The sequence below is a fragment of the Ovis aries genome, chromosome 10 (assembly GCF_016772045.2).
Source record: "Ovis aries strain OAR_USU_Benz2616 breed Rambouillet chromosome 10, ARS-UI_Ramb_v3.0, whole genome shotgun sequence".
NCBI lineage: Eukaryota > Metazoa > Chordata > Mammalia > Artiodactyla > Bovidae > Ovis > Ovis aries.
Window position 1 is genome coordinate 82,021,776 of NC_056063.1, and position 1,153,433 is coordinate 83,175,208.

Sequence of the window (1,153,433 nt, forward strand, 5' to 3'; positions counted from 1 at the left end):
TAGTAAGGGAATTTAAATCCTGAACCAGAGGAAAAGAGCAATGAAAAGGAAAAGCAGAGAAAGAGAGAGATACTTGTTTCTTTTTTTTTTTTTTTTTTTTACCTAATTGTAAGAAAAGAAATGGGCCCTCAGCATGCCTTGACCTGAAGGTAGCCTGCAGGGCCCATTGCAAGCAGCATTTTGTTGTATAATTTAACAACCCTCACATACTTCTATCAAGGTGTCTGAGGCACTTTTTCCCCCTTTCGTACAAATCTCATGGTAACCTTTGCTCCCCAGTGGTTTAAATCACATTCTTAAGGGATTAAACTGTTATGACAAAAGAGGAATGTTTAGATACTGGGCTCTGCAGCTCAAAATTTGTCAGATTAGAAACTGTGTATTTTATAATCTTTAGATCAAAGAAGCTCTCCATCAAAGCTTTGCATCTACTACAATATTTTCCCAACCTTTATTGAACCTGAATTGTTTTGGATTATCTCACGTCGGGTTCACCGAGTCCGCCTAGACTAATGTGTAGGGCCAAGCTTTCTCCCAAATATTCTAAACATTCTGCATACTAAGCTCCAGGTACTTGCTGACTGAGCTAAGCAGCCTGCCTTGACAGTCTTTGTAACTTCAGTCCCGGAGTGGACGCTTTTTCAGATTAGTATGATGGATAAAACGCTGTAGGGCAACCGTTTACCTTGCATTAAGAACACTGCTCCCTGTCTTTAGCCGGCTGACCAGATTGCTCCATAAAGAGACCTTTTTATAGAGTTTTTACATCTCGATGGATTAGGTATCATTACCCCGTTGGAAAAGAACAGTTCAATTTTCTCAGAAGAATGGTTTGTCAGAGCAGGGCAGTTTGTCGTTATCCATCTCTAAATCCAGCAACCATGTTTCCCAAACAGGCACAAAGCCATGATCATTCAAAGTTCAAACTGCCAATTAATTTAGAATCTGCTCCCTGAATTCCTTTATGACTGTACTGCCGTGAATTCAGAAAAGCAAGCTTGAGGTCAACTTGGTGGGATCTATTATAAATATCTTTCTATGTTAAAGGAGCAAAAAAAAAAAAATCGATGCCATCTTTCTTTCAATGGAAGATATTTTCAAAATTGTATTTTCAAAAATGTTTTGAAGGGGAACCCAAATGAAGATTAAGTGCTTTGAAAATCGCTTTTATGATGTCATGAAAAGGCCAACACGATCTTGTAGCATGTGAACATTTAAGTCGACAGCATTTATCTCAGCGCGTTAGATGTCTTCCATTCATATATCATAGAGGGTATCATTGTCGAAGAGATGAGGGCTTTTATATTCCAGAAAAGCAGAAGATGATAACTATGAATGCTGTTTCCTCTTTCAGACCATCACCTTTATTGTAACACGCTGGTCTATTTCTCAAATGAGTTACGAGGATCAGTTTTGAAAGGGTGCGTCCTGAAATTTACCGTTGCTCCTAGAATTATGTTCATCATATAAAATCCACAGGAGAAATGTCTTCTGTTTTTTAGCATTAGGAAGAGTTGTGGGGTTTTTGTTGCAACTGCTTTGCTTATAACTTAGGAGCACAGTATCTCCTGCTTCTGGCCATTTCCTCCCAGCTTTCTGAGTGCTGGTGCTAAGTTGCTTCAGTGGTATCTGACTCTTCGAGACTCCATGGACCGCAGCCCTCCAGGTTCCTCTGTCCGTGGGATTCTCCAGGCAAGAATGCTGGAGTGGGCTGTCATTTCCTCCTCCAGGGCATCTCCCGGACCCAGGCATCAACCGCCCCTCCCCCCTGCCCCATCTTATGCTTCCTGCTTTGGCAGGCGTGTTCTTTACCCCTAGCGCCACCTGGGAAGCCTTCTGTGGGCTGAACATTTCCATCTAGGTTTGCAATCTGGCTTCAGCAAGGTGGAGAGGGAGCTGGGGCCTCCCTCTGCAACCTAAAAGCCCACTCTTGATCCCTTTTTACTTTCCAACCTTTCACATTACCTTTAGATTATTTTAATTGCCTATTGTTTTGCTTTTTGTCCACGCAGAGCTGTATGCAACAAGGTCTTAGTTCCCTGATCAGAAATCGAGCAAGCACCCCCTCCCTGAGAGCACAGAGGCTTTTCTTTCTTTTTTTTTTTCAGTTTATTTTCAAGTGGGCAACACCCACATGGGAAGATGCTCAACACCGCTCATTATTAGAGAAATGCAAATTAAAACTACAATAAGGTATCCCCTTACACCTGTCAGAATGGCCATCATCAAAAAATCTACAAACACTAACCGCTGGAGACGATGTGGAGAAAAGGGAACCGTCTTGCACTGTTGGTGGGAATGTAAATTGATACCGTTACTACGGAGAATGGTAGGGAGCACAGTCTTAGCCCCTGGATCACCAGAGAAATCCTTTTATTACCCATCTTAATTAACTTCGTTATATTGTATAGATTTTCATAAGTTAACATCCTCTTGGGAACAAGTAAAGGGTAAAACAACAAAAAAAAAATAGGACTTTTTTAAGGGTAAATAATCACGTGAAATAAAGGCAGAAATGGAATATGTGCGGATATATGACATCAGTAGAATGTGATCTTGCCCTAGTCTAGAGTGGATCCCAGGAGATCCTCCTGTTTTACCAGCAGCCTCACAGCAGTCATAGCCTGCTCAGAGTCCCCCACCAATGTTGGGGACCTTGCCTTGTCCCCCAAACCGGCCATCTGGACAATGACAAGCCTTCCCCTACAAAGATCTGTACAACAGAAGTTTCATGGTGTCGGGAAACACCCTGCTTGTTCTCAAGGAGGCAGTGCTTTGCTGATGGGGGCATCGAATGTACGAAAGTAAAATTCCTTCTGGTACAACTAACACTGATGTTGACCTGGACATAACTAACTAGTTCTGCAGAGATACTGTTTTTTGGTGTCTCCAGGAAAACGAGCTGCTGGGATGATTGGAGCAAGAACTAGGAGACTGAGGGAATCGCTGGAGTCTTAAGTCAGGGGTCAAGTTGAATGTGGGAGGCAGTCGTGGCTACTGGCCATGCCTGCAGCCCGGATAGCATAGGGAGGTTTAGGATATCTGGCTTCTCCCCAAGTTAGGGTCTTCAGAAGTCTCAGCTGGTTCAGTTTGGGAAAATGTTGCTGTTTTCTAAATAAAAAATAGAAGAGAGGTTTAAAATGACAGAATGCAGGAAATAACCACTGACTACTTTGAAAATTAATGCCCCCAACAGCTGTGATTTATTAGCTAGTATTTTGTCCTTGCTCTCCATTGGGTAACCCCTGTGATCTATAATCCTTATGGTCATCCTGAGATGTCATCATCAGGATTCCTGATTTATAGATGAAGCAAACACACAGACACACTTACGTGTGGTCCCTCAGCAAACTGCCACAAAACTGAGGCTGGAATCTAGCTCTCTCTGATTGCAGAGACCGTTCTCTTAACCACTCAATAACGTATTTCATGGGGTATTTTATGTTGACTCCCATGAATACGTGCCACTTTCATGCTACTTTTAGGCTTTATTGAAATTTTCCAATTCTGGATGTTTCACATAAGTTAATCACATAATATATGATCTTTTGTGACCAGCTCCTTTCATTTAGCGTACTGTTTTCAAGGCTCCTCCGTGGAGTAACAGCTCTCACGCTCTATTCCTTGTAATTGCCTAGTAACGCCTTTACCACACTGACTTATCCTTCCATCGGCTGATAGACCCTGCTTTCACTTTGTAGCTGTTATGAATCATGTTGCTCTGAACATCTGTGCACATTTGGGGCGGACACACACTTTCATTTCTCTTGGCTGAATACCTAGGAGTGGACATAATACTGTGTTTAACATTTGGATGAACCACCAGAGTGTTTGTGGAATAGCGTCACCATTTTCTCCACATCCTTGTCATTGCCCTTTTGATTCTAGTCATTCTGGCGTGTGCATGTGTGTGTGTGCGTGTGTGTGTGTGTGTGAAGTGGGGTCTCACTGTGGTTTTGATTTACATTTCCATAGTGGCTAATGATGCTAAGCATCTTTTCATCTGCTTATTGGTCATTCGGACCCCTCTGCAGCTTGCCCCTCCAGGCAGGCTCCACAGCCCTAGACTGGGGCTGGGGGGAGGAACGTCTCCATGCTGGTTTGCATACACCTGCAGGGGCGCCTCCGTCGTGGTGAGCTGAAGACGGTGGGAGGTGGGGATAGTGAAATGGATCATGGCTCAGATGCCACAGACTCCTGGTGCTCTCACTGAAACTTACTTGGCTGTGGTTCCGTCACTCACATCTGACTCTTTGGAACCCCATGGACTGCAGGAAGGCAGGCTCCCCTGTCCTTCCCTGTCTCCCAGAGTTTGCTCAAATTAGTGTCCATTGAGTCGGTGATGCCACATAATCATCTTATCCTCTGCTGCCCTCTTCTCCTTTGGCCCTCAGTATTTCCTAGCATCAGGGTCTTTTCCAATGAGACTTAGTAGATATTCTTGAATAAATGTTTCTCTCTCTCTCTTTTTTTTTTTTTTGCTATAGGTCCTTATGACACTTCCCAGAATTTCGGTTATATGTATATTTGTTTATGTTTAGTAATTTCCCCCATTTATGGTTATTCTATAGGAAAATTGTTTATTGAGCTCTTCACGATTCCATCTAGAAAGTGTCACCTCTGAATATTTATTTTAATACTAACTTCAATGATGACTCATGTAGCTTGAGGTCAATCATAACTATTACTGGATCCTTCTGCTACTTATGGGATTTCCTTGATGTTTAATTGATTTTGCATTTACATTTCAATGACACTTTTGTGTCATTTCAATGGCACGTCTGACTTTCTTTTGTCATTCAGCCTCAAATTTACTTGTATTGCTTTATATATATATAATATATATAAATATATATTACATAAATTATATATCAAATGATATGAGTAAAAAATATATTGTTGTTGTTCAGTTGCTCAGTCATGTCCGGCTCTTTGCAACCCCATGGACTGCAGCATGCCAGTCTTCCCTGTTCTTCCCCATCTCCCAGAGCTTGCTGAAACTCATGTCCATTGAGTCGGTGATGCCATCCAACCATTTCATCCCATTATCCCCTTTTCCTCCTGCCTTCAATCTTTCCCATCATCAGGGTTTTTTCCAGTGAGTTGGCTCTTTGCATCAGGTGGCCAAAGTATTGGAGCTCCAGCTTTAGCATCAGTCATTCCAGTGAATATTCAGGGTTGAATTCCTTTAGGATTGACTTGTTTGATATCCTTGCAGTCCAAGGGACTCTCAAAAGTCTTCTCTGGCACCACAGTTCGTAAGCATCAATTCTTCAGCACTCGGCCTTCTTTATGGTTCAGCTCTCACATCCATGTCATTACTGGAAAACCCACAGATTTCACTATGTGGAGCTTTGTTGGCAAAGTATATAAAACATATAGAAATGCATAAAATATAAAATCACATTTCTGATTGATATGGTAATTCCTCATTTTTTTCATTTCATTTCTGTATTTTATAAGGTATTAGGAATTCTGCCTAACGTAGCATGTAAGACATCATGAAAAGTAATCCTTGCAGCAGCCAACAGAATCTTGCAGAATCTAGCTTCTAAATATGTCTCAACGTTTGATGATCTTGGTCTCTGCTCCTCTACGTAGATCATTAATATGTAAGTCTAATAACCCAGGTCCCACAGTCATTTTTATGGTACAATCCAAGTTCACACTGCACTCCTAGCTGACTATCTTTAGAACAGGACCCTTCAGGAAAAGGCTTAACTACGTTATCTCAGTACACAGAGACCACGCCGCAGACTCTGATCAGCCAGCAAACTCGATCATGATAAGCGCTGCAGAGGTCAGACGCCAAAGCCTTATCGGTGTTGGCTGTCCATGACAATTGTTTTGCTTTTGCTGATGTGCCGGCCAGGCTGACAGAGAAAGAAAATGTACAGTCTTGCCTCATTTGCCTTTTACAAAGCCATTATGACTGTTCTGTGCTGGCATGCCATTGCTGTGCTTACAGATAAGGATTTCTGTGCATGTGTCCCTGTGCGTGTGTGCTGAGGGTGTGCTGGAGTGAGCAGCGGGGAGAGGACTTCAGGGTGGGGGAATATCCTAGCTCTGCTGACAACCCATGTCTGTGGCTACACTCTGTCTGTTGCTCTCGTCATTTCTAGATGTGTCTAGAATGTGTAGGTATTCAATATATTTGTGGATTACGTTAATGGGTTCTTACATTCAATTTTCCAAAAAGGCTGAGTCCCACTTACATTCTATCATTCCCACTTATGAGATTTATTTTTATCAATTTCATCATGTATCCACATCAAATGTTACGCACTCTCTTTATATACTGATCTTATAAGCTTCAGTTTCAGTTTTTTTCCTCTTTTATCTTCTCCAGTTTATTTCATTGCTGCCTGAGACATTCTTTTACAAATTCCTTCCGTTCACATGCACACGCACGTACACACACATAGACACACTGGTCCCTACTCTCCTGTCTGTTTCATGGTAGACGTACTGCTTACAAAGACGCACCCCCCCCAATCCCAGCAGGATAAACCACAAGAGTCTTCCCTCACCCCTCTTCAAGTGGTGCTTCTTCAGCATCGATCTTGAATGCCAGCCCAAGATACAAAGCAATATCAGTGAACTTCACCTTCACAAGGAAGTGAAGAATGAATAAAAACTCGGTAGACAGCCAAAATACCTTCTTTAAAGGCATTGGAATTTGCGTTCGTGGCAAAATTATGAATGGTGGGCTGTGTTGTATGGTTAGAGCATTGGCTGGAAAGATCCCTTAGACCTCCTTTGTAAAGAAACGTGGAATGCCATTGTTGGGGTTTTGCATTCATTTGTAAGGGGACAATAGGGAAAGCCATTTTTGTAGAAGTGGGTGATGTTATCTCAGCTCTATTTTACATTGGTTTTTGTTGTTCAGTCACTAAGTTGAGTCTGACTCTTTGCAACTCCATGGACAGCAGCACGCCAGGCTTCCCTGTCCTTCACTACCTCCCAGAGTTTGCCTAAACCCATGTCCATTGAGTCAGTAATGATATCTAACTATCTCACCCTCTGTTGCCCCCTTCTCGTCCTGCCCTTAATCTTTCCTAACATCCGGATCTTTCCCAATGAGCCAGCTCTTCCCATCAGGTGGCCAGAGTGCTGAAGTTTCAGCTTCAGCATTAGTCCTTCCAATGAACACCCAGGACTGATTTCCTTTAGGATGCGCTGGTTGGATCTCCTTGCAGTCCAAGGGGCTCTCAAGAGTCTTCTCCAACACCACAGCTCAAAAGCATTGTACATGGCTAACACTAATGCTGAGGAGAAATGGATGCTAGACCAGAGGGAGAAAAAGCTGGGGACAAGATGAGTGAGGGATCCGCTCCTTATAGTCTAGGACAGTTAACATGGGCCCCTGAACTTGAGGAGTGCCCATGGAAATGAGGATAAATTTAGGGCTAAAAGTTCTCCAGAGTCAGGGAGACTTGGCTGTTGTTCACTTGCTCTGTTGTGTCTGACTCTTTGAGACCCCATGGACTGTCGCCCGCCAGGCTCCTCTGTCCATAGAATTTCCCAGGCAAGAATACCAGAGTGGGTTGCCATTTCCTTTCCCACCGGCTCCTCCCAACCCAGGAATCGAACCTGCATCTCCTGCTTGGCAGGCAAATTCTTACCGCTGAGCCAGGGAGATGCAGTTGTACCTTGTTGGGTTTCTGGGCAGCAGAGGACCCGAGCCTGGCTCTGCACTTTCTGGTTTGTGTGACCGGGTTTGTTGCGACTTCACTGACACACGGGAGGTATGAGCCCCTGCGACGTGGCGTTTGAGTCTCTGCAACACAGCTGTGAGGAAACGTCTAATAAGAACTGTAAAATATGACCCTCAAAGACCAAGAGAGAGTAAGTGCCTGAGGAAATAAATAGAGAATCAGCATAAAGTTGGAAATGGAAGACACAAGATGGAATCAGATTTATTTAGTCACCTGACCTTCAGCTTTCTCATGTGAAAAAATGGGTTCTAGTTAAGATTCCACATACTGTCTCTAAAGACATCTAACTCATTTTTTAACATTTCTTTCCTTTTAAACTATTTTATTACTGTTATTTTATTTAGTTTTATTTTTCACCTGAGCGGAGAGGTATGTGAGATCTTAGTTCCTCAACCAGGGATCAAACCCATGGCCCCCTGCATTGAAAGCGCAGATTCCTTACCACTGGACCACCAGGAAAGTCTCAAGACATCTAACTCCTTACAGATCAGTGACGGCTGACAATTAACCAGATACCAAAATTGTCATTTTGTAAGCTTCTTAGAGCAGGAAGTGAAAACTGGGGGAAACTGGAGATCATTATTTATGGACGAATGGGGCATCAGAAATCTTTCCCATGATACCCCCCACAGGGCCCCAAATCCTGGTTCTTCCTCCAGCTCCTGCCTTGACTGACAGTCTTGCTTTTGCAATATCACCACCCCAATAAGGCTCTTTCTAGCCCTTCTCAGCGACTGTCAAATGAAGCAAATCCCAGCTCTTCTGAGTGGTTTTAGCTTCACCCACACCGAGGCCTCGCACGACTTTGCTGTGGTTTCCTCCCCCCCTGCCTGCGTGTGTCCTCTTGATGTCGTGCTCAAACCCCACCTGGCTTTACTCGACCAGTTCTCCTTCTCAAATCCTCACTTGCCGACTTCTTCACGCTCAGCTTCTCTTCCTCTCCCCCAGCAGACACTGTCCTCATCCCCTGAATTTCCTGGGCCCTGAGTGCATCTCTTCTGGCGCTCACGGCCTGCGTGCTAGGTATTTGTTGACGACCCTTGACAGGCGGTAAAGTCCAAGAGCATTTTCCCTCCTCTTTTCAGTTCTTGCCAAGCCTGGGACATTTGCCTACCCAGAGTGACTGCCTGAAAGCAGGTTTAGTGAATTAAACAGAAGCAGTGTTCTTAGGCAAGTATTTGGTTCACCAGGAGAACTTGGTCTGGGGTGCTCGGACCCACTGTCTCGTGTGCCTAGATTTCCCCTTCTTCCCATTGTCCTTCCTCCTGTATACGCATCTCTTTGTCGGTACTCTGGGCAATGAACTTTAAGAAGCAGGGAGGGACTTCCTTGGTGGTCCAGTGGCTAAGAATCCACTTGCAAGGCAGGGAGCGCAGGTTGGATCCCTGGTTCGGGGGCTAAATCCCACATGCCACAACCAAGTCCCTCTGCAGCCAAATAAATAAATATTTTTAAAAAATCTACCTACAAAAAATGCAAGAGTGGAGTCTGGTCCCTTTGAACATTTATCCTTCTCATTTCTTTGAAAGCCTGTGATGGAATGGTTTACATCTTAATTTCAGAGCCCTTCTTGCTATATTTTATAACTCGATATTCAATTTTTTGCTTGGTCTTTCATATTTAAACTATTCTCTCTTAAAAATAAAGTGGCTCAGCAGCCAAGTGTACTTACCTATGTAAACAGAATAACTTCACTGTGTGAGAATTTTTAATCAAACTGTCTTGGTAGTCTGTGAACACTGGTTACACAAACAGGGAGACAAGAAAACCCATAGAAACCCTATATCATCAAAGCAATGCTCCATGTGCTTTTCAGTCTAATTTAGCAAGAAATAGCAATTACACCATCTGAGCATTTCAACTGAGGACCATCTTAAACATGAATCAAATATTAGGATTAATGTTTCATGATTCCATTTTTTATGACTCCTTGCCTAGTTTTATGGTAGTTTTATTCCTTCAGTGGAAACATCTTCAGGTGTAATAAATTTTTGCAAAGATTGGAGCATTTATAAAATAAAATAAAGTAAGTTCCTTGCTTTGATGTTACCTACAATAGCGTGTCTTGACTTGTTGGGCCATAAAATAATATTAATGAGTTTGTGATTTGTCATGAAATCTTTGGGACCCAAAGAAATGAGTTTTAAGAAACAAATATGTCTTGAACCTTCTAGAATACCTTCTCCTCTTTTGTTTTAAAAAAGAGAGTAACGTATCCGTAATCGAGGGAGTTAATCAAGGTGAGTGGAAATAAAATTTCAAAGCAATGTGAGGCTCTTTCTGCTTGAGTAACACAAAGATAATTATTTGTCATAACAGTTGTTGCCTAAGGGAATGATGGAATTAGAGAATTGTACTTTCAAATAGATATGGTTTATTACTTTCTGCATTATTTTAAGCTTTTTGTTGCTCAGACACTAAGTAGTATCTGACTCTTTTGCAACCATATGAACGGTAGCCTGCCAGGTTCCTCTGTCCTTGGGATTTTCCAGGCAAGAATACTACAGTAGGTTGCTATTTCCTCCTCCAGGGGATCTTGCTGACTTCAGGAATTGAACCCATGTCTCTTACATTGGCAGGCAGATTCTTTACCATCTGAGAAGCTCATTTTATTTTAAGCTTGCATCAATCAGTGTGTATGCAAAGGAAAGTTTTTTTTTTTTCTTGTCTGGAGTGAAGATAAATTTATGCACTGCTACTGCTAAGTCACTTCAGTCGTGTTCAACTCTGTGTGACCCCATAGATGGCAGCCCACCAGGCTCCGCCATCCTTGGGATTCTCCAGGCAAGAACACTGGAGTGGGTTGCCATTTCCTTCTCCAATGCATGAAAGTGAAAAGTGAAAGTGAAGTTGCTCAGTCGTGGCCGAGTCTTAGAGACCCCGTGGACTGCAGCCCACCAGGCTCCTCCGTCCGTAGGATTTTCCAGGCAAGAGTACTGGAGTGGGGTGCCATTGCCTTTTCCTAATTTATGCACAGTAGCCACTATTCTATTTTTTTTTTAAACTTTTCAAATTTCAGGTTCAACTAAAACACCTCTGAATTCAAATACATTAACACCTGGTATTGTACTTTAGGTCTCTGTTCACTAACCAAAATTTCATTGTGTCCACCTTCTTAAAGACCCCGGGTCAGAGGAGACTTGCAGAATTTTGGTTAGCACTCTGTCCTGGAGAAATTTACAAATTCTGAGAGAAGTAACCATTTTTAAAATTCATGTCCTTCCTCACTTGTCAAGGATGAAAGCCATGCCCATCAATCTTCAAGAGCTTGTATTAAAAATTGGTTATTGACTCAAATTGTGGTGGGTAATGCTTTGCCATCTTATGTTTTCATAAAAGGTTTTCATTGTGTGTGAATTACTCATCCTTCAGTTATAATCTCTCTGAGTGTTTGTCATCGGTATCATGGGAGGCCCCCTCTCATCCATTTTCTTGAGAGTTTCTGGGTTGGCAGCCAGTGTGTTTACTGAGCAGTGCCTCGTGGCCATTGTATAGACTCAGGGTAAAACCTGTAGCAGCATCTAGATGCTGACAGACATGCTATCTTGTGATGTATATACTTACACATGTGTATTAGGAATGCAGTCATACACATCTGTGTTTATTTGTCTTCATATGTATTATGCCCCTTTATAAATATTTAATGAAATATTTAATCAGGCCTCATCAAATGAAGATATTGTACTATATTGGAAAGGGTGACAATTACATTGTACAAAAACAGTACTTATTTTTTTACATTTAGAACCTGAAAAACAACACTCAAAAAGAAAGAAATGACCAAGGTGAACAGCCTAAAGTTAATTTATATTTATTTCTTTATTTAAGATGCTAGTAGAAATATGCTCATTTGATCAAAACCCTTAGACTAGGCCAAAATTTAGAGTAAGAAGATATAGAAAAGCAGGGATCTCAGCTAGGTGAAAAATTTTTATCAAGTAATAACATTCTAATTTAATATCATTAGGACTCATGAAATATGCATGTTAAGCCCATGGATATAAAATTCCCTATTATTGTAATTAGGATTCCCTGATATCTCAGCTGGTAAAGAATTGGAAAAGACTCTGATGCTGGGAGGGACTGGGGCAGGAGAAGAAGGGGACGACCGAGGATGAGATGGCTGGATGGCATCACTGACTCGATGGACGCGAGTCTGAGTGAACTCTGGGAGTTGGTGATGGACAGGGAGGCCTGGAGTGCTGCGATTCATGGGGTCACAAAGAGTCGGACACGACTGAGCCACTGAACTGAACTGAACTGAACTGAAAGAATCCATCTGCAATTCCGGAGACCCCAGGTTGATTCCTGGGTCGGGAAGATCCCCTGGAGAAGGGATAGGCTACCCATGCCAGTACCCTTGGGCTTCCCTCGTGGCTCAGATGGTAAAGAATCTGCTTGCAAAAAAAAAAAAAAAAGAATCTGCTTGCAATGTAAGTAAGGTAATGTCCAATCAAACTCCCAAAATGAAGATGCCCCTAACTATAGTTCACAGGTTCTTCAGAGTTTCAGAAGGTCTTTGCTACGCTGTCTCTTTGTTCACATCCTGATCCAAACTCCTCTGTGAAAAGCCAAAGCATTATGCCCAGCATTTCCTCTAGCAACTTCAAAATGTTCCTTCCTTGATTTGCTTAGAAACCATTATGACGGACTGTTTAGATAAGGTGGCCCCGTTATCTGCAAAACTGACCTTACAAAGGAGCTGATTTGATTAAATGGCTTCAGATGGTAGTCAATAAATAATCTTGGTGCTGAGGAAACCGTCTTCGGCCAGCTCTTGGAGGAAGGGCTGTTTCAAACAACAGATCAAAACTTTTCTCTTTGTTCCTTTCCACCCTCATATCCGCATCTTCACTGTTTAATTAAGAGAGGACAGAAATGGGGATTTTTCCTGGGGCCTCAGTGGTAAAGAAGCCACCTGCCAGTGCAGGAGACAGAGTTCAACCCTTGGTCCTGGAAGACCCCACACACCGTGGGGCAACTAGGCCCATGAACCACAATTACTGAGCCTGTGTCCTAGAGCGTGGGAGCTGCAACTGCTGAGGACCGAGGGCCCAGAGCCCGTGGTCCGTGATAAAAGACGCCAGCGCAGTGAGAAACCCACATGCCCCTGCTCACCACAGCTAGAGAAAAGCCTGTCCAGGAATGAAGACCCAACACAGCCAATAAATAAATAAAATGGAATAATGGAATAAATAAAAATTCAAAAGAGGCCACAAATGCTCCATATCTGTAATAAAAAGTAAAACCAAAGCCAACAACAAGGTTCTTGAGTGTGGACGTATTCCCTGTCTCTTTTATAGACATGAATGAAAGTAGAAGAGGCCCCCCGTCACGCATTCTTAAGCTTGCGTATCAGAATCTGTGTGCAAACACTGACTGCTGGGCCCATCCCCCAGAGATTCTGATTCAGCCATCTGGGTGGGACCTGAGCGTGCAGATCTCAGCACCCGTGGGTGATGCTGCTGCTGCAACCCCTGGCCCAGGTTTGAGAATCACTGCTGACTACTTGCTGCTTCTGGCCTCCACTTGGAAACAATCAGTTTTGTCTAGTGTTTTAAAAACAGTCACAGTTTTTGTTCAGTCACTAAGTCGTGTCTGACTCTGCAACCCCCGGACTGTAGCCTGCCTGGCTCTTCTGTCCATGGGATTCTCCAGGCAAGAAGACTGAAGCAGGTTGCCATGCCCTCCTCCAGGGGATCTTCCTGATTCAGGGATTGAACCCCCATCTCCTGAATTGCAGGTGGATTTTTATTGCTGAGCCACGGAGGGAGCCTGCAGTCAAGAACTATATTCAATATTATGCAACAACCTATAAGGAAAAAGAATCTGGGAAAGGTTATACATATATATAAGTATAACTGAATCACTGTCCTGATACCTGAAACTTACATGATATTGTAAATATACTATACCTCAATAAAAAAATAAAAATAAAAAAGATAAGAACAGTAATGCTATCTTAAAGGAAGATTTTTCATTGCTTCATTCCAAAAGGGAATCAAATAAATGCTTTTCATGCATTTTATTTACTTTTGTGATGTTGATCTAGGTTGTCAGATAAAATATAGGACACCCAGTTAAATTTGACTTGAAGATAAACAGTGAATAGCTTTTCGGTGTAAGTATGTCCCATGGATAGATTTGCTAAATTTAGAAACCCTACATTGAGTCATGAAAACTCAGATCATGGCCTATTGTTTTGTCCTGAAGTATCTTTCCAATTAAGCAAATTACCATCTGAGCTGAAAAATGTATATAGTCTATAATGATATTAAAATGTCCATAATATCTGAAAGTATAAATAAAATCTGAGGTCATTTTGCATTTTAAATAATAATGCTGCAAATTTGAGATGATTGCTTTTGGTTAATCATGAGGTTTCATTTTATTCCTTAAATGCTTTTTAAAAATGATTCTCTCTAAATTAAGGCAAGTGTTACAGTGGTAAACTAGCAAATTTGCTTCACTTTACCTAGAGAGGTTTAGAACATGCTGTAGCTTTGTATTGAATAAATAGAATGAGAAAAACAATGGGTACACGGGAAAGTCAGAGATGAAATCAGCTATAATTTCAAGTCACTGTAGACTCTGAGGAAGCCAGTGGTCTCCGTTTTCTAACTCAGAAAGAGGATTGCCAGGGATCAAGGCTGCACATTTGGTAAATATTAGACTTCAGAAACTCAATGTTGAATTGGGGCTCCTTGATCACCATTGAGCTGATGGATGACAATCTAAGAACAAAGGTGTTGCCCATGTGGATTTCAAATGATGACTGAGTGGAAGACCCTGTTTCAAATTGATGCATAACTTCTAATAACACTGGTTGGCGTTTTAGGAGTTAAGCAGCATCAGATCTAGGATTTCTCAAATGTATCAGAATTCTCCGGCAAAGCTCATGTTTTCATCTTCTCTTCCATGCAAAAGAAACTTTCGAGTAGTCAGAAATTGATCGCAGTCCACTCTGGCAGGCACCCATGTGCTTCTTAATCATCAAAAGGGAATGAATTGTTAGAAAGGCAAGTGGCCACGGATTTGAGAGATTTCATTAATATTTCTTGCTGCAACAGGATTCCTTTAATTGTCTTGTCAGACAATTAAAACATGACAAAGACATGTTCTTCCATCTTTCCAGCACAGAGTCCACACTATGTTATGTTCCTTTTGGCACAAAAGCAAATAATTGAGTGCAGTATTCACTACTTTAAAATATATCTCTGACTGTTTTCCTCTATAGTGCTTAAGGTTGATATAGCTTTTCTTTTTACAGAGTGCAAATTTGAGTTGCTCCCAGGTTGAGAAATATTTTCCATGAAGGACTATGGAAAGTAAAAGAAAAAATGATGTTGACTTAGGTATTTTGGTACTTACACATGAAAGAAAGCTTTTAGGAGATTATTCCTTACAAAAAAAAAAAAACAGCTTTCCAGGATTTCTTAGTAATCATAACCTAGCCTACAATTTTCGAGAAATTTTCAGGAAAAAAAAATGCCTCCAGCTTTTTGGACTGAAAGCCAAGTTGAGTGTTGTTTGGAACATCAGTCTTGAAGGAACTTTGCCACTAGGATTGCTGAAAATGAGGTGACGCTTGCCAGGCTGCTCAAGTAACACCTCAGCTAAACAAGTGTTCCTGTGTCTTTCCAAAATCTTTATGAGAAAACAACCCATTTATTTCTTTGGTTGGAAAAAAAAAGTTCTTACTGCCAATCCACTCAATAAAGAAAGCTTCAGAGGAAAATTCCTGGTAAGAAGCCAATTTCTTTCTTCCCTTTCTCCTTGAGTTCCCTGCGATTTGGATTCTACCACCACCATCCCTCGTGGCTCAGTGGGTACTGCCTGTGATGCTGCACATGTGGGTTCAACCCCTGGGTAGGGTAGATTCCCTGGAGGAGGAAATGACAACCCACTCCAGTATTCTTGCCTGGACAATTCCATGGGCAGAGGAGCCTGGTGGGCTACAGTGCATGGGGTCACAAAGAGTTGAACGCCAATTAGCAACTAAACAACAGCATCTTCTGCTTTAAGATGTTTTATTTTATTGGTTTCTGGGTTGTCATTCTGCCTGGGTTTCTTCTCAGCTTCCCACTGCCCTTCCCCGGTTCCTCTGCATATTTCTCCAACTCCCTGACCTCTACAAGGATCAGAACGTGTACCTTCCTCCTTTGTCTTCAAGCCCTGGGTTATCTCATGGTTTTAACTTCCATTTATAGTTGTTTCCTATGTTTGTATCCCTAATCCAGGCTTCTCCCTCTAGACCCAATTGTCCGACTAACTTCTTGACATTTTCACTTGATTCTCACACTGGAAATAGGTAACAGGGCCCTGATATTTCTTGATATTTGACCACACACACTCCCTACCCAACTCTTTTCAGGTAATGGATCCTATTCCTCCAGTTGCTCAAGCCATATGCTCTGGCATCAACCAAGCGTGCTGAGTCGATAAGTTGAATCTGACTCTTTGCAACCCCATGGATTGTAGCCTACCAGCCTCCTCTGTCCATTGGATTTCCTGGGAAAGAATACTGGAGTGGGTTGCCATTTCCTTCTCCAGGGGATGTTCCTAACCCAGGGACTGAACACGGGTCTCCTGCATTGGCAGGTGGGTTCTTTACCACTGAGCCACCAGGGAAGCCCCACCGTCCATGACCCCCCTCTTTTTATTTTTTCTCATTCCCTGGGCCATCCTATTGAAAGGTTCATCTCAACTGCAATCCTGGTATTTTATATTTATTTTTATTGCTTAGCATTTAGGAGCATTTAAACTCAATGCACATGAGTTTGGGTGAACTCTGGGAGTTGGTGATGGACAAGCAGGCCTGGCGTGCTGCGATTCACGGGGTCGCAAAGAGTCGGACATGACTGAGCGACTGAACTGAACTGAACTGAACATGCTATGTAGTTACTTTTAATCTCATTGCCTGTCTCTGTCGCTGGTGGCTCAGACACTAAAGAATCTGCCTACAATGCACGAGATCTGAGTTCAGTTTGTGGGCTGGGAAGATCCCCTGGAGGAAGGCATGGCAACCCACTCCAGTATTCTTGCCTGGAGACTCCTTGGACACAGGAGCCTGGCGGGCTATAGTTCAAGGAGTCACAATCAGACACAACTGCGTGACTAACACACATACGCACACAACATGCTAATGTTCACTTTTCATCTCATTGCCTGTCTCCATCCAGTCAAGTAGTTCTATCAAGGCAGAGATCTTTGTTTTGTTCACTACTCTATTTTTAGACCAAGGACAGTGCCTGATGCAGAGTAGTTGTTGAATAAATATTTATTAACAGTTAAATAGATAAATCCCAGTGAAGTAACAAATTTATCTCTTTCAACCCCAGATACTGCAGTGGGAGAAAAAGATGGTAAAAGTTGAGAAGGATGAAGCAACCCATCATCATAAACATAGATTAAAATGCTTCCATTGAGACATTGTAGATCATACTCCACCCAGGAAGTACCTGACTTTGATTAAACCAGAGAATTCTATAAAATTTCTCACACGTATTTTATTTTGTCACCATCTTTTTACAACAGGTATTTTTTCAGCGGGCATTAATATCCAAGAAGATTAGTTTTTCTGACACTTCAAGGCTGTGTGGAACAGCAATTAGGAGGAGAAAGTGCTGAAATGACAGAAATTCAGCAGATGAAATCAATAAAATTTAAAGACAACTCTGAGATGGAACATGGATTGAGTACCATCTGCAATTAACATATCCACCCTTGTTAAGAAATCTGGCCAAGTCATAAGACCGGGAAATCTTGCAGTGAAACCAAGACGAGAAGAAAGACATTCTTAAGGCTGCATGTTTCTTTAGTGGCTGATCATTCCTTATGACTTAACCCCCATGTATTTATTCTTTAGTGTTCTGCTGAATACACTTTATCATAGCATTCCAGTAGTCTCAACTTTCTTGTTATACATGAGGCTCAGCTCAGAAGAGCATGTAAGATATTAAAGAGAGGATCTTGAGCTGGGTATGCAGTGACTAACCCGCAGAGATTCAGGAAAGAGGGGAAGTACTTTCCTACAGAATGGCAACGAAATAAGACCCATGTGTGTGCTCAGTTGTGTCCAATTCTTTGTGACCCCATGGACTGTAGTCCCCCAGGCTCCTCGGTCCGTGGGATTTTCCGGGCAAGAATACTGGAGCGGGTTGCCATTTCCTTCCCTAGGGGATCTCTCCACCCGGGGATCACACCCAGGTCTCCTGTGTCTCCTGCATTGCACGCAGACTGTTTACCACTGAGCTCCATGGCAAAATGCTCATCTTCATTGATAGCTAGATTAGTACCAGAACCAGAGGCTGGAGCCATATACTTTCAGTCTTATCCCGTGCTCTCCCTAGGACACTGTAGGAGTTGATGTGAGTGAGAATATGAAAGCAGGAATGTTGGCCATTAAGTCTGAAGACTAGCATTTAGCTTTAGTTGGCACCAAGACTGTTTTTCAAAGCAAGGTAGATTAGGTTTGGAAAGGAAGCTGGGTTTACCATGGCAACAGGCCCTGTCTGCATTTCCCTGCTTCCCTGGAGATTCTGTGGATTTTCCTTCTACCTATATTCCCATGGTCTCCTGCATGATAAGATTTCTTTCCAGAATCACTCTTTTTGGATATGAGCATGGCAAATTGTTCCGGGGTTTCAGCAGTAGAGAGAGAGAAACTACCATAATAAACCTTAAGGGAGGGGGTATTGTGCCTGTGAAGGCAAGAGAGTGATTGATGTTCTGTGATTCTTTGTCATCATCCTAAACTCCACCAATGTAGTCAAGATAAAGCAATCTGGTCCAAATGACATGCATGCATTTGAACATTGTTTCCATGAGAAAGAATATCTTAGGACCAGATACCTCAGTATTTTGAATAATTCTTTAGAAGATCCATGACTTCTATCTCATCAGTAAAACAAGACAGGAGTGTTTCTCCCAATGTTTTCATAAAGTTACCAACCATGAAGCCCAACAGGCACACTTCTTCCCATGCTTCTTCCTTCTTCTCTTCATCTCAGTCTTTTTTTTTTTTTTTTTTATTTACTTATTTTATTTATCTGGCTGTGCTGAATTTTCACTGGTGCACAGGCTTGTTGCTAGCTGCAGAGAGCAGGGGCTGCAGAGTTGCGGCGGGCGAGCTTCTCGTTGCTGTGGCTTCTGTTGCTGCGTAGCGTGGGTTCTAGGAGCGTGGGCTTACGTAGTTGCGGCACGTGGGCTCAGGAGAGGCAGCTCCCAGACTCTCGAGCACAAAATCAGCAGTGGTGGCTCATGGGCTTAGCTGTGCACTCTTCCTGGGCCACGGATTGAACCCACGTCTGCTGCAGTGGCAGGCAGATTCTTTAACACTGAACCACCAGGGAAGCCCAGGCTATTTGTTCTGACAGGCAAGGGGGATTACTCCGCCACTTCTCAAAAGCCCTTCACTTCATTTAACAGGTTCTTTGAAAGAATTTGGCTCATGGAGATGACCAGTAGTGGAAAGTCTACTCCTTAAACCAGACTTCTTTTCCTTCTCTTTCTTTTGTCTCTGCCACCGTCCCAACCCTGCCATGTTGCGTGTGCTGCTCTCTGCACACAGAAGGCACTTAGCATATACATTTTGCTGAGTATTTAGTGGCATCCGTGAGGTATGTTGCTGCCATGGTTGCTGCCAGTAGAGGAGGAAAAAGGAGAGGGTGTTTTAAACAGTAATGTGGCAGCGTCACAAAGTTCATAGATACATTTTCTTGTTGAAATATTTCTAAATTAACATGTGACACTTCACTGGGTATCATTTTGAACGTAGCAATAACTTCTGAAGAAGATAAATCACGGGACCAGACAACGCTTATTAGCCCGTGTGCTATTTCCTAAGCTCTCCTTCCACGTGTGATGAAACGGGCAGCCAGGGGAGATAAGGGGAGTGTTTAGAAGCGTCTTATCCTGGGTCCCAGATGAATCGCACAAGCTCAGTGTGTATTCCATGCAGGATGCTGTTCTTTCATTTTGCTCTGATGTTTTACAAAAGTGCTGCTTTGAAAATACTAATTATCTTTCCTCCAACTCTGCTTAATGAAAACGTTTCATGTTGGTGAGTAAAAGGAAAAGCGACATTTGTTCACTGCTTCTCCTCCTTCCTTTCAACTAGCTCCTGATGTCCGCAAACTGTAAATTTGTTTGTCTTTTTTCCCTTCTATGTTCTATGATAATTGTGCTCCTGGCCACTCTGCCTTCTCCCCCGTCACGGGCTGTGTATCCGCGGTTTATGATAGCTTTTCTGTTGCACTTGGGGAAAGATAACAGAGCCTGTCCCCTGGCAGGAGGTGGGCTCATGCATCCAGCGTGACTCTGGGGTGGGTCCTGCGGGGACTTGCAGTTTCTCTCTAAGACTTCGCGTTCTTTCCCACCGCTCCCACTTTCCTTGTGAACTTGCTGAAGAGCCTTGGGGGGTTGGTCTTTGCCTCGCCGGTCAAGCAAGCTCAAGCAGTGTATAGTATTTCTGAAGCCACAATAGGGGGCAAACAAGAGGCTTGCCTGGCGGTCTGTGCCTTTCCTGATCACCCCTCTCCTCCTCCCAGAAGCCCAGATGTCCCTTCATCACAGGCCTTGGCAGTCCCTCAGAGCCGTCCAGGAGAATCTTGCAAACATCCCATTTTCTGGTACATCATTCTCCTTTTCACTGCTTCCTCCCTACCTCATAAAACTGCTGGGATCCGCAGAGATGAAGCACAGATGCTCAGGGATAGCTGAGATGATCCCTGATTTGGGGCTGGAGAGGGAGGGGGCAGCTTGTGAGTTTCAGTAATCGTGAGGAGGGGTCCTACGGCAAGACCCATTTCTCCTCCATGACCATTCAAAGTGAGATGGTTCAACCACCCTTGAGAAGAAAAAAGGAAATCCAGGATATTAAGTATCTACAGATAAGATGCTTTCATCTTCATCAAGAATATATAAACTGCCATAGTATCTCTCTCACATTTCTACAAGATGACCGTGACCTTTGCCCTTTCTAAGAGAGTGGACCGTGACTTCCCCCGGCAAGCTTGATCCATCACCTTCTCCTTCTCGCATCTCTGGCCTCCCAGATAGCATTTGCTTTTGCAACACTTTCAGCTTTTTGTGGGTTTCATTTCAAATTCAGAGCTCTCTCTGTTTTAACTATAAGCATTGCCTGATGCATGTTTTGTCTGAAACACACTACTGAGGAAGGCAACCTTCGGATGGTTCTTCCACATCTACAGGGGGATGGATATCCTTGCTTCTAGTCTGATGGGCTTTGTAGGGGTGCTGCTGGCATCTAGGCAGCACAGCAAATGCCCCACAAATCCCCTGGACTGAGATTTTTGTTCATTGGTTATTCAGAGCACAGAGCACACTGGCTCAGGAGAAGCTGGCCTCTGCGGAAGTCATCCTTGTCGCGATTGCATCGAAGCTAAGATGGCTTAGAAGGACAACCGGTGAATAACAACACGTCTCTACTTTCTTTCACATTGCAGCTGGGAGGAATCAGCTCGTTGTACAAGCCCAGGCTGTGCTGGCCAGTTGGCGGGGAGCACCACAGAGCGAGTGCCAGATACTTAACAGCTGTATTACTGCTTATCCATCTGTAGCAGGAACCATATGCCAAACCCCAGAGTAAGTGGGGAAGGGGATCCCTTGAAGAAGAGATTTTTCAAAGCCGCACAGAAAAAGCATTTTCCCCTCTAGTGTACAGGCTTTGATCTCATCTTCTTAAGCTCCTTTATCTCTTCCCCACCCAGGCTGGACACCCCACATCCTTTAGAGTTCATGCAAAACAGGAATGGGACATTTTGCTTCGTCATCTTCAGGAAATCATCTTTTAGGTAACTTGCAAAGAAACCTAATGCCTGTTTGCATTTTTTTTTTTTAAGAATCATGTGATCGTTTAATTCATAAAAAAAAAAACTTCTCATGATGTTTAAAATACTTCATCTCCATGTTTCATCTTAATATCCCATTTGGAACTGTCTTTGAAAAACACAGAGTAAGTACCTTTAGGAAATATTCCAAGGTTTTATTCATCCTAGCAATTTCAGAAGTTCATAATCGACAGTTCAGGAACACATCGCAATAAGACCATCTAGTCCCTTTCTTCCTTTCCAAGGTCGTGGGGGGATCGTGAGAACTGAACTTGGGAGACAGTCTGATCAGACATTTCATTTTATAAACGGAGATGCCCATTTAAGTAAATGTGAATTCTAGAATGAGGACTGTTTAGAGTAAGTCAATCAGCTACAGAAATTATTTCCTGCTGGAAAAGAGAAGAAAATATTTTCCCACTCTTTTGCAAAGATCTCAAAATACAGATGGCCAGGGGCCAATGGCCTTGAGAATATGGAAGGGCTCCCTGGGTCACTGAGAGATGGCAGAGCCACCCTCCAACTCAGAACCCGGCTGCCTTCGAAGTTGGCGGTGGACCTCCCTCGCCATCCTCAGTTCTCAGGGTAGTCCTTGGGAGGTGGCCGAAAAGCTAAATCTTCATTGTATTTCTCCCTTTATCTACTGTTCACTTTGATTTCTAGGTTTCCCTCATTACTACGAAGAGCGATATTTCACCTCTAAATACTGCTTTATTGTTTAAATAGTGTTTACTCACAAAATAGTTCATTTAAAGAGATGCCCAGTGCAGAAAACCGCAATGTCCTTTGGAAACTGACCCGTGCTGGATGATCAGGTCAACCCTATTTGGAGACATTTTTATATTATCCTAAGTATAAGCCAGGGAGCCACATGGGAGAGTCTTTGCGTGAAGCCACAAAGACTTGGAAAAAGTCCGGCAACTGAGCAGCAAAGACTTGGAAAATAGTCCGGCCACTGAGCAGCAAATAAGGATTCTAATATTTACTTTGATTTTTCAAATAGCACAGTAAGGGATCCATGTTCTAATTTTCAGCAATATTTTGTAAGAACTCTCTCCATTTTCCAATTGTTCATTCATTCTCAATTCTCCAGATTCTGAATCGCCAAGAATCTAATCTTTGGCTGACATCATAGGTATTATGTATGTGTGTATACAGCATGTGCTTATACAAATACATGTTGCTCCTTGGAAGAAAAGCTATGGCAAACCTAGATAGTGTATTACAAAGCAGAACCATCACTCTGCTAACAAAGTTCCATATAGTCAAAGCTATGGCTTTTCCAACAGTCATGTACGGATATGAGAGTTGGACCGCGGAAGAAGGCTAAGCACTGAGGAATTGATGCTTTTGAATTGTGCTGCTGGAGAAGACTCCTGAATGTCCTTTGGACTGCAAGGAGATCAAATCAGTCAGTGCTAAAGGAAATCAACCCTGAATATTCATTGGAAGGACTGATGTTGAAGCTGAAACTCCAATACTTTGGCCACCTGATGTGAAGAGCTGACGCATTGGAAAAGACCATGATGCTGGGAAAGATTGAGGGCAGGAGGAGAGGATGACAGAGGTTGAGATGGTTGGATGGCATCACCGACTGATGGACATGAGTTTGAGCAAGCTCCGGGAGATAGTGAAGGACAGGGAAACCTGGTGTGCTGCCGGCAGTAGGGTCACAAAGAGCTGGACGTGACTGAGCAACTGAACAACAATGAATACAAATACATATATGATACACATGCAGATATGTTATTGCTCATAGACGTGTGTGTATACACACTTACAAAATACATATCCGCCAAATACATACGTATCATATTCGTGAACATAGACAATACATGCATATACATATACATGCAAATATGTGAACACGTGTGCTTCAATTTAAGCATGCATATGTATGTTTAAAAGACTAGAAATAATCTTAGAAACACATACTTGTTATTTATCTAAGGGTAGTGGAATTATAAGCAATTTATTTAATTTCTATTTTCATTCGTTCTCCAAAAGGTCTATAAAGCATACCCCAAATAGCATTCCCTTGTGGCTTAGCTGGTAAAGAATCTGCCTGCAATGTGGGAGACCTGGGTTCAATCCCTGGGTTGGGAAGATCCCCTGGAGCAGGGAAAGGCTACGCACTCCAGTGTTCTGGCCTAGAGAATTCCATGGACTGCAAAGAGTTGGACATGACTGAACGACTTTCACTTTCACTTTCAAATAGCGTTATTGCATTTTGTCCTCATCAGGAGCTGCCAGAGTTTAGAGTTTCAAGGAATAACTCGACATGGGCAGTCTGGTCATCCCTAGTGAAGGAGGGATCCCCACCCAGGTTGTCTGGAAGAGGTTTATTAATGTAGAGAGGGGCAACCATGAAAACTGCAACAAGGCTGCCTTGCTAATCTGCTGGGATTGCCACAAGAAAGTACCACGGATGGGGGTTTTAAACCATCACCATTGATTTTTTTCATAGCCTGAGGTCTGGAAGTACCAGCTCAAAGTGCCAGCATGGCAGACTCTGGGGAGGGCTCTACTCCTAGCTTACAAACAGCTGCCTTCTTGCTGTGTCCTCGTAGCAGTGGAGACTGAGGGAGAGAGAGAGGGAGATGGAGCAGGAAGGAGTTCTCTGATGTCCCTTCCTTGTTGTTATTTAGTTGCTCAGTCATGTCTGACTCTTTGCAACCCTATGGACTGTAGCCCGCCAGGCCCCTCTGTCCATGGGATCTTCCAGGCAAGAATACTGGAGTGGGTTGCCATTCCTTTCTCCAGGGGATCTTCCCGACCCAGGAATCGAACCTATGTCTCTGTGTCTCGTGCACTGGCAGGCAGTTTCTTTACCACTGGACCACCTAGAGACCTCTTCTTATGTGGATTCTAATCCTATCATGAGGGCCCCACCCTCCGACCTCCTCTAATCTTAATTATTTCCCTGAGACCAGGTCACAGTGAGGATTAAGGCTTCACGATAAGAACTTGGGGGAGACACTCAGTCCCCAGCAGCGGCCATCCGCTGATCTATTTAAGTAAGTATTCCAGACTGATGAAATAGCTCCGGGGAGGTTTTCAGGGACACAGGGCTTCATTTGTGTCCCCTGAGACTGAGGTGGCTGCATGGCAATGACCACACGATCCACAAAGACATAGCTCACATACCCTTTCAGAGTTCCCAGGGGTGAAAGGTAATATTACTCTAGAAATGGTGCAAAAAAAAAAACCCTTCCACTCAACATGCTATTTTCAATTCAGTACAGATGATAGGAAAAAGGCATACACAGAAATTAAAAGAAAAACAAATTCAAAACAGATGTCAGGAAATACTTTGCTCCCTAGAGGAGGGGAAAAAAAAAATAGATGAGAAGAATATTTAAACAAGGCGGTTTACTGAGCTAAGACACCGGGATCATCCTTTAAAAATAGAGCCTGGGCGCTGGGCTGGATGCTAAACTTAGAGTGAGAAACGTGACCTTCCGTAGATGAAAACTGACCCGGCGCGAGCTGCCCGGTGGACCATGCCCCTCTGCCCCAAGGCCTTTGTCTCTCCCTGGGTGTTTGAAAGGTGTGTTCGAGTTGTGTTTATGAGACAGGAAATACATGTTTTAGCAGGAAATAAATCTGTCCCTGTATGCACAGATGGCTGTGTATTTCATTACGTTGGGAGCCAACGGTGCCCCTTTCACCTGCGTTTCTACTTCTGATTCTCACATCGACAGAACCTCCCAGACCAAGGTCTCATAGCTGGTTTTGTGAACAACTCCAGGTCACGTTTACAGAGCAAAATCTCCTGAGTGATTATCGGCGGGCAAGTTCCTCACTCAGATGCGCGATTAACAACCTCTCTCGTTTCAAGGGTGAGGGTCACAGTGGTTGACAAGCTGAGAGGAGGTTTGGGGCCAAGACATTTTCAGTTCATTTCAGAAATACGAGTCTGAGGAAAGGCCGAGCAGCTTTAAGCTCCTCAGACACGTTGTTGTGGGTTTCTTGATCTCTGCATCATCGAGTCACTCAAACAAGAGCAACAAGTCAGATGCCATAAAAAAAGAATGAAATAATGCCGTTTGCAGCTCACGTGAAGTGAAGGAAGTCGGGCCGAGAAAGACGTCCGATATCACTTACATGAAAAATCTAAAATGTGACACAAATGAGCTTCTCTATGAAACCGACTCACAGCCATGGACAGCAGTCTTGTGGTTGCCAAGGGGGAGGGGATGCGAGGAAGGGAAAGGCTGAGAGACCGGGATTAGCAGGTGCCAAGTATTACATGCAGGATGGATAAGCGACAGGTCCTCCTACTGTATCCTGCAGGGAACTATACTATATTTGTATCTTGTAATAAACCATAATGGAAAAGAATGTGTGTGTGTGTGTGTGTGTGTGTGTGTGTGTGTGTAACTGAATCACTTTGCTATACAGCAGAAACTAATAAGACTTCTGTGGTGGCTCAGACAGTAAACTGTCTGCCTACAATGCAGGAGACCCGGGTTTGGGAAGATCCCCTGGAGAAGGAAATGGCAGCCCACTCCAGTACTCTTGCCTGGAAAATCCCATGGATGGAGGATCCTGGTAGGCTACAGTCCATGGGGTCGCAAAGAGTTGGACACAACTGAGCGACTTCATTTCATTTCATTTCATAGAAACTAATAAAATATTGTAAATCAACTATACTCCAATTAAAAAGAAAAAAATCAGGCTGCCTGATAAGGATGTTTAAAATAGAGGACAGTCTACAAAGGCAAGGTTTTGATAAATTTCAGTATGAAACTAAAAGAAAAGTGGTCTCTGATGCCAAGATGTTCACAGGACACTGAAAAATCAGTGGAGTTATGACAAATATCACACAAAATGCTGTCTCCTCCACTGATTCGTGCTCAGCATCTAGCAGAAAGCTCGCCATGGCTTTGTGCTCGCTAAGTCACGTGGAAGGAATACACAGCCCATGCTTTCTTTGTTCAGATTATTCCCGCCTTCCCTCTGTCATGAAGCACACCATTATTATAGCTAACACTGTTAGTATTGGTTTACACACCTCTTCTGGAAGCATCTCAGACAAATGGCTGCTACCATGACCCCCACCCTGCAAAATCTCTCCCTTCTCTGAGCTCTCATAAACCACAGTGCATGCTATTATCATAGCAATGATATTGTTCTATTGTGATGACGTATCTGTTTGTCTCTTGCCCTCAAAACAAGCTACCCCTCCTTGAGATCAGGAGAATGTGTGACTACACTGCTTATCTTTAAACCCTGGCACATGTCCTAGCATAGAGTCCATGCCCAATAAGAGTTTATTAAACTGAAGTGACCCGGGAAATTACCTTAGTTGGGGTTCACCCCCTGAAAAAGAGCTTGACATGAGGTCTTGAGTGCAAGTGGTCCATTTGGAGGACGATTCCAGGCATGAGGGGGCTTCCCTGATGGCTCAGATGGTGAAGAATCTGCCTGCAAGTAGGAGACTCAGGTTCAACCCCTGGGTTGAGAAGATCTCCTGAAGAAGGAAATGTCAACCCACTCCAGTGGAGGACTGAAATAGGGGAGGAAAAAGCCAAGGGAAAAAATAATGCACCAGTAAAGAGTGTGTCTGCTGTGAGTAACTGGGGCTCAAGCCCTCTTGGGACCCCCTGGGAAATCACATCGCATACAGCACAGACCTGTCCTCCAAAGGGAGAGGTGGTCATGCATTTGCCTACCCGTCCCCCCGTCCATGAGTAATGGCTGTCCTGGGGACAGCACCATGGCTGCCCGGCCGCCCAGATGAGTGCCTGGCACTGACAGTAGCCTCTTTCGAGGGCTATCATTTTAAAAAAATGAGGAATTTACAGGAGGGGCTTAACAACTGCAGGTGCAGGCGTCATACAGATAGGAGGGAAGCAAGAGGCCTTGCTCACTGTGTCAAAGAATACATGCTAGCGTGTTTTAACATTTTCACAGACTTCTTAAAAATAAACGTTTATATTGATTTATGTATTTGGCTGTGTTGGGTTTTTGTTGCAGCTCACAGGATCTCCAGTCTTCCTTGTGGCAAACCCTTGCTTGTGGCATATGGGGTCTAGATCCCTGACTGGGGATCCAACCCAGGCTCCTTGCATTGGGAGTGCAGAGTCTTAGCCACTGGACCACCTGGGAGGTCCCCTCATAGGCTTTCTTAAACTTGAAGTATGATTGTTGCACAATGGGCTTCCCTGGTAGCTTAGATGGTAAAGCGTCTGCATCCCCTGGAGAAGGAAATGGCACCCCACTCCAGCGCTCCTGCCTGGAAAATCCCATGGACGGAGGAGCCTGGTGGGCTGCAGTCCACGGGGTCGCAGAGTTGGACACGACTGAGCGACTTCACTGGCACTGTGGCACAATGTTACGTATGTTGCAAAACAGAGATTCACAATTTTTTGAAGCTATGCTTCATTTGTATTATTGTAAAATATCGGCTAGATTCCCTGCGTTGTGCGATATCCCCTTATTTCATTCTCTTCGTGGCTGAGCAGTGCTCCACAGTGGGCATTCGTCTGTGGAGGCACACTCGGATTGTTTCCATGTCTTGGCAGTTGTAAACGGTGCTGTTATGAACATCGGGTGCAGGTGTCTTTTCAAATTAGTGTTTTTGTTTATTTCAGATATCTATCCAGGAGCGGAATTGCTGGGTCGCATGGTAGTTCTATTTCTAATTTTTTGAGAAAGCTTTGCACTATTTCCCACAGTGGCTGCAATAATTTGCATTTCCACCTACAATGTGTGAGGATTCCCTTTTCGTCACATGCTTTTATGAGCTCTGACATTCATAACTGTAGACTGGTAGGGCTTTGTGTTAAGTTGTAGAAGTTATATAAAAAATCTGTGGCTGATATCTTTAAGAACCCTTAGATATTTACTGACTAATCCTAAGCATGTCCTCTCTGGGACAGAAAATTCATTATACAGGTAGGAACTGTCTGATACAGAAACGAAAGGACTCACAATTTGTGATGGTGAGGGAAACACATTTCCTGACTTTTAACTTCAAGACTGTCTACTAAACTGAGCAACAGTATTGAGTGGAGCAAGCACACCCTTTCCTGTAAGACAAAGGGAGGGGACTTTTGGAGATGAGCAACAACAATTATCACATGAATGGAAAGCGTCTAAAAAATTCATGGCACCCCTTTGTGGCAGAATTTAATCATATTAGTTTATTTGTAGATTCTTTTCCCCCCTCAAATGATGTTTGACTTTGGAGTGAGAGGAAACTTGGTATTTTGCTTGGTAGAGAATTAATCTGATTTAAAATTTAAAGGTTGAGATGACATAAAAGAGCATCAGTGATATTTAAACAAAAGTGAGAATTTCACAAATTTGGAAAGTTGTCTAATTGGAGATACAATGCTAGTTTTTAAAAACTAACAAACTCTGTGTTTTCTGTAAAGAATATCACAACTAGCGCATGTTGGTCATCTTCAGGGTGAAGCTGAAACAAAAGTTTACATTGTGAGTAAACTGAGAGTGTTAGTTTCTCAGGCATAGCTGGCTCTTTGGGACCGCATGGACTCTCCAGGTAGGAATACTGGAGAGGGCTGCCATTCCCTTCTCCAGGGGATCTTTCGGACCCAGGGATCGAACCCAGGTCTCTTGCATTGCAGGCACATTCTTTACCATCTGACCCAGCAGGGAAGCCTGTTTTGAGTAAGGTCGCATCATATTCTGGGGAAGAATACTGTGCAATAGTGACTCACATTAGGTCACTTTGGGGTCACAAACAGATCCAATCTAATATATGATGTATAAGTGAATAAGAAGACCCTCTTTATGAATAGGTTGTCTCAAGAAATAAAGAAGGAAAGTGCAAGGAGGTAATTCTGGAAATTCGCCTTTGAAGGTTTCTTCAGTCGTCAGCGGGGTCAGAACAGCTTTACTGGTGGGAAACTTCAATCCCGTCTAATCACATTCTCAGCGGAGACCTTCTCATGGATAAACCCAAGCTGTACAAATAATGATGTACTAGGTAACAAAGATTAAAGCTATTTAGAAAAGATAAATTCCATGGTATCGGGGCAGAATAGTCAATAATTTATTTGGTCTGGAACACATTGTGCATGTCTGCAAAAGTCAAGTAGGGTAAACTGGGTGTGTGTGGGGGGTGGTGGTTGATATTTATCCTGTTCTTAAGAGAGCAAGATGTCAGGAAGATGTTTGTAAAGCGGTATTGAGTTATTCAGATGCACGTGGAACCTGGTTCATCCTGCACTGGCAAGACCTGTTCCCCCAACCTTCTTTCATGGGCCAGAGAGAAAATACATAAATAAATAAAAGATCATTGTTAAGGAATCACAGCCTCTCAGGATTAGAAGAGGGTGTTAGTTTTCAAGTTTAATTGTTCATATGAGACGTAAAGCTTTTCTGTTCTATTCTTATCAGTGGTCTTTAGGTCTGTGCCTGAGTTTCAGCATCACTGAGGCATCTCAAACTTCTTCGGATGGTTTACTCTGTAGAGAGATGTGTGATTTCCTGATAGCTTTCCTAGATATTCTTAAAATGCAGTCTCAGAACCTTCCAAAAATGATCTTAAGTACAGAACAGGAAATCCATCATTTAATAAATTATGCAACTCTTAATGCAGCTGAAGATCAGACTGGCTTTGGTTTGGCAGTTAGTCATACTACACTGTTGATTTATAAAAAGCTTAATCCACCTAGGCCCTCACAAGGCTCATTTATACCTGCTACCTCCAGGGCATAAATTCTCAGTTGTCATCTTGTAGAAGAAGCTTTGAAAATTGAAGGTGGACTGCAAATTTTGAATCCAGTGGGTAATTATTCCATCAGAGGCTTCTCTGGTGGCCAATGCAGGTGATGAGAGTTAGATTCCTGGGTTGGAAGATCTCCTGGTGTAGGGAATGGCAGCCCACTCCAGTATTCTTATCTTCGAAATCTCATGGACAGAGGATCCTGGTGGGCTACAGTCCATGGGGTGACAGAGTCCAGCGTGACTTAGCAACTAAACAAGTCCATCAGATTCTAGGTAGATGCTATGGCAGCCCTATGCCTCTTTCTGAGCTCACTGGCCCGGGACACCAAGACCACACAGCAGGAATGTGGTGTGGGCGTATCCCTTCCCTGTCAGGGCTGCCATCCGAACCACTGCACCTGAGTGTGTGCACAGCAGTGGTCTTCAAGCAGTTGGAGGGAGGCAGTCTTGCTCCCCAGGAGACGCTGGGTAATGCCTGAAGACACTTTTAGCTGTCGTAACTGGGAGAGAGTGAATTGACCTCAGGAGGATAGAGGCCAGGATATTGCTAACACCCTACAAAGCACAAGATGGCCCCCCAACAACAAAGAAAACCAGGCAGCCCTAACATCAGTAGTACGACCTTAGAACTCCTAATGGTGACCATCATTGCTATTTACAAGACTGTGCAGTGCCCTTCTGCGTGCATCGCTGAACAAGGGAGCTGGATGGAGTTGTTCTCCTCGAGGTTTAGTCCCTGAAACAACCAGTCCTGATCCATGGAGTGCAGAACGTTTCGAGGAAAAACACAATCATACCTAGAAGCATGATTATCGCTGTATTTCCTGACACATTTAACAAGAACAGCTGTGACAATTTCTTCTGGGAGGTTAGGTGTCAGCAGTTCATTACGTTAGATTCACAGTTACCCATGTAAGTAAGAAAATGTGAACCCAAATGTGAATCTTGAGGGCCACTTTCTACAATATCGACCGGGGTATTAGGGCTTATATCTTTCAAGTTGATGCACGCTGGTAATCCTTTTAGTTAGGTTACATTTGTTGCAATTCCAGGAAGATAAAGATTTGTGTAAGACGCTACTACATTTTAAAATATATATATATATATTGCAATCTCAGTACTCAGATTGTGTGACCTACACCTTGTACTCAATTGCTACGTCATGTCTGACTCTTTGCAACACCATAGACTGTAGCCCACCAGGTTCCTCTGTCCAAGGGATTCTCCAGGCAAGAATACTGGAGTGGGTCACCATTTCCTCCTCCAGGGGATCTTCCCACCCCAGGGGATCGAACCCAAGTCTCCTGCTTTGGCAGGTGGATTCTTTGCCACTTGAGCCACCTGGGAGGCCATATATATCTTGGGTAACTTCTAAAGAAAAGTACGGTTTCTATTAAAATATTAGTTAATTATTCAGTGCAGTAATAGATTGGCCTGATTTGTAAAGTAACTTGATGCACTTTATCTTTCCCAAGTGAGGCCTATATTTGTTGCAATGTATATTTCCTCAAGTTAAAATTTTGAGATGAGCTCTCAGATACATTCATGTGGCCTGACCTCTTCTGAACGCCCTTCCTCCTGCAGTTCTCCATAACAATTCAGCTCACTGTTTTCATACTTAGCATTTCCTGCACTGTATTAAAGCAAATGGGTCTGGGACATTGTGCTCTTCACCCTCCGCCTCTCGTTGTCTGCTTGAATAAGTATCAGTTAATATTGAATAAAATATTTTATTCAAAATATTGAATAAATATCAGTTAAAATATAAAGATATTCAAACATGTTGCATGTGAACCATATTCATAAGTTCTTGGCCCTACAGGAAACACGGATCCAAGTTGAGTCCCAAGGCAGAAAGTCCATGTGGTCAGAACAATTACTTGCCCATTCAGTACATTACAATCTTTAAGGGTTATTGAGTATGTACTATGTGAGAGTCACTAAGGTTTATTGAGCATGTGTTATGTGAGAGTCCCTTGGACTGCAAGGAGATCCAACTAGTCCATCCTAAAGAAAATCAACCTGAATATTCACTGGAGGGACTGTTGCTGAAGCTAAAGCTCCAATACCTTGGCCACCTGATGCAAAGAGCTGACACACTGGAAAAGACCATGATGCTGGGAAAGATTGAGGGCAAAAGGAAAAAGGTGCAACAGAGAATGAGATGGTTAGATAATATTCCTGACTCAATGGACTTGAATTTGAGCAAACTCCAGGGGACATTGGTGGTTAGAGTAGCCGGGCAGGCTACAGTCTGTGGGGTTACAAAGAGTCACATGTGCTTTAGAGACCGACCAATAGCAACAGTTATGTGCTGTGGGCTAGTTCAAGTGCATTCCAGGTAAGAGTTCACTCAGTTCTCACGACTTCCAAGAAGGCGGGTACCATGGTGATCTCCGTTTTACAATTCAGGCACAAAATAAATAACTTGCCTGTCTACCCGGGGTTAGACACTGAACCCAGCACGAAGGACGCAGGTGAAGCAGTACAATCTTTGGTCCTGTCCTTAAGGCATTGAGAATCTGCAAATAAGCAAGCAGGGAACACTTTATACTATGGCGATAAAAATCAGTAGAGGCTGTAAAGGATGCTACGGGGAGGCATAACCAACTCAGACTTCAGAGTTTGTTGACAACCTGCTGCTAATCTGAGGCCCGAGGATTAAGGCTCCTGAGAAGGGCCTGGGCGTCATAGGGAGTGACCTGGAGAGTCTCAGGAATATAAAGAGGTCAGCATGACTTCACCACAGTGGGGTAGGGGGCAGTGGCGGGAGGGGGCTGGAGAGGTGGCAGGAGCCAACATCATTGACCCATTAGACGTGTTAAGGAGTTTGCACTTAACTCTCAGAGCAGGAGCTGTTGCAAGGTTTTGTTGTTTCCCATTTTAAAGTTTTCAGTGGAAGAATGACAGGATCATTCCTCAGTATTTTGTAATAACCTGTAAGGGGAAAGAATCTGAAAAAAACAAAAAGGCATGTATGTATGTGTAACTGAATCACTTTGCTGTACACCTAAAATTAACACATTGTAAGTCAACCACAGTCGAATTAAAAAAGAGAGACATTGATGGATACTTTTGTTTATACTTAAGGAAATTGCTAAGCATAAGCATATCTAATGTATGCATGCATGCTAAGTCTCTTTAGTCGTGTCTGACTCTTTGTGATCCTATGGACTGTAGCCCGCCAGGCTCCTCTGTCCATGGGATTCTCCAGGCAAGAACACTGGAGTGGGTTGCCAGGTCCTCCTGCAGGGGAATCATCCCAACCCAGGAACTGAACTAGTGTCTACCTACTTTGGCAGGTGAGTTCTTTATCACTAGCACCACCCGGGAAAATTTTGTTATGTAAAACATAGTATAAATTTAATTCTATCCAATGAATCGTTTCCCAATCTGTTAAAAAATATTAAATGGTAATAATAAAAAAACCTAGCATGCCTTTTTAGACACTTTTAAGAAGTGTCAGATAAACCCAAATGTCCTATAAAGGCACTCTCATGGGGTCAAGACTATGTAAGGGGGGCAATAACATTCATTCAATCTATCACAAACCGACTCAATGGACATGAGTTTGAGCAAGCTGGTAATGGACATGGAGGCCTGCTGTGCTGCAGTCCATGGGGCCACAAACAGTCCGACACGACTGAGTGACTGAACTGAACTGATCAGAAATTGAAGGATGTATTTCCTCTGCAACTTTCCTTAAGCCTAACACAGGCAATCTGCTTGAATTGTCACTAGATTAAAATGTAAACTTCTAAAACCAAAGCTGCCCAGGTTGGCAGCAATATATTGGAGGATAAAGACATGAGCTGCCTTTTTTTTTTTTTTTTTTAAGAAATCACTTGGAAGTTAATCTTTAGAGTTGCACATTCATGGATTAGAACACATGGTGAAAATCAAGATTGACTAGCAAGATTTCTTGGATAGAAGCAAATTAATACATTTTCCAAGGAGCAATGCAGAATATGAAGAATGTTCATTGTATGGACTGTTTCAGAACACTGCCATAAAGACTGGTAAACTAACAACCTATTGTTTGACATTTGCAGGAAGGATGTTGGATGGAGTAGCTTTCCTTGGCCTCCTCGCCGTGGATCTGAGGCCTTATTTGGGCATATTGCTCTGCGCTATATGAGCAGATGCGCTGAGAAAGTAAATAAAACTCTTTCCTCCTGGTGTCTGGGTCAGGATGCAGCTCTTTTAACCTTTACACGGGGCCCAGCAAGCTCTGAGCATAGTAGAATGGGCCTGCAGGTAAGACTACAGGAGCCATCTGGAGTGCAAAGGGGCAAAGGAAAGTATCTTAGTCAACTCTGCTGCCATAACAACATGCCACAGACTAGCACGGCGACCCACATCAGTATTCTTGCCTGGAGAATTCCATGGGCAGAGGAGCCTGGTGGGATATGGCCCATAGGATCACAAAGAGTTGCACACTACTGAACTGACTTATCACGAAATACCAGGGCCCCAAGTAAGAGACCTTTATTTTTCGCAAGCTGGAAGCTGGAAGCCTGAGGGTGCCAAGTAAGGTCAGGTTCCTCCAGGCCGGTACGTGGCCAGCCTCTTGCCTTGGCTTGCATGATGGGGAGAGAGTGCTGGTCTCTTGTCCTCTTTTTATAAGGGCACAGCTTCCTTCATGGGACCCCCACTCTCATGACTGCACCTAAACCTCATCGCCTCCCAAAGTGCCCATCTCCAAATACTAAGACCATCACAATGAGGGTTAAAGCTTCAACATGTGGAGTTAGCGGGGACAGACATTCAAACCACAGCAAGAAGCAAGTTCAAAAACGAGAAACAAGCTCTACTGAACTTGGGACTGTCCATCTATAGGACCTCTCCATTTCAATAAGAAACGACTCTATTGCTTATTGTTTTGATTTTCTTTTTTTCTCTCTCTAGTTTTTTTTCTTTCCTATTTTATTCCTTCTCTCCTTCTTGTTGCTGGCATCAGCAATTTGCAATTAATGGACTAAAAGTTGTTCTGTTTCCATTTTCTCTGAGGTCAAACCCATTTATGGCAATGGGCTTTAGGCAGCCCTTCATCCAACTGTAACTTAATTTGGAATTTTCTATTTCTAACTTAGAAAAAAGCCCTATATGCAGAAAACTGAATATGAATTAGAAAATTATTTCCTATTAAAAGATGAAAGTTTAAGGAATAAAAGAATCTAGGCTGTCAAATTAGAAATGAAGGTATACACCATCTTAAATAAGTGTTGTTTCAGCTGTTTAATAGAACCTACCTGGGGGTACATGAGATGTAGATGATACTAGTTATAATTTAGCTCTCCAAAATGAACATTTTAATTGCAGCTTTAAAAAATTTGACCATCAACTACTGCAAAGATTTCCTCTAGAAGACACAGATGTGCATTCCTTTATGTAAGTTTGACACTGGCCAAATAATAGGTCAGTAATTAGATGCTTGGCCATTTATAAAATAGGGGAAAAAAGACATTTAAAATCATGTAGCGTGCATTAGCCCAGGAAGCATGATATTACGTTTTGCTCCTTAAATTCCTACATATTTGGCAGGTTATTTCACTTACTCTCAGTTATTGATATTGATGGAACACTCTGTATTGTAATGTGGCAGGTTATTAAATCTCAAGGCCACTCATCATAATTTATGTTGCCATAGTTTGAAATACTGCAATCAGGATTGGTACTCAAGATATTCTCGTTTGTGGGACAGGGAGGAATGAATAGCTCTTTTCTCATTGAAAGGACTTCTTTCCCCTTCTGTCCAGGAGAGCTCTGGCTACACCAGAGCTTGGCAGGGCATTCTGTCTCTCCCTACATCTGATGAGACCCTTTGCAAACTCCTCCTGTCGCTTTGCCTGCATGCTCAGTCACTTCAATTGTGTCCAACTCTTTGCGAAACCATGGACTGTAGTCCACCAGTCTCCTCTGTCCACGGGATTCTCCAAGCAAGGATTCTGGATTGGGTTGCCACGCCCTCCTCCAGGAGATCGTCCAGACCTGGGGATCAAACGTGCATCTCCTGTGTCTCCTCCATTGCAGACGGATTCTTTACCTCTGAGCCACTGGGGAAGCTGCTTGTTGCTTTGGCTTTGTTTAATTCCCTTAGCCCCGTTTGCCAAAATAGTTTATCTTTCTATATACAGTCCCCATTGTTTCCTAACTGTTTTAATCACTTCCAAGTCATTCTAAAAAGAAAATAACTGTAATAAAATGCAATTATCAATGCTGGCAGTATTGGATTTTTAAAGACATAAAGCTCCTTAACTCATAGCTCGTGAAACAGTCTTTATTTTGTAGGTTTGTGTGACTTTATCTCAGTACAAAAAGCATCATCGTGAAGGATCATAAATAAGGAGAAATAATGAAATACTAGTTTGAGCCAACCAGGCACTAAAATAGCCAAATTCCTGACCACTTGCCCCCTGGGACTTGCTCCTCCCATGGGTCTTCGGCTTTCAACGAATGGCAGTGGTTCTTTCCAGTTACTTAGGCCTCAGATTCAGTTATGTGTGCTGTCTCTGACTCTCAGAGCAAATCCTGCTGCCTTGACCTTCAAAGAGTCCACGACCCAAGTCTTTTCACCACCTCTGCACACACGACGCTGGTCCCAGCCACCGTGACACTGGCTGGACACCTCAGAGCCGCCAGGCTCTTTCCTTGGCTCCCCCTTGGCCCTCTAGAATCCTCACTCAATAGCTACGCGAGAGGATCTTTTTGTTACGGGGGTGGATTGATGCCCTCTGCTCAGTCCTGAGACCCTTCACACCAATTCAAGGAAACGACAGAGCCTCGAAATGCAGCCTGGTGTTCTGACCTCACCTGGCCTCCTCGAGTTCTCGCTCCTTCCTCTCCAGGCACCCTGGCCCCACACTAACCTTCCCAGCTCAGGGCCTTGGTGGGTGCTGGTCTTCCCACCTGGGCACGTTCTTCCCTCATTTCCCGTAAGAGCTTCTACTTCACCATTTGCTGGTTGGTTGCTACTCAGCTATCTCGTCATGAGGCCATCCTGACCACTGGATTTAAGAGCTTCAGCCCTCCCGTGACATGCTGTGTACACACATAACGTGCATCGTGTATTTACTGGGTATCTGTTTACCGCTCCCACAGCAACCACCACAGAACGTGAGTCTGCGATGACTGAGATGTGCTTGTGATTTTTTAAATTTGTTATTATTGTTGTTATCATTTTTGATCTCTTGACCATGCCACTAAGCATGTGGGATCTTAGTTCTGTGTGTGCATGCATGCTAAGTCCCTTCAGTTGTGTCCAGCTCTTTTGTGACCCCATGGACTATAGCCCATGGGCTCCTCTGTTCATGGGATTCTCCAGGCAAGAATACTGGGGTGGGCTGCCATGCCCTCCTCCAGGGGATCTTCCTGACCCAGGATTCAAAGCTGCGTTTCCTGCATCTCCTGAATTGGCAGGTAGATTCTTTACCACTGAGCCACCTGGGAAGCCTTAAGTATTAAGTCTTAGTAGCACAGATACAATTACCCTCAGATCAAACAATCCCTTTCTGACCACCAAGTCCTCTTTTTCCACTCTACTACATATGTACATTAATTTTTCTCATCCTAAACTCTCTGCTTCTTTGAGGAAAGAAGCTACATACTTCTCCCCAATTCAAATCTTCCTGGGATGCTCAGTTCTAAGTTTTATGTAAGTAACTTGTTTCTAGACCTGGAATAGATTGATCTCAATCATTTCCTGAGTTTATCTGCTAAGAATTCACTTAATTCCTGTGAGTTTCAAGTTGACCCCACTGCAGCCTTATTACTTCATACTCTCTTGGAGTTCTTGGCTAAGTGCATACAGGGTCATAAACAAATCTTTTAATCATATACTTTTCCTGTTCCTGTTTTTATAACGCATGATGAAAAATTGTTTATAAATATGGGATTTAACTATTTTTATTTCAACTGACAAGGACTGCAGGTAAGATTTCACTTTTATAAAGTCAATATTTTTGGACTCTTTTTAATATATTCATAGTATTGAGGCTTAAAAAAGTTTTCTGGGGGGAGTATCATTACATACCAGTGCTTGGAAGAATTCCTGGGGAAAATGGATGCTTTAGATCCACAGGGGATGGTGTTTGTTAGGGAGCCACCTGGTGCGGGGGGAAGAGTTCAGCCTCTGATGTTTGTTCCCAGTCTCTCCGCTCACCTAGTCCACCAGGAAGGGCAGGACTCAGTCCTGGATGGGTGGAAGCCAGGTGCTCCCTCAGCTGTCATCCAGCTGCCTGCACGCTCAGCCTGAGCCAGTGGGATGTGTAAGCCATTTTGAACTAATCGTTCTTTTACCTTGTTGGAGGCACCTCCACAGCTGCACTCACACGTGACCTTGGACCGCATCCTTCTTAATGGCTCTCATGCTTGGACAGAGACAGGGTATGCACAACACAAAATTGTGGTGATGATGCTAATCCTCAGCTGCTCCGCATGGTGGGAGAGGATGGGCCTTGTTAAGGTCTGTGCAAAAGCAGGGATGGAAAGCAGAAACCAGCCTCACATTTGTTTTTCTTTTTCCTATTTCTCCATCTTTAGTTTAGAACTGACAATGGACTCTTAGATATCTCAACTCATGAGTTGCTAACAGTGTAGAGCCATCACTTCTTGGCAAATAGATGGGGGAAAGTGGAAACGGTGACAGATTTTATTTTCTTGGGCCCCAAAATCACTGCAGGCAGTGACTGGAGCCATGAAATTAAAAGGTGCTTGTTCTTTGGAAGAAGGGCTATGGCAAACCTAGACAGCTTATTAAAACACAGACATAGCGCTTTGCTGACAAAGGCCCATATAGTCAAAGCTGTGGTTTTTCCAGTAGTCATGTATGGATGTGAGTTGGACCATAAAGAAGGCTGAGCACTGAAAAATTGATGCTTTCAAACTATGGTGCTAGAGAAGACTCTTGAGAGTCCCTTGGACAGCAAGAAGATCAAATCAATCCTGAATATTATTTGGAAGGACTGATGCTGAAGCTGAAACTCTAATACTTTGGCCACCTGATGTGAAAAGACAACTCTTTGGAAAAGACCTTGATGCTGGGAAAGATTGAGGGCAGGAAGGGGGGTGGGGTGGGCAGAGAATGAGATGGTTGGATGGCATCACTGACTCAATGGATAAAAGTTCGAGCAAACTCCGGGAGATAGTGAAGGACAGAGAAGCCTGGCATGCTGTAGTCCATGGGATATCAAAGAGTTGGACATGACTTAGCAATTGAACAATAACAACAAAGAGCTATTTGCTAACTTTGTGTTTTAAGAAACCATGACATCTTCGCTTTGGGTAGCATCCGTTCCTGGGTACCATTCAGCACCTACCTACCCTGTGCCTGACAGGCGTATGACAATTCTGGATCTTGTGTAAGATAAAAGCCACCAAGCCCCTACTTTCTACCTCCCAGCCTCTGAGGTCTATGTTAGCTCAATTGGAGAATAGTTAATAAGTTGTCAGAAAGAATTTACCCATGGATATTTCAATTATCTTTTATCATATCCCCATGAACTGTAAAGCAATAAAATGCAATAAAGTCATTCTAATCTTACTGTAAATGATTTTAGAAACAATAGAATTCACTGGCCAACTGTGTCAGAAATCTTTTGGTGAAAAAGTGTGGGTATTCTTATCTTGATTTTTTTCCAATTCATTTTTCTTGAAGCTTAGGAGTGTTATGAGTGTATGTTGAAATGTAACTAAGGAATTCCATTGCCAGTTAAAAGATACTCCAGTGGATGCATGTATAAATAACCTCCAGTGAGGACATACTTGACATTCTATTTGGGGCGCTAAATACAGAAGAAACTCCGCTGAAACACTGACTCCTGGGGCTAAGATGAGCGTAAGTCTTTTCCACAAAGGACCAAAAAGCAAACACTAACAAGTCTAACAAACATAAACATTTAGTGAATGTGCTCATTTGTGTCCCACTTTTTGCGACCCCATGGACTGTAGCCTCCAGGCTCCTCCATCCACGGGATCTCTCCAAGCAAGAATTCTGGAGTGAGTTGCCATTTGGTTCTCCAGGGGATCTTTCCAACCCAAGGATCGAACCCGAGTCTCCTGCACTGCAGGCAGACTCTCTGCCATCTGAGCCACCAAATAAGCTACCAGTCAGTTAGTTTAAGGGTAAAATGTAAAGTCTGTTTTATGAGCCCAGTGTATTTTCTTTGGCAAAATGTTTACTTATCAGACCAAAAACCTAGGGAAATAGATTTTTCAACACAAATTATATCACCAGGTAGAATTCTATTAATATAATGAGCAACACATGAGTCAAGTGTAGAAAGAGTTAAACCAAATATAATAATTCAAAAGTATGGTTGCTTTAGATTTGGGGAAAAATAGAAATCAACCTGAATTATTCATATTTTGGAAGATATATGCTTTCAGCAAACGTAGAATACACACATACATATATTGTATTTTATTGCTTTATAGTTTGTAGGGATATGATAAAAGACCATTAAAATATCCATGGGTAAATTCTTTCGGATAACTTACGAAGTGGGCTTTCCTAGTGGCTGACATGATAAAGAATCTGCCTGCGATGTAGGAGATCCGAATTTGAACCTGGGTCAGGAAGATCCCCTGGAGAAGGAAATGGCAACTCACTCCAGTATTTTTGCCTGGAGAATCTCATGGACAGAGGAGCTTGGTGGGCTACAGTCCACGGGATTGCAAAGAGTCGAATAAAACTGACCGAGCACAGACTCGCACGCATACACTTTCAGCAAATATGAAACACACACACGTGCAATCAAAGCAAGGCATGCATATAAAGGTGTGTGCACACACAGTGCACATTCGCACGCCAACGTGAGTCGCTCTTATGTTCACTTTTGGTCAATAATAAATTACAGACCAATTTTTCTTTGTTTTGAATCGACTGTATGTTTGTTCCATAGGCCCAGGCACATATGAAGGACACTCAGTAAATATTTGCTAACTTCGACTTCACTGAATTGAATGAGTTCAGCGCTGTGTAACAGAATCCCTGCATTATGGGAACCCACTCACATCAGATAGTAGTGAACTGAACCAAGTCAACATTTTCATTGTCAAATGCTCTCCCTCTTTTCCAGGGTACCTTCAACACTTAGATGCAAACACAGGGGACAGAATATTCTAAGCTGGTAAAAGTGTGTTGATCCTTGCCTTCTAAAGTAACACGTTAAAAAAACCAGTGATTATTTTGATTCCCTTTGTCCTATTCTATTTTCGGCTTCTCTGACACAGTATCAGCTTTTCTAATAAATCTCCCACACAGAAAGGAAACAATACCCAAATTCTGGAGGTGGGACAAACTGTTAACTTAACAACTAAAGCCAAGCGCATCATTTTGCCAAACCTGGGGGAAAGTTAACATGGAAAGGGGACAAGCTAAAACAGTTCTTAGGATTTTGTTCTGTGAGTTTCCAAACCGGGCCTTCACTTCCACCTAAAGCCCTCTGTAGAGTCTAAATTTCTCTTTCAAAGTGTTCCTTTAAAAATTTTTTTTCTCATTGAGGGATAAACAGATGACAGAGAGGGCTTCTGTTTTTGCTTTTCAGGTTAAACCAGCAGAAGCAAAGGACCTCTGTTTTCCTGAAGTGTGACCCCTCCTGCGTGCAGGCAAGGAAGGACAAACTGGTCTGAAGTGACCTCTTCTGGGCAGGATGTGGAAGGCTGGTGGGTCTCGTTAAGCAAGACCTTCCAACGTATCTAATCTAAAGTAAATAATGTTCCAATATCCTCAGGTGGAGAACTCACATTCCTAAGGGCTTTCCTGAGCAAGGAAAAGGTCAGCAAAAATAACCCAAATAAAACGGCAAACCAGATAAGATTATCACACAACAGACCTAAGAACTGCGTGGTGGTGATGGTCAATCTCTGCAGAAACGTTCCGTTAACAAGGAAGCCATAAAAGGAGCCGGGGGTGCGCAGAGTTTATTGGTCTCATGGAACAAAATATTGATCAGACAAGGTAGTGCCACTTGATAATCTTCAAACGTTGCTCAAGTAACTGGTTACTGATTTGAAGAGTTCCGCAGATAATTTTTAGATCATTTCTTCGGTGTGAAAGGATAGCACCATAAAGCAGGTGAAGAACTATGAAGTGCTAATTCAGGTGATTTTATGGTAGAGTCGTAATTCCCTTCTAAGAGAGAAACGTTGATCAGGGAGATGATCGGTGTTGCGTCTTTGCCTTTTGAAACTGTAAAAACAGATGAAGAGCAAGGCAAATGTAAAGCGAGTTACATACACACAAATGCCCCCAAAGTAGGTATATTCACAGAGATTCATAGACTTTTCCTGCAATTTTGCATTTATCAGAAAAAGTGGGGGAGTCTTGAGTTTTAACCACACAGTGGATTTGACTCGACTTAGATTCTAAGCACCACTACACTTTTTCCTATAGATGTAACACTTTCTGAAAAGGAAGTCCGTTTGAAGTCTAGGAAGAAAGAAGAGACCCCAGGTGAATGGTTTTTCTCTGGGGACTGATCTTACAGTCGTTAGATAATATAGACCAGGTAAGGCATTTCCATAAAAACTGGGGTGGTGATGATTTTCAGCTTGCTTTGTAGAATGAAGAAAATCAACAATGCTATTTTCTGACATACAAAGACCATCCCTTTTCCCACCATTAAATTATCTGTCCAATTTTAGAATCATTTTGGTATTTACCAGACACCAAACTACCTTCAGAAGCTCTCTACTTTCTGGGTCTCTAAACTGCTCCCGGTTTACTCTGGGTTCTGAATTTGTGTAGAGCTGCCAGCTGCATGATGAAAAAAGGAAAAAGTGAAAAAGAGTTTGTTTTTGCTTCTTTGGTTTCAATTAACATCTGCCATCTCCCTGACCTGAGTTCTGACAACACAATTGCTATGAAATATTGGTTTGAACTTAAAACCAGAAATCTTGAGTGTAGCTTTCTGCCAAATAGGTGCTAGTTAGAACCAGCTGCCTGGAGCGGAACTACTAAGTGCTTGAAGGTTGCCTCTGATCTGAGCCAGTCTCCCCAGCAGAGCCCTTTCAAAGGAGAAACTGCCAGAGTGGATTCATCTCCAAGATGGATGAAGATTTGTCTATAGCCCAATCAATGCGTCATTTCTCTTCTTGTTTAGTTTATCATTGGGTAGGTCCCAAACTTAAGCTGAAATAATGAATGATAGCTATATTTAGAAACTTAGAGCAATTATCTTGGGATTTAGATGGTGGTGGGAAGGTGTGTGCATTTGAGGGTGTGAAAGAAAAGAAATGGAATATCAATAAATCTGCAGACTACAGTCATGGAAAACGTGTTTGGGGGAAGTGTCCTGAATTGTGGGTGTTTGATGGAAATTGCAAGCCGAAACAGGCTCAAATCACTCCTCAACATACCTGCGCCACAGGTGACCTTGGATCATCAACAGCAATCAAAAGCTTAAGTAATGGAAACAATTCTCTGCGGGTAGAATTGGCCGTGGTCATCTCATTAAGCACACAGTTCTGTTTTCAACGTAATTAGTCATCTAATTACTCATCCAAAATTAGTGCATTCATACGCCTAATTAATTATAATTTCATTCAAACTACCCTGTTGGTAATGCTTTTGTTCTCTGTTCCAACAAATCAAATGGCGGAGGAACATATTTGATCTGGAAATTGATTTGGGTTGCGTCTCATCATAAACATATTAAAACACTAATGAGTAAAACAGTGAGAGTGTTAATATCCATAGTAAGGGTAACACCCCCTCAAATAGTAACTCTTTCTAAGGAACACCAGTTTCAAACATGAGAGCTGTTTACCTCCCGGAACCTCAGATTGAAGGTCAAGGTTGAAAGAACAAGATCTGAGTTCGGATACACCCATTACTAAGAACGGAGTCCTGTGCACGTTTTCCAGGTGGCTAAGTGGTAAAGAATCCCAGTGCCACCGCAGGAGCTGCAGGAGGCCTGGGCTCCATCCCTGGGTTGGGAAGATCCCCTGGAGAAGGAAATGGCAACCCATTTCAGGATTCTTGCCTGGAGAATCCCATGGGCAGAGGAGCCTGGTGGGCTACAGTGCGTGGGGTTTCAAAGAGTTAGGCACAACTCAGCAACCAAGCAACAACAACAACCTGTGCACATAGGAATGCAAATTAGTGTATAGCACAGAAAACCCGGGATGTGGAGGGCCGTTGGGTTTCTTATGAACAAAACAGACTATACACTATTTTTTGGTCCACTGTTCATAGCTGAAGCAGGTAAGATTATTCAGGAAAGATAGCCTGTATAGCGCAGGGAACTCCACTCAGTGCTCTGGGGTAACCTAAATGGGAAGGAGATCCAAAAAGGAGAGGATGTATGTGTACATGCAGCGGATGCACTTTGCGGTACAGCAGAAACCGAAACATTGCAAAGCAACTGCTGTTGCTCAAGTCGCTGAGTTGTGTCTGACTCTTTGCAACCCACGCAGCATGGTGCCAGGCTCCCCTGCCCTTCACCATCTCCCCAAATTTGCTCAAACTCATGTCCACTGAGTCCGTGATGCCACCCAGCCATCTCATCCTCTGTGGCCCCCTTCTCCTCTTGCCCTCAGTCTTTTCTTCTTTCCTCAACTGGGATCTTTTCCCAGGAGTCAGCTCTTTGAATCAGGTGGCCAGAGTACTGGAACTTCAGCTTCAGCACCAGTCCTTCCAATGAAAGCAACTATACTCCAATAAAATTAATTTCAAAATAATAAAAGATTAAATTAAAAATAAATAAGATCTTCGAAAAGTTGTTTGATGGTCCATCTACACTTCTAGTGTTTTTCCCCAGAAAAGTAGTAAACAGCTGTTTCTGCGGGATTGATCATGCCCTAGTCACTAGTCTAGGGGCTTTGAATTTTGACTCATTTAATCCTCTGAACTGACCATTGAAGTGGCCACTGTATTGGCCTCGTTTCCCAGAAGATGAAATTGAGGCCCAGAAAGATTAGATCACGTGCCTGAAGCCACCAAAGTGGGGCAGTGAAACCTGTTCTCGTAGGAAATCAACGGTCACGCGATCTGCTATGAGTTTTGTCCCGGAAGCATGGTAGAAATAAAACACTACTGACTATGAAGATTGAATAAGAAGAATAGTAATAAATATTGGCTCTTTTTTCCTTTTCTTTTTTGACCATACTTGTGATCTGCATTGACTTTCAAGCTTGACCGTGGAAAAGGTGCCAGACAGATGCCCACTGCCTGCCTCAAACTCTGTGAGTGCTAACGGGACAGTGTGTGACATTGTCAGCTCAGCTCTCAGAAAATATAAAGGGCAATTACTGAGGTGCGCTGCTTTGAAGTAAATCTGAATTCTCATAGGGGATGAGAACATGAAATGAAGAAGAGGGTCCTAGCTGCCCTCAGCCAAGTGCTCTCAGAAGGACAGGAGTTTGGAATCGCTTCTTCAGGATCAGTTACTAGTTACTAACCGGACAAACTGTCCTAATTCCTGACACACTGGGATAGTTTGGTATGGCTTAGGGCTGGCCCTGAATTACCATCTCTCCCTTCCCCTCATGGAGTGCACCCTACATAAGAATGAGTCTTGTTCCAAAAGCCTGTTCACAAGTCCAACAAAGTTAGGCTAGGGACCCAACTAACGGGCTTCCCAGGGGACTCAGTGGGTGAGGAACCTCCTGCAGTGCAAGAGACCCTGGAGACCTGGGTTCATTTCCTGGGTCGGGAAGATCCCCTGGAGGAGGGCACAGCAACCCACTTCAGTATTCTTGCCCGGAGAATCCCATGGACAGAGGAGCCTGGCAGGTACAGCCCATGGGGTCACAAAGAGTCGGACACGACTGAGCACAGCACACAGTCCTCAGCTAACACGATCGGCTGTATAGTCCTGTGCGGTAATAGGTTTATGCTACTTTTCACACAAATAATACATTAAAAAACAAACACAAAAAATAAAACATTTTTAATCTTCCAGTAATGTACCTTGAAAAGTCCAGCAGTCCAGCACAACAGCTGGCACACGGGGGCTGGCATCGAGTGAACAGGCAGGAAGAGTCTCTGGCTGGAGGAGGGAAATAGAGCTGGAGGATCAGCAGCAGCAGGAGACGGAGGGCTAGCTGTGGGGTCGCTCACACCAGACACCAGGGGAACATACATTCCCATCTTTGAAAGTTCAGAACTTGAAGTTCTGTGTGTAGGGCACTTTATTGACATTTGCAACTTTTCTGGGATTAGTCAACACCATCCAAAGCAGTTTGAACGCAAGAGTTTGCTGCTTCGTGACCTGGTTAAAAAGAATGCATGCGTGCATGCTAAGTCACTTCTGTCATGTCTGACTCTGTGCGACCCTATGGACAGCAGCCCCCCAGGCTCCTCCATCCACAGGATTCTCTAGGCAAGAATACTGGAGTGGGTTGCCATTTCCTTCTCCAGAAAAAGAATGCAAATTGGTATAAAATACCTGTTATCTCCAAGCTGGTTGGATCATTGTGGGAATAAATAAAAGGTAGCTTGGGCTGGTGGCCAGAGCACTCTAAAAGGCCTGACTTCTAGGCCCAGATTGGCTCCTAGTTTGCAATGTGACATGGGCGAGGCACCTAATTTCCCCGCATCTCTGTTTCTCTTTTATACTATGCACGGATTGACTTTTTTCAGGTCTGAAAAGAAATGACATGAATGACCTGGCAAAAATGATTTAACTTCAATTGCTTTATGCACATATTAGTAATAAAAATAGAAATAATAACGAATAACAAGCATGAACAACAGGGATGGCTGCAGGGCAGTAAGCGAAATAATGGGTTTGATGATAGGAAAGACTCGATGAATGAGATGACTCTGATGTGTAAGCGTGTAGGTACCCTCCCCTCCCTTCCTCTCTCAAAATTAGCAGCTAAATGCATTCCCTGGAGGCTTTATACACAAGAGGAGATGCTTCACTTTTAACTATACTGTAAACTATGTTAAAAAAAATCTACTTTTTAAAAAACTGGGCCACTGACTCATCTTCATATTATGGTTATAAAAGGAAAAATTTAAACTCCTCAAGGGAAAGAGACACAGCCAGAGAACCCAATTACCTGGCTGAAATTGTACAAATATCAGTTCGCACACCCAGCCTCAGAACAATAGCTATTGTAATGAATTATCTTTTTCCTTGAAAGGCCTCTGCTTCTATCCCCTGGTTTGCTATTTTCTCCGAAGGTTGCTATCCCATCTGAGCTATAAAGACATGATGCATTGGTTTCCTTTCTTCGTCTCCACCTTTTGAATTTGGTACAAAAACTGAACCATTCATTTTCATTTTTCTCGGGAGTTTTCTTGCTTTAATGAATGTTTTTATGAGAAAGAAGGAAAGGAAAGATAAAATATGCCAAGAGACTAGAGAAAATCTTAAAGGGGACAAAAAAAAATGTGAGAGAAGAAAGGTGAGAAGGAGAGAGAAGCGAAGCAAGGAGTCAGAAAATTAGAAGGGAAGAGAAGGGTCCAGTCTGCGGGACTCTGTGCCCCTCTTTCTTTATTCATTAGTTTCCATTTTCTTCTGTCCCCTGCTTCCATCTTCTCCCCCTCTGTTTCTGCTTGTGCCCTTCAGAACTCAGCGGAACTAGAAAGGCTCCTTGTCTTTCTTCCCAGATCCTCTTTGAATGATGGAATAAGATCAAGTCCATGCATAATTGCTCTGTGCTGTTCAAAAAGCATTTTCCTGAAGGGAGCTTTCTACTTTACTCATTTCAGCTATTAATGTGTATATAATATGCCTTCTTTCCTAATTATTTTGTCACCATTTTGTTAACTGTCCAGGATCTACATTTGAACTAAGACACTTTAATTATCAAATTAACACAATTTCATGGCTGATATGTTCAATTTCTCACCACTGGACTTTTTAATTTTCTTTCTTTCTTTCTTTTTTTTTTTTTATTAACTGGCTCCTTTCTGGTCCTTTCCCCTAATCATACAAAGAGATGTCTAATACCCTTGGTTAACATTCATGAATACTTTCCATAAATATCCAGACATTAAGGGTTGCAAAAGAGTGCCTGTTCTTGCAGCACGATTTTCCTTGTAGTCTTTCTTCGTTGATTTCTAACCCAGCAATGACATTTATTTATTCACAGGTTATGATCTTCAGTTCAGCTGGAAAAAGAAAAATTCTCATGGCTTTTTCTACCACTAATTGCTTGAACTCAACAGCCTCAGGTACAAAAATAAAGGCCCTTGGCTTTAATGAAAAGAAAAGGAATGCCTACAGTTGTAGCTAACATTAAATTATGAAAAGAAGAGAGATGGGTCACTTTTTTAAGTTGTCAAACACAAATGATAGAAATGAAGACGTAATGGTGGAATAAAAAAAGTAATTACAAGATCCAGAATAATGAATTTCTTAGCTTACTCATTCTGAAGTCCTTTGCAGAGCTTCGCTCATGGGTTAAGGGCCGTGAACACACTGGCTCCAACCCAGGAGGACGGCAGCTTTTGTCCCGTGAGACTCAATGCTGATTCAGAGGCAAAGTAACCATAATCATTCTTAGATTCAGAAATTCATCTCCCCCACCCTTAAAACATTTATAGTTACAGAAATCCATCTTGATGACTCCGGACCGGCTGAGATGGACTCCGGACCATCTTAATAAGCATCTTTATTGGGGTATAATTTATATACCATAAAACTGACCCTTTGAAATATATATTGGAATGACTTTTAGGAAATTGACAGAATTATGGGAAGTTTACCACAATCCAGCTTTAAAACATTTCCACCATCCCCCAAAGATCCTCTGTATCCATTTCCAGTCAATCCCCATTTCTGCCCTCTGGCCCCAGGCATCACTAATCTTTCTTTATATATTTGCCTTTATAGACACTTCATGTAAACAGAATCATGCAATGTGTGGTCTTTTGTGTCTGATTTCCAGCACTTACCCTCAATTTTACTGTTACAGCGGGTTTTCCAACAGGCTTGGTGTAAATTATGGTCCCTCCTATTATCAGTTTTGCCGAGGTCTGCGTTATAATGTGGTACCTTCACTGGTTATAACGATGAACCACATCATGCTGAAGGGAAAAGATAACTTTTTAAACGATCAAAAGAATATCACCAAGAGTAGGAAGTGAAATCAACCGCAACTGCAAGAACGGGTTGGGTGTAAGAATAAGACATTTATTTAAAAAGAAAAATAAGGGTAGCATTCAGTGTACATTTAGTGTGTTAGCATTTTAGAGAAACAGCAAAGACGTAACAATGAAACATGACTTTTTAAAAACACATTTTAATAATGTATTATTGCTTTTAATTAAAAAAATAAAGTTATCAGCAATTTTTCCAAAGTATCATTTTATAGTTATTGAATTTAAAATGATCTCTTCTTAATAGATGATGCTTGAGTCTTTTTTTGAAACAAAGTTTCCATTATTGAGGAATTCAATTACTCAAAATCATAGCATACTGTCATCTTTTTTTTTAACAGATTCAGGATTATTTCTGGGGAGAAATCCTGACTGAAAGTTTGTGGAAACACACCTGCAGTTTTGAAATAATTATACAAAATATTGGGTCTTCCTTTCCGATTGCACAGGGAGACAGCCAGTGTTGACCACCCATAGTGAAGCCCAAGGTGCAGAGTAAAGTGTGTGCCCTGTGTTCATGCTCGTGTTATTTAGAAAATAGATCTTATTTTTTAAAGCAGTTTTAAGATAGTCCAGAGAGTTCCCATATACCTCCTCACCTACTTTCCCCTGTTATTAACATCTTACACTGGAACTGTAGATTTGTTACAATTAATAAGCCAATCTTGGTATGCTAGGACTAACTAAGGCCCACAGCTTATTCAGATGGCCCGAGTTTTATTTTTTCATTTATTTTTGGCTGCACTGGGCTTTTTTCCGAGCTTTTCTAAGCTGCTGCGTGGGCTTTGCTCTAGCTGTGGCTTACAGGCCTCTCTCCTTGCAGAGCACGGGCTCTAGAAGGTGCAGGCTGCAGCCGTCGCTGCCCGTGGGCTCTGTCATTTCAGCTCCCCGGCTCTAGAGCAGGCGTTCGACAGCTGCGGTGCTCGGCTTAGTTGCTCCACCGCATGTGGAATCTTCCCAGATGGGGGATCGAACCTGTGTCTCCTGCATTGGCAGGAGGATTCTTAACCCCTGGACCATCACGGAAGTCCTCGTTTTCACCAAATGTTTCCTTTTTAGTCCAGGATGCACATAACACTTCATCCTCGTATCTCCATGGCTGTGACAGTTTCTTAGACTTGTTTATGATGCCCTTGACAATCTCGAGAAGGACTGAGCGGATATTTTCTGGAACTCTTCTCTGTTGAAATTTGTCTAGTGTTTCCCCCTCCCCCTAAGATTTGACTGGGATAATGTGTTTTGGGGAGGAAGACCACAGAGGTAAGGGAAGTCCCATTCTTATCTCAAATCAAAGGCACACACTGGCCACATGAATTAACTCTATTGATGTCGACCTTGACCGGAGGACTGAGGTTGGAGCTCTCAGCTCTTCCCACTGGAAAGTTACTCTCCCGCTATTTCTATGCCATCCTTTTTGAGAGAAGTCACACTCCACAGCCCATATTTAAGCAGAGCGAGCTTATACGCCACCTCCCTGAGTGTGGAATACCACATAGGTTATTTGCATATTTGTCTATTCGTCCTCATTTACTTAGCCACTTATTTATATTATTATGAGCTCGTTGATGTTGGGATGTTGATTTTACGCTCTGGGATCCCCAGATGACTCAGCCTACAAGATCCTGCGTTGTGAAACCAACACAACGCAACGTTGTGAAAGCACAGCTGGTGCTCAGAAGGGAAGTTTTCAATGATGGTGCCCAGCAAACAACCTTTCTTTCTGTATCTAAAGCATGTCTACATGCCCAAAGCACATGCAGCAGGGGCTGGCAGGGATCAACCCCAGCTGACCGAGAAGCACAGTAAAATCCACGGTGAACTCAGAGCTTCGCTCATTCGTAACCTCACTGGCTCACAGATGCCTCAGTTCATTATCACACTCAAAGGGTGTTTGGAGTGCTTTGTTTTTCATGAAATATTATGCAGTTTATTTTTAAAATGTGTATATTTAGCACAGTCGATTGACAACATTGAGTTAGTTTCAGGGAAAGGCTTTCTTGATGTCACATGATGGTTTGTGTTCCGGGCCTTTAAAGCAGACATAGGTGGGAGATGAAGCAGTTCAAGAGATAACAAGAAACAGTAGAACTTCAGGAGGCTTCCCTGGTGGCTCAGTGGTAAAGAATCTGCCTGCAAGGCAGAAGATGCAGGTTCCACCCTTGGATTGGGGAGATGCCCTAGAAAAGGAAATGGCAACCCTCTCCAGTATTCTTGCCTGGGAAATCCCATGGACAGAGGAGCCTGGTGGGCTTATACTCCATTGGGTTGCAAAGAGTTGGACTTAGCGACTAAAAAACAAACAGCAGGCTTTCAGGAATATAATGGGAGTTCGGTGGGGAGAATCTTTGCTCACTTTGTGGTAGAGGCAACAGTCCTGATGATTCATCACAAGGGATGAGAGCAGCGTTGGAGAACCTTTGAGGCAAAGTGAAACGTATCTGCAACAAACACAAGTGGGGCCTTTGTGGGGCTGGAAGAGGGTGGTTGTGGCGGGGTGGGCACAGCATCTCTGAGAGATGGTGGGAGAAAAGACGCTGAAGAGCAAAGAGTCAGGCCACATCCGAAAGGGTCTGAAAACCCTCTTGAAAAGCTTTGTTTTGATATTTTCTAAATAGTGTGGCTACTAGACGTCAGTGTCACGAGGTCTGGCAGCGCTGTGGGGAAGAACTGTGGGGTGTTTTGCTTGGAAAGAGAGAAATCTCTCTGTATCTATCGTCCCCTTCATTCATAGACTTCAGACTTCAATTGTGAACTTGACTCTCAAGGCTGGGCAATACCATCCACATCCCCGAAATAACTCAGCGACGACAGACACAGCTATTGATCAAACCATAAGTCACCTTTCATGGGAAATAAGCCAGCCTGGGAGAGGATAACTCAAAAGAGAAGCTTGAGATGGACGCAGCCCGTGGACAGCATGCTCACCTGTGGGAGGGAAGGGGAGGTGCGTTTAGAAAGGGGTTTTTAAAACTGCTGTTTTAAAGAGCTTTAAAAAGCAATTTTTAAAGCACTTTAACTTTTTGAAATGCCAGCATTTTTCATTTGATCCCAAGCAGTAGGAAACAAGTGACCATCAATGTATACACCACGTATATTGAGGTGCACCAGATAAATGGCCAAGCATGTCACTTTACTCTAAAATGTCTTTCCCCCCAAAAAAACAGTCTTTTAGAAGATTTTCAATGCCAACTTTTCAGGAACAAATCTACTTGAAAGAAATGTAGGAAAGTGCCAGAGGCTGATTTATCACATGTGAAATGATAAACGTGCAACCCTAAATGTGTTAGTACTATGACATTTTTTCAGACTCGATTTTAGGGTCATTCTCTATATTTTAATGTTTATTTTAGTTTTAGGTTCTTTAAAAAATTTGGTACTTTTTTTTTTTTTTTTTTTTTTTGCCAGTTGGAAGGATTAATTGCAATTGATTTCTCTGAACACTCTTTAGTGGTTAGGTCATCACTGAGCCTTTTCTCAATATAAATCCTTCAGGCCTTTTAATCACAACATGTGTTATATTCTGCACACCCTAAGGAGAAATAATCTCCTTACCAGTGCAGCCTCCATCTGCCCAGCAGGCATTGTGAGCAAAGTGAAATGAAGGAGAAGACATTCTAGGTTTCCCTTAATTAATTCCCTAATCTACTGCTGTTTGTGTTGAGAAAATCAATCACAACCTAGCTCTGGAAAAAAAAAAAAAATTTCAGCGTGGAATTCTAGTGAATTTAAGAACTGAGCTAACTACTACAAAGACCTAAGACCATCTTTATTCTAGAGTCATAGATTTCTTTATAGAGTCTTATCTACACAGCTCAGTGATTTTGGTAGATTGTCGAAAACTATAGAAGCAAATCATTTTTACTTAGATTTTACAAGTAATTACTTCTTTATATGCAAACATGATGCTGAATCTGGCCTCTGCAGACCAACCCTAAATGAATTCTCAGAAAGAGTTCTGGGTGAAGTAGGAAAGGATAGCATCATTATTTTGCCAGGCAAAAGGGGTCACCATGGGCTATTGCCCTCAGAACTGTGTGTTCCAACCTGAAGGGGATATTGAGGGAGCTTCTAAATTTAATTAATTAACTAATTTTTGGTTTTGCTGAGTCTTCCTTGCTGCCTGGGCTTTTCTCTAGTTGTGGTGAGAGGGGTCTACTCTCTGGTTGAGAAGCAGTCCGCAGGCTTCTCAGTGGGGTGGTTCCATTGCGGAACACAGGCGCTGGGATGCGTGGGTTAGTAGTTGCAGCTCTCCAAGGCATGTGGGATCTTCCTGGATCAGGGATGAACCAGTGTTTCCTGTACTGGCTGGCAGACTTTTTACTGCTGAGCCACCAGGGAAGCTTAAGGAGTTTTACAGTGATGGTTCAAAGAGGGCATGATCAGCTCATGGACCTGCTTCTGATTGGTTGGTGGAGAGGTAAGGAGGAGTCAGCCTCTTCAGCCTTCTGGTTCTGACTAGTCTGGAGTCCTAGTGCTTGGGGGCACCGTATTCTTGACTTCTCCCAGCTGGTGGGGGTTTCAGTATCTGCAAAAAGCTTAAAGATCTTGTCATGTGTATGGCATCACTGACTCAATGGACATGAGTTTGGGTAAACTTCAGGAGTTGGTGATGGACAGGGAGACCTGGTGTGCCTCGGTCCATGGGGTCACAAAGAGTTGGACATGACTGAGCGTCTGAACTGAACTGATCCCTTGAGGAGGAACAAAGACCTTGCCTCAAGACTGCCCTATTGTTTCTTGAACGTTCCTCCCTTGTCTCTAAATTCCCTCCTTTCTCTAATTAGCAGCTGTTTCAACCTGCCTATTGGAACTCAGGAAGATAAAGGAGGCTGAATGAAACTTATTTCCTGTAATCAAGAAATGAAGGACACAGAAAAGCTTTTGAGAGCCCCATAGGGTCTGGCTTGGTATCGGTACAGCATACAAAATTTGCAAATTGTGCTTTTTAACTCACCAGGATGATGATCTGAATTTTATCTATCAGTATAAATGTAAAGGTGACATATTTACATGTCTATATACATTTATGTCATGTATAAATATATACATATATGTATATATAAAATCAATACCAGGGGAAACAATGAGAGATGAACAGTAGAAACATTGAACAGTATATTCAGAATTTTGTAGAGAAGTTAAGAAAAATAAATATGCTTTCAACTTTAAAACCTGCTAATTGATAAGGACATTCTGAGACTTTCTTCCCATGAAATAAAGCTTAGGTGACAATGAGTGAGTGTTTAGGTTAAGAATGCTCTATTAAGGCTTTAAAGAAGAGAAGCTAGTAGAGCATGTTTTCAAGATGGGCAAACTTTTTGGGAGTGCAGAAAAGAATGCTCCTCGATAGCTTTGGGGTTGAGGGAAGAGACACGAAGCCAAAGCAAATGAATAAAAGTGCCCTGTGAACCAGGACAAGATGGGAAATGGTGGAGCTGAAGGATCGTCGCCGATAGGAGACGGAGGGCAAGCTGCAATTTCATTCACGCCTGTTGTTGATGGAACGCACGTTCGCATCTTTGAAAGTTTGCAGCTTGAACGTTCGTATGTAAGGGACTTACTGTAGTTTATTGCACTGAGATATCAGTGTAACACGGATCCAGAAACCTAGAGGGCACGTTGATTTTTCAAAATAACTACTTCATAATTTTTCTCACATCTTCTTTGCTCCCAGATGATAAACGTATTTATGGCAGAAACCTGTATTTCATCTTTGAATCTCCAGATGCCTGGCCCAGAATTTGACCGACAGATGGCTGGATGGCATCGCCGACTCAATGGACATGAGTCTGAGCCAGCTCCGAGAGATGGTGAAGGATAAGGAAGCCTGGCGTGCTGCAGTCCATGGCGTTGCAAAAAGTCAGACCCGACTCAGCGACTGAACAACAACAAAAAGTGTGACAAAGGTTCATTGAATGGGTGCACAAACCAGGCAAATATCAAGGCCAAGTTCCAAGAACCTGAAGCCAGATGACCTTAAAGTCTCACTTACGGTCTACACTTCCCGAAGGTTATCTTTTATCCCAGACAAAGCTCACGTGGCCTGTGATCCTGCTTTTCTCTGCATCACTCCTCCCATCATACATGTGGAACATAACCAAAAGGAGTTGAAAAATAAAATGTATTAAAACACAGATGAAGAGTCTAAAATTTGACTGACTTGACCAGCTGGATTAACTGGAACAGGCAAAATAGTAAAAACCGATACAACAGTGAAACAGCAGTTTTCTCTCTGGACCATAATTTTACTGACTCCAAAGTGCTGTAAAATAATGCTTCTCAAACTGGCTGAGCCTAGCAATAGCTGAAGCCATCAGCGTAAAGGCTGTAGTGGGCTTCTTTTTTTTTTTTTTTAATTAATAGAATGTCAGTGAAGGAAGGTTAAAAGGTAGAAGCAGATTGGCAGTTTAAGGTTGACACATACATACTAGTATATTTAAAAGAGTGAACAAGGACCTACTGTATAGCGCAGGGAACTCCACTCAACATTCTGTAATAACCTAAATGGGAAAAGGATGTATAAACAAATAGATGTATGTTTATGTATAACTGAATCACTGTGCTGTACACCTGAAACTAACATTGTAAATCCACTATAGTCCAATATAAAATAAATCTAAAGAAAGAGGTAAAAGAAAATCCATGAAACTTAATACATTCCTATATTTGTAAGTGATCGGTCACGGTCACATAGAGGGATGTTAAAAAAGCCTTGAAAAACACGGATGTGGAGGAATGCTAAAATAAACGATGCTTGTAGGGTGAGAAAGTTACACTTTTCTGGATAAAAAGCATAGGGGATTCTTTCCTGATCATCTCCGGCAGACCACATCTGAGCTCTGAGAAGTCACTAGCAGACCGATGCCGTGAAATCACTGACTTGGCGTGACTATCGGCAAAGCCTCACCATATAAAAGTCACTGCCTTTCGGGTGGCATTAAAAAAAAAAATGCTGTAAAACATCACTCGCTGCAGGAAGGTCAGGCTGATTCAATCCTTTCACGAAGAAGCCTGTTCTGTTGAAAGATCACACGAAAAAGAAAATCAGCTTCATTCCATTCTCACCCCGTGTGGCTCTGGGCTGACAGGGAGCAGCTTAGCACATCTGCTAAGTGCTTCACAGAATAACTTGGAAGCGATTGTGAGGAGCAAATTAATAGTCTGAATGCAAATTGGGACTGGAATGGCTTAACAAGAACGTACTGACCTTCGCTGCAAAAATGTTCATTCATTGTCTTTCATTTTCTTAGAAGACCCATTTTCACATAGCTCACTATTAAATGTGTTCTGTCTGTGTTCCCTTTATGATTTCGTTATTTATGTTAATAGTATTTAGTCAGTATACATGCGCTTGCTCATTCATTCATTCATTCACCTTTATTGAATTTTGACGGTGTTCCAAATTATGTGCTTAGATGCCAGGGAATAAGGGAGGGGGGCAGTTTCTGCCCGTTAGGAATTTTGCAGTTTCGTGGGGGGAGAAACACAAGTGGATGGGGGGTTAGAGCAGAGTGTGAGAAACTTCTCAATAGGATGCTATGAGAATATTGAGGAGGGATATTAAGATTAGACCAGATGTCAGAGAAAGTTACCCTGAACAGATGATGCCCAAGATGAGAATTGAAGGATGAAGAGTTTCTAGCCATGAGAAGAAGGGGATAATTGATGGGGTTAATTGATTGATTTTTTTCTGTACTATCATGCATTTATTCATGCAGAGGAATAAGAATCGGTACAAATAATAAACATGGCTTTAAATACAAATAGCTCTGGTTTCTAAAGAAAACAACTCTAGGTAATTCAAAGTTAAGTATTTTCTTAAGTTCCTATTAAAAGTAGAAGACTGTTTTGCATAAAATCCTATTCCACCATAACTCTTAGAGGACCTTAAGGGTAAAGTAGTGAATTCTGTATTCTTAGAAGTCCCCAGAAAAATGGGAGATAGTTGATGGTGTCTGAGGTAGTAGAATGGCCGAAGGAAGACTGTAAAGATCAGACCGTTTAGAATACATCCTATCCAAGAAGTCACCCTCATCCCACCTTCTGTCAAAGGCCAGCAAGCTGGTTTCCTTGACACCAGTTTCCCTATGGTTTATCCTGTATTCTACGAGTATTTAACATCCCAAAGTCTGTTTCATTTTATCCCTTCCTGCAGGGAAGGAGGGGCTTCCCAGGTGGCTCAGTGGTATAAAAAACACCTGCCAATACAGGAGTCTAGAGTTTGATCCCTGGGTCAGGAAGACCCCCTGGAGGAGGAAATGGCACGCATTCACGCATACTGAAGTTGCTCAGTAGCATCTGACTCTTTGCAACCCCACGGACTGTAGCCCATCAAGCTCGTCTAGCCATGAGATTCTCCAGGCAAGAATACTGGAGTGGGTTCAATATTCTTGCCTGGGAAATCCCATGGACAGAGGAGCCTGGCAGGGTACAACTGAGCATACAGGCAGAGAAGGAGGATAAATATTATTCTAACGGCTAAGATTCCCCACCGATCGGCGCATGTCTCTTTCTATCCTGTCTCCTCCTAGTCTCATGTATGAATGACATGCATCACTGATGCTGGTTCCTCGACGGCCTTATTTCTATTCTTTCCTCACATTCAATTAGCCTGAAACTTGCAACAGAGAATGTAGAGATAATTAAATATGCCAACTCTTTACTCTCTTCCTAGCTACAATTTTGGCTGTGTCTGTACTCAGCCTCTAGTTCCATCCTCTGGTTTCAGGGGAAAAGACATATTTTCTCTTTCACCTTCCTGACCGTTTCTATGTGGTCCCTGTGGACTTGTCCTCCTCTTCTCTCCCTCCCTCTCTTTGTCTCTCTACTTTGCTGGGCAATTTCATCCATATGTGTGGCTTCCTACACAATGAGAGGACCCAGAAGGCAGGTCCAGCTAAGACTTGCCCCTCCAAGTTCCCAATCTGTGTTTCCAGTTTCCTGCCAGACCTACAACCTTATTCGAAGAGGCACTGAGACTGGAATTAACCCTCCTCTTCAGCTTGAAGGCAATGGTTTTAATTACTTGAAAATCAATTCATCAACTCTTATTCATGCAATAATAAAAGATCATCAATGCCAGTGGACTCCTGAGATCTAAGGATAAGGGCCAAGCACACTTTTCAATCTCATATAATCCTCACGACAACTCTGGGTGGTGGTGTGATAGCTCTCCTCGTTTCTGCATTTGACACATAAGTCACTATTATTTCAGAGGTTAAGTTATGATTTCCTCCAGGCCAAATGTCTCCTGCTTAACACATCCAGTCAGAGGTCTAACTATACTTCAAAATCCTTGCTTTTGAATGTCTCATATGCTGCTTTCAAATAGAAATGCTTTTTCTTTTTTTTTAAGCATTCTGCAGTAATCTGTGTTTGCCTCATTAAAACTCCCACGGGTAAATATGTTGTTTATTCTTCTGTTTTGCCAACTAGAAACTAGAAGACAAGGAGTATGAAGAAACTCTCAAATTGTGTATTCACAGGGTAACCGGCTGATCTAGGAATTAAATTCAAACATAGTTATGGGCTTCCCTGGTAGCTCAGTGGTAAAGAATCTGCCTACCAAGGCAGAAGACGTGGGTTTGATCCCTGGATTCGGAAGATCCCCAGGAGGAGGAAATGGCAACCCACTCCTGTTTTCTTGCCTGGGAAATCCCCTGGACAGAGGAGCCTGGTAGTCCACGGGGTCTCAAAAGAGTCAGACATGATTCAGCGACTAAACAGCAATGTCCATTACAGCACATGATGAAGCAGAGAGCATGGGCTACCACAGTCAAATCACGAAAGTCTGACTCTTGCGTCTCAATATGTATTTGAAATTTTAAGAAAGTTTGAACATTGTCTCCAATATTGATATTAAAATGTTTGCCATAGTTTTCTAAACTCCTATAGAAGCAGGACTTAGCATTTCTCAAAGTCATGAATTAAGCTTGCCTTTCTCTCTCTGTGTCTCGCTCAGCCGTGTCCAACTCTTTTTAGCATTCTCTTTTATTTTTATTTACCTCCTATTAATTTTGAGCCTTTTTAGTGTTATTTCAAAGTGAGCATCCTTAGGAATGACTCTCTTTTCATACATTATAAAGCTACCACTCATTCGTAATCTGTTATCTGTGATGACAAAATGAAATATTACTGCACAGTCCCCTTTATTCTCTAAATGAGAGCTAACTGCTGAGACAGCTCCCACGAATAGGCAGATAACACAGGTCTCAAATGACATAAAGAGCAAAAAACCAACATATCAAATGCCTCACACACTTAAGCAAAGAAAGATAATTTTGTTCCTGAATAATCAGAAGGTCATAGAAGGAGGCAGCATTAGGCTGATTGCTTAAGGTCGATGTAGAGAACGGGTTTTACCCTTGCGGACAGAAATCTCTACTCCAGTCCTGTGAACTCTCTCATCGGGTCATGGGGAAGAAGGTCTTATCCCATGTTGCTGACAAATCCAAAAAAAAAAAAAAAAAGTCTCTGAAGAAGCGATCCTAAGTTACAAAGTAAACAGGAAGAAAGTAAAATGACAAATGCTAAAGCTGAATAAACTCTTGGGTGATGGATTTTGAAGTCATTTATGGAAAAGTTCCTAGCTATTTTCAAAGACCAACACATAGTGATATGATTTCTGTTTTCCCCCAGAAGTGACTTAGGGAACATAGGCAACAGCAAATATAAGCTTCCATCAGTATACATATTATTTTGTTCTCAAAGAAAATATTATTAAGATTCCCTGATTTATACCCTCTCCAGCCCTCTGGAAGCAATCTTCCAGAACATTCCAGACAAGTCCTGGTTGACTCTCCTTTACTTCATCGTTGTTGTTACTCATTCTCTAAGTCCTGTCTGACTCTTTGCTCTCTGACCCAGGCTCCTCTGTCCTCCACCATCTCCTGGAGTTTGCTCAAATTTGTGTTCATTGAGTTGGTGATGCTTGTTTATCGGATTTCAGCAAATGTCCTGCCATTGCTTACTGCAGTCACAGCATTCTAGGTTTGGACTGAGAATCCCTGGGTGGCTTGACTCTTGATGAGTCAGCCTGCCACAGACCACTAGCTCCTGACAGCCAGTCTCTGCTGTTGAAGGAGTGATCCCTGGAGCAGAGCTGCACTTGTGGCAAGTTCTCACTAGCGCACTCCAGTGCTGCTTCGGCATTAACTCTGGCTTTGTCTGCAAAGCATAGATACGAGGTTCTGGGCTCTCAGCCCTCCTTCTCATTTTAAAGTCGTGTCTCCCTGTCTCGACTGTGGAACGCGTGGTCTCACCGTGCTGCATGCAATACCGTGTCAGCAATTTGAAATGTGATTTGGGGAGAGGTGATAAAATCTTCCTTCAAAATTGTTCTTGAGCCTTTTCTTGGAAATACTGAATTTAGATCCTGACCAATAAATCAGAAAGTCCCAATGTCCTGTCTGAAGTAGTTTGGGACCTAGAACTGAAGGAAAAGTTGTGGGAAATGTTATTGTATGCCCTTAGCTAACAATTGATTGAAATGTATCTTTCTAAAAGCCTTATTACTTCAAATTAAATAGAATTATAATCATTCAATTTCACAAAAGTTTTAAGTTTTTCCCTTTAAAAATTATCTCTGATAATTTATTGTAACTTAATATCCAAAATGTTAATCATGATGGTATGCTCTTGAAATCACTAATACTTACATTTAGAAAACAATGATCCGCTCAACAGTTACGGTCTTTAGAAAAAAATGTGAGCCCTCACAAATAAAACATTATCCCATGATGCCTATACATCATAGGTTAGGGATTATTACTTTTTTAAGAGAGTTGATTCATTTGGGAATCTGATTAATGGGATAACACTATCCTTAGAAAAGATCTCCTTTGAACTTCTACAGTATTTTTTTAAGTACTTTTTAAAGCTGTTTAAACCATTATCTCCCCACTCTTTGGTCCTTCAGTTGTGGTTCTCCTCTTACTAGCCACTGAGAGAGTAAGAGGTCTAAGTTTATTGCCTCAGAATGAAGAAAGCTGACTCGATTTTGGAGGTATCTCTCTGAAGCCTGCATGACACCATTACAACAAAAGATCATCTTAAAATACGGATATACAGTCAATTTCTAGCCTGGTGATGGTGGTTTAGTAGCTCAGTTGTGTCTGACTCTTGGGACCCCTGCCAGGCTCATCTGTTAATGGGATTTCCCAGGTAAGAATATTGGAGTGGGTTACCATTTCCTTTTCCAGGGAATTTCTAGCCTAGAAAGATGAATTCACTTGAGAATTTCAAACTAGCCTTGCTGTTAGCTACTAATAGGATTTACTCACATTTCATTCATCAAAGCAAAATCGTGGTTACTGTTTATTGAGAACTATTTATGTTATAAGTGTTTCATATTTATTGCCTGAGATCTACAAGGTATTCCGTCAGAGCAGTTGGTATTACACCTATTCCATACACAGGGAGCCAGACTGAAAGGTTTACATAACTGCTCAAAACCACAGTTAATAAATTGTTAAAATAGGAGTCAATCCCAGGATCCTGGTGTTACAAAGGTCAAACTCAAAAATGCTTCTGATCACATGACAATATTTGAGAGGTAGATAAATTGTTGTATTAGGCGGGATTTTCCATGCAATTATGGAGGTTAGTAAATTCAGAATCTATGGAGGAGGCCAGCAACCTAGAAACTCAGAGAAAAGTTAATGCTTCAGTCTTAAATCCAAAGGCAATCAGGCGAAAAATTCCGTCTTCCCTGGGGGACCTCAGCCTTTTCTCTTAAGACCTTTAATTGGAGGAAGCCCGCCCAAATTACAAAGAGTAATCCGTTTTATTCAAAGTCAATTGATTTAATGTTAATTTCATTTAAAAACTGTCTTCACAGTAAGATCTAGGGAAAATCACTCAGTCGTGTCTGACTCTTTGCGACCCATAGACTACATAGTCCATGGAATTCTCTAGGCCAAAATACTGGAGTGGGTAGATTTTCCCCTCTCCAGGGGTTCTTCCCAACCCAGCCCTGGGGTTGAGCCCGGGGAATGCAGAATCTCCTTCATTGCAGGCGGATTCTTTTGAACCACAAGGGAAGCCTTGTGAGATCTAGACTGGTGTTTAACCAAATACTGGGTACCATGATCTAGTCAGGCTAACAAGTCACCACAGTGATCATTAGACGGGAATGTAGAGAAGAGTCAAGGATCTGACTGGTGATTGTCAGCTTTGGGGCCGTTCTGAGGTTCCACAATTCTGTTCTTCTACCCATGAGGGGGAATAACACCTCAGGTGGTAGGGATGGTTATATCCAAGCCAGGTGACATATCCTCCAGGAGTTCACCATCAAACCAGAGACTCATCTTGGAAATCTTGTTAAAGAAGAGACTCATGAAAAAAAGAGAAAGAAAGAAACAAAAAAGTTCATGAAGCGGCTTCTTGATTCTTATAAATAGATGATGGACACCCGCCAAAGTTTTTTGGGTTTGACCTCTTTCCTGAGCTGCAGGATAAGGAAGCAGAGATCAGAAAGGTCAATATCATAAGTCAACAGGACTGAGACTGAACTGAGATGTGTTATCTGACTCCCAGTCCTCTTCCTGCTGTCTTGGCTTCTGCTTCTGTTTTATCAGTCCTGTGCAGTTGGGTTACTGAATAATTCTGGGCAAAAAACCAAAATCTGTCTATAAGTCCGCTCTGTACTTCTGGTGGAGTTGCAGGGCTATTTAAACCTTCTTGACCACTTATCGACCCTCTGGTTTTGGCGACCCTCTGTGTGTTTTTATTGCATGCTAACTTTCAAGAGAAGAACATGGGGAGTGAACAGCGAGGAAGGAAGCCCTCGAAAAGAGGAGGACCACTGTACTAACTCTGGTGCGATAGATGCTGCAATCAAGTAACCTTTGTGTCCATGATCTGACCTTGACCTGTGATGCTCCTGTGGGACAGGGTTTTGCTTGTTCCCTGGAAACCCTTAATGAAACCCAAACCCTGCATGCATTTCAAGTATCATGTCAGTTTTCATAAAATTTGATTAATATACTTCCCCATCCTTGCTTGATTCCAAATTATTCTTTCAATATATTGCAGCAATGGCTGGAAAACAAATAATCCCCTTTTATTCCTAACCAGATTAACTGTACCACCTGGTTTATACTCCCTTCATCTTGTTAAAGATCCCAAATCATGACCTGAAGAACAGCAACAAAATTTTACTAATAAGACTTTTAGTAAACATTTTAAATTTACTTTTAAAATGAATAAGACATTAAAAATCATGCCAGTCTTCTGGATAATAAGCCAGCCCCCAGCACCTTAAGAGTTTCCAGTGTAAAGATAAGATTTCAAAAACCAACTTTCTTAAAAATCTGAACAGAAACTTCACACCTGCAGATCATCTTAGAAATGTGCAAAATGCAGACACATTTTTAACAAATATAGAAATAACATCCACACATTAGAAATAGAAACTGAGAAACATGAAACCTTACAAACTTGCAATAAACTTTAGAGATGAAAAAATTAGATGGCCCCCAAAAGAACAGATCGGTGACTTTATCATTCTAATGCTAAGAGAAGAAGCCATTTGCTATCTTTCCTAACACATTAATTTTTACATGAAGACATTTCAAGAATTGCTTAACTGAAAATATAAATTTAAAGCATTAAAGATTTTTCTTAGGAGGGAGGCTTTTCTTTTGCAAAACTTGAATGCTGAGATTAATTGCATTAATTTTATGACATTATCCTATCTTACATTTGTTCTCTTTTCTTCTGTTTCTTAAAATCTCTCAGTCGTGTCTGACTTTTTGTGACCCCATGGACTGTAGTAGTCTGCCAGGCTCCTCTGTCCATGGAATTTTCCAGGCAAGAATACTGGAGTAGCTAGCTGTACCCTTCTCCAGGGGATCTTCCCGATCCAGGAATCGAACCTGGTTCTCCACATTGCACGCAGGTTCTTTATCATCTGAGCCACCAGGGAAGCCCTATTAACCCATGCCTAACCTCAAACCTTGCAACCATCATAGTGATTATTAGAGAATTATTGGGTAGCTAAGAGTCATTAGCAAGAAATAATTAGGAAGGAATATATGATTAGGCATTGAGTAGTATGCTAAAGGTCACTGAATGCACTAGCTGTTTAGTTGAAGAGAGGCCAGTGGAAACAACCAGGGGGAAATCAAGGTAAATTCAAAATTTCCACAGAAGAAATGAAGTATTCGTTGGATTCAACTGACATATTAGATACAGCAATAGTGACTTGCTTGGTTCAGTGGTTAAGACTCTGCAGTTACAATGCAAGGGTTGCGGATTCAATCTCTGGTCGGGAAACGAAGATTCCAATGCCATGGCCACAAGGTGAAAAGTAAGATGCAGCAACTTCAAGTTTATTAGGTTTTTGGTTAAATAAAAAAAGGGGGAAAATGCTTTTTCAGTTCTTCATAATCGTATCTGTATTCTATGGTTTGATAATGTTAACTTAAGAATTTACTGTAGTCACTCAAATAAAAATTTGAGGGAAAAGATATGTAATTTTCAATACTTCTCTCACTGGCCCTGAACTTTAAAACATCAAATAATCAGCAAGTTCAATCTCTTTTTGTCACCCAAATATCGTTTATCTTGCTCCCACTTTTCATTCCTGCTGCCCCCACCCAAGGTTGGCCCCTGCACAGCTCGGAGGGCAGAGTCCGAGTGTGTTCCCCTGGATGGTGCCCTTGATTCCCCTGAGTGGACCTTCTGGAGCAATGCTGGGGCCCAGATTCTTCTTACCATTCCTTCCTGGGGCTCTGGCTCCTTTTTTTTTTTTTGTTAAATCTAGTTACCTCCTTTCTGATGCTTTTCCATCCAAAACTACTTTCTAAACTGATGCAACAAATTGTCTTCTGAACATTCTAATCTGGCCGTTCTAATTCCTTACGTCCTTTATTCATTCATCAAAAAACTACCAAGTTCCTCAATACTCACTATCTTTTCTAAGAACCACTGCACTTCTCAAAATTTAAACTAAGTGCCATACCTTTTTTTCTTCATTTCAACAGATACATGATTTTTATATGTGAGCACCATGTCTGACCCAGGAGCACTCAGAGCCTTTCTGATGTGACCTCCCACTTCGCCAGCTGCTCAGCTTTACCTGTTGGTTACCTGCCAGCACTTTTTAAGGATTTGCAGCTATTTCCTGTAAACTGGAGGTTATTTGACCCTTGGCTTCAGCATGTGCTCTTACGGCCGCCTGAAGTTTTTGTTTATGTCTTTTCATCCTTCGTGTCTCACTAGAATGTCCACCAAGCTACGGGATGGCAGGGGTTCTATTTTTTTTTAATAAAAATTTCTATATACTTATTTTTAGTTTAATGTTAAAGTAATTTTTTAAAAGGAGCTCTTGTTCTTTGTTCCCTGGGATAATAAAAGCACCTAGGGGGCTTGCCTGGTGGCTCAGTGGTAAAGAATTAGCCAGTCAATGCAGGGGACATGAGTTCAATCCCTGGTCTGGGAGGATCCTACGTGCCACGGGGCTACTGAGCCCATGCGGCACAGCTACGGAGCCCGTGCTCTGCAGCAAGAGAGGCCACGGCAATGAGAAACTGGCTCACCACAGCTAGAGAAAAGCCCGCACGGCAAGGAAGACCCCGCACAGCCAAAAATCAGTAAATAAACAGCAGCTAGAACAGTGCCTGGCATGCAGGAGACACTCAGTAAATACTTGCTGAACGCCTGAATGAATGAATGAAGTGAAGGCCCAGCTCAGATCACTTCTTCTGAACAGCACTGGGAGTTTCTTAAAGCAAACACTCCAGCAGCTAAAAGGGGTGATGTTGGGGAGGTATTTCAAGGGACATGGGGTTTCCTGTAGCAGAGTGAGTAGACGGGAGCCAGGAGCTTTCCCAGGAGGACTGGCCAGTGGGCTGCTCCTGAAAGAAGGAAGTGGCAGATATTAGGAACTGGGGCCTTGTGCCAAGCCCCAGAGAATTGTCCTTTCTTCCGCTCACTTGGTTTTACTCATCTGTGACTCAACCTCTGCTGAATCACGCAAAGCACGTCTAGCCTCTCTGAGTGGGACGGACTCATGCGAACTTGAACAGACACAGGAGGAAAGCGTAAAATGAACCCGTAAGAACAATGTCAGGAAAGGCTCAAACCCATGATGAGCGAAGCTCATGAAAAATGCTAGAAAAACCATAGACCTTCTTTTCTGTTTGAATCGACAAGAACAAAGAAAGAATGGGTCCTCAGGAACTAGGACGTCATGTTGGCCAAAGGCAGAGAACTGTGTTTCCCAGATGGCTTTGGTGCCTTCAACTCAGAGGACGGGCTGGTCCCAAAGTGCACAGGGTCAGGCCTCTTTGGGGGAAAAAACAAAATGCAAGTCAGCTGTAAAGAATCTTTAAACAAAACTGATCAGTCTCAATACACTCAAGTCTTTATATGCATGAGAATTCTATCTGAAAGTGTTCAGTGGATATGAGTAATCTCAGAAAAACTATAAGTTAAAAAAACATATGGATTTTCTGAGGTTTCTTTTTTTTTTTGGACTGGAGAATGGCAACTAATGCAAATCTTCTGGAATTTCCAGAAACGACAGATTTTATGAATTGTGGCCAAAACAGACAATTAACTTTCTTCAGCAGGTTGTCTGTGAGTATTTAGAAAAGTATCTGGTGATTGTGTGTTCACTAAAGACACATCAAGCCAGAGCAGAGAAATGTAGTATTTTTGGTTAGGGTTACTAGGCACACTTTTCAGATGAGCCAGATGCAGTTGACAGTTACTCTCATATTGTTGTGACTGTGATAGTGGAATGTTGAAGGGACAGGAGATTTGGGGCTGAACTCAGAGGTGTAACATCAGGCTGCCATCTGCTGTTTAATTATCTGAGGCCGCCACGGAGTTCAGAAGTTCAACACGCTCCTGTCTCGAGATCCATCTTTCTCAAGATCCATCTTTCTCAAGATGTTTATTAGTAGCTAAAATGAAGGCATAAAAAGCAGGCAGATCTGCTTTAGAAAGACAAATACGTCTGAGGAATATTTGATATATACTGAGCACACTGTGAGGCTTATTATTTCTTTTGGAATATCTGGGATGTGGAAGAAAGGCATGTTTGGGGGGTTGCATGCAATTCACCACGCTAGAGGGGCTTCCCAGGTGGCTCAGTGGTAAAGAATCTGCCTGCAATGCAGGAGACCCAGGTTCTATCCCCAGGTTGGGAAGATCCCCAGAGAAGGAAATGGCAACCCACTCCTCCAGTATTCTTGCCTGGAGAATCCCATGGACAGAGGAGTCTGGTGGGCTACAGTCTGTGGGGTTGAAAAGAGTCAGACATGACTGAGTGATTAAGCACACACCAACAACCGTGCTAGGTGACGTGTGACATCTAAGATTTATGAAAGCTTGAAATACTTCCATGATGTTATAGCTCTTAGGGTGTTAATAAGATTTTTCCTTACTGCATGATGTTTCAGGGCCTAGATTTGGATCTATAAATGAGAGACCATCTTTATGACCTTTGAAACCACGACGAGCCTTGCTAGATCCTTGCACACCTCTCTCTCTGTGGACTCTGCTAGACGCTGGGCAGAACTGTTCTCCTCAGTCCTATTCTCTGGGTCTTTCTCGTGCGTTGTAGCTGGACTTCGGTAGGAATTTCGTGAAGTGGAAGCTGACAACACAGAAACAGTATTCAAATATAGGACTCAGTGGAAACCTTTTTTTAGGGTTTACTTCCTGTTAGAGAAAGACAAGCCATAGTCCTAGTGAGGAGGCACAGTGGTGTTGGAAGATTTGGGAGAGACGAACCGACAAAATAAAAGGAAAAGCCATTGACCCTGCATCAAAGAAAGATGAGAATGTGACTTTTCAAGCAAAATTTCAGCAGCAGGGAAAGCGTATACACTGAAAGTGTTAGTGACTCAGTTGTGTCCGACTCTTTGTGATCCACTGAACCATAGCCTGTCAGGCTCCTCTGTCCGTGGGATTTTCCAGACAAGAATACCGCTGTAAGTTGCCATTTTCTCCTCCAGGGGATCTTCCCGACCCAGGGATCGAACTCAAGGTCTCCTGCATTGTAGGCAGATTCTCTACCCCGGAGCTGCCAGGGAAGCCCGTATACGTTGGAATTGAGACCCAATCCTGGAATCACCTCCTGCCCACTTGCAACTCTAGGCTCCAGCTTTCTCATCTGGTTGATGGAGAAGGCTATGTAACAGCATGGTAGGAATTTGCGACGGGTGTAGCATTTATATAGGTTTAGAGAGTGTCGCCACATGCACTGCCTGCTTAAGCGATAACTGCATGGGGAGTTCTTGTCTGAAGGCCTTGCCGGGAACTGTGACCAAGCTGCTCCCATGTGTTGGCTTCAGGACTGAGGCGCAGGAGTGCCAGGCAGCCCAGGCCATGCTCCCGCCCCTGCTTGAACACCACCAACCAGGGTTTTGACAGGTGACATCCCCCCTTTGAAAAGAGAAGGCTGAGAAGGCTAACTTCCCCGATGGCTCAGTGGGTAAACAATCTGCCTGCAATGCAGGAGACATAGGAAACATGGGTTCAATCCCTGGGTCGGGAAGATCCCCTGGAGGAGGAAATGGCAACCCACTGCAGTTTTCTTTCCTGAAGAATCCCATGGGCCAACGAGCCTGGCAGGCTACACCCTCTGGGGTCGCAAAGAATCTGATATGACTGAGCATGCATGCTTGCGTGCGCGCGCGCGCACACACACACACACACACACACACACACAACATTCCTATAGCCAACTCATCCAACCATTTTTTGTATCAAAAATGACATTTCTTTAACTGTTTTAACTTATTTGTGTTGGTACAGCATATTAGTAAGTCTGAAATATCATAGCATCACAGAAGATGAAATATCAGCACTGACTCATGTGTCTTCATTCTTTTCTACCTGCACCCAGTTTAAGGGTAGTTTTCCAAGAACATTTTAAGAAGCATGACTGGCAGCTGGTTGCTGTTCCCATTCATTTCTCTATGACCTCGCTCTTCGAAGTTCTGACCCGCATTTTAATTTCCATCTCAAAAAAAGTGGTTGCTTTGGTACATAATGGATTGTACATTTTTTTTTTCCACTTTAAAAATCTACTAAAGTTTCAGGAAAAAAAAAAAAGATGCAGACTGTTCAATTTTATCTAAAGCAGCAAATCTGTTCCTAGGAAGTTCAAATAGAGGCTAGCCTCTCCAGAAACAACTTTTAAATAAACTTAGAAATGGAACGATTTAGACTTTCCATTCTTGGCAAATAGTACTTTTGTTTTAGCGAAGGGAAGATAATGAAAACTTTCCAAGGAGGTCAGAGGTGGCCTCCCCTACTCTTAACTTGATCCTCCCCAACTGGAGGGCACTCTTTGCCCCATATGCAGTTTTCAGCAAACACATTCTTAAAGACCTTTTCAACTCTCTGGTTTCAATGAATGGTGAGTGGACACATATGCTAATGAAGTATGTTTACTACCAAAGCTGATGCTGAAATAAAACGACCGGCTCGCCTGCCATGTCCGTTTCTACCTCTATTGCTGGCTCGATCGATTGGCTTCTCTTGTGTGTGTTCTCTATGTTCCATTTTCCCCACCCTGTCTTCTTTTATCCCAAGGAGCCAATTCACACTGACTTTACTATTTTTGTGCAGCCCTGCTCTGCTTCCTGGATGGCCCCACGCTCTAAATCGTGGTTAATGTGGTAGAGATGTTCCCTTCCAGAACCCATCCCTTCAGCTCCCGATTTTTCAAAGTTCACATTTTGCCAAAGTGTTCTTTGCCTCTGGTCTCAGTTCAGTTCAGTTGCTCAGTCGTGTCCAACTCTTTGTGACCCCATGGACTGCAGCCCACCAGGCTCCTCCGTCCATGGGATTTTCCAGGCAAGAGTACTGGAGTGGGGTGCCATTGCCTTCTCCGACAATTTTGTCTTAATCTTTATTTATTTATTGGCTGTGCTGGGTCTTTGATGCTGCACGGCTTTCCTGCAATTGTGACAGGCCGGGGCTGCTCTATAGCTGCAGTGCACAGGCCTCTCCTGTGGCGAAGCACAGGCTCTGGAGCATGTGGGCTTCAGCAGCTGTGGCTCCCAGGCTCAGTAATTGTGGTGCATGGGCTGAGTCACTCACGGCAGGTGGAATCTTCCTGGATTCGGCATCAAACCTGTGTCTCCTACATTGGCAGGCAGATTCTTTACTGAGCCACCAGGGAAGTCCTAGGCAAAAATTTTAAGCCTCAGTTGGTGAACACACTTTTTAGTTTTATCTGTTTTGGAGGAAGACGAGTCACTCTCATTTCTCCAGATAGTTATGTCTCCCCCCAAAACACCGAGCTCAGTTCAGTAGAAGCTTTGAGTAAATCACATGCACTTACATTTTTCAAACATATTCCATTGTTACCAGAAGAGGAAGAGCCTGTTTTTTCTAAAAAACAAAAAATTAAACTAGTTTCATTGCAAGAGTGCATACAGTGTCCTTAAAACATGGAAACATTTTTATTGCATTTCTTATACTTTATGGCCAATACATCTGACCAAAAATCCATCTCTAGCCAGTGTTTTTCCATCAGATGGAGACTGAGTGAATGTCCCAGCAGGCGACAGGAACCTTCTGCAGTGTGGTAGACACACACCTGAACTTCAGCTTCATTGTTCAGGCAGGAAATTACCCGATTTCCCTGCATTCTATATTTTCTCTCTTTCAAAGCACATATTTAAAGGGTGCCTTTATAAACGGGTATCACACGGTCTCACTTTCACAGATGACAAAGGCTTGGGGGAAGTTCATGCTTGGCTATTATTAACTTATCAAACAGCCACAGTCCCAGGCATTCTTTCAGGCAATAAACCATATTCCTTTTGTTGTTGGCTCACCCTTTATTTTTATGGCCCATTAACCAGTACTGAATTAAAATCAAATTTGTAAAATGATCTAATGCCCATGTAAATAGTTCTCCAAACGAGTTAGTCATCTGAATACCCAGCACAAGGCAATGTCAGAATAAGGTTATGAATCAAACTCAAGCATAGATTTTAAATGGTTGATGATTAAAATATTCTTTTTAAAGAAACTCTTGACTAAGAATATGAGAGAAACATTAAAAAAAAAAAAAAGTTTGGCACAAACTTTAACAAACTTTCCAGTTGCATATACAGCAGGATTTGCGGCTGAATGAAAATCATGCTCCCTGTTGGTGAAAGTGCAGATTACAACTTCCTGCTTCTTGTTCCTCCTTGTTCCTTGGTATTAGCCTTTGGAGGAGTTGAAGGTCTCCAGACTAGTTTTTCCATCTCTCAATACTAATACCATCCAAGTGTACAAAAGCTTTACCTGTGAGTCCTTTTACCATCCTGGGAAAAAAATTAAGATGAAACAAAATTTTACTTTATTTATTTTGATGTGGACAATTTTTAGAGTCTTTATTGAATTTGTTGTGCAGTACGACTTCTGTTGTTGATGGTCTGTTTTGTTTTTGTTTTTTTTTTCTGCCTAAGAGGCATGTAGGATTTGGGTTTGCTGACCATGGGTCAAATCAGAATCCCATGCACTGACACTTTGTCAAGAAATTTTGAAAGGCAAAATCTCAACCACTGGATCAGGGAAGTTCCTGACATAATTTTTGAATGTGAAAATTTCTGTGCTTCTAACGAGAGGATCGGAGATTTTTGAACCATTAATGAGAGGATCGGAGTTTTTCTTTCTCAAATAAAAAGCAGCTTTTATTTTGAGGAGAAGCATTGAACTAAATTCCTCCTAAATGAAGGAGGCGAGACATTCTGCAGAGATCCTCTCTGGCTTGGCCTATCTGTGGCCACAGGACCCCTCTGTGAGGTGGGGTATGTCGCTTGAGATGCATGTAGTCACATGACAGCGTCAGCACTTCTCAGGGTTGTTACGGTGCTGTGATGCATTCTGCTCCCAAATGTTAATCTCATGATGCATAACATGGCATTTCACTGTGGGCTTCTGCAAGAAATTTTGCCAGTCAGAGATCTATTTGAAGTGAGCTGCTACACCTTGATAATGGAGGATGTTGTGTGGTTAAAAGACAGGGCCTTTCTCTCCCATATGGGTGGACCCTCCATGACTGTGGTGGAGAGAAATGCAGACCCATTCAGATGTTTCATGGTGGTGGTGGTGATGTAAATGCTGTGGAAACATGATGGGATTTTCTAAAATGATGAATAATTCTTGGGAAAGTTCAGGGGGAAAATTTCTCTCTCAGTTGACATACAGTTGCATTCTTGGAAAAGACTATTTATGTTAAAATTGTACAAAAAGCAGTTTGCATTCATAATTAATTGGTTTGATTTTAGGAACAAACATCACTGACAAGTTTCTCTTCTTCACGTGAAAGTTTTGGGGGACATAGGAAGCGTGAGGGAGTTGGGATCATTCTTCATTTGTTCTCCCTGGTGCAGGGCCAGCCAGCCACATTTTGCAAGAGGGAGACTTCCATACTCTTATTTGTTAACTTGTCTTAGAGGCAGCGATCTCTTGGCAACCAAAAAGCCAAGTCCATTGGTCTTCAAAATCCCCTGGATCAGCTCTTCCTGTTAGAAGGGGACTTTCCTTTGTAGTGCCAAGCTCTTTGGGGATCCACAGACCAGGTGAGACTATCAAAGAGAGGCCAGCACCTCGTCCCAGACACGGGGACAGGAGCCTTGAGGAAAGATGCTGACAAGAAAGACAGACATTGACAGAGGAAGCTCTCTGAGCACTCCAGAGCTGGTCCAGGAGCACAGGCCATTCCAGAAGGAGAAAATGCACCTGAGAACAGATGACCCAGCATGCCTAGGTCCAGGACCAAGACACCAAGTGGCGCCCAGCCTCAGAAACTGAGAAATGGAATGCTTGCTGCAGTACCAAACAAAGGATGTCACTGTCATCAGCGATTGCAGCCACCATGAATGGTGAGCTGATGAGCCCTGAGGGAACTCAGGAAGGAAAGAATGCCTGCCATCTAGCAGCCGTCAGCCTGCAGCCACTCCCTACGGTGAGCCCTGAGGAAACTCAGGATATGAAAACAGGATACCGGCCCCAGATGGCTGAGGTGCATCAAAGGGAATGATTTCAGGGACCCCAGACTCTTGCCTCTTCCCATGGATAGAAAAGCACTAAATTCCTTCACTTGGGATATCTGGTTTTCTTTAACTAACAGTAATATTCTGACATTCAGACTACCTGCCCTTTGTTGCAAAACTTTTATGCAACCTCGCTCCCCCTTTTGCCTCCTCAGAGTAGTTTCTCAGAGCTACCTGCAATGCTGCAGCCCACATTTTGTCCCCAATAAGACTCAACTCTCCACATTCACACTGTGCATTTTTTAAAGTCAACAAAACCAACATTGAGTTGAATCTAACCAAAGACACAGGTGGCCCCAAAAGAGGAAGCACACACTGATCCTGTAGAAGGACTCACCTCCTGAGAAGACCATAGCCCGTGCTTCCCTCCCTATGGAAAGCAAGGACAAAGCTCCCCAGGAATCCTCTAGCCTAGCCTTCTGTCCTGGCTGAGCCCTGATCTTCACTGGTATGAAGAAATATCTTAATACCCACTGTGAGAATCATCCCCTAGCCACACAAGTTGGGCATTAAAGGGTGTAACCTTCCAAGTTCACCCAACTCCCCATGTGTTTACTTTGAAGGTCCAGAAATATAGCAAGATTGTTTTTGCCTTTCTTAACTAAAAGTCTTTGATTTTACCTCTTTTTGTATTACTCTATTAAGCCATTCTATCAATGGGTAAATTGTGAATCTGATAGGTTACATTTGTTAGTTTGATGTTTTATAGGTAGTGTAGTTATAGTATTTTATTACTGTTTAAAAAAATAAACCAAGTATGAGAAAATAGAAAGAGAAATTAAGGAAACAATTCCATTCACCATTGCAACGAAAAGAATAAAATACTTAGTAATATATCTACCTAAAGAAACTAAAGACCTATATATAGAAAACTATAAAACACTGGTAAAAGAAATCAAAGAGGACACTAATAGATGGAGAAATATACCATGTTCATGGATCAGAAGAATCAATATAGTAAAAATGTGTATACTACCCAAAGCAATCTATAGATTCAATGCAATCCCTATCAAGCTACCAATGGTATTTTTCACAGAGCTAGAACAAATAATTTCACAATTTGTATGGAAATATAAAAAACCTTGAATAGCCAAAGGAATCTTGAGAAAGAAGAATGGAACTGGAGGAATCAACCTGCCTGACTTCAGGCTCTACTACAAAGCCACAGTCTTCAAGAAAGTATGGTACTGGCACAAAGACAGAAATATAGATCAATAGAACAAAATAGAAAGCCCAGAGATAAATCCACGCACCTATGGACACCTTATCTTTGACAAAGGAGGCAAGAATATACAATGGAGAAAAGATAATCTTTAACAAGTGGTGCTGGGAAAACTGGTCAACCACTTGTAAAAGAATGAAACTAGAACACTTTCTAACACCATACACAAAAATAAACTCAAAATGGATTAAAGATCTAAATGTAAGACCAGAAACTGTAAAACTCCTAAAGGAGAACATAGGCAAAACACTCTCTGACATGAATCACAGCAGGATCCTCTATGACCCACCTCCCGGAATATTGGAAATAAAAGCAGAAATAAACAAATGGGACATAATTAAAATTAAAAGCTTCTGCACAACAAAGGAAACTATAAGCAAGGTGAAAAGACAACCTTCAGAATGGGAGAAAACAATAACAAATGAAGCAACTGACAAACAACTAATCTCAAAAATATATAAGCAACTCCTGCAGCTCAATTCCAGAAAAATAAATGACCTAGTCAAAAAATGGGCCAAAGAACTAAACAGACATTTTTCCAAAGAAGACATACAGATGGCTAACAAACACATGAAAAGATGCTCAACATCACTCATTATCAGAGAAATGCAAATCAAGACCACAATGAGGTACCATTTCATGCCAGTCAGAATGGTTGTGATCCAAAAGTCTACAAGCAATAAATGCTGGAGAGGGTGTGGAGAAAAGGGAACCCTCTTACACTGTTGGTGGGAAGGCAAACTAGTACAGCCACTATGGAGAACAGTGTGGAGATTCCTTAAAAAAACTGGAAATAGAAGCGCCTTATGGCCCAGCAATCCCACTGCTGGGCATACACACCGAGGAAACCGGAATTGAAACAGACATGTGTACTCCAATGTTCATTGCAGCACTGTTTATAATAGCCAGGACATGGGGGCAACCTAGATGTCCATCAGCAGATGAATGGATAAGAAAGCTGTGGTACATATACACAATGGAGTATTACTCAGCCATTAAAAAGAATACATTCGAATCAGTTCTAATGAGGTGGATGAAACTGGAGCCTATTATACAGAATGAAGTAAGCCAGAAAGAAAAACACCAATACAGTATACAGCTCCAGTACTTTGGCCACCTCATGTGAAGAGTTGACTCATTGGAAAAGACTTTGATGCTGGGAGGGATTGGGGACAGGAGGAGAAGGGGACAACAGAGGATGAGATGACTGAATGGCATCATTGACTCGATGGACGTGAGTCTGAGTGAACTCTGGGAGTTGGTGATGGACAGGGAGGCCTGGTGTGCTGCGATTCATGGGGTTGCAAGGAGTTAGACACGACTGAGTGACTGAACTGAACTGAACGCATATATATGGAATTTAGAAAGATGGTAACGATAACCTTGTATGCGAGATAGCAAAAGAGACACAGATGTATAGAACAGTTTTTTGGACTCTGTCGGAGAGGAAGAGGGTGGGATGATTTGGGAGAATGGCTTTGAAACATGTATAATATCATATAAGAAGCGAATCACCAGTTCAGGTTCGATGCAGGATACAGGATGCTTGGGGCTGGTGCACTGGGATGACCCAGAGGGATGATACTGGAAGAGAGGTGGGAGGGAGGTTCAGGACGTGGAACATGTGAACACCTGTGGTGGATTCATGTTGATGTATGGCAAAACCAATACAATATTGTAAAGTAACTAGCCTCCAATTAAAATAAATAAATTTAAATTAAAAAAAAAGAAACCAGACCACAGGATCTTGGTTTCTGATGTTTTACATGCCTCTATATCATCAACTGTACTGAATATTACACGATAAGTTTCATAACTGAAACATTTAAAATTCAAATCATTTCTATATGACTAGGGCTCAATATCCTCTTATTATATGATTGATATTACTTACCATTATAGTTGATAGAAAAGTCAAAATTTTTAACAAGATTATGCATTCTGTTCTCTTCAAAGGTCAGAACATTGGTTGTGTTTATTAGTAACATGCTTCTTAACTCATTTTTACTCACAAGAAGTACAGTCAGTAGAAATTTCATCTTGACTGACCTCTGCTTTCGCGCTCACACTTTATCATGTGTGGCCTATTTATTTCGCATTTCTGCATGTCTGCACACCTTCACAGAAACCCTGGAGAATGGGTATCAGGCACATGTCATCTGCTACCATTCAGAGCACATTTTCTCCTGTTTGTGGCTTCATAGTTGCAGGGAACTTAGCAGTTTTGTTCATCCTTGTATCCACAGCACCTAGAATAGTTGCTGCCATGGATTAAGCACCTATAAAATAGTGGTTACAAAAAGTTCAGTTCAGTCACTCAGTCATGTCTGACTCTTTGCGAGCCCATGGACTGCAGCACATGAGGCTTCCCTGTCCATCACTGACTCCCAGAGCACACTCAAACTCATGTCTATTGAGTTGGTGATGCCATCTAGCCATCTCATCCTCTGTCGTCCCCTTTTCCTCCCACCTTCAATCTTTCCCAGTATCAGGGTCTTTTCAAATGAGTCAGTTCTTTGCATCAGGTGGCCAAAGTATTGCAGTTCCAACCTAAGTGGCAGTCCTTCCAGTGAATATTCAGGGTTGATTTCCATTAGGATTGACTGGTTGGATCTCTTTGCCGTTCAAGGGGCTCTCAAGAGCCTTCTCCAACACCACAGTTCAAAAGCATCAGTTCTTCGACACTCAGCTTTCTTTATAGTCTAGCTCTCACATCCATACATGAGTACTAGAAAAACCATAGATTTGACTAGATGGACCTTTGTTGGCAAAGTCATGTCTCTGCTTTTTAATATACTGTCTAGGTTAGTCATAGCTTTTCTTCCAAGGAGCAAGCATCTTTTGATTTCATGGCTGCAGTCACAATTTAGAGTGATTTTGGAGCCCAAGAAAATAAAGTCTCCCACTGTTTCCACTGTTTCCCCATCTATTTGCCATGAAGTGATGGGACCAGATGCCATGATGTTAGTTTTCTGAATGTTGAGTTTTAAGCCAACTTTTTCACTCTCCTCTTTCACTTTCATCAAGAGGTTCTTTAGTTCTTCTTCACTTTCTGCCATAAGGGTGGTGTCATCTGCATATCTGAGATTATTGATATTTCTCCTGGCAATCTTGATTTCAGTTTGTGCTTCATCCAGCCCAGCATTTCTCATGATGTACTTTGCATATTAAATAAGCAGGGTGACAATATAGAGCCTTGATGTACTCCTTTTGCAATTTGGAACCAGACTGTTGTTTCACGTACAGTTTTAACTGTTTCTTCTTGATCTGCATACAGATTTCTCAAGAGGCAGGTCAGGTGGTCTGGTATTACCATCTCTTTCAGAATTGTCCATAGTTTGTTGTGATCCACACAGTTAAAGGCTTTGGCATAGTCAATAAGAAGAAATAGATGTTTTTCTGGAACTCTCTTACTTTTTCCATGATCCAACGGATGTTGGCAATTTAATCTCTGATTCCCTGCCTTTTCTAAAATCAGCTTGAACATCTGGAAGTTCATGGTTCATGTACTGTTGAAGCCTGGCTTGGAAGATTTTGAGCATTATTTTGCTAGCGTGAGAGATGAGTGCAATTGTGTGGTATTTTGAACATTCTTTGGCATTGCCTTTCTTTGGGATTGGAATGAAAGCTGACCTTTTCCAGTCCTGTGGCAACTGCTGAGTTTTCCAAATTTGCTGACATACTGAGGGCAGCACCTTCACAGCATCATCTTTCAGGATTTGAAATAGCTCAACTGGAATTCCATCACCTCGACTAGCTTTGTTTGTAGTGATGCTTCCCAAGGCCGTCTTGACTTCACATTCCAGGGTGTTTGGTTCAGGTGAATGATCACACCACGGTGGTTATCTCAGTCATGAAGATTTTTGTATAGTTTTTCTGTGTATTCTTGCCACTTCTTCTTAATATCTTTTGCTTCTGTTAAGTACATACCACTTCTGTCCTTTATTGTGCCAAGCTGTGCATGAAATGTTCCTTTGGTATCTCTAAGTTTCTTCAAGATGTCTCTAGTCTTTCCCATTCTATTGTTTTCCTCTGTTTCTTTTCATTGATCACTGAGTAAGTATGTTATCTCTCCTTGCTATTTTTTGGAACTCTGCATTCAAATGGGTATATCTTTCCTTTCCTCCTTTGCCTTTAGCTTCTCTACACACAAAGGACAGGAACAAATGGGTGATAAATTGTCCATCCTTATGTTTTATATAAATGCTGAGTATTTTTCAAAACTCTTGACCCACTGGATTCAGGTTGGCTAAGTGAAGCCAAAATGTCTCATTTAAACAATCTTCCTATAGAACATGCACATATAAACACACACTCTGTACTAGCCTATGATTTATGAATCCTCATTAAATAGTCAGTCTTGATCAACATCTCTATGATATTTATCACCTTTGTTCCAAGCAAGGAGGATGAGCACTGCAGAGAACACAGTGAAAATGGAACTGTATGCAGTAAGTTTCTCTGAAGACAAAAAAAAGTACTATGAGGTGGATCCAGCATTCTGAGTTAACCAGAAAATTTACAATATCAGAAATGACTGAAGTCTTGGCCCAGAGACTGGTGAACGCATGAGGTTTGTCTTCAGTCCTTATGGCACTACCATTTGGTCGTGCTGTCACTGAATATTTAGGTATGTTTCCACCATAAGTTCAGACCCTGAGAATATGTCTACACTAGTGGAGAATTAGACGGCTTGAGGATTAAATGTTTAATCCTTAGAGATATAAGAGGTATGAGTTCAGGGTCACTGGAGTGTTCAAGTTTGGGCCTGGCGTACACTCAGTGGAGATGGTGGAGAAGCTCATGAATCATACCGGGGCAGTGTTGGAACTACTCAGCCTTCAGTATCTTCCCAAATCTGGGAACTTATAATTTTGTGAGACAAAATCCCAAGCATTATTAAGCTCTAGAACTAACTGTGCTGGGTTTATGAAGCAAATGTCAGACAGGACGATGGACTTCAGGGCCGCTCTGAGCTGAATCAGCAGAGGATGCAGCAGAGGACTTGGGAGGATGTCTAGGACTGGGAGAATGTTCTGAGGAAGCCTGCAGAGGAGCAGAAAACCCTGGAACACTCAATGGTCAGGTTGACGAAAATGAAATTCCCTACAGAACTGTGTTAAAATTGGGCCTTGTAAGGTGTAATGAGAAAAGATAACATGTTGCCAATTGAGAAATACCACACTAGCCTTCAGTACAATATTATCCAGTTTCCACCAAGAGACGTGGATGGCCAGGTGGAACGTCAGGTAGCTTGGCAGGAGGTGATGCTCTCAGGTCCAAGGTTAGCCCGAAGTATGAGTCCCTGAAGAAGCAGAGAGCTCTGAAATGTATCTCAGTTTCCAGAAAACAGGCAACCATGGAGGCAGTTGGCATCACAGGAAAGATCTCTGGCTCCTGAAGAGACCATTAAGAGAAAGGGAATGCTCAAACCCCAAAGAAAAGATGTATCCCCAGCAAGCAACCAAGACAGAAACTTGGAGGACTTCCCTGAAGGTCCAGTGGTTAAGACTTCGCCTTCCAATGCAGGGGGTGTGGTTTTGATTCCTGCTCAGAGAGCTAAGATTCCATATGTCTCATGGCCAAAAATGTCAAAACATATGACAGAAGCAATATGGTAACAAATTTAATAACGATTTTTTAAAAAGACAGACACTCAGATATGGCGCCATATGCAAAGGCTCCTAAGGCATAAATCACAGGCCAGTGAATAGAATTAAGATGTGAGAACATAAGGGGAGCCCGTGAAGAGGCCAACTTCTTTCTGAGCCTCTGAAATACTGGCATGAGTTCCCTAAACTTATATCCTTGCTGGGAAGCTTGACCTCAGGGTTTCAGATGAACCTGAACTAGAGATGGAAGTTAAGGAGTCTTAGCCACAAGGTTTGGAAAAGAGGGGAAGAAAGAGGCCACCAAGAACAGTAGATATTTTTAAATCTGATGTCCACTCTGATCAGATTCGTCCCTGGTGGCTCAGACAGTAAAGAATCAACCTGCAATGTAACAGACCCAGGTTTGATCCCTGGGTCGGGAGGATATCCCCTGGAGAAGCAAATGGCAATCCACTGCAGTATTCTTGCCTGGGATTCCCAGAGAATCCCAATGGACAGAGGAGCCTTCTGGGCTGCAGTCCTTGGGGTCACAAAGAGTCAGACACAACTGAGAGACTAACACACTCTGATCAGTTGTGCAAGCCACTTCCTGGGACGGGGTAGTGAGAAGGTTTCAGAAGATATGTTACTAGGTCGTGTGAAAAAGAATGCCAGAGCCAAGTGATGGAGCCTCCCAGGAGCATGGGGTGGAGGTCAACACAGGCATCACGTGTTCAGCATTCTTGTCCAGGAGCATCCAAATTAATGATGAGGCTCTGGACTGAACTAGCGTCAGGCAGACCTCGATTACCAGACTGAAGAGCCGTGATGTTATCTGAGAGCCAAGGGACTTCGCTGAGAGGTCATGGCTAGCGTTGCTGTGCACGTCTCGTGTTAGATCAGAACAGGTTTGCGGAGAAGCTGTATTGATCTCCAACGTCTGTGTTTGTGGCTCTCAGCTTCCAGCCTAGTGTGAGACATGAAATTCTGTGCCCTCACGTTAAGTTTTCTGTCTGGTGAATTGTAGAAGCCATTGCCAGTAAGAATTATTTCATGTACACATAATCCCACGTGCAGCCTGCTGCAAATTTATTCATGATCTTCTCCAGCTAATAGGAGGAAACTCAGTGGCCGTGCCAAAATGACAGGATGATTTATACATAAAACTGAAATCCACTTTAAAATTCTTTGACTTGATCTACTGCTCTGGAATTTGAAGTAAAATACAAGGGATATTTGGAGAAAAAAAAAACCAAACACCTTTCCTTAGTTCTCAAATAATTTAGGAGATGATTCCATTGTTTTCTGATTCATGCCATGCTTTAGAAAAATTAAAAGTAATCCTTCCAAAGGTAAGATGTGCAGGGAAATTAGCATCATTGCCCACATAAAGTAGAATTTGTGTGTTGCTTAGGAATATATGGGACAAAGATACTGGAGGAATGACGCCAAAACTAATGTAGAAACTAAATAAAATTATAGAATTATAATCTGAACATTTAAAATGTTTATGCATATATATTTCAAATGTTCAGATTTATATATATATATATATATATACATATATATATCCTACAGCAAGCACATTTTATAGGTGAGGACAATGAGACCCAGAGATGGCAGAGACTCATCAAAGGTTCGTAATGATCAGAGGCAGGACTAGGACTCGATGAGACCTGCCAAGAGCAGAACCTTTGTCATTTCCTCCCCATCATAATGCATTCTGAATGCTCTATCCTTTACTTTTTAAAATTAATTTTTCAAAAAGTACCTATTTATTTATGTGGGTGTAGCAGGCCCTTTTTAAAAATTTTATCTTCAAGAAAATATTTATTTATTTGGCTGTGCCAGGTCTTACTTGTGGCAAGCAGGATCTTGGGTCTTCTTTGCAGTCTGCGGGATTTTTTTGTTTGTTTGTTTAGTTGTAATCTGCAGCGTCTTTAGTTGTGGCATGCGAACTCTTAGCAGTGACATGCAGGATCAAGTTCCCTAGCCAGGGTCCCCTGCATTGGGAGTTCAAAGTCTTAGCCACTGGACCACCAGGGAACTCCGAGTTTTCTTTCAGAGCTCCGTCAATTCTCTTCCCATTCGAGGATGAGAAGTCTCAGATTCACTAACCTCTGTCACTGCCCTGCCCTCCTCCCGGCCCCTCAGTACCTTCCTCCGGGGGTCAGCACTTGCCCTGTACCTCTCCTGTGGACCTCTCCCCCGCCTGCCTCTTCCTTCCTCACTGTACTCTTGAATTTCTCAAAGGGACTCTCTATCAGCGCTCTCATTCACTTGGTGGCTTAAGAATTTTTTTTTAAGTTTTATTTTATCTTCTTTGTTAGAAGAAAAACAGGCTTCTCCATAAACAGGCTTCTCTGGTTGCTCAGATGGTAACAAGTCTGCCTACAATGTGGGAGACCCGGATTGGATCCCTGGATGGGGAGGATCTCCTGGGGAAGGGAATGGACAACCCACTCCAGTATCCTTGCCTGGGAAATCCCACGGACAGAGGAGCCTGGCGAGTTGCAGTCCATGGAATCCCAAAGAGTTAGACATGACTGACTAACACTTTCATTGTTCATAAATTGCCATCAGCTTTTTGTTGTGGATCATTTTAAAAGTATTTATTGGATTTATTTATTTTGCCTTTGGCCATAAGACATGTGGAATCTTAGCTCTCTGACCAGGGATCGAACCCACACCCTCTGCACTGGAAGGTGAAGTCTCAACCACCAGACTCCCAGGGAAATCCCAGCCTTAGGGTTATTAAACGTGTTTTATAACATCGCTCCCTGGCTCAAAGGCCTTCAGTTCAGTTCAGTTCAGTCGCTCAGTCGTGTCTGACTTTTAGCTTTCCCATGAACTGCAGAACACCAGGCCTCCCTGTCCATCACCAACTCCCAGAGTTTACCCAAACTCCTGTCCATTGAGTCGGTGATGCCATCCAATCATCTCTGTCATCTCCTTCTCCTCCTGCCCTCAATATTTCCCAACATCAGGGTCTTTTCCAGTGAGTCAGCTCTTTGCATCAGGTGGCCAAAGGACTGGAGTTTCAGCTTTACATCAGTCCTTCCAATGAACACCCAGAACTGATCTCCTTTAGGATGGACTGGTTGGATCTCCTTGCAGTCCAAGAGACGCTCAAAGAGTCTTCTCCAACACCACAGTTCAAACGCATCAGTTCTTCGGCACTCAGCCTTCTTCACAGTCCAACTCTAACATCCATACATGACCACTGGAAAAACCATAGCTTTGACTAGACAGACCTTTGTTGGCAAAGTAATGTCTCTGCTTCTTAATATGCTGTCTAGGTTGGTCATAACTTTTCTTCCAAGAAGTAAGCGTCTTTTAATTTCATGGCTGCAATCACCATCTGCAGTGATTTTGGAGCCCCCAAAGTAAAGTCAGCCTCTGTTTCCACTGTTTCCCCATCTACTTGCCATGAAATGATGGGACCGGATGCCATGATCTTAGTTTTCTGAATGTTGAGTTTTAAGCCAACTTTTTCACTCTTTTCTTTCACTTTCATCAAGAGGCTTTTTAGTTCCTTTGACTTTCTGCCATAAGGGTGGTGTCATCTGCATATCTGAGGTGATTGATATTTCTCCCGGCAATCTTGATTCCAGCTTGTGCTTCATCCAGCCCAGCGTTTCTCATGATGTACTCTGCATATAAGTTAAATAAGCAGGGTGACAATATACAGCCTTGACGCACTGCTTTTGCAATTTGGAACCAGAATGTTGTTCCATGTCCAATTCTAACTGTTTTTTCTTGACCTGCATACAGATTTCTCAGGAGTCAGGTCAGGTGGTCTGGTATTCCCATCTCTTTCAGAATTTTCCACAGTTTATTGTGATCCACACAGTCAAAGGCTTTGGCATAGTCAATAAAGCAGAAGTAGATGTTTTTCTGGAACTCTCTTGCTTTTTCCATGATCCAGCAGATATTGGCAATTTGATCTCTGGTTCCTCTGCCTTTTCTCAAACCAGCTTGAACATCTGGAAATTCATGGTTCACATATTGCTGAAGCCTGGCTTGGAGAATTTTGAGCAGTACTTTACTAGTGTGTGAGATGAGTTCAATTGTGTGGTATTTGAGCATTCTTTGGCATTGCCTTTCTTTGGGATTGGAATGAAAACTGACCTTTTCCAGTCCTGTGGCCACTGCTGAGTTTTCCAAATTTGCTGACATATTGAGTGCAGCACTTTCACAGCATCATCTTTCAGGATTTGAAATAGCTCAACTGGAATTCCATCACCTCGACTAGCTTTGTTTGTAGTGATGCTTCCTGAGGCCCACTTGACTTCACACTCCAGGATGTCTGGCTCTAGGTAAGTGATCACACCATTGTGATTATCTGGGTTGTGAAGATCTTTTTGTATAGTTCTTCTGTGTATTCTCGCCACCTCTTTTTAATATCTTCTGCTTCTGTTAGGTCCATACAATTTCTGCCCTTTATCAAGCCCATCTTTGCATGAAAGGTACCCTTGGTATCTCTAATTTTCTTACAGAGACCTCTAGTCTTTCCTGTTCTGTTGTTTTCCTCTATTTCTTTGCATTGATTGCTGAGGAAGGCTCTCTTATCTCTCCTTGCTATTCTTTGGAACTCTGCATTCAGTTGGGTCTATCTTTCCGTTTCATCTTTGCTTTTCACTTCTCTTCTTTTCACAGCTATTTGTAAGGCCTCCTCAGACATCCATGTTGCTTTTTTGCATTTCTTTTTCTTGGAGATTGTCTTGATCCCTGTCTCTTGTACAATGTCACAAACCTCTGTCCATAGTTCATCAGGCACTCTGTCTATCAGATCTAGTCCCTTAAATATATTTCTCACTTCCATTATATAATCATAAGGGATTTGATTTAAGTCACACCTGAATGGTCTAGTGGTTTTCTCCACTTTCTTCAATTTAAGTCTGAATTTGGCAATAAGGAGTTCATGATCTGAGTGACAGTCAGCTCCTGGTCTTGTTTTTGCTGACTGTATAGAGCTTCTCCATCTTTGGCTGCAAAGAATATCATCAATCTGACTTCGGTGTTGACCATGACATCAGTCCATGTGTAGAGTCTTCTCCTGTGTTGTTGGAAGAGGGTGTTTGCTATGACCAGTGCGTTCTCTTGGCAAAACTCTATTAGCTTTTGCCCTGTTTCATTCTGTACTCCAAGGCCAAATTTGCTTGTTACTCCAGGTATTTCTTGACTTCCTACTTTTGTATTGCAGTCCCCTAAAATGAAAAGGACATCTTTTTTGGGTGTAAGTTCTAGCAGGTCTTGTAGGTCTTCATAGAACTGTTCAACTTCAGCTTCTTCAGTGTTACCGGTTGGGGCATAGACTTGGATTACTGTGATATTGAATGGTTTGCCTTGGAAATGAACAGAGATCATTCTGTCATTTTTGAGATTGCATTCAAGTACTGCATTTCAGACTCTTTTGTTGACTATGATGGCTATTCCATTTCTTCTAAGGGATTCCTGCCCACAGTAGTAGATATAATGGTCATCTGAGTTAAATTCACCCATTTCAGTCCATCTTAGTCTGCTGATTCCTAGAATGTCGATGTTCACTCTTGCCATTGCCTGTTTGACCACTTCCAATTTGCCTTGATTCATGGACCTAACATTCCAGGTTCCTATGCAATATTGCTCTTTACAACACTGGACCTTGCTTCTATCACCAGTCACATCCACAACTGGGTGTTGTCTTTGCTTTGGCTCCATCCTTTCATTCTTTCTGGAGTTATTTCTCCACTGATCTCCAGTAGCATATTGGGCACCTACTGACCTGGGGAGTTCCTCTTTGAGTATCCTATCATTTTGCCTTTTCATACTGTTCATGGGGTTCTCAAGGCAAGAATACTGAAGTGGTTTGCCATTCCCTTCTCCAGTGGACCACATTCTGTCAGACCTCTCCACCATGACGCACCCGTCTTGGGTGGCCCCACACGGCATGGCTTAGTTTCATCGAGTTAGACAAGCTGTGGTCCATGTGATCAGACTGGCCTATTTTCTGTGATGGTGGTTTCCATCTGTCTGCCCTCTGATGCCCTCTCACAACACCTACCATCTTAGTTGAGATTCTCTTACCTTGGACGTGGTGTCTCTCTTCATGGCTGCTCCAACAAAGCGCAGTTGCTGCTCCTTACCTTGGACGTGGGATAGCTCCTACAGATTTTTCCTATGGATTCAGGTGAAATGTCTTCAGAGCCCCATATTCAATGTCCTAAATCACAACACACTCTTTTCTCAAGAAAATCACTTTTATGCCCACATGGGTAATCTATCCTTTTAATATTCTATATAGTGGTACAAATGTGTGTCACTTTATAAACTTGTCCCTGTTTATTAAATTTCATTTACTCAGAGGCTTTGCCCTGAGACCAAGTCCAGCCTGACTCCCTGTGCTGGGCTTGCTGACTGTTTCATCACCGGTGCTCAGGCGTTCGGTGAGGGAGTGAAACTCTCCTAGCAGTTTACACATTCTGTCGGTTCCTGACATTAGCGTTTGCATTGCAGCTGAATCAGCCTAGTCTCTACCCCAAGAATACATACTGCACTGTTCTTTATCTGTTCTACCTTCCCCAGCAGTCTCTTTCTTTCCCTCCCTTTCTGGCCATTCAGACTGGATTTTTCTTTCATCTACTGCTGATTCTACTCAACTGCTTTTTTTTTTCCATATTTTTAATTTCTTGATTTTTAATTTCCTTTCTTGATTATTACAGCTGGAAAAGATTCTTCTCACTTCAGACTTTCTATCACTTAAGAATTGCAGTACAAGACACCGCATGAACCATGTCCTGAAAACCTTATATGGCAATTATTTGTGTGCATGCTTTATTTTCTTGTGGACAAAGGTGGTGTTACCAATAACTGCTTGCCAGCATAGTTAGTACCAAAGGAAAGAGCAGACATGAAATGCTGGCTCAAGATGGGGCATTGACCATGTCACTCAGTAATAACAGAAACAGAACTGACAGTGCAAAGGAAGAGGTTATTGGCAAACCAAGACTCGGGAAGGATTTCTGAAAGGTGGGGAAGCAATTCACACACAAGTGTTGACTGGTGGGCATTTCAGAGCTCAGCAGTCGGAGAAAAATTCTAAACCTTCCTTTTAAAACACAGGAGCGAGTGTTCAACACACACGAGACTTCTTATGAGCAAAATCTAACGTTTGACAACTGTGGAGTGACAATGGTCTGAGGGAAACCATGTTAGCATTCAAGCACTGGGCAAAACTAGGTGCCCTCCAACAGAAAAAGATTCAGCAAGTTTATTTGGTCATGCACCTTAAAAAAAACAAACTGTCAACAATTTTTAAAAAATGCAAATTCAGGATACAGATCCAAAAAGAAATCGGAGAGAGAAGAGGATATGAATTTTAAGGTGGAGCTAAGAGGAGGGCATGGCAACCCACTCCAGAATTTTTGTCTTGAGAATCCTCATGAACGGAGGCACCTGGTGGGTTACAGTCCATGGGGTCGCAAAGAGTCAAACACAACTAAGCAACGAATAGATAGTGTCATACAAAATGAGTGATTATGTATCCCATCAAGAAAAAAAGAAAGGCAATTACAATGTGAGGTTAAAAAAAAAAGGTGAAAATAAATCATGGTCCCCAAATGAAATTTTGACATAATTTTTAGCCAGTGATGGTGTTTAAAGAACAGTGGCTTTTGAAATAACAAAGACAAACAAACACTCTTCAGGTAATATGTAGGAAAAGAGAAGGCTGACAGATATTCTCAATTCAGGTATAATCACTGTGCACTTATGAGAGCCACAACCATAATTACAACAATTTACTTTTCTAGAGAGTGATTTATCACTTTTTATATAATGACCCACCTTCTAAAGTTTTTGAATTAGACTTCATAGGGATCTTTAAAAATTGATGTATATTGTTGAAAAGAAACATTCGTTCTAAATTTGGCAAGTTCTTCAGCTTTGTTTTTTACAATAAACTTTTTAATGAAATATAATACTTTGAAACATTAACAGTGCTTTTCTCATGATTGTGCTCTACTTTTCCAAGCACATGCATCACTCTTAAAACAACCATGTAACATATCACTTTAAGCAAATTACTATAAGCAAATTACTATGTTAAAAGTGCCAAAAATATTTTAATGCTATTATCAATGATATTGCAACCCAATTCTGAAAACCTCTGAACTAATGAGAGAGCTAAATTGATTTTTCAACTTTAATGGGCTGTTTGTTTCTTTTATTTTTTAAAATCAAACTGCCTTATTTACTTTGAATTTAGAATTTTATTTGTTCTGAGTAAGTGTAATTACTATTACTATTATTTAATTCAGAATTCTTTTTCCTCTTATTTTAATGAAAATAAATCTGAAAAAAACTTTTAATGAGATTCAGGAAGAGAAAATTTTGCTCCAAAGGTAAGGGAGAAGACAATCATTGATTAGGCTCTTTTTGTGTTATTGATCAAGTATAAAGCATTTGAAGATCAACCTACAGTGAAACATTCTTTCAGTCCTGAAAAGGAGAATCAAAGCTGTGAAAAGGTCAGAGGAGCCTGGAGTGATCGGTGGTGAGGAGAAGGGAAGATGGGGTGTAGATTGGCACCTGTTTAAATTCAGCTGGTGATGGGGTGGATCCAGGAAGCTTGTCCAATAGGAAGGAGGAGGCGGATGGAAGTGGCTAAAAGGAACAAATGTAGACTCCGGAGTCAGACAAGCCTGGCATGAAATCTAACACTACAATAGCATAAGCAAGTGGAGGGACCTCTTCACGCTGTATTTTTCTTGTCTGAAATATGGTGATAATAAGTGAAAGTGAAGTCACTCGGTTGGGTCCGACTCTTTGCGACCTCATGGACTGTAGCCTACCAGGCTCCTCCAGCCATGGGATTTTCCAGGCAAGAGTACTGGAGTGGGGTGCCATTTCTTACCTTAATTCTTATCTCACATATGCCTTGAGGATGGTCAAGTGTGGACAGGAGACATTACCAGGATTCTAGGGGATCTGTTCTCTGCAGCAGAGGAACTGGACGTCAGAAGGGGCTCAAGGATGAACTTTGGTCCTGATAAGGCTGAAGTGCTGACATGCTGTTCATGTAGAGAACAACTTGTATGAAACAGATGTACGCAGAAAGTGCTGGAGAAAGCCAGGCTTAGCTGAGCCCAGGGTTCCTGGCTCCCTCTGGGCACACGAGCTCCTAGAAGCAAGATTAAGCCAATGTGCTTCAGCCCTCAGTCTGCTCCCGGTGGATCCCATCATGCCCTTCAGGCTTCGTCAGGTTCTGCTCACGTTTCTGCCAAACTGAACTTACAAACAATGCTTCTCAACTGTACATTTGAACCATAGGTAACAATTGGGAAGTTCCATAGCTCACACGGTAAAGAACCTGCAATGCAGGAGAAGTGGGTTCAATCCCTGGGTCTAGAAGATCCGTTGGAGAAGAGAATGGCAACCTACTCCAGTATTCTTGCCTGGAGAATTCCCTGGACAGAGGAGTATGGTGGATTACAGTTCATGGGATTACAAAGGGTTGGACATGACTGAGCAACCAACACTTTAACATTTAAAATAGATATGTATAGCTGGGTCCTACTTGCTACAGTTATTGAGATGGTCCAATGAGTAGCTGAGGTTGAGAACCACTGGCCAAAGATGGTTCGTGTCCATGACTAAATGGAATTGAAGAACCTGGAACTGCATCGATTCCTCAGCTGCAAAAGGATGCTACCTCTCATCTGCTCTTGTCTGTAGTCCCAGAAATGACTGCTGTCTTGGGTTCTGCATCAAATTCTGACTTAATTTAGGTGAAATGAATGTATTCCACAGTTTGAAGGTTATGAAATAGTGCTTTAAGGTAGATAACTCCCTGTAATAAGCCTTCCTAAATAAATCTTAGAGAACATATATATAAGGACCTGTCATGCCAAGGAAACATGATATTAAAATCTTTGCTTTGTTGGTCAAGCATTCAAGTGAATTCTGTATATGTTTAGATCAAAACTTTCCCCCTCAGTCGTTTGTTTGTCTGTGTGAGGCTTCCCAAAACAGAGGGAGATGGTTTTCAAGTCTTGTTCAGTTCAGTTCAGTTCAGTTCAGTCGCTCAGTCGTGTCCGACTCTTTGCGACCCCATGAATCGTAGCTCGCCAAGCCTCCCTGTCCATCACCATTTCCCGGAGTTCACTCAGATTCGCATCCATCAAGTCCGTGATGCCATCCAGCCATCTCATCCTCGGTCATCCCCTTCTCCTCCTGCCCCCAATCCCTCCCAGCATCAGAGTCTTTTCCAATGAGTCAACTCTTCGCATGAGGTGGCCAAAGTACTGGAGTTTCAGCTTTAGCATCAGTCCTTCCAAAGAAATCCCAGGGTTGAGCTCCTTCAGAAGTGTCTTCTCCAACACCACAGTTCAAAAGCATCAATTCTTCGGCGCTCAGCCTTTGGATGTTTTTTCTTAGTTTTCAAGGTAATCAACACAGACAGACATGTTTCCTACTGATAGTACTCCTGGGACTAATGTCTGTGACATTAGAAGGGCTCTGTGTGTAGACTGTACATGGTTCCACCCTAATCTATAGAGGTGGGCTTCCCAGGTGGTTCAGTGGTAAAGCATCCGCCTAGCAATGCAGGAGATGTAGCTTCGATCCCTGGGTCAGGAAGATTCCCTGGAGGATGGCACGGCAACCCACTGCAGTATTCTTGCCTAGAGAATCCCACGGACAGAGGAGCCTGGAGGGCTATAGACCATGGGGTCACACAGAATGGGGCATGACTGAAGTGACTTCTCAGGCACACACATGCACACACCAGTATTCTCGCCTGGGAAATCCTATGAACAGAGGAGCCTGGTGGGATACAGTCCCTGAGGTCACAAAAGAGCCAGACATGACTTAGTGACTAAACAACACACCTAGATACTTTTATAAGTTAATCGATGGGCTTATTTATGCATACTCCATTCATCTTTCCAGTAAAGAGTAAGTCGAGATGACATCTAACGTGTAACTATGACCCTGATTCTCCATCTTTCCTTGCAGAGTGTAAGCCTTCGGCTCCATCCTGGGCTGGAGGGGCCAGTGAGGGGTTGGTTTGCTTGTGAGAAGCCCTGTGTCTGGGACATGGTCTGTTCGTTTGCTCATCATTCCATATGGCCCATTGACAGCCGGTGGCAACTTTGCTCATCATTCCAGTGGGGGGGTTGACAGATGACAGATGCCACTGGAGATGGCTCTCTCACACGTGGCCAGCCAATCACAAGGCACCCCTCAAAGGTGAGGACAGCATCCCAGCCAACAGATTGCGTGGCCTGTCTTGATGAGGCGGTAATTAAACATTTTGGCTAGAAATCTCTTTTTTTTTTTAGGTTTCCCTTAAGAAGTTGTCACTCAGTCCCATATGCACTGATTTTCTCCTTCTCCAAACATTTTTTCACACTGTCATTCAGGCACTTGACAGAAAGTTCCCACGAGTATGTTTTCAGAGATTCTGATCAAACAAATGATAGGAAATTGAAAGATGAAACTGCTGAGGTCTAGTACATTGAAAGGAAACAACTAAGTTACAGAGAGCCACTTTATGAAAGCCGCGGGTGGTTTTTGTAGAAGACACGATGCTTCCTTTTTTAAAAAGGATAATCTTAAAGGCTACTACTGTCCTTACAGCTTTCTTCATATTCTTGTTGATGTTTATGTTTCAAGAAGATTGTTCTTTTTTCTCAACTGGGATTCACCATCTGATTGTGTAAAAAGTCCTATGAATTTTGGCCAAGGTTTTGCTATTTCAAATCGGGTCCTACATTCCCACAGCAGAGCATGGGGGTATTTAAGCACTCATTGGAAAGAAAAAGTTCCTTCCTAAGAAAAGAAGGCAGGTTTTATCTGGTGTCCTCTTTATCCAAACACTTTATTCAGGTCTGTTTCTGGGGATTCCCCTCTTTGTGGTTTTTTTCCCCACTTCACAGAATTCTTGTGATAGATTCTATCATTTCACAAATTAAAAAAGTCCTTGAAAATTACCATATATGTATCTAATGGAGGAATATAACACATAATTTAAAAAGCTATAAAATATTTTGACATAAAACCGTGAAAAGTGCTACTTGAGGAAAGAGTCCTGTTTATTTTGCCTCTGTTTACTGAAGGGAGCTAACTTTTCCTGAGACAAATGGTAATTAAAAAAAAAAAAAAAAACAACATGTAGAGTAGAGGTTTTCCTAAGGGAAAGAAAAATATTTCTTCCCAAATCTGAAAATCTTTGTCTCAATAAGTGCTCTAGAGAAAAAAGTGTGTATCTAAAAATAAACTCATATCTATGATTTATTGAAGGAAAAACCGGCTGCATATTAAATTATGATGATCAACATGCTTGATTTCATCAAATACTGTGTCTTACAAAACTTTAATCCAATTTAAGGTGGGTTCCCCACCCCCCCCCGCCTTAAAGAAAAATACACAGAAGCATGATCCATAGAAATACACCTCTGGAATTGAATTGTATATTTTCTGCTTTTTCTTGTTATTACCACTAGTGGCTATACTTCTCATATCTGCAGGGACCACAGCTCATTGATCACTGACGTGATGAAACTTCATGGCTTCTACACATTGTTACCAAAGGTGACAAAGATGAGGAGCTCTTCATCCATGGATCTGAGATGGGACAAGGAGAGATACATCTTCAAAAATCCGTATCAGGGACTTCCCTGGTGGCTCAGTGGCAAAGAATAGGCCTGCCAACACAAGAGATGTGGGTTTGATCCCTAGTCCGAGAAGATCCCACAACAAACAAAAATAAGTCCACAAGCAGAATCACACCAAGCCAAAGAAGACTTACTGGGGCTTTTTGATTTGTGCGTTATTGGTATAATTTCTTTTCATATTTCCTTTAGAGTTGTCCTCATTCATCATTGAAGTTGACTTGAGTTCTTACCTCTAGGCTAGTATTAGAAGCCTTTGAGACTTCAAAGAACTTGTCTTAATAATGGTCTGTGTAATCTCCATACCTGTAATTTACACACCTGAAAATCAAGGCATTAGAAGATAAGTGGAAAAATAGTATACAATAATTCATGCTTATTAGTTTTCCCTTCAAATGTTTTCATTGAATACATTTCCCACTTATAATGGCTCATAGAATTAGTTCACTAAAATGAAGCTATATCTAATTCTGTAGCTGTTGGCTTTGGGATATAAAGTGTAAGTGAAATTAGTCTCTCAGTCATATACAACTCTTTACGACACTGTGGACTGTGGCCTGCCAGGCTCCTCTGTCCATGGAATTCTCCAGGCAAGAATAGTTGAGTGAGTTGTCATTTCCTTCTCCAGGGAAATCTACCCAACCCAGGGATCGAACCCGGGTCTCCTGCTTTGCAGGCAGATTCTTTATCATCTGAGCCACCACAGAAACCCCTACAGGTTGTAAGGAAGAGAGTAAAAGCAGATAAAAGCCAGACTCAGTGTCCTTTTAGTTTTGCTGCTGGAGTGACCAGCTAAGTCTGGGTTCTGGCAAGATTAGAGCCTGAACCAAAGATCTGAGCACAAGTAATTTCTTAGGATGTCCATGAAGCCTGGGAAAGCAGGACAGAGAAGGGGTGAGGCTGGGCAAGTTTTGAGATGAAGACCCAGATTCTGCAGGCTTCTGCGGGAGCTGAAAGTGGCTTACATGTGTCCGACTCTTTGTGATCCCATGGGCTAAATAGTCCATGAAATTCTCCAGGCCATAATACTGGAGTGGGTAGCCTATCCCTTCTCCATGGGATCTTCCCAACCCAAGAATTGAACTAGGGTCTCCTGCATTGCAGGTGGATTCTTTACCAACTGAGCTACCAGGGAAGTCCATGGGGAGCTCTGGAAGGGGTATCCAGGCCAAATCCTGGGTGTTGGCCCTTCCACACCAGTCACTGATCTCAAGTTGGTGGTGGCAGTCAAAGGAATTCTTGGTTCTCTGTTGGGCCTTGAACACATTAGCCAAGACCAGGCTCTGCTGGGGGCCAATGTGAATTACTAGGAGGCAGTTCACAGAAGCTGGGAGAAGGATGCACAGGGCTGGTGAGAGGCACAGACTCCGTGTACCTGGGGAAGGGGTAGGTGGTGTGAACTGCCTGCCTCAGCGCTGACCTTGGGAAAATTACACTATCAGGGGACCAGATTCTTTCCTTTTAGGAGAAAAGACAGAAAGGAGGGTTCATAAAAAGACAGAGCTATTGGGAGGATTAAGTGACATACTATTTAATGCACTAATCAATTAGCAATCTTCACTTTCTGTGCTTCTTAAGCTGCTTTTCCATATCATTTCCAGCTGAGGAATATTCAGCGTTTCTGCTTGCCTACAGGGAGCTCCCAGTTTGGGCATCTGAGGTTATTTACCAACATGAATCCAACATTTCCATCAGCCACTCCATAGATCAAAACTGTTCAACCCAAGGTCATTGAAGGTCGACCCATGAAGTACAGTGAACCCTTCAAAATTGTGTAGAAATGCAGAATGCACCTTTTTCTGGAAAAAGAGCCTACTGCTTGGAAAGGCAGGGTGGTGTTGAGCCCAAATTCCAGGTCACCGATTTCTGGCTGCGTGACCTTTGCCGTGTTCACACTTTAGTTTAGTCATCAGGTAAAGGAAGAGCTTGACCGTGAGACCTCACGGGGTTGTGAAAGTTAAATTAGTAAAAAGCACTTACGTGAAAAACATTGAGGGTACACTGAAATTACATGTGTTACCATTTACATCACTGCTAACACCGTTCTTATTGTTATCATCAGCATCATATGATGATATGCTGAAAGGGATTTGATATGCTGAAAGGGATATGTGGCCAAAACACGTCTGGGGACCACAGCCCTGATGCACTTGGCACTGTGACCTCACTGTTCTCTAAATGCGCCCCCTCCCTGACCCCTGCTTCCTGCATCTGTGCCTTTGCTCCAGTGCTGACTCCCATGAAGGGTCCTCGATGCGGTAACACACTGGTACCCATTCAAGGGCCGCCTCTTCCATCCAGCAGTTGTGTCTCTGGCCCCAGCATCTGATTCTCCCTCTGCCAAATCCCCGTCTTACTGACAGTTTGTTCAGCCAATCAGCTGTAACCCAACACTTCTGAGGCTATCTTCAAAGTTCCCCACTGTGTGCATCACATCTCAGTAAATCCTAAGCACGCAGAGTAGATGCTTCAATCTAGGTGTTCAATGTATCATCTGATTTTACTTTTTATTGAAATACAGTGGATTTACAGTGTTGTGTAAATTTCAGCACAGTATAGCAAAGTGCCTCAGTTATATATATCTATATAAATATATATTCCTTATCATATTCTCTTCCATTAGAGAGTAAGCAGCGTACATCATGAGAAACGCTGGGCTGGAAGAAACACAAGCTGGAATCAAGATTGCCGGGAGAAATATCAATAACCTCAGATATGCAGATGACACCATCCTTATGGTAGAAAGTGAAGAGGAGCTAAAAAGCCTCTTGATGAAAGTGAAAGAGGAGAGTGAAAAAGTTGGCTTAAAGCTCAACATTCAGAAAACGAAGATCATGGCATCTGGTCCCATCACTTCATGGGAAATAGATGGGAAACAGTGGAAACAGTGTCAGACTTTATTTTTGGGGGGCTCCAAAATCACTGCAGGTACGACTGCAGCCATGAAATTAAAAGATGCTTACTCCTTGGAAGAAAACCTAGAGAGCATATTCAAAAGCAGAGACATTACTTTGCTGACTAATGTCTGTCTAGTCAAGGCTATGGTTTTTCCTGTGGTCATCTATGGATGTGAGAGTTGGACTGTGAAGAAGGCTGAGTGCTGAAGAATTGATGCTTTTGAACTGTAGTGTTGGAGAAGACTCTTGAGAGTCCCTTGGACTGCAGGGAGATCCAACCAGTCCATTCTGAAGGAGGTCAGCCCTGGGATTTCTTTGGAAGGAATGATGCTGAAGCTGAAACTCCAGTACTTTGGCCACCTCATGAGAAGAGTTGACTCATTGGAAAAGACTCTGATGCTGGGAGGAATTGGAGGCAGGAGGAGAAGGGGACGACAGAAGATGAGATGGCTGGATGGCATCACTGACTTGATGGACGTGAGTCTGAGTGAACTCCAGGAGTTGGTGATGGACAGGGAGGCCTGGTGTGCTGCAGCCTATGGGGTCACAAAGAGTCGGACACAACTGAGCAACTGAACTGAACTGAAGTGATGCATCATTTTAATGGAGCTCATGCTAGTTGCCAAAGCAAAAACCAAAAAAGAGTGAGTTCACCCCCTTTAGGAAAGGATTTTAATGTTATGAGTGCCTCATCGACTGCCTGACACTTAGTAGATGCTCAGTAAATATTATGAGCAGTAGTTGGGCTTTACTTAAGTGACTGTGCTTGGAGTAGATATCAACATTGGTGAATTCTAGGGCATTGTTACTTATCAACCTTTATTAAATAAGGGAGGGAAGATAGTATTCACACCACAGTCATGGAAAAGATAAAGGATTACAGCAAAACTGGAAGTAAGAGCATAGACTTTTCCACACACTACCATCTCTGTAGTGGAAAGTGTCACAAAGGATAGCAAGCTGTTGCTTGACACTAAAATAACTGTTGCTGTGGGGTTGGTTAATGATAGCTCGTTAGTGATGGAAGATAATGAGATGATAAGGGTAAGATTCATTGACCTTTCAAAGGCTTTTGATTTACTAAATGACACTATTGGATAAGCTAATTAAATTTGGCTTTTTCTCCTGCAGTGATGCCTGAGTTCTGATCTCATTTGATTAGTAAGAAAAATCAGGGGCTGTTTGAAGGCCATCAGTCTGATTTATTAAGAATCCTATTCAATGGTGCTTTAGGGCTCAATAACTGATTGGCTTTATTTTTATTTATTTTTAAATTATCTTTCTGATGCCAGGGATAAACCAGGAATTCACTTATAGAGAGATGATAATACCACTTCAAATCCTGTTTCCTTAGTGTCCCACAACTTAATATGCTTTGCCTTCGGAGTCACTACTTTTGCCAACAAGGAGAATTCTAAAAGATAACTTACTGATCATGAAAACCTTGCTTGGTGACAAACTCCCTTGATACTGATGAAGGCAAACAAATCTGCATGAATCCAAGGAAAGCAGAAAGGAAAAGTCTGGTATAATTTAGTTTTTCGACAAGTCTACATAGTTGTCACCTTCCAGCTAATTTGCTGAATGTTCATGCAATTCTATTTTAATGGTAAAAGCCTGGCATTTTTCTTAATAAATACTAGTTTGGTTGGTTAAACCAAATCTTATACTGAACTACAGACTACTCAGTAATAGGAAAAAATAACTACACTTGTTTTTTAGACTGAAGCATATATTTAAAATGTGTGACACCTACGAAAAAGCTTATAATTCTGTTCTTTATTGAAACTGAGTTCTATTCTTCATTGACTGTAGTTTAATGTAAGGAATGTAAAGCAATCCTCTTTTCAACTAAAATAAGGTAATTTTTTTAGAACTTGAGAGCTTAGATTTATTTCCATTAGGCTTTCAAAGACACACCTGTAAATACTCATTTGAAAAGTTGAGCTGAACTCCAAGAATGAAATAAATCATAATTCATACCTAGGATTTATAGAAGAATGATAAATTGGGCTCCTGGCCTCTCTATTACCTAACAGAGAACAGCACAGAGTTAAAAGCCTACTATCGATGTACACCTACCATATGACCCACAGCCAGTCTACTGGCTGGCCTTTACCCACGAGAAATGAAACCATATTTCCATACAAAGACTTCTTCACAAATGTTTGTAGGAGATTTATCTGTCAAAACCAGAAATTGGAAACTGCTCCAACTTCCAGCAACAGGTGAATGGATTTTAAAAAATGTGGCATAAACATATGATGGTATATGACTCAGAAAGACACTGATGCTGGGAAAGATTGAGGACAGGAGGAGAAGGAGGCAACAGGGGATGAGACGGCTGGATGGCATCATCGACTCAATGGACGTGAGTTCGAGCAAGCTCCAGGAGATGGTGAAGCAGAGGGAAGCGTGGTGTGCTACAGTCCATGGGGTTGGGGCATCGAAAGATGCTATGGCAGAGATGAGCCTCAAAATAAGTGTGATGAAAGAGGACATATCGTAGTATTTCATTTGCATACATTTCTTTAGAATCCAAACTAACCTATAGGGATAAAATGCAGATCGGCACTTGCCTGGGACTAGGGTGTGGAGTTGAATGGGGCTGGTGAGGAATTGGGGATTTTATTGTAGTAGTCAGAATCCTTCAGAGAAACAAACCAAATCATGTAAACAGAAATAGAGATGGATTCGTTTTAAGGAACCAGCTCCCCAGTTGGCGGGCAGTTGATATTTCAGCTCAAGTCCAAAGGCCATCTGCTGGCAGAGTTCTTGTTTCCTTGGAGGACTTATTCTTTTCTCTCGGAGTCTTCAGCTGACTGGATGAGGCCTACCCCCACTAAAGCGGGCAATCTGCTCTCTCGATGTCTACCAATTTAAACACAGAATTATCCAGAATAATATTTGATCAAACATGTGGGTGCTGTGGCCCAGAGAAATTGACACATAAAATTAACCATCACAGGGAGGGCCAGTAGGGAGGATTATGAAAGGCCATGAGGAAACCTGGGGGTTCCATACATGACTCACGCATGGGGGTTTCATGCTCATTATCTTGATTTCAGTGATAGTTTTACCAGAGCATATGTAAGTTAAAGTTGATCAGTCTGTATGCTTTACAGGATACACAGTTTATAGTATGTCTATCGCAGTTCAATCAAGTTTTTAGACAGAGTCTGACTTAAAGGATTAACTGCTGGGTGGACTGTTTGGAGGGAGAGTCCTCACTTTTGTGTCTTCAATGACTTCTGAAAAAAAAGATGCCCATCATCAGAGAAATGAAATCTCAACATAGGAAAATGATCTGCAGACAATAATAATGGTCCGTAGGTTCTACATTTTAGAAATCACATGATGAAAAACAAACAGATATGGAGTAAACAGTACTTTTGACATTCTTCTGGGCACAATTGAAGACTTCACATTTCTGATATTAACTATTTTCTTTAAATAGTAGTTTGTAAAAAGAGTCCATTCTTTGGTATGTGGTTTTCTGGGCTGTGTGATGAATACGGCACAGATGGAGACTGGCATGTCATACCCTGGTGTACAAATTAATGTTGACAGGGGTATTTTATGCCAATGGATGGCAAGATAATTAAGTTCGAAATAGAACCCACATTGCTCTTTTCCTTTCTCTGCCCTCCCATGCCCACCTCCCCTACTAGTAATGGGTAGATAATTATTTTAGTAGCAAAACAAACCTTCAAATTATTCATTCTTTCTTTCTTGTGGAAAAAAAAATGAATTACATTCATTTCATGGTTGTAAATGCTAATAAGGCTCTGAGAGCTGTGTTATGCATAAAGTCCAAATAGAAAATTCATATTATTTAGGCCCAATAGACTTAAGGCCTTCAGAAAGAATGCTGAGTCATTTTTGATAATAAATGGAGGCCTTAACATAATTAAGACTTCCCTGGTGACTCAGGGGATTCCCTGGTTGCTCGGAGGGTCAAGAGACTGCCTGCAATGCAAGAGACCCAGGTTCAATCACTGGGTTGGGAAGATCCCCTAGAGAAGGAAATGGCAACCCACTCCAGTATTATTGCCTGGGAAATCCCATGGATGGAAGAGCTTGGTGGGCCAAAGTCCATAGGTTGGCAAGAGCTGGACAAGACTGAGCCACTTCACTTGGTGGCTCAGATGGTAATGAACTTGCCTGCAATGTGGGAGACCCAGGTTTGATCCCTGGGTGGAGAAGATCCCCTGGAGAAGGAAATGGCAACCCACTCCAGTATTTTGCCTGGAGAATCCCATGGACAGATAAGCCTGGTGGGCTACGGTCCATGGGGTTGCAAAGATTTTCACATGAATGAACGACTAACATTTACATTTTAATATAATTATCAACTTGAGTTTTTAAAAGCATTGTCATCTTTCTAATCTTACGCTTCTGCATTTCAAGTTGTCCCTATCTGTGAAATCAATAAGACGCTTCTTCTTGTGACTACTTTTCTCATTGACATTTCCCTCTTATACTGCAGTCACCAAGTTGACCCAGGTGAAAATACCCCTCAGAATTTGCCTTATCCCAGAAAAATAAAGATGAGGAGGCTTTCAGAGCTCTCACAGACTCAGACTCCTCCTCAACACAGTGTTCCAGGAAGCACTGGCAATTAATGGTTTGGTACAAGAGCACCGAAGAATTGATGCTTTTGAACTGTGGTGTTGGAGAAGACTCTTGAGAGTCCCTTGGACTGCAAGGAGATCCAACCAGTCCATTCTGAAGGAGATCAACCCTGGGCTTTCTTTGGAAGGACTGATGCTGAAGCTGAAACTCCAATACTTTGGCCACCTCATGCGAAGAGTTGATTCATTGGAAAAGACTCTGATGCTGGGAGGGATTGGGGGCAGGAGGAGAAGGGGACGACAGAGGATGAGATGGCTGGATGGCATCACCGACTTGATGGATATGTGTTTGAGCAAGCTCTGGAAGTTGGTGATGGACAGGGAGGCCTGGTGTGCTGCAGTCCATGGGGTCGCAAAGACTTGGACACGACTGAGTGACTGAACTTAACAAAGGAATGGAAACAAACTGATTATCACTAGCACAGACAACACAGTAAAGGTAGAAAGAGCGAAGATGTATAGAGCCAGAGATATAAAGTCTAATCATACAAAACGCTTCTCCATTCTTCATCTGCCAATCACACCCCTGTCTTAGCCTACACGTACAGAAAGACTCTATTCCACTCAGACATCTAGGAAGCTGAGGTTGTAGGAGGGAGGGCTCATTATGGGAGAACATTCTTTTCCTGGGTGGAAAACAAGATGATTTTGCCTAGACTTGCGATCAAGGTGTACATACCCCAGGAGACGTTGCTCTGGGCCATGATGCTTAATTCATATTCTCCACGGGCTGGTGACCACACTCCCATTAAGAATCCCAAGGGGATATTCACTAGCAAATCTTAAACACCTTGCTAGCTGAATAATTTGTGTTTATTTCATAACAGTCTTGAGAAAGAGTAAGGAGCAGTCACCATGATTCCTCCCATTTTACCTGCAAGGTAACAGTCAGAAAAAAGGCACTGGCTTGATGAGGTGCATGCTAGTCTAGGGAGAGGGAGAGCCAAGCCTTTCTTTTTATTGCTGAGAATTAGTTTATTTCTCCCAGGAAGTCTACTTCCCTTATACTCTCCCATCCACCTCCTAGCTTCTTATTACATAAGAAAAGCAATGCTTCTCCCATAAAGATTTGTCTTCCCTCCTATAACATTGTAACTGGACTTAGAGAGATGGCACACAGGCTGTCTCTCTCTCTCTCTCTCTTTTTTCCCCAAGGCAACCCATTTATCAACCGCTATTTCTCCAGCAATGCTAACAGCTGCAGTGGGGCTGGACTGTCTTCTAAACACAGACATGAGTCCGTCATGTTTTCCACCAACTGAGGAGGGGATCTGTGTGCATTATATTCATGGATGTTTGCATCGCGACAGGGCAAAGGGGTACTTTCTGAAACGCTTGTCTGACGTCCCCCAAATGACATCCTGTGTTTCTGTGCAAGGGTGCCTACTTTCGCCCTGTATGTGTCTCCTGTGATCACTTCAGATCCAGACGGGAGAAAACTACTTTAGTGATTGCCGATGTCATTGGCAAGAATCCGTCTCCGGGCTGCGCTTGCGTGCCTTGTCACATCAGGATGCTCCAGAGTCACATTATTCCCGAGATGGCATTGTGCATGCCTTTCATTTACCAATCACTGTGTTAAAAGTCCCGCACTGCTCTCCCGGTTGATTTCAACGGCCCGGCGATGAGACGGAGGAAAGGCAGGGTGCATGCCTGCACCCACTTTGCTGTCATGAGGAGGCGTCTGTGTGGGCATGTGCACTTTTGCTTGCAAAACCCCATTAGTGAAATTCACCCACTCACTAAGCCAGCAAAGGGGGTGGCATCCTTGGGGGTCTTGGTACATGGGCCCCACAGGGTCGTGCAGGGAACATGGACATAGAATTTCTCAGCAGGCTGAGGCTGAAATCGCTTATTAAAACTGGAAATAAAAATAATGAAACCACAAGATCACAGAAATCCAAGGATTTGAGAGTTGAAAGGGACCCTAAAGAATATCTAATTTAATTCCCCCTTCTAGGATAAAATGAGGCCTGAGTCCCAGTGAGGTTAAGAGATTTTAAAGAGGATAATTTTGTGTTCCTCTTTGTTTTCTTCCTCGAGGGCTTTCAATATTTTGTGTTTGTTTTTGTCTGTATGATGTCTTCTTTGAGAATCAACTCTTAATTTTACTTGATTTTGGGATGGGAAAGATAGATGAAAGGAAGGTCATTTATATCTTTACTTTTGGCTTTACATGTGAGTCCGTAATGTCCAGGAAATTCACAGTGTTAAAGAGTGAAGACGTAGTCCTAAGACCCTCCTAAGGTCAGAATGTAAACTTACTGGAAGGGATCTGGATTTCTTATATAAATATTTCCATATTTCAGTCCACTCTTTTTTCTTCCTATCCCCCTGCACCCTATCTTGTGTGTGTATTCAGTCACTCAGTCATGTCCAATTCCTTGTGACCCCGTAGACTACAGCACACCAGGATTCCCTGTCCTTCACTATCTTCCGGAGTTTGCTCAAATTCATGTCCACTGAGTTGGTGATGCTATCTCATCCTCTTAGACTCTCTTCGACTATGTCAGATTAAGCCATGAGGATTACACCATGAGGATTCAGAGTCAATAGCTTCCTTAAACTTTCTCTAAAAACTATACGTCTGCTTATTTAAAAATCAGGTATTTATATATTATCGCCAATGCAGGACACATCTGTGAACCCAGGAGAGGAAAATGTCAATAGAAATTTCCAAAATCCTGGATCTTGCCTTGTTTCTGCTCCTGCTTCAGCACCTATTTCTAGAAGATTCACTATTCTTTTGGAGTCACAGAGCTTTGTGAGAAACTGATAAAGATATGGTCCTTTGGCCAGAAAAATAATATATCCACACATAGAGAGAGAATCCTGCTTACAACTTCTAGGGAATATAAACATCTCAGGTCAAAAACCTTTATTACAGATTATCAACAAGAAACTTACTCCATTTTTTACAGTGATTTAATAGCTGAACTTGTGTTTGGAGTCAAACTGAACTAGTGGTAGGTCAATTGCTTTTAAGAATAAGATTTTTAGCCAGAACTGATGACTGAGTCTCTGGGAAAAACCAGACCAAGATATCTGTAATAACAGAGAGTTCTTGTGGGTCGGCATAAAGGAGACTCATCAATGAAGGATTATGAGACATTTTAGGTAGATGCACATACAATTATGAAAGAGATGAAAAGTTGTTAGTGAAATGCTTTGGTAAATTTTATTATTTCCATAGAACTGAAAGTATGGGATGTAGATGAGGTTGAAATACAGTTTTCTGAAATAGTACTCCCATCAAAGGTGAGCCAAAGGTCAAATTAAGACTACCTGTATAGAATGTAGGTATTTCAAAAAAGGAAGGGTTATGTGATGAAGTTGTATGCACACAGAGTCAAAGGAAATAAATGCAGAGCCCTAGACCTTGGCAGTTCTCAAGTTCACTCTTTGATGGAATTCCAGATAGAGTTTAGAGGTGGGATCTTGAAGAGGAGAACCCATCACTCAGACGGACTTCAGAAACTCTAGAAATTCCATCTAGGAATTGTCAAAAACGGAAAGAGCACATATTTCATCCATTTCGAAGTCATCTTATTGAATAATTACTTGTATTTAGTATGAGGTTAGACAAGACAGGGAGGACCGCGACCCCAGTTAAGTATGTCATGATTTGTATGATCAATAAGATTATTGAGAACAAACATACATAAACCTGCTAAATAATTACAGGAGGCAGCATCTGAGTATTGGCTCAAAGAGTGAATGATTGTTCTATTTTAAAAATACAACAAGAACATATACACAGTCCTATGTATAAAACAGATGACTACCAAGGACCTACTGTACGGCACCAGGAACTCTGTTCAGTGCTCGTGAGAGCCTAACGGGAAAAGAATCTCAACAAAAGTGGATGCGTGTATACGTATGATGGGTTCTCTGTGCTCGATGCCTGAAATGAGCAGGACTGGAAATCGACTACCCTCCAATAAAAGGTTTTAAAAGGCAGAGCAAGAAAAGTGAAGGAGGAAAGGGAAGGATGTGGACGTAACTGGAGGACACTGATCTGGAGGAGCTGGGAACTGAGTCGGCTTGGCAGCGTGGAGAGGACCTGGAGGACAGAACGGAGTTGGGTGAAGGGTGTGTCGTTTCTAGTTTTACTCCGAGCTCTGTTAAAATAGTTTCCTGCCCCTTAAGGGAGGTTGAAGGGGATATTCTGGTCCCTGGCCAGTTACTGAGCAGCCCTGGGGACAGAGAACTTCAAGGCCCACCTTCCAACGTGACAGCCCTGAGGGGGCACCAGCCTCCCCACCCCACCTCCCTCAAGAGGTGCCGCATTGCAAAGTCAGGGCGCGCCTGACATTTCTGTAACAGATGTGCCAATTAATTCAGTGAAAGTATGAGCCAAGGAGGCTGTTTGGTGTCACGTAGACAAAACAACAGATCGGAGGGGCCCAATCTGTCATTTCTATTGAGCTATTATTTTGCGGACATGTAATTACGGGTCTCGTTTCTTGAAGCACGCTTTGAGGATACCTCTTAATGAGAGGACCAGAGTCAGCTGTTCTGGGGGCGGTGGGGGTGTGCTGAGGGGAGACAACAGTTTCCTCCAGGGAAAAGGATCGCCTTCTTCAGTGGAAAGTCTCCCATGGTCATTTCCAAGGAAGGAGAAGTGAATTAGGAGAGGTTGGTTTTTATTTGGGGGGGGGGGGGCGGGGGGAAGATTTACAAAGCACGCGGTTTATAACGTTTGTCCCAGAGTACTCTCTGGACTTACCCAAACCATGTCAAACAGATACATTTCATTGGTTAGTGACATAATCTCAATCCTTTCGAGTGTGAAAGTTTTTTTATTTTTTTAATGTGATTTGGGAATTCTCCAGTGGCATAAGGTCTCTGCCACCATGGATGCCAGGGCAGTTTTAAGTTTGCTTGCTTTATCTTTACTTTTTGTAAACCTATTCTACCTTTTGGTAAACACAGAAAATCCTTCTTTAATTTCATCGGAAATTTATACGTTTGTAAATGCATCCAAAGAAACTAGTTATGCTCTTGAGTATATCTTTCCAGTTACTCAATACCTGGAGATGCAGACACGCCCTTTGGTCAACTGGACTTTGCATGGTCCCGTTTGCCAGTCCCAGAAGAAAGTTCAGTTCAGTCACTCAGTTGTGTCCAACTCTTTGTGACCCCATGAACCACAGCACGCCAGGCCTCCCTGTCCATCACCAACTCCTGGAGTCTACCCAAACCCATGTCCATTGAGTTGGTGATACCATCCAACCATCTCATCCTCTGTCATCCCCTTCTCCTCCTGCCCTCAATCTTTCCCAGCATCAGGGTCTTTTCCAATGAGTCAGTTCTTCACATCAGGTGGCCAAAGTATTGGAGTTTCAGCTTCAAAATCAGTCCTTCCAATGAATACTCAGGACCGATTTCTTTTAGGATGGACTGGTTGGAACTCCTTGCAGTCCAAGGGACTCTCAAGAGTCTTCTCCAACACCACAGTTTAAAAGCATCAATTCTTCGGCACTCAGCTTTCTTTATAGTCCAACTCTCACATCCATACATGACCACTGGAAAAACCATAGCCTTGACTAGATGGACCTTTGTTGACAAAGTAACATCTCTGCTTCTTAATATGCTATCTAGGTTGGTCATAACTTTCCTTCCAAGGAGTAAGCATCTTTTAATTTCATGGCTGCAATCACCATCCATCTGCAGTGATTTTGGAGTCCAGAAAGATAAAGTCAGCCACTGTTTCCACTGTTTCCCCATCTATTTGCCATGAAGTGATGGGACCAGATGCCATGATAGGAAGAAAGTTGGAGAGATTTTACTGGCTACAGCCTTGGAGTTGATTTTTATTCTCTATTTGTTGTGCCCTCTCTTAGCAATTCACTTTTGCATGGGTCTTCCTAAGTCCAAAAATACCAATTTGACATGCGGGCTTCCCAGGTGGAGCAGTGGTGAAGAGTCTGCCTGCAATGCAGGAGATGTGGTTTTGATCCCTGAATCAGGAAGATCCCCTGGGAAAGGAAATGGCAACCCACTCCGGTATTCTTGCTGGGAGAATCCCATGGAGCCTGGTGGGCTACAGTCCACAGCGTCGCAGAAGGGTTGGACATGACTGAGTGACTTAGCACACATGCACACACCAGGAGCGAGACGGCTCAGGATCTGAATTCTCTAGCCATCTGACTGAGGTCAGATTATTAACTTTTTTGAACCTTGGTGTTTTCATCTGTAGAGTGTGGATAGCATAACTACCTCCTCAGATTGTTTGAAAACGAAATGAAATGCATGTAAAGTGTGGACTCGGTGAGGTTGATGGAGTCAGTGTCTTATTTCCTGCCGACTGCCTGGCTGTTAAGCTGGAGCCCTTGGCTTGACCAGCATCTCTAGGCTGATGACTCCCATGCTTACCTCTTCCGGTCCAACCTCAGCCCTGAGTTCTAGGCTTGCCCACCCGCTGGGTCCCCAGCCATCTGAGAGGCAGCAGCATTAGAGCAGGGTCAGGATTGCCCACGCTCATTCCCTCTGACGACAGTCACTGCTGCAAAAGCTCCTCGGTGTCTCAGCTTCCTCCTTTATTCACGAGCACCCGTGCTCAGTCCTGTCTGACTCTGTGCGACCCCATGGACTTTAGCCCACTAGCCTCCTCTGTCCTGGATTCTCCAAGCAAGAATACTGGAGTGGGTTGCCATGTCCCCCTCCAGGGCATCTTGCCGATCCAGGGGCTGAACCCGCATCTCCTGTGGCTGCTGCATTGACAGGCAGATTCTTTACCACTGAACCATCTGGGAAGCCATGCCTCCTTTGGTAGCTGGAATCGAAATACCTGTCTCTGGCTTTAAAAGACTGAATGAATTAATATGTGTGAAATGCTTACAATGTGCTTGGTCCTTTGTCAGTACTCAGCGCCTCTGGGATCTCACTATCTCCACTGAATTTCTAATGGACATCTCAGGTTGGTTGGTTGGTTTTTTATTGAAGTATAGTTGATTTTAAAATGTCATGCTAGTTCCGGGTGTACAGCAAAGTGATTCAGTTATATACATAAATAGTTCTCCTTTTTACATTATTTTCAGTCATGGATTATTCTAAGATACCTAGTATAGTTCCCTGTGCTATACAGTAGGTCCTAGCTGCTTATATTACATATAGTAGTGTTCATGTCACCCCCGAATTCCTAATATATCCCTACCCCCATCTTTCCCCATAAGTTTGCTTTCTATCCGTGTTTTGTGTACATAGGAAATGTATGGCCAAAGAATCTGAAGACGCAACCACCTATCTATCTATTTACCACTGAATTGTTTGCCGTCCACCTGAAACTAAGACAACACTGTAAATCAAATATACTTTAGTAAAAACTTAATTAATTAGCTTTAAAAAAGAAGTCAACAAGTCTGGGGAAGGTAAGACCTGATGACGAGGGGAAACAGGTGCCAGAAGAAAGGCCAGTCAGAGCTCAGGTCCTTGTTGCCGAGAGTCTACATTTTATATCCTGGAAGCCAACAGAGTGTTGTGAGCCTGGGAGTTACTTGATTATTTTTTTGAAAGTTTATTTTGACAGTCATCGGACAAGGGGATTGAACAATGCGTGCTTGAGAGCCAGGACTACTGTCAGTAAATCTTGATGGAAACTGTTCAGAAAAACCTTCCTTTTGCTTAATTTAAAGTCAACAGATTAGGGACCTGATGACATTTACAAATATCTTCCCTTTTTCCATGTGATGTCACCTATTAATGGGACTGAGATTTTACCATCTTCACAGATCTTGGACAAGCTCAAGGGAACCAGATTGTACAGTGTGTGTACATGAGGGCAGGAATCTTGGGGCCTGCTTAGAATAGGGATGACATCCCATGTTCCTTAGGAGGGAGGCAAAACTATTGTACTCATCTGTAAAATGGGCATTATAACACCTTAACTCATGTGAGGATTAAGTGACATGAAGCATGCACTTGTCAAAACACCTGGGGACATGGTCACGCTCACGTGACTGTTTAATAGAACAGAACACCACCAAGCCTAGAGGGTCCACTCTCCCTGCTGCTGCACCAAGACTTCATATATTTCAAGGTTACCACGGCGCCTGCCTTCCACTTTCCCTCCCAGGACTGCCCGGCTGGATGGATGCCGATATGGAAGGTAAAAGATGCCCATGCGTTCCTGTGGCCCGCAGATGGCATTCTGCCCTGTATTGCTGTGGGTAGAATTCAAGGATTTAAGCTTGGGGGGGGGGGTGGAATGGGGCACCTGGAAGTCATATTCCAAATGTTTAACAGTCAATAAGGCACAAGAAATTTCTGATAAAAACAGAGGCCAGGTTGATATCAGGACCTCAAAAGACTCTTGGTGGACATTAACTCTTTATTTACTGAATTGTGATGAGCCGCCTCTTTCTAAGGGCTTATGAGCGGTTGCTGTCTACCAAAAGGTGTGGAGATGTTTGGATATTTTATCAACTGATAGTCAGCATGTACAGAGTAGCTCTAGACTGGTCCTTTTCGTGGTTTAAGAATATTTGTTGTTCAGTTGCTAAATCATGTCTGGCTCTTTGGGACCCCATGAACTGCATCACACCAGGCTCCCCTGTCCTTCAGTATCTCCTGAAGTTTGCTCAAACTCATGTCCATTGAGTCAGTGATGCCATCCAACCTCTATCACCCCCTTCTCCTCCTGCCCTCAGTATTTTCCAGCATCAGGGTCTTTTCCAATGAGTCGATCCTTCGCACCAAGTGGCCGAAGTATTGGAGCTTCAGCTTCAGCATAAGTCCTTCCAATGAATATCCAAGGTTGAAGAATATTCATCTCCCAAGAAAATTCCCAGGAGAGGGAATCTATTAAACCAAGGTCAGCAAATGCTTGAGATTAAACTATCAGCCCCAGAGGGAAAGGCCATTTTATGCAAATGAATGGATTTGATCCCGGTCTTTATGATGGAGGAGAGGAGACACTCTGAGATAAAAAGGAGATAAAACAGCCACTCTCCCCTCCCTAAGTCCGCTCTTCTCTCGGGATTGTCCCTAACATCTGTTAGTGCATCAGTTACAAGGCCACAGAGCCCTGGCTCTGCTCTCACACACCGGAAACCGTGGGAAACTGGTTTATTAATTAGAGCGCCTGCCCACTGGAACTATTTGCGTCCATTCATAACTCCTTGACATCCCTGCAAAATAAATATTGGGGTATTCACTCATCCCAAGCAATTATCTAAGTGAAGCTATATCCATCACAAGGGTTCATAAACTGGGAGAGTCGAGTATAAAAAATTCTAATTAAAGGAAGCCTACTTCTAATAGCAAATGCCCCATTCTCATTCATGTGCATTAAGCATTGACACGTGCAGTACTGGAAATGAGATGCCAGCTAGCATAGTACACTGGGGCACAGCAGCAGGCCCTCTCTCTTGCAGTGTGGGTATGACAGTGGAGTGTTCAGAAAGCTTTCTTCACATGTTTGAAGTTCTGAGTGGCCACTCCAAGGCATCATCATCCTCCCATTCACACCAGATTTCCGGGAGAGCAAGCAAGTCCTGGAGCAAGGGTCAAAGGTCTTCACAGAAATTTCTGCTTCATTCCAGCTTTCAATCCTAAAGAACTAGCATCGCCCCCCCCCCACCCCCCGCATCCATTTTTTTGGTCTTAAATGTAAAACATACATACTCATATATAAAATAGATAACCAACAAGGACCTCCTGTACAGCACAGGGACCTCTACTCAATATTTTGTAATAATCTATGATGGAAAGGAGAAGGCAATGGCACCCCACTCCAGTACTCTTGCCTGGAAAATCCCATGGACAGAGGAGCCTGGTAGGCTGCAGTCCATGGGGTCGCTAAGAGTTGGGCACGACTGAGCGACTTCACTTTCACTTTTCATTTTCATGCATTGGAGAAGGAAATGGCAACCCACTCCAGTGCTCTTGCCTGGAGAATCCCAGGGACAGGGAAGCCTGGTGGGCTGCCGTCTCTGGGGTCACACAGAGTTGGACACGACTAAAGCAACTTAGCAGATAATGGAAAAGCTATGGTTTTTCCAGTTGTATGGATGGGAGAGTTGGACCATAAAGAAGGCTGAGTGCTGAAGAACTGATGTTTTCAAACTGTGGTGTTGGAGAAGACTCTCGAGAGTCCCTTGGACTGCAAGGAGATCCAACCAGTCCATTCTAAAGGAGATCATCCCTGAATATTCATTGGAAGGACTGATGCTAAAGCTGAAGCTCCAGTACTTTGGCCACCTTATGCGAAGAGCCAACTCACTGGAAAAGACCCTGATGCTGGGAAAGATTGAAGGAAAGAGGAGAGGGGGATGACAGAGGATGAGATGGTTGGATGGCATCACTGACTCAGTGGACATGAGTTTGAGCAAACTCCGTAAGATAATGAAGGACAGAGAAGCCTGTATGCCGCAGTCCATGAGGTTACAAACAGTAGGGCACACCTTAGCAATCAAACATCAACAATAATGGAAAAGAATTTTGAGAAGTAACTATATCTGAATCACCTTGCTGTTCACCTGAAATGAGCACAACATTGTAAATTAATTATATTTCAACAACTTATTTTTAAAAGTAAATTAATAAGTAAGTGGCAATCCACTGCCCAGGTCTGTGTCAGCTCCTAAGTTAAATCATTCATGGAAGCCTTTCTTGCTGCATTTACCTTCTCACAGGGGCTTTTTCTGGTACTGTAACAAAATCGTCCTGCTGACTCTTGACTTTGACACAGAGACTTGGTGGTGATGGTTGTTTCATCCCTAGGTCCCATCTGACTCTGTGACGCCATGGACTGTAGCCCACCAGGCTCCTCTGTCCATGGGATTTCCCAGGTAAGAATACTAGAGTGAATAGCAATTTCCTTCTCCAGGGGCTCTTCCCTACTCAGGGATTGAACCTGTGTCTCCTGCATTATCAGGCAGATTCTTTACCAGGGAATTGGGCAGCCATTTGACTGAGTTCTTTCTTTGTTCCAATCTCTTCTCCAGCTTTTATCCCTATGGAAAGCAGCCTCCTTAGCATCATCTTCAAAAATATTGATACTGTTACTGGGTGATGCAGTCAGTCCTGGAAACGGTTTAAAAAACTCAGGTTCTCATCACCTCTGGTTTCACCATTCATTCCTGGGGAGGGATACAAGCACGCAGTTAAGCCTTGAGGCCCCAGGAGACACACGGTGCCGACCTCACCTTTTACCCAGAGTTAATGGTGATGGAGAAAATGATGAATGAACATCCCATTCCCTTAAGCATAGAATAAAACATCGGTGCAGAATTTTATTTTGGAGATTTCACAGGATTATACGCAGCTAAAAGCAAGTTAACTTCTGTTTCCTAGCCTGAGTTCAATGTCTTTTTGAACTTTAGGAGGAGGAATCTTTGAGAGGCATGGGACGATGACTACTTTAGAAGTTTCTGAAAATAAATGTTGATAATGATGATTTAAAGAGGCAGAACCATTCTAAGGAAATTATGTAGAGGGATCTGAAAATAGGGTCTGACATGCAGGCACCAGGTGACCATCATTACTAGTCTATTATTAGCTCCATAGCTGAAGGGCTCTTGCTTTTTGTTCCCCATCTTGAACAGTGAGATAATACTGTCTGCCTGCCACCTGGTTGTGAAGATTAACGAAAGAATGCTTGCAAGGCATTTGGAAATTTTTTGCATCAGATTCATTCCAAGTATTTACATATTTTATTTGCTTGAAAGAATGTGGAATTGAAAACATCGGTTGTTGGGAATTTTTTTTTTTTCAAAGTTACACCCTATGGTCTGTTGTCAGTCAAATTAATACTGGTTAAGAAATGATTATTGAATCTTTTCTGATGCATCGCATTGTGTAGAACAGCAGTGCTACATGTCTAAATGACAAAACAGCGATTCTCTGTTGTAAACATGAAGTATTAAGCAATTACTCTTCATTCTGAGAGCAGCTATCAAATCCTCAAGAGGCCTTTTCCATAGAAAATAGCAAATCAAACCCGTGTAAAGGTCTTTGTCAGCTTTCAGAATTTGAAACAGCATCTTCTGGAGAAATCTATGATGATTTTTTCAGGAACGTACATTTCTCAGAATATACAACTTTTAGATTTGCAAAGATGGATTACTGCTTTGTGGAGGAGCCTTTGCAAGGTGTCCGTTGTTGGCATCACATGATTCAAAGCAGTGTGAGCAAAATAAAGTAATTATCATTGTGACATCTTGAATTTCAATGATATTCATTCTGAAGAATATGTGTAGAATCACATAATCTCACTTAGTTGTGAAAGCTCTGAAATTGAGCAGGATGTTGTATTCTGAAAGACAGTGTCACTAAGAAATGCTGCGAAATTCAGAAGTTGGCAGTAAGTTGAAGGTAGACCCAGGCTTCCTACCTTCTATAAAATAATTTTCTGTTCATAAGTGTTTATAAAATATTTGGGGAAAAGTGACAAGCTCCTGCGAGTCTGCCTTGACTCTTTTTCTCCCTCCTTCCTTTCATTCTTTCTCTGCCTTTCGATTCATTTCTGCAGTTATGTAGTCATTCATTCAGCAAGCATTTATTGAGAACCTACCACATTGTTCTAGGTGCTGGAGATATAGCAGTAAATTAAAGAGAAAAAAATTCCTACCATTATTGAGCTGGAATTATAATGGGTATGCACAATGAACTCTAGTTCTCTTTTTGTGTGTATAAATATATACATATAAAGATAAACAACATATGGGCTTCCCTGGTGGTTTAGCGGTAAAGAATCTGCCTGCCAATGCAGGAGACATAGGAGATGCAAGTTCAATCCCTGTGTTGGGGAGATCTATTCCCTGGAGGAGGACATGGCAACCCACTCCAGTATTCTTGCCTGGGAAATCCCATGAACAGGGGAGCTGGTGGACTATAGTCTATGCAATTGCAAAAGAGTTGGAAATGACTTAGTGACAGGCCACTAACAATAAAATAGCCTTATTTTCCAACCCATAAGACAGTGTGAAGCGTGACATTGTTGTATAAGATGCAAATCTCTTTATCTTCGGGTTTAATAGAAGACAGCTGGATTCTCATATCTGCTTTGCATTCCATCGACTGTGACCCATTGTTTTGGTCTGAGTACAGGGGAAGAAAATCTGGCCTCACACAGGTATGAGGTTTAAGAAGAGAGGAGTACCATGATAGCCTTTTGAGAGTATTCTGGATGTTCTTCTTTGCCACTTCAACGAAACTCAACAAATGACCACTTTGGAATGGTCAGGTGAAACATGGAGCCTGAAATCATACCTTTAAATTCGCCACGTGCCGCTGCTTTGAAAGCCTTTGGATTAGCTCGCACTTTGGATTTGTGTGTGTGCTGCGTGCGAAGTCGCTTCAGTCGTGTCCAACTCTTTGTGACTCCATGGGCTGTAGCCCACCAGGCTCCCTCTGTCCATGGGATTTCTGAGGCAAGAATACTGGAGTGGGTTGCCATTGCCTTCCCCAGGGGATGTTCCAGACCCAGGAATCAAACACTCTTCTCTTACATACATTGGCAGGTGGGTTACTGGTGCATAATTTTGTATATGACATCTTATACAATTTGATGACTTATACAATTAATACATATTCATACTGATATTTAAAAAATCACTTTCATTAGTAATCACTGATCTAATCAGAAAACTCTTTGAGTATTGGAAAACTATTAAGTGCACAAGGGTGAACACCAGATGTTTAAAGTTGTAATTTTTGTCCTCAGCTCAACATTTGGCAACAAATACTGTCAATAGTTTTCCTTGCGTTGATTTCATCTTATCCATTTTGGACAAAATATCTGTCAAATACCCATGTCTGAGTAACCATAGTTTGCCTGTCAGTCCTTTTTTCAAGTAGAAATATCATTCCATGAAAAAAAAAAAACTACTAGTTCAGCTCACAGCTTGATTATTATTAGTACTTTTCCTTTAGACAGTCATCTGACTTGGACTCCCAGTAAAAGTGCTTCAAGCATTCTTCCCATTTCAACATACAGAATAATAAACAACACCTACTCAGGGTCAAGTTTTCACACATGATTATTATTTACACTATGCAATCAACATATTTAAATAAAATAGAGGATTTTTGGATTGCATGCTTGTGCCGCTGAAAAATGCATTGCCTACAAATACAGTTTGGTATCCCTGTTGTTTGTGCTAAAGAATCAGTGTCATCAATCTTTGTTTTTAATACCAAGAGGGCACATGTTGCCATAGCACAAAAGGCATAGAGCATCTTAGTATTGTGTAGTTAGCCTTCCAGCCCTAAAAATCTCAGGGTTCCCCAGGATCATGCAGTCATATTTTGAGAAGAACTACTGTAGAAAAAAGTTCTCAAACTTTAAGGCACACCAAAGTCACCTGGAAGGTTTCTTAGAAGGCAGACTGCTGGGTACCACCTCAAGACTTCCTGACTCAGTAGGTGTGTGGTGAACTCAAGAATTTGCATGCCTAACAAGTTCCCAGATGAGGCGACGCTGCTGGCCTGGGGACCGCAGTTTGGACACACTTCTGTCGAGGAAGGTAAATTCAGTTCTTTAGTATGCCAGTCATTTCTTACGGACAGATTTGTATCTGTGCAGGTACAAGCAGGCCATTCACTTACAGACCATCTGTGTGCGTCTTGCACACAGTGGGCCTTCTGTCAATAATTTGGTAATCAAAATAGCTTGAGTAGCATCACTGTTATTGAAACAGCTTTTCAGACTGGCCTCTGGAGAGAAGAGAGGATATTATAAACATAATACGGACATCATTTTGAGATGATGTATGTGGTACCTGGTGCATCATTTCGAATCAAGGTTATCATAAGTAAGATTGTGTGCATTTTTTTTCAAGAGCATAGCTTTTGCTTCTTGCTTCCTACAATGTTTCTGGAACCAGCCATGAGGAGACTTCTTGGTTATGTCTATCTGATCCATCAAAATAGTGCCTTTCAGGACAGGCCATTTTATGTCCAACTCAGATCATTCTCAATGTCTTCAGTTTCCACTGAAATTGAATAAGCCTGTGACCTTAATCTATACATCAAGGAAATCTCAAACAAATGGCTTATCCAAGTTTTAGAACTGGTCTTCAAGGTGACTGTGTCTTAATAACTTTAAGGTCACTTCAAGTTAAAGGGAAAAAAAAAAAGAGTTTGATGGATGAGGAGTGGTAAGGTAGGCAAGCTCTCATTCCAAATATCAAAATAACTCAAAATGTCCACACTTTAACTATTTTCCTCAAACCATATATTTTAGATTCATTGAGTTTAGAAAAGGATGGTTAAACGTCATGAAAAATTGAAAGACTGTATTTTTATTTCTGCTGTGATGAAGTGACATTGTATTTCTCTGTACTCTGCTGTTAGCTGGTTCTTCAAAATTTATTGGCATGATATCCCAGTCGGCACCAATGTAAATCAAATTTATTATTAAATATTTATTTTCTGCTAAGGAAAAACAGCATGAAATTGAGATATACTAATAACCAAGTGCATGACTGAGTATTGAAAGAAGTAATTTTTAAGTGTCTAGTCTCCAAAATGTCACTTTTCATTTCATTTAGAAACAATATTTCTAGATCTTTAACACATTTTCTTTTCTCATAGATAAAATTTCTATCAGAATAGTCCAATACATTTTTATTTATCATGGTTAGGTTTTAAGACATTCATTACACACTTTTGAATTACAAAAGGATTTAAGTATAAAATTTAATAGTATGCCATCAATGAAGGGATGAGATTCTGGTAAGAGAAGACGCTAAATCACACATTTTGGTTACACTGTGTAAATAATTCTTTGGAAAGAAGAACGTCAAGTTCCTAGGACCAATGAAGGTTTTATATATCTTAAATTATCACCACCAGCACTGACTTTCAGAAAGTCACAAAGCCCGAAAAGGTCATTCTAGCTACTCTTACCTGTTTTCCAACCAAACTATTACACTTTAAATTATAATAACCCATTATACCGCCAGGTCCAAGGCAAAACTCACCAGCTGGTGACAATAATCAGATCCACTCACCTTCCGCAGGTTTTTGGTTTGTGTTTCCCATCAAATAAAGCTTGTGCTAAGTCTTCAGCAGTCCCTCACTTCTCCTCGGGGGCATAACAGACTTTGCAAGAAGCTAGATCCTGGTTTTGCCTCAGATGGCTTTTTATATGGAGATGGTAATCAGAGTGTGTTGAACCTCTGAGCATCATTTTGACGCAGCGGCCACATACAGACCTAGCCTCCTACATCTGGGATGCCTACACGGCACTTGTTCATCTGAAAAGCAGTGCATTTAGGGGCACGTGTGTGTGTGTGTGTGTGTGTGTGTGTGTGTGTGTGTGTGTGCTAAGTCACTTCACTGGTGGCTGACTCTTTGTGACGCTATGGACTGTAGCCAGCCAGGCTCATCTGTCCATGGGGTTCTCCAGACAAGAATAGTGGAGTGGGTTGCTATGCCTTCCTCCAGGGACTCTTCAATCCAGGGATCAAACTTGCATCTCCTGTGGCTCCTTCATTGCATGTGAATTTTTAAAATTAATTATTTATTTTAATTGGAGGCTAATTACTTTACAATATTGTGGGTTTTGCTATACATTGACGTGATCAGCCATGGGTGTACATGTGTCCCCCATCCTGAACCCCCCTCCCACCTCCCACCCGATCCCATCCCTCAGGGTTGTCCCAGAGCACCGGCTCTTTACCATTGAGCTAACCAGGAGCTTCGAAGCCCTTAGGGGCACATGGGAGAGTTCTAATGAAGGTGAAACAGTGTATTAAAACAACCCCCAAATAATTGCTCAGTGGCAGCAGACGTGAACCAGGATGAGTGGACCTAGGTGTCCCAATCTCCCTTCCTTCTTCATTTGCTGTTTTCCTTTGTGAGTCATGAAGACTTTTAGCAGGAGGCTGAATGCAAGGGCACTGAATAATCGCTCAGTGCTTCTCTGCATTAGCTTTGTACTTTTTTTCTTTGGAAGATTGCCTTTCAAAGCATATGAGAGTGAAGCGGAAAACAGAAAAGAATGTTCTCAGGAGGAAAATGTTTGAGAACTATTGGATTGAAGGGTGCGGTGTGAAGAGATGCTCTACAGTGGTCCATGGCTGACCCTCCACCTCTCAGAAATGTATACTCCACACTTACCACTAGTCACTGTATTTTGGAATCACTCATAGACTAGGGTTTCTCAGCCTTGGCACTCTCAACCCTTGGGTCCAGGCAATTCTTTGGAGAGCTATCCTGGGCAGCACAGAATGTTTAGCTGTATCCTTGCCTTCTGCTCTCTAGAAGCAAGAAGCATCCCCATCAAAACTGTCAAAACCAAAACTGGTTCTAGACATGCCACTTGTCCCCTGGGGGGCAAAGTCATCTCAGCAGGGAGCCATTGGTACAACTACATCAGTCGCTAGAAGCCTCTGGGAACCATTAGGAGAAGAAGTACGTGACGAGGGCTTTAAAGAAGGTTCATCTATCATCTGTCACAGGATGGATTTATTTAAACTTTGTATGATATTTTGAGGGTGTTTCAAGTGGGTAGTTTGAAAGAAATTTAGTGGAAGAAGCAATGTCTTTTAGGAAGCGATTTCAGTCAGTGTTTTGTTCACTCAAAAAATATTTATTGACCACCTGGTATCCCTTGGACTGCAAGGAGATCCAACCAGTCCATCCTAAAGGAAATCATTCCTGAATATTCATTGGAAGGACTGATGCTGAAGGTGAAACTCCAATACTTTGGTCACCTGATGGGAAGAACTGACTCATTGGAAAAGACCCTGATGCTGGGAAAGGAAAAGGCGACAACAGAGGATGAGATGGTTGGATGGCATCACTGACTCAATGGACATGAGTTTGAGTAAACTCCAGGAGCTGGTGAAGGACAGGGAGGCCTGGCATGCTGCAGTCCACAGGGTTGCAAAGAGTCGAACACAACTGAGCAACTGAACTGAACTGAACTGGTACTGGCCAGACACTGGGAACATGAGTGTGACTGGAGGTGTGGTTTCTGCACATCTGGTGCTTACAGCCACTTGAATCAGCAATGGCAGTGAAACTGTGGTTCTTTGAGTTAGTAGGATTCCCTTTACCTGGAGAGTTTGTGAAATCCTCATTGCTGGGTCCTGCTCCCAGAGCTGCTGACTCAGTAGGTCTGGGGTCGGGCAAAGAAAGTGCACTCTAGAGTCCCAGGTGACCTTGATCCTCAGGGAGCCAGTTTTGAGGATGATGGTGAAGTAGCCATGGCTGGTTGCTATGCGAACATGACTGTAAACCACCCTGAAGGATGTGCTAGGTGAACTGGGGAGGGGGACCTTGGAGCCAAGGAGGGACATTTCCAGACCCAGGCCTAGAAGTAAGAACCAAAAGGCATAGAAAACATTTTTTGAACAGAAAGCTGTTAATTGTGACACTGTTTTAGTCCAAGTATGGACTTTCAGCTCAGCGAATAGAAAGCTGTGTTTTATGGGCATGAAAACACAGGCAGGAATATCAGGAAGAAACTTTTGGTTTTCGGTGAGTTTGTTTACCTGCCTTTCCAACTGGACTGAGCACAGAGATCAGGTGGGGTTTCTTATTTTACGCCGGTCCCCAGGCCATGCCTGCTGCAGGGAGCATCCTCTTTCCTGAACAACCCTAGAGGCACATGCATCACATTTTTTCTTTACATTTTTGTTTTCTAGTCTCTCTACCCAGTGCTTTCATATTTAGATTGCAACTCTGAAAATACTAACGTAGTCATATGAGCAAGTCTGACTCTTTGCTACCCCATGGACTATTGCTCCCCAGGTTCCTCTGTGCATGGGATTCTCCAGGCATGAACACTGGAGTGGGTTGCCATTTCCTCCTCCAGGGGATCTTCCCGTCCCACAGATCGAACCTGAGTCCCCTGCACTGCAGGTGAATTCTTCACCAATGAACCACCTGGGAAGCCCCATCATAGTCACTGTTTCCTGAAAATATATTAATCCCTCCTCTTCCCATCAGTTCCCCTTTGCCATTATGGGCATCTTATCCACAGGATTTGATAGATTGAAAAGGATGTCAAAATCATAGATATGATGAGCTAAGTCTTAGATATGTTGACTTTTACACATGGAAAAAGAAGTGACTCAGTGATCTCAGATCATCTCGTCCAATATCTCCCATAGGACATCTGACCAACGGTCTAAGTGAGGTTCTCTAATTTGACTCAGAGCACATGGCAAGTATGGGAAGACCTAATCCAGGTCTTCTTAAGCCCAATTAAGTTCTCATCTCTGTCAACTTGCTCATATCAGTGATAAAATTAACCGGGTATAATTTGTTAAAATATGTTTATTACTACCAGCTATTAACACTAAGGACTTATCTGGTGGCTCAGACAATAAATAATCCATCTGCAATGTGGGAAACCTGGGTTCGATCCCTGGGTCGAGAAGATCCCCTGGAGGAGGGCATGGTGACCCACTCCAGTGTTCTTGCCTGGAGCATCCTATGGACAGAGAAGCCTCATGGGCTACAGTCCATGGGGTTGCAAAGAGTCAGACACAACTGAGCGACTAAGCACAGAACATTAACTCTTTAAAACAAAACATTCTGAAGTTTCTAAACAGGGTGGGATCTGCTCTGAAAGGGCTTATCCTTCTTGCCCTTTGTGAAGGCCCCTGGTGCGTGCACTAAGATGTGTGCACGTCAGTAAGAGCAGAACCTCATTATCCTCGGAGAAAACAAGTCACAGGCTCCGTCCTCTGGGAGGCCTGCTCTCTGGCGAGTGCTTCACAGACCGTGAGATTCAACACTCTGTTCCTTTGCTGGGCACATAATCTTCATGAATCTCCTTGTTTGAATGCAGGGCTTCTGAAATCAACCCTGAATATTTACTGGAAGGATTGATGCTGAAGCTGAAACTCCAATACTTTGGCCACCTGATATGAAGAGCCCGTGATGCTAGGAAATATTGAGGGCAGGAGAAGGGGGCAACAGGATGATATGGTTGGATGGCATCACTAACTCAATGGACATGAGTGTGAGCAAGCTCTAGGAGAAAGTGAAGGACAGGGGGTCCTGGTGTGCTGCAGTCCATCGGGTGATTTAGCAGCTGAACAGCAACAGAGCTCCTGAAATCTCTTTAAGTTGCCCCCATTCCAAATACTTTAGAACTGCCTTGTAATTCTCTGAAAGGTTAATTTTGTAATATTTTGGTTATGGAAGCCCTCTTTTAAATGATTGCAGTTAAGAACATCTCAAAGTGTCAAGATAATAACACTCTGTACTTACTGAGAGGTTTTCCTCTCTGGGGATCATGGCACTTTCTGGTAGGTTTCTCAAAGACCCAGAGAACCACCTAGCTCAACTCCAACTTCAGCACACGTGTCTGAAAGGGAATCCTTTACCCATCATCCGACCACATTTTCATCTTCACTCTTTTAATGTGAAAGTGAAGCATTCCTATTAAAACTATTCTGGCTTTTTTTTTTTTAATGGGACTATTCAAATCCAGTACTTTTGGATATTAGGAACATAACTTTGTAACTTCCAATCACGCCCTCTGCTTTTGAAACGTGATAGTCGAAACGTTTCACCTTGCGTCTTCGACAATCATCTTGCTCTCCCAAGCGTTATGAGAGTTTCTTCAGATGCACTTACTTCAGATGAATCTCCTAGAATATATATTGTATAACAATGTGGTTTCAGACAGTGGAAAAGACATTGAGAGAACAAAGCACCTCGATTCATTAAACAGTCTGAAGGGCCGATCTAAAGGGCAAAGCCTTGAACGGCTAGGTTATCACAATGAAAACGTCAGCCCAGAAGAACCCACTTCATCCAAGGGACCGCTTGGTGCCTGGAGCATACACGATACACAGGAACCAAAGCTCCTGCCCATTCAAAAAGGAAGCCAGGCTATTGGTGAAAGCAGAGTTTAGCATGTGTTCAAAGCACAACGAAATCGAGGAAATAATTTACTCCTGGGTTATTTCAAGCTTAGAAAGAAAAAAAAAATCACTCCTTAAAACTGGAAGACTGGTTTTGAGAATAAACACATCCGGTAATTAATCAACAGGAATATCATGTTCCTGAAGGGAATCTGCCAACATTGATTATAGATATAAGTACAGATAAAGGTAACCATGTGGGTCTTAAAAAAAAAAGCTGCATGGGTTTTATTCTTGCCTGTGAGCACCTTTGAATAATCAGCATATATTTTATTCTTGGCTGTATGCTTGTTATTAATAAAATAAATTGCAAGGTGATCAAAGACAGAAAAATATTCATTAATAATAAATCCTGCTCAGAAAATACATTTTGATAAGTACTGTGAGCTTTTAGAATTCTACGGCTCCAAGCATGCAGTAAAAGAGATAAGAGGAAATCTTTATCGCTCACCCTCGCAGGTAGGCATTTGACTAGTTCTTTGCCAAGTTAACATAAATCGTAAAACCTTTTGATCTTCCCTCAGCATGATAGAAAGAAAATGAGTTACAAATATTAATGGAGAGTCTAGTGTCTCAGGCAGATTGATTATAAAATGTGGAAACCTACATAATAAATACCAAAATATTGGGAATGTTTTGAATAGGAAGGCTGGCATGGTCCCAACTCAGCATTGTCCAGTTTCAAACTTAGAAAAAAAAACAAAAACCAAAATCTTCAGCCAACAAAATCCATGCTGGAAAAGTGATTTGATTATATAAATAATGATTTTCTTACTCATGGGGAAGTTGTTCTATCCTTGATAGTTATCATCAATTTAATTAATAATTACATTTAAAATATTTTTATTTATATAATGATTAGAGGAAGACTGTGAGTTTCATTATTAACAGATCCTTCTAATTATTGCATGTTTGGGGAGTATGATAGTCAGCTTGTTGCTAGGTACTAAGCTTTATCCCAGTAGTACTTGCTGTCTGGATGTAGAATGCTGCCTTTGAAGAAACAATAAAGTTATTTCTGAGTCTGGCTTCTACATTTACACTTTTGAAAAAATAAAATATCTTCATTTTTTTCTGTTGGGAAAAACTGTGACAAAAATAGGTGCTATACAGATTGAAATACAAGAAAATAAGCAAGTGTTATCTGTTTGTTTGATGTTTTTTAAAAAAGTTGACACTGCAAAAGCATTCAACTTAGTGCTATAAACCTCAGGGCACCCACCTGAACACATCCAATTCTCTTTATTCTTAAAGCTCCCCTGATCCCTTTATATTATCCCCACTTGAGATGTTCTATAGCGCTGAGAGCAAATTGAACTGAAATGGAATTCTTAGTAGGCATAATTTTCTCCACCTTTATAAAGAAAAATCCTAGGCCAGACTCCAGTGAGCTGATCTTATTGCTTCTGCAACAGTTAGATAAGCTTGGAACTGATTCACCCACTGTGAGAAGAGACACAGCTTGAGAAGTCAAGCCTTGGCCTGTATCAAATGCACTGACCCCCTGTTTACATATATTTCTGCTTTCTTTACATCCAAACCCAATTTACATAAAATGGCATGTTCAATCTTATCTATGGTACTAGTCATTAGGAAGATCTGACTGTACGCTTGTTCAAAATTCTGAAAAGTGAAAGTTGCTCAGTCGTGTCTGACTCTCTGCGACCCCATGGACTATACAGTCCATGATATTCTCCAGGCCAGAGTACTGGAGTAAACAGCCTTTCCCTTCTCCAGGGGATCTTCCTGACCCAGGAATCGAACCCAGGTCTCTCGCATTGAGGGTGGATTCTTTACCAGCTGAGCTACCAGGGAAGCCCAAGAATACTAGAGTGGGTAGCCTATCCCTTCTCCAGTGGATCTTCCCAACCCAGGAATCGAACTCGGGTGTCCTGCATTGCAGGCGGACTCTTCACCAATAAGATTCTGTCAACAACCCAACTGTGTGTCATGGGTTTTTGGCTGCAGCCCTGGACCTTGACGTGATATCTCTTCATGAAGATCTGCATGATGCCAGGGGAACAGCTTCTGGAGTCACCTCACTGCGGTGGTTCAGCCATGTGGGGACCGCCTGCCCTGCACCCTGGCTCTCTGCTGTACACATATCTAACCCCCCATGAGCGTGGATGCTCAGCCGGACATGGCTTCCTCCAGGTCTTACCTGTTACTCCCTGGCCCACCTCCCTGATGTTGGTCATTCTGCATGGAACGAATCAGGAAAAAGTACAAATGACATTGAGATCCTGAGCACAGACGTAAATGAGGCTGTGATGAGGCAGTTTATCAGCATGGCGTCTGGTGCAGAGGTGGAGACAAATAAATGCCTGCTGAGAGGAACTGGTTGGCAACCTTGCCATTTCGGAGTGTGATTCGGCTTGTAACTTCATGCTCTTCATTGGGCAGGACTCTGTTGATCCATTTTTCTCTTCTTGTGTGAGTTGTTGTGAAATCAATCAAGGCATTAGCTTTGGTTGACTCTACCCAATAACATTAAAAAAAAATCAATCAATCAATCCTGGCTCACAGAAAATGATCTATGATGTATCTCGACACAGATTCCTAGGAAAACGGAATTTGAAGTGAAGAAGGGTAGCGAACATCCCTTAAATTACTTTATAGACTTTTGCTTCTTTTTATTTCCATTCGGCTCAGCGGCTGATTATCATTCATTCCACCTTGTTTTTGTTGAGGCCAAAGGCATGTGGAATCCTACTTATTTCATCGTTTCATTGTAATTATTTAATTTTTATATTTCATTAACAAAATGGCAATAGAATTGACACCAAATTTATGCAGCCAGGCTAACACTGGGTCTGAGATGTTTGATAGTTTTGTGTCAGCTGAATGAAATATGGTGTTTGACAAAATCCTCCTTGTGATAAATGATGCTTAGATTTGTTGCCATGCATTTCATCACCACTAAAACATGATTTATATTGTCTTCTTCAGCATCGAAATAAAACCCCAAGCAAATTCCCCTCACTATAGACCTAGATCTTTCGCCTTATTAATGATCTTTTATGGCTGAGAAGAGTGATTGCTAATAACCACTGTATGTGGATTATAGTACAGTAATAAATAATTATCTCCTAAGGTTATGTACATGGTGATTGCCTCCCCACTAGAAATTAGAGGAGGATAAATGTGAGTGTGCACAGAGACGGGATTTCCAGTACTGCTGTCCAGATGACTGGGTGAGTCCATCGACCGAAACACGCTGTTCAAATACCAGAAGGCTCAAAGCCTTTTACTGACGATCTTTGTCACATGAGCCATCTCTTTCCCTTTTTCATGGGACCATCTCTGTGCTATTTCCCATATCCCTTTGCTCAGCCACATCACTTGCTGTTTCCAGCATCTTTTTGCCTGTATTCCACCTGCCCTTGTGCCTAGTAGAGCTTCCTTGAGCTTAATGAGCTTCTGGTCAACTCAGGTGAGGCATTTGTTCTTCTTGGAAGCCTTCCCCAGGTCCTGTAAGCAAAACTGAGCACTCCATCTTGGGATCTCCTGTGATAAACTTATTTTATATAAATATATATGCTATTTATATGTATATTTATGACATATAAATATCCTGAGATATCTGCATTTATAGATGAAAGGCGTGTATACTCAGTTGTGTCTGACTTACTGCGACCCCAGAGACTGTAGTCTGTCAGGCTCTGCTGTCCATGGGATTTCCCAGGCGAGAACACTGGAGTGGGCTGCCATTTCCTCCTCTAGGGGATCTTCCTACCCAGGGATCAAACCTGTCTCTCTAACTTCTGCTGCATAGGCAGGCAGATTCTTTACTGCTGAGTCATCTGGGAAGCCCATTTATATATAACAAGTGAACAAATATTAGTGTGGTAAGATTATATATAAATTTATATAATATATATTATATAAGTATATATATTTATATACTTATACATAAGTATATATACTATATAAATTTATATTATATGTAAATATATTATCTTACTACACTCAGTAATGTATGCTTGCATGCCTCATTCCTCAAAGGCAGACATCTGTCAAGTTAATCTTTGCACCTGGTAGTCAAGCACAGGGCCCTTGAGAGGTAGTTTGGTGAATGAATGAATGAATGTAATGCAATGACTGGAAAACTGTTTGAAGGGGAGAAGCTCGGAGTATCCATATTCATTTCTGAGAATGTTCCTGGGCTCTAATACCCTTAAGCGTGCCGGCTGTGTGGCCACTCCTGGCCACCTAGTAGCGCTGGGTCTGTGAGTCCTGGACAGTGCTCTTTCTCGCTTGTTTTCTGTCTTCTGCACAAGAAGGGAGTTCCTCGAGGGGGAGCCTGTGAGTTGGGTTTCCTGTATCTCCAGCCTACACTGGCCATGGCGTGTGGCAGGCACCCAATAAAAACATGTTGAATGAACCAGCACCCAGTCCTGCTGCACCACTGATTCCACACGCACTTCAGAAACTCCCTCTATCCAAGCACAGGCTTCCCGGGGGGCCCAGCGGTAAAGAACCAGCACGCCAATGCAGGAGACGCAGGCTTGATCCCCGGGTCAGGAAGATTTCCCTGGAGAAGGCAATGGCAACCCACTCCAGGATTCTTGCCTGGAAAACCCCATGGACAGAGGAGCCTGGTAGGGCTACAGTCCATGGGATGGCTAAAGAGTTGACATGACTTAGCAACTGAACAACAACATCCATCTAAGTATTGCAAAGTTTTCAGTAATGATGGCAGAATAGGCACTTTCTTCACCAGAGCTTCCACATCAGACTTTCAGGTATCCTGTGGCCCTCCTGGTGGTCTTTTCTTCACAGGATACAAGGCCCAGGATATACCCAAAGGTAAAAACGTTGATTCATCCCATATTTACATAAAATAAAAATAATTTTTAACGACTGCTAACATCCTGACTGGAATGTCATGACTCAATGGACAGGAATTTGAGCAAACTCTGGGCGATAGTGGCAGACAGAAGAAGCCCGGCGCGCTGCAGTTCATGGGGCACGAAGAGTCGGACACAGCAACAGAACATCATTCTCAACAAGTAAAAGGCCCTAATTCTTGCCAGCCACCTGTGCAGGAAATGCCCTTTACGGATTCTCTCTAAAATATGACATTCTTTGCCACTGATGGTACAAAACCCATAAAATTAGAAAAAACCTGAGAAGCACTTGGAAAATGGTATTATTCTGATGCTCAACCTAAAAATGTTAATTTGTGAACCTTTTGCCACCTATCAGGAAATAGCTTGAACAATTTCACTTTAAATCTCCAGGATATTGGATCCACTCAACTACAGATTTGAGTATCATGTGGACGTGACTAAATTCTAAAATTTAGCTTCACTGAGTTCAGACAGATTTCAATCTTTCTTTTATATCTGAGGAAGTAATACCCTGGCTGTTTACTGAGTGACGTGAATACACTAACGACAACAAAATCACTGTTCTCGGTTTGACTTCTTTCAAAACATTCCTGATCATTTCAGAGGGGAAAAATGTGAAAGTCTCATAAGCAGAGCTGATGTTTTGGAAATACACACCAAAACTGACTGTTCTGGAGGCAACACTGGAAGGCAACATCTCAGTCTACCTTGGCTGAGTCCTGCCCGGAAGCAGAGGCTGCTCAGCCCGGAAGTCCGGTCCTGATGGGAGGGGCCCGGAGTTAGTCTCCGCCCCTGACCATCCGGTCTGGAGCGCGAGCCGAGCCCCGTGCTGTCCTTGTTCATCAGCTATAAACTTGCCGCTCCACCTTGCCGTGTTTGTTTAGTCTGGGGCCGAATGTCTGTCACAGTTCCCCTCTGCAGATGGACTCCTGCCCTGGCTTCCAGCTGACTTGGGTTGAGCTGGTTGAGACCTTCTCGGGGACTGGACTGTGGCCCATCTCCCCAGCCCCTCACTGCTTCAGACCACATGGCTGCGTTTGGAGCAAAAATCCCAAAGAAGAGGGATTGTGTTCACGATCGCCTTCCCTACGCCAGGCCCTTCATCTGCTGCAGAGGAGATGACAAATGCCGGGTCAATGGACGAAACCATGCAATAAGGGTCTCCCTCTCCCGAATGAAGACCCTACCTCTATTGAATGCTCCTTCATTTTACACTCACCTTTCTCTGAGGTGTCATCCTCACCAGCTCTCTCCACTTCCATGTTGCAAAAGTCCCAAGTTTACTACACGCCTTGTGCTTAAGATTCCCCCTCTGGGGCCCATCTGCTGAATCAGCCTTCTCAAGTGGCGGGAACCCAGCCTGACATCTCTTTTGTGCCATAACTTAGGAAATTGTTTTTTGGACCGCTAGTCACCCACATTGGGTCTCAGCCATGACCACTGACCTCCTTAGTTTATTCATAAGTCTCAACCACCCTAGCCTCCCACTCTTGGATCTGCCTTGAATGAGGACGGGGAAGCAAACCAGAGTTTCCACCGTGGTTTTCAGGCTTTATAGGGCTTTCTAGAGAAGTGGATATTGCTCCTATGCAAAGAGAAGCATCAGAGATGAGAATGGATAGGAAAAAGCTGAGGCCTTGTGTGATAATTAACCTTTGTAGAATCAATCTCCTCATTGCAAATATAGGTATTATAAACTTCATCTTACAAGTTTGAAATTGATATTTAATAAAGTATTTTAAAAAGCACTGTAAAGTGCTATTCAAATTAAGCTAATAATATCAAAAGTCTACCAAGGCCTTCATATGAAAGAGTCTACTAAATTCATTAATTTTAATACATGATCAAATGTATATAGGTCATGTCCAACTCAGTGACCCCTTGGCCTGCAGCCCAACAGGCTCCTCTGTCCATGGGATTTCCCAGGCAAGAATATTGGAGTGAGTTGCCATGTCCTCCAGGGGAGATTCCGCCAACCCGGGGATTGAACCTGTGTCTCCTGCATTGGCAGGTGGGTTCTTTCCCAGTAGCATCACCTGGGAAGCCCAGAAGGAAATGATCCTAGTGCAATTGAAATAGTTTTAACCTTTAGTTTTCTGAGTCTCAAAAATGTTATTTAGTTCAGTTTAGTTCAATTGCTCAGTCGTGTCTGACTCTTTGCGACCCCACGGACTGCAGCATGCCAGGCCTCCCTGTCCATCACCAACTCCCAGAGTTACCCAAATTCATGTCCATTGAGTTGGTGATGCCATCCAACCGTCTCATCCTCTGTCGTACCCTTCTCCTCCCGCCTTCAATCTTTCCCAGCATCGGGATCTCTTCCAATGAGTCAGTTCTTTGCATCAGGTGGCTAAAGTATTGGAGTGTCAGCTTCAGCATCAGCCCTTCCAATGAACACTCAGGACTGATCTCCTTTAGGATGGGCTGGTAAGCACTTAACAATTCGGAAAAAGAGTTCACCATTGTCTTATGCTTGCACTGACTTAATTATGGGGTAATTTCCATATCTGTCCACTCCGTTTCCTTCCGGTCAGTCCCTGGGCACAGAATTCCCAGCTTACTGAGAGGGCCCCGGCAGACTCTATGCTCACAGGAGGCCATGGGCAGTTGGGGCCCAGCAGGTCATCCAGCCTTTCACTTCTGGATGCAGGGTGGGGTCACAGACAGAAGAGGGGGTGCATAAGACGCAGGTGTGACAGCGGGGCACTAGGTTTGGGGTCTTAGAATCATAAAAAGATGCTAATCCCAACAAAGAAGAAGAAAGCAGAGCTGAAGATGGAGCCAGGAGTCCAGTTAGTGTGCCGGGGTGGGTAGAGTTCGATTTTGTGAGCACGTTGGTTTCTGAACCTCATGAAACAGCAAGACTCATGGGCTGCTGGGTGTGGGAGATGGGTGCACAGGTTGCCTCGGTCAGTTTGGGGTGAGTTGGTGGTGGGACTGAACCTTTCTGTTGAAGCTGGGATGTCTGTTGATGAAGGGTCTGGGGAGGACAGGAACTGATGCCTCTTTTGATCCCAATGGCTCACCACTGGGCTTAGCTCATCGTACCAACCTCTCAACACATGTGTTGCTGTGACCGAAGAGACTTGTAAGTTACCTTGTGTGTATTTAAAGCAGCGGAGACATGGAATGACACGGAGGGCATGGGAGGCAGACAGGGGGCGGGGCGGGAGAGATGGGGCGACCGAGACAGATGAGGGGTGAAATGTCGGCACTCTCAGCGGCTCACACGAGGCGGGGATGGCAAGCGGCAGAGTGCAGCTCGTGGCTATTCCGCTTTATGGGGCAGACCCTACGCATCGTGAAAACAAAATGAGGGAAGAGAGCAGAGGGCCGGGGATAAGACCCTGAAAGATCTGCAAGGCCAGGGACTGTCAGTTGTCTCCCGTCCACGGCGGACGCCTGGGAAGACAGTGGCTGATGGGGGCAAGAGAAAAGAGCATCTTCTCGAAAGGAAGAGGGAGATTCAAGAGGAAGAGGTAGTTTGGAGATTGACCACGATTTGAGGAAACGTGTGATAGAGATGCTGGATGCTTTGCCACGTCAAGTTCACCTCGAGTGAGAGACCAAGCGAAGGTTCTCTCTGCAGGGTGTGGGGACCTCTTGAGTCTTTCGGCATCTAGTTCAGCAGGCAGAGGCGTCACCAGAAGGCTGCATGTCCTGACCACAGCCACCCACCGAGCCCAAGGTGGATCCGAGAGCAAGCTGCATCTTGTTCTGGCTCCGGGTCACCTGTCACTTTGCACCCTTCCCAGTGAGAGAAGCGGATGGAAATATGGTCCAAGGAGAAAGTATTAATAGCACCTCTCAGAAAGATACAGGCCACCCCTGCTCATCTAAATAATGGATTAACATTTAAGGGGAGGGAGACAGAGTCCTGCTTGGCTTAGAATCCTAGGTTAAGGTAATTTTAGGGTCTGTTGATATTGAAATTCCTCTGACTTTCAGGGAGCAAAATGGTTCCCAAGGACAGTCCCACTAGCCCTCCCACTCTGAAACCCTACTCCAAATAAAACCCGCATGAGTGTTAACTTCACCAATATTCTTTTATAACAAAGTGGACTGATTCTCAGAGCTGCTGATGGAACGCTTTAATTTGCAAGTGGGCTTCCCAAGGCTGAGTAAAGCCTCCAGATGCAGGGAGAGTGGCCGCGTCGCTGTACTTGGCCTGTTTAATGCAGGCAATATTGTAAACAGCACTCTGGGGGGAGGTTTCCGAAGTGCGTTTAATTGCATTTTCCACTTCTGGTAACAGCAAGGGATTAAGCTGAGATGGCGTGTAATGGAGCCTGCTCCATCCTGCCACCTTAGAGGGGCAGGCATACAGAAATCCAGGACCGTGAGCTTGCAGGAAGAGACCCCATCGACTTTATTTGAGTAAGTCCATGAACAACCAAGAGTGAATACATTAGTTTGCATTTTACCAGAAAAGGTGATCAGTTTGCAGTGTCAACCATCCACTGGTAACTCTCGTGAATGAAAAATAACTTCCTTCTGTAGTTTTCAGAAATAAATTCTAAGGTGTGTTTTCTACACAGTATCATTGAAATTATTTATGTCATATTGATGCATCCAATATATAATAAGGATATTAGGAGGATGAGCTGGTTAGGTAGCATCCCTGACTCAGTGGACACGAACTTGAGCAAACTCTCAGAGACAGTGGAGGACAGGGAAGCCTGGCATGCTGCAGTCCATGGGGGTCACAATCAGACAAGACTTAGCAGCTGAACGACAAAAAGGGCCTGGAGAAGCAGATGAGTTTTAGTTTATTTTTTATTTGGTTGTTTGGGCTGTTATAACAAACACCCTGAGGCATAAGAAGGAACTCCAGCTGACTTAACTAAGGGGGCTTAGATATTAATTTGCAGCATTCCTGCTGAGGTCAGATTTTCTCAGTGCTGTGCTTCCCGTGTCATTTCTATAGGTCCTGCCTACAGAGCCCTTTCCAGTGCATGTCAAATGGCGTTATTCTGTATTCCTATATTTAGTCTTATAACGTCTGGGCTGCATCAGTAGATTAGAACTTGGGCAGATTTTCTCAAAAGGGTATTCATTCGCCCTTAACCGTTCCTATGTCAGAATCACTTGGATGATGGTTAGAAGAAAAAAAAAGAAAAATGCACGCATCCTTACTTATCAAGTTGCGTCTGACTCTGGCTCTTTGCAACCCCATGGACTGTAGCCTGCCAACTCCTCTGTCCACAAGATCTCCAGGCAAGAATACTAGAGTGGGTTACCACTGCTTCTCCAGGGGATCTTCCTGGCTCAGGGATCAAACCCTCATCTCTTGTGTCTCCTGTACTGGCAGGCAGACTCTTTACCACTGAGCCACCTGGGAAGCCCGGCCTCAAACCTTGAGAATTACAATTTGAATTTTCCCCAGGTGATTATTCTACACATGCAACTTGAGGGCTGCCATTCTAAAAAAACACTAGAGACCTTGTTTGGTCTACGCATACAGATTTTTATTGGTCCAGTAAGAAAGTGTTCCAACAAGACTTGGCAAGGAGTCCCCCGATGGCATAAAGTAGCATTTTGTACTTAAATTGGAAGAACACCAGGACTTTCCTGCTTTTCTCCCATAATTTTGTCACAAGTATCAGTCCATGCCAATGGCAGACACCCCAGAGTCATCTTGGAAACAGTCTCTCTGTCTAAAACCCAACAGCCCTCCAGCGTGTTCAAGATGAGCTGGCTGCTGTAAACATCGCCCTCTCCAGGGGCTCAGGGCAGCACTGGATCTCTCCTTCCTGGTCTTGTTCAGAAAGCCAGGCTTTTTGCATGTGGCGGCTCTGCCGTGTCCTACCCCTGGGAGTCTGGGTGGGATGCCGTGACTTTCAGCGGGCAGATGACAGAGAACAGAACATCACAGCAGCGCACATTCCCTCAGCTGGAAATCAGTCCAAGGAGCTCACTTCACTCAAGGAAGCCTGGGGAACACAGGCTGGCTGGTTGCCCACCCAGAGAAAGTCCTGGGCCTGGTGAACCCAGAGCCGACTATGTCACACCGAGGGCATGCAGCGTCCTTCCACCAAGGGAGCGTCCTTTCTGATGTGCCCCTGATTAGCCCCACCACACCACTCCTCAGGCTCACCAGTCCTCTGCCATGCTAAATGGATGATCATAGATTCCTTAGAAATTCAGTTTGACCATTAGACCAGTAGGTGTGCATGCTCAGTCGTGTCTGACTCTTTGTGAACCCCACAGACTGTAGCCGCCAGGCTCCTCTGTCCATGGACTTCTCCAGGCAAGAATGCTGGAGTGGGTTGCCATGCCCCTCCTCCAGGGAATCGTCAAAACCCAGGGGTCGAACCCATGTCCCCTGCATCTCCTGCACTGGCAGGCGGATTCTTTACTACTTGAGGACCTGGGAAGCCCGTTAGACCAGTATCTGCCCTAAGTGTCCGGGATGGCGGGTTGCATACGATAGGCAGACAGTGTAAAGGAGACCTTTGGTGTCTCTCCTAACACTGACTAAACCACAGTGTTTGAAATGAATCATGTTGTAATTTTTTGTTTTTGTTGCTGTGTCCACCTCTAGTTTTTCTACATGGCAGAAAATTTCTTTGCTTTTTTGCATTTCTAGTGCCCAAGCAAAGAGCTTAATAAAAGCACAGAGATGAGGTCTCTGGGCCAAAAGTCCACTATCTATCACCTACTGGCTGTTTAACGTACCTCTGTCTCAATCTTCAAACATTTACAATGAAGATGAAAATCCTCCTTACTTTATGGGGCTGTCTGAGAAGTAACTGGGCTTCTCAGGTGGCGTTAGTGGTAAAGGATCCGCCTGTCAATGCAGGAGATGCAAGAGACGAGGGTTCGATCCCCAGGTCAGGAAGATCCCCCGTTGGAGGAAATGGTGACGCCCTCCAGTATTCTTACCTGAAAAAAATGCTATGGACAGGGGAGTCTGGCGGGCTACAGTCTGCTGCTGCTGCTGCTGCTGCTGCTAAGTCACTTCAGTCATGTCCGACTCTGTGTGACCCCAGAGACAGCAGCCCACCAGGCTCCCCCATCCCTGGGATTCTCCAGGCAAGAACACTGGAGTGGGTTGCCATTTCCTTCTCCAAAGCATGAAAGTGAAAAGTGAAAGTGAAGTCACTCAGTCGTGTCTGACTCCTAGCGACCCCATGGACTGCAGCCCACCAGGCTCCTCTGCCCATGGGATTCTCCAGGCAAGAGTACTGGAGTGGGCTGCCATTGCCTTCTCCAGGGCTACAGTCTGTGGGGTTGCAAAGAGTCAGACAAGACTGAGAACTCATATACACTTGAGAAGTAACAAGTACGAATGCTTAGAAGAGCATCTGGCAAATAACAGACAGTGACTGCTGCTTACCCTGAGTCTTGGTGTTGGGACACATGGGTCAAAGTGTGATGAGGGGATATGTGAGACGGAAAAGCCTGGGACACTCTAGCAGGATTCAACACAGCCATTCAGTTCAGGAAAAGCCTCCAGGAAATAACTTTGTAGAAATAACTTTGTGAATTTAAGTAGTTCATGAAACAACTACCTAGAAGGTTTAGAACTGTGTAAAGGAATACAAATTAATACAAATTTAAAATGTTATTGACAAGACTATAAATGCTCCCAGGAAGATCATATATGCTCCCAATTTAATTGTTTTAAATGGAAAGGTTTCACACCCATTTTTTAATAGTGCAAAATGCAAGTCCCATTTGGGAATCAACATACCTGAGCTCTAATATGTTAAGGTGGGGTTGTGAATAGTGGCAACAAAAACATCAGATGATTTCTCTAGGAAACCAAAGTTTTAATTCAAAATTCAGAGCTGAAGTCTGAATGCTGCTTCACACTGCATTTGAAAGATCAGGAAAAAGTATGTAGCATAGCTGTTAACAAACTCGTGCCCTTTAATATCAGTAATTATTAATACTTCAAAGAATATTTGAATTTGCTTAAGCCTGGTTAATAAGAAAACCTTCTTTCCTTCTGCTCTGAGCAAATTAAGCATTAACCAGGCATTTCTGGTAACAATATCTTGTTGTGAGTCATGATATGGGTTTTTCATCCCAACACAGCAAATTTTTTTATGTCTGTGTGTGCACAACCCCAGACATATGAGAAGAGTTAAGTGAACTGTGTGATTCAATGACGTGTTTGGAATTCAGACTCAGTGACACTGACCTGCTTGTTTCTCCACCTCCTCCAGCTCTACCCCAAGTATGACCTGACATAATGAAGGAAAAAAAAAAAAAAAAGCACAGCTCATGTTAGTAGTTAAGAGAGATGGTCTTTCAAAATGTTAGGGTGACCATCTTTTCCGTAGGAGAACAGATACTCCTACAGTACTCCTGTGTCCCTGCTCTGAAAGAGATAAGATGTCCCCAAGGATAAACACCACGATGGAGGCAAGCATTCCTAAGAATATGAAAATCGATCAACTCTTAAATTGCTAGCCAGATCCAAAGACAGGGCTTCAGTCTGCTGACTCCCAAACTGCACGGGGGTGGATGGGACAGGAAAAGCTGGAGATTTCCTCTTGTCTCGGGGGAATTCAGTCAGGTAAGTGCTGTAATAAAGAGAAGATCTGATCTGAAACAGGACTAGAGGAGCAGTCATAGGCTTCAGGGGCAGGATTACTGCCTCCCCTGAGCCTGGGCAGAACCACCCCACAGGAAGCGCCCGGGTTTCCACGCTGCTATTCCCTCATGACACAAGGGGTAAAGAGTCTGCCTGCAATGCAGGAGACGCGAGCTCGACCCCTGGGTCAGGAAGATCCCCTGGAGAAGGAAATGGCAACCCACTCCAGTAGTCTTGCCTGGGAAATCCCACGGACAGAGGAGCCTGGCGGGCTACAGACCATGGGGTCGCAAGAGTCGGACAGGGCTGAGTGACTGAACAATCGTTCAGTAGGGCCTTAGCTCTTTTTCTCGAAGCTCTCAGTCTCTCTCTCTCTCCCTCTCTCATTCTGAATTTCCCAGGCCACCCTTCTCCTGCAAGTGGTCATTCCTCACACTAGCCGCTCACCAGTGAGGCTCTGGCTCGCTTTGGTCCGCTTGCTCTGTGGTCTCCTGAGTGCAGTTCCAACTAGACCTTGACCCTGAAGCGTTCGGCCCTAGCAGAGCCTCAGACCAGCAGGCGGGCTGCTTGTTCTGAAAGCCGATGAGGTGCAGAGGGCTGCCTTCTTGATAAAATCAGGAACGTGCGTGCTCAGTCACGTCCCACTCTTTGTGACCCCCCTGGACTGCGCCCGCCAGGCTCCTCTGTCCGTGGGATTTCCCAGGCAAGAATACTGGGGTGGGTTGCCATTTCCTTCTCCTGGGGATCTTCCAGACTCAGGGATTGAACTTGCGTCTCCTGCATCTCTTGTGTTGGCAGGAGGATTCTTTATCACTGAGCCACTTGGGAAGCCTAAACTAAGATGGGTGTGAGTATATTCACATTACATATTTTCAGATTAATTCCTACCAACCTCCACTTAAATCATAAAGCAATTGTGGGAGTGAGTTGTATGTATCAAGCCAGTAGCCTGTTAGGCTACAGTCCATGGGGTTGCAAAGAGTCGGACACGACTGAACGACTTTCCTTTCCTAAGCCAGTCTACACAAGATCAAGTATAATGTGGTCAAAGCTGTCTGCTCAGAAGGAAGCAGACACGCCTTGTATGGAACTCTGGTGTTGTGACCTACAGAGCTTTACGCATTGGACTTGGGAAGCTCTTTGAGACTTGAGTTTTTCATTCGGGACAGCTCATCCAGGCAGGGGGAAGGCAAATGTGTTAGAGGACATGTCGTATCCTAGACACATTTGTTTTCTGCACTATTAAAGTCTATCGTTAAGTCATGTCCAATTCTTTGCAACCCAACAACTGCAGCCCGCCAGGCTCCTCTGTCCATGGGATTCTCCAGGCAGGAGTACTGGAGTGGGTTGCCATTTCTTGCTCCAGGGGATCTTCCTGACCCAGGAATGGAAACTGCATGTCTTGTATCTCCTGCGTTAGCAGGAGAGTTCTTTACCACTGAGCCACACGAAGCTGTTTCTACACATAGAGATGATATAACAGCTGCAGTTAGTAATCGCTGGATGCTTGCTCCATCCCAAAGGGCTTTTTGAAGTGCTTTCTGAGCATTTCCCCACAGCTCCTCATGATAACTCTAGGAGCTCAGTATTATCTTTAGCTTTATTTATGACTGAATAAATGAAGGTGAGAGAGACTTGGCAGACTCACGTCAGGTCCCAGAGCCAGGTGGGTACATTGCTATTTCAACACTTGGGGGTCACAGCTCAGACATTTTATCATTATGCCAGGTAACATTCAACTGTATATGACAGCCTGCTGGATACAGTATTTCCTGAGCATGAATGATGTCCCCGGCACCATTTCAGGCCCCAGAGACTCAGGAATGACTGGGATCCACAGAAAGGCCTTAGAAGCTCCATCCTGGCGAGGCTGCAAATCATAAAAATAGCTAACACTTATTGAACACTCACTATGTGCTAATGATAAGATAATCTTACATAATTTAGAAACCGTTCTTAGGATTTTTAATTCCACTTGAAAAATAAGGCAAAGTGTTGCTTCTCAATTGCAAGCATTTTCTATAACTATATAGTAAGACAGTAATGAGCGGTAAAGTGCAAACATTCTACCTCTGCTTTTTAAAATTAATATGGGGGCTGGACTCAGCTGAAATGTTGGTTTGAATCAGTGTACGTTCTAGTAATTTTTTATGTCTCTTTCAACAGCTTTAGCACATCAAGCCAATTAAGCCTAGGCTAACTGACTGGCTACCAGGCATTTTGGCTGATAAACATATTAACGTGTGCTTTCTGTTTGTAGTTCAGCTAACTTGGTGGGGGATGTGGTCAGTTTTATTGATTAGAGTTCCTAATATTTATCCCTAGTGAATCCTCCCATGTAACTTCAGAGGGTTTTCAATGTTACATGAAACCATTCATTTAATGCTTGGCTACCCTGGAGGCTGGATACACGGTGACTACTGAGTATCCGCTGGCAGAGTGTCTGAAAGGATGTGTGAAGGTCACCTTAGGATGTCTAGACTGTACCCTCAAGCCATGGGCTCCAGGACTGACAGGGAGTTAAGAGGACCCCCGGAGGCAGTGGGAGCTCACGACAGGAGACCCAGGAGGCATCAAAGGACAGAGAGACATCCCTGAAAATAAGCCCCGGGTTGGGGACCCAGTGGGGCAGAGAGCAGAGGTGGAGAGAGACGATCCTGTAGCCCGGACAGGGGGCAGCCGCAGTGGACAGTCGAGCTTTTCCTGCTCGCGGTGAGGAGCCTGAGTGTCAGGAAGAGGCAGCTCCTGTGCACATGTGAGGGAAGCGGGCAGGGCAGGAGCCCGCAGGGTGCTGGAAGAAGGGTGCGCCGTGGACGGGGTGCAGCTTGGGAGGCTTCAGTGGCTGTTTGGCATCTTGACTCAGCTCCTGCTGGTGCAGGCTCACCTGCAGTCACCTAAGAAAGTGAAGCAAAGAAGGGCCTGTTCTATGGAGAAAGATGTACTAGACCCATACAATGGAGTACTACTCAGCCACGAAAAAGAACAACAAGTTCACCGTTTGCAGCCACCTGGTTGGACTTGGAAGGCATTCTCGCAAGTGAAAGAAGTCAGACAGAGAAAGATAAATACTGTATGATATCACTTTTATGTGGAATCTAAAAAATGCAGCAAACTATTGTTGCTCATACTGAGTCAATATGAAGCAGACTCACAGATAAAGAGAACTTTATCTCTTTAGTGGTTGACTGGTGAGTGAGATAGGTGGGGGAGGGGCAAGCGGGGGTCGAGGAGTAGGAGGTACAAACTATTAGGGAGGAAATAAGCTACAAGGATATACTGTACATCATGGGGAATATAGCCAATATTTTATAATTATGTAAATAGAGTATAATCTTCAAAAATTATGAGTCACTATATTGTACACCTATAACATTAATATTACTGTACATCAACTATACTTCAACAATTTTTTTTTAAAGAAGATTGCTCTATTTGAGACACTGGGGGCGAGGGGAGGAGGAAGGACAGGGTGGGATTTCTATGGAGAGAGTAGCATGGAAACATGTGTGTTACTATATACATAGCCAATGGTTCAGGGAAGTCAAACCAGGGCTCTGTCACAACCTAGAGGGGTGGGAAGGGGAGAGAGCTGGGAGGGAAGTTCAAGAGGGAGGGGACACATGTATACCGATGGCAGATTTGTTGATATTGGCAGATATTTGGCAGAATTATGTTGATATTTGGCAGAAACCAACACAGTATTGTAAAGCAATTATTCTCCAATTAAAATAAATAAACTTAATTATTTTTTTAAAAAAGTTTGATCTGCTTGACACTTTCTTTTGTTATAGCTTGTCCCTATGTGTGAAGTTCAGGAACAGGCAGGGTGCTCGGAATGACAGGCCACTGAAGTCTGGAAGAAAAGGGAAGAGACATAGACAGCCTCTCACACATCGGCTCCAGGACCGCGCCAGGGCAGGATGGGGCAGGATGAAGGCTCTGGGGTCCCCAGATGCAGCCGCTGGTGCCCAGGAGATGCTCCACCAGCCAACGTCAACCTGAGAGCGTCTGGATTTACAAAGTGGCCTAAAGACCACCTGCTTCTTCAGCCTTTGATCACTAAGTGTCTGCGCCCTGTTTGAAGCTCCTGGGAGACTCGTTTCTCACTGAAGCCCTTATCCTGTTTGGCGGTTCTTATGGTTCCCTGATAGCTCAGACGGTAAAGAATCTGTTTGAAACGCGGGAGACCCGGGTTCGATCCCTGGGTCCGGAATGTCCCCTGGAGAAGGAAGTGGCAACCCACTCCAGTGTTCTTGCCTGGAGAATCCCGGGGACCGAGGAGCCTGGGGGGCTACGGTCCATGGAGTCGCAAAGAGTCAGACACGACTGAGCGACTGACACACCCACACGGTGCTCTCATTAGAGGCGGCCTGCAGCCTGCCTCACGGCAGTTTTCCCCTGCATTCTTGGTTCTGCTAAATTTGACTGGAAACGGAGGTGTGGGTGCCCCATCCCCTGGCCTGCTTACTGAAGGATTCGGCCTCAGCTCTACCGACCCTCGGGCTTAGTAAGAATGTTCCTTCTACCTCGATACCTCCTTTTGCCCACAAGTTTTATGTTCCGATTTATTGGGTTCCATTTTCAGGACTGAGAAATAGCAGAATTCAAATGTAGGCAAGACCACGTTCGCCCACTCAGGCAGGTGAAAACCTATGCCACGCCCACTATTTTGGATTTCCTTGTACCCTTGCGAGGAAAGGATCTGGTTTTCAAAATAAAACCCACGCGTTGCTTTGTTTAGGTTGATCTCATCTGTGTTCTTGGTTTGAAATGCAGGAGTTAGGAAAATGCAGTAATTGAATTTGAAGTGATTTAAATTATAGGGATAATAAATCAAAATATATACCTTAAGCCACAATACATAGAAATTAATCCAAGAAGGATACTGGTAGCCAGTCTTTGTCTCTCTTATGATGTCTCATCCAATTTAAAGATGAGTAAAACCAAGAAGAAAAGCTCCAGATAAAACAACAGTGATTTCACGTGTAATTAGAACTAACCATTTTTTCTTCATTTATAGAACATACTCCGATGGCCTCTGAGGCTGGTGGCAGGATAAGACATTAACTTGTAATTATGCTTTGATTTGCAATGAAAAATTGAAATGACTGTAACTCCCTTCCAATCCAAGAAACGTGACTGTTAGTTAAATTATGAGGCGTTGCTGCCCTCTGCTGGTTTATCTGGGTATAACATATTCAGAAAAGATTTTGATGCCTGTCACTTGCTTCATCAGTTCAGTTCAGTCGCTCAGTCGTGTCCGACTCTTTGTGACCCCATGAATCGCAACACGCCAGTCCTCCCTGTCCATCACCAACTCCCGGAGTTTACCCAAAGTCATGTCCATAGAATCGGTGATGCCATCCAGCCATCTCATCCTCTGTCATCCCCTTCTCCTCCTGCCCCCAGTCCTTCCCAGCATCAGCGTCTTTTCCAATGAGTCAACTCTTCGCATGAGGCTGCCAAAGGACTGGAGTTTCAGCTTTAGCATCAGTCCTTCCACCTGCTTAGTCGTGTTCAACTCTGTGACCCTGTGGACTGTAGCCAGCCAGGCTCCTCTGTCCATGGGATTCTCCAGGCAGGCATCCTGGAGTGGGTTGCCATGCCTCCCTCCAGGGGATCTTCCCGACCCAGGAAGAGAACCCAGGTCTCCAAGTTTCTTAATAAGAAGCCAAGTTTTAAAAACCATTTTACATGTTAGCAATGAGTGTTTTCCTTTATGAATGTACACTTAACCTATTAAAAAAACATTAAGTCATGTGGCTTCTTTCAGTTAAAATGGCAGATAAATCTTTTGAAACCCAGATATAAATTAATGAGCCAGAAAATGCTGAAAACATAATGCTGCCTGTTAATATCATGCATTTATATGACATTTTCAGAGAGCACTTAATACATGTTTTCTCATTTAGTCTCCCATTATCCCCAGGAGGAAGCAAATCATTATATTTCATTTGTTCAACTTCTTAGGTCTGTCAGTGCAGCTGGTAATTGATTTTTTCCAAATGCAAGTTGTAGACATTTAATGATTTGTGATCAGTTATGTGTCTCCTCCCACAATACCAGCAAGCCACGGCGCCTAAACATCATTAAATAAGGGTTGCACTCTCCTGGAATAACCCCGACCTCATTCAGAACCACAGGGACAACTACACAGTTTAAGGGTTTCCACTGTTTCATCTCATCTTTAAAATGAAAATTTTGGATCCGAAGGTGAGATAAAGCATCATTTAGAGTGAATTATGGCTTATGATCCATATAAGCATTGGCACCTGTTCCAAATCAGAGTTTACTTCTTTATTTTTGTATCTAAAAGAGAAAACTGCCTCTGTCCTTTGCTTAAGGATCTGAGGGGTCCCAGAACGATTACTGTGCTCTGGTTTATATCCCTGACTGCACAAAGCGAAGTCCAAAGAAGGGATATTTGCTTTGCATTTTGTGCAAGAAATTTCCAGGGTTTTGTTTATGTTTGCTTATTTGTTCTGTTTTCTGAAAACTTCACACTTTTAGGGCGTGCGTGTACCTGCTCAGTCGCTTCATTTGAGTCCAACCTTTGCGACCCTATGGACTGTAGCCCACCAAGCTCCTCTCTCCATGGGATTCTCCAGGTGAGAATACCAGAGTGGGTTGCCATTTCCTTCTCCAGGGGATCTCCTCAGCCTAAGGATCGAACCTGCCTCTCCTGGGTCTCCTGCTTTGCAGGCAAAGTCTTTAACCACTGAGCCACCTGGGAAACCTTTTTAGGGCATGTGGAAGGATATTCCAGCTACATATTCAGGTTATTTCATTAAGAAGATTCACCCAGGAGGTACAGCAAACCAATAGTTAACCCTCATTGTACTGCAGGGGTGGGGTAGTTGGTGAGTGGTATTTTATAAAGCCCCAAAGTGTTCTCATGTTAAAGGGTTTTACAGCGTTTTGTTTTAGAGCTTAATAACTGAGGCAAAAATCAGAGCGAACTCCTTCTAGCCGATAGCAGCTCACATTCTGCTCCTAACAGAGTGAGCTCCTGGAAGGAGGCTTCATCCTCTGACTCACGCAGCAAAAGCCTTTGGTGACCCAGGCTCCCTGGTGGCAGAGGGCGTCCTGGGCTGAGTCGAATAGACGTGCCTGTGCCTTCCAGGGGCCCCGTCCTGGCAAGAGTTATACAGCAGACAAAGAGACACACACATTTACAGCAAGGTTAAGCACCTGGTGGTTAAAGAACCCGCTTGCCAAAGCAGGAGATGTAAGAGACGCGGGTTCGATCCCTGGGTAGGGAAGATCCCGTGGAGAAGGGAGTGGCTACCCACTGCAGTGTTCTTGCCTGGAGAATCCCATGGACAGAGGAGCCTGGTGGGCTACAGTCCATGGGGTTGCAAAGACTCAGACACGATTGAGCGAGCATGCGTGTGTGCAGGTGCACGCACAGACACACACGCACACGATAAGCCCCTGGAGAAGCAAAGGCGAGAATGACTGTTGAGAGAATTGGCAGTCAGCAGATCATCAGACCGTGGAGTCAAGGTCTCCGTGCGTGGGTGGTACCATATTTCATTGCATCTCAGCTGCACCGATGGTCAGGTGCCTTGATAGTGTACCTTCCATCAAGAAAACCAGTGTGGCTGGTTAAACCGTCACCCAGTGCTTTCCTTCAACTAGAGTCTGGATTTAAACTTACCAGAAGAGATTATTCTTGACATAGTTGGATATCAGTTCAGTTGCTCAGTTGTGTCAGACTGTTTGTGACCCCATGGACTGTAACACGCCAGGCTTGCCTGTCCATCACCATCTCAGAGTTTGCTCAGACTCATGTCCATTGAGACGGTGATGGGTGATGCCATCCAACCATCTCATCTTCTGTTGTCCCCTTCTCCTCCCACCTTCTATCTTAAAAATCATGTCACCTCTGGCTGAAAGTAAATAGGAAAATGTGAACGACATAAATGGAGGTGATTCGAAAATGTTCACATGTTCAGAGCTCAGATGGGAGTGAGTGGAACGAGAAGAGGCATAGAGACCTAGGTTAGACCTTGTGAGGAGTGTATTTCTGGACGGCAGAGCAGCAGGACCACAGGTGCAAGGGGACGCAGGGACCGGAGGTGAGCGAGAGGAGGCACAGGGGAGGCAGAGACTGAAGGTGAGCCAGAGGAGGTGCAGGGGGCACAGGGACCGGAGGTGAGCCAGAGGAGGAGCAGCAGGCATAGGGACCGGAGGTGAGCGAGAGGAGGCGCAGGGGGCGCAGGGACCGGAGGTGAGCGAGAGGAGCGGGAGGGACGCTGGTGACAAGGACCCGGCGGAGCATGGAGCCGAAGGAGGCGGAGGGGAGGGGTTAAGGAGCAGCATCCCTGGGAAGGTCCTGGGGACGTGGGCCTGGACTGGGTGTGTGTCTTTCTCTGATGAGAGAAGGGACCCACCCTTTGGAAGCATAGGATGAGGAGCTGACCTGGGGTGGGTTTCAGATCTGAGATGAGAAGACTGCAGGGTTTAGGGTTTAATGTTTCCATCTGACGTTTCTCAACCCCTCAGCTGAACAGGAGGCCAAGTCCTTGGCTGAAAAGGAGGATTTGAGAGGAGGAGGTTACTGGAGGTTTGAGAACTGAGGAAAGCTATCGAATCATCTTTGCCAAGGAGCAAACATTGTCTGAGTAGAAACGCTGTTGTTCTGTTGGACAGACCTCACGCCCCCCGGAGCCCGGGGCTTCTGTAATCCTATAGGCTGGACGGAGCCAGCAACTATTTCCCACCTGGGGACAAGCCCGAGATGCATGTTTTTCCCTGTGTTAGAGTTTGCCCAGCAAAGACCTCTGGAGAAACATCAAGAGAGGCAGACTGATGGCAGGGAAATCATCGTAATAAATACTGGGTCACACTTTCAGAGCTCTTGCTCTGTGCCAAGCTCTGTCTCAACCGCCATGGGGTTGCGAAGAGTCGGGCACGACTCAGTGCCTTTCACTTCACTTCATTTCCGATGCCTTTGGAATAAAGCACCGCTGCGGACGCCGCCTTCCTGCTTCCCGTTTCCATAATCTCACCTCCTTGTCCGTAGCGTCTGAGCGCTCCCGCGTGGCTTCATCCCGAGCGCATGACTTCCACGACCAAGGTGCCCACATCAGTGGATGCCCATCCCATCAGCCTCAGCCAGGGATCAGTTGCAGGTCAGTCACCTAAGAGCTTTCGAGGATGCTGTTTTTCTCACCTATTGCCTTTCTACCACCTTAGTAAACTGAGTGTCTCTGGGGCCCTGATAGTTGACACAGTAAAGGAGCAGGTGAAACATTTGCATATGACAATGTCCGCAGACACCATTATTTCCCCAAGCGCTTAGATTTCCTCCCCCGCCTTCTGGCAGCTCTAAAACTTCAGCCCCATTAAATTCAGGATAATGTCCCATCCAGTTATCCAAGTAGACTGTTTCATCTACTTCCAGCTGCTTGAACTATCACATTAAATTCAAATTCCCAGGGAAGTGTACCCCAAACTGTAAGTGTGGGCTGAGCCAGCGTTTTATTGGTCTTGTGGGTCTAGCAATCTGGGAATCCGTTCCCACACATATTTGCTACTTTTCTGCCAGTATAAATTGGCTGATTTAGCAATGATTGGTGTGTACAAGTTATCTCCTCCAAGATTAAACTTTGCACCACCCCACACAGAGTATGCTGGAAGATGCTTGTATGTACCAGCCTGGAGAAGGATACGGTGGTAACCCCATTAACACTCTGCCCCTGCTGAGATCTCACGGGGGCGCGAAGCTCCTTGGGCAGCCTCCTCGGATGGGGGCACAGGAGCCCGTCTGACGGCCAGAGGGGACCCTACAGAAGCTGGCATTCAAGACTCAGGTTCATCCCCATCCAGAATCTCTCAGACCTACTCTTGAGTCAGCCTTCTTACCTCATGTAATAAATTTAGCAACTGTGCATTCAACTTGCTTTGTAAGTGATAACCTAAATAAGGCTGTGTCTGGTTGGAGTTTTTAATGAGGCTCCACTGTGGCTGTAAGAAAGAAGACAAGCGAAAGTAATATTGATGCATTGTTTTTTAAAACTGTTTATTTTATTTTTGGCCGTGGGGTCCTCATCACTGAACTCTGGCCTGTCTGGTTGCGGTGAGCAGGGGCTGCTCCCCAGCTGCCGTGTGCAGGCTTCTGCCTCGTGACTCCTCTCGTTGCAGAGCAGAGGCTCTAGGACTTGGCTCAGCAGCTGTGGTCTGCGGGTTCCGGAGCACAAGCTCAGGCAGTTGTGTCTCACGGGTTTAGTTGCTCTGAGGCAAGTGGACCCTTCCCAGACCAGGGATCGAATCTGCGTCCCCTGCAGTGGCGGGTGGCTTCTTAACCACTGGACACCAGCAAAGTCTGGAAGAAGACATTTTTAAAGCCACTAATTTTCAGACTTTTATTTCTCTGACTATAAAGTGGGGAGTTTAAAGCCCTGCCCCATCTTTTCCTTTAAGGTCTCCACTGTAGTCAGTCCTAGAAATTCCAGCCCACTGTCCTTGTGGTCACCATCGGTGAATAAATACTGTGATAGTCAGAGGTACCACATGCTTTGCATCCAGGTACCTTGCCTTTAACCAGCAGGTCATCCTGAGCATCCATGGGTGCAAATGTCTCTTGGCACATTAATACATGCAGAATTGTTTTGAACAGATACATTTTGGACCTTCCGACTTTAACTGCTAAGCAGATTTTTTTTTTTTTTTTTTTTTTACTACATGAGTTCTCAAAACCTTTTATATGAGCTTCCCTTGTAGCTCAGTTGGTAAAGAATCTGCCTGCAGTGCAGGAGACCTGGGTTCGATTCCTGGGTTGGGAAGATCCCCTGGAGAAGGAAATGGCAACCCACTCCAGTATCCTTGCCTGGAAAATCTCATGGACAGAGGGCTGCAGTCCATGGGGTCACAAAGAGTCGGGCACGACTGAGCGACTAACACTTACAGTATATGTATATAATTTTTCCCTAGATAATCTCGCTGAAGGAAGGCTCCTTGGCGCAGACTCTGGGTCTTGCGTCTTGCTTAGTCCCCTTTGATGCACCTTGATTACATTCTTGGAATGGCTCCCTGTATTCGTTTTCTATTGCTGTATAAGAATTTCCCACGAACGTGACTGCTTAAAAAAGTCCACTCTCTTCTCTCATATTTTCCGTGGGTAAGGAAGCCAGCTGTGATAAATCTAGGTCCACTCTTGGGCTCTCAAAAATCATCAACGAAGTGCTGACTAGGGAGGTGGTATCGAGGTCCACCTGGAGAGGGATTGACTTGGGTTTGCACAGTTCAGTTCCTTGGGTTGTGGGAACGAGGATTTGGGTTTCTTGACGATTGCTGGTCAGAGGCCATTGTCAGTGTCCAGAGACTGCCTCCAGCTCCCTGCCTGTGGGCTCCCCGACACATGCTCCCCCGGGAGTCAGGAAGTCAGATGATCAGTTATATCACATCATCGAACCATCACATCCACACAGGCACACATCTGTCGCCTTTTCCCTATTCTAGGGTAGGAAGCAAGTTACAGGACCTTCCCCAGCCCCCACGTACACACACTCAGAGGAGGCAATTAATCAGTGAGACAGGAGACAGGGTTCGTGTGCAGGCACATGACTATTCCAGAGTATTTCCCTCTCTCTCCCCTTTGTGGAGCAGTCTTTTGTTCCAGCTGCTCACAGTTCACTAACAACCTCACTTGAGGGGACGTGGTTAGGTTTATCCATGTTATGCATGAGCCAGACCGTCAGTTTTCCATTAACCCGTGCCTTCAGAAAGACGCAACGAGACGTGGCTCCATGGTGGCCGACTCAACAGACCCACCTGCTTTCCTGTCGTTCTCTCTCTGCTGTTCCCATCACCGACTCTGTCCCCTCCAGCCAGCGCTGGCTTCAGCTCTAGATGCAGAAAGGCACCAGGGAGCCAGGGGAATCAGGACGGAGTCAAGCTGTGGGACACAGAGGTGCCAGGGGGACATTCAGACCCAGGATATTCTGCCGCGCTCAGCAGATGGAACTCTCCAGGGGAATCCAGAAGACTTACCCCTGTGACCCAGCTGGCACCCTCCTCATGTGGCAAATATTGGCAGCTGTCAGTAGTTCACTGTGCAAACAACGTTTCTAGGAACCAACCACTCAGGTCTAATAGGACAGTTTTAAAATTTAAGCTCTGCTTTTCCCAAGCTATTTGTTTGTTTGTTTTTTTTTTGCCATGATTTGTGAGTGCCCAGGAAATATCATTTTTAATATTAAGCAAAGCAACAGTAGCTGTTATGGTGAACCAGGTACCAAAAGCACACAGAGCATATACCAAAGCCAAACAAAAATGACTTGGGGTGACTCACCACCTCACTGCTTTTCTCCCCCATTAGCTTGAATAGCTTTTACCATCTTAGCCACCAGGGAAGTCCCACATGGAGAGTTAACAGCATTTTATTGAAGTTTCAAAGCAGCATTTATACAAAAACCCACCCAACTCATAAAACTCAGTAGTGTACGTGGCGTTCTTCTCTTTGAAAAACACCTTCTTAACTAATTTGCTTTTTTATCTTTCCAAGATATGCCCCTTCCCATGTAACTTGGAACACAGTGGCCCACTTGGCTCCATGCGGTATTTCTGTTGGCTCATCATCTCATAACACTGTGGTACAATTGCCTCTGCATCAAGAATAAAAAAATTACTCCACCAACATTTGCTGATAACATTCTCTCTCCTGACCACTGGGCAGCTCATTATTCTCTAGGTAGAACAGGGAACATTAAAAAAAGATGTTCATTATTTTACATAAACTTTCTTTTTTTTAACCTAAAACTATTTTTAATTTATTATTGTACTTAATTCGTGTTTAATTTTGGTTGCCCTGCGTCTTCGTTGCTGGGTGGGCTTTCCCTAGTTGCAGACAGCGGGGGTGACTCTCTAGTTGGGGTCCAGAGGCTTCCGGTTGCAGCGGCTTCTCCTGTTGCGGAGCTCAGACTCTGGGGCGCGGAGGCTGCAGCCACGGCGGGATGTGGGCCCCACGGCCGTGGCTCCCGGCTCTGGAACACGGGCCTCATGGCTGTGGTGCAGGGGCTCCGCTGCTCCGTGGCACATGGGATCTCCCTGGATCAGGGCTCAAACCCAGGTCTCCTGCTCTGGCAGGCAGATTCTTTACCCCTGAGCCACCAGGGAAGCCCATGTTTTTTAAATGGGGAAAAAAAAAATATGCGTCTCTCTTTGGTTCTAAAAGCCAAGTAAAGAAGAAAGAATTAAAGGATCACTTGGGGAAATTAAATGTTTTTTTAAAACATAGGTATTTAGGAAATTATGGGAATTCTCCTGGTCACCCCACAGGGGGTGACTTCAGGAGCATTTCCCCTGCTGCAGATGACCCACGCTGCCACCAAGCTGCGCATACTGCTGTAGTGAGACATTCCGTAAGTCATGTGTCCTTAGCAATAGTGCAAGTGTTCTCCCTTTTAATAGAGTTCCTTCTGGAGAACAGTCATTTCCTCTGTCAATTTTGAGAGAATGAACCCCCATCACCACACCCCTGGGCACAAGATAATTTGGTCCCTTGGCAATAACAGATCGAGACCATAAAGTGAAAAGCACAGGTCCCAGTCCCTTTCAGCCACGTGCCTGTAGCTTTCATGGTCATAAACCTGTCACAATGGGAGATCCCATCTATTGCTCACCGAGACCAGAGCCCTGAACACTAGGGTGCATGCTTGCATGCTAGGTTGCTTCAGTGGTGTCCGACTCTTTGTGACCCCATGGACTGTAGCCTGTCAGGCTCCTCTGTCCATGGAATTCTCCAGGGAAAAATACTGGAGTGGATCGCCTTGCCCTCCTCCAGGGGATCTTCCTGACCTCGGGATCGAACCAGCATCTCCTGTGTCTACATCATTGACAGGCGAATTCTTTACCACTAGCGCCACCTGGGAAGTCCTGAACACGGGGGAAGTCTGTCTCAATTAACGTCAACTGGTTTTCCTAGGAATTCCACAGCCTCGTGGCATGATCACATTTAAACAGTATTGAACCCAAATTCTCATTCTAAGAGACTTGACAACTATTAAGCTGTGGATAGAACACTCTGTAAATAAATTCACTAATCTTGACCATCAAAAGGTGAGAAAAATGGGAGCTCCTTTTACCAGATGTTTTACTGCATTTCTCCTGTTTTCCTCACAACTAAAAGTGCAATTTCCTTTTTTTTTTTTTCCATTTAAGGCTAAAATTGAGTTTTATGTTTCATCAATCCAGGCACCTTCCCAGGTTGAGAGCAGAATTAAACGAAATGTCCTGTAAGGAGAAGAAGAAGGACTTGGCATTAGAAAAATCACGCTTGTGAGTTAGAGGAGTGGGATGGAGGAGGGAGGGAGGGAGGGGGTGTGTTTATACAGACAGCTGATCCCTGTGGCTTCACAGCAGAAACCAGCACCAGATTGTAAAGCAACTATCCTCCAGTTAAAAGTAAACAAGTAATACTTTGCAAATTTAAAGAAAAGAAGTCAAGCCTCATGTTGTTTTTAAAAAGTGAGGAGGGACTTCCTAGGTGGCTCAGTGGTAAAGAATCTACCTGCAATGCCAGAGACCTGGGTTTGATCCTTGGGTTGGGAAGATCCCCTGGAGGAGGGCATGGTAACCCACTCCAGCATTCTCGCCTGGAGAGTCCCATGGACAGAGGAGCCTGGCGGGCTACAGCCCATGGGGTCGCAGAGTCAGATAAGACTTAGGGACTAAACAGCAACAGCAACCACAAAGAAACATAGTTGGATCCAAGCACAGGGGCTGAGTATTTGTGTGACCTCGATCCACTTGCACGCTCTCTCTGAGACTTGAACCACCTCCAAAAATGTAGGTTAAAAACAATCTCTTATACGGGCTTGTGTGAGAACCAGAAATTATGAAAAGTGTCTGACAGATATTTAAAGAAAAAACGCCGTCTCCCTTGAAGCCTTCTTTGTCCTTCTGGGACAAATGACTCATCTCCTGACAGAGGTCTTCTTTGCCAAAGTTTTAATCATCGTCATGTTTAGAGAGTAGGCTTGGCTTTCCCGCACTGTCCACTTCGCCTGGATTGATACGGCCGAGGATTTACCAGAAGGACAAGAGAAAGCCCTGGGTCTTGGAATGAACCACAGCTGAAGTGCCCACTGGGTGTGGAAGGGAGCGAAAGGTAAACGTAGAAACTGTGCGTCTGGTATTTAGAGCGAATGTCACCCTAACCTGGAGCACATGCCACGCTGCTGGGGAGTGATCCCACTGGGATGCCTGCTCAGGGGTCCAGTCGCACACAGGTTGGCTGTGGTCCTGAGTCTGTTCTTCCCGGCTCCTTTATTTGATGAATAGCCACTCCGGAAAATTGAGATTCCTTTCTGATTTTTCTTTTCCTTTTGCCTTTCACTTGTCTTTGTCAGTCATGCTGAGGAAAATGATCAAGCCCCATTCGTTCTGCATCATAGTATTTCTCCGGCTCACCCCTCTCCTTTGCTGTTGAGCTTGTTCAGATTCTCCTCATATCTCGTCAACATTACAGTCCCTTCCTGCCTTAATGCCCTCCGTCTGCACTCTACTGCCTCCAAGGGAAAAAATGTTCATGCGTAAATCTCACTGCACGTGTGCTTAGTTGCTAAGTCATGTCCAACCCTGCGTAACCTAGTCACTCGGTCGTGTCCGACTCACGGACTGTAGCCCACCAGGCTCCTCTGTCCATGGGATAGTTCAAGCTAGAATACTGGAGTGGGTTGCCGTTTCCTTCTCCAGGGGATCTCACCCATCCAGGGATCAAACTCGTGTCTCCTATATTTCCTGCATTGCAGGAGAATTCTTCACGCACTGAATCACTGGGGATGTCCATGAAGCTCATTATGCGGTGTTACTTTTAAAAACATTTTCTCATGGCTTTCTCTTACATTGGGGGTCAGATCCAGACTTCCAGGCTGGGTTATGAGGTCCACCTCTTGTCTCTCCATCCATAAGGCTTTCCTGTACTTTTCTGTGACCTGCAGGAAGCTTCCTTCAGCTCCCGTGTCTTTGGATGAGACCACAATTTCTGTCTACGCTCTGACTGCTTGACTCCGACTTGATCATTTCTTGTTTGGTATTCATTTGTTTGGCTGTGTTGGGTCTTAGTTGGGGCACACAAAGTCTTCACTGCATCATAGGAGATCTTTCATGGAGGCGCACAGACTCTCTAGTCACTGCCGGAGGACTTAGTTGCTTCAGGGCTTGCAGGATCTTAGTTCCCTGAGCAGGGATTGAACCCGCATCCCCTGCATTGAAAGGCAGATATTCTTAACCACCGGCCACCAGGGAAGTCCTCAAATTGATTACTAAGATGTGACTTTATCTGTGGAACTTTCATTTCTACCAAGCAGAGTTAAGTGTTCCACGGTCCAGTTTGCAAGCTCAGGACTCACCTCTGCTTTATAATCATACGTCCGTCCTTCTCCCACTCTGGTCTAAGAACTTCTGGAAAACCAGAAATAACTTCTTTCATTGTCTGTTTCCCCAAAGCCTAGCTTGGTCCCAGTGACAGGGAGGATTCTCAGTTTTTCTTTTCCAGTGAAGGAATGAAAGTCACAAGTGTGGGCAGTTTATGTCTGTTTCATGTAAACGAATGAATAAAGATGTAACACGTGCAGGATGTGTGTTCAGTCGCGATGTCGAGTCCAACTCTTTGTGACCCCATGGACTGTAGCCCGCCAGGCTTTCCTGTCCTTCGTCATTTCCTGGAGTGTGCTCAAACAGGCAAACTCTTCTCAAAATAATAATAATAATAAAGCATTAGGTATTGATTTGAATCTTCAGGTTCTTTTTCTCTTTCTGAAAACTTCCACACAGCATAAAAGAAGAACAGAAATGTACGTAACGCTAATTTGACTACCGTAAGATATAGTTTTATTATCCAGAAATTTTCTTGCCATTCATCCTGTGATTTAAAATCCAAACGCCACCCCGGCTCCCACACATCTTGCTCTGATTTGAGCTTGACTGCAGAGCAGGACGGGGCCTCAGTCCCCTCTGGTGGGAGAATGTCAGTGACCAAGGCGCATGTCGGGGAGGCCTGAGGGGGTACCTTCAGGACGGTGAGCCGTGAGCCTGCCAGAGACTCTGTGGCCAGGGCTCAAACAACACGGCACCCAAGCCTCACTGCTTTCCCTCCGGTGTCACAAAAAGTAAATTTTCACTTTCCACTCACCTTGGGGAAGAGCTTGAAGCAGGAACAGAAGAATGATTGATGGTCAAGTTTGCAGCCAAAAAGGAAGAGAGCAGGCGTTGACCTGTTTTCAGGAATGAAATCACGTGCTGATTGTATGCATTAAATATGTATTTTTCAGGATTAAGCTGTTATTTGTCACTGCACGCGTGAGCATGCTAAGTTGCTACAGTCGTGTTTGACTATGCAACCCCCTGGAGTGTAGCCCACCAGGCTCCTCCGTCCATGGGCTTCTCCAGGCAAGAATACTGGAGTGGGGTGCCATTTCCTCCTCCAGGGGGATCTTCCCGACCCAGGATCGAACCCCTGACTCTTACGTCTCCTGTATTGGCAAGCAGATTATTTATTGCTACAGACAGCTGGGAAGCCCCCATTACAATGTATGTAAATCTTCTAACCCCAAAAAAGTCAAAGTCATTGTTTGCGATGTATTCTGAGAGTATTATTATATTAGTAGTTTTCAGATTCTCTAACAGTTTCCCTAAGTCATTTTGAAAAGAATATTTCTTTGTGAGTCATTGCAATAAATTAGTGCATTCAAGTTTTCACTAGAAATTTAAAGGGTCTTAGTTGCTCTAATAATGCAATATTTAATATATCTTACACTTTTAATATTGTTTGTTCTGATGACAGGCAACATGATTTAACAGCAGAAACCCTGACACAGGTATAGATCATTTTAATATCTAAAAGCTGAGAGAGCAAGAGAGCGAAAGACAGAGAGACAGAAAAAGAGAGGGGGAGAGAGCAGGAGAGAGAGAGAAATAGAGACGGCAGGGGACGGAGGGTGTGGAGAAAGAGAGAGGGTGGGACAGGCTGAGGAGGAAGAACTCGGGATAAATGCAGGTAATTAAACCTGTTTGTAATAACCTGAAGATTTCGTCTGATACGTATTGAGCCTAACAGATGAGTAGGAAGATTTTAATTTCAAGAGTTTTAGTGAACAGGGTATGACTCTGCAAAAATCCATAGGAAATGTGAAGAGAACTAGGAAGCTAAAAAAAAAAAAAAAAAAAGAGTTTCTGAAAACCCATAGGAATTAAACAAAAAGGTATGTTGTCTTAAAGGGAGAGGGAAAAACCGAAAACTGCCAAATTTGAGACTCTAATTATGATTAAAAAAAAAAAAAACCAGAGAAGGTCTTATGTATGTTTTATATATTCATTCATCCTGCTGTGTATTTCGTACATCCAAACTCTCATTTCGCTGCATCACATCTCAGGAAAACCGCATTAAAGCAAAGCACTGGCTCGTCTTGAATTCTGCTTAGGTTTCACCAGGAATTTCACCAAAACTGAGTCACTTCTTAGAGACTTAGAAAAGAGCTTTGCTCCTTTCAGTTTTCCCTTGCTGATAACGCTTGCACACCCTTTAGACTAAGGAGAAGGAGAATAGATGGTATTGTTTCTAGCATTTAAAAACAGTGACATCCTTGGCCAGGGCTTAGCAACACCGTGGTTAGATCCCGAGGTCATCACAGGGTTTATCCAGGGCCATCACGAAGGTGGACGTTGAGCCAAGAGGGCACTGGGCCAATAGCCACTCAGATTGCCTTCAGTCCACAGCAGTGGGCCACTGGTCTTCTGGACAGATTGATAACAGCAGCAGAAATTTTTTCTTTAACTGTGTTGCTCCATTTTTTTTGCATACCATATACAGATATAGCCAAGAATAAAAAATAAAAATGAGACAAAGAGAAAAAGTCGTTAAGCTTAGTACTGAAATCTTTGAAGGTAACTAGATTATTTTTTGAGACTCAGTCAACAAGATGATCAAACGTAATATGCATATTTTCAAAAGGAAGTTTAGCCAGTGCTATTTTGAGTGGGGTCAACTGCGACAGCAACGTTATGGTACTGAAAGAGCTAATTCACTTAAAAAGAGTAATCCAGCCAACCAGAGAAATGGTACAAACAAACCTTAGCAACGTCTTTTACATCTTTTTAGTATTTGTAATATTTAATATTTTAAGGATTTAAGTTTGACATTTAAGAAGTAAAGCATTTCTCTAGCTGCTAGTGCACCACGTGAAGGTTCTGTGAAACGTGCGTGTTTTCACATCTCTTAGAGCTGAGTGTCATTACGACTTAGGCTCTGTTTCTGTTTACTTAAAAATTGTACTTGAGTGAATTTAGAATAAGAATTTTAAAATAACATATGTGTTTGCATAGCTGTCCATGTTTTTAATATATCACACATCATTAACAGAACTAAAAAAGTGGAAATATTGAGTTTCGGTGCAAATATTAAAAAGCTTATTATTGATATGGAAACTAAAGGAAGAAAAAATAAAAACTAGAAGAGCAGTCAAGTGTTCCCCACCCACCCCCCCAACTCCTCCACCACACGGCTTGCAGGATGGAAGGCAGGCCCAGGGAGTGAAAGTGCTAAATCCTAACCACCAGCCCACCAGACGCCGCCCCACTCTCACTATAAAAAGCTGCCATAGATTAGCACCCTTTCTCCTTATATACACACGCGCGCATAGACAGTCAGGTACCCACCTGTGGTTCTAGTGAAGAGAAGACGTGCTTTTCATCCTTTTGCACGTTGTACACCTCCCGTAGCAACACCACTGTCAATTAGGGTATTACCAGGAAAGGACTAAAACAGTGCCTGAGACTGGTCAATAATTTAATGTCGTCCAGATGCCAAATGTCATTTGCCAATTCAGCTTTGGCATATGGACCTGACACCCAACTACATCTTTTGTTAATTTTTTTTCCTGATTAAAGTGAGGGTTTTATTCGTTCATACAAAATCCATTTTTACTTTCCTTCCTGCCTGCCTGCCTGCCTGTTATTTTCCTTGCTGCCTTCTTTTGTTTTAAAGACTGTGTTCGTGTATCCTCAGTCGCTTGCCACATTCGACTCTTTGTGACCGCATGGACTGTAGCCCGCCAGGCTCCTCTGTCCATGGGATTCTCCAGGCGAGAATACTGGAGTGGGTTGCCATGCTGTCCTCCAGGGGATCTTCCTGACCCAGGGATCGCACCCTCCTGCTCTTCAGGGATTGTCTCCTGCTTTGCAGGCAGATTCTTTGCCGCAGAGCCACTGGGGAGGCCCCTTCAATGACTGCACGTTCTAATAATTAATGGTACCAATTCACTGATAAGGAACTAAATTCCTTTTTTTCTAATGATGTTGTTATTTAAAAGAACAACGGTGGCTTACTATTTGCAGGATAGGAGAACAATATTATCTTTTTAATGAAAGAAAAGTCCGCACAATATATCACCAAACGTCAATGTGATAGGAATAATACAGAACTCCACTTATGTTATCTGACATTTGGTTTTGCAGTATCAACATATTCTCCAAACTGGGATTTCTCTACTGTAGGGAAAAAAAGACAATAATAAATATGGAGAAGTCTGTTTCATACATTTGTAGGAAAATTGTTACTCTTGATTTTCAACATGTTTTCAGAAATAATTGTTTAAAAAGCTGGTTTAAGCTTCTACATTCAAAAAACTAAGGTCATGACATCTGGTCCCATCATTTTATGGCAAATAAATGGGGAGAAAGTGGAAACAGTGACAGATTTTATTTTTGGGGGTTCAAAATCACTACAGATCGTGACTGCAGCCATAAATTAAAGGGTGCTTGCTCCTTGGAAGAAAAGCTTTGACAAACCTAGATAGTATATTAAAAGGCAGAGACATCACTGTGTCGACAAAGGTCAGTATAGCCAAAGCTGTGGTTTTTCCAGCAGTCATGTACAGATGTGAGAGTTGGACCATAAAGAAGGCTGAGAACCAAAGAACTGATGCTTTCAAACTGTGGTGTTGGAGAAGACTCTTGAGAGTCCCTTGGACTGCAAGGAGATCCAACCAGTCAATAATAAAGGAAATCAACCCTGAATATTCACTGGAAGGACTGAAGCGGAAGCTCCAATACTTTGGCCACCTGATTCAAAGAGCTGACTTCAAATTGACTGGAAAAGACCTCAGTGCTGGAGAAGATTAAAGTCCGGAGGAGAAGGGGCAACAGAGGATGAGATGTTTGAATGGCACCATCTACACAATGGGCATGAGTTTGAACAAACTCCAGGAGATGGTGAAGGACAGGGAAGCCTGGCGTGCCGCAGTCCATGAGGTCGTAAATAGTTGGACACGACTTAATGACTGAAGGACAGCAACAGTATTGTAATCCATTATCTGCTCTTCAGCGGTCACCCAGCATGAGGAAAAGAGAATAAGATGATGATGAAGGGGTAGGGCCTGAGTTTTTTTCTGTGCAGAACATCAAGCATGTTATGGAGTGGGAGAGCCACTGCTGACGATCCTTGGATGTGGGGAGATCTGCATTCTAGGTGAGTTTACGGGCTCAGCCGTATCTGACTCTTTGCGAAACCGTGGACTGCAGTCCGCCAAGCTCCTCTGTCTACGGCATTCTCAATGGCTGTTCCTTAATTTTGTCAAGGAGCCAGTGTCTATTTGAATCGATTAGGTGATCAGAGGAAAAGCTGCTTTAGCTCGCTGAGTCCGTGGAAAGGCCACAGGGAAGGGGTTGTGCGTTTACCATCTCGAACATTGGGCAGAGAGAGCCCTCTCACTGTGGAGTACATGGCAAGCAAAGACTAGACCAGAATTACAGGCGATTCCAGTGCAGGCTGACAAGGCTTTCCCCTCCCCACCCCGCCCTCCCCTCCTCACCTAGATGAGAAGTGCATACTCAGGACCCTGCGCTGTTTCTCCCAGCTGTTGAACTTGCCTTTTGGAGGACTTAACTCTCACCGACAGTAGTGGTGGTTTTGCTTTCCCTCTTTGGGCTGCCACTTACCCAAACCAAAGCTAAAACAGTGGCAGGTGGAGCCTTCCAGTCCCTTTCTATTGGACAAGAACCTCAATCATGTGCACAAAGAGGTTAGTATGAACAGAAAATGAAACCCCGTTGTCAAGGGATGCTCTGTGTCAGCATTTGGCCCAGTGTCTAGAAGCATAAGTTCTTGGCATCCCAGGAAGAGTGGGTGCAGCTTGCATCTGGGTTGTTGCGTCATCTTCCTGAAGGAGTGGAAACGCCTCTGGCAAGAACAGAAGCAGGAGGAACGTTGAAGGAAGGGACAGCAGCGGGGTGGTATTTGCCGGGCAGAGGGAGGTGAAGGCCAGGACACACTTTGCTCTGGTCATTTTCTTAAAGTTGTGAAGAGGTCAGTGGAAAAGGAGTTCAGCGGCTAAGCTCCTCCTCCTGAGTCCTCATCTATCCCTCCCCTTCCAGTAGTCACGCTCTCTACCCCTTCTCATTGCACCCTCAGCTCCACTGAAACCTATAAGCACTGGTGAGGCCCTACCAAAACTCTCTTCTCAAAGTGTCACAAAATGCACTGCAGTCACTGTGTCCCCCAGCCACTGCCCCCAAAAACAGCACCATCGTTTCCATATGTTACAAATACTGTGCCTGTGTGTGCGCACGTGTGAATGTGTGTTTGCATTTGCATAAAAAACTATTTTCAAAAAAAGGAACAAAAACTGGAGAATTTTGCATTTTAGGTGGTTTTTTTTTTTTTTTTGTATTTGTGCAGACCGTTTTAGGATTTTCAGTCTCAACAAAACACTATTAAAACAAAGAATCTAGTAAAATATTTGTGCATGTACTGCTAAACAATTCTAGCAATTTTATTAAGCAATACCTTTATTATTTTGAATATTCTTAACAGACTGGAACAAAACAGGTTTTTGTTTCTTTTTATTCAAAACAAAATATGCATACTGTAACGCGTGTCGCAGAGTTAGGTATGATGCAGAGATTAAAGTTTTGTTTCAACAAAAACAAATGCCTGGGGGAATTTCATAGCTAGAAGGTTAAGAACTAAATTTTGTTCGCTAAGAGGACCTGTTCCACGGTTTACCTTCATCTCCCAGCTGTACAGCAGTCATCCCTGAATCGCAGTTCCCGAGTGTAGTTAGAGAATAGTAAGGAATGTGAAGTGGTTATTTTTTAAAATTATTTGTTTTGTTTGTTTTAAAAACAGCCCTTATTAACTCTTCCTTTCACTGATTCTACTGTAAACTCATAAAAGCCTTGTTTGTTTTTAAGAAAGCAAATTCATAGACACTCAGTGGGTGAAATGTTCCCACAAAAAGGAAAAATACAGACAGAGCGATCGGAGTTCTCCTCTCGTCTTCAGCTACCTAGAGCATGGGACAGTGACAGCGATTCTGTACTTGAATGGAGATGGCTGCCCTACTTTTTTGAAAAGAAGGTCTTTTCCTTAATGCTGAGTTGGATACACTTTATACCTGGAGGAATTAAAAACCCTGTGTGTGGGAATACCGGGCTGAAACGGTCTAGATTCTGTGTGCAGCAGGCGTCTGTGCACGTCTGCCAACTCCCCCACAACAGAAAAGGAGGGAAAAGAAGTCCAGATTTGAGTCCTCGGATTCCTTTCCCCCTGACTGTGGGCGGCACATGCTCGAGTATTCCTGCACCAGAACTGAAATTCTAATGAAAGCCCAGATGCCAGCGGGCTTCGGGGGGGGGGTGTCCCCACCTCCTCACACCCCCTACCCTGGGTGGCTGCTTCCAGCCACCTGACCAGCAAGGAAGGCCCGGGGCCCTTGGGATGAACCCAGTGGAGTTCAAGGTAATTTTCTTTGCTTTTTTATTTTCAACATAAAGATGTGTTAACTGTCTGATGCCACCTGTTAAGGAGAGCACTTGTTTGTTCAGCTAGAAGGGGGCCCCCCTTTCTGCAACAGTGGCTCAGAGGCCCAGCAGAGCAGGCGCTGTGCCCCCGAGGCGACAAGGACTGAAGCAAGCGATGGCATCTGCTGGGGAGGGAGGCCCCGGGCGGGCAGGGTGGGGGGCGTGGGTTCCTTAGGCAGGAGGGAGAGTTAGGGAGCTTTTTATTTTATTTTTTTCTTGTTTTCTTTTTTTTTTGTCTTTTTTCCTTTTTTATGATTTTTTTGTGTGTTTGTGTGTGTGTTGTAGTTTTTTTGTTGTTTTTTTTGTTTGGTTTTTTTTTTGCTATACCGCAAGGTCATAGCTGTCATTCCGCTAATAGAAACAGACAGGACATGAGACAGAACTATCTGATAAACACACACAATGACTAGAAATATATATATATATATATAGAGAGAGAGAGAGAGAGAGAGACAGTGAAAAGACTTAGTTTACCTCTGAGAAACCATCCCCCAAAATAAAGCCTGTATTAACAAGTGCAAAAACAAAACAGATAAACTCAAGTCCAAAGGAAAGCAAAGAAAACCTCCAAACATTAAAACACAGTGTATAAAATGGTGTGAGAAATCGAAGTCACTTTCCAGCCTTTTAGTCCGTAAAAAGCTGTGTGTGTATGTGTGTGTGTGTGGTGTGTGTGTGTGTGTGTGGTGTGTATGTGTGTGGTATATGTGTGTGTGTGTCTCCTGGTTTGGATTCAGGCCATTCAGGCCTTGCGCCAAGGGATGCACGCACAGATCCGGTACCCAGGCAGGGATGTGCGCGCAGGTCCAGTACCCAGGCAGGGATGCGCCCACAAGCCCGGTACCCAGGCGCGGATGTACGTGGGTAGGCGGCCGGGGCGGCGAGGACGCTCCAGGGTGCGGAGTCCCTACTCCTCGCTGGCCGAGCGCTCGTCCAGCGCGTGGACGCCCCCGACGCCCAGGGCCGTGGCGTTGTGCGCCGCTGAGGCCGTGAGGACCGTGTGGAGAAGCATCAGCACGAGGACGCACAGTCTAAGTCTGCTGGGGCCCAGCCTGGGCGCCGACGAGGCCGAGAGCGACGTCCGGGGACAGCCGCCGCCTCTGTCCACTGCCCCCTTGGAGGGGCTCTTGGGTTTTGCTTCTCTCCTGACGTCACAGCATTCTGGTTCATCATTGGTTAGAAAGGTTTCGTAGAGCCCTGGGTGGGGGATGAAGAAAGCGCAGGGTTAGCCGGAAGGAAGGTGGGCAGGGAGGTGCTCAGGGCAGAGGGCAGCGGGTGACCTGAATGTCTGATCCAGCGCATCGTCATAGCCAGTGCAGAGGAAGGTCACGGCACTACAGTCTGGGTCCACGGCCCCCCGTGCTCCCACACCAGCACTTTTAGGTTCCTCGCTGTTCTTTTTTGGACTCTTGGTGGTCACCCCCTGAAAGTTCTGGCTTGTGATGGATATTCGGGGATGAAAGATTTCATTGCATCCAAATCAGAATCCCACGTTCTGGATCCATGTGGTGCCACCAAAGACATTCAGCCACCATTATTTTTTCCTTTAATAGGACTGTGATTAATTAATGCAATGCATAAAGGGACACCACCTGGTCATACTTTAGCATATTTCATTTAGGAAATAACCACCCCACTGTAATACCAGAGCTACAGGGACCATGTCAATAATCACCTCCTTTCCGGAACCTTACCACGGTTCCCATCTCCCTTTCTTGATGAATCGGCTTAGCCATCTACACACCGAGTGGGTGACCCTTTTCCGAACACGTCTCTTATTCTTCCATTTGCTATTATCCTACTGATGCCTGCTTAAACTGAAGCCGTTATTGTCTTCTGCCTGGACCTCTGCCCCATGCTTCTCCCTTTCCAGTTCTCCAGCATTGCTTTTCAGTAATTGTGGGTGTAACTCATCTCTCACTCTTATTTTCTCTCTCTTTTTTTTTTTTCCTTCCCTAGTCAACAGAATCTCAATCACTCTTCTTCCTCTAAAAATACACACTGTTCTTACTTTTAAATTGACAAATGGATATTTTGGAAACTTTTGATGGGTGAAAAAATAAAACAACTGGCTTTCTATAACCTCTCCAATCTCATTTCTTGTTACATCATATATAACATTTTTATGAGGTTACTTAAGCCATTTTTTATCTTTTGACTTGACTGAAACACTTTCTTATGAGAGCATGATGTTTCTACATCAATTTTATTGTTGCTCTTAAGCTTGAAAAACTTAAAAATGATGATAGAGTAGCTGTAAGGATTAAATATGATTATGTATGTAAAGTGCTTGACTCAGGATATAGCGCAGAGAAATAACTTGAAAAAATCGGGCTACTCTGAATTGTAATCACTATTCTTAATAATGTCTCAGGCTTCCCTGGTGGCTCAGATAGTAAAGAATCCACCTGCCAAAGCAGGAGACCTGGGTCCCATCCCTGGGTCAGGAAGATCCCCTGGCAAAGGGAATGGCTACCCACTCCCGTGTTCTTGCCTGGAGAATCCCACAGACAGAGGAGCCTGGAGGGCTACAGTCCATGTGGTCAACAAGCATTGGATACAACTAAGTGACTAACACACACAATAATGTCTCATTGACTCTACTTAATTCATGAAATAAAGTCTCCAGGGTCCTCTTTCAGACTCACTGCTCAGGGCTCCAGACATCCTGAACTACTGGCAGTTCTCAGAACATGTGACACTTTCACCCAAATCTGTACCACATGGCCCAAGCTTCTTTCTGGAACTTTCTCCATCGATTCATATCTTTAATTTTTCCTTCAATAGAGCAATTATATTTTTTCTTTTAATCACAATTGCTCATTTTCATGTCAATTTCCTTACTTATGTGTCACTGTATGAGCAAAATCTATATAGTATCAGCCTCACATTCCCAAAATGTTGCAGAATGTCTGAATAAAATAGATACTTAATGAGATTTGTTACATGAATAAACTCAATATATAGTTACTCAGTAAAAGAGTCTATTAAATAATACACAATGCAACCTTCATTTCTTAAAAAAATGACCAAGGTATCCTTATAATGATGCTTACAATAGTCATTTCTTCTTAGGCATTCAAAGGTAAACTTCACCTTCGCCTAGGTAGAATATGGAAAAAAAAAAACTGAATTAATGAGGTCTGCAGCTCTGACATTTTTATTGTATGATATTTCTTTTTTCAAAATAAGATACCTCATTGGTAGACTAGTCATTTATTGAAGTATATAAGTTTTTTCAAAATTGTATTCTTAAAGAAGAGTTTATAGTTAAGATTATAACAATAGAAATCTAAAGCGCATTTAGATAAACATTTTGGAATGTTAACAGTCAGAATACAGAGTACGTTTAACAATGTCATCCAAATAACAAGTTCTTCCCAAGTTGCTCAGAACCAGCTTGCTGATTTATACCTGAAGTCATTTCAGAAAAAAATAAGGTAATTCATTCAGGTCAATACATGTACTCTTCTTGACTAAAAAATTAATATTCTTTCCCTTTTCCATTTGTTAAGAACTTTTATTCAGAGTTATACATTCATATTAGTCATCAAATACTTCTACAAGATACTTTATTAAAAAATTCGTCCACCCTCCCATCTCAAATTCTTCCTCCTCAGAGGCAAATATTGCCCTTCTTTTCTTTCTTTCTGTACTAGCTCCATTCCTGGAAATAACCTGCTTTTTGCTCTTCTTGATTTTTCATTTTTTTTTAAATCACTATCTATAGATCTCCCCCTCCCCAGGACACATGAAGATAAAACATTCATTCTGAGCCTTCTCCAGGCAAAAGTAACCCCCATTCCTCTATGGTGTAGCAAGTGTAATACATATGTTCCTTTGTTAGGATGCTGTAAAAACAAGTCTCAACTCAGATGTGCAGTGAACTTTCATTTTCTGTTCTTACTCCAGTTTTTCCTAGAGATAACGATTATCTTAGAGTTTTCTGCGTACTTACTAATTCAATACCCAGTACTTTGCCAACTCTTTCCTATCAGCTTTATTTTCCTAAACTATCTCCTGCAGTCTTTAACCATCTGGGCTGGTTGCTTTTATGCCTAATGCACAGATTCCAGCCTGAAAACTCCAATGAACTTCCCCCTTGGCAATGCTGGCAGCCTCTCTCCTTTCTCTTTTTCCATATTCCTCTTAGCTCATTTTGGTGGACCAGGCATCTAGTATTTTCATAAGGACAAATTCCAGAGTAAATGTCTGAGAAGCTGTATGCCTAAAATGCTTATCTCACATTTACCTGATCATTTGGCTAATCATGGAATTCTGGTCTAGAAATTCTTATCCTTCAGATTTATTTGAGCATTACTCCCATAATTTTCCCCCACATGGCTCAGTGGTAAAGAAATCGCTTGCCAATGCAGGAGACACAGGGAACCTAGGTTTGATCCCTGGGTTGGGAAGATCCCCTGGACAAGGAAATGGCAACCCACTGCAGTATACTTGCCTGGAGAATCCCATGAACAGAGGAGCCTGGCTACATTCCATGAGGCTGCAAAGAGTTGGACACGACCGAGAGACTAACACCACGTAATAATCTTACAGAGGTTGTCTCTTTTTAAAAATGCTGACGCTGTAATTTCAGAGAGCTCTTTTATATGTAAGTAAAGTAAAGTCACTCAGTCGTGTCCGACTCTTTATGACCCTGTGGACTGCAGCCCACCAGGCTCCTCAGTCCATGGGGTTCTCCAGACAAGAATACTAGAGTGGGTTGCCATTTCCTTCTCCAGGGGATCTTCCCGACCCAGGGATTGAACCCAGGTCTCCCGAATTGGAGGCAGACGCTTTAACCTCTGAGCCACCAGTACATCATTTTTCATATGTACTCCGCATTTTTGCCGAGGTGGCTGTTCTCGCTTCGCAGTTGCCGTGTCCGCTTTCTCGCTCTGAGCTCCCTGCAGTGTTTTTGTTTGTCCTGTTTCATTTCCTCCCAGTGTAGGTTCTGTTTTCTCCGAGTTGCTTTTCTCTTCTTTGCCTCTTATTTTATTTTATTTTATTTTTTAGCATGGGAAGCTCTGCTCATGTCTGTCACCCGGTCCAACAGTTTTTTCCAACCATCTCCAAAAAATAGGGTTCCCCTCCTACAAGGGAGTATGCCAGCGTTTTTCTCTGCCGAGGGAGCATGGGCTGCGGAGATGCCTCATGAACATACTTCCGCCTGGTCCCCTTATGTCGTCACCTCCTCTGAAGTGTTCCACGGTGTCCATTCCTGTGCCTTCGTGGAGTCTTGTGGAGAAATCTGGTTGACTCCTTGCTTCCTCTCTGCTGCTTTAGCGTTCGTTTCCCCAGGAGTCAGCAAATCCTTTCAAACAGGCACCGACCTTCTTCCTGGCTTCTACGAGGGCGTGGTGGTTGTCACCCCATCCAGTCTTCCACCCTTGTGGATTTCTGCCTGGTAACAGTGTCTTTCTCTCAGGTCTGCCTGGAAAGCTCTGCTGCGTTCTTCCATCCATCTGTCTGCTCTGTCCCCATGTCTGATCACCCCTCCAGCCAGGACTGCTGCCTGCAGCTGGATCAAGCCTGTCTCGGGGTCTCCTCGGAAACTCCCCGAGGCTGAGCACAGGCCCTGGGCAGCCACCTCCAACAACCAAGGCACCTGTGAAAGCCAAACCAGCCTCGGATTTTTTTGTCCCCCCCACCCCCATCTGCTGAATAACCTTCTTCTCTTACTCCCTCACAGGTGTGGTTCCGAGTTCCTCCTGCTCAACCACCTGGACCCAGACACTTCCTAGGAAAGCCAACTTAGAGCAACTGACTCTTCCTCCTCATTCAAAGGAGCCATAAGGACACATTGCCAAATGAAAGAATTTTTCAAATAATAATCTCATTGCACAAATACATAAGGGGATAAACAAAGGGCAAAAGCATATTTTCAGTTAACGAAATGTTGTTCTGATACATTTTGCTACAAACTCTTCTCTTTGCAGTCTCTAATGAACCAATATCTATCTGACATTGAATTATAACAGCTATATTCTTGATCTTTTTATACTTCTCTCTGTAGTATGTTGTACACTGAAGAGTTTCCCAATGATCTGAAAGGACAGTTCAATTCACTTACAGTCACTGTCAGACCTGTAGTGCCTATTCTTACCTTAATCATCATGTAACAACATTTGCAAACATTTAAAAGTGTTTCTTGACCATTTCCTTTGTTGCTTATCTAATCATTTGCAGTGTGGATTTAAGTGCATATCTTCTAATTTGTTAAATATGTGCCATTATTAATTCTACTAGAACTTACCATTTATTAAAAAAAAATCACACATTTGGACAAATTTGTCTGATTATCAGGATCAATGATGAGGAAGTTATTAAAATTTTACTTCCTTCAATTTCTAATTCCTCATCATTTTTGAGGCTATAATCAGGTGTCTAAAACTTATTTATTATCAAATTACTAACATTTTGTATCTTCCCCTCAATGATTATTAATAATATTTGCATATTGTTTTAAATATACCCTACTCAGGGATTATTCAGTTGCATTTAAAAGAAACTTACTAAGAGCTAATTTAGGCAACAAAACCAAACCAAACCAAGTACAGTTAATGGGAGGAATATGTCAAAAATTCAAGGCTATTCCATAGTCAAAACTATGGGTTTTCTAGTAGTCCTGTATGGATGGGATGTAAGAGTTGGACCATAAAGAAGGCTGAGCACTGAAGAATTGATGCTTTTGAACTGTGATGTTGGAGAACACCCTTAAGAGTTCCTTGGACAGCAAGGAGATCAAACCAGTCCATTTTAAAGGAAATCGACCATGATTATTCACTCAAGGACTGATGCTGAAACTTCAATACTTTGGCCACTTGATTCAAAGAGCCAACTCTGGAAAAGATCCTGATGCTGTGAAAGATTGGGGGCGGGAGGAGAAGTGGGTGACAGAGGATAAGATGGTTAGATAACATCATGGACTCAATGGACATGAGTTTGTGCAAACTCCAGGAAATGGTGAAGGACAGGGAAGCTTGCTTGTAGTTAGTCCATGGGGTCTCAAAGAGTTGGACATGACTGAGCTAATGAACAACAACAGCAGCCTTTCTTCACTTCATCTTGTTTTCTGCCCCTTTCTGTCCAAGCTGGCCGTGTTTTTGCTAATATAAAATTCTCACTGGCTTTGTGAGACTCCACGTCACAAGATGCTCCCCGACAAGCCCTTCCTAGATAGTCCCTCCTATACTTACAGCTGCTCCTCAAAGGGCTGAGGGGAATCTATGAGTCACACCTAATTGCTTCAAAAGCCTTTTGTACAACTTAATGCTCTGACCTTCCAAACTTCCTGAGGTCACAGAATGGTTGTACAGACACAACCTCAGGATTTTTGTTTTGTTTTCTCTAGGGGATGATTTCCCAAGAGCAATTTTTTTTTTTTTTAAATCTTTTGCCATCTCGGTAGACTGAGATTTTTCCAAATCACCAAATCCTGGTTTCTCATTGTTTAATAATTATTCTCTCAGCGTGTGTCTCTCCTTTTGCATTTTATATAAGTGGCAAGATAAAACCAGGTCACACCTTAGACATTTGCTTGGAAATCTCAGCTATGGAGCCAACATCATCACTTAGCATCTCTGCTTTCCAGATAACTGCAGATACAATTTTGCTAACCTTTCTTTCTTTTAAAATCCATTTATATATTTTTGGCCGTGCTGGGCCTTAGTTTCTGCACAGAGTTTCACTAGTCTTGACTCATATGTGTAGTTGCCCTGTAGCATGTGAGATCTTATTTCCCTAACCAGGGATCGAACCTGTATCGTCTGCCTTGGAAGGCTGATTTTTAATCACTGGACAACCAGAGAAGACCCCTCTGCTAAGCTTTTTGATACCACGGAAGATGTTTCCAATTTCCAAGAACATATTCCTCATTCCCTCTGAGCCATCCCTGGCAGGTTTGAATGACCATATTCCTACTAACATCCTTTTGAAGGCAATCTGGGCTTTTTCTATCATGCTTCTCAGAATTCTTCCAACTTATTCTACTGCCTGGTTCCAAATGCATCTCTGCACTTCTAGTCAATCCTAAAGGAAATCAACCCTGAATATTCAGTGGAAGGACTGATGTTGAAGCTGAGGCTCCAATACTTTGGCCACATGATGTGACGAATCAACTCATTAGAAAAGACCCTGATGCTGGGAAAGACTGAGGGCAGGAGGAGAAGGGAGCAACAGAGGATGAGATGGTTGGATGGCATCACCGACTCAATGGACATGAGTTTGAGCAAACTCCAGGAGATAGCAAAGTACAGGGAAGCCTGGCATGCTGCAGTCCAAGGGGTCACAGACAGTCAGATGCAACTTAGCAACTTAACGACAACAGTAAAGGTATTTGTCACAGCTGCACTCCACTTCTATGTGCCGGAATCCCTATTAATTTTCTATTTATCGCTGCTATAAAAAGCTGTCACAGACATCAGAGTGGCTTAAAATGGCATCCAGAAATAGCCTCACAGCTCAATAGTTTGGAGCCTGGAACCAGCCCAGGCTCCAACCAATTGAGCTGTGAGATTACACCTGGATGCCATTTTAACGCAGGATGATGTTGGTGACACTATCTTATGAGGCTGAAATCAAGGCGTCGGCCATGATTCTCCACACTGGGTCAGGAGGCTGGCGGAATTCAGTTTCAAGTGGTTGTAATGCTGAGCTCTCTGCTACCTTGCTGGTTGCTGTCTGGAGACTCCTGAGCATCCAGAGACCTCCTGGGTCCCTGGCTCACGGCCCCTTTCTCTGTCTTGAAATCTAACAACAGTGCGTTGAGTCCTTCCAGTGCTGTCCATTTCTGTGATCTCTCCTTCAGCTTCATCTTTCTGCCTGACACTTCTGCATCCTGTGATTACGCTGGGGGGGCCTGGTTAGCCCAGGATGATCTCGCTAGTTTAAGCTCAGCTGATTAGCCATGTTAATGCCATGTGAGAAGTCCTTTCTTCCATGTAATGTGCCTTATTCACGGGCTCACCAGGAGAGACCGCAGGGGCTGAAATCTTGGCTACGACACAGATGTTAATATCCTTCTCATTCCACTGTGGGTTCGGATACCTTGTGACATCTCTTTGGATATTTCATATATTTGTTGTTTTCTTTTTTTTGAATTGGAATTTGATGTATCACTTTTTTTTGGTAAATTAATTTATTTAATTGGAGGCTAAGTACTTTACAATATTGTGGTGGTTTTTGCATGACATGGACATGAATCAGCTATGGGTGTCCCTGTGTTCCCCATCTTGAACCTCCCTCTCACCTCCCTCCCCATCCCATCCCTCAGGGTCATCCCAGTGCACCGGCCCTGAGCGCCCTGTCTCATGCATCAAACCCGGACTGGTTGTTTCCTAAAATTTCAAGAAATTATATCTCCACATGGCTTCTTCGCAGCTTCTCCTGCTGGGGCTCTTGCAATCTAACCATTTTTCTTCCACACTGGAGAAGTTCCTTCTAGCATGGCTCTGATTATAAATTCCTTTCCCCATTTCCACCTTCTCACCATTTTTGTTGTCTCATTTTGTTTTATCCACATGGGGTGGACTCTGGTCCTTTCCTGCAATGCTTCTTCCTCTTGTCACCTTCAGCTGTCACGTCTCTCCTGGAGGCAGGACTGTCTTCAGGGTGAGTGAGCGGAGATGAAATGGGCAAATGTCAGCTCCCTTCCTGACACCCCCGAAAGTCCCTAGTAGGAAGGCTTCTTCACACCCACCCAGGAAGCACGTTCAGTGTCCAGAGAGTGGATCCGGGCATGTGTGGGCAGGCGCGCCGCTGCGCGGGCAGGACTGGGGAGAGTCTGTTGGCTCAGACGTCAGCTCAGGGCCTTTAACCCATCGCCGAGGTCCTGCTCCTTCTGCTCTGCTCTCTCTCTGTCCCCGGAGCAGCTCATGGTCCTCACAGGGTCCCGGTGGCAGAGTGGTCCCCACGCGGGCTGCGGTCTGCTCTCGGAGCCTGCTCTGCCGGCCCACGAGGTTCTGTGTTCCCCAGAGGCCTGCACTTGCCTTTGCCCTCCTGTACATTTTTAAAAACAGTCTCTGTTTTAGCCATGTCCCATTTCCTAGGTTTTACAGCTTCCATGAATGTATCCCGTTTTGTAGTTTTTACTTCAACTTCAGTAACGGTCAGAGGTAGGTGGGAAGTAAAAGTCTGGTTTCAGCTTGCCACCTTGAACGGGAAGTCACACCCAAACTCAAATGCAGTGGTCTGCTCATTACCAAGACTGCTTTCTGGAGGGCTTCCCAGCAGTGCTCATGATAAAGAACCCGCTGGCCAATGACGGCGATGTAAGAGATGCAGATTTAGTCTTTGAGTTGGGAAGATCCCCTGGAGAAGGGAATGGCAACCCATTCCACTGTTCTTGCCTGGAGAATCCCATGGACAGGGGAGCCTGGGGGGTTACAGTTCATGGAGTCACAAAGAGTTGGACACCACTGAAGGGACTTAGCACAAGACCATTTTTTACTATCACGTAAATCCTTAGCATTGCAAAAAACAGTTTCTGAGATTAGTGTTTCACCTTTAATATTCTTTTGTTTTATATTTGTTACAACAGTGGTTTCACATGCATATAACCTAGTATTTATTTAGAAATAACATATAAAAATATATAATTAGCACCAGTATACAACTTGTATCTACATTTTTTAAAAAAAGGTAAAAATAAAATAAGTGGCTTGTAGAGATTTTGCTAAATTTCTGCAATTATTTGATCATTGGCCTGGTAAGACAATATAAAATAAGAAGTCAATCTCAGAAATCTAGAAAAAAATTTCCAAATCATAGTGACCATCTGCAGAAAGAACAAAACTTAGGAGCATCTATGTATTTATAATCTTTACAGTATCTTTTTAAGGCAAGGGCAAATCATAAGTAATTAAAGTATGCTGTTGTTGCTGTTCAGTTGCTAAGTCATGTCCGACTCTTTAGGACCCCATGGACTGTAGCCCACCAGGCTCCTCTGTCTGTGGGATTCTCCAGGCAAGAACACTGGAGTGGGTTGCCATTTCCTTCTCCAGGGGATCTTCCTGACCCGGAGACTGAACCTGTGTCTCCCGCATTGGCAGGTGGATTCTTTACTGCTGAGCCATCAGGTAACCCCCAGTTAAAGTATATATTTGAAACTGATTAGTTTTATTTTTGAAAGGAGTAGTGGCGAGTGTGTCAGACCCATATGATAAGTTTTAAGGCTAATATCACTTTTAGCTCTAACTACTCCATCTTTACTATGAACGCCTAGCAATCCATTTATCTCCTGGAGAACACTATTTGTTTAATGAAGGAGAGAAACCAAGGATCATGCATTAACACCACTGAGCGGTAAGAGATCATTTCAGTGGATTGAATATATTAGCACATGTACATAACCAACAAAGGTCCATCTAGTCAAAGCTATGGTTTTTCCTATAGTTACATATGGATGTGAGAGTTGGACTACAAAGAAACCTCAGTGCTGAAGAATTGATGCTTTTGAACTGTGGTGTTGGAGAAGACTCTTAAGAGTGCCTTGGACTGCAAGGAGATCCAACCACTCCATCCTAAAGGAAATCAGTCCTGAATATTCATTGGAAGGGCTGAAGCTGAAACTCCAATACTTTGGCCATCTGATGGGAAGAAATGACTCATTGGAAAAGACCCTGATGCTGGGAAAGATTGAAGGTGGGAGGAGAAGGGGATGACAGAGGATGAGATGGTTGGATGTCATCACTGGCGTGATGGATGTGAGTTTGAATAGGCTCCAGGAGTTGGCGATGGACAGGGAGGCCTGGCCTGCTGCAGTCCACGGGGTCAAAAAAAGAGTCAGACACAACTGAGCGACTGAACTGAACTGAACTGATAACCCAATAGTAAAACATCAGTACACGTATCAGGAATCAGGAAGAAAGGGGATATAGAGTCTCAAGAACTGGCCACACAAGTGCCTGCTTGTGTAAAGCTCATTCAGGGAGAACAGCTAAGTGCATGCTAGACAGAAGACAGACTGCTCTCAAAACCGAAAACTGTACCAAATGAAGATCAAAGGCCCACAATAAAATGGCAGAGAAGTCCTACAAAGAATTCACTCATTTCCTAAGACCATAAGCTAAATTCAGGGATAAATTAGAAATGTCTTAAAGCTCAACACAGAACTTCCTCAACAAAGGGTCCTAAACTTTTCTAGGATTTTACTAAAAGAACAAAGACTGTCTTCTGCAGCCTCAACAGAAGTAACATACAGCTGATAAATATCATGTTACATTGTTATTGCCCTAAAATGGTTACAGTGATATTTTTAGTTATGAAAAATTTATTCTAAGTAAATAAAGAGGGAAAAAATGTATCAGATGAAAAACATATTTGCTCACCAAATACATGGTTTAATTTTCCACTGCATCCTTGATGATTCCTTTTAGGGTGGCCTTGATGTAGACTTCACCAAAGGGCTGAAGGAGAGCCGTGTGGGGAGGAGCCCACACCCTAGACTGCAGCGGTCTCCACCTGTGCAAACCATCAGAGCCAGGGGCTGCTGGTGGGACAGAAAGACCTGTGTTCTTCCTCCTGTTCCAAGTACCAGGGGTTTCCCTGGTGGCTCAGTTGGTAAAGAATCCGACTGTGATGTAGGAGACACAGGTTCAAGTACTGGCTGGGGAAGATCCCCTGGAGGGGGAAATGGCAGCCCACTCCTGTATTCTTGCCTGGAGAGTTCCATGAACAGAGGAGCCTTGTATGGGCTACAGTCCATGAAGTCAAGAGAGTTCAGACAGGACTGAGCAACTAAACCATCACCGCCACCACCATCACCACCACCAGGGGCTTGAACCAGGCGTGGCTGGTCAAAGTCACTCGAGGGAAGGAATGAGAATCTTGACTTATTCTTATTCTTATAATCTTGACTCTTCTTCCACCCCCATGATCCACCTATGGTTTCAAGGTGCCTTCATTTTTCTGCTTGGGTTGCCCTTACAGATGGGAAGGCTGTGTATGGGATTTCATGAAGTGCATTCCCAGAAGTCAGAGAAACTCGTCTATCTGTGTCACGTGAGTCTAGGGGGAGGTGAAAATAGCAGGTCTCTCCTAGATGTTTGATCCCCTGGAAAAGGAAATGGCAACCCCCTCCAGTATTCCTGCCTAGAGAATTCCAGGGACAGAGGAGCCTGGCGGGCTGGGACAGTCCATGGGGTCGCAAAGATTCGGACATGACTGAATGCCTAAGGGCAGCCTTGTTACCCAGGAAGAAAACTGCAGGGTTCTGGTTAAGGAAATTACCTATTCTACTCATTTTTGCTGTTTTTCCCGTGAAGTGACACGGTGGAGCTCACATACTGTAAACTAGTGTTATGTTTTGGTAGATTACTCAGTCTTTTTTAATTTGGAAATCCTTAGTAACGGTGACTCTGCAAAGGAAATAGCCTTAAAAACAGGAAACTACATTAGAAAAAAAAAAAAAAAGCCGACGGCTGTGGAATCTCAAACAGTGACTGGTAATTGAAGAGACAGTTTTGCTAATGCTTTGATCCATCCACGAATGTATTTAGAGTACTAACAACATTTCCTGCTTTTCTTTCCAAAAAAGAAAAACAGACTTTCTGTGTAATCACAGAACATGCTCAAACCATCCCGTGTGTGTGCTCTCCTGCCCCCCCCCACACACACACATTGATGGCTTTAAGACATCAAAACACCTCGTAAATAGACCCTGACTTCAAATATGTGCTTTCTTTTCAATGAGGTAGGGGGAAAACTATTTTCTTAATGCAATCACCAGTTTTTGAAGCATTAAATGTGAACAAAAATAGTTTTGATTTTCATCAAAATGTTTTTACTCAAAACAAATGCCAAAACTTAGTTTGTCATACTAGGACTCTAATGAAAAGCTAACATTCTAGAATTGTTAGTGGATGAAGTAAGAAAATTAGTTTCAATATGTGAGAGTCAATATTAAGTTTAATGAAAGAATTTAACTAGAATGATTATCTTTATTTGTCAGATGTGAACTGAATTGACTTCCAATAGTTTTGACATTCGAGGCAGGGCATTCACGTGAAAATAAAGTATATAAGACAGCAAATTTTTTTAAAAAGGAATTATAAAAATGTTGGGAGGAATGAGACTGATGGCAGGAAGGTGGGTGTTTGGGGAATGAGCTATAGGTCCACTTAAAGAGGATATGGCCCATTAGAAGGCAGACTTCCATAAAAAGTAAAGTCATATCTTAGAGTCACACATATTTTCCACAGACAGATTCTGACGTCATTTGACTAAGGACAGTATCAGCTGTGTTGTTGTTGAGTCTGTTAAGTCACGTCTGACTCTGCGACCCCAAGGATTGCAGCACACCAGGCTTCCCTGTCCTTCACTGTCTCCCTGAGTTTGCTCAAACTCATGTCCATTGAGTGGGTGATGCCATCCAGCCCTCTCAAACTCTGTCGACCCCTTCTTCTCCTGCCTTCCATCTTTCCCAGCATCAGGGGCTTTTCCAATGAGTTGGCTCTTTGCATCAGGTGGCCAAAGTACTGGAGCTTCAGCATCAGTCCTTCCAATAAATATCCAGGGTTGATTTTCTTTAGGACTGACTGGTTTGACCTCTTGCTGTCCAAAGATATCGGGAGTATTAGTTGTTTATTCTCTCAGTTACAGGGTCAGGTAGAGCAGCATGGTTTGGTTGATTTTATCCAGTGGCACTTGGGTTATCTCTCTGTCATGCTTCCCAGCTGTTGCTCCCTGAGGTATCTGGGAGTGGTATCTGACAGTGATCACTAATTAGTCAAGAAGTGCAAAGTGACAGAGATAAAATTGTTGAGCATTAGTCTTTTGGGGGGTGTGGGTGGGGGGATAACAAGATCCAACATCAGTTATGGATCCTCTGCGAGAGACACAGAGTATCTGTTCTTTGAGAACAATAAAGGCATGTGTTCTGGTTTCTGTTGATTACATTAAAAATACATGTAGAAAGGTGTGTGTGTGTGTGTGTGTGTGTGTGTGTGCGTGTGCGTGTGCGCGCGCGCGCGCGCTCAGTAGTACTCCAACTGCTTGTGATCCCCTAAACTGCAGCCTGCCAGGCTCCTCTGTCCTTGGGATTCCCCACGCAAGAACACTGGAATGGGTTGCCATTTCCTCTTCCAGGGGATCTTCCCAACCCAGGGACTGAACCTGTGACTCTCTGTCTCCTGCATTGGAAGGTGGGTTTTTTTACCACTAGCGCCACCTGGGAAGCCCATAGAGAAGTATATATAATATAAAAATGTAATTATATATATAAGTATACATATAAAAATACATAGAAGTGTGTATATATATATATATATATATATATATATATATATATATATCAAACCGGGAAAGTATTAAGCTGAGAAGATATGAAGAACAGTAAAAATGAATTTTTGAAGTATGTATCTCTCAGAGGCAATACAGCGTAACCTCATGCGCTGAAAAGCAGACTCCTTGGGCCTCTAATTTTCCACAAGAAAACGGAGATGCAGGAAAAGGAAAAAACGCATGTGTGATGGCAGAGAGAAAGGGAAGAAGGGAGGGGAGGAGGAAGAAAGGGCTATGCATTCAATTAAGAATCAGACAGATATTAAGAGGAGCTATAAAAGAGGAAAAAGGACCACGCATGTAAGGAGAGGGTCACGGCTGAGGGAAGGCTGGCCACTCCGGATACGAAGTGAAGTTCTGGTGAGCGGGAAGGAAACCCGTGCTGCCCAGGGAGCCCGATGCCTGCGCTTTAGGGGGAACCTGGGAGAAGAGTTGCTTCCTCTGTTCCTCAGTGGTCTTTTCTGCTCAGTTCAACCGCTGAGTGGTCATGTTGGATGCATATGGCTGAGAGAAGCCCCTGCTTGCTTCCTCACTGCTCAGACCTTTCTAGGTGACCCCTGGATCTATGAACAGTCCAGGCCTCAGTCCTCCTTACAGTCCAGACCCCAGCATCCATACAGCCAGCAGGAAACCTGCCCTCAAGAGCTCGTCGACAGCTCATGTCCTTCCAGCTCTAAACCTCCGTCGGACTCCACATATGGAGTTTCCCTGATTATACATTCACGATTGGTTCTTTTGTGCTAATTGATGGAGCTCATGATTTTTAATACATTTCACGCTTTTCATGATGCTCCACGTGTTTTAAGTATTCCATCTTTGCGGAAAGAATAACAGAAAAGAACAGGGATACAAGCCATTCTTTTTGTAAGGGTTGAGACTGGGAGTTTGAAAGCTGTCCACAAATCTCACAAAACTGTTATATAAAAAATGTGCCTGCATTTCCTCCTGACACCACAAGAGTGGGCTGGAAATGACGAGAACACACACATTTCCAAAAGGAAGGCAGTTTATCTAGAGATAGAACGTTTATCTACCTAGATGTTGCCTCTTTTTCATCAGGATTTCTTTTTTAGAGCAGTTTGAGGTCGGCAGCAATGTTGAGCAGAGAGTAGAGCAATTTGATTTTCCAAACTGAAAAGTCGCTAACTGTAGTTTCCTGCGATGAAAGGTTTACAGATTCAGGTTTAAAATCTTCTGTTTAGGAAGCCTTGATAACCTTGGACGCAGCATACACAACAGCTTCGCAAACTGCATGCGGTGGTTTTAAATTCCTTCAAAGGGAAACTCATGAAATCAATGAAAATAATTTTCTCGTATAATTAAAACCGAGCCGTATTGGTTAATACTCTTTCTTCCTCATCATTACTCTCTCTGCATAATTATTGGCCTCCAAATCCTCTTGGCTGAGTTGCCTCCTTGCCTTTATAATTCCTTTTTATTGCTTCTTCTCCTCTAATCCCCCAGAAGTTCTGAAGTGCACAGAATCTGTCTCCATGGAAGGGTGAGGCCTTATTCTGTTCTTGAACAAAGAATGCTGAATGTGTTTGTTCTAGCCCCAGACCGCCAGGCATCGTGCAGAGCCGACGGGACAAGGCGCTGGGCGGCTTACACGTTAGGACTGGACGGCCTCACGGCTTTGGAGGCGGGGGCCAAGACTGGGGGAAGACTGGGGTGCAGGCGGTGGTTTTCCCTGCATCTTCCCTCCAGGTATGCTGCAGGTCCAAAGGGCCCCGTTGGCAAGGACACTGTTGTGAGATGGGTTGAGGTGTTAGAGCACTCAATTTTAGCTCCTCTGAATGAGACCGTATTTAGAGAGGCCCTTGAAAGCGATGATTCCGCTGGAAGGAGCTCTTTGGAGTGGGCCTGAGTCCAGGGTGGTTCCTATGAAAAGAGGAAGCATGGACACAGAGGAAGCCCCTGGGCACACGCACGTGGGAAGAGCATGTGAAGGCCGGGGGAGAGAGGCGTCTGGAGAAGCGAAGCCGGCCAGCACCTTGAGCTGCATGCCTGGCCTCCAGGGCTGAGGGATGACACCTTTCTGTTGGTTAAACCCCCGTCTGTGGCATCTCGTTATGGCAGTCCAAGCAAGTTAACATGCCCGCTGGTCAGTACTGGGTGACCATTCTGATGACCTTGTTTTAACCTGATTACCTCCGTGTGTGTGTGTGTGGGTGTGTGTTAGTTGCTCAGTCGTGTCTGATGGCTCCTCTGTCCACAGGATTGTCCAGGCAAGAATACTGGAGCGGGTTGCCATGCCCTCCCCCAGGGGATCGTCCCAACTCAGGGATCAAAGACAGGCCTCCTGCAGTGCAGGCACTTTCTCCACTGCCTGAGCCACCAGCCACCCGATCGCCTCCGTAAAGACCCGATTTTCATATCAAGTCGCATGCTGAGAAACTAGGGGAAGGGGGTTGAGACTTAAATTGAGGGGCAGCAGGCAATGAAACCTTGACACTCAGTTTGGGGAGGCATTTAAAATGTCAGTTCTGCCAGTGAGCTGTCACACTGTCCATCAGGCGTAAAGTCCTCGTCTCCCAGGTGAGTGAGCAACGTGTGTGATGCGTCTGAAGGACACTGGACCTGAGTCTTCACTTTGCCTGTGACAGGAGGGTCACCGTGAGGGACAGAATGGCTTTTCGGGGAAATGCTGATGTTCTTTTCTGACTCCAACAGAGGGACGCTTTGTTAAAGCGCACCTGCTTGTCAGCCCCCCTCCTGCAGTCGCCGTAATATTGCTGGCGACAGACGCAGACGGGAGGAGCCTGGTGGCCCTGCACGGGATACCCGCATCCTCGGCCTTCCTGCGGCTTCTCCCTCCTTGAACGAACTATCTGTCCGCACAGCCGGGGCTATCACAGAAGGGCCCCCATTAATTAATTCATTCACTACTTGTTCACTGAGCACAAACAGTGTCAAACGCCTTTAGGGGTGCTGGGATACAGCCATAAACAACATGTGCTGTGCTGAGTCGCTCGATCGTGTCCAACAGTTTGCAACCCTGTGGACTGTAGCCCGCCAGGCTCCTCTGTCCATGGGATTCTCCAGGCATGAATACCGGAGAGGGTTGCCATGCCCTTCTGCAGGGGATCTTCCCCACCCAAGGATCGAAGCCAGGTCTCCTGAATTGCAGGCGGATTCTTTACCAACTGAGCCACCGGGCATGCTCAAGAATACTGGAGTGGGGAGCCTATTCGTTCTCCAGGGATCTTCCCAACCCAGGAATCCAACTTGTGTCTTGCATTATGGGCAGATTCTTCACCAGCTGAGCTACCAGGGAAGCAATAAACAACATGCATGTTCACAGAAATCTCCCAAAGCACGAAGAGAATGCTGTGGAAGATGAAAATTATTCATGCCCCAAGAAGAAAACTTTAAAAATGATTTTGAGCAGTAACTGCATCATGGGTAAAAGAACTGACCTCCTAAATTTTTACTAATTTGAGGAAAACCTCACATTAAACATGAGAGTAGATACTACGATGATCTGATACATTAACATCTGATGGCCATCTCATCTGGTAATGTCGAGCCAGGCCACCAAAGAGACAAGATTTCAAAATTGATTCCTTTTACGTTTTAAAATGCACCAAATGCATCCTTTCCTCATGGGACTCAAACAGACTGAACTCAAAGCAGACACTCGTGTAGAGTCACAATTATTTAGGTGAACATTTTAGAGGCCTTTCCTGTTCAATCGCTCAGTCTTGTCTGACTCTTTGCGACCCCATCGACTGCAGCACGCCAGGCTTCCCTGTCCTTCACCCTCTCCTGGAGTTTGCTCAAACTCATGTCCATTGAGTCGCTGACGCCTTGGGTCCTTGTCTTTCCCCTTCATAGTTATATATGTGTAGGTCTGTATGTGTGCAGTCTAAAACGTTTGCTAACTAGTCAGACTGAAAAAACCTAGCCTTCTAAGCACAGACTCCTCCAGAGGACAGTGCCAGACATCCCCCTGTCTGTAAGCAGGACGGATGGTCTAGGTAGAAAGCACGTGTGATGTTCACTTTCAAGGTACGTGATGGTGTGAAAGCAGGATGTGTGTGCTGGAGACCACAAGCTGTGTGTCCCTCGTCTCTCTCCCTACAGAGGGACCCTGTCCTGCTGGAGGCCAGAAAGCAGGCCTTTGCTTCCGGGCTCACTTCCGGACAGACCGATCACCAGTCACTTCCTGTTTCACTAGTGATGCAAACACTGGACTAATAGCCAGGAAACGTGGGACTATCCTAGCTTCTGCAGTAACAGGTTGTGGGGGGCGGGTTAAGGGGGTGGCAGCTCTGCTTAATCCCGCACAAAAGTGGCATCAGACTACATGACGTCTGTGACTCGGGCATGCCCTAAAACAGACTAAGTCACGGGAGACCATTGGAATGTCCAGAGCAGTTTGGTGCCCAGGACAGCTAGCAGGTGGAGACAAATGCTTCACAGAGGCTTGGCTGCAGAGATGTTTAACTGCAGACACAGTTAGTAAACACCTTCACTGGAAAAGGTCTCACGTGTTCCGGGAGATCCCTCTTTGCCCAAAGCTATAGGGCTTCCCTGGAGGCGCAGCTGGTAAAGAATCCACCTGCAATGCGGGAGACCCATTGGGTCGGGAAGATCTCCTGGAGGAGGAAACGGCAGCCCGCTCCAGTATTCTTGCCTGGAGAATCCCAGGGACAGAAGAGCCTGGTGGGCTGTAGTCCATGGGGTCACAATCGTGACTCTGACTGCCCAGGGTGCCCTTCTCTGGTCCTTCCAGGGCAGCATTCAATCGTTGTGGCTTCAGCGACAGGCTGCCATCTGTCCTCGGGAGCTCAGAGAGGACGTGACGCTCCTGCCCAGGCCAGAAAGTTTCAGTGTGGCTGTTGGTTAACATGGGCTTTCCTGGCGGCTCACATGGTAAAGAATCTGCCTGCAGTGCAGGAGACTTGGGTTTGACCCCTGGGTTGGGAAGATCCTCTGGAGAAGGGAATGGCAACCCACTCCAGTGTTCTTGCCTGGAGAATCCCATGGACAGAGGAGCCTGGTGGGCTACAGTCCACGGGGTCGAAACCGTGAGATAATGTCACTAGGGTCCTCGCCAGGGGGTGTTAAAGAGAGGACAGCTTTCTGCTCAGTGACCTGGGGACAGGCCAGGAAGTGGCGGCAGGCTTCGCCCCTCCGGCTCCTGGAATGGTGAGCCCCGAGCTCCCTGCCATACAGACTGGGCACACCTCAGGGCTGATTCTACCCCAGGCCACACAGAAGTGCCAGGCATGGGCTCCTCAACTCTCCCCGGTCTAATTCCTTTTGTTTCTCCTCTTAGATCAGGAGGGGTAGGGACAGAAAATGCAGAAGCACCACTCGGACTATGTCAGAACGTCTCCCGAGTTTGTGGAGGTGTGCGGGCTTGTGAGGGTACGGCCAGCACGCCTGGAGGCAGGTGAGTTTATCACCAGTCCTGCCTGGCTCTCCCACCAGCATCATCCAGGGGCACCTGGAGCCAGAGGCCGTCCTCCACCAACACCCAAAAGGATGGCCGAGTGGTCTGCAGCTGGAGCGCTTCGCCCTCACGCTGCCCGTCTGACTCAGACAGGACCAGCCGCGCTCAGGGTGATATGGCCGCAGACCGCCCATCTGACTCAGATCCAGCCCTCGGCTACCAGGAGGGGCGAGAGTGCTGGAGGCCCAGCTCGGCCAGCCCCTAGTAGTGATGAAATAGAAACCCAGCGGGTGCGACTTTCCAAAATTCCTAGCCACGGGCAGAACCCACCAACCGAATTTCCACTCCAGGGCTCTTCCCCGGCATTAGCCTCCTTGCTCAAGGCAAACTTGAGCTGCTGTGGAAACACACAGAGGTGGACGTCGGGGAAGACGATCTTAAGTCTGAGGACCTGAACTCAGATCTAAGTATATGCATTTAATCCGAAAGTGCAGTGTCTTCATGGAAGACGGTGTCCCAACACATGGAGGTAGTACATGCTACGAAAGGTTTTTAGAAATAACTTGTTTTCGTATTTCTTATTCTAGCCTGATCATGGGTTTCCCTTGTGGCCCAGCTGGTAAAGCATCCGCCTGCAATGCGGGAGACCTGGGTTGGATCCCTGGGTCAGGAAGATCCCCTGGAGCAGGGAAAGGCTACCCACTCCAGTATTCTGGCCTGGAGAATTCCGTGGATTGTGTAGTCCCAGGGCCTTAAAGAGTCGGACACGACTGAGCGATTTTCACTATCCTGATCATGTTATCTTCCTTCACACTTCCCTTTCGGCCTAAGTATGTATGTAAAGATTTTTTTTTTTTAATTGCAATACGTGGTGCTATAGCTAAGTGGTATTTCATTATTCTTTCTTCCAGGGTCTGAGGCGGGGGAAGCAAATCATGAAACATATTCACATGCTGGAGAAAGAACGGAAATTAAAAATATCATAGATGTCCAAATGAAGAGATCTCTGGGTAGCAGATTATTCTACTAAAATACTCTTTTGGTGAGAAAATCTCTTATGTCATCTTTCTAAAAAATCTTTGATCAATTCTGCAGTCACGTCAGGACACGATTTGGGGAAGGTTTGTTCACAGTTGCGAACTCTCTTCTGCGAATAACACGAAGCATTTTTTTAAAAAAATTCCTTTCTGATATGATCGACATGCATATCCAAATATTCTTCTCCATCATTGTCTCCACTGATTATTGAATTTCCCGGCCTGCGGGCCATTGTCTGCTCCCTGCAGGAGCACGTCTATGCCACCAGGGGGCGCCCGGCACCCATCACATCATAATCAGAACTGTCACCCTAACCACGCACCAACAGCCAGCCCACCGTGTTTTCCCGACCGGCAGAAACATAACCTCCTCCTTGTCACAGCTCAAAAAATGAAATGCAGAATTCACACAGAATTCTCAAATATGTTTTATCTCCACTGTCAGTAACCCCCAGCAGATCGATGTCTACTTTTTTCTCTTTTTTTCCTTTTCAATAATTCATCTATGAAAAATACGGCAGCGGGGCTCCTGTCGAGTCTCTTTTATCCGTCAATCAAGAGGCAATTTTCATAATGTTTGTTACCATAGCACCTGCAGCCTGCACATGCTGCTTCTTCTGGGTGGTTGATGCTGGTTCCCCAGCCCAGGTAAGTAATCAAGGGCTTCCTCTAGGGGATTCAGGGAGAAGGTGAGGGAGTGTGTGTGTAGGCGGGGAACCCTGACTGATTAGCAGGATGATGGGTTGACAACATAGAAGCCATGAAGCCTCCACCCCCTCACTCCGAAGACGAAGAAACAGTTTCTAAAATAGTGGAGCGGTCGCGGGAACCCAGCTTGAGAGCAGAGCCCACTCTGAAAAGTTTTAACTCAATAAAGCCTGCCTTCCAATGACAGGCTTCACCCTGACAGCACCTCGGAATTTCTCCCTGATTAATTTCTCAAACGCTGCTTCAGCAACATGTCAGTTTTCCTCTCTAACAGGAAAACCAGGAGAGATCTCCAGGCAAAGAGTCTTTCCTTCGTCTCCTAAGGCGGAAGCAGAACCTAACATCTGAGGATGCCCTTCTCTCCTCTAGCTTTGAGGTTACATTTGGTCTTGACCTTCAATAACAGCCTCAGTGAAAGACACTGTTCAGCAGTGGACAGACATTCTCAGATATTTCATTGCTTTTTTTAATAAGCTACCAGCTTGCTAAGGATGACTTCAAAATGGGAATTTTAAGACATTCCCATGTAGGACAGGGGTAACTAACATGCCTCTTAAGAAATGATTCATTAAAGATGGCATCTAGTAACTTTTCAAAATTTTAAATAACTCCCCAATTAAAGGAATTTTAAATATTTAAAATAACTTAAAGGAATCTTATCTGTTCTGAGCCCTCTAACTGGCTTCCTGATCCCAAGGGCTGAGATGCTTTCTTTTTCTTTCTTTCTTTTTTTTTTTTTTTTTGGACAGAGGACAGAAATTCTAAGCATCAGTATATATCCAGTAAAAGCCTATGGGAGAGGCCACTGCTGCTGCTGCTGCTAAGTCGCTTCAGTCGTGTCCGACTCTGTGTGACCCTGTAGACGGCAGCCCACCAGGCTCCCCCGTCCCTGGGATTCTCCAGGCAAGAACACCGGAGTGGGGTGCCATTGCCTTCTCTGAGAGGCCACTAGCGTCCTGCAATCCCACATCTCTGAAAGACTGGAGAGGCCATCATCTCACCACTGGTCTGTCGCCACGGAGAAGCAGCTTGAACACAGTTGACCCTCCCTAGGCCGCATCTGGCCAGCGAGCCTTTTGCAGTCACATGCTCAACTGGGTACTTTTTTGAGCTTGACTTTTAGAGGGAATCACGTTCCTTCTGGAAGCTTTCAAATTGGATGTATTGGATCCATATGAGTAGGAAGATCATGCGATTAATTATATTGAATCTGAAGGAAACGCCATTCCTTCAACTTTCGATGATAAACGATGCTATTTTCCAGCCTATAGAATGGAAACAAAACCATTTATTAATCTTTTTAAAGAAGAGGAATTACTGGAGGCAAGGCGAAGACCAGTCTATTTGGTGAAATCCTTTCAGCGGAACTGGGATTTGTTGTTGTCATTTACCCATTTCATTGAGGAAGAACTGGAACCCGCCTGTGAGCCTGCCTCCCGGGGTCGGGGGGGAAGGGGGTCTCAGGTTATGTGCAGCCAACTGGAGAACCAGGAAAAAGACTCCCATTTCTCGACTAGGTTGAGTCTAATTCTGCCAGAGCGCAGAAGACACTTTATTCAAAATGCGTAAAGATGTGCGAGATGACTGCATTCACTCCAACTTTACCTAAAAGGTGAATTTTTTGTATCTTCATGTCTGTAACAGACTGTGTGACAGAGTTTGGGAACACATTTATATGCAAAATACACGCAAAAGTCTATGTATTATACATGCATATAGACAGACTTTATATGCAAAAGTTTCACTAGTTTCCTTACCAATGCGAGCGGCCACTGGGCTCTGGGGTGGGGTCTCCCTGGTGGGCCCTGAGAGTTCCCTTCTACCCAGAAGGAGACATCCTGGAGGCCCTGGTATCTGGGACCCTGGTCAGTAGGGACATGGCAGCAAGTGGTTCTTATCAGCAGAAATCTGTATCTTGTTCAGAACCAGTAACAAAGAATTGGACCATAAAGAAGGCTGAGCACCGAAGAATTAATGCTTCCGAACTGTGGCGCTGGAGAAGACTCTTGAGAATCTCTTGGACAGCAAGGAGATCAAACCAGTCCTTCCCAAAAGAGATCAACACTGAATGTTCATTGGAAGGGCTGATGCTGAAGCTGAAACTCTAATACTTTGGCCACCTGATGCGAAGAGCTGACTCACTGGAAAAGACCCTGATGCTGGGAAAGATTGAAGGTGAGAAGAGGGGGACGACAGAGGATGAGATGGTTGGAAGGCATCACCGACTCAATGGACATGAGTTTGAGCAAACTCTGGAAGACAGCAAAGGACAGGAAAGCCTGGTGTGCTGCAGCCCATGAGGTTGCAAAGAGTCAGACATGACTGAGCGACTGAACAGCAAAGCAACAAAACCAGAGGGACCTCTGGGACGCCAAGTGGGGAAGGATGGCCGCCAGTGACACGGACACCTGAGGACTCCTCCAGGAGGCCTGGGCCACAGCTCAGAAAAGAAGATCAACCTGAAAATTAGTACATTTTTGTCCAAAAAATGTTACAGAACTTAGGGGCAAAATGCCTTCAAGATTTTATTCTACGTATTTTTGAGAAGTAAGAGAAAGAAGAGAAGGGAACTGACAGTGCAGAAAGAGGAGGCCGGCTCCCAGAGACTCAGGGATGAGACTCTCCCAGGAAGCTTCCAAAGGCGGCGACAGTTTCCCCAGACCTGAAAAATGACAGCTCTCTCTTTCCCTGTCTGTGTTCCTTGATGATGCAGACGAAACATCGGACTTCCAGAAACTCGAAGGGAATTAAAATACATAAGACAGACTTTCTGCACACGTTGTGCAGAAAGAGATTAAATTCCACGTTAAGCTTTCTAATGGCCTTAGAAGCATGCAAGGAAAGAGACAAACACTGAAGCCAAGGTCTCAGATTCAAACCGAGAGATGAGAACAGGAAGCAGGAGACAGAGACAGGCGTTACCCCCTTGGTCTGAGCCTGCTATCGGCTCTGAGAAGCTGCTGACCTTCTCAAGGGAAAAAGCTGTGTGTGTGCATGAACAAGAGTGCCACCTCCACATGGAATTCCAGAAGTTTCTCCAAAGTCTTAAAATCATGGACACCTCATTGGACACCAAAGTCAAGAGATGAAGGCCTTATCTTGATGACCATTTGTTGAAAATGTTACATATAAGTCAAATAACTGAATAGTCCGTGACTGGTGAATTCTGGCTCTGATTGAGCGGAAGGAGGTGTTACTACCTTTCTCTGTTTCTCTCTCCCTTTCGTTCTCTGTCCTCCCAGCAGAGAGGAGCTATATGAAAAGTGATCTCAGCATCAAATGGGTGGAGCCACATAAACAACTGGCCAATCCCCTTACATTCCTCGGGTGCCAAGTCCGCGACCCATGGATGACACGTGCGTGACGGATCTCACGCGCCCCGCCCCGTCGGTAATCCTCGAGCCAGACGCGCCTGGTGGCTGTTGGTGTCACTAGTTTGCTGCTGAGAAGACAGCGGCTCAGAGAGGATGCACCGCAGAAACGGGAGAGCCCGCATCTCTTAGCCTTCATGCAGAGGATTTCCCCACAAGTCTGGGCAGCATTGCCGTCCTCCAGTGCGTAGGCAGCTCCTCAGGGCCGAGCCTCGCTGGACCGTCTCTTGGAAGCTCATCACTGAGAGCAGGACGGCTAGTGGGTGGGCATGGAGATAAATGCTCGAGAAAGAATCCGGTAAATGCTCACTGATCAAAACTTGAAAATGCCGCAACTCGAGCCATCCAGTTAGGAAGACATCGCGGAGCGCTTTTTGAGAGGCGACGGAACGACAGCTCTGATGGGTACATCACGGCGGCGAGTGAACCGTCCTCACCCGCCTACTCAACATGTATGCTACAAAGCATTCTCCTCTTCTCCTTTACATCATATTCTATGCCTAAATGGTGCAATGCTTATAAATATCCAGAAATTGAAGGCCGCTATTGGTGTTCTGCCCAGTCTGAGTCATTTGATGAAAGAAAATATCATCAATTGGAAATATGAGATAAAATTGCTCCTGGTCCTTAGTATATGATTCTAACATGCGCGTGCGCACACGTAACTTAAATGAGCATTTCTTTATACTCTTGGTGCACACACACACACACACACACACACACACACATTTAAGTATATACTTGGGCTTCCCTGGTGGCTCAGATGGTAAAGAATCTGCCTTCAATGAAGGAGACACAGGTTCAATCCCTGAATTGGAAAGATCCCCTGGAGAAGGAAATAGCAACCCACTGCAATATTCTTGCCTGGAGAATTCCATGGACATAGGAGCCTGGTGGGCTACAGTCCATGGGGTTGCTAAAAGTTGGACACGACTGAGCAACTTTCACAAGTATATACTTAAATACCTACACTTATTTAAGCTAAGTAAATAAGTATTTATTCGCACCTTTTTTTGGTCAGAAAATTTCACAGGCCCTAGGGGCAAAATGACTTCAGAATTTATTCTGCACACTTTTGAGAAGAAATAAAAAGAACAGAAGTGCAACTGACGGTTCGGGAAAGAAGAGACGGATTCCCAAATATTCAGTGATGGCATTCTGACCTCAACTTATTGCTGGTTTGAAGAACAAATGTACTTTTACTGGCCTTATCTCCTCGTCTGTTCTCAGGCTAACACACAGATACGGCAGGTGGAACCCAACCATCTCTAAGTCAAATTTGGAACAATTCTAATGTTGGCTGACATGTTGCCATGTTACCCTTTTATGAACGTAATGATGGTGGTCACAGACAGACATGACATCGCATGGCACTTCCGAGTCAGTTTCAGGTCCTTTTGGGGGGTCTGTGAATTGAAGCATGGAACAGTCCTGGCCGAGCCTTCAGGGTAGGAGTAGAGTAGGAGGAGACCCCCAAGCAAACAAGCCCCGGGTGCCAACGCGAGTCCACCACCTGGGCTGGGAGCCCGCCCCGCCCAGCACTGTACCTGTACAGATGAAGCTGGAGAGGCCCCCGTAGATGACCTCGTCATTGTCGGGCAATATGAACGGACACCGCGTCTGAACCTCCAAACAGTATTGCTTGCAAGGGATCGTCTTTCTGCAGTTCAGCTGCGCGACTTCAAAGTACTGGGAACACAGCCAGGCTTTGTAGACGATCTGAAACAGAGAAGAATCAGAAATAGGGTGGGATGACAACAGTTCTGACCAACGGAGGACACGCTGTCCTGGGAGAAGCATGCTGGAGCTTCGAGTGGCTCCTGAGAAGACGCGCACTTGGAGAAAGCCTATGACGCAAGGCCAGCTGCGGGCGATGTCTTAGCAGCAGTGGAACACTGTTTTCGGAGCCCTTCGGAGAACGCGACAGGTGATGGGGGCGCTCAAGCGTCAGGGGTGCACATACTGAGTCACCGTAGTCGCGTCTGACTCTGCAGCCCCGTGGACTGTAGCCCCCCAGGCTCCCCTGTCCATGGGATTCTCCAGGCAAGAGTACCGGAGTAGGTTGCCCTGCCCTCCTCCCGGGAATCTTCCCCACTCAGGGATCCTACGCACACTCTTGCGTCTCCTGCATTGGCAGGTGGATTCTTTACCACTAGGGCCACGTGGGAAGCCCCAGCTCAAGTGAAAACCTGTGAAGCTGAGCAGGACCTGAAGTTTTCAGAATCCACTGATAGACAAGAAAGGAAACAATCGTGTGGATCCACTGGGGTTATTTCCTGCAGGTGCGGGGTGCTGGGCCCTGCAGCTGTTCAGTTGCTCGGTCGTGTCCGACTCTTTGAGAGTCCAAGGACTGCAGCACGCCAGGCCTCCCTGTCTCTCACCAACTCCCTGGAGTTTGCCAAAGTTCGTGTCCATTGCATCGGTGATGCCATTTCTTTTACATGGGGAGTTGTTTTTTTTTTTTTTTTTTTTTTACAAAAGGACACACACACACACACAAAAACCAGTTTTGTTTTGTTTGTAAAAAGATGATGCTTTTTTGAACTGTGGTGTTGGAGAAGACTCAAGAGTTCCTTGGACTGCAAGGAGACCCAACTGGTCCACCCTAAAGGAAATCAGTCCTGAACATTCATTGGAAGGACTGATGCTGAAGCTGGAAACTCCAATACTTTGGCCACCTGATGTGAAGAACTGACTCATTGGAAAAGACCCTGATGCTGGGAAAGATTGAAGGCAGGAGGAGAAGGGGATGACAGAGGATGAGATGGTTGGATGGCATCACCGACTCAATGGGCATGAGTCTGAGTAAACTCTTGGACATGTGATGGACAGGGAGGCCTGGTGTGCTGCAGTCCGTGGGGTCCCAAAGAGTGGGGTCGACAGAGCGACTGAACTGAATTGAACTGAACTGAACTGGTGCTTTTTTTGTTGTTCTGCAGGACCAGAGCGCTGCAGACGCCGGCTATTCCCGCCATAGACACTAGGTGGCGCTGAGTCCCCGGCAACGAGGATGCCCTGGTTTAAGCTTGAACTCCGGGGCCCTGGGCAGACGGCGGTGGGCCCTGACATTCTTGTCTCACATCAGAGGCACTGAGGATCTCTCCGTCTGAAAGCCCGGAAACACCTAGGCTAAATCAGAAAGGTTACAGTCGTGGCGTGGTGAGGACAAGGAGTTAGGACCGCTCATCAGATCTTGGGCCTTCAGCCTCTGGGATCCGCAGGAATATTTATCTCATAAGCATTTGCTTAACTTAAAGACATGTGAAAGGGCTATGATCTCATCTGACCCTCTGTCCTTGATAGGTATTCTGGAAAACAAATGTTGGGAAAAAAATAGGCTTTTCTGTATTATAAGGGAACAAACTGAACCTAGGTCTCAATAAAATGATGACAAAGTATTCCACTGTAGCCGCGGCTGTGACTCAGGTATTTCCCTGATGCTTGGTTCTATTTTCCTACTTTCAGGGTTAATACTATTCAGGTAAGATTTTGTTACCTATGTCCTACCTGGAAAAGTGGGTGGTTTGCAGTTAAATGTACACTGAGAGACCATAAATACCAGACAATAATAGCAAGAATAATAGGAAGTGTGTATCACACTCTGGTCTAAGCAACTGACATGGACTTTTCCCCCATGTAATTCTCAGCACATGCATTAGCACAGGGATAATAATCGGCAATAGAAATAAGTGGGCAAAGCAGAATCCAGACAAAATCCAGGCAACTCTTGCCAATATCTGTAAGGAGGCTTCTTGTGTCAGGAAAAGGAGAGAGAAATAACGGCTCTGAGACACTTTCCAACGCTGCCCTTTAAGAATTTTTTGAGGGGCGGGCGTTGAGAAAGTTAGGTGTTTTCTGGTGGGAAACAGAATGACCCTGAACATTCACTGGAAGGACTGATGCTGAAGCTGAAGCTCCAATACTTTGTCCACCTGATGCGAAGAGCTGACTCATTGGTAAAGACCGTTGATGCTGGGAAAGACTGAAGGCAGGAGGAAAGGGGACGACAGAGGATGAGAAGGTTGGATGGCATCACTGATTCAACGGACATGAGTTTAAGTAAACTCCCGAAGTTGGTGATGGACAGGGAGGCCTGGTGTGCTGCAGCCCTTGGGGTCACAAAAAGTCGACAGGGCTTAGTGACTGAACAACAGAAGGATTTTAAGACAGAAGCCCGTGATGAAAAACGAACACTTGTCTTCCTTCGTAAGAAGGCCGTATAAGGAAGGCCAGAAATCTCTTTTGTAACGGCTTAGCCTTCTCCTACGGTGACGTACTGGACCATCACTTTTCCAGGTGTCACTGAATAGTATAAATGGCTCTATGAGGCTAAAGAATAATTTGGGGAAGGAACAAAATAGAGTTAAGGCCTTCTGGTGATAAACGGACGGTTAAACTACTTTTAACCCCCTTCTCCTAGAGGGCTTGCACTTCCTCTCTCCCCGGAAGCAGTTTCGTTGCTAGGTAACTATGTTCCAGGAGGACAGCCCTCCCCCACCCCACTGCACGCTCCCCTCCTTGGAAATTGCAGCTGAGTGTACCACTTGGCCTGACAGTGCCCGGCCTGCAGGCACCAGGAAATATGCTCCAGTTACACTCTAGACAAGGAGCAGACGAACTAGGCTAGACTGCGACAGTGGACCCTGTAAGAAGGACATTTGCACGTAAACAGTTGCATACCAGTTTTCTCTTTTTCTCCCAGAGCATTTTCTCATTTGTTATTTTCCCCCATGAAACCCTTGAGACAGTTTTGGGAAATATTCTACAAATAAAGAACCCGATTATAGAGAGATTATTGTAGCAACTGCATGGAGTTCAGGCCAGCACTCCCTTCCTGGGCCCCCGGGCGGCTGGGACTCTTCTGAGATGAGGAAAGTGAGGATGACAAGGCAGGGGCCAGGCCTCTGGAGTCCCCGAGGGGAGGAGGGCAGTTCAGGGGGGAAAGGTCCTACGGAATGCCCAGCTGAGCCGCTCATTTTAAAGTGAGAAGAGGGGCTGGGAAAGATCACAGCTGACAGCAACCCCCAATCCCTGCCCTCCCAGGCGGTATTCTAATAACTCAGCACATTACTGGGGGAGGCAGGCACTGATCCAGTCGTAACCTATTATTTTTTTTTTTTTTTATTTGGCAAGTCTCTCCATCCTAGACCCACACTTTCTTATCTTCCCTTGAAACTCTGTGCTGTGGGCTGTAGCGAGCAGCCCTGCCCCTGCTCCCCCCTCTGGCTGGTCCCTGGGTCTTCTCTGCACCAGTATCACTTCACACATTGCCTCGGTTACTGGGGCCTATTGGATGGTGTGAGGCAACGAGGGGACCCGAGGCAACGAGGGGACCCCAGGGAACTGTGATCCACTTGACTCTTACACCAGACTCTTGATGAATGTACTTATTTTTTTAAAGATGATTCTCAGTTTTCATAAAAAGTTCTGGCTGCAACTGGCAGGAGGCAGGAACATGGTTGAGAGGAAATCCCCAGAGACGGACTAAGTCGAGAAGTGTCTGTTCCCCGACAGTGGGAAGTGAGGTTGAGCCGCGGGACTCTGGGAGGGGGCGCTTTATGTAGGTATCGGGAGGAGCCTGAAACAGCCACCATTCTGCTCACTACAACTTGCATCATGGTTTTCAGCCTCGTCCTTGCACGTGAGGTCAGCGCACACCAGGTCCTGATTCTGGGAGGTCCCAGTGACCTGGGCTTATCTCCTGGAGAGCCTGTCACAAAATGCCCAAGACTTGTATTTTTCCCCATGGGGTTTAGAGTCTCATTTAAGTATACTTTTCTCCATACTCCCAAATCTATATCCATGTTTTAGAGCAAGCTGCTAAGTTGCTTCAGTCGTGTCCGACTCTGTGCAACGCCATGGACGGAAGCCCACCAGATTCCCCCGTCCCTGGGATTCTCCAGGCAAGAACACTGGAGTGGGTTGCCATTTCCTTCCCCAGTGCATGAAAGTGAAAAGTGAAAGGGAAGTCGCTCAGTTGTGTCCGACTCTTCGAGACCCCATGGACTGCAACCCACCAGGCTCCTCCGTCCATGGGATTTTCCAGGCAAGAGTACTGGAGTGGGGTGCCATGGGAACCAATTTATATTGCAAATACATGTTAGCAGGCTGAAGAAAATAATGCCGGTCACAGTTTTTCATTATGAAGAAAAATGTCAGGTACTGAAAGGGGTCGTCGTTCTCACCTTAGAGGAAAGCTGCTTTCCCTCCCCTTTCCCATGAGTGTTACTAAGCGCTGCCTCTTTTTCCATGGGTAGCCTGTGTTGATGCATGTTACGAGCTTCTTGGCTGTCGGCTCTCATGTGTGTGTGGCCTGGGTTTTGAGCGTGTGGGGTGGGTGCGGGGGGAAATAATTGGTTATGCAAGCAATGGTCTGCCGCGGTGACGGCCTCCGGCTAATGCACTTTGATGCACCAGGCATGTTGTTACAATTCTAAGTGGAGGAGAAAGTCAGCATACATCTTCACATTCATATATCTGAACGTCGTTCGTCTAAATCTGTGTCAGCGTCTGGCTAAAGCACAGGCTGTGCCCAGAGACTGGAAAGACTGCCGTGCTTTAAGAGGAAAACAAAACAAAACAAAAAAAAACAAACCCTGCCTGCAGGTTGAGCCAAGTCCTCCTCCTCCGAGGATGCTGAGACGGGCAGCTTAAGGAGACAGACTCCTTGATCTGCCGGAGATTCAGAGTGTCAGCAGGCACACCTCGTCCTGCTGCAGCTTGGCTCCATCTCTGAAACAAAATGCAAATGCCTTCCTGTTTTCTCTCGGTGACCCACTTTGTGGATCCTGTTATGACACTTGGTCTAATCCCCTGAACTTCAGAACGACGGCCCTCACTTCCTGGCGCCGCCCTAGGTTTGCAAGCCCAGAGCCCTGGGCGCAGTCCCTTCAGGGGAGGGCATGGGTGAGGGATGAAAAGGCAGGCCTGGCCTGGCCCGTCTGCCTGTCAGGGGTGGTACCTGGAGGTCCACAGACCCTTGACGGGCAATGATGACAAGAGGCGAATCCACTCTGGGAGCTTCCTGGACTAGAGGCTGCGCCCGATCAGTGATGATCTCGGTAACGAAGGGAACCAGAGAAGGATCGGCAGTGTGCCCACAGGTCTGGGGGACACAGGGCCGGCTGGCTGCTTCTTTTCCTCCTTCCACCATCAACAGACGCCCTGCACTGTCTGAGACAATGCCGTCCCGGCCACATCTTACCTCCTCCCCTCATCTCACTATGGTTTGCTGTCAGCCCGAACCACCGTTCGGAGATTTGCTTTTTCTAAGCAACCTGGCCTCTGTGATGACAACCCCAGCTGGTAAAATGGGCTGTTTTCTTATTTGCCCTCTTGGCAGCAATGATTGACTCTGATTAATAAACTATTTCTTGCAATGCTGGCCCCCCGATTACGAGAACCCTGTCCATCCTGGGCTTCTTCCTGCTCCGCCAGTCAGTACATCATCAGTCGTTTTGCCGTGACCGTTGTTTCCCCAGGTGTCGGGGCGCCCTGGGCTTCTGTTCTGAACTTTCGCACGCACGGTCTTTCAGGTAAATCGCCCACTCTCAGGACTCAGCTGAGTCTTTAGGACTCAGGGAAGCCTGAATCTGTGTTTCCAGGGCACCCCTTCTCCTTCGCCCTCATCTGCTCTGCCTACAAGCTGCGTTCTGTGTGTCTCTGTGTCCATGCTCTTTAGCGTCTTAGCTTCTGCAAGTATGGAGTGGAGTCCAGCGTCTGCTCTTCAGAGGGAAGCGGGATGTGAGAAATCCGGGGGTCACCCAGTGCCCCTTCTGCTCTCTCCCACAGCCACTTTACCCAGGCTCTTTGGCCCAGGGCCTGTGAGCCTGCTTTCTGAGTACCAAGTCTGCCAACCTCTGGATTTCAGTTGGCACTGCTGTTCCAGCCATCCCCCTTGCTCACCTAGCAACGCCGCATCCAGGGACGTGCCTCTGGGCTTCAGTCGTACATGCCCCTACATGCTGGCTCCCACCCGGCAGTTGGGGTAGCCACTGTGAAATCCATCTGGTGGCATCAGCACTCCACTTTACATCACCTGGGGCCTCTCCACGGCACTCAGGGGGGAGTTCAAACTCCCTAACTGCACTCAGAGCTTTGTGACCTTGCCCAGCTGAGCACTCCAGTCTCAGTCTCGGACCCTCCCCCCACTCCCCGTGGCCGCAGAGGGTGATGCGCAGGGTCAGTGATGCGCCTTGTCCCCTGAGACCTTGCACCCTGCTCCCCCATCCACCCAGTGCACACAGCCCTCGGCCTGGGCGGTTCCTACCCATCCCGTGTGATTTCGCCTGTAAACCTTCCTGCCCCCGATCTTAAGCCCATCCCTCTGAAGCTCCCGAATGTTCTCTTCCTGTGGACTCATGCTGAAGATGACACCCTGCTTGTCTGCCTCCCTTTCTCGACTCCCATAATGGGACCTTGTGCACACTTTAATTTTCTTGGCGCCCTGGGTGTACCTGGGAGAAAATGACCATCCATAGAGTTCTTATTGGAACTTCACACCATGGCCTTCAGGTATGCAGAGAGTGTGTGTGCGTTAATTCGCTCAGTTATGTCCGACTCTTTGTGACCCCGTGGACTGTAGCCCACCAGACTCCTCTGCCCATAGGATTCTCCAGGCAAGAATACTGGAGTGGGTTGCCATGCCCTTCTCCAGCAGATCTTCCCGATTGAACCTGGGTCTCCTGCATTGCAGGTGGATTCTTTACTATCTGAGCCTCCAAGGAAACCTCCAGGTGTCCACTGTACTCTCTGGCTATTTGGTTCCTGTGAGCCAGTCTGCTTGACTCTGAGATCCTGCAGAGAAAGGACTCAAACTGTGAACGCTGATGTGCTTCCAAGATATTGGGTCCTATGGGTCCCTTCAGAGGTATCAGCAAACTCCCTTATGGGAGCACAAATAAAGCCTAGAAATAAAAACTGAAAACCCTGCTTCATGAGTTGAATCTCTCTTTCCAAGCAGATACTGTGGTTTGGATGCTGAGAAACAACACGGGGTGGGGTTGTAAGCAGAGGAGGATCTCCGCACAAAGAGGAGGCAGGAGGTGGACTCAGGGAGGCCTGCAGAGCCCCGAGGGAGGGATTTGCTCTGAACCTATCATTTGAGATGCATGAGTTGCTCTGGTTGGGGTTACAGCAAGAAGTGTCCGGGAGTCAGATTACACTAGCTCGTCCCTTTCCAAAACCGTTCTATGGCACTTCTGAAATGAATGTTCATAACGACAGAAGTGGGAGAAGTGAAAGCTCATGTTAGGGACCAAGCTGTCAGTAGCCTTGCCGTGGGCATCGGAGAGGAAGGTCAGGCAGCAAGAACCCAGCGATGAGCGACGGGAGCGTGATGCCAGGGAGTATTTGGAAAAACACCTGATCCTGAAGTTGCTGAACCATCACACCAGCACTTTCCTCTTTATCTGGCTGGGAAAACCAAGAGTGTATTTAGTATCTCTTCAGGGACCGCTGAGAATTGCCAAAACATCAGGCAAGGAATTGCCCTTTCTTTATGGGCAGCTCTGACATTGCAGCTGCATTCGCGTGATGGACTCCTTGAATGAAGCTTGTCATTTTACACGGCTCGAAGGAGCCCTCGAAACCCTGGGTCTTGGACTGCAGATGGAGCTTTAAAGATGATGCACATGGCATAACTTTGGAAAAACTCAGGCGTGAAGTGAACAAGAGGACACAGGGAATATGCTCAGCATTTTAATAACACTGTAGCTCCAAGACAGTAAACGAGTCTATTGAAAATTTTTTTAAAAAAGGAAAGAAGTCCTTCAATGGAAACCACTTCTGCGTGTTGGCCATGGTGGACATAACAGCAGCTTTCTCAACAGCCTTTTCGAGGGTCAGGAAAGGAAGGGGGGCAAACAACAGCTTCTTCTGTAGACTGTCAGCCAGTTAACACCTTGAAAATGCGGCAGTATTATGTCCCATGGTCCTCTAGATATATCATGTATTTAACGAGGTCTTTATTAACTCCCACCAAAGTGCCAATGATCCCATTAGAATTTATAGCTTTTAAAAGACAGCTAGGAAACACTTCGACATAAATTCAATCTGGAGTCCCGTACTTAAGTGGGTTGAGAATGTTGAAATGGATTAAAAAGCTGGGAATTCAACTTTTTGAAGAAGGAAACGGAAGTAAGTCTGTAGATAAATCTGAGACTAGCTTTAGCATGGCCAGGATAATGCATTCAGCAAGGAAACGGGAGTTAGTACAAGAGACTCTACTTATTTTATAGGACTCGCAAACAAATTCATGGAGCAGTTGATTAATAAATGAATGTCATAACCCAGAATCTAAAGCATGTCTCGAAAATACCAGTGCATTCAGTAGAACTATTATAGGTAACCAGTACACTAACTAAAAAATGCAGATGTATTCTTTTTTTTTTTTTTTCACAAAACTAAATAGAATGGGATACACTATAACTCCTTCACTTCACTTAATGGAAACACATAACAAAGGTCTAAAGAAAATCAAGGCATAATTTTATCATAGACCCCGAAGTAAACTATGGAAAACTTGCAGTAATAAAGTAAAATGAGTTATCTAACAATCTGATCATTTTACATAACCTTGTACCATAATACTAGCGTATAAAATGCCCAGGGTATGCATAAGTTTTCTGCTTCTTTGCAGTATTGTCAAGACATTTCTGATGAATAATACATGGTATCAGGGGCATGTGCTACGCTGTGCTAAGTTGCTTCAGTCATGTCCAACTCTTTGAGACTCCATGGACTATGCCCGCCAAGTTCCTCTGTCTGTGGGATTCTCCAGGCAACAATACTGGAGTGGGTTGCCATTTCCTTGTCCAGAGGGTCTTCCCAACTCAGGGACTGAACTCACGTCTCTTCCATCTCCTGCACTGGCAGGCGGGTTCTTTGCCATCAGAGCCCCCTGGGAAGCCCATTAGAGCCTCAAGGGTTGCCGATTAAAACAGTAATGATGTCTTTGACCCTCGGTTGAATGGACACTGCGTTCTTTGTTTTTCCCATGGGTGGGAAGCAGCACTTCCGGTCCTTTGTCACCAAGTCCACACTCAACAGCGCTCACTGTGGTTTTCTGCTTTATTCCGGCAGGTCCTGTTCTGAGGGCCAGGGACGGGAGAGAGGACAGCTCCTTATGGAGATGACGATGCCCACACCGGTGTTTTAGGGGCACAGCAGTGTGGCCTGCCACGCAGCCCTTGAGACAAGCCGCTTATTGACACCTTGTCCTTAGCTAACAGGATCACAGCCAGATCAGTGCCTGTGAGCCTGTCAGAATTTAGAGCTTTAAAGAGCAGCAGAGTGAGCGCTCCACAACTCTGTTATCACAACGTGGGAGGAGCCAACTGGCGGGTTTCTTTAAATTAATTTTGCTTTACCTGGTTGCGTTGGTTTCTGTTGTGCAGTAAAGGGAATCAGCCACCCATCTGGATCCTTCCCAGTCAGGCCAGAGCAGAGCCCTGAGCAGGGTTCCCTGAGCTACACAGGAGGTGTGCGTTAGTTACCTACTTCATGCACAGTATTGACAGTGTATATCCTGGGAGGCTGCAGCTGACGCAGGAGCTGACTGGTTGCTTCCAGCCTTGGCTTCAAAGGTATCGTTCGATCCATCCATTAATCTGCATCTATTTATTGAGAGTCACCTATCGGCCTGGCTGTAGGGAATTCCCACCAGGGGTGGAGGGCGGCTTGAAAGCTTCATGATGAGACATTTTCCCTGGCACCGAGCATAGTATTGTTAAACAAAACCAGGCAAGACATGGTGGACCGTGTGCTACCAGGAGGTGCTTTGGTTTGGAGAAGGCAGCGATGAGTGATGTCTAATCCTCAGCCTTTCCTGGTGGGGGGGGGGGGTCTTGCCTCCATGTTGGCTGCTGACTGATCAGGGCAGGGGGTTGTTGAAGGCTGGATCGGCTGCGGCAATGTCTTAAAAGGAGACTAGAGTGAGGTCTGCCATATCAATTGACCCTTCTCTCCACAAACGATCTCTGTGTCCCAGGCAATGCTATTTGGTGGCATTTCGCCCACAGCAGGACTTCTTTTAAAACTGGAGCCATTCCTTGCAAACCCTGCCACTGCTTTAGCAACTAAGTCGATGCAAGATTTTAAGTCTTCTGTTGTCATTTCAACAATCTGGATCAGTTTCTGGATCACGAAGCCACTTTCTTTGCTCACCCATAAGAAGCAGCTACTCACCCTTTCAAGTCTGACCAGGAGGTTGTAACAATTCAGCTGTGTCTTCAGGCTCCACTTCTAACTCCAGCTCTCTTGCTGCTTCTGCCATATCTGCAGTGATTTCCTCCGCTGGCGTCCTGAACCCCTCAAAGTCATCCATGAGGGCTGGAATCAATTTCTTCCAAACTTCTGCTAATGTTCATAGTTGCATTTTCTCCATGAATCACGAAATATTCTTAATGATACCTAGAGAGGTGAGTCCTTTCCAGAAGTTTTTCCTTTGACTTTGCCCAGATCTATCAGCAGAACCACTATCTAGGTCAGTGATAGCCTTACAAAATGAATTTCTTAAATAATGGGACTTAAAAGTTGAAGTTTCCCCTTGATTTACAGGTTGAAGAATAGATGCTGTGTCAACAGGCATGAAAGCAACATGAATCTTATTGTCCAGCCCCATCAGAGTTCTTCATTAGGTGCCTTATGAATGAGTAGTAATATTTTGAAAGGAATATTTTTTTTTTCCTGTGCATTGGGTCTCAAGAGTGGGTTTAAAATAGTAAACCATGTTGCCAGTAGATGTGCTGACATCCAGGCTTTTTCATTCCATTAATAGAGCACAGGAAGTGTTCAGTTCAGTTCAGTCGCTCAGTCGTGTCCGATTCTTTGCGACCCCATGGACTACAGCATGCCAGGCCTCCCTGTCCATCACCAACTTGCTCAAAATCGTGTCCATTGAGTCAGTGATGCCATCCAACCATCTCATCCTCTGTTGTCCCCTTCTCCTCCTGCCCTCAATCTTTCCCAGCATCAGGGTCTTTTCGAATGAGTCAGTTCTTCGCATCAGGTGGCCAAAGTATTGAGTATCAGCTTCAGCATCAATCCTTTCAATGAATATTCAGGATTAATTTCCTTTAGGATGAACTGGTTGGATATCCTTACAGTCCAAGGGACTCTCAAGAGTCTTCTCCGACACCACAGTTCAAAAGCATCAATTCTTCAGTGCTCAGCTTTCTTTATATAGTCCAAATCTTACACCCATACATGACTACTGGAAAAATCATAGTTTTGACTAGATGGACTTTGTTGGCAAAGTAATGTCTCTGCTTTTTACTATGCTGTCTAGGTTGGTCATAGCTTTTTTCCCAAGGAGCAAGTGTCTTTTAATTTCATGGCTGCAGTCACCATCTGCAGTGATTTTGGAGCCTCCCAAAAGCCTCTCCCTGTTTCCATTGTTTTTCCAGAAAGGGCAGTTCAGCATAATTCTTAAGGGTCATGGCATTTCAAAATGATAAATGAGTCCTGGCTTCAGTTGGAAGCCACCAGCTGCATTGGTCCCTGACAAGAGGGGCAGCCTGTCCTTTGAAGCTTTGAAGCAAGGCGCTGACTTCTCCTCTCCAGCTATGGAAGTCCCAGATACCAGTAGGTGTCTTCCTACAGAAGGCTGTTTTGTCTACATTGAAAATCTGTTGTTTGGTGCAACCACCGTTATTAATACTCCCAGAAGATCTTCTGAAAATTCTGCAGCTCCTACATTAGCAGTTTCTGCTTCACCTTGAACTTCTGTGTTATGGCCACCACTTCGTTCCCTAAACATCATGAAGCAACCCCTTGCAGCTTTCAGCGTTCTTCTCTGCAGCTTCCTGTCTCTCTCGGCCTTTTCCAGTTGAAAAGAGCTGGGGTCTTCTGGAAGAGGCTTTGGTTTATGGGAATGTTGTGGCCGGTCTGACCTCTCTAGACCACTAAATCTTTCTCCACATCAGCAGTAAGGCTGTTTCACATTCTTATCATTGGTATGTTCGCTGGAGGAGCATTTTTAATTTCCTTTGAGAATCTTCCATTTAACATCCACAGCCTGCCTAGCTGTTTGGCACAAGAGGCCTAGGATTCAACCTGTCTCAGCTTTCGACATGCCTTCCTCACTAAGCTTAATTATTTCTAGCTTTTGATTTACAGTGAGAGACATCTGACTCTTCCTTTCATGTGAACACTTAGAGGCCATTTTAGGGTTATTAACTGGCCTAATTTCAATGCTGCTGTGCTTCAGGTAAGACCTGAGGAGAGGGAGAGAGCCGGGGAATGGCCTCTCGGTGGCGCAATCAGAACGCACGCACACTCTGTCAGTTAATTTGGTCATCTTATACGGCAGGGACTGTGGGTCCCCGAAACAGCTATGAAAATAACATCAACGGTCACTGATCATAGGTCGCCGTAACAGATATCACAGTAATGAAAAGGTATTAGAACTACCAACACGTGAGAGGTGCTGTTGGAAAAATGTTGCCGACAAACCTGAGACCAGGGTTGCCGCAAACGTTCAGTTCGTAAAAAAACGCTAAAAGGAAGCAAATGCCGAAAAACCGAGGGATGCCTGTGCTCAGCTCCTCACCTAGGTATCAAAGCCTTGCCTACATCAGCTAAATGCAGGTGTCCCAGTTTCATGAGGTGAAAATTACGATTCAGAGGATTTCATGAATGCCCAAGTCCCACGGGCAGAGAATATAGCCAAGCCTGGCCGAGTTCAGGCCACCTTACCCTGCACTCCTGCCCTGAACAAAATGTGCTCTGGTGTACCCCACAGACCTCCTGTGTAAAGAAAACACTAACTTCTGAGAGTTTGTGTAGGTTGTTCCTGGGTCTTCTGGGGGCAGGCGTTGGAGATTTGACCATTTTTAACGCTTTGTACCTTGTTTCATCTCAAGAAGATACTTCAGCAACCGCTATCTATGCATTTTCCTGTATAGTGAAAGATTTTCATTACAGCGAACGATCATAATGTTTGTGATCTTATTAACACACGCTCGTAACTCCAAGCACCGGTGATATGAGTAATGCTGTTGTTAATGAGAAAAGAGTCAGGATTATGTCTGCAAACAACTGTACTACATGCTCAGCCATGTGCATCCACTACCTGTCACTGAAACTAACAGCCACCACCAACCGGATCAGGAAGCTGCTTTCCGTAGTCCTGGCCCTCAGTCCTGCTCTTTCTCTATTTCTCCTGTGAACATTTATTCGACTATTAAATTACGTAGAATGGACACCCAAATTATTTGTCTTTGAAAATGCACTTGATAAACATTTCACTATGTCCATTTAAAATCTGAATATAGTTCCCTTTCATAGGTATTTATTTATAAAGTGTTCTGACACACCTCCAGACACAGACATATGCACACAGGCATGCACATGGATACACAGATACACACATTTCTTTACAGTTGGCCAGATTTCATTATCTTATCAAGGAAAAAGCATCTCCTGCCTTTCCTCTTACAGTGGACTTAGAACTGAGCTATTCCTTCCAAGTTAAAAATAAAAACACCTGACTGCTTTCCACAGCCATGCACCCTCTTTATGTTTTCTCTTTATGGGTAGAATTATGACTCCAAGAGCCTTGAGAACATTTTAGCTCCCTTCATGAAGGTTGTTTTCTTGAGGGTCAGTGAGTGGGGAGGAGGGCGATTTACCGGAGTGAATGCCTTCATTTAAACACACACCAAGGCCAAAGTAGCCGACTGGCCCGGAGACATTGGGTGGGAAAGATCAGAAAGCAGCACTGTTTGTGTGATATCAAGTCCAGAAATCAGGAAATCCTGTCAAAATTATGGTTCGATTTTATTCCTTACAATTCAACATGTTCTTCATGGTTTAAAGTCAGTTTCAGCCGGAAAATGTATGCTGTTACAAGAGTGAAACAAGGTCAATTGCTTGCTTATTGGAATTTGTTAACATTTAGATGGAAGTTGCTTCTGTTCGGTGAACAACGGTCCAATAACCTGTTTCTTTCACAAGTTCCCATGTGAGAGGCCGTTTATTCACTGTGGAATAAGGTGAGTACGTGACAAAATGTAAGGTCCTGATGGCTGAAATTCAAAGCCCAACCGTCTGGAAAAATGTAACGCCAGCTTCCCGCTACAGATTTGAAGAAATATGATGACGATTACAGCAAATTGGCGATTCCAGATCTTATAAAAATAGCACCTTATGAAAAGCGAAGCTGATAAGCACTGACACTCGAGCACTTGTCTGTGCTCAGTCACTCAGGTTGTCTGACTCTTTGCAACCCACTAAGGCTTCCCTTTCTTGCCTGGAGAATCCCAGGGACGGGGGAGCCTGGTGGGCTGCTGTCTCTGGGGTCGCACAGAGTCAGACACGACTGAAGCGACTTAGCAGCAGCAGCAGCAGCAGCAGCAGCAGCAGCAGCAGCAGCAAGGCTTCCCTGGTGGCTCAGATGGGAAAGCATCTGCCTGCAATGGGGGAGACCTGAGTTCAATCTGTGGGTTGGGAAGATTCCCTGGAGAAGGAAATGGTAACCCACTCCAGTACCCTTGCCTGGAAAATCCCATGGACGGAGGAGCCTGACAGGCTATAGTCCACAAAGAGTCGGGCACAACTGAGCGACTTCACTTTCACGTTTGCAACCCACTGGACTGTAGCCTGCCAGGCTCCTCCATCCATGGGACTCTCCAGGCAAGAATACTGGAGTGCGTTGCCATTTCCTTCTCCAGGGGATCTTCCCCACACAGGGATTGAACCCGGGTCTCCTGCAGCTCCTGCACTGCAGGCAGATTCTTTGCCACTGAGCCATACACATACCAGAAGCTGTTGATAAAAGCATCGCTTGATTCTCTCAAGAAACCCCCCCCCCAAATAAATAACGGTATTTATCCTTTTTTTAAAAACAGAAGTGAAAAAATGAGGACCGGAAAGCTAACTCCCCAACTGAAGTGAGCAAGCTAAGCCAAGGGGCCAGAACTTACACGCAGGTTGGCTATTTTCAACTCCCATGCGCCCAGCCATTTAGCTATGAGACCTCTGTGATGACTGCTGGATATTCTATATTCTCAAAAGCACGTGGTCCATTCATCACTGTATATGTTGTATGTAAACATTTTTGTGTTATATCACTTCAGGATATTTCTTTTTGGCCAAATAAAAAGTGTAGATGGAGCAAGCCAAGATACCATCAGAACAGGGTAGAAAATTCTCTGAGGTTGCGTATCATTCATCGTCCATGGTTCACTTCCTGTTTGAGTCGAAGCTCCGGTCCCTCCCTATAAATCTTCCATTTGACACATCACAGATGCTGTGTACTTCCACAGACTGTCACCTGTATGTAATATTTTCCCCCAATATTTCCTGTAGAAAAAGAGTGACCATCTTTCCCTCTAGCAAGCAATGCAGTTACTCCCAAATCCTGCAGTTCTGACTGGCTGTGAACCAGGATACACCTGCTTTTGCCTTAATTTTTCCTTAGAGGCTGGTAGTGTTGAGGCAGTCTGTCACAGACTGCTGCTAAGTTGCTTCAGTCGTGTCCAACTCTGTGCGACCCCATAGACGGCAGCCCACCAGGCTCCCCTATCCCTGGGATTCTCCAGGCAAGCACACTGGAGTGGGTTGCCATTTCCTTCTCAGACTAGACTCTTGATTAGAGCTGCACTTTATCTGATATTTGTAGAGGTGCTGGAGAAGATTCTTGAGCCCCTTGGACTGCAAGGAGATCAAACCAGTCCATCCTAGAGGAAATCAACCCTGAATGTTCGTCGGAAGGACTGATACTGAAGCTGAAAGTTCAATACTTTGGCCACCTGATGCGAAGAGACAACTCATTGGAAAAGACCCTGATGCTGGGAAAGATCGAAGGCGGGAGAATTGGGTGACAGAGGATGAGATGGTTGGATGGCATCACCGACTCAATGGACATGAGTTTGAGCAAACTCCAGGAGACAGTGAAGGACAGGGCAACCTGGTGCACTGCCGTCCATGGGGTTGCAAAGAATGGGACATGACTTAGTGACTGAACAACTCTATGTCTAGCATTGTGCCTTGATCTATGAAGAGTTACTGAATGGGCTAATTGTCGTAGCTAAAAATGTTCAAGACACAAGGTGTGTAAAAAATCCTTCCAAGAAAGATGTTTGGTAAACACTATGCCTGCCGAGAACGTTTAAACATCATTATGAATGAGTTTGGGCCTTCTGATCAAATAGTCTTGATGGCCACTTTAAGTTAAAATTTGAGCACACAGTTTTTTCTGAAATGTCTTCTCCATAACATCATTCAAGTTTGCATAGTACTGGTGATTTTCACGTCTTCATAGACAAGAGTGTAGGTATGGTTGAAACAATCAACATTCCCCCCACAGCCAATACATGCAAGATTGGCATGATGAGATTGACAACGGAATGGAAAAGAATACCTAATGGAGAGATAGGAGCCCTTCAAGTGACAAGGATCTGAGAGAAGCTGTGAGCAGCGTCACTTATTACTTGGATGGGTTGAAGAAGTGCATTTATTTGCACTTAGATTACTTATTTGAGTTTCAGTTAGCAATTCCAACTTCACAGGGTTTTAGGAAGGATAAAAGAAACATATATATGTAAGGAAAAATAAAATACAATAAAACCTAATAAGATTTTGCTAATGGTATGTGTTGGCAAAGACAGCTGTTTCATAATGTAAGCTCTTTATGTACAACACACTGGCAGAAAGAATGGATTGCCTTTTTTTTTTATTGAATGTTAACTTGATCCTTCCACCAACATCTACAAAGTATTAGGTGATGGGCCTGGGCCAGATATATTGGTAAAAAGGAGTGGTATCATTGTTTATCAACCTGTATTTTTTTGGCTAATCCGGCTAAACAGTCAATGAAGATTAATCTCAAAGAAGGTTAATGGCAGCTACAATCTATTATTGAGCTTCCCAGGTGGCTCAGTGGTTAAAAAAAACCCACCTGCCAATGCAGGAGACACAAGGGAAGCGGGTTTGATCCCTGGGCTGGGAAGATCCCCTAGAACTGGAAATGGCAACCCACTCCAGTATTCTCGCCTGAGAAATCCCATGGACAGAGGAGCCTGGTGGGCTACGGGGTCTCAAAGAATTGGACAAAAAAAGAAAAAGAGTCGGACACAACTGAGCATCCACATACAACGAGGAACCATATCATGGGAAATAGTCTTCTAAAATCAATACCAATCGTGATGGTGGGGACCGTGCGCTGCTGGAGAAGGCCCTCTGTCCCTGGGAACAGGGAATTGTCATCCTGTTGGCCTGGTGATAAAGAGAGTGTGGGACCCTTTCTCTTGCTGGGCGACGCACAACACCTGCAGCATAATTGGGTACTCAGAGTCTGTTTGTATTTGGAAAGTGCTTTATGTAACTGTTATTATGCATCCAGGGAGGCCTTTAGCTCAGCTGCTAACCTTTGCATCGCACAGTTCAGGAGAGCAGTGTGAGGAGCCCACAGAGGCTTCAGAGTGTGTGAGAAATCCAGGGGAAGGCTTGTTTACCAGGGAAAGCAAAGCTTCCCCAGAAAAGGCAGCAGACTGGACCAGTGAACGTCTACAGTTTTATTCCTGGTGTTAAATCAATTCCCCTCGCTGCACCCCGACTCTGGAAGCAGAGATCATTAAGAACACATTCAAGTGCTTAATTAGGTTTTGAAGGAGGTTTCTCCATTAACATTAATTAAAGTCTCCCTGGGCTCCAGGAAGCTCATTTGCCAGGTAGGGGTTTCCCAGGGTCACTCATCTTCCTGTTGCTGCCTCAGCAAAACCATCTTTACTGCCTCAGATTCCAAACTGAGCTTCAAGTCCATGCAAGACAGAAGGAAAAGCAAAGGAGCGTGATTCCTCTTGGTGATGGGAGATTAGGCTCCTTATAGGGAAGGCTTTCCTGTTATGATTTTGCCCTTGAGAAGGAAGCTACTGTTGGTTACCCTGAAAGAATGTGCTGCTGCTAAGTGCCTGGGGCTAAACTGTCTTGGAGAAATGTTAAAGTAAAAGTGAAAGTCGCTCAGTTGTGTCCGACTCTTTGTGACTCCATGGACTATATATAGCCCATGGAATTCTCCAGGCCAGAATACTGAAGTGGGTACCCCCTTTTCCAGGAGATTTTCCCAACCCAGGGATTGAACCCAGGTCTCTCGCATTGCAGGTGGATTCTTACCAACTGAGCCAAAAGGGGAACCCAAGAAAACTGGAGTGGGTAGCCTCTCCCTTCTCCAGGGGATCTTCCTGGCCCAGGGATCGAACCAGGGTCTCCTGCATTGCAGGTGGATTCTAGAAGCAGCCTTCTATTTCTATGGATAGAAAAAAATTTTCATGAGTATGTTAATTTGATTAGGTTGAGCCCTAATTGAGCCAAATTTATTAGGTTGAGTCTGGTATTCAAATATTTTGATCTATAAAAATGGCAACTTCATATGGTTCAATCTAATAAACTAGAAAGTTTAAATTTTATACAAAGAAGAACTCCACTGTAGCACCAAATCTTTTTTTCTCTCCTTCATCTCTATATGCCCTTGAATTTCAAAAGCTTTTCTGTATCTATGCCTGTGGACTAGAAGCACAGAATAAGGTCAGCAACTTTATCTCTGGTTGCCTGTTGGGGTGAAAAAGCCTTTTAGTCCTTTTTTTGTGTGAATATATTGACATTCTTGTATCAACTTCCATAGGTCCGTGTGTCTTCTCTTTGGAGTGTTATTTATTTATTTATTTTTGCCCTTCAGTGTGGAAGGAACAGTAGGATGAAGCAGGAAAATTACAAACTTTAAGATGATAAATATTTATTGCATGCCTAGTGGGTATTGAGAGAAATACAAAGGAGACACGAGAAAGAAAAATGAAAGGGGACTAGAGAAAGAGATAAGAACGAGGTGAAAGAGAAAGGTGCCAGCCAGGCCGGGGAGCGGAGGAAAAGAACCGTTGAGGGCACCTAAATACTGAGACCCCGTGATGGCTGTGGGTAGTCCTACATTCAAGGGTCTGCAATTTACCAAGTGAAAGCTAAGTAGCATGTATTTTGAAATGGAAAATTGGCAAATGTAGTTTCTATAAAAATATTTGCCCAGTGCAGCGTAAAGAGGGGATTACAAGAATGAATATGAGATCTAAGGCTGTCCATCCAATACAAAATATCTTTCAATAACAATCTCTATATTCCTTTCGTTATTTGCATATTTTTGTCTGTGCTAGTCAACTGTCTTCTACCGTCTGAATGATCTTAAATGTTACACAGGTACAATTTGCTGGAAAATAGTGGTCTGAAGTTACTTAGCAGCAGCAGCAGCAGTGGTCCAGATTGTGGCTTTCTTAATTGTTCACATGGTCAGTGTTTTTTCCCCTGCCGAGCTATGTATAACTGTGCATATTTGAAGTTGAATTAATTTTAGACTGGACAAAATTGCCCAGTCTAAAAGGGCATGGAAGATTTCCACATTAGAAAAAAAAATCTATGCCCTATGTTTTTCACTTTGCTCCTCAGCACTGCTACAACCAACCGCACTTTGTGCTTATTTTGCTCTTTGAGGGCTTCTGAGCATAATATATAAAAACACTTTCGGAGCTGTGCAGAAACATTTCCCTCAAGAGACAGCTGTCAATTTTTGCTGTGATTTTGAGTACCAAAGCTGGTCTGTGTGCTTAAAGTGTCAAAGTGTTAGTAGCTCAGTTGTACCTGACTTTTTGCAAGCCCATGGACTGTAGCCGGCCAGGCTCCTCTGTCCACGGGAAATCTCCAGGCAGGTATACTGGAGTGGGTAGCCATTCCCTTTTCCAAGGGATCTTCCTGACCCACGGATCAAACCCAGGTTTCCTACCTCATAGGTGGATTCTTTAATGTCTGAGCCATGTACTTAATGAACAACCCCAAATCATATGCTGTGGCATCAAGGTAGAGGGGAAGGAGAATGGAAAATACTAGGTGCTCTTCAAAAGTCTTTCACATTTTCAGCCTAACTGATGTCTACAGACAGTATCCTTGACAGCAGAGGAGTTTTGATGCTTTGTCACACTCGTGAACGCTGTCAAACGTTTTTAAACAATTTTGTTTCCTTTCATTTTCTAATAATAGAGTTCAAAATGGATGGGTGTTCCTAGTGTGTCGGAAAAACCATGAAAGTTGGGGAACTGACCATAAGCAAGCTTGATCGAGCCCTTGATCTAAATTGAACATCTGCAAACAAGACCTGGGGAGAATGCAGGGGTCTATATGGCAATACTACAAAGCACGGCCTGATCTTCTTGGCAGTCAGCATTTACATAGGCACTTGGAAACAAAGCCAAGAGAGTGAGACAGGTGAGGGCAGGCCCTGCCATTCCCACTGTCGTGCCAGGCATCCACATTAGAGGACTGACAGGTGGAAAGTTCAAAAGAAGGGGAACCGTGGCGCTCGACAGGACAGGAGGGTGGCCTCACTATAAGAAGGCTGCCTTTACTGTGGTCTTCTCGACATTCAGATGGTATCTTCCATGTTGTAGAGTTGTAGAGATCTCAGATACGGGAGAGTGGGGAAACAGCAATATACAGGTTCCTTCTTACAGGTTCATTCTGCCTCTAAGCTGCTGCTGCTGCTAAGTTGCTTCAGTTGAGTCCTACTCTGCGCAACCCCATAGACAGCAGCCCACCAGGCTCCCCTGTCCCTGGGATTCTCCAGGCAAGAATACTGGAGTGAGTTGCCATTTCCTTCTCCAATGCATGAAAGTGAAAAGTGAAAGTGAAGGCACTCGGTCTGTCGGACTCTTAGCGATCTCATGGACTGTAGCCTACCAGGCTCCTCCGTCCATGGGATTTTCCAGCCAAGAGTACTGGAGTAGGGTACCATTACCTTCTCCGCTGCCTTTAAGAGTCCATACTATTTCACCCTAGCACAGCCCCGAGACCCAGAAGTTACCTGGATGTGCCATCTTAATCACACATATCTTTGAAGGTCTTCCTTAGTCTTTCAAAAAGGGCCACAAAAGGGGCTCTTCTTCAAGATACATAGCAATGTGATAAGCTCACATCGCTAGATGTGGACTTAAAAGCCAGGAAAGTCCATTTATCTGAATGATGTTTCTCACTCATCAGTGATGAAAGGACAAAGGCACTTTCCTGGGCTGGATGCAGAGTAGACAGGGCTAAAACCCCAGGCAAAAACACCATGCGTAGTTCCCGGAAAACTCATAACATACAGGATAAAAGGGACCTATGTTTTTTGAAACTTGCTCTTTCTTCAGTTATTGTTCTAGAGGCTTTATACACTGTGGCTGATAGCATCCTCTGTAAAATTCCATTTAGTAGGTACTCTTGTACCCCATCTTCAGAGATGAAGGCACTGGGACCAACAGAGGTTAAGTAACTTGCCTGAGATCACACGGGTAGCTGGTGCTGGAGCAAGACTTGGACCCCAAACAGACCAGCCTCAGAACCTGTGTGCTTCTCTGCCCTGATACACTGCTTCTCATTTGGAGAGTGTTTTAAGTCCACAGGGAAGCTTTTTAGTTAAGAACAAGCATTTAACAACTAAAATAGTTGAAAAAAGGTCTGCTTTAATTCTGCATTTTGAATAAGTATAAATAGAAAGATAGAGATTCATCTCCATGTCCTATTTGGAAACCTCAAATCAAGAAGATTGAGTTGACTGGGAAGAAACATGGAAATAGGAGCACAGGGAAAGATGAGGCTCTGTGATAAAGTCAGGACACAGCTGAAACCCAAGGCAAGAGGTCATCTATAGCTCCAGCCATCTATAGGTCTCCAGCCATCTACAGCTCGAGCTATCGTCTCTTTCTAAAGAGAAACGACAAGTTAAAACAAGATGTATCTGTAGTCCACTGCATCTGAAGCCAACAAACCATTTAGAAGAAAGTAAGAAGTGTACAGCATCCGTAACCCATAGCGTGGGCCCACAAATTCCCAATTCAGTTCAGTCTTCAACAGATCTTGAGAGAAAGGGCCTTATTGGGTATTCACATACATAACTGAGTGGAAAATATCTCCAACAGACAATTGCAGCCAAAATTTTGGGGGCACAAAAAAGGACAAAAATACCCATCAGTGGTTTGCTTCAGAGTTCCGAGGGCGTTTCTGTCTGGCTCTGTCTGCTGCGTGTTACATAAGCAGACCTCGGGCAGCAACAGCAGAACAACCATCAATACAACTAAATCGAATTCAGTGCCTAAACAACCGCGTCTCCCACCACACAAGGGCAGAGGGACGGTGTGAGGGAGAGCGGGGGAAGGCTCCGGTTAACACACATGCGGAGTAATGTTTACTTCTAACACACAGCATCAAACAGCGAAGGAACAACAATCTTATCGTCCTATATATATATGAAAAAAAGAAGCATGGAAGTAGAATTATAGAATCGTAGTCCTCGCTTTAGAAACTACTTCTGCCTCCAACCACCTACCCAATGAAAGTTATTTCCTCTGCATCATTTTTTTTCCCCTTAAAAGTCTTTGTCTAAAAATTATTTGTCATCCAAAAATTCGTATTTTTTTTTCTGATTTTTTTTTTTAATTTTAAAATCTTTAATTCTTACATGCATTCCCAAACATGAACCCCCTCCCACCTCCCTCCCCATAACAACTTTCTGGGTCATCCCCATGCACCAGCCCCAAGCATGCTGCATCCTGCGTCAGACATAGACTGGCGATTCAATTCACATGATAGTATACATGTTAGAATGTCATTCTCCCAAATCATCCCACCCTCTCCCTCTCCCTCTGAGTCCAAAAGTCCGTTATACACATCTGTGTCTCTTTCCCTGTCTTGCATACAGGGTCGTCATTGCCATCTTCCTAAATTCCATATATATATGTGTTAGTATACTGTATTGGTGTTTTTCTTTCTGGCTTACTTCACTCTGTATAATCGGCTCCAGTTTCATCCATCTCATCAGAACTGATTCAAATGAATTCTTTTTAACGGCTGAGTAATACTCCATTGTGTATATGTACCACAGCTTTCTTATCCATTCATCTGCTGATGGACATCTAGGTTGTTTCCATGTCCTGGCTATTATAAACAGTGCTGCGATGAACATTGGGGTACATGTGTCTCTTTCAATTCTGGTTTCCTCGGTGTGTATGCCCAGAAGTGGGATTGCTGGGTCATAAGGTAGTTCTATTTGCAATTTTTTAAGGAATCTCCACACCGTTCTCCATAGTGGCTGTACTAGTTTGCATTCCCACCAACAGTGTAGGAGGGTTCGCTTTTCTCCACACCCTCTCCAGCATTGATTGCTTGCAGATTTTTGGATCGCAGCCATTCTGACTGGTGTGAAGTGGTACCTCATTGTGGTTTTGATTTGCATTTCTCTAATAATGAGTGATGTTGAGCATCTTTTCATGTGTTTGTTAGCCATCCGTATGTCTTCTTTGGAGAAATGTCTATTTAGTTCTTTGGCCCATTTTTTGATTGGGTCGTTTATTTTTCTGGAATTGAGCTGCATAAGTTGCTTGTATATTTTTGAGATTAGTTGTTTGTCAGTTGCTTCATTTGCTATTATTTTCTCCCATTCAGAAGGCTGTCTTTTCACCTTGCTTATAGTTTCCTTTGTTGTGCAGAAGCTTTTAATTTTAATTAGATCCCATTTGTTTATTTTTGCTTTTATTTCCAGAATTCTGGGAGGTGGATCATAGAGGATCCTGCTGTGATTTATGTCTGAGAGTGTTTTGCCTATGAGTATACTACCCAAAGCAATTTACAAATTCAATGCAATCCCTATCAAGCTACCAGCCACATTTTTCACAGAACTAGAACAAATAATTTCAAGATTTGTATGGAAATACAAAAAACCTCGAATAGCCAAAGCAATCTTGAGAAAGAAGAATGGAACTGGAGGAATCAACTTGCCTGACTTCAGGCTCTACTACAAAGCCACAGTCATCAAGACAGTATGGTACTGGCACAAAGACAGACATATAGATCAATGGAACAAAATAGAAAGCCCAGAGATAAATCCACACACATATGGACACCTTATCTTTGACAAAGGAGGCAAGAATATACAATGGAGTAAAGACAATCTCTTTAACAAGTGGTGCTGGGAAAACTGGTCAACCACTTGTAAAAGAATGAAACTAGATCACTTTCTAACACCGCACACAAAAATAAACTCAAAATGGATTAAAGATCTAAATGTAAGATCAGAAACTATAAAACTCCTAGAGGAGAACATAGGCAAAATGTATTTATTTTTTAACAATGAAAGGAAAATTGACTGCAGAGGTATTTCAAAATGCAACGAGTCGAATAATCATAATTGGAAAGAGTTTAATTCATCAAATGTGCATCAGACAACTAGCAAATCACGTTTAAAAGTTGTTATTCATTCTCCAACTAAATGAAGAAAGACACAACGATTAAGCATATAGTCTACTGGTAAGATGTCAAAAAATAAGAGTTATGATATAACACTCTAGATGATTTAATACATTAGCTCACTGTACCACATGAGCTTTTTCTATTATTGCATTCCTTTTATTACAGTGTTATTTGAATTATGAAATTATTAGATGAATTATATCAGGAAAGGACAGCACTAGCAATAAACAAGTATGTTGCCGAAAAATCTTTCATTTTCCAGTGCTATATACATACACTGGAAATCCAGTGTATGGGATCCAGTATTCTGAGTCTCAGACAAGAAATTCTACATCAGGGGTGTTGTTATCTTTTCAGTGGAGCAAGCACAATTCAATGGAACTTCACGTGTGTTCCGGTTTTAAAGAGGCATACGTCGACATGCTCTTTCAAATACACTCTATCTTTCCTTCTTATCTTTTTGAAAGAAAGCGAGTTTGCACCTGGTCGAAATCCAATGAAAAAGACTTTCCCCGAGCTTTGGCAGAGCCCCTTCTTGCGTTAGGGGAACCTGGTGACTTTCTGCATCTTCAGACACTAGACAGCACCACCTGCACAGCAGAGTCTGTGCCAGGCGTGACCTGATTATCCTTTCGCAAGGGGTGGCGTGTCCTTGAGGTGGCAGGATTCTGTGTTCTCCGCTTTAATGAGGATGCCATTTTTATAAACATCAAAGCCCGGCTGGACAGCCAGCCCAGTGGGGCTCAGAGGTGCCGACCACCGGCCCTGTGCTCCGCAGCCATCGGTCACATGGAAAAGCGGAAGGACAGTCACCTGCTCTCCTTCGCCAGGGCTGCGTGGCCTTGGGAAGAGCCATCCCGAGCCCCCGCCACTGTGTCCAGACAGTAACTCAGCACAAAAAGAAAAATAAAACCTTTAAATTCATCTGCCTTAAATTTTTAAATGTTTTGCAACATGGTTATTCTTAAGAACTGGTCTGTGACATGTTTGTTTTGGGCAATTACCGATTGACAGTCACCAGAGAGACCGACTGACTCTCAGAAACCCTTCATCAACTTCAGAAGGAGATGATGACTCGATGACCCTCATGCCTAGAGGCCTCCTCCTCGTCTCCACTTCCTTCATCCCAAAGAGGCTCTTATCCAAGGAATCCCCACTCAGCCTTCCTCTGAATGTGGAAGACTGAAAATCTCCATGCCTGATAGTATCATAGTGCATTAGTCAATTAAAGACCGACATATACAGAAAAGTAAAGTGGAAAAAGGCAAGTGTTAAAAATGGGACACACACAAGTCTCCACTGAATTGTGTGTTCTACATTTAATATAGAAGAGTGGCCCTAATGTCTAATTTCTCATTTGACACTCAAAATACCGGATACCATACTTTAGTCCACAGCACTGGAAAATTAAAGATTTTTCAGCAACATGCTTCTGTATTTCTATCACTGTTCTATCCTCATGTAATTTGTAGAGTAAGTTTATCAGAAATCAGTAAGCAGTTTTCAGCACTGAAGTGCACTGCCCTATTATTGAAATAATTCCTGAGAGTAGTTAATATATCTTTATTAGTAATTCCACTTTGTTAAAAAAGTAACATAAAGAAACCCGTTTCTGAACATATATTTTTCAAAAAATATATTGCATTTGGTGCAAAGTAAATGGTTGTGATGATTCAAAGAAGCACCATTTTCAAAGACACTTTTAATCAAATATTTTTTCAAAGTTATGACAGAATTATATGAAATCATAAATGGTAGTGCTTCTGTGCATGCTAAGTCACTTCAGTCTTATCTGCCTCTTTGCGACCCTATGGACTGTAGCCCATCAAGCTCCTCCATCCATGGGATTTCTCCGGCAAGAATACCAGAGTGGATTACCATATCCTTCTCCAGGGGATCTTCCTGACTCAGTGATTGAATGAGCCTCTTACAACTCCTGCATTGCAGGTGGGTTTGTTAGCATTAACACCATCTGGGAAGACCCCATAAATGACAGAGGTTGACAGTACTTTCTTCAGTTCAATTAATACTTGGTATGGTATACTCCCTAAACAGCCTTTGTTAACCCCACCACCTATCATGCTTTGAAGACGCGGGAGTTTTCCTCTCTTATAGATACCACTGTAGAGAACGGTATAGAGGACTTCCATCTCCTGACAGCGCTTGCCAGCAGCTCCCTGTGCCTGCCGCCCCCTTGTCCTCTGCCCTTGGTCCAGGTGCCCTCTGCCCTAGACGGCAGGAAAGACGGCACAGACAGCCACAGCCTGCTGCTGCGGGGCGCTCTCTACCCCGGGCTGCAGTTGGCATCAGGTCCTGGCATCCTGTCTGGTGCCCGACGGGCATCTGCCGAAGGACACAGAGAAGGAAGCAGGAGGGCCAGAAAGGGCCGGTGAAAGGCCGGAACTGCTCAGGCTTCCCAGACCAGGAGCCGTGTTCTCTGCGGAGGAGGCGGTGTGGGCGCCGCGGGGGGCTTGGGCCCGGCCAGAAGTCAGCGTCTTCTGAGAAGGCATGGGCTGCGGTCAGGGGGAAGCAGACGGGAAGCACGGCTCCTCTCCCTGGCTCAGCCCAGAGGACAGCAGACCGCAGACTCCCAGCTCAGGAGTTCAGAACCCACAGTATCTTCATGGTGAAAACAGGCACACACGCACAAAGTGGTGTGTTTCTCCATGCTACACAAATTAGTGACACGTAGGCTGTAGATGCCATCTCTCCATTCAGTAGTTTAATAATATTTGACCAATATAATTGTATTCCTGGGACATATTATGTAGTATATACTTTATATTCTTGGGACATGTTATATATATATATTGGGGGGGACATATTATTATCTCTGTTAATCTTTCTTGATTATTTTCAGAGACATTATGATAAGCACTGCTTCCCTGGAGGCTCAGATGGTAAAGAATCAGCCTGCAATGCAGGAGACCCAGGTTCTATCTCTTGGTCAGGAACATCCCTTGGAGAAGGAAACAGCAACCCACTCCAGTGTTTTTGCATGGGGATTCCCATGGATAGAAGAGCCAGGCGGGCCACAGTCCACGGGGTTCCAAGAGTTGGACACAACTGAGCAAGGAACACAAGATGCCTTTAGAGCACGTGTTTAGTAAGTGCTTATCTATCACCATTTATGTTAACAAAGGAGGTGACTGACACGAAGCTACAGGCATTTTTTATTCAGACCACACCGACTACATCACCTGTGATTTAGGAAATAGGCACAGAGACAGCCGCATCTGAGGTAGGAATCTATAGTACATTTCTGTGTCACAGCACGTTTTTAAGAATTCTCTGAGAATATAAATTGGACTGTGTGTGTGTGTGTGTGTGTGTGTGTGTGTGTGTGTGTGTGTGGTTAGCATGTTAGAATGTGGTTTCAAAGTTTAAAGTGTTTATATTTAAAAGAGGAAATTCTAACTAAAGATATCCTTTGCTTCACTTATGTTTTTAGACTGAACTCCCATGGAAAAGGGGTGAGTTGGAAGTAAAGACGTCCTCACATAGGGATGTCTCAGAATGGTTAAAGGAAACTCTTTCCCAGATCTGCTGATGGAGCCACCAGAAGACCATTCCTGCCTGAATCACTCTTCCTGGCTCTGTGATCACAGCATATTGAGTTCTCACCCACCCCATCTTGCGTTAGTTCCTCATCTTCATACCTACCTATGAGTTTTATTCAACAGGGAAATTCTTTTCAGATGGCCCTTTATCAGCTATAAAACTATCAGTCCAAATTTAATTGAGTAGTGTGAACACATAATCTATGACCATTTAAGAGTGGCATTACAGGTGTTAATCCTCTCAGTGAGGGATAAAATCCACTTGTATAAATAACCTGGATGTTTATTTATGAACAACAACATGAATCCTTATAGAGGAGACAAACCACAAAACGTTTATTTTGTTATGGCAGAAAAAAGCCTCTATGCTTATCTTGAAGCCTAAAAATAAATTTAAAATGTAGTGAAATAAGGGCTTCCTAGGTGGCGCTAGTGGTAAAGAACCCGCCTGCCAATGCAGGAGACACAAGAGACAAGAGTTCAGTCACTGGGTCCAGAAGATCCCCTGGAGGAGGAAATTGCAACCCACCCCAGTATTCTTGTCTGGAGAATCCTATGGACAGAGGAGCCTGGTGTTCTGCAGTCCATGGGGTCGAAAAGAGTCGGACATGACCGATCAACTACTTGAACTGAAATAAATTTTCTGGGCATCTTTATGGGGGCCAACCTGATTTCCTTAGAATTTAATTAGACCATAATGGAACTTCAATACTCTTCCTGCTCTGTACCATTATGGTGTTTACTGAATGATCCTGATTTCATTTTTGGTTTTGTTCTATGATTAGCACACGTTAAAGCAGTTCAGAGCTGGAAGGGGCTCTAAAGCAGGGGTAGAGATCAGAATGCCTGGGTTTTCTCCTGAAATGCCCTCGTCATGGATACGTACTCTTCATCTTAGATTAAACTTATTGACTGATTCACTTAGACTTGAATTACCTGCACCAGAGAAGTTAATATTCTACTGCCCTAAACATTCTTCCAGCTCTGATATTCTGTGGTTGGTTGAAGTACACGGTCAGCAGAGCCAAAAGTATAGTGTTTATGTGTGTGTTAGTCACTCAGTCGTGTCCAGCTCTTTGTGATCCCAGGGACTGTAGCCCACCAGGCTCCTCTGTCTATGGGATTCTTCAGGGAAGAATACTAGAGTCGGTTGCCATTCCCTTCTCCAGGATATCTTCCAGGCCCAGGGATCAAACCCCAGTCTCCTGCATTGTGGGCAGATTCTTTACCATCTGAGCCACCAAGGAAGCCCTCACAGTGTTTATGCTGTGCTGTGCTTCGTCCTTCAGGCGTGTCTGACTCTTTGGGACCCCGTGGACCTGCCAGGCTCCTCTGTCCATGGGATTCTTCAGGCAAGAATACTGGAGTGGGTTGCCATGCCCTCCCTCCAGGGGATCATCCCAACCCAGGGATCGAGCCCAGGTCTCCCTCATTGCAGGCAAATCCTTTATCATCTGAGCCACCAGGGAAGCCCATGAATACTGGAGTGGGTAGCCTACCCCTTCTCCAAGGAGTCTTCCTGACCCAGGAATCAAACTGGAATCTCCTGCATTTCAGACAGATTCTTTACCAGCTGAGCTACCAGGGAAGCCCAGCAGTGTTTATATACCATGGTAATTCTCCATGCTTTTGATATCAGATGTGAAGACGGGCTGAGCTTCAAAGTGCAACTGTAGTCCTGGCTAATCACCATCCAGTTACAGCATCTCTGTCAGACTGGGATGAGAGGATGGAGGCATCCGGAATGCTGGGTATTAGTTTGCAATAATTAGCTGCAGGTTTAATCAGTAAGCACAGTGGAGACTTCTCAATAAAAAAAGGAATCCTTCTCAGCTTCTACTCAGCCACCCGCCAGCTCTGTGACATAAGCCTGATTGTTACTGAGTGTCTCCATGCCTCGGTTTCTTCCCAGGTATAAAATGGGTTACTCATGACATGCTGCTCACTGGCTGTGAGGGTTTACAGTTAATGCAAGAAAAGTCCTTAAAACCGTGTCTGGCATCAGATACCCATCTCTTGTGTTGTTCTTCCGCCTGCAAGGCAGAAGACCTGGGTTCAATCCCTAAATTGGGAAGATCCCCTGGAGAAGGGAAAGGCTGCCCACTGCAGTATTCTGGCCTGGAGAATTCCATGGACTGTATAGTCCATGGGGTTGCAAAGAGTCAGACACGACTGAGTGACTTTCACTTCACTTTTGGAAAGCTGACACAAAGCCAGGCTCTGTGACTGCACTTAGGATCCTGGAAAGGTCATTTAATGATCAGGACACTTGATTTCTTTGCCTACAAAATGGGAATTCTGTTTCACAGGTTTTATTGCCACTGGTCAGATGACGATCATGCAGCTGAAGAGCTGCCACAGAGACGAGGGCAGTGCAGCCCCCCTGCCCCTTTTTTCCAGGAAGACAGCACGCCTGGCTCGCCTGAATCCCTGGCAGGAGATGCTGAGTGGGTCCAAACAGCACGCTGCCTGGGACGCGTGGGAGGGCCTGCTGACTCTGGAAGATCTGCAGAAATCTTATTTTCCAATTAGCGCCACTCTTGCTATTGACAGACCTCCAAATTCTTAAACCCTTGGCTGCACAGAACATTGAGTCATTCACCCCTACTTTTTAAATTGCTTCAAATTGGCCTTTCGAGTCCATTTCCTAGCTTGCATTCCCAGCTCAGGAAAGTACAGAAATGTACCTTCAAAGCAGATTCTGCCAGATCAGTGACTGATTCTTGATCAATGACTTTCTGGCTCTCAGCGTGGACCTGGCTGCCCCCCGACCCCCGTCCTCCATTCATTCCCGCCAGAACCTGGCGTCCTCGCCACGGAGGCCGCAGAGCCCCCCTGCTGGGGAGGACCTTCGGCCTCTCTTCCAGGCTCTGCTCCAGGTGAGCTCTCAGCAGGAGCTGCCAGCCCCTGACAACAAGGAGGAAAGAAGGAGAAATAACAGAGGACGGCCAGACACCTTCAATAAGTTCTCCTTTACTTATTTTATGGAATGAAGTTGCTTTTGCTTTTGGGCCAGCGGTAGGTTTCCTTCATAACATTTAAACATGACTATTTTTTGAATATGTTTTGCATTTACATTTATTTAAATTAATTGATCCACATTAATTAACAAAGGATTCTTAAATAATTCAAGCTTGGAGCCATGCACACATTATTTATGTCTTTCCATTGAATCTAACGATCCCTTTTACTGTGTAGCCCCCTGGAAGAACACTGTCTATGGATTCTGTCTCTTTAGATGTGAGACTAAAACTCTCCTAAATATCCGACATATCACTGAATATGTCAGACAAAAAATGATCACCTAACTCTCTTCCAACTTTCGCTCCACTAGCATAAAGGCTCATGTTTCTATCATCAGTCATGCTTCCAAGGAGTATCTAGAATATCTCCTCACCCCCATCACCGCTCCCAGCTTTAGGCCCAGCCGTCCCCTCCTGGCAGCTCGCTCACGCCCTGGCCCACAGATTCCTCAGAGGACAGGCAGGGAGCAGGGTCCCCAGCTCACTGCTCTCGGCTTTCGAGCCTTTTCTGTGCTCACGTTGCAGTGGGACTCAGGGCCCAGGTCCCACCTCTGAGACCTTGGCATCCTCTGACCCCTGCCTCTCTGCCATCTTTTCCCCAGGTCTCTCTCCCTCGAGTCTTCCGCCTTGGGCTTCTGTTCTCCAAAGAAGCTGAGCTCTTCCTGAATCTTATTTACCTTACGTGCTAGACGCAACCTGCCCTGTCCCCCACCTTTTCCTTCTCCTCCCTCCTGCGACAGGGCTCCTGGATCACGGGGTGATTTCAGCTCAACCATAAGCCTGCCTGCCCTGGCTTCCTGTCACAGCCCCAGCTGGTTTCCTCCAGGGTCCTTGTTACTGTGTGTCAGTTACGCCTTCAGGCGCTTCATCACCCCATGAAGCTTTTGACTTGTGGTGCTGGAGAAGACTCTTGAGAGTCCCTTGGACTACAAGGAGATCCAACCAGGCAATCCTAAAGGAAATCCAACCCTGAATATTCATTGGAAGGACTGATGCTGAAGCTGAAGCTCTAATACTTTGGCCACCTGATGCGAAGAGCCAAATCATTTGAAAAAGACCCTGATGCTGGGAACAATCAAGGACTGGGGAAGGGGGTGACAGAGGATGAGATGGTTGGATGGCATCACCGACTCAATATACATGAGTTAACTCTGGGAGATAGTGACGAACAGGGAGGCCTAGCGTGCTGCAGTCCATGGGGTCCCAAAGAGTCAGACATGACTTAGCAACTGAATAACAGCAGTCCTCCCAATCCTGAGCCTATAAGACTCAGGTTATCAGCCTGGGACTGAACCTGGGTTCACTGACCATCCGGCACCCAACTTAATGCTTTGGAGGGCCGTGAGCACTCACTGAACATATTTTAAAGAAATGAATGGACAAATAATCACGCTGAGCAACTGCATGCATAGAAAGAATCAGATTTTAATTTTAAATCTAAAGCTGAAAAATATCAGGTTGAACCATATAAAATAATTATTCTTTTAGGAAAAAAAACAGTCAAATGTTGAAACTTCCACTTGGTTCAGGTTAATAGCTCTTCCATGCATACAGGTAGATAAAAATAATATCTCCCAGTGGACCAGATCTAACCTCAAGGAAACACAAAAATAAAAATGGCCAAAGGGTAGTAGCATCAAGGGCTTACCTTTCAGTCTCTAATACTTTGATTGTTCTTGTAATATGATTCGTGACATTCATTTTAATGTTAAAACATCGAAGACCTGGTGGCTATACTGATAAAGACATCTCATGAAATAAGTTAAAAAGATACAGCTTTGTCGAAAAAGAGGAAGAGCTAGAGAAGGGCCTTCTGACATTTAATGCCAGCTTCCCTTCCAGTCCCCTTATTTGTTTTAAAGCTTTAGTTTTATTTCTTTTAGCTACAGACAGTCAGGAGGGATCAGGAATCCAAAGGATACTCTGTCATGAAAGGGGGATGAAACGATATGATACGCTCTATGACTCCCAAGCTGTGGGTTCTGTGAGGTACTCAGGTTTGCCAAAGACAAACTATTGTTGAAGGGTATTTCACATTCGTCCCCGTCCCAGCCCCCTCCTTCCTAATCCAATCACTGAGGAAAACTACTGGAGAAAGCAATGCCAAGTGTTTCTGAAATCACAGAAGTCAGGATATCCTTGTGGACTACAGGAATGTTGCCTTTGGTAGTGAATCCATCATTAAAAGGCGCATCAAGGACTTAGCAACAAGCTGTGCCATCCTTTTGTGTCAGACTTTGCTTTATAATTTTCCCTCCACAGGAAGTCATTTCAAATCCTGCAGTAATGATTCCACTGTCTTGCAGTGACGCTGCAAAAACCTGAGTCAGAACGAAGTTGTGACGTTGATAAAATAAATATTAATTGCTGTGGTGATTTTGCTGGGAAAAGAGGTTACTTGTAATTTCTGATGGTCAAAGAAGAACACCATCTATACAGTATTATACATATTGTCACTTTCAAGAGTTGTGTGTTCACACTACTGTGTATTTATTATATAAATACTTTGTGAGCTTCATCACGGTGACCTAGTATCTTATGACAACAGATCCATTTTTTTTTCCTAAAAAGAGACGGATAGGAATTGTAGACTTATGAAGACAGATTTGTTTGTCTTCAAGGGTAGATGTGTTTGTTCCATTGACACAGATTCTTCATTGCCCTCTGAGCAACAACAATAACCAGAAGAAAAGAGGCTGGTGGGACATGTCAGTGTGGGATAATTCTGCTCTCATTATGACTTTGTGACACTTAAGAGTCTGTTTCTAAAATTGGAAACAAATTAACAACTGTCTGTGAAATGAACAATAGCTAATTTTTCTTCACCTGCATTACTTATGCCAAGAAAAATATGGTCTTCCTGTTGATCAGAAGCAAGCTATCAGTTCAGTTCAATTAAGGTGCTCAGCCGTGTCTGACTCTTTGCGACCCCATGAACCGCAGCACGCCAGGCCTCCCTGTCCATCACAAACTCCTGGAGTCCACCCAAACCCATGTCCATTGAGTCGGTGATGCCATCCAACCATCTCATCCTCTGTTGTCCCCTTCTCCTCCCCAGCATCAGGGTCTTTTCCAATGAGTCAGCTCTTCGCATCAGGTGGCCAAAGTATTGGAAGCTATAGATCTATTGAAATTTTAAAATTTACTTTTCATTATGTTTCTAGTAGTTAGTGAAATCCAGTCCAAAGTTTTATTTCATTCGGTTTTCAAAACGTTAGACACAAAAATGCTTGTGCCCTGGATCATAAATGCCATGTGCATCTAGGCCTCCTATAACTGACAGAGCTTGCTCAGACTTACATCTCACCAGGCAGAGCTCTATTTTCAGGTCAATGCCTATTAATAATAATTTCATCTAATAATAGAGTCTTACTGTAAAGTGAATCCTAAGACAACCATTTAAATGATTTTATGCATTCATATGCTCACTTTGCTCTTTTTCTCCTTTGTATCTTTCCCTAGGCATGTTTGCCATGAGAAGCTAAAATTGCATCAAATAGAAAGAAAATACTGTTTGTCTATCAATTCATGCAGGAAGAAGTCCTATCTTATATATATATATATTCCCCCAAAAGAATTGCCTCTCAAAAAGCTTAAGATAAGGGGAATTCTTTCTTGGATATTCAGGGAAATTAAGTCCCTCCCCCAGTTCAGAGGTTTTTGTTTCAGTGTGTCTGATTGCCAAATGCATGCGTCCATGCCCCCGGTCTGCCTTTCTCTGGAGGCCCAGCCCCGCACCCTGAATGGAGCACAGACAAGGCTTCCTGGAGGAGAAATTAGCCCCTGAAAGGGGAACTCAGCACATGGCAGACAGGATGCGCTGTCCTCCCCAGGGCGAGCATCTCCTCCCCTCAGCTTGGCTTTGCTGACTTTGCTGGGACCTGGAGTGTCCTCTCACTCCGCCCACACATCTTTATCTCATTCTGCACAAACAGCAACGCTGCACTTCACCGAAATCCAGAGCATTTTGTACACTCTTGATCTGTGCATTTTAAAAAATTCATTTGAAGACATGCTTCAAGTGGTACGAAATATTTTTTTCCTGTAGGTTTTCAGGTTGTAAGTATTCTTGCAACAAGGAAGACAAAAATCATTTTCTTTACCCTTCAAGGTCCAGCTCTTTCCTGGCTTTATCTTCAGCCCATACCACAGAACTGGTTCTTTCACATTATACATTAACTTGTGCTTTCATTATATTTAGCGATCTTTTTTTTTTTTTTAAATGAGAACAAAGCAAAGTTCAAATCCTGTTTGAATATTGGAAAGTAAATCTTGAAATCCCGTTAGAGAATGTAGGGTATTTTGTGTTCTTCTGCCTTCTTTGTTCTCTCCTTCAAAGATCAAGTTGTTTTTCTTCAGAATCCTTGTTTTGTTTTCCAGAGCTGGGAGAAACGTCACAAAAAATTCTCATGGGGTCAAAGGTATGACTTTCAAAAAAGACCGTTCAACCATATTTGTTTATTTTGATGGCTCATGAGTATTTCTGAAGGTTATATATAACATCGGATTCAAGAACATTTCCCCATTCAGGATGTTTTTGCTAAAATCTTTTGCCACAGAAAACCTACCAAGACAATTTAAACATAATAAAACTATCGTTTCTGTTTGCTCTGGAAGAAAACGCTGCCTTGGAAATTATTCTTTATGATAAATTATCAAACATAATGCTTATGTTTGGATGGAGGAAAGAAGAGAGGAGAAAGCTTCATCTTTCAGTGATATTTTCCAAAATTACAATAAACAATTAAATGGTGGTTTTCTGGATTAAAAAGTATGTTTGTTTTATAGTCACTGCACACATACATGACAGTTTCCACTGAGGTATTTTAAGAATTCTATTATTTCTTTTATGAGACTTATTGGTAAGGATTTATTTGTCATCTGTAAAAATTTACTCAGAGTTGTAACTAAACATTTCCAAGCCAGGGAATAAGTTCTTCTCATCCAATTCAATTTTTAATTAGTTTGGCCTTTTTTTATCTCCTTGGATTAACATGAAGGAGAAAAAGAAAACAGTGGGAAATGCTACAGTGAGTCTAGGTTAATGCTACCAGTAATCTATTGGTCGAGACACATGAGGGTAAAACATTATGTAAGTTGCTCAGAAACACGTGATTCCTTTTTCTTCTTCAATATCTACAGGACCAAATGTTAAGACTCAAGAATGAACAGTCCATTCATCTTCAAATGTTAACGAGTGTCAGCTATTGAAATATAATTTCTGGAAAGATGGAGACAGATAAATCTGTTAACCTGCATGATCCTAAAAGATATGGATAATCAATGTTCCTCGTGAGATACCCCAGAATGAATTTGATTTGCATAACTGATCAATGCAAGTGCGAAAAAGATAGTACAGTTTGCCTATTTTCATAAATACAGACATTAAGCAACTTTAAAAGAGCCCTTGGTGAAAAGATATTTAATGGGGAAAAAAAATTGAAAGCACTGCCTCAGAGAGTAGGAAAGAAAAGAATATTACACACTGAGATCACAAGTTAAATGTACAGTTGAATCGCATGTGCTTGAAAAGAGCTCTCTGCTTCTCAAGGGAGACATGAGGTTATGTTATTTTGACTGAAAGAGAATTGAATTTAATAAGTTCAAGGTAGGAAACAAAAAGTCATGATGATGGGATGAGATTAGAGCAGAAAGAAGAGCAGGGATCTTAAGAAATGACTGTGGGATTTAGAATTCACAGAGGCAGAGACAAGTCAAAAAACAAAACACTTCCATTGTCTGACTTCCGGAGCAGAAATGGGCTGAATATAAATCAGTGTGCCATTATGCAGTGTCTGAAGAGGTCACACCTGGGCATTTTGCTCAAAGTCCTGCACAGGACAGTAGCTTAGCAAAGAGGTGAAAAGGAACAGAAAATGTTGCTAACAATTACCAGATACCTGGGGGAATATCCACAGCTACAGGAGAGCTTTCAGTAGCTCAGATAACAAGGTGCCGAACTGTGCCTCTTACCATGATTATTATTAATATTAACCTCACTTTGCGGCAGCAACAATGAAAGGGTGGGAAAAATTATTTAGAAAGATAAAGACAAAAAGAGCAGGAAGACAGAAGAATGTGGGCTCTTCACAAGGGGATGGGAGACAGGACTGCCAAAAAACAAAAGGGCACGGATTAAAAAGAAAAAAGACTCACAGATTCAGTGGAACCTGGCAGGAAATTGTATGCAAAAGGCTTTACTGTGCAAAACACAGGTGCTCTCTGTAGTAAGAATACTATGCTTAGAATTTAGACTAAAACCTATCATTTCCCACTGAGGTCTTGCTAGTTCAGTCACCCAACTGACTACATCTTATCCTTAGGTATGGCAGACAACCACTGAAAGCAATTTATTCACCGGCTTAAATTCTTGCAAAATGTTTGCAAGTTAAAACTTCTAAAGTTTCCTGTAGCCTAAGGAAAAGCCAGCAGTGAAACTTGCTGCTGTTGTTCAGTCCTTAAGCTGTGTCCAGCTCTCTGCTGACCCCATGCACTGCAGCACGCCAGAGTCCCCTCTCCTTCACCCTCTTCCAGAGTTCGCTCAAATTCATGTCCATTGAGTCGGTGATGCTCTCTAACCGTCTCAGCCTCTGCTGCCCCCCTTTCCTTTTGCCTTCAATCTTCCCCAGCATCAGGATCTTTTCCAGTGAGTTGGCTCTTTGCATCAGGTGGCCAAAGTAATGGAACTCAGCTTCAGCATAAGTCCCTCCAATGAATATTCAGGGTTGATTTCCTTTAGGATGGACTGGTTTGATCTCCTTGATATCCAAGGGACTCTCAAGAGACTTCTCCAGGACCACAAAGTATCAATTCTTTGGTACTCAGCCTTCTTTATGGTCCACCTCTCACATCCATACATGACTACTGGATAAACTATTGCTATGACCATATGGACCTTTGCAGGAAAAATGATGTCTCTGCTTTTTAATATGCTGTCTAGGTTTGTCGTAGTTTTCTTTCCGAGGAACAAAGTGAAAGTGAAATTGAAAGTGAAGTCACTCAGTTGTGTCCGACTCTTTATGACCCGTGGACTGTAGCCCACTAAGCTCCTCCATCCATGGGATTCTCCAGGCAAGAATACTGGAGTGGGTTGCCATTTCCTTCTCCAGGGGATCTTCCCGACCCAGGGATCGAACCCAGGTCTCCCATATTGCAGGCAGATGTTTTAACCTCTGCACCACCAGGGAAGCAAGCATCTTTTAATTTCATGGCTATAGTCACTGTCTGCGTGATTTTGGAGCCCAAGAAAAGGAAATCTGTCACTGCTTCTGCTTTTTCCCTTCTGTTTGCCATGAAGTGATGGGATCGGATGCCATTATCTTAATATTTTAAATGCTGAGTTTCAATCCAGCTTTTTACTAAAACTTGTTAGTAAAATCTAACTTTTACATTTTCTTTTTCCTGGAGCTGTGCTTTCCGATATAGTAGCCACTGGCTACATATGATTTTAAAACTGGGATTAATACAACATTCATAAAAATTAAAAATCCAGTCTTCTAGGTGCACCAGCCACATTTTAAGTCATTGAAAGTCATGTGTGTGGACAGTATAGATACAGCTCACATACTGAAAGAAAGTTCTACTGGACAAGTAATGTTCTGGGTTTAATGGAACATTATGATAGTATGATCATTTTGGCTGTACAAATTAATGTACAACCTTTTACCCCCACAATATCGAGTTCTGAAATAGGCAGTTTCTAAGTGAATGACATTTATGTGGATGAATATGGATGAAGACATTGTATCAAATAGAAAAAAAATGTTCAAATCGTTTTGGAAGGCTAATTTAAGATGACAAATATAAAACATAGAAGTGTGCCCTGTCTACGTGGATATGCATCTTTAAATAAAGTAAAACATGCATTTTTAAAATAATAATGGCATGCTGCAAATTGAACTATGTCATAAGACATCTCAGAATATTTCCTGATTTGAGAATTTGCATCTTCCTCACAGTCTTTAACTCATTCAGAGGACGCTTTCTACCATATTTAATATCACATGTAAAAAGACTTAAGGAAACTACTCAGATTACTATCAAAGCAAAATTTATCTTCTAGGATTTTAATGACAAAGATATGATAAGGAGATAACTTAATTTTCAGTCATAAGTTTATAGTCAGATATTTCTGTGATGATTTATGACAAGGAAATCTCAATAAAATCGAGTTCATTGAGAATCTTATGTTTTCATTGAGGAATGGATCCAGAAAAACACAGAAAAATTACATCCCAAATGGTCTGTAAAATTCAGACAAATTAATTGCCCAGGAGGATGCTAAGGAATTGAGTCTATTCCAATTCATGCTCTTATTCCAACAAAAATACCAACGTGAGGGAGACAAAAGGTATTTGGTGAGGGACTGTAGCTTGACAGCTTTGTATAAAATGAGATGAGATACTCAAGACTCATCCTGAAGGGTGAAGGGACTCCCTCTTAAGCAATTTTTCATGTGCAAATGCTTTGCTTTCCCATTTAGATTGAGAAAGCCCAGACTGTATCAGTGTTGAATACAGATGCGGGAATGTGGCTAAAGCCTTCCTTTGTATTGCGTCACAGGTGAAGGGTACTTTTATTTTCCCTCTGGATCCTCTATCTTCTTGCTCTCCGTCCTTCTGTTCCTTCCTCCCTCCTTCCTCCTTTCAGCATCTACTTTTTAAGGACATATTGACAGTAAAGTATGTTGTCCTTTGGTTTTTGTCTAAAAGCTCTTTATTTCATAAAAGTTTTGTGTTGGGAATTACATGTGCTAACGAAATCAATCAAAACACATGATTTTCATGTGGAGTAACTAAATGCGTATCCATTAATCACTTTATAAACACACACCCAGTTTTACAGGACATTCCATCAGTTATAAATCACTGGTTCTCAACACTGGACGCTTACTGGCATCACTTGGGGAGTGATAAAATAGAACAACAATTTGTCTCCTAATCAGAACAGCTATAATAGATCCTCCAGGGGCTAGCTGGGTTATTGGCATTTTTTTCTCCCCAGCTCCCTAGTCAGTACTGTAGCCAGGGTTGAGAAGTGTGGATGAGATAAATTCTTCACTACTGCTGGAGCCCTAAATTATGATTACATATATGCAATGCTGACTGTACATCAGAAAAAAAAAGTCATCTGTTTAAGAGATATTATCACCAACAGGAAGATACCATAGGAAAAAAACATAGTTACATAATTGAATTGAGCTACAGTCCATCCTAAAGGAGATCAGTCCTGGATGTTCATTGGAAGGACTGATGCTGAATCTGAAAGTCCTAGACTTTGGCCACCTCATGCGAAGAGTTGACTCATTGGAAAAGACCTGGATGCTGGGAGGGATTAGGGGCAGGAGGAGAAGGGGACGACAGAGGATGAGATGGCTGGATGGCATCACCGACTCGATGGACATGAGTTTGGGTAAACTCGGGGAGTTGGTCGGACACGACTGAGCAACTGAGCTGAGCTGAAAGACTACTTACCCTGTTATTAATCAAGCAAAAAAGGTATTTAGTGTATTCACATCAGAAAAAGAGAATTCAAAATATGACCCCCAGCATTAGTTACAAATGTTTTAAAATACTTAAAAAAAAAAACCCAAAATATAGGAATTAGAGAATTCCAAAAGAATGGGGATGACCCTGTCTCATCTCACACGGTATTTTAATGGCAGTCTTGATAATAGAAACATAAGATATCAACATTAATGTGACAGAAATGTCCCCATGTATATTCTCACCGACACCTTGTGCTATAGTTTTCAGAGATGACGGGAAAGCGCAGTCCCACAGTTCATTAACTTAGGCACACTGCGCAGCTCAATTCTCCAGTAAACACCTCCACTTCTACCTCATTAGATGAAGTTCAGAAAGCAGCCCACCCAGAACATCCAAGAAAGCCCTATTCCGGGCTGCTTAGAAAAGAAGTCACAGAATTAAAAGAACAATGCAAGATACTGTTCTCCATTTTGAACGTAGATTTGGTAAAAGTGGAACAGAAGATTTTGCTTCTGATGACAGCGAAGGTAGATCAGGAGTTTCCTTAATCAGGACCAAGTGCCCTCATCACAGATGCATGCTTGCCGGCAGGTACAGCCAATGGCATTGGCCTCAGGACCCAACCTGGAGTGAGAGGTTGCAAACTGTGATGCGGCTTCAAAGGGCACTGAAAGCTGCAGCTAGGAGGGTGCTGGGACTTAACTGTGGAAACGCCAGGAAGGTGGGGAAAAGGACGCAACGGGAGCTAAGCTACTGAGAAAAAGCAAGATTGTTCAGAATGTGCAGGTTTTGACTTCCTGGAAATATCTTAATTCCATTACTGTATGACCTTTCAAAATCAGTACCTAGACCTTTGGGAGAAGGTCTTCTTTGGGAAGATCTGCGCCAATTCATATTGCTAAGACCTTTGGGACGACGCGTCTTTTATTCACCTCGTGCATCACTCCCTTCTCCTCTTTCTCATATACTTTGTCACTGAAGCACATCTCTGCAGCAACAAGTTAGCCACCCAGCAGGTTGTTTCTCAATCCATTTGTCCATCAGTCAACAGAGATACCAAGTGACTGATGACGAGTGCCTCTCCAGATGGCAGGCACAATTGGAGAGTTGCAGATGCTCACGTTTTCTCTTCAGGCGATCGCCCACCCCAGCAGAAAGCCACCTTGCTGCCTTTGATAGGTGCCTAAGTCCACCCTGAAATAGGGAAGTCACGCCATCCTCCCTCTTTGTTCTTACCCCTCTGTGCATCTGTGACCTGGTTTCCCGGATACAGTCATATCAGATCATTCTACAATACTTAATCCTATCGCCTTGTCGTTGTGGTTGTTCAGTCACTAAGTCGTGTCCGACTCTTGTAACCCCATGGACTGCAGCATGCCAGGCTTCCCATGTCCTTCACTATCTCCCAGAGTTGGCTCAAACTCATATCCACTGAGGCAGTGATGCTACCTAACCATCTCATCCCCCGTCACCCCCTTCTTCTCTTGACTGTGAAACACTAAGGCCTGAGCACGACTTCAGCCCATTTCTGCAGCCTGACCTCCGGTCACTATCCTGACTACTTCGCTCCGGCTGCTCGGCCCTCTTTGCATCTTTCTGGACATACCTAAGATGCTCTTGACTCAGTGCGTTGGGGCATGTGGCTGCCATCATGCCATCACTGCCTCTTTGTTTTCCGCTTAGTTTTCTGCTCAAATATCACCTCTTCAGAGGAGCCTTCTCTGTCAATGCCCCTTGCTGTTTCTCTATTCTTGCTGCTTGTATCATCTGCCATCATAGTATATATTCATGTGTTTACCAGTGTGTCTTTGCCACTGGGATGGATTTAAGGGTGATGATGGTGAGGACTTCACCTTGTTCACCACTGTATTCTCAGCACCCCCAACAGTATCGGCACATGACAGGTGTTTCGAAAATAATGTTGAAACATGTTTATGTAAACTGTGAGCAGTTTAGATATCTCCAGGGGATCTTGTCCACCCAGCGATTGAACTCAGGTCTCCTGCATTGCAGGCAGATTCTTTAACATCAGCGTCACCAGGAAAGAATACAGGTTCATGAGATTGAAGGCCATGTGTCTTCGGGCAAGGTCTGGGACACTTCCTGTGTCCTGGCCGCCTAATCCCCACAGCAGTCTTCTGGAGGAGGTGTCATTCTCGTTTTACAGAAGAGAGACAGGGAGCTAATCCAGAGATGAACAGAGGCAGAATGTGAACTCGGGCCACCGGAAGCTCACACTTTCAGCTTCGTTCTACTGAAAGGCAACACGTGAGAAGTAAGACTCATTGACTGTTGAAGAGTCAGCAGAAGGTGACTAAGCAGAAGCTGGAGGTGTGTTACAAGGTGTGTGTGTGGCGGGGAGGGGGAAGTCAGAGGACAGGAGAAGAGTAGGAAAGGCTACGTGAGAGTTTCGTTCACCATGGTCTAAAAACCATCACCAGAGTGGGGGGAACTGTGATTTCTGCAGCCACTATTCACACTGATAAAAGGCTTCTCCTAAAGAGAGGAAGCCACCTAAGAAAGTGAAATGACATAACCTGCAAAGTGAGGCTTTTCCTTTCTGACTCTAGTCATCTCTCACAAATCTTTTTCTCCATGGTCCTTACTGATTTCAGCCTTTGATGCATCAAGAATTTGGGGTAAATTATATTTCAGTCTTGTATTAGTCAATCAAGAAAGTACTATAATTCTAGTTATCATCACTAGCGTATTGGCTTATAACCATAAAATATCCAGTTTAACGATATTAACTCAAGGAAAACACACAGCTGTAGTTAACAAACATCACTAGACCCACGTAAGCCCATATTTATTTAACCTTTCCTTTTCCAAAGTTGGTATTTCTCAAAAAAATACAAGATTACTAAACTCAGGACATACTCAGTTTATATGAATTTTACTCATTCACAGATTTTGCAAATACCCTTTCAGTCTTCCCCACAGGGAAGAGGATTATAACCAATGCTTGGGAAGTAGCTGTCTATTTCATTCACAGACCTGCAGTTCCTATTTTAAAGCAGGAGAAATAGACAAATCTTTCAAAGATGGCATATTTACTCCATGAATGGGGGGCATACTGGTAGAAAACAGTTCATTCTCTTATCCCTTTAGCAAAGAAAGATTTTTCATGCTTTTCTGTTCAGCCCTTTATGTTTCATACTTTCTAATACTGAAGTAACTTTTAAGTAAGAGTATGGGTTAATATTCAACTCTGAAGCTGTGGGGGTGGGGGATACTATACAAGGTAAGGCTCAGATCCATGGGGGCCCACTCTCTGAGTAACAGTAATTTTCATGGCCTTCTGAGTCATTGGCTGACATCCTTACAAAGTTTAGGAAGGATCCTTCTAGAAGGATCAACTCTACTTTGTACATATAGAAATTTAATTTCTGCATACACATAATTGGGAGTCAGGAAGCAACAGTTAGAACTGGACATGGAAAAACAGACTGCTTTCAAATAGGAAAAGGAGTACGTCAAGGCTGTATATTGTCACCCTGCTTATTTAACTTTTATGCAGAGTACATCATGAGAAACGCTGGACTGGAAGAAACACAAGCTAGAATCAAGATTGCCGGGAGAAATATCAATCACCTCAGATATGCAGATGACATCACCCTTATGGCAGAAAGTGAAGAGAAGCTAAAAAGCCTCTTGATGAAAGTGAAAGAGGAGAGCGAAAAAGTTGGCTTAAAGCTCAACATTCAGAAATGAAGATCATGGCATCTGGTCCCATCACTTCATGGGAAATAGATGGGGAAACAGTGGAAACAGTGTCAGACTATTTTGGGGGGGGGGCTCCAAAATCACTGCAGATGGTAACTGCAGCCATGAAATTAAAAGACGCTTACTCCTTGGAAGAAAAGTTATGACCAACCTAGATAGCATATTCAAAAGCAGAGACATTACTTTGCCGACTAAGGTCCGTCTAGTCAAGGCTATGGTTTTTCCTGTGGTCATGTATGGATGTGAGAGTTGGACTGTGAAAAGACTCTGATGCTGGGAGGTATTGGGGGCAGGAGGAGAAGGGGACGACAGAGGATGAGATGGCTGGATGGCATCACTGACTCTATGGACATGAGTCTGAGTGATCTCCGGGAGTTGGTGATGGACAGGGAGACCTGGCGTGCTGTGATTCATGGGATCACAAAGAGTCGGACACGACTGAGCGACTGAACTGACTGAACCCCAAATTTTACAACAATTAACATTTTCAAGTTCTTGGCCCAGCACATTTAGTATCTGCAGTATCTAATTCAATGCTCACAGCACCCCCTAGCATAATTACTATTATCATCATTTTATAATGGAAGCAACTCAGGTCATGTCTTTGGTTCTGCACACCTAGGAAGTCATAGACCCAAGATCTAAACTTTATGTGTCTTGTCTTTGAAACTATCCTTTTAGCCACTTTTCTCTTTTGCTTTTTCTTCAAAGAAAGTAGAACCTTATTACTTGGTCCATGTACTCAGTGGCCTCCTAATATAGGAAGGTATGATCAATATGTCAAGAAATTTGAGAAATCAGATATTGGCAAAGGCAGTAATAACCAACATTATTTGACCCTGGATGCTCAGCGCCCACATACAGTTATCAGAAAGCAGGGATGCTCACACGGTGGGTGGGGTCAGTCTGCACTGGCTGGGAAAGCTCATTGTCAAATTTAACAGTGTTTTTGCAAACTAGTTGTCTAAGCAGATAGAATTAAAAATTAAACTAAACAAATTTACAGTCAAATTATAAGAGACCAAGGTAATAAATATTTAAAGTGCATTACTCCTTACTTTACCAAACTTTACTATTATCTGTGTCCTCACTGAGGTTTTCATATGGAGCACATTTGGATGGTGGAAACTTACCATTTGGATGGGATTTCCACCGTCCAGATATGGGTGGGGCACTACATTTAGTGATGTGTTTGGTGGTGTCACACGGTTGGTGCTAGTTTGGCCAAGAAAGCCATGTTTACGTGACAGAAATAGGTAATCAATGTAAGTCACAGTTTGGTTTATTGCTTTGTTGATTGTCTAGTCCTAAGAGAGTGATGGAGAAAATGCTAGTAAACCAAATTAAACGTAAAAGTGCTTCATGAACATAACTGTCACATTGTGAGTAGCATAAAAATTGTGGAAATATCTTTACAGTGTTCAACAAAAGCCACCTGATCCAGAAGAGAGCCTGCTCCCACGTCACTGCATTGACAAATGCTGCTGCTGCTGCTAAGTCCCTTCAGTCGTGTCCGACTCTGTGCGACCCCAGAGACGCAGCCCACCAGGCTCCGCCGTCCCTGGGATTCTCCAGGCAAGAACACTGGAGTGGGGTGCCATTTCCTTCGCCAGTGCATGAAAGGGAAAAGTGAAAGTGAGGTCACTCAGTCGTGTCCAACTCGTAGCGACGAATGAGAGGAGTTTTAATGCGTCTCCACTGTATCGGTGTCTTCCCCCTGGTTAGTGGAACTAAGAATATCAACCACCGTTCATGTTTGGCCACACTCGTTTGTCAGTTTGTCAGTTACACATACAAGATTTTACAAAAATCAGCAGAAGTATTCAGTGAGAAATGGTTAGCTAAATAGAATTTGCAACAAAGAGGAGTATATGCTTCTATTTTTATAAACTGTGTGCTTTGTCGATGTTCAGTTGCTGAGTCGTGTCCAGCTCTTTGCGACCTCATGGACTGTGGCACGCCAGGCTTCCCTGTCCTTCACTATCTCCCTAGGTTTGTTCAGACTCAAACTGTGTACGACCCACCCTCTATATCAGTAACATGTAGAATAAACCTAGGCACTTGAACGCCCATGCACGCCTCTTGAATCTGCTGTTGACCATCTACCTGAACACCCCAGAGCACACCATTAAATAAGGCCATCATGACCTTGCCTCTCTTGGAGCACAGACTCGTTCAGCTGAGGACAAGAAATGTAAAATACTTGCTCTAACCTATGTTTAATGTTCAGAGAAAACATCAGTGTGTGCAAAAGCTATGAACACTCATGAGACTCAAATCATTCTTCCCACTTTATTTTTTCTTGATTTAGATTTAATCTCCTAGAGGCTCTATTAGACACCCCTGGGGTAAAGAGCCTCTGAGCATCACTCCGATGGGCTTTTCTCTTTGATCTCGAGAAACCGCAGCAGGGAACTCTCCTATCTGTGAAGAGGCCAGTGACCTATTTCCCACCTCCCGCTACCCTGAGGCCAGGGGACTGGGCAGCCATCGCTGCAGCTGGGTCATGTGACTGTGCACAAGGGCGGCTTTGAGGGATCATTGGGATGGGGGGGGGCAATGCAACACCGCGCAGGGCCCCAGAGCCCACCTGGGCCTCTGAAAATCTGAAATTCAGGCTTTGCTGGAAGCATTTAGAAACTGACAGAGCTGCTTCTAAAGGGAAAATATACCTCCACAGCAATCAATAATTTCGGGCGCAGCTTACACACACCGTAAATGTGTCAATGAGTCCATTTTAGTTCGTGTTGAACTGGAACAGTTTCTGAGTGTGATGACTTGCTCCCCTTAAGAATATACTTTTGTGAAACCTAGCGTATCACTTGTGTGCTGCTGCTGCTAAGTCGCTTCAGTCGTGTCTGGCTCTGTGCAGCCCCATAGACAGCAACCTACCAGGCTCCTCCATCCATGGGATTCTCCAGGCAAGAACACTGGAGTGGGTTGCCATTGCCCTCTCTGCACTTGTGTGCTAAGTCACTTCAATTATATCTGACTTTTTACAACCCCGTGGACTGTAGCCCGCCAGGCTCCTCTGTCCATGGGATTCTCCAGGCAAGAACACTGGAGTGGGTTGTTGTCCTCCGGGGCATCTTCCTGAACTAGGGATCGAACATGAATCTCTCAGGTCTCCTGCATCGGCAGGCAGGTTCTTTACCACTAGCGCCACACGGGAAGCGTACCATTTGGTAACAGCGAAAGACTGCAAAGAAAATATGATTCTGGTCTTAGCTAAAGTCTACAGAAATTAAATGATAATCAAATAGCTTCCAATGAATTAGATGTGAGCATTATTTTCCAAAGTTTTTTTTCAATTAGGTTGCTGAAGCAGTATTTCAAGCAAGAGGATCTTTGTTTCTGTTTATTCCTTTTGGTTTTATAATACAGAATCTCATTCCCATTGTCTTGCCCAACATCTGAAATTCAAGGTAAACAATCCTGCCTTGACTCACTCCTCTAGCTAAAGAGAAGGTTTAAAGCTTCTGACCCAAAAGATTAGAATTAGCTTGAAAGACTGGTCATATCTACATAGTAAAAAACTTAATTAGAATAAATGCGAAGTCCTTTCCCAAGTCTCTCAGGTCTAAGACCACATGTTACTGGATGTGTGGTTTATCCAGAGTTAATTAGTCTAAACTTGATATTATCTACTGGGATGACGGACACCAACGTCGACGCCATTAGGCCAGTTTGATCTCGTAGTTCTTGGTAGGTGGCATTACCAGGATGGGCGAATGGAACAGATTTATTCTGCACTCGTTGATGCCACAGAGAGCATTGCACTCAGTTCTTATGTGACATGTTGACAAAGCAAAATGCCTCTGAAAGTAAGGTGACCAGAATGGCCAGTTATCCATTAAAGGAAATATGTTTATGGGCAGCTTGTGGAAATAAGGTTATGTAAACGGCACAGACACGGCACTCTAAGCTACTTCTCAGTCTTTGAAGGATATTCTCAGTGAACCAGGAGGTGTGGCTCCATAACACAAAGTTAATAAAGCGCTGCTCCTAGCGGCTCTGAGAGCTCCATCTTCAAAAGATTAAGGCAGAAACCACATTTTCTTGAGGAACTTAGAGCCTCAAGGCTAGGAATTGGACGCATTTGTCTCTTTTCAAATATCAAGTCTGTGATTCTGTAAAATCTTACTCACATGTCAGGACTTGGAGGCCACCAGCAAGAGAGCTGGGTTCTAATCCATGTTATGAGAAAAGTTGAGATCGGGAAGGAGGCATGCAAAACAAAGGAAAAAAAAAAAACCCAGCAGAAACACTATGAAAAAGGAGAAAGGAATGATGAAACTGATGTGGTCAGATACTACAGTGCTGAGAACCAGACTGGGAAGACACTAGGGAACAAGAAGAGGGAAGCTACAATTCCGGGAGAACAATGAGGTGTCCCCAGGCCACCGTGTTTGGAGGTTATAGGAAATGATACAACAGAGATTGGGCGCAGGAGTCACAGGTTGTGTGAACCCCAGAAACCAAATTACCACCAGGCTTGAGTCCCCTGAGCAAATAAACCCCTCATTATTCAACAGTGTTAATACGCACACCAGAGGAAAAAGTATCTCAACTATTGCAGTTTCAAAATGGAAATTTCAAGGCCAGTTTAACAGGCCTAAGAATTTTTTTTCCCCCTCTCCATTTCAACAACGTATTCAGGCATGACAATCTATCTCGGTCACATGTGTCTTTCAAACGCATTTCTGGGATCATTTATCGGCTGCTAGATCATTAACTTCTGAAACCTAGATTAATGCTCCCCAGAGTTCAACCTTATATCTCACTTAACTCGTTTTATGCTCACTGCTTCAGATCTGCCTTTGTGTTTTATAAATAATTTAAAAATAAAGCAAAAAGGAATATTTGTTTATTTCAGTGCACTAATAATGTAACCTAACAATAGATCACAATTGTCATTCATTTTTTAATTTCCTTATTTGGTTACATGCTTAGGATTCACATTAAGGAGTAAATACATAAAATTGAGCGAGCATCTACCTATTATTGCCACAAATAATGCAAGCTGTCACAGCAACATAAAGCTGTAGGATTTCTTTCAGACAATGGTAACACTTGTTGTTTGTTTCGCTGCTCAGTCATGTCCGACTCTTGACTCTTTCGCAACCCCATGGACTATATATAGCCCACTGGGCTTCTCTGTCCATGGGATTTCCAAGGCAAGAATACTGAGTTGCCATTTCCTTCTCCAAGGGATCTTCCCATCCAGTGACTGAAGCCCCTCTCCTGCATTGCCATGCAGGTTCATTACCACTGAGCCACCTGGGAAGTCCCAAAGTCAATCTAATTGCAATTTCATTTCTTGAGCCAATACATACACTATGTATCAAGCTAATTTCATAAGTGATACTCAAAACATTTTTAATGCTTACAGGAAAACGGTCCATTTATTTTGATAAATGTTTACCCAAAGCTATCATTCTATTATTATGGACCTTTAAATAATGAGAGAGAAGATATTACTAATCCCTATATATGCAACCACATGTCCTTTATGATTTATAAACTAGCCACAAAGAAATAAGCCGTGAGTTTGTACTGTGATCAGTGAAGCCCACTCTTACAGACCGTCTACCATTTCTATTTCTTGCTACTTTCACCCTTGAGGAACAGTTTTCAGGGACTCTTGACTTTTTTTTTTTTTTCCTGTTCCCTCATTGCTAAAGTCCTTCCTGTACCTGATTCCTGCTCCTCCAAGGAGCAAAACCAGCTCTCCTTGATCCTTTAGGCCTCAGACTATAAGACATTCCTGAGTTAAATCAGATCTGCTTAACTTTATCGCAATTACCAGTAGGTCTATATACCATTCTAGTTATTATCTCTCTCTCTTTCTATATACATGCACATAGATAGATAGATAATCTATCTCTTCATTTATTGTCTTCTACCTATGAAAAGAGAGAAAATGTCTTATTTAGCATTGTTGTATCCTTTGGACTTAGTACTGATATGCAGAAGTTGATCCTTAAATAATTTATTGAACACATCAATGAAAGAAGGAATATAGCCTTGAGTTTTCAAGCAATACTGGTATGATTTTAAGTTTACATATGGAAGTTTGGGGCTTTCCCAGGTGGCACTAGTGGTAAGAACCCACCTGCCAATGCAGGAGACATAAGAGATGCAAGTTCGATCCCTGGGTCGGGAAGATCCCCTGGAGGAGGGCATAGCAACCCACTCCACTATTCTTGCCTGGAGCATCCCATAGGCAGAAGAGTCTGGTGGGCTGTGGTCCAGGGGATCGCAGAGTCAGACAAGACTGAAGGGACTTAGCATGAGCATGAGCACAGAGTTTATATTTGAGAATCCCATGGACAGAGGAGCTTGGTAGGCTACAGTCCACAGGGTTGCAAAGAGTCAGACACGACTGAGTGACTTCACTTTAAAGGTAAAATTAAATTATTTTGATGCAACGGATTTCCATGACATTTTAGTCAAGAGAAATAAAGACAACTGAAGATTTTCTTGATAGTTAGGTTTTTATAAATATCTTCACTTGGCAAGAAATGCGAGAGGCCTCCAGAAACTGGGGCTCTTAGCGGACAGCCCACGAGGGACGAGCCACTAGAAACTGAGCTTGTTCAACAAGCTGCGTACGTTTAGAAGGGGCCTCGCACCGCGGACGGGAACACAGCCCGGCCAGCACCGAAGACCATGGCTGACTGAGCCGAGCACCCATCCTGCGGTGCCGGGTCCTGGCCTACTTGAGCTGTGTGTCAGCGAGAGGTGCAGCTTTCAATGGCTGAGTGTGCGGAATTTGTAAACGGCCGAAAATGGAGATACTGTCCTACAGATGATCTGATAGGGGACTGTATTCGATATCCTGCAATGAATGGTAATGAACACAGTGGTAAAGAACATGATAAAGGATAGATGAATATGTATGTTTAACTGAGTCACTTTGCTCTGCAACAGTTCAGTTCAGCTCAGTCGCTCAGTCGTGTCCGACTCTTTGCGACCCCATGGACTGCAGCACGCCAGGCCTCCCTGTCCATCACCAACTCCCAGAGCTTGCTCAAGCTCATGTCCACCGAGTCGGTGATGCCATCCAACCATCTCATCCTCTGTCACCCCCTTCTCCTCCTGCCTTCAAGCTTTCCCAGCATCCGGGTCTTTCCTAAGGAGTCAGCTCTTCCCATCAGGTGGCCAAAGCATTGGAGTGAAAGATACTGACACAGCGTTGCAAACCAACCAAACTTCAATAAAAACGGAAAGAAAGATGATCTGGGTGACGAAGATGCTAGCCCAGTGCCAGCCTCAGCGAGTGCTTCAGAAATGCAGTTCCTGGCCCCGTCCTGCGGCTGGACCATTACTCTGCAACCTCATAAACCTTACACGCATCACACTCTAAGGTCAGACCCACGCCTCATGGCAGGTTACGCTTTGCCGATGAACTTTAGGAAACGAGGACTACTGTGAGCACATTGCAGGCAGATGTCTGTACGTTGTAAGTAAGAATGCTCATGAGACGTCCAGACTCACATTTGGACCACTCTCTTATGTCCTAGCCTGGTGCTCGGGTTTCAGAGAGCAACTTCCCCACATTTGCCTACGCTCTGTAATGAAATAGCTATGACCGTACACTGAGCATCACAAACATCATAATTCAATATTTATACTTACATATAGCATATATGTATGTACACAAATGTATAACATACTGAGGTCCACATGCATATATGACAAGTTTTCTGACAAAAAATAAGCAGACCCACTCATTTCCATGAAAAAAATTGCCAGTATTTTTTTTTTTACAGTATGTGTTGAGTTACATTTGCTTCTATATACAATTGTGCCCTTTTTTAAAAAAACAGTTTGTAATGACATTAGTTTGCTTAATGATTCTTGTTCTGGATAACAAATGATTCTTGTTTAGGATAACGTACTTCGTCCAATGATGTTGCAGGGTCGGGAAACTATAAATCGGTATTAAAGTGTACTTTCAGTCCTCCAAGAGTTATATCCATTTCATAGACTATAAAACCAACAAAAGCCCTGGAGAAAACTTTCAGGCAAAGAAACAAATGCTATAAATCACTGGTTGCTTTGAAATGTGCACACATCTGTCAAACTGTTAGAACTGAGGAAGCCGAAGGCGGTTGGCAGCCTCAACTAAAGAAACCCTCTAACAGGGACTGCCACCCATTCAGAGAGGAACATTAACTCCATTGCATAAGCTATCTAAATAATGCATGCTTTAAAATGTGTGAGCTGCAATACAGAAACGGGAACATGGAAGGCATGCATATGGTTCTTTCAGTGAGAAAGGGAAAAAGCACTAGCAAGAAGCTTGGGGTTGTTCCCTCATACCACCATCTACGTTATAAAGCCTTTTAATTCATATTATTTATGAGTAATACATAATTTAACTATTTTAAAAAACTTAGTATTTTATTTTGGAATATAGTTGGTTAACAGTGTTTGATGGTTTCAGGTGAACAGCAAAGTGATTCAGTGAGATATACACACGCATCTAGTATTTTTAAACTTCTTTTCCATAATGATGGCCAAAGATTATCAGCAATGATGCCAAGAATCAGAAGATCCAAAGCAAGAGCTACCCCAGAAGAGAGTCTCAGGACACGTACTTACTGTTGTTCTTGATAATTCAATAAGCACTTTTAATAGGTAGTATATAAAACAGAGAGGTAGACGGGGGAGGGAAAAAAAAACATGCAAGAGCTGTCTTCAGAGCACAAGAAGAGGCACTGCATGTGCAGAGAATGGGTTGAAGAGACAAGGACAATGAGAGACAGAGGGCTGCATTTCTGCAGATTGCTCAGCTACACAGCAGTTTAAGAACAAACTGGCAGGCAGTGATCAGAAACAGAACACCATTGCTGAGAAGGACACGGAGCGCCCTGTGGCACAAACGTGCAGAAAAGGAAGCAGCGGCCGTCTCTGCCAACGGCACAGATGCCCAGCAGACAGAAAGCAGCAACGGGTTCCCACAGGAGAATGCAACGGAACACAGTGAAACCCAAGGCAGAGTTCCTCTGAGGCACCACAGTTCCTTTAGATGGCAGTGAGTCTTAGAGAGCTAAGGCGGCAAACACCCGAGGCCACTCACAATACCCGCCCACGTGGTCTTGTGCTAGCTGAGAATAACTGAGCCACAGGGAAAGTCTCGACGCAGTAAGGTTGGGGCTTCTTGGAAAAGTCCCTCATTTCTTCTTTCCATATACTGATTCTCGGGATAACAAAATGGAACTTCCCGCCTTACCTAGCTTTTAAAATTGCAGTCATCTTTTCATTCTTCTAAGCAAATAATTTTTGAACTGTGGTGTTGGAGGAGACTCCGGAGAGTCCCTTGGACTGCAAGGAGATCCAGCCAGTCAATCCTAAGGGAGATCAGTCCTGAGTGTTCATTGGAAGGACTGATGCTGAAGCTGAAACTGCAATACTTTGGCCACCTAATGCAAAGAGCTGACTCGTTTGAAAAGACCCCGATGCTGGGAAAGACTGGGGGCAGGAGGAGAAGGGGACGACAGAGGATGAGATGTTTGGATGGCATTACCGATTCAATGGACAGGAACTTGAGTAAACTCTGGGAGTTAGTGATGGACAGGGATGCCTGGCATGCTACGGTCCATGGGGTTGCAAGGAGTTGGACACGAATTAGTAACTGAACTGAACTCAAATAATATCCAAAATTTTGACCAAATTTTTAAAATATTGCACCAAGGAGCAGAAAGCATGTGCTTCTGTGGCTGCTGCTGATCCAGCTTTGTGATACATGAGAAGGTATCAGGATGTTTTCTTTATTAACTACAGTGTTAATGAAATGTTTCTCAGCATTATGACTAAAAGCTTTAGTTTAGGATTTCATAGCATCAGTATGTACATTTTCTAAGAGCTTGTTTTTCTTATGAAGGGGAAATAGACCCTGACTTTTCATTCATTTAGAACTAAATTTAATTATGATCAACTCAGCCATGGGTTCAGATATTGTTTGCCTGGTCACTGGCAGCCAGAGCTATGCTGTTTTGGGGTGAGTCCCTGTTGTCTTCTGTTCCTTTGATTTTACTAAGCCATTTATTTGCCAAGTTGTGTTTATGACCTTTTTCTTCTGTAAAATATTTCTGAATTTGTCAGACACACCCTCCTCCCAGGAGCATCTCTTTCAGTAGTTTATTGCTTCAACTGTATTCCATCCCTCAGTCATAGAATATATATATGTTTTAAAAATCTATAATGAATTGACCTTAAGATAAAGATGTTAAATAAACCCTCATTATAAACAACCATATACATATGTGTATGATGTCATCAAATTTTAACTGGGACATTGTCTTCCGGCTATGAGGTCACATTTTCTTCCTCTCCTTGCAGCCAGACGCATCAAGGGGCTAAGCGTCACCCAGTGAGGCACAGGCAGAAGAATCACAATGTCCTTACGGGAACGGGATGTGACTGCTTTGTCCCCTTCTTCCGGGTGCTTTCCAGGTGCAGGGACCAGCTGGACCTACCGGAGCCACTTGGAGCAGGCGCGCCTCAGAAACAAACCACCTATGGGGCAACCGCTGTATAGAGACGCTGGCTCTCTGGCTCCGTGAAGCTGCCCTGCCCGTCCTAACTGCCTGAATCTACTTCACTTGTGAGGGAGGAAGACATTTCAACTTTGCTCAAGGCGCTGTGGTTAAGGTCTCTGTCACTTGTTGCCAAACACAGTTCTAATTAATAGAACATCAGGACCCAATGGCTTGAAAGGAAACGAGAGAGGGAATATCTTTGTGAATAAATATAATATTCTTATTTTCAATAGGCTTGAAGTAACTTTTTAGTTACCCAGATGTTTATTAATACAGGTTCTTAAATTTACTGAAAATTTCTACCCTTGGACCAATAAATCAGTCTTACAGCATGACACAAAAATAAATTTTAGATTGAATGGCATTATCTTTTGTATATTTTCAGTCACTAAACAAGAAAAAAGAAGCCACTGACACATTTATCTACCCATCTAAAAAGGGTTTATTACCACATCATACAAAGTTTTTGCTTCCCACCAGGAAAATTAACGTAATTAGGATGTGTCTTTAAGATGATATATTAACAATATATTATGATAGACATTCAATTTGGTTACAACACAGAACTGCAAATACTGAGTTGGGACATCCAATATGCTTGCTATCTTCTGGGGTGCAAAGCGACAGATCCCAGGAGAAAGAAAAATGATGTCATAAAAGAATTATCTCAGAGAAGAATGATAATCAGATTTCCTAGGGAAATAACCTTCTTTTAGCTGAAATCATTCTCTAGTTTACAGGAAACAAACAAAAGTTTTAGGGGCTTTCCTGGTGGCTCATTGGTAAAGAATTCACCTTCCAGTGCAGGAAACTCAAGTTTGATCCCTGAGTCAGGAGAAGGAAATGGCAATCCATTTCTTGCCTGGGAAATGCCGTGGACAGAGGAGCCTGGCGCGCTATAGTCTGGTGCCACAAAGAGTTGGACAGGACTTAGCAACTAAACAGCAGCAACACAAAGCTTTTAGAGTACGGGACTGATGTGACGATTGCAATGTTATGCAAAGATGGACTCTGGCATTGCAGGGGAATACTGGTCATGCAACTGGCAAAGAGATCAATTAGAAGACCTTGGTGGTGGAGCAGGTGGAATTAATAGAGGTCTTCTTTGGGTGAAAGCAAAATATAAGAGAAGGAAGGGAAGGATTTGAGAAATGTTGCAAAGAATGGCCTGATGGTACTTAGTGACTGGTTAGATGTGGAGGGAGAGAAAAGAGAAAATTCAGATCAGAGGCTCCCTTCTTATTATCTAATTATCTGTGTAACTGATGGGTAACTGCCTCAGATAGTATTGTTATGTGTATAAAATACGCACATAGCTTTAAAAGTTATAGTTACAAAAATGTAGCTTCAAAAGTGTATAGCTACAAAATACACTTTTGTATTTTTTTATTTTTGTTTTACCAACAAACCCTCTCTCTCTGGCATCGTCCTATTAATTTTTGTTAACCGAAGTATTTTAAAGGGGTAAATTATTTTAGAAATTAAAATTTCAAAATGATTTATATAGCTTTTCCAAACATCTCTCTAATGGGCTAGACAGGTTGTCTCTCAAAAGCTGTGTTTCAATCAATAGCATTTAAATGCAAATAATATATCTTTCCTGTCTCCAGAGCAATAAACCAGGTTGCATCCTAGTGAGGCAGGCAGACGGAAAGCATCTCTATTGGTTCAGCATTTGAGAGACCAATTAAAACACCAATCAATCAACTTGTCAGGACCCTCATCCAGCCGTTAGGTAATGTATCAGTTGTCTGTTGTTGCAGAAGGAATTATCCCCGAACTTCACACCTTAAAGTGGCAAAGGCTTTAACCTCACAGCTTCTACGGGTCAGGACTGGGGCCTGACTTTGCTATGCCTGCCGTTGAAGGTAGCTCATTTCTAGTGCTGCCAGATAAAATGTAGATTAAATTTGAATGTCCGCAGGTGAATGACAAATAATTTCTTAGTTTAAATGGGTCTCAAACATTGCATGGGACATATTTCTACTAAAAAAATTTACCGTTGTATATCTGAAATTCTGGTTTATCAGAGAGTCTTGTATTTTTAGCTACTAAATCTGGACACATCAGAGCATCTTGTATTTTTAGCTACGAACCCAGGAGGTTACAGTGAAATGCTGGCTGGATCTGTGATGTCTCAAGACGTAACAGCCACCAGGTTGCCCGTGGGCCCCAGGGTCTCGTGAGCTGGGGTCCTCACTTCTTCCGGAGCTGTTAGACAGAGGGCCTTCGTTTTTGGCCAGACCACACATACCTCTCCCTAGGGCTGCTTGCAAAATATTGTCTTGCTTCCCCAGCATGAGACCCAAGAGAGGGTTCAAATGGAAGCCACTGCCCTTTTCTATCCAAATCTCGAAAGGGACAGCCCATTCTTTCTGCCATATTCTATTTGCTAGAAAGAAGTCAGTCAATCCGGTTCACATCCAGGAGAGGGGGCTACCCAAGGCCCTTTCTAAGAAGCAGGGATCAATGGAGATATCACAGAAGCTGCCCACAGTGGGTGTATTCCCCCAAAATGAAATTTTCTAAGCTCAGAACAGCCTTTAAAAACATAGCTCGTTTTTCCCCTTAGTTATTCCTCTCTCCCCTCAAAACATGTCCAAAATAAGAAATAATCGGTTACCTGACCATAAGAGATTTAGCACACAAACAGCTAACTGCATTTTGTAGAATTAATGATGAAGAGTGGCCATATATATATATATATATATATATAGACATTGAAACTCATATGCATGAATTCTGGGTCTAATAAAAGTTATTTAAAAGCTATCTTTCTATAGGCCTAGTTCAATACAGAATGATATTTGCATGCCTCCTCTTATGATGAGTAGTAAGAAAACCAACATATTCTATTGCATCTTTTTATAGATTATGACAGAATATTAAACATTTTTCCAAACTGCACCAAGATAAACACATTACTTATAAATTAAAAACTCTAAAATGATGCATTTATATTTAAAATTAAAACACTCTATTATCTGAAAACTATCTTTTAATTTAGCTGGCTGCATATATAAGAATTTTAATTCTTCATAATCGTTTACAGAAAATGTTGATTATATCTTGATGACACTAACAAGCATATTTTAGTCAGAAAACAGTAAAGGAAGAGAAACTATAAAAGAAAATTCTTCAAGAAACATTTCACAATTAAATTCTTTTCCTCCTAAATAAGTTACGTAAGATACAGAACATTGCATTCACATCGCAGTTTTTCATTGGGTTCTAGGAAATTATGTGAACTTTCTGGTAATCTAAGATAATTGTTTTCCTCCACTGTGATTTGGAAATAAGTTATGGTATCAGCCAGAAAACTTCCAATTTATGTCTTTAGAATTACAAAGGCATTTTTTCCTTCAGATCTTAGGGGCATTTTGAGTATCCTTATTAAAAGAGGCCTTAATTATTTGTGCCAGTCTCTTTCTTTCCATAAATAATTGCTGTAGTTATTAATAAAACTCTAATTTCAGTTAGCAAATACCACGCCACTTTAAAAGTTAGATAATAGGTATTATTCTTAGCGTCGCCTCAATCTCCTTCTTTCAGGAAAGGAAGAGTGACAATTTCATTCCTACTTTAAGCAATTTCCTCTAAGGACTCAGCTACCCAGAAGGGAAGCTTTCCACGCCTTCCCTTGGTCAAGATTGAGCTGTTTCAAGCTATCTGCAGGCCGAGAAGAGCCATCATCAGGATCTAAATCTGGATCTCGACAGTCAGGTTCTCATTAGCATTGCACTAGAAAATGGCTACTTGAAGTCACTCATCCAGCGAACGAAATTGGCTTTTAAAGCCAGTGCCTAAAAGATGAAACCATGCTTCCTGCTTCCGGCTGTCTCTTTCTCCCTGTCCCCAGCCTCTATTTTGGTCCCCACCCACGGCCGGTCCACCAATTCCCAGCATTTCTTCTACTACCTGTTATTTAACAAAGCGTCAGTCACAGAGTTTATGGAGATGATTCAAAATATCAGCATCAAATCAAAACGGTTTCAAAACGGTTTTAAAGGGCCAAGCAAGCTGGGGAGTTTTAACAGCTGTGACGGGCGCTGGCTGTGACACGCTCTGCCCCACGACCTCCTCGCATAGTCCTCCCATCAGTCCCTGAAGTGGAGTTGCTGGTCCCCTGCACGGGGTGCAAACTTTTTACTATATATTATGACGGTTTCTGTGCCTTTGACTTTGCCAGCTTAATAATTAAAGGGAAAAAACTGGCCAAGAGCGGCCAATGTGTTTCCCTTTTCTACCATGATTTATGGGTCAGAGCAACAGTTTTTACAAAATGTTTTAAAATGTGTCAAAAAATATTGGTTATCCAGTTAGTCACTGGTCACGTTAATGTCAACTCACCATTCAAGGACACTCACGGTTTCGAGAGAGATCAGTAGACGGACGAGTCAGTCACTCACTGGAGTGTCGTATGTATTTTTTAGCCCCATTCATAGTCAAGATAGATCTGGACCCATTGATCTGTGCCTTTCCCAAACTCAGGCTCTAATGTTCTTTGTTAATTATCTGCCAAAGCAGGATTTCTTTTAAAAGGAAAATCGTTCCTAATAAGGCCATGTTATTTGGTATTTGTGCAGCCTATGAATAAAGAAGAGAATCTATTAAAGACCACACATGGTAAACTCCCTGGACTCAGGGATTATACAGGCTTTTCCTCTTCTTTCTCCATGACACTACGTTCCCTGACCCTCATCAGCACCTCCACTGTGCCGGATAAATTAACAAATTTACAAATGCGTGGGTGGGTGGGTCTATCATGTTTCTACTCTAAGAGCCTACAACAACAAAGAAACATACCTTCTGACCAGATTGGCTAATTTTGGATGCCCAGTCTGTTTATGTAGAATGAAATCACTTACCAGTTAATGGCAGGACATGAACTGCTGTTTTTTTAAAAATATCTGATAATGATAGTGCTTTTACCTGATCCTATTAAGCCACGGATGACTGGCTATGAAGCAGAATTGCTAAGAGAAGACAGTTAGCTTGTGAACATTTTGAATAATGCTTTCCCCAGTACAGTGGAATTTGTGATCTGCTTTAAAGATTGTGCTGAACTTCTCATGTCATGCAAAGTTCCCCTTTCCACATTGCAGCAAGGTTACCTGAGCAAGTCAGGGAAAAAAAAAAAAAAGCTGACTGTATTCAAGGTAAATGAAGGTCATCCATCCTCAACCGTTTGCCAGTCTATTTGTTTTCTTGCAGGACTTGTTATCTTTTTTAAGCAAATCATCTCCCCCCTCTTGACCTCCCAGTTTCTGTATCAGCCTCTAACTTGGCTGCGATCAAGGCCATCTTTGCTTGAGCCGCATCCGTTTTCTTCCTTCGTTTCCTCAAACCGTTCATCTACTCTCCGCTTGCCCTGACAAGCGGAAGGCATGGCTGCCCCACTCCTCCACGCTTGCTAATGCAAAATCCTCCAGAGATGCTCTTGAAATCTCCTCTTCCCAGACCTTGCACCATCAATTATCCTGTTATCTGTCTTTAATCTCTCCATCTCTACATACTCAACTCTGCCTACAGATGCTCCCTTGTTCTAAAACCTCCTACCCTCGGTCTTGCATCTTTGTAACACACAGCCTTATCTTTCAAGCCTTTTCTATCATCAGTCTCCACAACCTCCACTTGCTCTTGCACCTTCATTCTCTCTTCACTGGTTCAATAATGACTTGCAATCTATGCTGACAACTTAATAGTAATAACAGTTTCCCAACAGCCAGTTACCTTCTAAGTGCCAACTAAGATGGCATTTTCTCATCTCTTATTCTGCTGTCTTCCGTGGCACCTAAACTCTGCTATAAATTTCCTATTCTTCATCAGACTGAACCATTACATGATCAATATAGCACTTGATGTCTCTGAGCCTTGGAATTCTCCCACTGACCACTTCCAACTGGTAAATCTCTCTCTTTGCCATGTAAAGCCCAGCTCAAATGCTTTCTCTATGAAAATGATCTCTTACTACTCTGCAAGTTCAGCTCTCCTCATCTTTGTCTTTAGTAACTTCAGTTGTGTTGTCAATTACCTGTGCAAATATTACCTCTCACTTATGCAGTGAACTGAATGAGGTCTGATCAACTGTATAGGTCTTTTTTACTTTGCATCAATAGTTTAGTAACTGGGGTTTCATCAGTCACCCAGGAGTGCTCTATATTGAACCATGAAGAGGTTACTGAATGATATTAATACATGCAAACATTGGTTGACTGATTAACTTCCAATATATAATCACAGAAGGTATAACCAGAATGTAACCTGCAGTTTAAATGCCTTTATAGTTTGATGGCAAACTATAATCTAAAATTTGTACAATCTGTCTCCAGTATGCCTTTCTTTAGTTACAAACCAAAGAAACATAAGACTTTATACTCTGAATTGCCGCCTTTATGTAAATTGTGGCTATGGAGCTCAAATTAAAGGTCAAATATTAATAAAAGAGAGCAAGTTGTATGTCTGTCTTTTGTACCACTTGCCTATGTAGACTATGGAAATAGGAATCTGTGCATCAAACTAGAAAATTTCACAACTGAAACTATGTCTCTAGCTTTTCTAATTGGCTAGGAGAAGACATTCATCAGAAACAGTATTGTAGCCCTTTGTGTTGACAGCGTGGCAGAGCTTTATATTTGTTTAACTGAATATTTTCTATGGGATGTTCTATGATGCATGTCTATCTTTTTATAGCCCTGTACACTTGCAAATATGAAGCTCTGTGCCTATGTAGGAGCTGAAGTCCTCTGAATACTCACTGGTGACTAATTTAATTTGTTCCAAAGATATCTATTGACTGCCTGCTGCATGCAAGGTACTGTTAGGTACTTTGGGGATAAAAAGATAAATCAGACAGAAATCCTGCTCTTAAGGGACTCCTAGTATATTAGGGGAGCTTCCCAAGTGGTGCTAGTGGTAAAGAACTCGCCTGCCAGTGCAGGAGATGTAAGAGACGCCAGTTTGATCCCTGGGTCGGGAAGATCCCCTGAGGAGGGCATGGCAACCCACTCCAGGATTCTTGCCTGGAGAATCCCATGGACAGAGGAGCCTGATGGGCTATAGTTCATAGGGTTGCAAAGAGTCAGACATGACTGAAGCGACTGGGCATGCACGCATGCCCAAACTGCAAGTTGTCATCATTAGTATCAATAGTCTATCCCAGACAGGCCTTCAGGTCAGGCTGAAACCCCATGGGAAACAATGGAGTGTCTACTCCCAGCGGTTACTGGGTATTCACTGCTGATGTCACCTGTGCGAAACGCTATAAGTGAAATATATAAAGCTGCCAGTTGCACCAGGCTTGGTTAATGGCTACAACACAGAGAACAAACTGGAGAGGATGAGTGGACCAGGAAAGGCAGAACCGGCGACCTGTGACCAGTCAGGTACTCAACGCGACAGCCAGCCTCTGAGGCCCCTACTGATTCTGGCCTCTTGGTGAGGTCAGCGTCCTTGTGTGAAAAGAAACCAGAGAGTCTTCTCCCCTTTTCTCTCCATGTGGGCAGGGAGAAGAGGGCATGTGAATCCTCAGAGAAAGAGCATTGCCTTCAAGTCAAGAGAAGACGCTGAGGAATAAAGCCTAGCTGTGTGCCCCCTGGATCTCTGACTCGCCAGCCTCCAGAGCTGTGAGAAATAAACTTTGGTTGTTTGAGTTACTCAGTCTATGATATTCATCATGGCAGCCTGCAAAAACTAAGATAGTCACCAACTAGACGTTCTGGAGCTGAAAAGTACAATAGCGGAAATATAAAGAATCAGCAAGAGCTGTTCATGACTTTTTAAAATAAAATGGTAACCGTGAACTTCACTTCTTCTTCACTACCATCCATCCACACTCACTGTTTAGCAAACTCTTCTGGTGCATAAAGGTTCTGACTTTGTCGGCGGAACGTTACAGCGAATACAGCAGCATCCAAAATCAATCTGGGCCCCATTCTTTATGGGTGGGCTTGGCAAACACTTCCTCGTTCAGACTTTTCCCATCCTGACCTGACCTATGCACACTGTACACAATGCAAGCCAGTGTGATTCTGCAGTATTATTTCAGCTAAGGCATTCAGGAACACTGAGCAGGGACCTCAATAATCAGAGGGAATGAAGAAAAGTATCTGATACAACAGAGAGGGAAAAAGGTGCGATGCCGGTGTGTTACAGTGCTGTCTTCGAAGTCTGGGCTGTTCTGACTTTGTTAGGGCCTCTCTGACCATCTGAACTGGTCAGATAAGAGGTAAGCAATTCAGTTTTCTTCCAGGATTCACAGGGCTCTTTTTGCAGACAGGTGTGCAACATTACACGGAATTCTGACGACCTAATAGGAGATTTGTACACTAACCCAAATGATCGTCTGACATTTGCTTGAACTGTATGAGGCCGTTATTAATAACCTGAAGCTCCGGTGTGTTTCTGGTTCTGTGGTTTCACTGTGATATGCAGATACTTCAAAAGACTCGATCCTTGCCTTCTAGGTCTCTTTCCCTATTAATATTGTATAATAAAGTACCAAATGTAAAATTTTAATAGCTAACTCTGTCCTTTTAACATAAAATAATTCTGCCTAAATCAAAATTCATGGCTGTCATTTCAAAGATTTGAAGTCGTACCTCAACTGACCCCTATACAACATATTTAATAGCAGGCTGGTCTCACGTCTCTGCAGGAAATATACATGATCTGAAAACATTTGTTTTTTAATGTGTGACTAAAAGAGAACAGTGGGACAGCTGATAGTCTCTCATGTTCCCGGTACAAGTTCTCTGTTAGCTACATTTTGAAGTTAAAACAATGACAAGCCCATCGGATAAAACAAGCAGCTCAAAAAAACTCAAATATATTAGAAGATTATGTGAAAGGCAGATATGCCCTCATTCTCCTTAATGGCGTGTCTGCATGCTCAGCTGCTAAGTCATGCCCGACTCCGCAACCTTAAGGACTGTAGCCAGCGAGGCTCCTCTGTCCACGGGGTTTTCCAGGCAAGAATACTGGAGTGGGTTGCCATTTCCTCCTCCAGGAGATCTTCTGAACCCAGGGATCAAACCCACATCTGCTGCGGCTCCTCCATTGCAGGCAGACTCTTTATTGCTGAGCCGCTGGGGAAGCTCGGTGTCTCATTAGCTGTTAAATGAATTCTGATTTTATCTTCACCTCAATGTCTCAAGGTATTGGACTCCGCCCCTCCCCCTCCCCCGTTATATCAAATACCCTTCTTCTTCCCCTCTGACTGCTGAGGTCTTTGCCCAGTGTTTCTGAATGCCTTAGCTGAAATGATACTTCAGTTCCCATCCCTCTCTTAACAACATACCATACTTTCCTCTCAAAATACTTATCACTGGCACTGCGTTATGTATTTATTTTTTACCTACTAAAACACACACTCCGTGAGATATCAGTTTGTCCTGTTCAGTGCTGAATACTCATCACTTAGGATTGTACCTGGCGCAAAACAGGTGCTCAATAATTGCTCACTAAAAGAAGTGATACTTTATTTCTTTTAAATACTCCATGTTACACTCCTTTTATTTTAGACTGTAATACATTGCTGAGGTCTACCATGGTATGCCTTTATAACACATAGATGTTATGTTATGTTATGTTATACCATACACTTAAGCACACACACGCACACACCTATGGGGAGGCTTGTTCAAAGCTGTTTACAGATAGTTTAGACTTTAGTGACTTACAGGATCATCGGATCCAGACCCACTGATGTTTTCAGGGAGTCTGGACATTCAGGGGCACACATGCCAACCCGTCAGTCACCATCTGCAGTCCTCCAGCTGAGAGCCGTTTGAAAATAAAACGAGCTATTTCCTGGACGAATTCGTCACCAAGCCTCTACCAGAATAGCTTGGAACGTAGATGTTTCAATGACTAAAAGAACGTTAAAAAAAAAAAAAAGCCACCACGGTCATTCCTGTGAGTCACAAAGTGTAAATGAACAGATGAATTCTAAGACTAAATGAATTCAAAAGACGAGCCCCTTCCTAGGACCAGCAGGAACAGGGATGAGCTGTTTCCAACGTGGGGCAGTGATCTGGTCCAGGAAGGGTCAGCAGGTCAGGCGGTGGGTGAAGGTATCAGGCGGCATCGTGAGTGCTGAGCACTGGTAGGATTATCCCGTGTTTGGAGGATGCTTGGAATTCAGCAGACATTTTTGGTAGAATTTCTTTATTAAGCTCTTGAATTTGCTATCTATCCACAACCTCAGAAACCTCCTCACACACCCACTCTCCCACAGAAGCGGGAAACTGGACTGCATTTTTGCAACAGAATGATGGTGAATGATCTCCTATCAGGACACTTAAACTTTAATGATTTCAGGAACCAACCAGCGTTATTCCTTCCTCTCTTAAAAACAAACAAACAAACAAACAACCAAAAAAACAAACAAAAAACAAGAATAGGAGGAAAGAAAGGTGTTTCTTGTATTAGTATTTTATTTCCAAAAGGATTTGTTTCAATTTAGAAAAGCAAGTATATATATATGTATAGTATATATATATATATATATATATACACGCTGCTACTGCTGCTAAGTCGGTTCAGTCGTGTCCGACTCTGTGCGACCCCATAGACGGCAGCCCACCAGGCTCCCCTGTCCCTGGGATTCTGCAGGCAAGAACACTGGAGTGGGTTGCCATTTCCTTCTCCAATGCATGAAAGTGAAGAATGAAGTTGCCCAGTCGTGTCCGACTCTTAGCGACCCAATGGACTGCAGCCCACCAGGCTCCTCTGTCCATGGGATTTTCCAGGCAAGAGTACTGGAGTGGGATGCCATTGCCTTCTCCAATATATGTACATATATGCATATATTTAAATATGCATATCATCTATAGGTTTACATAGGCTGGCATAGATTTCTGGGCCCAACATCAAATTTGCATCTCACAGAATTAATGAAAAACCAGTGCCCGTCTGAACAGACATTCAGAAAACAGTTATAAATTGACAGGGTGGAGGGTCTTGGAGTCCTCACTGGAGACAGTGAGGCAAATCACAGGAAGAAAGGCAGTGGCTCCCTCTCAGTTGGTTATGACTGACTCTTTTTTTAAATTAACTTATTTTTAATTGAAGGATAATTGCTTTACAATGTGCGGTTTCAGCCCTCGGAGCACACGTGTCCCCTCCCTCTGGAGCCTCCCTCCTACCCCCGGCCCCATCCCAGCCCTCTGGGTCATCCCAGAGCCCCGGGTTTGAGCTCCCTGAGTCACACAGCAAATCCCACTGGCTCCTGTCTGACACACGGCAGTGTGCGTGTTTCCTGTGACTCTCTCCATCCGTCCCGCGCTCTCCTCCCCCACTGTGTCCACAAGTGTCTTCTCTATGCCTGCGTCTCCTCTGCGGCCCTGCAAATAGGCTCACCAGTTCCAGCTTCCTGGATTCCATACATATGTGTTTATACGCGATCTGTGTTTTTCTCTTTCTGACTGACTTCATTCTGTGTAATGTCTAGGCTCACCCACCTCTTTAGAATCGACTCAAACGCATTCTTTTTTTACAGCTGAGTACTGTTGTGTTGTCTGTGTATACCAGAGCTCCTTTATGCATTGATCTGTCTGTGGACATCTAGGTTGCCTCCACGTCCTAGTTATTGTAAATAGTGCTGCAGTGAACATCAGAGAACACGTGTCTTTTTCGGGTTTGCTTTCCTCAGGGTATACACTCAGTAGCGGGATCGTTGGGTCACATGGTAGCTCTATCTCTAGATTTTTTAAGGAATCTCCATACTGTCTGCCATAGTGGCTGTCTCAATTTATACTCCCACCAACAGTGCAAGAGGGTTCCCTTTTCTCCACACTACTGTTTGCAGATTTTTTGATGATGGCGATTCTGACCAGTGTGAGGTGGTATTTCACTGTAGTTTTGATTTGCATTTCTTTTTAGCGTCTTCCTTTCGTGACATTCATTGTTTTATTTAACTCTTGTACTTTTTGAAGGCTGCTGCTGTTTCCACTCACTGTAGACAAACTGAACTTTATTCTTTGTAACTAGTCCATGGTCGCACAGTTACAAAATATCAGATCTAACACATTCAGATCTTTATCTTGTACTATCTGTGAAACTTTAGGGAAGCTGCTGCTGCTGCTGCTGCTAAGTCGCTTCAGTCGTGTCCGACTCTGTGCGACCCCAGAGACGGCAGCCCACCAGGCTCCCCCGTCCCTGGGATTCTCCAGGCAAGAGCACTGGAGTGGGTTGCCATTTCCTTCTCCAATGCATGAAAGTGAAAAGTGAAAGTGAAGTCACTGAGTCATGTCCAACTCTCAGCGATCCTATGGACTGCAGCCCACCAGGCTCCTCCGTCCATGGGATTTTCCAGGCAAGAGTACTGGAGTGGGGTGCTACTTAATGATAATAACAACAACAACAAGAAAAATTATTGCAAAGTTTATTGGAAAACCCATTTGTTCCACAAATATTTATTTAGTACCTAACCCGTGCCAAATAATCTGAACACTTTTCCATGTCTTAACTCTTAAGATCCCTGGTGATGCTGTTAGACTGGTGCTATGATCATCCCACTCTAAAGACGTGAAAACTGAGGCAAAGCGTGCTTCAGAGTGGTGTCTGCTGGATTTGGAAACAGAAGCATCAAATTCCTTTGATTTTTGAACTGAACTATTGATTTTCTAAATTAAATTTTATTATTTTTAGAATCAAACCCTATGGGCATAAAATTCACCTTGTCTGTCAAAATCTGACTATTTAAGTTTCCCTAAAGTGTTTGCAAAAACTACTGGTTATCTCAGTACCCTTGAAAGTTGGTGTTTTGAACTGTCAGTACAAATTCTGAAAAAAAACAAAAAAAACCTGACAATTCCTCAGAAATGTAAGAGCTTAAAAAAGCTTAAAGAAAAAGCTGAAAATTGTTAAGCAAGATACAGGGGAATATTCAAAAACATTAAAAAAAAACAACACTGTTAATTTGACTATATTTCCAGTTGCATGTACGTTTCTTTATCTAATTTAATAGGATATAATTTAACGGGAAAACAAAAAATGTGCATAATATCATCAAATTAATAGCAGTCCCACAAACTATATTTTCTCTGCCAAAAGAACTCTGCCAAAGAAGTACTTGTACTGCATCCAATTCAATTTCATTATACTGTTTATTTTTAAACTTGCTTTGAATGTATCAGAAAAGTAACTGGAAGATACGCTACCTAGTACTATTAAAGAAATAGCTACAAGTTAAATTTGCTCACAGCTGATTTTTGGAGGACTACCTTTTAAGAGAGTATCTAGTGAATATTAGTGAGACTAAAAACCTACGAAAGCACACTCTGCTGCCTCCAGGATGGTCAGGAGGGAAGCAGAACAAGGATGAGGTGACTCCGGACTGGTGTGGGCCCTGAAAAATCATTTCACTGAAGCTCCGACTTCAACTTGTGTCGGCTCCATGGAGGAAGTTTTCAAGAGAAAGTGTTTCACTTTAAACTGACCAACAGTGGGTATCAGCTGATGCCTAGCTTTCATTATTCTAACAAATATTTGCTGAAGAATGTCTAGTCAGGCCATTTCCAGGTCATCACCGTGTACAGACGCGGAGGTTCTCACAGGAGACAGGGACCACTGGCAGGTAGAAAGTGAATGAAAATGTAATCTTAGGGGCACTTCCCTGGAGGACCAGTGGTTACAATGCTGCACTTCCACGGCAGGGGACACGGGTTCGATCCCTGGTGGGGGAAGTAGCGTCCCACATGCTGCGTAACGTAGAAAAATGCCCCCAGAAGTAGAGAAATACCAAAAAGCAGGGGGAAAAAATGTGTCTGTCTGTGTGTGTAATCTGCAGCCTTAGGGAGTGGCTAGAGGTGATCAGAGCAAGGCGATGTGACTGAAAGTGTGTGCAGACAAGACTCTGAAGGAGGGTGAGACGGGCCCTCAGCCGGGCTCAGCGCCAGGGTCAGGGAGGACCACACCCACGGCGGCCGGGCCGGGCAGATGCCACCTGAAGTCAGCCTTCAGGCAAAGGTCCTCGGGACAAAGATCAGAAATTGAAGGCAGCATTATCAGTCACCGCGCAGACGCATGTAGGCTGCAGAGTTCCCTTCTCATGGACTAATAAAGCTGTGACAGAAAATACAGATGAAAGTCGTGTTGGATTTTCCCGACCTTCTCAGTCGGCATAGAGGGCCACTCCTGAATGAAGTCTTTTATTGTGACTCTCCTTCTGGGCTCCATTATAATCTGTTCTTTGCTCCCTTCTCACAAGATGGGAGGCTCTCTGGGGAAAAAGGACCGTGTTTTTTCATTGTTTCACCTCCGGTGTTGAGGACCAAGTAAGAATGTCTCCTGAATCTATTAATGACTGCTTCGATAATGAAAAGAAATAGCATTTTTCTCAATTTGCCAGTAAAATAATTGGGACCTTATGCAATGCATCTACCTAAGTTTCATTGGTTTCCCTCTAAAATTTAGTATATCCCTGAAATTACCGCTATGTTGAAAACTTATGGAGACAGACAGGTGACCTCAGGATGTTAAAGGGAAGGGAGAACTTGACATTTTTCTCAAGAAGAGAGCCAGTCATTTCCAAAAGGCTAGATTTCAGAAAATATAACTTACAGGGGGAAAGGAAGAAAATCAAAGGATCTCAGACTTCTTCCCAGATGTTTCTCCAAAGGGATGGATAATTGTCAGAGTAACTGATGAAAAGCTGAGAACTGGTCCAGTCTGGCAAATATGTTTCTAACTTGAACTTATCTACTGAAGCATTTCTTACCTCAATAATGAGGCTTATTTTTTATATTTTAATGAAAACTTTTAAAGTTATTGCACAGATGGCAGCACGGAGCAGATTTAATGAATTATGGCTGAATAGAATATAGCGTCATGAGTGTGAACTGTGCATACATCAGCAGCAAGATGAGAGGCAGGGCACATTTATGAACATTTCCATGGACCTGCAGGTCGAATAATGTTATCCAATGCCATGAGAAAATTCTGAACAATCCAAGGGAGCATCTATCACAGTAGGAGCCATCTGCTGTCCACCCAAATACGTCCCAAACTGTAATCAAAATCTTCTATATTTATGTGCTGAAACTTGGGCAAGTCTGATAGGTCAGGTTTGAATTAAAATGTATCAATAAACATATATATATATATACACACACACACACACACACAACAATAGAAGTATTTTTTTCCCCTTGAAAGAACCTTAGACTTATAGAAAAATTACAAAAATAGCATAAGAGCTTTCTTATATAGTATTCATCCAGTCTTAATCATAGTGCCTTATATAACCAAACCCAATTCTCAAAGCCAGATAATTAGCTTTATGTAGTACTCTTGAGTAAGTATTAGAATTTATTCCAATTTTACCCATGTTTTCCTTCTCATCCTTTTTCTGCTCTAAGATTCAACTCCGGACCCACATTAATTGCTGTCTCTCTTCCTCTCCTTCAGCCTGTGACAATTTCTGTCCTTTCTCATCTGTCATGAGCCTGACACTTTTGATGAACACTGCTCGGTTATTTTGTAGGACGTCTCTTATTTTGGGTTTGCCTGATAACTTTCTCATGCTTAGACTGATGGTTGAAAAGATGCCCCCAGAAATGATGTTACGCCCACAGGTCCAGACTCCCCTGTATTTTCTCGGCTCCAAACCATGACTTAGCCCTTTCTCCAAAGAGCCCCGATTCCTGTTCTTAGAGAAGGGTATTTAGAAAAAGGCTACAATTAAGAATTGGGAATATGAAAATTTACATTTAAAAACAATACATTTACCAAATCCCTGTCAAACAAAATTTCTCTCAAATTAGATACCACTTGTGCTTTGAGTTAACATTAAATTAATTAAATTTATTTAGTATAAGCAGTGGGTTGGCCAAAAAGTTTGTTTGGGTTTTTCCATAACACCTTATGGGAAACTTGAATGGACTTTTTGGCCAACCCAATGTGCTGTTTGTATTTGAGAACCAAGAGGTTTTTACATCTAGATAAATAAATAAGGGAAGTTTCAGACTGAGCCTGAAAGATTTAGGTGTATCGAGCAGATCAGACAAACTAATGTGAGCTTCACACTGAAATGAAGTTTCGCTGGGACTGAAAAGGTTTCAGGGGAAATGACTTACTGATACGTTACAGGAGTTTAGACAGAACAATGTGTGTGCATGCACGCAAGGGGCGGAGAAGCAGAGAGAAGACCGAAGACTATTTGCTCAGAGTCTGCAGAGAGCACAGCAAGTGCAGTGCCTCGAATTTGCATGGTGCTTTAAAAAAGACTTTGAGTTCAGAATGCTGGACACATTAGTTATCAGTGCGCGGGGACAACAACCCTCAGAATCAACAGAGGAAAAATGAAAACAGCCATTTTATAGCTGAAGAAACTGCACCTTGAGAGGTTTAATGGTGTCCACTATAAATGTTTAAAATATGGATCCAAGACGAGAATTCTTATTTTCTCATGTCTAGTCTACTGCTCCTTAAAAACCTTGAATAATTATTACACTTAGAGCAGGAGGGAAATCCAACTAGAGAAGACAGAGTGGAGTGAAAAAGGAGACCCACGACATGCTGGCAAGCCAGGGGGACCAGTGTCAAGAGATGGCAGGGATAGGAATGTCAATTGCCAGAGGGAGGCCTGAGCTCTGTCAGCTCAGTAACCCCGTGCAAATGTTCTCTGTTACTTATCACAGTGGCTATTGTGTCATGGACACATTAAAGACCATTAGTTAATTATGAGTGCAAGCTAACTCCTGGAAAATAAATGCAGAAGTCTTCCAAGGTCTCACTGGAGCCCTTTTTTGAATACAGAATAATAAGAACTCAAAAGAGGTCCTTCAGTGCACAGGAAGATAATAAGCTATTAAGAGAAATGCAATCAGGAGTTTTCAGACTAATGGTTGAACAAAGCAACACTCATGCAACTCTATGCCCCCTACTCTAAGTCCGAGCCTTACACTCAGCAGTTAGCTAGCTGTTCCTATGTTAGCAAATCACACCATCTCTTATTGTCAGGTTATAACACTGACTGGGTCTGCAATGTGTCCAGCAATTTGTTTTAGGGACCAAAAAGAAGCATAAAGAATTTTTTTCTTTACTGTATTTAGGTTGATTATACTAAGAAAAACGACATAACAGATCATGAAATCTCACATTTATCTGTTAATTATTTACAACAAAATTCAGAGTAGCAATTGTTAGGGCATAAAAATGAAATTAAAATGCCGGTTGCCTATAGATTTCTAAAATGAATGACATTAATATCTTCACATTTATTATTATATTATTTATTACTGATTCATTTATTTGTTTTGCAAATGCTACTTTTATTTCGGAGGGTTGTTTCAAAATTTCATCGTATTTTAAACTTATGCCTTTCTTATGCTTTAGACTTATTATAAGCAGACAAATCATGTCTCCTTGAAGAATGACGACTCTGACATAGTTTGGCAGGAAGGAGGTGTCTCTTTTATGACATCATTGAGCTACCAAACCAACCCACATGTTCTCCTTGAATACTACACAGCATGAAAAGGAATGAAATTCTGATCCACAGAGCAACATGCATGAATCTGATAGACTTTACGCTGAGCGAAAGAACATATACTGACTATTCTCTGACATCTAAAATGCTGCTGCTGCTGCTGCTGCGTCGCTTCCGTCGTGTCTGTGTGACCCCATAGACGGCAGCCCACCAGACTTCCCCCGTCCCTGGGATGCTCCAGGCAAGAACACTGGAGTGGGTTGCCATTTCCTTCTCCAATGCATGAAAGTGAAGAGTGAAAGTGAAGTCGCTCAGTCGTGTCCAACTCTTTTTGACTCCATGGACTGCAGCCGACCAGGCTCCTCCGTCCATGGGATTTTCCAGGCAAGAGTACTGGAGTGGGGTGGCATCGCCTTCTCTGTCTGAAATGCTAGAAAAAGCCAAAACTAATCTAGGGTGAAAAACACAGGAAAAGTGGTTGCCACTGAAGGCTGGGGGGTAACGAGAGGGAAGCCTTTGCAAGAGAAAAGGTTCTACCCTGTGAAGAGAGAGAGGTTACACAGGTATATCCATTTGTCAAAAACCGTACTGCTAAGATGTATGCATCCTGTTGTCTGTAATTTTTACTTTAAAAATGGAAGAAGCAATTAAAAAAATCAAGGAGCAGTGGGGGGAGAGGGTGGAGGTACAGACGACATGGGATAGAATGTTGTTTACTACAGGAGTTGGGTGATATGTGCCCAGGGATTCATTAGTTCGGTTTTATTCTCATTGTACATGTTTAGAGTTGTCCAGATTTATAAATTAAAAAAATGAAAACTATAACATATTACACAGTTAAAATTTAAATGAAAAATTTAGATGATAAATTATAAGTGATCTCAAAGTCATTACTTGTTATCCTAAAGTCCTTTTTAAAGTTAACTTATTTGAAAGTCGAAAAGCTACTGGACATGCCAAAAACAAACAAACAAACAAACAAAACTCAGGGTATGACCTCTCATGCTGACATAAGACGGACATGGGACCTTGACTACGAGCTGGATCACAAAGCTGCTCTCCACCTCCTGTCTGGAGCGCCAGACGGCAACGGTGTGGTCGGAGTCAAGGCCCGCCGCCCCGGCCACAGTCCTGTTCATGGCGATTCCTGCTGATGAATTTGTTGTTTAGCATCAGTGATGACTGAGTGTCCATGATGAAATCTGGTATTCCAATGATGTGCAAACCCTGAATGTTGAATGAATTATCATTTATAATTCGTGAGGGGCTAAAGGAAGAGGCTCTGATCATGCTCTGTCAACAAAGCCACCGCTACCACTGCACAATAAAAATGAATGACATTTCATTTTCAGTCAAGAATTGATTAGAAAAACCATCTCACCTGATATTTTTACCGTGAAAATTATAGATTGAGTAACTTCTATTTAAAACAATACCAAGTCTTTGGGATGCTGACACCTAAAAGCCCTGGGGACATTTTTCCATCATAAAATAAGGTGTTTTTCATAGGTATGTCTGTTTTCTTCCAAAGCATATGTGCCCACTCCCCTGATCAAAGTCTTGCTACGTCTGGGGTCTCAGTCACGTCAGTGGATGGAGTGCACACCTGTGATGAGGTGAGGTTCCCCAGACCAGTAGCTCACCACACTTACTGCCTTTAGAATCACCTGGGAGCTCAGCCAGCCAGTGCCCAGGCTGCCCCGTTAAGTCAGAACCACAGGGGTGGGAGCATCCAGGATGACCCAATCCTCAGCCAAGCTGGAGAACCAGTGGGGTGTGCTTCGTATCCTCTTCCCCCCTTACTAGCTGGAAACGGTGTTCTGTTTTCTGATCTGTCTGCGGTGACAACGAAACAATTACCTCCATTAAGAAGATGCCTGTTTCTTAGGACAGAGAGGAGAGGACAGAGACAGCAAGTGGAAAACCCCAGCTTACTCCCGTCCACCGGGCAGTGACACAGAATAAGCAGAACAGAGTCGCTTCAAGGGAGAAGCATTTTTCCCGATTAGTGTGATTGATTCAATATTTTCATGGCTTTTTTCTTTTTTTTTTTTAATACAAGAAGAAGCTATTGGAGCCATAAAGAGAGGCATTTAATTTGATGTCAGAAAATTAAACCAGTAAAGGGAATCAGTCTTGGGGCCCCCGCTGTTCTTTATCGTTCTCGGTAGCATTGCGGATGGTCTGCTCACCCTTGAACAATTGAGGGAATGAGGAATCTTTAAGCACAGATAGAATGGCTTTCTGTCTATCTCACAAAGAATGCTCAGGAGACATTGAGAAAGGAGCAGTCTTCATTCATTCAGACGACTGTTTCGAGTGGACGTAATAAACTTGCTGTGATTAATGATCATGGGCAGTTAGCTCCTTAGAAGTGATGTATTAGACTGTAACCCATGATGCAGTTTGTAACTCTCATTGATGGTGTTATGATTATCTTCTAAGGAGCAATTAATATTATGAAATACACACCCTTAGGATAATGCTACGGTGCCTGGGGGCCGGATGGTGGGTGGGGTACTAAATACACTGTTTGCACTGCTCGTACTGGCATTCTACATTATTTCCTGCCCAAGAAATCACAGGGAGCCTCATTAGATTTCTGCAGCGCTTTTCCTCTATTTCCTCTTCTTCGTATCTATGCCTTTATTCTTTGCAGTGTCCATAGCAATTATGACCAAAGTTTTCAAAAACAGAGATATATTTCTAACGATGTGAAATATTACCAATAATTTCCCATGAATTTCAAACAGAGAGACTCTGAGTTTCCAAAAGTTAGTGGGCACAGGACATGAAGGGGGCTTCCCTGGTGGCTCAGAACAGGCATCCCCGTGACAGGAGGTCAACAAGCGAGCCCACGGCAAGAAGAGGCGCAAGAAAGGGAATGCGGTGAACGTGGTCAGGTATGAGGCCACGTGGCTCAAACTCACTGTGGAGCCTGGTGCGCAGTAGAACGGGTCGGTTCATTGTTGTGTGGTCACTCCCAACTCTGAGTCTCATTTCACTTACCAGGACGCTGACTCTAGTATAACTGGGGCATCTGACATGCTCCTCTTAAAAACGCACTGCTCATTTAATGATCTGGTCAGCACGCGGCTCCCATTTCAGCTTCTCACTCACTGTGGCTCAGCGGCTCTCCTTCACAAGTCCATTTATTTTCGGAGTTTCACTGTAGAGAGGATTCATCTGAAGTAAACACTTGCAGCCGTTTTCTTCATTTTAAGAGCAGAGCACCCAGCAGATTATCTCAAACATTCCAGATGTGAATTCCATACAGCACTTTGGTTCACGAGCTACCAGCCCGGGACGCAAAGGCGGGGATACAGTTTTTGTTTTGTTCTATCGGCGGCTTTGCGTGTGCATGCTGTTTTTTGCTGTGTTTTGTTTTTTGACATTAATATCTTGGTACTTCAGTATCAATCAAGATGTGATTTCTCCTGAAACACTGAGAAAGGAAACAGACTTTCTTTCCTTTTTACGGGTGATGCTTCTTCATACCAAAATATCAGGATGAATTTAATCTCATCACATTTACAGGAGAACGGTAGCTCTCCTGACATGAAAATGATTCTGAAATAATGACCAGGGCAAAACCCAGGATCTTCTCTTGACTGAGTTATGTAACTCTATCAAGCATCTTATCCTAAAACACAATGGAATCGTCCGTCATTATTGAAGACCACATATGAGCGAGAAGACTGGTGAGAAATTTGAAAATGTGGTCTGAGGGAAACCAGGGTATCAGTCTGATAAGAAAACAACTCTGAGGGAGCCAGATATCCTGAATGCTGCTCTAACAATTTTTTTTTTTTCCCTACGAAATGAGCTCAATCTTCAGCTGTTACCATCTCTGCTCTCAGTACCGAGTGCATTATTTTTGCTGGAAGGTACTTCCTCTACAGTGTAAGTGAAAAAAAAAAAGAAGTGGTGAAAGAGGTCTCGTGCAAAAAATAATTCCTGCTACCTCCCGGCAGGCTTCTCTTAAAGATAAACATGTTTACCGTTCGAGTTTAACTGTAATTGAAGTCAATTTTAAAAGAGCCATCTGAAAAGTAAAATGCTTGGCGCTGCTTTGCTAATCTGAAAACCATCAGATCTTAAAACATATATCTCAGGACTTATAAGCATTCTAATTATTAAAACGTCTGTTTTTGTGGCATTCATCAGGGTTACTGGCTTGGAAGGAAGCACTGTAGCACGGTAGTCAAGAGAGAGTTTTCTTAAGAATAAACTGCATTTAATTGTTCCTTAAACTAATGATAATTATATGACAATCTGAGCAAATTCATCATAATACAGTTCCCAAGGAGTGCCCAATAAAAATCTAAAAATAATTAAATAGCAGACTTCGATTTGAAGATGGCGTATTTTAGACCCTTCTAAAACTGCCTTCTACACTTGGAAATCTTATAAATAACATCAAGGAGAATCAGAACACTAATATAATCTTTTATGAAACCCGAAGATACCTAAATCCTGGAACCACAATCCATACAAAAAGTAAAAGCCGATGGAGAAGTGGTTGCTGACCTAATAAGAAAGATAAACCTCAGATGCTTATGCTGAAGGATTAGCACAGAGAACTCAATACAGATTCTGAAATTCCCATCCACCAGTAAAAAATTAACCAGTCAGCTTTTTAAGTGTCTCTCTCCTAATCTCACACATGCGCACACACACACACACACACACACACACACAGAGGCAAGCATCATAAGATATTTGAGAATGTTTCTTATTGACACAAAAATGAAACCAAAATAAACCAAAGAGAAAACTTGGAAAGGCTGTCATGATACAAAGAGCAGAAGAAAATATCAATACTATGAAAATTATACACTCACATAAAAAGTGAAACTGAAAGTCGCTTAGTCATGTCCCACTTTTTGTGACACCATGGACCATACAGTTCATGGAATTCTCCAGGCCAGAATGCTACAGTGGGTAGCCTTTCCCTTCTCCAGGGGATCTTCCCCACCCAGGGATCGAACCCAGGTCTCCCATATTGCAGGCATATTCTTTACCATCTGAACCACCAGGGAAGCCCAAGAATACTGGAGTGGGTAGCCTATCCCTTCTCCAGGGGATCTTCCCAACCCAGGAATTGAACCGGGGTCTCCTGCATTGCAGGTGGATTCTTTACCAACTGAGCTATCAGGGAACCAACAATCTTGTAAATAGCTCTCAATCTACTAACTTCCACTTGAGCCCCACGGCCTTTACCCCGACAATGCCCACCCTCCTTCCTGTCCAAGAACATGGTGACTGCCTTCTAATTAGGCTTCCGCTTTCAGCTGGCCACGTAGAATCCACTCCCCACCTGATGGTCTAAATAATCTACAGAGGCAAAGCCTTTCATCTTCTCTCTGCATCAGGATAATGTACTAATTCCTTGATGAGATTCTGCATGATACGACCCTACTTAGCACTTTCTAGCTTTTTTTTTCAGCACCCCTCTCTACCCTCCCCTTCTCTCCTTCTAGCTCTACCCAATTTAGCTCAGAAGCACTGAACTTTCCTCAGTTGCACTCTGAGCAAGTGCTCCTTTGCCCCTCCCATCCCTTCACGTATGGTGTGAACTTGAACTTGACTGTCCCCTGCATTCTCTGTGTACCAGGTCTTACCCCGGTCATCTCAGCATTTCCTCCTGAAGACCTCCTCCCTGCCAAGGTTGGGTTAGGTATACAGTTTATTTGACATGGAACTTACCCCCACTGGATTTTTTGTTGCCCTTTATGTGTTAATATTTCCTAATAGACTATCCAACCTGGAAGGAGCCTGTTTATTGCTCCACTAACATGTCCAGGGCATTGCACAGGGCAAAACATTTAGCAAACACTCAAAAATGTTAGTTGAATTAAGAAACGAAAAAGTGAAAGAAAGCTCATGCAATTCAAATAATGGAATCAGAGCAGCACAGCTGCCAGCTGATGGAGTAAGGGATCAGCCAGAAAATATCTTCTCTGTACACCTTCATTTTCCCATGACAGTGTCAACCCAGACACTTGATGTGGTGGTTCATGGACTGCCGCAAACTCTCCAATGGCTAAACGGACACTTTCAATGAGAATTCCCTGCCCTCATCTTAAAACCAACTTGAAAGAAACTAAATGTATGACATTTCCCTTCAGACTTGACCTTTGTTCAGTACCCCTTTTGTGCATCAGAGGAGACAGTGTGAAAATTCACGTTGGTTTTCATTTGCCTTCTCAGATTTATGCAGCTTCATGGGTGGGGTGGGGGGTGGAGGGTATGGGGAGTGGGGGGTAGGTAGGGTAGGTAGGGGCCTTCCCTGGTGGCTTAGATATGGGAAGATACCCTGGAGAAGAGAGTGGCTACCCACTCCAGTATTCTTGCCTGGAGAATTCCATGGACAGAGGAGCCTGGTGGACTACAGTCCATTGGGTTGCAAAGAGTCAGACGCGACTCAGTGACTAACACTTTCACTCTTAACCAGTAATTATTAAACTACAACCTCCACACTATAATCTAGGATAACTAAAGCGAAACAGATAAAATTTAAAGAAAAGTATTAAAATATTAACTTTAGAATTAAAAAAATTAGAAAAAGGCCACAGAAATTCTTCCAGTTAATAAAAGAAAAGAAGCAAAGGCTAACAAAAGAGTTGAATACGGCATAAAATAATTTGAATTTCTGGAAGGAAAAATGTTTAGAAAGCATGCAAAACCCAATAGTGTATGTGAATAGAATTGCTTCTCCACATTGACTCTTTAGTTACAGAGAATGAAGCCAAGGGACCAAATCAGAATTAAATTGTTAATCATGCTGGATCTGGAATGGATTAAAAAAAATCAGTACTACAAAGCAAACCTTGAGACAATCAGGAATTATTTCTACAAGCCTTCCACTATTAATAAATACTTGTTTAATGTTGCAAGAATCATACTTCCTTCAAGTAAAGAACAATGACTTAAGGAGCAATCACTAAGTTCTGAATCCTGGGCACTTCACTGGTGATGTGGCTGGCTTACTTGGGCCCGCTTTATTGATTAAAAGTTTTCATCTTGTAATTGTAACACATGGTTAGGTGGTACGATCTCTGGATATGAGATATGGATATGAATCTTTATTGAATGGATTTTCTTAACAGGTACTATTATGTCTTTAAGAATATTATTTATCAATATTTTCCAACTATATTCACGTTGATGTATGGCAGAAACGAACACAATATTGCAATAATCCTCCAATTAAAAATAAAATAAAGTTTAAAGAAAAGAACTATAACAAATTTTCACGTGAGTTTATAGATTAAGGATGTTTAAAACTTGGAGAAATTTACAGTAATACTGCATACTGAATTTTTAAAAGCAAAAGTTACAGTGGGTGAAACAAATCTAGAGGACATTTATTGAGAAGGATGGCAAATGTTTTTATTTTTGTTGGTCATGTATTCATTTTACTTTTTCCATCAATATTAAGCATTCTAATTATGGGTCCTTAAATTTGAAAAGTGGAGTTTCCGAGATAAATTAATGAGTTGAAGGGAACAGTCTGGCTAAAAGAACAGAACACGCAATTTTATTTTCCTGAATATGGAGACAAAAATATGAGAATATTGCAAGTGACGGATACTGAGTGTTAATCATTTTCCCTGTAGTGCGTGCAATTTTCACTGCTAGGAGACTATGTCAGACTCCACTGGAAACATTAAATCTGCTTTGTGAGTTGAAGAAAAAGCTACCCTTAGCTAGTTTGTTCCAAGAGTCTAAATGCTGATTTCAGAAATAATGAGTGAGATGACTTTCTGAGGATCAGGACATTCGCCAACATTTTCCTCTCTGGAAAAGGAGTCCACGACCCTTTCAGACTCTCTAAGGGCTGAGAAGCTTGTTCTCATCTGGGCCTGAACTCTGTTTCTAACCATTTCTGTGGGTTGTTCCTGGTCCTGAGTCTAGAAATACATGGAATCCATCCATGACCTCATTAACACACCGTTTCAGCTGTTTCTATAGACTTTTACCGGTTAACACTTTTTTGATTCGACTTCTAACATTCTCACTGTTTAAAATGTGACTTCTCAAACTTCAGAAATGTAGATATTTCTGATCCGTGCCTGTGTGCATGCTCAGTTGTGCCCGACTCTTTGCGACCCCAGGGACTGCAGCCCAGCAGGCTCTGCTGTCCGCAGAATTTTCCAGGTAAGAACACTGGGGTGGGTTGCCATGCCCTTCTCCACCAGCATCTCCTGTGTCTCCTGCTCTGGCAGGCAGATTCTTTACCACTGAGTCACCTGGGAAGTCCCACATATTTCTGATGTATTCAGTCAATTCAGGCGGAGAGAGATTTTTACGTCCTTTCCTCTATGATTGGAGGCTATGCTTTATTACTATTATTTTTCAGTAGCCATATCAGCCACTGTATCGGGTGGATGTGTTTGTCGTTGTGCTTCAGCCGGACTCTTTTGACCCCATGGACAGCAGCACGCCAGGCTCCTCTGTCCTCCACTGTCTTCCGGAGTTTGCTCAGATTCATGTTCCTTGAGTCAATGATGCTATCGAACCATCTCATCCTCTGCCACTCCCTTCTCCTTTTGCCTTCAATCTTTCCCAGCATCAGGGTCTTTTCTAATGAGTCAGTTCTTTGCAAGTATACTGAATATAGAGTTTGTGTTAAAACAGGTCTCCTTGTTTGTGTATGTGAAGATTTATTTATTTTTTTAACATGGGCAGAGTCTCTATATTTACCTCCGGATAAACCTCCCTCTGTGTAAGCTTATTATGTAGAACCTCACTGCCCTCAGCTTGGTATTTCCCCTTAAACAATATTCTCCAGAATAAAACAAAACCTACCTACATGTAGGAACTGGGGTATGTATATGGTATCTGAAAGACTGTCATAAGGCATCTTGTTACATGCCTCATGGGAGACAATGAAAACTTTCTAGGGCGTAAGATAATCTATGACATCAGCCTGCATAAAATAGTTGTGGACGCTTGTGATGACTTCTGATACCTTACATAACCACAGACCAATCATTCAATATGAGCAATCAACTATGGGTCATTATCACGGTACCTGTTTTCCTTTTCTCTGCCACTGAGAATTTTTGAGAGGTATTTTACCTGTAATTTTGCAGCAGCCCCACCTAACCTCTTGTTTCTGGATAAACCCCAAGGCTGGTTTTACCACCACTGACTGTACTCGCTAACAGTAAGCACAGTTAATTTCCAACTAACATCTCAGTGAGCTGTCTCTCTGTTTCAGGGTTGCATCAACACGTCAGAGGAGCACTGGCAAGCAAAGACCTGAAGAGAGGGGTCAGCTCAGCTGTGGTTCCCTACTTTCCAGACTTGCTGTGCAGGATTAACACTGTCTTCCCACAAAGCTGCAGATGTCCCTGTACTGCGCAATGTCTGATTAGTTTTACAACAGCTCTACCCAAGAATACTGCATCTGTAAATCCCCAGCGTCTCCTGGGCAGACTTAGAAGCTCCACTCTGATGCTAGAACACTTAGAAAATCTTGCTTCATTCAGGGCTTTCATCTTCAGACCATCACTTAAAAATTTTTGCGATGGTTCCTCTGTATTGCTTCCACCTTTCCAGCCTGATAAAGGAAACTCATGCATCAGGCCCGTGAAATGGAGACCACCCCAGTGGACCAGCTCAGGAATCGGCTCGCACCTCAGCCTGCACTCACTGGAAGGTCCTCACTGTCAGAGACCAATCACAACCCTCCAGATCAGCGTTAGTAGCTCACCTGACCCTGGAAAATAGGGGTTGATGCCTTACAGGGAGTCGCACGACCTCCCCGTGCCATTTCCAAGGTGCTCTGCTAAGGCTCTGTAAGTCCCTCTTGCTTAAACTCACTCCTGCACGGGAAGACTCCACCCTATTCCCCAATACAAGGACTGCACTCCCTTGAATGAATGGCATCAAACGTGTTTTCCTGTTATTTGGGCTTCTCTGGTGGTTCAGACAGTAAAGAATCTGCCCACCGTGAGGGAGACCCAGGTCCAATCCCTGGGTCAGGAAGATGCTCTGGAGAAGCGAATGGCTACCCACTCCAATATTCTTGCCTGGAGAATCCCATGGACAGAGGAGCCTGGGAGGGCTCACTCCATGGGTCACAAAGAGTCGGACACGACTCAGCGACTAACACCCATTTCTGTTCTTTATTTTTTTTGGAGGGAAGGTGGTTGGAGAGGGGTCACTTTATACTCAGCTTGAGTTATTTTCTGACTTTTGCCCCTTCCAATTTTTTTCTCTACTTTGTCTTTGGAGGGAGCATTTTAAAATGCAAATTTAATTGTCACTTTCTCTCCTGAAAATCTATCCGTGGCTTCTAATGACACGTGTTTCTCTCACATCAGGTTTTAAGAGATGAGGTTCGGCTCTTCCTCCTGCCAGGAAGCCTGTTACAGCACTTGTACTGCAAACGGCCTGCAATAAATACTTGCTGAATAGAATAAATGCACGATCACTGAATTATGAAACATACCGCTATGGTTTCCCTTGGTTATCCTTAGTTTTTTCCTTAATTTTTTGCTTTAAATTTGAACTTATCAAAGAGACTGTTAGGATGTATCTGCCCTTTATATTCTATATGGATTTTGTCACCAGTAGGAGAGACAAAACTAATTTATAGCAGGTTCATTTTTATGATTGTCCCAACACTTTGACAAATATTTTCCAATATTGCCTATTATTTTTCTAACTCATCAGTTCAGTTCAATTCAGTCGCTCAGTTGTGTCTGACTCTTTGCGACCCCATGAATCTCAGCACGCCAGGCCTCCCTGTCCATCACCAACTCCCGGAGTTCACTCAGACTCACATCCATCGAGTTGGTGATGCCATCCAGCCATCTCATCCTCTGTCGTCCCCTTCTCCTCCTGCCCCCAATCCCTCCCAGCATCAGGGTCTTTTCCAATGAGTCAACTCTTTGCATGAAGTGGACAAAGTATTGGAGTTTCAGCCTCAGCATCAGTCCTTCCAATGAACACCCAGGACTGATCTCCTTTAGGATGGACTGATTGGATCTCCTTGCAGTCCAAGGGACTCTCAAGAGTCTTCTCCAGCACCATAGTTCAAAAGCATCAATTTTTTAGGGCTCAGTTTTCTTCACAGTCCAACTCTTACATCCATACATGATCACTGGAAAAACCAAAGCCTTGACTAGACGGACCTTTGTTGGCAAAGTAATATTCTCTGCTTTTTAATATGTTATCTAGGTTGGTCATAACTTTCCTTCCAAGGAGTAAGCATCTTTTAATTGCATGGCTGCAATCACCATCTGCAGTGATTAACTCATAGTATCCTACATTTTTAATCAAAGATTTATTACAAAATATCTTGTCATTTTAAAACATTTTGTTTTTTTTTTTCTATCCATAAATAGCTTTTTAAACCTCATTTTAACTTTTCCTTCCTCTAGGATTAATATGTTTACCTAAACTCAGCAGGAACTATTTCAAATTTGCATTTCTGAGGTCTCTTTAAAATGCTTGACCTTGTATTTCACTTTCTAGTTAACAGATTAAAGTAATACATTTTAAAAAATCCTTCTGTTTCAAACAGTCTTCAGGGCCCTGTCTGCATATTCAGAGACAAATTTCTTTAAGGAAGTCTCTAAATTCCAGGAAAGTATCCTTATACTAGATGATACTGTTGCATAAAGTTAGAATCATTGGTTGATCAAAGCATTCCATGTCGTTACCATGCATATACATTAACTCATGGTATATTGTGTGTGAAGCTGGGACATGTGTGTTTGTATGTGCAGGAGATAAACATGTAGTCTCATGAAACAGGGGCCAGATTTTCCAGAAATATTTCCCATTTTTTCAGTAGTTTATATCATTTCTAAAGAAATAATTATTTATTGCAGAAGAGGTATGGATACAGGACAGTTATGCCAAAAAAATCTACTCTCAAATAACTCAAGGTATATTATTTAATGCCAGGTTCACTGTATGTACACTATGATATTAACAAAACCTGGACAAGTCCTTTTGTTCACCTTAACCATCTTAAACGATTTTCTCTGCTGCCACAAACAGGATTTGTTGAAGCAATGAAATCAGTTGTAAAGATGACTACTAAAAATCCCTCCATCCTGCCAAAGATAATCTGGTCTACCAAATACTATCTTGAAATTGTCAGTGGCTTCTTTGGAAATATGGACATGCACTGTTAACATAGGAATTATTTGTCATGGTCTAAATTTTTCATGGCCCTTAACAAGTACTATATAATTTGAAAAGTGCAGTGTGTATCATTATAATACACAATGGCATAATATGATACCATACAGACAAAATAATCCAAATACTTTAATGCAACATAATGGCCTAATAATCTAATGCATAATAACGAGTTAAGTTTTTCAAGAGTTTATGTTTCCAGTTTTTTCACATTTGTTTCCTAATTAATCTTCCAGAAAATTCTGTGAGACATATTTTATAATCCTGATTTGACCAGGAAAAAGAAATTCATGGAAAATAACAACTTGTACAAAACCTGTCAGTTTCAGAGGTGAGAGCAAAACACAGGTGGGAAGTCAATTTCTTTCCTCTGACTTCTAACATCGCATTCCACAGTAGCTGCTAGTTTTTTTAAGAAAACAAATCCATTTCTCATCAAATCATTTCACTAGCATCAAACCAGCAGAAAAAAGGAATATTCAAATTTTCAAACAATATTTTTTAAAAATTTGTGGTAGTGGAAATAATGTTGAAGGCTGAGAAGCTAGGAAGCAGGAATCAGGAAGCTGGGGTTCGAGTCTTCTCTAAGTCATCTAACACCTGGGAAAATTAGCATCGGTCATTCCTTGGCAAGTACACCTGAAGCAAAGTTTCTGGTGGGTTAGCCCAGCTTACCCACCAAAAACACTTTCTCCGATTCTCCTTCAGATAAACCAGATGGGCCAAGCACAGTTGATCTGATCAAACATTTCAGGTCTCTGAGAATATTCCTAACAAAAGGCATTGAAACTTGAAGCTTTCTTGAACTATACTTATTTCAAGAGAAATCATTTTATGAAATAAATGCAATATGAATGAGATCACCATGGCTGAACTATTCTATAATGGGTAATATTCTAATAGGCTGTCATTCACATACTTAATACATTCTTTCCTATTATCGAGCTTTTGGTATAATTACCACTTAATCAAATGTCACTGAGTGTCCTAGATATGGTAATATATCATTCAGGTTGGCGAAACATGATGATAGCTGTACTTTTAAAACTTTACCTGACTTGGCCCACCAGACTGTAAAGGCTTCTCAGGGTGGGTGATGGATTCACTTGCTCTTCTCTTTACATATTTGGGGTTGCAATCCGTTCAGTTCAATTGCTCAGCTATGTCTGACTCTTTGCGATCCCATGAATCGCAGCGCGCCAGGCCTCTCTGTCCATAACCATCTCCCGGAGTTCACTCAGACTCACATCCATTGAGTCGGTGATGCCATCCAGCCATCTCATCCTCGGTCGTCCCCTTCTCCTCCTGCCCCCAATTCCTCCCAGCATCAGAGTCTTTTCCAATGAGTCAACTCTTCACATGAGATGGTCAAAGTACTGGAGTTTCAGCTTCAGCATCATTCCCTCCAAAGAAACCCCAGGGTTGATCTCCTTCAGAATGGACTGGTTGGATCTCCTTGCAGTCCAAGGGACTCTCAAGAGTCTTCTCCAACACCACAGTTCAAAAGCATCAATTCTTCGGCGCTCAGCCTTCTTCACAGTCCAACTCTCACATCCATACATGACCACAGGAAAAACAATAGCCTTGACTAGACAGGGTTGCAATACCGGTGTTCAAAGGGCCAGTTAATTCTTCTGAAGTACTTGATAATTGGCCTCAACAGCCATCAGAGAGTCAGGGCTCTGTGGTCACCTTTGGGCCTCTCTCGTGGATCAGTGGTAAAGTGTCCACCTGCCAGTGCAGAAGACATGGGGGAGGTTCGATCCCTGGGTCAGGAAGACGCCCCTGGAGAAGGAAATGGCGACCCACTCCAGTATTCTTGCCTGGAGTATCCCATGGACAGAGGCGCCTGGCAGGCTACAGTCCATGGGGTCACAAAAGAGTCAGACACGACTGAAGCAGATACATAACAATGGTTTATGTGACTAGTGACTGTACGGGCCAGTGGATACACACTTTTGTCCCTGTCACTTCTTTCTGAGAGTGTGGTACCATCTACCCAACTCGAGGTCATTCTTCACATCTTAGGCCAAAGTGGCTTTTCTCTCCCTCCCCTCTGACACACACACACACACACACACACACACACACACACACACACACACACAGAGATACACATTTTGTTCAGCTCTCACTGCAGTATTCTCTACTCTCTCCCAGGATTGTATAATTTTCCTCCCTAGACTTGTCACAGTTCGAGCTCAGGACCTAGCATGCTTTAGGTGTTTAAAGCAAACTTCTCCTGACATTCGTTCAGATGTTTTTTAAGAACTGCCTAATTGATCTCAACTTCAGCTCGAGTCCAGCTGGCTGTCACGAGCCCTCGCCTGGCGCATTCTCCTCTGTCGTCGGCTCTTGCAGGGCTTTTGAGAGGGATGCTTTTGACACGCTGTTTGGTTTCTCTGCTGCCTCTCCTGCTTCTACAGGTGCACGGGGGTTTGGAAGAACAAAATGTATTTCTAAAGGAACAGCTTAATGCCTCATAAATCTTTTTATCCATGTTCTGGGAAAACAATTTTCTAATCTCATTTTTAAAGGGAGAAATTGAGGGATAAACTTGCAATCCACAGCCGAAGCCTCTCCCGTTCACGTAGGAAATAAGTGAAAAGCATGGATGTTTTCGGGGCTCATCCATACTGCTTGTCTAAATCATCAGAAATTTACCTCTTTTGCAGACTCTCAAGCAAACAGAATTCCAGCGCCAACCAAGAGGTGTTTCAGGGCCAACAGGCCAACAGTCTACAGCAAAGATTGTTAACTAGATTTTTAATTAGAAATGTAAAATTAGAGATGGTTCATCTGTATGATAATATAAGAGGTAAGCTTTTATAAATGAAGAGAGGGGTCTCAACAAAGCCAAATTAAGAGGATCTTTAGCTATGAAATATTCAAGGCCATAAAAACAAACTGACTGTATTTTTGTAAAATATTGTTTGAAACATAAGACTTGTTAGGAATGGATTCTATGTCTTGAGGAATTTAGGAAAGCACAATATAAGCATGAAATCTTAGTAGATGTTATAAAGTTTGCTTTGATAAAACAGTTTACATTTTTGATGCAACAAAGTCCGAAGCATTTTTCTGGAAATCCATGTAGCAATTTGATAGCCAAATGGAGTAGAAAAAAGCATTTTTAGCAAATGCAATCTGATGTCAAGCATCCTGGAAACATCATGTCCTGATGCAGGTCAGTGTTTTCTAACAAGCCTAATTTTCAACTATCCAAATTTTCTAAAGTTTCAACTATCTCTTAAGAAAATCTGGCTTGAGTCTTTGATTTACTTTTTGAAAGAAACTGTCCCCACAGGTTTAGGTTAGGTTATGCCTAACTTCATTCTTAAAAATGGTGGCCCATTTCTTCCCCCTCACCTTTATTTTGTTATGAACTGAATGTCTCCCCCAAATTCATATGTTGAGACTCTAATCCCCTTGTGATGGCATTAGGAGGTGGGGCCTTTGGGAGGCGATCAGATTTAGATGAGGTCATGAGGGGGTGGTCCTCATAAATGGGATTAGTGCCCTTGTAACAGGACACATCAGAGAGCTTGCTTCTTTTCTTCTTTTTCTCTCTTCCACGTGAGGGTAAAGCAAGAAGGTGGCCCCCTGTAAACCACCAGAACCTACGTCAGCACAATGATCTTGGACGTGAAGCCTCTAGAACTGTGGGAAACAAACATCTATTGCTCGAACCCATTCTGTCCGTGGTATTTTGTTATAGCAGCCCAGACCAATGAAGACAAGCTCCTAGGATTTGGGGAAGGGAAGTGTGGGGAATGAAACACATGCTTTTCACTTGAGAGACACCTTTGGTTCTGGAGACTCAAGGAGAAGCTCAGTGAGGAAGCTTCCACCGGCACCGGGCTTCTGTAGAACCATGCTCCCACTGAGCTGTTCTTCAGTCTGACTGTGAAGGGAACATGCTGTATTTGCATTCTGGGAGAGGAGTGGTTTGTATTTAAAACCCCAAATGAGAAACCCTAAAATAAAAGGTGCTGCGCATCCTCGGATTTCACGCATCCAGCCTCTGCTCATGTCTCTCCACTTTCACGTCCAGAACTACGGCGTGAGGCTGGTTCACAGGTGCACGTCCAGTGCCCGCTTTCAAGTTGCGGGGCTGTGTCACCATGGTTACACGGGGATACTGGGATAAATGTGCTTCGAGCAATAATTGTTTCATATTTGTGTACAAACAGCTGAAACGCACCTTTCAATTGCAAATGCAACCCGTCTAAATTCAAGCCTTGTCATGAAGAACGTCACAGAATGCTCCAAACAAGAAGAAAAAGGAAGGTCTGTGCCAAGAAAATTCTTTCAAATGTATGAAAACCTTTCTATCAGCCGATCCCCTGTATAACATCCTTTTCTACTTCAGCATTTCTCCTCTCTACTTACATAATGAATCTTTTCAATGGCTGACTGTAACCTGAATCGCTAAATAAGAAAATGGCCCAGAACTTACAAAAAATATGTTATAATTGCAATGATATAGAATAAGATGAAAAATTAACTATAGAAGAAAACGAGATTAATAGTTTTAAATATTCACTTTTTCTAAACTGTTTGAAGCTGGTTTAGAAAAAATAGTAATATAATAGTAATCTGGAAACTTTAGTTTTATGATATTGAAGACAAATATCTGTATATTGATTTCATTTTTATTAGTGTTTAAAGGAATTTCAAACCTAACCTTTCCCAACAGTGTAATATTTTGAAGACTAGAGAACAACTGTTCCATCATTTGTGAATTCTGAGAAATGATTTGTTCATAAATAATAATAATGGTATAAGATACAAAGGCAAAGTTCTTGGGGCAAGATGAATGTTTACCGTGCACATACGATCACACCTTCCCCCCAGATGATACGTCACAAAGGAAACCCAGTCTCAACACTTTATTTTAAATTGAAGAAATTGAGGCCCAGAAAGAATCAAGCAATTGATGGAAGTTTGTATAGTGAACTAGTAGCAAAATGAGTATTAAAACTTTTCCTGATGGTTGTTGCAGGCTCTTCCTCTAAACTTGAGCATAATATTACAGTAACTTTTAGATAATTATTCATGAAGCAATTTTTACATAACAGATACGATTTTCTTTCAACTAATACTTAGAGGAAATTACTATGTATATTTAAAAGATTCAGAAGAGGTCAGACACTTAGAAAAGAATATCAAAACGTTTATAAATGCTTTCATAAGACATTTCAATTTTATATGTCCTAGAATATTAACTCTAAGGAATGAAGAACAATGCATGGTTCTAAGGACATCAAGATAGTCCCTGAAAGAATGAGAGGAAAAATCACAAAGTAGCCGACTTCTGTTGTCTGTTTCAAAAAGAGAATTACTTGCAAAATATTTCCTTCCCAAAGCAAATTGTCAGTAAGTTTAAATTTCAATAAAAGAAGAATTCTTTAAATGTGTATATGAATACTCAGTTCCTGGAAGTGGACCTTTGCAAATAGTTCCTTTATGTATATAAAACAATCTGCTTTTGAATATACAGATGCTTTTAAAGTGGAAATAAACAGCTAACTTTCAGAAACACTCATTGGTTGGTTTCATAACAAGTCTGGAATGATCCCTCCCCTCCTTGTACAAATTGCCCAGTTTGCAGAAGGGACAGTCACACCTCCATTGATCCATAATGCCACTTGGCATTCAAATAGGGAATTTAAACATGGAAGGGAATTAAAACTGTTTAAACAGTGAAAGGAATTTTTACAGAGGTGCAGCAGGAATGGAAAAACACAGCTGGAGGGTCTTTCACCTGCTGTGACAGATGGCCGTCCTCAGAGCTGCACGGAGAAGTGAAGCCCTTTCATCGCCAGAGCCCAGGGCCGGGTTCCCAGAGTGCAAATACGGCATCGTCCCTTCACTGTCAGACTGAAGGACAGATACATGGGAGCCTGGCTCTACGGAACCCTGGTGCTGAACCTGAACTCCTATCAGTATTCCAAAACGATTCTAACACAACGGAAGGTTAAGACAATTCTGTGTCCGATAAACAACTTGAACAGTGAAAAAAAAAATCAGATGCTCCTTATTCACGGTGTGCGTGCTAAGCTGCTTCAGTTGTGTCCGGCTCCTTGCAGCCCTATGGACTGTAGCCCACCTGTCTCCCCACCAGGCTCCTCTGTCCATGGGATTCTCCAGGCAAGAACACTGGAGTGAGTACCCATTCTCCAGGGGATTTTCCCGACCCAGGGATCGAACCCTGGTCTCCCACCCTGCAGGCTGATTCTTTACCATCTGAGCCACCTGGGAAGTATTCGTGGCAATTATGTTCTACTCTGATGCTGTGGACACTGAGGTGGTGAATACTGACTATAGCTCCTAGCGGGGAGCACGGGATTGCATTCCTGCGAGCTTCTGGTCACGATATCTTCATCAACCACCCAACACATGACCTGGTTTTGTGTGTGCTTCTGTTTAAAGATGCCACATTTAATACCTAATGCTGGTGCCCTGACACCGAGCTTGTGCCTGAATGAAGCCCCTCTGACGGATGACTTTCTCTGTAAGTCCTATCACAGCCTTCCTACACAAGTTTAGTGCCAGGCTTGGGGGCCGTTTTCAACAGGGAAATCACCAGCGAAAAGTATTAAAAAAAAATGCAAAAGACGTGGCATGAAGCAGACCATGGGGAGAGTACATGCTTGCATATTACAGCTGAAACGAGAAGGCAGAGTTACTACCTGAGCTGGAAACGTGCCCCTTGGGTGACAAACTTGCTCTGTGAGTCCCTTAGAGACCAGGAACGCACCCAGGTATTCGATTTGGGGGCGTTAGAAATAAATCTTAGCAAGTAGGTGAATTTGCAAATATTAGATCAGCAGACAATGAACATGGTTAAATCTGTACATTACATCCTTGTGACTTACTTTATAACTGGAAGCTTATGTGCAGCAAATTATTGTCATAACTTCCCATGGTGACAGATGGTAACCGGCTGTATCATGGTGACCGTTTCAAAATGTGTACCAATACTGAATCACTATGATGTACACCTGAAACTAATACGGTATTTTATGTCAATTATACTTCAGTTTAAAAAGAAAAAGAGATTGGCAGAACCCGAGAAAGCCCATGAAACAGTCAAATACCTGAGATATTGTGGGAGATTTTCATACAAGGCTTGCGAATATACAGTGGGCTAAAGTGCAGAGCAGGTGAAGATGAAAATGGAAGTGATCACTGCTCCTGCCTTCTTTTCCCACAGGGACAGGGGATGCTTCCAGTCTGGAGAAGGGGCTGCTTCTGCTGGTTGATTCGGGTTGCATTTTTCCCTTGCTACTCAAGAACTTACTGTGGTTTGCAAGTTTCAGAATTTCCCACGGATGAATAATTCAGAGAAAAGGATGTATCTTTATTTTTGTGTGTTTATTTCCTTTCGAGTTTCCTTCAAATAAAGGGAATATATTCTGTTCCTTCATATCACTGTTTCATTCATGAAGCTATGTTTGGAAGGTAAGAAACGCCTCAGCAAATTTTAAAACCCACATTGGAAAGGAAACTAAATATTAATGAAATATCCTTGTTGTATTTAAATGAAGGTGATGGCGGATCAAACTCAAGGGAATCCAACTTCAACAATACTCTATTTCACATAGCAGTAATATTCTGAGATTTGCATAGCAGGATAGCAATATCATCAGGGGAGGGCTTCCCAAAATAGAAACCCATGAATATGTGCTTTTGGTGAACCTGGTCATCTGATTTGATCTTTCTGTTGAGAGCACGTGGCCCATAGAACCAAGAATGAACGCTCAGCACCTCAGCTCTGTCCTCACCCCTCTGGAGCATTGTCCAGTGCCCCCTACAAGTGACCTCTGACTCCCTAAAACGTCCCTTTACAGCACCCTTGATTTACACATTCTTCTAGAAGCTCCATCACCCTCTTCGTGAAAGACCACAGGAGTTGACTAGAGGTAAGTTTGCGTTTCCTCCCTGGAGAAGGAAATGACAATCCACTCCAGTATTTTTGCTTGGAGAATCCCATGGAGAGAGGAGCCTGGTGGGCTACAGTACACGGGGTCGCAAAGAGTCGGACACGACTGAGAGACTTCACACACTCACACACACAAGGTTGTGTTTTTAACCTTAGTGAAAGCAGGGAAACACACTACAGTTAAAATTTTGCAATTCTTACTAGAAATGGAGCTTTTGTTTACCTTTAGGGCTGGGTGTGTATTTTTTTTTTTTTTTTTTTTTTTAGTTTTAGAGTGGCTCTTTACACAAATTGAAAGCAATTTAAGGGGGAAAACAATGAAGCCACCTAAACACAGGATTTGGGAACAAAGCCCTCGGTTTGTTTACTAAGCCGCTGTTGGGCCTGTCAATTCTCTGGTGTTCGGCTTTGCTGGGTGAAACGAAAGGCTCCTGAGCTCAGGCATGGTTTGCTTGCGAGGGAGGCTTAGCTCACTGCTTGTTATTCGTGGTGATGCTACGGGGTTTTGGTTTGGAGATTTTGAGAGTTGCTGTTAAAGATGAGGAGATGCGAAAATCTAAAGGGCTCACTTGCCCAGAGTCTTTATAAATCTCCTTCGCAGCAGAGTTGGGATGAGGCGTGGAAGCAGGGACTTGGAGAGAAGCCTGCTCCCCACGAGCCTGCCCCTGAGCCAGCATCCACACTCACACAGAAAGAAAAGAGAGACTGCTCTGCTCTGCTAATGAGAGAGAGAATAAGAGGGGGCCAAGACAATCCCAACCTAAATCTCCTGGAAATGAAAACCTGGGGCCTTCGCTATCAGAGGACATTCCCATTCCTCGAGATTTTTGTATTCGGTGTTACCTGACAATTTCCAGTGAGCACTGTCACTAAAACAGCGGCTCCTGAATCTCCTGTATTATACGCACCACAAATAAAACTGATCAAGTGATTCAGAGCTATAAGCCGTCTTCACAAGTCTTCAGAATGTGCTGGAGGAGGCACGTTTAAGACTCTCCTATTAAATCTCACAGAGCAATGACCTTTTCCTATCTTTCATCTACCACTGAACATCTCCTTTTAATTTTCCACTGCTTTAAAAGTCATTTTAAAATCCCAGCCGCAAGGCATGTTTGTGACTTCTTCGTGGCTATCTCAAAATCTGTAGCCGCTTGGAAATATTATTTATTACATTTCTTTTAACCTCAAGCAAGTTATACTCATCTTTTAATTTATTCTATCGAAGTTATAGTTAACTTACTATGTTGTGCTAATTTCTACTATATATGCAGCAAAGTGATATATATATATTCTTTTCCATATTTTTCCATTATGGTTTATCACAGGATATTGAATATAGTTCCCTGTGCTATACAGTAGGACCTTGTGGTTTATCCATCCTGTACATACTAGACTGCATCTGCTAATTGCAAATGCCCAATCCATCCTTCCCCCCATACCCCTACCCCTTGGCAAGCACAAGTCTTGTTGTTTACATCCTTGAGTCTATTTCACAGATAAGTTCATTTCTAGATAAGTTCATTTTAGATTCCTCAAGTTGCACTCATTTTTATTCTTCCCACCAACTATAATATACTTGTTTCTACTAAATCAATAAAGATACACTTACAAAGTTTAACAAGTCCCTGTTTTCAGTTTTATAAACTGCACATCTTCAAATTTTAGCCATCATTTTTTTTCAGTTTTAGAAAATGCATCTCCAGTGGCAGAAAGCTGTGGAAGGTAATGGAAAGGTTGGCAGGGGGGATGGATTTTCCTTACAGTCGTCCTCTTTCTTACACACTTAGTATCTTATTAGTAATTACCATCTAATAAACCCATGGATGGGGAAATTGCATTAGAGATTCTTCATAGCATAAATATTAAAATAGTTGAACTCTTATATATATGTGTGTGTGTGTGTGTGAGTGTGTGTGTGTGAGTGTGTGTGTGTGAGTGTGTGTGTGTGTGAGTGTGTGTGTGAGTGTGTGAGAGTGTGTGTGAGTGTGTGAGTGTGTGTGAGTGTGTGAGTGTGTGTGTGTGTGAGAGTGTGTGTGTGTGTATATATTTAATTTTCTGGCTGCCACTAGCACAACAGCCACTGATGTTGCAAAGTCATTTGCTAAAATCACAGAGAGAAGAGCACAATCTGCCTCCTCAGGCAGCGTCAGGAAGTCAAACGGGGGCAACTCATTACGCGCTATCAACCCACCAAGTCCCACTTGCCCCTTGCTAATGCCCTTGAACTCAAAACCATGAGCAGAGCTGAGTTATCAGGAGCACTATTTTCCTTATTATGAAACTTCCCTAAAGACAATCTACTATAAAACAGATCTGCATTTTCACCCAACAGTCTAATTCAAGCAAGACTCTTCTCAATGGAAAACCTAATTTTAGGTGTGCAACGGAGCTTGAGTTGGAGTGTCCCCAGCCCTTTTCAAGCTTCCCTGGTGGCTCAGGCAGTAAAGAATCTGCCTGCAATGTAGGAGACCCGACTTCGCTCCTTGAGTCACGAAGATTCCCCTGGAGGAGGAAAAGGCAACCCACTCCAGTATTCTTGCCTGGAGTATCCCATGGACAGAGGAGCCTGGAAGGCTACAGTCCATGGGGTCGCGAAGAGTTGGACGCGACTGAGTGACTGACACGTCTACAAGAATCAAATTAGAAAAGCAAGAACTTCTTCAGGAGCGGCTGCTACTACTAATCAGTATTAATGCACTCACGCATAATGATCAATTAGGGAAACCGATGCCATTCCTTTTTATACCAAGTAGTACAGGCCATCCTGGAAATGAAATAAAACATCGCCTTCTGTTCACTATGAAAACACATCAGAAGAAAAGGCCCGGGATGAGCATGGCCACTCTCAGGATGTAGCCTGCCCTTTGGAAAATGAGGTATCTGAATGGTGAGAAGCTTGTTCTGTTAGGTCAGAAAGCTTAGGGCTGGTCCTTTAAAATGCTGGGTATGGGTGTCCCTCTCAGACCACAGTGAGATATGGAGATTCACAATTCTATTATTTCTTTAAACGTAATGATAGGGTGATTACTTTGCTGCGGAATAAAATGTGCTGTGGTCCCTGTTTCAAGACTGGAGCCCAGGCCTGAACCTGTACTGCTTTCCACCACAAGCCCTTCCTGTATGATTTCCTGTACAGCTGAAGGCTTGAGGGGGCTGAGGGGCACTGGGACTCTTCAGTGAAGGGCTGGAGCCTGACATCCTGTGATGCGTTTGCTGAGCAAGGTCAGAGCTGGTGAAGGATCAGAAGGGGCACCTTTGCCTTTGTGTTCCGCCTGGGACTCCATCCCTCAGTGTTTGTGTCCTTTCTCTCCCTTGATCCTGTGGAAGCTTTCAGTCTTTCGTTACAGTTATTTCCTCTGTGAAAAAGTCAAGATCCCAGAGCTGAAAATGGAGCATGAAGAAGAATCAAGAAAAGCATCTGTGGATTCGAGACAGTCGATGCATCACAGCACAGCACGCAGACTTTGGGATCGGAGGCGCCGAATGGACATCCTGACCCCACCATTTCGTGGCTTGATTGTGATTGAGTTGCTTAATTTTTCTACGTCCCAACTGTTTCATGTGTGCGATGAATAATAAGAAGAAATAAAAATAATCCCTTAGCAGATGGCTGAGAAATTTAAAAACAAACCTACCTACAACCCTGTCACACACATCTTCACAACTTAAAAAAATTGTTGCTGTTTAGTCATTGCAACTAAACAATTTGCAACCCATGGACTGTAGACCAGCAGGCCTCGCTGTCCATGGGATTCTCCAGGCAAGAACACTGGAGCAGGTTGTCATGCCCTCCTCGAGGGGATCTTCTCGACCCAGGAATGGGACCCGTGCCTCCTGCAGCATTTCATGCCCTGCAGGCAGATTCTTTACTGCTGAGTCTAGGACAATCCAACATGCAACACTGATTAAAGTCTAAAATGTATCGAGTGCCGTACTTCATCTATTATAAAGATGCACAGACTTTCACATTTTAGGATCTCTGAGGTGGGAGGTTTCTTAGCCATAACAACATCTTAAAATCTATGACATACAGTGTAATCTTTGTCTACTTAATATAACAATGCATAATCGTTGCTAAAGTTGACCTCTCACTATTTGCTAAGAATTGAACTCTTTCAGTTCAGCGGATTATTGGACTGGATTATGGATTATTTCGCCTATTTCCTCCAACAACTCCTATGGGGTAGAATCCCCTTATGCAAAAGGCTAAATCTGATTGATGTGGTTGGTACTTAGGGAGGAGCTGGCATGGGAGAATGTGGACCAGTCGGAGGAGTGAGGCAGAGCTGGATTGCAGTCAGTGACTCTGTAACTGTAAGAAAGCATTGAATAGATCAGCTTTCCCAGCAGTGATATCACATAAACGTGCTTACAGTAAAGTCGCCATACCTAGTAGTGAAGACGTGGCATCTGGAGCTAGCCTGTTGGCCTTTGGTTACTGCCTTTGATATGTAAGACATACGTGACGTTGCCCATTGCCCTCTCCTCTCTGAATCTTGGTTTTCTCTTCAGGAAAATGGAGCTAAAAATCAAATAGCATGTCATGGGGATGTTGTCAGAATTAGGTAAGCTACTATTTGCAGAGTTCCTTGAAAAGCTCTTATCACCTACTAAGCCCTGCTGCTGCTGCTGCTAAGTCACTTCAGTCGTGTCCGACTCTGTGTGACCCCATAGACGGCAGCCCACCAGGATCCCCGTCTCTGGGATTCTCCAGGCAAGAATACTGGAGTGGGTTGCCCTTTCCTTCTCCGATGCATGAGAGTGAAAAGTCAAAGTGAATTCGCTCGGTCGTGTCTGATTCTTAGCGACCCCATGGACTGCAGCCCACCAGGCTCCTCCATCCACGGGATTCTCCAGGCAAGAGTACTGGAGTGGGCTGCCACTGCCTTCTCCATACTAAGCCCTAGTTACGATCAATTACTATTTTCACTATCTACTACGGTTGGGATGTTTAAAGGAGAGCTTGCATAGAAATGTCTGCTGCTGCGCATTGTTGGGCCTGCTGATCCCACGTCTTTCACGGAGATGTGCATGTGAAACAGCCCAACAGAACCATCGTGAAATAATTCACAGGTTTTTCCACACTAGTCTTTGATCTGATTATTTTTGCTGATTTTTGTTGACTTAGAGATGAATGTCCTGGGTTTACTTAAAACGTAGCAAACTCTAACCAGGTGCTCAGAGGGGAGGCAAAGATGCCCGGTGGTCCAACAATCCTATTTACCTCTGCAGACAGTGCTTCTCAAATGTAATGAGCGTACAAGCCACCTACAGGGTATGTCAAAATAAAGGGTCCTGCCCCCCCACCCCCCGCCCCCATTCTGGTTCTAAGGTCTGAACTGGGGCCCTGAGAATCTGCATTTTTAACAAATCCCAGGTGACACAGACGCTGCTGGTCCATGGACCCATTCTTTAAGAAACACTAGCCCAGGGCTCCTCAAAAGTGCTGTATAAAAATCACACCCAGAAGAAACAAAAGAGTCTGTGATTTCCATGGTAACGACATGTGCTGTGTGCTAAGTCACTTAAGTTGTGACCCCATGTGTCCAACTCTTTGTGATCCCATGGACTGTAGCCAGCCAGACTCCTCTGTCCATGGCATTCCTCAGGCAGGAATACTGGAGTCGGTTGCCATGATCTCCTCCTGGGCATCTTCCTCATGCAGGGATAAAACCTGGACTCTGTATTAGCAGTCAGGTTCTTTACAACTAGCGCCACCTAAGTGCAGGCAATGACATGTGTGTGTGTGTGTGTGTGTGTGTGTGTGTGTGTGTGTGTGTGTGTGTGTGTGTGAAAGTCGATCAGTCATGTCTGACTCTGTGCGACCCCATGAACTGTAGCCTGCCAGGCTCCTCTGTCCATAAAATTCTCCAGGCCAGAATACTGGAGGGGTTAGCTGTCCCCCTTTCCAGGGAATCTTCCCAACCTAAGGATCAAACCCAGGTCTCCCACACTGCAGGCAGATTCTTTGCCATCTGAGCCACCAGGGCAGACCAAGTCACAAATTTGGGGGAGTTAGAATGTTGATGGCATTGCACAAACTGTATCAATTCTTCCCTCAAAATGAGAAATTTCATCCTTTACTTCCCAGTCATGGCAGAACACTTCTCAGCTAAGATACAAACCAATTGTAAAGAATAAGCCATTCTCTTTCTCCTTCACCACTAACTCAATTTGTGCTCCAGTCGGTATATACTGTGCTTTTATGAAAAGACCATGATGCTGGGAAAGATTGAGGGCAGGCAGAGAAGGGGACTACATGGGATGAGATAGTTGGATGTCATCACTGACTCAATGGACATGAGTTTGGGTGGACTCCGGGAGTTGGTGATGGACAGGGAGGCCTGGCGTGCTGCGATTCATGGGGTCGCAAAGAGTCAGACACGACTGGGCCACTGAGCTGAAACTGAACTGATCCTGTACAAGCAATTCAACCAGCTGCTCTATGGATCTGGCTCACTGTTTCATGTGTGTGTCTGTGCCCACGCGTGTATCAGCCTATAACATTTTCTATGTTCCCCTACAATTTTTTGCCATAATTAAGAAAAACGCTTTCCTTTCCGATTCATGCAGCTAAGCCAACACTGAAGCACGATTCCCAACAGACCACCTGATCACTGCTGAGAAGTGCGCCCCGTCCCCTTCCTTCAGGGACGCCAGGCGTCCTTAGAGATCCTGTCCTCCCGGAATCCGGCCATCCCCAACCACATGCTCCCCCCTCCACGGGAGCATCTTGTCCCGTGCGCTCCTTAAGTGCCTCCTTCTTTCCTCTCCTTTTTGCTGAAGGTGGAAACCAGAGCATGGATGAGAGAGACTGGGCGAGCAGACAGACGCAGCGGCCTCCCTGACCGAGGCTGCAGACGGGCTCAGACCAGATCAGAGGCCGCCTCTGTGTCAACCCGGAGAATTCGGGGCAGGTCTGCAGGTGCGCGGCCCACTCTGTACCGTTCACCCCGGGGTCCCTTTCCGCATCCGCAGCGGCCACTCGAGTCCGCAGTGGTCCGTTTTCAGCGTCAGCCTCTTCATGCTTTCTTTTTATTTCGGATTCGTTTTCTCCTGAGTTTCACTCCAGCAGCGCCTGCGATGTGAAGCAGTCTCCACCTCAGGAAGGCTGCCAGGGCGGCTCCGGGGCCATCACACTGCGTGATGGCAACGCGGGGCTCACTCTGGGCCCCGCGGGGAAGGGGCTCTCTGACAGGCTGGGATCTCCATGATTTATAGAAGGAAAGCGAGCTGCAGGGACTCAGGAAAAGTCCGTTATTGCCCCATCTTTCCTTCTGATGTCCCCTCTCCCCGAGCGCCCACACATCCCTCTTCCTGCCAACGTGCAGGGTAACCACAAGGTTTCTAACAGACCCTGGGGGCTGCGGACTAGGAGGCCTGGACCCCCTCACTGTCCAACACAGGAGATGTCTTTCCACCTGACAAACACCCTTCCCGGGAGCTGCTGTTGTACAAACTCGGAAACATTAGCAGCGGGTCTCCTAGGTAGACAATGCCTGTCACTCTTGGGTGCAGCTGAGAACACACCACACGACGGAGGGGGTGATGAGCACAGTTAGCGCGTGCAAGTTGACCTAAACACAGAGTGTGTGTGTCTGTGTGGGTGTGTGCATACACATTGTGTATGTGTGTGTGTAAGTCACTCAGTTGTGTCTGACTCTTTGTGACCCCACGGACTATAGCCCGCCAGGCTCCTCTGTCCATGGGATTCGCCAGGCAAGAATCCTGGAGTGGATTGCCATTTCTTTCCCCAGGGGATCTTCCCCAGCCAGAGATTGAACCTGGGTCTCCTGCATTGCAGGCAGACTGTTAACCAACTGAGCCACCAGGGAAGCCTCTGTGTGCGTATTAGATACACACAGAGAGAGGGGATGCCAACACTTCCGTGTCTGTAATAAATGTGAGCTCTACAATCCTCACCACAGTACATGGGTACTATGTGTCCTTCATTTTCAAATATACATATATATTTGCATACACACATATGTGACATAGAGTCAAAGACACTCAGAGGGAAGACATGTAACAATGGAGGCGGAGACTGGAGGGGTGCGGCCAGCGAGTGCCAGGGGTCGCAGGCAAGCACCAGAAACTGGGACAAAGGCAGGTGTGGAATGCCTTCTCCCTCTGAGCCCCCGAGCAGGAATGGACACAGAGACCTCAGGCTTCCAGCGCTGCGAGACGAGAGATTTCTGCTGCTTTAAGACTCAGTGTAGGGGCTTCCCTGTAGCTCAGCTGGTAAAGAATCTGCCTGCAGTGCAGGAGGCCCTGGTTCAATTCCTGGGTCAGGAAGATCCGTTGAAGAAGAGATAGGCTCCCCACTCCAGTATTCTTGGGCTTCCCTGGTGGCTCAGCTGGTAAAGAATCTGCCTGCAATGTGGGAGACTTGGGTTTGATCCCTGGGTTGGGAAGATCCCCCTCGGAGGACAGCATGGCAACCCACTCCAGTGTTCTTGCCTGGAGAATCCCCATGGACAGAGGAGCCTGGCGGGCCACAGTCCACAGAGTCACAAAGAGCTGGACGTGACTGAGTGACTAAGCAGAGCACAAGCCTCAGTGTGGCCCTTCGTCTTGGCAGCTCTAGGATTCATGAGGGAGTTAGGAAACACATTTTGAGTTATGATACAAGGTGTACAAAACAGTCTGTATAATTATTACAAGCCCATGACAGGCTCTGTTTATCCAGCTACAACAGACTACTTTACAGTTCCATCATCTCTCCTTCAGGGGCCGACTCTCTCGCCAAGTCAAATCCTGAAGAGCAGTATGTGCCCAGTTCGTCCTTGTTTCTGGACCCTTGTAGTACCACAGAGTGCAAATAGAAAAAGTCTGTGTTTGAGTCCAGTGAAATGAAAAAGACTTTCTAATTACTAACCACACCTCTATCTGTGACTGCAAATATTGTCCTCACGCTAATCACAGCGTCTAAACTTCAACTTCAACAGTGTCCTCTGAGCATGTCACCACAAAGAGAGTTAATTGCTGGTTGTCCGAGAAATGTTCCAGGCTTTTTAGAATGCACAGGCTCTATGACGCAAATGCAGTGGGGGGGTGCACCCCCCAAACCAGCAGTTACTCTTCTCCAGGCAGGGTTGGTCTTGTCTGTTACTCCTCAGAGCAACCACCCCTGCTGATTCTAGGAAGTCCTAAATACCATTGACGTGCTTCCTACACACCTATTTCAGAATATTCCGGTGGTTCGATTGGCTACACTTAATTACTTAGAAACATTTCTCAATCGTTTGTACTCTGGGCTAGCTTTGAATGGTGTTTATTTTACTTCTGTGGAAAACATAAAGGAGCTTCTCGATATTTGATTGGCTGATTGCTGTGCCAGGAACACTTTCAGAAGAAAGAACAATACTACTTGTATACTTCATGGATCAAATAATTTAATTCATCCAAGTCATGAGCAATCAGGATTTTTAAAGAAGCATTTCATTAGCATTAAAAGGGTGAGTTTACTCAGAAGCAAATTTAACACTTGAGCAGATTTCAATAAATGTGTCAAATCATTTAGGGGAAATTTAAAATGCATATAATAAACATTCTTTTCTTAATCACTAATGAGAAGTGTGCATTTATTTCATTTGACAACAAGTCATATTTTCAAAGGAATCAGGCATTTAATCTTTTAATGATTTGAGGCAGGGATGTGTATGGGATGCTATTTTTAGACCATTTAAAAACGATGAAAATTGATATACTTAGCTACAATAAACCCTTCATATTTCACTCATTTCCATTTCCTTCTTACTAAGCCTCTGTTTTGTTTCAGACACTAAGTCTTCCTTTGTAAGACGTAGAGAGCAAAGATGCTCTGACCCAGACATCATCTGTTCTTTAAGAATGCTTTTGCTAAAAAGGAAAAAAAAGAAAACACACACACATTGTGGGGAAGGGGAAAAAAGGTATCCTATGATAAACCACAATGGAAAAGAATATTTTTTTAAAAGAATGTACATATACATATAACTGAATCACTTTTCTGTACAGCAGAAATTAACCCAACATTGTAAATCAACTATACTTCAATTAAAAATAAAAACCTAAAAATTTTTTTAAATAAAAATTTTTTTTAAAAAATAATGTATTTGCTGTTCCTTGCCAAAAGAGATGGCAAGTTGAGTACTGTAAGTGGCCACTGGAATACCACCTGTGGAACATGGAGGTGGACACTGGGCACATATCTGTGACTCCTGAGTCCTGGGGTGTTCCCTTTGGCCTGATTCTTACACAGATATTTTCTAGTCTGTGTATTTGTAAAAGAGAGAAATGGCTTCCTTCTTCGTCTCTGCCTTCTTCCGCTAGCTAGTTTTCTCTGCTGAGCTACTCAGAAACTTACTGAACGGGTTCTGCCTGCTTCACTTGTGGCCTCTGGCCCCGTGGCCGCTCTCTGCAGCCCATCAGTAGGGGCCCTGGAGGTCCTCTGTCAGATCAGACCGTCCTCAATGTCCTTGCATGGCCCACAGGAGAGTAACTGTTCTGTGCAAGACAAGCCAGAGAGAGGAGATAAGAAAACAGACAGGTCCCATCTAGTTGCTTCTTCTTGCCTGATACCCACAAGCCGACCCTCTGACCTCTAGAGATCCAAGGTCAGCGTGTGCTGCCCTGGTATGTTCTCCGTTTGGGGATCACACAGAGTTGTAACATCAAGACAGATCCATTTACTAAAATTCAAATACATCTTCATAAACCTAAAAGAGAAAAGATACATCATCTATGACTTCCTATGAAAAAATAGATCTTTATATATGAAAACTACTGATTTGCTTAGGAAAACCCATGATGGGCATATTGTAAGTGGTTCACAGAAAAGCAACAGTATTTTTAAAAGTTAGGAGAACAGTCCCTTACTAACCTGTGTATTAATCATCTTTTCACTCACACAGAAAAAGCAACCATAACTCATGAAGCTGCTGTTGTTGTTCAATCGCTCTGTTGTGCCCGACCCTTTGCGACCCCACGGACAGCAGCATGCCAGGCTTCCCTGTCCTTCACCATCCCTGGAGTTTGCTCAAATTCATGTCCACTGAGTCGATGATACCATCCAACCATTTCACCCTCTGTGACCCCCTTCAGTCTTTCCCAGCATCAGGGTCTCTTCTAGTGAGTAGGCTCTGCATCAGGTGGCCAAAGTACTGAAGCCTCAGTTTTAGCATCAGTCCTTCCAATGAATATTCAGGGTTGATTTCCTTTAGGATTGCCTTGCTTCATCTTCTTGATCTGGAGACAGTGGTTTACACTGAGGCGGCAGGTCTCACAGAAAACAGTGCCTCTGTAACTAGGTTTACAGCCTCAAACCCATCAGTATGTCATCTTAGGGGACAGAGAATAATCATGGGCAAAAAGAGAGTTTTTGAAGCAGAAGCAAACAAATATTTTTTAAAAAGCAAAAAACAAAGGGAGACGGATAAATTAGGCTACATGATGCTCCCAGCAAAGCTATGGGAGGGAATCAGTCTCTAACTTCAGTGTGAGAAATATTGGTCTTGGCAATCAGTAATTTTGGCAAAATGATGGTAAGTCCTAGAATATATTTATTCTGTATTTTTCTAAAGAAATTGCCTGTGCAGAAGGTGCTGCCTGGAAATTGAGAAAGGTGAAGAATAGCATCAGAGGACAAGGTACCTTAGTGCATTTTATCACTGAGACTTCCGGCCCTGAAACATTTCCGTGAAAATCTAGGATTGGTTGCTACACAGCCCTTGTCTGACTAAAGGCCCTCCTTACTGTGACCAGTACTGCCTTTCTGAATGCCTGTGATACAGCGTCCCACATGCCCCCTCCTCTAAGAAACACACAGTCTGATGTGATGCTCCTGGGGTAGGTACAGAAGCAGAATCTAAAACCTCAGAATCTAAAACCTCGCGGATCTTGCATGAAGCTCTGTAGACGTGCCCTCTGATCCACCAGTAACCACATTTTAGTACTGGCTCACATCTGCAATTCAGTCCTCCAAGATAGTCTACATTAGCCATATTAGGCAGGGATGGATTTAATGGAAATATGAACTCTACGACACCATAGGGACACTCAGTTAATTAAGTTTTCCAAACTGTCGAGGGTCTACAACAAAACCAGAATTTAAGTCTCGAGTGAGCTCAGTGCAAACTGGTTCCCCCAAACTTTAGATTCTTTTAGATTAGCATTTATCGACCAAGACGACTTAAATTGCTTGGGAAGCAAAACTACAGCGTGGGTAGCCTTTATCACTTCAAAGCGAGGGGTCTATTTGCCCTGTTCTAGTACGACTCTGTTTCGAAGCCTGCCAACCTCTCGATTCTCACCCACCCTGCCTCACTGCTGAGCACTTGTGATCAGGAAGGGGCTGTAAACACGTGGATCCTGAAACTGATGCCTCCAGGGCAAAGCTTTGGAAGTTAAAGGACTCCCAGTAACAGCTGGCCACTGTGTTTTTAAAAGTTCACTGTTAAACTCTAAACCACAGTTAATAAAGCTTTTGAAAGTGAAATTCGCTTGTTAGAGAGCAGCTAACTCTTGCTAAAATAAGCTCAACTCCCATTAAGTTCTCTTGTCACCTATGCCGCAGAGGGACACGTTCTGCGGTCAGATCTACAAGGACAAAAACAAATTTCCAGAAAACTGTTGAACTTACCGAGAAAATGGGTCGTTTGCCTTAGAACACCAATTTGAGAAAACAAACGCCAACCGTGCCAAAGTCACTGATTCTGCTGAACTCAAAGCCTTTTCTATGTTACAATCCTGCAGTTTCTAAAAATGTGTGGTGACTCCCAAGGTGCCCTGTGTCACACAGACGCAGTGAGGGACAGGAAGATGAGTCAGACACAAAGTGGCCTGAAATCTCATAAAGAAAGGAAGAGATGCACAAGAGCACGTACAGTGCAGTGTAGAAAGGAGATGGATGTAGAAAGGGTGTTATCACAAGTCTTGAGGGAGAGAGAGCAAGCGAGGTGACTTCTGGGTGAGGAACCGAGAAAAACATCACAGAGGAAGTAGCTCTGGAGTCTCTAACAGACGACTGGAGGGGAAGGACAGTCCGAGGGAAGGGCCCTTTTGTATTCTCCAGAGTACTTCACTCACTCCTATGAAAAAGAAATGTTACCACCAAAGTAGGGAGACATAATCTGGAGATGATAATGACAAATGATTTCATACTTTCTTGCAGAAAGCGATGCAGTAACAGATGGGCAAAACCTGGAGAATTTAGTTTCCTGAGGAGTTTTCGAATAAACTGCTCAGCACAGCTCACTATAGTTTAGGGGTCACTGTGAAGTTTCCCATGGCTCATTAATTGCACGAACAATATCAAGTGTAGTTCGCAGTTTCAGGGGACCATTTGGACTGAGCACTTATACTGCATTTGCAATAAGGTAATAAATGAAGAAACAAACAAAAGAGTTATATATGTAAAGAATATATATATATATATGCACACATGAACACACACATGTATATTTCTGCACAGGTACATATGTACACACACACACATATATTTTTCTATATATATGGACAGGCAAACCATTCAATATCACAGTTATCCAAGTCTATGTCCCAAACAGTAATGCTGAAGAAACTGAAGTTGAACGGTTTTATGAAGACCTATAAGACATTTTAGAACTAACACCCAAAAAAGACATTCTTTTCATTTTAGGGGACTGGAATGCAAAAGTAGGAAGTCAAGAAACACCTGGAGTAACAGGCAAATTTGGCCTTGGAATGCAGAATGAAGCAGGGCAAAGACTAATAGAGTCTTGCCAAGAAAATGCACTGGTCATAGCAAACACCCTCTTCCAACAACACAAGAGAAGACTCTACACATGGACATCACCAGATGGCCAACACGGAAATCAGATTGATTCTATTCTTTGTAGCCAAAGATGGAGAAGCTCTATACAGTCAACAAAAACAAGACCAGGAGCTGACTGTGGCTCAGATCATGAACTCCTTATTGCCAAATTCAGACTTAAATTGAAGAAAGTAGGGAAAACCGCTAGACCATTCAGGTATGACCTAAATCAAATCCCTTATGATTATACAGTGGAAGTAAGAAATAGATTTAAGGGCCTAGATCTGATAGATAGAGTGCCTGATGAAGTATGGAATGAGGTTCGTGACATTGTACAGGAGACAGGGATCAAGACCATCCCCATGGAAAAGAAATACAAAAAAGCAAAATGGCTGTCTGGGGAGGCCTTACAAATAGCTGTGAAAAGAAGAGAGGTGAAAAGCAAAGGAGAAAAGGAAAGATATAAGCATCTGAATGCAGAGTTTCAAAGAATAGCAAGAAGAGATAAGAAAGCCTTCTTCATCAATCAGTGCAAAGAAATAGAGGAAAACAATAGAATGAGAAAGACTAGAGATCTCTTCAAGAAAATTAGAGATACCAAGGGGACATTTCATGCAAAGATGGGCTCGATAAAGGACAGAAATGGTATGGACCTAACAGAAGCAGAAGATATTAAGAAGAGGTGGCAAGAATACACAGAAGAACTGTACAAAAAAGATCTTCACGACCCAGATAATTGTAATGATGTGATCACTAATCTAGAGCCAGACATCTTGGAAAGTGAAGTCTAGTGGGCCTTAGAAAGCATCACTATGAACAAAGCTAGTGGAGGTGATGGAATTCCAGTTGAGCTATTTCAAATCCTGATAGATGATGCTGTCAAAGTGCTGCACTCAATAAGTCAGCAAATTTGGAAAACTCAGCAGTGGCCACAGGACTGGAAAAGGTCAGTTTTCATTCCAATCCCAAAGAAAGGCAATGCCAAAGAATGCTCAAACTACCACACACTTGCACTCATCTCACATGCTAGTAAAGTAATGCTCAAAATTCTCCAAGCCAGGCTTCAGCAATACATGAACTGTGAACTCCCTGATGTTCAAGCTGGTTTTAGAAAAGGCAGAGGAACCAGAGATCAAATTGCCAACATCCGCTGGATCATGGAAAAAGCAAGAGAGTTCCAGAAAAACATCTATTTCTGCTTTATTGACTATGCCAAAGCCTTGACTGTGTGGATCACAATAAACTGTGGAAAATTCTTCAATAGATGGGAATACCAGACCACCTGACCTGCCTCTTGAGAAATCTGTATGCAGGTCAGGAAGCAACAGTTAGAACTGGACATGGAACAACAGACTGGTTCCAAATAGGAAAAGGAGTACGTCAAGGCTGTATATTGTCACCCTGCTTATTTAACTTCTATGCAGAGTACATCATGAGAAATGCTGGACTGGAAGAAACACAAGCTGGAATCAAGATTGCTGGGAGAAATATCAATAACCTCAGATATGCAGATGACACCACCCTTATGGCAGAAAGTGAAGAGGAGCTAAAAAGCCTCTTGATGAAAGTGAAAGAGGAGAGCGAAAAAGTTGGCTTAAAGCTCAACATTCAGAAAACGAAGATCATGGCATTCGGTCCCATCACTCCATGGCAAATAGATGGGGAAACAGTGGAAAGAGTGTCAGACTTTATTTTTTTGGACTCCAAAATCAGTGCAGATGGTGACTGCAGCCATGAAATTAAAAAGATGCTTACTCCTTGGACGAAAAGTTATGACCAACCTAGATAGCATACTCAAAAGCAGAGACATTACTTTGCCGACTAAGGTCCGTCTAGTCAAGGCTATGGTTCTTCCTGTGGTCATGTATGGATGTGAGAGTTGGACTGTGAAGAAGGCTGAGCGCCCAAGAATTGATGCTTTTGAACTGTGGTGTTGGAGAAGACTTTGGAGAGTTCCTTGGACTGCGGGGAGATCCAACCAGTCCATTCTGAAGGAGATCAGCCCTGGGAGTTCTTTGGAAGGACTGATGCTGAAGCTGAAGCTCCAGTACTTTGGCCACCTCATACGAAGAGTTGACTCATTGGAAAAGACTCTGATGCTGGGAGGCATTGGGGGCAGGAGGAGAAGGGGACGACAGAGGATGAGATGGCTGGATGGCATCACAGACTCGATGGACGTGAGTCTGAGTGAACTCCGGGAGATGGTGATGGACAGGGAGGCCTGGCGTGCTGCGATTCATGGGGTCGCAAAGAGTCGGACACGACTGAGCGACTGAACTGAACTGAACTGATATATATGTATATGTATACACAGAAGCACATGTCTTTCTACCTATATACCTATTTTATATAAAACGTGAAAATTTTAATTACTTTAAAATATGAAATAAATAGTAATCAAATCTGAAAATATTTTATATAAAAATATACCTTATATATATCATATAATTCAATCACATTTAGTAATGGTTTAATATTCTGGAGGAGAGCGTGGCAACACACTCCAATATTCTTGCCTGGAGAATCCTACAGACAAAGGAGCCTGGCGGGCTGCACAATCCAAGGGGTCACAAAGAGTCAAACACAACTGAAGCAACTTAGCGTGCATACACAATACATTTATTAATAAGTTAATAAAATTATTATTAATGTAATAATAATAATATTGGTATAATTTGATTCCTGATGTCATCATTTCTTTTGCTGCTTTACCATCAGAAAGTTACCTAACTTTCCTGATGGTACATTTTGGCAGTTTCCCCTACTGCCAAAAGAAGTGGATAGTGGAATCTGCCACACAAAGCATTTGAGCAGTCAAGTCAAGAAACACTTTGCAGCTCATGGCACTTGGTAGATGCTGGGAACCAAAGCTCTGCAGCATTTTTAACCCACACTATCGGACACGACTGAAGTGACTTAGCAGCAGCAGCAGCATTAGCTGTGAAGTTATGTCAACCACACACCACGAGATAAGGAAAGCTAATTCAGCTGTTTGAAATACCAGGCCTCCTTATATGAAGCCTGAAGAAGATAGTCCCAGAAACATGTCTCTTGAAAACACACAAAGAAACACAGTGTCGAAATTAAAAATACAATGTCCTTTGCCACTGCCGGGAGAATAAACCATACGTCTGGCTCCTGCACCATTGAACACAATGTATTACTCAAGTGAATTTAGTCAACATCCCCAAAGAGAGATCCATACTAATGTGCAAGCTTGAAACCATCACAATGTACATAATTGAAATGTTGGTTCTGATGAGCAACATGTCTTTTCTCTGTTTATGCAGGGGCTTCTTCGGTTCCGGATGTGAAGACAAACCGCCTGGAGAGAGAGCTCCCCACCGCAGCCTGTCAACCACAAGAGCACTTTGCCCTTACAGCCCTACTTGGTGTTAATTCCTGGTTTTGAAAACTGCTTGAAGTTCTGGGCATCCTTGGAGACCCTGAAAGATGTCACTGACTCTCCCTTTAATCGGACCTTCTCTGCCCTAGTTGGGCTGGTCCCGGGACTCCTCCGGACACACTCAGACACACCCTGCCCTGGGACTCTGTTCACTGCCCTCTCATTCTGAGAATTCCTTCTTCTCTCTTCCTCCACATCAGATGGATCCCACTTTTCTCTTAGTCTCTTTCTCTTGCTGGGATTTCCCCTGGACCCCAGTTCCACAGTGAACATCTCCCACCTGAACATGATTATATTGTCCTGTTGACGGGTGATGCTTTGCTAATGGATATATTGGTGATTGTCCTTCTCTTCCACTGGACTTCAAGGTCTGAGTCAGTCTGGGCTTTGCCCTTGCATTCCCTGTTTAGAATGGAATTCGTGATCCACTTAGAACAGCTGCTATGGTGTCACTTTGTCAAAGACACAAACGATATGCCTTTACAAGCAGCCAATTCTATAAATATTAAAGAAGCATTGAGTGGCATGTTGGTGCAAGTTTTTAAGTTCTACTCCTGAAAAGGTTATTTTCTCCCTTCTTTCCTTCCTTTTTCCACAGGATCAGTATCTCCCCACTTAAGGACCCATATAAGACATATTGCTGCCTCTAGAGTGTGGCATTTTAATCACTTTTTAAGTGGGGTTGAAATCCAAGTGCCCTCAAGGGCTCCAAAGATTCCATCTTTGTCGGCCTCCCATCTGAGTGGAGTGTGCGTTTCCAGACAACAGAGCAGAAGGAAGCCGGGCAACCACCTTCGATCGTCATTTGATCATTTGCACTTTAATGAATAAATTAGTATGCCACATCAGTTCAGCTCTACTGTCATGAGAAGACTCGCATTTATATAACCTGTAATTATTTTTACTATGGGCACAAGGGAGAAATTGATTTTTGAAGCTGATGATCACAAATGTGGTTATGCTATTGCATAGATGTGAGAATTTCCAAATGACTTGTAGCAACGTGTGGAAGACAAGGTAAAATGAAACGCATGGCAATGGAAGTAATTACTCTGATGATGCCTGCTAGGGCACTAATAAAAAAAAACAATGGAAGTGGGCACTTGTATGCATCCACAGGTCAACAAAAATGGCATGGGAAATAAAATGAATCAGAGCCAGAGGAGGTTTGGGTAGAGTTCTAGTTATCTTGGACTCAATAGCATATTACAGCCTAATCTTGATTCAAACTGTTCACACAACCTCCACCAGTCTCTGGTGGCCAGATCCCAGAAGAATTCAGGCCCGAGCAGTCTTTCCTTTTCACTTTCAGATCAAAACCCCATTGGGATCATCAAATCCACACAGAGTTGAACTGCTAATGAAATATCTCGCCCTTTTCACATCATGAAAATTGGAGGCTTAGTAGTTATTTGGCAAATTCAACCAACTTTTTTTTTTAATTATGAAAGTTTTCAAATACAAAGAAAAGAGAATAAAGGAACCCTCACATCCTATCAACTGATTTTAATTCATAGCAAATTGTAATTGATCTGTATTCCCACCTACTTTTTCATACTCTGGATTATTCTGACATAAATGTTAGACATTATATTGATATATCTTATTTAAAAAACATATTTTAAACATAAAAAAAATCAGCATCATCAATTATCATACCTAGAACATATAGTAAATTGCTTACTGTAATCAAATTTCTTATTCATAATTTTTTAATAGTATAGTCAAGTCATAATGTAAAGATTGTAATAGACTGATTTTTGAAAGCTTTTTTCTAACCTTACAGCTACCCTTCTCTCTCTGTCTTCTCCTCCTGTCTTTCTCTCTTCTTTTCTGTTGCAATATTTTTGGTTAATAACCCATGCCTTTTTTTCCTGAAGGGTTTCCTATAGTCTCAGTTCACTGCCTGCATATCAAGGGTGTTATTTAATAGTTCTTTCTCCCATATTTCCTGGAAGTTAGTAATTAAATCTATAGGCTTTATCAGTTTCAGGTTCCCCTTTTTTCCAGTCAAATCTTACATACATAGAAATATTTTACTTTGTAGACCAACAACCAAGAACTTCCTTTCCTTACCAACTGATGCTGCAGCCCTCCTCTATCATGAGCGTGTACTTGGATAGACAAACAAAAGGTACCAATTACTCACATATCATGCAGAGCTAAGCTTGAGAGGTTCAGGGAATGCTGACAAAAGGAGGTGACTTTCGATGAGAACTTTGAAGCCTTCTGATGAAGGCTGTTGCAGAAAGCTCACAGAAGAGCCAAGAATGTAACTGGTTCAGGAAGTGAGTACTAGATGGTTGGAATCTATTGCTCAGGGAAAGCTGGAGACCAGACACATGAAGCTAAAAATAGTCAGTGTGGCAACAGACAAGGAGAACATCCCAGGAGAAAGCACAGCGGAGAAAAAGAAGACACTGGAAAGACCCAGGATTTAAGAATATGGAAGAGGAAGATGAGTCAAGAAAACAGATGTGAGCTGAGAATGGGAACAGGTGAATTAGAAGAAGAAATAAGACTGGAGGAAAATGCTGCCATCAGAGGGTGGCACGGCAGAAGGTTAGTTTCAAAAAGATATAGGAATAAGGTGAAAAAGGAAGGAATTAATATTTGCAGATAAGGTCACTTTCATAGGTTCTGGGGTTGGGATTTCAAAATATCTTGTTTGGGGAACACAATTCAAGCCAAAATAAGAGCTTTTGGAGGGAGATGGAGCTCCTACATCCCTGCAAAGCACCATGTGTCCTGACATGAATTACCCATGAGTGCTGACATGCGTTTCCACGTGGGCATCCACATGACGCTGAGTCTTCACGCACATGTCCCCATGGGCACCCACGCAACGCTGAATGTTCACGTGTGTGTACCCGCGGGCACCCACATGATGCTGAGTGTTCACACACATGTCCACGTGGGCACCCACGCGATGCTGAGTCTTCATGCATGTGTTCACGCAGGCACACAAACAGTGCAGCTACGGGTGATGCAAGATTGGTATACTTGCAGTTGGTGAGGTGTTTTGTTCTCTAAACATGACTTTATGCTCGTTATTCAGACTGATACAATATCTTATATCCTCTTTCATAGAATCATGATGGTCCCAAAATTCAAAGTCTTTCATACATCAATTGGAATCATAAAGTGAAAAATAAATCTTATTTGGAAAACAACAGATTACATGCCTAACTGTTGAACTTATACTAGAATAAATTAAGCCATTTAATACTGCATATGCTTTAAAAGCCTCAAGTCAAGCATTTGTATTTGGTTTGTCCATTCCTATCTAAACCATCAGACAGTCAGATATTCCTCTAAAAATCTTAGTATTCCTACCAAGTACTAACTTCAGTAGTTTACTAATGGTCAAAGAGGATTCTATACAATCTTACGCAGAACACTGTTTATCCTAGATGAGGTTGATAAATATAGTTTATCTGATTCATTCAGAAAAGATATCTGGTTTTACTCAGGACTTGCTTATATTTAAGATCCACAATAAATGAGATAATTTTTGATTTGTTCTAAAACTGGCCTCAGGATTATGAATAAGTTGGGTCTAAATACTTCTTGGATCAGAAATTCCTCAATAGTGTTTATAAATAAAATTGTAAAACATTTAATTTTATTTCAAAGAGAGGGTGCAGTGAAATAAATTTTATGTTGCATTTTCCTGTCTTCTTGGGGTGATAAAAGGTAACCTGGAAATCCAATGACAAATGGCTTCTTTTCGTGAAAGTGTCCTTGAGAAAAAAATGGCATAAATGAAATAAAACAGGCATAAATGGGCAGAAATAAAATCTTTCATCATCATACTTTCTGAACATTCTAATGAGTAAATAGTAAGCTATGTTTTGAATACCATTCATAACATCATATTTGGAATATTTCTCTTTTTGCTGAGAAACAAAAGCTATTCAATTCAGTTCAGTTCAGTTGCTCAGTCATCATGTCTGACTCTTTGTGACCCTGTGGACTGCAGCAACCCAGGCCTCCCTGTCCATCAAAAACTCCCGGAGCTTGCTCAAGCTCATGTCCATTGAGTTGGTGATGCCATCCAACCATCTCATCCTCTGTCATCCCCTTCTCCTGCCTTCAATCTTTCCCAGCATCACAGTCTTTTCCAATGAGTCAGTTCTTCACATCAGTGGCCAAAGTATCACAGTTTCAGCTTCAGCATCAATCCTTCCAATGAATATTCAGGACTGATTTCCTTTAGGATTGACTGGTTGGATCTCTTTGCAATCCAAGAGACTCTCAAGAGTCTTCTCCAACACCACAGTTCAAAGGCATCAATTTTTCGGTGCTTAACTTTCTTTATGGTCCAACTCTCATATCCATACATGATTACTGGAAAAACCATAGCCTTGACTAGATGCTCAGGTATCTTGGTTTGTTAAACAATTTCTATAGCTCACAATACTTAAAAAATTGTACAGTGGGTCTCTTCAGGTACTTAAAAGTAATGTTGACACAGAGAGGTCAAATTTTTCTTTGATATAAGAATTTGTTATTCATCTTGAAAAAGAAGTGCCAACTATTTCATTTTTGCAGAATCTTCAGAAAGCACAGAGGCTGGGCAGCCATAGTGTGTGGATGTGAGATGCAGAGCACGTGGCTGTCTATCAAATCTAAGCCTGTCTGCAGGTGTAACACATACGCCAGGGGCTCACCAGGGGAATGCAGTACTAGCAGCCTGGTTAGCAGTGCAGACGCACCCAGCAGACCTCACATGGACTCTCCTGCACCCAGCCTCACTCCGGAGTCCGTGCATCCAGACTAGACGGTCTGGCTCTGCCCTTCTGCTCCCTAAGGACGGGAATGCCAGGCTGCTCAGTTCTCAGCACCAGCACAGCGCCTCTCATGCAGGTTCAGTACTCAATTCTGTTGACCAAATGAGCTAAGGTTTAAGCAAAGGAGTCAACGTTCTCCTTCCACTTCATCTTAAAGGTGGTTAAGGACCTTAACAGGGCTTCCCTGGTGGCTCAGACAGTAATGAATCCACCTGCAATGGAGAAGACCTGGGTTCGATCCCTGGGTTGGGAATATTCGCTGGAGAAGGGCATGGCAACCCACTCCAGTATTCTTGCCTGGAGAATTCCATGGATAGAGGAGCCTGGAGGGCTGCAGTCCAAGGAGTCACAAAGGATCAGACACGATTGAGCACCTGAGCACACACACAAGGACCTTAACACAAATCTGGAAACAGGGCCAGACACAAGCTTCAGTCCCAAGTTCACGAACACCTGTCCCTGAAAGCCTGACACACAGACTCAGAATGATGTGACTTTTGACACTGTGATAAAAAGATGGGGCTTTTCATGAGTCCAGTCAGTTACTGCATATGTGACAGGTCTGTAATTTTTTCTTCATATCTTTCCCTCAAAAAAAGAACAGCAGCATATTCACTTGAGGACGCTCCTCAACGTATGTTGTGATGGATATAGTTTTATTGGGAAGTGACCAGATTCGGTTTGAAAAGGTGCAGAAGAGTCATAACTGCAGGAAATAACCTCATTGCAAGCTGTGAATGCTTGACCAGCTGTGAGAGCAAACGGTGAGTGAACATTCTGCGGCTTTGCTGTTGCCCAAGGACTTTTACGAGGCTCCAAAGTTCAAAATCATTCTTGCAAATCTCTCTTCGCTCTAAGCCTTTCCTCTGGAGGTGGTACAGAGGAACTTCACACCACCAACACACATGTCTCAGCTCAGTCTTCCACTTTAGAGCGTCTTCTCTAGAGTTTCTGACCTGAGGAAAAGTGGCAAAGACGGAGATGCAGCGAGGACCAGTGGATGCACGGATGCCTTACGTACAGTCTTCTGCCATCTGCTGTGGACATGGATGCCTTGGGCTGCGGCCAGTCTGCTGAAGAAGTTACCTTCCTTCTGCAGAGGCATCCTGCCTAAGAAAGAGGGTGAAGCTGTCTCGCGGCCTCATTTGTGGACTGAATCGGAAGGTAAACTCAGTATTTAAATCCAAGCAGAGAGATCATCCTCTAAAATATCACAAACTGTATCGCTTCCCAGGGTGACAATCTCATTGGTTTAGAGAATAACTACCCAAGTTTTGTGCATATATATATATATATATATATATATATATATATCTTACTTGTTCATTATTCAGCATGACTAGTCCCTCCAGACAGTGTACCAGCTCCTTACATGTTAGGGGCTTGCTATTTTGCTCTAATGCAATAATGCGGAAGTTCAATTACCAAGCAACAATGAGATTGTGGAGTCTATTGTGGGCCTGCTCTACAGTTCCCTGCAGAAGGCAACAAAGTAAGTCACACAACAAGCAGAGAAATCATTCTAAGACACGTGGAGATACCCAGAGTGATAATTCATCACAGTTTATTCTGATGGAAACGATAGTTACCCCAAGCAGGTGCAGAGGAGCGGTCCAGAAAGGGAGGCAGGGAACAAGCCTCATTGATGAAGAACTTCTCTAGGACAAATGACTTCTCTGAAAACTAGATTCCTATCTACAGGAGAGCAAAGCAGAGAGTGCTTACTGTGCTATGATAGTAATGACAAAAAGAGAGTTAGGTTATACACAGAGATCCATTGCCGCTTATGAGAAAAGCTTTTGAATGTCTCAACTTGAAGTGGGAATTACAATCATTTTGACTGCAATATCCCCCCGCCTTCTCTGTTAGTTTCTTTCTGCTATTAAGTTCCGCAATGCAACGCCTGCTCTAAACCTGTAATCAAGGACGTTTACATATGTGGAATGAGTCAGCTCACAACACATATAGCAACAAAAGGTCTCAGGTCAATGTATTTTTGAGGCAAGAGATTCTCATGTAGCCATATCCCCTCTTTTTGTTACTCTTTCAACCACACCTTGCCATTGCGGCTAATTTGGATCACAGCTTCAACTCTGCCAGCGGACCTTGGCCTTGGAAGACACGTTGAACTGTGGCACAGAAGCTCCAAACTGACAGTGGCTGGAGCAACTTTATATCTCCAGATATAAAGATATAAAGATATATCTCCAGAAGTTTATATCTCTGTCAGTTAATTGTAAGCAATCCAGGGTTGGTCAGAGATCCCACATCCTTGGGGACCCCAGCTCCATCTCCCTGGCCCCTCTGTTACCCCCACAATACCTTTTCACCATCAAGGCATCATGTCAATACTTAAGCCTGCAACATGAACCAATACTTGGACCTCCCTTTAAGACACCTCCTGCGTATTCCATAAATTCCTCCTATTGACATCCTGCTGGCCAGAACTCTGTGACTTGGGAAATGAAGTCTTTATTCTGATTGTGGGTGCATGCTAAGTCGCTTCAGTTGTGTCCAACTCTTTGCAAACCTATAGATGTAGCCTGCCAGACTCCCCTGTCCATGGGATTCTCCAGACAAGAATCCTGGAGTGGGTTGCCATGCCCTTCTCCAAGGGACCTTTCTGATCCAGAGATCGAACCGGTGTCTCTTGAGTCCCCTACATTGGCAGGCAGGTTCTTTAGCACTAGCACTGCACTGTCTCTGGGCCCAAATAACCTCCAGGGGAAGAGGAGGATTACCGGGGATAGCTAGTCTTTAAGTCAAGGACGGATGTGAAAAGGCAAGAGGGAAAGTGAAAGTTAAGGCAGTGAAAGAAACTACAATTAAGATGCACGTGCTTAAATAAGGAAAAGAATGTTTTTTTAAATGGAGGGATAATTCCTCTTATCACACATTCAATTACCGCCAATGTAAAAAAGGGATTCGGGAAGGAATTATGATGAGAAAACACTGCGTGGAAAGACAAAGCTCTCTGATGGAACCACGGGTCACTCTCTGCCTTCACGCAGGTCTGAGCCCCACCCGCTGGTGCTCTTGCTAGGAATGCACAGGTCGCTCAGTCCTGAACGGCATCTGGAATTCAGTGTCCTAACGTCTTCTTTCCGGCTGAGAAGACAGAGGACGCAGCTCACCCTTATTTCCTGTCTGGATATATTGATCAGAAGATAGAGGACAAAGTCTCACCCTCATTTCCTGCCTGGATACATTGATCATGAGTTCCCTATCTGATTAGCTTCTCCTCTCGCTGACGGAAGAAAATCCAATGTGGAAAGAAATTAATTATGAAGGTGGCCTGTATTTTGCCCCACCAGGAGGAGAAGACACACATAGCCCACGGCTTCACTGGGAGCCTCCTGGCCTGCAGGATGAGCCACCTGATACGTTATCATTCAACAGCTAATCATCGTGGGTCTGAGGGTACCCACAGCTACACAGCCAAAAACCCACTTACACATCTCCTTGTGCCAGAGCACACAGGATTTCATCTTCACACTCATCACTATTCTGAGAGGCAGAGAGGGAAATGGCACCGTCCATTGACAGACTGCTAGTCAAACATTTGGACAGGCTATGATTTGGACACCCAAATGAGGGCTGGACTTAAGGAACTCAGGTAGACAACTTCACTGTGGAAAGAAAAAAGATGCATTCACAGAGAAAATCTTTATTGCAAAAGGGATGTCTTTCTGAAGTTGCTGACTTTGATTTCAGTACAGCCATTATACTCTGGTTCCACAGGCTTCCCTTGAGGCTCAGTGGTAAAGAAACTGCCTGCTAATGCAGAAGATGTGGGTTCGATCCTTGGGTCAGGAAGATCCCCTGGAGAAGGAATTGGCAACTCACTCCAGTGTTCTTGACTGGAAAATCCCATAGATTTCCAAGAGCCTGGCAAGGTACAGTCCATGAGGTTGCAAAGAGTGGGACACGAATGAGCATGTTCACACCATGCACCTGGCTGCCTACAAACAGAGCTAAATTGTTCAGCATGTAATTCTCTGTATCTAAAATACAAGGTTCTGTGTACTTAGGTATATTCATAAACAGACATAAATGGCCTTCTTTGATGTCTCTTAATTCTTGGAAAAATTGACAGGTCCTTGCATCTAAGAGCGTAAAGGATTATTTTCCTCTACTTATGTCTGCGACACAAACATGATGCTTTTACTCCCACCTAAAGTCCACAGGAACCTCCTCATCACATGGCATGCAGTGCCTTTTCTGTTAATGTCTTGTGGCCGCTGCCATAAAGCCTACAGCAGCAGGAAGGTAGTCTCCCCCAGCTCTGGACATGCTGGAGGGCCATGCTCCTTCCAGCGGCTCTGAGAGAGATTTCGCTCCTTGACCCCTGATGTCTGGGGGTTGAAGGCAGCGCTGGTCCTTCCTTGGCTTGTGGCCGCTTCACCCCAGTCTCTGCCCCCATCATCACATGGCCTCTTCTGTGTCCTCTTTTCTGTTCATGGGGCCCCTCTACAGGACACTTGAGATTGGACATAGGGCTCATCCAGACAATCCAGAATGATCTCTTCATCTACAGATGCTTAATGACACTGATAAAGTTTCCTTTTCCAAATAAGCAGCACCAACAGGTTCTGGGGGTTGGGTGGGGATATATCTTTGGGGGACCCACTCCCCCCTTGATGGTGCGGCTCACTGGGTTCACTTTAATGTCACCTCCCGCAACGCCCTGTATACTGACCTACCTGTCACCCTTATCGAGCACATCGGCTGTTCACACAGCGTTGCATCTTCCCACTGCAAGAAAGGTGGTTTTCTTTCTTGTGCAACTTATGACCTCCTACTCGTCTTCTGCCCCAGATTTCCAATTGTTGCCTCCATGCGCCCTCTTCCAAGGGAAGCTGGTGCTCTTCCTCTAACCTGCAGACCACTGAGTGCACAGACATACTGGAGCCCTTGTCAGGAGGCTTCCTGCTGTTTTCCACAAAAGCTTCATCTGACTGTGTTTCCTTTACCACAGATTGCAAAAATTCATTTGTGTTTGTTTCAACATCCCAGGTGCTCTATAATGTTTTTAATAACATTTTTTTCACATCACAAGTAAACTGAAATTATTTAAATAAGCCTAAAAGGAAAAAAAATATAGATTCCCTGAAACTCGAACATCAAAGGGCTTCTCTGGTGGCTCAGATGGTAAAGAATCTGCCTGCAATGCAGGAGACCTGGGTTTGATTCCTAGGTCAGGAAGATTACCTAGAGAAGGGCATGGCTACCGACTCCAGGATTCTTGCCTGGAGAATCCCATGGACAGAAGAGCCTGGTGGGCTACAGTCCACGGGGTCACAAAGAGTCAGACACGACTGAGCGGCTAACACTTCACTACCATCACAAGTTAAAAACAGGAAACGTTTAATTCATGTAGATCCTGCCTATATTTATGTTTATTTCATTATATGTGCATACTTGTGGGTATATAAAAAGCTACTAAACTCAATCTGTAAATATATTTTGTCCTTCCAAGACACAGCATGCACTTAATAAATGTTTGTTGAATAAATTAATGAATCAAAGAATTAAAAATTTGCCACTTAACGATAGCTACAATGGTCACAGAATAAAAGATTCAAAGAAGTCATTACTTTGGCCCAAACATGAGTCTCGGCTAGGGTTCCTAAAGACTTATTTTTAAGATCTTATCAAAAGGTGTTTACTTACTATCCAAGTTATGCACAGATTTTAGGAGTAGAAATAAAAGAATTCTTCCACATAGTGAAGATAGTTTATTCTTCTAAGTAATTCATTCTTGAAGTTGTCTCTTCTTCACAATGTTCTAAAATATAACAAAAGACATGTTTTCTCCACCCTCTCGACTTCACTGTCTTTCCAAAGATGGTCTTGAGCAAATGTGGAAAGAGAGCATGAATAGCTGGGGCCTCGTGAGAAACATCTAGTTCATTCATTCAATAAATCAAAGACAGAACAGAAAATAAACAAGCTTCCATGAGTTTTTACCTTTTATGAATTCAAATTAACATCAACCTCCCTGCAGGAGCAAACGTGATCAGAGAAAACTTGTAAATAGAAGTCTATCCTTCTGAAACATACAAATCTATTTCCCCAAAGTTAAATGTCTATTAGCCTGAGGCACAGAGAGTACAAGTCTGTGAACTTGACAAAGAATAAAAACCCCCAATTCTTCCTTCCACGTTGTAGTTGGGCGGGAGGTCAGCTCTCCAGCAGACCTCCTCAGGGGGCAAACACTAACCCCTGCCAGGTGTTCTCCACGCTCAGGGAGATGAGTCCACTCTGACCGAGAGGTACATAGCCCCCTCCCAGAACAGACTTCTTCTGACTCCAGAAGACACTTATGAGTTCCTAAGGAGAATTCCAACACGCTCTCACAAAGGCCTGCTTTTTATCCTGCGTTCTCAAAATGGGAAGTCTCAAAGATGTACAAAGACCAAACCCATAGATAGTGGGCCATTGGAGAGGCAAAATCTATGCCCTGGTGATAGCAGTGAACTCTGGTTAGCATAGACATCAGTCAGACTTAGGCTGTTCTGCGGGTCGATCTGCAGGAAGGGAGAAAGTGAAAGCTCTATCATTTTAAATTTCTCACCCATTAAAGGCAGACTTCCTCCTGGTCCCCTGTGTAGGGTTGGCTTTGAAAGGAGGCATGGCAGAGGACACTGGGAAGCAAACGGTCACATGTGGAATTAAGGGACCCAGAGAATGTTAGCTATTCTCTGGCCCTCAGTTTCCTCTGCTGTAAATATATTGGAAAGCTCTGAAACAAGGAAAAATCCAAGATACAAAACGGCAAAGGTCGTGCTTCACTAGTTCAGTTCAGTCGCTCAGTTGTGTCCGAGTCTTTGCAACCCCATGGACCGCAGCACGCCAGGCCTCCCTGTCCATCACCAACTCGCAGAGTTAGAATAAGCGCATTTCATAAACTTGTCCTTCAACCTTTTACTATGATCAAATCCATCAGTCAGAACAAAAATGATATCTTGAAATTAGTAGCTATGACTGAGAGCTGCAATTTTATATAACTTTATAGGTTTTATAATTGGTCTTAATATCCACTGTATTTTCTTGTGATTGTACAGACTCTGAGAAATTGCGATTTAAAAGAATAGTATTTAACCTCAATCTAGGATAATCTTTAATCATGTAGAAAGAGCCGAAAATCAAAGCTGGCAGCAAGAGTCAAAAAGGAGACATCTGATGTGTTAAAATTTTTTTGCGTTTTAGAAATATGTAAACATATCTTGTGGAATAAAAATGTAATCAAATGTTCCCAACCCTCCCCCTTTCCCAGGACGCTACACAGTTTGAAAATTACCTGTCAAGATGGCCTCTAAGAGTCCCTCCAGCCCCCAAAGTCAGTGACTGTGCATTTGCTCTCTGAGCTGAGTAAGATGCTGCTGGCCGAACTCCTGCTCCGAGGCTCTGCAGAGCGTGGGGAAGTCTCAGCTATGTACGCAGCCTAAGAAGGCGAGATGCCGGGATGATAAATCGTTACAGATGAACTAAGGTCTAGATTTCTTTCATCTTGCAGACTCATATATAATCCCCTCTAATGCGGAGGTTTTAACAACGTGAATGTGATTTAAAGGACCTTGAAATCTCCTTTCGATCAAATCCTTCTCTGACAGTGTCAGGATGCCTGCAGGTTCTATTTTAGAAAACCTTCTGGACAGCCTATGCCGGGCCTCTGCTGAAACGACTCGTTAGGGACTCAAGACATCCCAGCCATGAACATCCCAGGCAAACTTAAATATAAATGCAATTGGCATAACCACATCATCTTACTCTCATATTTCACAGTTATTTGCAGAGTGTCTGTTTGTTTGAAAGGCTCCATAGTTATCGCTGAGCTAATTTTTGCCCTCTAGAAATTTGAAATTTAGCAGAGAAGAAATATTTAATGAAACTGTGTGCTGCGCTTGATTGCTCAGTCGTGTCTGACTCTGTGCGACCTCGTGGACTGTAGCCTGCCAGGTTCCTCTGTCCGTGAAGATACTCCAAACAAAAATACTGGAGTGAGTCGCCAAGCCCTATTCCAGGGGATCTTCCTGACCCAGGAATCAAACTGGGGTCTCCTGCATGGCAGGCAGATTCTTTACCAGAGCCGCCCAGTGAAATTACATCACTAAAATAAATCATATGGCAGACATCATTACAATGGCAGCCCACTCCAGTGCTCTTGCCTGGAAACTCCCAGGGACAGAGGAGCCTGGTGGGCTGCAGTCCCTGGGGCTGCGAAGAGTCGGACACGACTGAGCGACTTCACTCTCACTTTTCACTTTCCTGCATTGGAGAAGGAAATGGCAACCCACTCCAGTGTTCTTGCCTGGAGAATCCCAGGGGGAGCCTGGTGGGCCGCCGTCTATGGGGTCGCACCGAGTCGGACACGACTGAAGTGACTTAGCAGCAGCAGCAGCAGATATCATTAAAGACAACCATGGAAAGAAACACAAATGAGGATGAAAAGCTCTTTGAGATGGACTGAATGACCGAGGAAGATCTTTGATTAGATGAGTAAGGGAAAACAATCAGTGGGCAGATCCCAGAGATCTACAGAGCAGAGGCGTCTGGAAGGAGCCACAGGCACGGCTGTGTGGATGTTTAGATCTCAAAGGCCTTGATGAACTTCGATGAACTTTGATGAAGAAAACCCGATCAGTTTTGTTCAGTGCAGGATTTCTCAAAAATACACGGCCACTAATCTATTAATCACTCGTTCACTGTCCGTGAAGGTGCTACTGTAATATCAGAAACATCTGGATTGGATCCTAACTCCTTCTCTGCTAGCCTCTGTGAACTTGTCTGTTAGCAGCTCAGACATGTCGGATTCTTCACGACCCCATGGACTGTAGCCCACGAGTCTCCTCCTTCCATGGGATTCTCAAGACAAGAGTACTGGAGTGGGTAGCCATTTCCATCTCTAGGGGATCTTCCCAACTTTCAGGGGTTGAAGCAGTGTCTCCTGTATTGCAAGCAGATTCTTTACTGTCTGAGCCACCAGGGAAGTGCCACCGAAGTCATCTAACCTCTCAGAACTTCAATTCCTTTATCTGAAAACTGAGGATAATACGTACACTCTGACTCCTTTAGGGGTGAGCTCCTGTAGCTGTCTGAGTTACATAATCAATAAACGCCTTCCCATGAGGCAGAAAGAGCACCGATCAGAGAGCAAGGTTCTAGCTGGGATTTCAGTAACTGCGGGCTCCCATTCTCTCTTCCTTCAGTCTTCATTAAAGAGGAATGAGGCTGAAGAGGAAAGTACCTTTGTACAGATCATAAATAAAATGCAGCCCTGAGATCAGCACCCGCCTCTCCTGACAGCTGGTGCAGGGTCCTCAATTTCAGTCTGAGCAACGGCTGGTGAGGACGTGCTGAGAAGCGAAGATCCGGGGATGGACTGAAGATGCCCAAGGGCATGGATGTGAGTAAATGAAGGAAAATCCCTATTTTTAATGGTTTCAACTTGAGAGCCTGTTAGTGATGCACTCAACATGACAGAGAGCGCTGAGACCCTGATCTGATCCCCTCGGCTCACACTGCGTTACCCTGCACGACTCTCGTGGTGCTAGCGGTAAAGAACCTGCCTTGCCAATGCAGGAGACTCAAGGGATGTCGGTTCGGTCCCTGAGTCAGGAAGATCCCCTGGAGGAGGGCATAGCAATCCACTCCAGTATTCTTGCTTGCAGAATCCCATGGACAGAGGAGCCTGGCGGGCTACACATAGTCCATGAGGTTGCAAAGAGTCGGACACAACTGTAGCGACTAAGCATGCAAGCACGCAGCTGTAGCTGTGGGGAGGTGGGGCCTCACCAGGATCCTAACACTGGTCCAGCTGCATTCCTAAACCAGACCAAAGAAAAAGGGGCTCTCTGGATTCCAGGGCTACCTCATCTATCTGCGGCAGATGCTCCTCAGATCTGATCTCTCTAAGCATCAATCTGGTCTTTCAAAATGCCACAAGAGGGCAACACTGTCATTTTTTTTTCTTTTTTTTTTTTTTCTTGAACCTGAGATTTAAGATGATTCTCAGGTTCAAAATCTCAAAATAAATTTCACAGTTTCAGATGATGAAAGTGAAGGAAATCTGGCTGAGCATGGTAGAAGGTTAGGATTATCTATCAAAGCAATCTACCTTATTTATAGGGAATGTCATGCATTTAAAAACATTTATGAAAAATCCTCTGTACATAATGATCAATATTTTAAACATCAGACTTAATATTGCTTAAAAATGAAGCATTTTTAGGAAAAAATGCACTTGGGATGTTTCTGTCCTTTCCGATGTGCCTTTGTTTTCCACGCTACTTACAATTATAAAGAATGTATATTATGGAGGTCGTTGATGTCCTGTTTCTTCCTGTTTCCTGTGCAGATTCTTCTCTGCTTTAGCCAATCTAGAGCAGTTATCATTCCATAAATGCAAGCTAATTCCCCTACATGCTTCTGCTTGAATCGAGACTTCATTCCGTTCATACCTTCCATATGGAACAGAGCACTATCAAGAACACGGAATTGTTTTTGGAGAAACTTTTTTCTACTCTTGATCCAGCACATGACTATGTCAGAACATCTTTGCACGCCTGCTAAGTGGCTTCAATCATGTCCGACTCTTTGCGATCCCATGGACTATAGCCTGCACACTTCCTCTGTCCGTGGGGTTCTCCACACAAGAACACTGGAGTGGGTTGCCATACCCTCCTCCAGGGGATCTTCCCGACTCAAGGAGTGAACCCGAATCCCTTACGTCTCTTGCACTGGCAGTTGGATTCTTTACCACTAGCAACACCTGGGAAGCCCAGAGAATTTTTACTGGGCTAGTTTTCAATTCAACAGAAGATTAACAAGTAGATTGCCTTGCCAATTCTGGAATACAACTTATTTCTTATTGTTTCAGGTTTAGTATTACAGGCTAAACTGTACTTAAAAATGACAACTTAAATATCATTAAGTAGCTTTCACTTGAGAAAAATATCTTGTAATCATCACAGAATTGCTCAAAGAAATGCTGAGTAAGATGCTAAGGATTCCCTCAATCATCAAGGCAAGACAGAAGCTGAGGCTGCCCCAGTCTCAGGTCAAGAGCAAATCAAGAAAGAGAATTCATGGTCTAAAGTTTTTGCTAATTTATTTTCTTAGATAATTTGATGACACATGTTTATGAGATGAGAAGCATCATCTGATTATTTTTCATTCAGGCTTGGCACAGAGGTATACTTTTGTAACTTAAAGTGGTACCATCCACCTTTATAGGGCTTCCCAGGTGGCTCAGTGGGGAGAATCCACCTGCCAGCTCAGGAGACTCCAGTGCTCTTGCCTGGAAAGCCCCATGGATGGAGGGGCCTGGTGGGCTGCAGTCCATGGGGTCGTTGGGAGTCAGACATGACTGAGGGACTTCACTTTCACTTTTTACTTTCATGCATTGGAGAAGGAAATGGCAACCCACTCCAGTGTTCTTGCCTGGAGAATCCCAGGGGAGCCTGGTGGGCTGCCGTCTCTGGGGTCGCACTGAGTCGGACACGACTGAAGCGACTTAGCAGCAGCAGCAGCAGCAGCAGCAGCAGGAAATGAGGGTTTGATCTGTGGATCAGGAAGATCTCCTGGAGAAGGAAATGGCTGCTCACTCCAGAATTCTTGCCTGGGGAATCCCACGGACAGAGGAGTCTGGCGGGCTACAGTCTGTAGGTTCAAAAAGAGTTGGACACGACAGTACACACATACTGGTTTTTAAAAATTTGCCTTCACATTCTTTCTAAAGACATACATGGCTCAATTAGATCTTCTCTAGTTTTACAGGGGAAAAGTGTTAATATGCACATATACCTAACTGCATTAATTTTGATAGGATAAATGCAGCACGTTTAGAATCTTGACAATTATGATTCAAGGCATACAGGTGAGCAAACTATATGAACGGAATGGGCTGTGATGCCATGCATCTAGGCATGGGTATGCGTATTTAGCCTTCAAGTATATAGTTTCAAAGAACATTCTTCCTACCTAATCAGGTTCTATTTAACATGGGAAAGCTGCTCTTGACATTCTCTATTCAACTAAGCCAACAAAGAAATGGAAATTCTTTGACTATTTCTTATGTTCTCACCTATTTATGAAAAGGTATATTAAAGAAGAAAAAGCATTCCAGAAAGTATCTATCACGTAGATAAACAGGAAACATCTCATCTCTGTGCTTTGTCCAATTTCAGTGGTTAAAGGCTTCATATTGCATAGTTTCATCATCAATTGAGAAAAAAAATATAGAACAGAAATACATGCAAAGTGATTTAAGTGTCAATTTTGAATTTTTAAAAGTTTAATATTTTAATGATTTTTTTTAAATAATGTAAGAACTCTACAAAGAACAGAAAGAACAAAATGACAAAGTAGCTCCAAGTTTGAAAAAATGAAGAATGTTCTAGAACATTCTTCTTAAAGAAGGTTCAGAAAAGATATACCAAAATGGAGTAGGGAGTGAACTCGGAGAAGCGGGATACAGGTGTGGCGGCCAGGCTCCAAAATGACCCCAATGATCCTCTCTCTTGATAAATATTCAACACTCATGAGACCCTTCCACAAACACAGACGGGGACTTCCACTTTCTCTTAGCATTTTCTATTTATTTAGACAATTAGCATGAATACATACAAGCATCCCCAAAGCAGCACCTTCCCCCATCTTGATTCTCCCTATGCCCTGTGCCTAGTAAAGTAGTTGGTGCACAGCAGGCTCTTAATAAATGTGTGTTGAATAAATCCAACACCTTCTATTAAAAGCATGCTCCTGGTCCAATATGAACATGACCAGGAGACCCTGCAAATGCAATCAGTCAGCCACCTTCTTTCTCAGGGAGTTGCCAAAGACTATCATGTAACAGAGACCACAAATTGCGCCTAATATTTAAAAAATACCTTACCTTCTGTCTGCAATAAAACGGGCTACAAATACATCAAATGTTTCAAAACCCTGAAAAAGTTGAGTTGTTGACCAATGACAGCACTGTAAGCCCCACCTGCCACTGTGGAAAGGAGGATGAAAATTTACCTACTTCATCTGATATGGTCTAGACAAAAGTGGAGAGAACTGCACTGCAAGGAAGATTGATTGCTCTGGGAATTCATGGTCTCTGACCTCAGCCAGGCCCTCCAAATGCCCAGGAATCGCTGTGTTTCCGTGTCAACCCCCTCCTGTTCAGCACAGGATGGTTGTAAAACCTTCTGTACTCTCCCAGCCAAATATCAGCTGGTCTCTCTGTCCCCACCCTCCCCTCCTCAAGTCAAGGAGGTCACTTTGGCTCCTGATCAGCCAAGCTCCTTTGTCCATGGAATTCTCCAGGCAAGAACACTGGAGTGGGTAGCCGTTCCCTTCTCCAGGGGATCTTCCCAACCCAGGGACTAAACCCAGGTCTCCGGCATTGCGGGCGGATTCTTTACCATCTGAGCTCCCAAGGAAGCCCGTTCAGTAAAGGGAAAGAGAAACCCCAGAAGGCAACTCGCCCTCCTGCAGAGTCCACCTCCCAGGAAGGCTTAGCTGAGCCCTGGAGCCAGTGCGGGAGGGGAGTCGTTGACTCTAAGAGCACAGGAGACGGCTCTGGGTCTGGCGTGGGAAGCCTGACCCTGCATCCCAAAGCGGATGGTGGAGAATCTGAAGGAACGCACTGCGGGGCCTCCTCCGTGGGTCACAGAAATCAAAGGGATTTCAGAGGTTCACAGAGACAGGAAAGGAGGAGACAGAAAGAGAAGGGGAGAATGCCAAGGTCATTTATTTCCCTGACTCAGGGCCCTGGGCCCTGCCCTTACTCTCAGTTCAATTCGGTCACTCAGTCTTGTCCGACTCTTTGTGACTCTTTGGTGTGCTGGGGTCACAGCACACCAGGCCTCTCTGTCCATCACCAACTCCCGGAGTTTCCTCAAACTCATGTCCATCAAGTCGGTGATGCCATCCAACCATCTCATCCTCTGTCGTCCCCTTCTCCTCCTGCCTCCAATCTTTCCCAGCTTCAGCCCTTACTCTACTTTGTCTCAAACTAACATGACAATTTAAGTGTTAACATTCCTTTCCTAAAACAACCTTTTCTTTCTCCTTGTTCTCCTTCCTGTTCCAGCTTTTATCAGCTATCATTTCTTTACTTAAAATGCATCTCCAGCACTTGTTGCTTGTAAAAGGCATAGCCAATGGAGATTCGCTCTATGACTCAGGAACTCAAACTGGGGCTCTGTAACAACCTTGGAGGAGACTCTTGAGAGTCCCTTGGACAGCAAGGAGAGCAAACCTGTCAATCCTAAAGGAAATCAACCCTGAATATTCATCAGAAGGCCTGAGGCTGAGGCTGAAGCTCCAGTACTTTGGCCGCATGATGGGAAGAGCCCACTCACTGGAAGAAACACACAGTAAATCCTGAACTGCTGCGCACAAGAGCTGCCTGAAAGGCCCACGTTAGAACAGTCTTTGTTGTACATGCTCTGTAAAACGCTACAAGGAAAATGAAAATGATTTTTCTCCTGAGTAAATCAAGCAGTGCTTACATATTTGAATAAGGCAGACAAATCGTGTCTGTACATTTGAGATCTATACAAGCAGTGTACGGCCGTTACCGTGTTACTGCTCTTCAGCAGCTAATAATTTGGAGACACATAATACATATATTTGCAATGTGGCCAGTTTTGATGGTGAGTGAGATGTTCAGGCTGGAAACACATGCAGATAGTGCTTTTGAATATTCTGAAGGAAACAGTCATTTATAAACTTACTCTGAGAATACATTTCCTCTGAGAATTGTTTTAGTTTTTCTAGCCATAAATACCATGAGAAATTACTACAAATTCTGGTTCCAAGTGATAAAACATGTAGCTGAGTATCTGAAAACTTCACCTGAATTATTGTCAGCACTCTTGTTGAAACTATAGGTGAGAAAGAAATGGAAAACATATAGCTAATCTTGCAAGAAATTTTAGGTAATACAACAGATTTTTCCCCCCAAATTTTTAATATTATTGCCGAAAAATAAAATATACAGGCATTTACTCTTTTTTTTTTTTTAAATAATGCAGCTATTTGGACAGAAAAACAAATGATATATTGATTATCTTGAAACACAGGAAAATCAGGACTTGATATTTTAAATGAAAAATACAACCAAGATCACATTAATTTAGAATGCGTTTATTCCTAGTAGCATTCTGACCAAAGTAATGATTACCACTGTAGGTTGATAAGTCATTGCTACCACAACTCCTTATTGTATCATGAAAAAAAAATAATTGCTTTCCCTAGGTAACTTACAGGACCTCTTCCAAGAGGAAATTATTTTATCTTCATAGGCCACCTTGCGAGTTAGACATGATTTTAAATAGAATTGAAATATTCCATTTCTTATGTAGCTCAAAAAAAAATCACTTTATGTTCTGCTCAGTGATAACCCAGAAATAACCAGAGTAGTGGGTTGTTAATTAGTTATAGCTTCCCTTATCACCAAGGAAACAACGAAAACAAGTCACAGTGACTTTACATGTCCTAGTCCCAAGCCAGGCTTGATTCTGTTATTGCTATAGTAACTCTCCAGTAGAGTTTCTCAGAACTGTTTCCACAAAGCTTAAATGATCATTTACTGATACGACGCTGCCTACTCCAAGTGCATTTCAGAGTTCAAGGATGCTAAGATTTCAGGTCTGCAGTCCCTCTGGGGAAAAGCAAAGGGTCTTTGATCAGAAGGGAGGGTTGTTGCCTGCCCACAAGGGACTGTCAGAACACCTGCCCTTTCTAGGAAGAGGGCCACCACCAGGGCAGCCTGGCCATCTGTGAGTCAGTTTCACTCCAGACTTGCTGTAACCCACCTGGAGAATTTCTGTCTGCCTCTTCACCACCCCGCATTGAAGAAACCTCATCTGATTAACTGCATCCCAGCCTGAATACTTCATTCAATAACACCTGCTCAGAACTAATTAAGCTTCAGACAAATGGCACGCCTTCTGACAACCTATCAGAGAATTAGCTTCTATTTAGAGAGAAATGAGCAACTGGGTGGGTCATCTGGGGTTTAGACTCAAGGCCGAGGTGCAGTCTCTCTGTTCCAGAACACTTGGAGATGTCAAAAACGCCAAGACAGATGTGAGTGAATACGTGCTCGATTACAAAGTCCCACACTCACTTGGGAATTTACTACAAACTCCTTTTACGCTTCAAGAAAATAAAGTTATACGCATGTCAAAAATGTCTTTAATGACAGATATGGCCTTTTTTCCTTCTATGATACTAGAAAGTAACAGATTCTTTCACGGTTATTATTCAGTTACAATTTGCTGTCATTATGTGTGGCATTTCGGAGTCAGTAACTGAATATGTCTACTAAAATCACAATTTTAAAAAAGCATTAGTATGTTTAATGTTCCCAGCTCTTCAATTTTAATCAGCATGGCCTGAAAAATTCCAAATATTCCAACCTTTACCAGATCTTTGAATATTTGAATGCTGTTTCCTTTATTTTTTTGAAAACACGCTCATTATTTTTGTATGTGATTAATTACAAAAACAAGAAAGTGTAAAGTTAGATAAACAAATTGTCATAAGGAAAAATCTTATACGAAGATGGAGTAATTAAGAGTTTGAACTGCTAGCTTTAACCACTGAAACACAATTTGGGTGCAGATTTCTATAGCAAAGAGACATGTGTGCGGGCCTGCTAAGTCGCTTCAGTCATGTCCGACACTTTGCAGCCCCATGGACTGCATCCCGCCAAGCTCCTCTCTCCAAGAGATCCCCCAGGCAATAATTATGAAGCTGGTAGCCTGGTGGGGTCCCAAAGAGCTGGACACCACTGAGCGACTACAATAACAATAACAACATATATTCATTTACTTATTCGTTGCCTGTTTCTCCTATAGAAACAAAAGAACAAATAGGGCAGAAACCACATCTTTTTTCCAAGTATATACTCAGCATTTAGAACAGTGCCCAGCACACAGTAGGACTGCCACAAATAGTGATGGGGGGGTGGAAAGAATAAAAATACAGTGACAGTGTGATGCCTCTGGCTGTGAGCAGAGCTTCTGACCCTCTCCTGCCAGCCCCCCTGCCCGCCGCCCAAAATAAAACATTTTCTATCTGGCCAGTCACCGTTCATGATGCAAAAATACATTGAATAACTGTCCAGAAATACAGATCAATGGAACAAAAGAGAAAGTCCAGAGATAAATCCACGTATCTATGGACAACTTATCCTTGGCAAAGGAGGCAAGAATATACAATGGAGAAAAGACAATCTGTTTAACAAGTGGTGCTGGGTAAACTGGTCAACCACTTGTAAAAGAATGAAACTAGAGCACTTTCTAACACCACACACAAAAATAAACTCAAAATCGATTAAAGATCTAAATGTAAGACCAGGAACTATAAAACTCCTAGAGGAGAACATAAGCACAGCACAATCTGACATAAATCATAGCAGGATCCTCTATGACCCACCTCCCAGAGTAATGGAAATAAACCAAAAATAAACAAATGGGACCCAATTAAACTTAAAAGCTTTTGCACAATGAAGGAAACTATAAGCAAGGTGAAAAGACAGCCTTCAGAATGGGAGAAAATAATAGCAAATGAAGCAACTGACAAAGAATTAATCTCAAAAATATACAAGCAGCTCATGCAGCTCAATTCCAGAGAAATAAATGACCCCATCAAAAACAGGCCAAAGAACTAAACAGACATTTCTCCAAAGAAGACATACAGATGGCTAACAAACACATGAAAAGATCCTCAACATCACTCATTATCAGAGAAATGCACATCAAGACCACAATGAGGTACCATCTCACGCCAGTCAGAATGGTTGTGATCCAAAAGTCTACAAACAATAAATGCTGGAGAGGGTGCAGAGAAAAGGGAACCCTCTTACACTGTTGGTGGGAATGCAAACTAGTACAGCCACTATGGAGAACAGTGTGGAGGTTCCTTAAAAAAACTGGAAATAGAACTGCCTTATGACCCAGCAATCCCACTGCTAGGCATACACACTGAGGAAACCAGAATTGAAAGAGACACGTGTACCTCAGTGTTCATCACAGGACTGTTTATAATAGCCAGGACCTGGAAGCAACCTAGATGTCCATCAGCAGATGAATGGATAAGAAAGCTGTGGTACATATATACAATGGAATATTACTCAGCCATTAAAAAGAATACATTTGAATCAGTTCTAATGAGGTGGATGAAACTGGAGCCTATTATACAGAGTGAAGTAAGCCAGAAAGAAAAACACCAATACAGTATAGTAACGCCTATGTATGGAATTTAGAAAGATGGTAACGATAACCCTGTATGCGAGACAGCAAAAGAGACACAGAGATAAAGAACAGACTTTTGAACTCTGTGGGAGAAGGCAAGGGTGGGATGATTTGAGAGAATAGCACTGAAACACGTATATTGTCATATGTGAAACAGATCGCCAGTCCAGGTTCGATGCATGAGGCAGGGCACTCAGGGCTGGTACACTGGGACGACCCTGAGGGATGGGATGGGGAGGGAGGTGGGTGGCGGTCTCAGGATGGGGGACATGTGTACACCCATGGCTGATTCATGTATGGCAAAAACCACTACAATACTGTGTAATTAGCCTCCAATTAAAATAAGTTAATTAATTTTAAAATAAAATTTATTAGAAAATGTGAAAAAATTGTATAACTATTCAAACAGCAAATCTGAATTCAAAGTCTATCTGAATAATTAGTCATTTAAAAAATGGAACTCTGTCACAAGAATTACACATAATTGGAATTATACAGTAATTAAAAATAAAACTGTAACTTAATAGTCCCATCCATAAACTAATTTAGCAAGGTTGGGTGGGAGAGGGGCGCTAAAAGATTAGTACATTTGTGAGTGTTATGAAATAATAATGCCCAGGAACTCCGAGCTGCAGGAGAGGCAAGAGGTAACATCAGGACTGTACATGGGACATCTAGGCGCTGTGCATCTCCCAAGAGTTTGAATACCACAGCTTCATAGTTGGGTATATTTGAACATTTTGTGACCTAATTAAATTATAAAGATTCTTTTCAGTATGTGCCTGTAAGATGTCTGCATCTTCAGAGAAAAAGAAGAATCTACTTCAATATGCAAATACTGTTGAGGGTATTACATAATTCCTGGTATATCACACAACTTTAGGGATCAAATGGCAAAATAATTCTGCGATCTTTCTCTTTGCAAAGTGTTTTGTTGTGGTTCAGTCCCTAAGTCGTGTCCAACTCTGCAACCCCATGCAACTCTGCAGTTTGCCAGGCTCCTTTGTCCTCCACTTTTCCCCAGAGTTTGCTCAAGTTCATTCCTATTGAGTCAGTGATGCTATCCAACCATCTCATCCTCTGAAAATGTAGTCATTGCTTCTATTAATACATAATCAAACTAGTCAAATTTAGCCGATTAATAGCACTTATTATATGATTTCACCTCATTTGCAAATGAAAACTCCATCTGGTGGTGGTCTACTAACCTGGTTAGAATTTGACACGGTTATTCAAACTACATAAACACCAGTCTCTGTGTACATATTCACCGTGTGTATTTAATGTGTAGATTAGTATAAAAGATTTTAGTGTGTAAGATTAATGTAAAAGATTTTGATCTTTTTTAAAAACTCTAAAACTATCAAACTTTGAAATTCCATATACTGAAAAGCTCTATGCATTAAAAAAAGTTTTTGTTTCTTTGTGGGTAATAATTGATGTTTATCCCACTGTTATGCTTAGAAGTATTTTGAGGGAATAAAAATCATACTTGGGGGGTAATTCCCATTGCTCTAGAAAAACAAAGCACCTGGCAAAGTGTTAGTCACTCAGCTGTGACTAACACTCACACTCTTGAGACCCCATGGACTGCAGCTCACCAGGCTCCTCTGTCCATGGGATTCCCTGGCAAGAATACTAGAGTAGGTTGCCATGCCCTCCTCCAGGGGAACTTCCCAACTTAGGGACTGAACCCAGGTCTCCTGCATTGCAGGCAGATTCTTTACCATCTGAGCCACCAGGGAATAACATTTGCTCTTTTATCCTGAAACAACAGCGACAAACGTATGATAGAGAATTGAAATCAAGCTGAAAAAGAAGAAAACAAAAGACTGAAAAGCAAGTAACTTGGAAAATTGAAATGAAATTTTGAAAACTGCAAATAAATTAGTTACCTGAATGATAAATTGGTTGATTCGTTTTTAATGCCCTGTCTTAGTTCAGGTAGGTATCATTTCCCTTATAAATTCAAGTGAGGTGCAATTAAAATTCAACACGGTCTATTAAGCCAAGTGCGTCTATAACTCCAATGCCTCTGTGTCTCTGCAGAAGACTAGCTTTGGCCTCTCATTTCACTTTACAAGAAGCCTAGGGATTCAGTACCAGAACTGCTATATAAGTACTTAATCTCGGAGCAGCAAGTTACTTTTCTGAAATTTTATTTTGAGTGGGAGAAAATGTTTTCTATAATTTATATCCCTTTACAGGGAGTAAAATGAAGCAATATTTCTCTCCAAATGCGAACGAGTCCGTCCTGAGTCTGGCATTGTGGGTGATTGCTTCACCGCTGAGCCGCCAGGGAAGCCCCCTGCACATACACTGTGACAGAAATGAAACGGTATCTCTCCCAGATGAGAAGTGAGTCAATCATCACTTAGATACGTGAAACCAAGCAAGGCATATTTTTTTAAAAAAATCAGACACAGATAATAAAAGGCACTTTGTCAACAAACTTACAGCTTGGTGCTTATAGCTTTTGGCTATATAAGCTTATAGATTGACTTTCCAATTAACTTTCCCTTCTTTGAGGGTCGGCATGTTAAAATCAAACCGCCTCAATCAGAGTGGTGAAAGGGAAGGTTAAGAAAGACCCATCTTTTCTGTATGATACGAACGATAAAATCAAATAACTTAGTAAATAATTTAATATGGTGGCGGCGGTGGTGGTTTATTTGCTAAGTTGTGTTGACTCTCTGCGACCCCATCGACTGTAGCCAGCCAGGCTCCGCTGTCCATGGGATTTCCCAGGCAAGAATACTGGAGTGAGTTGCTATTTCCTCTCCAAATTTCATATGGAAAATATGTTAATTTTGCTTTCAAAGTCTGATGGAACAGATAGCTTCTCTCCCAGTTAAGACATCTTTAAGAGGAGAAGTGGAAGCCTTCCACTTCTTCCGAGGTCTTTCTTTCGGTCCTGTGCCAGGCTGTGGGGCTTCAGCAGCAAAGGGCTCCCGGGAAGTCTGCTTCCCCATCTGCAGAAAGCAGACGATAATATCCATAGCTACCTTCCAGGGTCATAGAAATTAAATGATGTAATCAAAGTAACGTGGTGAGCAGAGTTCTGGCACATATTGAGGGGCAATTAAATGTTGGTGTACTTCCATCATTATTATTTTGAAAAACTCTAAAGTTAACAAGAATACCATTTTTTCCCCCATGTGCAGTTGATATAAAAAGTATCTCCCCTTCCCTTGCTGTCTTTTCTAAATAAGGAATTCCTTTATTTAACTCTGTGAGGAGAGGTAAAGCCAATGTTTGTAAGTTCTTGGAAATTAACTGCACTACAAGTATCTTAAAATAACAGGTTTTCACGCTACGTGGAGGACAAGATACTGTTTTCTTCAATAACTTGCAAACTATATATGCTGATTGTTAGAAAATAATGTCAAAGGAGCAAATTACACATTTTCACACTCTAGTCCCATTTATAGAAAATGGTATTTTAGTGTACTGCAAAATTTTTTTCTCATTCATTAATGATATTTAAGTTAAACAGAAAGGACTTTTCTTAGTTGAATCCAGATACAGAATTAGAAAGAAATAAAACCTCTTGGAATATGAACAGTCCACTAGCTCACAACCGCAGAATTAATTTTTAACTTTGAAACAGAGAACAGTCTTTAACTTTGAACTAGAGAACAGCTTTCACTTTAAATGATACAAAATCACATTCTTTATTAAACACTATTGAACATGAGATGGTTATGTCTTTATTCTGTCTTCTCAGTGCAAACTGGCTCAGGAAATCTGGCACTGAGGAGGATGGGTAAATAACAATTCAAAGGTGGATATCTACACTAAAGATAGGTTTTCTTCAAAATAACAACAATGTAATCTCTAGATTATTGACAAAATAAAGTATCTAAAGGCAACATTTGTAGACAAAACCTCCTTGGTTGGCTCTCTGTAAGTCAAATCGATCACTTCTGACCCGAGAGTGAAATGACTGTGTCCATGATACTTCTTAGTTTGTGAGCAATCTGCTGTCTCCTAACTGGGCTTTCACCCCGCTGTTGCACTGCTTGGGAAGTCTCTGCATGTGCCTTCGTCGTCTTGGGGCTTCCCCGGTGGCTCAGACGGTAAAGGATCGGCCTGCAACGCAGGAGACCTGAGTTCAGTCCCTGGGCTGGGAAGATCCTCTGGAGATGGCAATGGCGACCCACTCCAGTATTCCTGCCTGGAGAATTCCACAGACAGAGGAGACGGATGGGCTACAGTCTGCGGGATTGCAAAGAGTTGGTTGTGACTAACACTTTCACTGTCACTTTTCAACGTCTTAGCTTCTTGTGGCTGCTAGAACAAAGTGCCACAGTCTGGCGGATTTATACCCACAAGATGATTGCTCCTCACTGCTCTGGAGGATACAGGTCTGAGACAGGGCGCCGGGACGGACAGGCTCCAGTGAACGCTTCCTGCCTGGTGGTAGAAGGTGAACTCACAAGGTTGTGCTCACATGCTGAAGGGATGAGGGATCTCTTAGAGGTCCCTTTCACTAGGGCACTAATCCCACTCACCAGGGCTCCACCCTCATGACCTAATCACCTCCCAAAGGCCCCACCTCCTAACACACGGGTCTCCAGCATGGGGAACAGAGACATTCACTCTGGATTTCATCTTGATTGCTGGCTATAGATTGCTGGAGAAATGGACAGCAGAGGACAAGATGGTCAGATGGCGTCACCAAGCCAGTGGACATGAGTTTGAGCAAGCTCCAGGAGAGGTGGAGGACAGGGGAGCCTGGCGTGCTGCAGTCCACGGGGTCGCAAAGAGTCAGACACAACTGAACAACAAGAACAGCTGGGGAGATTTTCCTGAATCCCCAGCTCTAACTGGATTTTGAGGTAAGTGCGCCAATCCTCACCCTACTTACATCGTAGTGGCTAACTGCACGACCCTTGACAATCATGTGAATCCTATGAAAAGGGAAAAAGGGCTTGCTGACCTCAAAGTTTTATTACTCCAGTGAAATTCCAAATATGGCTACACGTTCTTCACTGGCCACGGGCACATCAGAGATGTTCAGTCCCAGGGCTGTCACTCGTACCCCAGAGAACACTGAGGCTTCTGTGCAGACAGTTTAGAGGCCAGGAGGAGGTAATATAAGATGATGGATATTCCAGGGAAGGGATAAGAGCTAAGTTATCTTTTAGGTAAAAGTGGCACATTAAAAAGAGCTTCAGACAGGCCCTTCAGGTCACAGCTGGCATACAGACCAAACAATGACATATTTTCTGAATCTGGAAAGACCGTAGTTCATGTATTAGATCCTCTCCTCCCCCAGAATATGCATGACCACAGCAAAGGCAGCTGCTTTAAAATAAAGAGGACACCGATGAAGAGAGAATAGAGAATCCCTCCATGGTAGAGAGAGGGCTTCCCTTGTGGCTCAGCTGGTAAAGAATCCGCCTGCTATGCGGGAGACCTGGGCTCGACCCCTGGGTCAGGAAGATCCCCTGGAGAAGGGAAAGGCAACCCACTCCAATATTCTGGCTTGGAGAATTTCATGGACTATATAGTCTACGGGGTTGCAAAGAGTCGGACACGACTGAGTGACTTTCACTTCACTTGGGTAGAGATGAGAAAAACCTTGATCAAGGGCATTTGGCTGTTGAGACCATCTTAGAAATTCTGACAACTCTGACAGAAATTAAGTCATTTTCTGGAACTGATCCAAATGTGAACTTTCAAAACTCAGGGACAAGATAGCTGTATTCCTTCTTGCAGGAGCTTAATCTGTCCAGTTCTGATACCATGGTGGGGATGATATGTGACAGAGAGTTTCTGCCCCAGGTCCAGCCCCTGCCAGGCGGCCCTGAGCATGCAATCCTTCTCTGACTTCAGGGAGCTGAAGTCTCTGAGTGAGACAAGACTTATCTGCACAGCTTTGACAGGCTACTGTCAATCCTGGCTGATTGGGGTCCGCGCTTGCCCGTCTACTGCTGTCTGGTTCAGTTGCAAGCACACTATTAGACCAAAAGCAAGTTTCCTTCTTTCAGGAAGGAAAGCATGTATGATCGGACGCTGGATCTGCTCGGTGTCAGGAAAGTGAAACCACCCCCCACAACCGCCACCTGAATGTGATCCAATTCCAAAGACCAGCTCCTATCAGACACGAGATTTTCCTAACTACAGGGTCGGGAAGAGGTCACGCCTTGCCCCAGACTGACAGCGGAATGGTGGACTCAGAATTTTTGCAGCAAAAAAGGTGCCAGGATTGCAACTCTGGAACGTTAACAATTGGTTAGGAGGCAACCCAAATTCTGCATAAAGTTGGTTGAAATTCATGCGCATTTGCACTTCTCCTAAAGCTATGTTAACTCTGTGCACGATCACAACGGATGTCTTGACCCCCCCTAACTCAAGGTGGGGGGGCCTCACTCATCTTCTCTCCAGAGCACGTCTCCTCTGCTCCTGCCTTTTCTCTCCTCTCCACATTTAAACGGCATCTGCGGCAGGCCTCTGGTGCATCCCTCAGCATGCCCTTCCTCTCACTGGCCCTTTCCACTAATGCCCATGCCATGTCAGCAGCACCAGCTGCTGTGCCCACTTGTCTAGTCTTAGAAGTAAACAGGGGGCTAATCTTTGGTCATTGGAGGGACTGATGCTAAAGCTGAAGCTCCAATACTTTGGCCACCTGATGTGAAGAGCTGACCCATTGAAAAAGACTCTGATGCTGGGAAAGATTGAGGGTGGGAGGAGAAGGGGATGACAGAGGATGAGATGGTTGGATGGCATCACTGACTCAATGGACATGAACCTGAGCAAATCTGGAAGAGAGTGGAGCATAGGAAAGCCTGGCATGCTGCAGTCCATGAGGTTGCAAAGAGTCAGACAAAACTTATTGACTGAACAACAACAGCAATCTTTGGTCTAGTAGTTAAAAAGTCAAAGGAATAACAGAATGTTCCTGGAATTTCTCTTATAGTGCTTAATCATACATAACACAGACCGTTTGAAATCTACTGAAAATAGGCTGTTCATTTCAGGCAACAGAAAAGCCCTCATTTATAGTTTATTACCCAGCAAACTTTGTCTAGGGTACTGTACCAAGATATGAAAGCACAGATATCTCTATTTTTCGAAAGCTCTATGCTAAAGGCTCTATTCTCAAATACTCTGAAAACTGAGACCTACAGGGGACTCAGGCCCTGGGCTCATGTATATAAAATCTATTATGCTCTTATCAGCACGTCTGTCTGAACACTACCTCTTTCCAAATACTTAAAGACATTGGAAAGAACGGCCCTCTAATCTGAGGAAGTCGAAAGAAACAAGACCTCAGCCCCACGAAAAACAAACCAGGTGTGGTCTGATACAAGACTTTACAGTCTAAAGGGAGAAACTCTTGCCCGGGATGGAAACCCTGGAAGTTTTATGGCGAACTCCCTTTAAGTGAAAGCCCTCCACCAAGTAAAACGTATTAGGAGAGAATGGTGCCTGCTAGTCTGCCCCTAGTTCCTAGTGCATACTGCGGCTGTGGAGGAAAGAAAGGAGCCCAGGCATCAGAGCCCACGAAGAGCTGCCACCAGGAAATCCCGGTGCCGAGGCGGCCAGACCCCCCCGTCCACGGGAGAAGATGCCTCGGGAACGGGGAGTAGCAGACAGTACAGGAACGTATCACGTGACACAGTCATGTGAACTCTTCCGAGCTCCTTACTACTGCAAATCTCTTTCAACGTGCGTGGCTCCCAGGACGCAGCCACGAGTCAGCGCAGTGCCCTCCAGCTGCAGGGGATGGAGCGGTTCCCTAGCGGAGCCCTGAGTTCAGTTCAGTTCAGCCACCCAGTCATGTCTGACTCTTTGCAACCCCATGGACTGCAGCACGCCAGGCCTCCCTGACCATCACCAATTCCTGGAGCTTGCTCAAACTCATGTCCATCGAGTCGGTGATGCCATCCAACCATCTCATCCTCTGTCGTCCCCTTCTCCTCCTGCCCTCAATCTTTCCCAGCATCAGGGTCTGTTCCAATGAGCTGGCTTTTCCCATCAGGTGGCCAAAGTATTGGAGCTTCAGCTTCAGCATCAGTCCTTCCAGTGAATATTCAGGACTGATTTCCTTTAGGATTCAGCTGAGCCCTGGGCACCTCAGATCCTCCTGTCCTCCTGTGCAAGCTCGTGTTTTCCCCTGTCTGCCTCCTCTACCCCCACCACTTGAGTATCTAATATTCAGACACAGGCTACATGCCCAGGGGGAGATCTGAAGATGCCTCGAAGTCCCCACATTACAAGGCTGCTTCCTCCGCAGATGTCCAAGGGGCTCACATCCTCATCCTCAGTACAGGCGCTCTTCCAAAGTGCTTCTCACCTGCTAACACCTCTTCTTACACTTTAACCATAGGCAGAGGGTGAATTGTGTTCCCAGAAAAGACAAGGTCCCAACTCCAAGGACCTCAGAACGGACCTTATTTAGAGACCATCTTTACAGAGGGGGTCAATTTAAAATGACGTCATTAGGGTGGACCCTAATCCAGTATCTGGAGAAAGAAATGGCCACCCATTGCAGTATTCTTGCCTGGAGAATCCCATGGACAGAGGACCCTGGCGGCTACAGTCCATGGCATCATGAAGAGTCAGACATGACTGCAGCAACTTAGCAGGCATAATACAGTATAGTAGGTGCCCTTACAAAAACAGGTGGGTATTTGGACACATGCAAAGAGGGAAGAACCATATGAAGAGACATGGAGAAGACAGCTATCTATAAGCCAGGGAGAGGGGCCTGGAGCAGACCCTCCGTCACGGCCTCAGAAGGAACCCACTTCTGCCGACACCTGGAGTTTAGACCTGCAGTTTCCAGGCTGTGAGATGATACATTTTCACTGTTTAACCACTCAGATGGTGGCACATCATGGTGGTGGCCCGTGAAACCAACACACACAGCGCCTACCTTGTTCAGTGACCCATCATCACCTTATGATGTACTGAATGCCCACCCCCACACACAGGCCATCCTGTAAGCTCACTGAGTCAGGTTTCATCCACTTTGTCCATTAATCTAAGCATCATAATTGCTCAGAACAGCACCTGACATTTAGCACTGTTCAATGAATACTTACTGAATAAATAAATCATTTCAAGGCACCAACTCTATCATATTCATAGGTAATTTGATGTGACAATCAGGGCTAAAAGTTAAGGAAAGGACCTTGGACTTAATAGCTCAGTAGTTACTTAATATAGCCTATAAAATGTGCCTTGTCAGATGTTTAACATGAAAGGAAAACTTGCAAGGTTTGATTTTTTTTCTAATCATATCTCTACTTATCTCATGATTTGGGGGGTGAAGCTTTGGCTGGACCATTTTGGTAGGCAAAATGTATCTCTTAGTAGAAGATTCAAAATAACTCTTTCCTTTTGACCAGAAACTTAATTCGACCCTGGAGAGCTTACAAGCTTCCTGAATCAATTAAACGTCTTGAAGCATAAATAAGAAGCAAAAAAATCCCATTAGAACAGTTGTGAACAAGCAACAATATTTAAAGCCCAGTGCTTTAGAATTTACTTGAGAAAAGGTTGATACATCATTGACTATCCAAGACCGACTTGGGCAATGATATTACTTTATAGATTAGAGAAGGCATAGAGAAATTCAATAAAGGGTCAGATTTCACAGGAAGATGGCAGCCAGACTTCCAGTGGATTGCAGGAAGCTAAAGCAGCAACAGGGCCCTTGCTACACCATTCTTTCTGTAAATCCAAAGTTCAGAAGCCAGGATATACCTTCAGCCAGGTAGAATGGGGCAGAAGAAGCAAAAACACATAATAAAAGTAGTAGCAGTAGCAACAGAGGTTCTTTTTTAAAAAGAATGAAAGACAGATTGCTCACTGCATTCAATGTTTATTTTTTAAGAAATTACTTAGCATTTAATGTGTGCCAAGCATCAGAACGGAGAAGGCAATGGCACCCCACTCCAGTGCTCTTGCCTGGAGAATCCCATGGATGGAGGAGCCTGGAAGGCTGCATGCAGTCCATGGGGTCACTAAGGGTTGGACACAACTGAGCGACTTCACTTTCACTTTTCACTTTCATGCATTGGAGAAGGAAATGGCAACCCACTCCAGTGTTCTTGCCTGGAGAATCCCAGGGACGGGGAAGCCTGGTGGGCTGCCGTCTCTGGGGTCACACAGAGTCGGACATGACTGAAGTGACTTAGCAGCAGCAGCAGCAGCAGAAACACAGCCGTTCCTGGGTGCAGGAGGAGGAGGAAGGTTGAAGCTGGGAAGCCACTACCCCCTGCGCAGGTAGGATACGTGGGGGTGTCGGCTTATTCCTTCTCTTGGGGATCCTTTTCACCCTCCTCCATGCGGGCAGTCCCCTCCCACCTCTGTGGACGAAATCAGCACAGGTTCCAGGAAGTGGCTCCTGGCTCTCAGACTGTAACAACGTGGCTGAGACACTTGGTCACTTCAAGCCATGGTCTCAGATCAGGAACTAAAGTACCAGTTCAGTGTAATAATCAAAACGATCAAACCATTAGTTGCTCAGTCATGTTCAACCCTTGGTGACCCCTTAGACGATAGTCCACCAGGGTCCTCTGTACACGGTATTCTCCAGGCTTGAATACTGGAGTGGGCTGCCCTTCCCTTCTCCAGAGGACCTTCCCGACCAGGGAATGAACCCAGGTCTCCTGCGCTGCAGGCAGATTCTCTACCGTCTGAGCCACCAGGGAAGTCGCAAACTTTGTTTGAAATCTGCAGCTCCCTCGCCTGTCATCAGTGGCAGCCTCTCCCTTTCCTGTTTCCTGTCCTCCCTTCTTGTTAACTCTTGCTTCTGTGGAATCTTCAGAGACTTCAGAATTCAGAATCTTTCCCTTCCAACTTCCTGGAGTGACTTTACCCCGGAGTGCCCCACACGCATGCCAGCGCCTCGCCCATCCAGCTGGGTGGCTGCGGGTCTTCCCTCCATCCAGGCCTCTGGCAGGATCTCCAGCTCCTCTGCACGCCCCTGCTGTCCCTTCAGCTGGTCCATCTGACGGGCTTTAAAGCAATCCCTTGCTTGCAGTCCTCTGCACAAGCCCCTACGCTAAATATTGTGCATCCGTTTTCCTGTCAAGCTCTCATAATTAACAGGATGATCGTCAGAAGGAGCCCCTCATGCAGCGATTGTTTTCTTGGCTCTGCTTCTGGCAGTGGCCCGGCAGGCTCTCACAGTCCAGATTTACCAGAGGGAGCAGACAGCAGTGTTCCTCTATGCGCCTACGGTCTAAGTGTCAGTTTGGAAGGTGACATCTACTGTCTTAGGCCTGAGCAGACTCCTGGGTGAACCACTCCATTCAGACATCCTCCTAGAGAGCTGCTGCAAGGCGAGTCCAGCCAGAGTGGGCAGACGAAAAATCCAGAGGCACGGCCCCAGGAGGAGGGCCCGCAAAGTGCAGACATGGTCCAAGTGGGACACTCCAAGGGGGATACCCAATGATGTTCTGCTTAAATTAAACGATGGATTTTCGGGTTCCCACAAGTGCCAGGTGTTAAGAAAGATACAAAAATGTAAAAGCGTAGATTCCACTCCCCTGCCCCTGGTAAATACATTGATGAGTTACTGAGAAGGTCTATGAGAAATGGAGATGTTCTCAGAGAAGACCCGCTTTTACATGACAAGAAAAAAGCTAGTCGAAATAGTCAGGTTGGTTGCCTTGTGTTCACGGAAGCTGGCAGAAGAAAAGTCATTTTTAGAGCTGAGATGATCTGCTGACTACAGGAAATGAGGGCATCCCACGGGGCTGCACTTTCCGCTTCTGTGGTGGTAGGTGAACTGACCGATGACCAGGCTCCCTGGGTCAGCCCTGGAGTTGATCACAACCTCATGAAGGCCGAGGACTGAAGGCCATGGGGAGCCTCCTGGGAATTACTCGGCGCTGCCCAGGAAGGTGGGGCGAGTTGGCGCCTCAGGGCAGAGCACTGCTTGCTGCTTGTACCTAAGCATTACTTGGTATAAACATTTGGCGCCCTATATTTGATGTTATTGTGGTTTAGTCACTAAGTCGTATCTGACTCTTTTGCCCCCTGGTGGACTGTAGCCTGCCAGGCTCCTCTGTCCATGGGATTTCCCAGCAAGGACACTGGAGTGGGTTGCCACTTCCTTCTCCAGGGGACCTTCCCGACCCAGGGATTGAACCTGCATCTCCTGCATTGGAGGCAGATTCTTTACCACCGAGGCACCTGCAAAGCCCCGCATTTGATGTTTAGAGTTCTCCAAAGACACGGCTGTGGGCTCATCCCTTTGCTCCATATATGTCAAACAGAATAATCTATGACAGTGTCCAGTTTTAGACTCTAGGAAGCTAATGCCTGGCTCCAGTCTATTTAAGTTAGTGACTGCAAAAAAGAGAGCAATCAAAAAGCTACTTTAATGTTTAATATTAATATGTCTTCCTATATATAGAAAATTTCAGCATTCTAAAAGTAACCCAGAGACTGGCATGGAAGGCTTACCACATAAATGATGGCCATTCTGAAAAGCAGTTACAGTCAGAGTGGCTAATACTCTTGTTACATAATTGATCCCTTTACAGAGGAACTTGGCTGATATTTATCCACTCTTGCAGCCACATGACAATGTTCCAGATGCACAGAAATAATGGGGAATTCATATTTCACCCTGGTGTTCTTCAGTGATGGGGCTCACAATAAAAACTTCAGAAGACACTTTCTGATTATTTGCTTAATGGGAAAAATGTATGTGGAGGGTTATATACAACATTTATAGACTTAGTTCAGTTCAGTCACTCAGTCATGTCCGACTCTTTGCAGCCCTATGGACTGCAGCATGCCAGGCCTCCCTGTGTATCACGAATTCCTGGAGCTTGCTCAGACTCACATCCATTGAGTCCGTGATGCCATCCAACCATCTAGTCCTCTGTCGTCCCCTTCTCTTCCCGCCTTCAATCTTTCCCAGCATCAGGGTCTTTTCCAATGAGTCAGTTCTTCACATCAGGTGGCCAAAATATTGGAGTTTCAGCTTCAGCATCAGTTCTTCCAGTGAATATTCAGGACTGATTTCCTTTAGGAAGGACTGGTTTGATCTCCTCACTGTCCAAGGGACTCTCAAGAGTCTTCTCCAATACCAGTTCAAAAGCATCAATTCTAGACTTAAGAGGGATATCTTTTACATAAACTTATATATGATTGTATATATTATCTATTTTACTATATAGTATAACCATATATTCTTATATCTAAGTGCTCATTTGTATGGAGATATACATACATAAAATTTATACATGAGTGTGTGTTTGCAACTGTATGTGTGAACATGAATGACTGTGTGCATGTGTGTGTTTGTGCATCTGTGTGTGCAAGGAGGGGTGTGTGTGTGTGTGTCTTCATATAACTGGGTGTTTCTTTGGCACAAAACAGAATGCCCACAATCTAGGGAGATGCCCAACATTCATAGTCACCTAACTGCACTTTCTTTCCTGAAAATAAATTAAATTAAAACAATACTGGGCACACACACAGAGTGTCTAGCAGAGAAGAGATCAGTCCAGCTGATGAAAGAGAAAAGTCCGCCTCTCCTGCCTGCTCAGCTCTGGTGCTCCTTGCAACTGTGGCCCCCGCCATGTCACCATCATAATGCACCCGCCCCGAGCCGTGGCCTGCAGAACCTGCTTAATCCAATCCCCCGGCTTCCCATTTCCTGTGAGTTCAGACCCTCTTCATGCATGGCACGCTGACAACCTCAGAGTTTAAAGGGATATGACATCCCGAGCTGCTTTACCAAGAAAAGAAGTAGCAGAATGCCCTAAATCTCAGCTCCAATTTCTATTAAAATGTTTATGTAACTGCTGTGGTTTTCCTTTGCAAACCTGTCATAAAAAGACCAAATAAAAGCAAACCTGGAAAGTGGAAAAGAACAATAAGGTATGCAATAATTGTATTATTCTGTGTACCTTATTGTTTGCAAAGGTGAATTATTATATAAAATGAACTGCTAAGTAAAGTCATTGCAGAATGATACTCCTTTTAATAGACTGTAATGTTTCATTTTAAACAGTTTTGCCAGACGGTGATGTATAGTAAGAAATGATAGTAGAATTAGAACTTTGCTAATTGTCTGCAATGACATTCACTCAATACCACAACTACTTCAAACCTCTACTTCAGAACTGCATATTCGGTTTCATGAATGTAATTGTTCAATAAATGACGCACAAGTCATCTAATTTTCTAGCTTTTCAAACATAATTAAGCATATTAACATATGCAAATTTAGCCTTTTATCAATTAGTTAGGCAAATTGAGGCATGGATTATTCAATTTATCCAACTTAGAGTAGTTAACTTTATTAATAATAAACGACTTACTCAGTCTTTTAATGTATATAATTATGCTTACCTTCAGTTCAGTTCAGTTCAGTCGCTCAGTCGTGTCCGACTCTTTGCAACCCCATGGATTGCAGCACGCCAGGCCTCCCTGTCCTTAGGTACACTTTAAATATCAACAGTGAGAAGACGGCCTCCAACCATACTTTTGGCATGTGTGCATTCTAAGTAGCTCATTCATGTCTGACTCTGTGACCCCATGGACTGTAGCCCACCAGGCTCCTCTGTCCATGGGTTTCTCCAGGCAAGAATACTGGATGGGTTGCTGTGCCTCCTCCAGGGGATCTTCCTGACCCAGGGATCCAGCCCATGTCTCTACATCTCCTGCATTGGCAGATGGGTTCTTTACCACTAGCACCACCTGGGAAGCCCGTGCTTTTAGGCAGTGACTCTCAAACATAAGAAGCATCTGGAAGGCTTGTAATAACATAATTGCAAGACTCCTGACTCAGATGGTAGGGGCAGTAGTTTGAGAAACTATTTCCTAAAAAGTTTCTGGTTGATACTGACACTGATGGTCTGGTATCCACACTTTGAGAACTGCTTTAGGACAAGTTTAAACTCAGGGTAATCGCTGTTGCTGAAATTTCAAGGTAAAGAGCATCAGCAGTTAACACTGGTAAATGCTGATAACCAGCATCATCAGATGTTTCAGATTAAAAATCACTTAATACCAGTAACAGTTCAAAGTTTCTCAGCCAATTCATGAAATCACAGAAAAGCTTCTGGAAATTAATTTTGTTAATAGTGAAATATCAGTTGCTCTTTTAGATTAACTACACATCCATTTTCAACTCCCAGGTTACGGTACTTTGTGAAAAGTTATCTAAAGACCAGTATCTTAGGAATGTTTAAACTTCTGAAGAACTACTCTGTAAAATTATTCCAAGTATAGTACTATTTTTGAACTGTTTTGAAAATAAAACCTGTAAATTTTTGCTATATTTGTTCAAAATAAAATGGATGTTTTTAATAAAAATATTTGTTAAAGCGTCAAAACACTTCAGCTTTCAATTTTTGACTGTTTTTTAAAATTATTTTAGCAATTGACAACTGTGCTTCTGTGGTGGCTCAGAGGTTAAAGCATCTTCCTGGAATGTGGGAGACCTGGGTTCGATCCCTGGGTCAGGAAGATCCCCTGGAGAAGGCAATGGCAACCCACGCCAGTACTCTTGCCTGGAGAATCCCATGGAGGGACTAGCCTGGTAGGCTACAGTCCATGGGGTTGCAAAGAGTCAGACACGACTTCACTTTCATTTCACTTTCACTTTTCTATATAAAAGCAAGGAAGGAACAGACTAAATTAACCTAAACACAATAATGTGGTAAAAGTTTAAACCATGCTCGAGATTCAATTTCATCTGGTCTAGTGGTGAGCCTTGAATCACCTTCATTCAAGGTAGTGCCTTTGGAAGAAACTTGTGTTTAATTGGATAAATTTATAAAATATGCCAGAATTGCATGACATCTGCAAGGCCGGCAGTTTTGAAGTATCTAAAAGTGACAAAATACTTCAAATAATAGTAAATGAAACAAACTGTTCAGTTTTGTCACAAAAATACTTATCAAACAGAAGTAGAATGACTTTAACCAAATGAATGTGATGTTTTCATTCAAATATTTATCCATTAAAATATAAACAAAGTTATAGTGAGAATAACCTCTAATTACTAAAATTTGCTCTGACTTTTCCAGATACTTTAGCAACAGTAAAGACAGCTTATCCTCAATTAAAAATAGTACAGCGTGGTCAGAGTTAACTGAACATGCTGTTATTCTGTGAACATAAAGCAAGAAAATATAAAGTGTATCTTTGATAAAGATTACAAGATTATTTTTTAAAATACTAAGATATTTTGAGAGGCATCCTTCAGGAAAACACTAGAGGTAAAATATTTGGGAGAAATGCAGCAAATGTGCCAATTAAAAGTATCTAAAATGTATCAAGAATAATCATTCCATGTGTGTTCATATTTAATGTTCAAATAATTCATATATTTTTGTGGGGGAGTTAACATGCATATTGCCAGGAGCCAGCGTGAGGAACTCTGCCCATGGCAAAGGTCATGAGGAAGGAGGCTTCGGCATACACAAAGGTGGGATCGAGCCTCAGGAAACCCCCTGTTCCCGAGCATCTACCCCCAAAACCAGAGTGCCTACTTTACTGTTTTATGCTCTCACCTATACCTCTGACTTTACGGGGGGCTGATCCCCCAGCACCTCTCTCGCAGAAGGAGTTAACTTGCAGCTCCAGTTAATAAAAATTCCTGGGCGTGACAAGAGTGTTTCAACTTACAAACTCCTCTGAAGATTCTCTAGCCTGCCTGAGCGGGTTCGTCCAGCCACATGTGATTGTTTACAGCCTCCCAACCGTGAGAGGCATGAGATGCTTTAAAACTTTCTAAATACAGACTCTTTTGAGAAGTTAGAAAATTATTAGTATAGTACAGTGGGTTGATTAGAAATGATATTGGTGAAGGGTTTTTCATTTGTTGAGCCAATATTTGCTGCTAAATCTCCATATTCCCTGCCCTTATAATGAATATAACTAGCATATAGGAAAAATAAGTATTAACCTTTAAGATTAATCATGTTAAACCTTAGGCTAAGTAAATTCCTTTTCTTGATTGTAACCCGCTGCACCCTCACCCTATAGGAATGCAACTTTATCTGGAGGGTGGCGCTTGGTTTAAGAAAAAATCACCCCTGGAAAAAATAAGTTTTCTGGTTGACTGGCCGTTATCAGAAAGGGCCATAAAATGTAAGCAGGCCTCATGGCCAGAAGATGATGTAAAACCCATTAGACCTTTGTATACATTTATATGAAGCACCTGATTTTGACAAGGGTCAGGTCTGCTGACCCCCGCGTGACTCTGTATTCATCCCTATGTATAACAAAAAGTATATAAGCAAACCTGAAAAATAAAGAAATCGGATTAGTTTCTGGAAAGACTGATTCCCCCGTGTTGTTCTTTCTTTCCCCTTCTGGCTGAATTCCCATCTGGAATGTGGGTACTCACCAAGCCTGCTAATTTTGCCTGGGCTTCTAAGATCGGACCGGGGAGGCCTCAGTGCCTCCTCTCCTTCAGGAGAACCGAAAGACACCTGTGGCCTACGTAGATGGTGCAAATTCCTTGTCTTGGAGTTTTGTTGGTGTTCCACATAAACCAAGTTATTCAGCCTCTTTTTCTCCACTAATTTTCCTACTACACTATTCTTTTCTAATCTCTCTTTATATCTGTAATTAAATAATTTTTTCCTAGGACGCCAATTCCGTCTCCCCTTCGAATTATCCTGGATCCACTGGGGCTGGACCCCGGCAGCATATATGTTGTTATATTTTATTTTTGAAAAGAATTTCATAAAAATGATTTATATATATATAACTTTTTATACGTTCACCAATGTAATAGAACTTTTTATTGATTAATATGTACTTTTAAACATTACACATTTCAAACATCCTCTTTCATTCTCAAAACTGTCTCCAATTGAGAACACATCACATGGTTGATCAAATTTCACTTTTTAGTTTTCTGGGTTTTACCTCCTCTTCCATGTTAAAAATAACATGTTTTATTGTCCTCCCTTAGAATTCTTAGTAAAAAAGAACACAGACAGATTCAAACCTGCTTCCATTAACATGCCTTAACAGTTCACTTTTACTCTTTTGTCTTTAAGACTCTCTTACAATCTTTTGAAATGATCTAGTTTATAAAAGCAAGCCTTGATATGTATGAAAGTGAAGTGAAAGTGAAAGTTTCCCAGTCGTATCTGACTCTGTGACCCCATGGACCATAGAGTCCATGGAATTCTCAGTGGGTAGCCTTTCCCTTCTCCAGGGGATCTTCCAACCCAGGGCCTGAACCCAGGCCTCCTGCATTGCAGGTGGATTATTTACCAGCTGAACCACTAGGGAAGCCCAAGAATACTGGAGTGGGTAGCCTATTTCCTCTCCAGCAGATCTTCCTGACCCAGGAAATCCAACTGGGGTCTCCTGCATTGCAGGCGGATTCTTTACCAACTGAGCTATATGTATGCGTGTGCTCGGAAGGACTTGAATGAACCAGTTGAGACAAGACCTCACATAGATACTCCTTCCCTAATGAAGTTCTCCAGTTACCTGGTTCACTCAATCCCATTGAGATGGGCTTTCAATGGGATTAACTGAGAGCCCATCATTAAGAATTAATGAAATCTTAACCATGTGTATATTTTGACTTGGTGAATATATAAATCCTTGTTGAACATGGGAGATCTAAAGTCCAATCTGCAACCAGTAAAGGGATTTTGTTTTCTAGTCCAGTAGTTGGTCTGCTAGTGACTATGCTGTCTCCTTTAAAATCAGATCTTTGATATATTCATCACCAAAAACACTGGAGATAAATTAAAGCAAATTATTATTTCATTGACTGTTTTTTGTACGATGGGCTTTTCTCTGGAGTTGCTCATTTCCATGTCAAAGGGAAAAAAATATTGTGCATCTCTAATATAAACAGACTATTTTTAAATTATCCTCACCCAACTGAAAGAACTGTCAGTTTAAAAAACCATGTGGGGCTTCTCTTCCCGCTGTAATAATTGCCAGTCTGCTGTAACGACATGTGGCCAGAGGTATGTGACTGCATTCACATTAGGACAAAGTCAGAACCAACTGTCTTTACACCAACGATTTGGCTTTTCAGTTGTTTCTGAATTATTTAATTTACTTATTCATTTATTTTAGCATTCAGCTGAATAGCAAGATCACAAGCTTAGCATTTCTTTTGAAAGTCCTTTAGGCCTCCATACCTGTGGAGGGCAGACTCTCAGATGGCCCTCATTACCCACCTCCGGGTATTCATGCTCACATATAATCCCCTCCTCCCAAAGGCGCAGTGACCTAGCAAAGCTGACAGCCTGTCCCTTCAACACCAAGGTTTCACAAGGCACTGATGTCACCCTTTCAGACTCTTCTTTGCTGACCTTGATGAAGCTGGAGAGGCCCATGTGATCAGAAATGGAGCAGGGCCCCCAGCCAGCAGAGAGCAGAAAGCTGCAGTCTTCAGTCTAACAACTCTCGGGACCTGTAAACAACCTGTCAACAGCCTCAGGAGCTTGGAGATGGACCCTTCCACAGTCAAGGCATCAGATGAGACCTCAGCCCTGCCCAAGACCTTGAATTCACTCCCGGAGAGAACCCTCTCCTGCCCTCTGGCTCAAGTAGTGGTGCTAAGTCACTTCAGTCATGTCTCACTCTTTGCGACCCTATGGACTGTAGCCCTATAGGCTTCGTCTGTGGATGGGATTCTCCAGGCAAGAAGACTGGAGTGGGTTGCTGTGCCCTCCTCCAGGGGATCTTCCCGACCCAGGGATTGAACCTGCATCTCTTAAGTCTCCTGCATTGGCAGGCGGGTTCTTGACCACTAGCGGAGCCAGCTAAGCTGTGCCTGGACTCCTGATCCGTACACACTGTGAGATCAAAAATGAGTGTTGCTCTAAGCTTCCAAATATGTGGTAATTCATATATAGCAATGGATAACTAATACTTGATACTGTATTTGGATTATATAAATTATTAATGGTTTTTACTTATCAATATGTCAACTAGCAGTACTACACCACAGCCACACTCTTCTTTGAGAGACACAGAAGGGCACAGGCTTTGAAGTCAGATGGAGCTGCATGTGTAATTGGCGTGTTTTTGCAAAGTACTTAAACTCTCTTGGCCTTGGTTTTCTCACCTCTAAGAGGGGTTATATTGGGCCAAAGAGTTCATTTAGCTTTTCCATACAAAATTACATGTTTCTGTAATATTATATGGAAAATCCTGAATGAACTTTTGGGCCACCCCAATATTATTCTTACTTCAGAGGGTTGTCAGGTGTATAAGAAGTGTGTTCTCTTACCAGGTCAACTGGAGTTACGACTATTAAAATTTTAAAGAAAACACTATAATCTATAACTTTGAGGATTTTTTTCCCCCTTATTTCTGGGCACTCTGCCATCCTACCCTGAGAACCCTTCCCCTTTTCAGCTCGGTCTACTGCCCCAGCTGTTGGGTCTCAGCAAAGATGCGGTAATTGTTGTACTGCCAAAGGTCAGTCTTCTCACAGACAAGACGTCCAGGTTTGGGTGCCTGCAAGATGGATGGTTTAGTCTCTGAGTTAACTGACTGCAGCTCTTCCCACCTTTGCTTCTTTATTCTGCTTTGGCTGTGCACCCTGTTCCCATAATCCTTTATGGTTTGGAAGCAGAGAAGTGTGATCGTGGAAAGGAGTAAAGTTTCTAATGCTTTTGCTTAAAATTCTCTTACCCACACTTCTGCTACCTGTGTAATGAATGCGCTTGCTGTACCCAAACACATATGCGACTGGTGGGAGATGACCAGCTAAAGAGTTGCTCTGCAGACAAATCAGAGCTGGGAGAAAGTCATATGTTGGAAGGGATTAAATGTTCAGCACACTCCATCACTCTGTTGATTTGGTCTTTAAAATGTGTAATTCAACATTTTCAACGTACGCAGAAGATGAAAAAAGAACACATTTTTCATAGCTTATATGACATACCCAGTGGAATAGTTAAGCAAATTGCTACATCAGTCCTGCAAAGCAGGGGTAGAAAGTCATCAATAGTTTTAATAAATGCTAAGCAACTTCTGCTGGCAAGGTCCTCCTGGAGGAAATCCAATACCTTCTCTTCCCACAAAGATCAGAGAGAAACAGTGATTCACCTCCTTCAGGAACATCATATTAATGATTGAACGTATTTATACACCTTTTGAGGCCTTTTTTCATTTTTTTTATCTGAACTAACAGAACCTTCTTTTCACTTCATACAACCATCACACTGTCACAATGTGCTTGCTGAGTTGTTTACTCGAGTCTGACTCCTTGTAACCCCGTGGACAGCAGGCTGCCAGGGAATATACTTTAAAAATAAACTCTGGCCTCAGATCTTACTCTTTGTTCATGCAAAGATGGGCTCAATAAAGGACAGAAATGGTATGGACCTAACAAAAGCAGAAGATATTAAGAAGAGGTGGTAAGAATACACAGAAGAACTGTACAAAAAAAGATCTTCACGACCCAGATAATCATGATGGTGTGATCACTCACACTCACCTAGAGCCAGACATCCTGGAATGTGAAGTCTAGTGGGCCTTAGAAAGCATCACTACGAACAAAGCTAGTGGAGGTGATGGAATTCCAGTTGAGCTATTTCAAATTATTAAAGATGATACTATGAAAGTGCTGCACTCGATATGTCAGCAAATTTGGAAAATTCAGCCGTGGCCACAGGACTGGAAAAGGGCAGTTTTCATTCCAATCCCAAAGAAAGGCAATGCCAAAGAATGCTCAAACTACTGCACAATTGCACTCATCTCACATGCTAGTAAAGTAATGCTCAAAATTCTCCAAGCCAAGCTTCAGCAATACGTGAAGTGTGAACTTCCAGATGTTCAAGATGGTTTTAGAAAAGGTAGAGGAACCAGAGATCAAATTGCTGACATCCGCTGGATCATGGAAAAAGCAAGAGAGTTCCAGAAAAACATCTATTTCTGCTTTATTGACTATGCCAAAGCTTTTGACTGTGTAGATCACAACAAACTGTGGAAAATTCTGAAAGAGATGGGAATACCAGATCACCTGACCTGCCTCTTGAGAAACCGATATGCAGGTCAAGAAGCAACAGTTAGAACTGGTCATGAAACAACAGACTGATTCCAAATAGAAAAAGGAGTACATCAAGGCTGTATATTGTCACCCTGCTTATTTAACTTCTATGCAGAGTACATCATGAGAAACACTGGGCTGAAGGAAGCACAAGCTGGAATCAAGATTGCTGGGAGAAATATCAGTAACCTCAGATATGCAGATGACACCACCCTTATGGCAGAAAGTGAAGAAGAACTAAAGAGCTTCTTGATGAAAGTGAAAGAGGAGAGTGAAAAAGTTGGGTTAAAGCTCAACATTCAGAAAACTAAGACTATGGCATCACTTCATGGCAAATAGATGGGGAAACAGTGGAAACAGTGGCTGACTTTATTTTTCTGGGCTCCAAAATCACTGCAGATGGTGACTGCAGCCATGAAATTAAAAGATGCTTGCTCCTTGGAAGGAAAGTTATGAGCAACCTAGACAGCATATTCAAAAGGAGAGATATTACTTTGCCAACAAAGGTCCATCTAGTCAAGGCTATGGTTTTTCCAGTAGTCATGTATGGATGTGAGAGTTGGACTATAAAGAAAACTGTGTGGAAGAATTGATGCTTTTGAGCTGTGGTATTGAAGAAGACTCTTGAGAGTCCCTTGAACTGCAAGGAGATTCAACCAGTCCATCCGAAAGGAGACCAGTCCTGGGTGTTCATTGGAGGGACTGATGTTGAAGCTGAAACTCCAATACTTTGGCCACCTGATGCGGAGAGCTGACTTATTGGAACAGACCCTGATGCTGGGAGAAAGATTGAAGGCAGGAGGAGAAGGGGACGACAGAGGATGAGATGGTTGGATGGCATCACTGACTCAATGGACATGAGTCTGGGTAGACTCTGGCAGTTGGTGATGGACAGGGAGGCCTAGCGTGCTGCAGTTCATGGGGTCACAAAGAGTCAGACATGACTGAGGGACTGAACTGAACTGTTGTTTAGTCACTAAGTCACATCTGACTCTTTTGTGACCACATGGACTATAGCCCCCTTAGGCTCCTCTGTCCATGGGATTCCCCAGGCAAGAATATTGGAATGAGTTGCCATTTCCTTTCCCAGGGGATCTTCCTGACCCAGGGATGGAACCCAGGTCTCTTGCATTGGCAGGCGAATTCTTTACCACTGAGCCACCTGGGAACCATAGTCTTATACTATTGAGAAGTAGTCATAAGATTTGTTTTGGTCCTTGGAAAGATTAAAGGTGGAGAGGTGCCTAACCTTTTGAGTTGGATAACATCACATAAGGCTGAAGATTCGCCAGTGTTTTTATTTGGATTTTCAAGCATCACTGTGAAATCATCAAAAACTTTAAAAACGTTTCTTCACAAATCTTTCTATAAGACATTGATATGAAAGAATCTCATTGTCACAATAAAGATCATCTTAAATCCACCCTAAATTCCACCTAAATCCACCTGAAAGTCCACCTTTTTGAGAGAGACATAAAAGCAGAACAGTCCTCCCACCCCTTACCTCACCTCTCGATGGAAATGGAACATTTTTCTCCTAAGATTTAATTCTTACAAATTATGTAACAGATTCTGTCAGTGTGCAGCTTGCAATTAGCAGGTAAAAACAACTCCTGAGGCTTGCACTAACTATTCCATAGGAAGGGCAATTTTAAAGTAAATGGCATCGCAGTGCTCTCAGAAGCACCATGATAACTTCTCTGAATTAATGATGCTTTGGAGAATTTGGTTTATTTTTTGAAAGAAAAATAAATATTTTATCCATTCTTATAGTTAAGAAAAGCACTGACACATTTTACGATGGACCAACAGAAAGCAAATTCTGAAAACTACACAACTCAGTCCCTAAGAGGGCAATTATTAAAAAAGCACGCAATAAACACTCATCATGAGAAGTTTAGGAATGATTTCCGCACTAAATAATAAACAAGGATGTCAGAGATGCTGTTGTAAAGTCAACAAATATTCCATGACTGTCCACCATGTACACCTCAGTAGAAATTCCAAGTTTACTACAAAAGGAGTCTCGTGGGTGCCGTGAAAAACAGCAAAAAGTATTGAACAAAGTCATCAGGAGGAATTTAAAGAGATGAGTCAGAAAACAAAACCCAAGATGAATAGGCTGTCAGCTTTAAGTGGAAAAGAATGTTTATATACAGGATGTGTGGCTACTGGCTGGACCCCACGTGGAAGATGTCAGTCAGATCTCAGCTCAATTTAATAGCCTCTAAAGGACCCATCACCCAATCAGCAGCACAGTAAAATCACGGTGATATTCATCCAACAAATACCCATGAAACATCAGGCTCTGGACTAGATGCCGTGGAGACACAGCGATACACAGAACAGGAACACACCTTCTTCAAGCTTGTGGTCTTGGGACAAAGTTAACCAAACCACCAGGTAAATAATGTAAAATTGCAACTGTGAGAAGGAAACATGGGAAGGAGTGTGTGAAGGATCTGAGGACAGTTGGGGAGATTTTCCTGAAGAACCACTGCTTGGGCTCCGCTCTGAGAGAGGAACAGAGGCAGGTCTGGGGGCTCCTCTGAGTGATGAATTTTTGCAGGTCTGGGGGAACACTGCGGGTTGAAGGGAGAATGTGAGAGGACTCTGGGACCTTCAAAGAAATAAAAGGACATCAGTGGTGGTAACCTGACCTGGAGAAGTGGGACCTACTCTGTGAACTTTGTGATTTAACAATCACAACAACCAGTGAAAATAGTTTTACTATGATTCTCATTATAGATATGTGGAAACCAAGGCTTTAGGAATCTTAAGCAGTTTATGCACAGTTACCCAGAAAGTAAATGACAGATGTTGATCTGATAACATCAGTTGGTGTGCATTCCATGAAAACACCATACAGTTAGACAGCGGGGAGGGGGCTCCCCACAACATCCTCTGCCTTGGACCGCCCCACCCCCACACCACAGCATGCAAGCCCCACCAGTGGGCCTCCTTTTCCTATCTATTGATGATTCCATATTACAGTAACATCTTAGTTTGCATTCTTAGATGCTGGCAATGAGACAGTATATCAGCAGATGAGAAGAGAGGATTTAATAGAAGTAGATGCCATAACGAAGGCATACACATTAATTTCTGTAAATTCCAAACTACTGGTACGGGAAGGTATATCATGAGCTTTCTAGAACACAGTTTCACGTCAAATGTGTGAAAATACTCTATTCCTACGTATGTTAGGTAATAACACTTGGTGTTTCCCAAAAGGAAGTAAATGCTTAAGATATAAATGGTTCAAGGCGTTTAATTTTTAGTTAAGTTAATGGACCATGAAGATCAGTTCAACTTACTGAGTCCCCTATGGCAGGCAATTCCTATGCACTAAGCATCTTTTTCAGCTGACTTCCAGGATGTCATCTTCTGCTGGTTTCCTCATTTCCTTGGTCTCCCTGCCGGTCTCCCCATCTTCCTACTCGGGGTGTGGGGGGGGTCAGTATCTCTAAACACCCTGGACCTTTTCTCTTCCCTTTGCTCACGGGCTCACACTGTGGTCTCACGCAAGGCAATGGCTTTTGGCTGGTGAGCCTTCAAAATATCAGCTCTCCTCTCAGCCTCCTCCCCGAACTCTGCGGCCGGATGTTTCGCACCGGGGGCGGGGGTGGGGGGGATGTACTTAGTGCGTCACTGTGTTCTGGTCACTTCACAAAGCAAGAGGAAAAGAAACGCCGGAGTGGACTTACTGATATAAAGTGCATCGTGCTTTGTAAATGATTAGTTCATGGAAATATTATTCCTGATATAAACCCACGGCACACATACACGTATTATTCTAGGTCACAATGTAAATCGAGTTTATGCGACTTCCCTCATGGACCAGCAGCTAAGAATTCCCCTTGCAACGCAGGGCACACAGGCTGGATCCCCGGTCAGGGAACTAAGATCCCTCATGCGGTGGGGCAGTTAAGCCTGCATGCTGCAAAGATTCCTAGTGCTGCAAACTAAACCCGGACGCAGCCAAATCAATAAATCAATCTTTTAACAATGCGTCTACTAAGGTGGTTAATGGTCAACACACTGAGAAATGCTGCCGTACAATCTAATATCCATACGAGGACAGGGGAACCCTTCTACAAGGCAAGTGTGAGTGTGTCTCCAGGGCTTCCCCCTCCATGACTCAGAGCGCCTCTCCCCAGGTCCCTGCTACACTCTCTGCACTGGCACAGCCCTCAGCTCTAGGCTCGCCAGCTGCTCTGCTGCCCTGGAGCCCACCAGGCTCCCTCCTGTCCTCGGGGCTTTGCACGTGCCTGCATCTCTCCCCTCCACGGACCCTGGGACGGCTCCTCTTCCATCAGAGGCTTCTGCCACCCACACTGGACAAAGCAGCAGCACCTTCCTGCTTCTCTCTTGTTCCTTTTTTTTTTTTTTCCCCCTCACGTCTGCATCCAGACCTTATGCTACAGTATTGATTTGCTTCGATGTCCCCAGCCATCAGAATGTCAGCCCTCTGAGACGGGAGGTTGTGTGCGTTTAAGTCACTGTTGTGCCCGGCTGTCTAGAACAGAACATGTGCTCAGTAAATATTTACGGGTTGAATGGATACATTTCAGTCCAGTCCTGACTGCAAAAGCTGACATATAGTTTATCCCAGAGTCAGGAAGATTAGACGCAAACTGAAACTAGTGAAAAAATATATGAGAAACAATTTATAATTAAATGTAAAAAGTTTAGTTAAAAGTTGAGAGAAGAAAGGGATTCAGAAAGCTGAGACAGTCAGTGTTGTTTTCACACAGAGAAAGGAAGTGGGGTAAGCCCGAAATGATAGCGGACCAGGAAAGGCAGACTACAGCACTCAGGAGTGAGGAATGATACTAATTTAATGATCGCCATGTCTAATAAGCAACCAGCACAATATTCAAAAAGTCTCATTTTTAATGACATATTTTCAGTATTAGCATTGCTAACGGAGAAGGCAATGGCACCCCACTCCAGTACTCTTGCCTGGGAAATCCCATGGACAGAGGAGCCTTGTGGGCTGCAGTCCATGGGGTCGCTGGGAGTCAGACACGGCTGAGCGACTTCACTTTCACTTTTCACTTTCATGCATTGGAGAAGGAAATGGCAACCCACTCCAGTGTTTTTTTGCCTGGAGAATCCCAGGGACAGAGGAGCCTGGTGGGCTTCCGTCTATGGGGTCGCACAGAGTCGGACACGACTGAAGTGACTTAGCAGCAGCAGCAGCATTGCTAAATATGTAGACTTTCCTGTTGTTAATTTTCTGATTGCCAGCATCATCAGTTCTTTCCTTCCCCAAAGTACAAGTGGAAAACGGAAAAGACATCTGAATAAAATCTACTAAAGGAATCACCTGACAAATTGAACAGGCAATGTCCCACTGCCATGAATGGCCATTTATGAGGACCTGTACCTGTACCTGTTTCCAAAGTAGGAAACGACCAAGGAATCAAAACTCACACACGCAAATAAGTAAAAATTAAAGCTGCTAAAACATGCGAAACGTTTTCTAGGTAGAGAGTAGGGAGCAAGACTGCGTCTGAGAGGAGACAGTAAATGAGACTCTATACGGCAATGAGCATAGACAACCTGATTTTACGTCAATCAGTTTCAGAATATATACTTCAGCTGTGTCCAGTATTTCTTACTCAAAATTATAAAGAGAGAGGAGAGTAAAATACACAGGGCAAATCACAGCCACTCTGTAAATATCCTGAAAAATACCTGTGTAGAGCCACAATTCCCACCCAATATAAGGTATTTGCTCTGGAAGAGACTTTAAAACACCTAAGCCAAAGGAACCCAAAGTGATCAGATTTTCACCTATAATAAGATTTGGAGGTGCGAAGCTGTACAGAAAACTGAGAGTCAAAAAAACCACCAATGGATATGCTTGAAACTGGGCATGTGATTTGTTTAGGCTTCACTGTTGTTCGGTCGATAAGTTGTGTCTGACTCTTTGAGACCCCAAGGACTGTAGCACACCAGGCTTCCCTGTTCTTCACAGTCTCCCAGAGTTTGCTCAAACTCATGTCCATTGAGTCAGTGATGCCATCCAACCATCTCATCCTCTGTCGCCCTTTTCATCTCCTGCCCTCAAACTTTCCTAGGATCAGGGTCTTTCCCACTGAATTGGCTCTTCACATCAAATGGCCAAAATTTTGGAGCTTCAGTTTCAGCATCAGTCCTTCCAGTCCATATTTAGGGATGATTTCCGTTAGCATTGACTGGTTTGATCTCCTTGCAGTCTAAGGGACTCAAGAGTCTTCTCCAACACTACAGTTCAAAAGCATCACTTTCAGTGCTCAGCCTTTTTTATGGTCCAATTCTCACGTCTGTATATGACTACTGGAAGACTACATTTTTAGAATGTGCAAGAAGTATATTTCCTTTAACAGTAAAATTATATCTCAGCTCTTTAGCCCTTAGGGATGGTTGGACTGAAGTCTCACAAGCAAGGGATTGCTGGAAAGGTTATGAAATTAAAAGAAATGTAAAGACATTTAAGGAAGGTTGGTGGGTTTTCCTCTGTTGCAGGGCTCATGACAAATGCTATGTTGTAATCCAGCCCACAGGCTACAGGTAAAATACAAAAATGTGAAGTTGACTTGAACTCGTGGGTTTACCCCTCACTCAGACATTCAGGCGTTCAGCTCTGACTGTAGGTCAAGTGCTGTGTGAGGCCCTGCAGATGGACCAGTGGAAAGTGGCCACTGGCCCGCCCGTCAGCGTCCTTCACCGAAGCAGGAAGGCAGTCACTGGGCAAGTGATCACGAGGATGATGAGAGTCAGCAAGATGGGCAGGACGTTAGGGGATCAAAAGAAAGGAAGACTAGCTGGGATTATGGACCACTTAAGATGAGCTCTGCGTGCCCACCCTGACTCCCCACACCAGTCCCCGCATGACTGCCTTAGTCTCTACTAGGTCCTGCCCTGAGACGGGGTGGACCTCAGAGTAGCTTTCCAGAAGCTGCTTTTAAAAGATGAGAATAGCCAGCTAGGTAAAAAGGGACCAGAAGAGACAGCCTGGGAGAAGATCTGGGCAAAAAAGAATTGAATGTGGACAAGAAGCTCCCTGGGACACCTCTGCAGTCTCGGGGTCAGGGGTACGTGTGGGCGTGTGAAGGGGGATGTGTGTGTGTGTCCAGACAGTGGTGTGGAGGAGAGCAGCTGGGGCGGAGGCCAGTGAGGCTGGCAAAGGTCCACCTCTCTTTGCTATTTTATCCTAAGAATAACGGGAAGCCACTGACATGATCTCATCTGCACTTTCAAAAAAACCTGACAATCCACAAATTATTAGAATCTGTCCAACTCCCAGCTTCACAGCCAAATGAGATGTAACCCCAAGTGACAGAGACAGACAGACATGCCACTAGGTCCAGGTCTGCACACATTTAAAGGGTAGTTTCCCAGGTGAACCTCAGTTTTTGTGGAAGCAGTGGCAAGAGTATTAATAGCTTAATGCTTAATGGAGATTTATTTATACAAAGGCTTCCCTGGTGGCTCAGAGGTTAAAGCGTCTGCCTCCAATGCAGGAGACCTGGGTTCGATCCCTGGGTTCAATCCCTGGGAAGGGAAGATCCCTTGGAGAAGGGAATGGCAACCCATTCCAGTATTCTTGCCTGGAGAATCCCATGGATGGAGGAACCTGGTAGGCTACAGTCCACGGGGTCGCAAAGAGTCAGACACGACTGAGCGACTTCACTTTCACTTTCATTTATACAAAGCCCCAAGCTAAACGCGTCACAAAACTCCTCCCATTTGATCTGGCATAATGCTATGGATGAGCTTCTATTATTACTTTCATTTAATATCAGTGATATTAAAAAGAGCTCTGCTGGACCCAAGGATCAAAGCCAGGTCTCCCATATTGCAGGCCGACTTTTTACCATCTGAGCCATCAGGGAAGACATTAAAAAGAACTTGCCCACACTGGAAACATATTGGTAACTGACCAGCCTGGCTGCGGAAGCCCTGAATCAGCTGCCCCCAGGACGGCTGTTCCGTACACATCGTCGATTTGTGGTGGCTGCCAGCACAGTGTTGTTACTGAACTCCCAGGAGGCTAACACGCCGTCTCCACAGGGCTGTACATCCTCACAGGGGATAGCAGCAGGCCACTGCAGCTCCGCGCGCCTGCTGCAAGCCTCAACTGCTGAGTTCATACGGCATCTCATGTGCTTTGCACGTCACTGTCACATAATGTTATGGCTGCGACAAAGCATTAGATGGTTGTTCAGTCAGATGTTGCCTGGAGAATATTTACAAGACTGTGATACCAAAAAAAAAAAAAAAAAAAAATGCAGATTCACCCATTAACTCCTTAACTGACCGGGCACAGTCAGGACTGAGGCTCCAGCTCTACCACAGGGGAGCCTCCGGCATAACGATGTCTTCACAAAAAGGAAGTCATGGATGTTATGCCTCTTGAACTCGCAGAATCTTCATTTTTAATAGTAAAAGAAACATGTTTCTGTCAGGGCAGTGTTTTCTCCCAGCAGAAATTCCAACTTTTCTTGTTTGGAAAGTACTTTGAGAATAATTTCTCGTCATGTGTGACCTATGAAAGACACGTGAGGTTTTTAAAAGTTTAACCTGGATTTGTTGTACATTACGAATAGTCGTCTTCTTGCCAAAAGGAGGAACATCTTTTCCAGAACCAGTCAGAAGGGAACACACATTATGAAAAGAATAATCCCCATTTTTATCTGTCACGTTGAAAGTAAACCTTTTGCTTGTATGGGAACTATCTGACATTTATTTGTTCCATCCCTGGGCCGGGAAGATCCCCTGGAGGAGGGCATGGCACCCCACTCCGGTATTCTCACCTGGAGAATCCCAGGGACGGAGCCTGGTGGGCTGCAGTCCACGGGGCTGCGAAAGAGTCAGACCAGACTGAGCGGCGTAATACGACAGAGCACACAGTGCGTCCCACGTTTATGTGTTGATATCGCATTTGAGCAAATGAGTCTGAACAAGAAAACCTGAAAAGAATAATTAATTCCCACATTATTCTCAGTGTATTTTATTTGCAATGATGAAAAGGTTAACTGCTAACAGTCTTAAGTTATATTTTGAATACAAGAAACAAATTTCTACATTTAAATCTCATCCATTATCAAGGGAGTCCTATTTGTGTGTCAGGCCAAAAGACAGAAGAAAATGGTAAAAGAAAATTCATCAATCTTAATATCATCTCCGTACAATTTCTGGATTATATACATATATATATACATTTATACTTTTAACTGTAATATATATTTTAAAATGTATATTTAACTTTAATATGTATATTTTTAACTTCTATTGGAATATAATTGCTTTACAATGTCGTATTAGTTTCTACTGTATAGCAAAGTAAATCAGCTATTCATATACATATCTCTCCTCCTTTTTTGGATGGATTATATATGTTTAAAAAATAGAAATGATGTAATTGAATTGTAGACATTAATTAAAATTACCTGATAACTAAAAAGGTTAGTATCTCATTTATTTATCGATCATTTTTCTCCTTTTGTGAATCAATTCTGTATATTTTACTAACTTTTTTACTTTGGGTTTTTTTCCTTCACATTGATCATATATTAAGAATATATATTAAAAATATAACTATTTCAAAAATTTGAAAAGTTGTTCTTCCTACCTCCATTCACCTTTGATTCATTTCAGTGGAAACTGTGATTTTGTAAAATAATTCCTGTATATTGACTGATTTTATTTTGACTGCACGTGGTCTTGGTCGCTGCATAGGCCCTTCTCTAGTTGGGGAGCACGGGCTTCTCACTGCGGTGGCTTCTCTCGCTGTGCAGCACAGGCTCCGGGGCGTGTGGGCTTCAGTAGTCACGGCTCCCGGCTCCAGAACAGTCTCAGGAGCCATGGTGCCCAGGCTTAGCTGCTCCTAGGCATGTGGGATCTTCCCAGGGCAGGGATTGAACCCATGTCCCCTGCCTTGGTTCAATCCTCAGTGGATTCTTTTACCACTGAGCCACCAGGGAAGCCTGGAATTTTGATTTTTAATATTTAAATGTTTTGATATTTTGTATAAAAATTTCATATAGGTAAAATTACATATTCAAATAATTCTATGTAATAATCACATGCTTTACAAAGTCCTTACGGAAAATTATCTTTTAAACCCAATATGCATATTTGTTATACTTTTATGATATTGCTTTTACTATTTAAATAACGGTAATAACTTGGTGCTGAAGCTGAAACTCCAATACTTTGGTCACCTGATGAGAAGAACTGACTCATCGGAAAAGACCCTGATGCTGGGGAAGACTGAAGGCAGGAGGAGAAGGGGACGACAGAGGACGAGATGGTTGGATGGCATCACAGACTCAATGGACGTGAGTTTGAGTGAGCTCCAGGAGTTGGTGATGGACAGGGAGGCCTGGCGTGCTGCAGTCCATGGGGTCGCAAAGAGTCGGACACGACTGAGCGACTGAGCTGAAGTGAACTGAGTAGCCTGGGACAAAGAATGAGGTGTAATCTGGTTTCCTTCCTTCCATTCTCCCTTCTGTTCTTGCTTCTTTTTAAGGTTTAGTTAAATGGCTATACCATAATGCTAGGCGCATTTATTAAGCAGTCAAAATTTCTTTATGTGAGATTCCACTTCACCCATACGGTTGCTTTCGGGAGCTCTCTCCATTGCATTCCGTGACCGGCCTGATGATCCTTGCACCAATACCACTGTCATTCCACAGGACTTGCTAAGGACAACACCAGCAAAAGCCAACTCGCTGAGCAGTACATTCGCCAGAGGGCTGATTCACGTGACAGCTTACTGAAACTAGTTTCCTGGCCAGAGGCCTAGGCGGGCTCCGTGGAAGCAGGACCCGGGGCCCCAGGGCTGAGGAGGGTCCCAGTTACTTTTCCTCAGACTCCTCGGCTCTCTGCGCCTCACCCTCCCTGCAGCCTGCTTTCATGCTTATGTGGTAATAAACACGGCTTCCTTCTCTACTGCATTTCGGGAGAGATTTTCTGAGTTGGGAGAAGTTTCTGTTTTTAATTATGCTTTCCCAATAACTGCCACTGAGACAAATTTCCCCTCAAACCTTTTACTCTCCTCTTTTTCAGAAATTTTTCTAATCTTTTTTCACCTTTATTCCTCATAAACAATCCAGAATTGCTATCTAAGAGTTGAAAACAGAAAGGGGTTTTAGGCTTTAGACTGAACTTAATTTTAATATACCTGCTGCTAAGTTGCTTGAGTTGTGTCTGACTCTGTGCGACCCCATAGACGGCAGCCCACCAGGCTCCCCAGTCCCTGGGATTCTCCAGGCAAGAACACTGGAGTGGGTTGCCATTTCCTTCTCCAGTGCATGAAAGTAAAAAGTGAAAGTGAAGTCACTCAGTCGTATCCGACCCTCAGTGACCCCAGGGACTGCAGCCTTCCAGGCTCCTCCATCCATGGGATTTCCCAGGCAAGAGTACTGGAGTGGGGTGCCATTGCCTTCTCCGTTAGGATACCCACTAGATTTAAAATTAATGTTTTAAACTGAGATTCACGTCAAGAAAGTAATGTTTCTGCATTTATTCTCTTTCTTTTGTTCACTCCAATAGTTGAGTAGCTTTCCTCTTATAGATTCTGGACACTCATTGTTAAGTTTATATCCAAGTGTTTTATGAGTAATTACTATTGTTTTTAAGTTAAATTTTTAGGCCATTTTTCTTCAATTATATATATTCATATGTATAATTTATTTTATACATTAATTATGCACTCAGTCCCCTCAGAGACCACTCAATTTTTTTTCAGCAAGATTTTTATTAAATTACCTTGAGATTTCCAAGAGTAAATATCATATTACTCCTAAATAATGATATTTTTCTTCTTCATAACTAAAAAGAATGGTGCAGATCTTATCAAATGCAGTGCTTGCTCCCAGTGAACATTTATTTATTTTTTAATATTCAGATTATTAATTTCAATCCTACTTCTCAATCTTGACCATACATTTCCTGTGAAATCGTGGTTGTATATATTTTTTATCACATCTTAAGAAGTGAAAGTCACAAATAGACTATTAAAATAATATTTTGAAAGAATCTTTTTCTGAATTTTCACTTTCTTAGTTACAGATGTTTTTACCCTTGCCCAATAGGCAATGGCACCCCACTCCAGTACTCTTGCCTGGAAAATCCCATGGATGGAGGAGCCTGGAAGGCTGAGGTCCACGGGGTCGCTGAGGGTCGGACACGACTGAGCAACTTCACTTTCACTCTTCATTTTCATGCATTGGAGAAGGAAATGGCAACCCACTTCAGTGTTCTTGCCTGGAGAATCCCAGGGGCAGGGGAGCCTGGTGGGCTGCTGTCTATGGGGTCGCACAGAGTCGGACACGACTGAAGTGACTTAGCAGCAGCAATATCTTAGAAGCAAGTGTTGAATATACCCAGTATATATAAAGATAAAATCAAAATTGTCACTGCCAGATAAAAACTGTGATGAATTATAGTATCTAACTGAAGATAAAACCCACATAAGAAAAATAATTGGAGAAGGCAATGGCACCCCACTCCAGTACTCTTGCCTGGAAAATCCCATGGACGGAGAAGCCTGGTGGGCTGCATGCAGTCCATGGGGTCGCTAAGAGTCGGACACGACTGAGCAACTTCACTTTCACTCTTCACTTTCATGCATTGGAGAAGGAAATGGCAACCCACTCCAGTGTTCTTGCCTGGAGAATACCAGGGACGGGGGAGCCTCATGGGCTGCTGTCTATGGGGTCGCACAGAGTCGGACATGACTGAAGCGACTTAGCAGCAGTAGCAGCAGCAAGAAAAATAATACCCTAGTAATATTATCATTACACAATAAACTTTTATAGGATGTTTTACTAAATACAAATTGACATAATTCTGTAAACTTAATTTTGTAACCTTATTTTGAAAACATACAGATTGGTAGACAAGACACACAAAGTTAACTGATTTTACTACTAATCTGTACACAGGACATGTATCTATGTGACGATGCTGTCTTCCTAGTACATGGCCTATCTGCATAAACCATAATCATTTTGTTTTTTTTTCATTATGAGGGTGAGGGACCAGTTAGTTAAAGAATAAAAAGATTAATCAAATATATTAACTCTGAGACAGTAAAATTTTATTGGACTTTATATCCACTGCCAAATGTCCAATGGCCTGGGGTGGGGGGAGTAAGGACCAAATGAGAGATTTTTTTCAGTGCAAACCAAAGCTCCTCTGGCTGGAAACAACAGCACACAATGTGCTACCTAGACTGAGGCAGATCTCGGATCAGTGGTGGGTGAGAACTGGCAAGGTTTCCTTCACACGGATCTTGCTGACAACAGAGCAGATTTCATTATCCTGAAAGAAAAAGGCCTAAACTTTCCAAAGCAATAGAAAAATAATATGTTTATAACACTTCACCATAATTAATTATTGCTACCCTGAAAAGCACTTCCCTGCGAACCTAGAGAAACTTAAATTGTGGCATAATTTTCCTTTCTTCTAACTGTAAATGTAGAGGAAATAATGTAATTCAATTTTGCATTTTCCTTTCTACTCAGAATCATCTGTAATCTTTTTTCCAAAAATGACGTTTCCAAATTACACGTTTCAATATGAGCTGGCACTTTGGGTTTTCTAGTTCCTAACTATGGTATGGAGAAACTCTGTTGTTCAGTCGCTCAGTTGTGTCTGACCCCATGGACTGCAGCACACCAGGCCTCCCCATCCCTCACCATCTCCTGGAGCTTGCTCAAACTCATGTCCATCAGTCGGTGATGCCATCCAACCATCTCATCTTCTGTGGTCCCCTTCTCCTGCCCTCAATCTTTCCCAGCATCAGGGCCTTTTCTAATAAGTCGGCATTGAGAAATCCCATGGGGCACATAAACCCTAGAGTGTAGGAGAGATTTATTATCTGACATCTGAGACCCATCTGAAGTTAAAACCTGACTTCCCAGTGTTTTCTGTAGCCACGTTGCCCTTGAACTCATCTCTTACCAGTCCAGGGACGTGTTCTTCATGCCACTGTTTGCATATTTACTTATGCTGTTTGTTATGCGTGTACTGTCCTTTCTCGATTTTATTCAGCACACCCTTGAAGGAAGAAACCGCTCCTCCCTGAGTCGAGGACCTGTTAGTGACAGGTCTGACCTGTCAACTGACCCAGCTCTCTAGGACTTGTGGGTCCCCGTCTCACTGCTGGTCTTACATGCAACTTCCTCCAACAGTCACGCTGCCAAGAGGGAAAACTTTCCTCCCATCTCTGACACCTTTTATTAGGGTTACCTTATTCACTCCATTTCTTACAATGGATATATGATACAATGCTTTGCTTCATTTAGCTCCTTTCCAAAGCTCTTATCTCTCAGCCATCCTCCCCAGCAACGTAGAAGGTATTTTCTGGGACTTGCTAGAAGACATTCTGAGTAACCTGTCCATGTTACATTCAAACTCACCCTGGTCTTGGACCCCTAACCACTGTCTGTGATTTGCAACATTGATTCTAATTTCTCAGAGTGAGTTCTTTTCCTGTCCATATCAGATTTTTGATCTTGTTGAAGCCCCAGATACCAATCAATCACATCTTCCCAAGAGGTGTTTCAGAGCGTCATCAAAGTCAATAGCTATCATCTTCATCTGCTGCTGCTGCTGCTGCTGCTGCTGCTGCTGCTGCTGCTAAGTCACCTCAGTCATGTCCAACTATGCGACCCCATAGATGGCAGCCCACCAGGCTCTGCTGTCTCTGGGATTCTCCAGGCAAGAACACTGGAGTGGGTTGCTAGTTCCTTCTCCAATGCATGAAAGTGAAAAGTGAAAGTGAAGTCTCTCAGTTGTGTCTGACTCTTCGTGACCCCATGGACTGCAGCCTACCAGGCTCCTCCGTCCATGGGATTTTCCAGGCAAGAGTACTGGAGTGGGGTGCCATTGTCTTTTTCATCTAGCAACCCCAAATTTATCTGGACAAGGTCAGGTGCAATTTATCATTTCGTTCTGTCTGGGTTCCTACAACATTTAACATCTGTGCAATAGAATTTAATACTAGATTTAACGCTTCCATTTACTTACTTGCCCCTTTGTGTCTGTGTCTTCCTGCCTTGACTGTGAGCTCTAGGTGGGAGTGTGTTGCACTAAATCCTGCCCACTGCAGCAGTCGGTGCACGGATGTTAAGGACCCCACTCCAGTCCTACTGCGTCTTGTCCTTCTTACCTCCTTCTTGGTAATGTCACCAGTACGTCCAAAAGGCAACAGCATTTTAAAGAATTCAAGTATGGCTCTCTGGATCCACTCTTTTCCTACTAGCTCCAAGAATACATGGGCTTAAACAAATGAAAACATTCAGACTTAAACTGAAGAAAGGAGGGAAAACCACTAGACTACTTGACCTAAATCCAATCCCTTACAATTATACAGTGGAAGTGGCAAATAGATTCAAGGCATTAGATCTGATACAGAGAGTGCCTGAAGAACTATGGATGGAGGTTTGTAACATTGTACAGGAGGTGGTGATCAAAACCATCCCCAAGAAAAAGAAATACAAAAAGGCAAAATGGTTGTCTGAAGAGGTCTTACAAATGGCTGAGAAAAGAAGAGAAGTGAAAGGCAAAAGAGAAAAGGAAAGATGTACTCATTTGAGTGCAGAGTTCCAAAGAATAGCAAGGCGAGATAAGAAAGACTTCCTCAGTGATCAATGCAAAGAAATAGAGGATAACAAAGAACAGAGGCTAACAATAGGAAAGACTACAGATCTCTTCAAGGAAATTAGAGATATCAAGGGGACATTTCATGCAAAGATGGGCACAATCAGTATGGACCTAACAGAAGCAGAAGATATTAAGAAGAGGTGGCAAGAATACACCGAAGAACTATGTAAAACAGATCTTCATGACCCAGATAATCACGATGGTGTGATCACTCACCTAGAGCCAGACATCCTGGAATGTGAAGTCAAGTGGGCCTTAGGAAGCATCACTACGAACAAAGCTAGTGGAGGTGATGGAATTCCAGTTGAGCTGTTTCAAATCCTGAAAGATGATGCTGTGAAAGTGCTGCACTCAATATGCCAGCAAACTTGGAAAACTCAGCAGTGGCAACAGGACTGGAAAAGGTCAGTTTTCATTCCAATCCCAAAGAAAGGCAATGCCAAAGAATACTCAAACTACCGCACAATTGCACTCATCTCACATGCTGGTGAAGTAATGCTCAAAATTCTCCAAGCCAGGCTTCAACAGTACATAAACTATGAACTTCCAGATGTTCAAGCTGGATTTAGAAAAGGCAGAGGAACCAGAGATCAAATTGCCAACATCCACTGGATCAAAGAAAAAGCAGAAGAATTCCAGAAAAACATCTACTTCTGCTTCATTGACTATGCTAAAGGGTTTGACTGTGTGGATCACAAAAAACAGTGGAAAATTCTGAAAGAGATGGGAATACCAGACCATCTGACCTGCCTCCTGAGAAATCTGTATGCAGGTCAAGAAGCAACAGTTAGAACTAGACATGGAGCAACAGACTGGTTCCAAATAGGGAAGGGAGTACATCAAGGCTGTATATTGTCACCCTGCTTATTTAACTTGCATACAGAATACATCATGTGAAATGCCAGGCTGGATGAAGCACAAGATGGAATCAAGATTGCCAGGAGAAATATCAATAACTTCAGATAAGCAGATACACCACCCTTATGGCAGAAAGTGAAGAAGAACTAAAGAGCCTCTTGATGAAAGTGAAAGAGGAGAGTGAAAAAGTTGGCTTAAAACTGAACATTCAAAAAACTAAGATCATGGCATCAGGTCCCATCACTGCATGGCAAATAGATGGGGAAACAATGGAAATAGTGGCAGACTTTATTTTCTTGGGCTCCAAAATCACTGCAGATGGTGACTGCAGCCATGAAATTAAAAGCCACTTGCTCCTTGGAAGAAAAGCTAAGACAAACCTAGACAGCATATTAAAAAGCAGAGATACTACTTTGTCAACAAAGGTCCGTGTAGTCAAAGCTATGGATTTTCCAGTTGTAATGTATGGATGTGAGAGTTGGACCATGAAGAAAGCAGAGCGCTGAAGAATTGATGCTTCTGAACTGTGGTGTCAGAAAAGACTCTTGAGAGTCGCTTGGACTGCAAGGAGATCAAACCAGTCAGTCCTAAAGGAAATCAGTTCTGAATACTCATTAGAAGGACTGATGTTGAAGCTGAAGCTCTAATACTTTGGCCACCTGATGCGAAGAGCTGACTCATTGGAAAAGACCCTGATGCTGGGAAAGATTGAACATAGGAGAAGGGGATGACAGAGGATGAGATGGTTGGATGGCATCACCAACTTGATGGACGTGAGTTTCAGTAATCTCCAGGAGTTGGTGATGGACAGGGAGGCCTGGAGTGTTGTAGCCCATGGGGTTACAAAGAGTCAAACATGACTGAGTGACTGAAATGAACCGAAAAAAAATTTATTTCATCCATAACAGTGCGATATGCTCTCTGCTTGCTTGGCCCAGTAAAGACAGTTATGGTCTCCAGTTATCCAGCCTTCCTGTGTTCTTTCGAGGAGGCCCCTGGGGCCGGCAGCCGGAAGGTGGTCCTGCCTCCTGGGTGATTCCTGCCTCTCGGCACTCAGGCCCTGTGCACCTTCCTGCCCTGGGAAGTGGGCAGGGCTAACTGATTTCTGATGAGGAGAATACAGCAAAAGTGAGGAGATGGCAATTCTGAGCTTAGGTTGTAAAAAGATGGAGGCTTGTGGCTTGGGTCTTCCTTTATCTTCATGTCTCTCTGTTTCTCTGTCTCTTGGATGACTTAATTCTCGGGAAAGCCGGAGGAGGAAGGGGACGATAATGGAAAGGCCCCTTGAGGCTGGAGACACATATTTTCCTGGTGGAGCCTTGATGTGACTGCAAATCCAGCTGCACCACAAACCCAAAATGCCACCACCAGGGAAACCCTGAACAGGACCACCTAGCTACGTTATCGCCAAAGTACAGACCCACAGAAAGTGTGAGATAGTACACACTGGTTTTTCTCAGTTGTTAAGCTTGAGGATAATTTGCATGTATGCGGATAATACACGTGGAATGGCTTCCCTGGTAGCTAGTCAGTAAAGAATCCGCCTGCAATGCAGGACACCCCAGTTTGATTCCTGGTTTGAGAAGATCCCCTGGAGAAGGGATAGGCTACCCACTCCAGTATTCTGGCCTGGAGAATTCCATGGACTGTATCGTCCATGGGGTTGCAAAGAGTCCGACATGACTGAGCGACTTTCACTTCACAATACATGTAATACCACTGAAATACAGATTGCTTGCATCTACTCTAGAAAAGGAAAGTAAGTGGTCTAGTACCAGAATTCTAAATTTTGTTTCAGTGAACTGTCTGACAGACACTAAATTGAATCTTCCATTGCTTAGGATGGAGAGGAAAATTAGATAGGAAGGGTGGGGATCGAACATAACACTGGTTAGATCCAGTAAATAACACGATGGCATCAGTAGAATTTATTGCCTTTTGGAGGTAAGATTGATTGGTCCCAAGCAAAGTGCACATGCGTTAAACAGCATATGTTCTGAGTAGGTTTCTTTTTCCCTTTACAGGTTTTTATGTTTATGGCTCTTTCTAATTTTGGTTTGTAGATTTGTATATGACCTGCTTAAAAGTTGATTATCCAATTAAACATTAATAAAAATGTTACATTATTTCTAAAACTGCTAGGATTGTGACGCTACATTTGACAATGAAAGTACTGTAACATAAGATCAGTTATTGGGCACATCACACCTGCATATAAAATCAGACAGTTTTCCACACAGAGACTGCAAGGAATATTGCTACAAAGCTAGTCTTCAAGTATATGGAGAAAGAGATTAAAGTTTTATATAAGAAAGAACGTATATGTTGATTTATATCACCCTTCTGATTCCATAAATAAGTAATATCACACGATATTTGTCTGTCTCTTCCTGACTCACTTCACTTAGTATGATAACCACCGTGCGTGCTAAGTTGCTTCAGTCGTGTCCGACTCAGTGATGCCATGTGCTATAGCCCGCCAGGCTCCTCTGCCCATGGAGATTCTCCAGGCAAGAATACTAGAGTGGGCTGCCATTTCCTCCTCCAATGATCAACAGTAGGTCCAACCATGTTGCTGCCGAGAGTCAAGGGCAGGGTCAGGGGCAAGGAGAGGGAGTTTGGGATGAGCAGAGGCAAACTGTTATATATAGAATGGAAAAAGCGTAAGGTCCTACTGTGTAACAGCACAAGGAACTGTATCCAAAATTCTATGATAAACCCCAATGGAAAAGAATATATATATATATATATGTCTAACACAGCCAGTGATGCTCAGAAGAAATTAACACAACACTGTAAATCAACCATCAATTCAGCTCAGTTCAGTTCAGTCACTCAGTCGTGTCCGACTCTTTGCAACCCCATGAATCGCAGCATGCCACGCCTCCCTGTTCATCACCACCTCCCGGAGTTCACTCAGACTCACATCCATCGAGTCAGTGATGCCATCCAGCCATCTCATCCTCGGTCGTCCCCTTCTCCTCCTGCCCCCAATCCCTCCCAGCATCAGAGTCTTTTCCAATGAGTCAACTCTTTGCATGAGGTGGCCAAAGTACTGGAGTTTCAGCTTTAGCATCATTCCTTCCAAAGAAATCCCAAGGCTGATCTCCTTCAGAATGGACTGGTTGGATCTCCTTGCAGTTCAAGGGACTCTCAAGAGTCTTCTCCAACACCACAGTTCAAAAGCATCAATTCCTCAGCACTCAGCCTTCTTCACAGTCCAACTCTCACATCCATACATGACCACTGGAAAAACCATAGCCTTGACTAGACGGACCTTAGTCGGCAAAGTACTGTCTCTGGTGTTGAATATACTATCTAGGTTGTTCATAACTTTTCTTCCAAGGAGTAAGCGTCTTTTAATTTCATGGCTGCAATCACCATCTGCAGTGATTTTGGAGCCCAAGAAAATAAAGTATGACACTGTTTCCACTGTTTCTCCATCCATTTCCCATGGAGTGATGGGACTGGATACCATGATCTTCATTTTCTGAATGTTGAGCTTTAAGCCAGCTTTTTCACTCTCCTCTTTTACCTTCATCAAGAGGCTTTTTAGTTCCTCTTCACTTTCTGCCATAAATCAACCATACTTCAATAAAATTTTAAAAAAGAGGGAAGGAGTTCAACACAAATAAAATCAGTTCTTGCAGTAAGTCTCACATCCTTGAAGAGCTACAAGTGTAGACTGGAAAACTGCAGAATGAGGGTGCCAGGAAGAGGAGGAGCCCTGAGTGGGTGGCTGAACTTTGAGATCTCTTCCAGCTGTAACGCTGCAGGTTTAATGAAGTAATTACATAGGGCAATACTTTTAATTTCTTTATTTCTCCTTCTTAATCCATTCCTTTCAAACTTAAGAAACACTATAATGACATATTTCTTAAAGAAAAAAGAGGCAAAAATATATAATATTGTGGAAGTATCAATTGCGTTGGCAAATAAAATTAGGTAATGGTTGCAGTGCTTTTGATTTTTTGTGTCAGTAAAAATTGATAGCTTTTGTTGTTATTTGTAAGTAAAACTGCCTAACTCTAAAAACACTTGAAAAAAAAAAAATCAGAAGTCCATTGGCTATGGAGCTTTGGGAAAACAACTTACTGATATTTTACATGTCTGGGGCAAAAGCTGAAAAGACAAGAAAACCAATGGAGATGTGTTTGAGTTTAAACTTTATAACTACATTGTCTATATCCGTTTTCAACTGCCCTTAGGACACTATAGTTACAGAATTCAATTTCAGTGTCTCCAGAGAGAACTAAAAGATGAATGATCCTGCTTCGAATTGCTTGCATGATTTTATTGTCAGAAAAAGTTAAAAAAAAAGAGAGTTTTTTTTTCAGTTTTGAATAAAACGAAAACAAAAATGCAATGATTGAACTGTTTTACAGCCATGCTTATTTTATTTAGAGGAGTTCCCTATTAAAAATTTTCATATGTGCCACAGCTTTCTTATCCATTCATCTGCTGATGGACATCTAGGTTGGTTCCATGTCCTGGCTATTATAAACAGTGCTGCGATGAACATTGGGGTACATGTGTCTCTTTCAATTCTGGTTTCCTCGGTGTGTATGCCCAGCAGAGGGATTGCTGGGTCATAAGGTAGTTCTATTTGCAATTTTTTAAGGAATCTCCACACTGTTCTCCATAGTGGCTGTACTAGTTTGCATTCCCACCAACAGTGTAGGAGGGTTCCCTTTTCTCCACCAATACAGTATACTAACACATATATATGGAATTTAGGAAGATGGCAATGACGACCCTGTATGCAAGACAGGAAAAAAGACACAGATGTGTATAACGGACTTTTGGACTCAGAGGGAGAGGGAGAGGGTGGGATGATTTGGGAGAATGGGAATTCTAACATGTATACTATCATGTAAGAATTGAATCGCCAGTCCATGTCTGACGTAGGGTGCAGCATGCTTGGGGCTGGTGCATGGGGATGACCCAGAGAGATGTTGTGGGGAGGGAGGTGGGAGGGGGGGTCATGTTTGGGAACGCATGTAAGAATTAAAGATTTTAAAATTAAATAAATAAATAAATAAATAAATAAATAAAAACTGAGGGGAAAAAAATAAAAAAAATAAAAATTTTCATATGCTGGTAACTTGAAATTCTAAAAAAAGACATGCCTTCTTTTCTTGAGGAAAAGTAATCAATAAAACAATAACTATGTATTAGGGGAAACGTGCATATTTTAATTTTTGCAATTAAGTCAGGTATTATTCCTCTTTCACTGACAGAATTCTTTTGAAGCTCACGTGTCTTAGAAGCAATTCTTAGAGAAGTCAGAGCTGAGAAATGAGATGGCAATCACCCAAAAGAGACGACAGCTACATATACAATTTCATTTCAGAAATTATACTGCCTCCTTAGAGTTTCTAATGGCATCCACTCAATATATTAATCTAGGGAGAGTCAACCACACACACAGGCACACCAGGCACATTTGCATTTTTATGGGACTTATTTATCATCAGCTGGGAAACATTTTACAGCTTCCCTTTTCTGTGGGTTTTTTGCGCGTTTCTCCAGGCAGGCCATCCCATATCTCTTGGTTGTTCTTTCCTTTATTTTCATCCCAGGGGCTGCCTTAACTGCTTTTACTCAGCAACACAAATCAGGGGTCATAAAGGGGAGATGTGAGAGATCTTTATCTCATCAACAGACGACATGAAAGTGGCTTTAAAGGTGGAAGGAAGCGGCACTCATCTCAAAACATCCATCCACCTTTCAGCAGCGTCTCCCCTCAAACCGCAGGAAAGAGAAAATTCAATGTCACCTCACCCCGTGATTGGAGCTGGGGTCTTGCAGAGCAGCCCTCTCAGAGCCCCGATGATTTATAAGCAAACACTCATTGTGCATCGTCTTTGGAGCTTCCTCTTCACTTATATCCGGAGGATTCTAACTGCTCCGGTGTGCATCGCTTTGCAGAGAGTCATAGGTTTCTGTTTGTTTATTGGGAGTTCTTGTGCTATTGAGGGGTGTAAGAAAACTGTCTATTTAGTAAAACAGGGCATTGCAACTCTGACTCGAAAAACAGTGAATTCTAAATGAGGGTAAAATAAATCGTACCAGGTATATCTTATTTCATTCCCTAAACAGAGAAAGCCAGAAAGATAGATAAGAGGCTAGTTATCCGGGTATGATGGTTCGTCCTTGAGCTGTCTCACCCTGCAGGAGGTCACGCAGGCGGCAGGTGAGCTCCAAGTAGCTGCCTTCCCAGTAGCCCACCAGGGGGGCCGCAGAGGCGTCAGTGCGCGCGCCTGGGGGCCGGCGTGCCCTGGTGACTCCTCGGCATTGCCCCTTCTCTGTAAACGTTGAAAGAACGGTCCTGGTGGTATTAACCACCGGTGCGTTGCTGGTTGTCAGCCCAGTCTTAGCCAAGGCCCTGACTGATACACACCATGGAGGAGTCAGACTGAGGATCTCCGAGATTTAGGAGCACGGCGACACCAGTCAGGTTTTCTGAAGGTGGCAGTCCATACGGCAGGGATTTATTTTCTTTTAGCATCCTGTTCCTTGGGAAGGGAGGGTTCTCTCCCATCACTGTTAGAGTCCTGCCCATAAAACGCACTGTGTATTTTATAGCTCACTTCTTAGGGGAAGGACCACGGCTCCATTCATCATCGTGGTTACAGTCACTCTTAGGAAACACACGTACCCAACCTCCTCCTCTGCATGACTGTCCTAGGCATCTGACCAAAAAGTTCAATGCCTATTTTGTTCCCCGCTAAGCGGGTGCATTAGTTGCTCAGTCATGTCCAACTCTTTATAACCCTGTGGACTGTAGTCCACTAGGCTCCTCCATCCATGGGATTCTCCAGGCATGAATACTGGAGTGGGAAGTCATTCCCTTCTCCAAGTGATCTTCCTGACCCAGGGATAGAACCTGGGTCTCCTGCATTGTAGACAGAATCTTTACCGTTTGAACCACCAAAGAGCTTACTATTTAATACTGGTGCTGTTGACAAGAAAAAATACATTTTGTGTTGCTTCTCAGCCCTAGGATCTCAACTGCTGCCATCCTTTTACCTTAGCACATGAAAGTGACGAAGAAGAGCTTGAATCCACAAACCCTCCGCTGACCAGACTTTACTGTAAATCAGCGGGGGAGCTGTTCCGTGACACATTAGCATCCCAAGAAATAAAGCCTAAAACTCCTGCATGCATACTAATCACACTCAGTGCATCAGTGGACCCTAGTTGGGTGGACTGTTCTCCATATCTTCAAAATCCTGCGTTTATGTCATTCTTACTGCACAGGGATGGCAAGTCAAGGGTAATCGGCAGAGTACTGGGTTCCTAATGCCCACTTCCTAATCATCAGAACCCGTGAAAACATTATTCTACATGGTGTAAGGGACTTTGCAGATGTGGATAAGGTAGGGCTTTTGAGATGCGAGACCATTCTGGACTAGCTGGAGGGACCCAGTGGAATCACAAGAGTCCTTATCAGGGAAAGAGAGAGGTCAGGGGGTGAGAGGAGCTGTGGACAGGAAAGCTGAGGTCTGCGCGCTGTGGTTGCTGCCTTGGACCAGAAGCCAGGGCACGCGACCAGCCGCCAGGAGCTGGCAAATGGATGCATGGAACGGGTCCCTCGAGTCTCAGGAGGGATGAGATCCTGTCAGCATCTTGCCTGTAGCCTAGGAAAGCTTAGTTTGGTCCTCTGCCCTTTAGATCTGTCAGGTAAAAGTGTGTGGTTTTAAGACACTAAATTAGGGGTGACTTGTTATAGTGGCGAGAGGAAACATGCTGTATTGAAACACAGCAGGTTTGTTCACATTCAGAAGAACTGATGTTTTTGAAATGCGGTGTTGGAAAAGACTCTTGAGAGTCCCTTGGACTGCAAGGAGATCCAACCAGTCCATTCTAAAGGAGATCAGTCCTGGGTGTTCATTGGAGGGACTGATGCTGAAGCTGAAACTCCAATACTTTTACCACCTGATATGAAGAACGGACTCATTTGAAAAAACCCTGATGCTGGGAAAGATTGAGGGCAAGAGGAGAAGGGGACGACAGAGGATGAGATGATGGATGGCATCACTGACTCAATGGACATGCGTTTGGGTAAACTCCAGGAGTTGGTGATGGACAGGGAGGCCTGGCGTGCTGCTGTCCATGGAGTTGCAAAGAGTTGGACACGACTGAGTGACTGAACTGAACTGAGGACCTGAGTAATTCAGCTCCTGCCTTGGGAGGTAGCAACACTGATGCACTTCTTTTCACTATAGGTTTCATAAGGAGAAAAAAAAAAAAAAAACACTTTGGAATGAATAACTCGGCGATCAAGAGTGGACTCTGAGCAGCAGAGTTCAGGGAAGGTAGGAATGACCAGAAGGGGCGGCACGCATGCCTGCTCCATGGCTGGGGAACAAACAGCCAGAGGCAGGCAGGGCGGAGCTCTGCGTGGAGGAGCTCTGCGCCATCTTCTGCAGCACGAGCTGCTGCCGTTTCCTGTAGAAAGCTCCATCTCCACTGGCTGGAAATCCACTACTCCAAAAGAGAGACCTCTTTCACAAACAATGATTATTATTATTTTCAAAAGTGGAAAAACAACTTGAAGGAAATACATTTTTCTTTATCCACCCCCCCAAGGGCAGAAGGGGAAAAACACAGCAAAACTGTGTACATAAATCCTGCATTAAGGGTTCCTGGTATACCTCACTACAGTTGCTTTTGACTGGAAATTCGGTAATATTGTCGTATTAAATCTTTTCAGCTCACATGAAGGATAAAATGAATCTTGGAGCAATAATAGCTTTTCTAGCTTTGGAGTTACTCTGGAAAAAGCAGTGTGCTATTATTATGAGTCTACTTAAGACATATAGATAATCCTGTAGATCTACCAAAAACTTTAGAATAATTTCATGGGCTGGATATAAATCTTCAAATTATTTATTTCCAAGATGCTTTTACAGCGAAGCAAGACTGTATTATGTGATCCAGATGAAGCGTTTAAGCAGTCCCTGAAACAGTTGCTTTTACTTCTGGAATATCCCTCAGTTTGGGTTTGTCTGATGTTTTATCAAGATTAAAATCAGGGATCTGCGTTTTCTTGAACAACAGTGCCACGGAAACGGCGCCTGCTCTTCACAGCGCATCAGGGCGTGCGTGCTGGCGGCACGTCTCACTGCTGGTGAGGTCTGTCTTGGTGACCCAGTTAATGTGACGTCTGTCAGGTTTTTCCACTGTAAAGTCATTATCTTATCCTTTGCAGTTAATAAATATCTTATGGAAAGATACTCTGAGGCTATGCAAATATCTCCTTTCTCATTATACTGTAGGCTAGTAGATTTAACATTCACTGATGCTAATTGCCTGAAATAATTATTACTGGAGTGTTTGCTAAATGGTTATTTCTATTTCAATCATCCCTTCTGTTGAGTTAACTGCAGTTCTACGGCAATGAAGAAGACATAGTTCTTAATACCCCTTACGAAGCCTGATGCTGTAGGGCAGGGCTAGAGATCCTGGCATTTCTACTTCCAAACCCAGTAGCTGGATACACCTCCCTCTGCTTTACAAGTCATCACAACAGTGTCATATGAACAAAAGAAAAAAATATATAAGATGATATAGGAGGAGCAGGAGAAAGAGGAGGTGAAGAAGAAGAGAAGGAAAGAACAGGGAGTGGAGAATGGACACGTCTTGATTCCTTAGTTGAGAAACCTGTTGTTCAGTCGATAAGTTGTGTCCAACTCTCTGCAACCCCATGGACTGCAGCACATCAGGCTTCCCTGTCCTTTGCCATCTCCCAGAGTTTGCTCAAACTCACGTCTGTGGAGTCAGTGATGCCATCCACCTATCCTGGCTGACGGGATGTGCTCTGGAGAGAGATGGGGATTTTTTCCTCTTGACTCAGCTCCATGAAGCACCATTGGTCCTATTCATCTAACTTCTCCCTCCTCCCTCTCAATCTCTCCATCCCCTTTCTTTCAGCCTCTTTTGATCCCTTCTTAGTACTTCAGGCACAAAATATTAGCACAGATTAGACTTTCTTCATCTCTCACTCTGGATAAACAAAAATCCTCCTTAAAGGGAAAAAGACAAATTTGAAATCACTATGCCTTTCCATACACCCCCGAGAGGCGTGCGGTGCTGGCTGAACAGTTCCCAGCCTCCCACCCACACTCAATAAGCAGTAGGCTTGGCTGTCTTTTTGTTCTGGTCTGACAGATGCTCTTCTTGCAGATAATAATAGCTAACATGCATGTGGCCACTACACACCACGGGTGTGGCGGTATGTGCGGAATTTTACTTGAATCTCCAACCACAGTGTGAGATGCACATCTCCACTCTGCAGACAGGCGTGATGACACAACACGGCTTCTAGGAACCCGTGTAAGGTCTCATAGGTTGTAAAAGTCAAAGCAAACTGACTCCAGAACCCAGAGCCCCAGCCCAGAGCTGATTCCTTAACACTGTCCATGCAGCTCCCCGACAAGAAAGCCACCCAGTGGGGCAGGCTAGCTCTGCAGCCTTCCAAGCATCACCATCAACTATTTAAGAATGTTTTTCGCTCATCAGAGTGTCGAAAATATCACAAAAGGGCTGGAAAGAGCATTCTCACATCTTTTTGATTGTTAGTATCGGTTTATTGAGTGGTTATCAAGAATAGACTTTGTCCAAACATTGAATACTTACATCCAGTGGAGACTGTATTATCTCTACTTCGCAAACAGGCTGTGGTTTAAAGCTCCAAGATAACTTCCCCAAAGTAGTATGTATATTTAAGTGGTCAAGCCAGGACTTGATTGATGCCAGACTTACTTATTCCAAACTCTGTTTATAACCATTTTACTATGGTGACTAATAAGCATTTTCTTTGGAGGTTGACCAGAATTAATAAAAACAAGGTACTAATAAGCTGGAGGAATGAACATTTGGTCTTTACTGATTCTAAAGCCAGAATCGGACCAGGAATCTCAACAACCAGGAAGCAAGCAAACGCACAAACACACCGCTGCCTCCGGAAGCTCGCTACAAATTTCTTCTGTTTATTAGTTTCCTGAGGCCATGAATCGCAGATGAATGGATGGCTATGCCATGTGACTTCAGTAATTTTTAAAAGGCAGCAAATTATTAATTGAACATAATCAGTTCTATCAGCCAACATCTGTCTAGATCTTAAGAAACTGTGTGAAGAAATGGTGTTTCTAATTTTAATATAACTCTTTCACTGCTTAAAGTTTAATTTTTTCACATTTATTTTCAGATCTCATCCATTACTAGCCACACCTCAAGCAAACTCTTGGGAAACTCTCCAAAGAGGCTGGAGACTCCTGCTCCACTTGAAAATAAGCCTCTTTCTCATATACATGTGGGCAGTTCTGACACATCGTGTACTTGTGGATTGCTTTTGCATGTAATTAACAGAACTGTATTTTAATTCAAGCGACTGCTCATGGCCCTGTAAAAGCCAGTTTATCTATCTCACTTAACATTTGTTTGTGTAATTTATGTCACTGATGGAGAGGGATATTAGATACTTCAGATCTTTCTTAGAGGTGTACCACTGATAATATGACATCTTTCTCTTCAAGTCCTGTAGATCTCAACTTTCGTGAATTCTTTAAAAGGTCACTTGATTTCCAGAACTTCTTCAGGGAGTTTTAAGAACTTCCAAGCTTCCCTGGTGGCTCAGACAGTAAAGAAGCCGCCTGCAGCATGGGAGACCTGGGTTCGATCCCTGGTTTGGGAAGATCCCCTGGAGGAGGGCATGGCAACCCACTCCAGTATTCTTGCCTGGAGAATCCCATTTGAGGAGCCTGGCCGGTTAGAGTCCACGGGGTGGCAAAGAGTCGGACTTGCAGAGAGACTAAGCACGTAAGTACAAGTTAACAGCAGGTCACCGAAATGTAATATTATCTAAAACTGATCGTTGTAAAGACTATAAAGTGAAGATAATATCTCTCATACAGCATGAGTGCCTAGCACATTATATAACATTATATCTAATATCAGCCAATTATCCTAGTTATCACTATATATTCTAATTTTACATATAGAGAAATGCAATATGCAAAATTTAAATTATGTAATGATGTCAGGACGATGTGTCAACGGTTAAGTGTGCAAGTGTTTGTCTCTCAGTCGTGTCCAACTCTTGCGACTCCATGGACTGCAGCCCGCCAGGCTCCTCTGTCCATGGGATTCTCCAGGCAAGAATGCTGGAGGGGGTTGCCATTCCCTTCTCCAGGGGATCTTCCCTTCCCAGGGATCAATCCTGGGTCTCCTGCATTGCAGGCAGATTCTTTACCACTGAGCCACAAATTTATTATAATTCAAAAAATGAGAATATTGATACTTCAAATGGATAAATACACACAACTGAGGAAGCTAAAATTTCTTTTTTCACTAAACAAATATTTTATTCCATTTCATATACATAATTATACTATTTCCATTGTTTTTTAGAACAACCAAATACTTGTGCTTTTTGGTTCACTTTTTATACTTACTGCACTTTTCCAAAATATTTTTTAGTCCTGAAGTATAAACGCAGAATATTTTATTTTTAATTTTAAAAAGCAATCAACGGAATTTGAGAAAGGATTATCATATTCATTTTGACTGGGGAATTTTACTTTATTTTTCCAGGAGACATACTACCAGAGGTATAAAAATACACATCTCTTTGAATTTCACTTCCTGAAAAATAAACTTCTTAAGAAACAGAAGGAAGATTCAGAGGACTGGAGTCAAGTCATCAGCTTTATATAAGAAGTTCCTAAATAATACTTCAAATCAGTTAACCTCAGATGAGAAGAAAGGAAGGAAAAAGAGAGAGATGAAGAAGAGAAATGTTAAGACCATTTCATGACATCTTTGTCCTTTTTAATTAAAAACAAAACAAACTCCCCCGCCTTGTGCTCTCTCCGGGGCTAACTCAGGACAAGGCCATCAGGCAGGGAGCGGATTTCCTTCTCAGATCCAATTAGGAGCTTCCTCTGTGGAGTGGCCTCACTAGGAGCTGCTCATAAGCTGGCTGAGAGCTCTGTTCCAGGAATACAAATTCTCCATCTAAATGCCATTAAGGATGGAAAGAAAAGATAAAGCTATCTTGAAAATTCAGTATCCTAAAGGAAAATGTACTTCAAGTCAACAAGCATGTATTTAATTTGAAATATTCTATAGGACTTACCATACCAACAACCTTACTGGGAGAAGAGACATCCAGTTCTCTAAATCAGAGTGAAGTGATTGGCAAAATAGAATTACCGGGGATGAAACAGTACAACTGGCTGGACAGATTTCTTAGAAGAAGCGTTGCAAGAGCTGACCTTTGAAGGAGTGTGTGGAGCTGACTAGAGACAGAGCTGACTATGGGTAGGATGCAGGGCTTGCCCTGAGCCGTGCTGTGCCAAGACCTTCAGTCGTGCCCCACTCTTTGTGATCTCGTGGACCGTAGCCCGCCAGGCTCCTCTGTCCATGGGATTCTTCAGGCAAGAATACTGGAGTGGGTTGTCATTTCCTTCTTCAGGGGATCTTCCCAAACCAGGGATCAAAACCACATCTCCTGCATTGCAGGCTCTTCACCCACTGAGCCTTTGGGGAAGCCCTTTAGATAGAGTTGTTCAGTCGCTCAGTCATGTTCAACTCTTTATGACCCCATGGACTGTAGCCCGCCGGGCTCCTCTGTCCGTGGGATTCTCCAGGCAACAATACCAGAGCGTGCTGTCCTTTCCTTCTCCAGGGGATCCTCCTGACCCAGGGATGCGAATCCCTACCACCATCTATGCTGCCTTCTGATCTGGAAATCAGGAAATAAGCACTGCTGACAGCTTCAACATCAAAAGTCATTTTCTGGATCTCATTTTTCCCCCTAAAATTTGAGAAGGATTTGAGGTGGGATTATTTTTAGACTCCCTTCCAGCTCTGAAATTCTGAGTACAGAACCTCCTAGAAACAAGGAATAGTCCAACAAAAGGTGCTGGGCAGCAAAACAATGGAGGAAATGTTAGAAAGGAGATTTTTAATATAATTGGAGATTAGATTAATTAGTAATTAATGTAATTAATTTCTAATGTAATTAGTAATTAGATTTCCATTGCTAAATTCTTGATATTCAAATATTCAAACAGAAAAATATTTACTCAAACTTCAGTGCTTTTGAGGAAGTTTTAAGTCAAAGATTTTACTATTAACTAATTATTTATGGTGCCCTATTGGTCTTATTTTAACAAACTATATACATTTTGCTGCAACTGAAAATGAGTTCTAGTAACAATCTTTTCAACATTTATACCATGAAAGATCTCTTCTAACAAGACTTTAAGTAAATCATTATACATTTAAAGGTAACTTCTTCAGCATGGTTGAGTGAGTGAGTGAAAGTTGTTCAGTCACGTCTGACTCTTTGTGACCCCCATGGACTGTAGCCTTCCGGGCTCCTCTGTTTATGGAATGTACCAGGCAAGAATACTGGAGTGGGCTGCCATTCCCTTTGCCAGGGGATCTTCCCAACCAGGGATCAAACCCGAGTCCCCTGCATCGCAGGTGGATTCTTTACCAACTGAGCCACCTGGGAAGCCCCAGCATGGCTATTGGGCATTTAATATGAACAAGATGTTATCCTGGGTCCTCATCATGTAACCATCTCCTTGAAATCCTCACCATATGGATTGTCTAGATCTTTTAGAGAAAAGAATTATAAAGTCGTCAAATTGTCTAGGTGGAGCACCAGTGGCTAAAATAATTGAGAAGGAAAACAAAGGGCAGTCCTGTCGCCCTCACGCTCTGTTTAGAAGCAATAAAATCAGCGTGGTGTGATAACACCGTTGGGTTGACTCGTTTCCAGTCGGAGAGGCCTATTCATCGGTGTCCATAAACTGAACAATGTCAGGGAGACGCTACTACAGTGTGGGCATTGCACTGTTCTCCCCCTCTCATGCCATACTGTCACCAATGATGCAAGAGTATTTTCCAGTGCTTTCAAGCTGGTAAGAAATAATGAGATGATTTAAAATAGGACCAAAATTTCAAGCAAAGAAATGCAGGGGAAACATCGACCTGAAATACACAAGGTAAGTTTATCAGGGGATAAATGTAAAAATCCTAAAATCAGTCTATCAAATACACTCTTCAGGTTTGCAGGCATTATTAAATCAGCTTGATGGATAAATACTTGGGTTTTCTACATGGCCCAACTTAATAAGAACAATCTTTGATAAAGCTGTTAAACAAATATATAAATTAATAGACTGCTTAACTTTTCTACATAAGAGAGAAGAGGCTATATTTGGATCTTGGTGTTCAGTTCTGAGCTTTAATATTAAAAGAGACATCATTTTCTGCAGAATACTTTCACAGCAGGGAACCTCAAACGAAGAGAGATTTTAGAATATATATTCATCACTCTGTCCGTATTCAAATTATACTTGCTGAAAACCCATTCCATAGAAGGAAGTTGGAATATAATATTAATCAAGACCGAAAATTCAAGTAGCCAGCCCTAGACATGGCAAGGCCACAGAGCCAACAGACACCAGAGCTCCTAATCACACAAGGTTCAGTGTGTCTCCAGGGCATAAGCTGCAGACACTCTGCTTCTTTGCTCTTTGTCAAACGATCCTCTTCCTGTTGGGCAAGTGAGCCTCTCCCAGGAGCAGTCCTCATTGTACCCTGACCTTACACCTCTAGACAGGGTTCACATGACCCCAAGACTCCCTGCCCCAGTAAATTCAACACCTTCCACAAAGTACTTCAGCTCCAGTGGAGCTTCATGGTTCTGTAGGGACCTCTGTCCATAGGCTCCGTCAACTGCTTGTGGTGTTTTCAGCGCTTCTTTGAGATTTCAATTATGGTCCATTCAGATAACTTCAGATTATGATTGGTTTTACATGTTGTTTTCAGAACTGGGGAGGGATTTATATTTATGGAGGCAAATACATGTGATGCAGATTAGACATTCATCTCCTAAAATATCCTTAAGTCGTCCCACCACAAAGGCAGTGAGTGCACTTACCCCAGGGACCGCCCAAGCTTCTACTCTCTTTCTGACTCTTCCCCCTTACTCGTCTCTTCATCTTTCCTTTCATTCCCATCTCAAGATATACTTTCATGTTTGTTCGTACAGAAAAATCTATTATCTTATTGTCTGGGCCACAAGTAGACATCCATTCCCCATGGTTCTTCTACCTTCACTTGTAAGCAAATTCCAGGAGTATTTCATCAGAAACAAGCTGACCCTAAATAGAAGTCTGGCATCAGCAGCTAATATGAGGACATCCCTGTTGGTACAGCACATAGGAGTCTGCTTGCCAATGAAGCGGACACGGGTTCGACCCCTGGTCCGGGAAGATGCCACGTGCTGCAGGGCAACTAAGCTGGCTCACACAACTGCTGAGCCCACAGGCTACAACCACTGAAGCCTGCATGCCCCAGAGGCTGGGCTCCCCAAGAAGGGCCACCACAGCAAGAAGCCTCCACACCGCAACAGGGACTATCCCTCACTCACCGCAACCAGAGGAAACCCGTGTGCAGTACTGAAGACCCAGTGCAACCCAAATAAATAATAAATGAACAAAACTATTAAAAATAGATAATTTGATAAAATGCTGATTTTGTTACACTTGCTAAATAAGAATAAATTTACTTTATTATTGTACATCGCAATAACTTTAGGCTGGAAAGGAGACCAGTTACTACGTAATGATGATGGAAACTGTTCTACAGTTGGATGAACGGTTTCTTCTAAAAATCCAAATACCTTACATTGTCTGAGTCACATCTTCTTCACTGGTCAGAGACTTGGCCTCGAGGGCAATTTGCCCATCCTATCGCAAATCGCTCTGCCACTGGAGTTGCAGATCATGGAAAGGCGATTAGGGAGATAATTAGCTCTCATTTATTCCTAGAAGAATGCTTTCTATTTCTCTGGTTAGAAATGGTTCATTTTTGAACCATTTCATGATGGAAGCACCGTAAGCCCTAACTGTACTCGATCAGAAATTCTGAGAGAAGTGTAAGGAGAAGACTTCCCTGGAGATCATCTTTCATTTAGTGTGTAAGGTTAAACAGACTCCCAGGTGCTTTGCTGAAAGAGAGACACAGCTCAAGAAACATCCAAGCCGCCAATTTGCCGGCTGATGTGAAACCAAGCACTCGGACGCTGGCGAGCTCCGCGTGAAGAAGACAAGATCTCGTGGTTAACAAGCCCTGGCCACTGAAGACTATAAGCCATGAGGAAATGTGAGCAAACCCGATGTCCACTGAATAAGGAGGATGTGCTCGAACACCAAGGAACTGTCAAGTGAGAACCTGAAGCCTGATACCGCCTCCCCCCAGCCCTACTAAAGTACTAAAATGCAAAGTAAATGAACCAACTGCACATCCAATTTTGGAATTTTAGAAATATGTCACCTTCTGAATAAGAGATCTGGCTTCAGCGTCATATAATCCCATCCTAAACTGAGTGGGAGAGTGTTTTGTTAACACGCAAAGACACCTAGAGTCAATGAACACTGCCATCCTGATTTCTATATTTATGAAATTAGAGACTGTATACCAATTTATTCTGTGCTAATTGTCATTGACCCTTAAAGTGGATGCTCACATTATCCTTTCTCATCAGTTCAGTTCAGTCACTCAGTTGTGTCCAACTCTTTGCAACCCCATGGACCTCGGCATGCTAGGCCTCCTTGTCCATCACCAACTCCTGGAGTTTACTCAAACTCATGTCCATTGAGTCAGTAATGCCATCCAACCATCTCATCCTCTGTTGTCCCCTTCTCCTCCCCCCTTCAGTCTTTCCTAGCATCAGGGTCTTTTCCAATGAGTCAGCTCTTTGCATCAGGTAGCCAAAGTATTGGAGTTTCAGCTTCAACATCAGTCCTTCCAAAGAATATTCAGGACTGATTTCCTTTAGGATGGGCTGGTTGGATCTCCTTGCAGTCCAAGGGACTCTCCAGAGTCTTCTCCAAAACCACAGTTGAGAAGCATCAATTCTTCAGTGCTCAGCTTTCTTTATAGTCCAACTCTTACATCCATACATGACTGCTGGAAAAACCATAGCCTTGACTAGATGGACCTTTGTTGGCAAAGTAATAGGTAAAGAGAAATCGAATCTTCTCTTCACCAGTTCATAAAGATCCATCATCAGTTCACATTAACCAGAGTTGTAAAAGAGGACCACACAACTCGCATGAGTCTCTTTAATTAGATTTTTCTCTCTGTGCATTTTGCCAGCCCAGCTCTTCTGTACTTTTTTACCAGTTGATTCTGGAAGCCCAGAATGATTTATAATTTCCAAAAATAAACAATAATAGAAGCTTGCAGATAGAGTATGACTTGGGTCATTAGACCTAACTCTTGGGTGTAGAGCCACTGGTGGGGCTGGGGATGGCATTCAAGGACACGGTGCTGGGAGCCAGATGAACCTTACTTTATATTCCAGCTCTGCCGCTTACTAGCAGTGACTTCAAGGCACTGAAATATCCTCTTCAAGATAGTTTCCCTGTTTTGCAAATGCAGAGAATAGTATGTCTTAAAGAATTTTTGTAGGATTTCAATACAGTGGTGCGTAGAAAGAGTTAGGCAGAGAACCTAAGATGCAGAGAGTGTTCAGTAGCTTCGGTCACTGCCACCAGTCTTCTCGGGAGGGGAGACATGGGGAGAGAGGTGTAAACACGGCCCGCTGTAGCCTTTCCTCTGCAACGTCACACTTATCTCCAAGTCGGCTTCGAAATGGCAATGGTTGCCAAATAACTGGAGGTTTCTGTAGATATCAGGTGTGTTTCAAAGAGGTTTTCCTCCCCAGGGCCCTTGATGGGTTTCATGAGATTTGCCGGGATAACTTTGGCAATTTCTTACCATTTAGAACTTGGCCTCTGTGAGAAATGTGTGGACAGAAAGCCCAAGGTGGCAGGGGAAGGCCAGTCGTGAAAGAAAAACAAAATAGGCAGCTCGTCCAGCTGTGGCCCTGAAACGGGTCGTGGGGAGGCGCCGGGGGTTTCTGAGAATCTTTCCTAGCTGTGGAGCTGAGAGGATATGAAAAGTAATAGCACCTTAGAGGTTGATTTAAAAAAATCGAAAGTCAAGGTAGCTCAAAATGTTGTTAGCCAACTCATTTTAAGTGGTTTTCTTTATTAAATGAAGAAATGCAGGCGGCATCTTTACCTGCTTTTCTGGGTGATAAATCTGTTAGCGTCTTCAACGTTTTCTGCATAATTACATGTACATTTTGTGCTCATTTGCAGACAGGTCTAGCAGTCACAGCGGAGCTGTTCACCTAGCCCTCTGCTCCCTGAAGATAACCACGGAAGGACAAGTACTTGGGCTGTTGTTACACCTGTATGGCTGGAAGGGACCGCATTCCCACAGGTGAACAGGAGTGAAGGGAAACGGGAACAGGCTGATGTCTGGAGCACAGGAGCTTTGACAGACATTCACGTCTTCACACTGTGACTGAAGAAGGAGCGGACATGAATGAGACTGAGAGTCAAGGGGCTGGAAAGAGAGAGCGAGAGAAATTGTGTAGACGGAGCATCTGATGAGAAAACGGTCACGTCTTTTCCAAGGAGCGCTGCACCCCATTTCTAAAATCAACACTGGATCAAAGCTGTATGTTCAGTTCAGTTAGTCGCTCAGTCGTGCCTGACTCTTTGCGACCCCATGAACTGCACACGCCAGGCCTCCCTGTCCATCACTAACTCCCGGAGCCCACAGAAACCCCATGTCCATTGAGTCAGTGATGCCATCCAACCATCTCATCCTCTGTCATCCCCTTCTCCTCCTGCCCTCAATCTTCCCCAGCATCAGGGTCTTTCCATCAGATGGCCAAAGTATTGGAGTTTCAGCTTCAGCATCAGTCCTTCCAATGAACACCCAGGACTGATCTCCTTTCAGATGGACTAGTTGGATCTCCTTGCAGTCCAAGGGACTCTCAAGAGTCTTCTCCAACACCACAGTTCAAAAACATCAATTTTTCTGTGCTCAGCTTTCTTTATAGTCCAACTCTAACATCCATACATGACCACTGGAAAAACCATAGCCTTGACTAGATGGACCTTTGTTGGCAAGGTAATGTCTCTGCTTTTGAATATGCTTTCTAGGTTGGTCATAACTTTCCTTCCAAGGAGTAAGCGTCTTTTAATTTCATGGCTGCAATCACCATCTGCAGTGATTTTGGAGCCCAGAAAAATAAAGTTAGCCACCGTTTCCACTGTTTCCCAATCTATTTGCCATGAAGTGATGGGACCAGATGCCATGATCTTAGTTTTCTGAATGTTGAGCTTTAAGCCAACTTTTTCACTCTCCTCTTTCACTTTCTTCAAGAGGCTCTTTAGTTCTTCTTTACTTTCTGCCATAAGGGTGGTGTCATCTGCATATCTGAGGTTATTGATATTTCTCCGAGGAAATTTTGATTCCAGCTTGTGCTTCTTCCAGCCCAGAGTTTCTCATGATGTACTCTGCATATAAGTTAAAGGAGTAGGGTGACAATATACAGTCTTGACGTACTCCTTTTCCTATTTGGAACCAGTCTGTTGTTCCATGTCCAATTCTAACTGTTGCTTCCTGACCTGCATACAGATTTCTCAAGAAGCTTTATGTTAGAGAGCAAGAAATGGCAATGATCATAAGTCTATTCTCTATGGCTTATGTGAGATGTCTGGAAAGAGAAACATGGAAACTTACATTACCATATGTAAAATAGATAGACAAGGGAACTTGCTCAGGAAACTCAAACAGGGGCTTTGTGTCAACCTAGAGGGATGAGATGGGGAGGGGCACTGGAGGGAGGTTCAAAAGGGAGGGGATATATGTATAGCTAATTTTATTTATAAAAATAAAAACTAAAAAAAGAAATGGCAATAATAGCAAATTATTCATTTTTAGCTTGGTGAACATTGTGCATTTGTTAATATATTTGTTCTGTGATTTATAGTGTCCTCCTAGGATATTTTTGAATAACTGCATAAACCTGCCCTCAGAAATAACTCTTGCAGTTACAATTACTCAGCTAATTAGAATTATCTCAGAACATTATCCAAACAGAAAATTTACTTTGTTGAAAAAAGAAATAAACAAGCAATTAAAAAACATCTCCTTGAATGTAGAGATTTAAATAAAAGACAGAAACTAGCAGTAAATAAGAAGGATAATACAGTATGACCGAGTGGGGATTATCCCAAACAATATGATTGCTTCAGTTTTTGAAAATAAATCCACATCATTCACTGTATTGGCAGAATAAAGGGAGAAATGAAGTCTGTGATCATTTTAATCAATGCAGAAAAAAACATTTGATAAAATTCAACACCCTTTTATGATTAAAAAAAGGTCAGTACAAAGACTTAAATGGAGCTTTCTCTACCTGATAAAAAACACAATGAAAAACTAACATCATAGATAGTGAAATTTTGAAGATTTTTCCGCTCAGACAGAGGACAAGGCAAGGATGTGCACGCTCATCACCTTTACTGAACACAGAGGCAGAGGTCCTAACTGGTACAGTAAACCAAGAAAATACAAGGGCAAGAAATTCAGAAAGAAGAGAAACTGTCCTCTCATCCCTGGGTCAGGAAGATCTCCTGAAGAAAGGCATGGCTACCCACTCCAGTATTCTTGCCTGGAGAAACCCATGGACAGGAGAGCCTGGTGGGCTACATACAGTCCACGGGGTCACAAGAGTTAGACATGACTGGGTGCCTAACACTTTTACTTTTCATATATGTGACAAAGAGGTGATCTTCAAAGTACCTAGAAAACATCCACAACTCAATTTAGAAAAAGACAAGCAATCCAAGAACACTTTAAAAGGCAAAATATTTAGACATTTCACAAAGGAGATACAAACATTAAGGGAATATATTCAAAAAATGTCCAGAATCATTAGTTATCCGGGAATTGCCAATTAGAAGAACAACGAAATACCCTCACATGTTCAGTAGAAAGAGTTATTTTTTAAAAAAACAAAAACTGATAATGACAAACTCTGCTCCAAGTGCAGGGGCTGGCTGATTCTCTCCTCCTTTATATGAGGTGTATAAAATAGGCCAACCACTTTGCAAAACAGCCTGTTGATTGCTTATGAAACCAAACACACCTATCCTGTGATGTGGTCTTTCCACACCAAGGTCTAGAAAATGAAAACCAGAAAACTCGTACAAAAATCCTCACAGTGTATCATTCATATTATTTATAATTGTCAACCTAGAAACCACATAAATGTGCATCAGTAGGAGAATAGCTGAATAAATTGTGGTATTTATACAGAAATAAGGGCTTCTGTGATAGCCCAGTTGGTAAAGAATCCATCTGCAGTGCAGAAGACCCCAGTTTGATTCCTAGGTCAGGAAGATCCACTGGAGAAGGATTGGCTACCCACTCCAGTATTCTGGCCTGGAAAATTCCATGGACTGTATATAGTCCATAGGGGTTGCAACAGAAATGCTGTGTGTGTGTGTGTGTGTTAATTTCTCAGTCACGTCTGACTCTTTGTGACCCCACGGACTGTAGCCTGCCTGACTCCTCTGCCCATGAAATTCTCCAGGTTAGAATACTGGAGTGGGTTGCCATGCCCTTCTCCAAGGGTCTTCCCGACCCAGGGATCGAACCTGGGTCTCCTGCATTGCAATCGGATACTTTATCATCTGAGCCACCAGGGAAGCCACTTGTCAGCAGTGAAAAAGAATGAACTTTCAACACACACAACCACACAGGGGTCTCTTAAAGATATTGTGAGTGGAAAATGCTTTCTACAGAAGAGTACATGGTCTACAATTCAACTTACATGAAGTTCTAGGACAGGCTGAGCTCATGTATGGTGGCCCCTGGGGCAGTGGGGATGGTGATCGTCTAGAAAGAGCCATGAACTCCTTCCCTGGGTAACGGTGAGATTCTCAAAGTCGTAGGTGTGTGTACCACACAGCTGTGTGCATTTGTCAACACTCATGGGATGGAGATTTAAGATCTGTGCAGTAGGCCAGTTCATGTAAATTCTACCTCAAAATAAAAAGAAAAGAAAAGAAAATACTGACCTTTAGTTAATTATAAAGTATACCAAAGTGTTTAGTAGGGAAGTGTGCTGATGTCTGCAACTTACTATGAAATCCATCAAAACTGATATATGAACAAATTGATGCATACTTTTGTGATAGAGAAAAATATTAATTGCAGAATATAGATGGCAGGTGTATGAATGGCCAGTGTATAGGTTTACAACTTTTCCATGTGTCTGAAAATGATCTGAATATATATACGTACTATAGAAATGATTTTAAATTACATATACCTTGGGAAAGAAAATTCATCTTTGAGAAGGAAATAAATTTCAAATTTCTTCCAGATATGACCTAGATATAGTTAGAAAGGAAAAAAAAGCATACTTACTATTTTCAGGACAAGAACAGTTAAAAGTTTTACATGGTGTCATTGAAGTTGAAACACTGGTTTTGTAAAGGTAGGGCCCAAAAACTTGATTGGAATGTAACTTCTACAATGCCTGCCTAAGATCTTTTAAGAAACGTAAGTAGGACGAAAAGTATCTCCTGGGTTACAATCAAACTTGGGCTTTTTGAAATCGGCAGAGTAAAATTGCAGAACAGTGTAACAGATGTTTGGCTTTGTTTTTTAAGAAAGACTAATTAATAATGCACACTAGCAACACAACCCTTCACATGGCTATAGGCATTCATTTTAAGGCATATTGTTATGTTTTCGTGTTTGTGTTTAAACCCAGAGACGTCATCTATTATTAATAAGAGCTGAGGGAAAGAGTTCACACCACCCAAGAGCTAAAATGCAAATGCCTTTTTAAAAAATTCACAAATATTTGAATTCTTAATGAAGCATATTTAAAGCTTGGCAACCAGAGTGCTGGCTGATTGGTGCCCTTATTCTAAGACAGTCTTACATGTTAAATTAGCATCAGGAGCCTGAAGACAGAGACCGTATTTTCGGCATGTTCTGTGATTCTCACCTTGAGCACTTAGCCTTCGTGCCTATGTGGTTAACATGGAATTTATAACATCCGGAGGGAAATACACATGTATCAGTTTCCTGGAAGGAAGAGTGTGAGAACGCTCAGGGCTACAGGACTGACACCAGGGAGCCTTCCTTTGTCCTCCCCTTCAGAGCTGGTTCTCACCAGGACCCAGTCCGTGACTTACTTTCCTTCTCCTGATGCTGTGTCGACAAGGAGAGCACGATGCACTGGCCTGTGTCTTCACGGTAAAGAATGACAATATTTCCCAGATCAAATCTGTGATTTTAGGAGAAGAGACAACTACATGCCTGGATCAGCTCTCCCCTCCCAGCTGCGACTCCCTTTCCACACTCCTTCCCTCATGTATCGTCCTCCTCCGTGTGACTCTTCTAAAGTGTGTATGAATCCCCTCAATTCTCAAATGTGTTGGGGAACTTTGCTTTCAACTGGATGGCCTTCAACCAGAGTTCCTTCACTTCCAGAATACACTTCACGGTTTCAGCATCTTTTTGTCCCCTGAATCTAGGATCGGTCAAAATGAGGCCAGATTTTTTGCTGCCAAAGTTAATAAGTTTCCCCAAAAATGGTATTGGCTGATCCTGGGTCCAGGAGAGGAGAAGGAGGTGGGGAGAGCGAAAGAAAAACCTCTTACCCTTGACTGTATTATCCTTCAACTGTGACTGAAATTGCAAAGCAAATTACAGATCTCTGACAATTTAAGAGGACAAATTGTATTGCTTTAATTATATGTATGCTTTAATATTTGAACTTTCAAAAAGAAATGCCTCCACTTAATATTTCAGAATATCTGACTTTATCCATTATCACTGCAGTTTAGGCAGAATCAGACAATAATGGGAAAAGGAGATTCAAGAGGTTTCCTAACTTAGCAACCTTGGTTACAGATGAGGATTCAGGAATAGGTTTCAAAGCTCGAAGAAATGCTGAATAATTTCTATTTCTTTTTTGGCATTAAAACTCTACCTGTTTTCAACCACAGTGGCTAACCTTAGCTTACCTGACTGATGGAAGGGCCCTTGAAGGATATACAGGCATGGGGGATGGGGCAAACGTAACAGCTGATACATGGAATGTCAGCTCAGTGCAGTGGTTAGTTGGAGTATATGTTCCACTTAGGAAAGCTGAGCCTGAAGAAGCCAAAGGCTCTGTCACACGTCTTCATCTGCTCAACAAGGGTTTATCTAACGCCTACCATGCACACTCTTCCAAGTGCTGGAGAAACAACAGGAAACATCTCTTCTAAAGTCAGTGAAGGGGTTTGGACAGAGTGTTAGGAGGGAGAGGATGGTGTGTCCCGGGAAGAACCCTCAGGTTTGCGGCTGAAATGCAACGTGTGAAGGACGAGCAAACACCGGAAATGGGGCATCTGTGAGTCTGTGTATTTACTTCAATTTACTTATTCGTGAGGAAGGCAGCACAGAATCTTGCTTGGGATTGGATGTCAGGGCACTAAGCAAACTCTGTAACTTAAAATCTGGGCATTTAAGCCAACCTGTCATCAGACTGGACTTGTTTCTTAACTCTCGTGTTGTTCAAGCAGCTCCTTCACACGGGACCTTACGTAAAGCCTGGATAGCCTGCAGTTTTAGTTTCCTTTGGGCTGTCTTTTTGTATAAAATAAACAAAAGATGGCCCCTTTCTTCAACCAATGCAACCAAGTCACCAGACGGTGATCTCGGGTAGATGGTAATTAAAAGGTCCCTCCACCACCCTCAGAGAGAAGTTTTTAAAAATTGTGTTGGGGAATCTGTTAAGGTCCTCTTTAAGTATCTAATTCTGTACAGTTTGCCATTTTGGCCAAATCCCAGGAAATTCAGTCTGTTAAAAAACCATGATAGTCCTTAAACCTCTTGTTCCTGACATCAGTTGTCAGAGACAGAAGCATGTGACAGTAATTAATAGCTGAGAATATTGATGTATTTCATCATCGGTGCAACCACAAAAAATGATTTGCTTGAAATAAATAAGTCCATCATTATGAAATTATTCTTCTTTACAATCAGATTAGATCTGCAGAGAAATTTAACCAGAGGTAAAAGGAGGAGATAGAAAAACTTTTCTGGTTTAACATCCTGCAATTACACAGAAGGCTTCAGAAATAGATTTTGAAACAAGAAGAAATATTGACTAATCTCTATCTTTTTATATTTTTGCATTTGAAACTCTACTATCTATAGCAGGTACCAAGGGACTCCCTAGCTATTTCAGATTTAGTTTGAAGTCAATTGAGTGAATCTATGTTCTAAGCCTCATTCTAACAATTATTTAGATTAAGCAAGACAGTTAAATCTTCCCGGGCCATGCCTTTGATCCTAGCTATAAGTTATTCACTCTTAAAGTAGGCTTATCTTTTCCTCTTAAAAGGATTCTTTGGGGTGGTTTGAAAAGATGTATCTATTTTGTTTAGAGTAATCAAAATACACCTAACATTTAAAAATGACATATGACTTGAAATTTTCAAATATAGATGTTTATTTCCCTTAGAACATAACTAAAATATCACTTTAAAAAATGTTACATAATTGACATCAATCTTCTCTCCTGATGCATGAGTTTATTTTTTTTAATGTCATAGAAAGTCCAACACTTATATGAGCAGAAACACTATTAATGTATTACAGTCTGCAGTTTAATTCTGAAAGCTAAACAAATATAACTGTGGTAGTTTCACTATTTCCCAATGCTTAGGTTCCCCAAAGTTGAGAAGTCTTCTTTCCCTAGTAGCATACTGCATTTCTCACTCAATAGAACTTTATTGTAAAATATGAACCTTGGTTTCTCCCAAAGTCTTTGGGGTCTTACTTTCACAGATAAGGCCACTTTTTTTTTTTAACATATGATCTTAAAATCTACTCTATATTTAAAACTCACAGTGATGAAAAAGTCTTGTAAGCTCCTCCTTTTCAACAAAATAGTCTAATTTAGGGTACATTTATTATTTTCCAACCTGAGCTACATAATGTCTCTGAACATATGCCTTTACCACTTACAAAGACAGGCATCTAAGCCAGTTTGAGAACCCCAGGGGTGGCAGGGCTCAGATGTCTGCGTGAAGCAGCAGAGAGGCCAGCAGTCTACGGCAGGGATGGGCCCATCTGCAGGTGTACACCCACCTGGAAGTGATCCTGTGAAAGTGAAAGTCGCTTAGTCATGTCCGACTCTTTGCGACACCATTGACTATACAGTGCATGGGATTCTCCAGACCAGAATACAGGAGTGGGGAGCCTCTCCTTCTCCAGGGGCACCTTCCCAACCCAGGGATGGAACCCAGGTCTCCCACATTGCAGGCAGATTCTTTACCAGCTGAGCCACAAGGGAAGCCCAAGAAAACTGGAGTGGGTAGCCGTTCCCTTCTCCACTGGATTTTCCCAACCCAGGGATGGAACCCAGGTCTCTTGCATTGCAGTCAGATTCTTTACCAACTGGGCCGCCAGGGAAACGCAGAGGTGATCTCAGCAGGTGAGTATTCAGGCCAGGGATCCTTACAGCTTTCACTTCCTTAAATCTGAAATTTTGCATAGTTGTTTTTTTTTTCAATTCTAAGAAACTATTTCCCACTAATTCAACTTTTTAAAGCACTATGATAAACATTACATACCCAGAGATCAACATTCAGAACACTCTTCTATCACCTCTACAATAAAGCCTCTCCTTACAGAACATACACAGCACGGGGTAGGCATACTAGATCTGGAAGCAGACTTCCTTGGTTTAAATCCCTCCTCGACCAAGCTGTGTGACTGTGGGCAACTTGCTCAACCTCTCTGTCTCTGTTTTCTCATCTATAAAGATTTTTAATGGGGCTCAATTTATAGAGGTGTTGAAAACATTAAATAAATTCAAATCGCTTGGGATATTGCCTAACACCTAACAAAAGAGTCACTAAGTGTTCATTATCAAATGAGTACTATCATTATTATTATTATTACTGTTTTACACAAGACAGACACTATGGCTGGAACTGGGCAGCAACTGGAATTTGCAGTTTGGTGTCAGGAGAGTAAGCAGCCTTAAGGGAAGGGACAAACGTTTTTAAAACTTCTATTATTTTTAAGGGGCTTCCCTGGTGGCTCAGATGGTAAAGAATCTACCTGCAATGTGGGAGACCCAGGTTGGTTCCCTGGGTCAGGAAGATCCTCTGGAGAAGGAAATAGCAACACACTCTAGTATTTTACCTGGAGAATTCCAGGGACAGAGAAGCCGAGTGGGCTACACAAGTCCATAAGGTCACAAAGAGTTGGACACGACTGGAGCAACTAACATTTTCACTTTTCACTTTCATTACTTTTAAGACACATTATACAATTTGTCCAGTTCTCACATCATTAGATGAGGTAAAAATTATTCTCATCTGACAAATGAGAATGAGGCCACAAGACATGAAGTAACTTGTCTACGCCCACATTGCATGTCTTATAATCAGCCTTGTGTGAACGCTGAGCCCTTTCTCTAAAAAGCATGGATTGACTTTCTCAAAAAAGCAGGAATCTAAGTAGATAGAAAGGACTGGGGAGCTGGCAGATGAGCCAGAGATGACATCTTGAAGATCACACACACAGGCCCATCTGAATTAGGGCAGCGAACTGAAGCCCTGAGCATTAAACCCAGCTGGGAGTCTCAGAACCCAGCTGTCGGATCTGGACAAGGTGCGAGGGGCCAGGGGCTACTGAAGCCCAAAGGCCACTGGACACAAGCTTGCAGTCTGACCAAATGGGGTTTATTAACCTGGTGCAAACTCAGAAGGCACTGGGGAAGGACCGAGGAATGCCACTCCACGTGGGCCCGGCACGAAGCACGTTTTGCACGGTTCAGGCTTCAGGTGGAAGGGAAGGTGAAGGACTCAGGAGGGTCTCAGGGAAGCGGGATCAGTCCTAAGTTGATTGCCATGTCTGAGCCAGAATCGTGGACTGGGCCCTGTAATGCAGCCAGGGCAGGTTGACCGCTGTCTATGCCAGGAGCCCATGAGAAGAGTAAAGTGGACATGGGGCTTCCTTGGCAAGAAAGAGGGTCATACAGGGCAACCTCCAGCCACGTGCAGGCCTTGGGCATTTCCTGTCACTTAGCCATAAGCGCTGTGTCTGCATTCCAACAGGGAATTCACAACAGGGCTACCTGCAAGTCGACGAACTAATCTTGAAGCAAATCAAAGGGGAATGGTTTCCAGGGATTCCACTAAGGAAGACTGATACTTTGAACCAAAATGCTGATTTCTCATTTTACCATTAGAAATAAGACTATCAATAACCAGCACGACCTCTGCAGGCAGAACTACAGGTGAAGGTTTATCATAATTAGAAGGAAGTGCTTAGAACGCAGAACAAGCAAAGTTGTTTCCAGGGTGAGAATGTTTAGGGCGTCAGGTGAGGCTGCCTGGCGTGTTCATCGTGCTCAGGTACAGCTCAGCCTCCGGATCAGATTCCCTGTCTCCAAATTCTGGCCCTGATTCTATTCCTGTGTGGCCTGGAGTAACTTGCTTAACTTCTCTGTGCCGCCGTTTTCTACTGGGTGAAGTGGAGATAGTGATCTCCTTCATAGGGTTATCAGGAAGATCCAATGAGTTAACATAAAAAGTATTAACACCCAGTACAAAATCTGGCACATGGCAATAATGTCACTGAAAGGAGTTTGTCAGTTCAGCTGCTCAAAAGCCAATAAACAGGCCAGGTTGGTGGAAAGGAAAGTTTGCCTTATTTCAGATGCCGGCAGTTGGGGCTGGGGAGGTGTTGGGCATCTGTCCAAAGGCCGACTCCTCCCGCCCCATCCCCTGCTGACAAGAGTGGGGGTGCGGGGAGGGGGCCACGTGCAGAAGCAGCACAGGCATCTCTGACAGTCATCCCCAGGGTGGTCGTCAGCCGTCTGACCAGCGTCGTCTTCGTCGTTTCAGGTACAGTTAGTCTTCAGTCCCAGGTGCACTGGTTCCATTTCTTTGTGGTCAATTCTCGGAACTGGGGCAGCTCGTGTCCTGGGTACGGTCTGGTCATCATTAGTTAACTCCTCCACCTGGGGTTTCAGTATCCATAAGACAGCTCACAGGATGCGGCTCAGAATGGGATCTGTAGCCCTCGAGAAGGAGCTGAGGGTCCTTGACGATGGCTAATGACTACTTTATTATTATTATTATGTAGTCTCCTCTGATTGGGGTTTCTTTGTTTTCTTTGGTTTCCATATTTCTCACTTTTCTGATTAAACTTAGTCTTTGACTGAAGTTTTCCACAGAAAAAGGGCAGGTAGAGGGCATGTGGTGATGGGTGGCAGAGGGGCAAGGGATGAGTGTGCTGCTCCCCTTCAATAATATCAATAATACGTCAGTTGTTCTGGTTTTCCTCTTTGCAGCGCTATGATTACAGATTCATAATCCTGGCCAGCTTCTCTCCTGACCGTGTTCCAAGTCACTCAGTTGTGTCTGACTCTTTGTGACCCCGTGGACTATTCATTCCATGAAATTCTCCAGGCCAGAATACTGGAGTGGGTAGCCTTTCTCTTCTCCAGGGGATCTTCCCAACCCAGGGATCAAACCCAGGTCTCCTGCATTTCAGGTGGATTCTTTACCAGCTGAGCCACAAAGGAAGCCCATGTTCTGAGGGACACTGCCAATGTTTAGGCTTGTTTGTGTTTTGTGACTTTCACTGTACTAAATTTTCTGGCTGGCGAATCCTTTTTTAGATTAACACTCATTTTTTAAAGTGTGGACTATTTCAGTTTGCTAAAAGTAAAGTCGATTGGTCAAGAGGCATTTTTTTAAAGGCCGCGGTGAAACTCACCTCTAATTATGCACTGATGTCATCCATAGACTAGTTGGGGCTGTGTCTCCAGGCCTCCAGAGAGGAGTGGTGAGCAAATGCTGGCCAGGGCACCTGGGGCAGTTCTGAGTCCCGGTCTAGCTCTGGGAACTCCCCTCTTCCCACCTCTCTGACTTTTATTTTCTATTTGAAATTACTGTTCTTTACAGGGTTTCAGTTCAGTTCAGTTCGGTTGCTCAGTCATGTCCGACACCTAAATTATCAGCTCTACTTTTCATCTGTTTTAATTATTGGGCTTCGGTGTCAGGAAGAAATTATTTGAAGGAAGAAACTCACCGCTAAAGACATTTGCAAACCATGAATCAAAAAGAGGTCGCCCTGGTCCGTGTGCGCATGGATGGAGATGCTGCCGTCTCCCCTGGTCTGTGTGCCCATGATGGAGATGCTGCCGTCTGTGGGGTCTCAGGACGGGTCAGCGCTCTGCCATCTGGGCTTGTTCTGTTTCCCTGGTTAGGGGAAGCTACCTATGTGCCAGGCAATCCTGGAGGACAAAGGACACAGAACAGTGGTCAGCAAACAGGCTGGTGTGGTGGCCTCGTCTCCTGTGCACCTTGCTCACCGCCAACAACATCAGGCAGGAAGAAGACTGAGTCTCGACTGAGAAAACCAGCGGGTCCGGTCGGGATTCAACCCTCAGGACCAGCACGGACCTTCCTGAATCCCTAGCCATTCTAAGGGCCCAGCACCGCCCTGTACAAGCCCCGAGGCCGCCCCAGAACATGAGGCACACTGGGGTTGAAAAGCAGGAGCGGAGAGACCAGCGCAGAAACACAGTGTTAAGTCACTTTCCCACTTCTCTCTGCACCCGAGAGTCCTGACCTGCAGTTTCCAATTCTGCTCCCGTCTCGGGTGGACTAAAAGAAATCTGCTCTGCGACCCTGTGGCTACTGCCGCCGGGGAAACCGCCCCACCACCTGGCCTCTCCCCTCTTCCTCCTGCAGCCCCGGCCACTCCTTACTGACCCAGACGGTCTCTTCACCAAAAGAGCCTTATCCTAGTAAGTTTCCCTCAGCGCTGCATTTTGAAATTAAGGCATCAAGATGTGCTAGTCTAAGTAACAACCTCTCCCAAATCCACCTTAGCTCACGGATGTTCAGCAGTGGAGCAACGTGGAATCATCTTGACCCCTTCAGGCTTGGATCTGTATCAGCACAATTCACTAGCTCTCTAACATCCTAAAACTCCGTTTCCTCACCAGTAAGTGAGGGATCACACCCAGTGCTCATGGTGTCGAAGGCCAAATGATAAACTGTGATGACCAAAGAGATGATACAATAGACGTGTCTACCATCCACACAGGGCTTCCCAGGTGGCTCAGTGGTAAAGAATCCACCTGACAAACAGGAGATGCGGGTTGGATCCCTGGGTCAGGAAGATCCCCTGGAGAGGGAAAGGCAACCCACTCTAGTATTTTTGCCTGGAAAATTCCATGGACAGAGGAGGTTGGTGGGCTACAGCCCATGGGGTCATAAAGAGTCGGACACAAGCGAGCAACCGAGCATGTGATTGAGCACATGGGAAATTTTTTGATGATTGTCAGATGAAAGATTGTTTTACAGAAGAAAAAGAGTAAACTCACATTCTGCCATTCTGACCCGGGATCACACGCAGTACCAAGAACACCACCTAACAAAAAGTTTAAGGACTGTCAGCTCAACTCACGGAGCAGTTTATGGTTGTTAAAGGTCTTGGTCTCTGGTGTAAATACAGAGGGAAAAAGGATGGTCCATGAGCCCAAAACCAATCCAAACTGCTTTCACCTGGGAAAGAACCCCAGTGAAGACAATAATCCGGAATTGGAGTGCCTATCATTTTTATTTGGTTGTATTCTATTATGTATGCACAAAGACAGAACTGATACAATTAGTTTTCTGAAATAGATCTTATATACAAATCAGCAGCATTCTTAAGCTTGTATTTCTTTCAGCTGGAAAGATACTGCATACATTTGTCTTTTCCCGGATCTTCAAAATTTTAAAAGTGCTATTCCTAACCAGTAACAAGCTTTAACAATCTTAAATTGCACCATGAGTTGAACTGACAGCCTTTAAATGTTTTCTTTACCTCTTTATAACTTTTGTATAGCTCTCATCATCACTGCTGATTACTCATTTTGGTACTTTCAGGGCTGAATAAACACAGGTAAGATAATGTAAACAACAAAGCTATCCTAGGGTGGCTCACTGTCTAATTACGGAAAAGCATTATTATAAAGGAATGTAGCAACGTTGAGATGGCTTTTTAGCTTTCCCTCAGTACTTCAAATGCTAGTGAAAAAGACTTGAGAAATGATTCTATGTAGTTGTGTACTGCGCTACCTAGGGACTAAATAAATTCGGAGGAATATTTAAAAAAAAAACTTTAAAATCTGCATTTGGAATAAAAGAAAACATATTCTCTAAATGCTCTTTTTCTCTCTAATGAATTCACATGCTCTAATGCACTTTTTTGGTGAAAAAGTGTCAGTCGCTCAGTTGTGTCCGCTCAGTTGTGACCCTGTGGACTGTAGAATTCTCCAGGTAGGAATATTGGAGTGGGTTATCATGCCCTTCCTCCAGGGAATCTTCCCAGCTCTCCCACACTGCAGGCAGATTTTTTACTGTCTGAGCCACTAAGGCAGCCCCAGGAATGATATTACCCTTCCCTAACAGTTCATGCTGGGCACTGCCTCTTTGCAGCGGCCAGGATAGGAGCCCTGGGCTCTTCCTGGGTGTCCTCTGAACTCTGCCCTGCAGAGCAGAGCTGGGGTCAGCACACCCCGGGCTGGCCTGGCAGGGAGCCGAAGGATGGGTTGGAGGGGGGGGCGTAAACCTGCCAAGAACCTCCTCACTGTGCCAACCGGGGAAGAAAGCCTGACCTCGATTATTGACAATGGAACGTACGGAACGAAACGGATGAAAACGGAAGAGGCACTGTTGCCGAGGGTGAATAGGAGGACAAAGAGACAAAGGAATTAAAGCGAGTGAGAACTTCCGAGCACGGACTAAAACAGAACGGTGATATTTTTAAGTCTGCGAAGATAACATCAAGCAGGTTTGCAGAAGTAGGTGAAGAGATATCTGATTTTCTCCTATTGTCAGGAGCGTGGGGGACATGGAGGTCAAGACGTCAGTCCTGCGGCTTAGAAGAGAGCTGGGTGCTAGAAATGTAGGCTAACGAACAAAGCTGTGCGTCATAATAATAGCCAACATCCGCACGGGGCTTTCTGATGCTATTTTCAGTGCTTTAAATACCGTAACTAATTTCAGCATCACAACAACCTAGGGGTCTCATTAATAGCCCAAATTTTAGACAGAAAGAAAGAGAAGCATTGAAAGAGTTGGACACCTTGCCTAGAATTCTTAGGCAGCTAGGAGAGTGAGCAGGGCAGACTGTTTCACCTTCTCGCTCACGAAGGTGCGGTGGCCAGTGTTTGCAGCCGCAGTTTTATCCAAAGCGTTTGTCCAGGAGGAGAAGGAGCCTGAGAGACAGTGATGGAAGGGTAAATAAGGCATAAAGAGCTTATAAGATGACAGACATAGCGACCTGCCTTCTACCACTCTCGCCTCCCACACCAGCCCCGGACCCTGGAACCCAAGCCCAGCTTCATTCTAGTCAGTGCAGCCAACAGGAGGTGGAGAGGAGCCAAAAGATAAACCCCTAAGAACTCCTGCAGCTGAGGGGCTGCGGGAAGCAAACGGGGCAGCTGAGGGAGACACTGGAAAGGCTGTGGGGAAACAGGAGCCGCCACGGGGCCTGGAGACGGACAGGGCCCAGCAGCGGAGGCAGCCCCTGGCCGGTGCCGGAGAGAGAGGGGAGAGGGCGGGGGAGGACCACGGGGAGAACCGAACACGTGCGCCTGACAGAGCACTGGAGCTCGAAAACGGAGATCAAAATAGAGCCGTTTTTCTGCAGTGAATCAGGAAACCCCGCTGCAAGGGGATGGAATGCAGGAGTAAGATGAGAAAATGGAAGCGTTAAGTTTAGACTGCTCCGCTGAGTAGTTTGGGGCGTGGGGATGTTTAGGTGAAGGAAGCATTTTTAATGCAGAGAAAGGAAAACAAAGGCCGAAAGCCAGGCCCAAGATGTCTGGGGCTGCTGTGTGTGAATTCCCTTCCCCAGGCTGTGTGGCCTGAACCGACTTACACCCGAGAAGAGAGATTGGAGCTGGGGAGAGGAAGGAGCCCTCTTTATCGCCAGCCTCGCGAGGCATCACTAATAGTTATAAACAGCTAATTTGCAGGAAGAGGAATGAATCCAAATTCATGCTGCCAATGCTAAATATTTAACTGATGGAAAATATAGGCTTTGAGTTGGCTATGGAAATCTCCAACGATGAGCTACATTTTCAAGCCTTGGTGCCCTGGAGATGCTGTTTCAGTCCCTGGCTCTGCCAGATGGGGTGTGAGTCACAGCACAGGAAATAACGCTGGATTTCACATTATGTTGCTTCCACAGAGGATGTGGACCTTCCGAGCCTGGCTGCCCTGTAGACGAAACGAAAACCCAAAGGGAGGCAATTAGGACGGCTGTGCTCCATCGAGCAGACTGGGAAGATCAGGCTGGCTCAGAGCTCCGGGTGGGGTCTGCCGGCCCCTCTTAAGGCAGAAGCAGCCGCCAGACCCTTAACACAGCCGGCAGATCCCAAGACCCATCTGAGGGACTCACACAACCATGCAGATGGGCTGGCGTGGCTGAGCTCATTACCTGCCCATACCCCCTCTGTTCTATTACATCGTGGGTGTCTATAGAGAACATCCTTCAAAGCACACATGCTAGATTGGATGAACACTAAAGCTTTGTAACAATCTATTGTGTCCTGACCACTTAGGGGTGACAGTCCTTGAACAAACAGTGGCCACTGAGCCACGAGTGTGTGAAGTCACACGAGCTCACGAAATGACAGGGCACAGTGTCATTCTGGAACCAGGGGCCACAAGGAAGGTCTGTGAATAAACCCTTGAGGTTTCTCAGCCCCTTTTCTCTTGCCCTCCGGCATTTTTATTTATTCTTCTCCACGCTGCCCTTCTCACTTCTGCTTTACACTTGAACAGATCTCCTTTACCCAAAAAGATAAGTTCTCTCTTGCTTTCCCTTTGTCTCCCCGTTTTCTGACCAATTTCTTTCCTCTGACTATCAGACTTGTTAAATAAATAAACTGCACAACTCCTTCCAATTTTCCACCCGGTTTGTCTTCTCCCTCCTTGGAGGACATCTGTGGTCCTGATGCCCAGAGATGTCACAGTGTCGAAGGCCAGAGGCGAGCTCAGTGGCTAAGCCCAGCGGCCTGTCCCCAGCCTCACGTGTTGGGACATGAATCCCAGAGACACCGTGTGGACTCCATCCACCCTGCTGGCTTCCTTGTCTTCTGCTTTATTAGCTCCCCTGACTTCGCGTGTCCTTCCCTCCTCTTTCTCCTGTCTGTCCCGGTCCATCTTTCTGTCGCACATGGATGTGTTTTCTTCATTGACCTCCTCTCCTCCTGCTCCTCCTAGGTAAATTCTTTGCTCCCAGCCCTGTGTCTTTCTCAAGCCCACGTCTCTTGCTCTAGAAGGTAAAACACTGCTGATCCAGAGGTCACCGTGGTTTGACACGTGTTTGATCTGCCGTGTTTTACTTAACACTGGGTCATGATTTTTAAAACGGGGCGTCTTAGTACTCTGGCCTCTATTGAAAACCTGAAAAATCTGGAAATATTTCTGCCTGACGACCATCCTTCTGCACGGAGCACAGTCTGCAGCTCAGCTCAGAGGTTCCTCTTGGAGATTTCCCACCATTCAGACAATTTTCCGGAGCCCCACAGAGACTTTCCCAGGACTACTATTGTTGTTTGCTAGGAGTTCAATCTTTTTTGCCGCTAGCCTGATGAAAGAGACTGATGTATTACTAGTAATATATTAGGTCTGGCTACTGAAATTTATCATTAAAGTGAAATGAGAGTTTTTCAATGACCCACTTTTTTTTTTTCACTCAGCAATAGAACATATTGCATCCTAGTTAATGTTAATGTGTATTAAGTAGTATAAGCGACATAGTGCTACTGCTGCTAAGTCGCTTCAGTCGTGCCCGACTCTGTGCACCTTTACAGACTGTAACCCGCCAGGCTCCTCTGTCCATGGGATTCTCCAGGCGAGAACACTGGAGTGGCTTGCCATTTCTTTTTCCAATAAGTAACATGGGGCTCCTCAAAATTCTATAATTGAAGAGAACTATTATTTTGTAAAAAGAGACTTATGTTTAGAGGAACTTTAGGGTCATAACAAAACCGAGTGGGAAGAACAAAGATTCCATGCTCACACACATGCAAAGCCCACCCCCGCATACCCCAGCGTGACAGCCCCCACCAAGGTGGGGCAGGAGGTGCAACCCCCAGTCCGACACTGACATGTCCTCATCACCCCAAAGCCTGTGCTCCCGGCGAGGTCCACTGGTGACGTTGCACGTTCTGCTGGGTTTAGGTAAGTGTTTAATGGCATGCGTTCACCCTCACAGTCTCACACAGAAGTGCCTCCCTACCCTAAAATCTCCTGTGGTCCGCCTCTCCATCCCTTCCTCCTTCTTAATCTTTGGCAAGCTCCGATCCTTTCATCGTCTCCATAGTCTTGCCTTTTCCAGAAGGCTGGGATCAGACGGAACAGAGCCTTTGCAGATTGACTTCTTTCTTCCAGCAAGATGCATTTAAGATCCCTCCAGGGTGTGACTTCACAGCCATCTCTTTTTAACATTGAATAATATTCCATTGTTTGGATGTTTATTTATCCACTCACGCCCTGAAGGACACCTTGGTTGCTTCCAAGTGTTGACACTTATGAATGAAGTTTCTATGAATATCCGTGTACAGGCTTTTGTGTGGAAGTAAGTTATCAACTCCTTTGGATAAATACCCAGGTGCACAACTGTAGATTGCTTCACCTTTTTATTATTATTTTAGTGCTCTTGTTGACTGCAGGAATGTCAGGGGCAACATAGTGGGGAAGGGGAGCCAGGGGGACCTTCTTCATCGACAGAAACCATGAAAAGAAACAAAGGCTTGTCAGAAGCTCTCTCCCCTGATACTCAGTCCCTATTTAATTCAGAACTGGGACACAAGCTATTTTTCCAGTAAAGTGCAAAAACAAAAGTGGAAGAAATGATGAACATTCAGAACACCCTGTCACCCAGGTTTATGCTACCCATGACATTTATCATTAAGTTTTCAGAATTCTTTTCTTACTGGAATGATCTCCTGTCTAAAGACTCAAGCAACACTTCTTGGGACCAGTAGGAATCACCTGAATAAATCGTACTGTCTACCTGGTTCATTATGTTTAATAAAATATGTAGGAACTCTAAACAATAGCTTCTGGCTCGGCATCAAAGTTTCACTACCTAGAGTGTACATGGGGAAACTCTACTGCTAGCAGATTTCACAGCAGGAGTTTTATTTTCAGTGATGATATACAGTGTCTTGTAAGCTTTGATCTCCTTCTGCAGTCTCAGATTTCATACTGGTTTTATTTCAGAAAGATGAGGCAGAACTTGTCCTTGCTCAGAACTCATTCAACTCTGGGAAAAGTCTACATGGACGGCATGTAAGAAGTCTGCTCTATCGTGTATGCTTTCAGAAAACAATCTTTAAAATCACATGGAGCTTCAGAAAAGGATATCATCTCAGTAAAGGGATGAGGTGTGGCAGATGAGAACCTTCCCCATGGATGCCATGAATGGGGTTGAGATTCGCTGCCTGCCCAGACCGACAGCTGTGCAAATTACCATCTTTATTTAGTTCACAGGTTTCAAACGACAGCATTTATATGGTATTTGTTGATGTGAGAACAGAAGGCCACTATCAGAAGGAAGGTGATACATAGAAAAACTTAATGATCAAGTCAATGGAAAGAGTGTTTCCTGGCTTAATTTTTCCATTAAAGTTGTCTAGGTCCTGCTTTAATGCTAAAGAAGTTTACGTCCCAACAGTTTCTGATCTTGACTTACAGTAAAACCCCTCCACGAGGCACTGACACATTAAAGAGATCCCTGGAAGATCAGTATTGGGAGGGAGATTCAAGAAATTTGATTTAAATCCTTTGTTTTACTAACAAGGAAGTTAAAACCTGCAATGGTCACCTCACTAACCAGTGAAGGCCCACTGGGCCTTGAGAAGCCTGCGTATGAGACCAGGAGACTGGGAAAGAACCCTGAGACTCTCAGACCCTCCGAACTCATACTGGCACTGACCTAACTCGAGATATTTTTTGAACTTGCATCTGTAAACAGTATGCTGAGACCCAAGAATCTGTGGCAGGTAGGAAACAGTAAGGGACTTCCTTCCTTGGAAGAAAACCTCAGACTCTTAGAAGATGCTTAACATTTCATCTGCTGAACTAGTAACTGCATCTTTATAGGCTAAGATAAAATACAAACATGCATATGTTTCTGAGCATCTACAGTCTATTTATAGCTTGAAACTAAATGGCCAATGGAGGAGGATAACAGATGCCAACAGGAACCTAAGAGAAGACAGTCTTTCAAACAAATGTGCTAGCACTTGTTTGGGTTAAGAAAGCCCAACAAATAAACACTTTCCAAGCATTCTTCTATGGCTTTAGTTAGGTAGTTTTGGTTAAACGTTTTTGAATACGTGTAAAAATAGAAACATTAAAAAAAATCAGAAACCACAATAATGTTGTGTATTTCTATGATCCATTGCACTAATTTTCACTGATGGAGGTCAAGAAATATCCACATTCCAAGATGACACTCTATGAACCCCGTCTGGGCCCTCCAAGAGGAATTTTTTGTTTTTTTTTTTTTCTGCTGAACACAAAATAAGTAGAAGTCTCTTGTATGTAAGAATATAATCTCTAAGCTTAATTTTTTTTTAACCATTTTTCTGACATCTTTTCTGTGCATGTGAACTGAAGCCTTGTATGCTGGAACCAAACCAAATGTTTAATTAAAAAGTGAAATGAATATTCCTTTATATATATCTCACTTCTTTCATCTCAACCCCAAAGAGGCGAGAGTGGGAGGTGACAAGATGATAAATTAAAAAGCCAGAAGCCTGGCCATCTCCGGGGAGTCAAAACCTCCACACTTATCCCCCAGGCGGCCCTGCCGCGTATCCCTCCCGTGAGCCCGTGTCCCAGAGGGGCTGGAGATGGGGCTTCAGCAGGCAGGGTGAGTGACTCTTTACGTAACAGCCAGTTATTTTCCTCATTCAACACACATCTCAAAAACTCTGAGACTTGGCACCTACCTCTAACATTAAGAACTAACAACTGACACTCAGGGTATTATTCCATTGCTAGGAGTAGGTGTGCTCTGCCCTAATATGCTTCCTTTTTTCCTAGGCCTTTTGTTCCATAAAAGATGTTCCTGGGCACCAGATTCAATGTCTGCAAAGGCTACACAGATTCTGTGGTTAAGCAAAGCACTGATCTGCATCGAGCAAATCTCACTGGAGGTCTTCATGTGCTGCTGTCTGTTGAAAGGGGGAGCATATCGTAGGTGGGAAACTTTACACATTTTACAGTGGTATTCGGTATTATATACATGAAACTATGTATATTGATAATGAAAAGTTATCATAGTTTTAAAATTAGATTTTGCTTTTCTCCAAACTCATATTTCTCAAGGTTAAATCATTCTAAAAATTCATTTTCTTCTAAAGGTGCTTTACAGACTATATCAAATTTAGCCTTTAAATGTAAGAACTCTTTGACTAATGGCAGCATAATCTAATCATGGGTATTCAGTTCAGTTCAGTTCAGTTGCTCAGTCGTGTTCAAATCTTTGCGACCCCATGAACCGCAGCACGCCAGGCCTCCCTGTCCATCACCAACTCCCGGAGTTCACTCAGACTCACGTCCACTGAGTCAGTGATGCCATCCAGCCATCTCATCCTCTGTTGTCCCCTTCTCCTCCTGCCCCCAATCTTTCCCAGCATCAGGATCTTTTCAAAAGAGTCAGCTCTTCCCATCAAAGTGGGTGGCCAAAGTATTGGAGTTTCTTTCAGCTTCAACATCAGTCCTTCTAATAAACATTCAGGACTGATTTCCTTTAGGATGGACTGATTGGATCTCCTTGCAGTTCAAGGAGCTCTCAAGAGTCTTCTCCAACACCACAGTTCAAAAGCATCAATTCTTCGGTGCTCAGGTTTCTTTATAGTCCAACTCTCACATCCATACATGACCACTGGAAAAACCATAGCCTTGACTAGACGGACCTTTGTTGGCAAAGTAATGTCTCTGCTTTTTAATATGCTATCTAGTTGGTCATAACTTTCCTTCCAATGAGCAAGCATCTTTTAATTTCATGGCTGCAATCACCATCCACAGTGATTTTGGAGCCCAGAAAAAATAAAGTCAGCCACTCTTTCCACTGTTTCCCCATCTATTTGTCATGAAGTGATGGGACCGGATGCCATGATCTTCGTTTTCTGAATGTTGAGCTTTAAACCAACTTTTTCACTCTCTTCTTTCATTTTCATCAAGAGGCTCTTTAGTTCTTCTTCACTTTCTGCCATAAGGGTGGTGTCATCTGCATATCTGAGGTTATTGATATTTCTCCCAGCAATCTTGATTCCAGCTTGTGCTTCTTCCAGCCCAGCGTTTCTCATGATGTACTCTGCATATAAGTTAAATAAGCAGGGTGACAATATGCAGCCTTGACGTACTCCTTTGCCTATTTGGAACCAGTCTATTGCTCCATGTCCAGTTCTAACTGTTGCTTCCTGACCTGTATACAGGTTTCTCAAGAGGCAGGTCACGTGGTCTGGTCATGGGTATTAGAAGGAAATAAGCTATATTGACATGGTCTTTAATATTACACGATATTTCTTAAAAACAATCAGTTGGCACATGAGGACACGTCTTTTAATATCTAATGTGGAACTTAAAAGTCAATATAGCATAAAGTCTGAACCTACTGCCTTGCTTGTAACTGACCACCTAAAAGACCAAACTTCAGAGAATTATTTTGTTAAAAGGGACCATAACACAAAACCTTGACCAAACCTATGGAGCAGGCCCCAAGCTCTCCAATTTATCATTAACATTTTTTTCTGTTTTGGGCACACCACTCAGCCTGTGGGATCTTAGATCTCCGACCAGAGAATGAACCCTTGCCGCCTGCCTGGGAAGCATGGAGTCCTAACCACTAGACGACCAGGGAAGTCCTCATTGACATTTTTTAAAGTAGAAATAATTTATGTTCCTTAAAAAATTAGATCAAATTAAATTATTTTTGAGAAAACTGTACTCTTCCTATTGGATAGAAAAAATTAAAGATAAATTTAAAATGCCCTTTTATTAAAACTATCATGAGCATGAAGTAATTAAAATTGGGTGAAATCATGCTATAATTTGCATAAACATCTGTATGTCATGTCACTTATGAACTAAATTGCTGAAGACAATATTAGACTTACTGCCAAGTTGAAGAAAACGAGATTTTGGAAACATGTAATTCTAAAATGCTTTAAGAAACATTTATTTCTGTATTGAACTTCCAAAACCGTATATTCTACATAAAGTCATTCTAACAGCCTCCTTTATGAAGCAGGAAGAATAAGAAATGTATCCTTTTCTGGCATGTGTATTTTGTCTCCAACTAGGTCAGAGACATTTTTAAGAAGTCATGTCTGCATTTTTTTCTTTTAATTTACTCATAGCAGTGCCTACGTCACTAAGTATGGTCTACAAGTTTTCAAAACATGTTCTTTGAAACCTGATTTTAAGATCCAGTGAAATTCTCAGCTGAACTCAGTGAAGAAGCACGTGACACAGATGTACACTTTCACTTCTGAAAGACGAAGGTTTGAAATATGCCTCCAGTTCTTTTAAAGAGCTCTTACTACTCTATGTCCTCTCATTTCTGTGTAGTAAGATTTAATAAAAATTTTCGCAAACCACCTATAAAGGAATAGCAGTGCATTCAGTCCTATTTCATTCTTTAGTGTTCTTGGAAAATCAAGATACAGAAATTCACAATAAAAATTCCATTATCTTCTTCTTATTTATGGCATAATTTTTTATGATCAATGAAAAAATAAAGTACCAATTAAGAAGCTTACGTTATCAATATAGCAAGAGAAACAGCTATATGGGAAGCAAATAAGATCATTGAAAAGTCAAATACTTTAAACCCATCGGTAAAATTTTTATAAGATTCGGCAATCAATATTCTGGAACTGTTAACTTCAGTAACTGTCAGGCTAAGAAAAGTCATGTGACTGTCCCTTACCTCTGTCTTGTACTGAGTAAATGCTCTTGATTAATGCAATCAAGAAACAAATTGCTGATGCTTTACAACTCAAAGAAGAAAAGTGCTAAACATTTTGGTGAGCTGCAGTGATTCTTGTTTCAATCTAATCCAAGTCTAAGTTATTAAAATTTACTTGCAATTACCTGAGGGGAGGCCGTTATGCCAAAAAGTCTGATTCCATTCAACAAATATTTACTGGTTCCAAGAACTGCCATGTCTCTGCCCTGGTAAACCTTAACATCCGGAGGAGAAAGAGCAACACTTAGCTCCAGAACGTGGCAGGGTGAAGGAAGGGCAGAGGTGTCCTGCTGTAAGTATCTGGGACCATGACCCGCCGCTGCCACGCTGGGCAGAGTGGCTAACCCACTTGAGTTCTGGGCCTGAGTTTCCGCACTTTAACACTAGCTACTGTTAAGAAAAATATGAGAATAAAACAAAATAACGTGTGGACATTTGTTTCTTTTCAGCAGCAGAGCTGATTGGATATATTTTTATAATTCCAGATATAGAACACTTAGTACTCTTAGATAAAATAAACATATTAAAAAGACCTTTTAACAAAGGATCACAAGAGATAACTATGAACAAGTACATGTCAATGAAACGGACAACAGGCTGTTTTGATTCTCAGAGGAATCATTAAAAAGTAAACAATTATTTTAAAACAAGCTAGAATGACTGAGTCTTAGCTGGAAGAATCTAATAGTCCCTAACTCAAATTGTTTTGGGCTTCCCAGGTGGCATCAGTGACTAAAAATACCTGCCTGTCAAAGCAGGAGACGTAAGAGATGTTTGTTTGATCCCTGGGAATTGGGACGATCCCCTAGAGGAGGAAACGGCAACCCACTCCAGTGTGCTTGCCTGGAGAATCCCATAGAGAGAGGAGCCCGGTGGGCTACAGTCCATAGCATGGCTAAGATACATGTGGTTATTCCCAAGCTATTTTCTTCTTAAGTTATTTCTCTCTTGATTTGACAGATACCATAGAAAAGTTTCATGCTTTCAATGCTTTAAAAATCAACTATTTTCACTGATTCAAGTACGAAAGGAAAATGACAAGTTGGCTCTGTCTTCTGTCTTGGGCAGACATAAGTCTCACGTTGTGCATTGCAGACAGCAGAGTAAAAGGCTCTCTTGGCTGGAGCTGGTCATGAATATCTGGTAATGGTCATGTGCTGCAAACCTTAGGGATGTCAGGGTATTTTCCTGCATTGCTCAGTTATGATCCCTTCCCCATAAAAACAGAGCTTGATTTGACTGAGCATTTCATTCCTCGGAAGCTATCCCGCAGAAGTATTCACATACATGGACATACATCTGCTATTGTGCCCCTCACCCAATCCATATGCTGAGGTTCTCCCTCTGATCTGATGGAATCTGGAGATGGAACCCTGGGCGGTAACTCGGTTTGGAGGAGGTAGGTCCTAACGATGGGGCCCTCAAGTGAGACCAGTATTTTCACAAGAAGAAGTGGAGTGTGCTCATTTTCCTCTTTTCTCTTTCTGTTTTCTTTCTCTCTCCTTCCACCCCCGCCTTACCCCCGTCCCCATTCTCACACACACTCCATGAAAAGACAGAGCAAGAAGACGGCTGTCTGCAAGCAAGGAAGAGCGCCCTCACCAGGAACTGAATCTGCTGACTGCTGGCACCTTGATCTCCTAGCCTCTGGACCTGGAGAAATAAATATCTGCTGGTTAAGAGGCCCAGTCTATGGTATTTTGTTACAGCAGACCGAGTGCGGAAATGTGTCTCCTGCAGCATTAATTAAAAAACTGATGAAGGCGGAAAAACCTAAATGTCCCTTAATGGTCAATGGCTAAATGGATTATTTTATACACACACAACGGAATCTGAGGCAGACAAAAGCACTACCAAGATGATTCTGTAGGGATCACAGAGGGATGCCAAAGAAATATCTTCAATGGAAACATTTAATATGATTATAAAGCTTATATAAACATAGCCATATTTACCCACACAAAAGGGTAATATCAAATTATTAATAATAGTTACTCAGGATAATTTGAGGCGCAACTTTCACTTTATATTTTTTTCCCATTTTGTATCAATCAAGGTATTACAGAGTATATAGTGCTTTCACAATACACGACCAAGAAGGAAAACTAGTTCACAGAGCTGGAAAACTGTTCTTGAGGTTCATGTTTGGGAATGCATGTAAGATTTAAAGATTTTAAAATTTAAAAATAAAAACTAAAAAAAAAAAAGAAATTATATAATGAAAGGTGGATAATGGCATCTTGACATTAAGCCACTCTTTATCCGAACCCTACTGATAAAGCTATCCATCCTACTTGGAGATGCTGAGAGACAAATCCATGGCTCGCTAGACCTAGTATTTGAAGTTGCTACCATCCAAAAAAATGGAATAAAATGTTCTTAGAAGAGAACCAGGGGGGCACTCGATTCCGAGAGAGGAGACCAAAAGAGCTGATGCGTGAGAGGCACACAGCACGATGGGCTGCAAATCCCTGAAGATTCCATTCAAATCCCCCTCGTGTTCACTCATACATGCGGAAAACAACATGTGCCTTGGTTCCTTACACAGCGTTCTGTTTGCAAACACAAGACACTAATTACCAAAGGGGATCAGATGCCCGGTGTTCTTGACAGAGAGTTTGTTGTAGATTTGTAGGGGTACGTGGTGGCTCGATGATAAAGAATCTGCCTGCAACGCAGGAGGCCCGGTTAGATCCCTGGATTGGGAAGATCCCCTGGAGAAGGGAATGACAACCCGCTCTAGTATTCCTGCCTGGAGAATCCCATGGACAGAGGAGCCTGGCGGGCTACAGTCCATGGGGTCGCAAAGAGTCGGACACGTCTGAGCAACTACGACTTCACTAACATTTGCTTCTCAAATCAGCATTTTAAAGATGCCCTTGAGAAGCCAAGTAAAAAACTTGTGAAAATAAGTATAACAATTTTATTTTAGAAACTGCTAGAGAAATTATCAGAGAAGCTATTGTCTCAGCTCAATGAAATGCACACAATTAAATCAAAAAGTACGAGAGCTTGGAGGGAGAAATTATGGCCTCACAGAGGCTCTTTACTGAGAGCTGTTCAATCAACACTACGTAGGAACTCACAGACGGAGCAACACGTACCCAAAGCCTTCGCCCTGTGCAAACATACATGTCTCTCTGGATTCTTTTTAATAAAGGAGCAGAAATGCTAGGAGAAATGAAAAGGATATCAGTACAATACTCTATAAATCTCCGGCACATGATGCCTCTGGTGATAGACAGAGAAGATTTCAGGTCTGTAGAACCTTACTCTTTTGGGAGCTCAATTACTGCACTAACTTTATGAAAGAAGCAAATATTTCAAAAATAAATGCTTTTAAGATTAATACAATTATGTTTGGGAGTGCACCCTCAAGTTACAAAGAAAGCTCTGTCCTCGTAGGCAGCAGGCACCCTCTTGGTGGATTTGACATTGTATGGACACAGAAGACTTGTCGTGAGCTCTGACTTTTGAACCATGAATCACTCACCAAAGAAAGTGTTTGCAAAATACAGTATTCTGAACTGGCAGGCAATGTGGTATAAAGAGCAACAATCTACAGGTTTAGAATCTTTAATTTCCCCCTTAACTATCTGACCATATCCTTAACCATTTGAGTGTATTTTTTCTCATGCATGAAAGAAAAGAGAAAAATGAGCTAGATTAAATTAAAATTTGGCTACAAAAGTTTATAATCCTGCTTTGAAAAAGACAGGGTTAAAAATATTGTTGTTGTTCAGTCACTAAGTCATGTCAGACTCTTTGTGACTTCATGAACTGGAGCACGCCAGGCTTCCCTGTCCTTCACTACCTCCTGGAGTTTGCTCAAACTCGTGTCCACTGAGTGATAATATTAAATCAGTCAAATTATTTTGAATATGTTATAAGCAAATTGATCATTCTAAGAGCAAGACCTCTAAAACATTTCTTTCATATTTGGATAGTATCAAACCATCCCAAACATTTAATCATTCATATAAGCAGTGAATGAAGTATAGATAACCTTTGGTCATTTTATTAATTTTGTTTATAAGTACACCTCAATTTAAGCACTCAAGAGTTGGGATTTTTTACATTCAATCTCACTGGGCTATGACCATAGATTTATGTCGGAATCCCTACATAAACTTACCTGGTGGAAATTCTCTGGCAACAGAGACAATCACAGAGACCCTTGGCTGGGTCAATTAACACAGATGTTTCCATAATGAGCCAAGAGGCATTTAGGAACTCGGGATCAATTAATTTATAAGCCAACCAGCAATTTAAGAAAGTAGCTGCAGCATTTAAAGGAACAGTTAGTCCTTTAAAAATGTAAGTTATATTAATGTAACCTTAAAAAGCATCTTCATGTGACATTTGAAGCTCTTACTAATTGCATTTGTGGTCAGGAAAACTAAGTTGAGAAACAAATCCAGTGAAATAAATGAAAATCATCTTTGCCTCCTATTTCAATTTCTAGGAAAAAAAAAAAAAAAAGAACTGTACAGTTGAATGTTCAAATAACTACTGCGAGCTGAGACCACACGGCATTCTACAGTTTAATTAGCAGGACCAGAGTTTAGACCTTCTGTATCACCATGACTTTATCATTTGTTCCAGCAAATTCTTGCTCAAAGAAGATAAGGCTGTAAACCAGTAAATAACTTCACTGTTTGCTTCAGGAACTTTCCCCAAAGCAACAGACTGCTCAAACCGCCCCCGTCTCTGATGAAACAACTGTTTATTCATAAATACATGTTTTAAAACACTGACCTTTCTGGGTCCTGTTGTTCAGTTGTTAAATCATGTCCAAGTCTTTGTGACCCCATGAACTGCAGAGCCCCAGGTTTCCCTGCCCTTCCCTATCTCTGGGAGTGTGCTCAAACTCACGTCCATGGAGTAGGTGATGCCATCCAACCATCTCATCCTCATTCCCTTCTCCCACCTTCAATCTTTCCCAGCATCAGGGTCTTTTCAAATGAGTCAGCTCTTCACATCAGGTGGTCAAAGTATTGGAGCTTCAGCATCAGTCTGTGCAAAGAATATTCAGGGTTGATTTCCATTAGGATTGACTGGTTTGATCTCATGGCTGTCCAAGGGCCTCTCAAGAGTCTTCAGTCTTGAATAGAGTCACCCTGGCTTGTTTAACATTATCAGATGATATTTTTGCTTTGGCAGGATCTCTCAGGTATTTGGTGTTCAGTATTCATTTTCTTATTTAAGAAATGTATGTTTTTTAATGTACAACTCATTCTTTGTTGAAATGAATGTTAAGGTTACTAAATGGGATTTTCATTTCTATTTGGACCTTATTTTTATTTCCTCGGAGAATTCAACAATATCTAATTGCTTACTCATCCTAATTAATGGATATTTGGAAAGACTCAAAACACAAATGCTTCAGATCATTTGCAAATGAAAGATAATATATGAAGCAAGGCGAAAGAGACCTGTGAAACTACAGGTAATCATATTTTCTGTTAGGTACTAAATATTACATAATTAACAGCAGGCATTGTTCTTTGTGTTAATTTACTTGAAATTCACAAAACATTATGAAATTATTTAAATTATTATTTCTATAACACAGCTTAAAGAGAAGAGACGGAGAACAAATTGGTTATGGAACTTGTCCAAGCAACAGAGAAAAGTCAAACAAAGAAAGTCTGGATTTTAAATTTGTGTTTAAACCACTATGCTATACTTAATCTCTTCCTTATGGTTAAATGCTTACATTTATTTTTACTTTTTTAATTACTTTTTTTTTTTCGCTTTGGAGAAACTAAAGAAACTCAGCCTTTTTTTTTCTTTTTAAGTTTTCATTAAAACCTTAGATTTGGATCAGTTCATCACGAAATACTCACTGTTACACAGATTTTACAGCTGCACTAAGCATTAAAAATACATATTTGAGAAACATATAAGATTTTTAGAAGCAAATATACTCATTTCAGATTTCAAAATGAAATAATTTCTGACTTCTCATGAAAGTTACAGTTCCAAAGTTTCTCTAGAGTTTCATCGTATGGAGCAAACCAGGAGGATAAAAAGTTCTTTAGATCAAAGTCACTTTTTTATTCAAATGAGTTCTGAGTGTCAAAGGAACCGCTGAGGCTGGCAGTTCCAGACTTCTGTGGAAGATGTCCTTCAAGTCGGTCCATGGAGCCAGGAGCGGACCAGCCACCCTGCTTCCTAGATCACGTCCTCCCTTCTTGCCAAGGCTCTCTAGTCAGCATCTCAGATATCTGATTATGTGAACTGTCAATGCAAACTCCTCAGGACACCTGACGTATAATCACGGTCTGCCTTTTGGGAGTTGCAAAATTCCTGGCACCGTAACAGTCAGCCTCTTAGGAACTTTTGCTTCATGTTAACTCTGTCGTGTAGTAGCTTTAAGCCCACATTAAAGAAATACCAACATTATAAGCATTTCCTATATTGTGAAATGTTTCTGTTATTTTAACATATCTGTCAAAGAGGACCCATTCTATCTAATTATGCTCTCTCCTCTGCCTTAGTCCTTTTTATAAATGATTTTCACTGGCATATATTTCATGTATATCCACTTTCTGGATATAACTGGGACAGTTTGCTCTTTGGTGATTAGAATTGTTAAATTTATAAACTGAATTAAAGCGCTAGATGGGGTTTTAAATGAGATTTCTTCCAGAAAGAAAAAAAAAACGTGTAGAGAAGAGAAGCAAATGTTTTTCTAATTATGTATATTACTAATCAACATCCTGAACTTCAAGAAGGATGTCATCATATATATTATATTATATAATAATTATGCTATATTCCTACTCTTTAAGCCTATTGCAAAGTAATATTTTAGATGTGAAATGTGCAGTCATGTATTTGAAACTTGCCAGTACCTTTTTTTAAAGTCAAAGTGATTATTTTTGAGAACTCAGGAAGAAGTTAATATTGTGGAAAAAAAGATTCAGTTTTGAAAGTCCTGCACAATTATTTCCATTCAGTTTTTTCTTTCTCTCTTCCCATTTCTTTCTCTAAGTTTTACCTTCATGAAAAGTGTTTGCAACACCATGTATAAGGAAGTATAACATCTTCCTGAAACTCAGGAAGATGTGCCATTTAAAGAATTTCTGGCATTATGTAGTGCAAGGGAAAAAAAAAAATATATATATATTTGAGTTGAGCCCAAACTCAATATTTGAAATATATATATATATATATATATATATATATATAATTGAAAAGAGTCACATATATATTAAAAGAGTTACGTTTCATAAAGAACTGAGCACGCTAATCAGTGGAGGGGAATTACTTTTCAAAACACGGAGACAACAGGTCAAAGCCAATCACGCTCCTGACAGCTACCATCTTTCGGCAGGGAGCATTCCCGCTGGTATTGTCCCACTTTACCCTGGAGGACAGTGGGGCTCAGTGAGGAGGAGATGGGCCTGTGGCTGGCAAGGGGCAGAGCTGGGCTGAAACCAAGCCTGCTGGCTTCAGAGACCCTCTTTAATAACAACACTAATCTTGTCTCTCTGGAGGTTAAGCTTACTCATTAGCTAAATCACACATTAGCTAACTCACTCATTTGCTAAGTCATTCATTTGCTAAATCATCCTCGCATATCTGCCTTGCAGTATTTTGACTCAAATTTGTTCTTCAGTGAAATTTCAAATTGCTACAAGTCATGAGTCTTTGGGGTCTCTACACAGAGCAGCTACATCTGCTTATATGAAGGGACCTCTCTCCATTTGTGCGTGTGCGTGTTTACTTGCTCGGTCATGGCCGACACTGCGACACTTTGGACTGTAGCCCACTGGGCTCCTCTGTCCAAGGGATTTTTCAGACAAGAACACTGGAGAGGGTTGCCATTTCCTCCTCCAGGGGATCTTCCCGACCCAGGGATGGAACCCACATCTCCTGTGTCTCCTGCATTGCAGACAGATTCTTTAACCACTGAGCCATCAGGTAGTGGTCTAAAATAAATTATTTTAGGACAGAACTAAGATTACATGAGATACGGTAAACTTAATAGCTCTGAGTATTCACTAACAATAGGATTGCCAGCAAGTCTCTAAACAAGATATACTGATGAAGGCATTCTAATATCCTTTGATTTAATATATCTACCCACTCTACTGTATTCTTTAAAAATATTTGAAAGAAAAACAAACAAGAGGGAAAAGGTTTTGATCATTTGATCCTGAAGTAGCCCTTTGATCTTACTAAAGATTACGATCTGAATCCTAGTATATCTGACCACCCAAAGAGATTCTGTGGTAGCATCTGGTTCTTTGAAAATGAAGATCTTCTCTTTTGTTAAATACAATTAAACTGACCTGACAAACATACACAAACTGGATTGCTTGCTAAAAGTTTGATTAGAGTAATTAGAAAGCAATTACATTATGTCATTGATATCATGAGAAAGTCACTGAAAATGTGTTCATTTTGTACATAGTTTGATGGATTTCTTATCACGAAACTTCTCTCTATGACTGAAATTTGCCCATACCTCAAATTCATAATAAATGAAATACTATCTTGAAATAATTTACTCAAAATAAACATTTGTCACAAAGACCTATCATCTGAAACGATTTAAAAGTCTAAAAGTCTTTTCTGCTGTGCTTTCAAACTCTAGAGGGAAAAAGGAAACCCAGTGACATTTTCTTTTCTATTAAAAATAGGCTATTACCATACAAAAGGGATCACATAACGAGTTATGTTCAGTTCAGTTCAGTTCAGTTCAGTCGCTCAGTCATGTCCGACTCTCTGCGACCCCATGCATCGCAGCACACCAGGCCTCCCTGTCCATCACCAACTCCCAGAGTTCACTCAGACTCACGTCCATCGAGACAGTGATGCCATCCAGCCATCTCATCCTCGGTCGTCCCCTTCTCCACCTGCCCCCAATCCCTCCCAGCATCAGAGTCTTTTCCACTGAGTCAGCTCTTCGCATGAGGTGGCCAAACAAAGTACTAGAGTTTCAGCTTTAGCATCATTCCTTCCAAAGAACACCCAGGGCTGATCTCCTTTAGGACGGGCTGATCTCCTTTAGGACGGACTGATTGGATCTCCTTGTAGTCCAAGGGATTCTCAAGAGTCTTCTCTAACACCACAGTTCAAAAGCATCAATTCTTCAGTGCTCAGCTTTCTTCACAGTCCAGCTCTCACATCCATACATGACCACTGGAAAAACCATAGCCTTGACTAAATGGACTTTTGTTGGCAAAGTAATGTCTCTGCTTTTCAATATGCTATCTAGGTTGGTCATAACTTTTCTTCCAAGAAGTAAGCGTCTTTTAATTTCATGGCTGCAGTCACCATCTGCAGTGATTTTGAAGCCCCCAAAAATAAAGTCTGATGAGTTATGTTACTTCACTGCAAAACACATAAACAGATACACTGAATTTGACTTTTTAGGGGATTTTGTAATCCAATTAAAATGATCTGTTAAGCGCCTTTTGGGTGAAAGTCACTGGAGGATACAGGGTGAAAACAACACGTTGCCCTTGTCGAAGCATCTCCTGCACAGAAGTTAAGAGGGAAAACCTGAGGGAAAGAAGGTGGGAGGTGCTCTGGGCACTGAGGGGAAGGAACGAGCAGGTCTAAGGAGCGGTATGAGCAACGCTTCCTGGCAAGGAAGATGCCTGACACGGGCCCTGCAGGACCAGGAGTGTGAGAGGCATTCCCTGGTCCATGACCTTGTGGTTTTTACACGGTTCTACCTGATCAAGTCCTAGAAAGACCATGAGCTCTGGTGGAAGGACAGGCTGCAGGCTTAGGCCATTTGGAAAGTGTCCCCTTATCCTTATTTCTGCCTTCTGCATGAACTTGATGATCTCAGCACGGCGGTTAATTTTACGTGTCTGCTTGGTCAGCTGCCAGTGTCCAGGTATTTGGCCAAACAGTCCAGATGTTACTGTGAAGGTGTCTGTTACATGACATGAACCTCCGACTCCATAGACTTTGGGCAAAGTAGATGATGTTCTATAACATGGTAGGGGCAGGGTCACACCAAATTAGTTGAAGATCTTAAGAGAGAAAAGACTGAGGTTCCCAAAGAAGAGAGATTTCTGCCAGGAGACTGCCTGTGGGTTCAAGATTGCAACATCAACACTTCCCTGGTCTCCTGCCTGCCAGCCTGTCCAGCAGACTTTGGACTTGCCAGCCTTCGTAAGTGTGAGCCAGTTCTTACAAGACATCTCTCTCCTGTTAACACACATACTTACACACCCCTCCTAGATCTCTTTGGGCTGTGCTTAGTCGCTCAGTCGTATCTGGCTCTTTATGACCCCATGGACTGTAGCCCTCCAGGCTGCTCTGTCCATGGAGATTCTCCAGGCAAGAATACTGGAGTGGGTTGTCATGCCCTCCTCCAGGAGATTTTCCCAACCCAGGGATCAAACCCAGGTCTCTGGCGTTGCAGGCAGATTCTTGAATGTGAGCCACCAGAGAAACCCTCTTTTTCTAGAGAATCCCAAATGATACTTTCAGGGACCCCAGTGAGAATGTAGCTTTTCAACCAAGGAAGTTTGTAATATGCTTCTATGTTTACAGTGGAGCAGACAATTAAAATATAGGAGTGAGAACATCCATGTTAAGTAAAAAAGAATGGAAAAAGAAAGAAACCATGCCATTTCAAGTCAGGTAGGCAGCCAACTTTCATAGAACAGATGTGAAATAAATAAGCCCTTTAAGCAGAATCATTAACAATAAGTATATAGGAAATGAATTTTCAGCCAGAGCTTAGGAAATGGCCTAGAATACCTGCCCTAGCAAAACAGAGATGCATTTTGGTCCAGATCAACATGGAAAATGGAGAGTGATCCTATTTGGAAGAAAAATCTGAGGGGATTTCAAGAGGCAAGGAGAAAAGGAATATGAGCAGTCCCAGGGCTGTTTCCTAGCCACGGGGGCCCAGTCCATCATGATCAGCAATTCAAGCTGTGAACCACAATCTCCGTCTCCTTCGCAATGAGCATCATTTTGCCATCTGCCTCTCAGCTCCATGCCACTCTTTCAGAGAGGGCTTCCTCTGCTCCACGCTGAGGGTAGCCCTTACCAAATGGTTCTAGAGAGCCAGGCTTTTCCTGTAGTTGTTGGCTTATCGGTTTAGGGCCTGCCTGCTGAACAGTGCACAGGCTCCCATGTACAAACAAGCACTGATTGAATCTGTTTTCATTCACCTGACATCAAGGCACGTTACAAGATCACTCAGTATCTGTCAGTGAATGAATGCGTGAGTGAACGCCATATAGTCAGCACGATGAGCAGTGTGTGCTAACGGGTAAAATGCATATACGTCTCTGATTTCTTTGACTCTAAGACGGCTTCATCCACTGCATTGAAAGTTTCTGAAGTCTAGCTGTGTAATAGAATCCATAACTTGTCATACTTTGTGACTTTTTCTTAGTCCTGTGATCGATGGGATATTTGGTGTGATGAAATGCAATGTATACTTGGTACGAAACAGATTTCCACCTGTAACATAGAAAAAGTGAAAACTGAAAAGAAAGTGAAAGTTTCTCAGTCATGTTTGACTCTTTGCGAGTCCATGGACTATACAGTCCATGAAACTCTCCAGGCCAGGATACTGGAGTGGGTAGCCTTTCCTTTCTCCAGGGGATTTTCTCAACCCAGGGATCAAACCCAGGTTTCCCACATTGCGGGTGGATTCTTGACCAGCTGAGCCACAAGGGAAGCCCAAGAAACTGGAGTGGGTAGCCTATCCCTTCTCCAGCGGATCTTCCTGACCCAGGGATCGAACCAGAGTCTCCTGCATTGCAGGCGGATTCTTTACCAACTGAGCTTTCAGGGAAGCCCTATAACTTAGAAGAATGATTTATCAAAACAACTGCAACAGCAGTCATAAAGGGTAGTTCTTACTTTTAATCTACAGATATAAATATGGGCCTTCAAAGGAAGGAACCATCAGGTAAAATAATCCTCAGGTTATTCGGGGAGTGGAATAGCTTTTTAAACTATGAGAATTTTGTTTGAAGAGCTTGGAACCAATGATTATCATTACTATAGTAGACTAGAATGAGATTTATGTAGGAAGAATTTGGACCCTCAGCTTGGAAGCTAATTTTTAAACTTTTGCACTTGTAACATTATATCATTGTAGCATTAAAAAGGACTGCAATTTTATAGACATAAATATGTTATATAAAAACTAACTAAAAATCTTTAGAGTTAAAAACGTTTTTAAAAAATATATATAATATTGTAAGTCTTAAAAAATTCTAAGAAATGGATACTACTTGCATCACAATTATTATTATTATTACTATTCCCACTTTTCACAATTTTGGAGGTTAAATGCTTTATCCAAAGTCCACAACAAGTAAAGGGAAAAGCTGACATTAAACGCAAATTTTCTGACTCTAAAATTTCAGTCTCTTTCCCTCAAATGTCTATAACGCAATGTAGAAGGCCAAAAAGGAATGAAAAATTCATCATTCATTACAGCTCTTTGACAGCAGGAAGGTAACTGAAATAAACGAATATGTGTCCAATATCTCCACATATTACAGTACTTCTAGAACAAAATGAACTGTCTATTTTTTTCCTGCACATTCTATATTCAATACCAAATTGAACTAGCTCTGTGTCCATTTGTGACTCTCTTCCCTTATAAACACTTTCTGGAAAATGACTTTAGGGAATGGTCAGATTTTTAATCACAAGCACACGTTAGATGTCTGAAACATCAATTATTCTGCAGGATTTTGAAACTCCCGTAAGACCTTGGTGAGGAGAACAGGTGTGCAGGTGAGGAGCCTCTTCCCTGCATGACAGGGACTTTCTTCTTCCTCCTTCTTTTTCCTTCTCCCTCACTGAGGTTAAATGAAGAACAAGAAAGCCTCTAACAGGGTTCCTTAGTCCCACCTTGGATTTCCCTATGCCATTTGATAAATATTGGTTGAATGAATGCCCCTGTGATAAATGTTTCCAGATCACTGGTAGCTCTTATAACATGAAATATAAGAATGAAATATTTATGTAAGAATATAAATATAAGAATGAAATATGTATGAAATACAGCACACTTAACCAGAGGCAGGAAAAGAGGCATGTGTGATCAGTCACCTCCAGCTCTGTGCGACCCCACGGACTGTAGCCTGCCAGGCTCCTCTGTCCCTGGAATAGTCTCTAGGCAAGAATACTGGAGTGGGTTGCCATGTCCTCCTCTAGGGAATCTTCCCAGCCCAGGGATCAAACCCGCATCTCCTGCATTGCAGGTGGGTTCTTTATCACTGAGCCACCAGGGAAGCTCCAAGGAAAAGATGAGGATGGAAGAAATGCCTAAGACACTTTGACGTTGTACTGAGTTCTAAACGGTAGATGAAGGATGCGACGAAGCCCTGACAATAGTCCTCTTCTCTTCTGAGCCGCAGAAGGCAATAGCTGTTTTTCAAGTCATCACTACAGGCCATGTAACAGAGAAAGTCTGCAGGAAAACTGGAGTTCACAGCCATAATAATCCATTTCTGGTTTGAAAGCCTTTCAGAGGGATCATGGTTGTAGACTATTTGTCTTTAGGGTATTTCTACTGATCAAAGTACTTGGCCAGTGGTACATGATGGAGTACCAAACCCTGCCTCTTTTTATACCCTAATGGGACTTGCTAGCCTCATAAACGCTAGTTAGCTCACACAGCGCTTGGAAAAGACTATTTTTCAAGCACATCTCCTAAATGTGCAGCTCTGGTGGAAGTGCTAAGACGGAGGGCTCCGTGGGTAATTGCTACCCTCCCACTAGAGCAGCCGCCGCCAGTTACATTGTGTGTGTCTGTGCTCCTCCTGGAGAGGGAGGCGGCGCGGCTCACTGTCGCCTCTCTCAGCGACTGCCAATTAGCAAAAATTAATGAGACACTTGACCGGCACTTCTGCTGGAGCTGCAGAAGCTCTGGGCTGGGATTCCTTCAGTTCCTTTCTCGTTTCCCAGCACTGAAAATCCCAGGTGTCTGCAGTGACGTTGGCCCCTCCGTTAGCCATGAGAGCAAAGCATTGCAGGACAAACCTGTGAACCGGCCTCATCCCATTTGAAACAAAGACTTTAGCTTTCTCCACCTTAACTGCAAAGACACTGTCCGCATCTCATTGGCTGTCAGATGCTCAACGTTGATGCTGTAAATACTTGAAGGATGAAACTGCTTGCGTGCAGGCAGTGGCTGGGCCTCAGTCGCTGCTGTGTTCCCAGCATCCAGTAGAGAGAGAGAACTGTGCAGAGGATTTTCAGTTACTAGACACTGAGTACAGGTTTCCTGGGTGGGCAGCAGTAAAGAATCTGCCTGCCAGTGTAGGAAACAGAGCCGCAACCCCTGGCTTGAGGAGAGCTCCTGGAGGAGGAGATGGCAACTCCCTCCAGTATTCTTGCCTGGGAAATCCCATGGACAGAGGAGCCTCGTGGACTACAGACCACGGGGTTGCAGAGTCAGACACAACGGACCACACACACACACACACTGATTGTACAAATGAAAATCGCTCTAATAAAAATACAAATGTATCCGTACACAACTGCTGTAAACCATCCAGTGACGTTTACCTGACGTTTAAATGAACTCAAAACCTTTTACATATATTCAGGGTCTTTCTTAGCTTTAGCTCCCAGAGTTTTGTACATTTGAGTGATCGGCCTCCTCATCACCCTCTTAGAGTTAATGCCAAGATAATTACCTCCTTGTAGAAATATGCCCACTCCCTGGACCAGGACAGGTTTCCCTGTTATATGCCCTCATGCACTTAGAATGGTAGTAATTTTCCATAAACCTGTGAAACTGCTCGTAGGTCCGGTTACAACTCCTCTTATCCACCCCTCCAAATTCTGTGACCCTCCCTGTTTTTACTTCCTGGTTTACTCCTAGACTCTAGCTCAAAGTCAGGCATACAGTTGAGTGCTCCCAGTATTCGTTACTTTTAAGAAGGCTCCATTCCCTCTTGGCTACAATTGCACACAAAAATGCAGGATGCCCTCTGCTCCCACGGACTGGAGCGGAGCCAGACCGACTGGACAAATGGGCGTTTGCTGTAGGTCTTGGTCTGACATGTGCTGGGGCTTCCCTCATGGCTGGGTCAGTAAAAAATCAGCCTGCCATGCAGGTGACCCGGGTTGGTTTCCTGGGTCGGGAAGATCCCCTGGAGAAGGAAATGGCAGTGCACTCCAGTATTCTTGCCTGGAGAACCCCACGGACAGAGGAGCCTGGCAGGCTCCATGGGGTCGCAAAAAGCCAGACATGACTGAGCGACTAAACCACTATGGACATGGACCAGTTAGTGAGACCCATCTAGTAATTAGAGGCTGATAAAGGGAGATGAATATTTAATTACTTAGTTGTTAAACTGGAAAGGCAGTCGAAGTAGAGAGGAGTTACTAGGAGAATGATTACATGGAGCACCGTCAGCAGGAGAATCGGGAGGCAAGGATCTGATCTAGGAAGCCAGAGCCCTTCTATTAAGCCAGAGCCAGGGTCCTCCAGTTCCCTGGACCCCTGTGCCTCTCAGTCGAGAGCAGGGTGAGCTCCCTGGAGAGAGAAGTCTGCTCCTTCCTGTGCTTCGGGATGCTTCCAGCCTGGTGTGGTTTCACCCCACCTGCCCTCTCACTAGGGACCTGGGACCAGCGACCCCACGGCGGGCGGGGCAAGCTCGGGCACAGCAGGTACACACAAGGGAGTTTCTTTCCGACGTTCTCGCCTTCTGTTTCCAATCTCAGTTTTCTTGATGGGGAAAGAAGGCAAGGAATGCGTTATTTTCTTCTTCCCCTTCATTTCCTGCCCACCATAAGATGCTTCTACTCAGTCTCTTTAAATACCCGAAGAAGAAGTGGAGTCGCTCAGTCGTGTCCGACTCTTTGCGACCCCATGGACTGTAGCCTACAGGCTCCTCTGTCCATGGAATTTTCCAGGCAAGAATACTGGAGTGGGTTGCCATTTCCTTCTCCAGGGGATCTTTCCGACCCAGGGATTGCACCTGGGTCTCCCGCACTGCAGGCAGATTCTTTACCATCTGAGCCCCCAGGGAAGCCCAGAGATACCTGAGGGTATCACTTCTTCTCACCCTGTGTTCACGGAAGCAGTTAACCTTGTAGGGAAACCCTGCCATTGTCTCCTCAACATGCTCTGTGTGACGATTAAACCTGACACTTCCTTGTTCAGTTGCTCAGCCGTGTCCGACTCTTCGCGGCCCCACGGACTGCAGCCAGGCTCCTCTGTCCTTCACTAGCTCCTGGAGTTTGCTTACATGCATGCCCATTGTGTCTTGACACTAAGGCCTTTAAAAGGTATCTATTCAAAAGGCTACTAAATCCTAACTTCAAAAAAGTCTGTACCAATTTACAAGGAAAGAGATTGGATTCTATGTAAAACAGAAAATCGTGCAGAGAGAGAACATGAATTCCTTCCGTGCAGTGATCTTACCTGTGTGTTTCCGAGACTGTTCTCAGCTTTATTCCCTCATGACTGAACAGCACCATCCGCACAGCCCTCATGGACACATCCCAGGAGGTTTCTGACAACTCAGGAGGTGACCATTTAAACGCATAGACTTTCCTCTCCAGATGGACAATACTAACTATGGACAATTATCTGGGGTAAGCAGGAGTGGACAAACCACTGCTAACTTTCACACACAGCCACATACAGTTAGGACTTGGGAAGCATGTTTGCAGGTATCTGTCTTGTTCTTGAGAAGTTTAATGTTGTTAGGAAGGTACTTGCTTTTGAACTGTGGTCTTGGAGAAAACTCTTGAGAGTTCCTTGGACGGCAAGGAGATCAAACCAGTAAATCCTAAAGGAAATTAGTCCTAAATATTCATTGGAAGGACTGATGCTGAAACTGAAACTCCAATACTTTGGCCACATGATACAAAGAACTGACTAATTAGAAAAGACCCTGGTGCTGGGAAAGATTGAAGGCAGGAGGTAAAGGGGACAACAGAGGATGAGATGGCTGGATGGCGTCACCAACTCAATGGACATGAGTTTGGGTAAACTCCGGGAGTTGGTGATCAACAGGGAAGCCTGGTGTGCTGCAGTCCATGGGGTCGCAAAGAGTCGGACACAACTGACTGAATGGAACTAAACTGAAGGTACTTACAAATAAACAGGAGGCTTCTGTGGGGAAACGGGGGCATTAGAACCAACATGATGAAAACTTTGTATCAAAAGGAACAACCTCACTGGTTCAGCATCCATTAATGGACCTGCCGTGGATCCATGGGGTTGAAAATGTATAAACTGATATGATAAATGCTAATGTTACACAGAGTTCTATGTAACATTTTCTTATTCCTCCACAAGCTGTCACAGTTTAAAAATGGGCTATTATCAACACAAGCATCGCCCTCTTGGGGTTTTCTGCTCAAGTTTATTATGTAGAAATACAATGCAGCATAAAAACACAGTAAATGACAATATAACATACTTGAGAGACTAATAATGTGGAATCAATTCAACTCTGCAAAGAGACCTTATGCTGAAGAGACACCCACGTTTCCAGGAACAAGGACACTGGGGTCCGTATCCCAGTTACTGATCTATCTCAGCAAAGCAAAGCCATGCGTCTTCCATGCTCAACTCTAAAAGCCACAACCTTCTACCTCAAAGTCATGTATAATGAACACCTTGAATCTAACCAGCCAGCAGATATAGAGCCGGAGACGTTTGAGAACAAAGTAACATGATGTTGTGGCAGAGAAAACATCCCGAGTGGATTCCCAGCACAGTGAACACCTTGTCAGGATGGAACTAACCTCAAGGTCGAATCAGGAGATGGGATTCAGAACATTCAGAAAGGCCTGAAGAGGATCTTTGTTTCCCCCTCGAGGGTCACGTACAAATGGTTTTATCAGTTACAAGGAGAGAAGGACAGTGGGAGAAAGCCGTCTCAGTGACTTGAGTCCCGGTCTGAGCATGAAAAGCAAAACACAAACGCCTGCAGAGAAGACGCGGCTGCAGAGGAGCAGAGGACGCTGTATTGATGGGGGGATGCGCAGCTTTTGTGGGGGGGTGGCGGGGTGTAGGGCGCCCTGCCAGGAGCAGGGGATGCTGTATTGATGGGGGAATGCACAGCTTTTGTTGGGGGGCGGCGGGGTGCAGGGTGCCCTGTCAGGAGATCAGAAGGGAGTCCGACACCCGGGCTGAGCCCACAGCAGGGTGTCTTGATCCAGCTCCCAAAAGGTGCTATGCCAGTTGGATGGTCCTGTGGTCCACCTCTGCACATATTAAGTTAATCATGTACCACGAGAAAGCAGCCGTAATAACTGGATTTGAAATTCATCAAAATAACCCCCTCAGAAACTACCGCTGATTTCTGTCCTCTGTCTCTGTGTATTAGTTGCTCAGTTGTGTCCGACTCTGCGATCCCATGGGCTGCAGCCCACTAGGCTCCTCTGTCCATGGGATTCTCCAGGCAAGAATACTGGAGTGGGTTACCATTCCCTTCTCCAGGGGATCTTCCTGACTCAGGGATGGAACCCAGGTCTCCCGCAGTGCAGGCTGATTCTTTACCGTCTGAGCCACCAAGCTGAGCTCACATCTCACAGTCCCACCCATCCCCACCTCTGGACACACAGACCCTCTATCTTCAGAACACTTCCATACGTTTTTAATAAATGTGACATGCTGAGAACCGTACTCATTCTTACAAAGATCACTTATAAAGGAAATAGAAAAGAAGCTGAAGACAACGGCCAAAATGAGCCAAACTGAAGATCAGTTATTTTAAATGACAGTAATAATTATAGTAATGTTCATTGCCATTGTTATCATGCTGATAAATGACATCTGGGCACATACACCCTGTAAGGCACTCGGGTAGGCTGCAAATGTATTTCTGCCTCATTTTTACTGGCCTGTCTGAAACTCAGCCTGATGGGGCCGATCGATGGCAGCAGAAATAGTACCGAAAAGTTCAATTATCTCCCTTCACCCCCTCAGGCTTTCTTGAGCTCTCCTCTGCACCACTGCCTCCTTAAATTTCTCCTTTTATAAAACCTCACTTCACGGGTCACCTCCTCAAAGAAGCCTCCACTGCCTTCCCCAATGGCTTATTGTAACATCTCATCTATAACTCTAGGACTGCAATCCCACAACATTTCTATAATTGGCTGTTTATTTCTCTCTCTCCTACTTTCCTATCAGTTCCTTGCTCTCTGCAAGTAGGATGTTTTCTTAGGTTTCAAAAAAAAAAGTATGTTGAAAAGATTAACTTATGAGATTCTGCTAATGGGTGTTCTTCACTGATAAGCAACAATAGACATTTCTGGAGTTATTTAGATTCAAAACTGGTTCAATCAAAACTCCAGAAAAGAAAAGAAGTACACAGCTTCATTTTCTTTGAGGGTAAAACATCTGCAACCAAAAAGAGACAGCTGTTGAAATGACTTCACAGTGATATTAATATGGAGAATAATTATGAAAAATGGAGCAATCTGTTATTGAGAACAAGTATGGCTGAATCAGAATTTATCACTGGAATTTTATGTAACAGGATCATCCACCATTTTATCATCTTTGCTAAGTCGCTTCAGTCGTGTCCGACTCTGTATGACCCCATGGACAGCAGCCCACCAGGCTCCTCCGTCCACAGGACTCTCCAGGCAAGAATACTGGAGTAGGGTGCCATTTCCTTCTTAGAACTGTTCAAAGTGCTCTCATAATCATTATTTTATTTTTATGGTTTCATCTTCTCATGATAGCCCTGATATGCAGAAAAAGACATTATCATTTTTACTTTACATTTGAGGAAAATAAAGCAAAAACAAAAAATGTTGGATGGGCTGGACAAGGCAACACCTGGGAACATTTACACCCAGAAAATAACCCTGGAAAGTAATGGTACAAAGTGAAATTTATTTTAAACTTTTTCTTATCACATAAAATCTTAGAAACAGGGTAAGTAAGGATCTCCTAGGTATCTGATTTGGAATCTCAGTGGGTGAAAGGCCACCACCTTATTTTGACTGAAGGAACCAGTACATTTATTCCACCAGCACAAATTCACAGTTAGGGACATTCAGAAACAAAGAAATAGAAGTGTTCTAAAGGGCTGGGATTCAACAAGCAGGTGGAGAGAAGGCTGATCTTGCTATTCTTCATTTTGACATCTCCAGATAAAAACGGCTTGAGATAGAGAGGAGCCTGACCTTCTTGATTAAGAGACAAAGACGCAGAATGGAAGGACACGTCCCAAACTCCAACCAGCACAGAGGCCTTACTCTGCCGAGCTGCCGGCTTCTGCACCATGCCCACTTTCTGTGATTGTTGCCAGGCCAAGAATCCTGCTCTGGAGGAGAATTCCATATCCCAGGAAATGTCTCCCGGGATGCAGAGCTGAGGAAGTTAGCCTTGGGCAATGAGCGCTGAAACCTGGCTGTTTTTGTTGTTCAGTTGCTAAGCTGTAACCCCATGGACGGTAGCCCGCCAGGCTCCTCTGTCCAGGGGATTTTCCAGGCAAGAATATTGGAGTGGGTTGCCATTCCCTTCTCCAGGGGATTTTCCCAACCCAGGGATCGAACCCACCTCTCCTGTTGGCAGGTGGATTCTTTACCACTGAGTCCCCAGAGAAGCTTAGGGAAAGGAACAAAACTCCAAAGTCAGCCTGCAGATTAGGGGCTGAAAGCGCCTTTTCAGTTTCAGGGGGGTGTGACACAGATGACTGATTGGCCTAGGCGTCCCGGTTGCTCTTTACCCCCGCCCCCTGACGTTGATGGGCCAGGGCTTCCGGTTCCGGTGTTGGATCCTCTGTGGCTTGTGCCATTCTGAGCGATGGCGATTCCCTGCGCTGTAACCATGAGTCTCACGAGCGCCTGTTTGCCTACTGCTTAACTTTTGTGCTTGCACTGCATTTCAAGATCGCACTAGCTTAATTTTTAACACGATGGCTATTGTGTCCACATTTCCTAAGAATTCACATAGCAAAAATCATCAGGATTACACCAAGCCAGTGTGACCCAGACATCACTGAAAAAGAACAGTGGTATTTGAAATGACAGATAGAAGGACATGTTCAACTGGGTTAGGAAGGTGAACAACCAAAAAAGTGTATCTGACAACGGACTCTGAGTTCGCACAACAGACTAGAGGGTATAAAAGCCAACTTGCACACGGAATCTCCTGGGTTGGCATAAGCCAAACAGGTGTTAATAAATCAATCAGAAGATTTTGTCTCCCCAAAGACACCACTCAGTTAATGCAGCAGTTACTGAACTTATCCGAGCACACCACACTGCACAGATGAACACATTATCACGCTGCACAAATACATGATATCTTGTTATTCAGACAAACATAGTTATCACATCATTCCCTTGAGGGCTCAGCGAAGCCAAGTAACACTTCCTGAATCACAGGTGGAAACCCAAGTGTTCCACAGGGGGACAAAAGGGAGAATGCTGACAACAGATGTGCTGGCCTTTAGAACGCAGAGCTGATTTTGTCAGATGATACTAACAATCATGCTTTCCATAATGTATCAAACATGATCTGTCTAATCACAGCCACACAATCAAAAGTGGTCTTCCTAACTCTTAGTTATTCTGAAAAGTGGAGCTTTAAATCATCATCTTGATTTCTACGAAGATTTTAATGAAAGCACAGAAAACATACAACGAAAAAGCTGTTGATACCTTGTATGTGTGTGCATGCAAGCTAAGCTGCTTCAGTCATGTCCGACTCTTGGTGACTCTATGGACTGCAGTGCGCCAGGCAAGAATACTGGAGTGGGTTGCCACTTCCTCCTCCAGGATATCTTCCCAACCCAGGGACTGAACATCCCTTGAGCCTCCTGCACTGGCAGGTGGGTTCTTGACCACGAGCACCACCTGGTAAGCCCCACCTGGTAAGCCCCACCTCGTGTTTGCAGTGTGCTAATTCATTTCAGTTGTGTCAGCGTGGCAACCCTACGAGCTGTAGTCCTGACTCATTGGAAAAGACCCTGATGCTGGGGAAGATTGAAGTTGGGAGGAGAAGGGGATGACAGAGAATGAGATGGTTGGATGGCATCACCGACTCAATGAACATGAGTTTGAGCAAGCTTCAGGAGTTGATGGTGGACAGGGAAGCCTGGTGTGCTGCAGTCCATGGGGTCGCAGAGTCAGACACAACTGAGTGACTGAACTGAACTGAACTGGACTGTAGCCCACCAGGTTCCTTTGTCCATGGGATTCCCCAAGCAAGAGTACTGGAGTGGGTTACCACATTCTCCTCCAGGGGATCTTCCTGACCCAGGTATTGAACCCACGTCTCTTATGTCTCCTGCATTGGTATGCAGGTTCTTTACCACTAGCACTTCCTGGGAAGCCCCTGTCCAACTGTAAACTAGACTCTGTTCATCCACCAGTGTATGTGGCAGAAAGCACAAAAATGCATTTTGGTAAATTCCATTTAGACTATAGACTCTGCCCTCTCACTCTGCTCCTTAAAAACTACCTCCCAAACGCTTCATGTGTCTTGCATACAGTACTGCAAGACGGCAGGAGATTTGCTTCCCTGAGACGCTGAGGTTTTCATAAAGTTATCTTCACTCCTCAGTTGCTTCAAAACATGCACTGAATGAGATGTGAGTTCACAGCTACGGAGAGAACACCCACCCCTAGACAAGATGGACCTGAAAGTAAGATGAGACCTTCCAAGTGCCCACTACCGTGCAGCGCCCTGGATGAGAACAAAGGGCGGGACGAAGCAAGAGAACCTCCACGCTGCTCCTCCAAAGCGCAGCGAGCTGTGCAGGGGCCAGAAGGAACTCGGAAAGGGACGGACTGACTACACCTGAGTTGTTCAATGTCACGTATACACTGTGATGAAAACTCAACAGAAGAAATTGAAAAAAAAAATGTTTTTAACAAAACTGCTTAAGAACTAAAAAAATAAATAAATAAATAAATAAATAAATAAAACCTGTTACCAGAGAAGGGCAAACAAATTACACAGTCCTTCTTCGGTTTCTTTATTAAATTGGAATGTATTTGGAAACCAACCTGGACTTCACAGATTCAGATTGCTTTTGTGCTTTAACAGCATGTTCCCTGAGAAAGGGCCGTGTAATTGGTGAGGAGAGCCAACGTGCTTTAGCATGTTTAAAAATATCAGATGTTGTAAGCACAGATAGCCTGTCTGATGAATTTGAAGGTCCTAATTGACTAACAGCTGGTCTACCAAAACAAGCCTGTGGGTACAAAGTGGATGGACATTTTGGGAAACCTAGAAATTAATTCCTACGTGTCTAAAACCTGCTGTTGCTGGCAAGTCAAACCCTAAGAATCCCACACTCCAGCCCTACTGTTGAAAGAACATTTAGCTCAGGTCCTCAAATAGGACTGACACCAGAAATCAGTGTCATGAGGGTCTTTTAAGAGCAGAGCTGCAAGTCCACGTGAAACTGATGTTTGACTGCGTCCAGTTTCATCACCACACAGAGAAACGGGGGATGTCCCAGGGCTGTCGACAGTCCTGCAAAGTGTTATGGGAGAAGAAGGAAAAACTATCCTATGCACAGTGGGATAGGAAGCAACATGTCAGTGTTATTGGAAACCAAAATATATAAATAAAAATAAACAAATGAATAATAAAATAGGCAATATCTGATTAGGATTATGTATTTTCCTTTCTTAATTTATGAATATTGAGGGTATCCAATAATATAGCCTAAGAATTTTAAATATTCAATACAAAGTTTTTAAAGAGTTAAATAAACTGCTGTATCCAAGAACAAAAAAAATGTTACACAATATTGTTATATTTTAAAATTTATTTTTATGCAAATTTTTACTCCCTATATTGTATAATAATACATCCTTGAACTTATCTCAATAGTCATATTTTTATCATACATATTTTATTAATCATTCTTACTGTTTCCTTGCTTTGAAGTCGTGCTGTTAATTGTTTTATCTAAATAATAGCACTTATATAATGGAAAAGTAAATAATACAGAATAATGTTATCATCCAAATAGACATCAGTGTTTCATAATTTTGTTACTGTGTAGTTATTTGTCTCATATGGCTGCCATGGTTCTGTTTTATCTGGTCTAGCTATATCCTGGATCATCTTCCTACAGAGGAGTCAGGCTGAAGTCAGGACCAGTCACTTCCTCCCTGATGTACATCTCCTTTCAATTACATCTTTCTAGATGATTTCAGAACCATATTCAATGCCACTTCATCAGTAAGGGCTTTTGCAAACAAAGCAATCAGAATTAATAGTTCATAATTTCCCCACAGCACTATGGATAAAACTTTTCTATAAACTGATTTATACTATAGATATTTAAGTAAGTAAGTATTAGTCACTTAGTTGTGTCCGACGCTTTGTGACCGCACAGAGCCCTCCAGGCTCCTCTGTCCATGGGATTTCCCAGGCAAGAATACTGGAGCAGGCTGCCATTTCTTTCTACAGGGGATCTTTCTGACCCAAGGATCAAACCCGGGTCTCCTGCATTGCAGGCAGATTCTCTACAGTCTGAGCCACTTCTTTACTTACTTACCTCCTATAATCTGGTACTATAGATATTTGGGTACATGCAAATCTTCTTCATCAAATATAGACAGCTCAGGGTCAGGTGCCCAACCTCCTGCATCTTCATAGGCTTACAGGAACTTTCGTAGCTAGAGGTCTTAAATCTAATTAATGATGAATGATTAAATGTGCCTTTGTTGCATCTGACACTTAAATAGAACAGCAAAATCATGAATCAACAGATCCACTGCATGCATGCAGATAAAGTAATTGTAAACGTAATCTGTTTCCTGATCATCAAAACCTGTGCCCTTGTAAGAATAGAAAACTGTTTTATGAAATGCAAACATCTTGACTGCCTTCCAAGTTCTGATCGCTATCCAAAAGAAATAAGATGAAGCCAATAAGATCTGATATTTTATTAATTTTATGTTAGAGCAGATACAATACTGATTACCTAATTAAAAAGATATCACATAAAACACATCCTATACACAGAATCTGTGGGTAAATAACAAAAAAGAATTTTAAAAAGTTGTTTCTGATGATGGACTATTCTTATATTATAAAAGGAAGCTGCGATCATATTAATCATGTGTCAAAAGGAGTCAGGAAGATAAAATATGTCAGATAGCGTTAGGCTCAAAGAAAGATTCCTATCGTTGGATCCATCACAGAACAACTACAAGAGAGGAATTTGAAGGGCTTGGGAGGGAATTGTCAGGGAAGAGGAACCGTTTATGTTGGAGAAAATAAGAAAGCCCTTGGAATGTCTGCTCTCCAATCATTTTTAAAAATGGCTCTGGGTTTCTAAAAGTCAATAGAATTTGGGCTGTGATTTTGGAGGGTAAGCAAGTTTTGTGCAGAAAGAGATATGGGAGGATGGTGACTAATGATCAAAGAGTAAGATTTATTGCTGCAATTTTAAGAAGAGAAAACGGTGGGAAGAAGACATTGGAAGAACAATGTGTCGCTGAAAAGTGATCTCAGACCAGGGAGATGCCTTGCAAATGATCCTGTCTCATTCATGTAGGGAAGGAAAATGAATACACTGGGATTATGAAAAAATTAAACAGGAGCTTGATTTTTGTTCGTGTCCCTATCATTATTTTAACAATCAGTTCAACATTCTTCAACAAGAGAAATAAAAACAGCAATTTTGACAACTGTCATTATAATAAGAGGCTGGAAGGAATCCTTCCAGGTTAATTAAAAAAAAAAAAAATCTTTATGAAAACAGAAGCAGTTTCCATTCAGAACAAATGAATGAAAATGGATACACGTGGAAAACACAGTAGTAATAAATTTTTAAATGTTATTAAGTATTCATCATATATGTGTGTACGCATGTACACAGGGACCCACACACACACACACACACACACACACACACAGTGATACAGCTCTAACCTAATGACTCTACTTTAGCAAAGACAAAAGGTCGATTCACTTGCAGGTAAAACCGAGATGATGTCTCATTTTCAATTATCTTAAGTTATTTATTCAACAAATGAATGCCAGAAGGGGAAGAAATATGGTACATGATTACTTAATAAACTTTATTAATATAAAGCACTTAAAAATTTCTTAGAACACTAAAAGCATTTTTTTTCTCAAGCATTTTGAGAATTATAGAGCTACAGAATTCAGATGATTAGAATCAAATCCTGCCTCATATTTAAAGGTTATGTACAATAAGTTAAGTCACTTAGTCTCCGAAGCAGTGGAAATTCTACTTTTCAGTTGGAAATTCTAGGCTGTGCGCCCACACATGCTCTTGACTAAGTCACTATTTCACACGGTCTTAAGAATGTGTGATGCTTACAGTACCATTCTGAAAATCCAGAACAGAGTAGTGAACAGTGCGGTTCAGAGACCAAAGGAAAAAAGAATCGAACAATTATTTCTTTATGCCTCGGTGTGTAGTCTCTGCTATTCTTAATTTGATATCTTCTTCTCTAATGATCCTAATTTTTTTTTAATGCATATATGTTCGCTTTACCTGGAGATATAAGTGACTTTGGGACTTGACCTGATGATGGGGCTTTAGCTACCTCATCTAGGGCGATGCTTATGTTTTATTTTCAAATGATACTCCGAGAGACAACTCTATTGTTTATCTCAGGCAACTTATTATCTTTAAAACTCATCCTAACATTCCATTTAAAAGGTCAGGTATAAAAGTAGCATCAAAATTATCTGTACCATCAAAACAGATCACACACAGTTTATAGGTCAACTATATCCAATATCCATTATTGCATACAAGGTTAGAAGTTTACAATCGAGCTTGTCAGCAAGAATATGGGAAGGCTTGGCAGTCTCACATATATTAATCCTAAAGTGGACAGAGATACCAAAAACAGAGAAAAAAAAACAAACACCGTTTTGCTTTTGTGGTGGTAAAGAAATATGTGTTAAAATATCATTTCATGCCTAACACCACTTTGCTTCAACTTTAATTTTTCTCCCATTGTGTTAAATATTTTTTAATATAATTTTCATTGTGTCCATTTCTTATCTCCCCATGAAGATATCTGCTGAGAACTAAGCTGCTGAAACAGCAAATATTTTGCTCGGTGACTCAATAGACTTAAGTATTTAAAGAGAAGCCCCATTTTTAGAATGTCAAACATATCAAGTAGATATGACTTTCTGCAGTTACCAAGTCAGTTTCCTCATACAGTTTTAAGCCTCAGAGTCTGAATTATTTAAGGTAGCCATGGATGGGAACAGAGTTCTGCTTTCTGTTGAATGTGGTGATTTAAAGAGGAAAATTAAATAATGATTTACTAGAAAATAAGAGAGGAGGATTTTGTGTGTGTGTATTTCTTCCATCTTGTGAAATATGATTTCAGGCATTGCTTTTCATATAAATAAGCCTTTTGAAGTATAATAGCAAAAACCAATAATTTTCCTATCCAACTAAAAAGACGGAACTTCTGAAGGGCATTTTATTGCTTTCCACATGAACAAATGCGAATGAATTATGATTTGGGGCTCCCTTTTGGAGAAAGAATAAGAATCCCCTTGAATTTAAAAGGATTGACTTCACTTTTCATCATTTGCAAACTCTGCTTCTCTCAGGACAGATTATTTCCAGGCCCAAACTATCCAAAGAGCAACTATTTTTGCCCTGAGTATCTCCTTCACAACGTCAAGGTGCAGAGGATGTGTGCACTCAAGTAACAAGTCTTCCCTCTTTTTTTTTTTTAATATCTTGGGGACTCATGAAAATATAAGTATGATAAAAGTCTCGTGGGGAACATTTCATATTGATAGTGTGGAAAATTAGAAAAATACAGTTGACATCAAGTTTTGTTTTTCAAAAAAGACCTTAAAAATATGTCTTAGCTTTCCGGGTTCCCCTTCCACTCCCCAACACCCCATCCTTCAGTAAACACAGTATAAATCTCCCTTCTATTTCTCTGAGTTAAATCTCATGGGAGATTTTTATTTAAAGAGATGCATTATTCTCAGGTGGAAAGTGAAAGTTGGTTCAGTCGTGTCCGACTCTTTGCGACCCCATGGATTGAACAGTGCATGGAATTCCAGGCCAGAATGCTGGAGTGGGTAGCCATTCCCATCTCCAGGGGATCTTCCCAACCCAGGAATGGAATCCAGGTCTCCCACACTGCAGGCGGGTTCCTTACCAGCTGAGCCACAGGGAAGCCCTGGTGGTGCTAGTGGTAAAGAACCCGCCTGCCAATGCAGGAGGCAGAGATGCAGGTTCGATCCCTGGGTCAGGAAGATCCCCTGGAGGAGGGCATGGCTACCCACTCCAGCATTCTTGCCTGGAGAGTCCCATGGACAGAGGAGCCTGCTGGGTCACAGTCCACATGGTCACCAAGAGTCAGACATGACTGAAAAGACTTAGCACAAGTTGTTATTAATTTAGAAGAGTAAGCTGCATAAAAGGTATTCATCAAACACTATAAAATGAAAAATGCAATGGCCTTAATGAGAGCCCAACTTCAGGGGAATCGGCCTGTTCCCATCTGATTCCATTACTGCAGATTCCCACTCAAGGGCCCAGAGAGCCTTAGCACATCCCTTAAGACTTTGTATGCATTTTCCTTTTAAAAAATCTCTGTGAGATGTTATGCTTCCTGTAATCACTTCAACAATAAATTCTAAAATGTCAAAATTCTTTCAATGAGATAAACGTGAAGAAGAAACATGGATAAATCTAAACCCCACCCCAGCAAGTGCTTTTTTGTAATTCGATTTCCTAAAAGCTTTCAGAAAGTGCAGCTGAATTAGTACTAATGTTATTTAATGAGCACTTTTTTTTTTTCTTTTCAAATGAATCTGTAAAAGCAGAGCTGCAGCTTGCTTCTGTCTGTGTTTGTGAAGGTAACTGTTTCGCAGCTGACAGGTGACGTCCCCCTGAAGACAGCCCCTTACCCCAAGGAGCAGGCAGCCCCGAGGTGGCCCCTGGGTCAGCTGACTGGATCCCAGGGAACAGGCGCAAGGCCCAGTGGCCTCAGGATGAACCCTGCAGGCGCGCCGGTGTGGTTTGACTCCAAGTTCAGAAAAATAAACTAGAATGCGATGTGTGTGGGTGGGCAAGCTCTCTCTCAGCCTCTTCCCCAGGAAATCCTCCAGCCAGGGCAGTTCATCCATTTAGTTCTCCTGCCTTGTCCAGCCTTAGAGGCCCTGGAAATTGTGGCCATTAACAATGGCCTTTAACAGAAGACAGATGTGAGAAGACAGAACAGGCAGTATTCATAATAAACCCTTGGTGACTATGACTGCCTATTGTACTTTTTAAAAGGACACCTAACTTATTATCAAAAAGGCTTAATTACATCACTATTCACTTTCACGGTCCTTAATGGATTTACATATTCTTTATAACCTAAAGTCCAAAGTTCTTAATACTGAAAGTAAAAGTGCATCAGTCCTGTCCGACTTTTTGTGACCCCACAGACTATGCAGTCCATGGAATTCTCCAGAGCAGAATTCTGGAGTGGGTAGCCTTTCCCTTCTTCAGGGGATCTTCCCAACCCAGGGATCGAACCCAGGTCTCCCACATTGCTGGTGGATTCTTTACCAGCTGAGCCACAAGGAAAGCCCAAGAATACTGGAGTGGGTAGCCTATCCCTTCTCCAGCGGATCTTGAAGTCCTCGCCAAAATCTAGCCCTAACTTAGCTTTTCCATTTTGTCCATACACTGACCTCATCCCCAAGCTCATATTTCTATTCACTATAGCATGGCTCTTTACTCAGGCCTTTCTGCTATTTTGCTTCAACTACCATCACAGCCTACAGCACTGATCTGACTTTCCCCTGCCTGTCATTGCTGGTGCCCGGGAAGAGGGCATCCCAGGTGAAGGTGCTCTGAGCGCCAGGTCCAGTAACTCCCTCCCGACAGCTCTGTTTATTCAACGTAGCAAACGCCTACATCTGCCGGTGAGCCGGGGCTGAACAGAACAGACAAAATCCCTGTGTGCAGAGTGGCTATGCTTTAGCAGGAGAAACAGGAAACAACAGATAAGCTGGAGAAGACTCTTGAGAGTCCCTCGGACTGCAAGGAGATCAAACCAGTCAATCCTAAAGGAAATCAGTCCTGAATATTCACTGGAAGGACTGATGCTGAAGCTGAAGTTCCAATACTTTGGCCACCAGATAGGAAGAGATCCGTATGGAAAAGATCCCGATGATGAGAAAGATAGGAACCAAAAGCAGAGGGGGTGTCAGAGGATGAGATGGTCAGATAGCATCTGTGACTCAATGGACATGAATCTGAGCAAACTCTGGGAGATGGTGAAGGACAGGAAAGCCTGGAGTACTGCAGTCCATGGGGTCACAAAGAGTCAGACACTACTGAGGGACCAAACAATGACAAACAGTAAATTTAAAAGCAAAATAGTATATTTTAAAACATTATTCTAATTTTGAGATATAATTCATTCTTTGGAATATAATCCATACCAAATACAGCTCACCAATTTAAAGTGTACAATTTGATGATTTTTAGTACAGAGTTGTGCAGCTATCATCCCCCAATCGAATTTTAGAACATTCTTGCCCAACCCACTCCTCCAAATACTTGTACCTATTAGCAGTCACCTACATCAGTGTAAGGCCGCCATTACTCTATTTTCTGTCTCTATACATTTCTTATTTTGGAAATCTCAGGTAAGCGAAATAATAAAGTATGTCATCTCTGATAAGTACAATATTCCCAAGGATCATCCGTGTTGCAACAGGTAAGAAAACGTCAATCTTATTCTGCTGATTACAATTTCCTTGTATATATACCCACCCTTCATCCATTCATCACTTGATGGACAACTGAGTTGTTTCCACCTTTTGGTTCCTATGAATAAAACTGCTATGAAGATTCAAGTACAATTTTTTTGAGTGGAAATATTTTTCATTTCTCTTAAATATACAGTTGGTAGTATAATAGTTGACTAACAGTATTTTTAAATGTATTTTAAACCTAAGCATAATTAAGAAATTATCTCTTAATTTATCAGGAAAATCATCTCATATCGGTCAAATACAAAAGAGAAGGAATACTGACTTTCTGGGACAGTGCTCATTTCTGAGTGGACAGTTCTTTCATGGAGCACGCACTCCTCATTTAACATTAAATGGATGCATATGAAAAGTCTAAGCCATTTTCCAGGGAGGAAATCATTATTTGGATTGTAATAGAGCTTCACAAATAGAATTTTATGTTAAGCTGACCTACTTCAAGCATTTTATTAGGGAGTTCCTAGGTTTTAGTGGCTGACAGCAAAATGTAGGAGGAAAACGGGTTTTCTTCAAATTGCCTTTCCTTCGTTAACTTAGAACATAGGACATTTGTTTATAAGTGGCCCCGGAGGAGATTCATGCATTTTATGTGCTAGATTTTTTTTTCTAATGGCCAAGGAAAGTTACATAAGAGGCATTTGAGGCAATCAAGGGCTAATGAACCTGCTCATGTGTGTCTAAAAGTCTAAATCACTTTTTTTAAAACAAGAAAGTCTAAAGGTGTCCCAATATGCTAGAATTTTCCATCCTCCATACAGAAAGCAAGGGCAGAAACACGCAATGCATGAAGTTCAGAGTGACTGTCAAGTACCCACTTTTTCCAGAGCAATGAAGTTGTTTGAAAGTGGGACTTTGGATTCTAGGCATCTTAAAACTCTCTTGCCCTCCAGATGTTGGGATTCCTTCAAATCATACTTACTGCATTTATGAAATAGTAGGGAATAATTAGCATTCATTGCTGAATAGAAAATGGAAGAACCAAAGTTGAAAGAATAAAAATGGCTAGGTGTGTTAGCTAGGAGACCAAGAATGGCTCAGTTATCCGGATGCTCCCAAATGGAATGGCTGGCTGCCACTTCTGCACCTCTTCCCACACCTCACAGTCTTGCTAGCCTTGTCTCCTCCCAATCACCACCTTCTGCCTAAAAACAGATGAGGCTCATTAACTAGGAAAAAGTGCAATAAATTGTACTGCTCCACCCTATATAAAAATGTATCTATTATGACTTCTGTCAATTTGAAATAGTCATAGGAATATTTGGTCTTAATATAAACATGAAAATCATGATTTATTATTGTTGCTTTATAATGCTCAAGGTGATAAGCAAGCATTCCTGGAGATTTGGCTTGATCTATGAAATTCTGAAACCATTGATTCAACTCTTTATTTTACCTTGAATAATACAAATATTTGGATTTCTGAGGTCACTCATAAATGCTTTCATCAGATAGCAACCAAGGATCATACTAATATATATTATACATATATTCTAATAATATATGTATATACTTGTATGGATATATTAATTACATTAATATAATTTAACATATTTGGGATATTGATTTTATCAGTATATTACTATCATACATTTTATATAATTAATGATACACAATTGCATATTGTATATTTTAGATTGGTATATTCATTGCAACTATGATGAATCATACTAATGAAGTTGAGGAATTCCGATAGCATGTAGCACAGCTATGCCTAGGAGAGGCTGTGTAACCAACTAGGTGTGAATCTTGAACAAGTCAATAAATGTTTTTTAACTTTGCACTTTCATTTATTACATAGAGGGACAAAAATTAACTTTCAAACCTTGATAATAAAATGCAGTTCTAGGTATTCAGACTCCATTGTCATCTTTTGAACTCACTCTGGTTTTCCTTTGAGCGGGTAGTTGAAAAGCAACATCAAAAATATACATCTGAAGGAAAAGTCCCGCTGCGCTTTATCACAGGTTTCAATCACACCCAGTCAACCCCCTTCTCACAACTGATGAAAAATCAGGGAGAAGCAGCAGATCAGCCTCAGACAGGAAGCAGACCAGTAACTTGTTAAACAGCAAAGGAGCAAGCAAGAAAATCAGGCACTTTCCAGGCTAAATCAGTTTAAAATTTGGATTTGGGAAATTCTTTGTCTCTTTTTAGAGTATATTACGATTATTTGCTACAAAAATAAATCTAACATAAAAATAAATTATTTTTCAAATTACATTTTAACAAAGTTCCAGTAGTTAGTGAATGCAATTAAAAATTTGATATATATATACATATATACAATATTTATTTTTAATCAGATTCTGTTTCAAACACAAATTGGCTGCAAATACACAAAATACACAAATTCAGTGTACTGTTTATGCAGAACTGACTTATCTGTCTGTACCACTGGCTTACATATTTATATGTAGCAGTGTTATATTAGGACTTCCCTGGTAACTCAGATGGTAAAGAATCTGCCTGCAATGCAGGAGACCATGGTTTGATCCCTGAATCTGGAAGATCCCCTGGAGGAGGGTGTGGCAATCCACTCCAGTATTCTTGCCTGGAGAATCCCCACAGACAGAGGGGCCCGGCAGGCTACAGTCCATGAGGTCGCAGAGTTGGACATGACTGAGTGACTGAGCACAGCCCAGCACAGTATTATATCTACATAGGCCATACTGCTTTATAACACTGTATACAAACTCAGATTTTCACTCATACAAACATACCGGACACTCTTAGAGATTGTATTCCATGTTTATTGATGGAATAACTACTCTACTTTCTATTATATATTAATGCATTAACTGTGGGAAATCTAAATTAAAAAGCAAATTAGTAATTAGGGGGCTGTTGACTAAGTTTATTGTAATCAGGCCCTCACAACAAAGACTTCAGGAGGAAAAGATTAATGAGAAACAGATTAAAAACTGGTATGTGGGGATTTACAATAGTGGGCTTAAAGCTCAACATTCAGAAAACTAAGATCATGGCATCCTGTCCCATCACTTCATGGCAAATAGATGTGTAAACAGTGGAAACAGTGAGAGACTTTAATTTTGGGGGCTCCAAAATCACTACAGATGGTGACTGCAGCCATGAAATTAAAAGGCTCTCGCTCCTTGGAAGAAAAGTTATGACCAACCTAGACAACATATTAAAAAGCAGAGACCTATGACTTTGCCAACAAAGGTCCTTCTAGTCAAGGCTATGGTTTTCCAGTGGTCATGTATGGATGTGAGAGTTGGACTATAAAGACAGCTGAGCACAGAAGAATTGATGCTTTTGAACTGTGGTGTTGGAGAAGACTCTTGAGAATCCCCTGGACTGCAAGGAGATCCAACCAGTCCATCCTAAAGGAGATCAGTCTTGAATGTTCATTGGAAGGACTGATGTTGAAGCTGAAACTCCAATACTTTGGCCACCTGATGGGAAGAGCTGACTCATTTGAAAAGACCCTGATGCTGTGAAAGATTGAAGGCAGGAGAAGGGGACGACAGAGGATGAGATGGTTGGATGGCATCATCGACTCAATGGACATGAGTTTGGGTGGACTCCAGGAGTTGGTGATGGACAGGGAGGCCTGGTGTGCTGCAGTTCATGGGGTCGCAAAGATTCGGACACGACTGAGCGACCGAACTGAACTGAACAACAGTAGGATGGTCCTTCATTTTTTGGAATAGTCACAAAATGCTGGGCTGTCCTGAAGCCCTGTTGCACTTCTGAATGTCACTTCTACGATGATATTTCCATTTTTTTTAATGTGTGTATCTTTATTAGATGCAGATTCACCTCCTCATTTTAACCACTACAAAAGATGGGAAGAAAGTAATACGTTGAGAAGTAGACTGTCAATAAGCAACCATTAACCACTTCAGAAACTGTCCTTATAACCATCTGGCAAAATGGCTTATGACTGGCTCTCCTTTGAAATTCTTAAAAGAACAATTGGTTTAACTAAGAGTTGCTGCTGCTGCTAAGTCGCTTCAGTCGTGTCCGACTCTGTGCGACCCCATAGATGGCAGCCCACCAGGCTCCGCCATTGCTGAGATTCTCCAGGCAAGAACACTGGAATGGGTTGCCATTTCCCTTTCAGATGCATGGAAGTGACAAGGGAAAGTGAAGTCGCTTAGTCGTGTCCTACTCTTCGCGACCCCATGTACTGCAGCCCACCAGGCTCCTCCATCCATGGGATTTTCCAGGCAAGAGTACTGGAGTGGGGTGCCATTGCCTTCTCCTTAACTAAGAATTAGGCTTGTTTAATAATATTCATATGCCTGTACAATGTTTAATCAAAGTTCGAATGTGTTTGTGATGATGACAGTGTTATTTAAGTGACACACTCAGCTTCACTGCTGTTTTCCCAACTCTTAGTAACTCTTGGGGAGAATCACCAATCAGACCTGGTCCATGATTCTCAAGGTCGCAGCCCAGTAGAAACTGTGAGCCGGAGAGGAATGCTCTTCCCTTTGAACCTACAACAGACGGTTTTATTTCAAATTAATTTAGTTCTTACTATAATTCTGCAACCTCTCTGTTATTATACCTAATTTTCAGATGACGAAGTAGTTGAGGAAGAGAAGAGCTGCCTCCAGCATGTTAGAGTTATTCAGCCAAGCCTGGCCTTCTGCTGTTGAACCCAAACAATTTCACAGATCATCAACACCAGACAAGGCGAGCCTGTGACCGTGCATCTAGAGCACCCGTAACCACAGCAAAAGCATGGACATTGTGTCAACCGCAGATGGCCAGACTGCCCCTCTCTGTGCTGGCTAACATGAAAGGCTCCTACTTTCTTACAAGCTACAGCTTAGTCTCACTCTTGTATTCCCTGTTTCTACGCAAGATTTATTAAGATTTCCAATCATACAATCCCTCACCCCTGTCAAGTGTCTTGCTTCTTGACAGCAGAGCCCTACTTCTTAAGCCCTTCTCCAGTTGCCTAACACAAAAATTCCTCACACTCCAGGTCAGAGTCAGCCCATGGCGCCCTATAGTGTTTGCTTCCTGCTCCTGCAACAGGTAATGATCCAAGTTGCGTAACTACAGGCGTGCTGCTGGTGTAGCAGATGCTTTCAATGCTGGAAGGTAGTGACATAGTAAAGCACAGAGGTTTAAGTGACTTCAGCAAGTACCATCTTAATTGCCAGATGCAGGCCTCAAAACGTTGTTTCCTATTATCTTCACTTTGCTGTGACTATATTATACTGTCATCTCCTGAGATTTATTACACACAACCTTAGAGTATTTAGCATGTGACTGGAATCATAAGAAACTCAAATATAGATTTACAGACAATCAGAGGAGAAATAAAATCACATAGAGCTGATGGAAGGAGCTGGCAAATGAAATCCATAGAGGAAATGAAGGCATCTATAAATATGCGGGTAGGAAAGGGTAGATGCATTAGAATGATGTCATAAATGCCCGAATACACACCAACTCCAACGAAACAGTGAGAGTCAACAAGGCTATTACATTGAGCATGATCTTAAGTGCCTTATATAAATTAATACATTTCTCAAAATACCACCATGAGTCAGATAACTATTTTATTCAGATTTGACAAATGAGAGAAAGTGAGGCACTGAGAAATTATAGATATCTTGGTGAGAGTCTTCAGTTCAGTTCAGTCGCTCAGTTGTGTCCGACTCTTTGCGACCCCATGAATTGCAGCACGCCAGGCCTCCCTGTAGCAGCTGCTAATTGATCATGCTGGGAGTCACACTGCAGAACAACTGGTCAACTAAGTGGATATCTACCTATAAGATTTAGGTTGTTAGCGTTGTTCCACATAGTGAAAATTTGACAAAATCATAGCCATTTTACAACTGTGGTAGTCCCTAACCATATTTCATGAAAACGATTTTTCACCCCTTTACAACCATCCAGTACCTTCATTGTTGACTAGTTTTCTGAATATCTGAAAGTAGGCACCCAAAGCACTTCACTCTCATATCACAAATGTCCGCAAGCTGGTGGTTTTCGAGTGTTATTAATGACTCTCCCAAAAGGTGAGTGCTGAACCACAAAAAATACCTGTATAAAGTTAGTAGTTGCTTTTTTGGCGGGAGACCTGGGTTCAATCCCTGGGTTGGGAAGATCCTCTGGAGAAGGAAATGGCAACCCACATCAGTACTCTTGCCTGGAGAATCCCCTGGGCAGAGGAGCGAGCGTGGTAGGCTACAGTTCATGGGGGTCTCAAAGAGTCAGACACGACTGAGCGACTTCACTTTCACTTTCCCTGGTAGCTCAGATCATAAAGAGTCTGCCTGTAGTGTGGGAGGTCTGGGTTAGATTCCTGGGTTGGGAAGATCCCCTGGAGAAGGGAACGGCAACCAGCTCCAGTAGTCTTGCCTGGAGAATCCCATAGATGAAGGAGCCTGGCAGGCTACAGTCCATGGGGTCGCAAAGAGTTGGACACGACTGAGCGACTTCACTTTCCCTTTCTCTGGTAGCTCAGCTGGTAATGGGCTTGTAAGTCTGAAGCGTGCACAGCATGGCTCTCCAAGTGCCCAATTCCTCACTGCTCCTTTATGCTGCTGTCACTACCGAGAACCAGGTCTGTTCCATGGGTGCACTGGGCCGCCGCCGCCGCCGTGCACACTTTGAACTTGAGACACTCACTGCACCATCTCTCACCACCTTCCCCGCCACCTGAACCCCGTGCTTCCGGCATCTGGGACTTATTTCTGGATTTGGACTGGAGCACAAATGACCCTATTTTACTCTCTGCTTCCAGGTCTTAGGTCTCACAGAAGAATAGGCAGCCCCAGGGATCTAGCGGGAAATGGTCCTCTCAGGCATAGACTAGGCGTGAAAGGAAGTGGAAAGCCCTCACCAGGAGGAGGGTGAATTGACTGCTTGAGGCTAAGCAGAGTGTGAGGAGAGAGGCATGCCTTTCCAGGGTGCTTTCCTCCGTGGTCATGAAAACGCTCCCTCCGCCAGTTGAAGCGACTGGGCGTGACCTGCAGAGCTCTAAGGAGAAGAAAGGCTGACGTTTGATCCACAAGCCACAAAGAGTCTCCATCCGGCTTCCTAAAGCCGACAGGAGGCACAGAGGACAATGAGCAGCCCTCGGTCTGAGGGCTCAGAAGTAGAGAAAGGAAGGGCAGATTCAGGATAAAGGCAAAGCTGGTTAATCCATCAGTGTGGCTGGAAGCAGAGGTGAAAAGAAAGAGTAAATGGCCTCAACATGTGCGCGCTGTCCCAAGCCCGTCAAAACCCCGTGGCAGACCGTAACAGCCACCACCTCTAAGTGTAGAGACACTGTCTTTAAACATGAGCATTTGCCATGATGTGAGCAAAAAGATTTTATTTAATTTGACAACTCAGTTTAATTTAGTTTTTCACAGCTTTATTAATGTATGTTGCTTTCTCAACATATTGTCAACTTTCAGATCCTGTGTAAAATAATACAGTAACTGAAGCAATCTCGCAGTGGTTGGCAATTACATTTCAGAAAAATAAAAAACACCTTTTCAATGCTGATTTCTAGTCTTTCAGTGTCTTTATTACAAACAGACAAATTGAACTTAGCATGCAGGAAAAATGAGCACACCCCATTCCCACTTTTTAAGTGCACATCACAGGAAACCTTTCTGAAGCACCATCCACTGTGATTTCTAACCAGCTAAGGAGGATTTTAGGAAACATTGGGATATTCATTAATATTTTCCAGAATAAACATTCTACTTTGTGTTTCGTCAATTTGCAAAAATGGACGTGGGTTCTTTAATAAACACCTGCTTCCAAAGTTTTTAAATTTCACTATTTTGAATAAACTTAGATTAGATAAATAAAATATGCCCATGCTGACATTCTTGAATAAAGATGCAGCACGGTGCCTAGAGGTAGACTCTCTCCACTGAATGAAATAGAAGGACACTCCTCACTATTTATACACTCTTACCTCACTATTTATTATCTCTGTTTGAAGGTTATGTGTCTATATGCATGCATACCTTGGCTCCAGCTTCCACTGGTCTTTGACAGTGTTTAGAAAAATATTCTATCTTACATATTTATTTCTTTTTTGTAAAATAGATGAAATATAATTGAAAAAATAAAGGAAAGGAAAAGAAGAAAACTGTTGGCAATATTGCCTACACTTCTTAACTTCATCCCACATATTATTGAGATTTTTTTAAGCAGAAAAAAAGGAAATTAAAACTTAATATAAGCTCAGAAAGTAGTTTGGAGTAAGGCAGACCACAATACAGACAGAACCAACCCACAAATCCTGCACAGAATGCAGAATGAGAGACAAACCAAAGCTGAAGGTGTGATGCTTTGAAAGAAGAGTCACAATGTAAGTCCTGAGAAATAATTTTATCAAAGATGAGAAAAATAGTCATTTTATTTTCTCTCCCCTGTACAAATATGTTATTTTTATTGTTTATTTTCAGATGAAAGAAGTAAACATTGCATTGAATGAGAGGAAAGAACAGAACAGATATGATCAAATATCCCCCCAAATAATTAAGGATAAAGTAGGTCATTTTTATGGCTTTGGTTTCATTTAATTATTTACATATTTTCTATGAACCAAACACAAATATTGGACCTTGGGAATATCTAGGGATTGGAAGAGTGAGAGCAGTTTGGAGAAAGTTAGTGAAATGAAACTTGAGGTATTCATATATGTCTTGGAAAGAAAGGAGCTCTTAGAACATCAGGGAAATAGCTTAGGGATTGTAGGTCTGCCTGTGTCTGTGGCTCAGTCATGTCTGACTGTGACTTACTGTCCATGGGGCTTTTCAGGCAAGAACACTGGAGTGGGTTGCCATTTTCCTCCTCCAGGAGATCTTCCCAACTCAGGGATCAAACCCACGTTGCCCGCGTCTCCTGCATTGCAGGTAGATTCCTTACGTGTTGAGCCACCGGGGAAGCCCCAAGGCCTGCAGGCCTACAGTCTGACAAGCCTCATAGTTCCACGAAGGACCAGGTGAAAGGAATGGGGAATTCAAATATACATCCTATGTTTCAGCAAGTCATATATATACTACTTTGGTGGGACACTTCTACAAACACTGAATGGCAATTCTGCTTCTTGGAGAAAATGTTAGGCTACTCACATAATTTTCTTCAGTTTTAAGATTTTTCTGTCATACACATATATGCATATTTCTCAGTCATGCCTTCTTCTACTCATTAGACAAATATTTATTAGCTGCACTGTGTGTCAGTCACTTTTCTAGGCACTTGGGATACTTCAAGTTACCTGTTCTCCTGAAGCTTACATTCTAGTGGGGAAAGACAGAAAAAAAAAATGTAAACATGACAAATCAGAAAATATATAGTACATTAGAGGCGATAACTGCTCTAGGAGAAAAACTTAGGGCAACTGGTGAGGAGTTGGTGAGTGCTGGGGCAGGCCTGGCTGCGGGCAGCCTTCTCCAAGCAGATCAGAGATACGACAGGTTCCTGCTATCACTCTGTGCTAAATGTGATCAAAGCAGATACCCGACTTAGCCTGAAATGGTACATTGACTTCTTTCGGGTGTGCTTCAACAAGTACGATGCTTTTTGGATGGAACATCCTAAACAGATTTGAGAACATTTCAACATCACAGTGATTTATTTGGGAAAGTGGATTTGAAGTGGAACCGTACAAGATAACAAGGCCAGAGTGATTCACGGCAGAAATGAAGTTAGGATTGGAATGCCAAGGGCCAAGTAAGATCACAGTGACCCTCATAGGGAAGTAACACAGCAAAGTAAACACACAGTTGGACCAGCACTCAGAAGTGGGTAGATATTTTCGTGTGCAGAATTTACAATGTGACCTCCAGAGAGTTTGGTTAATGTGTGGTAAAGGTTATTAGGTGACAGTTTGTGATCTTTGTTTATAACCAACCATAGTTACAGATAAAATATAATTATTGTTCACATTGGTCTCCAATGAGACTTTCAGATTTCAGATTCTCAAAAAGGGATGAAAACAACTCTGAGCACTCAGTTCTACTTCTTGGAGGTTAAGGATGAAACTCTGTACTGTATGCCTGCTACACATGAAGAAGATTCCCATGTGATATCAACTCAGAAAATGTGAAGAAGAAAAGAGTATTCCAAGCAATGTTCACGGAAGTATGTAACAATTGCAGCTGGGATACATGTAAGTTACGACCTACAAAAGACCCTGAGTTGTAAGAACTGTGTCTCCCCAAGATGTCGGCTCCCCAGGCACCCTTTTAGAAGGATCACAACACCCAGTTTAAGGTTTCCCAAGGGGACTGTGAAGAAAACTGAGTGCCGAGGAATTGATGCTTTTGAACTGTGGTGTTGGAGAAGACTCTTGAGAGTCCCTTGGACTGCGAGAAGATCCAACCAGTCCATTCTGAAGGAGATCAGCCCTGGGATTTCTTTGGAGGGAATGATGCTAAAGCTGAAACTCCAGTACTTTGGCCACCTCATGCAAAGAGTTGACTCATTGGAAAAGACTCTGATGCTGGGAGGGATTGGGGGCAGGAGGAGAAGGGGGCAACACAGGATGAGATGGCTGGATGGCATCATGACTCGATGGACGCGAGCCTGAGTGAACTCCGGGAGTTGTGATGGACAGGGAGGCCTGGCGTGCTGCGATTCATGGGGTGGCAAAGAGTCGGACATGGCTGAGCGACTGGACTGAACTGAACTGAACTGAACTGAAGGGATGGCCATTTGTCCAGTAATGAGAAAGCAATCTGAGTTGTTAATAATTGTTGAGTTTTGCAGGGACAGAGAAAGGATCCCATTTTCACTCCTTCCTAGCCATAGAAATTAAAGTTTTAAAATAGAAATATTTAACATCAAGATATTAGATAAAACTAAATCTTAATATACTTACCCAAGTGAACAATACTATCCAGCCAAAGTAATGTTTTTCTTCCTCTGCAGTTGTGTCATAATATCACAAGAGACATAGGTAGAGAGAGAAGGAGCTTAAGGAACAATATCCAGGTATTATTCAATTAAAATTAGTTATTGGTTCATTTTAGAAATAGCAACTACATATAACTTCAGTTAGGCAATGGATATTTCAAAATGTTGAGTACTCTGGTAAAAGCTGCAATTAATATATAAAATTTACATGTAAAAATATATATAAATCATATATAAAATAGAATTCAAGAAGTAAAATGATGTAAAGTAAAAAATCACAATAATGATTAGGCTTTGTTTTTCAAGAACTGGAAAGTTCTTCAGTATCTGATCGTAAGTAGGGTCAGCATCATGAATATCAATTGTAGGTGGTACAGGAGGAAATTACAGGAAATTGAAGTGCATTTGCACTGGCCCAAGTCATACTTTTGAAACTGCAATTTAGGAGTCAAAGTAATCTACCTGTTTTCATACACACATAAGGGGAAATATACACAAGAACAAAAACCGTTGTTAAGCTGTCAATTTCATTGGTTTTCACCTAGATGACTGTGTGCTAAGTCAGTTCAGCCGTGTCCAACTCTTTGCAACCCCATGGACTATATCCTCTGTCCATGGGATTCTCCAGGTGAGAGTCCTGGAGTGGGCTGCCATGCCCTCCTCCAGGGGATCTTCCTGACACAGGGACTGAAACTGCATTTCTTATGTCTCATGCATTGACAGACTTCCCTGGTGGCTCAGATGGTAACGCGTCTGTCTACAACGAGGGAGACCTGGGCTCCATCCCTGGGTGGGGAAGATTCCCTGGAGAAGGAAATGGCAACCTACTCCAGTACTCTTGCCGAGAAAATCCCATGGACGCAGGAGCCTGATGCAGGCTACTGTCCATGGGGTCGCAAAGAGTCGGACACGACTGAGCGACTTCACTCTTTCTTTTCTTTACCACTAGCGCCACCTGGGAAGCCCATTTCACTTAGATGAGAATTTCTTGTCCAAAAATTATGATTAAAAGAGTGTAAATGTGTTTCAGGACTCCCCAAGTGATTTATATTTCTTCATTCATTAGATTTTCACATGGAAAGTCCAGAAATAAAATGTGAAAGCAAAAAAAAAAAAAGATTATTACAATGAAAGGAGGGAAAGATCTGAAATAGACCTGGAGAAAACGAGCTCAGAGACTGTTCAGTGTCATTTGACCTGAATCTGAAAGCAGCAAAACGTCTCATAATGCAGTAATCCTAGTGACCACAGGGGCTGACATTTATTAAAGCATTGCATGGTGCCTGGCACCCAGATAAGCATTTTACACTCAACTCTCCATGAACGGACTTTATTCACTCAATCATTAGTTAATTTATCAAACCCTTACCGTGTGCAAGGCTCTGTACACAGTGATTCTCAACAGGGCTGCTCTGTGATTGCGTGTAACAGTGCTTCACTGTATGTGACTGCCCTGTGCGTTGCAAAGCAATCGGCATGGCTACACACGCATACTTGAGGGATCTCGTTGACAACCAGAGAAGCCTCTTCCCACCTTTCTAACTCGTGGGAGAGGCGGTGTCACCCCAGCTGTCAACCCCTGCCCCACGGAGATTGGAGGACAGGATCTCTGTCATCCAGGAGCTGGGCTTGGTACCTCTTGCCCAGGTATTTAAAACCGTGTCAGGAGGCGTACTACTGGGAACAGGCGATTAAGCCACCATCATCCTCCTAGCTAACATGTATCTGCTGCCTAAGGCAGGGATGCAAGTCTGTTAGGTAGAGGACCCTTCACAAGACCCTTCCTGGAGAGACCCCCCGATTATCTCCACACTCAGGTGAAGAAACCGAAGCACAAAACTTAAACAACTGCCAAGAATTCCACAACTAGAGAACAGTCAAGCTGGGTTCAAACAGGTGGTCGGTCAGGCCGCAGAGTCAATGCGTAATCCCCAGGGAGCAGATGCTTCTAAAAATCCCTCCCAGGACAGTATTTGCACACAGGCTATAATGAAAAAAAAAAAAAGAATGTAAAATTAAACGCATGGCCGTGTTGGGGGCACACACTTGAAACATGGCGCTAGATCCACATAGATACAAAAGCTCTGAAACCAAGACTTTAGTTTTTATCGGGTCACAACATGAGCACTGGGATTCAAACCTGCCAAACCAAGCAGTGTGGAAAGTGACTTCTGGAGAATCCAAACAGAGCCTGGCCTCATGAGCTGGAAAGAAACTTGCCCAGTAGAGGGTGAGGTAGGGCACCTCTGACTGCCCTGCCCTTCCGATATCGCAGCAAGTGAGCAAACCCTTTGCTACATCAGGTCTTTGCCCAAATATTATCACTTCCTCCAGGAGTTCCTCCCTGACAACCCAGTTTACATTGTGAACTGCTGCTAGACTTACACTGCTATGCTGTGCTATGCTCAGTCGCTAAGTCATGTCTGACTCTTTGAGACCCTTTGGGCTGTAGCCCTCCAGGCTCCTGTGTCCATGGGATTTTTCATGCAAGAACACTGGAGTGGGTTGCCACTTCCTTCTGCAGGGGATCTCCCCAATTCTAGGATCGACCCATATCTCCTGTGTCTCCTACGTTGCAGGCAGATTCTTTACCAATGAGCCACCAGGGAAGCCCCTGCAAACACACAGTAAATTATTAGTATTTTTAAAATAATTACTACTCCAAGCCAGGCTTCAGCAATACGTGAACTGTGAACTTCCTAATGTTCAAGCTGGTTTTAGAAAAGGCAGAGGAACTAGAGATCAAATTGCCAACATCAGCTGGATCATAGAAAAAGCAAGAGAGTTCCAGAAAAAACATCTATTTCTGCTTCATTGACTATGCCAAAGCCTTTGACTGTGTGGATCACAATAAACTGTGGAAAATTCTGAAAGAGATAGGAATACCAGACCACTTGACCTGCCTCTTGAGAAATCTGTATGCAGGTCAGGAAGCAACAGTTAGAACTGGACATGGAATAAGAGACTGGTTCCAAATAGGAGAAGGAGTACGTCAAGGCTGTATATTGTCACCCTGCTTATTTAACTTCTATGCAGAGTACATCATGAGAAACAGACTGCGCTGGAAGAAACACAAGCTGGAATCAAGATTGCCGGGAGAAATATCAATAACCTCAGATATGCAGATGACACCACCCTTATGGCAGAAAGTGAAGAGGAACTAAAAAGCCTCTTGATAAAAGTGAAAGAGGAGAGTGAAAAGGTTGGCTTAAAGCTCAACATTCAGAAAACAAAGATCATGGCATCCAGTCCCATCACTTCATGGGAAATAGATGGGGAAACAGTGGAAACAGTGTCAGACTTTATTTTGGGGGGCTCCAAAATCACTGCAGATGGTGACTGCAGCCATGAAATTAAAAGACGCTTACTCCTTGGAAGAAAAGTTATGACCAACCTAGATAGCATATTCAAAAGCAGAGACATTACTTTGCCGACTAAGGTCTGTCTAGGGTTGCACAGAGTCGGACATGACTGAAGTGACTTAGCAGCAGCAGCAGCAGCAGCAGCAGCAGCAGCAGCAGCAGCAGCAGCAGCAGTCAAGGCTATGGTTTTTCCAGTGGTCGTGTATGGATGTGAGAGGTGGACTGTGAAGAAGGCTAAGCGCTGAAGAATTGATGCTTTTGAACTGTGGTGTTAGAGAAGACTCTTGAGAGTCCCTTGGACTGCAAGGAGATCCAACCAGTCCATTCTGAAGGAGATCAGCCCTGGGATTTCTTTGGAAGGAATGATGCTAACGCTGAAACTCCAGTACTTTGGCCATCTCATGTGAAGAGTTGACTCATTGGAAAAGACTCTGATACTCTGATGCTGGGAGGGATTGGGGGCAGGAGGAGAAGGGGATGACAGAGGATGAGATGGCTGGATGGCATCACTGACTCGATGGACGTGAGTCTGAGTGAACTCCGGGAGTTGGTGATGGACAGGGAGGCCTGATGTGCTGCGATTCATGAGGTCACAAAGAGTTGGACACGACTGAGTGACTGAACTGAACTGAATTAATTCAACTTCACAAGGACAGGGGTTTGTCTGTTTTGTTCACAGATAGATTCCTGGAACCTAGAACCAGCCTAACGTTTCAGGCTTAAGCGTGGGGGCAGGCAGGAAGGAAGCCTTCTGTGAGTGTGTTATTACTCACCCCAAACTTGCTTTCATCACCTCGTTGGCAGGCTGCTATCTCAGTGGCTCCAAAGTTTAAATTTAAAGTAGCCCACTGAACAAACAGAGAATGCATACTCAGTAGTACAACAAAGTTTTACAAAATATAGGCACAGATGGCTTCTAATTCAGCCTCTTCCTGAAAGTGCTCTGTCCCAGAACTTGGTAGAAAAGCAGGTTGGTTCTCCTTTCCACCTCTCTTTTCACCACCCTCTCCCTCCAACCCATCAGTTTAGTTCAGTTCAGTCAGTCATGTCCGACTCTTTGTGACCCCATAAATCACAGCACACCAGGCCTCCCTGACCATCACCAACTCCCAGAGTTTACTCAAACTCATGTTCATCGAGTGAGTGATGCCATCCAGCCATCTCATCCTCTGTCATCTCCTTCTCCTCCTGCCCCCAATCCCTCCCAGCATCAGAGTCTTTTCCAATGAGTCAACTCTTCGCATGAGGTGGCCAAAGTATTGGAGTTTCAGCTTTAGCATCAGTCCTTCCAATGAACACCCAGGACTGATCTCCTTTAGAATGGACTGGCTGGATCTCATACACATACAGAGATAGGGTGTCCCTCACACACCCTAAATCTTACTCTGTCCCTTTCTCAAGGGATACACTCTTCCAGTCCACAAAAGAAAGAGACAATTAGAAATACTGGCACACACTGCCATATTTAAAGTGGAGAACCAACAAGGACTTGCTGTATAGCACAGGGAATTCTGCTCAACCCTATGTGCAGCCTGGATGGAAGGGGAGAATGGGGGAGAATGAATACATGTGTATGTACAGCTGAGTCCCTTTGTTTGTCCACCTGAAACAGCCATGACATTGTTAATTGGCTATACTGCAATCCAAAATGGCTAGTAAAGAATCTGCCTGCAATGTGGGAGACCTGGGTTCGATCCCTGGGTTGGGAAGATTCCCTGGAGAAGGGAAAGGCCATCCACTCAGGTATTCTGGCCTGGAGAATTCTAGGACTGGACTATACAGTCCATGAGGTCGCAAAGAGGCCTCTCTGTCCATCACCAACCCCAGAGCTTGCTCAAACTCATGTCCATTGAGTCGGTGATGCCGTCCAACCATCTCATCCTCTGTCATCCCCTTCTCCTCCCTCAAACTTTGGGTACCTCTTGACAATCTGCACTTCAAAATGTCTTTCAGTTTAAATTTCCAACAAAAATGCAAGAGAATTTGCATTCTGACTCTCTGCAGGAATGGGATTTTTCAAATACCGAGAGATTAAGATATTGTTGAAAAAGTCAAGTAGACAAGATGTAATTGATTAAAGTTAATTCAATAAAGAAGCCAGGGTAGAAAGTGTTGGCTGGGAAGGTACATCCATGGTTAAAAGAAGCCAAGACAATGAATGTCATTTTTCAAAGAAAACAGTGTATGAGGGAACGGAATTGATAGATCCAAGTTTCTATCTTAGCCAAATGTCAATATTTGAACAGTGGGAGAAAGGAGAAGGTCCATAGAAAACGTTAGAATGAAATGATCAGTGAAGTAGGAGGGAGATAAGAAGGCAGTCTAACAGGAGCCAAGATAGAGGAGGTTTTCTTTTTTCCTTTGGAATACTGCATAATAATAATTAGCACTTGAATCATTTTGTATCCCAAAGCCTCAAAGCACTTTGCAGCCTAATCATTTGAATTTTAGAATACCCTTGGCAGGCAGAGAGTAATTCAATAGGAAAACTTGGATAAGAAGAAATAAGGTGAGTGGCTTCAAAGTTTACTCAACCTTGGCAATTTCAGGAACTCAAAACCTTGGGGGTAAGAAAGGAAATGTTGACTCTCCTCTAAATTACTGTATATATAATATTTACACATTCTCAGATTCAGATGATTTCCAGAGCCATAGTTCAGCAGCTGCAGTTTAAAAGCTGTGAATTTAAACATATCAGTGTAACAGCTGAGGAAGTTGTTCTCAGAAAACAAAAATCTCAGGGGACACAGAGCGTTCAGGCCTCCCAAGCCCACCCCACCATTGCTGGCTTTGTTTTCCATGTGGGGCTTTGTTGAGATTAATCTGCAGTTGAGTCAGGGAATCTTGAACATTTCAAAGGACTATATTAACCTCCTCAATAAGAGTCTACATTTAAATTAACAGCTACACTGATTTTTTTGCATGGACAAGCTCTATGAATTTTGACATATGTGATCATGTAATGACCACCACAGTCAGAATATGGAACAGTCTCACTGCAAGTGGATTCTGAGCCACCAGGGAAGCCCAAGAATAGTGGAGTGGGTAGCCTATCCCTTATCCAGGGAATCTTCCCAACCCAGGAATTGAACCGGGGTCTCGTGCATTGCAGGCGGATTCTTTACCAACTGAGCTATCAGGGAAGTCCTGCAGAACAGTCACATCACCCCTCAAAACATCCTTCACACTCTCCCCTTCAAGTCAACCCCCACCCAACTCCTATTTACGGCAGGCACTCATCTGTTCTCCATTGCTATAGCTTTGTCTTGACTAGAATGTAATATAAAGGAATCGTACAGTATGTAGTGTTTCAAGACTGACTTGTTCCATTTCTCATAATGTCTCTGAAATTCCTCTTTGTTGTTCCATGCATCTGTATGTTGCTGCTTTTAAACGCTGATTGTTTTCCATGGTACAAAAGTACCACAGTTGGCTTATCAATTCACCACCGAAAGACATTTGTGCTGATTTCACTTTGAGACCATTATGAATAGAGTCTTTATAAATGTGTATTTACAAACTTGTGTGAACATACAGTTATATTTTTGCCTGGGTAAACACCAGAATTCTTTTAAAAGAAACGAGAAGAGAAGGTTTTCCAGGTCATATGGTAAGTGTATAGTTAATTTTATAAGAAACTGACCATTTTTTCCAGAATGTCCCTCCTATTTTGTACTTTTTCACACTATTTTGTTTCATCAATGCACAGTTGCCCTGCATAAGCACTAACACTTAATACTGTTTTTATATACATATTTAGCGTAAGTTATTCTAACGGGATGTGGCAACTTAGAGTGGTTTGCATTTCTGTAATGGCGAATTATGTTGAACTGTGTGCTCACTTACTATCCATATATCCTCTTTGGCAAACTGTCCATACATGTTTTCTTCCCATTTTTAATTGGGTTGTTTGCTTTTTTCCCTGTTGATTTTGAGTGCTCTTTGCATACTCTCCATGTAAATCCTTTGTCAGATATTTGCAAAGCAAATATCACCCTTTCACCCAGCTCATAGTTTGTCTTTTCATTCAAACTGTCATTCAAAGAACGAAAGTTCTAAATGTCTTCTTTTATTCTCCTTTTTTTTTCCCCCCTCATTTAGTTTCTTTCTAGAACTACTTATTCTTTACCTCCATTGTTTTCTTGGGCACCATGCCTTCAGACAAAGGGGAGTGTTATTAAGCTAACCTGACCTTTCAGCTATACTTAAAACAGGGTAGCCGGTCTCCTTTGTAAAGCCCCATCTAACTGAAAGCTTTTCCTGGCAGCCGCTGATGCTGTGCTTTCTGATGGCTTTATCTCTTAACTCTGTTTCAATTGTTTTATGTTATCTGTGTATTTCCCTAGCAGAGAAACAGGGAGTCCTTGTACAGGGTGGTTATTTGTGTGAATAATTTAATATTTATTATTCATCTCATGCATTTTCCAAGGTAATATAGCAAGCCTGACAATTTTTGAGGACTGAGTTGCATTCTAACCACAAATAAGATTACGGTAAGTAGGATAAACAGTGGAAAATCATTGTTTAGCGAGGAGATCCCAGAAAAGTGATATGGATTGCTGTATTGTCAATATACTTTGATATGATTCAAAGGTCAAAATGAAAGAGGATGATCTGAAATTTCAGACCGGGGGTAAAGGCTGTGGAGAGACTCAGCTCATTCCTCTGTGTTGAACGGATGTTAAACATTAGACAGACAAAGCTTAGACATTTGAAATCAATGGAAATCCATCCTGAAGATCTTTTTACAATTAAGAAACAACATCTGATGTTTAGAGGGAAAAAAAAAAAAACGAGTCAGGAAAATATTTTTGAACATGAGACAGCTTGGAAAGTGTATGTTTATTAAGTGACAAGATAAAATTAAGTTGAAAACAAGCACAGTCTAACTGGTTATGACCAACTGGTCTGTTGGAGATAGCTCCACTGAAAAACTAGAACAGACATGGTTCCGATAAGCTGCAGTATCTGCAGTGTGTCTTTTGGAGCTTTCTAATCAACCCCAGTGAAATTTCAAATCTGATATTTCTATTGCCTTAAGTGTTAAGGAAAAAAAAATGTCAAGAAGGACACTGATTTCTACCTGGGGAATTGCAGCTACTGACCCACTGTCATCAGGGGATCACTTTGATGTGTAGAAGGATGAAGGGATTTGTACTGATACACCTCCATGCTTAACTCAGCTCCTTTGTGATAAATTGTTAACATTTGCAAAAGGTTCAGAGGACAAGTGTGGGAACATGAACAGAGGAACTCCGATGGTCCAGGAGGAAAATAATGTTCTGAGAGCTGGCACAGTTACTCTCCAATTTAAAATTATAAATTTCCAATCATTCAGTATTACTTTTAATCACATATATGCACACACACACACACACACACACACACACACACACTATTCAGTTCCGTTCAGTCACTCAGTCGTGTCCGACTCTTTGCGACCCCATGAACTGCAGCACACCAGGCCTCCCTGTCCATCACCACCTCCCGGAGTCTACCCAGACCCATGTACATGGAGTTGATGATGCCATCCAACCATTTCATCCTCTGTCATCCCCTTCTCCTCCTGCCCTCAATCTTTCCCAGCATCAGGGTCTTTTCTAGTGAGTCAGTCCTTTGCATCAGGTGGCCAAAGTACTGGAGTTTCAGCTTCAACATCTGTCCCTCCAATGAACACCCAGGACTGATCTCCTTTAGGATGGACTGATTGGATCTCCTTGCAGACCAAGGGACTCTCAAGAGTCTTCTCCAACACCACAGTTCAAAAGCATCAATTCTTCGGCACTCAGCTTTCTTCACAGTCCAACTCTCACATTCATACATGACTACTGGAAAAACCATAGCCTTGACTAGATGGACCTTTGTTGGCAAAGTAATGTCTCTGCTTTTGAATATGCTGTCTAGGTTGCTCATAACTTTCCTTCCAAGGAGTAAGAGTCTTTTAATTTCATGGCTGCAATCACCATCTGCAATGGTTTTGGAGCCCAGAAAAAGAAAGTCAGCCACTGTTTCCACTGTTTCCCCATCTATTTGCCATGAAGTGATGACTCACAATATTACAACTGATAATTAAAATACTGAATTTTTGCCTCAATTTGAAAAAGCCTTGGCAGTTTAAGCTTGCCTGGATTTCTCTTCTTTAAAAAAATAAGATTAAAAAAATTCAAATGTATTTATTTTACTGAAGAGGAACATAAATATAGAACTAATACTTTAAAATGAATGAGGTCATTACTAACATAATTGAAGGAACATCCACTAATTAAAAAACCCAAGTGTACATAAGTATTCTTAAATTACCAGCAAATTACGTGATACAAGATAGCTCAAAGATATTCTCTGCAATTAATACAGACAATAATATAATAATTTACATGTTGATAATAGCAATTTTAAAAATTAACATGTTTTACTGATTAGAAAAGAACAATTTTTCACAAGGGGACTGATTTGCTCATCTACATAATGAAGTAAATAGAAACTTCATGTTTTTGTCATACCAAAAGTACGTTAAAACTATACACGCTGGTTAAGAAAATGGATACAAATATATTAAGCAGTGTCAGTTACTTACAGTCTTCAGTAGAGTCAGTTGTTAATCTAACAGATGTCCAATTCAACAAGGATCCATTAGCCAAGTCCCTGGAACTTCTGTTTCTTTGTTATTGTTTAAAATTATTAGTTACCTGAATTTCTAAAATCTGCTCTTCACAAGTGTCCGGGACGAGTACCCAATTTCAAAGGCATCGACATTGTGGAGGCACCTGAGGGCAGAGTCCAGGTGTTCAGGTATGTGAGCATGAATTGCAGATGAACGTGGTTCCAAAGGGACAGCACACTGCGCCCTGACCAGGACAACAGGTGACATGCCTTCCCAGCAAAAGCTGATGTCAGCTGTCACTGACTTACTCAGGAAAGTCATTTATACAGGGGATGTCTCATGCTCAGTCCTGTCTGACTCTTTGTGACCCCATGGACTATAGCCCTCCAGGCTCCCCCATCCATGGAATTCTCCAGGCAAGAATATGGGAGTGGGTAGCTCCAGGGAATCTTCCCCATCCAGGGCTCAAAACCGACTCTCCTGCATTGGCAGGCGGGTTCTCTACCTCTGAGCCGTATGGGGAAGCCTAAAGTCATTTGTGATACTCTCAAAATGCAGATGTGGTTTCTGAGAATGGATGGCAGAGGAGCAGGTGTCCATTACCTACAATCAAACCACTTTTGCCGAGAAGTTCAAGATTTCAGGATACAACTTAATAACTGAAGAAACGGGGAGCACAGCTAAATATGTTTAATGACTAAAAATGGCACAACGCCTTGAATCACAACCCTCTGAATACAGGTTGGATGTAGTCCTTGACCATCAAAACTTTCCCACTTGAATTATTTTTCAGTTGAAGTACAGATTCTACAATCCCTTCCTTCAGGGTTGCTCAGCCCCACTTCTGTCCTGCAGCACCTTATGCCTTCACCCCACTTTCTTTGCTCAACAAGGTTAGGTAGGTTAGCAGCCTAATGTCAGGGTCTTGTCTCAACCACATTTGTTTTCCTGGTTCTCAGCACAGGCCTGGCACACCCTCTACATTTCAAGGGAGGAGTGAATAATTACTAACTAGCAGAAGGATGGGAGAAGTCGATGGCACCCCACTCCAGTACTCTTGCCTGGAAAATCCCATGGACGGAGGAGCCTGGTGGGCTGCGGTCCATGGGGTGGCCAAGGGTCGGACACGACTGAGCGACTTCACTTTCACTTTTCACTTTCATGCACTGGAGAAGGAAATGGCAACCCACTCCAGTGTTCTTGCCTGGAGAATCCCAGGGACGGGGGAGCCTCATGGGCTGCCGTCTATGGGGTCGCGCAGAGTCGGACTCGACTGAAGCGACTTAGCAGCAGCAGAAGGATGAGAACCCAGTTCTGGTATTAAAAAAGCTGTGTGGCTTTGAGAAGTCAGTTAACTTATTTTGGCCTTTCAAAAAAAAAGAAAAAAGAAAAAAAGTAATGCAGGCAGTCAGGAAAAGAGTACATTCCAGACAGGAGAAGAGTTTTAAGTCACGGAGACCTAGGGGAGTGAGGACCACTGGTGAGCCATGGTTGAGCAGGTTTAGATGCCTGCACACTTGACGCTTGGGACGCTTCATACCACTTCAGCCCGTCACACCACATACACTGAAACCTCCTTAGTGCAGTTCCTGGGTCTAATTTCGACTTTCCGATAAAAGGTGAGAGGGTTTCCCACTCTTCCAGGCGCCGCGCGGGGCACCAATCAAGCCTTCGCCAGCTTCACCCCGCAGGGCGGGGACCGGAAGTCACGGAGTGGCGCGCAGGAAGCCCTGAGGAGAGGAGCAGGCGGCCCTGAAGGAGCGTCGCTGCTCAGCTGACTCCGACGGTGACTTCGTGCGGAAACTGTCCGCCGTGGGGGTCTCTTGGCTTGGCTCTGTTCGTCTAAGTGGCTGTGGGGCTCCAGGAAGCTCTCATAAGGACCCATCACCAGCCCTCGCGTGCTTAACCCGCTCAGGAAGGAGGTGAGAAGGGTCAACGGCCAAGGGGAACAGGCCGGGTCTGACTGGGACCCCAGCCCTCATTCCCACAGCGGCTCTCGGCAGCCCCGCCGGCCCCGCGGGTCTCCCTCCTCTCAGACTCTCAGCCGAGGCCTTTCCCCTGCCTCTTCCTCACCCTGGACGGCTCCTCGGGCACTCGCCATACAGCCCGCTCGGTCTCTCTTCAGGGCAGCCGAAATAGAAAAGAAATAGGAAGTTCTCAGGAGCCGGCCCGGTCTCTCTTCATGACTCCCTCACCTACTCCCAGACTCCAGCAGCTCTGTGCAGGGCGAAACCTTCCACCCGACAGGACTCTCCCTTCATCCACCTCATAGCATGTATCTCAGCTGGTAATAATCTCTGTACTCGTTTTCCTGTTTCCTGCCCGTATTTCCTGACTGGCGTGTAAACCGTGAACCTGGTACATACTAAGTGCTCAGTAAAGGAAAAAGAAAAAAAGTGAAAGAAATACATCCACATAGAAAGAAGAAAAGCCCAATAATGTCTCCCATTTAAATTTCTACATTAAAAGAAACGACTTAAATATACTTGGTGTTATTATTTTAATATGCCCACAGTATGTGCACGCAAACACAGAGAAATGCCAGGGTGTCGACAGCGCCTGTAGGGGCAACTGAGCATCATGGCAGGACAAACAGGAAGCAAAAACAAAACTGCAAATCACCAAAGCTACTGGGAGAACATAATATCAATTAGATTATAATTATGTGAACTGGAATCCTTCCAGAACAAGGAGGCTAATCGTCTATGAAGAGCAGCTGACACAATGTAAAGAAAACAAGCATTTCTAAGTGTTACAGGAACTCTGCTCTGGATTCTCCATTCTGGCAGTAAAATTTCAGAAATAATAATGGAAAACAGCACAAATGACAGAAGTGTATCTGATCCTATGCAAAGAATACTCTGTATTTTTAGAAGAAATTTTAGTTGTGTTAAAAACTTTAACAGAGCTAGAACTCTGTCCTCTGCACTCTACATAACTAACCCTTTCTTGAACATTCTCATACACAAGTATTCAGCTGCAACTGAGGTGTTACCTTAAGGTACACTCCCATAATAGGAAATACTGCATGGAAGAGTATGTATTTATATATCTATAGTATAAAATTGTGGCCCTCTAGAAAGAGTTCTTGATCACTGACCTTCATCATCAGTTACCTCTATTTATTCCAATTCAATATTAAAACAATGGTACTTTTGGTAAAATTCACAATGAACATTTATTTTTCATGATTGGTCAGTTCATATGTATTCAACATTTTTTCCATTCTATAAGCATGCTCATTTTGTTCTGAATTTGATAGACATAACCATTGCAAACAGTTTCACATTTTGACTTGCATTTTAATTTCATGGTGCCTTTGGACACGCCAGAGCTTTGTGTTTGTAAAGACTTACCGAATGATATTCCCCTTTGGATTTTCATTAATTTCGTGCTTATAAAGTTATAAAGTTTATAAGGTTATTGCAATCAGATAGTCATGTATTTGCTTTCTAGGTGATTAAGCCATCATTTTTCACAATTAAATCTTTTTCAGCTAATTTCCTGTGCTAATCTAACTTAATTTCTTTTTTCTCAAATGATTAGCTAGTTATCCAAGAAGTGCTTAATGAAAACAAACAAAAAAACCTCTATTCCCTAACTGATTTATAAGCCACTTTATCATACACTAAAACTTGGGGGCATTAGTGGTAAAGAATCCACCTGCCAATGTAAGAGACTCAGGAGACACATGTTCAACCCCCAGGTTGGGAAGATCCCCTGGAGAAGGAAATGGTAACCCATTCCAGTATTCTTGCCTGGAAGATTCCATGGACAGTGGAGCCTGGCAGGCTACAGTCGATGGGGTTGCAAAGAATTGGACATGACTGAGCACATGCACATGCACACACAGTTTTTCAAGTGCTCTGCTCTGAATAAAGTTTCTTGTCAACTAAAAATGAAAAAAAAAGTAGGAGAAACTGAACAGGATTATAATTTGAAAAAACTGCAAGTTTTCAAGAACAAATTTTAAAAGTAAAACTGCACCAGATCCTTTGATATTTTTAATTAATTCCCTGAATATGAGAGATAGTCCTACTTAAGGATACATCTTGAATTCATTAAGGATTTTCAATAATTTTTATTTCTTTTGGATGAGCTGCCATCATGAACTATTTTGCTACTTATTTTTTGGATTAAAAAATCAATGCTAGTACTTTGTGTTTCCATGTTTTTCTAAAAAGTGCTCATTCTGGTGGCATGTGTGTCCTCATCAATAAACATGAAGTTTATCTTATTAAATATTGAGACTTCAGGTTATGTAAGTCTCAGGCTTTTGATGTGATCTAGTCCAGATCCACACTTCATAATCAAAATGTACTATGTGAAGTTTTTATATACCCATATCTTTTGACATCAGGTAAGATATTTGATGATTTCTCATAGACATCAATCCAGCTTTGATTTTGCTGTCTCATATGTCTAGCCAATTTATATGAATAGCCTTGAATATTATTGAAGTTCTCAAGAATTTCAATTTAGAGAAAATATGAATCCCTGAAAAGATAGCAATTCAGAAATATAATAACATTTCTGTGCTAGTTTCTAAAGATAAAATTGCAATTATATTGACCAAAGACAAGATGTTGACCCCTAGATAGGTTTCGAAAGTTATATTAGTAGCAGAACTATTAGGAAAACTCAATGAAAATGATAGCTATCAACATATTTTAAATCACATGAAAACAAATTAAGTGTAAATACAAAGTTGAAACTCAAAACACATTTTTAAAAATTGAACTGCTTCAACCAGATTGCATTGTTGCCAGTCCTTTTGAATTAAAACTTTAATCATTTTATCCAAACATAAATATTGCCTGATATATACAGTTATAACCATAATTTTTAAACAGGTTTAGTACTACCAATCTCTTTTTTCTTTCTTTCTATATATTTTGATTGTTTGTAAGACTTGAAAAGGTCAGTTTTCATTCCAATCCCAAAGAAAGGCAATGCCAAAGAATGCTAAAACTACCGCACAGTTGCACTCATCTCACACGCTAGTGAAGTAATGCTCAAAATTCTCCAAGCCAGGCTTCAGCAATATGTGAACCGTGAACCTCCTGATGTTCAAGCTGGTTTTAGAAAAGGCAGAGGAACTAGAGATCAAATTGCCAACATCCACTGGATCATGGAAAAGCAAGAGAGTTCCAGAAAAACATCTATTTCTGCTTTATTGACTATGCCAAAGCCTTTGACTGTGTGGATCACAATAAACTGTGGAAAATTCTGAAAGAGATGGGAATACCAGACCACCTAACCTGCCTCTTGAGAAATCTATATGCAGGCCAGGAAGTAACAGTTAGAATTGGACATGGACCAACAGACTGGTTCCAAATAGGAAAAGGAGTACATCAAGGCTATATATTGTCACTCTGCTTATTTAACTTCTATGCAGAGTACATCATGAGAAACGCTGGACTGGAAGAAACACAAGCTGGAATCAAGATTGCCAAGAGAAATATCAATAACCTCAGATATGTAGATGACACCACCCTTATGGCAGACAGTGAAGAAGAACTAAAAAAGGCTCTTGATGAAAGTGAAAGAGGAGAGTGAAAAAGTTGGCTTAAAGCTCAACATTCAGAAAACGAAGATCATGGCATCTGGTCCCATCACTTCATGGGAAATAGATGGGGAAACAGTGGAAACAGTGTTTTGGGCTCCAAAATCACTGTAGATGGTGACTGCAGCCATGAAATTAAAAGACGCTTACTCTTTGGAAGAAAAGTTATGACCAACCTAGAGAGCATATTCAAAAGCAGAGACATTACTTTGCCGACTAAGGTCTGTCTAGTCAAGGCTATGGTTTTTCTAGTAGTCACATATGGATGTGAGAGTTGGACTGTGAAGAAGGCTGAGCGCCGAAGAATTGATGCTTTTGAACTGTGGTGTTGGAGAAGACTCTTGAGAGTCCCTTGGACTGCAAGGAGATCCAACCAGTCCCTTCTGAAGGAGATCAACCCTGGGATTTCTTTGGAAGGAATGATGCTGAAGCTGAAACTCCAGTACTTTGGCCACCTCATGCAAAGAGTTGACTCATTGGAAAAGACTTTGATGCTGGGAGGGGTTGGGGGCAGGAGAAGAAGGGGGTGACAGAGAATGAGATGACTGGATGGCAACACTGACTTGATGGACGCGAGTCTGAGTGAACTCCAGGAGTTGGTGATGGACAGGGAAGCCTGGCGTGCTGTGATTCATGGGGTCACAAACAGTCAGACATGACTGAGCGACTGAACTGAACTGAAGCAACTGTCAGAAATTTTTACAGAAGTTTACACATTTGAAATGTCTAACAGCATTTCTGATCATAGCATAATTCCTGTAATGTGTTCAGATATCTTTCAATAAGAATTTGAGGCAGAACACTTGATGACATAAATCAAAGCAAGATTCTCTATGACCTATCTCCTAGACTAATGGAAACAAAAACAAAAGTAAACCAGTGGATCCTGATTAAACTTAAAAGATTTTGCACAGCAAAGGAAACTATAAGCAAGGTGAAAAGACAATCCTCAGAATGGGAGAAAATAATAGCAAATGAAACAACCAACAAAGGATTAATTTCCAAAATATACAAGCAGCTCATACAACTCAATACCAGAAAAACAAACAACTCAATCAAGAAGTGGCAAAAAGACCAAAACAGACATTTATTCAAAGAAGACATACAGATGGCTAACAAACACAGAAAGATGCTCGTTTTTAGAGAAATGCAAATCAAAACTATAATGAGAGATCACCTCACATGGATGAGAATGGCCAACATCAAAAAGTCTACAAGCAATAAATGCTGGAGAGGGTGTGGAGAAAAGGGAATGCTCTTGCACTACTGGTGGGAATGTAAATTGATACAGCCACTATGGAAGACGGTATGGAGATTCCTTTAAAAAAACTAGGAATAAAACCGCCACATGACCCATCAATCCCATTCCTAGGCATATACCCACAGGAAACCAAAACTGGAAAAGACACATGTATTCCAGTGTTCATTGAAGCACTATTTACAATAGCTGCAATAGAAGCAACCTAGATGTCCATCAACAGATGAAGGGATAAAGAAGTTGTGGTACATATACACAATGGAACATTATTCAGTCTTAAAAATGAATGCATTTGAGTCAGTTCTAATGAGGTGGATGAACCTAGAACCTATTATACAGAGTGAAGTGAGTCAGAAAGCTAAATATCGTATTCGACATTATTTTGCAAACAAAGTTCCATCTAGTCAAGGCTATGGTTTTTCCAGTGGTCATGTATGGACGTGAGAGTTGGACTGTGAAGAAAGCTGAGCACTGAGGAATTGATGCTTTTAAACTATGGTGTTGGAGAAGACTCTTGAGAGTCTCTTGGACTGCAAGGAGATCCAACCAGTCCATTCCAAAGGAGATCAGTCCTGGGTGTTCATTGGAAGGACTGATGCTAAAGCTGAAACTCCAATACTTTGGTCACCTGATGCAAAGAGTTGACTCATTGTAAAAGGCTCTGATGCTGGGAGGGATTGGGGCAGGAGGAGAAGGGGACGACAGAGGATGAGATGGCTGGATGGCATCACTGACTCAATGGACATGAGTCTGAGTGAACTCTGGGAGTTGGTGATGGACAGGGAGGCCTGGCATGCTGCGATTCACGGGGTCGCAAAGAGTCGGACACGACTGAGCGACTGAACTAGAACTGAAACACATATACATGAAATCTAGAAAAACAGTACTAAAGAATTTATTTACAGGGCAGCAATGGAGAAACAGACATAGAGAACAGACAAATGGACATGGGGAGAGGGGAGGAGAGGATGAGATGTATGGATAGAGTAACACAGAAAGTTACATTACTGTATGTAAAATATATGGCCAACGGGAATTTGCTGTATGGCTCAGGAAACTCAAACAGGGGCTCTGTATCAACCTAGAGGGATGGGATGGGGCAGGAGATGGGAGGGAGTTTCAAAAGGGAGGGGATACATGTACACCTGTGGCTGATTCATGTTGAGGTTTGACAGAAAACAACAGTTCTGTAAAGCAATAACCCTGCAATAAATAAATTTTTAAAAAATAATAAAAAAAAGAATTTGAGAGAGTATTAGAAGGGCCTTCCTTTGGAAAATAAACTCACCATCTAAAGCAAACACTCTGAGACTCTGCTCTGCTGCATGAGTCTCTACGGTGAAGGAAGGGCACTGTCAGATCACGACACTGATTAAGGACTCATGAAAAACGCAGTGGCTTCAGAAGAGTGTCTTCCCAAATTCTTGGGTGACATAAGGGAATAGAAGCTCTCAGATGGCTAGATGACGTAAATCGATGTTACTGGACAATGGGGAGGAGAAGGAATGAAGACGTCTGTGGCTGCCTGAGAGGCACCAAGGAGCAAAACAGCCCGAGACAAAAGGTACAGGAGACAATTCCATGCACAACAGAGAAAGAGTGGAGGCAGGGTCCGGGGAGGACGCCGAATGGGGAGTATAAAGTGATGGCTTTGAAAGTGCTCTATGGACCGGCAATGTCAGCAACACTTGGACGTTTGTGGCCACACCCAGTCACCAAACCAGAAACTGCGGTAAGGACCATTACTGTCTTTTAACAAGCCCTCTCACCTCCTGATCGGGAACAATGGAGTGAAATATTCTTCCTAAAATGCATTTCTTTTCTTTACAGACATATTAACATTCGTCCATAGAAAAACTTAACCCACTGCAGTTGGCCTTACATACCCCCATCTGTGGATTCAAGCAATCCAAGGCTCCGGTCTGTAGACAGCGAGGCCCGACTGCACTTCACATTGTATAAGACGGACTGGATCCTGAAGCCAATCCCCCATGGAGAGACAGGACAATAATACTGATCATTCAGTTGGAAGGGAGGGAAGGAGGAAACAAAGAGGGGAGGAAGGGAGGATGGGGAGGAGGAGAGGAAAGAAAAGTTAACCTGGAATGCTAATTTCCCGGTGGCTCAGACTGTAAAGAATCCGCTTGCAATGTGAGAGACACAGGTTTAATCCTTGGGTCAGGAAGATCCTCTGGAGGAGGGAATGGCTACCCACTCCGGTAACTCTTGCCTAGAAAATTGCATGGGCAAAGGAGCTTGGCACACTACAGTTCATGGGGTCGCAAAGAGTCAGATATGACTGAGCAGCTGCTACTACTACTGATATGCCTAAAATTTCACCAGTGATTTGGTAATCACAGATCCCGGGTCTCGCCCTCTGGGATCTGGTCCAAGTGACTGGAGGACAGATGCAAGACTCTGTTCCAAGAAAACAGTAAAAGTGATTCAGAAGGGCCTCATGGGCCCCACCTGACAATTAGTGACCAGAGCATCACTGGGAAGGAAATTATCCCATGGATTGTGTGTTACAGGACAGAGTGTTCAGCATAAAGCAATTTTTTTTTTCTTCTGATGTGAACACATCAACACACTAAGATTCTTGTAGGCTGGCGGTATATAATTAGTTACCTCTGTCCCTTTAGGCACCCAAATGAGCCTTTTTATACGAGCACTTTGTATGTAATTAGTTAACCCAATTTGAAAACCAACTTCAACATGTAATTTCCCTTACACAGGTGGTTTGTTTTATAACGTAGATGTGGCATTTGATTATTCTTTAGCTTCATTGCTATGACTTGTTTACTTGGTGACAAGGGTGTATTTTTCATCATTCCACTAGAGGATTTTGATGGCACCAGCACTGACAATACTTGATTTCTGCCTTGCCATCTCAACAGTGTTTTCACAGACTTCCGTGGAAGATGACATGATTGGCATCCTCCAGGAGAATGATCAGCTCAAAAGCCCTGAGGGACCAACCAGGCAACATGAAGGAGTGGAGCCAGCTGGGGTTCCAGGAGAGTACGGGAGGATCGTGGTGAGCGGGGCCTCCAGCCCCAGAAGCATTGAGCGTCGCATATACAACACACACCTGGGGGCAGAGTTTTCAATCTTTTAGAGAGTAGCTCAAGATACAAACTTATTTGTGAAATGTTGTGGTATTTTAAGAACCCAACAAAAGATGTCTCCTTACCACAGCTGACTCACAATCTATGTTTCCAACCTCTAACTGACTTTATGTTCCAATTAAGACAATCGTTGTATCTCTTACTTTTTCTGTGTATAGTCTATTTCCATTCTTTGGGAAACCTCCTTTTATCCTCCATAAAGAGATCACTGAAGAAAGCAGTAATCCTTGAGCCATTTTCCTTTGAACCCTACATTTTTTACCCCTTAAGTGTATTTTAGGAAACATTTTCATATGCAAAGCATTTAATCTGCACAGCCCTGGGAGACACAGGACTTTATTTTCCTCATGGTGAAGTCACTGGAGCTCAGTTAAATTAGTTTTTGAGGAACCGAGTTAGCAAAGCACCTATCTGGGGTTCTAATTAAGTGATCACGGTCACAGCTCCAGTATTTGACAGTGTGTTTCAAGAATATGTTGTTGGAGTCAAAACTTATTGGAGACCCTGATTTCACCTGAGAAAGTGAATAGGTGAACTCTCTAGCTTGAACTCTGTAAGCTTCAGTACACTCACCACTAAGAAGGGGATGATACATGTTCCCCAACACTGTTGTAACACAGCAGATCCTATTTAAGAAAGGGCTAGCACAGCTCTTGGAATATTTTTATTGCTAAATGGTCAACATAGATCAAAAAGCACTGGATACATAGTACCTATTGTTAGTCATTCATTCATTCTACACTCAAACATGAAGTGCGTATAGGTCTATGTGCCGTGCCGTGTCACTTCAGTCACGTCCGACTCTGCAAAACTATGGCCCACAGCCCGCCAGGCTCCTCTGTCCATGGGATTTTCCAGGCAAGAATACTGGAGTGGGTTGCCATGCCCTCCTCCAGAGGATCTTCCTGATTCAGGAGTGGAACCTGTGTCTCTTATGTCCACTGCATTGGCGGGTGCGTTCTGTTTTTAATTCATCACTGGAATTTGAATATTCGATCGTGCCTCCTACTTGGCTGTGTACTTCTTCCCTGTGCCTTATCTCTGCATTCCTACAGTTCCTAAATACTCTGTGAAGAGGGTTGACACTCAATAAAATTTTACTCTATTCAACTTAATTTTCTTAAACCTATTTCTGCATCTATAAAACAGGAAGAAAGAAGCCATGTTTATTTAGTCACTACCATAAAACCATCCACTGATATTCTAGAATAGGATAAAATATACAAAATATTTTATATAGAGTTAATAGAATAACTGTTGACATTATTTGAACTATTTATTGATTTATAATGGTTCCTTGAAACACTGTCAGTCACATGACAACTATGTTGATAACTGCAGTGGTTATTAATGTTTCTACATCATAATTGGAGGAGCTGAGATTCAAACCAGGTTCTAACTCCAAAGCAGCTATTCTTAACTAGCATGATGTACTGATCTTGCTGTACATAACTGAGATGTATAAACTTACATAGTCTGATTTTTTTTAAGTTCCTAATGTTTAACTAGAACAATATAGAGATGGTTCTAGTTAAAATACCATTAAGATACAGCAAGACACAAAGAAAACATAATCAGAAAGCCGCTAGATTTTGCTAGCCCACAACAAATTTAAAGGCTTCCTAGATGATATAAGAATCATAAGCAAATTTTAAAAGCTCTATGGTTTAGCAGGTAATTCCATCAGAATAAAACTGCTGAGTCATTCTTTGTTATGGTGGAGGGGGGCTCTTTCTATCTTCTTGTTGTTGCTGTTGTTATTCACACAAGTCATGTCCGACTCTTTATGACCCTGTGGAGTGTAGCCCTCCAGGCATCTCTGGCCATACTGGAGTGGGTTGCCATGCCCTCCTTCAGGGAATCTTCCTTACCCAGGGATTGAACCTGTGTCTCCTGTGTCTCTTGCATTGGCAGGCAGGGTCTGTAGCACCTGGGGAGCTCTTTCTACCTTTAGTTAAGTTCAGTTCAGTCGCTCAGGCATGTCCGACTCTTTGCGACCCCATGAATCGCAGCACGCCAATCCTCCCTGTCCATCACCAACTCCCGGAGTTCACTCAGACTCACGTCCATCGAGTCTGTGATGCCATCCAGCCATCTCATCCTCGGTCGTCCCTTCTCCTCCTGCCTCCAATCCCTCCCAGCATCAGAGCCTTTTACAATGAGTCAAATCTTCGAATGAGGTGGCCAAAGCACTGGAGTTTCAGCTTCAGCATCATTCCCTCCAAAGAAATCCCAGGGCTGATCTCCTTCAGAATGGACTGGCTGGATCTCCTTGCAGTCCAGGGGACTCTCAAGAGTCTTCTCCAACACCACAGTTCAAAAGCATCAATTCTTTGGCGCTCAGCCTTCTTCACAGTCCAACTCTCACATCCATACTTATCTACCTTGGGTAGACAAAAATGACATTCTCCTAAGTGTTGCAGGGACTGCACTTTACGAACACTCCTGTTCCTCACAAGAAGGCTCCAGCCCCCTGAAAGAGAATATATCCCAAACTTCTCAGCCTCTGCCAAAGGGAGAAATACCTAACATCTCAAACTACTGTTAAACTGGACAAAGAAACCGCCTCTGAGTTTTGACTTAACCACTTTTCAGTAACGTCTACATAGATAACATGTGAAATTATAATTTCTCTATCATGACCAAAAGATAGCCTCAGGTATTCTAAAATTGTATACTTGATTTCCTAAAACAAATATTTTATACCTGCATGTATATGCTGAGCTGGAGACAGAAAATACAGACCGCTCTAGAGAAGTGAATGATTTGCATTTGTAAGGCATGCTTGATTGAAAGCTCTCATGTGGACTTCCACAGTGACTGTTGGTCACTGAATTTTAAGATGCTGAATTCATTAGGGGTAAAGCTCATTTAATCTGCTACACTCAGAATGTTTTATATAAATTAAAGTTATCCAATTTCCAAACTCCTGACAGCATAGCAACCACTGTCTGGGAGATGTACCTACTCAGTGACGTATACAACATAGGCCAAAAATGCTTTGAGATAAGCTCGAATAATAAAAATCTAAAAATATAAAGTTTGACTACATTGTCTAATTCACACGACAGGAGATTCTGATTAAGGGCCCATGAAAGCTTGTGACATTCTTTTAATAAAGACAATTCCAATAACACTCCATTAGGGTTTCCCCCTGTTAAATTAACTTCACAGACTTCTAATGGATTTCTTAATTAGACTTGTTATTAATAAGAATATTAAATAAATTGAAAACAGCCCTGACAGCCACTTCTAATAAACAACAAAAAGTGAAAAGCAAGATTTATGTTCCTTATTTCTCTCCACCCAATTCAAAGCTTTTAATAATCTTACAAATTCATTGCAATTAATTATTTGACTGTCAAAGAATAAAAAGCTAGGATAGCATGCGCCTGTGTGAAGGAGATCTTCTTGATGTTTCAGAGACAGGCTGATTCTCAGAGCTGCTGTTCTGGCCTTTCATGAAGAGGCTGCCTCAGCTCGGACGGCCCTTTGTCCTGTAACTGGATTATGGCTTCAGGATATTAATTTAGTGCGTCTGCATCTGCAGAAGGAGCCTTCCTCCTCCTCTATTTTCCAGAGCAAAAGAAGCATTTAGGCAGAAGAAAGAAGAGCTTGAATTCCAAACTCAAGACATCTGAATGGCCAATCTCTTGGCAAAGAGAAATGGTGGGGGTGGACAGAGAGAGATGGAAAGAGAGGGGAAAACAAGATTTATCTTCTCTGCAGACCACACCATAACCCTGTATTTTCATCATATACAGCTTGAGAACCGTGCTAGGTACTGTGCATCTTTATTTCAGGGATATGTACATGGAATTTGCAGCAATAGATGCGAATGTTACAGAGAAACACTAGGGGATCTCACTAAAGTGAATGACCTGATGGTGAAGAGTTCTTTAGAGAGTGTCTCCAAATTCTAGCCCACAGCTTTTAACAATAGTAACATGATAGCCTTCAAGTACAAATGTGGAACAGCAAATAAAGCAAGGGAAGGTGTTAAGTGTCTTCCCAGGATGAAGAAAAGCAGCAGACTCTGCTATCCAGTTCACAGGCCCTCCAGCCCTGCAAGGCTTCCCACCTCAGTGGGTTTTTACCAGTGCAGCTTAAAGAACTCACCGTGCACCCAGCTTGCCATGTTCCTTCTCCCCTCAGCACGAACTCAGAAGGAACCTTTGAAAGCTAAGAATAAGGATACCCCAGAAAAGCGACTGTAAAGTACATTTCTATATATCAAGTGCTTTTTTTAATCCTTGGCAACTATACATGCTTGAATGAAGAAGGAATAAAAAAAAAAAAATCTAATGAATGTGAAGGCAGAGTTTGGGGTCAGCCTTGAGTCGCCAAGCCAACGTCATTTACCAAACTCTTGGGACCAGGGAGCATAAATGACCTCACTTTTTCCTCCCATGAGCATGAGAAGGAAGTCTTAGCTGTCACCTTCCTGGTTACAATGTATGGAATTTTGCCACCACCTTGGAGACAAATTAGGAACCATACTACATTAGCAGCTAGCATATTATTCAAAATCCAAAGATCCTGTTTTTTTTTTAATGAAATACTTTAGACTGGTTTATTAATTCTATATAGCTAAACTGAAAATATCTACTTGAGTGCAATTACAGACATTAGCTATGCCATGCTATGCCATATACACAGCCATGCCATGACTGATACAGAGTCCAGGCAAGTCTATTTATTCATTCAACTAACACGCGTGTGAGACGTACTACAAATCCAGAGTTTACTCCCCCTTGTAGCGTCTGCTCCCAAGGAGTTAATGGTGAGAGTAGACACAGCAAGAGTTAAATTATGTTGTGTGGACTTGTGTGGATAAGAGAAGATTCCAGTTTTCCTCCACACTCCACAGGGCATGTGGTCTGGATCTGGAGGGCTGGCCTCCAGAGGCGGTGATGTCTGATCAGTATTCTGAAGGATGAACAAGGGTGAGCTGAACAAAGGCAGTGAGGGGTGGAGGGGCCTCTGCAGTCTGGGGGTGCAGCGTGACCGGCCCCTGTTCTGTGACAGGACTCAGGGGTACCCACTGGGGGCAGAGCCCTGGTGCCCACCCTCCTGAGTGTCCAGTACTCAGGTTACATTATGCCGATCGCTGTTAGTATGGCAGAAACCTCTGCTGTATGCATGGCAGCGTCTGTTACCAGGAATGCCAAGCAGCCCCTTGCTCCATTGGAAAAGGTAGGGTTGAATGGAATTCTAAATCTTGCTAGGCTTTCAAAAGAATGTCGACTCTGTTTAGAACCTGTCTTCATTATTTGCTTCCCTGATGTCTCAGAGGGTAAAGAATCCGCCTGCAATGCAGGAGACCTGGGTTCAATCCCTGGGTTGGCAAGATCCCCTGGAGAAGGAAATGGCAGCCCACTCCAGTATTCTGGCCTGGAGAATCCGACGGACAGAGAAGCCTGACAGGCTACCGTCCATGGGGTGGCAAAGAGTCGGACAGGACTGAGCGACTTTCACTCACTGACAAGAATTACTGACTGCCAAAAGGAGCAAGATGGACCAGTGTAGACGAAGAGGCTGGGCTCTGGGATCAGATATCAGGGCTTGAATCCTGATTCGCTCACTGACAGATGGGAGTTCCTGGGCAAGTCCTTTGGCTGTATTAGGGGTCAAGAGCAAAGTGCAGGCCGAGCAGCTGGAGACAGATCTGACTGTGGCGGTGACTGCATGACAGCTCCAGTCCTTTAAACACAAGCACACACTTCCCTTGGAGCACAGGACGGGACCACCCACCCTCGTCTAGCGCAGTCAGGGCAAGCTTCCCTGTGGAGGTGATGTATGGGCTGAGACCGGAGGCTGTGAACAGGAGGGTGTGTGTGGAGGCTGGGAGAGAAAGCAGACCACAGGAGGGAAGGTAACATGAAGGGCAGTTTGCTTTGGTGTTTTTTTTTTGTTTTTTTTTTTTTTTTTCGATTGGAAAAGTCTTGCTATTAGGATCTAAAGCATGGGCAAGACTGAAAATCATCAAAGTTAAAATAAGTTGAATTAGTAACAATTAATAATTGCGCAAAGAAGCTGAATAGATACTTCTCCAAGAAATGTATACAAATGAATAGTCAACAAGCTGATTTTTTTAAAAAAAAAGATGCTTGCCACCGTATTATCAGAGAACTACAGACCGAACCCAGAGTGAGACCGCATCCCACGCTCCCTGGGGAGGCTGCAGAGAAGTCCTTGCACACTGCTGCTGGGGGCGAAAAATGGCACAGCCCCCTGGGGACCCAGCCCTGCGGTCCCTTACTTGTTTAAACAGAGAGTTGCCGTATCAGCCAGAAGTTTTTTCCTGGGTACACATGTTAAGGGATGTGTAACAGTTATGCAGACAAGAAACTGTACACAAACATTCACAGAAGAACCGTTTATGAGCTAAACGATGGGAGCCACCCAAACATCTGTCCAAGGATGAATGCTGAAACAAACCGTCCTTTATCCATATCAGCTCAGCTCAGTTCAGTCCATTCGCTCAGTCGTGTCTGACTCTTCGACCCCATGAATCGCAGCACCCAAGGCCTCCCTGTCCATCACCATTTCCCGGAGTTCACTCAAACTCACGTCCATCGAATTGGTGATGCCATCCACCCATCTCATCCTCTGTCGTCCTTTCCCTCCCACCCCCAATCCCTTCCAACATCAGAGTCTTTTCCAATGAGTCAACTCTTCACATAAGGTGGCTAAAGTACTGGAGTTTCGGCTTTAGCATCAGGCCTTCCAAAGAACACCCAGGGCTGATCTCCTTTAGAATGGACTGGTTGGATCTCCTTGCGTGAAGGAATACTATTCAGCAGTGAAAAGAGGTGTACTGATACAAACACTAATATAGGTAACCTTGGAAACATTGTGCTAAGTAAAAGAATCCAGTCAGAGGCCAGAGTTTTATGACTCCATTTATACAAAATGTCTGGAGTAGATAAACCTGTAGACAGAGAAAGGAACTTAGTGGCTACTTGGGGCTGAGTGGGATAGTCTGAAATATTAGGACAGAGGGGTAATAACTACCCCTCTGTAGGGGATGTTAGGATGGGGGTTTCCCTTTGCAGTGACGAAAATGTGCTAAAATTAACTGTGATTATGACTGCCTATTTTTGAACCTATGCTAGAGCCCATTGAACTGTGTACTTTAAACACGTGTATTGTATGGTATGTGAATTATGCATCTATAAAGTTGGTTTCTTGGGTTTAGTATGATGTCCAAGGCCATGGCTTTTCATCGATATAGGATATTAACTGAAAATAAAATTAAAGCAACATATAAGTTATTCTTTACATACAGTTGTTAGATTATTCCATAAAACTTTTCACAAAAATTAAAAATAAGAGTCAAATTATTAGCTTACAGTTTTAGAAAATGTGCTAAATATTACACTTTGTAGCTCAGTTGGTAAGGAATTTCCCTGCAGTGCAGGAGACCCGGGTTCGATCCCTGTTGGGAAGATCCCCTGGAGAAGGAAATGGCAACCCACTCCAGTATCCTTGCCTGGAAAATCTCATGGACAGAGGAACCTGGTGGATTGCAGTCCATGGGGTCGCAAAGAGTCGGGCACGACCGAGCGACTAGCACACACACAACACATCATTTATCATTTTAACTCATATTTAGATAACACTAGAAGCTGTGGCATTTAGAGAGCTTCTACTCTGTGATAATTTATATAAAGTCTCTTAATCCCCTCATCTGTCATGATCCCCTTTCTCCTCACAGTTTTTAGTAATCTCTGATCTAGCCTATCATCTTGGTTAAACCTTGTTAAGTCTCTCACCTCTGTTCTCTAAAGAGCCATGTTGACTCACCCAGGTAGAGAGCATCCGCATACATGCAGATCAGAGTTCTTTAACAGACCTCATGAATATCAAAAGTCAAACTCTTGTCTGCTGTTAGAGTGAGCTGCACACTAGAAGTGGATGCAATCATCCTATGGCTGCAGCATCCACATTAAACAGGATTATCACTAAGCCTGTGTACTTTGAAACACGAAACAAACATTGTTATTTCTCAGAGTGAATTCTGTTCCTAAATTCAGAACAAACAGTTCCTGTAACAGACACCAAATTGGCTCAAGGAAACTCCAGCTGCATCGAGCACTAAAACCTAACACTAACAGCTACACTATCCGCTATGATTCCATCTCAGCTCGCTGTGTTTAACATAGCGGGAACCACAAAATCGAAACCGCGTACTGCAGATCCGAGTGCACTGACCAAGACCCACTCACGGGGAAAATGACCCAGGTATGCCCTCTACCTCTTATATGAAAAGGCAAGTATAATGCAGTCAACTGTCAGAGACCTTTGCTTACTAGATACCTCCCTAAAGAAACAAAAATCTGCCCCCCACCACATGTATGTGTGTGTGTGTGTGTGTGTGTGTGTGTATAACAAGTTTATATATACTGTTTATATGTAACAAGTTTTAGAGTTCTCAACTTCAGTTAGAAGTGAAATAGTGGAAATATACTAGCAATTTAAAGTGTTCAACATCTATAGATGACAAAATATTTTTATTGTCAATACATATGGCCAAAAGTGTTTTCTGTTTGTATTTTTTTTTCAACCTAACAGTAGGTGGTGTTTCTAGTCAGGGAATAAAGTCAAAATATAAACAAAGTATCTTGATACTCAAACATATCAGAATGCATCCTTCTGCTAGAATTAGTCAGAGGATCAGAATGTGCAAACATGATAATAGCAAGCTATATGTAGAGCAAATGAAATTATGAAAAATCATTCTAAGCAAGCCGTCTAAAAACAGGCCACTAACATAAGGGAGATGAGCTGACACCCTGGTTTTAGCGAAAAGAAAGTGAAAGAAAGTGAAGTCGCTCAGTCGTGTCCGACCCTTTGCGACCCCTGGACTGTAGCCTACCAGGCTCCTCTGTCCATGGGATTTTCCAGGCAATAGTCCTGGAGTGGATTGCCATTTACTTCTCCAGGGGATCTTCCCACCCCAGGGATCGAACCCGGGTCTCCCGCATTGTAGACACATGCTTTACTGTCTGAGGCACCAGGGAAGTCAAGAGCCCTCAGATCTGCAAATGCAGCTTCTGAGACAGTCACAGGATGTGGCTTTACCCGATCCTTCAGTTAGAAAGGATCTGGCGTCCGTGACGTTATTTTAATATGCTCTGTATTCCCAGTTCACAGACTTCTTTACTTCAAATGAGTCTAGCTGTAAATGAGAATAGATGTCTTAACTATCCAAAATGAAGAAAAACAGCAATTTTCCTTACAATTTCCCACTGTAATAAACAAAAATATCTCAAAGGCAAAATAGAAGCATGAGCAATTTCCAAAGTCAGAATTCCAGTTTCTTCTAAACCGTTTTGCCACTACACTGAGACAAATCAGGTCTAACAACAACATTTCGGTCAAACTGGCCAGAAGCCATGCGGGCTCCACCTGCAGGGACCGCTGCAGGAAACCCGCTCCTACCAGCGCCTCTGTGTAAAGGGCTGGCCCCCTCCCCTCCACAGAGGAGCCTGCTGCTGACCCCCACCCCAGGGGGAGACTGGAGCACTGCGCGCCAGAGCTGAGAGGCAGAAGAGAGATGCCCTCATAGAAATTCTGGAGCATTCACTGCGTGCCAGTCACTTCCTGTGGAGCCAGACAGAGCCAGAGGTGAACTAATGGAGGTCCGGTCCGCTCCTGGGGACGGACATGGGACACAGAGCGACCACACGTGAGCAGCGTGCCCTGGCAGACTGTGCTGGGTTGCTCTGGGCTCTGGGTCAAACTGTGACCCTCCCTGCAGACACGGAGAGGTTCTATCTCCCAGGACCCCTAGGCATGCTCTTATTTGGAAATGGAGCCTTTGCAGATGGAGTCAGGTTAAGAGGAGGTCATTCCTGTCCAATCCTACTAAACCTTAATCCAGGGAGACTGGTCTCCTCATAAGAAGGGAGAGATACAGAGGCAGATTTGCATGGAGGGAATGCTGCGAGATGCAGGCAGAACGCTCTGAGATGCCGGATAAAGAGAAGGGAGTGATGCTTCTCTCAGCCAAAGGGGCGCCAAGCGTTGCCAGCCACGCCAGAAGCCAGGGGAGGGGCAGGGCCCAGTCTCCCTGCGGAGAACATGGTCCTGCCAACACTGGTTTCACACGACCAGCTTCTGGACACAAAGGCGGATGCCTCTGCTGTTGCAGGCAGCACAGTCAGAGGTACTCTGAGGCCCCGGGAGACTCCAGGCTCCGGGAGGTCCTGATAGGGACTGGAGCTGATCTTAGGAGGAGGGAGCAGGGAGGTCAGGGAAGACTCCCTGATAATGTGATGTGGGAGTCTGAGGCCTGAAGAAAGAGTGGGAGGGGAGCAGATAACGGAGTTGGGGGTCAGAAGTGTTTCCAGACACGAACCAGTGTGAAGGCTGTGGAAGCCCAGGCGTCTGATGCGCTCCAGCTGGGAGGAGGTGGGTGAGGATGACACCCTGACAGTAGAGCCCGCCTGGGGAAGGAGGCAGGCAGGCCAGCCAGCAAGGATGTAAAGGCCTCAAGGGCTGAGGAACAAAAGCATTCAGCACGCTCCTGTCTGAGCAGGAGACAGGCTCTATGGATGACTCTCTTCCTGCGCGTTCCGTCACCCTGGAATGTATCTAGCATTGGCGCCTACAAGGAGGCACGTGTTGGTCACTCAGGCATGTCTGATTCTTTGTGACCCCATGGACTGTAGTCAGCCAGGCTCCTGGGTCCATGGGATTCTCCAGGCAAAAATACTGAGTGAGCTGCCACGCCCTCCTCCAGGGGATCTTCCCCACTCAGGGATTGAACTCAGGTCTCCAGCTTTGGAGGCAGATTCCTTACTCTCTGAGCCACCAGGGAAGCCTCTTGGCACCTAGAGATACCCTTAATAACTAGTGTGCCCAACAGCAGAGCTTCTTTCCAATAGCAGATACCATTCTGGAAAGGACCACATGGCATTTTTGCAGGCCTCTGTTCGCCAAATAAAAGCAGGCATGTCCTGGACACTGAGGTGTCAGTGTGTCTGAGAACAATTCCCAGCTTGCTCCTGGAGACCTCACAGGGGGCTGGAAGCTGGTGGGCCTCCCTTCTTCCTGGGGAGTGAGGGCGAACCACTCAGCATCACTTGTAAACTCTCACTAGCGTCTGGGGTCGTGGGGCCACCGTGCCACTGTGAGTCAAGGCCGTGGTGATTTGTCGCCTTCCCCCTCTGCAGGCTGGTATTGTGGAAGGCTGGCACTTGAACTTGGAGCTTTTAATAAACAGCTGGCTGTTCGCCTACCAGCAAGAGCAGTCAACGGCAAGCACAAATCTGCCTTGTTATGGCCTCCCAGCCTTCCCTAACACAGGTTTGCTCAGAAACATTGCTCACACACTTCTTTTTAATTGACCTCACGGGGGTTACATGTCCAGATTGTAATAGCCTGAATTATGTCATTTTAAACTAGGATCAGCCGTTCTAAAACTACACTCATTTGTGCATTCATGTTCTATTTTGACCTTTTTACCTGCACTTCCAGGAGGCAAAGAAACCTGGAACACTGAACCAGGTTCAGTTCAAGGTGGCTGCAGTTCAAGGTGGTTGCAATCTTGAACACTGCAAATATAAATCAATAATGCTTCACTACAAGTTAAGCTTAATTATTTTGTTATCGCTTCTATTTCCCATTCTCTTGGCTGTGTTCAACCTCACCATCCAGGCTTGCTATGCCTTAAAAGAAAATCCTCTAAAGACCAATATTGAACTAAAAAGAAAAAGAAAGCTAGATAAACAAAGTCCCACTGAAATAGTATATAAAGCTACCCGCAGTAGAAAGTAAGAATTTTGTCAAATATATCAGTACAAGTGTAAGAAAAAAACAGAAATGTTGTGATAGATGATAACCAGGAAATATATAAAGCATAAAATATATGTATTAAAATTGACATCTCTCTTCTCCCACTCCCCCTCTTCCAAGTAGCTTTTCCCTGGCTACCTGATATCCTATCTGACACCTTATGGTATAGGAAGGAAATAGGGCGGGGTGATTTGCAGAAAAAACGTTCGCAGGCCTGATTTTCTAAATCCAACTCAGATACCAGCCGTGTGGCCATCACTGACTCATTCCATCTTTCTCATCATCGTGAAGTGAAGTGAAGGGAAGTCACTCAGTCATGCCCAACTCTCTGTGACACCATGTACTGTAGCCCACAGGCTCCTCCATCCACGGGACTCTCCAGGCAAGAACACTGGAGTGGGCTGCCATTTCCTTCTCCAGGGGATCTTGCCAACCCAGGGATCGAACCCAGGTCTCCTGCGTTGCAGACACGCTTTATCTTTGTGACCCCATGGACTGTAGCCCACCAGGCTCCTCTGTCCATGGGGATTCTCCAGGCAAGAATACTGGGATGGGTTGCCATTCCCTGCTCCAGGGAATCTTCCTGACCCAGGGATCGAACCTGCATTTCTTGCGTCCTGCACTGACAAGCGGGTTCTTTACCACTAGCGCCACCTGGGAAACCTGAATGAGTTAAACAGGCATTTAATGACCCTTGTCATTCACTTATAGACATCTCACTGATTCACTTGGAGCGAACGTCACCAAAGTTGTCCCACATGGAGGCCTTCTCAACTCTGCTTCAATTAGAGGAAAGAAGGCTCACCCTGCGGCTCTGACAGCTTGATCCTAAGCCGATCCTGCCCCAGTTCTCACCGCCCGGGGGTCCACAGCTGCCTAAAGGGCACGTTCACGACCTGACCAAGCCAGGAAGGGAGCTGAGTTTCCAGCTTCCTGTAGATTGCTTGCGAGAACAGAACTGTGTCTGGTCTTCTGTCCTGGGGAAAAGGCCACAAGGGAAAACTAAAAATACTTCGGGGGGAGGATCTGGTGAGTCCCGAGGCTTTTCAACTTCAGACAGGGAGTGGGGAAGGTCAGGGCCGAGCGCACCAGTTCCCCCCAGCACAGACCAGTGAGTGCCCACAGCCCAGGGAGGGCTGAGGGGAGGCAGGGCGGTTGGAACCTCTGCAGCCTGGGGACCCCAGGGCCTCCCCGTTGGCTCCCATCAAACTGGATGCTTCACTGACACACGGTTTGACCCAGAGCTTGCCAGCTCTCTTCCTCTCTAACAGCCGCGGCTCCTGGCTCCCCAGCCCTGCTCACTGCCTGCAGTTCTGTATCGTGTCTTTGTGACTCCCTCTCCAGCTGCCACCCAGGCATCGTGATGAATATGCCATTCCTTCTGTGGAGGGAAGGTCTTCTCCGGGCAGAATGCACCATCAGGCTGGGCCACAGGGCTGGGTGCGGCGTGCCAGGCGCCCGTGGGGAGGATGCTAAGAAGGGAGGAACCAAACTGCAGGAGAAGCATCTGCCGGGCTCTGCAGGCAGGCCGGGCCCCAGGGAGGCGCAGAGAGAGCCCAACCACCCAGGAGGTGCTGCTCAGGGAGCTTTTCCTCCTCCTACACGTGACAGGTAAAAGAGACCACGTCGAGCTGTGGAACCCCGCTTTGACTCGAGTGATTATCGCAGCTCTCTCATGATTCTAGCTGGCAGCAACCAGCAGAATCCAATCCCTCATTTGGCGGGCTGCTTAATTATCCTGGGATCCATCCCCCGCCCCAACCATCAGAATAGGTGCTGGAACAGGATCATACAGACTTCTTCATGCACATTACCCCTCAACATTTGTTTTGTGAGAGGAGGAGGAAAACGTTTGATTATAGCATCACAGATTTGGGAAGCTCTCGGGAAACCCAAATCCACTTTGGATAACAATCATTGGCTTTTCTCTACTTGCTCGCGTTGCCTCATTGTTAACCAGCACATCATTCATTAGGTATGCCCCCAAAGAATAATGAAAATAATTGTGAATAACAGAGGGAAACCTATTTGAATTAGGAAATCAGCAGGCTTTATAGAGTAAATTTAGAAGAACTTCAGTTTTACTGCCTGCAACGGTATAAGGTTATATAAAGACCGTTGTTGTTGTTCAGTGGCTAAGTCATGCCTGACTCAGTAGCTAGCAGAACATATGGTCCATTAGAAACAGCACAGATCTCTTTCTGTGTGTTTGTTTTATTGTAGCCAAAAGCACATAACTTGAGATCTGTCCTCTTAACAAATTCTTCATTGTACACGCCAGTATTGTTAACTATAGCCACAGTCTTGTGCAGTGGACTCGAGAGTTTCTTCCTTTTACAGAACCAAAATCCACGTTCCCCACCCCCCAGGCCCGGCAAGCACCTCTCTACTTTCTGCTTCCATGAGTCCAACTACTTTAGATACAGCATGCCAGTAGTAAAATCATGCAGTGTTTGTCTTCTAATGACTGGTTTATTTCCCTTTCTATGTCCTCAAAGTCCATCCACACCGTGGCGTGTAGCAGGATGCCCTTGTTTTTAAGGCTGAACGATGTTCCGCTACAAGTATGTACCAGTTTCCTTTCTGTCAAGGGACACTTAGGTTGTTCCCACATCTCGGCTATTGTGAGCCATGCTGCAGTGAACATGGGGTGCAGACATCCCTTCGCGATCCTGATTTTAATCCTTTTGAATATGCATTATACGCTGAGAAGCAGGACTGCTGGGTTATACAGCTCAGTTCAGTTCAGTCGCTCAGTCGTGTCCGACTCTTTGCGACCCCATGAATCGCAGCACGCCAGGCCTCCCTGTCCATCACCAACTCCCGCAGTTCACTCAGACTCAGGTCCATCGAGTCGGTGATGCCATCCAGCCATCTCATCCTCTGTCATCCCCTTCTCTTCCTGCCCCCAATCCCTCCCAGCATCAGAGTCTTTTCTCCACTGATCTCCAGTAGCATATTGGGCACCTACTGACCTGGGGAGTTCCTCTTTCAGTATCTTATCATTTTGCCTTTTCATACTGTTCATGGGGTCCTCAAGGCAAGAATACTGAAGTGGTTTGCCATTCCCTTCTCCAGTGGACCCCATTCTGTCAGCCCTCTCCACCATGACCCGCCGTCTTGGGTGGCCCCGCGGGCATGGCTTGGTTTCACTGAGTTAGACAAGGCTGTGGTCCGTGCATCATACAGTAGTTCTAGCTTAAATTTTTTTTGAAGAATTTCTATATTGTTTTCCATAGTGTCTGTACAAGTTTATACTCCCACCAACAGTTAAGCAGGTCCATGTTTAATGACTAGATAAGAATGATGCATGTTTAGAACATTGTTGAAATTAATAACAAATACCCCAAGTTTACTTAAAAGAGCTCAGGAATATATTAAAATAATTTTTTTTGTACAAATTACTATTGAATCTTCTCAAATTCTAAATCAGTAAAGTTTAAGTTTAGTCCAAGAATGTATTCTTGTCTTGAAGGTTATTCTGGCTTTATATTAAAGCTAAAGTTGTTTAGGCACAAGAGGATTCAACCAAATTCTTATACATATAGGTCTGTGGGAGACATACCAATTGATTAATAAAAGAAAGACAGGGAGAGATGGAGGGGGGAGAAAAGGTTATATTGGCCACAGATGTGAGGCTGGTAATAGTTCTGTTTGCTTATCTTCAAAACTGTGCCACTTTTTTTTTTTTTTTCAGATATGCGGGAAAGCCTTGGGAAACAATAATTGGATTAGAACTTTTTTTGATCTTTCCTTTAACATTAGAACTCAAGAGACCATATAGAAAATGCTTAATTCCTGTCTGTTTCATTGTTCAACAGTTCCTTTGGATTAGGCGTGCTGTCTGTCAGCAGCGGATAGAAGAAGGAAGGGGAGGGGGAGAGACAGGAAGAGGCGGAGGGGGAGGATGGAGCAGAGAAGTGGGGAGGACTTCCCTGACACAGGAAGAGAACCCAGTGCAGTCAGCGCAAACCGCTGCTTAGCGGCAGCGCCCGGCCGCCCATGGAGCCAGGTGCTGGGTTTCCCTTTGGCGCACAGAAGTCCACTGTCCCCAAGTACTGAAAAGTGGAATTAGATTTTCAATTGCCAAGAACGTAGTATCTATTCTTTAATATTCTCATGGCCGGAGGCTTACTTCTTAACTTGAATATAGTTTTGGTAGTATGTTTTAAAGAACTTTCATTTGTCATTCAGTCATTCACCTAAGTTGAGGGCTGACTGTAGCTTGGAACACTTCTCAGCCCTACAGCCGTCCGCAGGTGAACAGGCACGGTGTGTGCACAGAGCTCTTACTAAACCCTTCTAGAGGCGTCCTGGAGGGTGCAGCCCAGCCTAGTTCAGGAAACCACGGACACTCTGCGCAGCTGGTGGAAGAGGAGAGCCTGCTCTTTACCGACTATTTCCATCCTAACTGCCCTACTCAGGGGTGTGCAATAAAAACAACTCCCCACTTTAAGCTTCATTTGGGATATTTTACTTTTCTTTGGCCCTGCCTGAGACCTTTTGCTAGTCTATAACTCAGACAAAAGACCTTGATAGGTTGTTAGTTTGCTTTACCAAAATCTTTATTTGACACGTTTCTTGGAGTACCTTTAAATACTCATCACTATTTATTAACTTTACCACTCTACTTAAAGGAAGCTATTATGTACGCTTTTCAATATCAAAGAGAACTTGCTGAAATCAGGCTAGATGGCCAGCTACTCTCCTTACCAAAAATCCACCATGCTGTCCTTCTGCCCAGTGGGTAAGTCCACAAAGATCACGCTGGTGGCCACGACTGAGCTTCTTCTGCTCCTGGTCAACACGGTTCCTTGGAGCTCAACATCAACCCCCTGGTAGCTTCACGAGCCAATTAATTAGGACTGGAAAACTGAAGGATTGGCCAAGGAGAGAGCTTACCACCAAGTCAAGGCTAATTCCAGGAGATGTTGAAGTTATTTCTACGATCAATAGTTTTTCAAATTCTGTCTTTACGAAAGTGAAGAAGACTTACAAACGTTGAGGTTATTGCCAGTAGCATCAACAGGACTTGGGACACCTCAAACAGACCACCTGACCTGCCTCTTGAGAAACCTGTATGCAGGTCAGGAAGCAACAGTTAGAACTGGACATGGAACAACAGACTAGTTCCAAATAGGAAAAGGAGTATGTCAAGGCTGCAGATTGTCACCCTGCTTATTTAACTTATATACAGAGTACATCATGAGAAACGCTGGGCTGGAGGAAGCACAAGCTGGAATCAAGACTGCTGGGAGAAATATCAATAACCTCAGATATGCAGATGACACCACCCTTATCGCAGAAAGCGAAGAAGAACTAAAGAGCCTCTTGATGAAAGTGAAAAAGGAGGGTGAAAAAGTTGGCTTAAAGCTCAACATTCAGAAAACTAAGATCATGGCATCCAGTCCCACCACTTCATGGCAAATAGATGGGGAAACAGTGGAAACAGTGACAGACTTTATTTTTCTGGACTCCAAAATCACTGCAGATGGTAACTGCAGCTATAAAATTAAAAGATGCTTACTCCTTGGAAGGAAAGTTATGACCAACCTAGATAGCATATTAAAAAGCAGAGACATTACTTTGCCAACAAAGGTCCGTCTAGTCAAGGCTATGGTTTTTCCAGTAGTCATGTATGGATGTGAGAGTTGGACTATAAAGAAAGCTGAGCACTGAAGAATTGATGCTTTTGAACCGTGGTGTTAGAGAAGACTCTAGAGAGTCCCTTAGACTTCAAGGAGATCCAGCCAGTCCATCCTAAAGGAGGTCAGTTCTGGGTGTTCATTGAAAGGACTGATGTTGAAGTTGAAACTCCAGTACTTTGGCCACCTGATGCTGACTCATTGGAAAGACCCTGATGCTGGGAAAGATTGAAGGCAGGAGGAGAAGGGGACGACAAAGGATGAAATGGTTGGATGGCATCACTGACTCAATGGACATGGGTTTGGGTGGACTCCGGGAGTTGGTGATGAACAGGGAGGCCTGGCGTGCTGCGGTTCAAGGGGTTGCAAAGAGTCGGACACGACTGAGTGACTGCACTGAACTGAAACTAATATATAGACTTGACCCCAACTGTAAGGCTCCTCACTTCACACCTCCTCCTCATCATCATCAACCACTAACCTGCAGGCTAAGTCTTTCCAATTAGCTCATTTTCACTAGATTTGAAATCCCGTATCTTCCATGAACTATAGGGAATAATGCATAAAAGGCTTACTAACTCAGTTCCTAATATATAGTAAGTTCTCCATAAAGATATTTGATTAGCAGAAGTAATATTATCTACAAACCCTGAGGTCTGCTGCAGCTTCCAGTACTGAACGTTCAGTCGTCCTTGGCCTCAGTTTCTCCTAAATCTTCTCTGTGGAGAAGATTAATTGCTGGCCACAGGAACCGACTGCAGCAGGCAGAGCTCTAACTTTCACAAGCAACACAAATGGGTCTTGGCTGATGGAAGCAGAAAATAAATGTTTGGGGATATCCTAAAATCCTGGAGAACCAGACTTGGGGAATGAGGTGCCATATGGCCCAAATGATGCTTTAGGACTGTCTGAGGACTCGCCTCCCCCCCCCCCCCCACACACACACGAGCCTTTGGAGGCTTTGTCTGAGCTGCCAACACAGGTGAGGGCCCCTCCCGGCTCCCTTCTCCCTGAGAAAGGAAGAAAGTGAAGCCGCTCAGTCCTGTTGGACTCTTTGAGACCCCGTGGACTGTAGCCTACTGGGCTCCTCTGTCCATGGGATTTTCCAGGCAAGTGTACTGGAGTGGGTTGCTGTTTCCTTCTCCAGGGAATCTTCCCGACCCAGGGATCGACCCCGGGTCTCCTGCATTGCAGGCAGACGCTTTACCATCTGAGTCACCGGGGAAGCCAGTCTCCCTGCTTCTCTGGAAAATGAAGGGCGGTTATCCCTCCTTCCATTATTTCGGTTTCCCAGAAGCATGGCCTTTTCTGTGAAAGAAAACACATTTTGCAGAACAGAACACTCAGACACAGAAAATTTAAGTCGTCTTCCTAAGACATAAAATCTGTGGTTCCCAAGTCCCACTTTGACATGCTTTCTACCATACACAGTGTGAAAGAAAATACAGACGGAAAACAAACAACTGATGTTTGATGAATAGAAAAGAGGCTCCACACTGACTCTGATTTTCTTTAAAAAAAAAAAACAACACTTCAAATGTTACCCCAAGTGCCTGCTGCCAGTGTTGTGTCTGCGCACCGCTGCCGCGGGCTGGCACTTCTGTGGGCTGCGTCATTGACTCAGAGGTCATTCCTGGAGGAGGAGCAGTGGCGTTTAGAAAGACTGAATAGACGGAGCTGAGCCCAAGCCCGAGCCGTGGCCCTGTGGACACTGTACACTCAGGTCACTGGCCCAGTGACTCCCAGAGCTTCCCCTGTGACTCTTCCATGGAAAAAAAAAAAAAAAAAAAGGATGAAGATGCGTTCAGGAGGAAGAAATGAATTGCTCCCGAAACGAACTGCTCTCATCTTCTGCAGAAGATGAGCGGTGAATCTGAGTAAAACGTGGGTCTCTCCTTGTCTGGACAGCATTCCAGTCGGGCTAACTTTACCTCTAAATGTATTAATAGTCCTGCACATTTCTTGAAAGGAAATACTAACATGATCCCCTACATAAACTACTAAGAACAATGGCGGGTGCTTCTGATCATTTTCACAGGAAGAGTGAATCATCTACTTTTGCCGTTGGGTTAAGGAATGGCATGAACTGGAGCCTGGTTTGGAGAGGCAGGGGTGGTGGGAGATACCCCATGGTGGGGAAACCGCAGGGGCAAATGCAGAGAAGCAGACAGAAGCAGACAGAGCCGAGGAGAGGGCGGGAGAGAAGGCGGTGGGGGGCGAGCCCCGGACCCCTCAGAGCACGAACGGGGCTGGACAGACAGCCGTCCAGGTAAGAAATAATCCTTAAATTGTGTACAAACTGCCTCATAAAAAGCAAATGAGCTAAGGCAGTTGACAAAGACACAAGGGGTGAGGTAAAATATGACAATAATTGGAGAAGTATTGAAGAAAATACATGCGGGAGAAATAAAGGAAATATCTAATAATAAATTATTCTGACCTGAGCTTCCTTTTCCAAAGTAAAGAAGGAAACATTATCAGACCTGGGTGTCATGGTGACGGTGGGGGGAGGGGGGAGACACACACTGCCCTTCTGTCCCAGTAAGTTGTTAAGGGGAGAATCAACTACTCAGGATGGAGAGTCTCTGCAAATCAAGGTCAAATGGAGGTCATGCAATGAAGCACAGGCTGAGCATTCGATCGATGTCAAACGGAGCAACAACATCTCGAGGACTGCTATCCTTCTTCAGTGTTCACTAATGGCAAAACTTAAAAAACTAACACTGAAGCAATTCTTTTCTACAAAGGGAAAGGATGACGCTCTGGCAAGGATCAGTATGAAGAGAGAAAAGGAGAGGAGAAGGGCAGAGAGTCCGTGACCATGGAACCCGTGGGGATGAACGTGCAGTTGGCTGAGGAATGCGAGAAGGCGTATGACGCCAAGGTTTCCCTCTGTAACCACGAATCGCGAGATCTCACTAAGGAGCGAGGGAGCCCGAGGGAAATGAACACCTCACGTGGGATTCAGAGCAGGTGGGCAATGGGGAAACAGTGGTTTGGACACGCTGAGTGTGAGAAGCCAGTAGGACTTTCCAGCAGAGTGAATCGAATCTGCGGGCTTCCAGGAACAGCGTTTGGAGTCGGCAAAGGAAAGTGACGGTACGATAAGGTCAAAAGTGAACTCCATCATTCAGACATAAAAAGCAAGAAAATCTGCCATTTGTGGCATTATGCTAGAAGGCATTATGCTAAGTGAAATAAGTCAGATAAGACAAAGGTCTTCTTTATGTAAAATCTAGAAAACAAAAATTTAAAACAGCTCATTATAGACACAGAGAGCAGACTGGTGGCTGCTGGTTTGGGGAAGGTGGACAAAACAGGTGAAGGGGGCAGTCAAGAAAGCAAGCAAGCAAGCAAGAAAGCACGCTGACAGAAGGCAAGAAAGGAGAGGAGAAAGGGTGTATGCCTACACACAGGGGAGGGGGTGCGAGGGATCAGATCTGGGACTGAGAAGAAAAAGAAATCCCAGACAAGAACTCATTCTCAAGGATTTGTCTAATGATTTTCTTTCAAGGGCACTGAAAATAAAAAAGCAAACAGGTACTGACATTATGTCCAATATTACTTAGAAGGGCCCTTTTCACTCCAAGATTAAATGTGTTTTATGTTTTCTTACAGTAATAATAAAAAATAAACCTCTTTAAATTTAATCTTTTAAAAGGTTTGAAGTAAATTTTTAATATGGCTTGAAGTAGGATTAGATTTTAAGCCATTTTAAGTGGAGGGCAGTATCTCCAAACTATGTGTTTACTGGCACATCCTGACTAAGAACGTCTTCCGAATATGGTCAGTTCACACTCACAGTCACTAACACACACTCGGGCACACTCACGCACAGAGGTGTTCACACTCTGTGAGCTCTCTGTGATCTGCTGGTGCTCCACCGAGACCAAGCTTTTTAAAATATTCATATCCTTATATCAGCCAAGGCAGAGGAAAAACCTTCTCAAAAATAGAACCTGAAAGTCTTCATCGCGACCATCATGTAAAAAGGATAAACCCCCCACATGGCTGAGAAGTTAATTACTTGTTCTCAACACACTTTTTCCAGCCTTATTTCCTGACACCACTCACCACTAATAATGCCACATTTTTTTAAATGTCCTTTTATTTTTATAATATATCACAATTATTTTGTGTCATCATATATGTCTTCTAAGCATTGAATGAGCTGGTCAGTTTTTTTTGCCCTGAACCATTTGAAAAAGGGTGTGTGTGTGTGTATATATACATATACATACATAAGAGGATTCCCAGGAGCCAGGAGCCTCAGTGGTAAAGAATCTGCCTGCAATACCGGAGACTTGAGGAAGATGCAGGTTTGATCCCTGAGTTGCAAAGATCCCCTGGAGAAGGAAATGGCAACCCACTCCAGTATTCTTATCTGGAGAATCCCATGGCCAGAGGAGCCCAGGGGGCTATAGTTCATGGTGTCTCAGAGTCAGACACAACTGAGCAACTGAGCACTCTCACTCTCACACACACACACACACACACACACGTAACTGTTTACATAATATTAGTCCTTAATACTCATCTAAGTCTTAGAAGAAGGGTGTTGTCTTGCATTATAACAGTACATAATGCAGCCATCAAAGTCAGTAAATGCAACATCAACACCATGGTTTCACGTCACATACATTCCATAAAGCCAACAACGTCCACCAATGTTCTTTATAACATCCCCCAGTTCTGAGGCAGAGTTCAGTCCACCAGGACAAGGTACTTAGTTGCCATGTCTCTTGAGTCTCCTTCAAATCTGGAACAATCCTTGACACTGACATTGTGAAGACTGAGGGTAAGTTATTTTATAGAATGTTCCTCTCTTGGTTTGTCTGATGCCTCCGACCAGAATAACACAGAACGGTGATTCTCAGGGCACCACATTTAAAAACACACACTGTCCACTCCCAGGGGTGATGTTCACTTTGAATTCTTTGTTAAGGTATTGTCTAACATTTCCACTGCAAAAATTACTATCGATACTTTCCCTTTTAACTCTTGCAATCTGTAGGGAGAAACTGTGAGAACATGCAAACATGTGAGATTTTTAGTTTATAAATCCCTACCCATTATTACTTAAGACTATTGTTAAGCTTCTAAGTGAAAGTGGCTCAGTCGTGTCCAGCTCTTTGTGACCCCATGGACTATACAGTCCGTGGAATTCTCCAAACCAGAATACTGGAGTGGGTAGCTTTCCCTTCTCCAGGGTATCTTCCCCACCCAGGGATCAAACCCAGGTATCCCTCATTGCAGGCAAATTCTTTACCAACTGAGCCATAAGGGAAGCCCAAACTCAAAAGCTTCTAAGATGACACATTATTTTTTCTTTTTGGTATGAAACGTTCATCAGTCGCAGAGCATAGAAAACGTCCCCCTCCGGCCCCCGTGCAAGCCTTTGCTACAGAATGCGTTCTAAGCGTTGATGTCATTGTCTCCTCCCTTTGTTGACTCTAAAAAGGCAGGGACCACTTGTTGCCAGCATTTAACATTCTTCACTCTTGTGAATTAGTTACATTATTACTCAGGGACTTTTATTGAAAGAAATTCTCCAAAGTTTGTCATTTAAGATTTAAAAAATGAGATGCAAAATGGAGCCAATTCATAATCCCTTGAATTTAAGCATATTCAGTAAAATCACATTCATAGAACCTAACAAGGACTGCCTAACAGTCTATGAGAAAACAAGGAAGAGATTTTGCTAGCCTGACTTTGCCTTGAGATCTCGGGAACAAAAAAAGTCTCTTGCTCCAGGGTCCACTGCCCTGTCTGGACACCTTCTGGGGACGGTGTAGAGCCCATGCAATTATCTGGGCACGGCTTTAACCCTCACCGCCATTCTGCAGCACGTGCTGTTTTGAATGAACCCTGGGCTAGCATCTGTGCAGTTTTATCTCTAGGAGAAATGACGGTCAGGGGCGTGTTTGTAATTTGCGTGTTCTCTCCTTATCTGCCACTCAGTTTCTAACCACGGGACTGTTGGAGAAGACAGGAGCCTGTAAACCTCACAGGCCTTGCATCTGCCCAGACTCACCCTTGCTGTGCTTCTTCTGCTTTGCATGCGACCCACAGCAGCTGCAGCACTGGGCATTGTGAGGATATCTGATGTAAACACAAAAGTTTCCATTTTATCTAGCTCTGAAAAAAACCGGTTGATAAGAGCTCCGGATCCAGTGGATCTTGGCAACCATGACCTCCTGTGTAGCTTCTCCAGGTGCCACCCTCGGAGGTGGACCGCAGAATCCTGATGCTATTTGTTTCCAAGACCACATGGCTTTGTCCTCGGATGCTCCTGGACCATCCACTGTGCTCTAGTCTGGAGGTAAATTGGCCCCGAGCCTGAAGGCCTTTGCAAAATCAGCTAGAAGAGGGGCGGGTGCTCTGAGTCCTCTTTCATTGAAGACAGGTCTACCTCTCAGCCAAGCAGAGCCTGCATGGCTTCCACGCCTCGTTTCCCTTCTGTTCCACCTCAGAACTGCCAATGCCGACTTCTGAAATCAGCTGGCCCTACTGAGAACTCAGATGGGTTTCTTCAAACAAACAGGCAAATGTAAGTGAATGAATTTAACGAGTTTTAGCAACTGTTTATTCAAATCTGAGTTAAAAAAAAATTACTGAGCACAAAGTCAGTGGCAGGCACATTATTTGGTACGTGAGGGGTGAACACATAGAATGGGATCAAGTCCTTGTCTCAAGGTGACCCTGGGACACTGAGGATGACGACTACTTTATGTGAACTGCAGGTGCTGAACTCAGATCCCAAGCCCCCACCTCAAAAGCCAGAACCCCCTCCAGAAGCGCCTAGATCTGCAGACTGAAGGACAGGCACGACCTCACGGATCAGTTCTGACAAACCCCATCAGGGCTGGAGACTTCTGCTCCCAGAAGAGCAAGGCAGACTCCAGCAGCATCACTGAATCCGCCCGAACCTGTATTTTAACATGTCTCGTAGGTGATCCGGCTGCACAGTGATGTTTGAGAAGCGTGGTTGAGCAGGTTGTTAAATGTTTTATTCCATTTAAAACAGTGACATAACTTTGCAGAGTTGAACCCAGATGAGGAGATCGCGCTTTATGCTGCAACACATTTATAAATAAGTAACGTATTATTTACTTATCCCTATCAAGCCCTAACGTCCCTTAACTCTGCCTCATGTTGCCGAAAGTCTTTGAAGAACATACAGCTAAACAGCCCTGTGCGGTTGCAAGGGAATCAAAAGAAAACATTACCATTCTGGTCACTGGAGGCAGCACCAGCTGTTATGTAATTCTGTTATAAAGCTATTTCCTGCTACTGGAGGGTTTGAAATAACATTTACTTGTATAATTCTAATTCCATTTAGTTTATCCATCCGGGGCCAAATAAAAAGCATAAATTAATCCACTATGAATATGTCAGGCAGATAACCATTTTAGAATAGGAGAGAATTAAACGTCATTTACAAATTCTCTATAACCTTATCAAAATACCTTTCCCTAAGATCTCTAAGCATCTATTGTATGTCTCATACTTGACCCATTATTGTTTACCAGACAGTATCTTTCGAACTTTCACAGTTCTCAGCAAGTTCTGGGAGATACGGGGTATATTGGCACAGATGGCCTGCAAAGAAACAGCTTTGGAGAGAATGGAGATCACATCCGGTCCTCATGGAGGGTAGGGGAATGAAATGTCCTCTCGTTCTGCAATCCAGAGGGTCATCTCTTAAACACGAATATGCAACTAATCAATTGGAAGGCTTTACTGGTCTAAAGTCTAATGGTTCTAAATTTATTTTTTTATTTCAAAGGTTTTAGAGATGCATATTGTAACATAAAGCAGCTGTGAATATATGAATATGTATGTCTGTGTGAGAGAGAGAGAGAATCATCAAAATAATCTTACTTCCTCAAACTGGGAATCTTCATGAAAAAGGAGCCAAAAGTCCCTTCTCTGCCTTCTGACCAGATTCTGGAGTAAACATCAAACCGTGTCCTTCCAACACAAGGCTGTTCTATGCAATGGGCCTTCCTGGGTCACCCTGGCTCCTGGTTCTCACCCCCAGGGGAGTATGCACTAAGCTTGTTCCCGAAGCCCAGATCCTGCCCCTCTTCAGAACAGCTCACATGAACACCCACATGTGAAGCCATCTGAACACTGCAGACTGCTACTCTCTCTTGGGGGGCATAGATAGAGCATGCCCCTCTCCATTGATTTGGAGAGGGCTTATTCGATAGATGGGCTCTGCCCATCTATTCAGCCTACAGCTTATTCTGCTCCATGGTTAGCGGGGTATCAAGGGCAAGAGGACTGGGCTTCTCTTTTGATTAGTCTTTCTAATCCACAGTCCAGCTAGAGGCAGCAGGCCCTCTTCATCCTCTGCATCTAAGACAGGGTCGTTAGACTTCTGAGGCCGAGGCCAGCATGCAGCTCAGGCTGTGACAAGGCTCAGAAGGCAGGGAGCTGATGCTATCCTAGTGGGCCCATGCATGACCACTCCCCACAAGAACTGCCACAAGAACTGTGTCCGAATCCAAAGGAATACAACAGTCGCGTTTTGGGAGCACGGTTATGTATGAAAGCACCAATATGGTTTTCAGTTTTACATTGACCCATATGGTTAAACAGGAATGTGAATGCCTACAAACAGGACATTTTCCTTGCTTTTCATTTTACATGGAGAGTCGTGTCTAAATCAGGAAAGAACAAGAAGATGAGACTGTTTATATTGAGAGAAAAAAAAGAAAATATAGGGAACTGTGTCTTTGGATGAAGTGCGAGAACAAATGCAAGAGGCGGAGATGGAAGAAATGCAGGAGAATCGAGGGGAAAATGCAGGCAGAGCACAGCACCTCGAAATGTGGGTGGAGGGAGGCGAGAGCGGCAGCAGGGGATGGGGCTCAATTACAGAAACAGGGAAACGCGTGGAGGAAGCAGTGTCCCCCAGACGGAAAGGAAAAGCGCAAAATCAAAGTCAAGCGGCCACAACAAGGAAAACAAGCAGTGTCACATCAGAACCAGAAACACAGAGATTACCGGAGGAAAACAGGCACGTGGCCCAGAATCAGCAATCACTGCTGTGAAGAGACATAACATGATGCGGGCTCTGCTGCTGCTGAGTCGCTTCCGTCGCGTCCGACTTTGTGTGACCCCATAGACGGCAGCCCACCAGGCTCCCCCGTCCCTGGGAGTCTCCAGGCAAGAATGCTGGAGTGGGTTGCCATTTCTTTCTCCAGTGCATGAAAGCGAAAAGTGAAAGTGAAGTCACTCAGTTGTGTCCGACTCGTAGCAACCCCATGGACTGCAGCCCACCAGGCTCCTCCATCCATGGGATTCTCCAGGCAAGAACACTGGAGTGGGGTGCCACTGCCTTCTCCCAATAGGAGCCCTAGGAACGGGTGGTAAAGAAAATATGCTAACAAGGAGGAGATGGTCAAGAAAAAACAAAACAAGAAGGGATCCCTGGATAAAATGGACTGGAGAAGAGACACAGAGAGATTCACTAAAGAAAAACATTCCTGGGGGTTGGAAAGACTTCTCTCTACGCCTAAATCTGCCAAAAACTTCCCTCTTAAACAAGCACTTGCTCTCAGCGGGCCTCAGTGGTCTCACCTGTGAAGCCTGACTGCTATCCTGGTGATAAAGAATGTATGTGTGTACATGCATCAGTATCAGGATGTGGTCCGTTTTGTTTCTCCCCCGTAACTTATCACTTCTCAAGGCTTCTATTTCTTCCAGTAGGAGAATAATTGGGTTTTTCTCCTTAATGCGATTGTTATTGAAATTGATAAGCTCAAAATACTTTGCCCAGGCAAAAACTTTGAATTTCTCTGTGAAACTTTGCAATTGATTTCACTAGTGACCTCTAGCAGCCTCTTACAGGAATAGACTTCAAACATTTACATTTTTAAAGGGCAAAGAAATGCTTCTCAAGCTCCAAAATCACCAACGAATAACTAGAGCCGAGCTCTTCAGGTAAAAGATAATTCTGTTTTTCCAGATAGAGTAAAAGATGTGCTTATATCCTAACATACATGAACTGTAATTTACTTAGATAAAGGCCAATATCGTCTTTCCCTTCAAAGGGCAGTAGTCATTAACACTAGGAGAACTTCTAAGGGGTAGGCACATTTTTCTCAGCGACATTAAGCTGAGAAGATACTCTTTTCTCATCTAAAGTCAAGAACTGCTATAAAAACGTTCACCCTACTCGTGGCGATAGGGAGGATTTTATGAGAGGGCATTCACAAAAGATACTCACAATTTTACAGGCAAGGAGGGATTTCACCGAAGGCTTGAGCAGAACACATTCTACTGGAAACGAGGAAGACGTCCAGCGTTTCCCACACTGTGCGATAGCAATAGGAACACAAATAGCCTCCATCCGAAATAGAGGGGAGCGAGTCTCTGAGTCACAGTCGAATCTCTCTGAACCTTAACGACTCTATTGGGAGCGATCGCAGAGGGGCAAGGCCTCTGGAGTTTGAGCGGAGACAGCCTTGAAGGCAGGAGGAGGGGCTCAGACGCTCTTCAGCCTGACTGATGGGAGGTGGAGGGAGAGACACTGCCACGGCACCCTGCAGGGCTCGCCAACTCGCTCAAAGCTGGGGGCACCAAGGCCAGCCAGTGGGGGGGCAGCGGCGGGGCGGTGTCCGGAAGTCTCCAAGGCTCGCTTTCTGTGTAAGTTTTGTTTTTGTTTTTTTTTTTTTTTCATTTGTACACATTTGTATAATTTAAGATAACTGTATTTGTGTTAACTCCACGAGTGCTGTTGGTCCTAACAAAATACTTCTCATATATATATAGGGTTTTCCTCATAGCTCAGTTGGTAAAGAAGCTGCCTGCAGCGCAGGAGACTCTGGTTCGATTCCTGTTTCAGGAAGATCCTCTGGAGGAGGGGATCTACCCACCCCAGTATTCTTGGGCTTCCTTTGTGGCTCAGCTGGTAAAGAATCTGCCTGCAATATGGGAGACCTGGGTTCGATCCCTGGGTTGGGAAGATCCCCTGGAGAAGGAAAAGGCTACCCACTCCAGTATTCTGGCCTGGAGAATTCCATGGACTAAGTCCATGGGGTCACAAAGAGTAGGACAGGACTGAGGAACTTTCACTTTCATATATATATATATGTTACCATTTCTGATTTAACAGGTCACCTTTAGGTGATCTCAAAGAGAGCTGGTTGGCACTTCCAAAGGCCTGGAGACATCCGAGGCAGGGCCCCCGAGCCCTGGCTTGCTGGGCCGGCTGACCTCAGCATGAGTATATGAGCACATTTTGAATCTTTAAAAAGGGGAGCAGAATCAACAGAGCCAAGCTCTTTAACCTGTTGCACTATAACCTACTTCTGATCAAGCCCTTCCAAGTCTCCTACGTAGCCCTTAATTGTTACGTAAGAATGAGCCTGTTTTCCTACACCAGTTTTCTTCCACCTCTTCTCATCTACAGATAAAGACCCGGTTACTGTCTTTATCATCTATCGTCTGTTTTTGTTTGCTGTTTGTTTCTTCCCTTCTCACCCCAACTAGAATATAAGATCCATGAGAACAGTCTCTCTTTTTGACAACAGACCAATTTCTAGCAGCAGAAATACAAGTGATCGATAAAAATTTGTTAAGTCAGTGAATACGTGAGTCAGTGATTGAATTTTTACAATTGGCCTTGTGCTACACAGTCCCGCATTAGAATCACTTACTGCACATCAAGCTCTGCTTTTTCGTGTTAAGTGAAGCTTGTAGATAAAAGTTAGGGACCTGTTAGTAGCAGATCAAAGTCTCACAGTGTAAAAGGCTTCCTGGTCCTGTTATCCTGAAGGCCTGTGGTTAATTCCACAGCTTGAAAACTCTTAAAGGACACCTAGGTTCTTCAACCTGCGTATCAACGAGCAGCCCTTCTTTAGCAAAGATGTTATCTTTGAATTTCAAATGGAAACCTGCACTCTGAGTAGAACATAGGCTGGGAATGAAAGTCACTTAGCATGGAGGGCTGGAAGGACTGAGGCTGAAGCTCCAATATTTGGCCACCTGATACAAAGAGCCAACCCACTGGAAAAGACCCTGATGCTGGGAAAGATTGAAGGCAGAAGGGGAACAGGGCGACAGAGGATGAGATGGTTGCATGGCGTCACCGACACAATGGACATGAGTTTGAGCAGGCTCTGGGAGATGGGGAAGGACAGGAAACCCTGACACGCTGCAGTTCATGGGGTTGCAAAGAACTGGACATGAATTAGCCACTGAACGGCGACCACACTTGTGGAAGGCAAGCACAGGAAAGTCCTTGAGAACTCCAGGACAGTGAAGCAGTCAACAGTTGTTACGGTGCAGTAAGGATCATGCACTTATATTGTAGGAATACCTCCTTGGCTAATAAAATTCTTAGATGCATGCAATGAAGTTTTTCCTGAGATTTAGAAAGGCGGTCTAACTTCCTCCCCCACCTTTTTTTTCTTTTTTTCTTTTTTTGGTGTGTCAAGGGTAAGGGAAAATTTGAGACCTAAAGGGCATGCTACCCACTGTGAAATTCTGTTTTCCACTAACACTAGAAAGTTACTTGGATATAGAATACAAAATTATTTAAAATAGAATGAAGTCATAGAACTTTGGTGAATTTCCCAGATTAACAAAATTAGTAGAGTCGGGGTGGGGGGGAAGGTCTTAAACGCAGAGGGACTTCAAAGCTCTCTGGTGGGGAATGCGTTCATCGTGTGCTTGAGAAGACTGAGGTGCAAAGAGGGAGCCGCCGGGTCAAGGAGAGACCAGGGCCAGCCCCCGGTCCAGGCCACCATCCCAGAGCTCCAGTCTCCAGGGGAAGCTCTGCACAGACCCCCTGAGTCTCCTACACACCCAGGAGAGCAGCGTCATCTCAGAGCACGAAGGCCCACAACAGAGACTCACGAGCACGTCGATGACGTTGAACGATGGCAAGCAGGGATTTGCTCTTCTTGATTTGATTGACTGGTTTGCTCCCGTCATCCACGTTACGCCTTTTCTCATGGGTCTGGCCGACTTCCTCCACCTCCCCTGCATGCCTCAGCCTTCCTTCTCTCTCTCTCTCCTTCGGCTAAAGATGGACACCTGACTCTCCCTTTCCGCCACCTGACTGTGGTTGGGAAGGATTTGTGAAAAAATATCAGACTGCTATAAAAATTACTGCATTTAGGTGAATATCCTTTTTCTATCTGTAAGACAAGTCAAACATACTGAATTCCAGTTTGAGATTGAGCACAGTCTGACTATAAAACAAAGTTATGTTTGGAAAGAGGAGTGTGGGGTGTGTGTGTGTGTGTGAACACACACACGCACACACATGCAGATTTGACACATTTAGTGTCTGGCTCCTGTTCCAAAGCAAGAGGATAAATAAAAAGGTGACAAGATCAGACCTGATTAACTTCTCTGTCCTATTTGAATCAGGAAAAGAGGGTGCCGTCTCCAATCCTCTTCAACTTTTGTATTTAATGATGAAAGGCAATCTCTCCAACAGGTCTTATCAGGGTAGATGATGATCCAGCTCTAGTTGGGACAGTTTTCAGCGCACTATAAAGTTCCATTTCAGAGAAGAACCACTGAATCCATAACTTGTACATATTCACTGACATTGTTCCTTCTTGGGTCTAAAATTCCTAACAGTGAAACAATAATTACCCCCAAAGAGAAGAGCACTCTTCTTTCTCTATTCCGCCAAGAATTCTTTGTTCAGACTAAATTTGAAGACCTCTATATGTCAGAAACCCTAAAGAATGAGGGCTGGAAAATGGAGATAAATAAATCATGCTCTCCACTGAACCAGGAATCCAAATTCCCTCCTCACCCAGCCTAGAGGAGAAGGCTAGCATAAGAAACTAATCACCACCCCACGTGATATGCCACAGTAAGACTCTGCACACAGACTTGCATACGGGTCACCTTTACACAGGTCAGAGAAGGGAATGATTAATTTAGGGAAGCTTCTTTGATTCGGATCTTACAGAACTGGGTGGAGTAAGCCAGACAGAAAATGAGAAAACCAGTCTACAAAGAGAGGGCAGTCTTTATAAATACAGGGAGGATGAAATGGTGTGACGTGCATTAAAAGTGACAAGTTTTGACAGGACAGTTTGGCAGGACAGAAGGGTAGACAATAAATATTTCCTAGTCTCAACTGGAGACTAACTTCCTAACTGTTCATACCTGTTGAACTCTTCCATAGATGAGCGTCCTCAAGCGAGTGAGGATACAGTAGCCAGCCCCACATGGTCAGGAGTTACCTACCTTAGAGAGCAGGCAAACCTTCCACAACAAAAGTGGCTACTATTCTATGACCTAAGCGACACAGAAGTTTGTTTCTGTCTCATGTAAGAGGCTGGGATTAGGCAAACCAGGCTGTCAAGCCACATCGCCACACACAGCTGTAAGGAGAGAGAGTGATATCCATTCTGACCGAGCAGCTATAGACCCAGGAAGAAAGGAGAATGGATTCTGGGGGAAAAAACTAGCCATCTGTAACACTCCAACCTATTAAAGTCACAATACTTCCAAACCAGGTCGTCTGTCATCTGGGAAATACATGTTCTTGACTCTTTGGCCAAGTCAAGGAACGTACCATATTGTTCCTCACTCAATGCATTAGCTCTGTGATGTAAATAATTCCCTTAAACCTTCTTGCCTCTACTGTGAAAATCTCATTAGCTGAATGGGTGGATTTGTGTTTTTGTCACAGTTTGTCACCCTCAAATTTTCTGTGGTTGCTGATGCTGCAAAAACTACCATGTTCTTAAAACTTGCCCACCCCAACCCTGTGAACGCCTTGAGTGCTGGATTAACTCGCTTCAAGTTCAGCCCCTGCCTCTCTGAGTCCTGTCTGATTCCTCCTCTCTTTCCAACCTTGAGTGTTTGGCTTTTGCCCCTGATCCATCTTGCTAGAAAACATTTGTCTTTTCTTCGCTACTATCCCTCTACTTCATCATCAAGTATCAGCTCTGAAGCTGTGTCTTCAGATGCATAACACCAACCTCCTGCAGATTTCACCAACACCGGAAACTCCAGGAGGGCAGCAATGAGCTGATGTTATCCCTCCCCAAATTCTTTCTCCTCCTTCTCCTCACTGGTTATCTATTCTGCAGTCACTGGAACTTAAAATCTGAATCTCCGACTCCCTCTACTTATTTGTTCTCATCACCCAACTTTTTTTTTTTTACAAGTTCCACCATCTTTTCTGTTCAAATAAGTCCTAAGTCAATCAACTTGAATCTCCTCTGGTTGTTCCTCCTCTTGCCCACCACCCTGTTCCCCATCATGTCCAGTTTCCAAGCTGATTTTTTTTTTTACATCAATCAGGACTTCTTTATTAAACTCACTAATTTCAGACTCATATCTTTAATTCCCACTATTCCCCTCAATCCATTCCATTTAACACTCTAATAATTTTTCATCCTTCCTTACAATTCTTTTGTCTGGGGGATGGAGCCATATGTGCAGATATTCAAATATATACACTCTATTAATAGCCTTATTTTTGTCTTAGCTGACTTTTATTTTTAATTAGTCTGCTTTGCTGGTATACTCTGAGGCCTCATGTCACAAACTGGCCCCACCACTGACTTTTCCCTTTCTCCCATCTAGGTCTAATCCATCAGCTAGTCCGGACATTTCTACTGCCCTCCTCAACTACTGCCGCTCTAATCCAAGCCACCTTTGCACATGTTTAAATGACTACCATAACCTACTAACTGCTTGCCATGCTGAGACCGCTACAGTCTACATCCTCTCACGTTTCTATTTCAATATCCATTTTCCTGTTAAACATCCTTCCAGAGTTTACTTCCGGAAGCCCGCGCTCCAGTGTATCTGTCTTCACTGCCCCATACTTCCGCCCGGTTCCCACCGAAGCCTGGCCACCCGTCTCTCCATCATCTGGAGCTCCCTTCTCCGTTCTGAGCACGCGGGCTGCTTTCCATCCCATTGGTTTCTGCTGCGATGGTGCTTCGTGCAGAGGTCTGCCCCGGACGCTTTCACAGCAGCACCGTCCCGTCCCGGGTGCTCTTCCTCTTCAGAGCCCTGTTCACTCTCTCAAACTGTTGTCTACATTGTCAGCTTTTATGGGCCTACACTTCAGAATGTGTTCCTGATGAGGGGACTCATTCTCGCGCATGGCTCTCTCTTGGGCCCGGAACTGTGTCAGGTAAATGGCAATCGATCGGTTCAGTTCAGTTGAGTCCCTCAGTCGTGTCTGACTCTTTGCGACCCCATGGACTGCAGCACGCCAGGCCTCCCTGTCCATCACCAACTCCCGGAGTTCATTCAGACTCATGTCCATCGAGTCGGTGATGCCATCCAGCCATCTCATCCTCTGTCATCCCCTTCTCCTCCCAACTTCAATCTTTCCCAGCATCAGGGTCTTTTCCAGTGACTCAGTTCTTTACATCAGGTGGCCAAAGCATTGGAGTTTCAGCTTCAGCATCAGTCCTTCCAATGAACACCCAGGACTGATTCCTTCAGAATGGACTGGTTGGATCTCCTTGCAGTCCAAGGGACTCTCAAGAGTCTTCTCCAACACCACAGTTCAAAAGCATCAATTCTTCTGCACTCAGCTTTCTTTATAGTCCAACTCTCACATCCACACATGACTACAGGAAAAACCATAGCTTTGACTAGGCAGACCTTTGTTGGCAAAGTAATGTCTACTTTTTAATATGCTGTCTAGTTTGGTCATAACTTTTCTTTCAAGGAATAAGCATCTTTTAATTTCTTGGCTGCAGTCACCATCTGCAGTGATTTTGGAGCCCCCCAAAATAAAGTCTGTCACTGTTTCCACTGTTTCCCCATCTATTTGCCATGAAGTGATGGGACTGGATGCCATGATGTTAGTTTTCTGAATGTTGAGTTTTAAGCCAACTGTTTCACTCTGCTCTTTCACTTTCATCAGGAGGCTCTTTAGTTATTCCTCACTTTCTGCCATAAGGGTGGTGTCATCTGCATGTTTGAGGTTATTGATATTTCTCCTGGCAATCTTGATTCCAGCTTGTGCTTCCTCCAGCCTAATAAATAAATGTGCCTAATAAAGAAAACTATAAGCACAACCTCTTCCTGAGTTTGCAGGAGGAAGCTGAAACCTCTGGGGGATCACATTTAATGCCCAGATTTTCTCCTCTTCCTGAATTGTAACTACGCGTTTTAACAGCACTGGGGAGGGCCACCAGATCAGACCAGAGAGGACTAGAGGTTTGTTGGCGATTCAGGAATGAAAGAAAAAGGAGCTGAGGAACGAAAGCAAAGAGAGAGTTACTCTAGCAGCAGAAGAAAACCTGCCCTTCATTGTGCCCGACTGCACAGGAGCCAAGAGAAGCATCGGATGAGCTGGAGACCACAGAAACACGGGCAAAACGCAGAAAACTGAGATAAGAGCCAAGCGAAAGGCTCTGGGAGTGAAAACCAAGACTTGGAAATGATTTTTTTCTTTCAAGAAAAAATAGAGTTACCTCTCTTTTGTTTGCAGTGTTTGTTCCTCGGAGGCATTTCCATTAGGGTAAGGCACTGATTCAGGACAGCGCTTGTCAAAGGCTGGGTAACTACTGTATTATTGTTTCTTCTTGTTATTACTTGAGGGCAAATACGTGGTATTTTTCATCTAAAAATGTGACCCCGTTAAGGGCCAAAAGTAGGGAGCAGAATCAGCAGAGAAAGCCCTTTAACTTGCTGCACTTTAACTTGTTTCTGATTAAAGGCTTTTGAGTTTTCTACTTAGCTCTTACCTTAATTGTTACATATGCCTCTTAAGTTCAATATACTATCTTTTTTATTGAAAGCAAAGCTATAATAGAGTATCAGTGAGCTTTCAAAACCAACAGTCTTGCTAATTTCACTAAACCTCACAGTACAAGAAAATGATGTAATGGGAAAGCTAAGAGAGCGATGAGCAACAACAACCACCAATTATTCTAGTTCTCCTTGAAAAAGCTTTCATAAAACAAAAATGAAAACACATGGCAGTCAATGTCTAGATAATAGACGGAATCTTTTGTTTTTCTTCATAAATGGAATCTTGCACGTAAGTGCTGTTGACTCTACTTTCACAAACAAATTGCATCTTTTTACTCCCAATACTGGTCCTGACCCTCATCAGTTCAGTTCACTCGCTCAGTTGTGTCTGACTCTTTGCAACCCCATGGACTGTAGCACGCCAGGCTTCCCTTTCCATCACCAACTCCCAGAGCTTACTCAAATTCATGTCCATCAAGTCAGTGTTGCCATCCAACCATCTCATCCTCTGTCGTCCCTTTCTCCTCCCACCTTCAATCTTTCCCAGCATCAGGGTCTTTTCCAATGAGTCAGTTCTTCACATCAGGTGGTTAAACTAATGGAGTTTCAACTTCAGTATCAGTCCTTCCAATGAATATTCAGGACTCATTTCCTTTAGGATAGACTGGCTGGATCTCCTTGCAATCCAAGGGACACTCAAGAGTCTTCTCCAACACCACAGTTCAAAAGTATCAATTCTTTGGCACTCAGCTTTCGTTACAGTCCAACTCTCACATCCATACATGACTACTGGAAAACCATAGCCTTGACTAGATGGACCTTTGTCGGCAAAATAATGTCTCTGCTTTTTTGTTGTTTTTCTTCTTCTTTTTTAATATAAATATATTTATTTTAATTGGAGGCTAATTACTTTACAATATTGTGTTGGTTTTGCCATACATCAACATGAATCTGCCACGGTTGTATGTGTGTTCCCCATTCTGAACCCCCCTCCCACCTCCCTCCCCATACCATCCCTCTGGGTCATCCCAGTGCACCAGCCCCAAGCATCCTGTATCCTGCTTTTTAGTATGTGTTGTCTAGGTTGGTCATAGCTTTTCTTCCAAGGAGCAAGAATCTTTTAATTTCATGGCTGCAGTCACCATCTGCAGTGATTTTGGAGCCCCCCAAAATATGCACATTAAATAGTTTCCTACTTCTGTGATTCTGTTCTCACCCATCAGTTCAGTTCAGTTCAGTTCAGTTGCTCAGTTGTGTCCGACTTTTTGCGACCCCATGAATTGCAGCACGCCAGGCCTCCCTGTCCATCACCAACTCCCGGAGTTCACTCAGACTCACGTCCATCGAGTCAGTGATGCCGTCCAGCCATCTCATCCTTGGTCATCCCCTTCCCCTCCTGCCCTCAATCCCTCCCAGCATCAGAGCCTTTTCCAATGAGTCAACTCTTTGCATCAGGTGGCCAAAGTATTGGAGTTTCAGCTTTAGCATCAGTCCTTCCAAAAAACACCCAGGACTGATTTCCTTTAGAATGGACTGGTTGGATCTCCTTGCAGTCCAAGGGACCCTCGAGAGTCTTCTCCAATACCACAGTTCAAAAGCACCAATTCTTTGGCGCTCAGCTTTCTTCACAGTCCAACTCTCACATCCATACATGACCACAGGAAAAACCATAACCTTGACTAGATGGACCTTTGTTGGCAAAGTAATGTCTCTGCTTTTGAATATGCTATCTAGGTTGCTCATAACCTTCCTTCCAAGGAGTAAGCGTCTTTTAATTTCATGGTTGCAATCACCATCTGCAGTGATTTTGGAGCCCCCAAAAATAAAGTCTGACACTGTTTCCACTGTTTCCCCATCAATTTCACACATAAATTCACGATAATGGTAACTGTTCTTATTCCTAAACAACTCCATCTCATGGTGATCGTTCCCTCACCAGATTCCTTTGGGCACTTACTTCTCATATGACTAACTTGCTGTAGATTTATAGGTTTTCTTCCAGCAATGTTTGTATTTCCTTCTACACTGTCACTGAAGTCTCCTGTGCTACAGGTTCCTTAGCACAAAACCCAGGACATGGTATAAAAACACACAAAATTGTAAACACATGATGGGAAAGATAATAATAATAATAATAATAATAATAATCTTATTGGCTGGATGTTGTCTAGAAACTAATATTAATATGACATGAAAGCCTAAGAAGCAGATTGTTGTTGTTGTTGTTTTCAAACAGTCCTAAGTCATAAATGAGTACCAACAAAGAAACCAGGAATCCAAGCCCAGAGGAGACATGGATTCTTCTCTGAGGACACATTAAGACTAATGTGGAACCACCCGCATTCTGTAGAGACAGAATAACTGAAGATGACATTGGAAATACAAGTATTACAGCAGTGCTGATGAACAAGTCCCCTGCCTTTTCAGAGAAGCACTGAAGGTTTCGCAGACAGGAAACAGCCGGACCTGGTCTCAAGGACTGAAACTGTTACCGGCCAAACAGAGAAGGTTTACCAAGCTATTCTGGACCAATAGAAAAATAAGTGAAGTCAAAGGCCCAGCATGAAGTTTGAGTTGAATTTGGAGCAAGAAGCATAACTGGTTATTGGGTCAGAATTTATAGACGATTCTTCCAACTTTAACCCCTACTTATAAATTGTTGCTTTTCTTAAATTTTCATTTAGGGAAAGATTTAAAGTAAATTTGAAGTTACACATGCACACACACACACACACACACATATATATATATATTTTTTTTTTTCTTTTACATGTAAGCAAATGTATCTATGCCAAACATGGAAAATGTTCAAATTTAAGATCAAAGAATTCTAAGAACAATAATTTTATGATGATTTCCTTCCCTAAAAAGGAAAAAAAAAGTGTATGTACAATCTAGACAGACTGAAATTTTTTCACCTGTAATCATGTAATCAAGCCTATACATTCAGGCAGTTTCCTCACTTTGGCTTTGCTCTTGAGAAATCCAAACCTTTCTGACTCCTGATTCTTTGCATGTCATTTCCTCCCTGTGTCTGGAAGATTTTCTAATCTTCCTCTCATCGTTAATAATTTGAAATTTCCCAATAAGGCACCTAGGGCTAAGGTTATTTTCATCATTCCCAGGAAAATTTCTTCAATTATTTCATGGTTATTTCTTCCTTCTTTCCTCTGCCTCTTTTTCTGAGCCATCCAGTCTTTTCATATAGAAGGAAATAAAGACTGAATTTGACAGACTAAACATTTATACACGTACTAATATAATATCTACAAAATGCAATAGAAACATATAATTTATAAATGTCATATTTCTAATATACATATTTACAAGAATCACTTTTGTGATATACTTAAATCTTCACAATTTATATATGTATATTTTACAAGGTGAGTATATTTTCAAATAATATTACTATCTTTTATATCATCAAATAAGTAAAATGGTTTTCCTATGACATTTTACTTCACATCAGTTACAAACTGAGTGTGTGAGGGCTAAGTCGCTGCAGTCGTGTCCAACTCTTTGAGACCCCTTGGACTGTGTAACGACTGGCCTGACAGGCCCCTCTGTCCATGGGATTCTCCAGGCAAGAATACTGGAGTGGGTTGCCATTTCCTCTTCCAGAGGAGCTTCTCAAGCCAGGGAGCAAACCTGGGTTTTCTGTGTCTCCTACAGTGCAGGTGGATTCTTTACCCACTGAGCCAAGGGGTATACCCCTCAATTGTAAATTATGAAGCATAATTTTGTTACGTATGTGTGAACTCTGTTCCCACGTAATAAATATTTTCTATCGGTTGTGTGGCCAGTGGTAAAATACCATAAAAGCCACCCATTAAAATAACCCTTGGTCATAAGGGAGTTCTATTTGCAATTTTTAAGGAATCTCCACACTGTTCTCCATAGTGGCTGTACTAGTTTGCATTCCCACCAACAGTGTAGGAGGGTTCCCTTTCTCCACACCCTCTCCAGCATTTATTGCTTGCAGATTTTTGGATCGCAGCCATTCTGACTGGTGTGAAGTGGTACCTCATTGTGGTTTTGATTTGCATTTCTCTAATAATGAGTGGTGTTGAGCATCTTTTCATGTGTTTGTTAGCCATCCGTATGTCTTCTTTGGAGAAATGTCTATTTAGTTCTTTGGCCCATTTTTTGATTGGGTCGTTTATTTTCTGGAGTTGAGCTGCATAAGTTGCTTGTATATTTTTGAGATTAGTTGTTTGTCAGTTGCTTCATTTGCTATTGTTTTCTCCCATTCAGAAGGCTGTCTTTTCACCTTGCTTATAGTTTCCTTTGTTGTGCAAAAGCTTTTAATTTTAATTAGATCCCATTTGTTTATTTTTGCTTTTATTTCCAGAATTCTGGGAGGTGGATCATAGAGGATCCTGCTGTGGTTTATTTCTGAGAGTGTTTTGCCTATATTCTCCTCTAGGAGTTTTATAGTTTCTGATCTTACATTTAGATATTTAATCCATTTTGAGTTTATTTTTGTGTACGGTGTTAGAAGGAACGCATGTAAGAATTAAAGATTTTAAAATTAAAAAAAAAAAGAACAGGAAAAAAAAATAACCCTTGGGACTTTAAGTCTAATTTTAAGACATGCACACTTGGGAGCAAATAGTTTCAGCCTTCTGTTTAAAAAGCACAAGTTAGTATGTATAACTTTTGACATTCTCTCACCTAAAGAGCCTCAGGTTTTCTAATCTGACATTAATGATGAACATTTCAGGAAGTACTCACACTTCTGGAAATCGGACGCACAATCTGTACATATATACACTTAACAGGGCTGCAAGGCCCTGGCTTTCATCAGATTTCAAAGCGCTGTGTCCCTAAGCCTACTGTCCACTGAAATGCACTGTGACCTTTCCTGGCACCTGCTTCCTAGTGAGGCCCCTTTCTTGCCTCTGGTGTGTCTTTCTTCCCCTCATTATCTCCTCCACTGACTCCCACTGAAGAAGAGAGGTTTACTCTACTCCAAGCCTAACCACCAAAAGTTCCTTTAATTTTCCATTACCTGTCATGAGAATTAGAGCAATGCGGCCTAAAGACCATACAGGACAAAGGCCCTGGTACCTGAACAGATGGAACCTATTTGGTTTTAACTTACCCCCAAAATTGTTTCAAGATATGCAATAACCTCTGGGATCTCCAATGAACAACTTTTCTTCTCCTGCTTCAAAAAGGAATACATGCATTTTCTTTTTTGTTTAAGCTCAGTTTTATTTATATATTTTACTTTACAATATTGTATTGGTTTTGCCGTACATTGACATAAACCCACCATGGGTGTACATGCATTTTCTTGAATGAATGACATAGGGATGAGGGAGTCAACTACATAAACACCAGATAAGTATGAGTCCCATATATGAGAAAATTAGACACACACCAGAATTATTTCTGGAGACCAAACCAAAAGGAAATCAGCCCTGAATATTCATTGGAAGGACTGATGCTGAAGCTGAGGCTCCAATACTTTGGCCATCTGATGCGAAGAGCCAACTCGCTGGAAAAGACCCTGATGCTGGGAAAGATTGAGGGCAGGAGGAGAAGGGGAAGACAGGATGAAATGGTTGGATGGCATCACCAACTCAATGGACATGAGTTTGAGCAAACTCCGGGAGATGGTGAAGGACAGGGAGGTATGTTGTGCTGCAGTCCATGGGGTCACAAAGACTGAGCGACTGAACAGTAAGAGTTATTTCAGAAAGTTAATAGGAGCTGTGATTTGGAATGCTGGCGAGTCAAAAGCTACCACTTATGAGTACGGTACTCAGCAAGTAGAATGACAGAGAGTATTTTAATGCATGACTATTTAAGGAAACTAGCTACTTTCTTCTGAACCTTGAATTTGAAGAACTCATTTTTTATGCATTCATTTATCAGTTCATACCTGCAGTTTAGCATCATAAATTAAACCTCAAAGAAGCAGTGATCAATGTGTCAACTAAGAACAACACTTAGAAGAGGCTTTTAAATTATTTCTTCTTGAGGGAATGTCAAGCATCAAAACGGTTCTCATTCTTTATCACTGAGGTAAATAACATTAAACCAAACAGAGGCATTAACGGAGCTGCCGCGTGTTTTCAGCCTGCACTTTTCCCCTGTGATTGATGGAGAGGACGGTTTCTGGCAGCAGGGAGGTCTCCGCAGGATTCCTGGAGCTGCTCAGATGGAAAGCCTCTGTGTCCTGCATGGCTCCATCTGAAGTCTTAGGCTGGGTACTTCTCTCGCGGCTCCTGGTTCCCTGCCTTTTTCTTCCATTATTTTGTATTATTACTGTTAGTATATTATTGTTACAGCTATCATTGTTTCTTAATACCAGCTCCTTTTTCTTAAATGCATAGTAGGGGACTTCCCTGGTGATACAGTGGATAGGAACCTGAGTGCCAAAGCAGAGCAAACAGGTTTGATCCCTGGCCCGAGAAGATTCCACATGTCACAGTGCAACTAAGCCCGTGGGCCACGACTACTGAGCCCGTGCCCCAGAGTCCACGCCCTGGAGCTGGTGCTCCTCAGCAAGAGACACTGCTGCCATGAGCAGCTCCTGCACCAGCTAGAGAGCAGAGTGACCCCCCGTCACCACAACCAGAGAAAGCCCACGTGCAGCAGCCAAGACCCAGTGCAGCCGTGAATCAGTCAATAAATTGGACACGACTTAGTGACTGAAAAGCAACACATAAACGAATAAATAATTTTCTAAATGCCTATTAGCTGTGATACAGTGCCGGCTTCCCTCCATAATTAAAAATAATTAATTCTCACAGTAGCTTTGGGAGTGAGTTTACTTTGCAGATGATTCACAGAGTCCCAGGAAGGTAAAGATACTGACTATAGACACACAGACAGAAGGTGATACAACTGCAGCTCAGATTTATTATGATTTTAGAGACTTGACTTTTCTATTATACAAGGCATGAGTCTCCTTTCAAAATAGGATCTTGATAGTCAGTTGCCTAAACAAATCAGCTAAGGAAACCCTTCCATTCCTTCACCCGGAGATCGATACAAATAAATTTGGGACAAACCACTCCCAGCTGGCGTGGCGATGGTGGACAAACAGAAAGTACTCAATAAACCCAAGTGCTTATAGAGGAGAAGAAAAAACCCAACTGATCTTGCAAGAAATATGAGGTTTCACCTTTTAGATACAGCTGATAATTATCTTTCAGGAGCAAACAAATTATTGAGCTTTCTGAAGATCTCACAAAGGCAAAGAACAAGACCTCTGTGTTTTCTTTCCTTAAAGAAAAAAAATGAAGCTTTGGACAAGATTCCACAGATGAGGTTTCAGACTAGCATCTATTCTTTCCGGCGGAGCCTGCGGTAGGGTTGCTCCACTAAGGGAAATTGCCAGCCGTTTATCATCACCTACTTCCTGCTTGCCGGGGCTCACAACCCAGCTGACAGCCTCCGCCATCTGTTCTCAGATCATAGTCAGGGACAATAAATTCCTCGGAACAACAAAGCAACGCTCTCTGTGTTTATTGTTTCTGCCATTACCACATACCAACCTCGTAAACACACTGTATGGTGTTTCATTAATTTAATCACTCATTCCACAGAATCCTTTCTGTTGGGGAAAAATGATCAGTTCTCAGAAATCTCACACAAAGTGCGTATTTAATGACTTTTGACCGCGTGTTTAGCCTGGAACGTTTGCACACGATGGAGACAGGATTCAGAGGTAGTCCTCAGACACCGCTAACGGGAACACAAGCTCTGGGAGAACGCCTGTCGCCTCTGTAGGTGACAAAATGTAGTCAAGCCATGACATCTGTTCTATACTTACTGAGTCGGGAAGGCTGTGTGTGAAGGAAGCAAGGAGGGACATAGAAGGAGCTTCCAGACACCTGAAAATGGAACTGTCCTGCCTGGAGCAAGTACTGCAAGAGAACAGCTGGTTTGAACCTGCAGCCATGTGGAATCTTAATTTCACTTTACTCGTTTGTAAAGTGGGCCCGACCACCATCCTACGAGCTTCCTAGAGTGGTTATTAAGAGAGTAGCGCTCTAAGAGATGTGTTCTTCCATCTCCTCTACCAGTGAGCATCCCAGTGCCTCGCCTGGTGACAGAGCATCACAGAGGTCTTCAATTTCCGCGGCGCCAAGCACAGAATGCAACGGCTCCAATACGCTCCCAGAATACCAGTATGTTACGGACATACTTTCAGATATTTTGTTGGTTACTCAATTAAACAGTTGAATTTGTCTAGTTATGAGAGGTAGGTTAATTTAACTTCTATTTTAAGACTATCCTTTCGGAAAGGAATCACTGAGAGATCATGCCTTTATCCAGGGTTCTCCTAAATATACTTTCTGCCAGAACTGAGTTTATCAAATGCATTAGTTTTAAACAGCATAAACCACAGGAAGATATGTGAAGTCTATATTCCTGTCTTCTGTATATCCAGGGCCTGCACAGTAAGATGTGTTGAGTAAATGACCGAATGAATGACTGAGCGGTTTATAAAGAGTTCTTGTGCTTGCTTGAATAACAGTCTTGATCCTCAGAGGCTTGTTGAATTAAGCCACCATACTCCATCCATCAGGGGCTGTTCCCACGGTGCCCACAGAAGTGGGTGTGCTATAAACACTCTCCTTTTCTCGCTCATAGTGACACTACCCAAGAGCTTCTAAAAGCTGAGTGTCAGTGGTCGGCCACTATCAACAGACACACATTTCAGCTGATAAATTTAAAGAGCCTTAACAGAAATTATTCTATACCCGGAGAAGGCAATGGCCACCCACTCCAGTACTCTTGCCTGGCAAATCCCATGGATGGAGGAGCCTGGTGGGCTGCAGTCCATAGGGTCACTAAGACTCAGACACGATTGAGCGACTTCACTTTCACTTTTCACTTTCACTTTCACTTTTCATGCACTGGAGAAGGAAATGGCAACCCACTCCAGTGTTCTTGCCTGGAGAATCCCAGGGACAGGCGAGCCTGGTGGGCTGCCATCTGGGGTTGCACAGAGTCGGACACGACTGAAGCGACTTAGCAGCAGCAGCAGCAGCAGCAGCAGTAAGTTAGTGGCCCTTATCACTGAAGGCAAGTTTGCATCTCTTACTAGATTCAGTGTGACATGGGATAACACAGATATACAGGATCTGAAAGAGTTGGGAAAGATGATCGTGACAGTCTTAGACTCTGGAACCATAAGGAAAGTCCTTCATAAATGAACCAATGGAGTATGCTCGGAAAAGGCAGACAGGCTCCAAATAACTGGGCATGGAAAACGGTCCCGGGATTGGAGGGTCTGGACACAAGTAGGAGAGAAAGGCATCATCAAAGAACAACTTTGCCCATTATACTGTTTCGATGGAGGCTGTTTTGGTATTTGGGCTTCCCAGGTGGCATCAGTGGTAAAGAACCCACCTGCCAATGCAGGAGATGCAAGAAATGTGGGTTTATTCCCTGAATCTGGAAGATCCCTTAGAGTATGAAATGGCAACCCACACCAGGATTCTTGCCTGGAAAATCTCATGGACAATGGAGCCTGGCAGGTCACAGTCCATGGGGTTGCAAAGAGTTGGACAAGATTGAGCATGTATGCACTTTCTGGTATTTATAAATCTGTTATTTGTGCGTGGGAAAGGGAAAACAACGCAAGTAAATTTTCCCCTAGCAATTTCTGGCAAGTAGTCTCAGGATTTTTAATTTCTACATCTGCATAATTTTGGCTGCTGCGTAAAAAGAAATGTCCTTTTGAGCTTTGTTTTTTCCTGAATGGGGCATACTTGGCACCATGTCCATGGTATTCTGCATGTGCATAAAACTGAATCAATCCTATGTTCCAGGAGTAATGAAAAAAGAGAAAAGAGAGCCAAATCTTTAAACGCATTGAGCACATGTGAACCCCCATAAACGGCAATAGCACAACTTGATGTCATTTTAAGAAATAGATTAAGCATTTTAAAATGTTGAAATGATCAACTTGATCAAAGGCTAAGGCACACTTCTGCCCAAAATAATTTAATTACAGTCCATTTTAATTGAAACTTTGCCTAAAATCTTCAGGACAGAAAATAGCAAACAGGTTACTGCCAAGATATTTTGGACCATGATTTTTGTTCCTGGTTTTTCTCATTTTTTGTTTTTATTTCTTGTGGTAGTATATCTGGTGAATTCTCAAGAAGTCAAGAATCAAATGCCAATTTGTGAATTATTCACATTATTGTTCATCTCTTGTTCATGTCTTTCCTTTTTTTTGCTTTTTAACATTTTCATGACTATTGGCTCACTAGGAGTGTTTAGAAAAATCAAGATGAAGATGAATTTACATGCACTATTTTTATCACCATTAAAATTATGGCTACATTTCAAGGTTATAAGAGAAGCCAAACACAAATTCCAGCTGTCTGAATTTTGGTAGCTTTTTACTAAATAGCAACTAAAATACTTTGTACTATAATCTGTTTATTTAGGGAAATAATTTCTTAAACATTTTTATAAGTACAGTTGAATCAATGACATGTTTAGTTAAGTTTTTGGAAGTTTTAAACTTTGTTTTATGAATTTGCTTTAATATTCAAATAATTATGAATGGCTCTTGAGGGCAAGTGATCTCTGCAAGATTCCCTGGTGGCTCACTGGTAAAGAATCTGCCTGCTAATGCAGGAGATGTGGGTTCGATCTCTGGGTCAGGAAGATCCCCTGGAGAAGGAAATGATAACCCACTCCAGTACTTTTGCCTAGAGAATTCCATGGACAGAGGAGCCTGGAGGGCTACAGTCCCCGGCCTTGCAAACAAGCCTGACATGACTTAGCGACTAAACAACAACAAGACAGAAAATAACTGGTATTTGCCCTCGAAACATTAAATTAATGATATCAGGGTGCATTTACTAGAGCTTCGTCCACAATATTTAATATAAACATATCCGAATTCTGTGTAATTAGACTGCAATTCTGAAATGAAACGTTAAAGTATAATATTTCCAAAACACAATTCATGTATAATTAGATACTGATTAAGGGAGTAGATATCTGGTAAACTAGTTTTTTTCTCTGATTGCCTGATTTTTGAAATTCCCGAGGCAGTGATTATACGCCGTGATTGGGCTTTCAATACTTGCTAAAACTTGTAACATCAGGCAGGATGACCAAACAGATTACATATTTAGACTAGCTGGATCTTTTGCATCTCAGCTGACAGAGGTAACTGGAGGCTCTGAGTTGCTTTTACTACTTCTCTTAGTTAACAGGCTAATATTCCTTAGTTTTTACTTGAAGCAAGTTAGATTTCCTTTTTAGTCCTGTTCTCCACTGGCAAAGATGACACTGGAGATACATCAAGACTGTAATTATAATAGTAGCAAGCATTGTTTTGAAAAATATTCTTATCATGAAAAATACTAATCATTTGAAAATGATTAATATAGTTTGAAAATGTTTAATATTTGTCATGAAAAGATAAATGAGATGATTCAAAAATCTGAGTTGAGTTGGTAACAATTCCACAAAATTAATACCAGTCAAGTTCTGGCTTTTAAGGTCAGAACTTTATTTGTATCATTTCTTCTAAGAAACAAAACTATGAGTTCATTAACCTTTCAATTTCCAAAATGTTTCAGAGTTGCTTAGGATAAAATAGTGTGATACATGACGTTCAGGATAATTCTTGTGTTGTGTGGGCATAGTATTGCCATAAGTATCATGTACTGAGTAAGTCTATTCATTGGTTTAAAGAAAATAAAGTTGCTTGAATTACAGATTATTAATTCTACAATGTGGCTCAGATGGTAAAGAATCTGTCTTCAGTGCAGGAGACCTGGGTTTGAGTCCTGGGTTGGGAAGATCCCCTGGAGGAGGGCATGGCAACCCACTCCAGTATTCTTGCCTGGAGAATCCCATGGACAGAGGAGCCTGGCAGGCTATAGTCCGTGGGGTTGCAAAGAATTGGATACAACTGAGCGACTAAGTACAGCACAATTATATAATGAATAAAACCACCTTCATTGCTTTAATCATAAAAACAAAAAAAATGTTTCTGGTTTACAACTGAATATTTTGGGACATTGGAAAAAAAAAAAGATTTTGAACAGAAAGAAAAGAACCGTTTAAAATAGGTGGAGTCTTTCTCAGAGGTTAGGAGCAAACCTCAACCATCCCTCACTCCCTTCTCTATCCATTCACACACCTATCTCTTGTGAGGTTCCCTGAGCTGTCTTTTGGTAGGAGTGAATGGGCATCACCTTGAACTGGCATATGAGTAAGAACAGACTGTCTGGGACTTGTCTGAGTACCGAGATGAGCCGAGTACCTTCTTCTCGTGCAGTTTTGGTATGTGCCCTGCTCCATCTCAGAGCCCAGCTTCCTCCGCCTTCGTCTGTAACCTGGAAAGTCCTTCCATTAGCTGTGGTTGACTGACAGACTAGGCAGTCGTAGGGTTCAGGTGACTGTTTTCTAAATACAGGATGATGAAACCGTTATTAACTCAATTGTAACATTTATAAAGACTATTTATTATAAAGCCTACTGACAGAAAGAACATGTAAATGTGAAACTGAGAAGCCACAAAGAGGACAGGTGGCGTTAGTGGTAAAGAAGCCGCCTGCCAGTGCCGGAGATGTATCCTTGGGTCCGATCCCTCCATCAGGAAGATCCCTTGGAGAAGGAAATGCCAACCCAATCCAGCATTCTCACCGGGAAATCCCAGGGACAGAGGAGCCTGGCGGGCTCCAGACCACAGAGCTGCAAAGAGCTGGATATGGCTGAGTGTCTGGGCACGAAAAGGAGAGGGACCATCACCGGGTCAAATGTCTCATGGGATGAACAAGAGTAACACTGAATTTCCAAGAGGAGGATAATCCAATATTTCAGTGGTTCCCCAGTATTTTTTATAACCAAACTGTACAACATTTACTAAGACTTCTTGGTAAACTTATGCTTAGTGCTGAACAGGAAAAGGGAACTTTCAAGTGAGTCTAAGATGGAAGCGAATGAGGTGGACGACGGGAGGAAATATTCAGAGACCTCTCCCTGCAACAGCTCGAGTAAATGTTATGACAGGAGAAAAGAACTCTCATCTGAGTGACCAAGCTTCCTCTCTGTGACATAACAGGCTGAGAGCAATCAGCATCGCTTCTGACTTCTTCAGACTGATGGACCTACCTGAAAACACCTCAGAGCTTACCTTTTAGATGAGGGACAGCATGTAAGTGTAAATGTTGACTGGAGCGTTTTTGCTAACTATATCACACCTTCAATTAAATGCCAGATGCAATGAAAGAAGTTACTCATATTCATTTAGTCTGAACATATCAGGGTGTATACCAAATGAGTAAAGTGTAACTGGATTTAGGTTTCTTGATTTTATCTCCTGCTGCTGCTAAGTCACTTCAGTCGTGTCTGACTCTGTGTGACCCCATAGATGGCTGTTAGTTTAATGGAAAGAAGAAAGCCATTTTTTCCTTTTTGACAGTGTTTTAGAATTGTAGTAGATATCACTTGCTTCATTCTGAGAGAAACCAAGTACTAAAAAAACCTTCTTGAATGTCTCTTGTTGTTTTTTTTTTTTCCTCCAAATATGTAGGTAAAATTAAATTTAAATTTTTGACAAAAGTTTCCAAAAATTAAACTTAGTCAGAACATTTTTTCCCCAATAGTAAATCTCTATGAAGAATTATTGTTATTTCTGATACTTCTAAAGATGGATGGAGATTCTGTAGTTCTTGGAACACAGAAGTACAGATAATTTACAACATTTGCCCTACAATTTCAAGTACTGACTAAATCAAATGCAAATATTTCTGTTTCTAAATTTCACTTTTATTCATTTTTTTTCAAATCTGCCATACTATGATCCCATTTCTTTCTGCCCCTCCCCCCAGAAGAGAAAATTTTGTTTGTGTGTGTGTACAGCAACTAAAATACTGCTTTCGGAAAAAGCCCAAACAGAGTGCCTTACCTGTTTCCAAGCTCTCACTCGCTCTCTCTCTCTCTCAAATATTTTCCCATTATTTTATGATTACTTTTTAGTCTCAATTTATTATAATGCATGAGATGTAGCATGTACTGAAAAAAAATGTTTACTGAATTCAGTTTAAGATAGAATCAGGTCATTATCCTGTCATTACTGCAACATCCCACAGAAATAGAACATTTTTTTAAAAAATAAATGCAATTAGTAGATGATAACCCTAAATGAGAAGCTATAAACACATAGAATTTCAGGACTAGGAGAGGCCAAGACCACTTCCCACCACTTTGTTCTGTATACCATTTGGCTAATGCCAACACTAAAGTCCAGTGATGCTATGATACATCTAGGGGACACACATCATTAGCTTGACATCACATACACCGTGAAACCCTGAATAACAGTAAAATGGCTATTCAGTGTCATCACTACAAACCAAGAAAGAAATTCCATTATGATCAAAGACCAAATTCAGATTGTCTCTGGTATGTCTCCATCAAGAAAAAACAGAATTAGGAAGTTGCATTTGTTTTGAAACGATCATGGCCAGGTTCTATATATGGTCTTTTTAAAACATATTTAATTTTTATAACAATATTTTAAGAATATATGACAGGCAATAGAACCTCAAGAATATTGAGCTTCAGGCCATCAGATAATAGGACTAATTTACATTTAAGTAAAACTTTCTCGTTTCAAAAAATGACTGCTCTGGCCTGCATCTTTGTGTATTCCCAAAATTCATAAGTTGAAATTCTAAGGCCTAAGGTGCTGGTGTAGGAGGCAGAACTTTTGGGAGGTGACTGGGTCGTGAGGATGGACCCCTTCTGAATGGGATTAGCACCATTGTGAAGAACACCATAGAGAGCTCCCTCTCGTCTTCTGCCTTGTGAGTCTGCAACCTGGAAGAGACTCTCTTCTAACACACTGGCACCTTGATCTTGGATTTCCAGCCTCCAGAACTGAGAAATGAATTTCTATTGCAGGTAAGATGTTCAGTCTGTGGAATATGGTGAACAGCAGCCTGAACAGTCTAAGTGAGGCAGGACTTCACCTCAACCTTCTAGACAGAGATCCATTCATCCGTCTCAGTCTTCATTTCCAGATTTCTCAAAACTGTCGATCTGAGTCCTCCCCTTCTCTCAGCAGTTCATTTGAAATTGGGCTGAATGGGATCTCTTGGGCCCACTCCCCTGAAACAGATACTGCAGTTTAGGTTCTATCCAATAAGTAGCCCGCCTGTTATGTTTGACATTGCCAGTCTGCCTGAAACATGCTACCTGCTTGGCTTCCTTGACAACTCACGGTCTTTTGCTTATATTTCCCTCCACAGTTGACTCTCCCACCATGCTCCCCCAAAATGTAAGCTCCCTTTTCTCATCCTTCCCAGTGGAATAAACCGGAGGCAATGCCAGTCTGTCCTCTGGCCGGTCCTGATATGTCCCGCTGGATTCACAGTGCTCACCGTTCCTCCGCACGCTCCCTAAACTGCTGGTTTCTGTAAAAAGTCTACGCTTGCACAATTCTGCTTCCTCTGCATTTCCCCTGCAGGCCCCGTGTGCTCTCTTGATTTCAGCTCTCACTTGCAAGTTGACATCCCCACACCACAATCTTCAGACCAGCCCTCTGAGGTTCTGATGTCACCTCTAAATACCAAGTACACGCCTCATGCACAATACGGCAATTGAAAACTGCTGTCCTCTGGAACTTTCTCTCCTTCACGACATTACAAAGTTAATTAATCTAGAAGTGTGAGTCAACCTTGACCCCTTTCCTACCCCCCTTCAGCATCCAATCAATTGCTTATTTCTCCTAGCTGCCCCTTCCCCGGCAGCCTGACTCCCCTGGGCCCTCCACATCTCTCATTGCATCTGAGCGGTCTCCACGCTCTGGTTCTGGGTGGTCTTCCACATGGCTGTTGGCAAGACAGAGCGCCAGTGGCAAACCTTACTATCTCACTTCTCTGAACACTCTAGCCTGTACATTATTGCATGGGAAATCAGACATTTGATAAACACTCGATGATTTAATTCATGAATAAGGGATTGTTTGCATGAATCTCAGCAGTGAGATACATAGTCAGTCCCTCTGTGGCGTCAGTGACCCCAATCCCTTCCCTCTCCTTTCCGCCTCCTTCTTTCCTTTTTTCCTTCTCTGTGTATGTGCATGTTCTCTGCTAAACTGATCAGTTTGGCATATTAGCAAAGCATTCTATGTTTGCTGCCTTTAAAATAATTCCAAAAAATTCTGATTAGAATTTAATGTATGAGAGCAGAAAATGACAAAAAAAAAAAAAAAAAACAGTGAGCCAAAATTCGACTATGGCAATTATCCCTATAAATTGAAAAGTAAAAGTCAATTAATATTATTGCTTTTCCCTTTAAAGAATGTGTTAAAATGGTGCTTTCTCAATAATAACTCTGTCAAAAGTTTGAAAATCTTGGCAGAAAAATAATATGCAGTGAATTCTCCATACACTCTCCATATTGCTACCAGCAGGAGCAATACACTCTCAGGCCAGGATTTCATTATGTTTTACAATTATTTCACATCAAATGTTGGATGTTTCAGAAACTAATTAGCCTTTCATCCTCTTAAAACACACACACACATATGAAACATTCCAGGAACATGGGACCCACCAAGACCCTGAGCCACCATGTCCCTGAAATATTGTCCCTCATAGTTAAAGGAACAGAAATTCTCCAGCCTTTTATCAAAACCGCATAGTAATAGTTTTTAAATTGTCTCATTGTTCATAACCAGGTAAAACTTTTTCCTTTTAATTGGAATACATCAAATCTAGGACATTATAAGAACACATTGTAGCTCTATGAAAAATTACTCTTGCACAGAATGTTCTAAGCCATGAGAACAAATTCAAGGCATTGCTTTCTTCTCGTCCACAAAGTTTAGTATATTAAAGTTGTTTGAAGGAGGTTTCTCATATTTTCTATTGATTGAACAAAAAACAGCCATTGTACAGACCACTGAGGGAAGTTTTTCTCTTATTGCCTGGATTTTTAAGCTTTCCATGGCCCACCATCTGCACTGACTCCGTTGTGTGACATTCCAACATAGCTGGTACTAAATAAATGCAGAGTTATGACTGGTTTTATTTTTATATAAGAAAGAACAGAAACATTCCTAATGCATGCTTTCTAATTGCCATATTTTCCAGATAATCATGATTTAAGAAATTAAACGCAAAATTCTGATTAACATGTCCAGTCTGAGCTAGCTACCACATGGCATCACTCGTGACCGTAAGTGATGTATGACAGAAAACTCAGAATAGCTCTGACGAACTGCGAAATTAAGGCTTAAAGAACTAGACCTATTTTAACACAATGAGTAGGAAGTGCAGGCAGTCACGTGACCTGTCTGCCACCACTGTCTGAAGTTCTCTCTGTATTGGCCCAGTGCACCATCTGGCTTTCCTGCTAATTTTTAAGATGTTGCTGGGACTTCAATTTAGATATTTAGCCAACAGCTACTAAGATAATAAATGAAAAGAGTAATTTTCAAGACTGTGGGGTGGAAATCGCTAATACTGAGGCTGTGGGTATAAGTGCATGTGCATACGTGTGTGTAGGGGTGTGTGAGCGTGCATGCACACGTATGTATAGGGGGTCAGGCTCTGAAGGCAGTAAGAGAATAAGTCTTCAGAGGAGGAGGAATTTAAGGGGGAAAGTGAAGTGAAAGTGTTAGTCACTCAGTCGTGTCTGATTCTTTGTGACGCCACGGACTGTAGCCTTCCAGGCTCCTCTGTCCATGGGGTTCTCCAGGCAAGAATACGGAGTGGGTAGCCATTCCCTTCTTCAGGGAATCTTCCAAACCCAGGGATGGAACCCAAGGTCTCCCACATTGCAGGCAGATTCTTTACAGGCTGAGACACCAGGGAAGTCCCTAAGAGGAAAAGCATCCAGGCAAATACAAGGTAGCAGATGTCTTGTGATACTAAGGTCTCTGCCTGTCTCATCGGGGAATAAGCATGCTACATCAAAGTCTCTAAAGAAGTTTAAGTGCCTCTCATAGGAAAAGGCAATTTTCTTTCCTGTTCATTTTTTCCCCTAAATTGGCAATATGCTCAATGTTATGGACATGGAACAACAGACTGGTTCCAAATAGGAAAAGGAGTACATCAAGGCTGCATATTGTCACCCTGCTTATTTAACTTCTATGCCGAGTACATCATGAGAAACGCTGGGCTGGAGGAAGCACAAGCTGAAATCAAGATTGCGGGAGAAATATCAATAACCTCAGATATGCAGATGACACCACCCTTATGGCAGAAAGTGAAGAGGAACTCTTGAAGAAGAGAGTGAAGAAGTTGGCTTAAAGCTCAACATTCAGAAAACAAAGATCATGGCATCCGGTCCCATCACTTCATGGCAAATAGATGAGCAAACAGTGGAAACAATGGCTGACTTTATTTTTCTGGGCTCCAAAATCACCGCAGATGGTGATTGCAGCCATGAAATTAAAAGATGCTTGCTCATTGGAAAGAAAGTTACGACCAATCTAGATAGCATATTTTAAAAGCAGAGACATTACTTTGCCAACAAAGGTCCATCTAGTCAAGGCTATGGTTTTTCCAATAGTCACCTATGGATGTGAGTGTTGGACTGTGAAGAACGCTGAGTGCCGAAGAACTGACGCTTTTGAACTGTGGTGTTGGAGAAGACTCTTGAGAGTCCCTTGGACTGCAAGGAGATCCAACCAGTCCATCCTAAAGGAGATCAGTCCTGGGTGTTCATTGGGAGGACTGATGTTGAAGCTGAAACTCCAATACTTTGGCCACCTGATGTGGAGAACTGACTCATTTGAGAAGACCCTGACACTGGGAAAGACTGAGTGCAGGAGGAGAAGGGGACGACAGAGGATGAGATGGTTGGATGGCATCACCGACACAATGGACATGGGTTTGGGTGGACTCCGGGAGTTGGTGATGGACAGGGATGCCTGGCGTGCTGCGGTTCATGGGGTCACAAAGAGTCGGACACGACTGAGCGAGTGAACTGAACTGATACTTATCTCAGTCAAAAACATTGTGCCTCTTCTTTCAAGCAGCTGAACTCTTTTTAAAAATTGAAGAATAGTTGATTTACACTGCTTTGTTAGTTTCAGGACACTGACTCTAGTTCGCTGGACTAACAGTAGATCCTTGCTTATCTAATTTATATTTAGTGGTATATCTATTATATATCTGTTAATCCCAAGCTCCTAACTTATTCCTTCCCTCCCCTCCCCTTTGGTGACCATAAATATGTTTTCCGTATGTTTCTGTTTTGTAAATAAGTTCGTGTCATTTTCTTAGATTCCACATACACGATATCATATCTTTGCCTTTATCTCTCTAGGTATGATCATCTCTAGGTCTACCCACGTTGCTGCAAATGGCACTTTGATTCTTATTATGGCTGAGTGATATTCCACATGCTCTTCATCCATTCAGCTGCTAATGGAGGTTTAGCTTGCTTCCACGTCTCAGCTGTTGTAACTAGCGAGCAGCTGTACTTTTGGACGTCAACTCAAGTTGCGGAACAATCATAGCAGGGGTTTGCTTCTCTAGGGAGGTGCCTCTGTTTGTCCCGCTTCTGTCTGGTGTTCTCCTGAGACATTCTGATCTATATTTAAATGAAAATGAGCCTTTACTGATACTTTGCATAAACTGAGGGGGCTATTTTTCATACCTGCTCTCTGCGAACATCAGAAGTCTCTGGAGGAGACTGTGAACAGATTCTTCAGGTAAGTCCTTGGAACAGTCTACTCAGTTTTCAGAGGCACTGGTGTCAATTAGAACATTAGTGCTTTAATGCCTGGAGACTGCTGTAACGAATGCATGCACATGTACATGCCCTCACACATTCAAACACACTCATGGTACTCTTCCCATGCAGAAAAGGCGAAGGCAAAGATGATTCAAACTATGCTTTCAGTGCCAGATCTGGGAAACGTGTAGAGTACGTTCTCCTGTCTAGCATCTCATCTCCCACATCATTCATTCCAATCCTTTCCTTGTATAATAAAGACAGCGAAAATGCATGAGTCTCAGGGTGTACATTAAGGTCCAGCTGAGACTATCAATATCACACTCTTGAAAATTCTTTCTTTCCAGGGCTTTTGTTCTTATAAATAATGGAGGTGACATAAAGGGTACTGAACTGTGGATATGGCTTGCTTCTAGGGGAAAAAAAAATTACAAAAGCTTACAAAAGAAAAATAGTCAAGGTTAGGTAATTCAATACATTGAGAAACGAGTACAAAGTATCTCAAGCCTGAGCCTTGACAAGCCTGAGCCTTGACAAGTCTGTCTGATTTTTTAAATGAAAGGAGCTTTTGCACTAATTATACAAATAATGCAGAACTATTTTTTAAAATCACTCATATAGTAACGAATGAAAGATAAAGTAAAAATGTGTCCAAAACTCTACATTCTATTACCTACATGGGGATAACTACTGTGAACCTTTTGTTCTTTCCACGTTGCTTTAGGAGGACACACAAACACACAATCCCAAGTTTTCATAGATGTATGATTGCCATTTCATCTACATTTATATTATAGATACCGATCACTCTCGCTTTTCTGCCTTCATCACTGCACCGATTTCACACTTTCTGTAGCTGAATACTCTTATCTTCCAATGTCTAAATGTTTAGGTGTATGCATCCTAAGTCACTTGTCCATGACTCTTAAGAGACCCCATGGACTATATAGCCCACCAAGTTCCTCTGTCCATGGGATTCTCCAGGCAAGAATATTGGAGTTGGTTTCCATGCCCTCCCCCAGGGGATCTTCCTCACTCAGGGATCGAACCCGTGTCTCCTGTGGCTCCTGCACTGCAGGCAGATTCCTTGCCACTGAGCCACTGGAAAGTGATAATGAAAGTCGCTCAGTCATGTCTGAGGCTTTGCAACCCCATGGACTATACAGTCCATGGCATTCTCCAGGCCAGAAGACTGGAGTGGGTAGCCTTTCCCTTCTCCAGGGGATCTTCCCCACCCAGGGATCAAACCCAGGTCTCCCTCATTGCAGGCAGATTCTTTACCAGCTGAGCCACAAGGGAAGCCCAAGAATACTGGAGTGGGTAGCCTGTCCCGCTCCAGCAGATCTTCCTGACTCAGCAATGGAACCGGGGTCTCCTGCATTGCAGGCGATTCTTTACCAACTGAGCTACTAGGGAAGCCACCAGGGAAGACCCTAAATATTTAGGTAACCCAAAGCTTAGTCCTTAAGTATCTATACTGACATTATGGATAATAACATTCAGTCTCATTGTTTTAAATGAATTTATAGATCAAAGTTTTCCAAATATATGCCTCTAGTTCTGAACTTTGCTCTTGAACACCATCTATACATATTTGGTTGCCAAAACAATGTTATTTATTGAGTGTCTAATGTCTAGATCACATTTAACCTGTCATCCCCTCCCAAAAATGCACAGGCACCCTCCCAAGCTCGTCCCCTTCCACTTCCTCGAGAATGAGAAGATTCAGAGGAGTTTTATGTGCTCTCCTAGGCTGGAGGTAAGGATAGCTGAGCTGGGAAGGTGCCAACCAGAGAGGATGGATTCTCATGCACAAACTCCCTCTATAACACAGAAATACAAATTTGGGAATCTGAAATAATCTTATAAATTACTTTAACCTCTTTTTTTTTTTTCATTTTCAGTTGAGGAAATGAGGTCTAGAAAGATGAAATGACTTTGTAAATTTATACATCCAGTCTGCTTTCCAACACTGTCTCTGCCCCCTTCCAGAAAGAATAATTTCTGCTAGCCTCTACAGCGATTTCCTAAGTTACCTCAAATGCACTCACATTTTCACTAGGAAACTACAATGACTATAATGCAGGTATTTATAGCATGATAGCACAGCTTACTAATGCCTTCCTATTTTCCCTAAATGTTACACAACGTATTTCCGACTGTACTCTAGTTTTACCTTTAAATATTTGGGGAATGCTTAAAAGATTTCACTTAATATTTAGTTTGATTCTATAAAAGGTGTGATTCATTAAATTACATAAGTTTTGCAGTTCAGACACTTATAGCTGCAAGTTTTCTCAGGGATCCATGCATCTCACTTATGTTCCTGATAACCGCACAGAACCAGAACATAGAAACACACGGGGACAGATGATTATGCTCATGTCTCATCAGACATGTTACAATAGACACGCTTCACAACTCATCTTCTCTAGTAATTATGTGGCAACCTCATTCTGAGTTGATGACTTGGCCAAGATATCTATTAAGAGAATGAAGGGACAGGATAGTTTTAGCACCTCTCCTAACACAGATTTTTGGTCAGAGTTCTGTCTGTGAAGAGACATTTCGGCAAGTTCAAGATTATTCCTTAGTGAGATTTCTTAAAAAGAAAAAACTAAATCTTCTTAACTGATAAAGCATTGATAACATTAATCCTAGATCTCAGTTTGCTTTTTTCTTGGACATGCTTGCAACGTAATACTTAGTTGTGAAATGTAAATACTACTGAAATGGGGCTTCCAAAGCATTGCTAATTAGAGTGTACTTTCTGTTCACACTTTCTAGGTGACTTATGGGCCCACGACTCCATTCTCTCGGCCAAAAATCAACAGAGGCACCAGTTCATTTCTGAAGAAGAAAGACTGTCATGCTCTATCTGAACCTATTCAAATGTAATCACTTACTTGCAGGTTGATCAGGAAAGCTGGCCAAAAATGAGGTGTTCTTTTTATCATTTTGAAGCAGCAAGGAGCTGTTTATTGTTTAGTCGCTAAGTCACGTCCCCCTCTTCATGAGTCCGTGGACTCCAGCCCTCCTGGCTCCTCCATCCATGGGCTTCTCCAGGCAAGAATACTGGAGTGGGTTGCCGTTTCCTTCTCCAGGGGATCTTCCCGACCCAGGGACTGAACCAGCGTCTCCTGCACTGGATGCATAGGCAGGCAGATTCCTCACCGCTGAGCCACCAGGGAGGCCCGGCAAATGAGACGCTCTTGTGGATTTAAACGACTAAAGTCATAACCGCGCCACTGTCACAGTCTGAAATCAGTGATACAACGGTTATTTTTAAATATGCCGGTGTGTATCAAAAGTTAAAAAACGGATTAAACAACATCATATAAAAATCAAGCTCCCTGTCCTTTGAATAACAGATCAGTAATGGACACATTCACAAAGAGCCAGTTTACAATCGGATGCTGATAACTAAATTGAAGAAGAAAACAAGGATTAAGATAGGAATCCTTTGACCATGGTGCGGCGGACCAGTGAACCGTGCTGTCTGCACATGTGGCTCCGTTTTCTAAGTTTCCATCTGTTACTCCAAATGCCAACAGCGTTCTAAGGACTAGCTATCTGTTTTGAAAATGTCATGCTTTTTGCCCATTTGGGCACCCCGATGACTTACATTTGTCAGCAGAGCACTGGACGGGTGCTCTATCCCTATGCCCTGGAGATGCAGCGGGGTGGGGGTGGGGGGCGGAGCTAAAGGTGCCCTGGAGGTGGGGTGGGGTGAGGGGCCTGGGGTGGAGCTAAAGGTGCTCTGGAGGTGGGGTGGGGTGGGGATGGGGGCGGAGCTAAAGGTGCCCTGGAGGTGGGGTGGGGTGGGGATGGGGGCGGAGCTAAAGGTGCCCTGGAGGTGGGGTGGGGTGAGGGGCCGGGGGTGGAGCTAAAGGTGCTCTGGAGGTGGGGTGGGGTGGGGATGGGGGCGGAGCTAAAGGTGCCCTGGAGGTGGGGCGGGGTGGGGATGGGGGCGGAGCTAAAGGTGCCCTGAAGGCGGGGTGGGGTGGGATGGGGGCGGAGCTAAAGGTGCCCTGGAGGTGGGGCGGGGTGGGGGGCCGGGGGCAGAGCTAAAGGTGTCCTGGAGATGGGGCGGGGGGCGGAGCTAAAGATGACTCAGGCCCAAACGCAGGAGGCTGTGTTTCCACCCAGAGATTTTTTTAGTTTTAAATAAGTCGTTCTCAATTTCAAATCTTTCGGAACTAATTTGTCCTCCAGCTATATATGAAGACAAGAACAATGAATCATGTAAAGTGTCTAAGCCATCAAAACAACATCCGAGCAGACAGAAGTTGAAATACTAATAACCACTCAAGATCTTAAGTGTGACCTCGAGACCAGAAGTGATGGTCCTCCAGATAATTACCGTCCTGCCAGTGCTCTTCCTCCTCCTCCTTTTCCTCTCAACTGAGCACAGGAAAATTGCTTTTTGCTCTTTAGAACTGAGAGGTGACATGTTAGATTTTTGTTTCTTAATCTATAACTGTTCGCTCATCTTTTCTGTCCACATTTACATTTCAGCAGTTTGGTTTTCCTTTTTTTTTTTTCCCTAAGGAATTAAAAAAATTTTTCTCATTTGTATGATTAGACATTTTAGAAGACTCAGAATCAAAATTGAAATACTCAAAAGCAATGCAGTTCCAACCTGAATTAGTGGAAGTTTCATTTCTTGGGAAATATATCTGAACAACACATTGCTCATTTCAGAAAAGTCTAGGGTGTGTGCTAGTTTACACGTTTGATGCTCTTTTGAAGATTTCATTAAAAACACAATAGGAAAATGATTCTCCCTAATTAAGACTGGGAGTCAAGTCTGAGTGAACTCCGGGAGTTGGTGATGGACAGGGAGGCCTGGCGTGCTGCGATTCATGGGGTCGCAAAGAGCTGGACACAACTGAGCGACTGAACTGAACTGAACTGAAAACATAAGATGAGAAAAGTGGCAGAACCTGGCAAGTTGCCTCATTAATATCCCATAATATTTTGATTAAAAAAAAATTGAGTCTCAGCCTGAAATTTACCTAAGAAAATGGTTGTGCTACCTCCCAGTTACCTGGTGAGGATAAACTCTTGTATTGTCATCTTGAAACTGCTGTGGCTCTGAAACTGGCCGATTTCTGGTGTGGAGCAGACATCGAATCATGAGACAATAATAACGCTACATGGACTAATGACAGCAGCTTGCTTTTTCTAGGTGCTTTCTTACACCCCCCCACTCCCTGTTAACAGATTCGGACCAAGCTGTACAGATTTATAAGAGATTCAGAAATAATTCATGAGTCCTATTTGCTTAACTGCATAATATGATAATAGTTTTAACACTTTTGATAATACTTTTGTGTTTAACATTTTTTTCTACCAGCTTTTGCTATGGATATTATTTATGGGTCTCATGAAAAGAAAAAAAATGAAAGATTTGTTAAAGGAAATAAGGCTCTATTCCTAAGAAGGAAAGACTCCCAAATTGGTCTTTCTTAGAAATCTCCATCTCTGTGACATTGGAATGTTCTCCGGGTTGAAAATGTGGCCTGTGTTCCCATCTGGCATGTTTCTGGAGACCCTGACAGGTGCTTCCAACCAGTCAGAGCTGGGTGGAGTCACTGCCGCTTGAGACACTGGCTCCACACAGTGAAACATGTTAACTGAAGCAAACGTGTGTTGAAACATTATTTAGCAGACAACCTGTTCCCACGCTGAGAAGCTAATGCTACTCTTACGCACCGGTTTATTCCTTCCTAAAACACAGACGAATCACTGAAGTTCCAGTCCATCACGGGGCACCAGCCTGGGAGGTCTGAATTTTACTATTGGATTGTCTGACCTCTGACAGGTTCCCTGATGTACCCTAAAGAGCACAGTTCTTCATTCACATCTACGCTGCATGCAAAAGGCACAGTTTGAGAAGGAAAAAAAAAAAGTGTTTTCTACCAGTTAAGCTCACACGTACAATAAAAAGCCCCCAGATGAGCATTTTGTAATCCTTGCTCTCGCTGCAACCGTGCCGGTGGCGCTCATGTTTGCAATGACCAAATTAAGCTACTATACAATGGATCTACTATTCCCCCAGAAAATAGTCTCTATCTTCCTACCCGTTTTCTGTTTCTTAGCATCTTTTGAGAGGAATCATTTAAAGTACATTTGGTGATAAGTTAAAAAACAAAATCCAAGTTAAAACTGTTTGCATCTTAAATTTCATTCCCTAGTTGAAGAGTCAATTGGTTGGTTGGTTCCTATTCTCTCTGTTACAGTGTTTCTCTAAGATACTAGTGATTTGCATTTCTTTTTTTTTTAAAAAAAGCTGTCTATCCTGAAAGTGAATAACCTAATAGGCTTGATTTGTCAGTATTTCATAGCAATCTAACTTTGCTGAATAACAATGGGACTATTTGAATTTTGCTCTTGTTGTTCAGCCGCTCAGTCGAGCCTGACTCTTTGTGACCCATGAACTGCAGCTTCCCAGTCCTTCACCATCTCCTGGATGGTCGCTCACACTCATGTCCATCGAGTCGGTGATGGCATCCAACCTTTGCTCTGTCCCAAGCCATTTGTAACCAGAGGCAACTCCCTCCTTGTTACTCTGGAGCCTAATTCTTATCATATGTAGCTTCTGGTAGCTGGGGAGTTTCTCCAGGGCTTATGATGTGAAGGCTTTTGAGGCATATCAGCAAAAATAATAAAAGAAAAAAACTGCTGAGAGAAAACCAGAATGTACATATGAACCATTTAGATATGAACAATAGCGAGAACAGTGCATGTTAAAACATCAGAAATTCAACCACACTGGTCTTAGAAAATTGTAAGCTTGAATGGATTCATGAAATATAAGAAAGGTTATAAAATAAATAAAGTAGGCATTTGCTTCCAAATGCTGGAAAATAATCATATGGACAGCCCAAAGGAAAAAGAAAAAATGAATACTGAAAAGAAGGTAATTAGATGTAATGAATCAGATAGCAAAAGTAGAAGAGATTTGCAATGAAACCAGAACAGTAATAAAATGGAAAAACTTCAGACCAGTTCCAGCAAAGAGAAAGAAGTCCAAACTAAAAAAAAAATCAACAGAGGTTGTTTATTTGATCCCAGGGGCTCTCTGCAGACAGTGACACAGCCCCCCTGCCCTGACCCCTTCTCAGACCTGGGCTGTCTCTACGGCAGAGGCAAAATAGTGATGCTCCTAAAACCTAGAATCTGGAGTCAGACCTTACAGGTGTGAGTCCCAGTTCTCTCACTAGCTATATAACGTTGGACAATTTACTTAACTATCCTTCCCTCAATTTTCGTATCTTTTAAATGGGGATAATCACAGAACCTAACTCAAGCAAAATTTGTAAAGCACTTAGAACCATGCCTGTAAACAGGCTGAAGACAAAAATGTGAAAGTTAATGCCTGCATCAATAAGATATAAACTTCCTAGAAAATAAAAATCTATCTGAAAAATAAAAATTTATAAGGACAGAAAATGAAAATGTGAATGTTAAGATTAAAATTCCAGAAACTCACACACACACCACACACACTGTTGAGGTTTCAAGTGGGCACCAGATCTCTCGTAATCAACTTCTGTCCCTCTGCCTGGCGATTTGCATACTCTTTGAAAGCAGGCCCCCATCACTTCACTGCTATCACATTTAGTATTAATCCAGGAGCACTGTCATTTTTAGCTCAACGAGGGCTAAGCATCTTGGTGCCGTATATGTTGTAACCAGATTTTCTATTAATACATATATCTTTCAAAGCCATCAATCTTCTCTTTTTTGATGGTGAAATGTTAAAACAAAACACAAATTTGGCTCTGAAACCGAAGTCACGGAAACCTTCTGAAAACCTCCCTGCTACCCAGATAACTGGATGCTTATTCTTCCCCCCTTTAGTCCAGAGCAAATGCCAGTAGCTGCTAATTCATCCACCCTTTGAAGAACAAATGCCAGACAGGCGGACGCGTGAGAAGACACTCAGCGCTCTGGGGTCATCAGGGATAGTGACAGAGCAGAAGGGTCAGCTTGTTCCCAGGCTGCCAGGAGCCCTCCCACTGCAGAGGGTGGAGGAGGTGCCCCCAGAGCAATTCTGAAAGCTCTCTGCCGTGCCCACCTCTTCCTGGATGGCAAAAAGCACCTGGATCTACAGACAGATGGACCCCGAGGACAGAAATACAGAAATGAAACCCCAGGTATGCAAAAGCAAAAGGCTCGTACAAAGCTTAGTTATTCTGGGAAAAAAAAAATAATAATTTAACATAAAAATGCCAGAGTATGTACAAAATGGGATTTCTCCAGCACATTTAGCAAGCTGAATTCATGATAGAGACACATTCCATTTGTCAAGGGACTTAATAACTCAAAGGAAAGAAACTGGGAGTTTTACATTTTGAATTTTGCTTCCTTAAATTTGAATGTATTCATGTCCCTCTAAATTTAACTGTGAAATGTTGAGAAGACTTGGCCTCCATTTGAGGAAATATGAGGCCCTTTTTCAACCCTTGATGAAAGGAATTATTAAATTTGAAACCAGGGGCTGCATTTACCTGTCCTGTCAGAGGACCATTAGTGACAACCATTCTGTGAAAGAATTCTTTAGGTTTCCTCTCCACATCAAGGAGGAGAACATAACGCTGCGGATAACAAGTTCTGTGAAGAGCAACGTCTCAGGCCCTGAGTGAACATTTCGGCTCTAGTTACCTGAAAGTGAACTGAGCGTGAAGTCACTCAGCCGTGTCAGACTCTCTGCGACCCCGTGGACTGCAGCCCTCCGGGCTCCTCCGTCCATGGGATTCTCCAGGCAACAGGACTGGAGTGGGGTGCCATTGCCTTCTCCAGAGGATCTTCCGTACCCAGAGATCGAACCCGGGTCTTCCACATTGTAGGCAGATGCTTTACCATCTGAGCCACTGCTGCCTGAATATGAAGTTTTGTGTTTTTTTTTAAAGTCAATTCTCACAAATGAACAATGGTCTGACCATCAGCAGAGGGCACAGTGAACAACCCTGTTCCCTGTCAGGAGGCCCAATGGCTCCAGTAAAGAGGGAGCTCGCAGAGGTCCGTCCCTGGCTTAGAGAAGGCAGAAACAGAGCAAGAAAAGGGCCACAAATTGAAAGAAAAAAATAAGTTGAGGCAGGAAGACTAGAGCGGGCCAAGAGGGACAGATGGAAAGAAGAAGGTTGCGGGAAAGGCAGACACAGGGAGGTGGCATTCCCACCTTCCTCCTCCTTCTTCTCCGGAGTTCCCTGCCACAGCCTGGGCGCCAGTGCTTCCATGCTGCCCACCCCCCTGCCCTCCATTGTCCATAGTCTGCCACTCGGAATGACCTAACTGCTCCGGTGTGTGTGTGATCACCTTTTCCTATCGAAATTTCGCTGCACCTCATTCTTCAAAGCACTTGGCGCAGGTAACGGAATGGATGCGTGCTTTTTGTTCATCTCACTATTCATTCACTCACCACGTATTCATTAGACGATTCCACGACAAGTCATACAAGCCCCGCGTCTGTTTTCAGGCAGCACAATGATAATGAAACACGCATACCTTAAAGCAACTCACAGACTGTGATAAAGCGCTACGGAGCATGCAAGCCGGGTGCTGGGACAGAGAATAGAGAAGGACCTCAAGCAAGCTCAAGCAAGGCCTCTTTGCAGAAAGGCGATTTCGGCCGAGATCGAATGAAGCCAGAAGAAAGCAGCCGTTCATGGGCACAGTATGGCCAGAGGAGGAGGAGGGGGTAGGGGTGGATTGCTGGGGGTTAGGGGTCACAGGGCCATATGGGCATGGCTTGTCACAGTGCGAAGGAGAACCCCTTGGGTTTCCAATGAAAGTGTGACATATTCTGATGCTTTTAAAAAGCTCATTCTACTGTTGTGCGGGAAGTAAATGAGCGTTGGGATGAGCAAGAAAACAAAGAGGGTTCCTGGAATACTTCTGCAGCGGTGGAGGCAAGCGCAGCGGTGGAGGCAAGCGCAGCGGTGGAGGCAAGCGCAGCGATGGTGGCTCGCCGGGGTTCCTCCTGGCAGTGGGTGCCGAGGAGGGGCTGCGAGGGGAGCCGCAGGACTGGCGAGTGGACTCCCCCTGTGTTAGGGTCATGGGGGAGAAATCTGAGGATTAGAACACACAGGGAGAGAAGGAAATGAGGTGGACAGGGCGCACATGGCCTCGCTATGGCTGATCTGCTGCTGTTGTCCAGTCATTCAGTTGTGCCCCGTTCTTTGCGATCTCATGGACTGCAGCACACCAAGGCTTCCTTGTCCTTCACCAGCTCCTGGAGTTTGCACAAACTCATGTTCATTAAGTTGGTGATGCCATCCAACCATCTCCTCCTCTGTTGCCCCCTTCTCCTGCCCTCAATCCGTCCCAGCATCAGGGTCTTTTCCAATGAGTCAGGTCTTTGCGTCAGGTGGCCAAAGTATTGGAGCTTTAGCATCAATCCTTCCAAAGAATATTGAAGGTTGATTTCCTTTAGGATTGACTGGTTGGATCTCCTTGCACTCCAAAGGACTCTCCAGAGCCTTCTCCAGCACCAGAGTTTGAAAGCATCAATTCTTTGGTGCTAAGCCTTCTTTACGGTCCGACTACTACATCCATACATGACTCTTGGAAACACTGGCTGATTTATTTCTAAATATTTCTCATACCATCTCCTCCTCTTTATTCTGACCGCTGCTGCCCTAGAAAATCCTCCTCATCTGGTATCTGAACTGACACGAGGCACACACTCCATCAGAAAGGATCTCATTGCTCCAGAGCAAACCCATCTCCCTCCAGGACCCCAGTCATCAGCAGTGTTGGAAGGAATACAGCTCTAAGGTCGGAAATTCAGATGGGGTTGCCTCAGAGTATAATACTAACCTTTTACATATTGCACTTTTCTTTATTAGATCAGAGCCAATTACCCAATCTTTTACTGAAGTCAGATTTGTAAAGCTAAGAAAATGTATGAAGCATCTAATGAATTCCAGCTTTTGAGAAAACGACAGGCTATTTGAACTGGAAGATTCCCAGACACCATGCAGTTCTGCCACCTGACATAGGACTGAGCGGGCTGCTTCCAGGGACACAGGAGCTGCCACAGACCCGGGACAGGAATCCGGGCCTCCTAACACTTAGTGTGCAGCAGTTACACTCCCAACATAACCACATCATAGGATGATTTAACCAAAACATCACGGTCAAAGTCATTTCTTTCTCCCCCAGAGGTGGCCAGTGTGGAAATTTCAGAGGCTCTACAGCCTGGACATTCTGTTTTCTTGTCAAATTTCCCAAATCATAAATGGATTAGGAGGTTGGAAAGAAACAGGTGTCCTTCTTTTCGTGTGTTCATTATTAAATAATCTGGCACGCGTCAGTGGAACATTTTTTTTTCCTCTGGCATTTTCCAATTGGCTTTCATAGGTCCTTTAAAATGGAATAATTCTTAATTGTGATGTTTGAAACCTGTTCCAAAAAAAAAAAAAAAAAAGCCTCTTCTAGGACAGGAAAAAAAACAAAAAGAAAGGCGTCCAGTCCTTAGCCAGGAAGCTTATCATTGAAGACCAAAGTACACATTGGAACTACAGTTTGATGGTGCGCCAGACAGTTAGAGGAGGGATTTCAAAACAATGGTGATGATTTGGTCAAGTGGGAAATACTCCTGATATTTAAAGCTATCAATACCTGAGCCACAAAGCCGCAGGAACCATCTACGCGGGGAACAACGTGCTATTGTTGGAACGAGATAGAATCATCTCTAATTCTATGTGGCCTTCTGGAGAGTCTAAGAGGGACGGAAGAATCTCTGTGATTCTATAAATGAGTGTTCAAGACTCTAACAGGATCTGTTACCAGGGAGCCTCTTTATCTGCATCGATTTTCTAACCTTTATCCACCAAGGGACGCCCTCCTGACCCATGGGTTCCCATGGGTACTGGGATGAGCAGTACTTGCTGATACTTTTGCACCAAGGGACGTGCTCACAGAAGTGAGAACCCTGCTTTCCTGTCCACCATCTACTCTTTGGACATCTAGAGTATAAAATGGCTATATATATGCAAAACAACAGCCAGCCAACAAGTCATACCAGATGCAGCCTCCTAAATACTGAGTGTATTTCCAAGTCAATCCTACTCTTCCTTTGAGATTCTGTTCCCATGGGACCCTGTAGCAGAGAAACCCAGCACTGTCTGTGAGGGAGGGCATCGATTAGCTACCGCCACGCTTCCCCTAGTCCCAGGCGATCACCATCCTTGTGTGCTTCTGAGTTTTCTAAAATGTCTGATTTGACCAGAAACGTCAGTCCCCAGTATCAGAAGTAATCCTTTCTGTCTCCTTCAAACTCTTCTCTCTCATTTCCTCTCTCCCTCCTTCTCATCCTCTCTCTGTTTTAAGTTCAGTAGGAAAGACGTTCCCTGATAGCTCAGTTGGTAGAGAATCCGCCTGCAATGCAGGAGACCCTGGTTCGATCCCTGGGTCAGGAAGATCCGCTGGAGAAGGGAGAGGCTCCCCACTCCAGGGTTAGGCTTCCCTTGTGGCTCAGCTGGTGAAGGATCTGCCCGCAATGTGGGAGATCTGGGTTTGATCCCTGGGTTGGAAAGATCCCCTGGAGGAGGGCATGGCTATCCACTCTGGTATTCTGGCCTGGAGAATCCCATGAACTGTTAGTCCACAGGGTCGCAAAGAGTCAGACACGACTCAGTGACTTTCACAGGGACAGGAAAAACGCATGCCATTCACCTTGTCATAGCTTCCAACGCACCAAGCTTACTGAGGGCTCACATACAGGGCACAGTTGACTAGAACCCCAGGGAACGTCACTCGTGATTAGGATCAGACCCCCGCTTGATCCTGAAAGTTTTGCTGCTGACCCATCCCATCACAGAAAGGGTGTTCCCGTTGATTTTCCAGGAGGTAATTACATCTGAAGGCCTTAGCTTCCCCTGCAATTTCACCCGATTCTCCCATCCCAAATTAACTGACATTCCCAGGTCAGTTAATAATATTTTCTTATCATATTTTTGGTTTGATAGTTTCCGGTATCATTAAGGATCCTTATGGTTAAAAGAATGGCAAAAACATGAAGGGACTTCTCTTTCATTAGTGACTGTATTAATCGTTCTAATCTCTATGAAGAAGCTGGGAACTGTGAGGAACAATCCTGTTTGGTGAACTTTTCAGCTAAATTACTCTGATGGGAAATTACAGAGAGAGCTGTTGAGTCACCGAGAGTAGTCTTAGCAAAACTTGTGCTGTGCACGCCTGACGCTCCGGCTCCTGCTAACCGGCTCTCGCCTGAAAGTGGCTGGACTCTTGGCTCCTCTCGTATAGTTGCTAGGATACTGCTTTCTGCCGCCTCTAGATATTTCTGTTTCTCCGGGACCATATACATTTCACCCAGGCCTGCCTCAAAGTAATGCCTGCCTATCTGACCGGCCACCCCTACTCTAACACTGAACCCTCAAAACCCTTGAGAAAAATTGAGCCATGCTACTCCACTGAGGCTGTAATGAAGGCCCAGAGGAGGCAGAAGTCAAGTTGAAGTCCAATCACTTGGGTTCTGGTTCAAGTACTATCACAAATGATTGAATTTCCTGAGCCCCCCTTTCCCTCTCGGCTCTGGGAATCAGTTTCGGCCCATGTAAGTGGGAAGAAGACCGTCCCTTCCATAGGAGATGTCCCTGTGATTCACGGAATGATATCTGAAATATGCTCATGAGAGAGTTTTTTTCCAAAAATGATTCTTCCACCCATCCTCTGTCTCCGATTAACTCTTCTGCTTACCTTAGAGGTAAAAAAAAAAAGAAAAAAAGAGAAAAATATTCTATACAAAACGCTGGGGTTGCTTTCAGCCTGAGGATTTACAAATCCATCTGCCCAGGAGGAATGCCAATGATTACCCAATGAACAAATCACTATTCACCAGCAAAAACTATCCCACTTCAGGTATAGCTCGGGTATTTTTATTTTTTATGTTTGTGTTTTTGTACCCTTTAGACAGTCCACCCTGCAGGGACTGCTTTTCAGAAGCTATTACAGAGACTGGTCCCAGCAATGGAATCGCGAATGACTGAGACCACCCACAGCAGTTTTCTGTCAAAGTGAAGAAAAAGAAATCCATTGATATGAGACCACGTATACCTAGGAGACAGGTTCACAGCACCAAGCAACATTGTAGGTCATGGAATGGATCTGATTTGTGAGTGAAATCTACAGTACGCCCGTATATCAAAAACAAACGCTGAATAACACTTATCTGTGGAATCTAAAGAAACTGAACACGGAGAAACAGGGACCAGAATGGTGGTAGCAAGGGCAGCTAAAAAGGAGAGATGTTGGTCAAAAGGTACAAAGCCCCAGTTACAAGAGGAGTCAGTTCTGAGGATTAAGTGTCCAGCACAGAGATTATAGTTATCAGTACCATATTACATACTTGGGAGTGGCTGGGGAATAGATCTCACATATCCTCACCACAAAAAAAAATGAAATGGCAATCACGTGACTTGGTGAAGGTGTTAAGAATGTGGTGGTAATTGCTTTGTAATATTTGTGTGCATTAAATCGACAACTTGTAAGTTACCTGTCACTTATATCTCAGTAAATCTGGGAAAAGTCAAAAATATAAATTATCATTTTCACATGAAAAAAGAAAGTGAACTTTTGTAACAGGTTCTACCATTGCCGAGGAGTGGCTCTGAAGAATGCAGTGGGTTCAGCTCCACAGTGGATCACAAGGGCTTGAGTCCCTGGGCTTATAGGTCCCACAGGAAAGCATGCATCATAACACACACACACAACAGGCAGCTCTATCATCTATACTTGGTCTTTCAAGTCCGACTAATACAATTAAGTTAGAGGGTTTATAAATCTACCATTTTAACATATCCTACTATGACGTTTCTTTTACTGAATTTGTATTCAAAGAAAAAGAAAACCATAGAGGATTTTTTCTTTATGTGCCTCTTTCTTTTCAGAAAAACACTGCTATTCAAGCAAGGTCACATTGTTTACGTTGAAGGTCTACATCACTGAGAAAGGAAATTATTCTGAAAGGAAACAGTGTAAAGAAATTAGAAAATAACTCCTCTTGAGCTGTATCTCTAAAGCTACTCTTGGGAGCGTCTGAATGCTGAAGAATTAGATGCAAAAATATCCTCAAGTCTTAAGTGAAATAAAGGTACTACCTGAACCACCGTTTCTTTCTGCTGTTTGGAATGTCCAGGTCAACTGCACAAACCTGCATGGAAACACAGAGGTTGGGCACGCAAAATGGGGAGTAAGGAGAGGGAGGTGCCCTGGGCTGCCTGTGCACCCCAACGTTCCTGAGCTTCCCCAGACATCGGAAGCGATCATAGGTATCTAGTCATCAACTGAGCAAGTAAAATGGCCACATTCAGAAAACAATATGAATCAGAAACAATTTTGAGGGGCTAGATACTATGCAGGTCAGGAAGCAACAGTTAGAACTGGACACGGAACAACAGACTGTTCCAAATAGGAAAAGGAGGACGTCAAGGCTGTATATTGTCAGCCTGCTTATTTAATTTATATGCCGAGTACATCATGAGAAATGCTGGGCTGGAGGAAGCACAAGCTGGAATCAAGATTGCCAGGAGAAATATCAATAACCTCAGATATGCAGATGACACCACCCTTATGTGAAAGAGGACAGTGAAAAAGTTGGCTTAAAGCTTGACATTCAGAAAACGAAGATCATGGCATCTGGTCCCATCACTTCATGGGAAATAGATGGGGAAACAGTGGAAACAGTGTCAGACTTTATTTTTTTGAGCTCCAAAATCACTGCAGATGGTGACTGCAGCCATGAAATTAAAAGACGCTTACTCCTTGGAAGGAAAGTTATGACCAACCTAGATAGCATATTCAAAAGCAGAGACATTACTTTGCCGACTAAGGTCCACCTAGTCAAGGCTATGGTTTTTCCTGTGGTCATGTATGGATGTGAGAGTTGGACTGTGAAGAAGGCTGAGCGCCAAAGAATTGATGTGTTTGAACTGTGGTGTTGGAGAAGACTCTTGAGAGTCCCTTGGACTGCGGGGAGATCCAACCAGTCCATTCTGAAGGGGATGAACCCTGGGATTTCTTTGGAAGGAATGATGCTAAAGCTGAAACTCCAGTACTTTGGCCACCTCATGCGAAGAATTGACTCATTGGAAAAGACTCTGATGCTGGGAGGGATTCGGGGCAGGAGGAGAAGGGGACAACCGAGGATGAGATGGCTGCATGGCATCATGGACTCCATGGACATGAGTCTGAGTGAACTCCGGGATATGGTGATGAACAGGGAGGCCTGGCGTGCTGCAATTCATGGGGTCGGTCGCAAAGAGTCGGACATGACTGAGCGACTGCACTGAGCTGGCCTGAACTGAAGAGGAACTAAAAAGCCTCTCGATGAAAGTGAAAGAGGAGAGTGGAGAGGAGAGTGAAAGAGGACCAAATCAGTTTGGTCCAAAGAATGAGGTGGTATTTTCTAGATGGAGTGGGAATGACAGGCACAAGCATTTTAAACTATGACAATGGATGAACATGTATAGAGGGAAGTGTTTATTAACATATAAACTTGACCAACTGAGGCATAACTGCTATCCAGTCATGTAACAAAACAACCATAACATCCATTTTCATTTGCAGAGGACTTTAAAAACTTGCAAAAGGTTTCTGAATTTTATGGCATTAAGTCTTGATGGCGAATAAGTCAGTGATGGAGGAATAATCATTCTTACTTTACAAACAAAGAAATGGAGGCTCAGAAATGTTAGTGAATTACCTACAGGTGCTTAGGGAGGTAGATATGCAAATTTCTTCTGATTTACTGTGTAATGCACTTCTACTAAGCCAACATATGGTTTATGCACATGAAAGTACGTATTTCGTGGGACCAGTGAGGAGGAAGGATGGGGGAAACACAAGCAACAGTTACTGGAGTGTTTAAACTCCAAAGTATTTATCAGAACTCTTGCCCTCCGCAGTGTTATTAGAGTTTCTTCTTAAAAACTGTTTAAAAATCACAGCCTTTTCAATTTGCAGTTCTGGGAAAAACCACAGGGTGTCATCCTGTGTGATACTTTTGCAAAGCTTCTCTTTTTAAAGGTAAATTTCACTATTTTGAAGAGTAATTCATCCCTATGATTTAGAAATCAAAATGATTTAATAAATTATAGGTTAAAAAGTCTGGTTCTGACTCTAATTTCTGTTGTCCTCGATTTTCACACTCACCAACCCGTCCTCACCTCATTGTGTATACCCCTGTTTTCGACACTCAGATACACACACACATACACAAACACATGGGACATACACTCACACACACACACATCTTCCTCTTTTTTACAAAGAAATGTAGCAAAGCAGACATAACTCTTCACTGTTTTAAATTTAACACATCCTGAGATATTTTATTATGTGAGGTTATTAATAACAGATATTTTGATTATATATCTGAAATATCAAATATCAATAACCTCAGATATGTAGATGACACCACCCTTATGGCAGAAAGCGAAGAACTAAAAAGCCTCTTGATGAAAGTGAAAGGAGAATGAAAAATTTGGCTTAAAGCTCAATATTCAGAAAACTAAGATCATGGCATCTGGTCCCATCATTTCATGGCAAATAGATGAGGAAACAGTGGAAACAGTGTCAGACTTTATTTTGGGGGGCTCCAAAATCACTGCAGATGGTGATTGCAGCCGTGAAATTAAAATATGCTTACTCCTTGGAAGAAAAGTTATGACCAGCCTAGACAGCATATTAAAAAGCAGAGACATTACTTTATTAACAAAGGTCCATCTAGTCAAGGCTACAGTCTTTCCAGTAGCTCATGTATGGATGTGAGAGCTGGACTGTGAAGAAGGCTGAGCGCCGAAGAATTGATGCTTTTGAACCATGGTGTCGGAGAAGACTCTTGAGAGTCCCTTGGACTGCAAGGAGATCCAACCAGCCCATCCTAAAGGAGATCAGTCCTGGGTGTTCATTGGAAGGACTGATGCTGAAGCTCCTACACTTTGGCCACCTGATGGGAAGAGCTGACTCATTTGAAAAGACCCTGATGCTGGGAAAGACTGAAGGCAGGAGGAGAAGGGGACAACGGAGGATGAGGTGGTTGGATGGCATCACCGACTCAATGGACATGAGTTTGAGTGAACTCCAGGAGTTGGCGATGGACAGGGAGGCCTGGCGTGCTTCAATCCATGGGGTCGCAAAGAGTCGACACAATTAAGCGACTAAACTGAACTGAACTGAGACATTTTACAATTAATACAATCTAATCAATTTTGTGTCCTTTTTTTTACAGCTGTAAATATATGAATGTGTGGGCATATTTATGGATATGTGCTCGAGTTCTTTCTAATTTCCGCTGTAAAACCTTCGACTAATGAATTGTAGAGCAGACAAAGGTAAATTGTTGAGTTCCTCCATATCCGTGGCCTTTGACACTCCGCTCCCAACCGTCCTCTCCCAGTTCCTATTAGAGTGTCACCTACATTCCCCTGATCTCTTCAATAAAGGAGAAGGGGAAAGGAAGGCAAGATGGGGAAAGATGTTCTGGCTCCACATTTTCTGAGTAAATGTTAGGTTATAGCTTCAGGCCAAAGTTAAAAATAACACAGTCAAATGCTAAACCACAGACATTTACAACTTTTTAACACAGATTTTTTTCCACAGAACTCCTGGTTTTTTCCAACATGCAAAGGATTCCTTTTGCTTTTCAGGGCCTCAGTCATTAATGCTGAGGAACTATCAACAACCACAGTGCAGGCACTGGACTTCCCTGTAGAATATCATTTTTGTGCCTTTAAAGATTAAATTTCCAAATCCTAACCTATCTTTCCTTGCAGCTTTATGCAGATTTAGCATTAGATCCATCTCTATCCTTGGACAATGTAACTTGAAAAAAACAAAGACATGGAGCAACGGTTTTGATTTTTTAAAAAAAAAAAGGCTAAAAGGGGAGCATCCTAGCAATTCAGGAAATATATCAACTTCCTGGCATTTAGCAGTAAACAGCACACAGACATGAACTACCTACTCCAAACCATTAGCTACCTCTTAGGTAATTGAGTAATTTTAATGCAAACATTGTTTAAGTTGTTGACTATCAGAACGTGCTTAAAAGTGCCTTTTGGATATTGTGAAATGCCATAATTCCCATCTCTCAGGTTTATGTATGTTACTGCTGCATTTTATGTATGACAATAGCCATCTATACAAAATTTATTTGGAAAATCAAAGTTTATTAATGACATGCTGAAAAAAAAAAATAACCAGGTCTTTGTCAACCCATTTAATCCCAGTGGTCTTCATCATTACCTTCATCATAAAGCTTTCCATCAGTGTTCCAGTCCAGGGGAATGGTACAGTGTTCCAGGAAGAGTAATAATACTTCTGGAATAATGTTCTTTCTAGTCTTGAGGCAGACCCTTTGCAACCCACAGACTGTAGCCCGCCAGGCTCCTCTGTCCATGGGGTCTCCAGGCAAGGATACTGGAGCGGGTAGCCATTCCCTTCCCCAGGGGATCTTCCTGACCCAGGGATTGAACCCAGGTCTTTCTCCTGCATTACAGGCAGATTCTTTACCATCTACGCCACCAGGGAAGCCGGCCCCCTCCCCTCCAGGGTAAAGTAATTGGAGATTCATTCCCTGTGAATCAAAACTCCAAGACAGGAATAGGAGAACCATTAAAGGAGGAGGCTGGGCCCTGCTGAGACCACGTATTTCTTTTTCTTGAAGTAGGGAGACCTCCCTGACCACACAGGTGCAGAGAAAGCTCCTTAGAGACCAAAGGAGAGCTATGTCAAGGATGTTCTACCCAGACGCCGTTTCGGTAAAATCCATTTTGGCTAAGAGACACGTGGGCACACACGGGAGGATCCTGAGATATACCAAATACGGATGGTGAACCAAGTAAATCAAAATGACTGGCCAAAGTAAGCCTGGAAGAAATAACCCATGAGAGTAATTCAAACCACTGCAAGGGCAGGACTCAGTGACTCTCTCCTTGAGCTGCCCACGTGTCTGTCTGTACTCTTTTCCCTCTTAATAAACACTACACCTGTTTCACTGCTTTCCGTCTCTGTGAGAATTCTTTCTGCAAAGCCGAAGGGCCCGGGCCCTTGTCACTGACCTCTGGTCTGGTGGCCAGGATCTGGTGCTTTCTCCGATGCAACCCAGCGTCAGTCCCTGGCTGGGAACCCAAGCCCCGCTCCAAGACTCTGCAGGCCGAGGCCACCTGAGATCAGTCTGAGCTACGCGACACAGATTAAACCTGCTGAAAACAGGAAATTCATTCCTACGTGACACCAAATAACTTGTTTTGAGTGATTATTTTCTCTGACAGGCTGTTTTGGCAATGTAGATACAGCTTAGTCAATTTAGTGCATGAATTGATACATGCGGGGTTTCATATTCAAAACAGAAAAATTTTACAGTTGTACACTCAACATCCAGAGTATTTCTTTAGTTCAATAACACTTATTTTAAAAGATTGACTTTGTAGAATATAAACTTTTTCTAACCTGTTAGTCTTACCCACTACATAAAATTGGAAAAAAATAACAACGGATGTTAAACAGTTTTGTTAATTACTGATGGGGTGACAGGGATGTCAAAATCTTTTTTTTAAAAAGTCATGAGCTCCCACTTTTATAAATCTCAGTCACAGACACTGCAAAAAAGTTATATGCAAAGGTGCTCCTTGGATTAGTATTTATAACTGGAAAACAATCAAGGAGATCTACAATAAGAAGGTGGTTCAATAAACAAAGGCAGGCACATCTGAATTCTCATTCTTCTCTGCCCACAGGGTGCAAGAATGATTCCCAAAGCTGAATCAACTTCAGAGTTCCATATGGTTTCTCATTCTCCCCTACCACATCCTGAAAGTGAAAGGCGCTCAGTCGTGTCCAATTCTTTGCAACCCCACGGACTATACAGTCCATGGAATTCTCCAGGCCAGAACACTGGAGTGGGTAGTCTATCCCTTCCCCATGGGATCTTCCCAGCCCAGGGATCGAACCCAGGTCTTCCACATTGTGGACAGATTCTTTACCAGCCGAGCCACCAGGGAAGCCCAAGAATACTGGAGTGGGTAGCCAACCCCTTCTCCTCCAGATCTTCCTGACCCAGGATTCAAACTGGGGTCTCCAGCATTGCAGGCAGATTCTTTACCAACTGAGCTACCAGCGGCGCCCCCTACAACATCCTACAAGGAGCAATTCCAGAAGCGGAGTCAATTTCAAGATGGAATGACAACACATTGAAAATGGAATCAAAATGTAGCAAAGGTGATTTTTGTCCCCTGTTGAAATAGTTATAATCCAACGTATTTAGTCCCAGCTCTATGTACTAGTGAACTTGGGAAAGTCTTAATTACCTAGAAAATACATTATCATTTCCCTGGGATATGGGAATTAGAGAGAGATTTTCAAAAAACTTATGAAAAGAAATGAGTACCTTAAGCCCTGCTCCGGTTTGATTCCATCATACTAATTTACCAGACCCTTGTCGCAAAGAGTCGGACACGACTGAGCAGCTGAACTGAACTTATTATTAAAATGAACAGATTTCTGGAGGCTTTATCCTCCCTATTATTATTGTTAGAAAAGTCCCTCATGCAGTTCATAATTTCACAGAAAGTCATTCTTTTCAGTGAGTGAGGGGGAGGCTGTCTTTCACAAGTGCCAGTGAAACCTTAATGAAGGGGTCCCTTCTGAACCTCTATTTTCTCCACACGAAAGACACTTGAATATCAGCAAGGGGAGCACATTCTTTCCTCTGTGGAGAGGAGAGAAATTTCCTATTAAAGTTATATTTTAAAGCCTACACATAAGGCTTACAGAAGAATGCCACTCAGAAAGCAACCTGGAACAAAGAATCAAATGAAACAGCACTATGGAGAAAGGAGGGTGACTATGGACTCTGTGTTTTCATCCCCTCTTCTGATTATTATTAATTCTCAGCTTAGTTCAAGCATCCCCTTTCCAGAGAGAAAGTACAAATTTGCATGCACTTAATGTGAATGCCTTCCATAGGTTTGCTTATTTTGCCTTAAACTCCAGGCTAGTTATTGTTTTGGAGCAGTTCTGAAATCCAGCTCATTTAAACAAAAGGGCGGCAGTGTTAAAGGCTTTTTTTCTTGCCTTGAAAGTAGGGAGGAAAAAAAAAAAAACAAGGACAGTAATTCTGTTTTCATTTTGAAGTAATGTATATATGGAATCCATAAATATTACGAAGGTAACACTATTCTCTCATACAATTGAAAATGCATGTGCTGCCGCACGAGTCGGATGGCGCATCTCTTCAGCGGCATGGACACCTTCTTACCCATATGATTGATCTTCCACGTTTGCTTGCTTTTTAATAAACCATCGTGAAGGCCTGCTACGCTTCGAACAGACATTCGTTATCTTTCCAAAGCAAGACGTTTAATTTAAAGAGACAGCCAAGATTCATATTCTGGTCACTTGATAAATAAATCGACAGACATGCTTTACTCTGCTTCCATTCAGTGCAGTTTAGCTGATCGAAGGCCAAGTCCAGAGCCCTCTCCATGCAACGGACACTTCCTGTTGCTGCTGTTGTTCAGTCGCTCAGTTGGGTCCAACTCTTTGAGACCCCAGGGACTGCAGCACGCCAGGCTTCTCTGTCCTTCACTATCTCCTGGAGGTTGCTCAACTCATGTCCATTGAGTTGGTGATGTTCTCTAACCACCTTTTCCTCTGCCATCCCCTTCTCCTCCTGCCCTCAATCTTTCCCCGCATCAGGGTCTTTTCAAATGAGTCAGCTCTTTGCATCAGGTGGCCAGAGTATCGGAGCTTCAGCTTCAGCATCAGTCCTTCCAATGCATATTCAGGACTGATTTCCTTTAGGATGGACTGGTTGGATCTCCTTGCAGTCCAAGTGACTCTCATGAGTCTTCCCCAACACTGCAGTTCAAAAGCATCAATTCTTCGGCCCTCAGCTTTTTTTCTATTACAACCCTCACATCCGTACATGACTGCTGGAAAAACCATAGCGTTGACTAGACGGACCTAAACCTTACCTCCCAAAACCCTGCTTTCCTTCCACTGGGACACCCCTTCTGGCCACTGCTTTTCCCTAGCAGAACGTCAAGTGAAAATACTAATTGACCTTCTGTTATTTTGTGAGCCGCAGTTAGACTTTGAGGCCACGGGCAGAACTGTTACGGTGAGAGCACGTCTCATTCAGGCAGCCCCCCTTTACCTCGGCTCCTTTTGTGTCATGGAAACGTCTGAGGAACGCTTTCCCGTTTCTGCATTCCATAAAATATGTTTCACATTATTAAAAGGTGTATTGATTCAATGTGCTCACAACTATACAGCAGATGGAAAAGATAATTAGGTGAAATAAGTTGCTAAAGTATTTTGCATATCAAAAGGTAACACGGTTTTTTAGTTGCTTGCGGTAATTCTCAGTGCTCTTTTAAAATGAGAGACTAAACGAGTTTTAAGTAATATCTCGAACATTCTTTCAGTCACACATTTCTTTTTTCCTTATTCAGGAAAGGAACCATTAGCTCTGATCCCGTCAATTTGCATTTGATCTGATCCAGTCAATTCGCAAATGCTACTTTAAAAAAAAAAAAAAACTAAACAAACAAACCCTGATTAGCTTTCACATGGAAGGTCAATAATAATTTTTCAAAAACCGGGCAGTTTCTGGTAAATCAGAGCACTGAAAGCATTAGATTAAGAAGTGATGCTAATGTGTTCATTCTCTGAATCCTCACCTTAAGGCTCCCCAATTAAAGTTCACACTGCTTAGCCATCCTTTTAAACTTCTGCCTGTCATTGTAATAGGGTATTTATACTCAGTCTTCTGCTTCATAAAACTTTACTTGAGAGGCAGTGTATTTTTCAATTTCTTATCCATCTTTCATCCACCAGCTTGGCAATGAATTAAATCACTTAAAACTAATGTGCCCAACTTTCTGCAAGGTGGCTACCATCAGTTGGCCAATATAAGCTAAGAGAGAAAACAAATAATACAGTATACACAGTTGGGAACACTCACTTTTAATCCTGAAATCAACTGAACAAATAACTTTGGGGCACCATGTCCCTGTTCTAAAGAGAAATTGGATGAATTATATTGTAAAAGTTCTTTCAAGTCCAAATTTTAAGTTCAGTTCAGTCGCTCAGTCATGTCTGATTTTTTGCGACCTCATGGACTGCAGCACGCCAGGTCTCCCTGTCCATTGCCAACTCCCTGAGCTTACTCAAACTCATGTCCATCAAGTAGGTGATGCCATTCAGCCATCTGATCCTCTGTCGATCCCTTCTCCTCCCGCCTTCAATCTTTCCCAGCATCAGGGTCTTTTCCAATGAGTCAGTTCTTTGCATCAGGTGGCTAAAGTATTGCAGTTTCAGCTTCAACATCAGTCCTTCCAATGAATATTCATGACTGATTTCCTTTAGGATGGACTTGTTGGATCTCCTTGGAGTCCAAGGGACTCTTGAGGGTCTTCTCCAACATAACAGTTCAAAAGCATCAGTTCTTTGGCACTCAGCTTTCTTTATGGTCCAACTCTCACATCCATACATGACTACTGGAAAATCCATAGCTTTGACTAGGACCTTTGTTGGCAAAATAATGTCTCTGCTTTTTAATATGCTGTCTAGGTTGGTCATAAATTTTCTTCCAAGGAGCAAGCATCTTTTAATGTCATGGCTGCAGTCACCATCAGCAGTGATTTTGGAGCCCCCCAAAATAAAGTCTGTCACTGTTTCCATTGTTTCCTATTGATTTGCTATGAAGTGATGGGACCGGATGCCATGATCTTAGTTTCTTGAATGTTGAGATTTAAGCCAACTTTTTCATTCTCCTCTTTCACTTTGATCAAGAGGCTCTCTAGTTCTTCTCCGCTTTCTGCCAGAAGAGTGGTGTTATTTGCATATCAGAGGTTATTGATATTTCTTTGGGCAATCTTGATTCCAGCTTGTGATTCATCCGGCCAGCATTTCGCATGATGTACTCTGCATATAAGTTAAACAAGCAGGGTGACAATATACAGCTTTGGCATATTCCTTTCCTGATTTGGAACCAGTATGTTGTTCCACATCCAATTTTAAGTGTTGCTTCTTGTCCTGCATACAGATTTCTCACGATACAGGTCAGGTGGTCTGGTATTCTCATCTCTTGAAGAATTTTCTACAGTTTGTTGTGATCCACACAGTCAAAGGCTTTTGTGTAGTTAATAAAGCTGAAGCAGATGTTCTTCTGGAACTCTCTTGCTTTTTTGATGATCCAACGAATGTTAGCAATTTGATCTCTGGTTCCTCTGCCTTTTCTAATTACAGCTTGAACATCTGGAAGTTCACGGTTCATGTACTCTTGAGGCCTGGCTAAGAGGATTTTGAGCATTACTTTGCTAGTGAGATGAGTGCAATTGTGCAGTAGTTTAAACATTCTTTGGCATTGCCTTTCTTGGGGATTGGAATAAAAACTGACCTTTTCCAGTCCTGTGGCTACTGCTGAGCTTTCCAAATTTGCTGGCATATTGAGTGCAGCACTTTCCTCGCATCATCTTTTAGGATTTGAGATAGCTCAACTGAAATTCCATCACCTCCACTAGCTTTATTCGTAGTGATGCTTCCTAAGGTCCACTTGACTTCACATTCCAGGATGTCTGGCTCTAGTTGAGTGATCACACCATCCTGGTTACCTGGATCATGAAGATCTTTTTTGTATTGTTCTTCTGTGTTTTCTTGCCACCTCTTCTTAATATCTTTTGCTTCTGTTAGGTATATACCATTTATGTCCTTTTTGTGCCCATTTTTGCATGAAATATTCCCTTGGTATCTCTAATTTTCCTGAAGAGATCGCTAGTCTTTTCCATTCTGTTATTATTCTCTATTTCTTTTCATTGATCACTGAAAAATGCTTTCTTATCTCTCCTTGCCATTCTTTGGAACTCTGCATTCAAATGGGTATATTTTTCCTTTTCTCCCTTGCCTTTTGCTTCTCTTCTTTTCTCAGCTATTTGTAAGGCCTCCTCAGACAGCCATTTTGCTTTTTTGCATTTCTTTTTCTTGGGGATGGTCTTGATTCCTGTCTCCTGTATAAGGTCACAAACCTCTGTCCATAGTTCTTCAGGCACTCTGTCTATAATATCTAATCCCTTGAATCTATTTGTCATTTTCACTCTATAATCATAAGGAATTTGATCTAGGTCATACCTGAATGGTCTAGTGGTTTTCCCTACTTTCTTCAATTTACGTCTGAATTTGGCATTAAGGAGTTCATGACTAAGCCACAGTCAGCTCCCGGTCTTGCTTTTGATGACTGTATAGAGCTTCTCCACCTTTGGCTGCAAATAATTTAATCAATCTGATTTTGGTGTTGACCATCTGGTGATGTCCATGTGTAGAGTCTTCTCTTGTGTTGTTGGAAGAGGGTGTTTGCTATGACCAGTGCATTCTCTTGGCAAAACTCTGTTAGCCTTTGACCAGCTTCATTTTGTACTCCAAGGCCAAATTTGCCTGTTACTTCAGTATCTTTTGACTTCCTACTTTTGCATTCCAGTCCCCTATAATGAAAAGGATATCTTTTGGGGTATTAGCTCTAGAAGGTATTGTAGGTCTTCATAGAACCGTTCAGCTTCTTCAGTATTACTGGTCGGGGCCTAGACTTGGATTGCTGTGATACTGAATGGTTTGCCCTGAAATGAACAGAGGTCATTCTGTCATTTTTGAGATTGCATCCAAGTACTGCATTTCAGACTCTTTTGTTGACTATGATGGCTACTCCATTTCTTCTAAGGGATTCTTGCCCACAGTAGAAAATATAGCGGTCATCTGAATTAAATTCACCCATTCCAGTGTAGACAGACACTTAACCATCTGAGCCACCAGGAAGTCCCCATTTTAGTTCACTGATTCTTAAAATGTTGATGTTCACTCTTGCCATCTCCTGTTTGACCACTTCCAATTTGCCTTGATTCATGGACCTAACATTCCAGGTTCCTATGTTTCTAATATGTAAAGAAAGTCCAAACTACTTCAATGAGCACCTTTGATGTAAACTAAGTAATCATTCAATTTATGAAGAATTTAGTGGCACAGATGACACCTACAAATAGAGGGAAATGCCACTATTAAGAACCTTTGGGAGGACTGCTGACTATCACATGTATCCAGTTCTCTGCTGCACATTTAAAATTCACTTGTCATCTGGGCACTGAGATGTCCCTCTACACAAAGTGCAAATCTATTAACATTTTATCAAATTCCACAACAAGAATACTGTAAAAATGTTTAAAAATTACTGTGCAATAAAGAAGAAACAGTTCTAGACATACAAAGACCAAGTCAACTTTATGAAATGATCATTACTATTTCAATAATTATAATTGTTTTTATTTACTTGCTGTTTTTGAAAATAGTACTAATATGTAATCAATATATATTCATTAAAATATTCTACTCTCACTATTCAACATAAATAAAATCTTTGAAATGCATTTTTACAATTATCTGTTAGGAATTTATACTAGTGTTCTCTAAGGCATGAAGTTGTATCACTGGAAACAGTGATTGAGATTATGGCAATTACATAAGTTCAACAAAATACTGTTTTGATTCATACACCCACACGAGGCTTCCAGTCTGACCTTTTTTTTCAGCTTCAGATCGACGTATTTTGATTGTTTACTGGAAATCACCTATCTTAATGGACTTGCTTTGTCAGAATCAGTCCAAAATTCAAAATCTCCCCTTTCCCCTCAGTCATTCTATCTTCCCGTCTTGGTTAATGACGGCCTCATCTCCGTCCTCACTCACGACTAACTCTGGAGTCTTTCTCAACAACTGTTTTTCCCTTACTGCATACATTTTCAATGATCAGCAGCTCCAGTGAATTCTATTTCAGAGACACACAGTGACAGAGACAGGTAACTAGCTAGAGAGATAGATAGCTGGATAGACAGATAACTTTTAAAACGCTGTCTTGACTGGCTGGAATGAGAAGATCCTGGAAGCAAAGATACTACAGGCCTGCCTTGTTTGAGGGCACTTTGTTTCATGTTTGGCAGGTATCACATTTCTTACAGAGGAAAGGTTCGTGGCAGCCCTGGGTGCAGCAAGTCTGTCGGCATCATGTTTTCAACAGCATTTCTCCCCCTGCGTGTCTCTGTGCCACATTTTGGTGATTTTCACGATACCTCAGAGGTTTTCTTTGTCGTTCTATTTGTTACGGTGCTCTTTAGTCAGTGATCTTCGTTGTTACTGTTGCAATTGTTTGGGTCACCACAGGCCACGCCCATGTGAGAAAGCAGACATCACTGAAGGGCGGTGCACGTGCTCCGACTGCCCCACTGACCGGCGGTTCCTTGTCTCTCTCCCTCTCCTCAGGCAGCCCTACTCCTTGAAACACAACAATATCGAAATTAGGCCAATTAATAACCCTAAAACGGCCTCTCCATGTTCAAGTGAAAGTCTCGCATCTCTCACTTTAAATCAAAAGCTGGAAATGAGTGAGCTTAAGGAGAAGGCAATGGCACCCCACTCTAGTACTCTTGTCTGGCAAATCCCATGGATGGAGGAGCCTGGTGGGCTGCAGTCCATGGCGTCACTAAGAGTTGGACACAACTGAGTGACTTCACTTTCACTTTTCACTTTCATGCATCGGAGAAGGAAATGGCAACCCACTCTAGAGTTCTTGCCTGGAGAATCCCAGGGACGGGGAGCCTGACGGGCTGCTGTCTATGGGGTCGCACAGAGTCCGACACGACTGAAGAGACTTAGCAGCAGCAGCAGCAAGAAGGAGACGGTTGCATACTGAGACAGGCCCGAAGCTAGGCCTCTTGGACCAAGCAGTCATATTGGGAATGCAAACAGACAGTTTTTGAAGGACATTAAATGTCTGCTCTGGTGAACACACAGATAATAAGAAAGCGAAACAGCCGTATTGCTGATACGCAGAGAGTTTCAGTGGTCTTCTGGATAGAGGATCAAATCAACCACCACATAAGGCAAAGCCTAGTCCAGAGCAAGGCCCTCACTCCCTTTGACTCTGTGGAGGCCGAGAAAGATGAGGAAGCGGCAAGAGAAAAGCTGGAAGCTCGGAGAGGTTCTCGGTTCATGAGGCTGAAGGAAAAAAGTGGTCACCAAAATATGACGTACAAGTGAAGCAGCAGGTGCTGATATAGGAACTGCAACAAGTTATCCAAAAGATCCAGCTAAAAGAATTAACGACAGTGACTGCACTAAAGGACAGATTCTCAATGTAGAGAAAACCGCCTTCTGTCGCAAGATGTCACTATGACTTTAATAGCTACAGAGGAGAAGCCAACGGCAGGCTGCAAAGCTTTAAAGCACAGGCTGACTTTCTTCTCAGGGGCTAATGCAGCCGGTGACACAAGCTGAAGACCATGTGCATCTACCATGCTAAAAACCAGAGGCCCTTAGGAATTACGCTGAATCTATTTGGTCTGTCTTGCCTAAATGAAACAACAAAGTCTGGATGACAGCACATATTTTAATGCAGATTTTAAACTTACAGTTGATACCTGCTGCTGTTGCTGCTGCTAAGTCGCTTCAGTCGTGTCCAACTCTGTGCGACCCCATAGACAGCAGCCCACTAGGCTTCCCCGTCCCTGGGATTCTCCAGGCAATAACACTGGAGTGAGTTGCCATTTCCTTCTCCAATGCATGAAAGGGAAAAGTGAAAGTGAAGTCGCTCAGTCATGTCTGACTCTAGTGACCCCATGGACTGCGGCCTACCAGGCTCCTCCATCCATGGGAATTTCCAGGCAAGAGTATTGCGGTGGGTTGCCATTGCCTTCTCCATAGTTGATACCTGCTGCTCAGTAAAAAAGATGGCTTTCAAAATATTACAGCTCCTTGACAATGTACTTGGTCACCCAAAAGCTCTGATGGAAATGTATGATGAGATTAATACTATTTTCATGCCTGCTAATACAACATCCATTCTACAGCCCATGGGTCAAGAAACAGTATCAACTTTCAAGTCTTATTATTTAAGAAATACATTTTGTAAGATTATCGCTCTTACAGATAGTGATCCTCTGAAGGATCTGGGTGAAGTCATTTGAAAACTTTCCGGAAAGGACTCACCTCTCTACTTGTCATTAAGTATATTTGTGACTAATGGAAAGAGGTCAAAATAGCAACATTAATAGGAATCTGGAAGAAGTTGAATCCAGCCCTCGTGGATGACTGTGAGGGGTTTAAGACTTCAGTGAAGGAAGGAAGTGCCCGTGTGGCAAAAACAGCAAGAGAACCAGAATTAGATGTAGAGCCGGAAGGTGTGACTGAACTGTTGCGCTCTACTGATGAGACTTCTAATGGGTGAGGCGTGGCTTGTTCAGACGCAGTCTGCTGGTGAAGATATTGCCTAGACTGTTGAAATCACAACGAAGGGTTCACAGAATTTTGTATAAAGGTAAGTAGCACAACAGCAGCTGGGTTTGAGAGGACTGGCTCAAATTTTAAAAGGAATTCTATTAATCCTGTGGGTAAAATGCTATCGAACAGCACCGCATGCTACAGAGAAAGCATTTATGAAAGAAAAAGTCAATTGATGTGGCAAACTTCATTGCTGTCTTATTTTAAGAAATTGTCACAGCCTTTGCCCTGGGTTACCTTCTGCAAACACCCTGTCTAGTCAGCAGCCATCAACATGGAGGCAAGACTCTGTACCAGCAAAAAAAAGGTTACAAGACTCACTGAAAGCTGGTCAGCACTTTTTAGCAATAAAGTACTTTTAAATTAAGGTATGTACATTGTTTTTGGACAGCATGTTACTGCACATTTAGTAGGCTACAGCCCGATATTAACATAACTGTTATGCTCACTCGGAACCAAAAAGTTCGTGTGACCCGCTCTGCTGCAATGTTTGGTTTCTTGTAGCGTTCTGGAACTGAAGCCACAATATCTCCAATGTACGCCTGCAGTCAAGAAGCTGTTAGGGTAATCCAGAAAGTAGCCATGTAATTTTCATTGAAGACAGGAAAAAATAAGATGGGAATGAACACACTCACTGAAGCAGACCGATCGATGCATGTGTCTATGCCTCTGCTGAATTCTCTTTGCCCGATCAGATTGAGTCCATGCTCTTACACAAGAGGAACTTTAAAGTCTGCCAAGCTCTCTGTCCACTCTTTCCATCCCCTCTGAGTTTCACTGCACACTCTCGATAGTCATTCTGGTTCATTCATACCCCTCTATATAACATGAGTCTCTCTAACTTAGGGCCTTTTCTGGAGCGCATGATTCTTCCGGAAATCCTTGAACATCCACATATGAATGAAAAGAACTGCAAATAGCATCCTCTGTCCCCAAAATAGCATTAAACTACAGGCTTGCTCTGAGCACCAGAAAGCCATCACTGCACAGAACTCCTGTGTTGTTCTCATCCCCTGCAGCCCAAACAGGGCTACGGTTTATGCCATCTGTCCACCTGTGGTCCCTGCCATAGAGCCGTAGAGCAAGCTCTTGATATGTGCTTGTTGAATGAATAATTGGGACAAAGTTATATTTTTGTTACAGTTATTAATAGGTGGTTTAGATTTTATTTTGCCTATATAGGTCTGATCTAAGTGTGGCATAAAAAAGGCAAATGTTTCAAGACCAAAAGGAATTCTGAGATATGGTTTATATGGTTTATGGTGTATGCTACAACATATTTTTACTATCCTCATCTTTGGGGTGATTGACACATCAATTATTGAACAGAAGAGATGAGGATTCATGCAAATCCAACAGGCAGCTGAGGCAATTACCTTGGTAATTCAACTCAAACCTCCCAGCTTTCTGAGTCTATAGACCTGAATGTTTACATATAACAGTGCTCCGCCAGTATTATCTTATGTTGGCAAAATGGCTTATGTTTTCCTATGCTGTACATTCAAACGTTCTTTAATAATTATGCAATAATAAAAGCTGCCAGTATGTGGTGCCGGCTCTGCGTTCCCCTGTGTTGGGGGATTGTGCCTGTCCACGCCTCCCTCTGCCTTGTGGGTGGTGCTCCCACAGTCTTACTAATGAAAACCAGAATCTGAAGATATAATACTAAATTATGAGAAAAGAATGTTAATATGGAAAGGCTGCCTTTTAAGAGAGAAGCTGAATATTAATCCTAATTTTAACTTTTAAGGAGTTGAAATATGAGAAAATCACTTCTGAAACTTGGCAAACCTAACAGACACGATGCCTCGAGTTTACTAGGCACGCAGGGTTCGGGCTGGGGGCCGTCTGCAGAGCTCTTCACTCCAGAGCATACGCTGCAAGCAAGCAGAATACACAGCAGGACTCGCCTGGAATTGCTGGGCTGGGGGGCCGCACACAGACTTCTCAGGACCTCAGGTGGCAAGTCATTTCTGTTTTTACCACGAGCCCTCCGCATCCTGGCTGATAACAAATCCAAGGACAACATATCTCATCTGATACAGATGACACAAAGCCAGAAATATGAGAAATATTTCACAGGAGACACTTTTCGTTTTTCAGACGCAATCTGGGAAAATATCAGTTCAGCCACACAACAGTCTCTCGCTCGCTCTCCTCTTCAATTTCCCCTTTAAATATTCAAAAAAGATGACTCTCAGAGGCCTCAGAAATGGCAATAACCTATGTTTAAGACTCCAAATTTCATATCCTGGGTATAAAATAATTTTAAATGTATATGTTAATATGCAAATAACAATTAGTGAAAGCTATTGTTTGCAGGGCATGTGAGGTTGACATGCAGCTGACTTTCATTTACAGTGGGTCTACTGGAGCACATCGGGGCATTGGAAATGCCTCTAGCAGGACGTATGTGTCTTCAGTGTTCTGGGGACAAGCGCTCCATCTCTCTGTGACTATGCATCTTTTCCAAAAGCTATGTTTCTGTATATTCATCCATCTCCTTCTATGCACACACACCCCGAGACATTTAACTGGGCTCTGTCTTCTCCTCCTTGGGTTAACTGCACTGTTGGGCGGCCCTCCTAGACTCTGGCCCCCGGGGAAGGAAGCATAAATGAGGTGGGCTGGAAAGGCCTGGCCTTGGCTCACGTCTGCAGAAGGCCCCCTTCTGCGTCACCTTCACTCTCCTCCTTCCTCTCCGTCTCACTATCCTTCCCTAGGAACCTTCCTTCCAATAACATTTCCAGCCGCTGCAGTTTTCTGCACGTGGGCACACTTCAGGACCATCGACCCTCTCTCTCCCCCTCTTCTCCTTGGCATCCCCTGCCTCTCCAGGCAATGACCTGCTCCCCCACCAGGCCTAATAACAGGGTGAAAAAAAATTCATTTAGCTACTTACATCCAGATGTCATAAAGGCTAAATTTGATAGAGGTTTATGCAAACAGATATATATAAGGTCAATGACTTTAAGACAAAATGAGCATAAACAATATATTCAAAATTTCAAAGTAAATATAAGACAGAAAATAGAAATGAAAGCTGAAACTTTTATAACAGACAGAGATTTGTTCAGTCTTATCTGACTCTGTGAGCCCACAGACCGTAGCCCTCCAGGCTCCTCGGTCCACGGGATTCTCCAGGCAAGAATACTGAAGTGGGTTGCCATTCCCTTCTCCAGGGAGTCTTCCCAACCCAGGGATCAAACCCCCGTTTCCCCAGGCAGGCAGATTCTTTACCATCTGAGCCACCAGGGAAGCCCTAAAGTCTCATCCAAAGAAAAAAGAAAAAGAAAACTGTGAACGTGCAGGTGTGTGGATTTCACTGACAGCTTTAGCACAGCTCTTTTTAAAATTAGCACCCATCTCCACTGAGGCCTGCTATGCAAAATAAGACATGCAGGTATTTTTGGAAAAGAAGAATAATTGATCTGGTAATTCCAAAATCATATCCCATTTTTAATTTAATTTTTTTTGAAACAGGCTTTGCTTATAATTAAAAGAATGGTTGAATAGTGTATTCAGACACGTACAGTTTGACATAAAGACAATTTCCAAAGTCTGTGACATTTCAAAAAATAAATGTCTGAAGTTCTCCATGTACACAGGACACAATATAAAGCACATATAAAATACAGATGAAAGGAATTCTGAAAATAATACTGTAAAATATAAATAAAATCGGGTCAGGACACTCAAGAACTTATAAGAACTGTACTGATGCTGATGCTGAAACAGTAGCCTAACAGGAATTTTCCTCCCATCCAAGCTATCTACTCCCTCTCCCGATTTTGTGATACTTTATGGCCTATAAATGTCATATTGTTGTTGTCTAGTCACTAAGTCGTGTCCGACTCTTTTGTGACCCCATGGACTGTAGCCGGCCCGGCTCCTCTGTCTATGGGATTTTCCCAAGCAAGAATACTGGGTTGCTATCTCTTTAAATACTTTCCTAAACCTCTTTTCTCATTTCTTTCCTCCTTGAAAAGACTTTGAATAATACTATAAAAACAAAACCAGACTATTTTAAGCCTGCTACTGCTACTGCTAAGTCGCTTCAGTCGTGTCCGACTCTGCAACCCCAGAGACGGCAGCCCACCAGGCTCCCCCGTCCCTGGGATTCTCCAGGCAAGAACACTGGAGTGGGTTGCCACCTCCTTCTCCTACTCTACATTTATTTTCATATACATATATGTTACTTTATATATCATATAAAAATCAAATTGGTCTCATATTATTATTCTATAGAGTATAAAGTTCAGAGGAGAAGGCAGGAGGAGAAGCGGGCAACAGAGGATGAGATGGTGGGATGGCATCATCAACTCAATGGACATGCGTTTGAGTAAACTCTGAAGGCCAGGGAGCCTGGTGTGCTTCAGTCCACAGGGTTACAGGACTGAGCGAATGAACAACAAATAAAGCTCAGAGAGTCATATGGACTTCAAGAGTTTGTTTTTTTTCTTAAAGTCAGGATATACTGAGTCGGAGAAGGCAATGGCACCCCATTCCAGCACTCTTGTCTGGAAAATCCCATGGATGGAGGAGACTGGTGGGCTGCAGTCCATGGGGTCGCTAAGAGTCAGACACGACTGAGTGACTTCATTGTGACTTTTCACTTCCATGCATTGGAGAAGGCAATGGCAACCCACTCCAGTGTTCTTGCCTGGAGAATCCCAGGGACGGGGGAGCCTGGTAGAAGGCCGTCTCTGGGGTCGCACAGAGTCGGACACGACTGAAGCACCGCCGCCGCAGCAGCAGCAGCAGCAGCAGCATAGGACCAAGCAGGAAAACGGCTCGTCAATAAGTATTTACCATCCATACAAGGTATATTTAGTGAATGACCTGAGAGAAGGGAGGTAAGGATGGTGGGGAGCAGTACCTAAAATGCTGATTTACTTTCCCTCCAATTATACATATTTATATTCCAGCTGGAAAAATGTCATTAACATATGTGAACAGATCAGAGAACAAACTTGTTTCCAAAACATGTGCTGTTGCAAGAGAAGTTTAGAAAAAAGAGAAAACTCTAGAGCTTGGAGCAACGTAAAAGACTTATTTTTGGCAGTGGGACTTCAGCTCAATTGTGAAAGACTGAGATAAGCAGAAGGGAGGAGAAAGAACAGAGGTGAGAAAATGATACGAAAGGAGATCCAGAGGCAATTATTTTTCTTCCTCTTCTTCCCTCCCTTGCTCGCCTCTTCCCTTCCTGCCTTCCTCCTCTATTTCCCAGGGAGAGAAGGATGATAGAGGGCACAGGCAGAATCAGATAGAAGAATGTTGAGAGGGTCAGAAATGTCACTGATTCCCATCAAGGCAGAAGAAAAAGAGAGGATGTTCAGTGTCTTCCTGAGTCTGTATCAAAGGCCACAGTAGCATCTTGGAGGAAAAGGCTAGCAATGGACTTGAGATGGAGCAAAAGAGTCACAGTTAACTGTTTCAGGGAAGTGCTAGGAAGAAGCCCTAGAAGGAATATTAAAGTATGGTTTTACTAAGAGTAACGGGTATGTTTGTAAAGCATCCTGTGTTGTCTACTTCATATTTATCCAAATCCCGATGATTAGAACACACAAGCAAAACATTTTTGAACAAATCTGAGTATGTGAATGTCTTAACCACAAAAGCTTCTATAAACTGCTAGTAAGTTTGTTTGGAGAATTGAATAATGGGTGGGAAACATTTAACCTCCTGAATAACCCCTGACTGTTATTTAATGTTAGTTGGAAATATCAGTAGCAGCCCTAATCAAAATAAAATCTATTAGTTACACATGTCAACAATTGGCTTCGATAGAAAACTAAAGCCTAGTCACAAATCCATGGTATACTTTGAAATCTCACTCTAGCTTACTCAGTTGTTAAACCTGCAAACCTGAATCAGACTGAGAGATGTTCAGGAAGGAAAAACACATAACTGAGATGTAAACAAAGCATTTTTTGAAGGTATGGAGGGAAGATAAGTAGGGAACTCGACCAGATCACAGGAAGAGTGCTTAATTGCAGGCTGAATCTGTTACCAACGGAAGCATAATGCCGGGAGTCAACTGAGTTTCTCCTGCATGGCTGAGAAGCACAAACCATCACTACCTCAATCAGCTGAATTACTGAATCCATTAACCAGCACAACTGGATCCAAAAATCAGAGTTGCCAAATGAGAAATAAACTGGAATAAAACATGGAGGAGTTTTCCCATGCATCCATCCACTGACAGCTTTTAAATAAACATACAACTGTTTGAAATTGCGTGGTGCCAATTCTATGGAACGTGAGAGGAAACAAACCATTTCTTCATTGCATGTTATTTAGAAGATTGATTTGTGGTTACTCAGGATGGAGACTGATCAAGAAGACTATACACTTAGCAATTTATTTCCAGGAAAGCATTATGTCTGACTCGAACAGAATGAAATGCCTTCATAACTCAGTGATTTTTTTTAACCATGTATCATTTTATTTTGCTTTTTTGGTTGATTTTAAATTAATGGTGGCTTTTTTATTATTACCATTCTTATACAGTTTTATATGATAAGGGGAAATATGTTTTACAATACGAAATTACAGTAGTCTTCAAATTAGTCTCAATTTTATAGTTAACACAATTAGCAGATTCTATCTGTCTTTTATTCATTAAAAGACATTATTTGGTTATTCATTAAATGACTAAAGTTATTTCAGATTTTTACAATATCCTCCTGAATCTCACTTTCTCACCTATTCACAAATACATTATATATGAGATAAGACTTTATTTTCTTGGGCTCCAAAATCACTGCAGATGGTGACTGCAACTGTGACATTAAAAGACGCTTGTTCCTTGGAAGAAAATATATGACCAACCTAGACAGCATATTAAAAAGCAGAGACATTGCCAACAAAGGTCCGTCTACTCAAAGCTGTGGGTTTTCCAGTAGTCATATATGAATGTGAGAGTTGGACCATAAAAAAAAGCTGAGTGCCAAAGAATTCATGCTTCTGAACTGTGGTATTGGAAAAGACTCTTGAGAGTCCCTTGGACTGCAAGGAGATCCAACCAGTCAATCCTAAAGGAAATCAACTCTGAATATTCATTGGAAGGACTGATGCTGAAGCTGAAGCTCCAATACTTTGGCCACCTGATGCAAAGAACTAACTCACTGGAAAAGACTCTGATACTTGGAAAGACTGAAGACAGGAGGAGAAGGGGACGCAGAGGATAAGATGGTTGGAAGGCATCACTGACTCGATGGACATGAGTTTGAGCAAGCTCTGGGAGTTGGTGATGGACAGGGAGGCCTGGCGTGCTGTGGTTCATGGGGTCACGAAGAGTTGGACACAGCTGAGTGACTGAACTGAACTGATGAGGTAAGTCTGATCCATTGACTCGATTTTGTTGTGTTCTAACGAGAATTCTTTCTCGTTTATTCATCAGGTATTTACTGAAGGCTTGCTATGTTGCAGACGCTGTTCAAAATGCTGGGTGGTGGGAGTGAGTGAGACGGAGAAGCCCTGCTTTAGTGAGCCTTACCCTCTGCAAGAGGGCCCAGGAAGAAGACAGTGCTAGGTAAAGACAACGTAGGATGATTCCAGAAAGTGTTACAGCTTTATACAAGAGAGTGATGGCGTCGGGGTAGAAGCTGAGGGAGCTTCTGTGGGTCTCTGAGCCTGGGAAGGCCTCTCTGAAGAGCCAGAGGCTGAGTGTGTCAGGGGCAGCCATCTGACGATTTTGGAGGAAGCTCTCAGAGCACAGAATGGGCAAGGACATGAGAGCAAGCCACACAAGGCCAAGGAGGCTGTGGAGGAGCGAGCTACAGGCAGAGGGAGGGCGATGAAGTCATGGACACAAGGGAGGCCGGGCCCAAGGGGCTGATACACGAGGGACCCTCACACGGCTGACGCCTGACTGCCATCTACACGCATGATGTAGAAACGCTTTTCATTTACAGGAGCCCGAGAAACTGCTGCTGATTGATTATTGTTGGAACAGCTGATTGGTTACACTGTATTCCCAGTAAAAGCAAATTGTTCTCCTGAGAGAAATAATGAAAAAGATAGCTGTCCCCATGGAAGAGGTAATTTACCTAATATAAGCTATTTGTTTTGCTGGAGGCCAAATGGATTACTTCTTATCCATCCTGCAGCCAGACTGCCTTGCAAGGCAACGGCTAATGCCATCTCCCCCTGCTCCTCTGACGACCCTGACCGGGAAGCCGGGTCAAAGCCTTGTGCCATCTGACGCTTGCCTACCTGTCTAACATACCTCTCAACAAGAGCACCTTCCTTTGCCTCCCGAGGTGCAGACAAATGGGTTTTACACTTCTATAGACACGCCATCCAACGGCTGTGTCTGCTCCTACTATTTCCTCTCTGCCTCCAACCCATGCTTCTAAGGTCTCAGCTTGAGTGATACTTTATCCAAAAAACTTCCCAAACGACTCAGCCTGTGCCAGAATCTTCCATTCCCCCTGTCTCTGCCCTGTCCTTGAGGCAGCCTGTGCACATTTTGACATCACTGTCTGTTTAGAATGTCGGTTCTCCTCACCAGATCGCGCATCTTCAGGATGCAGATTTTGAGCATATAAAGCTTTATATCCCGAGCCTCTAGGAACAAGTCTTGACACAGGAAGAGGTATTCAGTGAATGGTTAAAGTAAACAAGCCTTCCTGACCCGGATCAGAGGTGTCCACTCTTTGAAGCCGTGCTTTGCGCCCCAAGTGGAAACGAACCTGCTCAGCCGTGTGCCCTCTCTATGCTTTTCGCCTTGTTTCATTTTTATGTCCACACCACCCTAAAAAGATTATTATGAGTGGGAATGTATTCTGTTTATGTCAGTATTCACAGTACCTGAGGAAGATAGTTGGTACATAATAAATGTCTGTTGATTATATAAATATTTGAGAAGCATCATTCAATGTATTTTATAGTATGGTGGTTTGGAAACAATCTTTATAATCAAACAGCATCCAAGAAAATGCATGATAACATAATAGAAAATCTCATATTCAAAAGGATTATGATCATTTAATGCCCTAATTATTTATAATTTACCTTGCCTTCTTGTTACTGTGGCATGGCTTTGGTGAGTGGAAAGGAAATCATTGAAAATGATGATCAGAAGCATCTTCTACCAAAGAAAACAAGTGTACACAGCGCTGAGGGTTATAAACAAATTCTATGTCTCCACCACTGAGATCCATGACATTAGTCACAGGAACAAAATAAAAATTATAAGCTTCCCTAGAAGACAGAGCCTGCAGCTAAACTGGTGAGAACATGGCTTGTTTATGCAATAGTACAAATATTTTTTAGTACTTAAAAAGTCAAGGCAGGGAATTTTAGAATATAATTTAAAATGAAATATTCCTGGCTGTATCTGCTTACTTGATTTTATTTAATTTTAATATAATATTCTTATGATAAACTAAGAAGCCATTCAAATGATTTTAGCCATTTTCCCTGGCAACATTCACAGAATCTTCAATTAATTTCACATCAGTTTTACATTATGAGATTTGAGATGAATAAATATGAAACCAAAACAATAACCTATAGATCAAGTATTGTTCAAAGTTGCGGTTGATTTTTCATGGAAACATTTATCAGCAAGAAAACGGTATTCGTGAAATATTCCTTTAAGATTTTTCCCCTGAAGGCCTTGTTTGCATGAATGTTTTTCTAGGAATAATGCTTTAGTGAAAGAGACATGTTTGACATGGGTGTTGTGCCATTCTGCGAGGCCTGAAAGCAATAGAGATGGTGAAACCTAAGAATACAAAGGAATTAACACTATATACTGTGCTACTGCTGAATTTTGAGACCAGTATGAGGCCCTGTGATAATAGATGAAATATTTAAAGGTACAACATCTTTCTTTAACATCATTCTGCTTAGGGGAAAAAAAAAAACAGATTTGGGAATAAAAATAAGAGCAAAAGCAATGATAGTAATAATAGCTAAAATCTATGAATTATTCCCCACCATAGGCAAAGGACTACTCCAAGCCTTTGACTTGAAATCATTTAATCCTGTCGGTACACATCGGAGGTGGACACTTTTATTATTCCCATTCCACAGACAAAGAAATGAAGCTCAGTGTCACACAACGCAAAGTGGCAGAGCCGTAATTTAAATATGGAAGACCACACTGAAAGTCCTACGTTCCTGTCTGCTATATCAGCACTTAGAAAATGACGCACAAGGGAAAGAAACTGTATGAGAAGACAGGGAGACAGGGACCATGAAAATATGGGCATTTTCCCTCTGAAAATTATATATCACTGTGCTAAGAACGTAGTGAGTATATAGCTATTTAAAGGTTAGTTCATGGAACCAAATCTCATGGATCAGAGTTTAAATTTTCCAGGTACCTCCAGCTACTGGGGTTATACACAGACTTGCCTAAGGAAATCCGTTCATGCAGGTCCCCTTGGAGCGGGAGAAGGAAGGGGACCAAATGACTTAAAATACGCGTTTTGTGAGCTCCTGCCTGGCTCTTCCATGACTTTTCCCGACACTGGCATATTCTTGGGTGAGCCTCCAGCAAAGAGCTGAGACTCACCCACTACAGCTGCGAGATAAAATGGCCGGCTATCGGCAGGCAAGACGCCGTGCGTCTCTCAGCATCTCCTACGTTCATTCACTTCCCTGGTTTTCCAGCAAAGATGCTGTTTTGGCAGTGTATTCCCATAAAGAATGTGTGAGCATATGTATTCATTTTTATAGGTCTCTTTAGTAGATATATATATATATATATATATATATATATATAATTTTTAAAAACCATTTTGGCCACACTGCACAGCATGCAGGATCTTCGTTCCCTCATCAGGGACTGAATCTGAGCCCTCAGCAGTAGAAGGGCAGAGTCCCAAACACTGGATCCCCAGGGATGTCCTCTGCATTCATTTATAATTTAACAGTCAGAGGGACTTTCAAATCCTCTTGTTTAAATTGATCAGGTATTATTTTAGCGAAGAATCATTTGACAGCAGTTAGCTACGGCATGCCACTCCAGGATTCTTGCCTGGAAAATCCCATGGACGGAGGAGCCTGGTAGGCTGCAGTCCATGGGGTCGCAAAGAGTCAGACATGATTGAGTGACTTCACTTTTTCACTTTTCACTTTCATGCATTGGAGAAGGAAATGGCAACCCAATCCAGTGTTCTTGCCTGGAGAATCCCAGGGACGGGGAGCCTGGTGGGCTGCCATCTATGGGGTCGCACAGAGTTGGACACGACTGAAGCGATTTAGCAGCAGCAGCAGCAGCAAACTCCCAAAGAGGAGTTTCTTTCAAAGATGCAGAAACAGTTCATAGAGGCTAAAGGCAGTTAAGTGTAGCTGAATCTCAAAAGAAAGGACCAAAAACACCGGAGTCCTGAGATCTTCTCAATTCTTATTAGCTTGGTTTCATCCTTTAGTCTCTACACAGAAAGATGCTTCTATTTCTCAAGTGTCAGAAAAGAGGCAGCCACCCGGATATGCCTCACTCTCCATTCTGCATTAGGCAATAACCACAGTCCTGACTTTAAAAGTTAGAGGGGTGGCAGGACTTGGTCAGCAATCACCTCCCGGACTTTTTGGGTGGCCCAACTCAGCAGGACCACAGGGCATGGCCACCCTAGGGAGTGGTTATCTCCTCATCCCACACCAGTCGAATCCTAGTATCTCAGGAGTGGGATTCAGAATCACCTTTCTAGCTTCTCAGGCGATTCCAATGTACAGACCAGTGTGATAAACACAGGCTGAAGCCAAGTGACGGCCTCAGACCCTTGGAGCCAACAGGGCCTGGGAGCTTCTTAGAAATGCAGAATTCTCCAGGAATACTGGATCAGAATCTTAACAAAATCTCCAGATACTTTCATGCACAGGGAAAGCTGAGAAGCACTCACTTAAACACATATCAAAGCTGGTAGGAAGTGACTGTCATAACTCATGGAGTTGTATTTTCACTAAGACTAAAGCTTTTGCTGTTGTTTAGTGGCTAAGTCGTGTCTGACTCTTTTGCAACCCCACGGACAGTAGCCCGCCAGGCTCCTTTCTCTGTCCATGGAATTTCCCAGGCAAGAATACTGGAGTGGGTTGCCATTTCCTTCTCCATAAACTAAAGATTGGGTTTCACTTATTTATTTCTCTAGGGTTCAGTTAATTGAGCTAAAACATTGGCTATGTCTGCACAATTAAAAAAAAAAGACACTGAAGTCAGCACTTATCCAATACAGCTTTATTAAGTCAATGCTGTGCTTTTGACCCTGTACCAGACATTGAAGCTTTCAGTTTCCAATAAATAAAAAACAGACTTTACATTCCCAGGATATAGGTGGTGATTGCTACACACATTGCAAGTCCTTGAACTGAAATTCATCCATTTCGCTCCTTTACAACCATCAATGTCTAACACTTATCTATGAATATCAAAAGACAGCTCTGGAAAATATGAATGTGATTCATGCCGGGTGAATTTGCTTTTACTTATATATTTCTGAAATGTGCAGAGCTTCTGTGAAAGGACAAACCAGCACATCAAGCAGGGAGGGGTGGGTAAACAGCTCACAACGGCCGAAGCCAGGAGGTGTCTCTGCAGAGGGGAAATGAGGGTACGTGAGTCATCGCAACATCTAGCGGCGTTAGTCATGGTGCTCATTGCAGGGCGCCCCGGTTCATCCTCCTCATTAGGCTTTCCTTCAACTCAGAAGTTCCTTCACCTTGACTTAAGGATAGCAACTGCGTCCTGCTCTTGAATTATAGGTAATTTAGGACAAGGGACTGGTGTGGAGACCTCGTCTTGAAGTTTCTGTCTCATCCTAATGTCGCACGTTTGAGAGGCACAGCACGTGACATCAGAGTGTGTCACAGAGCGAGACAGCAGGTATCACGGCACGCTGCTGGCTACAGAGCAGGTTACAGGGGGGCAGCTGACCGCAGGGTGCCAGAGATGACGACCTGACAGTGTGTGAACATGGCGTCAACAGAAAGAGGGTCAGCAAACCAGCAACTATTTCCATCAAGGAGGCTGTAGGATACAGTTAGACTGCGGATGGTTTGAAAGACTGTTCGTTATAGGAGGCGACCCAGGTGGTGGGAAAGAATCCCTGCCAATGCAGGGGACGCTAGAGACTTGGGTTTGATCCCTGGGTTGGGAAGATCCCCTGGAGCAGGAAATGACAGCCCACTCCGGTTTTCTCGCCTGGGGAATCCCATGAACAGAGGAGCTATAGTTCCTGTGGGCTATAGTTCTGTGGGCTATAGTTCATGGGGTTGCAAACAGTTGGACAAGACTGAGTGCTCGCATGTGCGTGTGTACACACACACACACACACACACACACACACAGGAAGTAATTCCAATAGAATGAGATAGGAAAACGTCAGAATAGAAATCCTCATGTATAGTTTCTGTGGGGCTGGAGAAACTGGAAGATCTATTCTCAACACTTTTCACCTATAGTAACTATAGTCACCATAGTTTAAATTGTCTTCACTTCCAGATCTTACACACAGACCCAAAAAAAAGGTAACACTGTGAGGTGACTGATGCATGAATGGGCTTGATTCTGGTCATCATTTCACAGTGGATATACATGGTTGTACACCTTAAATGTATATACAATCTTTATGGGTCAGTTTTACTTCAGTAGAGCTCTGTGTTACCTACACATTTAGAATTGTTACATCATTCTGTGAAATAACTATCCTATTAGTAAAAATATAATGTTATACTAATATTCTTCCTTTGTGAGGAATTCCCTTGAGACTTCCCTTGTGATTCAGCTGGTAAAGAATCCACCTGCAATGCAGGAGACCTGGGTTTGATCCCTGGGTTGGGAAGGTCCCCTGGAGAAGGGAAAGGCTCCCCACTCCAGTATCCTGGCCTGGAGAATTCCATGGACTATATAGACACAGGGTCACAGAGTCGGACACAACTGAGCGACTTTCACTTATTAGCAAAAAATGTTTTTCTTTATACAGTCTACCTTGATTTATGTTAGTCAAATTTTTTTATGTTAGTCAAATTAAACCAGTTCTGTTAAGAGCTTTATCATATAAATTTTCCATATATTTACTTTCAATGTTTCTGTATTTTACTCTTCATTTTGCTTTGACTGCTATATAGATGCACATTTTATCCAATTGGGTGTTAGTTCTGAAGTGGGATATTTGACAATTTATATACATTTTACTGGATTCAATGGGTTTTACTGATATGTTTGGGCTTCGGTCTACTGTGAAACTGCTTACAGCCTGTCTGTCCTACCCATGCAACACTTATTCTTCCCCGTTTCCTTGCTTTCTTGCGACAGCAGAGTTTGTTGTCGCAGGCCGTCCTTGACAACGGCTCCTTCGCAAAGCTTTGAGCTCTCATCTCCCTGACCTTAGCATCATGAAAATGCTAGAGGGGGGAGATGTTTTCCTTTCCAGCTGTTTTATTCTTGGCTTCTTGGACATTTGCCCTGAGCAGCTTCATTAGCAAATAACTCAACAAACTGAGAAATTGGTACTGAGTACTGGGCTCGTTTCTTTGCACATCTCTTCTGGGTTTTTGTTTCCTGGGTCTCGTGGCAAAATTCAGCTCCAGGTTGGGTCTCCCAGACAGCAGCAGGTATAGAGAGAGGCCTAGAGCTTTCTCCGCCTCAGCGGCTGCTCTGACCCCACTCTCCGTCTCTTGGCCTGTATCAGCTCCCATAGCGTGAAATGCAGCACGTCTGGCTCCCTTTGACGTCTTCCCTTCCCTCTTGGCAGTGGTCCTTCTGGCTTCGGCTGCCTCAGCAGCTGGCTGATCCTCTCACACATATTTTACAAATTTTATCTGATTTTTCTAGTTGTTCTCAGTAGGAGCATTGGTCAGCTACCAGCTATTCCTTCCCAACTGCAAGAGCAGTTTTATTTCATAAATGAAAGTATTGACGTTCCCTACCTTGTCCTCCTTCACACAAACTCCCTGGGTAACTGCCCGCTACACAGGAAAAAAAAAAAAAAAGGAATGAAAAAAAAGTGTGGGTGCGTAAGAACCTTTTCAATTTCTAAAATAATAGCAGGAATATTTGCCTAATGATGCAGTAAAAATATTAATAAAACAGCATGAGATAGAATTATGGCTTTCTCACCATCGAAAAGCTATTCCCTTAAAATAAATTCTTTGAAGAGATCTTTACCCCTTCTTCCCTTGCAGCTTCCCTGGTGGCTCAGCTGGTAAAGAAGCCGCCTGCAGTGGGAGAGACCTGGGTTCGATCCCTGGGTTGGGAAGATCCCCTGGAGAAGGGAATGGCAACCTACTCCGGTATTCTGGCCTGGAGAATTCTATGGACTGTATAGTCCGTGGGGTCGCCAGACACGACTGAGTGACTTTCACTTTCACCCTCTAACCTCTTCGATTGCTTTTCGTCTTGTACTATATTTGCCACAGTTAAAGTGCCCAGTGATTTGTTCATCAGATGACCTAGATTATTTCCCTATACTTAATTACTGAGTAAAATATTTTTTATGTGAATTATTTATCTATTAACAAATAATTAATGTGCAGTAATGTGCATTTGATTTCCAATATAATTTAAGATATTCTCTCTCTCTCTCTCTCTCTCTCTCTCTATATATATATATATATATATATATATATATAGTTATAACTTTTGAGTTTCGTACATTTAGATTTATTTAACTATCATATAGGAGAAGGCAATGGCAACCCACTCCAGTACTCCTGCCTGGAAAATCCCATGGATGGAGGAGCCTGGAAGGCTGCAGTCTATGGGGTCGCTAAGTTGGACATGACTGAGCGACTTCACTTTCACTATTCACTTTCATGCCTTGGAGAAGGAAATGGCAACCCACTCCAGTGCTCTTGCCTGGAGGATCCCAGGGACGGGGGAGCCTGGTGGGCTACCGTCTATGGGGTCACACAGAGTCGGACACGACTGAAGTGACTTAGCAATAGCAACTATCACATAAGTATAATACAAATCTTTTCACACTAATATTAAAGTTATCTTTAACTCCTTGTCAGTAAAATTTATGACGTCCATTCAGTTTGAATTTGAATGGCCTTAGTGGTTAAAAAATAGATAGTGAATTTTTTTCTTCTAAGGCCAATAATATACACAATTTCTTTAATGATTTGGTAACATTTATCAAAAATATAAATGCACTCAAATCTTGACCAAACAATTCCACTTATACAAATGCACTCTGTAGATATATTTGCTTATGTGGACAGAAACATACATACTAGATAATAATCACTGCAACTTCTTAGTAAACCAAAAGTTTGGAAATATTGTAAAGACCTATTACTAGGGTCTGGTTAAATTACATTAGATTGCATTAAATGTATTCGGTGAATCACTGTGAGTCTTGAGGTAATTTGCTATGTGATAATAAGAATCACTAAAAAATACTGGCAAATGAAAATAAACAAAAGGAAAGCAATGGAAGGACTGGGATGCTCCTAGTAAAGGACACAAGAAACTGAAAAAACCCCTACCTGCCACACAACCTGAGAAATTTACCTTTTAAATTATGTGTTCTTATCATTATTTTATATGGGTTATGTATTCTATGTGTTTAAATCATGTGTTCAAATCATGTGTTCTTATTAATATTTTTATTTTTAAACTATATGTTACCTTTCAACCAAAAACATTCTTCTTAATTAAAATAGAATACATGTGTCTCTAATTGATTCTTTTGCTCCTACAAAAGCAGAACTGCAAACTTAACACACCTCCATAAAAGTCTTAATAACTTAATAACATAAGTGAGATGCTATTTAAAACAAAATACTTCTCTTATAGCAAGAACATGGACTTCAGAGTCAGGAGGCCCCACCAATGATGGCTTATCTGTCCTGAGCAGCTTACTGCTAGCTTTGAGTTAAATTTGCCAAGCGAGAAAAAACACAGAAAAGGATTACTTTAAATACAAACAAGGGATACTTAAGTGGGCTGTGTAGCAAGCGTTACATAATGCAAACAATGGCATTAAATATTCTCTAAATTTTAAGTCATGAAGCTTTATCACATGTTGAAAATGTTATTTAAAAGCTCATCTATCTAGGAATTAATTTTTTAAACAGCTTAGCAAATTAAAAGGCCAACTGTAAATTTCCATCCTAAACACACCCTCAGTTCAGTTTAGTTCAGTCGCTCAGTTGTGACTGACTCTTTGCAACCCCATTAACCGCAGCACGCCAGGCCTCCCTGTCCATCACCAACTCCCGGAGTTCACTCAGACTCACATCCATGGAGTCGGTGATACCATCCAGCCATCTCATCCTCTGGTCCCTTCTCCTTCTCCCCACCATGAGCCCCATGAACAGTATGAAAAGGCAAAAACAGGCCCTGTGTTCCACCTATTTTTCTCTTCCACCATAAACAAACAAAAAACAAACCTGGGCAATTACTGATCTTTTTACTGTCTCCATATTATGCCTTCTCCAAATGTCATATGTTTGGAACCATACAGTATGTAGTGTTTTCAAACTGACTTCTTTCACAGAACAGTATGAATTTAATGATCATCTACGTCTTTCTGTGGTTTGATAACACATGTCTGTTTAGAACTAAATAATATTCCAGTGTGTGTATATACTGAGGTTTGTTTATCCATGTACCTATTGTTGGACATTTTGGTGCTTCCAAGTCTGGGTAATTATGAATAAGTGCTGTAAACATTCATGTGCAGGTTTCATGTGGATAAGTTTTCAGCTCATTTGGGTAAATACCAGGGAGAATGATTGCTGGATCATATGGTAAATGTATGTTTAGTCCTGTAAGACTGCCAAACTGTCTTGCAAAGTAACTGCACCACTTTGCATTCCCGCCATAATGAGTGAGAGTTCCTGTTTTCCACATCCTTGCCAGCATTTGGTGTTGTCAGTGTTTTGAAACCAGGCATTCCAGTAGGTAGTTATCAATCTCTTGCTTTAATTTGCAATTCCCTAATGATACCACCACTCCCTGGTGGCTCAGAGGTTAAAGCATCTGCCTGCAATGCGGGAGACCCAGGTTCGATCCCTGGGTTGGGAAGATCCCCTGGAGAAGGAAATGGCAACCCACCCCAGTACTCTTGCCTGGAGAATCCCATGGAGGGAGAAGCCTGGTAGGCTGCAGTCCATGGGGTCGCAAAGAGTCGGACACGACTGAGCGACTTCACTAATGATACATGATATTGAACCTTTTTTTGTGCGTTTATTTGCCTTCTGAATATCTTCTTTGCTGGGGAGACTGTTCAGAGATTTTCTCCCCCGTTTTAAAAGCTGAGCTATTTGTTTTCTTAGACTTCTGTGTATATTTTGGATGTAAGTTCTTTATCTGATATGTGTTTTGTTAGTATTTCTCCTAGTCTATGCCTTTTTTTATCCTCTTAATATCACTATTTTAAAACATTAAAAAATGATATCAGCAATAATATGAATTAACTGTTACTTTCTTTTTTATCCTACTATGTGTGGGAACTTTCATTTTTCACTGTTTACACAGATATACAGATTCTCATAATAAGACTACTATATCTTGAATCAAGACATTAAGTTATCAAGAGAAATATATATACATCTGTGTTCTTTTTATACCAAAAGCCTTCTCAAAGATTATTCTTTAGTTGAATGTTACACAATAAAAATTACAAATATAGGCTTTTTAATGTATTGCTGATACTGCTTTTATTGTTTTTCCCATTATATTTGAAACATGATTAAATTAAAAATTATTTAATTAGATATTTAAGACGATTAAATTTGATATTTCCTTTGCTAAGCATTTTCATTTAAGCCCTGCGTTAAAGAATTAGTTGTTTCATATGAATTACTTTTCCTATTTGGCATATTAAATGTATACAGTGTATATATTTACCATTATTTAATCCTGTTTAAGTGCAAATCAAACTTTTAACATAAGAAGTTGGTCAGTCAAAAAAAAATCCTAGAGAATTACTTTAAAAAAATCAAGCTATGTTAAATAGTTAAAAGGAAATGTATGTAATGGAGACAGCACAGGGGAGTCAACGTTTTATAAAACAGACTTTCAGGAAGCTTTGTAATCTGTGATGGGCCTTGAGTCCACACTGAAAAGATGATGTTAAGGACAGGATTCAGGCACAAGTCAGGCCTCAGCTCTTAAAAGTCAGCTTGTCCTTTAAAAACATATTCTATGTAAACTATTGCCGACATTTGTGACTTACTTTGGCCTGTAAACTGTAAAACTTAAAAGCTAAACAAATACTAATTTAAAGACATCCTTGATAGTTTTCTCTAAATTTTAAAGATTAAACTTGCTCTGCTGATCAGTCCGGTCTTACAGTAAGTATTTGAGATTTGCCTGGGAGCTCGAGAGTGGGAGGAGTGTGCGCCACTTGGGGGCATATCCTCCACGGTTATTAATAATATACTCTTGATCTATCTGACAAGATGAAGCAGACGCAGATGGCTCCCAAGTTAATAATAGCAAATGCAAAGGAAGGTCACTTTAGTTGTTTTTCCAAGAAGTCAGCAAAGTCCCGCATCCTTAAGGACCAGTTGTCTGGCAAGGAGAAATGGCCCGGCAGGGGAGTGCAACGAGACTTCGCCACCTAGTGGTCGTCATCTAGTTCCCAACAAAAGAGCTGACTTGGGCGGATGATACATTCAAATAGCGATATATGCTTAGGGAAATAATTAGAAATCCATTATCATATCTGGCCTTAAAACTTAGGCGAGATGAGGAAAACGAGCTGTTGTCCTTATTTTATATATGGAGAGAGAGAGAGAGGGTCAAGGACTTGCCCAGGGTCCCACAGGACCCTGCCGATGGACACTGCCACTCAGACATTCCGAACAGGGCTCCTCCCACGCTCCGTTTTTATTCGCACAGAGCAATAATCCGGAAGCAGGGACAACTGGTCATGTCAAGGGTGCTTGAAGGCATTTCACTATTCCAACTGTTCAACGCCTGAATGTTGACAAAACCCGGCTCAGTTTTGTCTTATCTCATTTAATGAGATTTTCTCCGGTATTTTAATGTCTTGCAGATTTCATTTGCTTCTATTTCCTGAAATAAGCAAAACCTGCACAACGAAAATTCGATGGACACAAGTATTAAACAGATTTTAAAAACTAGCCTGCTCAGTGGAACAGCACATTCATTACCTTTGAAATGGAGCCGACATTTCGCCTTGCTTACCTCTTTTCAGAGGAAACCCAAGCCCCACCCACACCTTCATCTTCCAGCACCCCCAACCATCTGTGAAGACAGCTGAAGCATCGGCTTATTACAGGAGGCTCCTAGAGAACTTCCACACGCTGCGTTCTCAATAGCACGCACTCGACAATTACTGAATCTCAAGTGCCACGATCTAGTCCAATCAGAACAAGACTCGGGGTAGAATGAAGAAGGGAAGGCAGGGTGCGTCTTTCCACCAGAGGTTGAGATATTCAACCAGGACCATGGAGAGTGCCGCCTGTGAATACATCAGAGCTAATTTTAAACCTGGGAGTTTTCCATTTTAATGAATATGAGATCATGAACAAGATGAAGACATAGCATAATTTTAAAAAGTCTTTCTAGATATGGGTATGATTACCTCTGGGCTTCCCTGGTAGCTCAGATGGTTAAAAAAAAAAAAAAAAAAAAAACTGCCTGGATGCAGGAGACCTGGGTTTGATCCCTGGGTTGGGAAGACGCCCTGGAGGAGGGCATGGCTATCCACTCCAGTATTCTAACCTGAAGAATCCCGTGGACAGAGGAGCCTGGAGGGCTATAGCCCAAGGGGTCTGTAACTAACACTTTTCACTATAATTAACTCTATAAATATCTTTCTTATGGTTTGTTGAAAAAAACCTTTTGAGTTATGATGCAGAATACTGTATTACTTTTTATTTACTTGCCCTTCAATCTGGGAGATTTACTAGTGAAAACAAGTTCTTGCTTGAGTTCAAACTATTTTGCAACCTAATATCATCCTGCAGATAAGAGTGAAAAATACCAAAGAAAAAAATAAGAATCAAAATGTCAAGTATGAACAAACTTGGCCATTATTTTCCTATCATTAAATTAATGCACTTGGGAGTTTTAAGCTCTCCTCAGAAAGCATACAGTGGTCAGGGAACAAAACATTTACAAAGACACTTTTTTCCTTTTATCATTTTTTAAGTGTTGGAATTTTGAGACTATCTCCCTTGAAACATTCCAGGAGTATTATTTTATTTCAATTTTTCTTTTTCTTTTTTAAGAGCTCATGCATTTGGTGACTATTTTTAATTAAAATTGATTTTTCATTTAATTTTTATACATTTTTAAAGGGTTACACTCCACTTACAGTCATTACAAAATATTGACTATATTACCTGTGTTGTACATCTTTTTTTTCCTTTTTTAAATTTTTAATTGGAGGATAATTGCTTTACAATAGTGTGTTAGTTTCTGCCTGTTTTTGTTCCTGTTCCTATCTTGACAAATTTATCATCCTTACATTGTGAATAAAGGACTTTATCCCTGGGATCACTCTGTTGATGATTTCCTCCTCACAGTGTGGACAACACCAACGATTAGAAGCCGTGCTAGATGCCTCGGATCACTGCATCCTGAATTTATCCACAGGTTGCTCTGTGTTCACCGGGTTCAGTTGCTCTTGTTTTTTCTTCCCTTCATGGTTTCTGCCAACTATGTTTCCTGGGAGATAAATGAAGTTGAAGGAAACTTTAACGATTCTAGATTGGAAATAACTGCAACCTCCCATCGACCACTGGAGCGGAAATAAAATTCCAATACAAAAGCATTTCTTGGGAATGAAAACCTTGCTAAAACAATGGCAGAAAAAAAAAAAAAAGGTAGAATTTTCTTGGACTATTTCTAGGAGCATTTCTAGCCTCGAGAATAAAGTTAAGCTGTACTTTGGGCTTCCAGGAGATTATTCATAGAATCACTATATGCAATTCTTTTCGTTGCTGTGGAAACTCAAAAAAAAAAAGTGATTGGAATGGATATGCTTAAACAAATCTTAAGAATTCTATGTTCCCATCTGAGTCTTAGATATCATTGCTATGGCTGAAAGAATTAAATGAAAGAAAAACAATTTTAACTAAGACGATCTCATAGTGGGAAAAGGAACGTGAAAATGTAGCAGTCAAGCTTGGTAACTCTCTAACTTTATTCCAGAAAATCCAACAAAAATTACCCAGTGATTTAAAAACAAAAACAAAAAACCCCTAAGTCCTGCCAGGAAAGTCCTAAAACTCAGTTTCTTATGATGGTCTAAATCCCTCCATCACACTTTTTTTCATACTTATATATTCTTTTTAGTTGGAGTATAATTGCTTTACAATGTTGTATTAGTCTCTGCTGCACAAAGCAGGAAATCGGCTGAATGTGTACATATTCTCCTCCCTCTGGGGCCTCCCTCCCACCTCCCCCCATCAGCCCTCGGGTCATCACAGAGCACCTAACTGAACTCGCTGTGCGATCCAGGAGGTCCCCACTAGCTGTTTATTTTACACACGGTATTGTAGATTCTTGTCCTGTATTTTCTATGTTGTTAAACATGATCTTGTGTAATTCCTAGAAGCAAATACACTGGATGAAATTCAATTTCTTTAAAACAAAGACCTTTCCATGAAAAAGAGTGATGTCAGAAAATTTCACTAATTCTTAATAATAATAAAAGGCTCTCTGAAAATAGATTGATATAAAAGTTTAAACCTACCAGAGTTGTAAATATAGCCTTCACAGATCTTAATTTCATCATCACCATCTCATTATCTAAGACTTTTGAGCCAATGTGATAGTTTTCAATCCCATGAGTTATAAAAAGTTAGAAAAAAAGACAGAACAATTTATCATTTTTTTAATTTGTGAGTTTTATTTTGTGATTTTTTTTCCCCTGAAACTAATGTAAGACATTATAAAATGTATCTATGCCCTGACTGTACTAGATAAGTAAAATAAGAAAAAAATCAGTACCCTTCCAATATATATTTTTGGTATCATTTATATTGTTATAATTTGGTATAAATATTATATTTATTTGGTATAATTTATATATAAATTCTGTATAATTTTAACTTTGGCTTCCTAATTTTTAGTTGCCATGTCTCTGAAAACCCAACTGCTGAGAGAAATAAGTATTTTTTTTAATGTGTAGAATGGAAAAGGAAATGGCAACCCACTCCAGTATTCTTGCCTGGAGAACCCCATGGCTGGAGGAGCCTGGCGGGCTACAGTCCACGGGTCATAAAGAGCTGGACACGACTGAGCAACGGACACTAATGTGTAGAAAACTGCATGTATTTCAAAGCTCTCTTGGTAAAGGCTAGGTATTCACTTATTCTGCTGCGAATGTCTACGCATGCAGGAGTCTGAAATTCGGGAAGGATCAGAGTAGCGAGAGAAAGGTACAGGAATGAGAAATAAATGCAATACTCGTCTCTGTAAGCACTTCAACCAGAAGATGCAATGGTCGCATTACTGGAAAACAATATCAAAACTCAAATATTCTCAAACAATATGCTGGCAAAGAGAATAAGATAGATGTGACATAATGGAAACAAGAACGAAGACGACTGGTGAAAATCAAATAGCTTTTAAATTATCGTTGGTCAAGGCTAACTTTGTTACTGTTAAAATGAAAAATAAGGTTATGACTATGATTCGAACATAATTTTCAGAAATTATAGCACTAAATCAAATATATAAGTACTCAATAATGTCAAGGTAAAAAAGCCCTAAAATACTAAGTATAAAATATTCTTATTTCACTTATTAAATTCTCCCATCAGAATGTCTTAATGTCACACATTAATTTTTGAAATATACGAATTAGAAAAATACAGATAACTCTGCTTGAGTCTTTTAAATAAAAAAAGCTTGCTTAGATATAGAGTGCAACTTGAATATCTACCCAGAGGACTGATGTTGTTCTAAAATAGCATTTCATCTGCACAGTATCGCTTAGATTACACCAGTTAAATTTATTTAAATTGCAAAATTATTGCATATATATATATAGCCACCCTATAGCTTTCTATTTTCATTTTCACTTTTACCACAAACATGAAAAGGATGTTAGTGGCAATGTAATATTTGGAGACACATAGATCTTGGAGTTGGTAAATACATGTTAAAAGGAAAAAGTATTGGTGTATATATAAACAATAATATTGATGAATTTATGATTACAGTTTGTTCTATATAATATGTACTCTGCTGTAAAATAAGGGCTAGAACTTAAAGAGGTGTCAGTAGGGAAGATGAGCTAAGTCCACCTACCAGGGCTCCTGCGGGCCATGTCCCGTGGGCTTCCTGCTCCTTGACCTGAACTCTGGGCACGTGTATTTCAGCGTGTGCAAAGGGAATAAACACCACATCTGGAAGCTGCCAGGGACAGTGCAGTGAGAGATGAGGAGGTCTTTCGGACAAGGAGGAGGTAATTTGGGATCCCAAATGAAGGAGAAAAAATCCTACATAACAAAGTGAGGCGGGAGGAATACGTTAACAGGGACTCCAAAATCTCTTCCTTCATTTGCAAAAGCAAATGAAGTATTATTACCCATTCTGAGCTCGGAGTTAAAAATGAACCTAAACATATGACATTAGTCTGGGAGCTAGAGAGCATCTCTCTCTCTCTCTGTAGAGGCTTGGTAGAACTTGCACCAAACAAGCACGGTACTGGGAGGTGGTGCAGGGCTTTTCTTAGACAGACCCACACTCCAGACACCCAGACTCAGGGCTGATTTATTTCTCCGCATTTGGCAAAGCCCTCTGAGACAGAAGATCTCTCCTTGGGTGTCACTAAGGGGCTGTGTCTACATGCCGGCTACAGACACAAGTGAAAGGGTGAACAGTCTCTCCAATTGTATGGCGCCGACTTTCATGTATTTGGTGAAATATTTTTGAGCTCTACATACTAGAACACAACTAACATTTAATAAATCTTTTCATGGCTTTTCTGTAACCTAAGCTTTCTCTCCACAGAACAGCAGTTCTTTAGGCTGTTCCTTTCATTGATTGCCCACTGGGCATCACGCTGACAAAGCAAAGTAACCAAGTCATTTCAGTATGCTGTTCCGCCACCAAATTCCCAGTTTTGTAGAAATGGCATGGTTTATTTATAGAAGTAGTAGAAATTGAATAGAGTGCTTTTTCTAGTTCTATGAATCACGAGCTGTTCAAAAGGAAGTACATGTCTTGGCCATCACTCGGTCCACCCCAGCTTCTAGCAGGGTGCTAGCATGTGGCTGTGAAGGACAACTACTTAGAAATTCACATGTTGTTTACAGATTAGATAGGTGGGAAACCTAGCCTTGGAGAGGGTCCCAAAGTGATCCTACGGATAAACGGAGCAAAAGTAATTATTGAAAGGGTGGATAACTGAAAAGCAAGTGGCATTCTGCTTTGACTTGCAGAATTTTATTCTTTATTCTAGACCTGGAGCCCGTTACTCCAACTGTACCAGCCCTTCAACCTCATGGATGCTTTGTCACGCTTGCCCACGTTTATCATTTCTTACTAGTATTAAAACAACCCTCTGGCCGCAAATCATTCCTTGGCTCTGGTTTCTCCCGCTTAATACCACTCTCAAGGTATTTCTGTAACAAAAGTATGATCGGCATTCCCTCCTCCAAATGTTTGTTTGACAGGTCGGTATCACTCCATTGTGAGATGCGTAAAACCCGACTGTATCTCCAGCTCGTCTTGCCCACGTGCTCTGTGTCTGTGTAAACTGAACTCTGAAGTGACTCACACGCACCGTTACTCTTCCGTTTCTGTGAAGCCTTCCATGCCAATCCTTTCATTCTAGCTGGGATACCCTCCTCAACTAGCCTCACTCCCCACATACATGCACACGTGCACACACAGAGCTTTCCTCCTAATTAACTCCTACTCATCACCTAAGAATCCAGCGAAATGTCTCTTCCCCCTGGAAAGCTGACCACTCCTCCCAGGGTGAATCAAGAGAGGAAGATTCTCTTGATTCTCTGGGCTGCACACCATCCCACTTATACTGCTAGCTTGTAATCTGCATGTAACCTATCGTATTTATCTTTCTCCCCACTGGAAGGCAGGTGACTTCTCAGTAGAGAGCGTCTTTTATCTTTGTGTCTTTGGTACCCGATGGAGTATCTTCCATGTTGTTGGCATTAAAAGCAAAAGTCAAATGGATGAAACCGAAAAAGACCATCTACTCCTCAAACTATCAACATTTAACTTATTCCAAGAAACCCTCTCTCATCTTCTCTCCTGCAGCATTTAGTTGGCATCTTACTGGAGACATTGGGAAGTAGCTCTAATTAATTTTTCAGGAGGGAAAATAGGAACACCTTTCAAACAAAACCGGTTCAGTACAGTGAGCTTCTAAATTCTATGAACTTTAAAGACAAGTCTGTACTCATCATCAGAAGACAGGTATTGAGCACCTTTGTCTGGATCTGATTTCTAGGATTTCTCATCTGCCTCCAGTCCCACCTACACCCTCCTCCCTCCCAACCTCACCAGCATGTAGTGAAATTATTTTCATTGTTGGCAATGGGTGCTCGCAAGGGTATTTTACCAGACTCCATGAGACACTTTCAGTTTAACCTGTGACACACTTTTTTGCTAGCTTGGGAAAGCAGTTTTCTAATGTGTTTTTACTTCGGTATCTCCTACTCAAGACATATTTAAGCAAGTGGGGTGAACCATATGATACCCCTGAAACCACCAGCAGGCACATCTTTCACAAGGGGACAGGTGAATCAGGGTGACAGAGAGCCAAACAGGAAATGCGTGATGGAGAAGGTGAGACTGAAAGTGAAAGTCAGTCGTGTCTGACTCTTTGCGGCCCCATGGACTATCCAGTCCAAGAAATTCTCCAGGCCAGAATACTGGAGTGGGTAGCCTTTCCCTCCTCCAGGGGATCTTCCCCACTCAGGGATCAAACCCAGGTCTCCCCTCATTGCAGGCGGATTCTTTACCAGCTGAGCCACAAGGGAAGCCCAAGAAACTGGAGTGGGTAGCCTATCCCTTCTCCGGCGGATCTTCCTGACCCAGGAATTGAACTGGGGACTCCTGCATCGCAGGTGGATTCTTTACCAACTGAGCTTTCAGGGAAGCCCTGATGGAGAAGCTTCCTAACAAATAAAAGCACTGGGTATACAATATCTCAAACAAGACATGCTGCTCAACCCAATAATTAACTCAATTAGCATTACATGAATATTCTGTGAAAGCTGAATTTCCTCCCATCTCACAGTTTGAGATAATATCCTGTCATCCATCAACACTGGGAAAACCATGGGTTCCCCAATACACATGGAGGTAACTATGCCAGCTAATAAGAAATGTCAAGGAGTAAACATATTCTACAACACTAATTTTATACGTATCTCAAGCCTGATGCTTAAATCTGTTACAGCTTTATCCAGAAAGGGGAAAAAATATGATGAAGTAAAGGTAAACAGAAAATCTATTTAGAGTCCTTAAATTTTCTCAGTTCTTCCACCTAAACTGTAATTTTCTAATTTTGTGGGTTATTTCTATAGCTACAATCTTCTGAAAAATTGTATGAAGAAATTATTAACATTTATTTCTTCCCCAGGAAAGCTAAATTCAGAAATTCAAATTCGGTAAAAATAAAAAATAAAAGCGATGTTGTGGGTTTATAGAACTAAAGCTTCTATCATTCCATGAAAACAGAACCCTTTCTCGGTATTTCTGGACATGGCAGTCTTCCGGCTTGTGGTTCCTCTCCCTTCCCACTTTGGCAGCCACTGTCTTCATTTGCTGGGTGTCCCAGGGCCTGGTCATTATAGCCCTGCCAGGGCTGGTGATGAGTGAGCTGGAGGAAACCTCAGTCACAGGTTATTCCAAGAAACATCCACATGTTTTCCTGGGCACCGGATCCAACCGGCTGGTAGTGAAACTTATTTCGGGGATATGTCTCTGTGACAGAAGACAACAACCTGTGACGTCTGCCATCTCCTACACTTCCACCTTTTATCTAGCAGACTTTTAGCATTATTGACAGCGTTAACAGTGCTTCCTTAAAGAGGAAAAATTAACTCTGATAGCAATCATATGAAAAAAAAAAAACAGCATAGGAAATACATGAGAATAATCTTTCTTGAAAATTGGGTTTACCACCATAATATGATTTCCTACAAATGCGTTTCATGCAGTTATCCAACACCATGTCTATTAAAAGTAATTTGAAGATAGAATTAATATCTCTTTACTCTCCTATTCATTTTATGATTTTAAAGATTCTAAAAGCTTAAATTAACAAAATAACAGTAAATTGTTACATAAGATGTTATTACATAAGATTTTATATTAAAAAAAAAAACAAGAAAAGGGAATCTGTATTTCTGAACATATTCTAATTAAGTGATAGTAAATACTATTATTAGTTGTAAAAAGGATACTCTCATTTTTTCAGGAGCTCTAAGACCAAGTCATAGAAAAGATTTAGTTCAACTAAATAAAAACTATTTTATTTTTTAAGACTAAGTATATTCTAAAGATTTTGAAGCTTAAAATGATCTTCGTCATTTAAAATGTACTCATAATCCTAATTTAAGTGTTATTTTTTGATATTTGTATATCATTCACCCCAACATGTCTAACTATGTAAGAGTAAATGAATTCATTCATCTAAATTAACAAAATATATGTATATCCCTCTCCCACTTACTTTGAAACTATATATTCAACTTGAATCATTCCATTTCACAGAAAAAAAAATTATGCTGGTACTATGTAAGTATCATCTCATAGTCTCACAGTAATAAGCCTTTACACTAAAGTATACTGTGCTATTTCATACTTGAAAAATAATATTCAACTGTGTTTGGAGGTGATAAATTCAAGTGATTCTTTGCATAACTTTGCACATAAAATTCATTCATCAGATCCTCAGGGAACACGTTTTCTTTTCTGTGTCCAAAGGTAATAGCCCTGAATAGAAAACTGATGATGTAAAATTGTTTTATCCTACAGGCCAAAAAAAAAAAAGAAAGAAACCTTCATGAGGTATATGGTGAATACCAAGGCTGTGGGGAAACACACACAGGTGAGCTATTTTCAGCATCTGACACCCTAGTTCTTCTTATGAATAATAACTGAAGCATGGTCGACTTTACAATATCATGTTCGTTTCAGGTACACAGCACAGTGATTCAGCATTTAAACGCACTATGAAACGACCCCAACAAACCCAGTAGCCATCCGCGCCTTACAAAGCTATGGCAGTGGTACTGACTCTGTTCTTTATGCTGTATTATTGCCTCCTTGCGACTTCTTTATTTCATAACTGGAGGTTAGTACCTCTCAATCCTCCTCATCCATTTTGACCGTCGATTTTGTCCCCTCCAGCAGCCACAAGTTTGGAGAGCCCAGTTAATTTTCGGTAAACGTCACAGCAGAACGCTCTCAATCCGTGACTATCAGGATAATAGTCCTTTTCCTTTTCACTGTAAAACTTTATGCCTCAGGCCACAGTTTACCTACAGTGATACATGGTAAATTCGTTGTATCGCTACCTCGAGAAATACGTGATAATTTGTTCCAGACATTTTAGACAATACAATGGTTCATCGCGGAAAATTTGAAAAATCTTTAACATTCTGGAAGACGTTCCCATCAGCCGTTTGCCTTCATCTTTCTAGAGAAATGACTCAGAGAGAGGCATCAGTCACTCCTCGTTGCCGACGCTGATGATAAACTCTGGCATCCCAGTGGCCCTCAGCTGACCCAGCACCCCGTGGGCCCTGCGCACACACCGCCCGCAGTCCCGCTGGGCGTCCTCGGTGACCCTCTCTCCCTGCCTCTCAGGGCTGCAGCCGCCCTGGGATTGGTCCCACCCAGGGCCCTGGCGTCCGTGTCCCCCCGGGTGCTGATGGCCCCAAGCGTCCGTCTCCACCTCCTCAACCCTCGCCTGAGGCCAGGTGCGCAGCTGCCTGCTTCCCGCCTCTGAGCAAAGCCCCCGGGAGGAGGCGTGCAGCCCGCCGAGTCTCTGCTGTGGACGCGGGGTCTCGGTCCTCCCCGCCCCCTCCTCCCCCGCCCAGTCACCCCACCTGCCCGCACATCCGCCCTGTCGGTCCTCCCGTCGCCCTCGCGAGTGCTCCCCCTTCCCCATCGTGCCCAAGCCCCTCTTCCACGTCTTTGCGGGAGCAACACCGCCAGCTCCTCGCTGATGCCCGCTTGCATTCTCCCCTTCCCAACAAAACCCTCTGTGGTTTCCCACTTCCCACTAAATTCAGAGCTGCTCCCAACCTCCCCGTCTATGGACTTCTTTCCTTTTACTCTTTCCTGAACCCTCTTTCCTACTCTGCTCATCTCTAACTCATGGCTGACTTTCTTTACCTTTGCCGCAAATATAAACACAAGAACATAGGCCGCTGAAGGCATTAGCTGAAGCTGTCATTCCCTGCACTTTATTCTCCTGGCCCAGTGGCCCATTCATCATTCGCTCTTACTGATCTTGGCCCCGGCACGTGTATTTTTTCTGCAAGCACTGCTGCAGGCTCCCAAGGATGCCTTGAACTTGAGGTTTACCTGCACAGGTGGTTTAATCCCCCTTCTTCATACCCTATGCTTCTTCTAACAGCTGGCCACACAGGCAGCTCAGGACAAAGGGGAACAACAGTGGCGAGTGAAACAGAAGGTGAAAGAAGGAGATGCCAAGACTCCAATGGGGAACAGGGTGCTTAGAACCTGACATGCTACAGTTGCTGCAATGAGATAATAAACAGCTCTGAATTCCCTGTAAAGGAGGAGTTTGACTAGTTTTGCAACTCCAATTATTTGGCGGAACTCCAGGTTTCCCTCTCTATGTGTGTGCACGCTGAGTTGCTCAGTTGTGTCCGACCCTGTGCACCCCTATGGACCTTAGCCGACCAGGAGCCTCTGTTCATTCTCCAGGCAAGAATACTGGAGTGCGTTGCCATGCCCTCCTCCAGGGGATCTTCCCAACCCAGGGATCAAACCTGTGTCTCTTACATCTCCTGTATTGGCAGGTGGATTCTTTACACTAGTGCCACCCGAGAAGACCACCGCCCCCCCTCATCTCTATTCTCAGCACTAACTTTCTGCACAAAACATGAAAGGAGAGATATCCTAACAAGCAAACCAGAAAGAGTTCTCCCTGTGTTTACTCCAAGACTATGGAGGATATCTCTAAGGTAGACATACATTGCTAGCATCATGATAACTTTTTTCTTGAGCAAGAATTCTGTTTTTACAATATGAACACTGTAAATATTGGAACTGACAGGTTTCCATCTCAGCTTTATCTGCAATAAAACTTATAGACAAGCTTGTGGATCATCTCTGACAAGTATAAAGCCATCCGTGGCATGCTAATTCTTCAGAAAACATATTTTCCTTTCTCTGACTCAACTCTTAAGTTCTTAGTGTAACCTAGAGTTAAATACCCTAGTGTTATTGGCGATAGTTTGCTCTCTTACATTTTCACATTTTATTTGTATTTTATCTCATCTTGCCATGTTGTTTATTTCAATGGCCTTTAAAGCTTCTGAAAATATTGAGGATAATAAAGAAAAACAATAAAGAACCAGAGAAAAAGAGAAACTCTTATACCATTTTAAATAGATAAGCAAATATCTTTAAGATTTTTTACAGATTTCAGTACTAAAATCTTGATCTTAATTCTTCCTTCACCTGTATTAACTGCTCGATAAATGAAGTTTCAGCTAAGAAACAGGTATCCAACAAGTTAACTGCATTTAACTTCAACATTTAGTTACCATCAATATATTTTCATTTGAGTCATATATATTTAAAAACACCCTGCACACTCACACACACATGATTAAACACTGATAAGCCCTGAAAATATCAGTATCATTTAATTCACATAATCATGCTATAGGAACCTATCATTACCCACTTTCCCCAAAAGATGTTTCATTTCAAATTACTGAAAGATCTTTTTCCCTCCAATTTTAATTGTGAGCCAAGGGGAATCGGTTCAGTTGCTCAGTCATGTCTGACTCTTTTCGACCCCATGAATCATGAAGCACAGCATGCCAGGCTTCCCTGTCCATCACCAACTCCTGGAGCTTGCTCAAACTCCTGTCCATTGAGTCGGTGATGCCACCCAACAATCTCATCCTAGGCCCCATATCAATGACTGGTTATTTTAAATAAGTAAAAAAAAGATTTGTCTTATGTTTCATTATTTATGTCACCTAACAATTTGGGCCTCAGTTTCTTCATTAATTATGTAAGAACTTAAAGTGGAAGATTCCTAAGATTGTTAAAGTCAATGTGAAGGTAGAGAAACACCAGAAAATGAAGCATGTTCTTTTCAACATGACGCACATTTTTAAGCAAAATTTAATGCTCAAAGTCAATTTTTTAAAAGCCAAAAGTCCTATAATTTTCCTTTTAGAAGAAAGCCACGTGTCTATTCAGCAGAAACAAATTTACGATGTGTAACTTCTACGGCTGTCAGAAATAAGATCTTTACGGAAAATGTAGGGTATGATAACTCTTTGATGGCAAAATTATTTGATACCTAACCGAACACTGTAAAATCATGAGAGGGTATGAATTTGTGAGATATCTCTTCTCTATATAATGGGAAACATTTCTTATTTTTTGCGAGGGCAGGAAGAACCTACTTTTTAAATTGTGTATGTATCTTTATATCATATAATCAATTTAATTGACATCTTCAAAATTATGAAAATATAGGGCCATATAGAAATTTGGATCAAGGATTATTTTTTAAGTAGAAATGATGAATCTCTTAACTGAAAATGTATACTGATAGTTCAAATGGTTTCCAATTTATTTTGAAATTGTCCTTTCAAAAGTCACTGGACAGCGCACCCTGCTGAACCTTCAACCAAACCATCGCCCCCTTTTCAGCGTCCTGGCATCTCAGCGCTGAGTCCTCTCTGGGACGGGGAAGCCCGGCATCTTCCCTCCCCTCCCCACCCCCACTCAGGCAGCCTTGCTGCTGCTGTCACCTGGGGGGGCAGGGGAGGGTGCAGAGAAGTTTGTGCTGTGAGCTGGGGCCCCGACTTCCCCAGGGGCCCTCTTGGCTCCATGGTCTATGCATCTTATGCCTGCTGCTGCTGCTAAGTCACTTCAGTGTCCGATTCTGTGCGACCCCACAGACGGCAGCCCACCAGGCTCCTCTGTCCCTGGGATTCTCCAGGCAAGAACACTGGAGTGGGTTGCCATTTCCTTCTCCAATGCATGAAAGTGAAAAGTGAAAGTGAAGTCACTTAGTCGTGTCTGACTCTTCGCAACCCCATGGACTACAGCCCACCGGTCTCCTCCATCCATGGGATTTTTCAGGCAAGAGTGCTCGAGTGAAGTGCCATTGCCTTCTCCGATCTTATGCCTAGATAACGAAATATACCTGTGTTCCTTGGTTTCCGTTTGCAAAGCTACATTTTGCAAATGGAAACAAACCTTCACAAGCAGTGGTTCCCACTGGAAGGAGGTCGCATGTCAACGGCAGCAATCTTGCTTTCTCCCCCCACTCTAGGGCTTAGACGCGCTCAGACGCCAGGATTCCGGGTCTCCCAGAAGCAGGAGCTGCTCTGCCCTGTGTGGTCTGGGATGTGCCTGTCAGAATCCAAGCCACGCTCTCTGCCCTCTGTCCTCTGTGCCTCTGCGCCTGAGACACTGTTGTCCCCCTACCCGATTTTCGTTTTTTAGCCATATCTCATCTACTTCAGAGGGATAGTATGAAATTTAACGAGATTGGGTCCAGAGCATATCACACACTTCTTGGAAGATAGACAGTGCACTAAATATTGGAATCATCTCCTGAGTTTTCACTTTCTGATAACAGTTTTTGGGGTTTTTTTTTGTTTTTTTTTTAAGCCCTAAAAGCTTCAAAATCTCAAATCACTAAATGCTTACTTTTTATATTTTCCTTTCTGTATTTATGCACTGAAGTTTTATGGGGTATTGATGCTAAGTCTGTATTTTTCTTATGTTCATAACTACACACTCATCTATGCAGTCAATAAACATTTTGTAAGGCCCCATTATATGTTAGCATTCCCCAAGATTGAGATCCAGAAGAAAGGAAGAGGGAAGATCTTTAGGTTGTGAAACTCTGTGGACAATGATGCTGCAGATCCGCAGTGATGAAAGCTTGATGCCACTTAAAAGATGTTTGGAATTAATTTGCTCTCACCCTGTGATTTTTAATGATTCACGGACAATGCAAAAGATGTTTGTGCCCACAGATAAATTTATCCTTCCAGTTTGGAGTCACTTATTAAAATTGCTCATAAAGTTTCATTAGCCTGAGACCACCTGAAGGTGACTAGCTGGTTTGCATAACGGTGGATTGCCTGCTGCTGCTACAGCTGCTAAGTTGCTTCAGTCGTGTCCGACCCTGTGCGACCCCGTAGACGGCAGCCCACCAGGCTCCCCTGTCCCTGGGACTCTCCAGGCAAGAACACTGGAGTGGGTTGCCATTTCCTTCTCCAATGCATGAAAGTGAAAAGTGAAAGTGAAGTCGCTTAGCCGTGTCCGACTCTTAGTGACCCCATGGACTGCAGCCCACCAGGCTCCTCCGTCCATGGGATTTTCCAGGTGAGAGTACTGGAGTGGGCTGCCATCGCCTTCTCCAGTGGACTGCATAATGGTATGTAAAGGATGGGCTAAGACAGGCATCAACCAGGTGAACTGAAATAAAATTCGGAAATGCACGTGAAGAAAGCACAGTCTGTTATAGGCACTTCCTAAAAATAGTCTCATACAAGCACACGCAGGCACACGTGCACACACGCACACACGTGCTCACAAGAACGCAGGAAGGCTCACAGCGTCTCCTTTAGCCCATCATCGCTAAGATACTGAAAGGGAACATGAGGAACAGACTTAGGTAAGGTCTCTAGAAAGAGGCTCAGCCTCTGAATTTGTTTTCTCATGTGAATTGGAGCCATCATAGCTTTCTGCTGGGGCTGCTGAATACAGTAAATGAGAGTGTCCATCAGCGGCTGGCCTTGCTCCTGGCTACACAGATGTGCCACTAGTTACAATCTAGTTACAGGACTAGTTACAGGACTAGTTACAGTCCTGCTGCTCTGTTGTTGTTGTGGGTATTTAAAAAAAAGACTATCTTTACTATTTTACTAGCTGCTAAGACCATGCTTTCTTTACATGCACTTCAGAATTTCATTTAAATTTACCTTTGGATGACTGTCTCAGCCCATCCTTCTACACAAGAAATTCACCTTTATGCAAACCAGCTAATTATCTTCAGATGGTCTTCAATTCACTAGGAAAACTCCCTAAAAATTAACCAATGATCAATAACTTCATGAAAAATGGGCACGGATTCTTCAGTAATTGAAGAACAGCGGTTGGGAAGTATGATGCTGTACTTTCCGTCTAGGAGAGAGTCACAGGCCTGGAATGTTAGTAGAGATCACTACTGTGATGGAAAATGGATTGTGTGGTTGTTAAAATGGTTCTCTGAGCTTTCATTTTTCAAAAATGTGGAAGACTTTTCAATAATGGAAAAGTACCCTACTTCTGTTTTTAGGGTACAACTGCCTTGAAAAGATTGACACCCCCCCCCACCATGTTTTGTAAAATGTGAAATCCAACCAAACCCGTGAGGCCTGGCACAGTAGGCATTCGGACAAGGACAAGGTCAGCTGTCCTCCCCGGAATCTTCAGGGCCCCAGCCTGCACTAGGCAGGCCTCATCCACCAGTGAACACTCGGCCCTGCTAACCAGCTGTGCATCGTCATTAAACACATCCTCTGGTCACTACTGTGTCTACAGGGTGTCATGAGGCTTTCCCATGACATCCTCGCTAAAACAGAGGATGGTTTATGATGCAGTGATTATACACTCAGCCTAATCTCACCTTTTTACATATGCACCCAGCCCCTTTACCTTTTAGGAAACAAGCCGGCCAGCATTTTCCTGGAAGGCAGCCTCAGGGTTTCCCCATACCGGCCAGCGCAGGGTATGGCGCCGAGTGGACGCTCAGGACAGACTCAGAGGCTGAGATCATGGCGCCTGCAGCTCTCAGGACGGGTGGCCCCGGGGCAGGAGGCAACACCGTCACCACTGCGTTTTCACTCCCAGGGCCAGCCTGGAGCTGAGTATCTCATGTGGCCTCTGGACATTGCCTGCTCCCTGATTCTGGTGGGACCGAGGGCAAGATTGGAAAACAGAGAACAGAAACCACGCACATGAACAGACTCCTTGTCTCCATCCTCCTCTTGCCCTGACCTGCTCTGCAGTCTGAGAGTGGCCTGTCAACAGGAGAGGGCACGTACTTGGCTTTCCCCGATTCTGCATGACAGCCGCTGCTCTCGCAGTCACGTGAGCTGGCTCTCAGGATGCAAACACCCCAGCCACACTTTGTATGTTACCCTTCAGGATTTCTTACTATTTCCTTTGTGTTTTCATAACTAGAGGCGCTGTTTGTTCGCGCTGTTCTCTCTGAACTTTATGCTCTCCTTTCCAGTTTATTTCTACTGAAACCATCAGAATTTATTTCTGCCTCATTGTTTTGTATTGTTTTGTTTTCAAATAGCATTTATTTGGGGCTCCCCCGGTAGATCAACTGGTGAAGAATCTGCCTGCTATGCAAGAGACCCAGGTACAATTCCTGGATCAGGAAGTTCCCTGGAGAAGTGATAGGCTACCCTCTCCAGTAACCTTGGGTTTCCCTGCTGGCTCAGATGGTAGAAAATCAGCCTGCAAAGCGGGGAGGCCTGGGTTTGATCCCTGGGTTGGGAAGATCCCCTGGAGGAGGGCATGGCAACCCACACCAGTACTCTTGCCTGGAGAATCCCCAGCGACAGAGCAGCCTGGCAGGCTTCAGTCCAGGGGGTCGCAAAGAGTCAGATGCGACGAAGCGCACAGCATTTACTCAGTCCACACTATAAATCCTGCAGTGTGGCAGGCCCTGTGCCTACCCTCAAGGGCCAAGATACGAGACTGGAAAGAGACAGGTAAGTTGCATTTCTAAGATATGTACCACCTGCATGCATTAACAAATAAGGCAGAGGCCCGAGGAGATAAGGAAAGACTTAACTTTCAAGTCTCAGACGAGACCATCAGACGAGATGCTCTCATCACAGGACAGTGAAGGCTCTGGGGATCTTGGGACCGGGGGGGATACTCATGATGGCAGGAGCGACAGGCAGGTGGCAGGAGATGATGTCATCTATGCAGGAGAGGACCATCCCTCCCCCCTTCTCTCCCTCTGCTCAACTGTAAGATCCTCCTGGAAGCTTGGGGCTCAGTTCTGAGGACTGCATCCTCACAGATGGAAGGGAGCTGAGCAGGGGATCCGTGAGGTGTGAGGGGTTTGTTACAAAGTGCAGAGGCCATTCCCAGGGGCAGTCCTCTGCAGTGTGGGCAGGAGAAAGAGGAACACACCAGCAGCGGGCAAGCAGCTGGACATCGGGAACAGAAAGATCATCTCTACACAGTGTTAAAAGGCTCAAGTCAGATACCACCATTCACACTAAACCTTTCCTTCCAGAAGAAAGCAGGCGTTCTGTGCACGCCTGCATAGTACCTTCTGCCCTCAAGTTCACGTGGCCGCCTCTACACTTCACCGGTAGACAGCAGTCAGCCAGCCCCACTGGGATACCCGCTCCTTCATCCCCACCGCCCTCCCATCACCTGCTCGTAGACAGGGTCATCAGCCAACACGTGCTAGTTGACTCAATGTGATTAGAGTTGTTCTGATTACTTTTCTCTAGGGGCTGGAATCCATCTTTACCTATCCGTTGAAAATGTTAAAACACCTTTATCATGTTGCCTTACAACTTCTTTCCCCTTTGTCTCTTACTCAGGAATGCCTAGAACTCTGAAAGTGTATCATTAATCATCCTGAAGTCCTAACATGAATGTTGACCAGAGTGATCCGCTCAAGCCAACAATGATTTTCAAAGTTAAGGTAACGCTAAGGGGAAATTTCTCAAACTGGAAGAAAGGTTCCAGCGATTTCAGTCACCACGTTCTATATGTATATGCAGAGTCCTTCCTTTCCTTCTCCCTCAAAATCTAACCTTATATGACAAGTGATCTGACCCAGATAATCTGTCCAGAGTGTGTAAAACATTTAAGGGTAAGGGTCTCTGGACAGACAGTCCACGCACAGGCTGAAGACAGTTGTGTGGCCATCTAGCTAATGGTAGCACAATGCAGGGTCAGCAAGAAAGCTGCCCGTCACCATCAGCTAGGCAACCCAGAGACCACAGAGAACACATGCTTTGGACACAAAGACCCATGACCTTGGAAGTGAGCCTCTCCACTGTGCTTGGGGCTTCCTTTCTGGATGTAACAAGGGAAGCTCAGGTCGACAGAGCACACCTCTCTGAGTCACACATCTTATGTGTATGGGTATTTTCAATTCCAACTTTCAGAAGAATTTCCGTTGGCTATTTGTCCAGTGCTGTGCTTAGCTGCTCAGTCATGTCTGACTCTTTGCAACCCCACAGACTGTAGCCCACCAAGCTGCTCTGCCCATGGGGGATTCTCCAGGCAAGAACACTAGAGTGGGTTGTCAAGCCCTCCTCCAGAGGATCTTCCCAACCCAGGGATCAAACCCAGGTCTCTTGCATTGCAGGCGAATTCTTTTACCATTTGAGCCACCAGGGTAGCCCTTTATCAGAATTCTTTTGGAAATGTAACCATTCACTACACAACAGAAGGGGTTATCTTTTCTTAGGGGTAAATCCTTCTAGAAAAAAAGACAAATTGTTTAATTTCACATAAGAAAATGTTTTCAAAAGCAATTCCATGAATGTAAGGAAATGCTCTTGATGACTTTAGAACAATAAATTGATTTGAAAAAATAAAACTCATCAATTACAGTTACTGGATATTACATTTTCAATTAAGCTCTCATCTGGCATTGCCTGAATGATACAAACATCTCTTTATGAATGTTTTTGCGTCATTAAATTCTTCACTGGGTATCATGTGGCCATTAGACATGCTGAGTCTACGGTGTCAACAAAGCGATATGTTTTCCATGATTCTTTGTCTGGATTCTCAACCTCCTGCTGCTGGGTTTCCATCACCAACCTGTTAAATGTGTTATTTCCAGGGGCCCCGGTTTCTATTTCCATTTGGCGTCGTTCTCTCCGCACCCCTAGATCATCACACCTCCTTCCGTGGTTTCATACTGAACTGCACGCCAGTGTCTGCTAACCGCCCACCTCCTGACCTGGCCTCTCCAAGCCGCTTTTCCCCTCTCACCTTATTTCCATCACCATCCCACTCTGCCTGCACCCCTGCCACGGGAAGGAGGAGAGATCGGTGCTTTCTACCCTCTGAACAGCAACTGGATAAAGTCAAATGGTATCTTACATCTTTTATGCCTGTGTTTGCTGCAGAGGCAATCATGCTTTTATTTAATCCTCATCAATCCAAACAAGTACTTTCTATTCTCTTCGAATGGGTGAAGAAAATGAGATTTGTAGATTTAAGCTATTTTCCCAAAGTCACAGAACAGTGCGTGGGGGAGTGGGGATGGGCCATGTGTGCTGACTGCCTGGTGGCCACCTCTCTGAATCCCACATGGAGCTCCACCATGGAAACCCACCCAGTTAAAAATAAACGCATTCAAAAAGAAACAAAATTAGTTCTTACAAGAACATATAAAGATATAATATTAAACTGTCAGGTGAAAATACATAAAATATGGCCAAATATTGCTTAACAGGCTTTTAGTCATTCTATTTAGCTACTGCTTTTAATCACGTTATTCAGTCAATACACCCACAGCCTGGGTGATTATATGGTGAAGAATTAAATGTGAGATAACAGAAGCAAAAACTAGCAAAACAGTAGATGCCTTTGACCCCTATGCCTTCCTGAAGTTTGAACTGAAATTTCTGGAACACTTTATATGGGTTTAGAGTGACAGCTTCTCCTCTCGTGTGGTAACATTTCAAGTGTGTTTCTCCCAAGGTAAACTGAGAAAAATATCTATACACAGCAGTCACTTGACTTTTTTTCCAGTGGAATCAGGAACTTTTGGATTTCTTACTAACCAGGTCACAAATAAGTACACAGCCACAAGGACTATTTTTCTGTGTGCGTGTCAAAATGAAAAATAATCCTGGCTAATCTGTTTTTGAAACCAGTGACCTTCTCTGAAGCATTCACGGAGTCACAGGTTTGCAATTTAGTTGCATGCATTTCTCTTTTCTCCCAAGGAGCTTGATCACTAGACGACACTCTGAGTGTGAAGGATTAATTGTGAGCATGGCATTCATCTGCTGGGAATGAGGGAAGGTGTGGTAAGTGGAGAAGGGAAGGAGGTGGGCAGGAAATCTCAAAGCTTTAACTGCACAGAAAATTCTAGAATGATCCTTCACTTTGTATCAATGTGTCCACAGCTCATGAAAAGTGGGTAGAAAGGTTCACTAAACTAGGGCACCATCCTATACCATCCTGGGGCAAAGCCATTAACTTCTTTGAACACTGGTTTCATTTGTTGTAGCTTAAAAGGCAATTAACAAAATATTTGGCAAACAATTGGTGTTTTTAATTTATCTGTATATATCATATGCGGCTTCCTTGGTGGCTCAGATGATAAAGAATCTGCCTGCCATGGAGGAAACTCAGTTTGATTCCTGGGTAGGGAAGATCCCCTGGAGAAGGGAACGGCAACCCACTCCATTATCCTTGCCTGGAGAATTCCGTGGACAGAGAGGCCTGGCATGCTGAAGTCCATGGGGTCACGAAGAGTTGGACACGACTGAACAAATAACAAACACACACACACACACACACACATTCCCTTTCCTTAGGCTTGTTGTTATTGTTTAGCCACTAAGTCATGTTCGACTCTTTTGAGACCCCATGGACTATATAGCCCACCAGGCTCCTCTGCCCATGAGATTTCCCAGGCAAGAATACTGGAGGGGGTTGCCATGCCCTCCTCCAGGGGATCTTCCCGACCCAGGGATCAAACCCGGGTCTCCGGCATTGCAGGCACATTCTTTACCACTGAGCCACCCTGGCAAGCCAGGCAGCATAAGTGAAGTTTGCGAGTTGCAGTTTTGACTCACGCTCCATGTATCTGACTTCATCTCTAGGGCCGTACACCTCATATGTTCTGGAATAGTCTCAGTTTCCTGCAGCTTTAAAAATGTTCAGAAGTATTAATTTATTAGATCAAGAAATTAATATTTTACTTTTTCAGAGGTTTGCTTGTCTTTTCACAGAAATTTACAGCAAAAAAAATATGCTTTTTCTAGACTTCAGTTTTATTTGGAAAATATAGACATCTTTACGTACAATAAGATAGGTAGGATTCAAGGCATTTTTACCTTTATGAATTCCCTCTTAGGTACATCTAGGGGTTAACATGTAACAGTTTCTCAAAGAATGTTGAAAGTCTTTTCTCTGCTGAGGGACAGGACCTGGGTAGGGGAGTCACAGAGCCGGAGGTCGTGCTGCCGGGACTCTTCACCCCCACCTGGACCACGTGTGCAGGTGAGAGCTGGTTGCTGCTGCTGCTGCTGCTAAGTCACTTCGGTCGTGTCCGACTCTGTGCGACCCCGCAGACGGCAGCCGAGGACGCGACTCTTGAGCAGCTTCTCCCTCTGAGTAAAGCGAGACACAGCACCTCAGAGGGGCCCCTGCGCCTTCACAGGGTGCCTGCACCCACCCACCCCCAGGACCTCTTCAGAGCCCCCTCCCTGAGGGGGTCCAGGGCCCCAGCGCTTCTCTCTTGCAACGGTTTTGCTTAAAGGTGGTATCCTTCAAGCAAAGATGTGTTGGTTTATGAGTATCTGCCGCTCAAAGGGGACTATAAGCTCTGGGAGGGCCCAACTGTGTCTGCCCAGCCCATTCTTCACCCCTCTCGAGTAGACCCCTCCGGCCACCACCGAGGGGCACGCCCCAAGTCAGAGCAGGAAGTCCAAGCCTCGGGGGGCAGGCTGTCTGAGTCCAAGTTCAGCACGCTTTCCCATTCACCACAGCTGCAGGCACAGCCCAGAACTATTCAAAAAGTCTGACCTTTCTTCCTGAGTTATAAGTTTAAAATTAAATTATGTTTAGCTTTAATTTTAATAACAAATATCTTTCCTGCACAAAGCTGAGACACATAGTTCAGGTTTGACAGAAGACAACAAAATTCTGTAAAGTAACTATCCTTCAATTAAAAATAAATTAAATGCATGCATACACGTACACGAAGGTTTAGACATGGACAAAAAACCCGGCGAATCCCATCAGCCGTGCTGTGCGAAAGGCAGTTTTATTTTGATTTTCTGCTGCTCCTTGACAGTAGAGACAGCGGGGAGAGCTTTCCGTTTCCCTGGTGAATCTCCAGCACAGTCTCTGGGCCATTTCTGCACACAGACAGACGGGCTTACAGGCTTTTATGTGGCAAACACTTAATCCAGTGAGGAGAACCGAGAGCGAAGCTGCTGTTCTGAAGACCGAGGCGAGCCCAGCGCTGGGTCTGCCTCCGTTCTTGACGGGATGGTGGGTGTGTGTGGGGTCAGGTGTGTGGGTGTGTGTGTGTGTGTGTGTGTGGGTGGGTGTGGGTGTGTGGGTAGGTGTGTGTGTGCGCAGGGTGTGTGTGTGTATGGGGTGTGTATGTGGGGGGGTGTATTAGGCGGGTGGGTGTGTTGGGTGTGTGTGGGGGGGGGGGGGGGGTTTGTGTGGGTGCAGGTGTGGGGTGTGTGGGAGGTGTGTGGGTGTGTGTGTGCACAGGGTGTGTGTGTGCGCGGGGTATGTGTGTGGGGGGGTGTGTATGTGGGGGGGTGTATTAGGGGGGTGGGTGTGTTGGGTGTGGGGGGTGGGGGGGTTTGTGTGGGTGCAGGTGTGGGGTGTGTGTGTGGGAGGTGTGTGGTGTGTGTGTGTGTGGGGGGGTGTGTGTAAATGTATGTGGGTATGTGGGTAGGTGTGTGTATGTGCGGGGTATATGTTTGGGGGTGCGTGTATGTGGGTAGGTGTATGTTGGGGGGTGGAGAGGTGTGTTGGGGGCTGTGGGGGGATTTGTGTGGGTGTGGGGTGTGTGTTATGTGGTTGGGTGTGTCGGTAGTTGTGTGTGGGGCGTGGGTGTATATGGGGGTGTGTGGAGGGGGATGGGTGTGTGTGTGTGTGAGTGTGTGCGTGTGTAGCAGTGGGGCTGTGGGAGGGTGTGTGGAGTCTCTGCCGGCTCGCAGCTCTGGAGTGTGGATGCTGGGCTCCCGGAGAGGCCTGAGCGAGCCAAGCGGCCTCCTCCCTGGGGGCGCTGCCTGCAGGACCTCTCCCTGGCCCCCTCCCTTCTGCCCCCTCCCCCTCCTCGGCCCCCTCCCTCCCCTTTGAACCGCCCCCTGCCCCAGCTTGGCCCCCGCCTGCACAGCTGCCTTTCTCTCTGGGGGCTCATTGGGACTCTTCCTGGCCTCCCGGCTCCCAGCTGCGGCTGTCCTGTGGGGTCTCTTGGGCACCTGGTGACGGGACCACCTTGGTCCTGTGACATCACCGGCATGAAAAGCATCCGCGCAGCCTCGCTCCTAAGCCTCCGGCCAGCCCCCGGGCGAGGCGCTCCTTGTCGGGTCTCCAAAACTTTCCCGCCCCACGATCCTGCTGGGCTGGGAGGCAGCAACCCCTGCCTGGGACCTCCTTGGGCTCTGAGTATAGAGACATCTCCCAGGCCGTTTCCAGTGGAAATCTGCAGAGGGGAGGACATGCTTTGACCACCCCACTTTGAGGCCTGGTCCTGTATCTGGAGCCTCGGGAGTCTGAGGCCAGAGGCTCCCATTCCACCACCATCACGGACCTTGAAGCCAGGATGCACGCGGACATCGTGGAACACAAGCGCTCCGGGTTCCCAGTCCCACGACCAGGGGCGAGGCCCAAGTGAACCCAGGGGGCCTCTGGAGGAGGGGGAAGTCAGGGGCACTCCTGGGGAGGGGAGGGGGCCAGGAAAGAGGACCCCCCCCTCACCTCTGTCCAGCTCTCCTCCATCCCAAACAGGACAGGGAATTACAGATTTCAAAGATGGAACAGCGGCAGCATCTCAGCATGTCACACTGGCGGGATGCTTTTCCTTGGCAAGGTAGGAAAAAACATGTCATTTCAGTTTAGTTACCTCTAGTGGATTATGTCACTACCAGCGATAAGGGACGTCAGGATATTTAATACTTTTCCATAAGCACAGCTGTGGGCAGGTATCTTCAACTTGGGGATAAGTTTCTAAATAAAATAACGCCTAGCTAATCAAGCTCTCTGACTAGCTGCCGTGCATGGATGCTAATCCTGTGGGTCCCTGAAGGCCCACGACTCCTGTCGCCTCACTGCCCTTCAGGCCGCCTCCCCTGCTCGGCTACTGCTCCTGGGAGCCCGAGGAACACACGCTCCACTGTGCGCACACCTCATCTTCCCTCCTGGCCAAAAACACGCCTTTCAGACACAAACTCTCTCACGTGAGCATTTTTGTTTCCAAAGTAGTACTAAAAGCAGAGAAGGGGCAGGATGAATCTTGTCCATGGGATTCTCCAGGCAAGAATACTGGGGTGGGTGGCCATCCCCTTCAGAGGATCTTCCCAACCCAGGGATCAAACCTGGGTCTCCTGCATTGCAGGAGGGCTCTTTACTGTCTGAGACACCAGGGAAGCCCTAAAGTATTTTTTTTAATTACTCAAAATTGATTATATAGGAAAGCAAGGACTACAATTCAAGCACAGAATGAGAGCAGCTTGAAATGAAAAATGGTCTAATATATTTTAGGGCCTCCCAAGTAACTCTCCTGGTGAAGAACGCACCTGTAATGCAGGAGATGCAAGAGACGTGGGTTCAATCCCTGGGTCGGAAAAGTCCCCTGGAGGAAGGCATGACATCCACTCCAGTATTTTTGCCTGGAAAACCCCAAGAACAGAGGAACCAGCTGGGCTACAGTCTGTGGGGTCTCAAAGAGTCGGACTTGACTGAGCACACACAGAACAGAATATTGAAAAAAAAAAAACAAAAACCTTTGCATATTCACTTGGGTTCTGGATGGGTATGTTTAGATGCAAAGTTTATGGGAAGGAAGAGGGATAAGACAGGACACTGTTATTTCCCAAAGACATTCATATTTTCATAGGGGTTAACAGAAAATTGTATAAATTACTTTAACTATGTTTCTATTCTTTTGCCATAGACTATATTATTTTTAAAGGGAAAATTTTCATCTTCCCTGAAGCAAAATTTTGCTTCAACAATGTCTCTGTAAATCTTTAATGGGTTCAGTGGGTTTCTCTGGAAATTGAGATTCCAACCACATGAAGCACACCAGCATCGAGGGGAAAAGGACGTTAACGAAAGCAAAGTGCAGAAACACGAAGAGGAAAATCACCCTTGTTGTTGTCGTTGGCGTTGGGCCACCCAGCTGTGGTCGACTCTTTGCGATTCCAAGGACTGCAGCACGCCAGGCCCTTCTGTCCCTCGCCATCTCCCAGAGTTTGCCCAAGTTCATGTCCATTGCGTTCGTGATGCCATCCAGCCATCTCATCCTCTGTCACCCTCTCCTCCTACCGCCTTCAATCTTTCCCAGCATCCAGTACTTTTCAAATGAGTCAGTTCTTCACATCAGGTGGCCAAAATACTGGAGCTTCAGCTTCAGCATCAGTCCTTCCAATGAGTATTCAGGATTGATTTCCTTTAGGATTGACCAATTTGATCTCCCTGTTGTCCAGGGGACTCTCAGGAGTCTTCTCCGGCACCACATTTTGAAGGCATCATCTCCTCGGCACTCTGCCTTCTTTACGGTCGAGCTCTTACGACTGTATGTGACCACCCTATTGATTCATTTAACCAGTACACTGGAGCACCAAGTCTTTGCTGCTGCTAAGTCCCTTCAGCCATGTCCGACTCTGTGTGACCCCATAGACAGCAGCCCACCAGCCATTTCCTTCTCTGAAGTCTTTGCTAGTCAACAGTGAATAAGTTAGACCAGGCGCCTCTCTCATAAGGCTTACACTCTAATTAGGATGGGGGGAGCAGATAACAAATAAACCACAAAAATCATTAATGATGGTGCTGGGTGTGATAAAGCAGGCTGGGGGTGTGGGGGAAAGCTCTCTGAAAGGGTGATGTTGGATAGAAGAACTTGACGAAAAGCCATGGGAATGTCTGGGCGTAGAACTTATCCACAACAGTCTAAGGTTGCATGGTAAAGGCAATGTTGGTATGTAGGAGAGACAGCAAGAGGGGCCGCAGACCGGGTAGGAGTGGGGAGACTCTCCAAGGGAAAGCCCAGAGGCAGTGTCAAAGCCAGCGTGTCCATCACCCTACAGACAAGCAACCCTAGCTCCAGGGTCTGTGACCTGCCACCTGAGAAGCCGGTTCAAAATTTCAACCCAAAGGAAGAATCTGCCTGGAGGACTCAGAGGTCAGAGAAAAGACCGGTAGAATGTGGCTCCTGCGTCTAGTGATGTAAAACGCGTTTTCTAATAAAAACGCCACCAACCTGAAGCAGACAAGGATCTCTACACGGAGGTCGTGGGTGAGGCTGATGGCAATGAGAAGCGGGAGGACACCTTTTAAATGGAGAAGGACCAAACAAAAGGACACGGGACGGAAAGACCCAGCCAGGAGAGCCTAGACTCTTGTTCTGTCACTAGAGTGGCCGGGAAGGTTCCTGGGACAGCCTGCTGCCCTGGAGACACCTTCCCTGCAGGCCCCTTGGAAACGCCTGGAGAGAAGTCGCCTCGGTTAGGGAGGAGCCGGCTGTGTCTGCGTGCTCCCACCTCCCACCCGGCCTCACCTTTTCCTCGTCTCTACTCCTCTGCCCTCCCCACCGGCTACTCTCCCTTGCCCTCTTCCCCTCTCTCTTCCCTTCTCCTTTTTACTGGACCCTACTGTTTACTTTCTAAGATGACAATTTGTTATAACGGATACAATCCATAATTATTCACCATTCTTTGTTTCAGGGTCCCACATAAATGAAGAATCACACTGGAGTCGAATTTTTCTTCTCAGCTTTCTAATAAATGAAACTAAAACCACCTTGATGCTAGGCTGACAATTAAAGGGAATATACCTCCGTCTTATGGACTTTGGCCAAAACGGAGATTCAAGGGGTGGTCCTTTGAGTCTACCTTGGAACATGAAAAATAGTAGTATCAGAAGATTTAATTTTAAAATATGACATCAGAAAGTCATGACAGATATTTTCAAAGCTGGATTTATTTTTGTGATGTTTGAATTCTCCATGTAAATCTGGGAATGCAATAGTAGTGGGGAGAAAAATATCTTTCCTTCTAGAAAAAGTTTTCAGATTCTTGATACATGTAAGTGACTAAGTCACGGCAGCTCTGAAAACGCTCCAGGCTGGCCCCTTGGTTTCATTTGCCTCCATTCCCTTTTGCAAGTTGAAGACACTTATCAAAGGTCACATCTCATGAAGCACTGTAGGTATGCTATCATTTTGGTGATTAAACAATATAGCTCCCCATAGACATAACTAAGTCTGGACTTGTACCTTTCCGGAAGCGATTAGTATTTAAATTCGGCATTCGAGGAGGTATAGTTGGTGAAAAATATGAAAAAGCAAGTTTAAGAGAGGAAGGAAGCATAGCATTAACTGCCTTTTACTGCTGTGTTAGCTGAGTTAGTGTAAAGTCTTCAAAGCAGGTCTTACTATCCTGAGTTTACGGATGAAGAACATGGGCATCGGGGAGTTTAGGAATTCAGAGCTAAGAACAAAGGAAAAACTAAACTGACATTCAAATTCTGTTTTGCTGGGATCTCAAGCCCATGCTCAGCCCATTCTATTATGCTTTAAGGGTTAATGCAATCAAAGTCTCGGTGAGAACAGTCACAATGCAAGAAAAAGAGAGATGGGGCTTCACTCAGAGCAAAGGGATGTAGATGAGAGATTATCATATTCTCCATGAGCAGTTCACAGGTCCAGCAGCATCTAAAGGTTTCTAAGACTTGACTTCCCCAGGGAGAATTCAGTGCAGGACATTCTGAATGATAACTTTGAAGTGTGTTTGTTCTGAGAAGCTGAAGTGGTTTTTTTGTTGTCTCCAGGGGAATTATTGAGTGATCCGAACTAAAGAAAGCATTCAAAATTAAAGATGTTTTGATTAAGTGGAGCAGATCAACTGTTTACACTGAGAGCGCTCATCTTAAAATTTAGGAAATAAAAACGACATAGTGAGGAATGGCACAGACTCCGAGTCGGGAGGAGTACTCATGAGGAAAATAATGTTTTTGATTAGTCTACCAAACATGATCAGAACAAACACTTTGAGGGACGGGAGGAGAGGTGACGGATGCCACTCGGGATGGTGCTTAAGCAAACGATCAAACAAGAGGATGAAGACGCGGGGAGAAGTCAAAGTTTAATTATTCACACTACACGCACCTGTGGAGAATTTCTGACAGTCGTGAAGAAGGTACACCGACAAGATGATGGTAAAAATGCACTCGTGCGTTCTTACAGAGACTCGGAAACTCGTTTTATGTAAATCTGAGCCCAGAGTTCATTGTCTGTTGTGAGCTGAATAGAGTTCCCCAAAATTCATATGCGGACAACCTCATCTCAAGTATCTCAGAACGTCCCTCATGTGGAAACAGGACCATCACAAATGCAAATAGTCAGGTAAAGAAGAGAGCATTAGGGTGGTCCCTAATGCAACATGACTGCTGTCCTTATCAAAAGGGGAATTTGTACACACACACATCAAACAGCAGTCGGAAGATGAAGGCAGAGTCTGGGGTGAGGCAGAGACCATGGGATGCCAGAACTTGCCAGCAACCCCCAGAAGCGAGGAAGAGGCCCGGAACACATTCACCCTCACAGCTTCAGAAGGAACCACCCTTGATCGCAGACTGGCAGGCTCCAGACTACTGTCTGAGCGCCCAGTTGCTCAGCCAAGTCCAGCTCTTTGCGACCACCTGGACTGCAGCCCACCAGGCTCCTCAGGCAATGGGATTTCCCAGGCAAGAATACTGGAGTGGGTTGCCATGCCCTTCTCTAAGAGATCTTCCCAACCCAGGGATCGAACCTGGGTCTCCCACATTGCAGGCAGACTCTTTACCACCTGAGCCACCCACTGCCTCATTTGTGGTCCTTTGTTACAGCTGCCCTTAGCAGATCAACAGAGTACCCCAGGATGTATTTCTCTTCTGACTTTCTATACAGATTGTATCATATCATAACAGTAGCATCCACATGCACTTGGCTTTTGAGATCAGAATCAGTAAAATGAAGAGCTCATCTTCTGTCCCTTTTTCTTAGTAACAGAATTTTTTCAAAGTCAAAAAGTGCAGCAACCAACTAACAATGGAACATTAGGAAAGGCAAGTATCTGAAATCCATTTATACTGTGTAACTTATTCTCAAATATTTCATATGAATGTTAGGTCTTGTTAGATGATTTGTGATGTATTTCACAAATTTGAAAATAAAAGAAGTGGTATATGAGTAAACAAAAAGTATGAAAAAGATTTAGTAAAAATGTATGTTTCTTAAAAAAAAATTAAGGCATAATACTCTAGCGGCTCCTTTATTTTGTGGATAAATTGAAGACAGACTGTCGTGTCTTTTTTTTATCCTCACTTCCAGACATAGTTTTTAGCACACTGTAGAAAATCCTACGGACAGAGGAACCTGGCAGGCTACAGTCCATGGGGTGGCAAAGAGTCAGACAAGACTGAGCACACACACGTTAATACATGGAGGGTCAGTGTTTCTCAAGTCTGTATATAAACAAATGAAGCAAAATAAAATCTCACAGACAACTCAGTGTAATATATTTGCATAAGAAAGAAATGATGGGAGATGTGTTGAGATTCATAAATAATTCACATTATTTAAAATCATTCACCTGCTGATTTTGAACTACGAAAAGTTTAAAAATAGATAAAAGACTCAATTTATTCCTCCCCAAATTAGGCTCCAGTTTGAAGGGTTTGCAGTCAATGCCAATTCTTTGCTACCTCCCTTTGATAGCTGAATTTGTTACATACACAATGAACTAATTTTCTAAATACTGATTTTGTGTAAAAAATGAATTTGGTGAAGTGGTTGGTATATTGGATATGTGAAAAAAAATATGATGAAACACAAATTTTATTTTTCATTCAAAATCTCAATTTTCTTGAGAAATCAAATCTAACTTGGTTTTGTGTTACATAAATCTGGCCCAGTTTGAAGTAATCAAGAAATTACTTTAATTCAGCTATTTATGGATTAAAGCATTGTATTTTATTTACTGCTAAAGAAATCCAGACTATGTGATTCTTAGTAGTTTCTTTTTGAGTCTCAAACAAAATCACATAAAAATGCTAAGTCTAAAGTTAAACTATCCATTATACCTAAAAAGGCCCACCCAATATATTTGAAAGTAATCTCAATTTAACTTATATTTATGGCTATGTCAGACTAATAATGTCTACCTAACATAGAAGGATGTCGAGAAATCTACCCTTTTAATATGTGTCTAAATAACTAAAAAAAAATGGTAACAATTCTTAAACGAATTTTAATAAAAGTTCTGAGGTTATATGGCAAAGAACAGTGCAGATTCAGAATAAACACAGCAGTAGAAACATTCTCCAGTGAGAGCTGCATGGAAATCACCAATAGTCTGTTAGTTGGGCAAAGTTCTTTTACAAAGTTATTTCCCCTTTTCTCTGTAATGGAGGTGGAAGAACTAGTTGTACCTGATCATCAGCTAAGTAATGATTATTATTGAGTATTTTCTGCTATACTGCCCCACTTAACTGCCAGCAGCTTTAACCCAACAAAGGTAATATAGTATGTTTCCCCCAAAAAAAGTCATAAACACACACATCAAATAGAAGACACGATTCAGTATGGGAAATGCTAACACATGACTGTCAGATTCAAGAGCCACGGTCTCTTCTAAGTACTGGGCTGTTTTGCACACTTACCTCATAGATATTTGCAAGATCTCCTTAGGTGAAAATCACCACCTTCATTAACACGCAGAAACTGAAGAGGAGAATGATTAAACTGTGCACGTGGGGTCACAGAAGTCGTCGTGATGTTACGAACACCGCACATTCCCCCATCTGTCTTCTCTGTACTCCACCATTAAAAGACAGAACGAGATGGAGAAAGACGTTTTGCCATGGGTGAAATCACTCTACGTGATACCCTGCAGCAGCAACCAGTACTTGTTAAAAACCTGGACCAGGGATTCTTCAAACAGACGTTGAAACTAGAAATGATTAGGGGACTGAAGATACCATTTGAAATCCTAGGAGCTCAGGAGTGGAACCTCTCAGCCCAAATCCTTCTTTTAAAATGAAAGTCAAGTCATCTTTCACTTTGCACTTCCTCCACACGCTGCTTACTCTTCTCTCCATTTCACTTTTGACGATTTGATGAGGCAGGCTGCATTTGCTTCTGTCTGTGTTTCTATTTCATTAAAATGTCAAAATCAACTGTGAAAGCAATGATTGGTTTGCACGGGACTAAATTCTTGAGAAATCTGATACATTTCATTTTCTTTTGAGGGGGTGGTGGGGGGAAATCTGCCTGTAACAGGGACTGAGCCCCACGGACAAAGTACTCCCGGTGCCACCAAATATATATAACCAAATCTTATTTATAGCAATAAAGCAGTTACTTTCCTCCTGAACAAACTGTCTGTTTCTATGACATTATTTTGGAATCAGTTCTGGTTGTAGATCCTAGCTCCCCACCTTACTTGAACTTAGGTAACTCTTTCCCCTCCAAGTCTCAATTTTCTCACATGTGATATCGGACCAGTAACAACTACCTTTACAAAAGCACCTACTGTGTCTTAACAGTCGAAGAAAGACGAGTATATATTAATATATATGTTGCTGCTGAACACTCAGAGAAAAATGAGTATATATATAATCGTAAAGGAAGTCAGACCTGAATGTTCACTGGAGAGACTGATGAAGCTGAAGCTCCAATACTCTGGCCACCTGATGCGAAGAACTGACTCACTGGAGAAGAACCTGATGCTGGGAAAGACTGAAGACAGGAGAAGGGGACAACAGAGGATGAGATGGTTGGATGGCATCACCAACTCGATGGACATGAGTCTGAGTAAGCTCTGGGAGTTGGTGATGGACAGGGAGGTCCTGGCGTGCTGCAGTCCATGGGGTCACAAAGAGTCAGACACAACTGAGTGACTGAACTGAACTGATATATATATATATATATATATATATATATATATATATATATACATACACACACACACGTATATATAATTGGTAAGAGAACTGCCGTGAAGCTGGATGCGTAAGTAAGGTCAGGGCACTTTTTAGTCGTAAAACATACCTGTAATGTCCTAGAAACCACAACTATTTGAATAAACACGCCTAGGGGGTGAGGGTCACCTTGGCAAAAGGGCACATTCAGTGATTCTCCCCTCACATATTTTGTCAACAAGTTAAACAATCATTTTAGAGGCAGATTCACAGCATTGTACCTAAACAGTTTTGCTTATTTCTTCCTACTAACACTGCTGTCTCATTTGTGCTTACTCACAGCCCAGAATAAGCTCTTGATTTAAATACAGAGATTTTAGTCCATCTCATTTTATAGATGAAAGGACTGGGTTCTTAAGAGACTAAAGATTACACAGGTCGCCAGTGAATGCCCAAATAATATAGCTCTCCTGGTTTCTAGCTGAGTTCTTTCTCTGTGGCACTGTGTATCCTTGGTTTATTATTCAGTGTCTTCCAGATATACTGTTGTATTTAGGAAGCCTATGCAATTAAGCACATCTTTATGAAAAGCATAAATAAGATGCAAGTTTCAACACAATGCCTGGGTTCAATAAATTTTGGTTGAATGAATTAGTGCAGCTTTATGGTGGAAAATATGAGGTACATTTGCTCATCCATAATTCTTGGTAAGAGCCTTATTAGTCATTTTTGAGTCTGTGAGACTTAGTAGGAAGCACAGGAGTGTCTCTGAACGAAGCTATGCTATTCGTAATTTACATTTCAAAACTTCCAGGACCTTGCAAATGTTAATCTTGGTGGACATCCATTTGATAATGGATGATTCAAATCTGATTTCCATTTCTCAACTGAGAACCTCACTCAAACGGAAAGCAGAGTGAACAGAGACAAAGGAGGGTAGGATTAAAGACTCGGGAGTCAGACACTCAGCTTAAATACCAGCTCTATTACCCACTTTCTAGTATGTGAGCAAAGCACTTCACATCTCCAGGTCGGCAAGCATGTGTCTGTACGTGTATATGTATTATATGTGAGGATACCTATAATTTGTGTGTATGTTTCTGGTATATACACAGCTATTACATATACATACAACTGAAATATCAGAACCAATAATATTTCATAGAAATGTTTGGGAATTTAGATTAGATGATGTATATATGAAATAACTCATAATGTTTGCTATACAAAAAAGCTCAATAATGCGCAGCTTTAATGTTTGTAAATTACATGATGTTTATATCTGGAATCATTTTGTATTCGGGAAGTTTTTATTTTTCTAATTGCCCTGATTTTTACATTTCGTGTGCTGAGTCCCTGCCCTGTATCCCACCTCCACCGGCCTCCTCCATGGTTATGGACACATTCTCTCTTCCTTAGCCTCCCCTCCCCAGTAACTTGCTTCTTTTCCCCACGTTATTTTTTATTTTCTTTATTTGTACGGGCAAGAAGTTAGAAAGAGGCTAGTATGGTCACTATGGATTAATGATCAATAATAATGCCTTCCCTTGTAGCTGAGTCGGTAAAGAATCTGCCTGCAATGCAGGAGACCCAGGTCCAATTTCTGAGTCGGGAAGATCCCCTAGAGAAGGGAACCCACTCCAGTATTCTTGCCTGGAGAATCCCATGGACAGACAAATAGTACAGGAGAAAGAAGAGATTTAAAAAATGGTACACTGAGAAACTTTGGTGAGTTTTAGAGACTGTCTAAATAATGATTATACTGAATTTAAGTCACCTGTCTAAAGCCACATATCATGGCTATAAAAACTGAAATTGTAAATATGCCTAATTTTTAAGTATGTAACATTTCAATAGAATTACTAATCCCAAGACAACTATTTATAAGACTTCTGGTATGTTTCATTTGACACTACTAAATAATTCCTTTGTAGCAGTGGATTTGTGAAGAATACTTTATATGAACATACTAATATACCAAGTATCTTATTTAAATAAAAAAAAAATTCCAAGAGCTGGAATTAATGGCTTGTAATGAACTTTAGCGAGAAATATTAATTTTAACTTAGCATTCATAAATTAAAATGGATAATTTCAACTGATTAAAATGGATAATTTCATTTTGAACTTTATGCCTTATTGTAGTAAAAATATATTTGCATTTTCTGATATTTGACCATGTATTTCACCTATAATTACTTTGCTTGCTTGAGTATATCCATTTTTTGGACTTTAGTTAAATATTTTCAATTAAAAATGAGCTGCTTCTGTTCTGTACTGAGTATTTTATTGTTTTCAAAGGCCTTTTATTTATCAATAAAACTCTCATCAAAATGTCTATTGAGGTGGAAGGAGGGAATTTCAATTTTTTCACAATATCTATCTTTAAATATAAAGTAAAAAAATCGTTAGCTACAAATTATTATAAATTGAAATAGTGTTTGATTTGAAAACCTATTTTTCTTTGGTTGCATTTGTTCTTGACTCTAACACTTTGTAACTTCACGGTCTCTTAACAAACAGCTCAACTCTTCCCTACACCACCTTCGGCACGGCAGCGAATTCTAACCTCACAACATAAAACATCTGTGGAAAAGTCCTCTCCACTCTTACCCCATCCACTCATCTTCCCAGTTTCCAGTGTATAATATGCAAGCCAATTCATTTATAAAATTTCTACCCTTTTCATGCAAACAGCATCAACGCCATACACACTGTTCCACATTTTGGCTGTTGGTTTTGCCTGTTTAGTTTTTAAACATATTTTTCTAGGAAATCTCAAGTCAATTAATAAAGGCTATTCTCATAATTTCGTAATAGCAATTACTTACCGTTTCATTATATAAATATGTCATAACTTATTTAACCAGTCTCCTGATGATAGAAATTTAGGTTATTTCCTATCTTTCCTTATTCCAAAAAAAAAAAAATGTAATGAGTTATCTTTGGACATACATAATTTCTCAAGTGTGTTGGTATATTAAACTGTTGATCAAGGGATATACCAGGGATATTCAGGATCTCCTGAATGTAAAATTCAGGAGATAAATACCAAATTACCTTCCAAAGGTGCTGTGCCAGTGTACACACCCAAAAGCAACTACTTTTCAAGTGTCTGCCTGCTCTGGGGTTCAGTCAGGGCAAGCTCTCTAACCACTTAACATAGAACTGGCTGGGGTCACCCTCCCGTTTTCAGAGGCCCTTTCCTCGAGAGGCCTAACCTTGACAAAAGGATGAGAATCGCACGGTATAAAATCCAACCATCCTGGATCAACTTGGGTATGAGTCTGTTCACAGATCCTCCTTTCCAAAACAACTGAAAGGTCATACTGAGCAATAACCCTCCTGGACAGTCTAGGATCTTGTCCCGGGATGATGATGGAGGGAGCAGGCTGAAGGAACAGCACCATCATTGTTTTCTTTTTCGTTAAAACAGGTGAAACCTGTGCTCATTTCAGTGGGTTTGCCTTGACTGAGAAGGGGAGGGTTCCTAAAGCCATGCAGCCATCTGGAGAAAAACACACAAGGAAATCACCGCAGGCTGTGAACTGTAATAAGTACACACTGACCAGTTCAGCTGGTCCCATATATCTCTGTTTGAAAGGAATTCGCACTGCGTTACTCACTAACTCAGGAAAAGAGTCTATATATATACATACACACACACACACACACACACACATACATACATACATACATACATACATACATACACACACACAATTGTTGATGACACTGGCCAGATTGAGAGTATGAAAGTTTGGAGTCACCAGATTTGATTTAAATTTGGTTCTTTCACTTACTATCCAAATGATATTAGCTAACTTGTTAAATTTCCTTGACTTTTAATTTCACTCTCCAGAAGTAATGGTGTAAGCTGCAGGCACTAAAATTAATACAACAGAAAGTTAAAAATATCAATTTCTATTACAAAGCTTATTATGACAAGCATCCTCTATCTACCCCCTCCTGACTCACCAGTCTTGTTTCTCAGAAACAAGCACATTTTAGTTGTTTCTTTTAATATCTACAGCGATATTTCTTTTAAAAAAATAACTCTTAAAAAATAATTCTTAAAATATACATTTTAGGAATTTTCTACTCATTTTCCATTATGGGGATGGATATTCTGCCGTCTCAAGCAATATCTTACTTAAATTAAAAATTAACTTGCACAATTTATAACTAATTAAATATCGTTCCCTGCTGAACCCAAACATGGTAATATGTTTTTATTACAATGACAAATTATATAATGTACAAATTTGTTTTTCTTAGAATTAACAGTTGGCTTGAATCTCTTCATTTGCTTATTTTTTTCTAATGTATCCATTGTGAAAACTTCCCAAAGACAACTGTAAAAGCTCTATGATCTAATCCACTTATTTTCAAAGGAACCAGACAACCTATAAATTCTACTTTTTTGGCTTGCTCATTTGTTTTATTTTGTTTTGCTTTTTGGAGTACTTCACACTGGAATTTTCTAGTCCGGCCCCTATAAAGAACTTCTTTTTCTTCTTGCTAAACTCCCTTTTTCCTTTCATGATTTACTTCATTGTTTTGGTGGCGCATCATGGTAGATACTGAAAGAGAGCAGAAACCTCTTTTAGAATTTTACATACTTTTCCAAAACTATATTTTTATTGCACTCATTGATACTTTGGCTGGCTATATAATTCTAAAATATTTTTCCTGCAGAAATTGAAAGGCCTTTGTTCTGTCTCCTAGCCTCCAGCATTGCTCTTAAGACATATAAATAAATCTGATACATTTGCATGAAACTTCTTTTCTTTTCAGATGTTGTTGGTTCTCACTATTATGTCTGAAAGCGTGAAATTGTGTGGTCATGTACCTTTCACCCCATCCATTGTTCTGCATGCTTGGTGGTCTTTTTAATGTAAAGGTCTGTATTTTTCTAATCCTGGCATATATTATTGAATTTTTTCTTTCTTTGATAATATTCCATTTATTTTCTTTTGGTTTCCCTTTCTGAAATTCCAAGTAATTAGATCTAGGACTTCCTAGATTGTCTTATATCATTTACTAATATTTTCTATACTATTGCTTATCTCTTTGATTTTCATCACACTTTTTGGGAAATTCTCTCAACTTTAGACGACAATTCCTCTGTTAATTTTTTCAGCGATTATAGTCCCAGTTTCCAAGAGTTCTTCTTCAATTGTCTGACAATTTCTTTTGCATCCTATCCGGCCCTTATCTTTTATTGCAGCGGCATTTATCTTGAGCCAGTTGTCTGTTGTGGGCTCCTAGGTTTCAGCATCATTAGGTCTTTTGTTGGGGTTATTGGGTTTATCCAAAGAAGAGTTTTATAGTCTCGAACTCTGGGGAATACACACCTGGCCACAGGCATCCTCAGGTAAAATGATGAGAAGATAGGGAACCCCGCCTTTCAGAGTATCGGATGCGATACAATCACTGTTTTTATTTCCTAACTTCACCCTGGAATCGAGATACCTCAAGTCTCACTTCCTCTGTGTCACTTACCCCAGAGAATAAACTGAAGGAGGGAAAATGGGAGCAAGAATGTTCCCTGGATGTTTAGGTCCCAACCGGTGGGTCTAACTGATTTGCAAAGAGACTTTCAACCAGTCTTCCGATGATCAGTCCCACAGCTGGCCTACATAATTCACAGAAACTGGCTTTTCGCAGACCTCTTTTTTCATGTTGTATGACAGGCTTTAAAGACGTTTCTCTCATTTAAACTTTTGTGTCAGGCATCTGAAAAAATACACATTACTCCCTTTTGCAGACAGTGAAAGAGAGATATTAGTTCAGTTGCTCAGTCGTGTCCGACTCTTTGCGACCCCATGAATCACAGCATGCCAGGCCTCCCTGTCCATCACCAACTCCCAGAGCTTACTCAAACCCATGTCCATCAAGTCGGTGGTGCCATCCAACCATCTTATCCTCTGTTGCCCCCTTCTCCTCCTGCCTTCAATCTTTCCCAGTATCAGGGTCTTTTCAAATGAGTCAGTTCTTCACATCAGGTGGCCAAAGTATAGGAGTTTCAGCTTCAGCATCAGTCCTTCCAATGGACACCCAGAACTGATCTCCTTTAGGATGGACTGCCCTGATTTCCTCGCAGTCCAGGGGACTCTCAAGAGTCTTCTCCAACACCACAGTTCAAAAGCATCAATTCTTCGGCCGAAGAAGAGAGATATGCTCAATGTCAAAACACTGTAAATGGTGGTGGTGTGATCCAAACCCAGCTTTCTCCAGTCAGGAAGCTTATGCAACTGACTTCTGTGTGGAATCACAGCCGTCACGAGACTGTAGAGCGGATGTGCCTCACCTAATGCGCTCCCAACGCAAGCTGGAGTCAATGTTGCTGTTTTCTTTCAAAAGAAACTTGAATTTAAATAAATTCAAACCATTTACTGCAGTTAGCCCCAGGAAAGTACTCAAGATAAGGGCGTGCATTGCAGGAGAACACACTTGCTTTTGCAAAATTAGCAGATTATGCTCCCTGGGTAGCTCCGTCAGTAAAGGATCTGCCTGCAGTGCAGGAGACCTGGGTTCAGTCCCTGGGTTGAGAAGATCCCCTGCAGAAGGCAATGTCTACCCACTCCAGTATTCTTGCCTGGAGAATTCCACGGACAGAGGAGCCTGGTGGGCCACAGTCCGTGGGGTTGCATAAGACAAGACACAACTCAGCAACTAAATCACCCCCATGCAGCCCAAGGCAGAGCATTGCACAAAGTTCATATGCCAAGTCTGTGAGATGAGAGCAGTGTGTGTGCATATATGAGTGCTTGTCATACATACTTATAATTACAATCCAAAGTGGACTATGTTTACAGTCATGCTCAAGTATAAAACAACACAGAATTTGGCACTGATCATAATACGTGCAAGCATTTTCAAACAGAAGCAAAACACTGGCTTAGAAAGAGAGGAGATGAGAAAGTAATATAACTGTCCCCGCAATTTATTCCAAAGCCAAGCCCTTAACTGAGGACAAACAAAAACAAGGATGACTTTCAGCACAGGAAAACAAACAGATGCTCTTACGAAAACGCCAGTGCAAATCTTGGGAGCCTTTGCTTTTGTTTTTCTTTTTCTCCATTGAGAGCTTATATTTGGTGATAGATTTGTAGCAGAGGCAAAGGAGTCGCTAGTTTCTGTTTCAGTGGATATGCATTGGATGTGCGAGGCAGGGAAGGGGCAGAGGGGAGGCGAGGGATGGGATGTCTGGAGCTGCAGAGGCAGAAACAACTAAGGAGCCATCAGCAGCTTAACGCCACAGGGAAGCTGAGCTCCAGCTCCAGCGGCACAAGTGACATCTGGATAAATGACAAGTTATTCCCTTTAAGGACACATTCTCAATATCCTGCTAAACTGCAGAGGAAGAGAAAGCTGAATGTCTGCAGTATTCCAGAACATAGAATTCAATCCTTAGCGGCAATAAAACGCCTGAACGCTGCTCTCCCCGACATCTCCGTGGGAGGGAAAGTCAAATTATTCGTCAGGAATGTAAGCAGAACTCTGCTTCCTTCCCGACATTATAAATTTCTTCCTTCACCTCATATTTCTTTTGCTGGGAATAGAGGATGGGTACAGTATAAGGGCCTGCAGCTCAGCAAGACAGATTATACTGGCAGTTACTTCATGAAGCCTAATAAGGGTTCTTATTATACTTAGATTTCTCACTTGGGTTCCTTTGAAGTAGGTGAGTTCTATCCTGCAAAGATTTCACGGCCACATTCATTTCTTTACGCTTACTGCAACCCCACAACCCCTCACAAGAGCTTTTTTCAATGCAAACTTAAATGCAGCATTTGAGGCAGTCTTCTTCATTTGATAACTGGAAAGCAAGATCAGTCCTGAGCAAAGCATCGTCATCCAGAAAAAAACAAAAGAATGGATTTTCTACACGAGAAGACGTTAACTCCAGCCCCTACTCACACAGAACAGGCCGTGGGATAACAGTGCACGCCCTCGGGCGGCTTCTAGGACTGGCTACCAGATGGCCTTCAATTCTTTGACCTTCCTATCTTCTAATCTAAAAACATCAATCATTTGTATCTGAACGCAATTGTTAACTGTTTAGCATACCTGGTGAGAGAATTTTGTCCTGCAGCTTTTGGACTAAGCACATTCACGTGACTATTCACCCACTTGGCCACTCAGGTAGGCTAAGGTAAACCTAATCTGGCAAATATTAATTTCCTTAATTTTGTGAGTCACACAAATGATGCTTCCAAGGTCAGTGATGAAGAGCTTCAGCCAGATGTCTGGACTAGCAGGGCTTTTTCATTAGTTGTGGCTGTTTCATTTCGGAATCTCCTCCCTTTCGAAACAGAGCCCAACTCTCACCACCCAACTGAAAGTTCCTTACTCTTTCCGTCAACGACCCCAGCCAAGGGTACAGCCCGAGGACTTAGTCTCTGCCAACCAGAAGCGCTCAGTCCCTACTGTGGACAGGAAGCAAACGAGATGAAGCAGAGAGAAGGGGTGGGGCCACTTCTGGGGAACGTCTTCAGCGGCAGCAGGGACCACTGCTCCAGAGAGGGAGATGAGGCCTCTTCCTGTGGCTGGACGTTGTGAGAGCGCTGCACTGTTCGCAACCGCACAGCCTTCCAACCGGGTTAGCTGGCTGCCCTAGAGTTCCTGTTCTGTTAGTTTCTGTTAGCCCTAGAGTTTCTAGTAGCCTTTAATGCAATATACTCTCATGCTTATATTAGTTGCTTGCAAATAAGAACTCTGACTGATATTCTGTGTTTTCTGTTTGCTCCAAAATATTTTTATTTTGGGGACTTCATGGGGTCACAAAGAATCGGACACGACTGAGCGACTGAACTGAACTGAACTGAGACCACAAAGACACACAATGATTCCTGATTTGGGAAATGCATGTTATTCTAATACAAATAATTAGACTCTCTCCCCAGTTGTTTGCATAGATATGTGTGTTTTCTGGATGACAGCAAAGAAAGGATGAATAGGATCAATTTGCTGCCATCTAGAAAATGCTCATATAAATTTTTTATACCAAGATAATGATGGGACCTTAGAAAGCCATGACAGAATTTGCTTCTAGGGAATAGTCTACCCTTAGGGGAAAATATATTGCTTCTATTTTTCTCCATTACATCTGGAATCAAGGTATTCTTGCTGGTGAAAAAGAATGATTCTTATGGGAGACCACAACTGCCGGTTAAAGTCATGGTCTTTGTTTTTTGTCAAAGGTTTGTTTGATGAACATTCCCTTGATGACTTCTATCGGATCTCCTGAAATGGTCCGGTCCCTAACATGGGCAAGAACACAGCTAAAGCAGACAGCATATAGGCTGGTGAAGGGAAAAAAAGACAACCAAGGGGGAGTCTTTGTCTTCAATAATATCATGGTAGCATCCTGAGGGCAGACGAACATTAAATAATATGAATGATAAACAACCCTTATTATAAGAGAAGTAAATGCCATTGCAGGCAGGTTTTTTTAACCGTCTGAGCCACCAGGGAAGCCCCAAGAGAACTATATGCCAAGTACCTCTCCGGTTACCAGGCAAGATGTGCTTTGTAGGGAGATGGGCAAAAACTCACCACATTCTCTCTGGATCAAAGCCTTCAGCTTGACTGCCTGTTAACAGAGCAGCTGTCTGATCACAAACGCGCTTCACAAGATCACTTTTACTGGGAAGGAGACGAGCAGACAGTCTCCATGGCAAATGTATCACTGCAGCCTCTAAGGAAATGTCTCCTAAAAGAAAATCCTTTTGAAAAATCTCTTCATTCTCTTATAAAACCGGTTTCTATTAGTTGGAAGCTAGAGAGGGATCAAGTCCTAACTTGGATGTGGCTTTCAGAAACTCTTCTGAGCGATTTCACTATTTAAGAAACCCAGACTAGTCCTTCAGTGACTCTTTTCCTGCACCATTTAAAACTCTTATGGCATATTACAATCCCTACAGGATACTGGCGGTAAATCATTCAAGGTCTATTGCATAAGGACTTAGGCCCAAACATAGAACATTTCTAATGGAAGTTTTCACCAGAACTCAGACGTAACTGAAAAGGAGTCCATGCGAGTAAAAGCACCTGCAACCATATCACATAACTCCCTGGTAAAGAATCTTCCTGCAATGTGGGAGATCCAGGTTTGATCCCCGGGTCGGGAAGATCCCCTGGAGAAGGGAATGGCTTCCCACTCCAGTATGCTTGCCTGGAGAATTCCATGGACAGAGGAGCCTGGCAGGCTACAGTCCATGGGGTCACAAAGAGTCAGACAGGACTGATTGCCTTTCACATGGATAACCACATCACAGACATAACCAAACTTCTAGAAATCCATCCCCTGTTGGAAGAGCTGACAACTGCTCATTAGATAACAAACCCTCAGATCAGCTCAGTCTTAGTAAACATTCTTATTTCTTATATTCATCACCCTCAACTCCATCATCATCTTTTCATAAATATCACCACCACCACCATCATCAATATAGTCATTATAGCTTAGCATTTACATTCAACTGAAGATAGGGGTTTTCAAAGCCCCCTCCCTCCCAAAAGCTCTAAAAGACCAACAATTCTAGAGTAGCGCTCTCTTTCTTTGATTTTTCTTTCTTTTTTCCTTTCTTGGCCAGGCGACACAATTTGCAGAATCTCAGTTCCCCAACCAGGGATCCAATTGCGATGCGGTATAGAGTTCTAACCACTGGACTGCCAGGGAATTCCCAGGTCTCTCTTTCAAGTAACCATTCAAAAAATATTTATTTAAGCTCCTAAGCAATAAAAATTATGACTCTGCCCTCAAAGAAACTTAAGTGCAGTACTGCCCAATAGAATTTTCTATAACGATGGAAATACTCTATTAGCAGCATCAAACCCAGAAGCCATGATCCATGTGTGGCTTCTGAGTGCTTCAGCTGTGGTTAGTGCCACTGAGAAGATGATTTTTTAAAAATGTTATTTAATGCTACTTAGTTAAATTTATTTTTTTTTCATTTTTTTTTTAAATTTTAGAATCTTTAATTCTTACATACATTCCCAAACATGACCCCCCTCCCACCTCCCTCCCCACAACATCTCTCTGGGTCATCCCCATGCACCAGCCCCAAGCATGCTGCATCCTGCGTCAGACATGGACTGGCGATTCAATTCTTACATGATAGTATACATGTTAGAATGCCATTCTCCCAAATCATCCCACCCTTTCCCTCTCCCTCTGAGTCCAAAAGTCCGTTATACCCATCTGTGTCTTTTTTCCTGTCTTGCATACAGGGTCGTCATTGCCATCTTCCTAAATTCCATATATATGTGTTAGTATACTGTATTGGTGTTTTTCTTTCTGGCTTACTTCACTCTGTATAATTGGCTCCAGTTTCATCCATCTCATCAGAACTGATTCAAATGAATTCTTTTTAACGGCTGAGTAATACTCCATTGTGTATATGTACCACAGCTTTCTTATCCATTCATCTGCTGATGGACATCTAGGTTGTTTCCATGTCCTGGCTATTATAAACAGTGCTGCAATGAACATTGGGGTACATGTGTCTCTTTCAATTCTGGTTTCCTCGGTGTGTATGCCCAGCAGTGGATTTTAAAAAGAAAACATGACTATCAACTTCTCTCTCAGATACAATTCAGGTTCAGCGGCCTATTGCTAAGAAGGTAATTTTAGAGAAGGTCACAAAATATTTCTCGTTATATGATTTTCTGCTCTTTTCACATGTGTTGTTTAGGATAGAAAAATACGGTTATTTTATAAATTTCCATTTCAAGATGAAACAATTGAAAAGTTATTGTTAGTAAATGAATAGATTGTGAGTTTTATCCACATTATTAATTCTTTTTTATTTTATATGTAAAAACATAGAAGGAACATATTATACATTTATATGTATATTTATATCATCTATAAAATATGGTATAAAAGCACATTATTAATTTGATGCCTATTCCTGTGATGACACACTCATTGAGATTTAACAATTTGGTCAAATTTGGCAGTCACTGGCATCCAGTGAGAAGGAAATGGTAGGCTATCAGTTATCCTAAGATGCTGTGTAGACAGCCCACTTTTGAGTTTCTTATATAAGCTAAGCTTTACAGCATCAATACAATTCTATCAAAATCAGCATGGACATATAGTATCCATCTTGTGTGGAATACTAGTATATAAAAATGCTTTTCCCAGTTGTTATGTCTCTGTGGGTTTTATTTGCTTGGGAATGATTGAATGCAGGTATTAGGGAATTATCTGATGAAAGGCCACTTCAGATGACAATGACTTTTCTACACTTCCAAATAATGTGATTATTCCTTCTGAAATGCTCAGTAACTTACCACTCACAAACAGATGTTATAATAGTTATCTTGTTGTTTAGTAGTGTCTGACTCTTTGAGACCCCGTGGACTGTAGCCCACCAGGTTCCTCTGCCCATGGGATTTCCCAGACAAGAATACTGGAGTGGGCTGCCGTTCCCTCCTCCAGCAGATCTCCCCAACCCAGGAATTGAACCCTCTTCTCCTGCAACGGCAGGTGGATTCTTCACGACTGAGCCCCTTGGGAAGCCCTTATGGTGGTATGTTTACCTTATTTTTCTACTATATTTTCTACTATAAGCATCTTGAGAGAACAGGCCGCATCTTGCTCATCACTGTGTTATCCTTACGGGATAAGAGCACCCTGCTGGCAGCAGACAGGCGGAAATGCTTCTAGAACTGAATGCAGAACGGCACTGTGATGCTGCACCAAGCGCATACCCTCCTTTCACGGGGCTCCTTTCAACCTAGCGTGAAACATATGCATTCATGAAGGAAAAAGCCCGGGGAAATGCCCGTGAACGAATCAAATGCCTTCCTCATCATCTTGGGGGGATCTATGCTCTAGGAGGGTTTGCATGGAGGATTTTGTAAAAAGAAGAAGAAATATCTTATGGATCTATGACAAAACCCAGATGTTCAACAGAAGTTTCAAACAGTATTCTCAAGAGTACGCCTAAATACCACTTAATATGGAAACAGGTGGGGAGACAGGCTTTTTTTTTTTTTTTAAAGCATGCTTTTGCTATAACTATCAATCTTTGTTTATACTCAATTAGTTAATAAGAAACATGTTTGGTACAAATACTTTTATTGAAAACAGTGCCTTGTATGAGACTTTAGTTGGATTTCAAAGCAAGAGAAACAGGCCTTTTACATAGACTGATACATAAAGTCCCCAGCCAGAATAAACAAATAGGACACTAATTTTTTCAATCCTTCCATACCAAAATATTAAAAACTCTTTGAATTTTACCTCAATTAAACTACCTTAATCTGTACACACCTTAATAAAGTTAATTTTAATCCTATATTAAACTCACATGCTATAAATTGTACCTTGATTAGGTAATAAGGATCTAAAAACAAAACAAGACAAAATGTCCAAAAGGAACAGTGACCACATTAAACTCAGCCATTTACATTTGAATTTGGAGAAGTTCTGATGCCTGCATTCCCCCTTTCTGCTCTCTCCTGATAGAGATATGAATAAACAGTGACAGTTCCCAAAAAGGAGGAAAAAACCAGAAGGAATGAACCCTAAAAAACAAACAGATGGTAATAACAGCAATAAAACAGAGGCTGGGGCAATGCACAGTCTAAAAAATATGTCAGATGTGAGCCATAAACACAAATGAAGTCCTCAGCTCCTGAATTACGCTGAGCTCCAGGATGAAGTATCGAGGCCTTGAGAGCCTTAGAAATTAATTTTGAAGGTTCTTTTTCAAGAATTGATTAACCACTAGGAGAAACAACACAGAGTCGAACAGAGGTAGGGACGCAGGGACGTGAAATACAAAAAGCCTCTTCCGCATCCCCGGCTTTATTGCGGGGAGGAGGAGTCTTGCCAGATGGTGGACTGCTATACTTGTGATTTTACTGTGGCATGCGCTAGGAGGATAAAAAAAAAAAAAAAAAAAATTGAAAGCACTGCAAATGTCACCCAGTGCGAAAGGCTTGTATGAAAAGGTACAGAGCTTTCTTTCAGCAAAAAAAAAAAAAGAAGTCTACCAAAGCTTTTTCAGATCGTTGCCTCATAACCGCTGCAGTGGTTTGATTCCTTCCATTCAAAAGACGGTCTCTCCTCTGTGATCAAAGCTAACCCGCAACCGAACAGACACGGAGGCCTGAGGTCCGCCCGGGTCTCGGGTCTCGTCTCCACTGGCGACCGGCCGCGTCCAGAGGATCACCGAACAAAGGCGGAGGCTCGTGCGCTTGCTTCTGCGCGGGGCCGGGCGCAGGGTCCCTGCAGGAGGGCCTCCACGACCCCCATCTGTGTGCTGGGCGGACCACAGCACAGAGGGGACCGCCGTGCGGGGCAGCGCCCGACGCTGCCCAGAAATGGTGCTCTCCGATGTCTTTTTTAATTTAATTACATTCTTCTATTAGTAATCTCCTTGTTCTTTCAGAAAGCAGAACGTTACAGAATACGGATTACCCTTGGAGGGAGACGAGCACAAACAAATGGCCTTCACTCCCTCAGAGCTCAACAACATAAGTGGACCTTGTTCCTTCCTTAATTCACTCCGTGATTTTTTTTTTTCCTTCTCTATTGTCTTTTAAGGACGCTAATATTTTTCTATTGAATATAATGATGTAAACAGGTATGATAAGAGTGATGCTTACGGCTTGCTTACTGCTGGGCACTGTGGCAGTGGCTGAATAAATGGCCCCAGATGAACCTCACAATGGGACTGTACGGTAGACACTGTTATTATCCACATTCTCTAAACCCGGCAACTCAGGGGCAAAGAAATTAAACATGTCACCTGAGGTCACACACTTGACTGACTGAACTGACGGCATCAGCCAGTGTTCATAAACCTTGTGCTGTCAGAGTCTTACCCCAGTTTCTCATCTCAGTCCCTGATTACTCAGTAGACAATAGGCTATGGAGGTGAGAGCGTGATAGAGTTTAAATGTTATATATTTATCAGTAATTTTTCTGTGTCTATGTTTTTAATGAAAGGGTCAAATGAGGGCATGACCCTAAACCTTCCTACAAGTGAAGAAACAAGATACTTGAATTCTTTTAAATTATGTAATGGGTAGTAGGCTATAGAGACTAAAGGAGAAAAGCACTGTGAAATAACTAAGTGAAAAGAATCAAAATGAAGAGGGAGAGAGAGGTAGAAGAGGATACAGGAAAAGGTCTCATATGCGGGTTAGGAGCCCTTGACAAGGGGCCCTGTCTCAACTTTTACGACCAGTGGGGCCTGTGACAAGTGACTTCAAGTCTACGGATTTAAGTTGACTTCGTGTGAGAAATAATCACTGAAGCTTTTAATCTGCAGCTTTTCATTCTGTGATTGAAATTTTAACATGAAGAATCTACTTCATGGCCAACATTCCATTTAAGGTGATCATAAGACATGATGGTGAGTAAGTCTGTGTAAAGCTTACAGGCAACAGTTGTCCTTCAGTTGTCCCAGTTGTCCTCCAGGACTGTCTGCTGGCTCATTTTCCTAGAGTCTTCCCACCACGAGAGCAGATCCCCTGAAACTGCTCTAAATTACTCATTCACAAATTCAGCCAGTGCCTTAACCTGCATAGAACACTGACCTCTCTTGTGTACCCTGCTCTGCTTTGATAACCCCAGTGTACCCCCTAAGATTCTGACATAGAAGTGACTGCATCAATATTATTTCCTACTTCAAATTCCAAGATTCCAGGGATGGGATGGTGTCCATGGCAACATCCGCTGCTTTGGGCGTCTGTGCTGGAAAGACTTTCATTTTTAAAAGATGTCTCAAAAACTAACCAGGTTCTTCGATATGGAGGAGCTTCTTCCACAAGCCCTTCACCACGGGCTTCCCTGGTGGCTCAGCATCAGAGAATCCGCCTGCCAATGCAGGAGGCCTGGGTTCGATCCCTGGGTGGGGAAGATCCCCTGGAGTAGGGAATGGCAACCCACTTCAGTATTCTTGCCTGGAGAATCCCATGGACAGAAGAGCCTGGCAGGCTACAGTCCATGGGATCGCAAAGAGTCATACACGACTGAGCAACTAACACACACACACACACACACACACACACACACACACACACACCTCCAGTTGTGGCAACAGACAATTAGTTACAGTCCACAGAAAGGTGAGCACAGAGTGTGAGTGTTTGGGAACTTTTTATAATGATCCAATAATTCACAGCATTCCTGTGTCTAATCAAGGGAGACAGCTGTTGAACAAGAGTATCTCTTAGTTGAAGTGTTCCAGAACTCAGTGATGAGCTGTGCGTGGCACACGTGAGCTTTGCACACCCCCGTAGGTTATGATATACTAGGAAAAGAGTGAGGCCATCAGGACAGACAGCATGCAAAGCACTGTCTACAGCACACATTTCTGCCTTAGAGACCTCTAGAGACTTTGCCTCCCCACTGTGGTTGGCCACACTGACTGGATTAAACGCCTCCTCTGAAGTTTTTAAATGAAAACAATAGTTCAAAAGATCGCCATACAGTGCTTTCCTGCAAAGGGACAGATTTTTTTTTTTCCCCTGCAATTACAAGTATTGCTCCAAAGAAAAGGAAGTAAATCGATCAGGGTAAGGAATATGGCACACTAGCTGTTTCTTCTGATGCTGACTTACCAAAGTTTGCTAAGTTCAATGACTGGGGCACAGTTAACTTTGGGAAGACTGATGCTAACTGTAGAAATTAGGGTGTCCATCGCAGGCAGTAATTGAAACCCATTTATGTCACCCTTCAAGGCAACATTAATTTCCTGCTTTCCCCTATCAATGCTTCCATCAAGACCATTCAGATGTTCTCAAAGGCATCAGACTCATTTGCACTTCTTAGCTGGAGTTATTACCAAGGATAAGACAGTGCTGAAAGGTTCAAAATTCACTGGAGTCTTTGCATTTGGAAAAGAGAACTTTCAATCACTCTGGAACGCTGCTCCCTGATTTCAGCCAGGTGTAAAATTCACCCCGGAAGACAGCATCATAGCATATTCCATTCCACTGCGTGTACTTTCCTCCTTTCCTTCCCAATCTCCTCCTCAGTATAACAGAGGGCCACGGCTTGATATGGGGGAGAAACTCTGCACTTGAGTTACAGATCAGGTGTTTGGTCAACTCACTTTCACTTCCTGGGCAGGCAGGTTACACATTTTATAAATATCTCCTTCTTGGGAATTCCCTGGGAGTCCAGTGTTTAGGATTCTGTGCTTCCAACGCAGGGGACGGAGGTTCAGTCCCTGGTTGGAGGACTAAGATCCTATACGCTGAGTTATGTGGCCAAAAAATAAAAAAGAAAGACAAACACAAAAATCCCTCCTTTTCAAAAGTGGGATATGCAGTGGCCTGCCTGGCTGAAGACAGGACTTGTGACGGTCTTTAAACACCAATTTGTTTTCAGATGAAATCTCTTTAATGGTTGATTGGACCTTATGTGGGTTGACCATCTCAGTAGAGAGCATGGTGAACGCTGAGTCTGGTAGGAAGCGAGTTCAGCTACTAACTCAAGGACTGATGGTGGTGGTGGAGGAGCAGTAAGGAAAAACCCATTTTTACATCTTTATGGTTGTTTTAATGCTGCAGGGGAGAGGCTGGTTCTAGAAAAGTAAGAGAGCCAAAGTGAAAGCATTAATCGCTCAGCCGTGTCTGACTCTGCGATCTCACAGACTGCAGCCCACTAGACTCCTCTGTCCACGGGATTTTCCGGGCAAGAATACTGGAGTGGATTGCCATTCCCTCTCCAACGGATCTTCCCAACCCAGGAACTGAACCTAGGTCTCCTGCGTTGCAGGCAGATTCTTTACTATCTGAGCCCCCAGGGAAACCAAGAGGGACAAGGCCATGCTGAATAAAAATGCTGAACTTGTAAGAATCAAAATCACTGAAATCTCAGAACTGGGAGGAAGATTCAAGACCATCTACTCCAATGGCAATCGCATCCCACTCCAGTGCTCTTGCCTGGAGACTCCCAGAGACGGGGGAGCCTGGTGGGCTGCCGTCTATGGGGTCGCACAGAGTCAGACACGACTGTAGTGACTTAGCAGCAGCAGCAACTCCAACTGCATATCCTGCTGGAAACTGCTCCCCAGTCGTCTGCAGTGTCCGCTAAGCTCACATGTCACCCCTGGTCCCCTCTGTGAGCTCAATTCTTCCTTGTGTGCCAATAAGATGTCTGTGTACCCTCTGCTCATTAATTCTGGTTGTATCTACTAGAAACAAACATCAACAAAATTCCTCTTCCAGCCAGCAACCACAGAGCTGTGTGAAGCAGTCTGCCATGCTCTCCAGAGTCCATCCAATATATGCTTAATCTACAAAACTCCCCAAGTGCAGTGCCCTGACCAGCAGTATAAGCATCATCTTTGAATTTAAAAGAAAGGCAAACGTCAGGTCTCACCGTAAAAGCCTACTGATTCAGAAATGCTGGAGCTGGAGGCTAGCCTGCACTAGTCTCACAAACTCCCCAGGTAATCCTGCTGAAGGACTAGAAAACCCCCCAAAAGGAAGGAGGGGAGAACCCAGCAAGGAGGATGGTGTTGGTGGAGGCAGCTGGCAGACACTGGAAGCTGGGGCCAGGGCCCAGGGCACAGCAGTTATAACCAAGAGCCGACGAGGGCGGGAGAAGGGGCTACACCCAGACAGAAAAGGACCGAGTCTCAACGAGAAAAAAGGCATCTTCTGCCTTCATCATCTTTCAAGGTGCTGAATGCGTGGGAAGGGAGGGTGAAGCGACACCCTCACGCCTTCAGCTTCTCTCCCTTCCAAGCCTCCACTCATGACTGCTGGCCCCCAAACTAAGTGAGGCGACTCACTGCCCAGCCCCCAGTAGGTCCTCAGTAAATGTCACTGCCGCTATCACTTTTCAGGCTACCAATTTTCTTTTTTTTTTTTTTAATCAAAATGATTTTGAAGGACCCATCTATGTCTATCTCCTCACATCTACTCTCTTCACTACTTGAAATCTGACAACTATCTACAGGCATTACCAATAACTTCTTACTTTGCAGGTGAGCAAGGTTCCTAGACATTTCTAATGTTTGATGCACTGAGCACTTTCATCTCTGCGAATATTCTCTCCGTTGCTTCAACACGGCCTTGTTCTGCTTGCCCACTGCCCCTGTCACTGCCCCTAGAGTGTATATCTGCAGTCTCCTTTTTTATTCATTTCCCATAAACGTTAACATTTACCATTCTTTCTTCTTTCGTGGTGATATGGCATGCTTACCACTTGACTTGATAGTTGACTGTCACTTTTTAAAGAAATTTCTATATTTCTATTTACCCTATCCTGATTTTCTCTATTCACTTTCCTAACAGCCACAGCTCCTAGGCATGTCAAGCGTCTAGTAATGCCTGCTGGAGTCGAGTTTTAAGTTCTGCGTTTGACCACCTTAAAGACTGCAGCAGCAAATCAGCCAAACCAGATGATGGAAGGAACTCAGCTGGGGACGCAGGGAGCGTTTGTTTGTTATTTTTCCCAGGCATTACCCACCTGCCTGCACTGCAGTTCTAATCCATGTCCTTTTAATGACTGATCACTTTAGAGCAAAATCATGCTGTGCTGAGGGGAGTGATTCCTCCCACCTTCTGGGTAAACACAGGTTGAAACACATCTGTTTACACCAAAGGCTGCAGATCTGCTGGGTTGTTCCCCCACCCCCACCCCCATTCTGGGAGCATGATCCAACACAATTCTGTTTGTGGACAGTCGAATCTGAACTGAACACGGAGGTTACGCGAGGCGTTCTTGTCTACGTCCGCTTGTATCCACACGACTTCCATCCTTGCGGGCATCTCGTCACGCGCACAAGGCAACTGTTTCCTCGGAACCTGAGAGCTGCGCTGTTTATTCTGTGACCGCATTCGTTTAAACCTGGTTTGCCGTAGGATCTCAACACACATAGAAGAGTCTCTACTAGAACAATCCTAGCATTCACTTCTGGAGCAGATATCCAGGACCGGGTTGCGAGTACTCTGGCCATCAAACAGCAAACTAGGAGACAGAGTTCCCACACGTGAGAGCCACGCAGCTTCCTGGGGGCTACTGCGCGCGATGACAGTGGCTTTGCTAACGCTTCTGTCCCTGCCTGCCTGCCGTTTCCACCCGTGAGCTGGAACCTTCAGCTTCCAGCAGCACCCAGGACTGAAGGGAAAGACAGTCCTCCTCATCGCAGCCTGGAGGCCCTGAGGCCCATTTAGAGACCAAGCGGTCCCGGCAGGCTGAGTCCATCCTAGGGACTTCTGGCTTTTCGACGCTAGACTGCATTTCAAATAGAGACGGTTTCATAATTCGAGTTCTGTGTGTTCTTGAAGAGACACAGAGAACTCGGCTCTCTGCAGTGTTCGGGTGAATCTGCCTTTCTCTCTCTCCACAGCACAGAGCCCCAGCCCGGGGCCTGGCTGGCCCCACGCTGCAGGCGGGCCCGTCCGTCCCTGCGCAGGGCTTTCCTACCCCGGGCTCTGCCCACGGCGTCTGCCAGCCGCTCCTGCGACAGAGTCCAGACTGCGACAGAGTCCAGACGCCTCTCTCCCTGGAGGGATGGACGTTGGGGACGGTCTCCATTCGCATTTCTCCTTCTCCGTACACTCATCCCACTGCCTGGTGGTGGCAGGGAGAAAGCACAAAACCCTCCCTGCTCGCTCCTGGGAGAGGAGCCCGCAGCTGCAGGGGCTTCCGACTGCGGTCCACGGCTGGCCGTCAGACACACTCCTACCCCCGCTGCTCGAATGTGCAAAAACCACTACAGTATTGTAAAGTCATTAGCCTCCAATTAAAATAAAGAAATTAATTTCAAAAAAAAACTTTCTCAAACTACATACAAATTCACAAGGCTTTTTGATGTGCTCTGTTTATCCCCCACACCCTGGCTAATGAGAGATGAAAGAAGTCATCCTTAAGGGCCTTGTTTTCAAGCTTGCAGATTTAAAGCCCTTATACAGTCACATGGAAGCATTCAGCAGATAATGGAAGAAAACCACTCTGGTGGAATTGTAGGTATACCATGACTTAACCCTGAGAAGGCAATGGCACCCCACTCCAGCACTCTTGCCTGGAAAATCCCATGGACAGAGGAGCCTGGTAGGCTGCAGTCCATGGGGTCACTGAGGGTCAGACACAACTGAGCGACTTCACTTTCACTTCTCACTCTCACGCACTGGAGAAGGAAATGGCAACCCACTCCAGTGTTCTTGCCTGGAGAATTCCAGGGATGGGGGAGCCTAATAGGCTGCTGTCTATGGGGTCACACAGAGTCGGACACGACTGAAGCGACTCAGCAGCAGCAGCATGACTTAACCAGAGAGAGGGAGACAGACAGATGGACGGAGACAGAGATAGAAGAGCAACCGAGGAAGAAAGGAAAGGGGGCAAGGAGTCGGGGAAGCAAAGAGAGAAAGAGGGGGAGAGCACTAAAGAACTCACCCCTGGTCTTGGCACACCGTGAGGGGGTGGCGTCCACGTCTCCTGTAGTCAGAGGGCCCACGCGGAGACAGCCAGGAGACACAGTCTCTGAAGCGGAATGATGATTTGACGGTTTACATTCTAGGAGTGAGCAGGTGGTCCAGCACACCCTTCCTGCTCCACTGCCTGACCTCAGTGTTCCAGAGCCCGGGGGCAGAGGCGGAGCCCCCTGACTCAGGACAAGGCTGTGAGGCTGTTGCTGAATAGTCTTTCCTGTGGAGCCTGCCTGCAGCCCCTACGGACACAGGGGTCTCCTTTCTCCAGATGTCTGCTGATGGCCCCAAGAGCAGAGCCTGGGAGAAAGGCTCTGCGTGCAGAGAGACCTGACATCAAACCTGGGGTATGTCTAGCCACATCCACGAGGCAGGTCACAAAACCTCCCTAATCCTTATTTCCATCTGGAAAGGTGAAGTAATAAGATACCATTCCAGGGCTGCTGTAACCATATCAAATATTGCATTTAAAGCATTCAGTCTAGTCGGGTCAGACTGTTACAACCTGGGATGGATTCCAGCCTGCATGTCCCTCTTGGAAAACCATATTACTAAATATGGCTCCCCTGAGCACATGCTTGATCCAACAGAGTAGCTATTAAAATGATCATGCAATTTAGGATTGTCTATGCATGTATCCATCATAGATTTCCAATATTGAAAAAGAAAAAACGTACAGGCCACCTAGTTAGAATTCATATCTGAAACTGGAGTTCCGTGTGCAATTATCCAGATGAATTATTGCATTCATTGACAGTATGGAGCCAATTTGCTGGGGACCCAAGAAGATGATAAGTGTGAGATGAAGGCTCCCATTTATGTAAGTACCCGGATATCTGGCTGTTTCAAAGGGCCCTGACTTTTCAATACGTCTAGCATCCTGCAATTCCGATTGCAGTGTACCAGCTCAAAAAGTCCGTGTTTTTGTAATCTCTTAAAATGCATTCAAATTCCTTAGACATGCCCTCCATGCTGGAAAGACTGTAGCTGAGAAATTCTGAAAGATGGAAACACAAAACGTAAGAGATGCTATGGATCTCCTGCGTGTAAGCCATTCCGCGGGCAGCCGTGGAGGAGTACAGACAACAAGAACGTCCTCTCTGCTCACGAAACGAACATCCAGTGACCTGCGCTGGAAACTTTCTGAGTGTGGGTCCTGTGGAAACCAACACAGTATCTTGGCAGCAGGATGAAAGTTAACACAAGCCTACAAAAACTATGAAGAGGGCACTGCTTCTTCCTGGTGTTTTACATGGCACAGCAGCTCCATGATAACAAAAGCACTTGAGCACTTTTAATAGACCTTACACAATCTCTTTAAACCCGAAGATCTCGGCCCTCTCCATAGAAACCAAAGCACTAACTTGAAAAGATATATGCACCCTGATGTTCACTGCAGCATTATTTACAACAGCCAAGATATGGAAGCAACCTGAGTGTCGACGTACGGATGAATGGATAAAGAAGATGTGTTTTTTTTATACAACAAAATATTGTTCAGCCATTAAAAATGAAATCTTGCCCTTTATGACAATGTGGATGAACCTAAAGGGTGTTATTCCAAGTGAAATAAGTCAGAAAGAAAAAGACAAATACTATATGATTTCACTTATATGTGGGATCTAAAAAACAAACAAACGTAAGACAGAAACAGTCTCATAAATACAGAGAACAAACCAGTAGCTGCCGGAAGGCAGTGCGGAATGGGTCTGAGAGGCATTAACATCCCGTTATAAAATAAGTCACAGGGATATAATGTACAGCCAAGTGAATACAGTCATGTTATAATAGTATCATAATAACTTCGTAGGGAGACTGATGGTAATTACACTTATCATGATGAACGTTTCATAATGTATAGAAACTCTGAATTGTTATACTGTATACCTGAAACTAATATGACATTGTAAGTCAATGACACCTCGATTAAAAAATAAATAAATAAGTAAAGTTCCTACCAGCTATGGCAGTATCACATCCTTTATTACCCTTAACCAAAGTAAACTACTTATTCATCGTACATTGGCAGGGGTGTTCTCTCTTATCAAATTTCTATCTCACTTTCCTTTCCATCCTTTTACGCCCCCAAGTTCAGTATGGTAATCTCTTACATTTGGTTTGAAATAATCTTTAAATATCTTGTACTTTCATTCACTTAGCAAGTAAGTATTGGATGCTCTCGTAAGTAACAGAAGAGAGACACTCTTTGTCATCACTGGACTGCGCACACACACACTCACACACACACACACAGATGCACATGCCCACACAGCAGCACAGGCAACACTTTGTGATAAGAATAAAGGGCGACGCAAGACGGTCTGAAGACCCTTAAGCTGGATCGGGCAGCCATTGCACTTGCCAGGCCTTAACTGCACAACAAAAGACAGATCACATACGCAAATATATGAGGAAGGCAATGCATTTCCTTGAGTTACCGCATAGTGGTCAAAGCAAAAAGCACATTTTCAATGTTTTCCAAATGGAAAACTCCAGAATTTTTTCTAGGGATTATACATGACAGTCTGCATTATAAGCTGGGTTCTGAGTTGAAAGTGAAATAGCCCTAATGAAAGCATAGAGGAGGTCATATTCGAAAGCTAAAGCTTCATCACATGGCTGTTCCTTCGGTAGAGTGCCTGGTTCCATTTCGAACTCTACAAAACATTTCAGCTCTCCTACTTACAAAATGAAACTTTCAGATATCAAGGTTAAGGTCTCCCTCTGAAGTGCATTTCTGACTTCAAGTTTCATCTTTAATCATTTAATTAGTTTCTGTCATGAAATACTATCCCAATTGCCTCTTCTCTGCAGCTCACATACATATCAGAAATAGCCAATCAATTAAGTGCTTAATTAATTAAAATTATTAAGTACTAAGTACCATCTGCTTTGGAATTAAATCTGTTCACTTAGGATGTTCTTCCTTAGCCCACCTGTCCTTACCTAAGCGCCCGCTCCCCATATTCTAGTAGTGAATGTTTCTACTTTGTAGGGAACCACTAGCTACTCGAAACACTGGAGACTTCCAGAATGTCTTTCTATCCATAAGGAAGAGCTTAGGTTAGTCACGTATAGAAGTCAGAGGTATTCCAAACACGATTTTAAACAGAGAGTGGAATTTCTACCTCAAGCAATAGAATAGTCCACCTGCATTATTTTTCTGATATATAATTTTAGGGCTTTAGGACTTCCCTGATAGCTCAGTTGGTAACGAATCCGCCTGCAATGCAGGAGCGAAAGAAAGTGAAAGTGAGGTCACTCAGTCCCGTCCGACTCTTCGCGACCCCACAGACTGTGGCCTATCAGGCTCCTCCGTCCGTGGGGTTTTCCAGGCAAGAGTGCTGGAGTGGCTTGCCATTTCCTTCTCCAAGCAATGCAGGAGAGCCCCGCTTCAATTCCTGGGTCGGGAAGATCCGCTGGAGAAGGCTACCACTCCAGTATTCTTGGGCTTCCCTTGTGGCTCAGCTCGTAAAGAATCCGCCTGTAGTGCAGGAGACCTGGGTTCGATCCCTGGGTTGGGAAGATCCCCTGGAGAAGGGAAAGGCTACCCACTCCAGTATTCTGGCCTGGAGAATCCCATGGACTATACAGTCCATAGGGTCACAAAGAGTCAGACATGACTGAGCGACTTTCACTTTCATTTTTACTTTATCATCCTTAGCTCTAGTTCACTGAGTGACTAAATACAAAACTGAAAAATTTCTCAATCACTCAGTGTTCTGATTAAATGATAATATTTATAAAATAAGGAAGATACAGGCTTTGATGCTAAAGTTACACTGTCTCTCTTCCCGCCATACTTACCCTGACATCTCAAAATTCATTTCAAATCGTGTAGTGTCAGTATATTTCTGACATACTGTGTTGGTCATTAGGGAAAGGAGCAATTAATTAAAAATCTTTAAACTTGCAGTTGGCCCTTCTTCTCCTAGGAGGCAGGATCCATAGGTACAGAGGGCCCGCTGCAAGGGACCTGAACATCTGTGGACTCTCCTTCCCTGGAGGGTCCTGGAAGCAAGTCTTAGAGGATACCAAGGGATGACTATGTATATATATATATATACTTGAAGTTGATGGGAGGCATTCAAAGCAAAGCAAAATCTCTCTTAAAATGCTGGCTAGACCATTGTGCATATAGTCAAGTGCAGTTAACTTATACTTAATATGTTGGTTCAGTTTCCATAGTTCTATGCTAAATGCATCCATAGTTACATGCTAAATGTGACTTTTTTGGGGGGGTAGGGGGGAATTGGTATTATTTTACTTTTGTTAAATAAGACACAATTTGGCATGATGAAATTATAGAAAACAGGATGGCATGTATAAAGTTTTATATATTAAAAAAAAATAAAACCATGACCAAAAAATGTATCTAATTTCCATTTGCTTCCAATTAAGTTCTTCTCCATAAATTCAAATTATATTAAAAAATTTCTTTGTTGTTTGGAAAATATGAAGCTATGAATCAAATGGAGTTTTACTTTTTCTACAGATAAGCCTGAAATACATTGACAGTGATGTCCCTTATCTCTGACTGTGGAGCCAACAACCACACCTATCTATGACCTGCTGGAGAAGCAGGCATGTTCATCTGTCCAGATCTGTCCCAGTACTATTATCTGTTTAACTCCTATGGATGTTGAGAAAAAAATTGGTCCAACATAAGGACAAGGCAATGGCACCCCACTCCAGTACTCTTGCCTGGAAAATCCCATGGATGGAGGAGCCTGGTAGGCTGCAGTCCATGGGGTCACACAGAGTCGGACACAACTGAGCAACTTCACTTTCACTTTTCACCTTCCTGCATTGGAGAAGGAAATGGCAACCCACTCCAGTGTTCTTGTCTGGAGAATCCCAGGGACGGGGGAGCCTGGTGGGCTGTCGTCTATGGGGTCGCATAGAGTCGGACACGACTGAAGCGACTTAGCAGCAGCAGCAGCAGCAGCAGCAAGTATAAGAAGGTTGGGTAAATAAGTAGAGTGAAACTGAAAAGAATGTCAATCTTATAATTTCAAGACAAAAATTCCACTTGAAGCAATTGAGCATTGAAGTAGAATTAGTTTAATGGCTTGATTTATTAAATTACCTATAACACATTTCCAAGTATCCAGTTGGGCTTCACAGACAGTTGTTTAAAATAAAGCAGACCCATATCTGGGCTGTCATCTTGTTTGTTCGTTTATTTCCTTGCACTCAGTCCAATTTTGTTCGGCTTCAGAATATGTTTGCTATTTGGATCAGAAATTTATGTGGTTTTTTAATATTTTATCTCCGATACATGTTACCTAGTCAAAAAATTTTACTGTTTCATCTAACTTTCATATGACAGGCTGAACAGTTAAAATGCCCTCATATATTGTTGTACTTATTAATATTCCTTACCTATTCACTTGAATTTTATATTAAGATACATTTAAAGTTAAATTTTAAGTTGAATAGCTTAAGTTGCAAAATAAGGGATTCGCTTTCATTGAACAGATGGCTGCAAATTAATTTGCAAAGGCATACGATTGCTTACAAAGAAGCACAGAAAAAAGATGAAAATGTGAGACAGTTTAATGCACTTTTTTAAAAGAGAAATGTAAGACTGCTTTGTACTCCCAATTTCCAAACAGTTGTGCCTCAGTTGATTTTCTTGTCTAAGAGCTGTTATTATCAAGGTTTGGCATTTTCCAATTTCAGTAATTTTTCATTTTTATTTTTCCAGGTTTGGAATCCACATCTGCTTCACTGTGTAACCTATATGTTCCTAAAATTTCAGCACGGCAGAGCAGAAAATTGACCGGAAAAATACTTAAATGACACAAAAGGCTGCCCGTTGCATTTTCTGAGGCACAGACTTGAGACCAGTGTGTCTTTTGCTTAAAAAAGAGAGAGAGAGTGCTCGCCATGCCAAATAAATAAATACATATGATAATATACATAAAGAAGCCAACTAAAAATAGCCTGTAAAACATTTCCTCTGAAAAGATTAAAATGGGTAAGATCCATTACACCCCTATCTATCTCTGACTTCCCATGTGTTGTTCCAGAAACTCTTCATGGAGAACACTGTGGGTCTTGGCACTTCTCAGAGTTCCAGGCTAAGGAACAGCACGACCTGCATCACACTCAGCACTCTGCGGGTTTAGCAGCATCCCCTGCAGACAGCAGGGGAAGACAAAGAGCTTCCATGAATCCAGCAGCAGGCGTCTGCTGCAGCCATTGCTTCTGGAGCTAGTTCCTGCCATTTCTCCAGCTTCTGAAGCTGGAGAGGAAGAAGAATCCCGCCATGAGGAAACGGCAGAAGAGTACTTCCTCCCTGAATTGCACTACCTGGTTGGAACGTGGGAAACCAGTCTCCTGTTCAGAAGTAGGCGCAGCAGAGAGGTCCTGCCCAAGGGCAAGGAGAAGGCCAGAGCGAGAGAGGATAAAAGCCTCCTCCAAGCAGGCCACGAGAAGACGACACAGGGACATGTGCCGGTTGAAAGACACTCTGACTAATCTCTTGAGATTAATAAATGGCCTATAAATGTCTGCTCATCATGACAGAGAATGCCCACTTAATGGGCTCCTCTCAGGGGATGCACAAGGCACCAACTACACACTGATTTGGTTCAGCAGGCAAACCAGAGTCTCACAGTCACTTGCATCTATTTTGTATTGCAAAGATCTAAGAAGATTCTTACATTTTTAAATGGTTGCATAGAAAAGTACTACAAAAACGAACATGAAACATGCATAATATCATATAAGAAACAAACTGCCAGTCCAGGTTCGATACAGGATGCTTGGGGCTGGTGCACCGGGATGACCCAGAGGGATGGAATGGGGAGGGAGGTGGGAGGGGGGTTCAGGATGGGGAACACGCGTATGCCCGTGACGGATTCATGTTGATGTGTGGCAGAACCAATACAATAAAGTAATTAGCGTCCAATTAAAATAAATAAATATAAATTTAAGAAAAGGAAAGAACATGTGAAAGAGACCATACATTGACTACAAAGCTAAAAGCCAGATATTTATCCTCTCGCCCTTTACAGAAAAGTCCGCCAGTCCTTGACCTAAGCATCTTCCTTGGTCAGCCATAAATCTCCTTTTCTGCCTTGTCCTCATGGGATGCTGTGTATGCTACATTACACTGCTCAGTTTACAAATTAGTTTGAAATGAATCAGACTAATGAACTGTGCAGCTCCTCTGGCCACATAACAGTTATACACAGGATGGACTTTGGGGACAGATGCCCAGAAGAACTGACTCAATCTCCCACAAGTATTGCGTGTTTACTCTGCCCAATGGAGTCAAAATGTATTGTTCTCTTGGTCCATGAAACTCTTGTCAACACTGTAAAAGCCACCTCTGTTAATTAGCAATAGCAAAATCTCTGCAGTATCCGTCTTCTAAGTCTGCTACTAAAGTGGCTCAGGAAAGATCAAACACCTGTCTGTTCAGGGAAACGTGAGAGAGGACATTCATAAAGTAGGATTCTACATACTATTGAGAATCTTCTCATTACCGTTTTGCCTTAAGTGATCTGTTTTCACAGAAGGCAGCACAAACGAGTTGCTGAGAATACTGTTGACACACAGATGCTTTTCACACATCTTGCACATCACAGTGAGATTCAGGCTCAATGGAACACTCTCCAGCAGAAAGACTTGAGCCACGTTCACCATAGTTTCTTTTCATTTTTTACTGTGACTGACATTAGCTGCTGAGGTTTTTATTTTTGCTTTGTTTTTTCACCTTTAGCCATGTCACGAATTTAACTTGGGACTTTAATCTGCTTTAGTGTTCTCTCAGTATTTCTGTGTTTTGACTTCATTCACCGGCTGTAGTAGAAAGTGAGTCTCCTACCAACCGTGGTGCTCCCATCTGCTACTTGCTCTTTCCTTAAAAGACATTCAGTGTTACTGTGCACGAACGTCCGTTGCAGAAGTGACTTTTCATCAAGAAATCATTTTAACGAATTTTTTAATAAAAAGCCATACTTCTTCAATGTTTTCGGGTACTTGGTATTATTACATAAAACCAGGCAAGCATCTCAGATGACTTGTCACCATTTTCCTTGTACTGTAAGTTAGTAAATGAGTAACAGAGTCTCAAGTGAGCGCTCTGGACAGTGCAGGAACCAACCAGCGTCCCCTCTACAGGCTATCACGCACTGCGAGTCTTGTTTCAGAGTCTGCATGCAATTAGGGACCCTGCAACTTATAAACTCTATAAATTACCTCTGGGATTGCAGCCTCAGACCAGTGACGAAGTGCTTCGCGTCACACACCACCTGTATGCTCATGGAATGTCCACCCCAGAGAGGGATGTGCGTGCCAAAACGGGGGGGAGAGCAGGAGAGCTATCCCTACCGTATAAAATACAGCAACGGGTGTTGGTAGGAAAGTAGGTGATATTGTTTTTGCCATGATCTTTCTTAGGAAGTCCGTATGATGAGTAGCTTTGCGGAAAACAAACTGGGGAACGAATCTTTGCCCAAAAGTATAGAAGACACGGCATATCTTCCTAAGGAGATGATTCAAATTATTTCCCTGCTGTTAAGTCGCTTCAGTCGTGTCCGACTCTGTGCAACCCCATAGACGGCAGCCCACCAGGCTCCCCCGTCCCTGGGATTCTCCAGGCAAGAACACTGGAGTGGGTTGCCATTTCCTTCTCCAATGCAGCAAAGTGAAAAGTGAAAGTGAAGTTGCTCAGTCATGTCCGACTCTTAGTGACCCCATGGACTGCAGCCCACCAGGCTCCTCTGTCCATGGGATTTTCCAGGCAAGAGTACTGGAGTGGGGCGCCATCGCCTTCTCCGTATTTCTCTGAGTACCTCTAAATAATACAACAGTATCACTCTCAACAGGAGCTTCTATATCATCTGTGAATTCTCAATAAATGTCACAACCTGGGTGCAACTGCTAAGAAACGTGTTCTTGAAGATTCATATAATAATTTTTACCAAAGTTTTAAATTCCTAAAAACCCTTCTTTCCTGCTTTCCTCTGCCATATTGAATTCTCCGGAGGGCTAGCTATAGCAGATTGGGAAGGGATACCTAGACTGGGCTTCCTTGGTGGTTCAGAGGGTAAAGCATCTGCCTGCAACGCAGGAGACCTGGGTTTGAATCCTGGGTCAGGAAGATCCCCTGGAGAAGGAAATGGCAACCCACTCTGGTACTGTTGCCTGGAAGATCTTGCCTGGTCACAGAGTCGTACCTGACTGAGCGACTTCACTTTCACTTTTCACTTCTTTCATCTAGACTGTAGGAAGCTGTATGACAACGGGAAACAAACAAGGGAAAACAGGAATTGGGAATTTAATACTGCTGTAAACGGACTTACTGCTGCTAGCTTGACTCTTCCCATCTTATCCTTACATTTGTTGACTCTTCCTTAGCTCCCTGGGAGCAGCTTCACTCATCCCACTTCACAAAGCTTTTCTGGACTCTTTTCCATAGATTTTGAGCACTGTACTGGGTGGCTCAGATGGTAAAGAATCAGCCTGCAATGCAGGAGACCTGGGTTCGATCCCTGGGTCAGGAAGATCCCCTGGAGAAGGAAATGGCAACCCACTCCAGTATTCTTGCCTGGAGAATGTCAAGGACAGAGGAGCCTGGTGGGCTCCCATCCATGAGGTCGCAAAGAGTTGGACATGACTGAGCAACTAACAGTCATGTAAATAATGTGAAACAGTATATAAAAAAGTGCTATATTTTACATACAACATGAAAATATATATAAAAGCATATACACACGGAATGTATCAATAATATTTATCTTTCATGTGCATAACACAGATGGCTTGCACGGACTTCAGCTCCACTTGGCTTTGTGCCTGCATGGTGTACATGTACCCTCAGTGAGCTTAAATGTGGCGGCAGTGCTTTGAACGCAGTGAACACTTGAAAAGATGCATTAGCTACCTGCCAGCCCAAACCCCAGCCGCGGGGCAGCCTTACAGGAAGTCACGTGTGGACGTGCCCACCTCCCTCTCTTCCCTGCTAGAGCTGGGCCGTGCCCCGAGTGCTACTGAACGAGCGTCCTCTCTGCACAGGTCCTCAGAAGACGGCCACGGGACTGCTCACCCCTGTATCCGGGGCACGGCCGCCAGAAAAGCGCGAGCAGTCTCTCCTAAGTCTCACAGGGGACGACAGAAGAGGCAGGGTCAGAACGGGCGCCCCCGGGGATGTGTTTATTCTAGCTGACTGCTCTCAACAGCGAGATCTGAGGCTTCTCCTCCTCTTCTGCCTGCCTGCGGTCATAGCGCACAGGCGCCCTGAGGGATGCACGTCTATGACAAGAAACACACGAACAACCGGAGTAGCCTAAGCAATAAGTCTCAACCACCGGATCTGCGCTTCAGCTCGCCTCCTCCGCCCACGAGGGATGTGCACACAGTGCGTACAGAGCTCACCCATTCAGCAAAACTTGGTTTTCCCTAAGGTTTTTAGAGTTCAGAGAAAGGTAGGGGGTGGGGCGTGCGGACAATGTTGGTTAAAAAAAAGCACCCTGCTAATTGAGTGAGCTAACATGGGAATTCATAAAGCAAGACAGTCCCCCCTCAATCCCCGAGAGAAAAGGGATGCCTGGATCAAAAGCTGCTGCTAAGTCACTTCAGTCGTGTCCGACTCTGTGCGACCCCATAGACGGCAGCCCACCAGGCTCCCCCGTCCCTGGGATTCTCCAGGCAAGAACACTGGAGTGGGTTGCCATTTCCTTCTCCAATGCAGGAAAGTGAAAAGTGAAAGTGAAGTCATTCAGTCATGTCCAACTCTTAGCGACCCTATGGACTGCAGCCTACCAGGCTCCTCCATCCGCGGATTTTCCAGGCAAGAGTACTGGAGTTGCGTGCCATTGCCTTCTCCTGGATCAAAAGCACCTTCACTCAGATCTTCTAGAAATACTGGCTGTTTCTCTGGGTTCATAAGTTATTCTATTAGGATACAACAATGTCTGGAACATCAACCCATTAGTCGTTATGCCAGTTTCTTAAACCAGTGCCTAGCCTCACAGCCTGTTACCCACAGTGCATTACAGAAATCACAGCAGTGGGCTCACAACCACTCTCCCCTCACCCACCTCCCAGAACACACACATGGCTTAATGCAGATGCTGCTGCCGCAGAGTAAGTGCATTCTATAACAACTTTCAAGGCTTCTGTTGCCTTTTTTTTTTTCTTTTCTTTTCCAAAATGGCTTAAACCTATTATTTGGTCTTCTTGTTGAATTTCTAAAGGCAGTGCCAGAATTTTGGTCACATACAAGATTCCAACAGCTTACAATTTTACATTTCTGTTCATATATGTGAGCCTTTAAAAAGCAAAATGGCACGAATAGTGGAAGCCAGTAATGCATCTCAGATCTATTACTTTTGTAAAAAGCAAAAGCATATGTTAGTATTAGCCTGAAAGATGGGTATATCTGTATTAGTTTAAGAATTAAGTATAAGCAAAGAATTTTTACTAATTTCTAATCTATATAACAGAAATAAATCAATGACGTTAAAAGAAACTAGTAGAAATATCATGACATTAAAAGCCCCTCGGCCATCAGTGGAGGTTAACTGATACTGTTACCTCTATATTTTGTGTGATATCAAAATTCATTCCCAGGATACAATTTGTGTTTCCCAAAAGAGGGAAGCAAAAGAAGAGAAGCTATAGAAATAGGAGTCTGGTCCCGCCGCCACATCACTTAATTACGTAGGATCAGCCACTGATGAGTCCTACAATTTAATCTTGGGAAGGTCATCACCCAGGAGCATCTCTAGTGCCACATGGTGAGACGAGAGAAAACACATGGATCTTTTCCGTGCCTAGAAAAGCATCGTAACTGAATTAAGACAGATGCAAGAGCTAGATACTAGATACTGAAAATACAGTCACTTTCTGCTCTACCGTTAGTGGTTTCCTAAAATTCTGCTAGGAGCTGTTGCTGTTGTTTTGTGTGTGTGTGTGTGTGTGTGTGTGTGTTTATGCTGTGGTGCATACTTAATCTGTGGCACAATGAAAACAAGCTTTGGATCCAGAAAGATGTATTTTTAGCTCTTCCTGCCTATAGCCAGGGGACTTGGATAAGTGGCTGATCTCTTTGAGCCTCAGTTTTCTTATACGTATCATGTGAATACCAATGCTTATCTCATAAGAATATCACGGAAAGTGAAAGTGTTAGTCACTCAGTCACATCTGACTCTTTGCTACCTCGTGGACTGTAGCCCGCCAGGCTCCTCTGTCCATGGGATTTCCCCGGCAAGAATACTGGAGTGGGTTGCCATTTCTCCTCCACGGGATCTTCACAACCCAGGAATTGAATCTGGGTCTCTTGCATTGCAGGCAGATTCTTTACCATCTGAGCCACCAGGGAAGGATATAATTAAGATAAAATAAGATGTGTAATGTGGTCATGTTACTAATGATGATGAGAACTACCACTGACGGCATCCACTGTAGGTCAGTGAATTGTATATATAATACTCTTTGCAACCTCGTGGACTATAGGCCACCAAGCTTCTCTGTCCATGGAATTTTCCAGGCAAGAAGACTGGAGTGAGTTGCCATTTCCTCCTCCAGCAGATCTTCCAGACCCAGGGGTTGAGCCTGAGTCTCCTGTCTCTCCTGCACTGGCAGGCAGATTCATTACCATGGTGCCACTGGGAGTCTTCCTCCAGAAGACGGTTTACTTCTGTGTCCCCTCCCCAGCACACTCCAGGCCAGAGCTGAGACATGGCTATGAACACGCCCCACCTAGGGGAGAAGGACAGCGGCTCACAGGTGACCTAACCCCATCCAGATATCTGCGGGATCGAAGGCTACCAGGTGCCCGTGGGAGACCCTGATGTCCATCAAGAAAACAACTTTCCACCAGGAGACTTGGGAGGCTGGGAGCTCGGAGACGCTGATAAAGACTTAATAAAGACTTAATCTAGCTGCATGAACCCTAGTGGGAAACGGGAACCCAGACCACATATTCTCATGAGTCTCAGAGATACATTTGGTTTAGTAAGTTTTAGCTCCACATTTGACTACTAGACTTATACAGTAAAGGCATACCGAAGCCAAGGTGCCTTTTGTGGCAGACTAAATAGTGGGCATTTCTAGATTCCAAGTGATCAGGACGACAACATGGTTGAATGAATAAAATAATTAATTTGCAGGAAAAGGCCAAATGTTTTCAGCCAATATTTGCGCTTTGGCAGCTTGCCTTTTTCTCTTGGAGTTAGAATGATGACTAGCCCATTTCACCCAGGAAGATACTAGGAAATCAGAAAAGCTCTCCTCTCCCTATTCCCATCTAAATACACATATGTTTCATGACTAATTTTTCTTTACTCAGATTAAACTGAGAAAGTGGTAAGTGGCAAAGAAGGAAATGAAAAATGGATTACCTGTCTTGCCTCAAACAGACCTTTTTAAAAGGTCATGCTCATAAAATCGTTATTTTTATTAAAATATCTAATCATGCTGGTTAAACAGTAAATGGTGTACAAATTGCTGTAACCTTCTAGATTTGAATTCACATCATGAACAGATTGCTGTCAAAAGGACACAGCCTTCTCCTCCAGCCCTGGCCCTTTACTCACAAACTGTTTCTGGTAGGAGGGTAAAGGAAAAACGAGCCCCGGAATCTAAAATGACAACATCACAGCTAATAGAGGAGTTATTTAACATAGCCTTGTCTAAGAACGATGACTGTGCATTCTTGAACCACTAACTCTTTTCAGTGATTTTTCTATGCTCTGACTCATGTGCCCCTCTCCTGGCACTGATCTCATTTTATCTTGTGTCAAAGTTATTGTCATATATATTAATCTTATGTTCCCTGCTGGACTATAAAGACCCTGAGGACAGGGACAATAACCACATATTGACTGGTTAAATGATGTGACCTACAGTCCAATGGGATATAAAGAACAAAGACTGTATGTTATGGCCTCTCTCCCAATCGCACCAAGATAGACACACTTGCACACACGCACACACACACACACACTGAACACGCTATATTTAACCAGCTGCAGTCTGTCTGTAAGGCATCTGGACCCTGTCATCAGAGTACAGCGGCAGCGGCGGCGGCCCGTTCCGCAGGTTTGGGAGCGCTTCCTTGTTGGAGTTCCCTTGTTGACTGGTTCGAGCAGGTTGGTTACACCCCTGGCGACTGCTGCTGTCAGCAGGCTTCCCTGAAAAGATGCTGCAATTCACAGGCAGAAACAACTCTGCACAAACAAGCCACAAGCCCACTCGTCCCTTCCTGCCTAGTTATGAATCTCTTTAAAACGCCCCTTCTGTTAGTTCTCGAAATAATCCCCAAGGACAGCAAGAGCCCACGTTACATTCTACACCCCCACTGTTGCGTCTGGGTGTTAGATCACCTTTCAAATGTCAGGGGTCTTACATGGTCCCTCTCTCTGTCCTTCCCAGTTCTGGGGTCTATAAACTCTAGTCTGTTAAGTCACTGCTTTTAGTTTAACAAGTTACAAGAAAAAGCCAGAGTGAATCAAAGACTCGTAGCTGATTTGGGGTGTGACGAGGCACTGATAGACAAGCAAAATACCAGGAGGAAGTGCCAGAGCAGAGATGGGAAGCTTCCTTCTCCAAAACGTAAAATAAAATGAAAGCCCCTCCGCCATATTAAGACAAGTTTTCCTAGACCAGCTTGGCAGTGGATTCCCAGGCAGTGAGGAAACGCTGACGGCCTGCCAACCGCTGGAGCCAGTCCTCATTTCCAATTACAAGCATTTCCACGAATTATAACTTTGTGTTTTGTCTGTTCAACCAGTGTGGAAGCCAGCTGAGAACCACATCAACTTCTCCATAATCTCCTAAAAGGAGATAAATAAATTCTGAATACTAAAATATTATTGTTAGCTGTTGGTAAACAACATTGTTAAAGCCGCATAAGCAAGCACCAGTAACCTCTTTACTAGTCATTATGTAATTTCTAGCTTTTGAGATGATTATTAATAATTTCATAAAAGTACTTCTCAGGAGTTTGTTGTAGTTGCTGCTTCTACTGAACAGCTAAGAATAAATGAAATTCCTAGGTTAAACGTGATAAATATTTATAGGCTTACTGAGACAAATCATTTTTGACATAGGTTTTATCAACATTCCAATGCAATACAAAATTCCCATTCATTGAACCCTTAACAGCAACAGACATCCTAAAACAAAATGATTTTTTAAAACTATTGATGGGGGAAATCAGAAGAATGTTATCATTAAATTTTACTTAACTTTGATAATGATAGGAGATCATTTCCCATGTTTCTTAACCATTTACAGTTTCTGTACTATATAATCATTTTTTTCTTAACACTAAAACATCGACTAGTTTTTGGAAAAAGGATTCAAACTAGAAAGCTAAGTTTTACTTAGTTTCACAGTATACTCTTGCATAAGTCACTTTCAGAGATGCTAAAGGAACTGGAGTAGAAGTAATCTAATTATTTGTAGAGTTCTTGTTGCATCTCGTCTGATGGCGTCAGTAATCTATAAAAGTATTGCAAATAATCCACTGTCCTGTAGAATACACTGCTGTCTGGCAGTCAATATGCCTAATGGAAACAATTTCCTTCGTCTAACATAGAGGTCATAATATTCTTTCTGAAGAATACAAAATGTAGCCATGGACCATTCAGACAGACGGGTACTAAAGCATACAGTCATTTGAAAAATAAAAAATTTCTGCATAGTCATAAATACATGTTTACAAGAAGCAATAAAAATGATTCTAGCTCAGTCAGTTTGATACTAAGGCACAAGATTAAAACATTAAAAAATAGCGGCCTCTGCACTCAGCACTATTTTATTGCGAAAAGGCGACAGAATGAAAATATAAGTCATCCCTACCTGTTTGCCATCTGAATCATTCACGTGTCGGTTTCTAGGAGTAACTTGATGATATTTGTTAGAACATGCTGCTGCTGCTGCTAAGTCACTTCAGTCGTGTCTGACTCTGTGTGACCCCAGAGACAGCAGCCCAGCAGGCTCCCTCGTCCCTGGGATTCTCCAGGCAAGAACACTGGAGTGGGTTGCCATTGCCTTCTCCAATGCATGAAAGTGAAAAGTGAAAGTGAAGTTGCTCAGTCTTGTCCGACTCTTCGTGACCCCATGGTCTGCAGGCCACCAGGCTCCTCCGTCCATGGGATTTTCCAGGCAAGAGTGCTGGAGTAGGGTGCCACTGCCTTCTCCCTTAGAACGTGCATTAAAATTGTTAATAGCATATACGTTTTATTTATGCCCAGACAGAGAAAAGATACTGCAACCAACTTTCTAGAATGTTCCCAATTGAGATTTATTTCTACCTCTGAGAAGTTTGTTTTGGATGGAAGGTCACCACTTTTTTAAACTGAAGTATAGTTGATTGTGCTGCACAGAGTGGCTCAGAGGGTAAAGCGTCTGCCTGCAATGCGGGAGACCTGGGTTCAATCCCTGGGTCGGGAAGATCCCCTGGAGAAGGAAATGGCAACCCACCCCAGTATTCTTGCCTGGAGAATCCCATGGATGGAGGAGCCTGGTAGGCTGCAGTCCATGGGGTCGCAAAGAGTCGGTTTGATTATGTTGATATGGTATTGTGTAAGTTACGAGTGTCCAATAGAGTTATTCACCATTTTTAGAGGTTATACTCCATTTACAGTTTTTATAAAATATTGGCAATATTTCCTATATTGTACAGTATATCCTTGCAGCTTATTTTCTACACGAGAGTTTGTACCTCTTAACCCCCTATCCTTATATTGTCCCTGTCTCCTCTCCTCGACTGTTAGTTTGCTCTCTGTATCTGCAAGTTTGTTCCCTTTTTGTTGTAGTCACTAGCCTGCTGCTCTCCTAGGTCCCACATGTGAGTGAGATCATACAGTATTTCTCTCTCAGTCTGACAGATTTCACTTAGCATAATGCCCTCCACGTCCATCCACGTTGCCACAGATGGCAAACCCGCATGCTCTTATGACTGAGTAGTATTCTACTGAATATATCTACCACATTTTCTTCATCCTTCTGCTGATAGCCACTTAGGTAGTTTCAGTATCTTGGCAATTGTAAATAATGCTGCTATGAATATTAGGGCACATTTTTTAAAATCATTGCTGTTTTTTTTTTCCCCCCCAGATATATACCCAGGAATGGAATTGCAAGAAATGTCAACCCATTCCAATATTCTTGCCTGGAAAATTCCATGGACCGAGGAGCCTGGTGGGCTACAGTCCATGGGGTTGCCAGAGGCAGACACAACTGAGTGTGCCTGCATGCTCCGCTGGTTCTAGTTTGGTCCTTTTAAGGCAGTCTCCATCCTGCTCTCCACAGCAGCTACACTAATGACATTCCCACCAACAGCGCACAAGGTTTCCTTTCTCGCCACACCTATTGGCACTTGTGATTCTTCTGATGACAGCCTTCTGACAGGCATGAGGGTTGGGTCTCACTGTGCTTTGGGTTTGCATCTGATGCTTGCTGATGGTGAGCATCTTCTCATGTGCCTGTTGGATGTCTGCATTCCATCTTTGGGAAGATGTCTATCCAGTTCTTCTGCCCATTTTTTTTTCTTGAGTTGTATGAGATGTTTATATATTTTGGATATTAACCCTTTATCAGTCATACCATTTGAAAATAGTTTCTCCCATTCAGTAGGCTGTCTTTTCATTCTGTTGATCATTTCCTTTGCTATGCAAAAGCTTCTAAGTTTAATTAGGCCCCATTTGGTTATCTTTCCTTACATTTCCTTTGCTTTTGCTCTGTGTGTGTGTATGCTCAGTCGTGTCAAACTGTTTGTGACCCCATGAACTGTAGACCACCAGGTTCCTCAGTCCATGGAATTTTCCAGCCAAGAATACTGGAGTGGGTTGCATTTCCTACTCAAGGGGATCTTCCCAACCCAGGGATTGAACCCACATCTCTTGCATCTCCTGCATTGTTGGGTGGGTTCCGTATCACTGAGCCACCTGGGAAACCTTCCTTTAGGAGACAGGTCCAAAAAAGTATTGCCATGATTTATGTCAGAGTATTTTGCCTATATTTCCCTTTAGGAGTTCTATGGTTTCCAATCTTGCATTTAGGTATTTAATCCATCTTGAATTTATTTTTGTCTATGGTGTTAGAGAATATTCTAATTTCATTCTTGTACATGTAGCTGTCCAAGTTTCCAGGCAGCATTCATTGAAGAGACTGTCTTTCCTGCACTGTGTACTCTTCGCGCCTTTGGTTAACTGACTGCAGGTGCAAGGGTTTATTTGCGGGTTCTCTGTTCACTTCCATTGGTCGATATGTCTGTTTTGTGCCGGTTGACTTTTATAAGTTATACAGACTCACGACCTTGATGGAGACCCTCCACAGGACCAACTGCACACTGACCGTATGAGTCTTACCTGATTCTCATCACAGGTCGGCACGTTGCCCAATTTCCCTGCTTCTCCCTATTCTCTGCCCCCAAGCTGGTCCTCATCCTTCTAAATAGTCAACTTGAGTCAAATAATCAGTCATTTAAGACTGCACAAGGAAACAACAACGATAACACTTAGCTCAACAACAATAAATTATTAAGACCTTTTCCCCTAAAATTTTAGAATGAGTAAATTAGAAGGCAGTTGGAAAGAGCTGCAAATAGTTTTCAAAACAAAACTGCAGTTACATTTTATAATCAAAGAGCATATCTGCTCAAAAATCTGACTGCAGGGGTTTCCTGGTCACACACGGGACAAGTTCTCACACACTGACACTGATCTCAATGACTCATCAGGAACATATGGTGACAAAGATATGTCTAATGTATTACTGGAATAATGCCATACTGATGCCCAAGGTAAACGGTGCTATTTATTAGGACCAAGGGCTTCCCAGGTGGCACTGTGGTAAACAATCTGCCTGCCAATGCAGGAAATGCAGGTTTGATCCCTGAGTCAGGAAGATCCCCTGGAGGAGGAAATGGCAACCCACTCCAGTATTCTTGCCTGGAGAATCCTAGGGACAGAGGAGCCTGACGGGCTACAGTCCATGGGATCACAAAGAGTCAGACATGACTCAGCAACTGAGCATGCACAGAGGAAATGAACTCTACAGCGTATTCAGATCAATAGGATTTGATATATACTTGCACAATTTATATCTCAAAAATAATACTTTTATAAATCTCAGGTATGAATAGAGAAAATGATGCATTTTCTCACTGGAAATGATTGATACAGAATGAGAATATCTCACTAGGAACAGAAACAAAACCATAGAATGGAATCCAGATAGAAATAATCCGTGTGGTATCCATTGGTAATTACAGCTATTCTCTTTATCTTTGGAAAATAAGGATGAAGATTTTAAACAACTGCTTTTGGTTTGGGGAACTTAGTGTAGAAAAACTTAAAAATCAATTAAATATAATGGTATAACATTGAAATTATGAATCATTTGATTATTAATTACCATTATCTTTCAGATTCATGTGCAAACTATAATAAATATAAATGTATTATAATTAATAAAATATAATATATTATATAATAAACTATAATAATACATGTAATTATAAGTTAAAATATTTGCACATTAGTTTCACCTATTTTTAATAAATCAAATTATAGTAACCTAGGTAACTCCCTCGAAGAAGGCAATGGCACCCCACTCCAGCACTCTTGCCTGGAAAATCCCATGGACGGAGGAGCCTGGTGGGCTGCAATCCATGCGGTTGTGAAGAGTTGGACACAACTGAGGGACTTCACTTTCACTTTTCACTTTCATGCACTGGAGAAGGAAATGGCAACCCACTCCAGTGTTCTTGTCTGGAGAATCCCAGGGGTTGGGGAGCCTCATGGGCTGCCGTCTCTGGGGTCACACAGAGTCGAACACAACTGAAGTGACTTAGCAGCAGCAGCAGCAGGTAACTCCCTACCTTCCCTGGTAGCTCAAACAGTAAAGCGTCTGCCTACAATGCGGGGGACCCAGGTTCGATCCCTGGGTTGGGAAGATCCCCTGGAGATGGAAATGGCAACCCACTCCAGTACTCCTGACTGGAAAATCCCATGGACTGAGGAGCCTGGTAGGCTACAGTCCATGGGGTCGCAAAGAGTTGGACACGACTGAGCGACTTCACTTCAGGTAACTCCCTAGGTTATTTAACTTCTATACAGAATGCATCATGTGAAATGCCAGGGTGGATGAATCACAAAATGGAATCAAGATTGCTGGGAGAAATATCCACAACCTAAGATAGGCAGATGATACCACTCTAGTGGCAGAAAGTGAAGAGAAACTAAAGAGCCTCTTGATGAAAGTGAAAGAGGAGAGTGAAAAAGCTGGCTTAAAACTCAACTTTCAAAAAACTAAGATCATGGCATCTGGTCTCATAACTTCATGGCAAATAGGAGGGCAAAAAGTGGAAATAGTAACAGGTTTTCTCTACTTGGACTCCAAAATCACTGCAGATGGTAACTGCAGCCATGTTCCTTGGAAGGAAAGCTATGACAAACCTAGATAGCATATTAAAAAGCAGAGACATTACTTTGCCGACAAAAGTCCATATAGTCAAAGGTACGGTTTTTCCAGTGGTCATGTATGAATGCGAGAGTTGGACTATAATGAAAGCTGAGCTCTGAAGAACTGACGTTTATGAACTGTGATGCTGGAAAGACCCTTGAGTGTCTTTGGACAGCAAGGAGATCCAACCAGTCCATCCTAAAGGAAATCAGCCCTGAATATTCATTGGAAGGACTGATGCTGAAGCTGAAGTTCCAACACTTTGGCCACCTGATGCAAAGAACTGACTCACTGGAAAAGACCCTGATGCTGGGAAAGATTGAAGGGGAGAGGAGAAGGGGACGACAGAGGATGAGACGGTTGGATGGTGTCATCGACACAATGGACATGAGTTTGAACAAGCTCCTGGAGATGCTGAAGGACAGGGAAGCCTGGTGTGCTGCAGTCCACAGGGCCTCAGAAAGTCAGACACAACTAAGCAATGGAACTCCCAGGTATTAGTGAATTTCTAATACCATCATTATATAAATCACTTTTATATAATAGACAACTTCTTGCCTTAATCACCTGTCCAAGAATATTTTACCAAATGTCTGGATTGCTCTGCAATCTTTTTCTTGAGGATCAGGAAAACAAAATCACACTGGACCCTTCATAGCAAGGGATAAAGTATATGCTAGGGACATAAACAGAAGGTAAACTATTCTGTGGGCTACAGAGTGGGAGTGCAAGTAGGGGGATAAAGGTGAAGACAGCAGAGAACATCTTTAGATGTCGTTAACTCCAAGAGCTGGAGTGGCAGTGATTAGGGCGCTCACTCCCTCCCTCATTCAGCACACATCCACGTGCTCCTACCATACGTCAGGCACCACATCGATTCTCCTGAGTAGCGCTTTGTCAGTTGTAACACAACAAAATCCATTCATACAATATAATTCCCTTGGGAGAACATGCATGGACTCATTAGTGGCGTATTGACATACAAGTCTTAGATCTATTATTTATATTAATTACAGTGCTAACTGGATGATGGAATCCCAGTAACAATGTGACTCTCTCATAGTGCTGATTTCCCAAACAGCAAGTACGACAAAGAATATTTTCTACCCATTTCACAGGGAGACCTGTTACATAGCAATTATACACCGGGGAATATTTTAACCTCTCCTCAGAGAAATATTTGCCACGGCATACATTTTCAAGGAAATGATGAATTTATTGTTAAGATTGTTTTGTGGATAAAGTGAAGATATGAAAAATGACAAATGCGTTCATTATTAACCAGAAACAACGTTTGAGCACCTACCTTAACCGCTTTTATACAGTCTTTAAAGGGCAATCTTACTGGATTCATATAACTAAGACACTATATAATACTTTTTAAATGCCTTAAGTAAATAACTTGGGATGTTTTGTTTTTCTGTTTGTTTGCTTAATATGAAAAGATATCCATATTAAATCATGCCCACTGGCACACTTCTCAATTACTGAAGCCATACTACTTGGATTTTTTTAATGTTTTTGATGTAGTTATTGCTTCCTTAACTTAACTGGTGGCAAACAAAATTCTGATTACAGGTATCCCTAGAGGAGTATGTACAGAGGTCAGCCCTCTGATTATTTCCTCCTTGTTCGGGGACGTTCCCCCTGTGCATAAACTCCATGTGAGCATCACTCAGATGGACCCGCCGTGCTCAGGGCGTCATCCACTGGGGCTCGCACTGGGCCTGCCACGCAACAGAGACACCAGATAGACGGCTGGAAATCTACGAGCAGCTAAATCAGTGCCACCATACTAAGACTCGTGGTCACTACAGAGAACAGGGAGATAAACCCACAAGGCTCTGCCCCGGAAGGCTACTGCAGACTCTCACTGTGCCCACATCAAAGCGTGCTTCTCTCCCCAAGTGCTTTCCGGATTCATGAGGGGCTCCGTCCTTCCTGGTCAGGCTGGGGGAGCTGAGTTACCGTCACCGGCTGTGGCCCTCGGCTACTACGGAAGGGAACCTAGCCTGTGACTACTTCAGCTCCCCACCCCGAGTGCGGACACACAGAGGACGGAAGCTGAGCTTCTTGGAGCCGTGCCCTGCCGGACAGCACGCACGCTTCCCTCGCTGTCTCACTCCCGCTTCACTTGAAAGAGACGCCAAGATCAACGTCAGAAGAAACCTCTTACACTCAAATCCTCGTTTCAGTCTTGACTTTTGGGACAGGCAACTTGCATTCTGTAGGAAATGTCAACTTTAAATCACAGTAGTATAATATTAAAAGGAGCAGAAGCCATGTGGAAGTGCAGGTCCAGGGCTCTGAAAGCTCAGGCAGGGGCTGTACCTGGAAGAACTGATAGAGATGCACTCGAAGAAGAATGAAGGAAGAGTTATATTCGAAATCCATCGCTGTGGGTTGAGCCTCACTTGATTAGGGTATACACACAAGAAGAAATGGAGACTACTCTTAACAAAGTTAAGAAAAACAGGAAACATACGGAGGCCATATAACAGACTTAAATGGGGAACGCGGTGAGTTTGGCTGGAGCACTGACCTCATGAGGGCGACCAGTGGGAGGATGGGCTAGAAAGGGACTCTGAAGTGTCAACTGGACAACTTTTCAGAAAGTAAGCAACATGATCAGAATGTGCCTTAGGAAAACTGATCTGTTTATTGTATAACATAGATTAGAATCGGGGAAGGGGCTGTGAAATCCCTGTAGAAGGCTAGTCCAGTAATCTGGGTAGCAAATAATGGTGCCCAGAGTTAAGGTTACAGCAGAGGGAAAGAAAAAGAAAACAAATGTATATATTAGCCACAGCCTGACTGGCTGTAAGACAAGGACGCGACCGTCACAACGAAACACAAAGTACAGCAGGCAGAGAAAGCTCCGAGTCAGACAGACTCAGGTTTAATCCAGGGTGAGAGCTTGCAGGCTCTTTCAGCTCTGTGAGACATGAACATTTTCATTTGCAAGAAAGAGAAAAGGACACACCCCACTGGCTTGGGAGGCATGAAACATAACACATTTGAAGTCCAGCGAGTGCCTGGAGAACATGAAGCATGTGATTAATTGATGGCAGTTACTGTCACTGTGGTTAAAGCATTAATAAGTAAGCGAAGTCCTTAGAAAATGATATCCGCAAAGCTGCACTTAGCCAAAAATATTAACTTGTCAAAATAAAGAATTTACAACAGAATGGATAAACAACAAGACCCTACTGTATAGTGCAGGGACCTATATTCAATATCCTGAGATAAACTGTAAATAATATATATGTGTATAACATGTATATTTTACTGTGCAGCAGAAATTGTACAGTATCATGTTAACACAACATTGTAAATCAACGATACTTCAATAAAATACATAAAATATGATTTGCCAATCAGAAGAGGGGTGGGGTCTATCGGCCTAGCATTGCTTGTTAAAGACAGGAAGGCGAAAGACGGACAGGTGGGCACCTAACGTGGAATCCAGCACGTGAGTCCATGTGAACCACTGAAGGCATGCTTCTGCCTCCGCCTCCGTGATCTCAAGACCACCCTGAGCTTGTGACTTGGTTTCGCTTGTAGGTCTGACTACAGTAACACAAAACGCCAGCTGGGCAAGCCAACTAGAGAAATCTGCTTTCTGTGAAAGCGGTACTTTTTTTTAATTGAAGTCTGATAAACACTGAATTGAAATTTATATAGAGTCTCTTACGACATGGTTTAACATGATTACACTCTCAAAGACAAATTCAAATTTCTAAGTGTGTCAACCTTAAGATCACTCTCTAGGCAAGGAGAATTTAGCAAAACTGTTTACTTATTTCACTTCGCACACAGTGCCTGGCACACGATGGCCGGCCACACTCCTGCCTGAATGATCCAACTGTGCAACTTTGTTCATTCTGAACTTGGCCTATGTTCATCATCAGCTGCAGCAAGTAAGAAGGAACCATGACCAACTTCAGCAAAGTCTGCTAACAAATATGACACCATCGATCTTCCAGTTCAACATGGGGAAGTTCTATACCATGAAAGACCACGGTCAAAGGGATGGCAACATCGACTTTCATTGAAACTAAAACAAATAATATAGAAACATGATAACCCACAATTTTATCATTTTTATATAACTTTGAAGCAAGGTCTTCTTCCCACCTACACAGAAAGTTACACAGAACAAACTTGAAGATAGGATAGATAGTGATACACTGGGAAGAATCCGTGATTGAGAGCTAAGAAACCAGGAGAGAACTCTGCTGTCACCTCTGTCAGATACTAGCTGGGTGATGTTATTAGTCATTCTGTAGACGCTTGCTAGGACTCAGTTTCAATAAATGTTCATGAGACTGTCGGATTAGATGATCATGAAAGTCTCCACAAGTTCTAAAATCCCCCTTGAAGCTTCTATTTCTCCTTAGACAATACAGATCTGATCTTCTCACTCTCTCTTTATTTGATAATAAGGTTTGCACAGATAAATAATAAAAAGTAATAAAATATTCATTGTGACCTATGTCAATTTTTCTGACTTAAAAAATCCTCAAATCAGGGAATTCCTGTTCTTGAACATAGCACCAATATTTATTATTTATTACAGCCAGCAAGGCAGAGCAGTTATTTCAGATCCTGGGCAGTTCACCCCAGGTGCTTAATGAATATTGATGACCCAATCTCTGTCTAAAGGAAATAGATACTCTGTTGGGGAAAAAAATCAGGTTTCCTTTCAAAACATTACAGGAAACATTGTTACAGAACTTGACTTTTCACTGCTTAGCATTTTGTTCTAGCGTAGACTTTTTGAGATCAACTGTTCTTTAATTCATCCATGACTGCATATTAGTAGCAGAGTTATTCTCTGTCTACCTAGAAACTTCGCCATCAAAAAGCCTGAATTCTTTACGAGTTATTTTCTACATCTTGGCTGCAGATGCACGAAAATTCTGAGGCTTCTTCACAATGTTAATTGGAAAGAAATATTTGGAGGACTCTTTAAACAGGGCCTTTCAAGCAAACATTCTTATGTTTACCAAGAATCAGACGGAATGAAGATTAAATGTTCTGTTCTTTATGTGGGCTATCCTTCTCAGATAGAATAGAACAAGTTTCTATGTAATAAACATGGCTGAAAGACCACCGTGGCTTCTACAATCTATCAAAATGTTTGCAAGTATATATACCAAGATCCAAACCCTAAAGTACAACATTTGCCTTTCACAGTAAATCAGTGGTGAAATGGAAACTGCCTAAGAATATACAAAACAGAGATTGTTCAATCATGTACAAACTAGAGGAGCCCCTCCGCGGGTCCTCTGTTCCAATGTCCCCAAGGTTGACAACCATAGTTAGGTGGAGGCTCCCAAGCAAGAGATGGTGAGAAGGGGGCCTATGGAGATGCTTGCGCCAGCGTCCAGACCAACCCCCATCCCACCTGGGGTCTGTAAAGACATTTCCAGAGTCCCCAAGGACAGAACCAGGGCCAAGCATGTGGCGGAGCCAGAGGCCAGGCATCAGCGCTGTTTCCCTCACGCTCAGCTCAAAGCAGGAGGAGGTGGATTTCCCCCCTTACTTTCCCAGTCCCTTCCTCCTCCCAGTTATGGCTCCTTTTCGCTCTGCCTCTCACCTACTCACTCATTCCTTACCCCTGCTCCAGTCTCTACCCAGACAGCCGAGGAAAGCCCTGCCTTGCTCTGAAAAGACTATTTCCCCATTGCCCCTGGACTACAAAAAAACCATTATTTCAATAACAATTCCTAGATCATTTGACTATGCTCCAGATACTTCCCAAGTACTCTCCATACTTTAACTTATTGAACGCCCACAGTAAATCTATGGATGAGCACTATTATTACCTCTATTAGTAGCTGAGGAAACAGGTAGAAAAAGCAACAGAATCACCCTAGAGTCTGTGGTTGTTCCGTCGCTAAGGCATGTCCCACTCTGCGACTCCAAGGACTGCAGCACACCAGGCTTCCCGGAGTCTTTAGTATGTCAAGAACCTGAGATCTGAAATCACATAGTGGGGCTCAATAGTATTTATCACTAAACTCTACTGTTTACTATATCACAGTGTGATATGAATTATCTAAAATGCATTAAAATTTATTGAGATTTGCTCTATGTATGACTCAGTAGGTGATATTTTAAGTGAACAATATATAGTTTAAAAATGCATGCGTATAAGATATTCATACATGAGCTTTACATACAAGTTTTAATAAATTAAGCCTGTACATTGCGTTGTTCAAATTTTCCTTATGCGTGCTTATGTTTCGTTTTCTTGACGTATCAATAATTGAGAGATATATGTGCATATATATTATATACCATTATGATAGGAGAGCTCTGTAATTCTACCAAGCTTGCTTTGTTTCTACGTTAGGCTTTTCTGTTATTGCACATAATTCTAGAATCATTATTTTAATATTCTAGCTTTCTGGGGAATTTCAGTGAACTCATACGGGAAGAAAACACTGGTTAAACTGATTGATGTGTGTGTGAGCACTCAGTTGTGTCTGACCCTTTGTGACCCCGTGGACTGTAGCCCGCCAGGCTCCTCTGATAGTGGCATTTTCCAGGCAAGAATACTGAAGCCAGCAGCCATCTCCTACTCCAGAGGATCTTCCCGACCCAGGGATTGAACCCACATCTCTTGTGCCTCCTGCGTTGGCAGGAGGATTCTTTACCAGTGCACCACCTGGGAAGCCTCAAATTTGATTCATACTCAAGTATAAAGAAAATTCACCGAAACTTTCCAAAATTATTTACATTTTGAATAAAAAATAATCTTTCATTTAAAAATTAGAATAAATATTTTCCTTGCAGAATGTTTTTTAAAATTTGCGGCCCTAAATATTTTTGTGCAGAGTTGTTTCCTGAACTGCTTGAATCTCACTAAGACTTTTGATCTCAAAGAAAGCTGTCTTCAGGCTCACAAAAAATTTGTTTTCATCCAAACCAATATTTCTCCAAATTCTATCCACTCTAAAAGATTCTACTGAAATAGTAACATTCCTACAATTCATTCATGAATATTATTTGTTCATTGTCCATTGAACACAGTAGATGTCATAAAGTCAAGGCCTTTACAATTTAACTTCAATTTTCACCCTGAGTCCTTTTGCTTACAATTATGCTATAATCAAAGCATTATTTGCTTCACTCCGATGGTGATCTGCATTTTCTGCCTTATGTTCACATGATTCTTTCTGTTTGCAAGGAAGGCTCTTTTCTTCTCTGTATAACAATTTGCCATCCTGTGCAGCTAATTTCAAACGCTGCTTCTTTTGTGAGGCTCAAACCTCCCACCAGATGGGACCTTAGTTTTACTCTACTGAAACAAGGGTTGTCTTTCAGCTGTTAGTAACTGAACATCCATCCTTTGGTTTGGTTAATTGCAAGTCTGTTTTACCTCTCTCTGGCCCATTAAACTCCATGCAATATGAGTGGAAAGAGTATTTTATTCATTTTTTTATTGCCCAAACACCCACCTGAATAGATATTTTTTCAAAAGGCTCATACTTTTCTGAGATGGCCAAACCCTAGCATAAGCCTAATATTTGACAAGCAGCCTTGGGAACTAATGGAGAGTCTTGCAGGCCCACACTACACTCTTTATATCTTTCAACTTTGTTAGACACAGAAAACTACAACTCTGTCATATAAAAGTCCCCTCTTCTGGAAAATAACTATTTAGCACAGAATTGTGTTTCTTAAAAAAAAAAAAGTTTAGTACTTTTAAAATCTAAAACAACTTATTGTTAAAATGTACATATGACTTTTCTAAGATTGTAAAAAAATTTTTTTAAACTTTAAGATTAAAATACTTAATTCTAAATTTAATTATTTTTCTTTCCTGCATACAATGAGTAGTACATTTCATAGAATTATTTTATGTATGATGTTTTCCCTGTTCTGATTACAATGAGGAAAATATTAAGTGAATCAGCTATTGAAAGAGCTCATGTTATTTCTGAAAGCAATGGTTTCAGTTCCAAAAGAATGACAAAGTTGAATTTCAGCTACAGAAATATGACTCTTCCCTGCCTCAGTAAAAAAAAAAAAAAATCAGTTTCCCTACTTCTTTTCAGGGATCGAATTAATTTTTTCCTATTATTAATGAATCACTCTGAAAGAGGAAAGAGCAGGAGAAAATGAAAAGCAGGAAACGGTATCAAGTATTGGTCCTTCTGCTTTCTTAGTGGTAATTTCATATCCTTTGTTAATCTGAAGGGTATAAAGATACTTCAATTCTAGCTTGTGGTTTATAAGACATAACATTCACTTTTCTTTCCCATGTATTATGTACAAATGTACACTTTACAATTCTATATAACTTTTTTCACAAGTTCTACATCTTGTTTAACATAAGGGGCAAGAAGGGAATCTCAAATTAATAAACGGACATGTCTTTACGCTACAATTGCACTGGCTATTTCTGCTACGTATATGGCAGTTATTTCCTGACACAGTTATTCTCCATTAGGTCAGATCATCAAATTCCATGTATGTCTGCTACCACTGAGTCTCCAGTGTCTACAGCAGAGTCCCTGGCAGAACATAAACTCCTGATAAACATTTGTTAACTGACCTGACAATTAATTAATGCTCATTAGTCAGAAATAGTTTTTGATCAGTAGCATTGAATGCCCTCTGGGATTTAACTTAACGTCATGAATATTTAATTGAACCTAATGACAAGAGTTAGAAATGTTTAGCATGAAATATGAAAATATCTGTGCTGAAACTGGGGTGAGACTTCCCTGATAGCTCAGTTGGTAAAGAATCTGCGGGCAACGCAGGAGACCCCGGTTCAATTCTCCAAGCCAGGCTTCAACAGTACGTGAACCGTGAACTTCGACATGTTCAAGGTACATTTAGAAAAGGCAGAGGAACCAGAGACCAAACTGCTAACATCTGCTGGATCATCAAAAAAGCAAGAGAGTTCCAGAAAAACATCTACTTCTGCTTTACTGACTATGCCAAAGTCTTTGACTGTGTGGATCAGAAGGAGACTGTGGAAAATTCTGAAAGAGATGGGAACACCAGACCATCTTATCTGCCCCCTGAGAAATCTGTATGCAGGTCAAGAAGCAACAGTTAGAACTGGACATGGAACAACACACTGGTTCCAAATTGGAACCAGTCATCAATTGGAAAGGAGTACATCAATGCTGTATACTGTTACCTGCATATTTAACTTATATGCAGAATACATCATGCGAAATGCTGAGTTGGATGAAGCACAAGCTGGAATCAAGATTGCCAGGAGAAATATCAATAACCTCAGATACGCAGATGACACCACCCTCATAGCAGAAAGCGAAGAACTAAAGAGCCTCTTGATGAAAGCGAAAGAGGAGAGTGAAAAAGTTGGCTTAAAGCTCAACATTCAGAAAACTAAGATCATGGCATTTCGTCCCATCATTTCATGGCAAATAGATGGGGAAACAATGGAAACAGTGAGAGATTTTATTCTGGGGGGCTCCAAAATCACTGCAGATGGTGACTGCAGCCATGAAATTAAAAGACACTTGTTCCTTGGAAAAGAAACTATGACCAACCTAGAGAGCATATTGAAAAACAGAGACATTACTTTGTTAACAAGGTCCGTCTAATCAAAGCTGTGGTTTTCCCAGTAGTCATGTACAGATGTGAGAGTTGGACTATAAAGAAGGCTGAGTGCTGAAGAACTGATGCTTTTGATCTGTGGTGTTGGAGAAGACTCTTGAAAGTTCCGTGGACTGCAAGGAGATCAAACCAGTCAATCCTAAAGGAAATCAGTCCTGAGTATTCATTGGAAGGACTGACACTGAAGATGAAACTCCAATACTTTGCCACCTGATGTGAAGAACTGACTCACTGGCAAAGACCCTGATGCTGGAAAAGATTGAGTGCAGGAGGAGAAGGGGATGACAGAGGATGAGATGGTTGGATGGCATCACAGACTCAATGAACATGAGTTTGAGCAAACTTCAGGAGTTGGTGATGGACAGGGAAACCTGGCATGCTGCAGTCCATGGGGTCGCAAAGAGTCGAACACAACTGAGCAACTGAATTGTACTGAAAACTGGGGTAAAGATTTCACACACATTATTTGGTTTTCTTATGTTATTTGTAGCCAGTTGGAAAAGGCATTGGGAAAGTACCAAATAACAAAATATATGTGTAATGCTGTGCTCAGTCACTCAGTCGTGTCTGACTCTTTTCGACCCCATGAACTGTAGCCTTCCAGGCTCCTCTGTCCATGGGGATTTTCCAGGCAAGAATACTGGAGTGGGTTGCCAGCCCTCCTCCAGGGGATCTTCCTAACCTGGGATCAAACCCAAGTAACCTGCAATACAAGCAGACTGTTTCCTGTATGAGCCTCCAGGTAAGCCCGTATGTGTAATCTGCACGTGGAACGCCATATGAGGGACTCCTGTTTTTCACATTAGAATAGAAGATGACCCATTAGTGAGCTGCTTTCACTTCAGACCCATCATTGCACTTCCCAGCATCTGGTCACTTGATCTGTAGAAAGCGATTCTTGAGAGATGCTCCCTGAAAATCAACTTGGGAAGTGCCTCAGGGAGTAACATTCACACACACACACACACACACACACACATTCATGTATATATGAGTGTGTACACATGTATACACACACACATATATACACACACACACACACAGGGCACATGGCATAGTAAAACCCTAAGAAGGCTTCTTTATATCTTCAAGAACATGTTTTGGGAAATTTGCACTTTAAGATAGTTTTGTCTTAATAAATTAAAAAAGGAAACGATCTCCATAATGATGGAGAAAATGTTAAGTTATATAGGAATTTGCTTCCAAGCTCACCCCTGCACAGAGGACTATCACTGTCTCGTCTGAACCATCAGAGCTACACTGTAAAACAGAAATACAAGGCAGGCCACTTAGGCAGTTTTAACTATTCTGGGAACCACGCTAACAAATTAAGAAAAAGAAACATGTGAAATTAATTTTAAATGTACATCTTATTCAACATAATGTATCTAAAATCTTATCATCTCAGTATCTAATGAAAATAGAAATAATTCCTCAGATATTCTACTTCCTCTTTTCATATAGTATCTTTGAAATTTTGTGATTTTTTTTTGCATTACACTTTAATCATATGCTAAAATTTCAAAGGTCAAATATAGTCATAGTAAAACAATGAAGATATACTTAATATAAGTTTATTTTACACTGCATTGGTTTTTAATTTTAAAATGATTGAAATTAAATGAAACTGGAAAAGATCATTCCTTCCATCCCATTCACCCCAGTTCAGGGGCTCAGTAGTCACAGGTGGCCATACAGGAGAGCGTAGGCGTGAGTCTCAGCACAACATCTGCGGGGAAACAGAGCCAACCCTCTATGACGCTAGTCTCGTCTAGTCTCAGCCAGTGAGGCCAGGAAACACAGCAAGAGCTTCAAGCTGTCCAACGGAGGGTCTATCTAGGTCCTTATAAAGTAACCATGGGAACTGAATTTCTCAAGGAAGACATACAGGAAATTACTTAGCCAATATTTAACTCATACTAAATTGATGCTTTTGAACTGTGGTGGTAGAGAAGACTCTTAAGAGTCCCTTGGACTGCAAGGAGATCAAACCGGTCCATCCTAAAGGAAATCAACCCTGAATGTTCATTAGAAGGTCTGATGCTGAAGCCGAAGCTCCAATACTTTGGCCACCTGATACAAAGAGATGACTCACTGGAAAAGACCCTGATGCTGGGAAAGATGGAGGGCAGGAAGAGAAGGGGATGGCAGAGGATGAGATGGTTGGATGGCATGATGGACATGATTTGAGCAAGCTCCAGGAGATGGTAAAGGACAGGGAAGCCTGGCATGCTGTAGTTCATGGGGTTGCAAAGTGTCAGACATGACTGAGCGCCTGAACAACAAGAAAACTGTGCTAATCACTTTTTTTTTAAGTTTTGACATAAATTTTCTCCATTTAGCTTTTTATATCTGAATGTGTTTTAGAATGAAACTGTGTAATATGAATGCCTTTTCTGTTGTTTAGTCACTAAGTCATGTTCAACCCTTTTTCGACCCCATGGACTGCAGCCCGCCAGGCTCCTCTGTCCATGGGACTTCCCAAGTAAGAATACTGGAGTGGGTTGCCGTTTCCTTTTACAGGGAATCTTCCTGACCCAGGGATCGAACTTGCTTATCCTGCATTGGCAGGCGGATTCTTTACCACTGAGTCACCAGGGAAGCCCCAGTATGAATGTCTACCTTTGTGGAAAAGAGAAGGAAAGAAAAAGAGGGAAAAAGAAAATAGAAGTTATTTATTTGGGGCAAATCCTTAGCAACCACAACTTTATTTTGTAATTTAACATGAAAAATAAAAGAGAAATATGAAAAGCAACAAATAAAACAAATAATTATGCTATAGGAACAGGTAACAATACTGTTGGAAGGAGGCAACCCACTCCAGTACTCTTGCTTGGAGAATTCTGTGGACAGAGGAGCCTGGTGGGCTGCTGTCCATGGGGTCACACAGAGTCGGACACGACTGAAGTGACTTAGCAGCAGCAGCAGCAATAACAACAATACTTTTAAGTAGATGTAGCTTTTCACTAAAATAATAATTATGCTGTACTCAGTTGACAGTTCTAAGTAAGAATCATAGATCTTAAATGGCATTCTCTTAAATATTAACATGGAAGTCCTTTCCACTAAAAGATCACAAAATATAATATTAGAAATTAGGAAGCAAACTCGCTTAAGTATTTTTCTTTCAATTCATAAAGCTAAGATGTATTAAATTTGAAATAACTGATTTTTAAAATCTGTTTAATGAGATAGGAGAAAAACAAAAAAAATTCCAAGAGAGAAAGTGTCCTGTAAAGGCTACATCCTAGAAACATAGGTGAAAGTCCAGGACCTTAATTTGGAAGCCTCTTGACTGATGATAAAGCAGAGCAGAAGTTGATTAATCTCTGTGAGCCACAACTCTGGTGCTATTAAGAATTCCAAAGTGGCAACTTCATTTCCTCCAGGGGCAAAGCATACTTAGAAAGGAAAAGCTGTTTTACCATAAAATCTATTTTGAAGGCTTAGGAGGTTTCAGCTGGATGACATGCCCTAACCTTTCTGGAGTAGGCAAATTCTCGCAAGGCTCATAGCAAAACAGCACAGCGTGTGCCAATAATATTTCACATGGCTTTGCCCAAGATAGAGGTAAAACAGAAGCTGCATCTGTATGCTTATGGAAGCCTTCTTTCAGGTTAAAATTAACAGAAAACTGACCTTGACGAATGCGCTGTTTTGTAGTGTTAGAGAACATTATTTGTATTAAAAATTCACAGTTTTATGAAAGTGAAAGTGTTAGTTGTTCAGTCATGTCCGACTCTTTGTGACCCCACAGACTGTAGCCCACCAGGCTCCTCTGTCCATGGGAATCTCCAGGCAAGAACACTGGAGTGGGTTGCCATTCCCTTCTCCAGGGGATCTTCCCAACCCAGGGATCGAACCTGGGTCTCCTGCATTGCAGGCAGATTCTTTATCATCTGAACCACAGGGGAAGCCCCATCACAGCTATATGATGCCAAACAACTGGCCTTTGAATTAAGCACACGAAAACTGGCTTGACTATTTTACCTTTAAAATACCCATTTATATATCAATTACAGTTAGAGCACTCATCTGTATATGCACATTTTATAAAACAAAATAATTCTTCAAAACAGACTTAATTAATTTCAACAGACTTTTCTATTATACATATCATGTGCTAAATGGTATTGAATATGTACAATTTCTAGTCCTACTAGGATATTATCCTGTAAAACAGTTATGTCTCAAATGCTAAATCATGATGAGGAGGAGAGTGCAAAAATTCATAAAACCAAAGCTTTATTACTTGAATATAAGGATATTATCTGCATATATATAATATATTATATATGTGTACTATATGTAATATAATATACATTATAATATATATGTAATATAACATACATTATAAGTCATGCTCAAAATTCTCCAAGCCAGGCTTCAGCAATATGTGAACCGTGAACTTCCAGATGTTCAAGCTGGTTTTAGAAAAAGCAGAGGAACCAGAGATCAAATTGCCAACATCCTCTGGATCATCGAAAAAGCAAGAGAGTTCCAGAAACACATCGACTTCTGCTCTATTGACCGCCAAAGCCTTTGACTGTGTGGATCACAATAAGCTGTGGAAAATTCTGAAAGAGATGGGAATACCAGACCACCTGACCTGCCTCTTGAGAAACCTATATGCAGGTCAGGAAGCAACAGTTAGAACTGGACATGGAACAACAGACTGGTTCCAAATAGGAAAAGGAGTACATCAAGGCTGTATATTGTCACTCTGTTTATTTAACTTCTATGCAGAGTACATTATGAGAAACATGGGCTGGAAGAAACACAAGCTGGAATCAAGATTGCCGGGAGAAATTATCAATAACCTCAGATATGCAGATGACACCACCCTTATGGCAGAAAGTGAAGAGGAACTAAAAAGCCTCTTGTTGAAAGCGAAAGAGGAGAGTGAAAAAGTTGGCTTAAAGCTCGACATTCAGAAAACTAAGATCATGGCATCTGGTCCCATCACTTCATGGGATATAGATGGGGAAACAGTGGAAACAGTGTCAGACTTTATTTTGGGGGGCTCCAAAATCACTGCAGATGGTGACTGCAGCCATGAAATTAAAAGACATTTACTCCTTGGAAGGAAAGTTATGACCAACCTAGATAGCATATTCAAAAGCAGAGACATTACTTTGTCAACAAAGGTCCATCTAGTCAAGGCTATGGTTTTTCCTGTGGTCATGTATGGATGTGAGAGTTGGACTATGAAGAAAGCTGAGCACCAAAGAATTGATGCGTTTGAACTGTGGTGTTGGAGAAGACTCTTGAGAGTCCCTTGGACTGCAAGGAGATCCAACCAGTCCATTCTGAAGGAGATCAGCCCTGGGATTTCTTTGGAAGGAATGATGCTAAAGCTGAAACTCCAGTACTTTGGCCACCTCATGCGAAGAGCTGACTCACTGGAAAAGACCCTGATACCAGGAGGTATTGGAGACAGGAGGAGAAGGGGACGACAGAGGATGACATGGCTGGATGGCATCACTGACTCGATGGACATGAGTTTGAGTAAAGGCCTGGCATGCTGCGATTCATGGGGTCTCGAAGAGTCAGACACGACTGAGTGACTGAAATGAACTGAACTGAACTGATACTGCATATAATCATATACTATATATTTATATACATTCATAATTTATAATAATACAGAATTAAATTCATCTTAGAATTAAGAATTAGAATTTTTGCATATGATAAAAAAACAGATTTTAAATGTTGCAAAGTATATTCATGATATTGTATCAAATGTCAAACTTTTTCAAAACATTAACATGAGAAATTCAATCATTATCTAATACACAATGAAAAAAATTAAATTAAATTCAGTAATTAATGGTATGTCAGAAGCTTTAAATACCTGTTCAATGTTGTATCTATTACACACATCACACAACACCAGCTTTATCCTTTCTCTGCAAGAGATTGCCAATCTGTTAATTTTCTGATTGTCCTTTACCACTCTACTAGCCAACATTTAGACATTTGCCGTATTATGTGTTAATAAGATGAAAATTGATTTATGGGATTTATAGTTACTTTTCAGTCACTCGGTTATATTGCAAACACTTCCAACTAGATTACAGACTCAAAAACTTGTTCATGGCCAACTGATTGCCTTTTAAATAAAGAAGTCAGCAAAAGAACAAAACTGCTTTCTTCTATAAAGCAAAACTCAGTGTAGGCGTGGGTCTCCCTTTGGCCATCTGCCCTTTGATTTAGATTTTTTTCTTCTTTTCCAGAGAGCTTTCCTAGTATCTTGACACATTTTTAACTTTTTTGAGTCAGTAATTTATTTTTCTTTAGAGCCATTTTTCTTCTTTCTAACTAGTTTATATTTATAGGTTCTTTCATTCATTTTGCAATTCAGCTTCAATCCATTCAGATTTTCTGATATTACCAATGAACTTTAACCTTTGGTTCTTTCAGATCCCAAATTACTTGTTGAATTTCTTGAAAGCAAAATAATAAATTTTTTCTTGTTGCTGCTTTTATTTAAATAATGCATTTGATCGTGACAAAAACAATGCAGTTCTGTCTTGAAGACATTCAGCAGATGAAGAAATACAGAGCAGTTTGCCAAAACTTCAAAAATTCACATTCTTATGGCAATTGATCATTGAAAAAAGGTACCAAGGACACTCAATGAGAGAAGGAGTTTCTTTGATAAGTGGTACTGTAAAAATCACATTCATAAGGAGCCTCTTGATGAAAGTGAAAAAAGAGACTGAAAAAGTTGGCTTAAAACTCAACATTCAGAAAACGAAGATCATGGCATCTGGTCCCATCACTTCATGGGAAATAGATGGGGAAACAATGGAAACAGTGACAGACTTTATTTTCCTGGACTCCAAAATCACCGCAGATGGAGATCGCAGCCACGAAACTAAAAGACGCTTACTCCTTGGAAGAAAAGTTATGACCAAACTAGACAGCATATTAAAAAGCAGAGACATTACTTTGCCAACAAAAGTCCGTTTAGTCAAAGCTACGATTTTTCCCGTAGTCCTGTATGGATGTAAGAGTTGGACAATAAAGAAAGCTGAGCAACGAAGAATTGATGCTTTTGAACTGTGGTGTTGGAGAAGACTCTTGAGAGTCCCCTGGACTGCAAGGAAATCCAACTAGTCCATTCTAAAGAAGATCAGTTCTGAATATTCATTGGAAGGACTGATGCTGAAGCTGAAACTCCAATGCGAAGTCTGGACTTCGCTTGGCGATGCTTTTGGGGATATGCCCCTAAAAACGCAAGCAACAAAACAAAAATACACAGATGGCATTTGATTAAACTAAAAGACTTCTGCACAGCAAAGGAAAAACAGATGAAGAGACAACCAACAGAATGGCAGAAAATATCTGCAAACCATATATTTGCTGAGTCAGTAGACAAGGAACTCAACCAAACAGCGAGAAAATAAGTAACCCAACAGAGAAATGGGCAAAAGAGAATTTAGACAGAATAGACAGAAAGACCTGAATAGACATTTTTCCAAATGAGACTTACATACATATAGCCAATGGGTATATGAAAAAGTGCTCAACATCATCAGGGAAATGCAAATCAAAATCATAATGAGATATTCCCTTACCTGTTAAAGGAAAGCTACTCTCAAAAAGATAAGAGATGTGGGAGGGAACCTTAGTGAACTATGGTGGAGTGAACACACACAGAATGGTGCAGCCATTATGGAAATTACTACGGAGATGCCTTAAAAGATGAAAAATCAGGGAGTCTGGGGGAGGATACTTAAGGCTGAGTCACTTGGCTATTCATCTGAAACTACCACAACATAGATTGTTAACCTGCTATACCCCAATATAAATAAAAAGCTTAAAAAAATTTTTAAGAATGTATCAAATATAAATCTATGAAAATTAAAATTATTAAAACTATTAAAATTTAAAAAATAAGAACTACTGTATGATCCGGAAATCTCAATTCCAGGTATATATCCAAAGGAAATGAAATCAGTATCTCAAAGAGATATCTGCACCCCTGCTCACTGCAGCATAATTTCCAAGGTATGGAAATCACCTCGGTGTCCACCAACAGATAGACGTATAAACAAGAGGTGATATCTGTATCTACCTACCTACCTATATTCACCCATTGAGAAAGAAGGAAATACTATGATTTACAACAACGTGGATGAACCTGGAGTATATTATACTGAGTGAAACAAGTCACTCTGAGAAAGGCAAATACTGTCTGATCTGACTTACACGTAGAAGTTTGCTTTAAAAATGTCAAACTCATAGATGCAGAGGACAGTACAGCTGTTACCAGGGCCTAGGGTGAAGGAGAATGAGGCGAGGCAGGTGAAAGGGTGCAGGCATGAAGTGCAGTTATGTAGAATGAGCAAGGCTGACGTGCAGGCAGGGCGGCCACACTCAGTAATTCTGTGCCGAACCCGGAAAATATAAGGCGACAGATTTCAGGTGCGCTCATCACACACGCACAAAAGGGTGACTGTGTCAGGAGATAATATGAATATGCTAATTAGCTTGACTGTAGCAATCATTTCATTATTTATGTGTATAGCATATCACTACGTTCTATACCTTAAGTGTATGCAATTACATAATTTTTGTTTGAAATAGGCACTATAAAAAACGTTGAGTAGATGATGAAGAAGTCCTAAGCTGTATTTGCCAAAACTTCAACCTGGCAGATTTTTTTTAATTACATAAAACTAATTCACTTTTTATTTATGTCAAGAAAGAAATTTGACATATTAAAGATACACAGAATGCCTTTTGAAAAAAATTCTATGTAACTGTTCAATTTTTTGAAGCCTGAAAACTTCAGCAATAACATTTATAATGGGTGCTGCTGCTACTGCTGAATCACTTCAGTCGTGTCCGACTCTGTGTGACCCCATAGACAGCCGCCCTCTAGGCTCTCCCGTCCCTGGGATTCTCCAGGCAAGAACACTGGAGTGGGTTGCCATTTCCTTCCCCAATGCATGAAAGTGAAAAGTGAAAGTGAAGTCACTCAGTCTGTCCGACTTGTCGCGACCCCATGGACTGCAGCCTACCAGGCTCCTCCGTCCATGGGAGTTTCCAGGCAGGAGTACAGGAGTGGGGTGCCATTGCCTTCTCGGTATAATGGGTGAAGGAAGTTAAAAAGTTCAAATTTCCAGCTATAAAATAAATAAGTCAAGGGGATGTAATGTATAGAACTATGACTATAGCTAATATTATTTTAATATGTATTTGGAAGTTACTAAGACATAAAACTGGACATGGAACAACAGACTGGTTCCAAATAGGAAACGGAGTACATCAAGGGTGCATATTGTCACCCTGCTTATTTAACTTCTATGCAGAGTACATCATGAGAATCACTGGGCTGGAAGAAACACAAGCTGGAATCAAGATTGCCGGGAGAAATATCAATAACCTCAGATATGCAGATGACATCACCCTTATGGCAGAAAGTGAAGAGGAACTAAAAAGCTTCTTGAAGAAAGTGAAAGAGGTGAGTGAAAAAGTTGGCTTAAAGCTTAACACTCAGAAAACTAAGATCATGGCATCTGGTCCCATCACTTCATGGGAAATAGATGGGGAAACAGTGGAAACAGTATCAGACTTTATTTTGGGGGGCTCCAAAATCACTGCAGATGGTGACTTCAGCCATGAAATTAAAAGACGTTTACTCCTTGGAAGAAAAGTTACGACCAACCTAGATAGCATATTCAAAAGCAGAGAAATTACTTTGCCAACAAAGGTCTGTCTAATCAAGGGTATGGTTTTTCCAGTGGTCATGTATGGATGTGAGAGTTGGACTGTGAAGAAAGCTGAGCATAGAAGAATTGATGTGTTTGAACTGTGGTGTTGGAGAAGACTCTTGAGAGTCCCTTGCACTGCAAGGAGATCCAACCAGTCCATTCTGAAGGAGATCAGCCCTGGGATTTCTTTGGAAGGAATGATGCTAAAGCTGAAGCTCCAGTACTTTGGACACCTCATAGGAAGAGTTGACTCACTGGAAAAGACTCTGATGCTGGGAGGGATTGGTGGCAGGAGGAGAAGGGGACGACAGAGGATGAGATGGCTGGATGGCATCACTGACTCGATGGACAGGAGTCTGAGTGAACTCCGGGAATTGGTGATGGACAGGGAGGCCTGGCGTGCTGCAATTCATGGGGTCACAAAGAGTCGGACACAACTGAGCGACTGAAGTGAACTGAAGAGAATAGGCCTTAAAAGATTTCATCACACAAAAAATTCTGTAACTATGTATGGTGCTGCATGTTAACTAGACATATTGTCCTAATTATCTGAAATATATACAAATATTTATACATACAACATAATGAAATTAATGTAATCTATGGGCAGCTCAGCTGATAAAGAATCCGCCTGCAATGCAGGAGACACCAGTTTGATTCGTGGGTCACAAAGTTCCCCTGGAGAAGCAATAGGTTACCCACTAAGTATTCTTAGGCTTCCCTGGTGGCTCAGACAGTAAAGAATCCACCTGCAATTTGGAAGACCTGAGGTCGATCCAGGGTTGAGAAAATCCCCTGGAGGAGGGCATGGCAACCCACTCCAGTATTCTAGCCTGGAGAATCCTCATGGACAGAGGAGCCTGGCGGCTACAGTCCAGGGTGTCGCAAAGAACTGGACACAACCAAGTGACTAAGCACAGCACAGCACATATATCAAATATATCTAAAGTAAAAAAAGATTCATCACAATTATTCTGAAAGTTCTCAACAGAATGCATTACTAGAACAAAATCAGTACAAAAGATTCAGTTGAAAAAAATACATATAAAGAATTGCCTTTAGAGTCAAAAAGTTACCTGCAGAGATGAAGATGTAGAGTGACAGGCTGACAGCTTCTCCTGAGTGCTACGTGAGCAAACAGAGCGCTAACACTGACAAAAATGCCTAATGCTGTATTTGGCCACCATTTCCCAGGGACTGAGTCCAAACAGAGGACTATACTTAAGAGCACTGTGTTCAGAGCCCTTCTCCCAAATCATCCCGCCCTCGCCCTCTCCCGCAGAGTCCAAAGGACTGTTCTTTACGTCTGTGTCTCTTTTGCTGCCTCGCACAGAGGGTTATCGTTACCATCTTTCTGAATTCCGTATATATGCGTTAGTATACCGTTTTGGTGTTTTTCTTTCTGGCTTACTTCACTCTGTATAATCGGCTCCAGTTTCATCCATCTCACCAGAACTGATTCAAATGTATTCTTTTTAATGGCTGAGTAATACTCCATTGTGTATATGTACCACAGCTTTCTTATCCATTCATCTGCTGATGGACATCTAGGTTGCTTCCATGTCCTGGCTATTATAAACACTGCTACAATGAACATTGGGGTACACGTGTCTCTTTCAATTCTGGTTTCCTCGGTGTGTATGCCCAACAGTGGGATTGCTGGGTCATAAGGCAGTTCTGTTTTCAGTCACTGGGATGACCCAGAGAGATGGTATGGGGAGGGAAGTGGGACGGGGGTTCAGGATTGGGAACACATGTACACCCGTGGCGGATTCATGTTGATGTATGGCAAAACCAATACAATATTGTAAAGTAAAAATAAAATAAAATCTGAAAAAAAAAAAGAGTACTGTGTTCAACTCCAATAGGACATTTTAGAAAGAGATATGGACTAAACAGAAGTTGCAGAGAAGGCTGCTTTCAATATTGTGATCTGTTAACCATGAAGAGATTTTCTCTAATACATGGGAAAAGGGTGAGGGGAAAAATGACAATACTGTGCAGAGTTTTCCTATATATAATAAAATTAAGCTGTTATCAGATAGGGGCTGTTTTATTTTGAGGTTATTTTCCTACTTTTGAAGTGGAATTTATATTTTACTTCTGGAATAACAGTGAAATTAGATACCTGAGTGTGACTTTCTAATGCAATTATTTGAAAAGTCATTGATCTCATTTGCATGTGCTGATACTTTCCTGAGAACTCATCCAAAAAAGGGCTATCAGAATATGTAGAAATTATATATACACACAAAAACACACACAAATATATCATACCATGTACGGAACATTTGAAGAATCTGAGCTTAAAGAAATACCAAAGCTCTAAGCAAAAAGAAAAAATGAGTTCCTAGTTTCCTAGTTTGGGATCAGGGTCTGGGTTCAATCCCCAGGTTAGGAAGATCCCCTGGAGAAGGGAATGGCAACCCACTCCAGTATTCTTACCTGGAGAAAGCCATGGACACAGGAGTCTGGTATGTTACAGTTCATGGGGTCACAAAGAGTCAGACATGACTGAGTAACTAACACACACATAGACAAATACATAGAACTTGTTTAGAGATGGTTCTTTTCTAATTCCCAATCAACTCAAGATAAAATGGCTTTCCAGATACTGTCTTAAAAATATCAGTGAAAAAAGTTGTCAATAAAGACTTGAAACAAAACCTGGATGGAAATGAAACCAGAAAGGAAACAGAGGATTGCTGTCCTTCATATGAAAGTTGAAAAAGATGCTTCTTCATGATGTTTTCTTTCGAAGACTACATGATTTTCTAGTTAACTATTTTAACAAGTTTCTGTTCATATGTGTATCCTAATCCACTCGAGTATTTTCAGTCTCCCAGTGTTTTCAAGAATAATATCTTTATATACTTAAGCTATTAGAAAAGTGAGAAGACACAAATATTATGGAATGATGGTAAGTAAATTTCTCTTTCTTTAATTTTTGCTATTTTCCTTTTAGTTTTCTTTTTTCTGGGAGTTTTTCATGAAAAGAATTAAGTCTTCTGGTCAAGTGATATGTAGTAACAATCCTGTGTGTTTCCTTTGGTTGTTGAATATAATCTCAAATCTCAGCTCTAAAAATCGTTGATAAATTGAGATAAATTATAAGGGCAAAGAGTTAAATGTGTTATACATTTCAGCTTTAAAACCAAAAACAAGGTATCTAGTTACTTGTGAGAACCCTGAGGCTATAGAAATTCTCCAGGAGCTGTTAACACATGAGAGCTAATGCTCAAGAGATAAGATATTTTTAAATAATTTCCTGAGTATATCAAATCCCTAAATCAAAAAGGAACAAAAAAAAATCTTTAAAAATAACGAAGGCATTTTGTGTGTGTGTAGCCGGATTCCTCTGTGCGGTCTCTGTTTAGATCATATGACCCTCCCCTCTCAGCCTTGCCCACGGCCCCCTTTCACTTTCTGAACTGAATGCAGCGTTCAGCTTAGGCTCTGACCCTTGCAGAAGCTAGCTTCCAATGTCTTCTCTCCACTATTTTCCTCAGTGGAACTATTTCCTTTCCAGGCCACACCATATTTGGTTTCTTGTCTTTGCTCACGTTGTTGCTTCCAATCAAAATGTGCTTGCTTTTTTCTACCTGTTGGATTGCCACATATCTTTTAAGGTTCAATATCAATTTATAAAAAAAAAAAAAATGTCTTTTTCATTACCTGATCCAAAGTAATCAGGGGCTATTTTGTTATATATCATATGGGTACAATTGCTCAATTTATGTTGCACACTAGATTACAAATGCCTGGAAGGCCAGAATTGTTCTCTACTGACCTCTCTTAACTGCCACAGTTCCTATAAGTAACTTTGGTTCACAGACAAAACTATTCAGTTCAGTTCAGTCGCTCAGTTGTGTCCGACTCTTTGCGACCCCATGAATCACAGCACGCCAGGCCTCCCTGTCCATCACCAACTCCCCGAGTTCACTCAGACTCACGTCCATTGAGTCAATGATGCCATCCAGCCATCTCATCCTCTGTCGTCCCCTTCTCCTCCTGCCCCCAATCCCTCCCAGCATCAGAGTCTTTTCCAATGAGTCAACTCTTCACATGAGGTGGCCAAAGTACTGGAGTTTCAGCTTTAGCATCATTCCCTCCAAAGAAATTCTAGGGCTGATCTCCTTCAGAATGGACTGGTTGGATCTCCTTGCAGTCCAAGGGACTCTCAAGAGTCTTCTCCAACACCACAGTTCAAAAGCATCAATTCTTCGGTGCTCAGCTTTCTTCACAGTCCAACTCTCACATCCATACATGACTACTAGAAAAACCATAGCCTTGACTAGACGGACCTTTGTTGGCAAAGTAATTTCCCTGCTTTTGAATATGCTATCTAGGTTGGTCATAACTTTTCTTCCAAGGAGTAAACGTCTTTTAATTTCATGGCTACAGTCACCATCTGCAGTGATTTTGGAGCCCCAAAAATAAAGTCTGACACTGTTTCCACTGTTTCCCCATCTATTTCCCATGAAGTGATGGGACCAGATGCCATGATTTTCGTTTTCTGAATGTTGAGCTTTAAGCCAACTTTTTCACTCTCCTCTTTCATTTTCATCAAGAATTAGAGCTGCTCAAAACTGGTTCTAAGTCTGCCTGAGTGCACACGAGCTTGCACACATATGTGGACACAGGGAGCAGTTACAGGCTGCTGCAGACCAAGAATTGACCAGTTTCCGCAGGCAGAATTTGTCCCAGAACTCAAATCTTCAGCAGCACCACCAGGAGCCCTTAAGGAGCAATGGAAATCAAAATCCAGCAAATCCACGAGGCCAAAACTTTAATTCATACACAACGCTATGACAGTCCTGTAGATTTCTACATAAAACGTAGATATGACCACTAAGAACAAAGGGGTCACTAATGAGAAAGGGCCTACTTTCAGGGATAAGAGCCCTGCCAAACACAGAGTATCTAATAAAATATTGTCTTTTAAGTTACTGAAGACATACATTTAATATTTCTTTGCAATATTTCATCTGCGTGACCCGAGAGTAAAATCTCCAGGTAAAATCTGAAGACTTTGTTATGAAAAATATTAAATTATTTTTCTAGGGACTCAAACTTCCTCAAAACAATGGCAGTGTTTCATACTGAAAATTACTCATTGTGTCCAACTCTTTGCAACCCTACAGAATAGTCCATGGAATTCTTCAGACCAGAATACTGGAGGGGGTATTCTCCAGTTCCCTTCTCCAGGGGGTCTTCCCAACCCAGGGATAGAACTCAGGTCTCTCGCATTGGAGGTGGATTCTTTACCAGCTGAGCTACCAGGGAAACCCAAGAATACTGGAGTGGGTAGCCTGTCCCTTCTCCAGTGGATCTTCCTGACCCAGGAATCGAACCAGCATCTCCAGCATTGCAGCTGGATTCTTTACTAGCTGAGCAACAGGTAATGCCAGTGTTTCAAAACCAAATACTAATTCACATCAACAAAGAATACATTTCATAGAGATAGAGAACAGCCCTCAAACTTCAATATGCATAGAAAACATTAGGGTGGGGGTCCTCGTTAAAACTAAGTTTGACTAAGTAGTTCAGGGTAGCAGCTGAATTTCACATCGTTAAGAAGTTCCCCTGGGTGCTGCCAATGTTGCTGGTCCTTGGATTGTACTTCTAGGAGCAAAGATGTACAGCAAGCAAAGATGCAGATTATTAGAATCAGTCATAATTAATATTAACTTAGTTTAACATCAATGCATATAAAAATTGATACAGTGTATATATATATATAAACTAGATATATTTACATAAAATCATGATAGAGGCTCCACATTTAACAAAAAATAAAATAAATGTTAGCCTGGACAGGCTTGAATTGGTTTCTATATCCTCACAATTGTCATTTTAAAATGTTTGGCCCTTATTCAACATGCATGCTTAACAATATTGAACACCTCCAGGGATTAGTCACCATTTAAATCATTCCCTGCAGCCCATAAACCATGAATATCAATTTTCACAAGTACATCATGGGTCAGAGGCAATTCTGAAGGGGTGCAAAGAAAGAGGGCGTGTCAGCAGTGAAAGCAACAATTAACCTCAAAAGAAGATCTGCACTTTCTCTTTCACACAGTAAACAAGGACAGAAGGTTCAGTGCCTGTGAAATTAATTGTTTAGTCACATATGAAGGTTTCAGGATCTGATTGTGCTGTAATGACATTAGATGCACTTGTCACACAAATCCTCACAATTAGGCTCATGAGTTCTTTGATGTGCTGTTGTCAGAAGGTTCATTTCATAGGCTGGTATTCAAAGCTACAAATTGATGTGTGCCTTAACTTCTAACTGTCCCTCATTATGAATTATCCATTCAATGGTACTTCGGGAAAGAAAAAAGAAAAGTTATATGCGGATGTGATTCCAAACTAGAGACTCATGTGAACATGAAAGCCCCGCCCTACTCAAGGTCTGAGGAGGCTGGAGACACGGTCCACACCTTTACACAAGCAGCAAGGTCAGGAGGCTGTGCATGCCGGTGTGAGGTGAGGATGCGGAGCGAAGAGGAGCTCGGGAAGGCACTGGGCCTGCCTGACCCAGATGATGAGGGGAGATCACCGCTGTGGTTGCAGGAAGGAAGGCCTTCCGTGACCGGCCCCACACGCTGGGGACTAATGGAGAGGAGGACTCGACCCAACGGAGCCTCCAACTGGGGCGGGATGAGGAGGAGCATAAACATGTATTTGCCTGAGTGTTTCAAAATAAACGAGGTACATCAGGAGTGACGAGATGTCCGGCTCTCCTTTACCATCCATTAGACAAAATCCAGAGTGTTCTTATAGCTAGGGGGTGCATGTTTACAGAGCATTCGCTCCCTGCTCTTCAGACAGACTTCCAATAATATCTTTGAAGGAACACAGGCCAAGGCCAAGGCTGTTAACAGGAGGGTGCAGCTGTGTGTCCGGTGGCTCCTCCTCTTCCCAAACGGAGCCCGGGTTCGGTCGTGTCTTCCTCCTGCCGCGGGGATGCTCCCGCGAGGGCTGCCTGCCTTCCTGCCACCGCAGCGGTGAGCTCACCTTAGCGTCTGGATCGTGCAGGCTTGTAAAACGGGAACCATGATATTCTAAGCCTTTCTCTCAAGGTCGGCTGTGAAGTAAAAATGATGCGAAAATTGTGCACACGCTTGCAGTTATAAGCATTATCTAAATGCCAGACATTTTTTACCACAATCCCAGGAAAGTTCGAGCACTCAGCTACAGGATGTCGTTTTCTTCTTTTTTTTTTTTTTTTGTCGTTTTCTTCTTAAATGTGCGCTATTTCTCCACAGCTTCTACCAATTATACTTCATTTTCTTGGTGGTCATTGCAATATGCTCCTGACCTAATTCTATTGTACGAGTTGTTGCCTCTGACTTGCTCTAATTAAAGGAGCAGAGCGAGAAGACAGGAGCTAACATTTATTGAAAGCCTCCGTCATTAGAAGCACTGAACAGCGCCCTTGACATATATTATGACAGTAGTCGCTGTCATTTATTGAATTTTCGCTACATATCAGGCATCGTACTAAGGAACTGCCACAGATTAGAGCATTTAATGCTCATCACTCATATTTGAAATGGTTACAATAATCACTATTATATAAGGAAGTGGCGCCCCAAATATTTCAGCCAGCAATATTTCTGAACCTGACTTCAGACTCAAAATGTCTGATTCTAGGAACAGTCCTGCTCTTTTGAACTGTGTGACCTTGAACAAATCACTTAAACATCCCTGTTGCCTTTCCTCCTCTGACAATGAGCACAATCACAGTATCTAACTGCACAGAGTTACCATGAAGATTAAACAAGGTAATATAAGGGCAAAAAAATGCCTAGTATCTAAAATTGCTCGGAAAACATCAGGGATAGCATCTTGTCACTACTATCACTATTGCTGTGATTGTTATTACCATCATCATAATTACGGGCTCAAGGACATATAACCAGTAGGGCTGAGTACCAACCCACTCATTCAGTCAAAAAGTAGTTATTTAGTGTGTCCTTATGGTGCCAGGAAAAAAAATAATAATAATAATGGGAAAGAATGGAGGTCTTATTTGTATAGCTCCTGTTTAGTTTCAAAGGCTCACATACTGTTAGAGAAAATGTCAAAGCTATTATTGTGATAACTGGAAATATACGGTGCATATAAGAACACACAGTTAGGTGGACATCTCTCACTCCAAGAGAGTCTAATGTAAAAGCTGAGTCAGAAGTTAACAATGCAAGAGATGGGGGAAGAGTCTCCTGACCAATGGAAAGAACATGGACCAAAGTCCTGAAGTGAGTGTTTGAATGGGGGACAGGAAGCCTGTGTGTACCTCAAGAGCAGGTTTTGAGATGGGTAGGACAAAAGTCAAACAGCGTAGGCAGAAGCCAGATCAAGACCATCTTACAGAACAGTGACAGTCGGAAGCTGGACGGAAGGGAGAAAGGAGCTGTTGTCTAGTGGGTACAGCGTTTCAGTTTTGCAAGAGACATTTGAGAACGTTCTGGAGAACTATTGCCCAACAGATTGAATACACTTGATGCTACAGAACTGTAGACATACAAATGGCTGAGAAAGTAAATTTTATTTTTTTAATGCAATTTTTTAAACTGCTAAAAAAAAATGAAAAGTCATAAATTTTCTTAAGGAGTTTTGATTGTGTCTGCGGGGCAATAAGAGACCATTATGTGGTTTCAGAGAGGGAACTGAGACAAGATAAAATAATTACAGATTTCCCAGCCTCTGGACATCAGCCTTTGCGAACACTGAAAAGAATAACAATGAGCACATCTGTTTTGATACTTTTTTCGTCTTCTAACAGATTTCAAATCTTAGCTTTAAAAATAAGTGATGAAATCATCACTTATTCTGGCATCCAACAAATTGTTTGAAACCATTTCATATATGTTGTAAAATACATAATACAACAGAAACAAAAAAATGAGAAAATCAATATCCACACAAATAAGGGATATCCATTTGAAGTGCTCTTAAACGTCCTCCTCCCCCTGCCCCAGGAATTAGTCACCAACAGGATTTCAATGGATAAAAATAGTGACTCTGGTAAATTAAGTATCACTACATGCTTTCCTCTATACAATGTCCACTTACTGTCTTAAAATAGTTATTTAGTTTCCCTGTTATTATTTTCTTCAGACTAAATCACTGGTTCTCAGATTATGTACTTTTAGAACATCTGGGATCTATACTGAAGGTTTCCATACTGAAATTTAAAAAAAAAAAAAAAAAAAGGCAGGCCTTTCCAGTTCACTGGGGATACAAATAATAGATGGAGTTGTTTCCATTTAAAGTTTCCTTCAGAATTTTTTCTTAAAGCTCTCAGGCCTGCTACTACTTGTCCTAAACAAACAGCATTAATGAAAAGGCAGAAAATTGATATTATTAGAAAGTTTAGAAATAGCTAATGATTTCTGTCACTGACTTGAGCATTTGTGGTTACAGGGATATATGCAGAAATATAATATAAAATGCTACTAGTAAAATATTTACCATTTTGTGCCACTGAACTAATACCTCGATAACATATACAAGGTTATGCAGAGACAAGACTACCGGATATCCAGACACTTGGGTGAGTTTTCCCATCACAGGCCAAGAGGTCTACCTTACTTGCTCAAAAGCTGCCCCAGCCCACTGACACCCTGTCCTAAGGGTGTTACCTCGTGTTTCCTTCCTCCTGCTTTGCACTGTATACTTAAATAAACGCTATAGTCCCAGTAATTCAATCTTCTTAGTTTGGTCTTCAAATACTTCTGTTCCACGAGCTCTGGAAAAGTCTGCCAGGCAACATACTTTGAGCTACCATGACATCAAGGGAACTTCCCCATGGTGATGCCCACTCTGTTTCATTTCTTCTTTCAGCTGAGGAGCTGAGGTAAAGATATTATGACCTGGGCATGACAGAAAAGGAGACCGATGGCAAGATATTACAGCACCAAGGCAAAGCGCTATATATATATATATATATATATATGCCTGGAGAACCCCATGGACAAAGGAGCTTGGTGGGCTACGGTCCATGGGGTCACAAAGAGTCAGACATGACTGAGCAACTAACACACACACACACGTATATATAAAATCTATAAATATGTCTATATCTGTATATCTCTGTACCTACGTCCATATCTGTATCTATGTATCTCTGTCTATCATAGACAGAAAAAGAAAGACTTAGAGACCCTGACATCAATATCTGACAAAATATCCTAATGAAGGGACACTGTCTCATCTAGGTGACAATAAGGTTTAAAAAAAAAAAAATTGGAAAACCAAGTACATTCGACATCTTAAAAACAGCACCTAAAGATTACTGTGATTATGTTAAAAGGGCTATTTGTATTATCAAACATGTAGCGTGAAATAGCTAAAAGTGTCTTCTGTCAAAGAAATATTCATGAGATGACCAAGATCAGTAAAATTAGTGGAAAAAGTACAAATACCCAGGGATGTATCTGGGACATATTTTAATGGAGTTTACGATTTCTCCCACAAAATATTCTCTGTGCTGAGGTCAACTATGTGATCTCAAGTCAAGCCCTTTGGAGAACATTTGATTAGTCATTTTTCAGCCATCAGACTGGAAGAACCAAGACAGAGTATCCACAGTGGTTTATCTTTCAACTTGGGAGCAGCTTATGCACAGGGCGCAGAGGACAGCCCCTGCTTTTCAAGTTGGTGCAAATTACTGTGTGCTTCAGTTCAGTTCGGTTCAGTTGCTCAGTCGTGTCCGACTCTTTGCGACCCCATGAATCGCAGCACGCCAGGCCTCCCTGTCCATCACCAACTCCCGGAGTTCACTCAGACTCACGTCCACTGAGTCAGTGATGCCATCCAGCCATCTCATCCTCTGTCGTCCCCTTCTCCTCCTGCCCCCAATCCCTCCTTAGCAACCTCTTAAATGAGAGCTGCTCTTCACCCGAGGAAAGAGGTATCTAGCAGATATGTCTCTTCTAGAGATAGTCGCCACTTCTCTGAATGAGACTTCACACTGAGCGGAAAGAAAATAAGTTGCTAAAAGACCACAGAAATCCCCGACACCAAATGCACAAGCACCTCAGCAGAAGAGATGCTGAAGTCTCACAACTATCTTCATTTTTCAGTTTTGTTGTGTTAACCGCAATTTATATATTTTCATTGCACCACAAATGTTCAACAAACCATAAATACCCATTTCCAGAGAGTCGGGTATCATCAGAATCTGTTCTGAATGAATGCAGTCCAGCAGGGTTTCTAAATTTCTCCCTGAAATAGTCATCTAAAAACAAAATTCTAAGGCTCAATGTCAGGTTAATGTGGGTGGGATAGTTTGGATTGGTTATATAAGTAATCGCACACTAAACTGTCATCTTCTCTTGATTAGCTATTACAGCTTAGCACATAAACTTGCAAACCCACTTACATAATAGTTATCTATCTAGTTCTAACTGTGAGTATGTATATAAATGTATACAGTAGAACACACAGTTACACTACTGAAGGATAGATTCTTAAATAAGGATAGATTTTAAAAATGAGACAGATTTAGAAAAGAAATTAAATAGACTCTTATAAGCCATTTAGTAAATAGGACTCCTGTCCACTCACGCTTTATATTCACAATAAATGAAAAGAGATACCTTGCTTGCATCATTCCTAAAACCTGTTCTCACTGAATAGTTCTAAAAGATAGTCAGTTTATTTAAGCCTACGAAATTAATAAATATTACCTAGATTTGGATGGCTTTAAAAGGAATGAAATATTCAGAAAGCAGCTATCATTAACCTTTATAAATATTTGAGGAACATATTATATCTATGACAAATCACATTCCTTTAGGGTCTAATCAACTAGCTGTTTAAAATTCCTCTTTATATAGGTCACATTACTCTCTCTTATAAAAATAGCTATATTTTAGCTGAGTTTTCTACTTTGCTCATTGTAAAAATTAAAAACCAGCATAAAGAAGAGGAGGGTCACAACAGCCCCATCAGAGGCTACCACTGTTCACGCTCAGTCAATCATTTTTCACGTTGACTTAGGAGGTGGGGGTAACTGCAGCCGTGCCCTGCACCTCACAGCCCCAGCCCTTTCCAGCACCAGGGCACTGTGGCTCATGGCCCCCGAGAACCTTAGCAAAGCTCGCTGAGGGCAGTTTTGGTAAAATGAGTCTGTGTCATCCCACACGATCAAGTAGATAAGATAGACATCTCTCATATTAGACAGCCAGCTGAGGCAAACAGCGCTCAGTAGACGTGTTAGAAATCCTGCCTTGCAAAGGAGTAAGCTGTGGGTAAAAATGTGCTCTCCAAAACATTTCCTTTTCAAATCAAGTGCAAATCAGAGGAAGAAAGTATGTGACGAGGTCACTAAAAATTAATTTTCTTTCTTTCAAGTGGAATTATACTACAAAGCAGATTGAAATGCGGTCAATTAGCATTAAAGACAGGAGACAGTGAATCTGCTGTTTCAAATACTGTCTGGGTTAATGACACATATACTCAATGCAGATTTAAGCTGACAGGTAAAGTGTCAAACTGGATATTTTAGAATTTGTGTCAACCTGTGAGAGAATTTTTATCTATATATGTAAAAGATAAGAAAAATCTCCCCTCATGGTATGAACATATTGATACCTTTGTGTTAAAGCAACATTCAAAGAGGGCTGATTCCATTTAAAAATATGACAAATTACACTAGAATAAATTGAACGTAACAAAACTTCTAAACTGCAAATTATCATTTATTTATTTCATATATTTGGAGAAGGAAATGGCAACCCACTCCAGTATTCTTGCCTAGGAAACCCCTTGGACAAAGGCTGAGCCTGGTGGGCTACAGTCCATGGGGTCGCAGAGAGTCGAATACAACTTAGCAACTGAGCATTGGACCCAAACTGATTCACTGAAAGGCGGAAAATGTGTGTTCAGGTCCCATCCTTGACTTTAATGGTGTCTGATCCATAAAAAGAATCATCTGAAAGCTACAGAAGTGAAAACAAATTCACTTTGATTTTCATATTACAGAAAGAGCCCAAAAGCAACTTAGAGGGTTTGATTTTTCAAGAATTCCATATTATGTTATCAATTAAAGAAGCAGGTCGCGGACAACAGAATTAGAACTGGTGGGGGCTGGGGGACAGGGAATAGGCAGCAGACGAGGAGGAGCCAGAGATGAAGAGTCACACGCAGTGACCGCGGGGTACTCCACAGAATGCTTCTCTCACGTGCAAAGAAGGTGCATGTCACGTGTGAGCAGAAGCAGAAAAACGAAGGAGCTGCGCATCCACGTGCGCCCCTCTGCGGGAGCTTTCCTAAAGTCACACTGGGCTTTGTGGCTGGATGCAGAAATGGCTTGTCACTTCCCGCTACTCACCCCAGGGCCAGAGGAGATGAAGTCAAGGGCCGGGGCCTCCCCCCGCCTGCTCCACATCCACGTGTAAACGGGCAGCACCTTCTAGCCCTGAGCAAAGGATCTGTACCAACCACTGGGTACGACATGCCATTCCGCGGTCCTAAAAGGCTCTGTGAAGGCATGCAACATGCAGCCTCATGGTCTGTAGCAGAATGTTCTAGGATGTCACATTCCTGCATGTCAATTAGGGGGCTGCTGCGTTCCTTCTGAAAAGTACCCTACAAGTGCATTAGTACCATCAAGTTAGACAGAATGATAGCGACTATATAATGCACTTTCACGTAATTGTGTAAGTGTTATATGGGTGCTGCTGAAGGTGACATCATATAAGTCACACATATATATTTATATAATGTGTGTGTGGCTACAGAATCCTATAATGCCATTTATGATGGAAGTTTTCTGCTTACATATGATATCATACCCTGCTTTAATCCATACTTTGAGGCAGTGCTAGATGTTTACACAGTGTTTCTCTTGTTGTTGTGTTTTTATGTAAAAGAAATACGTTTGAAGAGTAGGGAGATGGGTACAAAGGAGAGAGATGCTGAGAAAGCGAAACTCCCCAGGACCATCCTTGGACCATCATTCCTGCAGACCCTCCCAGGGACTAGAGCAGGTGGGGTCAAATGAACCTGAGTGCGTAACTCTGAAATGGCAACCCACTCCAGTATTCCTGCCTGGAGAATACTCCCGGAACACAGGAGCCCGGCAGGCTACAGTCCACGGGATCACAAAGAGTCGGACACGCCTGAGCAGCTAAGCGGCAGCAGCAGCTCTGACACTGGAAAGTCCTGTGTGCTTGAATCCATCATTTCACTTAGTTGAGCCTCAGCTTTCATAACTGAAAATGGGGTCAATGACACATACCCTATAAAATTCTTTTCAGAAGAATATTAGATATTACATCTACAGCATTTTGAACAGTTTATGGCTGGCAGTAAGCACTCAATAAATGGATAATGTTTTATTTTTACAAGCATGACTCTGACAGGCTAAGCACTGCACACTTAGGGCAAGTTAGTTAACTGTTGTGATTCCTAGCTGCTCTTCTACAAAATAAAAATAAACATACCTACGTACAACTGGGCCTCCTTTTCAGGACTAGAGATAATCCATGGAAATATCCTAACACAAGAGGGCCCAATAAATGAATATTACATGGTAGTTTCAAAAACATTTAGGATGTGGACCAAATTATTGAGACTCTTTCCCTGGTGGCTCATCTGGTAAAGAGTCCGCCTGGAACACGGAAGACCTGGGTTCGATCCCTGGGTTAGGAGGATCCCCTGGAGAAGGTAACAGCTACCCACTCCAGTATTCTGGCCTGGAGAATTCCATGGACTATATCGTCCATGGGGTCGCAAAGAGTCGGACACAACTAAGTGACTTTCACACACTCACACTTTCCTAGTTGAGATCTCTAGGAACATTTATTAAGATCAAGGATGGACAGTTTGAACTGTTCTCTGAATAAATTTCCCTCCATCTGGTAAGAGTATAAATTTTAAAAATTCATACTACTCATGAAATTGATAAACAAAGTAACTGATTGGTAGATACAGAAAATTCTTCACAATTTGGAAATAAATATAGCGCTGACCTTAAGAACTGTTTGTTAACCTTAATTAAACCAGCCAGCCCGGCACTGGATCAATGGCTGTGGGCGGGCACAGCGGAAGCCCTGTCCCTGAGCCTGACTGCATGGGGCTGTGATCACTTTGCGAAAAATCTCATTAGCATAGACTCCTCTAATAGCTCAGACTTCAAAACCTACTTTACTTTTTCTATTATTTTGATAATCCAGTAACCGCTAGACTTACCCAGCTCATTCTCCTGATTATTTCTGTTTGGGGGAGCTGCCTGCAACTCGGGCAATTGGGTACACCTCATAATCCACTTAGTCATGCACTGTAAGGACTGATGAAGGGTCAAGGTTAACTTCATAAGTGACATAGGTTTTTCATGCCTAAAGCTTTCAATGTGAAAGTGTTAGTCAATATTATTTATGTATAGCAAATTTCCATGGATATATAGAATAGTAACTCTAGCTTGTTTTTCAAGGAAAGCTCTACTTCTTGAGGAAAAGTATCTTCCATAAGTATCTACAACTGGGTTTTAACTTCTGAAATAGACTTCAAGGTCTATAAGTAAAAATACAGACTGTCTTATCCAATGATCCTTCTCATCGCTTCCAAGCCATTATCCAATTATGTTCCTCAAAAGTACAGGGTTTACCAACAGCCTGTCTGAGAGCTGTCTAGTGCAATTAGGAAGATAGGCTAATGGCCAGGGTGCATCTCCATGGGGCCATATTAAGAGTTCATTTGATGGCTTTCTTCTCTCTGACTTTGACTAGTCGATTACATCTTTAATGACCTGAACTTTCATTTTTCTCTTCCCTTTTTCAAGAACTTGCTGACTTCCTTTTACCCTGTGCCTTCTTTGCTTCTGGCGATTCTTTTGCTGCATTCTTGGTTCTGGCCTAAATTCTCCTTGACCTTTAGCAGTCCTTGCAGTTATTTGCCTTCGGAGGAATTAGAAATTTGGGTTTAGCACCTTAAATAAAATCACTTGACATGCTGGCTTTCTTAAAGGAGCATGAAACAATTCCATTTGAAAATGTACTTAGACACATGTACTTCTATTTTATCTTGCAGTTTAGGTTTGCGAGTTAGTGATTTAAGTAAAAAAAAATCTAACAAAAATATGAAATTAACATAACTCTTAGTTTTACTTTCTGGATGTTTCCAAACCTCAAATTGCTAGGTAGGTTTGAGACTGTATTTTTATATTAAGTTATTATTAGTATAAGTACTTGGATTTTCAAAAAGATTTTGCAAATGAACATGCAGATTTTAGAAAATTAACAGTGAACATAATATATAAATTTAATGATTATCAAGTAATTGAACTCAATTATATGTAAAATTAAAATATATAAATATATACACACACATATATATAATAGCTACTTTCTTTAAAGAGATATTCTCTTTCTCTCTCTCTCTCTTTCTCTCTCTCTCTATATACAGCCAGTGAATGTAAAAATCCTGAGGTAGGTGTACCATTTGGCTGATACGGTTATGCATTCTGGAGCATTTACAAACTACATGGGAAAAAAATCCTCTCCTGGCACAAATAACACAGTCAGTATGTCTCCATTTTCTGAGATAAATTCAATCAAACTTAATTGAACTTAATCTGAAACATAAGTTCAATGAGGACTTTAAGGAATTGTATGAAATGCTGTGACCCAGAAAGATGTTATGAGGAGGGAGGTGGGAGGGGGGTTCATGTTTGGGAATGCATGTAAGAATTAAAGATTTTAAAATTAAAAAAAAAAAAAAAAGAATCCCTTATTTTAAAAATGAAGAAAATATAGCAGCCAAAAAAAAAAAAAAAATCTGAAATTTGCAGCATCACTTACAGCAGCCTCTCCTAAAATGTATTCAATGAAAAGAAAAAATTCTGTGGTAAAATAATCATGAGAAACACAGTAATGTATCTCTCCTGCATCACGACCTTGCATATTAGCTTATTTTAATAAAGTCTCTGAGAGCTTGGGTTCCCATTTGATAAACATACTTGTTTAACTCTGAAAGCTATGCTGTATGAAATGAACCTTTTAAAATTCGATATTTTTTAATCATATAGAAAATCTCTTCCAACTGATTTGGGATTGTTTCCAGTTAAAAATTAATGTTTAAGTTTTACACAGTAGAACATTTCAGGATAGATCTTTATTACCTATTACACTTTAAAAAAAAAAAGGTTTATTTAATGAGCATTAAATGGGTATCTAAAATGCACTTTGCTAAGCACAAGTAATCTAGGATGAATAATTCACAGTTCTTACTTTTAAAGAGCTTATTTTCATCAAAGGATAGAAGGAAAGCACTGGTTCTTAATTAAGGTAAACAGTCTGCTGGCCATGTGTCTGCAGAAGCTATGTGACTTGTGATCTATATTTTATTCACATTTTGACACATTCCAGCTTGGTCATATTCTACCTTGATGAATTATTTTCAATTTTCTTATCAGAGATATGAGCTGAAACAAAGACAGCACTAGAAAATGTGAAACTATCTTGATATACATGATAAATCATAGTCCATGGTTATAAATCATACTCATAGAATCAGCAGGTTAAAAATAACACTGAATATGGATTAATGTCTTTGCTTAAAGCTCCTGTAGGGCTATACCTTGAAGTTCTCAGCAGACTGATCTTGTGATTACTTTGCCCTGAGGTGAACGAATTATTAAGTTTATAAAATAATCCCAGAGGATTAATGTTTCTCTTCTTATTCCAATTTTTATACCTCTCCATTTCTCAACACATTTTCTAAAACCAAACCAGACAAAAATTATCCTGTACGAGCTTTCTCTTACATTTAATTTAAAATGTTTTTTTTTCTGTTTTGATTTCCTTATCATTTAAAAATAACAATATCACTACTTTGTATAAGTTTAAAATCAACTAGGATGTAATAGTTATTTTATGTTTCCCCTCCTACTGAAGACACTTTTCCCCCCAAAAGACCAATTTGAGTATTTTAAAGAGCTCAGTATTAAATTAATTACCTAATTAATTATGTCAGCCTGTTATGCTTCTAGTCATCAACTATTAAATGAGGGTCTACTATGCTACTGATACTGAGCTAGAATATTTACCCCTTAATGAAAGCAAGAAGAGCAGTCACTCTACTCAGTCCTCTTGGTATTCCCTCGGGTTTAAGATGGCTCATTCTGGGAGCAGCAATTCTGAGTCAGTTTTAACGTGTGTATCTATGTTTATGTACATACGAGTGTCACAGAGCTCCCATTTTGGATGTGGTGCCAAACATTTTTCTGAATGGTTTGCAGATCTTAGTTGCAGCTCTTTATTAGGGAACTGTCAACAAATCTACCTTTTAAATCAACTGGGAACATGAAATCTTCGTCAGTCACCACTGGGTTCCAAAAGCAATTTGAACAGTTGATTATATTCCACCATTTTATTACAAATTAGGAAGACAAAACTCCTAAGAAAATACAATCACAGATTTCACAGTCAGAAATTCTATGATCCTTTCTTTTCTCCTGACTGGATTTTCGACAAATTACAACCTCTCTGGGTCTAAATTTTTCATTAGTGAAATGGAGTTAAAAATACGTCTGACTCAACAGTATATTACTGTGGTTATTACATTCTGCTGTTTATTAATTTGTCCAACAGATCTGTGTTAAAACTGTCCGTGAGGTTTGCTCCTAGATGGCAAGGTTGGAGTGCTGGAAAAACAGTCTTTCTCTTTGACTTCTTGAGCCTACAGAAATACATAGCTATGAAATCAATCGTGCTCCAAGGAAGCTGAAAATTTTCTTCAAGGGCCAATGAGAAATCCTATTTTTTATGGACCTTCCTCCCTCTTTCCAGAATCAGAAGGGACCTTTCCTCCCTAATATGTCTATATCTTATATATGCCTACTAAATGTATCTCAGACTACCACACTATAGTTTAGATGTAAATTCCTAGGTCTCCCATTGGCCTAGCAACTTCATTTGGATGGGAAGCACAAAGTTCTACCTGAAGTAGACAATATGCTGGGTACTCAAACATGTTATTTCACTTCCTTGTTACAACAACACAGAAAGGCATCACGTCCACCTTTGCAAACAAAGATAAGGGAACTGCGTTTGGGCATGGCTGAATAGTCTCTCTGAGCTTAGCTGGGAAGGGACCCCGGCGAGACTGTCCTGGCAGACTGGCTGCTCCACGCCTGGCCTGGAACAGCTCAGGGGTGCTATCTCAGGAGCGCACATGGCCCGAAAGTGACAGTCAACCCTGTTTTCTCCCATGTCCACTGTAAGACTTGCCAGTCTCGGCAGCCAGAGGGAAGAAGAAGGTGCCATGGCCCATCAGCTGTGGCTTCTGAACACAGTCAGGAAAGCCCAGAACAAATGTACAAGGTGACCTAAACTGGGGGCAAGGTCTCTTGTTTTAAATCATTCTTACCGTTAGAAGGGTTGAACTTGAGCATTCCAGAAGATGGGAGGCAATGGAGAGCAGTACCAGGGGTCTTGGCTCTGGAGCCAGACAGGCTGGGCCCTAATCCCTTCTCCATCACACACATTATACAGATTTTATGTAATGTATACTTTAAAAAATTCTGATAAACATTTTTACAACATACTCCTAGAAAGGTGCTTCCTATGACTGTGACATAACATTGTGCTTCCTCTTCATCTCTTTCAAACTGTCTACTGATTTATTTGCTGATAAATGAAAAACAAAATTTAATAAGATAGATTTAAATGGTTGTGTGGGTTAAGTTTAAAAAAGAATCAATTCCAAACCCCAAGGAGACCAGGATACATTTTGAAAAACTTGTTAAAAACACCCAGGGCTTGCAGGGTGGCTGCATATGCCACAGGAGTGAAGAGAGAGATTTGGCTGACAAAACTCCCCTGCAAACTTGAGCTGCGTGAACAGAACACAGGATTCAGAACAAAGGAAACATGTGTCTCCCTCTGTTCCTTGATGCGTGGAAACTATTTGGAGCATCGTGTTTAAATGTGGGCACATGTTAAGAAGGAACTTAATTAGAGTGTGCCCAGAGGAGGAAAATCAGGAAAGCAGAAAGTTAAAGCAACATCACGTGAGGACTGGGTAAAGGAGCTGGGAATATCGGCACTGTCGGACTGAATGACTGCCGAATTCACATCCTAAAGAGCTGAATGTAGAGAAGGAACTGGAGCTGAAGGCAGACCAGAATCAATGGTTGCATCTTTGACGAAGGCAGATTTCAGGCCAGGGCTGAGACAGGAATGGTGTATTTCAGTAGAGGAGCCGGCTCCCTCTCTCTCAAAGGTCAAAGCACAAGTTTCCCATGCAGACAGAATGTGGCACCCATAAACTTTCCAATCCCTCCCACGTCTCCTGCTGACTCCTCTTCTTTCTCTCACCTCTCATTCTCCAAGGTGAGCAAGGGCCCCGGCCAGCATCCAGTTTATCTGGGATATTTTCTAAACAGCCAGTGGACCTCAACAGCCTCGGCTCTCGCTAGTCAACTATCACCTCCTAAAGCTACATTTTTAGCCACAGATTCTCACATATTTCCCTTACCAACTATTTTCACCGAAAAAGTATTACTATTTAGTTGTTCCTAATCTTACATTTGTACATGAATCTGAACAATCTCCAGGAAATAGTGGAAGACAGAGGAGTCTGGAGGGCTTACTGTCCATGGGGTTGCAACTCAGCAACCGAAAAACAACAACGATCTTAAAATCAATATGCCATCAAGTTCTGCTTTTTCTTTTTTTAGGTCAATGAATTTATACAAATCTCATTTCATATTCAGAATATTTGGGCTGAATTATTCCAGGGAGACATAATATTTTAATTGTTCTCTGCTTTTTTTTTTTATACATAAAGCTCTCTGACCTTCCTTCATTTTTCTGCTGTATATTCCGTTATCATCATGATGACAGAATGTACAGCAGAAAAATGAAGGTAGGCTTTTTGATTGATTAGATCTAATTGAGGATGAATCTGAATGAGGAAGAACACCTGCGCCATTACAGAATCGACTCCGTATCTGAGTTCATGACATCCCCTTAGACTACCTCATCCTTCCAGTGTTTGCTCAGAACCAGAAAGTCCACCTCTAAACCACCTTCTTCACTATATGTTGCATGCCATCATATCTTTAAGTAAATTTTCCTTTCCATAGTTCACTAAGGAAATATACAACTACAATCAGATACTTCATAAGTTCTGATTCACACACACGATAATACTGTTTCCAAAATCAGATCTAGCAGCTTTCATACGGTTGTCTTCACGTGCCCTTCTGCTGATAACAAGCAGGTGAAAGAGCCTTCCTTGAATTGCTCTTCCCTTGTCACGTGCCCTGGGAGCCAAATCACTCATAGCTGGAGGAAAAACGCTGATTGCCAGCACACTCGAGGCTAGTTCTTTACTCTTCTGCCTTTTAGACCAAGTTTTACGCTGACATTTTCATTTATTACCTGAGATCTCTCCACACTGGGATGATTTAATCAATCTGTTCAAACTGCCTTTTGAAATTCCTTCTCTTACTCTCTTTCTACTTTCTCCCAGGACCTCAGGTAACTTCCTTTTACTTATGAAGTAGATACTAACATTTCAGTTCTTCTTTTCCTTTTCATGCTGAGACCTTCAAGTTGGATGCCCTCCGCTATAAAATTTAAAGTACGACAGGAAATCTTTGGAGAATAAGTTGTATTTATAAAAGTCAAAAGAGAATGTTTATTTTTACATTAAAAAATGTGCTATTATTACTTTGTTCTTTGTGTACAAAACAAACATCTTCCCCCGAATTTACAATTGTTGTTGTGCTGTTGTTGAAAAAACAGAAAATAAAAGAAGAAGAAGAAGAAGATATACAGATGATCACCACGTACAGGAAGAAGTACTCAACATCATCAGGGAAACGCAAATAAAACTACAATAGGATTTCACCTCATATCTGTTAGAACAGCTGTTATTCAAAAGACAAGAAATAGCAAGTGTTAGTGAGAATTTGGAGAAATGTGAGCCCTGGTACACTGTTGGTGGGAATATAAATCGGTGCAGTCACTACGGAAAACGGTATGCAGGCCCCTTTTAACAAAAGTTAAAAACAGAAGCACCAAGGAAGCCAGCAAACCCACTGCTGAGCATTCACCCAAGTGAAGTAAAAGCACCATCCTACAGAGATGCTGCACCCCAGCGTTCCTGCAGCGTTAGTCACAACAGAAATAACAGCAGTAGAAATAATAATTCGTGACATGGAAAGAATTGTCCATCAACAGACGAATGAGCAAAGACATTGTGATGTGTGTGTGTGTATATACGCAATGCAATAATATTCAGATATAAAAAAGGAAATCATGCCATTTGAGAGAACACAGATGAAACTTGGGAGCATCGTACTACTTGAAACATCAGAGACAGACAAATACCCTGTGACTCCACTTACATGTGCAAACTAAGAAGAAGCAAAAGAGAGATGGACTTACAGATACAGAGGCCAGACTGGTGGCGGCCAGGTCCTGAGAGCCAGGGCAACAAGGAAATGTTGCTCCAAGAGTGAAGACGTCCAGGCAGAAGACGAATACATTCTAGAGAGCTGGTGTGCGCCCTCGTGATTATAACAGCTAATGGCACTATGCTGCCACCGCTGCTGCTGCTGCTGAGTCGCTTCAGTCGTGTCCGACTCTGTGCGACCCCATAGACGGCAGCCCACCAGGCTCCCCCATCCCTGGGATTCTCCAGGCAAGAACACTGGAGTGGGCTGCCATTTCCTTCTCCAATGCATGAAAGTGAAAAGAGAAAGTGAAGTCGCTCAGTCGTGCCAGACTCTTAGCGACCCCACAGACTGCAGCCTTCCAGGCTCCCCCGTCCCTGGGATTCTCCAGGCAAGAGTACTGGAGTAGGGTGCCATCGCCTTCTCCAGTGCATGAAAGTGAAAAGTGAAAGTGAAGCCACTCAGTTGTGTCTGACTCTTCGCGACCCCATGGACTGCAGCCCACCACGCTCCTCTGTGCATGGGATTCTCCAGGTGAGAGCACTGGAGTGGGCTGCCATCGCCTTCTCCGTAATGACACTGTACTGTACACTTGAAAGTGACTCTGAGGGTAGACCTTAAATGCTCTCACTGCACCACCACCACCAATTCCAACAAAATGATAACAATGTGAGGCAAAGCATGCTAGCTAGCCTTATTGTGGTAATCTTTTCACAACATATATATGTATCAGATCACCACACTGTACACATTAAACTTACACAGTGGTATATGTCAATATTATCTCAAGAAACCTGAGAGGGAAAGACCTCTATTGCAATATCTTCAGTAATAGGATGTGAGCTCAGAAAGATGGAAACCAGGTTTTCATTCATCTTTATATTCCTAGCAATAGTATATTGCCTGTCACATTTTAGAGGCTCAAATATTGAATTATTTAATCAATAGTGTTAGTCATTCAGTAGTAACCAACTCTTTGCGACCCCAGGGACTGTAGCCCACAAGGCTCCTCTGTCCATGGGATTCTCCAGGTAAGAATACTCGAGTGGGTGGCCATGCCCTTCTCCAGGGATTTAATCAATACCTGCTAAGTATTTTATTAGTTGCATAAACTAGAACACAGAAGAAATGTCAAATATTTACCAAATTTATGGTGGATTTGCAGCTTGCTTTTTTACTTGTGATAATATTACAAATTTCTTCTTATGCAAGGAGAAAACCAGCCAATATTGCCCATGCTAATATTATTATGCAAAAGATCTAATTTCATTTGTATATATTTGGAACCAGAGATGTGTCTTCAAAAAAGAAAGTTTATTTTAATTCAACGAGTCTTTTCCACATTAAGCCTTCTAAGGCAAAACAAGGCTCTATGGGAGAGTATATCTCCCCAAATAAGACACTATATTCCATAAGCCTTAAAAGATTTAAAAATCAACATCCAGGTGAAGAAACAGCCTGAATAATTTAGTGATGCCTTTTTAAAATTTGATCTACATTTTGGATTTGTACAAAACTTTTATTCAGCTCGCCCCCAAACACTGCAAGTAAATTCTTTACTGATTCCAGGTGTTACTTGAGTCCAACCACATCTGTTCCACCATCATTAATAATATTACATGTTTGAATGATATTTTAGGAGGAATCTGTCAGTAACTCCCACACAGTGATGCAGGCACAGTTGACTAGACCCTGTTAGAAGTATCTCCCATTTTTCAGCTCTGCTCTGCGGCCCTTCATCTGGGTTGCGTGTCTCTGCTATGGGCCTCTAAGAGTTCTGCTCTTTGATTTTAATAATTTATTAAACTGAATGTTGTATGTACTCACTGTAATCATTTATGTGGAGAATAAGTCCATAGGTTTTATTTAATCATAATAACACTCTTACTTCCTGGCTCAGTAAAATTTGTTGAATGAATAAATGAACCAAAAAGCTGTCTAATCCATGATCGTATTTGTGATGATTTTTCTGTACAAAACTGACTTACTATGTACCAAACACTGTTTTTTTGTTTGTTTGTCTGGTGTTTGTCTCCCTAGCAGATGATAAAAATTCTAAAGAAGGCCAAGTTACATTTCTATGGACGACTTTCATTAAAAAGTGAAAATATCTTAACATTCTACTAGAAGTAAACTCATCCCTGTTCTTGGAAGCACCCTCACAGATCTGAGCTCCCGAGAGGCCGCAGGTCTGCTCTGGGTCACGGAGAAGCACGTCCACACCACGGCTTCTGCAATTAGGGGAGAGACTGAGACAACCAACTCCCCTTCCCTAGAGTCACCACAGCTGACAGCTGCAGCCGGTGTAAGAGACGGCAAGCTTCACGGGCTCGCAGGGAAACGTGTACACACAAGGGTCTGCACGTATTTGTTTGTTTTAGAAAAGAAGAGTCACACAGAGACATGGCCTAAATAACCCTTCCCCTGCTTACTCTAAGTGGCATGTCTCAAGCAGAAATTGCGATTTTAAGCAACCAAAACAGGAGGTGAAGATATGGAAATTTCATGTTGCTAGTAAGCATCGCAACAGCAACTGTCCCGAGTGGTAACACAGAAGCACGCACACGTATCAGAACAGTTGTTCCTATCTGTCAGTTCAGGAAGATTTTTCCCAGTAAATCACTGACTTTTTTTTTTTTCCTTTTGTAAGAAAACTTCTCAGACTGCCTAAAAGTATCATAAATGAATTAGTTTATGGTCTGCTCTGATCAATACTTAAAATGAAATTGGTAAAAGATGTCACTCCATTGAGATGCACGGAAGTGTCTTTAATAACTGTTCTCCTGAACAGACTTAATCATGGTTTCACTTTGACGGCAGTGGTTCTCAGAACCTATGGAAACAATGAATCATTTTCCTGGGTAGAAGTCTAGAGACTACTGTCTCAATCAAGATCTGACAGGATAGAGAAGGCACTCAAATTGGAATAAGGCTTTGTCTATAAAGCCTTATTGGGAAGGCTTTATTTATAAAGGGACAATTGTGGGCAAGATGTAAGGATACCATGAAGGGCAGTGTGCAAGCAAGGGGCTACCTTTTCCCACAACAAACATCCAAAAAGACAGAGGGAAGGAAAGGGTGAGAAGGAAAATTCCAGAGAGGGTCTCCTTGGAAGATCAAACGCCTGTTGAGAACACAGCCGTGAGCCCCAGGCAGCATCAGAGGAAGGGAGCCAAGGAGCAAATACTCTAACCATTGGCTCCTCCTTCCTCTCTCCGTCTCCTGGGAAAACCACGCACCTCACTCAGACGGCTAAGGGACGGAGTGAGACACAGCTTAGAGCAAATGCCACGGGCCCGCCTCCCTCAGCTCGGAGGACAAAAGTGCCGAGTGAATCTGGTGCGGATTTACCATCTTCATCTTGGAGATAAGAATGCCAGACTCTAGACAGGCTAACAAATCCACTTAGTAGAGACATACCCTGGCACCTTAAAATAATTGTTTCACACAATTATTCTGTCTCCCGGTCTATGCTTATTACTGACCAACACTGAAAACCTAACAAGCTTTAGACTATTATGCACATCTAATGTTCTTTCTCCATTATTCTATTAAATTGTCATCAATATTCCTTACGGAGGATTTTAAAAATTCTTTTTTACCAATCCTCTTGTATATATACAACAGAAAATACTCTTCTACCGATGAGAAATCTGTACATAGGCCTGCGCACCAAAATTATTGTGACCAATCTGAAACTCCAGCCATAAGTTTTTCCAGTAATGCTGCACACGGCAGAAAAGATTACACGCAATCATGACTGTGAACACTTACGTAGGTGGACCTCTCAAAAATGTAAACTTCACTAGAAGCTCATGCTGCTGCTGCTGCTAAGTCACTTCAGTCGTGTCCAACTCTGTGCGACCCCATAGATGGCCTCCCACCAGGCTCCGCCAACCCTGGGATTCTCCAGGCAAGAACACTGGAGTGGGTTGCCACTGTCTGCTCCAATGCATGAAAGTGAAAAGCAAAAGTGAAGTCGCTCAGTTGTGTCCAACTCTTTGCGATCCTGTGGACTGCAGCCTACCAGACTCCTCCGTCCATGGGATTTTCCAGGCAAGAGTACTGGAGTGGGGTGCCATCGCCTTCTCCAAGAGGCTCATAAGCGCTGCAAATTCACATGAGCTGAGCTTTGCCTATGCCCTTTGTTCTCTTTATGATTCATAGTGTCCAACAACCCATGTTACCAGATCCATGATATGTGGCTTGAGCGGGGCGATTAAAACCGACTGCCCATGTTCGCATGTCTTCTAAGGAGTTTTAGAGAATGGACTTCGGAGCTACCTGACTGTGGCGACTGTAACTATTGCATCATTCTGTTCCAGTAAGTTGGTAAGTAAAATAAAGCATTTACAAAGTTATTTCTTTAGAAGAAAATTCTACCAGTCTGAACTCTCTCACTACCTAATGTATACAGCTCACAGGTTAAGCAATAAAGCCACTGTTTTCAGAAAACTACATTGTTTGTGCTTAAGTTACTAATAAGTGTGTCTCAAATCCTCCTAGGTCATATAAATCCTTTTTTTTTAAATACTTTTTTTTTAATACTTGGTGGCTTCATCCATTACTGTGATTTATCAAACCCCCTTATTACCAAATTCAGACTTAAATTGAATAAAGTAGGGAAAACCGCTAGACCATTCAGGTATGACCTAAATCAAATCCCTTATGATTATACAGTGGAAGTGAGAAATAGATATAAGGGCCTAGATCTGATAGACAGAGTGCCTGATGAACTATGGAATGAAGGTTGTCTGACATTGTGCAGGAAACAGGGGTCAAGACCATCCCCATGGAAAAGAAATGCAATGAAGCAAAATGGCTGTATGGAGAGGCCTTACAAATAGCTGTGAAAAGAAGAGGGGTGAAAAGCAAAGGAGAAAAGGAAAGATATAGGCATCTAAATGCAGAGTTCCAAAGAATAGTAAGAAGAGATAAGAAAGCCTTCTTCAGTGATCAATGCAAAGAAATAGAGGAAAACAACAGATTGGGAAAGACTAGAGATCTCTTCAAGAAAATCAGAGATACCAACGGAACATTTCATGCAAAGATGGGCTCGATAAAGGACAGAAATGGTCTGGACCTAACAGAAGCAGAAGATATTAAGAAGAGGAGGCAAGAATACACGGAAGAACTGTACAAAAACAACCCGGATAATCATGATGATGTGATCACTAATCTAGAGCCAGACATCTTGGAATGTGAAGTCAAGTAGGCCTTAGAAAGCATCACTACGAACAAAGCTAGTGGAGGTGATGGAATTCCAGTTGAGCTATTTCAAATCCTGAAAGATGATGCTGTGAAAGTGCTGCACTCAATATGTCAGCAAATTTGGAAAACTCAGCAGTGGCCACAGGACTGGAAAAGGTTAGTTTTCATTCCAATCCCAAAGAAAGGCAATGCCAAAGAATGCTCAAACTACCGCACAATTGCACTCATCTCACATGCTAGTAAAGTCATGCTCAAAATTCTCCAAGCCAGGCTTCAGCAATACGTGAACCATGAACTCCCTGACGTTCAAGCTGGTTTTAGAAAAGGCAGAGGAACCAGAGATCAAATTGCCAACATCCGCTGGATCATGGAAAAGGCAAGAGAGTTCCAGAAAAACATCTATTTCTGCTTTCTTGACTATGCCAAAGCCTTTGACTGTGTGGATCACAATAAATTGTGGAAAATTCTGAAAGAGATGGGAATACCAGACCACCTGACCTGCCTCTTGAGAAATCTGTATGCAGGTTAAGAAGCAACAGTTAGAACTGGACATGGAACAACAGACTGGTTCCAAATAGGAAAGGAGTACGTCAAGGCTGTATATTGTCACCTTGCTTATTTAACTTCTTTGCAGAGTACATCATGAGAAACGCTGGACTGGAAGAAACACAAGCTGGAATCAAGATTGCCGGGAGAAATATCAATAACCTCAGATATGCAGATGACACCACGCTTATGGCAGAAAGTGAAGAGGAACTAAAAGCCTCTTGATGAAAGTGAAAGAGGAGAGTGAAACAGTTGGCTTAAAGCTCGACATTCAGAAAACGAAGATCATGGCATCTGGTCCCATCACTTCATGGCAAATAGATGGGGAAACAGTGGAAACAGTGTCAGACTTTATTTTGGGGAGCTCCAAAATCACTGCAGATGGTGACTGCAGCCAGGAAATTAAAAGACGCTTACTCCTTGGAAGGAAAGTTAAGACCAACCTAGATAGCATATTCAAAAGCAGAGACATTACTTTGCCAACAAAGGTCCATCTAGTCAAGGCTATGGTTTTTCCTGTGGTCATGTATGGATGTGAGAGTTGGACTGTGAAGAAGGCTGAGCGCCGAAGAATTGATGCTTTTGAACTGTGGTGTTGGAGAAGACTCTTGAGAGTCCCTTGGACTGCAAGGAGATCCAACCAGTCCATTCTGAAGGAGATCAACCCCGGGATTTCTTTGTAAGGACTGATGCTAAAGCTGAAACTCCAGTACTCTGGCCACCTCATGTGAAGAGTTGACTCACTGGAAAAAAAACTCTGATGCTGGGACGGATTGGGGGCATGAGGAGAAGGGGATGACAGAGGATGAGATGGCTGGATGGCATCACGGACTCGATGGACGTTAGTCTGAGTGAACTCTGGGAGTTGGTGATGAACAGGGAGGCCTGGCGTGCTGCGATTCATGGGGTCGTAAAGAGTCGGACACGACTGAGCGACTGAACTGAACTGAACTCTTATTTATCGTCTTATCTTCCGGTTAGGTAGTTGGGCATCTGTAAAACATTATCCTGATTGTTTTACTTAATCTATTTTTATAATTTTTCCAAGCTATGTTTTTTGACACCAACCAGACAGCAAGTAATACTTGATTCTGCTTCTAGTAAGAAGTAGATTTGTGTCAAAATTTTAGCATTTGTAATCTCAGCTTCAAAGTTTCTGCCATTAACTAGTCATAAGTTTGAATCACACTTAGTTATTCTGAATCAATTTCTACTGCAATTTTAGGTTATAAAGTCTGTCCCACCTACATAGCCTATTATAAATTCTGGTATCCAGACACAAATAAACCCACTTCAGCTTAACTACTTTCTTTAGTCTCTAAATTGACAGTGAATCATTACAGGGTTTTTGAATTTTTCAGTCTTTAAAAGTTGGCTTGAAATTATCTGAAAAACATGAGCTTGAGTATGAATTTCATTAACTCATTCTGTTCACTTCTGTTTTTAAGCATGGTAACTAATACTTGAACAACTCTGAACAGGTGAAAGAATCTTCACTGTTAAAATAATATCTGGAGAAAAGTTACACATCTTCTATAGGTTCTATACATTATTCTCATAGCCATTGTGTATTTCACCCACAGCTGATCCGCATTTAACTGAAATCCACCGCACAGTAGCACACCCTTTACTTCTTGCTCCTTGGAAATGAAGAACAGCGGGCTGCTGCCCTTCCATTCAACCTGCAAGCTCTAGATTATGTTGCTCTTGGCTTCGCTCCTGCCACCCCCATCTAAGCCAATGCGGTCCTCCCGTGGGCTTTTGGCCCCTCTCCTCTTAAATACCTGCCACGTCCTTCTCTTTCCCCAGGTTAGCTGCTGGATTCCTGAACCGGACAGAGATCCACAGGATCTGAAAATACTGATTATACTGGAAAATGTCTTTTGTTCCCTATTCAGACTAGCATGTGGGGTGTTTTGTTTGTTTGCATCTTTCTGTGCTTGGGACTGCCAATGTTAAATGCTTGTCACAAAATATGTTAAGACATTGAGACTATTTTTCACAAAACTTCCTTCATCCACAAAAAAAAAAAAAAAATCTATGAAAACCTGTCTTGTGTTGCCAGTTTCTACAAGTATTCTTGGAATCTACACAAGTAGGTTAAAAAATTCTCACTTGCACTGTTTTCTATCTACGGAATATTAGAAATAATGGAGGCTCCATTATAGGATCATTTAAGGATTTAAGATACTGTAAGGCAAACCTCTGTCACAAAGGAAGCACTGAACAATTATTTTGAGTTATATTTTGAGTGGTGTATAATATATCATGCCTAAAGCTACATTTAAATTGAATCAAATAATGGGTTTAAGTTTTTAAACAGTAGGGGAAAAAAATCCATCCAAACACATTCTTTTAACAGTGAAGACACAGGAAAATCTTTGGATTCATTTATTCCCAGTCAACTTATTGACTGAGAGTGTAACAATAAAAACAAAAAGAAAACACAAAATAAAAGAGGTGAAGTGAACATGCACATTAATTTCACAAAGTGTTAATTTGCATGTAAAAATATTTGTAAAAAAAAAAAAGAGTGCACATCGAGCAAGGCAGGCAAAACTAGCTGAGGTGACGTTAGAGTCCTCAATTTGCAATTTTTATTCAGAATCCAAGGGCAATTATAAAACATGCCAGTGTTTCTGGATAAAATAAACTACAGTCAAGTAATATTTAGGTCAATCTAAATTTTTCATTCTCAGGCAAAAAAGAAAAAAAAAAATCAGTGCAGATCTTGTGAAAGAGGAAGAAAAAGCCACTGATCCAGGGAAGAATAGAAAACTTTAATAAGGCTCATTATTCACAGGCAAAGAACCCATTCTTTTGCAGAAGCCACTGATCAGCCAAGGGTTGACAGTCTCACTAAAGAGAGCAGTCCATCCTTCCGAGTCTGATGTTTTCCTCAACGCCATTCACCTTGAGCCTTTTACCGAGCTGAGGTTTAAATGCTGGAAAAAAAGGCCTTTCCATTTTCCTGCATGAAGCCTTTCTCTTCAAATAAATTCCATGTTCAGAAGGTGGAAGGTTCTGTTCTTTTGTGACTTCAACATTTCTCCCTTTACCAAGCACAATGCTGTACACAGAATAATTGTTCGATATTTCTCTTTTTTTGTTTTGTTTTGTTTTTTAGTTTTCTGAATATTGAGCTTTTTTAAAAATTTTTTTTATTTTTACTTTATTTTACTTTACAATACTGTATTGGTTTTGCCATACATTGACATGAATCCACCACGGGTGTATACAAGCTCCCAATCCTGAATCCCCCTCCCACCTCCCACCTCATATCATCTCTCTGGATCATCCCCATGCACCAGCCCCAAGCATCCTGATATTTCTAATAATGTTCTCGGAGAAGGCAATGGCACCCCACTCCAGTACTCTTGGCTGGAAAATCCTATGGATGGAGGAGCCTGGTTGGCTGCAGTCCATGGGGTCGCTAAGAATCGGATATGACTGAGCGATTTCACTTTCACTTTTCACTTTCATGCATTGGAGAAGGAAATGGCAACCCACTCCAGTGTTCTTGCCTGGAGAATCCCAGGGACGGGGGCACCTGGTGGGCTGCCGTCTATGGGGTTGCACAGAGTCGGACATGACTGCAGTGACTTAGCAGTAGCAGCAATAATGCTCTGGGCTTCCCTGTGGCTCAGATGGTAAAGAATCTGCCTGCAATTCAGGAGACCAGGGTTCCATCCTGGGTCAGGAAGATCTCCTGGAGAAGATAACGGCAACCCACTCCAGTATTCCTGCCTGGAGAATCCCACGGACAGACGAGCCTGGTGGGCTACAGTCCATGGGGTCACAAAGAGTCAGACACAACTGAGCAACTAACGCTTTCACTTTTCAGTAATGCTATAGCTCATAAAGCACTTGCATTTTTCACTTTGTAAGCCCAAATTATCATGTTAATAAAAAATGAGGACTTAACATACATTTCCAGTATTCCATTAACTGTAACATCCTTGAATATAAGAGACATTGCTCTTACGCACTGTTCACCTCAGCAGTCTTGTGCTACACCAGTATAAGCAAGGAAAATTCTTCAAACAGGAATCTCCTGCACTGCAGGACTTTTTTTTTCTTTCTTCTCCTTATCCTTCCTTGCCCTTTCCTCTCCTCCTCTCCTCCTTCCTCTTCTTCTGCAGTCTTAAAAACTGTGTTGCTTTTTACTTGTTAAACTTCATACCAGATTGATGACTACTAGACTCAAAAGTACATCAATGTCAATACTGACGAGTGTCTTACAGTATTCCTATGCTGCTATTTAAAAAAAAAATCAGCTATTGATAGTTAAATAATTTTATTACATCAAGACATGTTTTAAGACTAATCTAATGTTATCTTTGTATGTGATAATTATGTACGCTAATAATTCTTACATGTATTTCCCTCAAAACTTAGTCATGACTATTGGATTTCCTTTTATTTATCTTATGTACTTTGTTTCTTGCAACCTTTTGAGCAGCATAATAAATACATCAAATAGCATCCAAATGGTCAATAATTCATCTTTCTCTGGTCTGGGATTTCATGGTTCCATTTCTTAAACTGAATTTTTTCTAGCCTAATGGGAGATTTGCTAGTGTTTGCCTGTATTTAAGATTTCCCTTTGACATTGTTATTTTCCAAATTTTCTCTTGTGATATGAACAAATGCTTGAGATGTGTTTAATGTTAATTTTCACTCATGTTGCTATTCCAACTCCACTTAACTTTTCTGTGAACCCTGTTAATTCTCCTAGTAATCATTAGGAATCTCTGGAAGTTTTAAGGCCATGTCTTTTCACTGATCCCTGTTGTCCTCTGACCTTCCGGAAGCGCTGCGTTGCTTCCCTGCCTCTTAGTGCATGCCCCGGCCAAACAGAACGTACCTCCCTGACTTTCTGATGTCTCCAGTCCTGCTCTAGTGCTAAGATGCGATCACATTAGCATTCTAAAACGCCGCTCTGATTTATCATTTACACTAACTTCACTATAATATCACCTCTCTAATTACAGAATGAGGAAACATTCCTCAACAGGAAATGCAAACTTCCGACACCCGTATAGTCTTCCAGCAAGGCCGTCCACCGTACTTCCCACAGCCTCTTCCTATTCTGCACATAAAAGCATTTTCAATGGACCAAATGAAACACATGTTAATAGAAATGGCCCAGGATAGCTATTCTTTTCTATATTTAAAAACCTTGGAAGGAATTAGCCACTATTTAAACTGCTTCTCCATTTTTTCCTCAGCTTGGATTACAGCAGATTCTGTAGAAATCTTTCAAAAGCAAGGCATATCATTATGCTGTGAAGGACAATATTCCTGGCCTCAGAGACACGTGGATGTGTGAGAAAGGATACAGTTTTCCCCATGATTTAGGCTTCCTGCTTTTACCCATGAATGCCAACATCCCCTGGATCATCGAAAAAGCAAGAGAGTTCCAGAAAAACATCGACTTCTGCTTTATTGACTATGCCAAAGCCTTTGACTGTGTGGATCACAATAAACTGAAAGAGATGGGAATACCAAACCACCTGACCTGCCTCTTGAGAAACCTCTATGCAGGTCAGGAAGCAACAGTTAAAACTGGACATGGAACAACAGACTGGCTCCAAATAGGAAAAGGAGTACGTCAAGGCTGTATACTGTCACCCTGCTTATTTAACTTATATGCAGAGTACATCATGAGAAACGCTGGGCTGGAAGCAGCACAGGTGGGAATCAAGATTGCCAGGAGAAATATCAATAACCTCAGATATGCAGATGACACCACCCTTATGTGAAAGAGGAGAGTGAAAAAGTTGGCTTAAAGCTCAACATTCAGAAAACGAAGATCATGGCATCTGGTCCCATCACTTCATGGCAAATAGATGGGGAAACAGTAGAAACAGTGTCAGACTTTATTTTGGGGAGCTCCAAAATCACTGCAGATGGTGACTGCAGCCATGAAATTAAAAGACACTTACTCCTTGGAAGGAAAGTTATGACCAACCTAGATAGCATATTCAAAAGCAGAGACATTACTTTGCCAACTAAGGTCCATCTAGTCAAGGCTATGGTTTTTCCTGTGGTCGTGTGTGGATGTGAGAGTTGGACTGTGAAGAAAGCTGAGCACCGAAGAATTGATGCTTTTGAACTGTGGTGTTGGAGAAGACTCTTGAGAGTCCCTTGGACTGCAAGGATGTCCAACCAGTCCATCTTAAAGGAGATCAGTCCTGGGTGTTCTTTGGAAGGACTGATGCTGAAGCTGAAACTCCAGTACTTTGGCCACCTCATGCAAAGAGGTTACTCATTGGGAAGGACCCTGATGCTGGGAGGGATTGGGGGCAGGAGAAGAAGGGGACGACGGAGGATGAGATGGCTGGATGGCATCACCGACTCGATGGACATGGGTTTGGGTGAACTCCAGGAGTTGGTGATGGACAGGGAGGCCTGGTGTGCTGCGATTCATGAGGTCGCAAAGAGTCGGACATGACTGAGCGACTGAACTGATTAACTGATGGGACACTTTGGCCAGTCACTAACAATTAATAAAGCTCGTCAATCGCTGACAACAATTCACTTTAGCTTTGTGTATGTTCTCATCCTTTCCTTGCCAAGTTATTTTTCAAAGAGCAAAATTTATAAAAATAAAATGCATATTAAGTGCATGTTGCTAGTTAAGTATGCTGACTTCTTATCTCTAGAGATTAAGACAGTTTTCATTCAGAACTGAGACACTGTGATTAGTCCCTGGAATCCTCAGAACAGGACTTTCTTTTGTGCCATTTTTTCTTTTGTATTTTGATATCTGCTCACTCACAAGCAGATTTAATTTATTAGAAACAGTGTATTAGAAACTGACCAAGTGGAAATTCTTTCTCTTTGGAAGGGTTTTACAGTTTCATTTTCAGAATTTCTAAATAAAGTTTGGTAATGTGGGATAAAGCAATATTTCTTTTTTTGAACTGTGTCTTTCTGGCTTGTCCAACTTTGAGTGCAGCCCATTGTCCTGGCAATAAAGGCGAACAATCTGCCCCTAAACGCTGCAGAGCGGAATGCAACATTTGCCAAATTAATCATAGTAAATGCATAAATTAAGGGCTTTTGAACATTTATAAATGCCAGGAACTTCATGCTTTCTCTTTTAAGTTCACAACTCTCTTATAATGAGCCTGCTTTTATAGAAAAAGTCAGCCTCAGACAGCCTAGTGTATTTAAAGTCCCACAACCAAAAAAAGGCAGACTTTAGACCCCCCTGGTCTTGTTTATCCCTGAAGACTTCTCCTAACCATGGTATTCACATCCACTTAGTGCAGAATCTTTGCACACCCACCAGGGGAAGGCCTGCGAGGATGACGTGGCCCTAGGCATGCACTGCAGTGACTGAAACGCCTTCTGCTGGGATAAGAAAACAGGCACTGCAAAATCACGAGCAGGTTATTATGGTGCCGCCACCAGCCTCCTCTCATTATGCCCTATTTGCAGCCTCTTGCCTGGGGCTGGCTTCACAGAGGATCCTCGCTGGTGCAGAGGTGAATGAGGCCTGCTTCTGAATGAGGTACATGTACGCAGGGCCAAGGGCCTAGGGTACACTCCATAAACACTAGTTTTCCTGAACCTCCTTTTAACCTTCCTTCTCTTGCATATGCAAATATGAGAATGAGGAAAGCAAGGGGAGGAGTTCTGCGCACATCAGCTTTTCTAGGAACCCAAGGACCTTCATGGTTAAAGGCTAGAACTGTGGAGTCATTATTTACTTTTACAAGTAACTCTTACAATGAACAGGGCTTGTTTGCTTATAATAATAAATCTTAGGGTAGAAGGCTTTATGGACTGATTCTTAGCTACCTTTGAGAGTAGAATTAACACACTTTAAGTTTATATAAAAGAGCATCAAAAGAATGCTGAAAAATTGAAAATTGTGTTATGATTAGTCAATGAAAGCAAAATAGCAAGGCTGAGGATCCAAATGTTCAGATTCCTTGTACTTTTTAGAGAAAAGGAAAAACAACAACAACAGGTCAAGAATTTACCTGTTAAGGTTAAGATGGTTAACAGGTTAAGATGTAACTCTGGAATTCGAGTTACATCTTTTTTGACTAACTACTGGAGACAGGAGAGAGCAATGAAAAATGAAGAATAAGGAAATAAAATATAGTGAGAGAGGAGAAAAGAAGGAAGGAAAAGAAAGAGATGTAAAAGAAAATAAAGGAAGAAGGGAAGGAAGGAAGAAAGGGACTTAATAATTGTTTTTCAGATCCAAACTATGCCTAACACTCCTTTTGCCATCCCCACACATCAGTCAAAGTAATTTGCAAATTACAAACAAAGAAACATTCAACTCTTCCTCTCAGCACCATTTAGATTCATAATAAACTCTAGGTATTTGGAAAAAGAGCCTTGATGGTTGCTCTAGAATCGTATTTTATCCAACAGAAGAAAACCAGCGATATTAACCAACTACCCTACACACTAAAACCAGTTCCTGAAACCACATTCCAAGGACACTGGTTTGCATAATCATCTTGCTACAGGTTCTACATAATTTGTCAGTTAAACGATTTAAATGCCTTGAGTAATACTTGCTCCCATTTGCCTTGACTAGTCCTGTGTCCCTTGTACACATTAAAACAAACAAAAAAAAAGGTACACTACACAGCATAATATTAAGATATTTGTTAGAAAAGCATTTAGAACTATAACGGTGTGACTGCTGCCACAGAAATCTAGGGATTCCAGATAACTGCACATAATTCTTTCATTAAAATACTCTTCACTGCCTCCATAGGTAACTTCCTCTCCTAGCTACCCAGTGCATACAAAGCGAGCGCTCAGACATCTCCCGGATATCTCAGAATAGACTAAGTGGTATACCAGGATGACGTCAATCTGTGTTAAAACATTTGCAAGAAAGGTTACGAATAAATGAGCAATTACTGGGAGGGGGCGGGGTGCGATTGCAACGGGGTCATAAGGTAATGCTGGGGTATTGTTCTTCTCTTTATGTACAAGAATTCCAAGGGAATCCAGGAAAAGGTAATAAGACGAAGACAGATGGACCTGGCAGAACCTTGGCAGCTGTCAATAGAAAACAGAGATCAGAACCTTCCGTTCCTTACAAGGTTTTTCTAGAAACTGACAGCAGAAAATTAAAATCCTGTCAGGGGCCAACTAAAGATGTGCCCTGTATTGCTGACATAATATTCAGTTGGATGTGAACAGATTTTTAATTTCATATCCTAATTAACGCTGATAGAGAGCAGTTTCAAAAATGTCTCACAAGGATGAACCGGGTCCACTCAGTCAGCTCTCGAAAACTGGCCCGGAAGCCCTGCGCAGACTTCGCCCTCCCGGCGGCCGGCCTGTTTCCCTTCCTCATCACACGCTGCCCCGCGCTGGCTGGCTGCCGTGACTGTGGTTCCTCTGCCTTCTGAACACATCACTGGCTTGACGAGCCATCTCGTGTGCCCACATTGCTAGTTGGGAATATATTTCAGAGATTTTTAAAAGTTGAAATTTGCATGAAATCTATCTTATGCAAATATCCCAATATGAAAAATTTCTCACTAGAAATAGCTTCAGCTCCGTTATCAGGAAGTTGGTTGCTAAATGTCTCCTCTCAAAGGTAAAGAAAAGAGATGTGTATCAAAGCTCCATAGAGGCCACTAATCTTCTGCTATAATTGTTTTCGTTTCAGTTTGTAATGCTTTTCCTTTTTTCCATTTGGGCGAAGATCGGACTCATTGGAAAAGACCCTGATGCTGGGAAAGATTGAAGGCGGAGGAGAAGCTTGGATGAGGATGAGATGGTTGGATGGCATCACCGACTCAATGGACTAGGTTTGAGTAGGCTCTGGGAGTTGGTGATGGACAGGGAAGCCTGGCATGCTGCAGTCCATGGGGTCACCAAGAGTCAGACATGACTGAGTGACTGAACTGAACTGAACTGAAATTTATTATTCACTTAGCATATTATAAATGAGTATGCTGTGTAGATATACCTAGAAAAATGTTTTATTATCTCAAATAGAAATGACAAAATTAGTCTTCCGCAAACAGATCTTTGGTATATTTTCACTTTTTCTTTCACAGCCTACAGCTAATTTATTGGTAAATATATTTGTATATACTACAGATCTAAAATAAAAACAACTTTTACAAACCACATCAAAATCATACTATTTGTAAAATATATCCTTATAAATATTTCTTGCATGCAGATTTTCTAATCACAATCTGTAAAGATTCTATAAATCTTAAAACCAGTAAAATGTACAATATTCTGTATTTTTTCTGTAACCCTTTTCTTATTTTCCTTTTTCTACAGTCATCTAAAATTTACTCAAATGCATAACATATATGGACAATTACTAGAATAAAATATATGTACAAAACATGGGTTCCTTGAGGAAAGAAACTGTAATTTTTGTACATCAATCATGGGACTTAACACAATGTTAAGCAGAGAGCATCACTTCATAAGTTGTTAGAGTGTAGATGGATGAATGAATAAAAGGAAGGTTGCTGACTGTGCTAAACAGAGTGAAAAGGGAAAAGCCATTTTTATACCATCCCTATTGCTAGAAATTTTATTAGTTCAAATGCTTGGCTTGAGAATTGAGGATAACCATTTGCCTGACAGAACAAAAAGAAAAAACTCAAAGTTGGGTTCAAGCAAATTCAATGACCAATAAACTCAGTCGCACTAGACACTGAAAACTTCATCACGCCTTTCAAGTAGAAATGGAAAGATCTCTTCATGGAGTCAGAGGAAAAACTGCCTGGAAAATCTCCAGTTTGGTGCCATTGTATCAGCATACAGCTATTCAGAACTACTCACTAAGCCCCTTCTGAGCGTCAGCATCTTGCTGTATTACAGGATATCGCCCACAAATGAAAGCAGCAGGCCTTGCCCTCTCAAAGACTACAAAAAGATACAGGAGCTGTCCTTGTTACATGAAACAAGCAAATGAACAGCCAGAAAACCAGAGGAGACTGGATTCAATTTGTAAATTACGTTAGCAGGAATTCAAAGGGAAATGACAATTTAATTCTAAATTGAACATTTCTAAAGTGAACACAACTTGGTCAACATTTCTCTCAGAATCTAAGTTAAGGTTTCCAGGAAATAATAATGAGAACTAACAGCCTGCTCAAAAGCAGGTAACAAAAGTCAAATTATTACTTTACTGTCCAAGACCTTTAAAAATAGCTTTGCATTATTCAGGATAGAAACCATTGAGAAATATTTGATATGGTATTTGCATTATCTGAATATTCATTTTCAAAACACTACATATGCACCTTTCTGTCCTTTCTCTGCACATATTTTTATAATGATGTCCCCAAGGCAGGTGATACATTCCCCCAGACAAGTGCTAAACTCTCTGAACTACAAGTTTCCTTACAAAAATTATCTTAGAAATATGCGGGCTAAATTTTGTGTATGGTTTTAATTTGCTAAACTAACTAGAAATAAAATTATCTCCAAATAACAAATTAGCAAGCCTGTAACGAGAGTCCCTTAGACAGCAGGGATATCCAACCACAAACTCCAGGAGACAGTGAGGAACAAGGAGGTCTGGCCGGCTATAGTCCATGGGGTCGCAGAGAGTCAGACATGACTTAGTGACTAAACAACTAACAACGAGGGCCATCATATACTAGGCACTTTCATCTGCAATACTTTAACCCCTGCAGTAAATACGGCAGACGCCAGGGGGCAGCTCCTTGCCCAAGTCCATGCTGGTGAAAATGGCAGAACCTGATCCAAATACTGGCCCCAACGTCAGGGCCCTTCTCATGTATCATGGACTGATTCTGTAACTCAGCTCAGCCAGTGGGTTCTGGCACATAAAACCAAACTCCCTAAAGCTCCAGCACAGCGTTCCCTGCATCAGCGCACTCTGACTACACCACGAGGGTCAGGGCATCGTAGAGACCTGTCTGGAAGCTGACAATCTGGATCCGAACAGCAGAGGTTTTCTAACGACTAGTTGAGGGAAGGTGGTTTGATGTTCCTTGTATGTTCTCTAAAGCAACGGTAATGTTGGGAATAATTTACACATGGAACTGATCGTTTTCAATTTCTGAGAAAGAGAATTTGACGGGAATGGCCAGAGAAGAGTGCAAGCACTGGATGTTTCAAGCCTTGCTGCCTTGCAAATCAGTGGCGAAGGATGCTACTCTGTTTCAACTGACTATAAGAATTCACCGGAGCCGGGGCAAAATATTTCAAATACATCACAGTTGTGCCTCAAACTGAAAAGAGCTCTCAGGCACTGTGTCTTTGGCCCTAGCAGAGAGGGAGACAGGGGCAGTGGTACCAGATAGAAACACCTGGAGTGCGATGGTCTGTGTAAGCATGACTAATGTTTGCTTCATTTTTTTCCTCACCAAATCTAAACGTCTCTTTGAAAGTGCAAGTCGCTCAGCTGTGTCTGACTCTTTGCAACCCCATAGACTATACAGTCCATGGAATTCTCCAGGACAGAATACTGGAGTGGGCAGCCTTTCCCTTCTCCAGGAGATCTTCCCAACCCAGGGATAGAACCCAGGTCTTCCACACTGCAGGCAGATTCTTGACCAGGTGAGCCACAGAGGAAGCTCAAGAATACTGGAATGGGTAGCCTATCCCTTCTCCAGCAGGTCTTCCTGACCCAGGAATTGAACCGGGGTCTCCTGCATTGCAGGCAGACTCTTCGCCAGCTGAGCTGTCAGTGAGCCACCTCTGCCATTCATTTTGAGACTCCTGCAGGGGAACATCCCTGCTTCTCCCGTGTGCACCTTCCCTACACAGCTCATGAATGCATTACCATAAGGACCAACTAGACTGATCTAGTAACTGTGCTTCTGAGTGACAGCGGGGACACATGAACAATACCTAGGTGGAAGCATTCGGGCAGGAAATTAATTGCTTTCCTTTGAGGAAGGGTTCACCCACACATTTATCTTTTGGACACCATGTAACAGAGCTTACTAATATTGAGCAATGGTCTTTCTTGGCTTTGCAAGCTCACTTTAGAGGTGGTTAAGCTTTTTGAAACTCAGAATGGCACTAAGCTTTCCTAAATTGATTGGGTTTTGTTGCCCAGGCCATAGTCCTTCGATCTCCTTTACCTTTAAATACAGAGAAGTCACTCTAGGTGCATGTCTAGGGTTACAGATGCCAATGAAAACCTCCAAGTAAGACTTCAAGAGCCACTAACGTGAGCAAAGTGGGACAGACAAGTTGCCTGTACTAAGTAATGAGATCTGGTTTAGATTTTGCAGACTTGCTTTTCTGCAAAATAAATCCAGCATACACACTACAGGGAACATCTCACTCCTGAATCCCTGATTCAGATGGAGGGTCATATGCAACATTTCCCCCTCCTCCCATCATCATCAAGAGAGCTGGTTCACTTTCCTGGGCTCCAATCTCGGTGCATGGCCAAAGCGAGACAAGTGGTAGTCACACGGGCTTTTCCTTCATCACCATGAAATAGCATGTCCTGTCCCTTCCCCCAGCCCAATACGTCACAGTTGTGTCCTCTCCTCGCTTTCCCTCCTCTGTCTGGAACGCTCCTGAGTCAGCCATTTTAAAATGCGTTCAGCACCAGGTTAGCCCAAGACACCTCCCCAGCGCCGGGAGGAAGGAGAAACAGACTTTCGAGGTGTATTCTCATTGCTTTCCACTCCCCTTCCTTCACATGAAGCTTCAAAGCTATTTTCCTTCTCTGCGAAGCCTTCTCCAGTCCCGGTGCCAGCATAAACCCATTTAATGCCCTCGCTGTGCACAGCCTTCAGCATCCGTGGTGGGCTGAGCCCCATGAGCGGTCCAGCTGCCTGAAGAAAGGGGCCGTCTGCCTCCGTCACAAAGCCCGCCACGCAGGTGGCGCTCGGCGCACAGGAGGCCCCGCTGAGCTGACTCTCCTCCCACCGGGGAGGACCCCGAGGCGCTGCTGCGCTGTCTCACTGCCAGGCCACTTGGAATGTCTATACGCGTTGGTTACTTTAAAGATCATAATATATGTTTATTAAAATTTCAAGCATTAAATTTACAAAGGAAAATGAAGGCATAACAAACTGTATCATTGTGTTCAATTTAGTTGCTGAAAAAGTGCATGTGGGGTTTACTGCCTTGAACAAGAAATAAATAGAAACTAAGATATTGTCAATATAAAAAAATATGATATTGTGCCTTATATAGTCCATCTTTTGCTTCAAATTATGTTTTAAGAGACCTAAGGAATTAAGTACAGTACCATTGAAGAGTAAAACTTATGTTATAATTTGTGTACCATATAAACTAAATTTAAACGTACTTACACTTAAATAACTTAAATCATTGAACATATCACTGACTTGTAGGGTGACCCGGAACAACTGACATTAAATAATTATCCTTGAGTCAGGCAGCTGAAAACAGCAGCTGATAGATATTTAGACAAGCGTAATTATCCTTGGTTTATGTTTGTATGGGTTCAACTGTGTAACATTTGAGATAGCACTAACTACATCAGACTGTAAGTAAATTCTACAGGTCATTGCCCCATTTTTTTAATGACTTCTAAGAGCTTACTTACATAAGATATGCCGTCTTCTTAAATGTGCATATATCACCACCAATTGTTCCCTCAAGTGCGTTGAAACCTATGAGAGTCATTAGCACTGGCCGTTTCAACCGTGTTTCCCTCCACAGGCTTCTTTCACCTGTACGCTCTATGCCATATTTTAGGATGTCCAAGGTACGTTTATTTCTTTACAAGGACAACACAAACACATTTATTCTCCACCCTCACAGGGGTTCTTTTATTCTTACAGAGGGAAGAGAGAAGGTTGGGAAAAGTTTTAATCGACTACAGAGTCTATCCACTATCTTCTGACCTTTTATTTCCATGCAGGAGAAAAAAACGCATGGTTTCTAAAATTTCTAAATGACAATCCATGAGTAAATACACATTTAGTTGAGAAGGGAACACTATATAATCCTCTGTGCAACTAACACTCCAGATGAGTGATCACAGGAGTAAATTGATATGCAAATAAAGCATTTATTATCATCTTAGAAGTCTTGGATAAACATTTTGGAAATATCTTCTTAATGAATTGGTTAACAACTCTTAACTCCAGTGTGTCAGTGTGCACTTTTAGTTTAACTACAGTCTGTGGCTTCTTCAGGCCCAGATCCCTGACATCTGATCATGCACCAAAAGGGCCAGTTCAAACACATGCAGGTTTAAAATAATACACTGATATTACCATATGTGAAACAGATCACTAGTCCAAGTTCATGCATGAAACAGAGCACTCAAAGCCGGTGCTCTGGGACAACCCTGACTGATGAGACAGGGAGGGAGGTGGGAAGGGGGTTCAGGATGGGGGACACATGTACACCCATGGCTGATTCATGTCAATGTATGGCAAAAAACCACTACAATACTGTAATGTAGTTAGTTTCCAATTGAGGTAAATAATTTTTTAAAAGTAAATAATATGGTGAAAAGGGATTGATAGTCTTAAAATATATTTTTACTGTTATTCAATGTTATAAGTAGATTTTGTAGAATTATATAGAAAGAAACACAGAGAAATCTTCAGAAAGCTCACCCATTTTGTAACAGTTGCAGACTGCAAGTATTCTGAACTAAGCATACAAACCAGAAAGTGACCTACAGAGAAAAGGAAGGGACATTCATTTGTGCAGAGATGACCTAGTTTCTGAGACTAAATATTCCGCTGTGCTCCAGGTTCTCTTATGGACAGCTTTAAAATTCTCTATGCCTTTGTTTTATTTTATTTTACTTTATTTCCTTAATGCAATCACTGATGATATGGTTTTATACTGACCTTTTTTATTTAGGGGACATAAAATAGAATATATTGTGTGACTATATGTAAAAATGTTAAAACACTCTAGATAAAATTAAAGAAATTATCTCAGAAGAGAACCATAAAAGTTGAAGAAATTATCTCAGAACCATAAAAAAGGAATGAATCTTGATGCACAGTACTTAAAAAAACAGTCAATCATGTATTGACTGTGTTCATCTCTTAATATCATCTCATAAAATTTCTACATAACATATAAAATGATATGAGTTTTATAAAGCAATGAATTATTCATTTATCATTAAATATGGTATCATATCAGAAAAGCAAAAATGTCTTTATGAGGGGTTGATTCAGTATATCAAGTGATGAAAAAATCAAAATTCACTCTGAGAACATTTCTCATAAAAGTTATTTCTTAATCTCTGACCGGCAGTTCTGATAGTTTCCAATGACATTGAAAGGTCTGCGCTTTCTTTTCTGTATACGTCTCCAACTAGCTACAAGTAATTGAAAACAAAGACTCTTTAACCCTAAGAGTTTAAATGTAAGAAATCAATAATGTGTGCTTAAAAGCACCTGACTCATGTGTTTCTTTTCTTTCAAAATCATTCTTAGAAATTGCATTACTTTGCTAGTAGACATTCTATAATTCTTTCTCAAAATTAAAATAATTTGGGGCAAGTGATCTTTTTTTTTCCATTTTGCCGAATTCTAACATGTTTAAAACTCTAAATATCAAGGCAAGTCAGAAGACACTTGCTAGAATACCCAATATGGATATGTACTTGAAAAAGAACAGAACAGTGTACTTAGTTTATTTTAGTGTTAATTCCCTCACGACTTCGTCTTTGTAAATTCAGTTACAAAATATTCAGTATGCAAGCATGATTTCATTGGTATAAGAATCTGCTTATTCAGCTTCATAAAACAATCTGAATTATGGCAAAATATTATTTGCAATATGTAATGTATACTACGTACATCCAGACTGCAAACTATTACCATGCATAAAAATACATTATGATAAATTACTGAACAGTATAACTGCACTTGGCTGATTCTACAAAGGCAGGTGGGATCAAGTAAATAAAAACAAAAGGTTTAACGCATCAAATAAGCCACAAATATCTAAAATGTTTGACAAAAACACAAAACTTTTCAAACCTGATCGAGTGTTGATTTTCACCAATTAAAAAAAAATCATTAAGCACCAAGAGATAGTTCCCACTAAAGAAGTAATTGTAGATTTTACATTATTCTTCTCACACTACATTACCTGCATATTGTGATAAAACAGTAAATGTTTAAATGATAAATGAACTCACAAGATTTCAGTGTGGTTCCTTCTACAAACAATAAATTAAACAAGAAGCAAATCTAGTGAGCTGTAGGCCTCTTCCATTAACAAGCTGTCAGATTTAAGAAAATTGCTTTTTTTCTCTTTATTTATCAAAGGGTATGGTGGGACCCAACCCACTGCAGCATTCTTGCCTGGAGAATTCCTTGGACAGAGGAGCCTGGCAGAGTCAGACATGACTGAAGTGACTTAGCAGGCACACATGTACCGTGGGGACCCGAAAGCTCCTGCAGCCTAGATGTATAACTCACAGGAAATATCTTATGAGGACTTCCCTATAAACGATGGCACCAACCAATGTTCACAATGAAATGTTTATAATATTTACTTAGATTTTTACACAGTAAAGAAATTTCCTCCCATCTTTTCTCTTTTTTTTTTAATCCTGAAAAATACAAAATTTCACTTAGACTTTTTCAGAAATTTATTCCAAGACTATTCCTACTTTTGGCTTGGTTAAGCCTGTCTTTCTCTTTCTCCTGACTTCCTGTCCAACAGCATTGTTTTAGCTTCAACAAATCCCCATACTATCGACATCCACCATGGAGAGAGGCTCCTATAGAAACACAGGTCGAGACTCAGGTGGAAAGAAAAGCTTTGCTGATACAGGAAGTGGTTTTCCTATTTCCATTTCCACTTGTAGTTTTGACAGAATCCCCAGCACACAGATAAAAACTACTCCTTGGAGAGATTAGAGAACAATGTGGGAAATTATGCAGTAAAAGGAAAGGCACTGGAAGATAACTTTCTGAAATCTCTCAACATTTATCTCATCACTTCCCAGAGCTAGAAATAGGTCTGTGGCCATATAAGCCTGTTTTGTGTTTTGTTTTTTCCAATTAACATCAAATACAAAGCAAAGAAATCTTGCTTTCCAAGATCACAGAACATGCAAAATTTGCAGTGAAAATCATACCGGTGAAAAAGAAACAGTCTACCCTGGTAGTCTGCTCCCTGACAATGGGAAGCAGCCTTGAGGCCAAAACAAGATGCAGAGACTCAGACCCGGAGCTTCTGGGTTCAACATTCCACATTTCCCTTAATGATGCAGTTTACAGAGAAACAAAACCGCAATCCCAAGTCGGCTTCACATGGTCGTTGTTTAGTCTCTAAGTCGTGTCTGACTCTTTTGCGACCCCATGGACTGTAGCCTGCCTGTCTCCTCTGTTCATGGGATTTCCCAGGAAAGAATGCTGGGAGTGGGCTGTCATGCCCTCCTCCAGGGCATCTTCCTGACCCAGGGATCAACACCATGTCTCCTGCTTGGCAGGCAGATTCTTTACTGCTAAGCCACCAAAAAGCCCCAAATTCTACTTAGTGATTTACAACTTTCAGCCATGAATCCATCCAGAGCTTTATATAATTTATCTAATATTTGGCATTTAAAACTTCTCATGATTAAAACTAGTTAATACTTATTGTTATTTTTCCTTAGCCAAAGTTTCTGCTTCCAAGAAGCATAATTTTATGAAACTTTGTAAATAACATTACATTATTTCTGGCCCTAATATTATAAAGTTTTAGAAAGCTTAGACTGCCTTGGCCTTACTCAGATAAGATTAGCAACTGTCTTAATAAATAATCATTGTGGCACATGTTTGGCTGCCGGGGGCCAGCGTGAGGAGCTCCGCCCATGGCAAAGGTCATGAGGAACGAGGCTTGGCGTATGCAAAGGCGTGATCAAGCCTCAGGAAACCCCCTGTTCCCGAGCAAAACCAAAGTCTACCCCAAAACCAGAGTCTGTTTTATGCTCTCTCCTACACCTCTGACTTTACGGGGGGCTCTCCCCATAACCGTTTCTCTTGGAGAAGGAGTAAATGCGCAGCTCCAAGGCGATAAAAATTCCTGGGCGTGACAAGAGTGTTTCAGCTTATGGACTCCTCTGAAGGTTATCTAGCCCACCTGTATAGGTTCATCCAGCCACATGTGATTGTTTACAGCCTCCCAACCTGAGAGGCATGAGATGTTTTAGACTTACTAAAGGCAAATTCTTTTGGGGAGTTAGAAATTATTAGTAAAATGGATTGGTTAGGAATTATATTGGTGAAGGGTTTTTCATTTGTTGTGTCAATAATTGCTGCTAATTCCCTGCTCTGGGTGGGACAAGGATGTCTCAGGTCAAACCTCTCTGCTGACAGACTAGCTTGTGTGACAGGATTATCCATACTCCTGCCACTACGCACATGATTGTTTACTACCTCTTAACCATAAACAGCACAGAGACTTTTGGAGTATTTTGAGAGTCTTAATTAGCATAGGACTTTTTCTTCTTGTTGAGTCAATGATTGCCACCAGGCCTCCATATCCTTAGGCACCTGGGAATATATTAATCAATGTATTTGGAATATAGCAAAGGAAATATAGTAGTTTTTGATGTTAGCAATACTAGACTTTTTGAGTTAATGGATTTTCTCTTTTGTAATAGATCACTGTACTTTGTTATAAATCACTGTGTCCTTGCTATGTAAGAATGTAACTTTATCATATCTTAAGACTAAACAGATCTTAAGGGGAGCATTGGTGAAAGGATTTTCATTTGTTGGGCTGATGTTTGCTGCTAAATCTCCATGTTCCCTACCCTTATAATGAATATAACTAACATATAGGAGAAATAAGTATTAACCTTTAAGACTAATCATGTTAACCTTGGGTTAAATAAATTCCTCTCTTGATTGTAACTCACTACACCCTCATCCTATAGGAATGCAACTTTATTTGGAGGGTGGTGCCTGGTTTAAGAAAAAACACCCTTGGAAGAAATAAGTTTTTGGTTATCAGAAAGAAAGGATCATAAAATGTCAGCAGGTCTCACTCATGGCCAGAAGATGATGTACCTTTTTTTTATACATTTATGTGAAGCACCTGATTTTGATAAAGGTCAGGACTGCTGACCCCCTCGTGACTCTGTATTCATCCCTATGTGTAACAAAAGGTATATAAGCAAACCCAAAAATAAAGAAATGGGATCAGTTTCCGGGAAGACTGATTCCCCCATGTTGCTTCTTTCTTGCTCCTGTTTTTCTGGCTGAGTTCCCATCTGGAGCATGGATGCTATTCCACGTAATCCAAGTTATTCAGCCTCTTTTTCTCCACTAATCTTCCTACTGCACTATCCATTTCCAATTTCTCTATATCTGTGATTAAATATGTATTTTTCCAAAGACGCCGACTCCGTCCCCACCTTCGAATCACCCTGGATCCACTGGGGCTGGACCCCGGCATTTGGCCAAATTTTGATAAATTGTGAACTGTGAGCACTGAATAAATATGTTTTTTTCTATATGTCATTTGCCCACAGCAAATTATCACAATGACCAAAGAAAACAAAGCTATAATTAACTTGATAAAAATGAATATTACATTTTACAGTTGTATCATAGGTCTTAAAGACAGCTATAAATTTACTATATAAACAACACACGAAACCCGCAAACCCACCTGGAGAAACTGAGGTATTTAACTCCTCTTCTAACAATCAGGAAAAAACTACTGGTCTTTCCAGTAGTCATGTAGGGATGTGAGAGTTAGACCATAAAGAAAGCTAAGTGTCGAACAACTGATGCTTTTGAACTGTGGTGTTGGAGAAGACTCTTGAGAGTTCCCTGGACAGCAAAGAGATCAAATTAGTCCATCCTAAAGGGAATCAGTCCTGAATATTCACTGTAAGGACTGATGCTGAAGCTGAACGTAATGCAAAGATCTGACTCATTGGAAAAGACCCTGATGCTGGGAAAGACTGAAGGAGGAGAAGGGGATGACAGAGGATGAGATGGTTGGATGGCATCACTGACTGAATGGACATGAGTTTGAGCAGGCTCCAGGATGGTAATAATCTCATTTTGGAAGGCTTATAAGATAAATTTTGGGAAACTCAAGCATGTTTTCACATTTGCTTATATGATTTTACATTACCTTATGTTATGACAAATCTAGACAGCATATTAAAAAACAGACATCAGTTTACCAACAAAAGTCCGTATAGTCCAAGGTACTGTTTTTCCAGTGGTCATGTACGGATGTGAGAGTTGGACCATAAAGAAGGCTGAACACCGAAGAATTGATGCTTTTGAACTATGGTGTCAGAAAAGACTTTTGAGAGTCCCATGGACTGAAAGGTGATCAAACCAGTCAGTCCTAAAGGAAATCAACCCTGAATATTCACTGGAAGGACTGATACTGAAGCTGAAGTTCGCTATCTGATGTGAACAGCTGACTCACTGGCAAAGAGTCTGATGCTGGGAAAGACTGAAGGCAAAAGGAGAAGAGGGTGGCAGAGGATGAGATGGTTAGATAGCATCACTGACACAATGGGCATGAATCTCAGCAAACTCCAAGAGACAGTGAAGGACAAGGAAGCCTGGCGTGCTGCAGTCCATGGGGTGGCAGAATCACACATGGCTTACCAACTGAACAACAACAAGTAAGGCTGACTGAATATTAGATGCTGCTTACTACATACTATTATTACAGAGAATACACACTGTATTTGTAAAATGTGTCTGTTTACGTATTGTTGTATAAACATCGCTAATGGCCATCCACTGGTGAATGGATAGAAAATGTGCCGCATATCCCCACCATGGATGTTACTCGGCAATAAAAATCAGCCTAGTACTGACACACACTAAGGTAAGACGAACCCTGAAAACACATGCTAAGTGAAAGAGTCCAGTAGCAAAGGGCCACATATTGCGTGATTTCACTTACACAGAAGACTCACAATGGGCAAGACTACAGAAGCAGGGCAGGTGAGTAGCCGCCTAGGGCTGGGGGTGTTGAGGGGAGGTAGGAAGCACCGGCTGTCCCTAACAGATACAGAAGTACTTTTGGGAGTGAAGACTGTGTTCTAAAACCAACTGTGGTGATGGAGGCACAACCTTGTTGATATAGTATCAAGGGTAAATTCAACAATATGTGAATTATATAGCAACAAACTTGTTACAAGAAAATTTTTATTGATAATAAAACATGTGATTGTCTATATGGCAAGGCTTGTTGATGTATTTGGTATTAAATAAAACAAAAATCAGTTTAAAATCAAACTGCAATAGAACCATGTTGAATTTTATTTTTATGTAGGATGTGTCCACCTTATTCATACAATTAATTTTCTACCTACTATGCAGAAGTAGCCAGGGCCATTTAAAAGCAAAGAGTAGGGGTCAGCTAATCAAGCAAATACAATCATGAGCGACATTTCCAAGCTCATTTTTATGATTTCAGTTGTTCCGTATTCTGTTATACATATGGACTTCTCTTCAGGGAATTTAAGGCAAACGTTTTTGTCATTTTTTTTGAAATTTCTGTAGGACTTTGTTCTTGGGTTAGACAGAGAAAGAGATAGCATAATATGAAATATGAGTACCAATATCAATAAATGAAGAGGTAAAAATGTGACTAAATATAAGTAAATAAGCTGATTAAAAAATATTAAGATCTTCACAATCACCTAAAATATATCTCACAAGTAAAAATGCAAAATGTAATCATTTACTAGATTATCAAGGAATGCAATGCATTTGAAATGGTGATCTGTGCAAAATGACACATTATAGGTATGAAAACAGCAATGCATAACAGCTATGTTATCTTTGTATTATTTAGAATGATGTTTCTAAAACTATATGTAGATTTTTAAACCAAGACCTGTGATATCAGAAGTACAAAATGGTTAATGACTCACACCAGAGCTATACAAAGATATATACTACGATATCTTAAGGAATGTTATCTTTCAAACATTCACCATGGGGAGTACAGAAATAGCTATTCTATAATTTCTCCTAAGTCCTCTCCAAATTTTCTTATAAAGAAATTTTTCTTCCTTTTATAGGTAATCCATCCATCTGCCACTAATCCTCATTAAAGATTTGTTTTCAACATCTCACCACAGAAGATACCCCATGAGTCTGCAGCCTTTCTCAAGCCTCCTAAACTGTAAACACAGACTCCGATAAGGTCCCAGTGCTTCTGTTGAGCATGGTCCCTCTCCATACCACTGATATACCTGAAGGGGCACTGCCCTAAGGAGCTACATTTCCTCAACACAGCATCCATGTAATCTAGCTTTCACTTGCTTTGCTGTACTGTAGTAGCACAAATAAAAGCTTTTGTTTTCAACAAACACCCATCCATCCATCCACCCCTCCACACATCCATCCATCCATCCATCCATCACCCATCCATCCATCCACACATCCATCCATCCATCCATCCATCCATCCATCCATCCATCCACACATCCATCCATCCACACATCCATCCATCCATCCATCCATCCATCCATCCATCCATCCATCCATCCATCCATCCATCCATCCATCCATCCATCCATCCATCCATCCATCCATCCACACATCCATCCATCCATCCATCCATCCATCCATCCATCCATCCATCCATCCATCCATCCATCCATCCATCCATCCATCCATCCATCCACCCATCCATCCATCCATCCACATCCATCCATCCATCCATCCATCCATCCATCCATCCATCCATCCATCCACACATCCATCCATCCATCCATCCACACATCCATCCCTCCATCCATCCATCCATCCATCCACACATCCATCCCTCCATCCATCCATCCATCCATCCATCCATCCACACATCCATCCATCCATCCACACATCCATCCATCCATCCACACATCCATCTATCCATCCACACATCTATCCATCCACACATCCATCCAACCACCATTTGACAAACATTTGTTGGCTGTCAGGTAGTCTATGGGTGTGGATATAAAGACATATGAAACAAGCACCTTGCTCTGAAGTTGCTGTTTGGTGGTAGAGACAAGCACGCAGTGAAAGATCAATTCCTATCCTTCTTGAACTGTCCCTGTAAGTCAGAGGGTTGATTGATGCTGTCTTTCTTATAAAGATCTCATCGGTGCTATACGATGGCCTCTGAGGACCATCAACAAGTATCTCCTGGCCAGAGAAAAGGGTGCAGTCATTTCCTGGGGGCATTCTGGGAAGCGTTAAGCTTCTCTTGTTCAGCTGGACACATTGAGGGGCAGCGATCAGAAGGGCGCAGCTCACCTGTTGCTCTCTCTTTTTTTTGGGGGGGGGTATGGGAGAAGAAAATGGCACCCCACTCCAGTACTCTTGCCTGGAAAATCCCATGGATGGAGGAGCCTGGTGGGCTGTAGTCTGCAGGGTCACTAAGAGTCGGACACGACTGAGCGACTTCACTTTTACTTTTCTCTTTCATGCATTGGAGAAGGAAATGGCAACCCACTCCAGTGTTCTTGCCTGGAGAATCCCAGGGACACGGGAGCCTGGTGGGCTGCCGTCTATGGGGTCGCACAGAGGTGGACACAACTGAAGCGACTCAGCAGCAGCAGCATGGAAGTGGAGGGAGCACACAAGCACTCTGAGCCTGAGCGTCAACCAGCCTTGGCTCAAGGCCCCCTGTTCACGGGGCTTGCTGGGGATAGTGAGTGCCACGTGCCTCTTGGCTGGGTGGCCCTGGTAAGGGCTGAAGGCCCGGGTGACCCTGGGGTCGTGGGGTCCACTCACAGCTCCTCCTGATGGAGCGGAACACTGAGGATGAGTGCCAGTCCCAGAGAGCCCCTCACCAGGCGACACAGGTCCCACGTGTGGAGTTGTAGACAGGACAGTTAGCGTCACCTGTGTCTGTCACTTGATGTCAGAATCTGTCCTAAAAATCCAGCTGAGCAGGCTTGAGAACTTGAACGTTAAGTGTGAACACAGCCAGCTATGTCCTTGCAGGAAGAGGATGCTGAGAAATTAGGGAGAGCGACAGCTTGCTCCTGAGAGTTCATCCTCAGTTACTTTCCTTCTGCCTCCCTCGGACTAGGCACGCACGTTGGCACCTACTCACTTTAGTAACACTGGCCGTGACCACATGGTTTATTGCTCGATCTCCTGAGCTTGGTGTCTTGCAGACAGGCAGGTTTCCAGTAAACACCTACTGAGTAAATGAATGATTTGTAATCACTTAACTGAACAAGCTCCTCTTCCCACTTGAGTATGAGTAATATGAGGTCAGAGATCGTATTTACCTTGTTCACTCTGCATTTCCAGTATTAACACAGTGACTAGCACACGAAGAACAGGCACTCAGTACATGCCTTTAAACACGACGGACTCTGCACAGTCATCGCCTGTCAGAGTCGACCAAAGCGGCGATTCTTGCACATGTGTCCTCTTTGTTCAGGCTCAGAGCGTCATCTTTTGCATGTACTACTGAGAAGCACACCCACTGCTCTGCCCACCTACAATCTACTTTATAAGCTGCTAAATCGTCCTGAAGTACAAGTTTCCTTATGTCTTTAGTGAAGTGAAAGCGAAAAATTGCTCAGTTGTGTCTAACTTTTTGCAACCCCATGGACTGTATAGTCCATGGAATTCTCCAGGCCAGAAGACTGGAGTGGGCAGCCTTTCCCTTCTCCAGTGGATCTTCCCAGCCCAGGGATCGAACCCAGGTCTCCTGCATTGCAGGCAGATTCTTTACCAGCTGAGCCACAAGGGAAGCCCCATGTCTTCAGTACTTATAAATATTAATCACTCCCCACTGACCACTGACTAAGGTCAGGACTTGAATTACTTCAGGAATATGTTACTTGTTCTCTGACAATACACTCCCAAGAGATGGATCCACAGTCTCCATCTCGAAGTTCTCTCTCTTTCCCCTTCTCTCCTCCTCTCTTCCTTCTCTCACACGTTTCACCATTTAGACCTCCCTGTGGCCCTTGCCACTGTGTATTTTGTAGGGTTTCTGATCTGCAGTTACTTGTTTGTGAGGTGGTCTAAACTGGTTCCAGCTTATTATCTATCAGTTTCCTCTCCAACAATAGATGCATTCAGAGAGAATCCAGAAGCAAAATCCTTGAAACGTGGATTGCGGGCCCTTCTGCATCACCTGGCGTGCTTCACGCAGGGTTCTGCACAAGGTGAAGAGCTCAATAAACACGTGTTTCATGAATGATGCACCAAGTGGTGTTTTGTGAAAGCGAGAATTTCCTGTTCTTCCAAAGGTATTTTATAGTCAACTGGACTCACTGCCAATCGTGTATTTTCATGAGTATAACTGACTCTAGTGGCCTGAATCATATTCATATTTTTAAAATTGAATGTGCATAGAGAGCTGACATTTGCTTTGAATGGGTAACTCCAGACTCTTCACGGTATATCACACAAGCTGGAGAAAATTTCCCTCAGCCTTGTTACCTGCAGCTCCCTATCTACCTTGTCAAGGAGCTGACACACACACTTTTTTTCAAAACCTGCCAGGCAGAAGCTCACAGTATTTAGGGAGTCTAAAAGTCTAAATGACAACTTCCAAATGAATATTGGGAGAGTTAATCTGCTTCCCCTTATCTACCATATGAATCTTTCTCTTCGTGCCCAAGGGCTTCAGATTTTAATAGAAAATATCTCTTTCCCTCTTCTCACTGCATGGGTGTTTCCATCACTGTGACTGCTGCTGACAGAGATTTTCCAGTTCTCATCTATGGCTTAATAACCACAGGAGACACCGATTTGGAAAAATATTATATTATTTCATGATGTTAGTTCATTATCAGTGTTTGAAACCTGGCAGCTAAACGCCGCTGTCAGATATTTACTCCAGGTATTAGTAAACATGATCTTGTGTTCCTTGCACTCTCATGGACATAGATAAAATGCATAGCTATTTACTTGGCATACTCCCTCCCCTCGGCATTTCATTAAAAACAGGAATACAAGCATAAGTTACAGTCACTATACGCACATATGCATCGATGCCTATGTTCTTCCATGTCAAGTATGTCTCTAGTGCTGAAAATAAATGTTTCTTTAGGGACAAAAAAAATATTTCTGTGCTTAAATATGACTTTTTAACTTATCTGAAGTGTTTGTAATGAATTTTATGAAATTTAAGTTTATTACAGCAACATTTATAAGAATATTTGGCAAAGATTTACACTGATATCCTTCAGCTATTGAAATGCCAGTCTGCTCAACTGTTCTGTATTGCACAGTTATCACAGCACTTAGATTTAGTAGTTACACCTGCAGCCACAGACACACAGGCGCAGCTCTGTGATGTTCCGTTGATGTTAGCAATGCTCTGTTCTATGACGGGGGCATTTCTTCTCTGTGGTACTCACCCCAAACCCATAAGCCCAGTCTTATCTTGAGAGAACTAAAGACATATCTAGCTTGGAGATGTTATACCGGATAAGGTAGTCTTCAAACTCTCCCAGTCAGAAAACCTGAAGAAGCGCTGAGAAACCGTCACAGACGAGAGGAGACTGGGGAGACGAGACAGCTGAGCCAGTGCGGCGGCTTGGAGTGGACTCGGGACTGGAACAGAAAGAGGATACTAATGGGGCTCACTGGTGAAATCCAAATAAATCTGCATCGTTAACCTTGTTAACAAAAAAGGACAGAAGTTAAACTAGACGTTTATCGGTGAAAATATTGTCATTCTCCTTAACCTTCCCTAAGCTTTTGAGAAACTTACTTTATCATTTCATGATTCATGTTTACGGTGGAGCATATTTTTCAAAGGGCTATAATGACCCAGTTGGCCACGACACAATATACCCTTTAAAATAACTCTAGCATCACAACAGACGTAGACAATGGTGCTGCTGGCTTACTATTTCCACCCTCTCCTGTACACAAAAATTGAATTGCCAACATGTCTCTCTCTGAGAAAGAGCCCATCTGCTTCTCTCTGAGACATGTGCACACCCTAGAAGGCAAGCATTTTACTATATGAAGGCTTGCCACGAAGGTGCCAGGGCACCCAGGAGACAGGCCCCCAGCTCACCCTCCTCAGCAACAACACAAAGCCCGAATGCCTTCCGTTCAGTTTCGAGGAAATGCATTTGCGTGGCGAGCTCCGCTCTGCCTCTGATCCAATCAACTGCCAAGTGTCACGCGGGAGTGTGCTGGGACCACTCTTCCCACCAGCAGTTCTCAAGCACGGCCTCTGTACCAGCAGCATCAGCGTCGCCTGAGAACCCCTTCACGTGCAAGGTTAAGAACTACTGAATCACAGACTCTGTAGGGTAAGCCCAGCTATCTGTGCTCTGACGAAGCCCACAGGGGCTCCCACAGCATGCCCAAAGGTGGGTCCAGCCTTCACCATTCATGACAGCCACTCGGTGAGACAACAGTTTTACGCCACCAACATAGACAGCCGTGCAGTCTTATCGCTGCAGCTGACAAAGCATAACTATTGTTCAAGTCCTTAGCTCCTTTTGTTTATAGCCTTTCTTATTTTTTCCCCTTCTATTTTACCACTAAGTGAAAGTGAAAGTCACTCAGTCGTGTCCGACTCTTTGCAACCCCATGGACTATACAGACCATGGAATTCTCCAGGCCAGAAAACTGGAGTGCGTAGCCATTCCCTTCTCCAGGGGATCTTCGCAACCCAGGGACTGAACCCAGGTCTCCCTCATTGCAGGCAGATTCTTTACCAGCTGAGCCACCAGGGAAGCCCATTTTTACCACTAAAGTGACTGAAAATGTCCCAGGTTTGGGCACTACAGTTAAAGGGATAGATGGCCATAACATTCTGGAAAGAGCTTAAGACTTGGAGACACTGTTAAACAGAAAAAGAACAAAGACAAATTCCTGCTTAAAAAAATTAACCCAAAGATTCAGTCAGTTATATGGATATAGTTAAGTCAAAAACTTACCCTGTGTGAATATTAGTTCATCATTCTGAGGAGGGCTCCTCTCTCTTCAAACTGGGGTTTAACAAAGCATTTGCCACTGGCCAAAACAACTAAGCCAGCACCATGCCGTTTGCTGAGAAGCAGAACTGTGTAAAAGCGCTGGACGCAGCTGACCAAGGGATACGCTGCTGTTAGAAGCACTTGTTTGGTTCACTGTGACAGTCCAATTACCCAAATTTCTTCTCTCAACATCTCTCTCTCCCCTCTCTCTCCCCTATTCAAAATGGCCAGTCACCTGCCCTATTTGGCAAAGTCCTCCCAATCAGGCCCAGGATGACAGCTTCTTCTCTGTAGGGTCTTTCTCTAACAGTGACTTGGATGCAATTTAAAGTTCCTCTAGAGGTAGCAAACTGTGGACTTCACCGCCATCATGCTTGTCTACACGGCTGTCATCTCCCAGCCAGCTAAGACAGACACCCTCCTAATTGCCCTGAGTCCCTGCACTGCTCTGCTTGTTCTCAAACCATCAGGCAAGCCCACTGGTTTCCCACCATTGAAGGCTGAAAGCAAGTCTCGCCACCAAAGCCAATAAGCCCATGCCTCCTGCCTCAACTCCCTCTGGGTTTCAGGCCCACTGGCTTCTGTTGCCACATCCAGGAGCCTGTCCACCCTCTCTGGAGGACTTGTGTATCTGCCCAGAACGCCTTCTTCCTCACTGCCCACTTATGCTTGCATGTCCTCCAGAGAAGCCTCCCATGGCCTTCCAAAGACCTTCTGCACTCTTCCATTCATGAAACTTTACATAAGTTTGTGTGATAAGTTTATAGATTCTGGAGCTGGAAGACCTGGGTTTGGATCTTAGTTATGCCGCTTACCAGCTGTGTGATACTGGGCAAGATACTTAACCTCCTCACTCTCGACTGTCTCATCTATAAGACAGGAATAATAGCAATGCTGATTGCGCAAGGCTGTTGTGAGGAATCAGTGAGTTAATACATGAAAAGTGTTTCTTGCATCTAGGGATTCTCAGGTGGTGCAGCGGTAAAGAATCTGCCTGCCAGTGGAGGAGATGGAAGAGACACTGGTTTGATCTCTGGATCAGGAAGATCTCCCAGAGAAGAACATGGTAACCCACTCCAGGATTCTTGCCTGGGGAATCCCACGGACAGAGGCTCCCTGTAGGCTATAGTCTATGGCACTACAATGACTTCGAGACACCACTGAGCATGCATGCCCTTGCATCCAGAAAATGCTCAATATTATTATTGTGACTATTGCTCTTATTGTTACCCCCACATCAGAATATATACTCCTTAAAGACAAAGGCAGTGTCCATCTCCTCACCTTGTGGAACACATTAATTGTACATGACTGACTTTCAAAAATGTCTATTGAATAAACAAATAAACAAATGGCTGTAGTTATTATTATATTTAGTACATATTAGAATAATTATTTCATTTATATGCAGAGTACATCATGAGAAACGCTGGGCTGAAGGAAGCACAAGCTGGAATCAAGAGTGCTGGGAGAAATATCAATAACCTCAGATATGCAGACGACACCACCCTTATGGCAGAAAGTGAAGAGGAAAAAGCCTCTTGATTAAAGCGAAAGATGAGAGTAAAAAAGTTGGCTTAAAGTTCAATATTCAGAAAACGAAGATCATGGCATCTGGTCCCATCACTTCATGGCAAATAGATGGGCAGACAGTGGAAACAGTGTCAGACTTTATTTTGGGGGGCTCCAAAATCACTGCAGATGGTGACTGCAGCCATGAAATTAAAAGATGCTTACTCCTTGGAAGGCAAGTTATGACCAACCTAGACAGCATATTCAAAAGCACAGAAATTACTTTGCCAACAAATGTCCATCTAGTCAAGGCTATGGTTTTTCCAGTAGTCATGTATGGATGTGAGAGTTGGACTGTGAAGAAAGCTGAGTGCCGAAGAATTGATGCTTTTGAACTGTCGTGTTGGACCAGCGTGACTCTTGAGAGTCCCTTGGACTGCAAGGAGAACCAACCAGTCCATCCTAAAGGAGATCAGTCCTGGGTATTCACTGGAAGGACTGATGCTAAAGCTGAAACTCCAGTACTTTGGCCACCTGATGCGAAGAGTTGACTCATTGGAAAAGACTCTGATGCTGGGAAGGATTGGCGGCAGGAGGAGAAGGGGACGACAGAGGATGAGATGGCTGGATGGCATCACCAACTCAATGGACGTGAGTTTGGGTGAACTCCGGGAGTTGGTGATGGACAACGAGGCCTGGTGTGCTGTGATTCATGGGGTCGCAAAGAGTCAGACACGACTGAGCAACTGAATTGAACTGAAAATAATTATTGTAAGTACATAATTCTGTTTTTTCATTGTACTGTCTGACTGTTAACAGTAGGGATGACCTCAAAGTTATCTGCTTTGACTGCAAACCTAAAAGTGAAAGACATACAGCAAATATTTATTGACTGAGTGAACAAATTAGGAAATAAATAAAAATAAAGTGTGAACAGATTAAATGTCTTAAAGCGTTTTTCTCCCATAACTTCCTTTACTACTTGCCTCTTGGGTGATGCTTCACTGCACTGAAAATGCTCCAATGGCACTCATTTTCCATTCACATGAAGCCCAGGGACGCATTCCTGAGATCTGAGCCCACAAGGAAGATAACGGGCAGAATGGAAGCCATAGGTCTGCTACTCTAAACAGGAAATTTTGGACTAAACTAATCCAGATTAAAGGATTAAAATAACCCATTCAAACTAAAAACTGTTTGTCTCCTACATGCGTGGACTCCTCCATTTTCGTACATAAAATAGGCCATCACAGAGTTCTGGGAGGAGAGGCCAGGGGCCTGGCTGCAGCTCATTTCTGATGAGAGCCCGATAAGCACGTAGGGACCGCCTCCCAGCGTGCGCCGCGGCTTCGCCGTCGCTCCGCTCAGGAATCACGCTCGCTCTGCACCACTGCCCTGATGGCTTTCCGTTTGCCACTTCAGTGGCCCATGTTAGGAATATGAACGGGGAGATAAAGCAACAAATTACTTTCCACCTCTCCTGAACACTAGGACGTAATCCCAAACCAAATTTAGTGGTTACGCTGCTGTTATTTATTTTCTTGTTTGTTTGGATTCTAACAGTGCTTTAGTCGTTTAGAAAGGAAAGGAAACACGGAGGAAAGTCCACTCGTGATTCTCAAAAGCAAAATGCAATTCTCAGTTCTTAGGGTAAAAGAGACATATTCCTGCCTAGGGGAGAGTTAGGTGAATTTCTGACCTTGTTTCCAATTAGCTTTGCTGTTTGTTTTGTGATAAGTAAGCTAAAATCTACCTTCTAGACACCACCTCAACTGCAAAATGAGAATATTAGTCAAGGTTTTATAACTATAATTTCCTATTTCTCTCACTATATATATATATATATATATATATATATAAAATTTATTTCCTGTCACTAACCTAATCTAAAAGAATCATGTTATATAATTGGTGAAATGCCACTTTTCAATATCAAGTGTATTATGCCACCAAAAAATGTTGATACTCCTTAATTTTTAAGAAATCTATTAATATAATCTTTCATTAGAATTTTCTTTCCTTTATCTGAATTTTTGCCTCAGTCCATAATTAGGCCTCAATCCCCATTATCCATGTTAAAAATACAATTCAAAGTGAGCATTAACTCCTAAAAATATTATTTAATATTCAAAGCTACAGAGATAATTAAAAAGTAAATTCACATACTTGTAGAAAATAAATGACTTCCCTTATCTACTCATATAAACAGTTCCTCACCCATGCAAAAGTATAAAAAGAAGAGAAATTTCATAAACTTTTAAAATGAAAGGTTACTGTTACCATTCCAATGAAGTCCAATAATCTACCTGTATTTTGACCACAACTATTATAAGCCATTGAAGAGAAAAAGTGTGTCACTGGTAGTCTTTTAAATGTAACCACTTTGCTGGAGAATGGAGTAGAATATTTTAGATTAAGAAAATAAGAAGCAAGGAGAGAAAGAGAGAGACACTCATTTGAGGTGATTGAAAAGTGGTCTTTCTAAACGATTCCATTTCTGTATAAGACCCATCCTGCATGGATGCATGTGTGCGTGTGTGTGTAGCCCCTACTATAGTGCAAAGCCACTCAACCAACAACACAAGCTGAGAGAGTGTGCCTCGGGGAATGCCGGCAGTTGAAAAGCTGTCAAACACAGTGAGAGGGCCAGGCACAATAGAGAAAACAGGAATCATATCCACATGCTTGAAACAGAAGAGCCTGCCCCAGAAAGAGCAGAAAAAAGCACCGTCTAAACTGGTCCAATGTGAATAGAAAGATGCCAAGAGGCTCCAGACTGAAAGAGTGAAGCAGGAAAAAAAAAAAAAATGCATAAAGAAAAAGGCAACCTATAAACAATTTTCAGCAAGGATGGGAAAGTCTTTCCAGCATTGTGACTATTCAAGCCAGAGCAATTTCCTGGATAAAACATAAAGGGCACGAGTGGAGAAGACCATGGTCAACTCACAGACAAGAGGATGTGACCCCCTAGACAGGAGGTGGTCTTTGGGCACAGAAACATTTCCGTCAAAACACTGCTTCACCTTTGTATGTTTGTGACCTTGGGAAAACATACACATCTCCTAGCCTCAGTTTTCTCACTGGTATATCTGGCATCAGAGATCTCAAGTGTATAAGTCACTTAGTTGTGTCCGACTCTTTGCAACCCAATGGACTTGCAGCCGGCTAGAATCCTTGGTCCATGGAATTCTCCAGGCAAGAATACTGGAGTGGGTTGCCATTCCCTTCTCCAGGGGACCTTCCTGACCCAGGGATTGAACCTGGGTCTCCTGTATTGCAGGCGGACTCTTTATTGTCCACCACGGAAGCCCTTAGAGAGTTGTTGAAAAAAATGTGGTGGGCTTTGTGCCTTGCCTGACACATAAGTAGGTGTTCAATCTTTACAAATTAATGAGAAAAACAAGACCTTACACAAATGGAAATAAAATTATAAGAGAAAGCAACTTAAAACATCAAATTATATCAGAATGCCTCAGGCAGTAATACTAATCCATGGAAATCTATTTATTTATAAGATTCAGCATCCACCATGTTCTGGAACAAACCTCAGCCAGGCACAGTTTCTGACATTGCCTTAGGATTTATGATATGCTCCTAAAAACTACAAATATTGCAATATACTTGTTTTAACCAGTCAAGTCTAATATCTGACTCATCTGATAGATATAGAAATAAATATCTGTGGAGTTCTTATCAAGAATTAAAATATTAATATTCTCCTAATAAAGGGCCACTTGGAGAAGTCTTCTTAACTGCATTTGACTTTGCATTTTTTTCTTCTGTTCTCCTACGTGCTTTTCAGCTAGCTGGGAGTCTGCCTGAGCTCAAGGAACATGAGGATTCCTTGTTAAATGAGTTATTTCTTTCCGTTAGAAGGATTCAACCCGAGCACCCAAGAATAACATTTGTCAGAGAATCTGCTGTAGAAACATGGAGAACAGATCTATTCCTAGGAACTAAGCCAGGTGTCTTCCTACAGGGATCCCTGGTCATAAGGAAATACTAGAACTCAACGGCCAAAACCCACATCTGCAGGCCAGTAAGCTATGCACCGCTAGACTAATTCATTCCATCCCTCCCTCCCTCTCTCTCTTTAGTCACTAAGTCCCGTCCAACTCTTGCGATCCCATGGACTGTAGCCGGCCAGGCTCCTCCGTCCATGGGATTCTCCAGGCAAGAATACTGGAGTGGGTTGCCATCTCCTTCTCCAGGGGATCTTCCCAACCTAGGAATCGAATCCAGGTCTCCTGCATTGCAGGCTGATTCTTTACCGACTGAGCTTATGAGGGAAGCCCAATCAACTATACTCCAATAATGATCAAAACTACATGCCACTTACTTTTTTATTTATTTTTTAACTGAGGATAATTGCTTTACAGAATTGTGTTGTTTTCTGATTCATGTCAGCATGAATCAGCCACAGGTGTACATGTATCCCCTCCCTTTGACCCTCCCTCCCATCTCCCGCCCCATGCCACCCCTCTAGGTTGATACAGGGCCCCTGTTTGAGTTTCCTGAGCCATACAGTGAATTCTCGTTGGCTACACGTTCTTAATTAAATACTATCCACATTTTAAATTTTATATTTATGGGTCTATATAAGTTTTGCCCTGTATCCTCGTTCATTACAGCTGCTGTAATACACTACCATAGACTGGGTGGCTTACAAACAACAAAAATTCACTTCCCACCGTTCTGGAGCCTGGAAGACCAAGGTCAGGGTGCCGGCAGAGCTGGGGCCCGGCAGAGCCTGCTTCCCAGTGCTCAGTGCAACGCTGCCTGTGTCCCCCTGGGGCAGAAGGGGTGAGAGATCTCCCTGAAGCCTCTTTTTTGAGGACACCATCACACTCGAGGGCTCTGCCCGTGTGACCAGATCACCTGCCAAAGGCCCCGCCTCCAAACACCGTCACTTTGGCAGATAGGCCTCATATGAATTTTGAAGAAACAGGAGCATTCAGCCTATGAATGGCTATAGACTCTGCAAGTCAACAGTCCTTTTTTTTTTTTTCAACAAGTTTGCCTTTAAAAAACTATAAACACTCATTTTTATTTTCCACAGACACTTAAAAATGAGATAAATCACGTTTATTTATCAATATAGTACTGATTTGAAGAAAAAAAATGCTATAATACATCTTAGTTGTGGTTTTAAGGAAACTGAACTTGGGTAAACTTGGGAAAGGGCAGTTAAAAGATGTCTTTCAGCCCAGAAAAGAAAAACTCTTCTGGGACTATCAAGGTTCACATATTTACTTGAACAGAAGTGGAACAGATGAGGACGTGTTTTATCCCTCGGTCAGAATCTCCTTGCTGGTACTGGGGCCACCACGCCAACGTGTATTCCTGTCACTGATACTGATCTTACAACTGTCCCCGAAAACCAAAGGGGTGTGTGAGTAGGATTTCCCATCATTTCTCATTTGGGCAATTTTCCGCTGAGTCTTAAAAAGCTGAGAGCACTTTTAAAGTACACAGTCGTATCCTTCTTTTTGAAAGGGTCTGTATCAGGGATTAGAATTAAGGCTCCCGTCAGTGTCGTCTGCACTCCAAATTGTGTTTCTCTTACAAGGCCCAGACTCACGTCCTTGCGTGTGGTTCTCATCAGCCACGACGGCAGGAACACAGGCCGAGGACGTCCTCTGATGAGGCTCCACTGCCGTCCATGGGGTCACACAGGGTCGTACACGACTGAAGCGACTTAGCAGCAGCAGCAGCAGCAGCGACCGCGCTGCACACCTCAGTGTGCCCTCCATCTTTGTCTACAACCCACCTTAGCCACTTTGATAAAATCAAACCCCTCAGAACATGAAGTGTGTTTTTCAAGAGTTGAACCACAGGGAACTTCTGATTCCCCAAAGAGAAGAATACTGTGAGCAAACCCAGAATATGTAGTGATTCACATTAAATTTAATGATAACACACATAAACACACACACACACACACACACACACACACACACACACAAAGCTCCCCTGAGAGCAAACATGATTTCCACGTCTGGTGCATCCCAACCCAGTATCTCTTTCCAGAGGTTTCTTTGTGCTTGGAGAAGCAGATACAAGAAGGATGGCCTAACAGTTGGTCACATGTTCCCAAACCGTGTAAAAGAAATCTAAACTTATCCTTCACTCGGTCTGTTTAAATCTGCTTCCCGATGGCTCCATGGACAGAGGACCCTGACAGGCTACAGTCCACGGGGTCCCAGGAGTTGGACATGACTTAGCAACTCAACCACCACCACCACCACTGAAGAATCTGCCCGCAACACAGGAGACTCGGGCTCAATCCCTGGGTCAGGAAGACCCCCTAGAGAAGGGAATGACAACCCACTCCAGTATTCTTGCCTGGAGAATTCCACAGACTTGGTGGGCTACAGTCCATGGGATGGCAGAGTTGGACTCGACCGAGAGATTAACATTTCAGATCTGCTTGGAGGGGCGGTACCCATTTCTCCAGTTTGGTTATAGGTGTAACAAGACTTAGACAATGACATTTCTTCAAGCAGTCAGATTATGTGCACTGGCCCAGGGTTCAGAATCCACAGTCTCAATTTGCGATGGAATATTGCTCAGCCTTAAAAGAACAAGGAAATCCCACCAACTGCAACAATGTGGATGAACCTGAAGGACACTGTTGCTGCTGCTGCTGCTGCTAAGTCGTTTCAGTCGTGTCTGACTCTGTGCGACCCCAGAGATGGCAGCCCACCAGGCTCCCCCATCCCTGGGTGTCTCCAGGCAAGAACACTGGAGTGGGGTGCCATTGCCTTCTCCAATGCATGAAAGTGAAAAGTGAGAGTGAAGTCACTCAGTCATGTCCGACTCCTAGCGACCCCAGAGACAGCAGCCACCAGGCTCCTCCATCCATGGGATTCTCCAGGCAAGAGCACTGGAGTGGGGTGCCATTGCCTTCTCCATGCTAAGGGAAAGAAGTCAGACATAGAAGGACAAGTACTTCCACTTAATAGAGTATGTAATAGTCAAGCTGACACAGAGTAGATTGGTGGTTACCAGGGGCTGGGGGGAGAAATGGAGAGCTGCTAGTCAAGGGATGTAAAGTCTCAGTTACACAGATGAGTGAGTTCTGGAGACGGTCGCTGCAGCATACTGCTTATATTTAACTGCACTGTACTGTACACACAAAACTTCAAGAGGCAAATCTCTTATTAAGTGTTCAATGCCAAAGAAGGCTCAAACTACCGCACAATTGCACTCATCTCACACGCTAGTAAAGTAATGCTTAAAATTCTCCAAGCCAGGCTTCAGCAATACGTGAACCATGAACTTCCAGATATTCAAGCTGGTTTTAGAAAAAGCAGAGGAACCAGAGATCAAATTGCCAGCATCTGCTGGATCATGGAAAAAGCAAGAGAGTTCCAGAAAAACATCTATTTCTGCTTTACTGACTATGCCAAAGCCTTTGACTGTGTGGATCACAATAAACTGTGGAAAATTTTGAAAGAGATGGGAATACAGACCACCTGACCTGCCTCTTGAGAAACCTCTATGCAGGTCAGGAAGCAACAGTTAGAACTGGACATGGAACAACAGACTGGTTCCAAATAGGAAAAGGAGTATGTCAAGGCTGTATATTGTCACCCTGCTTATTTAACTTCTATGCAGAGTACATCATGAGAAATGCTGGGCTGGAAGAAGCACAAGCTGGAATCAAGATTGCCGGGAGAAATATCAATAACCTCAGATATGCAGATGACACCACCCTTATGGCAGAAAGTGAAGAGGAACTAAAATGCCTCTTGATGAAAGTGAAAGAGGAGAGCGAAAAAGTTGGCTTAAAGCTCAACATTCAGAAAACGAAGATCATGGCATCCGGTCCCATCACATCATGGGAAATAGATGGGGAAACAGTAGAAACAGTGTCAGACTTTATTTTGGGGGGCTCCAAAATCGCTGCAGATGGTGATTGCAGCCATGAAATTAAAAGACGCTTACTCCTTGGAAGGAAAGTTATAACCAACCTAGATAGCATATTCAAAAGCAGAGACGTTACTTTGCCAACAAAGGTCCATCTAGTCAAGGCTATGGTTTTTCCAATCGTCATGTATGGATGTGAAAGCTGGACTGTGAAGAAAGCTGAGCACCAAAGAATTGATGCTTTTGAACTGTGGTGTTGGACAAGACTCTTGAGAGTCCCTTGGACTGCAAGGAGATCCAACCAGTCCATTCTAAAGGAGATCAGTCCTGGGTGTTCTTTGGAAGGACTGATGCTAAAGCTGAAACTCCAATACTTTGGCCACCTTATGTGAAGAGTTGACTCACTGGAAAAGACTCTGATGCTGGGAGGGATTGGAGGCAAGAGGAGAAGTGGGAAACAGAGGATGAGATGGCTGGATGGCATCACCAACTCAATGGACATGAGTTTGGGTGAACTCCGGGAGTCAGTGATGGACAGGGAGGCCTGGCATGCTGCAATTCGTGGGGTCGCAAAGTCGGACATGACTGAGCTACTGAAGTGAACGAAACACAATAAAATAAGAAAAATGAAAACCAAGATTTCTGGCACTCTTGTTATCTGCCATCATAATGCTTCCCATGAAAAGGCATTATCCCATGACACCATTTTACTCTCATCTCATAACAATATTTAAAATTTCAGTTTTTGCAGACTTAAGGTAGCTGTATTTTATTTTTAACAATACCATTCACTAACATATGTATTAACTCTGGCAACTGTGAGAAATATCAAACCTAATGCTAAATTAGACCATTTCTGTTTCATATTTGAGTCAGAGAACATGCGACTAAATTGGATACCTGGTTTTTTTTTTAATAACAGTAAAGCTCTTACCATTATGCCACGAGAGCAGAGAGAAACGCAATGAATCACCCCCCACTTATCAGCCAAGCTGTGAGATGGTAGTCATCAGGGTGCTGGCCCAACAAGGGTAGCAATTAATGGTGCACTAGCTGGGTAAACAATTAACGAGTGTAATTAAAAAGATTCTGAATCTCACGTCTAAATGTTGCCCCAGACAGCTGGATCACTTGCCTGGAGAAAAGCTCTGCTCTCCAATTTTTGATAAGAAAAATGGAATTATTTCTCATTCTCATATCCCCTATGTGGATGATAAAGATAACTCTCCAAGGAACATATACATTAAGATATTTCAACTCTACTAAGGTATAGTATGCAATTTAATTTTGAAAATTCTGTCAAAACATTATTCATCTGTAAGGTTACTTTCCTAACTGTGGGATGATAATTTCCTGTGTAACGAATCATTCAGAAGGGTTCCTAAGGAGACGAGACAAGAACACCAAACTAATTCCAGGTTTAATATGACAGCAAATGGCACCGAGAGAGAAAGGGAAGACACCTTCCAGGAGACGTGCTGTAAACAATACTCTTTGAGGCCCTGACTGTGGAACACACAGCAGTCATATACATGCTAGAATCCTCCCTTCTGTTCTGTTCTTTCTTCATGGAAATCATATGTCACCTCTGATGACTGATACGGGATAAATTACTATCTGATTACTTGTCTTCCCTTTGATGTAGCATAGCACTTATTTACAAGACAGTCGTCGAGCTGTGGCGTCTGGTTAGACGTGGAGGACACAGCAGCACACAAGAGCACTAGTTTACCGCAAAACGGCTCAGAAAACGCCTTTCCACGTTTAGGCTCCCAGAAGGGGAGAACCCTTACAAATTTCTTTACATGGCAACAAGATCTTCTCCCTGAATGACGGAAACATAGAGTAACCTCTCTTTTCCCCTCCTGACTTTCAGCATTGTGAAAGCTCTTACCGTTGAGCATGATTGACCTTGATTTTAGAAAAGGACCATTGCATCCACCCACTCATCCTCCCCCAAACTGGAGGAGCGGATCTAACTTTGGAACCGTGTCTTCCCTCGGCCAATTCTGCCCCGAGAGGGAGGGTCCAGGGACGTGTGACTTTCACAACGCTGGCTTTGAGGATGGGGAAGCGTACACGCCAGAGCTGATCCATTTGAGTCAAGTTAAGAGCCGGTGCGAGACCCACAGGCAGATCAGTGGTTGAGGACGAAGCTCGTCATTAACTTTTTTAAAGTATATAAATTCTGGGTGACGTAACATCTGCGCAATGGCAACAGTAGTTAAGAGCTGGCCTTCAGGGACACCCGCTCTCCCCTAGGCTGCGCGCTGTACAGTCTCGGTTTAATCGTCCCAATCACTAGAACCCCAGAGCCGGCACAGGGAGCCAGCCAGCCCCACATTAAGCACAACACAGAAACAATTTTATATAAATCTCAGAAAACATTTTGCTTGTAAAACTACCAAATTATTTGTGTTCTATACCAAGAAAAAAAAAACTAGAAAAGTATAATATACCTCGAAATCAAGGTAGTTAACATTTAACAGTGTTACTTTCTTGTTAAATCTAAAGAGACATCATCAAGAATATGAGAAATTTCTTTCTGAAAACCCAAGTAGCACACTTGCTTCTGCAGGTAGGTCTTTAATTTTTTTTTTTAAATGATAGCTTTAAATAGTGGAAATAGATCATAACATTGAAACAGAAGAAAAATAGGATTCCATAATATTCTGGGTTAAATACTGCTCTATATTTGAAGGGTAATTAGCTGCATTTTTCTAGCAATGAAAGTTCTGACCTGGCTTCAGAATTCCTTTGAAATCCTCACTAGCCAAGTGACCTCGGGCGAGTTGTCCTACATTCGTTGTTGAGACAATTTATATGAAAAGCTCTGTAAATGGTAAAGCGCACTATGAATGTTGCTAACACTAGGGGATGTTATCCACAAGCCTTTATAAGCTCATCGTCCTCAAAGAGCATCCACCATATAGAAACACTGGGGGAACCGGGGCCAGAGAGGATAAGACACATGAGCAGACAACACTCTCAAAGCTTCAAGTTCTGATTTACTGAGCGAAGAGATATTTGGCCATGGTGATAACTCTCTGCAGCAATAAAGGGCCTTTTCCACCCAACATCAATGCACCTCCACAAGCTTCCTCGGGCCTCCACCTTCTAGAGGGATTTGGAAGGAGTTCTGTAACTACAGAGAATGTTGCAGAGAATGGGTCCTGAAAATAGAGGGCAGACGCTGAGAATGCGGACACATCAGAGCCTGAGCAACACAGACAACCGGAACCCGTCTGAGGAGGGCGTAGGGACCCTGAATGCCCCACCAGCTACACAGACTCTCCCAGGAGGCGGCATGACATCTGCTTTCACTTTCTAGAGATAGCACTTCACAGCACCTCCCGGGGTTCCGGAGCAGAGATTTGAAGAGAATGAAGCACGGAAATGATACTTAACCAGTTCTTTCTGCAAAAAAAAGATACCCTGAAAACCTCGAAGATCATTTCACAGAGGCCTCTCTGAGAGAAAGCAGTCATACCTGACTTACAAGGGAGCATCCATCATTAGATTATGCAGATTTCTTTCAAAGATAGGTCCAAAAACTCACTTGAGACCCATGATGCTTCAGAAATGTGCTCTGGTTTGGCATTTGGATTAGACGCCCAGTAGAAAGGGTTGTAACTTCTGTTTAGACAACTGTGAAAGGCTGGAAGCCCAGTAATAAACAAGAACCATTCCTGAAGGAGCAGGGTTCTGAAGAGCTTGTCTTTGACCCTTTCTCACATTTACTAACAAATTTTGCCTTTATGCCATAATGCTTGCTAGATGCTTGCTACTCTGGGTGCACCCAGAAAGCCAACATCCCCTGGGGGCTTGATATAAATGCATTGTCAGAACCTAACCCATTTATGGAATAAGAATCTGCAGGTGATTCAATACACAATGTGTACTGAAGAAGCACCACCATGGACTGTTTTTCCTTATCAGTGTCCGACTCTGCGACCCCATGGACTATAGCCTACCAGGCTCTTCTGTCCCTGGGATTCTAGAGGTGAGGACACTGGAGTGGGTTGCCATTCACTTCTCCAGGGGATCTTCCTGACCCAGGGATCAAACCAGGTCTCCCGCATTGCAGGTAGATTCTTAACCATCTGAGCTACCTTATTCCTTAAGCAATAAAATAAAATCACCTTGAGTGCTTTTGTTTTTCCTTTTCAGCTCTAGCATTTTCCCCTGTAACGGCTTACACTGTACAGAGCATCCTAAACTTGGAAATTATTTGCTTTTCCTATTCAAAGGGGGCTTGGGGACACATTTCTTACAGACATTGCATAAAACAGCTCATTGGTGAGAAGCAGGCATGGTGAGCGTGCATCCAGGCTACACCACTGATTAAAGAGGTCTTCGCAGAGACAATGAGACAGCAAGAGTGTAAAAAGTGCTTTAGAGATGTTTTATTCAAGCTATCATTTAAATTCATGCAAACACACCTCCACTCTAGTCTTCTCCCCTGCGATCTCACTTGGCTTAGAAAGATACAGGCTGTTAGCGGTTCCAGTTATTCCTGAGCAGGTGGGAGGGTGACGCGGAGCTCTTCAATCACTCATCTGCAAGGAGTTTGGGGATGTTTTGAGTATGAAAGTCATTATACGAAAACAAATCCTCTTCTATCACATTCTACTGGTGAGTAATTGTTATGTTCTAGCAAGTGAAGAATTAACAGCACTGCCTTGCAGAAAGACAGCACATGCAAACCTGTAGGTGCCTTATCTTTGCAAAACTCAGAACCCAATTCTGGATTCGATTCTGTGTCTAACCCTTTCAGAGATCGAGGATTCATGATGACCTCCACCACCCCAAAGTAAGTCAATAACTGTCATCCTCTGGGGAGAAAAATGCCAAATTTTTAAGAAGATGGTGGGTAAAGGATTCATATTTAGTTGGCCTAGCTAGTGCTTAGACTAATTCTCATGCCATGAAGACGAAAGCAGTCATATTGCTCTTATTCTAGTCTCCTTGTGTGAGCTCAGCTGTCATTTAATTGATCTGACATGTCTGATGTATCCTTTCTTAATCCATCTTCCAGACGCCAATTTCTGTAATTTACCTAAAATTGCAGTTTCCTCATTAACATGCTTCCACTTCCAATTTAAATAGTTTGCTGTTTTACACATGGATAAAGTCTAAACTTTATAGCTTACTGTGAAAAGGTCTCCACTAGAATCATCCCTGATCATTTGATAGTGTCAACTGCTGCCAAATACCGAACAAACAGGAGCTTCCCTGATGGCTCAGTGGTAGAAACTCTGCCTGCCGATGCAGGAGACGTGGCTTTGATCCCTGGGTCAGAAAGATCCCCTGGAGAAGGAAATGGCAGCTCACTCCAGGATTCTGGCCTGGAAAACCCCACGGATAGAGAAGCTGGGCAGCTACAGTCCATGGGGTTGCAAAGAGTCGGACACGGCTCCGTGACTGAAAAACCACCACCACCACACCCATACAAACACTTTCCAATGTTAACTCAGTTCACTCTCTGAGGAAAATTGTTTTATCACTCATTTTCCTTACTAGAAAACTAAAAGAAAGAAAGTGTAAGAAAGCTGCCCAAGATCACGCAGCTAGCAAGCAGCAGAGCTGGATTCTAGCCCCAGGTCCACAGTGTAAGAATGTGTCCAAGTTTAAGACAGAAACACCTCTGAAGTATCACTCACACTATAGGTAAGGGATCCTCACTACCTGTTCAAAACTGTAAGAGAAGGTGTACATTTTGAAGACAAGGAATAAAGGGAGAAAATAAACACGGTGAAAGGTTAGGGTTAGACAGTATTTTAATGCCTTAGGTAAGATTTTAAGAATATTCAGCGCTTAACTGAAAGCAGTGACATGGTATATTGTATTCAGCTTGCATTTAAACTTGTACTTCCCTTGTGCCTTGTATCTCTCTGTAATAGACAAAGACACAAAAACAAACACTCTAAAATATCTGTATACTGTGGGCTTCCTATGTTCTTTGTGTAGATAAAATGAGTTCTACAAATTGATCCTATATATATCCTAATACGTAAGCATGGATAAATTAAAAACTGAGCACAGCTGATAAAGCGGTTTACTGCCACGTAAATTTTTTGGATATGTAACCATAAAATACCAAACAACAGTGGTTTCAAGCAGGTAGATTTTTTTCTCACTTTAAAAAGGAAAAATTTTGGAACAAGTTGGCTCACTTGGGTGCAGTGACCAAAATATTCATCAGGTTCCCTGATTAAACCCAGGACTTTCCTTATTAAGGGTCAGGATGCCCGATGGAGCTGGAGAGCAAACGTGTCTTCCAGGTAGCAAAGTGGAGAGGTGAAAGGTAAAAATCAGCGCCCTTTCCCTCTAAGATGATCCCTCGGAAAGACCACACTGAACTCCTTCAGACATTCTATCGGCTACCCCTTGGTCACAGGACCCCACAGAACTGCAACTGACTTCAGGATATTGGGTTTCTATGAGAAAACTGTAAAGGAAAAAAAATCACTATTTGTAAGTTAAGATTCTACTCTTCCTTACAGTTTAATTTCAAAACCAGTTCCTAAGTAAAATCTTCCCTAATCCTTCCTTGTTGAACTTGACCTTCTCCTAGTGATTAACCAAATTCTGATCTGGAATACAAAGAGTTTTAAGCATTTCGGTCTCTCCCATTGAATGCTCCTGGGAGACAGGGGTCATCCGGGCACATATATATTCAGGTACTCAGCAAGCATGAACAGAGGGACTATTATAGGTACTTCCCCCAATGTTCTGCATATAGAAGTTGCTCAATAATATTTGTTAAATTATGCAATTACACTTAGAAGTGAAGTGAGGTGAAGTCGCTCAGTCGTGTCCGACTCTTTGCGACCCCATGGACTGTAGCCCACCAGACTCCTCTGTCCATGGGATTTTCCAGGCAAGAGGACTAGAGTGGGTTGCCATTTCCTTCTCCAGCGGATCTTCCTGACCCAGGGATCAGCAGTGAAGCAGATTTCAAATAAAATATTAACAGCATGTAAGGTTTCACAATCCAATGTGGTGGTCAAGGCGGTCTGGGAATGTCGGTGCCTCCACCTGTCACTGCCAAAACTACTGCCCAAGGAGCTTGCCCTGGATGCAGAGCCCAGCTCCGGATGTTCTGGGGGACCATCACAAGGGAGAGAGCTGGTCAGAGGCAACCCCCTGTTCAGTGCAGTGAATGCCATGAGGATGTGCACTTATGAGGATTTTCATTTAATAGGAAAATAATACTACTACGAAAATGCCTGAGGGGAGAAAATGGTTGACATCTCAGCACTGAAATCATCTATATAAGTATTGCAGCTAATGGATATTCTAGGTTCTTCTCTGAGAATGACTCAGGGCAGGCATATAAAACAGAAACGCAAAAGGAAAGCTGGAATATCTGTTAATTTTTTTTTAAAGCCCAAACTAGAAAAAAACAAAAATGCTTTCAATTTTTATTTAACTTTGTTTTGCTTTGTTTTTACACAACACATTTCACAAAGGCTGTTTTTACACTGCCATGGGGGAAGCATATTGTTTGAGTAAGTTCTGGAAACGAAAAGTTGATTATATGCCTTTTTTACTTTTTACAATATTTCTTGCATGCCTGAAGTATCACTGAAACCTCGAATATTCTTGCAAAAGAATACTTTTCACAAACCATATACAGAAATGTGTTCAGTTCAGTTCAGTCGCTCAATCGTGTCCGACTCTTTGCAACCCCAAGAATCGCAGCACGCCAGGCCTCCCTGTCCATCACCAACTCCCAGAGTTCACTCAAACTCACATCCATCGAGTCAGTGATGCCATCCAGCCATCTCATCCTCTGAGTGTATCTATATTTAAATTTCTATTATTTTAGAAGTATATAAAATAATGAGTAACTACCTATTAAAAATAAAAATATATTTTCTGCTTATATTTATGAAACCCTTCTAAATATAAGTTGGTGAAATATTCTTTGCATATACATGAGAAAATTCAATAAATTTTTTATCTCATTTTGAAACAGTTTAGCCAGTTTGGCTTCTAAGTTTAATAAGATAAGACAAGTGATAGAAATACCCAATATACATATTAAAGCAAATGTGATCCAAAATTCATATACTCATAGATATCAGTATTGAAAAAAACAGTTAAAAAATCTACTTTATCATTTACCTGTATGGCAACCCACTCCAGTGTTCTTGCCTGGAGAATCCCAGGGACAGTGGAGCCTGGTGGGCTGCCGCCTATGGGGTCGCACAGAGTCGGACATGACTGAAGCGACTTAGCAGCAGCAGCAGCAAACAAGGTAAGCCTAGTTTACATACAAGAAAGTCAAAGCCAAGAGAGATCCAACTATTTGTGCCAGGTGACAAGGAATAATGTGTCTATTACAGATGTTTGGTACCTTGCCATTTTAAAATTCATTAAGTGATACCAGTCATTGTGATGCAAAAATCAGAATTGCTTTCAAAATCAAATACATGGATTAGAAATATATTATATATAAAGAGTAAAGGTAGAAATCTGTACATTTACCAGGCCTGGAGATCTACAAAGCACACTGACATACGAAAGACTCTGAGCAGGCCTGCCATAAAGAAATAAAATTAATTTTTTTTTAAGCTACCAATTCTCAAGCACACTTGAACACAAAATTCTTTATCTTTCAATATCTTTTAACCTCCTGTGTAATTAGTGATTCCCCAGCACACTCCTGGGGGAAGCTTGACAGTGTTTTAATTCAATCTTGGCAGATCTCTGGGAAGAAGACATCTGCCAGTGTGATATTTACGCCCAGCTTTTTATTTAGGTATCTCTAGCACCCTCCCCTCGCCCGACCCAAATCAGCTTCTGTGTGTTCTCTTCAACAAAAGCATCACCCAGATATTCTCGGACAAGCCAGGGAAGCAGTCAGGCTGCACAGATCACGTGGGTGCTATCCAGGCCAATGAGACTTCCCCGGATGGGGGAAGTACAAGTAGCGTTTCCCTGACCACATTTAGCAGAACATCCATGGTGACTGAGTGCTGGGTGCGTGTCTCACATGCCAATCATATTTTATTTATCTAGCAAACACTTCCATGGCACTGACAGTGTGCCAGACTCTATTACAAGTGCTTGAGTAACCTGGGCTTACTTAATTTTTGTCACAATCCGAGGCGTTAGGTGCTATGGCTAAGTCACTTCAGTTGTATCCAACTCTTTGTGATTCCATGCACTAAAGCCCACCAGGCTCCTCTGTCCGTGGGATTCCCCAGGCAAGAATGCTGGAGTGGGCTGTCATTTCCTCCTCCATGTGATCTCCCCAACCCAGGGACTGAACCTGCATCTCTCTTGTCTCGTGCATTGGCAGGCGGGTTCTCTACGGAGAGCACCAACTAGAAGATGCCATTATTGCCCCCTGATGAAGAAACTGGGAATTAGAAAAGTTAAGCAAAAGTTAAGTTAAGCCAAACCACTGGCAAACTGCAGAGACAACCTTTGAAAGCAGATACTCTGACTAGGGAGCTCAAGCAACACGGGAGAGAACTATCCCTGAGAACCACTGATCTCTCCAGTAAAGCAGATGCCATCATACGACAGGACCCCTGCAAAGCTCACCTGACCCTACCAAGAGTCACATCATCTCATCAAGGGCATACAGCACAGCTACATAATAGTAGACCTTATAAGGTTGATCTTACAAATATTGGCGCAAACTCATTAGACTTCATAGAAGAACTGACAATCGCTGAGAGTTTCTTATTGAAGTTTATATAATCTGACTTTCATACGGATAAAATGACCTTTTGAGTGAGGGCCAGCACAACAAATTTTAATCACCCCTCACCTTATTAATCACTAACTGAGTAGAGGGTGCATACACGTTATTCCTGAAGCTTCCACGGAGACACAAAGAAAATGTTCAGATATTTAGCCAGAGACAGCCACTATTTTCTAGAATTTAGATGTTCACTGTGGCAGCCACTAGCTACATGTGGACATTTAAATTAAATTTTTAACTAATTAAGTTTAAATAAAATGAAAGATTCAGTCCCTCAGTTGTACCAGTCACAGTTCAGATACTCAACAGCCACCTGAGGCTAGTGGCTACTGTGTAGACAGTGAAGATATCAAATATTTCTATTATCATGGAAGGTTTTTTTTTTTTTTTGAAGCATATCTGATTTTGTGGAAGGTTATTTTAAACAGTGCAGCTCTCGAATAATCTCAGCTAAGATACAGTTAAGCATTTGTAACTTCCTCTGCAAAATAAAGGACACAGTAACCTTGCTATAAATAACAAGTTTTGGTCTCCATATAACTTTTGAGGGATTACATATTTAAGATAAAAATATAATAATATGTTAAGGTCATAAATGTGTTTTTGTGAAATTATTTAAATTCCCAAATTTAGTTTAAAAATGAAAAGCTTTGATATCTTTTTCAACTTCTACTTGATGTCCTTTGTAATGCCTGAATAATTGCCCATATGTATGTAATTTTCTAATTTTACAACTGCTGTTCTATAACTCATTTGGGAATTTCACTCTCTTTTTCTCCCATAATAGCTCAGAACTGTATCAGTAATCTCAATATACGAGATGCACGTTGTACTAACTGGAGGCTGTGGTCTGGCCTGCTGACGGAGCCACCCAAGGCGGAAGGAAATAGAAACAGAAGTCTCTGGCCAAAGAGCAGAGAAGGTGAGCAGAGGAGGCTCTGGCACCCACACAAGTTTCAAGTTAAGGTCCAGAACATTCGACTTACATTGAAGAATAAATGATTTCTGTGTTGACGCGGCTAAAGGTAGAAAAAGCAAACGCACAGGTGGGTGGATGTATCTCACACACCTTTCAGGGACATACCTGGGCTTACAAGAAATCAACTGTCCTGGCAACACTTTTGCGCTTCTCCTTATTATACCGTCACGTTGCTTGTTTTCCCACACCAAACAGTAAAAGCTACCTTGATCCAAGTCCAAGCAAAATGTCCTCACCCGACATCATGCACTGTAGCATATCAGACATTCATCAATAGTCATATTTCTGGGCTTCCCAGGTGACTCTAGTGGTGAAGAACCTGCCTGCCAATGCAAGAGATGTAAGAGATGGGGGGTCGACCCCTGGATCAAGAAGATCCCCTGGAGGAGGGCGTGGCAACCCACTCCAGTATTCTTGCCTGGAGAATCCCAAGGACAGAAGAGCCTGGAGGGCTACAGTCCATGGGGTCGCACAGAGTCGAACACGACTGAAGTGACTTAGCACTCATGCACACAGTCAGTCTCTACATTGGAAATTACACACGTTATGTTCAACGAGCCTAAATTCTCCATCCTGGGAAGTGGCCGCCTTCAGGAAGGCTATGTCTGTTTTGTGCTTTTAGGAAAAGGAGTACGGCAAGGTTGTATATTGTCACCCTGCTTATTTAACTTCTATGCAGAGTACATCATGAGAAACACTGGGCTGAAGGAAGCACAAGCTGGAATCAAGATTGCCGGGAGAAATATCAATAATCTCAGATATGCAGATGACACCACCCTTATGGCAGAGAGTGAAGAGGAGCTAAAGAGCCTCTTGATGAAAGTGAAAGAGGAGAGTGTAAAAGTTGGCATAAAGCTCAACATTCAGAAAACGAAGATCATGGCATCTGGTCCCATCACTTCATAGGAACTAAATGGGGAAACAGTGGAAAGAGTGTCAGACTTTATGTTTTTGGGCTCCAAAATCACTGCAGATGGTGACTGCAGCCATGAAATTAAAAGACGCTTATTCCTTGGAAGGAAAGTTACGACCAACCTAGACAGCATATTCAAAAGCAGAGACATTACTTTGCCGACAAGTGTCCATCTAGTCAAGGCTATGGTTTTTCCAGGGGTCATGTGTGGATGTGAGAGTTGGACTGTGAAGAAAGCTAGTGCCAAATAATTGATGCTTTTGAACTGTGGTGTTCGAGAAGACTCTTGAGAGTTCCTTATACTGCAAGGAGATCCAACCAGTCCATTCAAAAGGAGATCAGTCCTGGCTGTTCTTTGGAAGGACTGATGCTAAAGCTGAAACTCCAATACTTAGGCCACTTCATGGGAAGAGTTGACTCATTGGAAAAGACTCTGATGCTGGGAGGGATTGAGGGCAGGAGGAGAAGAGGATGACAGAGGATGAGATGGTTTGATGGCATCACCGACTCGATGGACATGAGTTTAAGTGAACTCCAGGAGTTTGTGATGGATAGGGAGGCCTGGCATGCTGCGATTCATGGGGTCGCGGAGAGTCGGACACGACTGAGTGACTGAACTGAACGTTGATCTATATTCCTGATACCCAGTCTATTTTGTTTGACATCTTAAATTAAAAGGGGGAGCATCTGTTAGGGAGCTGTTGCCGTTTAATCACTCAGTCGTGTCTGACTCTTTGAGACCCCATGGACTGTAGCCCACCAGGCTCCTCTGTCCATGGGATTTCCCAGGCAAGAATACTAGAGTGGGCTGTCATTTCCTTCTGCAGGGGATCTTCCCAAGTCAGGGATCAAACCCACGTCTCCTGCACTGGTAGGCAGTCTTTACCGTCTGAGTCACAAGGGAAGCCCCTCCATTAGGGAGTTCAGTTCAGTTCAGTTTAGTCGTTCAGTCGTGTCCGACTCCTTGTGACCCCATGAACTGCAGCACGCCAGGCCTCCCTGTCCATCACCAACTCCCAGAGTTCACCCAAACCATGTCCATCAAGTCGGTGATGCCATTCAACCATCTCATCCTCTGTCATCCCCTTCTCCTCCTGCCTTCGATCTTTCCCAGAATCAAGTTCTTTTCCAATGAGTCAGCTCTTCGCATCAGGTGGCCAAAGTATTGGAGTTTCAGCTTCAATATCAGTCCTTCCGATGAACACCCAGTACTGATCTCCTTTAGAATGGACTGGTTGGATCTCCTTGCAGTCCAAGGGACTCTCAAGAGTCTTCTCGAACACCACAGTTCAAAAGCATCAATTATTTGGCACTCAGCTTTCTTCACAGTCCAACTCTAACATTCATACATGACCCCTGGAAAAACCACAGCTTTGACTAGATGGACTGTTGTTGGCAAAGTAATGTCTCTGCTTTTGAATATGCCATCTAGGTTGGTCATAACTTTCCTTCCAAGGAGTAAGTGTCTTTTAATTTCATGGCTGCAGTCACCATCTGCAGTGATTTTGGAGCCCCCAAAAATACAGTCAGCCACTGTTTCCACTGTTTCCCCATCTATTTGCCATGAAGTGATGGGACCAGAGGCCATGATCTTCATTTTCTGAATGTTGAGCTTTAAGCCAACTTTTTCACTCTCCTCTTTCACTTTCATCAAGAGGCTTTTAGTTCCTCTTCACTTTCTGCCGTAAGGGTGGTGTTATCTGCATATCTGAGGTTATTGATATTTCTCCCAGTAATCTTGATTCCAGCTTGTGCTTCCTTCAGCCCAGCGTTTCTCATGATGTACTCTGCATAGAAGTTAAATAAGCAGTGTGACAATATACAGCCTTGATGTACTCCTTTTCCTATTTGGAACCAGTCTGTTAGGGAGAGCCACAGCTTAAACTGCATCCCTGGAATTGGATCCTTAAATGAAGCATTGCATGGTGCATATGAGTGAGGGTCTTTAAGGAAATATCTTTCTTAAAGTAGACTGGCATAAACAATGTTCTTCGTGGCTAGCAAAATAATGTAAGGTATTTCAGGCAAAGACTGTTCCTGAGTGATGTAGTAGACAGACTTCAGTAAAGCACTTGAAGCCAGAGAGGACCAATTCCCATGATTTTAAACCACATCTCGGAGGATGGCAAAGCTCCCAGCAAACAATGGACTTTTGCATCTAACATTTTCAGACAGTTTTATCAGTTTATTTGCAATAAGGGAAAGAATGTATACTTTGTGATAAACTGACTTGGAAACTCAAGAATAACCTCTTTCACTGCCTGGCCCCCAAGGTCGCAGCTCTTTGGTGCCTGCTCAGCTGTCCCTTCCAGTGAAGTGCATCTCCTGTGGCCTGCTGCAGGCTCCTCCGCGTCTCTGCCCTCTCTCACTGACAGTCAGTGTTTCCTTGACTGACTTACCTGGGGATCTTGTTAATGTGCACATGTATACCCGGAGATGTGATTAAAATGCAGGTTCTAATTCACGGATGCTGCAGCTCCAAAGCAGGACCTGAGACTCCATTTCTAACAAGCTCCCAGTCAGGGCTATGCTGCTGGGATCTACGGACATACTCTTGGGCGCTAGAGAGTCCGGGACACGTCTCTGCTGTTTACACACGTAGGCCTTGCTGGCTTCAGTTTCAGTTGAGATACTGGGTCCTCTGAGCAGGCTTTCCAAAGCCGCACATAGTACCTGGACAGCCCCTGGAGGAGCAGTAGTCACGGTATATTGCAATTATCCATTTGTTTGTCTGAGTCTTATCTGTCTTTGTCACCCAGTACCTAAGAGAATATGCCTGCCTACAGTAGGATCGACACATATATGTTTAATTGATAAATGGCTCATTATTTTAATGTACAATTCAAAATTGTACCTTAGTGATATTATAAAGTAAACTTACAAGTAATGGACTTTCAAGCTCTGCATGCTAAATTATAAATGCCAAGGGTCTGCTAAAACAAAGGCAAGTGGGGTGTGAGCAAGTCTCACTGGTATGACTAGTACAAACTCCACACAGCTGCACCACAAACCTGGTCCATTCCACGTCTCTGAATCCTAGCAACCTCCTGGAAATTAGCTGGAAACACAGAAGTTTTCAGGTCCAGAAGTACTAGTCAAGACTTGGTGTTTTAACAAGATTCCCCAAAGGTTCATCTGGTAAAGGTAAACGGAATCCATTATAATTCCGTTTCGGCTCTGTTTTCCACCGGGTGCACGCTACAACTTCTAAGGGGCACACGGAAGACCTCTGTGCTGTCTTCCCTAGGACAGAGGCCAAGCTGACTAAAAACCCACTAAGAAGCGAAACCAGAAATAGAAGCCATCTGTGAACAGAATCAATCAAAAGGCAAATTGAGAATGAACTTAAAAGCACTTTAAAGATATTGGAGAGAAACTACATATTAACTGATGATCAAAAATCCTGTTTTATAAAACAGACTTTGCATCTAACATCAAATGCTTCCTAAGAGACAGTATTTTTAAAAAAGGGTGTATTTTTAAATTTTTTTACTCAGATACTAAAGCATCAAAACATGCTTGGTCTTTACTTTCTGCATAATTAACTTTGATGTAAATTAGCAAATAAGGAACATTAATATTCATCCTCTTATCAAATTTCTAAAGGAATTCCTTTCAAAGAGTTTTAAAAATAGTTAATTAGAATATAAGAGAACATTTCCTCCTCTACTATTTATGACTAGAAATAAATACAATCTGTTGAGTAGCAAGTTGTAAGTATTCACTAATAAAATGCATAATTAAAGAAAATCTAGAAAATCAGTAACTATACAAGACACTCTTATGAAATGACCAGAAGAAAACTTAAAACGAATTTGAACATAAATTTAAACTTTAAAAGCCAAGTAATTATGCCAGAGTTCTTTCTCTCGCTCGCTCTCTCTCTTTTTTTTTTTTTTTGCAGGATGTTAATAAGAATTTGAAAATTCATTACTATGTAGGTCATTCTTAAAATATACTTCAATGGGTTTTTTTAAGGAACAAGATGTCTTGCCTCTGGATTCAATCTTGTTAAAAGAATATTCAACAATAACTGAATTCAACATCCAGTTCTCACTGCAGACTAGTTCTTCATACTTCTTCTTCTTTTCATTCATCACAAACCATTAAAATACCTTCAGTCCTTTAATAAAGCCAATCATAATACAGTAATTACATGAATCATGCTTTGATTTGAAGAAATCCAAACCCACTGATAGTTTGACAATAGAGTGAATATACTTTGAAATAAAGACATGAGTTTGCTTAAGTTCTTTTTTCCTAATTCAAACAAGATTTTGCCACTGTGATCCAGCTTGACTTCATCTCAAAACCACACAGAAAAGACCACAGCTAAATTCTGCCTGATGGTAAGAGTGTAACACGAGGATAAGTGTTTCTGGGAGTTACAGAAGATTTGCCTTCCCCACTTTCCTATGATTATGGAATTAAAACTAGGTTTTCACCAAATGGATTAAATCCAGTCAACAAATATTTAGTGAACAATTATGTACCAACTGTGCTGCAAGGATAGATAATAAAGACCTGGAGCTAATTTTACATAACACATTAATTCTAAGTCAATAATTATGCATAAGACAGACGAAAAACACACACAACGTAAGAGTCAGTTCAGAATGCCTAGGATGATGATTCAATTTATGGAAAAAGAAAAATCCAGACACCATCTTTTACATTCTTGAAAGTGAAAGTATTTGTCCCTCAGTTGTGTTTCACTCTTTGCGACCCCGTGGACTGTAGCCCTCCAGGCTCCTCCGTCCATGGGATTCTCCACACAAGAATACTGGAATGGGTTGCCATCTCCTTTTCCAGGGGATCTTCCCCACCCAGGGATCAAACCCAGGTCTCCTGCATTGCAGGTAGATTCTTTATTGTCTGAGCCACCAGGAAAGCCCTTCAAATTCTTAATTTTATACTAACAATTTCCATCACTTTGGCATGAGCCAAGTCCATATGAAAGATAGTTAATTTCACTGTCTTCTTTAAATACCAAGATGATGCTACTGGATGGCATATGCTTGGACTCATTTTTCAAATAGTGCCCCACTTCAACTTTTCACAACCAAAAGGTCTGGTGTGTGTGGTAGAACTGAGATAGCTGATGACAAGAATGGGTGGAAGCTGAGGCATGAAGAACGGTAAACCTAACCTGATCCTGTTTGCCCAAACGCCAGTCTAATCTCTCCTCTACACCAGGTGCTCAATGAGCATCAATTCAGAAATTAGAGCATATCTCCAAACTTTGCTTTCCATTTTCAATACTAAGCAAATCTATTCTGATAATTTAAATTCATAAAACCATAGTAATATATGCGGAAACGTATTTGAGAACACTCCTCTAAATTTTGGGATTCTTTTAACCTCTGTGCTTTTGGGACAGCACTCCAAAACATCACTATACACACCAATCCACTCTTCTCCCACTCCCCAGAAAGTTATAATTTGCTTTCAAATCACTTACATTTTAAAACCATATAAGGAAAGGTCTCATCTATCAGTTGTATCATTTTATGTCCATATATCATACCTTCCAAAGAATGCCACTAATAATGTAATCTTTGGAATACTCTCTTTTTTCTTTGACTAGATAATTGTTTTTTAAATTAATTAATTTCTTTACTGAAGGATAACTGCTTTACAGAATTTTGTTGCTTCCCATCAAACCCCAACAAGACTCAGCCACAGGTATACATAAACCCCGTCCCTTTTGAACCTCCCTCCCATCTCCCGCCCCATCCCACCCCTCTAGGTTGATACAGAGCCCCTGTTTTAGTTTCCTGAGCCATACAGCAAATTCCCTTGGCTATCTATTTACATATGGTAATGTAAGTCTCCATGTTACTCTTATATTTTCCTTAAAAAAAAAAAAAAGCCTCATTTTACACTTGGAAGGTAATGGCAGAGCTGGATTTAATATATAATCTTTTAAAACATACGTTTAAAAGTACCAGCCATCAGCAAAGACTTGAAATATAAAAACAGCTCTTCTTTGAGCCCAGAGTCTCTGCATCCTATCCATCTCTGCAGTCTTCTCTGGGAGACTGTACTGCCGCGTGCCACTCTAGCTTCCTCTCTGCTCTGCTGAACACAGGAATGGTCTTGTGACGCTTCAGCCAGTGAGACGGAACTTTAAGCAGTCTGTCTCTTTTGAGATGGACTTTTATGAGCCAGAGTATGGTATTCTGTCTCGTTTCTTTCTGCCACAAGACTGACAATGTTCTAAGCAGCGACTGTTCTGGCAGACTGAAGTCTGGATTGAAAATGCATAACAGAGGCACTGTCAATCCACGATATATACTGTTAGCAAGAAAGAAATTTCTAGGAGGTGTCATTGTTGTAAGTCACTGCCATTTGGGGATGTTTATTAACTCAGCATAACCTGATCTATCCTGATTGATACTGCCTACTTACCTCCCAAGTCTGATTTTATACTCCCTGCCCTACGCCAAGGATATTTTTACTCTCCCGAAAAAAAAAAATAAAAATAAAAAATACAGTAAGCAAGACATTGGAAAACCATTTTACTCAAGTAAATATAATGCGGGGCTTCCCTGGTAGCTCAGTGGTAAAGAATTTGCCTGCAATGGAGGAGATATGGGTTCAATCCCCGGGTCAGGAAGATACCCTGAAGAGGAAATGGTAACCCACTCCAGTATTCTCACCTGGGAAATCCCATGCACAAAGGTGTCTGGTGGGCTACAGTCTATGGGGTCGCAAAGAATCAGACACGACTTAGCGACTAAACACACACGTGCACACCCTAGTGTACAGCAGTGTTAGGGAGGCAGAATTTGAGCCCTGATGAGCATCCACCACTAAAGACAGAAGTTGCTCCTAGGAAAATGTCTGCCATTCCAGAAATGTTAAAAAGAACTAAGGATTCTAGTTGGGCCAGAATAGTTGAAGACAGATAGTCTTAAGGCTTCTATTCATAAAGGTGGTTGCTCTAAACTGCCTTCGTGTTTATTTCAAATCCCATTGCTGAAATCTTTAATCTGAATTTAGCATTGTGGGCAGCATTCCAGACAAATGAGATTTATATGGATGACTAAATAGGCATACGAGATTACTCTATTGGTCTAAACCAATCAATCTTATTATGGAATTATAGGTCACCATTTAGAAACTACAGGTTCTAAAATTCATTAATTTATCCTAAAAATGCATTTTAGGAAACAAATTGCATTCTTCTGAAGCATTTATGGGATATCATTCCATGAGTATAGCAAATCTCTTAAATTCTAAAAAATATTACAAGGCAAAGTTTAAAATTTAATTTCACACAGAAACAATTTTTGAAGAAGTAAGATGGACTGACAATGATCACTTTCAATTTCTTTAATTAAAATTTCACTTTGTCCATGCAGAATCAAGCCTAATAAGATTCTCCTTACATATGTGTGTGTATGTATTAGTAGCTCAATTGTGTCCACCTCTTTGCAACCCCATGGATTGCAGCCTCCCAGGCCCCTGTATCCGTGGGGTTCTCCAGGCAAGAATCCTGGAGTGGGTTGCCATTCCCTTCTCCAGGGAATCTTCCCAACCCAGGAATCAAACCCAGGTCTCCTGCATTGCAGGCAGATTCTTTACCACCTGAGCTGCCACAGAAGTCCCTTCTTTACATATGTCCCTGCAATGAAATGCATCTGTACTTAATAATGCTGATGATCTCCTACATTAATAGTTACACACGTATCAGATACTGACCTAGTATCAAAACAAAAATGAAGACGTATCTTGCATTGTCTCTGCTTATCTAGAGACCAATATCTCTGAGGGACCTTAACAGCAATTGATGGTCAAACAGTCTCTAACGTGCCACCATCCTTTGTCCTGCTCTTCGTGTCCTGGGGTAGCCCAGCCATTTCCCCTTCAGTGTCAGGACTTGCTTCCAAAGAACAGAAGAGGACGAAGGTGAGAGCTGTCATTTTCATGATGATGTTGCATAAGATTGTAACGTCCGTCTTGCTGAGAAAATGCCCTCTTGTTGTCTTTCGAGCAGCAAGATGCCAGGCTATGGACGAGCTGAGGGAGGGCCACCTGGCAAAGAATCAAAGGCAGCATCCCGCCGATGAGCACTGAGTACCCCAGGTCCATAGTCTACAAGGCACGAATCCCACCAACCACAATGAGGGTTTGGAGTCTGACCTTTCCCTAGTAAAGTCTCAGTGGAGACCCCAGCTCTGGCTCACACACCGATTGCAGACTTGCTGAGGACATACCAAAACCACGTCAGAATCTGACCTGCAGATACTGAGAGATAATATACATGCATTGTTTTAAGTCTTTAAGTTTGTGCTATTTGTTACAGAGCAATAACTAATACAATGGAAATTCTCAAGTTTGGGGGTTGTTTTTTGTTTGTTTGCAAACCATAAATAAATAAACTTAAGCTGCTTCACTTTAAACTTTAAAAAGAAGTCAAATATAATATAATTTGAGTTTTGAAACTATCCGTGAAAACTGGTAAGCACCCCCATTGAATAAAATGCTTGGCAAATGACGCATGTGAGAGTTGGACCATAAAGAAGGCTGAGCACCACAAAATTGATGTTTTTTGAATTGCAGTGGTGGAGAAGATTCTTGGGGAGTCCCTTGGACTGCAAGGAGATCAAAGTAGTCCATCCTAAAGGAAATCAACCCTGAATATTCATTGGAAGGACTGATGCTGAAGCTGAGGCTCCAATACTTTGGCCACCTGATACAAAGAGGCAACTCATTGGAAAAGACCCTGATGCTGGGAAAGACTGAGGGCAGGAGGAGTAGGGGGCTACAGAGGATGAGATGGTTGGATGGCATCAATGGACATGAGTTTGAGCAAACTTAGGGAGATAGTGAAGGACAGGGAGTGCTGTCCTGGTGTGCTGCAGCCCATGGGGTCACAAAGAGTCGGACATGACTTTGCAACTGAACAGTGAAAGTACTAAAATGCTGACTGGTGCTTTCCTTCATGACGACTGTTTGCCTCTTCCTTCTCTACCCAGCATTCAGATCCTTGCTCCTGATCAGCCACTTGCTCCTGATTACACCAGGCCTAGTTCTCTCTCTTGATTTCTGGCTTTTAATTCTTTCCCAAATATTCTGGATAAATTGAATGTGAAAACTTGTGCAAATGATGTTTAGAAAATTCCAAAGATATGGCTAGTAGGCGCATGATACAAGAAGTGATGGTTTTACTATGTGAGCGAAAATGTAACTACTTCCTCTTAAGAAACAGCAAAAACTTGTGGCTAAGAGAGAATATCATAATAATCAACCATTTGAAAACAATTTAGGTCATAAATGCAAAATAAATTATTCCATTTCACGTGGGCTAGCTCACTATCAGTTCAGTTCACTTCAGTCGTGTCCGACTCTTTGTGACCCCATGGACAGTTCACTATAAATATATAGTTCACTATAACTTGTTAGTCTTAAAAAAAATCGAAACATGAGGATTTCAACTGAATAGTCTAGATAACGCAAAAATTTCAGCAGACACATTTTGACACTTTAATGATGGGGATGGTTATACTAGCTTTCACTTGACCTTCCAGAGATGGACACAGAGTGAGACACACTGGGTGACCCAGTGAAGGCAGGAAGCGGCTCCTTGGAGACGACTGTGCCCTGTCTCTCCGTGGCACTGTCCATGTGCAGCCTCGAAGTACATCTTTTCAGTTGTGCTGCACGCAACCTGCTCACAGGCATCGTATCTTAACACCACACACACCAAAATTCCTCAGATGATGACCTGGCCACAAAAGTCAGTGCATGAACATTGGTTACTAAATGAATCACATGAGCCGCCAGGAGAATATGTCACAAGAACAACTTCAACTTACCAGCACTGCTAACCAGAGAGGGGGGGAAATGCAACAATGCATATGAGACCACATAGGTTTCTTTTATTTCAGTGCTCATTAGTTGTGCTCAGTGAAACCTCTCACTTAATGGAGAATCAGTTATTCAACGACTAAAATCGAACACAGTCCCATGATCTACTGTTGCACAACAAACCAGTAAAATGCAGTATAAAACGGCAACTACTTTATTACAGCTACGATTCTTTGCCTCAGGATATCAGGCATCGCATAGAGGGCAGCTTTTCCGTCCTCTGAAGTGTCTGGTGCTTGGAGAGCATTTGAAGGGCTCGTGGTGACTTAAATGGCTGGGCGGAGGGCTCATCTGGAGGCTTCACTCACATGTGTGCCACCTGGCCTGGGACAACTCAAAGGCTGGGCTCGATCGAGACCATCCATGAGAAAGCCTACCCGTGGTCTTTCTATGTGGCTTTTCCTTACTGGATGGCGGTCTTGGGTTCACCGGCAGCCCAAAGCTTCAAGAATACGTATCCCAGAGAACAAGGAAGAAACTGCATAACCTTGTATCACCTACCTTGGAAGTCACGGAGCACTATTTCTGTACCAGTCTTTTGAATGAAGCAGTCATAATAAGCATACCCAGATTCAGAGGGAGGGCACCCTCTCAGGTGGAGAAGCATCAAAGAATCTGCCTCGATGTTTTATAACCCTCACAAGCTCAGGTTTTCTTTCTTTTGTTCTTTAAAAATGATCACACAAAAAATAGAAATAAGTCGTAATTCCTAGCTTGAAGGGGTGTCTCAAAATCTAACAGGAGAAACAAATGGGCAAGCATATATGTATGAAGTCAATTTCATGGATTTATCATGTAAATCATCCACACGCTGCTAGAAATTGTCTTCAAACCAGGACAGGTTCTACACTATAGCAATGTAATAGAAAACAAATAAAATTGTCAAGCGTTTTAAGTAAAAGTCTTATGCCCTTTGCTCACTTTTCTGCAAAATGGGGACAGTTATCAGACCTACTTCAGAGAATTAAACAAATTGGGTCTAGCACCAACACCAGGTGTTAACTGTAAAGCATGCACACACAGGATCTTAACAGGGGAGAAAACTGTCCTCCAACTTTGGGCATAGCTTTGCTGCCTACCCATGAATCAAATCAAAATTTAAAAAGCAAAATTAATATTTACCAAGATACAGAAATAGCTTTTTATCATTTTTTCCCTATACTTGGGTTGCTGACTGATTAACAAACTTTCTTCATCAGAGGACCAAAGCAGTCACTATACTTATATCTATTTCTATATGAGTAATACAAAAAGTCCCTGAATATCCATTAGCTTCTTCCTTGTCATATTGCTAACACTCTAGCTCATTCCATACTGTGAAATGATACAGAAATGCTTGGAAAGTGATTTTTTTAAGCCACAGTGCCAGTTTACCAAATTATAATAAATATATAACTTACACAGACTGCATTAGTAATACTGGCGTAATTAGCCAACATTTTCCTCCCCACAGACTATTGATTCTTTTTTAAAACCGTTTTGAATTATGAAAAAATTAAACACATAGAGAATTTGAAAGACTAATAACACCCATATAATCATAACATAGATTTGGCAAATGTTGCCATAATTATTATACTTTTATATTTTTAGCCAAACTACATCAAAGCAACTCACAGATGTCACAATGCTCTCCTTAAGTGGAAATTGATATTTTAAAACATTTCTCTGCGGGTTACTTAAAGTTTTGGAACTATCTGACCTGTCTAGGTGATTTCTCAGATGAAATAACCATTGTAAAGTTATATCTTTCCAGTCTCTTAAAATTCATAGACTAATCAGAACCAAACAATGATATATTTTTCTAAATTTGAAAAAAAAAAACTGAATTTTTTAAAATTGCTTTTCTGAAAAGGTTCAGAGATGAATAGTTATTTCTTTCTTAAAGTGGCCAGATTAAGGAAACACATCCCCACTGCAAGCTATGGAATAATTACACTGCTGTTTATTACTTTTGAAACCCATAATTACCCAAAGAAGCATGTACAAATAAAATACTGTGTTTATATTTGCCATATAAAAAGCTCTCTTGTTCAGCAACAAAGATATCAAACACCATATTTTATAAAATTAGTATTTTGTAATTATTTGACTTAGGGCCGATTGTATTTTTAAGAGGGAAAGAATGAATTTATAAGCAAGTTAGAAGAAACAATTTCATGTTGAAATTGCAGCACTGTCATGATTTCAAAGCTCTAAGTGAAATCTAATTTCCATTTACAGGTTGAAAGCGAGACCACTTGAAAAGAAATATTTGTTACCAAGTTGTTGGGGTTTTTTTAGTAGCAGATTATGAACACAAGAGCTTTTAGCTTAAGAGATTTACATGCCTTTTAATTTTGTTCTCATTAACAAGTACCTAGAAAAAGAAAATCAAATATTCTCCTGGATTTTCCCTCATAGTCCTTCCTTCTCTTACGTTAGTAAGTACCCTGTTTATATATAAAGTGCTTACATTTTTTTCATGTCCATATGTGAGTCACACATGATGAAGCATCTGATTATTTATTCTTTTTTTAACTAGGTGCACTGTGGGATATCTTTTATCTCAGTGCCTAAATTACTATTGCCATATAATAATAGTGCTCAAATTATCTAAGAACAGTTACCACTAAAGATCTGTTTTTAAAGGAAAATATTCATTCGTCCTTATACTATTTTTTTACTATAGAGCACCAAAACCTGTACAACAAAGTGCATTCCCAGAGGCGATGATTACAAATTAAATTATTAAAATGTTCTTTATGCAGCGTCCTTTAATACATCTGGATGGCAGCGAAGATTAAAATAACCACTGTGATCACTGAGAAAATGGGTGTGTTCTCTTCAGGCCTGACAGTCTTTTGGCCCCTCTGATCCGCCTGCTGAAATCCAAAGCAAGCACCGGCAGCCCTGAGCACAGCCCTTCACCATTAACTGGAGAAATCAGAGGAACTGAGCTGAACAGCCTCTTGGGAAACTCTCTTTACTAATTTACTACATTAAACGCATCATATATTGTCACAGTAGAAGAAGAAGAAAAAAAAAAAAAAAACGGGAGAATAAGAATAGGCTCAGGGTCACACAAAACAACCCAGAATGGAGGCCACATTACACAGACAAAAAGAAATTCTGATCATCAGTCACACAGGAAGTGGAGACCTCCACTGACCGCTGTGTGTTGCCTTTGGTCTCTGCAGCCAGTCACACAGGAAGTGGGTAGTGGGGACTCCATTAACCATCATGTGTTGCCTCTGTCTCTGCAGCACCTTCACCTGGTCACGTGTATATCAAATGTCAGGCCATGAAGATAAACTAATATATTTAGATGAAGGGAAAATGTTTTTCTCTAAACAATATCTACGTGTCTCCTGCGTTACAGGCGGATTCTTTACCTGCTGAGCTATCAGGGAAGCCCAGACAATATCTATCATGAGTTAACTCTTCTATAGTTCATCTACAACAAAATCTAGCCTTGACTTGAAAAAAAAAAAGTAAGTTGTTGAATGCCTTTAGCTATATTGTTTTCATTTTTATTAATATAAACAAGTGGTAAAGAAATGCAAATTTGGACTGCTGAGCTTTCGCATTTATCTGTTTAAAGTGGGTATTGTGGAAAAACCTAAACATCCATCCAATTAGAGTGCAATGCTGGAGAAACTGCAATACAGAACCTAACTTGTAGCTCAGCTGGTAAAGAATTTGCATGCCATGAGGGAGACTCAGGTTTGATCCCTGGGTTGGGAAGATCCCCTGGAGAACGAAATGGCAACCCACTCCAGTATTCTTGCCTGGAGAATCCCATGGACAGAGGAGCCTGGCGAGCTGCAGTCCATAGGGTCACAAGAGTCAGACACGACTTAGCTACTAAACCACCACCAACGGTCAGTGAACTTTGAGCTGGGCACATTTGCCATGCTGCCGTCTGGACAGCACAACTAGGGCAAAGCCCAGCCTCTCTGTCCATGTTAAAACTGACTCTTTATCAGGGCCCTTTAAAGTCTCTACCTTCATGAAATAATTGAAGATTATCAAAAATCAACTCCACTGCCCTCAGGGAACCATTTTAGATTTTTGTTATGAAAAGTTCAAGCACTTAATAATGTATGAAACATAAAATTACAGATTGGAGACTTACAAATATTCAAGGATCTTGTTAACTTTTTCCAGATTTTTAAGTTATTTGGAAATAAATTATTTCTCAAAGACTAAACCAACAAAAAGAGTTTGGTCACTCTTTTAATATGCTCACTCTTGTCAAAAATTATTTAGATAAATAACTGCTTTGACTCCTTGTAGGTGAAGCAGCATATACACGGTTGGCCTATTCTATCCATTAAGTCATATGATCAAAAAAATACAAGGACCTAAAGATTGAATCACTTATTTTAATAATTTTAAATAGCCAATTAATTGAATAGAGAAATCAAGTCCATGACTGAGCAGCTGATAACTATGCCAGTTGAAAATAATCTATATTCATCAAAGAAGCCAAACTATGCTGACAAGGATTTTGTTTACTCAGACTTGAATTCCATCTCACTGGAATTTTCAGACATATCAAATGAAAATGAACCTTTAGTTTGAAAAGTCTATACTGAAATGATAAGGAAAGGGCTCATTTTTTTCATAAGTGACTTCTAAATTTTCAATACATATTTAGGAAATCCAGGGGGCAGATTGAACATATCTGAAACTTGTTATAATTTGCCAGCCCTCTACAAAGCTAATCAGATGTAAGCCTCACAGCTCCACTGACAGCTAGGTCATCTGCACTTGCCTGTGGTCTTTTTCCCCACGTGATGGCACCTGGGTTTTGACATGATGCCACTGCCTCAGAAAGCGCGGGTGCCCACAACTCCTTGCTTAACAGCCCACAGTGACCTGTCTCATTTTCACTAAGGAGAAGGAGAAATTCTGTGGGGTTTTTTTGTTTGTTTGTTTGTTTTTAATGGTTTAAGATTCAGATTCACCTTTTTAAAAATACTTGCTTCTCTTCAGACAGACTCTCACTGCTTATCTAGGGTCACTATGATTCCCAAGATTAAATACATCACCAGTGCCTTTTTAAATGCCTCTATGGAAAACAAGTCAAAAGTCTCTATCAGGGAGTTGATCTGCACCAGGACAGCTCTGGTCAGAGACTGATGACTGGGTCAGAAGGAAACTTGTCAATGTTTCCCATCAGCTCAGTGTCTAACAGTCGGGCGAGCTCTGCAGGGTGACACCATCCTGTCTTCCCAGAGCAGACTGGATGAACAGCTGAGACCTCCACTGTCCACTATATATATATATATATGTATGTGTGTGTATATATATATATATATATATATATATATTTGCCTGCTTGGCTTGCAGGATCTCAGTTCCCCAACCAGGGATAGAGTCCAAGTCATTATGCCCGGAATCCTAACTACTAGGCCACCAGGAAACTCCCTCGCCAGCTACCTTTTTTATTATATACCTGTTCCTTCTCTCCTCAACGTGGAGATGCAAGTATCCACATCTTGCAAGAACTGCTGGAACAGCCATGTAAATCTAGGTGTTTCTGACTTTTAGGCCTATGCTCTTCTCCTACACCCAGCTGCTGCAAGAGAAAATCTGGATGAAAGAAGTTATAATTTCTCTCATGTGCCAAAGAACTTTATATTCTATCCACTCCTGCTGTCAGCCACCCACATTCTCCCCCTAAAAAATTAAAAAAAAAAAAAAAACTTAGATGAGCAATGATCTGTGGCAGAGTGAGCACATTATAATAAAGTCAGAGGCCAGGAGATTAAGAGCCAGATACTACTGGTTTGCGTCCTGTCTGTGCCACACTTGTCTGTGAGAACTTTGGCACACTTCCTACCTTCTCTAAGCCTCAATTAACCCATTTGTTGAAGCAAGACCCCCGCTTCCACACGGCAATTTTTATCAAGTTAAAGAACCTTGCTGCACCTTTCCTTTCTGAGGGCAACCATGTCCCGTTCGCGGAGCACAGCTCGAGGTCCTCCAGCCTACCCAGCTCAGTCTGGCGTATCTGGGCGCTCACCGCGTGGGCCTCGTCCACCAGCTCCAGTCCACACGCCGAGGCCACCTTTAACTCTACTTCCTCTCCCCCCGCAGTTAATAAAAGCACTAAGCACGGCGGAGTGTGTAAACGGAGGGCCAGAGCGGAAGACAACAGGGGCAACCTAAACAGACCACAAAGACAAGGAGCTAGAGGGGTCAGCAAAGGGCTCCAACTTTCAAAACGGAGCTCAGAGGCACAGGAGACTCTGCAGTGCCTGACGAGCTACATAACAAAGAATTTCTCCCAAGATTATTTTCACCCCAAGGCTTCCAGGAGATGGAGGGTCATTACCATGGCTGCTCCACGCGTCCTCCCCCAAACGTTTGTACACGAAAGGGCTCAAGTCCCTTTGCAGTAATCTAAGAGGATCCACTGAGTCTAAAACCCAGCACACGTTTATTTTTAATCTGAAATAACACTGGGAAGAGTCAAGCTTTAGGGATGCAACATTTTCACCCTGAATTTTGTTTTTGGCTGAATTTTTGTTTTCTGTTTCATTGTAAAGACTCACCTTTAGTCACCTTTCCAGAGAAGCAGAGGGGATGTAGACATAGTAAAATCAGGTTCATCATGCAAAATACAAAGTCTGTTTATAAAACACTTGTAACTGACTGTTGCTTACCAGAAAATTTACATGAGATCTCAAGTGAAGCAATTTTACTGATTTCCCCAGGGCTTTTTCCCCATGGGTTTTAATGAACTGCCTCTACGTATCGGGCATCATCAAGCCATGGGTTAGATACTTCAACAAGCATGGAAGTCTCTTGATTTCTTCCCATAACTGTCTTATGAAAGAGGTGCTAGGATCCCTATTTTAAGTAATTTGCATGATGTCATATAACTAATGGGAGTTGAACCCAGTCTATCCTCAATACTTCTTGTAACTCTTTTACTATACTTCTCTATTAGGTTTAAAACTAATTTCTACTTTTAGAACTTTCTATCAAACATATTAATATTTTTGAAGAAAACAGATCATGAGATAGCCATATTTAATTCCATGGACTCTATAAATATGTCACTGAACCCCAGGACAGCACATTTCTAAAGAAAATAATTCACAGTGACGCATATTATTATTTATGATCTCATATTTACAGCTCATAATTATTTTCTATTATTTGAAAATGAATATTCTACTTTATTTAAGCATTTTCAAGATAACAATTGTACTTATTGTCTGAAATTCCGAAATTAAACCATTGTTCCTCTTTAAAATATAAACAACAAAACAAAGGATCTTAGCTGCACAGCACAAAGATAAAACCTCCCTCCTGCCCGAGAATAAGCAATAAATTAGAGCCTGTCCTCTTTTCTTTGGGATCTGGGGCCTTCACTAATTTTTTCTGAAAGTGATACTTTCAATATCATACTCCCATCTGGGTCCCAGATCAAAAACTACAAATATTCTAATGCTTATTTCATCATAAAATATTTATTCCTTTAAACTCACATCTTCCCGCCTTTTCATTTCCCTTTTCTTTTCACCGCTGAACTTAATGAAGAATCGTTCAAACTAGTCTTTATTTCCTCCACTCCAGCTCACTTCTTAATGCACCACAATTTGACATCTCTTTCGTCATTCTATTGAAGCTAGTCTTGTAAGGCTCAACAAGACTTAATTGTCAGATGCAGTGACCTATTTCTAGGCTTCATCCTACATGCTCTTTCTGAAACATAAGACACCCCTGACTGACTCTACATCCTTCTTAAAGCTCCTCCCTATATTGTCCAGATCTTCACATTCGAAGGATGCTCTCCTTTCCGTCCATCTCTGCCCCTCCCCTCCCACCTTCCCACCCACCCTCCCCCATCCTCTCTCTGTTCTCACCCTCCCATTTTCACTCTCATTCCCTGTTTCTTCTCAGTCTCTATTTCTGGTCCCTTTTCTGCCCAGACCCTTTAACGTGGCTCTTCCTCAGAATTCATCTTTGACATTCTCTCCACGTAATCTGCTTCTGTTAAATCATCTACTCTCTGCACACAGCTTCCTAGATCAAACCACATCACATGTAGAGAGTAGATACCGCACCAAAGGCCCTACTTATATGATACGCTATCTACTGGACATCTCCTGATGGCACTATCTCCAAGAATGGACTCCTGTCATTTCACTAATCTCAATCCCAATGTGTTCTTCCTCCTGGATCTGCTATCTCATTACATGCATCCACATCCAGAATATCACCTTTCCTAAAGTCTGAATCAAATCCTTCCTCTACATGGCAACTGGTAAGTTAGAACTCAGAAAAGTCTCCTGAATCTTGCCTTCTTCTCCCCTCCCATAGCCACCACAGTCATTTAGAATCTTCTCTCCATCCTGGTAGCCACTAGCCACTTGGGGTTGTTTAAATTTAGACTAACTGAAATAAAGTATAATTTGAAATTTAGTTTCTGGCATCACTTCACCCTCTTCCAACCTATCAACACACTGCTGCCAGGGCTAAGCTTGCTTTGTTTGGAAAACAAACCATCTCAAGTAAATCACTTGATTAAAATTCCTCTCTGATATTATATCACATAGAGGATGAGATTCAAGCCCCTAGCATGGGATACACAGTTCTTCACAACTGAGCACTAATATCTCTCCAGAGGCATTTCCTCCAGCTCTTGCCATATAGCTTACTCAATGTGAGAGTGGAATTATGTCCCCCCAAATTTAAACACTGAAGCCCTGACCCCTCAGTGTGATTGTATTCAGAAAGAGGGCATATAAAGGGCTAATAAAGTTTAGATAAATATTAAGATTTCTAACTATTACAGATTTTAGGCAATATGTACACAATTCTCAACTCATAAACTCAACATCTTTTAAAACACTATGGTAAAAATTGGATGGCTATTAAAAAATGTTAAACAAAAAGTGACTATATCTTACTAAACTTACAAATTCAGTGTAAGAACTATTACAGATTTCCAAAGTCTGCTTCCCTCCCTTCAAAACTGTATCTATATCCTTCCTCTGCTCCACTCGAAATGGAAATCTAAGTGTTCTGCTGATAGTCGAACTATTTATTCATAGTCATAAACCCCCCACCCCCGCAACAAGACTTTGAAATGATGAACCTGGAATTCTTGGCCTTTCATTCCAGCTGTCTAGGACTCCAAAATTTCTGCCATCATAGCTTGCTATATCATCTATAAAACACTTTTAATGATAAATGAAAATTTATTAAGTATTTGTGGATTTATATATTTATCTCTTAACTATTCAATATGAACTGTGGTATTCATTGGAAGGTCTGATGTTGAAGCTGCAGCTCCAATACTTTGGCCACCTGATGCGAAGAGCTGACTCATTGGAAAAGACCCTGATGCTGGGAAAGATTGAGGGCAAGAGGAAAGGGGACAACAGAGGATGAGATGGTTGGATGGCATCACTGACTCAGTGGACATGAGTTTGGGTGGGCTCCGGGAGTTGGTGATGGACAGGGAGGCCTGGCGTGCTGCAGCTCATGGTGTCACAAAGAGTCGGACACAACTGAGCGACTGAACTGAGCTGAACTGACTCAATATGACTGTAATGGTCATAATGAAGGGAGAAAAGGAAACACAGTAAGATGAGGAAGTGAGCTTGACCTTTAACACTACCAGCTTGACCTCGGAAGAGTTAACTTTATGTCCTCACTTTACTCATCTGTAAAATACGTGGAAGAACTTATAAAGACGGCATGATTAAATGAACTAGACTAGTTCCTGACTTCTAATCAACTCTAAAACTTGTTAGCTACTACTGAAGCTCGTCCTGGTACTTAAACTTCTGAGTGACTCCAATCATTTTCTGAGAAAACCAATACTTTGTCATGATCATACATTTAGACCTTAGTTCAATTGTTTTTTTTTCCCCAAATAAACTAAGTCAGTGACAGCTCAGTAGGAAAGAGACTGATTATTCCTGATGGCAGTGGACATGCAGAGAAGGAAGATTTCTGAACTCTGGGTTTCCCATGGGACACAGGCCCGGGGAGTGAAGCCTCCAGATGCCAAGAGGATTCAGCCAGATGAAAGCAAGAGGGCACGCTGATAGGAAGAAGAGGAAATCGAAGGGTGAGGACTCACAGTTTTGAGTAGAGCCCAATTTCCTTCTCAAAGAGGGACAGAGCATCTGACATACACAGTTCCCATGTATTTCTAAAGAAGTAATTATCGCATCCACCCATTCCACATACGTGTAGATATACTACTACTGCTGCTAAGGTCAGCAACTGAATTTAAACACTAGTAAACTTGCATTTTTTTTTTTTTTTGCAGGATTTTTTTTTTTTTTTTTTACCATCCGTAATAGCATCTACAACTTTTTCTTTTAATAAATGACTCTATGTAGAAACAGAGAGGGAAAATCAGCTACTAACCTTTCAACACTTTAAACATCCAAGAAGGAAATATTTTCATGCATTCTACACAATACATAGTATAAATCATTATTTATTACCAAAGAAAGGCAGATGTGAATTCCTGTTTTCGGTTTTAAAGAATCGAAGGAAATTAAAACATTTTATTACTGAAATTTCATTATATGGATTGTAATGTTTTTATTGCATATTAATTTAAGGTAATTTCAGTGTTTCACAGCATTTCTAATCTAAACTTTTAAAGAATAAACAAATAAAATGTGATGATATTACAATCCCTTCAAAACAGAACAATGATAAGATCCCTCTAAAATGAATTCCTAAATTAAGTGGGGTAGCATTCTGTGTCCACTTAGCAACGTGTACCTTCACAACACTGTGTGAATGTCGACTAGTTCTTCCAGTATGATAGGAATAAGTAAAAGAGGAGATATGGCTCGTCATCATAATGGAGAAAGAACAATAAAAAAAATTAGTAATTTTCCAGGTTTAATAAAGTCAATAGTTGAAGAAAGAATAAACCAAACCCCATGAAATACTATGACAAGCCGAAATGTTTTCTCTTAACACCAACGCATACTTTTGAAAAAGTGTAAATTCTAGCCATCTATACAAGCTAAAATTAGAGACAAAGTAAGGAGGCTGAGGCTCCTCTAATCAAATAGCGGGTCGTCGCAGAGACAGTCATCTAATCTCTGCACTCACGCGCTCAGCCCATCAGTGAGCAACGGAATAATGATTCAGTTCCGGCCCAAAGACAGAAAATCCACAGCCAACTGGCCCATCCGCGAATGTTCAAAGTTCCCGTCTTCTCTGCACCCTTCTCTCCATGTTCTTTCCTTGGCACGGTCCCTAAACCTCGCACACACCTAGCTCGTGTTTCATCTGCCTCCCTCCCCGCCCAGCCACAGGGTATTCGCTCCCCCTACCCGTGACCATACCCTGTTGCCTTTACCACTTAGAAACAATGTAAGTTCCTTTCTCATCTGTTGAACCAATGAGGTTGTGTATTACAGAGGCGCAGGACCTAAAAGGTCTTTCCACTCTGCTTGCCACTCAACTAGAAGAGCGGTTCTCACCCTAGGCTACACGGCACCAGGGAAACTAGAAGACCCCAAGCTCACGACGCAAGTCAGGCTAATGAAATCAGAATCTCTTCGGGCTCAGTGTATTTTCAAAGATTCCCAGGATTTTCTGCTGTAATGCCAAGGACCACTGATCTAGAGTAAATGTTAACTTATATTGAAGAAACATCTTTTCAGTGTAAGTCAACATAAAGCGAACAATGACATGTTTGGAGCCTAGTCAACGTGAGGTTGACACAGAAGACCAAGCCTGAAACGGAAATGGGGAATAGAAATGGAAGCAATAGGTCAATAATGCAAACCTAAATAGTACTGCGTTTCAAACAGCTATCTATAGGTTGTTTTTGTACATTCAATCTAGTATCAAAATACATCTTAATGCATTCTGATTCATTTGTGAGGGAGCATGAGACGGATTTGATTTTCTTCCTTTATACTTTAATTCACCTTGCATATGCAGACACCAATCTCATCTAATTAAAGTGATTAAAACCAATGTATAACAGCAATTATTAAAATTTTGTGGTTATGCCCTATATAGCTACTAATCTGACCCAGTTACAAGTCAGAATTTTTTAAAAACATCATTCCTTGGTTTATAAAGCAACCAAAATCATTCCTTGGTTTATAAAGCACCCCATTTTTATATGGGGCAAAAATATTAAAAATAAAAATCTGGTTCATAAAAAGTGATGACAGTGGCTTTGACCTTATAAATGGCCTTATTAATGGTTAAAGTGACCATCTGAAGGTTACACTGTGTGATACTGCAGGGAAGTGATTCAGTTATAAAAATATGATTTGAAAATAATACAGTGGTAGAATGTAAAAGAGGCCTATTTCCAGAAGTATTCCACACTCTGGATACTGTCATAATCTATACAGTAGCACTAAACTGGTTACAGCAAAATATTTTATATGTAATATTTAAATGGAAAAAATTGTTAGATATGTTATTTCCTTAAAATTATTTTAAAATATCTACAGTGTATGACATTAAAATAAATAAGAATTTTAAAATGACTTTTTGTTTAAACTACATATTATGTAACCAAATTTTACCTCCTCAAACTGCTTAATGTTTTTGAGTGGTTTCTGCAAATGATACACAAAGCTTTGAGTATCACAATTGTTACATATGAGGAACATTAGCAGAGTATTCTTCTGATCATTGTCTGTTAAATAAAATATGCAATATAATTTACTTTAGCACCCCACTTCAGTACTCTTGCCTGGAAAATCTCATGGACAGAGAAGCCTGGCAGGCTGCAGACCATGGGGTCGCTAAGACTCAGACATGACTGAGCGACTTCACTTTCACTTTTCACTTTCATGCATTGGAGAAGGAAATGGCAGCCCACTCCAGTGTTCTTGCCTGGAGAATCCCAGGGACTGGGGAGCCTGGTGGGCTGCCGTCTATGGGGTCGCACAGAGTCGGACACGACTGAAGCGACTTAGCAGCAGCAGCAGCAGCAGCATAAAATTATGAAATAAAAGTATAAGAATGCATACATTCTTGACAATATAAGGATTAGAATCTATTCTAAGAGAATTAAAATACAGTGATACAGTGATTTATATTAGAATCTAATCTCAAACTCACTTTTCCTGACCATCTGTCTGAGGAATAAAACTATTAGTAACAAAAGTTTACCTGTAACATGGACATTTATAGTCCCTAAATATTTCAGGTTTATAATATGTAATTTCAAGAATGCCTAGAAGCTAAAGAATGGCATATTTTTTTTAATCTTCATAAGAAAAACAACTAAGCAAAAATTAAGGCATGTTAATAATGTACATTGTAATTGTTTATGCTTGGAAGAGTATATTTTTTAATATTGCCAGCCATCTTGAAGACTTTTGCAGATTTGCCAGATGCTTGCTGTATGTCAAAAACATTATTCAGAATAAAACTGCAAAGTTCAGAGAAGAATTACTGTCCTAATTTTTGCTACTTGAATGCTATAGTCTAAATGATATATGCAGAAGTTCTTGTTCTTTACCATAAATTAATTCCCAGATAAACACGTGTATTTATTTTAAAAGTTAAACCAGCTATCTCTAAGAATATTGAAAAATATTCTTGCACGTAAATGATTTCTATACTGCAAATAAACCTTTACTAAAGTAAATCCAAGCTATATTTGATCTCCAATGACTACAGGTCCAAAGCAATATGATTTGATTAAGTCAATATTAAGGGTTTTTTTTTTTCACTATAATGGTCCAAAAGTCCCTTAAATTAAGTTCAATAAAAATTAAATTTAATCCATTTTAATTGCATACCTATATGGAATGTGGCATTTTTTGTTTAATGGAAGCAATTATAAAACTAGAAGGCAATAATATGTCCTAACTTTTAAAGTTTGGAAGTCACTATAATTACATGGGTATTATAAAATTAATATAATTCTTCTAAAGTATGAATTCTATTTGTATAATTAATATTATAGCATATATCCTATATATAAATGTATAAATATATTAAGAAACTATTGAATTAGATTTTTTCATGAATATATTACCAATTCTGGAAATATAATGCATTTACTTTTAATGTAGCCTAAGATTTTGTCATTAACCTTAAAAGGCAGAAAATTTTGCATGGACTATACATCTTGAACATTGCCCCTGAAGATAGACATCATTTCATAATTATAAGCATGTTTGAAATAAGTAAAAGTGTTCAGAAAGAAACTCAGATACATTCTTCAAAGACCACCAATAGCATTTTAAATCAAGTAATATACTTTGTATGTGGATGTGATCGCAGTTTTGCAGAATCATAACGAAGCTGTATGTTAAGCTAAGGATCTAATCAATAGATTTGTAAATTATCAACCAAGAACACACACTGAACACACCTAACCCCGGCACCCAAAATTTGAAACTGTGTGAAAACAGTTATCCTGGAATAAATGTCAAGTGTTTCCAACTGACAACCAACCAACCAAAAAATAGCTCAAGGTATCACAAGTAATAAATCCTGTGTTGTGGAGATGAAAACCTCAAATGTCTGTGTTTACTTTTCAGTATGAAGAAATGTTTCTAAAAGGAGTTAAGATTTTTTTAATGTGCTTTTGTGCATATAGCTCACAATGACTACTTTATATGAAACATAATCCAGAAGTAGTTCATAACATTACATATTCATTTAACCTACACTATACCTTATAGCTATGATGATATAAGTATAAAGTTGATAATTATTTCAGGTCAAGAGAAAACTCTGTATTTATTTATATATACATATATGTATAGATATTTATTATGTGAATTTTCAAATAAAATAAATTTGACACACTTATTTAAGAATATTCTGTAGTCTACAATGTAGACTACCTTGTAAATACTGAGCCTATGCAAACTGAAGTAACTAGAAATTTCTATGAGAGTTTACATTCAAGGAAGCAAGAAAATTCTAATTATTACAAGGTATCACTTTAAGCATAAATATACTGAAACCTTGGCAAGTTTTTTACTGGTAGTAAAATTAGTATACAGATCCATTTCCTTGCAATTCTGAGGAAACATTATCTTGTCAAAATAAATAAGTATGCAATAAATACACCAGTCATTCATTAGTAACTTCTTCCATTAAGATTAATTCCCAGGCATATGGTTAAGAAGAATATATAAAAATCTTTTAAGATCCATTTATCTAATGAAACAGCATTCTAAATTACTGCTGCAAATGCAATATCATTATTTGCAAAGAAGATACATTTCTGGTCTTAAAGAATGTTGGCAAAGCAAGCTTAGTTTTAGTTTAGCTTAGTTGTCAAAAGCACAACTAATCAATACAACCCTTGAACTGTGTTGTTTAAGTAGGAATCCCTTAGGCCAATTCTCCTGTGAAAGCATCACAAGAACCCTTTGATCCATACTGCCCTTGACCACACTTTTCCAGCAAGTGAGGCAAAGGAGGCTCGTTGTTGTGTTCCTTAGGGGAGGTTCGGGGTGTGATGAAGAGAAAGGTAGAGAGACAATATGGCGGATTATTTCTTTTGAAAAGCAATACTATTCTGTTGCATTAAGAAATTACCTTTGGAACAAAACCTCAAGGTTTGTTGAGATTCTGCCATCATTTCTTCCCCTACTAAAAGGTCACTGCAGTATCTTCATCTTCAACGGAGCTCTTGAGCAAATCTCATTTCAGCACCATGGACAGCAACACTTCTACTAGGACATGTGCCCATGGTCACATTTGCCATTTCTTAAGAAACTTGCATACACTATTCCTTTGTGAATCAGCAAGGTTTACAGTCATTATTATATTCAACAGGAAGGGGCTGAACATAATATATGTTATTAATGAGTTCAGTATTTTTTAGTCATGGCATTAAGCATTTGCCAATTAGTATTTCCTGAGAGCATCCTGAAAATTCAAGCTAATTACATAAGGTGACTAATAAATAATCTAACACCGATCAGTTATCACCAGATACGTAATCAAAATTTCCTACTCATACTGAGCTTCTGATCAATAGCTATACACATTTCTAAGAGAAAACAAGAAACTCATGTGAGTAAATACGCTTAGGTAGGCCCCCAAACTTTCGAAACAACCAGAATTACTCCTGGAAAACACGTAAAACACTTTTAGTTCTTCCCACATAAACAATCACAAACACTTTCTCTTGTCTCTTCGGGCAACGGGCTTAACTTGTCACTATGAGAGACTTCATGTGTAAGGTCCATAAGCCAGACTACACATGCCTGTCTTAGCCTGTTCTGACTTCAGCTGTGGTCACCAGTATGCAGTCCCATCAGAGTCTTCCTCAGAAGCTTCACTCAAATTACATTAAAAAAAAAAAAAAAGTGGCAGAATCTGAACCAACTCTGTAGCTTTAAGAGATAGTTAAAGCACTGGCTTTATCATCTCAGAAGACCAGAGTCCTCCTGATCTTTCAAGGATTCTCAGAAGGCACTGATCCACCAGCAATTCACAAGAGAGTCCCAAGTCAAGCAGCAGGTCAGGCGCTTACAACCACAAAAACAACGGTCGAAGTAACAAAACCAGAGTCAAAAAGCGACTTTAAAACTCTAGAAGACACCTCCACCCAACACACAGAGATAACAGCGCGAGGAAGGGGAAAAAAAAATCCACGGGTTCCTACCTTACAGTCCTCAGGACACGATTTCACCGAGTACTCCTCCGATTGCAAGTATTTATGCAGCACGCTTTCGAACTCTTCGTATTTCTCCTGAGCGTGGTGGTCGTAGTCTTGGTAAGCCTCGACGCACTGTCTGCAAGTGGTCATCTCACCGCCCTCCTTGAGCACCACATCCAGACTACAGTTCAAAGTGTTGGGACTGGACAACCCGGAGAACAACTCCCAAAGTGTGTAAGAATTACAAAACGAAAGGTAAAAATCCGACAAGTTCCAGAGCGGAGTTGGCTGCGGCGGGCCCCAGGTCTGCTGCCGCTGGTCCCCCCGGGCCGCCGCCCCCCGACTCCAGTTCCTGGCGCACACGGCGTCCGCGCTCTCCACGGTGAAGCACTGGCCCGAGGAGGCGCCCTGCGGGTAACAAGTCTCCAGGCGCCACGCGGGTCTGGCAGAGTTTCCTGGAAGAGGAGGCTTGCCCCCGTTGTCGGTGCCTCGGCCGCCCTTGCCGCCGCCGCCGCCTCCCGGGGAGGGGGGCAGGGTGGGGGACGGGGAGGCGGAGAGGAGTCTGTGAGCCTGGGCGGCGGGCGAGGGCTCCCCCATGCTCGCCAGGAGCGCGGGCCAGGACGGCTCGTGCTGCCGCTGCCGCTGCCGCTGCTCCTGCCGCTGCCGCTGCTGCCGCTGCTGCTGCTGCTGCTGCTGCTGCTCCTTGTCCCGGGCGCGGGTCAGCTTGGCCTCGGCGCAGAACCACAAGTGATCAGAGAGCAGGACTGTGAAAAACAAGAGAGAGGCCAGAGACAGTCGCCATTTCTGAGCCCTCTCCGAATCGATGAACGGTTTCTCGTTCTCCCGGGGTGCTGCCAACCAGATTTTTAATCCGTCGTCATACTGCCGACACATCCAAGCACCCCTGGTCATATTTTGGGAGCGCACAGCCCTGGCCGACTCCACCGCGAGGGCTCCGGCGCCGGTGTCACCACAATATGCATTGACTTAGGGGTTCGATTGCCTTCTCCCCTCCTCCCTTTCCTCTCTCTCTCCCTCGCTCCTCTCGCTCTTTGCCTACATCAATATTACCAGGCTTCGGAGGGAGGCAGGACTCGCTTCCGACCTAAGCATCCGCCGACCCCATCCTCTGTCGAGTGGGAGACAATGCAGAGGCAGGGAGGCAGGGGGGAGAGGGGCGCCCGGAGGCGGCGGCGCGGCTGTGGCCGGCGGCGGGCCGGGTGCAGGAGGCGACGGCGGAGGTGGCGGGGTGGCGGCGCCTGTCAGCCGGGCACGGGCAGGGCGCGGGTCCCCATGGCCCCGCGGAGGACGGCCCGCTGTCCCCGGCCAGGGGCTCGCCGCGTCTCCGCTGCCCACGGACTGCGGCCGGAGCGCCTCGCCGGCGCCTCCTCCCCACCCCCCGCCCGCTGCTCCTTCCTCGGCTCCTCCGGCGGCTACTTCTCGCTCGCTCTGCTCGAGTCCGGAGCCTGGGCGGCCGCCGGCAGGGCGCTCCCGCCCCCCCACCCCCCAGCCCGCGCTCCGGCCGCCGCCGCCGCCGCCGCTGCCGCAGGTCCGCCCGCGGGCGCCGGGCTCCGACTGCTGACGCCGCCTCCCCCGGACCTCGGGGCCGAATCGCCTGCGCTGGGCCTCCCGAGAGCCACAGTCATCTTCAGTCCCCGGCTAAGTTGCCGCCATCTTCGTCCTGGAGAAGCACTTTTTGGGGGGGAGCGCCGGCTCGTGCGTCATCTCCTCCTCCCGCGCCGCGCTCGCTCCCTCCTGGCGCATTGGCACCGGGCTCGGCCCGGCGGAGGGGGAGGCGAGGGCGCCGGGGGTCCGGGGGTGGGCGGGGGGGAGCCCGGCTGGGCCCGCAGGCCGGCCTGAGCGGCTGCGCGCTGACGCCTGCCCTGCCTTGCCGTCCGCCACCCCACCCCTACCCCCGCCACCTTTGGGTTTTTTTCTGTTATTACTGATAAAAGTCAGACTGCGGACAGCAAGGTTTGAGGATGCCTGCTGAATTTCTTCGGCACCTCCTGCTCCCTCTCGGACTCCGGGAAAAAGTCCGAGTTGTGGCGGGTGGGCAGAGGCTTCTAGCGGGCGAGGGTCTGGATGTTGCCTTCTTAACTAAACAATGAGCGTGGGCTTTCGACGAAAGGCTGCGGGCACGGGAGGAAACCTGAATTGGCTGGCGGAGGGCAGAGGAGGGACATCTGATCTCTTTGCATGTGTCTCGGGATCCCTGGACAACTAGACATCAACAGCTTCCAGTGTATTATCTTGTCAGATGATTTTAGTATATGGCGGGGTGACGCGTGTGGCATATATCCTTAGCTGTATGTAGGACAGCGACATTTTTCATAAAGTAAAAGATTAGAAGTGGCCACATAGAGTATTAGAGAAAAATAGTAGGACCTCGCCTTCCAACCTTCACTGACTAGCCCACCGTTTCGAGTTCCAATCCTCCCACCCTCGGAGGATTCCCCCTCCGATCTGGAGCATCCCAAGCTCTCGTGACCCCTACTCCAAAGACCTGCGCCCAGCCCCCGCCGAGCTCGGCTCTGCCGTCGCCCAGGACCTCCGCAGCACCGTGCCGTCAGGCTGCCCTGACGGGTGGCAGCTGTAGCTATCCGAGCCTCTGGTGCCCCTTAGCGTTGGCTCTTGGAGTTCCGAGAAGGAAAAGCCTGCACGCTAGGAAAATCAGGGGTCCTCTCGACCCCGCCTCATACAGGCCAGTGCTGTGGGCAAGCCATCAGTCTCCTTTTATGTGAAGACCGTGCCCACTCCACCCCTCACGCCCACCGAGGCTGCGAGGGCAGGAGACGGAGCCGGTGCCAGCGCCTCCCTGGGTGCGCGCCCGGAGCGCAGCAGAGGCCGGCGGCGTGTTCCACTGAGCACTGTGGCCAGCTCCTTCTCCGCTTTCGAATGACTGACTATTCTGTAGAGGGCACAATGACATGAGCAGTGTTAGTGTGCCATCGCTCTAGTATGCTGAGAAGCCAAAAGGACGGGTCATCCACATCCGTATTCCTTTCAGAGGTGCTGACACTGGGGAGAAGTGGGTGTTTTTTTAAAAGCAAGTTGCAAAAGATAACTGGCAAGATTCGACCAACTGGTCCTTTCTGTGGCACAGTAGGGTATATATTAATGCTAAATTTTACCCATGTAAATTGTAAGTTTCTAAAAACTATGTGCAGTGGCCATCAAAGCTTGGTGCAATTTGACAGCTGGTTGATCTAAGTGTCATATAATGTTTGCGAAGACAACCTGTGTAAGTATATCATTCTGGTACTTTGGCTTTTAATGTGTTGAATTTTAACTCCATAAAAGGCCTAGAAACTAAAATATATACTTTCTATGGCAGGGCTATCCTTACCTCTTAGCATCTTTAAGCAAATTTCCAGGTTCTTTTGAAAATTTAACATGAAAAAAAATTTTTTTTACCTGAGCTTTGTATAGAAAGCAGAAGCTGAGGAAACAGTCTTTTCGATTCTTCTCTTTTCAATGTTTAAATTATTTTGACATTGAATAAAATATTTTTCTCTCAACCAGTGATGTCAATAAAGATATCCTTTAGAAAAATCTCTTTAAATTTTAGAAAGCATTTTGTTTTTCTCCTACCCTCTCATCATGATTACTTTTTTCTTAAATTTAAAACTTCAGTCCACTTAGACCAAACCATATTTAAATATAAGATAGTCCGCTTGTAGAAGTGAGTGAGTATATGGGCATGGCATTTTCTATTGTATAAATAAATACATATGGAAGATAATATCAGAAGTCTCCATTTCTATTTCTTGATAAACATTCTGCAGAATGTGAAAGTGAACACAGCATACTCTAAATCCTGATATGATTCTCTCTCCCTTTGTTTTGAACTTGTTGCCCCTTTGTGACAAAATAGAGTGTGATAATCCAAGGCCTTTCTATAAACACAAAGTTGTTTTTTTGTTTGTTTGTTTTTGCCTAGCTATCTAGCTTTCTCTCTGTCTAGATGTAGTTGTTTAATACCCGGGTTATAGGATTTCACTTCATATTTCTTTCTCTTACCTACCCCCTTCATTCTTCTTCACCTTGTTTCTTCCTAATCTGAAGATGCTGCTCCATTTATACTTTTTTGATCTCTACTGTGCAAGACTGAAAGCTCAGAAAATCCTTGGCTAAGGAAGTCCACTTAGGGAAGCTCACACAGAAAGTTCACAGGCAGACCAGGCTGAGTTTCGGAACACAAAGATGATCTGAGCTCAGGTGACTGGCTTTTTAACTAGAGGGAATTCCACCAGAGCCCTTCTGCCACCGCAAAGGGTGACAAAGTGACTGTTAGGGTTCCAAAGCTGAAGTACCTAAACAGTCTACCATTCCCCACCTGTGAACCATCCAGCCACCACCCAGCCCGGCTTCCTCCAAACCCATTTGCCTTCAAGCCAGGCAGGTTGGACTTTCAGCTTGAATCAGACCTGCTCTTGTTCACAGTGATTAATAACACCTCAGCTGAATATAAGGAAGATCTTAAGTTATGCCTCCAAGAAAAAAGTGGCAGATGTTCTGCTGAAATGAATTATCACATTTGTTCTTTTTTTCTGTCTTGAAATATATATTCTGCCTCTCCTGTCCCAAGTCCAGCATACTACAATTCATACCGGCTCTCTTCCCCAGCCCGTCACTCCATGTTCATTTTCAGCTTCAAATTTATGTCCACTAGCCTGGAGTTGGGGTTTCTGCTGTATGCTCCTGCTATTGACAGACAGACTCATTAACTAGAGGATGGACTTCAAAGCTAAGAGCCAACAGAGCTATTGCAATCAAACTATTCACAATTACTTTAGACAGTGCTTCTCAGCATCACATCTACTGAGAGGTGGGGTCAGATAATTCTTTATGGGGAGGGGGGCTCTGCATACTTTGCAGGAGCTTCAGCAGCCTCTCTAGCTTCTACTCGCAACAGAACAGCAGCACACGCATCTCCCCCAGTGGTAGCAACTAGAAAACGTCTCCAAGCATTGCCAAATATCCCCCGGAGCAAAATCACCTGAGTTGAGAACCACTGCTCTAGAAACATCTCCAGTTAGCAGTTCAGTTCAGTTCAGTTGCTCAGTTATGTCCAACTCTTTGCAACCCCATGGACTGCAGCACGCCAGGCCTCCCGGTCCATCACCAACTCCTAGAGCTTGCTCAAACTCATGTCCATCGAGTCGGTGATGCCATCCAACCATCTCATCCTCTGTCGTCCCCTTCTCCTCCTGCCTTCAATCTTTCCCGGCACCAGGGTCTTTTCCAATGAGTCAGTTCTTCGCGTCAGGTGGCCAAAGTACTGAAGTTTCAGCTTCAGCATCAGTCTTTCCAATGAATATTTAGGACTGATTTCCTTTAGGATTGACTGGTTGTTTCTCCTTGCAGTTCAAGGGACTCTCAAGAGTCTTCTCCGACACCACAGTTCAAAAGCATCAATTCTTTGATGCTCCGCTTTCTTTATGGTCCAACTCTCACATCCATACATGACCACTGGAAAAACCATTGCTTTGACTAGATGGAACTTTGTCAGCAAAATAATGCCTCTGCCTTTTAATATGCTCTCTAGGTTGATCATAGCTTTTCTTCCAAGGAGCTTTTCTTCCTAGGTTGGTCTTTTAATTTCATGGCTGCTGTCACCACCTACAGTGATTCTGGAGCCCAAAAAAATAAAGTCTGTCATTGTTTCCATTGTTTCCCCCAACGATTTGCCATGAAGTGATGGGATTGGATGCCATGATCTTCGTTTTTTGAATGCTGAGTTCTAAGCCAGTTTTTTCACTCTCCTATTCCACTTTCATCAAGAGGCTCTTAAAAAAATTAGCAGTTACTTAATTCATATCTGCGTGGCAGAAGCTCTAGCATCACAGATGAAGCTGTAACTCTTTCTTTATATATGAGGGACTTGAAATCTTCACCCAGAATCACGACCTCTTGCTATAGAATTGAAATATTGAAATAATAAATAACAATAAATAATATTGAAAATATTTAAACTCCCTTAATCTCTCACACTCTTCTCTATAAAAATCATGGGGATAAATGATAATTACCTAAATCTGATAATGTCAGAATTTTCTCCATAATTCAGATAAAATATTATTTATTACAAATTGTTTACTAATCAGGCCACTGTCTGTACTTTATACATGGACCCTCAATCCAATCACAATATGAAAAAGTGAAAGTGTTAGTTGCTCAGTCCTGTTCAACTCTCTGTAACCCCTCAGACTGTAGCCTGCCAGGCTCCTCTGTCTGTGGAATTCTCTAGGCAAGAATACTGGAGTGGGTTACCATTCCCTTCTCCAGGGATCTTCCCAACTCAAGGACTGAACCCAGGTTCGATCTGCAGGCAGACCCTTCACAGTCAGAGCCACCAGGGAAGTCACAGCCGCAATGCATCATGAGCTAAATCAAGCACATGTGTGCCTCCACATAAATGTGATCAGTTATCAACTGCATGCTAAATACCACATGCACAATACAGAAAATTAAACATGAAAATGAATTTTAAAAGCTGTAATCCCAATACCCATATATAGTCACTATTTCCATGATTTGCAGTATCTAGCATTTATTTTATATTATAAATCCCCTATTTTGTGACATTTAGTAAACCAGATTTGTTTAAGGACTGAAGTAGGAGGTCTGATAGCATACACATTCACATTTACTAGATAATAATGCGATCTTCCCCCAGTATTGCATTGTGAACTGTAATCAGACACACAAATTCTAATGATGTCTCAAAACATTAGGATCTCTCTCTTTCTCTGACCATGTGATTAAATCAGAAAGAGAACGAAAAATGGGAAAATAAAAGGAATGAACAATATATAAAATTAAAGATTCATTACTCTCAAACAAGGGGAAGAAGCAAAGTCAGACTCTGTTATTTTCATCTTATTATTATTTCTCTCTAGTCAAACTATGTCTCACAAAATATTTCAGTGATGCTTAGTAAAAGTCTGAGATACTGCAACAGCATTTTACTAATTTTCTAAATAACTGGAAAAATACTACTTTCTACAATAGATTACAGTTAATTCTTTATTTTTAGGTAATCTGAACCTTCCCTTCTTCTTCTAGTTCCCATTTAGGATGTTTTCAAATAAGACAACTTTAAGGGTACATGCCCTCTGAAAGTAAACTGTCACAGCCAACCCCACTTATGCTTGCTATGTGTTGGTCCAAGAATGAACCACGAGGAGACTGAGATAAAAGACCATATCTGGCCTCTTGAAGCTTAGTCAAGAAGGAGAGAAAAGGACTGGGCCAGCAACCACAACCTGGTGAGGAATGATAAAGGATTAGCGATGAAGGCTTTGGGGGAGGAGAGACGAACTCCAATCTGATTTTAAGAGGGCCCAGGATAGAAGGAATCGGGGTATTCAGTGGCGTTAGGAAGTATTCTTCAAGAAGACCTCCAATGTTTAAGGACTCTGGTGCTCAAAGGACCCCAGGACACTGGAGGATTTATGGGTGAGTGGGCTGGGCTGGAGTGTGGAGGCACACGGTGTAGCTGCAAGGAAGAGACCAGAGAACAAGGCTGAGGCTCCCTCGTGAGTGATGCTGTATCGTAAGCCAAGAAACTGTCTCTTCTCCTGAAGGTCCCTGGGATTTGCTGAGGAAATGTAGATAGTGATTTAGAAGTTAGTTTTCATTAACATCACTGTTCACCAAAAACAAAATGAGAAATCTGTGCAGGGAAGGTGCTAGCCAGATTAGTAAATATGCGGATTCTTGTTAGCTGATCGGTTCATATGGAGCACAGTGGAAGAAGAGCAGCTAGCTTGGCTGGTATGTAGGTTTCATTTATCAGAAAAAGTAGGCTGTGGAGTCTAGAAACTCCTACACAGGTTTTACCTAAGAGTGTGACTAATGGCACAGAGGAGCCTAATAGAACAGGCACATTTTAGAAGGCAGCTGAATAGCACCCAGCTGCAAATACATGACACTGAGGGATCTGGTGATTAAATGTGCTTTTACGAAAGAACATTGCAGAAATAATCTACATATGTGTCACAGCTCTGTGTTTACTGTTCAGGACGTCATTTATGCTTATATCTTTCAAAGAATTCAGGGTGCTTATTTGATTACTTTTTTATGCGAATCTGCACCTTTATTCCTAATGAAATGAATGAATTGTTATGGACTGGAAGGGAGAGATTTCTTTTACTTTGATTTTATATATAAAAATAATTAAAATAACGTTTTGTTCTCTTTTCAAAAATTTACTCTTATTCCTGAGTTAATTACCTGCCAAACAATTTTACCACAGAAAAGTCAAACCAAGAATAAATATTTTATTTTCCAATGAAAACGATTACTTGAATATGTCCACTCTGTGAATCAAATCACTCCTGAACTATTTTCTTTTTTCACTTTGTCTTCTGGATGCACAAAAACAGGCACATCCTCTTAGTTGTTATTATACACTGTTCATGAGCCACACGTACGTGGAAACAGGTCATGTTCCCTTCATCTATTAATCTAGAAGGCAATCTTGTGCTTTCAGAATTCACAGATAGTGTGCAAATTCTTGACTAATACGTCTACATTTTTAAAAACAAGTTATGGATGAAGAGCTAATGAAGAGTATGCTAGGTTTATTTATAAAGAAAATGAGATTAAACCTTTAGATTTAGGCCCACTATAATTTGCTAATATAACCTCTCTTTAAAGGAAAGGGCAGATTCCAGCACCATCAGGTACCTACTCTGAGGGCTCTGGTTAATTACCAACAATGGAAACGTGCCAGAGTCACTCTGAATCTCCAGGGACCTCGACTCGAGTGGCCTGGGTGGGCAGAATCGGAACTTGCTCTCCACCTGTATGCTTCCAGCACGCTCTAGCTCAGTGGTTTCCAAATACTGGTGGGCAAAAATCAAGTGGGGGCTTAGTTAAACTGGCATCACTTCCCAGAAAGCCATTTCAGCAGGACCCAGATGAGGTCCACATAAACTGCATTTTTAACACATCTCTCTGGCTGAAGTTGTATGACCAGTGAATCCTGGTATCCACGGTGATGGCCCTGCTGGACAAGAGGCCAGTGTTTGTCAAATTTAAGTAGACACTTTAAATTCTAAACCAATATCAAGATTCCTCTGCTAGAGGATGTACTGCTAAATAACAGTATTTGTGATTAAGAATTAGCAAATGTAGGCTTAGTTCATGAACTCTTTCCATAGAATGCAAAGATAGCACACAAACACATAACATTAAAAAATCTACATCATCATCATCATAGAAATTACTTATTATTTGCCAAATATTGTTTTGAGTATGTGTGTAAACGCACACACCCAAGTTTTTTAGTAAAAAAGTCACAAAGGGAAAACACTTCCTTCAAGATACACAGAGCAAGGTCCATATGGAGAAACGAACAGAAGTTACTGAGAAACAGAGAAAAGATTTGAACAGCAGAAAAAAATCTGCCTATGTCTAAATAGGAAGATGGTTATTATAAAAATGGAAATTCTCCCCCAATTACTGTACATATGCCTAAAAATAAGGTGAGATTATTTTCCCTGAAAGAAATTATTCCTCATAAAAGAGGAAGCCATTTTATATTTGAATCCTTACTAAATATTTCATACTGTCCGAGCCTATCTCTATTTTTATTTCAAACTTCTTTGGGGGAAGACACATTCTCCTCAAACAATATACATCAATGTTGGTTTTACATACATTCTAGCGGGTACCCAACGGAGCTATCAACATAACAAAGGAAACTTTTTTTAAGGAGGTAAATTTAGTCATTTTTTCTGGGGTAATAATTCCACAATACAAGTATCAGACATCCTTTAAAATAAGGATTTATTAAATAACATTTAATAAATGTTCCTGTGGCAGTGGTTAAGAATACATGTTCAGGGATTTTTTTTAAAAGAGAAAAGAATATTATTTCCATTACATAAATGGACTCCCTGGCTTGGCACAAAGTTTCCCAGTGGCATCCTCATAAACCGATCTAAGAACTGTTCATCAAGCGTGCTGAGTAAACTCGGTGGGGACAGTTAGCATCCGAGCGGTGACACAAGTTTAGACACTGAACATGCAAGTGGAGAGTTAACATTGTTCCTCAGCATGTGAGAGTATAAAGAGCTGTTTCAAAATTAATGTATCACTTTAAGTACTGATTCAAATAAGTGTGTATCTAAATCTACATATAAAATGCTGTGAATGCTAATTTCATTTTCATCCTTAAAATTGGTAAGTACAAGCTTATAGGAAGGGCTTCCCTGATAGCTCAGCTGGTAGAGAATCTGCCTGCAATGCGGGAGACCTGGGTTCGATCCCTGGGTTGGGAAGATCCCCTGGAGAAGGGAAAGGCTGCTGCTGCTAAGTCGCTTCAGTCGTGTCCAACTCTGTGCGACCCTTAGACGGCAGCCCACCAAGCTGCCACATCCCTGGGATTCTCCAGGCAAGAACACTGGAGTGGGTTGCCATTTCCTTCTCCAATGCATGAAAGTGAAAAGTGAAAGTGAAGTCGCTCAGTCGTGTCCAACTCTTAGCGACCCCATGGACTGCAGCCCACCAGGCTCCTCTGTCCATGGGATCTTCCAGGCAAGAGTACTGGAGTAGGTTGCCATTGCCTTCTCCGAGGAAAAGGCTACCCACTCCAGTATTCTGGCCTGGTTCATGGACTGTCTAGTTCATGAGGTCACAAAGAGTCAGACACAACTGAGCCACTTTCACTTTCGTAAGCTTACAGAAGCCTTTTTGGGATAAGTTTCTGATTCATCAAAAGATATGGGCCTTAGACGTATTCTATTTGGGTTTCTCTTATATTCAGGCACAAATATGGGTTGTTCAACACAAATTCAACTAAAGTAGGTATTTTTCCATAGAAACTGACAGCAAGTTACAAAGGACATCTGGAATCTCAGGAGATATTAGGATGGATCCTCCGTGAATGTGATCCTGCACAGGAACGTCTTCCTCCAGCTTCATCTGCCCTCGAGACACGGTCTCTCCCAGACTCTCCCCCATGACTGGCCTCTTTATCACAAGACCCAGCAGGCAGTTATGGAAAGCACTCTGGGAGGGGGATGCAAATGGTGACTTACTCATTCCACGAACAAATGATCCAGGATCCAGCCTGTGCCCGACTCTCTCTCCAGTGCTCAGAGAAGCTCCAGCCAGAGCTTGGGTGAGGCCAGTTGCACAGACCTCACAGCACCATGCCTGGAGAGTTATTCCCAGACACGAGAGTGCTGTTCCCACAATACCATACAGAGAATGGACTTGTGACACTAGCTACAGATTTGACCATAAGCTGAAATCAGATATATCCACCAAAGAGCAGACAGTGAAATATTTCTCTCACTGATTCTCAAACTTTAAAATCCTCAGGGATGACAGTGACAGAGGTCAGGCAGAACGTAACTGTAAGTAGCGAGGAGGGAGAACACTAGGAGGGCTACATGCCAAGGGAGTGGCCATCTCGTTTGGGAATGTCTCAACACAGGTGAATTTTAAAATGAATAAATAAATAAAAGTAAAGAGGGTGAGAACCTTACCATGTGCTAAAATGTGTTTTAATTACCTAATAACTAAATCAATGTGTAAGTGGCCTAAAAGTAGGCAAAGAAACAGGATGAAACAGACACCACAGAGATAAGACCTATAAAGAATGAGCATTTGGTGAAGGATTAGGGAAGGCACTACACAGTGAAAGGTTCCAGGACAATGGATTAGACGCTCAAATACGAGTTCATTTACACACTATCCTGACAGTAAAGAGTCAGACTCAACTATCCTGACTCAATAGTACGTATATAAATATTCATTTATATCCTGAATACATATCCTGCCCCACAGAGAGTCGGACACGGCTGAGCGACTGAACTGCACCTGGCAGTAGGCTGTGGCTCCTTGTCTGGCAGAAACGAGTAACAGGAAGAGCAGAGGGGGCCGCGGGAATCAGCCTTCTCTCGGGCTCCAGCACGCATCTAAATGTCGACCCGCCGTGCCTGTGTTCAGCTTAGGCTAAGCAGCCTAAGACTGGAGATCTGGCTTTCCTAACCATACAAGGTCCCACCTATTGGATGGCTAAGTCTTTTCAATCACAGGCTAAAAGCAGATGTTACTGCTATCAGACAGGCCAGTGTCAGCCTCAGTTTGGGACTCTCTCTTTCCTGTAGACCGTAACATACTGAATTTTTCCTACCAGGTTTTTGCTGCTTGCCTTCCCAGTGTACGTCCTAAGTCTCAATATTCACAAGATGTGTTTAACTATCTGTTTTACCTATTTTACGTATATTTCTATTCTGCTGGAATTCTGGGTTTTGTTTTTTTCCTTTGCCTATGCTTTACCTTGAATGAGAATTAACTTCCCTCATAGCTCACTTGATAAAGAATCTGCCTGCAATGCAGGAGACCTGGGTTCGATCCCTGGGTTGGGAAGAGCCCTAGAGAAGGAAATGGCAACCCACTCCAGTATTCTTGCCTGGAGAATCTCATGGACAGAGGAGCCTGGAGGGCTACTATCCATGGGGTCACAAGAGCCGGGCATGCTTAGCGACTAAACCACCACCACCAGAATTAGTTACTAGCAGTGAAAAACGTAACAGTTGATCAAGATAGGAGTTTAAGAAAAGTTTAGAAGAAATGGTATTGTATATCTGATAAAACATTACTATTCTAATTCAGGTAACACTTTCAGACTGCATCAAAATACAAAATTATTTGGCATTGTATACCTCTAATCCCTGCTGGCTCACATGGTAAAAAATCTGCCTACAATGCAGGAGACCTGAGTTGGGTCCCTGTGTTGGAATGATTGCCTGGGGAAGGACTGGCAACTCACTACAGTATTCTTGCCTAGAAAATTCTATGGACAAAGGAGCCTAGCAGGCTACAACCTAGTCCATGGAGTAGCAAAGAGTCAGACATAACTGAGCGACTAACACTTCCACTTTTTTTCATCTTGGCCTAATTTAACTCAATATGAGAGGTAATAAAGGAAGTGAAGTCTTCTTAGTAAATTACTTCTTAGTAAATGAGAATGTCAATCAATAACAATTGTTTTGCAAAGTAATTTAACAATATTAATTAAAATTTAAAACTCTCATATTCTTTAGTAATCTCTAAACATCTATATTTTAAAAATAGGATACTGGAGAAAGTACCAGTGACCATCTAAGACACCTTAGTGAACATCTTAGAACATCTAAGACACTCAACAGTGTAGTCAACAATGTAACAACTGGACTAGGGAAATCTGGGGAAGATGAAGAATTAAACTTTTTTTTTTTTTTTTACTAGAATGAACAAGCCTAAGTGAATCCTACATAATGTCCACTAATTAAAGCATCTTGCATATTCAGTACTCAACAAGTATACATGAACATTATCTTCTTCAAGAAAATTCTAGAAGAATGATCAACCATGTGAGGCAGACACTAGAAAGAGAGCAAAGAAAGCAAACACACTCACTTCTCAGGGTTTTTCACCCAGAAGGCAGGCTGGTGAAAGCCTCAGGCCTGAAGGTGCAGCAGGGGAAGAGAGCCAGGGGGACGGTGGGAGGCCCTCCACTGGCCCGCTGGTCCCCTCCCTGTAAACTTTTACTTGAAAGGCACCAATCCACAACCTATAAGCCCTGTGGAATCCAATATAATATCTCCCTCTTCTCCCCAAAGAGAGGACTGAGACTTGCGTTTAGAAACCTGGGAAGGCTGAGCCACAGGTATAGCTGGAAACCATCACAGCCTCCAAGTTTCTGGCAAGCACGAGAGCCGAGACACAATGGGACTTCAAACACTGCCATGGCAGGCTGAGCCCCTAACAACCCCAGAAATACCTGAGGACACTGCTCCCCAGAAGGTGGGAGGCTCCTCCTGAGGGGTCCAAATTGACACAGAAGGAACATCAGAAAGGAGAGAAGGTTCAGGTGACCGGAGGGGAGACACCCAGGAGAGGTCTAGGAAGTGCTAGAAAAAATGAGAATGTCTAAGGCGAGAGCCTGCGGCATGGGGCAGAAGGAGAAAAAAAAAAAATCATCCCAAGAAGTCTTCAGAGAGATCATGGAATGGCTACCTGAGTGAGGTGGGACCACATGTTGAATCCCTCGGGAAAACAGCAAAGTTGCAGGGCGGGCGGGGCGTCCACAAGGCAGCAAGGAAACACAGAGAGCCTCCCCACCTCCCCATCCCATCATCTCCTGCAGTGGGAGGATAGAAAGGGAACATATTCTAACGCATTAAAAAGGTTAGGAGGAGAATCACAAGGAGAAAGATAATAATAGTCTCATTAACAATTGGACAAGTAGTGAAAACGCCCAAGAAACAAGCAGCCACGAGGCAGACGAGAATGCATCGGAGACTTCACATTGATCCAGAGGGATTAACAGTCATTAAAGCTTGGAAACAACCAATCAGAACCAGTAAAGTTCAGAAGGGATGGAGCTATGGTAACTCAAACCTGTGATGTATCACTGAATTATCTGGTAACTGAGTTCTTGAAACATTAGTCTGAATTTGCACTGAATGGGTTGGGAATCTTCATCAACATATTCGGTGAATAGAAACTTCAGCTTCTGAAGAAATGGGTAAACTGCAATTATTGAAAATATATCTCACAAAGTAGAAGACATGGAAAGTCACCCTGACAAAAGCAAAAGAGGAAGTGAACCAATCACAGGATGAGAGCTCAGACGGTGTACAGAATTTAATTTTCAACTTCTACAAGTGTGATCTGGAATATCTTGGATTGTGAGAAGAATTTTTGATGAAGTTCCTATTTTAATTGGATAAATTTATGCTCTGACTGGGACAGAATGAAACAAGGCGGCCTATGATTTTCCAGCATATAAATTTGGTAAAATATTCAAAAGAACCACAAATAGAATCAACTGATTTAAAGAGTTTTTTTCCTTGTAAAGAATTTTCTTAAAGATTGATGATCTGAATAGAGGCTTAAAAGGCAATATCTGGAAAATATTTTGGTAAAATAATTATAAACTTAATATTTTTAAGTATTAAAAATATATACCTGAAAGGAATAGTTTCTCAAAAATACCTGGGTATACAGAGAAAAGCGAGTAAAGGTTTCAAAAAAATAGAAAATTATTAACCATGAAGTAAAAATTTGAATATTTCAGTAAACGTAACTAATGACACAAGTGAAAGTCACTCGTGTCTGACTCTTTGCAACCTCATGGACTATACAGTCCATGGAATTCTCTAGGCCAGAAAACTGCAGTAGGCAGCCTTTCCCTTCTGCAGGGGATCTTCCCAACCCAGGGATCAAACCCAGGCCTCCTGCATTGCAGGCGGATTCTTTCTGTCTGAGCACCAGCGAAGCCCTGATACTATCATACTGAAGAAAAGTAACTTATTTCTTTAAAATATCAGTGACAGGCCATTATAAACAAATGTAGATAAAAAAAGATTTTGTGAATATTACCAAGACTATTACTCTGTGTTACATTTTAGTGCTGATAATAAATAAAAGATTTTAAACATTTGCTTTAATATATGTAATGTTGCTACAGATTTAAGGCTTGCATCCTCTCAAAATTGGTATGTTGAAATCTAATCCTTAATGGGATACTATTAGGAGCTGGAGGCCTTTGGGAAGTGCTTGAATCTTGAAGGAGGAGCCCACGTGATGGAATTAGTGATCATACAAAGGAGACCCCAGAGAGCACTCTCATGCCTTCCCTCACAGGAAGACATGGTGAGAAGCGTCACCTACAAGCCAGAAGCTCACCCTCACCAGACGCCCAATTTCCGACTTCCCAGACTCCAGAACCAAAAAGGAGACCCCAGAACCAAAAACATAAACTTTGTTGATTATGAACTGCCCAGTTTATGCCATTTTAAAATAATGGCTAGGACAAATATGATGAATATATTGTATAAATACTATTTTATTTTTTAGAAATAATTTTAATTTTAAAAATCATTTTGAACAGAACATTCCATAAGCTCACCAATATGATAAAATTGAGTTACACATGAATAAACAGCTTTAAAATTCACATAATGTTACTTTTTGGTGACATCTTTCACTTTCACACTGTCCCAGTTTGGAAAATAAGTTGTACAGCCACCTTGATCTTTAAGCTGTGGTGAGTAAGATGGTGTAGTACTAGATGAAAGAGAATCACAAAGACCAGTGGGGAGAATGGGAGGAACAGAAGCAGAAAGGGATCCTTCTTATATGGATGCCTCACTTAAGAGAGACCCAGCATGTAAGACAGAGGAAAATTTCTCAATAAACATTGTGATAATTGATATCAATAAATGGCTATGGGATAACTGCACTAACGATAAGAGTGAAAGTTAACTCTAACTTTACAAAAAATAAACTCCAAATTGATTAAAATCAAGAGGGAAAATTATAAAACTAAGAATACAGGGAAATAACTTCCTTACTTAAAGATAGGAAGTAATTGTTTAAGCAAGACACAGGAAACACCACTCATAAATTGCATTATTTAGGCACTGAGGAATTACCAATAGTATCATAATCTGTAAAGACTACTTAAATTAGTAAAGAGAGAGACAATACATAAAACCCAACGAAATAAAGACATAAAACCTGATGAAATAAAGACTTAAAACCCAACAAAAATGTGAAAGACAATAAAGAAGTACTTCAGGAAAAAGGAAATTTACATGCTTAATAGACATGTTAACAGGTGTGCTTAACTTTACTAACAAGAGATACACCAGGAACAATCACAATTTGATTCAATTATATGTCAACAGACTAACAGTGGGTTTTTTTTTTTTTAATCTTTTTTAATCTGACAATACTGAGTGGAAAGGAGATGTAATACAATGGGAATTTTCATACATTTCTGGCAGGAATATATAATACAAATACTCTGTGTAACAGTCTGGCCTTATCTTCTAAATGCAAAAATATGTACGTCCCAGGACCCACACATTCAGTTTCAGTTCAGTGTATGTCTGAGAGAAATGCATGCTCTTCATATGGCCATAGATATGTGATCGCCACAGTTTTTTTTTTTGGTAGTTGCCTGAGACTGGAAAACATAAAACATCCTCTCACATCATAATGAAAAAATAAAGTTTGGTCTGTCCATATATATTGTCATTTATAATACATAAATGACAAAGAATAAACCACAACTATGATCAATGCTTTGCATGAATCTTACAAATATAATACAGAGCCAAAGAAGACAGTTAAAATATTGTCTACTGTCTGAATCTGTTTACGTAAAACTCAAAATCAGAGATGGATACAGAAGGCAAAACTAGAAAGAAAACTAGAAAGTGGTTATCTCCAGAGGGAAGGGAGGAGGGGCCACTCACCCCAGTTCTCAGTTCAACATGAGCTCTCACCGCATCGAGAGGTAGGCTTGGAACCCAAGCCTTCTCAGTCAGCATCACATCTGATTCTAGGGAGTGATTCAAACAAACAAGTGAAAGTGAAAGTGAAGTCGCTAAGTCCTGTCCAACTCTTCGCAACCCCATGGACTGTAGCCCACCAGGCTCCTCTGGCCATGGGATTTTCCAGGCAAGAATACTGAAGTGGTTGCCATTTCCTTCTCCAGGGGATCTTCCCAACGCAGGGATCGAACCCAGGTCTCCCTCGCTGCAGGCTGACACTTTACTGTCTAAGCCACTAGGGAAATAAAAAATAAACAGGCCTGAGCCAAAAGAGCCACCGAGCTTCAGTCATAGGATTTTTCCAACTTCTGGGAAGAGAGAAGAGTACTTAAGCACAGACCTGTTGGTGGTCCGACTGCCACAGCAAGAAGCAAGTCTGTTCCAGGAAGGCAAAGGAAAGGAAAGCAAAGCAGAGCGAAGCAGTTGAAGAAGGGGGACTCTGTGCTCAGGAGATCACAGCGATTTTTGAATCTGCATTGGACAAAATAAAACCAGTTCTTACAACTGACTGTTGCTTGAGCCAGGAAGCTGACTCTGTTTAGAACAGTTCGGATGGACTTTTCTGTCCCTTGCAGCTAACAGATCTGACATTCCATTAAGTCACCAAAACGTCACTCCCCACAATTTTACCTTTCAGTATATGCATCTGACTGCCTCTCACACTTGTGTGTGCTACACAATTAATTAAATACAATCCAAATACAGCTGAGCCTTGAACAACACTGTTTTGAACTGTGCAGGTCTATTTACATGTGGGTCTTTTTCAATAGTAAATATTACAGTACTACATGAGTTCTTTTTTCCTTCTAGAATTTATTCCACTGTTACTAGAAGTCTGTTAGGAGTCAGATGGTAATTTCAAATGGGTTCAACACTGCCTTTTTGTGACCCGCGCCATACACCTGAACTTCCCAGGCAGTGCTAGCGGTAAAGAATCTGTCTGCCAATGCAGGAGACTTAAGGGATACAGGTTCGATCCCTAGGTTGGGAAGATCCCCTGGAGGAGGGTATGGCAACCCACTCCAGCATTCCTGCCTAAAGAATCCCATGGGCAGAGGAGCCTGGCGGGCGATAGTCCAGGGGGTCACAAAGAGTCGGACACCACTGAAATGACTTAGCATGCCACACATCAGAAACAAATCACTGGTCTCCAGCCAGAGTCTGAGCAGGGCCAGCAGCAGTGGAGGGCATCCTCTTGACTCCAGGATTTCCACTGGGGCTGAGCCACCTGAATCACCTCCAGCTTCGGGATCCCAAGTTGGTGCCATGGATGAACACTGCTGAATCTTGCCTTCTACCATTCAGTGCTGCCTCCCACCCTCATTTCTCCTGAATTAGATTCAACGATCACAAGGAGGCAGGAGTGTTCTTTACTGTCTCCTGGAAGTCTCTTTTGTTTGGGGGGTAGTTTAAATACTTGATTTAGTTTGCTTCCCCCTAAGCAGGGATGATTCTCTCAGCTCTGCACGATAGCAGAAGTATTCGCTGCAGTTTTTGCTGTGGAAGAAAACTGACACCAAAATTCTGGGCAGCTGTGCATCACTTCATACTAACTCAAGTGCACTGCGTCAGCTTAGAAACAGAGGAGTTTGAGAGCGTGCGACGGATACCGTACTTAATGCCAGGCCCTGCCAACATTCCATTTACAGCTGTCACCTCTCCTGTCTGAGGCCTGTCACTCCTCTAAAATTCCAGTGACATACTGTAACGCCAACTCAAAATTCTCCACTCCTGTTTCTGGCACCGTATATCCGACAAATGTCTCTAGATTCTGGCAACATCAGGAGTTCAGAACTGCGCTTGAGAGTCCATGGCAGCTAACCAGCCTCGAAGGTCTCCTAAATCAAGAAAAGGACTTTCATCACGCGACATGAATCTTCCACTGACATTTTTTTTTCATGGCTAAACATCTAAATCCCATTTCTTGATAAAAATTTACATTTCCAAAGCCGGTTACTCTCCAGTTTTCACATTTTTCCTGTCACCACATGGCTTCTTAGCCTTTCTCAGTCTAGCAGACTCACACCAGCCTCCAGGGCCAGGCCCTCCACCTGAAACACTATGTCTTAAAATGTACAGCTCACAAAAGTTCCAATTGAGATCTCTCAGAGAAGCTTCCATAACATCACCGCCTCCGAGGTGGTGTATAAATCGCAAGTCTTGCCTGATCTGTCTCAAACTGACTGCTTCACATCCAAGGATTTAACAGGAACAGTGAGAATCCATTCTCAATTCAAGTCTGAAGGACAGTTTAATCTAAAACATACTAGGTACTTCATCTCAGGACAAAAATCCCATGTGAAAGAGTACACGTCACTAAAGACTGCCACGTACTTCAAGACTGGACAAACTTAGCTCCCAAGCTGTCTCCAGAGCTTTTCTGAACCCCTTAAACTTCTTTTATTTTTTTAAGAAAATTTAACCTTGTTTTTCTGTCTGCTCTGCTTCTATTCATGTGCCCCGGCTTCACTTCTTACTTTCTTTCTTTAAAAATTAATTAATTATTTTTCGCCATGCTTTGCAGCTTGCAGGATATTAGGTCCCCGACCAGGGATCGAACCCAGGGCCCAGCAGTGAAAGCACCGAGTCCCAACCCTGGGACCACCACGGAATTTCCCCAGTGGCATTTTTGCTCAGCCTACCCAGGTCTCAATCAGTGTGTGCTTTCACAGTCATACTTTGGATACTCTCTGTTCCTGAGCAAGTAAAAGTTTACAGGGAGGGGACCAGCGGGCCAGTGGAGGGCCTCCCACTGTCCCCCTGGCTCTCTTCCCCTGCTGCACCTTCATGCCTGAGGCTTTCACCATCCTGCCTTCTGGGTGAAAAACCCTGAGAAGTGAGTGTGTTTGTTCCCCTTGCTCTTTCAGCTGTCTGCCGCACATAGTTGGTCATCCTTCTAGAATTTTCTTAAAGAAGATAATGCTCATTCATACCTGTTGAGCAGTGAATACACAAGATGCTTTGATTAGTGGGCATTATGTAGGATTCACTTATTTAGGAATACACTCATTTTAGTTAAAAAAAAAGCAGTGCTTAATTCTTCATCTTCCCCTAATTTCCCAGTCCAACTGCTACATTACTGACTGTACTGCTGAGTATCTTAGATGTTCTACTCTTATGTCACTGGTACTTTCTCCAGTATCCTAGATGCTTAAATACCCGGATCCAGCTCTCTCAGTGAGCTCAGGACACAACGACTCTACAACCTTACCCTACATGCAATTCATTTTTTCTTTTAGTGTTTTCAGTTTACAGCAAAAGAAGCAGGATTGTGTTCTATTAAAGATTTATGCTTTCTAAATTTAAATTTGCCTTTTCTACCATTTTAAATATTTTATTCATCCTGATTCACTTTCAATCACAATTCTCAAAGTGAGGATATATTTTAATTTTTCTATTTAACCTGCTAGTTCTTCCAACTCCAATTTCTTAATAGAGGGACCATATTCCACAAGGATCCCCAAAATAAACAGTAATTGTCCCAATCACATACTAATCTCTCTTCTTGAGCTGCAACTGCCTTCATACCATCTTTGAATATTACCCTATCTTGCCAGGGGTTTTTTAACAGTGAGCAAAAATGGTTTCTTTCAAGTTATGGGTGGTTGTATAAATTTAAAAAACCTTTCTGAAGACTAGTCTGGCAATATATGTCACAATGTAAAATTAGTACAACATGTTAGTTGAAAATGGTCTTTTTCCATGAAAGAGTCTGAAGGAAATATTCCTAGAAGAAAAAAAATATGCATATGGATATTACTTGCAATTTTCAGAAAATAGTAAAGATAAAGAGCATGATCTAATCATCTATCAAAAAAGAGACTGGCTACGAAAATTATGATGTGTACATATACACCAGAATCAACTTTGATCAATTTATTGATATGCTTTCAAGTCTTACATTTCTTGCGATCCTGGGTAACAGATATTTTTCATATGTTGGATAACCACTACCGAGTCTCCTGGATATTTCTGGCAGATAACAACTGGCTTCCTTGACAGAAATCAAACCGTCCTTTTGCAAACAGCATAATCAAGAGGCATGTAAGACAGTCTTGGAGAGTTGAGCGGAACTCTTCTGTGCTTGGTGTACACATGACACTGCCCTGCACATCCCTCTAGTTATTGCTGCTGATGTTCACAAAGTCCTTGCTTCCCATTCCTGGATTTCTAGCTCCCATTTAATGCATATTTTTCATGAATGCACAGAGTAGGTGATCAAGTGTATCTGTTTAATAGAAAGTCAACTGACATATCTCTGTTCTACTTCTATCCATTCATTCCTGAAAACTTTTTCTGAATGAGTCTAGTTAAATATATACTTCTTCTTTTGCTTTATTTCAAACTTCTGTCAGCTGCCATGGCCCATTATATTTGCTCTATAAAATAGTTTCCACACATTATTTTCTGCTGCAGGCACAAATGAGGATATTCTCATGCATCACACATTTCCATGATATACCCAGAATTTCTGTATTCAATCTCGATAACTTTGTTGGAAAATCAACATACATTTTTTTTGCCACAAATTCTGAAGAACAGTAGTATCCATCCGAAGTATCTGACTACATATTCTAATTTTTTAGTTATGCACATATTTCTATATGCTGTGTAAACTGCTTCTTTCTCTTCATATAGACAATTTCAAATGCAAATTAGTGAGAATATCGGTATTTGATGGAAAAGTTTGCATCTGTCTATACACACACACACGTATGCTGTGCTAAGTCACTTTAGTCATGTCCAACTCTTTGCAAGCCCACGGACTGTAGCCTGCCAGGCTCCTGTGTCCATGGGATTCTTCATGAAAGAATACTAGAGTGGGTTACCATGCCCTCCTCCAATAATATTTAAAAGAGGCTTACTCCTTGGAAGGAAAGTTATGACCAACCTAGATAGCATATTCAAAAGCAGAGATATTACTTTGCCAACAAAGGTCCATCTAGTCAAGGCTATGGTTTTTCCTGTGGTCATGTATGGATGTGAGAGTTGGACTGTGAAGAAAGCTGAGCACCGAAGAACTGATGCTTTTGAACTGTGGTGTTGTAGAAGACTCTTGAGAGTCCCTTGGACTGCAAGGAGATCCAACCAGTCCATTCTAAAGGAAATCAGTCCTGGGTGTTCACTGGAAGGACTGATGCTGAAGCTGAAACTCCAGTACTTTGGCCACCTCATGCGAAGAGTTGACTCATTGGAAAAGACTCTGATGCTGGGAGGGATAGGGGGCAGGAGGAGAAGGGGACAACGGAAGATGAGATGGCTGGATGGCATCACCGACTTGATGGATGCGACTCTGAGTGAACTCTAGGAGTTGGTGATGGACAGGGAGGCCTGGCGTACTGCAGTTCATGGGATAGCAAAGAGTCGGACACGACTGAGCAACTGAACTGAACTGAACTGATGTGCAAATAATTTACAATACTCAGTAGTGATTTTGTTGTCCATACATGTGATAGCGAGAATGTTTTGATTCTATTTTCTCTCCCTCTGAGGACAGGAGTATGGCAGCACAGGCAGAAGCCTTTAGGGAAGGAATTCACAGCAACATGTGCAGACCAAGGAGTAAGACATATAAGAAATATATTCTAACTGCTCTCCACACCCCACCTGGCCCCAAATCTATACGGCTATGCCCCAACACGAGAGGGGTTATTTCAAGGGTACTGTGTTTAAGCAGAATGAGTTTTGAATTAAACATTAAGTTGAATAATAGAAAAAGTTATGTCTTTTTTGTACACCTGAAAATTACATACTGAGATGTTTATCTTCTCCATGCATTCAATAACTGATCAAGACACAGGCGTGCCCTGACGCATTGCTAGGAAAAGCTGTTCTAGTAGGAAATGAGAGCAGTCAGAATCCGATGCTCTTTCAGTAAAACGTCTGCTTCACCTGCTGTGTTTTACCATTCTTAGCAGAGTTTCCAATCGAAACGGCTCATGTTCAGCTTTAAATAACAAAAAAAAATGAATTGGGGTCATGTCTACACTCATAATACTTGTTTAAGAGGCTCTTCTTTCTTAATCAGATTTAATGACGGCAACATAGTCTACCATCAGGACTCTGGGTAAGTGCCTTGATCAAACTCAATTTTAAAGGGCTCTTGGATGTTCATCAGCAGACGAATGGATAAAGAAGTTGTGGTACACATACACAATGGAATATTACTCAGCTATTTTTTTAAAAAGCATGCATTTGAGTGAGTTCTAATGAGGTGGATGAAACGTGAGCCTATTATTCAGAGTGAAGAAAGTCAGGAAGAGAAACACCAGTACAGTATATTAACATATATATATGGAATTAAGAAAGACGGTAACAACAATCCTATAGGCAAAGCAGCAAAAGAGACACAGATGTAAAGAGCAGACTTTTGGACTCTGTGGGAGAAGGCGAGGTGGGATGATTTGAGAGACTAGCACTGAAACATGTCTACTACCATATGTAAAACAGGTGAGCAGTGAAAGTTGGATGCATCAAGCAGGGCACCCAAAGCCAGTGCTCTGGGACAACCCTGAGGGGTGGGGTGGGAAGGGAGGGGGGAGGCGGCTCAGGATGGGGGGACACATGTGCACCTGTGGCTGATTCAGGTTGATGTATGGCAAAAAAACACCACAATACTGTAAAGTAACTATCCTCCAATTAAAATAGATCAATTTAAAAAATAATAAAGGGCTTTTAGGTCATGTCTACATTATGAATAAGATCAATTAATGGGTCAGAAAGAGCAAGTGATGCACTGGAAAGAGATGAATCATTAGTAAATGATAAGTAATGTTTTTACCGACATTCGGGGTAGTTCAGGTGACTGGGTCGAGATAACAATGAAGTGCATTTAAAGCCACACAGATGAACACAGCTACTGAAATAGAAGGAACAATAGACTGGAATCTATTTTAACAAGTTGATTGTTTATATAATAGGATACGTTGGTACATATTATTTATTAGAGAAATAATTATGAAATATATCACTCTGTCAATTTTATTCATTTAGTCAATATTTCAATGTTTACTTTAGGCGAGCAACTGTAATTTTCCTGGAGATTTAAAAGGATAATATGCTTTTGTATTTAATGTCAAGAAGTTTCCAACATGGTAAGAAACACAGATACAGAAATAATTAATGATAAGTATGTTTATATATCCAAAATATTCAAGCAGTTCTTCAAAATCAACAGAGACTACAAAACGGATGCAATGGTAAAGTATACAGGTAAACACAAACAGCTCTCAAAGGTGAAGTTTAACTATCAGTTACTAGTAAAGATGAACTTCACCAGTAAATGACAATATTAAAATTTTAAAAAAAAAGGAGTGTGGGAAGATATTTGGCCTCATGAAATTTGAAGAAATTTAAGAATGATATACACCATGGTAACAAGGAGAGGGGCGTAGTTCAGATGACTGGGTGGAGTTTATAAAATTTAGAAGCATTTATTGATAATCAAGTGGAAGTCTCTCAGTTGTATCCAACTCTTTAAAACCCCATGGACTATATGCTGCCAGGCTCCTCTGTCCATGGAATATTCCAGGCAAGAACACTGCAGTGAGTAGCCATTCCCTTCTCTAGGGGATTTTCCTGACCCAGGGATTGAACCCAGGTCTCCCGCATTGCAGGCAGATTCTTTACCATCTGAGCTGCCAGAGAATCCCTTTACTGATAATCAGTTCAGTTCAGTCGCTCAGTTGTGTCCAACTCTTTGCGACCCCATGAATTGCCAAGCCTCCCTGTCCATCACTAACTCCCAGAGTTCACTCAAACTCATGTGCATTGAGTCAGTGATGCCATCCAAACATCTCATCCTCTGTCATCCCCTTCTCCTCCTGCCCCCAATCCCTCCCAGCATCAGTCTTTTCCAATGAGTCAACTCTTCACATGAGGTGGCCAAAGTACTGGAGTCTCAGCTTTAGCATCAGTCCGTCCAATGAACACCCAGGACGGATCTCCTTTAGAATGGACTGGTTGGATCTCCTTGCAGTCCAAGGGACTCTCAAGAGTCTTCTCCAACACCACAGTTCAAAAGCATCAATTCTTCAGCGTTCAGCTTTCTTCACAGTCCAACTCTCACATCCATACATGACTACTGGAAAACCATAGCCTTGACTAGATGGACCTTTGTTGGCAGAGTAATGTCTCTGCTTTTGAATATGCTATCTAGGTTGGTCATAACTTTCCTTCCAAGGAGTAAGCGTCTTTTAATTTCCTGGCTGCAGTCACCATCTGCAGTGATTTTAGAGCTCAAAAGAATAAAGTCTGACACTGTTACCACTGTTTCTCCATCTATTTCCCATGAAGTGATGGGACCAGATGCCATGATCTTCGTTTTCTGAATGTTGAGCTTTAAGCCAACTTTTTCACTCTCCACTTTCACTTTCATCAGGAGGCTTTTTAGCTCCTCTTCACTTTCTGCCATAAAGGTGGTGTCATCTGCATATCTGAGGTTATTGATATTTCTCCTGGCAATCTTGATTCCAGCTTGTGTTTCTTCCAGTCCAGCGTTTCTCATGATGTACTCTGCGTATAAGTTAAATAAGCAGGGTGACAATATACAGCCTTGACGTACTCCTTTTCCTATTTGGAACCAGTCTGTTGTTCCAAGTCCAGTTCTAACTGTTGCTTCCTGACCTGCATACAGGTTTCTCAAGAGGCAGGTCAGTTGGTCTGGTATTCCATCTCTTGAAGAATTTTTCACAGTTTATTGTGATCCACACAGTCAAAGGCTTTGGCATAGTCAAGAAAGCAGAAATACATGTTTTTCTGGAACTCTCTTGCTTTTTCCATGATCCAGCAGATGTTGGCAATTTGATCTCTGGTTCCTCTGCCTTTTCTAAAACCAGCTTGAACATCTGGAAATTCATGGTTCACGTATTGTTGAAGCCTGGTTTGGAGAATTTTGAGCATTACTTTACTAGCGTGTGAGATGAGTGCAATTGTGTGGTAGTTTGAGCATTCTTTGGCATCTCCTTTCTTTGGGATTGGAATGAAACTGACCTTTCCAGTCCTGTGGCCACTGCTGAGTTTTCCAAATTTGCTGGCATATTGAATGCAGCACTTTCACAGCATCATCTTTCAGGATCTGAAATAGCTCAACTGGAATTCCATCACCTCCACTAATTTTGTTTGTAGTGATGCTTTCTAAGGGCCACTTGACTTCATATTCCAGGATGTCTGGCCCCAGGTGAGTGATCACACCATTGTGATTATCTGGGTTGTGAGGATCTTTTTTGTACAGTTCTTCTGTGTATTCTTGCCACCTCTTCTTAATATCTTCTGCTTCTGTTAGGTCCATATCATTTCTGTCCTTTATCGAGCCCATCTTTGCATGAAATGTTCTCTTGGTATCTCTAATATTCTTGAAGAGATCTCTAGTCTTTCCCATTCTGTTGTTTTCTCTATTTCTTTGCACTGATCGCTGAGGAAGGCTTTCTTATCTCTTGTTGCTGTTCTTTGGAACTCTGCATTCAGATGCTTATATCTTTCCTTTTCTCCTTTGCTTTTTGCTTTTCTTCTTTTCACAGCTATTTGTAAGCCCTCTCTAGACAGCCATTTTGCTTTTTTGCATTTCTTTTCCATGGGAATGGTCTTGATCCCTGTTTACTGTACAATGTCAGGAACCTCTATCCAGAGTTCACCAGGCACTCTGTCTATCAGATCTAGGCCCTTAAATCTATTTCTCGCTTCCACTGTATAATCATAAGGGATTTGATTTAGGTCATACCTGAATGGTCTAGTGGTTTTCCCTACTTTCTTCAATTTAAGTCTGAATTTGGCAATAAGGAGTTCATGATCTGAGCCACAGTCAGCTCCTGGTCTTATTTTTGCTGACTGTATAGAGCTTCTCCATCTTTGGCTGCAAAGAATATAATCAATCTGATTTCGGTGTTGACCATCTGGTGATGTCCATGTGTTGGGTCTTCTCTTGTGTGGTTATTGATAATACTTACTTTAAATATAACCTGGTCATATCTGTGACCAGTTACAACTGATGTCCCTTTTGAGTCAACAACTCCAATCCTAGGAATGAACCAACGGGAAACAGTCACATGAGGGTATGAGATAATATATATCTCATAAATGCAATGTTGTTCACCCCTTGATTATTTGAAGTAGTCCATCAGCAGGAGAGATGATTTAGATACCTTTGGTACTGTCATAATACAATATATCATTCAGTCTTTGGAAATAATGAAACAGAGTCACATGAACTAATTTAGAGAGCTATCCACTTTAGGAAGATAGGGGAAATAAATACCGTTAAAGGGAAAAGCAAACTGCAAAATAAAAACAGTAACTGATGAGTTCGTGTAACAGTCCCTTGCTCCCACAGAAACAAGAAAACATTGAATAAAATAAAGGCATGCCTGTTTTTAATGCCATCGAAGAACAATGTATGCAAACAATCCTAAATTAAATAAATTCTGCAATGGAAAAGTCCTTTATCAGTGAGCAAAGAGAGACACATAAGTGGACAAATAGGTAATGTAAATGGAAGGATATGACTTTGAAACTGGAAAGACCTCTGCAGGAAAAGGAGAAAGTAGCCCAGTTTTGGAGAAGGCAATGGCAACCCACTCCAGTGTTCTTGCCTGGAGAATCCCAGGGACGGGGGAGCCTGGGCTGCTGTCTATGGGGTCACACAGAGTCGGACACAACTGAAGTGACTTAGCAGTAGCAGCAGCCCAATTTTTATTAACACTGTTGCTAGGAAAATCTGGTTGATAACTGGAGACACTCACCAACCAGATTATCTTGACAGTTGCCCTCCACCAGGCTGTTGCTAAGTTAACTGAGACAGAGCACAGCTGGAGCTGAACTCAGCGAACCTGAATAATAACTAACGCTGCAAGCAGACTCAATCCCAAGAAACAGAGGAAAGACCAAAAACCACAGTCCCTCAGGCAATTCAAGAAGTTGATGGCTGGGGGAAAAGGCAAAGACATTTCCTGCTATCTCATTTAAAATCAGACGTATAGTAAAACTAATTAAATCTGTAGTTGTTCAACCTCAGTTTCAGTTCCACTCGTGGTGTTAGCCACTTCATTTAGGCTCCAACAAAAGATAAAGTATGTGTTACCAGTGCAGCAAAACAAAACAAAATGATCTATCTGAGTCTCTTTTGAATCTGTATATAAAATGCCTAGCATAGTATAAGGAATAGAGACATTCCAATATACAGGGAATTGTCACCCGTAATCACAAAAAGCCACCACTCAACAGGGCCAGGACAAAGGATGTCCTACATGTTGAAATTAGGAAGCAAGAATTAAAGGATAAGATAAAATTACTACAATTAAATAACTAAATAAAAAGACTAATGGAGACAGGTATTATTGATTTATAGGATAAGATGGTTAGAATGTGTGAAATGATGGGGATTTCAGCAAAGAAACAAAGGCTCTAAACTAAAACTAAACAGACACTGTAGAGCTAAAGTTTAAAAATGTCAAAAAATTATTTATTGAATAATATCAACAGCACATTCGACTTAGGAGAAATATAGTGAATTTAAATAAAATAGAAAATATTCAATTCACAAACCATTAAGACAAATAAATCAAATACAGTATCAGAGACATAGGCTTCCCTGGTGGCTCAGTGGTAAAGAATCCACCCGCAATGCAGAAGCTGTGGGAGGTACAGGTTTGATCCCTGGGTTTGGGAAGATTCCCTAGGCAAGGGAATGGCAACCCACACCAGTACTCTTGCCTGGAGAATCCCATGGACAGAGAAGCCTGGTGGGCTACAGTCCATAGGGTTGCAAAGAGTTGGACATGACTGACACACACATCAGAGACCAAAAGGAAATCAAATAAACCTACATAAATGAAACTGGATTAACAGAAGGGATTCCTTTGAAAAAAATATCTAGAAATGACATTTCAGGGTTCTATGATAAACATGGGGCTTCCCTGATGGCTTAGACGGTAAAGAAGTTGTCTGTCAATGCAGGAGACTTGGTTCGATCCCAGGGTCAGGAAGAGTCCCCTGGAGGAGGGCAGGGCAACCTACTCCAATATTCTTGCCTGGAGAATCCCATAGAGAGAGGAGCCTGGTGGGCTACAGTCCACGGGGCTGCAAAAGAGTCTGACACCACTTAGCAATCGAACAACAACAATATTATCATATGACAATACTAAAAGTAACTGTCTGGGGTCTAACAGTTTACAGGCTTTCAGGATGCAGTACATTATTTACTACTACTAAAATAATTCTGTAAGAGCAAAAATAATTAGTTTTCCTCTTTTTTTTTTCATTTTTCCTTTTTGTAGATGAAGAAAATGAGTTCCTACAAACATAAATTTCTCTGGGTCAATCAAGAGGTAATAATTTCTAGAGGACTGACTGAAACCTAGTTACTCCACCTCCATAAAAAATAATTTTCTAACTGCAATCAAATTTTAAATTCATTCTCAAAATAAAGTATCAATATAATTTAAAAGTTTAGCTATATTCAAAACTGAATTTGCAAAGAAGAGAAAATGGGCAACCTTTACTCCCTAAACTTCAGGCACAAGTACATATTTCTCTGAATGTCTGACAGGAGGTGATGACTCTCACATTTAAACTTCCTTGCTTTAAAGAATGATGGCTGTTAGTTTATTTCATATTATCATTCGTTTTCTAGATTTTCCTCTGACTAGAAATACTGCTTCAACTCCACTCACCATGGCAACAAAACAGCTGAAGATTCTTACAGCTTGCCTAGTGAAGAAAAATACTTGAAAATATCCTTTGATGCTAAAATTGGTTTTGTTTTCACAGTACCACATGAAGCAACTGAGGATGAGGGATATCACCATACATTTCAGATGGATTCACCCAGCAGGATCACTGAGGGTATAGCAGAGAAAGAGGGAGGGAATAAGGGAGGGGGGCAGGGAGGAGGGACAATACCATGTTTATATATTTGAAGAGACATTTGTACACATATGTACTCCCACAAACCAGGCTGCATTTAAATCACTGGACTCACTTTGTTGTTGGATATTTACTGTTTATCTGGCTTTCTCCTCTCCATGTGTTCAGTCACTCAGTCATCTAACTCTTTGCAACCCCACAGACTGTAGCCCGCCAGGCTCCTCTGTCCATGGGATTTTCCAGGCAAGAATACTGGAGTGGGTTGCCACTTCCTTCTCCAGGGGATCTTCCTCTCTGAAGGATCGAATCCCTGTCTCTTACATCTCTTGCACTAGCTGCTGGGTTAAGGAGATTACAGTTGCCTTGAGGGCAGAGATCACTCCTCATTCATCCTTGAGCCTCCATCTTTTTTTTTAAGCATATGTTGCATAAGAGATTCCCAGGTGGCACAGTGGTAAAGGATCCACCTGCCAATGCAAGCGACACTGGTTAGATCCTCGGGCTGGGAAGCTCCCCTAGGATCTACTACTGTATTCTCGGGCTTCCCTGGTGGCTCAGATGGTAAAGAATCCGCCTGCAATGCAAGAGACCTGGGTTTGATCCCTGGGTTGGGAAGATCCCCTGGAAGTGGGCATGCATGACAACCCACTCCAGTATTCTTACCTGGAGAATCCCCATGGACAGAGAAGCCTGGTGGGCTGCAGCCCATGGGGTTGCAAAGAGTCGGACATGACTGTGACTGAGCACACACATGTATTGAATAAAAGAATAAATGAGGATTTTTATAAAAGAATCAAAAACATAGAAACTAAAGAATATTTAACTTCAAACAACTTTGGAATCTTGGCATAAAAGAAACTGCAAAAATAAATTTTTTCTTGAATATATTATTTGTAGCAAAACATGTTAATCAGGCTATTTTCCTCCTTATCCTAGGATAAGTTGCAGAGCCCTTCTGTCAAAGGATATTTGCTCATACAGTTAATATCTAATTGAATTAAACTAAACACATTTGGAAAGGTAAATGTCTTGCCAAATATAGGTAATAGATTACAAAGCTACATTGAGATGATTATATTTTTTTTCTCCTGGTTAATTTTTATTTATGTTTATAACAGAGATTGGATTATATGTCTTGAAGAATGGCTCAGTTGCAGTTCCATATTGAAAAAATTTGCAGAGAGACTGAGAGAGGAGGCTGAGGCTGCAGCAGGAAAGTCTGCTGGGCTCAGTGATGCAATTTGGTCATCTCCAAGTAGTGCTCCAGTTTAGCAGAACTCAGCACAGATTAACAGACTTGCTGTGGTGCCTAATATTCCTGCTCAAAAACCAAATGAAATCAAGCTCTGAGCCTTTGGAGAGGGAGCACTGACTCCAAGACCCTAGACTACCCGGCATCACCCAACCACCAGCAGCACCCTATGTAGGACCCCTCATCTAAACAACAAACAAAAGTACACTCAATCATCAGCAGACAGGATTACCACCTCACTCAGCCTTGCCCATCAAAGGAAAATTAAACAAACAAAAATTCAGCACAAATCTCACCCTATATGAAGCTTACACAAACCACTGGATCAACCTTAGGAGGGCAGGAACCAAAAGGAAGAAAGAATTTGACTTTGAAACCTGGGAAAAGGAGACGTCAAGCACAATAAGTAAAAAAAAAAAATAATAATAATGAAAATGCAGAGAAATACTACACAAATGAAGGAACAAACCAGAAACACTGAAGTCCAAATAAATGAAGAGGAAACAGGCAAATTACCTGAAAAATAATTCAGAATAATGATAGTAAAGATGATCAAAAATCTTGAAGACAAAATGGAGAAAATGCAAGAATCAATTAACAAAGACCTAGAAGAAGTAAAGAATAAACATACAGAGACAACACAATTACTGAAATTAAAAATACTCTTGAAGGAATCGATAGCAGACTATCTGAAGCAGAAGAATGAATCAGTGAGCTGGAAAATAAAATGGTGGAAATAACCTCTGAAGAGCAGAATAAAATAAAAAGAATGAAAAGAACTGAGGATAATCTCAGAGATCTCTGGGACAATATGAAACACACCAACATTCAAATTATAGGAGTCCCAGAAGAAGAGGAGAAAAAAAAAAGGTACTAGAAAATTTTTGAAGATATTATAGTTGAAAATTTCCCCAATATGGGAAAGGAAATAGTCAATCAAGTCCAAGAGGCACAAAGGGTCCCATACAGAATAAACCCAAGAAGAAACACAACAAGACACATACTAATCAAACTAACAAAGACTAAACACAAAGAAAGAATATTAAAAGCAGCAAGTGAGAAGCAACAAGTAACATACAAGGGAAACCCCATACGCTTAACAGCTGATCTTTCAGCAGAAACTCTGCAGGCCAGAGGGGAATGGCAGGATATATTTAAAATACTGAAAGGGAAAAATCTACAACCAACATTCAGTTCAGTTCAGTCACTCAGTCATGTCCTACTCTTTGCAATCCCATGGACTGCAGCACACCAGGCCTCCCTGTCCATCACCAACTCCCAGAGTTTACTCTAACTCATGTCCACTGAGTCAGTGATGCCATCCAACCATCTCATCCTCTGTTGTCCCATTCTCCTCCTGCTTTCAATCTTTCCCAGCATCAGGGTCTTTTCCAATGAGTCAGTTCTTTGCATCAGGTAGCCAAAGTATTGGAGTTTCAGCTTCAGCATCAGTCCTTCCAATGAATATTCAGGATTGAATTCCTTTAGGATGAACTGGTTGAATATCCTTGCAGTCCAAGAGACTCTCAAGAGTGTGTTTTCTTGGCAAAACTCTGTTAGCCTTTGACTGGCTTTATTTTGCATTCTAAGGCCAAATCTGCCTGTTACTTCAGGTATCTCTTGACTTCCTACTTTTGCATTCCAGCCCCCTATAGTGAAAAGGACATCTTTTTGGGGTGTTAGTTCTAGAAGGTCTTGTAGGTCTTCATACAACCGTTCAACTTCCACTTCTTCAGCATTACTGGTTAGGGCATAGACGTGGATTACTATGATATTAAATAGTATTTGCCTTGAAAATGAACAAAGAGATCATTCTGTCATTTTTGAGACTGCATCCAAGCACTGCATTTCAGACTCTCTTGTTGACTATGATGGCTACTCCATTTCTTCTAAGGGATTCCCGCCCACAGTAGTAGATATAATGGTCATCTGAGTTAAATTCATCCATTCCAGTCCACTTTAGTTCACTGACTCCTAAAATGTTGACGTTCACTCTTGCCATCTCCTGTTTGACCACTTCCAATTTGCCCTGATTCATGGACCTAACATTCCAAGTTCCTATGCAATATTGCTCTTTACAGCATCAGACTTTACTTCCATTACCAGGTACATCCACAACTGGGTGTTGTTTTTGCTTTGGCTCCATCTCTTCATTCTTTCTGGAGCCATTTCTCCACTGATCTCCAGTAGCATACTGCGTACCTACCAACTTGGGGAGTTCATCTTTCAGTGCCCTATCTTTTTGCCCTTTCATACTGTTCATGGGGTTCTCAAGGCAAGAATAATGAAGTGGTTTGCCATTCCCTTCTCCAGTGGACCACGTTTTGCCAGAACTCTCCACCATGACTTGTCCGTCTTGGGTGGCCCTCAACGTGGCTCATTAAAAAAAAAAAAAAAAAGAAAAAAATGTGCTTTGTTTCCTCTGCAGGAGCATTTCCTGGGGGCTTAGTTTTCAAAAATCTGAAACCCTTGTTGATAGGTCTCCGCTCTTGCATCCTAGTTATCAACAAACAGTAGTCTTCATTTGGGGAGAGTTATATCAGTGTGGGCTATTACATGTTTAACAATATCAATCCAAACCAAGAGAAAAAATAATGCCTATGTTTGCAGTGTTCGCTGATTTCTATGGTATAAATACACCTATCATGACCCAATTTGGAGCTGTCAACACAGTGTTGCCTAATGCAGAGCTAGGAAGAGATGTGCGGTAGGAATAGTACCTGGTGATATGGTACCTCCACAATAAAAAATATAATAGATGTAAGCAATCTTAACACATAGACAGCAATAAAATAGCTACTCAATGATGAGTCTTGGGCATTTATTATTTTTTCTTAATAAAATTTAATTATAAGCTTATATAATTTGATTTGTAATAAAGGCTGTGTTAACACGCTCACAACCTTCTGTCATGTGTGGGCAGAAACCTGCTCCACAGCACGTCACTGGACACTGGCTTTGTATTTTTGTCTCTGATTACAACGAGCTGGGGTATGTTGTCTGATTCCCTAGAATGGCAGCTCTTGGGCTGAGTAAGGAGGTATGCAATCTTCCGGTCATTGTACAGCTGTGGCTACACACACACACACGACAACGGCAGTGCTGTGTACTTTATCAGCGAAACTAGGATTACTGAGAAAAAGCAGAGGCAGAGAAATTTTAACAGGATGGTGCAAAGTTCCCAGATTCTCTCGCTATTCACAGAGGAAGCCTGTGTTGGGCCAAGCTGACCACAGCAAGGAAGAGCACCGACACAGAGTCTAACCCTCCCCTCAGTCTGTGGGTTATAGAGAAAGGAGAGCCGGGCACATGCCGTGGATTATGTAACAGTCGAGCTTCCTGCTGAGGAAATAACCCTGTTTGAAAACAAGAGCTTCCAGAGCTGTTCTTCCATTGAGTCAACTTGTACATACAGAGTCAGATCCTGAAGAGGAGGAGGAAATGACTCTCTAGAGCATTTTGGATGTGCTTGTCTTCACCCCACAACTTAGGATGGTCCCCCAAATAAAGCAGACTTGGCTATACGATGCAATAATTTCTTTTGTCAGACTAGACTTCGGCTTCCCCAAGTCAGCCAATTTTCCTGAACAGTGTAGGCAAATTCCAGAATTTCTCAGATCTCCTTATGAGGTAGGTAGTAGGGTCAAGTTCTGTCTATAGTTTCTGAACTATTGAAAGGAAAGATGACTTCACAGTCAAATCTGTGTCACTGACAACCTGGCCAGAGGATGGAAAGTGGAAGTAGAGGTAACTGAGAGTGGGTGTGCCAGACCAGAAGTATCCAGGTGTGCAACATCAGCTTTGGAAATTGATCGGGCTTTCATCACTCTAAAACGAAAGGCAGGCATCATCTTTGGCAGAAATTTCAGCAGAATCTTCAGAGAGTGACTTCCACCAACTACTCTACAGAGATGATCAGTGAAAAACCACAGAGCACAACCATGAATGAAAAACCTCTACTCCTCAGCTGCCATGTGAGAGAACAAGCTCCTCACATACCTGGGTGTCATCTTAGGTGGAGGAATGTGGATGGGGTAACATTAGAGACCAAGCATGCTTTCCTAAGAGCACTGAGTGATTTCTTATAGGAATGCTTGAATTATCCCATGGGACTGCGTTTAATCTGTTGGGGTTAAATCACATTTCCCCACTTCTGAGTGAGAGGGGACGTCTAAGGGAAAGGAGTCTGTTTCCTTCTTTGAAAAGAAGGAAAGAAGTTAAGTTCGCCTCTCACATTTGAGTATGACATTGATAAATCGAAGATTTTTCTCTTTTCCATAAAATATTCTTAACAATGCAAAGCAAGATTCCCATATGGGGGTGGTACCAAGCACAGTCCACCCACTTTGGTCTGAAAGGCATTAAATTTCTCTATTCTTTTAATATTTCAACTTATCACTATTTAAGCATCCTTCAAACACTGATAGGAAACCTAATAATATATCAAAGATTCCTCATTTTAAAAAAATCTTCCATTTGTACAAACCAAAAAATAAATCAGTTCACAAAAATTTACATGACTTGTGGAAGGTCAAATGGTCACTAGTTAGTGGAAGTAGTGTCTAGCCCAAGTCTCCTGCTGCAGCTGTGATACTATTTCCACTTAATGCACCAACCTCATTTATCAAAAAGATTTACTGGGCTTCTACTCATTTATTCCAAGCCCAGGAATTCTATTCTTTTAGAGAATTCACAGGAGACTTCCTGCCTCTCACCAGCAACTCTTTCGTTTAATTGGTACTTTTTGTAAGGCTTCTAAACATAAAATTTAGAATGACCAGAATCAGATGTCGGGATGAGGGGAGGTTTGTGTTTTCTTTCTTTTTTTTTTTTTTATGAAAGTTCCTTTCGTTTCTATGCAAGGAAATACTAATAAATCACGCATATATTTTACCTGCACTGATTTCACAACTCTCTGCTGGTGAAAGAACCTAGGACTAAAACATCTTTCAGGTTTTTGCTGCTTGAAAATTTTCCCTAATTCCTCTAAAGTCTGTTTAGAATTTCTACATCTTCAATGATTAGTTTTATTTGTACTTTTCTAGAAAAAAAGTGTATCATCCATTTTTTTCAAAATTATTTGCTTACTGTTGAATAAAAAAGTCTCATGAGTAAATTTCCTGCCTTTGATTAGTTCTCCTTATCATGTCTGCTTCTGAATAGTTGGGCTTTGCTTCTTTTTTCCCTTGGAAAGAGCTAATTATGTATATACTTTATTGTGCCTTTTTTCCATCAAAGATCAAAACTGTAATATTTCATTACAATTATTTCAAAGATCTTCTGTAATATTTTTTTTCTCTCTGCCACCATCCCGCCCCACTCCAGAGTCTTCACCAAACATCTTTAAAGAGAGCATTCAAATTCTAGAAAGTAGGATATTTTCCCATTTTTCTTCATTTATTGTTGTTGCATTTTGATAAAATGCTAATATCTTACATCTTTGTGAAATGGTTTGAGGTTTTCTTTGTCTATATATATGAATACTTAAAGATGAATGGGCTTCCCTGGTGGCTCAGATGGTAAAGAATCTGCCTGCAGTGCAGGAGACCTGGGTTTGATCCCTGGGTTGGGAAGATACCCTGGAGGAGGGCATGGCAACCCACTCCAGTATTCTTGCCTGGAGAATCCCATGGACAGAGGAGGCTGGAGGGCCACAGTCCATAGGGTCGCAAAGAGTCGGACACGACTGAGTGACTAAGCACAGCACCTACAGATGAATGGTCACTTTGTTGACAAGAGTCAATAGTAGGTAGGCTATGGGTAAATCAAGCAGTGTTAAACTACCTAAAGGATACAGGTCTATCAGCACACTACTGGCAGGGAGCCAGGAGATCAGCAATATTTTTACAAACAGGGTTAATATTTGGCCATAAAATCCTTCACTGGAGATTATAAAGCTGCAAACCATGGATGACATGTGAAGGAATAAAGGTCACTCGAGAACGTCTTGAAGCTTAAGAATTTCTCCTAGGCCTAGCCTAGTATATTAGGCAGTCTCCCCTGGGCCAGGTGTGCTTCATCAACCTTGGAGCTACCCTGTGCAATGCATCACTGCAGGACAAAAGGGGCCCCTGACCTGAAGTCCTCATCCGTCACTCACAGTCTCAGGCTGTACAATCTGGCCTGAGTCAACTCATGAATTCAGTGTCTGAGAACCAGGACAATGGATAATTTTCCAGACAGCTACAAGATCATGTTTAAAATGCCTTCCAAATAATTTCAAGATTTGTATGGAAATACAAAAAACCTTGAATAGCCAAAGCAATCTTGAGAAAGAAGAATGGAACTGGAGGAATCAACTTGCCTGACTTCAGGCTCTACTACAAAGCCACAGTCATCAAGACAGTATGGTACTGGCACAAAGACAGACATATAGATCAATGGAACAAAATAGAAAGCCCAGAGATAAATCCACACACATATGGACACCTTATCTTTGACAAAGGAGGCAAGAATATACAATGGAGTAAAGACAATCTCTTTAACAAGTGGTGCTGGGAAAACTGGTCAACCACTTGTAAAAGAATGAAACTAGATCACTTTCTAACACCGCACACAAAAATAAACTCAAAATGGATTAAAGATCTAAATGTAAGATCAGAAACTATAAAACTCCTAGAGGAGAACATAGGCAAAACACTCACAGACATAAATCACAGCAGGATCCTCTATGATCCACCTCCCAGAATTCTGGAAATAAAAGCAAAAATAAACAAATGGGATCTAATTAAAATTAAAAGCTTCTGCACAACAAAGGAAACTATAAGCAAGGTGAAAAGACAGCCTTCTGAATGGGAGAAAATAATAGCAAATGAAGCAACTGACAAACAACTAATCTCAAAAATATACAAGCAACTTATGCAGCTCAATTCCAGAAAAATAAACGACCCAATCCAAAAATGGGCCAAAGAACTAAATAGACATTTCTCCAAAGAAGACATACGGATGGCTAACAAACACATGAAAAGATGCTCAACATCACTCATTATTAGAGAAATGCAAATCAAAACCACAATGAGGTACCACTTCACACCAGTCAGAATGGCTGCGATCCAAAAATCTGCAAGCAATAAATGCTGGAGAGGGTGTGGAGAAAAGGGAACCCTCCTACACTGCTGGTGGGAATGCAAACTAGTACAGCCACTATGGAGAACAGTGTGGAGATTCCTTAAAAAATTGCAAATAGAACTACCTTATGACCCAGCAATCCCACTTCTGGGCATACACACCGAGGAAACCAGAATTGAAAGAGACACATGTACCCCAATATTCATCGCAGCACTGTTTATAATAGCCAGGACATGGAAACAACCTAGATGTCCATCAGCAGATGAATGGATAAGAAAGCTGTGGTACATATACACAATGGAGTATTACTCAGCCGTAAAAAAGAATTCATTTGAATCAGTTCTGATGAGATGGATGAAACTGGAGCCGATTATAACAGAGTGAAGTAAGCCAGAAAGAAAAACACGAATACAGTATACTAACACATATATATGGAATTTAGGAAGATGGCAATGACGACCCTGTATGCAAGACAGGGAAAGAGACACAGATGTGTATAATGGACTTTTGGACTCAGAGGGAGAGGGAGAGGGTGGGATGATTTGGGAGAATGACATTCTAACATGTATACTATCATGTAAGAATTGAATCGCCAGTCTATGTCTGACGCAGGATGCAGCATGCTTGGGGCTGGTGCATGGGGATGACCCAGAGAGATGTTATGGGGAGGGAGGAGGGAGGGGGGTTCATGTTTGGGAACGCATGTAAGAATTAAAGATATTAAAATTTAAAAAATAAAAAATAAATAAATAAATAAAAATTTAAAAAAATAAATAAAATGATGTCAATAAAAAAAGATCAAAAAAATAAAAAAAAATAAAATGCCTTCCACAACTTGTAGTTTGTTTGGGCTAGTGGATGGGCATATGGTCACTTGACCAAAAGACATATTCTCTGTTTTCAAAGTACTGAATTCATTAAATCAAGTAGATCTTTTATTCATCAAATTATTACCTTTATCATCATTTATTCCACATACTATGCCACAAGAAAGGTAGCATTGAATTGCCTACTCTATCATTTCTATTTCTCCTTGATTTCAATAGAGGAGAATTGCCTGTTGCTTTTGCTTTATGAATGTTTCTGATATTTTATTACATGAATACTAACTGTTAGATTTTTGTTGTGGATTCCATACTTAATACAAAATTGGCCTTTTGTGTTCTACAATGTTAAATAATTTTAAATCTAACATTGACAGGTATCATGACTCCTGTTTTCAGTTTGTGCCTGGCCTGCTTTAAATGTCTCATTATTCTTAGTGTTTTTGAGTCACTTTTTGTTCTAGTGACTTGTATACCATATACATTTGCATTTTATTCTATAATCCCACTGGGGAGTTACAGAACTTTAATAGCTGAGTAGAAACAATGTAAGTTTCTTGATATGATCAGTGTTCTTGGTTTCACATTAATATTTTATGTAATGCTTTCTGTTTTTCTCATTTTTCATTCTATGTGTTTTTCTTTGATTGCTTTGAATTTTGTAATTTTGTTCTGTTGATCAACTTTATGTTAGGTACATCCTCTAGCTTGCTTTTCTCCTACTTTTGTCAATTGATTGCGTAAATCCAAAACAGGTACAGAACTACCGTGTAAATAATAATGTAGACTTAATAAATGATGATAATTGATAGTAACAATGTAGAAATATTAAGTTATTTTAGTCTTTTTCTTCCTACAAAGTATTACCACTGTATTAGCTGGTATCTCAGCACAACTGTATTTTTCTGTCATCAGTTTTGAAGCTTGATAAACTGGACAAGACAAAGGGGGTTGGGGATTAAAAGTTATGAATGAGGCTTCACTGAATTTTTATACCATGAAACATAAAAGTCTGAATAAAAATAACTTACAACTGTGATTATCATGATTTGGCTTTCCTTGTTTTGCTGACTATTTTTCTCTCTACATCCATTTTTCCTTCCCTTCATCACTCCTCACTTTCCTTCACATTGTTTATCTAGATGAATCTAGGATGTATACAGCCTATATTCCCCTTCCTTCTTTCCTCCTTTCCCATGATAATATCCATTAATTAATGAGTCATGGTGTCCATTACACCTACAAATTCCATTATACAAAGATAATGCAATAAAAATTGTAGTTAACTGAAGAGAGACTAGAGAATGATAAATAGTCTGTGTTCAGAATCAGACTTTGGTTCTCAAACAATCAATTAAAACTGCTAAAGCCTTCAATCCTAATGAACCACCAGAGGAACACCAGATTTTTCTAAAATTTTGTGCATATAAATGAATGAAAGGAGAAAGCTAAGCACAAACACAATCAATATCTTTTTAAAAATATCTAAGCAAAGAGCAACAGATGATTACTAAATTTTAAATTATTACTTTTGAATACTTAGTACAATGTTGCTTAATTAGAATACCAAATAATATATTTATCCCTGAGAAATAATTTTTAGAATAATAAAATTTTTATTCATGAATTCACTTATCCATCAAGGATTCACTGAATATAAACTGAATGCTAACAATATTCCAGAGAATGTGAATGCCATAAACCTGAATATGACAAAGCCTTCAAATACTTAACAGATTTTTTAATTTAAATATATTCCAGGGATTTCCCCAGTGGTCCAGTGGTTAAGACTCCAAGCTTCCACTGAGGTAGATGAGGGTTTGATCCTGGGTTAGGGAAATAAGACCCTGCATGCATGCAGCATGGCCAAAAAATAAATAAATAAATAAATAAATTGTAAGCATTCCATGTACTTGCAGAAAATATAGAAAAGTAATGATGCAGAAGAATAATGCAAAAATATAGGAGAGAGATACATACATACACCCATAAAATTAAAATTATGTAACCTTCCATTTTTTGACTCGTGAAAATATAAATATACATTAAACATTTATCTGTATGCTTTCTTTGCTGAAAAAGGTCCATGTAGTCAAAACTGTGGTTTTTCTAGTAGTCATGTATGGATGTGAGAGTTGGACCATAAAGAAAGCTAAGTGCCGAAGAAATGATGCTTTTGAACTGTAGTGTTGGAGAAGACTTGAGAGTCCCTTGGACTGCAAGGAGATCAAACTAGTCAATCCTAAAGGAAATCAGCCTTGAATATTCATTGAAAGGACTGATGCTGAAGCTGAAGCTACAATACTTTGGCCACCTGATGCGAAGAACTGAGTCACTGAAAACTGGAAAAGACCCTGATACTGGGAAAGATTGAAGGTGGGAGGAGAAGGGGACAACAGACGAGGAAATGGTTGGTGGCATCACCAGCTTGATGGACATGAGTCTGAGCAAGCTCTGGGAGCGGGTGATGCACAGGGAAGCCTGGTGTGCTGCAGTCCATGGGGCCGCAAAGAGTCAGACACGACTGAGCAACTGAACTGAACTGCTGCTTTCTTTAGTTTTTTTCACTGCTATGAAATACAATTGCTTTTCTATGTAATTTAGTGGTTAGTTTTTTGGCTTTATAGTAATCTATTAAATAAGCACATCAAATTTCATTAAATGGCCCATTACTGTTGTACTTTTAGACTGAATCCTACTCTTCCATACTATTATTGGTCTACAACTTTTCAGATTGTACAGTCTTTCCAGTAAAATCTGAGCATAAACCCAATACATAAATATCTATTTATAAATTATGTATCACTGTATATATTTCCTAAATTACAAAGGCAATTTTGATTTTTTCAAAACTGTGGAAAACTGAATGGAAATTTTTTTAAAAGCACATTTACTATGAAAATAAGAACTAAAGAAGAACTAAACAAGAAGAACTAAAGAGCTTCTTGATGAAAGTGAAAGAGGAGAGTGAAAAAGTTGGCTTAAAGCTCAACATTCAGAAAACAAAGATCATGGCATCTGGTCCCATCACTTCATGGCAAACAGATGAGGAAACAGTGGAAACAGTGGCTGACTTTATTTTTTTGGGCTCCAAAATCACTGCAGATGTTGACTGCAGCCATGAAATTAAAAGATGCTTACTCCTTGGAAGGAAAGCTATGACCAACCTAGATAGCATATTAAAAAGCAGAGACATTACTTTGCCAACAAAGGTCCATCTAGTCAAGGCTATTGTTTTTCCAGTAGTCATGTATGGATGTGAGAGTTGGACTATGAAGAAAGCTGAGCACCAAAGAATTGATGCTTTTGAACTGTGGTGTTGGAGAAGACTCTTGAGAGTCCCTTGGACTGCAGGAGATCCAACCAGTCAATCCTAAAGGAGTTCATTGGAAGGACTGATGCTGAAGCTGAAACTCCAATACTTTGGCCACCTCATGTGAAGAGTTAACTCATTGGAAAAGACCCTGATGCTGGGAAAGATGGAGGGTGGGAGGAGAAGGGGATGACAGAGGATGAGATGGTTGGATGGCATCACTGACTCAATGAACATGGGTTTGGGTGGACTCCAGGAGTTGGTGAATGGACAGGGAGGCCTGGTATGCTGCAGTTCATGGGGTCACAAAGACTCGGACACAACTGAGCAACTGAACTGATCTGAATTGTGAAAAATTTCTACAAAAACTTCCTGAGTTCCCTTTACAGTCTTTCACACTTTCCTGCATAGACTAGACTAGAATAGAATAGACTTCATTCCAGAGAAACATCTGCTCTTCTACAGGGCGTTACTGTTCTGGGGTTTCTGCTAAATGCCTCAGTAAACCATTGAGAATTCTCTGATTGGTCTGGTCATAGTTTAAATGTGTTTTAACTTTGTGTGAGCTCTGGAAAGAGTTCAGCTTATCCCTTGGTCACTTTTTACCTAGCCTTTTTAAAGCCACCCCCTTTGAACCACGACTTCCCTAGTGGCTCAAATGGTAAAAAGTCTGCCTGCAATGTGGGAGATATGGGTTCAATTCCTGGATCGGGACGATACCCTGGAGAAGGAAATAACAATCCACTCCAGTATTCTTGCCTGGAAATTTTCATGGACGGAGGAACCCAGCGGGCTACAGTCCATGGGGCCTCAAAGAGTCAGACATGACTAAGCAACTAACACCTTCAACACTTTGCACACATGGCTAGGACTCAGCAAAGCCACCACAATATTGCTGTATTGATCTCAGGTGCTCTTTCACCACCAGACTCCCTCCTCTGTAGCTCTGTCCCACAACTTCCAGCCGCCTCAGCCTCTCTCCCATCCCATCTCCTTTTCCCAAGTCCAAGGAGAATGCTGGCGTCAGCCTCCATGCCCTTACTTCATGCTCCTGGTCCAAAAATTGCCTCCAGGCAACAAGGTGGATAACAATCCTAGGACTCAGCTCCCTATTTACTTTCTCTCAAAGATCACATCAGAGGCTATTTGATATTCACTGTCTGAAAACAGTTGCTTCATATACTTTTCTCACTTCTCTAATTAGCTATGACAGTAGGTTAAGTCCAGTCCTTGTCACTTCAGCACAGCTAGGGGCCAATGTCTATCCACTTAAATTTAGCTAAAAACATAAAATTCATTGGATACATTGTTTTATTGCACATGTTGTCTGTCTTTATCTTTCAATCTTGCTTTGACGCCATTTTCTCTTGTTTAGATAATTTACTCGATCAGTTCCTTCAGAATGATACCCTGGATGGTACACCTACCAAGACCCTGCTATATCAGATAATATTCTTCTTCTGCTTTCAGACATGATTAATATCTTGGATGTGCAAATGATCTTAAATGGAAGTTCTGTACCTGAATAATCTGTAAATATTGTTCCACTGCCTTCCAGCTTCCAGGGTTGCAAGTAAGAATTCTCATGATGTAATCCATGATCAATTTGTTGAAACACAGCCAGTGTTACTAGCTAAACACTACTTCAGGATAGGGACCTGGCACGAACAGAGCCTCAGGCAAACTGTTCTAGATCCTGACACTTCTGTTTAGGAACTGAGTGATCTCGGGGAAGTTACTTATTTTATACACATATACACACACACACAAATAGGAATAAATAGTAGTACCTGCCAGAGGGTTAGTCTGAGGATCAAAAAGTGTTTAAATCTAAAGAGCTTAGAATATTGCCTGGCACACATGAACTACTGAACTAATATTAAGTAATGATATCATGTGAAACGTCACTGCAAAGTCTCTTTGCAATAACCCAGACTAGTTCATTTTTCCTTATGAATAGATCTCCTCTACCCACTAACTTCTCTGAGCAAAGGAGTAACCACTCTGCTTCAATCTTTTGTGTTTTCTGTTATTTAAAAAAGTGCTTTTGGTAGCCTGCTGCTGCTGCTGCTGCTGCTGCTAAGTCACTTCAGTCGTGTCCAACTCTGTGCGACCCCATAGATGGCAGCCCACCTGGCTCCCCCGTCCCTGGGATTCTCCAGGCAAGAACACTGGAGTGGGTTGCCATTGCCTTCTCCGGTAGCCTAGCATATCCAATTAAAAGTTTGATTGTTTTTAGGACAAATATGATTATATGAGATACTGTTTATAATAGTTAAAATTTAGAAGCAATCATAAGGTCAAAGTACCAAGAAACAGCTGAAAAAGTCTCTCAACAGAATATCATGAAGCCAATACAAAAATTATTTTCTAAAACAATATTACCAAATGGTTTTGTTGGTGATATAATGTTAAATTATAACAGTAAATTATATATAACTTATATGCTATTACCTTATGAATCTATAATGTATTCAAAGAAAATAGACACATCACAATACTGCACAGTGACTATCTTTTGAGTAATAATTTGCTTTTTTAGCAATGTCAGCAATATTTCTTTAAATTTTAAAAATACATTACTTTTAACTTCAGTTGAAAAGTTGTTTGGGCCAAGTGATTCTAGAAAGTTATTACTTATCATCCTTCTATCCTTTGGCACTACTAGTCTTATTTATCCTTTGTCCTAAGTATGGACTCAACGTTTTTGCAATATTCCTACAGAACCATGTACATCCACACATACATATACATACCTATATGTGTGGTGTACATGGCTGTCCTGGAGCATTACAGAAACATTGATTGATATACACATATGCTGCTGTTTGATATATATATATATATATATATATATATATATATATATGAGAACATACTTTGTCTTATGAATCTATATCTATATATTTACATTATTTTTCACTATTTCACACAATTCTACCATGTGGTTTCAAACTTACTTTGCTCTTTTTACTATTCTCTCTTTGTGTAAGCCTTTGGGACCATCCAAAGGAAGAAGTGGAAGAGATCATTTGATTTTTATTGCGTGAAAAATACTGAAAAATAAAATAAGACAGCTTAAAAACAACCTTCTTTCTTTCAATAGTTCAAACTTGGTACATTTTATAACTAAAGACCAATCTTATCTGCAAAAAAAGGACCAAACTGCCCTGGTAATGACTCCTTGAATTCTGATTACCCATTTGATGCGTGGCCAAAACGTCTTTAGAATGTCTCCTATCAGCATCATCGAATGTCCCCAGGATTGTCAAAGTTCATTTTAAGCATCAATAGAGATCCTCAAACCCCATATAGGGCATATGTTTAAGTTTTTGATGATGAAGAACTGATAGGTAAAATTTGCAGGATATTGAGGTTTTTAATTGATCATTTATGAAATTATCATGGCTTCTCTATTCTACAAACAATTTTCAGTGAAAAACAAGTTCTAAGATCACTTGCTACAATGTGATGACGGCCATTATCGCATTGAACTACTTCCTGTTGGGGGTACAATCACAGATGCAAGCCGTTTAAGTGTTCTTTTCTTCCGCTGTTTATTCTCACCACTAACACTCTATGGTACATCATTTTTAATTCCAGGATACTTTGATATCAGCACCCTAGATGACCGATTGATATGGACAGATAGAACCATAAACAGTTAGGAATATACACTCAGATATTTTACAACCTTTGTCTTATTGTTTGCTTAGATGAACTCTTGTGAAGTAAATATTCTATTTACCTTTACAGACATTAAACAGTTAAGAATGAGACCAAGTAAGAAATGTGGCCATGGTCACATAACTTACAAGTCAGGGAGCTACCACGTCGTAGTTCCATGCTCATTCTACCTTTCTTCACAGTTCGGTCAACCTCTCACCTCCAACCACTTAAATTCACTCCAAATCTTGATCCTCGATTAATGTTTCTAGAGCTTAGTGTTGAGGACTATTCTCTGGCTCAAAGTCATCATGCATCCCATATTGCCCTCAAAGCTTCCTAAAATATGTCCCCTAAACTAGCTTTGCAAACTCACCAGCCATTCTCTTGGAAAATATATGCCATATTTTCCAATCATTTTAAATGATTACCCCAGGACATAGTTCAGTACGTCTTGCCACATATTCTTCTAATGCACTGGATACAGATAGTATTGCTCTCCTACTCTCCAAAATTCTGAGGTCATACTATTAATGCCTTCATATTTAGTCCTTCAGTCATGCCCGACTCTTTACGGTCCTTTGGATTGTAGCCCGCCAAGCTCCTCTGTCCATAGGATTTCCCAGGCAAGAATACTGGAGTGGATTGGTGTGCCCTTCTCCAGGGACTGAATCCAATTCAATGTCTGTGTCTCCTGCATTGCAGATGGACTCTTTAACTGCTGAGCCATCAGGGAAGTCCCATACTATTAATAGTAAGCATGTTGGTAAATTATTTTGTGACAGGGTCAGGCTGGGCACTCTGCTGCTGCTGCTAAGTCACTTCAGTCGTGTCCGACTCTGTGGGACCCCATAGATGGCAGCCCACCAGGCTTCTCCGTCCCTGGGATTCTCCAGGCAAGAACACTGGAGTGAGTTGCCATTTCCTTCTCCAATGCAGGAAAGTGAATGAAAGTGAAGTTGCTCAGTCGTGTCCGACTCTTAGCGACCCCATGGACTGCAGCCTACCAGGCTCCTCCATCCATGGGGTTTTCCAGGCAAGAGTACTGGAGTGGGTTGCCATTTCCTTCTCCAGGGCACTCTAAGGCTTGGCTGTTATTCCTGACTATTCCTCTACTTCCTTCTTTTCCTCCATGTACATAACCCAGAGCATCTCACAATTTCAGAGATATTCACCAGTGTTCTCTCATCAAACTTTTGGATCCATCTCACACCACCTCACTTCCTCCCACAGCAACCTCACATATAGTGTTCCTATGCTTACTCTTTCCCTGGAATGAGGAAGAGGAAGGTGACATCAGTCACTTGTCAAGGACGCTTGAGACAGTAGGCTGCAGCCAGAAGGGACCAGCCCACTGGCTAGAGCTGCTATCCACCCTGCCCGAGGTCAAGCCCCTTCTCCTGAGGCTCATATTCAAAAACTAGCAGATGCCAGGCCTGGCCCTCTTCAGTTCAGTTCAGTTCAGTTGCTCAGTCGTGTCTGACTCTTTGCGACCCCACGGACCACAGCACGCCAGGCCTCCCTGTCCATCACCAACTCCCAGAGTTTACTCAAATTCATGTCCTCTGAGTCAGTGATGCCATCCAACCCTCTCATCCTCTGCCATCCCCTTCTCCTCCCACCTTCAATCTTTTCCAGCATCAGGGTCTTTTCAAATGAGTTAGCTCTTCGCATGAGGTAGCCAAAGTATTGGAGTTTCAGCTTTAACATCAATCCTTCCAATAAATATTCAGGCCTAATCTCCTTTAGGATGGACTGGTTGGATCTCCTTGCAATCCAAGGGACTCTCAAGAGTCTTTTCCAACACCACAGTTCAAAAGCATCAATTCTTTAGCATTCAGCTTTCTTTACAGTCCAACTCTCACATCCATACATGACTACTGGAAAAACCATAGCCTTGACTAGATGGACATTTGAAAACAATTATGAAGGGCTAGTCTGTTTCCAGAGCCTAATTTTCTAAGTGTTGCAGTTTGGGTTTCTTGAGAAGCAAAATCTGTGAGAATTTTGCAGGGAAAATGTTTATTAAAACATGCCCTTGGGACCAAAACCAGTGGAAGGTGAGGACAGAATGAAAAGATACTCAATACCTTGAGCATTTGTTCCTATATAAACTGTGTGCAGAGGCCTGAAGATTAAAAAGTTTCTGCTCAAAGCTTTAACAGTAAAAAAGGTTTTAAAAAAGAGACCTGATTATGCCAAAATGATAATATTTCAATTTTTATATAACATTGTGAAGTTGCTGAATGTGGGGCTTATCTTGTGGTCCTCAGGACACGTTTAGGGAACAGAGGTCACATCCTAAGAATGTTATTCACATATAGATAGTCCCGACTTACAATGGTTCAACTACAACTGTTTGACTTTACAATGTCGTAAAAGTGACAGTATTCAGCAGAAACTGTACTTCAGATGTTGAGTTTTGGTCTTTTCTAGGGATAATAATTGGAGAAGGAGATGGCAACCCACTCCGGTGTTCTTGCCTAGAAAATCCCATGTATGGAGGAGCCTGGCTGGCAACAGTCCATGGGGTCACAAAGAGTCGGCCACAACTGAGCAACTAACTAACCAACTAGGACCAATAATATGTGCCACTCTTCTCTCTTGTGGAGCTGGGCAGCGGCAGCAAGACACAGCTCCTAGTCAGCCACACAATCATGAGTCAACAATCTGCACCCAGGCAACCATTCTGGTTGTCACTTTCAGTACAGTATTCATTAAATTATATAAGATATGTGACACTTTATTATAAAATAGGCTTTGTGTTAGAAGATTTTACCCAACTGTAGGTTAATGGAAGGATTCAGAGCATGTTCAAGGTAGGCTAGGTTAAGCTATGAAGTTGCGCAAGTTAGGCATATGAAATGCGTTTTCAACTTAGATATTTTTAACTTATGATTTTATTGGAGGTAACTCTATTGTATGTCAAAAAAATATCTGCAGTTATGATTGAGGATGCCTGTTTGTACACTTGCTTGCTACCTGCCTCTGCCCCTAGGATGTTTAGTCTGTGAGGCCAGGAACATTTTATGATGGTCCAGCATCTGAGGGTTTGTGCCACATAAAAAGTATTAACAGTTATTTGTTAACAATTGTGGAATGAGTTACCAAACTGCTTTTTCATGTGATGATGTGAATAAGAGCTATATATATATATATATATGTGTGTGTGTATATATATATATATATACACACATGTATGTATGTATATCCAACCTACTGTCTAGTGTTCATTTTTCATGGCTGTCTGCTCACAGTTTAAACAAATAAGGTAAAACACTGCCTTGAGATATTTGTTACATGATTATTTCCAGAATGGTGAAGGCTTAAAATTTAGGGTCAAGTCTGCAGGAAAAGCTGCTAAACTGAATGCCAAGAGTGCCAAAATCCAGTCTCTTTGGCACTGGAACACTGGGAAAAGAACAGATTAAAGTTTGGGCTATGTTGATGATGTACCATAAATGCCCTGGTGTCGTGTTCTACTAATCTACTAACCGCATAGCCCTTTCATAGCAGTACATCCCCCATGTGTCTTTCCTTCCACTATTGTAAATTAACACCCATATCATGAATATGGTTCATTTTGACCATTGGCCTCAATGAGAGAAAGAATATTAAATGCAGCAGAAGTCATGTCAGGCTTTTTCCAGCAGTTTTGCAGGAAAACAGAAAGAATGATTATAGACTAGTTTATATTCTTCCTATTATATTAAAATAATACTTTATAATAACAAATGTAATAATTGCTCATGGCAGAAAAAAATATGAAGTAAAAAATTCATACTTATAAAAGTATGAAGAAAGAAATTGTTCTCCTTAGTCCCACTAATAAGAGAGAAGTATTTTTGAATGTTTTGGTATTCTTAGATTTTTGTTACGGTGTTTTACACGCACGTGTGTGCGTGTGTGCATGTGCGCGTGTGCCCGTGCACACATGCGGGTCCGGTCTGTATTTCTCTACAGCCTTTAAAGAATAAGAAATGGCACTTTTTAATTTAGTTAACCAAACCAGCTCTGGTTTGAGAGCCTTTACCTCAACACTGGAGAGAACTGTAGTCTTCAGGACTCCTCAGCATATCTCTTTATCAGAGATACCTCAGCATGTTTGTCCAGAAAGCCTGGAAGGTGTCTGGCCTCTGGTCACTGTACTGATCTCTTTATCACTGGGCCTCTGATCTAAAGGTCTGAAATCTGCTTCAGGGTGGACAACTTCTCTAGAAGGGCAGCATTCTCTGAGCCAAGCTTAGTCATCTGGGAACTTGAGATCAGCTCCAAGATATCTTCAAGGGGTTTCCATACTCGCTCTTAATTACATTATATATTTGTATCTGTTGCTTCCCAGGCCAGGAAGGTCCCCTGGAGAGGGGAATGGCTACCCGCTCCAGTATTCTTGCCTGGAGAATTCCATGGACAGAGTATGGCAGATTACAGTCCATGGGGTCACGAAAAGCCAGACACCAAGAGCAACTAACACTCACTTTCAGGCAAATTTACTATTCCTGAAAGAGCAAATATTGAGCTATTCGTCTGGGCTTTCAGGACAATATTACCTTTCTCTTCTTCAAAGATATGCTTTTATGAATCTCTTATTGGAGTTATTTATTAATTTTCCTTGTAAATAAAAAAAAAAACCCTTTATCAAATGCAAGCTGATGGTTGCCTATCCACCTGATTTATGACACGATACTTTTAGGTGTCTCTCTGAATGTCACCGTGTGCAGACTTCCTACATGCTCTCCCTCTGTTGGGAGGGCTTCATCTAGAAGCCACGTTGCCACTGGAGATGGGCTTATCTCCAGCCTCAACTGTCTGAGTCTAACAGCAAAGGAACAGTGTACAGATATCGTGTCACACCTGTCACAAGATTAGAGGAGCTTCTGAGGAAGAGAACACCTGGGCATCACAACCTAACTCCATTCTGTGTCCATCAGTCCCCGAAACATAAATGTCAAAGTCACAAAGTCACTCATCTCAAGGACATCAAGTAGCAGGCTTACTGTTTACCAGGAGGAGGAACTCCAGGGCCCTGTATACCCACCCAAGAACAACTGAAGGGAGGTGATGGATCTGCCCACCAACACAGAGCATCACAGAAACTGCTAGGTGGGGAATCTTCCAGAAGAAGGAAGGCAAGAAGGTGGGGGAAGAGTGGGGGACTCAGGGTGGAGGAACAGCTGCTGGGTGGGGTGCTTTTCTCTAAGCAGCATCAACAGGGGTGAAGGAACTGCACCCAGGGCAGAGCCGACTCGATCCTCAACCTCCCCACCCTCCACGGCAAGATGGCAGTGGGGGAGGGGGGAGGGGGAGGCTCACCCCTGACAAACTCCAGTGCTAAGAGGTGCAAGAAGCATGAGTCGCAACATGTGCGACAGCCCGCGGCCCAGCACTGACAGGGGAGCCCAAGCCGAGGCCACACACGGGAGTGTGGGGAGGGGCCCCCACCCCCGCGGCCCCCACGCCACCCCGCCACATCCCCACGCCGGACTCCCGCCGGAGCCGTCCACGGTCGTCCTCTCCAAGGCCCCCCTCGCTGCTCCCCGAGAGACGCCTGCGGCCCCGGAGGGCAGAGGCCCACGTCAGGCCTCAGGGTTCCCCTAGAGGCCTCCCGAGTGGCCTCCTTGGGAACCCGGCCGGCACTGGCAGCCACCGCCGCTCCTCTCCGCCCCTGCCTCTGAGAGGCAGTGCGCCCTTGCGGCCTTACCTGCCGCGGAGCCCCGCGTGCCTCAGGGCTGCGGCCTCCCGCGTTTCCTGCCGCGTTCTGGGGCCGCGCTGCCTCCTGGGAGGCTGTGAAGCGAAAGCCAGCGGGCGGCTGAGGCCGATGCGGGTCCCACGGGCTGGACCTCCTCAGGGCGGGTTGAGTTCCGGAGACAGGCAGGGACCGGCCTCAGGGTCGGCCCCAAACCTCTCAGGAGGCGACCCTGAGCCAAGGCCTCAGGCGCAGTGGAAAGTGAGATTTAGGCATAGTGAGCCCCTGAGAGACTCCTAACGCCAGGACCGGCGGGGCGTCCGTGTCAGACAGACATTGTAGGTTTTGTGTCCAGGGAGCCTACGCTTCGCTCCGGGACGTGGGTTCCATACTGCAGCTGCTTCCCTTCCATTGCAATCACCTGGGGTTGCAACAGAGGACAGTTCCAGGGCAGGACAGGTGTTGTATTTTCAACCTGATTCTTTGAAAGCAGGCCCAGAGGGGACTTGAGAGGGGACGTGTAAGAGCTGGAGACCAGCTCTGGGAATATGTGATGTTGATACTCAAGGGTTAGGATACACCTGGGAGGACCCCGCATGGAGCCATCTTTCAGACACACCCCCATGATTCAGACCACAGCGTTCCCAGGATCTGATCAAAGCCAGACCCTGGGAGCCAGTCACTGTGGCTTTCTCACCAGCTGTGTGACTGAGAGGAGGACAGGTGTCCCCCTGGAGAGTATTCTCTGACTTCTGTTAATAACTGGGTTCCAAGAAAGGCCTGTTGTGGCCAATGTCCTTCTTCCCCTATGTGTCCAGTTCTTCCCAAGAAGGATCCCAAGGTAGTATAAGGAAGTGTTACACATGTGAAAACTAAGGTTCAGGAAAGTAGCTTTGGAGGAGCCTGGTAGGCTGCAGTCCATGGGGTCTCGAAGAGTCCGAAACGACTGAGTGACTTCACTTTCACTTTTCACTTTCATGCATTGGGGAAGGAAACAGCAACCCACTCCAGTGTTCTTGCCTGGAGAATCCCAGGGACAGAGAAGCCTGGTGGGCTGCCATCTACGGGGTCACACAGAGACGTACACGACTGAAGTGACTCAGCAGCAGCAGGTGGAAGCATTGTTGTCTTCCATTAATTGTTTATAGAACATACACACACTACTTTAGGTATAGTTGGGAGTTTTTCACAAATGTTTGGTTATACCACCATCAATATAGAGAACAATCCATCTTGGGAAAAGAATTGAGTTTATATTACCCATTTGTGTTGTACTTCAAAAAGCAAAGGGGAACTAAAGTGCTTCTTGATGAAGGTAAAAGAGGAAAGTGAAAAAGCTGGCTTAAAACTCAACATACAAAAAACTAGGATCATGGCATTCTGTCCCATCACTTCATGGCAAATAGATGGGGGGAAAGTGAAAACGATGACAGATTTTATTTTCTTGGCCTCCAAAATCACTGTGGACGGTGACTGCAGCCATAAAATTAAAAGATGTTTGCTTCTTGGAAGGAAAGCTATGAGAAACATAGATAGCGTATCAAAAAGCAGAGACATAACTTTGCTTACAAAGGTCCAAATAGTCAAAGCTATGATTTTTCCAGTAATCATGTATGAATATGAGAGTTGGACCATAAAGATGGCTGAGCACTGAAGACCTGCTGCTGCTGCTAAGTTGCTTCAGTCGTGTCTGATTCTGTGCGACCCCATAGATGGCAGCCCACCAGGCTCCCCCATCCCTGGGATTCTCCAGGCAAGAACACTGGAATGGGTTGCCATTTCCTTTTCCTAGTGCCTTCTAATTGCAGTGCTGAAGAAGACTCTTGAGAGTCCCTTGGATTACAAAGTGATCAATCCAGTCAATTCTAAAGGAAATCAACTCTCAATATTCATTGGAAGGACTGGTGCTGAAGCTGAAGCTCCAATACTTTGGCCACCTGATACAGAGTTGACTCACTGGAAAAGACCCTGATGCTGGGAAAGATAGAAGGCAAAAAAGGAAAAGGAGGTGACAGAGGATGAGATGATTGGATGGCATCGCTGACTCAATAATCATGAATTGAGCAAACTCTGGGAGATAGTGAAGGACAGGGAAGCCTGACATGCTGCAGTCTATGGGGTTGCAAAGAGTCACACGACTTAGCAACTGAACAGCAACAACAACCCTGAATCACTGGTCTACTTTAGGTCTCTATTACTGTGCATTTTCTAAAATATCCTTCAGGTGGAGCACTGTGTATGACTCCAGTTTGTAAACTTTGATGCCACATTTGTAAAATTGCATTAATTGTACAAACTTTGTAGTGTTAATCTAAGTTCAGAATTTTTGACATGGAGTGGAGCACATTATGTCCTCAAAACTGAGAGATCCCACTGTTATAAATCGTGTCATTTTAGGTAAGATCCTGTACTTAATCTTCTTCATTTGCATGTTGGGAGGAATGATGGGGGTGTGTTTCAAATGAGAAACTAATAACTATGAAAATCACATAATCTCTGTACCACTAAGAAAACATAAATTGGTACTAAATATAAAAGAAGAAAAAAAGCACAACTATACAAAAGAAAGATGAACAAAATTACTTATACCAGGTAAAGTAAAATTAATGGAACACATAACTGAAGAATTTAATTTAGTCCCATTAAGTATTCTCAAGGAAATAAGGGATTATAACCCATTACAAAGAGAACCAAGGATCATATTTGTATTAATTTACTTTTTTTAACTAATATGATGAACAAATAAACAAATTGGGAAGAGTAGAATAAATTTAAAGACAAATTAATAACTCAGAGTTTCAAATCTTGATATCTTTCTAGATGGTGTCAGAAAGAGATAAAGAAGTAGTGCAAAATAAAAGTTTAGGCATATTAAGAACAGAAAAAATGCATCAACATCAACATGAAGGGAGTACTCAAGGACAGGAAAAAAAGAATTTTAAAGGAATGGTATCTTAGAATTTCCAAGGATAAGAGAAAAATTGCCAGCTGATTTAAAAGCTTCAGAGTACTCAAAGCATCACACTTAGAAAAAGTTTTGTGAAATTGAAGAAAATTAAGGCCAGTATGTTTCAAAATCTCCAGAGGTGAAAGAACTCTTCCCTTGACAGAAAACAAATTCCAACAGATCAACCTCAACTTTCAATCGCAATTTTGATGGAGGAAGAAAATGAGTATTTTCAAGTGTATAAGTAAATAAGTTTAAAACTGTATGTTTATGTTCAATTCGATTATCATTGGATTAATAGCTAAAGAAAATTTCAGCCTTTCAAGGCATCAGATGGTCTACCATACCAAGATCTGTTTATAAATACTCTTGGGGGAAAGTACTCAAATAAGAAAGGAAGCAGTATTGCGGAGGATGGCGGTGCCCACGGAAGTCATGGGTTCACATATTTTAGTAAAACGAACTGTTTTCTCACAAGGTAAGGAACCGAATAAAACAAAGCAAGCAACAGATGTATATTCTTGACAACGTAGACCTAAAATTATAGGTGTTTTTATTATACTTTGGCTGCAGAGGGGCGGAGTGTTCAAGAGCAGAGAAAGAGACCATGCGTCTGAGTACTGGCAAGCACGTTCATTTTGGTGGGGATGATGTGGACAATGGCAAACTGAAGTTAGCAGGGAAACAATTTTACTGCCTATTAAGGAGGGAAGAAAGAGTCCCAAGACCAAAAGTTTCAAAATTTCTACTTTTGAGCAATGACAATAATTGAAATTGGGCTACCTAAATCATCCTGGGTGACTCTAAAAACAATGCTGAAAGATAAAAAGCATGATCAGAGATAAATTAATACCATATCAGTCCTTTTATATAAATCTGATAAGCAAAATTTTTAAATGTACATATTATTCATGGATATCTATTATTGTGATAATTCTACAAAGGAACAGGAAGAAATGACTGTCAGCAAATTAAGAGATGGAAATGGCAACCCACTCCAGTACTCTTGCCTAGGAAATCCCATGGACAGAGGAGCCTGGCGGGCTACAGTATACGTAGTCAAAAAAGAGCTGGATGTGATTTAGTGACCGAACAACAAGAGTGATACCATCTCCAAGGAGCAGCGGGGACAGGATTAGAGAGTAGCCCACAAGACTCTCACTCTACTAACATATTTAGCAAAGCTCTGATTCATGGGGTTCATTTATTTTCCCAGCATACTTTTTAAAACCAAATATTTTTTGCAGTTGCTGGATTTTCTCTGCTTTATGGACATCAACATACCAATTTTCATTAGTAACAAACTGTAACTAATCCTTAAACCGCACAGGTTTGAACTGTGCCAGTCCACTTATGTATGTGTTTGCTTTTTTTTTTTTTTTCCCAATAAATACATTACTACATGGTCTGCAATTGGTTGAACCTGCAGAGTGGAACTGCAGGCATGGGAAGCTGACCATGGGACGTAAGCATCATGGATTCTGATATTGAAGTTGGCTCCTGGGACCAGTCCCCCTTGGACACTGAGGCAAGACTATACAGATTTTCTACTGCCTGGGCCACTCACACTCTTAACCCCTGCATTGATCAAGGTCAACAGTACATGCTAGAGAAAAATTTGCATTGTTGGTAATAGCCAAGAGTTTATAAGAGTTGAGGTGCATTGTTATGTCATTCTGAGACATTGTGTAGTTCTTTATGATGCGTTTGAAGAGTTTGTGCCATTCTTTTTGCTGTTTTAAATACACTAACAGAAAGTTGCCAAAGTGGTAATAATGTGATAATGCTAGTGAGCCAAGGCACGCAGTCATTTTAGAAAGCAAAGTATACACAATAAAAATGTTGTGAGTGATGGGAAAATAACAAACATTACTTGTTTGATTTCTCTTTGAATTTCTAAATAGTTCTGTGCAAGTTAATGTGTTCTTAGCTTAAAAGATTGTTTCATATACTAAGCTGTTCTTTTACTTTTAAATAATTTTCAAATTTAGTTCATTCTATTCAGGTTATTTATTTATTTAGCAAATACATATTGAATTCCCCACAATGTCCCATGCATACAGTACAGGTAGTAGATTTCTGGTTCACTATAAGTTGTTTCAAGCAGTTGTTGAATAAGTGATTTATGGATAAAAATGAATAAATAAATTATAAATTTACCAAAATTCATTCAATGACTAAGCATCAAAACTGGAATTTGAGCCCACTGTTCTGTATCTGAAGCCTTAACGTCTATGCTGTCTTCATTTAACAGCTGTGCGAATTGTACCCTCATCTCAGGTTCTGGCTACTCTCTTCAGAACATACCATTATTATTTGTTTCTCCCATTTACAGTCAGACTGCCCTATGCCTTAGAAGATTAGTTTAAATGAATCAGCATATTTACTGATCCAAGTGACATCATTCCTCATGGTTAGAAACATACATTAGAGTCAGGTAAAGTTTATATCAACAAACACATGGATTGGTTGGAGGTGACAGATGGGGTGTCTGGGAAAGGAGTATGTGACTAAATCTCATCACAGGATTTTAAAAATTACCTTTGAGATGTAGGGTGAACCAAGAGTCTAAAACTGTAACTGATATGTGAAGATTGCCCCAGTAGTATTCTGGCTTCTTCTACAAACCGCATTAGTGAATCACTGGAGAGAGATTTTCATGTCAAGAAATGTACTGAGGGAATGTGAGGGCAAACTGCCTACCTGCATTTTTGCCAAAGATACGGAATGTTCAAAATGCAAATAGACACAGTCCTTTCTCTGCATGCCTAACACTATGCAAATATAAACTTCGGAAAAGGCCCGATGTAATATGCAGCGGAAAAGTAAATAAGCAAGCACAGTCTCTTGACATATTCTGTGGTTCGGTAATACAAGTCTTTCTGTTTACAAGGAATTTTAAAGTGTTGGTCTTCATATTTATACTCTGCTGCAAGACTCCGTGTTGGAGGGTGTTTTTGTTTTGTTTTGATCTGGTGTGTTTTTACACAGAAGTCGCATGAGATTAGCGATCTAAAATAAATGTAAATATGTGTGAGAGCCTGAATGTATGGGCAATCTTTCACTATGTAGAGAGCAGTACTACTGGCTAATGTTTAATACACGCTAAAGGAAATGAAAATAATCAAGAAATTCAACTTAAGAAATGATGTTGTTACTAGAGCATGCTGAGTTATAATGAATATTCACCATTATTCTGGTTAATTTTACTATTTTCTAAATCATATTATTTCAGAATGTTATTGCTTTGATTATTCAAAATATCTTCTTTAGAACATACAATGCTTACATAAAAAGTTCGTATACTAAAATAGTACAGTTTTCATTACATACGCACAAACACAAGGAAGTATACAGGAAATAAAAATGTTCTAGAGGGAGACATATTCAATTCAGAGACAAAGCATGAGCATTTTTCTAAAGTGCAGTCTCTCAAGAGAACAAAGCCTTTCTTGTCTATTATATATGTAATATATGGGCTTCCCAGTTGGTGCTAATGGTAAGTGTTAGTCGCTCAGTCATGTCTCACTCTCTGTGACTCCATGGACTGTAGCCTCCTCCCAGGCTCCTCTGTCCTTGGAACTCTCCAGGCAAGAATACTGGAGTGGGTTTCCATTCCTTTCTCCAGGGCATCTTCCTGACTCAGGGATTGAACCCAGGTCTCCCACATTGCAGGCAGATTCTTTACCATCTGAGCTACAGGGAAGAACCCAAGAACCTGCCTTCCAATGCAGGAGACTTAAGTAAGAGACATCAGTTCAGTCCCTGGGTTGGGAAGATTCCCTGGATGAGGGCATGGCAACCCACTCCAGTGTTCTTGCCTGGAGAATCCCATGGACAGAGGAGCCTGGTGGGCTACGGTGCATAGGGTCACAAAGAGTTGGACACCACTGAAGCAACTTAGCACACACACATATAATATATATTCTATATATTATTTATATTTCACAACTGAATCAGAATAGCTGGCCAACATTTTATGGCATGTCTCAAGGTCTCTGAAGGATATGAAAAATGTTAGGGAAAATGCACTCAGGCAAGAAAGAAACTGCATTTAGAACAGATATTTAGCAGGGTCCTGAGTGCCTCAGTCTCACCCCTCTCCAACATGTCTTCCACACAGTTCTCAGAATTCTTTTTCTAACATGAAATGCAATTTATGCAATCTCCCTTTCCATTTCTTGAAGGCGTATATTTCTTTTAGACAGATTTCCCTTTTTTATAATACTGTGGTCTAGTTCTACCCACCCTGGTGGCACAGATGATAAAAAAAAATCTGCCTGCAAGGCAGGAGACCTGGGTTCGATCCCTGGGTGGGAAAAATTCCCTGGAAAAAGGAATGGCTACCCACTCCAATACTCTTGCCTAGAGAATCCCATCGACAGAAGAGCCTGGTGGGCTACAGTCCATGGAGTTGCAGAGAGTTGGACACAACTGAGTGACTAACACACACAAGATAACAAGAAGATACAAATGAAAAACATTAATAACTTCCATTTCTACTACTTGGGTAAATTTTAGAGTATGGTCAGATCACTTTCGATAGTGTATGAGCAGATTAAACACGAGAGGAAATGTGACCAGTTATATTCTTCTTTCCAGCACACGATTATCTATGAAAACATACACATGTACACCTTGAGCGGGAGGATCTCTGCCCCTATATTCAGACTTTCATCTTTTTCAAAAATGAGACAAATAGACCAGAGGTGTTCTAAAACAATGTCCTACTATGAATGCAGAGCATTCTCTTACTAGCTCCTTTAAATCTATTAATTCTATTTTGAAACATTCAGCTAAAAATGGGAGAGATAATGTAGTGTAAAACCAGCTAGTAGTGTAGCTTTGTAATATTCAGAGGAGTAATACCAACCAAAATTCTATTCTAGAAAATGTGAGACTGAGCTTTACACCTAGCTATCAGTTCTACAGTACTCCACTGGAAGAAAAAGATGCACCAGTACCTAAAATTGTCGGTAAAATTCAGAAATATTAATTATTAGAAATATTCTTCACTGCTTAAGACCATAAATATAACATGCAAAGCTACTAAGTCCTGGTGCATCTAATGTTGCTTATGTAAAAGAAGCAAAAAGTCCAGCTTTTGGCTACTATTACAGCAGTTGACATTAGAATAAACGTAAAAGACAATTTAAATTAGGTGTGTAAGATTTGATTAGTGAATTAAAGTAAATCATCCTTATTCATGCATGTGAATAGCTAAGTTATATATTATAGGATATTCCGCTTATAAGAGATAGTTCTGTGTTTTTCTAAAGGTTGGCTATTTACTGGCAAGTGAACTCAGAGGGCCAGATGGCCAAAGCCATACGAGATCATTAGACAGTTCCTGTTAAGATTTTGGACAACAATTAACAGAAGCCCAGCAGGACTTCCCCACTGTTGACCCCTAAATGGTGGCTAATCAGCAGCATATGTGTTTATTTATACCAGCAGGCCCTTTTAATTAACAGCTCTGAGGTGTGTACTTTGGGGAATTTAGTACAGTATATTAGGAAAAAGCTTTGACAAGGTCCAGTTAAAAAGTATAATTCATATTAAAAGTGAAGGGAGATGGTAACAGAATGTCAAGAGGTCTAGTCACAGTATGGACAGAGCAATTATGCAGACGAGCCCAACAAAATAGCCTTTTTGTTGATTCCAAGAGTCGCTCCCATTTTCACTCTCTCACTCCAGTCTTGACAAGTTTACATCATCTGTGGCACTGCCCTGACACCTGGAAGGTTACTGCAGCTACTGAATCATTATCCCCCTCCGTGGTGTTATTGTTCAGATGCTCAGTCGTGTCTGACTCTGTGACCCCATGGACTGCGGCGGACCAGGCTTCCCTGTCCTTCACTATCCCCCAGAGTTTGCTCAAACTCATGTCCACTGAGTCAATGATGCCATCCAACCATCTCATCCTCTGTCATCCCCTTCTCTTCCTGCCCTCAGTCTTTCCCAGAATAAGGGTCTTTTCCAAAGAGTCAGCTCTTCACATCAAGTGGCCAAAGTAACGGAGCTTCAGCATCCGCCCTCCAAACTCCTTACGATTAGATCCCTTATCAGCTTCGATCCAGGGATCATTGTAGCTATTAGTGGACCTCAGGGTATATGCATAGCACCCTTGAGGCAGTGGAGTGCTGAAGACATAACAGGAATATTACCTCTTTATCCAAAAGGTGGACTTCGTGTAGTTAATTTCCTTTCTACAACTGGCATCACCAACACAATGGACATGAGTTTGAGCTAGCTCCTGGAGATGGTGAAAGACAGGGAAACCTGGCGTGCTGCAGCCCATGGGGTCAGACATGACTGAGCAATGGAACAACAACAGCCACGACTGGAGAAAGTATTTGCTCAGTCGCTTCAGTTGTGTCCGACTCTTTGTGACCCTGTGGACTGTACCCCACCAGGCTCCTTTGTCCATCCGATTCTCCAGGCAAGAATACTGGAGTGGGCTGTCGTGCCCTCCTCCAGGTGATTTTTCTGACCAGGGATCAAACTTCAGTCTCCTGCGTCTTCTGCATTGCAGGCAGGTTCTTAACCCACTGAGCCACCTGGGAAAGTATATTGAAAGATTATGTAATTTTCTTTCATGGTCTTAGCCTAATGTTAAAATGCTTCCCTGGTGGCTCAGATGGTAAAGAAACTGCCTGCGATGCGGGAGACCTAGGTTTGATCAGGATGCTGAGTCTATGAGTGGGTTTGATTCCTGTGTCTGGATGAGGGCATGGCCACCCACTCCAGTATTCTTGCCTGGGAAGTCCCATGGACAGAGGAGCCTGGCAAGCTACAGTCCACAGGCTTGCAAAGAGTTGGATGCGACTAAAGATGGGAATACCAGACCACCTGACCTGCCTCTTGAGAGACCTCTATGCAGGTCAGGAAGCAACAGTTAGAACTGGACATGGAACAACAGACTGGTTCCAAATAGGAAAAGGAGTACGTCAAGGCTGTATATTATCACCCTGCTTATTTAACTTTATGCAGAGTACATCATGAGAAACGCTGGGCTGAAAGAAGCACAAGCTGGAATCAAGATTGCCAGGAGAAATATCAATAACCTCAGATATGCAGATAACACCACCCTTATGGCAGAAAGTGAAGAGGAACTAAAAGCCTCTTGATGAAAGTGAAAGAGGAGAGTGAAAAAGTTGGCTTAAAGCTCAACATTCAGAAAATGAAGATCATGGCATCTGGTCCCATCACTTCATGGCAAATAGATGGGGAAACAGTGGAAACAGTGTCAGATTTTATTTTGGGGGCGGCTCCAAAATCACTGCAGATGGTGACTGCAGCCATGAAATTAAAAGATGCTTACTCCTTGAAAGAAAAGTTATGACCAACCTATTTAGCATATTCAAAAGCATCCAGTCCCATCACTTCATGGCAAATAGATGGGGAAACAGTGGAAACAGTGTCAGACTTTATTTTTTGGGCTCCAAAATCACTGCAGAAGTTGATTGCAGCCATGAAATTAAAATATGCTTACTCCTTGGAAGAAAAGTTATGACCAACCTAGATAGCATATTCAAAAGCAGAAACATTACTTTGCCAACAAAAGTCCGTCTAGTCAAGGCTATGGTTTTTCCTGTGGTCATCTATGGATGTGAGAGTTGGACTGTGAAGAAGGCTGAGTGCCGAAGAATTGATGCTTTTGAACTGTGGTGTTGGAGAAGACCCTTGAGAGTCCCTTGGACTACAAGGAGATCCAACCAGTCCATTCTGAAGGAGATCAGCCCTGGGATTTCTTTGGAAGGAATGATGCTAAAGCTGAAGCTCCAGTACTTTGGCCACCTCATGCGAAGAGTTGACTCATTGGAAAAGACTCTGATGCTGGGAGGGATTGGGGGCAGGAGGAGAAGGGGACGACAGAGGATGAGATGGCTGGATGGCATCACTGACTCGATGGACGTGAGTCTGAGTGAACTCCGGGAGTTGGTGATGGACAGGGAGGCCTGGTGTGCTGCGATTCATGGGGTCGCAAAGAGTCGGACAAAACTGAGCGACTGAACTGACTGACTAAAGGCTTAATTCTTTAAGCATGTGAGATACAGTTGAAGATGGATACATGCAGAAGTAAAAACACCATCTTCAATACCAAATTTACTCTGGTAGAAGTCATTACATTATGACTGGCATAAACAAGGTGGCCCCATGCCAAGAACTCCATTAATCTTGACCACATGAGTTTCTGAAAAGCACTGGACCTGCTTTCAAGGTCTCCAAAGGTAAAAATACCAGTAATAGTAGTTATACAAACACAGGGACATAAATCAATGTTCTAATTATCCACTTTAATTTATTTCAGAATGTTTGCTTAGTTTCAGCCTCAGTAAAATAATTTATATTCAAAAAGTACCTCTGAACATCATATTAGTTTTGATCTTTATTTCGTGTATCTGTCTTTGCGCTTTGAACATGCATCTCATTTTCATATTTTTCAAATTTATTTGCTATCTAATATCTCATTTCATTCTGGGAGTACCTGTGGGAAAGGGTCAGAGCAGATATTATTGTCCTTATAGGTGATAAAGGAAGAGCGAATCCTACAAACCTCACAATATAATGAGTTTCAACCCAGGATCCTGATTCTATGGGCAATGTTTTCCTCGCAGGAGAGCTTCTGTAGCAAACTGCAGTATCCCAGACTTCTAGGACACATACAGATTTATTGAGGTGCTAATCATTTTCACATTTTTAAATCATGAAGAAGTTATGCACAATACTATTAAAATGCTTTTATACTAGTGTTACGGAGAAGGCAATGGCAACCCACTCCAGTTCTCTTGCCTGGAAAATCCCATGGATGGAGGGGCCTGGAGGGCTGCAGTCCATGGGGTCACTAGGAATCAGACACAACTGAGGGACTTCACTTCCACTGGAGAAGGAAATGGCACCCCACTCCAGTGTTCTCGCCTGGAGAATCCCAGGGACGGGGAAGCCTGGTGGGCTGCCATCTATGAGGTCGCACAGAGTCGGACACGACTGAAGTGACGCAGCAGCAGCAGCAGCAGCATACTATTGTTAAGGTCCCAAAAGCATTCTCCAGGTATTCATTGCTATTATGTCAGATAAGTTTTGTAAGATCCACCTGCCATATTTGATGGATAACATTCTAGTATTGTTGTTCAAATATACGTTTTCAAACTGAATAAGAACCTTATGTTGCTGACTTTACTTGTGGTTAAATAACAGTTAATGAGTCCAAGGAATAAAGCTATATATGATTGTTTAACATTTGGTAACTGGTACCCCAGCAATTTTTACCACAATAATAGGACAATTCACTTGATATTTGAGGGAAGATGATAATTTAATGAACCATTAATATAAAACAAAGCATAGAAATCTGAATGCTAAAAGATCCAATTTTTGATGATTTTATTGCATACTGAATTTCTTAAAAAATAAGATGATTTTAAATCTTTTCCTTTCTAATGCCCTCATCAAATCACTAAATGAGCTGTAATTGCATGAATCATTTATAAAATGCTTCAGTTGAGAAAGAGATGGGAAGAAAGCAGATAGAAAGCAGATAGATAAATGTATGTGATACCTAAAGGAAAAGATATTATTACTTGGGGTGATACCATGACTGATTAGATCTAGATTTTAAATTGTATTTGAACAAGTCACTATTTTTACTTAAAATGGAATGACTACTAAGACAGTAATAAGATGTTCTGAACAGAAACACCCTATTAACACAGCTGCTATATATATATGTTGCACTCTGCAGAGACTGAACTGTATATATTATTGTATTTTAAAAGAATAGACCTAAAGAATGATGTCATAATATAACTGTGGCAACTATGCCACACATCACAGTAGACAACTCAAAAATTTTACGAGGCTCATTAAAACCATACTTGTATCAAATAATGATGGTGAGTCTTCATCTTTTAGTCTGTGATTATATGTTAAATTCATTGCCTTGCATTTTTAGAGATTGATTAGTAATTATGAAAATTCTATTTTATATACTATAGTAGACCAGTTTATACCACAGAGTCAGAGGCTTTAAATAACATTTAGAATTTTAACAGTAGTCTAGTCAAAGTCATTTAACATCTTTAGGACTTCAAATTCTTCATTTTAATTTAGTAACTTAACCAAAAGCCTACAACTAATTCAGGTAGAGCAAAAACTGGAATTGAGGTCAAATGACCTATTCAGTACATTTTCAACCACTCTATAGTATGCCCTGAATGTTAGGTGACCCATTAATTGCTCAAGGTCTTAGAATTAGGTAAGTCAGATAGTACCCTTTACATCATAAACTTAAAGGGAAGATAATCCCTCCACCAGTTGTGGGAAACTTGAGATAATCTTAAATAGAAAATAAATGGTCAAAAACTCTCAATATATTACATATTTTTGAAAGACAAAATTTTGATAAAATATAATTTTCAGTGGAAGTCAAACTTTGTCAAATAGGATTCTGAACTTATCTTCCTAAGTGTTCAATTATGCATTTGTAGTTAAATATGTTTGTTTAAAAATGGGCGTGTTCTTTTCAGGATGTAATTTTTCCAACGTTTTTATTTCTACTACCACGTGTGTTAGAACTTTTAAACACAAAAATTGTGGTGGCAAAGATAAATGGAAACATGAAAATTAGGAACATAACTTTTATGCAGATTTCTTGGAATTTACCTTTTCCATAGTCAGAAATAAACATGAGCTTGAGTAAGCTCCAGAAGGTAGTAAAGGACAGGGAAGCCTTGCATGCTGAAGTCCATGGGGTCACAGAAGGTCGGACACAACTCAGCAACTGAACAGCAACAATAGTCAAAAAGCATTTGCGGCAACAAAGTTAGTAACGATAGTGAGATTATATAACTTCTTTAAATTGTACCATCAGGTATTAAATTTAAAGACCAAAGATACACCGAACTCACTTCAGTTGATAGTTTATTTTAAAGCCACATGAAGAATAAATAGAAGATGGGGAACTCACTTAACAGAGGCACAGACAAGCCTCAGTTAAACCAAATTGTGATGGATGCAAGACATGCATGGCCATAATAGGGAGAAGATGTGGTTTGCCTCAACAGAAGTCCTCTTCTGCTTCCAACACTGACCCTTCTGTCCATGGGGTTCTCCAGGCAAGAATACTGGAGTGGGTTGCCATTTCCTTCTCCAGGGGATCTTCCCCACCCAGGGATCGAACTGGCATCTCCTGCAGTGCACGTGGATTCTTTACCTGCTGAACCTAATCCATAATGACAGACCACTAGTAAAAATACTCCTGAAGCAAACTTCATCCACTGGATTGAAGTACTGCTTATGAAACGGATGGTATTTCCTTTTGATTCATGCTTAAATTGGGGCACAGTTTACACTTTCCATTTTGTTTCCTTACTAATGAGTGTGAGTACTAGCACAAAGAAAGTACCCAAGTCTAAGGATGAAGTTATCACACCTGCTTGCATTGTCAGAGTCGGCTTCTCTAGTCTTAAATTACAGCTCATGCCTTTTTCCCGCATGAAGCTAGCAGGATTGCATGGTGCTATGCACTGTGGGACAGCTGGCCATGCTTTTCATTTTTGTCTTGGTCAGAGAATGAACGGACCTTACCATTAGCCCTTCCACTGATTTTTAGCTGGGCATCTAGTCTTCACTGATTGACAGCATGGCTGTTAACTACAGAAGCACTCAAAGCTGATAAAATTGAGGTATTTTGCTGATGACTGCTTTTTGAGTTTTAGCATTCCTTATGCTTAAAAGTCCTGCAAAAGTAATGTAAAACACACTGTTTTCCACTAGAATTTTGTTAGAAAAAAGATACTATAAATACATGCAAAATATAAAAGTATAAAAATGAAAAAGTATAAAACTGAAGTAATTACTTAGATAATATAGGCAAAGAATGCTACATCCAAATCATTGAAATAGTACTTACAGTAGACTTTAAACTATTGGAAACATTCATTTTTATTTTATTAACAGCTTAAGGAATACTTCATTGTTTTATTCATTACATGATGGCTAAATGTTACCCAAATTATTAATAAATCTGCTAGTGACATCAGCACACCTAATTTTATTTTATAAGAACTTTACTCAGAAAGAATTGAAAAAAAATGCAATCATTGAAAATGTACACCAAATTATTCTAATATGTAAACATGCTATTACATTTGTTATCTTCGTAAAATCCAGCTATGTTTTAAAATCAGGAAAAAATTAAATGAAAATTTCTGTAATTAACTCACATGATCAAGTTACAGATTTTAATTAATATTCAAAATCTTCATTTGGAATTTAAGGCATTATCATTGCTGCAAATAGAAAATATCTTAGAAATATTATGTGTAGATTAATATAAATAAAATCATGAAGAATAAGTCAGTTATGGGTTAAATTGTTTCCTTACCAAAATGTGAAGTCCAGACCTCCACTACTGCAGCATATGTCCTTATTTGAAAATAGGCCCTTGCCATCATAGTTAATTACACTCTAATGACATCATACTGAAATAGAGGGGGTCCCTCACTTGGTACGACTGTGTCCTTATAAGTAGCCGGCATGTGGAGGTGGGGGCTTCCCAGGTGGCACTAATGGTAAAGAGCCCACTTGCCAATGAGGAGTTGTAAGAGATGCAGGTTCAGTCCCGGGGTCAGGAAGATCCCCTGGAGGAGGGCATGGCAGCCCACTCCAGTATTCTTGCCTGGAGAATCCCATGGGCAGAGGAGCCTGGTGGGCTACGGGGCAGCAGAGTCAGACACAACTGAAGCGAGTGTGCACGCGGGCATGTGAAGATGGAGGACTGCTGGAGATGCGTCTACAAGCCAAGAAACCCGGCAGATTGTCCATAAAGGGAGGGAGAGATGAGACGGGATTACACCCTGTATAACCCTGCCCACACCTTGAGTTTGGACCTCTAACCACTGGAATTGGTAGACAGTATGTCCCTGCTGTGTTGAGCCATCCAGTTTGCGGAACTCATTGCAGGAAACTCACACAAAGTCCTTCAGAAATGACTATTAACAGTAGTACCCATCAAACTGAAGACATTGTGTGAAATGTTGGAGCAGTATCAGTGGATCTGAGTATTCCTCTCCCCCTCGGCGGCATATTACTGTCGACTTAGCACTTCCTGTTAGTGGCCTGTTGCATGTAAGATAAGCCGTATTGATAACGGTATGAAGAAAGTTTTGGGTTTGTGTTGAGAGGCCAAATTGCAGGCCCCTCTCCAATAGGTCTTTTGAAAAGGACATCTTTATGAACCTTCTTTAGGTCCCTCAGTGAAAAGAGGCCAGTCTGCAAAATGCTCACATTGACCGTGAAAGAGAGCAAAGGTAAGAAGCAGTGACCTGGTTGGAAAAGACAGGATAACTCACTGAAGAAGATGGCTCCCAGCCTGGCTTTCGGCATGCATACAGTTATTCCATGAACAGGGGCACTCCGAGGGAGGGAAACGGTGGGAGGAAAACACAGGGGCCTCAGTGTTCATCCAGGTGACTTGAAGCTTCAGCCACTCTGCGCCTCTCAAGGTTTCACTCCAGGTTCCAGTTTTATGTCCAGCTTTCACGCTTTGCAACATCTAACAGGCTGTAAGAGAATATAGAATAGCATTATTTATTAAATCAGTATTTCTCAAATATGAGCGTCTGCCAAAATGGAAAGGAGTTGCGAATGTTAGGGCCCTCGGCTGGTCGGCAGCAATAGCATAGATCCTTCTCTAACATCAGCGGATACAAAACACGGTCCTTCCTAAACTCCCTCTCGTGTGTCTCCTCTCTCACCATCTCAGCCTTTTCCCTGCAGGGAGACACCGCTAATCAGTCACAAGTCACTTCACTGCTGACCAGGGCGCAGCTGACAGTACTCATCTCAGCACTGAGGTGGCCACTGTCAGTCAAGGGTGGTATGTGTGCGTGTGTGTGCACGCACGTGTGTGTGCATGCATGTGTGTGTGCATGTGTGTGTGTGCATGTGTGTGTGTGTTAGTATAAAGGGGATGTGGAGGTCTCGCAATTGTAGACTCCTTCAGAAGTGAAAGGTACAGTGGGTAAGGATCTCAAGGACAAGAAAATACAGAAAAAGAGCACTGTTTCATATGAAGTTGAGAGAAAATACAGTTTTACTTCCTCCAAAATATATGCTGTCTGTTAGTGCTGAAGAACCTGCCTGCCAGTGCCAGAGACGTAAGAGCCGTGGGTTCGATCCCTGGGTCGGGAAGATCCCCTGGAGGAGGACATGGCAGCCCACTCCAGTGTTCTTGCCTGGAGAATCCCATGGACAGAGGAGCCTGGCAGGCTGCAGTTCGTGGGGTCGAAAAGAATCAGACACGAATGCACGGAAGATGTTTTACTTGTTTACAGAAAGATTTTTGAGAGACTTCATGTAATCCAGGCACAGCTAAAACCATCATTAGCAGGTGACACCAGCCTGCTTTCACAAGTGTGTTTAATATAGCATAATTGATGGATTTTGGTTCCAAAATAAGGAGCGTTTATCTGTCTAGCACCTCTTCCTTCTTCGTCTTCCCTATCACACAATCAGCTATGAGTAGGGTGGCTTCCGGGGGTCAGTCCCCCAGACAGCTGCTCTTCTCTATCAGCAAAGCTACTGGTGGTGTGTCAGGCCTGTGAGCTTGTTGCCTAAACAGATGTGGTGCTGGGTGGGTACCAGTCCAATTTTCTCTTAATATTGTAATATGAAACCGGTTATTAGGTGGGAATATGTGCAGAGAATTAAGTACACTGAACAAAATGAGGGTTATGACTTAGAAATTCCACAAATTCTTTCAGCTGCTTGAGTATAATGACAGAAAGTCTATATTTTTTAATTTCTTGTTTTTTTAATTGAAGGATAATTGCTTTATAAAATTGTGTTGTTTTCTGTCAAACCTCAATATGAATCAGCCATAGGTGTACATATATCCCCTCCCTTTTGAACCTCCCTTCCATCCTCCATCCCACCCCTTTAGGTTGATACAGAGCCCCTGTTTGAGCTTCCTGAGCCATACAGCAGATTCCCATTGGCTATCTATTCACAGATGGTAATATGAGTTTTCATGTTACTCTTTCCAGACATCTGACCCTCTGCTCCCCTCTCCCCATGTCCATAAGTCTGTTCTCTGTGTCTGTTTCTCCATTGCTGCCCACAGCATCAGAGAAGAAAAAGAGACAAAAGGCATATACTTTTATCCCTATTTTCTAGCTCTAAGCATACAAAGAGGAAACATTTCAGCATGCGAGGAAAATTCAAGCAGAACTTATACAGCAAAGTGCCACCTTCGTTGAGATACCGCTCTCTGCACACAGCACTGGCAACCTACCTTCCTGGGAACCATGCAGAATAAAAAGGTGGGGCCCCACTCTAAAGACATTATTAAGAATATGAGATGGCAAGAGCAGAGCTTTAAAGCAAGTATGGGCCCTTTGAGGGGGGCCTGTGTGACTACATAGGTCCTGCCCCTGTGAAGCCAGCCCTGTCTTCATGGTCCGATCTGCCAGAGTCTATGCTCAGTTCATCACTGCTGGATCTGGCGTTTTCATTCACCAAAGATTTTGTCTCTTTTTTACCATATGATGGATGAACTGTTTTCCCCTTTATTCAGTCTTACTTGAAAGTGAGGGGGAAAAAAGTCAAATCCAGTTTTTAATTTATTTACTGTTGATGAATGATCAGTTTCTTCCTAGACAGAAAGGACACCAAAAGTAAGTTTAGAATTCCATGGGTTAATAGAAAAAGAAGATATAAAAGACTTGAAAATGAATTATATACAACTTAGACATATTTAACATATAATAATAATAAATTTATTAGTAATTCAGAAATGACTTTAAATGATATGTTTATGTTATTTTTCACTTATTTACCATTCTTTTATCAGTATTGTTGAATAGAGAAACACTATCAGGAGGCAACAGTTAGAACTGGACATGGAACAACAGACAAGTTCCAAATAGGAAAAGGAGTACGTCAAGGCTGTATAGTGTCACCCTGCTTATTTAACTTCTATGCAGAGTACATCATGAGAAACACTGGGCTGGATGAAGCACAGGCTGGAATCAAGATTGCTGGGAGAAATATCAATAACCTCAGATACTCAGGTGACACCACCCTTATGGCAGACAGTGAAGAAGAACTAAAGGGCCCCTTGATGAAAGTGAAAGAGGAGAGTGAAAAAGTTGGCTTAAAGCTCAACATTCAGAAAGCTAAGATCATGGCATCCAGTCCCATCACTTCATGGCAAATAGATGGGGAAACAGTAGAAACAGTGGCTGACTTTATTTTGGGGGTCTCCAGAATCACTACAGATGTTGATTTCAGCCAGGAAATTAAAAGATGCTTACTCCTTGGAAGGAAAGTTATGACCAACCTAGACAACAGATTAAAAAGCAGAGACATTACTTTGCCAACAAAGGTCTGTCTAGTCAAGGCTATGGTTTTTCCGGTAGTCAGGTATGGATGTGAGAGTTGGACTATAAAGAAAGCTGAGCACTGAAGAACTGATGCTTTTCAACTGGCATTGGAGAAGCCTCTTGAGAGTCTCTTGGACTGCAAGGAGATCCAACCAGTCCATCCTAAAGGAAATCAGTCATGGGTGTCCATTGGAAGGACTGATATTGAAGCTGAAACTCCAATACTTTGGCCACTTGAAGCAAAGAGCCAACTCATTTAAAAGACCCCGATGCTGGGAAAGATTGAGTGCAGGAGGAGAAGGGGATGACAGAGGATGAGATGGTTGGATGGCATAACTGACTCAATGAACATGAGTTTGGGTAAACTCCAGGAGTTGGTGATGGACAGGGAAGCCTGGCATGCTGTAGTCCATGGGGTCGCAAAGAATTGGACACAACTGAGTGACTGAACTGAACTGAACTGAACTGCTCCCCAGTTATTAAAAACGTTAAAAACATAAAATTTTGCAAACCAAATGTATTCTAATACATCAGTTTTGTGCGGATTGATATGCAGGTATGGACTCCTTTACTATTTCATTCTAAAAATCCAATTGCATATAGAACCTATTAATTTTGATTTCTTTATCAAGAGCAAACAATTAATCTCCAAATTGCTTAAGCTGGCATGCATATGCTAACTTCTCTTGACAACTTTTTTGAGATATTTTATGTCATAAAATTTACCCATTTGAGGTATACAATTCAATGATTTTAGTAACTTTAGCAAGTAGAGCAACTATCATCAAAAATTAATTTTAGGGGCTTCCCTGGTGGTCCAGTAGCTAAGACTCCATGATCCCAATGTAGGGGGCGTGGGTTCAATCCCTGGTCATGGAACTAGAGGCCACAGGCTACACTAAGAGTTCGTATGCCACAACTAACAGATCCCTCATGCCACAAATAAGACCTAGTGCACCCAAATCAATAAACAAATTTTTTAAAAAATCAGTATTAGAATGCATTCATTCTTCTAACAGGGCTTCCCTGTGGGCTCAGATGATAAAGAATCCACTTGCAATGTGGGAGACCTGGGTTTGACCCCTGGGTTGGGAAGATCCCCTGGAGTAGGGAAAGGCCACCCACTCCAGTATTCTGGCCTGGAGAATATGATGGACTATATAGTCCATGGGGTCGCAAAGAGTCAGACAGGACTAAGCGATTTTTAGTTTCACTTTCACGTTCTTCTAATAACATCCCCCATACCCATTTACAGTAAATCCCAATTTTTACCTGGAGCCCCAGGCAACCACTAGCACTGGTCCTTGCTCTTGAATTTAAAGACAGGATTTAATGGGTTTACATCACAATTTCTCTTTTTCAATAGGAGAGTAATTGCTAGTTATTTCTCACAGGCAGTTTCATATGTTTAATGATTCTAGATGATTTTACAACCCAAATGACAATAACTCATCAAGGACAAAACGTCTTAATACCACTTAAAGTAAATCTGAGGGCCTAGTTCATTCAGAAGGCTCCAAATTGTTAAATGTGAGAGTTGAAGCTAAATGCTCTTCAGTGACATAAATCTTGAAAGTAGACTTTATACCATGGTTCTGCATAATAAACAGGAAGCAGAGCTTAGTTAACAAAAAAACTTGCTTCCTGGTAACAAGTCACCATATCCCCGGCAAAATATCTATCAGGACCAGCCATTTCTGTTGAAACAAACAACCTAATTTTGCCATTTTCTAGTGGCTCCCACTCTGGAGCTCAGGAGTTAAGAGTTGTTATTAAGCTTGCTCGCAAAACCCTTGCACATGCCGTCTTACATTTACTGGCTTTAGCTGTCATGTACTTGATGAGGATCTGAAGTGTCTTTACCTATCCCTCCAAAGTGGAAGCTGAGATGTTGCACATTGCACCTCCAATTACTACAGCATGGCACATCATATATGCGGGTCTTTTTCATATTGTAGTCAACATATAGCATATTAAGTCTGGTCTGTTGGCTACATATCCCATTAATCTGCTATTTTGAATGAGGCATAGAACAACAGAGAACTCCCCAGCTGGCTCCAGTGGTAGAGAAACTGCCTGCCAGCGCAGGAGACCTAGGAAACACAGGTTCAGTCTCTGGGTCGGGAAGATCCCCTGGAGGAGGGCAGGGCAACCCACTCCAGTGTTCCTGCCTGGAGAATCCCATGGACAGAGGAGCCTGGCGGGCTACAGTCTATGGAGTCACAGAGAGTCAGACAGGACTGGAGAAACTTAGCCCACCACACACAGAACAAGAAAAGACTCTGTATCATGGTCAGGCTGGTGAAGCTTCTGTAATATTTGGGTCTCAGAAATCCCATCATAATTACCGTGTTTATGAGAAATGAACTTGACTCTGGCAAGTTCAAACAGGATCATACTAGCAGAGATCCGTTAATGTTGGAGAAAAGTCATCTCCTGCTGCACACATACCTTATGCTCCTTTAAAAGAACTGTGTCTGGCTTTCTCCTGGGACTGAATAGAGATCAAATGCATGTCTCCTCAGACTTTACATAACTATTTTTTGTCATGAACTAGTGATAAGCTCACCCTTACACCATAATGCTGGGTATTCTCCACTGCAATTCATAACTATGTAGAAATGGTATTTAAGAGGTGAGGCTTGAGCAGGTTCTCTGGAGCCCTACAGGAAGGTCACAGGTGTGGAGCCTTCTACCAAGGTCACAGGACAAAAATCTCCAGGATTAACAGAGCCCTGTACAAACTGCTGCCATGAGCCTCATGATCTAGACTAACCAGTTGTTGATGCCGTAATACTCACCCTGTTACCCACTATAGCATCCTAACAAATCACCTAATACCTCCTTCCAGCAGAAATTCTCTGTGTCTCGAGGCTATACAAACTGACTACTTGCTCGCAAAAGGGGTCAACTCTCCCTTGAACTGGCCATTGTTCAACAACACCTCCCGCTCTAATAAGCTCCATTCTCCCCTCACACTGCCTCATCTCTGGAAATTCATTTCCAACCCCCACACAGACTATGACAGGCCCAAAAGGTCCTAATAAGTTTGCATGAGCGGGAGCTTGAATGCTGACCAGCGGCCCCATGGAGGCTTCCATAAGAACACTTGACTGAGGAATAAAAACCCAGGACCCCGCAGTTCATGAGCCCCTGGTGAGAAGTGAACTGCTGCTTGGCTGCAACCTTCTCGGAACACCACCTAAAAGACGCTGGCAAAGGCAGATTTCCCCAGTGGGCAGGATTCTTAGCTCTCATAGTCTGTTATTCACTGTGTGTGCACTAAGAGGCAAAAGGGTTATGGTCACATCATGAAATATCTGATGTAAGAAACTGGAGAAGACGAAAAGGAAAGTGTGGAAAGTCATAGAGATTATAAACAAAATCCATTGCATGATGAAAGAATAGCAACTTAGTATCTTGTGAACCACACACACATACTTCTAAGTGTTTACCCCACTTCTATGCTAATCTGTGAAGAAATTCCATCTCTAATTTCTGCAAATGAACAGAATCTAGTTTTTAAAGTTTTACTTTAGCAAAGGCTGTACATCTAACTATTTAATTTTATTTCAAGCCCTTAAGAAAAGATTGCTATAGATGCATGGTGGCAGTATTAAGAAGTTCAGTCTTACTGGATGCTTGGGGCTGGTGCACTGAGACGACCCAGAGGGATGGTATGGGGAGGGAGGAGGGAGGGGGGTTCAGGATGGGGAACATGTATATACCTGTGGTGGATTCATGTTGATGTATGGCAAAACCAATACAATATTGTAATGTAATTAACCTCCAATTAAAATAAATAAATTTATATTTTAAAAATAATAATAATAAGTTTAAAAAAGAAGTTCAGTCTAGATTTAGAAAAACTTCTTATAAAGTCTTAATTTAGGGGCCAATATAAGGCCACAGGGCTGGAAAAGGTCAGTTTTCATTCCAATCCCAAAGAAAGGCAATGCCAAAGAATGTTCAAACTACAGCACAATTGCACTCATCTCACACGCTAGCAAAGTAATGCACAAAATTCTCCAAGCCAGGCTTCAACATATGTGAACCGTGAACTTCCAGATATTCCAGAGGAAGATTTAGAAAAGGCAGAGGAACAAGAGATCAAATTGCCAACATCCATTTTGTCATTGAAAAAGCACAAGAGTTCCAGAAAAATATCTACTTCTGCCTTATTGACTATGCCAAAGTCTTTGACTGTGTAGATCACAACAAACTGTAGAAAATTCTGAAAGGGATGGGAATACCAGACCACCTGACCTGCCTCCTGAGAAATCTGTATGCAGGTCAGGAAGCAACAGTTAGAACTGGACATGGAACAACAGACTGGTTGCAAGTTGGGAAAGGAGTACATCAAGGCTGTATATTGTCACCTTGCTTATTTAACTTCTATGCAGAGTACATCATGCGAAATGCCGGGCTAGATGAAGCACAAACTGGAATCAAGATTGCTGGGAGAAATATCAATAACCTCAGATATGCAGATGACACCACCCTTTTGGCAGAAAGCAAAGAAACTAAAGAACTTCTTGATGAAAGTGAAAGAGGAGAGTGAAAAAGTTGACTTAAAACTCAACATTCAGAAAACTAAGATCATGGCATCTGGTCCCATCACTTCATGGTAAACAATGGAAACATTGACAGACCTTATTTTCTTGGGCTCCAAAATCTGCACAGATGGTGACTGCAGCCACAAAATTAAAATACATTTCCTCCTTGGAAGAAAAGCTATGACCAACTTAGACAGCATATTTAAAAGCAGAGACATTACTTTGCCAACAAAGTTTCATCTAGTCAAAGCTATGGTTTTTCCAGTAGTCATGTAAGGATGTGAGAGTTGGACCATAAAGAAAGCTGAGCATAGAAGAATTGATGCTTTTGAACTGTGGTATTGGAGAAGACTCTTGAGAGTCTCTTGGACTGCAAGGAGATCCAACCAGATCCTAAAGGAAATCAGTTCTGAATATTCATTGGAAAGACTGATGCTGAAGCTGAAACTCCAATACTTTGGCCACATGATGTGAAGAACTGACTCATTGGAAAAGACGCTGGTGGGAAAGATTGAAGGCGGGAGGAGAGGGGCATGACAGAGGATTAGATGGTTGGATGGCATCACCGACTCAATGAACATGAGTTTGAGCAAGCTCCAGGAGTTGGTGATGGACAGGGAGGCCTGGCGTGCTGCAGTCCATGGGGTCGCAAAGAGTCAGGTACGACTGAGCGACTGAACTGAACTGATAAGGCAACTTGCTTAAAAGACTAAATATCCATTTAAATGAAATCCCTTTCATAATAACAATAACAACAAAACTTAAACTACTGCAAAGGGAACAATTTGTTGTTGTGCAGTCCCTAAGTCGTGTCTGATTCTTTACTATCCCATGGACTATATAGCTCGCCAGGCTCCTCTGACCATGGAATTCTCCAGGAAAGAATACTGGAGTGGGTTGCCATTTCCTTCTCCAAGGGATCTTCCCAACCCAGGGATCAAACCTGTGTTTCCTGCATTGGCTGGTGAATTATTTTACCACTGAGCCACCTGGGACGCCCCAATGATGTCATTACTACTTACATATAAGCTTTTAACTGAAATACTATTTATTCAACTTAGAAAAAAGACGAGTAATCTTTTCTTCTAGGGCAACAAGTATCTTTAAACTTAGTGGAGGAGAAGGAGGAGCAGATTTGCAAGCCACAGTCTGAATGCTCTGTAAAGGGTGTTCTGTTCTAAGTAGGTAAGTGAACAGTCTTTCTGCTCACAGGGTGAGCTGCTCAGAGATGGAGTAACATATATCTTAATAAAGCCCAGGTTCTATTCTATAGCATTATTTTCTCAGTATACCTTGACTAGTAACAGTATTCTATAGAAACTATCACACTTACTTTGATAGAATTACATTTTCTTTTATATCTTGTTATTAACTCCTAAGTGAGTTTATTGCTTAAACTTAAAGAGTAGCGCATTTTGCCATAAATTTTTTTTTTGGTCTTGCAGCTCCTATTTCCTTCAGTTCAGTTCAGTTCAGTTCAGCTGCTCAGTCGTGTCCTACTCTTTGCAACCCCATGAATTACAGCACGCCAGGCCTCCCTGTCCATCACCAACTCCCGGAGTTTACCCAAACTCATGTCCATCGAGTTGGTGATGCTACCCAGCCATCTCATTCCTCTGTCGTCCCCTCCTCCTCCTGCCCCCAATCCCTCCCAGCATCAGAGTCTTTTCCAATGAGTCAACTCTTCCCATTAGGTGGCCAAAGTATTGGAGTTTCAGCTTCAACATCAGTCCTTCCAATGAACACCCAGGACTGATCTCCCTTAGAATGGACTGGTTGGATCTCCTTGCAGTCCAAGGGACTCTCAAGAGTCTTCTCCAACACCACAGTTCAAAAGCATCAATTCTTCTATGCTCAGCTTTCTTCACAGTACCACTCTCACATCCATACATGACCACTGGAAAAACCATAGCCTTGACTAGACGGACCTTTGTTGGCAAAGTAATGTCTCTGCTTTTCAATATGCTATCTAGGTTGGTCATAACTTTCCATCCAAGGAGTAAGCATCTCCTTCTATTTCCCATGAAGTGATGGGACCAGATGCCATGATCTTTGTTTTCTGAATGTTGAGCTTTAAGCCAACCTTTTCACTCTCCTCTTTCACTTTCATCAAGAGGCTTTTAGTTCCTCTTCACTTTCTGCCACAAGGGTGGTGTCACCTGCGTATCTGAGGTTATTGATATTTCTCCCGGCAATCTTGATTCCAGCTTGTGCTTCTTCCAGCCCAGCATTTCTCATGATGTACTCTGCATAGAAGTTAAATAAGCAGGGTGACAATATACAGCCTTGACATACTCCTTTTCCTATTTGGAACCAGTCTGTTGTTCCATGTCCAGTTCTAACTGTTGCTTCTTGACCTGCATAGAGGTTTCTCAAGAGGCAGGTCAGGTGGTCTGGTATTCCCATCTCTTTCAGAATTTTCCACAGTTTATTGTGATCCACACAGTCAAAGACTTTGACATAGTCAATAAAGCAGAAATAGATGTTTTTCTGGAACTCTCTTGCTTTTTCCATGATCCAGCAGGTGTTGGCACTTTGATCTCTTGTTCCTCTGCCTCTTCTAAAACCAGCTTGAACATCTGGAAGTTCACGGTTCACATATTGCTTTAGCCTGGTTTGGAGAATTTTGAGCATTACTTTAGTAGTTTGTGAGATGAGTGCAATTGTGCGGTAGTTTGAGCATTCTTTGGCATTGCCTTTCTTTGGGATTGGAATGAAAACTGACCTTTTTCAGTCCTGTGGCCACTGCTGTGTTTTCCAAATTTGCTGACATATTGAGTGCAGCACTTTCACAGCATCATCTTCCAGGATTTGAAATAGCTCAACTGGAATTCCATCACCTCCACTAGCTTTGTTCATAGTGATGCTTTCTAAGACCCACTTGACTTCACATTCCAGGATGTCTGGCTCTAGATGAGTGATCACACCATCATGATTATCTGGGTCATGAAGATCTTTTTTGTACAGTTCTTCTGTGTATTCTTGCCATCTCTTCTTAATATCTTCTGCTTCTGTTAGGTCCATACCATTTCTGTCCTTTATCGAGCCTATCTTTGCATGAAATGTTCCCTTGGTATCTCTAATTTTCTTAAAGAGATCTCTAGTCCTTCCCATTCTGTTGTTTTCCTCTATTTCTTTGCATTGATCACTGGGGAAGGCTTTCTTATCTCTCCTTGGAACTTTGCATTCAGATGCTTTTATCTTTCCTTTTCTCCTTTGCTTTTCACTTCTCTTCTTTTCACACCTATTTGTAAGGCCTCCCCAGACAGCCATTTTGCTTTTTTGCATTTCTTTTCCAAGGGGATGGTCTTGATCCCTGTCTCCTGTACAATGTCATGAAACTCAGTTCCTCAGACACTCTATCTATCAGATCTAGGCCCTTAAATCTATTTCTCACTTCCACTGTATAATCATAAGGGTTTTGATTTAGGTCATACCTGAATGGTCTAGTGGTTTTCCCCACTTTCTTCACTTTAAGTCCGAATTTGGCAATAAGGAGTTCATGTTCTGAGCCACAGTCAGTTCCCAGTCTTGTTTTTGCTGACTGTATAGAGCTTCTCCATCTTTGGCTGCAAAGAATATAATCAATCTGATTTTGGTGTTGACCATCTGGTGATGTCCATGTGTAGAGTCTTCTCTTGTGTTGTTGGAAGAGGGTGTTTGCTATGACCAGTGCGTTCTCTTGGCAAAACTCTATTAGTCTTTGCCCTGCTTCATTCCATATTCCAAGGCCAAATTTGCCTGTTACTCCAGGTGTCTCTTGACTTCCTACTTTTTGCATTCCAGTTCCCTATAATGAAAAGGATATCTTTTTTGGGTGTTAGTTCTAAAAGGTCTTGTAGGTCTTCATAGAACCGTTCAACTTCAGCTTCTTCACTGTTACTGGTTGGGGCATAGACTTGGATTACTGTGATATTGAATGGTTTGCCTTGGAAACGAACAGAGATCATTCTGTCATTTTTGAGATTGCATCCAAGTACTGCATTTTGGACTCTCTTGTTGACCATGATGGCTACTCCATTTCTTCTAAGGGATTCCTGCCCACAGTGGTAGATATAATGGTCATCTGAGTTAAATTCACCCATTCCAGTCCATTTTAGTTCATTGATTCCTAGAATGTCGACATTCATTCTTGCCATCTCCTGCCCATCTCCTGTTTGACTACTTCCTATTTGCCTTGGTTCATGGACCTAACATTCCAGGTTCCTATGCAATATTGCTCTTTACAGCATCGGACCTTGCTTCTATCACCTGTCACATCCACAGCTGGGTATTGTTTTTGCTTTGGCTCCATCCCTTCATTCTTTCTAGAGTTATTTCTCCACTGATCTCCAGTAGCATATTGGGCACCTACCGACCTGGGGAGTCCCTCTTTCAGTATCCTATCATTTTGCCTTTTCATACTGTTCATGGGGTTCTCAAGGCAAGAATATTGAAGTGGTTTGCCATTCCCTTCTCCAGTGGACCACATTCTGTCAGACCTCTCCACCATGAGCTGCCCATCATAGGTGGCCCCACATGGCATGGCTTAGCTTCATTGAGTTAGACAAGCTGTGGTCCTAGTGTGATTAGATTGACTAGTTTTCTGTGATTATGGTTTGTGTGTCTGCCCTCTGATGCCTCTCAAAACACCTACCGTCTTACTTGGGTTTCTCTTATCTTGGACGTAGGGTATCTCTTCACGGCTGCTCCAGCAAAGCACAGCCACTGCTCCTTATCTTGGATGAGGGGTATCTCATCACTGGCCACCCCTCCTGACCTTGAACGTGGAGTAGCTCCATTTCCTTCAGCACCATTCAAATATCCATGCCATGATGATTATTTCATTAAATCATTCATTCCTTTATCTATTTGTTGCAGTCAAATATTAGCTCTCATTACAAAATGGATAGGCAGAATAATTAATTTAGATTTTTAGTTAAGTAATTTGGCCTTTCTGAGCAGGCAAAAATTAATTAAACATCACTTCTGGCTTAAAGCAGATTCTGCTCTGACGTCTAGGCCATTCGCAGTCTTTTGTGGATGGAGATCCTCAGTCCTCAGGGTGTAGCCGCTAAGACGCGTCTGGCTGCAAGAAATCGGACTTGTGGCCTCAGGATTCTGGACAGTTTCCTCACCGCCCTGGAGCTCTGACTATTCTCCCTTTATCCCTTTGCTGTGCTCTGGTCACTGGGCAAGGCCCTCATCTCCAAGCACACTCTCCTGCGATGGCTGGCTCAGCAGCCCCTGGTGACTGACATCCACACTCTGCCTCCTCAGCTTGGAGAAGAGTCCAGAGCAGCCTCCCACCACAAGGGGCTCTGTGTTTCTCTGAATTGCGCAAGTGGCACAGGCTCTCTCCCTCTCTGTGGTCACCTTATTCCCTCAGGCAAGTGTCCCCTGAGTCGCCTGTGAGGCCTGACCCCAGTATAAATCAGCATTGTCAACTACACGTGGGCACGTGCCATCTGCCTCGACAAGGATTAAATCAGGTGCCTCTGCAGCCGCTGACCTTCGACACCACCGTGGATGTGAGAGTTGGACCATAAAGAAAACCGAGCACCGAAGCATTGGTGCTTTTGAACTGTGGTGTTGGAGAAGACTCTCGAGAGTCCCTTAGATTGCAAGGAGGTCAAACCAATCCATCCTAAAGGAAATCAGTCCTGAATATTCGTTGGAAGGACTGATGCTGAAGCTGAAAGTCCAATACTTTGGCCACGTGATGCAAAGAACTGACTCATTGGAAAAGCCCCTGATGCTGGGAAAGATTGAAGGCAGGAGGAGAAGGGGACAACAGAGGATGAGATGGTTGGATGGCATCACCAACTCAACGGATATGAATTTGAGCAAGCTCCAAGGGTTGGTGATGGACAGGGAGGCCTGGCGTGCTGCAGTCTATGGGGTCACAAAGAGTCAGACATGACTGAGTGACTGGACTGAGAACCAAGGAGGGAGGTCAGGGTGGAGAGCAGAAATGAGACTCTCTGTGCTCAGGAAAGCCTGGCAGGATGGGTGTTCAGATAGTTAGCTATTATCAGGAGCTGATAATAGGTTTTATGAGCCCATTTCTTTCAACTCCTTATATCTAGAAAAGCATAAAACTCCTTTATGGTGATGACTGCTCCTCAGGACTAGTGAAGGCTTCACTAAACTAGTAGAAACTTCTGGAAAAATAAGCGCATGATTGTGTGTATTCAACCTTCCCCAAAATCACAGATATCCTGACCTTTCCCCCTCCTCTTTGGAGCAGTCTCTCAGAACGATATGATGTGCTGTCTCCCAGGCCGCAGTCCTCATTTTGCCCCAAATAAAACTCGCAACTCTCACATTGCGCATTTTTTATTTTTATTTTTGTAAGTAGGCAGCATAGACCCAGAGGTGGTACGGAAGCTCCAGCCCCTTGCCTGTGGCACAGGGCCTCGTATTTCCTTGGGCTTCAACCTCCCTTTGCAATGACCTGGGAGGAAGCTGCTATTCAGCATCCTAACTGGGATCTCGGGGTTGTCCCTGACAGTTGAGTGTATCGCTTCCTCCCCGCAGGGATCTGATACGGGGCTGCTTCCACCTCCTCCCTCCTGGATTCCTCTCCAAGCCCCCAGGCTTTTCTTTTTCCCATCCGTGTCCTACCCACCACCTCTGGATTAGGCAGAAGAACTAGACTTCCACCCTATTCCAAGGGCAGGTAGCACTAGACTCCCCGATGAAAACAGGGAAAGCAAACAGCAGTCTTTAACCACATAGTAAACGGGCTTGCCCAGAGAGCTGCTTTGCTGCAAAGTTCTGTTTTTCACAGCGACAACCACGCATTTGTATTCCTTCTGTGACATTACGAATCTCCGCAGGCAAATGAACTGCCCGGGGCAATGGGGCCTCAAGTCATGCGTTAGTAAAGACATTTCAGGGAGACACATCAATATGTCTGTTGTTTTTTTTTTTCTGTTGAATAACTTGCATTGAAAATTCTTTGTGGGTCAGTACCAGGTTAGGAAAGATTATACTCAAGGTGAAGAGAAAAAAACAGTGGGACAAAAAAACACAGGAGAAATATCTATAAAATCAGAGGGCTGAGAAGCCTGCAGGCCAAAAACGGAAGCAAAACTTCTAAACCAGGGTTCATCAAAAATGGATTTTATTTCCTCAGATTCAAGAGGTATGCATTAAAAAAAATAGTAAACACTCATCTCTGAATTGGAAATTCTGAATCTATGAATCTGAGTTGCAATTAAGATTCAATTTTAGGAAACGAAAGTTCTGTAAATGGTTGTAATGAATTGCTTACAGGTGAAAAGTTTAGAGTCTACAAGAAACACAAACAGTGACACATACTCACACACTCACACACACATTCTCACACGCACACACTCAGGACACACACAATCACACATACACACTCAGACACACACATATAATCATACACAAAAACACTCAGACACTCAGACACACTCACATGCACATAATTACTCACAAACACACACACACACAAACATCCACAAACACACACATTTCTCCATTGCACCCCCACTTCTGAAATGACCCTCTGTGTGAGAGAAGGGCAGTTTTTGCAGACACCAAGGAAAAATGTTCCTACAGATTCTTGGAAAACATTTTACTACATAACATCTGTGACTGACGCTGCTGAACGGTGCAAGTGAAAGTTAAGAGAGTGGACCCCAAGAGTTCCCAGCTCATGGAAAGAAGCATTTTCCTCTTTCCTTTCTTTTTATATCTGTGTGGGGTGACCTATGTTAACGGGGCCTATTGTGGTAATTACTGCACAACGCATTAAGTCAAACCATCATTCCGCACACTTTAAAGTTAGGTGGTGCCGGGTCAGTTACCTCTCAATGACACTCAGGGAGGGGAGAAACCATTTCTGAAACGTCGGGCAAATCTTTGTTCCGGAAGTGCTATATGCTGCTTGCATGAGGTGTGCCAAAGAACACAGCTAAAAATCCAGAATGTTCTGGACTCCTCTGTCCCTGGAGCAAAACTTTAACTACTGCCACATTTTTAAATCCGTCCTTCCTTTTTCCCCAGTTGCCTGCTCTACCCTGGCCACTCCCGCGGGTGTGGAGCTTTGGACGGTGGGCACACAGACTGCGAAACGCTAAGGGCGTAGAACACACCCCAGGCTATCAAAGGCTTAATATGAGAAAGTCCTGAAAAATATTTCAGTAATGTTTACATTAGCTACTTCCTGACATGATAATGTTTGAGATATTTGGAATTAAAAAGAATATATTACTAAAATTGATCTCACCTTCTTCCTCTCGCTTTTTAAATGTGACAATCAGAAAATTTTAAATTATACCTGCCTCTCATTTCCAGCATTCCTTATATTTCTGTTGGAGCATATTGCTACGGTATCTTAATCCTTCTAATTATGCTTATTTGAAGAAAAATTATACTTTTCCTAGAATGTGTTAGTTACATCTATATGTAAAAAAGAAAAAGCTTTACTGACACCTAAATAAAACAATCAAGCAATATGTTCTGAGAAATAGCTTATTCAGTGTTTTGGAAAATAAATGTGCATTAAAATTCCATCTGGATAATTAAAATTTTCTCTAGGTTTAGAAAGCATGATTTTTTAAATTATTTTAATGTCTTGACACAGATATAGGTACATATAAATGCACGTGATTACATTAATAATCAAATCCTATATTTTAAAAATGCTTTTATGCTTAACTGTCCCTCTTCCCATCTTGGATTCTCCATTCTCATCTCCACAGCATGTTAACAAAATAAGCAATCTAATTTGTAGCCTTCCTATATTTCCATGCTCAGATAATCATATATATGTATACATATATATACATATACATATATATATATATATATATATATATATATATATATATATATATATACTTGCATTGGCCAATAGGCGTGACATGCATGCTCAGTCACTCAGTCATGTCTGACTCTTTGCGACCCCATGGACCGTAGCCCCCAGGCTCCTCTGTCCCTGGGATCCTCCAGGAAAGAACACTGGAGTGGGTTGTCATTTCCTCCTCCAGGGGATATTCCCGACCCAGGGATTGAAAATTGCATCTCCAGCATCTCCTACACTGGCTGGATGAGCCACCTGAGAAGACTCTAATAGGTGTGAATATGTGTGTAAATGTATTAGCCATTTTTGCTTTGCAAAAACGTAAGTTCCTATTATGCACATTTTTCTAAATCTTTCCCTTTTCACTTACAGCTCTTTGTTGGCACCACTCCAAGGCTACTTGTAATGTTTTAACTTATTGTTTTCAGTGTCTGCAGAGTATTCCAAGATGTGAGTTCAATGTAATGTATTCAGCTACTTGTCTATTGATGGGCAATTCTTTGTTTTTAGGTTTTATTTCTGTTTGCTTGCTTTCAGTCATTACAAGCAAGACTTTCATAAACACCCTCATACATATTTCAGATTGCCAGTCAAGTTTTGTACAAAACACGCACACATATTATAAAATGTCATAAAATAAATATTGCTGGTTTGCTTTTACATGTGATGTGCTGTGTCATATTCTTTGATAATGGTAAGAATAAATGAATCCCATGCAGGGAGGAGACGCTTGCTCCCTCCATGCCTTGCCAGTGTGCTGAGCATGAAATAATACACTTTGCTCCTTTTAATCACTGTTGCCACACACTAGTAATACCGGCCATATTTTTTTAGTTTTCAAGTTGGCCATTTATATTTGCTCTTGTATCAATTGACAATTTAAAGCCACATCCTTCCATAGAACTTTCCACCACAGTAGACATATTCTTCTGAAATGTAGTAATGTCACTGAGAAACTGAATTTTAAACTTTAACTTTAAGTGACCACACTTGTCCTCTGGTTATCATAGTGGACCTTGAAGATTTAAATCCTTATCAAATTTTCTATTTTTTCTTTATCTTATAATTATCAAACAGCACTTTTCATATTATAGAAATTAACACCCTATTTATCATCAATGGGCTTCCCTGGTGGCTCAACAGTAAAGAAACTGCCTGCAATGCAGGAGACACGGGTTGGATCCCTGAGTCAGGAAGATCCCCTGGAGAAGGAAACGGCTAGTCGCTCCAATATTCTTGTCTGGAGAATTCCATGGACAGAGGAGCCTGGCTACAGTCCATGGGGTCAAAAAGAGTTGCTCATGACTGAAGTGACTAACATTTTCACTTAAAAAAAATCATTTATATTATATTTCTTTACATCTAGCTCTTGGATACATATTATATCTTTTTTAAGCAGGTAGATATTGCCAAATTTCATACATAGATATGTCTTTTAAATTTTTGTCAATAAATTCGGTATATATTCATGATTTTATAATACGTTTAACAAGTAGGGTGAGAGAAAGAGAAAGTAACTTGAATAGTGCCTTTTGCTTAACTATATAAAGTATATTCTAAAACTTTTCTTTTTGCATTTTAATATTTACTACTTAACAAATGCCATAGTTTTCAGATGGCTCCTTGCTTTCTCTTTTTATTATTAAAAATGGACCTTATGTGCTCACTTTGGTAGTTTGTGTGAGTGTCCTTTTACTAAAGCTATTAATCACCTGCTGGGGTTTTAGATGAAGCAATATAACTGTGATATAGATATTCAATGTTTATTAACTCTTTATAATGTCTTCTTGACACTTTCTCATGTGTTAGAATATATTGTATCCCCAAAACAACCTATGGTTTTATTGTTCTAAAAATTGAACTGCCGTGGAAACTAGAAACTCATGGGCACCAGATTGCTGAATATTAAGTTGAGAGTATATGATATTTAAAAAGACAACCTGAAACTTACATAATTGACTAGAAATCTTTCCTATGGGACTATGATGCCTGGATGAAGGTAAGTAAGATGAAAGCAGAATGGATTCTGATTTAATCTCTTTTCTCACATACGGTAAATTTATGCGTGTCACTCAGTTAAGGAAAAGTTATATTTTTATTGCATAGAAGAAGCAATAAAAATAGGGCAGTTGTAGTTTTTTTTCACACCAAGAAAATTGTGAATGTTTTCGCATATGTCACCAAGATTTTACTTGTGCAGAAGACACAATATTGCGAATTTTCTTGAGGGTGCAATGCACTGTTGATTCAACAGACTTTCTACTTGTACCGTGTCACCAGAATAATGTTTCTTCATTTATTTTTGAGTTAATGTATTGACACTTATCTCACATTGCACTGTTGTTTCAATGTTTAAAATACATTTTTAAATTAATTCCTGCTAACTGAAGAAGATTTGGAAAACCCCAAAATAATAGAGTAAGAATTGAAAACTAAAGATAGGGCAATGTTCCAAAAAGACATGGAGAATAAAATACAGCTTAACTACAACTTCAAATCAGAGAGACACATTTTCATTAAATGAAATTATACCATGTAAACCATCTTGCAAATACCAGTAAATTATGTAATGTATCATTGGCAACACAGGTGTGCTTTCTACATGGTATTTTAATCCTGGAAAAAACCAGAAATGTCGAATCATTATTCTGTTGGTGGCATCATCCACAGTGACAAAGTGGAGATTCTACTCAGGTCCTCAGGGCAGCAGTGACTTCAGTTTATTAAAGCTAAGTGTTAGGTTCCTGGAGGAACATGGATTGCAGACAAAAATAGGTAAAAATGCCATTTACTTGGAGAAACTGGTGGTTTCTGTGACCTTTACTGCTAAGTCCACTATTGAAATTTTTTCGAGGTTCTTTTCAGAATGAAACATAACCTCAAATATTTGTATATGTGTCTGCATCAGAAGTTAATGTATTTGAACTTCAAGACCCCACTTGGACAAGTTCCTTCCAAGTCTTCATACCTGTGCTTTAATTTCTAACTTTACGGTGCTTTTTCCCCTCTTAAAGTTGGCTATCCAGATTATTGAGGTATGAGTTTTGGGGCCCATAAACCTTGGATTGCGAATCAGACACGACTGAAATGACTTAGCAGCAGCAGCAGCCATCTTTAGTATCAATTAAACATATTTTATCCAAGTTTTATCCTTAGAAAACATTCTATCAATAAAAAGTATCTTGTAAAGTATGAAGATATTAACTTTCTCCGATTCCATCTGTATAAAAGTGTGTCAAGCTTCTAACTTATAGTGTTCTCTTACTATACTTAATCTGCTTTTCCTCTCCAAACTCCCTCTCCCCTCTTTCAATACTCTATCGCTCCATAACAGAGCAATTGTCTCCGACATCTGACTTCCATGACTCCTTCACATATGTTTAAATTTAATGGATTTGATGCTCCATAGTTTTTAGATGGATACATGACAGATGGAGGGAGTAGGCAAAGATTTCAGCAAAGAAATGAAAGTTCACACTGAAATAAGATTCTACATTGGTTGAAATGAATTGTAAATTGATGTAGTTTCCTGACTTCATGAAATTGTTACCCAACTCTTTGGATATAGGCAAGAAGATGGAATAACCACCTTCTTCCTGCAATAAAGGTTTTGGTGCTTTATTTGTGTTTCCTCATCCACAGATTTATACACGGGCACTCATACACAATTGTGGGATATTTCCTGAATCACGAGCAGGCATAATACAAATACAGCTTTGCTCTTCCCTAAGCGCAATTTAAAGAATCTTGTAGGAGGTTTTAATAAATTCAAGTATATTATCCTCTAGTTCTTCTGGAAACCAGATGGAATACTAATATTTCATTGCTTCCTTGTGAAAGGTCAGCCTTTTCCTACCACATTTTTCCATTTATTGATTTTATCATCAGTGCTATCTCTAATTCTCTAGTGCAGTTTTGATGGTTCCAGTAATCCTGATTCTCTGGACGCTTGTTATCTATTTTGTCAGATTATAAATTCTTACCCTCTGTTACTTTTAGAAGTGAGTGCCAGGGAGTTGACTATTAATGACATTGATTTATTGGTTCCATAATCCTGAGGACTTAAAATAGAAATCGTTAGCCAAATAATACATGCAAAGTTAATTCTTAGGAGGTGGCTTGGTATGATAGGAAAAATCTACATTGTAAATAGATTAAATTCTTGCTCTGCTCTTTACTTAACCCTGAGCAAGTTACTTAATTTTCATAGTTTTAATTTCTCATCCATAAATGGGAAGGATAATGCCAGCCTCCACCAGCCCCTTCATCTTCTCTCCCTTTCTAGAGACCAGGTGGGAAGTTAGAGCATCAGCTCCAGCATTACGTGCTTGGATCTGCTGTTCAATCTCCCAGGTGATATGACTTGGGGTTACAATGGACCATTCCCCATATCACGATCCCACTCTTTCCCTTTCCACCTCTCAGAACACCTACCCTCCTGGAATCCACACGCACTCCCCTCCTTGTTTATCCAGAGTATTAGGGAAGGCATATTTTTGGTAATCTTGCCAAGGGCCTGGCATTTACTAAACTGTCAACAATAATACTGTCGTGCTAGCAGCGCCTTTTATTCTTTCCGTAGATAGTTTTCCATGTTAGTTAAGTTGAAACCCACATATCATCTCCAAATTTGAAGTGGAAACAGTGATATGGTTTTAAGATTGCATTAAAGTCACAAATTCTCTTTCCCGTCAAAAATTACTGTGGTTCTGGCAAGACGCAAGAATGGTGCTCTCATCCGACCACCGGGAAGAGGCTCTTCAGTGGGTCCCTTCAGCCTCCAGCCTCCTCCCACACCTTGTTGCAACATCCACAGAAGCCAGACAAACGGCAAAATGGCAAAAATTATCGCCACCTATCACCAATGGCTGGATGCACTCTAAATGTCAGTAATTCTAGGAGAGACAAACGTACTAATGCCTAGAAATTCCATAATAAAATGCTAATACCTTGAATATTTAATTTTCAATATCTTCTTCTGAATGCAAATGTTAAGCCAAAAGGAGCAAAATGGATGAACAAACGGGACATTAAGTGAATTACTGATTTTATATAACAAAATACCTCCTACAAAAACTTACCGTGATCATAGATGCCTAGAAAGAAACAAGGGCCATTTTCTTCATTTATTAGCTTCAAGCACCTATGCTTGTGACACTCAATGCTTGTCGATTTATTTATTAATGTGTTTGAGGGATCTGTTCTTACAAGTCCGGGCACATCTCTGTGAGGCTGTTTCATTGCCAGTTTCAGTATTTACACATATAGGAACATTGACACCAAATTAACTTCATTTCACGCCTTCACGTTTCCATTGTGTTTATCAGTACCATAACGTAGCAATAGCCGTAGGGCCATTTTCCTAGGATGCAGCTTAAAGCATTAAAATACAAAAGGAAAACACAGGGCAGTAGGTCCACAGCTGTTGTTTAAACAGAGCAAGAAATCACATTAGCAATCAGAACAGCTGAACAGCTAAGAATGGTTCCAAGATATATTTAAACACTTCTTTAAATACCCCATGCCTTGGAAAGTGATAAAAGATAGCTTAAACAAAAGAAGAGTTAAAAGAACATGAAGTCTGAATATAGACGATCACAGGGACAAAACATAGACACTTCAGTTTTCGTTTTGTAAACAGAATATCCAGTGAAGTTTTAACTAGATGCGCACATAAAGTGAAATAAAACTCAGTCTGTGGCTCTACAACTAAATGTCTACATGAATTTTAACCCACGGAAATTCACATGTTTTTCACTCAAAGGACTGAATCTATCCTGGTAGTGGGGTGATACCCAAAGCGTACAAGACTCAGAAAGAAGTGGAAGTGGTTTTTGTCTTTGATGTCTTGTGGCTCAGCTGGCATCTGCTGGGTTATCCACTGGCATCATTTTGGCTTTGGTTGTTTATCATTCAGGATTCAGGGGCCTGTGGGACCTGTGACTTCTCTGCCCTTGAGAAGAGGAGGAGAACTTAGCACTTCCATGCCACACCGCACCCCACACTGCCCACCTATCTAGGCCCCTTATCTTACTCCGTCCTGCTTCGTTGGTGTCCTTCAGTCACTCAGTTGTGTCTGACTCTCTGTGACCCCATGGACTGCAGCACGCCAGCCTTCCCTGTCCTTCCCTATCTCCCGGAGTTTGCTCAAACTCATGTCCGTTGAGCCAGTGATACTATCTTACCATCTCATCCTCTGTCGTCCCCTTCTCTTTTAGACTTCAAGCTTTCCCAGCATTGGGGCCTTTTCCAATGAGTTGGTTCTCCCCATCAGGTGGCCAAACTATTGGACCTTCAGCTTCAGCATCAGTCCTTCCAATGAATATTCAGGACTGATTTTCTTTAGGATGGACTGATTGGATCTCCTTGCTGTCCAAGGGACTCTCAAGAGTCTTCTCCAGCATCACAGTTTGAAAGCAACAATTTTTTGGCACTCAGCCTTCTTTATGGTTCAATTCTCACATCTATACATGATTACTGGAAAGATGATAGCTTTGCCAATACAGACCTTGGTCAGCAAAGTGATGTTTCTGCTTTTTAATATGCTCTCTAGGTTTGTCATATGCCATTTTTTTCTCCAATGCCTTAGATTTTAGCCTTTAAAATGAATAGCTAATTCTTGAAGGTCATGGTAGAAAAACAGAGATAGGGACAAAGCAGGAATTAGGTTGTTCGACCTACATGCTGCTGCTGTTGCTGCTGCTGTTGCTGCTGCTGTTGCTGCTAAGTCGCTTCAGTCGTGTCTGACTCCGTGCGACCCCACAGACGGCCTCCTACCAGGCTCCTCTGTCCCTGGGATTCTCCAGGCAAGAACACTGGAGTGGGTTGCCATTTCCTTCTCCAGTGCATGAGTGGGGTGCCATTGCCTTCTCTGACTCAAAGTACATAGTTGACTGTATAAAAAGTATAAATCAGTAATGCCACTTTCACTTACTGAATAAAAAAAATCAAGCCTTAAGCCAAGCTCCCGAGCTGGAGACAAGGTGCTCCTGGTTCTTGGAAATTTAATGAATTCAGTCTCTCAAAAAACTTGTTCATATTTATGATATTATTTGTGTTTTTTTTTTCTCTTTTGCCTGATTGCCTTTTTAAAATGTTTGGTCCTAAAATAACTTAAATTGTTTGGACTTTTTTTGTTTTGACATTCTCATTTTGCAGCTGCTGAGTATTGAATTGTCTCAGCCAGCTGAGGGGTGTCTAAACTTATGTTACAACAGCCTTACTTAACTAGACTCTGTAACTGTTCTGCTAAAATATTAAATTTGCATGAGGTAATAATTAACACTGATGCAAAATTGAAATAAGTGATAAGTGTGACAGAAAAAAATCTTGGTTCTCAAGAGTGACCCTTGTTTTAAACACTTTGGTTTTCCACCAAGAACATGGATGTCAGGTCAGATATTTTAAATCTTGATTCTTGGTTTGAAAAAATATAGGCCACCTATCCATAGGTAATGGGCATGTTTGTATGTTAATTTACCCTAGGAAGTCATATAATTCAAAATTCATTTTACTCTAGTCATTAGCATATAAAATTAAAATACAAAACCTCAAATCACCAAAGTCCGAACATTCTGGGGAAACATACTCAGGCATCTTTTCATACATCTAAGAGCCTGGATAAAAACCAAAAAATTCAGTTTCCTGCTCATTTGAGAAACTGTGACATGAGGTGGATGCAGCCTGAGCAGTGTTTCTTCGGAGCGGTGCCTGGTCCCCTTCTTTCTTTGCTGTCTAGTTACTGGGAGCACAGCAGATGGCAGAGACCCTGGTCGGCGCTAGGGATACAACGTGTGAAGTGCAGAAGACACAGAAGCATTGACTCTTCCTCCCACAGAACTCACATCATCATTATTATTTTCAAACCCCAGAACTGATTAGATGATTCCTGCCTCTTAGAGATTACCCACAGAGCCTACCAGCACGCTTTCGGGGGTGAACTTTTTACTCGTTTGCATCCATGTAGAAGCAATCTAAAGAATATTACATTGTTATATACTCTAGCTTAGCTAACAATGCAGACAGGAACTCAAATATCACAAATATTTGTTAAAGTGATGGCCTGGGATTCTCTTTGAAACTTGGGATAATTCACCAAAATCACAGAAGTCACAATTGTTTCATTTTCTCAGATAATTCAATCGGAAAACATTTCCAGATTTTCAAGATTTCAGTGTTGTCATTCTAAATAAAGCTTGCTTTTATCTTCCAAGAATTTCACCCTCTTATCTTCTGCTCAAGTAATAGGCATGTCTGCCGATCAAGCGTTGCCAGCTTTTGAGGGAGCAGTCAGTGATAGGTTCTGTCTCATATGAACTGAGGAAAGAAACCAAAAGAACTAATAGCTGAAACAACGAGGGTTTAAAAACAGCAATCAAATATGACCTTCTGAAGACTAAGGCAATAAACAATTCTGCAACCATACAATGTAGGAGAGAAATAACTGATTACCAATAAAAATGTGAGCTTTGCTTCTTTTATTTACAGGCTTCACTGCATGAACTGAGCCTATTCATTATACTGATTGAATGCGAGGTAACATTAATGATTTATTTTTCTTAGAGAATTAAAAATTATTACATAAAACCTTATCCTGAATAACTAAGATAGACACATCTTTCACTTTTCAGCTGATTCTATGATGAGTTAGAAGTCTTCACATTCTCCCTGGCGTTGTTACACTCACTGCTTGTTCCCAGATCACAATTGTAAAATGGTTGGCAAAGCAGAAAGCTGGAGCTATTAGAGTTACAGAGGAGGCTGAGGCAGCCCGAAGTCACTCGTAAACACCAAGGGAATTAGAAAAGTTTTCTGTATCACTCTAAATTCTTGACAACTATACAAAAGTAGGGTTAAATGGTTTGTTGCTACATAAGGAACATATATCTGCTTTTCATGGAAATAAAAACAAAGGGGAAGAGTCTTCTTTTTGTTCTAGTTCGTATTGCCAGATTGCTTTTTAAAAAGAGCGCATCTATATGCACTACTCACAACGATTGTTACAGTCTTTCTAAAAATAAATGGTTGTTATTACAAAATCAGAACATGTTAATTTCAGAAACATTGAAAAATGCATATCAGCAAAATATAGAAAATTTTTAAATAACCAAGGCTTCCCTGGTAGCTCAGCTGGTAAAGAATCTGCCTGCAATGCCAGAGACCCCAGTTTGATTCCTGGGTTGGGAAGATCCACTGGAGAAGGGTTAGGCTATGCACTCCAGTATTCTTATGCTTCCCTGGTGGCTTGGCTGGTATCCGCCTGCAATGTGGGAGACATGAGTTCCATCCCTGGGTTGGGAAGATCCCCTGGAGAAGGGAATGGCTACCCACTCCAGTGTTCTGGCCTGTATAGTCCATGGTGTCGCAAAGAGTCGGACTCCACTGAGTGACTCTCACTTCACTTTCCATATGAAATGGTCATTGTTAACCTCCTGGTATAGGGGCTTCCCAGAGGGCACAGTGGTAAAGAATCCACCTGCCAATTCAAGAAGCCCAAGAAAGATGGGTTCAAGCCCTGAGTCAGGAAACTCCCCTGGAGAAGGAACTGGCAACCCACTCCAGGATTTCTTGTCTGGAAAATTCAATGGACAGAGAAGACTGGAGGGCTACAGTCCATGGGGTTGCAAGAGTTGGACATGACGAAGTGACTAAGCACACACACGCACAGTCTCCTGGTGTATTTATTTCCAGGCAGAGGAGAAACCGTTGCCAAGAGGGAGAACTCTGCAGTCAGGCTGTTGGGGTGAAAATTCCAGCTCCATTTGTAAAGACACCCAGACCTTCTTATTTGTGCCACTGTTTCCTTGCTGTTAAAATGGGCATAATAACAGTATCCAACTATAGAGCAGTTTCCAGAGTTGAGTGGTTATTAAATATGACATAATTAAGGCACAAAGGCCCAGAATAAGCATCAGTCAAAGATGCCATTATATCACAGTATCTTTAGAAGAAAGGAGATGAGTTTTTGTTGTGAGCAGACTAGCCTGGGTCAAAACCCTCTCTTACTTAGGAATGTGGAATAAACACTCTCCTGGTCAGAAAAGCTTCTTCACTCTGACTTTTTGGGGCTGAGGGGATGGTCCAGCAGGGGCTGGGCACAGTAAATGCTGGTCTCCTAACCTCACGGGGTTTCAACAACACAGATACAACTGAATACTCAGACCAAGACTTACCAGATTCCCTGTGTGCATTTCCAGCACTTACCCTGCGGGGCCCTCCTCTCTGATGCCCTCATGCCCTCCCACTATTATTCTCCCAACCCCTCCCAAGGGCCTGGAGCCTGCTGCGCTCTGCTTGAGTTTTGCTCTTGCGCTGGTTTGGGAATGTGGCTCCAGACACAAGTCAGGGCACCTGGGAGATTCCCCCATCTGTCTCCTTTCTGCCTGCTCTCCAATGTCTGGAAAGAGCATTTCTTTCATATCTTGTCCAGTTTTCCAGTTGTTCACAGGGAGAAAATAAATCTGCTACCGCCAAGGAATGAAATGGGAATCTCACATACAGTTTTACCCATTGGGAAAAAAGTCACAAGAATATATTAGAAATTACTCCACATCAGTCACTTATAAAAATCTATTTACTTTTGCTATAATTGAATGATCACTAAAAAAAAGTTCATCCGAATTTGTCCTGTGTGTCTGAAAGCCACATGAGGTTTAAAGCCCGAGCTTGCCCTTGACTTCATTATAGTATTTGTTGTCACGGCTTCAACCTTAATAAGAGTTTAGTATCAATGTTATATACTTTGGAAGCATTTATACTAGAGAAAAGTTTATAAAGGAAGTTCCTAAAAGGAGAAAAATTCCTTGGTTCCACCTAGTATTGAAATGATTAAGAAATGATGTGTAAGATGTCTTACTTAACAATGCACAACATTTTAACCAAGTAACCCCCTTTACTGGTCAACCAAACCTTTGGTTTCACAATGTGCACGGCCGTATAGCATTGGCATTCTTGAAAACCCACCTATTCTCATCATACTTCTCCAGAGGACAGGTTTTTAAAATCATAGCTCATGTAACAATTTATGATTACAGAAGTGATGATGGAGAAACTCCTCAAGGGAGTCCTAGGGTTCTACAAACTCTGTGGCCAAGAGTAGGATTGAGGAAAGATCGCCTGCCTCTAACTTCTCCAGACTTATCCAGTCTACAGGGCTGGGAGAGAATGGAGACAAAGTCAGCAACTCCGTGAGTCCCTTCTTGACATTTTGTGCCCAAAGCCACACTGTATCTCCTGGAAAATATATTGAGAGAGAAACACAGCGTCAGGTCAAAGTTAACTCTGACGGTTTATTTATCTTCCCAGTCCTTAACTGAGAACCACCAGCCCAGCGAGGAAGATAGCTGGCAGGGGAGAAAGGGCAGGTTCACCCCCGACAGCCGCATACAACCGGTACTCAAGTTTGCATCAGTGGCAAAGACTGGCTCATGGGAACTGGGGTAATTGGTAAAAACGTTCTTTTGGCAAAAACTGCTCTACTAAAATGGAGAAGGAAATGGCAACCTGCTCCAGTATTCTTGCCTGGAGAATCCCAGGGACAGAGGAGCCTGGTGGGCTGCCGTCTATGGGGTCGCACAGAGTCGGTCACGACTGAAGCGACGCAGCAGCAGCAGCAGCAGCAGCAGCAGCTCCTCTAAAAAGCATAAACTACCTATCTTTTCACACTGTATTTCTCTTCCGTGTTGATACATCTCTCATCCTGCTTCTAAAATCCGGCAGTCTAATTTTCTTCAGCCCAGGTACGTGAAGGTTTACCTCAGTTTTGGTTAGTTCCTGAAGCTGGTTTCATGGCATTTTATTCCTCAGTCTTGTGTCAGAGGACTTCTTTGATCGCTCCCAGTATGGTCAATTGAACAATGTTCTCTCTTACCTTTAATTACTATTTTAATTATTTCATCTTCTTCTTATAACATGCTCCAACTTCCTCCTCTCCTCTCTTTTTATCTTCTGTAGCAATAAATCTCCACTTCCATCTCTGTAAAATAGAATATTTGGATTAAATACTACCTTGTCTTGTTCAGTTGCTCACTTGTATCTGGCTCTCTGTGACCCCATGGACTGCAGCACACCAGGCTTCCCTGTCCTTCACTGTCTCCTGGAGTTCGCTCAAACTCATGTACATCGAGTCAATGATCCCACTACAGATTTATGAATTTTATGCCTTTGTCAATAAGAAGAAAACGTTCAATGGGAATTTGTTTGATAATTATCTTGAAGATACTGAACTTAAACTTACTGGAAATAAACCATAAGAAAATGTTTCTCTATGTTTCACTTCACAAAAGTCATAGCCCTTGAGTCATCGTATCCATGTTCTTTACCCGGCTCATTCAATATGAAATTTTGGCCTCAGAAAAGCTTGTTATTGCTTTTACTTCTTAAACTACAACTACAGATAGACTCTAATTAGCGTCTCGGTGTATGCCATGTACCTTTCAGGATGGGTTACATCAATAAGGCCAGGAGGAAAGCTAAGCCGGTTGAAGAAAAAATATTTACCAGATTTGAAAATGCTCTCAGGTTTCCAGACTAATTTATTTCGCTTGTTCCAAGGCAGCCTTTTGAAACTCCACCTTTACCGTGGCAGTATTGTGTATCACCGAGCAAGCACTGGGTCTTGTTCGTTTATTGCCGAAGTAGATGGTACTGTGGGCGGCTTGTTTATTTCACATCTTCCCTGCACTCTGCCTGGGTTTGTCACCTGGCACCTGTCTCTCTTTGCAAGCAGGTCGCCCTCGATCACCCACATTCGAGCAGATGGTGGGCAGCTGGATGGCCCCCAATATCCTCTCTCTCTTTTCTGGAATCAATACTGTTTAAAGTGGTTTTCTTTCTTTCTTTCTTTCTTTCTTTCTTTTTTTTTTGCCTCTTTTCACCAGCTGTAGGCAAAGATTTCATTCCACCCCGTATCACCCTTGCCGGACTCTGTCGTGAAATTTTACAGATCAGAATGGATTTCACTGTTATGAAACCACAGCACGCTGCTGCCACTTCGCCTCCAGGGTGCTCCTGCCCAGCGATTTAACAGACCTGCTCTGACAGGGTGTGAACCTAACAAGGCAAGGCGATTGCTCTCTGGAAAGCTGTTGATTTTCTCCTAGACAGAGCTAGGAAATGTTGCACAAATTAAAGACAAATACCTTCTTCCTTAGAAGCCAGTATACTTACTGCAATACTATCCCTTTACATACAAACACAAAAGTCTCTTTACTGCTTAATGCAACATCTAAGCCGCACTGATTGAGGAATGAAAAGCACCTGCCAACTCGGTCTCCAGGTGTAGTGGTTAAAGAATCCACCTGCAATGCAGGATACACAGTGGACACAAGTTCGATCCCTGGATTGGGAAGAGGCTCTAGAGAAGGAAAAGGCAATACACTCCAGCGTTCTTGCCCGGGAAATCCCATGGACAGAGGAGCCTGGAGGGCTACAGTCCACAGGGCTGCGAAGAGTCAGGACTAAGCGACTAGGAATAACTAAAATACAAAGAGGGCTTCTTAATATCATCCAGCTTGTAAAGTAATAGCTCAATTTTCAATATAATCTGAACTAAATGTCCCCATTCTGAATATCACGTAATACAGCTTATTAATATTTTGATTTGCATTCTTTAAGTTTTACCTTGCCTTATGCTAAGGGAATGATTCGTAGTATTTCTATCCATACCACTAAGTCAGTCACAAAGTACATACAGTGAGTGACACAAACCAGAACCTTAATGTGCAAAACAAAATTAAAATATTTTAACATTTATAAAATACTACAGCCAATGCCAGATAATACTTCTGAATATTTCATGTTACTACAATGCCTGCTTTATCTTACTAAATGCCACATCATAATTTCAAATATTTAATTTTACATCAGGTAAGTTAAATATCAGGGGCTTCCCAGGTGGCGCTAGTGGTAAAGAATACAGTTGTCAATGCAGGAGACATAAGAGACACAGGTTCGATCCCTGAGTTGGAAAGATTCCCTGGAAGAGGGCATGGCAACCCGCTCCAATATTTTTGCCTAGAGAATCGCATGGACAGAGGGGCCTGGTGGGCTACAGTCCATGAGGTCACAAAGAGTTGGACACAACTGAAGTGAAATATTTTCTCATAATATATAGAAATAACTCATACAATAAAATATTAGCATCTGTTTCCATTTCAGAAAATCTAAAATAGTTATTTTTCCAAAATGGTCGAGCCAACTTCAAAGTCATTTTTCATAGGTCAAAAACAATAATAATCATTATTACTATCCTGCCAAAAGGATACATTAGATTGTCTATATAGAAAATGCTCCAGTGAAATGTGTTTTATTTGAATGGATATTCAATCGAAAACAAATGTAATGATCTTAATATGAGGTTTTCTAAATTTCAGAGACATGTCTTCAAAAATGCAAACAGTGCTGAGGAAAACAGCATTAGTGTTCTTAAAAGCAATCACGTGCTTCACAAATGTCCTTGTAGCAGAGTCGGCACAGCTTTCCACCCATCCTCTCCAAATGCATACGTCCAATCACGTGCATCAGTGAAAAGGAAATTAGAAGCATTTCAATCTCTTATTCAGTGTCTCTACAAGAGCCTTGTGAAGTGGGAGGAGCATCTTTAAATCATCCCTTCTTATTGCAGCCCAGCTCCCCACCTTCCCAAGGACAGCAGTTGCTCCTGACGCTCTCATATCCACACTCACCTCTCAAATCCCCCAAAACTGACTTGTACAATCACTACCTAGTTGGACCATAAAAAGGCTGAGTGCCAAAGAATTGATGCTTCTGAACTGTGGCATTGGAGAAGACTCTTGAGAATCCCTTGGACAGCAAGGAGATCAAACCAGTCCATCATAAAGGAAATCAACTCTGAATATTCATTCGAAGGACTGATGCTGAAGCTGAAGCTCCAATACTTTGGCCACCTGATGGGAAGAGCCAACTCATTGGAAAAGACCCTGATGCTGGGAAAGACTGAGGGCAGGAGGAGAAGGGGACGACAGAGGATGAGATGATTGGATGGCATCATGGACTTGATGGACATGAGTTTGAGCAAACTCTGGGAGATGGTGAAGGACAGGGAAGCCTGGCTAGCTGCAGTCCATGGGGTCACAAAGAGTCGGACACAATGTTAGCAACTGAAGAACAGCCATTTATTACTAAGTTTGGGGCTTCCTTGCTGGCATAGTCAGTAAAGAATCTGCCTGCAACGCAGAAGACTGCCTGCAATTCAGAAGACACAGGTTCCATCTCTGGGTCAGAAAGACACACTGGAGAAGGAAATGGCAACCCACTGCAGTATTCTTGTCTTGGAAATTCTATGGACAGAGAGCCCAGCAAGCGATCGTCCATGGGCTCACAGAGAGTTGGAGACAACTAAGCGACCAAGCACGCACACATCTCTCCTGCTCGTTTCTGAGAATAAGAAGTGTCTGTTTGATGAATGCTGTGAGAAATAGGTCACATACAGACCACATCACAGAAACCAGCTTACCTGAAAGCTTGCTATGATTTTCCCTGGGAAAACTGTGAAAATACCAAATCATTTTGTGTAATAGCTCTCTAATAGATGAAACCAAAGTTTGCAAGACGTCATGTTTGCACCCAATTTTAGAGCATGTAGGTCAAGTAGATTTGATTTTATGACACTCCAAAAGCTTATGGCGTTTTCCAAAAAAATATTTATCTGGCTTTCTTCTAACATAATGAAAAAGCCCTTTGCTTCTCCACAATAATCAGAACATGAAATATTTGCTGGTATTCCAAATGTAACCCACGGGGTTTCTTAACATGTCTCTATAAGACTCTCAGGAATTCTGCACAAATGTTGGAAAATCACATGCTGGCAAAGTCATTAAAAAGGAGGAAAACAGATGGTTCTTTGGCTCAAATTTATGCAGGCAATTTTGCATGTTCAGGACAAGTTCAATGAAATAAAATTTTCAATAGGATTTTAACTAACAAGTAGCTGTCCAGCCACTTTTTGTTTTAGAAAAATTAAGTTTCGCTTTTATTCAACTTCTTCTGACCCGCCCCCCGTGAGAATATTTGGGAGGAAGATACTAAAACTTAAAAGCAAACGTACGTTGCTCTGCCATCATGCCTTGAATTCTAGTCACTGTTGGCATGGGAAGGCAGCATAGCACGGTGGCTAGGAGCTTGTGCCCTGGGGTAGGCAGAGTTCACGTCCTTAGCTATTCAGAGGTTGTTTCCTAACTGTTTGTCATTGCTGCTCAGTCACTGAGTTGTGTCCGACTCTTTGCAACCCACGGACTGCGGCATGCCAGGCTCCCCTGTCCTTCACCATCTCCTGGCGTTCGCTCAGATTCATGTCCATTGAGTTGGTGGTGCCATCCAACCATCTCATCCTCTGCTGCCTTCTTGTCCTTTTGCCTTCAATCTTCCCAGCATCAAGGTCCTTTCCAGAGGCCTTATTGTTTCGCATGGGCCATAATGACCATGTTTACTTATTGGACCTTTCCTGAGGCGATGGTCCTTGTAGAACAGTGCCCCCTAGAAAGCAAGCAGTTACACACTTGTGTGTCTCTCTGACTTTCTGAGTGTTTGTACACACAGGCACAGAGCCCTATCTTTGCCAGGTTTATTTTCCTTTAATAAAGTGAAGTCAATAGAAGACGACTTTAACCTCATCTATTTGAATTGTTCTCTTGAATGGTTCTTTACTCTGAGTCCCAGCGTCTTACTTAAAACTTAGAGCAGATGAGTCCGAACAGCTGGAGTGGTCATAGATAGCTCTTTGCCCTTAGAAATGAGCCAATTAGGAGCCCTTGGTACCTTTTAGCACACTGGAGACTGTATAGTATCTTCTGCTTCACCATAATGTCATTATTTGGAGGGAGAAAAGTAACGGAGTTAATAATTCCTTCACTGGGAGTAAGGCGAGGTTTCCACTCCACTGTTTTATCCTGTGCTCACACAGTGTTTAGCAATGCCAAGTCCTGTGAGTGTGTGTTAGAAGTTAGAGTTGCGAGGACTTGCTGTATCAGAAAGTACCAATAGGGCTTCCCTGCTGGCTCAGTGGGAAAGAGTCCACCTGGCAATGCAGGAGACACGGGCTCAATCCCTGCTCCGGGAAGACCCCACATGCCCTGGGACAGTTAAGCCCAAGCACCCCGACTCCTGAGCCTGTGCTCTAGAGCCTGGGGGCCACAGCTCCTGAAGCCCGGGTACCCTAGAACTGGTGTGCTGCAACCAGAGAAGCTACCACAATGCGTGCTGACACACGCCGTTAGAGCATAGCCCCCACTTGTTGCAACGAGAGAAAAAACCCTGCGCAGCAAAGACCCAGCCCAGCTGAAAAGAAATAATTTAAAAAGAAATCATCAAAGTGTTATTAAAAAATAAATAAAATAGGAGTAATAACAGAAATGGGTTTTCCAGGTGGCACTAGTGGTAAAAAACTTGCCTGCCAAACCAAGAGCTGTTAGAGACATGGGTTCGATCCCCAGGTCAGGAAGATGTCGTAGGGGTGGGCATGGCAACCTGCAGAATCCCACGGGCAGAGGACCCTGGCGGGCTACGGGCCATACTGAAGTGACTTAGCCCAGAGCAGTACACAGTAGCAGAAACGAGCTGTGTTAAGTCGCTTCACGGGTTACTTTTTCCTATTCAAATACCAAATGGAGAGTCATCTTGAAAAACTAGGTCCTTCAGACAAGGTGACTGAAACTCCTCTGTTCACAGCTGGCTAATTAGGAGTTTAAAGGAGGTGATCCTATTGTATTCAAAGAGGTCATTTTTCTGAGTCTTTCCTGAATCTGGTTTAAAGAGATCTTTTTTTTTTAGAGGTCCACTCGCAGAAAAAAGAAACACAGGTGAAAGGAGCCTTTTCTATTCTCTGCAGTAATTACCGTGGAAGTTTTGTGCTTCGTGTTTCCGTTTTCTAAAGAACAAGAGGATTTGGAGCAGCTAAAGGGAAAAGCATATTGACTTTAGGAGTGCATCAAGACCGCGAAAAATGAAACCCATTTCCAGAGCTTAATTTCATCTTTTGTACTTGCTTTTTTGAACTGGATACATACAACCATAAATTCCTTCTGATCCTGGGGTACAGGGAAGTGGGAGGGAGCAATAAGTCAGGCCCACAGCGGAGTGGCCATGGTATTAACACCTAGAATGCTGGCAGGCAAGATGGTGGTTGAAAGGTGTTTGGTGCTTCTGTTTTTGTGAAAACAAAACAAACACGCTCTTCAGTGACTGTTAGTGCTCACTCCAAAATCAAGAGTTTCCGGCACAGGTTGCACATTTTTAAAAGAACGCTCAATTGAAACGAAGCATCTGTAGCTTCAGAGGATTACAGACTTTGCTTGGGGTCTTACATATTCGCAATTATTTTACTATTAGACTACAGGTTTCTCATTTTATAACTAATACATATTCTCAGTTAAAATATAATTTTTAATGATTACATTCCAGAGTCTGAAGTGAAATTTTTCTAGAGTTACGTCCAGTCAAAAAATAAAATAAAATATAACCTTAGGATTTGGTTGCCATTTCTGTGCATTTAAGTAGCCGTGTGGTATTGATTTGTGAAACAGAATCAAGGAATTCAAAGGAAAAGTTGTTGTATGAGATGATCACATTCTTTATTCTCACTTTTCTGTATTTATTTGTTTCGGCCGCACCCTGCGGCTTGCGGGGTCTTAATTCCCTGGCCCGAGACTGAGCCCACACCCTCGGCAGTGAAAGCATGGAGCCCTAACGACTGGGGAACGACCAATCACATTCTTCTAAAAAGAAAATGAATAGACAATACTCCTAGGTCTCAAAATATTTGCAGAGATTGCAAAGGTTTCACATGTGTTGACCTTTTATTAGGTGGACACACATTAAGCATTCTTATGGGGTTTTTGAGAATAAACACCTTTATCATTTATCATTACCATTCTTTGTTCCTGTTATTTCTTTGTCCTGGAGTGTGGTTGTCTGACGCTAATATAGCTACTCCAGCCTGCTTTTTAATTAGTGTTATCATGATGTCTTTCTGACCTGCCTCTTGAGAAACCTGTATGCAGGTCAGGAAGCAACAGTTAGAATTAGACATGGAACAACAGACTGGTTCCAAACAGGAAAAGGAGTACGTGAAGGCTGCATGCTGTCACCCTGCTTGTTTAACTTCTATGCAGAGTACATCATGAGAAATGCTGGGCTGGAAGAAGCACAAGCTGGAATCAAGATTGCCGGGAGAAATATCAATAACCTCAGATATGCAGATGACACCACCCTTACGGTAGAAAGTGAAGAAGAACTAAAGAGCCTCTTGATGAAAGTGAAAGAGGAGAGTGAAAAAGTTGGCTTAAAGCTCGACATTCAGAAAACGAAGATCATGGCATCCAGTCCCATCACTTCATGGCAAATAGATAGGGAAACAGTAGAAACAGTGGCTGACTTTATTTTTTTGGGCTCCAAAATCACTGCAGATGGTGACTGCAGCCATGAAATTAAAAGACGCTTACTCCTTGGAAGAAAAGTTATGACCAACCTAGACAGCATATTAAAAAGCAGAGACATTACTTTGCCAACAGAGGTCTGTCTAGTCAAAGCTATGGTTTCTCCAGTAGTCATGTATGGATCTGAGAATTGGACTATAAAGAAAGCTGAGCGCCAAAGAATTGATGCTTTTGAACTGTGGTGTTGGAAAAGACTCTTGAGAGTCCCTTGGACTACAAGGAGATCCAACCAGTCCATCCTAAAGGAGATCAGTCCTGGGTGTTCATTGGAAGGAATGATGTTGAAGCTGAAACTCCAATACTTTGGCCACCTGATGCGGAGAGCTGACTCATTTGAAAAGACCCTGACGCTGGGCAAGATTGAAAGCAGGAGGAGAAGGGGACGACAGAGGATGAGATGGTTGGATGGCATCACTGACTCAATGAGCATGAGTCTGAGTGAGCTCCGGGAGTTTGGGATGGACAGGGAGGCCGGATGCGCTGCGGTCCACGGGGTCGCGAAGAGTCAGGCACGAGTGAGCAACTGAATTGAACTGATGTCTTTCTGCATTTCTTTACTTTTAACTAATATTTGTCTTTCGATGTTAAATGGGTTTGTTCTAGGCAATGTTGGCTCATGTTTGTTTGTTTAACCTACTCTGTCTGACCATCTCTGCCTTTTAATTGGTGTTTAAGATGGTTCACATTGGGTGAACATGGATTATTGATAGCTGCTCTGTATGTGACAAACTACATCGGTCTGGCAGGATTTTTAGGTATAAGACCCGTGGAAGCCTGGGGAAGCTCCAGTCTGCAACCCCTGAATGTTTCTCTCATTCACACCAGTCTACTCTTAACCTTGAACATGTGGTCAAAGCTACCATTAAAGTGTCCTTGTAGTTTTATGGCTCCAGCAGGCTTTCCTCCAGGTAAGTTGGTCTCAGCTCTGATCCTCTGCCTTTGCTAATGGTCCCAACTGTATCATATTGACAAGACATATATGAACATTTAAGTGACTCACGTCTGCAGAACAGTAGTGACTCTGGCTGTCTCAAACTTCGCTAAAAATATTATAAGATCATACGAATAATTTTAAATAAGACCATACATAAGAGACACAATTTTCCTGCTATTTAGTAACCCCATATCCTGAGATCAATTCAAAAGAAGCATTGTGTATGTACGTATGTGAGTGCATGCTCCACTGCGAAGTTGCACCCGACTCTTTTGTGACCCATTCTTTTCCGACCCCCTGGACTGTAGCCCACCAGGCTCCTCTGTCCATGGGATTTCCCAGGCAAGAGTACTGGAGTGGGTTGCCATGCCCTCCTCCAGGGGCTCTTTCCCACCCAGGGATCAAACTGTGTCTCCTGCATTGATAGGTAGATTCTTTACAACTAAGCCACCAGGGAAGCCCCAAAAGAAGCATTATTAAATATTTTAAAATGCATAAATGCAAAAATATTTTATAATATTCAAATATAATTAAAAATCAGGGAAAATGACTGCTCAATAATATAAAATTGTAGAATGTATTTAAAATGATAGTTAAGACCTTAAGACAGTTAGGAAGACATAGTCAGGACATAAGAATAGGCAAAGTGTTTACATAAGACCAAATCAACAAAAATTAGTATATTTGTTCCTATAACTAAATGCATGTTAACAATTTTTGTATAATGGTGATCACGTTATGAGTGTGTGTTTTTTCTCTTTTGTCTCATGCTATGCTCAGTTGTATCTGATTCTCTGCGGCCCCATAGATTGTAGCCCACCAGGCTCCTAGGTAGGTCCTTGGAATTCTCCAGGCAAGAATGCCAGACTGGGTTGCCATTTTCTTCTTCAGGGGATATTCCCAACTAAGGGTCAAACTGTCATCTCTTGTACCTCCTGCACTGGCAGGCAGATTCGTTACCCCTAGTACCACCTAGGAAGCAGTTCTTAACAATATTTGCATAATGGTGATCAAATTAGGACTGGGTTTTTTTTTAATTGTGTCCCATATCACATTATATTAACATGATAACAAAATTATGCTTAAAAGCAAAACAAAATTAGCGGTCTTTAATACATTTATGAATGGAAAAAGATAATTTATATGTAAGAGTCATATTATTAGTTACCACAAATCACCATTATTTAATACTTTTCAGCAGTAGAACTGGAGAAGATGAAAAAGATAATCTAACTACCAAGACATTTAGAGAGAGAGAGAGAGAAAAAAACAAACTTTTTTCTCTTTCTGTAAACTTGTGATAATGTTTCCATGTGAACTTATTTTTGCAAATGTGCTAAATAAATGCAGAGTTAAAATAAACCATATAAGCCTTTGCTTTAAAAAAAGAGAAGTTTTCATCATTGATCTCTCTAGTAGTCCATGCATTCTACTAATGTCTATTATGTGAAGATAATACACCAGAGAGATCTCTGGGAGAAGGGAGGACAGAATGAAAGAACATTGATTTCTCAGTTTATTACTGTTCTTTTGGCCACACTTGAAACTTGAAGGATCTTAGTTCTCCAGCCAGGGATTGAAGCTGGGCCACCGTGCAGTGAAAGCACCAAGCGCTAACCACTAGAAAACCAGGGAATTCCCTACATTGTAAAACCTGTCTATAATTCTCTTAAATATACATGGCCAGAAAACCTGAAGACATATTTTACTCTCTGTTCATTAATAAATATTTATAGTGCTCAAGACTAGCAAGTGTTTTTACTATTTCCAAGCCAAAGTAAAAGGTTTTATTATTTTAAAAGGGGGTTTTTTAAAATAATACATAACCTTTAAGATACAAAATGTTATTTAATGCTTTACCCTTCGACTGCAAGGAGATCCAACCAGTCCATCCTAAAGGAGATCAGTCCTGGGTATTCATTGGAAGGACTGATGTTGAAGCTGAAACTCCAATACTTTGGCCACCTGATGCAGAGAGCTGACTCATTTGAAAAGACCCTGATGCTGGGAAAGATTTAGGGCGGGAGGAGAAGGGGATGACAGAGGATGAGATGGTTGGATGGCATCACCCACTCAATGGACATGAGTTTGGGATATCTCTGGGAGTTGGTGATGGACAGGGAGGCCTGGCATGCTGCAATTCATGGGGATGCAAAGAGTTGGACACAACTGAGCGACTGAACTGAACTGAACTGAATGCTTTACTAAAACCTTAAATGGGGTTCACTGGTGGCTCAGTGATAAAGAATCTGCCTGCAATCCAGGAGTCCCAGGTTCCATCCCTGGGTAGGGAAGATCCCTTGGAGAAGGGAATGGTTGCCCTCTTCAGTATTCTAGCCTTGGAAGGGCCATGGACAGAGGAGCCTGGCAGGCTATAGTCCATGGGGTGGCAGAAGAGTTGAACACGACTCAGCGACTAAATAACAATAAAAATCTTAAATGTTGAGGAATATTAGACAACACATTCCTTTCCACTTAATTGGCTTGTGGACAAAGTATGTCTTTACATTTTGGTAAACAAAGGCTTTCATGCCCATAAAGCCATCAGCCCCTGTGGTCCTCCTTATCTCCTCCCTCCCCGCCCCCACACAAGGAAACCCAGGATAGAGCAAAGCAGGGTGGTGGCCCTAGATAGTTAAGATGAGCATCAGAGAAAGATTTCAGTAAGCCAGGGCTCTTGCATCTTCCCATACTTAGAAAAGTACTAAAATCATGGACTGGAGATGTCTGTTTCTATGGTTAGCAGTAATCTTTTTGTTTCTTCCTTTTATTAAAGGATAATTGCTTTACAGAATTGTGTTGTTTTCTGTCAAACCTCAACGTGAATCAGCCACAGGTGTACGTGTATCCCCTCCCCTTGAACCTCCCTCCCATCTCCTGCCCCATTCCACCCACTAGGTTGATACAGAGCCATACAGCAAATTACCATTAGCTGTCTATTTACATATGGTAATGTAAGTTTCCGTGTTACTCTTTCCACACATCTCACCCTCTCCTCTCCTCTCCCCATGTCCATAAATCTATTCCCTTTGTCTGTTTCTCCACTGCTGCCCTGAAATATATTCTTCAGTACCATTTTTCTAAATTCTGTATATGGGCGTTAGAATACGATATTTATCTTTCCCTTTCTGACTCACTTTTCACTACATGGGTTTTTTGTTTGTTTGTTTGTTTGTTTGTTTTTTCAGCAAAAACTCCTTTATATCCTGACTCCTCCCTTGCCTCTTGGGAACAGTCCCCCAGAGCCATGAAAGACTGGATTCCAGGTTTCAATTTTCAATAAGTCCACTGACTAAAAATTCTCAACTTTTAGGGTGTGGTTTTCTTCAGGCCACAGGCTCATAAACTTAACAAATGAGTAGCTGTTAAAGATATCACAGAGATAGTCTTTCTTTCTCAAATGAATATTTTCTAAAAATATCACAAATATTGAATCCTGAGATAATTCTTAATTTTATTCCATAATGGGCAAAGGTAAGGGTCTTCCAGAAAGAAGAATAATAGTACGTGAGATACATAAAGAAAGAAAAAAAAAAACAGATTCACAAATCTGAGTGGAGAATTCAGCGCTGTGGTAAATGGAAAATCAAGTTGGTGACAAAGAAAGTCAGGTCAATTACAGGAACATAATGAGTTTCATAATCCACTTCTTACTTTCCAGTAGGCAAAGTGCAATTGTTTGTCTAATCCATGACAAGTAGCAATGCTTAACAATCACATTTGAATTTATCAGCAGATAATAAGAAGTGTGAAAATATGAAGACTAGTACATCTGATGAAGTGTTATCCTAACCCTGAACCAAATCATCGGAAGAACACTGAGCTTTACAAAAACTTACCCAAACTCCCCTTGTCCATCAACATCAAGCACAATGTGTGCTCAGCTCATTCTGAACAAATGGGTTTATAACTTTTATGATGGATGTATTTTAAGGTGAGTGTGTGTTTCTTTACAGTTGTTGTTGTTCGGTCCCTAACTCGTGTACGACTCTTATGACCCCTGGACTGCAGCACACCAGGCTCCTTTGTCTCCCCCCCCCCCACCACCACCACCCCTGTTTCCTGGAGTTTGCTCAAGTTCATGTCCATTGAGTCACTGATGCTAACCATCTGCTCCTAAAGGATAGTCATTTTTCTTTCTTTCTGCAAACTTTTTTTTTATAGTGGCTTCTTAAAATAGGTGTGTGTAAAATTTGGGTTATAAAAATACATCAGTTTTAAAAAAAGAAGAGCAGCTCCCAGCTGTGCTCAGGGTTGTGGAGAGGAGTCACAGGAAGTCCACTTCCTTGGTTAAAGAGCCCAGCTCACCTACACATACATCCTCACCTGTGAAGGGCCCTCAGCTCCATCCCAGGAAAGCTCCAGAGTGGGGCTTGTTCTTTGGAATTATTCTACAAGGTATCTAGTCTCCAAAACCCCTCAGCCTTCTGGCTGCTGACAACTAGTCGCCTAAGAGAACGGCCAGTCTCCCACCACTCTGGCAAGTTAACCACTGTTTTAATGCATAGCACTGTGCCTGGCAAGTAGTATGTCTGAATAAATATTTGTGAAATGTTATTAACTACATTGGAGAAGGGACTGGCGACCCACTCCAGTATTCTTGGCTGGAAAATCCCACGGACAGAGGAGCCCGGCAGGCTACAGTCCATGGGGTTGCAAAAGGGTCAGACACAACTTAGCAACTGAACATCAGAAATAGCATTAACTGTAGGCCTAGGTGTCTGCAATGAATTCAGTTTTTCTTCTCAAAGTCTGTTTCTACATGTCATTTCATCTTCATCTTGTTATTATCCTCCCAGACACTGGAGCAAGAGATTTCTCAGTCAAATTTATTTCTTACTTGCCTTTATTCACTCATACATAATTCATTAATTCTACAAATATTGCTGCTAGGAACTAAAATAAGTGCTGGTGACACAGAGTCAAATAAAACACAGCCTCTGCTTTCAAAGATAATTGTATCTAGTGAGAAAGAGAGACAAGTAAATCCAGATTTAAAGGACAAAGTGCCAAGCGCAATGGCAGGACAAAGAAGTTGTGAGTCCAAGGGGCAGAGGAGTCCCCGGCAGGGGAGGATGCTTACTCTGGTAAAGAAAAGAAGTCACCCACTAGGATCGAGCCATTAGCCACTGCAGCTGCCCAGCAGTGCACCTGAGGGACATTCAGTAGGGAGGAAAACAGGAAGCATCCTGGGCTTCGCAACTGGCCACTAGATAGTTAATATACAGTAAAGCATCCACTCTCGAGGCAGGAGACCAGGGGGCAGGGCGTCGATCCCTGGGTTGGGACGACCCCCTGGGGGAGGACATGCAGTCCCCTCCAGGATTCTTGCCTGGGAAGCCCCATGGACAGTGGAGCCTGGCAGGCTACAGTCCACGGGGTCACAGAGAGTCGGGCACAAATTCCTGACTGAGTAGAAATGCAAGGGAACATTTCGGTGACCCCAGACTCTCGCATCTTCTTGTACATAAAAAGCACTAAAATCACTGACGTGAGATGCTCATTCTTTGGGATTAACAATCCTCTTTTGACGTTCGTGTTTGTTTGCCAACAGGGGAGCAAAATTCACCACTCCAAAAGGTATGTCTTTTGCATAAGGATTGATTTGGACTGATTATTTTTTATTATTATTTAAATTATTATTTTTAAAAAGACTCAGGAAGTTTTTCTTATTACTTTTCCCTTAACCACTGAAAAGAATTTAGATAGAGGACCTGTTCCCGGAATAAAGCTTTTGTGAGAGACGGCTGCATAGAATGTAGGCTGCGTGTGGTTTGGGTGGGGGACGGGGCTCTGGGAGGGCTCGGTGACCAGAGGCCACCCTGCGTCCCACTGTGGTCTAACCGACCTCATCATACCTTCCTCATCATCTGAAGACTTCCCTGCTGTTCGCCCGTCCCCCATCCTCCCTGCACTACTCAGCACAAACATGTCCGTTAATAAACCTCTTGCACACCGAATCTCATCGTGGCGTCCGCTTCTTGCAGAATTGCAAGAGGTGGCACACCGTCTTGGGTTAAACGCTTGGCATTTACTCAAGCTGATATGCACAAGAAAGTATTCCTATCATCACTTGACCATGATAAACCTACTTGTAGGTAATTTGAATTTAGTTCCGCTTGGCTCCAAATTTTATACTCTTTCTACCACACAACATAGCCTCTATTAACCACTACTGCTGCTAAGTCACTTCAGTCGTCTCCGACTCTGTGCGACCCCATAGACGGCAGCCCACCAGGCTCCCCTGTCCCTGGGGTTCTCCAGGCAAGAACACTGGATTGGAATTCCATTTCCTTCTCCAGTGCATGAAAGTGAAAAGTGCAAGTGAAGTCGCGGTCCCTGTCAAATGCCTCAAATATTGCCTGGAGCCTTAACCATAGTTTTAGACAAATAAATCCCATGTTTATTTGTATATCTCCCAAATGAAGCCCTGAATCAAACCTAATTTGATCGATTCCATGGGAATGACCTGTCTCAAGCTCTGATAATTGGATAACCACCTTGATGAAAGCTCTCAGAAGCATAGACATATGAAAAATTCTATAAAGTATAAGTATAATCTATATGCACTTTAAAAATATATTTATATCCCTACTGTACCACTTCTCGGAAAAGGCAATGGCACCCCACTCCAGTACTCTTGCCTGGCAAATCCCATGGACGGAGGAGCCTGGTGGGCTGCAGGTCATGGCATCACTCAGAGTCAGACACGAATGAGCAACTTCACTTTCACTTTTCACTTTCATGCATTGGAGAAGGAAATGGCAACCCACTTCAGTGTTTTTGCCTGGAGAATCCCAGGGATGGGGTAGCCTGGTGGGCTGCCATCTATGGGGTCACACAGAGTTGGACACAACTGAAGCGACTTAGCAGCAGCAGCAGTACCACTTCTTAGAGATTTTCAGTTTTATCTAATATGTCACACATCACAAATACTAAGACATGTTGGCACCTAAGCAAAAGGGGAAAAAATGGAGAGACTTTTAATACAAACTCAAAGCCTGGAATTCTGAATTAAAAGGGCTCTGAAATCCAAAAGACGAGATTTCAGATTTAGAGAGAAAAAGAGCTCTTTAAATGTAAGTTATGATTAAGAAGTGACATTTTTATACCTGGATTCACTGTGGAGGAACAGAGCAAACTTTTCTATTTCATTAAAAGGCAAACTTGCTCATTCTTAAAAGATGAAAAATAGCACCCTTGCCTTCAAACACAACTGAATTGGTGGTGGTAAAAACTGCCAAGCTGTCCACCATTAATTACTCTTGACAAATTGGGGGACTAAGCTGCCTGAAGTGTGAGGCCTGGAGTATGTGTTTAGCTGATTCTTTTATAAATGAGAGATGGCTCTCTATTTGTCACATAACAGCTTAAAAGGCATGGTTAATATGAATTCTGTGTAAGAATGCTAATGCCTTCTAGAAAAAAACAACCTTGATTCACTGCTTTATTCAAAGTGGCCAACTGTGTTTGTAGACTTGAGTTTGGCAAAGACAAAAAGAAACATCAAAAAAAAAAAATACTATTTCACAACTTTTCCCTCATTCTAAGACTGGCAGAGTCTTAAAAAGTCCTGAAGATCTCACACAGCTTCACCGTAAATATTACCCCAAATTAGTAGCTGTCAATTCTGCTGTGATTACCCTGGATAAAGACTCAAAATAGTGAGCAATGATTAGGGCAAAGGGCATCGTGATTGGCAAATGATTTGTTGCAAACGTGGGGTAGAAGAAGCCAGAGGAAATAGCTCACACACGCAGACCTTCAGCCAGGCTCCCCAGATGGCTCAGCGGGAAAGAGCCTGCCTGCAGATACAGGCGACATAAGAGATGAGGGTTCGATCTCTGGGTAGGAAGACCCCCTGGGAGAGGGAATGGCAACCCACTCCAGTGTATGTATATAGGTATGATTGTTGCTCAGTCGTGGCCAGCTCTTTGTGACCTCATGGTCTGTAGCCTGCCAGGCTCCTCTGTCCATAGAATTCTCCAGGGAAGAATATTGGAGTGGGTTGCCATTTCTCCAGGGGATCTTCCCAACTCAGGATAGAACCCTGGTCTCCCACATTGCAGGCACATTCTTTACTGTCTGAATCACTTGCCTGGAAAACTCCATGGACAGTAGAGCCTGGTGGGCTATAATCCATGGGGTCACAAAGAGCCAGACACGACTGAGCGACTAACACTTTTACTTTTCACCAGGGTAGAAGCCGTGGCTTAGAGCCCTGATCCGGGAAGATCCCACGTGTCACAGAGAGACCAAGCCTGTTTGCCGCAAAGACTGAGGCTGCGCTCTGGAGCCCAGGAGCCGCAGCTACGGAAGCCCACTTTCCCCAGCGCCTGCACTCTGCAAGAAGAGGCGCCCCGACAGTGAGAAACCCTCAGGCCACAGCAACAGAGAAGCCGTGCAGCAGGAAGAGGCATCACGGGCAAAAATACATGAATAAAGCTATTAAAAAAAAAAAAGACACTTGATATACAGGTATAAACAGATATAATACAGATATAAGTGTAGGCAGGATCAATGGTCACATCATAGCTAGACAGGGGCAAAGTAGAAATCCATCATTAAAACCAAAAACAAACTATTCTGAGAAAAACTTGCACAAAATTTAGGAGGTAAAAGTGAATGAATATCAAAGGTTATGGAACCATCGCATTCAGTAGTTCTTAATTTCTAGGTGAGGACTCCTTTAAAGTGACAGAAACCCAAGACAGATTTGTTTGCTGCTGCTGCTGCTAAGTCACTTCAGTCGTGTCTGACTCTGTGAGACCCCATAGAAGGCAGCCCAACAGGCTCCGCCGTCCCTGGGATTCTCCAGGCAAGAACACTGGAGTGGGTTGCCTTTTCCTTCTCCAATGCATGAAAGTGAAAAGTGAATGTGAAGTCGCTCAGTCGTGTCTGATTCTTAGCAACCCCATGGACTGCAGCCCACCAGGCTCCTCCGTCCATGGGATTTTCCAGGCAAGAGCACTGGAGTGGGTTGCCATTGCCTTCTCCGAACAGATTCGTTTACACAAGGGTAAAAGAAATGTATCACGGTGCATCTGGGCAGTCCTAGGGCTCTGTGGTACCCAGGGGTTGAAATCATCTCATTGTCTAGCAGGCTGCCTTCATGTGGCAGCCAGGACTGAAGCAGAGGTTCCTGCTTATATCATCCTCCTGGCTAAGAAGCTCAGGGAAGTCAAAATCATATCACTCCGGACAGGTCCAGCAGGTGACCTTGGATGATTCTCATTAGCCCGTTTGGGTCAAATACTCATCCACTTGATAAGTACTGGACACCCAGTGGACACAGGACTGTTGTAGACAGGTCCCAGTTATGCCCAGTTTACTCCAGCACGAGACTGGAGAAGCTTCAAAGCTATCTAAGCTGGGTGAAGTGAGTTCTGCATAAGAAAGGACTGGTTTATTACCCGAAGAGGTACGGAGTTGGTAGAAGACAGTGCCCGTGGTCCACCTGATCTGAAACCACCGCTGGCCACTCCATCCTCAGTTCTGAGAAGCTGCTGGAAAACAGTTTTCCACCTTGATCCTGGGAAAATAGTGACCATCAGGAATGAGTAAACATGTTGAGTGCTTGAGCACCTTATTTTAGTTATTAGATCCCAATCTCTGTTCCTGTCCTCATTTTATATCTGCTCTGTTTCTTTTTGGTGGCTCAGTGGTAAAGAATCCACCTGCCAATGCAGGAGACCTGGGTTCAATCCCTCGGTCAGAAAGATCCCCTGGAGAAGGAAACAGCAACCCGCTCCAGTATTCTTGCCTGGAAAATCCCACGGACGGAGGAGCCTGGCAGGGTACAGTCTGTGGGGTCACAGAGAGTCTGACATAACTGAGCGACTAACATTTTCACTTTCACATTTCTTGTTTCTTTTTTACTAATCTTCGTCATTCCAACGCCAGCCTTACAATCTGACCTTAATTATCCCTGTTCCTGGGCCTTAGCAAAAATGGCCAGAGATGCTTGTATGCATGTGTTTTGAAAACTTCTTGCAAGGTTTTTGTTTTTTTTTTTAAATATTCTCTGTTAACATTGCCATCTAAGGGTCTTTGAGACAAGCTTCCTCTCTTCCATTAGCTTGAATCCCCTGGGTCTCCCTGGAGCATTCTGAACCACCGTTCTGGTCTGTAACGCAGACCAAGAGCTTTTACTGAAGTAGCAGAGTAGTTCCTGGTCTTTTCCTTCAATAGAGGAAGCCTGTTCAGTTTTCAAGGTCCAGGCTTCTCTTGTGATTCCCAGCACCCCAGTGCATCATTCTATCAGGATGTGTTCTGTTTAGTTTGTATATAAGTCTCTCTGCTGAATGGTCTGAATCTTCCGCAGAGCATTTAATGCCCTCCTGGGTCTGGAGAGAAGAACAGCCTTAGAGTTCTATCTGGTTGCTAACAGCAGTTCCAGGCTGGCACTCTGGCAGGAGGGTTTCAGACCTGAGCTTCCATGGGCTGGCTACGGATATCAAGTGACCTCAGAGGACACTCAAGCCTCTTTCAATGGCATTTTTGTATTTTTCTCAGAGGCACAAGATAACCAACAACGACCAGTCTTAAGTTTTATAGCTTTTCGGACCCCTGATGGTATCACAAAGCACTGTCAATATTTCCCTGGTTACATTCCCATGAGATCACAGCAGATGGCATCTTGGAAGTTTGTCTTTACTTCTGAGAATAATCTGGTTCAGAGCCCATGCAGTGCAAGAAGCAGGATGTCTAAACCCAGCAGAATGTCTGAGTGGCCAACAGGGTGCTGGGCTGGAGCCTGGGCAACTTTAGGATTCTCTGGACATAAAATTCCATAAGGAACATACAGTGAACCAATGTACTTTGTTTCCAAGTTAGTGAAGAAAATGCTAAGTTCAGTAATTTGCATGATATGGCATGACTGAAGGAAGGCCCCAATCATTCTTATAAATAGGCACGTAATCTTTTTTTAATCTGAATACCTTAAAGTCCTTTAAGGGGCAACCAAAATAGAAGGGACACATACCAAGGTGTCGTAGAAGAGAATGCATTCCCTGGGGACGTCCACTCAGTTGCACCCTTGAAACACAAGCACACTGTCCTTGAATCATCTCTCCAAACATAGCAAGTTCCTTCCATAAGATAAGCCACATCTCCTATGGATATATCATGAGTGAATTAGTTAAGGGCATTTTGAGTTCTGTGTAAGAAGAAGCATATAAATTCCTGTGCTGGCACAAACAAGGAATAATTTTCTTGGCATTAAAGAAGTTAAGCTTTTTGCAGATGAAGTAGCAAGTTGTCAGAAGAGAGACTGAGGCTCTCCAGACTGACCTGCAGATACCTGCACAGGCTTTGCTACATCGGCAACTTTCACAAGCACTGAATTCACTGAAAGTGCTTTTAAATCAGAAATGCATCATGTCCATGGTGTATGACAATGTCTTATGAATTTATATATTCTTTCCTGATTGCTTAAAGTCTAGAAAAGGTGCACTGAAGCTTAAGGTTGACTCCACTCTGCTGGGAAATGATGGAAGGGGAAAGGCATCATTATGCTGGCCCACACGCACTTCCAGGACTGCATTCCGCTCAACTCCTTATACTGGAAAGAGATCCCAATCGCTGGAAAGAATTCGACTTCAGCATCTTTTCAAACTCCATACCGTCTTATTCTCTCGTTTTGTTTTCCACAGGAAACTACATCTTAGAAGCTGTTTTTCACATAAATTCTTCAGCAAATGAAATGATGCCTTAAGCTTTTTAAGAAAGCCCCATGAAATCAACTTAGTCAACAGAAAGAAAAGTAAAAGTAGTTGACTAAGCCAAGGGTCAAAATTGCAAATTTTCAAAATACGCTGATTGAAAGTAAGTATTTAGCAACAAGAATTATTCTGTAGCAAGAAGTGTATAATGAATAGGAGAGGATGTTATTTACATATTTAAATTTTATTTCATTCTTGTTATACATGAATAAAAATGACAACTATATTCCAGTGTTAACTGAAATGACGTCACACTGTATTGGCACTCAGCAATTAACCTTTCTTTGGGTGATTATTATCAAGAGGCTAGACTGATTCACAGTATTTTCACAAATCAAATTTAATCCTAGTCAAATAATTTCTTTCATGCATAAAGTTGTGGAATTTATGTTTGAAGCTTGAATACATTGAGTGAAAATGAAAGTGTTAGTCACTCAGTGGTGTCTGACTCTTTGTGACTCCGTGGACTATAGCCCATCAAACAGCCTTGAATATGTTGGATGTTCAATTCTAACATTTTTTGAACATCTCTGATAGTCAACTGTATTTTATCATTGATATGTATTATATTTTAGTTGGCAATGAATTTATTTCCTAGTAGTATAAAACACAATAGTGTAACTTTTGGTGGCATCTTATTTTCCCTGAAATAAGGAAAATCCTCCATTAACTCCCTGGTGGCTCAGAGAGTAAAGAATCTGCCTGCAGTGCAGGAGACCTGGGTATGATCCCTGGGTCAGGAAGATCCCCTGGAGGAGGGCATGGCAACCCTCTCCAGTATCTTGCCTGGAGAATCCTGGACAGAGGAGCCTGGTGGGCTACCGTCCAGGCAGTTGCAAAGAGTCGGACACGACTGAGCGACTAACACTTTTACTTCTGAGGAAAATCCTCTACTAACTCACAAAATTTGGAAGGAAACAGGACAATATGGTGAATAGAATACCCCAGGGGCAGATGTCATAGAGTCAAATCTTGTCATTAGCACTTGATTACTTTTGTTGCTAAAACTTGGGTGCAAACTCCAGCAGGAGAACCAGAGAACCAGCTCAAGCAGGCAGGCAAGAGGCAAGAGGGGTGGGTCCCCCTTCCTTTTCCTTTCGTTCTATTCGGGCCCACACTGGGGAGGCCCACTGATTGCTGAGCCCACAAGTGCAAACGCTTCTCTCACGTGAAGGCATCCTCACAGACTCCCAGACGTGATGTTTAGTCTGGGGACCCTGTGACCAGGAAAGTTAGCACAGGGCCATCACAACAGTCCTCAAAAAATTCTAGTTTCAGTGAAGTCGTATATGAAACAACGCCACAGCGATTATGGACTAGATTCTGGGACACTGACTCTGGTGCAAAAGAATTCAGGAAAGGAAGAAGTTGGTTTGGGCTTGAGAAGTCAGGGGCTACTCTATAAAGAATAATAGCATTGAGATTGTCTCCAAAAAAATTAAAATTAAAAATAATAGAGAGAAATAATAGGAAGATGACACTATTTTAAAAGTGCAACTTGAAATGAAATCTGGAAAGGGTAAGACTTTTCTCTACTGTCATTATTGTAATAATAATTTATAGCACTCAGTACTTTAGAGATTTCAAATTACTTTCCCATATAATATTTGAGCAGCTCTATTGGATTTCCATTAGGAACATAGATACAAACTTTGGGGGTTTATTTTTCTGAGCAAAATGTTAGTAAATAGTCCCAAAAGTTAAGAGATTAAACAAGCAAAAGTAGTATGCCTAACACAATGCTTTGATTACATATTGAGGAAATTAACTGAAGTCATTATTTCCATGGGGTGAGAAAGGTTGGTTGTATATGGACATCTGATGCAATTTCTTCACAATCTGATCCCTACTTTGGTAAATAAGCATATTTTTTAAAATATAAAAGCCTATAGTAGTTGTCTACCTATGGGGCAATCAACTGCCCAAATTAATATGCTGTTCCTTTTGAAAATGCTACAAATAAGCTTATTTACAAGATGGGCTCAGACTTCAAGAATGAACTTATGGTTTGCAGCAGGAAGGACAGAAGGAGGAGATAGGGCAGGGATAGTTACGGCATTTGGGAGGGACATGTACATACTGCTACAATTAAAACGGATAACCAACCAGGACCTACTGTAGAACACAGGGAACTCTGCTCAATGTCACGTGGCACCCTGGATGGGAGAGGGGTTGGGGGGAGAATGGATACATGTAATGTATGGCTGAGTCCCTTTGCTGTTCACCTGAAGCTATCACAACATTGTTAATCAGCTATACCACAATATAACATAAAAAGTTAAAAAAAAAAAAAGATGTTTCTTCTCAGTGAAGAGAAGCTGTACTGTGCATGTCAAATGAGATCTTGTCATCACCCTGTCTGACCACTTACCCCAGGAGCTTCCTGTCCCATCTCTCGGCTTCTGACTGAGCCTCACCCCCAGGGTGGCTTGCTCGCTGTGAGTCTAAGAGTTAATAGACCGTGTTCCTGGGTCCACTTTGTGGACCTAGCCCACTCTACCTGCAGCGACTTTTCCAACTCGAGCCCCAGCCCCTGTCTTGGCAGCGGGTCTCCTGTCTCTCTCTGACTGCTGCCCATCCACACACAGGCCACTCAGTGGCAGTCTCTCGGCGTTCCGGAACCTCACAGAGGCCTTCCCTTCCAGGAGCCTCTATGCAGAGTTGACGGACACAAATAGTCCCAGGTCATTCACCTTAAAACCTAAACAAAGAAACAATCGGCCAACCAGAGGTAGAGAATCGGTATAGAGTTTAAAGACTCAAGAGACTCTTTTCTGTAACAGATTAACCTGGGAAATCCTCTAATGCACATTAATGAAGTCTCCTTTATGTACAGTTGGGAAGATCCCCTGGAGGAGGAAATGGCAACCCACTCCAGTATTTTTGCCTAGAGAATCCCGTGGACAGAGGAGCCTGGCAGTCCACAGGGTCCCAAAAAGTCGGACACAAATGAGTGACTAATACTTTTTTTATGCAGAGTGAAGCTTCAGTGTTTTAAGTGTGCAGAATTCAAAAGCCTCTAATCTGGAGTTTTCCAGGGTCATAAGGATTTGGAACTTCAGAAAATAAAATCAGAGAAAATTAATCTTTGTAGGCTTATTTCCTATTTTCTGCTTTTTAAATAAACCTATTTTTGTTGTTGTTCAGTTGCTCAGTTGTGTACAACTCTTTGCGACCCTATGGACTGCAGCACACGAGGCTTCCGTGTCCTTCACTACCTCCTGGATTTACTCAAACTCATGCCCATTGAGTCGATGATGCCACCCAACCATCTCATCCTCTGTCGCCCTCTTCTCCTCCTGCCTTCAATCTTTCCCAGCATCAGGGTCTTTCCCAATGAGTCAGCTCTCCACACCAGGTAAACCTATGTCCACCTTACTTTTTCAGTAATTCTGGAACCCATCACCGTGGGAATTCTGGTTTGATATTCACTGACTTAGACCCATGATCCTCAAAAGAGTGGTTTCTACGTAGTTTCGGAACAGACCAGCCAGCCGTACCTCACTCTCTCTCCTTATTGCTATCACACACAGCAAAGTCACTTACAAAAGAATGTTTAAAGAAGTAAACATTATTACATTTTTAATGTTCAGCTGTGCTTTTAAATTAAAAATTTCCAATTTATGACATGATTGGATTCTCAAGTGCCAGAGATCTTCAACTAACCTAGGAAGTGTAATCACTAGCTTTTGGTGGATAAATGGCAGGGGTCACTGATGATAAGAAATTAATCTGTTCTTTGTTCACAAAAATTCACAGAAATTCATTAGGATGCAGAGAAAAATGACCCAAGTCAATTGCTTTCAACAAATTACAATTATGCAAAATGAGTTCATCATATAGTTGGAGTTCAAACACATTGCTTTATTTTAATCCTGGGGAAGCCTCCATGAATAGCCTTTGTTTCTACTGGCTCATGTCAGACTGTTTTATTCTCACAGATCACAAGTTGCAGGCTCTCTCTGACATACTGCCTTGCAGTGAGGAGACACAAGTTGCAATTTAAGACTGTGATCAATTCCTCATGAACTACCCTAGCAGTGCTGCTTATTTTTAGAGTACTGTTATCCTCGACAACATTTTTAGACTTTAAAAATTCAGTTATGGGAAAAAAATCTAGGAATATTTTTAAAGCATGATAAAGGGTAAGCAACTTCCTTTGTGCATGTCTGCCTACTCAAGTCCGACCCTTTGTGACCCCGTGGACTGCAGCCCACCAGGCTCCTCTGTCCATTGGATTCTCCAGGAAAGAATACTGGGGTGGGTTGCCATTGCCTCTTCCAGAGGATCTTTTCAACCCAGTGATAGGAACTAGAGTCTCCTGCATTTCCTGCATTGCAGGTGGATTCTTTTTTTTAATATAAATTTATTTATTTTAATTGGAGGTTAACTACTTTACAATATTGTATTGGTTTTTGCCATACATCAACATGAATCCACCATGGGTATACACGTGTTCCCCATCCTGAACCCCCCTCCCACCTCCCTTCCTGTACCATTCCTCTGGGTCATCCCAGTGCACCAGCCCCAAGCAACCTGTATCCTGCATTGAACCTGGACTGGGGATTCGTTTCACATATGGTATAATACATTTTTCAATCCATTTTCCCAAATCATCCCACCCTCACCCTCTCCCGCAGAGTCCAAAAGACTGTTCTTTACATCTGTGTCTCTTTTGCTGTCTCACATACAGGGTTATTGTTACCATCTTTCTAAATTCCATATGTATGTTTTAGTATACTGTATTGGTGTTTTTCTTTCTGGCTTACTTCACTCTGTATAATAGGCTCCAGTTTCATCCACCTCATTAGAACTGATTCAAATGTATTCTTTTTAATGGCTGAGTAATATTCCATTGTGTATATGTACCACAGCTTTCTTATCCATTCATCTGCTGATGGACATCTAGGTTGCTTCCATGCCCTGGCTATTATAAACAGTCCTGTGATGAACATTGGGGTACATGTGTCTGTTTCACTTCTGGATTCCTTGGTGTGTATGCCCAGCAGTGGGATTGCTGGGTCATAAGGCAGTTCTATTTCCAGTTTTTTAAGGACTCTCCACAGTGTTCTCCATAGTGGCTGTACTAGTTTGCATTCCCACCAACAGTGTAAGAGGGTTCCCTTTCTCCACACCCTCTCCAGCAGTTATTGCTTGCAGATTTTTGGATCGCAGCCATTCTTACTGGCATGAAATGGTACCTCATTGTGTTTTTGATTTGCATGTCTCTGATAATGAGTGATGTTGAGCATCTTTTCATGTGGATGTCTTCTTTGGAGAAATGTCTATTTAGTTCTTTGGCCCATTTTTTGATTGGGTCATTTATTTTTCTGGAATTGAGCTGCAGGAGTTGCTTGTATATTTTTTAGATTAATTCTTTGTCAGTTGCTTCATTTGCTATTATTTTCTCCCGTGCTGAAGGCTGTCTTTTCTCCTTGCTTATAGTTTCCTTTGTTGTGCAGAAGCTTTTAAGTCTACTTAGGTCCTATTTGTTTATTTTTGCTTTTATTTCCAGTATTCTGGGAGGTGGGTCGTAGAGGATCCTGCTGTGATGTATATTGGAGAGTGTTTTGCCTATGTTCTCCTCTAGGAGTTTTATAGTTTCTGATCATACGTTTAGATCTTTAACCCATTTTGGGTTTATTTTTGTGTATGGTGCTAGAAAGTGTTCTAGTTTCATTCTTTTACAAGTGATTGACCATTTGTTAAAGAGATTGTCTTTAATCCATTGTATATTCTTGCCTCCTTTGTCAAAGATAAGGTGTCCGTAGGTGTGTGGATTTATCTCTGGGCTTTCTACTTTGTTCCATTGATCTATATTTCTGTCTTTGTGCCAGTACCATACTGTCTTGATATCTGTGGCTTTGTAGCAGAGCCTGAAGTCAGGCAGGTTGATTCCTCCGTTCCATTCTTCGTTCTCAAGATTGCTTTGGCTATTTGAGGTTTTTTGGATTTCCATACAAATTCTGAAATTATTTGTTCTAGCTCTGTGAAAAATACTGTTGGTAGCTTGATAGGGATTCATTGAATCTATAAATTGCTTTAGGTAATATACTCATTTTACTATATTTATTCTTCCGATCCATGAACATGGTATATTTCTCCATCTATTAGTGTCCTCTTTGATTTCTTTCACCAGTGTTTTATAGTTTTCTATATATAGGTGTTTAGTTTCTTTAGGTAGATATATTCCTAAGTATTTTATTCTTTTCATTGCAATGGTGAATGGAATTGTTTCCTTAATTTCTCTTTCTATTTTCTCATTATTAGTGTATAGAAATGCAAGGGATTTCTATGTGTTGATTTCATATCCTATTCATTGATTAGCTCTAGTAATTTTCTGGTGGAGCCTTTAGGGTTTTCTATGTAGAGGATCATGTCATTGCAGGTGGATTCTTTACTGCTGAGCCACTGGGGACGCCCGAGTTTTTTTATGCCACTTTTTAATTGCCATGTCTTTTTTCAATCATTATTAACTTTCCCACATATCTGCCTGATTCTGATGTTGCCAATCTTAGGTCTGTTTTATCAGGGAGTATATTTTTCTTTAGGTTTAAAAGGTACTTTTAATGTTTTTATAGCCTGAAAAAATAGCTTCCTCACTTACAGCTCTCATGAATTGATTTAATAGAAACTTATTGAGGGCATGCGTGACCTTGGAAAATGAGTTCTAGAGCCAGTTAAAATAAATGAGTCAGCAATTAGGGCTTAGACTGTTCTCAAAAGGTTGGTTTTTGCCTTTTTATGCCACACATGGGGCTTCCCTGATGGCTCAGAGGGTAAAGAACCCGCCTGCAATGCAGGAGACACAGGAGACGTGGGTTTGATACCTGGGTTGGAAAGATCCCCTGGAGGAGGGAATGGCAATCCACTCCAGTATTCTTGCCTGGAGAATCCCATGGTCTGAGGAGCCTGGTGGGCTACAGTCCATAGGATCACAAGGAGCTGGACACGACTGAGCAACTAAACACGCATGCATGCTTGCCACACACAGGTCACCAGCTGTGCGGAGTTTAAGCAGGAATAATATTACTACGGAATATCTAAATCTAGGCCACCTGTTGAGCACCCCTTGCATGAATACAAGAATTAAGCATGGAAATCTTTGGGTTGGATGACAAGTGAGAACTGGGTTAACATTTAGATGCTAAAATACAAATCATTAAGGCAAAGTAAGCTCTCTCTCCTAAGCTTGAATTCTACTCTATGTGAAACGAATTTTCCTAGAATAAAGAGCAAATTTTGAAGGAAAATCTTGATTGGAAAGACAATTGCTGTCTTTTAATAGATAATGTAAGGGTAAGTCCCTTGGACTGCAAGGAGATCAATCTAGTCAATCTTAAAGGAAATCAATCCTGAATATTCATTGGAAGGACTGATGCTAAAGCTGAAGCTCCAATATTTTGACCACCTGATGCAAAGAGCTGACTCATTAGAAAAGACCCTGATGCTGGGAAAGATTGAAGGCAGGAGGAGAAGGGGACGACAGAGGATGAGATGATTGAATGGCATCACTGACTCGATGGACATGAGTTTGAGCGAACTCCGAGAGATGGTGAAGGACATGGAAGCCTGGCATGCTGTAGTCCATGGGCTTGCAGAGTCAGACACGACTGAGCGACTGAACAATAACAACAAAGGTTAAGTTTGCTTGTGGAAAATCTTATAAATCTTATTTGAAAAATTTCTGGGGACTTCCCTGGTGATCCAGTGGTTAAAACTCCATGCTTTCACTGCAAGGGGCCTGGGTTCCATCCCTGGCTGGAGAACTAAGATCCAGTATGCCACAGAGTACAGTCAAAATTTTTTAAAGATTAAAAACTTTTGTATGTGTTAATGCATGTTGGGACATATTTTATTTATTAGTATTTGTTTGAGATGGTGGTGGTGCTGGTTTAGTTACTTAAGTCATATCTGACTCTTTCAACCCCATGGACTGTAGCCCACCAGGCTCCTCTGTCCAAGGGATTCTCCAGGCAAGAATCCTGGAGTGGATTATCATTCCCTTCTCCAGGGGATCTTCCTGACCCTGGAATCAGGGATCGAACTGGCATCTCCTGCACTACAGGAGGATTCTTTACCTACTGAGATAAAATATGAATCAATAGAACTAAACAACATAACTTACCCTTTTAAGGAAAAGGTATCCTGGTTAGTAAAATTTTTGGACATTTGGAAAAAAACAAAAGTGATGATGGCAGTGATTGTACAGCTTTGTCAGCCCTGACTCTCAGGGGAGGGGTAGCTGACGGAGGATCAGGAGTCCTGTGGGCAGGGGGCAGGGGGCAGGGGGCAGGGGGCAGTGGGCAGGGACGGTAAAAAGTGTGCGTCCAACAGCCCCAGCCGCTGGGCTCCTGGAAGGCCTCCAGGAGGCTCCCAACCGAGATTGCATCACCCTTCGGTGATGTTTTCTGTCCTTGAGTCCATCATCCCTGCTTGGGGGGGGGGGGGGGGGTAAATCCAGAGAATCCCCAGGATTTCAGTTCCTTTGCTCCAACCCTGACTTTTCCAGTATGCTTCTGAAATTCCTTTGTAAGTTTTAATAAACTTGAAATCAAACAACACACACACACACACACACACAGTTGTCCGTGCCATTTTCTGAGAGGTAATATTGAGAGGTTGAGAGCAGATGCGGTTTGCTCAAAACAAGGCCTGACACAAAACCAGTGCTCTGGTACTGTTCTTATTGTGAGTTTTATTATTGACATTAGGGATCATGTGAAAAATGTGAGAACTTCTTCCTTGGAAATGAAGCACAACGACCCACATTTATATGAAACAATGTGCTATGCCCGGGCGCATTATGCTGTTGGGAGCAGCCCACTCTGTGGCGGCTATATTTAGAAACCTAATGCATTTAAAGAGAAGCAGGCTCTGCAATCCGAGGCTTCAAATGTGTCAACAAAATGTGTGTATTTTTAATTACACTTTTATTCTGTGTATAATTATGTGCAATCTAGTCTTTTTATAAGAGAGAAACATACTTCAATTTTCTCCCTGTCAAGACGCAGGAAGAATTGTTAGAATAAACATGGCGTTATCATGTAAATCCAATTTAACGTGATGAGCAGCAGTGCAATATAGCAGTTCAGAGCAGGAGATTTCTTTTCAAACAGAACCGAGTTCAAGCCTGTTTCCACCAGCTGGCAAATGATGAGTCTGACCACGTCGCTTAACATCCCAAAGACTCAATTTTCTCCTCTATCAGACAGAGGTGGTAACAATAATAATACTTACCTTGTAAGGTACTTGCGAGCAGAATAATATTTTTAAACTGGTTGACCGGTGCAAGGAGCATTTTAGAAGTTTTAACAAATGCTATTTATTGTGCCATTATTGTTTCTCTTTTCATTCTCACTCTGGCAAGCCAAGTCCTGATTATTTTCTCCCTTGGGAAAATTGCTCGTAAAATGAAGTGTCAGTGAGCCTGAGGTCTGAAGCCTGAGTGTGCAGAAAAAGTCTTTTGGGGGAACTCCCAGGGGATTCCAATACGGAGCCAGGGGCAGAAACAAATTTCTGGCATTGTCATCAGAAAGGAAACCTCCCAAATTCTGAGCTGCTTCTGAGAGTGTGGGCAATGTCTCCATGCTGAGGCCAGATTTCCACTGGTTGCAGAGGGGTGGGAGAGGCTGTCCCAGAGGAAGAGGCTCTGGACAGACCCAAACCCAGAAGGATGCTGTGGTACCCAGTAGGGAGCAGAGTAGAGAACTGTGGGATTCTCTAAGGGAACTTCGTAGGCTGATGGAAATGTTCTACATTTTGCTTTGGGTGACAGTTACTCAGTCAAAACTCACCAATTTGAATTATTAAGTCCATGCATTTTATTACATATAAGTGCCAAGTAAGTACATTTTAAAGCAAACAGACCACTTCATAGAAACCCCTTCTCTCTCTCGGTCACTTAGTTGTGTCTGACTCTTTGGAGCCCCGTGGACTGTAGCTCGCCAGGCTCCTCTGTCCATGGGGATTCTCTAGGCAAGAATACTGGAGTGAGTTGCCTTGCCCTCCTCCAGGGAATTTTCCCAACCCAGGTATCACACCCAGGTCTCCTGCATTGCAGGCAGATTCTTTACTGCCTAGGCCACCAGGGAAGCCCACAAATACTGCAGTGAGTACCTATCCCTTCTGACCCAGGAATTGAACCAGGGTCTCCTGCATTGCAGGCAGGTTCTTTACCAGCTGAGCTACCAGGGAAGCCCATATCACAATCTACCATTCAACAAAATGAAAGAGGAAATTCAGAAAAATCAGTCAGTCAGTTCAGGCGCTCAGTCGTGTCCGACTCTTTGTGACCCCATGGACTGCAGCACGCCAGGCCTCCCTGTTCATCACCAATTCCCAGAGTTTACTCAAACTCATGTCCATGGAGTCAGTCATGCCATCCAACCATCTCATCCTCTGTTGAACTCTTTTCCTCCCGCCTTCAATCTTTCCCCAGCATCAGGGTTTTTTCCAGTGAGTCAGTTCTTTGCATCAGGTGGCCAAAGGATTGGAGTTTCAGCTCCAGCATCAGTCCTTCCAATGAACACCCAGGGCTGATCTCCTTTAGGATGGACTGGTTGGACTTCCTTGCAGTCCAAGGGACTCTCAAGAGTCTTCTCCAACACCACAGTTCAAAAGCATCAATTCTCCAGTGCTCAGGTTTCTGGCTCCATCAATACATGGCAAATTGATGGGGAAACAATGGAAACAGCAATCGACTTTATTTTGGGGGCTCCAAAATCACTGCTGACAGTGACAGCAGCCATGGAATTAAAAGACGTTTGCTCCTTGGAAGAAACGTTATGACCAACCTAGACAGCACATTAAAAAGCAGAGACATTACTTTGCCAACAAAGGGCCATCTAGTCAAAGCTATGGTTTTTTCAGTAGTCATGTACGGATGTGAGAGTTGGCAAGAATACACAGAAGGGCCACAAAAAAAGATATTCATGATCCAGATAACCACGATGGCATGATCACTCACCTAGAGCCAGACATCCTGGAATTCAGTCAACTGGGCCTTAGGAAGCATCATTACAGACAAAGCTAGTGGAGGTGATGGAATTCCAGTTGAGCTATTTCAAATCCTAAAAGATGATGCTGTGAAAGTGCTGCACTCAATATGTCAGCAAATTTGGAAAACTCAGCAGTGGCCATAGGACTGGAAAAGGTCAGTTTTCATCCCAATCCCAAAGAAAGGAGATGCCAAAGAATGCTCAAACTACCACACCATTGTACTCAGAAAGAAGACACACACACGATAGTTTCGTCTGTTTTTTATTTTTTAATTCAAGTTAATAGATAAAAATTAATTAAGAATCTCATACACAAAGGCATTTTATAAATCAAATAATGTATCTTCAATATTTAGGTGGCCATTTCCTTTTTAACTTGTTGTTAGTGTGTACAATATTTCTAGGTGTTTTATAAGAGGGCTTTAACATTAGTAAGCTTAAAATATTATAAACTCCTTTTTAAAAATTATGGTCTCATGTATCAAGAAAATCAAAAATAAAATTTTAAAAATCTATCTTCATTTATCATTATAATTATTGTTCCTTAGAATAGCGTTTTTAGACTTATTCCCACTCAGAAAACCAAAACGAGTAAGATTTTAAATGGCTTAATAAAAAGTAGAACTCAAAAGATTCTGTTCTGATATGACTTGAGGCATGAGACACATATTTCTGCAAGCAAAATGTTCAGGAAAATGTATGGATACTATTGCTTCCTGTTAAAAAGAAATTAGAGGTAAGATGTATTGAAAAGCCTGTATTTGCTGTGCACTATTTACTCATTTCCTTTATGCAACAATCCTATTTAGTTTGTATATCTGGTCTAACTGTTGGAAAATCTAAATGTTTATATGTGCAGCATTATTTTTACACTTATGGTCATTCATGTCTACACTCACATCTCTATATATCTGTGCCCGTATATTTTATGATCTGTAAACTGAAAATAACTATATGATTGACTAATTTATACATTCTTTAACCCACAAATATTTCCTAAGCACCTGCTATGAGCTGAACACCGTGTTTGAATAAAGGAAACATAACCTCACAGATATCCTAATATAGAAAGTTTATTACTTGTTTCAAGAAACAGATGAAAAAAACTACACAAAGCAAAAATGTAATAATGGCAATTATGAAGGAAATGATGAAAGAGATTTGGAAGAAAGATATTGGAGAGAGAACTCATGAGCGATGAGAATTCTATAAGGACGGAGAAAAAGACCAAAGGACAATTTGTATATACACATGCCCAAAGGTGAAAAATATACCTTGAATCTGTAATTTAAAAGGTGTCCCCAAATCCCAGGGTAACTTTGTAATTCCTGAATTTGAAGAATAAAGAAAATATAGTGCATACTCTGTGGTGTATTAAAAAAAATCAAAATGGAATCCAGTTTGTTTTTTTTTTTTAATGGAAAAACCTGGTAGGAAGATGGCAATGGAGCAATCTTACAAACTTTGGAGAAGCCAAGATTGCAAGGAAGAGTAATACGGCAAGCCAAGATAGCATCCGTCTGCTGGCGCAAAATAAAGATAGTCTTGGAAGTGCCAGGTTCAGAAAGGAGTCTGCTGCTCTGGCCTTGGCTTGTGGCTGTAAGTTCCTGCCCTGCCCTTGCCCAGAGTCTGTGTCCTCAAAGCAAGTGTCCCAGGTCTCCGCGCCAGCTGGCTTCTTACGAGCTCCCAATAATAGGAGACCTGACGCGAGAGGGCAAGCAGGAGCGAGGGAGAAGCCGGGATCGTTCTTCCTCCTTCTCCCCGCGTCAGTTGCCTCCTTGGCAGGCGCCAACTCTCTACTGTGGTTCCAGCTCCCAACACAGCTCTGGCAACACCGCCTGGCCCCCTGATTACTCCAGCCCTGACGGAAACAGCCCCTCTTTGCTAAAGCTGATCAGTGGGCTGCCTCATCTCTTTCACACTTTGTCACTGGTTTCTCACCCACGCGACGGTCTCACGTGGAACCTACTCTCTGACAAGACCTGATGCATTGTCCAGGCACATCATCCATCGATACCGTAAGTATTCTAAGAAATGACCTTGGAATCAGAGCAGGCATCTCAGGGAACACCAAGGAAGTGGGAAAACAATGCACCTTTGCTAAACCCTAATGGATACTCATAATGAAAATGGGAATTTGAAAAATTATTGTGAGGTAAAGCTTCTTAAAGTAAAAGAGATGCATAATAGGTGTGAGTTTAATAATATTTCAAAAATAAACAGTTTTAGGCCCTCTTAGAGAATAAAAAAAGGAGACGTGTAATTCAAAGTAGTTTTTTTTTCTGGTTGCACATGTAGGACCCTGGTTCCTCAACCAGGGATATTGAACCCACGCCCCTTGCACTGGAGGCAGGGAGTCTTCACCACTGGACTGTCAGGGAAGTCACAATTCAAAGTACTCTTAAGAGTTCATCTTGGGGCAAGGAAAGCAATGGGAGTAAACATTTCAAGCGGGGGCATACAAACATTATTTAACATTGATATATTCCTATAAGGTAGGAAGAAGATTTAGAAAGCATGCTGGAAACTTCATTTTCACAGGGGGGGAAAAAAAGAGAGAGAGAGAAGGATCCAAACCATGAAAACAAGTGGCAAAAGAAGAGAAGACAGCATTAAGTATTTCCGTGTATGTGCAGCTTTAGAGTAGGTTTATCAAAATGCCAGTGGGTTAAAATGTTGTATCACATACAGTGCGGATCAGACTGCACTAGGAATAAAAATAGCTCTTTATCATCAATGAAATCACCGCAAGACAAGGTGACAGAAGAGGTTTACAGTGAATGAATGGCAAGGACACGCCACGCAAGGACAAGGAAAAGAAGCTCCAGAGGCAATATTTTCATAGAAAAATGTGGAGCTCGAGGCTGAAAGCCTTGACCAGAGCAAAGAGAGATAGAAGTGAGGTTTAAAATTTTGAGTCTCGGAAGAATAAACCTCAATGCACATAAAGAAAGGGCTTCCCTCATGGCTCAGACGGTAAAGCGTCTGCCTGCAATGTGGGAGACCCAGGTTCGATTCCTGGGTCAGGAAGATCCCCTGGAGAAGGAAATGGCAATCCACTCCAGCACTCTTGCCTAGAAAATCCCATGGACGGAGGAGCCTAATAGTCACAAAGAGTAGGACACGACTGAGCGACTTCACTTTCACTTTCTTTCACATAAAGAAGACTGTATAATAATAACAATATAATAATAAGCAGAGATCGTATAATACTTCTGCGGCAGGCCTAACTGGGCCAAACTGCTGATGGAGGAGACAGAACAGCACCATCAGGGTCCTGGAATCAGACAGCAGGTGTGCTAAGAAAGGAGACGGCTTTCTGAGCTGAGGAACGGCAGTCATGAAGCAGATTTCCCACCATCTCTTGCCTCTGCAAACTTACTTAGTGACCATCAGATCTGCACGCACCTGATGAGGCCCCCGGGGCCACTGCTTGGACGTGGACACAAACCAGCACACCCTGTGTGTCTCAGGGCGCATCCTCAAGGTGTGCACGCTTCCCTGCACCGGTATCAGGACAGAGCTGCCCTCTGCTTCCAAGAGGAAGTACAAATGCTTTCTAGAAATTTGTTACCAGTGACAGCTCAGTTCAGTCACTCAGTCATGTCTCACTCTTTGCGACCCCATGGACTGCAGCACGCCAGGCTTCCCTGTCCATCACCAACTCCCGGAGCCTACTCAAACTCATGTCCATTGAGTCAGTCATGCCATCCAACCATCTGGTCCTCTGTCGCCCCCTTCTCCTCCCGCCTTCAATCTTTCCCAGCATCAGGGGCTTTTCCAATGAGTCCATTCTTTGCCTCAGGTGGCCAAAGTAATGGAGCTTCAGCTTCAGCATCAGTCCTTCCAATGAATATTCAGTACTGACAGCTGAATAGCAAAGTGATTGACAGTGACAGCTAACTCATAGAAAAGTGTCCCCAAAACACATTTGTTGATCCATTTATTTTTCATCCAATTATTTTTATTTTATTTTTTATTGATTTACAAGTTCTTTTTAATTTCAGGTGAACAGCTCAGTGATTCAGCTAGTTACATATATATATATAAAATCATATATATGATTATATATATGTGTGTGTGTGTGTGTGTGTGTGTGTGTGTGTGTGTGTGTATACACATACAGGGCTTCTCAGTCAGTAGTCTGACTGAAATGCAGGAGACCTGGGTTCGATCCCTGGGTTGGGAAGATCCCCTGGAGAAGGAAATGGCAACCCACTCCAGTATTCTTGCCTGGAGAATCCCATGGACAGAGGAGCCTGGGGGGCTACAGTCTATGGGTCACAAGAGTCAGACATGACTGAGCGACTAAGCACATGGCACATACATATATACATATACATGTATATATATATATTCTTTTCAGATTCCTTTTCCCTTAGAAGTTATTATAAAATATTGAGTAGAGCTCCCTGAGCTATGCAGTAGGTCCTTGTTGGTTATCTGTTTTATATATTGTAGTCTGTATCTGTTATCCTCCCAACTTATCCCAAACATAATTTATATAACTTGAACTTCAATAATATTTTCCAGAAGATCAAATAAAGCTAGTTAAGCTTCCAGCCTAGGCCTCAGAATCAGAACCAAAGTAAAACATGCAAAATACTCTCAGGTACAAGCGATCGCAACCCCAGTCTCTGCCAGGGCTGGTTCCCATGCACATCCCTCTGCCTACTGGTCCCTTCTTAGGAAAACACCATAAATTTACCTCCTATTTGTTTTCCACATCAGGGTGAGCGATGGCATAGAAAGAATCACAAGTGTCTGGTGATTGAGTGGATATAAGAAGTTAAAATGCAAGATGACTCAAAATGATCCTTAAAGTTCTCAAACCTGAATGACTGACAGTGTGCTCTAGTATTGATAGAAATGAAGAGGTCAAGGCTGTTTACATTTCAGGAAAATGAGTCTACTTCTATGCAATGGCCTGCTGGAGCTCTTCATGTGTCTCTGGACAAATGACATTCACGTTCAGATAATGGTCCAAGGGTACGGATCTGGGAAGTGGGAATTATTTGCATAAAGGGCTGGTTGGAGTCAGGAGGTTGTATCATTTCAAGGAAGAATAAGGCACAGATTTGAGGACAACTTGGGGAGGAGTCAAGAGAGGAAATCAACCAAGCAATCAGGCTCCTGTGTGCAGAGCTGAATGTGTACTAAAGAATTTTACCCAGAAATCTGGTTATAATCAGATTAGAATCAGAAAGTTGCATTTTACGGAAGGTCCCTGTGCTTAAACATCAAGCAACACACACAGAAAAAGCAGGGGAAGTATTTTCACATGGAAAATTGGAAAGGTAAAATCTCCTAAAATACAAAGTGAGTCGAATCAGTTGGTAAATCATGCTCTAGGTTAGAGTGAAAATGTCGGGAAGGAAAAGAAAGTGGCAGTGCCCCCTGGAGTCGGTACAAGCAGAGCCTCAATGAGTTTCAGCGGGTGAAAAGTATTCGTATGAAAATACTCATAAAGCTACCTTAACAAATACAGTCCTCTTCAAATTTCAAAGGCCTCCTGTTTCCCGCTCTGCATTCCCTCCTTCAAACACACACGCACACACATGCACACACGCACACACACACACGCATGTAAGCATAAAACTCATCAACATCTCAGCCACATGCACTGCTGAATTGCTGTCTGCTTTGTTTGTTTTAATACAAATTATTTCCTCTGAACTATAATTCCTTGAGGGAATGAATTTCATCTGTTTCTTTCGTCCTGGTATTCCCTATGTCTAGAAGGATGTCTTGCTAATTGAAGGTTATATGTGCACCCTTACGTACAAACATACATGCCTAAAAACACAGACAATGTGTAAACAGCACATATACATAGCACACACATATATGCACACACCGTATTACTGAGCCAGTAAATGCATTTGTCTCAAATTTACTGTATATATATTTCTATATATATATTTCTATATATAAACAGATTTGGAACAAATGCATTTAATGACTCAATAATACTGTTACTTATGATTAAGCACATTAAATCACTAAACAACAAATTTTAAAGAAATAAACTATAAAAAATAAAGAGATAGAGCACTATAGCCTCAGTTATGCAGACATCAAGGTTCTGGACCACGGGGTACCATCTCCTGTGAACGCACCAGGAAGACATCACTCACTGGGAAGGCAAACCTGGGGAGAACCATGGAATTGTCCTGACATCAGAGTGAGAGCCTGGAATGAGACTCTGACTCTCCAACCGCCTAGAGTCAGGGATGTCATTTCTCTGGACTTTAATGTCCTTTTTAAAATAAAACTAAAAATGGGGATAATAAGAATCCAAAGCTCCCTTTTAGATCTAAAGCTGTTTCTATTGCTAAAACACATGCGCAGTAATGAAAAGGAAGCTTTGCCCAAAGTCACGATCAGCACGTTGTTGCCTGTGCAAGTACTAGAGGAGGACACAGGGAACTGAATCTCATCCAGTGTTGAAATGTCAAAATAATCATCAGGAAATTTTAAAGCATGTGTAAGGGGTTTTGCCTAACCTTTCCATACCAATCATTTCATTACTGTTTCTTCTAATCATTTACAAAAAAATTGACAAATATCTCATCTTAAGACATTACATAGCACTAATGATAGACCCAAATCCATCTAACCTGGAATTCCTGTTGGCAAGATCCAAAAAACTATATTCTGTGCACTCAGTAAAAGCAAAGCAAAGCTCTCAATGGCTTTGAATCATTTAAGTGAAATCATTTGAATCTTGAATTTATAGTGATTAATCATCATACACTAATGAATCTTTATCATTCTGGAATCAAACATCTTTTCTTAAATATATATTGAGAATTAGAGACTTCTAAGCATTTACTCTAATTGTTCTTGGGTCCTGTAAGGTCTTCCTGGGGTTTCCAGGGGCCTAGCATCTGATCTCAGGAGCCCAGGGGCACAGATACCACTTCACTGAGGAATCAGATTCTCTCACCTGGGAGTTGGAATCTTGCATGAAGACATTCATAAGGAGAAAAGGCCATTGGAGAACATTTATTCTATTTTTTGGTGAATTTTGTATTCTGTTCAATAGTTATTCATACCTCACGTTATAACTGGGAGAGGGAAATGGCAACCCACTCCAGTATTCTTGCCTAGAGAATCCTGTGGACAGAGGAGCCTGGTGGGCTGCTGTCCATGGGGTCGCACAGAGTCGGACACAATTGAAGAGACTTAGCATGCATGCATGCATTGGAGAAGGAAATGGCAACCCACTCCAGTGTTCTTGCCTGGAGAATCCCAGGGATGGGGGAGCCTGGTGGGCTGCCGTCTATGGGGTCGCACAGAGTCGGACACAACTGAAGTGACTTAGCAGCAGCAGCAGCACGCTATAATTACCTGGGAACCCTCCAAAAGTAAGTAGAAAGAGAGAAAGAGAAGGAAAAGTTGTACTGGGGTGGAGCAGACCCCCTAGTTTTTCTTTTATATATTTTATTTGCTGTTTTCAGTTGCTCAGCGGTGTCTAACTCTTTGAAACCCCATGGACTGCGGCACGCTAGGCTTCCCTGTCCTTCACCATCTCTCGCAGTTTTATCAGACTTGTGTCCATGGAGTCGGTGATGTCAACCAACCATGTCATCCTGTCATTCCCTTCTCCTTTATAATCTAATTATTTTCCAGTACCTTGTGGTACGTAGATAGATACTGAATGCAGTCTTTAAAACAGTGTATTTTTTATTTGGAGGGCATGTGGTTTTAAAGTCTCTTGGTGGCATTGTGCTAGACATATTGTTTCTTCCTTCATAAGCAAATGCTTTTAAGCATCCATGTACAGTCTTAATTCATTGCCCCTAACTGCTTCTTCTAACTACTGTACAGTAGTCCTTGCTGTAAATCTATCAACTCTAACATTCTCTTCTTCCAGAGACGGACAACCAACTTGAAACCAACTCTCTGTAACACAGGTAACACTGTGGTGAATATTTTTTGAGCATATTCCTATAGGGACGGATGTGAGAACTTCTTTGGGGTATATAGCTAAGAATGGATTTACTGTGTTATGTGCGTAGTTTGGCTAAATGACAGATTGCGCTTACAAATGGCTGTACCAGTCCACATTCTAGAATCCAGCCATGAAGTTTTATATATATATATGCTCAAATCTGCACTATTCCTTGGCAACATCCAGGTTGTTAATTTTTTCATTCCAAAATTTCCAAGGGGATATTTCTGTTGTATTTTTCGTTTCTATATTTATCAGCGATTCTGAATATCTCTTCATGGGTTTTTAACTTTAGGATTCTTTTTTTCTTGTAGAGTTCACCCTGTCATATCCTTCACTCATTTTTACATCAAGGTTGCTTCTGACTTGTCATTAATTTCCAAGCTGTCTTTGCACATTTAGATATTATGTTCCAGATGTAGACTTGAGAATATTTTCCTTATATTGCTGCTGCTGCTGCTAAGTCACTTCAGTCGTGTCTGACTCTGTGTGACCCCATAGACGGCAGCCCGCCAGGCTCCCCCATCCCTGCCAATTAATTTCATCCATGGGTTCATCCATGTTTTACCATATTTCTTTGCATACATGTTTTTAAACGTTCTGCAGGTGAAGAATTCCCTGGCAGGCCTGTTAAGACTCGGTGCTTTCACTTGCATGGGCCTGGGTTCAGTCCCTGGTCGGGGAACTAAGATCCCACAAACCACGTGGGTTGGCCATTAAAAAAAGAAAAAAAAGTTCTGCAGATACTGTGTAGCCCGGGTTCACTCATGATTCCAAATCAATGAACTAGACAGGTGGTTTTTCTGCAGCTCATACCTGAGATGTTTTTGTCCTTGTCTTCCCTAGCTTCCATCATTGTCCAACTCAAAATGTGGTCTTTGATTAAGGAAAGCCACAGTTTAGTCCATATGGCTACCCTTACAAATGTACCTACCAGGCTCCTCCGTCCATGGGATTTTCCAGGCAAGAGTACTGGAGTGGGTTGCCATTGCCTTCTCCGGTATACATATTTACAGTATGTTATATACATATTTTTAAACTTTTTCCCTTGCTTCTCCTTCTCTATAGCCGAGACTAAAATCTCAACCTTTTCACTAAATTCAAAATGAATCCTGATGTGAATGGAGGCAGAATGGAAGAAGCCACTGTGATTTGTTTGGTTCCCAAGCAGGCTTCATCCTGGCTGGTGTGCAGGCTTAGAAGAATCCACGAGAAACAAAAACGGGGTAGACGTGGCCAGAGAAGGTACAGTTTTTCGCTGGGGTTCTGCCATTAACCATGTGTGCCGTTAGAGTCTTAGCACCTAGGAACAAGTGCTCAGAAGTATCTCTTGACTGAATGGTTAATTTTCTATGCGATTTTGGAGGACGCTTCTAACTGCCTGAGTCCACATTGTCCTTAAACGGGGATTAGAGCAAAAGATGTTCAAGTCCTCTTTCAAGTCTGTGATTCCGAAAGACTGAAAATTTTCTACCGAGTATTTACCATTTATGAAGCATGTCACAGCACATGCTTAGACCTTTATAATGTACACTCTGTTTTTGTAGGAAATAAAAATCTCCTGGTATTTTAATACCGTAGTGTCTTAAATCTGTACAGCTCAGTTCAGTCACTCAGTCATGTCTGACTCTTTGCGACCCCATGAATCGCAGCACGCCAGGCCTCCCTGTCCATCACCAGCTCCTGGAGTTCACTCAGACTCACGTCCATTGAGTCAGTGATGCCATCCAGCCATCTCATCCTCTGTCGTCCCCTTCTCCTCCTACCCCCAATCCCTCCCAGCATCACAGTCTTTTCCAATGAGTCAACTCTTCATGAGGTGGCCAGAGTACTGGAGTTTCAGCTTTAGCATCAGTCCTTCCAAAGAAATCCCAGGGCTGACCTCCTTCAGAATGGACTGGTTGGATCTCCTTGCAGTCCAAGGGACTCTCAAGAGTCTTCTCCAACACCACAGTTCAAAAGCATCAATTCTTCAGCGCTCAGCCTTCTTCACAGTCCAATTCTCACATCCATACATGACACTGGAAAAACCATACCCTTGACTAGATGGACCTTTGTTGGCAAAGTAATATCTCTGATTTTGAATATGCTATCTAGGTTGGTCATAACTTTTCTTCCAAGGGGTAAGCGTCTTTTAATTTCCTGGCTGCAGTCACCATCTGCACTGATTTTAGAGCCCCAAAAATATAAAGTCTGACACTGTTTCCACTGTTTACCCATCTATTTGCCATGAAGTGATGGGACCAGATGCCATGATCTTCGTTTTCTGAATGTTGAGCTTTAAGTCAACCTTTTCACTCTCCACTTTCACTTTCATCAAGAGGCTTTTAGTTCCTCTTCACTTTCTGCCATAAGGGTGGTGTCATCTGCCTATCTGAGGTTATTGATAGTTCTCCCAGCAATCTTGATTCCAGCTTGTGCTTCTTCCAGCTCAGCGTTTCCCATGATGTACTCTGCATATAAGTTAAATAAGCAGGGTGACAATATACAGCCTTGACGTACTCCTTTTCCTATTTGGAACCAGTCTGTTGTTCCATGTCCAGTTCTAACTGTTGCTTCCTGACCTGCATATAAGTTTCTCATGGTGGAGAGGTCTGACAGAATGTGGTCCACTGCAGAAGGGAATGGCAAACCACTTCAGTATTCTTGCCTTGAGAACCCCATGAACAGTATGAAAAGGCAGAATAATAGGATACTGAAAGAGGAACTCCCCAGGTCAGTAGGTGCCCAATATGCTACTGGTTATTGGATAAATAACTGGATATTGGATAAATAACTCCAGAAAGAACGAAGGGATGGAACCAAAGCAAAAACAATACCTAGCTGTGGATGTGACTGGTGATAGAAGCAAGGTCCGATGCTGTAAAGAGCAATATTGCATAGGAACCTGGAATGTCAGGTCTATGAATCAAGGCAAATTGGAAGTGGTCAAACAGGAGATGGCAAGAGTGAACATGGACATTCTAGGAACCAGCAAAGTAAAATGGACTGGAATGGGTGAATTTAACTCAGATGACCATTATATCTACTACCATGGACAGGAATCCCTTAGAAGAAATGGAGTAGCCATCATGGTCAACAAAAGAGTCTGAAACGCAGTACTTGGATGCAATCTCAAAAATGACAGAATGATCTCTGTTCGTTTCCAAGGCAAACCATTCAATATCACAGCAATCCAAGTCTATGCCCCAACCAGTAACACTGAAGAAGCTGAAGTTGAACGGTTCTATGAAGACCTACAAGATCTTTTAGAACTACCACCCAAAAAAGATATCCTTTTCACTATAGGGTACTGGAATGCAAAAGTAGGAAGTCAAGAAACACCTGAAGTAATAGGCAAATTTGGCCTTGGAATATGGAATGAAGCAGGGCAAAGACTAATAGAGTTTTGCCAAGAGAATGCACTGGTCATAGCAAACACCCTATTCCAACAACAAAAGAGAAGACTCTACACATGGACATCACCAGATGGTCAACACTGAAATCAGATTGATTATATTCTTTGCAGCCAAAGAAGGAGAAGCTCTATACAGTCCACAAAAAAAAAGACCAGGAGCTGACTGTGGCTCAGATCATGAACTCCTCATTGAACGCCAAATTCAGACTTAAATTGAAGAAAGTAGGGAAAACCACTAGACCATTCAGGTATGACCTAAATCTGTACAACCTGGTGTAAATTCCTTACTCTTAACAGGCCTATGTATCTATAGAACCAAACAAGCCACAAAAAGTAAATTTATTTCAAATGACTATTCACCTATTTTCTTGAGATTCACTTACAAATGATGACTTCAATAACAACGAATTCGTATTTAAAAGCAACGAAAATTTTGCCCTAGGTTTATTTCAGTTTTAACATTTTCTCTCATGTTGACTTAAATATATATACACAGAAAATGCATGTTTGCATTGGTGTGTTTTATAAAATATTAATAACTTTAAGACTTGGCTGCTTGAGTTAATATGGCTTCTCACTTTTATGAAATGCTGCCATAAGGAGTTCTCTAATGCCAATTTTAATTAGGATTCACTTGTTAAATCTATACTATTGTCTGCTTGAATATAAAGTTTGCATAGCTGCATTACTGAATTCTGACTTGCATGAGTATATATTGTAATCATTGCCATTATCAGACAGCGGAAGAAGTCTTCATTGACAACGGACTATTAGAAATTGACAAGTAAGTCAACCCCCAACATGGAGATGGAAAATGCGTGAAAAAGTCAGAGGTTGTTCAGAACTTACCCAGCCTCTGCCAGGGAGACATGTATCATGGCTCAGTTCCTCTACTTTTTTCTCAGATTGTGGCAAAATCCTCTTTCCTGCAGTACACTGCAAAGATTTACTTGTGGTCTCTGCCTGGAGTGAAGTTAAACACACAAGTAATTACAGTAGCGGGAGAAAAGAGCTGGGAGTCTGTTCCAGAAAGTAATGCAGATGACCCAGAATATACTTACACTGAATGTTTAATTAAACACTCAATGTGAAACTATAGAAGGCCTCTGAGCATGTTTTCCAGTCTCATGTGGGATTTTTCCTGGGCTAGTAGAGGATCACAGTTTGAGGAATAAGAGTTTGAGCATTATAACTAATAAAAACATTAAGCTTCTCTTATAAATATTCAGAATGTATTTTTTAACTGAGAAATTTAAAATCAGGAAACCAGTGGAAGAAGCTTAATACTTTGTCAAGGTTCTAAATAATCCTATTATCTATTGCTATGCTCTGGTTTTCTAACAGAAAATAGAGCCTGCAGAAGATACAGCTAAATTTTCAACTAACGATTTCCAGATAGATGTAGATGAGAAATAGTAAGAATACGTAGAAACATCAGATACTCTCACAGATCTTTGTTTTACTTAAGCTTATTTATCTACTGAGCTTCTTTGAAGAAGCATAACCCTTCTCAAGCTTGCCTCTCTTCAACATGCAATGGTGATGCTAATAAGAACCACCTTCTCAAAGAGAACAGGACAAGGAGGAGACAGAGAAACCCCAGGGCACAGAAAATGAGCTAACTGAATAACCTGTTCCCCGGCAGAGAGTTCTTGCTGTCCCTGTAAAATAATAAGACAGAATATTTTTAAAAATTATTCATGTCTACTGTTTTAGAGATCAATGTTTGTCAGCATGAGACTCGCATGATTTAAAAGGAAAATTGTAGGTGTACCATCCTTTCAATTAAAAACAGGTAAAAATGTTAATAGACAAATGAACAGGGTTCACCTTGCAGGCCATTCTCACTAGAGCAGCCCTGTGTTATCTCTGTGACAACTACAAAGATCTGTTTAATACCCAGGAGCTTTGAGATCAGCTCAGTGTAGTCTGTAGGGGTGGAAGAAGGGGAGTGACTTTAAGAACACTGAATTCCATCTTTCACTTAGAGCTTATGATTGTGTTTTTAAGACACAAACTTCCATAACTGTACTTGGAATTAGATTGCTAATTATCAAAGTAGGATGGACAGATATGAGCTAATCTGATCTCTTTCTTTCAGAGCTAAGCCTGATTCAGCTGGATTGTCAGGAATATGGGAATTTCTGTTAGATGAAATGTGGGTTAGGGTGCTCGTTCCGTGATTAACTGTAGCATGGCCATAGGTAACGGTGTTACCTTTCCTAAGCGTCATTGCCCTTATTCATAAAATAATACAAATGATAGTATCTATCATATGAGGTCGCCATGAAGGTATTAGGTCACATACGAACATAAAGTTCTCTTGGTAGGAGAAGCGCCTGGTAAATGGCCACTTTATGATTAATGGCGCATGGGTGGTGCAGCCGTAGAACTCCCACCTGCCATGCGGGAGGCGCAGGTTCGATCCCCGGCCCATGCAGCCTCAACATCCGCTTGCAGTCATATGATTAACGTTCTCCAGGTCACTACCCCCATACAACACTAACCATCACAAACTACTGTAGAAAGAACACTGGACAACACTGAACTGTCTTGCTTTTGACATCAGCTTGATCTGTGATTCAGGGCACATTTCTGTCACTTCTCTCAATCTCTGTTTCCCCTAGTTAAAACATAGGGTAAGCCTACATAGAGCTTCCCAGGCGGCGCTAGTCTTAAAGAACCCACCTGAGGAAATGCGGGAGACATAAGAGACGTGGGTTCGATTCCTGGGTCTGGAAGTTCCCCTGGAGGAGGGCCTGGCAACCCACTCCAGTATTCTTGCCTGAAGAATCCCATGGACAGAGGAGCCTGGCGGGCTACAGTCCATGAGGTCGCAAAGAGCCGGACACAACTGGAGTGACCTTAGCACGCAGGCATGCACAAGCCTTCGTGTCCTTTAAGTGCTTTCCTAGAATTAAAATGTCATTCTTGGCTACTTTTGTCAGCGTTCCCAGTCTCTGAATAGCACCTAGATGGCTCACATCTTTTATGTGAGGAAGGTGAAGAGACTCACACGATGCTGTTGCTGTCAGCAGGAACATGACAGCTTCTTGCCTTTGCTGTTTGCTCCACATTTTCTACGGACCTGTAGCAGAACCGATCAATACAGAATCAGTGCATGACAGTTACAGTGAGGTAAGCTGATGGGTCCTGGGAGAGATCCAAATTTGAGAAGCAAACATACACATAAGGGAAAAAAAACTACTTTCATTCAATCATAAGCATAATTTATATCAAATATCAGGTACTAAGTTTTTGCTTACTTGCATGCGTCTGTGCTAAGTTGGTTCAGTCGTGTTGGACTTTTTGCAACACTATGGACGGTAGCCCGCTAGGCTCCTCTGTCCAGGGGGATTCTCCAGGCAAGAATAGTGGAGTGGGTTGCCACGCCTTTCTCCAGGAGATCTTCCAGACCCAGGGATCAAACCCGTGTCTCTTAAGAGTCCTGCCTTGGCAGGCGGGTTCTGTACCTCTAGCTCCTCCTGGGAAGCCCCTTGCCAGGAATCAAGTCCTGGAATCATGCAGCAGTCCACCCAGACGACTTAAAGAATAAGCCCTTGGGCTTCTGCTGAATGACGTGAGGATCAGCCCCTTGAAAGTTCCCAGACGTCCAGAGTTTGATGTGACGCAGAGGGTGGAGAGGCACCTCCTCATGCCCTTGAGGGGCGCTGGGTCTGATGGAAGGTTGAACTTTCCCAGGTTAAACCAAGCGACATCCTCAGCGTCATCTCTATGCCAGCTATCCCGAGAGCACTCTGGATTGGAGCCTTACTCAGAAGCCATTTTTAATTTTAGCATCTGGAGAGCTGGGAGCCTTCCAAACCAGCAAGTCAGGCTTTATTTCTGTTGAGAGTCTTTCTTTCACTTATTCCTGTCCTTATGCATTTTTAAAATAAGCAGCGGGAGCAATCAGGTAATGCTTGCAACACCGTGGTGGTTGGAAACCACCCCTGGGAGAAATCACCTGGCAAATTAGGTGCATTTTCCATCTTCCACATACCCACAGGTGACAGAGTCACCCCATGTGTCTCCAAAATAACAAGCCCACACCTTGTCATTTCAAATCATCTCTCCTCTCACTGCATCCAAGAGAGATTTGAGCCTCTCAAACCCCGCATGAAGTTTTCAGGGTTACCTCACCAGCCGGTACCTCGATCCTCAGTTCAGCCTGCTGTTTGCAGTGAATGGTCATATAAGAAGAGGAAATGGGATTGGGGAGGGAGCAGACGGGGAGGGACACTAGTAGGTGGACGATGAAAGGAGAAATGAAAATCATTAAGAAGCACCCTATGCCCGGCGTCATGCGTACAAAGGCCAGTGCAGAATCTGACTAATGCAAGGTTTCAAGCTTCCAGATTCTGTGTCATGTCTCAGATCTGGGGAAACCGAACAGCACCCCTTGCAGCCCATCCGTTTACCTCTTCTACATCTCAGATTTCTCTTCTGAAAAAGGAGGATCGATCAGGTCCCTTTGGTTCTAAAAGTCTGAGTTTGCGCTGCCTTTGGAAAGCTCATGCAAAGAACGAACTCGACATTCCTCATTACCCACAAATCCAGGGTGATCGATCACCTGACAGAAAAGCCATCCTCGGGTCCCCTCCCAGCCCAGCTGCGGACAGCACATTGGTGCTCTCCGTGTCGTATCGCTGAGACTTGACCTGCCGGGGCTGTCAGTTTTTGCCCTGTTTCTTTAGCTTTTCCATCAGCACAGTTGCTCAAATTGACCCTCATTGACATCTTTCCTTGTCACCAGAATCTCATCTGCCTCCTTACTGTCCTCCTCTAATTGATAACTCTCGCCCTCCCCCCAGATCCTTGGGTTCTGTATCTGCAGGATTCAAGCAACCACAGATGGAAAGATATCCAAAACAATTTCCAGAAGTTTCCAAAATGCAAAACTTGAATTTACTGCCTAGCAACTGTTTACATTGCATTTACGTTATATTAGGTATTGTAAGAATCTGGAGGTCATTTAAAGGGTACAAGAGACTGTCATCTGCAAATACTGGGTTGACCAAAAAATTCGTTTGGGCTCTCTATGCCCTGCCCCCCTCCACAAAACCTGAGTTTCTGAGTCCAAATGCAGGTTATCCTCCTCTCAGACCCTAGGAATGTAGGGGAAAAGGAGACTGAAGGGGTTAAAGCGGAACCTCAGGGTTTATCCATCCCATGAGCAGACAAACAAACCACAAAATGAAGCTGATCCTCTGTGGCTCTGACTTGAGGTCCCTCTGGTGTTCAGAACCTCAGCTTTCTCACATTTGTATTGCTCATGTATTTCTTAAGTTTATTTATGCACCTTACTAACCCCTGGCAAGTCAAAACAACTATGGAACATCAGAGGACTTGCCCTGGTTGGCCTCCCAGAAAGAAAAGAAGCCTAAATGACTACCTCCGGTGTTAGATGACAAGGACTACAACACAGATGCTTAGGTAAGTGCAGAAGAGCCAGCTACTTGTGGACTTCGGGCAGATTGAAGGATGATCCAGAAGAGACGAGAGATTTCAACTGAGACTTAGCAGAGAGGCATGGCAGGTAGGTGTGCAGAAATACGAAGTTTGTCGCGTGTTTAGGGGAAGTACTGAGTCATTCACCTCACCATTATGCTGCACCTAAAACATGAAGAAGCTGAATGTTCAACATAGTTCCAAGCTAAAAACTGTGGTTCAAAGTGATTCGGTCCTCCCGTATGAAGAAATGAAACAAAGCCTTAACCTGTTTAATATTCTTACTCATTTCTTAATGATCTCCAGCTAAATGTTCTTTAACTTACCTTGGTTTCCGTTTTGTGGAACCGGAAGCATGTGCAATTAATCAGCCTATGGGGGAGGCAGCGGAAATCAAGGGCTTCTTTCATTCTGTCAGTGCTGGTCCTGCCAGGGGCCGCCCCAGGTTCTGTGCCCTTTTTCTCAATATTCCCTCAGCTTCTTTTCATGAGTTTTCTCATCCTGCATCCCACAGCTGGCTGCTGACATCATTTCCTCTGGCTTTTGTTCTCTAATGAGGTCGAGGTCTGTCTTTTGAGTTCTCTGCTCCATCTGCCTGGTGTTAACTTGCCGCGGAAGGTAGGGTTCTGATTAAGGGCCATTCAGCATTAGGATAAAAAATTCCCTTCTTATTTTCCCCTATCTTTTAACACATGGGCTCAGTCACTTCAGTTGTGTCTGACTCTCTGCGACCCTGTGGACTGTAGCCCGCCAGGCTCCTCTGCCCATGGAATTTTCCAGGCAAGAATCCTGGAGGTGTGTTGCCATTTCCTTCTCCAGGGGATCTTCCCGATTCAGGGGTTGAACCCACATCTTCTGCATCAGCAGGGGTATTCTTTACTGCTGAGCCACCCGGGAAACCCCCAAATTCAGGTTAAATCCACTTGAAACCCACCTCAAATTCCTAAGTAGCTGTACCTGTGACCTCACTGATATTAGGCAGGACTAGGGAGGTAGAAGAGGAGAGATACTTACAGCTTTAGAAGCCTTCCCACTGCAACCCTTTGTGATGGTCTTGGGAAGCGGTCTCTCCTTTTGCGCAGGGTGGAGTTCAGTCTGTGTGGACACTATGAACTGTGCTCTCCCATAAAGATGAGTTGCCACTGGAAAATCTGTTTCTTTCTCAAGGTCCTGTATTCTGGTGTCTAGTCTTTGCATTATAAACCTGGAATAGCAGTGTGATGCTCTGTATTCTGTAACAATGCTGGTGATTTGCCATGGTATCTAGCAGGCTCTACCTGATGGAGATGTGAACGTGTAGTAGGTCGAGTGACCAATATTTGACAGTGTTAGTGCAACAAGAAAGCCTAGTTAAATTCAATGAACGCACGTAGGTCATCCTCAGATGTCCAACCTCATCTGCAACCATTCTTCCCTCCTTCTATCTTGAACAGAGTTCTGCATCTATCCACGTGCTATACCCATCTCGCTTGTGTGGCATTGCCCCAGAAGTCTTCTAAACTCTCACTGCCTACACAAACTTTCTCATGATACAGATATAGCATCACTTGGTCAGTGATGACTTCCCAAAACTTAGAATGGACTGACTGCCATTCCATACCACCTGAGTGGGTAGGTAACTAACTGAGAAAAACCCATACAATATTAAAATTATCTGTTTGGGCACCTTCCTTCTCTAGCAGATTATAAGCTCTTTATATTATTTTAGACTTTTGCAATACATGATTATAATATCTCAAGGGGTGGTCTTTGGGCTACTATATACAGAATACATTAAAAACCCCAAAGATTGTTACATTTTCTCTTTCACTTCTAAATTTGTGTCCCCAAGCACCTTGCATAGTTCCAGTGGGAAAATGGGTGCTTAATATATATTAGTAGATCTGACTTGAATAATGAGCTATGTTATAATAGGACTGTATTATATCAATAATTAAAGTTTTAGTCAAATTCTGTGATAAAGAACAAGGCTTAATTCTCCCTAGAGAGGGCACCAAGCCCTTGAAAATGACAAGATTAGAGGTTTATTAATATTGCAGGAACTGTGCAATCATTAACATTTATCTGTGATGGCTCCTATTTTTAATGCTATGTCACTTTAGGACTCAACATGTCAGCCCTATGAAATTCAATTTTCCAGTTATTTGATGCTTATTCATTGGGTGACCATTGGAGAGAAATAATAGCAAATATGGAGCTTTGGGAAATTATGATCATTCCTTCTCTAAAATAGTGAAATCCTTTAGAGAAAGGACAAGGAATAACTAAAGAGCATCCTTAAATCAAACAAAAGGTATGTATACTTGAGGGAAGAAACCTGAGTTAAAGGAGGATACTTAAGTACATTTAACAGAAACAGTCACATAGTCAGGGCAATAATCTCTTAAAAAGAAAAATCTAAAATCATGATAATCACTAGCGAAATGTTGAGTGTGACCATAAAAATAACAACTGTTAGAAATAGGTCTTGTATACACAGGGAGCCCAGCCTGGTGCTCTGTGATGACCTAGAGGGGTGTGATGGGGAGAGCCCCCTAGAGGGAGGCTCAGGAGGGAAGGGACATATATATATATCTATATACATATGCACATATATACATATATATAATTATGACTGATTTGCGTTGTTGTATGGCAGAAACTAACACAAAACTGTAAAGCAATTTTCCACCAATTAAAAAAGAAATTTAAAAAAGAAATAGTTTTTATATAATGGGAAAGAATCTAAAAAAGAAACCTTTTTATATATGCTATATATTATGCATACATCATATATCTATGAATCATTTTGCTGTACACCTGAAGCTAATACAGCATTGTAGATCAAGTATATTTCAATAAAAAGTGGGTTGTGTGTTTTTTAAGAAATAGGTTTCAAACAAAGTCACAGAGATGACAACACAGGTTATTCCCCTGTCATCTGTTTCCACACAGCAGGATGCTATCTGCTTTCTTGCAGGGGAGTAGCATGTCACTTCTAGAACCCAGAATTCCCTTGCAGAGACTCCACTATGGGGATACACTTTTACCAAGAGCAGGTGACATCAGATGATTAACTGAGCACAGGCCTGCCTTCACCACTGGGGTCTCTCACGCTGCAATTTCTATTCAGTCTGCTCTTCAAGGAGAGGTATTTTCTGGAAGCTACCAGTCGACAGACCCCACACGCAAATGCAGGCTTTACATTAGGTCTCATATAAGCTTTTCTGCTTAGAGGAAAATTGTATTACTGAGCATTTAATTTTAGCAAAATCCCTCATCTGTTTGATATCCCATCTACATAGATGTTTATTAAACTGCAAGGCCAAAAGTATGTGACACTGGGGTACAGATTTGTTCAGATCGAGGCGTTCAGTGGAATCTTTATATAGTGCAGAGCATTCATCAACAGTAGCCTGTGTTCATTATTCAACTGATACTTGTGATTTCTAGCTCAGGAAAGTAAACATTCTCAGTATCTACAGTACTTCATCAAGGTGGGTTCAGCTGTTGACATCGGCACATATTCCAGCAGATGAGTTTGAAATATCACCACAATCAAGAGAAAGGAGAGGTGCCAGCTGGGCATTCAGGAAAAGTCTTTATCACGCTCTCTCAGACTTCTCTGTGTGCCTCTGAGCTGCGTGCTCTGAATCTGTCCTCCCAGACAAATTCAGCCATACCCCACAGACAGGCCCCTACACGGACAAAGAGAGCCAGTATTAAAATAGCCACATTAGCCAGACCACAGTAGAGCCCTTGGAGGAGGCCTGAGGAACGGGAACAGACGTGAACAAGCATAATCTAACCGCAACACGAAATATACATAAACAGTTCATACCTGTGTAGCCAGCTAAATCGTAAAATTAAAAATAGGGCATGGAGATTCCTTAAAAAAAAAAAAAAACTCAGAATAAAACTACCATATGACACAACAATCCCACTCCTGGGCATATAACCGAGGAAACCATAATTGAGAAAGACACCTATCCCCCAGCGTTCACTGCAGCACTATTTACAATAGCTCCTAGATATCCATGGACGGATGAACAGACAAAGAAGCGGTGGTCCATACAGACAAGAGAACCTTACTCAGCTATTAAAAGGAGGGCAGCTGAGCCCCTTCTGAGCTAGACAAACCTAGAGCCTTTTCTACAGAGTGAAGTAAGTCAGGAAAAACAAATATCACATATTAAAGCATATACATGGAATCTAGAAAGATGGTACTGATGAACCTGTTTGAAGGGCAGGAAAGGAGACACAGGCCTCGAGAACAGTGGGGGAAGGAGAGGGGCGAACAGGGAGAGTAGCATGCACACACACTGTATATGCTGTGGAGCATAGCACGCACGCTCACTGAAACATGTATACACCACCCTATGGAAACGAGATAGCCAGTGGGAGTGCGCTGTGTGACGCAGGGAGCTCAACCCCTGTGCTCCGTGACAACGAGGGGTGCGATAGGGCGGGAGGTGACGTGGAGGTTCAAAGAACGAAGGGACACGTGCAGACCTATGGCTGACTCATGCTGCTATACGGCAGAAACCAGTATTATAAAGCAATGATTCTCCAATTAACGTAAACCTTAAAAAATTAAAGAGTTAGCTTCATACCTTTCCATTTTTAGAATTAACTTTTAAACTATTGCTTTACACAATTTTAAACTATTACTTTTACGAATATGGGAGTAGCATTTAAACCACATAAATAGCTTAGATGCGTTCCTGCTAATTTAGGATCACTCAAACATTTCAATAGAGCAAGTACCCTAAAAATAACTACCCACTCCGGAGAAGGCAATGGCACTCCACTCCAGTACTCTTCAAATGGAACTTCCCTGGGCTTCCTGGTAATTTATGAGGTTTTCAGCTAGCTCCCCTGGTGGCTCAGATGGTAAAGTATCTGCCTACAGTGCGGGAGACCTGGGTTCAATCCCTGTGTCGGGAAGATCGCCTGGAGAAGGAAATGGCACCCCACTCCAGTATTCTTGCCTGGAAAATCCCATGGATGGAGGAACCTGGTAGGCTACAGTCCAAGGGGTCGCAAAGAGTCGGACACAACTGAGCAACTTCACTTCACTCACTGTTCAAATAAAATGGTTGCTGAAGAGGGAAGTTACCAAGAGGACACAGTTTAGAATCAGAGAGGTGGGTGAGGACACCCTCACCCCTGGGTGAGTCCCAGGATCTGTATCTGCAGAACCTGAGCTCCTCTCTCCTCCTCTATCAAACAGATGCAACAATATGATCCGTGGGGCTGATGAAAAGATCAGATGAAATTCTACATATAAAACTTCCCAGGACAGAATGACTACTGCTACTGGAGACCACTTTCAAAATCCAAGTGTTAAAAGGTAATTATATTGTTAGTTTTATACCCCGAAGTGGCTCTAAACACTTCTGTCCAATTGTTATGAAAGAAAAGAAGGAAGAGAGAGAAAAAAGAAGAAGAAGAAGAAGAAGAAAGAGAAAAAGGAAGGGAGGGCGGAGACAATGATTTCATTGTCCATAATCAAACAAAATCCTCTCTCTACTCCCACCACAGTGCCCCCTGCTGTTCCTTCCTGGAAAGGCAACTCTGGCCTTCTTCCACCATTTGTCCTGCCCAGCTATACTGTAGAAGTTTCCCCCTTTCCCGAATCTATAATGAACTTCCTGAACTTACTGACTTAATACTTTCAGATATGCCCTGAAACAGGAAATAGGAATAAGTAGAGAGAAATAATTAAGAAGAAAGCTTGACAAAAGGGAGAGAGAGAAGTAATAAAACGTAACATCACTGAATAAAGGAATCTAGAATTGCTTGGTGAACAGAAAATCATTGTAGGTTCTATATATACTTGTTAAAGGTGAGAGATGTGAATTCATACCAAATGTACACATGCTACCGTATGTATACACAGTACTTTCTGCTGGGTACACGTCTCATTAAAATGAGAAGCATATGAATCTTTTGTATAAGTGAATGACTTATAAATTCCCTTTGACCTCAGGAATTTATCAGTCTTTTTATACAAATCTCATGGACAGAGGAACCTGGTGGATTGCAGTCCATGGGGTCGCAAAGAGTCGGGAACGACTGAGTGACTAACACACTAACACACATTTACACATATCAATAGTCATTTGTATCAGAGGTTTCAAAGCTTCTTAAAGATGAAGTCAGAAAGAACGAAACAGTATTCAAATTGTCATTCTGACAATTTTTGCAAAGTATCTTCTTTTCACAGAAGGTATTGGAGTGATCCTGCCGCTTCTTTTAATCACGTGATTCAAGAACTGCCGTCTGGAACTGTCTCGGGTTGTTTTTTCTAGCGTGCTGCAGTTGTCTTTCTGTTTAATCTTGGCTATGCTGGGCTTTCGCGGCTATGTGGCCTTTTCTCGAGTCGCCATTAGTGGGGGCTACTCTCCTGTCGCCCAGCGCGGCTCTAGGGTGTGCGGGCTTCAGCAGTTGCGCTCCAGAGAACAGGCTCAGTAGCCGCGGCGCACAGAGCTTGGCTGCCTGGCGGCGGCATGTGGGACCCAGGTATCCAACCCGTGTCTCCTGCATTGGCAGGCGGATTCCTTACCACGGAGCCACCAGGGAAGCCCCAGGGTCTGGAACTGCCGAGGCCCTTTTGTTGTTCTTACATGAGGCGTGAGTGCAGAGGAAAGTGGTTGGAGACTGTGTCTCCTATGTATAGATAAGGCTTCCCTAGTGGCTCAGACAATAAAGAATCTGCCTGCAATGCAGGAGACCTGGGTTCAATCCCTGGGTTGGGAAGATACCCTGGAGGAGGGCATGGCAGCCCACTCCAATATTCTTGCCTGGAGAATCCCATGGACAGAGGAGCCCGGCAGGCTACAGTCCATGGGGTCACAGAGAATCAGACACGACTGAGCGACTAAGCACAATGTTGAGCAAGGCAGAGGAAGAATCAGGATGAACATGGCCCTGGGAATGTTGCTGGAAGCAACACGAAGCTCCTTTGCTGGATGCCATATTTTTAGTTGCAAACCCAGGAAATTAACTTTGCTGTTTAAAACATTTTGAGATGGGTTTTCTATAACGTGCAGCACAAAAAACATGCCCAAATGATTCACATTTAAATAGCTATTTTCTCAAGACATGTTTGGGGGTTTCAAGGAGAGGCTTTGAGTCATCCACAGAGAGCCTTAAAAAATATGAACCACCGCAGAGATACAACAGGAAGTAATTTCTCACTTTATAAAACATTCATGATGGGCCTCCGATGAATGTGATCCCTCCTGGTGCACTTAAGGTGGGAGCTGACTTGTAAGCGCTTAATGTTCTTCTCACGCGGAAGTATTAATAGTCTTTGCCTCTTCGGATTTTACAGCTTCTAAAGCTGTTTGAGGTGTATTATCTTACTCAATCTAGGAAACCCAAAGAAGCTCATGTTGGCCAAGATCCCAGGAGTGTAATTTTAGGAAGAGTTGACGTCCATCTCAATCGGTCTGACACCGATATTGATCTAGTCTGCAGTCGCCACTGTCATGCGAGTACCATCCATTCAGAATAGCCACACCCCACCACTCCCCGGTCAGTCTTCTAGCACAAAGCAAACCCACAGCGTTTTCTGTTTGATTGCCACTGGTTCAGTAGCCCTATTGCCACTGGGAAGCTTCTATCCTTATTGGGAGATAGATTGGGTGTGAAGCTGCCCACAGGTACTAAGTACACCACTTTTGGAAAAGTTACTTAAACACTTCAAGCCTCTGCTTTTTTGTGTGTGTGAAAGTGGAAATGATAAGGACCCACATCACAGAGTTTTGAGCTCTAAGATAATTCCTTTTGCGTTCTTTTAGCTACCTGTGACTTGTCTTACCCTCTTCAAGTCTTTGTTTGTAAAAATTGGTGTATTTCCCTCCTTTAAAAAATGTTATTAGTTTGATCACTTTATTCCCAAGCTTAAAGTCTTTAAGTGATTACTTGGTCCTAAAGAATGAAGCCCAAACTCCCCATCAGGACTTCGAGGATGACCCCTGAGCTGGCCCTGAACCACCTTTTCACCTGCAGCCCCTCCCCGTCGATGGGCATCAGGTGTGATGATGCCCAGGACGGCCTGAATCCTGAATGCGCCCGTCTGTGTCATCCACCTTCAGTCAGGCTTCTTCCTGCTGTAGACCCTGACCTCCCATTTCTTAGAGCATTTACTTTAGAAAACCTCTAAATTCTTTCTCTGAATCTTTACGATGTATGCAAATCTTTTTTAAAGTGTTATTTAGTTGCTCAGCTGTGTCCAATGCTTTGTGGCCCCATGGACTGTGTAGCCCACCAGGCTCCTCTGTCCATGGAATTCTCCAGGTAAGAATACTGGAGCGGGTTGCCATTTCTTTCTCCAGGGGATCTTCCCGACCCAGGAATCAAAGTCAGGTCTCCTGCATTGCAGGCAGATTCTTTACATGGCTGAGCCACCAAGGGGACCCCGTAGGTCCTTCCCAATAAAATGGAAATACCTGTTTAATATTTCAATATTTTTCCTTAGTGTATTTTAGACATTAAATAAAGCAGCTGTTGAAACAAGATTTGGGGTTGTATGTAAGCAAAATCCTACCTAGCCCGGAGACACAGATGCTCAACGAAAAGCAAAAGTGCAGTGTACACGCACTAAGTGCAGTGTACACGCATTAAGTGCAGTGTACACACACTAAGGGCAGTGTACACACACTAAGGGCAGTGTACGCACACTAAGGGCAGTGTACACGCATTAAGGGCAGTGTACACACACTAAGGGCAGTGTACGCACATTAAGGGCAGTGTACACGCATTAAGTGCAGTGTATGCACACTAAGGGCAGTGTACGCACACTAAGGGCAGTGTACACGCATTAAGGGCAGTGTACGCACACTAAGGGCAGTGTACGCACAATAAGGGCAGTGTACACGCATTAAGGGCAGTGTACGCACACTAAGGGCAGTGTACGCACACTAAGGGCAGTGTACACGCATTAAGGGCAGTGTACACACACTAAGGGCAGTGTACGCACACTAAGTGCAGTATACACGCATTAAGTGCAGTGTATGCACACTAAGGGCAGTGTACGCACACTAAGGGCAGTGTACGCACACTAAGGGCAGTGTACGCACACTAAGGGCAGTGTACACGCATTAAGGGCAGTGTACGCACACTAAGGGCAGTGTACGCACATTAAGGGCAGTGTACACGCATTAAGGGCAGTGTACGCACACTAAGGGCAGTGTACGCACATTAAGGGCAGTGTATGCACACTAAGGGCAGTGTACACGCATTAAGGGCAGTGTACACACACTAAGGGCAGTGTACGCACATTAAGTGCAGTGTATGCACACTAAGGGCAGGGTATGCACACTAAGTGTAGTATATGCACACTAAGTGCAGTGTACACACACTAAGGGCAGTGTACACGCATTAAGTGCAGCGTACACACACTAAGGGCAGTGTACACACACTAAGGGCAGTGTACACACACTAAGGGCAGTGTACACACACTAAGGGCAGTGTACGCACATTAAGGGCAGTGTACACGCATTAAGTGCAGTGTATGCACACTAAGGGCAGTGTACGCACACTAAGGGCAGTGTACGCACACTAAGGGCAGTGTACACGCATTAAGGGCAGTGTACGCACACTAAGGGCAGTGTACGCACATTAAGGGCAGTGTACACGCATTAAGGGCAGTGTACGCACATTAAGGGCAGTGTATGCACACTAAGGGCAGTGTACACGCATTAAGGGCAGTGTACGCACACTAAGGGCAGTGTACGCACACTAAGGGCAGTGTACGCACACTAAGGGCAGTGTACACGCATTAAGGGCAGTGTACACACACTAAGGGCAGTGTACGCACACTAAGGGCAGTGTACACGCATTAAGGGCAGTGTACGCACACTAAGGGCAGTGTACGCACATTAAGGGCAGTGTACACGCATTAAGGGCAGTGTACGCACACTAAGGGCAGTGTACGCACACTAAGGGCAGTGTACACGCATTAAGGGCAGTGTACGCACACTAAGGGCAGTGTACGCACATTAAGGGCAGTGTACACGCATTAAGGGCAGTGTACGCACACTAAGGGCAGTGTACGCACATTAAGGGCAGTGTATGCACACTAAGGGCAGTGTACACACTAAGGGCAGTGTACACACTAAGGGCAGTGTACGCACACTAAGTGCAGTGTACGCACATTAAGGGCAGTGTATGCACACTAAGGGCAGTGTACACGCATTAAGGGCAGTGTACGCACACTAAGGGCAGTGTACACACACTAAGGGCAGTGTACGCACACTAAGGGCAGTGTACGCACATTAAGGGCAGTGTATGCACACTAAGGGCAGTGTACACGCATTAAGGGCAGTGTACGCACACTAAGGGCAGTGTACACACACTAAGGGCAGTGTACACACACTAAGGGCAGTGTACGCACATTAAGTGCAGTGTATGCACACTAAGTGCAGTGTACACACACTAAGGGCAGTGTACACACACTAAGGGCAGTGTACACACACTAAGGGCAGTGTACGCACACTAAGTGTAGTATATGCACACTAAGGGCAGTGTACACACACTAAGGGCAGTGTACACGCATTAAGTGCAGCGTACACACACTAAGGGCAGTGTACGCACACTAAGTGTAGTATATGCACACTAAGGGCAGTGTACGCACACTAAGGGCAGTGTACACGCATTAAGTGCAGCGTACACACACTAAGGGCAGTGTACGCACACTAAGTGTAGTATATGCACACTAAGGGCAGTGTACGCACACTAAGGGCAGTGTACACGCATTAAGTGCAGCGTACACACACTAAGGGCAGTGTACGCACACTAAGGGCAGTGTACGCACACTAAGGGCAGTGTACGCACACTAAGGGCAGTGTACACACACTAAGGGCAGTGTACGCACACTAAGGGCAGTGTACGCACACTAAGTGTAGTATATGCACACTAAGGGCAGTGTACGCACACTAAGGGCAGTGTACACGCATTAAGTGCAGCGTACACACACTAAGGGCAGTGTACGCACACTAAGGGCAGTGTACACACACTAAGGGCAGTGTACGCACACTAAGGGCAGTGTACACACACTAAGGGCAGTGTACACACACTAAGGGCAGTGTACGCACACTAAGTGTAGTATATGCACACTAAGTGCAGTATACACGCATTAAGCGCAGTGTACACGCACTAAGGGCAGTGTACACACACTAGCATTAAGTGCAGTGTACACGCACTAAGGGCAGTATATACGCATTAAGCTGAAGTTATCAGCACTTCATCTGCTTGTGCCCTAAAATATCTCAAAACTGAATAAATATGAATGGACATTAATTTTCCAGACACACTACCTGTCATTTTTAGCAAAAGTGCTTTCAGATCAGCCAAAACAGACTTTTCCTCCTCCAGCTGAATGCAAGTCCCTAGCATATTAACAGCAAAGAAAGTCATACTTGTACAAGGGAAGGACGATTCTACTTGTATCAACTTCATCCCAGTTTGAAAATGATGAACTTTTCAGAGGAAATAATTGTGTTTCTGTGGGGTGCTCTGACATGTCAGATTGCTTGGCACCTTGATATTAAATTACTCAGAGGCCACTTCGCTCTCTGCTTGTTAAGGCACTTGGAGCCAGGAAGGGATCGGCAACTGAAAAGTATTTTCCGAGAAACATCAAAGATACTCGTTTGGAGTTTTAATAAGAAAACCCAGGAAAGCCCAACAAGAAAATAGCTAAATTAACTCCCATTGTATTATGTTTAATCTTTTTTCCAAGGTAGACAGGAAAGAAGCTTAGATGGAAAATAAATTAATTTTATACTGCATTAGAGACTTCATATGGTATTAGCCAGGATCTTTAAAAGGCACATTGGTTTTATCTGCTTTGGAATGAGAGTAACTAAGAAGTTAAAAGCTAAATCTAATCGTGAGATGAACTGAACATCCAGTCACTTAAACTCTTTGACTTGAGGCTTGTGCTGCTGATCACATGACTAGCCTTTCCCATGTCATCTTCTGTACTTTTCTGAATAAAGAGCAGTTAGTTTATTTTTCAGTAAATTTTCCCTAGACAGGACACTTCTGGGTAAGGATTGTGAACTTTTCCATGGCTGTGTGTTAGTGTCTGTTTTACAATCGTGTTAACTTCAGCAAGGACTCTGTGTGTCCCATCGACTGCTCCACGCATTTGCTAAACTGAACAGTTAATGTTTTGACCTTATATCATCTGACTTTTCTCTGGAATTGGGCTCTGTTTAATGTTCTCCTTAAAGTGCTAACTTCCACATCCAAATGTATTCATTTAAATACTGCCTTAACGAATCCACACGTGTGTTCTGCATTCAGCTCAACCTCCTGTGGGACCTAATTGTCCTCTCTAGCTCTTATTTCCCTTGGCATGTTGAGGCTGTGGTTGTTCCATCACATTCCAAATCGAGAGTCATCGTCCAGCCGCCATCACTTTTCTCTCCCACGTCTAAGCTTTCTTACCGATTTTTCATTGCACATCTCGCAGCTGTTTTCATTCTCTCATTCCCATCGTCAAATGCTGCCTTGGGCCAGGCGCTCATTACATGCTTTTTAAAGGTCCCCCTGACATTATTCCTTATCATCCATCTATCCACAATACTCCACCTAAATCAACCTAAAATGCTGTACTGGTTTTGTTACTACTCCATATAAAACTCTTCAATATCTTCCCATAACTTACACAATAAAATCTAAGTTCCTTGTAAGACTTTTTTTTCATATGCTTTTTCATTATTTTTTCATTTCATTTTTCCATATTCTATTTCATTATCTTTTTCATCTTATTACAGGATATTAAATATAGTTCCCTATGCTAGCCAACATCCGCTGGATCATGGAAAAGCAAGAGAGTTCCAGAAAAACATCTATTTCTGCTTTATTGACTATGCCAAAGCCTTTGACTGTGTGGATCACAATAAACTGTGGAAGATTCTGAGAGATGGGAATACCAGACCACTTGACCTGTCTCTCGAGAAATCTGTATGCAGGTCAGGAAGCAACACTTAGAACTGGACATGGACTGGTTCAAAACAGGAAAATATACGTCAAGGCTGTATATTGTCACCCTGCTTATTTAACTTCTATGCAGAGTACATCATGAGAAACGCTGGACTGGAAGAAACACAAGCTGTAATCAAGATTGCCAGGAGAAATATCAATAACCTCAGATATGCAGATGACACCACCCTTACGGCAGAAAGTGAAGAGGAGCTAAAAGCCTCTTGATGAAAGTGCAAGAGGAGAGTGAAAAAGTTAGCTTAAAGCTCAACATTCAGAAAATGAATTCATGGCATCTGGTCCCATCACTTCATGGGAAATAGATGGGTAAACAGTGGAAACAGTGTCAGACTTCATTTTTCTGGGCTCCAAAATCACTGCAGATGGTGACTGCAGCCATGAAATTAAAAGATGCTTACTCCTTGGAAGGAAAGTTATGACCAACAATAGATGGCATATTCAAAAGCAGAGATATTACTTTGCCGACTAAGGTCCGTCTAGTCAAGGCTATGGTTTTCCTGTGGTCATGTATGGATGTGAGAGTTGGACTGTGAAGAAGGCTGAGCGCCGAAGAATTGATGCTTTTGAACTGTGGTGTAGGAGAAGACTCTTGAGAGTCCCTTGGACTGCAAGGAGATCCAACCAGTCCATTCTGAAGGAGGTCAGCCCTGGGATTTCTTTGGAGGGAATGATGCTAAAGCTGAAACTCCAGTACTTTGGCCACCTCATGCGAAGAGTTGACTCACTGGAAAAGACTCTGATGCTGGGAGGGATTGGGGGCAAGAGGATAAGGGGACAACCGAGGATGAGATGGCTGGATGGCATCACTGACTTGATGGACGTGAATTTGAGTGAACTCCGGGAGTTGGTGATGGACAGGGAGGCCTGGTGTGCTGCAGTTCATGGGGTCGCAAAGAGTTGGACACGACTGAGCGACTGGACTGAACTGAACTGAACTGAATGCTTTACCATAGGACCCTGCTGTGAGACCTTTTAAGATACAGCACTGCTCAATTTTTTTTCTTTTGAATTTTTCTATTTTGTATTGGGGTATAGCTGATTAACAATGTTGTGATAGCTTCAGGTAAACAACAAAGGGACTCAGCCATACATACATAGGTATATATTCTTTCTCCCCCAGACCCGCCTCCCATCCAGGCTGCCACATAACATTGAGCAGCGCTCCATGTGCTATACAAGAAGTCCTTGTTGGTTATCCTTTGTTATCCATTTTTAATAGAGCAGTGTGTACGTGACCATCCCAAAGCCCCTAACTATCCCCTCCCCCAGCAACCGTAAGTTCATTTTCTGTCTGTGAGTTCTGTTTCATTTGTGTCATTTCTTTTTAGATTCCATGTATAAGGGATATCATACAATATTTCTCCTTCTCTGTCTGACTGACTTCACTCAACGTGACACTCTCTAGACCCACGCATGTTGCTTCGGATGGCATTAGTCCGTTGTTTCCATGGTTGAGCTGTATTCCATTGTACATATGCACAAGCTCCTCTATCCGTTTCTCTGTCAATGGACATTTAGGCTGCTCCCCACTCTTGGCTACTGTAAACAGTGCTGCAACGGACACTGGGGTCATATGTCTTCTAGATATATGCCTAGGGGTGGGATGGCAGGGTCCTACGACAGCTCTCTTTTTAGTGTTTTAAGGCACCAGAACACTGTTCCCCATAGTACCATTGCCCAGTTTTTAATATTCATTTACTTTCTTCTCCATCTGCAATTTTTGCAATAGTAATCCTAAGCTACTTACTTTGCAAATTCACTGTTATGGACTGACTATTTGTGAACATTTAAAATCAAGAGGTTGAAGCCTTGGTCCCCCATGTGATGGTGTTTGGAAACCTGAATTTCCCCTGCTGCTGTGACATGGCCAAAGCTCCGCACAGTCACTGCTCTCGGCTCAGATCTCTCTTTGGTTTCTCAGCTCCTGGTCCAGCTTATTTTAAATATCAGCAAACGCCTCTGGGGAAATGCAGCGAAGGTCAGGCTCGACTGTCTCTCCTCTTGCTGTTTCGGACCCTCGAGTCTAGCTGCCCTGGCTGCTTTCTGATGTCGCTGAACAGATTTTCTTTTGCAGAGGGCTGGGGAGGTAGGTGAGAAGTATTGCTTTAGGTGTCGCTTTTCTAATTCTTTTCTAATTTCAGAGGATACAGAAGGTTTGCTTTGCTGAAGCCTAGTCCCTCATAGCTGGAAACACAAGAATCTGCTAGAATATGTTAAAGTGAGTCCCAATTACTGTATCATTTTGTCTGTACATATTTCATCATGTATTACCAGTAGATATGATATGCTTAATTAGTTTAACACCAGTCTGTTATCATAAAAATAGCAATAATTACTTAATATAATCTAATATGAAGTCTATATTCAAATGCCTAAAAAAAATTGCCTCCTGAATTTAGATGTAAATGAGGTCCAAACTTTGCATTTTGTTGATGTCTCATAATCTATAACAATTTCATCTCTGTTTTTTCTCATCTTCATTTATAATAAAAAAGGAGCCCTTTTTATGTAAAATTGCCCATATTCTCAACTTTGCTGATTGCATTCTTGTCAATTAACTTATTCCTCCAATTCCTGTATATCCTATAAATTGGAAGTTAGATATAGAGATCTGATTATGAACAAATTTTTGATAAGAATACTTCTGAGTATTCTGGTGAAGTTTTTGTGAGCCTACTCTTAATGTTATTCTGTACTGATCAGGAGATCCGGTGCTGTCAGCATAAAACACTTTTAGGTGAAAAAAGGCGTTGCCAGAGACATACCATACATGTCAGTTTTGCGCCTCCCATGCGCACTGTGGCTCTTTTCTGGTGGTATTATCACTGGCTTCATTTTGCTTAGCGTGTTTTAGTTATAATTACACTTTTATTTAGTTTTAAAGGACATATAAGCACATCTCAGAACATTCAAGCACTGCTGGAGGAACAGCGCTTGGCCTGGAAGAACTCACACGAGTCAAAAGAAAAACTAAATCACCGTTGAACAAGGTGGGGCGAGAGGAGCATCCCCCAGAGGTCTCACCGTGGAGTAAGTGTGAAGCAGAGGCTCCCCAAGGGTGGGCCCCCCCCATGGTGTGTGTTGTGGACAGAAAGCCATGTCCCCCACAAAATGCACATGCTGAGATCCCAGCCGCCACGGTATTAAGAGGTGGTCTTGGTGAATAGCTGGGTTCTCTTGAGTCCTGCTCAGCTTCTGACAGCCCTTCTCCAAGAGGACCATCATCCCACTCAACTCTGCTTCCAGCCTGGACCCGAGCTGTGCTACACGTGGACAGACCTCTCCCTCTGGGGGTGCCTCAGTTTCCCTTCAAGCCTGGGACTGAAAGAGCATACCTCCTGGCTCGGATGGGGGCCTGTAGAGCGTTCCCGAGTGTGTTTATTTTGCCAGCTGTGACCACCTGTCTCCTCTCCTCACGGCCATATTTTGTAGCTGATTATTCTCTCTCCTGGACTTCCTTGGTAGCTCAGCAGTAAAGAACCTGCCTGACAACACAGGAGCTTCAGGAGATATGGGTTTGATCCCTGGATGGGGAAGATCCCCTGGAGGAGGCCATGGCAACCCACTCCAGTGTTCTTGCCTGGAGAATCCCATGGACAGAGGAGCCTGGCGGGCCATAGTCTATAGGGTTGCAAAGAGTTGGACACGACTGAGTGACTTAGCATGCACACACATTCTCTCTCCCAAATTAACAAATAGAAAAGAATCTCTGCTTGATTTCAGCTCCTCGTTGACCCAGGGCTACTAAGAAATCCAGGTAAGAAGTGGTTGGGTCTAGCCAAGATAAGACAGATTCCATACAGCTGGACTTCACCCCATTCCATTCTCCAAGACCACTTACCAATTCCTACTGGGCACAAACTCCAGAGTGAGGTGTTAGCAGATAAGGTTGAGGTAGGAGGGCCTTGAAGGCAAACAAAATGTGGCCTCACCTCTGAAAGGAATTCACCGTCCAGTTGGAGAAATCGTGGTGACGCCAGAATTGACGATGTCGGGAGAAGACACTGCATCTCATTGCTTTGAAGTGCGAGCTGCTCTTCACCCAGCCGCTCCGACAAACCCCTACCTGTTTCTCCAACCCCTGCGTCCTGCCTCTGCTCTGCTCACTGTTTACATTAGTCCAATAACCATTATTGAAAGGAGCCTGGGAGGTGCGCCTCCTCCAGACTGGGGGAAACAAGATAAACGCACAGAACGATAAAGTGAGGGATGGATTCAGACGGTAGCCAGTACAAGATGGTTGGATGGCATCATCGACTCAATGGACAGGCATCTGAGCAAGCTGCAGGAGGCAGTGAAGGACAGCGGCGTCTGGTGAGCCACAGCCCAGGGGGCCACCAAGAGCTGGACACGACCGAGTGACTGAACAACAGCAACGTGGCAGAATAAGGGTTCAGGGAAAGACGCCAGCAGATAGGACAGGGATGAACTAGACAGAAATATTCAGCCAAAGCGCATGTGTAAGTCTCCTTACTCTTCCCAATGACACACCGAGGAAACAGTATGGGTAAGCACACCCTGTCCCTCTGTCCTGTTCCCACATGCGGGGTTATATAACCTAGTTACGGCTCAGGTGGAGGGGAGGCAGGCCTCGTCCTGGAATGAGATGGGCTGCGTGAAGCACAGGACACGGTAAGGCTGGACTCCCCGGGCGATGCTGCAGACCCGGAGCCTTCTCCACGGCCCTGTGGGCCCTGCGACACATTCTGTGCCCACACAAATTTCCCCGCTTCCTCCTGCCCTCACACGCTACCTCTTTGCCCGACAGCAGGCTGCTCTGATTCATCCCGTTAACTGCTGGGCTCCTTGAAGCCCGTTTTCCCTCCTGCTTGAATGACTTCTAGTTTTCTTCATTCATATCTTTACTTCTTACTGTGTCACTCCTTAACAACCTAGCAATTTCTCCATCTTTTAACAATGACCAGGGTGCTGGTGGTAAAGAACTTGCCTGCCAATGCAGGAGACTTAAGAGATGGGGGTTCCCTCCCTGGGTTGGGAAGATCCCCTGGAGGAGGAAATGGCCACCCACTGCAGTATTCTTGCCTGGAGAATCCCACGGACAGAGGATCCTGGTGGTTTATCGTCCATAGGGTCGCAGAGTCGGACACGACTGAAGCGACTTAGCATGCAGTTAATACTCAGGTCTCTTTTCTGAAAACTCATCGTATTTTTCCTAATACTTTGGATTTTCATAAGGGATTGCAGATTCCACAATTAAACATGATAAAGTGGTTCAAAGACTGGATGTTAGAGCCAGACTGCCTGGTTATATATCCTACCTCCTTCGTTTAGCAGCTGTGAAAGCTTGGCCCTGCCTCAGTTTCCTGGTCTTTGAAATGGAGACACTAATAATAACCACAGACAAACTGGTGTGAGTAATAAATAAAAGATACCTGTTAAGGTCTTAGCACAGTGGGAAGCATAGATTTAGCCCTCAATATATTTTAGCTGGGCTTCCCTGGTCCTCAGCTGGTAAAGAATCCGCCTGCAATGCAGGAGAACCTAGTTTGATTCCTGGGTCAGTAAGATTCCCTGGAGAAGGGATAGGCTACCCACTCCAGTATTCGTGGGCTTCCCTGGTGGCTCAGATGGTAAAGAATCTGCCTGCAATGCGGGAGACCTGGGTCCAATCCCAGGGCTGGGAAGATCCCCTGGAGGAGAGCATGGCAACCCACTCCAGTATTCTTGCCTGGAGAATCCCATGGACAGAGGAGCCTGGTGAGTTACAGCCCACAGGGTAGCAAAGAGTCGGACACGTCGGACACGACTGAGACAACTCAGCACAGCAGTCACATATTTGAGCTATTTTAATTATGATTATGTTTAGCATGATATGTCATCTCCGTACTGAAAAGTTATTTTCCTTGTTAGCATGTCAAGGCATGTTCCTTTTACATTAAAGGGTAGGGGGCTGGCTCAGTCGCAGTAAAATGAGAAACAACAGCATGTTGGTGGTTGGATTTTTTTTTGAGGCTGTTCCGCCCTTTTGGAATAATCTATGCTGCCACCTGCTGGAACTCTCAGGAACTGTTCCCCTCACCAGAGGAACTGATGAACCTTGCCATGTTTGAAAAAATTTCACATTTACACAAAATAAAGTAAAACATATTACTCAAAGCATTCAGTCATCCGATATTCATCTGAGCAATTGCTCTCACTGGCTGGCTCTGTAACTAACTAAATGAGATCTTAAAATGCTCAGAAAGGCCATGTGGTCTGTGAAAAGACCAATGTGACTGTGAGGCTCTTCGTATTTATGATAATAACTGTAAAGGCTCTCTTAGTTACAAAACCCATGCTTCAGGGGATATTTTAATGAAAAGCAGAATGTGAGGTAAATGTGACATTCAAAAGATTGCATTTTTAAATTAAGTGAATTTAAATTATTAATATCATAAAACTGTTTTTCTCATGTTATTTAGAAATACTTGAGTATCAAATGAGAAAATGATTCAACAAATAGGAGACACTGAGATAAAACATCAATAATCTCTATTCAGAATGTTAGGGAAAATATATAAAATATCTATTTGAATTTTTTCCCATTGTTCCAGGAGTTATCAGATATCTGCTTCACAGAGTTTAGGGATGTGTAATGAGAACCATGTTTTTGTTTTGTGCTATGGCTAAACTTTGAGCCAAAGTGAGAGATAAATTCATTTGGAAGCCTGGAAAATAATATTGGAGAATTTAATAAGTAACTTAGAAAACATAACTCCTAGTGTTTTAAATTTCAGTTCAGTTCAGTCGCTCAGTCATGTTCGACTCTGCAACCCCACGGACTGCAGCATGCCCGACTTCCCTGTCCATCGCCAACTCCCGGAGCTTGCTCAAACTTGCGTCCATCGAGTCGGTGATGCCCTCCAACCATCTCAACCTTCGTCGTCCCCTTCTCTTTAAATTTAGCTAACCCCAAGCAGAACCTTAGAACGTGTGACATCTCTCATAAGCACTTGAAGGGAATGTAGTACCTGTCCCTTGAAGTTGGAGGGTTGAGACACATTTCAAAGACTTGGTACTATTAGCCTATTGGCCTGTATCCCTTAACAACCACTAACTCATTGGCTACTGGACTCTGTCTAGAGGGAGCAGGGTTAGGGCCAAGCGCAGCAGGGGACACACGGTGGCAGCTCCATTCCTAGCTTTCCTGCTGAAGATGTCTGTGTATCTGGGCACACCTCTGCCCCTCCCAGGGCCCAGTGAAAGTTCAGCTTTATTAGAAGGATGGGAATTTATGTAAATAAATGTGAGAGGAATAATGAACAGCTTTGAAACAGGTAACCCTGCTTCTGGCTTCCCAGGTGGCGCTAGTGGTAAAGAATCCTCCTGCCAATGCAGGGCGTAAGAGATGTGGGTTTGATCCCTGGGTTGGAAAGATCCCCTGGAGGAGGAAATGGTATCTCACTCCAGGATTCTTGCCTAGAGAATCCCATGGACGGAGGAGCCTGGTGGGCTACAGTCCACGGGGTGGCAAAGAGTTAGAGATTGAGCAGGCATGCGAAAACACTACTCCCACTCTCACTCCTTGTCAATGTGTCCTCCAGGGTGGAGCCAGAAAGAAATTTTCTAGCAAGCCAGGCTGACGATCACTTCCCTTTTAAATCTCTTCCTGACTTGCCATTGCCCTCAAGTGAAAGTGAAAGTGAAGTTGCTCGGTCCTGTCTGACTCTTTGTGACCCTGTGGATTGTACCAGGCTCCTCAGTCCATGGGATTCTCCAGGTGAGAATACTGGAGTGGGTTGCCATTTCCTTCTCCTAGGAATCTTTCCGACCCAGGGACTGAACACGTGTCTCCCGCATTGCAGGTAGATGCTTTAACCTCTGAGCCACCAGGGAAGCCGCCATTGCCCTCAGGATAAAAGTAAAACCCTCAACAGAATCTGTTGGTCCTGTTCTCTTTGCCTGCAACCCTCTGTCTCTGCCCACAAGTCCCACCCCCGTTAATCACTCTTCCCCAACTTAGACATCACTTCCTCAAGGAAGCCTCTTTCCAATCCTTCTGTTCCCCCAATCCAAAAACTTTCATAATTTATTGAAATTCCTTTGCTCATTTTCCCCTGTTCTCCTCTGAATCTGCAAGAATCGTGAAGGCAAGCTGTCTCACGGTCTTAATCACTATTTAATCCTCAGCCACAACACCTCTCCTGGTACACAGCTGGTGCTTAATAAATATTTGTTAAAGGATATAGATGGCTCATCTTTAATAACTCATGAAGAAAAATCTCTTTTTCAAAAATCTTTCCATGATTTACACTGAAACCACCTCTTCTCTGTGTTTTCTACAAACCATAATAGGGCTCAATCAACAGACTTATTCCTCAAATTAAACAATTTAAAAAGCACATAGATTTCCATTATTTTTTCCTCCCTGAGTTTCTTTTCATGCATTACAGGCTTTCTGACACTGGGACCCTGCATTAGAACCATGTCTTTGTACTTCCTTCTGAAAATTCTTCCCTGACTCCGGAGAGTGGAGGAGATGCCTCTCCCAGGAGCTCCTGTGCCCTCTGGTTTCCAGTCTTTCTGTTGAACGAAACCATGAACTCTTTAAGACAAGCACAGTGTCTTGTTGTAACACTGCTGTCTAGCATAATTTATGTCCACCCAATTATTTAAAGATAAACATACAAGTAGGTGGCTCAGTGGAAAAGAATCCGCCTGCCAATGCTGGAGACACAGGAAATGCAGGTTTGATCCCTGGGTTGGGAAGATCCTCTGGAGCAGGGCATGGCAACCCACTCCAGCATTCTTGCCTGGAAAATTCCATGGACAGAGGAGCCTGGTGGGCTGCAGTCCATGGGGTCACAAAGAGTTGGACATAACTGAGCATGTACGCAAGGAACATACAAGTCAATGAATATCCAACAGCAAACTCAGCAGAAGAAAATTCATTCTTAACCAGTAGGTGGCAACAGTGGAAAATGTCAAAAGAATATCCCCTGGGATATGACCAGGAAGCCTTTGGTGTGAGGTCTACAATTGGGCTGTCTTCCCTGGTGGCTCAGACAGAAAAGCATCTGCCTACAGTGCAGGAGACCTGGGTTTGATCCCTGGGTTGGGAAGATCCCCTGGAGAAGGAAATGGCTAACCCACTCCAGTACTCTTGCCTGGAAAATCCCATGCATGGAGGAGCCTGGTGGGCTACAGTCCATGGGGTCGCAAAGAGTCGGACACGACTGAGCCACTTCAGTTTCAGATTCTAAAACTGGGCTACCAGTTTTCCCAGAGGAAGTCACCTTATATATTAAATTTACTAATATAAATTTAGCTACTCTTGTCTAGATGCTTTGCAAATTTGCTGCTCCTTTTCCCAGCTCCAGAAACCTGAACTGGTTTAATTATTCCATTTGTAATAATATTTTTGTTGGCTCTGTTTTCCCAGGAGCCTAACTTGTAAAATATTATTAAAGAACTTATTTTCAAAGAACTGATAAAAGCTTTTATATAATTCCTTATCTAACAAAGCTATAACTTTAATACATATATGATGCATGCCCCAGTTTGAAAGTATACTTTCCTGTTTCTGAATATTTGTAGGTTTGGAGAAATTCTGCCTTTAACAACAACCCAATATTGGAGGAAAATGAATAAGGAAGCAGAAAATGAAAGTGAACAACTTTCCTTTTAGGTTTAACCAGAGTCCAAACATTCTAGAAGAAAGAGCACTCTGCAATAAAATTAAGAATGTTCCTCTCACATTTATTTATACAAATTCCTGTCTGTCTAATAAAACTGTTTATATTAGTGCTTCTCAATATTTACAGTGCAAATGAATAATTGGAGATCTTGTTAAAATCTTGCAGGGGGTTTGGAATGGAGCCAGAGGTCCTGCATTTCTGACAAGCTCCCATCAAGCTGATGGTCCAGGACTGTGAACCACAGTCTCGGCTGCTAGGACATTTTGTTGCTGTTGTTACATCCATAAGTCAAGTCGGACTCTTTTCGATCTCATGGGCAGCAACACACTAGGCTCCCCTGTTCTTCACTATCTCTTAGAATTTGCTCAAAATGATGTCCATTGATTCGGTGATGCTATCCAACCATCTCATCCTCTGTCAACCCCTTCTCCTGCCCTCAATCTTTCCCAGCAACAGGGTCTTTTCCAATGAGTCAGTTCTTCGCATCAGGTGGCCAAAGTATTGGAGCTTCAGCTTCAGCATCAGTCCTTCCAGTGAATATTCAGGGTTGATTCCTTTAGGATTGACTGGTTTGATCTCCTTGCTGTCCAAGGGACTCTCAAAAGTCTTCTCCAACATCACAGTTTGAAAGTATCAATCCTTTGGCACTAGAGCACAATTATTTCCAGCACTTTAAGGACAAGAAAACCTGTGCCTGTGTGTTAGGGGAATCTGATGGCCACTGGATGAATCTTAAGGGTATGAATATGTCTCAGTTATATTTGACTTAACCACAACACCTTAAGCTATTATGTCAATTTAGTTTTTTGCAAAAACAGTCATTCCCTGAAATTAATGTTAAATCTCTTCCTAAGTTAGTCCAACCAGAAATAGTCCAGTTATGCATTACAGCATAGCAAACTCTCCCCAAACTCAGAGGCTTTAAATAACAGTCATTTCATTGTAGTTCACAAATCTGAGGGCCAGGAGTTCAGGCAGGGCCCTCTCCTACTCCCCAGATTCAGAGCATCTCTAGATGGTACCTTCAGCAGAGCAGCTGGACACCGGACATAAAGGTTCAGGCCTCAGGGTCAATGTGGGAACTGCCAGTTCTCTTAAAAGCAAGTCATGGACCACCAGGGCATCACTTTCACCCACACTCTGTCAGCCAAGGCCAGCCAAGTTTCCCGAGAAGGAGAAGCAGGCCTTCCTCTGGCCGGGAGAGCTGTCAAGAAACGCGCACCCATCTGGAATCTCCCACAGCTGCCTGACCTCAGAGAACAGACTGACGTCATGGAACCAAAGCACGTCTGAGTATCTGTGTCCAGCAGTAGGAAGAACTGGAATGTTTATACCAATTTTTCCTCCTTAAAATTGGTCATGTATTCCAGTTGAATTTCTCTGCATCTCTTTTCATTTCACTTGACTGTTAAAATCATAAGATGGAACTCATTTAGGTTTGCAGACACGTTTGTTAGTGCTGAGATACGTATCTCTCTCCGTCTCAGTTTTCTTCTTATTAAATTGAGTAAGAACTTATGTGATTGCTAAGCCTCCTTAGAACTCCATGATTCTAAGATATTTAATCTATTTTGTCATCTCATATATAATACACTTGTACTAGTTTAAAAAATTATTTAATATATTTAATGTCTCAAAAGTATACCAATCCAAATTAAAAAAGTATATACATGTACTTACATATAATTTTACATAATATATAACATGCACTAATTATATGTAACATATACTATGTATAATTATATATAATATGTATTAATTATATGTAATATATAACATGCATATTTATACCCTAACTCTCTGCCTCGGTTTTATTTCCAGCAAGTTATTCAAGAGCTTCTGCATAATTTAAGTACTGCTTACTTAAAGATTTACCACTTTAATTACAGACATTCTCCCTCTTTGAAAATCCTTTAGATGTTTAGGGAAATCTTACAGCTCACTCAAGCCCATATAATTTATTTATATAACAAAATTTTAAAAGTTAACTCAGACCTTCCTCAGTTTAGATTATGATCGACTGGTTTAAATTTTCCACCTTTTCTCATTTTGTACAAAACACTCTCTTGCAGCCATAATTTCCAAAAAGTTAAAGTACCAAAAGGAAAAAATTGCACCCATCTACCTCAACATCTATCTCCCTCTAAAACTGAGTGATAGTGAATCTTTGGATTGACACTCAAATCTAAAAAAGGGGAAGAAAAAAGAAGGTTACATTACAACAAAAATGTTGTGGAATTTTCTAGACATTTCTTTAAAACTACTGGTGTATATTAACTCTTAAAGAGAACAAAAAAACATGTTTGTATAATAACATGTCACAGAAAGAAAAGGTCTCAGATTAGAAGAACCAAACATTTTCAGATGCATAAATTTCAGGCAAGGAATGAGAAGCCGGATGAGAAGAGGATACGAAAGGAAAGAGGAAAGGGCAGGACGGGGAAAGCCCACGTGCAGGAAGAAGGAAAGGACAAAGCACAGGGTCTGAGCAGTCGCCGGGCTGGTGCCTGCCAGGCCCTGCAGGCACCTCTCAGGAAACGCTCTGCTCAAGACGAGCAAGGACTAGGAGCTGATGTGCCCAAAGTATCGTTCATCCCGTCTGAGATGTAGAATGGAGATGTTTCACTGATGGTTCTTAAATATTTGCTGCTGTTCAGTTGCTAAGTCATGTCTGATCCTTCATGATCCCATGGACTGTAGCCCACCAGGCTCCTCTGTCCATGGGATTCTCTAGGCAACAATACTGTGGTGGGGTGCCATTTCTTCCTCCAGGGGACCTTCCTAGACCAGGGATCGAACCTGGGTCTCCTGCACTACAGGCAGATTCTTTACCACTGAGCTACCTGGGAAGCCCGGTTCTTAAAGATGCACGGTTTCATCCCCACATTTGAAAAGTAAGCTATCATAGCTGAGTTGTGTCCCTGCCAGCCCCATTCATGCATTGAAGCTACTTTAAAATGTGCCTACTTGAGAAGGGAGATCCAACGAGTCCATTCTAAAGGAGATCAGCCCTGGGTGTTCTTTGGAAGGACTGATGTTAAAGCTGAAACTCCAATACTTTGGCCACCTCATGAGAAGAGTTGACTCATTGGAAAAGACTCTGATGCTGGGAGGGACTGGGGGCAGGAGGAGAAGGGGACGACCGAGGATGAGACGGCTGGATGGCATCACTGACTCAATGGACGTGAGTCTGAGTGAACTCCGGGAGTTGGTGATGGACAGGGAGGCCTGGAGTGCTGCAATTCATGGGGTCGCAGAGAGTCGGACACGACTGAGCGACTGAACTGAACTGAACTGAGAAGGGCGTTTGGGGGTGATTATTCAAAATGAGGTCCTGAAGGTGGGCTGTAATCTCATCATACTGGTGTTCTCATCAGAAGGGGACACACAGAGACAGGAAGGACACAGCCACCGAGGAAAGACCACTTGAGGCCCTCCATCACCAGGCTGGGGTAGAGTCTGCCCGGCGTCTCCACCGTAACATTACGCTTCTCCTTCCGTCCACACCGTATGGCAAGATTTCAACATCCTCAAGCCTCAGTTTCTTCCTGTTGTAAAATATGGACAAAACTACCTCACAGTGTTCTGGAAGCAGTTCTGTGAAATGGTGTTTTCAGTCTGCTGATGGCCACAGGCAGCATCTATTCTATGTGAACCTTGAGCAGAACAGCGAAGGTGCAGGCTCATGCGGCTTTCAGCCCCGGTTCCAAAGCCAAGGAGGGTCTTACAAAACACTACTCCAACCCATTCTCCATGAGCCTGTAGCCCCCAGTGTCAGAGTCCATCCTTGCAGCGAAAGCCAAAGTGAAGCCACTCAGTCGTGTCCGACTCTTTGCAACCCCATGGACTGTAGCCTACCAGGCTCCTCCGTCCATGGGATTTTCTAGACAAGAATACTGGAGTAGGTTGCCATTTCCTTCTCCAGGAGATCTTCCCAACCCAGGGACTGAACCCGGGTCTCCCACATTGTAGGCAGAAGCTTTACCCTCTGAGCCACCAGGGAAGTTCCATATCTCTCCCCATTTTCTCAGTCAGAGAACACTGCTGACTTTTAAAAATGCACAAAGTGAGGGTTGTGAGTCAAGTTTTATTTGGGGCAAAATGAGTACTATAGCCTGGGAGATGGCACCCCAGATAGCTCTGAGAGACTGCTCTGAAGCGGTAGGGTGAAGGTCAGTATATCTGTGGTTTTGGTGACTGGGAAATGCACGCAATAAAGCACATATTTTCTGCAGAATGTTGCTGCCAGTCACCAGGAGAAGACGTCACCAGGAAGGAATTTACTGCTTTTCTAGACATGAAGAAATGCAAGAACTGCACTCATAAAATCAGCCCCTGAGAATATTTAACTCTGAAGACCTGTTCGGCCAGTTTCTTGGGAGCACGGCGTGCCTCATTTCTGCTCTCCACCCTGAGCACCTCTCAGGGGCGGTTGAAGGTCAGCAGGAGCACGGCGTGCCTCATTTCTGCTCTCCACTCTGAACACCTCTCAGGGGCGGTCGACAGCAGCGCACAATCTCATCCTTGTAGAGGCAGATGGTGTGCACCAACGAAAGTATCAGTTTGTCATTGACAACGCCCAGCACTTCATACCTTCTTCAAGGGTACAAAGTCTACCACACACTCCCCCAGCAAGTCCTGTGGCCACTTCTGCTCAAAGGTCTGAAAAATAATAAGTAGCAAGGAATTTTTTTTATCATCCCTTGTTTTCCTCTTACGCTGCTGTCTGTTCCATCAGTTCCTCATGAGCAGCCTCATGGAATAATATTTAGCTGGCCCCTTTTGGACACTCTCCCAGTTTTCCAGTCTAACACTACTAAGATAAAAATACAAATTTAAGACTGCAATAGTACATAATATTTAATCAATTAATGATAGGAGTTCACTATATAAAGTACAAGTGGAGTGGGAAAAATCCCCCCAAAATAGAAGTAAAGATTAAATTTCCCCCAAAAACCCATTAAGATTACTATGGCTCTAGATAGCACAGAGTGCCTACGTACCAATCCTTTTTTTGTTGTTGTTGTTATTCAGGCTAGAAACACAGTCGGAGTTCAGAGAAAAGAAAAGTTAGAGAAGGCCGGCGTGAATGAAGAACGTTGCCTGCTGTTTGTTGCGCTGCTGGTCAGTCACTAAGTCTCGTCCTATCCTTTGCCACCCCATGGACCGTAGCCCGCCAGGCTCCTCTGTCCATGGGACTCCCCAGGCAAGAACACTGGAGTGGGTTGCTACGCCCTCTTTCAGGGGACTTTCCTGACCAAGGGATTGAACCCTCGTCTCCTGTATTGGCAGCCTGGTTTTTTACCACTGAGCCACCAGGGAAAACCTTATTCTGATATGCTGTACTACAGAATCAGGTCTTTGTTTAAAGAACTTAAAAACTGTGTATGCAGGGGTCATTCTCATAATATTCCACACTTTCTACTCTATCTCATACTCTGGGCCCAGTCACCTTCTCCCATCAGCAGACGGGCTGGAGGGCAGGTCTACAGGCTCTATTTTGCTATCAGCAAAATGAATTAGAATCAGATTGTACCCAACAACTTACAATTAGAATGAAACATGTCTCCTTTTTTCCATTAGTATAAACTTGTAAAACAATGAAGGAATCATTAAAATGGAATCGGAAAAATTAAATCAGCCAATAGGAAAAAATGGGCATATCTTATGAGTTTCACCGGGGGAGAAAAATAAGACTTCAGATTTCAGTGTTCAATTTCATTTTTCACTATCTCATTTTTTTTTCAAGTTCATATTTAATTTTCCTGGAACTTTTCCCTTGGTACAAAAGTACTAAAAAATCCAGAAAAACACCAAGATAAGAAAGCACTCATAACTCTCTCATTTACAGTGAATTCATATTCAAATTTTGTTATATGATCCACAGGTTATATTTTTTCCATGCAAGTTTTTTTTTAATTGCATAGTGTTTATATCCTTTTGCAGGCTTCCCTGGTCGCTCAGCTGGTAAAGAATCCACCTGCAGTGTGGGAGACCTGGGTATGATCCCTGGGTTGATCCCTGGGTTGGGAAGATCCCCTGGAGAAGGGAAAGCCTACCTGCTCCAGTATTCTGGCCTGGAGAATTCCATGGGCTGTATACTCCATGGGGTCACAAAGAGTCGGACATGAATGAGTGGCTCACTTCACTATACCCTTTTGCACACATTGTGTGCTATGAAATCTTCCTCAATAATCTAATAGCTGTATTATGTCATTATATGAAGTTCTTTATTTGACTTAACCATTTAGATTGTTCCCCAATGTTTTCTATTGCAAATAGTGTTGTGACAAGCTCCCTTGCATATATGTCTCTCCATACACAGAATTTCACTGTAAAGAGTGATGCTAACCATGAGGGCTTCATTGATGGCTCAAACAGTAAAGAATCTGCCTGTAATGCAGGATACTTGGGTTTGATCCCTGGGTCAGGAGGATCCCCTGGAGAAGGGAATGGCTACCTACTCTAGTATTCTTGCTGGGAGAATTCATGAAAAATGTAACCCCCACATTCTTACTATGTTAAAATAAATGAATATGATTAAAATTATGCATATCGTCTCCACCTCTCCCATCAGGTATTTGATGGCAACTGATGATTAGCAACTGCTCCTACAGTGATCTCATTTACGCTAATTAACAAAATCAAATAAGGTTGAAATTTATTGTCCTGCTCAGTGAATCATGAGTCTGGCAGCTGCTCCTACCAAGGCTGGCATTGGAGCCTGGTTGTAACAGATTGTCTGAAAAAGTATTTTCCTGATTACCTTCTAATGAATTTATTCTTAGGAGACAATAGTACGAGAAATACATCAAGAGATTTCTCTACTGAAAAAATTTTAAGCTAATTTTACATGAGGATTTCCTATACAAAAGAGGAAGTTCCTTCAATTAATAAGCTTACCCTGATGGAAACCAGGAAGCTATGGTTTCATGTTATCATGGGCTAATGTACCATCATTTATTTAATCAAACTTCTGTCATATTTAATTTATTCTCTCTTCTTCATCATAGTATAATTTTACAGCAACTATGCTATGCTTATAAATATATGTTTTTGTATATGTGTAACAACTTGTGAAAGATAAATCTCTGAAAATTCACTCACTTAAAATACAGACTATAAGCACATTTTAAATTTTGTTGGCTATTTTCATTCAGAATACCAATATATACATGATGTAAATATTTGCATCAAAAAAAGCATGAGAATATTTATTTTCCTCACATTTTTAACAGCAAAATACTTTCAAAGTTTTGGTTTGCAAATCAGATGGCAAGAAGAAAAATAGTTTGTCATTGTTATGGATGAGGAGGATATATTTTTTAAGTTTAAAAACCTTGTGTTTTGTTAGAAGTATATTTTTATGTTTTTGAACAGTTTTTAATATACTTCTATTTGTTATTTTTTATCTAGTTGATAGCCTTTCTTCTCAGAGGTCTTTACATAGTAAAGGAAATTCATTTTTCTGGTATTTCGTTACAAATGCTTTTCCTGTGTCTCCTCCTTCGACTTATGGCATTTACCGGAGTATTTTTACAAATTCTATTCCTTAAATTTAGCAATCTTTTCTTCTCTGGCTTCTATTTTTGTTTTTGTTTTCAGTACTTACAACACTCTTCTCCTGAATTTGTATTATTTGCATGGCTTCCTTCTATTTTCATCTATCTGTTTATTTGAGATGTATTTAAACAACGAAAGAGGCTTTGTTTCCTAGATGATTACACTGTTGTCTCCAAGCTACTTATTAAATCATTCGTGGTTTCCCTCAATGACATGAAGCATTACCTTTATAAAACACTGAAGTTCTCATATGCATCCATCGGAATTCGGCAAAACCAAACAGCTCAGAATTCTTTACCCCAGTAGGTAGCCAACAAAGACTTTATCCAGGCTGAGGCTGAGTTAAACATAGCACTGTTATTTAAATCTAGAGGTTAGAGTCTATCTCCTAACAATAAAATGGTCACATTAGGCAAAATCGAGAGATACACTGAAATTTAAAGGCATTCATCCCATCAAAGGATTAAATTATATTTATGGGACGTGATTTACACTTCATACCTAGAGATAAAACACATTGTATTATACTCTTTCTTTTAGATTTTGCAAATCACTTTATTGTGTTCATTTTATCAGACCCAATCCAAATTACACAGTGACTCGTGGGCCAGAGAAAATCAGTTTATAAATATAGACAGTAGAATTTTTCTATAAATTCATTTTGTTTCTTTGTAATTATTAAAGTTGTACTGTGGATTCTTGCTAATCCCCTGCCCCCTACACATACAGTGTGGTAAAACTGAGAGAAATGTATTCTGATTTAGCAAACATACCCCAGAGAAAAACCTATAGTTTTCTTGGTCTTAATGAGCCAATTTATATACACTCATATCCCAGCCATCAAAAATTGGCTCAGGTCCTGATTCCTATCTTTTTCATTATAAACGCTCCAACTTATCAAAAAGCACGCAGTGTCTCTCGGGCCTCTGAGGCTTGCTGGGGTCCTCCAGACAGAGGGTCATGGGATGGTCTTCCAGACTGGTAATTAATAATAAATAGCATTTGCAGAGTACTTCACATCTTCAAAGGACTCTGCAAACAGTAATTAACCCACATTCTAACACTTTTAAAGGAAGAAGCAGGAATTAGCTTTTGGTTTATGAATGAGAAACTGACTTCCAATGAAGCTGTGATTATGCATGGTCTTCTGGAGTTACAAGGAATATCAGGGCTTCTTTCCTTACATTTCAGGTGAATCAGTCTCAGCCTCACCGTTATCGACATTTGGGTCTGGATCATTACCTCAGGAGGGGACCTTCTCTGCTCCTTGTAGGATATTTAACAGCATCCTTGACCTCTGACCCCTTGAGGCCAGTCATACCACCCAAGTCCTGACAAATCAAAAGCTCTCCAGTGTTGACAAACCCCTGGTGGGCAAAAGTCACTCCCAGCTTCTATGATTTGCAATTGCCACTTTGTGGGAGAAAGGGCCAAAAAAAAAGACTGGTAATGCCCGTTACGGGGTTTCTGGTACAAACAAAGTTTTTTTCTCCAATTCACATTCTGTTGTCACGTGTATCACAGAACCTCTGCACTTATTGTTTTTCCTCCTCATTTATATATAAAAACATAACTGACGAGATAGAGCCTTCTAAATATAGCTCTAATATGAACTCACACGTGTGTGTGCACACACACACTTACATAGTCCTCATGACAACTGCATAAACCAGGCACCACCACTGCCCTACTTTACACAAGAGGAATCTTGGACACAGAAAGGTTGAGCTTGTCTAAGTCGGTAAAAAGTGTCAGTCGCTCAGTCACGTCTGACTCTTTGTGGCCCCATGGACTGTAGCCAGTCAGGTTCCTCCGTCCATGGAGTTGTCCAGGCAAGATTACTGAGTGAATAGCCATTTCCTTCTCCAGGGGATCTTCCTGACCCAGGGATCAAACTAGGGTGGCCTCCTGCATTGCAGACAGATTCTTCATCTGAGCCGCAGGGAAGCCCCTAGGTAGGCAAGTCTAGGTTCAGCTCAGGCACTTTTCTTCCAGGGTCTGAGCTGTCGATGACTGAGCTATACCTGGATATATGCTGTGTGTGCTTTCTCTCCCCACCCCCAGCAATGAGTTTTGCCGCAGTGGAAACTGTTCGGTAAGTGTCAGCATAAAGCCTCTAAAAAACAACAGTGGTGATATGAATCAGGAAAACAGAAGGTTTCGAGAAAAGCAGTGGGGCAGCTGGGCCGGCGTATATTTGTGAATAAGTATATGGTGAATCACTCAATAAACACAAGACACATTGAAGCATAAAAGACTCACAAAGCATGATTCATATCCTCGAGGGGCCAATCCAGAATATGATATCAGATAAAAAGATTACAAGGCAGAAAATTATAAGGAATATCTAAAATTCTAAGTTTCTGGGTGGTAGGGAGAAGGAGATTTATTATGCCAAAGGCACTAGGGTAGATCATCTGGCAAAAACGTCATGTGAGCTGTCACTTTACAGATGAGTAGGATTTGAAATTTGAGGAATGAGTCCTTCAGAGGACATTTCAGATGGAAGACATGAGATATTCATAAAGTTGAAAGGATGAAGTATAATAAGTCGGTTTGGTTGGAATTGGCTAAGCAGAGGGAAATGAGATTGAAAAATTATCAGTTTGGTAATAGGTTACTGCAGCCATGAAATTAAAAGACGCTTACTCCTTGGAAGGAAAGTTATGACCAACCTAGATAGCATATTGAAAAGCAGAGATATTACTTTGCCAACAAAAGTCCGTCTAGTCAAGGCTACAGTTTTTCCAGTGGTCGTGTATGGATGTGAGAGTTGGACTGTGAAGAAGGCTGAGCACTGAAGAATTGAGGCTTTTGAACTGTGGTGTTGGAGAAGACTCTTGAGAGTCCCTTGGACTGCAGGAGATCCAACCAGTCCATTCTGAAGGAGATCGGTCCTGGGTGTTCTTTGGCAGGAATGATGCTAAAGCTGAAACTCCAGTACTTTGGCCACCTCATGTGAAGAGTTGACTCATTGGAAAAGACTCTGATGCTGGGAGGGATTGGGGGCAGGAGGAAAAGGGGACGACAGAGGATAAGAGGGCTGGATGGCATCACCGACTCGATGGACATGAGTTTGAGTGAACTCTGTGAGTTGGTGATGGACAGGGAGGCCTGGTGTGCTGCGATTCATGGGGTCGCAGAGAGTCGGACACAACTGAGCGACTGAACTGAACTGAATAGGTAATCACTATTTGGTAATTTGGTAATCGATAATTCAGCTCAGTCATGCATTCAGCTTTCTTTATAGTCCAACTCTCACATCCATACACGACCACTGGAAAAACTGTAGCCTTGACTAGACGGACCTTTGTTGGCAAAGTAATGTCTCTGCTTTTCAATATGCTATCTAGGTTGGTCATAACTTTCCTTCCAAGGAGTAAGCGTCTTTTAATTTCATGGCTGCAGTCACCATTTGCAGTGATTTTGGAGCCCCCCCCAAAATAAAATCTGACACTGTTTCCACTGTTTCCCCATCTATTTCCCATGAAGTGATGGGACCAGATGCCATGATCTTCATTTTCTGAATGGTGAGCTTTAAGCCAACCTTTTCACTCTCCTCTTTCACTTTCATCAAGAGGCTTTTAGTTCCTCTTCACTTTCTGCCGTAAGGGTGGTGTCATCTGCATATCTGAGGTTATTGATATTTCTCCTGGCAATCTTGATTCCAGCTTGTGCTTCTTCCAGCCCAGTCTGTTTCTCATGATGTACTCTGCATATAAGTTAAATAAGCAGGGTGACAGTATACAGCCTTGACGTATATTTTCTATTTGGAACCAGTCTGTTTTTCCATTAGGCAGGTAATAAATGGGCTTCCCTGGTGCTTCAGTGGTAAAGAATCCACCCGCCAGTACAGGAGATGCAGGTTCAACCCATGGTCTGGGAAGATTCCCTAGAGAAGGGAATGGCTATCCACTCCAGTATTCTTGCTTGGGAAATCCCATGGACAGAGGAGCCTGGCGGGCTACCGTCCATGGGGTCACAAATTCAGATATACCTGCACGACTAAGCACGCACACACAATAAATGTACTCCAGTCTGTCTGAATTTTTCCTACTACCAAGCAAAGGAATGTGAACGAGGAAGAATTTCTTCAGCGCTTCATGTGAACTAAGCACTGGTGAGCACTTTGACATACATTACCATCTTTAATCGCTGAAGGGTCTCAGAGAGAGGAGAATGGGGTGAGAAAAGCTGTTAGTTTCAACAGCTGAGTTTTCAACTGGAGACTCAATTGGGAAAGCATCTGCTTCCGTGCACTCATGGTTCAGTTTTTACAGCTATAGGATCCATCACAGCTTTTGTCTATGAAAGTCAGAAAGAAGAGAGAGAAGAGAGACAAAGAGGCTGGGGTGAGCCTGCCACTAAGACAGAGACTTCTACAATGGGGGCTGGTTATGGAATACCACCCATCACCTTGTATTATTCTACTGATGAAGAAGCAAATCACGGGTCCTGCCTTCCAAGTGGAAGGGATTCTGTTGCTGTTGTTACTGAGTTTCTAAATCCTATCTGACTCCCACGAGGCTTCTCTGTCTATGGGATTTCGAGGATGGAAACACAAAGAGGCAGAGGCCACGGGGACCACCTTAAAGTCTGCCCACCATAGTCCATCCTCTGACCTTCAAAAGATTTACCTCCCTCCCATATGCAAAGTAATTTGCACCCTCCCAAGTTGTGCAAGAGTCTCATCCCATTATAATATCAGCAAAGTACAAAACTCTTTGTCTACATCAGGATCAGGTGTGAAAGAGGTCTCCAGTATAAAGCTCTCCATCTATGGATGGGCAAAACAGAAGACACAAATTATCTGCCCCCAGTACATCCAGCACACCATGGTGGGAGTGACCAGGAACGAGAGCTGGATGCATTGCCCTTCGGCAGGGAGGAGAAATGCAAGACAGAAAGGAGCCTCTATCTACTGCAGTTGTGAACTGCAGCCAGGCTCCGAGTTTCTGGATTTGTTTCCAAAGCTTGGGAATGATTGTGGCTCTTGGCTCCCCTCTCTGGGCTTGTGGTCCTGTCCTCTGACTCATCCTTTTTTCATGAAAGAAGGCATATGTTTGCAGTTGAGTAGTCTTCTGAGACCGCGTCCTGCCAGCAGAACTTGGGTGTTTTCCCTCGGTCTCTTTTCATTTTATACTCTCTCGGTCCCTTCCAGGCTAAGCTGGCAGTGTGTCTGCTGAGACAATTTTTTCAGGAACCCTGTGGATCTCCCGAGGTGGGGTTCACAGTGGGGTTCACTCCTCTGGACAAAAGTCACACAACAGGGCAAGATGAGACCTTCTGTCCTTTGGCCTCCTTCTGAGATGGCTCAGAGACAAACACAACATCAAACCTACTCTGGGTCGTGCATATATTAACAGGATGGTGGAGAGGACCTGAGAGAAGGTCTTCAAAGAACCACTTGGTGCACATCTGATCTTTACCTATTTCTGAGGTCTCAGCAAACTTTCCGCAGTCAGACCTTCAGTTTTGACTGTGTGTGATACTTTTGAAGCGATGTCTTCATTTCAATAGCTTTGCTATCTAGAGGCTGAGAATTTTCAAATTCATCAAACTACGTTTTCTCTCACAGGCAGAAAAAGGTTTTTGTTTGAATCCTTTTGCACTTTCCTATAAGCAGCAAGAAAGCAGGGGGCACCTTGGGCACTTTGCTTGTGAATCCCCTTTACTATGTAACCATGGTTGTCACCTACACACTTTACACATAATGTCAGGAGTGAAAGTGACAGTGTGAGTCACTCAGTTCAGTCGCTCACTCGCGTCTGACTGTTTGCAACCCCATGAACTGCAGCACACCAGGCCTCCCGGTCTATCACCAAACCTGAAGTTTACCCAAACTCATGTCCATTGAGTCGGTGATGCCATCCAACCATCTCATCCTCTGTCGTCCCCTTCTCCTCCCGCCTTCAATCTTTCCCAGCATCAGGGTCTTTTCAAACGAGTTAGTTCTTTGCATCAGGTGGCCAAAGTATTGGAGTTTCACCTTCAGGATCAGTCCTCCCAATGAATATTCAGGACTGATTTCCTTTAGGATGGACTGGTTGGATCTCCTTGCAGTCCAAGGGAGTCTCAAGAGCCTTCTCCAACACCACAGTTCAAAACCCTCAATTCTTTGGTGCTCAGCTTTCTTTATAGTCTAACTCTCACATCCATACATGACTACTGGAAAAACCAAAGCTTTGACTAGATGGAGCTTTGTTGGCAAAGTAATGTCTCTGCTTTTTAATATGCTGTCTAGGTTGGTCATAGCTTTTCTTCCAAGGAGCAAGCGTCTTTTAATTTCATGGCTTCAGTTACCATCTGCAGTGATTTTGGAGCCTGAAAAATAAAGTAACTTACTATTTCCACTGTTTCCCCATCTATCTGCCATGAAGTGATGGGAACGGATACCATGATCTCAGTTTTCTGAATGTTGAGTTTTAAGCCAGCTTTTTCACTCTCCTCTTTCACTTTCATCAAGAGGCTTTTTAGTTCCTCTTCACTTTCTGCCCTAAGGGTGGTGTCATCTGCATATCTGAGGTTATTGATATTTCTCCCGGCAATCTTGGTTCCAGCTTGTGCTTCTTCCAGCCCAGTGTTTCTCATGATGTACTCTGCATAGAAGTTAAATAAGCAGGGTGACAATATACAGCCTTGACGTACTCCTTTTTCTATTTGGAACCAGTCTGTTGTTCCATGTCCAGTTCTAACTGTTACTTCTTGACCTGCACACAGATTTCTCAGGAGGCAGGTTAAGGTGGTCGGGTATTCCCATGTCTTTGAGAATTTTCCACAGTTAGTTGTGATCCACACAGTCAAAGGTTTTGGCATAGTCAATAAAGCAGATGTTTTTCTGGAACTCTCTTGCTTTTTCAATGACCCAACAGACATTGGCAGTTTGATCTCTGGTTCCTCTGCTTTTTCTAAATCCAGCTTGAACATCTGGAAGTTCATGGTTCATGTATTGCTGAAGCTTGCTTGGAGAATTTTGAGTATTACTTTGCTAGCATGTGAGATGAGGCAGAGGATTCAAACAAAAACCCTTTTCTGCCTGTGAAAGAAAATGTGCAATTGTGTGGTAGTTTGAATATTGTTTGGCATTGCCTTTCTTAGGGATTGGAATGAAAACTGACCTTTTCCAGTCCTCTGCCCACTGCTGAGTTTTCCAAATTTGCTGGCATATTGAATGCAGTACTTTCACAGCATCATCTTTTAGAATTTGAAATAGCTCAACTGGAATTCCATCACGTCCACTAGCTTTGTTCTCAGTGATGCTTCCTAAGGCCTACTGGACTTCACATTCTAGAATGTCTGGCTCTAGGTGGGTGATCATATGATCGTGATTATCATGAATAATCATGAATTTTTTTTGTACAGTTCTTCCATGTATTTTTGCCACCTCTTCTTACTATCTTCTGCTTCTGTTAGGTCCATACCATTTCTGTCCTTTATTGAGCCCATCTTTGCATGAAATGTTCCCTTGGTATCTCTAATTTTCTTGAAGTGATCTCTAGTCTTTCCCATTCTGTTCTTTTCCTCTATTTTTTTGCATTGATCGCTGAGGAAGGCTTTATCTCTCCTTGCTATTCTTTGGAACTCTACATTCAGATGCTTATATCTTTCCTTTTCTCCTTTGCTTTTCGCTTCCCTTCTTTTCACAGCTATTTAGATTACATAAAAATTAGGGAATGCAGAGTGTTGAGTGGTATTTTTGCTCTTAAGTATTATGATACATTTCGTAAAAACTTGAAGGCCTGAATTATCCTCAGAATTCAATTTACTTTGATTTCTTAAAAGGGCACACCTTCAAGTCGGCAGTAGCTGCCTGATTCCTTAATGAACAAGTAGAAGCATCTAAGGAACAATAGTGCCATTCAGTAAGACTGTCAGGAACTTTGGCAGTTTGACAATGATCAATCGAAACTGATTAATAGGCACTTCCCTGGTGGCCCAGTGGTTAGGGCTCTGCACGTCTGCTGCAGGGAGCATGAGCTTGATCCTTTGTTGGGGGATTTGGGGAACCAAGATCCCACAAGCTGCATGGCACAACCAAAAAAAAAAGAAAAAGAAAAAGAACAAACAAAAAAAACTGGTTACCAAAATTTTAGGTACCGATATTCTCGAGAACTCATGAGCATCAGTTCATCTGTCTTATCCCATAACAGGAAGTACACTAACTCTGATACAAAACACCTGATATTATTTGAGCAATAAGCCTGTGCTGGACTAATGTTGGTCTTCCCTTGTGGCTCAGCTGGTAAAGGATCCACCTGCAATGTGGGAGACCTGGGTTCGATCCCTGAGTTAGGGAGATCCCCTGGAGAAGGGAAAGGCTACCCATTCCAGTATTCTGGCCTGGAGAATTCCATGGACTGTCTATAGTCCATGGGGTCGCAGAGTCAGACATGACTGAGTGACTTTCACTTTCACTTTGAGAGTAATGTTAATGCTTAGTGTCTTCAGTTTCAATACTTCTTAGTTGTCCATTTTTGGGTGAGATTAACTTCCCTGAATGTTTGGAAGAACATGTAGTCAAGAGTAACTTCCAATTTCACAGAACTCTCACTGCTCTTTTCCGCAACAGTGACTTGCTTCCTGAAAATGTTGGCTATTTCATTCCCCACTTTCATTTAGACCTTGGATTTCTTCTATTATCCCTAGCCTGCTTTTTTTTTTTTTTTTTAACCCAACCCCACTAGTTTATCTCCAGTCTTGGAAGGATTGACGGTGGCTCAGTCTTGAGCACCGGTCTAGACTGTGCTTTGGGTTCAGGTGGGGCTCCTTTTCCTCTCCTGCTACTGTCTTGGACAAAACCCCTCCCAGTTTCAAGGTGTTCCGTCTGGTCCTCTGGGCTTTTCAATAAACATCTGCTGATTATCTGCGTAGTTTCTGGGTTTCTCAGGGCTCTGAGAGGCCCATACAATCCTTTTTCATTGAAATATTAATCCCATGTGAGACTTGTAGTTCACCTGTTTACCCTCACCTCTTGCATATTTAGACTTTTGGGGACACCTCATTACCTGGTCCTGTCATAAATGTTGTCCTTGGGTGTTTTGTTATTATCTAGCTCTTCTGTCTGGTTTTTATGTGCTGATTTGTAAGAGATGCAAAAACTATTGTTAGTGCCATCATCATCCCCAAATTTCCAAAGCTACTCGCTTTTTTAAAGCATTCATGTTTAAGAAGTCTGTTTTTACTTATTTTTACTTCCTTGATGAAGAACACAGTCGAATTTCTATACCAACTTTCCATTGCTCTTTCATCGATTAGCGGAGTTACATGAACTAACGTATTAATATTGGTTCATCCTCATGTTCATGGGCTTCCCTGGTGGCTCAGTTAGTAAAGAATCCACCTCAGCGCAGGAGGCCTGGGTTTGATCCCTGGGTTCGGAAGATCCTCTAGAGGAGGGCATGGCAACCCACTCCAGTATTCTTGCCTGGAGAACTCCCCCATGGAGGAAAGATTCTCCAGAGAAGCCTGGCAGGCTACAGTCCACCATGGGGTCGCAGAGTCGGACAGGACTGAGACACTCAGCACAACACAGCACATATTCATGGGAACTGCATACTACTTGGAAATATTTCACTGCTCTTCTTTTTGCAATATTTACTTTCTAATAGTGTTATTGAACCATTTTGTCTGTACGTAACTATACAGTCAACTACATTTTTAGTATTTAGTAACTATCTAAATACGCTTTAGAGTAGAAAGTATAAAACTTTTAAGTTCAGAAGCTTTGGCAGATGTGTACGTCCATGCACTGCACCACAATCAAAATATATCATCTTTCCATCACTCTAGAAAGCTCCCTTTGCTCACCTCCAGTCAGTCTTCCTACTTGGGAGGATTCTGTCTGTGCAGAGTCAGGGAATGCAGAAGCAACAGGCCATCTCAAGTCACTGGGCATTAGTAGTGATGGTGACTCAGTGATTCTGACCAGGGAAGTAGTATGAAATGACTTGCATGTTTAAAAGTAAAAATTCTGTTTGGGAGAAGAGATTGTAGTGAAGTGTACAAGGAAAAAGCCAATTAAGAGATCACTCTTAAGTCCAGTAGATCAAACAGGGTAGACTATAGTAATCATTAAAGCGGTGAAGAGGTGTAGACTGCAGTTACTGTAAGTAGTTAAGGGGTGAGGTGTAGCCTATGGTTACCCTAAGTGGTGAATCTGTTTGGAGGCTGGATCTAACAAGATATGCTATGCACTGACACTATGAGAGCAGATGGGGTCAGGGATGAAGCTACTTGAGCAGCATGGAGAGTAGACGTACAGTTTGGTGAAGTGGGGAACTGTGTGGATGAGGTCTAGTTTGCTTATTTAATAAAACAGAATCCGACCCACAGACTTGGAGAATGATTTCAACATTGCCACAGGGGGGTTAGGGTGAGGGACAGACTGGGAGTTTGGGATGTACACACTTGGACGTGTACATACTGCTTTACTTGAAATAGATAATCAACAAAGATCTGCTGTATAGCACAGGAAATTCTGCCCAATACTTTATAATAACCTAAACGGGAAAAGAATCTGAAAAATTATGGATAAATATATATGTGCAACTGAGTCACTTTGTTGTATACCCTAAACTAGCACAACATTGTTAACCAGCTATGCTTCAATATAAAATTTTTTTTTAAAGTTTGAGAAATCAAGGTCTACTATGAATATCATTAGATGAAATTATGTGATCTAAGGTTGCTTCAGAATAATTCCGAGGTCTATAAATATGAAAAAGATTGGCAATTGCTAATTGTTGAGAATGGGTGACCTGCACACACAGGTTCATTACGTCAGCCTCCTTGTTGCATTTACATTTTCTTCTATGATTCAAAAAAAGGACAGTTATGGTTGGACAGGTTGAGAGGGCCACGTGACTTCATGTGATGCTCTGTAAATGGTCAGATACGTGAACTCAAGTTAAGCAAAGAAACTGGGACTAAAGAACTGTGGGAGTCATTAGCGCATTTAAAGCCACTGGGCAGGATTTGAACACTTGTGGACTGAAAAGAGGGAGAACAGGGCTAGAAACTGAACTCTCCAGCATTTAAAGACGAGGAGACTCTAGAAAGGCATTCTTGCCAGTTTCACAATGTGTCTGGAATCACTGAAAAATACGTAACTTGGAATCAGCAATTCCATTCCTAATAATGTAAACAAGTCACCGCAATGCCTGCCAGGAAGGAAGTACAGGGAGCACGGTGAAGCAACCTGGAAACCAGTGAGGGCCAGGCCCAGCACATCACAGGCCAGTCAACAGAACGAGGCGCAGCAAGTGGCGCAGCTTAGTGACCGGAAATACTCTCACCATTCATTGAGAAAAGCTAATCATGTAAAGCACGATAGCTTAGCTTACACTTCTGACACTGAAAATATGTACTTTGTACTTTCCTTATCATCAATAACCTAAAATAGTAGATGTTATTATCTTTGGTGGTAAAATTGTGTACTTTTCTCTTCACTACACATATTTTGCAATTTTTCTCAATAGACATTGTGTAAAACTATACAAATTTAAAATTTTTAATAAAGCTCATTTAGTAATATGAAACACAAAAGCCCTTCAACAGGAACTGACTTAAATCAGTCAAAATGACATTGATGCCTTAACGTCTACTTGATTGAAATAACAATTATGAATTTTTGAAAATATAAGAAATTATTTTAATAGCATATTAAATACTTTATTTAAATTAAGAAATACAATAAAATAACATACACTTATTCCTCTGATTGAATAAAATAACTACTTACAAACAATCTACACACAGTTTTTCAAGTACCAAATTCCAAGTATTTAACTGATGTCTTGAAACATATTTTTCAAAATGTATAGGCTGCATTCCAAAATCTGGTATATTTTGGTTTTACATATTTGGTATATAAATCCAAATGTAATCTATTTATATTTACACATACTATATACTTTAAATAATCTAAGAAAAAATACGTCATTTAAAAAAATCAAAGCAATTTACTTCTCTGTAGAGAAAGTTACAACACACATACCATTCTGATACCTTTTCAATGGGCCATATGTAGGAAAACTACTCTTTGCCAAATACTATTTATACTGAAGTACAAATTCATATAAAAATATATTTTTAAAATATCCTCTATTTTAGAAAAAATTAAGTGTAGGCCAAGTTCGTTTAAAATTGCAAGAGATTTAAAAAATCAAACTGACCTAACTTTAAGTTTTTAGACCATTACTCAATCTCCTCTGATTTAGCTAATAACATCATTAACAAGGTGCTTTAAAGGTGGTGCAACGGTAAAGAATCTGCCTGCCAATGCAGGGGATGCAGGAGACATGGGTTCAATCCCTGGGTTGGGAAGACTCCTTGGAGGAAATGGCAACCCACTCCAATATTCTTGCCTGGAAAATCCTATAGACGGAGAAGCCTGGCAGGCTACAGTCCATGGGGTTGTTAAGACTCGAACATGACTGAGCACACACACTCACCCTGATCATTAACAAGGGATTTTATTCAGGAGCCTGACCTTAACCTTAAAAAATAAATTTGTTCACATTTCACATTTAAAAGCGGAATTTTAGCCTTTAACTTAAAAAGACGTATTTACAAATCCACATGTGCCAACGAATATTTTTCTTGCAATGCTTTTATTAGACAAAAGCCATTATTAAAAATTTTATTCGACTTCAGAAAATCCTGTTTAGGTCACTACTTTTAATGAGTCTAAAAGCTTCTGAATCTATTTTATTAATAGGAGTTAAATTTTTATATTTGTATAAGGAGATTATAATGTTAAAAACTTTTTATTTCATCTTGGTCATAAAAATAATGAAATACTATACTGCTAAAAAATTTTCTTTCTTGACATTGGGCTACTGGGTGTCTTTTCACCATTTGTATTTCTTGTTAAATAATCCACTTTTTTCTTTTAAGTGTTTTCCTTATAAACATGGGTATCTTTTTTCTTATTATTAAAAGCTCTATAAAAATACAGGAAAAAAAGTTATGATGACTGTCTGTATCTAGTAATACTTTTAAGCACAGATTTTTAACAGATGAAAATAAAACATAGTTTAACATTTTATCATGATAATCTGTTGCAATGAGTCAGTCAGATCTGAGGCTTGCCTCACTAGGAAAGCTAGCTTCAAACCAAATACTGATTTTCCTCCTGTAATTCACACTTGTCTATTGAAACAGTGACCCAACGTTCTTGTAAGATTTTAAATTTCCTCTTAAGAGTCCTTCGAATAGCTTTCAAGTCTGCAACCCGACTCTGATCTTCCCCAACAATGACGTGAGACACTCCCTCAGCTAAACAGGAAACTACTTGTGCTCCATGAAATCGAAGCTCCAAGGCTGTGATGGCTAACCTAGCTCCCTTGATTCTGGTGCTTAAGTCATTGATGACAGCGTACAAGTCCAAATAAACGGTGTGGTGTCTAAACATGCTAAGAGGCATGCTGGCCCAGGAATACCTGTGTTCCAAATCAGCAATCACAGGACTCATCTCCCCAGGAGTCTGCTCACCAGCGTTTTTAATTCCCGAAAACACTTCCTTCAGTCGGTGCAAATCTGTGTCGACAAAGTAACTATCCCCGAATTGGTCGTATTCCTGGGCAAAGTGTTGCTTTGTCGACGGGCACATGTGGATCATGAAGCGGGGTTGCCAGGGCACACAGCTTCTGGTCCTAAAACACTCCAGCAGCCACTCTGGCTTGACGACATCATGTTTATCTGAAGAGATGATATTCTTCACTCGAATGTTGTCAGACCCTGCGATCACACAGTACGTGTCTGGGCCTGGGTTCTGTACTACGTAACCACCCAATTCGGCGATTCTGTTTTCCAGGTCAGGCTTGGGATGGTTGCTGGTTCCACTCATGACACAAAACTCCACGTCTTCAAAGACAGTAGAAACCCTGTTTACGTTAGAAAGGTTGGGAGCTTTTAGGTGCTCAATAATTCCAATGACTTTCTTCATCTTTGGGGCAGCTTTCCGCTTTTTCTCTTGTGGTTCATCATCGCCACTCATGTAAAGGTGTTTGGATGCGAGCTTTCCACAGGCCTTCCCTCGAAGTTGCTCTAAGTCCTCCAGGGATGTACATTCGTACCATTCTTTGTCTTCTCTTATTTTCTCAATCCGTGGAAAACGCAACGTGCAGCCGGTTTTATACATGTCACTGGGGACGATCTCTGTGGCCTTAACCTGAACAATGACTGAATTGCAAGGCTCAATGTAGACCTCTGGCTTCTCTGTTCCACATAGAATGTTGCTTGGTGGGGCTTTCCTATGAAAAGCCTTCCAGTGTTTCGCCAACTTCAAACCCAGGTCATACAGTTCTTTCATAGTGTAACCCGAGCCAACGCGACAGAGAGTGTGAAACACTGAGGGTTTTTCACCAGAAGCGGGCTTCTCTGCCACAGCGCACAAAAAATGAGACATCATCCCGCCCCGGGCACCCTTTCCCCAGTAGCCCCCGACGATTAAGATGTCCAGCTCATCCATCAGTCCACTGACATACTCTGGTTTAATTTTTAACCATCCTTCACCTCTTTTATCTGGCTTGTAAATGGACAGCGGGTGTTTTACCATGATCCCCTCTTCTCTTTTATCTATCGCTTCATTCAAAGCATCAATTACTTCTTTCTTAGTATGAGCTTGTGTTTTCTGCACTATTTCTATTCTACCTGGTACAGGTGTGAAAACACTATTAAGAATTTCAAACCTCTTTCTCAGGGTCTCATGTCCTAGCTTTTTATCATTAACCATCAATACATCAAAAACACAGTAACAAGTCTGCAGCTCAGAATCTTCCACCATTCTTTTAATATCAAACTTATTCCCCTTTTGCATAAAAGTCTGTGTGTTAGGGTTGTAGGCCATCATCTCACCGTCGAGGATACAGTTCAGCACATCTGTTCTGAATGCATTATGAATGAATGGTGTGAGGGACCCTTCCTGTGGGGAAGCACCAAACTGGTCCTCATAGTTATACCCATTGCGAGAGAAGTACCGGTACACATCCCCATCCTTGTGCATCTGCATCCGCTCGCCGTCGAGCTTGGTTTCGATGTAGAAACTCTGGTGTTTCATGTCCTTCTCAATTCGCTCAATATCTGCTATAGCGGCCAGCATGGGTTTAAAGGCAGAGAATAGGGTGATGGAAATGTCACTGAGTCCCACTGAAGGATCGTGCAGTTGCCTACAGACCTTCTCCAGATCTGTGGTGACATTATGCAACTCAGCAGCATCACGGTGAAAAACAGAAAATACAGTGTGCTGACTAAAGCCAAGCTTGAGGTCCTTAACAATCATCCGTATCAGCCATTTTTGTTCAAGTGCTGAACTCTGAGTTATAAGCTGAAGAACACTTTTCTTCATTAGGTCTTTCCTTTTGGCAGAATTATTGCTGGCAATGGAGTCTAAAATGTCATTTACTTGCTGAATGCTTAGGCTTCCTTTCTGTAGACATCTGGGTTTCAATACAAAGTACGCAATCATTGCAAAGTCTCCAGCATCTCCACGGGTTCCGGTCGGTGTTCTGTAGTTCAAAAGCTTAAGGGCATCTTTTCCATCTCGAGGCAAGTTAAGCAATTCAACATAAAGCTTAGCCAGCATAATTTCTTTGATTCCATAGGCCATTCTCTCCCTTTCCAGCTGAGGAAGAATAAGTCTCATGGCTGGATAAAAAGAATCTGTGACATCTTTTTGGTTCTTATGAAGGGCATCATGAAATTTTCTCCAAGAATCTAAAAATGCTTTGAAGTGTCTGATTTTTTCTGCACGCCCTTTACTTTTCTGTATTCGTTCTAAAGTCGAACATAAATCTGCAAAAGGAACGTGAGATGCAACAGTCTGTGAGGTTTGTGAGGCAGCCATAGAAGTGATGGTGAATCTTCTGGTTTATCTGGTAAAGCAAAAGGAGAGTAACTTTAAAAGATAAAATTCAACTAAATATTTAATATAATGACCTCATAGAGAGTGTGTGGTTTATAATAAATGTTCAGTAACATTCATTACATGAAAATAGATCAAACAAATGATGTCTCTTTGCAACCTCTACAACTATTCTGTTTCAATCCCAGTTCATTTCTGGGCTCCTGAGGTCTTTTCTTGTATTTTTCTTCTTTTTCTTTCAGACCACCATCACACAGCATCAGAAACAAACTATTTTTCTTTCTTTACAAACAATTTTTCACATTTTATCTTATTTTTTTATTATAGTTGATTTATAATGCTGTGTACATTTCTGCTGTAGAGCAAAGTGATTCAATTATACATATATGTGCATGTGTGTGTATAATTTTTTCCTATTTTTTTTTATTATGGCTTATCACAGGATATTGAATATAGTTCCCTGCGCTATACAGGAGGACCTTGTTGTTTATCCATTATACATAGAAAAAAAACTTCTTAAAATCATGTTTTTACCAAATCACTGGTTCACTGAATTCAAATTTGACTGAACTGAACTTGTGCATAGATAATCCAGACTCCTTCCCCTCCAAATAAGCATTTTCTCCTTCCTGAAAAAGTCTATGACTGTTTACTATCACTTCTTCCCTGCTCTGACAAGTCACTCTGGCAGCCAAAGCCCAAATCAAAATACTCTCCCCATAGAATTCTCACTTTACCTATCTCTCAACTCTAGCATCACAGTTCATACAGTTTCACAAATCTGAATTCATCAGCACAGGTTTTTGGCTCATATTCTCATGCCAATAATCCTCAAAGCACCTGGTGACTACATATGGGCTCGACACTGCGCTACGGGCAAATACAGTACGCTTCTGCCTTAGGTGCACATTCTGTAATGAAAAGAGAATGTTCTGGGAATGATTATAAAGTGCTAATTGCTTTAATAAAAATATAATAAAAGTAAAATGCCATGAGACAGAGCTCCCCACTGAAGAATCTTCTAAAGTCACTGAGGGAAAAATGGGGACCTTGCTGGACTAGGGTCTAGATTATTTGCTAAAGTGGTTACCACAAGCATAAAATTACTTTGAAGCTTTAAATATTCATGCATGTTCTATTAAAATCTACAACAGAACTATTTTAATATGGTTTAAACTATGTTAACACTAAAATATACTAACTTTTGCCAAAAAAGATTTAAGTAAAATGTGTACTCTAAGAATCTGAAGAATGCCTTATCTTGTAGTTTCAGACACCTCTTGGCAAGTTCTCAAGTAGCCCAGAGAGCAGGGAGCCAGAGTTGCTTCCAGGAGTGGGGAGATCTCTTGCAGTACAGAGTCCAGGGGATTCCCCACCCTAGGAAACAAAAGGGAATCACACAATGTCAGCACAAGGCCACTTAACCTAGCAGTTAGCACAAGGAGTCAATCACCATACCATGTTTACTAAACCGTCAGTCTCTGAATGTTAGAAATCGGTATAATTTGTACCACATAAATTGGCACATAGGAGTTCATCAGTTTGTTGAATGAATTACTGAAACGTGGAGCTGAGTTCCTGGAAAAGCACACCAGGGAAAGTCAGGAGCTGATCACACACCCACACAAACACACAAGTGGTGGGGTGTTTGTTTAAAACATTCAGCAGTCATGACCACTTTGGGGAAGGTGAACAACATTCATCTGGGGGCCTATAGGGAAAAACAGCCTCCCTTCTCACTCAAATTCCTGGCAAAGGAAACCCAACTTCTACCCAGTCAGACCAGAAGACCACAATGCTGAGTGTTTTATCTTTGAATAAGGGAGCAGGCTTCCCCTTGCTGTCTCATTTGCATAACTGACTGCACCACCTGTTTAGATCTGTTCACTGTCTCATCTCTCAAGACCTGCTCCCTCAACCCAGCACATTAGGACACACAATGCCCTGTTTACAATTCATATACAATATGTATGTTGAGAAACACTTCTTTGAATGCTCAAGTCTGGTGTACAGTTTCTGATCTATCTGTAGATTCTACTATGAACTCAAAGTCAGTTACCCTGAGAAAGTCCAAGGCAAGGACTCAAATTATAGAAGCAGTGAGAACCACATAATGACGTAGATCTATACATGGGTCCTAAGGCTGTCATATAGATAACAAAGATTCCAAAATTAGAATAAAATGAATATACTTTGAAAATTTTTACTTATGAAAACTGTACAAGAAATCAAATATTAGTATTTCCACTGCTTTTTAACATGCTCTTATTTTTTGGAATCTGAGCATTTTAGCTGATATTTTTGATTTATGAAAAAGCAAAACAAAGAAGTTTGTGCTTAGGGCTCAGAAGTCCAATAAATCCGAGTTTAAGTGTGAAGTCTAACACTTATCAGCTGTGTGATATGACGCACTGTTTAATTTCTCTACTATTTAACTTCTCTAAGTTTCCTTAAGTGTGAAGTGAGGTTGATAACTATATATAAATTAGGATGACATCTGACAATTTACATAAGATGCTTAATGTAGTACATGATATTTAATAAGCCCCTGACCGATTTCAGTACTATAATGCTTGTTGGTTCAAAAAAAAAAAAACACCCACTGAAAACACAAATATTACAAAGTACCAAGCAAAGCTCTTAAGAGAATGAATACAGGAATTAGTATTAATAATGACTCATCGTCCATTCAACTGCTGCCTAGATCGCCGCTCTGAAGTGAAAACAAACTACCGAGGTTTTATTACGTGAATATGGGAAAGGAGTCAACGTTAGTTTATTGGGAGAGAAAGTGACTGTACAACCCTCGACAAGACAAAAGGGATTACACTTTCCACAGCACTTTGTGATATTCTGGAAGAACCTCAGGAGAAAGAAATGAGTCGCGAAAATAAAACCAGTGTAAGAAGAGAAGCATTCCCTCCAAGCCCATACTCGCTCGTATCCCTCAGGCCAGACTCCCGTGCAAAATCACTGAAGGACCCACACTACTCCCATCAACTGCGTCCGAGGGTCCCCAGTTGGCAGGGTGGGCGCCAGAATCTTGGCAATTCAAGCAGCCAACATGGTTCTTGAGAGTCAAAGGCACCACACTCCCAAGTCCCACGTCCCAAGGGTGGGGTCCCGAGCAAGCACCTTGAAGCAGAGACGGGGCTTCTAACTCAGCGCGTCGCCAAGGCATTGACGCCCCCTCACCTGGGGACGCCGGCGGATGAACCGAAGGACCAAGAAGAAACCTGAACTCTTAGAGACCACAATGTTTGCTGGACTGAGAAGACGAGACACGGCCCCCGCCTCCACGGCAACACTTGTCCAGCCTTCGCCTCACCCCTGGGCCCTCCCAGCATGCGAGGGCCCTCCCCCGCTTCCGCCGCCGCACGAGCCTCCTACCTGACCTGAAATCACAGGCGCCGCCACCAAACCGGAAGCAGGAGCGCGGCCGGCCGCTTCCGGCAGCTGCTCCCTGCGCAGGCGCAGTCGCTTACCTGCGGACGGAGCGGTCCCGATTTAATAGGGATGCCGTGCGCAAGCGCCGTCTGTACCTGCGGGGTCCAGAGGCTGTGATGTCAGGGAGACGATGTGCGCAAGCGCAGTAACCTTCCGGAGGGCTCTGGGAGGACCGCCCGCCTGGCTGCGCTGCGGAGGACCGGAGGCAGAGAGGGTTACAGTGTGGTTACAAACACACATCCAGTTGGCCTCAGCAGCAGATCCTATTTGCAGTCGGTTGACCCGCGAGAGTGGATTTCGTCGCGAAGTAAGACCGCAAAACACTTTGTCCACTGGCTCGTTATTGGCACTTTGAGTCTGTGCCTCTCCTTAGGCTGCTCTTGGCAGGTGACAACCTCTCGAGTTCTGCTTCCTATGTGTAAAGAGTGGTACCAACGCTCATTTCCGTGGTTGAGAAACCGCCCAGGGGGAAGAGGGCATCTTCCTTCCCCAAACGTCTGCTGTTTCATTTAGGTGGGAAAATATGCTTTGCAAAATTGTCTGAGCCTGTGCTTTCCTATGTGCTTTTCATGATGGTGTAACTGTGATGAGTTCTCGTCTAATTCATAAGAATAAAAAATGTATCATTCATAATATAAACAGTTGCATACTCGGAAATCAACTGTGGAGTTCTAGTTTATATTCAAGGATTCAAAATAAAATCGTGCCACAAATCTTTATTGAGCAGCCACTATGATATTGTAATTGTACTACATATGCAAAATTGAGAAATGAAAACAAACCGAATCCTTATGTTCTGGGAGCTGTAGATTTCTACCAGTATGTTCTTATGGTTTGTCCTCTTCCACCATGGAGAACTGAGAATTTATTCATAAAGTGTAGGAGGAAACAACTTTTAGAATTAGACACTTCATTTTAGCATAAAATACTATTGCTTTAAAATGAAATTTTGCTGCAACAAGCTTGAAGAATACATCTTGAAGCCGTTAAGTGCCCTTAGGAGTTGTCTAATGTACAAAAGCCTCATTTTACAAACACATATTTAATTCACAGTACTAATATGTAGTAAAGCTAGACTGAAGTCTAGCTCCTTCTAGCCCAACAGTTAATTTCTTTATATGTCTAATTCACCTATATTGACTGAATATTTCTCTAAAATCACTTGACTTGTAAAGTCAGATGGTACTGTTTTGTGGGTAATTCATCCACCTACTAGTCAACTCATCCATGTACTGGGGAGGAATAACCGACAGTGTTAAGTTAAAGGATCCCCTACATGCCCATCTTCTGCAAAGGCATTCGTGTACATTTTCGTACCTTGTTCAGCATCTATTGAGTTGCTATAATGTTGGGGTCTGTGCTCTGTACTAGTGATGTAACAAGGGACCCATGAATCACGAAACCAAACTCTCAAGTTGATTCAAATCCCACTTTCCAGTTTACCATGTTATTGTAGCCTAATGCTTGGTTCAAAGAGAATCAACAGTTTTTCATTAAGTATCTGCTAGAGTTGCTTTGATTATTAGTTTATGTTCGTAAGCGGTCGTCTGTCTTGGTGGGTGGTGCTTATCAGGTAATAACAGGAATTATTATCCAGAGCCTCTGTGAGCTGGAGCTCTCAATCTGGTAGCGATTTCACGTTTTAAGAAAACATTACGACATATCCTCTGTAGATATAAAACAGAGTCCAGAGAATAGGCGCTGACAGGAGACAGACACCTATAAACAAACAATTCCGTACAACTTGGTGCGCAGGGGGTTGACCGTGGAAGTCACGACGTTCCAGCTTGAGGCTCCCATTTGTGTGGTCACTTCCAAGGCCTTGTTAGGGGGCCCTAGAGATGTTGCCACGGTCTTGGGTTTTTGTAAAACGTTGCAAAAAGTAGTTTTGAATTTTTTATTTCATTTTATTTTTTTAAATAAAAGGGCCGTCTAAGTGGTACAGGTCTCGGAGCCTGATAAAACATGCATCCGCTCGTGACGGTGCACCCTGACGAAGGTAGGAGCGGGCTAGGCTGGAAGAAGACAAGAAGTTAAGTGCCCTTATGGAAGTGCCGGAACTCACTGCCATACGTCTAACAACCTTCTGGGGCAGACACTCTCTTCGGGAAGAAAAGCGTCCCGCAGCAGATGCTGAGTCGTCAGAGGCAGGGCGGGAGGTCTACCGGTGCTCGGAGGATGCCTGACACCCACGGCGGGGGTACCCAGTTCACCGCGATCGCACGCGGTATCCGGCCTCGCGGTATCTTGTCCTTCCCGGGCCTCCGTCGCCGGGGACTCCTCCCCCGCCCCTACCGGGCCGCCGTCTCTGCGCATGCTTAGGAGGGCGGGGGCCGCCTTCCCCGCTCCCAGGAGGAAGGGCCAGAGCAGGTGATGTGGGCGCCGGCGGGGGCATTTGCCGGCGACACCGAGCGTGAGCCGGAAGTGGGGGAGCCGAGTGCGGCGCCGCGGGAGCTCGGGGCCGGACCGTGGCGACGGCGGCGGCGGCCCCGCGGCGGGAGGCGGAGGAGGACGATGAGGAGCGACGGAAGCGGCGCCGGGGGACGCTGCTGCGCGGCGCCGGCTCCCGAGTGCGCGGCCTGCCCGCGGGTCTGAGTGAGTGCGGGGCCGCCGGCGGGGGGCCTCCGGGGAGCTGCTCGCCGCGGGGCCGTGCGGGGGCGCCTCCGCCGGCTGAGGGGGCCGGAGAAGCCCTGGCAGACACCGCTGTGGGCGCCCGGGGCGCGCCTGTGCTCCGCGGGCCGGGAGGGGGCCCGGGGCGCGCCCGAGAGCCGCGGTCGGCGGCGTCCGCAGGGACGCGCGCGCACCCCAGCACCCCCCGGCCCGGCCCTCCACCCTCGGGACGGGTGCGGCCGGAGCCCCGCTCCCAGGGCCCAGGGGGCTGGGGGCGGCCTGGACCGCTCACGTCAGGGACAGACCGTGAGAGCCGCGGCTGTCGGGGCAGGAACTTCGGGGCGCCGACGGAGCCGCCCCGGAGCACCCCCGCGGAGTTGAAAGTCAGTCTGCAGACGCCCGTGTCAGCAACGTGTATGCATATTGTTCTGCAAAATGTATCACGAGAGTTTACTGCCCAAGGCGTCACAACCGCCCGCCCCCCTAAACAAGTCTTATTATTCAACGGCCCTTTGAGTTACCTTTCCCCCGTAGGGCTCTTAAGTGTCAAGCTCGCTTTTCGTGGCATCTTATTCCTGGTATCATTCGGTGGGGTGGTTAATTCTTCGTGGGCAGGCTTAGATTGCTCGCATGTCTTTTTTTGCTAAAAGGTTAAGTTTTGTTCTAAGTAAGAAGTAAATAAGTCACGGTTGACCGTCTAGTGTTCTTGTCCTGATAACTGTCCTGATGAAGACCAAGACCGCTCAACCCAGTCATTGTTAATAGAGACTTACTGGGTGCCCAGCTTTGCTCAATCTCCTGAAAATCTTTAGGCGGATTTCCATAAGGTGATGTCACTGTCGTCAAGGAATCCGCAGCCCGTGTAAAGCAGGTGAGTTAGGCTACACTAGTGAGTGCCACCGCGTGCGTTTGTGCAAACTGCTGGATGTGGCGTGGTTGGCAGTAGGGAGCAGAGGTCCAGGGAAGGCTTTCTGAAGGAACTGCCCCCCGCGCTGAGTTTTGACAGGAAAAAAGAAGGCGTCGCCCCCATTACTTCCTGTGTGCAGCGACTCAGGTGTTCTCCGGCGAGTCCTGCCATTGTTTAAAATCCAAGTCGAGCAGACCTGCTAGTTGTACTTTGACCTAGTCTGCTCTCGTAGGTAAACAGAATGCTTTAAATTCTGTCTCCTACAAGGAGCTGTGTTGCTCAACGCACTGCATTACATTTGATCTCAGCCGAGTTCTGGTTAGGTGTTTGATCTCCTTTTAGCCTACGAGGAGACATACATTTAGAGAGGGTAAATGGGTTGGCAAAAGCCGCCTAGCTATTAACATACCGAGCTTGGAAACAGGCTCCTTCTCCTCGCACAGACACTGCCTGCCATTGATGGTTTTCTTTGGATGAGGAATTTCCTTTGGAATGAGGAAAGGAAGCCAGGTTGTGAATATCTGAACATAGGCATCTTGGCCTGCCTCCCATCTTCTGAGACACACCTCAGGCCTGGATGAGAGCATTTCCTCACCACGCTGTCCTGGCTTAACAGTTTGACTTCAGTAGTGGGTAGGGAAACCATCCACCCTCACGTCTTGCCATGATCTTTCCTCTCTTGTCTCTTTCCTCAGGGGAGTCTATTTCTGTTTCTCTGTTTTTTCCTTAATTTAGAACTCAGTTGTTATCCACAGATTCTAAAATCTTTCTGATTCTTGTTCAGTCTCCTCTACCAGGTTTGAGGTCCTTGTATACTCTTCTTAGAACAGACCTTTAAAAAAGGATTCTAGTTTTTTCTAATTAGGATTTTTCTTTCCCTGAAGTGATAGGCTGCAAAATAAATTACTACATTTTATGTTCCTGTTTCTTATAAGTCTTAACTCCTGCAGCAGTACATTGTACTGGAATTGCAAAGCTGTTGCATTTTTAGGGCATGAACTGTGCGTATTTATGAGTTAGCCTGGGAATCTTGCTTCTCCTGAACATTGATTTTATAAGAAAATGAATTCTAAGTTTGATCCGTTTGGTTAATAGTATTTAGAACACTATCCCTTCACAAGTTGGAAACTTCCTGAATTACATTATCATTTTTTATTCTAACATCACTGTTTGCATTTTTAGCCTTGTGGATCTTTTTTCTTTTTTTTTAATTTTCTTTCTTTGATATTTACTCTCAGAACAAGTTGCGATTGGCTTCCACAGTGAAAAGAATCTGTCGTTTTTGCTCCCTCAGAGTTGACTCTTATGTGCCAGGTCTCCTGTGTTTCCAGTGAAAGAGAAACCCCAAAATGCTCCTGAGTTGCTGTCTGGTGTAGTGTTCAGACGTCTGCTCAAGCTGATTGAAATCCCAGTTTAAAATGCTCTCTGAACTCTTCAGTTGCTATCCAGCATATCCATAGGCAGTTATTGTTCATTTGTCCCATAGGACTATTAATACTCGCTTTTTCATTATTGATGACATGTGGGTAACCATTAGGGAAATAGATAATTCATTCTGTGGTGTCTCCAGCACACTGATAGCGGCTATTTGTGTTTCCATTTCAGCTGTGCAGCTGGCATGGTTTCTTAACTCCCCAGTGCTTAGCAGAAAAGGAGATACACTAAGGCGGGAAGGCTGAATCTGCTTCTCTGTTACCTGAAACGTGACTGGAAGCTGTGAATTCCCCCAGAGGATACCATTCTCCCCTTGTGATGTAGGGGTCAGGAGTGACACATGAATTTGCTTCCCGCTTTTTAAGTGTTCCCTTGCACCTATGCGTGGTTTTGTCACTTGTTGGTATGGTATTTTTTTAATGTACGAACAGTTTTTTTTTTTTTAAACAGGATGTTCCTAAAATCATCAGTAGAGATGGATATAAAGGCCGTTAAAATAATAGTACATTTACGACTTTTTAAAATGATGTTTTGTTTAAAATTGTATTTATTATTGATTAATCTTCAATCAGTTTGTTTTTGAGGAATTCCTATTTAATTCATGTATAGGTAAAACATCTTTTAGTTTTCAAAGACCTTTTTCTCTTGGCAGAATCAGTAAATGAACATATACCGTGCAATTCGATGTAAACTTTTGCAGTTTAAAAATAATGAGGATAATTAGCATTTACTCTTTTTGTGAGTCAGTTCCAACCTTCATTAAAATTTTATCTGTGATTGAAAGAATAACATATTTGTCCAGTTTACTCTGCTGGGAAAGATTGAAAGCAAAAGGAGAAGAGGGCAGCAGAGATAGCATCACCAGCTCAATGAACATTAATTTGAACAAACTTCGGGAGATGGTGAAGGACAGAGAAGCCTGGCTTGCAGCAGTCCATGGGGTCGCAAAGAGTCGGACACGACTGAGCGACTGAACAAAAACAAATTATTGGGATAATCATAATTAAATGTATTCATTCCCATAGTTTGAGTTTTAGTTCTTAATGCAAGTTGTTAATCTTTATTTTAAATGTTTAGATAAAATATCACAGCATAAAGGATTGATACGAAGAGACCGCCAGCTTCACAGGGAAGGCAGTAGTGTTCTTTGGTGAAGAGGAGGTTGAGGGTCGTTGTTACTGTACACTTGGAATTAATCTGGAAGGTGCCGTTTGCATCACTGACATTGCTTCTTATTGGAGAGAATAACCTGAGTTCCCTGTGCAAAGCAAAGGGAAAAACCCGTCGAGTCCATGGAAGCTCATGATGGTCTTTGCATACCAGCTTTTCTTCTTCCCCTCCCATTAACTACAAACTCCTAAAACATAACGGTGTCGATTATTTTGTGAAGATTGTCTAGCCAAAGTTACTTTCTATAGCTTTGACTGTGCGTTGTTTAGACATATTACTTTGATAGTGGTGGTCTGGGAAAGAGACTGAACATGTTTGATGAGTTAAATATTTTACAAACCTCAGTCGAAATATAAAATCACCACGTCTCCACACATCTGTGATTTCTGGAGTCCTATATCTCTCAGTAACTTTTCAGGTACTCTTAAAAGTCCCATAACCAGGGCCTCCAAATTTCCACTGTACCAGTTAGTGAAAACAGTGTTATTTATAATTCAATATCTACTTTCCAATCCCAGCCTTTAATTTTTCTCTATCACCTGTAAAGTAGAATTTGTGAGACCTTAGGTATTATTCAGGTAACTGCTTCCTTTTACAAATGTAGAAACTCAGAAAGTGACATACAAGGACGCTCATTCAGAGTGGTTGCCCACATTTAAACGTGGATGTGACGAGTCACCGAGGTGTGCAACGCAGCAGTGACTGGGTCAGAGCCTCACTCAGGGCTCTAGATGACCCCGGCTGAGAGGTCATCCCCCGTTTGCCATCTGTCTTATGGCCGTAGTCCTTGGGACCCAAAGAAATTATGTATCTTTACTGAAGATATTTCTCTTCCAGGACCTATAAAGCTTTAGAAAGCTGTAAATATTATAACGCACAAAAGATTTAAATTTATGTAGTACTTCATTGTTAATTTAAAGGTATTAAGTCTTTGCAGAAAAAAGGCAATAAAATTATGTAGTTAGGCAGTGTAGAACAGTGGTGCTCAATTTATTTTTTGTTTCAGAGCACCTTCACATTTTAAAAAATTATTGAGGTCTCCAAAGAGTTTTCATATATGTAGACTATGTAGAAAGATATTTATTGTTTTAGAAATTAAGAGTGGGAGCTTATAAAATGCATAATTTTATCACTTAAAAATAACAGTAAAAAAATCCATCGTATTTCAGCATAATAACATTTTTATGCAAAATAGCCATCTTTGCCAAAAAATTAGCAAGGAATATAGCACTGTTTTACATTTTTATAAATATCTTTAATGTCTGTTTAATAGAAGACAGGCATATTATCATGTTTCTGCATTCACTGTCATATGGTAGGTTGTTTTCGGTGGAAGTTTATGAAGAAAGACACAGATTATGGTTGTAAAGGGGTTATTTTAATAGTTTTCAGATAATTGTGGATATACTCAACAGATGGCAGTTTCTTAAAGATCAGTTACATTGTGGAATCTGAAATCCATATCAAAGAACTTTTTGTCTCCATTATGGTAAAATCCATTGGTTTATCTTTCAATGAATTTTTTTTTTACCCGTGCTTGATTTTTGTGACACCAATAACCCTGGTCATTGAAAATGTTAGTTTACTGTGCTGGGCAGATTCTTCCAAATAGTCACACATTTAACATGTCAAAAATCACACTTGTTAGTGTCATTACCATCACAGTGCCATCAGAAAAGTCTCTTAAGTCGAGGAAGCTATTTGCACCTTCACTCATTCTTCAGAAAAAATGTCCGCCAAACACACAAGTCTGAACAACCACAGTTTATCAGTTGTCTTTTTAGGTAAAAGTGGTGTCACTTAAATAAAGCAGCTAGTTCATCCTACACGTCAGATGTGTTTTCAGTACAGTCCATAGGGTCGCAAAGCTTCGGATGGGACTGAGCGCAGCCACACTCAGCATTAGTGCCTCACGTGCCCCCCTTGCTTGGCTACTGGTTGTCACAGAATGTTGCAAAGTGGACTCACTGAGTGAGATGTGGTAAAGAGTGCAGGGGCGCCTACATTTTGTGGCCCCCGTCTTGAGTCTTGCTAAGGCACCGGCAGTTTCGCCCGTCTTTGGTTTTGTCCCACTAGTGCAAATGTCAAAGAGTGAAACGGCAAGGAGCGTTGTCGTCTGCTTACATTAGTCCTGTTGCTCTGAAACACCCTTTGAATGGACCTTGGGACACCAGGAATCTGCAGCCACACTTGGAGAGCCACGGGCAGAGAAAGGCCTCAGGCTTCAGCAGGACCTTGTACTTCGCCTGGTTCACCTGCTCTAGTTCACACTGCCCTTGCCAGGCATTTATTTAGATTTTGCTTGAATGCTTCCAGTTCCTGTGAGTAACTGTGCTAAATGAATAAAAATAAGTGACATAGACAGCTGCTTGATAGAAAGTAAGAGAAATTCTTAACCCTGGAGCTGTGCTTTGTCCTGTTATTTTTTAAAATTGCATGTTTATAAATTTTGAGTCATCTGTAGCATCTGGTTGAGATAGCAGATGGGTGCAGGTATTGGTGGCATTGCTTTTCATCTTTAAATCGGATGATAGCCTGCACTGGAATCTGACGAGCCCGGGAAAGCGACCGTGGGGCTGTTCTGTGGTCTAGGCTGGGCTTGAGGATGCCCTTGAGAACTCATATAAGATCACTGAGGGCGGGCACACACTTGCTGTTGATCTCTTTTAAGCCTCAGCTTATAGAACAGTTATTTATTTCCCCTTAGGAATGGGCCCTGAGTCCACGTGTGAGAGCAGGTGGCGGAGGCCAGGTGAGCGTGGCTGTCATTGCTCCCACAGCTGATTGGACCCTCGGCTCACCCTGTAGCCAGCATGGTGGTTCTGACAGCTCCAAGCTATCCGTTCTTTGTGTCTTTAGCCTTAAATTGCTTATTGTACTGATATTTAAAGATAGGAAGCATACGGAGCAGTCACGGTGAACCAAACTAGTTAATGTTGACCATAAAATTCTCACAGCAATCATCAGCAGATCCATACGTTTCATTCCTATGATCCAGGTGCTAATAGAGTATAAAAAGATACTACTAATTGTTTCAAAACTGTTCTTTTTAAAAAGAAAACAGTCACGATTAGACTTACTTTGACTATGCATAATAAAAAATTAATCATGTTTTTAATAGGCTATTTTTTGAGAAGTGTTCACTAATATCAGTGTGACACTGCTAACCACTTTATCTAAATAAAAAGCACAAAAATTACTTTTCTAAGATTGACATTTTTTACTTAGCTGTAAAACATGCTATAATGTGCTTATTTTTGATACTGTAACATAGATTTAGTCTGCATGTTATTTTATATTAAGCCCTAGAATCAGCTGGTTTTCAAAAAGAAAACATTCGTTCACATATCATGCTTTTTTTGTTCATAATTTACATAAACCATGGAAAACATTAGCTAAGGAGGATTTGTTTAGTTTGGGTTAAGTTTGCGTTGCTTCTGAAGCATCAAGTATTCAACAAACAGATAAATTGAGATTATGGATGAAGTAGACATGAAGAATTCATAATTCATAAACTGGTATGATGGAGGCATGAGAAAGAATGAAATCCCCGAGGGAAAGAAGGGTCAGTATACAGGTCCTTGGAAAATACCTGTGTTCAGGGGTGGGTCAGAGGGAGACACATGAGAATTTGATTCTGCTGGAAGCCAAGGAAGATTCAGGATTTAGTGCCACTAAACGGTACACTGTTGCAGTGTGGACGAGAAAAATCCATTGGATTCATTAGCAAGCGGGGTTTGCTTTTTATGAGAGATCCTCATGATAACTCACACTTTTCAATGAATTCTTTTAGTGGTTAAGCAGGTTTTGGAATGGTTAGAGACACAGATAGATGGACCCGAGAGTCAGTTAGTGTGTGGTAACTTGGCAGAGGCATGATTGAGAAATGGGAATAAGTTAGATATTTATTTAAGATGTGGGACTTCCCTTGTAGCTCACTCGATAAAGAATCTGCCTGCCATGCAGGAGACCCGGGTTTGATCCCTGGATCTGGAAGATGCCCTGGAGAAGGAAATGGCAACCCACTCCAGTATTCTTGCCTGGAGAATTCCATGGACAGGGGAGCCTGGTGGGCTACAGGCCATGGGGTCGCAAGAGTTGGACACGACTTAGCGACTCAACCACCACCACCACCAGGCATAATGTTAAAAACATGGTAATAATGTAAAAGAAGCGTGGAGGATGAGGGATACTGGGGACCAAGCTTCTGTGCTCAACAGGTCTAACGTCCTTTCCCTCTAAACAACTTTTCTAATCAGTGTAAACTTTGGTTTCACTTGAGGTATGTTAAACTCACCGTTTATCTTGATTGCTTATGGTTCTAAGATGTTATTAGCAAATGCATTGCAGCATGCGAAAGAGCCTGGCAAAAAATCCATCTCTTCTGGCAACACCCTTCATAAATGCTGCCTCCTAAGATGTACTTTCTAAGGGGTAACTAATTGCCCTGCTTATTCTGCATGAGCAGCAGCAGTGGTCTTGGGTTCAGCTGGACACTCAAAAGACGCAGTAGACCATACCCGACCCCAGCTTCCCACTGCCTTGTTGAAAGATGCCGATCGAAGACCCGGCTTGGCAGCGTCGCGTGTGCCATTCCAAGCGACGGCTCAGGCTGGTGAGGAGAGGACGCGGGGCTGGGAGCAGGCGGTGCTGTGACCGAACTGCTTCATGCCCCACGGGAAGTGGGGTCTTTTGTTGTGGGACACAGGCATAGTGCCCAGGACTCAGCTGAGAACGCGCCAGGTGCACACCTTACCCCGAGCAGCCCAGACTCAGCTCTGCGGTGGCGTCAGGCCCACCACGCAGAGAGTTCCTCAGAAACATTTCTGGTCGCCTACCTGTAGGAGGTTCCCAGGGAAACAGTGCTGAGGGTTAACCAGAGCTCGTTATTTTTCCAGGGAGGAGAAGAGGTTTTGTTAACCCTTTATTCACACTAATTTTTTTGGCAAAACAAATGGGAAACTTACTGCTAGCTCTGGGGTCTGTTGACTGTTTTCAAGGAAGTGTTCATTTTTTACTGACCATCATAGCATCTGGGTTTATGCAAAGTTATTTTTACATCTCAACAGATGGCTCGAGTTATGGCTTGAATAATTGTACTTCGTTGATAGTTTCATCAAATTTGTTAAATAAGAAGCCCTTCCTGGATTGCTTGCTAGATCCAGTTCTTTTAAGAGCATGGAGGCATGGTACAGAATGGGGAGCGGAAGTCACTGGCAAATCGGGTTAGGAAACATGAGGCAGTCTGTGAGCAGAGGTCTCTTTCTAAACCACCCGTATGCTGCAGTGTATTAAAGAGAAGACACACACACTCTTTAGAACATTTTTTATTAACCAATCCTTAAAATTGACTTCCATTTGCTATTCCTCAAAGTGAATTGACTTTTATTGACTTGCACAGTGTAACAATCCATTGCAAGATTGCATTTGTGTATCACAAAGTCATTTAATGTAGGTGACTTTTCAGGAAAACTTTGTGGAAAACTGCAAGGTTAATCCTATTATTCCTAAGCAATAATGGACTCAAATATGCCACTTTCCTGATGTCCACTCTTAAATATACATGTCCAGTGTTCAGAATGCAGTTACGTGAGCATTTTAAAAATTCTCATTCTACCGAAAAGAAAATTCAAACTGAAAATAAGTGATACACCCAAGATTACTTAACAAATACATGGCAGAGCAGACTTTAAGGGGATGAATTTACTGTTTTTTCCTGATATGTCACAGAACAAATGATACTTGAGTTACGCATCTCTCGGATACTTCTGTCATAAATGATTGGCTTGACTATGAAAAAAAAGTACCGTTTTTCACTAAAGAAATATCTTAAATGATGTATTTTTCCCAAATGGTACAGTGCTCTAGCATATTTGTATGTTATATCCTAGACCTCGTTAATCCTAATCATTATACAAACATTGTTTTGTTTTGATGTATCAGATAAATGCCAGTCTATTTCCAAATTTTCCTATACAACTCCTAGGTGCAAGTCAAAGTCATTCTCTTACACTTAGAGAAATAAGGATTAAATTAAGTAAGCGTTAGCATTAGATGAAAAAGGAAGGCGGTCAGATGAGGCTCTGAGACCCGCCCCTACAGTGACGGTTATAGAGCAGCCCCCGGGTGCTGTTGGTGCACGGCCGTCCTGGGCCGGGAGCCGCATCGGTTGGCGACCTGGAGCCCAGGGCTGGAGTTCAGGACTCCGTGCCCTTGGCTTGTTCAGCTGCCGGAGTGTAGCTTCTTGCAGCCTGGTTCTACCCAGCTCTTATCCCTCATGCTCAGGTGCTGCTGCCATGTCTTTTAAGCTTGGATTTTTGTCTTCACCTCCCATACTTGCTTTTCTCTGGCTTATCGTCAAGCTTATTGTAATAAAACTTGCCACAACTGGGTGGCAGTATTGATTTCAGAGCAACTTCAGAAAAATGCTAGGCTGTTGGTTTGTATTCAAAGAGAGTCATTTGAAAAAAACCTCAAATTTGAAAACCCATGTTTAGTGAAATAGTTAGCTATTTTTAGTGAGATAATGATGAAAAATTAAATCTATTAAATCATCTAACTCATCTGTATAGCCAGCATAATTTAACTTGATCTTCAGTGTTTAATTTGATGAACTAAAATGCTAAAAGTTTATGGCATACAGTAAAATTTTAAAAATAAGTCATTAAGAATTATTCATTAAATTTAAGACTAACTTTATGGATAGTTTTGTTAGTGAGTAAAAGAATTTTTTTTTAATGGTAAAAAGTAGATGACTACAAAAAATTGTAGCATCTCACCTCTTTTGCCTTTTTAAGACAGTATGTGTAAATGTTATTTGATTATAAAAGCATTGACTTTTGAAAGCTTTTCTTCTGTATTTTCTTTACCTCAGTTATATTTTTCAGCAAAGTTTTAAAAGATTTTTCTCCAGTGAGTAATTTTCTTCACTTACCTCTGGTTCTCAGATAGAATTCCTGTGCCTTTGTTTCACACCGGTCCCCTGAGTGTTTACAGCCTTATCAGTATACCGCAGCAGTCTTTGTTGCCTCATGGGTGTGAAATTGCAGTAAGGGCTATATAAAAGATTGAGCATGTTGCACAATGCTCGCAGTCTAAAGTTTCTTTTAAATCAGTTGTGAAACACAAATTACTAGACTGTTTCTTAAAAATAATACAGTATTAGAAAGGGCTTCCCAGATGGCGCTAGTGGTAAAGAATCTGCCTGCTGATGTAGGAGATGCAAGGGACGAGGGTTCTATCCTTGGGTTGAGAAGATCCCCTTGAGAAGGACATGGCAACACGTTCCAGGATTCCTACCTGGAAAATTTCATAGACAGAAGAGCCTGGTGGGCTACGGTCCATGGGGCCTCAAAGAGTCAGACATGATTGAGCGATTGAGCACAGTTTTAAATTTTTAAATTTAGCTATGCAAGAACCTCCAAATTGGGGGAGGGGGGAGGATACTTTATTTTTTTATTCTAGTTTAATTATAAATTTTTTCTATAATGTGGAAAATTGACAGTAAAGTATATTGGATTGATCTTGACAGGTTAGACTCTGTTAACTCCCTTTTTAATAAAATTTGCCCTCAACCTACTTAGCTCAATAAAGGTGTAGGATACAAAATCAATATACAAAAATATGTTGTGTTTCTATATGCTAATAATGACCTATCAGAGAAATTCAGACAATCTCATGTACGGTTTCATTGAGAAGAATGCAGAACACTCTTTGACATAAATTGCAGCAATGTTTTTTGCATCTGTCTTCTCTAGTCATGGAACCAAAAGCAAAAAATAAACAAATGGGACCTAATTAAACTTAAAAGCTTTTGCCCAGTGAAGGAAACCATAGACAAAATGAAAAGACAACCTACGGACTGGGAAATAATATTTGCAAATCATGAGACCAACAAGGGCTTATTTTCCAAAATAGACAAACAGCTTATACAGCTCAATATCAAAAACACAGCAAAACACCACCACCCAGTCAAAAAATGTGCAGACCTAATAGACGTCGCTCCAGAGAAGACGTGCACGTGGCCAGTGGCGCGTGAAGAGGTGCCCATCGCCACCCGTTAGAGAAGCGCAGGTCGGAGCTGCCATGAGGCGCCGCCGCTGCAGACGTCCTGCTTGTGAGGAAGGGCTGCTGCGCCTGCTCCTGCACATGCTGAGGGCCTTTAACTGGACTTGCTGGGGTGACCAGCGTGCAGCATGCACAGCAGACCTGAAGCTGATGCGATGTGACGTGCCAGCCTCACCTCCGTTCAGAAAACTGCCCTCGCCCTCCTCAGCTGACCAGTGGGTGCACCGGGGGCCTTGCCGGCGTGCTTCTTGGCCTCGCTGTGCTTCTTGGCCTCGCTGTGCTTCTTGGCCTCCGGGCTCTTCTGCCTGCAAAGCTGGGATGTGGCCAATCCACTTAGGCTCCCGAGCCTCTGTTCCCTCCTGGAAAAAATGGGGAACATAGCATCAGTTTATTTTTCTATTAAATCAAGGAAGATACATGAATGAAAGTATTTTTAATGCTTTTTTTTTTTAAACCTGTTTTTTTTTTCTTTTTAGAAAATGAATATAATTTGATGCATATTTGGCTTTCATCAATACAGCAGTAGAGGGTGCAAACAGCTTGAGAACTGAAGGGACCAAGAGAATTAGAACAATTGGTTTTGTGGATGGACTGATGTAGGTTTCCAGGGATTCTCCTAATGATGGGATTTGTTACATCGTGGATCTAACTTTTAAGCTAATAGATACATGTAGCCTCACTGACTCTTTTTCTCTCTTTCTCTCTCTAGGGCACTTGCAGAGAGCCACGATGGAAAAGTCCTGGGTGCTGTGGAACTTTGTTGAAAGATGGCTGGTAGCTTTGGCTTCCTGGTCTTGGGCTCTCTGCCGCATTTCTCTTTTATCTTTAATAGTGACCTTTCATCTGTATGGAGGCATTGTCTTACTTCTGTTAATATTCATATCAATAGCAGGTATTCTGTATAAATTCCAGGATGTATTGCTTTACTTCCCAGAACAGCCGTCGTCTTCACGCCTTTATGTTCCCATGCCCACTGGTATTCCACATGAAAACATTTTCATCAGAACCAAAGATGGAGTGCGTCTGAATCTTATTTTGATAAGATACACTGGAGACAGCTCACCCTATTCCCCAACTATAATTTATTTTCACGGGAATGCAGGCAACATAGGCCACAGGCTGCCAAACGCCTTGCTTATGTTGGTTAACCTCAAAGTTAATCTCCTGCTGGTCGACTACCGAGGCTATGGAAAGAGTGAAGGAGAAGCAAGCGAGGAAGGCCTCTACCTTGACTCTGAGGCTGTGCTGGACTATGTCATGAGCAGGCCCGACCTTGACAAGACGAAAGTCTTCCTGTTCGGCCGTTCCTTGGGAGGCGCGGTAGCGATTCACTTGGCTTCTGAGAATTCACACAGGATTTCAGCCATCATGGTTGAGAACACGTTTTTAAGCATACCGCACATGGCCAGCACTTTATTCTCATTCTTTCCGATGCGCTACCTTCCTTTATGGTGCTACAAAAATAAGTTCTTGTCCTACAGAAAAATCTCTCAGTGCAGAATGCCTTCTCTCTTCATCTCCGGACTCTCTGACCAGTTAATCCCACCGGTAATGATGAAGCAGCTCTATGAGCTCTCCCCATCTCGGACTAAGAGATTAGCCATTTTTCCCGATGGAACTCATAACGATACATGGCAGTGCCAGGGTTACTTCACGGCCCTCGAACAGTTCATCAAAGAAGTAATAAAGAGTCCTTCTCCTGAAGAGATGGCCAAAACTTCATCTAATGTAACAATTATATGATGCTTTTCTTTTTCATTAAAGCACTGTATTTTAATTTGTGCAGAATGATAAAAAATACTCCTTTCTGGAAGTGTGTTATATCTGTACTTGTCTGAAGAGTGACATTAAACTTTGAAAGGACTTCAGTGCTCCTTTAAAATGATCCAAATAGTTTTTTACATTTGAAAAACTATAATTATTGGGATTATTTCATACATTTTCATCGGACTTTTCAGTGTGGTTGCTTATCCATATCTTTAGTTTAATATGCTATTACAGCATATTCAAAAGTTTCTTGTTGCTCAAGATGTACGTGTAATCCGTGTGACACTTAGATTAATGCCTAAGTGTGGAAGGAGACATGTAAATGAGAAGCCTTTGGGTGTTATTCCTTTCGTAAATATTGGGACAATCATGGTAAGCAACCTCAGTTCTGTGATTGCATTTTTCACCTTAAAAATGGAAATGGAAAAAAAAAAAAAAAAGGAAACGCATGGTGGTATTTTATTCCTTGACTTACGCAATGCACTGTTTTTAATGTAAATAGTACTGATCATATACCAGTGTATATGGTAACCTGGGTTATATCTATTTTTATGTAAACTCTATTTTGTTTTTAGCCAGAAATGAAATTGAGACCTATGTGCAGGTCGCCGTTGACTTTTGCTCTGCTGAATCCTGCGATCCAGCCTTTTCTTCAAAATAAATGGGACCCCCTTTTCCAGTGTATATGTACCATGTTTTGTTAGGTACAGTCTGGATCATGGCATGTAAAAACAGAAATTGAGACTTTTACTGCAGCTTTGATGTGCATATTTGAACTTTTTAACATTTGTATCAATAATTTTGGTGGCAAAAAGAATTTTAGCTTCTGTCATTTTGTAAGTCTACAGCTGAACCACTAATAGCAGTCGTAATGAAGATCGGAACCTATTTAAGAATCAATTAGGAAGTCTTACTACATTAGTGTACATACTGTTTTACAAAAATTCCTACATTTGCTTTTTTAAATCCAAATATCTAGGTGGATCTATCCCACTGAAGCCAAGGTAACATTTATTGGACTTTCTGAAAATAGAAGTGACAAAAACAAAAGAAATTACATTCTTCAGCTTAGTGTTTCAGTTATAAATAGAGGGGCTGCATCGAAGGACAGCTTTAGGAAGTCTTTATTCATTTTCTACATGTGAGAATGTGTGAGTGAAAGAACTCTAGAGCTTTTTATCACAGAACCTATTACCACATTTCACCATTAAATGGCTGTAAGTGAGAAGTAGTATTTAGACATGCAGAAGAGTTAGAAAAATCTTGCTTAAAAAAAGAGCTCCTTAAACTTACAAGATTTACCTGAAAAATCATAAGCAGTCCTCAAAAATTAGAGGTAATTGAGATGTGTGCATTATTATGTCAGCTCTAACGTACGCTGTTTTGAATATTTTAGCTGTATTTATTGGCTTTGTGCAAGCAGCTCCGGCAGAGAAAGAATGGGTCAGTAATCTTGACCCCAGTCAGAAACTTTCTGTGAAGACAGGGCTAGAGACACTTTCGCCACATCACATTCTTGTCCCTCACTTTCTGTCAGTGTTTAAGGAAAATATAAAATACAGCAAGTGTGATTTCTCAAGGACAAATCTTTTCTATAAATTGTAAAAACATCATGGATTTTTAAAAAAATAATTGGAAATGCATATCATGGAAGGTGTATTTTGTATGTATAAATTCACGACAATTAAAGGCTGCTTTCATCCTGTCAATCATTGCTGTGTAGAATGACTATCCCAGATAGTAATACATTCAAAAGAAAGAAGACCTGAAAAATAATGTATCTAGACATGAGCTTACCCAGACTTGGGTCATTTTTTAGCGTTTACAAAGTCCATTATGTTTTCTTGTGATCATTTAGTACACTGTGGAGCAATTTATCAACTTTAGTTATAAACATTATACTGATGAAGCATAAAAAGCCTTTTCTTCATCAGTGTTTTGTTTAATGCTGCTGTTTTTCTTAGTACTTGGGGTTTATTTGTGTGTGTGTGTGTGTGTGTGTTTTAAGCGGCCTCCCCACCTCCTATTTTTGCACCAGGGCTTCAGAAGCTGTGTGCATCCCATTCTTGTCTTCATTCTTCTCTTTGGGTTGAGGAGCATTTCTTTCTGCAGCGCAGGGGAGAGGTGGTGTCTAGGGCTGTAGTATTTAAATCTTTCTTTCCTGGCGTCGTTCTGTATTTGAGGCTATTTCCTTACATGGGAAACAGGTAGAAGACAAGCTCCTATTATCAGGGGTTCATGAAGCCAATGGCATCATTTTTTTTTTTTTTTTTTGAAACATCTAATTTTGTGGCCAAAGCAACTGGTCAAGAAAACATGAATTCATGAGTCACACCTTCATTTTGGACTCATCTCTTAGTGGGTATAGGCTTGTGTCCATCTTGTTTATTAATTTGTCTCATTTATGCAAGAGCAGCTGTAGGCGTTTCTGGAGGAGGTTTTAACTATAATTTGGAAATCCTAGAGTGATTTTTTAAAATAGAAGAAAATTCATTGAGATCAAAATCCATCATTCTAAAAGGGATTATTGGAAGTAAAATGGCAAAGAGTATCCTAAAGAAAGACCCTGCAAAATACAGGAAGAAACCTTTCCTAACAGATAAAAGAATACTGACAAGATAGAGACAACTGGGCAGGTGAATGAGACGTGGTCCCTGAGGGAGGATCTGGGATGTAATTAGCTGCTGAGGTTGGTGACAAGGAAGCGGAACGCGGAGCGTGGGAGCCAAGGCGTTTCTAACAGAGAAGGCGGCTGGAGCACCTGCTAGTTGTATCTACCCTACGTTTTTGCAAATACTTTGACTGTAAAACTGGTATTTTCATTAAAATGGTATTCTGAATTTTGTTATGGGGCAGCTTAAACTTATTTTTTTCATGACTGTAGACAGTTGGTAATAACGCCTGTTCTACCTTTGTGTCACCAGATTAATGATACTGTTAATACTTAACTGAGGATTCATGCCACCTGAAGTTTTCATACTCATCTTATGAGTAGTTTATGACATTTGGTTTGAGATGGGTCTGGGCTTGTTTGGTGGACTTAATGAAGGCCATATTCAATTTTATATAAACTATCATGCAAGCCCAGCCAAAGTGTAGTTTTTGATTGAGTCCCTTCCTTGAGTTTAGGAGTAAATACGGTAAGTCTTAAAAAGGGATGTCACGGACATCCCTTTTTAAATGAGGTCGTGAGTGAGAGATGCGGGAACCTCCACTGACCTTTCCCTCTCTGTTTTTCTTAATATGTTTGACTGCAGTTACGGAGAAAGAAACGTGAAAAGAGTACTTTTGGATTGTCCGCTTAAATTTACGTATTTTCATATCACTCAGGTAAAGTTGTGAATGACAGAGCACAGACATCTATTTTTTAAATCAGAGTAGAAACTAAAAAGTACTTCTGTTGACTTAATTGCCGTATGTGCACATCATCTTAGCTAATCAGAAATAGTGTGTTCATTTGTGTGGCAAAATAAATGCGTTCATTCTAATAGTAGGAACACATTTTTGCCAGATGGCGCAAATATACCTCCATTTATATTTTGTTTCTCGAAAATGTAGTTTAACAATAGGACTGTGTATAAGAGACACTTAAAAGTGTCATATATACATATGTAACAGGGATGAGTGTATGTTGAACAATTTCTGTCCGTACACCATATGCTGAAAATTCAAGTTGTTTTCAACCCATTCAGATACATTCGGGATAATATAAGTTAATCCAGTTTCATAATGTAAATCATATTTTGTTATTTGCCATAGTTTATTTGAAGCCGTAATAAAATTTTATAACTCAGATTTGAATGTTATAGTGCATTATGTGGTAATCATGGCAAGCAAACATTTACATTTGTTTTTTTACAATAAATTTCTTTTAAAATATACTTTCTATTTTTCTGTACTGACATATGCAATAAATTGATACATTAAAAGTTTGATTAGTGTCTTAAGATAGTTTGTTTTCGGTCTTTTCTATTAACCTAAATTATATGAAAGGACATTAAAGCTTCCTCAGTGGTCAAATAAATTTGTGAATTTGTACTGAAATTAATGAATTTTTATTGGTGTGAATAAAAAGTAGAAGATCTACTTTCTCTTCCCTCATATTATTCTCCCACATATATTTTATTTAGGCTAATATTAAATATTTCCTGTATGTGAACTGCTGATGGATGAGACCCAAGGCATTTGATTAGTTACATTAATCTAGGAATGAATGGATTTTAACTGTTCTTAGTTAATGTTGCCTTGAGAGTTCGTAAAATGCCTTTTTGTGAAATTTTGCTTTGCTTCTCATTAGTATTGAGTTAATGATTTGGGATTGATTATAAAGATGCCCCAGTAGTCACTTGACCTTTAGGGGTCTGTAGCTTGCTTTCTGTGACCAGGAATCTGCTTAGATAGTGTCAGAACCAGGTAGATGATGGGAAAGTAGTCCCCTGCAAGCAGAGACGAAGATGTCACCTGGAAGAGGCCGTTGCTGCATGGGTCGGTCTGGGGCAAAGTAGGATCCCCAGTGTGTTTCCTTGTGGGACCACCAACCTGGATTCCCGGTGGAGCAGTTTTCAGATCTCTAGTTAACTTTCAAAGGGTAGTTTTTTCCACATTCCTGTTTTCACTCTCAAACTCTTGCTTTACACCCTAAAGATGAGTAGTTGGGTCTGGTTAGAGAATGTAACTCCTGTCTTATTAAGGGGAGTGAGTGACAGTTGCTCAGTCATGCCTGACTCTTTGCAACCCCATGGATTATGGCCTGCCAGGCTTCTCTGTCCATGGGATTCTCCAGGCAAGAACATTGGAGTGGGTTGCCACGCCCTCCTCCAGGGGCTCTCCCTGACCCGGGGATCAGACCCACCTCCCTTACTGTCCCTTGCTTTGGCAGTGAGGTTCTTCATCACTAGCGTCACCTGGGAAGTCCATATATATATGTATCTGTGTATGTATGCCTACCCATGCACCAAACGTGAAGAAGCATGATTCTCTAATTCTTTCCAAAGATTCTTGAAGTTCCCCTGCCTCCCTGCATTAGAATCCTTTCTACCTGATGAGCTAGAGATGGTTTATGTTGTTTGCACCTAAGAGACACCTGAGGGGTAGAACACCCAAAAGAAGATGCTGGAAAGGCCTCTTGGTTTGGGGAAGGAGCTCTGGGCTAAAGATGGGTGTCTGAGTCACCACCAGAGGCACGACAGGAATGGGTGGTGGACAGCGGTGTGACTGGACTCCGTGCACCGAACTGCTCATCCAAAAATGGATAAAATGGTCAGTCTTGTCTTATGTGTGTTTGTCCACAGTTTTAAAAACAGGAGAGAGTGGATGAGAATGTTTAGGGCAAGAGTCTAAAAGGAAAGGAGAACGTAGGACCTAGCCTGAGGAGTAGCAGAAGGAGAGAAGTTTCAGAGGAGACAGAGAATGAGGTGTTTTATTCAGCTCTGGGCAGTGGATGGCCCTGTGTGCATGCTAAGTCACTTCAGTTGTGTCTGACTCTGTGACCCTGTGGACTGTTCCACCAGGCTCCGTGAGATTCTCCAGGCAAGAATACTGGAGTGGATCCCTGTTTCCTCCTCCAGGGGATCTTCCTATCTCAGGGATCAGACCCAAGTCTCCTGCGTTGGCAGGTGGGTTCCTTACCGCTAGCACCACCCGGAATTAGCTGGCACTTGGTTGCTCAGAACAAGGTTTGTAGCCTTGTTCAGGGTCTGAATGAACGAATGAGTTGACTTCTCAACTGGAGTGTTCCTGAGCTTGCTGAGTGTGAATCGCAGATGTAATTACACATGGGTGATAAAATTTGGTATAAAGTATCGTGGTGAACAAGATTAGCAAATTGAGGTCATAGCCTAGAACGGCTCCTTTTATCAAAGAGCAGAGTCCCCAGGAACTGGACGGCGAAGGGGAGACGCAGACCAGTGCCATCGACTGTGCGTCATCAGAAGCGAGGCGCTGGCAGCATTGTGAACTGTGACGTTTCAGAGACCAGATTGTATATAACTATTAATAAGTTTTGTTTTATCACTTTTTAACCCAGTTCTCACATTGAACAGTCTGTCCTGAAAATACAGTTGGATGAGAAGCTGTGTAGAATTATACTGTAATGTGACTTTTTTTTTTTTATAGTAGCCAAAACAGTGAAACAGCAAAAAAGCTGGACACTCCATCAGTGGGAAATAATAAATTATCAAAGGAATTCAAGTTTGTAAGTATGATCCAGAAAAATACCGGGGATATATTTTACTGAAGAAAATGTATTGCAGTGCAATGCAAGCAGTGTTAGTCCATTAGAAAGCATATATATGGATAGAATAATACGTAGGTGAGTATATGTGTATGTATGTGAATAAAGAGAAAGGTGTTGGTATCGAACCTGTTTATGCCATTTGACTGTTTATATAATATACACAGTATATTACATTAACCTGTTGATATTAATTACAGATCAACTGCTGTTGGGGAAGAAGGAAGGAAGAGATCATTAGTAGGCAGAGAACTCAGCATTGTTGGATTTTTAATTAACATGCAATGTATTGACAAAGCGTAAGTGAAATAATTCTTAATAAAAAGGAAACTTGGACAAAAATGTGGGTTTTCTTGTACTTAATATTGAAAAGACAGTGGAGAATTTTTTGGTGTATGATTGCTTTAATCATTTTCCCCTCCCCTCGTTCACAGTAGTCTCTTTTAGTGGTACGTCTGGTGTTAAAAGAGTACTGTGGGAATTCCCTGGCGGTCCAGTGGTTAGGACGCTGCAGTTTCACTGTTGAAGGTGGTGGGGGGTGGGGGGTGGTTCAGTCCCCGGTCTGGGCACTGTCAATAAGATCCCACAAGCCCCAGGGCACAGCCAAATAATAATAATTTTAAAAACAAAATGGCTAGTTTTAAAAGGGTGTTGTGGATCAGCTTGTAAATTACCTCAAATAACGAAATGTTATTGAAAACATTTCAGTTGTAAATTGACAAACAACATTATATATGCACATATATATTTATGCATAAAATATTACATATATCTGCCATCCATCTGTATCTATCGACCTATCGATCAGTCATCTCAATTTATCCATTTATGTCAACTACTTCTTAGGGATATAGTAGCATTAGGTAACACAATTTTCTTCATACATTTTCCACCTGATATGTTTATAGGTATTTGAAAAATAGAAGTATTTTCATAATGTTGAAATTTGAAGGATCTAAACTTAATTGGAAAACACAAGAGCGTATAGTGAACTTCAGATTTCAAGTCCCTTTAACAGATGAGGTTTATTTGTTAAATTGTCAGCTGTAGCAAATATGCTTATATTTGTGACTATCTGGATTCTCTACATGTTAGAGGCAGAAGTCTGTGAGCCCCGCCCCCTCCACCTGGCACCCAGACAGAGACAGCCTGGCCCTGTGATCAGTGTCGGAAGTGGGGTGGAGGCCGTCTTGTGGGGCTGAGCCCTCAACCTGCGGAATCTGACATAACCACAGACAGACATATCAGAATTGAAGTATGCAGCTGATACTCATTTCAGTATCCAATTCTGATATCCATTTCAATATCAGAATTGAAATGGACAGCCAGCTGTCTTCGCAGAAAACTACTGATGGGGGAAAATTTCCACACATCTGTTGTCAGAAGAGCTGAGAGTATGACCGTGGTGTGAGGCTAAAAAGATACACAGAAAGATCAAACAAAAAACTAAATGAAAAAAAGCTACACAGGAAGAATACCGAGGTTTTCTTTATAAGCCTATTTGAGAAGATCTGCCAATCAATGAACAGGAACTCTGCTTCATTTCACATGGTAAAAAAGTTAGTGTTTGTACTGCTTTTTTAAAGTAAATTTTCACAGAGCTTTAAAAAGGAATGATGCTAAAGCTGAAACTCTAGTACTTTGGCCACCTCATGCAAAGAGTTGACTCATTGGGAAAAAAACTCTGATGCCAGGAGGGATTGGGGGCAGGAGGAGAAGGGGACGAAAGAGGATGAGATGGCTGAATGGCATCACCAACTCGACGGATGTGAGTTTGAGTGAACTCTGGGAGTTGGTGATGGACAGGGAGGCCTGGCGTGCTGTGATTCACAGGGTCTCAGAGAGTTGGACACGACTGAGCGACTGAACTGAACTGAAAAATGTCCATTGTTCATCACTAATCGGGGAAATCTAAATCAACGCCGCAATGACATATCACTTCACTTCTGTTGGATGGCTACTGTCAAAAACCAGGAAATAAGCACTGGCAGGAATGTGTGGAAACGGGAGCCCATAGTGCCTTAATGGATATGTAAAATGGTGCAGCTGCTTCAGAAAACAGTATGGAGGTTCCTCAAAAAATTTAAAATAGGATTATCTCATGATTCAGCAGCTCCACTTCTATGCGTGTATCCAAAAGTGTTGAAAGCAGGATCTCAAAGAGAGATTTGCACACTCACATTCATAGCTGCGTTATTCACAGTAGCTAAAATGTGGAAACAACCCAAGGTGATCACTATCCATCATCGGATGGTTGAAGGGATAAGCAAAATGTGGTATTGCATTAATAAATATTCTCCAGAACAGATGTGTAAATACACACACACATTCCAGTACAAGTCTGAAGTCCTGAGAACCAGGGGATCTGATGGTGTAAGTCCTCTTTTGAACATTAACAGGCTCAAGACACAAGGAGAGCCCATATTTCAGGTCAAGTCTGGAGGCAGGAAAAGGCCTATGTCCCCACTTAATTGGCAGGAGGAGTTCGTTCTTACTCAAGGGAAAGTCTGCCTTTCTGTTTTATTCAGGCCTTCAGTCGATTGGGTAGAGGCTACCTGCATGATTTGGGCTTCCCTGGTGACTCAGATGGTAAGGAATCCACCTGCAACGCAGGAGATGCCGGTTTGATCCCTGGGTCGGGAGGATCCCCTGGAGGAGGAAATGTCAGCTCACTCTGGTACTCTTGCTGGAGAATTTCACAGACACAGGAGCCTGACGGGCTACAGTCCATGCATTTGCAAAGAGCCAGACACGACTGAGCGACTAACTAGGGCTATAGGAGGCATTGTGAGCCAAGGACAGTCCTGGGAATCAAAACGCTTTTCTCTGTACTGATTGGAGTGGAAGAGACACGAAAGGGGAGTGAAAGGAAACCCAAGGAGCAGGGACCAACCCTGACCACACAGCTGTCATCAGAACCCTGATTTTCTGAGCCCTGCCCAGGGCTTTGCCCCCTCACACTGCCGGCTGCTGGAGCCTGAGAGGCTGTGTACAATGCCCCCAGGTATTCCTCTCCTTGCTGCGAATCCAGGACACACAGGAGGTTCCCAAAACAATACCTGTCCTTATCTGGGATCGGGTGAGAATTACAAATTCAGAAGTCAGCCATACTAAAGAGAAGCTGAAAAGTGACTTCAAAAGGGTAAGGTCAATACAAACTACTATATATAAGATGGATAGACAATAAGGACCTACTGTATACTGTGGGGAACTGTATTCAATATCCTGTAATAAAGACCAGAGCAGAGTGTGAAGAGGAATATGTTTCCATGTCTGCCTGAATCTCTGCACGAGAAACTAACAGGCCATTGTGAATGAACTATAGTTCAAGTTTTTTTAAAGGGTAAGGTGGTAACTTTTATGTTACATGTATTTTAATGCAACTTTTAAGTAAAAAATGTGGTATATATATATATGTGTGTGTGTATAACGTAGAATAAAACTTGCCCATGAAAAAGGAGGGGTCTTACCATTTGTGACAACATGGATGGACCTTGACAGTATCATGCCAAGTGAAATAAATCATACTGAGAGAAACAAGTGCTGTATGACTTCATCTGCGCGTGGTGGCAGATATAAAACAGACAAAACAATACTCGCGGATACAGAGAACAGACTTGCGGTTATCAGAGGGGAAGGAAAGGATTTGTAGGGGTGAGTGAGATGAGGGAAGGGTCCATTGCACAGGAGCAACTGGTAACTAGATTCACTGTGGTGATCACTTTGTAGTGTACCCAAAGATGGAATTATGTTGTATACCTGCAACCAATAGAATGTCATACGCCAATTTTTTACACCTCAATTTTTAAAAGCCTCAAAAAATGTCTACAGTTAATGCTTTAAGACTAGTGTTCTAAAATGCTGAAGGATTTTAATAGTCTCCATCAGAGTATGGTTTATTTTATCTGACTTATCCTTAGTTGATTGGGCTTCCCTGTTAGCTCAGATCGTAAAGAATCCGCCTGCAGTGCTTGAGACCTGAGTTCAATCCTGGGTTGGGAAGATGCCCTGGAGGAGGGATAGGCTACCCACTCCAGTATTCTTGCCTGGAGAATCCTCATGGACAGAGGAGCCTAGTGGGCCACAGTCCGTGGGATCGCACAGAGTCAGACACCACTGAACATCTGAGCACAGCACAGCCTTGGTTAATTATTACTAGTAATGCTGGTTGATAAGTGATCAGGATCGCTTCTCCTGAGTGTGGAAATACTGACATGGTCTGGATTGTGTTTCATTTTGGAACTATTAGAAAATTATTATTCAGTTTAAAGTATGTAAACAGCTGTGGCTGTGAGATAATTGATTATACTTTTGGTTAAAATTCTGGAAATCACCCTCTTTTTTTTTTAAGCTAGTGGTAGAACAAAGAAGCTTACATTTAAAAGGAATAGACAAAAAATCAGCAAATTCATTTCAAGTGTAGTACATTCAGATATAATTAACAATAAATGCAGTTTATGGATTCTGACACGCTAAACACATTTTATGACTCCCCACGATTATTTAATACGGCTTTTTAAAGTGTTCCTATAAAATTGTATTTCTGTTGAGCAATCAGACTTGGTAATAAAACAATTTAAGATTCAGAGAGTGTTTGTTTATATTTTGAATAGCAGGAAAGTACAAGAAGAGAAGTTACAGATTTCCAATAGAGGACTAAACATAATGGAATTTAATTTTTCTTGAGACTTTATGCAATTTTCTAATGCTTTCCCCTCTTATGGATAGATTCTCAGTAGGAAGATTGTTGAGTTGAAGTGTCTGTGTTTTCACCATTACTAGATATTGCCAGATCAGTTTCCAAAAAAATTTTACTAATTTTCCTTTTTGAAAGAGCACCCTTTACTCACATTCTAACTAGCAATACCTTTGTTGATGTTCAGTCGCTAAGTTTGTGACCCCATGGACTGCAACACCTCAGGCTTCCCTGACCTTCATAATTTTGGTCATAATTAACAAATTAATCGTCAATGGCTGTTATCCTTACTAGTCTTCATTTCCTGGATTATTTTGCCTGGTTTTATTCCTTCCCCAGTTTCTTGGATGAGCATTTGATTCCTTTGAATATCGTATGTTTTGGCCATAGCTTTGTGTTGGTCGCCTTGGCTGTTTTCGTATTTAAATAGTTTTCCTTCCACTTTCCGGGTGGTTTCTAACCTCAGTTCTGCATACCTCGTTGCATCAGAGTTTATCTGTGGATGTGTCTGTACATTTTCAAGGGAACAACACATTGATTGGCTGTTTGTAATGCTTTCTGTTTATATTAACTACAACCAATGAGTGTGATGTTTCAGTTGCTGCTGCTGCTAAGTTGCTTCAGTCGTGTCCAACTCTGTGCGACCCCATAGACGGCAGCCCACCAGGCTCCCCCATCCCTGGGATTCTCCAGGCAAGAACACTGGAGTGGGTTGCCATTTCCTTCTCCAATGCATGAAAGTAAAAAGCGAAAGTGAAGTCGCTCAGTCGTGCCCGACTCTTAGTGACCCCATGGACCGCAGCCTACCAGGCTCCCCCGTCCCTGGATTTTCCAGGCAAGAGTACTGGAGTGGGGTGCCATCGCTTTCTCAGATGTTTCAGTTATCTGTTGCTAAGTAATGACCCACGCTGACTTTAGTGGCTTACAGAAGTGACGACGTGTTACTTATGTGATTCTGTGGGCTTCCCATGGGGACTCTTCTGCCAGTCACATCCTCTTCTCTCTTGCGGACACAGGTCCCTGCAGCCAGGCCGGGCTGGAAGGTTCGAGATGGCCTCACTCACACATTTGGCAGCAGGTGCTGGCTCTTGGCTGTGATGTTCCGTGTGTCATCCTGTCCCGCAGTAAGGTCAGACTGACATTCTCACATGGTGGTTTCAGGAGAGTAGTCCAAGAGTGTGGAAACTGGAACTCGGTCATGTCTGCCATATCCTACTGGTCAAAGCAACTCACAAGGTCAGCTCAGATTCAGGGGCAAAAAAACAGAGAATCTTTTCATAGGATGCAGAGTCTTGTTGCAAATGGGCTTCCTCTAGAGGGTCTGATCTCACAACCTTTGCAAGCTAGCACAGCAGCCTGTAAAACACTCCTTTTTTGAGTTATTCATGTTGATTAAACTTGGTAAGTGTCCCTTGTACATCTGGGGGAAAAGAATCTCTTTTCTTAGACATGAGTAACTGTCTTCCTCTTTTTTGAATATCCTTGTACTAAATCATATAATAAATAACATAACTTCAGTAATTGTAAAACTAAATCCAGAGGAGAAACAAAGAGAAATACACAGAAAAAAGCACTAGTTGCCAGAGACTTGAGTTGATCTCCATTAGTCTGTGACAGACCATGTTAAAAAATAAGGATATTGAAGACTTAAATAATAAAGTGAATAAGGTTGTACCTTATTTTCAAGTACCTGTGACTGCAAGGAGATCCAACCAGTCCATCCTAAAGGAGATCAGTCCTGGGTGTTCATTGGAAGGACGGATGTTGAAGCTGAAACTCCAATACTTTGGCCACCTGATGCGAAGAGCTGACTCATTGGAAAAGACCCTGATGCTGGGAAAGATTGAGGGCGAGAGGAGAAGGGGACGACAGAGGATGAGATGGTTGGATGGCATCACTGACTCGATGGACATGGGTTTGGGTGGACTCCAGGAGTTGGTGATGGACAGGGAGGGCTGGCGTGCTGCTATTCATGGGGTCGCAAAGAGTCAGACGTGACTGAGCAACTGAACTGAACTGAACTGTGTTATACTCAGACAAATGACAGTATTATTAATCCACAAAGACACTAACTAAATTTTATAAATGGAAATAGTAAAAGAAAATTATAATGCTTTGAGTAAAAATTAGTAATACAATGGAAAAAATGCCTGAAAACTTAAAAAGAATAAATACGTCATAAAATGACTTTTGAGTCAAAGTAGAAGTTCAAATCAAATTGTCATATTTTCTTTAAAATATTAATGATAATGCATTGCTTATCAAATAGGATTGAATTCACTAAGCAATACCTATAAGAAATTTAATAACCTATGTATTGAGATCAAGTAAGAAAGGAAATGAATGCTTCAGCATTCAACTGAAGTCAGAGCTAAGAACAATATAAGTAAGTAGAATGAGGCAAATCATAAAGATAATAAGTAAAACCATCTGCTGATTACTTTGACAGCAATAACAAAACAAGTTTTGGCTATCCCCCCAAAGTAGACAACTTTTTTGGACAGCTAGGAAAAAGAGAGAGAGACAGCCACATATTAAAACTGAAATTGAGAATGAGGTAAGAAACTATTTTGCATAAACCTATCCAATCAAATTTGAAATTGTTCAAAATGGATGATCTTATACAGTAGAAAGTGAGCTCTGTGAAGCGGGCGTTTTCAACTTTTGTTTCCGTCCAGCACCGAGAACATGAATGAAGAACTAAACGGGGACTGCCCCTCATTTGGAGACCTCCTTCCCTTCTTTCTTAATTTGTTTTCCTTGAACACAATGTAAATGTACGTCAACTCCTATTTCCCCGTATTGCTGCAAAATTTGTGCATTTGTTATCTTTTTAGCATCTGTAATAGCCCCAGAAACAGTCCCTTTTTCATTTGTTAGTGCAGCTTTCTACTTTCTTTTTCTCTTCAATTTGTCTCCCCTCAAATTATTAGTTCTATTTGCTTTTTCGAACAACCGCTTTTCTTTATCCTCTCTATTGTGTGGTTATTTGCTATCTATTTTATTAATTTCTTTTCTTCTTTTTGCATTTCTTTATCTTTAAGCTCATTTGCTTTTACTTCTTTAATTTTTTTGCAGACTGTATGAACGGTTTACCATTCTTCTTTTCTAAAATTTGCAATTGAAGCTGCCATTTTCCTCATAAAAATAGATTTAGAAGCATCTCACAAATTTTGATAGCCTACACATTTTGCTACATTCAAGAATTTCATTAGGTCTTGCTTGGGTCTATTTTTCTGAGTTTCTGTTTGGCGAGCACTTTCAAAATGTGCTTTGAGGTCCTTCGTAGATTAAGAAAGGTGTTTTCTTTCTACAAGCTTTTAGATCATTGTCTTTTAACTATCCCCCACCCCCACCCCCCAGCCTGTGTTGTAGTGTTAACGTGAAGTCTCTCTGTGTTTTGAGGTTTTACTTACACTTAAGCCAGCTGGCCAGTAATTCAGAGCTCATAAATGACCATCCTTTCCTTTGTAATTCATCTACCCAACTGTTTCACTGGGAAATGATGGAAATCTTTTACAGTTTATAAGAGAATCTCCTACAGTTGAATTTTCCATTAACTTTTTTTTTTTGTATTTTTTTTTTATTTTAAAATCTTTCATTCTTACATGCTTCCCCAAACATGAACCCCCCTCCCACCTCCCTCCCCATAACATCTCTCTGGGTCATCCTCATGCACCAGCCCCAAGCATGCTGTATCCTGCGTCAGACATAGACTGGCGATTCGATTCTTACATGATAGTATACATGTTAGAATGCCATTCTCCCAAATCATCCCACCCTCTCCCTCTCCCTCTGAGTCCAAAAGTCCGTTACTCCAGCTGTCCCCGCCGCCTCTGTTTTCTGTGTGTGCAGGAGGGTCGCTGTGTTCTTTCTTTCACACCTTCTCACCTCTCCTAAGCATCTCGTCCCTTCCCTCTACTGGTTCTGCTGCTGGGAAACCAAGTCCTCTCCATCTGGATAAGCCAGCCTGGTGCCCACAGGGAAGCTTGCAGTCTCCCCACAAGGGATTGGCCTTTGGGGAGACACTCGCTTCCTCTCCCTGCTTACCTCCTCCCAGCCCCAGGGACGGGAGGACTAGCTCCACGCTACCTGGTTCTTCTGAGCCCTCTCCAGGTTGGGGACGCCTGGCATACTCATGGGGGATTTGTGCCTCCAGTGCCTGGGCCCAACAGATTTCTGCTCTGCCATGTATTCCAAGACCCACTGAGACCTCGGCCCCAGATTCAGTACTGCCAAAGCTGGCTTTGGGAGAAGAAGGTCACATCTTTTTCTCTATCTAAGACCTGTCAGAGCCCAGGGTCTCACTGACATCCAGCGGCCTCTAGGCTCCTCTACTTTGTCTCAAGAGACAGGGATAAATCAGAGCCTGTAGGAATGATAAGAAAGATGAATTCATGCTGCATTCTTCTCAGAATTCCCTGGGCTTCCCTTGATTTTCTTTCTTTCATTTGAAGTGATTCCCTCCTTACATGCTGTGCTGTGCTCAGCCGCTCAGTCGTGTCAGACTCTTGACCCCGTGGACTGTAACCCACCAGGCTCCTCTGTCCACGGGGATTTTTCTAGGCAAGAATACTGGAGTGGGTTGCCATGCCCTCCTCCAGGGGATCTTCCCGACTTAGGAATCAAACCCCAGTCTCCCACACTGCAGGCATAGTCTTTACCATCTGAGCCACCAGGGAAGCCCCCCTCCTTACATGGTGACCCACAGTTCTGATTTTCTATATTCATTTCTGAAAGAGGCGACTGAGTTTATTCCCAAACCACATGGAGAACACAGCTGCATTCAGTACATCTGCACGTAGCAGGACCTTTAAAGATGTGAAGTTCCCTGGAAGTGAAAGTTGCTCAGGCATGTCCAACTCTGTGTGGCCCCATGGTGAATGGGGTGAATTCCAAGGAATTCTCCAGGCCAGAATACTGGAGTGGGTGGCCTTTCCCTTCTCCAGGAAGCTTCCCAACCCAGGTCTCCCACATTGCAGGTGAATTCTTTACCAGCTAAGCCACGAGGCAAGCTGAAGAATACTGGAGTGGGTAGCCTATCTGTTCTCCAGTGGATCTTCCCAACCGAGAAATTGAACCAGGGTCCACTGCACGGCAGGCAGATTTTTTACCAACTGACTCTGCTAAATAACTGAAGTTGTCAAAAAGTAACTCTGTATTTGAAATGGAAATAAGAGTCTTCTTCATGAATGACCTAGTTTTTCTAGTGATAGATACTGACCTTTCGTCTTGACACTGTAGTTTTTTCAATGTAGACTTTTGGAAAGTTTTCAAAAGAACATTTGAAACTGTTCTGTAAAAAGTTCTTTGACTGTAGGAATATGAATAACCTCAAGCCAGCAGAATTGGTTAGGATGCTTTGGGATGCATTAACATCTACTCTTGTCCCGAACTGGCTTAAAGAGTAAGGAAAAAGTATAACTCGATATGGGCTTCCCTGATTGCTCAGTGGTAAAGAATCTGCCTGCCAATGTAGGAGACCTGGGTTCGATCCCTGGGTTGGGAAGATCCCCTGGAGAAGGAAATGGCAACCCACTCCAGTATTCTTGCCTGGAAAACTCCATGGACAGAGGAGCCTGATGGGCTACAATCCACTGGGTCGCGAGAGTCAGACACAACTCAGCAACTAAACGACAGCAGCAATTACTCGGTGTCAGAAGACCCCAGTAGGGAGCACGTAGAGTCGGTTAATCCCGCAGCACGGCGGGGCAGTCAGAGACCCAGGCTTTCTTCTTACCCTGCATCTGTCACCTGGGCAGTACGGCAGTTGGTGAATGGCCAGCCTGGCTCTACGTTGTCATATGTAGACCTGTGACAGAGCGGGAAGGCTGTCTTTTTCTTTGGTTTCTCTCTAAAGGCTCTTTCTCATGAGCCCCCCCCCCCCGATTGTTAGGACCTCTGCTATGAGTACAGTCTCAGCAGTCAGTGCTGGTGTGGATGGAATCCCCAGGATTGTGTCGCAATGATGAGGATGACAGTGTGCAGTTACTATCCTACCAAGATGGCTGGACAAGATCAGTTTCTAGATTTGGGTCAGGAAAGTGTTAAGATGGCAAAACAAAATCCAGCATCCAGATGTGTCTGACTTCTGAGGCTGTGCACTCAACACCCATCATGTTTTTAATAAGCAAAATTTCAAGTAAATCTTTAAAAACATTTGCACACTCTGCTTTATTCATCTTTAAAGACAGAATTTCATAGGTAAGATTCCCTACATGGGTATAATCCTTTATTTCTCAACATTTTTGAAGTGATCAAATCTGAGCAGGTATTGTTTGAGTGTGCCTGCCTGTCAGCGTAGGGCTTCCCAGTGTGAGGCTCAGTGGTAAAGAACCTGCCTGCCAATTCAGGAGACGTAAGAGGCATGGGTTGGATCCCTGGGTCAGGAAGATCCCCTGGAAGAGGACATGACAACCACTCCAGGATTCTTGCCTGGAGAACCCCACGGACAGAGGAGGCTGGGGGGCTGCAGTCCATGGGGTCGCAAAGAGTCGGACATGACTGAAGCGACTTAGCACACGCGTGTGTCAATGTGTATGCTCTGTGTAGTGTGGGTAAAATAGAAAAATCAGTCGATATATGTGAAATAGATGATCACATGGACTGATACCTATTCATTGTGATACAAATGAAAATATTATCCTTGGCAGTAGTATAGAAGTAAAGGATATCAAACTAAATTGTATGCTGATTGAAAATAGTATTAAACAAAAATTTCTTAAAAACACACACTTAAATAAACATGTACTCAAGAGGATTAAACCTGAAAGCAGTTACACTACAAATTGAAGACAATTCACAAATGAAACTGAAGTCTTACAAAAGAAGATTTTTTTCCCCAAAAGTTACAAAAATTACTTTTGGTGCTAGAGGTTTAGCACCCGCCTGCCAATGTAGGAGACATGAGACGGGGGTTCGACCCTTGGTTTGGGAAGATCCCCTAGAGGAGGGCATGGCATTCCACTCCGGTATTCTTGCGTGGAGAATCCCATGGACAGAAGAGCCTGGTGGGCTACAGTCCATAGGGTCACACAGAGTTGGACACGACTGAAGTGACTTAACACTACAAAAATTAAGTTCCAATAAATACACACACACTCCTGTTTTGAATATAGCCATTAAGAAATAGAAATCAACCTTGCCAGTCACTGGCATCATTTTTTTTATAAGAAGTAACCAAAGTTGTCTATGTTTAAAAACATACCATTACTTCTGGTTCAATTAGAGCAATTAGCGCTTGGCCTTCCAAATCAAGTTTCACTGTAATGACAATAGCAAATGACTGAATGTATTTATTTCCACCAGAAAGCAAAATGATTTTTTTCTGTAGTAATTATTTGTATCCAACTATTTGTCATATTTTAAGTACTTGAGGAAGCCGGTTTTACCTGGATCTGTTTTTAGGTACAGCTACCTTTCTGGAAGGACTGTTGTTTCCATTCTTGGATCATCTAAATCTTTATGAAAGATACTTTTTTCCTCAAAGAAATGGATATGGAAGAGAGTTTCCAAATCAGTTAATTCCTCATAGGACTGTTAAGCCAGAAGTTAAGCTTTCTGAATATCTTTGAGGTTATCAATATAAGAAGCAAGTGGTCATAGAGCGGATGTCTGTTTTACGCTGTGATTCATCAGTGAGATAAACTCCTGACTTTAGTTCTGTTCAAATATCCTCTCTGCCCTCTGCTGAGTGGATGGGTCACGGGACAGAGGACTCATTTTGTTTATTCAGTGTGTCTTAGCTCTGTTGCACGAGAATGCTGGACACTCCAGTTGAGGAAAAGCTGCCGCTGCTGCTGCTAAGTCGCTTCAGTCGTGTCCGACTCTTGCGACCCCATAGATGGCAGCCCACCAGGCTCCCCTGTCCCTGGGATTCTCTGGGCAAGAACACTGGAGTGGGTTGCCATTTCCTTCTCCAATGCATGAAAGTGAAAAGTCAAAGTGAAGTCACTCAGTCGTGTCCAACTCTTTGCGACCCCATGGACTGCAGCCCACCAGGCTCCTCCGTCCATGGGATTTTCCAGGCAAGAGGAAAAGAAGTGGGTGAAAGGAATTGAATCACGGCAGAGAAGTCTTGGCTCAGCCCCAGCCCTGAACCAGCGTGACTGTGACCAGCGAGTCAATGACTACAATCTGTTGGGCAGATTTTCGGTTAATTTACTGCCACACCCTTTCCTCTGCAGGAAACACGTCCTAGACTGATGGAGTAATAGCTTCCTTTTGCTCCTCTAGTAAGAAATTCGAGAGCACACGAACGCCAGCTTCCTTTTCTACCTGTTTTCTGAGAAACCGAATTGTGCCATGGGCGTGGGGACCTCACCTGCCCGTGTCCCGGGCAGGGCCCTCCCCCTTCTGCCTTTGGAGGGAGGAGCTCTCGCTGGGGCCGCCCACTGGTGGTCCAGGACCGCCTGGGATGCAGGCAGACCGCTCATGGTTCTCTTTCCGAAGAGCAGCTGAAGGCAAAGCTAACTTCTCATAGGAAAGTCTTCCCTTTCTTTTCTGAACTTTTACTGCAGAACACAGAGAGAAGTGGCCTGTCAGAACGGGAAGGATGCCCACCCACAGAAAGACACTGCGGGTGTCCAGGGTGAAAAAGAGAGAACTCGGCTTCCAGCACTGCCTTCAATTCTTTTGTTTTTCTATGTGCTTAGGTATTATGAATGTGTGGTAAGTTGCTTCAGTCGTGTCCGACTCTTTGAGACCCTATAGACAGTAGCCTGCTAGGCTCCTCTGTCCATGTCCTTCTCCAGGGGATCCTCCCAACCCAGGCGAGTTCTTGACCACTAGCACCACCTGGGAATACACACCCATATAATCTGGGTGAGTTCCAATTACTTTCAGTCAGAAAGTAATCCCCAAACTAATCCTCTTTTGAAAAACTGAACAAAGGTCCATCTAGTCAAGGCTATGGTTTTTCCAGTGGTCATGTATGGATGTGAGAGTTGGACTGTGAAGAAAGCTGAGTGCCAAAGAATTGATGCTTTTGAACTGTGGTGTTGGAGAAGACTCTTGAGAGTCCCTTGGACTGCAAGGAGATCCAACCAGTCCATCCTAAGGGAGATCAGCCCTGGGTGTTCATTGGAAGGACTGATGCTGAAGCTGAAACTCCAATACTTTTGCCACCTCATGCGAAGAGTTGACTCATTAGAAAAGACTCTGATGCTGGGAGGAGTTGGGGGCAGGAGGAGAAGGGGACGACAGAGGATGAGATGACTGGATGGCATCACCGACTTGATGCACGTGGGTCTGGGTGGACTCCGGGAGTTGGTGATGGACAGGGAGGCCTGGCATGCTGCAGTCCATAGGGTCGCAAAGAGTCGGACATGACTGAGTGACTGAACTGAACTGAAAAACTGAACTGTTACCTGGTGTGTTTTGTCCTGATTGACTGGAAACAAGCACTGTCAGGAAGCTTGTGTTCCACAAAAGATTCTGCACACCCACTGACAGATGACGACTCCCACCAGCGAAATGGGACCAAGGGAATCACTGAAACACTTTTTCATTTTTTTAAACAGAAAAATATTTTTAAAAGTCATTTTTAAAGGTCTTGGAGCTTGCAGGTGCAAAGGGGAAAAAAAAAAAAAAACAATCCCAATAGATAAAAATGAATAAGGCTGATGACATGACACTTAGTGAGACACGGAGGAAGCATGCAGTCCTGGCAGGTAACTCGGAGACACCTGGTCAAGGTGAGCACAGGCCTTTTCTCCAGCAGGTGGGTGCCCGCGAAGCCCTTGCAAAGACGTCCATTGCGGCAATAATGAACATATTACAATTGAATAAGTGAAACATTCTGTTCATAAAATGAATGAATAGATTCCACATAATGAATGAATGGGATGAATGGAAATGGAAGCATCTTCAGGGCAGCTTGCTCCACATTCCCGGGAGTCTTGTCAGGATTCTCAGGGACAGTTATCACCCACCCAGAGAGGACACTGACTCACAGGCCACACCATGTCCAACAAGGGAGACTTGAAGGCCAAGCCCCTCTGGGTGGAGCCGCATCCACCCAGGTTGGGTCATATGTTCGACTGGCTCGAGTGGGCCTAATGGGGAAGAGCAGATAAGCTGCTCTAGGAAGAGAGCAGTTAATGAGGGTTCCGGGGACACCAAGAGCCAGAGAAGGTCGCTTCTTTCCCAACCAGTGTGCTGGGGACTTGCAGCTCCAGAAGTGGGGACCGCAGAGGTGGGAGGGTCCTGGAGCCTGGCCCGCCCCTGAATGGCTGACTCCCAGCCTCCCAGGATCCCAGAGTCCCTGGAGGAAGACCTCAGATTTCTCTTGGAAACTGCACCCACCCACGTATAAAAGCTACCCCCCCCCCCAACCCTCCACCTCCCACCCACCCCCCCCCCCCCCCCCCCCCCCCCCCCCGCGAAGCTGATCTAAACAGTTCTCCAGAATGCAAGAACATTCTTTTTATCACATCACCAAGACGATAATGGAGCAGAGTGCCTTCCAGCGGACCTCTGCGCCTCCTTTGAGGACACTTCATTTTATTTCCTACTTAAAGACTGTTCGTAAATCACTCTCCAGGGGTGCCCGGTTCACTGCTGAAGCACTTAGCTTATCTGACCTTCACATGGATTATCTTGATCACATTTAGCAGGAGTTTATTCCTGTTCTTTCCCGCTTCCCTACAAAGCCACGTGGCCCCAAGTGGACCCAGTCCTCTCCTAATGCCTGAGGGGCAGCTCTTCAAACACTTTCCTGTCTTAAAAGCTCCCCAGAGAGTGCTGGTCCGAACTGCCAGTTCCCTCCCCATCAGTAGATCTTCAGGCCGCCCCCGCCCCACCCGGGTCTGTGCATGAGTGTTCTGAGATGCCATTAAAATTCTTACAAAAACTGAAAGTGAAATGAGGAAGACCGATTGAGCAATCGGATAGAAGGGTGAATGCCAGGAAGACCTAGCCTACAGTTGGGGCAAGAGATGCAGCCGCGACAGAGAGGAGAAAATTCAGGAGAACTCGCCCCAGGGCGAGCGCCGCCGGGCTGGGCCGTGTAGTCAAAGTGGGACATCTACAAACCCAGATAACAGGAAATGATCCATTCTCTGTGGTCACTCAGGCTAGGGGCCCCAACCTGCAAAGTTCAAGGAGGGAAATGGATGACTCCACCGGGGAGCAGTCCCGCCTTTCTTGCCCTCAGACCAGAGAAGAAATGAAACTGAAGGAGGGAGGCTCCGTCCTGCCCCAGGAGGAAAGCCCCTCCGGCCGGTGCTCCAAAGATGGAAAGCTGCTGGCCGTGACCCTGCTGCTCGCCGCCTCGTCCAGCTGCCTCACGGTGCTGGCTTTCTGCTGGGTGGCGTCCCTGCAAGCGGAGCTGGGCAGCCTCCGGGCGGAGCTGCGGGGGCGGCCGGGCGCCCCCCAGGCCGGAGCCGCGGCCCCGCGGGAGGCTCCCGGCGTCACCCCCGCCCTGAAAGTGAGTGTGCCGCAGTAGCCGCAGCCCCCCGCCGCCGCCCCCGCCCCAGACCCCGACGCCCCGGCAGTAACGTGGTGGGGCTTTTCTCTTAGCAGCGGATCTTTGCACCCCCAGCTCCGGGAGAAAGCAATTCCAGCCAGAGCGGCAGGAGTAAGCGTGCCCTGCAGGAGGCCGAAGAAACAGGTACGTGTGCGGGGAACAGAAGCGCCCAGGGGTCCGGGCTCCAGGGCTCAGGTGAGGAGGAGAGCATCCTGCCTGGGAGAGGGACGCCGAACAGAAGCCGGAGGCTGGAAAAGGCATCCCAAGCCCGTGTGCCCCCCAGGGCGGAGCCAAGCCCTGGCCAGTGTCCTGGGCTGACCGCGTGTGGCAGCACCTTTTGGGGGCATCCGTCCGTGCCGCGGCGCTTAGAGCACAGAAGAGGGGAGAGGGGCTCACCTCTCCGCTCAAAGAGAGAGCTCGCGCCCACGTCGGGAGCACCGTCTGGCAGTCCCCGGGCGGGGGCGGGGGGGAAGCGCCAGGAGCTAGTCTGGAATGAGGTTTGGTCCAGACGAGGGGCAGACCGCATCTCCGAGGGGCGTAGCTGCTGCGAAACCACGTGGAGACCAGGCAGGTGCACGTTGGTGCTCTATGCGATTTCTTCCCTTTTCAAAAAGAAGCCTATTTTACACACTGGGGCACAGAGATTTTAAAGCTTGTCCTTATTATAATGCTCTTCCAGGAGCTCCGCAGGTTTATAATCTGTAATAGTTCTTCAGTGATTTCTACCTGCTCCAGAGACATCTCAGATTTGGGAGGGGGGACACCCCAAACTTTCAGCCTCAGTTCCTTCCATCCTCCATGTCAAGGATGGAAAAGAGAATTTGCATTGCATTACTAATATTGCAATTTAATAAACCCTTGGTGCTGTTTCCCGTTTATATTACAGGAGCATTTTTTGAACCCCTAGAATGTGCCAGGCAGGCTTGTATGGGGGAGAGGTGTTGTCGTGTCTGTTTCCTTTAACCTTAGTGCTGACTATGAGGCAAACTGATGAGGTGTAATTATTTACCTGTATTTGCACTTTGAAGGAGAGTGCTTGAGAGATAGGTTAGGTGTTCTGTCTGTCTGTCTGTCTCTCTCTCTCTCTCACACACACACACACACACACACACGATGCTCCTTCTGTAAACTTATTTTTCACTAAATGCCTTATTCATGGAAAAAATTCCTCCCTAGTTTTATACGGCAATACATTTTGTATCTGCTTATCATACCCCCATGCCAGTTGTCAGAAACAACTGGGTTTATACATTTTAAAACTGGAAAATGCTCATATTTTTACTATAACATCCTAATTTTCATATTTTGCATTTTGTCATCCATATTTTCTGCATAATTGAAGAAATACGGCACATATACTGTGGCATATTTTTGTGTTGACTTATTGCACAATAAACTTTTTCCTTATTTCTAAGTAATTCTCACATATACTGATTTTATTTGTTGTCTTATAATTATGATCATTTCCATTTTTTTTTGGTAGAATGGAACATGTCAAAATTTTTGCGCAAATCTCTTTGTTTCTGAGGAATTCTATGCATACACTCAATGTGAATTCCGTAGATAGAATGTCTGAGCCACAGAGGATGGGCATCTTCGTCGCCCTCGCTGCCTGCTGCAGCATCCAGATGGACTATGAATGGATGCAGCAGAGATGCAGTGTGCAAGTGCTTCACAGCCTTACACGCTTTACCTTTAAAGACATATTTTGCCCAGCTCAGTAGGTGAAAAATAGTGCCTCAAATTTAATTTGTGGCTTGCTTACAAATAAGAATTATCTTCTTTTTGCATGTTTTGGTAGCTTCTAATTTTATCCTCTACTAATTTTTATAACTTCCCTCACTCATCTGTCCTATTTTTAAAATAATTTTGAATAAGCTCTGTGTTAGGCATCTTGTTTATCAAAATTTTGATGTAAATGTTTTCACAATATTTTGCTGCTTTTTAGAACTTGTACAGACATCTTACATCTGTATATTTTAATGTGATAGCCTTTTTAAAAATTTTCTGTAAGATACCAAAGTTAAAATACATATTTATCCATAATCTCTTAAAGCAGTTTGCTATTTTTTCTGCTATTTTGACTTTTTTTCTAGTAATTTAGTGTTGTAGTTTGGTATTAAATCCGTTAGTCCTGGAGTTTATTGTGGAGAATCATGTTATACTAGCCTTAACTTCTCCTTTCTTCTCTTACTTTTTCCTTCCAAAGTGTTGCTAAATATCTAAACCAAATTAATTAGACGATTCTTTTTAGTTCATTTGCGTTGAAACATTTACTATATTGTATTGAGTTCCTCATATATAGTTGAATCTATTTTGAGACTGCTTTTTTTCATTGATTTATTATCCGATTTATCTGCATTAAATGTTTTAAGGAATTTTGTAATAAAGTGAGCTTCAATATCTAGTAGGGTGAGAATGCCTCATTCTCCTTCAACCTTGTCTGCTAGTACTCTTGCCTATAAATTTATTATTAAAAATAAACCCTAGCTCGCCTATTCCAAGAGGATATAGACCCATTACAGCAGATTTAAGAAGGAAAAAACTGAGTAAGAAATGAATAACTCCCTAAGTCCCACTTCCCCAAAATATGTTCTATTAATATATTAATATTTTAAAATTTCATCCCATGTGAATGATTTCTCACATTTGTGTGTCTAAGGCATCCAAAAAGGATATACTCACAGAAATTCTTCCCCAAATAACTTTCAATGTTTAGACAATTTGGAGAATAACTGAAAATTCTAACCAATGAATAAGAATCCACCCAGTTTCCATAGCACAGATGTAATCACTATTATCAATATCCTGGTTTATCTCAGATTTTTATAGAACTTTAATGTAGCGTATATATGGTATATATATTATATTTATGTATGTATATCGTGTATATATACAGTACAAACTGCATATATATGTAGAGAATATACATTGTATATTTAGTTACATATGCAGTACTTAGTTACATATATATCTCTATGTTTCTCTCTACATATACTTATAGCATTCATAGATCCCAGAGGAAAAATTTAAAGATGAGAAACTCAATGACAGTTATTATCAGCAAGTCTTGTCAGTAAAATTGACTTGAATGTTCCATCCTTTCAAGCAGAGAAAATGTCCATTTTGCTTAGCACTACTTTAAAATTTGTTTATGTATATACCAAGAAGCTTGTATGAAGCTACATGATTTTCCTTTGTTTTCCGTTTGGTAAGGAATTGAGGAGGTTTGGCAATTGAGGAGGTTCTATGCAGTTTGAATCTATGGAACTTTCTTTGGTTCTTGATTCCATTCTAGTTGTGACTTATTTTAAGTAAAGCTCAAAAGCCTTAGGTTATCCCTTTTAGTTTATATTAGTTATCTATATATGTTTAGATACATTTAATTGGAATTTTATAAAGCCTGTAACTGAGGAAAAATGAATTTTCACATTTTGAATTTATCTATTCAAGAATTTTTAATACCTATGTTAAATATAGAAGTTTAAATTCCACAATAAGGCAGTTTTCCTTATATAGGTTTCACTATTTTTCATGATTAATTTAAAAATGTTACTGTTACTTTGGAGCCTTGGCATTTTCAAATTGCTTGTTAAACTGTTTTAAAAAATACAGTTTGCAAGTAAATGATGTATAGTATTTGACCTCACACTTATTTTTAAGCCACACCAGGGCACTTAGTGGATTTATAACTAACAGAATTATAATATTCTTCTAGATTTTTCCTAGAATATTCTGCTTTCTCACGTCAGTTTTGTCATCATTTTATAACCATGCTCAGAAGTTTCACAGCTAAGTATGGTTAAGTAATATACCAGAATGTTACCCATTCTTATTTTCCTATAAATCCAACCCAGATTTCAGCAGGCATCTCAATTTTATTTGGTATATATTCAGTTTGTAAGTAAATTCCAGTATGTTGTGGGCTAGAAAGTCTGACCTCTCCAGAACACAGCAAGCCTAGTTCTTTCAGTATCTGATACTCATCACAGATCACCTAGGAAGGTTCTTTTCATTTGTGTGCAGGCTATCTGTACAACTAAATAGTAGAGACTTCTGTAGTCTGGTCCCATTTCTCCTATTGTACAGTCATCATGATACTTGCCCCCTGTAGGTATTCCATGAACATGCATGAATTAATTTAGGGCTCAATATGAAATAAGATGGGATGATTTAGGAATGATTTGGGATCAGCTTGCTTCCCCCATGGCTCAGCCATAAAGAATCTACCTGCAAAGTAGGGGGCACAGAAGACGCAGGTTCAATGCCTGGGCTGAGATGATCCCCTGGAAGAGGAAATGGCAACCCACTCCAGTATTCTTGCCTGAAAAATCCCACGGACAGAGGAACCTGGCGGGCTACAGTCCAAAGGGTCACAAAAGAATTGGACACAGCTGAGCGACTGAGCGCCCAGCACCAAGTGACATCATCGGGGGGGGGGGGAAGGGATTTTCCCATATTTCTTCATTTGTCAAGTTTTGATCAAAGGCTCTCTTATGAAATTTTTAAAACTTGACCTTTTAAAGAACTGCTTAACCAAAGAAGAGCTTGATCAGAAGACTCAAGTCCCAGGGGTGTGATCTGGAAACTCCTTGCCTCGGACTCTCTCGCTACCCCAGGCAGAGGCAGTATTTGGGCCCATTGAAAAGCCAGAGAAGCTCCCCTATTCAGCGACTTCTTCAACTATAATTACATGGATTGTTAAAATTTTTTTAAATTTTAATTGACGTATTCTTTACATACTCAGAAAAGGGCACGTATCTTCAAGTCAGTGAAATTCACAGACTGCACGTCAGTACAAGAAGGGCAGCACCCCCATCAGCCTGCATCCCAGTTAGCACTCCTTGCAGACACCCCCACCCCACCCAGGAGCAAAAGCACTGCTTTCACTTAAGTCTAGAATTTGGTGCTAGGGCTCCAGTTTTGCTTTTCTTAACTATGTTGTGTTTCAAATGAACGTCTTAGCAAGTTTCTTATGTTTCATAAGAATTTCTGACTGTAGTCTAACAAACAGAAATGTGGGGAAATCCAGGAGTAAAATTGCCAAATGGCTTATAATAGCCAGAAATTCACTTTTCAGCCCATAAGTGTATTTGGAGGTAGCCCTAATTAAAAAAAAAAAAAAACCCTGAAGTGACACAGCTTTGAAGATGTTATGCATGAATGTTTCTTCATTGATGGAGTCACAGTGATCCATGTATTGAACCTGAACTTAACTGTGATTCTCTTCATAAGAATCTAAAGATAATCAGCTTGAGAGTCCATCAAGAAAGTGAATTCTTCCAAATTCGTTTCTACTCAACTCTAACAGTTCACTAATAAAATGAGATGACCTTTTGCTTTCTCCCTTGTTCAGTAGGGAATTTAAAAGTTATCGGAAACTCATGTGTTTCAGATTATGGAAAGACAAAAATATTTTTATTAATATTTATTATACTTGTCTCAATTTTAATAACAAAAATAGTGGTGAAAGCATGAGGATTTTAAAGAAAGTAAAAACAAGAGCAGAAAAATAATTGCTCATATTTTATCTTGCAAATATTTCCTGTAAGAGTCAGACCATTCTACTTTGTATTTCTCCATTTTTAAAATAAACTTTTTGAAATTATTTTAGAATTACAGAAAACTCACAGTAACAGTGCAGTGAGTTCCCTTATGACCCCATCCAGTTCCCTCCGAAGTTAGCATCTTATGTTACCTTGGTGCCTTTGTCACAACATAGAGGCCAACACTGGGATTTAACTAAACTCCTGAAAGTGTTAGTTGCTCAGTCATGGCTGACTCTTTTGCAACCCCATGAACTGTAGCTCACCAGGCTCCTGTGTCCATGGGATTCTCCAGGCAAGAAAGCTGGAGTGGGTTGCCCTGCCCTCCTCCAGGGGATCTTTCCAATTCAGGGATTGCATCTGGGTCTCCTGCACTGTAAGCAGATTCTTTACTGTCTGAGCCAACAGAGAAGCCCTGACTTTGAATTTCACCAGCTTTTCCCCTAATGTCTATGTATGTTCCAGGAGCCATCCAGGACACCACAATGCATTTGATTTTTTTTTTTAAATCAGAGTTTTGAATATAATAAATATGAGTGCATGCGTGCCCAGTCATGTCTGACTCTTTGCAACCCAGTGAAATGTAGCACACCAGGCTCCCCTGTCCATAGGGTTTTCCAGGTAAGAACACTGGAGTGGGTTGCCATTTCCTCCTCTAGGGGATCTTCTTGACCCAGGAATCAAGTCTGCATTTCCAACATTGGCACGTGAATTCTTTACCACTGAGCCACCTCTACCTCCTTAATACACATAAATTAATGCCTAATATGGTAACTTAAATATTTCCCTGGGGTAAACATTTCTATTGTTAAACATAACTGTACACGCTAAGTCACTTCAGTCATGTCCAACTCTTTGTGACCCCCCTGGACTGTAGCCCACCGGGCTCCTCTGTCCATGGGATTCTCCAGCAAGAATGCTGGTGTGGGTTGCCATTTCCTCCTCCAGGGGGTCCTCCTGACCGAACCCACATCTCTCGGCCTCCTGCACTGGCAGGTGGTTTCTTTACCATTAGTGCCACCTGGGGAAACAGAAATATATCAATACTGGGTTGTTGTTGTTGTTGTTGTTGTTTTTTTTTTTGAGTCTTGAAATCCATAGTCCATTTCGCTTGCAAGAAAAGACGGGATGTCTGAGGGGTCTGTAGCATCCAGTCTTTGCTTTATCGACATTTCGGTCTCAGCTGTAACTTTCAAGGCTGTAAAAGGCGTGTTGCAAGTATGCAGTGTGTAACTCAACCATCCATTCTGTCCCCAAATGGGCCTGCAGCCTCTTACCCAGCAAGGGCGTGTTCTTTCCTAGAACAGAAACAGATGGTTGCTGTTATGGTGATCTTTGACCAGAGCCTTCCCTGTGTGTTATTTTTCTTGTCCCCTGCTTCAATAAGGAGAGACTTCTTTTCAGTGTTGCAAGAGCTGGCTTCTGTTCAATTTCCACAAAAGTATTTAAAATGCAAATAGTGACCTGATAACCACATCTCTGAACCCTGTTCTTATCAAGTTTAAAGTTTTGGGAAACTGAAGAGCCAGGAAGCAGATCAACCAGGGTAGCCAGAAGTGGTATTGTGTCTCTTCCAACCTTCCCTAACCTCAGAGGTTCCTAACACTGTGCCGGTTGTTGGGTATTGATCAGAGAACAAACAGATGAAAGTTTCCTGCCCATGGGATATCACATTGCAGTGAGGTGGGAAGCCACAGAAAATAGTCAATAAACATAACTGATGAGTAAATTATAATACTTGAAAATAGCAAATACATTGCAAAAGTGAACATTTTAGGGCGAGCTGAAGAGAACCAGCAGAGTTAAGGGTGAGGAAGGGCAAGGGGATGTGTCTCTATTTCAAATAAGAGAGGCCAGGGTAAGTCTTTCTATCTAATTCCCGAAAGCTCAATTGTTCTTTATACTTTTCAGCATTAAAAAACTTCAGACATGCGTAGCTTTCCCATGTGGCACAGTGGTAAAGAATCCAATGCAGGGGACACAGGAGACTCAGGTTCAACTCCTGGGTTGGGAAGATTCTCTGGAGGAGGAAATAGCAACCCACTCCGGTATTCTTGCCTGGGAAATCCCATGGACAGAGGAGCCTGGTGGGCTACAGTCCATGGCGTCACTCAGCACACATGAACACATAGGTATTTTAGAAATAAAGGCATAATGTTGAGGGATGCATTCTCATTAATAGTTCTGTAAAAATGGATGATATTGATTTTAATGGTTAATTGCACTTTTTATGGGTCAAGTCCTACTTACACCATCTGTGTTGGTCAGCTGCTCTTTTGTTGTGGTGGGATTTCCTTTTTAAAACGTATCCGAATTTCTGAGGAGTTAGAGAAACAGACTTTTCTCAAAATAGAGGAAATGCTTACTGTGTAAAGCTCTGAGCTAGGCATTCCGGAACATAGAGAAAAGGGGAGAGATGAGTTCCATGTGAAAGCTCTGGGTTTGGCCCTGTGGACGCAGGATTATCATCTGCCCTATTAATAAACCCAGGAGATTGGCATCGCTGTCTGCACTTTAGATGAGCGAACTGAAGCCCAGACGTAGTCAGTCCCTCCTACCAGCAACCCACTATTGAGTTGGAGACTAAGCTAGTGTTGCTTGAGCGACTCAGGATTCACTAAGAGGACAACCGAGGAGTGAGAGGTGAGTGTGTGTGGCAAGGGTGAAGAAACAGGTTCGGGGCGTGTGAACCTTGGGGATCACTGTGGCGTCCAGGCAGAAATGTCCCCCGGGGACTTTAACGTGCAACAGTCAACTACGCGATTTATTGCTACCTCTCTCCAGATAGTCAGCTGTGTTTCTGCTTTCGGTTTTACCTTCCTTGACTTCAGACCTGTTGGCACGTTGTGTCATGAAGCTAATGTTCTTCACTGTGAAGTTAGGTTGCCCAGTGCCTCCTGAGTATTCCTCTTTAATAAAGAGAAATATCCTAAAATAATACAAAGAAGTCATGACGAGAGAAAAAGCATATCCTGTGGAGATGATGACTCAATGGAAGAACTGGTAACTTTAAGTTAAAATACTGACCGTTTGCAAAATTAAACATGAAGATAGCGTTTTTTGTTTTTGCTATTTTATTCTTGGGGCTTCCCTGGTGGCTCAGTGGCAAAGAGTCCACCTGTCAGCGCAGGCGATGCGATTTCGATCCCTGAGCCAGGAAGATCCCCTGGAGAAGGCAATGGCAACTCACTCCAGTGTTCTTGCCTGGGAAATCCCATGGACAGTAGAGTCTGGAGGGCTACAGACCATGGGGTCACAAAAGAGTCAGACACGACTTGGCGACTAAAGGACAGCAGTTTTATTCTTAGTGCTTAAGAGGCTGTGCAGAGGGCTACCACCCGACATGCCCTGTTGCTTCAGGCATAGACCAAGAGTGGTGCATGGCAATGTACAGCTAATCCAAGACTTTTTCTGCACATACACATGTAGACCACGTTCAGATATATTTCTTTACTTCTATCAGTTATATTTATTTCTACTGCATTTTACCAGCTTCACTCCAAGCCCTCCTAAAAGTCAGCACCACTTTCTTCCCTCCCCAGGGCCATTATGGTGCTGCCATCTTTCTGAATTCACCAGAATTGAGAGGCTGCTTCTATTATTTTTTTTTAATTCTCCTTCAAACACATATACCCATTAGTCAGAAACTTTTAAATTTTTCTTGACAGTTTGTTTTGGTTGCTCCAGTTACGTAATTGCTTTTTAGACCAAATCGCCCACGTTACTATGTTTATTACCAGTCAACAGCTGAATCTTGACTCTCGTTCTCCCTTTGTGGTAACTGATTCTACACATAGACACATGGGTGATCTTTCTCAAGCACAAAATGTGTTAGGCAAGCCCCTCTCAAGATTAAAAAATTCCTAAATTTGTTTTCTGTTTTATACCAGGTCAAAAACAAACTTCTCAATTTAGTTCTCCAGAAATTCTTTTAAAACTCTTTCAACTCATATTGTTTCCTAAGCTACAAATAAGTAACTTAACAAAATTTGCTGGCAAGGCAAACTGCTTATCTGTGATAATCAAATTTTATAATCCTGTTCCCACTCTTCAAATTTTGTACTCCCACTCTGAGAGAAATGTTTATCCCCAAACCATGACTTCTTCAATTTCTTCATAATCTATGTCCAGCATTAGGTCAACATGTGCATCTTTAAGGGGTTTCTCCTAATTAAATTTTTACAGCCACTGATTATTTATTCAAAACTAACTCAAGCAAAGGGTTTCCTGTGTGGCACTAGTGTTTAAGAGCCCTCCCTCCTATCAGTGCAGGAGACTAAGAGATGTGGGTTGGGGGGATTCCCTGGAGAAGGAAATGGCAACCCAGTATTCTTGTCTGGAGAATCCCATGGACAGGGGAGCCTGGTGGACTCCTGGAGGGCTACAGTCCATAGGGCCACAAAGAGTTGGACATGACTGAAGTGACTTAGTATGCAAGCAGCTCAAAAAAATAAATAAATCAAATTCCTACATTTGTCCTGACTTCCGTATACTGAACGTTAGGCATCACTTTCAGAGTCTTCATTTTTAAAACATGCACAGTGTAATGTGTAAGAAGACAGAGGAGAGAAGAAAGAGAAAAGAAAATGAAGGATGGACATTTCATTCAGACTGAAGAGCTTGGAAGAAGTTTCTAGAGTGAGATGAGTAAGAACTGTGGGAGCAGGATATGGACAGAATACGGACAGTCATGGACAGAACATGTGCAGCGGGAAAAGTTCAGGGTGGGCTGCTTCTGGGACCACACACAATATGCAGTGCCTTATGGTAGTTTCTATTCGGTGTAGCTTTGCGGAAATAAGGTCTAAGAAACTGATTCCGCTTTGAAAGGGCTTGATTCCAACACAGAATGCAGTACAACAGCTATTTGTTTGTTCTTTAATTGTTGAGTCGTGTCCGACTCTTTGCGACCTCATGGACTGTAGCCCAGCAGGCTCCTCTGTCCATGGGATTTCCCAGTATTCCCAAGAATATGGCAGTGGGCTGCCATCTCCTATTGCAGGGGATCTTCCTGACTCGGGGACTGAAGCTGCGTCTCCTGCGCTGACAAGTGGGGTCTTTACCACTGAGTCATCAGATGTCAGCAGTTCCATGGACTGTCAAGGCTCTTTTCCTGATTAAATGAAATTTGAATGTCATACTTTAAAGGTGGCTTTCAACTTCGATCAGTCCAACCACTATTCCAATTATAAAGTTGGTTGGATTTTATTATACTAAATATTGAGCAATACTAAATGATTTCTGCCCTGAAAGTTCTTATTTTAGGAATTCTCTTTTGTAAACTAGTTTTGTTGTCAATATAATCTCTTGTTTTAGAAATATTTTTCACATGGTTTAATATTATGAGTGAATTTTCCAATGCTGTAAAACTGTACTTAAGATTAATCATTTGTGTTTCTCAGATCATTATGATATGTAATATATATACATAGATACACATGTACATATATATATTTAGAAATATGTGTCTCCCCATTGACAGAAAAAGTTTTTAAAGTATGCCGCTGCCTTGCTTAGTTAAAAAGAAGTTTAAAAGACAAACTTTTCTCAAACTCTTATATAATTCCCCTCAATTGTAGCAGAGGAAAGATGTATAAAAGACATTTGAAAACCAAACGCCATCAATTAATACTACAACTGTTATTAATATTATGTTTCTTATTTTAGACTATGCATCCTCCAAACTCTTGTGGTTGAACATCTAAGCTATTGGGAGATTAAAAAAAAAAAACACAAAACAAACAATGCTGCCCTTTTTTGACCTACTTTTTGTGAGCAATAATCTATAGATCAGTCTAAGATCAGCTCTATGTTGAATTGGAAAGAAAGTCCTGAAAGACTTAACTGGAGATAAGTTGTTAATAGATACCATATGTCCTAAAAAGGGATTTCCCTGGTGGCTCAGACAGTAATGAATCTGCCTAAAAAGAAGAAGACCCATGTTTGATGCTTGGATTGGGAAGATCCCCTGGAGAAGGGGATGGGAAGAGTTAAAAGGTGAAGAGGTTAAGAGAACTGATGGGGTTGATGAAACCTGAGTGGCATCTAACAAGGACAGGATGGAAGGTCCTGTTCTTATTTCCAAGAATGTGTGTCCTTGAAAAGCCCCATGACTTTCTCCAGAATAAGGAAAATTAATGAAGAGCACTAACTTCAGTGAGTATAATTCAAACCCTGCTATTAAACTGTCATTTTAATGTCCCGTTTTCTTTTCTGAAGGTTTTTTGAAATAAAAATTTCTCTTCATTGTATATTTTCTTCTAAAAGTTATATTTCTGCTACCATGCAATAAAATAGACCATTGGGTTTTTAAACAAAGATTTTTTAAATATATGGACCACTTTAAAAGTCTTTACTGGATTTGCTACAATGCTGCTTCTGTTTAATGTTTTGGGTTTTTTGGTCACAAGGAATATAGGATCTTAGTTCCCCGACCAGAATTGAACCTCTGCACCCTCTGCACTGGAAGGCAGAGTCTTAACCACTGGACAACCGGGGAAGTCCCCTGCTGTTGCTGCTGCTAAGTCACGTCAGTCGTGTCCAACTCTGTGTGACCCCATAGACAGCAGCCCACCAGGCTCCTTTGTCCCTGGGATTCTTCAGGCAAGAGTACTGGAGTGGATTGCCGTTTCCTTCTCCAATGCATGAAAGTGAAAAGTGAAAGTGAAGTCGCTCAGTCCAACTATTCTCGACCCCATGGATTGCAGCCCACCAGGCTCCTCTGTCCCTGGTATTCTCCAGGCAAGAGTACTGGAGTGGGTTGCCGTTTCCTTCTCCAATGCATGAAAGTGAAAAGTGAAAGTGAAGTCGCTCAGTCCTGCCTGACTCTTCCTGACCCCAAGGACTGCAGCCTACCAGGCTCCTCGGTCCACGGGATTTTCCAGGCAAGAACACTGGAGTAGGGTGCCATTGCCTTCTCCAGGGAAGTCCCCTAGACCTTTGTTTTTCGATGTGTAGGCTGTGGCCAAGTTCTAGTTGGGCTCTGGAGATTAAAGTCCAGGTATTTCATATTAGTTTGGTAGTTTCCAGACATCCCTCATTAGGTAAACCCCTTTCGGTCTGAGGCGGGGCAAGTCTACTGCAGGCATTTTATGGGAAAGGCCAAGCAGGGGGCTACTTGAAATGGTGTTCCTGTTTTGTTAAGGTCTTCATTTACTCGTGGCCTTGCTGGGTCTCCATTGCTGAACGGGCTTTTCTCTGGTTGCCTTGAGTGGGGGCCACTCCCCATTGCGCTGCGTGGGCTTCTCGCGGCAGTGGCGTCTCTTGCTGTGGAGCGTGCGCGCCAGGGTGCTTGGGACTCAGCGGTTGTGGCGCGTGGGCTCTGCAGTTGCGATTCCCGGGCTCTGGAGCACGGGCTCAGTAGCCGTGGTGCAGGGGTTAGTTGCTCCGGGGCATGTAGGAGCCCCCCAGCTCAGGGATCCCACCCGTGACTCCTGCATCCGCAGTGGACTCTTTACCACTGAGCCACCAGTGAAGCCCGGAAATCGTATTTCTAGTATTTCCTAGGTCTCTTTATCTGTTCCCTTGGCCTTCTTTCTCTCGCAGTATCCTTCCATCGTGCTCCCAGATTATTTGGTTCAATACCATTAAGCACAATAATGCTCGTGCTACTGCTACTAATAGCCAAGACTGACTTTGCAATCATTTTGTCCCAGGCACACTACTAAGTGTTTCAGGAACATCATCTCACTCAGTCTTAACAGTATGCATGTCCGTGGCAAAGGAGAGATGGAGGATTTGGAAATTTGATTTTGACTTGGGTCAACATCCTCTCCATTCTCTGTGTGGAGGAAAAATTAGAGTTTTGCATGCCCCAGTTGGTGCCTGCATCCTCACAGAACTTACCGTGGTCCCATGTGTGTAGTCATGCCTTAAGAGGTGTTTGTTAGAAAAGTAGGTGTAATATGGCAACTCTAGACACTGAGACGTCAAGACGTCTTCAGTCTTGAGATGCTCGGAAGTCCTGCTGTCCCTTTCTTTCCCGCTGTCCCTTTCTTTCCCGCTGTCCTCATTCCCAGCTGTTCTGCCTGCTATACTGCGTTTCCATATTTGCGGTCGCAGAGGGTCTGCTGTAGGAACTGCAGTAATGAGTCACGTTTCCCTGCTGCACAGATACTCCTGCTATTGTTTTCCAGCTTTTTAAAAGGAAAAAAATGGCACAAATGACCCTATTTACAAAACAGAAATTGAATCACAGATGTAGAAAACAAACTTACGGTTTTCAAGGGGGGGTGTGGTGGAGTATACGGGAAATTGGGGTTGACATAGACACAATATTGTATATAAATAAGGGGCTTCCCGGTGGCGTGGGAAGATCCCCTGGAGAAGGAAATGGCAACCCACTCCAGTACTCTTGTCTGGAAAATTCCATGGGCGGAGGAGCCTGGTGGGCTACAGTGCATGGGGTCGCAAAGGGTCGGACATGACTGAGCGACTTCACTTTCACTTTTCTCTTTCTGGTGGCTCAGAGGGTAAGCAATCTCCTGCACTGCAGGAGATCTGGGGTCAATCTCTGGGTCACAAAGATCCCCTGGGAGAAGGGAATGGCTACAACTCCAGTATTCTTGCCTGGAGAATTTCAAGGACAGAGGAGCCTTGCGAGCTACAGTCCATGGGGTCACAAGAGTTGGGACACAGCTGAGCGCTAACACGTCCATGTGTAAACACGAGGCTAATAAGGGCCACTGTATAGCACAGCGAACTCTGTTCAGTACTCTGTAATGGCCTATTTGGGAAGAGAATCTAAAAAAGCGTGAAAAGTGAAAGTGTTAGTTGCTCAGTCGTGTCTGACTCTGTGCGACTCCATGGACTGCAGCCTGCCAGGCTTCTCTGTCCATGGGATTTTCCAGGCAAGAATCTTGGAGTGGGTTGCCATGCCCTCCTCCAGAAGATCTTCCTGACCCAAGGATTGAACCCAGGTCTCCAGCATTGCAGGTGGATTTGATAGTTTACAGTGAACAATATTGGATTCGTGATCTCCGAAGATTTGGCTTTGGGACCAGGGACCAGGCTTGATCACTCAAGAGCTTTTGTGTAGCAGAATTTTATTACAGTATAAAAACGGAGAGGGAAAGCTTCTGACACAGACATCCGAAGGGGGAGGGAGAGCGCCCCCCTCACTAGTGTTAGCAAGGGAGCTGTGTATTTTTTGAATTAGTTATTACAATAAATCAAAAAATGTGTCAAGGTTGTAAAAATTTTAGTAGTCCCACTCTCACAATTTACATTTTAAGATAACAGGATTAGAACTTAACAATAGAAAGATCCTACCAGACCCTCTCCCACAATATACATTCTAAAATATCAGAATTAGTCAGAAGGTTTTCAGGAAGCAGAAACTGTCCTCAACCAGGATACACTGTCGTTATATAATCCCTAGTACAGAGTTTAAACTGAGTTGTGTAATCATCAGTTCCGGGCTTAAAGAAAAAAAAAAATGTTTTATGTGACTAAGACTAAGAAATGTAGAGGAAAAAAAAAAAACAAACCAAAACAACAGTCTGTCATTTCCTCCTCCTTGAGAATTTCAGACCCTTATCTCCTCCTCAGGGACCCCCGACTTCTTATTAACCTGCCTAGGAATCGAGTCTCAGATTCTTGACCATCTGAGCCATCAGGGAAGCATGTGTATAATGACTCACTTTGCTGTACGCCCGAAACTAACAGAACATTGTATATCAACTATACTCCAATAAAAAGAAATTTAAAAAAACGAGCCACAAGGTAGCCAAAGTGTTCTGCTCCTATTCAAACCATCAGATTAATATAAAAATGTGTTAGAAACATCTCGTGGTTAAAAAGGATTGCAGTTTTTAACATTACAGTTCTGCTTTTAAATACCAAAGAACATTTTCCGGTGGATTTTCTTACGTGATCACTGCCTTTAACAGCATTCTTTTTAGGCCTGTGCATTTGCATAGCTTCAGAATATCACATGATTATCACATCTGTTATTCCATGGTTTCCGCTAATGATCTGCAGTGGGAGCTCTCCACTGTGTTAGGCTCTTAAAATGTATACATTGTGAAGCATGTTTTTAAAGCATTACTTCAACTCTGAGTAAGATGGGTGGTATAAAATAATCTAAACTAATATTTTCTTAATTTAAAATAGGCACACTTAGCAGTACTCTTGCCTGGAAAATTCCATGGATGGAGGAGGCTGGTAGGCTGCAGTCCATGGGGTCGCTAGGAGTTGGACACGACTGAGCAACTTCATTTTCACTTTTCACTTTCATGCATTAGAGAAGGAAATGGCAACCCACTCCAGTGTTCTTGCCTGGAAAATCCCAGGGATGGGGGAGCCTGGTGGGCTGCCATCTTTGGGGTCGCACAGAGTCGGACACGACTGAAGTGACTTAGCAGCAGCAGCTCCATATTCCATGTTTTTCATAGATACTGCTGTGCTTTCTTTTTCCACAGACAGAGTACCTATTTTGCTTTTAACCTGAAGGCACTGTCTTCATTTAATAGAATAGCTATATATTATTTTGGGCTTTCTTGATAGCTCAGTTGGTAAAACATCTCCTGCAATGCAGGAGACCCCAGTTTGATTCCTGCGTTAGGAAGATTCACTGGAGAAGGGATAGGCTCCCCACTCCCGTATTCTTGAGCTTCCCTGGTGGCTCAGCTGGTAAGGAATCCACCTGCAATGTGAGAGACCTGGGTTCGATCCCTGGGTTGGGAAGATCCCCTGGAGAAGGGAAAGGCTACGCACTCCAGTATTCTGGCCTGCAGAATTCCATGAGCTGTGTAGTCCATGGAGTCGCAAAGAGTCGAATATGACTGCGTGCCTTTCATACTGCACATTCTTTGGTGCACTCTGGAATACTCTGTATGCAGTGTGCAATGTGAACAGATGTGAGTGGAGGTGTCCCAGATGCTTTACTGGTAATGCAGCTGCCTAGAGAAGTCTTCTATTTTACCTTAAAAAGATGTCGCAGCTCTCCTTCTCTTTCTAGTCCCAAACATTTTACCAAAAGCCTGACTTTGGCTCCAGAGTGAAACAGGCATGATTAAATTCAGGCCCCGTCACTGTCTATCCCTGGGGACTGGACAAGTTGTTTACACTTTCCAAGATGTAATTTCCAGTATGTAATTCTTAGGATTTTTGTGAAGTTGCCTGGATTTATACTAGCTCAATAAATGTTAGCAATTATTTTTATTTTCAGTAATGTTAATAGTGGTATTTTCAGTACTAGTCAAGTTATGATTTGATGTTAGATTAAAAAATATCATTTTAGAGTAATCTGATCATTTGGCTCGTACATTTGAGGGGACTGGAGAACAAATGTCAGCAGCTAAACCTTCTCTCTATTCAGGCATTTGTTTTAGAAGGAGTTCAGCTAAGCTGTGAGATGGGCTTCCCTGGTGGCTCAGAGGGTAAAGCATCTGCCTGCAATGCGGGAGACCCAGGTTTGATCCCTGGGTTGGGAAGATCCCCTGGAGAAGGAAATGGCCACCCACTCCAATACTCTTGCCTAGAAAATTCCATGGATGGAGGAGCCTGGTGGGCTACAGTCTATGGGGTCACAAAGAGTCGGACATGACTTCACGTGTTGGCAAAATAATTTTTAAAAAAGTACTATATTTCAATAGCAGAGAGGTTTTCTAAAACTTGAATTTCAAGTATATACATATTGCATTTAAAGTACCAGTTATATTGAAATCTGTGGGCATATTTCCTAAAGGGATTTTAAGAACAGCATGTAGGCAGTGAGAAAGTATTGACAGGATTGATTAGGGGCCATTGGAAGGGTGGGCTTGTAGCTTTGTACTCCTGGTCATCTTTGTTCCCTCACTATTTCTATTCACGTAACTAAAATGATATGTTTTTGCTTTTCAGTCACTCAAGACTGCTTGCAGTTGATTGCAGACAGTGACACGCCTACTATCCGAAAAGGTAATAAGCATTCGCAGGGACTTTTCCACTGAGAATCCAGTTCAGTCCAGTTACCTGCACATTTCATGCCCAAAACTTGTATTTGCGCTCCACCTCAAATCAATGATCTGCCTCAAAACTTCTCATAATCAGATTTAAGAGAATAGATTCACTTAAAATAATCGGGGAATAAATATTTAGGCTCCTATAATAACCGAAGAAAGAGAATTACCTTTGGGACACTAATACTAAGAAATTCTAAATAATTAGCATGTGATAAAGCAAAATTGGGGCTTCCCAGGTGGCTCAGAGGTTAAAGCATCTGCCTGCAATGTGGGAGACCTGGGTTTGATCCCTGGGTCAGGAAGATCCCCTGGAGAAGGAAATGGCAACCCACTCCAGTATTCTTGCCTGGAGAATCCCATCGATGGAGGAGCCTGGTGGGCTATAGTCCACGGGGTCTCGAAGAGTCGGACACGACTGAATGACTTCACTATGCACTAAAGCAAAATTAATACTAAATCAAAGTCAGGTTTTTATTTAGAAATGATTTTGGCTTCTATAATGCCTCAAGATCATCTTCAGAAATATTCATTTCCCTGTTATATTAAGTCATAGAATATTTTAATAGGATGAAGATAAAACAACATATAGACATTTATATTAATTATCAATAAGTATATAATATGTACAAATAAATAACATTTTTGTGATAAACCTTCAGTGTGAAATTATTACTTTATATTTTACATGTTCTGGTTAAAAACATACAATTTCCAGTTACAGTGTGGGCACCGGGGCTTAGCAGCGAATAATGCATATGTGAGTCCTCATTTTCGCAGAATTTACTTTCTATGAGGGGAAAACAGAAAACAAACAAATGAACAAGGAAAATCTATCTTGCATCTGTATTTTTCACTGTGACTTTATCTTAAGTGCAACCACAATGCTAAAATACTTGAAGTTCTGTTATTGCTTATTGTTTGACATTTTCCAAAGTCCAATGTTTGCAATTTTTATTAGGTAGCAAATTGTCTCCTAAGAATTCAGATAGAGCCAGAAGAAGATTCGAAAGACCAATGAAAAATTATAACTTGGGAAAGTCTTGTTTTACACATTTGGCCAGAACCAAAAATGCTGCTCGTCACCATAAAGGATGCGGCTGCTCCTCCCCTGTGAAGCTTGCACTTCGCGGGGCCGTGGTCTTCCTGGTGCGGCGGCCGCTCCACGCTGACCCTCCCTGGAGGGTCCTGGGGCTTATCTGGACCCTTTGCTGTGTGATGAGTTGTGACTCCAGTAAATCTGGAATGTGTAAATAAATGTTAGTGTGTGTGGAGGTTTCCGCAGTACTGCTTGACTGCACCCTGGAAATCGTGGTATGCTGTGTTTTTCCTTTGTCATTTGTCTCAAGATATTGCTTCACTGGGGCTTCCCAGGTGGTTCTAGTAGTAAAGAACCTGCCTGCCAATGCGGGAGATGCAAGAAACAGTGGTTGGATCCCTGGGTGGGGAAGATCCCCTGGAGGAGGGCATGGCAACCCACTCCAGTATTCTAGCATGGAGAATCCCATGGACAGAGGAGCCTGGTGGGTTACAATCCGTAGGGTTGCAAAGAGTTGGACATGACTGAAGCAAAGCCACTTAGCACACACGTTGCCGGGTTACACAAAGAATTATTTGCCTTAAAAATGCAATACTTATTTTGTTTTATATTCAACATCAAGTATTATGGTAGGTAGAAACATATTTCCTCAAATGTGTCCACACCATAATCCCCGAAACCTGTAAGTTTATTACTTTATCTGGCAAAGGGACTTTGAAAATATGATTAAAATAAGGAATTTGGGCGTATTATCCTGGATGACTTGGGTGTTTCCAGGTGGCACTAGTGGTAAAGAATCTGCCTGCCAATGCAGGAGACCCAGATTCAATCCCTGGGTCAGGAAGACACCCTGGAGAAAGGAATGGCCACCCACTCCAATATTCTTGCCTGGGAAAACTCACGACAGAGAATCCTGGCAGGCTACAGTCCCTGGGGTCACAAAGAGTCAGACATGATTGAGGACAGCACACAGACATCCCCATCTAATCTCCCAGACCTGCGCCAACCCCATGCTCTAGACTCGGGTGGCCCCACGGTAATCACAGAGGCCCTTCTCGAGGGGGCTAGGGGTTCAGGGTCAGAGGAGGGGAAGAGGCAGTGAGAGCAGAACCCAGAGTGACAAGACGGCTGCCTGTGAGGACGGGGGGCCACGAGCCCAGGAGAGCAGGCCGACTGTAGAAGCTGGGGGAGCCGGGGCCAGACATTCCAGCAGTCAGAAGGAACACAGACCTGCCAGCAGTTTGACTTTTGCCCAGTGAGACTTCTGGTGTTTGAAACGGGAGATGATAAATGTGTGTTGTTTTAAGCCACTGTGTGTGGTAATTTGATACAGCTGTAATAAGAAATTAATGACACCGCTCTGAATCAACTTTCCCTGACACATAATGGGCCTTTGAAGACTGCAGTCGCGCCAAGTGGTTGCTCGGCTTGAATTTTTCTTGCTTTAGTTATGTCTCTCGGGGTTCTAATTATGTATACACTGGTAATTATTTTTTGGCTGTGCCGGGTCTTAACTGTGGCATGTGGGGCCTTCTGTCTTCGTTGCAGCCTGCGGGCTCAGCTGTGGCATGCGGGATCCAGTCCCCTGACCGGGGATTGAACCTGGGCCCCCTGCCTCGGGGGCAGGGTCTTAGCCAGTGGACCAGAGAGCGGTTCCTGTGCTGTTAATTCTTGACCTTTTTTAAAAAAAATTATTTCCTATTGTTCTACAACTTTTATCAAATTCTTAATACTTTTTTTATTTCCCTTTCATTTTGCTTTGTGCAGAGTCTATGTTTCCCTTCCAAAGCTTTTATGTTCATCTAAGTGAGCTTTTTTCCCTCCTAATTTCCCGAATCCTCTCAGCTGACAGCTGACACTGTATTGCCTGTAGATTCCTGCGTGTATATGAGAGACTCATCACCTTCTGTGAGTTGATTTCTTGCTGACTCTTTGTGGACTTTGCTGCCTCCCAGCCCTTGACCATTTTCTCGGCTTCTTCTCTTGACTGTGGTGCTCAGCTTCGGTGTGACCTCAGTCGCTTCCAGCCTGCCTTGGAGTTATTTTGGAGGATATAGACATCACTCTACATCAGGCAACAGACATCAGTCTGTTTCTTGCACAGGGCTTACGGGAGGTGACAAAGGAGAGAGGCGATTCCCACGGTCAGGTTGATAGCAGCAGTCTCTTTCGGTTTTTCAGCATAATTATTTCATAGAGACAGTGATGAGGTTTAATCTCACAGTAGAATTCGACAGTTGATAAGCCTCGTTTTACTGAAAAGATATTATTGTTGATTTCGGTTTCGGCTGTGCTGGGTCTTCACTGCCGCGTGCAGGCTTTCTCTAGCTGTGGCGAGGGGGGTCTGCCCTCCCGTTGCAGCGTGCAGCCTTTCCACTGTGGCGGCTTCTTGTTTCAGAGCGCGGGGTCCAGAGTGCAGGCTCCACGGGCCTGGTTGCCCCGCAGCATGTGGGATCTTCCTGGACCAGGGATCGAATCCGTGTCCCCTGCACTGACAGGCGGATTCTTAACCACTGGGCCGTCAGGGAAATCCTCCCTTCTTTCCAAAACATGTGCTTTTTCTGGGTTTGTTTCTCCAACTGTGTTCCTTGCTCTTTTTACACACTGCTTTTTTAAACGTTTAAAAAAATTCCTTCAATGTGGATGTTTTTCAGACCTCTGACACAGTCCCTTTATCTTCGTTCTTGTTTCTTTGCGGTCTTAAATCTTCCTGTTGTCACGTAACAGCCATGTGTGATGGCCTGAGTGTAGATCTCTAGTCCAGCAGACTTTGCTGAGATCCAAGCCTACTTACGCCCCTGTCTTCCTGAGTGTCTTGGTGACATCTCAGCGTGACTCCGCAGCCTTTCCCCTGCATCGGGTCTTCCTCCTGCATTCCCTATTCCAGAAGGGATGCTGGTTCTTTAGTTGTTCAACCCAGAATCCTGGGTGTCATTCTTGACTGCTTCCTTGAAGTCACTGCGTTCATCTCAAAATTTTATTGATGATTCCTCATATACGTAATTTGAACTGATCTGTTTCTCTTCATTTCCATTTCACCTTCCTAGAACAGACCCCCGTCATCTCTCACCTGGGCTGGTTCCCTTTGCTCTTTGCTCACCGGGGAGCTCCTCAGCGGTGTTTCTAAAACCCAGACGGCGTCATTCTTCTCCACTGCGCACAGCCCTGCCGGGCCTCCCATCGCCTTTCTGGCGGCTCAGCCTGCCTGGCTCTGCCGGTCTGGTTTGTTTCTGTGGATTTTCCTAGTCCTGCCTCAGCTGCAAAGCCAAATGCCTGAGGATTTCAATGCCAGACATGTGTGTCCAAGTAAAAACTAAATCCCTATTCCTTGACTTGGCTCACTTAGTCTGTCTTCAAAAATATTATCAGTATCTTCTCCTTTAACACTATTTCCAGGAATTTTAAGATAATAAAATAGAAAACCAAGAGAAGTAGCCAAGCGTGATAGCTGTGATTGACAGCTGCTCTCTGGAACATTTATGGTCAATTATTTAAGGAAGTAACACTGGAAGTATAAATAATTGGGAGGATGTTTCCTATTCATAAAATAGAATAAAAAACAAATATTAGCAAAGTAGATCTGATTTTCCTATAAAAATGTATTGTTCTAAAATGTATCTACAAGTCTTTCACATATATTAGAACAGGAAAGATCTACTCTCTTAAAAGCAGGCATTTTCAGAAATACATGTGAATTATTTTTATATTTGAATACTATCATTTTAATTTAATTCACATGTTAATGTACACAGTAATTTGTTTTCAAAGACATTTAAATACATCAAATATTTAATGCTGAGTGGAGCTGGGAAGTTCACTTTATATACCAAAATAGTTTAGTATTTTAGCTGTTGAAAACAAAATTAAGCATTAATGCTCCCGGTATTTACCTTCAGTGACTGAAATAAAACCCCACCATATAAGAACTGTGAGTTGAGTTTATTCGGTTTCTTACTGAGCACTATAGCCCAGCTCCAGGAAACAGCCTCTCAGACAGCTCTGAGAAACTATTTCAAAGTAAGGCAGAAGCCTGGATTTATGGAATTTTTTTTTTCTGGGATAACAAAAGATTACTGCTAATCACAATGAAACAAAGAACAGACAGTTCAATGATTTTAGTGCTTTTCTATGTACGAAGAGGAGGTGCAAGAATCTGGGGTCATTGAAATCTTTCCTTTCCACATCCTTAAATATCTACTGTAAGAAGTGATTCCTGCTAGCTTAGAGAAGCTTTCTGTAGAACAGGCATTTAGTGCACGCTTTCTTGTTAGCCTTTACCTATCCGTGGTCTAACTAGCATGCAAAAAACACTAAGTAATTTTTAATACACAGAAACACATCACGAATGCTTACGTGTGTAATCACTTTACCTTTTAATTGATCTTTTAGTGTATTTTCTTACATTTAAAATTCGCTTAGCAGCACGAATCGATGGAGTGCGCGCTGCGTGCCTGGCTCCACTCTTGGCCGCTGGGTGTCCGGCTGTCACTGTGGGATGGTCATCGCCTCGGCCTCAGCGTCAGCAGCACGGATCTATGCGTGCTCAGCCGTGTCTGGCTCTTTATGGCCCATGGACGGTAGCCCGCTAGGCTCCTCTGCCCGTGGAACCTTACAATCAAGAATGCTGGAGTGGGCTGCCATTGCCTACACCAAGGGATCTTCCCAACCCAGGGATCAAACCTGCATCGCTCGTGTCTCCTGCAAGTGGATTCTTTACCGCTCGTGCCGCCTGGGTGGAGTGTAATCCGTGCGTGTGTGTGTGTGTGCATGTGCTCTCATGTATGTGGGCAGGGTTGGGGGAGAAATATACACAGTACATAAAAACAAGTAGATGATTCTCTCTAACAATATTTCCAGCAAGATAAGATGAAGTGCCAAAAATAAAAGAGAGAATAAGAATAGAAGCCTAATAAGGTCTTGTTTTTCTTTTTCCTCTGACACTATAATGGTGAGATTTGGTAAGAACTGGCTAACTTTATAGGTATAAGTATGGTGTAGAGAAATAGGGGATCAATGTAAAGTATTGTAAAAAAAAATGTTGTAGTCAGTAAATATGTCTAGTCAGAATATGGGCGTGCAGACTTAGAAATACGTGTTTCACGTCAAGAGTTCATATTACCTCCCTGATGGAGAGTGTTTCATTTCCCAGAGATTCAGTAACCAGGTGGTAAGAGGCTTTTAAAACATGGAACGCTAGTGACTAATCGCACAGTACAATGATTAGTATGTATTTAAAGACATATTTGCTGCATTTGTTTTGGGGGTCAGGCATCATTTAAGGCCCTGAGGAAACAGCAGGGACCCAATCATGAACCGTCCCCAAGCTCAGAGAAGTTGGACTCTAAGATGTGTATGGTTTTGAAGGTGGACAAGAAGCCCTCTGTGCTCAGAGTGTCAAATAAAACGTGAAAATAGTTGCCTTCAGTCATCAGCTTGTATTTATAATTTTTAATAATAACAACCCTGATATTAATTCTTCCTCGCGTTTTCAGAACTCTACCTTAAAGAATGCTGTGGGCACGTGATCTCTAAACAGAATTTGAAGCTACAGCATTATAGTCTTTTCCCTGAAATGATGTCGTATGAAAACAGGCGATGATGAGGTTACCTCTGTTCTGTGTAACCAGGGAGATCTTTATTGGTGGACTGTCGTCACCCAGGGTGGCACTGGAGGGTTTGCACCATAGGAAGGGCTTTCTCGGAGACCATCTTTGGGAACAGAAAGCGGGGGGGATTGGGCTGCCCCCTGTGTGGGAACTGAGGAAAGGAAGGGTGAGCTGTAGAGGCCCCTCCCTGCTGCCTTCTCTCTCCTTTCTACCCCCACCCCTCAAAGAAGGGTAGAGGAAAATTTTTCTCCTCCCCAACAGACTCAAAGAGAAACTGAAAATCTCTTTCGGTGTGTTATTCAGAGACCTTTCTTTGGCCTCAAACGCTCCCATCCAGACTAGACATTATTATGAAAGTTGCTGAAATACAGAAGGGATCAAAACCCCAGACATGACATATGAAGCGCTTGCTTTCAACTTCCTGTATCTGATAGCTGGCCTGGGTGAGTATGTAAATGACGCTGAGAAATCGCCCGAAGATGGTCCCTTTTAAAAGATGAAATTCTCCTCTAAGTTTCACACTTAGGTTAGTAACTAAGCATGCTATCGAAAGGTATGTGAGTCGGGTCCAGCTGCTCACCGCTCAAAAGCCAAAAACCAGGCCCCTGGAAAGGAAAGTTTGCCTCATTTCAGATGCTGGCAACTTATGGGGGAGAGGGGTGGACACCTGTCCAAAGGCCGACTCCTCCCCCACCCCCTGCTTGTCAGCAGCGGGTGAGAGCTTCCATAGACAGAGTCAGGGGAGGGGGGCCACGTGCAGAAGCAGCACAGGCATCTCTGACAGTCATCCCCAGGGTGGTCGTCAGCCGTCTGACCAGCGTCGTCTTGGGCATTTCAGGTACAGTTAATCTTCAGTCCCAGGTGCACTGGTTTCATTTCTTTGTGGTTAATTCTCGGAACTGGGGCAGCTCGTGGCCTGGGTATGGTCTGGTCATCATTAGTTAACTCCTCCACCTGGGGTTTCAGTATCCATAAGACAGCTCACAGGATGTGGCTCAGAACGTGATCTGTAGCCCTCGAGAAGGAGCTGAGGGTCCTTGACGATGGCTAATGACTATTACTATCTAGTTTCCTGAGACTGTTCTCCTTTGTGCAGCATTTCTCACTTCTCTGATTAAACTTATTCTTTGACGAAAGTTTTCCATGGAAAAAGGGCAGGCAGGGGACATGGTCCGGGGGCAGGGGTCATAGAGTCCTGCTCTGTTTCAAATGGAGGTGAAAAACTGCGTCTCTCGGGGTTTTTCTTTTCCTTTAAAAACCGTTCTCTTCCTTGTAGGAGCGTACACCTTTGTTCCTTGGCTTCTCAGCTTTAAAAGAGGAAGAGCCCTAGAAGAAAAAGAGAATAAAATTTTGGTCAAAGAGACAGGCTACTTCTTTATCTACGGTCAGGTAGGTCTGACCTTGAACCCACCGCCGCTGTCCAACGCCCCCGTTTCGTGCTGACTTCTGACAAAGTTCTTTGGTTTGTTCCTCAGGTTTTATACACCGATAACACCTTTGCCATGGGACACCTAATACAGAGGAAAAAAGTCCATGTCTTTGGGGACGAACTGAGTCTGGTGACTTTGTTTCGATGTATTCAAAACATGCCTGAAACACTACCCAATAATTCCTGTTACTCAGCTGGTAAATAACAGTTCTATATACATAGACAGAAAGACATACTGTGTGGGTTTTATGGTCTCAAATGATAAGTTAGTCTGTTTTGATAGAGACAGATGCGATCATTACTTTAGATTTTAATTATTAGCTAACTAGTTACTAGTAAGTTTATCGGTTTTATATACGTTTAGAAAGGGCAGTAGCTTCACAGTGATCCACTCTAGAACAAGCTGTGTTTTCTTGGAGCTGTGGTAAGAGTGCTTGCATCATAAGAAAGTGATGACCTGTGCCAGGCACACCCATCCATGCTCCCTGCTTTAATCCTCCTTTAAAAAGGGAGGTGGGGACTGAGACACAGAGACGGAGCACACATGGTCTGGGGCTGCACGGCTGATCCACTCCAGAACTTGGTTTAAATCAGCCAGTGTGCCCTGAGTGGGAGTCATGGAATCTCACCTCTTCTTTACCTCCCTCCTGTGGAAGAAATGCCCTTTGGCCAGTTTTGAATGTCAGATCCAGGGGCACCGTTTCTCTTCTGGGGTCAGTGGACACCAGATGGATGAGGGTGGGATGCGAAAGGGTAGGAGTGAGCCTGCCCTTCAACTCAGGGCCAGAGGACCGGAGAGGAAAGAGGACGTGCAGGCTGCCTTCATTTCAGGTCTGTCTGGGCTGTGATTGCCTTCAGTTATTGTTATTCAGCCGCTAAGCTGTGTCTCACTCTTTGGAACCCGTGGACTGCAGCGCGCCAGCTCCCCCTGTCCTTCGCTAATCTCCCAGAGTTCACTCAAACTCATGTCCATTGAGTCAGTGATGCCATCCAACCATCTCAGCCAAACAAGTTGCCATCAAAGCCTTCATTTTATTTGGGGGTAATTCCAAACTAATCAAGGCCAGTACTTGGAAAAAAAGTTGCCTTAAACACATTTATTTCTCTCTGGTGGTTTTGACAACTCCACTCACGACCCCAAGGAATGTCTTCCTTTCCAGACCGCGTGAATGACAGTGTGGAACGCACAGTGGGGGTTGGCTGTGTGTTCTGAAGCTGTATGTTCCAAAGGCACGTACTGACAAGTGCGCCAGGAATCAAGACAGAAAGGATAATAATGCAGATGCTTGCCATTCTGGACCCACAGCCGTAAAGAGCTTTGACGGGGTGCTGAGGAAGTCTGCTTAGATTTGAATTCCCTAATTTTCACAGAGAACTGTTATCCTGCAGCCTGTGGTAACCAGTATTTCTTGTTGCAAAATACCTATAAATTGTGAGGTCACTTCAGCCTGTCGTTTACTTACATTAATTAGCACTTAGAGCTTTACAACAGACTCCTTTATAAATTTTTCTGATCATCAGCTCCTCAAGGTTACTTCCTAGCCTTATTTTTTAAGATTAAATAACTTGACCTTAAAGGTATATCTCAGTGCTGATAGCTTAGCATCATTTACAAAAAGTGTTCTTCTAGGAAACTTCAGGTTTGCAGTTTTTATCTGTTCTAGAGAAACTCTGTTTTACAATCATTAAAAGCTACACATCGGTGTATAAAGTGTTTCCATAATAATCTGAAAAAAATTAAAGTGGTCCATTTGAAGAGCCCAGTATCACACCAAGGAACCTCTCTTGTACACAAAACTGATTCTTATTCATTATGTCATTAACAAATTAGCAATTGCTACCATCTGGAAGAACTGAAATAGCCAGGAACTCAGTGTTGAAATTTTAAGTAGGACCTACTTTGAAAAGTAGTTAGTTCACACCGACTTTGAGAATTACTGTTACCAAATGATCTGTGAACTATAGCCTTTGTCAAATTATTAGATTATCTTGAGTATCTATGATAATGACTGATCATTCAACAAATCACTTTAATCTTTTTTTTTTTTTACTACCTAATGTAATCATCCAATGCCATAGGAGTCCTGAAAGAGTGCACGTCACCCTTAATAATATCTGAGTTCTGCTACTGTTTGTTACTGTCTATCTTGGTCTGTTATCGAAACACAAGATCCTGGAAGACAGACCCCTTGGTCATTCTGATCACTGCTCTAACGTGTCTGTGAAGCTGTCTGGTATACCTGAAACGTTCAGTGAATAAACACTCACTGGCTATAGTTGGAGGAAACCCAGGTGTTTGGGGCTTGACAATGGAATTGAGGTTAAGATAAACGGGCTTCTGTAGATATATTTTCATGACTTGCTCAGGAAACAGTGCAACTGCTTTTAAAATTATTAGTTGAAAGTACTGACAATTTAGTTGTGTCAATATGTTGTTTCTTTGTTCTTTGGTTTTCTTCTCTGCCCCCCCCCCCCTTTATTTTTTTCTTCATATTTTTCCTTTAAAATGGGGTCAGGCATGACCTGATACACTGAGTGTAGTTCCTGAGCTGCATTTTGTATTCCTGAATCACAGGCTACCTTATTGTAAATTAGGCACATGCAGATTAATCAGTTCTGAGAAGCTAATTAGCTTCTCAGTTTTGATTATAAAGAGAGGTTATGGTCATTTAAGGAAACACAAAATATAAAGGACTATAAAAAGCACTCAGAATGACTCCTAATTCCATAGTCTGGATTCTAGGGAAAGACTCTGTTAGCAGATGTGTTTTGTTAGTAAGTCGTGTTTTGCTTTTTACTTTCTAATAACTCACACATTAGATACCCATTTGGAAGTGTATTTAGGGCTATGCAGGGTGTGTGTGCGTATTTTTGTATTTTTATTTAACATTATTTTTTAAAGTTTCCCATGTCAAGTGAAGCAAAGCCACTTTTAACTTTATAATATTCCATCTAGGGATGTGCTATGATTTACTACACTTTTTTCCTTATAGTTAGACTTTTGGTTATTTGGAGTCCCTGCTTTGTCAACACTAGGTGATATTGGGCTGGCATAAAGCTCCCTTGGGCTTCTCCATAACATCTGCAGAAAAGCCCACGTGAACACGCTGGCCGACCCCGCACATTCGTTTGTCTAACTCCGTCTGCTCGCTTCTTTTACTGTTTTCTTTTTAATTGTTAGGCAAATACAATAATAACTGGTCTAGAAACCCACTGGTGTCATGTGGAAAATGAATGCCTATGTGAAATTGTTTTTTCCCGAAACCAAGTCGTCTGCTTTAATGTTCTGCCCTCCCCTCTTCTTCACCTGCACAACGGCTTCAAGTTGTCGCCAATCATTCCCTTCCAGGCATCGCGAAGCTGGAGGAAGGAGACGAACTCCAACTGGCAATACCCCGGGAAGACGCTAAGATATCGCGAGATGGAGATGGCACGTTTTTCGGAGCCCTGAAGCTTCTGTGACCTGCACACACCTTGTGTGTGGCTCTTTTCTTCCCTTCTCTGTGCCTCTAAAGAGAAAGCACTTAACTGGAAATAACCGAAAGGGAAAAACAAAATAGTTACCATAGCCTTTTCTGGGAGCTATTTGTTTTGGTTTGCTGCAACTCGACCAAAACAGGAAATTTAACAGACAACCACAGCCAAAGGGTGTCATGTGAATTACGAGAACTAGAGCCTATTTACGGAAAATGGAATTAGAAAGACTTACACTATAATGCCACGTTGGACAACTTAGTGCTTCCCGCCTTGGAAGAAGCACAAGATTCAAAGGGGTGGTAATCGTGTCTTCCAGAATGATATTCCACTGTTCACTGTGCAACAGAGCCTGTGACATTTGGGGGGAAATCTCAGGATTTATCCTCTTTTTATCTTCAATACCCTTTCGCTTTCTTCTATTAATACTGAGGAAATGGAAGGAAAAAAAAAAAGGTAGAGAAATCTTGCATTCTATACATGAAAAAGTAACTAAAAGTTTAAATTTAAATATTGTATTAGATAATTGGACTCAAAATAGGATACTGGTACTATTTAAGTCTTTTAGGTTTATTTCAAGTGTGCAGTTTTAGCTCTAATACTATGTATTACCCGCTGGAATACTCTGTGACATATTTCACAGAAGGGAAACCATTCTCTCATGAGTGTACACTTCAGAGTATTTTTTGCAGCTAATTTCAGTTACTTCAGAAACTTTTAATATAATTTCAACTCATGCATATAAACCTTCATTGAAAAAAGTAACCATCATTGTTTTTGCATAAAAATAAAATCTGCCGTAGAAGTTAATAAACACATTTGTAGTAATGTAATATCGTTTCCCTTTATTTCCTATTCTTCTGTTTTAAACTGCTGCTATTGTAGTTCACATATCCCAGCCTTTAAAAAATACTCATGTTAATAGCTTTTCAGAAGTTGAGGATTAATTAAAGCTCCTGGCATCCTGAGTAGGGAGTATGCCATGTGCTTGTTCTAAAGACTTTTGTGGTTGTTGCTATTGTTCAGTCACTAAATTGTGTCTGACTCTTTGCGACCCCATTATCACATGCCAAAAGACATTGTCCTGATTTTCATTTTATAAAGAACCATTTTTGAGAATATCATACTACTTATCTTTTATAACATCATTTATTTCACTTTTTAAAATGTCATCAGTTTACACCGTTTACTTCATTGTTTAAACAGATGGAAAAACAGGCCCTCGTCTACACGAGTGTTCCCTAGTCTACATTAAAATATTTTTAAAGGTATTTTTCCAAAACAAACTTGTTTGTATTTTGTGTCTAAAATTAAACTTTGTTCAACATTCTGATTCCTGTAGTTTCAGCTTTTGGGTTAAAATAAAACATGGTCTGCAATTTATTTGTTTTACAATATTATAATGAAAAAAGAAGTGATAGGTGGGGTAGAAGTTTGGATACTGGAAGGAAGTTAAGAGATATTCTTAGCGTTGCTGCTAGCTGGATCACCAAATAAAACAAGCCAGTGCCTCTGCCTCGTGTTTGAATTGTTTGTCTTACACCATCCATCTTTTGGTTTCTCTCTGTAACACTGAATGTTGTCATAAAAATTAGGTGCACAAAGTGAATGATATTCAATATCTTGCGATAAACCATAATGGAAAAGAGTATGGAAAAAAATGTATATATGTGTACAATTGAGTCACTCTGCTGTATAGAAATTAACACAATATTGTAAATCAATTATACTTCAATTAAAAAAGACTAAAATGATAAAAAAAATGTGTGTAAATGATAAAACATTATAAAGTAGTATGTGTATGTGTGTTAGTGTGTGACGTAAAGTATCTGAAGTCATAAATATGTCTTTTTATTTCAACAAGAATTTGTTTACTTCAATACTATATATATGAAGTTATACATTGAATATTTCTTAGGGCTTGGGTTAAATAAGGGTTTCCCAGGTGGAGCTAATGGTAAAGGACCCTCTTGCTGATGCAGGAAATGTAAGAAATGCAGACTTGATCCCTGGGTGGGGAAGATCCCCTGGAGGAGGGCATGGCAACCCACTCCGTATTCTTGCCTGGAGAACCCCATGGACAGAGGAGCCTGGTAGGCTACAGCTCATAGGGTTGCAGAGTCAGACACAACTAAAGCAACTTAACTGAAGCACGGACAGGTTAAAGATAATACTATAATGATAGGCTTGGGCTGTAAGCTCTTGCAATCTACAGCTTGCAGCATTTTGCTTTTTAGATGACTTAGCATATTTTGTCAGCGGATGTGGAATTCAGCCACATAAAATACTTTTAAATTTTACTTTACTTTCCACTTATGAAGTCACATTTTAAGTCCATTAAAGTGTGACTCATCTTCCTTGTAAGTGAAATTGTGAGGAAAATCAGACATTTATTGAATTAAAGCTTATGTAGCCATCAGGAAGTAGAATTAAATCAGAAAAAGAAGACAAATACCATATGACATTACTCCTATGTGGAATCTTAAATATGACACGAATGAGCCGATCTACAAAATATAAGCAGAATCAGGGACGCAGAGAATAGACTTTTGGTTGCCAAGGGGGGGGTGATGGGAGAGTGATGGGGTGGAAACTGGGATTAGCAGATGCAAACTAGGATATACAGGATGGATGAGCCGCAGGGTCCTTCCGTACAGCACAGGAAACTGTGTTCAATATCCTATGATAAACCATCATGGAAAAGAGCATGAAAAAGAATACATAGATGTATAACTGAGACACTGCTGTATAGTGGAAATTAACCCAACATGTGTAAATCAACTATACTTCAGTAAAAAATAAATTCAAAAAAAGGTTAGGTAGATACAGAGGTCTGTGTGGGAAATTCACCGCAACAGTCAGTGCTCCTGCCCAGGTTCACCCTTCTCTCTTTTTCCTGCAATTAATTTTAGCAGAAAAAGATGTTATCCTGGGATTTCCTACCAAGAAAATTTCTAAGACTTAAGTATATGGGCCCAGGCCAGATACTCTTCTGTCTTAAATCCAAAATCAAGACTTGTGATGCTAAATAACCACCCAGTTGTTCAGTTGCTCAGCTGTGTCCGACTCTTTGCGGCCCCATGGACGGCAGCACGCCACACTTCCCTGTCCTTCCCTATCTCCTGGAGTTTGCTCAAACTCATGTCCATTGAGTTGGTGATGCTATCTAACCATCTCATCTTCTGTCACCCGCTTCTCCTCCTGCCTTCAATCTTTCCTAAAATCAGGGAAAGATCTTTTCCAATGAGTTGGCTCTTTGTATCAGGTGACCAAAGTATTGGAGCTTCACCTTCAGCATCATATCTTCCAATGTATATTCAGGACTGATTTTCTTTAGGATGGACTGGTTGTATCTCCTTGCAGTCCAAGGGACTCTCAAGAGTCTTCTCCAACACCACAGTTCAAAAGCATCAGTTCTTCAGCACTCAGCCTTCTTTACGGTCCAACACTCACATCCATACATGACCACTGGGAAAACCATAGCTTTGACTAGACAGACCTTTGTTGGCAAAGTGATGTCTCTGCTTTTAAATACGCTATCAGGTTTGTCATAGCTTTTCTTCCAAGGAGCAAGCATCTTTTAATGTTTGCATTCATGAATGCAGCATTTATGGCCGCATTCACCGTCCACAATGATTTTGGAGCCCAAGGAAAGTGTGGGCCCTGAATGGCTGAGCAGAACATCCTGAGGAAATCATGGTGCAGCCCTCACTGACACCTGGAGGAACCCCTCCAACCTCCAGGTTCTGCAGAGAAGGTCCTCCCAGGGTGCTTTGTTAAGGGCACAACCTGTCGAGAGACGAACTTCAAGAATCCTGTTGCCCTTTGAATCCCAAACCAGGACAGGAGACATTACTCTGAAGACGCTCCTTCTCTAGGAGACCACCAGAGAGCCTGGGCGTGTTTGGCTTGGCTGCCATGTTGCTTCCTCATTTTCGAGTTGTTTTCTAATATAAACTTCCAGACTCAAGACATGAAACAGGACATTTACACTCCTTTCAGAGATACAGCTGTTTTCTTTTGCAGCCTCTGAGAGGGATTATAATAAAGAATCGTAAGGGCGCAGCCTGGTGATGTGTTTTCACAAAGGGGAGCCCCTCCTGACATCACCTCCCCAATCTCAGCACCCCAATCTCGCCAGCACCCCAAAGTCTGTCACCTCCTCTCCAACCTTCAGAGATCACCATTCGGACTTCTGTCCCTGAGGCAGAGTTTTGCCATTTGGACTTTATAGAGATGGCACCTTACAGCGTGGAAGCTTTTGAACATCTATTCACCACTTTGTGAAACCCTTCCATGCTGTTTCCTACAGAGACAGATCATTCTCCTTCTGGGCTGAGTAGAATTTCATTTTGCAATTATATCACAACATATTTGTCTGTTTTACTATCGAAAGACCTTTGGGCTATTTCCCATTTGGGGCTATCATGAGTTATGTTTCTGTGAATATTCTGTGAACTGTGAATGGTCTCTGAAAACATTTTGAGGACCCCTATGTACCTATTCCTGCTGGATCTGCACATAGGACTGCAATTGTGTTTTGTGGTTGTTTTTATTTTTTAAGTTGGAGTATAATTGCTGGAGTATAGTTTCTGCTGTACAAAAACGTGAATCAGCTACATACGTGCATGTAGCGCCTCCCTCTTTAGCCTTCTTTCCACCCATCATCAACAAGCTGAGCTGCCTGTGCTATACAGCAGGTCCCCACAGCTCTATTTTACATGCAGCACCGTATATACATCATTGCGGGCGGATTCTTTACCTCCTAAGCCACCAGGGAAGCCCCAAAGTGTTAGCCACTCAGTCCTGTTCAACTCTTTGCAACCCCATAGACTGGAGCTCGCCAGGGTTCCCTGTCCATGGAATACTCCAGGCAAGAACACTGGAGTGGGTAACCATTGCTTTCTCCAGCAGATCTTCCTGACCCAGGACTGAACCAGGGTCTCCTGCATTGCAGGCAGATTCTTTACCGTCTGAGCCACCAGGGAAGCCCGGAGTATATCTGCCAGTGTCATGGGAACGCACTGTTAGGACATAGATTGTGCGCCCTGCTTCAGTTAGTACTTCCAAAACAGTTCCTGAATCATAAACAATTTCCAGAAAATCACATAGAATCAGGCTATCCAAGACCACAATTGCCGAGGCTAGTGTAATTTTTTGGCCGACGTCAGCCAGGCAGGTGCCATCCGCTTTGCTGCAGACCCTGGGGCTCTCTTTGGCCCAGTGTTATCTCCCTGGCCAGTGCTAGGATTATGTATAGAACCTACTCCAGATGATCCATGGGCTCAATCACTTTTCCAAATCGATTTGTAGATGTGTGCGAATCTGACTCACTTTCACAGGTCCATCAGGGTTAGAGGGGGTCCAAGATCTCCCGGCTTCTATGAGATCACCTTCTCCTTTCTGGGTTCTCTGCTGTGGGGAGGGGAGGGCTCCACGGGCTGGCCTGGGCCATCCATGACCCCAAGCATAGGGACGGCCCTGCTCCGCCGTGCCCAGGCCACCAGGAGGAGGATGTCATTGTCTTCAAAAGCCTCTGTCTGAGGCTGTCTCTGGCTTCCTCCTGACCTTCCCCGTTGCCCCTCTGACTGAGTCTTTTGCACAACAGGTGGAAGAGCCCCTGTGTCTCCCAAGGTCACCTGACAGAAGTGTGGAAACGGCCAAGTAAGGAAAGGTCAAGAAACTAAACATTTCTGTACAAGAGGGAGAAACATGAAAAAAAGGACAAAGAGGGAGTGGAGGGAGGCAGGGGGAAGAAAGAAAGCTTCTCATTTTTTAAAGAGGTGAAATGCACCCCAGAGAGGGCAGCTTGTCTTCCTTAGGGCTTCCTCTGTGGCTCAGACAGTGAGAATCTGCCTATAACGCAGGGAACCCAGGTTTGATCCTTGGATCAAGCAGATGCCCTGGAGAAGGAAATGGCAACCCACTCCAGTATTCTTGCCTAGAGAATCCCATGGACAGAGGAGCCTGGCGGGCTGCAGTCCATGGGGTCGCAAAGAGTCGGACATGACTGAGCGACTGAACTGAACACTTTATTGCAGTTTTATTGATCTTTCCAGGGCTGTTCTTTTCCTTCCTGGACACCAGCCAGGGCACCTCATTGCATGCAGTTGCCACGTCTCTTTCGCCTCCTCTGGGCTGTGCCCATATCTCGGACTGCCCTTGTTTTCCTGGTCCTACTGTTCCGAGGAGTTCTAGGCAGGTGTTCTGTAGGATGACCCTCTGTTTGGATTTGTCTGATACTTGTCCCATGCTTTGGATGGAGTTATGATTTTGGGGGAGGAACCCCGAAGTGAAGCATCCTTCTCATCACATCAGATCAGAGATACGTAGTCACCTGGCCAGGTAGTAACTGCCAAACTCTCAATAAATTAATTTGAAATTCATGGTTCTCATTCCTTTGGAAACACAGCCTTACCTTTGCTTCATGGAGATGTCATACCCGTGCACAACCACCAGAGGGAACACTAGAACAACTAATTGTTGTTCAGCAGCTCAGTTGTGTCTGACTCTGGGACCCCACGGAATGCAGCACGCCAGGCTTTCCTGTCCTTCACCATCTCCCGGAGCTTGCTCAGACTCATGTCTGTTGAGTCGGTGATGCCATCCAACCATCTCGTCCTCTGCCATCTCCTTCTGCTCCTGCCTTCAATCTTTCCCAGCATCAGAGTCTTTCCCAGTGAGTCAACTCTTTGCATCAGGTGGCCAAAGTATTAGAGCTTCAGCATCAGTCCTTCCAGTGAATATCCAGGCTTGATTTCCTTTAGGAATAACTGGTTGGATCTCCTTCCAGTTGAAGGGACTCTCAAGAGTCTTCTCCAACACCACAGTTCAAAAGCATCAATTCTTCGGCGCTCAGCCTTCTTCACAGTCCAACTCTCACATCCATACATGACCACAGGAAAAACCATAGCCTTGATTAGACGGACCTTAGTTGGCAAAGTAATGTCTCTGCTTTTGAATATGCTATCTAGGTTGGTCATAACTTTCCTTCCAAGGAGTAAGCATCTTTTAATTTTGTGGCTGCTATCACCAACTGCAGTGATTTTGAAGCCCCCCAAAATAAAGTCTGACACTGTTTCCACTGTTTCCCATCTATTTCCCATGAAGTGATTACATCTGTTTAATTTTAAAAATCATTATATTAATGTTATATAATGGTTTATATATATATATGTAACTGCACAAAGCTGATTTATACACATTATCTTTTTTTTTTTTTTTTTGCCACGGCATGCAGAATCTTGTTTTTTGTTTGTTTCTTTGTTTTTGTTTTGGCTGTGCCTCAAGGTATGTGGGATCTTAGTTTCCTGAGCAGTGATGCGAGCCTTGCTGTGGAAGTTGGGGGGGGGGGCGGTTCTAACCACTGGACCACCAGGGAAGCCCTCCCTCCTTGTGGTTTTAACTCAAAGTTCCCTCCTGACATGGGGTGGTGAGCATGTTTTCAGGCTTATTTGCCATCTGTAGATCTTCTTTGCTGAGTGTGTATTCAGATCTTTTTTTCTTTTGCCTATTTTTCAACATATTTTCCTTATTGCTGAGTTTTAAGAGTTCTTTGTCTATTTCTTATATAGCTCCTTTATCCGATGTGTGTATTGTAAAGATTTCCTTTCAGTCTGTGATTTTTTCATTTTGTTCCCTTTCATCTAATTTGTGCAGCCACCGTGTGATTGGAGGTGTTAGTATTAACTCTGTCTTGTAGATGAGGAACTGGGACCATTTCTCATAGGAGATCTCAGAAGCCAGAGCGCCCACTTCTGGACTGGGGCCCCTGGAGGCGCTGGGTCTGCAGAGCCAACCGCGTCTTCACTTTCGTGTTCGCGGGTATTAGCTGTGCACCACAGGCCGTCTGTGCTCTGCTGAGACCCTCCTGTTGGTCCATTTTCCGTTCATGTTACCCTAGATACCGGCGCCTGCTTGGAAACGCAGTGAGCTAGCCTGAGTCAACGTTTGAGAATAGACTTTTAAATACCGTAAAATCAAACCCTGCTTCCAAACAGTTACATTCAGACCAACAGCAGGGTTTTTTTTTTTTTCATAGTCAGAGAACAATAGCATGGTTTCTTGAAAGAGCAGGGAAAACCCACAATAACTTAACCCAGAGGATTTCATTTTGTCCTCAGCAGAAGTGAAAATGAAGTGTCAGGAGTCAGGCCACGGGGTCAGTTCTCCTTACTTTTAATCACTTTGGCCTGGAGATGTCCCAGGCCGAGGGCTAGAATATTCATTTCATCCAAACAGACGCCCAGGAGAAAAGGTGGGTGACGAACCCTGTGTGTGCATTGCCACCTCTACCAACTTTTTCTTTATTTTAAGGTTATGACTTATTTGTTATATTTCCTAATTGGAGAATAATTGCTCTACAGTGCCATGTTGGTATCTGCCCGACAGCAGTGGGGACTGGTCACAGTCGTCTCCCTCCCTCCTGAGCTCCCCCGCTGCCTTCTGCCTGGGCCCTTGCTGAGCGGGGGGCTGGCCTCCCTGGCCCGTGGCGCCTGCCCGCTTGCTGGAGGTGTCCACGGTCAGGGCTGCTGTGTCCATCTGTCCCGCCCCCTCCCCCCTCAGGGGTCACACACCCGTTCCCTGTGTCTGGGTCTCTACCCCTGCCCTGAGATAGGGTCGTTAGGAACATTTTTCTAGATTTCGTATCTGTGCGTTAACTTACAATGTTTGTTTTTCTCTTTCTGACTTCACTCTGTATAACAGGTTATTTTTATGAAAGGGAGAGACTTGGGAAATGACCGGGAGAGGGCACTGGGGGCGTTGCTGAGTGATACCTTCAGCGTCTGACAGGCCTTCTTTAAGGAGTGGCTTGTCTTTCGGTCCTGCGCATCTCCAGAGAGCCACAGGAGGCTCCAAAGGAGCTTAAGTACTTTTTTCTTTTTCAACACAAGGAAATGTTTTCTGGGCAGTACAGCCACCCTGATGTGGAATCTGCTACTTCATTTTAGTCTAAGTGTCCTGTTTCAGAGACATTACTTTGCCAACAAAGGTCTGTCTAATCAAAAGTATGTTTTTTCCAGTAGTCATGTATGGATGTGAGAGTTGGACTGTAAAGAAAGCTGAGCCAAAGAATTGATGCTTTTGAACTGTGGTGTTGGAGAAAACTCTTGGGAGTCCCTTGGACTGCAAGGAGATCCACCCAGTCAATCCTAAAGGAGATCAGTCCTGAATATTCATCGGAAGGACTGATGTTGAAGCTGAAACTCCAATACTTTGGCCACCTGATGTGAAGAACTGAGTCATTGGAAAAGACCCTGATGCTGGGAAAGATTGAAGGCTGGAGGAGAAGGGGATGACAGAGGATGAGATGGTTGGATGGCATTACCGACTCAATGGACATGAGTTTAAGTAAGCTCCAGGAGTTGATGATGGACAGGGAGGCCTGGCGTGCTGGGTTCATGGGGTCGCAAAGAGTAGGACACGACTGAGCAACTGACCTGAACAGTGTCATCAGCCTTTTCACGCTCACAGGCCGTGGAGCTGGAACCATGCACTTCCTCAGCATCAGCGCCGCCGGGAGGAGAAACCGGGAGGGGTCCCAGGAGGGCATGCCAAGCTCCCCAAAGGGCGGGGCCCTGGAGGAGGCGGCGGAGACCCGCGCCTGGAGCAGGAGATGCTCGTGCGTAGTTAGAAGTCACTTCACAGGGAGCGCACTCATGGAAAGGGCTCGGGGAACGCAGTACAGAGCGTTTCAATTCAAGGCATTTGATGACGAAAGAGAGGAGTTTCTCAGCCATCGGATGGTGGGAAGGGAGTGAGCGCAGGAGCTGGACGGGGCATCCAGGGCCGCGCGCGGGCGCCAGGCCCCGATCCGGGGAAGAGCTGGCGGAGGATACAGGACAGGAGGCCCTGGAGCATCCCGGCGCGAGAGGCCTGGGACCCGGCGGGAAAGCGGGGAGCTCAGTCTAGGCACCGCGGCACCGGAGGGATAATCCAGGCGCAGAGGACGCGCAGGGCCAGGCTAGAGAAGGTGAAGGGGCACGACGCCTAGAGACCCTGTTTTCTTTGTGACTGAAGAGCTGGACTTCCTGACTCCGCGGGACGGCTCGGCTGTGGGAAACGCCCCCGGTCCTCCACGCGCGGGTGGGCCCCTGGTCCCGCTCTTATTCCCCCTTCTCTCCTCCCGTCTCCCTGCAGCCGCAGGGGTGAGGGAGACCTTTCGGATTCCTTTGCTTTTTCCTCACTCATCTTCTCCCATGCAGTCCATATGAACACCCAAAGTTCCAGTGACCTTCTTTGCTAGAGGGCTTGGTGATCCTAGTTTCAAGCAGTTTATTGAGGCCGCAGTCAGATCTCTTTTCATACGCGGTTTAATAAACTTTTCTTTCCACACTGTCCACCATGGGATGGCCCACACTGCCCGGCCCCTCAAACTCCCCATCTCTTCCCTCTGTGAGCCACCCACACCAGCTCACAGCCTCGGTGACAAGCAAACATTATCTTTAAACAGAATCCCTCCAGTCCCATTGAAGCTCCTGCGGTGCCGCTCCATTCAAGCTGAGATGACCATAATCTTCACGTGGTTGCTGAACCAAACTGCTTGCATTCATGGCCGGGTGCGCAGCTTCGTCCTGCCTTCTCATTTCTAATTAGCTTGTGAATTTAATAAAAAATTAGGTTTCGCAGACCCTGAGCCTAGAGGCAGCCTCATTGACGTTCACTTACTTTGGTTTGAACTGGATCAGCCATGCGTCACCAGGAGTAAAAGGGTTTATCTGTATTGTGAATAGTATCAATAACATACTTTAAAATAAGACAATTTTTGTGATTTTCTTATCCATATCTAGAAATATCATAGTCTTAATGGCTGTGTCATTCATCTTTATCTTGGAGTTCCAGTCCATCAACTTGCTTTTAAATTAATGCACCAGACCAAAACAGTGTGAGAATACACGGCATATTTGATATTCCAAAGACCATACATATTTTGCTCTTTAACTGAGAAACGTCTTCTGTAAATCTTCACCCACACACATTTCTCTGAATGTACAAGCTTTGAATTAATAATTTGGAGCAGTGTGCATGTTTCTAAAGTGGCAGTTGGGGTGGAATCACTTCTATTTTGCTTTGATTAATTAAAAATTGAATACCAGTGTGTGTTTGTCTAGGAATTTACTTTCTTTACCATGAAGGCTTTGCAACTCTCTCCATTTGGGATTTGCTTAAGCCTTTTGCTGATATGACACAGAACTTCATTTTTGCCTATTTGATGTATCTTACTAAATTACCTACCTTCACAGGTGGCTCAGTGGTAGAGAATCTGCCTGCAATGCAGGAGATGCGGGTTCAGTCCCTGGCTCTGGAAGAGCTCCTGGAGAAGGAAGTAGCAACACGCTCCAGTACTCTTGCCTGGGAAATCCTGCGGGGAGAGGAGTTTGGCGGACTACAGTCCAGGGCATAGCAAGGAGTTGGGTATGTCTTAGTGGCTGGGCTTGCTAGATTACCTAGAAGCTACCTAAAATTGCCTGGCAAAGCAATGTAATGTTGTGGCAGGAGCACTGAGGCCTGGCGTCCAATGAACTGACTTGAATTCCAACTGTGTTAATTTTAGATACATGTTCCCAAGTAAGTCCTTCATTTTTCTGAGTCTCTGTTTTTGATCTGTAAAACACGGATAGGAATCTGTACAGAGTGGATGTGAGAACCAGAGATAAGTTTATAAACTTATAAGCTCGCTCAGCAGCTCAGTCCCCACCTGCGGCCAGTGTGGCCATGAGCGCGAGTGCAGCTGTGCCTTTGGCACCAGGCTGATGCTGGTCGGGGCTAAGGCTGGCTCTGTCTTGCCCACTTTTCCACACCCGTCACTTAGCTCATCGTTTTGTTCACAGAAGATATCAGTTTATGTTTCTTAACTGCAGAAATCAATTCTTAGAGGAAGATATTCATAAAAACCAGGGCTTGAAAACAACGTCAATGCCCATCAGCAGATGAGTGGATAAAGACAGTGTGCTATTTATCTACAATGGAATATTACTCAGCCAGACAAAAGAATGAAACGATGCCATTTGGAGCAACTTGGTTGGACTTGGATACTATCAAACTAACTGAAGTAAGTCAGAAAGAGAAAGACAAGCATCATATGATAACCGCTTATGTGTAGAATCTAAACTAGGCCACAGATGAACTCATCAACGAAGCAGAAACGACTCACAGGCATGAAGGACAGAGCAGACCTGTGGTTCCCGAGCGATGGGGGAGGGGGGCAGACTGGGAATTTGGGGCCACTTGGACAGCAGCCTCCCAGAGGAAGCTGCTCCTCGGGACCTGGCCGGCTAGCACTGAAGATACAGGATGGCAGAGGCCGTGGTGCTGCTGCAGGAAAAGCAGAGATAGAAAAGAAAGTGAAAGTGTTAGTTGCTCAGTCGTGTCTGACTCTTTGTGACCCCATGGACCATAGCCCGCCAGGCTCCTCTGTCCATGGGAGTCTCCAGGCAAGAAGACTGGAGTGGGCTGCCATTTCCTTCTCCAGGGGACCTTCCCAACCCAGGGACTGAACCCTGGTCTTCTGCATTGCAGGCAGATTCTTTACTCTCTGAGCCACCTGGGAAGATGGAAGGTGTGGGGCAAATAAAAAGAAGAAAGAAGAGGCCTCCTGCTGCCCATTAAGAATCAGGGAAGAGCTGTCTCCCCTCCTTTTCCTTAGACCATCTTCTTTAGAAAGCTGGCAAGTTCTTTCCCCATCTCTTCGAAGTGTATGTCAATCTTTCTGAAAGCTAAACTTAGGTTTCTCAGCTCAGGAAATCTTTCTCAAGGACCTGGGAGCCATCTCCTTGAGATGTAACTTCCAAGAAGGTTCCCTGCTGTAAGAGAGATAGGCATTTGTTTTTCCTTTGTATAAAGTCAATTAACAGACACGGATGGTCACCCCAATTACCAGGTAGATGCAGGGTGAGTTACGTGGGACAGATGTTGCCGTCAAGTCCTGTTACTTGAGGACTACTCTACTGTTCATCCTGAGAACGTGTAGCTAATGGGTCGCTTCCACTTGGCAACAAAGGAGGGTGAGATCTCTTCCTGTTCCTGCAATCTCGCAGCAGACCTCCTGCTCCGTGCGTCTCATTCTGGTTTAGTGTCTCTTCAGCAATAAAACTATGTTCCTTCCCTACTGACTTTATGGAGAGGATCTCCAGGTTGGAAGAAGATTTTGTTTCAAACTATATATTTTCACTAAATGGTGATGCTTGGGGAAAGTCTTCAGGATCTCTTCGCAGTGTTTATTCCAGCACAATGATGATGTTGAGATGTGAGCCTCAAACATCTTCTCTTTGCTCATAGACATATGAGGCGCTTCCTAGCAGGTGGGGGTACTGTCATATAGGTGCCCTGTCCTGATCTGCTGACGTCTCTGATCAATCTCATTGCCTCTGCCTGAACCCAAGGTCTCCCAATCCATTCCCCTGTACCCATAGGTGGTTGGTTCAATATTGTTAGCCAAGTGTAAACTGGTCCCCAGGATAATTTAGTCAAATTATAATGTTAAGGATTAAAACCCAGTGTTCTTTGAATAGGGTTTCCCAGGTGGTGGTAGTAGTAAGGGCCTGCCTGCCAATGCAGGAGACGTAAGAGACCCGGGTGTGATCCCTGAGTGGAGAAGATCCCCTGGAGGAAGGCATGGCAGCCCACTCCATTAACATTGCCTGGAGAACCGCATGGACAGAGGAGTCTGGTGGGCTACAGTCCACAGGGTAGCAAAGAGTCGGACACGACTGAAGGGACTTCGCGTGCATGCACGTTCTTTGAATAAGGATATTTTTGGTGCCTCACTGGAGCTTTGCACCCCTTCCATCTTTGAATATTTTTATCAGATTTTCAGACCTTTATCAATCGCTTCCATTTCTATTTTTATAATTTTTTAAATTGATTTAGTTCTATCTGTAATAGACTGAAGTTGAAAAAGGAAGTCAAGAAACACCTGGAGTAACAGGCAAATTTGGCCTTGGAATACGGAATGAAGCAGGGCAAAGGCTAATAGAGTTTTGCCAAGAGAATGCACTGGTCATAGCAAATACCCTCTTCCAACAACACAAGAGAAGCCTCTACACATGGACATCACCAGATGGCCAACATGGAAATCAGATTGATTATATTCTTTGCAGCCAAAGATGGAGAAGCTCTATACTGTTAGCAAAAACAAGACCGGGAGCTGACTGTGGCTCAGATCATGAACCCCTTATTGCCAAATTCAGACTGAAATTGAAGAAAGAGGAGAAAACCATTAGACCATTCAGGTAGACCTAAATCAAATCCCTAACAATTATACAGTGGAAGTGAGAAATAGATTTAAGGGACTAGATCTGATAGAGTGCCTGATGAACTATGGATGGAGGTTCGTGACATTGTCCAGGAGACAGGGATCAAGACCATGCCCAAGAAAAAGAAATGGAAAAAAGCGAAATGGCTATCTGAGGAGGCCTTACAAATAGCTGTGAAAAGAAGGAAGTGAAAAGCAAAGGAGAAAAGGAAAGATATACCCATTTGAATGCAGAGTTCCAAAGAATAGCAAGGAGAGATAAGAAAGCCTTCCTCAGCGATCAATGCAAAGAAATAGAGGAAAACAATAGAATGGGAAAGACTAGAGATATCTTCAAGAAAATTAGAGATACCAAGGGAACATTTCATGCAAAGATGGGCACAATAAAGGACAGAAATGGTAGGGACCTAACAGAAGCAGAAGATATTAAGAAGAGGTGGCAAGAATACACAGAAGAACTGTACAAAAAGAGCTTCATGACCCAGATAATCACGATGGTGTGATCACTCACCTAGAGCCAGACATCCTGGAATGTGAAGTCAAGTGGGCCTTAGGAAGCATCACTACGAACAATGCTAGTGGAGGTGATGGAATTCCAGTTGAGCTATTTCAAACCCTGAAAGATGATGCTGTGAAAGTGCTGCACTAGATATGCCAGCAAATTTGGAAAACTCAGCAGTGGCCACAGGACTGGAAAAGGTCAGTTTTCATTCCAATCCCAAAGAAAGACAATGCCAAAGAATGCTCAAACTACCGCACAATTGCACTCATCTCACATGCTAGTAAAGTAATGCTCAAAATTCTCCAAGCCAGGCTTCAGCAATACGTGAACCATGAACTTCCAGATGTTCAAGCTGGTTTTAGAAAAGGCAGAGGAACCAGAGATCAAATTGCCAACATCTGCTGGATCATGGAAAAAGCAAGAGAGTTCCAGAAAAACATCTATTTCTGCTTTATTGACTATGCCAAAGCCTTTGACTGTGTGGATCACAATAAACTGTGGAAAATTCTGAAAGAGATGGGAATACCAGACCACCTGACCTGCCTCTTGAGAAACCTGTATGCAGGTCAGGAAGCAACAGTTAGAACTGGACATGGAACAACAGACTGGTTCCAAATAGGAAAAGGAGATGTTGAGGCTGTATATTGTCACCCTGCTTATTTAACTTCTATGCAGAGTACATCATGAGAAACGCTGGGCTGGAAGAAGCACAAGCTGGAATCAAGATTGCGGGGAGAAATATCAATAACCTCAGATATGCAGATGACACCACCTCATGGCAGAAAGTGAAGAAGAACTAAAGAGCCTCTTGAAAGTGAAAGAAGAGAGTGAAGAAGTTGGCTTAAAGCTCAACATTCAGAAGAGTAAGATGATGGCATCTGGTCCCATTACTTCATGGCAAATAGATGGGGAAATAGTGGCTGACTTTATTTTTCTGGGCTCCAAAATCACTGCAGATGATGATTGCAGCCATGAAATTAAAAGATGCTTACTCCTTGGAAGGAAAGTTATGACCAACCTAGACAGCATATTCAAAAGCGGAGACATCACTTTGCCAACGAAGGTCCGTCTAGTCAAGGCTACGGTTTTTCCAGTGGTCATGTATGAATGTGAGAGTTGGACTATAAAGAAAGCTGAGCGCCGAAGAATTGATGCTTTTGAACTGTGGTGTTGGAGAAGACTCTTGAGAGTCCCTTGGACTGCAAGGAGATCCAGCCAGTCCACCCTAAAGGAGATCAGTCCTGGGTGTTCACTGGAAGGACTGATGTTGAAGCTGAAACTCTAATACTTTGGCCACCTCATGAGAAGAGTTGACTCATTGGAAGAGACCCTGATGCTGGGAGGGATTGGGGGCAGGAGGAGAAGTCGATGACAGAGGATGTGATGGTTGGATTGCATCACCAACTCGATGGCCATGGGTTTGGGTGGACTCCAGGAGTTGGTGATGCACAGGGAGGCCTGGCATGCTGCAGTTCATGGGGTCGCAAAGAGTTGGACATGACTGAGCAACTGAACTCAACTGAAGCTGAAAAATAAAAGCATTTCCCCTCTAAAGAACACATCACAACCTTGGTGACCCAGAGAAAGTCACTAGAAAGGCTTCACGAGGGTCTGTGGGGGTACTGGATCTTTCTGCTATTACAAAACCTGCACTGCAGTGATAAAAGAACATAAACTGGGGATGTGAACTAAAACCTTGCCTGTCATGTCAGTAAACAAAGGATGCTGTGGACATCAAGCCACCGCATCACAGGTGCCTGGACGGTGAGCCTTAAGGGCACTCAGGATGGAGGGAAAAGAACTGCCCTTGTAGTGATCAGCCTATAGTCTCCCCAAAGGTGATCCCTCAGGGAATTTGGATGGGAAATAACAGTTGACTGGTCCAAACAGCTAAGGTGCATAGCAAACAAATGACTTCAGTGAGCCCAGACACTTGCATCTTCCCCTACATAGCAAGGCCCTAAATTCCTTTTGAAATCTTTTTTTTTTTTTTTTTGCTAAATATTTAATATTAACAGTAACCTTTTGATGTGCTGACTTCCTTGTTTTTTGTTGCAAAAAAAAGTCTCCTGTATGTCCTGAGTACCCGCTGCCCCCGCTTCCTCCCGCCTTGCCTCTTTGGAACATTTTCTCAGTTATCTGAGATGCTGTATCCTAGGCTTATGTCCTCAGATTTCTCCAACGAATAAAACATGATTCTCCACTTTTAGGTTGTCCTTTTTTTTTTTTTTTTCAGTTGTCAGGCGGGAATAAAGTAGAAACCTTTCCCTCCAAAATTCTTAGATATTTTAAGAAATTATTTTGAGAAGCACCGAACTTAAAAGACAAACTCATTATTGGAAGACTATTCACTTTCAATTGGGCTTTTAAGTTGAACATCTTCGGTTCCATCGGTCCCATCACAGTGAGCCAAAGTGCTTTGGCTAAATTGCTTTCAGTCTAATCATACTCGGTTTTTTCACATAGGGTTTTTGTGTTGCTGTACCAATTAACTGGAGTGGTACTAAAGGGTCTTTTTCATTAGTGAGATTGTCCTAATGGATAAAGCAATCATTTGCTTGGAGTCTGTAGGAAAAAGATCAGGATTGAGTAACAGTTTCCAAGTTTCAGGACACTCCTAGCATTTTGTTGCTTGTTTGAAAAGTATAAGTCTTTAGCAGCCCCTAAACAAACAATAAAGTGTTTGCAGAGATGCTAGTAATAGTTAAAGGTTCCTGACCAGAACTCTCAATTCCTGCATAGAAAATCATATTAAAAATACCTTCTTCTGAGAAAAGGGAAGAGGTACAGTGACAGGGAAGTGATGATTTATTCAGGCTAATAGTGAACTATAATGACCTCTCATTAAATGTAAATCTTCAAAGAAATTTCTTCATGGGGTATCAGTCTTAAATTTCACTGGCTGATCATCTCACCCTTAAAAAATTAATATACTTTTCCGGGTGGCTTAGGAGAGAGTTGAAGGCAGGAGAAAATTTGGCTTCAATCCCATCCAATCCTGGTCCTTGACTTTGAAGACAAAAGGCTGCAGCGTTTTGTCTGCAGGGCTGACCGCTAGATGGAGTGCAGTAACAACGCCTCCTCCTTTTCTTCAGTGGCTAATAATAGAAAGCTTTGCTTCTGAGCAACTGGTAAAACCTGTACACTCATAGCTCATATGCTCGAATAACTGATAGACTGAAAATGAGGGCTGCACCTTTAACGGCCATGGAATCCGGCTTCCAGTTTTACCAGTTCTGTGTTTGTATAGTGCTTTGCCGGGTCCCACATCCCTCTAGCCACCCCCCACCCTCCCCACAGAAGCAGCAGAAAATGGCCACAGTGCCAAGTGACCAGTGATGGCAAGTTGCAGGTGGCATCTGAGTGCTAGCCATTTGGGAAGTTGAGACCAGGAGGGCCTATAATAATGTTATCCGAATATTTCACCTGCAGGCCAAAGAAGGGAGATCTGAGCCTCCAAATCTCTACAGGAAAGGTCCGGATTGATACCTTGTGCTTGTTGCCAAGTTCATAAAGGGGAGATGGAAATGGAGGCAGCAGGGAGGGACTTACGTTTTTGGTCGATGTTGCAGAATCAGAAGTGAGCACTCTGCTGCTACGATGTCTAAGGATGGTCATAGAAGATACTGTGTGCTTGGGATAAACCAACTAACAGATCCCCCTATGGGTTCTGGTTCCCGAAATGATGGGGCCTTCCTGGTGGCTCAGGTAAAGAAGACACCTGCCAATGCAGGAGACTCAGGAGACACAAGTTCAGTCCCTGGGTTGGGAAGATCCCTTGGGGAAGGAAACGGCAACCCACTCAGTATTCTTGCCTGGGAAATCCCATGGACAGAGGAGCCAGGAAAGGGGGTCACGAAAGACTCAGACGTGACTTAGCACCTAAACAACAATAACCCCAAATGATAAAATCTTGTCTACTTTGTATATATCTGGACTTCACAAAAATTTGTCCCTGATTTTTTTTTCATGTGTTGTTGTTTGAATATAACTTTGTGAATACGATAAATGCTTGAGAACTGCTATTTTTCCACCATGAGCAGACTAATACAAATGTGCTAAGCTCGGTCATCTGCCATTGCTAAAAATACTTGTTGCATTTTACGTTTGTTGAGCCAGTCCTTCTGATGGACACCTTCTGAAAATCAGGTGCCTGATTTTCCTAGAAGTCTTTGTGAAGAAACACTTTCCTTTCTAAAGTGAGTCTGCCTCTGAGTTTTCCTTTGACAAGACATACACTGTATCCAAAGATGTGTGATAAAGAAGAAATCCGGCTTTTAGAAATAATGCTGGGGTCTTGACATAACCCACACAGTAGACAGTATTTCCGTTGACCTGTGTTAAGTCTTTTCACTATTGTTTTCAACCAAATAGTTGAAACCACAGCCTGTAATCCTGTAATATCTTCATTGTGGAGAATTTTGCCAGTTGACCTCTAATATTCATCTTTCCCCCTTTTTTTTTTTTCAGAGCCACAGAGTTTTCACCAGGTTAATCACTTCTCAGAACATGTTAATCAGAATCTCACACAAGAGATGGATGGGGCCGTTTGAGTTAATGCTGGGTGAAAGAATGTAAGCAAAAATGTTGTGGGCAGTTTTGGGAAAACTTTCTTAACAGATAGCTTGCTTACGCCCTTTGTCACTCTCTCTTTTGTCTAGTACTGCCTGCTGGCTGGAATATAGTCTTTATGGCTGGTGCTACAGCAATAGTTTTGGTCCATGAGGTGAATTTAGGGAAAATATCCACACCAAGTTGAGAAACAAGAGCTTGCCAACCTAAAATGTTGTTGGGCAGTAAACCAGCTGTTGACATAATATCCTTAGATTATACAAGAAATAATCAGCTTTTGTCTTGGATGTTAGTCACTCAGTCTTGTCTGACTCTTTGCAACCCCATGGACTGTAGCCCGCCAGGCTCCTCTGTCCATGGAATTCTCCAGGCAAAATCCTGGAGTGGGTTGCCATTTCCTTCTCCATCTATCTTGTATAAGTCTCTGATATTTTGAATCTTTTGTGTGTTTGATTATGTGTTTCCCTCAAATTTATATGTTGAAGTTCTAATCCCCAAATACCTCTGAATGTGACCTTATTGGAGATACAGTCTTTAGTGAGATAATTAAGTTAAAATGGGGTTAGTAGGGTTGGTCCTAATCCAATGCAGTTGGTTTCCTTACAAAAAGGGAAAGTCTGGAAGTGGATAGACTCACAGGAGAATGGAAAGCAAAGAGACATAGGAAGAAGATGGCCATTTACACACCAGGGAGATAGGAATGAAAAAGAGCATCCCTCACTGCCCTGGGAGAAACCAGATTTGGACACTTCCATCCCAGACTTTCAGGATGCAGACTGTGAGACAGCAAGGGTCTGCTCTTCAGGCCTGCAGTCCGTGGGGCTGTGTGATGCTAGTCCTAGGAACCTAAGACAGGGTCTCAGCACCAAGGAGGATGTTGTCAGTGAAACAAGTCACTCTCAGTGTTTCCACCTGAACGGCTTTAGGGAACCGAGAAGGGTCAGACCGGACTGCAGCGACTGCGCCTGCACGCAGGCAGTCTCTCACGCAATAGCCCTCACTTCGTCAGTTCCTGGAACCGGCTTCCTACACCCCGACCTCCCAGACTCTAGGCTGAGCTGGATGGCAGCTTAAGAGCTCATTCGGAGGGAACTTCAGGTCTTGTGGTTCCAAGCCCACCCCGGGGAGGAGTGCTCCCAGGCGGGGGAGAAGGCGCAGTGGAAACGCCGCCCTGTGCCCGCACGCCGCGGCCCAGCTGGCGGGGCGGGGGCTCCTCCGGCGCTCGGAACAGCTGTCGGGTGTCTAAAGGGGCAGGTGAAGCCCAGCTGCGACGCAGCGCGGCTGCAGCTGTCCCCCTAGGATGGCTGAGGCGTAAATCCCTTTGAAAACAAAGTCTACGTACGTGAGGTTTGAAGTCCCCTCGAACTGCATACTGCAGAAAGTCTTTGTAAAGACCCGGGACGTGAACAAAGATGAAAGCCGCAGTGGAAATAAAGATCGTCACGTTACATGAAGGGTTCTGTTGTTTGGTTTTGGGTTTATTTACTGATTTAGGGTTGAGCTGGGTCTTCACTGGTGCGCATGAGCTTCGTCTGGCTGTGGCGAGCTGGGGCTCCTCTTCACCGCAGCGCGCACGCGTCTCACTGTGCCGGCTTCTCTCGTTGGGGAGCAGAGCCAGGGTGTGCGGGCTTCGGTACTTGGGGCACCTGGGCTCAGTGGTTGCAACTCCCGGGCTCAGTTGCTCCGCATCTTGTAGGGTCTTCCCCGACCACAGATCAAACCCACGTCCACGTTCCCTGCCTTGTCAGGCAGACTCTTAACCAGTGTTTAGCAATATTAGAAGCTATCCAAATGGTTCATATAATGGTTTATTTTATTTCTTCTCCATTTCCTTTCCAGTTCTTAGATGTTTCCATTTCTAAAGTGTTAGCTGTAACCTGTATGTGTGCTCGCCCTATTCCTTCCTGTTCAAACACTTCTCCCCTTCTTTACAATGCTTAACTTTGCCAGTGGATACTGGCTTATATTTTCACAGCACTGCTTTTTTTTTTTTTTAAACAAGTTCAATTGTTTGAGAACTTTATTTAAAAATGGACTTTAAAAGAAAGTACAGAGATGTCTGATGTACCCTCTCACCCTGCCCCCTTAGTAGGATTCATTTGTTACAGTTGATGAGCCAATTGAATACATTCTTTTTAACTAAAGTCTGTAGGCCACAGCACTTTTTAAAGAAGCAGATATCAGTTTGCTGAGATTTGAGAATGTTATAAGAAGACCTCACAACTTTATTATTCTTCCTTGCTTACTATAATAGTAAAATTCCACTACTACATTTTTTGGTTAAATGCCATCCTTACCACAAGAGCATAATTTACAGTTTGATAATTCAAATTAATGAATGAAGGGTTAGGGGCCTAAGGAAGGGAGATGCACAATGGAGAGGGAGACTATCACTTATGTCGTGAGTATCCTTCTATTATTGCGAGGGTTTAATACTGTCATTTTAGTCTCTTGAGGTCATAGTGTTACTAGTAATTCTTAAATCCATTTGGTTTTATATGAATCCAATAGGCACCATGGATTATCTCAGCCAGAGAAGCGAAGGGTAGAGTGAGAATAAAGGGTGACCTTCAATATGAAGACTGGGACGCTGGCCACCTTCACTGTTCTGAGGCTGCTGAACGAGAAGAGACCCAGAGGATGGGGTATTCAGGTTCCATGTTTTCCTGAAAGTGACTTGAGAGCATTGCGATTGTCTGCGAGGGAAACTGCGTTTCTCCCTCTGGAGGGTTTCGGCTTGGCTCTCCCAGAAACTAATGTATAAATCTGCTATTGCAGTCCCCCCTCTGGCCCTTTGGGAATGTGACTCTTTATTTAAAGATCCCAAGGTGCATTTATTTGGCTACATTTCAAAGACTCTGAAATTCTATGACCACCACAGAAGAAAGCATATCATTGTGCTTTGGCAATTGGTTGAAAACAGAATTCAAAGTCTTTGTCAAGTTCGCCTTTCTCTTAGATAACCCTCTGAGAGCCACTGTATTCAAAGTCAAAGGAGCCGCGGATGCCTTGAACCTCCGTGGTGACTGCATGCGCTCTCTCCACTGAGCAAGGCACTTACATCCTAGGTGACGTGCACACTTATTCAAAACTACCTCGTGTCAAAGAAGACACATTGCTGGAAGGATCTGACATCTTTTTAACCTTGCTTGACATTCAGGAAATAGGGGAGTAAAAATGCCCTGTGATTAGGTCTTCACAATTGAAGCGTCTCTGAGTTGAGGCCCGAACAGAAAGACAGGAAGATGAATGCAACCTTTCTCTTCGTAGATGTGATATTGACGGGCAACTAACAGCATAGCTCCTGGATGGAAAATGGTTAAGCAGGGCTGACAGAGACACTGGTGAGCTCTGCTCGATCGCTTCATTCTAATGGATTCACCTTGGGGGCGCATTGGCTTTACTGAAAACATTCAGCGGGAAGCTGCGATGCAATAGCTTATTCTAAGAGCTTCACACGTCTCTTTCCACCAACAATCGCTTCTGAGTACACGTGAGACAGATGTCAGATGCGCCGTGCTCGAGACATGGACGCTCTTCTCAAGGCAAGCTCAGTCACTCTTGGGGAATGCTCTTCTCCAGCTCTGCAGAATGGAGCTTCTGCGCTTGTTCAGTTTTCATCTAGTGAGTGATCAGCAACTAGGGGGTGATTCCTGCGGTGCTGTTTGACTCCCACATGTTCCTATTAAATTTCTGTTCTTCTGCTACAGGAAGCAATCATCAGAAGGGAATCCTCCTCTTGGGAGGCTGGGAGGAGCCCCAGGGTGGGCAATCAACACCCTTTATTAGATTTTACTCATCTCCTGAGCAACAGAGTACATTGCTCATACGAATGTCCCCAGACACTTTTCTCAGCTGTTTGAGGAGCAGTTAGAGCCTAAGTCTCGGGCTGTGAGGAGCGCCATCCTCCTCTTTTATTTCAGATTTATCTCAGAAATCACAGAGCTGTCTCCATGTGTGTCTATGTTCTGCCTCCATCTCATGGAAGGTGGTGTTCTGGCTTCTCTGGCAAACAAAGTAATTTTTAAGAAACGCTCAATGACGAAAAGGTGATTCTAAAGTTGCAGGAGATGGACCATGAAATACTCTGCATGGGTGAGCTTTTGTTTTTATTGCGGTAAGAACACTCTTAACTGATCGTATGGGTAGAATCAAATGAGTCGACCTGTTTCTTTGTTCATTTGTCTAACTGAATGTACTCTCTCAATGCCCTGGTGGATCAGACGGTAAAGAATCTGCCTGCAATGCAGGAGACCTGCGTTCAATCTCTGGGTCAGGAAGATCCCCAGGAGAAGGAAATGGCAACCCACTCCAGTATTCTTGCCTGGAGAGTCCCATGGACAGAGGAGACTGCCAAGGCTACAGTCCACAGGGTTGCAAGGAGTTGGACACAACTGAGCGACTAACACGTTCACTCTCTTGATGGGCTGTTTTGGTGTTGCGTGTATAAAACCACAATCCTCTGCTTGCTATCTAGACCACAGCCCTTGAAGAGTCATCTTAAAGCCCTGTCGATGATTGTGAAACAGATTTTAGCTGACGGCCATTTTCAGGTCGGTCTCTGTTTTAGTTTTGGGAGATGTGTGAGGAACAAGAGGAAAACCTCTGCACAGGGAGGTATATTTCAGGGCAGGAGGCAGACAATATAAGCAAACTCAAAAGAGGAAACAGACAGTGTAGGCACCAATAATTAGGACTTAGGAGAAAACTCTCAAAGCAAGCTTGAGGGGGCAGGGGTGGCTACGGAGTGTCAGAGTCCAGGGAAGGAGCAGGGAAAGACAGGGACGCATTGGGGAGTGTAGGCACAGAACGCCTCATGCAGAGGGTGACTTCTGAAGGAACCCTGAATAAAAGGCAAGGGGCTGGCCACAGCTGACAGAAGAGGAGCAGAAAGGAGCAGCGCTTCGAAGTCCTGGGCGCAGGTGCCCGGCATGTTGGGGAACCGGGTGTCTGGGAAGCCGAGAACGGGGGCGGGGGGCAGGGCGCAGGGGGCAGACTGGCAGGAGGCGAGGTCGGGACACCATACAGGACGGTGAGAGCTCTGCGTCTACTCCAAGGTGGGACTGTCTCGTCGCATTGTGTCAGGGGAGTGACCACGTGTGGCCTCTGCTTTCATAGGCTTATACCGGCACGCATGGAGAATGTACTGAAAAGAGCCGTGGCAGAATCAGGGGCAGGTTAGATTCTGTAATTAAACCCCGGGTTCATGATGCCCTTGACCGGGGGATCGGTCATGAGGACATTGAGAAAAGACAACGTGACTTGTTCCTGGAAGGAGCAGACTCCAGAGGGAAGGTTCAGAGCACAGATCCCTCATGCCACCATAAAGAACCTACATGTCCCAACTAAGACCTAGGGCAGCCAAATACATAAATACACTTTTTTAAAACATTATATCTACAGAGCAGAAACCGACTCACAGAAAAGAGAGAACAAACTAGTGGTTACCACTGAGGGAACAAGGGGAGGGACAAGATGCGGCATGGGATTAAGAGGTTAAAACCTACTAGACATAAAATGACAACCAACAAGGACTGACTGCCCGGCCGACAAAGGGAAGGTTCATAGCACAGAGTCCCCACGGCCTGAGACGGAGACGTCTTCACACGGGTGGGAATGGAGGAACTTGTTTTTAGATACAGCTGTTTTTTCTTTTTGCTTTCTTTCTTTAGTAACTGAAGCGTAGTTGATTTACAATTTTATATTAGTTTCAGGCGTACAATATAGTGATTCAATATTTTTATACATTATGCTCCTCTTAATGTTTTTATAAAACAGTGGCTATATTTTGCTGTGCTGCGCAATATACACTTGTGGCTTATCTCTGCTTCCTTTTTAATCTTTACCTTATATTGGAGAAGTATGGTTGATTAAGGCTTCCCAGGTGGGTAAAGAACCCACCTGTCAATGCAGTAGGCAAACGAGGTGTGAGTTTGATCCCTGGGTCAGGATGACCCCCTGGAGGGGGACGTGGCTACCCACTCCAGTGTTCTTGCCTGGAGAGTCCCATGGACAGGGGAGCCTGGCGGGCTACAGTCCATGGGGTCGCAGAGTGGAACATGACTGAAGCGACTTAGCACACACACATAGTTGAGTAACAACATTGTGTTAGCCTCAGGTATACAGCAAAGTGATTCAGTTACACATATACAGGTATCCATTCTTTCTCAGATTTCTTTCCCACTTAGCTTGTTACAGAATATTGAGCAGAGTTCACTGTGCGGCACAGTCAGTCCTTGTCGGTTATCATTTTATGTCTAGTAGCTTTTAACCTCTTAATCCCATGCCCCATCTCGTCCCTCCCCTTCTTCCCACAGTGATAACCACTAGCTTGTTCTGTCTTTTCTGTGAGTCTGCTTCTGCTCTGTAGATGTAATTTTATTTTTTAATATTTGTATTTTATTTACTTGGCTGCCCTGGGTCTTAGTTGTGGCTTTTTAGTAGTGGCATGTGGGATTTAGTTCCCTGACCAAGGGTTGAACCTGGGACCCCTGCCTTGGGAGCTTGGAGTCTTAGCCACTGGATCACCAGGGAAGTCCTCAGATGTAAGTTTTTAAAACTAGTGGAATTCTCAGTGAGGGGACCAGCAGATGCAGGGACAAATGGTTTCTGGAATTTGGGGAAATTCTGAACTGTCGATAACCATTTGGGACATATCAACGCATAGGCAGTGTTTAAAGCTATGAAACCTGATGATGGCAACTAGACAATTAGTATGATTGTTTTTAAAGCCTCAGAACAGACAAAAAGGCAGAGACTGGAGTTGAGGGCAGGCCTGGGATGTTCAGGGCAGGCCTGCGCTGGTGGCTGGAATGTCAGAGGAATTCCAGGCCTCCTTTGGGAGCAGCTTCTGTTTAGGCCTCACAGAAGGTCACTGGCTTGGCTGACAGTTGACCTTCACTCTGACCATTACATAACAGTGGATCTGAGTCTTCAGAACTGTTCAGTCGTTAGTAATTCTGCAGATGCAAATATTATGTCACAAATGCAAATATATTCATGTATTAAATATTTTCCCCACAATTCAGCATTTCATTTTATTCATGTACAACGAGTTTGCCAACTAGACAGTAAAGTGTCTTGTGTTGTTTTCACAAAGAAAGGATCTTTTTTGCACAGTTCACGGTGACTTCAGACGCCTAGTAAGCACTGGGCTTGACAATGACTAAACAACAGCAACAAGAAGGAGGCATTCAGCGAGTACTTTCTTGTTTAGAGATAATAATTTATTTGTTGCTGTTCATTCGCTCAGTCTTGTCCAACTCTTTGCAACCCAATGGACTGCAGCACGAAAGGCCTCCCCGTCCCTTACCATCGTCTAGAGTTTGCCCAAGTTCATGCCCACTGAATCAGTAATGTTAACCAACCATCTCATCCTCTGCTGCCCTCTTCTCCTTTTATAATTTTATGATCATTTAAAATTTATGTAAGTTTATCCTCATTTAAAATGTATATAATGTTATCATCATTAAAAAATTTTAGGACCATAATAATGACCCTAATTTTAAACTATTGTTATAGGACTCAAGTATAATAGAAATGAGAAGACTTTTGATGGCATATTCACAATTTCAATTTTCAAAACTGTATCTTGGTGATTCCTGATTGACCCTCCCATGAGGAGAGACTTGTCAATTGTGATAGGGTTTACTTATTTGCAGAGGACATATATTTTAGAAAAGGGAAGAGAGGAAACCCAATTCCATTGCAAGAATCTCCATAATAATATTATCCTTTGAATGTATTTTGACACCACCTCCTGTATTTAGAGAGCGTAATGCTAAAAATAGTATCTGGGACAGCTGGGTGTCAGATTCCAAAATCTACAGCTGCTCTGGGGCGAACTTTTGATGGATGCCATCCGGAGTACTAGCTGTTAATTGCTATCATGGCAAAGGTTTTCCTGTTCCTTAAGAAAAACAGAAATGAAAGCCACAGAATCAGACCTTTCAAACAGCACGGAATACTTTAAAAAACCCTCGCCGGATGACACCATAATGTGTGTATGAAAGATGTGTCTGAATAGAGGGCTGCCAGAAGATCTGACAGCGGAAAGCCAAGGGCACGCAGCATGGCTGCATGAACTCCTAGCAGATATACAGACTCTCCAAGACAGGGCAAAAAGCTGAAGGAGACTGAGAGATTTCATTTTTTTTTTTTTTTTTACAAGAAAGTGAAATCCACGTGTCAGCACATCTTAACTCAGCCTTACTGAACTGATCCAGGTTCTCCTGAATGCTTTCAAATGATACTATTTGTTGAGCATCTGTTGTGGTCCAAGTGACATCCATCTTCTCATTTAATCCTTGTGACGATCTTTGTGATGTGTATCAGTGTCCACATTTTACAGGTTTGGGGATATATTCTCATACAGGGTAATGCACTTGCCCAAATAACCCATTAGTTCCTATAGGATGACAATATATAACTTACACTTTAAAAGTTTAATTACAAGAAGTGCAAACTAAGGACAAAAGAAGTGAAGGAAATTTACATGGAGTAACCCACAAATCCGGGTTTCCCGGGTGAGTCTAGTGGTAAAGAACCTGCCTGTCAATGCAGGAGACGTAAGAGACTCGGGCTCTATCTCTGGGTTGGGAAGATCCCCTGGAGGAGGGCGCAGCAACCCACTCCGGTATTCTTGCCTGGGGAATCCCATGGACAGAGGAGCCTGGCGGACTACAGTCCACAGGGTCACAAAGAGGCAGACACAACTGAAGCCACTTAGCATGCGCACAGCCCACACATCCACTCACACCTCAAATGGCATATCCTCCCAGTGGTTGGTCAGAAACGTCACCTACATACCAGAGGGACAGCCCTAGAAAATGAAGAGTCTCTGATTTCAGAATCACAACGGACTGGAAGCACTACTGTTTTTGCCTCTAAATGACAATGACACCCCCTGTCGCACAGGATTAGGAACCTGTTTCTATGACTCTGAAGTATACACTTAGAGGCCTTTTAACAGCAGCCACACATTCAGGATAATAGCGCTGTTTGCACTGTGTTCATATATTTGCCCTGAATTAATTCTTGCTAATGCTATTTTGCTGAAATGTTAATGTATTCAGCCAAGGCAGAGGTGTGATGTAGACTAACATGATGGCAAGGATTTTCACCAAGTGGTCCTTCCTTTTCGTCTTTTGCGTGGGCCCTAGCTTTGATAGAATTAGTGTTAGGGATGACAAAAGTGAAAAAAACTAAGACCGGGAATCACGAAGATGAGTGCGTGCTACAGTGAAAAATGAAGCTCATCCTTGATCTGAAGAACTGCTGCTGCTAAGTCGCTTTGGTCGTGTCTGACTCTGTGCGACCCCATGGACAGCAGCCCACCAGGCTCCTCTGTCCACAGGATTCTCTCCGCAAGAATACTGGAGTGGCTTGCCATTTCCGTCTCCAATCCATAGAAGGTTGGCCTATGATTAAGGCTGGGTAGACACCTCCCTCGCTGGCATCCTTCACATTCGGGAACAAGTGTGACTTGGTGGGACAAGGTGACCTTGAGTCCTCAGACTGAACCTCCAGTTTCTGCTTCGTGCCAATCAGCTGCACAGCCCCAAACCTGTACAACTAGGTTTCCCACTAAAAAGAAGGTGATGTGGTTTGTCTTAGATAGAGCAAGTGTGAGGGGACAGAACTCTGATCTTTGAGTAGTGGGGCGTGGAGATAAGCCAGGGTCCCTGTCACCTGCTGGGAGGGGAACTTTAACATCCCGGGAGCCCAGTCTCTCTGCTGAAGGAGTCAGTCAGAACATGAGACCCAGGCGTTCACGAACAGATACTTCCTGGAAGCAGCCCAGGGGAGTCCTGAGCAGTCCTGAGGACCCCAGGGTTGGGGGAAGTGAGAGCACCCCTCACGTCCTGGAGCTTCTTTCTCCTCCCGTGATGCCCCCGCAGTCAGGAATGACTGACTGCTGAGCCCAGATGACCACAATCGGGGCTCATCACTACTACCCAAGGCTGTAGCTCTGCTTCTCGGAGACTGGCACAGATCTAAAGGAAAAAAGGGACCAACTAGAAACTTGAGACCTAACCAGATGACATTCAAAGAACTTGCAGCCTGACACTTTTGTTTTTTTCAGGTAAAATGAAGTTTTGTCGTCCCTCTGTTATTTATTTATTTATTGAAGGATAATTGCTTTACAGAATTGTATTGTTTTCTTTCAAACCTCAACATGAGTCAGACATAGGTACACATATATCCCCTCCCTCTTGAACCTCCCTCCCATCTCCCGCCCCATCCCACCCCTCTAGGTTGATACAGAGCCCCTATTTGAGTTTCCTGAGCCATACAGCGACTTCCCGTTGGCTATCTGTTTTACAGTTGGTAATGTAAGTTTCCATGTTACTCTTTCCGTACATCTCACCCTCCCCTCCCCTCCAGCCTGACATTTTGCAGACAAACACATTGCAATTTTTTCCCCCAAGAGCCAGTACAAAATACAAGTCATCTGAATAATGAAATGTTTCCAATCCACGATAGAAATAGCTGTTTATTCGATTTGTATGTGCACTTCAAGTTTCGATTTTTATTTTATTTAAACATTTTTAATTGAGCTATAATTTTGACATAAAGGATTGTATTAGTTTAAGGTGTAGAACATAATGATTCTATATTTATATATAATGAAATGATGATAAAAATAAGTCTAGTTAACATCACCACACACAAAAGATGTTTTTAAAAGATAATCACAAATTCAAGGAATGAAGATAGTTATGACTTAAGTCTAGAATTTAGAATCACGTGATGGTAAACTTATTACCATTGTGCTTTTACTAAGATAAGTAGATTATTCTTGGATGACCTGCAGGCTGTCTTTATGGCATTAGAAATTTTGAAATTTTCTTTCCTGGGGAAAAATTGTTTATTCATTCAATCCTTGAGAGTCCACGCAATTGCACAAGGCTTTAAAAAATGTACTTGAAAGAGACCAATTTATCTTTGTGGGATCAGTCAGCAGCTACCTATTCATCAATGGAACAATTAACACTTAGCAGCCCCATTTTACAAGACAGGGGTTTTAACAAGACTATTTCACAGTCAATCTGAACCATGAGGAAAAGCAATTTCGAAGCGGACTTTGATTTGCCCCCTGTCAGGGTTCATCAATTATAGCAACACCATTCACGAGAAGCACGTATACAGCATGAGTGTGATCACAGAGAGTGGTCAGTTTTAGGGTATAAATCTGGTGGGGGAGGGCCTATCAGTAATCTTTGAATATTGCTTCTGGGGAGAGTGACCAGTAGGGTATCATGGGAGCAGATGCTGAGTGCCTGAAATTGATGGTGTATGCAAGTCCCTCAAGACAGACAATGCAGGTTTATGAGCTGTAACGTGCAGATATGTTCAGTCATGTCTGGACTCTGTGGCCCCACGGACTGTAGCCCACCAGGCTCCTCTGTCCATGGAATTCTCCAGGCAAGAAGACTGGAGTGGGTTGCCATGCCCTTCTCCAGGGCATCTTCCTGACTCAGGGATTGAACCTGGGTCTCCTGCATTGCAGGCAGATTCTTTATCATCTGAGCCACCAGGGAAGCCCCAGCTTCTTCTTTGGAGAATTTCATGGGCAGAGGTGGTGTCCCTGGTGGGCTACAGTCCTTGGGGTTGCAAAAAGTTAGACATGACTAACACTTTCACAGCGGAAACTAACACAGTATTGTAAAGCAATTATACTTCAACCAAAATAAATAAAATGGATCAGAAATGTTAAAAATAAAGACAAGAATAAATAAAACTTGATTTACTTAAAAACAAACAAACAAACAGAAATTAACTCCTGATCCCATGTTTCTCACTCTTAGGCTTATTTCCAAAGCGGTAAATTCTTTTACAATTTAAATAATAACACATGTACAGGAAAAGGCACAAATAATCTAAGTACATGGTGAATTTTTACACTGAACGCACGATGTACCTGTCACCTAGGTCACCCGTCCAGCTGCCCGGCCCAGTGCCGTAGCCAAAGGTACTCATGACGCACTTACCTGCATGCGTGCATGCTCAGTTGCTCAGTTGTGCCCGACTCTCTGTGGCCCCACGGACTGTAGCCCACCAGGCTCCTCCGTCCATGGCCATGGAATTTTCCAGGCAGGAATACTGGAGCAGGTTGCCGTTCCCTATTCCATGACGTACTTATGAAAACCGGTTACTGATTGGACAGTTGGACAATGTTTAAGTATATTTGGAGCAGCGTGAGTGTGAGAATCTACTTTTCTCTCTGTAAAATTTGCAGAAGCTAAGTACGGATCAAGAATTTCTGTTGAAAAATTAGTGTTTGAATTGAGGGCTCCACATGTCAAAAAGACTGATTGCAAAGGCTTGATACAAAAGTGAACAAGCAATTCTTTAATATTAACTTTTAAGATACGAAGTAAACAAGTAATTTTTATACCATTTTCCCTTTGTACGAAATAAAACACAAGTAGTTCTCAGCTTCTTTTCACTTTTTGGAAATGTGGCTACCAAGTATTTTCAATCACATGTAGCTCAGTCTGTTTTATTTTCAATCACACATAGCTCAGTCTGTTTATTCTGGCCAGCGCTGACCTGGAACATTACTAGCACCTGACTCTGCCTCCTCTCCACCTCTAGCTAGCAGCACCACTGAGTGACCTTTATACCTTCTGGCGAAGGTCAAGTGTAGTACGGGGGCTTCTCGGGTGGCTCCGTGCTAAGACTCCGTCTGCCAATGCAGGAGACTCAAAAGACACAGGTTTGATCCCTGGGTCAGGAAAATCCCCTGGAGTAGGAAATGGCAACCTGCTCCAGTATTCCTGACTTAGGAAAATCTCCTGGACAGAGGAGCTTGGCAGGCTGCAGTCACAAGAGCTGGACACAGCTGAGCCACTGAGCACACACTTGTCTTTATCAGCTCATGAGTGAAAACACCGCGTGTGTTTACTTACCCATTCCCCTGTGTGTGGTCCTTTCTTGTGATGGTGTTGCTATTTGGACTTCATGCCATTAATATTTGGTTCTAGAAACTAGGCTTCTATAACTCTCTAAGGATCCAGGTTTTACGGAATTTCCCTCTTCTGACAATTTCTGTATGTGTAGTTGTTCTCTCTCTGGAGCTCATTTCTGTCTTATAATATTGGCTAAATGCAGTCCACTGCAAGCAACACACGTTTAGATCGTCTGTCCTCCAAGCTTTTATATTGTAGCCTACACTTTTACTAAATGTTTTTCTGTTTTATAGCGTGCATTTCCTACAATCCACTCTGCAAGGCTGTTTCTTGACCACCATGTCATTGCAACGCCAGTGCCATGTATTTTTGTTTATTTTTATTTCTTTAGCTTTTTATTGGGGTGGCCAAAATGTTTGTTCAAAAACCTGAATGAACGTTTTGGCTAACCCAATGCTACAGCAACATCAGCCTTCATCAAGTTATCAATTTCTATTTCAGTCAGAGTGTATGAACTGCCGGAAGAAAGCCCCCCAGATCTCAGTGCACCCCAGTAACTTGGCACTTCTTGCTCTGTCGTGGTGTTGGTTCAGTGGTGGATGGCTGGGGGTGAGGTGGGGCAGGGAGTGCCTACCTCAGTGGTGTATTGTCCTGGGAGAAGAGGAGTGCCATGGGCAGTATCATAAGCCCTGACATCCTCTTCTGCAAAGACCTGTCCATCTCCTCCTGGTGTCTTCCCATTGAATTCTGCCCCTTTGATTTTGGAAAGGGTCATGAGTCACTCTTTGATGATTTATTTCCCCCCTTCTGCAAATCGCTACAAGTTGTATCTCCTGTAATGATAGTCTGGGTCTCTTATCTTTTCATCTCATTTTTCTTTTTCATTTTTCATTTCTCGAATTCGTATGCACCTCCCAATTAAAGTTCTCTTTCTTGTTATGATTTTCTGTTCCTTGAATCATCTTCCTGAGCCATTTTGCCTTTTTTCCCCTTTATATTATGAGGATTCTTAAAATAACTGGTTCTCATATTGAAGAAGAAAAACTGAATAGAAACTCTGTGTTTGTTGGTGGCCTTATTTACAGTCAGACTTCCCTCTGCGATGACGGGAAAAGAGCCATCGCCCTTGGATATGACAAATAGGTGGTCCTTTTGCTGGGACTAAAGCCATCCGCCTTTTCCGTGTTCTTCCCCCAAATGTCTTCAGAGAACAGATCTGGCAGTTAACGGTGGTGTCTTGCTTGTGCTTTGAGTGTTGACCAAGCATCTGCGCTCTGTTTTTCAAGAGAGCGTATTGGCTACCTTCTGCTCGACATGTTTCCCACGGAGACCCACTCAGAGGCTCTGTCCAGCACTGTCCTGATCATAGCAGCTTTACAATGAGAGTTAAAATCGAGTCCTGTGTGTCTTCCAAATTCATTCAACAACCAATCCAACCTTTAAAGAAGTAACATGTGATAACGTATGTGCTTCAAGTTCCGTTTCAGATTTTTCACTTAGGCTTTTATGGGAATTGGCGGGTTACAATTAATTGTCAGCAAGCTCCACCCTGTTTCAATGTTAGCATGTACTGTACATATTCACAATACCAGCATTCAGGGGAAAAGTGTGAATTTGAGAACCAACGTTTGTAAAGACATCACAGTCAGACGCTCTAAAGTTGTCCTGGGACCAGTTTGACCTCGATCTTCAGTTAAATAGGTGAGTGCGGTGGAGGCTGCTTTCTAGAAGGTCCAGCCCCATGTGACTCTGAGAACCTCCCCTTCTGAGACCATCCCCAGGGATTATACATTTTCCCTGCTCTTCAAGTTTGGCTACTCTGCCTGGTTGGCTTGGGAAAAAGAGTTCAGCACAGGAGTTGTTTATAAAACATGATTTCCTTTGAAACCCACTGGGGGTCTGGGGCGTGAACCCTCCTGGGTGGAGTTGCTAAGGCTGAAAACAAAACTGTGCCTTTATAGACCCCGGTGAATTGTTTCCACAGCAATCACTTTAATGGGAGGACAACTTCACATCCTGAGAACTACAGTGCCTGGATAATATGAGTCAGAAAATTGGATGGAAAATGCATATAATTTTATTTCCCCAACATCACATCCTCCTTGAAAAGCTTCTCCCTTGAAACCTTTACTGGCTAATTTGTGAAGTGTATTTAGACTGGTACCTGAGGTTGGAGCCTATTAAGTGATTAAATAGCTAGCTTATATTTTAAGAAATTGAAAGATTTTGCATAATTTCATTCAGATTTGTAATCCAGTTAGATCAGGGTTTCTCAACCATGGTGGTATTGACATTTCAGGCTGGATAAGTCTTTGTAGGCGGGATGGTCCTGTGCATTATAAGATGCTTAACAGCATCACTGGCTTCCAGCCTGTGCCCCCTCCCTTCCTCCCCAACCAGTCCTGACATTCAGAAATGTCCCCTGACATTGCTAACTGTCCTTGACGGGTGGGCAGCAAAACGCCCCTGCCCACCGTTGAGACTGAGTTAGATCTTAGTAGCTGAGTTGCAACTTATGTTTGCACAGAGTTAGTGACTTCAACTGGAAACAAAGTGTGTTAAACTAAAGATAAAAAATCATGTTTCAGAAAAATCATGTCAAAATCAGCACAACGAAGGTGAGCCATAAAATGCACTGACATTTATGCTAAATGATGTATTGACCTGTCCAGTGCCATATAATCTCTTGAATGCTGCCATCTCTCTTTATAAGCATGGATGACATAAAAAATCATTCACTGCCCATAAATGTCAAATTTATTTACATCTGCAATTTATTTTTGCCATAAAATATTTACTTTTCTGTAACGACAAGTTTATTTTTCTGGATGTTGTCTATTTATGTTTTATGCTGAACTCAATGGACTTCTATAGAGCAGCTATTTGTGGAACCGTGTCAAAAATATTCAAGTCATTTTATTTTAGAATCACACATCATCTTCATATTCAGTGCTGCAATTTCATGCATTTCACTTACAGAATTTATTCTTCCAGTTATTTGAAGTCATTTCATTCAGAAAACTAAGATTGTGGCATCCGGTCCCATCACTTCATGGCAAATAGACAGGGAAACAGTGGAAACAGTGCAAGAATATTTTCTTGGGCTCCAAAATCACTGCAGATGGTGACTGCAGCCATGAAATGAAAAGACACTTGCTCCTTGGAAGAAAAGCTATGACCAACCTAGACAGTATTTTAAAAGCAGAGACATTACTTTGCCAACAAAGGTCCATCTAGTCAAAGCTATGATTTTTCCAGGAGTCATGTATGGATGTGAGAATTGGACTATAAAGAAAGCTGAGCGCCAAAGAACTGATGCTCTTGAACTGTGGTATTGCGGAAGATGCTTGAGAGTCCCTTGGACTGCAAGGACATCCAACCAGTCCATCCTAAAGAAGATCAGTCCTAAATATTCACTGGAAGGACTGATGCTAAAGCTGAAACTCCAAAACTTTGGCCACCTGATGTGAAGAACTGACTCATTTCAAAGGATCCTGATGCTGGAAAAAACTGAAGGTGGGAGGAGAAGGGGATGACAGAGGATGAGATGGTTGGATGGCATCACTGACTCGATGGACATGAGTTTGAGTAAACTCCTGGAGTTGGTGATGGACAGGAAGGCCTCGCATGCTGCAGTCCATGAGGTCGCAAAGAGTCAGACATGACTGAACGACGGAGCTGAACTAATGGAATACCATTGGGATGCTGAAAGTCCATGAGCCCCTCTTCTTGTCAAGGTTAGCAAATCTTTTGTCCCTACTCCCCCTGCAGACTTTACCAACCAATCACCTCACTAGCCTGCTTGATGGCTAGGCTCAGAGTCTGTCAGCCCCCAGGGCAGTAAACTGATTGCCAATTTGCTAAATTGTTCCTAGAGCTGAAACCCCTGAATCATTCTTATTATAATTCTCTATCTGCAGTTGACATTTGGTTTGACCTTGAGCCAACCTCACCCCTTGGCCTCGACTTTTTCACCTATAAACTGCAAGGGAGCTCACTTTCCAATTCTCCCATCATTAACTTAATGGGAAGAAGGAAGGTGGAAATATATAAAACTGAGGTTTCTTTTGATTCATAATTTTATCATGAAAAACATATTAGATAGTCTGTGAGAATTTGAATATGTCACTGGTCTACTGTGACTTATGCGGGAGAAGATGACATTAACCCAGGACATCATAACTCTTGGGAAACATTTACAACAATTCCGTTTGTAAAGCAAAGCTAGACTATCACCCAGAAATTATTCTTGGTAAATCAGGGATCCTGTAAGTTAAGGCCCACTAACCATAGACCAAGGTCTTTTTATTTTAAAGGACATATTTTCCCCTAGCCTTCTTTTCTGAAAATTTTCAAGTCTTAGTAATTAACTCCAGCTTCCAATTACACTGTTTTTAGCACTCCCAGTTCATAGGAGAGCAATCAGACCAAAATTCACTTAACATATGGAGCCGCAGCTGTTGCTAAAGAATGAGCCCACGGAGGCTCTGGTGTTTGCCCCTAAGTCCCAGGTAAAGGGAATAAAATGCAAAGTTCAGGGGTTGCAATCACTTGCCAGTCATGCAGCAGTGTGGAAAGAACTACCATCACTAACAATCTGATGATATAATAAGCATTCTCTGTTTAGAGATGGCTAGGCTTCTGCAGGGAGGGCAGGGCTGTGCGTAAGAGTGTGCAGTCATAGTGCTCAGAAGCACAGCCTCTGGGGACAGCTGTCTTGGTAGAGGCACTCGGATGACCTTGTGTGACACTGGGAATCTGCGGAACAGCTGTGAGCCTTGTTTCCACACGTGCCAAAAGGCGATGTCACCTGTGACACGGTGAGCTGGTTGTGGCTAATTTCGATAACACACACTCAATTCTTAGGACACTCTTTGTCAACTAGTCACGGTTTACCAAATCTTCACTATTATTGCTGACAGAGAAAATTGTTCTGGGGTGTTAGGTGTCCCCCGCTGTGGACTGAGGCTTCCTGGCCCACAGCCATGGCATCTTAGAAATGAACTCCATGATTCTGTGTTTCTCCAAGGCCACCTGTTTCACTGCAGCATCTGCATCAGCGCTGTCACGGCCGTGCACACGTGTGGACCTAACTTTTTTTCCGACTTATGAAGCAACTGCAAGGTTGAGGGGCTTCCCAGGTGGCCCTAGTGGTAAAGAACCCGTCTGCCAATGCAGGAGACCCAAGAGACACGGCTTAGATCCCTGGGTTGGGAAGATCCCCCGGAACAGGGAATGGCAACTCCTTCCAGTACTCTTGCTGGAGAATCCCATGGACAGAGGAGCCTGGCGGGCTACAGCCCATAGGGTCACAAAGAGTCGGACACAGCTGAATGACTGAGCATGCGCACGTGCAAGGTCCAGAGCTTATGTCCCTTGGATCCGACGGTGGCACAGACCAGTCACTGGCTCCCTCCAGATCGGTCTGGAAAGCTGTGTCTTGGGCATTCAGACCCGAGAACCTGTGTTCTCCATTTCCCTGTGGATTCTAAACTCTTGGCCCTGGCAGGTACCACACCACGGTGCTGATGACGCAGAGCCAAAAGGACACCCCCCGACTCCCTTGATGTGCTGCTGCTGTTTACTTGACACGTTCACCCGAGCCTCGCCCTACTCCCGGGATCAGGAGCTCCACAAAATAGCCCTACCCAGTTTTTCCACTATATGACCAACACCCATGTGCAAAAGAACAACTGTGTTCTGATCCACTGCTGCGAGGCATCCTCTGACAGAGGATGAGAGGGCTGGATGGCATCACGGACTCGATGGACGTGAACCTGAGTGAACTCTGGGAGCTGGTCATGGACAGGGAGGCCTGGCGTGTTGTGATTCATGGGGTCGCAAAGAGTCGGACATGACTGAGCAACTGAACTGAGCTGAAACACTGTATTCACCACTTCCAGGTGGCGCTAGTGGTAAAGAACCCTCCTGCCCATGAAGGAGACGTAAGAGACTCAGGTTTGATCCCTGGGTCAGGAAGATCCCCTGGAGAAGGAAATGGCAACCCATTCCAGTATTCTTGCCTGAAGAATCCCATGGACAGAGGAGCCTGGCAGACTACTGTCCACGGGGTTGCAAAGAGTCGGACACGGCTGAGCCACTAAACAACAGTGTGTGTGTCAATCCCAACCTCCCAGTTCATCCCACCCCCTTCCCCCAGCCCCGCCATGCCACCTTGGAATCCATACATTTGTTCCTGGCCTCCGTGTCTCTATTTCTGCTTTGCAAATCAGATCATCTATATTTCTTAGATGGTGTGATCACTCACCTAGAGCCAGACATCCTGGAATGTGAAGTCAAGTGGGCCTTAGAAAACATCACTACGAACAAAGCTAGTGGAGGTGATGGAATTCCAGTTGAGCTGTTTCAAATCCTGAAAGAGGATGCTATGAAAGTGCTGCACTCAATATGCCAGCAAATCTGGAAAACTCAGCAGTGGCCACAGGACTGGAAAAGGTCAGTTTTCATTCCAATCCCAAAGAAAGGCAATGCCAAAGAATGCTCAAACTACCGCACAATTGCACTCATCTCACACACTAGTAAAGTAATGCTCAAAATTCTCCAAGCCAGGCTTCAGCAATACATGAACCATGAACTTCCAGATGTTCAAGCTGGTTTTAGAAAAGGTAGAGGAACCAGAGATCAAATTGCCAACATCTGCTGGATCATGGAAAAAGCAAGAGAGTTCCAGAAAAACATCTATTTCTGCTTTATTCACTATGCCAAAGCCTTTGACTGTGTGGATCACAATAAACTGTGGAAAATTCTGAAAGAGATGGGAATACCAGACCACCTGACCTGCCTCTTGAGAAACCTGTATGCAGGTCAGGAAGCAACAGTTAGAACTGGGCATTGAACAACAGACGGGTTCCAAATAGGAAAAGGAGTACGTCAAGGCTGTATATTGTCACTCTGCTTATTTAACTTCTATGCAGAGTACATCATGAGAAACGCTGGGCTGGAAGAAACACAAGCTGGAATCAAGATTGCGGGGAGAAATATCAATAACCTCAGATATGCCAATGATACCACCCTTATTGCTAAAAGAGAAGAGGAACTAAAGAGTCTCTTCATGAAAGTGAAAGAGGGGAGTGAAAAAGTTGGCTTGAAGCTCAACATTCAGATAACTGAGATCATGGCATCTGGTCCCATCACTTCATGGGAAATAGATGGGGAAACAGTGGAAACAGTGTCAGACTTTAGCTTTGGGGCTCCAGAATCGCTGGAGATGGTGATTGCAGCCATGAAATTAAAAGACGCTACTCCTTGGAAGGAGTTATGACCAACCTAGACAGCATATTAAAAAGCAGAGATATTACTTTGCCAATCAAGGTCCGTCTAGTCAAGGCTACGGCTTTTCCAGTGGTCATGTATGGATGTGAGAGTTGGACTGTGAAGAAAGCTAAAGCTGAGTGCCAAAGAATTGATGCTTTTGAACTGTGGTGATGGAGAAGATTCTTGAGAGTCCCTTGGACTGCAAGGAGATCCAATCAGTCCATCCTAAAGATCAGTCCTGGATATTCATTGGAAGGACTTATCTTGAAGCTGAAACTCCAATACTTTGGCCACCTCATGCAAGGAGTTGACTCATTGGAAAAGACTCTGATGCTGGGAGGGATTGGGGGCAGGAGGAGAATGGGACGACAGAGGATGAGATGGCTGGATAGCATCACTGTCTCGATGGACATGAGTTTGGGTAAACTCCGGGAGCTGGTGATGGACAGGGAGGCCGGGTGTGCTACAATTCATAGGGTCGCAAAGAATCGGACATGACTGACCTACTGAACTGAACTGAACTGATATTTCTTAGCAATTCTTGTGAACGTTCGATGATCTGAACCTTAAGTCTAAGGAAAGAATACCACTGCCTCTTTCCTTATAAGATCCTAAAATATTTTCAGGGATTGGAAATCCTTTTCCGAACTGGCTGCTCTCCTGTTCTACTTCCAGCCCCAGTAAACTACTTTGAGATCCCAGAATCTCCTGTATTTGCTCACGTTTTTGTCTTGGTAGATGATGGTCCCTTAGGCTTGGAGGTCCTGGTCTCTGCTCAGGTGCTGCTTTCTCTAGCAAGTCTTTCTAGGTGGCCTCAAGTGGATTCCAAAGTTTCATATTTACAACTGTGCAGGTTTTTGTATTTACCACTCTGTAGGCAAGTGCAGTGCTAAGTCGCTTCAGTCGTGTCCCACTCTGTGTGACCCTATGGACTGTAGCCCACCAGACTCCTCTGTCCATGGGATTCTCCAGGCAAGAATACTAAAGCGGATTGCCATTCCCTTCTCCAACGTAGGCAAATGCTTTACTATAAAATATTTTTTTTCCCATATTTCTCTATCTGCTGGTCTGTAGGCTCCTGTGAACAGGAACCATATCCACTTATCTCTGTATTTCCAGTAGTAGTTGAAACATAACAGAGCTCAATGAACATTTGTCATATGAATGCATGAATTCTTTCTTACCTTGACTGACAGATTCAATTTAAGAGATATTGATGTCCCCAAATGTTACTGAAATATCTATTATAATATTCCTGATTCAGTTGTATACTCTGAAAATTATGTGCAAGTTTATAAAAAATAAACCATCTCTTGTGCTTAAGATAAAAAGTGCAGATAAAAACTGAATAAAATATTATATATTCAGAACATACCCTGTATTTTAAATCCTTTACTTATATAAATCAATACATACCTGATGAAACCATTTTCCCATGAATTTTTCACGTGAAAAGATGAAAAGTGTACCTTCCTTAGCATTTCCATTTTTCATTTAACTTAAAGATCTTCCAGTACAATAATGAGATATAAACCAACACATGTGCAAACTATACAAGAGTTAGTGCTAAAAATATTGAGAATGAAATATAAAAATAAATAATAGTATAAAGTACATCAAACGGTATTTAAGGTATTTAAAAAGCATTTAAGTTTTTACTGTGGATGAATACAAATATCTGGTTAGTGGCAACAGTGTGACAGGAGAGTAGGAAGTGCATTATCTCAGCATCCCGACCAGAACCATTGAGAGTGCTGACTAACTTCTGTTGTGATCTGGTTTCCAGGACATCCCACAAAGGGATGGGCACAGCTGATCACTGGGGAAGCCAAGTATCCCATATACCTGGCTGCTGCTGTTGTTGAGTCGCTCAGCCGTGTCTGACCCTTTGTGACCCCATGGACTGTAACTTGTCAGGCTTCTTGAGTCTAGGCAAGAATACTGGAGAGGGTTGCATTTCCCTTTCCAGGGGATGTTCCCGACCCAGGGGTTGAACCTGAGCCTCCTGCATTGGCAGATGGATTGTTTATCACTGAGCCACCAGGGAAGCCCAGAAACACGAAAGAGCCCTCAGAATACCTACTAAGATCATTAACTGTACAAATACTAAGGATAAAACTAGATCTTTATCTCGACCACATGTGCACACACATACATACACATGCTTTCATTTAGATTAAGATTTTCAATCCAAAATAAACTTTGAAAATAGAAGAAAATGGAGGATATATTGCATTGTTGTTGCAGCGGCTATTAAGTAAAGCACATATGCATACCAAACTAAATACTAAAGATTGATAAAGTCAGTCTAATTAAAACTGGAGATTCAAAGTGCTACCAACACACAACACAAATAGAGTGAAAACAGACTGCAAATTGGAAGAGAATATTTGTGATCTATAGAACCCTTGGACTGCAAGGAGATCAAACCAATCAATCCTAAAAGAACTCAACCCTGAATATTCGTTGGATGGACGAATGTTGAAGCTGAAGCTCCAATACTTTGCCCATCTGATGCCGACTCCTTAGAAAAGACCCTGATGCTGGGAAAGATTGAAGGCAGGAGGAGAAGGGGGTGACAGAGGGTGAGATGGTTGGATGGCATCACTGACTCAATGGACATGAGTTTGAGCAAACCCCGGGAGATGGTGAAGGACAGGGAAGCCTGGTGTGCTGCAGTCCATAGGGTCACAAAGAGCTGGACACGACTGAGCACCTGAACTACAGCAGCCTGTAACACATACTCCTGTGCGTGCCTGCCTGCTCAGTCACGTCTGACTCTTTGCGACCCCTGGACTGTAGCCCTCCACGCTCCTCTGTCCATGGGATTTCCCAGGCAAGAATACTGGAGTGGGCTGCCGCTTTCCTTCTCTAGAAGAGCTTCCCGACCCAGGAATCAAATCTGCATTTCCTGGGTCTCCTGCATTGGCAGGAGGGTTCTTCACCCCTGAGCCACCTGGGCAGCCCCCATACACCCGGTAGATGTAACATAAACTCACACTTTATGTAAGTGTGAGTTTCAGTGACCTCAGCATGCTGGGACATGTTAGCCTCTTACATGTTGGCCATCAACTCCCCAGACCTGCAAAAAATGAGCACCGGACCCGGAACTGAGTGTTTACACTGTTAGTTTCCCTCTAACGATCCTTCCCTTGTGGGGTGACCGAAAAATCTGTCACGCGTGAAGCCCAATTTCTCCCACAAGCAACTCTAATGAACAGATTACTGCGGAGTTTTTATTGAGCAATCAAAATAATGAAAGTAAAACTGAACAACCAAAATGAAATCAAAATTTCCCCATCATTTTAACTCATTACCATCTCTCCACATTCCAGAAGATATTAGCTTGCAGTGGTTGTTTTCTTCTTTTTTTAAACTTAGATATTAATAATGAATTATATCATGCATTAAATAGATATTTTACAACTGAATACTTTGGCTTTTAGAAAGGCAGTTCAATTCAAATGTGTTTATGTAGAATAATGGCTTTATTTGAATTAATGGGGGGAATCCTTATATATATTTTTAAAATATAACTTAAACCCATACATCGTAAAACTCATGTGTTGGCTTATTATAATCATTGAAAATGAATATAAATGTAACATTTACTTTAAAAAACTTATACTTTTAATGTGTAATTCTTTAAGAGTATATCTGAGTGAAAAGCAATTTGTTCTGTTTGGTGTTTATGTAAGAATAGTTTTATATAGACTACTAAAATTACTGTGAGGCTTATTTGAAAAAAGTAACTTCTTTTTAGGACGTTGGCATACACATTCTTTTGAAAGATGGCTGGCTGACAAGATTCCCTGATATTCTGTTTAGCAGAACTTACTTATTAAATGTGCACACTCTATGTAACACACACAAATTCACACCATGTTACATCCAACTCAGTGAAGGGTATTGAATAGATGGTGCTAAGTTTTGGATAATTAGAATAGTCAGTGAGCTGAGAAATTAGAATAGATCACTGTGAGCTGAGTCCCATGTTTTCGCTTGTACGCCAGTGAAACAAAAAGCTAGTCAGAATGACTCAAAATATCCTGGGAGTGGTTTGGGGAGCTCGGTTTTCTGAAATAGATTAGAGACATATTAAAATAGTGAAAAGAGTTAAAATTGCTATCCAAAATTGCAAAAGTAAGATGAGACACTTGGCTGAATGTAAAATAATCCAGCCTTTCATATCTCTGTGAATTTTACCCTGTTTATTACCACCTCTGAGTCCATTTCTTCTCCTTTATTTTTTGATATTTTTACTTTTTAATATACTTATCTGGCTGTGTTGGGTATTAGTTGTGGCATACAGGACCTTCACTGTAGCGTGCAGGATCTTTCTAGATTCAGCATGCATGCATACTAAGTCACTTCAGTCAGGTCCAACTCTTCCGGACCCCATGGACTGTAGCCCGTCAGCCCCTCTGTCCATAGGATTCTCCAGGCAAGAATGCTAGAGCGTGTTGCCACGCCCTCCTCCAGGGGGTCTTCCAGACCCAGGGATTGCGCCTGCGTCTCTTACATCTCCTGCTTTGGCAAGCAGCTTCTTCACCGCCGGCGCCACCTGGGACGCCCTTAGTTGCCGCATGTGGGGTCTGGTTCCCCGACCAGGGATGGAACCTGGGCCCCCTGCATTGGGGTGCAGCCTCTTAGCTACTGCACCACCGAAAGTCCCGTGTTTCTTCCCCTCTAAAGGGGGATGAACCAGGTTCAACACCTGAGACCGGCACCGCTGTCAGAGAAGCCCCCGTGACCACCAAGGGTGAGGAAGATCCCTCCACGCTCTGCTCTGCGCCTCTCAGAGTTCCGTTACTTGCGCTTGAAATTATGGCGGGAATCTGACACCTTTCCTAGCTCCCATTCTAGGCACACACATGCACAGAGCAAATGATATCCACAAAGAAGAATAACAAAACATGTAAGAGCAGAAAAAGATAGAAGAATAAATTTAAAGTGAAGATGTAGATGTTCCCATCATCGCTCCAGAGATTGCACTCTCCTATCTATGCAGGCGCTAGAAAGATGGCGCCAATGGCTGCCAGGCCACAGTACAGGGATGGCGGCCATGCGGAGCCCACAGGACCCGCCCCAGAGGGAAACCAGAGACTAGACCAGGATTGTTGATGAGGAAGATTATGGCCTCCAGGAAGTCTAGTCAGAGTCTTTCAAAAAACCTGAATCTCTGCGTTTTCATATGGCAGTCATTCCAACGTTTGCAGAATTGTGTGTGCCAAACAAAACATGTCTGTGGGCCATATGCAGCCCAGGAGAGCCAATATATAACCTTGTCCATCTGCCTAATAAGGATGCATTAAATATTTATACCTGGAGTATCAGAAATGCAAAGGCGTAATTACCATAAACATATTTACCCCCAGACTTCGTCAGAAGAAAGAGACAAAACACAAGCAAGTAAACCAAAAATATATACACACATATATGTATTTATACATGTATAAACACACACATGCACAAACATAAAACTAGGTCATAATCAATTAAGTTCATCTTAGAAGGGAGTTTAAAGAGAAGCTCCTAAAACGTCCAGACTAAAAGTCACCCGGAAGGGCTTCCCTGATAGCTCAGTTGGTAAAGAATCCACCTGCAGTGCAGGAGACCCCAGTTTGATTTCTGGGTTGGGAAGATCCACAGGAGAAGGGATAGGCTACCCACTCCAGTGTTCTGGCCTGGAGAATTCCATGGACTGTTTAGTCCATGGGGTCACAAAGAGTCAGACACGACTGAGTGACTTTCACTTTCACTTTTCACAAAGGAATGAGAGTCAGAAAAGAATGGGGTTATCACATTTTTAACCACAAAATTTCAAGTTCAAGGACTAACACCTTCACAATTATATATAAGAAAACTCTTTAACTTAGAATGTTGCTGCAGAAAGAATTTCAGTAAAATAAAATGTAAAAGTAATAAATATTTTTAAGGACTCAGAAAGTTGATTCCTACTAAACTTTACTTTAGAATGTGTTCTTTGAAAATAAAGGATCAATGCCCAAAGTGGAATCAGTAACTAACTGTTGAAGCAATAGTAATCCCTTTTGGAGTAATGATGAACGAACATAAAACAATAAGAGACAGGCAGTAGACACGGGAAAGAAAAATAGCGGACTCGGGAACTCAAGAGGTCTGCAAGAGAAAGTGATGCTGGAAAAAGGGTGCAGAGTTTTGACACTCTACTTTAGAATTTATAATGCACAGCTAATAAAACAGTAAAAGCAGATAATACAATGAAGAAAAGTAACCATTCATGGCATATATAGTTTTCGTAGTAATTAGAGACAGTTCTGGAAAAACAAACTAATGAGCTAAAGATGAAAACTACCTCTTTGGATAATAGACAAGAAATGGATAAATGATAGATTAATGGATGGATGATGAAAATAGATACAGTGGCATGATTCAAAGTTAGAGAAGCTTTGGAGAAAGAAAATGGGTGAGCATAACAATTATTTAAATATAGGAATAGGATAATACCTCTGAGAACTGTGGTTTTGAATTAAAAAAATACAGTTACAAACCTTATAAAGCAATAAAGTTATAAAAGTAAGTATAGCTTCATGGAGTGTTATACAGAAAGAAACATTTTAAGTTCTACAAGGAAATAGATCAACAGTGTCTGATATTAAAGCATAGTTTTCAAAAGCCAAGAGGAGAAGGACTCCAAGGTTTTAAATATTTTTGTCATAGTTTGCATACCCTTAATAGGATATATTATAAATCCATATCTCTGTGGTAAAGAAAGATTTATCTGGCATTCAAAAGTGTTTTTTAGTTTCACTCTTTTTCTTCTGTTAAATCCAAGTTATATTAAATTGTACACCCTTTATTTAAAAGCAGCATTTTTATTAATAAATTTATTAGCAAAAAAATCCTGGCTAGATATTGCCAGATATGTAGTTTCACTACTGAGGGATTTCTACATGGGAAAGTCATTCCACTGCTGCCGTGTCATTCATTTGATTAGTACTGAGCCCTTTCATTTCATTTCATGGAACTTGTTTCTGAAGTAAACTCAATTCCAGGCCATGAACCAAGGGGTAGAGGATTGAGATCAGTGGAGAAATAAATCCAGACAGAATGAAGAGACAGAGCCAAAGCAAAAACAACACCCAGTCGTGGATGTGACTGGTGACAGAAGCAAAGTCCGATGCTGTAAAGAGCAATATCGCATAGGAACCTGGAATGTTAGGTCCATGAATCAAGGCAGATTGGAAGTGGTCAAACGAGATGGCAAGAGTGAATGTTGACAATCTAGGAATCAGTGAACTAAAATGGACTGGAAAGGGTGAATTTAACTCAGATGACCATTATATCTACTACTGTGGGCAGGAATCCCTTAGAATAAATGGAGTAGCCATCACAGTCAAAAAAGAGTCCAAAATGCAGTACTTGGATGAAACCTCAAAAAAGGCAGAATGATCTCTGTTTGTTTCCAAGGCAAACCATTCAATATCACGGTAATACAAGTCTATGCCCTGACTAGAAATGCTGAAGAAGCTGAGGCTGAACGGTTCTATGAAGACCTACAAGACCTTCTAGAACTAATACCCCCAAAAGATGTCCTTTTCATTATAGGGGACTGGAATGCCAAAGTAGGAAGTCAGAAACACCTGGAGTAGGCAAATTTGGCCTTGGAGTACAGAATGAAGCATTTCAGTTCAGTTCAGTTGCTCAGCTGCATCTGACTTTTTGCAACCCCATGGACTGCAGCATGCCAGGCCTCCTTGTCCATCACCAACTCCTGGAGTTTACTCAGATTCATGTCCATTGAGTCCGTGATGCCATCCAAATATCTCATCCTCTGCTGTTCCCTTCTCCTCTTGCCCTCAATCATTCCCAGCATCAGGGTCTTTTCCAATGAGTCGGCTCTTCACATCAGGTGGCCGAAGTATTGGAGTTTCAGCTTCAGAATTAGACCTTCCAATGAATATTCAGGACTGATTTCCTTTCGGATGGACTGTTGGATTTCCTTGCAGTCTAAGTAACTCTCAAGAGTTTTCTCCAACACCACAGTTCAAAAGCATCAATTCTTCAGTGCTCAGCTTTCTTTATAGTCCAACTCTCACATCCCTACATGACTACTGGAAAAACCATAGCTTTGACTAGACAGACCTTTGTTGGCTAAGTAATGTCTCTCCTTTTTAATATGTTGTCTAGTTTGGTCATAACTTTTCTTCCAAAGAGCAAGTCTCTAAATTTCATAGCTGCAGTCACGATCTACAGTGATTTTGGAGCCCAAGAAAATAAAGTCTGTCATTGTTTCCCCTGTTTCTCCATCTATTTGCCATGAAATAATGGGACCAGATGCCATGATCTTAGTTATCTGAATGTTGAGTTTTAAGCCAACTTTTTCATTATCCTCTTTCACTTTCATCAAGAGGCTTTTTAGTTCTTTGCTTTCTGCCATAAGATTGGTGTCATCTACTTACCTGAGGTTATTGATATTTCTCCCCACAATCTTGATTCCAGTTTGCACTTCCTCCAGCCCAGCATTTCTCATGATATACTCTGCATAGAAGTTAAATAAACAGGGAGACAATATACAGCCTTGACGTACTCCTTTTCCTATTTGGAACCAGTCTGTTGTTCCATGTCCAGTACTAACTCTTGCTTCCTAACCTGCATACAGGTTTCTCAAGAGGCAGGTCAGGTGGTCTGGAGAATGAAGCAGGGCAAAGGCTAATAGACTTTTGCCAAGAGAACACACTGGTCATAGCAAACACCCTCATCCAACAACATAAGAGAAGACTCTACAGATGGACATCACCAGATGGTCAATAGTGAAATCATATTGATTATATTCTTTGCAGCCAAAGATGGAGAAGCTCTATACAGTCAGCAAAATACAAGACCAGGAGCTGACTGTGGCCCAGATCATGAACTCCTTATTGCCAAATTCAGACTTAAATTGAAGAAAGAGAAGAAAACCATTAGACCATTCAGGTATGACCTAAGTCATATCCCTTACGATTATACAGTGAAAGTGAGAAATAGATTCAAGGGATTAGATCTGATAGACAGAGTACCTGATGAACTATGGATGGAGGTTCATGACATTGTACAGGAGACAGGGATTAAGATCATCCCCAAGAGAAAGAAATGCAAAAAAGCAAAACGCCTGTCTGAGGAGGCCTTACAATAGCTGAGAAAAGAAGAGAAGCAAAAAGCAAAGGAGAAAAGGAAAGATAGACTCATTTGAATGCAAAGTTCCAAAGAATAGCAAGGAGAGAGAAGAAAGCCTTCTTCAGTTGTCACTGCAAAGAAATAGAGGAAAATAATAGAATGGGGAAGACTAGAGATCTCTTCAATAAAATTAAAGATTCCAAGGGAATACTTCTGCAAAGATGGGCAAAATAAAAGACAGAAGTGGTATGGACCTAACAGAAGCAGAAGATATTAAGAAGAGGTGGCAAGAATACACAGAAGAACTATACAAAAAAGATCTTCACAACCCAGATAATCACAATAGTGTGATCACTCACCCAGAGCCAGACATCCTGGAATGCAAAGTTGAGTGGGCCTTAGGAAGCATCACTACGAACAAAGCTAGTGGAGGTGATGGAATTCCAGTGGAGCTGTTTCAAATCCTGAAAGATGATGCTGTGAAAGTGCTGCACTCAATATGCCAGCAAATTTGGAAAACTCAGCAGTGGCCACAGGACTGGAAAAGGTCAGTTTTCATTCCAATCCCAAAGAAAGGCAATGCCAAAGAATGCTCAAACTACCCCACAGTTGCACTCATCTTACAAGCTACTAAAGTAATGCTCAAAATTCTCCAAGCCAGGCTTCAGCAATACGTGAACCATGAACTTCCAGATGTTCAAGCTGGTTTTAGAAAAGGTAGAGGAACCAGAGATCAAATTGCCAACATCTGCTGGATCATGGAAAGAGCAAGAGAGTTCCAGAAAAACATCTATTTCTGCTTTATTCACTATGCCAAAGCCTTTGTCTGTGTGGATCACAATAAACTGTGGAAAATTCTGAAAGAGATGGGAATACCAGACCACCTGACCTGCCTCTTGAGAAATCTGTACGCAGGTCAGGAAGCAACAGTTAGAACTGGACATGGACCAGCAGACTGGTTCCAAATAGGGAAAGGAGTACATCAAGTGTATATTGTCACCCTGCTTATTTAACTTCTATGCAGAGTACATCATGAGAAATGCTGGACTGGATGAAGCACAAGCTGGAATCAAGATTGCGGGGAGAAATATCAATAACCTCAAATATGCAGATGACACCACCCTTATGGCAGAAAGTGAAGAGGAACTAAAAAGCCTCTGGATGAAAGTGAAAGAGGAGAGTGAAAAAGTTGGCTTGAAGCTCAACATTCAGAAAACTAAGATCATGGCATCTGGTCCTATCACTTCATGGCAAATAGATGGGGGAACAGTGTCAGACCTTATTTTTTGGGATCCAAAATCACTGCAGATGGTGACTGCAGCCATGAATTTAAAACACTCTTGCTTCTTGGAAGAAAAGATATGACCAACCTAAACAGCCTATTAAAAAGCAGAGACTTTACATGCCAACAGAGGTATGTCTAGTCAAGGCTATGGTTTTTCCAGTAGTCATGTATGGATGTAAGAGTTGGGCTATAAAGAAAGCTGAGCACCAAAAAAATCAATGCTTTTGAACTGTGGTGTTGGAGAAGACTTTTGAGAGTCCCTTGGACTGCAAGGAGATCCACCCAGTTCATCCTAAAGGAGATCAGTCCTGGGTGTTCATTGGAAGGACTCATGCTGAAGCTGAAACTCCAATACTTTGGCCACCTGATGGAAGAACTGACTCTTTTGAAAAGACCCTGATGCTGGGAGGGACTGGGGGCAGGAGGAGAAGGGGACGACAGAGGGTGAGATGGCTGGATGGCATCACTGGCTCGATGGACATGAGTCTGAGTAAACTCCTGGAGTTGGTGATGGTCAGGAAGGCCTGGCACGCTGCAGTCCATGGGGTTGCAAAGAATCAGACACGAACAGCAAAGTTATTCTGTTATACATATACATGGACCTGTTCTTCTTCTAATTGTTTTCCTTTCTAGGTTATTACAGAATATTGAGTCACGTCCTCTGTGCTATACAGTGGTCCTTGTTGATTGCTAATATATTTTATATATAGCGCACATGGAAGGACGTAGAGAGTGTCATACTAAGTGAAGAAAGTCAGACGGAGAAGACAGAACCAATTGATATCACTTTTTTATATATGTGGAATCTGAAAAAAAAAGATACAAAGGAATTTATCTACACAACAGAAATAGACTCTCAGACTAAGAAAACAAAGTTATGGTTACCAAAGGGGAAAGTTTGGTGCAGGGCAGCAGGGGGACAGTGGGATAAATTAGGACTTTGGGATTACCATGTACACACTACTACATCACATTCTTATTTGATTTTTATGACATCACCATATTTTTTCCTATGACTCTTCTTCACTCGACCAATTAATTGATTTAGCAATGTGAAAACCTAATTTCCAATTTTAAGGTGTTCATAAAGCTTCAGTCATCTAACGAAGGGTTCTGATTTGAAATACTGACTACCACCAATAGCTCAGTTCAACAGATCAATGGCAGATCTGACTTTAAAAATATGATAGAGTTAATTGCTCGGCATGGTGATAAGCAGTAACCCAATTGCTTTACTGATCTTTGGCTTTTAAACTTGTTATATTAATATCCTGCTTTCCTGGTTATTTCCTGGTGTTTTCTGAGGACATAGAAAATTCTAGATCAATTTAGCTTTATTTTTTTAGGATGTGTTGATACTACATTTGTGTACATCTTCTAAAATGAAGGGCAATAATACTTCTGAGATTTTTTTTAAGCAAGTTTAACTAGATGAGGAGTTGAGTTTTCAAATTTGTCTAATTGGTGGCCATTTGCTTTAGTGGTGAAAAAAAATTCTAGAGATGTAAACTGTTATGCCCTGGAGCCAAGAAAAAATGAGAGCCAAACACAAACGGATTCCATTTTAATAAAATTACTTTTACAGTTTCTGTATTCCCTTTCACCTAGCAAGTTACACATTCACTTATATAGATGTCTAGGTGTTTTCTGAGGTGAAAAAAGCACATTATTCTATAATTTTAGGTAAATACAATGACAAAGAACCTAAAGTCACAAAGACAAGGATTCCCTGCTTCCTGTCTAATTCCGTTTTGTTGCTCAGTCGCTAAGTCATGTCTGACTGTTTGCAGCTTCAGTGAACTGCAGCTAGGCTTCCCTGTCCTCAGCTGTCTCCCAGAGTTTTCTCAAACCCATGCCCATTGAGTTGGTGATGCCATTCAACCATCCTCTATCACCCGCATCTCATCCTGCCTGCAATCTCTTCTAGCATTGCGGTCTTTTCCAATGAGTTGGCTCTTCACAACAGGTGGCCAAAATATTGGAGCTTCAGCTTCAGTATCAGTCCTTTCAGTGAATATTCAGGGTTGATTTCCTTTTGGATTGACTGGTTTGATCTCCTTGCTGTCCAAGGGACTCTCACGAGTCTTCTCTAGCACCACAATTTCAAAACAATTCTCTTTAATTCTATTAAAAGTATCACATCAGTCAGTAGAAATGGCACCAGTTGTAACCTTTATATCAAATGAAACATTGACAAATTTGACTCCATAGCAACTTCCTACTTGTGTATGGAGAGTAAGATCAGAAACAAAGCAGAGAGAAAGCTGCCAGAAATGGCACTATGGCCAATCAGGATAGCCATACACTAACTCTATAAAACGCTGGATAATACTTTCAGACTTTTTTTTTTTTTTTAAATGCATGCTTAAGCACCAAGCAAGTACTAAAGCTCTCAAGCATTAAAATTGTCAAGACCAAGTATACAGAAATATGAGCCAGCAGCTTGTTTTGGAAAAAGTACACCCCAAATACATTCCCTCAAATGCATCTGTAACCACAGGCTGCCTCTCCTGTGTCTATGGGGAGTGAATTCACATCACCTGTGTGCTTTAAACATTTTTTTGTGAGTGGTTTTTATCCCTGGTTGGGGAAGATCCCCTGAAGAAGGAAATGGTAACCCACTCCAGTACTCTTGCCTGGAGAATCCCATGGACAAAGGAGCCTGGTGGGCTAAGGTCCATGGGGTCACAAAGAGTCAGACATGATTGGGCATTTGAGCACCAAATTGCGCTAACATTGTGGAGGTTGATTTGGTAAAAGCAACCAAAATTTTTTTTTAAGTATGTATCTCTTAAGCCAGGAATTCCATCCACTTCTAGATTCAACTATATGCCTATCAATAAAGATGTGAAACTACAAATTAAAGAACAATCACTTTACACAATGATAAATACTGGGTAGCTAATCAATTAGAGGGAGACTGGTGGGTGGTCAAGAAATATGGCCAAGGAGCCATATTAACCAAGTACGCTGCTGCTGCTGCTGCTAAGTCGCTTCAGTCGTGTCTGACTCTGTGTGACCCCATAGATGGCAGCCCACCAGGCTGCCCTGTCCCTGGGACTCTCCAGGCAAGAACACTGGAGTGGGTTGCCATTTCCTTCTCCATTAACCAAGTATAGAGTGAGCTTATTAATAAGTGCACATGTATTCCCATGCAAATAAATAAATTTAGAAGATGCATGCTATTTTAAGAGTGATCACCTCTCAGAAAGATCAGATATCATTTGTTATGTGGTTGTAGTTACCATTTTAAGAGTTAAAATATACTAAAATCAAGATCTGGAGAAGGCAATGGCACCCTACTCTAGTACTCTTGCCTGGAAAATCCCATGGATGGAAGAACCTGATAAGCTGCAGTCCATGGGGTTGCTAAGAGTCGGACATGACTGAGCGACTTCACTTTCACTTTTCGCTTTCATGCATTGGAGAAGGAAATGGCAACCCACTCCAGTGTTCTTGCCTGGAGAATCCCAGGGACAGGGGAGATTGGTGGGCTGCCGTCTATGGGGTCGCACAGAGTCGGACACAACTGAAGCGTCTTAGCAGCAGCAGCAGCAGCAGCAAAATCAAGATCAGTGATGAAAATTACCTGTGCTCCATGTGTGTGTGTGTGTGTGTGTGTATGTGTGTGCGCACATGAGAGACAGTTGACCCTTGAGCAACACAGGTTTGAACTTTGACAGTCCACTTCTACACACAAATTTTTTTCCACTGTCAGTACTTCAGAACTACTCAGTCTGAGGATTGGTTGAATCCCCGATGGATCAGTGGGCTTGGAGGAGACTTGAATGAGCGGATCTGACCATAAGTTATATTTAGATTTTCCTCAGTCAGGAGGCTTAGCACCCCTGACCCCAACCTTGTTCAAGGATCAACTGTAAATGAAAAAATTGCATTCCAAGCAGAAAATAGAATATCTGAGCTTCTTCTTCTTTTTTTTTTTTTTTTTAGGCTCTGAAGCAGCTTCAAGGCCATGGAGAAGACTTTCTGCTCACCAGCCCACCCAGATCTAGCCAACACACATGCTCCTGGTCCCCGTGAGCCAGGCGGATAATCCAGGGGCCTTAGGGACTGCCATCCCCACTGCCTTAGGAACACAGACACATTAGTCCTAGTACCTGAAGGGGCTCCCGTGCGCCAGCCCAGGAGGCGCAGAGGCAGCAGAGCCCCTCAGCAGGGGCCCGCCTCTCAGGACCCATGGGTCTCAGCCCCTTCCAGGTGCTCTGGGACCACCACCCCACCTCCTGGAAGGGGCTGAGATCCATGGGTCTCAAGGCTCCCTCCTGCCCAGGACTCTCCAGGAAAGTCAGGGTCATCTCCCCAGTGGGCTGAGCATTTTACAGTAGACGCGGAAACAGACTGCTTTTGCTTCCATCCTGGCCCAAAGCTTGGGAGGAGAAGGAATTCATGAAAGAATCACAGATCCTGGCTCCTTGTCTGCAACAAGAAGAAAGAAAATTACAGGAAATACTGGGACAATGTGCTCTGTCAATAACTTCTCTTGGTCACATAATGAAAACCGATTTAAGCAAGTCAAATCTGAACCCCTGTGAAAATGCTAAGGGGCTGTCTAATTCAGAATCAAATTGCAAATAAAACCATAACATCCAGTTGAGAGACAAAGGCAAACAAGCCTTATGAAGACAAGGAAACCAGCTAACAGATGATGTCAAACCTGCAGTTGAGCACGGAGGCTTCTCTGCACACAAAGCTGCCTGGCACTGAGCCCCGTCCTGAGGGTCTGCAAGCCCACTGGAGCCTCAACACCAAGAAAGGAGCTGGGGGTGGGGAGGATGCCCTCTGCTCAGTCAGCCGGGCGGGAAGTTGTTCTCACACCACTCAAGATGCCCAGCTCTCCACGGGAGCTGCTTGCCCAAACAGATCAAGTTCACCCAACTGTGTGGTGAATTGAGTTACCTCCAGAGCTCTGGATTAAGAGAAAGCTTGTGTGCCTCCTGGTCGCCTTCTCCATCAAGTTCGTTTTCAAGAAGGGCAGTCGTGTTTATCCCTGCGTTTTCCCCACAATTGGAAAATGTCAGCCGGAATCTGTAAGCTGCCTTCCGTTCACATCTCAGCAGCCAGAAGTGGAATTGCTGGATCGCATGGTAGTTTCAGGTTTTGGATGAGTCTCCATACTGTTCTCCACAGTGTCTGCACCAATTTGCACTCCCACCGACAGTGCACAAGGATTTCCTTTTCTCCCCATCCTTGCCAAAACACAGACTCTCTCGTCCTTTTTGGTAAAAGGCATTTTAACAGGTATGAGGTGATATATCATTATGGGTTTGACTTGCATTTTCCTGATGAAGAGTGATGTTGAGCATCTGTCTGTTTAGGTCCCCACTGAGTATTTGTATGTCTTCTTTGGAAAAATATCTATTCAGATCTCCTGCCCATTTCAAAATTGGATTGTTCTTTGCTATTAAGTTGCATGAGTTCTTCATGAATGTTGGATATGAGCTCCTTACACACAATTCGTGATAACTCCTGATGCCTGATCTGCAAATACTTCCGCCATCTGGTAGGTTGCCTTTTCATTGTGTTGTTGGTTTCATTTCCTGCACACAATTAAGGCTTTAATTCCTAGTTTTCCATTAGGCAATTTGTCCTTGAATGAATTTGCTTGGTTTCTAATCAAGATGGCCTGTTCGTCCTGCAGCTGTCCTGTCAGCCCTGGCCGGGTCTAGAGCAGGGGAGCAGGGGTCTGGAGAGACCCAGACCCTCCACCTCTGAAACGCCTGCAGACACAGCTGACTCACTTTCATGCTTCTCAGGAGAACTGATTCCTGGGTCTTTTTTGCCAGCAAGCCACGCCTGCTTTTGACTTGCCTAGTGGCTGTGCAGTGAAGAATCCACCTGCCGATTCAGGAGACACAAGAGATGCTGGTTCACTCCCTGGGTGGGGAAGTTCCCCTGGAGCAGGAAATGGCAGCCCACTCCAGTATTGCCTGGAGAATCCCATGGACGGAGGAGCCTGATGGGCTACAGCCCAAAGGGTCACAAAAGTGTTGGACATGACTGAGCAACTACACAACAACGCCCGTTTCCCAGCTCTTGGGGGCCTACCAGGAAGCACTGCTGCCTGCTTCTCGCTGTACTTCCGGTGTTTTTCTGAGGATAACTGTGTTTGCCTCATTATGAGACACTGACTCATGTTTATTAACACCTAGCAGGAAACGAGCGTTGTTTCTCTTGAATATCTCTTCTTGTTTCTTATTTTTTCAGATTCTTTTCCATTAGAAGTTATTACAAGATATCGAATATAGGATCCTGAATGTATATTTTATATACAGTAGTGCGTATCTGCTAACCCCAAGCTTCTAATTTACCCCTCTTCCCCAGTAATAGCCATATTTGTTTTCTTTGTTTTTGAGCCTGTTTCAGGTTTTCAAATAAGTTCATTTGTATCATATTTTAGATTCCACATATAGGTGATACCAGGCTTCCTTGGTAGCTCAGCGGGTAAAGAATCTGCCCGCAATGCAAGAGACCCCGGGTAGATTCCCGGGTTGGGAAGATCCACTGGAGAAGGGATAGGCTACCCACTCCAGTATTCTTGCCTGGAGAATCCCCAAGGACAGAGGAGCCTGGTGGGCTACAGTCCATGGGTTCACAAAGAGTCAGACACGGCTGAATGACGAAGCACATGTGATATCGTATGACAATTGCCTTTTTCTGTCTGACTTGCTTCACCCAACATGCTCATCTCTAGGTCCCTTCATTCTGCTGTGAATGGCAGTGTTTCATTCTTTTACTATGGGTAATATTCCATTGTGTATATATACACCATATCTTCTTTATCCATTCCTCTTTCAATGACTTTAGGTTGCTTCCGTTTCTTGCTACGGTCAACAGTGCTGCTTTGAATGTTTGGGGGTGCGTGTCCCTTTTCCAATCAGAGTTTCTTTCGGAATATATGCCCGGGAATGGGATGGCTGGATCCTATGGTAACTCTATTCTTAGCTTTTAAAGACACCTCCATACTGTTTTTCATAGTGGTAAGAATGTAAATTCTTACCAACAGTGTAGGAGGATTAACATTTTTTCTTTTAATTCACAGAAAACTGTAAGCAGAACAAAAGAGTAAAATCGCATAAAAATGGAAAGAGTATTCAAATACTGACTAAGAACCCATTTGGTATTAACATCCAAATAAGTCTGTCAAGTCTTGATTAAAGAGGTAAGCTGTTATTGTAGGATTTTTACTAATTTAAGGAGTTATGCTTGTGCCTTTTTTTTTTTAAGAATTTAGCTAAAATTAGTTTCCTCTTCATGCAGAATGTGAATGCATTATACATATAAAAGAATAATTATCTTTGATACAATAAATCAAATTTACATTTCTTTTCACTTGTTATCATTTCCTTTTTTAGGATGAGGCAATAGATGCTAAATTCTGGATCCAGGTTTACAAAAAACTAATTGATATAGCCAGTACAGATTATGATAAAATCCCTTTTTTCTTTCTCTGCTGCTTAGAGAGTGCTGAACTAAAATGTACTATATATTAGACATTAAGAAAGCCAATCTAGCAACAGCTTTATTATTCTTTGTATAAAAAGGAGCTGATTATATTGCAGTAGCTGGACTTTGATGTGTGAATGTTTTCTGTACACTTTAAACTCTTTGTTCCAAAGCAAGTGAAACAGGAAACTAGAAATATCTTATCTAGTAATAGAACATGCTAATGTTAAAGAGTTTTATTTTTATCTTTAAAAAAATTATTTTGTAACTAATAGTTCCAATACCTGGCTGGTGAAAGGGTTTAAGATAGAAATTTAACAATTTTTTTTACAGTGTGTTCTGAAAGATTTATAATCAAGGTATTTATTAATAATAGCCATACAGGTGTACTGAGTCTTTTATCTTGACTTTCTAGTCTCTGTGTAGAGTCAAGGTGAATATGCCCCTTTCAGGTCTTGCCCACCTGTATTTACAAACACAAGCCTCTGGACTTGTGAGTAACTGACCAGGTGTTGCCTTTTATTTACTACACCTTTCAATAAACTGATTCAGTTGTAATCGTCAGGGAAATGAATGTCAAAATCACAAACTGTAAGAATGGCTATCATCAAAAAGTTCACAATAACAAAATATTGATGAGGTTGCCGAGAAAAGGGAACTCCTGAAGATCGTTGTGGGAATGTAAATTGATGCAGCCACTGAGGAAAACAGTATGGAGGGTTCTCAAAAAACGAAAACTAGAACCACCATATGATTCAGCAATTCCACTCCTGAATATACATCTGCAAAAAAACAAAAAACAAACAAACAAAAAAACCCGCTAATTTAAAAAGATACATGCACCCCAGTGTTTATAGCAGACGTGTTTACAACCACCAAGACATGGAAACGACCTCAGTGGACATAACACATGAATGAATAAAAGATACGTCACACACACACACACACACACACACACACACACACACGCACACACTGGAACACTGCTCAGTTATAAAAAAGAATGGAATTTCGCCATTTGCAGCAACATGGATCGACTTGGAAGACATCACGCTAAGTGAAATGTTAGAGAAAGAGAAATACCCTATAATATCGCTTGGACCTGGAATCTGAAAATGACAGCAAGCAAGCGAATATAACATAAAGGCAGCAGACTCAGAGATATAAAGAACAAGCTCGAGGTCACCAGTGGGGCAGGGCTGGAGGGGAGGGGGAGAAGCAAAGGATCGGGTAAAAGATGGACTGAGGGTGCACTGTACTATACCGGGAGCACAGTCAATATTTAGTAGCAATTGTAAATGGAAAGTAAACTTTAACCTTTAAAAAAATGTGTAAAGATAAACGGAAAGCAAAATAAAGACATTTCCGGTAAAATTTTGAAAAATAAATAAGCTGATTAGAAAGACAGTTTACAAGCATAAGTATAGATAATCAGCTACCAGATACTTTAAAGAATGTGTCTAAGTGATCACTCAACAGGAATTAATCGATTTGAGAAATGCTTAAAATGAGTCCTGTGGTTCATTAAGACTTTGAGAGTCTTTTCACGGCATAAAGATCCTCATCGTTTCCAGGATACATGTACTGTAAGAAGGCTTCATTTATACCAGAATCTTCTGCTCTTTATGTGGGCAAATGTAATGTTAGTCACTCAATTGTGTCTGTCTCTTTGTGACTCCATGGACTGTAGCCATGCTCCTCTCTGCCCATGGGATTCTCCAGGCAAGAATACTAGAGTGGGTTGCCATTTCCTTCTCCAAGAGCAAATGTAACAGTCACATACTGATAATGATTTACCACCAGGGCAAATTATGCAAAAAGAGCATAATAGAAAGAGGGTCCAGAGGAGATTTGTTGGTTGGTTTGCACAGTGTTTATTTACTATTGTTGCTGCTGCTGCTGCTAAGTCGATTCAGTCGAGTCCGACTCTGTGCGACCCCATAGACGGCAGCCCACCAGGCTCCCCTGTCTCTGGGATTCTCCAGGCAAGAACACTGGAGTGGGTTGCCATTTCCTTCTCCAATGCATGAAAGTGAAAAGGGAAAGTGAAGTCCCTCAGCCGTGTCCGACTCTTAGCTACCCCATGGACTGCAGCCCAGCAGGCTCCTCCATCCATGCGATTTTCCAGGCAAGAGCACTGGAGTGGGGTGCCATTATTAAGACTGGGAAAAACGACTCACGAGCTGAGGTAGAGCCTGAATGACCTGCTTCTGAGGTAGCAGATGCTGCAGGAACCCTACGTGATGCGCGGAGACGGGACCCCTGCTCACTTCCCGTCAGGGCACCAGGTTCAGACCGCCTTCTGGCAGTGGAAGATTTTGAGCAAATACTTTGTCTTATTCACCACTCAATTCTCAGTGCCCAGAAAAGTGTTTGGAACATATTAGCAGCTCGTATATGTGAAATTAATGCTATCTATTTGGACAAGCTAAGATTTTTAATTATTTGTGTGTCATTTTTCATTTAAATACATCCTGAAGCCATCTTATAAAAAACTGCTGTACACATTCCGTATATTACTGAAAAATTTGACCCATACTCTACTTTTCTCTGTGAACTCTTTTTTCTTTTTTTATGATTCATCTAAAAGGCTTTTGTGCGGTTTAAATGTTGTTCAGGCTTGTGAAAAATCAACCACCTTATGTTTGCCCCTACTTTTCTTGAGTTTGAAGCTAGTATTACTGAAAATTGTGTTGTTCTGAGATATTTTCAACCCATTATTTTAAAAAGAACTATTTTATCCCCAAACACAATAGTATTTAGTTTTATTTGTATCCATGGAAAATCAATAGGAAATCAACACTCCTATTTTATCCCTTGTATCTTTTAACTTTTAGAACTATTAAGTAAAATGAATTCCTATTCATTTAAAAATAAATGGATAATACAAGCAACTTATGCAGCTCAATTCCAGAAAAATAAATGACCCAATCAAAAAATGGGCCAAAGAACTAAATAGACATTTCTCCAAAGAAGACATACAAATGGCTAACAAACACATGAAAAGATGCTCAACATCACTCATTATCAGAGAAATGCACATCAAGACCACAATGAGGTACCATCTCACGCCAGTCAGAATGGCTGTGATCCAAAAGTCTACCAGCAATAAATGCTGGAGAGGGTGTGGAGAAAAGGGAACCCTCTTACACTGTTGGTGGGAATGCAAACTAGTACAGCCACTATAGAGAACAGTGTGGAGATTCCTTAAAAACTACAAATAGAACTGCCTTATGACCCAGCAATCCCACTGCTGGGCATACACACCGAGGAAACCAGAATTGAAAGAGACAAGTGTACCCCAATGTTCATCACAGCACTGTTTATAATAGCCAGGACATGGAAACAACCTAGATGTCCATCAGCAGATGAATGGATAAGAAAGCTGTGGTACATATACACAATGGAGTATTACTCAGCCATTAAAAAGAATTCATTTGAATCAGTTCTAATGAGGTGGATGAAACTGGAGCCGATTATACAGAGTGAAGTAAGCCAGAAAGAAAAACACCAATACAGTATACTAACACATATATATGGAATTTAGAAAGATGATAATGATAACCCTGTATGCGAGACAGCAAAAGAGACACTGATGTATAGAACGGACTTTTGGACTCTGAGGGAGGGGGAGAGGGAGAGGGTGGGATGATTTGGGAGAATGGCATTGAAACATGTATACTATCATGTAAGAAATGAATTGCTAGTCTAGGTTCGATACAGGATACAGGATGCTTGGGGCTGGTGCACTGGGATGACCCAGAGAGATGATATGGGGAGGGTGGTGGGAGGGGGGTTCAGGATTGGGAACTCATGTACACCCATGGCAGATTCATGTCAATGTATGGCAAAACCAATACAGTATTGTAAAGTAAAAAAAAAAAAAAACGGGAAAAAAATAAAAATAAATGGATGGCTAGTGCTTTTAAAGGTAATTCTGATTGCAGAAATATATTATAGCTGTATATATTTTCTAAGATTTAATAATAGTTGCATTCAAATAGCCATTTTGGGATATATATGATTTGTTGGTTCTGATAACACTTTCAATATTTCCTAATTCAAAGTTAGTGTAATCACTTAAAAACCTCTAGCTGGTGGATGCAAAAAGAGTACTGGTTGTTTCAGTACGTACACTTGTGCATGCTCAGTCGTGTTGGACTCTTTGTGACCCATAGTCTGGAGCCTGCCAGGTTCCTCTGTCCATGGGACTGTCCAGGCAAGACTACTGGAGTGGGTTGCCGCTTCTTACTCCAGGGGATCTCCCTGACCCGGGGATCAAACCCACATCTTTTGCATCTCCTGCCTTGGCAGGCGGGATCTTTACCACTGCGCCACCCCAGGAAATGGCCTCAGTATGTACATACAGAGCAGGAAGGTTGCATCCCCCTGAAATCTCTTGGGCAACACTCTGCTTTTGGAGAGGGGAGGGGTTGGGTGATTGAAGGATCTTCTAGGTTCACTGAAGATGACGCTGACGTTTCTGCTTTGTGTCCACTGAAAGGCTATTAAATGATAAAACAAGAGGACTCAGTGGCCAGTTTGATGTAGAGGGCTGAGGCAAAGAAGTCAAGAGAGGCGTGGAAGGCTAGTGTGGACCTGGCGATGGACAGGGAGGCCTGGCGTGCTGCAGTCCACGGGGTCACAAAGAGTCAGACACGACTGAGTGACTGAACTGAGCTGAACTCGTGTGGACAACCATGTCGATGGCAACTGCATTCAATGAAGAAGCAGCATGGAAGCTGGGAGTTTGGTGGAGGAAGTGTTGGGCTTTCTATGGAGCCTGTTTTATGGGATATTCAAGCAGAGATGCTCACAGGAGCTTTGATCCTGAAGCTCAGGGGAGAGAACCATCTAACAGATGAGTCCACAAATTTAAGAGCCTACCATGTGCTGGGCTTTGTTCTGGGAACTGGAGATAGTTAAGAAAATAAGGACTGATTTTAGTTGAGTTCAGAAATTTAGATGCCATCAACATGTAAATAATATATATATTTTAAATGAAGATGTGTACAGTTGCCCAGATGAAGCATTCAGAAGAAAAACTGAAGGATTTGAGCCAAGTCTCAGGATCACCAACTGCAGAGATGAGGGAGAAGAGAGAAAACAGCAAAGGAGGCTGAGAAGCGGCCAGAGACGTAAACGGAAAGTTTGTTGTTGTGCAGCCGCTTACCTGTTCATCCTGCAGCTCCACAGGGCTATAGCGCAGTTCCCTGAGAGGAGGAAGGCTTTTCTGTTTTGTTTCCTGTTTTGACAGCAGCCCCTATAGTAGATCTGGCCACATAGAGATCATCTCAGTACTTTTTTGTGAAATAAGTGAACCTCTCTTAATCTCTTCCTCCGTTCAAATTAATTTGTCAATATATTCACTTATTAATTCCACAAGCCTATTGATTTTCTACAATCTTCCAGGTGCTGGAGAAAGAATAGTAAAGAAGATTCATGATCTCTAGCTTCGGCCTTCATCATTCCCTGAATCCTGCAGCGACCGCCTTGTTGCTAAGTTCAATGCATTCTTTTCTGTTTGCTGTGTAGCATCTGGCACTTCACCACCTCCTTTTAAAAATACAGTTTTCTCTAGACTTTGCTACTCTTTTTCCTTTGAGCACCAAAGAAGTGATGCTTTCGAACTGTGGTGCCCGAGAAGACTCTTGAGAGTCCCTTGGACTGCAAGGAGATCAAACCAGTCAATCCTAAAGGAAATAAGTCCTGAATATTCACTGGAAGAATTGACGTTGAAGCTGAAGCTCCAATACTCTTCCACTTGATGGGGAGAGCCGACTCACTGAAAAAGACCTTGATGCTGGGGAAGATTGAAGGCAGGAGAAGGGGAAAACAGAGGATGGGATGGCTGGCTGGCATCCCTGACTCAGTGGATATGAGTTTGAGCAGGCTCCGGGAGACGGTAACGAATGGGAAGCCTGGTGTGCTGCAGTCCACAGGGTTGCAAGGACTCAGACATGACTTAGTGACTGAGCAGCAACAGTCTGGGAAAGTTCCCCCGTCTTCCTGGAATTTCATGACTTACTGGGTTTCATGAAATGTATTCCTCTCTCCCATAACATTGAAAATAAGTGGTTTACAAGATAATTTCAGTAAACTGAATTTATATGAAAGAAAAGCTTTCTGTGACAGATGACAGGACATGAAAAGCAACCATATAATCAGGTTCTCTGATGTGGGCACAAAGCCCCTTGAACACAATCCAAGCAAACTCTTCAAACCTTAAAGTCTTTGCCGCAGCTCAGGGCTATGTCCAAAACAATACATGTTCTATTAAATGGAAATTAATCAGAAAAAAATAAAGGTTTTCATCTGGAGTGTTATTCTATTTCCCATCGAAATGAAATCTTATTCTTGCAAATTGCCTTGAATAAAAATATGCAGAATGTTTTTAAAAAGTGATTTCAACTGAGTATATTCAATTGAATATGGCATCCTACAAAGCATTCTTTGATTTTGGTATGAAGACTTTTTCCTTACTGAGCTTTTCCCATAACTTGACTGCACCCCTTTCTTTTCGTACAGGATTTTCCATTTTAATTTGATTTCCCTTCTAACAGCTACCTGGCATTTCTACACTTGTAGAAGAAGAGGAGCCTACATTGGTTTAATTTAGTGAAGCATGAAATAGCCAGATGCCTTGATGGGCTTAATGGCTCATTTCAGGAACAACAAAATACTAGTTAGGTTTTTCTTAAAGGGATGTTCACATCGAAGAAGCTCACTCAAAGCATTAGTTACTTAAATTATTTCCAATTTTCCTTTGATGAGTCATGCTTGAACATCTATTCTAGTAAGAAAAATCTGATAATTTCCCTAGGGCAAATCTTAAAATTGAAATAAATTGCAGGTTCAAAGAATAAATATTACAAGTTATTTTTTTTAATAAGAATTTGCTCCTGGAATGATGCTCCCATTTTTGCCTTATTCATCATCCACTTCTTGATCATTGCTTTGTGAATCATCTTAAAACAAAGAAATGCCCCCATTTGATTTATTAGGAAAGCATGTTTATTTCTATTTTGTTTTAAAGTAAGACAGAAGCATACAATTTAAGACTATAATAAGAGGAAGAAAATTGGTAAATAATGTCAACAGATACTAGTGAGAATTTAGAAAAGCTAAGAATGTAAGCATCCAAGATGAAACTAATAAGCATCTATCTTGACCAGGCTGTTTTGTGGTTGGAAATCGGATATTGCCCAACTTGAACTTCTGCCATGGGTATGGAAGACCAGAATCTTTTGAGATAGAATTACTTTGGCTCGGGTCTAAATTGCCCTTGAATAAACTGTCTGTGAATGGGTTCAGTTCTCATGCCCATCCTGAAGCTGGGATGAGCTCCACCGATTTGTCAGCAGATGAACCACTGGTTCTGTTTGGCTTTCAATGACTAATATATCTCAGGTTTCTCTAGACGGCTTGGAAATGCTAGCTGCTCTATAGTGTCCCCGTTTCTGCATTATTTTCATATTCGGCATTTTATTTTATAAACATAAGTATGTGTTATTATAGCTGTACATGCTAAGTCATTTTAGTCATGTCTGACTCTTTGTAACCTTATGGACTGTAGCCTGCCAGGCTCCTCTGGCCACGGAGCTCTCCAGGCAAGAATACTGGAGTTGGTTGTTAATTTCCATTTCTTTGATATCTGAATCATAGATTGGAGTAGAAGCCACAGCCCTAGAGAAAGGCATCTTTCAGAGCAGACCGGCTCCTGGCTGAAATTTCTATTATAAAAGAATGAGATTAAGCCTACATTGAATTTGTGTTTAGATAACCTTGTCACTTTCCATTACCTAATTCTAAACAGTTGTGAATAAGTGAGAGTCACCATCGTCCTTCATGGATCATGCCAATGTCAGGGAAATAAACACAGTGTCTACACTGAATTGTGCCATTATTAGAGTACCTTCAGCAGATTCTATTTAAACAAGATTGGTAAGCTGTTCTCAGGTTTTCTGTGGGATCAAACGTGATCACACGCTTCTTTGCTGTCATGTAGGTATGGTCCACTCCTCCAATTAAGTTGGACTTTGAAATTCGAATCTTCCATTCTCTCAGATGAAGCTATGCTGTCCTTAACTGCACCCCACAGGCGCTTGTGCTCAACCCACCTGTCTCCATGGAACAGTGCAGTGTGTCTCAGACAAGAAAGCTGTGAGAGAGATGCTAGAGCTTGTATTATAGTCCGAGACGTGGCCGTTGCACAGCAGTGACAGCAGCCAGTCACGGCCCTTTTCGGTAAGCTCTGTGCTTACCTTTTGAAAGGTAACTTTCAGTGACTCCCCGGCAGTCCAGGGCTTAAGATTTTGCCTTCCACTGCAGGGGGTGCAGGTTTGATCCCCAGTCAGGGGACTAAGATCCCACATGCTTCTCGGCCAAAAAAAACCAAAACAGGAAACAGAAGCAAGTACTATAACAGATTCAATAAAGACTTCAAAAATGGTTCACATAAAAATCTCTAAAACAAAGAAAATAAAAATTGCCCTTCTAACCAGCATACACAATAAAGATCACAATCACTACAATTATCTCTGAATACTCGGAGTGGCCATATATCCCCAAACCGTTTCTAAGTAAGGCAGTAACTTTTAGAACATGCTAGATCAAACTATAGCCTACAAGCCAAATCTCAAATTTGGGGGGATGGCCTGTAAGCTATTAGTAGATTTCTACAGTTTTGAATGGTTGGCAAATATAAAAAGAAGAATTGATAATACATGAAGTTTGCATGAAGTTCAAATGTCAACGGCCATAGCTGACGCTGTATTGGCGCACCGCCATGCTCACTGTGTGCTGTCTATAACTGATTCCAGGCTGCAGACGTGGCGGCAAGGACCCGTAGGTGAAGAAATTTAGACTCAGAGCAAATGCGTTGAGATGGTCCCCATCAAGCCTTGCCACGTCTGATCACCATTGCTTGTATCTTCATGAGGAGTTGAGCTAAGACCGTGCTGGCTGGGTGGCTCATCAGTTACAGTGTCTCTTTGTGCTGCAACAACTCAGAGACGTCACCAGGTGCTGCCACTCCCGTGACCCGGACCCAGAGGAAACTGTCATAGCGGAAGGAATTGAGAGTGGCTGTTCTCGTTAGAAACGGTCTGTAAGCTCTTTTTCTTATTAACAGATCCTAACCTTCTGCAGCCTTTGCACGATTTCTCATGACAGAGGACGCAAGCCTTTCCAAGGACGTCCATTCCAGCTTTCTTATCTTTAGTTACTAGAAAGCCTCCCCACTCTTTTTGGCAGTCCTGTGGCTTCCTCTTCTGTCCCCTGAAATAACACAATTAAGCATCGTGCCTTGCATAAAGCATGACACGCTGGCACACATAAGGGAGTCATGATGCTTCTCTCAGCGTTCACTTTCAAGCTAACCACGCTCCTTTCCTTCAGCTTTCCTCAAAAAGCCCCCTTTTGCAGCACCCCCGCAGCTGAAGCCGCCCCGCTGGACACGCCCCAGCCTGTCAGGCTTAGTGTGGAGCAGCTCAGAACAGAAAGCCCATGTGTGAACTCCTGGAGGGCTCTTGATAGACACCATGGATGTTTGCCTTAGTCATGCGCCTTCTCGGCTCCTATTTTCTGCCACCCCATAGACGGCAGCCCACTAGGCTCCGCCGTCCCTGGGATTCTCCAGGCAAGAGTACTGGAGTGGGGTGCCATTGCCTTCTCCGACAAATGAACACAAAGGCCCATCACACTGGTTCCTTTGTGGCACGAGAGTTTTCCCCTAAACTCTTTCTTAATTTACAGGGGAATCGGTATGAATTGAAACTGCATATGAATGTATGTGTGTTAGTTGCTCAATCATGTCCGACTCTTTGTGACGCCGTGGACTGTAGCCGCCAGGCTCCTCTGTCCGTGGGATTCTCCAGGCAAGAATACAGGAGTGGGCAGCCATGCCCTCCTCCAGGGGATCTTCCCAACCCAGGGATCAAACCCTCATTCGATTGCTTGCAATGCATGAGATGTAGATTCTTTACTGCTGAGCCACCAGGCTTCACTATTTCTCTAGACGTGGTACAAAATTCCTTCTAAGTTGAAAACAAAACTCTTCTTTTCAAAGCTACCTCATTCTCTGTAAGAAGACAAAGAACTGAAATTATTTCACAATTATGTACTATGAAAGAAGCAAACACTGACAAATTCAACTAAATTATAGTGTACTGACTTCAAGACATGTTGCTATTGAAGGCCCACGGGGGTTAACACTGCTCTGAGCTTATTGTGCATCTTTATTTTTGGCTGGGGAAATGAGGACAAACAGCAATTACTTTGTTATTTCTAAACTGATCCCAATTTGGTAAGTGTTGTAAGCATCACCAAGGAGAGGAATCTAATATCTAAAAAGAACAAGGGAAGCTAAACATACATAAGGGAAATAACAAGGTAACTTTTAGCCTGAATAATGTGAGTTCACGGATCCAGAGACCAGCAGTTCGGATCGGAATCAATCAGGAGGGCAAATACTTGAAAGGTCATGGGCTGGAGGGCTGGGAAAGACCTGTTAGATTGCAAAACAGATAGAGATTTGAATCGACGAGCAGGCAAATTCAGGGTGACTTCGGCTGTAACCAAGGAATCATTGTACCCCGAGGTCTTATAATCCTTCCATCTGTCACACCAGGGAAGCTGGAGGATTCTAAGCAGACAGAAGCGAACTCTATGACAGACATTCAGAGGCATACACCCTCAGAGGCATAAAGATGTGATAACATTTGAGAGGATCCAGAAATGTGAACATCGGAGGCAGAAGAGAATTTACTTAGCAGACATTTTCAAGGAAGGCTGTCTACAAGACTGCTCTAGCCCCATAGTTTTGTATGGAAAAAATAGTGAAGACATTCTTCAGGGGATGTTTTCCCAAGAGCACAGTATTATGCGAGTCATCTAATTGCAGGCAAATGATAGATCCCAACTCAGTATGAGGAATTTGCATTCCTCTCTCTAGCCGTGAAACCTCCACTTAAAAAATATTGGGAAGATGTAGACAGAGAGGAAGAAAACAAGCTGACTCGTGTATAGGCAGCATCAGTGTTAGACACCCAGAAGTGGCATCCTATTGAGAATGCGTGTGTTTTAAGATAAGTGGTTTGAGTAGTGTGCCTTATTTCAAATTACAGCAGCTCATTCCTGTTTCCCTTAATATCACCAGGCACACTGCACAAGACAGATGGCCTTAATGGCCCGCAATGCCAATATTCGAAATTCCCTGCCCAACTGTAACAATAATGTCCTTTCAAATTTTAATAACACCTGTCACCCTGGGGACCCATGACCCTCCTCCAGTTTCATTACACGCCGTGTTTCCATCAGGCGGGTTGTCTGTTTTGCTATTCTCTGCCAGGGAAGGATGACATTAGGGGTGTGCAAACTGGCTAATGTTATGACTTACATTAGTTAAAGTTTTAAAAAGTCTTGCATCATAGTTAGGCTCACAATCCCCTACGTATCGGTTCACAGGGTTTGCAATAACCATATGAGTTTTCCTGAACAGCACCTTAACGATGAGTGCATTTAAAACAGGTAGACTCTAAATGAGCTTTGTCCTTCAAACATGAGCAAAAAGTGGCCTCTTCTTATGTATTCACTATGGGTGTGGGATTTTTCTCATACACGCCTTATTCACTTGCAGGGGGATGTGGAAGGACTTTGAATTTACACTTTCATTGTTTCAAAAGCATAGTTATCTCCATGGAATGCTTTCTCTTTGGAACTGAGAGCTGAAGGAAATGGGGGCGACCTAGATTACTCCCATGGGGATGCTTGATGGGATTATGGGTCCATGGATTCCCTGAACAAAACTATTGCTGCTGAAGGATATCCGGGGCGATTTTGTCTCCACACCACCACGTGCCTCTGCTCGTGATGGTTTTCCTGATCCCCATGTCATTAACCCACTGTCCCCTTGCTCCTCCTCCAAACCCCCCAGGCCTGGTCCCTTCTTACATTCAGGTCTACTCATAATTGCATAAGGAGTTTATCTTTAATGCTTAGTATTTATTTTGAACACAACAAACCCGTCTATATTCCAAAGATACAACTAATTTTAAGTCCTCTCACGGCCTTAAATAGTAGTATGTGTGTGTGTGTGTGTGTGTGATTTATCTGAAATGTTTATCACTAACTGTCACGTTAGTTATTTCACTGAAAGTGTACAACGTGCTCTTGAGTCCGTGGCGGGTTTGCTGTGTCACTTTTACATGTGCGGCGGGGCTGGATTGAATGTTTCTTGGACAAGGTGGTTGGCAGTCTGGACTGGATTTTTTCCCTCTTACCAATTTTGCAGTAAACCAATAAAACAATGAAACGTAAACAAAACAAGAGCTGCTAACATGCGCACGCCCTTCCTCATGCCAGGCTGCGATGGGTGCCAGGCCCATCTTATTTCAGGAGCATGCTATGACGTGGCCCTGTCACCAGCCCCATTTGAGGGCTGAGGAGACAGAGGCACAGACAACGGGGGGCTCTTACCCCAGGAACGTCGGCATCAGGTGGGCCCAATGACTCTCTCAAGGCTGAGCTGCGTCAACCACAGAAAGAACGTGAAACCAGGGGCCCAGATGATCTGCGTGGGTCACAGGACTCGGTGCAAAATAGAAAGAGGGGACCTTTGTCCCAATCTGATTAAGCATTTCGTGACAGTGGCGTTGGATGAAGGGCGAAAGTGAAGGTGAAGTCGCTCAGTTGTGTCCAACTCTTTGCGACCCCGTGGACTGTAGCCCACCAGGCTCCTCTGTCCATGGGATTCTCCAAGAATACTGGAGTGGGCTGCCATTTCCTTCTCCAGGGGATCTTCCCGACCCAGGGATCGAACCTGCATCTCCTGCGTTGGCAGGCGGACTCTTTACCACTGAGCCACCGCAGGAGGCCTTACAGGTTTGCACACTTCCATAAAGCTTGGCTTCAGGCTTCCGAAGCTGCCTCGGTTGACCCTCCATTGCGCTCTTGTGCGCACACACACACACACACACATGCACACACACACCCAGAGCACGTTTTTCCCACACTATATTGCCCTGTCCACACAAATCTCTTGGTTCCTGCCCTAAGGCCATAGATTTCTCCTTTCTAAGGTTGATGGGACACGTATGTCACCAATGCTGGCAGCTTACAAGTCATTTGCTTCAGAGTTTCCAACAGTTTATCTTTTTCAGAAACACCAGTGACAGAGAACTGATGGTTTTCTATTCATATGCATATTTCTTAATTTTCACAAATCAAGAAAATTCAGATTTATTCTTTTCTTGTTTATTTCCTTATATATTTTGAGATGCTATTCATAATTTTTCCATAAAAGTGTTTATTTATATCGAGTCCTCATGCTTGTGCCTGATATCCAATTCAGAGTTCACATCCAAGAAGTTAAAAGTGACAATTGCTCCAGATTCTTCGCTTTCCACTTCATTTCACGGAGTCATGAATTCTCCATCTGTCCCCTTGAACTAGCATTTCAGGTCACCTCCTACCAGGATAGTCAAAACACTGCTTACCCAGCTTAATTGCTTCTCTCATGAGTTCTAGAAATAATAAGCATCACTTGTATCACTAGGAGTGTTATTTTGTGCTTAAATTTCCTGCAATTTATGCACTAAATAGTCTTTAAATAACACCTTCTATCTTATTCAGTTCAAGCAAAAGATTCTTGAGTATCTGACTAAAATTTTCTTCATCTGCTATGGGACTGCTGCAAGTGACTTTCTTTAACTGCCTAAACCTATGTGAATCCACTCCTCACCTTTTACTCTATACCTGAAATTTTACTTACAAAATTGCAAAAGTAGTAAATTTCGATTGTTAAATGGCAAGATAATGCAGCCATTCAATTTGGAATTCATTCCACCAAAGAAGGTATTTGAAGAGCACACAAAGCTCCTGAAGGATTTTAACCCCAATTTACTGCTTATAATGAAAAGAAATAGGTGAGAACTTATTAACCCTTGATAATATGAAGATTAAATTTCAATGTAATATTGACAAAAGCTACTAGTTTAAAAGTGAGAGCGTGTCCTTATAACTGGCCAGCAAACAGCCTCCAAGCTGGCCCCTCTTTGGTCAGAGAGAATGTCTATCTGTCTGTCTGTCTGTCTCACCTCTTCTCCTCTCTCTCTTTTCTCTCTGTTACTCTCTCAAACCACTCCATCTGGTTGAAACCAGCTGTCAAGTTGTAAGTAAATGGCAAGAAATAGTAAATGGTCAAAGTCAATGGTCAAAGCTAGTGAAGAACCACGGCCTCCTCACGGCCGTAGGAGTGAAATTAGAAGCAGGTCCTCCAGTCCTAGTGGACACCTGAGATGACCACGTCCTCAGCTGGCAGCCTGACTCCAACCTCAGGAGAGTTTCTGAGCCAGGACCACTAGCTCTGAGCCTAAGCCCTAGGTTAAGCAACTGCCCGGCACACGACCCTCAGAAACCATGTCGATAACAGTGTTAGCTGCTCAGTCCAACTCTACGACCCTGTGGACTGTAGCCCACCAGGCTCCTCTGTCCATGGAGCTCTCCAGGCAAGAATACTGGAGTGGATGGTCATTCCCTTCTCCAGGGGAGCTTCCTGACCCAGGGATCGAACCTGGGTCTCCTGCATTGCAGGCAGACTCTTTACCACTGAGCCACCAGGGAAGCATGTGAGATAATAACTGTTGCTTTAAGTTGCTAAGATTCAGGGGCAAATTTGTTACATAGATGCTGCTGCTAAGTCGCTTCAGTCGTGTCCAACTCTGTGCGACCCCATAGACGGCAGCCCACCAGGCTCCGCCATCCCTGGGATTCTCCAGGCAAGAACACTGGAGTGGGTTGCCATTTCCTTCTCCAATGCATCAAAGTGAAAAGTCAAAGTGAAGTCGCTCATTGTTACATAGCAAGAGATAGCTAAAACACCGGCCCGAGATCATTGTGAACAGAAAATGAAGAATAAAATCACAGCAGATGCATCTGTCACACTCAGGAGTTTCCTTTTGGTTGTTGGCTTTTGTTATTGGGAAATAGTTAAATCAAGAATGAACACATAGCTGTAGAAATAATTATACCTGTGGCTTAGATCTAATTTTCTTCATCATCCTGAACCTTATCTGCCAGATTTTTCAAGTCTTTTTTAATCTAGCCCTGCTTTATCCGTTTAAATGTGTTTCCCATGACCTCTCAATGGAGTGTAGGGTCTGGCCAGATTTCATTCTGTATCCAGAAGACTCGAAGTCATTTTTGCATCTTCATCCCACCATAGTTAGTTAGTTAGTTCAGTTGCTCAGTCCTGTCTGACTCTTTGCGACCCCATGAATTGCAGCACCCCAGGCCTCCCTGTCCATCACCAACTCCTGGAGTTTAATCAAACTCATGTCCATCGAGTCGGTGATGCCATCCAGCCATCTCATCCTTGGTCGTCCCCTTCTCCTCCTGCCCCCAATCCCTCCTAGCATCAGAGTCTTTTCCAATGAGTCAACTCTTCGCATGAGGTGGCCAAAGTACTGGAGCTTCAGCTTTAGCATCATTCCTTCCAAAGAAATTCCAGGGCTGATCTCCTTCAGAATGGACTGGTTGGATCTCCTTGCAGTCCAAGGGACTCTCACGAGTCTTCTCCAACACCACAGTTCAAAAGCATCAATTCTTTGACACTCAGCCTTCTTCACAGTCCAACTCTCACATCCATACATGAACACTGGAAAAACCATAGCCTTCACTAGACGAACCTTTGGTGGCAAAGTAATGTCTCTGCTTTTCAATATGCTGTCTAGGTTGGTCATAACTTTCCTTCCAAGGAGTAAGCGTCTTTTAATTCATGGCTGCAATTACCATCTACAGTGATTTTGGAGCCCCCCAAAATAAAATCTGACACTGTTTCCACTGTTTCCCCATCTACTTCCCATGAAGTGATGGGACCAGATGCCATGATCTTCATTTCCTGAATGTTGAGCTTTAAGCCAACTTTTTCAATCTCCACTTTCACTTTCATCAAGAGGCTTTTTAGTTCCTCTTCACTTTCTGCCATAAGGGTGGTGTCATCTGCATATCTGAGGTTATGGATATTTCTCCCCGCAATCTTGATTCCAGCTTGTGCTTCTTCCAGCCCAGCATTTTTCATGGTGTACTCTGCATAGAAGTTAAATAAGCAGGGTGACAATATACAGCCTTGACACACTCCTTTTCCTATTTGGAACCAGTCTGTTGTTCCATGTCCAGTTCTAACTATTGTTTCCTGACCTGCATACAGGTTTCTCAAGAGGCAGGTCAGGTGGTCTGGTCTGCCTATCTCTTTCAGAATTTTCCGCAGTTTATAGTGATCCACACAGTCAAAGGCTTTGGCATAGTCAATAAAGCAGAAATAGATGTTTTCCTGGAACTCTCTTGTTTTTTCAACGATCCAGTAGATGTTGGCAATTTGATCTCTGGTTCCTCTGCCTTTTCTAAAACCAGCTTGAACATCTGGAAGTTCATGGTTCACGTACTGTTGAAGACTGGCTTGGAGAATTTTGAGCATTACTTTACTAGTGTGTGAGATGAGTTCACTTGTGTGGTAGTTTGAGCATTCTTTGGCATTGCCTTTCTTTCATTAGAATGAAAACTGACCTTTTCCAGTCCTGTGGCCACTGCTGAGTTTTCCAAATTTGCTGGCATGTTGAGTGCAGCACTTTCACAGCATCATCTTTCAGGATTTGAAACAGCTCAACTGGAATTCCATCACCTCCACTAGCTTTGTTTGTAGGGATGCTTTCTAAGGCCCACTTGACTTCACATTCCAGGATGTCTGGCTCTAGATGAGTGATCACATCATCGTGATTATCTGGGTCATGAAGATCTTTTTCGCACTGTTCTTCCGTGTATTCTTGCCACCTCTTCTTTAACATCTTCTGCTTCTGTTAGGTCCAGACCATTTCTGTCCTTTATTGAGCCCATCTTTGCATGAAAAGCTCCCTTGGTATCTCTAATTTTCTTGAAGAGGTCTCTAGTCTTTCCCATTCTGTTGTTTTCCTCTGTTTCTTTGCACTGATCACTGAGGAAGGCTTTCTTATCTCTTCTTGCTATTCTCTGGAACTCTGCATTCAGATGCTTATATCTTTCCTTTTCTCCTTTGCTTTTCGTTTCTCTTCTTTTCATAGCTATTTGTAAGGCCTCCCGAGACAGCCATTTTGCTTTTTTGCATTTCTTTTCCGTGGGGATGGTCTTGATCCCTGTTTCCTGTATAGTATCATGAACCTCCGTCCCATAGTTCATCAGGCACTCTATCTATCAGATCTAGACCCTTAAATCTATTTCTCACTTCCACTGTATAATCATAAGGGATTTGACTTAGGTCATACCTGAATGGTCTAGTGGTTTTCCCTACTTTCTTCAATTTAAGTCTGAATTTGGCAATAAGGAGTTCATGATCTGAGCCACAGTCAGCTCCTGGTCTTGTTTTTGTTGACTGTATAGAGCTTCTCCATCTTTGGCTGCAAAGAATATAATCAATCTGATTTTGGTGTTGGCCATCTGGTGATGTCCATGTGTAGAGTCTTCTCTTAGATAATCCTAATTCTCCTTCAAAACACTGTTCAGACACCACCCAGTTGGCCTCATGAGAGCCCCTTTTTTGGACTGATCATACATACCCTGCTTTTCATTTAATATGTGTTCATTTTGATTTCTCTTTAAGGGGATGGATTCTTAAAATATAAGGACTCTGAGAGCAGCTCCGTCAGCACTGAATGTATTAGTGAAAGTCGCTCAGTCATGTCTGACTTTTTGTGATGCCATGGACTATAGAATCCATGGAATTCTTAGGCCAGAATACTGGGGTGGGTAGCCATTCCCTTCTCCAGGGGATCTTTCCAACCCAGAGTTTGAACCCAGGTTGTCCACACTGCAGGCAGATTCTCTACCAGCTGAGCTACCAGGGAAGCCCCTTACTAAATGTGTTGTATGCACATAATTAAATTTTATTGGATTAAAAGATGTATTACGATCAAACCAGGCTTCCCTGGTGGCTCAAATGGTAAAGAATCTGCCTGCAATGCAGGAGATCTGGGTTTGATCCCTGGATTGGGAATATCCCCTGGGGAAGGGAGTAGCAACCCATTCCAGTACTCTTGCCTGGAGAATTCCATGGGTGGAGGAGCCTGGTGGGCTACAGTCCATGGGGTTGTAAAGAGTTGGACACAACTGAGCAACTTCACTTTCACTTTTATGATCAAACAATAAACAAATACCGTGTCGTGCTTTGTGGTCTGCCACTAACTTTCACAAACCTTATTTCATTTAATCCTCCCAACACTCAGTCAGCTAAGACACTGTTACGTGTCCTCCACAAATTCACATGCTGAAGCCTCACCCCCAGCACCTCAAAATGTGGCTGCATTTGAAGAGAGGATCTTTACAGTGGTACTTAAGATAAAATAAGGATATGAGTGGATTCTAATCCAACATGGGGTTTTCCCAGTGCCTCAGTGGAAAAGAATCCGCCTGCAATGTAGGAGTTGTAAGAGGTGTGAATTCGATCCTTGGGTTGGGAAGATCTCCTGGAGGAGGGCATGGCAATCCACTCCAGATCCTTGCCTGGATAATCCCACGGAGAAGCTTGGTGGGCTACAGTCCATGGGGTCACAGAGTCGGACATGACTGAAGTGATTTAGCATGCAGGCACAATCCAACATGATCATTGTTCTCATAAGAAGAAGAGGTCAGGACACAGACACTCACAGGGAGAAGATACCCATCCACCAGCGAAGAAGAGAGGCCTCAAAGGGACACTTGATCTTGGACTCCCAGCCTCCAGGATTGTGAGGAAATGAAATTTCTCTCGTGTAAGCTGCCCAGTCTGCAGCCCTTTCTCATGGCAACCCTGGCAACCTAAGGCAGGCATTTCCATAGCGATGCTGTGACAAGGCTGGTACCTCCCTACTGGGCAGTCGTCCTGGACCCAAGTCCAGGGTTGTGAAAACACTTAGAGCTTTAGAAATAGAAGTTGATTGGGTATGTTTTGCCTTTATTTTACAATCTTGACTTCATGTTAACCTTATAAATCTTTTAAACTAATCAAGTCAGTTAGGGCCAAGCATAAAACCTTACTACTTGCTTTGTTCATAATGAAATGAATAAGATTTAAAATGAACAGACTCTGTAGGGCTTCGGTTATCTTTGAAGCCCATAGGGGTGAAAGAATTTAACTGAGTGTAATTTTTATGTGGAAAATTACATGCAACTTTATTAATCTAATATCTTCCACTCTGCTTCTTAATTCTAACCATCATTTCAGTACAGAGTTATAAAAAGCAATTTATTTGGAACATTAGGAAAATGATCAAGGTTATCAGAGATTAAGGGGCATGATGTCTGCTGTTTGCTTTCAGTGTAAGGGAAGCAGATAAAATGAGACTAGAAAAATGAGACTAGCTCCAAATGGATGGTGAATACACGGCATTCATTTTATGCTTGTTTATTATTTTATATAAGTTTGATATCTTTTTTGAATGGGAAGATAAAGGAAACAGCAAGCAAAAGCTGAAGAACTGCTGACTCTAATACTGATGAACACAGAGAGAAACGATCCAGGTCCTCCTTTGTTACTGAGGCCAGAAGAGAAACTTGGGGATGTTATCTGTCACCCAAGTAGGATTCAGGACCTAGAGTCCTTCCCAGAAAATGTAACTCTTCGCTACTTAGACTATGAAGTGTGATGAGATGACTGGAATCAAGAGAAGGTCAACGAGAAAAAAATAACTTGGCAAAAATGGGTGAGGACTGAGGGTGCCTGAGTTGGCAGAGAATAGGGCTCCAGGTGTGCCCAGAGATAGAACTTTGGGGTTCTTCAGGGAAAGAAGGGATTTTGATCAGTGACAAAGGAGAGAGAATTCCAGGCAGAGGAATAATGTGAGCAAATTTAGGGAAGCTGAAAAAAAATCATGGTGCATTTATACCTTAGAAACCTCATTAAAAAGTCAGAAAAATGACTTCTATGACATTATAATTCATGTCGTGAGTCACATATAATATGTGAATTCACATATATAATTCACAAATAATTATAATTAAACAATAACTATGATTATTTACAAAGGCTTCCCTGGTGGCTCAGACGGTAAAGCGTCTGTCTGCAATGCAGGAGACCTGGGTTCGATCCCTGGGTTGGGAAGATCCCCTGGAGAAGGAAATGGCAGCCAGTACTCTTGCCTGGAAAATCCCATGGACGGAGGAGCCTGGTGGGCTGCAGTCCATGGGGTCACTAAGAGTCAGACACGACTGAGCAGCTTCACTTTCACTTTTCACTTTCCTGCATTGGAGAAGGAAATGGCAACCCACTCCAGTGTTCTTGCCTGGAGAATCCCAGGGACGGCGGAGCCTGGTGGGCTGTGTCTCTGGGGGTCGCACAGAGTCGGACTCGACTGAAGTGACTTAGCAGCAGCATGATTATTTACAGAGTCAACACACACTTCTGAGTACTGTCTTCAGTAATACTGAATCCTGACCATAGTAAATTAATCCAAATATGACTTTCACGTATTAATTCTGTCAACACCCAAGCTGCACTTCTAGGTGCCAGTCACTGCAGGCGGGACTTAGAGCACAAAGCAGGTAAGGTGCATGCTTCCTTCTCCAGCAGCAGTGGATGGAGGAAACGAGAAAGTTAACAAGCCATCAGGGTGCAGCGAAATGGTCCTGCGATGGCAAGATGCCCCTCCCCAGGGCTGAGAGAGCTCCCAGGAGAGCAAGGTGGCTCAGAGAGTGGGGGAGGAGTGATTAGAACAGAAGTTCTAAAAGAGGTGACACTTGGTCCCCATCATCCAGCAAAAAAAGGAATTAGATAGAAGCAAGTCATGTAAGGATGTGAGAGCTGGACCATGAAGAAGGCTGAGTGCTGAAGAAGTGACGCTTTTGACCTGTGGTGTTGGAGAAGACTCTTGAAAGTCCCTTGGATTGCAAGGAGATTCAACCAGTCCATCCTAAAGGAAATCAGTCCTGAATGTTCATTGGAAGGACTGATGTGGAAGCTGAAACTCCAATACTTTGGCCATCTGATGAGAAGAACTGACTCATTGGAAAAGACCCTGATGCTGGGAAAGATTGAGGGCAGGAGGAGAAAGGGACGACAGAGGATGAGATGGCTGGATGGCATCACTGATTCAATGGACATGGGTTTGAGTCAGTTTCGGGAGTTGCTGATGGACATGCAAGTCTGGTGTGCTGCAATCTGTGGGGTCGCAAGAGTCAGACACGACTGAGCAACTGAGCTGAACTGAAGGTATGAGGGGTCGTTTATAGCTGAGAGTGGATGTGCACAAGTCTGGAGGCGTGAGAACAGAGAACTGCAGGTATTATCTTTTGTGTACTGAGCGTCAAATGAGAACGGGCACTGGTAAGATTTAAGGCTGAAAAGATAAGCAGCGAATGGATAATTAAGAGCCTTATACCTTAAGCTAAGGAATTAGGGTTTTATCCTGAAGGAACAGGAAATGAAGTAAGGGTTTCTGATAAGACAGAATGAAATTTGCATTTAGAAAGACACTCGGGTGGCAACATGAGAGTTGATTGACAGGATCTACTCCAAAGGTGGAATTTAATTTAATTCATTCTTGTCTCATGACATTAATGTTTAGGTCAGTAAATTTCACATAAGCACTGCCTAACCCACATCTTAAATTTCTGTTATGTGTCAAATAGGTATCTTCTTCCTCCGAAGAATATATGTCCCCCAGATTTCAGCAAAGCAAAACTAGTCAGTGTGAAAAGGGTGAGGGTAAGCATGGTCACCCTGTGCTAAGGAGAGTGTGAGTCTGGACGCATTTAAAAATTTGATTGTGCACATAAAATGTGCTATAAATTTTATGTCTTTTAATTCATTAATCACACTTGTCATTTATCCCAAGGAGATGTTTAGAGATACACTAAGAGCTTTCTATAACAAGGATGTCAACCCCAGTTCTGTTTATAGAATTTGGAAGCAGCAAACATGTCAGACAATGGTTTTTGGTGTTAAAAAATGTAAATTTCAAAAAAAGTCAAACAATGGAACAATACACTTACGTTTTGGTACATTCATGCTATGGGGTATTCTGCAGTCTAGTATTTTTATTTTAAAACTGTTCACTAAATCACCAAAAGTTATCTCCTTAGAGGGTATTTAAAATTAAAAATACATCAAAAGAAAAATCTTACACTTTAAAGTGAAACAAGAAATTGTAACTTTGTAAGAGCAGTGTGTCTTCAGCTTTGTAAAAGAATCATTTGTAAAGCACATGTGATTATTTATGGGTGGTGGAGATATAGGTAAATGATACTTTAACTTTTCCCCAAATTCCCCACATTATTCTTTTATTGCTTTTATAATAAAACAGAATAATAATGAGCATTTTTTATAACATGTGGAAATAAAGAGGCCCAGTTTAGGAAGCCACCTGGGCACACAACTCACTGTATAAAATTATCTGGTGCTGTTTTTTTTCAGAGCATAGAATCTTTAAATCTCCCAGGCCGCCGGTAGTGATCAAATATTTAACTATCAAAATCATTCCTCAGCATGCACAGTTAATTGTTAGTTGAAATGTTAGAGGCAGTCGATAGACTGTAAATGAAAGTAAACCAGATAAATAGATTTCCGAGCTCATGTTTGATAAAAACAAAAGAGGATGCACGTTTCAGGCAGCAGAGAAGGAAGTACCATTTCTTGTGATGATTAGCTTGTCTCTAAAATATTCATTGATATTATTCAGGGATCTGAATGATTGATATGTAAGGTCAGAACCACAGGCTTATGTTAGAAGGGAGATGCTCTTCATCAGATAAAAGCTATGAAACCAATTTCAAGTGAGCACGCTTGATTTTTCAAAGCTCAGTCTTAACATTTTCTTTAAATTTTTATTGAAATAAAAGAAAACGGAAAAGTATTCAACGGTGAATCAAAGCTGCTCTCATGAAAACTACACACAAAATTAACCAAAGAAGAGCAATTCAGTGCTTCTTCAGGATCTGAATGATGGACAGGGTTTCTCTAAGCTCTCTTTTAAGGAGCCATTCTGAGTAGAATAAAAAAAAAAAAAGAGCAGAGGCAATATTGTAAAGCATGTCTGAATCTTGTTTTTGGAGACTATAACGAAATTACTGATGTTTTAAAACTACCTTTTTGTAAATCAGAACTAGACCACATGAATGAAATTGAAGTTTTCCTTCTCCAGGGGATCATCCTGACCCAGGGATCGAACCCAAGGCTCTCATGTCTCCCACACCGGCAGCCAGATTCTTTACCACTGGCACCACTTAGGAAGCCGTCTACCTCGAATGCTGCTGCTGCTGCTGCTAAGTCGCTTCAGTCGTGTCCGACTCTGTGCGAGCCCATAGATGGCAGCCCACCAGGCTCCTCCGTCCTTGGGATTCTCCAGGCAAGAATACTGGAGTGGGTTGCCATAACCCTAACCCATTACATACCAATTTAATGAAAAAAGAAATGATATTTAAAATTTGTCCTCATAATCCCTTGCACTGCTGAATTATTTCAATCCTTTCACCAGAAAAGTAATTCCGATAACAAGAAAAAAAAACTTGATTTTGAAGTATGTGATTTGGACAGCACAAATCTTGTTCTATTTTTGCCACAACAGAAGCAGTCCATCTGAGATAGAGGTCTTGCATTTCTGTGGAAGCGGAATTATGAGTAAAATCCTAGGGGAGGATTGTTTATGATTCAGAGACAAACGGCTTCTTTTAGACACCTGGAAGTGGCATTACTTTTTATAATATATCTTGAGAGTGATAATGACAGAAAAAAATCTGTAGTGTGCAATTGTGTTCACCTGACTTCGAAAGTCAAAGTCTGTTCTAAACTTCTCTACTAGCTGTTTTTGTTTCTTTTTGTGATGCTAATGCTAAAGTGTGACGGTGAAATTATTGCTTCTAAGCAGAGCTAGGTGCATTTTCAAATAGTAACTTGTGTAGAAAGCTAGCCAGGTCTATAGAAGCGCTACAGGTGGAGATGTTTTTCATCAACGACTCTAGGACTTCTAATAAGATTCCTGCTGTGTGTCCCAGTTTCAAGTACTTCCTGGGAGTCCGCTTGGGCTGTTATTTTAGAGTGTGGACTTGGTGTCTGACCAGCCCCGTCTGAAGCTGTGTGACCTTGGGCGAGTTGTATGGTTCTGGGTCCGATTTCTGTCATAAAATGAAGAGTAGCGGTAGAGGCTGCTGATGTGAGGATTAAACGTGGGCACATTTGCTGGTGCCGTTAGAACAGTGCCTGGTGACGTGGCTGCTTCTGCGACTGCTCTTAGGATTACTGTCTTTACCACTATTTGATTCTTCGGGAAGCTGCCATTGACCTTGAGGGCTGCCTAGATGGTCGAGGAACTCGTGACCAAGGCCACTCCTCTGCGTCTACATTCAGGATTTCCCATCTCATGTCTGAGTTCTGTTCTCTCGCCTCCAGAAGTTCCCAGACCTGCATGCACCTGCTTATTAATTTCACCTCTTCCAACAGCAGAGGTGACGACAGTCAAGACTCGACAGGGTCTTTCATCCAAAGGGTATTTCATAAAAGGAAGAGCTAAGAAAAGTGAGACTCTCCCAGTGGAAATGAATGGTCTTCAGTAGTGGATGAATAAGCAGCAAAGGAATCCAACCTGAATTTGGAGCGGTTAGAGGTCATTTTGTAGAGTCCGGGGATCCTGCGGGAATTGTGATACCAGTTTAGATACTTAATTGGCACCAGACATGCTGGGAGGGCTGCACAGGTATTCGCTTGTTTTTTCTCTTAACAGACATTCAAGACGATCGCCGTTGCCATGCGGGTAGCACAGAGGAGCAGGCCAAGCATGGAGTATTTGAAGATCCTTGCGCGTGGACACTTTGATCTTGAGGAGCAGAACCTCGGAGCCACAGAGCACAGAGCGTGCCCTGACCCTGTCCTGGCGCTCTGGCGTGCATTTGCAAACACTGTTCTTACACAGGTTAACTCAGGCGCCTCATGAAATTTACTGGACTCTCGTGCTGCTTATGTTTCTTCTGAAAGTTGGAAATCTCAGCTGTGCTTTTCCTCCACCCCCCAATTTATAGCATCTGCCCCTTCCCTATAGCCTGACAGCTTCATGACTACTAGTTTAACTTATTTCTCACTTTTTATTTTTTATTTTTTATTTTTTAAATTTTAAAATCTTTAATTCTTACATGCATTCCCAAACATGAAACCCCCTCCCACCTCCCTCCCCATAACATCTTTCTGGGTCATCCCCATGCACCAGCCCCAAGCATGCTGCATCCTGCGTCAGACATAGACTGACGATTCAATTCACATGATAGTATACATGTTAGAATGTCATTCTCCCAAATCATCCCACCCTCTCCCTCTCCCTCTGAGTCCAAAAGTCCGTTATACACATCTGTGTCTCTTTCCCTGTCTTGCATACAGGGTCGTCATTGCCATCTTCCTAAATTCCATATATATGTGTTAGTATACTGTATTGGTGTTTTTCTTTCTGGCTTACTTCACTCTGTATAATCGGCTCCAGTTTCATCCATCTCATCAGAACTGATTCAAATGAATTCTTTTTAACTGCTGAGTAATACTCCATTGTGTATATGTACCAAAGCTTTCTTATCCATTCATCTGCTGATGGACATCTAGGTTGTTTCTATGTCCTGGCTATTATAAACAGTGCTGCGATGAACATTGGGGTACATGTGTCTCTTTCAATTCTGGTTTCCTCGGTGTGTATGCCCAGAAGTGGGATTGCTGGGTCATAAGGTAGTTCTATTTGCAATTTTTAAGGAATCTCCACACTGTTCTCCATAGTGGCTGTACTAGTTTGCATTCCCACCAACAGTGTAGGAGGGTTCCCTTTTCTCCACACCCTCTCCAGCATTTATTGCTTGCAGATTTTTGGATCGCAGCCATTCTGACTGGTGTGAAGTGGTACCTCATTGTGGTTTTGATTTGCATTTCTCTAATAATGAGTGATGTTGAGCATCTTTTCATGTGTTTGTCAGCCATCCGTATGTCTTCTTTGGAGAAATGTCGATTTAGTTCTTTGGCCCATTTTTTGATTGGGTCGTTTATTTTTCTGGAGTTGAGCTGCATAAGTTGCTTGTATATTTTTGAGATTAGTTGTTTGTCAGTTGCTTCATTTGCTATTATTTTCTCCCATTCAGAAGGCTGTCTTTTCACCTTGCTTATATTTTCCTTTGTTGTGCAGAAGCTTTTAATTTTAATTAGATCCCATTTGTTTATTTTTGCTTTTATTTCCAGCATTCTGGGAGGTGGATCATAGAGGATCCTGCTGTGATTTATGTCTGAGAGTGTTTTGCCTATGTTCTCCTCTAGGAGTTTTATAGTTTCTGATCTTACATTTAGATCTTTAATCCATTTTGAGTTTATTTTTGTGTGCGGTGTTAGAAAGTGATCTAGTTTCATTCTTTTACAAGTGGTTGACCAGTTTTCCCAGCACCACTTGTTAAAGAGATTGTCTTTACTCCATTGTATATTCTTGCCTCCTTTGTCAAAGATAAGGTGTCCATATGTGTGTGGATTTATCTCTGGGCTTTCTATTTTGTTCCATTGATCTATATGTCTGTCTTTGTGCCAGTACCATACTGTCTCACTTTTTAAATTAATAGTGGTTGGAAGTACTTCTCAGAGTGTCATGCATAAGGCAGGCGACTTCCAGCCCTTTTCCTCCGACCAGGAGGAAAATTCTGAGGACTCTGTGAAGACCTGAAACGCAAAGAAGCAGGTGCGCGCACGTGGCAAGGAAGGCCCACCAAGTGCTGCCGGGCACGCACTCTCTCCCTGGTACTGCAGCTGCAGCGTTTAAAAGGCAGCGTTGCCCATGATCCCCGGCTATCCTGAGACTCCAGGCAACAAAGAGCTGAGGGATCACCGATGCCTTGTGGACTCCGGGTCCCGCATCAGGTACGAATTTGTCAGGAAGACAGGGGGCACAGGTAGCTCACGCACAACTCGCGTTTTCAGGATCTCTTGGGAGCCTTTGTGCTGTGCATCCACCCATCTGATCGTAACGCCAAGTGAAAGTAACCTTAGCTGCGGCGGAGTCATTCTTGTGGTGAGCCCTGGAACTGAAACCAGACTTTGTGGTTTGGCTTTTTCTACTTATTTCTACTCTGAGTTGAATATAGTGATGTGTTCTGAAACCAAAACTGTCAGATGGGTCTTTAATAGACATTATTGATGATCTGTTTAAAATATCACGCTGCTGCGTTTGTTTCCTTCTTGGAGAAAAACAAGTTGCAAATCTCCCAAATGACTTATGCGTATAAATGTAGATTAATGGGCTCTATCACTGCAGAATTAAAATTAGAATAACTGGGTCACCAAAGCTGTCTTAAATTGTCCCGCATTAAAAACTTAAATGATCAGGAAAAGCAAAGCATCAGCCTTTGGGTGCATCAGTCAGAAAGAAGAAAGACTCTGATGACTCCAGCAAGTACATCATTGCTTTTGAAGAGCCATTCCTTATATTTTGATTAAAAAAAAAAATTCAGAGGAAGCCAAAGGCATAATTGTATGAATTCTTTCTTGAAGATCACCTTTCTTTTGATGACTCAAGTCTGAAGGCGGTGGCCCTTCATCATTCCTGACAAAAATGCTGGAATCGGTTAATCGCAAAATAAACAAATGTGTAAGGGGAAAAAGTTACATGCTTGATCCCTCTCTAATCCATCTCAATGGGGATTCCTCTGAAACTCCTCAGAAACACTCATTTCCAGTTTTTGAAGTCCATTCCCTCACTAAACCATTAGCTACAGCACAGTGGGGAGACAGAAGACTCCGTGTCCCCCCAGGTTTTGGATAATCACCAAGTCCGAAGCAGGGGAGTGGGGTGACCGTGGAGTGACCAGCAGACCCAGCTCTGCTCTGCACACCTGCCCGTCTGATACCAAGTGTTATTGTCCATATCCCCGGTATCACCAACTTTCTGGTCTTCTTACCACAGATCCAGTACCTGGCCTGGACCTCGCCAACCTTGGCTTCAGCTTGGTGCAGATTTCTCAGCATAGAAATTCCTACTGGAACTAGGATTTGGGAGTTTCATGCACAATAATCCCACAAGAGACTATTGAGTGCCCTAAAATCAAGACATGCTCTATGATTTTGATGTTTCCTTTCTGTATAACAATGTTTGTTAGTAGGAAAACGAATGATGTTAGTTTTTTATACCTTGTGGTCTTCCCTGGTGGCTCAGATGGAAAGAATCTGCCTTCAGTGTGGGAGACCTGGGTTTGATCTCTGGGTCGGGAAGATCCTCTAGAGAAGGGAATGGCTACCCACTCCAGTATTCTTGCCTGGAGAATTCCACAGACAGAGGAGCCTGGCGGGCTGCAGTCCATGGCGTCCCAAAGAGTCAGACACGACTGACTGACTAACACTTTCACTCGCACACCTTGGTTTTAGAGAACTTGCTTGGGTTCTGGGTTTAATGATTACTTTCTTTTTCAAGCAATCTGCTCATGGGGAAGGAACTAGCTCTTATCCACATACTGAAATCAGATCTACACCTTACCCGATAAGGTTAGATTGGTCATTAATTTTTTTAATTTTATTAAAAAAATGTTTATTGGAGTATTGTCGCTCTATTGGAGTATTGTTGCTCTATTGGAGTATTGGAGTATTGTATGCTGTGTTAGTTTGTTTCAGGTGTACAGCAGAGTGAATCAGCTATATATACGCATTTATCCACTCTCTTTCAGATTCTTTTCCCATAAAGGCCATTACAGAGTACTGAGGAGTGTTCTGTGAGCCACACAGTAGGTCTTCGTTAGTTGCCTATTAACACTTTATTTATAGGGGTGCTGTGCTTTTGTCATTCACTCTTTCTCTATAGCCTTTTTTGAAAAGACCAATTAAGAGGAATTTAATAATGACTGATAGAACCAGAGGCAGTGTAATAAAACATTGTACTAAAAAACAAGGCCGCATATAATTAATAAAATGAGAGCAATTTCTGAATGACTGGAAGGAAAAGCAGCGCTGATTTTGCCGTGGACAGCGGTGTGAGCCCTCGCAGAAAACATTCCCTTTGGCGCTTGGATTTGAAACCCTGTGAACCTTTAGAAAATATGGGTTTCAAGAAATAAAGAACGAAAAAAAAGACAAAACCCAACCAGCTAGGCTAGCTTACCACTTTTGTAAATCCGCCAAGATTCTCAATTCAACTGCCAAAGTTTTGATGTTTGGAAAAACACAGCGGAATTGCTGACATGCATGCTGTGTAAATGACTATTCATCGAATGAATGCTGGAGCTTATATGTGACTGCTCTGCCTGGCTGACTAATATATCAAGCATGGTCCTTGTTTTGTGCTCGGACAAACTTTCTCCATTGCCATAGTAACCTCTACATGTCGGCGGAAGCTGATGTCATTCAAGGTATTAGTCATTCCTAGTGAATTGATACTCAGAGTGCTAATAAGTCTCAGGGAGATAAAGGGAACTAAGTATACATCCTGGTTAAACATTGCTTAACCCTTTCACCCCACACCTTCTGCAAATGCCCACCGAGGGGATTCTGGAGGAAAGCTGAAAATGCCACCCACCCTCACCATGGTTATACAGCAAGGGTCGCAGTTAAATTACGGCTTCCTTTTCTCAGCAGGTTTACGTCGTGGTATTAGGCTGCCATCTCGAAATAGCACGTGTTGAGTGGCTTAAAAAATAGAAAGGGATTTTCTCACAGTCCTAGAGGTTGGAAGTCCAGGCTCAAGGTGTTGGAAATTTCGATTTCTGGTGAGAACTTCTTTCTTGTCTCGCAGATCTTCGCCTTCCTTCTGGTTGTGTCCTTACATGACGGAGAGAGCGAGAGTCTTGGTGTTTCTTTCTCTTCTTGTAAGGACATCAATTCTATCAAATTAGATCCCCACCCTTATGACTTCATTTAGCATTGATTATTGCCAAAGACGGTCACATTGGTGTTTAGCGCTTCAACATATGAATTTGCAGGAAAGAGGCTCAATTAACTGTCCGGCCTCTTTCACGCCCCAGGACAAAAGCCCACACAGCACACTTAGAGCGCATGTATGCTTTTCACTGTTTTATTGAAATGGGTTAAAATCAAGTTCATGTATAATGAAGACCAGAATAATCTTGTATCTGAGGCTGAACACCAGGCTAGTATCAGCGTAAGTACAGGTCTGCACCTGAATGTTGTAATTGTGCCCACATAAGTTGCTATTTGAAATATTGAAAATGCATTGGAATTAAAGAGCAAGAGAAAAGAGTAGCTACATTAATTGTGTTTTGTTCAAACAAAATTCAAATATGCTCTTGCATGGGTTTCAGCTGAATTTAGTTTTTACACTGGATTTGCTTCCATGCTAAATGTGTTTATTGTAATAGTATTCATAGGAACCGAAGACGGGACAGAAGCTGGAGTAGTTTCCTGCTAAAAAGTGTGCATGAGTATATTCCAGTTAATGAAGACTAGAGCCACAGTGCATTGTGGGCAGGGCACAGAACAATTAGAAATACACAAACCACAGTGCTGGGAAAGACTGAGGGCAGGAGAAGGGACGACAGAGGGCATCACTGATCCAATGGACATGGGTTTGGGTAGACTCCGGGAGTTGGTGGTGGACAGGGAGGCCTGGCGTGCTGCTGTCCATGGGGTCCCAAAGAGTCGGACACAACTGAGCAACTGAACTGAACTGAACTGAACTGAAGGTCTGAATGCTTGTGTTCTTTGAAGATTAGCCTATGGAGACCTAACGCCTGTTGTGATGGTGTGAGGAGACCAGGGAAAGTCACTTAGTTGTGTCCAACTCTTTGTGACCCCATGGACTATACAATCCATGGAATTCTCCAGGCCAGAATACTGGAGTGGGCAGCCTTTCCCTTCTCCAGGGGATCTTCCCAACCCAGGGATTGAACCCAGGTCTCCCGCATTGCAGGTGGTTTCTTTACCAGCTGAGCCACAAGGGAAGCCCAAGAATACTGGAGTGGGTAGCCTATCCCTTCTCCAGCAGATCTTCCCGACCCAGGGATTGAACCCAGGTCTCCCGCATTGCAGGTGGATTCTTTACCAGCTGAGCCACGAGTGTGAGGAGAACAGTGTGGAGGTTAATTCAACAGCCCAGGTCACAAACAAGGATGGCTTCAACCAAGTGATGAGACGTGAGTAGCTTAGGAGACTGTGTCTGCAGTTTGAAGGAACAGTCGGTAGAACTGGCTCCCAAATTACACGTGCAAAAGAAGAAGACCCAGGTTTACTCTCAGGAACTTGGTGCAAGCAGATGGAAAAAAGAGCCACCCTGAGCTTTGACGGCTAAGACTAAAGGACAATATGTTGTTGTTCATCGCTAAGTTGTGTCTGACTCTTTGTGACCCCACGGACTGCAGCACGCTAGACTTCCCTGTCCTTTGCTATCTCCCAGACTTTTCTCAAACTCATGTCTACTGAGTCAATGATACCATCCAACTATCTCATCCTCTGTCACCAAGCCTGGACAAGTTGGGGAGAGGGGAGAAGGTTTGAGAAACTCACTTGGCACCCAGTGTAGATGTGGATCATGTCATTTTCCTTCGTACCGGAAAATATGTGTACCTCATTAGACCTAATATCTGATTAGCTTGGATCCTGCCTTCAGTGTGGGATAACACACATCATCTAAGAAGAGGTCAGTCTTGAACGATTCCTGCTGTATAAGTTGCTACAGGTCTTTAAATTACCAGTTAGTTCAGATTAGTCACTCAGTCGTGTCCGACTCTTTGTGACCCCAAGGACTGAAGCGCGCCAGGTTTTCCTGTGTGTCAGCAACTCCCGGAGCTTGCTAAGACTCATGTCCATCCAGTCAGTGATGCCATCCAACCATCTCATCCTCTGTCGTCCCCTTCTCCTCTTGCCCTCAATCTTTCCCAGCATCAGGGTCTTTTCCAGTGAGTCAGTTCTTCACATCAGGTGGCCAAAGTATTGGAGTTTCAGCTTCAGCATCAGTCCTTCCAATGAATATTCAGGACTGATTTCCTTTAGGATAGACTGGTTGCATCTCCTTGCTCCCCAAGGGACTCTTCAAGAGTCTTCTCCAACACCACAGTTCAAAAGCACCAATTCTTCACGGCTCAGCTTTCTTTAAGGTCCAACTCTCACATCCATAATGACTACTGGAGAAACCATACCTTTAACTAGATGGATCTTTGTTTGTAAAGTATGTCTGTTTTTTAATATGCTGTCCAGGTTGGTTATAGCTTTTCTTTCAAGGAGCAAATGTCTTTTAATTTCATGGCTGCAATCACCATCTGCAGTGATTTGGGAGCCCAAGGAAATAAAGTCTGTCACTGTTTCCATTGTTTCCCCATCTGTTTACCATGGAGTGACCCTGATACTGGGAAAGATTGAGGGCAGGAGGAGAGGAGGGCAACAGCATCACCAACTCAATGGACATGAGTTTGGGTAAACTCCGGGAGCTGGTGATGGACAGGGAGGCTTGAACTGAACTGAACTGATGGGACCAGATGCCATGATCTTCATTCTTTTGAATGTTGAGTTTTAAGCAAGCTTTTTCACTCTCCTCTTTCACTTTCATCAAAAGGCTCTTTAGTTCCTCTTCTCTTTCAGCCATAAGGGTGGTGTCATCTGCATAGCTGAGGTTATTGATATTTCTCCCAGCAATCTAGATTCCAGCTTGTGCTTCATCCAGTCTAGCATTTCACATGATGTACTTTGCATGTAAGTTAAATAAGCAGGGTGACAATATACAGCCCTGATGTACTCCTTTCCCCATTTGGAACCAGTCCATTGTTGCATGTCCTGTTCTAACTGTTGCTTCCTGACCTGCATACAGATTTCTCAGGAGGCAGGTCAGGTGGTCTGGCATTCCCATCTCTTTCAGAATTTTTCACAGTTCATTGTGATCCACACAGTCAAATGCTTTGGCATAGTCAATGAAGCAGAAGTAGATGTTTTTCTGAAATTTTCTTGCTTTCTCGATGATCCAATGGATGTTGGCAATTTGATCTCTGGTTCTTCTGCCTTTTCTAAAACCAGCTTGGATATCTGGAAGTTCATGGTTCACATACTGTTGAAGCCTGGCTTGAAGAATTTTGGGCATTACTTTGCTAGCATGTGAGATGAGTGGAATTGTGAGGTAGTTTGAACATTCTTTGGCATTGCCTTTCTTTGGGATTGGAATGAAAACTGACCTTTTCCAGTCCTGTGGCCACTGCTGAGTTTTCCAAATTTGCTGGCATATTGAGTGCAGCACTTTCACAGCATCATCTTTCAGGATTTGAAATAGGTCAACCGGAATTCCATCACCTCCACTAGCTTTGTTCGTAGGGATGCTTCCTAAGGCCCACTTGACTTTACACTCCAGGATGTCTGGCTCTAGGTGAGTGATCACACCATCATGATTATCTGGGTCGTGAAGATCTTTCTTGTATAGTTCTTCTGTGTATTCTTGCCACCTCTTCTTAATATCTTCTGCTTCTGTTAGGTCCTTACCATTTCTGTCCTTTATTGAGCCCATCTTTGCATGAAATGTTCCCTTGGTATCTCTAAGTTTCTTGAAGAGATCTCTAGTCTTTCCCATTCTATTGTTTCTTCTATTTCTTTGCACTGATCACTGAGGAAGGCTTTCTTATTTCTCCTTGCTGTTCTTTGAAACTCTGCATTCAGATGGGTATCTCTTTCGTATCTTTAAGTTATCACTTACAGAAAATTCACAGGAAAAATTCAAAACAGTTTGAACTACCCATGAACATGTATTCATTTTGTAAATTATGATCCTCTAATGCTGGAGTTTAATACTGTGTAAGGATAAGATTTTAAGGGAAAATGGGAATATTGTGGAATGCTGGAGATGCCTAAACCTTCTTGCTTAGTTTTTCCACCTGTCCTAGACTGCTTCTTGCTGAAACACTGTAAATTATTTAAACAAGGACTCCCATTTCAGGCTCTGCTTTTTGGGAGCCTGACCTAAGAGGTATAAACACACAGATAGTCTTTCCGAGGACTTGGATATCTGATTATTTCAGATAGCAAGCACCGCTTTTTATTGTATAAAATACACATGAACAGAGATGATAAAATTCACTTTAACCCCACTGTCCACAGATAGGCACTCTGGGCACAGTTTATATATTCGATGTCTCTCCATACTTGTATGACTAAATAATAATACTAGCTATACTATTCTGCACTGGCTTATTCACTAAATAATAAACATTGGACACCCTCTCTGCCACTACACATGCCTCTAAAGCTTTGTTTACAAGGGCTAGGTAGAATTCTATGATTTGGGCAACTGAAATGGCAATCAGAGTCACCCTGCTTTCTAAGCTGTCTGAGAGATTGGCTCCAAATCCCCGTATGATAGACAGGAAGTTCAGTGCCCTCATCAGGATTTCTGTAAATTACTAGAGGTGTCATTTTCTCACCATCCATCCTAACTGGATGTTCAGGCTTTTCAATTAAATCAGTTCACCCTGAGAATCTTCTCACCGTCTCACATAAGACCTCCTCAGTGCCACACGGACCCAGATATGAATTTCAGGTATTTTCCTTAATAAAAATACCAGGAAGGTGTCTGTATGTGTGACTGACGGAGGATTTGGAGAGCTGGAGGGGTCCCCCTTGGACAACGCAGACAACCTAAGGCTGACAACAGATGTCACTGCTCATAATAAAGTCCTGGTTGAGGAAGTTTTTTTAAGCTTCCAGTTTCAGACTTAATTTTTCGGCATCTCAGCATTTCTCTCTCTTCCTTCTTGCTTTTCTGCGCGTTCACCTACTCGTCTGTCCCTGTTCTCTGAGGAGCAAAGTGGAGCGTGTCCATTGTACTTTAGGAACCGGTTCACCTTCCGGACGCTGTCGGTCCTTGAGTCGAACTGGGGCAACTTCTTGGAATATTCTCTGCCTTAGAAGGGGCTCCCTCCACCTGGCCTTCTTACTCAGACTCTTCTTTACAAATGCCTTCACTGCTTGGCTTCCTCCTGAGATGAGGGGTGTGCGTGCCACTTCTCCATTTGCAGGGTTGATTCCGCTCGTGTTGAATGTTTAAATGCTTTCACTTTCTTCCCATTCGAGTCTCTGACAGATATCTTCCTGCTGAATCTGCCTCTACACCTTCTTTCTTCTTCCAAAGGCCTGGAATGAGAATTTCTGTATAAAGCATGCAAGCACTTTTAAAACCTTACTCTGTGTGTGTGTGTGTGTGTGTGTGTGCGCGCACACACACACACTCCAAAGTGCCTGATTCCTTGTGACCACAATGGACTGTAGCCCACCAGGCTCCTCTGTCCATGGGATTTCCCAGCCCCAAAATACAGGAGCAGGTTGCCATTTCCTTCTCCAGGGGATTAAAACCGTATCTGCTGCATTAGCAGGCAGAGGTTTTACCGCTGCATAATGGGAAGCAAAAGCTTATCACACCCACAGGTAACTTGTTTCCTAAAAAACAAAACAAAACAAAACTATATCAGTTTCTACTACCATTAGTCATGTATGTTTTCTCTAAATATTGTTTTTTTTCCTTTTTACCTATCTGATGTTGGAAAGCATAATTTTACTGTTTAATGAGTATTTTTTTTTCGCTGCTAGTACGGTTGAATATTTTTCTCCTATATGTCTGGTGGGAGTATGAATTCCTTCTTTTCTGAACTGCCTTTCGGTTTTCTGGAAACTCTTAAAAAACTAATTTTTTATTATTTATTAATAATTATTTTTAAGAGCTCTTTGTATATTTAGACCCTTAATAAGCTCTTTACCAGCTGCTCAATTTTTGCAGGTTGTTAAGTATCCAAGGTGTTAAGAAACAACTGGAGAAACAGGAAAATTTAGCCTTGGAATACAGAATGAAGCAGGGCAAAGACTAATAGAATTTTGCCAAGAAAATGCACTGGTCATAGCAAACACCCTCTTCCAACAACACAGAGAAGGCTCTATACATGGACATCACCAGATGGTCAACACCGAAATCAGATTGATTATATTCTTTGCAGCCAAAGATGGAGAAGCTCTATACAGACAACAAAAACAAGACCGGGAGCTGACTGTGGCTCTGATCATGAATTCCTTATTGCCAAATTCAGACTTAAATTGAAGAAAGTAGGGAAAACCACTAGACCATTCAGGTATGACCTAAAACAAATCCCTTATGATTATACAGTGGAAGTGAGAAATAGATTTAAGGGCCTAGATCTGATAGACTGCCTGATGAACTATGGATGGAGAAGAGGAACTAAAAAGCCTCTTAATGAAAGTGAGAGAGGAGAGTGAAAAGTTGGCTTAAAGCTCAACATTCAGAAAACGAAGATCATGGCATCTGGTCCCATCACTTCATGGGAAATAGATGGGGAAACAGCGGAAAAAGTGTCAGACTTTATTTTTTTGGGCTCCAAAATCACTGCAGATGGTGACTGCAGCTGTGAAATTAAAAAAACACTTACTCCTTGGAAGAAAAGTTATGACCAACCTAGATAGCATGTTCAAAAGCAGAGACATTACTTTGCCGACTAAGGTCCGTCTAGTCAAGGCTATGGTTTTTCCTGTGGTCTTGTATGGATGTGAGAGTTGGACTGTGAAGAAGGCTGAGCCCCGAAGAATTGATGCTTTTGAACTGTGGTGTTGGAGAAGACTCTTGAGAGTCCCTTGGACTGCAAGGAGATCCAACCAGTCCATTCTGCAGGAGATCAGCCCTGGGATTTCTTTGGAAGGAATGATGCTAAAGCTGAAACTCCAGTACTTTGGCCACCTCATGCAAAGAGTTGACTCATTGGAAAAGACTCTGATGCTGGGAGGGATTGGGGGCAGGAGGAGAAGGGGACGACCGAGGATGAGATGGCTGGGTGGCATCACTGACTCGATGGACGTGAGTCTGAGTGAACTCTGGGAGTTGGTGATGGACAGGGAGGCCTGAGGTGCTGCGATTCATGGGGTCACAAAGAGTCGGACATGACTGAGCGACTGAACTGAACTGAAGTGTCCCACGTTTTCTAAACCCACTCCCTGCCCCTGTGTAAGTGATTCCCATGAACACAGGCTGAACGTAGGGACTTCTGATGACCAGAATGTGGAGAAAGTGGTGAGATGTGGTTTCCAAGTTTATAGGACAAAATGGGTTGTGGATTTTTGTCACGCCTCCCCTATCCTTTGAGGAAAACGCAGGAGGAAGCTCTGTGGAGAGGCTGGGAGGTCCATGTGAGTGGGTTTGGAACTTTTTCTTTCCAAACCGAGCTTTGAGATAACAGCATCCCACGCGGCACCCTGATTGTAGCGTCCAGTGTGATGTGTCAGAATCTCCAAGCTAAGCCATGCTTGGCTCCTAATCCACAGAAACAGAGATGATGCCTGCTTATTGATTCTGGCTGCTAAGATTTGGACAAATTGTTGCATGTCAGTAGATTGCTCAACAGTGGTTATTTAAAGAAATCCTTAAACTCAACACTGTAAAAATCTCACCTATAATTTATCCCACTTCTGTTATGATTTCATGTTAACAGTGAAATGTTTAAACCCATCAGCAATGTGGTTTTGCAATAGACAGATTACATTTTAAAGAAAAACAAGCTGTATATCTATATTTTTTCCTATGGAGGTAGGGTAACATTTTTCTATTTTCCCTGGGGATTTTGCATGCACTGAGTGAGGAATGACCTGCGAAAGTGCTTTGTAAGCGTGATTTCTAACCGCTTTTATTGTGCTTCTGCGCACTGAACGCTGGAGCCCTCTGCATGGTTCCAGTGTACTGTGGGTTCTACTGGATGGGTCTGTTTATTTTCTGCACTTTTGATGCTTTGGGATTTGGGAGGCTGAGGACCCTGGAGAGACTTCCCCGCTCAGGGTTAGCCAGTTTCTAGGGATAGTCAGGGACTCCCCAGCTGTCTGCAGGGGTGCCTGTCCCGTGTACATCAGCCAGTCCAGACCCCCAGTCTCCTACCCCCTCCTTCCTGACCCCAGCCACTGCAGAGCCAGAGGGCAGGCCAGGAAGGACGTCCCTGCGCCCCAGAGCAAGCGGAGATTATTCCGGCAAGACAGTCCTCAGTCTGCCTGCTGGCTGCCTCTATTTCTGCCTTCAGAAACCACAATAAAGGTCATGTTTTTGCCTGTCCTTTCTGCCTTCTGACCCACAGAGGTGCTTCCCTGTGTGCCCCCCGCTTCTTGAGATCTGTGATGAAAGCGGTTCATCTTTCCAATGAGTCATCTTCTGAAATATTGGCCTCATCATACATGAATAATAATAATAGCACCTATATTTTAAAGCATACGTGTGTAACTACATATGTAAACATATATGTAGTCTATTCCATACTACATGCATGTACATATAGTCTTATACACACACGTACACATGTGAAGCATACACAGTTGCTCTTGCTAAAATTAATTTTGTCCTGATGCTGGGAAAGACTGAAGGCAAAAGGAGAAGAGGGTGGCAGAGGATGAGATGGTTAGATAATATCACCAACTCAATGGACACGAGTTTGAGCAAACTCCAGGAGAGAGTGAAGGACAGGGAAGCCTGGCGTGCTGCAGGCTATGGGGTCGCAAAGAGTCGGACATGACTTGGTGACTGAAAAACAACAAGTTTATTTGGGGCAGGGAATTGTGCTCTTTTTCAATGGTATCTTTTAAAAAAGTTTGGCCGTGATGTGCACCATGTGGGGTCTTAGTTCCCTGGCCAGGGATTGGACTCACGCCCCCCACATGGGAAGCACAAGGTCTTAACCACTGGACCAGCAGGGAAGTCACTGTTCTCGTCTGTTTTTTATCCATGCCTGCTGTGCTAACTGATGGAACGGGGGGCGAAAGACAGATTTTGCAGTATGCATTATTATTGCTTTTTAAATCTTCTTGGGCAAAGACAGCCCTCATTTATAAGCTGTGTTTCTTTAATGATATTATTGTAGACATCATGAGACCCTCACCAGAGGCTCCTGATGCTTTTGGATTGGAATATCACTTTGCCATCACTGTACATCATGTCATCACAGTTTTCTTTTCATGGAAATTTACCGTGTTTCTCGTATGGGGAGTTGCCAGTCACACCTTTTGGGCTTCCTGTGAAATGGTTCTGCAAGCATCATTACTATCATTCAACATTTATGAGTCGAGCAGCTTGAGGATGGGACCCTGGGGTGCAGAACTCAGCTGAGAGTCAGTCAGTCAAATGTAATGGATTCTTCTGACTGTGATGGAAAGAATCTTCTAGGAAAATCACAAAAGTGGGAAAACGTAGAATATTAAGGGACACAAGCATTAAAAACTCTGAGCAATTGCATTTTTTCCACAAGAAGAAATAAGACCCTAAGAATGTCTTTTTGACCATTTTGCTGACTCTACAGGTAATTTTCCTCTTAGGAGTGTCGAAAGAGGGAAAGAAGTGAAACAAAAGCTATAGATGAGATAAGGGAGGGTGGCTTAGTGGTAAAGAATCCACCTGCCAATGCAGGAGATACAGGTTCGATCCCTGGGTCAGGAAGATCCCCTGGAGGAGGGAATGGCAACCTTCTCCAGGATTCTTGCCTGGAGAATCCCAAGGACAGAGGAACCCGGCGGGCTACAGTCCCTGGGGTCGCAGAGTTGGACACGACTGAGGGACAAAATAGCAGCGAGTGAGGGTGGAGACTGTCCTTGAGGGTAGAGATGGGGATGAATCCAGGCAAAAGGAGGAGTGACGGGTGGGAGAGGGGAGGGGGAGAGCTGGGCAAGAGCAGCTGCTGGTGACTGGGAAGTGGGCTCAGATGGGGCTGGGGGGAGTCAGCACCGTTCCACCCGCTCTGGGGTCCCGGGGAGAGCCTGGTCCAGAAAGCTGCCCCTGCCAAGCTGTTCTTCACGGGTTTGTCTTGGAAGGAGATGAGCTGGGGACAAGCACGTCTCAGCCAGGCTGGGTCACGACCCAACCTTGTTGCCGATGCAGCGTCCCTTGTGCCTGACAAGAGGTGACACACTGCAAAAAGTTTTGGGGTCAGGGAACTGGCCCTCAGTACGGCTTTATCATTGTCTCCCCAGTCAAGGGAATGGTTTTGAGCACCCACTGACCTCCTCCAGAGATTCTGTTTTATTGGTAAAATAAGAGCAATAATAGCAATGCACAGCAGACATATTAAACAAGGCTGAAAATCTCCAAGGAGACACTTTATAGTGAAATCTGTAAACGGAGAAGGGCTCCACAAGCTGAGAGCAGGGAAGAGCTGGAGATCATCATGGTGCGATGGAAAAGGTGAGCGGGTCAGAGCAGGCCCTCCCCCACACCCACTGAGTCGGATTCTGGACTTTTATAAGATTCCCAACTGCTTCACATGTGCATTCAGGGCTGAGAAACAGCTTTCTGAACCACCGTGGTAGATAGAAGATGGGGTTCCCTGATGGCTCCCCTGGGAAAAGGTTCTGCCCCTGATGCAAGAGACACAGGAGACGCGTGTTCGATCCCTGGGTCAGGAAGATCCCTTGGAGGAGGGAATGGCAACCCGCTCCACTATTCTTGCCTGGAGAATCCCATGGGCAGAGCAGACTTGTGGGCTACAGTCCACGGGGTCACAGAGTCGGACATAACTGAGCAACTAAGAAAGACAAAGACAGCAGACACTCAACTGACTGTTCACACGTAAAAAAGTCTCTTGGATAAACTTTATGTGCTAATTAAATTCTTCTTTTTTGATCTAGGTCATACCTGAATGGTCTAGCGCTTTTCCCTACTTTCTTCAATTTAAGTCTGAATTTGGCAATAAGGAGTTCATGATCTGAGCCACAGTCAGCTCCTGGTCTTGTTTTTGTTGACTGTATAGAGCTTCTCCATCTTTGGCTGCAAAGAATATAATCAATCTGATTTCGGTGTTGACCATCTGGTGATGTCCATGTGTATAGTCTTCTCTTGTGTTGTTGGAAGAGGGTGTTTGCTATGACCAGTGCATTTTCTTGGCAAAATTCTATTAGTCTTTGCCCTGCTTCATTCCGCATTCCAAGGCCAAATTTGCCTGTTACTCCAGGTGTTTCTTGACTTCCTACTTTTGCATTCTAGTCCCCTATAATGAAAAGGACATCTTTTTGGGTGTTAGTTCTAAAAGGTCTTGTAGGTCTTCATAGAACCGTTCAACTTCAGCTTCTTCAGCATTACTGGTTGGGGCATAGACTTGGATAACTGTGATATTGAATGGTTTGCCTTGGAGACAAACAGATCATTCTGTCGTTTTGAGATTGCATCCAAGTACTGCATTTCGGGCTCTTTTGTTGACCATGATGGCTACTCCATTTCTTCTGAGGGATTCCTGCCCACAGTAGTAGATATAATGGTCATCTGAGTTAAATTCACCCATTCCAGTCCATTTTAGTTCACTGATTCCTAGAATGTCGACGTTCACCCTTGCCATCTCTTGTTTGACCACTTTGAATTTGCCTTGACTCATGGACCTGACATTCCAGGTTCCTATGCAATATTGCTCTTTACAGCATCGGATCTTGCTTCTATCACCAGTCACATCCACAACTGGGTATTGTTTATGCTTTGGCTCCATCCCTTCATTCTCTCTGGAGTTATTTCTCCACTGATCTCCAATAGCATATTCCCATCACTTCATGGGAAATAGATGGGGCAACAGTGGAAAAAGTGTCAGACTTTAATTTTGGGGCTCCAAAATCACTGCAGATGGTGACTGCAGCCATGAAATTAAAAGATGCTTACTCCTTGGAAAAAAAGTTATGACCAACCTAGATAGTATATTCAAAAGCAGAGATGTTACTTTGCCAACTAAGGTCCGTCTAGTCAAGGCTATGGTTTTCCTGTGGTCATGTATGGATGTGAGAGTTGGACTGTGAAGAAGGCTGAGCGCCGAGGAATTGATGCTTTTGAACTGTGGTATTGGAGAAGACTCTTGAGAGTCCCTTGGACTGCAAGGAGATCCAACCAGTCCATTCTGCAGGAGATCAGCCCTGGGATTTCTTTGGAAGGAATGATGCTAAAGCTGAAGCTCCAGTACTTTGGCCACCTCATGCGAAGAGTTGACTCATTGGAAAAGACTCTCATGCTGGGAGGGATTGGGGGCAGGAGGAGAAGGGGATGACCGAGGATGAGATGGCTGGATGGCACCACTGACTCGATGGATGTGAGTCTGAGTGAACTCTGGGAGTTGGTGATGGACAGGGAGGCCTGACGTGCTGCGATTCATGGGGTCGCAAAGAGTTGGACATTACTGAGCGACTGAACTGAACTGAACTGAATACATTAAGATATGCGGACCTTGGATTGAAATTCAGAGGAAAAACTCTTTAAGGTAAATTAAAAATATAAATGATAGATTTAGAGTGTAACTTTTATGCCTCCATTTCAGGAGAGGCAGGTGAAAAGATCATAAATTTGGAATCATGGGATCAAAACTCGAGTCCTAAACCTTTCCCCTCACCCAGTTAGATCTGTTGCTCAAAATCTGGAAGCCCAGTGACTTCAGAAAATGGGAATAGTGATACTAATGATTTTACATGGAGGGTAAGATTAAAAGATAGAAAAGGGATTTGAAAGCTTTCTAGTACTAAACGCATGTTATTTTTGTTGCTTCTATCTTGAAATACTTGAGATTTTCTAAACCTGTGTGTTTTATTGGTAAAGTTAGCTACAATTACTTTTAAACTTATATAGTATTCTATTTTTCTTGCCTGGAGAATCCCATGGACAGAGGCACCTGGTGGGCTACAGTCCATGGGGTTGCAAAGAGTCAGATGCAACTGAGTGATTGAGCACACACAGCATTTTATTTCTTAAATTAATTTTTATTGGAGCATCGTTGCTTCACAATATTAATTTCTACAGTACAGCAAAGCGAATCAGCTGTATGTATACATACATCCCCTCTCTTTTGGGTTTCTCTCCCATTTAGGTCCCCACTGAGCACTGAGTTCCCCAAGGTGTGCAGCTGGTTCTCATTTACAATCATTTTTGAAACACTCCCTCTTTGACAGCCTCGCTATACGTATAGCCCCGTGGAAGCTATGTTTTCCTGGACCAAAAAAAAACAAGGAAAGAAAGTGCTCCTCCTCCATAGCAAATAGTACACATGTATTTGGTGAAAACTACAAATGTTGACATATCTGTAAAAATAATGTGGATTATATTTGCATTCACTTTATGGCTTCGACTTAAACAAGGATGAGGACTGCTTTTAGTAGCCATTCATGCTCACTATATTAATTAATTATTCATGAAAATTGCCATACCAGAAACTTTGCAACACACAGAGGTATATACCAATAATTTATTTCATCATATGATTTTGCTTCTGTTCGGCCTTTGCTTTTATTTAAATCTATTCATCTCTTTCTACTTTATTTCTCCTTGTAAGCTCTTGGTCCTTTTGGAGGGAAGAGAGGAATAAATAAAAATAAATAAACAGATATCTCAGAATACTGATCACAAGTTATGTTTGTGATAATTGTCTTTATATATAACCTATAAATTAGATTCATGCATTAATAAGTTAAATATATATTTATAAGTATAATTGTAAACATATAAATATATCTGTATAAAACATAGATTTTTAAATTGCATAAAACTACATTAAGGATGTTGAGTTATTAGCAGACATTGCAACTGTACTCAATATTGTTAGAAAGACAAGACGTAATTGTTAAACATTCAAGTTTTGAGCATTGTGTTTTTAGGAGGCCAATGATACTTTGCTTTTATTCTCAGTGATTTTCTAATAAAACAGGAGTATAGAGGAGCCACATGAAAATCTGATGGCTAAAACAAACCACTTTGGTCTCTAGGGATTTATTTGAAACGATGCCTCATTTTCTCTGACAAAGATCTTCCAGTACAAGAGGAATTCCTAAAATGCCCAGAGGTGACGGTATCCATGCAACTGATTTGAAACACAGTAAAACGATTACAGAGATTTCAACAGTGAAACAAGTGGGGCCCCGGGTGCTAAGGAGCTTCACATGTAAGATTTTACCACAGTTAAGAGACGCTTGACCTTGGTTAAGCATCAGAATGGCCTCTGGTGCATCCGCCCACAGGCAGGAGGTGGTTTTCTAAGACTCCTATAGCTGGGAAATGTTTCTGGAGGAACTTCTATCTGCCTTTGTTTCTTGACTAAGAAGGTACAAGAAAATGATAGCATCAGAGACACTGGCTTTAGGAGTTTCTAGTCTTCAGTTTGGTTTACTGTTCAGCATTTTTTTTTTTGTTTCCACCTGCTCTTAAGGATATCCCCTGATGTCTAAGATGGAAAAGACTTTGAACCATCATTTGCCCTGATTAGAAATAAATTTCCTGTCCTAGGCCAGCTCCAACACTCAAACAGTTTTGTTTAAAAAAATTCTCTTTTCTTTTGGAAGAAAGTAATTTGTTGCTAAGCAATTTAAAACAATATGAAAGTAAACTTTTTTTTTTTTTTTTTTAAAGCAGGAGGAGGATGCTAGTCTTATGACCGTATCATACTTCCTGACCCAGGGATCGGACCCTTAGAACGGTGACGCCCTGGTGTGTCTATCACATGAGCTCTGCAGTCTGGGTATTTCTCATAAACTGAGTCCTTTTCCTCCGGTGATCCTTGCTCTGTTCTGTAGACTCATGTTCTTGGTCTTACTACCTTACACTCATTCCGTCCAGGATTTACGACTCACAGGCTCTGATTCCAGGTTACCTCTGATTCCCTCAGTTACCCCTGTCTTTTCAAACAAATGAACTTGTTATCTGCGGACCTGAAATGAAATGACCTAAACCAAGGTTCGGAATCCTGGTTTTCTTCTAGTAAGACTTCCTTCCCAGTCAAAGCCCTCAGGTTGAAAGTGAGTCTGTCTCCATCTTACTGAAATCTGCTTAAACTGTAGCTGTGTGACTCATTTCTGCCCCGACACAGGAATTTTACCTATTACTGTATTGTTAACATACACTGGACAGCGTGGCTCATTTCCACTTCTAATTGGTGTTAACTTCGTACCTTTAAATTTTTCTTATTGTGGTAAAAGTCAAATAATATGAAAAGTGCTATTTTAACTATATTTAGCTGTGCGGGTCAGTGGTACTAAAGTGAATATACATTGTTGAGCAACTCTCACCAGCGTCCATCTCCTGAATTATATGCACCGCTGTGTGTAAAATAGATAATAATTAGAACCTACTGTTTAGCGCAGGGGAAAACACCTTTGACTTTTAAAGATATGATTAAATGACCCGGGTAAGTGAACATGAGTCAGTGAAAGTCGCTCAGTCGTGTCCGACTCTTTGCGACCCCATGGACTATACAGATGACGGAATTCTCCAGGCCAGAATACTGGAGTGGGGAGCCTTTCCCTTCTCCAGGGGATCTTCCCAACCCAGGGATTGAACCCAGGTCTCCCACATTACAGGCGGATTCTCTACCAGCTGAGCCACTAGGGAAGCCCAAGTGAACATATGACCCTATTACAGGTCCAATAATCCCTGTTGATTGGCACGTGTGTGTTGACTGTATTATTGCAATAAATGCTTTCCACCAGCTAAATCTGACAGATCTAATGATTTCTGTAATTTTTATTGTGCTACATGCTCATTAGACAAGAAAAGTAAGACATTCATTGAAACTGTTGTAATTACAGTTACAACACACCTTGCAGTTTCTCTCCCTCAGTTTTTTTTTTTTAATCGTACAACATTTATAGCTAAATTTAATAGGGTATGTGATTTATGATAGGTACCATCTTATATTGGGCTTCCTAGTGGCTCAGACGGTAAAGAATCTGCCTGCAATGCAGCAGGCCCAGGTTCAGTCCCTGGGTTGTGAAGATCCTTTGGAGAAGGGAATGGCAACCCACTCCGATATTCTTGTCTGGGAAATCCTGTGGACAGAGGAGCCTGGTGGGCTACAGTCCACAGTGTTGCAAAGAGTTGAACACGACTTAGCAACCAAACAATGACAGCGACTCTTAGATCCTTTGATATAACCAAGTCAGAATGCCCAGAATTTTCATCAAAAAATCTACAAACAATAAATGCTACAGAGGGTATGGAGAACAGTGAGCCTCGTGCACTGTTGGTGGAATGTGGCCACTACGGTGAGTAGCATGGAGTTTCCTTAAAAGACTAAAACCAGAACCACCATATGACCCAGCAACCCCACTCTTGGACACACACCCTGAGAAAACCGTAATTCACAAGGGCACGTGCACCCCAGTGTTCTCTGCAGCTCTGTTACAACAGCCAGGACGTAGACACAGCCTAAGTCCAGCAACAGACGAAGAGATGAAAAGATGCGAGCCAGATAGTTTTAACAAAAACTCTATAGTACGTCGGAGAAGGCAATGGCACCCCACTCCAGCACTCTTGCCTGGAAAATCCCGTGGACAGAGGAGCCTGGTGGGCTGCAGTCCATGGGGTTGCTCAGAGTCGGACACGACTGAGAGACTTCACTTTCACTTTTCACTTTCATGCACTGGAGAAGGAAATGGCGACCCACTCCAGTGTTCTTGCCTGGAGACTCCCAGGGATGGGGGAGCCTGGTGGGCTGCCGTCTATGGGGTCGCAGAGTCGGACATGAGTGAAGCGACTTAGCAGCCGCAGCAGCTATAGTATGTAGTGATGTTATTTTTCCAGTCAGAGAATTTAGCAGAAATGTGGATATTTTTTACCTCAGGAGTTTTCAGGACCACTTGACCACTGCCTTATTCTGACTCCTGGAAACTGAAATCAGTGATGGTACAACAATTATGGGTTAGCTATAAATTAAAGGTTAAATATATTTAAACCAAAAGAAAAACAATGATATTTTGGAAAGTAGAATATTTTAAAACTAAAAATGTTTCTGGATTGTTGGTGCCATTTATAAAACTGCAAACACTTTTATGAATAACACATAGATGCATAAATAGATTTCACACCACAAATGTGGTCTCAGCAACTATGACACAATGTCTGATGTTGTCTGAGCCTCATCTTTCTGCCAATAGGCTCTGCATGTACAGATGCTATCAGTATCTCCATGGGAACGAAGGCACTCAAATGATGGTTCCCAGCCTCAGAAATTCCGCAGGTGAAATCTGAAACTGGCCCCATCCTGGAGGGCAAGGAGAGACCAAGAAAGAGTCAGCTACTGCAGACTGGTAGTTGGCAGGTGTAGCAAGCACGGAGACTTACCTCCAAGGCTTGTCCTGGATCTGCAAGACGAATGGACCGCCGCACTTGCCCAGTAGAATCTTGAAAGTTTACGGAAAGATCTTAGTGGAGTTCAGGCACAGGCAGTGTCCTGACGGTCTCACAGTGACCTGAGTACTGCATCCCTGAACTCAGTGCCCCCTGCGGGGACAGTGGGCAGAGTGGCCGTCCCAGGCTCAGGGAAGGGGTGAGAAGCCCCTGCTTCCCCACGCGGAACTCAGGGGTCAACCGGGGGCCACATCCTGTCTATAACCTCCTCCCGAAGAACCACACTGTAATATAAAAACACAAATAATTTAAGTTTAAAAGAGGGAAGAGACACCAAGAAACTACTAACCAAAAAAAAAAAAAAAAAAAAAAAGCTGGAGATATTATTATCAGAAAAAGTAAACTTTATTCCAAAGAATACTAGGTGTTCAGTTCAGTTGCTCAATCGTGCCTGACTCTTTGCAACCCCATGGACCGCAGCACACCGGCCCTCCCTGTCATCACCAACTCCTGGAGTTCACCCAAACCCATGTCCATTGAGTCGGTGATGCCATCCAACCATCTCATCCTCTGTAGCCCCCTTCTCCCGCCTTCCATCTTTCCCAGGTCCAGGGTATTTTCAAGTGAGTTAACTCTTCCCATCAGGTAGCCAAAGTATTGGAGCTTCAGCTTCAACATCAGTCCTTCCAATGAACACTCGGGACTGATCTCCTTTAGGATGGACTGGTTGGATCTCCTTGGAGTCCAAGAGACTCTCAAGAGTCTTCTCCAACACCACAGTTCAGAAGCATCAATTCTTCACTGCTCAGCTTTCATTATAGTCCAACTCTCACATCCATACACGACTCCTGGAAAAACCATAGCCTTGACTAGATGGACCTTTGTTGGCAAAGTAATGTCTCTGCTTTTTAATATGCCATCTAAGTTGGTCATAACTTTTCTTCCAAGGAGCAAGTGTCTTTTAATTTCATGGCTGCAGTCATCATCTGTAGTGATTTTGGAGCCCAGAAAAATAAAGTCTGTCACTGTTTCCGCAGTTTTCCCATCTATTTGCCATGAAGTGATGGGACCAGATGCCATGATCTTAGTTTTCTGAATGTTGAGTTTTAAGCCAGCTTTTAACTCTCCTCTTTCACTTTTATCAAGAGGTTGTTTAGTTCCTCTTCTCTTCCAGCCATAAGGGTGGTGTCATCTGCATATCTGAGGTTATTGATATTTTTCCCAGCAATTTTGATTCCAGCTTGTGCTTCATCCAGCCCAGCATTTCTCATGGCGTACTCTGCATATAAATTAAATAAGCAGGGTGACAATATACAGCCTTGATGTACTCCTTTCCTGATTTGGAACCAGTCTGTTGTTCCATGTCCAGTTTTAACTGTTGGTTCTTGACCTGCGAACAGGTTTCTCAGGAGGCAGGTCAAGTAGTCTGGTATATCCACCTCTGGAATAATTTTCCACTGTTTGTTGTGATCCATACAGTCAAAGGCTTTGGCATAGTCAATAAAGCAGAAGTAGATGTTTTTCTGGAACTCTCTAGCTTTTTCGATGATCCGATAGATGTCGGCAATTTGATCTTTGGTTCCTCTGTGGACTGAGTTAGTCACTCAGTCATGTCTGACTCTTTTCGACCCCCCAAAATGGAGCCCACCAGGCTTCTCTGTCCATGCAATTCTCCAGGCAAGAATACTGGAGTGAATTGCCGTTCCCTTCTCCAGAGGAACTTTCCAACCGAGGGATCGAACCCTGGTCTCCTGCCTTGCAGGCAGATTCATTACCATTTGAGCTACATGGAAGTCTCTAAAGACTCTGAAGAGGAAGTCTCTGGTTCCTCTGCCTTTTCTAAATCTAGCTTGAACATCTGGAAGTTCTGTTCAAGTACTGTTGAAGCCTGGCTTGGAGAATTTTGAGCATTACTTTACTAGTGTGTGAGATGAGTGCAATTGTGCAGTAGTTTGAGCATTCTTTGGCATTGCCTTTCTTTGGGATTAGAATGAAAGCTGACCTTTTCCAGTCCTGTGGCAATTGCTGAGTTTTCCAAATTTGCTGGCATATTGAGTACAATGCTTTCACAGCACCATCTTTCAGGATTTGAAACAGCTCAACTGGAATTCCATCACCTCCACTAGCTTTGTTCGTAGTGATGCTTCCTAAGGCCCACTTGACTTTGCATGCCAGGTGAGTGATCAACATGAGTGATCACACTATCATGATTATCTGGGTCATGAAGATCTTTTTTGTACAGTTCTTCTGTATATTCTTGTCACTTCTTCTTAATATCTTCTGCTTCTGTTAGGTCCATAACATTTCTATCATTTCAAAATGATAAAGGGATCAATTCACCAGAAGCTCAGAACAAGTTTAAACATTATGCACTGAAAATGCAAATTCTAAATGCATGAAGCAAAAACTCACAGAACTGTGAGGAAAACTACAAAAATTCAAAATCATGGCTGGAGATTTGAGTACCCCTCCCTCCACAACTGATGGAATAGTGTCTTTGTTTGGGTTGCCATGACGAAGTCTCTGTTGCTGCTGCTGTTTAGTCCGCCTCTGCGACCCCATGGACTGTAGCCCACCAGGCTCCTCTGTCCATGAGATTCTCCAGGCAAGAACCCTGGAGTGGGTTGCCATTTCCTTCTCCAGGGGATCTACCTGACCCAGGGACTGAACCTTGACTTCTTTACCACCAAGCCACCTGGGAAACCCAAATTAGTGTAGGCTTATTGACAACACAAATTCATTTCTCACATTTCTGGAGGCCGGAAGTCAGATCAGGGCCCCAGCACGGTCGGACTCTGGGGAAGGCCCTCTTGTGTGTTGCAGGTGGCCGTCTTTTCATTGTGTTCTCTCATGGCAGAGAATACAGCGCAAACAAGCACGCTCTCTATCTTCTCGTCACCAACCCCATCATGGGGGCTCCACCCACATGACCTCATTGCCCCCCAAAGCCCCTCCCCTGAGTCCCTTCACCTCAGGGTAAGGATATCCACAGATGAATTTCAGAGGCACACAAGCACTCAGTTCACAGAAAACAAATAGGGAAACTGGACTGTCATATACTTTGGAGACTCAGGAGTTACAACTGTGCGTTGATTTAAACATGATCCTGTTTCCCAGTGAAAGACATGAAATTCTCTTTTTGCTGTCCCATAGCAATAGCGAATGTCCATAGTTAAGGACATAATTTTAATCTAGACGTGTTATTTTATGGAAAATGAACAGCTCCATTCCCCACAATGTTAAGAATGAGCAAATTACTGCATTTTCATTTTAAAATTTCCAGTTCTTTCAGGACAGGTATGTGAGAGGTACAGTGGACTCTGAGTGTAATAAAGTACAAAGCATTGGCCACACACCCTTTCCCATGATAATTTATGCTCTGAAAAGTGACAAGAGCTCTCAGTCAGGATGCGAAAGTAGCTGTGTTGGAGTTTCTATTTGAGGCAATCCTCTTTACTACGGCACACCTTCCAGGGTTGCCAAAGCTGGATAATGCCTGCCTCTGTGCTAGGGGAAGAATTACTATTTCAGAATTGGATGTCTCCTTGTAAATAGTGCTCACCAACGGCAAACCAGCATTTATATCTTACTTTAAAGAGAAAAATTACCTCTGGGAACTGAACCAATATTGACATTCTTAATAATATATTGCCTATATGCTTGGTTAGCAAAATCATTTTTTAAAACCTTATCAACGTCAATTGTGTATTTTAAGCCACTGCTATGACTACAGGATGCAGAATGTGATGGGAATAGCTGGAATATAAATGGGATCTTGTTTATGATTCATACGGTTTTATGAAGATATTTTCTTTTCATTTCTTATAACTATAAACTGCTCTTGTAGAAACATATATGATATATATAAACCTATATCAAATATACAACCTATATCTGAGGAATATAAGCATGCTAGTCATAGTCACGGTAAATGCTCATGCTGAGCTCACATTAGTATTTTAGCAGGCATTTTTTATTTTATGTGTACAGAGTTTGAGAGCAGTCAGTCATGTCTGCCTCTCTGCTACTCTATGGACTGTAGCCTGCCAGGCTCCTCTACCCATGAAATTTTCCAGGCAAGAATACTGGAGTGGGTTGCCATTCCCTTCTCCAGGGGATCTTCCTGATTGAGGGATTGAACTTGGGTCTCCTGCATTGCAGGTGGGTTCTTCACTGTCTGAAGCACCAGGGAGCTTAAAAGCTAGTTACCAGAGCTAACTTTTGGTAGGTTAGCTCTCTTCTACTATGGATAACCAACAAGGATCTACTGTATAGTACAGGGAACTCTGCTCAGTGTTATGTGGCAGCCTGGATGGGAGGGGAGTTGGGGAGAATGGATACACACAACATTGTTAATGATCACAATGGTTAACAGTACAAAATAAAATGTTAAAAAAAAGAGAAATGGAACGGTTTCACATATTATACAACACAATAAACACAGAAATGAGTAATAGTCCTCACAGTCCATATCTACCTCTTGGTGTCAATATATAAAAGGACAAGAAAACAATTAGGTGATGAAACATTTATTTTCCTTTGAATTCATACTCATTCTTACTAGTCTACATTATTTTTAAAACTATTGTTGAATTGCTTTGGTGAATTCTATGATGTTGTAAATTATTTTTATAAGAAATTAAATCTGGCTTGAGATTCGTTCTCCTCACATTATATAGAGAAAGGGTCTCCAGACAGTCTCACATCATTACGAAGTAAATTAGCTCATTTCATTGATCCTATTTTGAAATTCAAAAAAATGTATCTCAAATAACAGAAGTATATGATATATAAATGAAAATCAAGACAGTAGCTCAGAGTCATTATTAATCCTTTCCTGAACATGCACTGGTATAATGTCATTTAATATGAAACTTATATTCCATGCAGACATCCCTAGATCTTCTATTTTTCATATACACATGTAGCATATGGTTTATGCAAATATATCCGATAATTAATAATATATTATAATCTCACTGGAATAAACAGTTACTGAGTGTTATAAACAAGGCCTCTGCTATTATCCGCCTGCTACTATATACTATTATGTGTCTGTACATATGTTTACAAACTCATCTGTACATATATATATGTATGTCACATTAGCTCTGGAATTAATATCGAATACGGCCCTCATAGCAAAATGTGGACAGTGAAATATATTTACACAGCCAAGCAAAACCAGAATCTTGGGGAGTGGGCAGGGCAGCTTTCTATTCTGTCCTGAAAACGGCAACAGTGCGCAATTGCCTGGAGTTGGGCTTTTCCTTGCCGGGGGTGGTCGTCCCAGGCTTAAGTTAGTTATTTCGGAGATTTCAGGAGAATCTCAGGGGCTCTCGAATACCAGAGCGGGAAGGTCGGCCAGGGCCTCTGCGTCTTTAAACAGGGTCACTCCTCTGCTCGGGTGACAACTGCCAGAGTCCTCGCGATGGCCTTTGTTCGGGTCGGCAGGCTCACGGGGGATGCCCGCTCCAGGTCGCAGCCCCGGGCCACCGCGCAGGGGCCCCGCGCCCGGGCCGCCACCCCCGCCTTCCCGTCCCGCTGCCCCGCTTCTGGCCGAGCCCGCACGCAGAAGTTTGAAGAGTGAGCCCGGTTCTCAGATTGGCCCGCGAGGCGGGAGGCGGGAGAAGCCGGAGGGGGGACCGGAGGCGCAGCGAGAGCAGAGAGGCGCGGTCCCGGCGCGCGAGCGCGTGGGAAGGAGGCGGCGGCCGGCCCGGACGGAGGCGGGCCCCGCGGAGCCCCGGCGGCCGGAGCGGCGCCCGGGAGCCCGAGCGCGGCCGCGGAAGCCGGGCCCCGGCCGCCCAGCCCGCACCGCCGGCCGGGGCGAGAGCGGCGCTCAGCGGCCCCGGGTGCGCCCGCCCGAGCGCGCCGCGGCCCCGGGGAAGCGCAGGGCAGCAGCGCGCCGCGCACCCTCGCGGGGCGCACTCGGAGCCGACTCCCGGGGTCCCGGCTGCGGGGCACCCTTCTCCAGCAGGTAGGGGCGGCGGCGGGCGCCGGGCGCGGTCCCCAGCGCGGGGTGCTTTGGCCGGGCAGCCTCGCCTCCCGGTCCCGAGGTTCGGCGGGGCGACCCCGGGAGGCTGTGGGCTGCTGGCACCTGCCTCGCCGGGTTCCCCCCTCCCCAGCCAGAGTCCCGGGGTGGAGACGGGAGCGGGCGTGGAGAGGGGGCTGGCGGCCTCTTTTCCCGAAAGGGACGCGGGCTGAGAGCTGAAACCCTCCGAACTCTGGACCAGCCCGGGAGGAGACGACAGGCTGCCGGTTGAGAGGGGCTGGAAGCCTCTGGTTGCCACGGGAGACGGGAGGAGCGGCGCGGGGGGGCCCTCCGCGGCCACTCCTGGGGGGCGGGGGGTGGGGTTCGGCCCCTTTCTCTTTTTCTTTGGGGATGCAAGAGGGCGACGACTTCAAAGAACAAAGATATAGGGGTGAAGGAGGCCCCCCAGGCCGTCGCTTCTTCCACCCATCTACTGACCCTTGACCGTGACCCCCCGCGGGACAATGTCGCTCCATTGTCTCAGGGGTCCGGCCACTACCGGGTGGGCCACGTCGGCGGGGAGCGCAGTCCTCACCCAGGGCTCTTCATTCGGGCCTCCCGCTCGCCCCCACCCACCCCAGCCAGCCCCCGCCCCATCTTTCCTGGCTGGGGGAAACCAAGGAGGTCTGTGAAAGTGTTGGGTTTAATGGTCCCTTGTATCCTCCCCCCCCCGCCCCGAAAGGTAAGGGAGGTGATTGTCATCAAGTCCTGTTAGCATTTCTGTCGTTTACGGAAAAGCTGTAGCTACTCACCGGGGGGCTCAGAGCTCCAGTTTTGGGGGGGAAGGAGCCAAAGGCATTTCAATTGTGTGTGAAGCGTTTGCCACTGGGAAGAATTCCTTAGCCATTGGAGGAGGAGGGGTTGTCTTCTGCTCAGCGGGGCCAAGAAAACTTAGCTGCTGTGAATCGGCCAGAGCAGTCCGTGGGCAGGAAGGGGGGCGCGCCGGGCGGTCTTTATCCTGCTAAGTGCAAAAGCTCCGGAAGCGCTCGTCCTCTGAGAGGGGGCTTTCTTTGGGGATCTCTTAAAGGTGGCTGGAATTTTTGCTCAGGTGAAGGTTAAAGTGTCTCGAACGTTAGCTTTTTTTTGGGGGGGGGGCGTTATTTATGAACCCCCTACAGACTCTGCATGAATTTCCTAGTGATTCACAGCAAGAGGCTCCAAGGTTGTCCCTGAGATCCTGAAACGAAAACCGTGGGACTGGGAGGAAGGGAGGGGAGCCACACCCCCGCCTGGGCTGGCCAGCAGCCTCTTTATGGGGTTACTGCCTAGCTGGCAGGGTGGGTTACAGTTTGCTCCGGGTAGGTCTAAAGGCTTTGAAGGTGATTTGTCATCCTTGGGTTAAGGGTCCTCCTGAACATATCTATGTGTCTGTGTGACGCTGTTTAGTTTATTAAAATTAAACAGGCATGTGTGACACGTACCTGACTGCCAGGGTCCCTGATCCTGTGTGATGAACCTGTGTGTGCGTATGAGGTTATAGCTGAGGGGCTTTGGGAAGCCAGAGTGTGTGCCATTGCTTTAGAGACTGATATGCCCCAGGGATATAGTACTCGCTATAAAAAGTCATCCCAAGTGTGATGTTTATTTATTAAAGGGAAAATACATATAATCAGTACAGTTTTATAATGGTCTGGTTGAGCTTATCTGTGTCCTGTCAAATTTGGGGAGTGAAATGGTTTTAGTACACAGTAAAATAGTTGAAGTGTTTCTTAAGCTATAATTTTACAGTGGTGTGTTAGTTTCAGGCGTATAGCCACAGCGATGCGGTTTAATATATATATATAACACTATATATGTGTATACCTGTATAACAACATGTTGTGTGCTGTGCACTATAGTATGTGTGGTCACAGAATCACTGTGCTATACACCTAAAACTAAAAATATATCACTTACAACTGAATACACATATATGTTTTGTTTTTCAGAGTCTTTTACCCTCATAGGTTACTACAAAATATTGAATTGTAGTTTCCTGTGCTATACAGTAGGTCCTTGTAGGTTATCTATTTTGTGTTTAGTCATTAGTATATTTTAATCTGAAATAGCTAGTTTATTTTGCACAAGCAATTAATACGTTAAAGATTTGCTGCTTCTGATCTGAGGACGCTTGGCGATAACAGCTCCAGGAGCTACTGGGGTGGGTCATTAATGTAATCTGTGGGTAAATCAGTACTCCTTCAGATAAAGAGAGTGCCCACTGAATATAGACCTGCTGCAGAGCAGAATGCCCTTGAGGGAGAATGAATAAAAATAGAAACATTTCCTCCTACTTAAGAAATCAGGCAAGTAAGTCTGTTGAGTAAAACCATAGCTTGTGTAATGCCTATGTGATCCTATATTATACGTATGTATGTGTGCATACCTATCTTTATAGACGTGACTTGCAGATCATTGCATTTATTACGTTTGTACAGGTGAGAAAAGACATCGCTATGGAACTGGGGTATTTGAATGTGGTGTTTCTTTGAATTTGAGCATGTGCTTAGCTGAGGATCGCAGAAGTAGATCTGCCTCTGAGGTCTTATCATCAGGGCAAATCCTGGCCAGTGGCGGTGCATTTTATAGAATGAGAAAAGGCTGGGTGCCAAGGAGCTGGTAAGGTAACTGCAAGTAACTACCCAAGCCCCAGTTCTGCAAATGAAGAACAGGAGGCCCAGAGCTTTAGGGTCATTTTGGTCAAGATCCCAGAACTCGATCTTGGCAAGGTTATTAGGCTTTGCTCTTTCTGCCTACAGGAGTGTCTGCCAGGTGGGATAGTGGGGTCTGTAGGTGGTCAGTTTTTATATCAGTGCTCTCTCCCCGCCCCTCACTCCTCTCCTGGTGGTCCTCCTTTCTGCCCACCCTCCTTCTGGCTCACCTCTGCCCACAGGGCACTTTTCCCAGGTGTTCCATCCTTCCCTGGACCTTCCGTACTATCATGTTTCCGTCCTGGAGTCCCTAATCTCGATTGGCCTCTGTGATTCCTGGGTTTTCTCTCCCACCGTAGTGAAGTGGGAAGCATCGTCCAAGGTTTCCTCATTTCTCTGCCCCTCTCTTTCCCTCCCAGTACTTCCCATCAGCCCCTGTGTCTTTACAAGTCTACCTGATAAGTACTGCTGAGATTCACCTCCTCTATTCTGACCTTTTATGACTTTTAGCCAGGGCTTCATCACCCCCCTGCCCAGGATAAGGGATCAGTTTCTAATTAATCTTCCCCCTCTAGCCTGTTCCCTCACATCCAGTCTAACAGACGCAAGGGTGATTTATCATAAATGTGGATTTGACCCCGAGGCCTCCTGCTGAAAAGCCCTCAGGGAATCCCTTCGCCCACAGCGTCCAGCATGGGCTGCTCCGCATGGCCTCTGCTGTCCTTCCTGACTTCACCCTGCCCACCCTCCAACCTCCTCTCGACTCTCTTGACTCCCGTCTTCTGCTTGGACCACCCCGAGCTGCATGTGCCCCTCCACGTGGAACTTAGCATCTCTTAACCCACAGACCTGATTGTGGCTCCTTCGAGCTGGGAAGGTGCTGCTCCTGTCTCTGCTCAGGGCTGGGGTCAGATCCAGAACGTCTTTCCCGAGAAGCTCTCCCCAGGGATGTCCAGCTTTCTGATGTCCCCTTACTGAAGGTGCAGGTAATGCTAGTGTCATCAGAAGAACCTTTGCATTCAAGTTCATCACTGAAGGGATGCTGCTTTTAAGCTGAAATTCTACGCAATGGCCCATCTCTGGGGACCCTGCCTCCCAGGTAATGTTGTTCAGTTGCTCAGTCGTGTCTGACTCTTGGTGACCCCATGGACTGCAGCACGCCAGGCTTCCCTGTCCTTCGCTAACTCCCAGAGTTTGTGCAAACACCCAGGTAATGAGCCTTAAGCAAAAATGCCTTTGTTTAGCTCACAGGAGACCTGGCCCACCTGTGGAGGCAGGCAATAAAGAAGCAATAAAGAGGCCCTGCCCCCCCCTCCTTTTGGAGGCTGGCCAGCGCCAGGTAATGTGTGACAGTAAGCCTCACCCCTTTTAATATAAAAGAAACCTGAATTCTTATTTATGTATTTATTATTATTATTTTTACTTTACAGTATTGTATTGGTTTTGCCGCACATCAACATGAATCCACCACGGGTGTACACGTGTTCCCAATCCCGAACCCCCCTCCTCCCTCCCTCCCCATACCATCCCTCCAGGTTATCCCAGTGCACCAGCCCCAAGCATCTTGCACCCTGCATCGAACCTAGACTGGCGATTCATTTCTTATATGATATTAAACATGTTTCAATGCCATTCTCCCAAATCATCCCACCCTCGCCCTCTCCCGCAGAGTCCAAAAGACTGTTCTACACATCTGTGTCTCTTTTGCTGCCTCACATACAGGGTTATCGTTACCATCTTTCTAAATTCCATATGTATGCGTTAGTATACTGTATTGGTGTTTTTCTTTCTGGCTTACTTCACTCTGTATAATCGGCTCCAGTTTCATCCACCTCATTAGAAATGATTCAAATGTATTCTTTTTAATGGCTGAGTAATACTCCATTGTGTATACGTACCACAGCTTTCTTATCCATTCATCTGCTGATGGACATCTAGGTTGCTTCCATGTCCTGGCTATTGTAAACAGTGCTGCGATGAACATTGGGGTACACATGTCTCTTTCAATTCTGAAGAAACCTGAATTCTAACTCAGGCAAGATAGTTCTTCCAGACAGGGGGTCACCATCTTCTCCATCGGCTGACTTGCTGAATAAAGCCTTTGTTCCTTTTCCCAACAACTCCATCTGTCGAGCCCTCATGAGCAACATGAGGTCAGCTGTGTCCGATTCTTTGCCACCCCATGGACTGTAGCCTGCCAGTCTTCTCTGTCTATGGGAGTGGAGTGGCTTGCCATTTCCTCCTCCAGGGGATCTTCCTGACCTAGGGATCGAACCTGTGTCTCCAGCTGAATATCAGACTTCCAGCTGTGCTGAGGTGAATTCTTTGTTCATCTCTGTGTAGGTGTCCAGATTTCAGTAGATGTTACATGGGTGGATGGAACCACTGCAGGTGGCGGAAGGCAAGCTGCCTGCAAACGCTGTTTGGAGATTCTGGCTTCCACGGCTCCCAAGCTCTGACCACATGCAACCCCCACCCACTTCCTACTGGGGCTCTCCTCTCTCCTATCACCACACATCCTACCCCGAGACCCATGGATCTGTCTGTTTCCTCCCTCCCGTGAACGTCATCTGCTCATTTACAGGTAAATCAGAAAAGAAAACCCAGAGAGACTGAGTAATTAGTTCAAAGTTGTACCACTAGCTTATGGGAGATTAAGTCTCATAGAAGTTATCACTCAGAAAAAAATCCAAGTTCTTTTTTTTTTATTTGAAAAGCTGAAAGCCTTTTCTTTTTAAAAAATTTTATTTATTTTTTAATAGCAATTTATTTATTTTAATTGGAGGCTAATTACTTCACAATATTGTAGTGGTTTTATAAGTCAGCAAAAATGCAAGTTCTTTTTTCTTAAGAGAAAAAAAAATGCCTCTTTAACAGGTGGCTTATAGGAAACCATCACAGCTGGGGGCAGCGAACTATAGTCTGAGGGCCAGATGTAACTTGAGTCCTATTTATGTACAGCCTGTGAACTAGACATGCTGTTTATATTTTAAAGCATAGTACAAACAAATAGGCAAAAAACAATAAACGACAAAAGATGTGTGACCCACTGAGACCCCATGGTCCTTGCAGCCTAAAATATTTACCATCTTGCTCTTTGCAGGAAAATTTTGCAGTCCCAGAGGAACAACGGGACTGGAGGTGTAACTAGTTTAATTTATGTGAAAACTGACTTTGGTAAATAATTTTAATACTGGGAAAAACTAGACATTAAAATAAGTTGATTAACTGAATTTTAGGAAGAAAAAAAAATCAAGGCATAATTCATACCTCAGTCAAATAGCTGAGGTCCTGTGTTTATTTTTTCAGATTTTGATGCTTCTCACTTATCCATGAATAATTACCATGATAGACATCACTACTATTAAGTGATGTAAGTTAAATCAGATAAGTCCTCTTAAGAATCACTGTGGGCACTTGTGATTAAAAAATATCATTATGGGTATGGATAAGGTGAGTTTGATATTCAAATTCTTATAAGAGGAATTGAATTATACATAAAAATAAGCATTGGAATATCCTTTTTTTCTATAAATGATGTACGGAGTGCATTTTTTTCATTTTTGTTACTATAATTAGGGTTTTAAAAATAAGCTTGGGAAGTTAGAGCCTCTGGCATGTGGTACTGTGTGTCTTTAATGAACACATTTGAAATATTAACTAATTCCTTTAAGAATGATAAAGTCTTATTCAGACTTGCTCATTTTCTTTCTAATTTAGATTCCTGGTTATAAGCAGCTCGGTAATATGTAGTTGGGAGTCCCTGGATGGAAATCATTTCACGAGCTCCCAAATCTTCTTTTAAAAAGTCTATTAATATGCCTTTTATCTTTATAATTTAGAACAGCGAGTCATTCACTTTACATCTATTTCAATAATTTAAAACTAAATGCAAAAGCAAGACAAAAGAACTTTGACATAAAGAAGAAAGAAATTTAGTTGGATGGAATATTGCAGAATATTTCATATGGTTTTAGGTTGCTACTTTATAGCCTGTAGAAAGAAAGAATAGTGTTTCAGAGTGGACCTGAGATACAGTATTTCCCTGGAGGGGGTTTGCTGGAACTATAGATACACGATAAAGTTCAAATAAGGCTGGTAAGTAGGGTTTTTCTAATACTGGGAATGACAGGCCTTGATGCACAAACCCAAAATGTATTTTACATAAAGGGTAAATTTGAGGTAAAGAAGCTAATGTTGGATTTCAAGTTGTGCTTCATATTTCTCTGGGACCATGAATACATGAGAAACCTTTCTAAGACTCATCTGTGAAATGGGATGAGCAGAGTGCCTGCCTTGTAGGGTTAAATGTGGGACTAAATGAGATAAAATTTCCAGTATATGCTTCAGTTCAGTTTAATCACTCAGTTGTGTCCAGCTCTTTTCGACCCCATGGACTGCAGCATACCAGGCTTCCCTGTCCATCACCAGCTCCTGGAGTTTACTCGAATTCATGTCCATTGAGTCGGTGATGCCATCCAACCGTGTCATCCTCTGTCGTCCCCTTCTCCTCCCACATTCAATCTTTCCCAGCATCAGGGTCTTTTCCAATAAGTCAGTTCTTCACAGCAGGTGCCCAAAGTATTGGAGTTTCAGCTTCAGCATCAGTCCTTCCAATGAATGTTCAGGACTGATCTCCTTTAGGATGGACTGGCTGAGAAACTTTGTAAACTGCAGGTGCTGTTAGCCTGATACGGACTTTAATATATTAGACTGCCATAGACTTTCATATATTAGGGCTTCTGCTGAATGTTTTATTCTTTGACAGTCTGAGAGTTATTTTTGAAAGTTTGTGTTGCCGTCTCACAAGCTATTGTTGCGAAATCTAAATAATGAGAGGAAGGGCCCTGATGGACTTGACTCTCCTTAATCAATAAGAACTTATTGGTGACTGTAACTTCTTCCCTTCTGATCTGAATGTCTTTGACTTCTTTTTCTTGCCTAATTGCTCTGGCTGGGACCTTCAGTACTCTGTTGAAAAGAAGTGATGGGAGTGGGCGTTCTGGCCTTCTTCCCGATCTTTGTTCTTGTGCTCAGTTGCTAAGCCACATCGGTCTCTTTGTGACTCCATGGAATGCAGCATACAGGGCTCCCCTGTCCTTCACTATCTCCCAGACTTTGCTCAGTTTCACGTCTATTGAGTTGGTGATGCTATCTAACTGTCTCATCCACTGCCACCCTCTTCTCCTTTAGCTTTCAATCATCCCCAGCCTCAGGGTCTTTTCCGAAGAGTCCACTTTTTGCATCAGGTGGCCAAAGTATTGGAGCTTCAGCTTGAGCATGAGTCCTTCCAATGAGTATTCAGGGTTGATTTCCTTTAGGATGGACTGGTTTGATCTCCTTGCAGTCCGAGAGACTCTTGAGTTTTCTCCAGCACCACAATTTGAAAGCATCAATTTTTTGGCATTCAGCCTTAGTCATCTTAGAGGAATCGCTTTCAGTTTTTGTTCACCATTGAGTATGATGGCTTTTCATATATGGCTTTTTGTGTTCAGGTAATTTTCTTCTATTCCTAGTGTGTTGACCATTTTTACTATACATGGATGTTGACTTTTGCAACATGCTTTATCTATGTCATTTGTGATGGTCATGTGAAATTTATCCTTTGTTTTGTTAAAGTAGTTCAGTTCAGTCCCTGAGTCGTGTCCGATTCTTTGCAACCCCATGGACTGCAGCATGCCAGGCTTCCCTGTCTATCACCTACTCCGAGAGCTTGCTCAAACTCATGTCCCTCGAGTCAGTGATACGATCCAACCATCTCATCCTCTGTCATCCCCTTCTTTTCCTGCCTTCAATCTTTCCCAGTGTCAGGGATATTAATGCATTTTAATGTACTGAAACATCTTTTATCCCAGGACTAATTCCCACTTTGTCATGATTTATTATTCTTTTAATGGGCTGTTGAGTTCAGTTTGGTGGTATTTTGTTGAGGACTTTTGCATCAATACTTGTCATGGATATTCGTCTGTAGTTCTCTTTCTTTGCAGTATTTTTGGTTTGGTGTAAGGGTAATACTGTCCTCATGAAATATTCCTTCGACTTCAACTTTTGGGAAGAATGTGAGAAGGATTGGCATTAGTCCATCTGTACGTGTTTGGTAGAATTCTCCAGTGAAGCCATCTGGGCTTGGAATTCTGTTTGGATGTTTCTGATTACTCATTCAATCTCTTCACTAGGTAGAGGTCTGCTCCAAAGTTTCATTTCTTTCTGATTCAGTCCTGGTGTGCTGTTTATTATAGAAATGTGTTCATTTCTATTGAGTTATCCAGTACTGACATAGAATTGCGCATAGTAGTCTTATCTTTTTTATGTCTGTGGCATTAATTGCAATATCTCCTCTTTCATTTCTAATTTATGTATTTGAGTTTTCTCTTTGTCATTTTATTGATCATTTCAATAAACACCTCTTGACTTCACTGATCCTGTATTTTTCCATTCTCTATTTTATTTATTTCTGCTCTAGTCTTTATTATTTACTTCCTTCTGGTAAGTTTGGGCTCAGTTTTGCTTTTTCCCTATTTCCTTGGTGTGTAAAGTTTTGTTTTGCTTGGAGATCTTTCTTCCTTTGGAGCTCTTTCTTCCTTTGAATGTGTTTACTGCTGTAAACTTTCCTCTTGGTACTGACTTACTATGTCCTGTGTTTTTGGTATGTTGTGCTTTTGCTTTTATTTGACTCAAGATGTTATTTAATTTCCCTTATGATGTTTTCTTTGACTCATTGGTTTTTCAAGACTGTGTTGCTCAATTTCCACATATTTGTTAATATTTCAGTTATTTCTCTAATATTGATTTTTGGTTTCATTCAGTTGCTATGGTTTCCATCCTTTTATGTTTGTAAGACTTGTTTTGTGGTTAAACATGTTATGTGATCTTTTCTGGAGAATGGTGCACACTGGAAAAAGATGTGTTTGCTGCTGTTGTTGGGTGGAGTGTTCTGTACAGGTCTGCTAGGCCATATTGGTCTTTAATGGTCAAGTCCTCTCTTTCCTTGTTGGTCTTCTTTCTGATTGTTCCAGACATTATTGAAAGTAGGGATATATTAGTCAAGGTTATCAAAAGAACCCAAATCAATGGGATAAAAAGGAGATTTTTAAAGTTAGGAATTGTCTTATGTGGTTCTGTATCTCCCTTTTAGGAGAGGCAGGAAAAATTCACTCCCATCAGAGAAATCCTAGGCGACCTTAAATATCCTGCTGAAAACATTTCTGTACATCTTGAACAGGGAGATATTTCTTAGTCCTAAATTATAGTTTCCATTTACGATTTGTATTGTGACTCAGAGAATTGCACCTGTTTTCCATGTGAATAATTATTACTTGGAAAAAAAGGATAAAGTCAAAACAAAGGAAAAGGTAACCCTTAAGACAGACACATTGAAAAAGAAAGTTGTGCAAAATCACATTCCATAATGAATACCCTTTATGGGGTCTTCTTTAGACCTCTAGCTTACTTAGTTCAGAATAACCTTGACTGACAGAAGTCCAGGAATTACAGGGGAGGGGATTCCTACTGAGAAAGAAGGATGTCAGAATCCATGTTGTGTTAGAAACCCAATGATTGTTTTACTTTTCTAAGACAGTTTAACAGAATTCAATTCTTAGGTCAAAGAATGGACATGCATTTAATGATGTGACCTGAAACTGATGTACTTAAGAAATACTGTCCCTAAGCGTTTTGGAATAGATGCTGCTTTAAAAGTGTCAAGAAAACAGAAAGAAAGGGACATGCTATTGCTTAAATCTTTTTAAATTCTCAAGATATCAGTAGCATAATAAGTTTCTTTAATCTGGGTCAGAATCATCTTACCAAAGGCAAGAAGTCCAGGTTTCACACAGGTGAGCACAGAATACTTTGCTCTTCTTCAGCAGATGGCTCAGGGTCAGTGGCCAACAACAATTTGTAACATACCAATGATGCTCTGAGGAAGCCAGTTCTGTCCCTGCAATGCAACCTGCTTTATGAAAACCAAAAGAGGATGGTGCCTTTTCCTGTAGGGTAGAAAGCTTGTCTTCCTTCCTCCCCCTTTCCCTCTCTTCCCTTCCGCCATTTCTTCTTTCCAAGTCCTGGAGTCTGCGGTGCTTAGTGTTTTTCTTGCTTGGGTAAACATAAAATTTGTGTATGTAAACAAATTTATACCTAAAGGGATCTCGTCTAAAGTATGAACAGTGTAAAAGATAGTAAGAGAACGCACTGGTCGTAGAAAACACCCTCTTCTAACAACACAAGAGAAGACTCTACACATGGACATCACCAGATGGTTGACGCCAAAATCAGATTGATTATATTCATTGCAGCCAAAGATAGACTGGGAGCTGACTGTGGCTTGGATCATGAACTCCTTATTGCCAAATTCAGACTGAAATTGAAGACAGTGGAGAAAACCACTAGACCATTCAGATATGACCTAAATCAAATCCCTAACAATTATACAGTGGAAGTGAAAAATAGATTTAAGGGACTAGATCTGATAGACAGAGTGCCTGATGAACTATGGATGGAGGCTCGTGACATTGACAGGAATCAAGACCATGCCCAAGAAAAAGAAATGCAAAAACAGCAAAATGGCTCTCTGAGGAGGCCTTACAAATAGCTGTGAAAAGAAGGGAAGTGAAAAACAAAGGAGAAAAGGAAAGATATACCCATTTGAATTCAGAGTTCCAAAGAAGAGCAAGGAGAGATAAGATAGCCTTCCTCAATAGAGGAAAACAATAGAATGGGAAAGACTAGAGATCTCCTAAAGAAAATTAGAGACAACAAGGGAACATTTCATGCAAAGATGGGCTCAATAAAGGACAGAAATGGTATGGACCTAATAGAAGTAGAAGATATTAAGAAGAGGTGGCAAGGATACACAAAAGAACTGTACAAAAAAGATCTTCATGACCCAGATAATCATGATGGTGTGATCACTAATCTAGAGCCAGACATCTTGGAATGTGAAGTCAAGTGGGCCTTAGGAGGCATCACTATGAACAAAGCTAGTGGAGGTGATGGAATTCCAGTGGAGCTATTTCAAATCCTGAAAGATGATGCTGTGGAAGTGCTGCACTAGATATGCCAGCAAATTTGGAAAACTCAGCAGTGGCCACAGGACTGGAAAAAGTCAGTTTTCATTCCAATCCCAAAGAAAGGCAATGCCAAAGAATACTCAAACTACTGCACGATTGCACTCATCTCACATGCTAGTAAAGTAATGCTTAAAATTCTCCAAGCCAGGATTCAACAGTATGTGAACCGTGAACTTCCAGATGTTCAAGCTGGTTTTAGAAAAGGCAGAGGAACCAGAGATCAAATTGCCAACATCTGCTGGATCATCAAAAAAGCAAGAGAGTTCCAGAAAAACATCTATTTCTGCTTTATTGACAATGCCAAAGCCTTTGACTGTGTGGATCACTATAAACTGAAAAATTCTGAAAGAGATGGACATACCACACCATCTGACCTGCCTCTTGAGAAACCTGTATGCAGGTAAGGAAGCAACAGTTAGAACTGGACATGGAACAATAGACTGGTTTCAAATAAGAAAAGGAGTACGTCAAGGCTGTATATTGTCACCCTGCTTATTTAACTTCTATGCAGAGTACATCATGAGAAACGCTGGACTGGAAGATGCACAAGCTGGAATCAAGACTGCCAGGAGAAATATCAATAACCTCAGCTATGCAGATGACACCACCTTATGGCTGAAAGTGAAGAACTAAAAAGCCTCTTGATGAAAGTGAAAGAGGAGAGTGAAAAAGTTGGCTTAAAGCTCAACATTCAGAAAACGAAGATCATGGCATCTGGTCCCATCACTTCATGGGAAATAGATGGGGAAACAGTGGAAACAGTGGCTGACTTTATTTTTCTGGGCTCCAAGATTTCTGCAGATGGTGATTGCAGCCATGAAATTAAAAGATGCTTACTCCTTGGAAGGAAAGTTATGACCAGACTAGAAAGCATATTAAAAAGCAGAGATATTACTTTGCCAACAAAGGTTCGTCTAGTCAAGGCTGTGGTTTTTCCAGGGGTCATGTATGGATGTGAGAGTTGGACTATAAAGAAAGCTGAGTGCAGAAGAATTGATGCTTTTGAACTGTGGTGTTGGAGAAGACTCTTGAAAGTCCCTTGGACTGCAAGGAGATCCAACCAGTCCATCCTAAAGGAGATCAGTCCTGGGTGTTCATTGGAAGGACTGATATTGAAGCTGAAACTCCAGTAGTTTGGCCACCTGATAGGAAGAGCTGACTCATTTGAAAAGACCCTGATGCTGGGAAAGATTGAGGGCAGGAGGAGAAGGGGATGACAGAGGATGAGATGGTTGGATGGCATCACTGACTCGATGGACATGAGTTTGGGTAGACTCCAGGAGTTGGTGATGGACATGGAGGCCTGGTGTGCTGCAGTCCATGGGGTCGAAAAGAGTTGGACATGACTGAGCAACTGAACTGAACTGAAGAAATAGTCAAAGTGAAACTTATTCGGCTAAAATAAGCAATATGTAATATGTCTCTCTCTCTCTTTCTCCCACACATGTGTATATTAGGAACAAAAAGTTCCACCTTTTACCAAAGTCCAAATCTTTTCTGATCATTTATAAAAGCTATATCACAGGTGGACATTATGTAAAATTAAGAAAATAACGATGGGAAGGCTGTTTGTGAGATTCAGAGAAAATGTGCTGGGAAGTGGCTCTCCTGTCTCCTCATTCCTTTAAAAGAAGGACTTGGCATTGTGAGCATTACATAAACAAAAATGCAAGTTGTGAACAATTGAGCGCTTGTACATTTTGATACCCATCTGTTTTAATAAAAAATTTGATTTACTGAACCGCATCTAAAGGAAGCTTAGCTTTTATGACTCTGGAACCATCAGTTTACAGGGCAGCAGCTTACTAGAATTTTGAGAATATTGTCACTGGGGAGATAAGAAAAGTGAGAATAAAGCCTTTAACATGCTTGTGTTCACCAGCCTTCCTTTTCTCTTTCCTTCACTGTCTGCTTTCTTCCTTCTCTCTCTCCTCCTTTGTGATCCATGGCGAGTCACTCGCATCGTGTGTGACTGTGTGCTGTAATGTGTCATAAAGTGTGCATGGTAACTTCTGTCTGGTCTGCTGCAGTTCTAGTGAGGGCCAAATGAAATGATGCTCGTGAAAGTCATTTTCAAGAGTGTAATGTGCATTCTGCGTACACACATATCTGTTGCTATCACATATCTCTATGAGTAAAAATATGCAGTTATAATCATGGAGAAACCCTAGATCATTTTACTTGAAAAATATAATTCGTGTTTGTGAGTGAAGTGTGTGTGTGTGTGCCTGTGTGCACGCTCAGTCCTATCTGACTCTTTGTGACCCCGTGCACTTTAGTCTTTCAGGCTCCTCTATCCATGGAATTTCCCACGCAAGAATACTAAGTGGGTTGCCATTTCCTTCTCCAGGGGATCTTCCTGACCCAGGGATCCAACCCAGGTCTCCTTCTTTGCAGACAGATTCTTTACTGTCTGAGCTTATTTATAAATATAGTTATAAACAAATGAAATATAATTATCAAATTATTTTTATCAACATTGTGAATTTGAGATTTATCTTTTTATTAATAGAATCTTGCCAGTAAAGACTCATGTGGGAGAATTAATGATCTTGAAACCTTGAATTAATAAAATATGGTAACTGAACAAAATCGGCATTTGTCAAGGAGAAAACCAGGCTTGTAAAAAGTCTATTGGCAGTCTGGTGTATTTTTGCAATTCTATTAAATTATAGACTGACGCTTTCCTTAGTTTCATATGTGCTTAAGTCAATAAACTTTTAACACACTCTGTGGTATGGGTGCCTTGAACTCATAAGCAAAGAAGACAAGTTTCCAATAGCCAAGACATGGAAGCAACCTAAGTGAAGTGTCCGCTGCCCGATGACTAGAAGAAGTGGTCCAAATATACAGTGGAATGCTTCTCAGCTATGGACAATCAAGCAGTGCCATTTACAGCAACGTGGATGGTCCTAGAGGTTCTCACACTGAGTGAAATGAGCCAGACAAAGACAAATATCATATGATATACGGACTCTGAAAAAAATGATACAAATGAATTTATTTGCAGAAATAAAATAGACTTACAAACCTGGAAAATAAGTCTATGTTTGCCAAAGGGGAAAGTGGGGAGGGGATAAATTAAGAATTTGGAATTAACAGATTCACAGCACCATATATTAATATAAAATAGATAGGCAAAAGGAATTTCCTGTATAGCACAGGGAACTGTATTCAGTATCTTGTGATAACCTATGGTGGAAAAGGATCTGGGGAAGTTTTGTACGTGCGTGTATGGAACTGAATCACTTTAGTGTACCCCTGAGTCATTGTAAATCACCCGTCAGTTCAGTTCAGTTCAGTTGCTCAGTCATGTCCGACTCTTGGCGACCCCATGGACGGCAGCACCCCAAGCCTCCCTGTCCATCACCAGCTCCCGGGGCTTGCTCAAACTCATGTCCATTGAGTCGGTGATGCCAATTAACCATATCCTCTATCATCCCCTTCTCCTCCCACCTTCAATCTTTCCCAGCATCAGGGTCTCTTCCAAGGAGTCAGCTCTTCGCATGTGGTGGCCAAAGTATTGGAGTTTCAGCTTCAGCTTCAGTCCTTCCAATGAATATTCAGGACTGATCTCCTTTAGGATGGACTGGTTGGACCTCCTTGCAGCCCAAGGGACTCTTAAGAGTCTTCTCCAACACCACAGTTCAAAAGCATCAATTCTTTGGCGCTCAGCCTTCTTCACAGTCCAGCTCTCACATCCACACATGAGTACGGGGAAAAATCAACTATACTTCAGTGAAAAAAAGAAGACAAATGAGCTTGCACCTGAATGAAAGGGTGTCTTTTGGGAAGTAAAGCCCTTTCAGCGGCTGTCAGCGTCCTCTCCAGCCTTCTCTCATCACTGGCAGCAGCGGCTCTGACTCGCTGGCCTCTTCCGGTTGGTAGAGGATCGGCCTTGATCATGATTTGGGCCGATAGACTTGGGTTCCTCTGTGCGATGGCAGGTCCCTGTCGCGTGTGTTCCCTCCCGCCCTCCCCCTCTCCCGCCGCTCTCCTCCTCCTCCTTGCCTCCACTTTCTGTCTTTCCTTCCCTTTCTCCTTTTATCCAAAGGGGCTGTCGCCCTGTGGTGCCAGCTATGAGATCCAAGCAGCACAAGGCATGTTCTCTGACCTTCTGGAGTCACACTCTAGATGGAGAGGGGGGAAATGAGCAAACAGCAAGGTAGCCGATGAGGACTTGTCCCTACAGGAGTGAGGTGGGCAGGGAGTCCAGCTCAGCTCAGCTCAGCTCAGTCTCAGTCGTGTCCAACTCTTTGCGACCCCATGGACCGCAGCATACCAGGCTTCCCTGTCCATCACCAACTCCCTGAGTTTACTCAAACTCATGTCCATCGAGTTGGTGATGCCATCCAACCATCTGCTCTTCTGTCGTCCCCTTCTCCTCCCACCTTCAATCTTTCCCAGCATCAGGGTCTTTTCCCAAAGAGTCAGTGCTTCCCATCAGGTGGCCAAAGTAGTGGAGTTTCAGCTTGAGCGTCAGGCCTCCCAGTGAATATTCAGGGCTGATTTCCCTTAGGATGGACTGGTTGGGTCTCCTTGCAGTCCAAGAGCGGTCCAGAAACATGGCAAATCAGTGAGACTGGAGTGGGTTGGCGAGACCTCATGGAAGTGTTGTGGGTCTCCTGAGATGCCCGAAGGTCAGAAACAATTCAGTTATGCGGATAATAAAAGTCAAGTTTACGTGATACGATACGGTCCTTTACCGACTCTGTTCCATAATCTCAGTGCGAGGTAGCAAGTAATGCAAACAGCGAAAGTGTTCCCGGTGGATTCCAGCTGGTCTTAACTGTCTGCAAGGTTTCTTTCTAGCACGGAGACCTGTTGCAGCAGCCTTGTTTTCCAGCTTCTTCCATCTCACACATCACTGGCTGTAATGTAAATGTGGTCGGTGTCTGCACGCTGCTTATCTCCTGAACCGCAGTGCAGCTGCCTGGTAAACAGCGCTCCTCAAACTGATGACTGTCCTCTTGAGCTCTGATCATCTGCCTCCGATCCTGGTAGTTGGGATCTTAAGTAGTTTTACTCGTAAATATAATTATACTTAATGGTCTGTTTTATAGGCACATTGGCCTGATAGTTGGCTGAATTCGAATGTGGAAAAAAGCAAAGAAATGTGGGTATCACACATTTTAAAAATGTTCCTAAATGTCCCTAATGTTGTGAATTTTTCTACTTTGTTCTAGGTATACCTTAAGCACAACTTCGCGATTATTAGCCTCAAACAACGTAACTGTGATGCAGATTCTGTGACT

General features: G+C 42.7%; 5 protein-coding genes, 2 long non-coding RNA genes and 1 other non-coding gene across 38 annotated transcripts in view; 3 read left to right on the plus strand and 5 right to left on the minus strand.

The window, feature by feature from the left end:
- Window positions 1-155,272: 155,272 nt before the first annotated feature.
- On the minus strand, window positions 155,273-765,691 carry NALF1 (NALCN channel auxiliary factor 1). Of its 2 annotated transcripts, XM_042255047.2 has the most exons (4): window positions 764,496-765,691; window positions 185,735-185,906; window positions 161,445-161,490; window positions 159,472-159,585 (listed from the first exon to the last, which is right to left on the minus strand). In XM_042255047.2, exons 1-3 carry the CDS (start codon window positions 765,399-765,401, stop codon window positions 161,468-161,470), a joined length of 1,101 nt encoding a protein of 366 aa, XP_042110981.1. In that variant the 5' UTR covers window positions 765,402-765,691; the 3' UTR covers window positions 159,472-159,585; window positions 161,445-161,467. The 2 variants fall into 2 exon arrangements, with proteins under 2 accessions (XP_012040328.2, XP_042110981.1); XM_012184938.5 differs by lacking the exon at window positions 161,445-161,490 and having other exon boundaries at window positions 155,273-159,585.
- LOC121820470 (uncharacterized) lies at window positions 287,719-293,838 on the minus strand. Its single transcript, XR_006061023.2, has 2 exons — window positions 288,927-293,838; window positions 287,719-288,831 (listed from the first exon to the last, which is right to left on the minus strand). It is a non-coding gene; the product is annotated as an uncharacterized LOC121820470 (long non-coding RNA).
- A 64,479-nt stretch (window positions 765,692-830,170) lies between the features above and the next one.
- Window positions 830,171-861,321, minus strand: LOC132657269 (uncharacterized). Its single transcript, XR_009595157.1, has 2 exons — window positions 861,086-861,321; window positions 830,171-833,023 (listed from the first exon to the last, which is right to left on the minus strand). It is a non-coding gene; the product is annotated as an uncharacterized LOC132657269 (long non-coding RNA).
- A 73,226-nt stretch (window positions 861,322-934,547) lies between these two features.
- Window positions 934,548-934,618, minus strand: TRNAY-GUA (transfer RNA tyrosine (anticodon GUA)). Its single transcript has one exon. It is a non-coding gene; the product is annotated as a tRNA-Tyr (tRNA).
- A 16,362-nt stretch (window positions 934,619-950,980) lies between these two features.
- LIG4 (DNA ligase 4) lies at window positions 950,981-960,893 on the minus strand. 22 transcript variants are annotated; one of them, XM_042254601.2, is made up of 3 exons: window positions 958,740-960,893; window positions 956,400-956,574; window positions 950,981-955,207 (listed from the first exon to the last, which is right to left on the minus strand). In XM_042254601.2, the coding sequence occupies exon 3, from the start codon at window positions 955,177-955,179 to the stop codon at window positions 952,444-952,446; it is 2,736 nt and encodes a 911-aa protein (XP_042110535.1). In that variant the 5' UTR covers window positions 955,180-955,207; window positions 956,400-956,574; window positions 958,740-960,893; the 3' UTR covers window positions 950,981-952,443. The 22 variants fall into 22 exon arrangements, with proteins under 22 accessions (XP_042110535.1, XP_060250001.1, XP_060249998.1 ...); XM_060394018.1 differs by having other exon boundaries at window positions 956,475-956,574; window positions 958,683-960,893; XM_060394015.1 differs by having other exon boundaries at window positions 956,433-956,574; window positions 958,683-960,893.
- On the plus strand, window positions 958,789-978,546 carry ABHD13 (abhydrolase domain containing 13). 5 transcript variants are annotated; one of them, XM_042255049.2, is made up of 3 exons: window positions 960,973-961,239; window positions 973,309-973,428; window positions 973,542-978,546. In XM_042255049.2, the coding sequence occupies exon 3, from the start codon at window positions 973,562-973,564 to the stop codon at window positions 974,573-974,575; it is 1,014 nt and encodes a 337-aa protein (XP_042110983.1). In that variant the 5' UTR covers window positions 960,973-961,239; window positions 973,309-973,428; window positions 973,542-973,561; the 3' UTR covers window positions 974,576-978,546. The 5 variants fall into 5 exon arrangements, with proteins under 5 accessions (XP_042110982.1, XP_027829580.1, XP_042110984.1 ...); XM_042255048.2 differs by lacking the exons at window positions 960,973-961,239; window positions 973,309-973,428 and adding an exon at window positions 958,789-959,157; XM_027973779.3 differs by lacking the exons at window positions 960,973-961,239; window positions 973,309-973,428 and adding an exon at window positions 958,789-958,951.
- Window positions 978,547-996,448: 17,902 nt separating this feature from the next.
- Window positions 996,449-1,027,823, plus strand: TNFSF13B (TNF superfamily member 13b). 5 transcript variants are annotated; one of them, XM_042255051.2, is made up of 6 exons: window positions 996,449-996,955; window positions 997,048-997,138; window positions 1,014,385-1,014,441; window positions 1,022,404-1,022,516; window positions 1,022,603-1,022,753; window positions 1,025,882-1,027,823. In XM_042255051.2, the coding sequence occupies exons 1-6, from the start codon at window positions 996,638-996,640 to the stop codon at window positions 1,026,016-1,026,018; spliced, it is 867 nt and encodes a 288-aa protein (XP_042110985.1). In that variant the 5' UTR covers window positions 996,449-996,637; the 3' UTR covers window positions 1,026,019-1,027,823. The 5 variants fall into 5 exon arrangements, with proteins under 5 accessions (XP_042110985.1, XP_027829581.1, XP_042110986.1 ...); XM_027973780.3 differs by having other exon boundaries at window positions 1,025,906-1,027,823; XM_042255052.2 differs by having other exon boundaries at window positions 997,051-997,138.
- Window positions 1,027,824-1,136,373: 108,550 nt separating this feature from the next.
- MYO16 (myosin XVI) overlaps window positions 1,136,374-1,153,433 on the plus strand; it is a 527,889-nt gene continuing 510,829 nt past the window's right edge. Inside the window, exon 1 of the mRNA XM_042255055.2 lies at window positions 1,136,374-1,136,426. The gene's annotated coding sequence lies outside the window, so the exon portion shown is untranslated. The remainder of the gene's footprint in view (window positions 1,136,427-1,153,433) is intronic.

What these genes read in the sequence shown, in the direction of transcription:
- NALF1 (XM_012184938.5), bottom strand. Translation starts at nt 765,401, where the DNA reads ATGACCAGGGGTGCTTGGATGTGTCGGCAGTATGACGACGGATTAAAA. An exon ending in CGTGTCCTGAGGACTGTAAG is followed by an intron (nt 185,907 to 764,495) that starts GTAGGAACCCGT and finishes TCTCTGTTTCAG; the next exon opens with ATCGTCTACAAAGCCTGGCT. An exon ending in CTCCAGCTTCATCTGTACAG is followed by an intron (nt 159,586 to 185,734) that starts GTACAGTGCTGG and finishes TCCCCCACCCAG; the next exon opens with GGCTCTACGAAACCTTTCTA.
- LIG4 (XM_042254601.2), bottom strand. Translation starts at nt 955,179, where the DNA reads ATGGCTGCCTCACAAACCTCACAGACTGTTGCATCTCACGTTCCTTTT.
- ABHD13 (XM_042255048.2), top strand. Translation starts at nt 973,562, where the DNA reads ATGGAAAAGTCCTGGGTGCTGTGGAACTTTGTTGAAAGATGGCTGGTA.
- TNFSF13B (XM_042255051.2), top strand. Translation starts at nt 996,638, where the DNA reads ATGGATGACTCCACCGGGGAGCAGTCCCGCCTTTCTTGCCCTCAGACC. An exon ending in GCGTCACCCCCGCCCTGAAA is followed by an intron (nt 996,956 to 997,047) that starts GTGAGTGTGCCG and finishes CTTTTCTCTTAG; the next exon opens with CAGCGGATCTTTGCACCCCC. An exon ending in CACGCCTACTATCCGAAAAG is followed by an intron (nt 1,014,442 to 1,022,403) that starts GTAATAAGCATT and finishes TCTTCCTTGTAG; the next exon opens with GAGCGTACACCTTTGTTCCT.